Source organism: Triturus cristatus, chromosome 5_2, assembly GCF_964204655.1.
Source record: "Triturus cristatus chromosome 5_2, aTriCri1.1, whole genome shotgun sequence".
NCBI lineage: Eukaryota > Metazoa > Chordata > Amphibia > Caudata > Salamandridae > Triturus > Triturus cristatus.
The window spans coordinates 547,237,866-548,391,298 of NC_140588.1; the positions used below are offsets into that span (position 1 = coordinate 547,237,866).

General features: G+C 46.3%; 1 long non-coding RNA gene, 1 other non-coding gene and 1 pseudogene across 4 annotated transcripts; 1 reads left to right on the top strand and 2 right to left on the bottom strand.

Moving 5' to 3' along the window:
- Nucleotides 1–166,705: 166,705 nt before the first annotated feature.
- Nucleotides 166,706–593,155, bottom strand: LOC146823292 (uncharacterized). 2 transcript variants are annotated; one of them, XR_014962162.1, is made up of 4 exons: nucleotides 593,029–593,155; nucleotides 380,566–380,681; nucleotides 301,529–301,643; nucleotides 166,706–167,288 (listed from the first exon to the last, which is right to left on the bottom strand). It is a non-coding gene; the product is annotated as an uncharacterized LOC146823292 (long non-coding RNA). The 2 variants fall into 2 exon arrangements; XR_014962163.1 differs by lacking the exon at nucleotides 166,706–167,288 and adding an exon at nucleotides 301,108–301,211.
- Nucleotides 561,473–561,654, bottom strand: LOC146823293 (U2 spliceosomal RNA). Its single transcript, XR_014962311.1, has one exon. It is a non-coding gene; the product is annotated as a U2 spliceosomal RNA (small nuclear RNA).
- On the top strand, nucleotides 573,538–697,562 carry LOC146823294 (selenoprotein T2-like; annotated as a pseudogene). The gene is made up of 6 exons (XR_014962161.1): nucleotides 573,538–573,769; nucleotides 619,700–619,810; nucleotides 652,875–653,001; nucleotides 654,291–654,378; nucleotides 667,458–667,621; nucleotides 697,260–697,562. The product of XR_014962161.1 is annotated as a selenoprotein T2-like (transcript).
- Nucleotides 697,563–1,153,433: the final 455,871 nt, after the last annotated feature.

Sequence of the window (1,153,433 nt, forward strand, 5' to 3'; positions counted from 1 at the left end):
GAGAGCAGAGCTAAAGTTTGGACTGTACAAGAATTTGACCAATGTACCCTATTACATTGTGAGTAAGCTCAGTGGCAATTGAAACAAATATTCTAAATAGCATGTTTTCCTGGACATCCTTGTATGAAACAAAGAGTTGCACTTCTCCATTGTCTTGGTTGAGAACGTAAAACAGGATTTTGAGATGCATGTGTTCCGTCTTTAAAAGGAGAAATGAAATGCATTACATTAATTTGTTGCAAGATCTTTGGTTTACCAATTGTGTGAAGAGCTTTTTGCAGAAACAATGTAGTAATCAGAACTAAATAAGACATCCATTCTACTCCATGGTGAACCAGGAAATGAGGATCTCGCAATTTTGAAATGTATTGATTTTAGGAGGATTAATAGTAGCAAAATGTCAGGACAAGAGGGTGTCACAAGGCTCTGGGGTTATTCTTGCTCATGCCTATCAAGAGGTGTAATTATACCAGGGGTTAGTCACTACAACTGACACAGCAATACTCGCCTAAAGTACAGAAAGATTCTACAACCTACAGTTGCACAACCTGCCTGTCTGAAAATGTATACCACGCTCATGCAGCACCACAACCCAGGAAAACAAAGGGGGAAGATCTAGTGTTGTAAAGGAAGCTACAGGGTCCATCTGTTCATGTAGGTTACTTCTTTATTGGTAACTTGGTTCCAGCATAGGTGGTCAGGATAGTAGGATAAGGTAGATGGTACAAAGAAAGCCCCACCAGGAGCAAGCTCCTTACAGCTCAGCCTGAGTAGACCAACTGACAATCTCACCCAGAGAGGCACTCAGGCATTCTATGATGTCACGCAACATTCTAACATAGCAGTACAGTGGAGAATAGCTGACAAGTAATTTACTACACATCCTCTTTCCTTAGGGAACAACAGAAGTAAAAGTAAAGACAAATAAGATACCCCAATAAATCTTTAACAAGAAGGTGCAACACTGAGGTGCACATATCCACAGGTGTATAGCATGAGGTATCATGAATTCCACTGGCATGAACAGAAATGTGTTAAGATGTTAAAACATTAAAATCGCAAACAACATTACTACACGCCCCATCCCCCTCCCTTAGGAAAAACACAGCAGCTTAGATAAAAAACACTGCAACAAAGAAGGGCGGTCACCCACACAACCTCCCCATACTTGGGTACACCACAGGGTAGACACCCTGTTAAACAAAAGTGGGTGTAAAACACAGACCCTTGGGAGAAAACAACATCCCCAACAAAGAGAAACAATAGTGGCTAAATAAACTCTAGATAACAAGAAAAGTGCCACCACAACAACAAATATACTCCAGAGAGAAAACCCTCTGTAAAGAAACACGAGGTCCCTTGGTAGAAGGCATGCTGACACTTAAATAGGTCTAAACACTAACGAAAAAAAACTTCCCACTCAAAGTTGTACAAGCGTGAAACCCTTGGTCACGAATTCCACGCAGGTAGACTTCGACCGGAGCATGGTGTCCACATGAAAGGAAGACCCAAGATGACATTAGGAACCACCCAAAAACTTCACCAAAGAACATGACAGGGTACTAACCCATGAAAATAAAACAACCTCCCCTAGATAGGGTACAGCATAGGGTACACGCACCCAAGAAAAGCTGAAAACTAAAATAGAGGCATTGCCTACCCCCACAACCTCCCCAAAGAAATGGGTACACTCTATGTACAGAGACTACGAAATTAAAGGCATTGACTACCCCTACAACCTCCCCAAAGAAATGGATACACTCTATGTACAAAGACTACGAAATTAAAGGCATTGACTACCCCCACAACCTCCCCAAAGAAATGGGTACACTCTATGTATGAAGACAATAAATTAAAGGCATTGACTACCCCCACAACCTCCCCAAAGAAATGGGTACTCTCTATGTATGAAGACTAAAAAACTAAAGGCATTGACTACACCCACAACCTCCCCAACTAAATGGGTACACTCTATGTACCGAAACTACGAAATTAAGGGCATTGACTACCCCCATAACCTCCCCTAAGAGATGGTACACCACAAGTTACATAGAATAAGGGGAAAACCGCCAAGGGAAGAACACACCACCCCATGGCAGGGTACACCATAAGGTATACAACAACCTAAAAACACTTAAAAACCTCCCCTAATAAGGGTAGACCGCAAGAAAAACCAAAAACTAAAATAAAATGCCCTGGAAAGACTGCACAACCTCCCCAAAGTGGTACACTCAAGATAAACAAGGCACAAATGTTATACACTGACCCCTCCCCCACACAAGCATAGACCTAACAAGAGCATGCATAATGAGTACAGACGATATAATCACTAAGCACTAGTTAAAATGCCGGTGAGCGGTCTCTCACCCGAAGTCGTCCCCAAGGAGAAGCTCGTTCCTTGCTCGTTTCATGCAGCTCCATGTAGCTCCAGAAGAGTTGTCCCCTGCCAGAATGGATAAGTCATCGCAGACAAGAGCAATGTGACCTGCAGTAGGCAAGGGCAGCCTAGCATTGAAAGTAACTCTAAAACTGTCATTATGTTTGTGATGCCGACCTAGTAATGCCTCTGCTAGTGTCACCTCGTGAAACCTGAGTAAAGTCGTCGCGTGTGGAAGGATCGTACAAACTCAACACATCAAAACTCAATGTCAAGAGGAAACTCGAAATTACCCTTCCAAGGCGATATGCTGGAGCAAAGCTCGAAATAGCAGTGCGCAGAAACGTCGCTGAATGTCACGAGAAAACGCGGTTGGCAAACGGGAGCTCCAAATAAAAATTCCAAGTCAATGTGCTGTAGCCAAGCACAAGATGGTGGCACGTTACTAAGCGCTGCGCCGTATGGCTCACGGCACGCCGTTGCACGCAGGCGTCACTGGTCAGCTATGGAGAACCAGAGAAGACGTCACAGAGGATTCACCCAGCCTCCACACAGAACGAAGATAACGGTGAGGTGCGCGTGGAGGAATTTTAAATAAACACAATGCGCTACAGTTTGAAGTAGAGAGTCCATTAGGGAGCAAAAGCGGCGAATCAAAACGTGCACATACACCAAAACACGCAGTCTCTGCCCCCGCAAATATGTTCAAGTGCCCACGAATGAAGCCGTTCCTCAAATCACCAATCTCTCGGCAGTTCCTCACCAAAGGTGCCGTTCCTCAAATCACCAATCTCTAGTCAGAAAAACTCCCAAGACGATTCTGTGTAGTCGCTGTCTTCGCAAAAACACCAAGAGCACAACACGCCCCCAAAGCGAGCGGAGTGTGTCGTCTGCATATATAGCATGCAAATGAGTACACTGCCAGCAAAACCGTTTAAATGTGCAATCACCAGTCTTTGAAGAGTACGCTGTTTGAACACACAGCGAGGCCCTGTTGGAAGCCAATTGTAGCTCTGGATAAATCGGTGGTTCAGTGCTGTGCCTGTTGTGCTGAAGTCTTTCAGAAGACAGCAGGGTCTTTAGTAACTAACTCCCAGGCTGCAGGCTGTCCAGGTGGTACAGGACACTGGTGGGGCTGGCCAGGGCGCAACATCTGAATTTCAATTGACGTCTTGAAAATTATTAAAGTCTTTAGTTCCTCTTGCTTTAGTTCCTTGGTTCCTCAGTGGTCTTAACTCCTTGATGCACACGTGAGTTCTTCAGATCGTCGCCAAAATTGTTGTAAAGGAAGCTACAGGGTCCATCTGTTCATGTAGGTTACTTCTTTATTGGTAACTTGGTTCCAGCATAGGTGGTCAGGATAGTAGGATAAGGTAGATGGTACAAAGATAGCCCCACCAGGAGCAAGCTCCTTACAGCTCAGCCTGAGTAGACCAACTGACAATCTCACCCAGAGAGGCTCTCAGGCATTCTATGATGTCACGCAACATTCTAACATAGCAGTACAGTAGAGAATAGCTGACAAGTAATTTACTACATCTAGCAGTGCCTGCAGGATCTCTAGCAAGACATCAAAAGGTTCAATCCCATCTCTCTCCTCTTTGTTTGAGATTTGAGAGGTATAATGGCCATCTTGAGTGCATTCAGAGTTTAAAAACCCCACCAATGTCTGAATCACCACTCTCCAGTCTAGTGGTGAACTAAAGAGGTTACATATTTGGCTTCTCCCCATCACCTAGGCGACCCAGCAGATTTAGCATTCCATTGCATGTCCATGGGTCCTCCAATTATGCATGGCTGCAAGTGCTAGTATTGGTAAGCAGTGAACCTGCACAGAGACATACATTGGCAGCCCACATCACAACACAGACCAACAGGTCTGTGCTCTCAGAGATATCAACACTAGCTGCAACACAGAGCTTAGACGACAACTGCAGCAGAGGCACTGCAGCTACTCCTTCCAGTACACAGGATTGAGGCAACTAATGTGATGAGTGATACAGAGAGACTTCATATACCAACAAGGTGTAAAACAATGAATAGCTTGAGCATGCAGCAGCATTTAAAAGCTCCAAGCTCCAGGCTATTAAACCCGTAGGAAATTGTAGTTGGGAAGTGGGTGATTACTAATTACTAAAATGTCCAGAATTTGCATGCAAGTGTTAGTGGGAGTACCATCTGGGACTCTGACCCTGACAGCATAAGAGGTTTAGAAATAAAAATGACGTTGTTGATGATGCAGGACAAAATGAGTAAAAGTACCCGTTGCAAAGGCACCAAGAGCCCATTAGCCAGCATTTACACCATAGATATAACTGCTCTTGAACAATTTTGATGAAGAAAAGTTGACAACTGGACTTTTAGCGGAAGACTGGTCCACAGGCACTTTTGCTCCTCATGAGAGCTCCCAAGTCTCAGTAGAGGTTGGTGAAAAAAGCAGCAGACAGAGCCCTACCAGCAGAAAACCCTGTCTTTGTGGGGCACTATTAAAAATAGGATTTCTGGTTGGCTAGAGCAGCGCCTAAGTCAGGCAGAAACCACCACTCTAGTCACACTGAACATAACCCCTGCTCAGCCCTGATGGAGCAGGGTTTCAAGAAAATAAAACTTGCTCGAATTGGATCCTCAGTAACGTTCATTAACAGTATGCTTTGAAAAATATTATTAAAAAATGCTAAAACAAGGGTAAATGCTTGTGTGCATGCGTGTACTAATGCATGAAAACTAGGCCGCAAGAGCTTTGATACAAAGACTAATGCTGCTTTTGTGCATGTTAATAATAATTGCTAGAGGAATAACATGGGTAATGCATGGGTTAGTGCAATGCTGGGATGGTGTGCAATGAAATTACATTTCATGAAAATAATAAATGTTTGAGTTTGTTTTCTGTAGAAAAAGCAAGCATGGGCCTACACTTCTGCATGCTAGTCTGGGGTTAATATTTGCTAGAAAAATTTAATGAATAAAAGTGGACTTTGAATGAGGAGAGAGAACGCAAAGGCATGAAAAAATAAACTTCATGGTGTGCTGACTGACTGCCAAGCTTCGGAAAAGAAATCTCAATATCAGTGGAAGCGCACAACTTCCTTCACGAAATGGCAGAAGCAAACAATGGAAGCACAGATATTTGAAACATGTAGAGAACTGCAGGAAACATTTACTATGAATGTGTTCAAAGTTGTTTCCCAGGAAGAATCTGTTGTAATGTTGAAAGTTTAAGACAAAGGGACATTGAATGAACTGGTCATGATGAGAGTGGTGTTACAGAACACCACCATGCTTAGCCAATGGGAGACGGAGTTTGTTCTCATATCGAAACATATGTGGGTTGTGCATTTAGGGGCTCATTTATGAGCCCCTGCGTCACTTTTGCGCCACCGGTGCGTCACTTTTTGTGACGCACCAGTGACGTAAAACATGCGCCATGTTGCGCCATATTTACGAAGTGACGCATCTAGGTAGATGCGTCACTTCATAAACTCCTGCGCTACATTATACCTGCGCCAGGTATAATGTATGCAGGGTGGGCGTACCCCCGCAAGAAAGGGTCGTAGGAGTGGCGCAAAGAAATCTATGAGATTTCGTTGCGCCAATTCTAGGACGCCAATGCGTCAAAACTTTACGCCTGCCTCATGGCAGGCGTAAGGGTGACGCAGCCCCTTTCACATGGGGATTGCCCCATGTGAAAGGAACATTGCTGGAGTTGCGTCGGGCTTCCGACACAACTCCAGCAATGCGCCACTTTTTGCGCCGACAGATACGTCAGTTATACTGACGTATCTGTCCTTCCTTGCGACATGATGCGTCATATTATAAATATGACGCATCATTGGTGTTGCAAGGAGGGCGCACTGAGAAGTGACGAATCGCTGCTTTCACGCAGCGATGCGTCACTTCTCATAAATGAGGCCCTTAGTTTTTAGGGTAGAAATGAAAGTCCCCGGGGGATGTGGTCAGAGTGATTGGCTAGTGTTTAGGTAGCGGGAGACTGTCGCTGTCGGCGGTTTGCTGTTTCCTGATAGAGGCCTACAAACCTGTTTTCTGATTTCTGAATTAATCTTTGCCATTCGACTCTTCTTGAGTGGCCTTGCTGCCCTTTTTGGCCAGGGGGTAGAGTTCCCTGATTCTTACTTGGTTTAGTATAAATGATAACTCTGAATTTGCATATTTATTTGCAAATGTATTTTGTCTCTGAAACGTTTCTCTCTTCACCTATCCATTCTTTCAATGCACTGTTTAGTTGACATGAGTTTGATGTAATTCATTGCTAATATTTTTCTCTCCATGATAATTTGTGTCTTTGCATTGTGTGACTGTAATTAATGAGCATTCCTTTCACATTATTTACGATAAACATTATACATTATACACACTGAGGTGCCGATTCCGATCCGTGAAAACCCGGGTACGAACCGTCGGACGGAGCGTTTTCTCCGTCCGACTCGTACCCGGGAAAAATACCTTACAAACATGCAAGTACGATTCGTACGCAAACACCATTTGCGTACAAATCGTAAAAACCACCGACCGACCAAAAAATACCCACAATTCTGATCCAGGACACCGCGGACGTGACGTCCGGACGGCGTCTCACGAACCAGCAAGTACGATTCGTGTCCACGTCACTCCGCACGGACAATATTTTACGGCAGCCAAAAACTGCCGGGAAATCAGGACGACGCGCAGAAGGAGCACCTGTACGCGACGGACAGCCATGGACCCCAACCTACGTGTCATCCCTGCCCTCATAGCAGTCCACCTGGTGTACAGGAACCAACGCAGATGCCGCAGAAGGTCAGAACAAAACCCAGGGGAAAAGGGGGGGGGCAGGGGCAGGCAACATAACCCCCACCCAAGTCCAAAATCACACATGCCCTGTACATACCTGACCCCCAGGGCCGGGTCACTTCGGGGGTGAGGGCGTCTCCACCAAGGCCTGCGTCCGCCACAACGGAAGTCAACATGGACGCGAACCGGCATCACAACAATTGTGGTACGCATCGTACCCACGCCTTAAGAGCGTGGGTACGGGTCGTACCACGCCCACCTCTACGTCACCCCAACAATGGCAGTACGGCCCGTACCCACGTCCCAAAGGCATGGGTACGGGCCGTACCGCCATTGTTGGGGTGACGTAGGGGTGGGCGTAGCACGACCCGTACCCACGCTCTTAAGGCGTGGGTACGGGCCGTACCGCCATTGTTGGGGTGACGTAGGGGTGGGCATGGTACGACCCGTACCCACGCTCCTAAGGTGTGGGTACAGGCCGTACCCCTACGGCACCCCAACAATGGCGGTACGGCCCGTACCCACGTCCCAAAGGCATGGGTACGGGCCGTACCGCCATTGTTGGGGTGACGTAAGGGTACGAACCGTACCCACGCCTGAAGAGCGTGGGTACAGCCCGTACCACGCGTACCCCTACCACACCGCCACAATGGTGGCACGGCCCGTACCCAGGCCCCCAGAGCGTGGGTATGGCCCGTACCACCATTGCAGTGGTGATGTAGGGGTACGCGTGGTACGGGCCGTACCCACGTCCTAAAGGCATGGGTACGGTACGTACCCCACTATGATTGTGTTGCCGTAGGCGTACGCCATAGGGATACGGTCCGTACACGCGTGTGTAGGGGCCGTATCACTATGGTTGTGTCGCCGTACGCGTACGCCATAGTGATACGGCCCCTACACACGCGTGTACGGACCGTATCCCTATGGCTTACGCCTACTGCGACACAATCATAGTGGTACTGACCCTACAGACGCCTGTACGGACGTATCCCTAGGGCGTACGCGTACGGCTGCACTACCATAGGCATACGGACCCTACACACGCGTGTACGGACCGTATCCCTATGGCGTACGCCTAGGGCGACACAACCATAGTGGTACGGACCCTACAGATGCCTGTACGGACCGTATCCCTAGGGTGTGCGCGTACGGCTGCACTACCATAGGGATACGGACCCTACACACGCGTGTACGGACCGTATCCCTATGGCGTACGCCTACGGCGACACAACCATAGTGGTACGGATCCTGCAGACGCCTGTACGGACCGTATCCCTATGGCGTACGCCTACGGCAACACAACCATAGTGATAAGGACCCTACAGACGCCCTCAGAGCGTGTGTACAGTGAGTTTCACACCTTACACTGGTGACAGGCGGCACACAGAAAGGAATTGAGCTGTCATACTTGGCCGAGGCTGGACATCAAGTCATTGTCAGTGCAGTCCTACATGTCTCGGGCCTAGGTGTGTCAGGCTGTGATGTGGCACAAATCTCCTCATGTTTGAACCCAATAGATGTGTGATGAGCTGTGTACACATGTCATGTGTCAAGGTGCACTATGTGCCACTCATCCCCTTCACACCTTTGACATGTGTGCATGTAGTACAGACTTGTTGAGCACTGCGTCACTGGCATGGCACAGTCGCCAACACCCGCAACTGTCCCCTGATGCCGGATAATGACACCTGACATGTGACTACCGGCGTTGCACGATGTGAGTATGTCATGTGTGTGTCATGTGTTCCCATAAGCTTGCTGTTGGTGTTCCGTCAAATGCATCTGCAGTTGCTGCATCCAACATGTGCATGTGTGTGGATGGGTATGGCACACTATTATGCACATCAGGACACATGTGAAATCAGACGTAACGTGTGTATGTATGCATCGAACATGGACTTGCGAGACAAGGACATATCTGCGTAGTATCAATGTATGTGTGATCAGTTTTGACATGTACCCCTTCATGGCAAGGTGTGTGGTCTGTCCTATTTTCAGGGACATGTGACCTGTGCCTCTAGTGTTCCGCAACCTGTCTGTATGATAAACATCCTTCTTCTGCACACATGTGGATGTCTGTCACTCCTGTAATGCGTCTGCGTGTTCACTTACACTGGCCCACAGCTAGTTTCATGCCATGTCATGTTGAGCTTGTGAATCCACGTTTGTAGCTGGCTCTTGGTAGGAGTGTCACCTGCCTGGCATACGTGTCCAGGATATATTGCACAGACCTGACTCTGCATGTAGCATATGTGTATTGGCTGTTCAACATGTGCTCAGTACATTGACAGTGTTGTTGTACTGTACTCACTCTTCGTTGTCCCTTCCAAACTACTGCAGGGCTCCGCCTCTCACCCAACGGTTGATTCTGAACTTGACAGCAAGGCTGGCACCACACCTCCAACCGCTACACAGGTATCCTACTGCACTGACACCTAAGATGAAGGTGATGGCAGCCCTACATTTCTTTGCCACGGGTACGTTTCAAGAGACCATATCTCATGTTGGTGGCATGTCCCAGACCATGTTCAGCCGTGTCCTGCATGATTTTTTAGAGGCCATGCTGGTTCACCTGGATGAGTTCATTCATTTCCCAACTCCTGAGCAGTTGACAGGTGTCAAGGGTGACTTCTATGCCCTGGGAGGGATGCCCCATGTCATTGGGTCTATTGATGGGACACATGTGGCTTTGGTACCACCACAGGCACAGGAGGTAGCCTATAGAAACAGGAAACATTACCACTCCATTAATGCCCTTGTGGTGTGTCTTGCTAACATGGTGATTTCCCATGTCTGTGCTCGTTTTCCAGGATCAGCACACGATGCCTACATCATGAGGCGTAGCAGGGTGCCTGAAATGATGCTGCAGCAGCGCAACGAACGAGCATGTCTTGTTGGTGGGTATACACTGTTATTCCTGTATTTAGCGTCATCTTTCTGTCTTACTGCTTCTCCTGACCCACTTCTGTCCATGATGTTTCCATGTAGGTGACTCTGGCTATCCCAACATGCCATGGCTGATCACGCCTCTCCGCAACCCCACAATGGCTGCCGATCACCGGTACAACAACGCCCATGGGCAGACCAGGTGAGTGATAGAGAGGACCTTTGGCCTCCTGAAGAGCCGATTCTGGTGCCTCCACAAGACCGGCGGCGCACTCCCATATGCACCGGTGAAGGTCTGCAAAATCTTCATCGTGTGCTGCATGCTGCACAACATGGCAGTGGAGAAAGCTGTGCCTCTCATCCTGGATCCGGATGAGCAGGAACATCCACCGTGGAGGAGGAGGGGCTTGGTGACGGGGCAAGTGATGTTGAGGAGGAGGAGGAAGAGGACATCCGGAGTCGGCTCATACGCAACTTCTTTGCTTAGTGGTGAGTTGCAGTGTCTGAGTGTGCACGCATTGAGCCTTGTGTGGCATGTGTTGCAATTTGTGGGTCCATCTGCATGTATGGCAAGTGTGTCAGAGGTGTGTTTGGATGTGTCACTCGAGTGATGGTGTAATAACAGTATGTCTTACCTGAGACACTATTTTCACCTAGCATGTTGACAACCTTATACGTGTCGAGTACATGCCCATGCATGCTGATGTGCTTCTTTTGGCTCACTTCTTGTGTGTCTCTCATCCCCAGGTATTTGCGCATGCTGTCTGCTGGTGGCATTGTTGTGCTCCTGCTATTCCTCATGAATACAGCAACGTGTGCTGAATCAGTGTAACATGCACGGACATGTCGAAAAATCACCTTAGGGTAAGGGATGCACCACGGCTTTTTGGGTGTGCTATTTGTTTGGAATGTGTGTGCACTGCTCCTGTTCATGTTTGGTTACTTAGCATACATGTAGAATCACCATGGGTCACATGACATGGAGCTGGATTCACCTGAATTGATAGTCACACTTGGTGACAGTCATCTGTAATGTGATTGTGGATTGTGATGAAGGCATCAATGTGTGTAACACTGCCCTTGGAAACATACGGGATGCACCGGGTTGACATAGTGTGGGACATCCCCATTAGTGGATCAATGGTGAATTGCAGCCTCTCCGTGAGCAGCAGGGGGTGTTTGCCTCAAACCCGTCACTTGTGTGCCAGTTCCATGGGTTTCCTGCATCTGTGGTGCAAAGGGGGGTGCCAGTGTAGGTTCCACATGTTAATCCACATGACCTGTGCATCTGTTAATATAGATGCATTTGCCTTCCGGCAAACATGACTAATAAAGGTGTCCCTCAGCCTCCAAGGTGCCTCATCTCTGTCAATGCAGGTCTCTTGCCACTGTGCATGCGGCATGTCTGGCATAGTTGTCACCGATTGTGCATATGAGTCTATGTGTAGAGTAGCAAGATGCAAGCTGTTTGTCAGGAATTATGATATGTATTGTGCATGATGTACATGGCTGTGTAGGTATTTTGGCATCTCAGTCCCCACAACGGCCACTTTGCTGCATGTGCATCCATTGTCTGTGTGTGTGTCATGGTGAACCAGACACTCCTCCCTTCTCATACACCTTTTGCAGTAGTCCTTTTTGACATGCTTGTGTTATTGTGCAACTTGTGGCATGGTTTTTAGGACATGGCGCCTGCTGCTGTAGGCCCTGCAGCAAGGGCACACTGAGTTTCTATATTTGCCCTCACACACACACCTCTAAGACGCACCCCCTTCCTCCCTCCACCCATTCATTTTGGTGTAATCTGCTTGTGTGTGACACAGTTGCGGTGGGAAAGGCTGGACTGTCTGCACATGCTACGTGCACATTGCACGTGCCTCATGTCCTTGCATGTGCCACTTCGCGCTACACCATGATGTTGAGGCCACCCACCAAGCAATGTCCATCCAATACATCTGTTGCATGCACTCAGGCATGCACTCATCGCCCACACAACACCTTTGCATAATGAGTGTGCAACTCCAACTGCCTACACAGCGCTGGCACGCCTTCCAGGCCCTGTCACACCAACCAGGTCATGTCCCTCCTACTCCCCACCGGCTCTGTACCCCAACATGGCCATGTGAGTGGTACTCCAGGCCTCTGCATGTAGTATGGTGTCGTTGTGGGACACATGGCACAGGTATCATGTCTTAGTGTGTCAGTCTACAATGTGTCCAGGATCCCCCTCTACACCATGACATGCGCACTGCATCTCATCATCATCTGGTGTCCCATTGACAGGCAGGTGCTCCTCACCCTCCCCAAAGACACAGTCCTTGCCAGTTCTCATATTGAATAATGCATGGTATCCATTGGCAGATGGCTGTACGTTGGCCACCTGATGCTGGACTTGTACACAACTGAGGTGTTCATCTGCGGATTGACCCTTTACAGCTGGGTCAACTGCTTGTGTCCCACCCGCAAGGGCCCTGCACAGGCACACAGTGTCCACGCACACGAGCTGGTGTGCATCATGGATTGCTTGCTCACATATGCTATGCTGATCACCAGCATCTGTACCTCAGGCTTCAGCACACTCTGCATTATGCACAAGATCCACAGTTCGATCCACCTCAAGGCAAGACAGACCATCCCCCAAGTCAACTTCAACATCCGTGTCTAATCCTACCCTGCACTCTAGGGAGAAGTACGTTACAACTCCCATGAGACTTGTCCACATCCAGGGTGCATCTGCACAGCTGTGCTTCAACATCCGGCGACCCAGCCTCATCACCGTCCAACAGAGATAGCTGCAATGGATCACTGACAGCTGCAGGATGACCTTCACAATCCACGCCCACACTCAGGATGCAGCCCACGACCACGCCCCCAACACAACCTTGTGGCACTGTCATCCAAGATCCCATTGTGCCATCTCCATGCATCCAACCTTGGCCTGGCCACCATTCTCCACATCCACCTGACTCCTGCTTGCAGGACATAGTTCTCCCACCTGGCTACACATACCTGGGACTCCCACCCCAGGACACTCCACATGATCCCTGACCTCTGCGCATGACTGTTGCTCTTCGAAATAGGTCTGTCCGCACAGTTGTGCAGGCACCCCCTCAGCTGGTTGGGCCCATCAAGGGTGAGTATGGTGCTCCATGTCTGTATTGGATGATACATTGTGACCCATGTGTGTCCTGTGCAGACTCAGACCCCAGGGTATGCATGGTTGGAGTTACTTCAAAACTCAGGCATGGTTTGACTTTCCAACACACACATGTAATGGAATAATGCTAAATGACGGCATCATCTCGTGATTTCTAAGATTTTTATTAGTGGTGGGGTACGTGTTTGGGGGGATGTAAAGTGGTGCTCGCCGGGTGTCTGTAATCCAAAGTTCACAGGGGGAGTTGGGATCCTTGCCATTGGAAGTCATCAGAGTCCATGCCACAGTCTCTGTCAACATTGGTCAGACAGTGACCAGCAAGTCCATGTGGCAGAGAATGTCATTGGATGAGGTGCTGCTGTTGCGCCAGAGGTCCAGGTGCCAGGCCAGGTGACCTGGGAGTTGGTGATGGTCCGCTGACTCTCACGGTCTTTTGCGTGGACGACCCACCTTCCTCCGGGGACCCTCAGAAGCAGGCCGTGACGATGTCTGGGATGCTCCGTCGGACGAATCCTCCTCCTCCTGATCCCTCCCTGTGGCTGGTGGTGATCTACGCCTGGTGGCACAGGGAGGGTTGCCCATGTTTTTGGCAATCCGACGGAGTACATGGGTCATGTCCGTTTGCACCGCCACAAGCTCAGCCAATCTTGCCTCCATCCGTCCTTGGTGTTGCTGTTGACTGGCATATTGCTCGGCCTGCAGGTTCTTAATCTGATTGAGGGCCTCCACGGCCTGGCTGATGCCCCTGGTGTCACGCCGGTGTGTGTCCAGCATGTTGCGGATGTGTGTCATAACCGGTTCCTCAGCTGTCTGGTCAGGTTCGCGCCTCCACCGTCCTCCACTCCCACCACCCCTGCCCACTTGAGCCTGGCCTGCCGTTGTGGGCACATCGGGTCTCCGGGAACCCTGAGGAATGGCATTTGCGGGGTCGCCTGCCTCCTCCTGGGTGCCCGGGGTACCTTGTCCCTCCTGGTCAGACTGGCTGCGTTGTATGCGAGCAGGGCTCCTGTGTGTATCTTGGGATGTGGCAGGAATGGGGGTGGTGGTTGGCACAGTTGTACCTGACGCAGGTGCTGCAGGTGCTTGGGCACCAGAGGGGCCAGGTTGGTCGGGGTCATCCACGGTGTGGTGAGAGTCGTCGCTGCCAGTGGGATCATCCTCACTCCGAGCCTGGTCCTGTGATTCTTCCCCCCCAGTGTTGGGGGGAGATCGACGACGTTGCCCTGTGTGTGAGGGAGAGACAACGTTAATGGTGTTTCATGCGTCATCCATGTTTCATACATATTCAAGTTGGCACAGTTCCTCTGGGTAGTTGGATATGTCTAGCATTCCTCTCACAGTGCACTTGTGGATGGGTATGTTGCGGGGGACAGATTGATATGTACTCCTGGGTATTTGGCCTGTCTAATGAGTGTTGGGATGCTTATTTGGCTATGGATTGGTCTTGTTGTGTCACATATCCATTGTGGGAGTGCCAATTTGCGTTGGCTGCCCCGGGGGTGTGTGCTTGTGTAAGGGGTGTGTGTGTGTGATCGGGCATGCTGTTGGGTGTGGTGTGATTTGTCATTGGGTCTACCAGGTGATGTGTCTATCCCCTCATGGTGCCTGCTGGCATGACAGTGAATGTGAGTTCCTGTGGTAGGTAGGTGGCATGTGGAGTTGGTGTTTGAGTGTACAGTGGTCACAGGTTTGCCTTGTGCTGTCTACAGCAGGGCCAAGTGTCATCTACCTTGTCTGTACTTGGAAAGTCCCTGTGCATTGTGCATGGTGCATGGGTATGTTCCTTGGCCACAGCTGTCAACACTTTTCCTATGTGTGACACACTCTTTGTTGTTGCATCAGTTTTGAACGCAGTGAGCAGTGTAGCGAGCTTGCGTAGCGAGCGCTGCAGAACCGACTTACGTGTTGCACTGTACGTGGCCAAATGGTGCTTTGTCATGTCTATTGGAGAATGCAGGTAGGTAACTTATGCATTTGTGACTGGGTTCTAACAAACACAGTGAGTGGGTATACTGGGTGTGAGGTTAGGTTTGTGCCTGCAGCAAGGATCGACTCGTGCACAGTTTGACACATGGCCTAGTGCTTTCCAAATGAATGAGGGGTGTTTCACGCACTGCCAGACCTTGTCAACATGCACACAGTCCACCTGCTGATGAGCGGACATGCCCACACCACCTAAGGGTGATTTTGTCTCCCTCTGTCTCCCTCTCTCCCTCCCTTTGTCACCCTCCTCCCTCTGTCTGTCTCCCTCTGTCGCCCTCTCTCTCCCTCCCTCTCTCTCCCTCTCCCTCCCTCTGTCTGTCTCCCTCTGTCGCCCTCTGTCTCCCTCCCTCTCTCTCCCTCTCCCTCCCTCTGTCTGTCTCCCTCTGTCGCCCTCTGTCGCCCTCTGTCTCCCTCCCTCTCTCTCCCTCTCCCTCCGTCAGTCTGTCTCCCTCTGTCGCTGTCTGTCGCCCTCTGTCTCCCTCCCTCTCTCTCCCTCTGTCTGTCTGTCTCCCTCTGTCGCCCTCTGTCTCCCTCCCTCTCTCTCCCTCTCCCTCCCTCTGTCTGTCTCCCTCTGTCGCCCTCTGTCTCCCTCCCTCTCTCTCCCTCTCCCTCCATCTGTCTGTCTCCCTCTGTCGCCCTCTGTCGCCCTCTGTCTCCCTCCCTCTCTCTCCCTCTCCCTCCGTCTGCCTGTCTCCCTCTGTCGCCCTCTGTTTCCCTCCCTCTCTCTCCCTCTCCCTCCCTCTGTCTGTCTCCCTCTGTCGCCCTCTGTCTCCCTCCCACTCTCTCCCTCTCCCTCCCTCTGTCTGTCTCCCTCTCTCTCCCTCTCCCTCCCTCTGTCTGTCTCCCTCTGTCGCCCTCTGTCTCCCTCCCTCTCTCTCTCCCTCTCCCTCCCTCTGTCTGTCTCCCTCTGTCGCCCTCTGTCTCCTTCCCTCTCTCTCCCTCTCCCTCCCTCTGTCTGTCTCCCTCTGTCGCCCTCTGTCTCCCTCCCTCTCTCTCTCTCCCTCTCCCTCCATCTGTCTATCTCCCTCTGTCGCCCTCTGTCGCCCTCTGTCTCCCTCCCTCTCTCTCCCTCTCCCTCCCTCTGTCTGTCTTCCTCTGTCACCCTCTGTCTCCCTCCCTCTCTCTCCCTCTCCCTCCCTCTGTCTGTCTCCCTCTGTCGCCCTCTGTCTCCCTCCCTCTCTCTACCTCTCCCTCCATCTGTCTGTCTCCCTCTGTCGCCCTCTGTCTCCCTCCCTCTCTCTCCCTCTCCCTCCGTCTGTCTGTCTCCCTCTGTCGCCCTCTGTTGCCCTCTGTCTCCCTCCCTCTCTCTATCTCTCCCTCCCTCTGCCTGTCTCCCTCTGTCGCCCTCTGTCTCCCTCCCTCTCTCTCCCTCTCCCTCCCTCTGTCTGTCTCCCTCTGTCGCCCTCTGTCTCCCTCCCTCTCTCTCCCTCTCCCTCCGTCTGTCTGTCTCCCTCTGTCGCCCTCTGTCACCCTCTGTCTCCCTCCCTCTCTCTCCCTCTCCCTCTGTCTGTCTGTCACCCTCTGTCACCTCAGCCCAGCTTCCTGGGCACACACACTTTGCAGGTCTTTCAATGGCCATTGGCTTGTTCATGTGGCTTTGTTTAGAATCTCCCGGACCCCATTGGGCAGAGTGTCTCTGAGTCTGCGCTGCAGCGGTGGTGTGTGCTGACACTCTTTCACAGTGATGCCTCTTCATTAGCTGCTGTTATGTGCAAATTGGGCCCTCATACCCATGTCATCCTGCGACGCGGCCGCCATTTGCAGGTGACACAGTACAGTGTCAGGACAAACTGTTTGTATAGCTGTGCCCTAGGCCATATGGGCTGAGGGCATTGGTGTCTGCTTCTGAGTTGCACAATGTGATTTTGGAGCCCCCCCCCCCCTCCCGGCATCACGGACATCCTGTCTTGTGTTGGTGTTTTGTGTGGCCTGTGACTTGGCATGGCCTTGCTTGGTGCATGGGGCATGGAGCCGCTAGTGACATGTGCGTGTTTTTGGAGTGTGGTTGTGTCCGGTGATGGCTTTGGGGTAGTTGCGTGCATTATTGTGAGTTGGGTTGTTGATGCGGTTCCCCCCATGTGGGGTGAGTTGTTTGTGTACTCACCAGGCTCGGCGACTCCTCCTACTCCGTGTACTCCCACCAGCGGCAGCGTGCGCATCACCTTCTCCTCCCAGGGATGGTAGTGTACCGGTCTGCGGGGCGGGCCACCTCCAGTGATGTCCCCCTGGTTGTATTCCTCTGTCATTTTGCGGCGGACCGTCCTCCACAGATCGTACCACCTGGCTTGGCATTCATGCCTTTGCCCTTCTGATGGGCGCAACAGCATTCACCCTCTCGATGATCCTCTGCCACATGGCTGATTTAGCTGCTCCGCTGGTCTGTCTGACCAATGTTCCAAAGAGCTGTGGCTCGACTCTGATGATTTCGTTGACAAGGATCTCCAGCTCCGCTGTTGTGAACTTTGGATTCCTGTCTGTGGGCATGGTGTGGGGTGTGGGTGTGGATGGTTGTGGGTGTGTGTGGTTGTGAAGGTGTGTGTGTGAATGTGATGAGGGGTTGTTTTCGAAGGTGGTTGTGTGAAGGTGTGCAAGTGTAAGGTGTAGTAAAGTTGGAAGTATGGTGCTATGGGTTGTCTGTGGGGTCTGGCAGCAGTGGGTCTGTTGCAAAGGCTCATGGTTTGTGTGTGTGGGCCCTTTTTATTGGTCCATTTGTGGGTGTGGCTGTGTTTGATCTTTGGGTGGGTGTGTTACAAGGAGTGGTTGTGTTTTGGGCCTCTGTTTACCTGTTTGGCTGTTGCAGGTCAGTGTATTGGATGTATTCGGGCTTGTTGGACGTGTTTTGGGGTGTTGTGTGATTCGAATTGACTCTCCTTGTGGTGTTTTGCAGTGTCCTGGTTCAGTACGTGTGTTTTTCGCGTCTGTGAGGTGCGTACATCGGCCATGTTGTTGTACAGTGCTCACATTTGCTATGGCTTTGTACGACTCGTACATGCGCAAGGCTGGGTGAGGCTGCTGGTGTAGGGGCCTCGGGTAGGGTGCGTACAGGCACGGGCAGGGTGTAGGGGCCTGGGGGTACATGCTGTACATACGTGAACCAAGGATACGGCGCGTACATGGGGGGGACTGGGGGTACAGCGCGTACATACGGGGTGCTGGGGGTATGGTGTGTGCCCCCACCCCTGTATGGACGGTGCATACCCCCAGCCCCCGTATGTAAGCACCGTCCCCCAGCACATCCCCCCATCCCCCCGTATGTACGCGCAGTACCCCCAGGCCCCGAATGTACGCGCCGTACCCCAGCACCCCCCCATGTCCGCGCCGTACCCCCACCCCACCCCACCCCGTAGATACAGAGCGTACCCCCACCCCCCCCTAGGTACGGAGCGTACCACCACCCCCGTAGGTACGGAGCGTACCCCCACCATTGTAGGTACGGAGCGTACCCCCACCCTGTAGGTACGGGGTATATCACCACCCCCGTAGGTACGGAGCGTACCCCCACCCCGTAGGTACGGAGCGTACCCCCACCCCGTAGGTACGGAGCGTACCACCACCCCCGTAGGTACGGAGCGTAACCCCACCCCGTAGGTACGGAGCCTACCCCCCTAGGTACGGAGCGTACCACCACCCCCGTAGGTACGCTGTGGACCCCCGCACCGTACATATGGGGGGGTGGGGGTACGCTCGTACCTTTGGGGTGGGGGCACGCTCCGTACCTACGGGGGTGGTGGTACGCTCCGTACCTAGGGGAGGTGGGGGTACGCTCCGTACCTACGGGGTGGGGTGGGGGTACTACGCGGACATGGGGCAGGGCTGGGGTACGGCGCGTACGTTGGGGGGTGTGCTGGGGGGGTGTTCGGCATGTATGCGGGCAACTATTTGGCCGTCTCCAGAGTTGCTATGGGAGTTCGCACCATACGGTGTTTTTTCCATACGGTTGTGCATTCGGACGGACGGGACGGATCGTACTTGCGCGCTCGGACTTCAGTTTCCCGAATTGTAGGTAGAACTGTCCGGGGACGTGTCGGACACTTTTTCCGACCCGAGGACGTGTCGGGGAATTTTCCCAATGCGATTCGTATGGATTTTTTCACATACGAATCGTACTTGCCAGTTTGTACGGGACATGTACGATTCGTACGGAAAAAAATACCGGAAACGATTCGTACGGGGAATATTTTTAACGGATCGGAATCGGCACCTGAGTCTGTTATTATTTAGTAGTATAGAATGAGTACATCATTATTACCATCAACTTTTCAACTATAGGTCTGTTGCCACAATTATATAAAGAGAAAATGCAGTTTCAATAGTGTTCTACAGTTAGTGAGGTATAAACTTGCATCACACTGAACCTCAGCATGAAGGGATTAGTTGGCTAGTGTAAATGGGCCTATGTTTATGAAAAATTATCAATCCCTGATAACTGGATCACCCACTTGGTAGCTTGGCAGAGCAGTCAGGCTTATCCTAGAGGCAATGTGTAAAGTGTTTGAGCAACACACACACAGCAGCGGCACACTAGGCACACCACAAAAGAAAATCCTCACAAGGTTATTTAAAAAATAGCCTTTGTATTACTCATAAAACACATTAGAATGCAATCACATATATATACTGTGCCACCTGGCACTAGTCATTTATTTACAGGGATTATATACACCTACCCGGCCAATTGGGCCCCTGTCATAGCTCTCACAGTTCGCAGTTAGCAAAGGCAACCAGTAACTACTAGAGAGGTACACTTAGCATAAACCTATTAGGCCAAAGTATTAGCAACAGTGCACCACAGTATTAGGCATAACTCACACCCACTGTGCCCTATCATGGACACATATAGGGGGCACACATTAGGCAAGAACAGTATGGCATACACACCAACAGTGCACGTAGCAAACATAATTAGTGGGCATATATTGTAATTACTAGTAGTGTGCACACTTTAATAAAATCACTATCATGGTACATAGTGTGCAAACGTGGACCATGTAATCCCCTTATATGAAAACTGCACAACGGATCACAATATCTCTGGGTGCCCACTGGCCCCCAATCAGCAGTCCTAGCGCCTTTGCACTCACCACTTGGCCTGCATGGTAGGTTTGTGAAGATCCTTCCTCCACGAAGGCTATGGGGACTCTGTTGAGGTTTACCCCGAGCTACCAAGACCTACGATAAGGCCCAGGCCCTAAAATGCACCTTCCAGCAAGATGCCTCCAAGCTGGCCCCCTTGCTGTTGATGCAGCTAAAACAAAAATCACCCCTGGCAGTCAGCAGTGGAGTAGCTGCCTGTGTCCATGTGGTGCAGCTGCCTGGTGTCAGAAAGTGCAGGGATAATGTCAGTGCTACCTCAGCACCGAAGGGAAGGGAGAGCGACCACTGGCCACTGGGGCCAGAAAAGGACAGTGTGGCCCGGGACAAGGACACCCTGTCCCACAAGGCACTCACCTGGTCTCCAGGGGCGTTTTCATGGGCCCATGAGGTTCATGTGGAGGCACCATGCCTCCAATGATGATTCTTAGTCCGCCGCTGCCCGTTAACTCGCTCAACCTCAGCCTTTTCAGCCCGGGGACACACAAAGTTGACGACACAGAGCAAAGTCTCCGCTCTGGTCTGTGGACCTCCGCAGCTGATGGTAGGCCACAAGGCTCTGTCGTCTCCTGTTTGCCTCCTCGCATTTGTGGGCCACGCCCACAACCAGGCTCGACATCTGCCTGGCGTCCAGTTTCCTGCTGGTGACCTGCCTACAACCAGGCAATCTTCGTCTGTCTTCCTGTTTTCGTTGCTGCGGTTTACAGCGCGGCTGCCTACCACAACCAGGACCTGCAGGCAGGGTAGGGCTGCACTCACGGTCACACCCCAGTGCACTCCGGGGCATCAGAGGTTGAGCGCTCACCATGCGCTCTTATGGCAAAGTTAAAAGCCTACTTCAAGGCAGTCAGGCGCACAAGGCCCTTGGCCTGTACCCCACATCAGAGGTAGAGCACTCACCACGAGCTCTTGTGGTAAAATAAAGCATGCTTCCTGGCAGTCAGGCACTTCTTCAGAGGACCAGGCAACAGGGCACAGGTAGCCGAGCACGCAGGGCCTCCCACGGCGGTTCCTCCTGGCAGAGTGTCCTTCTGCACCAAGTAAGCACAAAGTCCCACAAGCACACACATGGGGTCACAGCCCCAGTATTTATACCACTTTTAGTTTTTGTTCTGCCCTGGCCCAGGGCACTGGACCTAGTCCAAAACAGTTCTGGGGGGCACTTCACAAGTGCACAACCGTCCAAATTGTTAGTGTAGGCTCTGGACCCAGACACACCACAGGGGGGGCGGAGCCAGCATTGTGCAAGGCAGGCCCAGTCCTCTTAGGTCCAGGTGCAACTCCTCCCACTGCTCCAAATGCAGATTGGCCTATTCAGCCTATCGCTGAATCCCCCAGCCTCTCCAGAGCCACTGCACCTCCCGAACCCCTGTCATCCAGAGCCAGACATGCAATACACAACAGGCAGATACAAAGACACATAGCACACAGAAATGCCCACTTCTAAAAGTGGCATTTCTACAAAAGTCATAATAAATCTGTGAACACCATTACGCAGCATTTATTACCACTATTACAAACATAGCAAACTTGACCACGCTACTCCTCTAATGACAGGAATTACCACTGAAACACATATCAGGGAATCCCCAATGCATTCCTATGAGAGGGCAGCCTTACAGTAGTGAGAAACCAAAATGGCTGTTTGTCACTACCAGGACACGCCACACAGTAAAGGCACATGTCCTACCTTTTACCTACAGCGCACCATGCCCATAGGGCTAGTTAGGGCCTACCTTATGGGTGACTGATATGTAGTAAAAGGTGAGTCACAGACGTGGCGACCATTTTATGTGCCACATCACAGTGGCAGTAAACTGTGTGCGCAGGCCCTTCAATGGCAGAGGCCTGAGATAGGTTTGAAAGGCTACTTTGGTGGGTGGCGCAAGCAGCGCTGCAAGCCCACCAGCAGCATTTAATTTACTCACCCTAGGTATATGAAATACCACTTTACAAGGGACTTATAGGTAAATTAAAAACGCCAAACAGGTGTAGACCAATCTTACCACGTTTACCATAGAGAGCACATGCACTTCAGAATCCTAAAACTACCAACACCAGGTCAGAAAAAATACGAGGAGGGAGGCAAAACATTCAGGAGTGACCCTGCAAAAAAGGCCAAGTCCAACAGGCACTGTAAGGGAAGGTTCAGAGCATGTTCTGAAACGTAGGGGTCTATGGCTGGGCGGTGCTGGGACCGGCTGCCAGTGGTGCAGCGGCCCCGCACCGGCAATTAGGATGCCACCGCCACGGTGGCGGTAGCATGCCCCATCCACAACACTGTGGCAAGCTGTGCTGTGAGCCATGGATGCACCTTGTGCATGCAAATGCAGGAGGGGTACCATAGTTACCCCCATGTGCACCCCCACTCCCCAACACCCTGGGGGCCCGCAACAGGCCCCCACAGCCATGCACTGCATGCCTTTCCATGGCGGCAACGCCGCCATGGAAAGGCACTAATCCGCCTGTATGCTGATATGGATGGCGGTGTCTTCCAGACACCGCCACCATATCCAGCCCCTTTTCCACCCGGTCGACTGGTCGGCCGGCGGAAAATCGGCGGACGGTCTTTCCGTCCACCGGGGTCCCCCCGCCATAGTAATATGGTGGGGGAAATGGGTGGCGGGCAGTGTATAATACCAGGCGGATCGCGACCGCCATATGGGCGGTGGCGATCTGCCCGACGTTATAATAGACCCCTAAGTATTCAGCTGAAAATAGACAATGTTAGAATGTGCCTCAGATCCTCCTGAGAGCACAGCCTTTCCATCTAAGAGGTGTGCTGAACTGCTTTTCATGGTATGAAATGTGTTTTTTACAAAGGTTCCTTAAAGCTGAGTCAGCAGATGAAGATGAGGCCTGTAGTGGTCATATTATCAAACATACAGAATCCAGACATCTGTCTGAGGTCGACCGGTTTTCATGGGATGAATCTGACTCAGGCGATGGGATCAGACCAGTGCGGGGGCATGACAAAAAGCGCCATCCTACACTAGGCTCTCTGTTACTTGAGGCGGGGCTCTGAATTTGTGCGAGTCTGGTGCATAAAGAGAGGAATTTGAACCCACATCGTGGGACGCGATCACAACAGTGCAGAGGCAGGGCCACAAGCCCCATCCTGTACTAGCCTCTCTGTCACTGGAGGCAGGGCCCTGATTTTTATGGCAGGTCCAGAGGCTTCGGATTAAGCTTCTATTTTCTTTACTGCAAAAATGCAGCAGCCAGTGAAAAACATTTCCACATTTCAGTAATTATTAAACAAACTACATATCCCACAAACAGTGCATGACATCACTCCCTTCCTCCAATGATGTCCCACTGCAGCCCATAAAACCTGCTGTCACCATTTTCCTTCCTCTTTCTTTGTTGCTTTGCATACTAGAGATAAATGCATTTTGTTTTACTCATATTACTGATATTGTATTGGTTTATTGATACATGCACCTCCTTCGTGCTTCAATCGCGCTCGTTACCGTCTCATTTTCAAGCTCTTTCTTGCTTTCCGATCTGGTACGAGTGTGAGGTTTGCACCCCCTTTGCCTGTTTTGTGGTTTTACTGGTTAACCAATTCTTGGGAGTGTTGTGTACCGCGTTAGTGCATACTAGTTTTATTTGGCATTGTCCTATATGAGGGTTTTGGGGCCTGGCCTTGTTTGCAGCCATCAGGAGGGAGCGTTACGTGAGGACACGCACTAGTCATCTGATCGAGCCAGCGAAGGTGAAGAGAACACACTTGACTGTGAGCACCCTCAATTTTCCCTCTATGCTCTGTGGGGGAGGTTACATTGAATACAAGCTCTGCTCGAGGGGTCAGGCTCCTCCCTCCAGTTTCTTCTAGTTTTCTCTTAGTAACTGAACATACTTTTGGGGACCAATATTTTGTGAAGGTTTGTGAGTCAAGCTCCCTTCCACGTGCCTGCTTGAGGACACCCCCCTTTCACTTCCTTTACCTCCAAAACTGGCATAGTGTAAAACAACTTATATACCTGTAACAACAGTACAGAAACTGCAGTTTATTCACAATATGATGAATCCGAGGGCTAATATGAGTATGAGGATCCAAGTGAATATCATTTGGTAGAGGCCATTGATATTCCATCCAGGATTCGGTCAACAGGGACTTGGCAGTTGCACTGTGACCTTTTTGATTCCCATTAAAACATTATGCTCTCAGAGAAATGGGGCTAGGAGCTCAAGGTATGGCGCCAAATCCTCACATTACAGAGCCTCCTTTTGTGAACCAGGCTTGGCCACACACCTTGACCCTTAAAGAGATTACAAAAGATGCCTTGGTTGACCAGGATTTGGGGGTTCAGGTATCCCCAAGTCCTTCTACTACTGCCCCTCATCTAAATAGGCACAAGATGACATGGCATAACTAGCTAGGTGATTCAGCTAGGGAAGATTACCCCCCACCACCAGTGAAATGACCTTGCAAAACACATTCCGTGGATCCTCAATTACAGCCAGAATGTATCTTGATTTTTGCCCCTGACACCATCATTCATCCAAGATTGGTGCAGTGGTGACCATTGACAGAGGTATCAAAATACGTTCAGTCGCACCTTCGCAAAAGCTTCGAGAACGAAGTTAGCGTGAAAATCTGAAATGAATGTCCTCGCCCCTCCCTCCTAGGAAAAGTGTCTGACACCCCAGAGATCAAAAAAGTATGGTGGTGTTCATGCACAAGTATGCTTAAGACCCTAAGAAGGGCATTGACTGGGCATGGCGAGGGTGTCAGGACAAGGTTCTGGATTTATCTGTTCCCTTAACTAAAATTCTTGACATGATGACCTATGCCAAAGAGTTACAAACTCCTGTGGATCCAGATGTTTTACGGGGTTGGGCCCAACAGGTCAACTCTTTGTTAGCAAATGCAAATTGCGCCCTCTCTTCGGAGTGGCGCATTCTATTCTCATGCGAATAGTCCCCAAAATCGCAGTGCTGGTGACAACTGAAACTGATCCTTTGGCCACTGTTAAGTTGTCCAGCAACCATTTCACCACAGACTTGGGCAAATATGTGCCTACCTTCTCCAAACTGGATAAAGCCCAATTCTCCTTAAAGAAAGTCTTTAATGGCTCCCTTTTTGGCAGGGTGCTATGGGGGCCAAGCGCAAGGTCACATATACCATCAGGCTACAACAACTCCCCTAATCAATGGCCCTTCTATCTCACCAGGAATTGACAACATAGAGTAGGTTACTGAAGGTCATTCCAAGTGTCGGAGTTTTTTGAGTTCAGAGTAGACTAAGTTCAAGTGAAGCTATGCTTTACCTCTCAGAATGATGTTTGATCAAGGAGGAGTTGAGCTGAGCTCTGTTGACTTCAACGATATCTATGAGGTCTCTTGCCTGTCTGGTGGGGCTCTTAGCTTCCTCCATTTAGGCCATCTTCCTTGATCCTCTGCATTTTTGGACGCTGCAGTGTCTTAAGATTCTACATCTCCTGAAAGAGTTGTCCTATGCACATCAGGTCGGTTTGTCCCCAGAAGCCAGATCTCTTGGTGGCTGGATCACATGGAGACCAGGAATGGCACAGCCATTTTTGGCAGCATCCCGGATGCAGTGATAGAGTTGGATGCCAGCTGCTGTGGCTGGGGAGCGAGATGTGGTCAGACTTCTACTGGGGGCTTTTGGTTGCCAGCAGCACTCCAGCTATTATTATTATTATTATTATTATTTCTGAGTTTGTAGAGCGCCTGGTTACACTTAGCAGTGTGTCCCCGCGCTATCAAGGATTGTAGCAGCACCTACTCAACAAAACAAAGAGAGCAGATGATTAGTCTTTGGGGAAGAGAAACGTCTTCAGCTCTTTCCGAAAAGTCAGTTCTGATGTTTCTGTCCGTAGTCGGGGGGGAAGGGTGTTCCATCTGCGGGCAGCTAAGGAGCGGAACGATCTCCCACCCATCCTGGCTCTCTTGATTCTAGGAATCGATAGGAATCCACTTCCAAGGGAGCGCAGCTGGCGAGCAGGAATATAGGGAAGGAGCAGGCTGCGCAGGAAGCCCGGGCATTTCCCCTGAATTATTTTGTGGGCAACGCATAGGGCCTTGAAATCAACACGTTCCTTAATAGGAAGCCAGTGTAGTTTCTCCAGGGATTTTTTCGAGGAGGCTCTTCTAGGTAGCCGAAGTACCAAGCGAGCGGCGGCATTTTGGATAGTCTGGAGTCTGCGATGACAGCTTGCATTAGCTCCCAAATAGAGAACACTCCCGTAGTCCAACCTAGAGGTGACTAGGGCATGTACCAATGTTTTCCTAGCAGATTCCGGGAGCAGGTCAAGCGTCTTTCTCAGTTTGCGAAGGATAGCAAAGCAGATGCCAGAGACACACCGGGATTGGTAGTCAAAAGTCAGGTTTGAATCAATCCAAAAGCCTAAATTTTTCACCTGATCCCTAGGAATCGGCAGAGGTCCCAAGGCCTGCGGCCACCAGGCCGAGGTCCAAACTGAGGGAGATCTGCCGACGATAAGTACCTCTGTCTTGTCACCGTTCAGGCGGAGGCAATTACTGGCCATCCAGGCTGAAAGGTCTTGGAGACAGGATGTGAAGTTACTAGCAGCCTGCTCAGCTGGCTGGGTCAGGCCAACAACCAGCTGAGTATCATCGGCATATGTTACTACCTCAACCCCATACTGCTCAGCAATAAGCGCCACAGGTGTAACGTATAAATTGAATAGGGTGGGGCTGAGGCTAGAACCTTGAGGGACTCCCTGCCTAAGATCAAAAACATCTGATCTGTTGCCCCCTTGCTCCACATAGAAGCTGCGGTCAGTCAAAAATGATTCTAGCCATAGCCATGCTTTTCCCGTCACTCCCCCTCTCTTCAGACACTGTAGCAAGGTGTGGTGTGCTACAGTGTCGAAGGCAGCACTGAGATCGAGAAGTATCAGTGCTGCTACTTGCCCTTCGTCTACATGCTTCCTCAGCGCCTCTGTAGAGAAGAGTAGGGCTGACTCCGTGGAGTGGTGAGCGCGAAAGCCAGACTGGCAAGTGTGGAAAAGGCTGTTCGCCTCTATGTGTGCTGTGAGTTGTTGGTTGGCCAATTTCTCGGCAAGTTTGGAAAAGAAGGGTAAGAGGGAAATAGGGCGTAGGTTGTTAAGCTGAGTGGCACTAACTTGAGGTTTTTTTTTTAGGGGTAACACGACTGCTTGTTTCCATCCAGGCGGAACCTTGCCTGAGTCGAAGGATAGAGAAAGTATATGTCTGACGTAAGGGGCTAAGAAGTTCATAGAACTAGCTAATATTCTGGCCGGTGCGGGATCCCTCGGGGAGCCTGATTTAATTCCCCTCGCTACTGTTGTCAGAAGTTCCTCCTCTGGAACAAGGAACTGGCTGATGCAGCCTTCTTTCTCATCCCCCCATCTGGGTTCCTCGTGGGGGGGGAGCCTATTGGAGCCAGTTCTGGCATCGCAAGGAAAAGTGGAATAGATGTCCAACACCTTTTTTTGGAAGAACTCAGCGATTTTGTTGCAGGTTTGCGCAGAGGCGCCCGCCAATTCATCTGAGGAGGCTGCTGTAGAGATCTCTCTATAGATCATAAATAGCTCCTTAGTGGAGCAGTTAGCCCTGTTGATACAGTCAGTGTAGAACGTTGCCTTGGTTTTCCTAATCAAGGCATGATAGTTCTTAAGGCAGACTTTATACCGCGTTCCTGCTTCTACAAGATAGGCCTTTCTCCAGGCTCGTTATGCCCGTTTGCAGGCAGCCTTAGCTTCTTTTAATTCCGCATTAAACCAAGGTGCTGATTTAGTTGATCGCACCGGGCCCTTGTTAGACCAAGGAGCTGCTAAATTCAGAGCCAATGTAATATGTGCATCTAAGTTTTCGCAAGCCTCATTGAGGGTAGTGCCCAGCTCAGTGGGGGGGCCTTCCTGGATAAAGCTGTCCCTGAACATATTATGAGAGAATTTAGCCCATTTTCTTTGTCCTCTCTTGATGCAAGTGGTTTGGCTCCGATTATTATAATCCTTCAGGTGGAAGGAGAAAGGGACAAGATAGTGATCTGTCCATATCAGAGGTATGGGGGGTTCCTGCTTAATGTTATCCCAATTGCAGAAAATGGGATCCAACTGATGCCCTAAACGATGTGTGGGAAGGGTGGAGCATAGTTGTAACTGCATAGTATGTAACTCTTGTCGCATTTCCTGTGCTGCTGTATTGTTAACGTCTTCCAAATGAAGATTGAAGTCACCTAGCAGGAGATATTTATTAAAGCGCATGGCTGAGGAGATGGTGTTATGTATCAAACTATCAGTGAAGGCCTTGCTGGCACCCGGAGGTCTATACACTAATAGGCCTTTAATAACCGTGTTAGTGTCAATCGAAATGGAGAAAGCTCCAGTTTCACTGTCTGCAACATTGGCGGACTCTAGGGTGCATATAACACTCTCCCTATAAATTATTGCAATACCCCCGCCTCTCCCGCTAAGTCTGTCTTGCCTACAGATTTTATACCCGTGGGGAAGAGCCTCCCTTAATTCAGGGTCCGAATCCGCATTAAGCCAGGTCTCTGTTAAAAACAGCATATCCCATTTGTTATCAGTCAGGAGATCATGAATCTCTAGCCTATGTTTATTTAGGGACCTGCAGTTGAGCAGGGCGCAGCTAATCTTCCTGCTGTTACCCTGTGCATTGTAAGTGTCAGAAAGTCTCCCTGTGGAGTGTGCACTCAGAATATATCCACAATGCCTACATGGCAGTTCATGGTCATTCTTGCCAATATCAATATTATGCTCACACTCCTTAGTGATCTTCGTGCGGAGATTGGTGAGCTCCTCCTTTGTGTAAGGGCGAGGTGGCAGGAAACAACCAGGGGGTATGGCCCCGTGCCCCGGTCGGCCGCGGACGGGCGCAGACGGGCTTGCCTTCGGCGCGCATCCGGCGCGCCCGCTGCGCTCGTCCGCTGCGCGTATGACACATACGGGTTAAGTACCTTCCCTTCCGGCGGACGACTAGACCGCGTCCTGCCGGAAGTGAGTTCTGGGTCAGAGAGGTGTTTTCTCCCGCCGCTCAAACGGCAATGCAGCCGCGGCGGATCGGGCAGGGACACCAAAGAAAAGACCAGAGCCCCGGAATGAGGTGAGTAAAAGCGTCACAATTTTAAAATATATACACTTTTTAAAAATAAGCAATGTTACTGCCAGAAATAGGACAATAATCACCCAGGCGCTAGGTAATGAGGAGTGGCGCCGACAATCCGCTGTTCCCCACCAGAGGACAACTTAAATACCTTCCCTTCCGGCGGACGACTAGACCGCGTCCTGCCGGAAGTGAGTTCTGGGTCAGAGAGGTGTTTTCTCCCGCCGCTCAAACGGCAATGCAGCCGCGGCGGATCGGGCAGGAACACCAAAGAAAAGACCAGAGCCCCGGAATGAGGTGAGTAAAAGCGTCACAATTTTAAAATATATACACTTTTTAAAAATAAGCAATGTTACTGCCAGAAATAGGACAATAATCACCCAGGCGCTAGGTAATGAGGAGTGGCGCTGACAAACCCCTACAGCTACATATAAATTGTCCTTAACTGCTGGTGGGTTCTTTTGCGATCCAGACTGTGTCACTTCACAAAACCAGTCTTGTATCCTCTTGCGGATGGACAATATTTCCATGGTGAGGTACATCAGCAAATTGGGGGGCACTAGGTCACGTCCCCTGGCGGAGATGGCCAAGGACGTTTGGCACTACTACCTCCAGAACAAGATTTTGTTGACTGTAGAGTACACCCCAGGCAGAATGAATGTGATTGCAGACTGGAATTCACAGTTTTTGAAAGTCTCCAGCAACTGGAGACTCCACCCTGCAGTGTTTGGTCAGGTCAATGCTTTTGGTGGTCCTTTTGCGACAGTTCTGTTTGCATCTCACCTGAAAGCTCAGCTACCTGTGTTCTTCAGCTGGAGACCAGATCTCCTGGCGGCAAATTCAGATGCTTTCCTGCAGAATTGGCATTGGAATCTCCATTATGCCTTTCCCCCCTTTCTCATGATTCCGTTAGTTAGTGTGCAGATGCGGTGCCAGATAGCAGAGTTGGTCATAGTGACTCCGTTGGAAGGCTCAATCTTGGTTCCATTCGTTACTGGAGATGACTTGTCAGAGTCCAATTTGGACTCAATCTTCCGAGGCCTTCCTGCAGATCCCTTAGGCAGGCAATCAGCAGCACCCTCTGATTTTGTTAGGGCAACTTGTTCTGATGACCTGAAGGGTTTCGGGACACATTGACAAATGCCAGGTCTTTCAGAGCATTCTTCCTTTTACATCAAACTGTCTTGGGCTCCTGGCACACACAAGCAGTATGCCTCAGCATGGCGGGGAGGGGTTTGTTGGTGCAACGAGAGAGGTGTGGATCCCATGGTCACGGGGCTACCTCTCATAGTTAATTTCCTGCCTTTTGTTGGTGGACCAGGGTTTGGTGTACATGTCTATTAATAATTTCAGACTTGCTATTTTCAGTGGGCCATCATCCTTTATATGGGAAACCAGCGAGTAAACATCATTTGGTCTGTAAGTTGTTGAGAGGCATCCTATTGGATCAACCTACAAAGCCAAAGTATTCCGAGCTACGGGATGTTGATTTGGTACTTTGTTTCCTTCTTTCATGGCCAGGTAATGGCGATCTCATGCGGAATCAATTTTCCACAAAACTTACTGTGCTTCTATGTCTCATTTCCTGTAGGTGTGTTTCTGACATACCTGCGTTAGACTTAACAGGTTTAGTATTTTCTCCTATGGGAGTGTTATTTTGTCTTTCTAACAGGAATGAAACTCATTCCCACAATGTCACTTACCCTGATTTTCCTGACAATCACATACTTTGTGTGATAAAGTGTTTGGATGCATCTGAGGATTGAACTAGGGAATTTTGACAAACTCTGGGGGGGGGGGCAATTGTTGATTTCCTTACAGAGTCACCTCAACCACTTTAGCCAGGTGGGTTATATGGTTGTCCAAAGCTGACAGTGACACTTCATGTTTTGGTGCTCATTCTTTGTAAGGGCCTATGACCTCTAATTCCTTGCATTAGGCTCCAATTTGGAGGACATCATGGCAGCCGCTGATTGTCCTCTGATTCTACTATTAGGATGTTTTATCATAAACCCATTGTGGATGTGGGGTCTGTGAATGTGGAACAACTATGAACAAGCACAATCAGAAGCCTCCTTTCCTGCTATCGAATAAACAATTACATAGAAGAAAAAAAAAGTCCAGCTATCACAACAAAGAATTCTCAATTCTATTAGGGACACAGAAGCCATGATTATCCCACCCAGCTGTATATTAATGTCATTGTGATTTTGTGCATTACATATGTTTCATGTTTTACATGGCATGGTTTTTTGATGAAAGGTTTCAGAGTATCACCCCTCATCAGACAGGCTAGCTTAAATACAGTGGCAAGGTGAACACGGGACCCACACCTGGGCCTACCCATCCCACTAAGGGTGTGTTAGACTTGGGGGTCTCTAGTTGGCGCAGGTATGCACTTGTGACAAATAGGGACCCTCTCCTCGAGTCAGGGAAAGGGGGTACACTCCCAAAATAACCCCTGCTCACCCCCTTGGTAGCTTGGCACGAGCAGACAGGCTTATCTCAGGGGCAGTGTGTAAAGCATTTGTGAACACATGCAGTAATCAAGTGACAACACTACAGATGGACACCACACAGGTTTTATATCAAAAATAAGTATTCTTTATATAGATTTACCACAATGCGACACTTTAAGTCAATGTACCTTTTAGATGAGACATGCAGGGCAACGAAAGTGTTGCAACAATGTTGATGCGTTGAAGATTTTGGTGCAAAGAAAAAAAGACGTGACGATCTTCCAGATGCGGCATGCTTCTCCGATGTGGCGAGAAGACTCGACTCAATGCGTTGGCTACAGCGGCGACATCCCTTTAAGCGATGCGATGACAGCGGCCTTGGCAGACACTCTTCTCCGACGTTGCGAGACGCTTCCGCTTGATGTGATGCTGCAGCAGTGACACCCCTTTACGCGATGCGATGACAACAGCTCCGACGGCGGCACGCTTCTCCGTGGAAGCGAGGCGCTTTTCTTGATGCAGTGCAATGCGACAACTACGATGGCTGCGATGTCGACACGCTTCTTCCTCGATGCAAGACTCTTCTCTTGATGCGGTGCAATGCGTCAGCTACGATGGCTGCAATGGCGACACTCTTCTTCGGCGTTGCGAGACACTTCCTGGATGATGCGAGATGCTTCCACTCGATGCGACAGCTACAGTGGCGACACACTTTACGCGATGCGACGACAATAGCTCTGACGGCGGCACGCTTCTCCTTCTTGAGTCGAGATTTCAGCTCCTTGTGACACGCAGTTTCTCAGAAGGCCCACCACAGCAGCAGGCACTTCCAAAGAACTCTGGGGGGTGAAGTCTGTTGTTCCTGAAACTTCAGCAGGAGACAAGCTCTTTTCGAAGCCCTTGGAGATCCTTTACAAGTTGAGCAAAAGTACACACAAAGTTCCTTTCTCCTCTCTTTGGCAGTAGGCAACCCCTGCAGGCCAATCCCCCAGTTTCAGGGATAATCACTCCTCAGTTTCTTCGTGGTTCCTCTCCTCAGCAGAGTTTCTTCTTGTTTCCCAAAGTGATCTAAATTCTTGGGATCAGGGTCCCAATACTTATACCCCAAAATCCTTTGTCCTCTGAGGCAGAGGGGCCTTTGCCTTGTTCAAACCGGTTCTGGTCAGTCCTGGAGCCCTTTGTTTACCTGACTGCTTCTTTCCTTTCAGAGTAGAGGGCAGAGACATCAGAAGCACCACAGGAGGTGGAGCCAGCATTGTGGAGGGAAGGCACAGCCCTATTCAGGTCCCAGGTGCAACTCCTCCCACCCATCTAGATGCAGATCTCTCTATTCACCACTGGGATATCTCACCCTGTCTCCTGGAATTCCCCAGCCCTGTCACTCAAAACTCCAGACAGGGAATACACAGCCTAGCAGAGGCAGGTTTGAATGGTTAGACAAGAAAATGTCTACTTTCTAAAAGTGGCATTTTCAAACACAGAATGTTAAAACCAACTTCACTAAAAGATGTATTTTATCATTCTGAGTTCAGGCATACTAAATTTGAATTTCCACCATGTTCCCTGAGTCCGTTAGGATTATAAAATGTAATAACCAAACTGCCCATTCTGGCCTCTGGAGAACAGGTAGCCTTGCAATAGTGAAAAACGAAAATGGCGGTAATTCACTATTAGAACATGCCACACACACCAGGGCATGTCCTACCTTATCCTTACAATGCACCCTGCCCTTGGGCCTACCATAGGGGTGTCTGATATGAAGAAAAGGGAAGGTTTAGGGACTGGCAAGTGGGTGCACTTGCCCAGTCAGCATGACAGTACCAGACTGCACGCAGGCTCTGCAATGGCAGACCTTAGACACATTTTCAGAGGCTGCTTCTGTGGGTGGCACAACCAGTGCTGCAAGCCCATCAGCAGCATTTGGATTTACAAGCCCTGGGCACTCCTGGTGCACTGTACTAGGGTCTGACAGGTAAACCAAATCAACCAATCATGGAATCACAAATCATACATTAATTTACAATAGGGAGCACTTGCACTGTGGTACTGGACAACAGTGGCACAGTGCACTGAGCAACTAACACCAGCAAAATCATATGAGGCAACAGCGAAAAATGGAAGGGAGACCCACGCCAAGGTGCCAGGTCTAACAGGGTGACAAAAGCAAACAGAATAAGTAATGGTTGGAATCCTGAACAATGCAAACATTGGAAACACTCACCCTCAGTTACAAAGATCTGGGTTTAATCCATTGTTTTTTTGCTCACCACGCCACCCAAGCTTGGACCCAGGCATTTTCAGTCTTTACAGCCCACTCTTTCCAAGATATTAGAGATGCATGTTAACACCCAACTTCCCTCTTTCAAGGAAGTGCAGAAGGCCCTACATCCCTCCCAGTTGGGATTCAGAGCCGGGCATAGTCCCAAATCTGCTCTATTAGGTGTTACAGAACATCTCAGACGGCTTCTGGACAGTGGTGGCATGGCCGCACTGATCCTCCTGGGTCTCTTCGAGGCTTTTGACATCAAGTCACATGACATCCTTGTCAAAAGGTTGACACTTATGGGTCTGCAGGGCACTGCACTGGCCTGGCTTTCCTCCTTCCTGTTGGATCACGCATTTCAGGTCTTCTCATCAAATGTCTCTTCTTACATGCATCCGCTAACTTCTGGAGTAAGGCAGGGATCCACCCTCAGCCGCTTGCTCTTCAATATCTATATCTGCCCTTATGCATTATTAGTGGAAAGTTGTGGCCTTACTCTATTTGCATACGTGGACAACACCCAACTCATTTTCGCCCTGTCGTCTGAGTGAGACTCCACAATGGAAGATCTTAACTCCTGCTTCAGCCTTGTCTCCAATTTGATGAATTCCAACTCTCTAAAATTGAATGGTGACAAGACCGTGATGGTCTTGGTCAGGAACCCTCAGGTCTGGCGACCCCAGCACTGGTCCACCTCACTGGGGTCTCTTCCCTACCCTGCCAATAAGGTAAATAACTTTGGCTTTTGGCTAGACTCCACCATGTCCATGAAGGCTCAGACAGCCAAGGTTGCCTCCTCGTCCTCTGCTACCATGAAGTGGCTTACAAAGACCCTGTGGACACTGCCTTTCACTGCTCAAAGAACTGTCATCCAAGTCTTGATTCTCTATTAGTTACATTATAGGAACATCTTATTCTTAGGAGCTGACAAGTCAGTTGGCCCGGAACCCTGCAACTGGGCTCCTGTTCCAACTCCCTAAATATTCTTTGGCATCCGGCCTTCTTCATGATCTCCACTGGCTTACTGTGGAGAAGCGTATGACTTTCAAGGTACTCTGCTCTATGCACAAAATGTACTCCCACTCTGGACCTCTGTACTTGAAAAATCTTGCCTCTCTCTACTACACCCTGTACTCTTCGCTCTAGCAATCAATGACTCTATAGAGTTCCTAGGGTAGGCGTGCCCGGGTGGTCGGACACCGCTTCACTATCCTGGGACCTATGCGCTGGAACATGCTTCTGGAATCTCTGCAGTGCTGCTCCTTGTTGATCGATTTCCATAGGAATTAAAAAACCTGGTTATTCTGAGCTCTCTCCCTCAGCTGTCTGCTCTGCGCCCAGCGCTGGAAACCCCCTGGGGTAGCTATGCGCTTTCTAAAAATGAATGATAATAATAATAATAGTTGCAAAATTCAACAACCTTGAGCAGAGTATACGGCAGCTCAACGGCATAGGCACAAGGAGATCCAAAATGAATCCTGGATGAAGTTGGTTTTGGTTTTTTGAGCAATGGTTAATAATATCAAATCTAAGGGGTGGCAAAAATAACTCTGATTTAACCTCCATCAGCCCGGAGGATTGGGTCAACCACTTTAAAGTATTATATGGTCCTGGCACCCACACCCAGTCAAGTGAGGAGCAGGTGGTTTTCCCCTTAGGTTTCGAATTAAGGGGCAGATTTATCACCATTGCAGTTTACGAGCCCTAAATAGCAAATTTTATCGATTCACTATTAAGGACTCGCAAAATGCAATGTATGTAGGTTTCGCAATATTAATTGCTATTCCTGCATATTCCTTAATTGAGAATCGCAAATTGTGATTCGCAATTAAGGAATACCTTCCCATTCATTCCTATGGGCCTAGAGGCCCATAGGAATGAATGGGTAGACATTCGCAATTTGCGAGTCTCCAAAAGGTACTCACAAATTGCGAATGCAATTTGAAGGGTGCAAGGGTGCCAAAAGGATACCCTGTTGCACCCCTGAAATATGCATGTGTGCATATGTGGTGCACATACATGCCCTAAGGGCATGTATGTGCACCACATGGCACTTCGAAAAATGCAAAAAAGTAAATTTTTCTAGGAAATCGCAAATTACCACCAATTTGAAATTTGTGGTTTGGCGATTTCTTAAGGCCAAATCGAAAATTGTGTCTGCTTCCAGAATTGCATTTAAGGAATCGCAATTTGCGATTCCTTAAATGCATCCGCAAAATAGGGAATCGCAAATTTTGCGATTCCTTCTTTTGCAAAGGCCTTTTGGGATGATACATCCCAAAAGGTTTTTTCCCGTTTGCAAACGTGCCGATTCTGCGAATCGCCCCGTTTGCGAACAGGAAAACCATTGATACATCTGGCCCTTATTCTTGAAAAAATCCAGAAGGCTTTTATTAAGTCTCAGAGAATAAGGCCTCAGGGCCAGACAGGGTCTCTATAGATCTGTATAAATCTTTACCGGAGCTTTGGTCTTCCTTCCTGCTCAATTTTGTATTGCCCCCATTAAAACGGGTCTCCCAGAATCTTGGCAAAGTGCCATTATAGCACCCATTTTAAAAAAGGGCAACCCCAGATTACCAGGTTGTTACCGGCTGATATCGCTGCTGGATTTGTCTGTGAAGCTCAAAGAAGAGTCATTCTTGAGAATCTCTTAACATGGGTTAGGGAGTCAAACACTGTCAGAGTTGCAGTATGGTTTCTCTGAGGGGCTAGGCACGGTGGAGGAATGTCTGAATCAGCATTTGCTGATCAGCAAATATTTCATAGCTAAGCATGGCTCTATCTGCCAGGCCTTTATGGACCTGACCTGCCCCTTCAGCAGTGTGATAAGATCCAAACTGTGGAGGATACTAACCAACTTGTAGGTGGATGGTGGCCTAGTGGAATTTCTGAGGGCTCTACATTATGGTGTATCAGCCTCTGTTAGGTTTGGCCTATAGGGTGAGCATACCAACAGTTTTTAAGTTGGGGAGGGGTGTGCCAGGGCTGTGTCTTGGCTTCAATTTTATTTCTTCTGTGCATCAATGAATTAGGTGCAGCACTCTCAAATAAAATCTCAGACGCCCCTTCAATTGGCAAAGAAAAGGTCCCAGTATTACTGTATGGTAATGACACCATACTAATCGCTAGAACTTTTAATGGGCTAAAAACTTTGTTTCAGGCGCTTGCAATCTTTATGGGGTCTTATGCCCTTGCTTCGAACTGGTCCAAAACATCCATTATGGTCTGCAGATCCATGCTTCATAAGATGTGCAATGTATTTTTGCAAGGTCATCCTGTTGTTTCCACAGAGGATTTCTCATATTTGGGTGTTGATGCCAGGGAAAACTCTGGGCCCAGTATAACCAAAGTGGGCCATAGATTTGTGAATGGGGCTGGGAACATCTATAATCTGACCTCCCGTATTGGTAACAAACCATTGACTCCCTCTGAAGTTTATAGGAGTAAATGCCTTCCCATTCTTACCTATGGGATGGGCATTTGGGGTTGCGTCAACATTAACTCGTTCACGGTGAACAGATTGAGTGCTCAGTTGGTTCCGCGTTTTGTTTTTTTATCGTGCTATTATCAAGCTAGTGCTAACAGGCGACAGCTTTCCGGCAATAGCAGCCGGATTTTTTATCGCCTTGCATGCCAACGATATTTATCGCTAATGACATGCAAAGTAGGCGTTCCTTACCAAAAGTTCACGAAAAAAGTCGCTAACACCAGTTCGATCTATTACCAATGATGACTCGGACCCGCGAAGCGATAAAAAAAGTCGCGTTAAGCCCCGTTAGCCGCAGGAATTTAACACCACAAAAAACATGACTTAAACATTGGGATATGACTTGGGCCACCCTCAATGCATGTTTTTGGTGCTGGAAAATGCTGCAAGCAATGTAGCAGTACTGCCCTGCACCTAAAATACGATACCAAAGAGGATGATGGACGGAGCGTTTGAGCAAATCAAACACTCACCCCCAGTCAACTGATCTGGGTTTAATCCATCATCATTCTTTAGCTCACTCCACCACCCCAGTTCAGACATGGCCATATGCAAATCAGTCTGACCCTGTGCCTCATGGGAACAGTCCAGCCCGAACTGCCAAGCCATGTCATCCCTGGACCGGAAACAAGCATCCTGGGACTGGTTTCGGGTTCATAACCCTCATCAGCCAGGCTACCTTGAATCCAGTGGCAAAGTGAGCAAGGGACCCACGTCTGGGCATACCCTGCCAACTTAGGGCGAACAAAGCGATACCAAAGGGGATGATGGATGGAGCGTTTGAGCAAATCAAACACTCACCCCCAGTCAACTGATCTGGGTTTAATCCATCATCATTCTTTAGCTCACTCTACCACCCCAGTTCAGACATGGCCATATGCAAATCAGTCTGACCCTGTGCCTCATGGGAACAGTCCAGCCCGAATTGCCAAGCCATGTCTTCCCTGGACCGGAAACAAGCATCCTGGGACCGGTTTCAGGTTCATAACCCTCATCAGTCAGGCTATCTTGAATCCAGTGGCAAAGTGAGCGAGGGACCCACTTCTGGGCATATCCTGCCAACTTAGGGCGAACAAAGCGATACCAAAGGGGATGATGGATGGAGTGTTTCAGCAAATCAAACACTCACCCCCAGTCAACTGATCTGGGTTTAATCCATCATCATCCTTTAGCTCACTCCACCACCCCAGTTCAGACATGGCCATATGCAAATCAGTCTGACCCTGTGCTTCATGGGAACAGTCCAGCCCGAACTGCCAAGCCATGTCTTCCCTGGACCGGTTTTGGGTTCTTAACCCTCATCAGCCAGGCTATCTTGAATTCAGTGACAAAGTGAGCAAGGGACCCAAGGGACCCACGTCTGGGCATACCCTCCCAACTTAGGGTGAAACCCCGAAACCGGTCCTAGGATGCTTGTTTCCAGTCCAGGGAGGACATGGCCTGGCAGTTCGGGCTGGACTGTTCCCATGGGGCATAGGGTCAAGACTGATTTGCATATGGCTGAGTCCAAACTGGAATGGCATGGGGAGCAAAAAAAGATGCATTTAGGCCCAGATCTCTGTACTGGGGTGAATGTATGACATTGTCCTGCATTCTGTCCATCAACAGTTCTTTTTGCATCTGCACCTAAAATACAGCGCAGGAATGAGCAACATCAATATGATAGTGCGCATTCCTGTGCCAACGTCATGAAAAGTGTTTCTGCGCTGCGACAAGACAGCGTTGCAACACTTCTCATGACGCACTCCCCGCAACAGCATGGATGCGCTGTACTCACTGGACAGTGCTCCATGACGCAAGTAGTGACAGATACATCAGGATTCCTGATATATCTGTCTGCGCTAACATCATGCATTGCTGCAGTTGTGTCACAACCATGACGCAACTCCAGCAGTTCATGGGGCCAGCCTATCCCTATGGCACTGCCTCACCCTCACGCCTGCTATCAGGCAGGCGGAAAGTACTGACGCAGTGCCGTACATGAGGGGTGCCCAAATGTCGGCGATGTTGAAAATCCATAGGTGGTGTTTGCGTGCTGCAGTGTCAGTGTTTGGAAACATTGGTGGAGTGTTGGTGCGGAGGGAGTTGACAAGACGTTCTGCGGTGGCATTGATCAAGCTACAAGGGGGTGATATGATGGCGCAGGCATTCAGTGGGCAAGGTGAAGACGTGAGTCACCCAATGATGATAGTGCCAGGCGAGTCCGGTGTTGTGGCTGTAGTTGAAGTACCCTCTGGCGGAGGTGACGTGCTCGACCGTGTGTCCAGCTAAGTGGCCTGTTGAGGTGACTTGCTGCTTGCGTCTGATGTCGGTGACCTTCCTGAGGAGGGGGTGATGCTCTGGTCACTGGGGTTTCCCAGGTGGAACTTGAGTTAACCGAGTTGGATGTCGTCAGTGGATGGGAGACCCTGGGGTTCAATGGGGTCTACAATGGGATTGGAGAATGGGGGTCCATGGCCCGGGGGGCCTGCACATGAGTGTGCTCCAGAGGATGTTCTGGGGCTTGGACCAGATTTGGGAGTTGACGTGGTCCATGGTCATCCTTGGCACATTAGAGTGCGGGATCAGTCGGAGTGTGCATCAGTAGGTGACGGCAATGCCTCCTCCTCAACGTTCGAGGTGCTCCTTGTGGCTGATACTGCAGTCTTCAGTGATGGCGAAGGCGATGTCCGGTACAGAGCAGAGGTCTGTCCTGGAAGGTGATGTGGCATCCAGGGTTGATGTCGAGGAGGGTGCTGGGGTCGTAGCAGTGGAGTGTCCAAGAGGAATGCTCCTTGGTGCTGAGCGGGGTCCAGGGACAGATGGGCGCAAACAGCGTAGTCTATGGAATGCCTTTTGCACAGGAGACGACCATTACAACGCAGGCAGTACTTCTTTAACAATGCAACTACGACAATGCGGGTGCCTTACCTTCGCATGTCATTGCAATGCATTGTGAAGTCAGTTATGGGGTCATTTGAACTATTTCAGATGTGTATGGGGTGTGGATGTAAAAAATGAAAATGTGGGTTTCTATTTTGTGTGAAAATATGAAAAATGGGGTGTTTTTTGGGGTAAAATTTGAAACATGGGGTGTTTTTGGGTGTCTTTTGGGGGTTCAAAATGGAATTCCAGGGTTCACGTTTGGAGTTGTTGTGCAAAGGATAGTTTTGGGTTGCACTCACTGAACTGGGAATAGTGATCTTCATGTCTCCGCTACGCAACACCTACTCTACTGTTGCAATGTGCCTAGTATTGGTATGCATTGGAATGTAATGCGATGTTATGGCATGCGTCGCAACTGTTTGTGTGCCCTTGGCACATGAGTGGTACGCCCGATGTGCATGGGCGCACAACGGCCACCAATGAGGAATGTGGGTCGTTCTGGACAGCTGTGAGGTGTTAAACGCTGTAAAGAACACTGGATGGTGCATGTATGCAGGGATGTGTGTGTGAGCAGGTTTTTTTTTAAATTCATTGAGGGAAGTCTTACCTCTAAGCTGGGTCCCGTGTCTTCGTAGCTCCTGCACTCCTGCATCTGCTCCCATGAAAAGGAAGTAGGCAGCCAGGCTCCCTCCCCTGAGTCAATCACAATGCTGCGATGCAGCGGTGGGATTGGTAATTGGCAACGGGACAAGTCATGCAGCCTGGGGCAGGAGGGGTGGCCATGTTCTCCATGCAGGCTGTAATGCAGCCTGCATTGTGAACAGAGAAGTGCGCATGACTGCATTGGGTGGCCTGAGTGGGCCGAACAAACAGTCATTGCGCACTTGAGTGTGCATGCCACTCCGCACATGCCCTGCTCCATGTTTGGAGCAGTCCTACCCAGCCTCCCACCCCCTGAGGATACATAGCATGATTACATCAGTTAATTATCCCTTGATTTTTGCCTTTTATTAACAGTTTTTTTGCTTCTGTGAGCCCGCACTTCCCGCTTCCCACCGCAGCTGCCCCTATGGCCCCGCACCCCTGTCCTCGCCCATTCCTGCCTCCCAGCTGATCGTAGCTCCACCCACCCCTACTTAATGGTGTACGCTGCGCGAAGACAAGCACGTGTGCGGCAGTCTGCGACTTAACCGGGACCAGCGCCAGGAAGCATGGATCAGGGGCCACCCACTGCTACCGCATCGCCACAATCATCTTCCATGTACCCAAATGAGACATCCAATCTTCCAACCTTGCACTGTCTGAAACCCCACGCATCCACAGAGCCAGGGCAGGCGGATGTTCCTTCTCCCACATTGCATCCAAGACCTGGAACGATCTACCCGCAGACATCAGAGGTGCACCCTCCCTGAACACCTACTGGAAGACTCTCAAGACCTAGCTCTTCGGCTAACAGATTTGTGGCTCACCCCACCCCCCCCCTCCCCCCCCAGTGCACTGAGGACCTCACGGGTGGATAGTGCGCTTACAATTCCCCTGAGAGATTGATTCATTGAGTTGTCATGATGTGATGATTGTCAGTCTTCTGCACTGCTTGAGGTGGTGGTGGTGTGTCATCTCTGTGTGATAGGCATAAGCAACTCACCCCCCGGCCATCCTGCGCTACATATCCCACCTTCTCCTTACCTGGACATTGAGCCCCGTGGTGCAATCACTTCAATTTTCTCCAAATCTGTGACACAGCCAGCAGGAGCCTGAGCCAGGTGTGATTTCAGTGGGCTGGGTACAGCAGACACCGCGTAGTCTGCTGGTGGACATCCTGATGCAGTTGATGCAGCAGGGCTCCCTTAGGCATGTAGTTGCAGCGCTCAGACCACACATGTTCAGCATGGCACAGGGGCCTCACCCTCCACAGCGTCCGGCCAGCCCAACATCATACATCCTGTGATGCAGGAAGACGGCACCTACAGTTGGTAATCCCCTCCGTGCACCCCAGTGTAGTGGTGGATTGTAGTATGCGATGCGGACCTCACTACGTTGGTGCGCAGGAGCACCTCTACCATTGACTGCTCCAAGCGGCACAAGGCGGACTTCTCACACAGGTCAGCAACATGTCTCCATGCAACCTGCCAGACTTCACCACCAGGTACGGACGATCCTCGCACATCAATGTCTCCCGTCATGGCTCATCGACTTCACAGCTACTCCAGATCCCACTCCAGGCACCAGATGCAGGTCCAGAAGTCATCCAGGCGCCAGACACAGGTCCAGAGAGGGATCCAAGCACCAGACGCAGGTCCGGCGAGGGATCCAGGCACCAGACGCAGGTCCAGCAGACATCCGGGGGCCAGACGCAGGTCCAGCGAGGAATCCAGGTGCCAAACGCAGGTCCTGCAGACATCCAGGCGCCAGACACAGGTCCAGCAAGGGATCCAGGGACCAGACGCAGGTCCAGCAGACATCCAGGCACCAGACGCAGGTCCAGCAGGGCCTCCAGGCTCCCATCCTGGTCATCCTGGATGTTGGGTGGCTTGAGGAGGCTGTTGATGTGTGATGCAATTGGCCCAGGGCGCTCAAATCTGCATTTAAGTTTTTTTGTACATCTTTTCAATGGGAGGCGGACTTATTTTTGCAAAGTCCACACTTGCGGGTTAGCGTGCGTTTTCTTATCGCTAAAAGCTTATCGCTGGATTCCGCCCGCTATCGTCATTTTTCACATCGCCATCGCGCAGGAATTAGAGGTAGTTTTCACTGCAGCTATCGCCTGTTAGCGCCGTGTTGATAATACAGCGATAACAGGGCGGAAGAAACAGATAGACGCCGATAGAAAAATAGCACTAACCTGGGTTAGCGTTAGTTATCGCCAGTCCATGATAATATGCCCCTGAGAGCTTTTGGGTGAATATGTGCTGCAAAGTATGGGCAAACCTGCATGCCCCAATTAAACAGGGAGGCCACACTAGATTGCCTCTCAATTAATAGAGGGCTGAAAATCCCGTGGTTAAAATACATTATGTTGGAATTAATGAACCTAAGTATGTCGGGCCATTTTTCTAGCCCTGCTGCCATGACCAGCTCTGATTTGTTTTGCGTCAAAACTTTCAAAGCACTGAAGTATTGCTAAAAGGAGGAATCCAAAGTCTCGAAAATTACAATTAAGGAGTGCATGAAGCTCCAAAGAACATCTTCCCTGGAGTCGTATATTGAGTGGGTCGATAGTACCTGGGACAGATTGCTTTATCTAGATGTAGGCTCGGCCTTATGGGATGACACCTCAATTTGCCCCTTGGTCAATTTGATTCCACTAAAATGCCCCGGCGTTGAATCTTCTCCCCGGAGTTTGCTCCATTTTATTTTTTTCTGTCAGTTTTTTTACGTTCAAAAAGATTTTTATTGAAATAGATTAAGGTGTCTGAGATTAACATACAATCTTGACATGCGGATTAATACAAATGAATACAATCAAGGCTTTTACACTTAAAGTACAGACATTAGATTTTTAACAGCAAAATTAAGAATATGTGAGCATAAATACCACTGGGAGATAAGAAGAAATTAATGGAACCATTAAGGGAATGAGGGTGGTTTAAGAACTTCCTGCTGAGAGGGTTTTAACATGGAATAACTGTTGGCACAAACATCAATATATGTTGTAACAGGTGACCATAAATCCAAAGGTTTCATAGACAGAATAATAGGATAAACAAATGCAGTATCTAGTCTATGAATATATGACAAACAGTGTTCCACCAGGCTTTATAAGACATTTTTGTGGAATCCTTCCAATTGATCGTTATCTGCTGAAAATCAACTGCTAATAATAAGTCAAGAATTTTAATCTTGAGCTGGGCATTATCCCAAATAGGTGAGAGACTGCCTAGAAAAATGTGAGTAAAGGAAAGAGGAAAGTTCGTATTGAAAATGAAGTTGATTTGAGCCCATATTTGCTTCCAAAAATTATGTACACGTGTGCAAGAAAAAAGCATATGGAATAAGTCAACCTTGGGCGATGAACACGTCCAGCACGAGTCTAATGTTGTGGGGAATCTTTTATTCAAGGTAACCGGTGTGATAAGGAGTTTGTTTTAGATAAAAAATAAGGTTTGTGTGGTATTTGCAGCCCTAGAAGATTTACGGATCTTAGTCCACATGCCCCTCCAGAGTGATAACGGCCAACAGGTATCAAAGTCATGTTCCCATGTTTCTTCTATTATAGACTTTTGCCTAACTTGGACAGTGTTCTGTAAATAATTATAAATAGTAGAAGCTTTGGGTGTAGTCCGTAATAGTGTGTGGAGGTTTGGAGAGGGTTGTGTGATGATGAAGGTGTCGCGTGATTGTCGGAGTTGATCATATGTATCCAACACAGCTTTTTTTCACAAGGTATATTTATGCTTAACGGAGATTGGTAAGTTAAATGTTTGGCTAGGAGTTTCAAAAGATAGGAAGCTTAAGTCAAAAAATAATTGATGGATCCATACTAAACCTTTGTCTCTCCAAGATTTCCAATAAAAGGGTTTATTTCAGATCATCAAGTTTTTCTTGTGGCAGATTGTTAAGTGCAGGAAAGAATCTGCGGTGACGTAGGTGCGAGTTGGAGACAAATCAAGAATTTTGGAAGTTTGCTTTATTATTGGAGTAGAAACGGATTGCGGCTTACGTGAAAAAGAAAGGTATTCTTGGAATGAGAAAGGAGATAAAAAACGACCTTCTAATGTGGTCCACATTAGATAAAAGATACTTGGCGTAAAAGGAAAGCTTTCTGATAAGTTTGGAAATCCGGAAAATTTCCACCCCCTTCTGTTTTAGGTCTCGTTAATTTTAATGTGGACATTCGAGGTTTCTTTTTGTTCCATAAAAAGGAAGATAGGATAGAATTAATGTTCTTAAATAATTTGGCTACAATTGAAACTGGTATGTTAGTAATAGAATATAAAACTATGGGTGTCAATATCATTTTTATGGTATCTAAGCGGCCCCACCAGGATAGATATAGGGGATGCCAATTAGAGGTGAGTTCTGAGAGTTTTTGGATACATTTATTCATGCACAAAAGTACTGTGTTGGAAATTAAGGATGTAAAATATAAACCTAAATACTTAATATGATTTGGATTCCAAGAGAATTTAGAGGCAATGAAATCAGCAGAGAAAGTGTACTTTGTCAGGGGTAAAATTTCACATTTGTCGTTATTTAACTTGCATCCAGAAATCCGGAAGGTGTGTCTCTTGCAAGAAGGCTATGTCTGTATCTAACTTTGCCAAGTGAGTCAAAACCCTTTGTCTCTTTATAGGAGAATTTAATCCCCTAACGTTCCATGAGATTAATTTCAATGGCATAAGAATTGAAGGAAAAGCATGAATAGTAAAATATATTGACCGTCCAATATAATGTAGCATAATAAAAAAGGATTGTTAGAAACAAGAAGAAAAAGCTATTCATACAGAATAATGCAGAGCCAGAAGGAAGAAAAACTAATGTTAGGTTGGTTACAGAAAAGGAGCTCTGGTAGAACAAAGCCTTGAGGGAAAAGCATGAAGTCTATATAGCGAAAGAAATACAAAAAAGAAATATTTGAGCAAGAAGGAAGACATTTTGAAGAGGAAAAGAGAGATATAATTGTTAAAGACACCATGAGAAGAAAAGATACGAAAATGTAAAATCGAAGACAAAACAAAAGACAATACACAAAACATACCTACAAGAACAGAACAGGAAAGCGGGGGTAGGTGGAACCTCATGGAGTAGACGGACCATCCAGGGAAAAAGAACTGGAAAAGGCAAAAAAACAATGTATTTATAAAATGTCTAAGAAGTAGTTAATAAGTAAGTACACTAAGAAAACAGAGGTAGAACAATATAAATGACATCGAACTAATAGAACAATATGGGTGAGGAATTATAAATAATCCAAGGTAACGGAGGATATCAAGAAGCAAGGAAGAGGACACAAAACGTAATACTTAATAAGAGAATAGGGGACATAAAAAATTAGCGAGCAGAACGAATCTACAGACAACAAAAATGTAAGTTAAAAGTGAAACAATGAACGAAGTTCAGTCAAATTGGATAAGGATTCTTATGAATAGGAAATCTGCAAAAATACAGAGGAGAAACAAAATAAAAAAATATAAACTCTATAAAACTTGTGAATAATATATAAACAACCAGTCTTAAATAAGTAAAGGGTTGAAAAGGCTGCTTAAGAACCCATCTATGAAGAGATATGTACTATGTGATAAACATTGTGATCATAGAATCAGGTATTGCTCGAAGCAGTAGATTGCAGAACATCCATTGCATTAGGGTTACAAGAATTAATGAAACTTTGTAACCAAACTGGATCATCATACGTTGTTGTCCTATTGTTGTATGTAACCTTGAATAGACATGGATGAAAAAGACCATAGCGAGCACCCATTGATCGAAGCGCTGGTCTCAAATTGAGGAAAGCTTTACATCTGTTGGCCGTGGCTTTACCATAGTCTTGCGCGAAGAATAGAGTTGAACCAGACCAAGTAATCCGCTGAGAAGATCTGACCGCAGATAACACCAATAACAAATCTGTGTATTCCAGAAAGTAAATGATGACTCCTCTTGGCCTTTGTGATGGCGAAGCGGTAGAAGATGGACGACCTAATCTGTGTGCTCTTTGAATGTTGAGTACATGGCCTTCTGCTAAATGTAGGACTTTGGGAAGAAAAGATTTAAAGAAAGTAAGAGGGTCCGACACTTCAAGTCCTTCCGCCAAACCGTAAATTCAGAGGTTATTTCTTCTGTTGCGATTTTCAAGGTCCTCAATCTGTCTTTGGAGCGTCGACATTTGAGATTGAAGCTGAGATACGTTTGCATTGGTATCCTTAAATGAAGACATACTTTGTTCAACTGCGGTGACTCTTGTGTCAAGTTGGGACCAATTGTCTGTTATAGTTTGTAGTTTAGAATTAGTTTCCTCCATAAATGGCCTAAGGGCCCATTATTTCATCCAACAACATCTCCATGGATACTGGTGGGACTGATTTTGGAGGAGAAGGAGAGTTTTGCTTCAGGCGCTTAGTGACAGATTTCCCAGAGGGCGCCAATGAGGGATCCATATCTGCCACCGAAGAATGTGGTGTAGCCAATAAAGAGTCCTCCAATTTAGAGTAGGTGGAGAAAAGTTTTGAATTTTTGACAAAAATATTTTTTGTTGCGGCTTTGAAGATAGAGCTCCTTTCGTTCTGCCCATAGAGCCAACAACACACCAATCCGAAAGAAAAAGGCAACAAATTTCTGACTTGTAAGCAATACGCAATCAGAAGGAAAGAGCCATGTGGGGTTTATACAGTTTAGGCAGGATTGACGTTATTTGAGCCTTATGCCAGGTAGATGCTGTCATAACTGTGGCTATATTTGGTGTAAATCGAGAAAGAATGAGTCACTTTTTGTTAGTGCCATGTTATTTAGGCTGGAAGAAGAACACAAGAGTCAGAAAAAATAGAAAAAAAAAGAAAAACACCAACATTCCAGGTATGGGAGAAAAAAGTAAGCATCTTGAAGCAGGGGGAGTGTGCGCGAAATGGCCGCCAAGATTCTCCTTTAGTCAGAAAGAATAAAGTGCCAAAACATTTAATACTCCTGAGGTTCCGTGAATTCTGAATCTGCGTTATAAATATCATGGTTCCGTTACGACTTTGGTAACAGCGAACCGTAACTAGTGAGTTCGGCTAGTACGCGTGTTTTCGTCACATTACACCAATGGATTCACTGCGTATTTAGGGTTTTCGTTCCGAACCCTGGGTTCCATTTTGCGCATGGTAGCCATTTTGTGGTTGCCCTCACATAGGCCGATGACTGTGGTAAAACGAGTCTTTTTGGACAGGCGCACCTTAGCTCGAGTTTGTGCTGACTCCTACATGACTTGAGTGAACTGACCTCGTTGCCTGAGGCCGACCTTGCCAAACCAGTTCCTGCCCGCTAGCTGATCTTGATTAAAGGGTCAGAGCGCGGGACCTCGTAAAGTTTTATTGCACACAAACATGCCTCATCCTACTTCTATCTGTTTTCTGTTTCTTCTTTTATGGTCCGTTTACGATATGGGTTGTGGTCTCTTTATTATGGGTTTGTCCGGCTTGTCTGAAGAAGAATGCTGTGATTGTTCAATGATTGATCATTGGCCAGACAACTGAGAAGAGAGTTTTACCGTCATGCGATACCTTTGATATGGTTACATGTGATTGGACAAATTGTAAAAGAATGGGTGTTTGTCTGAAATGTGATGTGTTTGGTATAAAAAGGGATGACTTGCTTTGTAAATTTGAGCAGTCTCCTGAGAACTCATACCGTGATGACTTCTACGACTTCTGTTACTGGCTGCAGCCAATAAATTCGATCTCTGACGCCACCAAGAAGTATCCTGTGTCTCTGTATTCTAAGACAGGTGAACCCGAAGACTTTGGGCGTGCCCCTGGCGCCGCTGGGTTCTAAAAACCCGGTTCTTCAGTTGGCGCCCAACGTAGGGCGACATCAAGCGGTACCGGTCCCAGCTCGAGGATCGTGAGGAACTTCGTGAGGAAACTCTGGAGGAGGGCCCCCACTTCAGCGACCCCTGCATGTCAAAAATGTGGACCGAAGGTCTTTTCCACGAGGTTTCCCCCTTCTGACGGCTACGTAAGGACCGCTGCCCTGACTGTCGCCCTGTCTTGGACCACCCCCTTTTTGTGAAACTTTGTAAGGCGAGACGATCGACGGATCTTCTGGGTGGCGTAGCAGACAACTTGGTTAAGTATAAGTGGGTCGCTCCCACTAATTTGTTTGGTTCTTAGTTTTACTTGGTCCTTAGTTTGATCGGTTCTTGGTTTTGCTTGGTTCTTAGTTTGGTTCTTAGTTTGTTTGGTCCTTAGTTTTGATTTGAAAATTGCAATTTCCGAAGCCGAGGGTCACGTATATTTACGAGTGTATCGGTAGAGATAGCCCCTTGAAGTTTGAAGCTCGATTAGTGAGCGAAGATGCCTAATCGTAGCAAATTTGGTACTTGGTTTTGTTGTGGTTATAACAGGAAGTTCAGATTGGAGGACTCGTGTCCGAAACCTCCAGTTGGAACTCCGACTTATGAGCTCTATTCTAAACACGGCATGGGCCCCATTACGTTCAATGAAGTATGGGTCCGCTACACTAGGAAAGATGGTGTCTTACGATGGGCCCAACATGGTAGTTTTGGTACAGAGATTTTAGATAATTTGGAAGCGAAATTATTTAGGAAGAAAGCCCGGCCGGCAATGTTCGACTCCTTCCGCCTTTGGCGCAAAGAAGCCAGACAACGAGAAATAAAACAAGCTAAATGAGATAAGAGAGAAAAGGGTGTATCGATAATGCAAGCTGCTAGGCAGTTTAAAGAAGATGAAGAAGATAAAGCGATTGAGGTGTCAAATAGGCAACATCATATGGCTATTGATAAATGTTATCCAGTTTTGTCACCCCCTCCTGTGAATCCTGTTAAGGATCCCGAAAAGGATCCATTAATGTCTTATTTGTTAAAGTCACCTCCCCCTTACGTGCAAGGTGCTACTGCACCGATGTTAGCCCTTGTTGTACAACAGGTTGCTGGTCAGCCTTTAGTTCCTCCGCAACCCCCTGTGCCTGTTCCACAGTTGGTTCAAGTTCCTCCGGCACCCCCTCTTCCTGGGTTGCCTACTTTACCTTTGCCTGCCTTGACTCAGACTGCTTTGCCCCTCGCTCCTGTCCCTTCGACTTCTTCCACTTCTGCTTCTTTTTCTTTGCCATCACAAGGTACCTTTTCCCCTGTTCTTATGACTGCTTTCCCTTCTGTTCGTCGGCGAGTAGCTGACACTGTTGCTAATTTCTTAACTCCTCTATTTGGGTCGCTAGTCACGACCCCCGTTTCTGATGATAGACAGAGACGTAGTCAGCTCCCTGGTTCTGTGGAGCGTGGAGTGTTGGATTTGTTGGCTCGTAGGTGGGTTACGAACGTTTCTAGGTATGATCCGGGAGTGGTTTTGAATACGTTCCTACAGTGGAAAGAGCCGACGCAGCGGTATGTTTTTGATATGATGTGTACTTTGCTTCGGGAACAATGGGAAGATGGTGAATTGGAGTTGGCTCCTGTTGGATTACTTGATATTCAAAGTGAGTTCGCTAAAGGGACGATAGTGGGAGCTGGTGTCAAAGATGCGGAAGTGACACTTCTTACATATAGGTCTGCACTTCCTCCCCAGCCATTGTTTGAGCCTGATCCCTCAGTTAGGAAGAAGGTACGACAATATCCAATGAGAGAGGTTCCTCCAGTTTGGAGAGAGGGAGACGCAAACGCTAATCCACCTATTTTGGCTCATTTCCAACGAGTTTGGATACATGTCCCTTGGAAGAGAACTGAGGTTTTGGCTCTTAAACAAACCTTACCCGACCCCCGTAAGAATCCCGCGGGGTATTATAAGGAGTTGTCCCAGACAGTCGACGCATGCATTATGAATCTAGCTGATGTGGATATGTTATTGGGTAATGTAGTTCCTCAACCGTTGTGGGCGAAGATTCGCCATGAGGTTCATACGGTAGAATTAGGTGACACATGGGTGAATATTGCGGCTGCAGATGCTAGACAGGTAGGGGGAGCTAAACCTGAGCCTCTAATTGCGGATTTACCCGGTAGAATTATTAATATGATGAAAACGATGATGCCAGCGTTACGAGTGAATTGGGACAAGTTGACAGCATGTAAGCAGAAGAAGGACGAAAGTGTGTCTGATTTCTTCACTAGGTTTGAAGAGACTTTTATAGATCATAGCGGTCAAGATATGAGTACGGAAGGTGGCCAGAGACTGTTTGTAGATAAGTTTGTCTTTAATTTATTTCCCGAACTGTGTAATAAGTTGAAAGATTCCGAGAGTTCTTGGGCTGTCTCTTCGTTGGCCCAGATATTGTCGACTGCACAGTACTAAGAGAATAGGGATAAGGATGAGAAGGATAGATTGGAGAAAAAGACAAAAGACTTAAAAACGAAGGTTCTTCTGCAGCAGGCGTATCCGCCTCGCTCGAATCAGCAAGAATCACAGCAACGTCTACAGTTTCAGCAACCTCCATTGTTTCAGAGACCGTCACAGAAACCTGAGTATTTTCTTCCAAGACTGCCTTTGGGTCTGAATCAGTACGCGTATTGTAGCGAGGAAGGTCATTATAAGAATGAGTGCCCTGTTTTACGACAACGTGCGAGCGGTATGTTGGCTCCAAGAGGTCATGGTAGTTTCCAGCAGGTGTCTAGGGGTATAGGACGTGGCGCGTTTCCTCAGAACGAACGTTCTTTTCCCCCATAGACGTCTATGAATTATTTTGATCAGCAGAACGTACAGACTGGCAGATCTCCGCAATATTATGTTGAGGATTACTATGTTGAGAGTGAGAGTACTGGCTATAATGATTGCTAGGACAGCCAAGGACAAAGAGAGGGAGTAGTGTCAGTTCCAGTAGACCAGGATGGACCTTATGTTGCAGTGGTTACATCGGGTGTGGTAGAGCCTTTTCTTTTGGATACTGGTGCAGCGAAGTGTTCTATCATGCACTCTAAACTCCCTGGCGCACCTTTGTCTGGCTTAACGAATGTTTCAGTGGGATTTTCTGGTGCCCCAGTTCGTAATCCAGTTTCTAGTCCATTGTCTCTTTCTATTGGGCCTTGTGAATTGGAAGCACCCATTATTTTAACGACAGGTTGTGGTGAGAATTTGTTGGGTCTGGATTTGTTAAAGAGACTGCATGCAACATTGTATTGTTCTCCTTCGGGAGTACACCTTACATTGGGTAAGAGGGTGATCTCTCCGATGTATCTGTCTAAAGATCAGCTTCCACTGGAATTGCGTTGTCTCCCTTATACTCTTTGGGCTACTGGTCCTAATGATGTGGGTCTTTTGGGGATTCCACCATATGTTGTGACGCTCAAATCGAATGTTAGATTGCCACGTATTCCCCAATATCGGATTTCGAGTGATGGTGAAAGAGCGCTCTTAGCGATTATCTATGATTTAATTGAGAAAGGTGTGATCGAAGAGACGAGAGGTAACGTGTGTAACAGTCCTGTTCTGCCTGTCTGGAAGCGTCCTGATTCTTCGCAGCAGCCTGAGTATCGGTTTGTGATTGACCGAGAGGTTAATAAGATTGTTGTGCCCCAGTTTCCTGTTCTTCCGGACATTACTGCTTTGTTGACTTTGATTCCTGCTTCAGCTGCCTGGTTCTCCATCATAGACTTGAAGAACGCTTTCTTTAGCATTCCAATAGCTGAAGAAAGTAGAGATATTTTTGGCTTCTCTTTAGGAGGACGAAGCTTCCGGTTTAAGTGCGCTCCTCAAGGCTATTGCGAAAGTCCGTCCATCTATAGTCAGGCTTTGAAAACTCGGCTTGATACTTTTGTGTTGCCTGCGGGTGCTGCTCTTATTCAGTATGTTGACGATCTGTTAGTGGCTGCTGATGATAAGGAAACTTGTAAAGAAACTACTCTTTCGTTGTTGCAACATTTGTCTGATTTGCATCATAAAGTGTCACCTTCAAAGTTACAGTACTGTCGCCAAGAAGTGACCTCCTTAGGTCATCTCTTGTCGAAGGAGGGAAGAAAGTTGACCCCAGAACGAATCCGAGCGATTGCTCAAATGACTGTGCCTAGTACACAGAGAGAGGTACGCGCTTTCTTGGGTATCACGTCGTACTGTAGACAGTGGATCTGGAATTTTTCCTTGTTGGCAAAACCTTTGTTGGCTTTGACTTGTAAGGGTACACCGAATCCTCTTCCCTGGTCTGACGATTGTCATAAAAGTTTTTCTGAATTGCGTGACGCGTTGTGTTCTGCTCCGGTGTTGGGTACTCCTGACTACAGAAAGCCTTTTACACTCTACGTTCATGAGAGAGAGGGTTGTGCATTGTCAGTTTTGACGCAACAGTTTGGTGAGAAGCAGCGTCCATGTGCGTATTTCTCGTCGACTTTGGATCCGGTAGCTAGAGCGTTGCCGAGTTGCTTGAGAGCTACAGCAGCAACGGCTGTTTCCATCCAACAGTCTGCTGGGTTGGTGATGGATAATACGTTGGTTGTGATGGTTCCACATGCAGTGGATACTTTATTGAACAGAACAAAGACTCAGCATCTTACTAGTGCAAGGTTGTCGGGTTATGAGTTGACGCTTTTGGCCAGTCACGTGCACATTAAACGGTGTAACGTATTAAATCCAGCGACATTGTTGCCGATGTCTGTGGATACGGATGGTCAAGAACAGCATGATTGCTTTCTTAGGACAGAAGAGGAAACAAAGGGTAGAGTTGATCTAAAAGATACTCCTCTTTCAAATCCAGATGGTATGCTATGGGTTGATGGGTCATGCTACAAGCTCCCGAATGGTGATACGACTGCGGCATATGCCGTGACGACATTGTATACGATTGTTGAAACTGCACGAGTGAGCTATAATTCGGCACAAGCAGCGGAATTGATCGCATTAACGAGAGCGTGTGTTTTGTCTGAAGGAAAGAGAGTGAATGTATATACCGATAGTCAGTATGCGTTTGGTGTGGCACACAGTTTTGGACGCTTGTGGAAAGAGAGAGGATTTCTTACGTCACATGGGACTAAAATCCAACATGGACAGTTGGTGAATGAGCTTCTTGAGTCACTTACTTTACCGAAACAAGTTGCGATCGTGAAGTGTAGTGCTCACCGGAAGGTTACGGATGATGTTGGTCGTGGTAACGCGTTTGCGGACGAAGTTGCGAAAGAAACAGTGAAAAATGTGATGGGTCGAATGTATGTTGCAGGCCCTGCGAGATGGATTGGTACGATTGAGAGTGTGAAATCGATTCAGGCCGAAGCTACGGAGAGTGAAAAAAGCGTGTGGAGAGAAACTACGGGTAGATTGGATTCGACTGGTTGTTGGGTTGAGTTGTCGGAATACCAAAGATGGATGTTACCCGATGCGTATGTGCTTACGGTGGTTACGATGGCACATGGAATGTCTCACATCAGTGCGAAGGGGATTTGTAAGCTGTTGGCTCCAGTGTGGGAGAATGGAGGAATTCCCAAGTGTGCGGAGAATGTGGTCAAGAATTGTATGGTGTGTCTGATGTATAATCCTGGTAAGGGAACTCCAACTCCAGCTGGTCACTTCGCGCCTCCGACGTATCTGTTCGAGGTTTTGCAATTGGATTTTATCCACATGGAAAGATGCAACAATTTGAAATACGTCCTTGTAGTTGTTTGTGCCTTTTCTAGATGGGTAGAGGCATACCCCCTAAAAGATAATACTGCCTTGTCCACAGCTAAAGTCTTGCTCAAACAATATTTCCCTAGGTTCGGGTTGCCAAGGATGGTGTGGAGTGATAACGGAAGTGAGTTTGTGGGCAGGATCATGAAGAGAGTGTGTGAGGGTTTGGGCATAAAGCAGAAATTCCACGCTGCGAATCATCCCCAATCAGCTGGTTTAGTAGAATTCTATAATGGCACTCTGAAGCTGAAGTTAGACAAGATTCAGGCGAGTTCTGGTCTCCAATGGCCCGATGCCTTGCCATTGGCACTTTTGTCAACTAGAACTACAGTGCATTCCCGAATTGGACTTAGTCCGTATGAAATTGTTTTCGGTCGACCGGCAAATGTGTGGGGAGTGCCGAGACCAACGAAATTTAGTGACATCGATTATCCTGTGTTGGTGGACTATTTGTATGACCTGACGGCTAAATTGCGTGTCTTGCATCAACATGTTCATGATAGCTTGCCACCAGCATCTGTGGACCCAGGTCATACTATCAATCCTGGTGATTGGATCCTGGTGAAGAATTTCCAGAGGACTAAGAACGATCAGCCCCGTTGGACGGGCCCTCACCAGGTGTTGTTGTCTACAAGGACATCTGTAAAAGTCTTCGGAAAAAGAAATTGGATCCACGGCGTACACTGTAAGAGGGTACCTTTACCTCTGCCGTACGACCAGTGGATCCGCGGAGGCATCGCAGACACCGAGATTGAGAGATTGCCGAAATTCACACCGTTTAGCGACGCTGAGTTGGTATGGTCAAGGTCTGAGAAAGGAGATGACGATGTCTTGCAAGCAGCTGTGCCTTCACCTTTAAGATTGGACACCACTGAACCTGAACTGTTGTTTCGAAGTCAGACAGAGCCCGGTAAAAGTCGTTATAACCTGCGGTCTAGAGACAATGGACTAATAAAGAACAAATAATTCATTTCGTTTTGAGAACAGCACTCTCTCAGCCAAGAAACTGTTTTGATCTATTTTTTCTTTTCCTTTTTCGAACCACCATCCGGGTTCAGCTGTAAGGTCGCGGTGTAAAGACTTGGGATTGCAGCCGTGCAGACACAAGGTCGATGGTTCTGGTTGGTCCTAGGGCGTTCCCTGGACTGACAGACGCACTCCTTAGCAGAAGAAAACCAACCGCCGCGAACAGCACGGTGAGAGGATGGAGTTTTTTTAGATCAAGAGAGCTGTTGAGAAAACGAACTTTAAGATGAAACTATGCAGGATAATGCATCTCAAATGTTTTCCGATTACATGTATTCTGATGTTTCTTAGCATGACGTTAGCTTTGGTGGGTTGGATTGTTTTTTCTACCCAATTGACTTCTGCACCCACTTCCCAACCTACGTCTTTTACTATTACTACTTCTTTGCATTCTTTTCATATCTTACCCGAACACGAGCAGATTAGAAGGTCAGAATTTATAAATAACTCATTTGTACAGCTTCTGCATCAACATCAGTTGGTGGTGAACATCACTAATTGTTGGGTGTGTGGTCTTATGCCACATACTACAGATAGAGGTATTCCCTATCTGGTTCTGCCGTTTAGTCAGACTGGGTCTCTATGGGCTTTCCAGACAATGTTCATTTATGCTATCGAAGTCTATCCCCTGCGTTCCATAAGAGATAACTCGAGTAATAAAGCCTTGGTGAAGGGAATTGCGAATATGAGTAGGGATATCAATACGTATAGGACTATTCCCAAGGACGAGTTACTAGCTTATGTTGGCTGGAACGCGACTGGATACAGTGTTAGCCTGAGTGAAAAGCAGAGACGAAAGAGGGCACCTCCGATTTGGATCGTACCCCACCGAGGTCATTTTTGTCTGCAAGGTATTGGCAGGAATCCGAAAGCTCAGTTAGGGAAGAGTGTTTGTACTCAGACGTATGTTTTTACGTCTCAGTCTTCCCCGCCGTTTTTGGCAGCCAAGGGTACGTATTTTGTTTGTTACAACAGAGCATATACATGGTTGGCCCCTGAATTTTCGGGAACGTGTTATGTTGGATATTTGTTGCCTCCTACGTATACTGCTGCCGCAGATTACCACAAGACGAGAGTTGTTAGGGGTGTCTTCGATCAGGAAGATACCGCTGGACAAGAAGTAGGAGACTTCTTTAAGGGTTTCCTACCGTTTTGGGGACCTATGGCTAACAGTAGGATCTTGCGGCAATTGACAAGAGTGGTTGAATCCACCATAAACGAAACTGCCGGTGCCATTAGTAATTTGACAGCTGAGCTTCAAGCGGATCGCCTTATGACGTTGCAGAATTGTATGGTTTTAGATGTCATACTTGCAGATCGAGGTGGAGTATGTAAAGTGATCCAATCGAGTTGCTGCGTTTTCATTCCAGATAATGCTCCAACAGTATACGAGGCCATCTCCAGGCTACATAAGATCTCCGAGTCAATACATACGGACGGAGGAGATTGGTCGTTAACTGGATGGTTTTGGGGACTGTTATCCGCTTGGGGATGGAAGATTCTGACGATCATTGGGGTGGCTTTAGCGATTCTTTTCTTGTGTTGTCTCTGTGTACAGTGTGGCCTGCCATATGTGGCCTTTGTGCTACTACATGTGTTAGGAGACCGCCTGTCTTGAGAAAGGTACAGAGAGATAAGATGATGCTTCAACAGCACCTTGATGATTTGATGAATATCGACATCGATTCAGATGCAGACTGAGATTGCCTATGTAAGGGCAAAAGGAGGGTCTGAGGTTCCGTGAATTCTGAATCTGCGTTATAAATATCATGGTTCCGTTACGACTTTGGTAACAGCGAACCGTAACTAGTGAGTTCGGCTAGTACGCGTGTTTTCGTCACATTACACCAATGGATTCACTGCATATTTAGGGTTTTCGTTCCGAACCCCGGGTTCCATTTTGCGCATGGTAGCCATTTTGTGGTTGCCCTCACATAGGCCGATGACTGTGGTCAAACGAGTCTTTTTGGACAGGCGCACCTTAGCTCGAGTTTGTGCTGACTCCTACATGACTTGAGTGAACTGACCTCGTTGCCTGAGGCCGACCCTGCCAAACCAGTTCCTGCCCGCTAGCTGATCTTGAATAAAGGGTCAGAGCACGGGACCTCGTAAAGTTTTATTGCACACAAACATGCCTCATCCTACTTCTATCTGTTTTCTGTTTCTTCTTTTATGGTCCGTTTACGATATGGGTTGTGGTCTCTTTATTATGGGTTTGTCCGGCTTGTCTAAAGAAGAATGCTGTGATTGTTCAATGATTGATCATTGGCCGGACAACTGAGAAGAGGGTTTTACCGTCATGCGATACCTTTGATATGGTTACATGTGATTGGACAAATTGTAAAAGAATGGGTGTTTGTCTGAAATGTGATGTGTTTGGTACAAAAAGGGATGACTTGCTTTGTAAATTTGAGCAGTCTCCTGAGAACTCATACCGTGATGACTTCTAGGACTTCTGTTACTGGCTGCAGCCAATAAATTCGATCTCTGACGCCACCAAGAAGTATCCTGTGTCTCTGTATTCTAAGACAGGTGAACCCGAAGACTTTGGGCGTGCCCCTGGCGCCGCTGGGTTCTAAAAACCCAGTTCTTCACTCCTCTGCCTTCATAAAATATCAGTAAAGTCCTGTAAATGCATAATAAAACGCATATCGGCAAGCAGGTGATGAAACAGCAATCAAAAATACATCAGGGACTCCCAGGTCAGCACCTCCATGTTCCTGACGGGTGCCGCCTTTGATGTAAGCCCTGAAATGGCGGCTGCGATATCACGCTGCCGCCGAAAAAACTCACTTGTTGAAGAGCGACGTCAATTTCCTGTTTTAAGAGGCACGGAAGGTGACAAAGTAATTAGGGCATCTTCCGACTTCTTTCCCGCGTTTCGGTTTCGCGGTTAGTTGTGTTGAAGCGCGGCAGCTCCCCGTCCCGTCGGAGCACTTCACCAGGATGCCGCCATTCCCCGCGGGCACCAAGCTACGCCCCCTTTTATGTTCGTTTTATTCTGTCTACACGAAAGTGGTGGTGCTGCCCTGGTTCATCTGCAACAGTTACATTGCCCTTCCTTACTGCAAATATCTGTTCCTTTTTAAAGTGTGCTATTGCTAAAAGGATATCTATATTAATTTAGTACTCAACGCTGCTGCATTCGGGAGGGACCTCATAGTTTACTTTTTTAAAACACATGTGCCCTGTGATTTTTGCGATTTTTAAACATTTTTGTTTAAGGATTGCAGGGCATATCAGCAAGCGGCAGCGATAATTAACGCTGGCCGCGTTTAGCATGCATAATCCTAACGCTGTATTCTATTGCCCACTCAGCGCAATATTTACAATGTGCATCGCCTCGGCGATAGAAATGCCGGCAATAGCGGCAATAAGCGGCAATATCGCAGGATTACCTGCGATAAAAAACAGCGTTAGAAAAAACATTGCTGATAGGGAGATGTGGATTTAGCATAACAATCCACCTCCCATGATAAACATAGCTAAGTTGGAAAAGTAGCAGGCGTAAGAAACCGGCGATATAGCCGGTTAGCGCTAGATTTAATGTCGCTAAGCCGGTTAGCGATTCCCTTGATGATAGGGTGAACCTTTGTTAGCGATTATTTTCCCTGTATTTCACACGGGAATGCCTATCTCGCATCTCATTAGCGATGCGAGGCGATAAGATAAGATAATGGGCGCTAAGGCATGGATTCACGCGTTAGCGTATCCATGCTGATAGGGTGTTAAAATTATCGCCGCTTTCCGCCCGAAAACGTATGCAAAAGCGGCGATAATTTTAACGGCGGCCCTTGATCATATGCCCCTTATTTCGTAATATGGCACGGTTTCAAAATGTGCTGTTGCCGAAAGACTATATTATCTTGCTGGACTCATGAAGTTTTTCTTAATTTACCTCCTGAAAGTGTTTTTTTCCCCTGCTGTATTTTTGCTGTTTTTTAATACTTCTGTTTTCATGCTGTATTTTGTATAATAGAATGATTTGAGAATATTTTTTTATTGTGATGTACTTTTATGGTTGCTTCTGTAACAGGAATAACGTTTTTTGATTGATTGATTGATTGAATGACTTAGGAAAGCCGAAGATGAGCACTTTTTCGTCAGGCAAAGGATTAATCCTAAAACCAGTCTCCATTGCAACAGCTATTTCTCTCACTGGTGGAGTCTCGCACAGGGAATTTGAGAGCATTAAAATCGCATTAATCAATTCGCATTTGAGCATTTTAAATGCTGCTCCAATTCGTGATTAGGGGCCTTATGTAGGTGGGCTGGCATTTACCACTTCATAAATACCGAATCATACCGATTCGGTATTTATGAAGTGGTAAATGCTATGTAGGTAATTGGTCGGTAAATATTACCGATTCGGAAAAATTCTGTAATTACCGAATCGGTATTTACCGATTCGGTAATGAGGCATACCTTCCCATTGATGGGAAGGTAGGCCTCATTACCGAATCGGTAAATACCGATTCGGTAATGGGGGAGCACATGCAAGGGTGGCAGGGTGTCACATTGACACCCTGTTGCACCCCTGATTCGGCCATGTGTGCACATGTGGCACACATACATGCCCTGAGGGCATGTGTGTCTGCCACATTGCACACATCTACAGGCAAAATATTGTATTTACACACATATTCGTCATTTACCACCAACTATTAGTTGGTGGTTAATAACGAATCCCCACACACACCACACAGTCCCCCTACATCTCATTTCTGTATTCGGAATTTACCGAATCGGTAAAATTACCGAATCGGTAATTTTACCGAATCAGTAATTTTACCGATTCGGTAAATTCCGAATACAGAAATTCTCCCCCTACATCTCAAAAGCCAAAATACCGGTCGGTAACGGTATAATTACCGAAAATCGGCCGTTACCGACCGGTATTTGGCTACCTACATGAGGCCCTAAGAGTTTTAAGATGCATTTGCTTCCAGTGGAAGCCTACTTTCGCCATCATTCTACACTAAGAACCAGTCAGCTAGTGTCTGAGTAACACACAATGAAACGCTGGACCGCATGGGGAACAGGGGTAGACGAATGGTCATTATCTGGAGACGTGTTCTAAGAATCCCTAAAAGCTCTCTGCTGAGCTCAGCGAGTGAAGCAGACTCGCTCCTGATTACTATTATGGACACTGACATGACCAGACATTGGTGAAAACCCCTGCTGTACATGACCGCCATGGGTAAACGGGCCCGGCATTTCAACTAATGATCTAATAATAGTTTGGGATTTTAAAAAGTGGTTCAATATCCCAGGATCGTGCGTTCCACAGTTCTCCTACAAACTGTTATTAATCCAGCAAGGTCACTGTTTCGCGACATCATAATTTATAATATAAGCACATGCCCAGTGCCTAGTTCGACCATTTCATTAGAAATTGCAACACTGTGGTCACTGGCATGTCCTAATACAAATAATCAAAGCCTGACAGGACGTCATCACTCCCTGTCTAAACTCAGGATTCCTGATCGGGGGAATAGCAAATGAAATTCTCTGTAATGATTCACCAGGGAACATCATTGGCCTTTTCCACAACACAGTAATGAAGGTGATGCATCCAAGAGCCCCAACGAACCTGAAAGCAGCTTGGACTAACTCCTCTCCATGGTTCTGTCAATCCCTCGGTGATGGGGAAACTCACTGCGGTAGACTTCAGAGTAATGAAGGTAGTGCATCTAAAAGCCCTAACGAACCTAAACACGCATTGGCATAGCCAATAGGTCTCGCTTTTGGGACCTTATAAGTATTTAGTTATGCAACTGCTGCATGGCTAAACACTTATAAGGTCCCAAAAGCGAGACCTATTGGCTATGCCAATGCCTGTTTCTGTTTCCTGTGAACACTAAAAACCTTTTTCTGTCGAAGTTTCTGAAATGCTTAACTCTTCTTCTATTTCCTGAGACCATAATAACAAGTGACAATACCAAAAGGCGTGGAAAGTGAGCTGAACGCTCATGTCTTTGGAGTAAATTGGAGAATATTAAAAAACTTTCTTGGGACATAGTGGTGAGGACTGGAGTCCCTGCTTATTTGCAGGACATGGGACTTCACTGCCCAGCAGACTGAGGCAGCAAGTAGTGCGCTGCTAAATCATCACAACGCGTTGGACCTTAAAGGAGTCTGCCCTGCGCTTGCTTAGACTTGTCCTGCTGCAGAGGGCCTGGGAGCACAGGACTCTGCACCGCAAGGAACATTTTCAACAGGTACCAATGTGCAAACAAGAAGGCCCGAAAAACATACTCTGAACCTGAAATTAGTGCCTTAGCTCAAAACTGAAAAATAGCTCTGGGCATTACTATCTTGGCTCGGGTAGCTAAAGTTGAAACCAAATTTCGGTCCTTGGTGATAGGAGAGTTTAGGGAACCCATGATATATGTGATGCCAATAACGGTAGAAGCGGAGAGAACAGAGGCAATGGAAGGGAACACAGCAGTTGTAAAGTACCCAGAAAGAGAACATACAGATGAAAATTCAGATGAGAGTGATGAGTGAGCATTTGGGACATTACTGAAAATCAGAGAAACAAATGAAGAAAGAAGAATGATCTACATCTTAAGACAGACAATCCAAGTAAGAGCGACAATATGGACCTAAAGAATTCAGAAAAAGGGGGCATGATCTTGGGTTGAGAATATAGATAATATGGGGAAGCAATCTACAGCTCATGAACATATTGTTTAATGTCACAAGGTAGTCTTGGGAGGAACACCTTCCAGACCCCAGTGGAGCCCAAAAGACTAATGGGACTGATGCTGTCTAAGCTTGAAGGCAGTGGACCAACAGAGGAGAAAAGCTAAATACCTTGAAGACAACAATAATGTTAATTTACGGCATGACAGTACATAGCTAAAATGTGAGATCCCCAACATTCAGTCAATGAGATGTCAGGATAATACATTTCAGAGTCTTAAAAGACACCAAAAACTAGACAATCATGGTAACGCACAAGCCAGATAAAGATGCATGATCGAATATTCGGATGGTAATCCCATAAAAATATGACATTATCAGAGTAGATCTTGCCAAGGGTAGCAGAGTGGAATAGCAGTGATCTATAGGTCTAAGCTCAAATTGCACAGGCAATTACAAAAGGAAACTGTGACAGCAAACTACAAGTGAAAGCTTCAAAGTAGCGTAAAAGTTGAAAGTGAAAGTGATCGCCATAGCAATCAAAATGCTACCATGGCCAGCCTACGGCTTGCGTGCATGTGCGCGGAGCTTAATGAGTATGACGAGGAAAGCCATATGGCGCCTCTGCTTGTAAGCGCGCGCCCGCGCCCACGCACTCAAGCTCTAGGCCGGCCATGGCAGCATTTTTTTAAACCCCTTACAAAAAGTCTCGCCAGACCAGCGTATGCGCTGGGTCAGGCGAGACCTAAAAAACAGCTAGGACTAACGCCTCTCCATGGTTCTGTCAATCCCCTCGGTGATAAAGAAACTCACTGCCGTAGACTTCAGATTATCGTGAGAAAAAACTAACAGAGCAATTTGAATTATCCAACTTTGCAGTCACCGTGCTTTTCCACAAAATTATGGATTCACTGCATATGCAACGTAATTCATCTGCTGGCTAACTTGAATATTTCAACAAAAAAATGTTGTTTCTAGCGCAAATGGATCAAAAGCTATTAAAAATAGAACCATGTGTGGTGAGTCACTGGGCACATAACAAAGGGCACATAACAAAGAAAAATCTGAGGGGTCATCAGGCCTCCTTTTGTTGGAGTCTCCTGGCTGAGAGTTGTCAGGAACCTCACACCTAGATGCAAATTCAGCAGAGGGGAACAAAGGCTCACACCTTGTTAGCACTTCACATATACTTAAGAGAAGCAGCTTTTCACTATGTCCAGGCTCCGTTTAGGAGATTTGAATGCACTGTGAGAATGTCAGATGTGTTGGTCTTTCCCAGTATTAACACAAAATAAATAGCATTTATATAGTGCTCACTACCCCTGAAGAGGCGCTGTAATAATTTAAATATCGCAATTTTTTCTTGCAAAGCACAATGGGTAGAGGAAGTTTACACTGACAAAAGGCAACATTGATTTATGTGTAGCTTACAAAAGTGTGAATCTTCTGCCTAATTCAGGAGGGTTTCCCTATATACTCGAAATGTGTTCCAATGTACTCATGATAGACATGTTAAACATATATGTGAGGGCTTAAGATCTGATGTCCCTTCTTATGATGCCACTTCCTGTGATGTCACGCGACGTGATGTCACACGCGTGGTGTCACTTGCACACTGATTAACTAGGTTAGTCCCTCCACTTCTGTTTTTTTAGGACTTGTGCCCTGTTGGTGACGCATAGTGGCAGATGCTTTGCAAAATGTACCTGGCCACCTTTCAGTTACTCATTGCTGCATTCAGGTATTGAACTAATAATAATAAGGTGAAATATTTTGCAGATAGTGTTAATGTGGTAAAAATGGCAAACTAGGGAAAGAATACCGGCACAAAATGGGATTTAACATATTGTGCAATCTGCTTTGTCTTTCTGCATAATTTAGTCAGTCCTGCGGCAAATTTAGGCCACAATTGCTGTATAATTCCAATGGTCCCGATCATAATACAGACAGAGCAGTATTCCATGATAAAATAATATCGGAGCCTCAGCGCGGCGCCCAGACACTGTTTGTATCTTTTCTTAGCTTCAGAAAATCCGAACTGCACTTGGTTCCTCCCAGGGCTCAGACACACACGTGTCTCCAAAGCAAGGAGCCTGGATGTTGTTTGGATTATTTCTTAGCCTAAAAAAAAACATGGTACACCTGGCTCCTTGCTGGAATGAAGACAGAAACACACAAGTCTGTGCCACAGTGACAAGCCAGAGCAGTGCGATCCCTAGCGAGGGGACCAGACCACGTCCTACTCCTTGTTGGGCAATAGAAACACACATATGGGCCTGGGGGCCTGGGGTCATATATATCTAGGGGACCTACAGACATTTCTGATCATTACACACCAATGGAGTCTACCATTATGGGGTTGTTGTAAAATCACCCGTCTCTTGTCTGTGTTCTGTACTTGTGGCTGGTTGATTGCATGATGCTGTGCTTCAGATTTTTCTACATGTTACCTTCTGGGATATTTTGTGTGTACCCCTTGTTTAATGCTGCGCTACATCCATGCATATTATTATAATCTTCCTGGATTCCTTGTTGTATTACACTCATTTCTATTATCCATGTAGGTATCATCCTGCACCCATGGTGTCTCACTTTTCTGGTAATAGGTACTGGGCATGTGTCTCTCGCAATTGCTTTTTTCTTCTCATATGCTCTGAGCTGCAGGTATCCCGGCCTAATTGTCGGTAGTGTTTAGCTCACAAATTGGCTCCATGGAATGTTGTCATTTAGACCCTCTGTATGCGTTTTGAGTTTGAAAACCCACCATTGTTCTTTTTCAAACAGTCATGATTCGAAATTGCCTGTCCCTTCTATGGATTCCAGGATGACCCAGTAGAAGTAATTTATCGTATGTTTCTTTTCTATGTAGTGTGCTGACATTTTTGTTGTTACACGTGCACATCTTAGGTTACTGCGGTGCTGGCAGACCCTGGCTTTTATCTTCCTTGTCGTTATCCCTATTTAATGGAGACCGCAGGGGTATATGATCATATACACTACTCTATGAGTGTTGCAGTTCATGAACTTTCTTAGCTGCCATAAATGTGGTTGTTGAAGGACAATGTTTTAGTTGATTTTGTCAAATGGCAAATTCTACAGTTACCAGATGGATAGTGGCCCATAATAGGTGCCAAAGTTCCTTGGGTGCTCAATCGAGTGTCCAGGTTTGTGAGGGGGCATGTATGGACTTGCATATCTTTGAGACTCTTGCCTCTCTTATGTGAAAACATCAGACTTGGTACCTACTAGCCAGGTACTTTTAAAAAAGACTTCAATCCCCCCCCACTCCTCCTTCCTCGATCATCTCTTTTGTCATTTGCATAGTAATTAAAAGTGCTCCTGCGTAACTCGTAGGTCACAGCATGCCCCATTCCACAGCGGAACAGGATGGAACCAATGATGAAGCATGCCACCAAGGGGTAACCCTTGTGAGTGAGGGTTTTAAAAATACTTCGGGTTTTCCCCCAGGCATGGGTTATTCTCTTTAGAATGGCTAGGTTCTTATGGGTGCCAGACGACCAAGAGCACAAATACTACAGTCATTCCCATTGGTGTCCTCCAATCAAAAGCATTCTCTGGTCTATAGAATGTGGATCCCAGCTTAAACTCCTGAAAAACCTACCTATGTCTGATAACACAATACTCAGAAGGCCTAGAGAAATACAGATTTGGGTCAAGCCTTGAATGGGTATGATCAGGGTTGGACTGGCCGTCGCAGGCATCAGGCGTTTTCCCTGTGGGCTGGAAGGGTGGGGGTGGGGTTTCAGTTATGAAGCAGTGGAGGCTGTTTTTGTTACTGGGGGTGGTTTTGCAGCAATGCTGCAATAACAGCCCCCTGCAACAAAAGAAGCAGCAGTGCTTCACACTAGCACCCCATTCCCCTCTCTGGGGCTGGTCCAACTGAATTGCCAGGGCTGGTTTGTGTTCCCAGTCCAGCCCCAGGTATGATCATATGTGACGGATACTCAAAGAAACTAACTACCATGTTTGGGGTACAAATGTTGAAAATCTGACAAATGTCTAGTTCATATGATTTCCAGCCAGTCAGGGCAGATAATGAAAATAGATTGTCAGACTTTGATTCCATAGATTCCAGTGCTAATACCTGAGACCACAAAGCAGGTATCCGAAACCAACATTTCACTTGCAACTTTTGCCAAACTTTACTGCACCAAATTTCTCCCCTTGTGGACACCTTGAACCTACAGAAAACACATGCATGTCTTATAACCTCACACTCAGTAGAACCAAAGGAATAGAATTAGGGGTCAAGTTTTGTCAGGGATATGATCCTGAGTTACAGAGAATAGATCAAATCTACAGCTTTTGACAACAAATGCTAAAAATACGACAAATGCCATGTTCATTGAGGTTTCCCACCTAGCCAATCACTTTGGGAGAGGCCTAGAACCCAGCAATAGAACCTTTAGAATGTGTAGATGTTAAAAACATATACAGTTGTGATATCTTTCCATTCAGTCCAGGACCGATATCTGTGAACGAAGGACACGTACCCTAGACTGGGATTTTGCTTGTTGCTTCTTTTCAAATGTCATAAATACACTGCAGCCTGTTTATTACCTGTTGTCAGGGTCAGGTTGACCTGTAGGAAAATTTGGCAGTGCCAGAAAGGCTGTTCTGACAGGTCAGTATGTGGCAGATTGCAATGGCTGTTTTATGGCCTAGAGGGCCAATTTTTGTTGTTGGATTCTCTTATATTACCACAAATATTTTGAGCAGCAAGCACAAATAAGGCTCCTCCCCTATCAGCAAGGATGACGTCTAAAACCATCCGGTTTTCAAGAGCAACAAGCCCGGTAGCCTGAAGCTCGGTTGTAAGATTTGTTAGTATACCTGCAGTAGTAATAATGACTCCCTCAACTACTCTGGAGAGGCGACAAATATTACGGCTGTTAAACATGGGACGCCAGAATGGCAAAATGCCCTTCATTATGTCAGTAAATTGCTGTAGGGAAGTATCTGTTTGATCTATATCGTTTGGATTGTGGTACTGTAAATTTCGGAACCATGTTGGTAGCATGGACCTACCCTGCCGATTTTGGTATCAGCGAACCGCAAATGACTAATGCGGTATGTATGAGCGTTTTCGTCATGTTTCACCGATGAATTCACCGCGTACACGATGCTACACGTCGGACCCTTGGGTTCCATTTTAAAAGGGTAACCATTTTGTGGTTGCCCTCACATAGGCTGCGCATTGAGGCCATGCCTAGGCCTAAAGGACACGCAATCTTTCCTTGACTTCTGTGTGACCTATGCAAACTGACTCCGCTGCCCGGGGTCAGACCTGCCCGGCCGGTTCCCTTTATTGCGGCCTTATGTGATTAGCATCAGGGCCCAGCACATCATAAAGTCGTGTATCCCACGCGACTCCTGACAAATCCCTTTCACACCTGACTCTGTTTCCTACTTTATGGCTTGTTTTACGAGTGGGAGGTGTCCGTTTTATTGGGGTCTGCTGATATCTGATGAGGGTTCTGAGCCTCGCTGGGTAAATAATTATGTGCCGACCGAGCTGAAATGTGGGATTATCATCATGACTGTGCTCTTTCTTTGAAGCGAAAATATGTGAACGACCACTTTTAAAATAGGGGCGGTGTTGCCCAGAGCATATTATTCTGTATATAAGAAAAGACTGTTTTTTGATTAGAGGCAGTCTCCTGAGAACATACATCGTGTTGTACTTCTCGGATACCTGTGATTGGTCTACAGCCAATAAATACGATCTTTGACTTCACCTAGAAGACTCTGTGTTTCTGTGGGCCGAAACAGGAAGAACTCGAAGTCTTCGGGTGTGTCCCCTGGCACCGCTGGGTTGGTTCTGAAAAACCCAGTACTTCAGTTGGCGCCCAACTCGGGGCGATTTCAGCGGTATCGGTCCAAGCCAGAGGTTTGTGAGGAGCTTCGTGTGAAAATTCTGGAGGAAGGCCGCCACCTCATCGACCCCTGCATGTCGACGTGGTCCGAAAGCCTTTACTGCGAGGATCTCCGCGTCCCGACGGCTACAAAGGACTGCTGCCCTGACTATCGCCCTGTTTTGGACCCTTGATGATTTGGTAGAGCGAAACGAATTAACGAGTCTTCTGGTGACGTCATTGATACCTCAGTTAAGTATAAGTGGAGCGTCTCCCAGTCCTTGGTTTGGTTTGGTATCCCTTCGGGATCGCTTTGATTTGGAACTTGCAAGTGCCAAAGCCGAAGGACTCGTGTATTCACGAGACTATCGTATTCGATAATCCTTTGAAGTTTGAAACTAGACTAGTGAGTGAAGATGCCTGGTTCTAGTATATTTGGAAATTTGTTTTGTTTGGGTTGTAATAGTGACTCCCGATTAGAGGATTCGTGTCCGGTTCCTCCAATTGGAACTCCAACGTATGAGCTTTATGTGAAACATGGGGTGGGCCCCATTGTGTATAATGAAGTATGGATCCGATACACCAGGAAGGAGGGTGTTTTAAAATGGCCCCAAAATGGTAGTTTCGACACAGAAATCCTGGATAACCTAGAAGTTAAATTATTTAAAAAGAAAGGCCGGCCGGCGATGTTTGATTCTTTCCGCCTATGGCGAAAGGAAGCCAAACAGAAAGAAATTAAACTAGCGAAGAAAAATAAAAGAGAGAAAGGTATGTCGATAATGCAAGCAGCCTTACAGTTTAAAGATAATGAAGAAGAACAAATGAATGAGCAGCTGCACAGGCAACGTAAACTAGTGATTGATAAATGCTACCCAGCTTTGCCGCCCCTTCAGCAAGGTGTGTCAAAAGAAAAGGAGAAAGATCCCCTAATGTCACATTTGCTGAGCTCGCCACCCCTGTATGCGCAGAGTGCTACAGCACCTCCGCAACTCTTAAATGTAAGCCTCTAGTTAATTTGCCGCAAGCCTTCCCGCAGCCGCCAGCTCCTCCTCAGCCGGCTCCTATCCCTACGGCGCAGCCCTCTCAAGGGTCGCCGATTTCGCTACCTATCTCTTCTGCGCTCCCTGCGACTTTACCTAGTACATCAGCTGCCTCCCTCGGCGCTCTTCCCGATACGACCCCTGTACCTGTATCTGCACCCGTTTTTCTTCCCTCTGTCTTTCCCCCTGTTCTTGCCTCAACTTCTCCTTCTACATGACAACGAATAGCTAGTGCGGTCACTAGTGTTATGTCACCTCTCTTCGGGTCATCTAGTACGACCCCTGGTTCACAACGTACACAGTTGCGTAGTCAGCTGCCAGGTTCTGAAGAGAAAGAAGTATTAGACCGCATGGCACATAGATGGGTTGTTTTTCCTTCAAGATATGATGTGGAATCTGTTGCAAATGTTTTTCATCAGTGGGAAGCACCAAAACAGAGATATGTTTTCGAGAAAATGTGTGAATTCCTCTGTGAGGCATTGGAAGATCATGGTCTAGATTCAAGCCCGCAGGAGTTGTGTCATGTACGGTTCGATTTTGAGAAAGGCACGATTGTGGGACGCGATGTTGATAGAGCAGTTGCAACATTGTTGTCCTTCAGGAATGGGGATTGTCATCCGTCGTTGTTCGAACAGGAGTTCCCTGTAGGGAAAAAGGTAAAAGCGCGCCAATAGCCGATGCGTGAGGTTCCTCCAGTTTGGAGACCTGGTGATGCAAATGCTAATCCACCTGTTCTGCCACATTTTCAGCGTGTTTGGGTACACGTGCCAATGGAACGAGGTGAAGTGATAGCGCTTAAGCAGACATTGCCTGACCCCCGTAAAAACCCTGCAGGATATTATAAGGAGTTATCACAAACCGCAGAATCGTGTGTCATGAATTTAGCTGGCATCGATATGTTGTTCGGGAATGTTGTTCCGCAGCCTTTGTGGGGATTGATTCGTAATACAGATCATGCTGCAGAACTAGGGGGCACATGGGCTAATATCATTGCTACAGACACTAGACAAGTTGGTGGTGCGAAAACTGAGCCCTTAATAGCAGAGCTCCCTGGTAGAATTATTACCTACATGAAGACTTTAATGCCGGCGATGCGTGTGAATTGGGATAAATTATCCGCATGCAAACAAAAGAAAGACGAAACAGTGTCTGATTTCTTTACCAGGTTTGAAGAAACATTTATCGACCACAGTGGAGTACGGAAGGTGGTCAACGGTTATTTGTTGATAAATTTGTGCATAATTTGCTCTCCGAGTTGTGTAAGAAATTAAAAGATTCAGAGAGTTCTTGGGCTATTTCTTCATCAGCGCAAATACTGGCTACTGCACAGTATTACAAAAATAGGGATAAAGATGAGAAGGATAGAGCAGACAAGAAAACAAAAGAATTAAAGACGAAGGTTCTTTTACAGCAGGCTTATCCGCCACGTGGAGATCAGAATAACTATAAGCAAAATCAGAGTAACTATCAACAACCCCAACAGTTTCAGAGTAACATGCAAAGGTTCGGGTATTCCCAACCGCGTGTTCCTGTGGGCCCCAATCAGTGTTCGTATTGCAAACAAGAAGGTCATTTTAAGTATAGTTGTCCTATATTGTTGCAGCGCACGAATAATGCTTATGGCGCGAGAGGTAGAGGTGGTCAGCAAGCTCCTAGGGGTAGAGGGCGTGGGAATGTTCCCTAGAACGCGCGTCCTCTTCCGCCTCAAAATACGATGAACAGTTTTGATCAGCAGGCCAATGTAACTGGTGGGACAGCTCAGTACTATAATAACGACTATTATGCAGAAGATGGAAATGCGGAAGGTAATGATTACTAGGACAGCCGTAGACAAAGAGAGGGAGTTGTTTCAGTGCCAGTGGATCAGAGTGGACCGTATGTTAAGGTGACTACAGCGGGTGTGTCAGAGCCTTTTCTGTTGGATACTGGTGCTGCAAAGAGTTCAATTATGCACTCAAAACTCCCTGGCGCGCCTTTGTCTGGCGAAATGAATGTTTCAGTAGGTTTTTCTGGCGCCCCGGTTAGGAACCCGATCTCTAGTCCTATGCCCCTTTCTGTTGGGCCTTGTGAGCTGAAAGCACCCCTTATCCTAACGACAGGATGTGGCGAAAATCTGTTGGGATTGGATTTGTTAAAGGGATTACATGCGACATTATATTGTTCCCCCTCGGGAGTACAACTTACACTGGGTAGGGAAGTGACTTCTCCAATGTATTTGTCAAAGAATAAACTGCCAGCTGAATTGTCGTCTCTTCCGGATGTCCTTTGGGCTACTGGTCCTAACGATGTGGGTCTCTTGGAAATACCACCATATGTGGTCACTCTGAAAGCCAATGTTAAATTGCCACGCATTCCCCAGTACAAGATCTCTAATGAAGGTGAGAAAGCGTTGTTAGCGATCATCTATGACTTGATTGAAAAGGATGTAATCGAAGAGACAAGAGGCAACGTTTGCAATAGTCCGGTTCTGCCTGTTTTAAAACGTACTGACCCTTCTCAGCCACCTGTTTACAGATTTGTGATCGATCTTAGAGAGGTCAATAAGATAGTTGTGCCACAGTTTCCAGTTGTCTCTGATATAACTGCCTTGTTAACTATGATCCCAGCTTCCGCTGCCTGGTTCTCAATGATTGATTTAAAGAATGCTTTCTTTAGCATTCCGATTGCAGAGGAAAGCAGGGATATTTTTGGTTTTAGTTTAGGAGGTCACAGCTTCCGCTTTAAACGCGCTCCGCAGGGCTACTGTGAAAGTCCATCAATATACAGTCAGGCTTTAAAGGCGCAGCTTGATACAATTGTCTTACCTAGTGGTGCTCCCCTTATTCAGTATGTGGACGATTTACTAATCGCCGCGGATACTGAGGACATTTGTAAAGAAGCTACATTGTCATTGTTGCGTCATTTGTTTGCCTGTCATCACAAAGTGTCTCTCTCAAAACTTCAATATTGTCGACAAGAAGTAACCTACTTAGGTCATCTCTTGTCGAAAGAGGGAAGGAAACTGACCCCAGAAAGAATTCAGGCCATTGCACAATTGAGCGTGCCAAGAACACAGAGGGAAGTGCGTGCTTTCTTGGGTATTACTTCCTACTGTAGGCAGTGGATCCCGAGTTTTTCTTTGCTGGCAAAACCTTTGATAGCATTAACATGCAAAGATACACCGAATCCCGTCCCATGGTCTGAAGAGTGCCAGGAAAGTTTTTCAGAATTGCGTAATGCATTATGTTCAGCTCCTGTGTTGGGTACCCCCGACTACAGTAAACCTTTTACATTGTATGTTCACAAGAAAGAAGGTTGTGCGTTGTCGGTACTGACACAGTCTTTTGGAGACAAACAGCGTCCATGCGCGTATTTTTCGTCGATTTTGGATCCGGTAGCTAAGGCATTGCCAAGTTGCTTGAGAGCCACAGCGGCAGCAGCTGTGTCTATTCGACAGTCTGCTGGGTTAGTAATGAACAACACGTTGATTGTGATGGTTCCACACACAGTGGACACGTTATTCAACAGGACCAAGACACAGCACTTAACTAGTGCTCGATTGTCAGGTTATGAATTAACACTGTTAGCGAGTCATGTGCACATAAAGAGGTGCAACACGTTCAATCCAGCTACATTATTACCGATTTCAGCAGACACAGATGAGATTGAACAGCATGATTGTCTGTTCAGAACAGAAGAAGAAACAAAAGGGAGAGTGGATCTTAAAGATACCCCCCTGGTTGAGTGCAATGGTACTTTATGGGTGGATGGTTCGTGCTTCAAGCTTCCGAATGGTGATACGACTGCTGCATATGCTGTCACGACTTTGCACACGATTGTTGAAACTGCACGTATACCACATAATTCGGCTCAAGCAGCAGAATTAATTGCACTTACAAGAGCATGCGTGTTGTCGAAAGGAATGAAAGTGAACATATATACTGACAGTCAGTACGCCTTTGGCGTGGTCCATAGTTTTGGGCGCTTGTGGAAAGAACGTGGGTTCCTGACTTCACATGGAACTAAGATTCAGAATGGTCAGTTGGTGAATGATCTCCTTGAATCACTGACCTTACCGTTACAAGTTGCGATTGTGAAATGCAGTGTACACAAGAAGATTGTTGATGATATTGGTCGTGGTAATGCGTTTGCTGACGAAATCGCAAAAGAAACAGCAAAAGATGTGACGAATCGAATGTATGTTACAGGCCATGCAAGATGGGTTGGTGATGTTGGAATGTGTGAAGACACGATAGAGAGCGTGAAGTCCCTTCAAGCTGAAGCCACAGAGAAAGAATTGAGCATGTGGAGAGAAAGTAAGGGAAAATTGGATGAAAATGGTTGTTGGATTGATTTGTCAGAGCACCGGCGATGGTTGTTACCTGATGCATATATGCTTCCAGTGGTCACGATGGCACATGGAATGGCGCATATCAGTGTGAAAGGGATTTGTAAGTTGTTGGCTCCAGTATGGCAGAATGCTGGAATTCCCAAGTGTGCAGAGAATGTGGTCAAAAATTGCATGATATGTTTGAAATACAATCCTGGTAGGGGAACCCCAACTCCAGCTGGTCATTTTGCACCGCCAACGTATCCTTTTGAGGTTTTGCAGCTAGATTTCATCCACATGGAAAGGTGCAATAATTTGAAATATGTACTTGTTGTCTGCGCTTTTTCAAGATGGATAGAAGCATATCCCCTAAAAGACAATACTGCCTTATCGACAGCTAAAGCCCTTGTCAAGGAATTTTTCCCTACGTTTGGAATGCCAAGAATGGTATGGAGTGATAATGGGAGTGAATTTGTGGGACGAGTGATGAAGAATGTATGTGAGGGACTAGGTATAAGGCAGAAATTCCACGGTGCAAATCACCCCCAATCAGCTGGACTAGTAGAATGCTATAATGGCACATTGAAGCTCAAATTAGCCAAGATCCAAGCGAGTTCTGGTCTTAAATGGCCTGACGCTCTGCCCTTAGCGCTCCTATCAACAAGAATGACTGTGCATTCACGAGTGGGACTTAGCCCCTACGAAATCGTGTTTGGCCGCCCGGCCAATATATGGGGAGGGCCAAGGCCGACAAAATTCAGTGAGATCGAACATCCAGTACTGCTTGATTATTTGTATGAATTGACGGCTAAATTGCGTGTTTTACACCAACAGGTGCATGATACCCTGCCTCAGGTCTCTGAAGCTCCGGGACACCCCAACAATCCTGGATCATGGGTGCTGGTAAAAATATTTCACCGGACCGCTGGACCGGCCCCCATCTCGTCCTTCTCTCGACGAGATCAGCTGTTCGAGTGAAGGGGAAAAAGAACTGGATACACGGCATCCACTGCAAGAGGGTCCCTTTGCCTTTGCCTTACGACCAGTGGGTCCAGGAAGGGATCGCTGACTCAGAGACTGAGAATGTGCCCCGTTTTCTGCCGTTTAGTGATGCACGAGTAAAAGGAACGCTTTCTGAGCAGGAAAGCGATGACATCCTGCAAGAAACTGTGCCACCGTCAATTCAATTGGACACTACAGAGCCTGAACTCTTGTTTCAAGACCAAACAGTACCTACAAGAAGTCGGTACAATTTGAGGCTGAGAACTATGGACAAATAAAAATTCTTTTTCGTTGATATTTTTGAGTAGTGCAACTCTCTCTTCTATCTGAGAAACTTTCTTATTTTTGCTTTTTCGAACCGCCATCCGGGTTCAGCTGTAGGGTCGCGGTGCCAAGACTTTGGAGTACAAGCCAGAGACGTTAGGTCAACGGTCTGGTTGGTTTAGGGCGTTCCCTGGACTGACAGGTGTACTCCTTAGCAGAAGACACTCATCCGCCGCGGACAGCACGATAAGAGGATGGAGTTTTTCCAGATGAATAGACCCGCTGATGAAATAAATTTTAAGAACAGAATATGTAAAGTAATGAATAGCAAACGTTTTGTAATATTATGTCTGTTTGTCCTATTTAGCATGATGACGTTTTCTGTAGGTTATGTATTATTGTCTTTTCAAGTACCGTTTACACCCACTACACAGCCCATACCTCCTCCTTCTGTTTCCTCACACTCTTTCCACCCTCTGCCTGAACACGAACAAGCCAGACGTGCTGAGTTTGTAAACAATTCGTTTATTCAACTTCTGCACCAGCACCAACTAGTTATGAATACGACAAATTGCTGGGTGTGTGGTTTGATGCCGCATACCATTAATAAGGGTATCCCATATCTAGTGCTGCCGTTTAGCTATAATGGGTCATCATGGGCATTCCAGACTATGTTCCTTTTTGCGCTTGAAACCTACTTCCCGCGACCACCACGTTCCACTAGGCCTAGCACGAACAATAAGGCCTTGATGAAAGGAGTTGCTGATATGAGCAGAGATATCGATGCATATTCATCTATTCCCAAGGATGAGTTGCGAGCTTATGTGGGTTGGAACGAGACGGGGTATAGCATTAGTCTGGGCGAGAAACAGCGTAAAAGTTCATCCCCGATTTGGGTCGTACCCCACATAGGTCGGTTCTGTTTACAAGGTAATGGTCAGAATCCAAGAGCTCAATTAGGGAAGAGTGACTGTGCTGAAACGTACACTTTCCCAGCACAGTTTTCCCCTGCGTTTTTGGCTGCCAAGGGTACATACTTTGTTTGTAATGATCGAGCATATACATGGTTGCCCCCTGATTTCTCGGGCACGTGTTATGTTGCAAATTTGCTACCGCCGACATTTACTGCCGCCTCTGATTATCACAAGACCAGAGTTGTGAGAGGCGTTGTTAGTAAGGAGGATACTGCCGGTCAGGAAGCGGGAGACTTTTTCCTGGGTTTCCTGCCGTTTTGGGGACCAATGGTCAATAGTAGGAACCTGAGACAACTGACTCCTGTAGTTGAAACCACTGTCAATGTAACGGCTGGTGCCCTTGGTAACTTGACAGCTGAGCTCCAAGCGGATCGCCTCATGACGTTGCAGAACCGTATGGTTCTAGATGTCATACTTGCAGACCGTGGTGGGGTATGCAAGGTTATCCAATCAAGCTGTTGTATTTTCATACCAGATAGCACGCCGACAGTCTATCAAGCCATCTCCAAACTACATAAGATTTCCGAATCCATTCATGTGGATAAAGGAGACTGGTCGATGACGGGGTGGTTCTGGGGACTGATATCAGCTTGGGGATGGAAGATTCTAATAGTCACTTGGACGATCTTAGCCATTCTTTTCCTGTTCTGTGTAGGTATACAGTGTGCTCCTGTAATATGTAGCCTCTGTGTTACATCATGTGTAAGGAAACCTGTATCAAGGGACGAACTAAGCAATAGGATGATGCTACAGCAGCATCTGCATGACTTTATGAATATAGACCTGGACTCAGATTAGTATGAGTATAGTCATTGCCTATGTAAGGGCAAAAGGAGGGTCTGTGGTACTGTACATTTCTGAACCATGTCGGTAGCATGGACCTACCCTGCCGATTTTGGTATCAGCGAACCGCAAATGACTAATGCGGTATGTATGAGTGTTTTCGTCATGTTTCACCGATGAATTCACCGCGTACACGATGCTACACGTCGGACCCTCGGGTTCCATTTTAAAAGGGTAACCATTTTGTGGTTGCCCTCACATAGGCTGCGCATTGAGGCCATGCCTAGGCCTAAAGGACACGCAATCTTTCCTTGACTTCTGTGTGACCTATGCAAACTGACTCCGCTGCCCGGGGTCAGTCCTGCCCGGTCGGTTCCCTTTATTGCGGCCTTATGGGATTAGCATCAGGGCCCAGCACATCATAAAGTCGTGTATCCCACGCGACTCCTGACAAATCCCTTTCACACCTGACTCTGTTTCCTACTTTATGGCTTGTTTTACGAGTGGGAGGTGTCCGTTTTATTGGGGTCTGCTGATATCTGATGAGGGTTCTGAGCCTCGCTGGGTAAATAATTATGTGCCGACCGAGCTGAAATGTGGGATTATCATCATGACTGTGCTCTTTCTTTGAAGCGAAAATATGTGAACGACCACTTGTAAAATAGGGGCGGTGGTGCCCAGAGCATAATATTCTGTATATAAGAAAAGACTGGTTTTTGATTAGAGGCAGTCTCCTGAGAACATACATCGTGTTGTACTTCTCGGATACCTGTGATTGGTCTGCAGCAAATAAATACGATCTTTGACTTCACCTAGAAGACTCTGTGTTTCTGTGGTCCGAAACAGGAAGAACTCGAAGTCTTCGGGTGTGTCCCCTGGCACCGCTGGGTTGGTTCTGAAAAACCCAGTACTTCAGGATCAACAACTCTTTTAACCCTATGAAAGTGCAGATCCCTGCGCTGTAGCCTATGATCTTTGTGGTAATTAGACGCTGCAATATATACAGGGGGCAGCAGAAAAGAGACATAACACACACCAGACCAGCCTCTTGGGAGCCACACGTATGCTTGGGACCCACAGACGAAATATAAATTAGGGGGCAGGAGTAGAGGAGGACTACTGGTGGTGTTCAATCGGTATGTGTAGTTGCAATTGCTTTTTCCCACTAGTACCTTTCCAAAACCTTGGACACAGAAACTAGCTGTAACATTTACTACTGGTACTGGCATTGCTCTGTGTCGGGTAATATTACGTGCATGGATAGACCTAAAATACTCAGTAACATTGAATCCCTGAAAATCCGACATCTCATTTTGGAGCCATGTGGCATTCTTTTTACGTTCATAAACATTCGTGCAAGCTTCAGGATGCAATGTATCTGGTTCCCCTCCTTCTCCCTTTGTAAATCCTTGGTGTTCTACTATATATTCAATCACTGTCTCACAACTACCTAAGTATGACATGGGTAAGGACACCAATAGTTCATTTTTATGCATGACAGAGGGCAGTAACCCACACACCCAACAATCAGTAGCATTGGACTTCTGATGTGCCTGATGCAGCATCTGCAAGAACGCGTTTTCAACATATGTCTGTCGGTGTCTCTCCTTATGAGGGGCCAAAGTTACAAAGATATGCTCAGTAGGAACAGGTGTTGGTCCAAGAAGGGTATGCACAGGATGTTTCTCTTCCAAGTACCACACTACTCCAAACACTGTTATGAATATTACGAAAATGAATACTGTAACTACTATCCTACTCTTAGTTGACAAACTAGACCAGCCAGGATTGCTCGGCACTACCAGAGGGGCTGCCAATGGCTGTTCTTCTTCAATAATGGGACAACCAAAGGGATACATTGCCAATAGTCCACAAATGCCAGAGGTGATCCGTATAATGGAGCCAAGAATAATGTGAGCAGAAAAATACAAATCACCCAGGGTCCGTCAGAGCCTCGCTGGCAGGCTCCTATTGTTCATCTCTGATGTACTTCAGTCGGTGGAGCTGCGCTATCGCAGCCCTTGTTGAAAAATGTGCCAGCTTTTTTCAGGATAGGGCACCCGCCCTCCAGGGAGAACACCCTCAACTAATCCTGCCCAGTGTCTAGGGCAGTGCACTGCTCTTCTTCTAGACTCCTTGCTGTCACTGATACCTTAGACAGGGTCCCTGTACCCTATTCTTCATCCATGAAGTCCATCCCTATTCTCCTAACTATTCCTTCAGTTCACCGGCCTTTCTGTCAAGGACGCAAGGTGTAACAAACTACTCCAGGTACAGTATCATCACGGAAAAGAAGCTGACACTCAGGGGCAGAATGGGACTGAGACTCAATTACTGGAGTACTGAGCGAAGGCTGCTCTTGGACAGCTCTGATCTCAGGAGGTGCAGCCTTCTGCAAAGCAGTGTTGCTCTCTTCTTCCGTCTGAGCCCCACTCACTCGAGCATCAGAGAAGGGGATGAAATGTGGCACACACTCTGTTTTGTGGTCCGCTATGCCCTCTCTCATCCAACGGTCAATGGGAAGCGGAAGAGGAACCATGCGAGTGTGGTAGGCATGTATCCAGTGTTTTCTTCCGTCTCGTTTCACTGCCGTGCGGGTGGCAAGTAGGACCAGATGAGGTCCTTTCCAGCGAGGCTCCTGGCGGCTCTCCCTCTGGAAATTCTTAATCATTCCATAGTGAATGCCCGGGCCCCTCTGATACTGGCTGTAGCGCCTCCTGGACCTGTTGATGAAGAGAACGCAGATCTTTAGTCAACTTGTAAAGGCAGTCTACAGGCAAGGGGTACTCTATCTCTGAGAAGAGTCTGGGGCGTGGCACACCCCACATATTGGCAGGGCGGCCAAACACCACCCCATATGGGAACAACCCTGTCCTTAAATGCGCTGTTGCCCTTATAGATAACAAAGCTTGGGGTAGAGCATCTGGCCACTGCAATCCTGTGTTTTCCTTTATCTTAGCTATCCTTAGTTTGAGTGTGCTGTTGTATCTCTCAATTAAACCTGCTGATTGGGGGTGATTTGGTGCATGGAACTTCTGTCTAATGTGCAGGCCATCACACACCAGTTTTATACTCCTTGCATTGAAGTGACTTCGTTGTCACTCCAAATCAAATGAAGCAAACCGAACCGCTGGAATAACTCCTTCAGGAGTGCCTTCGCCATTGCCAGTGCTGTATTTTCTTTGGTGGGGTAGGCTTCAACCCATTTACTGAACGCACAAACCACCACCAATACATACTTCAGATTGTTCACTTGTTCCATTTTGATAAAATCCTTTTGGAGGACCTCGAAAGGGAAGGAAGGCAGTGCAAAATTGCCAGAGGGTGTAGTGGTGTACTTCCCAGGATTGTGCATCATACAGATCATACAATGCTTCACTAGATGAGCAGCTACTGTGGGGATATTGCCATTCTGCCATACAGGGTCTAACACCTTACATATTCCCTTTGCAGTAATCTGGAATGGGCCATGGGCCATGGTGACAACAGGTAGCACATAGTCTTTGGGGATCATCCATCATCTTTTCCCTGAGAGTTCTGTCCAGCACCCATCCTCATCTAGATGCCCTGTTTTCTCCTGTCATATTGCCATCTCATCCATGGTCGCCTCACTCTGTATGTCTCTAACAGTGTTGAGTGTGCCCCCAATATTTGATTGTCTGGCACCCATCTAGCCGGACCTGCTGCGAACATCTTTTTCATTTTCGATCTAGCTGTTTCTTTTGCTGTCTGATCTGCAAACACATTTCCTCTCCCTACTTCATCAGTAATTGCTTTATGTGCACTACACTTAACTATTGCTACTTTTTGTGGAAGTGTCAAAGCGGACAAAAGTCTGTCTATCAAGGGGCCATTCTGGATCCGCAAGCCATGTGATGTCGAGAACCCTCTCTCCGCCCAGAGGCGCCCAAAGTTATGAGCAACCCCAAAGGCGTACTGACTGTCAGTATAAATATTGACAATCAATCCTTCACTTAACTCACAAGCCCAAAGGAGAGCAATGAGCTCTGCAGCCTGGGCCGACTGATACAGGACAGGTGATGTTTCAACAACTGTGTGTAATGTTGTTATCGCATACGCTACACTAGTGGTGCCATCCGGTAGCTTAAAACAAGAGCCATCGACATATAGTTCCCCTTGTGGGTCAGATAGAGAAACATCAGTCAAGTCTACCCATCCCTTCGTCTCCTCCTCCGTCCAATACACACAATTGTGTACGTCTGCATCTCCGTCCACCGAAGGGAGGGGTAGTAACGTGGCTGGATTCAGGGTGGCACATCGTTTGATAGTGATATGTGGTGCAAATAGGGTGAGCTCACAGTTAAACGTGCACTAGTAAGATGTTGAGTTTTAGTTCTATTCAGGAGCGTATCCACAGCACGGGGTACCATAATTGTGAGATCAGTATTAAGAACGAGCACCTCCGATTGTCTAATAGAGACCGCTGCAGCCGCAGCAGCTCTCAGACAGCTCCGGAGGGCTCTGGCGACATTATCTAGGATAGCAGAAAAGTAAGCGCAAGGCCTTTCCTTACCTCGAAAGGTCTGTGTTAAGACAGAGATTCACGCAGCCAACCGCCTCATGCACATAGAGCACAAATGGCTTTTGAAAGTCAGGCGTACCAAGCACAGGAGCAAAGCATAGCGCAACCTTTAGTTGTTCAAAAGCTTGCTGACATGCAGGTGTCCAGGGTAAGGGTTCATGCACATCTTTCAAGGTTAGCTGGAGTAAGAGTTTTATTAGTAGGGAGTAGTTAGGGATCCAGTGACGGCAGTACAAAGTAATACCAATAAACGCACGCACATCACGCTGGGTTTTAGAAACAGGCATATTAGTTATAGCAGCAATGCGCTCAGGCATTAGTCTACGACCCTCCGTTGACAGTAGGTGACCAAGGTAGGTGACCTACTGTCGACAATACTGGAATTTGGAAAGGGACACTTTATGCCCATGCTGTGCCAAATGTATCAATATTTTGGCAGTTGCATCTTTGCAGCCGTCCTCAGTGTCAGAAGCCACTAAGAGGTCGTCGGCGTACTACAATGAGACATTACCAAAGGGAAGCGTTAAAGAGACCAATTGCCCCTTCAAAGCCTGACTATAAATACTAGGGCTCTCCGTATAACCCTGAGGAAGCCGACAGAATTGGAAGCTCCTGCCAGCTAGGGAAAATTCAAACAAATATCTACTATCTGGATGGATTGGAATGCTAAAAAAAGCATTTTTTAAATCAATTACGGTGAAACATTTTGCTGTGGTAGGAATCATCGTTAGCAATGTAGTGATGTCAGGAACCACAGGGTATTGAGGGATCACAATCTTATTTATTTCCCCTAAATCTATTACAAAACGGTAAACATCAGGGTGATCACCAGGGGCATCAGAGGGGGCCTTATTAAGGATAGAAAGGATAGGGATTTTGCAAACATTTGCCACAGTCTCCTCAACCACCCCTGTCCTTATCAGATCCCGAATTATAGGCAGAAGAGCTTTTTCCCCTGCCTTTGGCATCTTATACTGAGGAACACGTGATAGTACAGCTTTATCCTTGATCTTGATAGAGACATGTGGTATTCGCAACAACCCCACATCTATATCCCCTGGAGCCCATAAAGTATGCGGCACATCCTTAAACTCAGCAGGGAGGGGGGTAACCTTAGTAAAGCATTGTTTTGTACTAACCACCTCCAGGCCAATTGTCAGATAAACACCGTCCGGTGAACAGTATATTTTTGCATGTAGTTTCTTCAATAAATCTAATCCCAGCACGCTTTCACCGCAATTCTTTGTCAGGAGAAATAGGGAGTCAACCGTAAAAGGGCCAATAGGCAAGGCAAGGGGTTTGGAAATTGAGCTCACAACCAGCACACCAGAAAAACCTACTGAAACATTATGTTGGCCAGACAGAGCTGCCCCTGGGACCAACGAACGAGAAGCAGAGCTATTCATAGCACCCGTATCAATTAAAAATTTATTTTTGTACCATGTATGTCCACGCTGACAAAAGATCCATGCTGATCTACACGCACTAAAACTGGTCCCTCACCCGGTCCCTGGCAACCATAGCTGTAGGACAGTCTTGTCGCCTCATCCATAGCATAACCATCATGGTAATATTGCCCTCCTCGAGCGTCATCAAAATAATTCTTATTCTGATGACCCACCAACGCATCTGGTCCTCTGCAAGTCATTGCGGCTTCCTCCCCCAAATCCACGTCCACGTCCTCCATAACCCCGCCCTCGCTGGGTAGCAGTCTTATTCAACAATTCCAGACACTCATTCCTCCAATGCCCCTCCTTTTTGCAATATGCACATTGATTCAGTCCAACAGGTGCACCCACAGTACTATTCCTACTCGCCCGAGGCACGTGCTGGACCGACCCCAAACCACCTCTTCCCCTGCCGATGCCCCTCATCGCTTGCTGCATTAACACTTTCGTCGTCAGGTCCTTAGACTTTTTCTTCGCCTTCTCCTCATTCTCTCTGTGCCCATAATACTGTGCCATACTCAATATTACAGATGGAGAGGAAGTAGTCCATGTACTCTCAGAAGACTTCAGCCAAGCCGCAATCTCGGGAAGCTGGTTCGAAACAAATCTATAAACAAACAATCGGATACCACCCTCCACCGACAACTCTTGGCCATTGGGTCGAGTTTAGTATGTGCGGACTCGTGAGAATAAATGCTGCGCAATGGTGTGCACAGATTTATGGTTACTGGTTATGGTTACTGGTGGAGAAGTGCCACTTTCTGTGTGCTATGTGTCTGCCTGCCTGATGTGGAGTGCATGTCTGGCTTGTGATTGACAGGAGCTGAGAGGGCTGGGGAATTCCAGGAGCCAGGGTGAGTCTGCTCAGTGGTGAATAGAGAGATCTGCATGCAGATGGGAGGGAGGAGTTGCACCTGGGACCTGAATAGGCTGTGCCTTCCCTCCACAATGCTGGCTCCGCCCCCTGTGGTGCGTCAGAGCACCTAGCCCCCACCTGACAAAGGAGAGAGGAGCTGAGCAAAACAAAGTGCTCCAAAGCTCCCCTAAACCAGTTCTGACTGGTATCCCAAGCCCTGTGCTGTGTCACAAAGGAAAAGGGCATATAAATATAGGGGTTGTGACCCCATGAAATTGTTCAGTGGTTCACTTGACTGGAAGGGGGGGGAGCTTGCTGCTGCTGGGGCCCAGGAGGGACCGCCATGGGGGCTGCCTCCCTGCTGGAGGGCCCTGTGTGCTGGCCCCTGGGCCCAGCTCTGCCCCTGAACCCCTTCCTGGGACTTTGCCTGCTTCCTTGTTGTCCTCCACGATCTTCCAGACGTAATTCAGCCTTTCTGTGCACTGGGCATGCTTTTGATTTGCTTTCCCACAGGAGAGGGAGAGCCTGGGGACTGTGCAGTGCTGAGCTGCAGCCCCCCTTTGGGAGGGAACCCCCGCCTTGGGGATTCCCCTGTGATGCCTGCAGTGGCGGGTGCCCACCCGCATTTATCGTGGTTTCGCGGGTGCCCAACCCGCTTTTGTAATGCTGATGCTTTTACTGTGATGCGGGTGCCTACCCCGCGTCTTCGCTTTAACCTTAATTAATGCGCAGTTGCCCACCCGCGTCTTTGCTTTTATTGATAGAGCGCCCACCCCACTTTATATTCCTAATGAAGAGAGAGCCTACATTTCATTGCGCCCGGAGAACTGCGATCACCGCTGCGGCCCGAGTCGCAGCAAAAGCAGAAGTCTGGCAACATGGTGCCTGGCGGCGGGCGGGACTTCCGGTTTTGCGGAGGAAGTCCGGCGCACACCTTCACAGCCTGAGGAGACATCTGGAGCTCCGCAGGCTCCAGGCTGAAGTCCCGGTCCCAGGAGAGGGACTGGGCGAAGGGCAAAGAGCAAAGAGCGGAGACCAGAGCAGAAAGGAGCAGAGAGGTCCTGCCCTGAGAGCCGGTGAGTAATGGCTCTTTGGTGTTAGTGCCGGTTCGAGGCACAGTGCCCAGGCCGATTTCCTGAGCGACCCCCGCCTGATAGGGGATCGCTCCAATGAAAGGGGGCACATTGTTGTTTAAGGGCCCCAGTCGGGGTCCTGAAGGCCAGAGGGGCCCGTTCTGTTCACCAGGGCAGCGGCTGAGTATACTGAGCAGCCCCACCTGCCAGAGGGCCGCTCCAACGTGGGCATGATTGTTCTAGAGCCCCGAGTGGCTCCAACATTGGGGACAAGTTTGATTTAAAACCCCCTTGGCAGATTTGGTGATAAAGGGCCCGGGGGGCTTTCCCCCCATGTGGCCATTGGTCTACAGCTGCCCCGTTTTGCTAGAGGGCAGGTACAACGTCTGTAGGGCATGTTGGTCCCCGGATCAGAGCACATTGTCGGTGCTCGTGTTCCTGCCAGTTTGGGCATATTTGTTTTGCAGGGCACAGTCAGTGCCAGTGCACCTCATTTTAATATTCCCAGCTGCCCAGCAAGTAGTGGGCAGCTGCACCGTTTAGGTTATTATTTCTTCAGGGGCATGTTGAGATAGGAGTGAGATGCACTCCTTTGCCCCTGACATTCACAGCTGCGCAGCAAGTAGTGGACAGCTGCAACGTTTAGGTCTGCGCAGATTGCGCACCCGTGACTTTCGCTGCTTTGGCAGCGCTCCCTGACTTTTGGGACATAGGGCACTTGAGCCCCTTTTGAGATGGCCAGTTGGCCAAGGTGACTGGGAGTGATAGGGAGCTAGGCCCTAATATGATTATGAGGTTGTTTTGCATATCATGGTTTATGCTAGTGAGATTATGTTCCACTGTGTGATTTATGCCCCTAATGTGAGTTATACTTAGGATGTTAGGGTCTAATGTGTTTAGACTTATGAGAGGATTGCATAATGTGTTTATGCTGGTGAGATTGGTGCAGAATGTAATTCGCACCTGATGTGATACTGTGCATAATGTAGTTTATGTTACAGGCTGATGCTAAGTACAGTGATTACCAGTGGTTACTGGTTGTACGTTTATGATCTGTTTTACTTCTACTAAGTTTGCTTTGAGGTGGTTCTGACAGTGGTCCAGTGGGCCCTGTCAGGTGTAAATAATCCCCTGTAGATATGACCCAGTGCCAGGTGGCACCATGTATATTATGTGTTTACTATTCTAATGTATTGTGAGAATAAAAAGGCTATTTTTGATATAATCTTGTGTTGAGTTCCTTTTGTAGTGTGCCTGGGATGTTGTTGCTGTGCGCTTGCGCAAATCCTTTACACATGGCCTGACTGCTCGTGCCAAGCTACCAAGGGGGTGAGCAGGGGTTATCTTTGGCATGTAACTCCCTTGCCCTGACTAGAGTGGTGGTCTCTGCCTAGCTTTGGCGCAAGCCTTAGCCAACCACAGATCCCATTTCTAACAGTTGCCAACATATATTTAAGGGCATGCTGCTGTACAAACGGCTCATAATCTTTTATTACACTCCATACATCCTCCACACTGTAAATCGGGTTTCGGGCCCACTGCCAGCCTGGTCAGCCACCATTCTTTTCTCCTCTCTGCCAACATCCAATCTCACCAATGCTCTCCCTATCTGTTCACGCGCTGCTTCCCAATTTCTCTCAACCTCTCCACGTGTAAGCGTCTCAACACTCAGCAACACCGGAGTCGGTACACTTGAAGGAGGCAGAACAGATGAAGAGGCAGGTAGCAGTGTTAACAACGAAAGAGAAGGAGAAACAAGTTATAGGTGCGTTAGACAGGACAGGAGAGCCAGCAGCCCCGCCCCGGCAGCTGATGCAGACTAGGCCTGGGCGGTGAACTTCGCTCCGTTTGCGGATTTTGTGGAGTTTTCTACACTCTGCAGAGCTTGCGGAGTGCAGAAAACTCTGCTTCGCAATGTGCAGCGTAGTTTTTTCCCCGCTCGCGATCGCGGACTGTAAGTTCGCAATCACGAACAGTAAGTTTATGTAAGCGAACAGTAAGTTCACGAGCGTGAGCTGCTGCTCGGGTAGAATTTCTACCCGAGCAGCAGGAATACCAGCACAAACTGCAGTTTGCACTGCACTCCGCCACTCGCGTAACTTCGCAGAGTTTTTTGTAACTTTGCTGCGTTCCGCGTAGCAAAACTCCTGACGCAGACACGGAGGAAGCAGGCAGGGCCGAAGCCACAGCCGCAGTCCCAGAGGTGGGAAGACCAGCGGCAGTGAGTGCAGGGTTTGGGGGTTGGGGTGTTGGGACAGCAGGGTACAACCTCTCCGGGGCATAAGTAGATGGGGGTCGGGTATCTAATAGTTCTTCCACAAAGGCATCACCTTCATCACGGGCTACATAACATTTTTCATTCTGCAAGTGAAACTTCCTATCGGCACATTCTGTACCCTTCTCTACTTTCTCTCCATCATAAGCCATGGCTTTCTGTGTCACCGTCTGCATCTTGCCCCTTCGCTTCGCTTCTTTCTGCCACACCTGAAGATTGTCAAATATCGACTGTCTACTTCTTTTAGCAAATATTTTGTCCTGAAGGTACCTGTAAGTGGCCACTGCATGTCGGCATTGTCCCTCGTATATTTATGCCACAGCATTCTAAACATAATAGGTGTCGTACTTTGGTATTCGGAACCGCGTAGGAGACAGGACCCTACCCCTGTCTATTTTGGTATTAGCGAACCGCAAATGGTAAATGCGGCACGTACGAGTGCTTTATGTGCCGTTCTAGCTACGAATGCACTGTGTACACGTATTCTGCTCAACTACGCGGGTTCCATTTTGGAAGCAGTGGCCATCTTGTCATTGCCCTCACATAGGCTATGATGGAGTTAATACGGGCCTCACAGTACACGGGCTTTCCCTCTGACTTCTCTGTGACCTGGGCAGCTGGCTCTGCTGCCCCGGGTCAAACCGGTCTCACGAGCTCCCCTTCCTCCTTCCACCTGTGATTCGTATCAGGGCTTGACCCGTCATAAAACCCTTTCATTCTACACAATCCCCCGGCTAATCTCTTCCACACCTGCTTGTTCTTGCTTTATGACTTGTTTCCCAAAACAGGAGATGCTCATATTTATTGGGGGGTCTATTTACTTCAAACATGGGATCTGAACCTTCCTGTGTAAATCATTGTGGGCTGGCCGAACTGGAATGTGGGATGGTCATCATGACTCTGCCTTTTCTTTGTAATGTACACTTATATATTGCCGTATCATAAAACCTAGGAATGTATGCTTGAGGCCAGAAAAAGGGTATTTAAGATGAAGTCCGTTTCTATGATTTTCAGCAGTCTCCTGAGAACATACACGCTGTTGTACTTCTAGGATACCTGTCATTGGTCTGCAGCCAATAAACGATTCTTTGACTTCACCCAGAAGACTCTGTGTTTCTGTAGGTCCGGAACAGGGTGAAACCCCGAAGTCATAGGGTGTGTGCCCCTGCACCGCTGGGACTAAAATACCCAGTACTTCAGTTTGGCGCCCAACTCGGGCCGATTTCAGCGGTACCAGTCCAAGCCAGAGGTTCGTGAGGAGCTTCGTGTGGAAATTCCGGAGGAAGGCCGCCACTTCATCGACCCCTGCATGTCGACGTGGTCCGAAAGTCTTTTCTGCGAGGTTCTCCGCGTCCCGACGGCTACGAAGGACTGCTGCCCTGATTAATCGACCTGTTTTGGACCCTTGACGAGTTTGAGAGAGCGAAACAATCGAGAGAGTCTTCTGGTGACGTCATCGATCAGCAATATTCAGTTAAGTATAAGTGGAGCGTCTCCCATTTGTTTTGGTATCCCTCGGGATCGTTTGATTTGATTTGGTAATTGGTGATTTGGTGTTTGCAAACCCCAAAGCCAGAGGACTCGTGTATTCACGAGAATATCATAATCGATAATCCTTTGACGTTTGGATCTAGACTAGTGAGCGAAGATGCCTGGTTCTGGACTATTTGGTAGATTATTCTGTTTGGGTTGTGGAAAAGATTTCCAGCTGGAAGAATCATGTCCGGTTCCTCCGGTTGGAACTCCAACTTATGAGCTCTATGTGAAACATGGCGTAGGCCCCATTGCATATAACGAAGTGTGGATCCACTACACCAGGAAAGACGGTGTTTTAAAATGGCCCCAAAATGGTAGTTTTGATACCGATATTTTAGATAATCTGGAAATTAAATTGTTTAAGAAGAAAGCCCGGCCGGCGATGTTTGACTCTTTCCGCTTATGGCGAAAGGAAGCCAAACAGAAGGAAATTAAGCTAGCGAAAAAGAATAAGAGAGAGAGAGGTATGTCAGTAATGCAAGCAGCTGTACAATTTAAAGATAATGAAGAGGAGCAAATGAATGAGCAATTGCACAGGCAGCGTAAGTTAGGGATTGACAAATGTTACCCAGCTTTGCCACATTCTAAGCAGGATGAGTCAGAAGAAAAGGAGAAAGATCCCTTAATGTCGCATTTGTTGAGTTCGCCACCCCCGTATGCTCAAACTGCCACGGCGCCTCCCCAGCTTGTAAATATGCCACCTCCAGTGCATATACTGCAAGCCTGGCCGCAACCGCCAGTTGCTTTGCAACCAGTTCCTATTCCTGTAGCGCAGTCTTCTCAAGCGCCTCCGGTAGTGCTTCCAACTACCCCCGCACTTCCTGCGACTTTGCCTAATCCAGTAACTGCCTCCCCTAACGCTCTTCCTTCTACCACTCCAGTACCTGTCTCTACATCCTCTTTTCTTCCCTCTGTTTTTCCCCCTGTTCTCGCCTCAGCTTCTCCTTCAGCGCGACAGCGTTTAGCCAATGTGGTTACTACATTAATGTCGCCTCTCTTTGGGTCATCTGGTGCAACTCCTGGTGTACAGCGTAAGCAGTTGCGCAGCCAATTGCCTAACCCCGATGAGAAAAAGGTAATAGATCACATGGCGCGTAGATGGATCGTTTTTCCTTCACTGTATGATGTGGAATCGGTTGTTAACACTTTCCATCAATGGGATGCCCCGAAACAGAGATATGTATTTGAGAAAATGTGCGAAATTCTCTGTGAAGAATTGGAGGATAGTGGTAGAAATTCGAACCCGCAGGAATTGTGTAGAGTGAGGTTCGATTTTGGAACTGGTATAATTGTGGACCGCGAAGTAGATAAAGCAGTTGCGGTTGTATTGTCCTTAAGGAATGACGATTGCCAACAGTCATTGTTTGAACAAGAGGTCCTTGTGGGGAAAAAGGCAAAAGCGCGACAATACCCTATGAGAGAAGTTCCCCCGGTATGGAAGGAAGCAGTTGCAGCTGTCGGCAATAACCCCGCTGTGCCAGCGCATTTCCAACGTGTTTGGGTGCATGTTCCATGGAAGCGCTCTGAGGTGTTGGCACTTAAGCAGACATTGCCTGATCCCCGTAAAAACCCAGCAGGTTATTATAAAGAATTGTCACAGACGGCAGGGTCATGCATTATGAATTTGGCCGACATAGACATGTTGTTTGGTAATGTTGTTCCACAGCCTCTATGGGGATCAATTCGTAATGTAGATCACAATGCAGAACTAGGGGATACCTGGGCTAACATTGTTGCTGCTGATGCTAGACAAACTGGTGGCGCGAAACCAGAACCTTTAGTAGCTGAATTGCCTGGTAGAATCATCACGTATATGAAGACAATAATGCCTGCGATGCGCGTAAATTGGGACAAGTTATCTGCATGTAAGCAAAAGAAAGATGAGACAGTGTCAGACTTCTTTACTAGGTTTGAGGAAACGTTCATTGACCACAGTGGGCAAGATATGAGTACTGAGGGTGGCCAACGGTTGTTTGTGGATAAGTTTGTGCAGAATTTACTCCCTGACCTGTGTAAAAAGTTGAAAGATTCAGAGAGTTCTTGGGCTGTTTCTTCTTCAGCGCAAATACTGGCTACTGCACAGTATTATGAGAACAGAGATAAAGACGAGAAAGATAGAACGGAGAAGAAAACGAAGGAACTAAAGACAAAGGTCCTTTTACAGCAGGCCTATCCACCACGTGGCGGCGGTAATAATTATAGACAACCCCAAGGTGTCTATCACCAACCCCAACAATTTCAGACTAATCAGCAAATGAATGGGTATTATCACCCACGTGTCCCTGTAGGTCCCAACCAATGTTCATACTGCAAAGAGGAAGGTCATTTTAAATATAGTTGCCCTAAATTAATGCAACGGAACGGTAATATGTATGGCGCAAGAGGTAGAGGTGGTCAGCAAGCTCCTAGAGGCAGAGGGCGTGGAAGTGTTCCCCAAAACGCGCGTCCTCTTCCGCCCCAAAACGCCATTAATAGTTTTGATCAGCAAGCTAATGCGACTAGTAATACGGCTCAGTATTACAATAATGATTATTATGCAGAAGATGGTGATGCAGAGAATAATGATTACTAGGACAGCCATAGACAGAGAGAGGGAGTTGTTTCAGTGCCAGTGGATCAGAGCGGACCATATGTTGAGGTGACTACAGCAAATGTAACGGAGCCTTTTCTGCTAGACACTGGTGCTGCAAAGAGTTCAATCATGCATTCCAAACTCCCTGGCGCACCTTTGTCTGGCGATATAAATGTTTCAGTAGGTTTTTCTGGCGCCCCGGTTAGGAACCCGATTTCCAGTCCCATGTCACTTTCCGTTGGACCTTGCGAGCTGAAAGCGCCCCTGATCCTGACAACAGGTTGTGGTGAGAATTTACTGGGATTAGATTTGTTGAAAAGATTGCACGCTACACTGTATTGTTCTCCTTCAGGAGTACAACTTACATTAGGCAAGCAAGTGGTTTCTCCAATGTATTTGTCTAAAAACACGATGCCACCTGAATTGTCATCCCTTCCGGATGCCCTTTGGGCTACTGGTCCCAATGATGTGGGCCTCTTGGAAATACCACCATATGTGGTGACTTTAAAGGCTAATGTCAGACTGCCACGTATTCCCCAGTACAAGATCTCTAATGAAGGCCAGAAAGCATTGTTAGACATTGTCAGCGACTTGATTAATAAGGGTGTGATTGAAGAGACAAGAGGCAACGTTTGCAATAGTCCGATTTTACCTGTCTTAAAACGAACGGAACCTTCACAGCCACCTGTTTACAGATTTGTGATTGATCTTAGAGAGGTTAATAAGATTGTTGTGCCTCAGTTTCCGGTTGTCCCCGATATAACTGCCTTGTTAACGATGATTCCAGCCTCTGCTGCATGGTTTTCAGTGATCGATTTAAAGAATGCTTTCTTTAGTATCCCAATTGCAGAAGAGAGCAGAGACATTTTTGGTTTTAGTCTGGGAGGCCGAAGCTTCCGCTTCAAACGCGCTCCCCAAGGCTACTGCGAGAGTCCATCCATATACAGTCAAGCTTTGAAAGCGCAGCTTGATGCACTTGTTTTACCTAGTGGCGCTATCCTGATCCAGTACGTGGACGATTTACTGATCGCTGCGGATACTGAGACGATCTGTAAAGGAGCCACATTGTCACTGTTGCGCCATTTATCCGCTTACCATCACAAAGTGTCTCTCTCTAAGCTGCAATATTGTCGACAAGAAGTGACCTATTTAGGTCATCTCTTATCGAAGGAGGGAAGGAGATTGACCCCAGAAAGAATTCAAGCCATTGCACAGTTGAGTGTGCCAAAGACACAGAGAGAAGTGCGTGCTTTCTTGGGCATCACCTCATACTGTAGGCATTGGATCCCTAGTTTTTCTTTGTTGGCAAAACCTTTATTAGCATTAACATGCAAAGACACACCGAATCCTATCCCATGGTCTGAAGAGTGTCAGAAAAGTTTTGTGGAATTACGCAATGCATTATGTTCAGCTCCTGTGTTGGGCACTCCTGACTATAGCAAGCCTTTTACATTGTATGTTCACGAGAAAGATGGATGTGCGTTGTCAGTGTTAACACAGCCTTTTGGCGACAGACCACGCCCATGCGCGTATTTTTCATCCACCTTGGACCCTGTAGCGAGGGCATTGCCAAGCTGTCTGAGAGCGACAGCTGCTGCAGCGATGTCTATCCGACAATCTGCTGGTCTGGTAATGGACAACACATTGATTGTCATGGTTCCACACGCTGTAGACACATTATTAAATAGAACCAAGACACAACACTTGACTAGTGCGCGATTATCAGGGTATGAACTCACACTGTTAGCGAATCACATACACATAAAAAGATGCAATACGCTGAATCCAGCCACATTATTGCCGATTCCAGCAGACTCAGATGAGATTGAGCAACATGACTGTCTGTTCAGGACAGAAGAAGAGACGAAAGGGAGAGTAGATCTCAAAGATACTCCCCTGATTGAGTGTGATGGCACTTTATGGGTAGATGGGTCATGTTTCAAACTCCCTAATGGTGACACGACTGCTGCATATGCTATCACGACTTTACATACGGTCGTGGAAACTGCACGAGTGCCACATAATTCGGCCCAAGCAGCAGAATTAATCGCCCTCACGAGAGCATGTGTGTTGTCTGAAGGAATGAGAGTGAACATATACACAGATAGCCAGTACGCCTTTGGCGTGGCTCATAATTTTGGGCGTTTGTGGAAAGAGCGTGGGTTCCTGACGTCGCATGGAGCTAAAATTCAGAATGGCAAGTTGGTGAATGATCTCCTTGAGTCACTGACCCTACCTTTGCAAGTTGCGATCATGAAATGCAGTGCGCATAGGAAAGTTACAGATGATGTTGGACGTGGGAATGCGTTTGCTGATGAGACCGCGAGAGAGACAGCACAGAATGTGAAGACTAGAATGTATGTTGCAGGCCCCGCAAGATGGGTTAATGATGTGGGAATGTGTGAGAACACAATAGAGAGTGTGAAGTCGCTTCAGGCTGAAGCTACAGAAGAAGAGTTAAGCAAGTGGAGAGAGAGTGTGGGTAAGTTGGATGAGAATGGTTGTTGGATTGACCTGACAGAACATAGACGATGGTTGTTGCCTGATGCATATGTGCTTCCAGTGGTTACTATGGCACATGGAATGGCGCATATCAGTACGAAAGGTATCTGTAAGTTGTTGGCTCCAGTATGGCAGAATGTTGGGATTCCCAAGTGTGCAGAGAATGTGGTCAAGAATTGCATAGTATGCTTGAAGTACAATCCTGGTAGGGGAACCCCAACTCCGGCCGGTCATTTTGCACCCCCATCATGTCCATTCGAAGTTTTGCAGCTGGACTTTATTCACATGGAAAGATGCAACAACCTGAAATATGTATTGGTGGTTGTTTGTGCTTTCTCCAAATGGATTGAGGCTTATCCTCTGAAAGATAACACTGCCCTATCCACAGCCAAAGCCCTTGTGAAGGAGTTTTTCCCCAGGTTTGGGATGCCGAGAATGGTATGGTGTGATAATGGTAGTGAGTTCGTGGGTAAAGTGATGAAGAATGTATGTGAAGGTTTAGGGATAAAGCAGAAGTTCCACGCTGCAAATCACCCCCAATCAGCTGGACTAGTTGAACGCTACAATGGAGCCTTAAAGCTCAAGCTGGCCAAAATCCAGGCGAGCACTGGTCTTAAATGGCCTGACGCTCTGCCTCTAGCACTCTTGTCCACCAGAATGACGATACACTCACGAGTGGGCCTTAGTCCCTATGAAGTAGTCTTTGGCCGCCCGGCCAACGTATGGGGTGTGCCAAGGCCTACGAAGTTCAGTGAGATTGAGCATCCAGTACTGCTCGATTACCTGTATGATTTGACTGTTAAACTGCGTGTTTTGCACCAACAGGTACATGATACTCTTCCCCAAGCCTCTGAACCTCCTGGACACCCTATCAACCCTGGCTCGTGGGTCCTGGTCCGGAATTTCCAGCGTAAGGGCAACGACGAACCTCGCTGGATTGGCCCCCATCTTGTTCTTCTTTCGACAAGATCAGCAGTGCGAGTGAAGGGGAAGAAGCACTGGATTCATGGTACTCACTGCAAGGTAGTTCCCTTGCCTCTGCCATATGACCAGTGGGTCAACGAGGGTATCGCCGACTCAGAGACAGACATTGTACCTCGCTTTGTACCATTCAGTGACGCACGCCTAAAAGACACAGCTTCAGTCCAAGAGAGTGACAATATTCTGCAGGAAGCTGTGCCGCCATCAAATCGACTGGACACTACTGAGCCTGAACTTTTGTTTCAAGACCAAACAGCACCTGGCCATCTCCGCTATAACTTGAGACCTAGGCCCATGGACAAATAAAGATTTCCTCATTATTTCCCTTTTGACATTTTTTCGCTCTCCCATCTGAAGGACTTTCTTGATTTTTGTTTTTCGAACCACCATCCGGGTTCTGCCGCAGGGTCGCGGTGCCAAGACTTTGGGGTACAGGCCGAAGACGCTAGGTCAACGGTTCTGGTTGGTCTAGGGCGTTTCCCTGGACTGACAGGCGTACTCCTTAGCAGAAGAAACTCATCCACCGCGAGCGGCCCGAGTAGAGGATGGAGTTTTGTAGGATGGAGAGACCGATTGAGGAAATGAACTCTCAAACAAGGATGTGTAGAATTGTGAAAAGTAAATGTTTTGTCTTTTTGTGCTTTGTTACACTGTGTAGTATCATGATGTTTATTGTAGGATGTGTGTTTTTCTCTGCTCCAAAACCCATTGCACCCACTCAACAGCCTATATCTCTTTCTACTGCCTCCTCTCACTCTTTTCACCCTTTGCCTGAGCACGAACAGACCCGACGATCAGAGTTCGTAAATAACTCGTTTATCCAACTCTTGCACCAGCACCAACTGGTAATGAATACGACCAATTGCTGGGTCTGTGGGTTAATGCCCCATACCACTAACAAGGGTATTCCCTACCTGGTGCTACCGTACAGTTACAATGGATCGTCATGGGCATTCCAAACCATGTTTCTCTACGCCCTAGATACATACTCCCCTCGCCCACCGCGTTCCATCAGACCCATCACCAATAATAAGGCTTTGATGAAAGGAGTTGCCGATATGAGTAGGGATATTAATGCATACTCGTCCATTCCCAAAGAAGAGCTGAGACCTTATGTAGGATGGAACGCGACGGGGTATAGTATTAGTCTGGGTGAAAGACAGCGAAAAATCTCATCTCCAATCTGGGTCGTACCCCACCTGGGTCGGTTCTGCTTACAGGGTAATGGTCAGAATCCTAGGGCTCAACTGGGAAGAAGTGACTGTACTGAAACGTACACTTTCCCGTCACAGTTTTCCCCTGCGTTTTTGGCTGCTAAGGGCACATATTTCATCTGTCATGACCGAGCATATACATGGTTGCCCCCTGATTTCTCGGGCACATGTTATATTGCGAACTTGCTACCGCCGACATTTACTGCCGCCTCCGACTATCACAAGACCAGAGTTGTGAGAGGCGTGATTAGTAAGGAGGACACTGCCGGTCAGGAAGCAGGAGACTTTTTCCTGGGTTTCCTGCCGTTTTGGGGACCTATGGTCAATAGTAGGAACCTGAGACAGCTGACTCGTGTGGTTGAATCCACCGTCAATGTAACGGCTGGTGCCCTTAGTAATTTGACAGCTGAGCTCCAAGCGGATCGCCTTATGACTTTGCAGAACCGCATGGTTCTAGACGTTATTCTTGCAGACCGCGGTGGGGTATGCAAGGTCATCCAATCCAGTTGCTGCATTTTCATACCAGATAATGCTCCAACAGTGTATCAAGCCATCTCCAAACTCCATAAAATATCTGAAGCCATACACGTGGATAAGGGAGATTGGTCACTGATGGGATGGTTCTGGGAATTGATATCTGCCTAGGGTTGGAAAGTTCTGATGGTCATTGGAATGATCTTAGCCATTCTTTTCCTGTTCTGTCTGTGTATACAGTGTGCTCCCGCGATATGTGGCCTCTGTGCTACTTTACGTGTAAGGAAACCTGTATCGAGGGACGAGCTAAGTAATAGGATGATGCTACAGCAACATCTCCATGACTTCGTGAACATTGACCTAGACTCGGATTAAGATGAGTATAGTGATTGCCTATGTAAGGGCAAAAGGAGGGTCTGTCGTACTTTGGTATTCGGAACCGCGTAGGAGACAGGACCCTACCCCTGTCTATTTTGGTATTAGCGAACCGCAAATGGTAAATGCGGCACGTACGAGTGCTTTATGTGCCGTTCTAGCTACGAATGCACTGTGTACACGTATTCTGCTCAACTACGCGGGTTCCATTTTGGAAGCAGTGGCCATCTTGTCATTGCCCTCACATAGGCTATGATGGAGTTAATACGGGCCTCACAGTACACGGGCTTTCCCTCTGACTTCTCTGTGACCTGGGCAGCTGGCTCTGCTGCCCCGGGTCAAACCGGTCTCACGAGCTCCCCTTCCTCCTTCCACCTGTGATTCGTATCAGGGCTTGACCCGTCATAAAACCCTTTCATTCTACACAATCCCCCGGCTAATCTCTTCCACACCTGCTTGTTCTTGCTTTATGACTTGTTTCCCAAAACAGGAGATGCTCATATTTATTGGGGGGTCTATTTACTTCAAACATGGGATCTGAACCTTCCTGTGTAAATCATTGTGGGCTGGCCGAACTGGAATGTGGGATGGTCATCATGACTCTGCCTTTTCTTTGTAATGTACACTTATATATTGCCGTATCATAAAACCTAGGAATGTATGCTTGAGGCCAGAAAAAGGGTATTTAAGATGAAGTCCGTTTCTATGATTTTCAGCAGTCTCCTGAGAACATACACGCTGTTGTACTTCTAGGATACCTGTCATTGGTCTGCAGCCAATAAACGATTCTTTGACTTCACCCAGAAGACTCTGTATTTCTGTAGGTCCGGAACAGGGTGAAACCCCGAAGTCATAGGGTGTGTGCCCCTGCACCGCTGGGACTAAAATACCCAGTACTTCATAGGGCCAATACCAAACTTGATGTAGACATCGGAATTTGGGGTACCTTCTGGAGGCGCAGGCTGCCTCTCCTCTAACCGGGCATTTGTGAAACAACACCGACACGGAAAACACCCCAATTTACTCAAACAAGGCATCTTAATATAAGACACGACGGTCCTAGAACCATACCAGGCAGCTCGCAGACTGCACCAAGACAAAACAGTCCAAAGACTGCACCAAGACAAGATAGTCCAAAGACTGCACCAAGACAAGACAGTCCAAAAACTGCACCAAGACAAGGAGACAGGCTTTTCAAGAGTAAGCCAAATTTTCAGGTGGCCTGGCAGAACGATCGCAAACACTCTGTATCTCGAGGGGCCACAGAACCACCAAGGTAACCAAGACAGCGCTGCCCTTACCAAGAATTCAAGATAGAACTCACCTGGTGCACACAGGTCAGACAAGAGTATTCTCCACTGTCGACTATTCAGACCAAATGGTCATATCCAAGGCTTTTGCTTTCTCAGGACCCCGGCCCGGGTATCCGCTATACGAGGAGCCGCCTGATCGGGCAGGCGGGCAGGTTCAAGTGCAAATCGCTATCATGTAGGGTACCCTAATCTGCCCATCCGACCGGACACAACCCCGTCTTCCTTACACCCGATTACGGGTGAGAATGGGACACCCGATGGAGGGGCCCCACATTGGGCACCAATTGAACAAAATGACCCGTTAAGGGCCACCTGGGTCACTTTACGACCACCTATTAGCCTTCAAACAAGTGAAGAGTCGATTAGACAGTAGAGAATATGAACAATAGTTTATTAGTAACTTACACTGCAGTGGAGCCCAGTCAGATCAGCACCCATAGATGTCTGTCGAGGGGACTGGTTCCCTGATCCTTGGTAACGCATATTCATTCTTCTGACAACCCCCTACCACGCCCCCAATGGAAAGTTACTGGCCTAAGCTGTACGTGAACAAAGAAGGCACAGAAGAATGGGCTGCCACCTGCAGGATGGGTACACGTTATCACTATCTCAAGGTTGCCTTGCGGAGCCTGGCTCATTCTAACGTGGGAGCAGGGCTACAAGGGAGGATTGGTATGCAGAGACAGAACAGTATTTCATGAGAACAGCGAAACTCAACCTTGGAGAGATAAAACTTCAAAGCAGCTTTCTGCTGAGGCAGACAGAATAGTCAGACATTTAGTTTTGATCATGATACAAAATGGCAGCTAAATATAAAATGGCCACGCAAATGTTAACCGAAGCTTATACTGTAACTTTAACGTATGAGTGCACACTTCGAGCCTAGTGGTTTCTGCTAATCATAGCTTTCTGAATGCTAACATATCATAACGTGAAACGAGACCACGAGTACATCATTTGCCAAAATCTAACATAACTTAGAGGCGATGTCCAAAGTATTCATGCAACACTTTCAACTGTAATGAAGTGAACACAACACCAATAAAAGCCCACACCAATTTAGAAAAAAAGAGCAAAATGTAATAAATACAACAGGACCAAAGCGGCAAATATCCAGTCATTAGAACCGGAGTTGTACATTTCTAAAGATTTCAGGGTAAATTAGTGCCAAAAAGCACAAAATGCCAACAGCAGCTATCTGGTCTTTTGAGACCGTGAAAAAGTCAAAAGTTCAGGACGACCACAATGGAGCACAGGTCGGATACAGGGGCCAGGTTAGTCCAGCTGAAAAGTTACTTTTTCAGTCCAGTACAAAGGTATGCTTGATTGAGAGACCACCCGAATGGGCAGGCATACTTTTGACAGAACAGTCTCAAATCCTGACTGAGGAGTCTGTCTTAAGCACATGTAAAACTTTTGCCCTATGAAAGAGATCAAACAAGACGAGAGAACAATTATTAGGGCATCTCCTGCCTGGGCACTGAGGGACCTTGCTCTGTTTCACTAGACACCCGTCTCCTGGTGAATGTTTGGGTCCAGGGCCTGCTTTAAATTGGATTTTGTTGTTAGATGTGGGAGGACAATCTTGATTTCCCTCTGACACTCTCACACATACACCCAGCCCTAAAAGCCCAAGTTTAGTGTGGCTGAAGTCTTTCACCATCTTGAAAATGCCCTAGTACAGTGGCAGTTTGGGCCTGTTAACAGTAATGCAAAGAGGGACTACTTAAAAAATGGGCCGGGATGTCAATGGGAATTTATATCTCGCTGGCTAGGAACTGCCCAGGAGTCATACCCATCAACAAGCTGGTGCCAATCAAAACTGAGGCACCCTCCTCAGAACAATTTCTGGACCTGAGGAAGAATATAAGAGGACTAAACCTGCTGTTTGTCACCAGAGAGGAGCCATGAAGAATTATACCTGCTCCCTCTTGTACCCAGGACATACAAGTAGACACCAAGGGTCAGTGGGCTGACCTCCTGTCTGACTGCAGGGACACAACAAGCCGCAAGAGGCATTTTCTATGAAATGCCCAACTGATCAGTGGCAACTGAACCTAGACTGGACTTTGCTGCTGGCCTCTGTCTGACACCCTGAGAGTATCTAGGTGGTTTCCATTGGGAATTGGGGTGGGGGGCTTAGAAGTGTACTCCTGTAGTGGTTTTGGGATTTAGAAGAAATGTCAATGTTTTTCCTCAAGAAGTTTACACAGTCTGTTTCTGTAACTCTTTGACTTCCTGACTTTCCCGGTGACCAATCTACTTGGTGTATCCAATCCCAGCTCTATTGCGTCAGCCTGAAATTGCACCTTGGTCCCAGTCTACTGCTTCCATAGACTATGATTGGCATTTACTGCTTTTTGGAGCTACTCCTATTTAAAACTTAAAACAAAATCCTATCTATGGTTTCTCTTATTGGATTTTATTCAATCAATGTGGGATTCTTATTGCTTGGTGTATTGACTTTATTCCTGTTTTGGTATGGCCTAAATACTACACACATTGCCCTAAGTGAAGCCTGTGAGAAAGTCATCCATTTTTGCCCTGTCACCCCCATTTCTTTGCTTGATACTGGTGGTAATGGACTCTGACTGCTCCCTGGGCTCTGCTTATCAGTACCAGGACCAGTGCTCTGATTATAAGAATATGCAAATTAGGTGCAATTATAATTAGTACTGACAGCCTAGCTGTAAGTCACTGGTATATAATAGAGCATGTGGGTTAAGAAGTCCAGCAAACTTAATGCACTTAAGCGTGCACTACTGTGCTGCCTGCTGTAATTTTAAAGGCAGCACTGCCTTTCAGGCTGCCTTTGAATTAAATTCATATGTAAATTCAACGTTTGATTTAAAGGGACTTCCAAAGTCTCAAACTATCTTATTTGTATGTATCAGTCACCCCTAACGTCTCCCCTAGGTGCCCTAGGTGTAGGGTGCCTCGTAACTATAAGCAAGGGCATTATAAAAGATGTTCTATAAGCTCTGGTGAGGGAAAAACTATAAATTACATTTTTCCCCATTGTAGCGAATGGCTCCATAGGCTAACATTGAGATGTTTTATTTAGGTATAAATATTGACAGGATCCACCTAAAAATATACTTCAAGATATCTAATGAATAGTTAAGATAAATCCACCAACTTCTCTCTGTTATATTTGCAATAACTATTACAGAAAATAAGTTATTTATTTTCTGTGAGCCAAAGTCCAGCTTTCCAGCTGCGCTCTACTGATTTGCCAGCCTTTCCCAGGCTGAGCCAGAGTTGCTTGATGAAGTGTGGAGGGTCCTGTCATAGTAGACAATGTATTTCCTTAGGGTGGAGATCTTTAGCTGTAGAACCCATAAGGCAGGAAGGGGATGGGGGAGTTAAAATGCTCTTCAAAGGGAGAATGACAATTTGGGACCAGCACAGGCAGGATGGCCCCCACATCCTGCATCCCCAGCCACACAGGGGCCTCAGTAATTAGATTAGTCAGGGTTTGGAAGGGGTGTGTAAGTTGAAAGTAGCCACACCAGTGGGTTGGCTTAGTCCAGTGGTTCCCAAACTTTTTGACCCATGGCTCCCTTGACCCACCTGGCAGTTGGCCGTGGCTCCCCACCATTTTTTTAGCGGCGCACCGGGGTGCCGCGGCGCACAGTTTGGGAACCACTGGTCTACAGAGGATTCAGAGAGTAGCCATCACCATCATAAAACTTTATTTGAAATCACAAAGGTCCTATAAAGTACATCTCAATTGCTAGAGAAAGGCTCAAGGAGCTCTGTGGCGTTACAAGAAGTTTACATGGGGTGGGCTCTGATGAACCCAAGATGGCTCACCAGATCCCCTCTACCCAGTGTTTTAAGTGTGCTGGGTCCTGCTGGTGCAGTTCTAAAAGGCAGGTGTCAGGACAATAGGTAAGTTTTACAGACACATCAGAGGAGGTCGCGCAGTAGTATATAAGTAAGCCCAGCCATATCCAAACATATTCAACCATTTGCAAACCTATCCATCATGTATCCTTCCATCTATAATTTCACTTATCCATCCCTTCATCCATCCTTTCACTCATCCATCCATTATCCATCCATCCACCCTTTCACCCTATCCATCTGTACACGCATCCATCCACTCTTCTACCCATCCATCCATTCACTCATCCATCCAGCCATTTACCCTTTCACCCATCCAGCCATCCTTTCACTTACTCATCCATCCACCCAGTCACTCCTCCTTCCACCCATCCACCCTTTCAGTCATCCATCCATCCTCCCTTTCTCTCTCCATCGACCCTTTCACTTAGCCATCCTTCCATCCATCCATCCACCCACCCACCCATCTACTCATCCACTAATTAATCCATCGATTGACCCGATCACTCATCCATCCTTTCTCTCATCCATTTATCCTTTCACTCCTTCACTCATCTATTCATCCTTTTGTCCGCCTACCCTCCCTTTCACTCACCCATCCATCCATCCTTACATCCACCCTTTCGCTCATCCATCCATCCATTCACCCTTGCACTTATCAATTCATCAATCCATCCATAATTTCACACCTCCATCCTCCCACTTACTCACTCATCATCCACCTTTTCACACATCCATCCTTTCACTCATCCATCCACCCTTTTACCCATCCAGCAACCCTTTGACCCATACATCCAGCTATTTACCTTTTCTCTCATCCATACTTCCACTCACTCATCAATCCATCCATCCATCCTCTCTCATTCTCCATCTATTCAATCTTTCATTCATCCATTCACCCTTTCACTAATTCATCCAGCCATCCACCCATCCCTTCACTTACTCACTTGCTCACCTTTTCATATTAATTTTGAGCTGAGCCTTTTTGAGAAGAGGTCCATCAAGAACTTCACCCTCGCTGCAGGAGCCATTCCAGGACTGGGACAGAAACCACCCAGGGCGGAGACAGGATCCACCATAGGGGGGGGGGGACAGGAGCCATCACAGGTTTTGGGGGGGGGGCAGGAGCCACCACATGGGGGGACAGGAGCCATCACGGGGGGGGCAGGAGCCATCACATGAGGGGGAACAGGATCCACCAGGGTGGGCACAGGGGTGGGCATGCAGTATTCTAGTATCATCTTTGTCTCTTCCAGGGTGGGGTAGGGCTCCTCACCCCCTCCTGGACAAGACAACGAGACGACAGGGTCTGTCAAAAATGTTAGTTTTGCCATCCCCCACTGTGATGTACAGTACTTAAAGGAGATACTCCAAGAGAACTGATTTAACGGATTGTCCTCCATACTGTTAATCAGTGTGGGTGCGATTGTGCCATGTCTTTATTTTATTACATTTTAGACTGATGTTTGAAGAACCGAGGTTTTCTTACAATTTAGTAACATGAATTAACCTCTGTGGAGAGAACCATGTACTGCCTCGGTGTAATCAAGGCCTGTTCTACGATTTTTATGGCCCTGGGCAGGAAGGGAATGTGTGAGGCCCCTCTAAATTACAGAGACATGACAGACGCATTCAGGGTTGTTTGCATCTGAAAAGATGCCCCTGCGACCGAAGCTGCAGCCCCTCCCTCTCAGTCACCTTCAAACACGACTTAACAGCTCATGACGGGGCTGAAGGTGTAAGTGTTGCATCCCGCTGGGCCTCTCCAATGCTGCTGGGGATCTGAGCTTTGGTGCTGCATCGGAGTCTTTTACAACGAGTGTTGCGCTGCGGCTGCAATCTCCCACATCCTGCGCGGCGGCGCGGCGCCCCTGGCTTCTAATCGCGGTGCACCGGGGTGCCGCGGCGCACACTTTGGGAACCACTGATCTAGGAGAATCCAGACCCTTAGATTTATGTTTTGAACACTTAGAACACTCAGGGGGAACTTCAGGAAGATGTTTCAGACATTTGAGCAACTTTTGGAAAAATCTCCATATGCTTCAAGCGTGACCCTGGTTGGATTTCAGGTTTGTCCCTCTGAAAGCTCCAGAGCTCCAGACTTCCAGGATTTGGCTGAGGCCTCAGAGAGAAGCAATCTGATGATGTTACATCGAAAACGGCCTGCTGGAGTAGACCGGTCGATGTCGAGAGAAAAATCTTCCAGAAAAGTTTTCACGTCCACAAGTAAAATTTTGACAGAGGCCTCCCACTTACTGTATCAAACCAGGGCTCCATCGCGGTCTGCCTCAAATTTGACTTTAACCCGGTCAAGTGCAACCAGATGCCCCAATGTGGCAGTATATGTTTTTAAGCACTAGAAAGTGTTTATTCTTTAGAAATTCATATCTCCGGTTCCCTACATTGGATGTTTGCTGTTTTGGTGTTTATTTGTTCATAAAAATATAATTTATTTTTTTTAAATTGGAGTTTGATTTTTATTGTGTGTTGTGTCTTACTTCTTTAATGTATTGGTGTTTTAAATGCTTTACACAGCTGACTCCTAAGTTACGCCTGCTTGCCCGTTGCAACCTACCAAGGTTTGAGCAAGGAAATAGTTTATTGAGACCTTGAATGACCCTTTTATTGTGTGTGTGGTCTTATTACTAGTGGTAAGTCACTACTTATCACTACTAATAATCAACTTTCCAACAAGGCCTTCCGCTCTGTCCCAAAACTACCAGTGGTTGAGCTCAGGTTAATTTAGTGCCTTTAAGGGTTCATCCTGACTAGGGGTGGGTGGTAAACTCCACTTAGCCAGCGGAGTTTTGCCACTGCACAGTTTGGCAAAACTTTGCTAACCACCCTGTGGTGGAGTTTTCCACCCACCCAAATGAGAGGTTTTGCAGAGTTCTCTTGTGGAGTCCTTCTAGTTCTAATTGCAGGTTTCCATTGGCCACACCCACTCTAGCTGCTCTCCTCTCTTTGCTGTGAGGCGAGTGCAACACTCTATCCTCTGCTCTGTCTCCACGGCGATGGCCCCTTCCCATCATGCTGTGGTTGTAACAGAAACGGCAGATAAAGATATAAGAGACAAGGGGCTGAAGGACGTCAACAACCTAGAGCAGAACAGAAGTCCTGGGCCTGCCCTCATGGGCAACCACCTGCAGATCATCCTGGGTACCGTAAGTTGCAGTCCACTTATACTAACGTAATGCTTGCTAAAACAGCTGCTGTGGCATAGTGCCTTTAGTTGTTTATGTGGCATACCTACAGCTCTGACATAGGGACGGGACTGATCACAGTCCAACCTGATTACTAAGCACCCACTCACTAGGTGGTGTTACTACTAGTCCATTCATCCCTTGGTACCCCTCCATCCTCAGTTCTGCACTGCGCTCCTTCCCATCGGATCTACTGCCAAACCGCGTCCCCGCAAGAATGGAATGAATGCAGAAGAAGACCGCATTTTACAGCTTCCCACCATCTCCCATCCTTTTAATGGCCCCTCTTCGGGTCACAGTTACAGCGGCAGCTATATTTCAAATCTTCCTATCAATTATTAATGATAACAAATAGGAGACAATTCAGTGTGCTCTGGTTGCAGTGTCAGCATCTATATCCCACTCTGTACAAGCTGTGTCTGGCCAGGAGAGTAACGTGGCTAAACCTTTTTTGTTTCACTGCTGGAGAAATTGAAATGGGAGCTTTGTTCACATTGGAAAGGGTTGGCAGGCTCCTCATTATTAATAAACTCTGACTGCAAGCGATAGGTCACCCAGGTATTCCTAAGAGGGGATTACTGCAGCCTGACAGGGCCCCTTCAGACTCATTAAAGTAGAAGCTTGTATTGTCTTGTTACAAATGCCATGTAAAGCTGGTAACTAGCTGGGTATATGTCTAGGATTGTTAGCTGTACAAGCAGCTTCACCCTCCCAAGACGTGCCCTTCAGATGAGCTTTCTCCAATTAAATAAAACTAGTTCATGGTCTATAAAAACATTGCACCTCCCGAAAAACACATGAACTTTCACACCATAAGGCAGGTTGTCCATGACAACTTGTTGAGAGAAATATTGACTCTTTGAATAAGTAAAATTTCATATTATTACCTTTTAAATGCATATTATGAGACAATCTTAAACTCAGGCTCGAGCACACATCCCCTTCTGCTCTGATGGACATTAGCGGTCTTCTGGGTCTTTCTTCCATGTCAGGTCCTCTGAGCAAATGAACATATCAGTCACAGTAGGGTCTATTCCATGGACATCATTTGAGGATAGTTAGGTATATAGTAGATGCGACCTCTAACCTGCACCCTCCTACTCCTGGCACCTCCTTTGTGACCCCATGCCTCAGAGGGGGCAAAACATTTGCTTCCTCTGAGACCAGGAATCACAAAGGAAGTGCCAGGAGTAGGAGGGTGCAAGTTAGAGGCCGCAGCTATGACCCCTAACTAGCCTCAAAATACGTCCATGTCCCATTTACTGGGGATGGGCTCACACCTCCGGGAGACTCTTGCAAAATGGTGGATACTCAGGGAGACAAAGGGCTCCTCATAATCTGCTCATTGGGCCACATTGGGATCACAGGCGACCAGTCCTGATCCGGAACCAATTAAAGTCCCACCAGGTTTAATAAAGAAATTTTTTGACAATGGTAATCTGCCCAGACCTCTTGCGGGGCCATTTTATTACAACACTGCTCCCCTTAATATTTTAATTGTTGTTGTTTGCTATTTTCTACATGGAAACAGGACCGTGGCACGAAATCTTCCGAGCATCGAAAATTGTGTAAGTCAGGGTAATAGCTTAGTGGTAGGGATATATCACTGCAGCACACTCGCCTCTTGTCAGTTTGTGTAAACAAACCCCGTAGGTTTTTGAAAGTGAGCCCTTCGTTTGGGGAGATGTTATCTGAGGTGATTATACAGATTCCACCCTGCTGCCCTCTGCTTGGAAAACACGTAGCTGCTGCCTGAGTTGTAAAATTATTATTGTGCTACTACTGATATGTGGCAACCAATACAGGAACTTCGTAAGGTGGACAGAACTGTGCAGAATTTCACTGGGTTTTTATGCAACTCCGTGGAATTCTGAGGAATAAAACTCCATGGGGCATATTCTCAAGAACGTGTGATAACCATCGCAAATTGAGCTTAACGCATCTTTGCATATCACAGTGCATCGCGAGAAAATAACACCGTCTTAATGTCCAATTCCCATCTTGGCGGCACCATGCGATAGCAGCAGGATAACACGCCAAATGACCGCGTAAAAACCAGCACGATAAACAAAAAATGCAAAACACAAACGCCCAAAAAGTTGCGAGGCCTGCAATTCCCATGCGTCATGCGGGGAAATGCACTATAAAAGCAAAACAAACAAAAAATAAAACCTATTCAAACTGCGTAGCACCATGGATGCACCCGGACCGAGTACAGAGGACAAGCCAAACTCCACAAGTCCCATGGAGGACCAGCCAGGAACCCCGTGTTCAGGGAAGGGCAAGGAGAAGAGAAAGAGGAAGACGGGGTTCAGTGCTCAGGAAGACGGGATCATCGTCACTGAGGTGATAGAACACCATCAACAACTGTCCATCAACTCCACTGCGGCACTGGCAACCCATACGGACATATGGTAGTCCATTGTCACCAAAGTCAATGCAGTCGGAGTGTCGAGTAGGTCAATGGAGGAGGTCAAGAGGTGCTGGCATGAAGTGCGCAGCCAAACCAAGGAGAAGATCGCCACCAAAAGGAAGGCAGCAAGGTCGACTGGAGGTGGGCCTCCTGCGCCACAGGAGGAGTTGGATGAGCTGGAGCAAATGGTGGCCACAGTCATCAGTGTGGAGATGGTGGCAGGAGTTGCGGGCCTGGACACATCTCGAAATGACCTGACCCAACAGCAACAGGGTGAGTAACCAACAGGGACTGGGGGACGGGGGGAGATGGGCACAATGGCACACATGCACAATTATGTGTAGCACACTGCACACCCACAATGATTGTGGAACATGTCTCTGACACCCTTGGCACACTGCAGCATACATAGGAACACCAAGTAGGCCCCGTCCACTATGTGCACACATGGGCCCCCTCCAAATCACCAACGACACAACCGAGCCATGCACATGTGATGAATACAGAAAAGCAGTGGCTGTGTGAGCCACACTGACTATGCAAGTGACACTGCATGACCGATAGCATGGCATCCCTCTACGCGGGAGCCCCGACCAAGCTCATCAAACGACTGCAAAGAATTCAAAATGCCTCTGCACGCATGATCCTCGACGTTCCATGCCACAGCCACATCACCCCCCACCTGAGAAACCTGCACTGGCTCCCCTTCGACAGGAGAATCTCCTTCAAACTCCTCATCCACGCACACAAGGCACTCCACAAGACCGGCCCAGCCTACCTCAACAGACGACTCTCCTTCTACGCTCCCAACCGCCAGCTCCGCTCTGCCGACCTCTCCCTGGCCACCGTCCCGCGCATCTGAAGAACTACCACCAGCGGCAGATCCTTCTCCCACCTCGCCGCCAAAACCTGGAACACCCTTCAACTCAGCCTACGACAGACCCAAGACCTGCTGACCTTCAATTGGCTTCTCAAGACCTGGCTGTTCGACCAGTAGCGGCACCCCCCCTTCCTCTTCCCCAGCACCTTGAGAACCTCGCGGGTAAGTAGTGCGCTTTACAAATTCTGTGATTGATTGATTGATTGATTGCTTGATTGATCAGCCAAAATACATGACATGGTGCACGAATCGACATGGAGGTGGCCCAGTGCGGATCATATCCGTAAAGGAGCAGGTCACACTCTGAAATATCCACGTGCACCCACAACCTATGCCGTCCAATACACGCAGCAGGCGAACAATGCATAAGACCACAAAATCTGTCCAAGAGCACAAATGACCCAAGCCGCAAACATTTCAGCCCCCGAAAAGCACACAATTCAAAGGCACACCCCTCAAACGGATAAGGGTACACGAAATCAGAGCTGCAGGGGCAATTCCCCCACAATGCAGCACACACACATAGCAATCACAGAACATCAGCAATGACGGCAATGTGGTTTAAAGTACAACACCTACACCACAGGACAGAGGACACAACAGGTTCTGCTTGTGCAAAGTAACTGGCCACTCACATCTGGCATTGACTGACACTGCGTGATGATAATGTACAGGTACTACCACACATCCGTCATGTAGTAGAAAATCCTGCTGTCTGCCATCAAATAGGCAGCTCCACCAAAACAGTCACAATGTGCATTGTCATGCAGTCTGTATGTAAACATCTGCAAAGCATCAACATACAGGGGAAACTCTGTTGACCTGCATCTCCCCTTAACATTGCAGAGGGACAATCAACACTTACTGCAGAACAGACCACAAATCCCATCAGTGATGATGAAGAGGACAACCTGCACATATGTCAAGACACCCTCCAATGGATAATGGAGAGCCTCCGCACCCCACCCCCAGGAGCAGGGCAGGCCAGCTGCCTCGAGGTGACCCCACCACCTGCAAAGACCACACAGCAGGTAACACACACAACCACGGCTGCCTCCCAGGACCCCCACAAACAATACATAGAATTTCAAAGCTGTGTGTTGGGTTGCCAGGTGGAGTTGGCGGATCAGCTGCGGGTGGGTTTCGAGCCAAAGTCGAGGCCATACATGGGTGTCTGAGTCCCATCAGAGACCACGTATAGTCCCTTACGGACAGCCCCTGTCTCGCATCATGCTCACTGACAATCCTTGGCTGACCTCCGGGACCATTACTCGGATACAGGAACTGTCCAGTCAGACAAGCACCAGCGATGACAGCACAGAGTTGGCACAGATGCGGAGGATAATGGAGACCATGGAGCAGATGCAGGCTGGAAGTATGGCTGCCACGGCTGAACTCCAGCGAGATGTAGCTGGGATCTTCCATGCCCTGCAGTTCATCATCTTGCCATTGCTGCCACTGAGCCAGTCCCAGATAACTGCAGCGGGAATTTTGACACACACATCTCAGACCCCTGATGTGTCAGTGGCACACAGTGATACAGCCCCATCACTTTCGCACCCTTATGTGTCAGTGGCACACAGTGATGCAGCCATTACACCGCCACACACACCGGACACACCAGACACAGAAGAAGTATCAGAGGAGTAAGATGTGGATGGTAATTACTGTGTGAGGAAGGAGGTAGTAGCATCCATCACCGCCAGATGCCCTGTTCCTGCCTGGTTCAGCCCTATGCATCATTCCCTGGGACAACACCTCCCACTGTCCCCCGGAATACTCTCCGATATCCAACCGGACCCCGACATAGACTGCCACACCTTTACTGCTTGACAATTACACAGCAATCCTGCTGCGGACTGCACTCTCCCTCTTCCCAATCACTTTTCAATCCCCAAAGGACTCTGGTTGGCCCACCACAGGGCTTCCATGTTATGTGGGCTTGGATGACCATGTACAGCTCCTGCTCCGTCATTCACCAGAATGTGAATAAAACATTTGAAATTACACAGATGTGTCATGAATATGTTCACTCATGTATGAAATTATGGCTGGATGTAGAGAAAATGATTTCACAAGAAGGTACACCCTGGTGAATGACATCAATGCACATGTTTATCCCTGAGACACATGGCCCATTGGATGACTGTTAAGGTGAGTACTAGCTGCGTCCCCATAGCACATTAACAGCAATCTCACAACCCCCCAACGTAGGCACACGTCCATGTATTGAATAGGGCTGTGTGTAGGAATGATCAAATCGGTAGCAGGCCAGGAGTGGTGTCCTACATCACATGTGACAACGGAACTTCACGTCGCATACCTACTCACACACATCTGTGTGGACAGATTCTGTTCTGATTTATGACATTGCTCCACATGGTCAGAGGTTGGACACCATACTCACACTGCTGAAGACATGTAAGTGCACTGGTCTGCCAGCAACTATCCCAAAACAATGTCTGGCTCACAGGGGTGGAGCTGTCAAAAGGGACCCACCCCCATTGTACATGCATCAGTCAGACCCTCTCTGCATAGGGACGATGCTTATTGTTGTACACAAGTGGTCAATCTAATCAACACTCATCACAGTTAGACACCAGTGAAGTTTCGTGGACTTTATTGGCATGTGCGTGTCAGCACGGACAAGGAGAGGGCCACACTAGGCAGGGACATGCTTAAGACACTTGCACGCAGCATGGGAACCTTTTGAGGTGCAGGAAATGGGAAGGCAGAGCTGAACACCAATTATTACGGATGACAACAGTCTCAGCCCACCTTGCCTTGCTGGACGAGTTATGTGTTGTTTTGCGTCTGCCCATTGCACGACTTACAGCCCATGGGGTCTGCATAGTGCTCTGCCACCAGAGTGCGCTGACTGTCTAATCTGCTGACAGTGATCAGGTGAAAGGGTCTGACAAGGTCACATGTCCTGCTACATTGCCATGTGTGCTCTCCCCCCAGCAGTGTATCCGAATTGGTAACGTTGCCAAACGACACTGTGCTGCTCTGACCATGGAACAGCATCACCTTGCACAGGTGTGTGTACACATGCGTATTTCCACGCACATGCATTCAGAGTCCAGACCAAGGCAGACATGTCCTCTGTTGTGGTAGGATATGTGAGCATTCCCCACGATGCAAAAAGTTGTTGGGACATGTGCTCTGAGTGACAATCCGATGTGGCTGCAGGAACCTGGTTACTAGTCCATGAATGCCAGCGCAGCCTCATGTGCAATGTGTTCCAATAGTACGTCGTTGTTGGGTTCAAGGAACACCAGGGTGAGTCAATCCATTAACTTGTCCGGGCAGATGTGCTCAGTCCACACCGTTTCCCCAATCCACAACACTGCCGAATAGGGGAGCACCTCGATGTGGTCACCGCACATGAGGAGTTGCGCAATCTCCCATACGCAACTGCCAGCACATACGCCAAAGATCAGTGCATCCCATGCATGGCTATCCCGGTGACACTCCTGTTCATGGGCCAACAGCGGGCTCACTGTCAGGTCATAATCCAATTCAGCTACCGTTGCATTGGATAGGCAGACCTCCATGGGCCACTCGAATGTGCATGATCGACAGTGGAACCAGGGCTGGACGCAGGCGACGTAGGCAAGACAGAAACTCAGACGGTAACTGATTCGCAACACTGCCATTGGCAGGGATCCCAACAGATGCAGCATTCGTGCAGGGTACAGTTCCACGTGACAGGGGTTGTGCATGTGCCCGGGAATGCCTGCCATTGCATTAGTTGGGCTCATGGCACCGGCACTCCTCAGACAGGCGGAAGTTCGGTGGACGATGTGCCACAGCTCTGGGAAATAAGTTGTATGTGTGTGTGACGTTTGGACGTATGGGTAGTTTTTAACTTATGTGTCAAGGGCATCCCTTGCAGGTGTAGGACGTGCAGGGACAAGTGTGTGTGGGGTGTGGGCACGTTGGTGTTTCATTAGCGAAGTTCGTGGTGTGGGAGTCATTGGAGGCTGGTATGATATCTCACGCAGGGTGTGCCAGCCGCATTCAGGACCAAGGTTGGGGGTTCGGTTTGCCTTCATCCTTGTTTGTTGAGACAAAGGGGCTTTCATTCCTGATATCAGTCTGACTATTGCTTGCATTTCTTAAATGGGATGTGGATTTCGGGCTGACTTGGATGCCAGGCCTGTGATTTGGGGTGCACAGATTTCGAGACACACGCAGTTGTTGGCATGTTTGCATGAGCCAAGTGCCCGATTGGCCTTGCGCTCCTTGTTCAGTCTCTCTCTTTCTCGCTCTTTCATTCTCTCTCTCTCTCTTTCTCTTGCTCCTGTCCTTTGATGAGTGCCTGACACACCTTCTTATCTTGGATATTGTCTTGCAGGCTGTGAGTCACAGATACTCCAGGGATGCCCCGCCATGACTCCTCAGAATAGTTGTTTGGTGACAAATTAGGAATTGACATTTTGTTTGGTCTTTCAATGGTGAATGTATGAATCAGGATTTCAGTGCTCACATGTATGTTGATTGTTGCAATTGTGCGACATCAGGTGGGTGCTTTTGTTCATGTTTTCGTGCCGTTGATGTGCAGTGTCTTGGTCCGGGGGAGGTGGGGGTGCCCGGGGTGGGGCCTGGGGGGGGTGGGGTGTGGTCCTGGAGATGGTGGCGGTGGGTGTTGTGGCTCTCTTGGGTGTCCAGTATACATGTTCAGTGCCTCCATGGCATCTGTTTTTCTTCAGGTGTGGCTCTGGGCTGGGCTCCCTTTTGTGGTGCAGGTTGTAGTCCGACTTGGCACCATGACAAATCAGGTGTTAGTTTCCTGGTGCTAACGTGCCTTATCGCATGTTTTGTGATCTTATCGCCGATGTGGCTGGTCATTGAGAATGTTGAGGTGTGGTGTTGTCGCAGCTTTTTGCTCGGGAACGCCCACTCTGCATCTCATTAGCGATAGTTGCCGGGGTCATCTGTGGCGATGTTTTTTGTGGATGTCTTCACAGGAAAACTGGTGGTATCGGCTGTTAACACCAGCTTGTGAATGGGGAGATACATTTATCACAACTTTGGCTACGATAAAGGCCGCTAACTCGGCGATAGCTCCTTGAGAAAATGACCCCATGAGTTCCACCCACCCCTAATCTTGACAAGAAGTGTCATTATTCCTTGTGGTGGACAGTCCTCCACCCAAAATAATAATCCAATTTCTTACAATAGTCTACAGCATCACCCCAAACATGTCCAGACAAGACTCAGAAGGTGCATGTGACGTCATTTCTGCCTCTGATTTTGATTATGTGCTGTACCTTGGATTTCCTGATGAGAACTTGAGAGGAACAGAAGCCTAACAAGTTGTGTATTCTATTTCACTTTCCGGGCTTAAACTCAGTGTTTGCTAGCATCATCACAGCAATGCTGTACCTTCACCGTCTACTAATTTTCAGACACTATATGTTACCATGTGAAGTCTTCATCCTTGAAAGTTGCCTGGATTTATATTTTTGGGGCAGAGATGGTTCTGAGTGCTGTTGGGCTTAACTGGTATTAGTACATATCCCTCTGGTTCACCACTAACAGAGAATCACTCCATCACAGTGACTCTTCAAAGTAGAGTAGGCACTACTGTGATTAGTAGCTAAATGGGTGTCGCACCCTCCTGCTACAAGTAGTCATTTGTTTCCACACAGCTAATGTGATTAAAAAATAATCACAATGATTGTCCATGGCACTATAGTATGCGTCCACTGTACAACTTTTGCCTTTTATTACTAGTCTATGTGGTTTCATTTGTAGCTCAGAAATCTTCAACAATTCTTGTAGTGAGCAGTTTCACACTAGGGGGCATATTTACAAGGAAACTGTTGAAGAGCAGTGTTCAGCCAAAGCTGCTAACGCCGCACTCCCACAGTTTCAAAATACAGGGATGCACATTTACCATAGTGCAAGGATGCCTGCGTTGTAGAGAAAGATTGTTCATGTGCAGGAAGGTTTCCCGTCCTGCACATAAACAATCAATTATGGTGATTTGTTACTTTTATGTTTGCTGCAGAATGCAGCACATATAGAAGTTGCAAAACATAATTTTTTAAAGATTGTTTATGTGCAGGAAGGGACACCATCCTGCACATGAACACTCACTAATGGCGATGTTCTGTTTCAAACAGTAAAAACTAGGAAAAATTATTCATTTCTCCTTGTTGCATCGGTTTAAGACCAGCTTTTCCCTGGTCTTATTTTTGGGGCTGCCTCCTATTTACGCCACCCTTGTAAATAGGGGGCTGCGTAAAAAAACTATGGGTGTTGCCGTGTAACGCCCACAGCAACACCCATTGCCCGCCCCTTTGCCGCAGTGGATTCCTGCGGTAAGGGGCATATTTACAAGGTGGCGTTAAGACAAGTTAAGTGGCTTATTGCCACCTTGTAAATATGGAGCAAGGCATTGCCCACAGGAACGTCATTAAAAGTGACATTCCTGTGGCTCAATGCACTTGTAAATATGCCTCCCGATCTCTTTACATAGTTCTATAGGTTGAGTACTTTATTAATAAACTTCGGTGTAATATCGAAGTTTGTTTCCCACACACACCTTTCCCCCTTGCTGATTGAGGCTCCTCAAGGTAGTCAAACAATCTGATGCTTCGCAAAGGACGAGCCTTTTTCCCAAAGAAGATAAGTTCAGAACATCCTTTACTAGGAGCACAAAGAAGTCACAAGAGTTAAAGATGAGCATGCATTATGTAGCTGCACGTGGTTCTTTTCCTGTTGGGAAAAGTAGAATTCAATTTAGTTCTGCTTTACATTTGGAATCACAAATATAGAAATTCGGCATATTTATGGATTCTCCCTCTCCCGTTCTCTTTATGCAGTGGGTCAGGGTTCATTCTTCAAGCCTCTTATGGTGCAGGACAAGCTTGCTTTCCTTATGCATTGACTTTACATGGGTCCATATTTTGGCCCAGCTGCTGTATTTTAGTTTGCCTGCAATCTCGTGGTGAACCATCTTGGGACATTTTACAAGTTACAATGTTGAAAAGAAAGCATGAATGATAGTGCTTCGGAATCTCCTCAGCGCTTTTTCTGCTTGCAGAGGCTGACAGATTGTCTTCATGGAGCGTCTCAATTGTCTTGCATGCTCTACTTTCAGTGTTCCTCCGCTACGGAACCAATGGTTCTCTCCAGGCAGACGTCCCGGCTGGTCTATATTAATCATCAAAAAGACTCTTACTTCTTGTGTCCGGTGGACTTGACACAGCATCGTCGGTTATGTGTGGATTTTCAACTTTTGTCCGTAAGGCCCTTTTGGGTAAAGCATACGCACGGTTCTTGACAGTGAGAACCGTACTACAGTTGATCGATCTAGCTTTCTCTCTGTTCGGTCTTGTGCATGTGTGGCAGTGATAGCCTCTGGCAATTGTTTGGTTAAAGTCTCCTATTACTCTTTGGTACACACTCAAGGACTAAGGACTGGGTTGAGGATGAAAAATGTCATAATGTTATTTGCCTTAGAGTAATCTTCATTATACCAAGTGACAGGGACGGCTCCTCCATGTGGGCGATGGAGCGTTGCCCCACTGCTTTTTCGCAGTGCGAGAAGCAGAAACATAAAATGGTATTATAAATACCATTTTATGTTTCTGCTTCTCACACTGCGAGAAAGCAGAAGAAGGGTTTGGTTGGGGGTGGGCGGTCCTGCTCAAGGACAGGGGAGGAGTGGCTAGTCGAATGTTGCAGGCGCTGACTGTTTGTTTGGCCCACTGGGGCCAACCAGGGCCGGACTGGCGTAGCGGGTGCTGCAGATCGAAGCATATAAATTCTCCCTACTTCCACGGACAGAATAATTCCACAGTCATACGCACATACACTCTTCATACGCTAGGGCCCATCACACTAACATTCATAACTATTACTCTATCTACACTGAATATATGAGAGAAATCCTAAACCAATCTGCATCTAAAGTGAGGTCAATGCGACCTTAAAGATATGCCTTGAGTCATGATTTTAAACACAGGAAAAACATTCGGAACTCAATAAATGACAAAGAAATAACCACCCGACACTGTAATTCAAACAAAGGTTATCTTTTATCTAAATTAGTTCAAAGAAAGTCAATCATTAGCAAAATCATTATTCTCTTAATTCTCATAGTTGCCTATTCTAGCTAAATGGGTCAGGACAGGTCTCTCAGTAAAAGTCTCCCGAGTCGCCGTCCTCTCAATCAGCGTCGATCCTCTCGAGCATAGGTTCAGGAAGAAGTGGCCTTAGACCCTCTCTAGTCTAACAATATTTATAGGGAAACTAACAAATTAAAGTAACAAACAAACTCTAAACGTCCGTTGAGCCATCGAGCAGAGCTAGCAGGAAAGGATGTTGATTCGCAATATTTAGAAAACCTCCGCTCTCGAAAATCTCAAAAATAAAAATACGGAAGAAGGAAGCTCAAACTAAACAAGCATTTACAATGCAATAGGTCTCGCATTTGCGAGAGTTGGAGCTCTTTGCATTGTAAATGGCAATGCCTTTTATTCATTTGTTTCGAAAACCTGCAAGCGGTGCATAAACACACACTTTGTACTTATGATGGTTACGAGAAGCAACGCTGACAGTAAGCAAGCACTATAAGTACAAAGTGCTTGTTTATGCACAGCTTGCAGGTTTTCAAACGCATAAATAAAAGGCATTGTCATTTACAATGCCAATAGCTCAAACTCTCGCAAATGCGAGACCTATTGCATTGCAAATGCTTGTTCTCGCCACTTAAAGCACTGACTCAAGGGATCACCTAGCAGTAGACACAAGCATGACTGCACTTAACCCCTGCTGACCCAAACTCGATATACTTGGTCTTACATGGGAAGCTGACTATATTTGCACAGTGTCTCGCACAGTAGAAGTTCAGCGGTGGGTGGGACCTGATCTCTTTTGTGTATTCCATATCGCAGTAAGATAGGAAAAAAATAACACCATATAAGGAGTGACCTTCTGTTGCTTTGTGGATTGCAGGTTTCCTTGCTGCATTTTCTGGATGAAGATATCTGGGCTAAAGGTTTGTGGAATGTCTCCATACAGTGGAACTAAGAATTAAGACGAGTGTAGGACAATATGACTTCATGGGTCTTATGCCGTCCTTTGTGCAGGGAAACAACAGACGTTCACGCGCATAGTTCACATGCTCACCTGTTCGCCCCCGCTTTTGGCTCACCCATAACTAAACATTCTGTTCTGCCACCATTTTGTTATCGTAGCTTTGTTATCTTGTCCCACTGTGGTACTTGTGTGTGCTTCTTTACGTGAGTTGGCCCTGGTGTGTGCTTTATCTTTGCGGAACATCATATGTGGGTCCACTTGAGCGTATTTTCTTGTATGGCTTGCTCCACTTGTACGTTGGCTTTTTATGTGATTTTGCTTTTTGTGTGTGTATTTTGTGTTATGCTTGCTTGAGCTTTTTTTTTTTTAACTCGTGCTCCCTTCATGTGTAAGTTGTGTTACTGATATGTCCATATGCTTTTTAAGAATGCTTGTTCTTTATGTGTGCACATTTCTTATGCTCACGAATCCCTTGTACAGCCTGCCATTGGTATCACATTGCATTACATGTAATTGCACATCAGAACTTCCGTCTCCTCCCCAAACACGTATGATATTGTCACAAAATCCAACACCGACGCCTCATCACAGCCCAACCACTCCTTTCTAAATCCTTCCTGGCCCTGTGTTCGTTAACTGCAGCCAATTAATCTACACGAAAAAATATTTCAGATCTGGTGTCAGCGCAGTGCTCTGCACTGATAAAGGGCAACAGCTTGAAGAATGTCTCCCACCCACACATACAAAATAAGATAAGAACAAAAAGCAAAGACCTGTTTACAGAAAGGGAACACTCCTGGGAGAATACAAGAACCATGGGAGGAACAAAGTCATGCTGAAAACTCCATATATTATTTTTTTTAAAGCCAGCAAATAGATAGCAAGAAAATGTGTTCCAAACCACAAAGCCAATGGTAAACAACTGACTATTTCCGGGGAAGCTTTTATAATATCCCCAAGATATCTTTGCAAGCCAGGCTGCTGTGCTGTCTTTGGGGTTCAAACAAAAAACACAAAACATACGTCGGGGCGAGCTGGTACCATTTGTGAAGCGCACTCGACTGATTTTGCATATTTATATAGCGCGAACTCGACCCGAAGGTATTGGAGCGCTTTACATAGAACCGTATTTACATTACAGATTCAGGCACGGGGAGATGAAGTGTTTTTGCCCAGAATCACAGGATGTGGAAGCGACCTCGAGGCTTGAACCCTGGTTTCCTGCACCAGAGGCGACAGTGCAGCCGACGGACCACCCCCCTAAGAAACTAGATTCAGAAGACAACAGTATCGCTTAGGTTAAAACGTGAAAAAAAGAAAACTGCAGTGAGAGAGAATCGAGATATCACCTTTCATTTCCGGTGCTGGGTGTTGTAAAGGCATTGACAGATGGCATGAACGCGTGAAGATAGCAGCCTGAACAAGTGTGTGCATGGTGTGCACACTACAGAACGAGTCAACTGTTCCTAAAGGTGTCATGCGTGTTTATGTCGGGAGGGGGGGTACACTTGCTTTTATTAAAAGTTTGTGTTTTTTTCCGTGGTAAACGGAACAAAGCATTATGAGAACGCCGCCCTCGTTGCCCACATACTGACGCAATTCCACGCATCTCTTAAAGCGGCTTTGTGAAATAGCCCATCAGTGGGGCCCCCCAGCACTGCGCCCAACACTGACAGCAGAAACATGCGATTGAGGACAAATACCTGTTTCTGATTATCCAGACGCGCTCCTGCGATCCTACGTGTTTATGTCGGGAGGGGGGAGGGGGGCAGACTTGCTTACATTACGGTTTGATAGTAATGGGGCGGAAAACATCAGAGAGCTAAAAATATGTGAAAACCTCACGAGTTGAGAAGGACCGGATGCGGGCATGTTGGTTTGCGGATACCAAGGCGCGGGACCGCGGCACTGCCCTCATGCGAGTTGAATGCCCAACTTGTGTTTCCTGTATGGAAGTGCGCAGAGAATTGTAGAAAGTGATCGTTATGAAATGTATTAAAACAAGTGCGTCCTGGTCCTGTCTGGGCGTGAGAGGAGGCACCAGGCAACAACAAAGTAGTCCCTACAATTGAAAGATACTGCCTTGCAGTGTCAGGGCACTGTAGTTGGTCGATGCTGCTTCCTTCGAAAACGGAAGAAAACGGAAGTGACGCACCGGCCCACCATCCAATAATGAGACAGGTTAAAACAGCAATGCCACATTTAAACCAATGGCAGGGGACAAAACAAAAAAAAAGCAATGGGTGGAGTCTCACCCTTAATACTAATTACTTAATGCCTCGTAGAGGCAGCGCATGCGCTGCCCTATGCGAGACCTAAAAATGATACATCCATGAATGCTCTTCCTCGGAATCATAGTGAAGCCACCACAAGTTTATCAGAGTTCATTGTGGCTTTATTCTTCTCCAAGGGCAATTGGCAGCAAGCCTGGAGCTGCTGTCCTCACGGAAACTTTTAATTCTGTCAGAGGCCGTGGTCAGGTGGTTTTCAACCATATTCAGCGAGGCCTCCCGTCACATTTCAATCACTCGAATGCAGGCTGTAAATATCGGCCATCTTGGATTAGGCCAAAACGGACCATCTTAATTAAAAGAAACACAAAACAACGTTACCACATCGTAATGATTATACAGTGTTAATTCCCACTAATACCCTTATGTGTATGTAATTACCTAGCCATCTGCGACACAAAGAAGCATTAAAGCACGTTATTTTAAAGCGCAAACACAAAACAAATTGCACTTTAGCCACACACATTTAATTAATTTGCACACCAACTTAGTTCACGTATTAATTAAGCAACATAAATGCATTCCCGCGTGTAATTCTCTCATTAGTAATGTTGATTAATCAGGAACTTTAACAAAATTAGTAATTAATAATTAATTATCAGTAATTTTAATTATGACATATAAACAAAAACTGGAGTTTATATCTCAATAAATTTTCAATAGAAAACTCTGCTCCAGCAATGGCACCGGGCAATCCCCCGTGCGCCGCACGGGTGGGGGCCGGTTTTGGGCCCCTGGGGGCCATTTTTGTTACATGGCTGTTTTTGCAGCATAGCTGTAAAATCGGCCCTGTAACAAAATCGGCCGAAAACCGGCCGTGGCAAAGAGCTTGCGGCACCCCCAAGCCCCGGGGGGTGTGGGCTGGCCGAGCACTTTGCCAGGGCCGGTTTTGGTTCCCAGTCCGGCCCTGGGGCCAACCAAACCAGTCATGACACTCTCCATTTTCTCCATGTAGGCTGCCTACATGGAGAAAATGGCCTCCCCATAAACGCCTGTGCGGTCAGCGTCCCAGCCAATCACAATGCTGCCATTGCAGCGTTGTGATTGGCTTAAGGGAAGGGAGGGCGGCTACCTGATTCCTGTTCCTGTAGGAGGTAGGAAAGCAGGAGCCGGAACCTTGAAAACGCGGGACCCGGGAAAGGTACGTTTTTTATTAGTATTTAACCCCCCACCCATGAGCCATGCCGACCGCGACTGGAGTGTAACGTTCGCAAATTCTTATCCTCACCCCCACCTCCCAGAACATTTATCGGATTTTGACGTTGAGGAGACGTTACAGGGAATTCTGGGAGCGATGTAGTCCTAGGTGTACCCTCCCCTGTGCAGAAACACTGAGCTAAATTTGAGGTTGCAAACAACGTAAATTGACTACCCGTGGCTTGGGTCACCTTTATGGCTTAAGTACTGGGAGGACTACGTTTAATGAAGATTGCCTTTAAGTAATTGGGTCATTCATTTCCCCTCTCACTTCTTCGAGATCATTAGACTCCTAATGAAACTTGCAATTCGCCAGCTCTCTCTATACCAACTGATTCAGCTGCAGGCATACTCTGGCATCTTATCTCCAGGTTAAAGAGAACCTTCCTTAATACATGGTAGATTTGCTCATCCCCCCCCATACCTGTGCAAATTTATTTTGTATTTTAAATTGGAAGAGGTGCGGTTGAGTGACGAAATATTTAGATTAGACTTTGAAATGTTTTTATGGTTTCCGTGTGACTGCATTTTCGATCTAGGGCATATTTCTTTATTCTTCTTCTTATAGCTGTCAAAGTTAGAAAGCTTGAAAAGTTTTCAAATCCCTTTTCCAGGTGTTGTCTAGAAATCACTCTGATTAAGACAGCCAGACACACCAACATGGCAATTTTTACCAAGTAGGCGCTTCCCTGTAACTGTGGATTGTACCTATTCAAACTTGTCTTCTGTTTTCTGAGCTGCTTTACAATCTAAAGTGTTGGTAATACGTGTAATTTCGATGTAATGAGACACTTAAAATAAGGAGGGTCGTGGGCGAAGGAGGAACTGCAGAAAGAGTAAATACAAGGGTGGGGGGATGAAGGTAGGCGGCATTCAAATGGTATTGTAAACATGGAAATAATATGAAACGATTCTCTCAACAGAGCACTGCGCGCTTGACAATGAATGTGAGAATTACACATTTCTGTCGCTGTGGAAACCATCTTCCAAAGATAAATTAAATGGTAAAGGCTGCAAGGTTACAGCGCATTTTCTGCATTCATGCTGTTGTTTCAATTCCCACATGGATACACTCATTGCAGGATCTCTCTGTTGTTGAATCTGAATCCCAGCAAACTAGAATCTTCGAACTCTGCCCATCAACTCTTTTGTCATCGCTCTCTGACGCTCTCTCTCTCTCTCTCTCTCTATATATATATATATCTATATATATATATATCTCTATATATATATCTCTCTCTATATATATATATATATATATATATATATATATATATATATATATATTCACTGAAAAAACCATAGGTTTCACACATGTTATAGTTAGCTGGACATTTTACTGATAAAAAACCAATGAAATTCCCCCGTTATAGTTACTGTAGGCAACTATAACTCACGCGACCGCAATCCTCTGCTGATGCTAATACTGTATTTAGACACTTATTTGCCCATGTCTTCTTCCATTAAATTTTAGCTATACATATATTACAAATATTTTTTTTTCATAAAGACACATATGTCATCAGCAGAGGATTACGGTCGCGTGAGTTATAGTTGCCTACAGTAACTATAACGGGGGAATTTCATTGGTTTTTTATCAGTAAAATGTCCAGCTAACTATAACATGTGTGAAACCTATGGTTTTTTCAGTGAATTTGTACGGTTTTTTAAATGCTAAGTTACTTTACGCCATTTGTGGCGTGCGCGCCCACTTAACGCATTTCGTTCCATGCGCGCACGGTGCGCTTCGCGCACCGTGCGCGCACAGTGAGCACGCGGTGCGCTTCGCGCACCGCGTGCCCACATTACGCTAGATGGGCCATGAACGCACGATGCGCTTCGCGCATCGTGCGCACATGGAGGACATATGAAGAGCAAACTCTTAAATCTGCTTTTCATTTTTTTTTTTTTATTTTTTTTACCGTACGCTTACCGTAAGCTTACGGTACGCGTACCCCGTGATTTTTTTTAAAATCAATAAATGTTTTTTTTGTACTTTTCTGTCCTTCTTTGACCCCCTTACAAATGTTAGGGGGTCTGTAACTCTCCTCATTGCCCCCTTTCCTTGTTTTCTCTGTTTTTTTTCTGAGTGAAACACACAAAATGGCGGCCGCCGCTTCCTGGTTTCGGCCGATTCGAATGTTTACTAAGATCTATGGGCCAATCAGAATCTCCTTCGCGCACGCCATGTTTCTTCCGTACGCTTACCGTAAGCTTACCGTACGCGTACCCCGTGATTTTTTTTAAAAATCAATAAATGTTTGTTTTGTACTTTACAGTCCTTCTTTGACCCCCTCACAAATGTAAGGGGGTCTGTAACTCTCCTCATTGCCCCCTTTTCTTGTTTTCACTCTTTTTTTTTCAGAGTGAAACACAGAAAATGGCGGCCGCCGCTTCCTGGTTTCGGCCGATTCGAATGTTTACTAAGATCTAAGAGCCAATCAGAATCGCGCTCGCGCACGCCACCGTACGCTTACCGTAAGCGTACGGTAAGCGTACCGTAAGCGGGCTCAGATATATATATTGATTTAAAGGCTATTTTCTCAGAATCTACTGAACAGATTTACACCAAACCTACAAAAGGCACTTCCTTGACCTAGGGACTACCTCTCTGCCAAATTTTGAGTAATTCTGTTCAGCCGTTCGGGCTGTAGCTCGTTCTAAAGGTCCTATGGAAAAATGCATGGGAAAAACGCGTTTTGGGACCCCCTTTTATCTCAGCCCCCGCTTGACGGATCCCCCCGAGACTTTCAGGGTAGGAGCGGAGCGTAGCGCCCCACCTATTTTGAGAAATTCGCGAGGATTCGTCGACCGGCGCCAAAGTTATTCAAAATAGAATGTTGAGGTTTTCCTATGGAAACGTGGTCCTAACTATAACTACCTACTGGCGACCGCCAGTAGGTAATATATATATATATATATATATATATATATATATATATATATATAGTTAGCAGAGTTAACTCCATCTTGTGCCCCCACCATACACTGCTTATGACCCCACACAATAGATAACTCATGTTCTATGACATTATTTATGACATCAATAAAAAGATCTCAAATTAGATCATTGATGACATCACTGATGACATCATTGATGACATCACCCAAAAAGTGTTTTTGTTTGTTTGTTTTAAAGTTTACACAGTGACAGGTATGTACCATATTACTTCTTTACCTAATTTTATACAGCCTGTGTCCAGCTAATAGGTGCAAGTGTTTACAAAAAACATGTGCTCCAAATGTATTTTAGGTGTGTAAAGGTTTTGAACACATAATACATGTTTGTATTCAGTAGTAACTCTGTTTACAGGTGACAGTGACAATCTAGTATGTTCAACACAAGTTTTTGGGTTCTGCAGAAGTTTCCAACAGGGCAAAGAATCTACGTATTGGATACTAAGGGCCTCATGTAGGTAGCCAAATACCGGTCGGTAACGGCCGATTTTCGGTAAATATGCCGTTACCGACCGGTATTCAGACAAGTGAGATGTAGGAGTCCAAAAACCACTTTTCGGTAAATATGAGGCGGTAAATACCGATTCATATTTACCGAATTCCAAAATACCGAATCAGAGTTACCGAATACATAATTAACGAATCGGTAAATATGAAGTGGTAAATATGAAGTGGTAAAAATGAAAATGACATGTAGGAGCACTCGGTAATTAAGAAATCCAAGAAAATCGGTAAATAAGAGTCGGTAATTAACACGGATTGAAAGCAGGTGGTAACCATCAACAGTGCAGATAAGCAATCCCAAAATGCAACAGCGTGGACAACATGCCCGCTATGTACGTCATTGCAAGGCGCCTACATCTACAGGCAGCAGGACTGAGGGTTTGGCGACGGGAGGAACGCATCTACAGACAGCGCATCACACTATTCCAGCTGACTGATGCAGAGATACATGAGAGGTACAGGCTACACCCCGAAACCATCATGGCCTTCATTAGGGACCTGCACCCACTCCTGGACCAGCCAATAAGAAGGGCGCACGCCATACCCCCACATGTGCAGGTGCTCTGCAGCCCACATCTGTTGGCATCCGGCAGTTATCAGGTGGTGACAGCTGCGGTGGGTGGTGTATCCCAGAGTTGCCTGTCCCGTTCCTTCAGGAATTTCCTGGATGCCATGATGCAGAGAATGCACCACTACATCAGCTTCCACAACACACAGGCTGCACTGCAGTAAACAAAAACAGACATTTCTCACATGGCACAGTTCCCCCATTCCATTGGCTGCATTGATGGTACACACATCCCAATCTGTCCACCAGCTGACACAGAGCACATCTACAGGATCAGGAAGTCCACCCACTCCATCAATGTGCATACCGAATTGAATGATTTTGTGAATGGTCCTGTGGGTGGCACAACCAAAAGGTGGGCGTATGCTATTTACAACGAAGTCTGCAAGTTGTCGCACAGTGAGGCGGCTTCCAGATTGAGAGCTATTGACCAAGCAAACATGGAGAAGGCTTTAGCCGTTATAGATAATAGCTTTAGCACTCTCTCTTCTAGGATTCATACATGAGACAATAGGCACATGCAAGTACACGGCGCATGCAATGTACAAGCCCCGAATTTGGCGTGCGTCCTACGAGGTATCCCAGTGCCTGTGATTACACCTCCTTTCACTCTGCTTGCAAACGGTATTTATATAATGTTGAATAATGAAGCTTGCTGCGGGATGTGAGTGGGAATCCCGTACATAACTGTCTCGCATAAAGTTGTCTGCTGCAATACTGTTCTTCTTCCACCCCCGCATGTGCGGCTGGATGTTTCCATCTGGCCTTCGATTCCAACCTTGAAAGCAGAGTTCAACAAGTTGAGCAGAATAGAGCGCTATTGTCCCACAAAGAGGTGCCTTTGACTTCCTCTCGTGAAACATTTGTCCTTCACGTTGCTAATACGCGCACTGAGGTACAGGCGCCTCTGAATACTGACCTCCCCCTGCATTTCGGCTCTTTGATCCAAACTATTTTCAATGCCTCGTCCACGACCGGCCTGGCTCATTTTTTTACACATGTGGGCTCGGGTCTCGTGACCTCTTTCCAACCTATTTTTGGTGTAATTCCTGCATTTGTTCATTCACTGTTCTCGAGCATCTTTGGAGGTGTCCCGCTGCTCCTGGCGCTAGTGGCAGGTGTGCTGCTTTTCCTTTTCATACTCCGGAATGGCTGCTCCTTCTGTGCCACACGAGCACCTGTCCCGTCTGCATCTTCTTCGTGATCGGATGCTTGACTTTTATGGTACTCTGCCATTGGCGACTTTGAGCCTGGCTTATGGATTATCCTTCAGGTATTCCTACTTCACCTGCGTACAACCTGTATTACACTGCCTGGATTGTCCCTTTGAATGGCCTCTGGATTTGTGCTTGACCAACATGGTGTCTCCGGTGCCGGATTTCGATCGACTGATGAGGCCCTTAGTGTCTCACGAGTTGTCCTGTTCTGGTGTCCGGATCATGGCGTGTGGTGCGGCGCATGGTATCCTGGGTAATTGGGACATCTCAGCGGCAGCCTACGACTTCTTGTCCATGAGCTATTTGGAGGAACATTCCGGGTGCCCTCTGATTGTGCTAGAGGCTCCGTTGGTTGGAGAACACGTATGTTCCTTTTCTTTACTTAATTGGATGGCTGAGACTTTTAGTGGCCCTGCAAACGATTTTTTGTTGGAAGCCGTGGCCACATATGCTGCCTATACATTCATGGATTAACTGGATTGTCGTCCATTGCGCCTGTGCTACTGGACAGCACCCTGGCGCAACATTTATTTCTTTTATTTCTCTTTTTTCTCTTCCTGATGGTCGGCTTGAGTTTTTTACTATACTTGCATTGTGTTTTTTGGAATTTTATGCTGCAATTAATTGGACTTTAGGACTTTGGCGCTGCATTGGTTACGCCTTGTTCTGCTCTGACGAAACTGAACTCTGCGTTCTCTCTTTTCTTGCCTATTAAATATTGCTTCGCTCAAGGGGGCGTGTAGTGAGTTCTCCCTGAATACGTACATACATTGTTCAGTTCGCATAACCACGTTGAATGTTATGTAGCCATCTTTTTGTCTTTGCACACGACACTGCGTTTACATGTTCTTTCTTGAATAAACTGCTGACTCGAGACTTCCTTCAGACGAGTGCATTCTGTTGTTCCCATCCCAAGCTCTGCGCAGCGACCTTGGTCTGTACATGCTGTGACACACAGTCTGGAATTTTACACAATGCATGTTTTCCACTCTAGGTTGTTCGACCCACTATTTAGCCATGACACACGCGCAGCTGCAAATACCTGACAGTTGGTGCTTTTCATATCACAGACATCATGTTTATTATTCAGACCGAAGACGAGCCTTCCTGCGAGACGGCTCCTGATGCTCCTGTGATGTGATTTCACTGAGCTGATTTTTGAGGTATGGGGTCCCCTATTCAAGCCTAAGAGACCTTCTATTGTAACATAATTATGATATTAGCTACTTAGTTAAGGGACGGTGGTAGTATCCTCGGTATTTTCCGAATCGCTAAATACCACCTCGGTATTTTCCGATTCGGTAAATACCACCTCGGTATTTACCGATTCGGTGAATTCCGATTCGTGATTACCGAATGTTACCGAATCGGTACCTGTTACATATAACTTAACGATTCTAATTTAACGATTCGGTACGGCTCGGTATTTAAGCAACGGTAACATTTATTTACCTACATGAGGCCCTAAGTATTGTATGTAGCCTTGAGTATTTTGACAGAATCGTCTCAACAGGACAACTGCTTCTCAAATAAAAGACTGTGTAGACCAGGTACTAACCTATGTGCATGTACTTCATTAGCTTCAGAAGATGGGCTATCTGTAAAGTTTAAACCCCAGTATGGAGGCTGCAGATAGTATGGCCTTTAGAACTTGGGTATTTTAAGTGAATAGTCCCTCTTTGGACACGTTTTGAATACAGTGAGCACTGTTCTTAGTAGATAATTTTTAATACTCTGTGGTGTATTTCTCATGAGAATTTCATTGTCTGCAAACAGTATGGTATACGAGTGCACTCTCTCCAGAGAGTAAACACTGTCTGCAGTACCCACTTTTTTTACTCATATCCACTTCATTTCTCACTGTAGGTTCAGTTACTGTGAAGGGTTTGATACAGATATTCAGCTAACTATAACATCACTTTAACCTTTCTATTTTCCAGTGAATTTCTGGATTTTTATTAAGCAAAAGCAGATCTTTTTATTACACCTAACTATAATGTTGTAAGAAACTGAATTGTTGTTGCAGTTGTCCTCCCACATTTGTCCCCATTTTTAGCTGCTCGTTTTAAATTGTGACAGTGCACTGAGGCCTGCTAACCAGACCTCAGTGCCAGTGCTCTTTCTTTAAAACAAGGTGATATCTAACTGTACACAATTGGCAAAGGACTTTAGTACCCCTGTAAGTCCCTAGTAAATGGTACTCCTGGTACCAAGGGCATGAGCACTAAGGAGAGTCCCTAGGAACTGAAGCATATTTTATGACACCCTAAGAGACCCCCACACAAATTCCACACAGACTGCCACTGCAGGCTGCGTGACATGGTGCAAATCATGTTTGAAAACATGAAATTGCACAATGCTGTGTGCCATGCTAAAGACCCTGCACAGACTATGTGTAAGTTACCCCTACAGCAGCACATTTGAGGACATATCTGCATTGAGTGATATGCCCTGGTAATGTCTAGTTTCATTGCTAGATATTACAAGTGAGGAGTGGAGCCACCTTAAGGTATGTACTGGTAACTAGTCAAAACGAATTTCCCAGTTACATGATGGCTTCACTGAAACCTATAGTGATTGATATCAAACACCTCATATTAATAAACCCACACTGATTCCAGTGATGGATTTATTATTACATGCACCCAGATGGTACCTTAGAGGTACCCCCTGAACCCTATTAGGCCTCTAAGTGCTGGCTGACAGGTCCAGTCCATCCTGCAACCATAAATTAGTTTTTACCCCCAAGGAGGTGACCGCCACACTCTCAAAGGTCAGAAACCATTCCTGCTCTGGTGGGAAGTGTTTACACATCCTCCTCCAGGGAAGCTAGTAAATCTGCACATCAAGGAAAGAAGCTTCAAATTCCTCTGCCACCTTTGATATTTGACCCAAGGCTTCTTCAGACAGGGGAAATGCCATCCCCTGCCCTGGGCCCATCTGGCACCAGGAAAAGAGGGGAAATTAGCTAGTCAGGAGGTGTGTTCACCCTCAGTCTAGTACCACCTTTAAGGTGGGCAAACTGAGGTTCACACAACTAGGAAAATTCCACCACCTTGATTTGTGATGGAATTAGGTCCTGTGGGTCAGAGGTATGCCCACTTCCTACAGGAAGTGGTCATATAGATGGTTTACTCACCCTAAAGGTAGGTAACCCATTGGCTACTACCTGACACCGATAAACTTAATATCCAAACAAGGAAGATCTTGCTGGATCCAGAGGTTTGAGAGGGCCCTTCGTGAATAAAGGGGGTACAGAGTGATATGTCCTCCCAAATAAATCAGCTTAACCAACAAGTATCCCAGCAAGGGTCACGGGGGTATTCCTTTCCAATTCAGAGGTGCATGAGATAAAGGGGTGGATCACCCCAAGTGGGTACTCTAGCTCCGCGTGACTAGTGCGAGGAAGAAACAAAATCATTTTTTATATTTAACCCTCACACACTCTAGTAGTGTCATGCTTCACCATTAGGTTCACCCTAACGCCTAAAGGTCAGGGTGGACTCAACCATATTTCAGGGAGCACTTATTAGAAGGGTGACCAGGGGGCTTAACTAGAGATTAAAAAACCCACACCTACTGTTAGATATCCCTTTATTAGTGGAGATGGTGGGGAAAGTTAAAAAAATATCTTACGGGTAATGTGGACTATTATTGCCCTATGACAAACCAACATGTTTCAGCCCTACGCTAAGCCCCAAAAAGGTCCTGGGATTTCATCAGGGTAACAGACTGGTACCTCCCTGGATTATAGGTCAAATAGACAGATGGTTTAATAGCGCCAAACAAGTATACAGGGGCAGTGATAATACTTGCCCGTCTGTAGTCTTTGTGAAGAATCACCCACTACTGCTGGGTGTCAAGTACCTCGGGAGCAGGAGTGGGGCACCCTGTAGTCACACTTTCCTCAAGGTTCGTGCCCCATCTATTCACCTACTTGCTCTCTGTGTATTGCGGTTTTCAGGACTGCTGACCAGAGAGCAGAGGAGCAACGACTGACCTGGCACCAACCCTGCTAGCCTGCCTGCTGCACCACCTGCCACTGTACAGACTCCAAGAAACCCGGAGGGCTGCCAGTGCTTTGCAAATTACCAGGGAACTCCCTTGGAGTAGAGGAGCTACTCCCCTGCAGCTGTAGACACCAAAGAAGCCGACCCTGACACCGCCGACCACAACCTCAGACAATTGATCGACGACTGCTCCAACACCCTCGCCCCGATCAAAAGACCCTCCAACAGCCTCACCTTCGGGCCTCCAAGCAAACCTGCCAAAAGCTAGAGAAGAAATGGCACTGAGAACGAACAATGGACAGCTATGCAGTCCACAAGAACGCCGCCTGCAAACACCATCACCTCATCATATCCGCCAAAAGGGCCTCCTTCAAAGACCACCTAGACAACAAAGCACACAACAGCAAAGAACTCTTCAACATCGTGAAGGAACTCTCCAACCCCAGCTCCAACACCAACGACATCCCACCTTCGCAAGACCTGTGCGACTCCCTTGCCACCTTCTTCCATCGCAAGATCACAGACATCCACGACAGCTTCAACGCCCCAACAACCACTGAGACCTCTGCCCCCACGACAACCATCAGCACCAACCGCCTGCTCTCCTGGACCAAAATAAACGACGACGACACCATCAAAATCATGAACACCATCCACACCGGATCTCCGTCAGACCCATGCCCACACCACATCTTCAACAAAGCCAGCACCACCATCGCACCCCATCTCCGGAAAGCCATCAACATCTCCTTTGAGACAGCAACATTCCCGGAGAGCTGGAAGCACGCCAAGATCAAAGCCTTACTCAAGAAACCCAAGGCGGACCCCAAGGACCGCAAGAATTTTCGGCCCATCTCCCTGCTCCCGTTCCCAGCAAAGGTCGTCAAGAAGACCATCAACAAACAACTGACCTGCTACCTCGAGGAGAACAGCATCCTGGACCCGTCCCAGTCCCGGTTCCGCAGCAACCACAGCACCGAAACTACCCTCATCGCCGCCACCGATGACATCAGGGGCCTGCTCGACAAGAGAGAGACCGCGGCCCTCATCCTCCTGGACCTGTCAGCCGCCTTCGACACGGTCTGCCACCACACACAAGGCACATGCCTCCACGATGCCGGGATCCAAAAGAAGGCCCTGGACTGGACCACCTCCTTCCTCTCCGGCAGAACACAGAGCGTCCGCCACCCCCCTTTCCACTACGAAGCCACCCAGATCATCTGCAGCGTACCCCAAAGCTCATCCCTCAGCCCAATGCTGTTTAACATCTACATGGCACCGCTTGCCCACGTCGTCCGACTGCACAACCTCAACATCATCTCCTACGCTGATGACACCCAGCTGATCCTCTCCCTCACCAAGGACCCCCACACTGCCAAAACCAACCTCCACCGAGGAATGAAATAAAAGCTGTCGCCAAGTGGATGAAGAACAGCCGACTGAAGCTAAACTCGGACAAGCAGGAAGTCCTCATCCTCGGCTCCACCCCCTCGGCCTGGGATGACTCCTGATGGCCAACTGCACTGGGAAAAGCTCCAACACCCACCGACCACGCCCGCAACCTAGGGTTCATCCTCGACTCTACTCTCACCATGACAAAGCAGGTCAACGCCATCTCGTCCTCCTGCTTCAACACCCTCCGCATGCTCCACAAGATCTACAAGTGGATCCCCACCGAAACGAGAAGAACGCTCACCCAGGCCCTTGTCAGCAGCAGGTTGGACTACGGAAATGCCCTCTACACAGGAGCCTCGGCCAAACTCCTGAAACGACTTCAACACATTCAGAACGCCTCTGCACGCCTGATCCTTGACATCCCTCGGCACAGCCACATCACACCCCACCTGAGAGACCTGCACTGGCTCCCCGTCAACAAGAGGATAAACTTCAAGCTCCTCACCCATGCACACAAGGCACTCCATAACACCGGACCAGTGTACCTCAACAGACGACTCAGCTTCGACACCCCCACCCACCAGCTTCGCTCTGCCGACCTCACCCTTGCCACCGTCTCCCGCATCCAAAGAGCGACCTCCGGCGGCAGATCATTCTCCCACCTCGCCGCCAAGATCTGGATCACCCTCCCCACCCACCTACGGCAGACCCAAGACCTGCTGAACTTCAAAAGACTCCTCAAGACCTGGCTCTTCGAGCAGTAGCGGCTTTCCCCCCCCCCCCCCCCAGTGCATTGAGACCCTCACGGGTAAGCAGTGTGCTTTACAAATGTTCTGATTGATTGATTGAAAGAAGCAAGGTCTGTGTAGGAAGGTAGGATCCTTCTGTATGTATATCCCCACTTTTTGCCTGGTGCAATGCTGTTTATAACTAGTCTGACTGGGATCCTGCTAATCAGGACCCCAGTCTCTCTGCTTTCTCCCCTAAATTGTTAGGGTAAGTCTTTAGGTACATCCAAGATTGGATGCTGGGGTCCCTCATAAGTCCCTAGTCTATGGTACTTAGGTACTCCGGCCATAGGTACCCTAGGGTTCCCCCTTAGATTGAAGCTAGTAATATGCCACCCATGGGAGACAAGTCAAACTGTACCTACAGGCCTGCCTTGGCAGCCTGCTTAAGCTGGTGCTTACACCACTTACGAAAGATATAGCACAACATGGCTGCTGCCGACAAGAGACACTATTCGTCCCTCCTGCTGCTGAGTCAAGCTTGAGCAGGGAAAGCAGAACAATAGGTATCCTGTCACAGGGAGGTGTAACCACCTCCCAGACAGGGTTTAGTGTATTGGGGCCAGGTGGGAGTGCTTGCCAGCGCCACATTTGGTGCCTTCCTTGAATAGTCCAGTTCAAACCGGTTCAGGGAGTCGTTGGCTCCTGCTCTGGTGTGAAACAAGACAAAGGACATGGGAGTATCCTCCCCACTGTCCAACCCCTGTCCTGGGAGGGAACCGTGAATCATCCCAACCCTTTCCTTTGGGTACTTAAGCGCTTACCTGAGGGTCGATCCCTAGATTCGTCGTGGGGCATGATTACTTTCAGACACCACTTCAACTTCGACCGTCTGGGCACTGTAGACTTTGCTCTGGGCATCAAGGCTTCAACTGGGAAGACTCCTACTGGTCCTGATTTCTTTCACCTGCTTGTCTGCTGCAACGTCTGTGCCTGTGCTCCATACAGAAAACCTTCTTAGGTCTGTGGGCATCCAAGACAACTGAAGGAATATCTCTTGAAGTGAAGGAGTCCCTTCCCTGCATCTGCAGGCACCGCTACTAAGCTGACTGGTCAGCTGATCCTGGGCTCCCACGGACTACAAAAGGCTCAGCAACACAGGTGGTGGTTCTTCACATCCCTTGAGGCCTGCCCTAGCCTCTCACCAAGTTTGAGGCCAGTATCCCTCATCGGAGGAACCAAACCCCTGTGCACCGCATTGACTTGCCGTTGCAAAGGCTTGTTGGCTTTCTTCCATCAAGATCTTCGGGATTCAAGTAGCACCCACCTCAAGCATCATCAGAAACCAAGATGTTCATCCTCACTGCATCACTCGCTCCATGGGCCTGCTTCTTTTGTGAGCTGCTCAAGGTCCTCTTGCTACTCCATTGCCTCCGGCTTCTGGGTCCTGTTGAATGTCATCTTTAAAATTTTTGGGCTTCCTTGATTGCTCAGGGCCTGCCCTGACTCCCCTGCTTGTGGTGACTCACCTGGACCTTGCTCGTCCCGACACTGCACCTTCATCCGTTTCCATGTTGTTTGCAGTTGCCAAGGCTTGTTGGTGCTCCCAACAGACACAGACTCCTTAGCTCTCGAAATTTGACATGGGACAGCCTGTGAATGGCTCCTGGTTTCCACAGCATCAGCAGGTCCTCATTGCTGTGGCTCCAAGGTCATCGTTATCTTTCCTGCAACACCCGACATCGGTGGGCACTTGTCTTCTATGCCCCCTGGTCACTCCTAGGTGCTCTAGACTCTGTCCCCTCTGATTGCAGGTACTCTTCACCTTGACTCCACCTTTAGGTTACACCAGACATTTTCACCTTCTCCAGCAACTGCATATTCCTGAAGTCTCCCACTGAGTTCGACAACGGTTTCTGACGCCACTTCACACCTGTGCACACGGCTTCCCTGTTGCAGGTAACCTGGTTCCAAGTGTATCCACATGTGGGGTGGCTCTCCAACCTCTTGTCTTTCACAGGGTTTATGTAGGGTCTACTGGGAAGGGTCCTTCTAAAATTGCAATCACGACTTACACGTTGATTTGTAGGGAGAACGCAGTCGTGTTCCCATACTCCACACGACCTCCGTGTAGTTCCAAGATATTCACCTTGGGTGGTTCTTTGGGTCCCCAACCCTTCTACGTCCTCTGGGTATAGTCTTGACTCGAGTCATGGTTCGCATACCACTATTTTAGTATATGGTTTGGTCTTCACCTGAGGACCACTGTGTATTCTGTGCTACTCGCAAGTGAAGCAAATTATCCCTCGGGAAAGAATTTACAATACCACCTCAACAGAGAATAGGTTAGAATTAATCTATTTCCTAACAGCACCCACACTATTGTTGCTAACAATGCACAGCACAAATATAAAATCACTTACTAAAACATTCAATTAAAAATAAATTTTTGCAAAACATGTTTTATTAAAATATTATCATCAAAAATCATTCAACAGTTAAAAGAAATTTTTCCTACACCTATATTTCATACATAACAAGTTTTTCAAGATTTCAAGATCTTTATTTTGGGTGATCGGTCTTTTTAAAAACAAAAACCATTACTCCAAATGACATTTTTAAATAATACTAAATCATTAGTAGAATTTTACACAGTTAATCTATAAGGTACTTTTGTGCAACAGATATTTAAAATGTAATTTAAGACGAAGGTTTAGGAAGATCATGTCTTTCTAACATCCTTAATATTAAACGGCATTTAACTCTTTGAAATATTTCTGGTTGCCCAATAGTCATTAAAAATCTATTTTCTCTCCACAGAGTTTCAACCGATTTCCTTTAAATACACTTAAAAGTTTCACCCCCCTGCATACTAGGGGGATTGAGGTCCCACAGAGCCAGGTGATTACAGCTTCGCTACATGATCATATATTCAAACTATTCAGTAGTGTTCTTAATAGTGACTTCCGTTCTTTTAATAACTTTGGGCATACACAAAAAAATTGTTGTATAGATTCATCTTTGTATCCGCATAGTCTGCAGTCTCGATTTTCCCTTTTATCCTTCCATGCTGGGATTAAGTCTTTTGTTTCCCACATGCCAAGACGCAACCTCATTAATTGATGTTTTAGGGTAAGTGAGAAATAGGCCGATAAATGTTCCTGAGGCATCCTTTTCCCATATGAGCTGATAACCGTCCAGGCATGCTGTCTTTGCAGGAAGGTGTTCTCATCTGTTGAATGAGACAAACATTTTATTGTAGTGTTGATTAGTTTATTAAACGCCTTTTTCCCTATACTGAGATACCAAATATCTTGGGCAGAGAGGTCCTCTATCACCTGGTTTAAATAACTACCCCAGGATTCTTGCATTTTCTTTTCTTTTTGTCTGTCAATTTCTTTCCAGCATGGGTGGTCTATAGTCCCGCTTTCAGAAGCACGCAACCTCCATCATAATTTCATGAAGGCGCCTTTGCTGCGAAATTCCTGATTTAGTAAGCCAAACTCTAGCCGCACTTGGGCAGGCGATGCACTTTGTTGGATGTGGAATACTTTTTTATAGACTTTTGTTTGTATTTTATTCAAGACAGGGATGTCACATCCTTTCATTATTTCAGTGCCATAGGTTACTGTTGGCATTAACTGTGCCTGCATGACTGTTAATAAATTGCCGTATGATGGACAGCTTAGTTTATTTTTTAAAACGTTAAAACCGTATATCAGATTTTGAGATTTTGACATCATTGAGATGAGCTGTGAGTTGTAGCTCAATTTTCATTCTACCAAGAATCCAAGATATTTGTAGGAGGCGACTGCTTCGACTTTTTTCCCCTCTATATGCCATATGTATTTCTTGTTTTTATTTTTGGCATCCACAAGCCGTATGACCTTTGTTTTGAATAAATTCAATTCTAGCCCTTGTGCTGTCAGATATTTGTCTAAGGCACACATTCCACTTAGGAGTACTAGATCATTGGCGTACTGAAGGCACCTAATTTCCACATTAAGTATCGATGGAGGATGACTAATGATTTCCACGAGCGCATCTTCAAGATCAGATATATGCAGATTAAAAAGAGTTGGAGCTAACACGCACCCCTGTTTCAGACCATTTTGGGTGTATATCTTCTTTGTTATCCACCGGCCATTTCCTAACTTTACCCAGCTCCATGTGCAAGTATATAATTCTCCGATGGCCTTTAACAATTTAATGGGGATGTCCCAATTGGCCATTTTTTCCCATAGATGATCACGGGGCACGCTGTCGAAAGCTTGCTTATGGTTCACATAACAGGCCTGTGTTCCTAAATTTAGCTTTTTCAGCTAACAGTGTTAATGCCATTAAGTTAAAGTGCCTGCTCCAGCCCGAAACCCTGTTTGCGATCTTGGGATGCAATTGTGATCATCTGACCATCTTTTCAATTGAGTTAGCGAGCAGCTTGCTTATAACTTTGCTTCTACATCAGTTAGAGCGATTAATCTGTAGTTTATCGGCTTTGTAGAGTTACCCCCTTTAAAAAATGGCTGGATAATACTTCCCCGCCAGGATTCTGGAATTCTATTTGTCTTTAACTGCTCATTGAAGAGTGGGGTAAAGTAAAGGGCCCAATATGACGCTTCTCCCCTGAAAAGGGCATTGGGGATTCCATTGGGACCTGGTGCACCCTCTGAATTTAGTTTCTTTATGATTTTTATGAATTGACTTACTTCCGTTAATTTGTCGGAGTTTTTACATTTCGGAGCGATGGGTTTAATATTTACATTGATGACCCCAGGGAGAATCTGCATTTTTTGATCCACACGCCTCCTGCTGTCCTTTTTTACTAATTGACTAACTGGAGTTGAATTGAGCTTTGGTTCTTTATACATACTCATTATGTGAGCTACCCATGCATCCTCATTTATCCCTGTGTTTTGATGTCTATTTTTTCCAAGTGTTAGTGAATTTATCTGATACCAGAAGTGTTTTCCGTTCCGTTGTTTACTAGCCAGAAGGAGTTTATTCCATATTGCAGCTCCATATCTGGTTTTCGCTGCTCAACAGTTTTTCTTCTATTGCTTTCTTAATTTTTTAAGCTCGCTTTTGTCAGGTTTTTCCCCCATTTTTAACTGGTTTGAGACTGCTCTTATTTTGTGGGCTTTTTTGCTTACGTAGTTCATGATTGAACCAGGGATGGTGACTGCTTGTCCGAGTGGGTTTCCTGTGCTGCTTAGCGGAATATTGACTCTTGTTGTCCGCAAAGCTTTCCATTAAGGCTCCCGTTAAATTTTGCCAGGCTCTTAATCTCTCTACCTCCCCAGCTTGCGGTGGCTCTGAACCTGTGGATTCCTCTGAACTTCCTTTGCTTGCGCCTGCTTGGCAGTATACTTCTGCCATTACCTTCTCAATCCCTATTCCACGCCATTTCAGTCTTTTTAAGTTGTGGGCACGTGGCGTGGAGAGTAGATTTTTTAATGCTGTCAGCCTGGCTGTAAATTGCTCCATTTGCAATGATTGTGGCATATGATCGCTCTCTATGCGTGGCACAATTTGGAATTGTTGTGTTTGTCGTGCTACAGATTCACTCACTAAATTATGATTGATGGTTGAACTTTTAGACCCGCTTAAAAAGGTCACTGCCGCTGGTGAATCCTCTTTTGTATTTCCATTAAGATGGATCAGTCCTAATGCTTCAAGTTGTCGTCTAAAGTTGTTTCCGTTTTTATTCAGATTCCCTGGGGTAATGCATAAATTGATATTACAGTCACTGGAGACGATGAACTGTGCCTGACAATACACCCTTTGTAGTGATTTTATTATTCCGAACAACATGTTCATGTGCTCGTCTTTAATGACAGAGTGTATTGTCTAAAGCTTTTTCTCTTTTCTTTATGCCAGTTCGTATTGTGATTTGTGTCCTGTATATTATTGGGAATTCTTTATCAATTGTGTTGATGATATGTATGAAATATAGGTGTAGAAAAAATTTCTGTTAACTGTTGAATGATTTTTGATGATAATATTTTAATAAAACATGTTTTGCAAAAATTATATTTTTAATTGAATGTTTTAGTAAGTGATTTTATATGTGTGCTGTGCGTTGTTAGCAACAATAGTGTGGGTGCTCTTAGGAAATAGATAAATTCTAAACTATTATCTGTTGAGGTGGTATTGTAAAGTCTTTCCTGAGGGATATTTTGCTTCACTTGCGAAGAGTACCCTATTCCCTTGGTCAGAACAAGGGGTCTCTCTCTGCTTGCTTTACATATTCTGTGCTACTTATCGGTTTCTATTGAAAAGTATTGTATGCATTGTGTATATCTCTGGCTAGGAGATATCTGTATGTGTTAGTGAGTGTCTTAGAATAAATACATATTTTTATAAATACACTGTGTGATTCTTTTTCTCTTAGTCTATACCAATAGGATTATGTTCTGGTAAAACAAGCTGTTTTACACTCCTTCTGGAGTAAGCCTGTAGGCTGCTCTCCACAGCTCTCCACAGCTACCACTTTCTAAGTTTGGCTAAGACCACTAAAATCACCATAAGGGTTGTCTGGATGGGTGCAGGGTGCCCACTTACCATCGCCGCCTGCAGCCTCTTTCTGCCGGCCCCCTCCAATCGGGATTGACTCCGCACACGACCCTACGCCAAAAGACACCATTGCATTTGAGCCCCACAGCCAGAGGAGAAATGGACTTATGATGTCCCTATGTGCCCAAGCATCTCAAGGTCCAAGCCCCTCTGAGGGTTCTACCGAACTGGCTCCCCAGTCCCTGATTGCAGCTTCTTTTTAACAGAATTGATTTCCATTGAAGTGAATGGGGCACCCAACATTGTTTTTTTTTTATTAATATATTTTTATTAGCATTTTTATATAACAGCACTTCAATTAGATAATCTTTTTACAAATATTTTACACATGAGGGATATTAAAAAACAACCGACCTAGGTCAGAGAATTTTAGCAAAGCATTTGAGCTATATACATGGATGATATTAAAGAACATAAAAATAAATTTTCAGGTTAAACCAACTAAATTATAAAAAAATTTAACATTTCCATCTTACACAGAGCAAGCGTGAATATAAATTAATCAATATAGGAATCAGAACCGGTCAGCCCAGCCAGGGCGAAGATTACACCACAGAATTGGTAATTCCTGGACAGCCAGTTGCCTGAGCCTCCTTCCATCTTATAATAGGAGCCCATATACGCCTACCAGCTAATCTCTGCTTTTTGACCCCCCTCTCATAAATGCCCCTTTCTAATTTGAACATGGCCAACAGTCTAGAGAGCCATTGCTGAAATGCTGGGGCTACAGGGTTCAGCCAGGACGAAGCTATACATATCCGGACCACCGCCACAGCCAAAAATAAAAATTGATAATCCGTGTCTCGCTCTCCATCATTACCAACCCCTAAAAGTATTACCGCCGGAGTTAATATAGCTTTTACTTCTAAGGTTTGATTCAGGAATTTCCCAATAGGATTTAATAAGCTCTCTAGGTGTGGACTGGATGCAAATGTATGGGCTAAGTCAGTCTCAATTGAGTCAAACCGGGGACATCTAACTTCCACCTGTCCCCCCCATTGGGCTATCTTTGCTGGGTATAGTAGAGTGAAAATAATGTCTTATAATGCTGAGCATGCAGCCCTGCTGAACATACCACTGTCTGTCCCAATTCCAATGAGACGATGAATCTCTCCGGTTCTATACCTAACCGCTCAACCCATTTCTGCGCATGCTTTTCCCTATTATCCTGTTTATATACTACCAATTCAGCATACAATCTCTTTATAGTACATTCCTTCTCTTTTCTGATAGTGTCTATAATTTGCACCTTACTAAAACCATTAGTCCTGCCCACCTTCCCACAGATATAACTTTGCACCTGCAAATATTTAAAGAAATGTGCCCTCTCAATTCCAAACTCAGCCTGGATATCACTAAACTGACGCATTCCATCCTGCCGGATTAAGTCACCTACTGTCTGAACACCCTGCCTCATCCATTCTGCCATACTTGTGCCTGAGAAAATTCCAGGATGCGCAGGGTTTTTATATAACTGGGTGTAGCTATGTAATCTCCCTACGCCTATTTTTTTTCTATAGCGCCGTCCAGATTTTATAGGCTGCCATGAGTGTCTTGAATCTGGTTTTCTTATGATAACTAGGCTCATTCATTTTCATGAAACAGTTGGCCGCGTCATCGCCTAATAATAGCTTATACACATCTGGTAGCCCAGCATCATCCCGGGAATCCGCTATACACCTGCCCATTAGATTGCTCATATATTGAAGGGCCGCAGCCCAATAATAATCTTTAAAATCAGGAATAACAAAGTCTCCTCTATCCCTGGGCAATGTCATAAACCTGAACACCCTCCTAGTATTGCAATGCGCCCAGAAAAACCTGTTGACTATGCCCTTGAGTGCCACAAACCAATGTTTTTCTCATACTAAGGGTATTGCCCGGAACATGTAAAGTATTTTGGGCAAAAACATCATTTTTACCACATTACACCGCCCCACCAGAGACATATGTAAATTATTAAATCTATCAAAGACTGATATGGTCTTCCTAATGACCGGCTCGATATTCATTGCCACTATCTTTCCCAGCTCAGATGTTATACTTATGCCCAGATAAACAGCTGTTTCTGTCACCCGGGCATCTTCTAAACAGTCCATTCTTCACAATCTGCGTCTTTTGTCTGTTTAGGGCATATCCGGATAGCTTCCCAAAGTCATGAGCTACCTTCTCTACAGCGGCTAGCGCAGTTGACGGACAAGAGGTAATAATGGCAACGTCATCCACATATGCCAGAATTTTTGTTTCCAACCCTTGACTGATCAAGGGCTCAATTCTATTGTTAACCTCAAGCAATCTCAGGAGAGGGTCAATGTATATAGCAAAAAGGAGGGGGGAGCAGGGACAACCCTGCCTTGTACCGCGTTTAATCATGAATGATGCCGTATATCCCCCGTTTATTCTTAGCCTAGCCATTGGAGCTCTATAAAGTGTCCAGATGGCTTTAATAAATCCCCTCCCTATGCCAAACCATCTGAGAGCTTCCCAGAGGTAGTCCCAGGAGACCCTATCGAATGCCTTCTCTGCATCCAAGAGCATCACCGCCGTAGGGTCCCCTGAGACCTCCGTTGCATCAAATAGGGTAATTACCCGCTGAATATGTTGTGTTGTTCCCCTCCCTGGGATAAACCCATGCTGACAGGGGTGAATTGTTTTCCCGATAATACAGTTTAATCGGGTCGCCATGGCTTTGGAGAAGATCTTTACATCGCTGTTCATCAATGTTATTGGCCTATAAGACCCAGGTTCCCTCTGTGCCTTTCCTTTAAAAAAAAACACTACTATATCCATCCCAGCCCACGATTCGGGTGCCCCCTCACCCTCCTGAGCCTGCCACATGACCCTCGTCAACTCACATCCAATCGTGTCCTAGAATATTTGATAAAATTCTAACAGAATCTGATCTGGTCCAGCAGCTTTCCCAGAGAGGAGGTTTCTCACTGCGTTATAAATCTCCTCCTGCGTCAAAACGGTCTCCAAGGATTCACTGTCTGCAGAATCCATGCCTTGTAGCAGGATTCTACTTGAGTATTCTCGGATTACTTTCTTCTCCCCCTTAGATTCATCGCTATATAGATGCTGATAAAATTGACAAAACACTTCCTGTATACAGGAGGGGTCAGCAGTTACCTTCCCACTATCATCTGCTATTTCTAAAATTTCCCCTGCCGTGCTCTTTTGTCTCAACCTGATGGCAAGAATTTGCCCCACCCTCTCACTAAATTCGTAGCACTGTGAATTTTTTGCCAGGAATCTTTCAGCCGCTTTGTCGGCTGCCTGCCCTCCTATTTCTGCTTTAACAAGAGCCAGCCGGGACAATATATCCTCAATTGAGTTACCCAGATGTATAGCAGTTGCCAGCTCCTCTTCAATCCTGATCAGGGTCCTGCATACTACCTCTGCTCGCTGCGCCTCCCTCTTTTGCCGGCGCAAACTATAGCTCAAAGTCTCACCTCGAACCCCACTTTGAATGCGTCCCAAACGACCCCAACATGTGCACTATCCCTATTGAACTCCCACAATTTCTTAATCCAGTCTTTCATATGAAATATATATTCTTGCTCTTGTAACAGCCCACTTTCGAACGTCCAAACCCGACTGGGGCCCGCCCCCCCAGTAAAGCCGACCTTGTAACGCACCTCTGCATCTGGTTGCCCAGTGCAGCCTGAAGTGATTTGTTGGTGCTTCCTTGGACCTTGCCCCATACTCATCCTAAGTCCAGGAGGACAGTCCCATAAGTTGCTGACAAGTGCCCAAATGCAGTACATGTTTTACCCCATAGGGTAACATTACCACTCAGGAATTTGCACTGTGCCAACTTTTGAAACCTGTTTAAATTCATGTCTCGAAAACTACTTACCTGATTCCGATGATCTTTACACCTAACTTCATATAAAAATAAGAGTAATTTTTATAAATTGGTGTCCGATTTCTTCATTGACTGTGTGTCTCACTTACTGCCTTTGTATGTGCAATAAGTGCTTAGCATATCCTCTGATATGCATAACTGCTTACCCTCACTACCACAAAAGAGAGTATTTGGGGTGCAATTTGTGCCTCTGTAAATCAGTTGGAGTTTGCCTGAACTCTTTACACATTGTACTTCGTTTTGGTCCACTATATATAGGGCCAGCTTCCTACATAAAGTGCATGTGCTTTCTCCTCTAAGAAAGGTAATATTGGCTCATACTCAATTAGTATATTTAATTTACTTATACGTCCCCAGTAAAGTGGAACTATAAGTGCCCAGGCCCTGTAAATTAAATGCTACGAGTGGTCCTGCAGCACTGATTGTGGCACCTACTTAAGTAGCCCTTTAAACATGTCTCAGGCCTACCATTGCAGAATCGATGTGTGTAGTTTAAACTGTCATTTCTACCTGGCAAACAAAACCTTTCACCAGGGCCAAACCTTCCTTTTTAATACGTATAAGTCACCACAAGAGTAGGCCGTGAACAGCCCAGAGGGCTGTAGCCTGTCTCTGGTCACATCACTGGGTGTAGTTGACTGTTGGGCATTAGGTATTCGTCCTAAACAGCAACACACCATGGGAGCTTAGGTGTGAATGAATGGGCCATCACTGGCAGGATGAGAGAGGATCCACTTACCCCTGAATAGGATGTGTCCTCTCTCCACACAAAAGGCTGCATACCCTCCATAGTTAGTCTGGAGCCAGAGCCAAGAAGACAGGTCATCTGTGCACTTCAAAGGCATGCCTCTAGAAGCTTCTCCTCATGTCAAAGGCGCAACTTTGTTTGAAAGAAGGAACTCTGACACCACCATTTCCGTGCACTTCTGGACTTGTGACTACTCTGCCAGAAAGAAGGACTCCTGTGCTGCTGTAGGACTGCCACACTGCTGAGCTGCTCACTGCTGGACTCCTGCTTTGCTCTGCTGACCCGCTGCCCTCTTGCCTGGGTGAGAAGGACTGGACCTGCATTTCTTGAGCCCAGAATCCAAAGTGATTCTAAAGCTTCCATCCACCTTGCACCTGCACCTTGACTCTGTCATCTGTGAATAAACCATGCCAAGTGGTGCCACCCGAATCCTAGACCCTTGTAAGAGAGCCTAAGGTGCTTGCTAGTGGAACCAACGCATCTTGACTGCTCAGGGGCGCATTCCAGAGCAGAACTGATGCATTTTCATGGCTGAGCAGCGCATCCTCGAGCAGAACCGAATGATCACCGCTGCTGTGTGGATTGGACCTGTTGCGAAGACCTGCATTGAACTCAATCAACCCCAATCCTTGGGACTGGCACTTCACCCTGACGATGTAGTGCATCCATAGCCCAGGTCCTCATATCTCTTGTCAACGAAGCCTCAACAACTACGCCAAACTCCAGATCTCAGCTTCACAGATCCTCAGAACCAACGCATTGCCAGCTGTGCAACGCATCCTCAATGCCAAACTTTGCATCGCAAGCCCCATCAACTGGAACCTCAACAATGATGCACCAGTACGTCGCACTGCAGCCTCAACTCAGAACTGACACATCCCTTCGGCTGAGCGATGCATTTTCAACGCAGATCCACACAAATCTCTGAAACCTGGATTTAACTCTGTTCAGTAGGCCTACCTGGGTCCCTATAGCCGTCCCGCCCTCCATTGTGATCGGCCTGAACTTGTGACTTTGCCCAGTCGGGCACAACCAGAACTGCCCAATAGCGCTCTGTGCATTTTGGCTCGATTTTCTCAAAAAACTCCAAATATCACTACCTCTGGTTTTACTTATTGGATTTTGGTAGTTTTGGTCCTGTTTACTTTATTAAAAAGGATTCTATTATTCTAAATCCATTGTGGGTTCCTTTGGTGATGTGTTTCCGCTGTTTTTCTATTTGAAGTATTGCACAAATACTTGACACATTGCCTCTAAGATAAGCCTGACTACTCTGTGCTAATTTACCCAGGAGATGAGCGCAGGTTAATTTGGGGTTGCTTATGCCTTACCTTGACAAGGACTGTGGTTGCTACTTACACCCCAGTCAAACAACAACCACATTTCTTACAACTTTTTCTTAATGAAACGTCTACCACTTCCTCCCTGCCCTCTATTAATAGGAAGTGTTAGCTTGAGCATGTTGCAGGTACATTTAGATTTCTCATGCAGAACTCCAACATCAATCGGTGCTGTAAAGTTCCTTACAATATTAATCTGTTCTTCATTATATATCTAAATCAATTGAGTCACTTATCATTTGATGCATGGCAATTTTTACTTCATGCGTAGCCATTATTGCACCATTTTCAACAATTGGTTTACCTAGGGGATCCTGTCTACCTGTTCCTTTACTTTGACTTTCTTCAGAACTCTGCTTGGCAATTTTAGCTGCAATTTTCTCACCTTGTTGAATTTCAGCATTGAACATGTTCAAAGATGTGGAAAGGACTAGATGCTGAATGTTGTCTGTCACTGCATCGAAAGCATTCGATAAGACTCACACTAACCTAAAAGTTAATCCTCATTATGCCAACATTTGAACAGTTGAAGAAGAGGCATATAGAACAACTTTTGTTTCTGGAGTCTGACATCATAGTTTACTATGGTTAATGAGACCTGGCTTTGCGTGTCTCACTAAACAAAAATTGAAGCCTGAAACTGAAAAGGACTTGCTTCTTGCTAGACCTGGCATCTTTAGGCATGTTTCCCCTATCTTTTTGCTTTCTGACCTCTTTTCAATGGTATGCTGGACTTCGTTTTTGCTGGTTTAGTGTCTCTGTGCACTTTCTCTTTGCTGTTCAGTGTAAAACTGCAAGTGATCCTACTTCAAATGGTGTTATGATTGGCCTTCCATGATTGAGATATTTCATGTACTAGTATTTCCCTAGTATAGTGCACTGTGAGTGCCCATGGACTGTAAATCAAATGCTACTAGTGGACTTGCAGCACTGGTTGTGCCAACCACACCAGCAGCACTTCAAAGGTGTTTCAGACCGACCACTGCAGTGCTGTGTGCAGTTTTTACTACCATGTCAACCTGGCAAGTGCACCCACTTGCCAGGCCCAAACCTTCCCTTTTCTTACATGTATTGCACCCTTCAGTTAGGCAAACAATAAGGAGCTACAGAGGGAAACAAACCCAAGTCGCCCTCCTCTCAATCAATAATCATATACAAAAGACTGGGTCTATGAAGGTGTAATCACCATGTGACACAATAAGCTGTGGTCCAAATCCCTATATCTTTCAGTATTTTGAACTCCCCTCTTTTCTTGGTTTGAAGTAGTCACCAACAGCCTTTCACCTTCAGTTTAAAAAAAAAAAAACGTACAGAAAGTTTTACTTATGGCAATCCCCACTAATAATCCTCTCAGTAAAAATACAAAAAGAGAATAGAAAAATGGGAGAAGACAAGATGACACCTCACGTGCGCAACACCAATTGAGCTTGCTGATTGGTACTCACCAGCTGTGCCCACTTTTATCATCATCGGTTGTCATCTTGCTCAAAAAGTATAAATAAAGTGTCCACAAAATTAAACCCAAATAGTGAAGGTAAGTAGTGAAACAATCACATACCAAGATGCGACTGAAATGTGAAAGTAAAAAATGAAAAAGATGCACTTTCTATAGAACCAATTTTATTCCTCCTTATATGTGCATCTAATTCAAAACTTTAAAAAGGTTGCTTAATATTCATACCATTGTACTATGCCAACATGTTTCATCGCCATAAAAATTTTTTGCGATTTCTTCAGGGCGAACACAGTCGCTTGGCACCAGTCGGGGACACATCTTAACCTTTCATTCGGGGACTGCCAAAAGTAAAAGACACAACACACATAATTCTCACTAGATAACCAGTTCTCCACAGATGGGCATTCTCTCTAAATCTCTCACTTAGATATATTCTTTACCATTATTGAGCCATAAGTCCTCGACTGTAATGCAAATCTGAAAATAATGAAGTATCTCATTACACCCTGTAGCCCTCTTCAATCTTCTATCTAGCGCTCACTGCACCGAGTACTAACTGAGCTAAATGAGGACTCGCCACTTCACCCTGATTATGTAGCGTAGTTCTAACAGTTGCTCTCTGCCATTTAATCGCATGTTTGTATATGTTCCCCTTCTTTTTTATTAGAACTTCCACCAGGCATTCCCAATGACCCGGTGTATTTTTTCTTTTAAAAGAACACATAGTTTTCCATGCGTCACTTAATATCCTAAAAATTAGATACTCGGGGCTAGAACCCACTTCTTTCCACTCATCACACTGCTATTTGTCAGGGTCATAATCGTCCGATATGTAAAAAATCACCCAAGGCGGTCTGTGCTCACATCATGACCCTCCTCAAAGCCGAGCTTTTGAGCAATTCTAACGATGTTCACATGCAACACCCTCCTTTACAGTCATTCCTCCTTACCACCCCAGGCCTCACGGAGCTCCTTGTCTCCACCGGTTAGACGTGTACAGCCTCCGCCTCTATTTTTAAGTTTTCGCAGGAAGACGGCAGCGTCACCACGTCAATACTGTGGGCGCCATCTTAGAATGGGATGCTAAACCAACTTGCTCTCAAACACTAATACTACAATGAACCCGTTCTAAAATGGACAGTGTTTTTCTCCTTTCGATCTACTTCATATTCCCAATGACATTTTCCAAATGTTACATTAATCTTAACTTCATTTAACTAGTAAGCGTTTATATTCACTTATTTTCAGATTTCAAGCACAGAACGCCTTGCTGTATCGCGGGGCTCTATTTAATTTTCTTTTTCAAAAGGGACCCTATATACTGGGAAGATGTTTTAATTCGACGTTAGTTTTCTACATTATGTAGTGGGCCTATCTCTACAACAACGATCCATTGTTGTTATGATAAACAGCCACCCTATTGATGTAGTTACTGCGCCCATATATCTATGCTGAATATTCTGCCACTGAAACAAAATACCCTATCTCTATCTCGTGTTTTATTTTGATTTTTGTTTTTTGTTTGTTTTTTGTTTCTATATTTTGTTTGGTGCTATATATTGATATCCAGCATTAACTTGATTAATGCCCTTGGGCCCCTAAGTAACAACCCGATGCTCTATAATGTAGTGCTAGTGTCGTCTTCCTTTTACAAAGCAAAAATGGCTTGTACTGTCTCTTGCGCACACCAGCAGCACCCTACCAGAGAAGGGATATCCACTTCAGCTCAATGTTTTGCCTTGTTCCATTCGATTTGGTCGTTTAGCCCAGTTTGGTCACACTTCTCCTGGAAAATCCATTGTGCTTCTTTTGAGGCAAGCAGGTCCTCAACATTTTGGGGGTTACCTATTATTCTCTCAAGTACCACCCACGTAAAAGTGTGTTTAGTTTCATGGCAATGTTACACCAGTTTGGTGGTTAACTTACCTGCTCTGATCGTACTCAGGTGTTCCTGCATTCTAATCTTCACCTTCCTCGTCGTAAGACCTATATATTGAAGGTCACATTGGCAAGTCAGTCTGTACACCACATTTGCGGTGTTACAATTACTGAAACGCCTCAAGTGCCAGGTCTTTCCTGAATTCAAAACAATACTCAATGTCTTCTTGGTAAGTCCACACACAGAGCATGATCCACACGGATAATGCCCTGAGGGGGTTGTTGACTCTGTCGGCTTCTGCAACCCTTCCACCCGTGTGTGCACAAGTTTATCCCTTAAATTGCTGGATCTTTTAAAGGCAAACCTAGGGGGAGGCATAATGAAATCTTTGGTTGACAGTAATGACCAGTGCTTACGTATAGACTGACGGATCCGTGTTGCTAAGGGATCGAACGTCATAACCACGGGCAAGCATTCGTCTTTTGTTCTTACATTTTTTTGGAGCAACACACTCGGTGGTGTGTTGATCGCTCTTTTTCTTGCTTGTCTGATAATTTTACGAGGATATTCCCTCATCTCGAGTTTCGCACATAATCCTTCTGATTGATCAAGGAATGCTGCGGTGGAGGAACAGTTCCTTCGATACCGAAGGAACTGCCCCACCGGCAGGTTATCTTTAAGGGCTCTAGGATGGTAAGAGTTGTAGGACAAAAGTGAATTTTTGTCAGTAGGTTTTTGGTGTACTCAGGAGCATAGTATATTCCCTTCTGTATGTATGTCTAAATCTAGATATACCGCCATCTGACTGCTGTAATTTCATGTGAACCTAAGACTGGCATCCTGATGGTTAAGCCAGTTAAGAAACTCCAGTAACACATCTTCTAGTCCCAACCAGATGCAGAACACGTAGTCTATATACCTCTTCCAGAGACGGATGTTACTCTGGAAGGGGTTAGACTGATGATATATGACGTGCTCTTCAAACTGGCCCACATAAATACAGGCCAGGCTGGGCGCCATCGTAGCGCCCATTGAAGTACCTGTTGTTTGTAAGTACATATTGTCTTTGTAGCTAAAATAATTCTGTGTAAGGGCAAGTTCTATGCACTGTAACACAAAAGATTGTGGAGCATCATAGAACCACTCTCCTCCATTAAGAGCATGCGCTGCTGCCACCAGCGCAGCATCCTGAGGTATACACGTATAGAGTGTCTCTATATCAATAGTGACCAACAACTCACAACCTGGGTCAAAATGAAAGTCCTCTAAGATGTTAAGAATCTCAGTTGTATCCTTTACAAAGGATTGTTGGTTGATGACAGACTCCCTTAGAAAAAAGTCGGCGAACTGTGAAAGGGGCTCCAACACCGATTGGATCCCCGACACAATCGGTTGACCCGGCGGGGGACGTTGTGGCTTGTGGATCTTAGGTAAAATATAGAAGACAGGTGTTCTTGGCTTTTCATTAACCAAGAACTCCGCCTCCTTAGTCGTGATCCATTTTCTTTCTTTTGCAAAACCTACCATCCTCTTGATGGTCTCTTGGAGTTCATTAAGGGGGTCCTGTTTCAGTGGGCGGTAGTTATTACGGACGCCCAACAGTCTCATCACTTCAGTGTCGTAATCGGTAGTGTTCATGACGACAACTGCTCCGCCCTTATCAGCATTTTTAGTAGTCAGCTGCGGATTATTCTGCAGGCTTCTTACCGCCTCCCAATCATCACGGCTCATGTTGTTATATTTAGGCACTGTGCCTTCTTGTTCAAACAACAAAATGTCTTGTAGTACCTTATTTTCAAATACCATAACTTCCGGACCAACCATCGTGTTAGGCGGACAAAAATGTGAAGGTTTTCTTAAAGTCGTGTTAAACGTAAGTACTGGGTCTTGTGGATTGTTAGCAAAGAATTTCTTCAATTTCACTCTTCGCATAGTTTCGTGAAACTCGACCCTACATTTAAAGGGGTCATGTGTGGGAGTGGGAACGAACCCTAACCCTTTATTTAAAACCCTTTCCTCATTCGTGGTGAGTACATGGTCTGATAAATTCACCACAATATTATTTTCCTTCATACCTGATTCCGTCCACGACTTCGTGTTATCCTCGGGGAGTGGGTTTGCCATTGTTGGCTTTGATTGCCCCTCCCGCGGCTTCTGCCACACAGACCTCCCCCTCTGTTGCCCCTGTGGTTCTGTCCTAAAAAAGAGCATAGGAGGGCGCCTAAATCTTCGTTACTCTTCTCCTGTTGGTTAAATCTCACTCTAGCAGGATTAGTCTGTGGGCCTAACTCTTCCTCTTCGCTGAAAGTGTTATCGAAGGTCCAGTAGTTAGGTGTACGCTTGTTTTGTTGTCTACCGCTTCTTCCTCTTCCCCCCTTAAATGGTTGCTCTAGAGCTGAATCGTAATGTTTGTCATCTACATAGGCGAACGCCCACTCATGGGAAAAACGATCAAGATTCTGTTTCAAACCTTTAATTTTTTGGTTGATTATATAGTTCTTATAATCACTCAGATCCTCTTGGATTCTTAAAAGCTGCTCCTTGGTGTCAACAAGAGTAGTATCTCGCCTAATGCTTTCTTCTAAATCCAAAATCTCTTTTAGTAATTCTTCACTTAATCGTTTAGCAGTATTAATTATAAGGATTAGCCAATCACGTGTACATTTGTTGGCTATATAGCTCCAATCCAATCTAAAAGTTTTGTCTTCTAGGAAGATCTTAGGTTCTATCCTCACCAGAAGGCTTGCCGGGGCTGCTCCTGCTTGCAAATATTCGGTCAATACCGCCCCATGGAGAGCTATCCTCGCTTGTTTCTTCTTAGTTATACTGAGTCTTTCCCACTCTTCCCTTGCTGATGTCACATTCAATAGAGGGGCGTTAGGGAACAGCGAAGGGCCTGACAAAATCGCTGCTATCTGCTCGTCTGAAAAGGCTAAACAGTTTCTATCCATTTGTCTATGGGCAAAGCTCTGATATAAATCCACACCCAACAGGTATCTAGAAAAAGAACTAAAGCACGTGTGTGTGTCTCAAAAACCAATGTGGTTACAATTGTTTTTTTTAAAAAGCTCTCACGGCTGGTCCGCCGTCCTAAATATGCAAACAATAAGGAGCTACAGAGGGAAACAAACCCAAGTCGCCCTCCTCTCAATCAATAATCATATACAAAAGACTGGGTCTATGAAGGTGTAATCACCATGTGACACAATATGCTGTGGTCCAAATCCCTATATCTTTCGGTATTTTGAACTCCCCTCTTTTCTTGGTTTGAGGTAGTCACCAACAGTCTTTCACCTTCAGTTTTTTTTAAAAATTACAGAAAATTCTACTTATGGCAATCCCCACTAATAATCCTCTCAGTAAAAATACAAAAAGAGAATATCAAGTCCCAAATCAATTACACCAGGTGTTCTTAGGTTCTTGAAATCAAATATATTTGAAAAAAAGCTTTGAAAAAATGTGAGAAGACAAGATGACACCTCACGTGCGCAACACCAATTGAGCTTGCTGATTGGTACTCACCAGCTGTGCCCACTTTTATCATCATCGGTTGTCATCTTGCTCAAAAAGTATAAATAAAGTGTCCACAAAATTAAACCCAAATAGTGAAGGTAAGTAGTGAAACAATCACATACCAAGATGCGACTGAAATGTGAAAGTAAAAAATGAAAAAGATGCACTTTCTATAGAACCAATTTTATTCCTCCTTATATGTGCATCTAATTCAAAACTTTAAAAAGGTTGCTTAATATGCATACCATTGTACTATGCCAACATGTTTCATCGCCATAAACATTTTTTGCGATTTCTTCAGGGCGAACACAGTCGCTTGGCACCAGTCGGGGACACCTCTTAACCTTTCATTCGGGGACTGCCAAAAGTAAAAGACACAACACACATAATTCTCACTAGATAACCAGTTCTACACAGATGGGCATTCTCTCTAAATCTCTCACTTAGATATATTCTTTACCCTTATTGAGCCATAAGTCCTCGTACCAGCTCGTTTCTACAGGTCACAACACGGGCTCCATATGTGAGTCCTCGCAATGGATTCGCATTCAGCTGTAATGCAAATCTGAAAATAATGAAGTATCTCATTAGACCCTGTAGCCCTTCTTCAATCTTCTATCTAGCGCTCACTGCACCGAGTACTAACTGAGCTAAATGGGGACTCGCCACTTCACCCTGATTATGTAGCATAGTTCTAACAGTTGCTCTCTGCCATTTAATCGCATGTTTGTATAAGTTCCCCTTCTTTTTTATTAGAACTTCTACCAGGCATTCCCAATGACCCGGTGTATTTTTTCTTTTAAAAGAACACATAGTTTTCTATGCGTCACTTAATATCCTAAAAATTAGATACTCGGGGCTAGAACCCACTTCTTTCCACTCATCACACTGCTATTTGTCAGGGTCATAATCGTCCGATACGTAAAAAATCGCCCAAGGCGGACTGTGCTCACATCATGACCCTCCTCAAAGCCGAGCTTTTGAGCAATTCTAACGATGTTCACACGCAACACCCTCCTTTACAGTCATTCCTCCTTACCACCCCAGGCCTCACGGAGCTCCTTGTCTCCACCGGTTAGACGTGTACAGCCTCCGCCTCTATTTTTAAGTTTTCGCGGGAAGACGGCAGCGTCACCACGTCAATACTGTGGGCGCCATCTTAGAATGCGATGCTAAACCAACTTACTCTCAAACACTAATACTACAATCAACCCGTTCTAAAATGGACAGTGTTTTTCTCCTTTCGATCTACTTCATATTCCCAATGACATTTTCCAAATTTTACATTAATCTTAACTTCATTTAACTAGTAAGCGTTTATATTCACTTATTTTCAGATTTCAAGCACAGAACGCCTTGCTGTATCGCGGGGCTCTATTTAATTTTCTTTTTCAAAAGGGACCCTATATACTGGAAAGACGATGGCACTTGAGGCGTTTCAGTAATTGTAACACCGCAAATGTGGTGTACAGACTGACTTGCCAATGTGACCTTCAATATATAGGTCTTACGACGAGGAAGGTGAAGATTAGAATACAGGAACACCTGAGTACGATCAGAGCAGGCAAGTTAACCACCAAACTGGTGCAACATTGCCATGAAACTAAACACACTTTTACGTGAGTGGTACTTGAGAGAATAATAGGTAACCCCCAAAATGTTGAGGACCTGCTTGCCTCAAAAGAAGCACGATGGATTTTCCAGGAGAAGTGTGACCAAACTGGGCTAAACGACCAAATCGAATGGAACAAGGCAAAACATTGAGCTGAAGTGGATCTCCCTTTTATGGTAGTGTGCTGCTGGTGTACGCAAGAGACAGTACAAGCCTTTTTTGCTTTGTAAAAGGAAGACAACACTAGCACTACATTATAGAGCATCGGGTTGTTACTTAGGGGCCCAAGGGCATTAATCAAGTTAATGCTGGATATCAATATATAGCGCCAAACAAAATATAGAAACAAAAAACAAACAAAAAACAAAATAAAACACGAGATAGGGTATTTTGTTTCAGTGGCAGAATATTCAGCATAGATATATGGGCGCACTAACTACATCAATAGGGTGGTTGTTTATCATAACAACAATGGATCGTTGTTGTAGAGATAGGCTCACTACATAATGTAGAAAACTAACGTCGAATTAAAACATCTTCCCAGTATATAGGGTCCCTTTTGAAAAAGAACATTAAATAGAGCCCCGCGATACAGCAAGGCGTTCTGTGCTTGAAATCTGAAAATAAGTGAATATAAACGCTTACCAGTTAAATGAAGTTAAGATTAATGTAAAATTTGGAAAATGTCATTGGGAATATGAAGTAGATCGAAAGGAGAAAAACACTGTCCATTTTAGAATGGCTTGATTGTAGTATTCGTGTTTGAGAGTAAGTTGGTTTAGCATCCCATTCTAAGATGGTGCCCACAGTATTGATGTAGTGATGCTGCCGTCTTCCCGCGAAAACTTAAAAACAGAGGCGGAGGCTGTACACGTCTAACCGGTGGAGACAAGGAGCTCCGTGAGGCCTGGGGTGGTAAGGAGGAATGACTGTAAAGGCGGGTGTTGCGTGTGAACATCGTTAGAATTGCTCAAAAGCTCGGCTTTGAGGAGGGTCATGATGTGAGCACAGTCCGCCTTGGGTGATTTTTTACGTATCGGACGATTATGACCCTGACAAATAGCAGTGTGATGAGTGGAAAGAAGTGGGTTCTAGCCCAGAGTATCTAATTTTTAGGATATTAAGTGACGCATGGAAAACTATGTGTTCTTTTAAAAGAAAAAATACACCGGGTCATTGGGAATGCCTGGTAGAAGTTCTAATAAAAAAGAAGGGGAACTTATACAAACATGCGATAAAATGGCAGAGAGCAACTGTTAGAACTACGCTACATAATCAGGGTGAAGTGGCGAGTCCCCATTTAGCTCAGTTAGTACTCGGTGCAGTGAGCGCTAAATAGAAGATTGAAGAGGGCTACAGGGTCTAATGAGATACTTCATTATTTTCAGATTTGCATTACAGCTGAATGCGAATCCATTGCGAGGACTCACATATGGAGCCCGTGTTGTGACCTGTAGAAACGAGCTGGTACGAGGACTTATGGCTCAATAAGGGTAAAGAATATATCTAAGTGAGAGATTTAGAGAGAATGCCCATCTGTGTAGAACAGGTTATCTAGTGAGAATTATGTGTGTTGTGTCTTTTACTTTTGGCAGTCCCCGAATGAAAGGTTAAGAGGTGTCCCCGACTGGTGCCAAGCGACTGTGTTCGCCCTGAAGAAATCGCAAAAAAAATGTATGGCGATGAAACATGTTGGCATAATACAATGGTATGCATATTAAGCAACCTTTTTAAAGTTTTGAATTAGATGCACATATAAGGAGGAATAAAATTGGTTCTATAGAAAGTGCATCTTTTTCATTTTTTACTTACACATTTCAGTCGCATCTTGGTATGTGATTGTTTCACTACTTACCTTCACTATTTGGGTTTAATTTCGTGGACACTTTATTTATACTTTTTGAGCAAGATGACAACCGATGATGATAAAAGTGGGCACAGTTGGTGAGTACCAATCAGCAAGCTCAATTGGTGTTGCGCACGTGAGGTGTCATCTTGTCTTCTCACATTTTTTCAAAGCTTTTTTTCAAATATATTTGATTTCAAGAACCTGATTTGGGACTTGATATTATCTTTTTGTATTTTTACTGAGAGGATTATTAGTGGGGATTGCCATAAGTAAAACTTTCTGTAAGTTTTTTTTAAAAAACTGAAGGTGAATGGCTGTTGGTGACTACCTCAAACCAAGAAAAGAGGGGAGTTCAAAATACCGAAAGATATAGGGATTTGGACAACAGCTTATTGTGTCACATGGTGATTACACCTTCATAGATCCAGTCTTTTGTATATGATTACCCTTCAGTTAGGCCCAAGGTACCCCTTTGGGCAGTTTGCATTGCATGTGAAAGGAAGGACATGTACTGGTGTGTTTTACATGTTCTGATAGTGAAAGACTGTGTATTTTGTTTTTCACTACTGAAAGGCTGTCTGCCCCATAGCTTAACATGGGAGCTGCCTTGTAACATCTTACAAGCGTAAGTTTCCATTGGGACCAGCTAGAGAAATGGAGTTTAGGATTCCTGAACTCAGAATTTAGAAATACAACTTTTAGTGAAGATAATTTTCATATTGTGTAGAAAGTGGCCATTTTCTTGCTTAACCATCCTGTGTACCTCTGCCATTAGTGTATTCGCCATCTGGTTTGAAGTGACAGGAGCTAGGGATGTGCATTCACACTAGACAGACACAAGGGGGGTTTGAAGTGTGTCTCGCCTTTCCTGGGTGACTCATAGCCAGGGTGAATAGACCTAGCTGTGTGGTAGTGGAAGGATGTATCACTTGCACCTGAATGGACTGTTGCTGCCTTTCACACAGCTATCTCCCCCTGCTGTAGTGAACCTGGCCTGTGCTAGGCAGAACCGGTTTATGTGTGCCAGCAGATCTTTGTACCAACTTCAAAGGAAAATGTGATATAAATATTGGGGTCCTGACCCAAGAAATTCAGAACTCTTTGGGATTAAGGGACCTTCCTTGAAGAAGAGCTGGAGAAGCTGTGAGGAGAGACTACCACTTTGCTGTGTGCTTTGCTATGTTGCCTACAGTGGCTGCTTCTGTCTTGGGCCGTGAAAGGACAGGATTGAATTTTCTACAACTTCTTTTTCTGAGTATAACCAATTGTTCAAGTAGAGCTTGCACCTTGTTCAAGAAGTTTCAGGAACAGCAAAGACTTTGCCTTCCTCTGGGTACCTGCATCTGGAACTGTGTGTTTCATCTGCCACAGAGGGAAAAAGCAACCCAACGCTGTCAACAATGCCTCAGCCAGTTCCGTGACCTGAAGACACCGCAGAGAGCCTCCTGCACTTCACACCGCAACCCTGATCTCACCGATGATGATGTCTGATGACACTACCAAGCCACTTTTTGCACCGCAACCAGTCGGCACTGCACACCCCCGCCCTGGTCTCAACAGTGACGACGCTGCCTGCACTGTGATTTGGGGGCAGTGCTCGTAAGTTACACAATGCACCACCCAGTCCCACACCACAGTTTTGACACACAGACACCAGCACCATCGACTTTAGATTGTCAACCGATGCCCCTGCTTGCACCGTGACCTGTGGGCCCCACACACTGCATTGCCCCTTCTCACACAGCAGCCTTTGGTCTACCGACAACAGCGCTTCAGCAGCAATGACGCCGATGCTTGCACCGTGACCTGCCAGCACCATGACATGCACCACCCAACTTCGCACTGCAGCCCTGATCTCACTGACGCCGCTGGACGACCATCACCGAGCTGCTGCCTTCACTGCGACCTGAGGGCACTGCACACCATACTGCTCCACTTCACACTGCAGCCTCAATGCCTGCCAATGCCGGCACTCCTAACTTGAACCTCACGGAGTTTGATCTGCAATGTGTGTGACTTCAAGGGCCCGACGACTCCTGCATTGACCTCCGGAACTGACACCTCCGTTGCAGGCTCTTTGCAGCTCACCGTGAGGTCCCCGACACCCTGAATTTCTAAAGGTACTGTTTTGCGGGTCTTCTTGACACTGTAGCTGGTCCACGATGCTGAGGCCGGCCTGAACCCTCGGATTTGGTTGTTCACGATGCCGCAATAGCCCCGAATGGAGCTATAGACTTCAAGGAACCGTATTTAAAGTACATTTTTGCATTATTCGTATCTTGATAATAGTATGTTGGATTGTTTTTGGTTTGGTTGTGTTTTACAAAGATAAATATTGGCTATTTTTCTAAAACTATTGTGGTGTCCTTTTGTAATGTATTTACTGTATTACTGTGTGTTATGTGCACATGCGTTACACATTGCTTCTGAGATAAGCTGACCGCTTGTGGCAAGTTACCAAGGGGGTGAGCAGGGGTTATTGTAGAAGTGCAACTCCCTTATCCTGACTAGGAAGAAGGGTTCCTACTTGGACAGTGTAACAACCTGCCAACTAGAGACCCCCATTTCTAACGCTTCAACATTTTCTTCAAGACTGTTTTTATAGGGGTAGCAATCATACTTAAATCCAACTCAGCGATAGATCTTATTAAGTCTCAAGTGGACGACCGAGGATGCTGGGCTATTGCTGAGATCAAGATTCAGGGCTGCAAATACACCTTAGTATCCTTTTATGGCCCCAATGAGGATGACATGGGGCCTCTAAATAATCTGTGCATTGCGCTGGCAGACTTTGAGTCCCCTCTGATAATGGGAGGAGATTTGAATGTACTGTTAGATAATAATTTAGATAGATCTTCCCCACGGGTACAGGTCTCTGCACCTCGTTTTAAAGCCCACCTTGTGTCTACTCTTAAGAATTTAAATCTGAGTGATGTCTGGCGGGAAATAAGGGGCCAGAATAGGGAATATTCTTTTTATAGTAAAAAAAACTCACATTATTCCAGGCTCGACTATATATTCCTGGATCATTCAGAAATCGATTAAGTTATCCTAATAGAATATCAGCCTATCCTTATTTCGGACCATGGAGCCGTAGCCCCTATTTTAGATCTCCCACAAGAATTCCCTTTGAGGAGGTGGACCCTAAATAGGAGATTTTTATTGCAGTCATCTACTCCAGGTTTTTTGAAGCTTGCAACAGCCTATTTTCTAAAAGATAATGTGGAGTTGACGTCTCTGAACAACGTTTGGGATACATTTAAGGCCTTGTTAAGGGGTACATTAAAGGGGGCAATATTGGGTTGGAGCAAGGCAGAGAGGAAAGATCTGTCGAATTTAGAAACTCAAATAAAAAAAGCTGAAGCTGACTTAAAGTTTAGGACCCCTCCTGGTAAAGTTTATGAAAATTTAGAGAAGAGACTGGAAGACCTGCAGCTACAATTTAGACTCAAGTCGGAGGAGATTCTGATCCAAAAATGGGAAGTTAGCAAGATGAGGGAATTTGAACAAGGGGAGAATTGTGGAAAAATATTAGCCATGAAGACTAGAATTGATAGGTCTCACAATTATATAAAAAAGATTAGAGTAAATGACTAAGTAATTGATGCCAAAGATAAAATAGAACAGGCTTTCACGCAGTTCTTCCAAGAGTTATATCAAGAGGAAGAAGCTGCCGCCGAATTAGACATTGATAAATGGCTTATAGCTAAACAACTGCCAAAACTCTGTGAGGAAAATCAAATGTTTTTAAAAGCAGTAATTACCAGGGAGTGAGATACTGACAGTACTGGAAAAAGCTAAGAATGGTAAAGCTCCTGGTCCAGACTCAATTCCGACGGAGGTTTACTCCCTGCTTAAGGAAGAGCTTGTCCCTGTATGGTTGGAGCTCTTCAATGAGATTTTGGCAGGTAGGTCTCCCATGCCAGCTTCTTGGAGCGGGGCTGTCATAACTCTGATATTAAAACCCGGGAAAGACCCAATGCAATGCCAATCCTACCAGCCAATCTCGTTATTAAACGCTGATTATAAGATCTTTGCAGGGGTACTGAACATTCGATTGTCCAAGATAGTAGGTACTATCATACACCAAGATCAGAAAGGTTTTCTCCTGGGTAGGCAAATGTCAGAACTAGTTTACACCTTAATTGGGGCAACAGACCTAGCAGTTTCACACGGCCAGCCACTTTCCATAATCACAGTTGATGCTGCCAAAGCCTTCGACCGTGTGAGCTGGGTCTTTCTAGATAGGGCCCTGAAGGTTTTTGGGTTTGATGCAGGGTTCAGAGTAGTCCTTAAAAATATATATAAGTCATCCACTGCTCAGATTTTGGTGAATGGCAGTTTATCTTCCACGGTCAGAATTGGTCGAGGAACTAGGCAGGGCTGCCCACTATCTCCTATTCTTTTCGACTTATATATTGAATTTTTTGCACAAAGCCTACGGCAGAATATAAAGATAGCCCCTTTTGTATCGAACGGGTTTGAAAGGAAGGTAGCTCTTTATGCAGACGACCTGGTCTTATTTTCTTCAAATGTTGAGGTCACTCTCTCAGAGCTTCTGGTTGAGGCCCAGCATTTTGGGAATCTCTCAGGATATGAGATTAATGCAGAAAAAAACGAGATTATGGCCTGGACTATCCCTGATTACAGGAACATCTCTGCAAAACAGCTCAGATATCTCGGAGTCATAATTACTCAAAATCCTGATAATATTCCAAAAGTGAACCTAGACAGGGTTTCTAAAGAGGTGGATGTCTTATTAAAGAGATGGCAGAGTATCCCACTCTCTCATTTTGGTAGAGTTAATCTTGTTAAAATGTGCATCCTCCATAAATATACCTACTTATTTAATAACATACCGCTGGAATTTGCAAGGGCAGACCTGCTCAAAATTCAGGGTGAGATCTCTTCCTTCATTTGGGAAAGTAAAGGAATTCGCCTCTCTTGGAAAAAACTTAGACGAAAACTTCAGAGTGGAGGTATGGGTTTGCCGGATTTACAATTATACTCATGGGCTTATCAACTAAAAAACTTTAGGATGCTTTTGCAAACGCCAGATGACACATTAACTGGGAGTATGTTTAAAGCTATGCTAGTAGGTATAGCGGAAACTGGGTTTATGTACAAATTTGGGTCCCTCAAAAACCTTTTAAGAAAGTATGTCTGAAGACTCTGCGTGCGGCGGACAAGCTCTGGTCGACTTGTCGAGGATGTTTCGGACTTTCTTACTATAGTGACTGGGCCCCAGTGTGGGATTCCCCTGGTACTCCAGTTTGTCTATTAGATGCTTTAGCTCATCCTTTGATTGACGCGGGAGTCACGCATTGGAAAGACATTATGCAGGCTGATGAATGTCACCGTTAGGAATACTGGAATGCCACCACCAGAGGTGCCCTTTCAAGGTTTAAATTTTATCAGATCTCCTCGTGGAGTAAGGCACAAAGCTGGCCCTCTCCGGTTGAACATTCAATAGAAAATGACTTACACATCCCCACACTGAGGAAAAAAGAAGTGGCTCTATGGTACAACTATTTCCTCTCTGCAGCAGATATTAAGATGAAGAAGCCAAATCAAGTCTGGGATAATTACTTGCCAAGCGAGGAGTTGGATGAGACATGGCAAGTATCTATAGACACTCTTTACCCATTAGTAAAATCTGCTGCACTCCGGAAGAACCACTTTTTTACAATCCACAGGTTATACTGGTCCCCTCTTAAGATCTCAAGAATAAAAGGAGGTGGAGAAGCAAGATGTCTTAGATGTGGCACTTTGAATGCGGATGATATCCACATATTTGCTTCCTGCCCCAGGCTCCATGAATTTTGGGGAAGAGTGGGTAAGACCATCACCAGGGTGCTGGGTCCTGCTGTGGCGGTAAGTCCAACTTTAATACTATTTGGGTAGCGCCCAAAGTTGAGGGTCTATATACCCTAAAGGGGGCACAACAGAAGTTATTATTTTACTTGATACTCTTAGCTAGGAGAGAGATATGTAAGTTGTGGCGCCAGGAGTCTCCTCCTTTATGGAATGCTTGGTGGAACTCTGTTAAATACTTTAGAGCTTTAGACCAGAGAGTAAATGTACACAGAGAAAGATCGGATATTGGGTTATTCTGGAATCTGCTAGATACCGTATTCTCTGCTTAGATAGGAGCTATTAAGGATCTGGTTTGATTTCAATGATTCCAATGATTAAAACCTCTGGGTCAGCTCAGGTTGAGTATTTCGGGTGATCCCCGAAAAAGAAAATACCGGCTGAGACTGTAATCCACCAAGCTATTAGTAACTGAGGCGGATCAGGTCGAGAGGTTGCTATTGCCATGGAGGTCATATGAGGAATAAAGACATTTTAAAAAAGACTGTTCTTATATGTGTGAAACTATACCGCTTCATACACACATATGTTCTCTAAATGTACAATTCCATTTTGATAATAAGTGTCTAGCGGGTTGATTTGGACTATCTGATTCCCCATGAGCAAGATACTGTATCTCTGCAGAGGACTTGAGGATTCTTTTTGACACTGATGATGAACATAAATTTAACCAAAAGATCTTCTTAGTCTTACTGTATGAACTAGATATCGCTAGATCTCCCATCTTCAAGCTAAAGGTGTACAATTTGTTAACTAAGGGTTTCTCTGCTGGGATCTCTTCCATGTTGCTTTCTATTCTGTCTTTTCAGTCATCATATATAGAAAGTTACTCAGTGTGCAACAGCAATAGGATTGTCTGTAATTAACTGAAGGGCCGTATTTGCATTACACATAGATAAAATGACAGGGATGTACTCATTAATAAGTTTGGAAACCTCAAATAGTTAGTTAGTTAGTTAGTTAGTTATGAGTTTATAGAGCGCCTGGTTACACCTACTGGTGTGTCCCCGCGCTATTTTTAGTTTTAACTGACAACTCCAGGAATCAGTGTTCTGCCTATCATAGCTAATTCCTGTCTATTGTGTGAAGAGCCATGTTTTTAGTTCTTGGCGGAAGCCATTCTCTGATGGCTCCTCCCTGAGGGACACGGGTAAAGCGTTCCAGCTTTTTGCTGCCAGGTAGCTGAAAGATCTCACTCCCATGCGTGCTTTTTTGATCCTTGGGACTTTGCCCAGATGTGTACCTGTGGATCTCTGATGGCGTTCAGTCTTATAAGGTGACAGTAGGTTCTGCAGGTTTGTGGGAACTTTACCCTGCAGGATACGGTGACCGAAACATAGTGCCTTAAACGTGATGCGTTTCTGAACGGACAATCAGTTCAATGTCTCCAGTGCGTTCTTGAAAGACGCCCGTCTCAGCAAGCTCAACGCCAATCGAGCTGCTGCATTCTGGATTGATTACAGCTTTTGCAGTCCCTTTTTGGATGCGCCCAGGACCATCACATTCCCGTAATCTAGTCTCGCTGTGACCAGATCATGGATCAGGGTTTTCCTAGAAGACATAGGTAGAATGTCCAGGGTTTTTCTGAGTATTTTTAGGGTTCCGAAACATCTTCCTGTCAGTCTCTTGATCTGGGTCTTGAAAGACAGTTTGGAGTCTATCCATACTCCTAGATTTTTTACCTCAGTCTTCGGGGTCGGAACTGGTCCTAGAATTGTTGGCCACCAGGCCGTAGACCAGATGGCTGGAGTGTTTCCTATTATTAATATTTCTATCTTATTGCCATTTAAACTCAGGCAATTGTCTGCCATCCACCCTGCCAGATCTTTCATGCAGTCTGCACAGCTGATGGCTGCTTGTGCCGAGTTTGGGGCCGGGGTGACCACTAGCTGTGTGTCATCTGCATATGACATAATTGTAACACCATGTGTTTCTACAACCCCAGCCAAGGGGGCGATGTATTGTATGTTTTTTGTGATTTACCAGTCACAGAATGTCTGACTGCGGACAGGAAACTCTTTACTTTAGATATTTAATCCAAGGCCTAGGAAACCAAAGCGTCATATGGCATAGTAGTTCCCTTTCGCTCTGTATCTACAACAATATTATTGTCCATGTTTGTGTTATTGAAATAACAATATTTGCTGTCCAAGAGTTTTTATTCTCAGACTCATTTCTAATCTCACAAGCATTGTTCAGCATTGTTCAATAAATATTAAAACAGTTTTGCCACAAGTTTTTCAATTATTGAATATGATTCAGGTTTTAAATGAAATGCTAAAGAACAGAATTATGTTATATTTACACGGATGATATATTATAACTTTATTAAAATATATGGTAATTATTGTTTGTTCCATATTCTATTAGGGGTCAGCCACTTTAAACATTATAGTCCTGAAGATGGTCTCATCAACGAAAGCCTAGAGACCGAAACGTCGACCTGTACACTTCTTTCTTAATATTCTTCGATTGTGATTTTGAAAAAGTGTAAATACAATTGCAACAGTGAAGGTTGAAATAATAGAATGTTTCCTTCTTGTTTCATTGTAATTGTTTCATATGAGTACCCTTCATGAAATGTGAAGATAAAATTCATTATTTTTATACATACCCGTTTTTTTTGCTGTTTCCTGCGTTGTGATATATACTCTCTTGAGATATATCTTTGTGATTAGCTCAAAAGTATAAAAACTGTGTCGTTAGAAAATAGATTGTTAAAAGAAATTAATCAGCAAGCAAATAACAAACCTTGCACTTAACTGTGATTGAGAATAGTATAACTGAGTACTTTAATAAACCCCTTGAAGGCACACTTACTTGAATGGGTGGCACAATCAGTTCTGCGGGCCCAATAGTAGCATTTAATTTACAGGCTCAGGGCACTTACTGTGCACTTTACTAGGGACTTATAAGTGAATTAAATATGCCAATTGTGGACAAACAAATGTTACCAAGCTTAGGGAGAAAGGACATGCACTTAGGCAATGGTTAGCAGTGGTAAAGTACCCAGAGTCCTAAGGCAAACAAAACAGATCAGCAACAATTAACCTCCTTCTCCTGTAGGAGACACTAGAAGAAAAAAAAAATTGTAAACTCTTTTCCCATACACTAATCAGCTCATCTTTTGACTGTTTCATTTGATACAATTCCAAAGCATCCTCCATGACATCTCTGGAGTTTAGTGGATGACTGCTGTAGTGTTCATAGTTGGATTTTGCTTAATCAGATTCTATCTTCTGAAATTTATCATTATCTTTTGACTTTGAAACTTGTGCACCAACTGAAGTCGCGTTCATCAATGGTGTTGTAATTTATTTATTTATTTATTTATTTATTGAATTTATATATGGCGCACAGCTACCCGGAGGTTTCCCGGCGCCTAGGACAAAGCAAAACAGGCAGGATCAAGAAGTCAACCTAGAAGAGTTACTGGTTAAAGAGCCATGTTTTAAGTTCCTTGCGAAATCTAATAAACACCTTTTCATGACGTAAGTAAGTAGGAAGAGAGTTCCAGAGGGAGGGAGCCAGGAAGGCAAAAGAACGTCCCCCCATTTTGGCACGTTTGATTCTGGGCACCTGGAATTTTTGTTGATTGGAGGATCGGAGAGATCGTGAGGGTTGATAGCGTTGGACCAAATTTCTAAGGTACTTGGGAGCTGAGCCCGTATTGATTCTATGCATATAGCATAGGGCTTTGAATTTGGAGCGGCTCTCAATTCTCAGCCAATGAAGTCCACGAAGAGCACCCGAGGTCGGGGCAGTTCTGGGGAGTTGGCAGAGAAGCCTGACCGCAGAATTCTGGACTACTTGAAGTTTGTGGAGCACTTCTTTATTTGCACCCAGATAGAGCACGTTTCCGTAGTCCAATCTGGAAATGACCAGCGCCTGTACAACAGTTCTTTGGGAGGCCGCTGGAAGCATCCGGAGAATTTTTCGGAGCCACTTCAGAATTAAAAAACAGATAGAGGCTACTCTGATCACCTGTTGTTTCATAGTCAGTTGGTCATCGATAATGATGCCCAGGTTCCGTGCTGAAAGAGATGGGATGGGGGGATCACCCATCTCAGAGGGCCAATGTTGGGGGCCCCAGAGTGGTTTATTATTTCCAAAAATGAGGAGTTCGGTCTTGCCACCATTTAACTTGAGTTTGTTTTTGTGCATCCAGTCTGCTATCTTAGATAGTCCTGCTTGCAGGGAGGGAGGGTTGGAGGTTTCTTTGTGGGAGAGTGAAAAAATAAGTTGAGTGTCATCCGCGTAGGAATAGATGGTCAGACCCGCTTGTTCTGCTATACTTGCCAACGGACTAACATATATATTAAAAAGTAGGGGACTGAGAATGGAGCCCTGAGGGACTCCATAAGGGGATGCATGAGTCAAGGAAAGAGCTGTGGGGGAAAAGACCTGGAACGTCCTATTAAATAAAAAGCTGGACAGCCACAGGAGGGCCTTGCCGCCGATGCCCTTAATGTTAAGAATTTTTAGGAGAAAAGAATGAGACACGGTATCAAAAGCTGCGCTTAAGTCCAAAAGGATAAGAGCTACCGTTTCTCCTTTGTCAACTTGTTGGCGGATATTTTCGGTCACACCCAGTAAGGTCGACTCAGTTGAAAAACCGGCACGAAAACCAGATTGAGAGGAGTGGAGGATGTTGCCGGTTTCCACAAACTGGGTCAGTTGAAGGTTAACATGTTTTTCCAAAATCTTGGAAAAAATGGGAAGGAGAGAGATTGGGCGGAAGTTAGAAAGAATTTCAGGATCGGAATTAGCTTTTTTCAATAAAGGAAGGACCATAGCGTGCTTCCACGCTGCAGGAACACAAGCTTCCGTGAGTGACATATTGAGAAGCTGCATGATGGGGAGAAGTATGTGGGGGTCAAGTTTTTGGAGTACAGTAGTGGGGATAAGATCTTGCGGGGAACCGGACTTAATGCTAGTAAGGATATTATGAAAAGAAGCGGTATCCATGGGAAGCCATTCATTAATTAGATTAGTGCTATTAGCTTGGGTCATTTCTTGAGTGGTAAGAGGAGGTATGGAATGGGTAGATTGTGGTTTAGTACTGGCGTTGGGATGATTAGAGTAGTTGTGGAATTCAGAATAGATTTTGTCTATCTTCTCCACAAAAAAAATGGCCAGATCGTTGCATTTTTTAGAGTTAAGGTCAGGGGGCTTGGGTAAGCAGGTGTCACCTGAGAGCTCCTTTACCACTTCAAACAGCACTTTAGGGCAGTTTTGAGACTGTAAAATAATCTGGGTGGCATATTTGGCTCGCGCGGTGTTACACAATCGGTGATAGTTAAGAAGGGCAAGTTTGTAAGTAGATTTCCTATCTGCCTCATAATACCTTGCTTTCAAGTACTGTAGGGATATTTTGTTTACCTTATCTAAGGTAACAATTTTTTGTATTCATTGTTGGTACACTGTTCAATAAAACAACTAGTGGGTCCTCAATTTGTTGGTCAACACCCAGATTTTCAATATTCTTCTTTAAGTCTGATAGAAGATAAAATACTTTTCCCTTCAGGACTTTTTATAATTCACTTGGTGGCAACTTAGCACTTTTTCGATGCAGGCGATCCAGCGGAGGCAATGCTGATTTTTGTTAATATCCAATATAACATAAATCATAAATGATTCATTATAACCAAGAATTTGGGACCATAGAATGTCTACAATAACTCATTATTTATGAGGTCCTTCAATAGATCTTTTTGAAGAGCTAATAGGGACTCAGATATTAGGAGACGGAAAGCATTTCCTTAATGAGGACCTGTAATAAAGAAATGCCTGTCTTACAACAATAGTAAAAACATATCATGTCAACATGTCGTCATATAAACAGAACAAAACTCTGTATATTTATCAAGTCACTTTTATCTACACTTCAAAATGAATGGTCAATGCACAAAAAACACATTAGAGTTATCAGTACTTTGTTATTTCATAATAATACAGGTAAAATCACAAATTTAAGTCACAGAACAAAGTAATAATACATCATATTTAATAACTGGTGTGAGGAGAGAGAGAGAGAGAGAAAAGATACACATTGCAATTTTCAATATGCAATTCAAGATTTTAATACGAAATTAGATTCAAGGAACTGAAGCACAGTATGCAATAGTCAGACATTAGCTAATCGTTCAGCTGTAAGGCGTTAGCATATGCAACTTCTCCAGCCGATGAAATGCAGAAGTTTTTCAGGAACATTTATGTTAAGGGAAAGTCAGAATTCAGACTAACAGCATGTCTCGCCAAAGAAAATTGCAAGGAAAATAGCCAGCATTCGTCCTTTTAAAACGTTTATAATTCCAGCCCCAAAATGTAGCCTTTTCACAGGGTCCATGGTGTGATTGTGGTATGTTCATTCTCCAATCCAATATCATCCAGACAACTTTTGTTCTTTGTCTATAATTTTCCCCAAGAATACACTATCTCGTTACCTTGGAAATAGGAAGTTATATTTGTAGCCCTTCATTTCCACACGCTCGCTTCCAAGTTAACTTGCAACAAATTTAACACAATATTTCAATGAAAGAAATACTCTAACCCTGGGAAGGAAAAAAAAAACAACCATAACTAAAGTAAATAGATCAGCATTTTAGAAATAACAAAGGTCAAAATACAATATTTTTGGCCTACAATAGGGAAATACACTAACAGGCTTTAGACCTACATGAAGAAACCAGAAAATCATAATTTTCTAAATAAAACTCACTATTATTTATTTTGTTCAAGGAAATATAAAGTACATAGACTATATAAGAGAGCATTATTCTCATTAGTTTTATAAGCTTAGTCTGATTATAAGGATTCATTTTATATACATTTTATGTTCATGGAAATACTATAAGCAAAAATCAAGTTACTTTAAGCAATTTTCATTATCACATTTCTATATTTACGATTTGCAATTTACTACTTTTTCACATCAATATTTTGAATGCATTTCTAAGTTTTTTTTTCTCCAGTACATATGTCTCTTATTTCACCAAATTGCAATCCTCCTGCATGCTTTTACGATGAAATTTTTAAACCTTTCACGTATCTTGTCACTCCTGCATGCTTTTACAATGCAGTCTTATGCTCTCATGTGTTTTCAAGAGATCCCTCTGGGGCATATTAACAAGGAACAGGGAAAATTAACGCTAAGGGCACTCAGCGTTAATGCTTTTAACGCCTGCTATCGCTGGATAATATCGCCTGGTTATCGCGTTATTAACAACGCTAACCGCCTAGGCATTAAAAAATCCAGCGACAGCGGCATTTTGGGAGGTTATCGCTGGTAATGCAGCGATAAAACTACAAGGATAGGGATATCCTTGTTGATAGCCCATGGTGGACTTAGCCATGTAATCCACCTCCCATTGGAATACATGGCTAAGTCTGAAAATTAGCAGACGTAAAAAAGCAGCATTAACCGTGGTTTGCGCTGCTTTTTTTGTCTCTAACAGGGTTAGCGTGAAGCTTGATAATAGGAGAAATGTCGCTTAGCGACATTTCTCCTATTATTTTGCTCTGGAACGCCCACTTTGCATGTCATTAGAGATGCAAAGGGAAGCGTAGTGAGAAAGGGTGCTAACATGCGATTTTGCATGTTAGCACCCTGTTGTTGATAGGGCGCTATTTTTATCTCCGCTTCTTGGGCTTTTAAAGTCAAAATGCTGAGATAAAGTCCTTGTAAATATGCCCCTTCGATAGTCGTGTTTATTAGACATATATTAGCTTCACACTTGATGAGCAGAATTGATCAAGCAGAAACATTTTAATATAGTCATGCTTCATCACAGGCAAACTATAGCTTGAAAAAAATGTACGGCTTTTATGGTAACACATTCATAAACATTCAACTGCAGTAGATCGTCAGAAATTATAGCAATCTCTAAATTATTATGAATGCCTTATCATAAAATTTACAAAAGCAGCAAATTTGTTTCACATAAATCAAAATTATCTCTGGCAATTAAATAAAGAGGAAGATAATAAGGCTGTGATTAATCTCTGTTTACAATATTGTGACTGATAGCTACATCTGCGCCTTGTAGTTTGTTTGGCAGCAATAAATGCATACATTATTTTGAATTTCAGTAGAGGTGGCTGTAAATTCAGTAATTATATGTTATTTGTCTGTTATTGTATATTTTTGAAAAACTTATATATCAAATACAGATTATTTACTCAAACATTATTGATTTTAAACTTCAAATTCGATTCAATGACGTTTTATGGTACTGAGGTACTACACGTCTATGAAGGGAAAACCATACCTTGCCACGATTTTTCTTCAAATCTCATTTACAGAATCTGAAGCTAGTACCATGCTTCTCAGTAACTTAAAATAAAAATATTATAACAACCCATCAAATGATGTATTACTAACATTCAATGAGTTCCTAGACTTTTGCTTTCAGGGTTTTTTGTTTATGATTGCACTTTTAGGAGAATCCACTCTCCCAATAGAAACCGTTTTATTACTCAATACACACTGTCACTACAGCACTATTAAACACAACATGTTTCCACTTTTTGCATCATCTAAGGATAGCAGTAGCGGCTTCACCACATACTACTGTCCTGCAGCTCACAGACAAAGGGCCTGGTTATGACTTTGGTGTTGTGGGAGCGGTCTGCCACACCAGCGCCCCACTCCCACACCGCTTACCTTGTCTGCACACCACCCACCAGATTATGAGTTAATTTGTGGTCTGGTGGGGGGTGCTTTGGCGGTCCCAAGCGGTGAGCCTTAGAAAGGTACCGCAGTGGGAATGCTAAAGCATGTTTTTGCATGGCATGGACTGTGCAGTTCATTCCGTGCAGGAACAGTAGGTGCACACCATGTGACCTCCTGCATGTGCCCCCATGCCCTGAGGTAACTGAGGTCCCTGTAGGGTCCCTTTCGTTTCCTCATGCCACACTTTTCATGGTGGTGAAACTGTAGCAGTGAGGAAATTCGTAATATGCTTGACAGTTCCGCAGCTGCCCCGCTAGCAGATTGCAGGCCTCAGACCGCAGCGCCACCGCCTAAGGATCACGGATCTGAGGCTGTCCAATGGTGGACCATTGGTTGCTGCACCTCCACCGTGGATTTCGCGGACCGCCAAATTCATAATCAGGCCCATAGTTATGGCTGTAAAGTGTCTCAGTCAGCTGTACAGGAGTGCTTTTGGGTTGACTTTGGAGTGTTTTCATGTATTTTGCCATGTTTCTAGTCAATTGAGGCCTTTTTTTTGCTCTTTGAAGTATCCTTGTTCTGGGTTGAAAATGGAGTGACATTGCACCAGTTCCCCGTGAACTTGGTGTTGATCTTAGTGCTACACATTTCAAACATATACCCATGAGCTAAGTTTTGGAATTGTTGCACAGAAAGAAGCTGCAAAAGTGCTAAAAGCAAACTGTGATTTTAAGTATCTTTTGGGTCTACTTTGAAGGGTTTAGCAGCAGTATTTTCCACATAGTTGTGCATAGGTCAAACTCCTATTTCTAGTTGCTGAGATGTGGAGATTATGTGCAGATGTCACTTGCAGTGGACAATAAAAGAAAACGTGTGTCTTGGGTCAAATTTCGACAGGTGACTTTCACCCTGTTGAAAGATCTAGCTACAGCTTCCTACTCAATCAATATGTAAAGGGATGTTTCATTGGGTTGCATGTGGGCTGAGTCCCATTTCACTTTTACAGAAAATTTGAGAGGAAAGTGAACATGCCTTCAGATTTTGGCTTGCCTCGCAGCCAACGCCGAAACAGAGAGGCTAATTTACAAGTCCCTAGAGACGCTGGTGCGTCACTTTTTCCCGGGGCAAGGGGCTTGTAAATAAGCACCAAAGAGTCTTTTTAGAAAGAGCTATTTTGCACCTAAAGCCCTTTATTAGTGTACGCAGTTCGGTTATGCCTTTTGAGATGAATGTCTTTGGAATTAGAGCAGGGTTATTTGAGTTTGGCTTCAAATGTATTTCTGTCTTACTCAAGTACTTAGGAATAATTCAGCAAGTTAACCTTGATGACAGCCTTTTAGTTTAACCACTACCTCTTTTCAGTAAATCATTTGGTCTCTATGTAAGGCATTTCTTGATTGATAAATTTTTAAGAGAGTCAAATGTCTCCAAAGGCACTCTTCTATTGTAAACAGAGGTGCTATTCAAATCAACACATTTCCACATTTTTCACATATTTAAGGATAGCATGAAATACTACTACCTTCACCATACATTACTCTGTTGTAGCTATTGATGGTATATAAGCTTTGGGTTGAAATTGGAGCGACTTTGCACAGGTTCCCCATGGATTTAGGATTTGATCTTAGTAGTACATTTATGAATCATGCCCCCTTGAGTGACGTTTTGTGATTGTTGCACAGCAAGGAGTTTCAAAAGTTTGAAGTGCAAACTATGATTTTCAGCATTTTTCAGGCCTAGATTATGGCTTCAAATCACCTGCTTTTAGGAGTCAGTAGCAGAATGTTACTGGGTTTAATCCGTTTGAGTTATTGTTTGACCGAAGACCCTGCACCCTCCTGGACATGACAGCCGAACAGTGGACGGAAGAAGAGGATGAAGGAAAACCGTTACTGGGTTACTCAACCACCTTAAAAACAACCCTAGCCACTCTGTGGAAAGAAGTACACTAAAACTTAGAGAAGGCGCAACAAAAGCAAAAGATCTATTACGACCGTGGTACACATTTAAGGGAACTCACAGCAGGAGATAAGGTACTTATCCTCCTACCGTCCTCTGACAAGAATTTCCTAGCAACCTGGCAGGGCCCCTACTCCGTCCTAGAGAAGGTATCCCCTGCCACTTACAGAAGTACCATGAACAAGACCCCTGGGACAAGTATATCACATAAACCTGGTAAAAAAAATGGGAGGACCCTGCTCCCTCAAACGACAACACAGCGGTTCCAGTCAATCACTTTATCCTCACTAATCGTATGGACATACCCCTCCAGCCCTCATGTGAGGTGTCCCTAGAACGACCCAATACACGGGAAAAACTCACCCCTGTGCAAAGACATCAAGTAAATATGACTTGTTAGACCACTTCCTGGAGCTAAGCCATAGCCACCCAGGGCGTACCTCCCTAGTGAGACATGACATCGAAACAGAAGAAGGTAAGGTAGTAAAACAACAACCCTATAGAATACCCACTGCAAGACATCAGGCAGTAGAACGTTAAGTCGAGGCAATGTAACAGGCCAATATAATTGAACCTTCCCACAGCAACTGGTGTTCACAGGTGGTCCTAGTTCTTAAACCAGATGGCATCCTTAGATTCTGCATCGATTTTCACAAATTGAATGCCCACTCCAAGTTTGACAGCCATCCTATGCCCCCAGTAGATGAGCTCATAGAAAGGCTAGGAGGGGCAAGAATAATGTGTACCATAGACCTAACAAAAGGGTTCTGGCAGATACCCTTGAACCAAGACGCCAAGGAGAAAATGGCCTTTTCTACCCCCTCAGGACTTTACTACTTTAATGTCATGCCTTTTGGGCTTCATTGGGGCCCTTGCTACTCTCCAAAGGCTAATGGATGTCTTATTATGAGACCATCAACAGTATGCAATGGCCTACCTTGAAGATATAGTGGTATACAGTCCTAAGTAGGTAACACACCTGCACCACCTACAGCGCATCTTCACCTCACTTTCCCAAGCAGGACTAACACTAAACAACAAAAAGACTACTCTGGGTACAGAACGCATAGAGTACCTAGGCTACTCTATACAGGCCGGAACCCTACGACCCCAGCATAACAAACTAGAGGCCATACAGAAGATACCAAGGTCAACCACAAAAAAAGATGTTCAGGCGTTCCTTGCTTTGGTGGGATACAACAGGCGGTTTTTCCCTCAATTCTCTACCATAGCTTGTCCCCTCACGGACTTACTGTCACTGCGGCATCCATATAACAAAATAGGGTGGACTGTCAACCAAGAGAACAGCTTCCAGACACTGAAGTCTCTCCTATGTCAGGCTCCCCCATTGAAGTGTCCTGACTTTGATGTTTGTACTGCAAACAAATGCTTCAGACTGGGGTCTAAGGGCTCTGTTATCCTAACCCGACTTACAAGGAGACCTTTGACCTGTCCTTTATTTGAGTCGAAAACGGTTTCACTGAGAGACACACTATGCGACCATGGAAACGTAGTGTTTGGCAAGTAAGTGGGCTATGGAGGCACTTCAATATTATCTTTTGGGCCAGACTTTCTTTTTGGTACCTGATCATGCCCCCCTTACCTGGCTTGCTGCTCACAAAGACACCAACCCTAAAGTACTCCGCTGGTTTTTGTCTTTACAGCCTTTTTCTTTCCAGGCACTCCGTGTGCCAGGCTGAACCCAAGGAAATGTGGACTTACTGTCCAGGTATCCGACTTCTGTATGGCCCGAACGTCCATACTTAGGGAGAAGGCAGTGTAATCCCGCATCTCTCCCGAGCGGGATTTTAAAGATGGCGCCCGCGACCGGCCACCTGGAAAAGGAGGTCGGCGCTCTAGTCGATGAGGCCCTAGCACATCCAAAAGATGGAAGTGGGAGCATCCCGGTCGTCGAGGGAGGAAAGGAGATCAGTAAACACACGCAGCAAAAGCGAAGTAGAATCCCTGGAGCAGGAGAGGAGACACCAGAGCCATTGCAGGCAGGACGACCAAGCCTGGAGGAAGAAGATGGTACAGGAGAGGAAACACTGATATTGCTGCCTAGAGGCACTGTGTGTAGGTCTGACCGACCCAGGAAGGAGGATGGTGGTGAGGCCCCTACTGCCAAGACCAAGGAGGGTCGTGGCCTGAGGCAAGTACCCTCCATTCACTATCTCTCGACTGGGTGGTGGAGGTCGGGGCACTAAGTGCCTGCATCTGCATGTCTTTGTAGAGAGTCACTTAGTCCTTTTCGCCTTATCACTTACTGGCTCACATAACACATGTCCCGGGTGAAGGTGACGGTATAGCACTAAGAGTGGTTTAGGACATCAATACTGATTATTGTTTATTTTTATTTCGAGGGCCACATATAGACTTCTCCTCTGACCTGGCGGGACGAAAAAAAAGTGGAAAAACAAACCCAGACACCACTTCAAGCCTAAAGAGAGGACATTACGCATACGGACATTGGCTACCCTGTAAAGAAAGGACATTACTTTATACTTTGGAGTATTAAGCCTGTCACCTTTCCCAGAAATCCCTGTACTCCTTAGGTGAAACATTAAAAACCCTGAGATACACTACTTCTGACTAGGTGTCTCATATAGCTAGGTGACCACAAGCCCCTTACACATTATGAGACCCTCCATGTGCCAGACAACTCCCACAATATACTTATTGCTCAGCCATGAAATTGACTGTCATGTGACCCCCGAAGTATTGAAATTGGGAAGTAATACAGGGGCATATTATCAAGACAGTCGATAAAATTATCGCCGCTTTAGCGCCAGAAAACTGCCGCTAAAACGGCGATAATGGGCTTGATAATATGCTCTATGGAATTCCAATTGAAGCTCAGGTTAGATGTCCTTCACATCTAATATGGAAGGGGCAGGGGGCTGTAGCATTCAGGGGTAGGCAGAAAGGGGGCTGATACAGCCAATTGGAGGTTGTGTGCCTGGTGTTTCATCATTGCTATGGTTAAGGGTCTCTGAGTTGGTTGTTGTTTTATGCCTCTTCTGCCCCTCTGGAGTAGTATATTTCTCAATGCCTGATGATGCAGGACCTAAAAGCAGTTACAAAGAAAATCTTAGACAATGCAAAGAGGAAACAGAAGTGAGATCAGCGGCCTCCATAGCCAGTGGCGCAGTGAGCACGGAACCCACGTCAGGCATACCCTTCCCACTTGGAGTGACAAAAGCGAAGAGAACAAATGATGGACCGAATGCTGAACACTGCAAACATTCACCACCAGTCACAAAGATCTGAGTTAAGTACATCGTTCTTTTGCTCAGCATGTCACTACAGTTTAGACCCAGCCCTATACAAATCAGCCTTGACCCTGCTCTTCATGGGAACAGTCCAGCCCGTTGAAGTAATCTAATAGTAATCCCAAGGGCCACACTTACCAGTGGCCCGCAATATCGAATCAATAATAAGCAGTTGGCAACGAAGAAGGTTCAAGCGTTTATTGGCCACAACAGAACTCTACATAGAGGAGCCCCATCGAACCTCACCCAGAAGGTGTGCCGACGAAGACTGCTGGCTCCTTGACAGAACAACACTTATATACATTACAGATTCAGCATACAAAGCATTGCAAGTGGAAAAGTACCAGTTAGTCCTAGAGCTCCTAAATGAGCTCATACCATCTGCCCGTATAAGGTTACTATCTTGTTCATAGGAGGTCGGCCGGGTGACTCCCTTTCGTCTCGGGCACAGAGGAATTTAGCTTAGTACTCCCTTCCGCAGATGTGACCTTGAGCCTCGGCCATAAATACAATTCACCCTGTCTCTTAGGCTGGTACAAGCTAAATCATACAGATAGTGTTAACAGAGAGTCACGTGACCTAGGCCTAGTCAGTCGCGATCCAATATGGCTGAACTATGGCTTTTCGGCCCTTTCTATCATGCCGGGTACTATAAAGAATAAGCCATCTTAGGAAGTGGTTCTATGGACATAGGGGGGACACAACCCTAGATACGTTATGCTAACTCCATATACTGGCCTGAATCCCACAGAACGGCCCTTTTTAGCATAATATAGCTATTCATGGAGCTATTCTTCGAAAATTCCCTCGTCTATTTGCATAATGTCTTGTATCTCCTTCTGGACTAGTTGAGCATTCATCTTACTAGGATTTGCTTTAGGAGCAGGTAAGGCAAGGCAGACTTGGGTGGCACAATAGGAGCAACAAGCGGGCCCACATTGGATGCAAATACAACAAGTGAAAAGAAAACCTCCTATTCCTAAAAGGCACATGAAGATCTTCCAACCCCAAGTGGTAAGGAGACCCCAAAACCAGCCTGGAATAGACCAGGTTCCGGTCTCCGTGTGAATCTCGGATGCCAACCGATGTAACTTCTGTATGGCCAGATGGACTCAGGGGGCGGAGTCAGGTATATATACACAGCAGGAGCTGCCAATCACTCTACATGCTCCCCCACGGTCGGCTAGAATGACATCTAAAACAAGGCGGTTCTGAAGCGTCACAAGTCGGGTCAGTATACCAGCAGTGGTATTTATTACTCCTTCTACCACTCGGGACAGTCTCCTAATTTCTTTACTGGTCACAATGGGTCCCCATATGGGCAGAACTCCCTTTATTATATCGACAAAATGTTGGGCAGGGGTATCAGTCTGGTGAGTGGCATCTCCGTCAGTTTTTACTGAGTTTAAGCTTCGCCGATTCAGTGAATGAGACCGGTGATAATCAGAAGGTGCTATATAAACAGGATATAGGAAAGACAAATAGCATTTACCTGACCATCCTCTTGGAAGCCAAGTGTAAGCATTTTCTCCACATACAAAATATACGTTCGGGGGGGTGAGTATAGGCGGGCTGCTAAATGTGTGTAGGCTATAGCTATAGTTACATCTACTGTAACCAACAACTAAATGGCCAGTACCATGTATACAAAAGGAGGACGTGCTGTTCAGCACAGGGACTGGGATGACTTTGTCATTTGACACATTTCGCTCCTGGAAATATCTAAAATATTCGGTAAAGTTGAAGGACACAAAATCCGATACCTCATCCCTTAACCAGGTGTCATTCTCATGTTCCATATATACATTCATGCAAGCGGTAGGGTCCAGAGTACCGTCCGTACCTTCAGCGTTTGGGGTGAATCCCTGATGTCTTTCTATATAGGCCAGAATCAAATCATAGTCTTTCTCTGAAAATCGGTGACTATCAACAGCATAATGTTCATACATCATTGACAATAATCTGAACCTTGCTTCACAACTGCCTAAATATGACAATGGCATTGAAATGAACAGATCATGCTTGTGCATCACTGAAGGGAGGAGCCCACATACCCAGCAGTTTGTGGTATTCGTTGAACTGTGGGTTTGGTGCAACATTTCAATGAAGGCATTGTTGACATAGGTCTGGCGGTGCCTTTCTTTATGCGGGGCAAAAGTCTGAAAATGGTGCTCCTCGGGGACGGGAGTGGTAGCTATCAGGGTATGTACAGGATAAAGGAATTCTAAATAAATGAACATCCCTAAACATAGTATTAATGAAACAATTATTATGACAATAAAAACAATCTTAGCACGCAAGCTCCAAGTAGAAAACATTGGCAAATGTGGATGCAAAGGGCGGTGTACTATGGGACGCTCCTCTTCAGGGACAAAACGGCCAAAAGGGTACATTCTCACTAAAAGTCCAGTTATAAGCTCGGGAAAACAGAAAATCTATAAGCAGTCCAACCTGCCGGAGGGTGCTTCTTTCCTGTGTCCGTTATAGAGCCTCACAGGCAGACTCCTATTGTTCCAGGTAATTTCAAAGAAAGGAAAACTCCACCTGGGCCACACCACTCTACCAATGTCTCTCTCTTCTTTCTGAACAGAGCAATATCAAAAAGTTCCAAGCTCTCAACGGGTTCAGTCCAGTGTTTTTACTTATTCCCAGAGGCTACCCAGATCTCTCGCTCTTATTCTCTAGCCTGAGCCTGGGATCTTTGCTTTTGGTCGGGGCCGCAGGTTATAGCGAACATGACCCGGTGTTTCAGGATTAATGAAAAGAACAGGCACAGTGGGGTCAGGTAAAGGATTGGGTGCGTGACTTCTCTTGTCACCCGGTGTGGCCCCAGATGCCTGATTACCTTTTACTGATGTCGCCGAACTTACGACACCCTCCTCTCGCCCATCCGTTTCTCCTCGGGCATCCGGGGAAGGTGACTCTCCGGCTGACTTGCCACTTTCGGGTCTCAACACCTCACTTTGGTCTCACTGGTCATCCGGCAAGGGAAGAGGAACCTTTTTGAGGTGGGACACATGAATCCAATGCCGCTTCCCTTCGACCTTCACAGCCGTCCTTGTGGCCAGAAGCACCTGGAAAGGCTTGGTCCAGCGTGGGTCTAGACTCGATTTCCGTTGGTAGTTCCGAACCAGAACCCACTGTCCAGGCTCCACACCGTGTCCGGGACCCTCCGGCAGAGGCTGCAGCGCTGCTGTTATCTGTTGATGAATGGAACGAAGATCTTTAGTTAGTGCATAAAGGTAGTCTGCCAACATAGGGTACTCGATGTCTCTAAGGGATTTTGGTCGAGACACGCCCCATACATTGGCGGGCCTACCAAATATCACCTCATATGGCGATATTCCACTACGGGAGTGAGGAGTGGTCCTTACAGATAGTAAAGCTAGAGGTAAGAGATTGGGCCACTTTAGACCTGTGGTGTCCTGCAACTTGGCCAGCTTTAATTTAAGGATTCCATTATATTTTTCCACCAATCCTGCTGATTGGGGATGGCGAGCCGCATGGAACTTCTGCTGTATCGCCAGGCTCTTGCAAACATGTTTAACCAAATCGGCATTGAAATGTGTCCCATTGTCACTCCAAATCACCCGGGGTACCCCATAGTGGCTAAGGCAGTATTCTCCTTGGTAGGATACGCCTCCAACCACTTGCTAAATGTACAGACCACCACCAAAACATACTTAAGATTATTAACCCGTTCAAACTGAATGAAGTCCATCTGTAGTACCTCAAAAGGCAAGGTGGGTGGCGCGAAACTACCAGTCAAAACAGGAATGCTACCCACAACTACGCTGCGCACACAGCCAGGACGCACGCTAGGGCGGACAGGGCGGGCCGCCTCCTGGCCTGGCTCATACGGCAGGAGGACCGACGTACCCCTATAGGAACGATCCGCAGCGAGGATGGCACGCTAGTCCACACACAGCGTGAAATACACCGGGCCTTTGCTGACCACTATAGGCACCTGTACAAAGCGAGGGGCACTGGCCCCCCGCAGCTTCTTGGGGACTTTCTGGCCTCTGTCCAGCTCCCCGAGGTCACGGCGGCGCACAATGGGGAACTTGCCAGGCCTCTCTCTTTGGAGGAAATAGGGGAGGCAATTCAATCAATGGCATCTGGGAAGACGCCGGATGGCCTGCCCGCGGAATATTACAAAGCATACCGCGAGTCCCTGGCGCCGCTGCTGAGAGAGCTCTACAATAAAGCACTTGAGGTGGGGTCGCTCCCCCCTTCTATGCGGGAGGCGTTCCTGGTCTCCCTGCCTAAGCCTGACAGAGACCACACAGAGTTGGGCTCCTACATACACTTGATGGTATCTTTACATCCTGCCAAAAATTAACAAAGGTAGAAGTCCACCCGATCGCATGGACAGATCATAAATTAGTATCCTTCCAGCTAGAGACTATAGAGGACCTGGGAAAACCAACTGAAATTCCCAAGAGAGTCACTTATCCTGATTGGTCAAAAGTAGACCCTCAAATATTAGTAGAGGTAATGAACTCCTCATTTCCTACGCTAGAAAGTGACAGCAATATAGCCTGCACGCAATTCAACGATTGGTTAAAAACAGCCACTCAGAGTTCCGTACCACAGAAAAGAGCGACCTTCAAAAGGAAGTCACCTTCACAACCCTGGTACTCGGAAGCTTTAAAAACACAAAAACAGACCTGCAGAAGAGCAGAGAAAAAGTGGAGATCGCAATATGACCCCAAATTAAAGGTAGACTATAAAAATGAACTGGCCACCTATAAAAATATGATAATCGCAGAAAAAAGCAAATTCTTTGTACACAAAATAAATGAATCCAAGAACTCGAGTAAAGATCTGTTCGCAGTAGTCAAAAAACTTGCCAAAATCGAAAATAATAATCCAGAGGATATATCATCTGACTTCTGCAATACTTTAGGCCACTTCTTCGTAAATAAAGTGTCTTCAGTATATGAACTATTTAAAAACAATCAGATAGACCATATAACTCAAAACCCCACAAATAACACAAAACTAGACAACCAACCCAGCGGCACCCCATCCTTTCACTGGGCCTTACCTACAGTGGAACAAATTATTAAGGAAATAACGACAACCAACTCAGGCAGTCCCTTAGACCCATGTCCACCGAAGATATTGCAAATATGTTCAGAACAAATAGGACCAGCACTTCAAAAATTGTTTGAAGTAACTCTGAACACCAGCATATTTCCAAATGACTGGAAAACCATTTCAATCAGGCCACTACTGAAAAAACCTCATCTGGACAGTGAAGTCCCCAGCAATTACAGACCCATAGCTAGGATTCCTTTCGCCGCAAAAGTGCTGGAGAAACTGCTGAACAAACAGTTCTCAAGGTACCTACTGGACAACAATTGGCTTGACCACTCTCAATTCGGATTCCGGGAAGGGCACGGAACAGAAACAGCCCTCCTCACAGCCACCGAGGAACTTAGAAGTATACTAGACAAGGGGGAAAAGGCCGCCTTGGTGCTATTGGATCTCTCGGCGGCCTTCGACACGGTCAGCCACGAGATACTAATAAAACGCATTAGGGAAGCCGGAGCTAGCGACCACGCGTGCAATCTCATCGTATCCTACCTCAAGGACAGAAAATTCACAGTTGAATTAGGAGAAGCAAAGTCAGACTCCTTTAAAGTACCATGCGGTGTCCCACAGGGCTCTTCATTAAGCCCAACACTTTTTAATTTATATGTGGCCCCCCTTGCTGAAGTAATAAGAGAAAATGGCTTTACACCAATATCCTACGCCGACGATACACAAATTGTCATTTCCATAGGCAAAGACAATAAAGTAACAGCCAAGAAATTCCAACTATGCATGCTAAAAGTTAGTCAATGGATGCAACAAAATTGCCTCAAACTCAATGGAGAAAAGAGTGAGGTAATGATTCTGGGAGGTAATGCTGATATCTGGTCCCCAGAGTGGTGGTCTCCTGAACTGGGAACAAGACCAGAACCCTCAGAGAAGGCTAAAAACTTGGGATTCATGATAGACACCAAATTAACATACGAAGCCCAAGTAAACAAACTAGCCTCGTCTTTCTGGCTGATACTAAAAATGATAAGAAAAATACTCCCATATCTGCCTCAAGACACACGCAGAACGGTAGTGACAGCCCTTGCACTGTCTCGATTGGACTACGGTAACGCATTATATGCGGGAGCCGGAGTAAAAATTATGGAAAAAATGCAGCGACTCCAGAATGCAGCGGCACGACTGATACTGGAAATTCCAAAGTTTCAGCCTATTAGTCATAAACTAGAGACACTCCATTGGCTACCTGTGGCCAAAAGAGTCAAGTTCAAATCACTGTGCTTAACCTACAAGGCACTGCAGGGCAAAGGCCCTCACTTCCTGAAAACACACCTGAAACATTACGAACCTTCAAGGCTTCTCAGATCTGGTAAAAAAAAAATGATAGCGATACCCAAGTTTAAACGATCAAACTGGGGAGGAAGAAGTTTCCTCATTCACGCAGCACGGACATGGAACTTACTACCACTTGATGTAAAAAACAGCCCAACTCTGGAGATATTTAGAAAGAAAATCAAGACTTGGCTTTTCACCGCATAAACTACACTAACTCCAGACCTGCACCGGAAACTGGACAAGTCATAGCGCCAAGACACCTCCGGGCATTCGTGCGCTTTAGAAATGGACAAATCAAATCAATCAAATCAAATCAAATCTACCGTCCCTTAGCGATGCTGAATGTGGATTACAAAATCCTCGCCAAAGTGCTGGCGGAGCGGCTGGCGCCGGTGGTCCCCCATCTGGTGCACACCGACCAGAATGGCTTTGTCCCGGCACGGTCAACGTCCCTGAACATTCGGCGATACTTCAGGGTAGCAACTGAGGCAGTGCACAGGTGGCCCAGGGCAGGGTGTCTCATCCTGGACTTAGAGAAGGCATTTGATAGTCTGGAGTGGGGTTACTTAGCCGAGGTGCTGCTGCGATATGGGTTGGACCGGGAATTCCTGAAGATGGTCGACCTGTTATACAGGCGACCCACGGTCCGTGTCCGTCTGGGCCCTCACGTCTCGGAGGCGATACCGGTGGGCCGAGGCACCCGCCAGGGGTGCCCGCTCTCCCCGCTCCTGTTCCCCTTGGCAATTGAGCCTCTGGCTGTGGCTGTGCGGGCGACCCTGGGAGATGGTATACAGCTGGGGGACGCTGTCCACCACGTGTCGCTCTACGCTGATGACCTGCTGGTCTATGTGCAGGATGTGGGGCGTGTGCCGGAAGAGCTACCGCGGCTGCTGAGGACGTTTGCCGCCATCTCGGGGCTGCGTGTGAACGCAGCCAAATCATGCCTGTATGCCTTTAACGCCGGTATCGACGATCCGAGATACTGCCTGGATGGCACGCTGGTCCAATGGAAGGAAGACTCCTTCCGCTACCTGGGGATCCAAATTTACCGCTGCCCGGCCGACCTCTTCGATGGGAACCTGGGGAGGGCGGTCACGGCGCTCAGGTCGCAGGTACGCTTCTGGAGCGCACTCCCACTGACGATCACGGGCAGGGTGGCGCTGGCCACAATGGTCATGCTCCCCCGCCTCCTGTACTACTTTGCCAACCTTCCGATGTATATTTCCCCCGCATTTTTTGGTAAGCTTAATCAGCTGCTGCGGGACTTTGTCTGGGGCAATGCCAGACACAGGCTGGCGCTCGCGAAGTTGTATCTACCGACAGATAGAGGTGGTCTAGCCGCCCCTTGCTTCGAGCACTACTACCTGGCCGCTCAATTACAATGGGTGGCCCGCTGGCTAGCTGATAGGGGCAGGGATGACACGGCCTCGGGGTTGGCGCCTTACTCCCTGGAGCGAATAATCAGGTCCTTTCATCCTCTTCACAGGATCGCGCGCCCGCTGCCACTCCTTCTGGACGTGGCGCACAGGTGTTTCCGGAGGGCCTTGTTCCTCACGCGTACTATTGTCCCGTATGCGCCGGCAATACCGCTGGAGGGCTCACCTGGTGGAGGAGGGGTGCTCACGGCCCCCATGCTGGCGGATTGGTGGGGAGCTGATGTGCGCACGCTGGGAGATTTGTACCGGGAGGGCGAGCTCATACCATACGAGACCCTGGTATCGGAGGACGGGCTCCCGCCCGGGGGGTTCCTGACGCACCGCTCGCTGATAGCGAGCATGGCCGCCCAGTGGGGAGATATGGCCTCGGAACCCACCCTGCACCTGACCATGCAATACCTGCATGTCATGGGGAGGGGAGGACACCTGATCCGCTGGTTTGCAGCTTCACTGAGGGAGCTGTCGTCCATCAGTCTGGACCGCCTCCGTGCTAAGTGGGATCTGGACCTGGGAAGGCCGCTAACGGACAGGGAGTGGGAAAGGATACTCAAGGGCCCGGTGCGTATACCCCGAAACTTGCGGTTCCGCCAAATCCAGTTATTTATTGTGCACAGAGCTTACCTCACGCCGGAGTTAATCAATAGGTATTTTCACCGTACTGACGCAGTGTGCCCTAGATGTAGTGAGCCGGGGGCGGGTTTCCTACATATGCTGTGGAGCTGTTCGCGGCTGGGTCCCTACTGGAGATCGGTCAGTGGGTTACTGCTAGAGAGTGTGGGCCGCAGCATCCCATTCGACTGGCCCGAACACATATTGCATCACTTTAAGCGATCGCGTAAGGATAAGGTGACGTCTCGATTCATAGACCTGGGGCTGGTGGTAGCGGCACGCCTCATTACGGTGGAAAGCGCATGACCCGCCGCGCGTGCAGGCTTGGAGTGCCTCATTTCAGGCATGGTCCGGGGCTGAGGGGACCGCCATTCAGAGGGAGGAAACGCTGGGCCTGCGGAGGGAACCAATGGCAGACCGCTGGAAGCAGCTGCTGGGGAAGCTCAGATGCCTAGGCGCGGAGGGTTGCGTGGAGTTGCAGGAGGCGGCCGACGGAGCTGACGTGGGTGGGGGTGGATCGGGGGATGCCCCCCTGTCGAGATGATACGCCCCTGACTGCTTCCTCCCCTGGGCGCCACGACACCCACACTTGCAAGGCGTTGTTCACAGCCGAGGCACACACACATGGGGGATCCTCGGGGGGGTGCGGAGGGGTGGGGGTTTACTGACAGCTGGGGGGGTACTGAGCCTGTATGTACAGTTTATGCTGCCATTGTTACGGTTTTGTTATGTATAATCTTTGGACCTTGAGGGTATTTTGCCTGTTCTTCATTACCTGAATGGGGCGGGAAGCACTCGCGCACAGGCACGGAGCCTGGCTGAGGTATGGTTAACACTGTCACTCTCGATGAGACTGCACTGGAACTGTCAAAGAGACTGTAGATGACTCCGCTGGGGACAGTGTTCACAAATAAGCCTGATTGCATGCCATAAAGTAGTAGTTATTGACCCTGATGCGGGGCGATCCCCCACCTATGTTTTCAACTCTCTGCTTACCGATTGTGTCATATGCCAAGGTATGGAAACCTTGCTTAATGATACCCTCCCTACGTTATCTCCGGACCCCAATAACGCCACGTCCCAATTTTACAACTGGGTGAGCTCAGCAGCAAAAGATCTGGTCCCACTTAAACAACGGTCACGCAATAGATCTACCCCCTCGGCCCCGTGGTACTCAGAGGAACTGCGTACCCAAAAACAAAAGTGCCGAAATAGAGAGAGACACTGGCGGAAGGACTACACACCCGAAGCCAAACTCTTATATAAAGAGTCGGTAGCAAAATACAAACATCTTATCTTGGACGCAAAAAATGAGTATTATTGCAATAAAATTGAAACAGCACAAAACTCCAATAAATGTCTATATGAGACCACCAAACAATTGGCGGGTTTCTCTGTGGATCTCACACCTCCCCCGTCCCAAACGCTTTGCGACGCTTTATCTAAGTTCTTCTTCAGCAAAGTTGATGACATTTACAGGGTTTTCGCCAATAACGTCACTCTCTTCCACAGCCCATCAATTCAACCTGAAGGACCCATTCTCTCGCAGTTCAGCGAGGTCACGTGTCCGCAGGTGCTAAAAACGATACCCACCATCAAATCGGGATCGGCCCTCGACCCTTGTTCCTTGAAGGTCCTGAGACTTATCATGGATGCAGTCTTACCCTCTATAACCAATATCTGCAACTCCATGTTTAGCACCGGCATCTATCCCGAGACACTAAAGAAAACCCTAATAAAACCGTTGCTCAAAAAACCTACCCTTAATAAAGAAGAACCCAAAAGCTACCGCCCCATTGCCAGTCTCCCACTATTAGCAAAAATTGTGGAAAAAATTATGAATGCCCAACTCTCCTCCTTCATCGAGGATAACAAATGCCTAGATGAATCACAGTTTGGCTTCGGTCGCTTCCACGGAACCGAGACGGCCTTGGTCAAAGCGGCGGACGACATCAGATCTATCCGGGATGCGGGAGGTACCGCCGTCCTGATATTACTAGACCTGTCGGCGGCCTTTGACACGGTCGACCATACCACCTTGGTCGACCGTGTCGAGAGCATAGGCATCCAAGGTAACGCCAAAAATCTTCTTGCCTCCTTCCTGGCCAACAGGACCCAGGTCGTCACAGTGGGACCTTTTGAATCCTCCCCCCTGTCACTACCGTGTGGAGTTCCCCAAGGCTCATCCCTTAGTCCGACACTATTTAACATTTATGTGTCGGACCTTGCCAATGTCATCAGGGCACACGGGATGAGCCTCACTTCATACGCTGATGACACTCAACTGGTCCTAGCCGTCAAAAACGACGGCCTTCAGAAAGCCAACATGTTCAACCAGGGCATGTCGGCTATCGGGAACTGGATGTCACACAATTGTCTGAAGCTAAACTCCGATAAATCGGAGGTTGTAATCTTCGGCAATCTCTCTCCGGAGTGGTCCCCCCGTTGGTGGCCGTCATCCATGGGCCAGCCCCCAGTCCCGGTTGATAAAGTGAGGAACCTGGGAGTCATGTTTGACAACCGTCTGAACTTCCTACCACACGCCAATCAGATATCCTCTTCAGCCTTTCATAAACTTAGGCTCATCAAAAAAATTCTGCCCTTTTTACCTGAAAACATGGCGAAAACGCTGGTAAGCTCCCTGGTGCTCTCCACCCTAGACTATTGTAACGCTTTGTTTCTAGGGGCCCAGGAGAGAGTGTTAACAAAAATGCAGTCCATACAGAACGCGGCCGCCAGGCTCCTAGGGCGAATCCCCAAATTCCATCCGGTTTTACCCACCATGAAACAACTTCATTGGCTTCCGGTGAGGAAGAGGATTATGTTCAAAACCTTGTGCCTGGTATACAAGGCTTTACACAACGCTGTCCCAGCGTTCTTCACTCAGAACCTTACCCCCTACTGTCCATCCAGAGCACTGCGCTCTTCCAGCTCCCTGGACCTGGTGATCCCCCGAACTAAATCTGTCAACTGGGGTGACAGAAGATTTCTTGTGGCTGCTCCAAAATTATGGAAAACAATGCCTCATCCCATCAAGACCAGCACGTCCCTCTGGTCTTTCCGAAAAAAACTCAAAACCTGGCTTTTTAATCATTGATCTCCCAGTCCCCTTGTTGGCTAAACATTGCAGATACTTAGCGCCGAGATGCCCACAGGCCTTCGTTTCGCGCTTTACAAATGTCAAAATAAATAAATAAATAAAATGTTCTTGTTTAAAACAATAAAAACAGATTTTCAAAAAAAAAAAAAAACAGGAATGCTACCCCCCGGATTATGCTGTAGACAAATCATGCAATTCTGAACTAGATGCTTCGCAGCCCTGTGAATGTTGGTATTATACCACACAGGATCCAGGATGGCGCAAATGCCTTGAATTCCCACATGTGCCGGACCGTGTGCCATGGACACAACTGCAGTCACAAAGGCGTTCGGTAGCAGCCACCTACATCTTTCAGACAGATCAACCCAACATCCATTGTCATCCAGCTTCCCTATCTGCTCCTGCCAGTATTGTAGTTCTTCAGGGGTCGCTTCTGATTGCAAGCCTTTTATGCTGTCTATAGTGTTACTGAATGCCTCCGCTTCTATCATCCCAGTATGAGAACTTGCTACAAATATGGAGGTGGTATTAGATTGGGCAGTCTCCTTAGCGATTCTGTCTGCAAAGGAATTACCCTTACTCACATCATCAACTATAGCTTTGTGCGCACTGCACTTAACAACTGCTATGGCTTGGGGCAGGGTCAGGGCGGCTAACAATCTCAACACCAATTGACCATTCTGTATCTTTTGTCCATGGGATGTAAGGAAACCTCTCTCCGCCCATAATCTTCCAAAGCTATGTGCTACACCGAAGGCGTACTGGCTATCGGTGTAGACATTTATCCTCAACCCTTCACCCAATTCACAAGCCCTTAGTAGTGCGACTAACTCGGCAGCCTGGGCCGATCGATAAGGTACCTTAGCCATCTCAACTACTGTTTGCAACGTGGTTATTGCATAAGCGGCAGTCGTAGTGCCATTGGGTAGCCGAAAACATGAGCCATCAACATACAATTCCCCTTGAGGGTCAGATAAAGGAATGTCTGTCAAATCTATCCACCCCTTCGTTTCCTCTTCTGTCCGAAATATACAATCATGTATATCTTGACTATGATCCTCCGGGGGAAGGGGTAGTAGTGTGGCAGGGTTCAAGGTGACGCAACGTTTTATAGTAATGTGTGGTGCAAACAGGGTCAATTCGTACCCCGTAAGACGCGCACTAGTTAAGTGCTAGGTCTGTGTCCTGTTCAATAATACGTCCACAGCGTGGGGCACCATCACTGTCAGGTCCGTATTCAGGACGAGCCCTTCCGATTGTCGGATCGCCACAGCAACCGCAGCCGTGGCTCTCAGACAACTAGGAAGTGCCCTGGCGACTTTATCCAATACCGCCGAAAAGTATGCACAAGGTCTTTGCTTACCACCAAAATCTTGTGTTAACACTGAAAGCGAGCAACCATCCACCTCATGCACATAGAGTACAAAAGGCTTCCGGTAATCAGGGGTGCCAAGCACAGGAGCAGAGCAGAGAGCAGATTTCAGCGCAACAAAAGCATTCTGACATTCAGCTGTCCAAGGTAAAGGTTCATGCACGTCTTTAGTCGTTAAATGCAAGAAAGGTTTAGTCAATAGGGAATAGTTAGGAATCCATTGACGATAGTAAGAAGTTATACCAAGCAAAGCGCGGACATCACGTTGCGTGCAAGGAACAGGCATGTTAGATATGGTTAGAATACGATCAGGGGTTAGCCGTCGTCCCTCCTTCGACAGGAGATGATCAAGATAGGTCACCTCCGGACGACAATATTGAAATTTAGACAACGACACTTTGTTACCATGGTCTGCCAGGTGCTGTAGCAAAGCAGACGTCACCAGTCGGCAACCCTGCTCAGTATCAGACGCCACGAGAAGATCATCCACATACTGCACCAAAACATTACCGGGGGGCAATGTCAATGCGTCCAACAAGGTTTTAAGCGCTTGGCTATAGATACTAGGACTCTCTGTATAGCCCTGTGGGGCGCGACAAAATCTGAAGCTGCGACCCCCTAAGGAGAATCTTGATGTATAGGAATACTGAAAAAAGCGTTTTTCAAATCTATAACAAAGAAAAATGTAGTCGTCGGGGGTATCATAGTCAGGATAGTAGTGATGTCAGGCACTACAGGATATTGGGGCACAACAATCTTGTTGATTTCTCGCAGGTCGATCACAAAACAATAAGTATCAGCATAATCAGGACTTTGATCTATAAGGGCCCGTTTAAGAATGGGAAGAATAGGGCCGTTGCACGTGTTAGAAGCCGTTTCTTCCACCACCCCCTTGCGGATCAAATCGTGAACAATGGACAGTAATGCCCGCTCCCCTGCGGGGGCAATCTTATACTGCGGAACTCTGGGTAATCGGGCATTTTGTTTCAGAGTGATCGAAATGGGTGGTATATTCAACAACCCTACATCAGTATCTCCAGTAGCCCAGAGACTCTGTGTAATCTTGGCAAGCTCGGGGGGCAAAGGGTCCGTTTTAGAGAAACATTGTGCAGAGGGAGGTAAGGGTTTTTTAATTGTTAAGTAAACACCATCAGGAGAGCAATAAATGCGGGCATACAGCCTCTTCAGTATGTCCATACCCAAAAGATTCTCCCCACATGGCGAGGTCAGAAGGAACGGTGAGTCAATTGAAATCGGCCCCAAGTTAAGAGAAAGAGGTTGGGAGACGGGGCTTACCACTGGAGTTCCGGTGAAACCGACAGACACATTATTCTGGCCAGACAGAGTAGCCCCAGGGACGAGGGCGTGTGAAACAGAACTATTCATAGCCCCTGTGTCAACTAGAAACTTACCCGATGCATCCATTAGACGAGCATGTACATAAGGTCCGTTTTGATCGATCGGAATTGACACACGTCCCTCACTCTGTCCTCGGCTTCCCTATGCCTCACCGTAACCTGCCGAGTCATTACTTACGCATCCTTCATTATAGTACTGTTTTCCTTGACCATGATCAAAACAATTCTGGCTAGCCTCACCTTGCTCAACTTCGTCTTGTCTCGTATATCCACCCCGGCGACCACCTCCTCGGCCTCTTCCTTGACCTCTCGAAACCCCGTTCTGCACCTGTAGCAGCGGACACTGTGCTCGCCAGTTCCCTTCCTGCTTACAGAAGGCACACTGGTTTATTCCTAAATCAGTTCGTCCCCCTCCCTGTCCGGGCCCCGTCCCTCGCGGGGTGAAATTCTGTGTTCCCCTACCCCTACCGCGTCCCCTCTCAACTTGCTGTAACAAAACCCTGGTTTTCAAGTCCTTTGACCTCTTTTCTGTCTTCTCCTTACTCTCATTCTCCCGGTGCTCATAGTATTGGGCCATGCTCAGAATGGTCGAGGGGGTCGACGTAGTCAAGGTACTCTCCGCAGCCTGAAGTCGGGCCGATATCTCAGGCAACAGATTAGTTACAAATCTGTTGACAAACAAACGTATGCCACCCTCCTTGGACAGGTCTTGCCCACTAAAATCAATAAAAACTCCCTCGAACCTCGTGAAGAAGTCGGACACCTTCTCGTCTTTCTTCTGCTTACACGTGGTCAATTTGTCCCAATCCACCTTCCTGGGGGGAATTAGGGAATGCATATAGGGTATTATTTTATCCGGTAAAGCCAATATCTCACTTCTAGGCTTATCTCCGGGCTTACGATCTCTATCCCAGTCTCTCGAATTGTTCCCATGTTCCTCCGAACTCCGCCACATGATCCTGGTCATGTACCTGCCGCCATATATCCACTGGTACCAACAGAGCAAAGAATAGCTCAATGTCAGCCAGTGTCATTACCGCCGAGGAGGCGGCTTCTTTCAGTTCCTTATAATATGCGGTAGGGTTCTTCCTGGGGTCGGGCAACTGAGTTTTCAAAGAAAGTACCTCACTCCGTTTCCAGGGGGTATATACCCATTGTTCCTGGAAACGGGCGGCCACCCTTGGGCGGGTGACCGCTCCTTGTGCGTCTATTATCTCGGTTACTTCGGGGTGATAGATAGGGTGCACCTCACGCATCGGGAATTGCTGTACCCCTACAGAGCTAGCTGCGGGCAGGCGCATTCTGTAATTGACTAAAGTGTTCACGTTCCCATACACCGCTTCTGGACTCAGTTGAGACCTATGCGCCTGGGTGCAAATGTCATATAGGATGGCCGGGGCTCTATCCCCTCTATAGGCTTGTTCCCATAATGAGATAAGGCGTTGGGCCATATGGGCCAGCGCGTGTTGCTGCATTACTGGTTCATAATCTCGCATGGTATTCCATATGTCGGTCAGGGTATAGATGGGTTGCCGCATCCACTGGGATGCCTGGACTGCAATGGCCTCCTTCTCCTCGGTTCCTAAGGCTGATCGAGTGAACAACTTCCTACCATCTAATGAACCGGTCGGATGTACTGGAGTTGAAACAGCTGCAAAAGGAGTTGCACTCGCGGAGGAAGAGGGCAGGGCGGAAGGGGAATACATGGCCCCTGGTGACAGCTGTGTTGCTTCAGCTGTCGAGTCCCACAGCAAATTGGGCCATAGGGCCATACTGTCCGAGACGGAAGAGGACAGCCGGGAATGATCAAGGACAGGCGCAAGGGAGGGGGGCTGAGGTGCTGACGCGACTGAAGTTGCTAGGGAAGCAACTGGCGCCGGCGCCGGGTCAACAACCTGTGCCCCGGCCGATACGACAGCAGCTGTCACCTCCGGATACAACCGTTGCGAGACATACGGGGGTGGCGATCGCATGTCCAGCAGGTCTTCTATCTCATCTTCTGCATTGGGTCAGGCCACATAACTTTTGTCAACTTTTAGCCTAAATTCCCGATTCATACAATCGATTTCTTTCTCTACCCTTGCTCTGTCGTAGGCTACAGCCTTCTGAGTTACGGTCTGCCCTGCCTTGGCTCTAGCCAACTTCTCTCCCCTCATTCGTCTTTGCTTGGCCTCTTTCTGCCAGGCGTTTAAGGCATCAAACATAGATTGTCTGCTGCGCCTGGAGAATAGTTGCTCCTGTAAGAAGGCCACTTTCTTTTCGTCAAAGGAACCAGTCTTCGGCCACTGCAACTCTTCATTACCTTTGGTATACTTGTGCCACAGGGTGTTGAACAATATGGGGGCAATTCCGTGCTTCACATACATAAAATGACTAGGACTGCCCTCCGGAGGGGCAGGCTGACTCTCGGCCAACCGAGAGTCGCTGGTCCGACAACAACAACCAAAAGAATTCAATTTGCTGAAACATGACATGTTGGTTAGTTAGACAAACACAAATACCACATAACAAACTTTACACCACAAATAACATGTATGTCGACATTACTTTCTGCAGTTCACCCTACCAACATTTGATGCATCCAAACAAACGAACGGAGCCCGTCGACTCCCGCTCGTGGAGAATTATTAAAAAAGGATCAACAAGATTACGACAAGCCGTACTGGCAGAATACGGTCAGACAGGGGTGACCACGGACTGGACTACGGACCATCCCATGACCTTCCTGGTTCACCACTGAGGCTATTCTGATGTAGACCAAGCCGTACTTCAGATGTGTCTCATGGCTACTCAGTTAGGGCCACAGGCGTTTCCGAGTGCAATCCGGCCGCGTATTACTCACAGGTAACAACTAGGCATCTGATCAGTATCTCGAAATATCACAACAGATCCGCGGAGTCTCTACAGTCAGTCCCTACCGGACCACCCTGCAAGACCTCCGTAATTCTCCTGGGGTACTCACGACCCCTCAAATCCAATACAGTTAACTGCTCCAAGTGCACCGCCCAACAGCGCGTGCTTCAAACCAATGCACCGCTCCAGCGCATGTTTCAAACAAATAAACTACTCACCGGGTGCACCCAGGTACGAATGTTCGTTCTTCACTGCCAACTCCTTACCATCAATACGGTCCAGCCCGTAGGACCCCGGTGAAGGGTCACTAGCAGCAGAGGGTGCCCCGAGCGGGAGCGCGGAGCGGACGTAGACTCCCCTCTGCCCACCCGGCCAAGACGCCCCCGATCCTCTCACCCGTTTACGGGGAGGGAGAAGACCCTGTCACGGGGTCCGTTCGTGGCCGCCAACTGAAGTAATCTAATAGTAATCCCAAGGGCCACACTTACCAGTGGCCCGCAATATCGAATCAATAATAAGCAGTTGGCAACGAAGAACGGTTCAAGCGTTTATTGGCCACAACAGAACTCTACATAGAGGAGCCCCATCGAACCTCACCCAGAAGGTGTGCCGACGAAGACTGCTGGCTCCTTAACAGAACAACACTTATATACATTACAGATTCGGCATACAAAGCATTGCAAGTGGAAAAGTACCAGTTAGTCCTAGAGCTCCTAAATGAGCTCATACCATCTGCCCATATAAGGTTACTATCTTGTTCAAAGGAGGTCGGCCGGGTGACTCCCTTTCATCTCGGGCACAGAGGAATTTAGCTTAGTACTCCCTTCCGCAGATGTGACCTTGAGCCTCGGCCGTAAATACAATTCACCCTGTCTCTTAGGCTGCTAAAAGCTAAATCATACAGATAGTGTTAACAGAGAGTCACGTGACCTAGGCCTAGTCAGTCGCGATCCAATATGGCTGAACTATGGCTTTTCGGCCCTTTCTATCATGCCGGGTACTATAAAGAATAAGCCATCTTAGAAAGCGGTTCTATGGACATAGGGGGGACACAACCCTAGATACGTTATGCTAACTCCATATACTGGCCTGAATCCCACACCGTACTGCAAAGCCAGGTCCTTCCTGGACCAGAAACAAGCACCCTGGGACCAGTTTTGAGGTATCACCCCTCATCAGGTAGTCTAGTTTGAATCCAGTGGCACAGTCAGCCCTGGACCCACGTCTGGGCATACCCGGCACACTGAGGGCAAGAAAGCAAAAGACATACAAATGATGGACGGAATGCGGAACACATCAAACATTCCCTACAGTCAAGAGATTTGGGTTGAATCCATTGTTCTCTTGCTCTCCATGCTACCCCTATATACAACAATGGTTCTGTCGGGTATAGCTATATCTTTTTAAATTAGAAAAAATCATGCAAACAGTAAATCAAAGGGATGGCGCTAGAACACAGACTGAAGTTGCAAACTGATTTATGGAAATCGAACAATGATTAACTTAAAAGTGGAACTTCAAAATCAAGAGTTTTATTATAAAAAATCTTTATATAAGAACAGGCTGTCTAATCATTCATTTAAGGAAACGGCGCAAGTGATTAATATTTACAGTGACAAGGTGTATAAAGTGCGTATGTGACAAGAAAAGTGTGTATGACCTATAAGAGACTGCAAAAACACCTAGTTTCCTAAATAGTCCCCTTTTTTTCTCTTTATAAAATGTAGATAGCCACACTGAGGGTCAGATACTAGCTATCCCAATGTCTAAAATGAATATTCTTTTTAATGTTTTCTTATGATTGTTGTTGGTTCATTGGATTCACAAATCCCCAATGTATGTGTTAAGACCTCATGTGTGATCTGTAAACGCTACTATAATTATGAGAATTTTTTTTAATGATATGTCCTTAATTACAGCATTCAATGTACTTTGTTGTAACAGACGTGCTTTGCTGTAATGCGATGTTTAGGACTGTGATGCTTGTTAATTGAATGTGATACTTGCTTTTTGGTTATCCGGATGTACTCATAATTTTTGTTTTGCCAAACTACATTTTGTCTGTTATTACTATCAGAACTGATGTTAATTTCAGAACTGTGATACTTGTTAATTGAATGTGGCACTTGCCTCGCGGTTGCCCAAATGTATTCCCAACTATTCAATATTTTGCCATGATTCACTTTGAGGCATATTCTCAAGGAGCTATCGCCGAGTTATCAGCACTTTATCGCAGCCAAATTGACAATAAATGTATCGCCCCATTCACAAGCTGGTGCAAACAGCAGATATCACTAGTTTTCCGGTGATAGAATCCTCAAAAAACATCGCCACAGATGACCCCGGCAACTATCGCTAATGAGATGCAGAGTATGCGTTCCAGAGGAAAAATCAGCAACAACACCACTCCACAACATTCTCAACGACCAGCCAGATCAGCGATAAGATCACAAAACAGGCGATAAGGCGCGTTAGCACAAGGAAACTAACACATGCTCTGACCTGCTGTAAAGTCGGACGACAACCGGCAGCAGCCAAGGGAGCACAGCCCATAGCCATACATGAAGAACAACAGATGCCCCCGAGCAACTGAACAGGCAGCCCAGAGCCCCAGTAGAGCAACAACACCCACCACCACCACCCCCAGGAGCCCACCACCCGCCCCCCTCCCTTTGGACAAAGAGAATGCACATCAATACCACAAAACCATGAACCAAACAAATCGCCTGAAATCGCACAATCACAACACCAAACATACAGGTGCGGCCAGAAAAATGGAAATCATACATTCAAATCATATAATCCAAATAAAAAATGTATTACAGATTAAACAAAAAACAACAATCTTGAAGAGTTACGGCAGGTCTTCTCTGGGCATTCTGTAAGTCACGGCCTGCAAGACAGAAATACAGATAAGAAGGTGTGTCATGCGCCCATCAAAGTACAGAGAGAGCGAAAGAGAGAGAGAGGGGGAGAGAGAAAGAGAGGGAGAGAGTAAGAGAGCGAAATACAGAGAAAGAGAGGGAGAGAGAAAGAGAGGAGAGAAAAAGAGGGAGAGATAAAGAGAGGGTGAGAAAGAGAGAGAGAGAGAGAAAGAGAGGGAGAGAGAGAGAAAGAGAAAGAGAGGGAGAGAAAGAGAGGGAGAGAGAAAGAGAGGGAGAGAGAAATAGAGGAAGAGAGAGAAAGAGAGGAAGAGAGAGAAAGAGAGGGAGAGAGAAAGAGAGGGAGAGAGAGTTCTGACACTGCAGACCCAGGCCTCACTGCTCACCTGCAGCCACTGATGTGTCTCCAACCATGTGCTGGTACACACTGCAGTTCCCCAGGTCCCTCATCTGAAACAGTTGCCAGAGACATGAATGGGAGAGTCCATACAGTAGCACACGCCATCCGAGCTTGCCCGCCCCTGTGCACACAGGCTGCTGCACCCCAGCCCCTCCCGCCTCCCAGCGGTGATTGCCCGCCCCTGCGCAACCAGGCCTCCCTGCTCACCTTCCACCACCAGCGTGTCTCCAAGAGGGCCCACCACGTGCTGCTGGGTGCCCCAAGCCCAGGGCCCGTGACCATGGCACCCTCCACATCATGCAGCCCTGCACCGCGGACCACCAGGTCACACACTTGATTCTGGGTCTTGATTTTGCTATGGCAGAGAACACATCAGTGCACCTGGCCTCATCGCAGGCTGCACACCTGCTCAGCACTAGAGGTGGCACTAACTCTGTGAACTGCGAAACTATGCCACTTGGCGGTAGGCCTGCACTGCCCACTGGCTCAGGCCTACACTGTGGTCCAGCAGGGCTCACACTAATGCCACCATTCCGGACCACCTGGATGGCGCATCATCACAGGCTGCACACCCGCTCAGCACTTTAGGTGCCCCTACCTCAGTGCACCGAAAGACACCGTCCTGTGGCGGTGTGCCTGTGCCTGCCGCAGTGTATCCGGTGCCACCAAGTCTGTGCACCGCAAGCCATCGACCCTTTATGATTGAGTCTCGTGGTGCAGACGCCATCATGTCACCCCCAGAACCAGGCAATGTGCTGTGCCCGGGCCTTAGGCCCTCAGGCAAAAATGATACCCACACGGATAAACCCAGTTACAGAGTGGAAATGGCATCAGCACATGCGCCAGGCCCTTTTTATTGGCAGGTTCATATGTCCTGTGACGCCAGTGCTGAATGGGTGTGGTGTGGGTGCGAACCAGCCAAGAGGAATTGGCTATGGCATGCTGACAGCTAGACCTGTGAGCGGCAGATCCCTACAGGGAAGAACTGGGACATGTAGCATTGCCCCCCCCCCCGTGAGCGTAAGCGGAGTGGGCTGACCTGGCGTATGCCAGTCCAGCGTAAGGGTGTGAACAATGACCCCTGGGCGTGCTTCCATTCTGGGCTGAACAGGGAAGTGACTAACGCATGTGTCTCCGTTCTAGTGTCGGCGCCACCCGGAACGCAATCGGCAATGTGTCACCCTGTGACCTAAGTCCCACAACATGGGCAACATGGATGTAAGGGGGAATCATTGACCCTACACTCATCCATACCTCTACACTTGCAAGATCCTTGACATGACACATCGGTGTGACAATGAATGTTTAATGCACATTCAATGGAGTGTCGTAGCTGGAGCAGTACAGGGCCATGCAAAACCCACATTACATTGACAGCCCGTGGAGGGTCAACCAGAGTCCTTCAGGGAATGATAAGTACATCAAAAGAGGAGGAGTTCAGTCTGCAGTCTGATAGCTGTGTCATTGGTGACCAAACAGAATATGGTAGTCCATGTCGCGGTCCAAGGTGAGTGTCGCAGAGTGCATCGGGGGACAGTGGAAGGTGATGATGCAGAGGGCAGAACCAAGCAGAAACAGGCCATATGGTGGAGATGAATGCTACCGCTTCCTTCTGACCATGAGTGCAGATTTATCCACATCTTTGTCCTCTGCTGTTTCAGGTGCCTCACATGTGGGTGGTGGTGTTCTGTCTGGAGGCAGAACACCACTGTGTGGCACTGACACATCAGGGGCCAGGGATGTGGATGCAGTGGTAACAGCAGCATGCATCAACGCCAGGCCTTGTGGCAGCAATGCCATGAGGAGGGTCTTTATGGCATTTGGCATTGAGGGACCCAGCTACCTCTCACTCGTGTGCAGCCACGGCAGCCGATCTTTCCGCCCGCGTCCGCTCCATGTTCTCCATGAGCCTCCGCATGAGTCCCAAATCCCGGGCGAGCTCGCTGGAGCCATTCTGACTAGACAGTCGTTCTTGTCGAGTCAGGACTCTGGTGATGTCAGCCATCGTTCATTGGAAGGCATGGAGGAGACTGTCGGTGTCCGTTAGGGACTGTGAGTGGTCCCTGATGGGGCTTAGACACCCATGTATGGCGTCTAGTTTGTCTGCCATGCGGGCGAACCCCACCTTCACCTGTTCAGCCAGCTTCTCCTGGCACCCTAACACACGGCGTTGGAAGGCCATGTGTTCGTCTTGGGAGTCCTGGGAGGCAGCCATTGAGGTGGGTGCTGCCTGCTGTGTGTTCTGTGCAGGGGGTGGGTTCTCCTCATAGCAGCTGGGCTGCCCTGTTCCTGGAAGTGGGCAGTGGAGGCTGTCCACGAGCTGTTGAAGGGCGTCGGAGTCAAAGGTGTTGTGGTCCTCTTCGTCATCAGAGAAGAGAGGTTAGGACTGCTCTGCAGGTGGTGTTGAATTTCTCTCTGTAATGTGAAGGGAAGATGCGGTTTAACATTGTGTTCCCATGTATGTTGTCGCATTGTACATGTTTACATTCAGACTGCATGACCGTGTACATTGTGACTGTTTGTGGGGAGCTGCCTATATGATGCAGGACAGTGGACATTCCAACAACATCACGGATGTGTGTTTGTACTTGTACATTGTCAACTCACATTTCCCTGCTATGCCACATGTGATTGGCTGGTTTCTGCACACAAGCGGCACCAGTTGTGTCACCTCTTTTGTGGTGGACGTGTTGCGGATTGTGCCACATCGTTGTCAATGTTGATGTGCTCTGCAATTGATGTTTGTGTGCCGCATTTTGGGGGAGTCGCCCCTGCAGCTCTGATTTAGCTGCCCCTTCCCCCTTACATGCAGTGTGCCTCTGACTTCTGTGCTTATACAGTCCTGAGATGTTGCATACTTGGATGCATTGGTCTCTTGGTGGGAGTTTGGGGTCTGGGGCATGGTTTGTCCGCAGACGTGCTATGCTTAATTGTGCATGTGTGCCATTGTGCCCATCTCCCTCCGTCCCCCCAGTCCCTGGTTGTTACTCACCCTGTTGCTGTTGTGTCCGGTCATGTTGAGCAGTGTCCGGTCCCCCAACTCCTGCCACTGTCTCCCCACTGATGACTGTTGACACCATTTCCTCCATCTCGTCCAGCTCCTACTGTGGCACGGGGCTCCCACCTCCAGTCTGCATTGCTGCCTTCTGGTTGTTTGCGAGTTTCTACTTGGTTTTGAGCTTGACATCATTCCAGCGCCTCTTGACCTCTTTCATTGCCCTCGTCAGCACACCTAATGCATTCACCTTGTCCACGATGGTCTGCCATGTTCCATATTTAGTTGCCAGTGACACAGTGGAGGTGACGAGCAGTAGTTGATGGTGTTCTATCACCTCCGTTATCAGGATCCTGTTTTCCTGCGGACTGAACCTTTTCTTCCTACTCTTCTTGTCCTTGCCCTTGCCCTTCCCTGACCCGAGGTCCCAGGCTGGTCCTCCGGGGGGCTTGTGGTGTTCTGGCTGTCCTCTGCACTTGCTCCGGCTGCATCCATTGTGCTTCGCTGTTGTTTGGCTTTTGAATGTGTTATTTTTTCCAACTTTTGTAGTGCATTTTCCCGCATGTCGCGTGGGGATTGCTGGCCTGTGGCTGGTGTTCGTTGATTTCTGTATTGCGATTTGTGTCATTCCTGCTTTTTTCGCATTGGGGTTTCGCATTTTTGAGGCATCGGGTTGATTTTAACACGTTCATTTGCTGCGTAGTGGTGGGTCTATTGCATGGTGCCGCCGTGTTGAGAATACCACGTTGTTATTTTCCCCGCTATAGATTACGATGTGAAGAGTTGTGTTACGCTACTTTTGCGGTAGTTATCACACGTTCTTTGAGAATATCCCCCTGTATGTCTTTGCCATCCTCTTGATGGCATCTGATAGGTTGTTTATATGCATCTGCTTTTACTCGCACTCTGGCCATAACATCGCTTTATTTTATTTTATTTTATGTTAAAATACAGGCTTGGACTAAAATGGCAATTTTTTACATTTCTGGTCATCATGTTCCACACGACTCCCAAGTTGTACATTAGGGCACCGAGATTTTGACTTTATGGAGTCTTTTCTTCAGTTTTTTACAAGACCGGCCACGGTCTAATCGAGCTGCTGCATTGGCCGTGCACGTTCCTTACGGGCAAATCTTACGCACCGGGGCTGTGTAAATGGGCACATTCCAGGCTGCGCATATCGAGAACGGATCTCGGCCGGCATTCTGCCACGGATGAGGTATTTACATTTAGGGACTCGCAGCGTTATTCAACTCAACCTCTGCTTCTCAAAGACATTGAGGATTCCTTTTCCTTTTCTTTAAGTTAACGTCAGAATAGTCACGATTAAATTGTGACTTTGCATTGGGCTCATCAAATAAGAAGCACCAAAGACTTTGTTTCAAGAGCATGACTAAACTTTTCATGCATGCAGTGTAAGGTATGTTTCAGCTTTTTGGCCCCGAAATCATTTAATTTGCATTTTAGGAACGCTTCCTTTTCCGATAGTTATAGTTTGACCTGACATGAGTTAATTTTAACTCCGCATGTTGCCAATTAAATAAAGAGGCACAAGCGATCGGGTTCCCTTTCACTTCCCATAGTTACAGTTTTAATTATCATGAGTTATTTGTGACTCTGCATGCTGCTGTTAAATAAGAGGCACAAGCGAGCCTATTTTTAAAGGATGCATATGTTCACATACAACCAAGTGTAATGCATGTGCCACTGAGATTTTTAACTTAATTTCACAGACTGAGGTTTCCTTATTTTTCCTGCCGCCAATTTTCAATCCCTGCGTGATCAAACATAGAGTTACCTTCGACCCACTGAGCAAAGAGAATATTCTGAGAACTCAATTTAAGGTATGTTCCGCTTAGGCGGCACTGACAATTTAACCGTGTATTTGAATATACCTCGTAGTGATTTCACATTATCCTCTTCCGCAGTATTTTCTGCATAAATTGGGGGAATGTCTGACTAAAGAAGGCTCTTGTCTAGTACTGTGTTTTAGAAGAAGTAGAGAACTCTATCACATAACTCCACAATTCCCCATCACCACTGCGTGATTCATCCAGTTCAGGTATGGACCTTTGTTCATTTGTTTCACTTTTCTCTACTCTGACTGTTGTAAAATCGGCATATTCATTAGGCCTTTTTTCCTTCCCTGCTCATACCAACAAATGATCCAATCACATTTAATCTTCCACAATTCATTTTTTGACATCGTTCCAACTCCTGGAATCGGTGAGTTGCCTTTGAGCACTTTTAGCCTAGGTACGTTTCTTGATGAGCACTTCATACACAGCCTTTCCCTGATTTATTTCTCCTTTCATAGGCTGTCTTATATCCCTCTTGTCCTGAAGAAGACCTGCATTGACAAAACCACATTATTGCTATTGTCAGGGTCGAAACGTCGACGGTTTTAATTGTCCATTCCTCAACCGGTCTCATTGCTTCTAAATTAATGTGGTTTAGTTCTTAGGCTTGAGACACTTGTATTGTATTCTAAAATTGGACTTGTTTTAAAAAAATCTTCACTTGTAAATATTTGGTAATTGTTTTTTGCTGTCACTTATTATAGGACATACACACTGTTCTTGTCACATATGCACTTTATTCACCTTGTCACTGTAAATATTAATCACTTGCGCCGTTTCATTAAAACGATGATTAGATAGCCTGTTCTTATATAAAGATGTTTTCATTGAATAAAACTCTTGATTTTGAAGTTCCGCTTTTAAGTTAATCATTGTTCGATTACCATAAATCAATTTGCAACTTCTGTCTATGTTTTAATGCCATCCCTTTGATTTACTGTTTCCATGATTTTTTCTAATTTGCAAAGAAATAGCTATACCCGACAGAACCATTGTTGTTTATAGTATATAGGCCCAAGTTCTGAGGGATACTGGGTTACCCCTTTTTGCTTTGCAGATCACCATGCCACCCCAGGTTAGGCACAGCCATATGCAAATCAGTCCTGTCCCTGCTCGTCATGGGAACAGCCAGACCCGAAATGAGCATCCTGGGACTGGTTTGGGGGTATCACCCCTCAACAGCCAGACTAGCTTGAATCAAGTTGTGCATTGAGCATGGGACCCACGTTTGGGCATACCATTCCCACTTAGGGCGACAAAAGCAAAAAGAACAAATGATGGACGGAATGCTGAACAATGCAAACATTCACCCCGAGTCACACAGATCTGAGTTTTATCAGATTATTTGCAGACAGCTTTTCTGCGAGCTCACTGGTCACAGCTAATAGTTCTGCCTAAGGACTTGGGCTGAGGGGGCTGCGACTGGAAGGGCAAAGCAGATTTTGTGTTGAGTAGTAATAATTTATTTTCCACTGTGTATAATGTCTGGACAGCTATCTACAGATCTAATAGTCCAAACCCCACATTCATCATGTTTGTGAAAGTGGTGGAGTGGCATTGAGTGAACAGGACATCTAAGGGGGAATTCTTAGTTCTGTAGCTTAAATATATACACACCTGCATATGGGTCCTCACCCTCAGGGCCAACCATGATTCTTCAGGTGATGATGGATGCTGGGGTCGTGCAAAAAAAGTTTAATGTTTGGTTCTTCTAAGGGTGCATTGTGAGGTGAGATGTGTGTATCCTTAGATGCAATCTCAGCATGACATATTAATTCTGATACAGTTAGCTCCTGGGCCGGTATCTTTAGAGAAATGTCAGGGTAAAGGATTAAAGACTGTTAGAAATGGGGGTCTCTAGTTGGCAGCGGTTTGTACCTTTGTCCAAATAGGGACCCTTCTCTCTAGTCAGGATAAGGGGAATAAACTACTGAAATAACCCCTGCTCACCCCCTTGGTAGCTTGGCATAAGCAGTCAGGCTTATCTCGGAGGCAGTGTGTAAAGCATCTGCACATAACCAACAATAATACAGTGAAAACACTACAAAAGGACACCACATCAGTTTTAGAAAAAAACAATATTTATCTGTTCAAACACGACCAAAATGATAAAAGACCAGTAATCACAAATAGGCACTTTGCAGAAATAACTTTAAAATGCAGTTTCCTGAAGCGGGTAACTCAGTCTGGAGCTATCGCGGTGCTGAAAACTACAAAATCCAACAGTTCCGGATGCGGCTTCAGTGTCAGCAGACTCGTAAACAGTACCTTTGGTTCTGGTCAACCGCATCGGTGCGGGCTGGTAGTGGCAACAGTCGTGGTTGCAATGTGAAGCATAGTGGTGCAGCCTGGGGTGCCCTGAAGTCACGGTGCAGGCAGTGGCTCATTGATGGTCATCCAGCGGCTTCAGTGACACCAGGGCTGTGGTGCAGAGTGAGGCGGTGATTTTTGCGGTGCTGACAGATGACAGTGCAAGCGAAAATGCCTTTTGATGGGAGCTGGCACCGGTCAGCACAGACTGCGGTGTGGGATGGAGAGGTGCGTTGTGCAACTTACGAGTGGTGCCCCAAAACCACAGTGTGGTCACAGGTGTCATGGTCCGCGGGCAGCTACGTCCTTGTGAGACCAGGGCGGCAGAGTGAAGCGAGGAAATGTGGAGTGCCGTGTCCACAGGTCGCAGTGCAAGCTATGACTCAGTGGTTGCGGCGGTCGTTGATGAGACCAGGATTGTGGTGCAAAGTGCAGCCGTGCCCTCTGCAGTACCTTCAGGACATGGAGCCCACAACAATGTTGGTGATGGTGCCCACAGTTCCAGAGGCGGTACCCAGAGGTAAGTGAAGTCTTTGCTGTCCCTGAGACTTCGTGAACAGTTGACAAGCTCTAGTTCAAGCCCTTGGAGACACTCATCAACAAGTAGAGAAAGTTCAGTCCAGTTCTTTCACTGCCCAAGGCATAAGCAGGAACTGCAGGCCAACCCAGCAAAGCAACAACACAGCAAAGGGGCCGTACTCCTCCTGGCAGTTCTTCTAGCTCTTCTTCTTGCAAGGTTCCTTGATCCAAGAGAGTTCTAAAATTATGGGGTCTGCGCCCCGATATTTATACTGCATTTCTCTTTGTTCTCTAGGGCAGAGAGTGTCTGTGCTTAGTCCGAACCAGTTTGGTCATCTCTGGCCCAGCTTCCCGGCAGGAGGTAGAGACAGCATTGTCCAAAGCAGACCAGGCCCATTCAGGTACGAGGAAATCTCCTTCAACTACTCTAAATGCAGCCAAGATCTATTCAGCCCTGTCCTGATTCATCCAGGAAAGGCAGGACACACCTCGACCCCCCTAGTGGCTGTCTGAAGAGGATGCACATCACCCGCCCCTATCACTGCAAAGCCAGTAAATTCACAACCCAGCAGAGGAAAACAGGATGGCTGAGCAAGACAATACCTACTTTCTAAAAGTGGTATTTTCATATACAGAAAACAAAAATCACCTTTACTAAAAGATGCATCTCTACATTCTGAGTTCAGGCATACTAAACTCCATACCTCTATCTTGTCCCAATGGGAAGATATACTTGTGAAATGTTACAGAGTATTCCCTATGCTTCCCTGTGGGACAGATAGTCTTTCAACAGTGAAAAACAAATTAAACTGTACTTCACTATCAGGACATGTCACACACACACACCAAATGTCCTACCTTTCACATACACTGCACCCTGCCCATAGGGGTGCTACCAAGAATACAGACCAAATGAATGAAGAGAGGGATCATAGGATTCTTTCAGTGAGTGACTAGCTGAATGTAGACTGAAGCTATTGTTATGTTTTATTGATGACATGATGTACACGTTTATTTCGTATGGTATTACTTTGAATGCTTACAAAATCTTTGCATTTTAACACAATGTTCCCACGTTGCACAAGTCCCTTATGGGATTTGTAATATTATGTTATGCAATTCGACATTGAATGACGAGAAAATCAACGCCTTTGCAGAACAAACTAAAAATTATATAGAATTCAAATGCTATTCAAAGCCCAGCACAATGAACAAGCTCTACCTGGAATGGTGCCTTTGTGAAACACAGTATGATGCAGTATGACATGGAAAAGAAAATTACCTTCAGATAAGAAAGAAATCTTTTTTTTTCTCAAGATGCAGGCTAAAGAGGCTTACCTCCTCTTCATACCTCATTATATGATAAATGAATCAGATGTAAAAACAAGAGATTTTCTTTTATATGTGATACATAGAAACTTTCAGAGGTGTTTTGTGTTCATTTAATTGAACCCATGGAAACTAACTACAGAAGAATGGGATTGAGTGGGAGAGATAAAAAAAGAATGAAGTCTGAGCAGGAGAAATGGGTTGAGACAATGCAGAGTTGGGGGACCCAATTTCAGAAAAGCAAATTACCTCAGGCAGGAAAGAGTGAGAGACCTTGATTCTTAACAGACGGTGTTCAGCAAGCTGCAGCCCCAAAACCCTTAAAAGGGTTACTTTGCAATACATGCATTGATCAGTACATGCTTAAGGTTGCATTGATTGTTTCAGGAAGGATCACAGTGTAGGTGGTGACTGATGCGAGCTCCATGAATCAAGCAGGAACTGGGCTAACAAATAATAGGGGGATGAGTGAAATTGAAAGGGGAGTGTGGCTGAGAAAGGCCAATGCCATTCCTTGAAGGTGGGAAATAAGCAAACAAGGGAAAGAACATGTGACTGCATTAGCTAGTGAGTGGGCGCATAGGAGAGCAGAAAGAGCACCAATTCCAACAAAGGCTTTTGGATTGTTGTACACTTAGCGAGACAGGCACGAACAGAGTATTAAAAACCAAACATCTGCAAAGACGTGTATAGTGAAAACTGTAATAATAGTGACAGATTAACTCACTGCTCTAATGCACAAAAAATCTTTATGTAGCTTAAAGGAAAATGCAGGCAAGGTGGACCCATAGTGTGAAATGTTAAACGTTGTGCACCATCATCAGTGCTACACCAAACTTTTGAAATTAATGACCAAGAAATGGCCTTATACACCAAATTCAGTTGAGGAAATGGGCTCGAAAGAGCCATCTAATTATCAATATAAGATACTTGGGACCAACCTATTGGCCACATGGATTATGTTTCATCTGCCTGTCAGTCAGAGGACAACCAGAGGCATTAATTAACTCCCAGTGGGTGAGATCCACGTTCTGCCCCACCAGTGGGGACTACCTGCTCCAGTGTTCCCCAGGGCAGAGGAGGAGCCCTACATTCATCGTCACCTGTTCTGGCCGCAAAGTGCTTAAAAGCGTACTGTGAATCCCATTGTGAGGGGGTGAGAGCCGCTATCTGATGCACCAGTGGGGACTACCTGCCCTGGCATTCCTCAGGGCATAGGAGGAGCCCTACATCAAGCACCACCTGTATACACCACAAAGAGCTTAGAAGCACACTGTGAGTCCCGCAGCTCAGATGAGAGATCAGGGATCTGCCACACCAGTGGGGACTACCTGCCTCAAGATTCCTCTGGACAGAGGAGGAGCCCTGCAACAAGTCCCACCTGTTGTGGCCAAAAAGCTCTTAAAAGCCTGCTGTGATTCCTACAGCGTGGGGTTGAGAACCGCGTTCTGCCACACCAGTGGGGACTACCTGCCTCAGCATTTCTCCACGTGGAAAAGAGCCCTGCAATGATCATCACCTGTTCTGAACGCAAAGCGCTTAAATGCGCACTGAGTCCCACAGCACAGGGATGAGAGCTGCATTCTGTCGCACCAGTGAGGACTCCGTGCCCCATCATTCCTCAGGGTGGAGGAGGAGCCCTGCAATGAGCACCACCTTTTCTGGCTGCAAAGCTCTTAAAAGTGCACTGTGAGTCCTGCGGTGCGGGACACGCCTGGGTAAAGCCCAGGCCAAGGGCTGGCCAATCCACACTTGTCAGCGACAGGAAGAGGCAGGGCAGGCTCACCCCCATGGTCCTGTTTTTGGTCATCCTCAGTATGGTAAGCCTTTACTTTCATGGCCTTGATCAACACACTGCTTTTGTTCTCCACACCACCTGCCTGTTTGATCACTTGCTCGCCGACTGTGGTTTGTTCATGCTAGTGTTTATTACTCAAACCTCTTTCTTAATGACATGGTCAAATGAGAAGTGCTTGAAAATTCATTGCGGACTGGGAAGAAGCCCAAATCTGCAAGGCGTCATGGAGCTGAGGTCTGCACCCTTCAAGTAATTGATGAACCAATTGTGGAAGTTGAGGACATGATTAGTGGCGATAGAACTGTTCCCGTTATGTCTACCCCCATGAAAGCGAAAGATCAGCCAGTTCAACAAAGGGAAATATATTGTTTAAACCAACTGTCCCAGTGACAAAGTCCTTGTTGATTTTGAGTCTAACTTGGTGTTAGAGTTAGGTTTGACAAATGGTGCTATGGCCTTCCTCCTTCTCTGTCTACCACTGCCCTTGGTCCCCTGCCCACGGAGGCATAATCCACTCATGATCTCTGGTGGAGCCATTATCCTTACCATCCCTTGCTTCCATTCCCAGTGGTCCAATTAGTACAACTATTACTGTAAGACAGCAGGATGTAGGGTTAGACCCTGCCATTGATGACCATGTTTGCCCAGAGAGTTTTAAGAGCCTGGTTGCAATACTTAAATCTGCTGTTGTTTCCTTGAGTTGTGTGACCTAATTAGCATTAATAATGGTTTAGGAGAAAAATTTAGGGATAGGGATCCCTGTATAGACCACATCTGAGTAAATATATCTCTCCATCATATAATGCCCCCTCTTGGTACAAGTGTGGTTACGATGGGAACCTCTGTAAATGGGGACTGCTCACCTCCCCTCATTCCCTGTATTTCTGCAGTTTCTATAGACACCATGAGTCCTGCTTCCGCCCAACCTCAGTAAGACAAGGGGCTCCCCAAATGATCATAAACCCCAGTCCTGATAATCTTCTTGTAGGTATTCCCACTGATTCAAGTGCTCCTCAATCAGATTCCTCATGACATGGTACCAATAGGGACACTTACCTAGGAACTTAATCTGAGGTTCCTTCTGCCCTCACAATGGATGATGGCCCTGGGGTTCCCCTCAGTAGGGGTGTTTTTTTTTTAAATCTCCCATATGATTGTACTCCTTAAGTAGAAGTTCTAGTGGATGTGCCTCCAATTAGTCCTAATACTCAGGAGGGGTTTTTTTCAACTCAAAAACAAGGTATCCACTGGTTGTCCATAAAGGTGGGGCGGACTATGGTTTTCACACCCAGATAAACATAGTCAGTAGAGTAGGGTGGGTTGGATGCGGCCACAATTTGATTAGAGGAGATAGCATGGTGTTGAATTTCAACAATAAATGAGCTACTGCCAGAATTCCGGCTTCCTCCCAGTGATTAGCGGGCTCGGGTATTAAGGTGCATCCACTGGGATTCTTTTACAAACCAGGGCAGGGCTCTGTAAAAGGTTGCCCCCACTATGCCTGGATACCCCATACCTTCTGAGCCATGTTCATTAGTCCACATGGGAGCAATAGGCTCAACCTGCTTTTACTGCTTCAGGGGCAAATAGCTACTAACATCCTAAGGCCCCTCTTGGCCCCCTTCCATTTCACGGTGGGAATTCAGGGGAGATTCTTCCTCACTTCCACACCTCTAAGAAATGTATTACTCTGGGCACCCTGGACTGGGTAGATTGACTACCTAGTATTGCAAGTGGTGTTGAGAAGAAATCGAAGGAAACACAGGAGGGAGATGGCCTATCAGATCCTCATATCAGTGACAATGTGGTATTCCTATCATGGAACACAGCAGAGTAAGATTCCAAAAATATCCACCCATATTGGCTACACTTCACTAAAACCTACCAAGTCTTAGCTTTTCAAGAAACATGGTCCCTTAATACCACTCCTTTTTTTGATAAATTTGTTCATTTCTTCTGGCCAGCGATACCTTCTTCCTCTGGACGAGCCAAGGCGGGTTTGTGCATTTTAATCTCTCTAGCATTAACCTGTGAGGCAACCATGGTGGGGACAGACTGCCCTTAACCCCTTCGGTGCTGAGGATGGCTGGGAGCCGTCATGGCACACGGTGGGCGTTGGCTCATGACGGCTCCCAGACGTCATGACACCCACCCACGGGTGGAGTGCTGGCGCTCTCCCCGTGGGACAGCGATCTTCTTTCCGGCACTGGGGAAGGCAGGGGAAGGGCTTCCCCTGCCTCCCCCCGCCCCCCCCCCCCCTCCACGTCATGCGCGCTGACGTCATTGGAGGCTTCCCTTAGTTTCCCAACGCGCTGGAAGCCATTTGTTTCCAGCGCGTTGGGAAAGTAAGAGGTAAGTTTTGCCTCGTGGAGGGTTTTCCTTTCCTCCAATGTCTTTTGAAAAATGCATTCCTGCTGCTCGATCGCGCCTGGGGCGCGATCGTGCAGCAGGAATGCATTTTTTGTGTGTTTGTGGGGTTCGGGCTGGTGTTCTAGGCTCAGGGCCCGATTCAGGTTCGTGCATAATGGTGTTGGGAAGGTTTTAGGGTGGTTTGGCAAAATTCCATCCAGATTTGGCTGAGTTTGGGGTGTTTTTGTGGGTTTGCGGGGGGCGCGTGTTTGAGTGAAAAGTCGTACCCCTTCCACTGGATGGATTTGTGTAATTCTTGCTGAGATTCTTGGGAATCGCTGGAACTACTGTCCCAGTGAGTATGAAGATGATCGTAGCAGTGGAAGTGCCAAAAAGAGCATTTTTTGTAAAGGCCCGGATTGCAATGTTATCCAATGGGCGGTGTTAGGGTGGTGGAGAAGTGGTTTTTAGGGGGTTCCAGTAGATCGACAGGAACGGGGCTGCTGTGAGTGGTAGGGAGGGGGAATTCATGGGTGTGCAGGAAGTTTGGGAGGAATCGATCAATGGGAAGGGTGTTTTTTGTGTGTTTGGGGTGCCATTTGTCTCGGGGAGCGGCCCCTTGGGTTTGGGTCGCTCCCCTTTTGGGGGTAACATTTTAAGTTGGATCTTCCCCCCTTGGAGGGGGGCAGATCCGTTTAGAAAAAGGCCTGAAAAATATTTTTTTAAAAAGTTGTGTGTGGCCCAACCGGGCCAGAAAAATATATTTTTTAAAATTGTGTGTGGCCCAACCGGGCCTTTTCGGCAATTTGTTTTGGGGAGCGGCCCCTTGGGCAAGGGTCGCTCCCCTGTGGGGGTAAAATTTTAAGTTGGATCTGCCCCCCTTGGAGGGGAGCAGATCCGTTTGAATTAATGAAAAAAAAAGGTGTGTGGCCCAACTGTGCCTTTTAAAAAAGGTTTCACCATTTATGGCCAATCTGTTTTGGGGAGCGGCTCCATGCCCTAGCTGTTTTAGGGAGTGGCCCCTTGGGCAAGGGTTGCTCTCCTTGGGGGAGCAAAATGTTTTTGGGGAGTGGCCCCTTCGGCAAGGGTCGCTCCATTCTGGGGAGCATTTTTCTTGGCCGTTTCTGACCCCTTGAAGGGCAGATTCAACAATTAATTTTATTGTATGCCCACTAGGCCACCATGGATTGTTTTTTTGTTGTTGGGAGCAGCCCCTTGCGCAAGGGTCGCTCCCCTTTATGGTTAGTTTGTGGACTAGTGCATTATTTGTATATGTGATTGTAATGTTTTATTTCTCCTTTTTATTCTAGTGTAAAGCTTTTGATTCCTGTTTGCGGATTCGGCAGGGGTTGTTTTGCAGTTTTACATAGTTGACTTGTTTTGGTAAGAAAAACCTTTTGTTGTATTTACTCCAAATCAGTGTTATTGTCATGCATGAATGAATTTTTTTGTAAGTGGTTTCGTAATTGCAGCATATTTTGTTAGTGTTTTGAGCATGTGTTTTGTAATGTATTATGTGTAATTTTCTTTTTTAGTGGGATATTGTTGATCCTTACTGTGTCTGTGCAGAGTAGGTGGTGGTGAGTCTAGCTGCTTCTGGCACGTGAGTGGTATCGTTTTGGAGTATTTAGGTCTTTGTGATGAAGAGGCATTTTGTTTATAACTTATTTTTCAAAGTGTTTGTTGTTGACTGGTTTGACAAGTTTCCTTTATTAGTAAGGATTATGGCAAGCCGTAGAATGACTGCTCAGCAGGTTGTTGTTATGCTGCTTGAATCTTCCTCTGAGCAGGATTATGAGACTGACAGTGCGTCTGAGGGAGAGGAGGGAGGGGAAGATTCAGACAGGGAGTTTTCTCTCCACATGGAATCATCGGATGATGAAGATACTCTCAGTGCAGATGAAGGTACTCTTGGTGTGGATGAAGCAACTCTCAGTGCGGATGAAGTGCCTGTTTTAGAGGAGGATACTGCTGTGCCGATGGTGCAAGAGGCTTCTGGATTGCAGCCTGAGGTTGGTAGGCTTCCTACTGGAAGTGCTGGACTGTGAGTTGATCCAAACATGGTGCAGCCGGTGTTGCCTGCCTTTAGTGGTGATGCAGGGTGTAAGGTGGTTTGTGAAAATATTTTGCCTATACAGTTCTTTCAGTTGTTAATGGATGATGTATTTTTGGCTGAGATTGTTGAGCAGACTAATTTGTATGCTGAACAGTTTTTGAGGAACCACAGTGCCACACTTAAGCACCACTCTAGAGCTACCCGGTGGACTCCCACAAATCTGGATGAGATGAAGAAGTTTTTGGGTTTGACTTTTTTGATGGGCTTGATAAGGAAACCGTCCATGGCTTCATATTGGTCTATGAGTCCCTTGATGGCAACAGCCATATTTCCTGCAATTATGTCCCATGATCGGTATTTACTTTTGCTTTGGATGCTGCATTTTGTTGATAATACTTTGGCATTGCCACGAGATCACCCTGACTGCGACCGTCTTTTTAAGATTCGGCATGTACTTGATCATTTTGTAGATCTATTTTCAGAGATCTATACTCCTGGGAAAGAAATATCTATTGATGAGTCTTTGGTCCTGTTCAAGGGCCGTTTGGTTTTTAGGCAGTACATCCCTAGCAAGAGGGCACGGTATGGAATTAAGTTGTATATGTTGTCTGAGAGTAGGACAGGATATGTTTTTAATTTCCGTGTGTACACTGGGAGGGATTCCACTATTGACCCCCCTGGTTGTCCGTCTACTTTTGGAGTTTCAGAGAAAATTGTGTGGGATCTTGCTAGAAGACTGTTTAACAGAGGCCACCATTTGTACCTTGATAACTTCTACACTGCTGTGCAATTGTTTAAGGAATTGTTCAAAGTTGACACTTTTGCTTGTGGCATGATCCGCTCTAACCGTAAAGGTTATCCAAAAGAGCTTGTTTCCAAAAAACTTCAAAGGGGGCAGAGCAGTTTCTTGCGTAGTGATGAACTGCTTGCTGTGAAATTTGCGGACAGGAGGGATGTGTACATGCTGACTACCATCCATGATGAGAGTACTTCACCTGAGGCTGTTTGGGGTCAGTTTGCTGAACTACGCAAATCGGTGTGCATTGTAGACTACAATAAGCACATGGGTGGTGTTGATAGAGTAGATCAGAGGTTGGAACCTTACACTGCTATTCATAAGGCGTACATTTGGTACAAATAGTTGGCCATCCATCTCTTCAATTTAGCAACTTTCAATGCTTTTGTTGTGTACAAGGAGTGTTCACCTGAGTCAAAGTTGACTTTTGTACGGTTTCAGGAGTCTGTGATAGGCAGCCTTGTTGTTGTGGAACAGGCAAGTGTTCCTAGAGTTGGAGTGGTGGAGGATGTGGCCAGATTGAAAGATCGCCATTTTCCTGATTTAATTCCTCCCACGCCCCAAAAAAAAATCCCTGTAAGAGATGTAGAGTCTACTTGCGAAGCGGTGTGCGGAAGGAGACTCATATGCAATGTGCCGATTGTCCTTCTAATCCTGGGCTGTGTGTGCCCTCATGTTTCAGATTGTATCACACTAAAAAGAGTTTTTGGGAGTAACCGTGAGTCTAATAGTGTACTGCCTTGTCTGTATGGTTTGATATAGTTGTTCAGTTTCACATTTGGCAATAGAATGATTTCTTTTGTTTCTGCTGTTGTTTTTGTAGTTATAGTTTCGTATCTAGTTCCAATTGGTTTGTGTTTTCTTTCTTGTTTAAAAAAAAATTTATGACGGTGTGCGTGGACTGGTGTTTTGCTGGCGGTGAGTGGGCTGGCGCTTGGATGGCGGTGTATAAGTAGTGACTAGCTGCTGGTCTCTATACACACTGCTAGCCAAACGCCACTCCACGCAATCCGTGTGCTGGTGTGGTTGGTGTATCAGGAATGTGAGCGTGTGAAAGTGATGGGCCCTTGAATGGCGCTGTCTGCTGGTGTGAGTATTGTAATGTGCTGGGCCCGCGGCTGGCGGTGTGAATGGTTTTGGATGTGTCACACGTATGAAAGGTGTATGAATGGCCTGTAAAGAGGTTGGTGCCTTGTCGTGGCTTTACAGCTCACAAGCTGTGAGTCAATGGTTCAGTTTCTCGTACTTTCAATTATCAACAGTGCATTTCTTTTTTGTGAAATCTCTGGTTAATACAAGTATATATACTGAACCATCGCTCACCCTCGTGCCAAATCCAACCAGTATGTATGTGTGCTTCAGGAATAGGTGGTTGTGTAGATAAAAATTTCTATTCTATTTTCGTCAAGCAGGGTGTACCTTGTCCCTTTTTGTGAATGTTGTAATGTGTTGGTTTTGTGCCTGGTGGTGTGAACGTTCTTGTGTGTCTCATGTATTAAAGGTGTGTGAATGGCCTGTAAAGTGGTTGGTGCCTTGACGTGGCTTTACAGCTCACGAGCTGCGAGTCATTGGTTCAGTTTTTTGACCTTTCAATTATTGACAGTGCATTTCATTTTTGTGAAATCTCGTTAATAACATTTTATATACTGAACCATCACTCGCCCTCGTGCCAAATCCAACCAGTATATGTGTGTGCTTGAGGAATAGATGGCTGTGCAGTAATCTTTGTCTGTTTTGTCTCTCTGCCAAGCTGTACATTTCATTTAAGAATACCCTAACAACTGTAGTTTTTGTCGTAAACTAAACACCCATGGGTGTGCATGGTGAGGTATCTCTTGTGGATCCCAACAAGTTATCTTACCCACAATGTCCTGCAAACCTCAAAATGTGACTGGGACATTTTCCTTGCATTATTTTGCCTAAATATTCACGCGGCGTAAAGTAACAACAAATTTCCAACCCCCCTGCATTTCTCCAAGTATCCCAATAGAAATGGTACCTCACTTTTATGGGTGGCGCAAGTACCCGCGGCAGGGAAGGGCCCAAAACCTATTGATGTGATATCAAAATTACCTATCACAAACCAACCTGGTTTTGCCAGGGGGGGTCCCATGTGCTTTTGGTCATGGGCTCAGCGGCCATCTAGGGAAACCAACAAAACCCACACATTACTGAAAACTAGACACCCGGCGGCTTCCATGGAGGTATGGCTTGCGTGGATCCCCCAACGTTTCCTTACCCAGAATCCCCTGCAAACCTCAATTTTTGCTGCAAAAATCACTTTTCACACATTTCTGTGTGGGAAAGTTTTGGCATCACCAGGCTCACTCATATTTACCACCACCCAGCGTTCCCCCAGGTCTCCCGGTAAAAATGGTGCCTCACTTGTGTGGGAGGCCCAAGTACCCGCGGCAGGCAAGGGCCCAAAACGTAGTGAGGCGACATCAAAATGGCCTATCGCAAAACCACCTGGTTTTGCAAGGGGGGTCACTTGGGATTTTGGCCCGGTGCTCGGCGGCCATCTAGGGAAACCTACCAAACCCATACATTTCTGAAAACTAGACACCCGGCGGCTTCCAGGGAGGTATGGATTGTGTGGATCCCCCAATGTTTCCTTACCCAGAATCGCCTGCAAACCTCAATTTTAGCTGAAAAAATCACTTTTTTTTACACATTTTGGTGTGGGAAAGTTGTGCCATCACCGGGCTCACACAAATTTCCCACCACCCAGCGTTCCCCCAGGTCTCCCGATAAAAATGGTGCCTCACTTGTGTGGGAGGCCCAAGTACCCGCGGCAGGCAAGGGCCCAAAACGTAGTGAGGCGACATCAAAATGGCCTATCGCAAAACCACCTGGTTTTGCAAGGGGGGTCACTTGGGTTTTTGGCCCGGTGCTCGGCAGCCATCTAGGGAAACCTACCAAATCCATACATTTCTGAAAACTAGACACCCGGCGGCTTCCAGGGAGGTATGGCTTGCGTGGATCCCCCAACGTTTCCTTACCCAGAATTCCCTGCAAACCTCAATTGTAGCTGAAAAAATCAGTTTTTTCACACATTTTGGTGTGGGAAAGTTGTGCCAACACCGGGCTCACACAAATTTCCCACCACCTAGCGGTCCCCCAGGTCTCCCGGTAAAAATGGTGCCTCACTTGTGTGGGAGGCCCAAGTACCCGCGGCAGGCAAGGGCCCAAAACATTTTGATGTTGCCTCACTATGTTTTGGGCCCTTGCCTGTCGCGGGTATTTGGGCCTCCCACACAAGTGAGGCACCATTTTTATCGGGAGACCTAGGGGAATGCTGGGTGGTGGGAAATTTGTGTGAGCCCGGTGATGGCACAACTTTCCCACACCAAAATGTGTGAAAAAAGTGATTTGCAGGGGATTCTGGGTAAGGAAACGTTTGGGGATCCACGCAAGCCATACCTCCCTGGAAGCCGCCGGGTGTCTAGTTTTCAGAAATTTATGGGTTTGGTAGGTTTCCCTAGATGGCTGCCGAGCACCGGGCCAAAAACCCAAGGGACCCCCGTGGCAAAACCAGGTGGTTTTGCGATAGGCCATTTTGATGGGATGTATGATGTTACAACGCGAGTGTTTACAACGCGTGCCGTTACATCGCATTCGTTACAACGTATCCTGTTTGCAAATGCTGTTTGCGTGCTCGGGGGAAATATCTCACGAACATGCATTTTGAAAGTGCGAACATGCAAAAAATTCCGCAAAGCCGTGGATCGTGGAATTTTTGGGAATTCCGTTTTCACCGCGGAACATGAAATTACCCAAATTCCGCAAGCTGAACGGATTTTACCGCCCAGGCCTACTTTCTATGCAGACGTATAAAATTGTCAAAGTAGACTATCTATGGGTTATCCAGCATTTTTTATCTTGGCTTTCTGTCTTTGGGATGGATCAGGAATTGTTTAGCCAGCTATTTGAGCTTACTGTTTGATTAAATCTGTGTACCTCGTAGAACCAAACCTGGCGTGGGTAAATAATGTTTACTATTGCTATCTTGTATTAAGGTTCATGCTGAACTCTTTCCTCCCATTGGGAAGTTTTCCCAAAGGCTGGGCCACTGAAGGCTCTTTAGGTCCTTGTGAGTGTGACACAGTTTCAGTCTAGTTAATGATACATTATGTAAAGTTCTGCAGCTTATGCACTCTTCCAAGGAAATAGTTCCTGCTTCCCATTTACAGAGAGGACCAGTTTTCACAAATTAGGCAAGCAATGGTGTTCCTCTCCATGCCGGGGGAGATGCACACAGTATAGGTCGTTTTCTGAGTGGCACTGTCAAGGCCCGTGGGACCTGGCCTTAGTCTGTTTACACTAATTGAGCATATTTCATTTTTGCTGATATATGGAGTAACTGTGTCAGTTCTTTCTTTTGATTATTATTTACAATGTGTGTATTATGTATTTTCTCTGCTATTATAGATGTGTATGTTTTATGTGGTTTTATCTGTTTTATATCCTGTATGGTTATTTATGTCAATGAATACAGAAATTGTACTACTACTACTCGCAGATATGGAGCAATGACATTTTTTTATCAATGGATGGTATATTCTATAGATAGATTTTGGAGAATTTGTTGAGGGGGATGAGAACCCACCTCAAAATACATCCACAATTCTTATCAGGTTAAATCACAACAGTCACTAAATAAACCTGTGCCAAACCCACTGGAAGCTCTGGTGCCGAACAGTTAGGCTTAGCATACAGTCAATGTGTAAAGTATTTATGCAGTACTCAAAGGGTAATAACGTGACAACACAACCCAAGAAACATTTCAAACCAATTTTTAATAAAAGATAATATTTCAATAAATGAAATGACACCAAATTGAATGAAAACATACAATTAGTAGAATTTGAGTTAGGAATTTCTAAAGTTTTCATTTAAAAATAGCCTACAAAAGCACTGACTGCCAATCACCAGGACAAGTGTAAGATTTAGGGCAGACTGCGATGGAGCATGGGTCAGATACAAGGACTCAGAATATTCTGGTTACAAAGTTTCACTTTGAAACTTTTATGATGGCAGAAAATCTTCATCTGGGCCAGGTAGCTAACTGGATCTGAAGTGAGGCTCTATGATAAAGGGAAGCCACTACATTAGGTCTCAGAGTTGATAGAGGACTGATCAGCTTTAGGCCCATTGAAACCAGTGAGGAAGGTTGTCATAATTGCTCGGATGCTGCTCGGCATCGAATCTGGTAAAGCCGTTGATCAGGTGCTTTTTGGTGTCGAATCTAGTGAAGTCATCGGCAAAAGTTGTTTGTGTCAATGCTTGGAACACCATCCTGGGTCAGACCACTCCATTGCTGATATTCTGTCCAGGTTCTTCCACCCTAGTGATGAGAAATCCCAGGAGGTTGGGTAGTTCTCCCCGCTTTGAGATGGGGGGCATGTGTAGGACCTGTCAGCCTTAGGGTGATCTTATAAAAATATTTTGCCTTCACCCTCCTATTTTTCGGAATTCATTTAGTTGACCGTAGGGAAAATTGGCTTACACCTGATTGGCATTTTTAATTTATTTATAAGTCCATAGTAAATTGGCATACCATATACCCAGAACCTGTAAATTAAATGTTACTAGTGGGCCTGACGCACCTATTGTGCCACCCACTTTAATCAATCAATCAGGAGTTTGTATAGTACAACTACTCACCCATGAGGGTCTGAAGGCGCTGGGGGGGCTGCTGATCCATCTGGGTGTGGAGGTTTAGTCAAAGAGCGAGGTCTTGAGATCCTTCCTAAATTGGGTCAGCGACAGGGATTGCCTGAGGTGGAGGGGCTCAGTGTTCCAGGTCTTGGCTGCGCATTAGGAGAAGGATCTTCCTCCTGTTCCAGTCTTGTGAATCTGTGGGATGGTGGCCAGGGCAAGTTTGGCAGAGCGAAGTTGTCTGGTGGGTACGTGGAATGCAAGTCGGTGGTTCAGATATCCTGGTCCTGCATCTTGGAGAGCTTTGTAGGCATGTGTGAGGAGCTTGAAGGCGATTCTCTTGTTGATAGGGAGCCAGTGGATATATCTGAGGTGTTGTGTTATGTTCCTGCGGTGGGGGATGTCGAGGACCAGTCTGGCTGTGGCGTTTTGGACATTCAGAAGTTTTCCTGAGCTGTTTCTGGGTGTCGCCGGCGTAGAGTGCATTGCCGTTGTCAAGTCTGCTAGTGAAGAGTGCGTGGGTGACTGTCTTTCTGAATTCTGTGGGGACCCCCTTAAGTAGCCCTTTAAAGTATTTCTCAGGCCTTGCATTGCATTGTGTCAGCAGTTAAAACCATGCAAAAACTTGAGTCGAGTCAGGTCAGGTTCCCCAACCCAGGATGCACAGCAAGCATATCAATCATTCAATTAAATTCCAACACAGGTTTCCATTTTTCTTAGAATTTTATTCCACAAGTAATCTGTATGTAATCAAAAGTTTTTATTTTCATCTGTACAAGTTCAACGAGTGCCTCCTGGCTTCACTCAAGGACACATAAAAGTGCAAATAAATCACCAGAATTCAAAAGTGAAGCTGATGTTCCCATGCCCAATGCATTTCGGGCCAAGAATTGCCCTGCCTCAGGGGAAGCTATAAAAATGAGAACCGCATTTTAACAGCCATAACTAAAATAATTGTTCGAAACACGAGTGCTCCATGCAATGTATTGTGACTGAAATTTAACGAGTGTAAGAAATTAAAATAAAAAGGGTGGTACTCTCTAAGTTTACTAAAAAGAGTATTCTGACTAAAGAATGCAGATTACCCAAATCTTGAATGCTTTTGATCGCTACCGTGCATCCCTGAGTTTTCTCTGCAACACATCCTTTAAGATAAACATGTGACACACCCAGTGAGTCCCAACTTTGTCAACATCACAATCCGACATTTGAACAATACCAAAACTAAATAATCATCATACCTTCACCAATGTGATCCCTTACGTGATCCGGATCTGGCATCCATGCTCAGGGTGCAGGGCCGGCTTTAGCACTGGTGGCACCCTGTGCGAAAATGTTTTTTTTTTTGCGCCCCCCCCATGACCACCTGCACAACGAATTCCCGCACTACCACTACCCCTTATGTCACCATAACCACTCTCACTCAGCTGCATTTAATTCGTTTTATAGTGTCACTCATAACAGTGAAGGGTGTCAGAGCACTTTACATTGAACACACATTACTCAATCATATGTGTGTAAATCAATGTATAGGAAACGTTACATAAAAGACAGAGTGGTAGAATTTATATGTTGTGAGAAGTTGGCCTGGCATATGCTGTTCCTAGTTATAGGGACACCTTGCACCAGTCCAATTCGACTCTTATTGATGATAGGTTTAAGACAACCTTTAAAGAAAGCTATCCTAGTGGTAGCTGTGGAGAGCAGCCTTCAGGCTAAGTCTTGAAGGAGTGTTAAGCTTATTGTTTTACCATAATAACCTCTTGAATAACCAACTGAAAGAGTAGCCCACACAGGTATATATATAAAATATATGTATTTATTCTAGACAGAATCCCACAGTCACTTTATGTGGCTAGTGGCAAAGTTACACTTCAAACAAGCATTTATAAACACAATAAATAGCACAGAAATTAATGGGCCCCAGGGGGGGACCAAACCATATACTAAAATAGTGGTATAAGAACCACGACAATTCTACAGACAATGCCTAGGGCATTCAGGATCGCTTGCCCCTTCAGAATCCACCCACTGTTAAGAGGAAGGGGACCCACGGGAGACGTGTGCAGCACAAGAAGTTGCTATCGGGATCGCAATGTTAGTCTATGGAGAATGTCGCGGTTGAATATTTAAAGATTAAAGACACTTCTAGCAGGAGTACAAAGTTAAGGCTTGAGACTTAAGGCTGTGGAGAGCCCACTACCACGGGAGTACCAAGGTACCACTGTTACCTGCCCCAGGGAAGCCGGGTGCATAGGTCGATTCTGGTGTCGGGTCGCGGGCTGATTTTCAATGGAAAAGTAGTCCAAACTGCTGCTAGCCAAAAGCGTTGATGATGTTGTGAAGATCTAAGATGTAGAAAATGTAGAGAAGAACCTGAAAGCAGAGGGGACAGAGTCTGGGTCACGGCACAGTGACCAGGGAGCTCACAGGAAGGAGCTCGTGGATGTCGGGTGCTTCAGGTAGAGATGGGTGCAGCTCGGCTCTGCAGTCACGGACTCCGGGAGGCTTCAAGAAAAGCCAGCTTCTGGAGGGCGACTGTCTCACGTTGGATGAGGGTCGCTGCGGTGTTAGTGTCCCGATTGGATCCACTAAGCCTTGGCAACCGCAACCCACGCAAGATGAACAAAGCAGCTGCTGGTGCAGACCCACGAGGTCTGAGGGTGCTCTCCTTTGGAGAGCGCTACAACAAACTGGGGGAGAATGTCTGCATTGTCAGCATTCCGTACATCATTTGTTTGTTGTAACGCTTTTCGCCCCAAGTGGGATGGGTATTCCCAGACGTGGGACCCGTGCTCACTACGCCACTGGAGTCAAGCTATCCTGGCTGATGACGGCTGATAGCCAGAAACCGGTCCTAGGATGCTTGATTCCGGTCCAGGGAAGACATGGCTTGGCAGTTCGGGCTGGACTGTTCCCATGAGGCACAGGGTCAAGACTGATTTGCATATGGCCATGTCTAAACTGGGATGGCGTAGTGGGCAAAAGAACGATGGATTTAACCCAGATCTCTTGACTGGGGGAGAATGTCTGCATTGTCAGCATTCCGTCCATCATTTGTTTGTTGTAACGCTTTTCGCCCTAAGTGGGATGGGTATTCCCAGACGTGGGACCCGTGCTCACTACGCCACTGGAGTCAAGCTATCCTGGCTGATGACGGCTGATAGCCAGAAACCGGTCCTAGGATGCTTGATTCCGGTCCAGGGAAGACATGGCTTGGCAGTTCGGGCTGGACTGTTCCCATGAGGCACAGGGTCAAGACTGATTTGCATATGGCCATGTCTAAACTGGGATGGCGTAGTGGGCAAAAGAACGATGGATTTAACCCAGATCTCTTGACTGGGGGAGAATGTCTGCATTGTCAGCATTCCGTCCATCATTTGTTTGTTGTAACGCTTTTCGCCCTAAGTGGGATGGGTATTCCCAGACGTGGGACCCGTGCTCACTACGCCACTGGAGTCAAGCTATCCTGGCTGATGACGGCTGATAGCCAGAAACCGGTCCTAGGATGCTTGATTCCGGTCCAGGGAAGACATGGCTTGGCAGTTCGGGCTGGACTGTTCCCATGAGGCACAGGGTCAAGACTGATTTGCATATGGCCATGTCTAAACTGGGATGGCGTAGTGGGCAAAAGAACGATGGATTTAACCCAGATCTCTTGACTGGGGGAGAATGTCTGCATTGTCAGCATTCCGTCCATCATTTGTTTGTTGTAACGCTCCTTTGGAGAGAGCGTAGAGCAGGCCTGGAGCAACTAGGGGAACTCTTGTGTTTAAAGATAGACCTCCGCTAGGGCCCACAAGTTGAGAGACAAGGGACCGTGGGAGGCGGCAATTTGGAGTGCGTAAAAGGGCACCCACGGGCCACCGGAGGGGGCTAGGGTGCTGGTCTTTGGCACAATTGCTGCAAAGTGGTTGGCTCAAAAACGGGCAAAAGCACAATTTCCCCACTGGTCAGGGTCGTGTGCTATGCAAGTAGAGGCCGGGGTCTCGGGGTATTGGGGATCTCGGCACCCACGCGGTCCACGGTGCCCAAACTCGTTGAGTACACTCACTGGCCTCTGGGATGCGCTGGAAACCCACTTCAAGGGTTCTGGAAGACGTCGAAGTTCGTGAGAGCAGCGAAGTTCCAACCGGGTCACTTGCAGTGTTTCAGGTGCCTGCCCAGCAGGGGGATAACTCCTTTATCCCAAGGGAGATTTCTTCAGTCAGATGGGCAGCAGCTCGTCGAAGGTCGGTTCTGTAAAGTTCCAAAGTAATCTGAGGCTCTGGGGACACGTTATTCACCTTTATCCCCAAGATTAGGGGAGTGTCCAGAGTAGTGTCCACCAATGGCTGGTGAGGCGGTAAAGGGTGGCTACACCCTCTCCCCTTTGTGTGTTTCCCGCCTGGGCGAGGGGAAGGATGCCCCTGAACCGGTTCCAAGCGGTGTATGCAGAATTAGGTCTCTGCAGCTGCCTACGTGCAACTCTGAAAGGACATTTGGTGCACCCGCCCTGTTCCAATCCACATTATCCTGTCTGGGGGGATGCTAGCAAATCCCTGCCACAGGAGCCCTATTGTCCAGCTGGCGAGGCTGGGATTTTCCCCAGCAACAGCCAGCCAGGGTCGTGTAGGTGGCGGGCAGTAGCCATTTTGTGTAACTTGTGCACTTTTAAATTGGTGTCTAAATTCTACCGCTTTTCCCATATCGCTCTTCTAGCAAGGGGGAATCGTACCCTCATGCCCATGGCTGGACTGGGGGTAAGATTCCTACATGTTTAACACCAAACACGATATGGTTCTGTGTAGCCATTCTCAAGTTATCGCGATGAATGAATTTACTTATAATGCGGTTAAGAGTATATGGTATGGCTACACTACAAACAACCCAGTAACGATTTTACGAAGGTTGCAGAGAGGCCCTACTCACGTAGGGGTCCCCCCTCACACATACCTCAGCACCCTGCCCTGTAGGATTACCAGGGCCTGCTATAGGGGTGACCTATGAGAGTATATGTGTTGTAATGGTGTGGGATATAGGGTACCTACATCCCTGAAAGGGGTGCTAGCACCACCTTACCTAGACTACAGTAGTGGTCTGGTGGTGTCAGTTGGTGTGGCTGTCCCAGGGTGGCACAATAAGTGCTGCAGCCCTGGTAGGCCTACTGGGGGACCCATGCCCTGGGTACCTAGGGTACCATCTACAAGGGACTGGTAGGGCATGCCCAGCATCCAATTAGGTTTGTACCTAGAGTACTCACATCAGTTTTAGGGAGAAAGCAGATAGGCTGGGGTCCTAGATAGCAGGATCCCAGCCAGACTAGTCAAAAACCACTCAAATACCAGGCAAAAAGTTGGGGGCAACCATTAGTCAGATTCCACTCTCCTACATATGTCATCCATGCTGGTAGGCAGTAAGGTTTAGGGGGGGCTTGGACTGGAGAAGCACAAACTCCGAATTTAAAACGTAGGACCATGGTTAAGGATTAGCTTTAATAATTGGAATTGTTTTCTACCCAAATCATCACTTTGTAGAACATTAGAATATTGAAAGTCTGGGGAAAAATCCATACGCTCTAATCTGTACTTGAAGTATGCATTTCAGTTCTTTGATGACAGTTAGCTCACTGTTTTTTATTAGTATTTTAACTTATAAACTACAAGTAACAAAACGAAGTCTCTGACAAAAGCAGTATCCCACTGACCTATTTACATTATGTTCACTCCGTGATTTGCATGATACACATTCTTTGCAGCAGGCACATTAACGCTCTGCACTACGTTATGATGAATCAAAACATCCCCCGGTCAAAACTTCCACTAGACAAAACTTCCTTCTCTCTCCATGAAAAACATCAATCACGGGAGTAGACTTGACATTTTTATTGTTGGATGAAATGTGCTGGAGGTCAGGAAGGTTGCAGTGGGTGCTTTTAAACACAACTTAAACTAGAAAACAGGCGCCCCCATGCAAAGTCAGCACCCAGTGCGGTGGCACCGGTCGCACCACCCTAGAGCCGGCCCTGTCAGGGTGACACGCTTAACTTTGCCTTCAGCTTTCTTAAATAGGACACTACATTTCGCGTGCATTCTACCTATCTTGTGATGAAAGCAGTTATTATCTGCCACATTGACTTGGCAAAATAACCACTTTGGCAAGCCTGAAACTCCCATTTAATCCTTATAAGTAACTTTTAAAGTGGGCCTGAAATAGCCCGTCGTTGTAATTAAAAAGTTGGACATGTATTTTTAAGTTTTACATGCCCTGGTATTAAAAAAACGCATACATTTGTTTTTCACTACTGTGAGGCCTTCCTCTCCCATTTGATAACATTTGGTTACCTTACTACATTCATTAGGTGCATACTTATGACTGGGAGCAGGTAGGTAGTTTGGTGTCTGAGGAACGGAAGTTTAAAATTCTCCTGAATGGTAAAGTCAGATTTTAGGTCACAATTCAAAAAATCGCACTTTTAGGAAATTGGCATTTTTATGCCCTAACTTTTTAGTGCCTGCTGCTTGTTCTTGGGTCACATTACTAGCTGTAGTTGGAAGTTGGCCTTTGTGTATTCCTCTCCAATATCATCACAATAGCGGGTCTAAGAGTTGATAAGATAGGCCATCGCTGACTTGATATAGGGGTGAAGTTGTCACTTGCCACACTTGCACTTCAAAAGCACTGGTTCAGCCCACACGCAAAGGACTTCACACTAGCCTACTGTACCTCCAGACAGACTCCGACTAGAGTAGGGAAGCAGACAATTTCAGACACCTCAGTAGGAAGAAACTCCAGAAGCCTTTCCCATTTCAAATTTGGCACTAGCTATAAATATTGGAGAGTTAGACTCACTCTTCAGGTCACCTCTGAACCTGTGGAAGACTCAGAAGGACTGCTCTGCTGCTCTGCTGCCCTGCTGCTCTGCTGACCTGCTGCCTGAGTAAGAATTGCTCAACCTGCTCCTTGAATTAGGACCACCAGAGCGACTCTAAGAGCTAGTTAGCTGTCCTCATGATCAGAGCATCAGGAACAGAAAAGGCTCCAACCATCTTGAACCCTGCACCTGGACTCTGCCTGCTGTGAGTCCTAACTCCCCTGTGTCCTTGGAAGCGAAGATAAAGGCACTCTTCTTGTCCAGCTGTGGTCCCTATCTGAACCGACGCAGCATGACGCAACCTGGCGCAGCCCTCACTGCTCCTCATCGAACAGATGCAGTGCAACACACTTCCATGGCAGCCCATGCAGCTCCTCATCGAACCAATGCAGTGCGATGCAGGTCGATGCCGACCTCGCATCACCACCTTTGTAGCTTTTCATCGGCACCAACGCAGCATGACGCAACTCAACTGAGGCCCCCGCTTTGCTCCTCAGATCCACCACTGCACGGCACAATACTTCGAAACAAAGACATCAGGTACAATTCTCAGCAGGCTTAACCTAGTCCCTGTATCCGCCCTGTGCTCCATCACATTTGGAATTTGCGCAGTACAGTGTGACCAGGTAAACATAGGTGGTGCATTGTGCTTTCAAATACCATTTTATTCTAAATCTTTAAAATTGCATATCTCTGGTTCTATTCATTAGATTTTTGAAATGTTATTCTATTTTTCTCAACTGGGGTGTGATCTCTCTTGTGTTGCATTTTCACTTTATTACTGTTTGTGTGCTGCATAAATACTTTATACCTTACCTCTAAGTTAATCCCGACTGCTTTTTGTGCCAAACTCCCCAGGGTCAAATACAGGTTTATTTAGTACTGTTTGTGGTTCACCTTGCAAGCGAATGTGGCTGCTGCTTAATCAAGGCTCCCACCACAGTCATTTAACAACCCAATTTGCCACATTGATGTTCAGCGGTGTTGATCAGGGGTTGTGTTTGTGCAGTATCATACAGTGGTTTGTGTAACACAAAAATTCGGGATCAATAATTTGACATCAGAGTGACCCCTTTATTAAAATTCTTCCTAGGTGTCCCATTGGCTATTTTCTCTCTTTTCTAAATTTAAGTGCCCTTACTTCCTTTTTGCACCATGGAAAGGGAGCTGTGCAAATTTGACACCCTCAGAGGAGCTGCTGAAACTCTGCAAGCTGAGGGGGTTGAACGCAGACAATAGGGCTACCAAACTGGACCGCAAGGTAACTCTAAGTGCCTTTGAGGAGGTGCAGAGGTGGCAGGTCGCCTCAGGAGAAGATGATGGGGATGGCAATGATGCCTTCTGGCAGCTCAGTCTTGCACAGATCCGCTCCTGGTGCCAATCGCCGGAACCGCTGCCACTGCGAAAGAGACAAAGCATCCGCAATGTCATTATTCGCTCCAGGGACATGCTTAGCTCAAAAGACCACATTCAATTGTAAACATCTCAACATGAAACTCCTCAGCAAGCGCAGCACTCTCAGGTACCTTGTCCTCTGTCAGTTGACCAACTCGACCACAGTCATGTTGTCCACATGGAACAACACCGATCTGTTCTGAAATTCATGCCCCCACACTTCCAGAGCCACCAACAAGGGAAAGAAATCTCAAAACGCAATGCTCCTCCCTTGTTTCACCCAGTGAGCCGGCCAGTCCTCAGCGCACCACCTGCCATCCCAGAAAATCCCAAAGCCAACTGCCCCGGCTGCATCAGAGTAAATTTGCACTTGCCAAACCATCCTGTCGTCCACAAAGTCTAGGGACACCCCATTGAAATCAGTCAGGAAAGTCAGCCACGTCCTCAAATCAGCCCATATCCCCATGGAGATCCGGACCCTGTGGTGTGGGAGAACTACCCCCGACATGGCCATGCCGAGCCGCTGACAGAATGTCCGTCCCGCCCTGACCACCGTGGCAAAAGAACGATGGATTTAACCCAGATCTCTTGACTGGGGGAGAATGTCTGCATTGTCAGCAGTCCGTCCATCATTTGTTTGTTGTAACGCTTTTCGCCCTAAGTGGGATGGGTATTCCCAGACGTGGGACCCGTGCTCACTACGCCACTGGAGTCAAGCTATCCTGGCTGATGACGGCTGATAGCCAGAAACCGGTCCTAGGATGCTTGATTCCGGTCCAGGGAAGACATGGCTTGGCAGTTCGGGCTGGACTGTTCCCATGAGGCACAGGGTCAAGACTGATTTGCATATGGCCATGTCTAAACTGGGATGGCGTAGTGGGCAAAAGAACGATGGATTTAACCCAGATCTCTTGACTGGGGGAGAATGTCTGCATTGTCAGCATTCCGTCCATCATTTGTTTGTTGTAACGCTTTTCGCCCTAAGTGGGATGGGTATTCCCAGACGTGGGACCCGTGCTCACTACGCCACTGGAGTCAAGCTATCCTGGCTGATGACGGCTGATAGCCAGAAACCGGTCCTAGGATGCTTGATTCCGGTCCAGGGAAGACATGGCTTGGCAGTTCGGGCTGGACTGTTCCCATGAGGCACAGGGTCAAGACTAATTTGCATATGGCCATGTCTAAACTGGGATGGCGTATTGGGCAAAAGAACGATGGATTTAACCCAGATCTCTTGACTGGGGGAGAATGTCTGCATTGTCAGCATTCCGTCCATCATTTGTTTGTTGTAACGCTTTTCGCCCTAAGTGGGATGGGTATTCCCAGACGTGGGACCCGTGCTCACTACGCCACTGGAGTCAAGCTATCCTGGCTGATGACGGCTGATAGCCAGAAACTGGTCCTAGGATGCTTGATTCCGGTCCAGGGAAGACATGGCTTGGCAGTTCGGGCTGGACTGTTCCCATGAGGCACAGGGTCAAGACTGATTTGCATATGGCCATGTCTAAACTGGGATGGCGTAGTGGGCAAAAGAACGATGGATTTAACCCAGATCTCTTGACTGGGGGAGAATGTCTGCATTGTCAGCATTCCGTCCATCATTTGTTTGTTGTAACGCTCATTTGGAGAGAGCGTAGAGCAGGCCTGGAGCAACTAGGGGAACTCTTGTGTTTAAAGATAGACCTCCGCTAGGGCCCACAAGTTGAGAGACAAGGGACCGTGGGAGGCGGCAATTTGGAGTGCGTAAAAGGGCACCCACGGGCCACCGGAGGGGGCTAGGGTGCTGGTCTTTGGCACAATTGCTGCAAAGTGGTTGGCTCAAAAACGGGCAAAAGCACAATTTCCCCACTGGTCAGGGTCGTGTGCTATGCAAGTAGAGGCCGGGGTCTCGGGGTATTGGGGATCTCGGCACCCACGCGGTCCACGGTGCCCAAACTCGTTGAGTACACTCACTGGCCTCTGGGATGCGCTGGAAACCCACTTCAAGGGTTCTGGAAGACGTCGAAGTTTGTGAGAGCAGCGAAGTTCCAACCGGGTCACTTGCAGTGTTTCAGGTGCCTTCCAAGCAGGGGGATAACTCCTTTATCCCAAGGGAGATTTCTTCAGTCAGATGGGCAGCAGCTCGTCGAAGGTCGGTTCTGTAAAGTTCCAAAGTAATCTGAGGCTCTGGGGACACGTTATTCACCTTTATCCCCAAGATTAGGGGAGTGTCCAGAGTAGTGTCCACCAATGGCTGGTGAGGCGGTAAAGGGTGGCTACACCCTCTCCCCTTTGTGTGTTTCCCGCCTGGGCGAGGGGAAGGATGCCCCTGAACCGGTTCCAAGCGGTGTATGCAGAATTAGGTCTCTGCAGCTGCCTACGTGCAACTCTGAAAGGACATTTGGTGCACCCGCCCTGTTCCAATCCACATTATCCTGTCTGGGGAGATGCTAGCACCTCCCTGCCACAGGAGCCCTATTGTCCAGCTGGCGAGGCTGGGATTTTCCCCAGCAACAGCCAGCCAGGGTCGTGTAGGTGGCGGGCAGTAGCCATTTTGTGTAACTTGTGCACTTTTAAATTGGTGTCTAAATTCTACCGCTTTTCCCATATCGCTCTTCTAGCAAGGGGGAATCGTACCCTCATGCCCATGGCTGGACTGGGGGTAAGATTCCTACATGTTTAACACCAAACACGATATGGTTCTGTGTAGCCATTCTCAAGTTATCGCGATGAATGAATTTACTTATAATGCGGTTAAGAGTATATGGTATGGCTACACTACAAACAACCCAGTAACGATTTTACGAAGGTTGCAGAGAGGCCCTACTCACGTAGGGGTCCCCCCTCACACATACCTCAGCACCCTGCCCTGTAGGATTACCAGGGCCTGCTATAGGGGTGACCTATGAGAGTATATGTGTTGTAATGGTGTGGGATATAGGGTACCTACATCCTTGTAAGGGGTGCTAGCACCACCTTACCTAGACTACAGTAGTGGTCTGGTGGTGTCAGTTGGTGTGGCTGTCCCAGGGTGGCACAATAAGTGCTGCAGCCCTGGTAGGCCTACTGGGGGACCAATGCCCTGGGTACCTAGGGTACCATCTACAAGGGACTGGTAGGGCATGCCCAGCATCCAATTAGGTTTGTACCTAGAGTACTCACATCAGTTTTAGGGAGAAAGCAGATAGGCTGGGGTCCTAGATAGCAGGATCCCAGCCAGACTAGTCAAAAACCACTCAAATACCAGGCAAAAAGTTGGGGGCAACCATTAGTCAGATTCCACTCTCCTACATATGTCATCCATGCTGGTAGGCAGTAAGGTTTAGGGGGGGCTTGGACTGGAGAAGCACAAACTCCGAATTTAAAACGTAGGACCATGGTTAAGGATTAGCTTTAATAATTGGAATTGTTTTCTACCCAAATCATCACTTTGTAGAACATTAGAATATTGAAAGTCTGGGGGAAAATCCATACGCTCTAATCTGTACTTGAAGTATGCATTTCAGTTCTTTGATGACAGTTAGCTCACTGTTTTTTATTAGTATTTTAACTTATAAACTACAAGTAACAAAACGAAGTCTCTGACAAAAGCAGTATCCCACTGACCTATTTACATTATGTTCACTCCGTGATTTGCATGATACACATTCTTTGCAGCAGGCACATTAACGCTCTGCACTACGTTATGATGAATCAAAACATCCCCCGGTCAAAACTTCCACTAGACAAAACTTCCTTCTCTCTCCATGAAAAACATCAATCACGGGAGTAGGCTTGACATTTTTATTGTTGGATGAAATGTGCTGGAGGTCAGGAAGGTTGCAGTGGGTGCTTTTAAACACAACTTAAACTAGAAAACAGGCGCCCCCATGCAAAGTCAGCACCCGGTGCGGTGGCACCGGTCGCACCACCCTAGAGCCGGCCCTGTCAGGGTGACACGCTTAACTTTGCCTTCAGCTTTCTTAAATAGGACACTACATTTCGCGTGCATTCTACCTATCTTGTGATGAAAGCAGTTATTATCTGCCACATTGACTTGGCAAAATAACCACTTTGGCAAGCCTGAAACTCCCATTTAATCCTTATAAGTAACTTTTAAAGTGGGCCTGAAATAGCCCGTCGTTGTAATTAAAAAGTTGGACATGTATTTTTAAGTTTTACATGCCCTGGTATTAAAAAAACGCATACATTTGTTTTTCACTACTGTGAGGCCTTCCTCTCCCATTTGATAACATTTGGTTACCTTACTACATTCATTAGGTGCATACTTATGACTGGGAGCAGGTAGGTAGTTTGGTGTCTGAGGAACGGAAGTTTAAAATTCTCCTGAATGGTAAAGTCAGATTTTAGGTCACAATTCAAAAAATCGCACTTTTAGGAAATTGGCATTTTTATGCCCTAACTTTTTAGTGCCTGCTGCTTGTTCTTGGGTCACATTACTAGCTGTAGTTGGAAGTTGGCCTTTGTGTATTCCTCTCCAATATCATCACAATAGCGGGTCTAAGAGTTGATAAGATAGGCCATCGCTGACTTGATATAGGGGTGAAGTTGTCACTTGCCACACTTGCACTTCAAAAGCACTGGTTCAGCCCACACGCAAAGGACTTCACACTAGCCTACTGTACCTCCAGACAGACTCAGACTAGAGTAGGGAAGCAGACAATTTCAGACACCTCAGTAGGAAGAAACTCCAGAAGCCTTTCCCATTTCAAATTTGGCACTCGCTATAAATATTGGAGAGTTAGACTCACTCTTCAGGTCACCTCTGAACCTGTGGAAGACTCAGAAGGACTGCTCTGCTGCTCTGCTGCCCTGCTGCTCTGCTGACCTGCTGCCTGAGTAAGAATTACTCAACCTGCTCCTTGAATTAGGACCACCAGAGCGACTCTAAGAGCTAGTTAGCTGTCCTCATGATCAGAGCATCAGGAACAGAAAAGGCTCCAACCATCTTGAACCCTGCACCTGGACTCTGCCTGCTGTGAGTCCTAACTCCCCTGTGTCCTTGGAAGCGAAGATAAAGGCACTCTTCTTGTCCAGCTGTGGTCCCTATCTGAACCGACGCAGCATGACGCAACCTGGCGCAGCCCTCACTGCTCCTCATCGAACAGATGCAGTGCAACACACTTCCATGGCAGCCCATGCAGCTCCTCATCGAACCAATGCAGTGCGATGCAGGTCGATGCCGACCTCGCATCACCACCTTTGTAGCTTTTCATCGGCACCAACGCAGCATGACGCAACTCAACTGAGGCCCCCGCTTTGCTCCTCAGATCCACCACTGCACGGCACAATACTTCGAAACAAAGACATCAGGTACAATTCTCAGCAGGCTTAACCTAGTCCCTGTATCCGCCCTGTGCTCCATCACATTTGGAATTTGCGCAGTACAGTGTGACCAGGTAAACATAGTTGGTGCATTGTGCTTTCAAATACCATTTTATTCTAAATCTTTAAAATTGCATATCTCTGGTTCTATTCATTAGATTTTTGAAATGTTATTCTATTTTTCTCAACTGGGGTGTGATCTCTCTTGTGTTGCATTTTCACTTTATTACTGTTTGTGTGCTGCATAAATACTTTATACCTTACCTCTAAGTTAATCCCGACTGCTTTTTGTGCCAAACTCCCCAGGGTCAAATACAGGTTTATTTAGTACTGTTTGTGGTTCACCTTGCAAGCGAATGTGGCTGCTGCTTAATCAAGGCTCCCACCACAGTCATTTAACAACCAACCCAATTTGCCACATTGATGTTCAGCGGTGTTGATCAGGGGTTGTGTTTGTGCAGTATCATACAGTGGTTTGTGTAACACAAAAATTCGGGATCAATAATTTGACATCAGAGTGACCCCTTTATTAAAATTCTTCCTAGGTGTCCCATTGGCTATTTTCTCTCTTTTCTAAATTTAAGTGCCCTTACTTCCTTTTTGCACCATGGAAAGGGAGCTGTGCAAATTTGACACCCTCAGAGGAGCTGCTGAAACTCTGCAAGCTGAGGGGGTTGAACGCAGACAATAGGGCTGCCAAACTGGACCGCAAGGTAACTCTAAGTGCCTTTGAGGAGGTGCAGAGGTGGCAGGTCGCCTCAGGAGAAGATGATGGGGATGGCAATGATGCCTTCTGGCAGCTCAGTCTTGCACAGATCCGCTCCTGGTGCCAATCGCCGGAACCGCTGCCACTGCGAAAGAGACAAAGCATCCGCAATGTCATTATTCGCTCCAGGGACATGCTTAGCTCAAAAGACCACATTCAATCGTAAACATCTCAACATGAAACTCCTCAGCAAGCGCAGCACTCTCAGGTACCTTGTCCTCTGTCAGTTGACCAACTCGACCACAGTCATGTTGTCCACATGGAACAACACCGATCTGTTCTGAAATTCAGGCCCCCACACTTCCAGAGCCACCAACAAGGGAAAGAAATCTCAAAACGCAATGCTCCTCCCTTGTTTCACCCAGTGAGCCGGCCAGTCCTCAGCGCACCACCTGCCATCCCAGAAAATCCCAAAGCCAACTGCCCCGGCTGCATCAGAGTAAATTTGCACTTGCCAAACCATCCTGTCGTCCACAAAGTCTAGGGACACCCCATTGAAATCAGTCAGGAAAGTCAGCCACGTCCTCAAATCAGCCCATATCCCCATGGAGATCCGGACCCTGTGGTGTGGGAGAACTATCCCCGACATGGCCATGCCGAGCCGCTGACAGAATGTCCGTCCCGCCCTGACCACCCTGCACGCGAAATTCAAGAAACCCAGCAGTTGTTGCACCGCCCTCAAAGCAATCCTCTTCTCCCCGATCACCCACAAAAGGCATGCCTGTATCTCCGTCACTTTCGCGTCAGGGAGCCGAGCCGTCCACTGAATGGAATCCAGCTTAATGCCCAAGAATGTCAAACTACAGCATGGCCCGCTTGTCTTTTCAGGTGCCAAGGGTACTCCAAATTGTCCTGACATCTCTTGGAAGCGTGACAGGGCCCTGCCACAGTCCCCAGAGTGTGCCCTCCCCAGAAAAAGGAAGCCATCCAGATAGTGCGTGACGTCCCGGTGACCACTAAGCTGTACAAAGACCCACTGCAAGAAGGTGCTAAACAACTCAAACAGAGCACAGGAAATCGCACATCCCATGGGCAACACTTTGTCCACGTAAATGGCCCCTCCGAACTGCATCCCTAGTAGAGAGAAATCCGCGGGGTGTATAGGCAGGAGGCGGAAGGCCGACTTCACATCGCACTTCGCCAATTCCGCCCCCGGCCCACACACCTGCACCAGGTGGATCGCATCATCCACCAACGTGTAAAGCACCCTTGAATCCGATTCCGCAATGAAATCGTTCACAGACTGTCCCTCAGGCCAACAGAGGTGATGTATCATGCGAAACTCACCCTTCTCCTTCTTTGGCACCACCCCTAGGGGGGAGATGATCAAATCATCCATTGGCCAGTCGTGAAATGGGCCCACAATCCTCCCTTCGTCCACCTCCTTCTGCAGCTTGGCCGCCACCACTTCCGGTAATTCCTTGGCCGATTTCAGATTATCTGTCCACCTCCTTACCCTAGGACCTTGATACCCTACCCGGAATCCTTCCGTGAAACCCCATTGAATCTTCAAAGCTGTCTCCCATTCCGGGTAACAGGTGAGCCACGGGGCCATAGCCTCCACCTTAACCGGTGTAGGCGCCCTTCTGTCCTGTCTGACACCTCCCTTTTGTGTTCCTCCACTGCTCCGAGGGGGTGACCAGGGTAAGGCATTGTGTAAGGGCGTGCTTCCTCCCACACTTGGAGCATTGGTGCTTGAACTTGCACGGATACCGAGAACAGTAGCCCCTGTTATTGCTTCAACAGGCCCCTGTATTGTAACTGTCTGGCTTGGTGGCCTGATCTGTGCTACCTTCACTTGCTGTATTCCCCCTGCCCCGCTTTGGTCAGGACGTGGCTGAAAAGACCGATACGTGACCGGCAAACCGCTTGCCGTGTGAGTAGACGCAGAAGAGTGCGTTGACGCCATCCACTGCATCCACAGCTCCTGATCCACCTCCCCAATGCTTATCCGCATTTGCACTAACCCTCTCCCGAAACTCCTCATCGTAACTGAGCCAAGCAAACCCCCCAAACTGCATTTGAGCCTTCCTGATAATGTCCATTTATTTCAGCAGAGCAATGGCCCTATCCAGATATTTCTCACAGTATATGATAGCATAAATAAGAAACGCCGAAGTCCAGTTCTCCATGTTCACCGGGACCCTGGGCCGCCTAGTCAACTCCCATTCCTCCTCCTTGGAGCCCTCCTTCGCCTGCACCTCCTTATGTAGCAACTTAAACAAGTCTACATATTCGCGTTTCCAGATTCAACTCTTAATCTTATCCGACAGGTGCGATCCCAGAGGCATGGCCAAGCCCATATAAGGCAGCTTCTTCTGGTGTTTGTCCTCTGACTTGTCCCCTTTGTCCTCCTTACCGTCCAGTTTGTCCATCTGCACCCCCACTGTAACCACAGATTTACCTCCTACCTGCTTGTCTACCGGCGCGGGTTTGCCCTTCGGCACCCCCCGACCTCCCTCACAGATCCTTCCCCAACCCGTATCAACCTACACACCTTCTTCCTACCCCCTTTTGGTCCCCATCTCAAGCTGGCCACCAAGGCCCCTCACCTGCAAGCTATGGGAGCAGCTCTCTGGGCCGTCCTCTGGATGTAGAAGCCTTGGGTGTCTCTGCCTTCTCCTTCCCTGCTTGTTGCCGCAAGACCTGCAAAACACCAAGGCCGCTGTTGCTCTTTCCCTGTCCCAGTCCGTCATCGTCATCCCTCACCTCCCCGTCCTCAAGCTCCTCACTCTCCTCATCATAGTCCAACTCAACTTCAGGCTCCACCTCCACAGGCGCCCACAACACCTCTCTCAACGCTCTCTTCACACCTTTACCTCTCGCCACACTCGACCCCTGCCCTCCAGGCACACACAACGCCGTTGCCCGCTCCCGCGCTGGAGGGATGGCCGCCACGGACCACCCTGCTGCTTCTTGCCGGCAACATGGGGCCGTCTTGCGCCCCGCTGGGCCCCCCCGCAATCTGCCAACCTCCGCCGGCTTAGTTTCCCCCACCCCCAGGTCGCTCCAACCTGGGTGGGCCCCGGCACCATCAGGCCTCAATGCCGTCCTGGCTGTCCCTACCTGCAACCTCGGCTCCTTGGGGCTCCCCTCTCTCACCTTTTTTCCCCTTGGCAACCCTGTCTAGCTCTTCCTGCTCTGCCCTTCTCTCCTCCTCCGAAGTGGTAGTAGGTGGCCCCTCAAATTCATCCTCCCAGATCGCACCCCCCCGAGACGCACCCAGATCCGCCTGCCTCACCTCATTTAGCTGCCCCAGAATACGCTGTTCCCTGACTCTATCCTCCCATGCCAGCGGCGCACAACTCGGGAGGGGATGGGAGGGGGGGTAGCCCTGCAACCTTCAATCAAGCCGCAAAGTCTCAGGCCGCGTGGCCATATCCAGGCCAAGATCCCCACTGTTCACTCCCCCCAGCGCTGCAACCCCAGGTGCCCCCTTCGCACAAAACTGGGGTAGCCACTTTTGAAGCCCTAGAAAGATCATTAGGGGCGTCCTCATAATTTCCTGTGTGCACCACTGCCTCCCCTGTGCCCCCAACACTCGCAATTGTGCCCAGATAGGTTCTCCCATACCCCCCCTCCTCCCCAGCAGCGTACAAAATCTCTACCCCCCTTTCAGGCTCCCTGTCAGGCCCAACCGTCCCCTTTCACCCTCCCTCCCCTACACGCGAGCAGTCACCGGGCTGAATCAGCAGCTCCCCGGTGGGCACCTGCGCAGACGTGTGCCCCCCTGCGCAACAAAATCCAATGCGGGAAAATGGACACACAGAGGCAGGCTCTTCCGCCGGCCTCCGCGAGCCTGCTCTCTCTTGCTCGCACCCCGCCCCCTCCCATGCACGGTCGGCCCAGACGGCTGCGGCTCCTCTTGGCAAGCTAATACCGCCACCGCCACCACCACTGATGCTGCCCGCGGAGCCCTAGAGAAACCCACCCACGCCTCCCCCAGCACCCCGGGCCAGAGGAAATCCTCCTGGCCCACGCGCCCAAGCACCAGCCAGGCCCTCCTCACCTCATGGGGCGAAACTCCCGACATTCCGACTCAGCTCCTGCACACGATCACAGACACCACCGACCAGTGGCTCCGCTCGCTGCGACCGTACCGCTCCGGCACCCGCGACGATCCCGGCCACACAGTCCTCCTCACAAGGCCCTTCCTACCCTACACTCCCTTTTAACTAAAACCTCCCAATGGTGACGAGCGCAGGAAGAGGAAGTCGCCTTCCTCCCCTGCGCTCTTATACCCACCCCCTAACTCCACCCTCATGACCCTACCTGGTCCTCCCCTGTGCGAAAGACCCTGGGGGAAGACTAGTCTGTGACTTTGCTTCCCCCGGGGCCCAGCAAAGTCCCTCAACAAATCACACATTTTCCACACAATACAACGATCACAAAGTTTGTGCAAAGAAAAACAATATTCAGATAACTTGTGATTTAATTCATAAAACTATAATATACACAGCCTTGTCGGTTTTCCCGTATACATTTTTAAACATGACACGACATAATTGAAAAAATGCAAAAACGAATGTATTTTTTATTCTACATTATTTTATGGCTCAAAACCGCCAATTAATAACAAGTGTTTGATTTCAAATCTTGGCACGCGACAGCCAAGGACTGCCAGGAATGGCCCTTGGCCTCTGATGCAGAGAAGATGGTGTAAGACTGCACTCAGGGTGAGATGGGCACCCTTTTGGGCCTATGCCGCAAATGGGAGACATGAGCAGGATCTGGAGGTGAGAATAGGCTTGGTTCATGCGTAATTTTTATTAGAGAGTGAAATATGCAGAGAAACGTAAAGCAGTAAATTGCATTTGTGGCACTGTTTTAAGGCAGCGGGAATGTGGGATAACCGAGCCTGGCAATGGCTGAGTCACTTTCCGCTTGGGACCGCGGTCGCTCTGCAGTCTGCTATATTTCATCTGTGTTACTCTCAATAGCGCTCTTCATCTCTGCATTTGATTATGCCCATTTAAAATGCTGTATCTTTAGTACTGCTACCTAGGTAACCCAGCTGAATTAGCGCACTGCCACAGATTTCGAAGCCCTGAGCCCTTAATATTTTTACATCACACTGCAGATTCCCAAAGCTGTTCATCAAGGAAGGTCAGACAAAACATTCTAATTTGTTAAACGTACATTTGCCATCCAGGAGGTTCCACCATCAACTTGTTATCGAACGCAGCATTATGTATCATGAAACAACTTTTAAGTGAATTAGACAAAGGCACCGACTTCCCATCAGCCAAATTTATCACTGCAAAACAAGTTTCTTATCCATTGGTCTCCCAAGAGATGCTAGGAACAGGTCTTTGTGGCAAAGTCGCATGGAGCAGCCTGAGTTTAGAAACACTCAGCTACTGCAAATATTGTTTCCCAGTCAGTAATTGCAACCCTAATTTTCTCTCAGGGGTGGTAATTTGAGAGCACTGCGCCACGCACGATAACTGTTCAGGCTCTCTTCTGTCTCTCAGCTCTCCCCAGAGCCCACCCTCCTCCCCACAATCGTACACTCCTCACACATAAGCTATCTTACCTCATGACTCACAGTCAAACTCTCAGTGATTCTTGCTCCTGGATTCTGCCTCCCACTCATGCGTGCCAGACTAAACAAGTGGAAGCTGTCATGAACGATCACTTTTGCTTTTCCTGGCCTGGAACGTGATCTATTGCTTTATCAGATGCCAGGATAGGGCTGTAGGCGAGCCCTCCTTCTCTACCCTACCATTTGATAGTATATTGGGATGAAGAGTGACAAGCCCCACCGAAACCTCATTAGCTTACATGCTGCACTGCCCGATGCAAGTACTTCATGTCTGCTATCGGCTGTGAATGTGCAAGGTGGGCTGAAGAAGCCTCCGCCTGACACATGCACAGTTTAGAATGGACAGTGGAGCCCCCTTTGTTGCCGGCATGATGTTGCACTTCCTTGTGAAAACCGACAATCGTTTTCCTGCAAACTGTAACATTATGACAACAAGTAATTGGAAATGAGGCAGGCCTGGGCCCTTGTTACCCCCTGCATCCCCTATGGATGAACAGCCATTGGGTGTGGCTCAGTGAGCTGAAATCAAGCTTTTGGGCCAGTTCGCACTGATACCTTGCTGCTCGCACCATGATTCAGTGCAAAGCTCCATCAGCCTGACTCTTCAAGCTCCAGCATCGACTGCTAGCAGAGACCCCCAACACAGAGCTCCAGCAATACTCATCTGAGACACTGACCGGCTCTTTGCGCTACACTGACAACCTCCCGCGGAGCTCTTCCTGCTCCTCTCCGCCCTCGTCAATGTGAACAGAACTCTTGGCATGGACTTGAGAAGGTAAACTTCAGCGGGCCTGTCCTGGTGAATGTACCCGACCTGTGCTCCATCATGGTAGGCCTGAAAGTGTGACTTTGACATGGTCCAGCACGACTAGATATGCTGAATCGGAGCTTTGTGCTTTTTGGCTCTATTGTTACTTAAATCTTTACAAATTCATACCTCAGGTTCTACTGATTGGATTTGTTTTTGTTTCGGTCTTATTTTATTTATTACATTTTACTCTGTTCTTCCTACTGTTCTGTGCCAAGCTACCAGGGGGTTGAGCATAGGTTAATTTGGGGTTTGCTTGTGTCTCACCCTGACAAGGATTGAGGTTGCTGCTTGATCAGTGCTCCCACCTCAGTCAACCAATTCCCTAATTTCTCACAGAAGCCTTTGCTGTGGTCAGGACACTGAAGTAGCTGAGATCATAATTGTTTGATAATCACTTCTGGGTTCAGACAGGCCAAAGGCCCTTCAGGTGGTTCTGCAAATGAGGGGTTGAATCCAAAATTGTTGAGGTGGTCCTTCTCCCTACAGGGAACGGACTTTATAGGGGAACACCAACCTGGGTCAGACCCCTCCAATGCTGTTAGTCTATGCAGGTTATTTGCCCTGGTGATGAGAACTCCAGGAGGTTGGGTATTTCTCCCCACTTTCAGCTGGGGGGGACACACACATTACACCTGTCAGCCCTAGGTTGGTCTGCCCCCAAACAATTTGCCTACTTACCTCCAATTTTTGCTGAAATTCCTTTTTGTTGGCCTCACAACTGTGCACTTTACCACTGCTAATCTGTGCTAAAATGCTTGTGCTCACTCCCCTAAACATGGTTTGATTAACATATACCTAATTGGCATATTTAATTTATCTATAAGTCCCTTGTAGAGTGGTACATCATATACCCATTTGTTCTTTCATCATCATCTGAATTTATGTTTTCCTCCATCACTTATTGTTGCTTCAAGCGCCAATGAGGCACAAAGAAGCACTTTTGTTATTATATGGCACTTAAAATGTGTCACAATCCGTTGAGGAGCCTTGGGCAAGCAGAGACTTTTTGGCCTCAGTTGTAGGGGATGGAGATGTTTGTTTCTGATGTCGTGGGTTCATACTACTTTGGCTGTGCAAAGTGGGCCAAGTGCAATCCTTTCAACAGTGTACTTTCAGTGGTAGTACATTAGTGTTTGAGTTACTTTGCCTTGTTTTTTTGCCACCCTGTCCCTTTAACTCCTTTCCCAGGTATCACTCCTCTTGCGAGTCCCAATATGATCCCCTGGGGCTTAGCCCACCTATAAGCATGTATCAAGAGTCAGGTGGAGATCACCTCTGTTCGGTATGTAAATGTTCAACAAATCTCTCTGATCCAGTCCCATCACAGCTCAGGTCTCAGTGTTCTTTTTCAACAGCCAAAGGAGACCAGCTGCATGTTTCTCATCTGTCTTCTGCTTCTGGGAGGAGATGCATCGGCTGTAAGCTTGGCCCATGATCTGGATAGTCCACAGTAGCATACATCAGAGGGGACCATCAATCAAAGTCCTTGCAGATGGGCGCAGATACTGGACATCTGGGGAGGCACATAGCAGGAGTCAGACCTAGTTCTTGGTCTTGTGGTGAGATGCAGTAGATGGGCCAGAAGGAGGACCGGGATTACAGTGGCATAAGGGCAGCCACAGGTGCACTGTTCTAATGTGGCAGCAACACCAACTGGGAGCACAGTTCTTTGTTACGATGACACAGTCCACCTCAACACAACTCTGGTCCTAGCACCAATATGTGCTTTACCAGAGCTCGGGTCACAGCAGTGTTTTCCACTCAGGTGCACTTCTTCGTAACAGCAGCAATGGCTTCTTTCTGTGATTCCTCTCAGAACCACAATCTAAGAGAGAGACCGAGTCCCACTTTCCTGGGACTTGCACATCACTATAGACAGTATTTTCTTGTCATGGCAAACCTTCACACGACTGAGGTCAAGCTGTGTCTGGCACTCCCTGAACAGTCGCACATCCTGAGAGGTTGCCAGGCTCCTTACATCGCTCAGAAGTCAGGCTATTTTCTAGGTGTTTAGATCAGAAAAACAGCATCTTCCACAAGGCAAAACTTGAGGTGTTGTTCCCTAACCTCTGGGAATTTTGCTGTCAGCAGGTACAAATTCTGGTAGCATAGCAGCCCACAAAATCTGAGTGCTCTGTGGGGCACCCCCTTCCTTGGTCAAAGATGACTTGGAACTGGACCAATTAGTGGATCAGTGGCTCCCACTTTTATCTAGCCATCGTAGACAAGAGTTTTGGAATCCCAGTCTGCACTTTAAGAAGCAGTTTGCAGTGGATCTTTTTTCAAGTTTACTTTCCCAGCCACTCTCCAGACACAACCTTTGTGTAGAGTCATTCTCCTCTCAGCAGGGTAGCCTCCACTGTGCAGCACTGACAACAGAGGCAGAAAGAGGTTCAAGCTTTCTGCACCGGGCTATCAAGAGCCACACCAAACAGTGATATAGGAAGAGACAAAATGCTGGCCTCTTCTAAAGGGGCCCCTTTCATCTTGAACAGAGACTGCAGTCCTACACTTTAGCCCTACCATCTACCTATTGGCAGTGCTACAGCAAGATTCATCAGCAACTTCTCTAATTAAAAGGATTAGTTGAATATCTAAAGGAACATACTGGCACATGCATCAAGCAAAAATCAACTTGCAAAAATACCGAATCGCTAAAATCACCCGTTAGCGAGTGGCAAACAACGAATCCAAATGCATCAACACCAATAGCGAAAAAATAAAGAATCGCAAAATAAATCCCCGTTAAAATAAACAATCGCAAAAAACCTCCCCGTTAAAATAAAGAATCGCAAAATAAAGATTCGGAAATACCGAAATCACTAATAGCGTCTGGCATTAGCTAATCGCAAATAAAGAATCGCTAATGAATGCATCAAAAGTCGCAAATACCGAAAATCCCAAAAATCACTATTTTGCATGAGCAGATTAAGGGGAATCAGAACCAGTAGGTAAAGTTGCAGAAAAAATCAAATAAACCTGAAAAGCTCCCAAGTGTTCCACAGATGCAATCAATCAGAAAGCCATACAAATTGGGCCTGGAGACCCTGTTTCCTTTCACAAAATGGCAGCCCTCTACGTGCTTGCAAGGAGGATGAGAATAAATGCAGCAGCACAGCGCAGGAGAAGGATCCAGGAGAGAGTATTCAGAGTGCGCATCACATTGCTTGGCCAAAATGAGGATGAGGTATACAACAAGTACCGTCTCAATACTGCAATGATAATGCGCCTAATTGCTGACCTGGAACCACTACTGCAGCACTAGACACGTCGGACCAATGCCATTCCTGCGCACGTCCAGGTCCTATGCAGCCTGCACCTACTGGTGTCTGGAAGTTTCCAGGGGGTCATAGCGGTAGCGGGAGGCGTATCACAAAGCGCACTATCACGCTTCTTCCGTAAATTCATTGATGCCATGCTGACAATGATACATACCCACATCAGCTTCCCCACAACCCCCCAGCAGATGGACCACACCAAACAGGAATTCTACCAGGTGGCCCAATTCCCCCATGTCATAGGATGCATTGACTGCACGCATGTCCCCATCTGTCCACCCTCAGCCAATGAGTACATCCTCCGTAACAGGAAGTCCTATCACTCCATCAACGTGCAGGTCGTGTGCGATGCCAAGCACATCATCAAGGACATAGTGGCACAATTTCCAGGGAGCACACACGACTCCTATATATTCAGACACAGTGGCATCCACAGACGTCTGCTCAATGGAGAATTCGGAGAGGGACTCCTGCTTGGTACGTACACATACCTATTCATAACATCAGCATCACACATGTATCATCATGACTGACGCTAAGCCTTTGCTTCCATCCTGTAGGTGACAGTGCATACGCCGTGCGGGAATATATCCTCACCCCCTACATCAACCCAGCAACACCACAGGAGCAACGCTACAACGCAGCCCACATAAGAACCAGAAATGTGATTGAAAGGACATTCGGGATCCTGAAGAGTCGCTTCCGGATCTTACATAAGACTGGTGGTGCCTTGCAATATAAACCAGACACCTGCTGCAGGATTGTAGCAGTATGTGCCATGCTGCACAACATTGCAACCAGAAGGTGGATACCCATAGAGGTGGACAGGAATGACAACTACCGGAATGACCAACCACCCGCACAACACCGACAGGCACACGTTCCAAACACAGCTGAAGGTCAAAGGAGGCAGACATACATCACACAACATCATTTCTGAGCCAGGTAAGAATGAGCCATGACGATATTATTAGTAGTGCTACTGTTTAATTCACAGGAGCACTGATGTATGTAATGTTACACAGAAATGCAAATTAGAGTTCCCCCACACATTGTGGGCAAAAACATGACCGTTGGATTCACGGGAGTGCAAAAGCAAAATTAAAGTGGGCCATGGTTACCCCACCATGGTCAGGATGGCAGGACAGAATGTCTAGTGGCGCTTCCCACGAACGCCCAGCCTCCTATCGCGTGTCTCCTCCATCTCACCACGCTGTGTCTCTGTGGATGTGGAGCAGCGCGAACTGCGCCTCCTGGTGCAGGTCTCCATCACCGAGACGCTGCTTACACTGGATGCAGCCTCACTGCCATCCTCCCCTCCCAAGTTGCTGCCACTGAATGTCCCTGACTGCAAGTGTTCCACTGCAGTGGTCACCTGGCCTAAGGCCTTCGCCACATCACCACAGTAATGTCTGAGGTCCACCTGCAGTGACACGGAGCGGCGGGACAACACAGCAGTGCTGTTGCAGAGCTTTGTGATGGCCCTGGTCGATGCTGTGGAACGGAGCAAGTTCTGCCTATGCCTCCGGCGCTCGCTGTGTTGTCCTGCTTGGATGGCACGGGTGAGCTCCTGGAGGTTTTCACTAATGTCCTTATTGCCCTCTGCCACAACTGTGGTCATGTGCCGCACTGTGTCAGTTAGAGTGCACATGTGTTTTGCGAGACGTGAAATGTTGAAGTTCATTGTCCCCATGTGTCTCCCATGCAGGCGCTGAACACGCAGCATCTGAGCCTCAACTCCACCATAAATGTTCCTTGCCTGGTCGGCTCCCTCGGCAGTACTGCGCATGGACCTGCACCGCTGCGTGACTCTGCCACGTGCTGGTGGTGGTGCTGGCGGTGTGACACCTGTAGGACTTGGCCCAGTTGTGGGTGCAGGACTCGGGCATGCATCCATCACCTGCAGGGAGGGGACTTGTGCCCTGCGTCTTGGTGGTTTTGTCGCAGGTGTTGGTGGTGGTGGTATTGTTGCTGGTGGAGGTGGGGATTGACCCTCCTGCGCAGTGTCGCCATTGGAATCAGCCAGTGTTTCGGAGATGATGAGGCGCTCACTATCATCCGAATCCCCAGGAGATGCATCTGTGTATAAAACAGTGCATGGTTAGGTATTTTTGTGACTACATCTGTTTGTCATTCTGCATTTATGTCCTACAAAGAATTACATTATTTGACTCTATGTTGGGCCTGTACTGCTGATCTGATTTTTTTTGCATTTGTGACTATACATGCACACTTTGCTGACATGACTACGACTCCCATGATGCAATACTGATGTGAGGGCATTTGTGTTATGCACTTCTGCCTGCACACTGTGATTGAGCTGGGGGGATGGGGATGGGTATACGATACGCAGAGTATGGGCGCAGGCATGCATCTTACCTTGTTCAGTGGTGGCTGCGCTGGAAGTGTCCATCTGCGTAACTCCGACAACCGCCTCTGGCTCAATGGTCCCCTCGACGAGCTCCTCCAGGGCAGTGTTTGCAGGTACTGTGGATGGCCCCCCTCCTGTGCCAGCTGCCTCCTTGACCCTTTCTGCAATTCTTTCCTTGGCCCTCTTCCTGAGGTCATACCACCTCATCTTGAGGTCGTCGATGCTGCGGTGCGTCACTCCCACAGCATTCACCCTCTCCCTGATGCGAAGCCAAATTTTCCTCTTCTCAGCTTCGGGCACCTTGAATGACAGCTTGCCAAACAGCTTGTCATGCTTGCTGCTCACCCCCTCAATCAAGTGCTCCAGTTCCCTGTCAGAGAACTTTCTCTTCCTCTTCCTGGGCGTGTCTGCAGTGCCTGGTGCATCCTTGTCCATCCTGGATGGCGGTAGGGTGGATGGTTTCAGAGAGAGGATTCTCTAGCCTCAGCCTGTGTGCTCTGCCTCCTCCTGTGAGCTCCTCAGGCCAGTGAATGAGGGTGGGGCAGCTTGACTTCCAGGTTGTGATGTCATCAGCCCGCTCCAGGTGCGACCCGTTTTTTGCGAATTCGCTAATACCGAACTCGCTAACACCGATTTCGGTAATAACGAACTCGCTAATTGCTAATCGGTATTTTCTGTACTCGCTATTGTGTAATCGGTAATTATTAGCGATTTTTAAGGAATCGCTTAAAATTACCGAATCTGTTCATGCATTCCGAAAAGCGATTCCTTATTACCGATTCTTTATTTCTCGCTAATAAGGATTCATTTTTCGGGATGTTGATGCATGTGCACCATAGTCTCCTTTGTCCTCACTTCATTGTCAAGACCTTCTCCCGCTACCTTCTGAAATATCACCACAATTGTGTGTACAGGAACAGGAGTGGGGCTTCCAAAATGGAACCAACAAGCCTCATCTACTCTGGCTTAATTATAGACAATATGCATGTACCCCACAGGCCACATACACAAACATGCACAACATACAGTTGTGATGTCCACACTAGGATCTATATTAGTGAATAGAAGTGGAATTTTACATGAGTGGTCTGTAGAGCTGCACTCTAGTGACACAGATAAAAAGATCTACATTGTGAATCAGGCCATATGTATCTCTAAACGTTGGCAATAAAATACATTTTTGATTTGATTATGCACATTGGTTTTGGTGAAATTCAGTAGATACACTATGGGGCTTATTTACAAGCCCCTTGCGCCGTCAGTGCGTCACTTTTAAAATGGGAAAGTGAGGCACAGGCGGTGCAAGGAGCTTGTAAATAAGCCCCTAGAGTTTTTTTATTTCAATTCCCTCGTTATTTGCTCAAAGACGGATTTTGGAAGACATTACAAATTAATGATGTTATGGTCGTCCAAGAGATAAATGCACCGTTCAAACCCTATGACCTCTGTAAAAGCATTGCTGGTCTGTTTTTTACCCTTAATCACAGAGAGAAAAAGAGAAAGCTTTAGTTCTAGAAGTCATTTGTCTGAGTTAGACATTTATTGACTTGAAATTAGTTACATTTGCCTACAAGCTCCAAATAAAGTAGAACTGTGTTCGAAGAGATTGTTCTCTTCGGCAGGGACAATGTTTCTTGATTAAATTATGAATATGGGAAATCCATTTATCCGAAGCCAGGCCATGACTCTTACATTGCGTCTGATGGCATAAATTAAGTTACCCAACAACCAGCACAAGTGCAGTTGTAATAAACCAGTTCATCACAAAGGCACGGCAGGTGCACAATAGAATTGCCGAAATTAATGGATCGAAACAGTTTCACATACATGGGGAGGCAGAATTTAGCAAATTCCATTAGGTTAGTATAATACTTCGATGGAGTTATGTCCGAGCAGAGTCCTTTGATTGTCGACCTTTGCTACTATTGGGGTAAGTTGTATTGTTGAAGCCCTTGTTGCTTAAAGTGTGCTGTACACACAAACTCATGTTTTGTTATTTTGTGACTCACGTGCACTTCAGTATGTCAGCAGATGTGTCATAACCCCTTCTGCAATCCTGGCTGTACCCAATTGCACCAACATACTCATCAGAAGACTTTTCTTAATTTGTTTGTGGCAAGTCCATATGCAAGTGAGGGGGTGGGGCACGGCCAATCATGCATATTATTTACAGAGCGTAAACCATTGACAACACTCCTCTCTTAGTTGCCCCATATGTGATTTCATTAGATGCTGACATTCGGCACTATCATCGACTTTTGCAGGCCTAGGCCTCCATACATAATTGTATGGCACTATACAAGATACGTTATTCTACCGCCTAAAATTATTATTTTATCCTTGAGATTTTTCATTCACCAATCATAGGGCCAGATGTACTAAGCACTAGATGTAAAATACTGGTTGCAATTTGTGACCAGCATTTTTGCTGCCAGTGTAGTATTTTGCGAACAAATCTGCTCAATTTAGGTCAGTTAATAAAATACCAAATCGTAGTGGGTCTCAATTCGAATTACCACATGAATATTAATGACCTTGCACGATTTGCTGCCATCACAGGGATGTGGGCTGCTGGGGTCAGCAGATCACCATGTTTGTGATTGCTTTAAAAGCAATTTTTTTAATGCAGTCCGTTTTCCTTAAAGGAAAATAGTATGCATTCAAAAAAATTGCAAAGTTTTACAAATATTTTTTATTTCTAGGCAGTGGGTCCTGGGACCACTACCTTCTCTTAAAAACATTTTTTTGTCAACATTTCCAAAGGGCAATGAACCCCTTCCTATTTGTGAATGAATTACCACTATTCTTGTGCAGTTGGTTAAATAATAATGTTTTACAACCGGATTTCGGTTGCAATACATTAATACATTCCTTTCTGAAGGAACATCCTAAACATGCACCTTCCAAATATCGAATCGATATGTCATGACAAACCCGAATTGTGATTTAGTGACATGTTACTGAATTGTAATTTCTGTTTGGTACATACCAAATGGCCCTTTTGAGGTCAAAAACGATTTTATTTTGCAAATCAGACCCCCTACAATGGCCAAAATACTTAGGGGCATATTTGCAAGAAATGACACATCTCTGCACCAAGGCAGCGATGCGCCAACTTTTCTTACACCTGTGTGAAAAAGCCTTACAACACCATGGATGCACCGTATTTACAATATGGGCTCCCTGGCGCAATGTCCCAAGGATGTGTCTTAAACTCTGTTGTACCTGTGGGAAGCATGCTGCAAGGCATGAGGCCCAAAAGTGACGTATTGCTGTAGTTGGTCCTAAAGTGGACAAAACTACAGCAGTGCATCAAAAAACAGAGGCGAAGTGTCAGTTTTGACTGATGAGAGTAGCCTACTGTATGGGGACCAGTGTAAGGGAGTGTCAAATGGTGAAAAACCCAGCCTTACACTCTATTACTTTGGTCCTGGATATTACACATACAAGTGTACTTATTTTACGACTATATCTACGTACGTGGAAGATAAGTCATTGATGGTGTGTAATGTGTGATTTAATGTGTTACCTACCTTATGTGTGCACTTACCTGTGGAAGGGATGTGACCTGATTGCAGATTATAATGTTTCAAGTCACTTCGGTTGGAAACAGGCAATATGTCATTCCTACTGTCATTTAGTTCCTATAAATCTATGTAGGATCTGTGCGTTTAGACAACAAACTGTGGGATTGGTGTCCAGCCTGATTCCAGACAACCCCACCGGGTATGTTTGCCTGTTATACCTAGATAACTCACCGTGCCACTAGAAACATCTCTTACCAAGGTGAGAATAGTTCCTGGCAACTATCGAACATGACAACCCTGTCCCATCAGGGATCGTGGAAACAGTACAGTACTTTTTGCTCAGTCACTCGTGCTCACTTTGTCTAAGAGAAATGCACAGAATAAATGGTAGGGATGTTTTCAATAAGCATTTACTGAACCAGTGTCATTCTGGTGTGAAATAGGTGTGCTGAAACAACCATGAGACAGAAACAGATATGAATGATTCTAAGCACCAACAGAGTACATGGATGGCAGATTTCTACTATAGTGCTAAAAAAATTAATATAGGTAGGAATAAAAATACATGACAATAATAATGCGCACTCCTACGATGCAACCCTAACTAGGTGTACCTAAGTGTACCTATCATGTATGAAGGTGTAGCGCATGAGAATGAAGGACCTCGTCTTGGTCTCGGGATGGATACCCCGCAAGGGATGTCTGACCACTGCGTGTTGGAGTGTCTGCATGCAGGAACCTCAGCATCTCGCGTCAGTGTGTCAGCATGGAACTCTTTCTCCTCTGCCTGCCCCAGCAAATATATGGTGTATATATACCCAAAAGGTACCCTCAGGGGTTCTACCTTGCTGTGTCATGTCGGCTGAGGATGACAGAAGGGATGACCCTTATACATAGTTATTATGCAGAAGATGGTAATCCTGCTGTGATTCTGAGAATCCTCAAGCATAATAAATGAGGCTAGTTTTCTGGGAATACCACACATTTATGCAGCACCTAATTAAGTAAAAGGTCAATACCAAAAACTGTTATGTAGTACAATGGCAGGGAAATGTAGGTGAAAGGTTAGGTGACTACCCAGACCTTTATTGGTGTATATTACAAAACATAACACCCACTCCTCATCTGACTGGACGATATACTGACAGCGAATTATTCGTACAACTTTGAAAAAATATTCAGAATAAAAATGTTTAAAAAGTCTTTATAAAAGTGCCTAAATCTCTACACAGCCATTGTATATGTTAAAAGTCCTTTAAAATATGTTCATATATATGGTTGGAGCAACTTACAGCGTCTCAAAGCCATGGTACTCACTAATCGCATAGAAGGAAAAAAAAATGTTTTGTTTAAAATTCCAATTTTGGTTGTTTTGGAAAAAGGCTGAATTCTTTCCAGCACACGGAGAACCATATGCGTATGTGTCCTGTGTGGGAGACGCAACATCACTGCTGCTTGCCTTCGCAGACAAAGGTCCCTATAACACCTCACAGATCAGGTCAATCAAGCAAAGATGATCTTCAGTTCCCACAGCCGATGCTGAGGAGGTGTTTGAAACTTTCAAAGCCTGTGTGCCTGTAGTAGAGCCGGTATCCAATCCAACTGGAGTTGAAGCATCCTGTGGTGGTTCTAAGAATGCCAAAATCAACATGGAAATATGCTGGGGACACTGCAGTACGTGGGCCATTAACGGGTCCAGTAATTCATCTACGTCCGGTGGCGCAGCCGATGGAAGTGTTAGACAGAGGTCCAACATGCATTCAAGTCTGCAGAACAAGCAGTGGAGGACAGGCAAAACAGTCAATCCAGACTGGCCAGGATGATAGGAACCAAGACTTGTCTAGCTCCCAAAGTCGAGGTGTGCCCAGATGGAGTATTATGCGTTTTTTCCATCTCCATGGTGACTGGGACATCCATTGTATAGCAGACAAATTTAAATCGGGATTCCCACTACCAGTAACAGGATTAGCGGAAGCCCTTGCAACCTGCTCCCCTGAGTAGGCCCACTCTGACTTACTGGCAAGTCCCTTTGTGCAGTATGTTTTCAAGTGGCCCCCCACCCCAAAACTCAAGAGGTGAACCTTGAAAGTCAACTTTATTATATTTTATATGCATTTTTGTCTTTTCCCCTATTGCCTTCAATGGTCGTAATTGCACTCAAAAGTGATTGATTTTGCGAATTATGAAAATTCATAACTTGAAAAGTACTTACAGTAGAACAAAGTTTTTGGTCTGAAAAATTATATAAAAATCAATATTATTTTTGCTAATTGGTCTTGCTTTTAATCTTGAGTGTGTGTCTCATTTATTGCTTCTGTGAGTACAACAAATGCTTAGCACTGCCCTCTGATATGCCTAACTACTCGCCCACACAACCACTAATGAAGCGTTAGCGTTATCTACTTTTGCCTCTGTATAAAAATCTGGGTCTCACTGGACTCTCTATACAGTGTACTTCATTATAGTGCACTTTTAGAGAGCCAGTGTCCTACAGTGAATTTCTAAGGTTTTTTAAATTCTATTTCCTAACTATAACGTCACTGTAACCTTTGATTTTGTTCAGTGAATTTCTAAGGTTTTTTAATTGTATTTCCTAACTGTAGTCTCTAACCTTTGAAAATGAGTGTGTGAGTGAGTGCAAGAGTATCTCAATGGCTGTGTGACTGTTCAAGTGTCTCACTGTGTATGTGAGTGAGTGCATGAGTGCCTCACTGGGTCTGTGAGTGGCTGTGTCAGTGTCTGAGTGAGTGCATGAGTGAGGGAATGTCTGAGTGAGTCTGTGAGTGGCTGTGTTAGTCTCTGAGTGGGTCAGTTAGTAAGTGCATGTGTTAAGCATAGGCACGTTTGTCAGCAGACAAATGGGTGAGTTTATGACATGACTCATCTTCAAAGTGAAACATCCTACATCATATGGAAGACAAAATGATCCATTTGATTGTAACCTCAAGGGTTACATTATTGCCCACGTCAAAGCGCATCATTGCTTCATTGTACAATTTGAGTGGTAGCACATGTAGCCTAAATAAAACTGTTTGGGAATTAGTATTTAATGGAGGTCATTATGCTCCTTTTTAGTGTTCAATAATAGCACAATCACTAGTTAAATCTATTGGTCTGTCTCCAAAGAGAGACCCAGATGTATTTGGCAAACCAAGATGTAGTGAGGGAGCCAGCAGAAAGAATGGCAAATATAGCATAGCTTCTCATACCCATGACAGGAAAACTTTAAGGAAATGAACCACACAAGTGGCCAATGCCCTTATCATCCCATTTGCACTGCCCTGTTGTAAAAGAGTTCACCTGTGCTCATAGGATTTGTACGTGAAGGTATTCAAGTGCAACCTCCCCCTAAATGGCACATACATACTCTCTGTTTTAAAGCAGATAGGAGAAACCATTGCATATGTGCATCACAATAAGTATAAGTGATGTACATCAAATTCAACATTGCATTGCACTCGAACAATGAACTAAAATTAAAACAAATATACAATGAAAACAAAAACTAAAATAGAGGGCCCTTGCTCCATGCTATTAGTATGATCCTGGAAGTAACACAAGCACCGAGCCCAAAAGGTTGGTGCTTTAATTTTAATAATCTCAAACTTCACCACAAATGCCAGTACTGACACACTTTCGTACATCAGCTTGAATTCCTGATCAAACACCTTAACTATTGTGATCACGTTTATTTAATCAATTTTGAAAAGATTTTGTGAATAATCTGTTTGACCAAATTCCAAGCAATTTTAATGCTTTTATATATACAGAACAAACAATCAAAAAACATAAAGAACAGTTTTTGGATGTGCATAATCAATACAATACAATGCATGTACAACAAAACAATTGGACACTACAACCCAAAAACATATTTCACCTATCAAGCTCAATTTCAGACTTTTAGATGCCCTTAAGGAGCTCACAATATTTTCTTAAATTTCTAGCTCCTAACTGAGTGGGCCATGACCAAACAGTGCGTCTACGGAACTCAGAGAGAATTTATTTCTCCTATACAAATGAAAAATTCTAGTGACACTAATCTACAGTAGTACTTTGAAATGCACCTGTTTGGTGAAACAACTGTTGATGCGTTTCGAACCCTTTCCTTTTTTTGAGGGTTCTTCTCAGGACTCAGAACTATTGAGCACTGTAAAATAATAAATAAATACACTTTTATTAACTTTCTCTGCATATATCATCATGCGATACAACACACTCTATGCATCCAATAGCACATCATATTACCTGTTATGATTATCCTAATTCAAATGTCTCCCCCCACTCGATCTCTCACATGGCTTATTACTGTTTGCCCCCAAAGCTTTTTCATTTAGCATCTGATTTAACACAACCACAGTTGCTGGATGTCCGTTCCATGCATTCCCCTATTGCTAATCCTTCCCCTCTTCTGATTATTCTGTGGTCCCTTGCTCCCATGAGCATCTCATTGGACTATACTCCGTAGCCCATCCGTAACATTACTTCTCTGTCACGTTGTTCTTTGTATGGCTGTTGCCTCGCCCACTGAATAACTCCATTTTAGTGTTCCGTTTCCTGTGCTTCCTGTGTTTCTATGCTGATCCTCGTTCCCCTGTGGGCTGCCGGAGAGGCTATGAGACTGCGCAAAGATGACTACCAATACTAACTCATGTTAACTGAAACTTGGGTTTACCGTATCTGGCCCTGGAGCGCACATGCAGTCTGCTGTACTGTGGAATGCTTGCACAAGAGTCCCCCTCCCTCATACACAATTATTTCTCTGGCTGCTAGAGACCTTCCTCCTTTAACAATGTTGCATTTGCAGTCCTCCGGGTTCTGCAGTGTCTTGTCAATGTTATCTAGGACAGCCAACTACAAGCTGTAGTGGTAACCTGCTTCCCATACCGATATGCAGTGAAGCTGTGCCTGCTTGGTCTGGACAAGCACTACTCAGGATTCAAACGTAGTAACTTGTTGAGGGGGTTCTCTTTATCATAAGATCTGATTTCTCCCCTGATTAACCCTGTATGCCACCTTCGGGTAACGCAGGACTGGGGGAATCGTATGCTCTAATGGCTCCCGTTCTTTCTTAACAGTCTTGCTATAACTGCCCGACGCACCCATATCTATTTGCCATGGTAGTGGCTCCTGTAACACCCATGTGATTTGCCCTGCAACTAAGTCTTTGGTGCTGGCGTATTAACCTTTTGCGCTGTTCCCTTAACCTTCAAACCCCTTACCAGGCAAACATCATGTCTTTTCTCATGGCATGACAATACTCACCAACGCTATCTCGATGTTTTATTACTCTCTTAACTTGTGACATCCGCGAGTGTAGTGACCATTGGAGGGTCCGCCCCGTACAGAGTTCTATCAAAGCACGGCAAGAATCTACTAAGATTGCAGCATTCCCTCGTGAGACCTGCATTCCTCACCTGGGCCCAGGCTAATTAACTTTCAACTCTTTGTCAATGGAGAAATCCCGGGCCCCAACTGGTGGAAAGCTAGCTGACGTACTTATCTTTCTGCTGGGATTCTGACCTGCTGAATCCTCTGTCTTATTGACCTCCATCACTGTGTGACCATCCCCCAGCGTATGGCACTCTGGAAGATGCCATTAAGTTTTTAAAATCTGGCCACTCATTTCTGTATGTGTCTCAGTGTGCCAAATCATGCCTTTCTGACGCCAGACTCCCCTGCTTGTGGGTTGGTGTTAGGGGCTCCCTATTGCCATCTAGGCTAAACATCTGGTGCATCTTATGCCTGCCCTACCGCTTGTTGATAGCTCCAGGCGGCTTAGCGTAGTCTGGCTTGTCACAACTATAGGAATGAGATGGGTAGTAGTTGTGTTGATACTGTCCTTTGCGCCGCTGTCAGGGGCGATGGGTGGCATAAGGCTCAGGTCCCTCCTGACAAGAACCCTGGCACTTATTACAAATTAAGCCTTGGATGCATGAGGCTGGTCACATTTGTCCATGAGTGGAGACATGGTTTATTTGCCAGCCTCTCCCTGTCTGCTTATTTTTATTATTATTAAATATTAATTTACTGATATGGAGCTGACTGTCATTAATCGGGTTCCCTCCCTCATCTCGTATTTTCCCTCATATATTTTGAGACTGGTGTAAGCGTATCCACCTATCAAATCCCTTCCTATTCTGTCAGCGCTCTTTCCTGGCTCCTAGCCTACTGCGCTATAGTGAGCTGTAACTTATGAACTGCAAGTAACAAAAGAATACAAGGATTGCAACAAGCTATCTATGTAATGATAATTCACAATAACAATAGTGATGATGCCAACAAGGGAAGACAGATAACCGGATTACTCCTGAGGGGGCAAAATAATTAAATTAGTTACAATTATCGGGGAGAGGCACACACCAGAGAAACTGCCCGACCTGAGCCCCTGCTTTATAGTAGCTGCGCCGTTACAGACTAGGTCTAAAGAAACGTTCACAAATGGGCACAACACTGCGCACATGCCCAAATAAGGAAAGTTATACGAGTAGGGGCACACAAGGTTAACGTACAACTAACTCCTCAGACTCGAATTACTTAATAGCGTATCTTCCCTGTTATCTGGGCTGATTTTAGACTAAATTAAAGCCCGATGATAAATACTCCTTTAGACATATTTCTGCGTCATCCATCGAAAGAGCAAGCTGGTGCAAAAGTGAGAATTTGTCCTGCTGGTTGTGTAAGAAAAATTGTGATATTCATGTGCAATACAAAGCGGCGCTACCTATTGCAAAAGCCCAAATGGATGCATCAAAATTCAGTTTTTGTGTGATAGCCTTAAAAAAGGCGTGCAAGCATAATACCAACTGACCCTACTTTCCTGTGAAATTCTCTTCGCAAAATGAAGGCAAGCGCCACCGCTGCGCAAAGGAACTCACAAGATTTTCCCCAACCGCCCAGTGCATAAATCCTGATGGTTGGATTGTTTATTTCCACTAGAATGGCCATATGGAAACAGGCGAAGGCAGCGAAGCGAAATGAGTGCGCAGCTGGTTTATACTTGGGACCATTGCCCAGTAACTAACAAGCATTGGCATAGCTAATAGGTCTAGCTTTTGGGACCTTATAAGTAGTTATGCAGCACAATATCCTTGGTGCAACAAAATCAACCGTTGCATGGCTAAACACTTATAAGGTCCCAAAGGCGAGACCAATTGGCTATGCCAATGCTTGTTTTCAAGGTGAAGACGTTACTGGGCCAGGCCTGTTTTTTGTCTGTCCCTGATTGCTGCTTCAGGAAGGTCTTTCTCTTGATCGTGCCCTGTTGTGGGTGCGCCGATGCCTCCAGCTGTGAGAAACATCACTGTACACAAAGGCTGTGTCTGTAGGTCAGCCTGAGAGGCACTTTAAAGAGAACCAAGTCCTCCTAGTGTGTGCTTAACAAAAATAACATCAATGTAATCTCACAGAAAAGTGAAAAGAATAAGTTTTATTTTGGTTATTACGCTACGGGTTCCGCCTACAACCATGTAATTTAATAATAACAATAATCTAAGTGGTTCAAGGCACTGTGAATAAAGGAAATACTATTGGTTTGCACAGAAAACAACCAATCTAAACTCCACCTGTCTCAGTAGCCAGTCCAGTATTTTGACTGAATACAGACCACAGATGCCCCTCCACCCCCCGAATTTCCAGCACTGACAATGTACACGGCACCGCCGGCGCGTGTTTACAAGGTCTCTTTGCCACAGGCCACTATGATTTAGGCAAAGCGCCTTGAGGTGTCTGAAACGTAGGATGTCAGCGCTATGCAAAACACACTGCTTACATAAGACCATTAAAGTGTCTATCAGCACATGGAGGCAGCCAGCATAATGGAAGTAACAAGGACTGAACGGAAAGTAAATATAATAAAACAAGGGCGAACATGTGCCTCGAGCAAAGTATTAACTGTAAACAGTTCATAACACTGTGTGCAGCTGCGCAGAAACGCAAAGCATAAAAGGCTGAAAAGTGAAATTATATGCAAAGTTAAGATAAAATAAAAATGTGTTGTTGTGCTAGAGCCATAAAGTACACCCTTTATATGCATTCAGTGCTGCGGGGGTCGAGAGAAGCAGAAAGAACATTGGACACAGAGCTTGTGGAATAAATATTTGATAACTGTAGCAAAAAAAGTGATGATTACAGAATATATCGGTGGGCACAGGCAGGGTTAAAACACAAGTTATTAGGGTAATAAAAACATGCCAATGTGCCCAAAGAAAGACAAGAACACAACGCGCGAGTAAGAATGTAAAACGTGCGATATTGCAGTAGAAGCAAAAAGGAAAACTGAAGACCAGATTAAAAAAACAAGTGGGAGGGGTGAGGGGAGTGCGGCCGAGAGCAGGGACGCGCAGTGTTTACCTTGTGGGAGCGAGCGCGATAATTGCTAACAGATGGCGCCGCTCGCTCCCGCAAGGGAATCGCCAAATGTGCACGTGTTGCCAATGAAAGCAATGCAAAGCATGCACGTTTTTGGGCAAAAAAGCAGATCGATTTCAAGAGGTCCCCTCCTCTGCAGCGCATGCGCGCTGCGTAGGCGAGACCTAAAAAGGGTACGGCGGAGGCCAGTGCCTGCAAAACAATGAGCGGCTGATTCCGCCTACAATTCAAACCCCGTTTAGGCACACTAACCGCGCCCCAGCCATCGCACTCTCCCAAACCATCTTGCCAGGATAACTGAATGGAATGATAATCCCACTGCGTGTGTGATTCATACACCTGGGTTTAATAAAGCTACCATACGATTTACGTTTGACCTCATCAGGGAAAGAAACAATTAATTTTTGTTTGTTGTACAGGCCCAGGGGTGATAAAAGTGGAATGTGAAACGTGAATTTAGGGAGGATCCGTTCCTAAGCTGACACGGAAGAGCCCGCAAGCTGCATGTTTGGATAGTGACTGTCGGGAAATCACGCATTCCACTTTTGCTGTGCATTCGCCGAGGTCATGAAAACCCGTACTTGAACCATCAAATTCGCTGGGCCCAGACTGACCTATGAGCTGCATGGCAGCCCTGTGCACACTGTTTTGTGCTTCCCCAGTGTAGAAAGCCATCCGGGCTCCCCACTACATTGTTGCTGTCTGTACGCACTCCTCGGGGCGGGCTCGACCCGAGGAGTTAAATAAACGGCGCAAGACCGCTCGGGGTCTTCCCGCCAGCCATCAGCTTAATGTGCATTTAATTATAGCGCTGCACCGGCTGCCGTGTCCAGCCCTCGCAATGCCACATTGGCGACAAGGGCTGTCTGACCCCACACCGAGCCAAAAGAACACAGTGGTATGCGCGGTGCCCACCTGTGACACTCCACCACTCCAGGAGCGGTGACTCACCCGCTCACGAGCCTACTGCCGGCGGCCAGGACAGTACTTCCGGTGCCCCACGCTGCCGCTCCGGTGTGCTCCTCACCCTGCCTCGGGCACGTCTGAGGACTGCCTGCCACTGCCACATACCAAGAAGGTCGCGCGGTGTCTCAGGCCTGCAGTGACTCAATGCCTGTGAGGGTGACGGTGCTTCCAGCGCGTCCCGAGCCCACCGGCATGCTTACCACTGCCAAAAGGGAGAGTGCTCAAGACGGCAGTGAGCGCCTGCATGGGAGTCCTCAGCTGACTTTTGGTGAGTCCACAAACCCAAGGGTGAAGATAAAAGCACATGCACAGGCCCGGCAGGTTACAGCACAAGAAGGACACCTGGCACGTGGTTAACACCAGTGCTCCACAACACGGCAGGACCACACAGCCTGCCCCAATGCACAGCCACCTCGCCCAGGGAATGAAAGCCCAGCATGTCGTGCAGACCCAGGCCCCACCAGAAAAGTGGCCAAACGCTGGCCCACGCCCGATATCCAGGGCCCCGTAACGAAGACACTGCGCCACAGCAACCGCATCCAAGCGCGCCAACACCATGAGCACGCCGCCTATAGCAGGCACAGCTGGCCAACAGCCCCAAGCAGACAATCCACACAGAGGTGCCAATGTCCCACCCCCAGGGCACAGTCACATGGTCGTCTCCCCACTGCCGCCCTTCATCAAAATTGCTGACCCTGCCACGGCAGCCCCATATTGGAAAGCATGGATCGGACGCTTAAACCACTACTTCAATGGTACCAGATAGACAGATGGCACCGTGAAAAGGTCACTGCTCATATACTACGGCGGCGCTGAGATCTACAATCTTTTCGAGACAGTGCCCAACACAGGGAATGATGATGACTATCAGGCTGCAGTGGCTGCGCTTAACAGGCACTTGGACCCCTAACTGAACACTGACTTCGAGTTCAGACAGGTGTCACATTCAGACACGGAGTCCCTGGACATGTTCTATGAGTGGCTGCGCAGGCTAGCCAGCACGTGCGCCTTTGTGGATCAGAGGGAGGAAATACGTGGCCAAGTCATCCAGGGGTGCCGCTCTGCGCTGCTACGGAAGCTGATCCTTCAACAACCGGGGATCTCTCTGGATGAAATCCTCATCCTAGCCAGGTCTCATGAACTCTCAGATGCCTGAGCGGGTGAAATGGAGGCCGCTTTGCACAGGACCGTCGTGGCACCACATGCAGCACAATATGCACCCATCAAAGAAGAAAGGGTCGAAGGCACCCAAGCACAGCACACCCGGCTCCGAGGTCGGCAATGAGTGAAGCGTGTGACAACGGTGGCGAGGATCATCCGACAACGGCAGTGTGTGAGGCGGGGAGGACGACGAGCTCCAGCTGTGGGAAGATAAACCATTTTGCCAAGGTGTGACCAAGCAGCCGTTCCTGACAGCCCCCTCCAAGGCCACGAGGAATATCACAACGCCTGCGCCAGGTGTCGCTCGATGACCCCCAGTCGCAAGATGATGACCCGCCACATGGGCGCTGCCTCGCCCTCGAAGACGATGATGACGATGTGTTTGTTTTATCCTTTGTCAGCAGGTCGGACAAACACCGAAGACCGGTGTGTTCTGACCTAGTGGAGGGGTCTGCTGTCCAGGCGCTCATCGACATGGGCGCATCCGTCAATGTCATGGATTCGGAGCAGTATGACCGTCTGTCGCCATGGCCCCCACTTGCACCCACCAAAGCCTGAATCTATACCTATGGTGGCACAGACCCACATCCCCTCAGAGGAGTCATAGAGGTGGAAGTCACCAGCGGAAAACATGTCACTAAGGCCACACGGCAGAAGACCTAGGCCTGGTCTTCTTTGCTCACCAGATCTATGAGTCACGTGCCGAAAATATCTTACGAGAGTTCCCTGCACTATTCACAGGACTGGGCAAGTTAAAAGGAAAACAGTTCAAGCTCCACATAGATGCCACTGTATGGCCTACCACCCTGACGCACAGGAGAGTGCCGTTCAACCTCTGCCCGCAGGTGGAGGAGGAGTTGAAGAAACTTGAAGACCTTGATGTCATCGAGGAGGTGTCAGGCCCAACTCCGTGGGTGTATCCGCTGGTCGTGGCCTCGAAGCCGAAATATCCCTGTGCCATTCGGCTCTGCGTGGACGTGAGGCTTCCAAACCTAGCTTTCAAGAGGGAACGTCATCTTATACCCACCATGGATGACATTGTGGCGGACCTGAACGGATCCAAATGGTTTTCCAAGTTGGACTTGAACACTGGGTACCACCAGCTGGAGCTCGAGCCTGAGAGCAGGTACAGCACCATGTTCTTAACCCACGTAGGACTCAGGAGGTACAAGAGGCTAAGCTTCGGAGTGTCTTCGGCAGCCGAAGTCTTCCAGAACGCCATCAGGGAAGCACTGTCTGGTCTGCAGGGTGTCATCAATTTAAGCGACGACATCATGGTGTTCTCGAACACCCTGGAAGAACACCACACCCACCTTCAGGCCACCCTCCAGCAACTTGAAGACTGTGGACTGACACTTCACAAGGCAAAGTGTTCGTTCTACCAGGAGTCTGTTGACTTCTTCAGGTAAATCTTTACCAGAGAAGGATTACAGGTAGATCCCAAGAAGGCCATGGCCATACGAGCAGCAAGCACTCCGAAGACTCCTACAGAGGTTGGCAGTTTTCTCGGCATGGCCATCTACTGTGGCAGGTTCATACCGAACCTGGCCTCCCTGTCAGAACAACTCCGCACCATTACCCGCAGTGATCACAAGTGGTAATGGGCCGTGGAGAGCGTTCGATGCCATGAAGATAGTGCTCATGGACAAGACGGTGATGGCCTACTTTCACCCGGGATGGCGCACCGAGTTGGTCGTAGATGCCAACCCAGTAGGCCTGGGCACAGTCCTCCTTCAGGAGCATGACCAGGAGACCTGGAGGCCGGTTGCATACGCCAGCAGGGTGCTGTCGGACACTGAGACAAGGTGTGCCCAAATCTAGCGGGAAGCTCTGGTGATAAAATGGACCTGCCAGCATTTCCACCTCTAACTGTATGGACAGGAGTTCCAAGTGATGACCGACCACAAGCCGCTGCTCCCACTCTTCGCAGGGTCGTCGAGACTGGCGCCCCCCATTAATCAAAAGATGGGCCGTACAGCTGCAGGCATATAATTTCAAGGTTGCATTACGTCCTGATGTACACAACACGGCGGACTACCTCTCGAGACACCCCGAGTCTCTGGTCACTCGAAGTCCACCTCTGGGTGTAGCCTACTCGGAAGCGTTTGTGAAGATGGTCTCATACGAGGTATGCCCCAAAGCCATGACATTAAGGGAGATAGGCCAAGCAACAGGCCACCAACGAGACACTGACCAGAGTGAAAAACACCCTGCGGAACAACAGATGGGCACATTTCCTGGACAGGGCCCAGTCGCTCCAAGCAGAAGACAGTCACTCTCAGCGACAGATCTGGCAGGTCCGCCACAAACTAAGTGAAGGAGAGCAGAGACTCATTTTGAAAGGGCATGTCATCGTAATTTTGATGGCACTGCAGCACCGGATCATCCATCTGGCGCATGTAGGGCATCCAGGGATGGCGAAGACCAAAGCCTGACTACAGAACAAGGTCTGGTTCCCAGCCACGGATGCCATGGTGGAAGACATGGTGAGGCAATGCCACGCATGCACCATCGCTGGCGGAGACCCGGCACATGCCCCAGTCATCACTGAAGAGCCAAGCGAGCTCCTGTGGTCCAAAGTTAGCATCGACTTCGGAAGCTTCCCTGATGGTCGCACCATGCTGGTGCTCGTCGAATCCTTCTCGAAGTTTCCAGTCGTGAAGGTGGTGGCATCAACAGTGTTCATGCACGTCTGGAAAGTCCTTGACAAGACCTTTGCCCTCATGGGCCTGCCGGGTGAGATTCGTTCAGATAACGGACCTCCGTTCCAAGGCCATGAATTCCAAGGGTACCTGGAGGGAAGAGCGATTCATCAAAGGAAGATCACCCCTCAGGGGCCTCAAGCCAATGGGTAGGTGGAACGCTTCATGCAGACCCTCAACCGGGTCCTGCGTATTGCTGTGGATCAAGGGGAAGATGCGGAGTCGGCACTCCACCAGTTTCTGGATGCCTACAGACAGACGTCCCACAGTACCAACAGATGTGCTCCATCTCATCTACTCTTCAAGAGAGCCCCGCGGGACAGCATTCCTACAGATCCTGCATGGAGACCCCCAGAGAGAGACAGGGCAGCCATCCAGGCTAGAAGGACAACGACCAACCTGAAAGCAAGTGCAGCCAGAAGGGCAAAAGAACCACAGCTGAAAGTGGGGGTCCGCCTAGTGGATAAGGACAGACACCCCGGTTGGAAGTTTAGGACACCTTACGAACCTGAAGAGTGGACCATCGTCATGGTACAAGGAACCATGGTCACTGCCCAACGAGGACAGCAAGTCGTCACTAGGAATGTGTCAAGCTTCAAGAAGACATTTGAGTCAAGCATGAACCATGAAGAGTCGGAAGGACTGGATAATACCCCAAGCCTCACTCCCCTCGGCTCACTGAGGCCACAGGCCTCCCCACCAAGGCACTCGCAAGCAAAGACCGGAGAGACTGCACCTGAGGCTGGTAGGCTCAGCCAAGATGTTGTGACTGTTTCACCCCTAAACACCCAGGCGGATGCAGTGGCCAGTTCCAACTCTCGGAGCCAGAAGTATGATCTCCGCCCGAACCCTGCACCCAGCCAGAAGCAGAGAGACTTTGTGTGTACATTCCCGTAAGCCTAGAAAACATGATGGTTTGTTGCTAAAGAAAAGGAGGGATGTAGAGAGTCATCCGGGCTCTCCACTACATTGTTGCTGTCTGCAGGCACTCCTCAGAGAGGGCTCGACCCGAGGAGTTAAATAAATGGCGTGAGACCACTCAGGGTCTTCCCGGCAGCCATCAGCATACTGTGTGGGTGTGCATTTAATTATAGCGCTGCACTGGCTGCCGTGTCCAGGCCTCGCAGCACCACACCCAGGTGTACTCTACGCACAATGGAAATAGAGAACAGGTGTGCAATGACGTGCCTGAATGAGACTCTAATAAGGCCTCTGCAAGCAACGCGTGCGCATAGTCAACACGTATCATTTGAAAGAGGCCAGAGATGTTGTTTGTCAATATGCAAACTTGTTATACTACGCTCTTTTTATTTAGTCAGACAGTGGGTTTTTCCCTCACACCCCTAGCTGTTTGCCGCCTCGCCCCCTGATTTGGGGACCGTCGGCTACCTTGCGGCGACCAATCCTGGTCGCCCCTTCTTTCGCGGGCTTCCGTGATGAGGGGAAGAGAGGGCTTCCCGCCTCCAGGCGGCATTTGCCCCGGGCCCCCATCAGGTCCGGCTGCACCTGCCCCGGCCCAGGTTTCATTTCGTTACAGATGTATAAACGCACCGTAGTACAGTAGTATTTGTTATGTATTGTTGAAAAACCGGAAGAACAATTATATCAAGGTCCGTAACTTCTTTTAAATTCATTCCCCACCAGAAGAGTTGGTTGCGGTGTCACCGTTCCACACAGCTGTCCTCCTTGCTGCTCAAAGGTTTTAGACTGTCACCAAATAATATGGTAAAATCCTATTGGTCCATTAACAGGGAAAGGATGTGTGGCCTTTTTTATCCGAAAAACGAACTTATGAGTGCAACAATCATCCTTACATGTTGCACAATCAATAAAAGGTTAATGACATGACACAAGCACCAAAGTCTAATTGTTATTATGTACTTTTTTATGTAAAATGTGCACTACCTTGTGGTCCACATGTGATGTTACTCATGCATGGCATTCTGGGATTTGTAGTTTGTATGGAAAGACTTTACCATGTTATGATTTATAAAGAAAGAACGGTACTATTTCAATTTCCATATATGATGGTGCTCGAACATTTTGGGATTTGTAGTGTATATATGAAGAAATGCATAAAAAAACAAGGCCTGTACAGTGTGTTAATTTGATTGGTCCCTATTTCTGGTGATTGTTGAACTAGTCGCATATATAGATATAGATAAAGCTGGGATCAAGCGTGGTGTCTAATATTATGAATTTTGAAGCTCAGTCATTTCATTTAGGCCATCTATTGCTGTAATAAATGTAACAATTAGATGGGCTTCTCTCTGAACCAATTGTCATTCAAGATCTCCACCACGAGGATCTGGACAGATTTCTGACAACACAGTCCAACATAAATCATCACAATAATGTTAGGGTTCCATCAGAAATTAAACCAACCATGAATTTCCAATCAAGTTCAAAGGATATTTTATAGATTCGAGCTCCAAGGAACAGTATACCGCATATAGTTCTCCACAGTTCAATTCTTCACTTTAGTTATATTAACACCACTAATCCCTCCACCTCCTAACGTTTCATTTGGTCAAAGGCAAGACAGTCTCTGTATTAGAGAATGCCCCATGGTCCGCGCATATACAGAACCCCTACAGGCTTTACTAATATGAAGGTAAAAAAAACCTCCACCTTTCTCACAATATACATGTCACCAAAGTGGTGAGCACACAGCATTCACAATCTTGCATTACCAAGGGGTGCCCTGGATTGGGACCAGAGCACCCACACTACAGGCCGGTGTCCCCAGGGCCTAAATCGGCCCGGGAAGGGGGCCACCCCCCAGAGCCGGCTCCAGCAATGTCCTGGGGTGCCCACCCCTGACACATTGTAGTTTGCTCTGGCTAGGCAGGAGCACTGCTCCCGCCAAGCCACAGCAAACAAGTGCTCTGCTTTCAGCAAGTGAGAGCACAAAATGCTCTTGCAGGGTTGAAATCAGCCTTGGAGGGGGGGGGCTTATGGCCCCCTCCCAGGTTTAAAAAAAGAAAAGAACAAATCCCGCAATTCGAGAGGGGCCCGCCCCCTTTCTCCACCACTCTGAAAATGCACGTTCTGGTGTGCTGCTGATTGGGGGATTAAATCCCCTTCGCTGCTGAGGGTCATTAGGGGCCAACAGGTCCTCCTGTTACCTCCAGTAAGCCCCAAACATAGGGTTTGCTGAAAGGTGGTAGGAGGCAATGCCCCCTTTCTCCACCACTCTGCAAGCATGCCTCTCAGTGCACTTCTGGTAGGGGGATGAGGTCCACTTGCCTCCTGAGGGCCTCAGGATTAAAGTGGACTTCTTACCCCAACCAGGAGTGCACCAGGAGGCACGTCCAGTCAATGTGCCTAGGTTATTGCAAGCACAGTGCACAATCATGAGATCTGGATGTTGGCCATCCATATTGCTCTCAACCAATGGAAGCAACTGATAGCACTTTAACCCTCTCTGGCCAACCCTAGAAAATATCCGCATTAGGCAACCCCAGGTCCTTGTCAGTGCCACTCTTTCTAACACATTCTCTAGCTAAAAACACATAGCTATGACCCACAATCCACACACAACCATTTTGAAGGCAAGGAGTAGCACACAGGAGAAGGCTGTCCTGGATGTATGATGTATTCACACATTCTTTTACAAGGCATGCCTTTATAATGTGGGCAATACAGCGAATGCGTCATTACCACGCATTCCATTAAAAAATAGCTTGTTACAAGGACTTGCCTTAGGGAAGCGCTGGACTTTGGAATAGTATATTTTACTATTCCAACTCCAGTCTGTGCAATAGTAGGGAAGGTGTTGGTTTTAAAATCCAACAATGTGTTCCCTAAAGTAAGTTGTTGTAATGAATTGCGCTGTAATAGAACGTGTTGTACCAACGCATTTGTAGTAGTGCCTGTGTTGTAATGGCACTGTGTAGTTCTGTCTGCATTGTAAACGCAGTTTCCCGGCTTTCAATGAATGAGGAAGTTTTCAAAATGAAGGCAGTGAAAAAATACGCTAGCAAGGAAAATTTAAAAGATCAGATTGAACTGAATTGTATAAATACGGTAGTGATTAAAACTAGGTGTGATATTAAGTTAACGTATGTACACGTGTGAGTGGCTGTGCAGATATTATAAAGAACTAATGATGTTTGTGCTATGTTTCTAATGGCATACAGTCAACCACACCATCTGTATTTGGTTTAGGAGTTAACAAGCTACTCTAGAAACTATTGTGAACTTGTGACCTACTGCTATCAGAGAATGTTCCAATATTGGTCACCATGGTAACAGAGGTAGCAGAACATGGGAAGGGAAGAAAAAAGCCTGGAATTTAAATGTGAAGAGAGGGTGTTATTAGACGTATTGGTGAATATGGAGTGTTAACTCCAAATTTAGGCATTAATACCAAGTGGTGTGTAAGTGATGGTGTTTAGGAACAGTTTAATAACATATTGGTTTGCCACATGGATTCACTGCGCGGTTACATGGGGTGGGCTGCGCTGAGCACCGTGTTGGATGCGCACACCTACCCAAAACACCCACCAAATTGGGCTTTCTTTAGAGGAGTGTAACAAAGGGATAACACATCGGTCCATTCAGAAGAGTTGTATTATTAGTAAAATATAAAAGAAGTGTTTCTGTTTGTTAACAGCCTCTGCAAGCTTGAAAGAAAACTTGAAAAGGTTGCCATTAATGGTTTCCTTGTACTAGAGTGGTATACTATTCTTGTACTTGGTTTTGTGTACCTCCTGAAAGAAGCTATTCAAACTGATACTGAGAAACATAAATCCAGACTTACAATCATATTTAACAGGTATGTGAAATAAGCTGTAGCATGAGAAAACATTTGATTGAGAAGGAATGACTGCATATAAGGTGGATACATGTAAGTAGGATGTTTAGAAAAAGTAAAAGGGAATATAAAAAGAGAGTTTATTAATAAAATAAGGAAACGTACAGTGATCAACAAAGTAGAATACAAATTTGTTAAGAGGAACAGAACGCAGGTATACACCAATGTAGCTGGTGATACAAGCAGTGATATTCTAAACGACTGTTAGTATTGGTGTCATGGAGAACTCAAATGTATGTTAAAAAACCTAGGCGCACCTACTTAGTTTCTAAAATTCAGTTGTGTTGAGTATACGTGGGATGATATGCTTAAGTTTTTGAGAGAAGCAAAGGACATCACTTTGAAGACAGTAGGAGAACCTTACTCCTTGGATCCTGCTAATGTTTGTAGATATTTTAACCACAGGTTTCAAGCTAGGCTGTCTTTAATCTGCAACAAAATAAATCCTCCTCTTGGTAGAGTAACTGATTTATTTTGGCAAAAAGAGTACAGAAATTTGGAAAAGACAGTGATGGGTCTGTCTTGTCTTTCACAGAACAGCATGTGACATGCACCATCTCATAAGACAGTGGTGAAAAGGGCTTGAGACAACAATTTCTATGCTTTGGAAGTACTGTCACTGAAAATACAGATGCAAAGGAAAAGGAAAATGTTATCAAGCTTTTGATTTGGATTACCACGACTTGTCATATTTCAAGGAAGAGTGAACAGCTTCTTGTCTGCAGTCAGACATACACTGACACGGAAATCACCAAAAAAACACATACAGCCTGAGAATAACAGAGGATACCAAGCATGCTAAAGACTACAAACCTGTGCTTCTAAAGATGTGGAATGCAAATATCGATCTACAGTTTGTTGCAGGCAACTCCATCGCTGTTGCTTGGTACTTTACTTCATATATTACAAAATCAGAGAAGACAGAGATGAAGGAGATGTGGGAGAAGATTTCTGCAGCAAATACTCTATCTAACCAAGAATTTGTACACCTTCAGATTGAAAATGCTTTCCCATGGGAAGATGGGTTCCTATGAGTGCTGTGACCGGTTGAGTTGGCCAGTTTGTTCTTGAAGTCAAGGGGAATTGTTTGGGTAAGTTTAGGCCTTGCAAGCACAAGAAAGAGAGTCTCAAAGTCTGTCCGGGAAATTCAGTACCTATCAGAGTTTGCCCTGCAAAGTACAGACATTGTGAAATCAAATATGTTGGATACATACTTTCCAACAAGGAGCCCACATCTGGAAAACACATGACTATATGTAGTATTTCAACACTACAGATACAAAAGAAATGTAACAGAAAACATAGCACTTCTTAAAATTCTTCTAGACTTGGCTTGCTGAATCAGAACTACTTGAAGACCTTGACTGCTACAAACATTCATTCAAAGCTATAAAAGACAGCGTTCAGTGCTCAGCCTCCCCAAACTACTTGAAAATTTTGAAAGATGAGATTCAACAGGAAGAAACCATTGCTGCTGAGATATCTAAGGAGAGTTTACAAAGCACACACAGTTCTGGACCACTGAATCAAGATCCCCATGGACAACCAGTTATTCAAAATGAAGCAGCCATAGCTATGAATGAGGGGGAGTCTGCAATGCAACAAACAGAAAGAAATTTATATTGAAATCAAAGATAAAATAAAGCATAGATTTTGGTGCGACAAGAAAGAATGTGAATGCCTTTCATTTAAGCCAATACTACTATACATCAGTGGTCAAGCTGGTACAGAGAAAATAATTGTAATTAAAGTTCTTACTGCTTACCTACAGAGGACAACAGAACCACATTTATTTTGTGCAATAACAGCACCAACTGGATAGCTGCACAAACTATTAAGGGAATTGCTCTACAATGACCAGTAATACTACCCGTTGAACATGATAATAACTGGCATACCAGAAATTATCTGGTAAAGCTTGAGGTGTCTAGAGTATTAAAGATACTAAAGTTTGTAATCATCGATGAGGTAGGCATGGTCTCAAACCTAATGCTTGCCTATGTTCACTTGAGAATGCAGTACTTTTTAAGAACAGAGTATGATGTGCTGTTTGGAGGAAAGTACTGAATTGCCTTTTGTGACCTACTGCAACTAGCCCACATGAAAAGACAACCTGCTTTCAAGACACTTCTGCATGATAAAACTTTAGGGAGTATTAAAAATTTAAACATTTGGCTAAACTTCCAATACAAGAAACAACTAAAGAATTTGCATGAAGCATCTGACATGAAATACGGAAATATTCTGACGAACATTAGAGTAGGAGTTCTGACAAAGCAGGAGAACATACCTTAGAAATTCGACTTATCAACAACCTTTTCTCCTCTAAGAACACAGCAGCACAGCAAATGTTAAATTTAATTGAAGAAGGTAAATTTATAGTGTGTTTAATGCATACCTTTCAAGAATGTTTAAATGTTAATGAACAATTACTAAAACTGGAGAAAGAAGAAATTATGGAACTCACAGCTATTCATAAAATGGAACACCATGGGGTAAAAATACTACCAAAAGAAAACCTTCAAGCTAAATTGATTCTTTGGAGAAGTCTGTATCAAGGACCGCAGGACTAGAAAAGTGTTAACACATGTCCCTAAACTGTCGATTAATTTTACGGCAACATTTAAATGTTGAGGAAGGATTAGTAAATGGTGTGATGGGTAAACTGATTGATTTCCTTAATTTTCCAAATATGGATGATGTTGAATACTTAGCCATAAATGTTATCAATTGATGGCATGAAACAGATTGGCTGAGGTTGTGTACGTTTTTTTCTTGCTAAAGACTTATATGTCCAGAGACAGCAGTTCCCACTTTCTCTAACGTATGCTGTAACTATCCATAAAGGTTTAACTGTAGAGGCAGCTTGTATTAATATTGGAAGTACTGTATTCAAAGATGGTATGTCATGTAGCATTGCCCCTAGTTAGAACATTGTCCAGTTTATTTTTGGTTTATTTTGATGAAAGAAAGTTATTGCCAATGCAATTTGTGTCAGAGAGTACACTCAGTTAAGAAATCTATATGCTCCTCACTTAGGATAGTATCCTATTTATGAGAAACAGATAATCTGTCCTAAGTGGAAGCTTACAAAATAATCAATGGATATTCCTCAAAAGAAGCAAAAGAAAGTCAAGGAAGAAGGATTTAACAAGAGAAAAACTGGAAAATGAGGGAGATATTGTAAGTTTCCAGTTGGAAAATAGTAAAGGTATCAACCGCTATGCTAATGTTGTTCTCAGTGTACTCTTCCAATTGCTACATCTTATAAATGTAATTGAACATAAAGCAGATAACAGATACAGTTGTCAACAGTGTCATTTGCTAGAACATTTATGTAGTGATAGGAGTGCAGTACCTTCTGCTTCAAGCATTCGAGATCTAGTAGACATATATAGTGAATCTATAGTATTTACTGTAAACACTCAACAAGATGCACTGGAATTTATAATGGTCATCCTGAAGTTTTGGAACAAGAAGAAGTCAATATTGATGACCTATTTGGACTGAGACACACTTGCATGTGTACCACTCAAAACAATTCTGAACGATTTCTCTACTTAACTTCACTGCATTCCAAAACTGGGCCTTTTGACAGACTAATAAAAAGGCTAGACAAAATATGACCTGCCCAAATTGTAGATCAGATGTCAGTTACAAAGAAGTGGGAAATACATAATAATAATGCTACAACGATGCAGAGCAGATGGACCTAAAAATGGAAACTGAAATTACAAACTTCAAAGCAGAACAAATTTCAATTTTTTGAGCAACGTACACTACATTGACTATCATCTTTCATGAACAATGTCGTATAACTACACGATACTACACTGTGTGCTTAAGAAATGAGGATGGACAGAATGCAATGACAGCATGTTTACATTGAAACAAAAACTGCCTTTCAAACTTCCACATTCATTACTCTTTTTTCTTCAACCAAAGTTCTAAGGAGCATTATTGTTTAAAAAGTTGATACAGAGTATTTCCTTGCTGGATCATCAGTGATTGAGGCATCATTCGGTCTACCAGGGATAATGTCTTCAAATGGACTCCAAAATTCCAATGTTCTTTACATCTATTTCGAGTAATGTAGTACTTATAATGTGATAACAGTTTTTCTTCTGATATGTTTCTTTAAATTTGTTTAGTAGCAATAGCTAAAATATTATTTTAAATATTTGTAGTGAGTGCAATTTACATTGTCAGTAATTTAAAGTGCCATACTGTGAAGTTCTGTTTTTTTATACAAACTACATGATTTTTTTTTCCTCTCTGTTTAAGGATGAAAATTTACACAGTACATTGTTTGTGGTGTACAATATGAAAGCTGAGAAAAGAAAGAGTGAAAATAAAATATTTAAATTAAATGTATAAGTTGTTTACAGTGTTACAGCTGTGTAATGCGTTATTAATAACATAAACATTTGAATTGCAGAAAGTTCAACTTTACTGTGCAAGTAATATGGAGCAGTAACTTATAATTTTGTTTTCTCTCTTTTTAGAGAGATCAATGGAACCCTGCTTTACATTTATGTAGTTGGCAAATTACGTCTTTAAGCTATATAATACAGCCAATAAGATGTATTGGCAGACACTGCTGGATACAATGCAAAACTAAAGCACAGAGTTATACAGATAATAATATAGCCAGACACACACTGATGCATACAGTGAGACACCCACAAACACACTTATGCATACTTTGACATACCCAGTTACACACTGATTCTTTCACCGAAACAGCCATGCACACATCTATCCACCCAGGACATACTCATATATACACTAACACACCGAAGCACACACTGATGCATTCACTGACTCAGACACACTCATCCATATACTGGCACAGCATAGAAATGCACTGATGCGTTCACTGACTCACTCAGACACTCACTCATACATGTGCTCAGACACCCTGGGACACACTGATGCATACATTGATACACCAAACCATACAATGATGCATTCATGGACACTCTCACTCATACATACACGAAAAACACCCCAGGATACACCCAAACATATACTGACACAGTCAAGCAAATACACTGATGCAGTAACTGACACACTCAGGCACTCACTCGTCCATGCACTCAGACACATTGTGACATATTCACGCATATACTTACACACCCAAGCACACAGTGATGCATTCACTGAAACAATCAGACACTCATTCATACATACTCTGAGACACCCCGGGACACACTGATATATACACTGACACACTTAAACTCACACTGAAGCATTCACTGACTTGCTCAGACTCTCACGCATGCATACACTGAGACACTCCAGGACCCACTCATACATGTACTGACTCAGCAAGCAAATACACTAATGCATTCACTGACTCACTCAAACACTCAGTCATACATACACTCATACACACCAAAGCACACACTGATTCATTCACTGTCAAACTCAGACATTCAGTCATACATGCACTCATTCATCGCAGGACTCACTTTTACATGCACTGGTACACCCACACACTGATATATTTACTGAGTCACTGACACTCCCACTCATATAACCACTCAGATACCAAAGGACTCAAGACCGAAAGTCTTAAAGGTAGGATTTTTCTCAGTTTAGGAGTAGTAAAGTTAAGACTCCTAACTTTACTACTCCTGAACTGAGAAAAATCCTAACTTTAAGACTTTCGGTATTCACAGAAGGCATTTAGTAGTCCTAAAGTTAGGAGTCCTAATTTTACTACTCCTAAACTGAGAAAAATCCTAACTTTAAGACTTTCGGTATTCACAGAAGGCATTTAGGAGTCCTAAAGTTAGGAGTCCTAACTTTACTACTCCTAAACTGAGAAGAATCCTAACTTTAGGACTTTCGGTATTCACAGAAGGCATTAAGGAGTCCTAAAGTTAGGAGTCCTAACTTTACTACTCCTAAACTTAGAAAAATCCTAACTTTAAGACTTTTGGTATTCACAGAAGGCATTTAGGAGTCCTAAAGTTAGGACTCCTACCTTCTGTGAATACTGAAATGAGTAAGTGCCTTCTGTGAATACCAAAATGAGTAAGTGCCTTCTGTGAATACCAAAATGGTAGTAAGTTTAGCATTTTGTCTGAAGTTAGTTCCGTGAATCGGGCCCACAGCCACTCACAGCCACTGACAGACCCGTATAGCTACTCACACACACTGATATACCCACATAAGCACTCAGACACCCACTCAGAAACCCTTACAGTCACTCACACAGCAAGTCAGGGACATATACAGACACTAGCATGCCCACTCTCAAATCTTACAGGTTACAGTCAGTTTAAAAAATAAAAAACCTCTGAAATTCACTAAAAAATGTAAATGTTACAGGTATGTTACAGTTAGGAAATAGAAGTAAAAAAAACCTTAGAAGTTCACTGAAAAAATATGTTCAGTTAGGCTCAGAATTCACTTGTAAAAAACTACTGATATTCAGCATTTATAGTTACCTGAGCTAACTATAACTTACTCCCCAAAATGCGCTACTTATGAACTTCCATATTACATCACTCCTGACATGGTCAGTGACATCAATAATGAAATCTCAAATGACATTAATGATGACATCACTGATGACATCATCCACAGCACTACTCACACACCCTCACACATCAACCTCTCATACGTCAACTCACACATTCACACAACCACTCACATACCCATTCACAAACTCATTCAATGACTCACACACACCCACTCACTCACCCATACAGCCACTCACACACCCACTCACTTACCATACAGACAATCACACTAGCATTTACTCACCCATAGAGCCACTCCCAGAGTCACTCACTCACTAATACAGCCACTTACTCCCTCACTCACCCACAGAGCCACTCACACTAGCACTCACTCGCCCATTCAGCTACTCACACATCCATTCACTAATCCATTTAACCACTTACATACCCATTCACACATCCATACAAGCAGTCAGACACCCACTGACCCACCTATACAGCCACTCACACAGACACTCGGGCTTCATTTACAATAGTTTAATGCATGGCAGTGCAGCAAACCCTTCTGCTGCACTGCCGTGCATCAAAATAAAAGGGCAGGAATGCACCATATCTATAAGATTTGGCACATTCCTGTCTTTCTCCCCTGCGCTGATGCACAAACAGCAGCCGTGTGCAGGCACAGACACCCTATTGTAATTTTGCAAGGGTGCCTGCATTGAGGGGATGATAGTGTTTTTTGCAGAAAGGGACACCTTCCTGCATAAAAGCAATCATTAAAGGCATTTTCCTCTTTCTGTGTGTGCTGCAGAATGCAGCACACATAGAAAAAGGAAAAACAAGGATAAATAAAGTTATTTCTCCTTGTTCCACCTCCTTAAACCTCTCCTGGGGAGGTGTAGGATTCTGGCGCTTTCCCAGGTTTGGAAAATGTTGTAATCTAGGAATGCATCAAATTCCATGGATGGTGCATGGGAACACCAACAGCAACACCCATAGCATGCCCCTTTCATGCAGAGTTAAGCATGAAAGTGAGACATATTTAAAAGGTCATGAAAAGTAATAAGGATTGCCACATTAACCACACCCGTTCCTCTCTTTCAACCTAACTAAAGCCTTCTACATGATTAACCACCAAACCATGTGGGACACCCTGACAGTCAAAATGAGCATGGAGGCATAGTCCTAAAATGGTTTGAGTGGTACGTGAAAAACAAATCCCAGATGTCCCAGTTATGTTTCTCCATGTTCTATTCCATCCCTGTATCGTGCCATCCCCTCCAGCCTCACCACAGATTTCTTCAATGTGTTAATGAACAACTATGACTCCAACTGGTCACAAACACAGCAGCATCCATCAGTTCACCATCACATATGACCACATCACCCAGCAGATGAATTGCCTCACTGCCATCCATGTCCGAATGTTGAGGTCTTGTTTCAATTCGAACCTGACCAAGACAGAATTTGTTCCATTTGCAAATGCAGCAAAGCAACACCAGATCAGGGTATGACCTAATGAGATGAACTTGGATAAGTTCACATTACATCTTATCAACAGCACCAAGTGTTTAGGCTTAGCATCAATATCAAATGTAGAAGCACATCTCAAACACAAATGAAGAATGCATGGAATCAACTAGTTCCTGCTATGCAGAGTGAATCCATTCCTTTTAGTTAATGAGTGCAGACAGCCTTACAGCAATGTTTTTGCCTTGCCTCACGTCAAAGGAGAAAATCATTGAAATCACCTTTAGAGTATTTTTCATGTTGTTGATTGTCTCATCTAAGGTCGTTAATATTTCAGTAGGATGCTGCCATTCCTCTGGCTCACCCTAACTGCTCATATCACCTTCTAAGCCTTCTGCACTATCTATAAATCCCACACAAATTGCAGTACACCATAGTTGCCATCCAAAGCTAAGACATTCAAAGGGCTAACGGAGGAAGGAATAAACCAGATGTTGTTCTTTCTCCTGTTATGCACTAATCGTATTTAATGAAAATGAGAACCAGTTGACTGTAAGCACAATCCCTCATCCTCTTCAGAAAGGAACTCAACACCCTGTTTACTGTGTAGCCTAGTTGCTGTGTGACCTCCCAATTACTTGTCTACCCACTAAATCCCCTTCACCCCCTGGCTCCCTACAATTCAATACCATTATTACTCCCCCCACTGACAATTTGTCATTCTATCTGCCATTCATAAAGGATCTTATTCACCACAGCTACACCACTCTTGTGAGATTTTCTACTTCCTCACTATCACTTCGAGCAGCCACCCACCTTGCAGATATGATACCCATTTATAGGTCCTATTACATTATGCAGTATTCTCTTCACCTTCCTCCTTCGTGCTTGTTTTGCTGAAATGCATTTTGACTTACAGTGCCCATTCTCCTCAGCCCTAAGATCTATGTCACATCCCTGCCACCAGGCCATTCATCATAGCCACCTTGCAGTAGCTACTTGTTTTCCTTTTCCAACTTTTTACCCCTCACACATACATCTATTCCTTCACTTATTATTCCCCCATGGTTCATGTCCCTCTCCTGCACTGTCCCCCCTATTATTTGTAGCACTCTATTGCTTTTCAGTTATGTTTGGGCTAGTCAAATCCACACACATACATATATTCCTATTGTAGTAAATTGGGTAATTAGTTATGTGGCCTGCATAAGTAATAGGTTCACTATTCTCATTACTGGAAACCATGCACCCGATTGGAGTGCTTGACTCTCTCAGGGTAGTGAAGCAGAGTAGTACTCAAGAGAGGTGGTGTGGGATAGAAATCCTCACTCACTGGCACGCAATAATAACACTCAGTAAATGATTGTCCAGTCAGTGCTTTTTCTTTGAAAAAGGAAAACTACATTTATTACACACACAAGCACTACTAAATACTAGGCAGTAATTTACAAATATGTACATTGGTAGACATATGCAACTATATATGGTTAATCTACTGGGTTGGCCAAAGGTTCATGAGCAGCAAACAATATGTAAAGACATCATTGTGTACTTACATGCAATCATCAATCAATAATAATCATGGGTAAATGCACCTAATAAAGTTAATGAAGCATGTGAACTGTGTTCAATAACATTGTCATCATTATTATGTCAATAAAACATTTTAAAATGACCAAAACATGCATCTGTACCCCGCAGACCGAGGGTTGGTACCTTTATAAAAAATTCCTTAGTGGTGCCCTCTGCCCATTTTGGAGGCCACCACAAGGGGAGAAACACAAGTAAACTGAAGAGCCACTCAGGGCATTATGGAGCACAATAGATATTTTAGTAGCAGCTCTCCTTTGCATTTGTTGGGGGCAAGTTTAGGGATCCCATCCCTCATTGCCCTGCAGGCTCCCACATGGCCCGCACATCTGTGTGTGGCTGTAGGGTGTGGAAGTGTTCCTCTCTCTGCCTGCGGGAAGGGTGCAGTCTTCTGCTGTGGCCACCATGCACCCCCCAGACATGGGCAAGGGGTATTGGTGCGAGGCCACCACCATTGGGGGGGCACGCCAGGGTTCCCCCATCCTCCTTTTGTTTTTGGGGGGGGGGATGGGGTTCCAGCCACCCTTTTTGCATAAACAGTCTGTGGTAGGGTGTCCCCGGGCCAGTAGAGAGGGTGGAGAGCAGGCCCAAAGCACTCCCCCTCCCTGTGGAAAAGTAATAAAATAAATCTTGCACCAACCCCTGGGCGCTGCCCCACTCCAGGAGTAATTCACGGAATGGCAGCACAGGCCCACATGCTTTGAAGCAAAGAAAATGTCAAAGGTCACCATTCTTCAAAATGCCACATCACCTTCAAAGTGGTGTAATATCCAGGGACCTGCTTCTACTGGCTCCCAGAGTCAGTCTTCCTTCCTTGCAGAATGCAGCACGCACAGACAGAGTAAAAAATTAGGAGAAATATTAGTATTTCTCCTATTGCACTACTCCTACAGCATAGGATTCTGACCCATTCCAAGCTTTGCAAAATGTTGTAAATCTGGGAATGTGTCAGATTGCATGGATGTTGCGAGGGAACACCCACAGCAACAACCATGGAGCTCCCCTTTCACACAGACTAATGCGTGAAAGGGGCCCATATTTACAAGGCCATGAAAAGTTACGCATGGTGACTTTACATGGCCTTGTGAATATGGGCAATCTCATTTTGCCACCGGTGCGTGTTAAAAGTGATGCACCAGTGGTGCAATGGGCTTGCAAATGAGGCCCTTTATCCTTTGTGGGCATCAAGGTGCTCTTCCTTCCAGTTCTTGATGGCAGACCTAGGGTCCAGCAGCAAAGCGCAGTGAAATTGCCAGTCATGAGAAAGTCCCCCTCTTGTGTAAAAGTTCTTTAAAGAAGAGAGGAAGGTAAGAAGCCAGGCATGGCTGGCGGAACCTAGGGTGCCACGTCACCTATCCACCGTGTCCTAAAACTCTTGCACAGCATGCTTGAACAATTCAAAATGGAGTCATCCACGAGTCACTGGTCACATCTCCTGTGGGGGCCTCAGCTCCTATCCTCACTGACATAATTGTCAGGGCCTTCCTCACTAGAGTTTTAAAGGGGAACCACCTCCTGTGTTAGCTTCAGATGTCTTGGCTTCCTAATTTCTTCTGTGGGCTTGGGTGGGCCCATCCCTGGAATGATCCTGCCTCCAACCCCTTTCCTCCTCAGGTGAAACACTGTTAATTTTTCTGTATGTGTGGGGAGCCCTTTGTTCCTGCTGCTGGAGACAAATTTAATTAACCTGACACAGCAGGGTGACAAAAGGTCTCTGGTCTGATCCTGAGCCAAAGAAATATAACAATTTTCTGAATGACCCATAATTTATACAGATATCCTTTTGGAACTTCCAAAATTGATTTTTCCCCAAAGGTTTAATATGTCACTGGTCTCTGTAGGCCAACGAAGCTGCACTCTAAGGCAGAACTCTCCCTTTATGTATAATAAAGTGTCACTACAGACAAACCAGTAAATCACACTGACTTTCCCTTTGAGTGCAAACTAAGATTATAAGGCCTATCACAGGTTAATATCTAATCCTGCAAAGTCCCCCCTGAGCTAGGCTACCTGTGTGCAGTTACTGGACTGCAGACAGTAATTTCCCTCACACAGCCCGCACACATGCCTGTGCACATTTCTTCGTGTGCAGCCTGCTAAGTGCCCCTTATCCTTTCTGTGTCACAGCGGGCTTCTCTTTCAAAGGCAGATACTGGCAGTAAACACATGCAGTCCATTTGTGTGATTACTGTGGGCGAGACACATGTAGAGAGACTTACACCCAGTAAAGCGTCCAAAATCGGGCAATCCCAAAAGCAAAGTAATCTGGGCATCTTAATGAGCAGAACCCAATTGCATCACTTATCCAATAAAGTAAGTGAGGAAATGGGCACCAGACGATTCAATCCGAGAACACATTAGGAGCAACAAGCAGAAATAGCTCTTCAAGGGGGAGTCATGGAATGACCCCCCACCCGTAGGACATGTGTAGCTACTTGCGAAAGTCCCAGTCAGACCCCATTCTGAGAGCCACAGGTCAAGCAGGGGTTATTAGGCCACAGCCGGACATTGGAGCTGCTTGCCTATATTGTCCTGGGTCTGGCCTACTGTTGCTCAACAAACTGGGCCAAGTACAAACTTTTCAGCACTCTCAATGGTATTGACGGCGAGCAGTCACAGGCTTCTCAGGTCAGTGATGGGATAAAGTAGCTCAGCAGTGAGCACCACATCCAGCAGCTCAATAATTTTGTTGTCCAGCACAGTTCTTCTCTTTTGCGAAAGACAAGCTCTTTATTTTACATAAAGACATATTACCACACACTACAGCAATGCGTTGAATACCTGACTCTCTGGAGTGAGTCCCATGTGCTTCAAGGTGGGGCACCTGTTAGCTGCTCTACCCTTCTTTCTACCTCCATTTTGTGGGACTGGAGTTCCGGAAGTGTACTCTCTAGATCAGGTGCACAGCTTCCTCCCACTCACCTAGCACACTGTTACTTTGTGGACCTAGATATCGTGAGTAGTTTCTCGTCTGTTGCTCTTCTGACAGCTTAGAGCCACAGTGGTCTTTCTGTGGGCAGATGGGCTCAGCAATAGCGCGCAAGTTCAAGTGCATGGCAGTGCTGCTCAGGTGCGGTGGCTGCAGGCTACAAAGTGAGTCTTTGAATGGCATCGGAAGGATGTCAGAACCCAAAAAGGTACGTCTGATCAAGAGCACTAACCTGTAGAATCTAGCCCAGCAGGAGCGATGCACGATGAGTATCCTACCATGTCCCTGAAGTTCAAAGAAGTGCTCATGTCCAAGAAATATGGATGGGAATGGAGCAAAGGACAAAATAAGAAAACTGGTCAAGCGCTGACCACGTGTTGTCACACCTGTACTCTCTTGGATTCTTAGGGGTTTATTTATAAGCCCTTGCGTCACTTTTGCTCCGCTGGTTCGCCACTTTTTGTGACTCACCAGTGGCGTAAAAACTTAGCCTTGTTGCACCATATTTACAAAGTAACGCATCTACCTAGATGCATCACTTCGTAAACCCCCGCGACACATTATACCTGTGCCAGGTATAATGTATGCAGGGGGGGGCGTTCCGACGCAAGAAAGGGTCGTAGAAGTGATGCAGTGAAATCTATGAGATTTGACTGCGCCGCTTCTAGGATGCAAATGCGTCAATATCTTACGCCTGCCTCACAGCAGGTGTTAGACTGACGCAGGCACATTTCACATAGGACCTGCCCATGTGTAATGACCCATTGCTGGAGTTGCGTCACTTTTGTGACACACTCCAGCAATGCTTTCAAAAGTGAAGCAGAAATTCTTTCCCGTAACCTAAGGGAAAGACAATACCCAATGAAGAGTATTACTCAGTCCAAAGAACGGGCCTGGAATAATAACAGAGAAGCCCTTTTGGAACCCAGAGAAGACACGACAACTATCCCTAACATCCTTACCTGTGTCACGACTTTTTCACCCAACACGAATCAAGTGACCAAGGTTTTAAAGAAACATTGGAACATCCTTAACACAGGGACAATGAACCTTGAACCACCCCGGTTTGCATACAAACGCTCCAAAAACATTAAGGATCTGGTTATACAAACCAGACCCAGACCCAAAACCAAACCTACACAGAGCACACTATGGCAACTACCTGCAGTCAAAGGACACTACCCGTGTGGTACGTGCACAGCCTGCACGTTTACATCCATACATAAAACAGTTACCCTTAACACTACTTTCTTCTGGGAATTGAGGTCACACACGAACTGCAATACCAGTAATTGCATATACCTAATAACATGCCCCTGCAACTTATACTACATAGGGATGACGACCAGACCGATAAAATTGCGAATCTCAGAACATCGCAGCAATTTTCGGTGCCACAAGCAGAACACCAAGATCAGTGCCCACTTTCTAGAGAAGCGACACTCACCAGATTCTGTTAAGTGGCTTATTCTAGAAGCCAACCCTCATTTATCGCAACACAATCTTTTAAAAAAAGAACAGAGATGGATACACCGTCTGTCTTCTAACGTCATTGGGCTCAATAACGATATTCCATGGGGGTCACTTAAACTCTAAAATTTCAAGGCACCGTGGTACCTACCCTCTCCCTGGCCACCTCCTATCAAGGTTTCTATTACATCTTCTCTTTTAAACCCATGCCACCTTTGAGAGTCACATTTTAACTCTACACTTACATACTTCGTCTCCCAATCCAAGATGGCCGCCACAGTTTTTTCAGTCCTTTGTTACCACAGTGTAAGAAACTTATTATTATTATTTCTTGATATCCTGAGAGCGGCTCATTTAACATTGCAGTTTTCACACTCAACTTACAGATATTTTCTGTTTGCACACGGATAATCCAATTCATGCCCGTGGGTTAGTTACGATCACGTGATATGTTCACGTGACCGGACCGGATGTTTATAATCCCTGTGTAATATCCTGGACGCTACCTCCCAGACTCGGTGGCTCGGGTAGGTCTATTAACGCAGCGTGAGCGGGGCAGACGTGAGTACAATAACCCTTTTCTTTCTTTTTCTAACACCTCCACACGTACTCGTGGCACGACGTCATGGTTGAGCCCGACCACCGCTAACGCTATTCAGTGACTGTTGCTGCATTCAAATGCCATGTTCTCCACTACGGGTTAACTATCGGAGGTCTGGTTAGACTTTTTAAACATTTTAATTTCTAATCCTGACCTTCTATTCTCTATCCACTTTTGTTACCCAGAAAGGAACAACACGATTGAGGCAAGCACGTGAGATAGCGCTGATACACATTAGACCTCAGCCACCTACAATAGATCCTAATAGAGACTCCTTTAGCCACTCTGGATGACAGCTTTGTCAAAGTGTCTTCACCCCGTTATCCACTAGACACTCTTTTGATCATAGTCTGGTGACGTGGTGATTCTTTCTGCATGATTTTTGATCCATGTGTTTTTAAGTCTATTCATTTGGTGGGGACTCGTGACTTCCCCTCCACTGCTTAACATCATTAAGCCTCCACATTATTGTTGCTCCACGTGCTCTCATGTCTTTCCAAATGTTGTGTTTTGTGACTCTCCTTCCCCTGCTTTACACCATTAAGTCTACTACCTTTTTGGTTTAGACTTACTTTTAGAGGTGCTTCGGTTCATGCAGAGCCCACCAAGTACTGTTGTGGTCCGCAGTCCTACTGAATAGGGTGAGTCCTATGACTTTTGCTGCCGCTGTTTATATTTTACTTGTTCCACATAGGTGATTAGTCACTTTAGTTCACTTTGTTGGGACACCACTTAAATTGAGCGTTTTTTGACGCTCATGCATCAGTAGTCACCACTGATCCTTTTTAAAAATGATGGAGATGAATCACCTTGACAGCTTTTTTGTTTGTTTTTCATTTATCAATTACCTGTGGTCAAATTTGATTTTACTATGATCTGTTTAACCTACCGTCCTCCCTTTTTTACAGGTAGCACCAGACCATGACAGGTATTTTAGCTAAATGATTCCTTCACACTATCTGTTGTGATTAGGAGACTAATATTCTGTATAGTCCCCCCCCTTTGTTTTTTGTAGATAGTTTTATAGGTCCTGAAGAATCGCGAGCGCACGAGCTCTTGGCGAAAAACATGTTGACCACCAATTTTAAGCACTCCAATTAGAAACATTAAATTCTACCGAGTGCCCATACACTTTTTTAATCAGGGAAGGAGACCTTTAGAATAAAATTGAATTCCTATACTGGTACTCTCTACCCTGTTTTAAATCACTTGTCCATATCTACAATCATTAGGCCCCCATACCCGCACTTCACCAAACTGCTGTTGGATTAAAAGAACTCCGATAAAGTGCCCCTTTTAGGGAGCCCGTTAGGCATTGCACCGCCGGCCCGACGAGGAGCAGCCCATATGATGAAGCATGACACCTGAAAGGGTGTGTGAGGGCATTAATATCCAACAAAAGGATTACCCACTTTGCACATAGCACTCAAGTAGTCCACTCTAGCTCTCTTGTTGATTCACTTCCAGCCTTCTCCTTTCATTGAGGATCAACAGGTAACACTCTTGTTGGTAGTCACACTCCAGCAATGCGTCATTTTTGCGCCTACAGATACGTCAGAAATAATGACGTATCTGTAACTCCTTGCGACATGCTGCGTCATACTGTAAATATGACACATCATTGGTGTCGCAAGGAGGGCACAATGGAAAGTGACGCATTGCTGTTTTCTCGCAGCGATGCGTCACTTTGCATAAATGAGGCCCTTACTGTTTGCTCTGAGGAGAGTTCAATTTCGTGTTCCACATTTTTGCATAAGTAAAGACCCACATTAATTTTCATCTACATATTACACAAACTTTTTCCCTTGTACATATACATTGATACACAAAAACATGCCCTCCTCCCTTAGATGCTCAATCATACCTGGTTAACTTCTTCAGGGTTCAAGTTTAAGTTGGTTGGTGCAAGTTACCAATACCGATCTGAGTATTAGTAATGTTCTAAATTGAGCCACATTTAGCACAATAAACAGCCTCTGGTAATGTTCAAAATTGAGCTGGTATCCTGTAGCATAATGAACAGTCTTAAACCCAAAATCAGTTTGTGCTTTCTGGCTGGGAATTGGAAAGTCTCTAGTCTCTGGCAGAAATCTATGTAGAGTAGTTTCTAGGTGCAGGTTAGTTGGTTAGTGGCATTTGTGGCATGCGTTTGAAGGGTGAGAATTAACTTAAATTATTTTGTTTCTTTTAGGAGAAGATGCCAGCGAAATCTATGTGATGTTGCTGGAGCAGGCGATGTTGCTGCAGTGAGACCAGGTGAGCGAGCTTCGGATTCCACTGCAGGTAAGGGCTTCTCTGGAGCCGGGTTCCTCGAGATGCACAGATTGCCTAGCAAAGGGCGTGGTGCCATGGTGTGCTCTATATACCTTCTCTCAAGATGGTTGCTGAGATTTTAAATTATTTTGTGACCATCGTGGAAGATCCCAGATCTTTCCAGGGTTTGCACTCTATGGGGCAGATTTACAAGCTCCTTGCGCCACTTTTGCGTCACTTTTCCCATGTTAAAAGTGACGTAAAAGTGGCGCAAGGGGCTTGTAAATCTGCCTCTATGTGTTACTACTGCGTTTACGGTGCTATCATGCTACAGTTGAGATTTGTTCATTAATTACCACCAAAATATACTATTCAGTCAATGATATACAAAATCCTGATATCATGTCAATGTGATCGCAAAAACCCTGATAATATGCGTAGTTAGTAATGTACCAATGGCACTCAGCCTAACTTTACTACACTTTGGATATAGGTAACCATGCATTAAGTCGCCATGAATGCATTCTCAGCATTCACCTTTCTCCTTTTGTGGAGAGTGATTTGCCTCCTGGTGATATTCGGGAGTGCAAGGGAATGGGTAAACTCATAACCTGGGTGCATTTGACACCGGAGCAGCACCTTTTGATGGTTGCCCGCTTCCGGGCTCTAGTGTGCTCTAAGCACAGATAGACCTCCCAGGCTCCACAAATTCAACTACTCCGGTAAGTAGGTTGTCAATCAAGCTTGGGCCTCCCTGGTTGGAGGTGGGACAGTTGTCTCTTCTGAACACCCGGGCCTCTGGTAATGGTTGTGTACTTCTGGCACTGTTTGGGGCAATGGCAGCAGTCCAGCGCTCTAGGTGAGCTAGTGATTTCTGGTGCTCAGCACCGGCCCTTAATCATCAACACTGATGCTTTTCATGAGCACCTCTAGTTTGATCTAAGCACAGATAGACATTGCAGGCTCAACAAATCCAACTACTCTATTAAGTATGCTGTCAGTCATGCTTGTGCCTCCCTGATTGGAGGTGGGTCAGTAGTCCTTTTTTTACACACCCGGGGCTTCAGTGATGACTGGGTACTTCTAGCACTGTTTGAGGCACATTTGAAACAGTGGTTTCTGGTGTTTAGCACCAGCACTTAATCATCAACATCGGCGCTTTTCATGAGCACCTGTTGAGGACACATTCATTTAACACATTCATTTATGGGGAGATTAAGTTATTTGCCTAGAATCACTGGATGTTGAATGAACACGGAGACTCGAACCAGGTTCACCAGCTCTGAAGTCTGCAGCTCTGGCCATTACACCACATCCACTCCCCATTTTCATGGTTAGCAGTTGTTTCTGTTCTAGGTGGCGCTAACAGGCAAAATGGGCTAGTGCAAGCTGCCTCCTGATGAGAGCCCCGGAAGAAAAACCTCTGACCTCTGGTCAGGGACCTGTCCTCTCCTTCAGCAGCTCTGCTGTTGTGCCGCTGCCGCTGACAGAGGCCTGGTAGGTGTTCGAGCCTGCCTTTGCCGCTTCCTCTGTTGCCTGCCTGCCTTGTGTTGTCCGTTTTGCCTTTGTTGTCTTCTTTCGATCTTCAGTGTATTTATTGTACTGTGACTGTATTCTTTGTCAATTTCTGTGCCTTTATTCACTCTTAATTTCTGGGCCAGTATTTACTTTAATTTCTGTGCCTGTCTCCGTGCCCGTTTACTCACAACCCTTTTTTCCAGCCGCTGCTCCCCCATGGCCCCTCCCCCTGCCATTTCCACTCCTGCCTACCAGCTGAGCTTCTGAAGTGACCACAGCCACAGACAATTAGTGGTTGAAGACGTATTTATTCCTGCTCATCTCAACAACAGCTTCCAGGGAAATGAGTCTATGCTTCAAGCACAAACAATACATCACCATGGAGTTTATAGAACATTCATAGTGCCATGACAACACCTCTAAAGCTATTACAATATCTCCCTTCTTTGCATAAATAATAACAAGCAAACAATAAAGCGAAAATAGCAACACAAAATGAATACATTTAAATAAAAATAAATAACAAATAAATTCACCCCAGATAAATACATTTCAAATAAAGGAAAAATGAAAAACAAATTAATTCACCAATATCACAGAACAAACTTAAAACCATCTACATATACCCTAACACATTACAAATCCATACGTTTGGGAACAAATCTTTTGCGTGTGCTCCTCCTGATTGAGATAGAGGATCCCTCTGGAGATATACCTTGTGATGAACCATCGCAAGACCGACTCTCCCCATTCAGTCCAAACTTCCCACCCTCACGGAAAGAATTACCAATACCTGGTACAGAATTTAACTTCAAACCCATTCGTACCGCAACCTTATCAGGGATCCTATAAACCCTAGACACATTCCACCAATTTTTCCCTTTGACCCTCACAGCATGCCGCGAGACTAAATCTACACAAACAGGTTGACTGAACTTAGAAAAACCTTTGGGTACATTGTGTGGAATCTTTATCTTAATCCAATCCCCTTCTTTTATATTGTGAGACCACCCCTCTTTAGAAGAAATCTCTTCATATGGACAAGAAGTATCTTCTTCAACACAAGCTTTATGACCCACCTGTGAGGGTGACAAACCTGAACTAGACAAAGATCCCCACTGTCTCATCCAGGCTGGACACATGTTAAACGTGGCAATTCTCCCTCTCAGTAATTCAAATGGACTTTTCCCAAACTCCAAACCCGGTGTAGTCCGATGTGCCCACAACATGCTCTGCACAGCTCCCCCGATATCCATATTACCAGAGACAGCCCATTGCACACATTCAACTAACATACGATTCATGCGCTCAATGAAACCATTACCCTGTGGGTGATAGAGAGCTACACGCTTGTGGAGAATACCAGATTGACTCAAAAAGCAAGACATTTCCTTGGAGACAAATTGCACTCCATTGTCTGATACCAGTTCTTTGGGAAATCCTTCCCTCGCAAACAGACTTTCCAAAAACTTGATAACCCTGGTCGTATTAGGCTCAGTCATAAAACACACTTCCCACCATTTACTGTAATAATCCGCTACCACTAAAGCGAATCTGTAGTTGCTAGATAAAGCATTAAATGGACCAATGAAATCTACAGCCAACTTCATCCAAGGCCCAGAAGGTAACTCAACTCTTACTTTGGGAGGAATAACCGTCTTTATTACTTTGTCACTGGAACAACAGGTGTAACAATTTTCCACCATACTCTCTATTTGCCGGTCCATTGAGGGCCACCAATATATGGAACGAACTCTGCGTTTAGTACACGTCTGCCCCAAATGACCTTCGTGCCCAGCCTTAATTATCCGATCTCTCAAACTCGCTGGAGGTACAAACTTGTCACCACGCAAAATCATTCCACCTTCCTCTAAGGTTAGTTCATCACCCACTTTAGCAAAAGGTTGTAATTCAGAGTCTAAATGTTTCTCCTTTGGCCACCCCTGAATGATGCCTCTTTTAACTTCCTTAAGAATAGAATCTGCTTCCACTGCATCAAACCATTCACCCTCCTTGAAACACCCCTCTTTGCAAACATCAATGCTTGCAATCAAACATTCCTCATCTTCTTCTGCATCACATACTTCTTGTGTCTCTGGCAACGGTAATCTAGAAAGAAAATCTGGTCTAATATTCTTTCCTCCAGGAATGTGTTCAACAATAAAATTATATTGAAGAAGCTTGGAGCTCAACCTAGCAATCCTGGGCGTATGATCTTTTACCAACACACCATTAAGAATCGGAACAAGAGGTTTATGATCAGTCATAAGCTTAAAAGATCTACCCCAGAGAAAACCTTTGAATCTCTCAACTGCCCAGCAACAAGCAAGAAGCTCCCTCTCGATCATAGAATAGTTTTTCTCACTGGGATGCAATGATCTGGAAATAAAACCAACCGTGTGTTCTGACCCACCTTTCATTTGAGTCAACATGCCACCTAGACCATCCAGACTAGCATCCACAGACACAATAGACTCTAAAGCAGAATCGTATGGAGTTAGAATATTGCAATGATTCAATTCGTTTTTAATTTTCTCAAAATCATCTTGACATTCCTGATCCCAAAGAAACACAGTTCCCCTCTTCAAAAGCTCTCGAAAATGGGCAGTCTTAGTTGAAAAATTTGAATAAATTTGGCATAACATTCACACATGCCAAGAAAAGATGACACCTGTTCCTTGGATCTAGGGGAAGGAACTTTAACAATAGCTTCAAATAAACCAGCTCTAGGAAGAATGCCTTCGCCTGAAATGCAATGCCCTAGATACTCTATGGCCTGGACCCCAAAAACACATTTACTTAAGTTCCCTACAATGCCCTTATCTTGCAATCTGTTCAACACTTCGGTTAAACTCTAATCATGTGAAAACTTGCAAATACCAGCTACCAGAATGTCATCCTGGAAAACCACCGTATTCTGCACACCCATCAGAACCTTTTCCATGACGCGCTGGAAAACAGAAGCAGCGGAAGCTAGCCCGAAAGGCATGCGTTTGAACTGAAAAGTTCCAGACGGGGAAACAAAAGCAGTCAAATGTTTAGATGATGCATCTAACTCCACCTGATGGTATGCTGAAGACAAATCTATCTTAGAAAACCATTTGAAACCTTGAAACTTTAACACTATGTCATCAATACGGGGTAGCGGGTGTGAATCCACCCAGATGTTTTTATTGAGACTGCGTAAGTCAATGCAGACTCTAAGGTTGCCATTTTTTTTTCGTGCAACAACTAACGGACTTAACCAAAGAGACGACTCAACTGGTTCAATCACCCCTGTTTCACACATCTTTTCCAACTCTTTAGCCAAATCATCTCTAACACTCAAGGGTACATTGCGCAGTTTGTGTTTGGATGGAATGGCTCCATCTTTTACCTTGATGAAGTGTTTAAAACATTTGATCAAACCTAGAGATTCAGAAAAAAACTTGGGAAAACTGCTCCCCCAGCTAGTATATTCTTTATCACTTATTAACTCATTCACAATTGAAACTGGTTCCTTGGTACCCGGCCTAAGGGTCATTTTAAACAAAGCTTGGTGATACCACCCCAAGATATCTAGTCCTTTGATGGCTACATACATTTTTCCTGTGATAATTTTTCCCTTGAACATTAAAGTGCTTTCAAAGAAGCCTTTAAGTTGAATCTTTCTTCCTTCGTAGGACACGGGACTTCTATCAGGAGGTTCTAAATGTCTGTCACCCCATACAGATTCAAACAACTCTTCCGTAATCATAGTCATCCGTGCTCCCGAATCAACAAGCAATTTTAAGACTTTGCCATCCACCACTATATCGGCTATAGGGTCTGCACAATCCTCACAATCATCCTTTACTACCAACATGAGATCACTCATGGAACTAACGACTTCTGTGTTGTTTTCTAGATTGTCGCACTCTTCCCACACCACACTGACATTCCTTCTAGAGTTGCATACTTTGGCAAAGTGACCTTGTTTACCGCAATTCCTACACAAAGCATTCCGAGCAGGGCAGACTGGTGAATTAGGAAAGTGGGTAGCATAACCACACTTTGAACACATATTCTTCTTTTGGGAATAGAACTGTTTCCTATCTTGTTTTGCAACCTGTGACTTCCCTTTAACCTCAATGTCATTTCTTTCACTGGTGTTCTTATCAGATACACTGTTCTTATCTGCACTATTTTTGCTTACATTTACAACACCAACGGTTGCTTTATCTGATCTCAGCTCATTTGACGATGTTTGCGATAATTCTATGCTTTTGACAATGGAAATTGTTTCTTCAAGGGATGGATTTTTCAAGGTTAGTAACTTTTGTTGAACCTTTTTGTCTCTGCACCGTACCACAATTTGATCTCTTATGAGTTGAGATGTGAAAGCTTCAAATTCACAGTCAGATGGCAAAATGCGTAAAGAAGCAACATACGATACAATGCTTTCCGACGTTTATTGTTCTCTTGTGAAGAACTTATGTCTAGCTACAACTAAACTTTTTTCCACATCGAATTGTTTTTCAAGCATTTGAATTGCCTGGTCAAAATAATTGAGTGGTTCAGCCCCTTCTGCTACTTCTGGCAAAGGTAAATGCTCAAGTACGGCCTGGCCCTCAAAACCCAAATTATGCTCAAGCATAAATCTTTTACGTTCTGCACTAAATCTGAGACCCCCGATGGCCCCTAAATACTTTGTGAAAGCTCTGTACCATACCTTCCACTCTACTGGCGGGTCCCCTGGAAGCTGTAAAAATGGAGAGGGTGCCTGTACATTTTGCATGATGTAAATGTGGATGAAATAACTGAAAGACTAATACACAACTCAAATCACACAACTTACACCAGCAATGTACGTTTTCCCTTTTTCCTATGCTACTAGAATAACATTTAAATCCTGTTGTAAAATATTGTATGACTTTAAATCTTTAGTATGTGCCGATTTTCCCCTTAATAAATAAAACTCGAAAAGAAAAAAACTTTGTATTTGACCAACTGTACTATAGGAAGTAAAATGCTGAAGCTAAAATAGATGTCCACTAGATGGCGCTACGATATTGGTTTAAAGACAATAATTAAACCCAACACGAAAGAAAAGGAAAATGTGTCTTCTGGTTGTGCTTACAATTTGCACATAATAAACGAAAAGTACCTAAAGCACAACTGTCAAGTGCTGGTGACTGTGCTTGACTGTTTTAATCCAAAAACTTCCGTGACATTCTTTAAATCCGACGAACGAAGCCTCTAGGTGTGTGGTAACAATGACGTCTTTAAGTTCAACAAACGAAGCCTCTGGGTGCGTGGTAACGATGACGTCAGTGCGCACAGGGACGTAAGCCGTGTGGTTCAAGGCATGCTCCTGCTGCACTGCGATGAAGGACAGGGACAGAAGAAACAATGGAATCCTGGCGATGACAGCGCGCGTGACTTCAATAACGGCAGTGAGTACGCGAGCGGCTTACAAAAGAAAATAGATGTAACTGTCAATGTCTAGGACTTGATTAAAAGTTTGTTTAGTTGATCACAAGTCCTCCACTCACTGTTGGGCTCACTCAGAGCTGCTCCCATGAAGACCACAACATCGGTGTATGCACCACGTCCGTGCATGAGCTTTACAAATACACTTGAAGAAATAAACGCCTTCCCAAACACCTCAGATGGATAGAGTAGGCAGATGCTCCTGTACACGCTCAGGGCATAGAAATCCAACGACGATCCAGTCAGCGTTTCCACACGTTGTTGGCAGCGACAAGGTTCAGCTGTCCAGCCAAAATGAACCAGACCTCAAATGGGCTCAAAAACCGAGACGGAACGTCCCATCGGTTGAATGAACCCCTTAGGCACAAAATAAAGGTTTTGAATCAGGATTTGCAACGGTTTCTTAAGAATAAAGTCCACAGGTCCAAAAAAAAATAGAAAATAACACAACTCCACAGATACACGTGGGTGCGAACTGAGAATGAGCAGTATATCCCAAAAAACGTCGCCAATTGAAGTGACCACAGCCACAGACAATTAGTGGTTGAAGACGTATTTATTCCTGCTCATCTCAACAACAGCTTCCAGGGAAATTAGTCTATGCTTCAAGCACAAACAATACATCACCATGGAGTTTATAGAACATTCATAGTGCCATGACAACACCTCTAAAGCTATTACAGCTTCCCTCCCCCTTTTTAATGGCAGCTGCTGCAGGGGTGAGCAAGCAAGACCTCTGACCTCTGGTCAGAGACCTTCCCTCTCCCCCAGCAGCTCCGCTGTTGTGCCGCTGCAGCTGACAGAGATCTGGTAGGTGATCGAACCTGCCTTTGCCGCTTCCTCTGTTGCCAGCCTGCCTGTTAGAAATGGGGGTCTCCGGTTGGCAGTGGATGGCCACTGTCCAAGCAGGGACGCTTCTTTCTAAGTCAGAGTGAAGGGCTGCACCCCTTTGACAACCCCTGCTCCATCCTGTGGTAACGTAGCACGAGCAGTTAGGCTAATATCAGAGGCAGTGTGTTAAGCATCTATGACCATACACAGTAATACAGTGAGGAACACTACAAAGGGACACAACACAGGTAGTTATCAAAAATAGTTATCTTTATATATAGGCTTATCACAAGACCAAATAACGAGGAAGCCACAATACTGTACAAAAATATTACTCTCTTGGTGCTGCAAAAATAGTTCAAATGGGGAATGCAAAGTTCAGTTCAGGCCAGTGGTCTCTGCGACACTTTTACTCACAGTTCCTGGATGTTGGTGTCAATAATCCACAAAAATGCAGCTACGGCATGATAGCGTTGTTTTTCCTCACGCTCTTGGTCGCGGCGGCTCGCAAACGGACCTTAGCGATGGTTTCGAGGCCCGCAAACGTGCGGGGCGATGATTTGATCAGCTAGCCCTCAGCGGCAGCCGTGCGACGGATTTCTTAACGCTCCTCGGCGGCTCACTAACAGGCTTTAGCAATGATTTCGGGGCCCGCAAACGTGCGGGGTGATAATTTGATCAGCAAGCGCTCAGCGGCAGCCGTGCGATGGATTTCTTAACGCTCCTCGGCGGCTCGCTAACAGGCTTTAGCAATGATTTCGGGGCCCGCAAACGTGTGGGGTGATAATTTGATCAGCAAGCGCTCAGCGGCAGCCGTGCGACTGATTTCTTGACGCTCCTCGGCTGCAGCGGCTCGCTAACAGGCTTTAGCGACGAAATGAAGTCTACTGGGCCTGAGACTTCAGTCAGGATGCTAGTTCTCTCTCTAGCCCTTGGGTGATTGCAGGTTCAAGATTAAAAAGATCTCTTGCAGCTCCTTCTATTTGCATCAACCATCTGAGGGGCCTGTGGTCTGTCTGAACCCGGAAGTGAGTCCCAAACAGGTATGGTCTCAGCTTCTTCAGCGCCCAGACCACAGCAAATGCTTCCCGCTCAATTGCATTCCACCTCTGTTCCCGTGGCAGTAACCTCCTACTGATGAAGGCTACAGGTTGGTCTAGTCCCTCCTCATTGATCTGTGACAGAACAGCCCCCACCCCATGCTCTGAAGCGTCTGTCTGGACAATAAATTAGTTAGCAAAGTTGGGTGCCTGGAGTACGGGCGCTGTACACATGGCAGTCTTGAGGGCATCAAAAGCTTTTTGACAGATGTCAGTCCAGGTCACAATCTTTGGCTGCTTCTTGGAAGTCAGCTCAGTCAAGGGTGCAACAATGTTGCCATAACCCTTGACAAACCTCCTGTAGTACCCCGTGAGTCCTAAGAAGGCCCTCACCTGCGTCTGGGTCCTTGGGGGCTCCCAAGCCAGGATGGTCTCAATCTTGGGCTGCAGGGGTGCCACCTGGCCACTCCCCACTTGGTGTCCTAGGTACACCACACAACCCTGCTCAATCTGGTACTTACTGGCCTTGATTGTGAGGCCTGCTCTGCGCAGCGCCATCAAGGTGGCGCAAGTGATCCTCCCAGGAGGAACTGAACACTGCAATGTCGTCCAGGTAGGCGGCACTGAAATCCTCCAGCCCAGCCAACACCTGGTTGACCAACCTCTGAAAGGTGGCAGGGCCATTCTTCATCCCAAAGGGCATCACGCGGAACTGGTAGTGCCCATCTGGTGTGGAGAATGCTGACCTCTCCTTTGCTCCATCAGTCAAGGCGATCTGCCAGTACCCAGACGTCAGATCAAACGTGTTGAGGTACCGAGCAGCCCCTAGCCGATCAATGAGCTCATCTGCTCTGGGGATGGGGTGCGCGTCCGTCCTTGTGACCGAATTGAGACCTCAGTAGTCTACACAGAACCTTAATTCAGGGACCTCACCAGGCGCGGCAGCTTTTGGTACCAAGACCACTGGGCTGGACCAAGGGCTGCTAGAGGACTCAATCACCCGTAGGGCAAACATTTTGGAGACTCCTCCCTAATGTAGTCCCTGACCCTGTCAGACACCCGGCAAGCCTTATGCTTGACAGGAAGGCTGTCCCCTGTGTCTACCTCATGGAGGCACCAGTCAGTGACACCAGGCACTAGGCAATACAAATCTGAGAATTGTCCCAACAGCTGGTGACAATCTCCCTGCCGCTCAGGGGTCAGTGTGGTGGAGAGGACTACACACTCAACTGACCCATCCTTCTCTTCTGTGCACAGGAGGTCAGGAAGAGGCTCACTCTCCACCTCCATTCCAGCATCTGAGGCAAGCAACATGCCCAATTCAGACCTCGCAAAGTGGGGCTTCAGGCGGTTCACATGCAGGACCCGCAGGGGGTTCCTGGGCGACTGAAAATCCACCAAGTAGGTAACTTGACTTTTGCGCTCCACCACCTCAAATGGACTGGTCCACTTATCTTGGAGCGCGCAGGGCTCGACTGGGGCCAGTACAAAAACCTTCTGACCAGGTTGAAACTCGACGAGAGTGGCATTCTGGTCATGCCACCGTTTCATCTCCTCATGGCTGGCTTCCAGATTTGCCTCAGCAATCTTTCTGAAACGCCGAGTCTGGTTCCTGAAGGCCAAGATGTAGCTAAATACGTTTTGGGGAGATTTCCTGGAAGATTGCTCCCAGCCTTCCCTGACCAGACTCAGAGGCCCTCTGACCGGGTGACCATAGAGTAGTTCAAAGGGGCTGAACCCGAAGGACTTCTGGGGCACCTCACGGTAGGCGAACAACAGGCATGGCAAGAGGACGTCCCACTTACACCTCAGGGGCTCCTCTAGGCCCATAATCATACATTTCAAGGTCCGGTTGAACCTTTCAACCATGCCATTTCCTTGGGGGTGGTAAGGAGTGGTGAACTTATAAGTTACCCCACACTCCTCCCACAGAGACTTCATGTACTGGGAGATGAAGTTGGTTCCCCAGAGAGGTGGTGTCAAGACACCACCTCTCTGGGGAACCCCACACGGGAGAAGATCCCCATCAGTGCATGTCCCACCACAGGGCCGTCACTGTCCTGAGCGGGGTGGCTTCAGGGTACCGGGTGGCATGGTCCACCAAGACCAGGATGTACCTGTTACCCATGGCTGTCTTGGGGTCCAGAGGCCCCACAATGTCAATTCCCACTCGCTCGAATGGGGTACTCACAAGTGGAGAGGGCTGGAGTGGGGCCCTGATCTTCCCCCCACTCTTCCCACTTGCCTGGCAAGTCTCACAGGTCCTGCAATAAGTATCTGTACTTTTGCGCATCTGGGGCCAATAAAAGTGGGTGACCAGCCTCTCAAAGGTCTTGGTCTGCCCCAGATGTCCTGCCAACGGAATGTCATGAGCCAACCCCAGTAGGAAGGCTCTGAAGCGCTCGGGTACCACCAGCTCACGGCCGACCCCGGCTCAGCAGCCTTAGGCTCACTATACAGGAGACTGTTCTCCCAATAGATCAGATGCAAACCTGACATATCACCTGCTGCCTGGGCTGCAGCCTGACGCTGCATACCCTCAAGAGAAGGGGAGATTTTCTGCTGCTCACAAAAATTCTCCCTGGTGGGCCCCCCTCCTGCTGCCAATGGGTCAGCTCAGGCAGGTCTCCCAGGTTGGTGCTTGGCTCACCGATAGGCTCCAGGGCATCCCCCTTAAGGTCTGCCCCTTCCCGGGCCGTGGGAACTAAGGGGGCTGGTTTCCTGCGCCCCCGCTCCTTCTCTCTAAGGCAAGGATTTGGGCCATACTTTCAGGCTCCAGACTTTTCTCAACACCCTTTTTGGCTGTCTTGGACCGAGTGGTGGCACACGCCCATTCAGGCAGACCCAGCATTTCCAAGTGAGAACTTCTCTCCACCGTAGCCCACGGGGAGTTCTCCAAATCGTTGCCCAACAGACAGTCTACAGGCATGGTGGACCTCACAGCTACCTGAAGAGTTCCTGAGACCCCCCCCCCCCACACTGGAAGGGAACCTGAGCCACCTCAAATTGGCTCTCTGAGATGTCGGCTGACACTACTGGGCAGAATGCATGGGGAATAATCTGCTCTTGGGACACCAACCGGGAGCTGACAGCAGTTATACTGGCTACTGTGTCCCTGAGAGCCTCCACTTTATGGCCATTGATGGTCACCCACTGCCTGTATTTCTTAGTGTTGTCAGGCAGAGCAGTTTTAGAGACCATCTTGCAGTCTCCTAGGGAGACAAGGGTTAACTGTACAGGGTCAACAAATGGAAACCAGGGTCGAAATTTGGGAGCCAATACTTTCTATATAAGCATCTTCAAAGTCAGGAAAAAAGCACAACAGTGAACAGTATCATTTATATTGAATCCCATCAGCCACTAGAAGTAGCGTACATCATCATTTAGGATTCAACCATACACTCGACTCCAGTTCAGGAGAACCATGTATGTATGAACAGAGAGGAAGAAATGAAAATCACAACTCCAGATCTACTATGATGTCGCTAAGATGCAATTAGATGTGGTTGATGGTGTTGATGGAGTGCAGAAAAACAAAATCAGTGAGTGCAGCTCTACACAGCCGGAGGTACCGACGGATAGAGCGGGGCCTCATTCATCTGAGCGGATGCCAGGTGGGGTGAGGAGAGACCCCCTACGTTGAGGGGATTTGAGTATTACTCCACGAATACTCGGGAGGGTTTCAGAACCTGCATTCAAGTAGGTTTTGTATTTTCATTTCTTTTTTGGATAACACACCATATAGCAGTAGCATGTTGATTCCGGTCCTGATGAAAGCCTGATTGACACCCAATCGATAGGCTGAAACATGTAGACCAACTTTAGGACACTAGCAGTTATTCTTTCAAACTGCTTTTGCACTGTTTTTAGTTTCATCACTTGGCCAGTTATTAATAAAATGGTTGTACTGACCCAGTAGATGTTTTTAACATTTGCACTCACTGATTTTGTTTTTCTGCACTGCTTCAACACCATCAACCACATCTAATTGCATCTTAGCGACATCATAGTAGATCTGGAGTTGTGATTTTCATTTCTTCCTCTCTGTTCATACACCACATGGTTCTCCTGAACTGGAGTCGAGTGTATGGTTGAATCCTAAATAATGATGTACGCTACTTCTAGTGGCTGATGGGATTCAATATCAATGATACTGTTCACTGTTGTGCTTTTTTCCTGACTTTGAAGATGCTTATATAGAAAGTATTGGCTCCCAAATTTCGACCCTGGTTTCCGTTTGTTGATATTGCATTAAGGTAAAGGGATTGGTAACCATAGGGTCGTTAAATATTTTTCCCTCTGACCCCCCTACTCAAAATTTATTATTGATATAACGGTATAGGGTCCCACCCCTCTTGGGCATCCATCTCTTCTGCTTCCAAGGCTACACTAGCCATCTGGCGGGGTGGCGCACGGGGTGGGGTGCGGCAGTAGCCCTCTCAGGACACTGGGGCCCTCGGTGGAACTCCCTTGGTTGACCCCTATCCCCCCCACTTCTCTGCTGGGGACCCTGTCTACCTCTGGCGACGTCTCCCATTGGACCCTGGCGATCCCTAGTGCTGACCCAGTGGTCCGCCTCCTCAGCAAGCTTTCTAGGGTTAATCAGCCTGCAATCAATGAGGTGCTGGCGTAGCTCAGGAAAACAGTTATCAGATAGATGCTCCCATGCAATTAAATCATACAGTTGCTCAAAAGTTATTACTTTGCTACCCTTTACCCAGCGATCCATTGCTCTGCAAAAAAAAGACTCATAGTCCACCCATGTGATACCTTTATCTGTACATCTCAGGGGTCAACCCATAGTGGGTCATCAGCGCTTCTTTCATGTGTTCATAAACCATTCTGCTTTCTGGGGGCAGATCCAACAAGGTGTCTCTCCCCTCACTCACAAACCATCCCCACAACCCCGCTCCCCAATCCTTTTCAGGGACCTGGTGGGACACCATGGCTATTTCATAAGCGGCAAACCATTGCCCAATATCCTCACTCTTGTGGAAATCTTTAATAACTTCTTTAGGAATGTATACTCTGCTTTCCGTCTGTACTACTGGTATGCTGCCACCAGAGGGACTGGGGGCCTTTCCACTCTTTGCCTTAATCTCCAGCTCCCTCAATGCTCTCTTATGCTCAAGCTTCATTTTCATCATTTCAAACTCTAGCTTCTTGTTCTCAAGGTCTCGCTCCCTCTGATCTTCTAGTTTCATTTTAGCCATCTCCATATTATGGCGTTTCTCTCTTTCCCTGTCCTCCATCTCCTCTGGGGACAGACCCCTCGCCGACACACTCGTGCCCGGGCTGGAAAGCACTTTACCACCTACTACATCAATCACTTCATCCACATTTTCTCGCCTCCACCACAGGCTCTCCCATATCCCTAGGGGCATCCCTGGCTGCTAGCCAGAACTTCAGTACCTTGCAAAACTCTTATTTCCTGGTGAAACCTGTGGTAGGGACTGTAAATCGGGTGGGTTTTGTCGCTAAAGCCAGTTAGCGAGCCGCCACAGCCGAGGAGCGTCAAGAAATCCATCGCACGGCTGCCGCTGAGCGCTCGCTGATCAAATCATCACCCCGCACATTTGCGGGCCCCGAAATCATCGCTAAAGACTGTTAGCGAGCCGCCGAGGAGCGTTGAGAAATCCGTCGCACAGCTGCCGCTGAGCGCTCTCTGATCAAGTCATTGCCCCGCACGTTTGCGGGCCCCAAAATCATCGCTAAGGCCTGTTAGCGAGCCGCCGCAGCCGAGGAGCGTCAAGAAATCCGTTGCACGGCTGCCGCTGAGGCCTCGCTGATCAAATCATCGCCCCACACGTTTGCGGGCCTCGAATCCATCGCTAAGGTCTGTTTGCGAGCCGCCGCGACCAAGAGCGTGAGGAAAAACATCGCTATCACACCGTAGCGGCATTTTTGTGGATTATTGACACCAACATCCAGGAACTGTGAGTAAAAGTGTCGCAGAGACCACTGCCCTGAACTGAACTTTGCATTCCCCATTTGAACTATTTTTGCAGCACCAAGAGAGTAATATTTTTGTACAGTATTGTGGCTTCCTCGTTATTTGGTCTTGTGATAAGCCTATATATAAAGATAACTATTTTTGATAACTACCTGTGTTGTGTCCCTTTGTAGTGTTCCTCACTGTATTACTGTGTATGGTCATAGATGCTTAACACACTGCCTCTGAGATTAGCCTAACTGCTCGTGCTACGTTACCACAGGGTGGAGCAGGGTGGAGCAGGGGAGCAGGGGTTGTCAAAGGGGTGCAGCCCTTCACTCTGACTTAGAAAGAAGGGTCCCTGCTTCGACAGTGGCCATCCACTGCCAACCAGAGACCCCCATTTCTAACATTGGTGGTCAGCGGTGGGGATCTGGACTTGCGTTTGTGACCGCATACAGTAATTATAATGTAGAGTACTAGTGAGTGCAGAGCATAACGTACCACATACATATTTGAGGATTTTTTTTTTTTAGTCTATTTTTGATTAAGAGTGCCAGTTATTGATATAATGGCCAGGCCCAGAGTCGTTGACCCAGAAGAGTTCTCCTGGGAAGAGGAGAAGTTAGATACCTACACTTCCAAGGAGCTCACATTTGTTTGCGAGAAATTTACAGTCCCTACCACAGGTTTCACCAGGAAATAAGAGCTTTGCATCCTCGACTCCTTCCTCTCCATGTCCAAACAGATCAATGCCGTCTCCTCCTCCTGTTTCAACACCCTCCGCACGCTTCACAGGATCTACAAGTGGATCCCGACCGAAACAAGAAGAACGGTGACACAGGCCCTGGTCAGCAGCAGGCTGGACTATGGCAACGCACTCTATGCCGGAATCCCAGCCAAACACCTACGACGACTACAGCGCATCCAAAATGCCTCCGCCCGACTGATCGTCAACGTCCCCCGCCGCAGCCACATCACCCCCCACCTGACAAACCTACACTGGCTCCCAGTCGACAAGAGGATCACCTTCAAACTCCTCACCCACGCACACAAAGCACTCCACAACACCGGACCCGCCTACCTGAACAGCAGACTCAGCTTCCACACCCCCACCCGCCAGCTCCGCTCTGCCAGCCTCGCACTTGCCGCTGTCCCCCGCATCCAACGAACATCCTCCGGCGGCAGATCCTTCTCCTACCTCGCCGCCAATACCTGGAACACCCTACCTACCCAGCTACGGCAGACCGAAGACTTACTCGCCTTCAGAAGACTGGTCAGGACCTGGCTCTTCGAGAAGTAGCGCATCCACCCCCTCTCAGCGCCTTGAGACCCTCACGGGTAAGTAGCGCGCTCTACAAATATCTTGATTGATTGATTGATTGATTGGACCACGGTCACCACCGAAGATACCACCACAACCATAAAGAGCACCCACTCAGGAGCCCCCACTACGATGCACCATCATCGCCACCTTTGAATCCGGCCCCTTCCCCGACGACTGGAAACAGGCAGAAGTCGAGCCTCTACTCAAGAAACCCTCTGCAGACCTGACCGGCCTGAAGAACTACAGGCCCATCTCTCTCCTTGTCTTCACAGCCAAAGTCACCGAGAAGATTTTCAATGCCCAGCTGACCAACTTTATCGAAGAAAACTCCATCCTCGCCCCCTCCCAATCTGGATTCTGCAGCAACCATATCACCGAGACCACCCTCCTCACTGCCACAGATGACATCTGCACGCTCCTCGACCAAGGCCACACCACAGCCCTCATCCTACTCTACCTCTCCGCAGCCTTCGACACCATCTCCAACCGCACCCTCGCAGCCAGACTCCACAGGTCCAGAATACAGGGAACCGCCCATAACTGGCTCCGCTCCTTCCTCCCCGGCAGAACTCAAAGGATCAGACTCCCACTGTTCCTCTCCGAGCCCACAGAGATCAACTGCGTAATACCACAAGGATCTTCACTCAATCTCATGCTATTAAACATCTACATGGCCCCCCTCGCCGCCATCATCCGAAAGCATGGACTCAGCATTGTATCTTACTCCGACAACACCCAGCTCATCCTCTCCCTCATGAAGGACCCCGAAACCACCAGACTCAGCTTCCACGAAGGAATGAAAGACTTTGCATCCTGGATGAGCAGCAGCTGTCTGAAACTGAAACTCAACTCGGAGAAGACAGAAGTCCTAGTCCGCGGACACTTCCCCTTTGTGTGGGACAACTCCTGGTGGCGCTCCGCCCTCGCCACCCCCTCCCCCCACAGACCACGCCCAAAACCTCGGCATCATACTAGACCCCTCCCTCACCATGACCCAACAGATCAATGCCTTGACCTCCACCTGTTTCAACACCCTCCGCATCCTCCGCAAGACCATCAAATGGATCTACCCAAAGCCAGAAAGACCGTCACCCATGCACTCATAACTACCAGATTGGACTACGGCAACACCCTCTATGCTGGAATCAACAAATCTCTGCTACGCAAACTCCAGGCCATCCAGAACACCGCGGCCAGACTCGTCCTCAACATCCCACGGCATGAGCACATCCCCCACCACCTGCGAGACCTCCACTGGCTCTCATTCGAAAAGAGAGTAACCTTCAAACTACTCACCCACACCCACAAATACCTCAACAACATCGGACCCAAATACCTCAACGAAAGAGTCTCCTTCCACGTACCCAAAAGGAACCTCAGCTCCGCTGACCTCGCCCTGGCAGAAACCCTGCTTATCCACAGAACCAGAACAGGAGGAAGATCCTTCTCCTACATCACGGCCAAAGCCTAGATCGAGCTCCCAGTCAGCATCAGAAACTCTCCTACTCTGCACACCTTCAGGAAGAGCCTCAAGACCTGGCTCTTTGGCTGATCCAAAGCTGCACCCTCCCAGCGCCTTGAGACCCTCACAGGTGAGTAGCACGCTTTAAACCCCCTCATTGATTAATTGATTGAATGAGCCCTTATTTGTTTACAAATTAATCACTGTAGCAGTCCAATCAGAAGCTGGGGTCTTCACACCTTGGTTGCCAGGATCTAATTTGGTACTTGGTTCCATGAGGCTTAGGCCTCATTCTTTGGAGCAGTGTAGTCCACTTAGCTCTCTTGGGAGGTCAATGCCAGACTAGTCAGTCACTGGGTAGGTTTCCTGTGGGAGGCACCGCAAGTGCACCATCTTCATTTTTGGGGCAGCCGAAACTGCATGATCGTGCTGTATGGGGCTACAGCCTTGTAGCGGGTGCCACAAGGCAACTGACGATCTTGATTTCATATTCAAAGGTGGTTCTGTCGGGTTTCAAAATAATTCAAATTGCGCATTAACATGTCACAAGAGTATCTCAGAATGCCTAGATAAAGATAATAACTTTTCAAAACAATAAGGCACAAGACTCAAATTGCTATATGATGCGTACATTTATCCAAATATTAGCATTCACATTCTTTACACATACATTGAAGGCTGTCAATAAAATAAACAATTAAATAGGTGGTAGTGACATTAGTGCTCGGTGTACAGTGATGTGCAATATTACGCTATACCCAGGTTCTGAGTGACACAGGGTCGCCCCGTTTTTTGTATAATTGATCTTGATTTCAGTCAGGCCAAGCAGTCGGGGACACTTCCACAAGTCCCATTCCAGCTGTAGTGTTCTCCTCAGCCTGGGTGCATGTAAATGATCATGCCACACAAGTAGCTCATATACTGTGTCTTTATTCTTTCGAGCGTAACCGTTATGTGTGCCTACTACAGCATAAATTTTCTTAACCACATTCAACCACTTGCATCACCATTCTATGGATTCCATCAGGGGCAACACACACAACACTACAGCAGCAACAATGAAGATGACACAGGAGGCCACTCAGGCACGCTCTGGAAGTGTGGCCATTACTCTAAGTAACTCTGGGTATGGTCTAAAACTTTGATCATGCTAGTAACACAGTCTGATTGTTTCAGTTAGACCCCCTGATCCAGGAACAACTGCTTCTAGACCTTCCAAATGTCAGCTCGTCTTGCAGGTTTGTCTTGCTCCATACCGCTCACTCAGGCAGGGCCCCTTGGATTTGCAAGACAAGTTAGTCAGTTCTTAATTCAAAGCAGACTCCAAGTGATGCTCCCTTATTGCTTGGAAGCTGGCTGTCATTTAGACACCAACCTTGTTTGCACAGAAGTTCCATGAGTACTGTGTGGAACACCCTCCTTCTTGGTCAAAGAGAACTTGGAATGAGAACAGTAAGTGGGTCAGCAGCTCTCACTTTTATACAGAATTGACAGATAGGTGATGTGGATTCTCTGTGTTTGCAGTACCAGTTTGGGTAACTTCCCACTTCATGTATACTTCTCAGTCTGTCCTGTGGGCTCAGACTTTCTTTTGAGTAACACTCTTCACAGCAGGGTTGTCTCCACGTTAGAGCACCCACAAAAGATGTACAAAGAGATGTGAACAGTCTGAATCTGACTATTAACAGCTACACTTGATAATGATCAGGAAAAGAGGCAAAATATTTTTTTCCTTTCTAAAGTACCCTTCACACTGTGATAATAGAAACTGCAGTCTCAGTCCGCACCCCTACAATCTACAAAATAGCTGTCTCAGAAAGTTTAATCAGCAGCCATAGGTATCAGAAAAAAACTATTCGAATTTCTAATGAGAAGCTTTTCTCCTCTTTCCATAACTTAGTTTCTGGGTTTTCTCCCTCCAGTCTAATGAATGTCAGCAATACACTTGTACTGTCTGGGAAAGCAACCTCATCTCCAGCCTGTGTCCATAAATAAGCTAGCAGATCTCAAAATGGAACTCACAGGTCTGTGTCACTCTTGTTCACTCAGGTGATCATGCAGATTTCATTAGCATACATGCAAACATACAGCGATGAACACCAATGAAAATGAGCGTACAATTAATTGATTTATATAGCTTAATTCAAAGCAAATAGGACACAAAAACAAATAGCATCCAATGAGATTCCTAGGAAATCTTGCACCTAAGTTTTAAATTGGCTATATTGAAGCTTTTTACAATTGCACATGAGCCCAGCCAACGCATTTCATCCATGCAGACTTCATCAGGGCTGTAGAATTAAAAACACAAATCAGCAATTGTATCTCATATATACACACACAACAATTTTCACAATAGACCGAATAAACAATACATGAAAATACTTATTAATAAAAAAACTCAAGAAATACTCCCTACCTATGTACATTTTAGTTCTAAAAAGAAACCGCTAGTTTATATACATTTTCTGGTATATTCATATATTGACCATACAATTATATTTATTAACTTCAAATGACAGGTTTCCTATTGTTTGTCCAAACTCTCAATTGACCAGTGTTGTCACAGGCCAATTTTGCTAAAATATTATGGATTAAAAACACTCACTTGGGTTATTCTTCAGATAATAATGTCTCACAGTGTGGGAGAAAATAAGATAGCAGAAGTCCATCCAAGGTTCCAGTTCCAATATGCATAGTGGTGTTGTACCCACTTGTTTAATCTACAGTAGGAAACAATCAATATCACTGATGTGAAAATATCAGGTATATTCCACGTGTGGAATGTAAGATGCAAAAGTGTGTTCTTAAAAACGCCCAACCCATGCCACTGGATATCCTCACAATCTTAAAATGTTATACAAAGACAAATATGTTCACCAATCTCTACTGACTCCTCAAACAATTAATATAATATTTTCAATTATTTCTTCAATATATAACCCAAATAAAACAATGATCAATTTATTCTACTTAAGTCCCTGACCCACACAAATTTGCCAAAGCCAGAACCATTATAGATTATTTGTCCAGTAATTAAGGGTGTGTTTCATCCACAATCCAACCAAGAAAAAATATATGTTTTTACCCTATTTTCAATTGTTTCTTCAATTAAAAAATCCCAAAATGTAAACATTATTACATTATATAATATTGTTTTCTCTTTACTATGGCCCACCACCATACACATGTAATCAAGTTACAATTTAATTCAAGCTCATTATTAATTATTCATGAAATGACAAGAGCTCTGCCTTACACTCACCTCACTAGTCCGTGTCTTTATTGCAAATCACGGGCAAACGGTATGTATCATTTGCCCTTTGTAGTTCTTAAAATGTATACCATTACTCCACCGACAAACCGATTGTGAATGTCTCCTTCCAGCTAGCTCATCTACCTATGCTATTCCGCGTACCAAATCAAAGGCCATATAGTGTCCTGACATGCAAATTCCGGAAGAGAATCTCTCTTCGGTTCGTTTCATAATCTGACCAATCAAACCACTTCAAGTACCACGTCACCCGTGGCAGTATCATATACAGCAAACTTCTATTTCCTGTCGTACCAGGTTCTTCTAATTCTTACAATTAGTAATGCCAACCATGCCTAGGGTGACAAGATCTTGAGAACCAAAAACCGGAATATTTTGCAAAAATAGAAGGAGGACTACCATTTTACATCAACGGAGTGGTGCAAAATTACAGCTGTTATCAACATAGAAACTTATAAGAGGCACCAAGAAAATAAATAAAATGGGATTTCTACAACCAGTATCCTACCTGTTAATTAAATTGCTTACTTATAACAGCTGCTTAATAGCACTGCTTTAGAACACTCAAAAAGTGCATCTCACTGGTTTGAGTCGATCCTGTCTAAAAACCGAGACATGAGCCAAAATTGCCGAAATGGTGGAAAACCGGGACTATCCCGGGAAATCCAGGACGCTTGGTCACCCTAACCATGCCTAGTGTGTCACGAAGATTCCTCAAATACCTGGCCAGCTATTATAACCCATCAATATTCAGGTTTTGCATTTTTCGAAAGTTAGGAAAGCATTATTTGTAAGATGATCATAAGTAGTTCGGGGCATATCAACAACAACCGGCGATAATTATCGCTGAGCGCACTTAGCGCTCGGATAATTATCGCCGGCTAGCGCCGATTTTTATCGCTGAGATAGCGTGCTATTAGCAACGCTTATCTCATCGGCGATAAAAATCCTAGCGCTAACTGGCTAACGTGAGATTATCGCTGGAAACCCAGCGATAATCTCACGTTAGCTAGTTGATAAGGACTCACAAATTTAGCCATGATATCCACCTTCCATAGGATATCATGGCTAAGTCAGTTCTGAAGCAGGTGTTAGGAAAGTAGAGATAACAGGTGTTATTGCTACTTTTCCTGACGCTATGCTTCATAGCGTGGGGCTTGATGATAGGAGAAATGTCACTTAGCGACATTACTCCTATCATGTGAGGTCAGGAACGCCCACTTTGCATCTCATTAGAGATGCAAAGCTGGGCGTTAGAAATCCCCACGCTAAAGCAAGGTTTCACGCGTTAGCGTGACCTTGCTAATATAGCGATAAAAGTATCGCCGCTTTTCGGCCGAAAACGGCTACTAAAGCGGCGATAATTTTTTATCGCCTCGTTGTAAATATACCCCTATTTCTGTAATCAAACGTAAACCTCATGCAAACACACAGTAATAGTTTCTCTACGCACAAAATGAAGATCACAGAATCAGGAAACAGATTTAATACACTTTTATTTTGTTGTATTCGTTTATTTTGTATAACAACCGCTGTTCCTATAGCAGGCTAAATAATTGTTCACTCGTCTTTTGGCTTCCCTCTCAGGGGTCGATTGAAAGATATTAAATACGTTCCATCTATACATTCTCAAGAGTGAAAAATTGTAATTCATGTTGACTTCGTGTGGCGCTCGGCAATTGCCTCTTTATCCGCTAGATGGCAGTGTCGGAACATAGACGACATTCCCATCCGTTATATAACAAGACTTGCTGATTATTTAAAGCATTACTTTGCTTCCATTGAAAAAGTAGCATTTAAAAATAATAATAATAATTTATTTCTAATAAACCTTACAAGCAAGCAGGGATTTTAATGATGTTTCAAATGCATAGTACAAAAACAGTAATTAATAATTTCCAGCTGAACAATGTTAGATTAGAAACTCTGAACTGAATTTAAGGGAGTCTGATTACATGCTTACAAGTTATGCCACAAAATCTTGAGCTGTGTTGAAATTAGAAAGGTTGTGTTCTATCTATCGGTGCACACCTATCCCACTGAGATATAATTAATACCTGCCAGCCGAAGAGTGGATGACATCGCAAGCTAAATATTTGAAATGCTGTTTGTCCATTTGACCAAATAATACACAAAAGGGTTTGGGTTGAAAGATTTTTAAAGCTAACTTGTTTAGCAAGTTTTAAGCCACTGGCAACTGGAACTGTGACGCGAACCGCACCGAAGCAAAACTAGCTCTCGACTCCTCTCCAGAAAAGGCACGCAGGCGAGGGATGGAAAAAGTTTGATTTGGAAATAGAGTTCACCAGTGAACACCTTTGGGAGCCTTTAGAAGGCGACCAGGTAATGCACATACTAAGAAACACCGACAGATAGGGGCTGATTACGATAGCGGTCAGGCGGCTGGGCAGTCCCGACCTCCGAATAGTAAGACCGCTGTGTAGGCGGCTGGAAACATGCCTTTTTGCATCGAGGCTTGGGCTTTGGCCCCGAAAAGAGCCGCAGCACAAGCCTCAATGCAAAAAGGCATGTTTAGAAACATACCTGCACCAGGCACCATGTGGGGCCAGGCACAGGGTAGGTGCATGGATGTTTTGGGGGGCACCACTGGTGCCCCCTGGTCCCCATATAGGAAGCCCAAGGAGGGACAACGGCCCTCCTAGCTGCCCCCAAACTCGCTTTCCGTCTACCTTTTGGTTGGAACCGCCGTGAAAAGGCAGAGGGAAAGGGATATCGTAATCCCAACAGCGGTGCCTGCATAGGCACCGCCATTGCTCAGAGATTACCTGATTGTCCTGTGGAGGAGGCAGTCTTTCCCCCTGCCCACAGCGCTCCAACTGCCGGCATTGTAATGCGGTGGTCGGACCGCAGTCCTGGATGTCATGCGGACCGCCACCGGTAGCCTGTCGGTGGCAGTTTGTACAACATCACAATCGGGCCCTTATTAACTAATCCTAAATCTAATTAATTGCTCTTTGCAGCAGTATGAACTACCCAGGAGAAGAAGAAGCACAGTTAAAGGCACGCAGCATTGTAACGTGCAATCAAGGGAACTCTGACGGATTCCTTCTTTTGGAGGTAGCTAACCATTCAGAACACTCTGTTTGCGGGCCGGGAATGGGAGAATTCTGTGGCTGCCAGGAAGTGATGCAATTGGAAGAAAAATTACACCGGCCCAATTTCAGCATATTTCAATGAAACCAGAATAGATTCCGAATTATACTCAACAATACTTGCCAGATCTGGAATCCGCCTGGATCCCCCTCATTTCCTGCACTCCTGCCAAATTCCTGCTTCTTAGGCAGACCTTGAACCGGGTAGTCGTACCCCATCTGCAAACAGGGCCGGATTGGGAATCAAAAGCAGCACTGGCAAATGTCGTCAGTCCAGACCCCATACTGTACATAGTGAACAGAGCAAGCAAGCCTGAGACCTGCAAGAGAGGTTTAGGAGGGTCTCCCTCCCCCTCCCCCAAGACATTTTCAGAAAAAACTGCAAGGATGTGTGTTTTACGCCACATTTTTCATTACAGAACCTTTTCATAAACACTGATTTTACAGGACCTTTTAAAAAAAACACAGAATGGATGGATGAAGATTGGAGATAGGGCTACCTGGCTCAATGGACAAATAGTTGGATGGTGAAGAGTGAGTAATTTATGGATGGATGACTATGAATAAGGACTTTTAGCTACATGGAGCAAATGGTGTCAATACACTGACCAAGGATGGGTGCTCTTGTTTTCATTTTAATGTTTGCATTAAAACATCACACTCCCAAGACACTACTACCACTAATCCTTATGAAACATGCACAGCCTAGATATAATTACCATTGTACACTGATTTACCATCTCAAACAATAAAATATAAAACATCAAGCCCTGCTATAAAATAGGGGAGAGAAAGAGAAAAACTTGTATTGGCCGAATTGCACATAAACCTGCATCAATCCTGGCCCCCATCCAAACAGAATGACTGACCCTAGGCAATTAGCCATTTCACAGGGCCATATTATCAAGAATGGCGATAACATTATCGCCGCTTTAGCGGCAGGAAACTGCTGCTAAAGCGGCGATAAGCGGCTTGATAATATGCCCTTGTGAATTCCAATAGAAGCCCAGGTTCTGGTGTGAAGGACATCAAACCTGGGCTTCTATTGGAATTCAAATGGGCCTATTATCAAGCCCCTTATCGCTGCTTTAGCGGTAGCTACCTGTAATTTCCTTGTAAACAGCCCTAAATTTGGTATTTAGGGGGCATCCCCAGACCCTGAACTTAGATTCCACGGACACAAGAAGAAGATGAACGAAGAAACGCTGTTGGACCAAGAACTGCATACTTTGGGCAAAACCTCCTGCCTGCTGTCATAGAACTCAACAATCGCCATCTTCTAGCTTGTCTCAACACTGTGTGGCCTCCAAAATCGCCAGAGGGTCACTACCACTTCACAAATTGCAGCAGAACTTCCTCGATATAGAGGTACTATCTCCCAGCAGCCACAAGTCTCCAAAACATCAAAGTCCAGTCCAGCGTCATCCAGCTCCCCAGCCTGATTGATGTCTCTGGGTGTCATCCAAAGGGACACTTGCTCTGGAGGGTCAGCTTGGCCTCTGCACCAAGTCTTGAGGCCCCAGGACCCACCAGAGTTCCAAGGCACCAACACCAGGGATACCGGACCCCTTACTGCAAAACTGACAAAGCTTAGTCCAGGCAGCCTCCAACTTTACAGCCAGCACCCGATGAGGAACTTCAGGACTCTGGTGATCCACCTAGCAGTGGCCCAGCAGCTCCAGAATCATCACTCCAGTGTGAAAGCTCCTGAGCGAGGTGCTTCTTTGCACACCGTTGCACCCACACCTCCTCTGCACCCAGCCTGCCTGGCCGGGGCATCTTCAATTCAGCTGTGCTCCCATGACCCCAGAGCCCTTGTGAGCCCTACTCTCACTTGAGAGCTTTTGCACTTGCCTGCAAGTCCCCCCTTTGTTTTGCTCTTGCAGGTGGCCTCTTGTCTTCGTAGCGTACCAGATACGGACACCCTTTTGCCTTCTTTCCTGAGCAATCCGGGATGGTGCCGAGAACGTGGCATGGTGCTTTGGACCTTGGCCCTGAACCATCCAATTTCTAAAAGGGTAACCACAATAGCAACTGTATTGCATTGCTTTCCCATTTGCTGTCTTCCTTCCATAGGAAACATATGGTGTGTAATTGCTCACAACTGTGATTATTGCGTTTTCTTGTAATTTATCATCTTGTGAAAAGAATTACCTCATGCAGAAGTTCTGGGTCTAACTATTTATTGAAAAAAGAATCACCATTTTTTTTATTTGGTCTCAACTTCATTCCTTGAGTGTGTGTAGTCATGTATTGCCTTGGTGTGTACAACAAATGCTTAGTACTACCCTCTGATAAGCCTAACTGCTCACCCACACTACCACAAATTAGAGCGTTAGTATCATCTACTTTTTCCTTTGTAAACCAGTAAGGGTCTCTTCAACTTCTCTGCACAGTGTACCCCATTGTGTTGCACTATATAGAGAGGTGGATTTCCCACATTAGCCTTATTGCCCACACCTTCAGGGCAATAACAGATTTAATTACCCTCCCCTTCATTAAGGTAACTTGCCCATAATTGTAAGTGATGAAAATTAAGAACCATTATTGCCCACCGGTTCCAATCTTGCCACTTTATTTCTTAGCAGGAACAGCAAAGATACAGAAAATTTGATTTCCCATAAACTGTGACATTTCTGGGCAGAAAAAAACATAATTTGAGTCCATCTCTAAAACATAAGAGAAGTTCCTTCCTCTTTACCAGCTTCTTTTCTTGATACGTTCACAACCATTGATATGAATTTTGTGTTTAAAATATTATGTTGCTCCCATCCATCCTTGCACATTTAAGAATGGCACACATTGTGAGTATTCTCCCTGCCCCTTGATGGCTTTTCCTTTGGATGTATGACATTACAACGCGTGTCATTACAACGCGTGCAGTTACATCGCATGCGTTACAACGCATGCGATGTTACAACGCTATGCCATTACAACGCAAGTCTTTACATCGACTTGCAATAGATGGCGTGCTAACATTAGAAAAGTGTAATTTACTATTCCAACTCCAGTCCACGTAACAGTAGGGAAGGTGTTGGGATAGTAAACTAAACTTTCTGTAATGTTAGCACGCCATCTAGCGCAAGTCGATGTAAAGACTTGCGTTGTATTGGTATTGCGTTGTAACATCGCATGCGTTGTAACGCATGCGATGTAAAAGCTGTGCGTGGTAAAAACCGAGTTGTAATGGCTGTTCCCCATTTTCCTTTATGTGTGTCTTTTGTTTGTATGGTGTTCGATTGGTGCTTTCCCCACTGGCACTGATTATCGCCGAGGCTTTTTCGAGATGAGGGCTTAGCTCTCACCAACTGCTTATTGGCAGTGGTCTACAAAGTAGCCCCATTTGATGTTTTCTTCTGAGCACCAGGCATAATGCATGTAGTCTCTATTTCTCCCTTTCTTAATTTGTTTGTATTGCTTTAGTCTTTTTGGTATCCTATCCAGGTGCTTGGCTCAGATACACAAACAGAAGGCTCAGGTGGTCCCAATTGCTTTTTTGAGTAGAGCTCAGCCATTTTTCCCCTGTTCAGAAATTACCATATTTTGTGAACTTCACTCATGCTAACCAGTGGTAAAGTGCCTGTGCTCCCCTTTTCAAAATGATGAAATTAGCAAATTCCTGTATGGCATATTTAATTTACCTAAATGTCCTTACAATATGGTATGGAAGTGCACCCAGTGCCTATAAGATAAAAGTCACAAGTAGGTGGCAGAACCCATTGAGCACTCCTATACATTTATAGTGGAAATGTGATTGAATGCCTACCCTCTATAGCCTGACTGTGCAGTTTTATACTGCAGATTTGACCTGGCAAAATAATTGTGTTTGACATGCCTAAACCCTACTCTTAAATATTAGTAAGTCTCCCTTATGTAGACCATACTGTCATTGAGGCATGGAGCATGGTATGTTTAGGCAGGGCATGTACAATTTTAATGTTATACATGTCCTCACAATAAAAAAGCCCAAAAGTTAATTTCACTGTAGCAGGGTTGGCTGCACCATAGGAAAGCATTGGGATGTAATATTGCATTTAATAATGTTGCCTCTGGCTAGGAAACACCTACAAATAATTATTGGAATTTTTGAATTCTGTATTTTAAACCTAATTTACTGGTGAAGTGGATGGCCATTTGCAGGAGGCCAACTGTCAGTGGCAGCTGAAAAGGTTCCTAGATGAGGTGGGAACTTGTCCCAGAGCTGATACAAAGGCCTTAGGAATGGGGAGGTGTTCTATTCCTGTATCGAAATGGCCAGGCACAGGCAATATTAGCTGACAGCTAGAAAGAGTCCTCTTTTGTCCTCTCAGTCAGGCAGGCACCAATACCACTGGGAGAGGAGCTGCCCTCTAGTGTGTAAGTAAGTACTCCTGTAGTACTACTTTCTGTACTTACAAATGCTATTGTGAATTGGCCTCTCATAGTGTGTGCCCTAACCAGAAGGATAAGTATGTTGATAAAAACAAAAAATATGCTCATGGTAAAAACATTAATGTACAGCACAATAGAATAAAAACAAATATTATGTCTGCTTTTTAGAACCATACAATCCTGGAGTAGGGTTGAGGGCATTAGGCATTGCATTCTGAGAGCCAAAGAGTCACAAAGAATGTTGTTTGTGCTTCAAACAGTAGAACTAGTATTACTCTTACATCATTTTTGCATATAGGAATTAGGAGCATAAAGAGAGGGCCTAGCAAAAAGGTATATGCTGTTTTGTTAAGAAAGCATCCAAATAATTCACAAAGTCAGAACATGCCGTAAAAAGTGGCAATCTGCCCTTTTACTCAATGGAATCCCTGTTTATGGTTTTTCTAAATAAAAGACACATGAATTAATCTCTGTGGTAATGACAAAATCAAGTTTTAAATGATTTTAATTTGTGATGCTAAAAATATCAGGTGCCTACTCTTTTGGCGTTTTGAAAGACATCTGACCAAGCTGCCTTCTACTCCTGAGTCAGAGGGATGGTGCATGATTTTCTTCACACAGAAGCAAATAGACAGACCTGAAGATGGCGCTTCAGCCAATGGATAGCCTGATCTGTTCACTAAACTATTAAATATATTAAAATACTCCAGAGCTGCATTTGTATTATCAAAAAGTGTCTAGATACTCGACTAACATTAATATCTTTGATATTCACATAAGTAATTCACGCTACATGAACAAATTACAGGAAATTAGAAAATAGTTCAAACTGTCCACGAAAGAGTAACTGAAAAGATCCCTATAGTTCCAATTTTCAATAGAAAGAAATATCCATACTCTATGTTGAAAAGTAAAAGTAACACATATTTAGTAATGTTTTATGGATTAATTTTAAACACATTTTGGCAAATTAGCTTGCAAAACACTTAACCTTTTAACAACCGCCCACAGGCCTCAGATCTGCCAACCAATGAGTATTTCGGATTTACCCTACAGACTCAAAAGATGCAATGGCATTCCTTCCGCACCCTGTGTTCCTCCTTATGAAACTCCCTACTCACCCATTTGACACTTGAAAGTGACTGCCTAAAATTCAAGAGATCATTAAAGACCTATCTTTTCACTCAGGCATTCAGATACTTACTAGATCTCTCTCTTCTGCCTTATTTTTGGCATTCTTCGTCACACTTAGTCAGATGCCTAAGACTATTCCACCTCTCCCATCACTTTTAGACTCTCTCTTCAAGGATTTATCATCATTTGGGGCCAATCTAACAAAGACTCTCTCAACATTACTGTCTGTACCTGATTGCCTGGCTTTAGATTGCAATACTCGTACTGTCTAGCCCTTTCACTTGCTCCCAGATAATCGCTTAGCCACCATTTGGTGGTTTATAATTCGTCACAAAAACTTCAAATACATTCTATAAATAATATAAAATAAATAACATAGACACATGTAAATTCCCAAAATATGTACGCCACCCATAAATCCCAGATCCTGATTTACAAATTGGGAAAATATAGAAGTTATGATGAGAGTAAACCTTTCAGGTTGGAGGAATTCACCACTGTCATTGGTGTGGGATAAGGGTGGGAACCAGGATGTTCAGGTAGTTAGGGCAGCCATTCCCAACCTGTGGTCCTGGGACCCCTGAAGTTCCGCAAAGCCTCCTTAGGGGGTCCAGGTTTACTCAGAAAACTAAACATATTAGCAGATTAATAAAGTGTATATAAATAAAGAAGATAAATGTACTATTTCAAAGATTAAAATGTTCTGTGAATGTGAAGAAATGTGAAATAGAAGGCTAAAAACGGAAGGGGCATATTTACAAGCTCTGTGCGCGGTTGGAACGTCACTTTGTGTGACGTTTAGGTGTGCACAGGACTTAGCCATATCTACAAGGCCACGTAAAGCCATGCTGCGTGGCTTTTCATGGCCTTGTAGGTATGGAGAAAGGCAAAGCAGCTGCTTTGCCTTACTCTGCGGCAAAGATGTGTTCCATGGGTGTTGCTGTGTGTGTTCCCAGACAACACCTATGGACTTTGGCGCTGCCCCAGATTTACAATATCTCGTTAACCTGGGCAGCGCCAAAACTTTGCGCCTCCCCAGAGCAAGCATAAAGAGGAGAAATGTTTACATTTCTACTTGTTTTTTCCTTTTTCCCCATGTGATGCATTCTGCAGCACACACATAAAGAGTAAAATGCCTCTCTTGATTGTTTTTGTGCAGGAAAGTGTCTCTTTCTGCCCATAAACAATCAAGCCAACAACGCAGACACCCATATATCATGGTACACAGGTACCTGCATTGATGCACGACTGCTAATTGTGCACCAGCTGAAAAGACAGGAATGCACCGTATCTTGTAAATATGGTGCATTTCTGGCCTTTCAAATTGGCGTAGGGCAGTGCAGCACAATGACATGCTGTGCTGACCTACGCCCATTCTTTGTAAATATGCCCCGGAGTTAGTATCCTCATACTGATTTGTGATAGCAGTGCAAGTGCATAATACTGAATAGAGTATGGATGATGAGTGGCCTCAATTCAATTTAGAAACACACCAATTTTTATTTTTATTATATTTGATTGTGAATTTAATAAAATGTTTAATCATTTGTATATTTGTTTGATGAATGCATGTTTCTGTATTGTTTCTGTATCGTTTAGAGGTTCAAATAATTGAAAATGCTTAGGCCAGCACTTCAGCACTGGTTGGCAGTGGTAAAGTGCACAGAGTCCTAAAGCCAGCAAAAACGTGATCTGAAAAGTGGATAAGGTAGGCAAAAGGTTGAAGAGAAGACCACCCGAAGGCTGTCAGGTCTAACATGTGTCCCCTCAGCTTAAAGCAACTCCTTGGGAGGTATCTTCACTAAGGCGGAAGAACCTGGAGAGACAATCAGCACTGGTCTGACCATGGATGGTGTTCCACCATAAAGTCCATTCCCTTTAGGGTGATGGGCCACCTCAGCATTTTGGGATTCTCACCCCTCATCTGTACGAGCCATCTGAGAGGTCTGTGGTCAGACTGAACCAAGAAGTGAGTTTCAAAAAGGTATGGTCTCAACTTCTTCAGTGCCCAGACCACAGCAAAAGCTTCTCTCTCAGTCAGACTTCACCTCTGCTCATGTGGACGTAACCTCCTGCTAAAGAAGACAACTGGTTGGTCTAGGCTCTGTGTGAGAAGTTGGCCTGGTATATGCTGTCCACTAATTAAAGTGGGCATCTTGCAGCAGTCCAAACAACCCTTATGATGTATGAGGTCAAAGATAACCTTTAGAAAGCTATCCTAGTGGTAGCTGTGGAGAGCAGCCTTCAGGCTTAATCTTGAAGGTATGTAAAGCAGCTTGTTTTGCCAGAATATCACCTCCTATATTGACTAAATGGAAGGAGAGCCACACAGTAGTTATATAAAAATATGTATTTATTAATATAAAACTCTCCAGTATCCTCTACACGAGGATAGAACACAAAGCACACAATATGAGATAAATAGAACAGTTGTAAGTAGCACAATACACAGTGGACTCCAGGGGGAGACCAAACCATATACTAAAATAGTGGTATAACAATCACGACATGAGTCAAGACAAGGTCTAGAGCATGTAGAATTGTAGGACCCCAAGGAACCACCCAATGTGATTAGATAGGGACCCCACCGAGGGTGGATGCAGTGTGATAACACGACTGCGGGCCCCGTACAATTCTATGGGGAAGTCGTGGTTGCAATTTTTAAATTTAAGGACCCTTCTAGGATGACTTCAAGCAAACCCTTAAGAACGTAAGAGGCTGGTGAGCCACCCCACCCATGGATACCATAGTACCTGAGTTACCTATCCCAGAGGAGCCGAGAGCATAGGTCTGGAGTGGTGTCGGAAGCCTCTGTGGTTCTCAATGGAGGGCTGCGAAGAAGTACTGTTGCTGTGAAGGTGAAGGGGGTCTGTTGGAGTCCAAGCCTGGATTCTGAAGGGAAGGAACCTGAAATCAGAGGGGACAGAGTCTGGGTCACTTCAGGGTGACCAGGGGCTCGGTAGACGAATGCCCACCGATTTCAGGTGTGAAAAAGGGATGCCTGACTCTGCAGCCATGAGGACCAGGAGACATTGAGGACAACCAGGAGCCAGAGGTGAGCTGTCCCACAAAGGATGTTGAGTGCTGAGGGGTCGGTGTCCAGCTGGAGCACCAAAAAGCCTTGGCAAAAGCAACACACACAGGAAGGTCAAGCAGGTTACGGTGTGGACCAGCGAGGTCCAGTGGACTCACCAAGCAATGGGAAGTCGGGGCACGTCTGGCGCAACCTGGAAAGCCCAACAGAAATCAAGATGACCCTCAGGAGGACCCACAGGCCGAATGACCTGGAGTCACGAGGGGACCTTGAGCAAGATTGCCAAGTACCAGCCTACGGAGCACTCAGTGCAAGGAGGCTGGAGTTCTTAGGTGCAAATACTTCTCAGGGTCAGGACTATAAGGAGTCCAATGCACAAGCTCGAGAATTGCCAACAAGCAAATGCAACTGCAAATGGACGCAGCGCACAGGGGTTCGGGTTATGCAGTCCCCACAAGGGATACTGGCCTTAAACTTGCTGAAAGGGCAGATCAGCCTCAGGGACCTTTGAAAACCCACCTCCTGTTTTGCTGAAATTTTGGGAGTCCGCAGGAGCTCAGGAACATCAGACCGGTCAGTTGCGTTGAGGTGCCTGCAAATGCAGGGGAGTGACTCCTTCACTCCAATGGAGATTCTTCAGTTGTCCTTAGTGCACCATAGGTCCTGCATGGAGCAAGGGCACAGACAAAGCTTTGGACGGAGAGGGCGATGACATCGGGACCAGTCGAGGTACAGAGGGTCCAGATGGTCGAAGGTCAGTGGTTTCTTCTTGTAGAATATTGTCCATGTAAATTTGTACAGTTTTGCGCCAGAGCAGGCGCCAAGGGCTCCCAGAATTGGTTTGAGCTGGACTATGCACAGGGGCACCAAATGTGACTTTCAGGCACTCACCGAGTGCACCCACCCAGCCCCAATACACCAAATCCTGTCTGGGAGGTGGTCACACCTCCCTGTGACAGGCTGCCTATTGTGCTGCCTTCCTCTGCTCGAGCTTGGCTCAGCAGCAGGAGGGCAGAAATGGGTCTCTGGTCGGCAGCATCCATTTTGTGCTGTCCGGGTCGAGAAGGCTGGCACCAGATAGACCAGTGACCCCATGAAGCTCGCTTCTGAAGAGTGGAATCATACGATTCCAAGGTGTTTGATACCATACACAATATGTTTCTATGCAGCCGTTTTCGAGATAGCATTTACCGCTAGGATATAATGCACCTCTACCTATATGTCCGGCGGAGTCACAGACAACTCGGGAGAATGGTCTTGAAGGCAGCACAGGGCCTCTGCTCTTGCAGGGGCACCCTCTCACACAAAACTCAGCACCCTGTCTTCAGGATTGATAAGGCCTGCTATAGGGGTGACTTATAAGTTTTAAGTGTAGTGACCAATAGATATAGTAAACCTTTATCTAAGTAAGTGGTGCAAGCACCAGCTTACACAGGTTGCTGTAGAAGACCTGCAGTTTCATTTTGTATGGCCTCTCATGGGTGGCATAATACATGCTTCAGCCCATGGAAGGCCTCTGGGGTACCTGTGCCCTGGGTACATGGGTACCATATACTAGGGACTTATAAGGGTACCCCAGTATCCAATCTGGAGTGTACCAAAGTACATGTATGTCAATTTAAAGCAGATAGACTGGGGTCCTGTTTATCAGGGTCCCAGTCAGACAAGTCAAAACAGTGCAACATCAAGCAAACATTGGGGGTAACCATAAGAAGCATATCCTACTTTCCTACTCTCTCCTTGTTCTGCTGTGCTAAGATTGACCCTATGCCATGCTCTGAAGCGTCCATCTGCACAATTAATTGCTTGGAGGAATCAAAGGCCTTCTGATGAGCCTGGAAGTCAGCTCAGTTAAGAGGGCAGCAATGGTGCCTTAACCCTTAACAAATCTTTGGTAGTAGTCTGTGAGGCCTAGGAAGGCTGTTGCTTCTTTCTGAGTTTCAGGTGGTCTCCAGGCCATGATGGTTTCAATCTTTACCTGGAGGACCTGCACCTTGCCCCCACCTACCAGGTGATCTAGGTACACCACAGAACCCTTCGTCATCAGGCACTTTCTAGCCTTGATTATCATGCCTTCCTGTTAAAGAGACCGAACCATCTCGTGGAGGTGATGCAGGTGTTCCTCTCAGACAACAATGTAATCTAAGTAAACAGCAGAAAAAAGGCCTCTTTACCAGCAAGCACCCTTAAACCAAACTCTAGAAGGTGGCAGGGGCATTTTGCAAGCCAAAGGGTATTACCTGGTATTGAAAGTGCCCATTGGGGTTCAAAACGCTGCTAACTCTTAGGCACCCTCAGTCAGAGTGGTCTGCCAATACCCTTATGTCAAACTTAAGGAACTGAGAAATTGCCAGTGCCCAGCCTGTCAATGAGCTTATCAGCTCAGGGTGTGGGGTGTGTGTCAGTCCTGGCGAGGGAATTGAGTTCTCGGTAGTCCACGCAGAATCGGAGTCCTGGTGTGGAACCCGATGGGGCAGCCTGTGATACCAACACCATAGGGCTGCACCAGGGACTATTAGAGGACTCAATCACCCCTAATGCCAGCATCTTGGAGACTTCCTCCTTGATGCTGGCCTTCACCCTGCCTGACAACCTATAATTGATGTTCTTCACAGGTATGCTGTCTCCAGTATCAATATCTTGGAGAAACAGATGTGTGAGACCCGGGTGGAGTGAGAACAGCAAGGAAAACTGTCCAAGCAACTTGTAACAGTCACTCTGCTGTTCTGAGGTCAGGGTGGAAGAGAGGTTATACCCTTCACTGAGCCATCATGTTCCTGTGCAGAGAGGAGATAAGGGAGGGATTCACTCTCCTCTTCTACCCTCTCCTCTGTCATAAGGAGCATGCTCACTTCAGACCTCAGTCACATGGAGCACCCCTAGGGGTTTGTAGATCCACCACGTGGGTGGACTCACCCTTTTGCTCCGTGAATTCATATTGACGGTCCAGCTGTCCTGGAGAACTCTGGGCCCTACTGGCTCCATGACCCATACTTTCTGGCCAGGCTGAAAACTCCACCAGAGTGGCCTTCTGGTTGTATCAAAGCATCATTACTTTTTGACTGGCCTCCAAATAACTTTTTGCCTTTTTCCAGATGTGATGCAACTGGATGTGGAGAGCCAGCATGTAACTGACTACATCCTGGGAGGCTGGTTTGTGAGAGCTTGTCCCCACCCCTACCTGAAAAGGCTTGGCTGCCCCCTAACATGATGGCCATAGAGGAGTTCAGAGGGGCTTAACTCTACTGTGGCATCACCCTGTAGGCAAAGTGAAGGCATGGCACGAAGACATCCCACTTACGGCTCATGGCCCATAATCACAACCTTTAAGATCTTGTTAAATCTCTTCACAAGACCATTGGAATGGGGTGATAGGGTGTAGTGAACGTGTAAGTTACACCACATTCATTCCACATGGACTTCATGTACGCATAAATGAAAATAGTTCCTCTGTCAGACATTACCTCTTTAGAGAGCCCAACACGGTTAAAGATCCCCATCACAGCTCAAGTCACCACAGGTGCAGTCACTGATCTTAGGAGGATGGCCTCTCGGTAGCGGGCAGCATTGTCTATCAAGACCAGGACAAATCTGTTGCCTAAGGCTGTCTTGGCGTTCTAGGGTCCAATAATGTCAACGCCCACCCTTTCAAAGGGGGTTCCAACGACCGGTAATGGGATCAGGAAAACTTTGTGCCTTTTCCCTGATTTCCCACTGGCCTGGCAGGTGAGAAGGACCTGCAGAATGCATCTGAGGTTGTGGGAGACAAGCCTGGTGAAGGTCTTGTCTTTCCTTAAATGGCAGTTGTATAGACCATTTTTCCAGGTTCCAGACACCCTTGACTCCCTTCTCGAGCAGTCATTGACCGTGTGGTCATACAGACCCAATTAGGCAATGTCATCATCTGCATGTGAGACCTCAGCTCCACCTCCCTATAGGTACTGTGCTCCAGGTCATTGCCCAACAAACAATCAACAGGTATAGTAGGGCTCACAGCCACTTTCAGAGAACCTGAGACCTCCCCACACTCAAAGGGAAGCAGAGCCACAAGAAGATGGCTCTCTCGATAGTCGATGTCTATGACTTGGTGGAATGTGTTCGGAAGGACCTGCTCTGCAGACAACAGCTGAATCCTGATAGTAGTCATGCTGGCTCGTTTGTCTCGCAGAGCCTCCACCCGTTGCCCATTGATGGTGACCCACTGCTTTTACTTTGAAGTACTAGCAGGCATATGGGCGTTAGGCAGCATCTTTTTATCTCCAAGGGAAACTAGGGTTACCTCTGTATGTTCCCTCAAGCTAACTGGGGCTATTTCTTCCCCGAGCGCTACACTCACCAACCCAGGTGTCTACCCACTGGTGGGGGGCTGTGCCCTCTTGGGACATGAGAAGTCACCCTTGGTGTCCCCATACTTGCAGCCCTCTGTACATTGGGGTGCAAACCTCCCTGTCTTGTGATCAAAGAACCCTTTCCTCTTAGGACCAGACTGGAACTGGTTACCTCTAAACTCTTGAGAATTATTCTGGGGGCCTTTTCAGAACTCCTTATTTTTAAGTTTTTCTCCCCTCTCTATCTTCTGTTTGGAACCCTGTCCTCCTTTGTGGGACTCCCCTCAGATACCTTCTTATACACTCTGTTGCTAGGCCAGAGGTCTGCCTTCCAAGCATGCTGCCTGGGTTCAGTCAGCTTACTGTCAGCTAAGTGCTGGCACAAATTACAAAACAGATACTGAGCATGTGCTCTCTCGTGATTAAATGGTACAACCAATTAAAATCAAATCACAAACCTTGCTGTCCCACACCCAACCAATCAGTGCCTTTTTGAAGTAATCAACAAAATCTACCCAGCATTGGTTAGAGAGCTTCTGGCTGTCCCTGAATCTTTAATTACAAAAGAGTCACCCTTTTGAGCCAAAAGTGACAGGAGAGGTGAACCCTGTCCTTAGACACTGGAGAACGGTGATTTAGTCACCTAGTTTATCCTGAATCGCTAATGACCAGGGAGCTTATAACCACTGTGAAAACAAGATCCATGAGGCAGATTAGTTCATTCTGAAGACCCCTTATTACTGTGTATAAAGGGAGTCACATTGGAGTAGATAGAAAGGTATGGTGTAGCAGTAAACGTAACATTATCAAGCAAAGGGTTAGTGACCACAATCAAGACACAGTTGAATATTGAGACTGGGGAGGAGGTGGGGGGTGAAATTCACACCATTCTATGGCTCTCATGAAATACAGATATAGTCAAGTTTTAATTGCTACATTGTATGGTGTTTGCATACATATGAATTTGTCCTGATGAAGGCGGGTGATTGATCCCAAATACCGCGGAAACTCCGCAACTACAGAATTTGTAAGAAAAAGGGCTTGTAATGAATTGTTTTTAATTGCAAACTGTTTTAAGTAGCTTGTGTGTTTATATGTTGGATTTATAAATTGTGATTATAAGCAACGGAGGATTTGTCTATGAAATTCTGCAAATTTGGTACAGTGTTTAGACGATCTATTTAGTATATCAAGAGTCTAGGTATATTTCTCTTGAATCTTTACATTTTTGTGTATTTATTGATTTATATAGTGTAATAACGTTTTGAACTATTCATATAAATAAATCATTTTTAACAATAAAAGGAGACAATTGTTTATTGGCAATACAGATTATTAAGTCAAATATTGTAAGCTATTCCATGCAGTCTCATTGGACTACTAGTGGATACATAGAGATTGGAGCACAAAAGGGAAATTGTTTGTTGATTGGTGTCCCTGAATCTTTGGCAATACTTCTCAGGGGTCAGCCCAAAATGGCCTTCATAGTGGTATACTTGGTTTGGTCCCCAACCTATAGTGTAAAAAGTGTGCACATTCCCAAAGTAGACATATATTTCCACTCACCGCCCCCACTGATCTTCAGGAACCCTGTGTTCACAGTGTAACTTGATAAGTAGAACATTATTTGTCAATGTCATTTCCCACCACATAATTGGGCATCAAATCCTTAGGTATGTGAACCCTTTTCTCTCCTTCAGGTATTGTGGGTATGCTGTCACCATCACTACTGGACCCCCCTGCTTTGCCTTGTCATTCAGCTCTTTTAGGCTCCTCTCATTAGCCAACAAAAATGCATCCTTTTCCAGGGACCTTTCAGCCTTTCCTCTTCTCAATGGGCAGTTTCCTTTCCTCCATTTTTAGGTCTCGCCTGACCCAGCGCATGCGCTGGTCTGGCGAGACTTTTAGTAAGGGCTTAAAAAATGCTTCCATGGCCGCCCTACAGCTTGCATGCATGTGCGCGGGCGCCCGCTTACGAGCAGAAGCGCCATATGGCTTAACTCGTCATGCTCATTAAGCGCATCGCTCGCCGCGCTTGATCGCAATCGCGATCACTTTCACTTTCGCGGCCGCTTTGATGTTCTACAATGCAAACTTTTCAGAATGTGTTGTAGTTTATCCTGTTTCCATACACTGTTACACTTCTAAGAATACAGCCGTTATTAGAACAGTTTTCCCTGAATCTGAAGCAAAGATAACATCTCGTAAGATGCCTGCAGAAAACATCTATTCAAGAAATATTCCATTGTGCCCTTTAAAACTATGAGAGTTCCATTCAGTCCAGTCTATTTTTGCACATGCTAAGGCCTGGTTTACCCATGCAAATCTTGTGTTAGTCAAAGTATCGCTTAAACATTGACGTGAAAAGAGAAGCATTTTCTGGCAGTTAATTTCCCTTAACCCACCAGTCCATTTGCATGCATGAGAGGAAAGACAAACAATGCGCTTGTGCGGATTGCGCGTGCACTTGTGTTTTTTAAGCTCGTGCACTTGTGTTTTTTAAGATCGTGCACTTGTGTTTTTAAACTCGCGCATGCTCTGGCCCTCTGCCTAAGCCTATGCAAGCAATAGAGGAGAACTTAGCGCACCGGCCCGTTAATGTTTGGGCACTACCCTTGTTTACCAACCGGAGAGTCGAAATATTGTGCCAGAGAGGAAAGATCTGGCTTTTTGGAAATCTCCATCTTTTCACACAAAATATGCACAACTCCCAAATCGTTAACATTGTAAAAAACCCTGAACCATAAACAGTGAATTGCAAAGATTACAAACTATTTTTCGCGAACATTGCCATAAATAACCCTGATCAGTATTAAGCCTAGCTCACTATCGCATACATTAATACCAAGCCCATTCAATGCTTGTGCAAACATTGCAACTACTTACACTCGATGGAAATGAGCAGCTATGAACAAATAGCTCAAACTAAGGGAAATAAAGTGCTGTCATAGTCTTCTAGTGGATATGCATATATAACTTACGTACCAATACACCAGTGTCCGTTTTACAAGATTAAATCCTATGCTGGACAATAAACTGTATAGTTACCTTTTTACGAGGACAGGAACGCTATATAAAAAACAAAATAACAAGCAAAAGGTGGTTCTTGCACCAGTCCATGGGACAAATATTTGATTTAACCAAGGCAACCGATGTTTTCAATAGACGTTATTAAAAAATAATAGCATCTCATCAACTGCTGCCTTGGTTCTTTGTTCTTTTTTTATTATTTTTTGCAGAAATAAAGCTTTGACTATTGTTCAATTTCTAGCCTCTTTTTGTTTTTCAAACATTGCCTAGTAGATGACAGTTTTGACGGACACGGTTTCCGGCAGATTCTTCATCTTATAAATATTCACAAAGCCTCAAACTGATGTGGAAAAGGTATCCCCAGCATTAATACTCCAGGGCCATCAGGTCGACCCATGCGGCTCTTGGCATGACCCCACCCGCTGAAAATCACGTCACCGGCATATTATAACTAGCAACGAGTGTGCTGGCATGAGCTCATGTTTTTCCTGAGCTCTCTATGTATGCATCATAGCTCCTACCGTATCTTGGTCAAATGCCTCCTCTGAAGGTTTCAAGGTTCAAACCTTACTGTAAGTGCCAAAAATGGTTGCCTTTGTCAGTTCCTCATGACATCTGCAAGTGGTGTCTTGGCTCTGACTATAACACTGAAGCTTGCTACATTTGTTCCCGAAGGCCATCCCTCAGCAGCCCGCTCAGATGGTCACTCTCATCCTGCTAGAGTTTAGAGAACCACTTATAGCTTTTCTGGCCTCTATCTCTGTTTTATTTGTCATTGCTTCTTGTAGTTTCACTTATATAATAATACGCACTCACCTGGGCTACAATAGGTGTCCTGGGGAAAAAGTTAAAGCAGCAGGGACCCCAAATGCATAACGAACAGCAGATGCACTAGCCAATGCTCCCATTACAACTATGCTTGAGTAAAATTTACTTTGCACAGACGTAATCTCACTTAATTTGAAGTTACGCTTGAAATGCGTAGTTCCTGTAATGATGCTAATATGCTATTACACCATGTTGTATAATTATACACAGTTTGTGTGGTAAATATAAGTTAAACAAACATTTTTTTTAAATGTTGTGATATGAAAGATTTTTATTGTGGCCAGAACCAATTCATCACAACCCACAAAGAGAACATACAATTGCTGTAACATTTCTGACAATATGACATGGTTTATCAGGCAAGAGAAGGGTAGAACTGAGGTGCAGATGTTTGCATTATGTTGACACTGCTCTGAAAACAAATGCAGGTGTTAAATACACCTTTATCGTCCAGAGCAATGAGAACCTACTTGAGGTTTGGTTCATTGGACACAGCACCACATGCATAGTCCCTCCCTTATGGCAATAAAATGTGTTAAAGCAGGGCCAGGATACCTGAAGAGATGGAAAACAAGCATTGGCATAGACAATAGGTCTCACCTTTAGGACCTTATAAGTGTTTAGCTATCCAGCACAATATCCTTGGTGCAACAACATCAAGTGTTGCATGGCTAAACATTTATAAGGTCCCAAAGGCGAGACCTATTGGCTATGCCAATGCTTGTTAGCTTGGCCATCTACATATTGAATTCTCTCTCCTCCATCCTCTCTTGCAGTTCCTCTGAGGATAGGCTTGGAAAAAGACAACTCTTAAATTGAGGGTTTTCACACTCAGACACTGCAGATGGTTCCTCAGAATCAATCATTCTCAGCTGTGTGGTCTTCTTCGGAGTGTACGTATGCCCTGGCCCTCACCACCTTCTTGGAGGCACTCTTGGCAGTATGCCCAATCTCATTTACAAAAGTTTCTGAGCTGGGCCACTGTATAGGTTTCCAGGTTAGCCAGCTCAAATGCCATGCTTCCAGTTATAGAACCAGCAGCCTGAGACATGATTTTTGATCACCGATTTTAGAAATTGAGTTGATGGTTGACTGTGGTATAAATCTTTGCCAAGCAACAAACCCAATCCTAGTCAGGGTAAGTGTTGGGTAATCCTAAATTAATCTTTGTTCACTCTCTTGTAGCTTGGCACAGAGCAATCAGGCTTAGCTTATAGGCAGTGTGTAAAGTATTTGTGCAACTCTTCAAACAGCAAAACAGTGAAAACACCACACAAAAAGACACAATACCAAGTTAGAAAAAGAGTAGTGATTTTAATAAATAAAACACAACCAAAATCCAATCAGTAGAATTTATGACATTGAAACTTTAAAGGATTTAAGTAAAAATAGTGTTAAGAAGCGTAAAGTGCTAAAGTGAGATATCGCATCGTGCCGGACTGAGACAAAGTCAAAAGTTCAGGCCGACCATGATTGAGCGTTGGGCTGGATACGTGGACCCAGTTGGGCCTTGTTAGAAATGGGGATCTCTGGTTGGCTAAGGCTTGCACCAAAGCCAGGCAGAGACCACCACTCTAGTCAGGGAAAGGGAGTTACTCGCCAAAGATAACCTCTGCTCACCCCCTTGGCAGCTTGGCACAAGCAGTCAGGCTTATCCCGGTGGCGATGGGTAAAGCATTTGCACAACACACACAGCAACAACATATTTACAGGGGATTATTTACACGTGACAGGGCCACATGGGCCACTGTCAGAATTATCACTTGGTAAAAATAGTAAAAGTAAGTACATATCATAAATGTAGACCACAACCAGTAATCACTGGCAGATACTATACTCAGCATCATCCTGTAACATAAATCACATTACGCACAGTATCACATCAGGCGAGAAATCTATTCTGCGCCAACCTCATAAGCCTAAACATAGTAGACCATAAACTCCTACACATCACTCGCATTAGGAAATAAACTTACTAACATAAACCGCAGTAGGGAATAAATCAAACCTAAACCACAGTAGAAGATAAAAATAAAACATAACACAGTGGGTAAAACCTCATAATCATAAAATCAAATCAAGAGGCATAAATCAGGGTGCATAAAACATAGGGCCATATGTAGGTAAAACGTGTTTTGCTATTCTCTAATTGAAATTTTTAGGGAATCGCAATTAGAGAATTGCAAAACGGAATGTAGGTAGGATTAGCAAAATATTTTGCGATTCCCACCTATTCCTTATTTGCGAATCCCAAATTGAGATTCGCAAATAAGGAATACCTTGCCATTCATTCCTATGGGCTAGAAGGCCCATAGGAATGAATAGGAAGACATTCTCAATTTCCGATTCTCAATTAGAGAATCGCAAATTCAGAATGCAATTTCAAGGTTGCAAGGGTGTCAATAGGACACCCTTTTGAACCCCTGAAATAAACATGTGTGCACATGTGGCGCACATACATGCGCTAAGGGCATGTATGTGTGCCACATGACACTTTGAAAAATGCAAAAAAGTGAATTTTTCAAGGAAATCGCAAATTACCACCAACCTGAGGTTGGTGGTAATATGCGATTCCTTAAGCCAAAATTGCACAACTTGGGTGCTTCCTACATTGCATTTAAGGAATCGCAATTTGGGATTCCTTAAATGCATTAGCAAAATAAGGAATCGCAAATTTTGCGATTCCTTATTTTGCGTGTGGGTTTTTGTGTGCTACATAGCACACTGCCCAAATTGCGATCGCAAACGCCGAAATTCGGCGAATTTCAGCATTTGCGATCGCAATTTGCCTTCCTACATATGGCCCATACTATATAAATTACATTTCCTAGCACCTATATAAATCACACTAGGGCCTGGTGCCCTTCAAACCTACTAGTCCCCCTGGCCAACTGGCCATCTCTAAGGGGCTCAAATGCTCTCTGTCCAAAAGTCAGGACGCGCTGCCTATGCAGCGAAAGTCAAGGGTGCGCACTTTGTGCAGGCCTAAACATTGCAGCTGGCACTAAGTGCTGCGCAGCTGGGAATAGATGGGGGCGAAGGAGTGCGTCTCACTCCTGACTTAAACATGTCCCCTAAAGAAAGAAAAACCTAAACGGTGCAACTGCCCACTACTTGCTGGGCAGCTGGAACTATAAAAATGAGGCATGGGCTCTCAATGGCTTCGTTGGAGCCACATGGGGCTCTGAAACAAATACAAAGCGTTGGAGCCTCACGGGGCTCTGTAAACAACTATGTCCTCTTTGTTGGAGCCATCTGGCTCTGAGATACTGAGGGCACCCTCAGTTTAAAAATAAAAGTCAATAAGGCGCAATGAGGGGTAGGCTCCCTCCGATTTAGAATATAAAGCAGGGTGGGCTCCTGCTATTTGAAATATAAAAATAGTGGCCATGTGGGGTGGGCACCCACGAAGAAATTAGCGAAAGCGGGGGAGTCCCTATGTCGGGATTCCCTCAGGACACGCTGCAGCTCAGCGCTGCAAGGGCAGTATACAGAGGGTCCTTCCTCAAAATAAAGGGGCTCCAGAAATAGCAAATAAAGCGCTCTTCATCAGCTGGCATTTTCAAAGTAAAGTAAAGCGCTCCCATGCTGCAAGGGTCCTGGAAGCTGGGAAGAAACGCAAAAGGGTTCCAGGGCATAGCTGGGCCCAGGGAGGCAGCCCTCTTGGCAAGTCCTCCTGGGCCCCAGCAGCAGCACACCCCGCAGGAATCAGGATCCAAAGCAGAACTGAACATTTACATGGGGTCACAGCCCCTATGGTACACATGCATCAAGCAAAGAAATAGCGAGTCGGTATTTGTGAAAAATAAGGAATCGCAAATAAAGACTCGCTATTCCCTATGCATGATGCAGATAGCGGAAAATCACTGATTCGGTAAATATCGCTAACCGCGTTAGCGAAAAAAAAGCACCCAAAACTCGCTATTAGCTGAAAACACTCAAATAGCGAAAAACCTAAACGGTGCAACTGCCCACTACTTGCTGGGCAGCTGGAACTATAAAAATGAGGCATGGGCTCTCAATGGCTTCGTTGGAGCCACATGGGGCTCTGAATCAAATACAAAGCGTTGGAGCCTCACGGGGCTCTGTAAACAACTATGTCCTCTTTGTTGGAGCCATCTGGCTCTGAGATACTGAGGGCAATCGTTGGAGCCACATAGTCTCTGAATGTAAAACATGCCCCTGTTCAAGCAACCACGGGCTCCTCTGGCCCTTGAAACAAATTATGCCCCACGTGGCAGCTGCCCTCTAGCCATCGGGGCAGCTGGAAACAAAGAATACGGGCACGGCACCACGGTGCCCTCTGGCCCCTACGGGGCTTGGAAATAACTTGCCCCAAGTTGGAGCGGCCCTCTGGCAGGCGGGGCTGCTCAAGACAGGTCTGACACTGTGCTTCGATAAGGCACTACCAATTATTCACACGGAGCCCCCCTCAGCCACTTCCACTCACCGGGCTGCTCTCTTCTGGCGGGGGCTCCTCCTCGTGGCGGCAGCAGCACTTCTCTCGCGGGGCTTCCCTGGACTCCTGGGAGCCCTGCGCTGCTGTGGGCGGCCTCGGCTGCCCGCACTCTTCACCCGGGCCCCCTCCTTGGACCCGGGGCTTTTCTCCACTCTGGCCGCCACCGCAGGGCTCTCCCTCCAGCATGGGAGCGCCGCGTCAGCACCTCACCCCGGCTTCTCTTCCTGCCGGATCGCAGTCCCCGCCCATGTCCTGGGCAAGGGCGCCTGACTTCCGGTTTTGTGGCACGGGCTGCGGCGGTGATTTCTCCGGTAGTAGAATGCGGGGTGGGCACCCGCAGTTAAAAATAAAAGTCAATAAGGCGCAATGAGGGGTAGGCTCCCTCCGATTTAGAATATAAAGCAGGGTGGGCTCCTGCTATTTGAAATATAAAAATAGTGGCCATGTGGGGTGGGCACCCACAAAGAAATTAGCGAAAGCGGGGGAGTCCCTATGTCGGGATTCCCTCAGGACACGCTGCAGCTCAGCGCTGCAAGGGCAGTATACAGAGGGTCCTTCCTCAAAATAAAGGGGCTCCAGAAATAGCAAATAAAGCGCTCTTCATCAGCTGGCATTTTCAAAGTAAAGTAAAGCGCTCCCATGCTGCAAGGGTCCTGGAAGCTGGGAAGAAACGCAAAAGGGTTCCAGGGCATAGCTGGGCCCAGGGAGGCAGCCCTCTTGGCAAGTCCTCCTGGGCCCCAGCAGCAGCACACCCCGCAGGAATCAGGATCCAAAGCAGAACTGAACATTTACATGGGGTCACAGCCCCTATGGTACACATGCATCAAGCAAAGAAATAGCGAGTCGGTATTTGTGAAAAATAAGGAATCGCAAATAAAGACTCGCTATTCCCTATGCATGATGCAGATAGCGGAAAATCACTGATTCGGTAAATATCGCTAACCGCGTTAGCGAAAAAAAAGCACCCAAAACTCGCTATTAGCTGAAAACACTCAAATAGCGAAAAACCTAAACGGTGCAACTGCCCACTACTTGCTGGGCAGCTGGAACTATAAAAATGAGGCATGGGCTCTCAATGGCTTCGTTGGAGCCACATGGGGCTCTGAAACAAATACAAAGCGTTGGAGCCTCACGGGGCTCTGTAAACAACTATGTCCTCTTTGTTGGAGCCATCTGGCTCTGAGATACTGAGGGCAATCGTTGGAGCCACATAGTCTCTGAATGTAAAACATGCCCCTGTTGAAGCAACCACGGGCTCCTCTGGCCCTTGAAACAAATTATGCCCCACGTGGCAGCTGCCCTCTAGCCATCGGGGCAGCTGGAAACAAAGAATACGGGCACGGCACCACGGTGCCCTCTGGCCCCTACGGGGCTTGGAAATAACTTGCCCCAAGTTGGAGCGGCCCTCTGGCAGGCGGGGCTGCTCAAGACAGGTCCGACACTGTGCTTCGATCAGGCACTACCAATTATTCACACGGAGCCCCCCTCAGCCACTTCCACTCACCGGGCTGCTCTCTTCTGGCGGGGGCTCCTCCTCGTGGCGGCAGCAGCACTTCTCTCGCGGGGCTTCCCTGGACTCCTGGGAGCCCTGCGCTGCTGTGGGCGGCCTCGGCTGCCCGCACTCTTCACCCGGGCCCCCTCCTTGGACCCGGGGCTTTTCTCCACTCTGGCCGCCACCGCAGGGCTCTCCCTCCAGCATGGGAGCGCTGCGTCAGCACCTCACCCCGGCTTCTCTTCCTGCCGGATCGCAGTCCCCGCCCATGTCCTGGGCAAGGGCGCCTGACTTCCGGTTTTGTGGCACGGGCTGCGGCGGTGATTTCTCCGGTAGTAGAATGCGGGGTGGGCACCCGCAGTTAAAAATAAAAGTCAATAAGGCGCAATGAGGGGTAGGCTCCCTCCGATTTAGAATATAAAGCAGGGTGGGCTCCTGCTATTTGAAATATAAAAATAGTGGCCATGTGGGGTGGGCACCCACGAAGAAATTAGCGAAAGCGGGGGAGTCCCTATGTCGGGATTTCCTCAGGACACGCTGCAGCTCAGCGCTGCAAGGGCAGTATACAGAGGGTCCTTCCTCAAAATAAAGGGGCTCCAGAAATAGCAAATAAAGCGCTCTTCATCAGCTGGCATTTTCAAAGTAAAGTAAAGCGCTCCCATGCTGCAAGGGTCCTGGAAGCTGGGAAGAAACGCAAAAGGGTTCCAGGGCATAGCTGGGCCCAGGGAGGCAGCCCTCTTGGCAAGTCCTCCTGGGCCCCAGCAGCAGCACACCCCGCAGGAATCAGGATCCAAAGCAGAACTGAACATTTACATGGGGTCACAGCCCCTATGGTACACATGCATCAAGCAAAGAAATAGCGAGTCGGTATTTGTGAAAAATAAGGAATCGCAAATAAAGACTCGCTATTCCCTATGCATGATGCAGATAGCGGAAAATCACTGATTCGGTAAATATCGCTAACTGCGTTAGCGAAAAAAAAGCACCCAAAACTCGCTATTAGCTGAAAACACTCAAATAGCGATCTCGCTAATAGCGAGATCGCTATTTGCGAGATCGCTATTAGCGAGATCGATAATTGCGAGATCGCAAATTGCGAGAGTCGCATTGGGAATAGCCTGATGACATCAGAACCAGGAAGTAACTCTTCCCATGGTGCATTCTGTGTCCAGAGGAAGCCAGAGCAGGAAGCTGAGTGCCTGTAAAGAGCTGTGATGAGGACTATTGAGCATCCAGACCACTGCAAACCAGGGAAATGGCAAATACAGCAGCTGAGGAGGGTGCAGGTGCCAGAAAACGAAAACTGAAGTTCAGTGAGAGGGAACTTGAGTACCTTATTGAGGATGTGGTGAAGAGCCATGACAAGCTCTTCGGGAAGCTCTCCCTTAAAGTCCCAGAGGCAGAGAAAAGATGCCTCTGGAACAAGATAAAGTCAAGGGTCAATGCTGTGGGAGTGACACACTGCAGTATAGACGATTTAAAGAAACGCTGGTACGATTTGCGCAGCTGTGCCAAGGAGCGAATTGCCCAGAGGCTGAGGGAGGCTAGGAGCACCGGAGGAGGTCCATCGACAGTCCCTGACAACACAGCCCTGGAGGACCTGGTGGAGGGCACAATCCTACCGGAAGCTGCTGTGGGGGTCACACAGATGGATACATCCGGCGCAGCCTGCAGTACTGAAGGTTAGAGGCACTATGATATGCCCATCAATGTACATTATAATAGAGCCCATACAGTAATAATAAGGCAGGAAACTGTAACCAACCCCAGTGCACAGTCCATATACAGTTACTGATGCATCCTGGGAGTTGTAGTCCCATGAACCAATTAGTGATTCACATATCAGTTAGTGTGACCATTGTGCCCAATATGCATTACAGACAGGGAATACAGAGAGTGAGAACGTAAGACCAGACATAAGCACCATGTAGATAAACATTATCGAATGAAATGTTAATCCTGCACTGTTTCACACCACAGGTGCAGAGGAAGGAGACAGTGAAGGGAGCGAATGCAGGGAGAGCGCCCAGTCCACCGCAGAGCCTGCCGTAGCAAGACCAGTCACACCTCCCAGCACATCCCATGCACCCACACGATGCAGGGCTACAGCCCCTCCCATGCAGCCAATGGAGAGCACACCTGAACCTGAAAGGGCAACTGCAGAAGGGCCGCCTCGAGTGAGTTCCACCACCACCACCCTGCAGACACCCATCCCGACGATGAAAAGACGCAGGGCAAGGGGCCACACAACTGCGCAGGAGCCATCCACTCCAAATGTCTGGGGACCCGTGGAGCTGCAGATGACAAGGGTGCAGTGCCTGCAGGCACGCCGCATGGGATCCATCAGTATGCAAATGGGCAAATTGAACAAGAACCTTGCAACCATGGCAGAGCGCATGAGTGACCTCACTCAAGCAGTTGTGGAGGGCAACAGGGAAACCAATGCCACATTGCTCGAGCTCGTGCGTGTGATGCAGGAGGGGCAGAATACCGACCGGAGGAGGCATCGCCAATTCATGGGGCACCTGGCTGGATTGACACGCTCCAACCGAAAGCTGAGCAACGCCACTGCACTGCTGTCACGTCGGTCGGTGGCAATGCAGATCGACATGGGGCATTGTTGTGGGGACGTGGCCAGGGCCCTTGGCCAAGTCACAACTGCTGTAGAGCAGATCCAGGCTGGTGTAGGTGGGCTCAGCAATGCCACTGGAGAAGAGGGGAGTGAGGGGGCATCCAGCGTGAGCAGCATGTCTGCGCCAGTCAGCACCGGCAGAAGGTGTAGTGCACGCCGTTCAACACCTCCGATTCCACCAATGGGTGAGGATGGCGCTGCAGGAGATAGGTGCCTCGGTGTGCGTGGGAGGAAGCACTGAGCAGTCACATCCCTCCGGACAATTGCCCATGGTGGTGTAACCATGGTCAGGACATACAGAGGGACTGCCAATGGAGTACAATAACTCAATCTGCATAGTGCCCCGGTACATGACGTGAATGTATCCTTCGGGTAAATGTATGTTTAGACTCACAAGAGTCCATGTGCAAGTGTCAATAAAACTTGCCATGTGATTGATGATCGTTTCTGTCTCATGATTACGTACATTTGAGGATATGTTGGGTGATGTGGGCATGTATCAACTGCCCCTCCGCATAGCTTGCAGGATGCAGGTGTGGTGGGTGTACAGGGGGCTGATTGTCCGCAGTGCCGTGGTCATCTATGGGTATGCGTATCCTGGGAGCTACGATGGGCTACAGTGCACATGCTGCCACTATCCGACAGCAGGTCACCGGCTGGTCCAGCATCGCATCACCAGGTTTGTGCAGGATGTGGAGCCTACTCTTGACCTATCCAAATGTCCTTTCAATCACATTACCTGTCCTGGTGGGTGGTGCGTTGTACCGCAGCTACAGTTGGGCGCCTGGGTTCAACAATGGAGTCATGAAATAGTACCTCACCGCGCATGCACTGTCACCTACAGGGTAGTGTGGAATGTGTATGTGTCAGGTTAGCATTGCCTTTACAGTATGCTTTAGTGTGCATGAGTATATTGTCTGACCTAGCAGGTGTCCCTCGCCATGTCCCCCCCTGAGCAGGCATGTGTGAATGCCAATGTATTGGAAGATGTGTGGATCATTGATGCTCCAAGGAGATTGCGCTGCGATGTCCGACAAGATGTCATCCACATTGCACATTGGTTGGACGTTGATGGAGTGATAACAAGTCCGGTTACGGAAGCTCTCCTCATTGCCTGATGGTGGACATATGGGTCGTGTGTGCTATCCAGCCATTCATATCGCAATAGGGAACTGTGCAATCGTATATGAATGGAGTCTGGGTGGATTCCAATCCATTTGGGTTTTGGGGAGGCTGCTGTGGTTGTGGGTCTGAGTCATCATGGCAGCCAAGGAGGTCATCTGAACACGTGAGTGGGAGCCTAGTTATACCCCTCCCACTACCCCCTGGATACCTTTGGCTGCAAGTAGGTGCAAGCAACATTACACCTGGACACGGGGACGGTGTTCATGGGTCCTCTGTGTTTGGCGCAGCATTGTTGTTTCCAATTAGGCTATGTGGTTGAGTTGTATCGCAGCGTTGCTCAAATACTACTCATATATGTCCTCTTGGGTGTGTCACATCTGACTGATGTGCAGGCAGAAGGCCATCTCCTGGACTCTCCTCCTGCCCTGGCCTGCTGCATGGGTCCTCATCCTCCTATCACACGAGTCTTCGGATTCTTTTGAAGCCCTGTATTTCTCGATCTCTGGTTCCCCGTCACTATCTTTCACAGGCATCCTCATTTATAGACCTCCGGGACCCAGATCCAATTTTAGTGGGGAATTGTTCAGAATACTGGAACCATATTTTGGTAGGCCTTCCTTCACTATACTCGGGGACCTAAATTTCCACCTAGAAGATATGGGGTCTAAGGATACTAATGTCCTGTTGGACTCGCTTAACGCATGCGGCTTCACTCAATTGGTCAGTACTTCTACTCATCAAGCTGGCCATATCTTAGATGGGGTATTTTCCAGTGATCTGAGACTGTCAGTTGGTCCTCCTATCCGTCTATCCTGGTCTGACCATTTGGCAGTACCCCTGGAACTAACATCTTCCTTAGCTTGTACGCCCAGAAGGAATCCCTGCAATAAACAACTTAAAAGGAATTTCAGGAATATTACCAATGATTCCCTTTCTCCTTTTATAGGGGATGGGTCGTCTTTCTCTCTCGGGGAAGTGGAGGAAGCGGCACAAGAACTTGCTAATTCTATCACTAGAGCGGTTGATACATTAGCTCCCGCTTCTCTCCGATACTCAGCAAGGCGCAACCCCTCTGCCCTTTGGTTCTCTGAGACACTAAGACTTATGAGGCAGAACTGTAGGAGACAGGAGAGAAGTTGGAGAAAATCATGGGATCCTACTGAAGGCAAGGCACATAAGTGCCTGCTGCGAGAATATAAGGCTATACTAACAAAGGAAAAGCAGGAGTTTTTCACTAATCTCACTGCCTCCCTCACTTCACCCAGGGAGCTATTTAAAATTGTGGAGTCCCTTTGCTCTCTTCAAATGCCCGACCCAGTGGTGGGGTCTCAAGTGCTCTGTAATAAAATCTCAGAGGAGTGCCTTGGACCCCCAACTACCCCTGGCTTCGGTAAATCTGGAAGTTCGGACCTTGGATCCCCCTAAGACTCTCTCCTACTTCCCGCTGTTATCTTCTGAGGCGATGGATCTTCTCCTGAATAGAATAAAATCGGCCTCCCCTCTCGATCCTTGTCCTCTGACAGTGCTGAAAGCATGCAGGGATACCTTATTACCCCCCTTGATGGAGGTGATGAATGGCGCTTTAACACAGGGGGTCTTTCCGACAATATGGAAAAAGGCAATTGTGAAGCCCTTGCTTAAGAAGCCTACTCTTGATCCTGAAATACTTAAAAACTTCCGTCCCATTTCCTTGCTCCCTGCACCTGCGAAAATGCTGGAGCTCCACCTCAATCATCATTTGTCGGCCTTCTTAGATGCTTCTGGATATCTAGATGATTCCCAGCATGGCTTTAGGAGGTGCCATAGCACCGAATCGGCGCTTACTATGGTGACAAATAATATCCGAATGAAGGTGGATCAGGGTCAGACCACTGTCTTGGTCCTTTTAGATCTCACGGCGGCATTCGACACCCTCTCTCCCTCGACTTTAACATCACGTCTGAGGGAGCTGGGGGTAGTGGGCACTGCCTTGAGTCTTCTGTCCTCCTTTTTAGTTCAAAGGGAGCAGAGGGTCAAGCTTGGTGACTTTCTTTCCCCTGCTAAAGTCTTGCGATGTGGGGTCCCACAGGGGTCGGCTCTGAGCCCGACCCTGTTTAATATTTATGTGGCCCCTCTGGCAAGACTAGTGAAATCGCAGGGGATGGAAGTTGTGTCATACGCCGATGACACCCAAATTATGGTGTCCCTGGCCCATTCGAAGGATTTATCGGCGTTCAACTTTAGGAACTGCATGCAAGCAGTCTCCGAATGGATGATTCAAAATTCCTTGAAGTTGAACGGTGATAAGACCGAAGTCCTGATTTTTGGGAGGGATCAGGATTGTTGGTCTAATGAGTGGTGGCCCCCCTCTTTGGGTACCTGCCCTATTCCATCCCACTCGGCCAGGAACTTGGGTGTCATATTTGACACCTCACTGTCTATGACTCTCCAGGTGAATAGAACAGTCGCCACCTGCTGGGGGGTCATCAAGATTCTTAGGAGAATCGTATATTATCTTTCCCCTCAGTCACGTATGCAGATCGTGGTGGCGCTGGTCGGATCTAGATTAGACTATTGTAACACTCTTTATGCGGAAATCAACAAGGGCCTTATTCAGCGCCTCCAGGTGGTGCAAAATGCTGCTGCCAGATTTGTCTAAGCGGCACCTATTGACTCATCGGCCACCTTAGCAAGGAAAAGCTTACACTGGCTCCCTATCCAGTATAGGATCTCCTTCAAACTGCTAATTTTGGTGTTTGGAGCTTTAAGGGCTACTCCCTCTAATGTTTTGGGTTCTCTCTTAACTCGGTATCTACCCAGCAGATCTCTTCGTTCTGCAGAGATGAACCTACTGGTGGTCCCCCGCTTTAAGAAAGTCAGATGGGGAAGCAGGGCTTTCTCCAACGTGGCTCCTCGGTTGTGGAACGCCCTTCCATTAGAGATTAAAGCCCTTCCTTCCATGATTCTTTTTAAGAAAGCACTCAAAACATGGTATTTTGCTAAAGCCTATCAATAAGCAACTGTCACTTTTTTTGCTGACTTTATCTCGGTTAGGCGCCTTGACGCCCATTGGGCTAAGTTGCGCGGTATAAGTCTGATTTCATTTCATTTCATTTCATAGAGTGACGCCTTTGTGAGCGTCCTCTATGGACTAATTGGTTAGTTGCAAAGACCCTCACCAGCTCCATGTATTGTATTCCAGTTATTTTTAGAAAAAATTATTTACCACCTGCTTATGTTTCTCCTTATTATGCTCTTGCTAAATAGCGATTTTTGAGAAAACCGCTATTAGCGATTTTTGATGCATCCATTTGCGGGTAGATTCTGCGATTCCTTATTTGCTCCCGCTAATCTGGGTGCCGCTGATTCCGAATCGCTATATCTGGGATCCCGGTATTTGCGAGTCGCTAATTTTGCGATTTTCTTTTTTTTTGTTGATGAATGGGGATTCGCTTGCATGCACTCGCAAATAGCTATTCGCTATTTTTGTGAGCTGCTTTTGGCTTGATGCATGTGCCAGTATATTTATACAACATTTTCCCTTTGTGCATAGGTGCAGGGTTTGGGGGAACCAGATACAACTGGTTCAGGAGCACTTTGTGTACATGACTCCTTCCGTCTTTTCACAGGACAGGCCAGGGACATCAGACGCACCACAGGAGGTGGAGCCAGCATTGTGGAGGGAAGGCACAGCCCTATTCAGGTCGCAGGTGCAACTCCTCCCTCCCATCTGCATGCAGATCTCTCTATTCACCACTGGGCTGACTCACCCTGGCTCCTGGAATTCCCCTGCCCTCTCAGCTCCTGTCAATCACAAGCCAGACATGCAATTCACATCATGTAGGCAGACACACAGCACACAGGAATGCCAACTTCTAAAATTGGCATTTCTAAAATAACCACAATAAATCTGTGCACACTATTGCGCAGCATTTATTTGCACGTGTTCGCACATACTAAGCTCGACCCTGCACTCCTCTCATACCAGAAATTACCATGGACACACATATCCCCCATGCATTCCTATGGGAGTGCAGGCCAATCTCACCACACGCACTCAGAGAGCGCACACACTTTACACTGGGCCACAGTGCTCAAGTACGCAGAGGCCTAAAATCACTACCACCATGTCAGAGCTTAAGGCAAAAAGTTCAGGGGTGAACCTGCCAAAAAGGGCCAAGTCCAACAGGCCTGCTGAACAAAAATACCGTAATCCGAGGTAGCAGACCTATGCATGGGATTAGGTCAAAGATGTGTCGTGCAGCGGAGGCGATATGCCGGTTCTGAGATTCGGCGAGGCTGCAGTGCAGAATCCTGATGTGTAAACATCGAGGATCCTGTCGACGGGGCTTGTGATGTGAAGACCGGTGTTGAGGATGCATTGCACAGTCGAGGCAATGTGTTGGCTCAGATGAACAGAGAAACTGAGGTGCAGAGTTTCGGCATCACCAGCAAGGCTGCCATCAACAAGGATGTGAGGACTTTGCACTGGGAAGAGCATTGCATAGTGGAGGTTCCGAAGGTGAGGCATGAAGTCCGATCCACACAGCAGCGGCGATGTACCAGTACTGATCCACACAGCAGTAGTGATGCATCGGTTTGGCAGGGGATGTGTTGGTTCCACTGAGGAAAACACCATAGGCCCACTTCCAAGAGTCTAGGACTGCAGTGGTACCACTTGGCAGGGTGACTCACAGATGGCAAGTGTAAAGACAGGGTGGTTGGAAGTCTTTTGTGTTCCCTAAACTTCAGATCAGGAGGCCAGCCAGCTGGGCCTTGTTGTCACTCTGGGTACAAGTGATGCATGTCCACTCCTTCTCACCCAGGCAGGGGAACAGCAGGCAGCGGGGAAGCACAGCATGGCAGGAGTCCAGGAAAGCAACAGTCCAGCAAAGTGGCACTTTTTCATCAGAACAGCAGTCCTTCTTCCTGGCAAAGTAGTCACAGGTAAAGAAGTGTACTGGGGTGACGGTGTCAGAGGTTAGATACTTATGCCCAATTGTGCCTTTGAAGTGGGGTAGGCTTCAAAGATATGCCCTTGAAGTGCACAGAGGTCCTCTTTTCCTGCCCTGGTTCCAGTCTCACTACAGGAGGTATGCAGCCCTTTGTGTGTACCCAGGACAAAGCCTATTCAGCTGTAAGTGAGGTTCGGCCAAGGTCCTCCCTCCCATCCTCCCAGGATCCTCCCATCAACTCACATCTAATCTCCCATTGTGTGTGGCTGTCTAGAGGGAATACATAAAGCCCAGCTGTCACCCACCCAAGAAAAGTGATCAGAGACAGGTAGCAGGCACCAAATGGCTAAAGAAAGAAAATGCTAACTTTCAAAAGTGTATCTCTTCCAGATTGTGAAGTACTCTTCGAAGATGTATTAAGGTAATCCCAATGTTATCCTATGGGGGAGATATGCCTTGCAGTAGTGAAAAACAATGTTTGGGGTTTTTCACTATCAGGAAATTTAAAAGTATATGTCCTGCCTTTTTAAATACATTGCACCCTCTTCACCTGGGTTGTCCAGAGCCTACCTTAGGGGCAACGACGTATGTGTATAAAATGGGATGGTATGGACCTGACAAAAGGTTTATCTTGCCAGGTTGACATGACAGTCTAAAATTGCACACACAGGCTCTGCAATGGCAGGCCTGAGACATGGTTAGAAGGCTACTTAAGTGTGTGCCACAATCAGTGCTGCAGGCCCACTAGTAGCATTTAATTTACAGTCTCTCTGCACATACAGTAACATTATTTTTTATTACAAATGCACTACTAACTACTATGCTTCAAATTCAAATATGTACTAATGGTATATGAAAATACCTTTATGGACACCCTCATATCACATTAGACCCCCAGTAGATCCTAAACCTCAATACCCCCACCTTTTTTAGATGCAAAACTACAACTTAAGGGGTTTTCTTATCAAAAAGGCAGCCAAATTTCATAATTCAACATCCCAAAATCATTAAAATCAATGTGAACATTACCAATAATCAAAAGGATTCATTATAATGAAGAACATTGAATTGTCAAATTCAACATTTCTAATGAAACATTAAAATTCACAACATATGTCGGAGTCAATCATTTACTTTTATCAGACAGCAACTGCAGCCATAAGACCCTCTACAAGGGGTCACCACACTCCAGAGCCCAAGAGCAATATGCTATCTTCAGGAGTGCTTGAAATAAAGGCCAACCTCTCCAAAGGTGAGGGATTCTATGCCCTTGAAGAGGGAGGGACAGTATTTAAAAACACTTGGGGCAGCTGTATTCCTTACAGCTACATATATTCAATAAAGAACATTGGTGGTGCCCCAGCACTTCTTGGGACACTACAAAGCACAAAATGTAAAGTTAAGTCCTTTCCCTGAGGGCTTTTAGGGTACTGCTTCTTCAGAGTGATGAATATTTTATTAGTGACTTTCTTGCTGCAGGCTCTTTTAACCTGTGGCGTGGTGCTGGGTACCCATGCACAATCAGGGGACTGAACTTTTCAAAGGTGGTATCTCAGGCATCATAGAGCTAATTTTATAGAATTTGGGCTAGGTCTGCTCATGGTGGCCAGCCCTATACAAAAGGAGACTTTATCCAGGCCTCCTGGCATCTAAAAGATGCTATTGGTTCCTCAATCCTAGGATGCTACATCATCAACTTATCCCTATCCCAACCCTTTTACACAGCACTCTGGGAGAACTTCTGGGTACCCTTACTTAATCAAGTGCCCAGATGGTGAGGATAGTAAGGGGCTGCTTAGGAAGCAACAAGCTCCCGCAGCCCCTTCACGCTCCTCAACATGTTTACACCTCCACTTCTGTACAAAGGAACTTGCTCATCTGTTATTCTGCTGCTGCTTGGTGGAGGATGTTTCTCTTGTGCTCCCACCCCTGGACAGGAGTGGTGCAGTACCCATGCCAGTGTGGAGTATGGGAACAGAGCCAAGAGGGCGGCACACCACACTCCCAGACATAGGCATAAGTGGTGGTAAACATGACTGGCTTTGGGGTCCTCTTCTGTCCCAAAGGACAGGGTCCCATGATCAAATGTTAGCTCGGGGATGAGGCCCCATGAATTCCTCTTCCCCTGAAAATGAATAAATCACTGTTGCACTGTCCCCCGGGGGCTTGACCCTCCCTGGGGGAATTTTCCAAAAGTAGCTATAAATGCCAAGCAATTTGCAGGCCCTATTAGACTAATTTGATTGAATATGGGCTTTTGTGCTATTGCTGGGCAGCCATAGCCACTAGGAGCCTTTTATTGAGGCATCCTGGCTTCCAAACGGCGCGTTTGGTCGGGAGTAGTATTCCTACTACTCCTACTGATTGGTCATCTGCCTGGGCTCCTTGTGCCCTCTCCTTTTGGGGGGGCATTTTCCAGAGCCCCTAATAGCTAGCCAGCAGAACACCCTTTCTATATCATTCCCCAGGCCCCAGAGCCTCGTGATTTCTTGAAGAACACCTGTGTGCTGGCAGAGTGAAGGGCTAGTCCACACAATTCACATAGAAACCCATCAGGGTCCCCCAGCAGGTCCATTTCCCCAATTGTTCTTCAATCCTATGACGATATGTCATCACTTCATCCCTATCCCAAACCTTCGGCACATCATTCTGGGACAACCAAATATGGCGACTTCAAGCTGTGTGTGGACAGAGCTCCCCTGAGAGCTCCAGGTGCGGAATGCAGTGTTGGCATTGCGGGCGTTGCGGGGGAGCCTGGGAAGTGCAGTCCCTGGCTCCAACACTGGTGATTGGTGCAAGTAATAGAGTGTCCCGCGCAGCAGGAGCTCTCTGCCAAATGTACGTGCCTCCATGCGTGGAATGCAGTTTCGGCATTGCGGGGGAGGCTGAGAAATGCAGTCCCTGGTGCTGGCTCCAACCCCGATAATCGGTGCAAGTAATACAGCGCTCCACGCAGTGGGGGCTCTCTGCCAACTTTATGCGCCTCCAGGCATGGAATGCAGTGTTGGTGTTGCGGGGAAGCCTTGGAAGTGTAGTCCCTGGCGCTGGCTCCAACCACGGTGATCGGTGCAAAATCTGCCAATATTTTTCAGAACAATATTTCTTACCTTCAAATCGATATTCTTGACGACAATATTCTTGCTGTCGATATTTCTCACAGATGATATTTAGGAGTCGATATTTCCGTAGTTCGAAATGTCCAACTCAATTTTTTGTCTGCACACCTTACACTTATTTTTAATAGGATTAGGTAGCTGAATGCGTTATTGGTGTTACTTGTTTTTCGTAGCCCTGATGAAGTCGGTGGGACATTATTCACGAGACGAAACACGTATTGGCTGCATTCTGTTAAGACTGGCTGTAATGTTGTTGACCTTGGAACTCTAACATTGGAATAAAGCAAAGAAGTTACTACAACTAAGAATTGGTGGACTTACTTGAAAGTGGACATTTGCTCAGGAAAAAACCTTGCTTAAATTGATATTTAGAGATGTTATCTCCAAACTTTGAGATGCTTGGTGGCTGTTTCCTTTTATCCTTGGAGCAATCTTGGGATTTTGGTGCACAGCATTTTGTAACGACTCAGCACAGATCTTTTGCCCTGACACCTTTCATATTGCTATTTTTTTATCTTAAAAGGGTGACACTGGTGCTTAGAAATCTAAGTCCAATTATCGAGAATTTACTGTGTGTGAGACTCAGATGTTAGACTTGCTCACAGTAAAAGTCCAAAAACCGGGTAGTCAAATGTGAAACATCCAGGGGTATTAAATTGCTGGAACTAGTTTGCTACAGTCACAATTTAATGAATGAAGCACTCTTAGGAGTGACCTGACGTGTGTTTAAAAGGATGGTTTCATCGTGGCAGAGTGTTTTCCCTTGTCATATGTCACTGCAGTGGTTTTAACATTCACCAACCAGAACACTGAACACAGTGGTGCACTAGAGCCAAAAACGTTAGCCTTATATGTTGCTTATATATCAACTAATCACAGTGCACTTCACTGGGACTGGTTCAGGTTTCATATATGGTTTTGAAATGTTTTCGATTTGAAGAAACATGAATACAAACATAAATGCCCTCTGCCAAGATCCCAGGCAACAATTCTGGTTTGATGATGGATGTGGATTTCACTGTGTTGTAACTTGTATGAAATGTATTAAATGCTGGTACATTGTAGTTTGCACGAGGTGAGCCTATATAACAAAACTTTTTTTGATGAAGCATTATGTACTGATGTCCTTGTATGGAGAAAAATAACATTTCACTTATAGACAAAAAATGAATATGCACACCATTTTTCGCTTTTAGTATTTTAGTATTTTGTTTTTTGGGTTAAAATTAGTATGAGTAAATAGATTGCATTCTTACATATATGTTGTTTTTACTTTTTTATTGTCTTTAGTGAGGACACTTCTCCCCTGCATGTTTTATCGTTTAAGTGGCAGAATTAGGTATTTCAGATACGGAGCACCTTTGTCCTTATAATCGGCATGTTGAACTGTTAGACCTGGCATCTTTGGCCTGTTTTTCACATCTTTGTGCTTCAGACCTCCTGTTTTTGACGGTGAGCTGCATTTCATTTTTGGTGGTTTTAGAACACTGGGCACTTTACCACTGCTGATCACTGCTAAAGTGCAAGCGCTCCCTGTGTAAATTGTGATTGTGATTGGTTATGCATGATTGGCATATTTGATTTACTGGTACCTGTAAATCAAATGCAACTAGTGGTACTGCTGCACTGATTGTGCCACCCACATGAGTTGCTCTGCAAACATCTCATACCTGCCACTGCAGTGTCAGTGTAGGCAGTTTTAAACTGCCATGTCAATCTGGCAAGTGCAACCACTTGCCAGGCCCAAACCTTCTCTTTTACTACATGTAAGGCACCATTAGGCCCAAGGTAGCCCCATGGGCTGGGTGCAGTGTATGTGAAAGGTAGGACATGTACTGGTGTGTTTTACATGTCCTGCTAGTCAACTACATCTAATTTCATTTTTCACTATTGCAAGGATTCCAATAGGTTAACATTGGAGCTGCCTTGTAACATCTTACAAGTGTAATTCCCAATTGGGAAGAGATAGAGATTTGGAGTTTCGAGTCCCTGAACTCACAATTTAAAAATACATCTGTAAGTGAAGTTGTTTTTTAAATTGCATGTTTGATAATGCCACTTTTAGAAAGTAGGTATTTTCTTGCTTAACTATTCTGTGCTTCTGCCTGTCTGTAGAATCCACGTCTGGGTTAAGATCAGTTGGGCTCTTGTGTATTCACTCTAGACAGTCACACAAAGGAAGCTGAGGTGTGCCTTGAATATCCTGATGGGCCATCACCAGGCTGATGGGCCTTCTTGAGCTAGAGAGGTGTTGATACTGACACCTGAATAGGGCTGTGCCTGTCCTCACACAAAGCTGTATCCACCTCCCTTTAGTGTGCCTGACGTCAGGTCAGGGAATGGCAAGGTCGTGTGCACTACAAAGACTTTCCTTTGAAGTTTGCCTACTTCAATGGCAGAAAGGGTATGAGTATTTGACCTCTGACACTCTCAAATCAGAGCACTTCTGGACTAAGAGGAGATTCGGCCAAGAAGAAGAGCTGGAGAAGCTGTAAAAGGGGAACTTCCACTCTGCTTCTTGCCGTGTTGTGCTGGCCTACTGCTTGCAGCTTCTGTCTTGGACAGTGAAAGGACTAGACTTTGCTTTCTGTATTCTGCTTGCCAAGGTGGTTCTCTAAGGGCTTGTGTGTGCTTCAGAAGTCTCAGGGCCATCAAAGACTTAACATGCAGCCCCTTAACTCCTCTGCTGTGCATTTTGACCTGTCAAATGGTGACAATTCCAGCTCTGGGCCCTTGAAGGTGGCTTTGCTGCAAAGAATTGAAGATAATCCACACATCATAATGGTGCATCCAAAGAATCAATGCAGCACCTGTCGTGCGGCTAAAAGATAGCCGCAGCCTGATTTCCAAGCACTGTCTCACCGATGTCCATAGCACCCGCTTCAACTTCTGTAGTATGGGTGGTGGGTTCATTGTCAACACTGTTAAGTTAGCTGCCATGAGGCTGATTTTGGGCATGACACTACATGTGTTTATTTTGCAAGACTTTATTTGTGCCCTTTTCACATGAGAACTGTCTGCTGTTCGCGTTGTCTGCTATGCTCTGAGGTTTAGTCTGCACACGATAAACAATGCCCCTTGTTTTTCTGTTCTGGTCATTCCCTTACATCTAGTCATAACATGACACACAGCTGCAATACTGAAAGTCGTATGCTTTAACATTGCTAGCGAAGAGAGACCTTTCCAGAGAGAAGAGCTGTGCTTGTACTGAGATGTAAACCTTTCATCTAGGCTTTGAGGTATGGGGTCTGCTGACAAAGCCCAGAGGTCTTCTTTTTTATAATATACTATATCTTATAACGGGGAGGGTGGTTAGGCACTGTAGCCCTTTTCCACTGTCTTTATAAAATGATATCCCCGTTTGTATTCTATGGAATTGTGACAATGCTGACGATATTGTGTTTATGCATTTTGCTGCTAGTAAGGCACGTGTACTGTACCATAGAGCACGTTAGTTAAAATAAACATTTTAAACTATACCGTAAATCTGAATACTCTTATTGTGGACAACTATGAGTGGTGAGCGAAAGAGTTGTTTTGCTCCCGCGATTCCTGAGAGAGTCAGGAGTGTTGTGTTCTGGGTTGTCTAATCATTGGTAGCTTCACTATTGGTCGGAGAATGAATGAGACACTATTGCTAGTCGGTTCTTGGCTTTTTGGGCGCTAAGGGGATAGGTTGGTACGCCACTATCCACCGAGGTCCTGGTTTCCTGCGCATAGTTCTGTATATGTGCAGAATCCCGGCAACACTTCGACTCAGGTCCTGCTGTGCGGCTGAAAAGAAATTGACGCATCAACTGCTCGCAGCTGGAAAATTGACACAGTGCCTGTTCCGCCACCTCATCGAACCAGAGAGTCCGAATTTTCGACGCATCACACCTGTTCGGCAAGTTCTTCATTTACATTGCCCAGCAGTAAGGAACAGAGGCCGCATGTCCAGAAGCTGACACATTGTCTTCCCTCACAGTAAAGAACCGATGCATCACCTCCCCTGACTGTAAGGAACTGATGCATCACCTCCCCTGCATTGCAGTAAGGAACCAATGCATCACCTTCCCTGGCAGTAAAGAACTGACGCAGCACCTCACCTGGAGTAAGGAACTGATGCATCGCTTTGTTTTTCTGGCACCTCACCTCCCTTGCGCCTGTTTTCGTTTTTGATTTTGACTCATCCCAGGTACTTTGTGATAAAAGTGATGCATCAATAGTTTTCTATGAACTGAACTATTTTGAACCTTTTAAAAGTGATATCTCGACGTGTGCATGTTGGCATTTTTATCGTTTTGGTCTTGCTTTATTCAGATAAATATTGGTTGTTTTTCTATACTGGTGAGGTGCCCTTTTGTAGTGCTCTCACTATGTTACTGTGGGTGTATGTACAAATGCTTTACACATTGCCTCTGATGTGCCTAGCTACTAAAGGGGATAGCAGGGGTTATCCTGGGTGTTTAATTCCCTTACACTGTCAATGTCAAGGGTCCCTACTTGGACAGGGTGCAAGCCAATGCCAACTAAAGACCCCCATTTCTAACATGATCTTTGTGCACAACATTCAGTGACAGATGCATTGACCCAAGACACATGTACTCTTAGTGAATAAGTGTGTGTGTGTGGGTAAATGTCTAACACATAGAGAGAGAGAGAGAGAGAGAGAGAGAGAGAGAGAGAGAGAGAGAGAGGTGAGTGCTCATGTGGATGTTATCTTGTTGTAGTTCTCTATTAATATGGTTGACCCAATGCACCCAGATGTCCCTTATTCCTTTCCAGTTAGCAAATATTTGTCCAGGTAAGGACAGGATGTGTATATGTGGACTGTCCATTGTGCCTCATAATGAATGATGTTAGGACAACTTTCTTCTTCCACTAAGTATCCAAATTCCCTGAACCTCATACAGAAATACCTTTGATTGGTCCCTTACTGGCTTGTGAGACGCATCTTTTTTGGGGGAATCGCTTTAAGTATGTCAGATTCTTAGAAGACATGGGATCGAGACATGTGGTTGGGAAGTCATCCTACTGATTGTTCATGACGATATCACCTACAGCCCAGGAGCTAATCAGTGAATTTGAATATGCCCTGAATTAAAATCTTAATGAGGCATCAAAAATACCCTGTTTTCATTTTTGAAAAAACTAATATTCATGGCTTTGGAATCAAAACAAACACCCACAAATACCCAAAGCCTTAAAAAAAAGGTCCTGGTCCAAAAGTGTTTGTCATTTGGAATGATACTTGTGCCTTCTTTCATGAGGTCGTTTCAGGGCAGCTGTAAAACCCCTTTTTGCAGTCAAATAAACCTATAAACACTCTTCAACTTTTTACTCATTAGATATGTCTTAATTAAAATACTGAACTTTTTGGCAGCTAAATATTCCTTTTGCTCCTCGGGCAGTCTTTTGTGTACTGGCTGATTAAGTTTGCTGCAGTAGAAAACGTGGCCTTCATCAATTAGCTGGGATCAGTGCAAAGGAGGTTGAGTCCCTGCTATGGAATAAAGGACATAACATTTGACAAGAGAATAGCAAGTATGGAAGATACAGAAGGGATCATCTAAGATACAGCAGACGACCTGCAAGCCCATCAGGCCAGCAAAGGCCAGGGCCTCAGTTACTTAGCAGAGTACCAGATATCCTGTTCAGTGTACAGGGAATTTTCTTCCTGCATGTCAAGGTGATTATTTGCTTCCGCTTTTGATAGGGCCATGCCTCACATGGCAGAGCCAGGCAGGAAATATCTGTGACAGTCCCCCTTTTTGAAATATGTTGGGGAGACTGCTTCTGTGTCCCAATACTCCACTAATGGTCTGACCACCAGGGCAAGAGTTTTTAATGACAAAGCTAGCTAAAGCTCTACTGCTGGAAACATAGCATTATCCCCCAAGTCTAAATGAGGTAGGAGATTGGCACAGAAGGGTTCTCTCATCTAGTCATTTTGTAAATGAGGGACAAATTCACCAAAACTCTTTGAGCCACCAGCTTTACCCATAGATAAGACCAACATTTTTCACTATAGAAAAAACCACGGAGAACCATAGCTATACTGAATACTCTCTAATATAGAGGAGATATCCACGTTCTCACACAGGGACGTCAGGAAAATAGAAAGAGCGGTGCCTGGCAGTCAAATTTGTATTATTTTCGCCTCTATCTGGCCACACTTAGGGGCTCATTAGGAAGGCGGACGGACTATAGTCCGTCACCCATCCTGGTGTAAACCGGGACCGTCTGCCATGCATGCGGCGGTCCCGCGCATCGGATCAGGATTCGACCGCCATCGTGGTGGTCGGATCCTGCATCTCAACCTTGCGGAGGTTGCTGCTGACATTACGTGGCAGGCACAACTATATGCCTTCCATCGTAGTGCTATGAAATGTAGGGGGTACCATGGGTACCCCTCCAAGTACACCTTCGCCTCCCCCAACACAAGGGGGGCCAGCAGCGGGTCCCCAAATACAATCCCCGCCAGCCATTCCATGGCGGTTCCACCGCCATGGAAAGACTGTCTATAGTCATCATCGGTATTTGGCGGACGGTGCCTGCTAAGCACCGCCACCATTTTACCGGTGAAGACCCCTCTCCCAGGCAATCCTAATGATTGCATGTGGCAGGTCCATGGCAGAAGGTCTTTGCGACCACCACAGTCGCGGGGAGATTCCCCCTGCCATCCTAATTTGGCAGGGGGAAACTCACGGTCGGCGTGCGGAAGGACTGCCACCGCATGGCTGGGGGTGGCGGTCCTTCCGCCATTGTAATCGACCCCTTAGTGTGGTTCATTTTGTGGAGTCCTAGTATTGCGTTCCTAGACTTGAGAGCAGAGTTAATCACATAGGGAGATCACAGTATAAAAACACCATCTGTGTCTTTATTTAAGAGTTTTATATAACACTGGCCAGACTCGAAAATATAAGAGCACTTTACAGCATTAGTATCGAGGAAATCCCACATTATAACAGTGGTATACACAATGATTCATGACGCATCACATAATATCACCGTAATGAACACATAGCCTCATGGCTAATAGAGGAGGGAGTTGGGAGGAGGGTGAGGTTGAAGTCTTAAACTCAGCATGTCGGTGAGCTGCTGTGGGCGAGCTTCTGCGGTTGGGCGGTAGCTATCCATTTGGGGGAGGTCGGTCGAGGAAGAGGTCTTTGAGCTGCCTTTTGAATTTTAAAAAGGAGGGGATAGTCCTGATGTGTACTTGGATGGAGTTCCAGATTTTGGGCGCGTTTCTTGAGACGGATCGAGATGAAGTTTTTTGTTTGCAAGTTTTCTGAGGGATGAGGATAAGAGTGTTGGTACTCCTGAGGCTCCTTGTCTGGCCGGCCTTCTTGAGTTTGCAGGCCAGGTAGGTGGGTTTTCCTGTGTGCAGAGCTTTGTGAGTGAGGCAGGCAGTTCTGAAGTTGGCACGCGTTTCGATTGGGGCCATTTTAGCTCTTTGAGTGCAGGCGAGATGTGTCCATATTTCTTTACTCCGGTGACCATTCTAGCTGCTGTGTTCAGAGTTGATCTGAGGGGAGCTAAGTGAGATTTTGCAGATCCTGTGAGGATTGTATTCCAGTAGTCCGACAACACCAGGATTGAGTGGCTTGTTTGAGGTTGTTAGGAGGAATGAAGGGTTTTATTTTGTTGAGTAGTTTAAGGTTGAGGAAGGCGATCTTTGCGGTGTTCTTGATGTATTTGACCATGTCTAATTTTGGGCCCAGAGCGATTCCCAGTGATTTCACGGAATCGACCATGGTGAGATTGCAGTTGAGAGCATCGATAGCTTTTAGCCATTCTGTGATTTGTGGGTTACCCACCTTGTTGGAAATGGGGAGGATTTCCATCTTGTCCTCGTTAAGTTTCAGGTGGTTGAGTGATAGCCAGTGTTGGACTTCTCTTAGAGTGTCGTTCAGTCTCTAGATGTCATCAACGGAGGAGGTTTCGAGATAGATCTGGGTATCATCCGCATAGAGGTGGAAAGGAATGTTGGATTTTTTGAGTATGGTGGTAAGGGGTTCCATATAGATGTTGAAAAGTTGCAGGGAGATATTGATACTTGAGGGACACCCCTGTTAACAGGGAGTAGGTCAGATGAGAAGTTTTTGATTTTTATTCTTTGGGTGCAGTTCTGTAGAAAAGAGGTGAGCCATTGTAAGACCACTTCTTCCGCTCCTACCTTTCTTGAAGTACCTTAATGAGTAGTTTGTGGTCAACCGTGTCGGAGGCTGCCGATAGGTCCAGGAGTATGAGTAGGCAGCATTGGTCCGTATCGAGTGACTTGTGTATATCATCTATGACATTTAGGATCGCTGTCTCTGTGCTGCAGCCTTTTCTGAAACCCGATTAGTGAGGGTCTGGAAGGTTGGTGATGTCCATGTGTTGAGTAAGTTGAAGGAGAACACATCTTTCCAGGATTTTAGCTAGGAGAGGTAGGTTGGAGACGGGTCTGAAGTTATTCAGATCATTTGTGTCAGAGTCCGTTTTTTTTTGGTAAAGGCATGACTTGGCTGAATTTGAGACAATCAGGCATGACTCCAGTTCTCAAGGAGCTCTTTCTAATCTTTGTCCAGAGCGGGGCAAGGGTGAGTTTGAGCTTTATGGCCAGTTGGGTAGGTATGGGATCCAAGACGTGTGATGAGGATTTGGAGCTGGAAATCATTTTGATGACCTCTGCTTCGGAGATGGGGTTGAAAGATTTCCAGTAGTTTGGGGGTGCTTGGGTGCAAAATCTTCTGTCCTTGCGGGCGCGTTACTGTAGGGGGGACTGCGGTGATCGTCCAGGAGAGTTCGATCTTGTTGATTTTTCGTTAAAGAAATTGGCAAAGTTATCACACAGTTCTTTGGAGACCTTTACTGATAACTATGGGGGCTTCGAAGTTTGATGCCTAATGAGATTGAAGAGTTCTTTGAACCTGTTTTTTGCATTGTCTAGAGCATTTAAAAAGAAGGAAGTTTATTCATTTTTGATGTGTTTATTATACTTCATACGTACTGATTTGAGTCGATCAAGGAGGATTGTGGATGGGTTGTTCCACCAGAGTCTTTCTGAAGCTCTTAGTTGTCTTCTTTTGAGTTTATGTCTGTGTTGAACCACGATCTAGCTGGAATGTTCCTGGCTCTTTTTTGTTTCAAGGGGGTTATTTGGTCCAGAGTGGAAGTGATAGTAGTATTGTAGTGGGAGGTGAGTTCTGTTGTGGAGAGGTCGCCTGTGGATATGTGGAGGAGAGAGCTGACCCTTTCCTCCAGGACAGCGAAGGGAATCTGACTTAGATTTCTCGCCCAATGGGGGGTCCTGCATGCTGGGCAGGTATTGGATCATTTGGTTGATGTGGAATAGAATGATATGGTGGTCAGACCAGTCAACAGGCAGGGTGTGGTCAATCGAGACTATGTCTGCTTGAGCAATAAAGGCATCCAGGATTGAGCCTCTGCTGTGGGTTTCCTCTGTGCAGTGTTGGGTAAGGTTGTTATTGCGTAGAAGTTCGCTCAAGGTTTAGATCAGAAAGTTGTTTTCCTTATTCCAATGTAGGTTGAGGTCACCTAGGATTATGTTGTTGGAGTCCCGGAGTGAGCAGTGCATTTTCTGGTCGGAAATGTGTTCTCCGAATGTGTAGGTGTTGCCTGGCTGATGGTAGAGGAGATGGCAGAATAGGGTTTTGTTGTCACTTGTCTTAATGGTGGCAGTTAGACATTCAAATGTGTTGTATTTGAAGGAATCCATTTCCATCACAGAGATGTTGTTCTTATGTATGATTGCTATAACCCCTCCTCGCTGTTTTTTTCTGTCTTTATTGATGATTGCGAAGCCCGGGGGCACAAGCATGCCAATATTTGGGGAAGAGAACTAGTTTAGCCATGTATCAGTGATGACCGTGATGTCTATGTCGTGGTTAAGGATGGTTTCTGCCAGTTCTGTTGTATGTTTGGCGGCCGATCTGCAGTTAATGAGCATGCAATTGGTGGTGGTCCCCTCATTTTTTAGTTTCTTCTTTAGGGTGGCCCTGGGAATATTTGTGAGGAAGGCTGGGGGTCTTGAAGATCTGGGTGGGGAGCGGTCTCTTCCAAATCCTGTGATAACCTGGATTTTGGAGCCAGGGGTGACAGTGCAGGATGTGTCATACGAGGTGGCAAGATCCCTCACTTCACTCGTGGACATTGCGGTTCTTGTTCTTTTGGGTCTCTGTGTCTTGTTCAAGAGAAGGGTTGATATTCAGCTGAGCCATTGAGTCTTGGGAGGCCTTGAGTGTTTAGTGTTGGTAAATGTGGGTGTCCGGCATGGGTGTTGGCTGGGCTCTCGGGGTGTGGTGAGGTTCAGTAGGATTTCGTTGAGGCCCAGTATTACAGTTTCTAGCTGGCTTTCCAGCAGATCAAGTCACTGAGTTGTCTCCAAGGAGGAGGGGATGGGGGCGTCCCGGGAGGGAAATGGCTTGCCGTTGAGAGATTGGCTTTTGGTGTTGGTGTTGCCAATGTTCTCCCTATGGGTAGCCCTGGATGTGGGGTGTGGAAATTCACAATGTGATTCCAGCGGCCGCCTCTTGTGTGTCGGTTGCGGGAGAGATTTAGGAGTCATTGATTGAGGATTTGGTTCGCTATTTGTCTGTTGGGAGTGGTCATTAGAGGATGGAGGAGGTAGGTGTCGGTTGGCAGGGGGTTGGAGAGCCTCATCTGAGATGGATCTCCGACTCATTTTGGAAGGGAGGTAAGTATTATGCACGATCGGGGAGGGGAAGATGGAGGAGAGGTTGGTGTCCGGGGGGGAGGAGTTGGCATTATTATCAAAGGTCTTGCCATTGCCTTGTGAGATCTCCTGGAGGGACAATCTATTAGGGGATAGGGAGTTGGTCAGGCGGGTGTGGCGTGAATGCTTGGGGTCATTACGAAGTGAGGGGAAGAGGAAATCAAATTCATCTAGGTTGTCATTGTTGGCTTGGATCATGACTGTGCCGTTGGTGTAGATGGTCGCAGAGGTGTTGTCACTACACATAGGAAAGCTTGGGAGTGAGATCGTTAGTTTACAGCTGTAGGGAGTGGTACTTGTTTTGGATATGGGAAGCTGTGTTCTGAGAATGGTGTTCTAGTTTGCAGGTCTTTCAGTATGGAAAATGAGATCCACTTTCAACTGGCCTTTGGACGAGCAGTGATATATGTCCGTGAACAGTGTTTCTGGGTGTTGTCTAATCGGTCTAAGTTTGAAGTTTCTTTTTGCTTTTGGTTAGTGGTTGGGGGAAAATGATGGAGAAGGAGTTCGGGCCATGTGGTTTCAGGCAATTAGGTGTAGAAGGGCGGAGGGAGGTTGAGGTGGTGGGTGACATTTTGTCTTAGTTGGGAAGGTGGATAGTTACCCAGAACTGTGTTCAGTCTATTGGTCTGACAAGGGTAAGACTGGGCGGACATAAGAGTTAGTATCCCTCTCCGTGGCTTGGTGACATTTAGAGATGGGTTTATTACTCTTTCTGACAGTATGTGCTCAGCAATTGAGCCCTCAGTGTGAGTAACTGGGATTGGTGGTGGGGGAACTACCTCTCCGACCCCCAGGCGAGGTCAGGTAGGTGGGAGTGTTGCCCCTCAGTTAGGTCGGAGTATTAGCCCTCAGAGATCTCCCCAGACTGTAGATATTAGAGGAGTAGAGGTGGTTAAGAAGGGGTGTCAGGGCTTGTTCTTATTCTTGGATGCTGAGGTACTGATTGTAAGTGAGCCTCTATAAGGTCTCCACAGACTGTGGGTGTTTAGGGACTAGGAGAGGGTAAGTAGGGGTGTCGTGGATTGTTTCCCCTCGTTGGTGGCTTCGGTACGGTTGGATATGATACTGACTCTCTGGGCTGGTTGTTATTTACGACCGGAGGCTGCCATCTTAGGGACAGGCAATGCGTTTTCATGAACTTCGCCTCCGCTTCACCTGAGGCCAGCTTGACTGAAGTGGTTGCTTTAGTGTTATGGAGAGTGGCTGTCATAGGTGGATTAGGAACCGTTGTTTATGATACTGACTTTCAAGGCAGGATGTTCTTTACAGCCGTAAGCCACCATCTTGGGGCCAGGCACTGCGTTGCCAAGATCTGTGCCTCCACCTCCCTTGAGGCCAGCGCGACTGAGGTGGTTGATTTGAGATTGATTTGTCCGATATAAAGATGATTATGGGCAAACAGCCACCATCTTGGGGATCCGAGGGATATTGTTTGGATTGGTTTAACCCCTTCTGTGCCCCGCCCTTTCCACGCCCTGTGCCGGGCGTTTCATTAGCGGGCGGGGTTCATGACGAGATAGTCTCGTCATGGGCACAGCGCAACCGCGCTCCATGATGAGACTATCTCGTCATGGGCACTGAAGGGGTTAATGCGGTACGGTATAGAAGAATCCGGTGCGATGTTCGGTATATAAATGTTATGGGCGGACAGCCTCCATCTTGGGTACAGGCATCCAATTACAGTGGTGTGAAGAAGTGTGCTGCGCCTCCGGTTTCTGAGGCCAGCGCGTCTGAGTAGATTGTTATAAGGTGCGGAGGAGCAGATGTGCACATTAGAGGGTCCGGTGAGTTGGCTGGTAAATAAATGTTATGGGCGGGCAGCCCCCATCTTAGGGACAGGCATCAAGGACCGTGGTGTGATGAAGTGTACAGCCCCTCCCATTTCTGAGGCCAGCGCATCTGAGTTGGGTTGTTATAAGGTTCGGAGGAGAAGATGAATCGAGTAGAAGAAGTGAATGGAGTCAAGCGAGTTATCCTGTAGATAAAAGTTAATTAGGGGTTGGAAGCCGCCCTCTTAGGGTCAGGCATGAGGTAGCATGACCCGCGACTCCTGTTATTGGGTCGTCGTGTTTGTCGAGATTCTTCACAAATTCCCGGGTTCAAGAGAGTAGACCCTTTCTCAATCGTTTCTTGGGTACTCACCAGAGCAGATGTCTGGGTCTCGATGGGGGTGGGAGGAAGCCTCCTTTGACGCGGGGGCCCTTCTTTCCGATGAGTTTCTCTCAGTGTCTACCCCTTTCAGATTAACTTTGCTTCCGTTGACTGATAGGCGTCCAGCATTTCTGGCGGCATTTGGGACACTTGCGGGTCCAAGCATTGCTGCCTGGACCTTCTGTTGTGGAGTCCACTGGTTGATCAATCCCTCCGAAGCGGAGGCAGCAAGGCGTGTATCTACAATCTCGGCAGAGGATGCACAACACGGTTCCGGGCCGCCCACTTGGGGATTATGCTCCGGTGAGTCGCATTAGTAATAGGGGTAGCAGGGGGGTTAGCAGGGATTTGCATATTTTAGTGATCCTGTTCCCCAGGAGCTCGATCACAGACCTCTGCCCCTGCGGCCATTTTGGAAGCACTGACTTGAACAATATTGAATTTGGTTCTCTTCCAGGCAACACTGAGCATACATTATGGAGGTGCCTATTCCTTGAGGGGGCATTAGGAAGAGTGGGACCATCTTGCCTTGTCACAGTGATAAACTAGTTGCTTGTGGAACTGATCATAGAAATAAGAGGACCAAGTAGGTATCTAGTTATGCTGGAGGCATGATGACTCATTTTGTCACTTTGCCTTTTGGACTTTTTATATATTATATTTCATATATCCTCTCTGATGACCTGTAGAGACATGGTATTCCTTACCATAATAATGTTTATTGAGTCAGATAGAACATCCAACACTTGATCATCCTAGTGTCTTATGGAACCTGACCCACAAAATTAATCTACCCACTAAGATTTAAATCTCATTCCAAGACGAGCAAATAGTTATGGTCAACGACTCCTTTTGGAGCCAACATAGGAAAACTGTAACAGCCCCTGCATCAGTGATAACTCCAAAGACCTTCAGTGATCCCAGGGCTTGATTATAAGTGGGTAGGTAATCCCAATTCCGTTGATAACAAGAGTTACTGACAGAAACAGGAATACTATTTCAGAGATTTAAATCAAGATGGCCACCGGAAGGTCGAGCCTCTAAGTGGTTACCGGGCTTGGAATCACTTTTCAGTTTAAAGTTCTGCAGAAACCAGCTGTCAAGGTTAGGTCAGGATCTCACCTGTGTTTCTGCAGAAGCACCCTGGAACTGACGACAAGGTCCGCTACTTCCCCAACCACCTATTGAGCTTATCAGACTCTAAGCCACAACGGTATTATGGGGAAGAAGGGAAACAAAAAAAGGAAAGTAAAGGGGAAGAATCTCTCAGCTTACGGCACTAACCAGGAGTCCTTCGTATAAGTAGAACTAAAAGGGAAGGAGTGGATTAAAGAGACAATAAGTACATATGTCTACAGTGTTTAGTAACTGACTAATAAATCCTTATATCTCTCTAGTAGTACCTTAATCTTCCCTTCTCCCAACTATGGCAGGAATCAATAAACCAATCCAGAACACTGGGCTAAAATAAAAGAAATGAAAAGTTAAGTACAATCATACACTAACTTTTTTAGGTACTAGTAAAGTTTCCTGCAGTTACTCCTGCTCACCAGGCAGGTCAGGTACTGCTTGTCCATAAACTGACACCTCTTTACATTCGTAGATAAATAATAGCTGGATATTGGCTATTCTTCACATTGAGAAAGAAATCCTATTGTCATGAAAGAAGCCAAATAGCACAAAGGAAAACGTGAGTAAATAATAACGAAATGAGGCAGCGACTAAGCGCTGTTACCGTATCCCCTTTTGTATTGGGAAGGTCCAAGGCTTCTTTGCACCTCCTTTCGATGCTGACACGCTGAAGGGATGAGAGCATTCAGGGAGTTGAGGGAAATGTCCTCCAAACACGGTAAAGAGGCAGGCAATTAGCGTTTCTATTCCACCACCTCCGAGATCTGTTTGTTTCAGAGTAAGCGGGAATGATAACTAAGCAGAATTACAGAACAGGAGCAGTCCGGCAAACCGGGAGAGCGACACCACGTAGCCCGGCCGGCCGACGGAACAACAAAGTCCGGTCGACGGGCGGGACCCGCAATCCTCGCTACACCCGCCCACGGAACCCACCCTGTCTGAGATCCGGCTTTAGGAAAATATACGGGCACCGTATATATGAGCTAAGACGAGGGGCAGAAGGTAGTAACGAAGTCCTCAGATGTCTCGATCGATACTCTTCCACACCTAATCGCGAGGCAGTCCAAAGGGAATCCGGGTTACTCGGGGTGCAAGGTAGGAGAATAAACACAGGACACAGGATTCACGACAGGAAACTAAAGTTCAGGAACGCTTATACGCAAAGCGCGGTGTCCGGTGGAAGTCAGGCTTTTATGCCTGCCTGACATCCTCGCGCATGCGTGATAAGGCGCCGCCATCTTTGATCAGTGATAACGGCAGCCGTGACACCAGCCTCTTATGCCTGATAGCAGCACTGACTTGTCCACTTATCTCTCTACAATCTCCTGAGTAACATGGGGGCAGAGCAGGGCCGCTCTTCCTCGCTTCCTCGCTGATCGCCTTCATGACATCCTTCCTGACTATGATTCAAGCTGTGCTTGAGGTGAGAGTCATAGGAGGATCACAATAGCGGCAGGCAGGTCTCACCCGCTTATGCTGTTTCTGCGCCTGACAACCCAGAGAGTTGGCTGCATGTTTGCTGGTCCTTCTTGCACCCCCTGCTTGAGCGAGTTTGATTGAATGGGGCTGATAGATTCTGAAGAAGGAGCCCACCATCTTTGAAGAAGTGGGTGAGAGAGTCTGACCATCTCTCACCCAAAATCGGGTCATGCCCTTCACCCTCACGTGTTCTGGCTCCATCTCAATCACTGCAAAATCCCTGCAGTTCCTCTGCCACATTTCAAGAAGTATCACTGTTGCTGCATTCACTCTGCCCCCATGATGACCAAGTTCTGGCTAGAGCACTCCACTTTGGGAAACGCCATCCATCCACTGAGCCCGCAGCATTTCTGAGTTCCTTCCAGGGTCAGAAACACTTTAGGTAGTGTAGACCGTCCGCCAACAACCACTGAACCTGCAGCGTTGCTGATCTCCTCCCATGGTCAGAAACACTCAGATCTTATGCAAGCTTAATTACTTGCAACTCTAAACAGTTTGCAAAACTGATCTTCATCAAAACCATCTTGGCTGCTACCACTCTCTTTCTGCCCCTATGATTGCAAGAGTTCTGAGCCAACCAGCTTTTCTGGAAGTGCTAACTATCCACTGATTGCCGCTGAGCCCGCATCATCGCCGGTCTCCTTCCAGGGTTGGTAATACTCAGATTTTCCACTCGCTTAAGTTACTTGCTTACTCTAATCTTTTTGCTAAATTGATCTCCAACAAAACCACCTTGACAGCTGCCATCCTCATTCTGCCCCCATGATCATCTGAATCCTGGGCCAACCGGCGTTAGGAGCCCTCCATTTTGTGGAACTTTCGACAGTCTGACGACTATCGCTGAGCCCTCAGCTCCCCCATCACCTTCCATGATCATAACACTCAGTTTCTCCGCATGCTTTAGTTACCTACAACTCTAAATATGTTGAAAACTGACTGATCTGCTTCTGATTTTTAGTAATGCTTCCCGCCCATGCCACCTGCAAAATTCATACTTTCAAAACTAATTTTTACATGCTCAATGCAGTCTAAAAACCTATTTCCCTTCAGCCAGCATAACTGCACTGTGTAATCAACCAACTAGGTCAACATCTTGTGCTGATTGGCCTGAGCTCATATGGGAAATTATCTGCACATGTCTCTAAAATGAGGCGCCACTGTAGTTAATTACCATACTGTTCTGAGACCCCTACTATTGATTCTGTTGTCAAACTGCGCTCGTTTTGCATCACAGTCTTCTTGATTGCATAGTTATTGAACTTATGTGCATCCTTTATCTTCCATACATATTAACCAGTCATAAATAGGTTGTGTTACTAGATAAGGAAAACAGATTCTCTCAGCCTGTCATTACAGTAGCGTTTCACTCTTGTTATAGTGGCGTTCCACTCCCAAAAGGGCATACATCTTGAAAAGGCCTCATCTACTCTCCTCAGTTCTCTCCTGCTTACATCTCTCAGCATGGATCCTTCCCATGACAGCATCTTACTATCACCTGCAGGTAGGGACTCTTACTTACTAAACTACCCTTCTAACCTAACTAAAAATGCCATGAGAAAATTCAAACATAATATTCTTAACCTTAATAAAGAAACAATTTTTACTGACCCCTACTTCTGCTTAAACAGGGGTATTTTACTGAATGACCTCATCTTCTGTACCAACAGTTGTACTCAAAGGATGAAGTCCTATCTTCCTCACTCAACACTACCATCACCAAGAAAATTCCATATGGCTATAAACTTACTATAGTGCCCTCCACGTTGTACAATGCAGCTGCCGCCATCTCCATCTATAACAACAGCACCGTGCTCATTCAATCTTCTGATTGCAATCTGGAACTCTCCATCGATCTTTTCTCCTACCCCAAGAACAAATTAGACAAGACCACCCCCCCCGCCAGCCACCTCTCAACTCACCCCTGTTTACTCACCTTCGGACAACCCTATCTCTCCGACCCCCCTTCCTCTCTCTCCACCTCTCGCCCCTGGTGGACACCCACCTATCAACAGGCACCACTGCAATCCAACACTCCCCCGCCTCCGGCGACATTGTTGGCACTCCCCCATGACTTCAACAATCCGACATCTGTTCTTCCCATCCTACTACAGACCTCTAAAACCACACCCCCATAAATAGGATCAGTACTGCCACTGCCCCCTCTCAAACTTCGACCAAAGCTCCGATTGCGAACCCCTATGATGCTGGCTCCCCAAACTGCCCTGACTCTGCCAGCTCTCCACATTACAGTGCCTCCCCTAACCATGAGTCACCTAGGAGTCACTACTCTTACTCCCTGCTTGAAACTATAAAATCGGAGCTACAGCTGATACAGGCTGACATCCTTAAACTAGTTCACATCACCTCTAACCTTGATCTCGCATATGACTCCTCTCCAGACTAACAACCCTCTATCATCCAAATGCCATCCCACTTATATCATTTATACTCCTCCATACACACCCTAACTGGAGCTCTACACCCAATCACACGCACTTCTCTCACCCCAACAGGCCAGTCAGACAGCTATCAATCACAATATACTCTCCCTCCTTGATACTTATACCCATGCTGCGGCTGACAACTCCATACCTACCACAAAAATCATGACTATTATCACTCACTCTCTCAGGACATCCCACTCCACCACCTTGAATATAAATAAAGCAAATCTCAAACAAATTCCCATCTCACAGATGTCTACGATCACCTCCAAATATCCCTTAAATTCCTGTTACTCAACTCTAGAAACACGCTGCGTACATGCCCGATCGTATACTTAACCTTGGCATCCTTATACTCACTGAAACTTGTCTAAACAAATCCTCATCCCTAGTTCATTACATACTATTCCCCCCTCAGTCATCATGACATCATCAGACTTGACCACTCAGGCCTCTCAGGGGGGTGGACTAGTCTGCCTATACAGGTCCACACTATCTTTGAAACAATCAAGCGCTCTATTGATGCCTTTCTACGAATACCTTAAGATCAACATCTCCACCAATGACAACTCAACATACTCTCTCCACACTTTTTACCACCCTTCCAGAGATAACCACATGTTTATCGAACATATCATTGAGAGTATCTCCTCTAACAATGAAGAACATAACAACCAGATTTTTCTTGGAGATTTTAAAATTCATTGGAACAATTCCATCGACCTTCTCTTGAACTGCTTTAAATCTTTACTCCAGGACCACAACCATAACCAAGCCTCCAACAGCCCACCCCATAACAAAGGGGCCACTTTGGACTTAATCATCGCAAGAGAGAACACCATACAAATTGACTCTATCCTACAATGAGACCCGACTGGCCATCATTGCAACATCTTCCTCATCTCAGAAAGGTCAAATATAACCAAAGGCCAACCAGTGAAAGCCAAACACAGAGACCGATATGCTTACATTAACCCACTCACACTATTGGCTTTTAGAAACGACATACTACTGCCACCCTCCTCATGCATGGTACCCATGACCTCACTGAACACTACATCAATTCCATGTAAAAAAAAAACTGAGCACCCTTGCCCACAAACAACTAAAGAGAATCCCATCTAAAAGCCCCAACCCCTGGTTCAATAGCAACGTTAATGAGGAATGCCAACAACTCAGACTTGCAGAAAAAGCATAGAGACCCCCCCCTTTTTTCCAACCTTAAACATCTATGACAAAGACGGAGCTTCTACAATAGACACAACAGGAATTCCAAGGCAGCATTCATCCAAAATCCACTGAACACAGCAATAAATCGACTTAAAAAACTTTTCAAAATTGTTAAAACCCAGATGAATTGCAAAATCGATCCCTCATCCTTAGATAACAGAACATTAGCTAACTGCAAAACCTTTGCCTCCTTCTTAGCTGAGAAAACTATTCTTATCACCATTGAGATCCAGAATGCTTTTGAGACTCCTTCCTTTCAAACCCCCCCCACACCTCACCTCACTCGATCAGGAAGAGTACCCAAAAAAACCTCCCCTCACACCTAAAAACAAAGCCACCTGGTCTAATTTTAAAACCCTCAATGAAAATGACATCTTAAAACTATTGACCGCTTTGAAATACTCCAACCACTTCAACAATCCCCTTACATCCAAACTCCTCAATGAGGCCATTCACCTCCTACCCCCATCATGGACTATGCTAATCAACGCCTCACTCATCCAAGGTTCCATTCCCAACTGCATAAAAAGTGTCCAGGGTACTCCTATCCTAAAAAAAATACAACTCAGACTGTCCAACCCAAACAACTACAGCCCTATCTCCAACATCCCAACTTCAGCCAAACTGTTTACAAATTGTGTGCACTCACATCTTTGCAACCACTCAAGCAATTCTAACTCCTTAACCAATGTCCATTTGGCTTCCGACTGGGTCATAGTGCTGGAGCAGAGTTTTCTGTTGAAAATGTATTGTGGTTTAAGCTCCAGTTTCGTTTATATGGTTTAACTAAAATTATTAATTTTAAAATCACTAATTCATAGTTTGTTTTGTTGAAGTCGGACTTACCAACACTACTAATGAGAGAAAACTACACGTGGGAATGCATATATGTTGCTTAATAATAATGTGCAGTTTTAATTAAATGAATGTCGCAAAGTGCTATTTGTTTAGAGCACGAAACGCTTTTGAAATAACGTGTATTAATGCTTTATTGTGTTGCAAGAGGCTAGATAATTACATACACATAAGGGTATTAGTGGGAATTAACACTGTTCTATCATTATGCTGTGGTAACGTTGTTTTGTGTTTCTTTTAATTAAGATGGTCCGTTTTGGCCTAAGACAAGATGGCTGCCTTTTACAGCCTGCGCTCGAGTGAGTGAGTTTTGATGGGAGGCCTTGCTGAATATGGTCGAGAGTCACCTGACCGCAGCTTTTGCCTGGTTAGAAAATCTTCCGTGAGGATGGCAGCTCCGGGCGTGATTCCAGCTGGCCTTGGACAAGGATAAAAGTACAATGAACATTGTCCGGATTGCGGTGACTCTGCTAAGTTATCAAGGAAGAACATTTACGAAAGTAACATTTGCAAACTCGAGTTTCCTTCTTCCGTCTTTTTATTTTTGTGATTTTTCCTGAGCGGAGGTTTTCTAAATGTAACCGAGAGACTTCCTTTCCTGTTCGCTCTGCTCAGCGGCTCAACGGATATCTAATTTTTGTTTGTTACTTTTGTTTGCAACATAACCTATAAAAATGTTAGACTAGAGAGGGTTCGTTTGTTCGTCCATTCATTCTTTCCTGGTGGTCATCGCGTTTGGTCGTTATCCATGCTGAGGACGGCAGCTCGAGAGACTTTACTGAGAGACCTGTCCTGACCCATTTAGCTAGAATAGGTAACTATGAGAATGATAGTTTTGCTAATGATTGACTTTCATTTAAATCAATTTAGATAAATGAGTATTGTTTGAATATCAGTGTCGGGTGTTTATTCCTTGTCATTTATTGAGTTCCAAATGTATTTCCTATGTTTAAAATCATGACTCGAGGCAATATCATTCAGGTCGCATTGACCTCATTGTAGATGCAGATTGGTTCTCCTATATTCAGTGTGGATAGAGTAATAGTGTGAATTTAGTGTGATGGGCCCTAGCGTATGATGTATGTATGTGTGCGTGACTGTAGGTTTACTCTGTCCGTGGAAGCAGGGAGATTTTATATGCGCCGATCTGCAGCAGTTTCCTGGTAGCAGAGGATGGTTTGATTATTGTCTTGATCAGATTAGATTGCTTGTACATTGGTTTTTTGATTTATTGATTATTGATTGATGATGGTATATGTACTAATACTATATGTTGAAGTCGTCGTATTGAGTTTTATGTAGTGCTTCTGGAACTTGGGAGCTGGTAACAGTTCCGTAGTAGGGCAGAGGGAAGTGTGTGCTGCTCTCGGGAAAAACGGGATTTTTGGAATTACCTGTACGTATGCAGGAAAGCCGTGTGACAATTGAAGTTGCGCGTCACATTGTCTGGGTTCGGAATCAGTGACATTGTTGTGTGTTACTATTAGATATATTTTCGGTATAAAAGGAGTGAGTATGGTAGCGAAGGTTATCTGTGAAACTCTGGTCTTAAGTCCCAGGGAATCCGCAAGGTTTGCCGTTAAAGCTTATTGCGGGAGGAGTAATAGGTATTCTCTGAGCTTGTCTGAAGGACTGGGCAGAGGTAAGCGCTGCTTGGTTAACGTGTGTTATAATTCTGTAGTGGGACAGACTGTTCGCTGTTCTCGGGAAAGGCAGGATTCTGTGTGGCTGTGCTACATTTCCTGGGGTGAAAGTGCGTGAATGAATGAGCATTTAGTTGATTGTAAGACTCTTTGGAGCAGTCCTAAGAGGAAACAGTTAATGGATGCATGTTAGAAGGGCAGAGTAGAGGGATGTGCTACTGTGTCAACGAGAGTAATTATTCCGTAGTGGAGCAGAAGTAAGCGCTGTTCTAGAGAGAAGCTGGATTCTTGTGTGAATTTTCTTTACTATTCTGTGGTTAGCGAAACAGACAATGGAGATGTTTATATGTTGTAACTAATAGATTTTGTAGAATCTGAAATGAAGTCTACTGAGAAGGCTTTGTAAAGGAGGGGTAGACGAGTGACAGGAGACAAGAGCAGAAGCGACTGCAGCGACTGCTGACGTCTGATTGGGTAGTGAATTAAAACAGTGCTCGCGCTAGGATTGGTGCGTTGGTGTGAGCCGCGCAGGGATTGGAAGGAGTTACCCTGTGACGTAGACGCTCCAGGATTGGTGCGTTGGTGTGAGTCGCGCTGTTATTGGACGAAAGATCATACCGTACAGTTGCGTTACGGAAGAGACTAGAGAATATTGGTAAACGTTAAAATGTATTACCAACCGGAGGAAAAGAAGAAAAAATCCTTGTTCGGTAAAATAAAAAGGTGGTTCGACAAGGATAAGAATGTAATAACAAGAGAGGGTGGATTGCTACCTCCGACGAAAACTCCTGCATCCTTCATGGTTGCGAAATATGGATATCATACCTGTATATGGTTGGAGAACTGGGCTAGGTATACTAAGGAAGATGGTGTCTTAGCATTCCCGGAACATGGTTCATTTAATCTGGCCGTGTTGAGAAACTTACGGGAGAAAATGATGCGTCTAGAGCCTAGACCAAGGCCGACACAGTTCGAGGCATTGGTGGAATGGGAAGATGAGGTGCATGAGCGAGAAAAGCAGAGGAGTGGAAGTAATTATAGATACTTTTTTGGGAGAAAATATGATCGTGAAACTCATCATGATCGAATGAGGAGATGGCGAGATGCTAGTATGTCAGAGGGATTATATCCTATGAGGACAGTTGAAGAAGCGGAAGGAAGGAAAGGTGCAGAAAAAGTGCCTGATGCAGAAGTGAGAAGGTATGGAGCTAATGATTACGAGGATGAGGTCTTGGATGACATGATTTACAAGAGACCACCTCCGTATAGACCAGAACCAGAAGAGAGTATGTCAGCTGCTACTCCTGTAAGAGATACTTTGCGGATTATTAAAACTGAGGTTGTGACACCACCTGATTTGAAAAGTGGTAGCTCTTTCGCGGAAAGGGAAAGAGAGAGAGAGCGAGAGAGAGAACATCGAGTCAGTGACGAGAAAACAAGAGAATTAGCCAGAACCACAACTGAGCTGACTGAGAAAATTAGGGAGCTAACGAAAAATCTTGAAGCAGTTACAGTGCCTGTAACTATAGGTCCGGTTGTGCCTATTTTTGATAAACAAAGAATGGGTGAAAATGGTTTGACAGTTCCCTATGTTGGAAATGGTTTGGTGGGTACGTGTTCTTTGGAGGAATCAGGAATGAGAACGGGAGGAAATAATTTGAGTCAATTGAGACATGACACCTATAGTGGAGGATTAGACGTACAGCCTAATTCAGGACGGAATACTGGTTGTTTGGGAGGAACAATTCTGGAACCACAGAGGGTGACAGAACAAGTGGGTGCAGTGAAAAGGTCTACTGAAATAACAGCTGAGGATTTGAATGATTGGTTGAAGGTTCTTCAAAAGAAGGATAAAGATTCACAAGCAATTGATGTGGCCAGGTTGCGCATGGAGTTAGAGGAGCTTTTTGCAGGGACAATTCCTACAGATATACTCAAAAATCATCATGATGGGGAGTTGTTATTTATGTGTAAAAACATCACCTGGAGGGCTAAAAGTACACATGACAGGTTAAGAGTAATAGCGAATGAACAAGGAGTTGATATGGATAAAGTGAAGGTGTTACAGAGGTCCTACAGGATGGATTTTACAGACAAAGATATTGAAAATCTAAATGGTGCTGGTAGAACAGGGCAGATTAAGGAAATGATTGCCTTATTGCGAAAATGCGGTGATGTAGAAAAGTGGAAGGATAGGTGGTACAAGAAATGGGAAGATTCAGTGGACAGGACTTATTCAGCTTTTCCTGTGAGAGAAAAAGAGAAAACAGTGGATGCTTATCCTATGAGAGAGATTCCTGGAGGTGGATATGTACATGTCCCATGGACTAGACAGGATATTTTATCATTCACGAATGATTTCCCTCGACTGAGAGAAAAGCCCGTCGAGTGGTATAGGCAGGTAGACAGGTTTGTGAAATTGTCAAAAGTGCTGTGGATTGACCTGAATAGTTTGTTTGATATAATTGTTCCGGCAGACTTGTGGGCTGAGTGTAAGATAGTTGTAGATTGGCCTGCTAAGGAGTATCCCAGAGATCAGAAAACAGGAGCACCAGATCCAGAGGTTATGAGAAAGTATGATCAGGTTATTGTGTTCCTGAAAAATAAAGTACCCCCAAAAGAGACAGACTGGGTTAAGCTGATTCCTAGGTACGGGTTCCCAGTGAAAATTGAGTCTGATAGAGGTGGACACTTCTATAATGAACTCATGGGTTTGATTTGTGAAGCATTAAGCATACAGCAGAAGCTACATTGTGCATACAGACCAGAGGCTTCTGGTGTCGTTGAGCAGATGAACGGCACAATAAAAAACCGAATTGGTAAGATGTGTTTAGCCACTGGAATGAAATGGCCTGATGTCTTGCCTCTAGTGCTGATGACCATTAGGTCTACTCCAGATAGAACCACAGGTTTGAGTCCGCACGAAATCTTAATGGGACGTGCGATGAGACATGCATTCGTGCCTGTCAACAAGTTGATGACAATAACTGATGACATGATTTTGGATTACTGTAAAGGCCTGGCTGACGCAGTTCATTCTGTGTTTCACCAGGTTGGAGGAGACGCTACCAAACTTGAGAAGAAGCAAGCCCATGATCTGATTCCAGGGGACTGGGTGAGGATTAAGGTGCACAGAAGAAGAAATTGCTTGGTTCCAAGGTGGGGAAGGCCAAGACAAGTCATTTTGACTACGACAACTGCAGTAAAGTGTGCTGGTGTGAAAAACTGGGTGCATGCAAGTCATACTCTAAGAGTTCCAAATCCAAAAGAAGGAACTGGTAAGGGGTATTTTGAAGAGTCAGATTCGAGTGATGATGAAGAAACTGAGCCTGTGAGAAGAAGGAAGAATCCTGAAAGAGCTGAAGGAGAAAGAGAGTCAGGTGATTCTTTCTTTCCAGGAGAGGCTTCAGGAGAAACATTGAAAGTTTCAAGGGAAAGATCGGATTCTGTAAGAGTGCCTGAAGTTCTAACAAGCAGTGGAGAAAACAGAAGAGAAAAGAGCAATTCCACAGAGACGACTCCTGAATCAGATGAGGAGGTTGAAATTCCACTTGAGATTATACCTGAAGATACAGGGTCAGAAGAAGATAGAGAGGGACAGATTGCGGAAGACCCCCGAGGAGGTGTAGGGAACATTCCTGTTGAGCTAGGTGAAGGGACAAGTAGACAGCAAGAAGATTGCGTGTCGGAGACCCGAGGAGGGACAGAAATAGGGAAATCTCAATCAGTGGTGGAAAAGACTGTGGAGCGAAAAAAAATTGTTGAAGAACAAGAGGCAAATGAGACAGAATCAGATGAGAGTGAAAGTGAGAAATCAGAGGGTCGAGTTCTGAGAAAGAGAACTTGGATTGGAGAAAGGAATAATAAAGAAGTGAGACCGAAGAGAGTTGTAAGAGGAGATCTTTGGCCTAACAACAGGATAAAGAGGCTGAGATATAGACTGACACGAGTAAATCCATCAAAAGCTGAACAAGTGAACGAAGTGTCGAGTCAGAATCAAGCAAAAGGTGAAAAACAGAAGGTCACAAAAGAACCAGAGGAAATCAAGAGAATCAGAAAACCTAACCAGAAGTATAGGTTACCGGAATGGACGTACGTGGCACTGTCTGAAGGTGAAGAGGCAGAAAGTCAAGGAAATCCAGAGGGGACCATACGTAAAGTGGTTGAGGAGAAAACTGTTGGAATCCTGAAAGTAATCTTGACTGACATTGGAGAAGAGTCGGATGCACAGGATGTTGTTGATGATCTGATACAATTTGATGTTGCTGAAGAAGAAGTGAAAAGTGATGAGAATCCAAACTGAGTGAACTAAAGGAGTTACTTGGAGAAGTGAAAATAGAAAATCTGAAATTAGCTGTTTGAAATAATCTAGTATTTTAAATCCCAGTAGTGGAATAGAAGAGGCTAAGTCAAAAGACACTGCCAAAGTAGTAAAATGGCTAACACAGAGAATAATCAAAGTAGATGTGCCTTTTTGAAAAGATGGTGTAGAATGTGCTGCTGCTGTACTGGATTGTTAATGCTATTATGGGGTGTATTAGCTCTATTAGTTACTTTTAGAGTTACAATAGGTACATTTGGAATACATATTGAGAATGTGACTAATGTAGAGAAAAGTTCGCAAAAAGTAGTTCCAACTAGAATTAGTAACATTTACATACATAAAGATAGGTCAATTAATGATTTTTCTAGCAATGTTTTTTCAAAGTTGTTATACGAATACGTAAAGACAATGGAAGTTAGGGATTGCTACGTCTGCATGCAATTACCTGCATCCGTTTCAGAGGGAGTTACTTATCACCATTTACCAGCTACATATGGAATTTCATGTAGTGTGTTGAGTAGTATTTTTTATTTGTTAGGGAAAATAGATTATGAGATGTCTAACAAAGATAGTATTTTTGGGCAATTGCCTATGAACAAAAAGTTGAATCCAGCTAAGGAAGCTAACATTTTTGGTGAGATTTTTATTGAGAAAGAAGAATTAACATTAGATTACATTTTTAAGAACAATTTAACTTGCAGTTTGAAAGAAAAGGAGAAGGCTTTCCTAAATATGGTAGAGGAAAGGAGAATGAGCATGCATGAGAAGGCAGGGAAATACAAAGTGAGTGAGACAATTTGGGATATTGAAATGGGAAAGGAGTTGAAGAATGGAGCTAGTCCAACTTTAGCTTTAGATGCACCACAGAAGGGTAAATTATGCATTACCAGAAAGAGGTCTCAATATGATACATATTTTGTTGGGACTAGTGAGTGTCATGATACGTACTTCATTGCAACAGGATGGGGTTTTAAAGGTGGAGAAGATCCAGTTTTCCCAGGAGTGTATTTTGTTTGTGGGAACAAGGCTTATTACAATTTGCCTGACCATTGGTATGGCACGTGTTATGTGGGCCTGGTTTTTCCAAAGATTTTTCATATAGATAGGATAGAAGATGTAGAACACATTAATCTACTAACACGTTTTAAGAGAGAAACTTGGTCAGAAATAGTTGGTGATATATTTGGAGCTTTAATTCCAGCAGTGGGAATTTCTTTAAATGCATATGGGATTCGAAAACTGTCAACAGTGGTGGATCGTTTATCGACAAGTACCGCTGGAGGGTTTCTTTTGGTGAATACGGAGATGATTGCCGTACGTGCCATGTCTATGCAAAATCGACTTGCCCTTGATATTTTATTGGCCAAGGAGGGTGGAGTCTGTGGAATGCTGAAAGTTCAACATTGTTGCACTTACATTCCTGACGAAAGCAAAGACCTAAAGGTCTATATCAAAAATATTACTGATTTGCATGAAGAATTAGTACCACTGGAAGCTGAAAGTGTTTGGACTAAAATAGCTAATAAGATAGTTGCTGTTAAGAGTTTTATTGCTAAGATAGGTAGTACCTTTATTGGTAAAATATTGTTTCCTTTGACATGGGTAATTGTTGCTTTATTGTTGCTAAGATTGGGGTGTTTGTGTTGTAAAAACAGGGGAGGGAAAAAGAGATTAATTAGGGAAAAGGCAGAAAAGAAACAAAAGAGATCAAGGAGAGATCTACAGGAAATAGAATTAGAAGAATTGAGGGAGAGTGTTTACTTGGAGACAAAGAGGGATGATGTGAGGGAGTCTGGTGTTTAATGTTGTGTTGGAAAAGACATTTTCGATTTCTCCTAAAATTGGGACTTAAATTTGTTTTTTGGGTTGGTTTTTTGGTTTTTTGTGGTGATAAGATATCACCAAAGAGGGGATTGCTGGAGCAGAGTTTTCTGTTGAAAATGTATTGTGTTTTAAGCTCCAGTTTCGTTTATATGGTTTAACTAAAATTATTAATTTTAAAATCACTAATTCATAGTTTGTTTTGTTGAAGTCGGACTTACCAACACTACTAATGAGAGAAAACTACACGTGGGAATGCATATATGTTGCTTAATAATAATGTGCAGTTTTAATTAAATGAATGTCGCAAAGTGCTATTTGTTTAGAGCACGAAACGCTTTTGAAATAACGTGTATTAATGCTTTATTGTGTTGCAAGAGGCTAGATAATTACATACACATAAGGGTATTAGTGGGAATTAACACTGTTCTATCATTATGCTGTGGTAACGTTGTTTTGTGTTTCTTTTAATTAAGATGGTCCGTTTTGGCCTAAGACAAGATGGCTGCCTTTTACAGCCTGCGCTCGAGTGAGTGAGTTTTGATGGGAGGCCTTGCTGAATATGGTCGAGAGTCACCTGACCGCAGCTTTGGCCTGGTTAGAAAATCTTCCGTGAGGATGGCAGCTCCGGGCGTGATTCCAGCTGGCCTTGGACAAGGATAAAAGTACAATGAACATTGTCCGGATTGCGGTGACTCTGCTAAGTTATCAAGGAAGAACATTTACGAAAGTAACATTTGCAAACTCGAGTTTCCTTCTTTTTATTTTTGTGATATTTCCTGAGCGGAGGTTTTCTAAATGTAACCGAGAGACTTCCTTTCCTGTTCGCTCTGCTCAGCGGCTCAACGGATATCTAATTTTTGTTTGTTACTTTTGTTTGCAACATAACCTATAAAAATGTTAGACTAGAGAGGGTTCGTTCGTTCGTCCATTCATTCTTTCCTGGTGGTCATCGCGTTTGGTCGTTATCCATGCTGAGGACGGCAGCTCGAGAGACTTTACTGAGAGACCTGTCCTGACCCATTTAGCTAGAATAGGTAACTATGAGAATGATAATTTTGCTAATGATTGACTTTTCATTTAAATCAATTTAGATAAATGAGTATTGTTTGAATATCAGTGTCGGGTGTTTATTCCTTGTCATTTATTGAGTTCCAAATGTATTTCCTATGTTTAAAATCATGACTCGAGGCAATATCATTCAGGTCGCATTGACCTCATTGTAGATGCAGATTGGTTCTCCTATATTCAGTGTGGATAGAGTAATAGTGTGAATTTAGTGTGATGGGCCCTAGCGTATGATGTATGTATGTGCGCGTGACTGTAGGTTTACTCTGTCCGTGGAAGCAGGGAGATTTTATATGCGCCGATCTGCAGCAATAGCACCAAAACTGACCTGGTCCGCATTGCTGATGATGCCCTTCACTCTCTCAATCATAATGAATCTTGCCTATTAATCCTACTTGACTTGTCATCGGCGTTTGAAACAGTCAATCCTGATACCCTTTTAAACCTACTAAAATAAAGGATGGGTCTCTCCAGCACAGTGCTATAATGGTTCTCCTCTTTCTTTCAAAATACACCTCAGTGCATCCTAATCAACCACATCATCTCTGATCAGTCACCAGTGTTGCTTGGTGTTCCCCAAGGTTCAACTTTCTCTCTGGCATTGCTTAACCTATATATGGAGTCCTTAAACAAATTCCTTAAACTCACTCTCATCTCCTACCATATGTACGTGGATGACACTCAACTTTACATAAAAATCGTATCGCCCGATGACATGAATATCCTCTGAAATACAGCGTTGGCTGACTCGTAACCACCTCAAACTCCATGCCCTTAAAACAGAATTCTTATTGATCTCACCACCCACAATCGCCCCTAGTATCAAATACTGGCTCCCACATATTATTGCCTTGAAGTTTACCCCACAGATCATTGATTCTGCAAAATTCCTAGGTATTATCTTGGACAATGCCCACCCCATGTACCAGCACATCTGTGCCGCCAGCAGAGGAACCAACCTTCAATTGTATGCACTAAGAAAACTGAAACCATCTCTTGCCCTGGCAGACCTCAAAACAGCGGTTCAAGCTCTTGTACTATAGCAATTAGACTATGGTAGCGCTATCCAATTGGGCCTCACAAAAATCACACTTGCACCTCTGAAAGCAGCAGCTAGGCTCATCACCGGATTAAAAAAAGTGATCATATCACCCCTGACCTCCAAGCTCTGAAATGGCTACCCTATGAGGCTAGGATCCAACTTAAAATTGTATTTATGGCCCATAAAGCGCAGTACCACAATACTCCCTCTTACCTGACGCACAATCTCACTACTACTTAGACCACAAAAATTCAACAAAAAGAAGACCTACAACAAATACTTCTCAGGAATTGCCCCCATAATCTGGAACTCTATCCCTCCCAAGATCAGAAGCAACCCATCCACATCCTTTTTTCAGGAAAGAAGAAATAATTCTTCTATCCGAAAAGTCCTCTTACAGTGAGAACATACCTCCATCTCCTCAGGAGCGTATCCTTCTCGCCAGCTTATCGCTGCTTCCTGTTCTCTCCTTCACCCATATCCACAATGTCTTTTCCTGCATTGCCCAGCCATTTCACACCACTGTGACACACATCTGACCTTGCCTATACCAGTACCTAAGATTGACTATGTGGTCGTATCTCCCTCTTACCATTGGCTCTTTTCAGTGCTGGCCTTATGACTTACGTCATGTTTTTTGTATAATGTTCTGTATCATATCTTCACATCGTTTGCCATCGGACTTGAATGCTGCTCATGCCATTACTGTTGATTTACTATATGTTCGTCTCTCTTTTGCTCTTGTGTATACTCCCCGCATGACTTATACGAGGTTTTGTACATTGCCTACCATTTCTTGACTCTACCCTCCTTGTTATTCTTGTAAAGGGCTCTGTCACCCGAGAGGGTCTTGTTTGGGCAACTTAAAACTTTAAAAATAAAATAGATAAAATAAAACTCCAACTGAAAACCAATCAAAACTGTTAAATTATTCTAAGATTATGACAATACCAATTACTGTAGCAGTTTCTCATTTCTCACAGGACAATCAGATTGCTGCATAGCATTGATAATTAATTCTGCGGATGCCAAACGTAACTATTTCCAATGAGCACCATCTCTCACTGTACCAAGCTCTGTGCAAATTGTGCCTGTTAAGGACTTTCTATACCTGCTGTTTAAAAGAACCTACTGTACAGCAGTCTAGCCAGAATGCCCAAATGGATGGGTAGAACTCTTTCTATGCTTAAGTCACTTTCTTTTTTGTTCTGATTTTTCGACTTACACTATTTAATAGATTTATATTATTACTGTAATTTGGTTTGATTGAACATCAAGCTACTTATCGCTTGATTGTTTTGCACTGTGATTATTTGCTGTAGCCCCATTACATCAAGACCCAAACATTAAGTAATAGGGGCAGCTTACAAAGATATTGTTGCACATATATAAATAAATAGCCTGGCTTTTGGGAATGCTTAGGTCTAGCTCCTTAAACAGTCAATACCTCTTCCACCTATGGAAGCCCAGATTCTTCCTGACACTGGAGAAGTGGAGAAATCATATAGAAGGTGAGTCAGCATTCACTTGTGCTGACCATGGTTGTAGCCCTGAATGTTCAACCAAAGCAATATCTGACCGACGTTTCCACTGTTAAGTCAGAAATTCAGCATCAGTGTCCTTACGATTGAGGTCTGTTGAGACCAAGAGGAACGCAGTTGCCTTCTCTTGTTTGTGTAATCTATCCTTGCAATGACTTCCATGACTATGAGGTGAGGGTTGTGGTGAAGAGTTGAGGCTCAAGGTATAGCCCAAAGACTATAAACCAGAAGAACCTCCAACCTTTAAGAAATTCCAGGAATAGACAAACTTTGGATAGCTTTTAGCTGTTGCGAAGCACTCATTTGTGAGACACAAAGATAGAGTCCATGCCTTTCATATTCTCCGACATTCCATGTTTCAGCAGAGCAGGGTTCTGAACCATAGCGGGATAGATAGGCCCTTGCTTCAGCTTCTTGTGAAAAACTACAGTTGGAGGCAGCCCTACATAAGACTGAAAATGGATACAGGAATGGGGTAAAATTCTGGAATACACTTGCAAATAGGCAGAGATGCATTCACAGTCACCTGAGATGCAAGTAATTGGAATGCTTCAGCAAACATTCCAAGATTTTTCCTCAACAGTTATTTGTTTTATACCAGCCTTTGGTGTGCACTGCTACATGAACTACTTGGAGCATGGAATAGTGCAGGATTAGAATTTCATATTGGTCATGCGACATAGTCAATCTATACATATCCACTCAAGGCCATAGAGATTTTACAGCAGCAAAACCATACCTCCAAACATGTTCAGACAGTGCCACAATATAATGTCAAACCAAAATTCATCCACAGGAACAGTGTCTTTAAGTTAAATGATTCAAATTACTTACAAAAACTAGGCGGGCCTTAAAGTTAGGCCAGCTTCAGTTTATGCAGGGCCACTGGAATTATGCTACAGGGGAGGACCAACTTATGTGTCAGAGTTGACTAAACTATGTGGCAGAAAAGGGCAAATTATGCGGTGTAATGTGGTGCATTTTGTAATAGCGTTACTCTAATATTTTGTCACTTTCACACTAACACTATTTGGGCAAATGTCTCATCTCATTAGTACCAGTTTAAGTCTCACAAAACAGCAATAAGCAATAGAAATGTGACCAAAAGGGCCATTTACAGCATAACAACTCGTGTTGCCACGTTTAAAGTTACTTTTGATCCTTTTGAGCTTTTTGTTTGTAATATGCCGATCATGCAGTAGATTATATTTTATGTGACAAATGTAGCAATCAATACTTGTTCAGAAAAGGCCGCAGTCACTGAAATGCACAAATCCAGCGGCTCCGATCTTTTGCACTCTTGTGTATCTATTGATGGGAGAGGACATAGGCTGACACACAAGGCACGTACTTTTTTAAAGATTTTACATATTTTAATGGTTTGTAATAGTTGGAAATGTATACCTCATACCTTAACTCAAGAAAATATATTGATCTAACTTGGACACAAAACCAACAATTCATTCTTGAATATAAATTAAATGGGGAGAACAACTTCAGTCAAAATTGTGTTGGAAACGGTCAGCCTTTCAGTGCTCCGTGCGGCCAATCTTCTCCCCAAATTATAAATACATAATATACCTTTCGACTCATTTTTAGAAGCAAAAAGAAATTGAGTAAGCCTTCATATTTTGATTCCCAAATCAAAGACGTCACTAGAAGGTTACGGAAAAGATGTTAAAATAGCAACGTACTGACCAACACTTTGAAGATATGGGACTCTATTGAAAGAAATACATTATTGTATTGCAGCCACAGGAAAAAGGGTCCAAACTTAACAGCGCCAAGAATCTTGCGCAGAGTACAACAGATTCAAACTGCATTACAGTTTAGGAAATCTAAGCCTCAGAAACATACTTCAATAGAACACGGAAAACTGTGATACAGACTAACAATCCCATCACAAGAGAAGAGGGCGAAAATGGCATTTCCGTTGCCTACACAAGAGCAACAAAAAAACACCGAAGCGGCTCACTGCTAGGATCACAGTCTGCTTTACTTGAAACATTGGAGTGAATATAAATACAATATTTGAATGTCAAAATGAACCAACCGTAAACAATCAAGACAATAATGGTCAGCTAGTCTCCCTGGGCAGTGTCCTTTTCTTTGTGTTACAATAGTTGGTCTGAGTGCCAACTGGGCCCTTCTCAATGGCTGAGGAAGTTCACACACGTGTTGGACCTATCATGAGTGGTGTGTATACTGAGTTAGGATCTCGCGCATGTGACGTTTCCCCAGACCTTGCAGGCGAACAGGCACCCTAAAACTATCGAATCTGTGTACCTACCTTGGAGCTAGAACATGTTTACAAGGAATGAGGAAAAATGATTCTAAACAAAGAAGGACAAAGCTGCATCAGTGCATTTGTTTTAGCAAAATAAAGGACGAGAGATTGCAGGAGGAAATGCGGAAAGATTTAAAAATCTCTCAAATTGCTCGGGGTCGCTGTGTCGCCTGCAGAACGCTCTCTTTGTTTGCACAGAATAATAACAACACAGCAGCCCGTCTCCCGAGTGCGTGGAGAGGATTACTCTTCTGTGGCGCACTCGTTTGCAGTTCACATTACAATGTTTACACAACAGATTTTATGGGGAAGACAATGGATAGGACACGCGCCGCATTCGGTATCAGGCACCCTTTGCCAGAAGGACAATCTGTTAAACAATTGCTTGTTTTCTGCACCATTACTCTCCGTTCTACCATGTAATTTAAGGCTAATTACATAGCATTATACTAATCTACCTCTGCTCTTAATTATTATCTGCTGCACTTCTAATGCATTCGGCCTCCTGGCACAGAAAGCCTCCTTGGGAGGAGGGTGGCCTCGTTCAACTTTATTACAGACAGTTTTCATGTTTACAGCTATTTTACCCTAAATTCAGGAGCGTAGCTATCACTGGTGCAGCAGGTGAAGTGGCACCGGGGCCCAGGGGTCTGATGAGCCCACTGCACGCCAATCTTCTCTGTTTTAAGCACCATGTGTTTCTGTACATCTGCCTCGGGCCACACCTAAAGCATTATGCTTGATTTCGTTCACAGATTACAACACAGTAAACCCGTGCCAGGCTTGTAACTGTAGAAGTGCAAGTACAACAATGCTGTTCAAATGAGGGGTTTAGCGTGACTTTGTACTTTTTAACGGGCACAATTTCAAGGGTAAAACTAGGAGGGACAAAAAAAAATGTTAAGGACATATTTTCAAGGGTAAATCTTGAGGTGGGAACGCAACAATGTGTATGGATAATGGAGCCTCAGCTGAGCCAGGGATCCGGTTTGTCCTTAAAATCCAAAAGCCAAGCCATATAAAGAATTATCATGTAAATCATGTAACAAAAGGCAGGAAAAAAATAATAAAACAGGTGATTTAAAAAAAACAACATTTGTCTTAATTTTAGTACCAGAAGATATTTTAATGCACTGAGTAACACCTATTAAATTATTAACATTTAAACAGAATAACTCCTACACAGAACGCCCACACGCCACTTGCATGAAATCGCCTATAGAAAATTCAGTGTGTGATGTGCACAGTATGAATAGCAAATAGTGTCATTATATATGAAGCAGAATTATAATGTTGCAAACCACATATTACTATTCGCATTTGAACTTTATCACTTCTAGGTTGCTTCAAATTTTGCAATCAGGGAATAAGAGGCAGGGAAATGATTGGCTTGCGATCACTCACAAGAGTTGAAGCCTAGCTTTGAGACAGCTTTAGCCACTCGAAATTATTTTATCTTATATCCAAGCAATACCAAAGAAAACTGTTTTCTTCAGAGTTATCTTTCAATGAATACATTAGCACAATGCGTTCAGTATTGATGACCTGTGAAGTGCCCAAGTCAGATAATAAATCAATCTGGCCGCTTCAAAAGATTTTTTGCTCAGACCTAGTTAGGCAAATAGAACGTGATTCAATATCAAAATGAGTCAGATTACAAAAGAAAATAATTATATTTTGAACATGAGTGTTAGGACAACTAGCAAAGTCCATAAAATAAAAATCCATCTATGCAGTTCTTTCATAGAACTAAGTTAAGTGTTTAAGGACATTGCAGGTTATTTATGAGTAAATGTGGGTGGCCGCCCCTAATTTAACAAACACAGCTATTTCAGTTGAAGCCCGGCACGAGAAAGAAGGCGATAAAATAGATAGGCCACAAAAGCGATCACAAGGTTCAAGACAGTTTATTCCCGGGTTATAGAATTTGTATGAACTGCTCCAATGTGGATAAACGTTCACGTATTTGTGCTGCATTTAAGATGTACTTTCAGTGGATGGAATACATTTCGGAATCACTTATGCACATGTACAGTACAATTGCAAGTTGTCTTTAACTGGACCCAGCATATTGTTATCAGTATTGTGTTAATGAGGGAGTCGAGCCCAGGATGTCAGGCTTAGATGGACATTCCCTTAAGACCAAGGGCCAAGACATAATCAATCCTTAAACTTGAGCTGTGCCCAAGCCTACATTTATTTATTTGCAGTTTTATATAGCATGAACCAGAGGTAAGGTATCAAAAGTAGCAGAGCACTTGCATTACTTCATTAACAGTCAGCATAAAACATTGGTCTGGAAGGTGCAAATGTCCTTACAGCGATAACAACAAATAGGGGTAGACATTCCACTAAGGTATGGACACTTTAGAAGCGTGATGTAGGGCTGGACTGGAGAAACATAGAATGAGAGCATAGTAGAAGCAAACAGTGTCCTATCCTCAAAAAGTAACTTTTCATTGTAATCTTTTCTCTGCTTTGTGGACAACCGCCAAGAGGCAAGAGGATAAGTGTTGAACGTACCTCTTTTTTTTTTTTGTTTAAGACTTTTATTGAGTTTTCAAGTGGAACAAAAAAAAAAGCATTCACAAAATAAAAAACATATTACAAATTATAAATAACCAATTAATATAGAAATACAATGTATGAAAAAACAGTAGAGGGAAAAAGAAAAGAAAAAGATGAAGGAAAGGGAAAGAAGAATAAAGGAGGTAAGAAAAAATAAAACAATATAGAGAATGTTCTAAAACCATATATGGTAATAAGAAGAAAAGAAATGTAGGGCATAGGAGCATGTGTAGAAAGATAAGATGTAAAAGGTAACCAGAGGAGATCAGATTTAATTTTTTGAGAAAGAATAGAAGAAGAGACATTGGCAATCCTATGTTCATCGCAAATAAAATTCCACCACGTCAATGAAGATATTTTAGAATTATTTTTCCAAGATGATAAAATAACTTTGAATGCTAATGCAATAAAAAGGTCGAACAATAAATAAATAGAAGTGGAGTCATCAACATCAGGTGAGGAGGAACCTAGAAAAACATTATGTAATGATAATGTAAGATTACAATAAAAAATGTTCATGCAAGTAGACCAAACAGATTTCCAAAAAGTCAAGACATTGGAACAATCATAAATTTGATGTCTCAAAGTGCCGGTATATTTAGAACAAGACCAGCATAGTGGAGAGGAGGAAGGGGAAAACTTGGAAATACAAACAGGGGTAATAACAGCTCTATTGTAAATAAAATACAAAGATTGGGTTATACGAGCAGCAGCAGAAATTTTAAATAACTTAGACCATAATTTGTCCCAAACAGAGATAGAGAATGAAAGGGACAAGTCTGTTTCCCACGCAATTTCAATAGGGGATTTAGGTCTTTCAGTTACATGCAACGACAATAGTTTATAGACAAGAGCAGCTTTAGGTCTGTGCACTTGAAATAAACTGTATAATGGCGTTGGTGGAGTGAGAGATGGTGTGGTATCAGGAAGGTCAAAAGAAGCTAACTGTGATTGTAAAGCAGCTGAAATTAAGAGGTATTCATTAAGAGATGTGTCAGGTAAATGAAAACATGTTTGTAATTCAAGGAAGGGAGTAACAGAGTTTTGGTAAATTAATTGATGCACAAAAATAATTCCCTTATCCTTCCAGTGTTTGTGATAGAATGATTTACCCTTATATTTGAGAAATTTATTATACCAGATAGTAGAGGATAAAAAGCATTGAAATGGAGTTAGACCATTGGTGAATGTATTATACAATACATTTTGGGAATATTTTAAAATAGGGCTATTAGAAATGAAAGCACAATTGGACATATAAATTACATTCTGAAAAGAAAAATCCTTTAATGAGGAGCGTTCAAAAACAATCCATCTGGGTATAGGGATATCAGCAAAGTCATAAGATAAAGCAAAGGATTGTTTAATCAAAAAGGCTGAGTGATAGGCTTTAAAATCGGGAAAACATACTCCACCCTCATATTTAGGGCGTTTAAGTTTTGTAAGGGCAATATGTGGGTGTTTCTTATTCCATAAAACATTTGTACAGATGGAATTAACTTGTGAAAAATATGAAATGGTAATTTGAATAGGCAACATAGATAGTGTATAGAGTACATGGTGTACAATCATCATTTTGATAGTATCTAACCTACCCCACCAGGAGAGATAAAGGGGGGTCCAAGTAAGAAGGAGTGATTGAATTTTAGTGTTTAATGAATTAAATGTATATCTAATTGTGGTAGATAGAGAAGCAGAGAACCAAATACCAAGGTATTTAATTTTTGTGGGGCACCATGCAAAATTAGTGTCATTAAACATATATTGATAGCATAAGGAGTTCAGAGGTAAAACTTCTGTTTTAGAGAGGTTTAACTTATATCTAAGCCCAGGCGTAGTGCTCTGCTCCGCCCACGGAGTGTACGTAGCGCTTCCTGCTTTGCGGTTTGCGAAGTAGGCGTAGCAGGCAGCGCTACGCACACGCCATGGTGAAGAAGAGCTGCCCACCCTAATTTTAAAATAATTTAAAGAATTTAAAAGTAAGAGAAAATGCCTTACCTGCGGTGTGGCGTCCCAGGGCTCCCTCTTCCTGGTTGACGGCAACTTCTTCTCACAAATGCGCATGCGCGGACGCCCGCGCATGCGCATTTCTCCCGAGATATGCGCATGTGCGGGCATCCGTGCATGCTCATTTGTGAGAAGAAGTTGCCGTCAACCAGGAAGAGGGAGCCCCAGGACGCCGCACCGCAGGTAAGGCATTTTACTTACTTTTAAAATACTTTAACTTATTTTAAAATGAGGGCGGGTGGCGCGTAGTGGGGCTACACGGAGCACGCGAGTGTGTGTAGATTTGGCCACACTACGCGATGCTCCACGTAGCCCCACTACGCCCACTACGCCCAGGGTTACTTATATCCAGAAATACTGGAGTATAACCAAACCTCATCCAAAAATGGAGGAAGGGAAGTAAGAGGATTAGACATATATATTAATATATCATTAGCATATGCTGATATTTTGGTTTCTAAAGAATTAAGTGTGAAGTTAGAAATATGAGCATTAACACGGATGCGTTCAAGGAAGGGTTCAAGGCAAAGAACAAATAACAGAGGGGAAAGAGGGCAACCCTGACGTGTACCTCTAGATAAAGAAAAAAATCTGGAAAAGTGATTATTTACAAAAATACTGGCCCGTGGACAGGAATATAATAATTTAATATAGGAAAAGAAAGTAGGACCAAAACCAAACCATTGGAGAGTTCTAAACATAAATTGCCAATTGATACGGTCAAAAGCCTTTTCGGCATCTAGAGACAACGCTGCAAGAGGAGATTTGAATTTTTTCCCCTGAGAGATAATATTTGCAAACATTCGAGCATTATCTGCAGCTAACCTACCCTTAACAAATCCAACTTGATCAGTCTTAACCAATAATGGAATAAGACTTTCAAGACGAGAAGCAAGAATTTTAGCAAATATTTTACAATCATAGTTGATTAATGATATAGGGCGGTAATTTTTACAAAGGGAATGATCTTTGTCAGGTTTAGGATTGAGAATTATTAAGACATCCATAAAAGATCCGGAGGCCTTAGCATCATCAACAAAAGAATTGAAAGGGTCAAAAGTTTGGGAACAAAAATGGATGCAAAAGTAGAATAGAATTCAACCGAGAGGCCATCCGGCCCTGGTACTTTTGATCTTTGTAAAGATTCAATGGCATTAGTTATCTCTTGGGCAGTAACCACACCCTCTAATGAGTTAAATTAATCGGGCAGGGATGGAGGGGAGGGAAGGCCCGTAAAAAAAGTATCTAAATTTTTATTAGAAGGATTCGTGTCATCAGAATATAGTGATTCATAATATTCATGAAAAATATTAGCAATATCTTCATCTGAGGACGCTAAGCGTTTCGTGGATTCATTTAAGATAGGTTCAATATTTTTACGTTCAGATTTGATTTTCAAGTAGTTGGCTAACATCTTACCAGCTTTATTTTGGCCACCATGATATTTAGATTTAATTTTAAGGAGGATATAGCAAGCTTCTACTGTCGCAAGTTTGTTAAGTTCAGATTTGGCCTTAATCAACTCATGAAGTACCGAAGATGATTTGGAAGTGAAATAATTATGTTCCAATAATTTAAGCTGTTGTAGTAGAGCTGCATATTTATTTCAAGCAATTTTCTTTTTTTTGTAACATATGAAATAGTAAAGGCCCGGAAAGAGGCCTTATAGGCATCCCAATTATTGGAAATAGAGGTGTCCATGGGATTGTTAAACATGAAAAACTCATTAATTAAAGCCGTGGCTTCTGTAATGAAAATAGTATTCGATAATAAAATGTCATTAAGCTTCTAGCGGCTGAATTTTGGGGAGCTTAAGGAAAGATCCAAAACAGTAAGGGCTGGTGCATGATCGGATATGAAAATAGACCCAATCTCCGATGATTGATTAGATGGAAGCAGGGGTTTACTAACTAAAATATAATCAATCCTGGACCGTGTTTGATGAACATTGGAAAAAAAAGTAAATTCGAGAGAGTCAGGGTTACAAGTCTTCCAAACATCATACATCGGCAATGGCCGATTGGAAAGCTTTGTGGGATTTATCTGGATGAAACTTGCACTTAGATTGTCTGTCAGAAAAGGGGTCAATCCATTGGTTAAAATCACCGGCAATAATAATATTAGGACATTCAATCGAGGAAAGTAAAATCTTAATGTTATGCCAAAATGTAGGATCTGGTCTAACCGGACCATAAATATTCAATAAGACCATATCCCTGCCTTGTACAACAACCTTGGCCATTACCCATCGTCCATCAACATCACTTTGCGTAGATAAAATTTGTACAGATAATGACTTATGAAACAATATAGCAACACCCCCTTTTTTACTAGAAGCAGGAGAGTGAAAAACTTGACCCACCCACTGTCTTTTTAACTTAAGCGATTCTGCTTCAGTACAATGTGTTTCTTGAATTAAAGATACCTGAGAGTTTAGTTTGGATAAATGAGAGAGTACCTTCTGTCTTTTGACGGGGTTTCCAAGACCACGAACATTCCACGTGACAAAATTATACATGATGGAGGGACGGGGGGGCAATACATGTAGAGAGATGATACACTTCAGGGATACAGCTAAAAAGAAAAAAACACCACATATGAGATGAGTAGAAAAAATATGCTATACAACAACAAACAGTACTAATGGACATATGCAACGAGTAGAACATTATCGAGTAGAAGAAACATATAAAAAGAAAGAACGAAAAAGAGAAAAAAAAAGGGGAATAGAAATAGAAGAAAGAGAAGATAGATCAAGGAAAGATATCCAGATCTAAGAAAAAGCAACAATAACGGATGCATGGAGCATAACAGCACAGACGAGAGATGAAACGACAGAGAGAAAGATAAAAAATAGTAGAATTATGAACAGCCATAGTAAATAAGGTAAATAAGGACGGTAGGAAGAACCAGTTGCAGAAGTCGTAGAAAGGTTCTGGAGAAAAGACCTCAGTTTAAGAGGGTCATCAAAAGAACGTGTGGAGCCTTCGTGAGTAATTTTACAGAGACAAGGATGGAGGATACCATAACAAATATTCAATTGTCTCATTTGTCAAATTCCTTTCTTCTTGCATTAGTAGCATTAGACAAATCTTGAATATGAAGATGTTATGACCCGACCATTTAAGGTGACGTTTTGCTTTGGCTGCAGAAAGGACTCGCATTAAATCAGTAAATCAGTAAGTTCCAAAAATAACATGATGATTCCTCTAGGTTTAGAAGCATGAGGTTGAATACGAGCAAGTCTATGAGCTCGTTGAATCTTTAATGAAGGTTCTGGTGAAAGGTCTAAAAGTTCTGACAAAAATTTCTTTAGAAAGAGAAGCATATCTGGACCTTCAAGATTTTCTGGCAGACCATAAAGACGTAGGTTGTTGCATCTATTACGATTTTCAAGGTCCTCAGTGTGAAGCTTGAGACGTTGAATTTCCTGTTCCAAAATCGGGATTTTAGTAGCTACATCTTGTATATCACTGATGCGTTGCTCCATATCTAACACCTTAGCTTCCATATTAATCCATCTATCCTCTATTTGTTGAAGCTTCTCGTTAGTCGTGGTCATAAAAGACTTAAGACCCCTCACCTCATCCAAAATAGTGTCAAGAACAGGGTTTTGAGAGGATAATATGGGTGACGGAGGGTCATTTTTGGCTCTCTTGGGTTTGGTACCTGAAGACGAGGCTCTGACCGAAATTGGAGCTTCATTAGCCATCTTGAAATGATGTGGAAGTCGAGAAGTGATTTTTAATAAAGGTTTCAGTCTGCCCATATGCCTAATGAAAACACACCACTAATCAACGAGGCTCCAGAGAAAAAGATACCAAAAAAGAAAACATGTTCAGTAGAAAAAAAATAAGAAGTGCGTCACCCTCCGTCAGCACTCTAATATTAGTTGACAGGCATCCAAGAGAAAACGACATGTCATTTATTAAGTCAAATACCAAGTTATCAAGAAGCTAGGAGGTGTGACAGGAATGTAAAATGCAGATATCAGCACCTTTAAAGAATATCCATGTTTAGATAAAGAGTAAGGTGTACATGTTGAAACTTGAGGTGAAGAGAAATAAAGCATATGATCACCAGCGGTTGCAGGGCATATTATAGTCAGCATTTACAATGCAAGTAGAGATTTGGGAGTCTTCTGCCATTCTTCATGTAGATAGAGATAAAAAAAACACAAAAAAAACGTTGCCGCTCGTTTATTATATAAAGCGCCGGATTACCTTACAGCTGGCTGAGAGGAATGCGAGCGGCCGGTACAAAATGGCGGCCGCCGCTCGCATCACGATGAGAGGAAATCACCGCCGCTGCCGCTGGCTCAGACAATGTAGAGAGAGTAGTTGGAGCGGCCTCAATCGTCGCTCCGACGCATCATGAACCAAATTCCTGCATCGGTAGACCTACGTAGGCAGAAAGCAGGCTGCGATCCTGAGGAAAGCTCCGCGTTCGAGCGGAGCTTAATGACAAGCCGCCATCTTCATGTGGCGCGAGACCACACCCCCCCTTTGAACATACCTCTAAGTAACAATGGAAGACAACGTTTTTAAGTTCTTTGTTGAAGATGGAGGGGGGTGGATAGTTCTAACAAATGGCAGAACAGAGATCCAGAAGGATTGTTTGCGAGTACAGGATTTTTTTAAAGAGAGGGGTATCAATTTAAAGACAGTATGATCTACTGAATTCACAGGCTCCTCCTAAATTGATAAGTTTGAGGGCCAAGTAGGTTGAAGACCTTCTGTGTAGAGCCCTGTGGATGATACATGCTAGTTTAATTTGTTCTGGCTGCTTTAGGGAGACAATCGAGTTTTATACTTTAACCACGCGGGCTGCAGAAATCTGAGTGCTGGACTTAGTGGTGAAAGGTATACTCTGAGTATGCCAGTTAGAAGAATGTTACCATAGACAAGTTTTGTGAGAACTAGAAATTGGGAAATAGCCTGGGGACCTTTTCCTGGAAAAGAGGCTTGATTATCTGGAGGAATATGATTCGGTGTTGCACACGTCCTTGAACTGATGTGTGCATGAAGGTTTAGGTTCTAGTGCAGGTGAAGCCCATGCCCAGGGTTTTGCTGTTTTAAAAAGGGCTGGTTTATATTCTACAGATTTAGTACATCTATCCATAATTGTTTAGGAGTGTAACTATGTTGAGGAGACTTCATAAGAAATTACATCATCTGTGGGTTTAGTTTAAGGTGATGTAATGTCACTAGGATTATAGATCCTTTGTTATTTTTCCAAGGTAAGTCATATCACCAGGAGAGGAAACCTTTAGGTGCAATTGCATGTTGCCAGCATATAAGTGGGATGAAATGTTTGACTTACAGAGGAGAGTGGCTATGGCTTCCAGGTATAAGTTGAAAAGAGTGGTAGCAAGTGGCGTGGTCTAGTCACGAGCAGGAATGGCCACTTGACTTTTGAGCTCCGCTGTGAGACGAGCCCCGGGCGGTGACAGCAGCAACTGAGGCATGGCGGGGGTTTGCTAAACTGTCCCCCCACCTTGCCCACAACTTCTGGGCAGCTGATGCCGCCACCAGCCCACCCTGATCCTGCCGCTTCACGCGGGCTGCTGGACCTGGAGGCAGGAGTGAAGCCTCGGCCCCCAGCACTGGAGCCTCGTCCCTTCTGCCGGAGCGGTTCATGACTGCTGGCGGCCCTTCCCTACCTGAGGCCCTGACCCATGTCAGAGGTGACCTGTTGGGCCTGGAGCTGCCCAGACCTCCACGGTCAGCGGTGACGATGGTGACCCTCTTTGTTTTTTCGGTGGCTCTGGGGTGTGCAAGTAGAGGTCCATCGGGGCCTAAACTGACGGCATCGCCACTGATTGGTGGCCAAAGCCTCCCGGACCTGCATTGCCGTGGTTGGTGCAGTGCAGTGTAGAAAGGCAGGGGCCTAACAACCAGCCCCCGCCTCACTTACCCACTTACCCACTACCAGAACCTGCTGTCATAACCTAGGCTGGGGGCCCATTATGTTTTGACATTGCTGCCGAAAGACCTTAGGGCTGAAGAGGAGCCTGGGCTCACAACCTTCCGGCCCCTGTGGCAGTGGTGACGTTTGCGTTAAAGCGGGGGCCCAGCAATCACTTAACCCATCACCCTTCTCACTATAATCTATGCTGGGCTCAACCTATGAGGCACTGATAACCCTAAGGGCTGAAGAGGAGCGCGGGCCCGATCTGCGGCCCCTCTGATGCGAGTTGACCTTGCCACACCAGTTGCCACTGGAGCCTGCTCGAACCCCTGTGCCTGCTGGCCACACCATCCACCTTTAGGGGCCTGTCGGCCTTCAGGCGACCACGTGTTAAAATAGAATTGTTTCTGCTTGAGCATTATCCTATGTAAGTTAGCATTCGCAGAACCATTTTCTGTTAAGAGGCCATTTTAAATCATGATCAAAACGAATCCTTTGCTATTTGTGAGAAAAGACTTCTGCTAGGTTTAATTTCTCCAAGGTTGGGTTTTGCTTCACTAATGAATAGACCGTTCTTATTAGTGCATACCTTTCTCACTAGATACAGGCCTTTTCCCACTTGTCTGGTGACGGTCCCATCTGGAGTAACCTTGGACTTTGTAACTTTGTAAGATATCAGTACTGAGATTGTTTTTCTCTTGTATTTCATAGCTTTGCAGCACCTGCCTGGAAAGTTCCGTTATGGGCGTGTCCTAGCCCAGTTACGAAATGTACATAATGCATCTTTATGCTTGTCGATTTCAGTTCCTCTGCAGCACTCCTAGAGACGGGGCAGACTGGGCTCCACTTTGAGTTTACCTGAATAAACAGATATTGGTTTGTATTCTCTACTGTCTGCCCGACTCTTCATTTGGTATGGAAGGCTGAGAGGTGGTTATTAGTGACCCGGGTGACCCAAATTGGGCCACTTTCTTCACACGCAGCCCAGGACTGCAGGGCTGAGGCAACCCCGCCCTGTTCTGCCTGTGCAGGGCACCTTTGTTAAATCATCACCCAGAGGCTAGTGTGGTCCTTACAACCCTGCATGATGTGAGCGCACTCCTGGCATTCTTTTCCTGACCCCTGCTGCTCCTCGGACTTTCCGCTACTCCCCCTCATGGCCTGCTTGCAAGGAGGGCAGTAAAACAGGCCTGGGGGCTTTTGGGACAATTGAACCCCCCACATTTCTATTCAGCTCGCTTCCCTGCCGGAAAAGCTTGTGCAAGTACATCGGCCTCCGGGACTCCGGCAACAGACGATTGACGGCGACCATACCCATCGTTGGCCTGGCGCGCAGTGATGGAAACACTGTAGAATCATGTGCTGTCGACACGGATCCTGCCCACAATCTCCGAAGCCCTGGCATTGCCTCTAGCCTTCACTACTCAAGCTGTACTACCTGCGTGCACTGGTGGGCGATGACCTGGCTCCTCTTGGTTGCTACTGGGTTTACTGCATCACGGCGGGACCTGAGCAATTCACCTTGGCCTTGTCTGGCCTGGGGCGGGGCCCGTCAATTGTACTCCATCAGACCACACCGTCTCCTCTGGAGCCACAGCACCCTCTCTGAAATCCCCCTGGGGTAGTCACGACTTCCTAGGAGCCTGTGACCTTCACATACCTGACCCACCTTAGTCAGCGGGTCACCCTTCAGCACCCTCCCTTCCTCCCACATGCATGACTGCCACTGGTGGGCCAACAAATACCTCCGGCCTGCCGCTCAGAGACAGGCGACGCAGAACAGCAGCCACCACTCCGACTCTTGATCCCCAGTCTCGGCTAGACTTGAAATACAGGAGTACCGGATGATCCGAAGCAGCTGTGAACGAATGTCTCCTGGCAAGACCATGGGTAAACCTGCATGGCAGCTCCTCTTAAATAAAGCTGACAAGGGTAGAGTACTCTTAGCGGGGTAAATCAGTAAAGAAAAGATAGCGCTTGCCATCCCCAAACTGCCCTATCATAAAACCCGGTTGAGGACAGCTTCCCCACGGAATTCGACCGATGGTCAGGAGAGGAGGTGGTTGACACCCTACACACCATCTTTTGGGAGGCAGAGCAGACAGCTTCCATGGGATCCCTCTTCAACAAGGCGGTGATCGCGGTTTTACCTAAACCTGGGAGAGACCCTCTATTGTGTGGCAGTTACAGGCCCATCTCTTTGCTAAACTGCAACATCAAAATCCTGCCCAGTGTTTTAGCAACACGCCTGGGTGAGGTCATCCCTCCGAAAAGGTATTCAACTGCATTGAATGAGACTTCCTCTTTGCCACTATGTATGTTTTGGTCTGGGAGACCAATTTATTGCTAAGGCGCGGGGGATTCCTCTTTGACTCTTTTCCGATCTGGAGGAGCACCTGCCAGGGATGTCCTCTCTCTCTCCCCTCTTGTTTCTCCTGGCCATGGAACGCCTGGCATCTACCATTCATTATTCACCCAGCATAATGGCGTCCCACTCATTTCCAGCTGCTCCAAAATCTATCTATATGCGGATGATGTCCAGCTTACGCTGACGGACCTCAACTGCTCCCTCCCGGCCCTGTTGGACATCATTGCTGACTTCGCGGCCCTATCTGGCTATAAGGTGAACTGGGTCAAGAGCGAGGCCCTCCCACTCTCTGCCAATACCACATTGGTGGCCATCCATGGGTACCCTTTTCACTGGCAGCCCTCATGTCTAAAATACCTAGGGATCCTGGTTAATAGGAGCTGAGAGAAAATTGTCTCAAGCAACCTGGACCCATTACTGGCCCAGATGAAACTGGACTTCAAGAAGTGGTCCCATCTAGGGTTCTCCATGTGGGGTAGGGTGCAAGCAGTAATGATGGTCATGCTGCAGAGCTTTACATACATGCTCGGGATGCTCCCCAGACAGGTACCTTTGTCCACACTGTGCGTCATTGACTCCCAGATCCAGTCCTTTGTGTTGGGGTCCACGAGACTTGACTGGCTGCGTCCAAACTCATGGCACGCCGTTCCTACAGAGGATGGGTTTCCCTTCTTTGGAGCACTATGCCCTGACCCTCCAGCTCTCTCAATTGGCATACCTGCTCCCTGGTATCCCAGACCCACTTCAATGAGTTCATATTGAACAAATGCTACTCCCTGGAGGCAAGGGACTTGCCCTTCTTTATGGGTACTGTGCCCTCCAGTTGCGCCTCTCCCACACTGTGCTACATGCTAAGTACAAGGCCTGGATGGGCACCACTACCAACTGGAGGTAGACCCACGACCACATGACTAGGCACCTCTGAAGGGCAATGATGGTGTATGCATTGACGGTCGAACCCTATGCTGGATCCAATGTATAGAAAACGGGCATACACACCTTGGACCAAATCTTGCTTATTGGTGACCTAAAACCATTTGCCCAGCTGAGAGAGGAATTTGGCCTCCACACGCAGCAAACCTGGCGCTCCATGCAACTTCTGTACTGCCTGAGGCACTGCTTGGGTCCTCGCCCCTGGTCCTTACAGCCCTCAATCCTGGTGACCTATCTGAACATATGGGGTCGCTATAAAGGAGTGATGTCGGGACTGGCAGCCCCTTCTCAAGACACCTTTTCTCACAACCTCTTTCATGTACTCTTTGTGCCAAATGGCAAACCCGCTTACAGGACTCATATGAGGACGAAGACTGGGCAGACATCCTGGAAGCCCTGGATAAGTGCACAAGAGAGGCACGCCTAAAGTTCTGCCTTTTCAAAACACTCCACGTTTGGCACTGGTCACTGACAAAACTGAACAGAGCAGGTCTCCTTCCCCACACAAACTTCTGGTGGTGTGCAAACACACATAGCACACATGATCTGTGAGTGCCCTTCGCTTCAACCCTTCTGGTCACATATTGGAATGGTCCTGGATGCATCCATGCTGCTACGCCTCCCTCTAACCCCCTCAATCATTCTCCTCCACAATGTGGGGGACTCTCAAGATCTCTCCCACCCACAGCGCCGCCTCCTTCACAAGGCCCTGGCTACTGCCAAGACATGTTTTTTTCGCCTGTGGAGGTTGCCTGTGTGCCCATCCCACGAAGATTGGTTAGTGGCAATAATCTAAACTGCCTCACACAAATATGTAATTTACAACTTACAGGACCAGACTGAGCTATTTCTGCAGATGTGTGTGCCTTTCCTCCGTCACAAGGCCACCGACAGATAGCCCGCCCTAGGCCCTCCATCCCCTTGAATAGCACAACAACCCTCACTGCATTTCCAGATGGCCGCTGCCTCTCTCCCTCCTTTCACCACCCTCCTGTGCCACTGTCCTGTTATACCTCGCTTTTCCTCCCTCCTTCAGTCCCAGCCCCCCTGCCCCCTCTACCTTTCCCTTCCCCCTGCATTCCTTTAATCTCCATCCCTAGCCTCTAGCGCATCCTTTCCTTCCACTTCCTGTCCACCTACCCCTTCTTTACTCTCTTCTTCCAAACCTCCCTCACCCACTCCTTTGCCTCCCTCCCTCCGGACACACAGGCCCACAGGGCAGCAAGACACCCTCCCTCTTCAATAGTAACCGACATTGCCCCCGTTCCATCTGTTCCAACTTTCACAAGAACCCACCCATCCCCCTAGCAATGGAAGTGGGAACCACTCGAACCGACAGTGGAGGGCTTTCCTCCCCCTCGCCATGATCCCTGCTTTCCTCCAGACCTGCTGTCTGCAACACTCAGCCTCTGGAGACGCAATACTCTGTTGCCACTCCTTTTCTCAGGGACTGCCCTCAAGTACCCCTCCTCTCGCATTCTCCCATGCGAGGGCCCCTGGCCCACTGGCTCCTCACCACAAATGCCTCCTGAAGGACAGGCCAGCAGTGGGGAGGTGGGTCATTTCCAGGTTATTCCTGGATTTCAGCTTCCCTTTAATCTTGACTATCTCCAAATCTCCATACCCTTTTCCCTCCCCTTCCTCCGTAAACTGTACTGCATTGCACTGTCTAACATGGTTCAGTACTTTTAGCCTTAGATAGCATAAGGTGTTCATGTTGTATACTTTTACATTACTCAATAAAAAATTGCAAAAGAAAAGAGTGGTAGCCACTCTGGAGCCCTATGGAACTCCTTCCAGGAAAATAGGGTTGAGATGTCATATGCCCGTTTTATTTGTTGTGAATGATTGGAATGGTATGAGTCAAACCAACCTAGAAATGACCCCTCTAGGCACATCCACTCTTTCAAGATTTTTTAACAAAGAGGCAGGTTGACTGTGTCAACGCTTGCTGAAAGATCGAGGAAAAATAGGGGGCAGGATTCTCCTTTATTTAAAATGGTGTGTGCATCATCAATTACGTGAAGCATAGCTGAATCTGTGCTATACCCATCTCCACATTGGTGGGGATAAAGCTGGTTATTTTCTTTTCTGAAGGCTTTCAGCTGTTTCTCCACCTAATGTTCCAGGACTTTTGTCATGACACGGAAGAGTGGATACTGGTCAGAAGTTGCTCAGGACCTCATAGCCATCTTATGGTTTTTTTTTAACAGCAGGACAATCTCTTCTACTTTGAGATTGTCAGGGACAATTCCTTATGATAGGTAGTAACTAAACAGCTTAGTTATGAGGAGAAAAAAAGGTAGTGATGCTAGAGGAATTGGATTGTTGGTTGTCTGGGATGTTAGCCTTGGTCAAGCAACAGCCACACTTCCTAGCGGGTTGATATACAAAAGGTCACTAACCTGTGCTTAACCCTGGGTAGCTTGGCACAAAAAGCAGTCAGGCTCAAGTTAGAGGTGTATTAATGCACCACACAGACAGTAATAAGGTGAAACCACAACAAAAGAAGAATCACACACCAATTTGGAAAAATAGAGTACATTTTATTAAATTATTTCTCACCAAAATTATAAAAATCCAATCAGTCAAATGGGAATTACGAATTTGTGAAGTTTTTAGTACAAACTAGCACCTAAAAGATCAAGATGCCAACCGTGGACACCTAGTCTTGTGAGACCAAGTAAAAGTCGAAAAATAAGGCTGACTGCAATGGAGAATGGGTCAGATACAAAAAGTGACTTTGGCCTGGTCAGTGCTTGCCTTCAGACTTAGAAGAATTTTCAAGACAAAAGTTCTGAAAAGGTATCAGAGGGAGGACCGTCATCTTCGGGAAGCCGATTGACTAGTCGTGATGAAGATTTAAACATTTGGAATTAGTCACTTTTATGGAAGTTGAAAATCTCCAGCTGGGCAAGGCAGGAGGCTTTAGCCCACAAGAGTTTCAGGAGACCGGATAACCCTTTGGTTAACCCTTTGGTTAAGGACCGCTGAAAAGGATTTGCTGCTGCAAAGAAGGATGCAGCGGGAGATACCGAAAAGGCAGACAAAACAATGATGCCCCTGGGGTGGATCAAAGAGCAGGTTGGTTTCGGTCTTACCTCAGTTCTCACAACAATTTTTAGCCAACAATTTGTTGTGTCCCAAGTTTAGGCATTTGGCTATCTGGGCATGTTTAGCACCATCACCAAGAGTCCATAACTAGAGGGTCATCACTTGGGCAGTTAGGACTCACTCAGGATGTATCCAGGTGCAGGATCAAGATCATTGGAACATTTTATGTCCCTGAGACTCTGATCATGTGGGCAAAAAACTAGCCCTTGGAGTAACTCTCTTAGTCCTGGGTTCAAGTGATGAATCAGTCTTCAAGCAGCAGGACAGGCCTCTAAGGGTTCTAGGCAGGCTTCAAGCAGCAAAGCAGTCCTTCAGGTGCAGCAAAGCAGTCTTGTTGAGTACACAGCAGGCCACATCAGCAGTCAGTCCTCTGACAGTCCTTCTGCAGGTCCATAAAGTGTACCGAAGAGTGGGTCTGATGGCCCTATTTTATATTTGGTGCCTTATTTGAAGTTGGGGACATTTCTAGAGGTTTCTCTTTAAAGTGCTTGGAATTTCCTTGCTCCCCAGCCCTGAGACTGTGATCATGTGGCCAGAAACTTAGCCCTTGGAGTCACTTTCTTAGCCATGGGTTCAAGTGATGAAGCAGTCTTCAAGCAGCAGGGCAGCCCTCTGGGGGTTCTAGGCAGACTTCAGGCAGCAAAGCAGTCCTTCCAGGTGCAGCAAAGCAGTCTTGTGGAGTACATAGCAGGCCACAACAGCAGTCAGTCCTCCGAGAGTCCTTATGCAGGGCCAGAAAGTAAACTGAAGAGTGGGTCTGATGGCCCTATTTTATACTTGGAGCCTTCTTTGAAGACGGAGACATTTCTAGAGGTTTCTCTTTAAAGACTAAACAATACCTCTATGGGGTTTCCTGATTAGGTGATAGAATATGGACAATTGTCCTTTACTGCAGAGGCACTTGGCAGTTCTACGCCCTTCTGATTTAAGTTGGATCCCACTGTCCAAACTCTACTGAGCCATTGGACTGATCCATGGGCAACCCTTCCATCCACCTATGGACCCATCTGTGAAGTACCTAACCTTGATTTGCTCACAGATGCATCCCGGCAGGCAGACAGTGCCACTGTAGCCAACAAAGTGATGTGACCCATTTCACCCCTTGGATCCGACCTCTGCCCCCAACCCAAGAAAAACTCTGTCTATGAGGACAGCAAGCAACAGAGGCCACACACAGCTGTCACTATCAAGAGCCAGGCCTCAGCCACCCAGGAACCTCTGTGGTTTCTCAGAGTGGGTTGCAACAGCCCCAGATGTTAGATACCTTTCTTCTACTGTCCTTCCTACCAGTCCAGTGGTGATAGCCTGATATTGGTCACTGAGTCCAAGATCTGTAACCTGAGGCTGATCAGGGGTCAGGGATGAATCCTTCCTTCCCCTCACCCTCCATCTGGGCCTGTGTACCCTCCATTTGGGAGGGGCACCCCCAGAATTATGAGATTTCAGGGCACTCTGAGTGGCTGCCCTTCCCAGCTCCCCAGACACCGGGCATCCGTGGACTAACTATGACCATTCTCTGGGTCACTTCCCCACCCCACTCCAGGGATACTAGGGCCATGAGGTGGATAAACATCTGCCCCTGGGCTTGAGGTCCCCTACAAACCTGACCATTATACTGCTTTTGGGAAACCAGCCCTTCCACTACCATGGTTTGGCTTGCCTTAGTGACCCTCAGAGCAGTAACAAGGTCCTCCTTCACCTTGACCTGGTAGAAGAGATGACTCCCACCCTCAGTTATCAGGGTTATCATGCTCTCTGAGTCTGCCTCCCATCTAGGAGAGGCAAGGGCATGTTTTACAAACCTGCCCCTGGGAAATACTTCCCCCGGAGGCCACAAGGGCCACTCCTGTAGAGTTCCCACCAGTGGGTGGTTTCTTGTTACTGACCAGATCCCCTTGCTTGTGCCCTAACTGAGAGCAATCCATTCACCAACCTTAGAAAGGGGGGAGCCCTGGGCCCCCACCCACAAGAACCCCTCCTCCTATTCTTGTAAGAGGTTTGGGGTAAGCCCAAATTGAGCAGCAAGTATGGCTTTCATGGGGGGATAGTTTGTCTAGTCACCCACCTCAAGTGTGAGAAGTATGTCCCTCCTTACTGTAAGCATTTGCTATCATACACTACCCACATTACACCTCTGAAACCTTGTGCACCCTCAGAGTGCCCTCAAAAGCAGGAACACTTTTACCTATGTCATCTCCTACTATGTAATTGGGCACCAGAACCTGGTGAACCCTCAGTTCTCTAATGCACAATGGGGTAATACAGCCACCAATTCTGGGGGACTCTGGAGATTGTTTTAGCTTTAGGTCCAGCTCCTGCAGGCTCAGTTTATGAGCCCCCAGCAGTTTCTCTTCCTCCAGAGCAAGATGTTTCTCCTGCAGGGCTAGGGCTCTCTCCACTTCTGCCCTTGCTGCTTGTGCAGCCAGTTCAAGCTGGGCCTGCTACAGCTGGCACTCCCCTTTAGCTCTTCTGTCCCCAGGTCCTAAGGGGTAAGGAAATTGAAATACCCACTGTTCCCTGTGCTGGGCCCAGTAGTAGACCTCATTCCTGTGGGTCTCTCACTCTCCTCTGGTGGATCTCCCACTCTCCTCTGGCTCTGAGCCCAGGGGAAAAATAAGCTCCTCTCTCCGGGTCTGGAGTTGTTGCAAAGTTATCCTCCCCAGCCTCTCTTTTCTCCTACTCCTCATCCAGTACATCCTCTACATCATCATCCTCCCTTCATACAGCTTGCATTCTGCGGACATCCTCCCAGGGTCTAAGGATGATCTGAGATGCAAACTTAGGAGTGACATTAGGTGGTCTCAATTTCCTCTCCCTGCACACTTTCATCAACCCAGAAATGCTTTAGCTTTCAATGGCATTGGTATCCAACTTTATCTTGGCAGGCAAGAATCACAGGCACACAACATGTGAGGCAGAAATCAAAATTTGGAAAAAGGAAAAAAATATGTCCACTCAAGGAGAATTGGGGGAAAAAAAGTTAAATCTGGTATCAAATTACTTATATGAGATTTTTGCGTAACACAAATCACTGTGTGGTACTGCGCAAACACATGCCCTGGTCAACACAACTGAATGCTACTTGGCACGAAAAGCAGTCAGACTTAACTTAGAGGCAATGTGTAAAGTATTTATGCAGCACAGAAATAGTAATAAGGTGAAAATAAAACACAACAAAAATCCCACACCAATTTAGAAAAATAGACTACATTTTATTAAGTTATTTAAGACCAAAAAACCAAAAATACAATCAGTAGAACCAAAGTTATGAAATTTCGACAATTTAGAGTAAAAACAAGCGCCTAAAAGATCAAAGCACCAACCGTGGACATCTAGTCATGTGAGACTCTAGTCACGCGAGACTGGGTCCAAGTCGCAAAACGTGACCAACTGTGATGGAGCACGGGTCAGATACAAGAAGTGGATTGGACTTGTTTGGTGACTACTTTCGGACTTATAAGAATTTTCAAGAAAAATGTTCTGAGAAGGTAAAGTTCAGAGGCACAAGGCTACAGGTGGTGTCCGAAGAAGGAACATCATCATCAGGGAGCCATTGGATGAAGTCGCACTGTAGATTTCCATGATTGGACGTAGTCACTATATTGGAAGGCAAAAATCTCCAGCAGAATGAGGCAGGAGGATGTAGCAGACTATAGTTCCAGGAGGCCGATACTCCTGTAGCAAAGGGCGCTGAACAAGATTAGCTGCAGCGGAGAAGACCATAGCAGGAGCTACCGCGAAGTCAGGCCAACCAGCAATGCACCTTGAGTGGATCGACAAGCATATTTCTCTGGGTCTTCATTCAGTTCTCAGAGCAGTTATTATCAACAAAGTCCCAAGTTTGGAGTTTTGACTGTCTGGACACCCTAAGCACCACTACCAAGGGTCCTGCACTGAAGGGGCACTAATTGGGGGGTTAGGAGTCAGTCATGATTTGTCCAGGTGCAGGTTTGAGATGGTGGAAGCATTTTATGTCCTCAAAGCCATGATCAGAAAGACAGCAAACTTGCCCTTGGAGTGACTTTTTAAATTTTGATTATATGTAGATATAGGTTTCAGACTGATGTTGCATCAGTTGTTGTATCTTTGTCGACAGCTGACAGCTGCTTCATTGAACTGTTCTTATTTTTTGGATCTCTCCACGACTCAGTGTCTTACTTGTAGTTTTTAGTAGCAATATTCATTCTTTTTTTTACATTAATAATTGTTTTTAATGATATTCTGCTGCTATCTGGTTTTAAAACGCATAGTCTTATTACATTTTGGTCATTTTAATCTCTCAGTTTTGCATATGTATGGTATGTATGTCTTGCTTTTATGATTATCCTTAATCAAATAAAGTATCAATGTATCTTTGTCCTCATCTGAATCACCTGATACTTTCACAGTTTTTAGAAACATACAATAAAATGACATCTCTGTCACATGGCAGACATGTCAATCATTCTGCATTAATTGACAAAGATGGCACCTAACATCCATAAATATGGTGACCTACACTCTCTAAAATGCCGATCTCCATTCTCTAAAATGGTGACCTCCATTTTCAAAAATGGTGACCTCCATTGTCTAAAGATTGCTACCTCCATTGACAAAATCTTGTGACTGGTCCCATTTAAAATGGAGTCAGACAAGTTAGACCTAAGGAGCTTAACATCAGGTGTGGGTTCACGTTGGTATGGGCCTTTTATGTCCCGAAGGCGTTGATCAAGAGGCCAGCAAACTAGCCCTTGCAATCATCCTGCAGTCCTTTGTTCAAGTTATAAATTAGGGCTCAAGAAGCAGACCAGGCCTCAGAGGGTTCAAGGAAGGCTCCAGGCAGCAAAGCAGTCCTTCCAGGTGCAGCAAAGCAAGCTTGTGGTGTACACCACATGCCACAGCAGCAGACAGTCCTCAAAGTTCTTCTGCAGGTTCAGAAATGAATTGAAGAGTGGGCCTGGGGCCCTAATTTTGTACCTGGGGTCTTCTTTGAAGTAGGAAAATTATCTAGAGGTTTCTCTTTGAAGTGCTTAGAATTTCCTGACTCCCCTGCCCTGGCTCCAGCCTGGCTGCAAAGTGGTGACAAGTCCTTTATGTGAAGACAGAGCTCAGCCTATTATGTTACAGCTCCACATTAACATCCTACCACCAGATGGCCCATTGAAGCAACCCTAATCCCTCCTTTGTGTGACTGTCTGGGAAGAATTCACAAAGACAAACTACCAACTACACCTAGTCATGTGAACTAGAAGAGGCTGTGGGCATCAAATGGGAAGAAAAGGACAACTTTCTAAAAGTTGCATTTACAAAATTGTGATTACAAATTTGACATTACTATTGCAGAGGATTTGTAATTCCAATTTCATATCCACAAAACATGAAATCCTATCTGTTCCCAATCAAAAATTAGTACTTATTTCATGTAATAAGGCAACCCCATGTTATCCTATGGGACAGGTAGGCTTCACTTGTAGAGAAAAACGAGTTTTTCACTACCAGGACATAAAAAACTTAAAAGTAAATGTCCAACCTTTTAATTACTATGTACCCTTCCCTATGGGCTACCTAGGTCCTACCTTAGGGGTGACATATGCAATCACAGGGGAGTTTAAGGCTTGTAAGGGGGATACATTACCAACTCAAATTGGCAGTTTAAAGCTGCATTCAGGCTGCAATGGCAGACCTGGGACATGTTTTATGGGGCTACTTAAGTGGGTGCCACAATAAGTGCTGTAAGCCCACAAGAAGCATTTAATTTAACATCCCTGGATAAATGGTATACCATTCTACAAGGGACTTATACGTAAATTAAATAGGCCGAACAGGTGTACGCCAATCTTACCATGTTTAAAGAAGAGAGCAGAACAAATTAGAATTCAGTAACAAATGGAGGGAAAAAAGCAAAAGGTTTGGGGTGACCCATCAGAGAGGACCAGGTACAACATGATGTATTTGAGTATTTTGGCTAGGAAGGGGTTCATAATGTGTTTGGACAGTTTAAGGTAATCAATTGTAGATCTGAGTCTGGTATTGCCTTGAAGGATGCCTATCTTTTTGGTGGTTTGCAGGTTAGTTGTTTACTTAATTGTCATTGTATTCGTTATTGAATCAAGAGAGAGGTCCGTCATCTTTATTTGGTTGTCAAAAGCCAATGTTTTGCAGGTGTTAGACCTGGCATCTTTTGGCTTGCCCTGCCTTTTTGCTTTCTGACCTCCCATTTGATGGTATGCTGAACTTCGTTTTTGCTGGTTTAGTGTGTCTGTGCACTTGTTCTTTCTTTCTGTAATCTTTGACCCTGTTGGGTACTTGTTATTAGATTGTGTGTTGAGGAAACCTTTCTCCGTAGGCATTACATTTGTCTCATTACATTTGTCTGAGGGATTTCTGTCTTGAAAGTGTTCTTTTGAGAACCAAAGCATGGCTTTACTTATCCTTGACTTTGTAATTTCAAGGGTTGTAGGGACATTTTGTTTGCCACTTCTAGCACAGCTGCTTTCAGAGGGGGCATGGCATAGTTAGGGTTGGGCTCATCTGGATCAATTTCAAGGAGATGTTGGGGCATATTATCAAGGACGGCGTTAAAATTATCGCCGCTTTAGCGGCAGGAAACTGCCGCTAAAGTGGCGATAATGGGCTTGATAATATGCCGCAGAGAATTCCACTAGAAGCCCATGTTCACACCAGCATATTATCAAGCCCATTATTGCCGCAATTAGCGGCAGTTTCCTGCCGCTAAAGCGACGATAATTTTAACGCCGTCCTTGATATGCCCCATTGTTCTCTAAGATATACAAGTTAACATAATTAAAGTTTCTGATCCAGACCATACAATGTTAAATTGGCCCCTTGATGTAGTAGCATGGAACTGTGATGGGTATTAGGAGTAATCTGACCAGTCAATGAGGGTGGGAGAGTTGTTTAATCTAGTATGTTGTCTTTTGTATGGATAAGACCTAGATGTGATTTTCTAAAGTCATTATCAATTATGTGAAGCATAACGGAGCAAATCTTTTCTATTATGAATTCTAGCATTTGTACCACAGAGTATTGTCCCCGGGGGAATAGTAGATGCTGTGCAGTGCTGTGCATTTTGGTTCAGATGTTTTTACTCTCACTGAGAAGCTTTGAAGGCATGAAAGTTAGATTATTTTCAGTGAATCATGATTTTGTGAATAATTGCTGCTCCACCCCATGGTTTTCCTTCCAAATCTTTGCAAGCAATGTCATAACTAATGGTATAAGGCAGTCTAGATCAGGTGGTCATCCAGGTTTCAGTTAGTAACAGTATGTCCAGTTTAAGTGTTTCAATCACATCAGCAATTTTGAGGTTGTGTTTTGCCTCTGATCTGTTTTTGTGAAGTAAGCACATGAGACAGGAAGTCGTGAAGACAGTAGACGTTTGAATCAAGACTGAAATTAGATTTTAGATTTGCAGTGCTTTTGTTGGTTATGGGGATATGGTGTCTGTTCCTTGAGAGAATGGAAATCTTGTCATGAGTTCAATGGGTTGTACACCAGAGTTGTAGGAGAGTAGCAGTTCTTTGTGGAAGTTGATGGTGAGAGCATTGGTGCTCTCAAGGGTTGTGGGTCCCTAATATTGCAGGGAATATAGTCAACATTAAGAGGAATAAAGCTTGGGTGGTGGCCTTGGGTGGGAGTGAATGATTTTGTTTGAGGTTGTGACATGTTTCTGAGGTGGAAGGTAGGGAAATTGTTGACTAAAATGAGAGTATCTGAAAGGGATTATACTTCAGACTGGGGTAGGTCAAGAGTTTATTTTATACAACAAGTGTTCATAATGGATGATGTGCAAGGAAGGTTAGTTTGTGGACTTCGGTCAGCAGAGTAATCACTGGGTGTATGCCATGGAAGTTTAGAGGAGATAGGGATGTGAAGATTATCAAACATTTCTTCATAGTGTGGTGTTTCCGTTTCACTTGGTGAAAGGGTGGTGTAAATTGTTTCCAGTGTCAGATTCTGGGATGTGAGAATTTTTATGCGTGACTTAAGAGAAGAGTGGTTTGGTTTGTCTTGGAAGAGGATTGGAGGCATTGTTGATGGTGTGTGAGGGAGGAGTGGACTGCAGAGGGATAAAATATAGTTGTGGTTAGTATCAAAACTGACTCTAGGTGTGGTGACGTGTTTTGATCAATTGTGATCCATGACTTCCGTGTGAAGGAAGTTGGGTTCTAATGGACTTTGTATGTTGGCTGGACTAGGGGAGGAAAATATGGAATGATGAATTTTATTTTTATGTTTGAATGGACATAAGGGATTTGAGTGGGGGTAGTGTGTCATGGTCAAAGTCATTTTCTGTGATTTTAGGAGGGCCTTACAACAGAGGTTAAACTGGGTCATAGTAGTCTCTGAGCACTACATTACTATATTGTTGCTATTACATATGGTCACAGTTCTGGGAAGACTAGCTGAGAGATTTATGGTTAGATTTCTGACAAGTGGCATTTCTCTTAAATCTGAGATCAATAGTTCCTTTTTGGAAATTTACAGCCAGGGCTTTGTATTGTTGGTGAAGATGGAATTCGCTGTAAGGGGCAGAGACGAGGAGCAGAGCCGAGGTGAGCATACCGAGCTCGTTGAGCATTCCTGCTATGCCAAGCCGAGCTGGGAACTAGGCAGCCAGGGAGCCAGATGGGTCGAACTGACCAAAGCATCATTGTTATTACACCGTTGGTACTTGTCACTACTGCTGCCACCCATTGCTTCCATGCACTGCCTCCGAAAGCTTGCGGCTGAAGCTGCTTAAACTTGAGTTCGGTAGAGGCCAGAGGCGGACAGTGAGATCCTAAGGATGCTGAGGAGTGAGGACCCAAGTGCTTAAGTGTGTGGTGACCGAGAGTGGGGGGCAGACACTCCCAGTGGTAGACTGGGACCAGGGTTGAGTATTAAGTCAGGATGCAGAAGCGGTTGGTTTAGCAGCCTGTGCGGCTGGTGACTGCCTCACTCCATCTTGCCCCTCTCTCCCATCCCCCTCTCCTGTTCCTGTCCTGATATCTGCAACCTTTTTTATCAGGGCTAATAGCCTTTTGGTGCTCCATCTGAAGGTTCATTGCCGGTGAGGATTATTGAGGACACTTTGGTTGCCTTGCATAAATAAGGGCAGCAAGGGCAAGTTGTCAACCAACTAACAGAAAGGCACATAATTGCAATGGTACTTTAATTTTCCTAAAGTTTTAATCCCTTGAATAAGGGCACTCTTTCTCGCTTTAACCACCCTTGTAGCTGTCCTGAAGCCAACATATACAGAAAAAGTGCACCACTATCAGCATTGCTTATGGTCTCTGAGTGGTCCGAGTGGTTTGTGACAAGAGCAGGTATGTGCCTACTACCACTTCCAATGAAGGTGACGCCAGTCTTTAGCTTTCTTACTTGTCTGTGGTTGGGTCCTGTCACCACTGTCTCAACCATGCTCCGGACTTACTGGAGGCAATGATGACCACTCGCCAAAGGACAAGAAAGCTTCTGCAGTCACAACTATTTCCTTGCTCTCATGCTGATTGTGGTCAAATGGCAGTCACCAGTCAGGGGCTAGTCTGTACAAGTAATGCAATAAGCCCACGGGACATAAAACTCCATCAACATAATGCACGTAAACTTGACCTAACAACCGAGACAGATAGCCATAGCAAAGGGGACCTCATCTTAAAGTCATTGGCTCATGAGACTCAAAGTAGGTTGTGCGCTCAAAAAAAGGAGCTCACCCATCATGGTCACAGTCTGCCCCATCCCCTATTATTTCTAAAGTGCTCCTAAACGTATAGTCATACCCAATTCAGCTTAATTCAACCACCACCATTTCAACCTTTGCCGCAGTGCCAAGCAATTCTCCACTTCCATCCATAGACGAAGACTACAGTCTCCATTGCAGATCAAAATCAGCTTTCCATGCACTTTCTCACAGTAAGATCATGGATTTCTATTCTGTCAAAAATGAGGTAAGAACTCCCCCATTCCTCGACCTCACAAAATGCATACTTCAATAGTAACATCTCTTCTGTTAAAGGGAATACATGGCCCTGTTGAATTAACCCAGATGGATTAATTATGATTCCTGGTGCAGCACTGGCAAAGGGAGTGCTTCAAACAGGTGTCCAATAGGAGATTAAGGGGGATTTTCTATAGGACGTGTGATAACCATTGCAAAATTAGTTTAACCCCTTGTGTGCCACGCCCTTTCCCCGCCCTGTGCCGGCCGTTGCATTAGCGGGCGGGGTTCATGACGAGCTGGACTCGTCATGGGCACAGCGCAACCGCGGCCCATGACGAGTCCAGCTCGTCATGGGCACACAAGGGGTTAACGCAACTCTTCACATGCAGTCTATCGCGGGAAAATAACTCTGTGTTAACATGGTATTCTCGAGCCGGCGGCACCATGCTATAGTCCCACGATAACGCGTCAAATGACTGCACTAAAATTAACGCGACTCCGCAAAAATGAGAAACATCAACACAAAAAAAGTTGCGATGCCCCAAATCGCGATACAAAAATCAGCGACAACCAGCAACAGGCCTGCAATTCTCACAGGCCATGCGCGAAAATTCACTATAAAAGCAACAAAAAAAAACACACCAAAACCAAATCAAACTGGGTAGCACCATGGATGCAGGCGGACCGAGTGCAGAGTACAACCCGAACCCCACAAGCCCCATGGAAGACCAGCCAGGAACCCCGTGTTCGGGGAAGGTCAACGAGAAGAGGAAGAGGAAGATGGGGTTCAGTCCGCAGGAAGACCGGATCATCGTCACGGAGGTGATAGAACACTACCAACAACTGTTTGTCACCTCCACTGGGTCATTGGCAACACAAACGAAAAAATGTCAGTACATTGTCACCAACGTGAATGCAGTAGGAGTATCGAGGAGGTCAATGGAGGAGGTCAAGAGGTGCTGGCATGAAGTGCACAGCCAAACCTAGGAGAAACTCGCTGCCAACAGGAAGGCAGCAAAGGCGACTGGAGGTGAGAGTCCTGTGCCACAGGAGGAGCTGGATGAGCTGGAGGAAATGGTGGCCACAGTCATCAGTGTGGAGACTGTGCAAGGAGTTGGGGGTCTGGACACAGCTCGATGTGACCTGACCCAACAGCAACAGGTTGAGTAACGACCAGGGACTAGGGGGACTGAGGGAGATGGGCAAAATGGCACACATGCACAATCATGTGTAGCACACTGCACACCCACAATGAGTGTGGAACATGTCCCTGATACCCTTGGCTCACTGCAGCACACATAGAAACACCAAGTAGGCCCCCATCCACAATGTGCACAAATGGGCCCCCCTCCATATCACCAATGCCACAACCTACCCATGCACATGGGCTGAATGCAGAAAAGCAGCGGCTCTGTGAGCCACACGGACAATGCAAGTGACACTGCATGACAGATAGCATGGCTGCAATCACAATACATGACATGGTGCACGAGACGACTTTGAGGTGGCTGAGTGTGGACCACATCCGTAAAGGAGCACGTCACACTCTGACACATCCATGTGCACCTACAACCCATGACGTCAAAAACACATCTGCAGACAAACAATGCACAAGAGTACAAAATATGTCCAAGATCACAAATGACCCAAGTCGCAAACATCCCAGCACCTGAAAAGCACACAAGTCAAAGGCACACAAGTCAAAGGGATAAGGGGCCGCCAAATCAGAGCTGCAGGGGAAACTTGCCAACAATGCAGCACACACACATAGGAATCAAAGTACATCAACATTGACGACACTGTCGTACAAAGTGCAACCCTTATACCAAAGGACAGAGGACACAACTGGTGCCGCTCGTGCGTAGAAACTGGCATTGCATGACACTGTGAGATGATAATGTACAAGTACAACCTCACATCCGTCTTGTAGTCGAAATGTCCACTGTCTCCCATCAAATAGCCAGCTTCACCAAAACAGCCAAAATGTACATCGTCATGCAGTCTGAATGTAAACATCTCCAATGCGTGAATATACATGGAAAACACTGTTAACCTTCATCTTCCCGTTACATTGTAGAGGGACGATCAACACCTCCTGCAGAGCAGACCACACATCTCTACAGTGATGATGAAGAGGACACCCTGCACATTTGACCAGACACCCTCCAACGGCTCGTGGACAGCCTCCGCACCCCACCCCCAGGAGCAGGGCAGCCCAGTTGCATTGCGGTGACCCCACACCCTGCACAGACCACTCAGCAAGAAGAACACACCACCACGGCTGGCTCACAGGACCCCTACAACCAACACCAGGAATTCCAATGCCGTCTGTTAGGGTGCCAGGAGAAGATGGCTGATCAGCTGCGGGTGGAGTTTGACCTCATGGCAGCCAAACTCGATGCCATACGTGGGTGTCTGAGTCCCATCAGGGACCACTTACAGTCCCTAACGGACACCCACTGTCCGCACCATGCTCACCAACTATCCTTGGCTGACCTTGCTGGGGCCATTACTCGGATACAAGAACTGTGTAGTCAGACAGGCTCCAACGATGACAGCACAGAGTTGGCACAGATGCGGAGGACAATGGAGACCATGGAGCCGAAGCTGGCTGGATGTAGGGCTTCCACGGCTGAACAACAGCGAGATGTAGCTGGGATCTTCCATGCCTTGCAGATCCTCATCTTGCCATTGCTGCCACTGAGCCTGTCACAGATAACTGCTGCAGGAACCTTGACACACACATCTCCGCCCCCTGACGTGTCATTGGCACACAGTGATGCAGCCCTATCACCTTCGCACCCTGATGTGTCAGTGGCCCACAGTGATGCAGCCATAACACAACCACACAACTGACACACTGGACACAGAAGACATCTCAGAGGAGTAAGATGTGGAGGCTAATGACTGTGTGAGGAAGGAGGTAGTAGCATCTGTACCCGCCACATGGCCTGTCACTGCCTGGTTCAGCCCTATGCATCATGCCCTGGAACAACACCTCCCACTGTCCCCCATAACACTCTGCGGCATTCACCTGGACCCTGACATGGCCTGCCATAACTGCTCTGGTACCAATGACACAGCAATCCGGCTGCAGACTTAACTCTTCCTCTTCAGATTAACTTTGCATTCCCCAAGGACTCTGGTTGGCCCACCACTCGGCAACCACGTTATGTGGGCTTGAGCTGGCCATGTACCGCTCCAGCTCCGACACTCCACAGAATGTGAATAAAACATTCCAAATCACACAGATGTGTCATGTCTATGTTCACTCACGTATACAAGTATGGATGAATGTAGGGACATTGATTGCACAAAAAGGTACACCCTGGTAAATGTCATCAATGCGCATGTTTGACCCTGAACCACATGGCCAATTAGATGACTATGAAGGTGTGAACTAGCTGTGGCCTCATTGCACATGAAGAACATTCTCGCAACCCCCCCCCAACGTAGCCCCACGTCCATGTATCATATAGGGCTGTGTGTAGAAATGTCAAAATCGGTAGCACGCCTGAAGTAGTGTCCCCATCACATGTGGCTACAGAACATCTCTTCGCATGACCTACTCACACACATCAGTGTGGACACAGCCGGTTTTAATGGATCACATTGATCCACATGGCAAGAAGTTGGACACCATACTCACATTGTTGAAGACACATAAGAGCGCAGGTCTACCAAGGTACATGCGACTGTCTGTCTCTCCCTGTGTACGGGCAATGCTCATTGAGGCACACGATTTGTCATGCTAATCAACACTGATCACAGTTGTACACTGGTGAAGTTGGGTAGACTTTATTAGCATGTGCGTGTCAGTACGGGCAAGGAATGGGCCACAACAGGCAGACAAATGCTTAAGACTTTTACTGGAAGAATGGGAACATGTTGAGGTGCAAGAAATGGGGAGGCAAAAATGAACACATATATTTATGGATGGCAACGGTCTCGGCCCACCTCCCTTGCTGGTCAAGTCATGTGATATTTGGCATCTGCTCATTGCCCCGTGTCAGGGGACACGACTCACAGCCCATGGGATCTGCATGGAGCTGTGTCACCGGACTGCGCCGACTGTGTGCTATGCTGACAGTGAGCAGGTGAAAGGGACCAACAAGGTAACATGTCGTGCTACATTGCCAAGTGTAGTCTCCCTCCAGCAGATTTAGGAATGTTGCCAAATGATGCTGTGCAGCTCCGCCCATGGGGTTCCATCACCTTGAACAGATGTATAACAACACGCGTAGATGCACACACATGCATCCTGAGTCCGGGTGAATGCAGACATGTCCACTGTCGTTCTGGGATATGTGACCATTCCTCCACGATGCAAGACGGTGTTGGGATCTGTGCTCTGGGTGTCAATCAGTTGAAGCTGCAGGAAGGTATTTAGTCGTCCATGAATGCGAGTGCAGCTTCATAGGCAATCAGTTCTAGAAGTACGTTGTTCTCGAGTCCAAGGAACACGTGGTAGAGCCAATCCATTAACTGGTCCGGACAGATGTGCTCCATCAATGCAGTTTCACCAATCTGCGACACAGCCCAATAGGGGAGCACCTTGATGTGTTCACTGCACACGATGACTTGTGCACTCTCCCATCCACTACTGCCAGCACATACACCACAGATCTGAGCATCCCTTGCACGGGTATCCTGGTTGCACTCCTGTTCTTGGGCCAACATGGGGCGCATACACAAGTCATAATCTAGTTGCGCTATCGTTGTGTTGGATAGGCAGACATCCATGGGCCACTCGAATGTGCATGATCGACAGTGGAACCAGGGCTGGACGCATGTGACGTACACAAGCCGGAAACTCCGACGGTAACTGATTCGCAAAACTGCCATTGGCAGAGCTCCCAACAGACGCAGCATTCGTGCACGGTACAGTTCCAAGTGACAGGGGTTGTGCATGTGCCTGGGATTACCTGCCATTGCGTTTGTTGGCATCGTACCACCGGCACTCCTCAGACCGGCAGCAGTTCTTTGGACAATATGCCACAGCTCGGAGCAATGAGTTGTATGTGTGTTCAACGTTTGGATGTATGGGTTGTTTTTTACCAATGTGTCAGGGGCCTCCTATGCAGGTGTAGCTCAAGCAGGGACAAGTGTGTGTGGGGTGTGGACTCGTTGGTCTTTCATTAGCGTAGTTTGTGGTGTGGGAGTCAACAGAGTCTGGTATGGTATCTCACTCAGGGGGTGGCGGGCGCATTGAAGACCAAGGTCGTTAGTTCGGATGTCCTTCCGCCTTGTTTATTGAGACAAAGGAGCTTTCATGCCTAATTTTAGTCTGACTACTGCTTGCATTTCTGAAGTGTGTTGTGGCCTTCGCGCTGAAATTGATGCCAGGCCTTAGATTTAGGGTGCACCAGTTACGAAACACACGCAACAATTGGCATGTATGAGCCAAGGGCCCGATTGTCCTTTTGCTCCTTGTTCAGTCTCTCTCTCGCTCTCTTTCTCTCTCTCTCTGTCCTTTGATGAGTGCCTGACACACCTTCTTATCTTGGGTATTGGTTTACAGGCTGTCACTTAAAAATTGCCCAGGGATGACCCGCCATGACTCTTCCAAATAGTTGTTTGGAGACAAATTTGATTGTGATATTTTGTTTGGACTTTCAATGGTGAATGATTGATTCTGCTTTTTCTGTACTCACATCTGCAGCATCAGGCGAATGATTTTGTTCATGATTTTGTGATGTTGATGAGCAATCTCTTGGTCCGGGGGATGTGGGGGGTGCTCGGGGCAGGGCCCCGGGGTGGGTTGGGGGGTGGTCCGGCAGTGGGTGTTGTGGCCCTCTTGGGGGTCCGAGCTGCATGAGCCATGGAGATGGAGATACCATGGAGCTCATTGGCTCCATGGCATCTGTTGTTCTTCAGGTGTGTCTCTGGTTGGGCTCCCTTTTCTGGTGCAGGTTGTAGTCCGACTTTGCACCAGGTCAGAGCAGGTATTAGTTTCCTGCTGCTAACGTGCCTTATCGCAGATCTGGCTGGTCCTTGAGAATGTTGTGACGTGGCGTTGTTGTGGCTTTTTGCTCGGGAACGCCTACTCTGCATCTCATGAGTGATAGTTGCCAGGGTCATCCGTGGCGATGTTTTTTGCAGGTAAACTGGTGGTATCCGCTGTTAGCACCAGCTTGTGAATGGGGCGATTAATTTATCGTGACTTTGGCTGAGATAAAGTGCCGATAACTCGGTGATAGATCCTTGAGAATATGCACCTAAGTGTGGCAACTGCTGCACTAAATTCTCACAAGAAAGACAATGCCAGTGTCACTCAAGTGTTCCTGTGTATTTACAACCTGGTAAAACCGTGAAAAATATACACCAGTTTGGTTCCTGTCATATTACTACCACTGCATTTATTCATAATGACATGAAACCCCAGGGTCAGCAGGCACCATGCTGGCAGACTATCCCTGCTGACAAATGTCGAAGGAGGCTCTCTAACTGAGATAATATGATAATATGCCCCGTCGCCTCAGCCGTAAAATCCACCTGCCATGATAAGTATGGCTAAGTCAGTTTCAAAGCAGGAGTTGCAAACCCGCGATAAACGCGGTTAGCGCGGTTTATTTTATCGCTTCGCAGGTTTGCTCGAGGATTGCTAATATTGCGCTGCCGTGTCAGCGTGGATTTCCACGGAGAGATGTAAGGGAACTCTTACTTTGCATGTCATTAGCGATATTCATCGCTGACATGCAAAGCGGCAAAAAAACGGGCCCTATTGCCAGTAAACTGTCGCTAACAGCTGTTAGCGACAGTTTGCCAATAGGGCGATAAAAATATCGGCGCTTTAGCGGCAAAAAGTGCCGCTAAAGCGGCGATATTGCCCTTGATAATATGCCCCTAGGTTTTATAATGCGCCAGCTATTTCAAACATCTCCCACATTTTTCTTCTCTCAGACTTGACAAGGATTTCAGGGATCAGAGGGGTCTTTGTTGATCTTACACCTCCTGCTTTGACTTACTGGTCTGCCGGGCTCGAGGAGAGAGAAATGCATGATTCAGATTCACTGAGGGAGCCTTTTTTACTGATCCTCTAAGCATGTGTGGTAAGCAGGGCCCTTGGAATTATGAGATTCTGCTGTTGCAGAGTTTTTCACTTAATTATTGATTTGCTGCATTTGCCACATAATCTATCATCGTGTTTAATTAACAAGGGAACCCAATTGTATAGGTACTAGTACATTACAATTACAAAATAGTCCCTGACAGGGGAGATTCACACAGAAAACAATGAATATAGGTCTAAAATCAGTGCTATATTAAAGCTGTCCAGCCAAACAGAAAAGAATAAAGTGGGACACAATCCTGCGTCCAACGCAACATATATAACAAAGACACAAATGAACAGATATTCACAAACTCAGGCAGGACAGAAAATGCTTGTAACTTGTAGAAAGAAATGCAACAAGCAAACAATATGTAGAGACACCGTTACACATCAGTAATTAATTCAATTGCGTTTACGGTGCATATAAGGTCGTCGACGTTTCGATCCCGTAGAAACAATATTGTGATCATCATCAGGACGTAAAAATTACATGGCTGAGGAAATTTTAGCCATAGCAAAGGAGGTAGGGTGGGATTGGGGCAATTCACTCAGTAAAAATAGCTTTTGGGGCCTTGTCACTGTAGGGACACAGTAACATTAAATGTGTACATGCCCCTCTTTCAAATACCGCACACCCTACCTTGTTGACTTCTTAGGCCTACATAATTAAAAGGGAGGCAGGTTTTCTGAGTCAAAATGGTTATTTTTATTAACTGCAGGCTTAAACTGCAAAAACAACAGTTGATGGACAGAATTCAGTTTCACCCTCTTCAGCCAGGAAGGCTGGATTCCAGTGGCATGGAGAGCACGGGACTCACGTCTGAGCATACCCGTCCCACTCAGGGTGACAAATGCAAAATCAACCATTGATGGACAGAATGCAGAACAATGTCATACATTCACCCCAGTACAGAGATCTGGGACTAAATCCATAGTTTTTTTGCTCACCATGCCATTCCAGTTTGAATCCAGCCAGATGCAAATCAGTCTTGACCCTGTGTCTCATGGGAACAGTCCAGCCGGAACTGCCAAGCCAGGTCCTCCCTGGACTGGAACCAAGCATCCTAGGACCGGTTTCGGGGTTTCACCCCTCTTCAGCCAGGATAGCTTGATTCCAGTGGCATGGAGAGCACGGGACTCACGTCTGAACATACCTGTCCCACTCAGGGTGCATAAACAACAGTTGATGGACAGAATGCAGAACAATGTCATATATTCACCCCAGTACAGAGATCTGGGCCTAAATCCATCGTTTTTTGCTCACCTTGCCATTCCAATTTGAACCAGGCCATATGCAAATCAGTCTTGACCCTGTGCCTCATGGGAACAGTCCAGCCCGAACTGCCAAGCCAGGTCCTCCCTGGACTGGAACCAAGCATCCTAGGACTGGTTTCGGGGTTTCACCCCTCTTCAGCCAGGATAGCTTGATTCCAGTGGCATGGACTGGCAGTGGCTTAAACTGCAGCATCAGAGGCCTGAATCCATGCATTCCCTGTCCCACTAGTGGTCACAATAAGTGCTGTAGTCCACAGATGACATTTAAGTTTCTATACCATCTGTGTAATTTCTACACCATATACAATGGCCTTATATGAGAGTTAGATATGCTAATCAGGGATTATCCAATGTTTGCATATTTTCGAGGTCAGAGCACATACACTGGCCAATGGACAGCAGTGCCCAAGTGTGCAGAATGTAAACACCAGCAAAAAAATCAGCAAAAAGGTGGTGGTTACAATACAAAAAGAGACATTTTCTCACAAAAATCTACCAAAGCAAAAATATAGGAAAGGCATATATATCATTAGTTGAAGTAAATGTTACAAATACATCAATTACAAAATTATAATGCAAAAGAAGTATGCAAAGTTCTTAGTCTGCATTCAAAGTTGCCATTCCTTGCCAGCTGTTCATTACATCTTTCCCATATTATATAGACAATGGTATAATTGATTTTCAGAGGTTATTTTATGCTTATTTAGAATTTTGTAAATGTACAAATTCTCCATATATTTACAGCACTGGAATCATTTGGCTTATTTGTCAAATATGTGCCAGGATCATATACCCAAATAAAGAATTTGTTTCCATATTTTGTTACAAGACTTTTTGGCAGACCAAATTACGAAAGGCCCGACATACCAAATACTGTTCTATATGAATCAGTATAGCCTTACTTTCCATTCGTGTTTTTCCTGTGGCAAATGAAAAGGGAAACTATGAGCCCATTAGATTATCCAGTGAAAAGCCCCAGACAGACATGCTCAGGAATGCATATTGAAAATGTTTAACCACAAAAGATTTTGTATCTTTACCCTCAGCATCCTCCTGTATTCCCAAGATCCAATGGTTATTCCAGCATGGGCATTATTTTCCATATTGTCTATTGAATGTCACTATTTTCTGATTCCTAGAGAGCCATGTCTTTTTTTCATCTGTGCAGCATTCTCCTCAAAAGAGATCCAGTAGTCAATATGTTTTGCAAGTGTTGAAACCGTGGCTTCTTTTTTGCATTTAGCTGACATAGACAACATGATATTTTTAAGTTTTTTGCCGCTGTACAACTGCTAAAATATATTTAGCAGACAGTGTGGGTTGGACGGTCCATTACACTCATTTGGGTTGTCTACTTTGTCTACTACTACCAATTCTCATGAATACCGTCATTCACTAGGTGCTGTGCACTTGGGGTGAGATTTGGAGCTGAATGATCACAGAGAAGCATGCATTTCTTCCTCCTCAGGTATAACACTGTTTCTTCTGACCTTTTTTTATAATTTCCCCCTTATAATATGGCCCTTATCTGTACCCTAGGATGGACATCATTTTGATTAGAGCTTTTAGAGGAGTCTGAAAACTCATCTGAACAAATATGCAGTTTTTGATCTAAGTCCTTTACTGAGCCCGTGCCAGTCAAAGAAAAAATGTATCTGGATTTTCCTCCCATTGATCTGAGTTCTGCTTATTCCAAATTTATTTAGATCATTTATGTGGAGGTTCTGGAGGTAATCCCCATTTTTCTAGAGATTTGCGGGTTGAGCAGGATTGGTAGGTTGCTAATACATTGGTTTTGTATGGCAATTGTTACAGTTGAGCAGGATCTATTGACTAAAAGGTTTTTTGGTCAGGCCCTCAATGCCTCCTCTCAAGCTGTTTAAATGCTTAAAGAATGGGTCAGCCCCAGAATCTGATATATAACTGTACACTGTGCAAGATAATTAGATTGTTTATTTTGTGGAATATAATGTGTTACAGTGCAAGACAGTCTAGCCTTTCCCAACGTGCAGCAAATTTCACTTTCAGTGCTGTAGCTTTTGAAAGAATTACATGACACAGACTTTGGTGACTTGAGTGATTTAATAAAGTTCCTGCTTCTTCGGTTTGGTAAATGTTATCAGTCTTTCCTACTAGTGTATCTTCTGTAATGTTACTTGAAGGAACTGAGGTATTTAGGGTGACAGAAACTTGATTTTATGATCATTAAGAGGCTGGTCCGCGTCAGAAATTGTCAAAGTAGTAAAAACATTTTGGACACCATCAGGGGGCCTCAGCAGAGAAATCTTTTTTTTTTATTGTTTGAAAGTGTTTCTAAGGGAAAACTCACTTCGTGAATGGGTCACCAAGGGTAACACCAGTGGTTGCCTCAATTTCATGAGCAAACATCTTGATCTGCAATGATTTGTGTCTCATTCCTATGAGTCATTGGACTATGATTGCCAGTTTTGCTGTGTTTCTTCCTGTGGTGTATGGATCACTGCTCCACTCTGAGGCCACCATCCTCCTTCAAACAACCACATGGGGGGAAGCCTCAGCCAGACATCACTGCAAGCTAATCAGATGCTTCAAAAAGCAGGCCAGTTGGTCAACATGGAGAAGATCTAAATTCCGGTAAAGCACAGAATCTAAAGTTTTGAAGCCCATTCTACCACAGTAGCCAGATATGTCAGTCTGGATTAACCACCTAAACAACACTTTCATAGATAAACTGCTCCTAATCAGGCAACTATCTAATCTGGCAAAGCTGACAGCAGAAGTATACTCTTAGTACTCTTTTCACTTCCTTCACTTCTTGAGCCATCAATTTGTCTCTAGGAGAATGTGGACAGTCCATATATGGCTGCCATCAGAGGCGCAACGTTTGTCTGTACTATATTTGTCTTACAAGCTATCTTTTTGTCCCTCTTCCAATATATCACGTTGACTAGTCTGCTTGAGTGTAGGTGCGTATTTACTCCCTATTACGTATTCACAGTGTCCGTGCGCCATCACTTTATTGTCTTGTCCTTCCTTGTTCTTCTTTACCTGGACACTCTTTACTCCTGCCTTTTCATTGTTTCTTATTCAGAGGACGCTTCACTTGGTCGTGTATTACCCTGCCTGCACCTTGTCCAGTGTAGCAATGTATGTGCACCCACCATGATGGTTACGGGGCTTGGACACACGTGTTCTATCTCCTTTTAATCACGTCAACATCCAACAGGCTCCCTTGCAGGGGGGGCGCATTTTATCTAGTTTTCCATGACGCTAAAATGGATTTGTGCCACATGCTATTACCAGTATTATTTTGGGCCATGGCCAGGCCACTGGGTACTCACAAATTTTCTCTCAGGGGCCAAATTTACAGTGTGGTTTGTGGCCGAGGGCTGCACCTGTGGGGGCAGGTCAGTGGGGGGGCTACAGTAAAAAAAAAAAAACAAGCATTGGCATAGCCAATAGGTCTCGCCTTTGGGACCTTATCAGTATTTAGTTATGCAGCACAATATCCTTACTGCAACAACATTAACTGTTGCATGGCTAAACACTTATAAGGTCCCAAAGGCGAGACCTATTGGTTATGCCAATGCTTGTTATTAAATGATCACTGATTAAACATTGCATACCATTTTCGACTATTTTGGAATTATGAGATTCTGCTGTTGCAGAGTTTTTCACTTAATTATTGATTTGCTGCATTTGCCACATAATCTATCATCGTGTTTAATTAACAAGGGAACCCTATTGTATAGGTAGTAGTACATTACAATTACAAAATAGTCCCTGACAGGGGAGATTCACACAGAAAACAATGAATATAGGTCTGAAATCAGTGCTATTTTAAAGCTGTCCAGCCAAACCGAAAAGATTAAAGTGGGACACAATCCTGCGTCCAACGCAACATATATAACAAAGACACAAATGAACAGAAATTCACAAACTCAGGCAGGACAAAAAATGCTTGTAACTTGTAGAAAGAAATGCAACAAGCAAACAATATGTAGAGACACCGTTACACATCAGTAATTAATTCAATTGCGTTTACGGTGCATATAAGGTCGACGACGTTTCGATCCCGTAGAAACAATATTGGGATCATCATCAGGACGTAAAATAGACATGGCTGAGGAAATTGTAGCCATAGCAAAGGAGGTAGGGTGGGATTGGGGCAAATCCCTCAGTAAAAATAGCTTTTGGGGCCTTGTCACTGTAGGGACACAGTAACATTAAATGTGTACATGCCCCTCTTTCAAATACCGCACACCCTACCTTGTTGACTTCTTAGGCCTACATAATTAAAAGGGAGGGTTTTCCGAGTCAAAATGGTTATTTTGATGAACTGCAGGCTTAAACTGCAAAAACAACAGTTGATGGACAGAATTCAGTTTCACCCTCTTCATCCAGGATAGCTTGATTCCTGTGGCATGTAGAGCAAGGGACTCACGTCTGAGCATACCCGTCCCACTCAGGGTGACAAATGCAAAATCAACCGTTGATGGACAGAATGCAGAACAATGTCATACATTCACCCCAGTACAGAGATCTGGGACTAAATCCATAGTTTTTTTGCTCACCATGTCATTCCAGTTTGAATCCAGCCAGATGCAAATCAGTCTTGACCCTGTGTCTCATGGGAACAGTCCAGCCGGAACTGCCAAGCCAGGTCCTCCCTGGACTGGAACCAAGCATCCTAGGACCGGTTTCGGGGTTTCACCCCTCTTCAGCCAGGATAGCTTGATTCCAGTGGCATGGAGATCACGGGACTCACGTCTGAGCATACCCGTCCCACTCAGGGTGACAAATGCAAAAACAACAGTTGATGGACAGAATGCAGAACAATGTCATACATTCACCCCAGTACAGAGATCTGGGCCTAAATCCATCGTTTTTTTGCTCACCATGCCATTCCAGTTTGAACTCAGCCATATGCAAATCAGTCTTGACCCTGTGCCTCATGGGAACAATCCAGCCCGAACTGCCAAGCCAGGTCCTCCCTGGACTGGAACCAAGCATCCTAGGACTGGTTTCGGGGTTTCACCCCTCTTCAGCCAGGATAGCTTGATTCCAGTGGCATGGACTGGCAGTGGCTTAAACTGCAGCACCAGAGGCCTGAATCCATGCATTCCCTGTCCCACTAGTGGTCACAATAAGTGCTGTAGTCCACAGATGACATTTAAGTTTCTATACCATCTGTGTAATTTCTACACCATATACAATGGCCTTATATGAGAGTTAGATATGCTAATCAGGGATCATCCAATGTTTGCATATTTTCGAGGTCAGAGCATATACACTGGCCAATGGACAGCAGTGCCCAAATGTGCAGAATGTAAACACCAGCAAAAAAATCAGCAAAAAGGTAGTGGTTACAATACAAAAAGAGACATTTTCTCACAAAAATCTACCAAAGAAAAAATATAGGAAAGGCATATATATCATTAGTTGAAGTAAATGTTACAAATACATCAATTACAAAATTATAATGCAAAAGAAGTATGCAAAGTTCTTAGTCTGCATTCAAAGTTGCCATTCCTTGCCAGCTGTTCATTACATCTTTCCCATATTATATAGACAATGGTATAATTGATTTTCAGAGGTTATTTTATGCTTATTTAGAATTTTGTAAATGTACAAATTCTCCATATATTTACAGCACTGGAATCATTTGGCTTATTTGTCAAATATGTGCCAGGATCATATACCCAAATAAAGAATTTGTTTCCATATTTTGTTACAAGACTTTTTGGCAGACCAAATTACGAAAGGCCCGACATACCAAATACTGTTCTATATGAATCAGTATAGCCTTACTTTCCATTTGTGTTTTTCCTGTGGCAAATGAAAAGGGAAACTATGAGCCCATTAGATTATCCAGTGAAAAGCCCCAGACAGACATGCTCAGGAATGCATATTGAAAATGTTTAACCACAAAAGATTTTGTATCTTTACCCTCAGCATCCTCCTGTATTCCCAAGATCCAATGGTTATTCCAGCATGGGCATTATTTTCCATATTGTCTATTGAATGTCACTATTTTCTGATTCCTAGAGAGCCATGTCTTTTTTTCATCTGTGCAGCATTCTCCTCAAAAGAGATCCAGTAGTCAATATGTTTTGCAAGTGTTGAAACCGTGGCTTCTTTTTTGCATTTAGCTGACATAGACAACATGATATTTTTAAGTTTTTTGCCGCTGTACAACTGCTAAAATATATTTAGCAGACAGTGTGGGTTGGACGGTCCATTACACTCATTTGGGTTGTCTACTTTGTCTACTACTACCAATTCTCATGAATACCGTCATTCACTAGGTGCTGTGCACTTGGGGTGAGATTTGGAGCTGAATGATCACAGAGAAGCATGCATTTCTTCCTCCTCAGGTACAACACTGTTTCTTCTGACCTTTTTTTATAATTTCCCCCTTATAATATGGCCCTTATCTGTACCCTAGGATGGACATCATTTTGATTAGAGCTTTTAGAGGAGTCTGAAAACTCATCTGAACAAATATGCAGTTTTTGATCTGAGTCCTTTACTGAGCCCGTGCCAGTCAAAGAAAAAATGTATCTGGATTTTCCTCCCATTGATCTGAGTTCTGCTTATTCCAAATTTATTTAGATCATTTATGTGGAGGTTCTGGAGGTAATCCCCATTTTTCTAGAGATTTGCGGGTTGAGCAGGATTGGTAGGTTGCTAATACATTGGTTTTGTATGGCAATTGTTACAGTTGAGCAGGATCTATTGACTAAAAGGTTTTTTGGTCAGGCCCTCAATGCCTCCTCTCAAGCTGTTTAAATGCTTAAAGAATGGGTCAGCCCCAGAATCTGATATATAACTGTACACTGTGCAAGATAATTAGATTGTTTATTTTGTGGAATATAATGTGTTACAGTGCAAGACAGTCTAGCCTTTCCCAACGTGCAGCAAATTTCACTTTCAGTGCTGTAGCTTTTGAAAGAATTACATGACACAGACTTTGGTGACTTGAGTGATTTAATAAAGTTCCTGCTTCTTCGGTTTGGTAAATGTTATCAGTCTTTCCTACTAGTGTATCTTCTGTAATGTTACTTGAAGGAACTGAGGTATTTAGGGTGACAGAAACTTGATTTTATGATCATTAAGAGGCTGGTCCGCGTCAGAAATTGTCAAAGTAGTAAAAACATTTTGGACACCATCAGGGGGCCTCAGCAGAGAAATCTTTTTTTTTTATTGTTTGAAAGTGTTTCTAAGGGAAAACTCACTTCGTGAATGGGTCACCAAGGTTAACACCAGTGGTTGCCTCAATTTCATGAGCAAACATCTTGATCTGCAATGATTTGTGTCTCATTCCTATGAGTCATTGGACTATGATTGCCAGTTTTGCTGTATTTCTTCCTGTGGTGTATGGATCACTGCTCCACTCTGAGGCCACCATCCTCCTTCAAACAACCACATGGGGGGAAGCCTCAGCCAGACATCACTGCAAGCTAATCAGATGCTTCAAAAAGCAGGCCAGTTGGTCAACATGGAGAAGATCTAAATTCCGGTAAAGCACAGAATCTAAAGTTTTGAAGCCCATTCTACCACAGTAGCCAGATATGTCAGTCTGGATTAACCACCTAAACAACACTTTCATAGATAAACTGCTCCTAATCAGGCAACTATCTAATCTGGCAAAGCTGACAGCAGAAGTATACTCTTAGTACTCTTTTCACTTCCTTCACTTCTTGAGCCATTAATTTGTCTCTAGGAGAATGTGGACAGTCCATATATGGCTGCCATCAGAGGCGCAACGTTTGTCTGTACTATATTTGTCTTACAAGCTATCTTTTTGTCCCTCTTCCAATATATCACGTTGACTAGTCTGCTTGAGTGTAGGTGCGTATTTACTCCCTATTACGTATTCACTGTGTCCGTGCGCCATCACTTTATTGTCTTGTCCTTCCTTGTTCTTCTTTACCTGGACACTCTTTACTCCTGCCTTTTCATTGTTTCTTATTCAGAGGACGCTTCACTTGGTCGTGTATTACCCTGCCTGCACCTTGTCCAGTGTAGCAATGTATGTGCACCCACCATGATGGTTACGGGGCTTGGACACACGTGTTCTATCTCCTTTTAATCACGTCAACATCCAACAGGCTCCCTTGCAGGGGGGGCGCATTTTATCTAGTTTTCCATGACGCTAAAATGGATTTGTGCCACATGCTATTACCAGTATTATTTTGGGCCATGGCCAGGCCACTGGGTACTCACAAATTTTCTCTCAGGGGCCAAATTTACAGTGTGGTTTGTGGCCGAGGGCTGCACCTGTGGGGGCAGGTCAGTGGGGGGGCTACAGTAAAAAAAAAAAAACAAGCATTGGCATAGCCAATAGGTCTCGCCTTTGGGACCTTATCAGTATTTAGTTATGCAGCACAATATCCTTACTGCAACAACATTAACTGTTGCATGGCTAAACACTTATAAGGTCCCAAAGGCGAGACCTATTGGTTATGCCAATGCTTGTTATTAAATGATCACTGATTAAACATTGCATACCATTTTCGACTATTTTGGAATTATGAGATTCTGCTGTTGCAGAGTTTTTCACTTAATTATTGATTTGCTGCATTTGCCACATAATCTATCATCGTGTTTAATTAACAAGGGAACCCTATTGTATAGGTAGTAGTACATTACAATTACAAAATAGTCCCTGACAGGGGAGATTCACACAGAAAACAATGAATATAGGTCTGAAATCAGTGCTATATTAAAGCTGTCCAGCCAAACAGAAAAGATTAAAGTGGGACACAATCCTGCGTCCAACGCAACATATATAACAAAGACACAAATGAACAGAAATTCACAAACTCAGGCAGGACAAAAAATGCTTGTAACTTGTAGAAAGAAATGCAACAAGCAAACAATATGTAGAGACACCGTTACACATCAGTAATTAATTCAATTGCGTTTACGGTGCATATAAGGTCGACGACGTTTCGATCCCGTAGAAACAATATTGGGATCATCATCAGGACGTAAAATAGACATGGCTGAGGAAATTGTAGCCATAGCAAAGGAGGTAGGGTGGGATTGGGGCAAATCCCTCAGTAAAAATAGCTTTTGGGGCCTTGTCACTGTAGGGACACAGTAACATTAAATGTGTAAATGCCCCTCTTTCAAATACCGCACACCCTACCTTGTTGACTTCTTAGGCCTACATAATTAAAAGGGAGGGTTTTCCGAGTCAAAATGGTTATTTTGATGAACTGCAGGCTTAAACTGCAAAAACAACAGTTGATGGACAGAATTCAGTTTCACCCTCTTCATCCAGGATAGCTTGATTCCTGTGGCATGTAGAGCAACGGACTCACGTCTGAGCATACCCGTCCCACTCAGGGTGACAAATGCAAAATCAACCGTTGATGGACAGAATGCAGAACAATGTCATACATTCACCCCAGTACAGAGATCTGGGACTAAATCCATAGTTTTTTTGCTCACCATGTCATTCCAGTTTGAATCCAGCCAGATGCAAATCAGTCTTGACCCTGTGTCTCATGGGAACAGTCCAGCCGGAACTGCCAAGCCAGGTCCTCCCTGGACTGGAACCAAGCATCCTAGGACCGGTTTCGGGGTTTCACCCCTCTTCAGCCAGGATAGCTTGATTCCAGTGGCATGGAGATCACGGGACTCACGTCTGAGCATACCCGTCCCACTCAGGGTGACAAATGCAAAAACAACAGTTGATGGACAGAATGCAGAACAATGTCATACATTCACCCCAGTACAGAGATCTGGGCCTAAATCCATCGTTTTTTTGCTCACCATGCCATTCCAGTTTGAACTCAGCCATATGCAAATCAGTCTTGACCCTGTGCCTCATGGGAACAGTCCAGCCCGAACTGCCAAGCCAGGTCCTCCCTGGACTGGAACCAAGCATCCTAGGACTGGTTTCGGGGTTTCACCCCTCTTCAGCCAGGATAGCTTGATTCCAGTGGCATGGACTGGCAGTGGCTTAAACTGCAGCATCAGAGGCCTGAATCCATGCATTCTGTGTCCCACTAGTGGTCACAATAAGTGCTGTAGTCCACAGATGACATTTAAGTTTCTATACCATCTGTGTAATTTCTACACCATATACAATGGCCTTATATGAGAGTTAGATATGCTAATCAGGGATTATCCAATGTTTGCATATTTTCGAGGTCAGAGCACATACACTGGCCAATGGACAGCAGTGCCCAAGTGTGAAGAATGTAAACACCAGCAAAAAAATCTGCAAAAAGGTGGTGGTTACAATACAAAAAGAGACATTTTCTCACAAAAATCTACCAAAGAAAAAATATAGGAAAGGCATATATATCATTAGTTGAAGTAAATGTTACAAATACATCAATTACAAAATTACAATGCAAAAGAAGTATGCAAAGTTCTTAGTCTGCATTCAAAGTTGCCATTCCTTGCCAGCTGTTCATTACATCTTTCCCATATTATATAGACAATGGTATAATTGATTTTCAGAGGTTATTTTATGCTTATTTAGAATTTTGTAAATGTACAAATTCTCCATATATTTACAGCACTGGAATCATTTGGCTTATTTGTCAAATATGTGCCAGGATCATATACCCAAATAAAGAATTTGTTTCCATATTTTGTTACAAGACTTTTTGGCAGACCAAATTACGAAAGGCCCGACATACCAAATATTGTTCTATATGAATCAGTATAGCCTTACTTTCCATTCGTGTTTTTCCTGTGGCAAATGAAAAGGGAAACTATGAGCCCATTAGATTAACCAGTGAAAAGCCCCAGACAGACATACTCAGGAATGCATTTTGAAAATGTTTAACCACAAAAGATTTTGTATCTTTACCCTCAGCATTCTCCTGTATTCCCAAGATCCAATGGTTATTCCAGCATGGGCATTATTTTCCATATTGTCTATAGAATATCACTATTTTCTAATTCCTAGAGAGCCATGTCTTTTTTTCATCTGTGCAGCATTCTCCTCAAAAGAGATCCAGTAGTCAATATGTTTTGCAAATGTTGAAACCGTGGCTTCTTTTTTGCATTTAGCTGACATAGACAACATGATATTTTTACTTTTTTTGCCGCTGTACAACTGCTAAAATATATTTAGCAGACAGTGTGGGTTGGACGGTCCATTACACTCATTTGGGTTGTCTACTTTGTCTACTACTACCAATTCTCATGAATACCGTCATTCTCTAGGTGCTGTGCACTTGGGGTGAGATTTGGAGCTGAATGATCACAGAGAAGCATGCATTTCTTCCTCCTCAGGTACAACACTGTTTCTTCTGACCTTTTTTTATAATTTCCCCCTTATAATATGGCCCTTATCTGTACCCTAGGATGGACATCATTTTGATTAGAGCTTTTAGAGGAGTCTGAAAACTCATCTGAACAAATATGCAGTTTTTGGTCTGAGTCCTTTACTGAGCCCGTGCCAGTCAAAGAAAAAATGTATCTGGATTTTCCTCCCATTGATCTGAGTTCTGCTTATCCCAAATTTATTTAGATAATTTATGTGGAGGTTCTGGAGGTAATCCCCATTTTTCTAGAGATTTGCGGGTTGAGCAGGATTGGTAGGTTGCTAATACATTGGTTTTGTATGGCAATTGTTACAGTTGAGCAGGATCTATTGACTAAAAGGTTTTTTGGTCAGGCCCTCAATGCCTCCTCTCAAGCTGTTTAAATGCTTAAAGAATGGGTCAGCCCCAGAATCTGATTTATAACTGTACACTGTGCAAGATAATTAGATTGTTTATTTTGTGGAATATAATGTGTTACAGTGCAAGACAGTCTAGCCTCTCCCAACGTGCAGCAAATTTGACTTCCAGTGCTGTAGCTTTTGAAAGTATTACATGACACAGACTTTGGTGACTTGAGTGATTTAATAAAGTTCCTGCTTCTTCGGTTTGGTAAATGTTATCAGTCTTTCCTACTAGTGTATCTTCTGCAATGTTACTTGAAGGAACTGAGGTATTCAGGGTGACAGAAACTTGATTTTATGATCATTAAGAGGCTGGTCCGCGTCAGAGATTGTCAAAGTACTAAAAACATTTTGGACACCATCAGGGGGCTTCAGCAGAGAAATCTTTTTTTTTATTGTTTGAAAGTGTTTTTAAGGGAAAACTCACTTCGTGAATGGGTCACCAAGGGTAACACCAGTGGTTGCCTCAATTTCATGAGCAAACATCCTGATCTGCAATGATTTGTGTCTCATTCCTATGAGTCATTGGAATATGATTGCCAGTTTTGCTGGGTTAGGAAAAGCCGGGATAGTTCCGGTCTCAGGGAGCCGAGTAGACGAGTGAAGCGATATTGAATCATTGTATATCAACATTCCTCAGACTGACGGACTCAAAGTAATGGAAGATCTACTGAACACACGACCGAGGCCCACACGCATTCCAACTGACTTTATAATTCAACTCCTAGACATAGCCTTGACCAATAATTACTTTTTGTACAAAGACACTTACTATCTCCAGATTAAAGGAGTCTGCATGGGTGCCTGTTTCGCCCCAAATTTTGCTGTTCTTTATGTCTACCATCTGGAAAAGACACTCATCTTGTCGATCCAAAACCCTTTCATTAATAACATCACTCTATGGCACAGGTACATAGACGACATCCTCCTACTATGGCAAGGTACCCAAGATGTCTTACTCTCCTTTGTTACTTGGCTTAACAATGCTCAACCTCATCTGACCTTCACTTCTGCTATTTGTAACAACGATCTCCCATTTTTGGACCTCACTCTACACGTAAAGGAAGGCACTATTGGCACTACCCTATACCGCAACCCAAAGAACGGAATATGCTCCTTTTGTACTCTAGCCATCATCTACGCGGCCTACGTGATGGACTACCGTATGGACAATTCCTCCGGATCCGTCGTAACTGCAAATGGCGCAAGGATTATTTCCGGGCGGCTGCTATCCTTTCCGAAAAATTGACCAACAGAGGGTACCCCAAACATTTGGTTAAAAGAGCTCTCAAACGTGCGTGGTACAGTCACAGGGGTTATCCTGGCACCGTCCATCAGACGCAATAACACACACATACCTTTTGTCTCAACCTATAGTCCGTCTAGCAACAAGGTTGGGAAGATAATCAAAAGAAACTGGACATTGCTCCGTACCTTCCCACACTTCTCAGATCCCCCCTACTATCATACAAAAGGGGTGACAACCTTTCGGATAAATTGGTTCACGCCATCACATGGCCCTCTAAGGAAAGACATGACCAATCAGTAACAACCCTGTTGGGCCTTCCACCTGTAATAGGCCATTTTAAATGTCAAAACTGCAATGTCTGTGACCTCTCAAGTAACACCAAAGTCTTTGTCACCACAGATCGCACATACCCACTCAAACAATTTTCCAAATGTTGTACCAACAACGTTATTTATGCTATCCGCTGCCCTTGTAATTTACTCTACATAGGTCAGAATACACAAATGATCAAGCAGCGTATCTCACAACACAAGAGCCGCATCAGATGTAATGTCACTACCGCACCACTGGTAGCACACTATGAAGAACGCAATCACTCTGAGAATGACATGACATGGCAGGTCATAGACCGCCCATTACTACCCTTCAACTTCTACTCAACAAATGTAAATGTAGATGGATTACTCGTTGTAATTCTGTGTCACAGGGTCTGAATTCTCTTGATGAGTGGAACACAGTTATTACCAACTCATAGAAGCTGCCTTCTCTTTTCAACTGGCTCGTTATCACACCTTTCAATACATGATCACCTTCCCTCCGCATACTGATCTCCTCCCAGCTTCCTTTCTTCCCCTCTTCAGCAACCGCTTTACACTACTGGTACATTGCTACCCTTGTTTTGTCCAATATCAATTACTATTTTCCCAACTAATGTGACCTCGTATTGCAATTTGTTGTCCTTTCTGTCTCCAAGTAATGTATATAATTGCAGTTTTTTCCTTGTAAATGCGGTTTTGTACATTTTCTTATTGTAATGTTCAATTCAATTCAATTCCTTATTTGTCTTATGATCTCTTCTGTAATTGTATAACTTACAGCTTTATTGACAAGAAATCGAGTAATTGAAATGCCTTTTCTCTACCTTTCTACTTATTATGGTATCTATCGTCGGCCATCTTTCTATGGCCGTTCGCATCTTCATCTACCTACCCTGCCATTACACTCTCTAGTCGTGTCTGTGTATTCGGAATTGACCCGCCCATTCCTCACGTGACACTGCCTGCCCCTAGTATAGCCGACTTCTCCACACGCCAGAGACGCTTCACTCATCTCCTCGGCTCCCTGAGACCGGACCAATCCGGGCTTTTCCTAACCCGAAAATTATTCACCGGACGCGAAACTTCATACCATGGACAAACGCCTCCGGTAAGCCAATATCTGCTCCTGGACCCATCTTGCAGCGGTAACTCCAACCGCCCGACGACTGGCATTTACCCTCTCCCGCCTCCTTCCCGACACTCCACCCAGGTAACCAACGGAGTCCGCCTTTGTCGTTTCAGAGCGCCGCCAACTTCGTCCCACGCTCTTGCTCCTCACAAGTGCCCATTAACCCTCCTTTATTGATAAGCACTTAACGCCGCTCCTCGAGTGTTTTTTGGTCCCCTTGGTTCGGGTTTATGGATAACTTTTGCCTTCCTCCTTTAAACACATTCCACAGTAATTCTACTACTGTCGCTCCGACGCCTCTGCTCCCTATTGATTGAGTCAACTTGGATTTTTTCTACCCTTCTCCACGCCAGCAGGTAACCCCTCTCCCACGATCTTGTATATAGCAATTGACTCCTCTGGGTCCAACTACCATTTACTTTCCCTCCTTTCCTCCAACTTCTAAAGAAGTACCTATTGATTCATGTGTAACCTTAGTCCTGATGATGACCTCAAGCTAAAGAGGTCGAAACGCTGTCGACTCTATAACGCCAATTGCGGCATTGGAAAGGGTCATTCTCTAATAATGAAATGATGTTTGTAATTGTTAACATTTTGTAAATACCTTGTTTGATCCTCATTGTTCATTTACCCTGCGCCGCCCCACGTTGCTCTCTCACACTTGTGTCACTGCGCCGTTTCACTCACCACTACACCCCCAGTGCTAACATGGTTGTTATGGTTACTGTAATTTAGTTGCATTATGTGCTTCTATCTACAAATAACAACCTTTTACCCTCTCCTTGGTCTTCTTTGTCCTTTTGCTGATCGATATGATTAATTCCAATACCTAATGGTCCCTTTACATGATTGACCAGTTGAGACATTGTCTTTTTGCTAATATACTTGCCCGGTCTCAACTGGGATAATGGGTTCACTCCTGTTTTTATTTACTTATAGAAAGCAGGCATTTTCATACCTTAGCCATTTGGTGCCCGCTGTCTGTCAGTGTTCAGAGTGGGTTGGGTGACAGCTGGGCTTTGTGTATTCCCTCTAGACAGCCACATACGAAGGGAGCTTAGGTGTGACTTGATTGACCATCCTGGGAGATGGGAGGGAGAAGCTGAGCACAGCTTCACAATTACACATGAATAGGCTCTGTCCTGTCCACACAAAAAGAGCTGCATACCCCCTGTTGTGAATCTGGAGCCAGGGAAGGAAGGAAGGACCTCTGTGCGCTACAAAGCCTTTTTTGAAGCCTCCCCCCACTTCAAAGGCCCAACTGGGTATAAGTACTGAACCTCTGACACCATGACTTTAGTACACTTCTGGACCTCTAGATTCTCTGGCAAGAAGAAGGACTGCTGTGCTGGTGAAGGACTGTTACTCTGCTGGACTGCTGCTCTGGAAGAACTGCTGCCTTGCTGTGCTGACATGCTGCCTGCTGCCTTCTTGCCCGGAAAGGAAGAACTGGACCTGGAACCCTTCTTGAACCCGGGTCCCGAGTGATTCAAGGGGCTAGTCTGTTGGCCTCCTGATCTGAGCCTCAGGGACATAACAGGTTCCCCACAGCTCCTGGAGACATTTTCAATGAGCTCCTGACCCCCAAGAGGCGACATACAGGTCCTGGGCCCTTGGAAGTAGTCTTTTTGCTCTTTAATTCATGCTTTTGGGATCTTTGTGAACGCTAATGGGCCTGTTCGTTCCCACACCTTTTTGCTCACGCAAAGATCCAGTGCAAGCGGCTGCATGTCAGTCTATTTGCAGAGCAAGTATTGCTACTTGCAACCACTAGGCTTTCACCTGTCTGTCTGGGATACCCATTGGCTCTTCGCGCACCGTGCACCACCGCCAGATACACTCTTCTTGCTCCCGGCGAACTTCTTTCCCACAAACCAGACTCTTAGCACAATTCGTGAAAAGGTTAAACTTAAGCAGCTCTTACCTAGAACTGTATCTGACCTGCGTTCCATCGCCGTCAGCTTGAACTTTTGAATGAGTCCCGGTCCAACATGGCCAGACACCCCGAATAGACACTAACTGCTTCTAAACGCTGTTTTACAGTTTATTCTTTAAAAATGCATATCTCAACTTAATTTTGGCCTTCTTTTATTTATAAAATTAAGCTCTATTTTCTAAACTGGTGCAGAGTCTCTATGTGGTGTTTTCACGGTGTTATTGTTACACAAATACTTTACTCATTGCCTCTTACGTTAAGCCTGAATGCTCTGTGCCTATCTACTAAAGGGTGAGCACTATTTAATATAGGGTGTGTTGTGACTTGTCCTGACTAGAATTGTGGTTCCTGCCTGGACAGGGTGCATACCTCTGCCAACCAGAAACCCAATTTTCTAACATTGGTGATCAGCGGTGAGGATAGGACCTGTGTTTGTACAGTGCCATACAGTGACATGGTGTACATTACCCATCCATATCCAAGACCAATTCAAATGTTAAATTCTCCCGGATTGTCATTTTTTTATTTTTCTTCAAAATCATGTCTCTGGCTGCTAGTCTAGAACTAGAACCCTAGAGTGTGAGCTGGCAAACTTGGAATCTACAAAGTGGATCAACTTGAAGACTTTTGCAAGGAGATGGGGCTTTATTCCACTAGTGTGATCAAGAAGGTGGAATTCCAAAAGGCACTGAGGGCCAGGGCAGAGGCCCACTGCAAGAAGAATGATGGATTGCAGGAGCCTGAGAATGACTCTTCTGAGGAACCACCTGCAGTGGCTGAGTGTCAAATCTCTAAACTTGAGCTCCCTGTCAGAGCAGGGAGCAGTGTCTCTTCCCGTGGCCTATCCCCAGATAAACTAAGGGAGGGGGGAGGACGAGAGAGACTGGAAGCTGCAGATGGCCAAAGTTAAATAACATAAAATAACATAATGTGTATTTGTAAAGCGCATGTTCACCCATAGGCATCTTGGCACTGAATAACTGAGGTTTTTTGTTACCTAACTCAATGGTACTCATTTTATCAACCCCAGATGGATGCAAATCTGAGTGGACCCACCAGAATATCAACTTGTGACCATGAGGTCGAACATAAGCCCCTTCAAAAATGGAGGCGGAAGAGAAAATGCTGAAAGGGAGGCCAAAAAGGCTGATATATCTGGATATCAAGGCCAGGCAGGCAACATCCAGCAGTGATGGTGGCAGCTAAGGGTAGGTGGCAGACTCCGCTCCACAGGCAGAGTTTGCAGAGTTTTGCAGACTCTGCACTCCACCTGGAGCACGGAGTTATGAAAAACTCCTGCGCACCTCCACATGGCAGAGATATCCTCTCATGTGGTTTCCCACCGTTAAGCTTCGAACGAGAAAAATTGAGCACTAGGCTGAATTCTAGTCTAGTCGAGAGCGTCTAGAGCGCGTTTCGCAATTTGCTGTTTGCCATCCCGCTTACTACTGGGTTTTTAAAAGTATCCCGTTTTGCATTTTGGTTAAATTTGGCTTTGTATTATCCCCTGATTTTAATCCTTAGCCCTCTTACCGGCCCTCTTACCTGCACGATAAAACCTTGAATTCCACCGCTGTTGGGCGGGCCCCTTTCCCGGAGAAGCTGGAATCTTGGCGGTCATATTAGGTGCACATTGGGACGCCTGGCGGCGCCATCTTGGAGCTTGGACGTTCTAGTCGTCACAAGGACGCTAGACGTACACTTAAGGGGGTCATGCTGACGCGCAGCAGATTCGCGCAGCGGGGTCGCCGGATTTCCGCCGGAGTTAAGCCTGAGTTCAGCCCGTCTGCGCCCGTCCGCGCTGAGGACGCGCTGCGGGACGGGGCGGGGCACAGAGGACTTGTATTCGTTGCCTCAGGTAATATGCTCGTACTCCTTTCAGGAGATGATCGCTTTAAAGCCTTCTTTTCTAGCCTGTCATCACAGGTATTCGCCTGAGGGCTTCTTACGTTCCACTGTATGCCATACCTGTAATGGTACTCTACTGCCCTCGTGTTCTAAGAACGGGGCTATACATACGTCTATCATTCCATCGAATGATACCCAATTTAGAAAGGGTTTCCTAGTTAATGCTAGGTCACTTATTAAAAATAATGTCGCTTTTCATGAGTTTGTGACTGCGAGGAAACCCTCTTGGGTGTTTGTGACAGAAACCTGGGCTTCGGACTCTTCTGGTCACGATTTATTGATGGCTATCCCTGAAGGCTATGCAATGCATAGACTTGATAGAACTAGATGTAGGGGAGGTGGGCTGGCAATTCTTTATAAAACTTCTTTTGTCTGTAGAATCCAAGCCCTGTCCGAGTCCTCTGACTCCTTTGAGGCCATGTACTTCTGTATCTCCTGTTCCCCTTCTGTATCTTTTACAGGCATCCTTATTTATAGACCTCCTGGACCCAGATCCAACTTTATCTGTGAGCTCTTTAGAATTTTGGAACCCTATTTTGGTAAGCCCCATCTGACCATTCTTGGAGACCTAAATTTTCATTTGGATGACTTGGGGTCTAATGATACGCTTTCCTTGGTTGACTCGCTGGACGCGTGTGGCTTCATCCGACTGGTAAACAGTCCAACCCATCGAGCCGGCCATATTCTAGACGGGGGGTTTTCCAACGACCCGAGATTGTCGGTTGGTCCCCCCCTGCGTCTGGTCTGGTCTGACCATTTGGCAGTGCCTTTAGAATTAGCATCTTCCCCTGTAGGGGCGCCTAAGCTGAGTTCCACCAACAGAGAACCTAAAAGGAGCTATAGGAACATTACCAACGAAGCCCTTGCTCCATTTATAGGGGCTATCTCGTATTCTTCCACCAGGGAAGCTGGTGAGGCGGCACAAGAGCTCGTTAATTCTATCACTAGAGCGGTTGATGTGCTAGCCCCCGCTTCCCTTCGGTACTCAGCAAGGCGTAAACCCTCAGCTCCCTGGTTCTCCGAGCCGCTAAGGCTCTTGAGGCAGAGCTGTAGGAGACAGGAGAGAAGATGGCGAAAATTCTGGGACCCCACTAAAGGAGAGGCACACAAACGTCTGCTGCAAGAATACAAGGTTAGGGTGATAAAGGAAAAGCAGGAGTTTTTCTCTAACCTTACCACATCCCTTACGTCATCTAAGGAACTTTTTAAGATCGTGGACTCCCATTGTTCCCTTCAAGTGCCTGATCCAGTTGTAGGGTCGCAGGAGCTGTGTAATAAAATCTCAGAGTTTTTCCACAATAAAATCGAGGACATCTATCTTGCTCTGGAAACACAGAGGAGTACCTTGGGGACTCACTCCCCCATGGCCCTGGGAAAACTGGAGTCTTGGACTAGAGATCCCTCTAAGACCCTCACCCTTTTCCTTCCGCTTTCCCTTGAGGAGCTTGATCTTCTGCTGAACAGGACAAAGTCAGCCTCTCCTTTGGACCCTTGTCCCCTGAAAGTGTTGAAAGCATGTCGGGACACCCTATTACCTCCTTTGATGGAGGTGATGAATGGCGCCATGGCACAGGGTATTTTTCCGGTAGCCTGGAAAAAGGCGATAGTGAGGCCCTTGCTTAAAAAGCCTACCTTGGACCCAGAAATGCTTAAAAACTTCCGTCCTATATCTTTGCTGCGTGCTCCAGCCAAAATGCTCGAATCCCACCTGAATTTTCATCTGTCGGCCTTCCTGGATTCCTCTGGGTACTTGGACAACTCCCAGCATGGATTCAGGAAATTCCATAGTACGGAATCGGCACTCACTATGGTGGTGAACAATATTCGAATGAAGGTGGACCAAGGTCAGACCACTCTTTTGGTCCTACTTGATCTAACGGCAGCATTTGATACCCTGTCTCCCTCGACTTTAACATCACGTCTGAGGGAGTTAGGAGTAGCGGGCCCGGCCTTGAGCCTTCTGTCCTCTTTCTTAGATCTAAGAGAGCAGAGGCTCAAGCTTGGAGAGTTCCTCTCCCCTGCCAAATCCTTGCAATGTGGGGTTCCACAGGGGTCGGCCTTGAGTCCGACCCTGTTTAACATCTACGTGGCCCCTCTTGCTAGGCTTGTGAAATCGCAGGGGATGGAGGTTGTGTCATACGCCGATGACACCCAAATTATGGTGTCCCTGGCTCACTCGGCTGGTACTTCCACGTTCAACTTTAGGAACTGCATGCAAGCAGTCTCCGAATGGATGATTCAAAACTCCCTAAAGTTGAACGGCGATAAAACCGAGGTTTTGATCTTCGGTAACAATCAGGATATCTGGTCCAGCGAGTGGTGGCCCCCATCTTTGGGAACCTGCCCTATTCCATCCCACTCTGCCAGGAACCTTGGCGTTATATTTGACACCTCGTTGACCATGACTCTCCAGGTAAATAGAACGGTGGCCACTTGTTGGGGGGTTATTAAGATCCTTAGGAGAATCGTTCATTATCTCTCCCCCCAGGCCCGTAAGCAGACGGTAGCTGCACTAGTGGGTTCAAGATTGGACTACTGCAATGCATTGTATGTAGATATCAACAAGGGTCTCATTCATCGCCTCCAGGTTGTACAGAATGCTGCAGCAAGATTTGTTCTAGCTGCACCTAATGCTTCCTCGTCTACTTTAGCCAGGAAAAGTCTGCACTGGCTGCCAATCCAGTAAAGGATCTCATTTAAACTTCTGAGTTTGGTGTTTGGAGCCCAACTGTCTGGATCCTCTAATGCCTTAGGCTCTCTGCTAACCTGCTATACCCCTAGCAGGGGCCTTCGCTCCTCTGAGATGAATCTTCTTGTAGTTCCCCGTGTTAAGAAAGTCAGATGGGGCAGCAGGGCCTTTTCCAGTGTGGCCCCCCGATTATGGAATGCCCTCCCCTCAGAGATTAAGGCCCAACCTTCACTAGCCCTTTTTAAAAAAGCGCTCAAAACATGGTGTTTTATTAAGGCCTACCAGTAAGCAAGTTTATTTGATTTAACTAGCATTTTTTGGTTAGGCGCCTTGACGCCCATGGGGCTTAGTAGCGCTCTATAAATTTGATTTCATTCATTCATTCATTTCATCCTGGTACTATTTTTCAACATGTGTGGTCACAGCAGGTCATTCGCATTGAGACTGCTGCCGCTCGAGTAGAAAATCTACTCAAGTGGCAGAAAGAAACAGCACCCTCTGGCACGGCGTGTAGTGTTGTTCATGCCGATTTTACAGCTCAGAAAAGCTGCCAGCTTTAAAAATCAACACGAGCAGCGTGACATGCCGAAATTCCGCTGCTTGAGTAACTCTGCTGAATTTTGTGGAGTTTTTATGAAACTCCGTGGAATTCCGGGGTGGTCTGTGGAAACACATGCTAAAACTTGGGAGGGCCACACTCCTGACATTAGAGGTTGGGGACCAAACAAAGTATACCCCTATGAACCATTTTATTTGCCAAATTTGGGCTGACTCTCGGAAAGTATTGCCAAAGTTTCAGGGACAGCCAGAAGCTCCCCAAACAATCTTTGGGAGATTTTGTAGATTACTCCAGTAAGGCACTGAATGACTGCGTGAGGGGCAGCAAGGTTGATGATTTTAATGGATTGTACCATTTAATCATAAGCAAGCACATGCTCACTATCTGTTTGCCTGAGTTGTGCCAGCACCTAGTTGACAGTAAACTGACTGATCCTAGGAAGCTTGCTGAGGAGGCATACCTTTGGGCTAGTACGAGATTGTCCAAAAAGGTATCTGGGGAGGACTCCCACAAAGGTGGTCAGGGTTTCAAGCAGAAGAAAGGGGGTGGAGGACAACGTAAATACAAGGAGTTCTCAAAAGGCCCTCAAAATAGCTCCCAAGGGAGTAATGGTAACCAATCCTAGTCTGATCCTAAAAAGAAGGGGTTCTTTGGTCACAAGACAGGGAGGTTTGTACCCCAATGTACAGAGTGCTACAAATATAGGCGACTCCAAATGTCCCAAGAGGGCACAGCCCCCCACCCATGGTCAGACACCAGGGTTGGTGAGTGTAGCTCTCGGTGAGGAGGCACTCACAGTTAGTTTTGGGGGACAGATATAGGTGACCCTAGTTTCCCTGGGAGATAAAGAAATAGTGCTTAAAGCCCACATGCCTTCACATACTTCAAAATATAGGGGTCACCATCAATGGACAACAGATGGAGGCTTTGCAAGACACAGGAGCCAGCATGACTACTGTCAAGGGTCAGCTGGTGTCTGCAGTCAGGTCCTACCGCACGCATTCTAACCAAGTTGTAGTCTCCGACATTTAAGACAGCCATCTACCAGAGCTTCTGGTTCCCTTTGAGTGGGGGGGCCCAGATTCCCTAAAAGTTGCCGTGAGCCCCACCATGCATGTTGATTATTTTTGAGGCAATGAACTGGAGCATGTTACCTGGAGGAAGGTACAGCTCAGGTCTCACTTCGAGGTTATGGGATTGCCTCAGTGGGCCTGTATGACCACATGGTCCATGGCTGCCCAAAAAGGGGAGTCAAGGGCATCTGGAGCCTGGAACAATGGCCCACACAGCTGCCAAGGGAAAAGGGCAAGGGGCATGGAAACCCAGGCCCTAAAGTTCCCATGGTGGAGGTTGAAGGTGTCCCTGAGGAAGAAGCCCCTGAGCCAACCGAGGAGGACATTGCCACCCTAGGTGCCCTTTTTGAGTTTGCCAACAGGCAGGTTAAGGGTGGGCCAACAAGGGAGGAATTTTGCCAAGTGCAGAGGGAGTGTCCCATTCTTGAGGGCTTGAGGCACCAGGCCTTACTCAATGCAGCAGCTAAAGCCTCTGGGGATCACCTAATATCCTCATCTACTGGGAGAACAATCTCCTTATAGTGAGCCTAAGGCTCCTGTTGTTGGGGTGGCCCAGGTGCTGGTGGTCCCCCGGTGTTCGAGTATCCTTCTACTGGGTTTGGCTCAGGATATACCACTGGCAGGACATTTACGGCAAGACAAGCCCTTCACCAGGTTTGTCTCCCACTTCTATTAGCCCAGAATGAAGACAGCCTCAGATGCATTCTGCAGGTCCTGTCCCACCTCCCAGGCTAGTGGGAAATCATGGAAAAAGCACAAAGATCCTGATCCCATTATGCATCACTGGCACCCCCTTTGAAAGATGGGCATCAATGTCATTGGCTCTTTGAACTCCAAAACAGCCTTAGGCAACAGGTTTGTCCTGGTCTTCATGGACCATGCCACTTGCTACCCAGAGGCCATCTCTCTGAGGTCAGTGACTACACCCCTGGTGGCTAGAGCTCTGAGGGGATCTTTGCCCGTTTTGGGTTTCCCTACTTTTTTTGTATGTACCCTCTGAGAAAATAAAACAATTCTTTTTTTAAAAAAACAGAGGCACTAACTTCATATCTGCGTACATGAAGTCCATGAGGAATGAGTGTCATGTAACTTACAAGTTCACCACACCCTATCACGTCCAAGCCAATGGTCTTGTGGAGAGATTCAACAAGAACTTGAAAGGCATGATTATGGGCCTGCCTGAGTCATGAGATTTAAGTGGGAAGTCCTCTTTCCATGTCTTCTCTTTACTTGCAGGGAGGTGCCACAGAAAGGAGTAGGGCTCAGCCTCTTTGAACATCTTTATGGCCACCCTGTTAGGGGACTTCTGAGCCTTGTCAAGAAGGGGTAGGAGCAAGCTCCCAGAAAACCCCCAGGATGTGGTCAGCTGCATGCTGGCCCTCCACAACAAGATGTATTGTTTCTGGAAAAAAGTGAAAACCAACCTAGAGGCCAGCCAAGAAGTCATTACAACTCAGGTATAGCCAAAAGGACCACTCTGTTGGAGTTTCAGCTGGCCCTCAAGTGTGGGTCATGGAGCCGGTAGAGCCCATGGCTCTCCATGACCGTTAGAATGACCCATAAGAAACAAAGGAGCAGGGTGGAACTCCAGACCTCTAGGAACCCTCTGATGGTGCTCAGTGCAAACAAACTTAAGCTTCTCTTTGAGAGGTCCGATGTGAGCATACTCCTCGTGAAAGATGAGAGAATGGAAAAGGAGAGTGAACCTCTCCTACCTGACCTCCTTTCTGCAAGGAACACAATGGGTCAGAGGAGGGTGTCAACCTCTCTTACACCCAGTGCTTAATTTGTAAAAAAATTAAGTGCCGGGGCTCCTCCCGAAAGGCTACAGCAGCCAGCACCACCCATTGCCCCAGCCAGCTTAGCCAATGACAGTAACAACATAACACCTAACCATCGCACTCCTACAAGTGTGACATTTCAGGCTATTTCAGGCCACACAAAGCTATAATAATGGCGTGAGATGCTGAATTAATTTTCAATGCCATTTGACTTAATAAAAACTGTTGTTGTGCCCATCTCAGACAGCTCTACCATGTGGTAGACTGTCACTAGAGTCGGATATGATGCTGACAAGTAAGTGGTGGAGCCAGCACCGTAAACCAACAGCTCAGATTAAGCACTGATTAAAAGTATGTAACACGTATCAGTGCAGACCTCAAATACTTCATCGTATTGTCATACAACTCAATGGTACTGATTTTATCGAGTTTGAAAGGATGAGAAGCCGAGCTGGCTGTCTTCGAATTAGACCCTGGCAGACACGCATAGTTCTCTGTTTCAGACGCTGTTAACCTCTGAGCTATCAGCCTCTAATTACATATATGCTTATATCGGAAGTGCCTGTGGAAGGAAAATTATAGGTATAGTACCTGAAGCAAACTGGACCGCCTGGGTTAGGATGTGAGAGATGTGCCTCTGTTGGATGCATTAATGTATGCAATATTTATTTTTGACTGTCTCTATAAAGGCGTTTCATACTTTGAACACGTGTGTATATGTGCTGCCACTGCTATGTTTGTGTATGTAAGCGTGCACGTGAGATATACTTGGGTGTGTGTACGTGGCATACATAGCAGTGTGTGTGTTCACTTTTGCTGCGTGTATCTATTGCTAAGCGAAAGTGCGCGAGTGTGCAAACTATGCTGAAAAATGTGCGCATGCATGGGTTGAAGTATTTACAATGTTGGTGTAGCTATGTGTCTGAGGCACTCCCAGGTGCCTCTGTTTGTGAGCGTGTGCACGCTTGTGTTAACGATGTTGAAATAATGGTCATGTCTGTGTGTGATCTACGTGTGTTTGTGTGAGTGTGCGTGCGTTTGTGTACGTATGAATTTGTCTGGGGGATTATGTATGTGTGTGCAGGGGTTTGTGCACATGTGTGTTTGTGTCTTTTCAAGATCATATTTGTGTGTGAGAGATGCGTGTGTCCTTGATTGTGGGGAGTGAATTCTCACAGCACTGCACTGTGCTGTTAATAGAAAAACAGCATATTTGTAAGAATCAACGATGGGGGTTAAGTTAAAGGCCCTGCCCTATCAGCCTCCTCCTGGCCCGGGGCATTGTACTTGCACACGGTGCCCGGCGCTGGAGGCCCTGATTGCTCAGGGCAGGCCTCCGACTTGGTTAACTTCACATACCAAGTAAGTCTGTTTACTAGCAAGCAGCGTTGGTTGGGCTACTTACGGTTACTGGTGGGCGGTACTGTCTTCATTAATACCTGCTGCTACCTGTCCTCTATGTTGAGCTGAACAGCTGGTGACTCGTCGGGTGCGTGTGTGCCAGGGCGTGCCAAATTGAAAAAATCTATGCATGCTGCTGCCCAGTCCCTACCTACAGAAGAACCAAACCCAGCCCAATCAGTGTCCCGGCAACACTGAATTAAGGACTAAGCCGGCAAATTTGCATCATGGATATGGTTAAAGTTTTTCTATTTTTGGCTCTCACAGCCACAACACTCTTCACCGGGGGACTCGGGAGAGGAACAACACTGTCTGTGGTGAGTCAGTGAGGTAATAATATTTACTTTGCACGTCATATGGCATTGTGGCAAACGTGTAGTGTAGACCCGGCCCTGATGAATAAGTGCCGGTGCTAAGCACCGGCACAAATTAAGCACTGCTTACACCTTGAACCCAAAACAGTAGGTGACTGTTACAAGTTGCTGGGACAGTTTGCCTCACTGTTCTCACTCACCCCACAACTCACACCCGTGCGTTCATGATGTTGACACTGGAAACAGTCCACCTGTAAAGAAAAAACATTTACAGGGTGTCATACAGGATGAGAGCCAGAATCAAGGAGGAAGTCTGAAAGATATTGGCAGAAGGGGTGATTAAGCCTTCTAATAATCTCTGGTCCAGCCCTGTGGTGTTGGTACCTAAGGCTGCCCCACCTGGCGCCATACCAGTAGTCCAGTTCTGCGTGGATTATTGAGGACTCAATTCCATCACCAGGACTAATGCACACCCCATCTCCAGAGCTGATGAGCTCATTAACAGGCTTTTCAATGCCAAATTCCTCAGTACCTCTAATTTGACATCAGGGAACTGGCAGATCGCACTGACTGAGAGAGCCAAAGAGAGGTCAGCATTTTCAACCCCAGAGGCCCACTACCAATTTTGGATGATGGCCTTTGGCTGGAAAAATGCCCCTGCTACCTTCCAATGGTTGGTTAACAGGGTCCTGTCTAGAAAGAAGGCTTTTTGTTCCCCCTACTTAGAAGACATTGATGTCTACAGTTTCAGCTGGGAGGAACACCTGTATCACCGCCACAAGATGCTTCAGGCTCTGCAACCGGCAGGCCTGGCTATCAAGGCCAGTAAATGCCAGTTTGGGCAGAGTTCCGGGATGCACCTGGGACACATGGTAGATGGAGGCAAGGTGAAGCCCCTCAAGGCCAAGACTAAAACGATCATGGCCTGGCAAGCACCTAAAACCCAAACAGAGGTGAGAGTCTTCCTAGGCCTGACAGACTGCTGCAGAAGATTTGTTGAGGGCTATGGCACCATTGTTGCCCCCTTAGCTGAGCTGACTTCTAAGAAGCAGCCCAGATTGGTGATCAGGACAGTGGGTTGTCAGAAAGTCCTTGATTCCATCAAGGAAGCCATGTGTACAGCACCTGCACTGAGGGCCCCCGATGTCTCCAAGCAATTCATCATGCAAATGGGCGCTTCAGAGCATAGCATAGTGGCAGTCTTAGCACAGATGAATGAGGAGGAACTAGACAAACCCATAGCCTTCGTTAGTAAGAAGTTACTGCCACAGGAACAGAGGTGGAGTTCCATTGAAAGAGAAACTTTTGCTTTGGTCTGGGCACTGAAGAAATGGAGACCATACCTGTTTGAGACTCACTTCTTGGTTAAAACAGAACATAGACCCCTCAGATGGCTCATTCAGATGAGGGGGAAAAATCCCAAATTGTTGAGGTGGCCATCTCAATACAGGGAATGAACTTTATGGTGGAGCAACGACCTTGGGACAGAACACACCAATGCTGATGGTCTCTCCAGGCTCTTCGACCTTAGTGAAGAGAACTCCCAAGGGGTTCGGTAGCTCTCCCCCCTTTCAGTTGGGGGACACATATGTTAGACCTGACAGCCCTAGGGTGGTCTTCCGCCAACATTTTGCCTACCTCCCGCACTTTTCTGACCTTGTTTTTGTTGGCTTAAGGAATCTGTGCACTTTGCCACTGCTAACAAGTGGTAAAGTGCTTGTGCTCTCTCCCCTAGACATGGTAATATTGGTTCATTGCCAATTGGCATATTTAATTTACTTTATCCCTAGTAATGTGGTACCCCTTGTACCCAGGGCCTGAATATTAAATGCTACTAGTGGGCCTTCAAAAGATATACAAATAATGGACAGAATGTGGAACAAATCAAGCATTCAACCCAAGTCAACTGGGTTAAATCCACAGTTCTTTTGTTCACCATGCCACCCAAGGTTTGAAACATCCATATGCAAATCAGTCTTGACCCTGCTCCTCATGGGAACAGTTCAGCCTAAACTGCCAAGCCAGGGCCTCTCTGGACCAGAAATAAGCATCCTGGAATTGGATTTGTGGTATCATCCCTCATCAACCAGGCTAGCTTGAATCCAGTGGCATAGTGAGCCAGGTACCCTTGTACGGGCATACGTGTCGCAATTAGTTCAAAAAAGCAAAAGACACACAAATGATGGACAGAATGAGGAACAGATCAAACATTCACCCCAGTCAAGAGGTCTGGGTCAAATCCATCTTTCTTTTGCTCACCATGCCCCCTCAGTTTAGCCCCAGCCATATGCAAATCAGTCATGACCCTGCTCCTCATGGGAACAGTCCAGCCCGAACTGCCAAGCCAGGTCCTCCCTGGACCAGAAACAAACATCCTGGGACCGGTTTCACAGTATCACCCCTCATCAGCTAGGCTAGCTTGAAAGCAGTGGCACATTGAGTCCAGGACCCATATCTGGGCAAACTATGTGCATTTATGATGAGAAAGCAAAAGACACACAAATGATGAACAGAATGCAAAACTGATTGTGCCACCCGCTTAAATAGCTTCTTTAACAAGGTCTCAGGCCTGCCACTGCAGAGCCTGTATGTGCAGTTTACACTGCCATGTTGATCTAGCAAAAAACGCCTTTTACAGGACCAAACCTTTTCGTTTTCTACATATACGTCAACCCTAAAGAAGGCCCTGTAAAATCCACAGAGCAGGCTGCAATGTATTCAAACGGCAGGACATGTACTTTAGTGTTTGACATGTCTTGGTAGTGAAAAACTCTCAAAGTCATTTCTCATTATTGCAAGGAGTATCTCTCCCATAGGATAACATTGGGATTTCCTTATTACCTTTTTTATGTGTAATTTCCAATTGGGGAGAGCTAAGACCCCCAAGTCTGGGGTCTCTGGAACCACAATGTAAAATCACAACTTATGGTGGAATCATATTTTAAGTAGAAATTCTGAAAATGCCACTTTTAGAAAGATGGCATTGTCTTACTTTAGCCATTTGGTGCCTGCTGCATGTCTCTGTTCAATCCGAGTTGGGTGACAGGTGGGCTTTGTGTATTCCCTCTAGACACCCACACATGAATGGAGCTGAGTCGTGTCTTGATGGGTCATCCTGGGAAATGGGAGGGAGGAGCTGGGCACAGCCTCACACTTTCATATGACTAAGCTGTGTCCTGTCCACACAGAAAGAGCTGCATACCCCCTGTTTTGAGTCTGGAGCCAGGGCAGGAAGGAATGACAGTTGTGCACTACAAAGCCTTCTTTGAAGTCTCCCTACTTCAAAGGCCCCACTAGGTAAGTACTGAACGTCTGACACCATGACTTCAGTACACTATGGATACTCTGCCAAGAAGAAGACTGCTGTGTTGCTGAAGGACTGCCACTCTGCTGGACCGCTGCTCTGGAAGAACTGCTGCTTTGCTGTGTTGACCTACTTCCTTCTTGCTGGGAGAGGAAAAACTGGTCCTGCACCCCACCTTAAACCCAGGACCCTAGAGTGACACAAAGGGCTAGTTAGTTGGCCTCCTGATCTGAGCCTCAGGGACATAACAAGCTTCCCACAGCTCCTGGACCTATCTTCAATGAACCCCTGATCCACAAGAGGCCCCTCTCAGGTCCTGGGCCCTTGGAAGTGGGCTTTCTGTTCTCTAAATCAAGATTTTGGGTTGTTTGTGAATGGGCCTGTTTGCTACGGAACCTCATCGCTTGCACAAAGATCCAGCCCAAGTGGCCACAAGTTAGTGCCTTCACATAGCAAGTATAATTGTTTGCAACTGCGAGGCTCCAGTTTGACGATTTGCTACGCCTAGTGGCACTTTGCGCCCTGTGAACCACCCCCAACAACTTTATCCTTGCTCCCAGAAAACTTCTTTCCGACAAACAGGACTCATAGTACAGTTCTTGAGAAGTTAAACTACAACAGGACTTACCTGGAACTGTATCCGACCTGTGCTCAATTGCAGTCAGCTTGAGCTTTTGGATTTGTTCTGGTCCAGCAAGACCAGATATCCCAAATAGGCACTTACTGCTTTTAAGAGCTATTTTACAGATATTCTTAAAAAATTCATATCTCTACTTTTACTTTTTAGATTTTTGTTGTTTTAGCCTTGTTTTATTTATAAAACAAAGCTCTATTTTTGTAACCTGGTTTTGAGTCTTTTTGCTGTGTTTTCACTGTGTTACTGTTTGAAGTGTTGCACGAATGCATAACACATTGCCTCTTAAGTTAAGCCTGACTGCTCTGTGCCAAGCTACCAGGGGGTGAGCACAGGTTAATTTAGGGTGTGTTGTGTCTTACCCTGACTAGGATTGGGATCCCTGCTTTGACAGGGTGCATACAGCTGACAACTAGAAACCCAACTTCTAACAGCAATGAAATAATAAAAAATAATTTTAACAGTTTACAAAATGGGTGACACCACCAGAGTGAACCTATATCAATTCTAAAATATACAACAGCTGTTTCAATACAGTCAGACACCAGGGTTGGTGAGTGTAGCTCTCGGGGACGAGGCACTCCCAGTTAGTTTTGGGGGACAGATATAGGTGACCCTAGTTTCCCTGGGAGATAAAGAAATAGTGCTTAAAGCACACATGCCTTCACATACTTCAAAATATAGGGGTCACCATCAATGGACAACAGATGGAGGCTTTGCAAGACACAGGAGCCAGCATGACTACTGTCAAGGGTCAGCTGGTGTCTGCAGTCAGGTCCTACCGCACGCATTCTAACCAAGTTGAGGTCTCCGACATTTAAGACAGCCATCTACCAGAGCTTCTGGTTCCCTTTGAGTGGGGGGGCCCAGATTCCCTAAAAGTTGCTGTGAGCCCCACCATGCATGTTGATTGTTTTTGAGGCAATGAACTGGAGCATGTTACCTGGAGGAAGGTACAGCTCAGGTCTCACTTCAAGATTATGGGATTGCCTCAGTGGGCCTGTATGACCACATGGTCCATGGCTGCCCAAAAAGGGGAGTCAAGGGCATCTGGAGCCTGGAACAATGGCCCACACAGCTGCCAAGGGAAAAGGGCAAGGGGCATGGAAACCCAGGCCCTAAAGTTCCCATGGTGGAGGTTGAAGGTGTCCCTGAGGAAGAAGCCCCTGAGCCAACCGAGGAGGACATTGCCACCCTAGGTGCCCTTTTTGAGTTTGCCAACAGGCAGGTTAAGGGTGGGCCAACAAGGGAGGAATTTTGCCAAGTGCAGAGGGAGTGTCCCATTCTTGAGGGCTTGAGGCACCAGGCCTTACTCAATGCAGCAGCTAAAGCCTCTGGGGATCACCTATAATCCTCATCTACTGGGAGAACAATCTCCTTACAGTGAGCCTAAGGCTCCTGTTGTTGGGGTGGCCCATGTGCTGGTGGTCCCCCGGTGTTACAGTATCCTTCTACTGGGTTTGGCTCAGGATATACCACTGGCAGGACATTTACGGCAAGACAAGCCCTTCACCAGGTTTGTCTCCCACTTCTATTAGCCCAGAATGAAGACAGCCTCAGATGCATTCTGCAGGTCCTGTCCCACCTGCCAGGCTAGTGGGAAATCATGGAAAAAGCACAAAGATCCTGATCCCATTATGCATCACTGGCACCCCCTTTGAAAGATGGGCATCAATGTCATTGGCTCTTTGAACTCCAAAACAGCCTTAGGCAACAGGTTTGTCCTGGTCTTCATGGACCATGCCACTTGCTACCCAGAGGCCATCTCTCTGAGGTCAGTGACTACACCCCTGGTGGCTAGAGCTCTGAGGGGATCTTTGCCCGTTTTGGGTTTCCCTACTTTTTTTGTATGTACCCTCTGAGAAAATAAAACAATTCTTTTTTAAAAAAAACAGAGGCACTAACTTCATATCTGCATACATGAAGTCCATGAGGAATGAGTGTCATGCAACTTACAAGTTCACCACACCCTATCACGTCCAAGCCAATGGTCTTGTGGAGAGATTCAACCAGAACTTGAAAGGCATGATTATGGGCCTGCCTGAGTCATGAGATTTAAGTGGGAAGTCCTCTTTCCATGTCTTCTCTTTACTTGCAGGGAGGTGCCACAGAAAGGAGTAGGGCTCAGCCCCTTTGAACATCTTTATGGCCACCCTGTTAGGGGACCTCTGAGCCTTGTCAAGAAGGGGTAGGAGCAAGCTCCCAGAAAACCCCCAGGATGTGGTCAGCTGCATGCTGGCCCTCCGCAACAAGATGTATTGTTTCTGGAAAAAAGTGAAAACCAACCTAGAGGCCAGCCAAGAAGTCATTACAACTCAGGTATAGCCAAAAGGACCACTCTGTTGGAGTTTCAGCTGGCCATCAAGTGTGGGTCATGGAGCCAGGCTCTCCATGACCGTTGGAATGACCCATAAGAAAAAAAGGAGCAGGGTGGAACTCCAGACCTCTAGGAACCCTCTAATGGTGCTCAGTGCAAACAAACTTAAGCTTCTCTTTGAGAGGTCCAATGTGAGCATACTCCTCGTGAACGATGAGAGAATGGAAAAGGAGAGTGAACCTCTCCTACCTGACCTCCTTTCTGCACAGGAACACAATAGGTCAGAGGAGGGTGTCAACCTCTCTTACACCTAGTGCTTAATTTGTAAAAAAATTGAGTGCCGGGGCTCCTCTCGAAAGGCTACAGCAGCCAGCACCACCCATTGCCCCTGCCAGCTTAGCCAATGACAGTAACAACATAACACCTAACCATCGCACTCCTACAAGTGTGACATTTCAGGCTATTTCAGGCCACACAAAGCTATAATAATGGCGTGAGATGCTGAATTAATTTTCAATGCCATTTGACTTAATAAAAACTGTTGTTGTGCGCATCTCAGACAGCTCTACCATGTGGTAGACTGTCACTAGAGTCGGATATGATGCTGACAAGTAAGTGGTGGAGCCAGCACCGTAAACCAACAGCTCAGATTAAGCACTGATTAAAAGTATGTAACACGTATCAGTGCACACCTCAAATACTTCATCGTATTGTCATACAACTCAATGGTACTGATTTTATCGAGTTTGAAAGGATGAGAAGCCGAGCTGGCTGTCTTCGAATTAGACCCTGGCAGACACGCATAGTTCTCTGTTTCAGACGCTGTTAACCTCTGAGCTATCAGCCTCTAATTACATATATGCTTATATCGGAAGTGCCTGTGGAAGGAAAATTATAGGTATAGTACCTGAAGCAAACTGGACCGCCTGGGTTAGGATGTGAGAGATGTGCCTCTGTTGGATGCATTAATGTATGCAATATTTATTTTTGACTGTCTCTATAAAGGCGTTTAATACTTTGAACACGTGTGTATATGTGCTGCCACTGCTATGTTTGTGTATGTAAGCGTGCACGTGAGATATACTTGGGTGTGTGTACGTGGCATACATAGCAGTGTGTGTGTTCACCTTTGCTGCGTGTATCTATTGCTAAGCGAAAGTGCGCGAGTGAGCAAACTATGCTGAAAAATGTGCGCATGCATGGGTTGAAGTATTTACAATGTTGGTGTAGCTATGTGTCTGAGGCACTCCCAGGTGCCTCTGTTTGCGAGCGTGTGCACACTTGTGTTAACGATGTTGAAATAATGGTCATGTCTGTGTGTGATCTACGTGTGTTTGTGTGAGTGTGCATGCGTTTGTGTACGTATGAATTTGTCTGGGGGATTATGTATGTGTGTGCAGGGGTTTGTGCACATGTGTGTTTGTGTCTTTTCAAGATCATATTTGTGTGTGAGAGATGCATGTGTCCTTGATTGTGGGGAGTGAATTCTCACAGCACTGCACTGTGCTGTTAATAGAAAAACAGCATATTTGTAAGAATCAACGATAGGGGTTAAGTTAAAGGCCCTGCCCTATCAGCCTCCTCCTGGCCCGGGGCATTGTACTTGCACACGGTGCCCGGCGCTGGAAGCCCTGATTGCTCAGGGCAGGCCTCCAACTTGGTTAACTTCACATACCAAGTAAGTCTGTTTACTAGCAAGCAGCGTTGGTTGGGCTACTTACGGTTACTGGTGGGCGGTACTGTCTTCATTAATACCTGCTGCTACCTGTCTTCTATGTTGAGCTGAACAGCTGGTGACTCGTCGGGTGCGTGTGTGCCAGGGCGTGCCAATTTGAAAAAATCTATGCATGCTGCTGCCCAGTCCCTACCTACGGAAGAACCAAACCCAGCCCAATCAGTGTCCCGGCAACACTGAATTAAGGACTAAGCCGGCAAATTTGCATCATGGATATGGTTAAAGTTTTTCTATTTTTGGCTCTCACAGCCACAACACTCTTCACCGGGGGACTCGGGAGAGGAACAACACTGTCTGTGGTGAGTCAGTGAGGTAATAATATTTACTTTGCACGTCATATGGCATTGTGGCAAACGTGTAGTGTAGACCCGGCCCTGATGAATAAGTGCCGGTGCTAAGCACCGGCACAAATTAAGCACTGCTTACACCTTGAACCCAAAACAGCAAGGTGACTGTTACAAGTTGCTGGGACAGTTTGCCTCACTGTTCTCACTCACCCCACAACTCACACCCGTGCGTTCATGATGTTGACACTGGAAACAGTCCACCTGTAAAGAAAAAACATTTACAGGGTGTCATACAGGATGAGAGCCAGAATCAAGGAGGAAGTCTGAAAGATATTGGCAGAAGGGGTGATTAAGCCTTCTAATAATCTCTGGTCCAGCCCTGTGGTGTTGGTACCTAAGGCTGCCCCACCTGGCGCCATACCAGTAGTCCAGTTCTGCGTGGATTATTGAGGACTCAATTCCATCACCAGGACTAATGCACACCCCATCTCCAGAGCTGATGAGCTCATTCACAGGCTTTTCAATGCCAAATTCCTCAGTACCTCTAATTTGACATCAGGGAACTGGCAGATCGCACTGACTGAGAGAGCCAAAGAGAGGTCAGCATTTTCAACCCCAGAGGCCCACTACCAATTTTGGATGATGGCCTTTGGCTGGAAAAATGCCCCTGCTACCTTCCAATGGTTGGTTAACAGGGTCCTGTCTAGAAAGAAGGCTTTTTGTTCCCCCTACTTAGAAGACATTGATGTCTACAGTTTCAGCTGGGAGGAACACCTGTATCACCGCCACAAGATGCTTCAGGCTCTGCAACCGGCAGGCCTGGCTATCAAGGCCGGTAAATTTCCGGGATGCACCTGGGACACATGGTAGATGGAGGCAAGGTGAAGCCCCTCAAGGCCAAGACTAAAACGATCATGGCCTGGCAAGCACCTAAAACCCAAACAGAGGTGAGAGTCTTCCTAGGCCTGACAGACTGCTGCAGAAGATTTGTTGAGGGCTATGGCACCATTGTTGCCCCCTTAGCTGAGCTGACTTCTAAGAAGCAGCCCAGATTGGTGATCAGGACAGTGGGTTGTCAGAAAGTCCTTGATTCCATCAAGGAAGCCATGTGTACAGCACCTGCACTGAGGGCCCCCGATGTCTCCAAGCAATTCATCATGCAAATGGGCGCTTCAGAGCATAGCATAGTGGCAGTCTTAGCACAGATGAATGAGGAGGAACTAGACAAACCCATAGCCTTCGTTAGTAAGAAGTTACTGCCACAGGAACAGAGGTGGAGTTCCATTGAAAGAGAAACTTTTGCTTTGGTCTGGACACTGAAGAAATGGAGACCATACCTGTTTGAGACTCACTTCTTGGTTAAAACAGAACATAGACCCCTCAGATGGCTCATTCAGATGAGGGGGAAAAATCCCAAATTGTTGAGGTGGCCATCTCAATACAGGGAATGGACTTTATGGTGGAGCAACGACCTTGGGACAGAACACACCAATGCTGATGGTCTCTCCAGGGTCTTCGACCTTAGTGAAGAGAACTCCCAAGGGGTTCGGTAGCTCTCCCCCCTTTCAGTTGGGGGACACATATGTTAGACCTGACAGCCCTAGGGTGGTCTTCCGCCAACATTTTGCCTACCTCCCGCACTTTTCTGACCTTGTTTTTGTTGGCTTAAGGAATCTGTGCACTTTGCCACTGCTAACAAGTGGTAAAGTGCTTGTGCTCTCTCCCCTAGACATGGTAATATTGGTTCATTGCCAATTGGCATATTTAATTTACTTTATCCCTAGTAATGTGGTACCCCTTGTACCCAGGGCCTGAATATTAAATGCTACTAGTGGGCCTTCAAAAGATATACAAATAATGAACAGAATGTGGAACAAATCAAGCATTCAACCCAAGTCAACTGGGTTAAATCCACAGTTCTTTTGTTCACCATGCCACCCAAGGTTTGAAACATCCATATGCAAATCAGTCTTGACCGTGCTCCTCATGGGAACAGTTCAGCCTAAACTGCCAAGCCAGGGCCTCTCTGGACCAGAAATAAGCATCCTGGAATTGGATTTGTGGTATCATCCCTCATCAACCAGGCTAGCTTGAATCCAGTGGCATAGTGAGCCAGGTACCCTTGTACGGGCATACGTGTTGCACTTAGTTCAAAAAAGCAAAAGACACACAAATGATGGACAGAATGAGGAACAGATCAAACATTCACCCCAGTCAAGAGGTCTGGGTCAAATCCATCTTTCTTTTGCTCACCATGCCCCCTCAGTTTAGCCCCAGCCATATGCAAATCAGTCTTGACCCTGCTCCTCATGGGAACAGTCCAGCCCGAACTGCCAAGCCAGGTCCTCCCTGGACCAGAAACAAACATCCTGGGACCGGTTTCAGAGTATCACCCCTCATCAGCTAGGCTAGCTTGAATGCAGTGGCACATTGAGTCCAGGACCCATATCTGGGCAAACTATGTGCATTTATGATGAGAAAGCAAAAGACACACAAATGATGAACAGAATGCGAAACTGATTGTGCCACCCGCTTAAATAGCTTCTTTAACAAGGTCTCAGGCCTGCCACTGCAGAGCCTGTATGTGCAGTTTACACTGCCATGTTGATCTAGCAAAAAACGCCTTTTACAGGACCAAACCTTTTCGTTTTCTACATATACGTCAACCCTAAAGAAGGCCCTGTAAAATCCACAGAGCAGGCTGCAATGTATTCAAACGGCAGGACATGTACTTTTAAGTTTGACATGTCTTGGTAGTGAAAAACTCTCAAAGTCATTTCTCATTATTGCAAGGAGTATCTCTCCCATAGGATAACATTGGGATTTCCTTATTACCTTTTTTATGTGTAATTTCCAATTGGGGAGAGCTAAGACCCCCAAGTCTGGGGTCTCTGGAATCACAATTTAAAATCACAACTTATGGTGGAATCATATTTTAAGTTGAAATTCTGAAAATGCCACTTTTAGAAAGATGGCATTGTCTTACTTTAGCCATTTGGTGCCTGCTGCATGTCTCTGTTCAATCCGAGTTGGGTGACAGGTGGGCTTTGTGTATTCCCTCTAGACACCCACACATGAATGGAGCTGAGTCGTGTCTTAATGGGTCATCCTGGGAAATGGGAGGGAGGAGCTGGGCACAGCCTCACACTTTCATATGACTAAGCTGTGTCCTGTCCACACAGAAAGAGCTGCATACCCCCCCTGTTTTGAGTCTGGAGCCAGGGCAGGAAGGAATGACAGTTGTGCACTACAAAGCCTTCTTTGAAGTCTCCCTACTTCAAAGGCCCCACTAGGTAAGTACTGAACGTCTGACACCATGACTTCAGTACACTATGGATACTCTGCCAAGAAGAGGACTGCTGTGTTGCTGAAGGACTGCCACTCTGCTGGACCGCTGCTCTGGAAGAACTGCTGCTTTGCTGTGTTGACCTGCTTCCTTCTTGCCGGGAGAGGAAAAACTGGTCCTGCACCCCACCTTAAACCCAGGACCCTAGAGTGACACAAAGGGCTAGTTAGTTGGCCTCCTGATCTGAGCCTCAGGGACATAACAAGCTTCCCACAGCTCCTGGACCTATCTTCAATGAACCCCTGATCCACAAGAGGCCCCTCTCAGGTCCTGGGCCCTTGGAAGTGGGCTTTCTGTTCTCTAAATCAAGATTTTGGGTTGTTTGTGAATGGGCCTGTTGGCTACGGAACCTCATCGCTTGCACAAAGATCCAGCCCAAGTGGCCACAAGTTAGTGCCTTCACATAGCAAGTATAATTGTTTGCAACTGCGAGGCTCCAGTTTGTCGATTCGCTACGCCTAGTGGCTCTTTGCGCCCTGTGAACCACCCCCAACAACTTTATCCTTGCTCCCAGAAAACTTCTTTCCGACAAACAGGACTCTTAGTACAGTTCTTGAGAAGTTAAACTACAACAGGACTTACCTGGAACTGTATCCGACCTGTGCTCAATTGCAGTCAGCTTGAACTTTTGGATTTGTTCTGGTCCAGCAAGACCAGATATCCCAAATAGGCACTTACTGCTTCTAAGAGCTATTTTACAGATATTCTTAAAAAATTCATATCTCTACTTTTACTTTTTAGATTTTTGTTGTTTTAGTCTTGTTTTATTTATAAAACAAAGCTCTATTTTTGTAACCTGGTTTTGAGTCTTTTTGCTGTGTTTTCACTGTGTTACTGTTTGAAGTGTTGCACGAATGCATAACACATTGCCTCTTAAGTTAAGCCTGACTGCTCTGTGCCAAGCTACCAGGGGGTGAGCACAGGTTAATTTAGGGTGTGTTGTGTCTTACCCTGACTAGGATTGGGATCCCTGCTTTGACAGGGTGCATACAGCTGACAACTAGAAACCCAACTTCTAACAGCAATGAAATAATAAAAAATAATTTTAACAGTTTACAAAATGGGTGACACCACCAGAGTGAACCTATATCAATTCTAAAATATACAACAGCTGTTTCAATACATTCTCTCTTGGAAGCTGTATTCTGAGAAACTGCAGAAGAAGGCACAGGAAATGCAGTGAATGGCTGCAGACAAGAGACAGCACCTCTTAAGCCTTTGGGAATTAAGCAATTATAGTGTAGGTTCAGGTTTAGTCAGCAAGAAATAAAAAAGAAATATGAGCTCTTTTAAAATACAGAGTAAACACCATAAAACAACGTTCAGTGACAACGCAGTGTGAAGAAACATGGAAAGAAAATCAAAGGAGGCACAGTTATAATTTAGAGGTGCGTTCAAATCTTCACATCTGCGAGGCATGATCGTCCACGTAGTGTGATAACAAATTGTGAAGCAACATGAAAAATACGGAGACTGGTTTCTAGCAAGGAATAAAGAACCTGTTTGGTGTCAAAGAACTGCAATAAAGGAACTCTTAAGGTTATTTCGAAGGCAAACACATTGCCGAAAAATCAAAAAGTACCCATCATCAGTCAAAATGTTGTCACTCACACTACCGGATACACGAAACTCCGAATGACTGCCCAGGAGGCCGCATCAAAGTGTCATTGCCAATGAAGCTACAAGTGAAGCGTGCTGATTCCCTCCCACATTCTGTGCATTTCAACAGTGGGCTGATCCAAAGTGTGAATGACACTTCCACAAAGCAATGTCTCTAGAAGGCTGATCCAAAGCCCCTTTCTATATATAATAATACCACCAAAGCATCAACAGCAACAATAATAATAATAATAATAATTTATATGATTATTATTTGGCTAACGCGGTCTTTTATGCCAGAGCTAATAAACATATTCTCGCAATCTGGAAGCATGTATCACTTAAGATGGAGACTGAAAACTCACTGAAGGCTCTCAGGATGCCTATTCACAGAAGATATGGGGGTTCATATGTTTTCCAGACTTCTTGTTGTGGCTGTTACTTTCTATTTATCACCAACTCTGCTTTTGCTGTAATACTTCAACCATTCTTCTTTGATGGATGTACATGTAAAGTGTTCCCAGAGGTTCTGTGCCACATACTGAGAGCGGTTTGCTGAAACTTGACAGCTGACCTTTAGATTCATGTAGTATCCAGCTCTACCCCTACTCTTCTACCACGATTCCCCATTGCCAGGGCCTTGTATTCTAAAGATCTGCAGGAGACTCCAAAGCCTCACTATGGGCCACATATATCAACCAATTGTGCATTCGCAAATGGCCCGATTCGGCTTATTTTTAGGGCGTCCCTTTCAAATACAGAATCGTAACGGTATGTATGAATGTTTTGTGACCGTGATTGCGTTCGCAAAACATTCTAAAATAAAGAAGAGCCTTCACAGGTTTCTTGAAGTTTGGTGGTAGTTTATTCATCAAACAGCATCCCAGCAGAGAGTAGCTTCTTCACTTCAATCTCTCTCTTCTAACTGTTTATCCTGGAACATATCATCACTTCCATTCTATTTGTATCTAAGTAACAGGCCTAAGACATAAGCAGTAGATATCTCTACATATTCGCATTGTACCACTAAATTCAAGTTGGCGGTAACCCATTTGCAAATGGAAAGGGGTTCCCCAGGGACCCCTTCCCCTTTGGGAATGGTGGCAAAAATATTTTTTGAGAGCAGGCGTGGTCCCACACTCATACATCACCTCAGGCATAACACATTATACATCCTCTTAGGGTCTTGCGCCCTTCCAATACCACAAAAATTACCCCCAGGCCAACTGTACCCAATGCCCTCTATCCAAAAGTCAGGGCGCTAAATCATAGGGCCTTCCAACTGGCCATTTGGCTGCCTTGGCAGAGAAGAAAATGTGCATCAGAGGGGTGTGCATCTCACCCCTTCCTCGTTATCCAAATAAACATGCCCCTGTCATTGCAGCTGCCCGTGTTCTCGCGGTGCAGCTGAGAAAATCAGCCCTGGCACCACTGTGCCTCAGAAGCCCCACTCCGGGACTAAGCAAAATCAAAGTGCCCCCTTGTTGAAGCTACCAGCGCTCTTGCGTGCAGCTGTGAAGACAAACAAGCACTGGCACTAACAGTGCCTAGGGAGCCCCGTTTACTGGCAACACAGGCCCAATGTGAGCCCCACTCACCGGGGCTCTTCGTGGACTCCTCAGGTCTCTTCCTCAGGCCGAGGTCAGGCACCACGATGTACCTGGCAGGCTCCGTCCATGGAACCTCTTCTAGGCAAGGGGCGTCCGGCTCTTGAAAAGACGCGAGGTTGTCAAAGGGGTGCTCTGGAGGCTCTGGTCCTCTTCTTGGCTGTGGGCTGTGTAGGAAGGTGGAATCTGACTACATGGTTGCCCCCACTTTTTTCCTGGTGTTTTGATGGTTTTTGACTTAGTTTGGCTGGGAACCTGCTAATCAGGTCCCCAGCCTATCTGCTTTCTCTTACAAATAGATTCCTAGTACCTTAGGTACACAACAGATTGGATTCTGGGGTGCCCTTATAAGTCCCTAGTATATGGTATTCTATGTACCCAGGGCATAGGTACCCCAGAGGCCTACCAGGGGCTGACGCATGTATTATGCCACCCCTGGAAAGCCCTCCAAAATGATACCACAGGTCTGCTACTGCAGCCTGGGTAAGGTGGTGCATGCACCCCTTAAAGAGATATAGGTTCACAATATCTCACCTATCACTGCACATAGAAACCTATCAGTCACCCCTATCTCAGGCCTTATGAAGCCTGAAGGCAGGGTGCTTGGTTATATGTGAGGGGGTGCCCAGGCATGAGCTGTGCCCCTCTGCAGCCTTCGGAATCTATCCACCGGGGTTATCAGTAGTGGAACCTGACCATATACTCTTAAGTGCATTATAACTAAATGGTTAATGCTAACTTTGGACATGTCGTGTTTGGTGTCAAACACCTTGGAATCATACCCGCAAACCAGCAACTGGTATGGGAGTATGATCCCACCATTCTAGAGGGAGAGACATGACAGCACCAGTATACCCGGTACCAGTTTAAAAGAGCCCTGGCATCACAAAATGGATGCTGCAACCACAGACACGAGTCTGGCCTCCTGCTGCTGACTGACACTCCGGCAGGGGAGGCCTGGACAATAGGTTTCCTGTCACATGGAGGTGTCACAGGGAGGTGTATTGGGGCTGGGTGGGAGCACTCCAAGAGTGCTTTGAAGTCCTGCACTGGGGGCACATATGGTGTCCCTGTGCATAGTCCAGCTCAAACCGGTTCAGGGGTTACCAGCCCCGGCCCTGGCGCCAAACTGGACAAAGGAAATGGGTGTAGCCACCCCTCTTTCCAAACCCTCCCATAGGTGGGTCCCCAGAGTTAGTCCAACCCTTTCCTTGGGTATAAAGAAGGAACCCCTGACTACAGGACATTAGATATCCCTGAATGAAACTCTGCAACTGAATCTTGGAACTTTGACGCTCTGCTCAAGATTAGATGACTGAACAAATCTCCCTTGGGGTCAAGGAGTGACTCCCTGCCTGGCAGGCACCAACAAAGCAATTGCTGGTCTGCATCTCCGAAGCTCCCGATGGACTCCGAAGTATCTGCAGCCCAGGAAGAGGATTTCCAGACTTCTCAGAGGCCGAGCCGAGTCCCCAGCAAAGCTGAGACCACCAGCCCTTGTGAGTGATGTGGAACCAGAACCCCTGGACACCGTGCACATTTGCAAGTGCATCAGCTTCTTGACGTCTCCTGAGGCTGTGCATTGAGTTACTTGTAGCCCACAACTCGCGCAGAGAATCCACTAAAGATTGTTGGCCTAGTCACCCCGAGTGACCGTTGGGCCGCCATTTTGTGATTCCGCTCGAGGTTCCTTCGCGATCCCTGGTCCGTCAACTGATGGGTCCCTGTAAAGGCAACTCTGATTTTCCTTGGGCTTCCCTGGTTGCTCAAGATGTGCCCTGACTCCCCACCAAGTGGTGAGTCCCTCAGACCTTGCTGGTCTGCACCGAAGCATCTTTCTCCTTTCTGCGTGGGTTGCTGTTGCCAAGGCTTGTTGTGTCCAATCCGGGCACCGACACTGCAGCACTCAACATCCTTCATGGGACAGCTCGTATCCAGCTCCTGATTGTCCTCGACGTCTCCTGGTCCTCGTGGCTGAAGAGTCAAGCTTCACCTCCCTCACCTGAAACACCTGACATCGGTGGGCATTCGTCTATCGTGCCCCTAGTCACTGCATTCAGGTTCTTCATATCTTCGATCCAGGCTTGTATCTCTTCGGACACTTTGCATCTTCCCAGCAGCAGCACTTCTTTGCCAGCGGCCATTGAAAACGACGATGGTACCTGACACCATTTGACACCTATGCACCCGGCTTCCCTGGGTGAGGTAACTCGAGTACTCCGGTGCTCCCATGGGTGTTGACTCTAGACTTCCTAAAGGGTTTGGTCCTAGTTCATTTCTAAGTGTCCTTAATCTTAAAAAATCTAATCTCGACTTTCCCCATAGAAGCTAACGAGAGCTTGCGGCTGTGTTATTACACTGCACACGGACCCCGTGGGTCCCCTGTGTCACTACCTTGGGTGATTTCTTGGGGTACCAGCGTGGTTCTTATACCACTATTTTAGTATATGGTTTGGCTCGCCCCCTAGGGCCTAACGTGTATTTGTGCTATTTTACTGTAATATTTGAAGTGTAACTTATGTGTTTTGACCTCTAGTCTCATAAAGAGATAGTAGGGTGTGTTTAGAAATAAATACATATATTTTATATATATACCTTTCATTTAGCCATTCAAGAAATTATAAGACTGGTAAAACAAGCTGCTTTACATTTCTTCAAGACTTAGCCTGAAGGCTGCTCTCCATAGCTACCACTAGGATAGCTTTCAATAAAGGTTGTCTTTAACCTATCATTAATAAGAGGTTGTTTGGGCTCGTGCAAGGTGCCCACTATAACTCGTGGACAGCATATACCAGGCCAACTTCTCGCAGGCTGCCACCGAGGCTCCGTCTCTTTCAGGACTCCAGCCTCGCTCTCCGGTGGCAGCACACAAGGCTTCCTACCCTGATCAGGCCTTCCACTGCCTGTCTTTCGGCCGGCAACTCCCTCTTCCTGGCCCCACCTACAACCAGGCAGCTTGCCTGACATCCGTGTCGCCGCTTGTGGTGCGGCGGCCTCTTGGCATACAAAAATGCGCGGTGGGCTCCCGCTCCCTTTCTGGGAGCATAAAAATGCGGGGTAGGCTTCCGCTTCCCTCCGATGCAGTGCGGGGAATCCCCATGCCGGGATTCCCTCGGGACAATGTGCAGCTCAGCACTGTAGGGTACAAATGCTCCTCTTGTCCTTGAAAATAAATGAAGGGCAAACCCAATATACCCTTGAGGGCTTGGGCAGATAAATTGTACAGGTAAAAGTGCCCACAAGGGATTTTGTTTGAAACAAACTACTTGGTTATATATTTCAAAAGATTTGATTGGTAGGTGTATTTAGATGGATTAGCACCAGAAGGAAGTCAATCAACTGAACTAATCATCGAATATAGAAAAACACACACGGGGATTCTTATTTGTGAATTAAACACAAGTCTTTTTATATGTCAATCGAAAATAAAAAGGAGTACAGGTGAACCATTGATTTGAGCAATACTTCATGAAAAAGGGGTAAATCAGATCCACAATTCATCAAAACGACATCTATTCCATTATGGTTTGAACAGAGACCAATCTCATTGTTGAGAAAATAATCAACTGTGCATAACAAATAATCTGAAAACAGATGATATAGTCGACGTTTCGGTCTTGGGTGATGTCAATCCGTCAGACCATCTTCAGGACAATTATTGCATAACAAAGACTCTTTCTAAATTTTAGAAATTTCACGAAACTTGTTTAAAATCGTGGTCTAGACGTTTCTAGTTGATGCGGGTAGTCTTCGAGATTTCTGACAGCAAAATAGTCTAAGCGCGAGGGAGTCCTTCCTCGTATGATTTCACAAATGTCTTCTGCAAAAGTCAGAACACGCGGGGGTCCATCCATTGGACGGACCCCCGCGTGTTCTGACTTTTGCAGAAGACATTTGTGAAATCATACGAGGAAGGACTCCCTCGCGCTTAGACTATTTTGCTGTCAGAAATCTCGAAGACTACCCGCATCAACTAGAAACGTCTAGACCACGATTTTAAAAAAGTTTCGTGAAATTTCTAAAATTTAGAAAGAGCCTTTGTTATGCAATAATTGTCCTGAATATGGTCTGACGGATTGACATCCCCCAAGACCGAAACGTCGACTATATCATCTGTTTTCAGATTATTTGTTATGCACAGTTGATTATTTTCTCAACAATGAGATTGGTCTCTGTTCAAACCATAATGGAATAGATGTCGTTTTGATGAATTGTGGATCTGATTTACCCCTTTTTCATGAAGTATTGCTCAAATCAATGGTTCACCTGTACTCCTTTTTATTTTCGATTGACATATAAAAAGACTTGTGTTTAATTCACAAATAAGAATCCCCGTGTGTGTTTTTCTATATTCGATGATTAGTTCAGTTGATTGACTTCCTTCTGGTGTTAATCCATCTAAATACACCTACCAATCAAATCTTTTGAAATATATAACCAAGTACTTTGTTTCAAACAAAACCTCTTGTCCTTGAGCAGCAGGAAAAAGATGCAGCACTCACGAGGTGCTTGATTCCCAGAGTTTAGAGGGGCACAGGTGGGCCCAGGTGGGCCAGCTCACAAGGCCCTCCATCAGAGGGGCAGTCCCTCGTGGTGGTTCCTCATGGGGCCCAGCAGGTACAGCAAGCCCCCAAAGCAGCACACTAACATGGGGTCACAGCCCCAATATTTATACACCCTTTTCTCTTTGTTCTGCCCTTGCACAGGGCTTGGAGAACCAGTCCCAACTGGTTCTGTGGGGTACTGAAGCACTTTATTTACAGTGCTTCTACTCTCCTTTGTCAGGTAGGGGCTCGGTCCTCAGACACACCACATGGGGGGCAGGGCCAGCATTCAACCAGGCAGGCACAGACCTATTCAGGGTCAGGGACTACTACTGCCACTACTCCAAATGCAGATCTGCCCATTCAGCCTAGCGCTGACTCACCCTGCCCCTCTGGAGCCACATACCTCACCAGCCCCTGTCACTCCAGAGCCAGACATGAAATACACATCAGGCAGGCGGAGACACATAGCACACAGAAATGCAAACTTCTAAAAGTGGCATTTCTAAAATAGTGATCCTAAATCTGCGCATACCATTACGCAGAATTTATTATCACTATTCCAAACATACCAAACTTGACCACGCTGCTCTTCTCATATCAGGAATTACCACTGAAACACTTATCATGGAATCCTCAATGCATTACAATGAGAGGGCAGCCTCACAGCAGTGAGAAACCAAAATGGCTGTTTGTCACTACCAGGACATGTCACTTAAGGTACATGTCTTACCTTTTACCTACAATGCACCCTGCCCATAGGGCTAGCTAGGGCCTACCTTAGGGGTGACTGACATGCAGTAAAACGGTGGGGTCACAGACGTGGCACACACTTTAGGTGTCACGTCACAGCGCAGTAAACTGAGCGCACAGGTCCTGCAATGGCAGAGGCCTGAGACAGGTTTGAAAGGCTACTTTGGTGGGTGGTGCAATCAGCGCTGCAAGCCCACCAGTAGCATTTAATTTACTGGCCCTGAGTACCTGAGATACCACTTTACAAGGGACTGACAAGTAAATTAAATATGCCAAACAGGTGTAGACCAATCTTACCATGTTTACCACAGAGAGCACACGCACTTTACACTGGACAGCAGTGCTAAAGTGCCCAGAGTCCTAAAACCACCAACACCATGTCAGAAAAAAGGCTAGGAGGAAGGCAAAAAGTTCAGGGATGACCCTGCAAAAAGGGTCAAGTCCAACTCCCCCCAACGTTTTGCTGCTAGATGCTGTGGTAAATGATCTGCAAGTGTGCTGGGTCTGGCTAACTAGTGCTCTTTCCCTTAAACTGTAAATATGAATTGGTACACCTAATTGGCAAGTACTTTTACATCCCTGTAAGACCCTAGTATATGGTACCAGTGGAACCCAGGGAAGGGATGTAAAAGGGACTCAAGGGCTGCAGCACTTATTATGCCATCCTTAGTCATCCAAGTGACACCAAACGCTGCAGGTCTGCCATATCAGCCCTTCACGAGCAGCTTGCCTGCTCGAGTGCGACCCTGCACACACCTTGGGTGGCAGGGCCACTACACTGCATTTAATATATTTCAGTCACCCCTAAGGTAGGCCTCCCGTAGCCCAGGAGGCAGTGTGCATTATATGTGTGGAAATATATGTGCTAGCATATATTGCCCTGTGGCAGCATTCTAAACGTAATTTTACCACAAGTGAACGATCCTTCGTAGGATAACATTGGCTAGACACTGAATAGCCCCAGATGGAATGGTCGATTTTCTTCATATTTGGTATCAAACACCTGACACAATGGTGGTGTTGAGATTTAACCAGAATGTACCTAGGTGGCGCATTACACAGTGCCCACAAAGTGAACCCAGTGTTCTTGTACCTTGGTGGGCTTTTCCAAGGGTTTGCTGCCAAGACAGAAGTCTGACCTCATGCTGGGAAGTGTGTGCCGCTCCCAGAGGCCAGAGATAAGGACATCTGTGTGCAGGAGGTGAAATCTCCACCCACATAGGATGGCTGGTGAATGGACCATCACAACTGTGAGCCTCAAAGGCTTCACCGGCTCTGTTTGAAAAATGAACTTTTCTCCCATGCAAGGACAAAGCCTCCCCCAGCCCCAGTTACTGTATTTGGGGGCAGGTGAGAAAATTAGCTGTGCAGGAGAGTTTACATCCACAAGGCTGACCACACCTTTAGGGTGTTGCCACTGAAGTGTACGTCAAGAAAGGTATTGGGCATCTTGAATGTAGCCTAAAAAGAAGGTTCCTGACTAATTTTAATGACATACCCCCACCAGATATAGTCACTACTAGGGCAGAGGAGCTGCATGACTAGGTGCCCATTGGCTACTAGTTCTCACACCACCTGACACACCCTAGTTCCAGGATTTAGGGGGCACCCCAGACACCAGACACCAGAACCTTAAATGGAATCCCAGCCACTGCCCTGCAAGATACCTGCACATGTCACACCATGGTGCATGAAAGGTTAGCATCCTCATATCAGTATATCCAAGGAGAAACTAAAAGAGTAAGGGCTGTCCCAGGAGTGATCACCGTAAGGCCCATGGCCTTAGTCCTCCTGGAGATTGAGGGTTCCCTTATGTGGCAAAAGGTGGTTGTCAGTCCAGACCTTCCCCTTGACTGCCTCTAGGGCAATGACCTCCCAGAGGTTGGTTTAAGTCCTAAGGAAGCAGTTGCACCGTACAATACTACACTCCCAGTCCCTAGAGATGCTGAACATACCAGGACTAACAGTAGGTCCAAACATAAAGGCAAGAAAAAGTGGGACACCTTTAACTAAAGTTCCAGTAGGCCAAGGTAATTCTGATCCTGTAGGACATACCCCAAAGCTGGCACTGGTGAGTCCCCACCTGTCACCCCAGAAGTCCTGTTTAGTCAGGCGGCTGTGAAAAAGGAGGTGGTGACACCTCAACTGAAGAGAAAGCAGAAAGAGGGTGGCAGCAGAAGAGGCTCCAAGAACCCACAGCTGCCCATAAAGCAGCTCATCCACCTTTCAGCCAAGAGATTAGGATGTTGTTTTGGAAAGTGACAGCTGTCAGCAGCCTCTGCTGGGTGCTGGCCTTCACTGTGCTTGGCATGGGAGGCAGGCCCCATTGCCAAAAGCAAGTCAGGCCCGCAGACCCTATTGATCATGATGGGGTTGCTCAAGTGTTGGGTAACCTCTTTGGGTAAGCTAGGCGTTCCCTAGCAAAGGTAGGTGTAGAAGAGGAGGGCACCTCATGAGCCAAGGGTGAGGAACAAAAATAACACTGCTGTAGTAATTTTCAAATTTAAAATGGGTCCTATCACTGTTGAAAAGGGTCAGCTTCCCAGAAGGAATGACCTGGACAGGAGGATGTGAGGCAGAGTAGGCCCTGCATTAATACAGCCAGTTTCCTTACTCTCTCTTGCGCCAGGAATCCTCTCCCAGGGGTAGGCTGAGTCTCCTTGGAGTGTTGGCTGGGGGTGGGTAGTAGTGAACTGGACTTTTTGCAGATCCTCCCTCCCCCACCTTTTTTGCTGCTAGATGCTGTGGCAATTGAACTAAAAGTGTACTGGATCCTGCTAACCAAGCTCCAGCATCTGTGCCCTTTCCCTCAAACTGTAAATGTGAATTGGTACACCCAATTGGCAAGTACATTTACACCACTGTAAGGCCCTAGTATATGGGATCAGTGGTACCCAGAACAGGGATGTAAAAGGGGCATCAAGGCTGCAGCAATTATTGTGCCACCTTGAGTGACCCAAGTGAAACCAATGGCTGCAGGTCTGCCATGACAGTGCTGAATGAGCACTTTGCCTGCTCGAGCGCGACCCTGCACTCACCATCAGGGACAGGTCACCTCACTGCATTTAATATATCACTCACCCCTAAGGTCGGTCTCCTATACCCCAAGAGGCAGGGCACATTATATTATATGTGTGGAAATATATGTGCAAGAATATACTGCCCTGTGGTAGCATTCTAAATGTTTATTCTAATGTAAGTGACAGACTCATCCACCCACACAGGATGGCTACTGATTGCACCATCACAGCAGTGAACCTCAAAGGCTTCACTGGTGCTGTTGGACAAAGCATCTTGTACCGAGGTATTGTTTTTCGTGGGCTTGTGGGAAAATTAGCTATAAAGGGGGTGTACACCTCCACAAGCCTGACCACACCTCTAGGGTGTTGCAGCTGAGGTGTACGACCAGTAATAAGCCTAAAAAGGAGGTTCTGACTCACCAGACACCAGAACCTTAGATTTGACGTGATACCAATAAGAGACATGTTTCCACTACAAGGCAGGACTCCATGAAGAGAGGCAATAAGCTCTGCACATGTTGCAGTCACACTGCACCCAATGCATTTCTACGCAGCCATGGCAAGAGGCTGGTTCCAAGAGGAAGGTGTACCCCTCTGCAAACTCCAGACTTCACAAGAATTCCCTTGGGAGAGAGAAACTAGTCTCTTGCAGTCGACAGGCACAAATCGCTAAATCCACAACCCTGAAGTACTGTCGGCAGAACTGTCCGGCATGGCCACTGTTGAACTTGGCCCTTTTTGCAGGGTCATCCCTAAACTTTTTGCCTTTCTCCTGCATTTTTTCTGACCTGTTGTTGGCTGTTCTATGACTCTGGGCACTTTACCACTCCTATTCAGTGCTAAAGTGCATATGCTCTCCCCATTGTAAAATGTATATGTTGGTTGGATTCCATGATTGGCTTATTTTGGTTTACTATCAGACCCCAGTAAAGTGCACCCGGAGTGCCAGGGCGTGTAAATACAAATGCCGCTGGTGGGCTTGCAGCACTGGTTGTGCCACCCACAGAAGCAGCCTGGTAAAATGTGTCTAGCTCTGCCATTGCAGAACCTGCGTGCAGTCTGGTACTGACATGCTGACTGGCAAGTGCACCCACTTGCCAGTCCCTAAACCTTCCCTTAACTTCATGTTAGTCACCCCTATGGTAGGCCCAAGGGCAGGGTGCATTGTAGCATACGGTAGGACAAGCCCTGATGTGTGTGGCATGTCCTAATAGTGAATTACAGCCATTTTCGTTTTTCACTATTGTAAGGCTACCCTGTTCTCATAGGCCAGAATGGGCTGTTAAGATTGTTACATCCTATGATCCTAACAGACCCAGGGAACATGGTAGAAAATCGAGTTTAGTATGCCTGAACTCAGAATAATAAGGTACATCTTTTAGTAAGGTTTATTTTAATATTCTGCGTTTGCAAATGCCACTTTTAGAAAGTTGGCCTTTGCTTGCCTAACCATTTCAGCCCGCCTATGCGTGATGTGTATCTGCTGTCTGGCTTGTGTGAGTGACAGGGCTGGGGAAACCCAGATGGGCAGGGCTAGGTAGCCTGGTGGTGAATAGAAAGATTGACCTGTAGATGGGTGGGAGGAGTACACCTGGACTCTGAATAGGGTTGTGCTCTGCCACCACAATGCTGGCTCCACCCCCTGTGGAGCGTCTGATGGCTCTGCCCTGCACCCTGAAAGAAGAATCCTGCATCGCATCAACAAAGTGCTCCAGAACTGGACTGAACTAGGCAAGGGCCCTCTGGCCTGACAGATCAAAGGATTTGTGGTATAAATGTAGGAGCCCTGCTCCTAAGAAACTAGATTCTGTCCTGCCAAGAAGAAATCTCTGTCCGACCTGAAGGAACTGGAAAAGCTGCATGGAGGAGAACTGTCCCTGACCTGCGGGATTGGCCTGCAGTGGTTGCCTTGCTGCTGAAGAAGAGGAAGAAAAGACTCAAGAAACTTTTATTTGACTTGTGCTGAAGATCTCCAAGGGCTTGTAAGTGAGCTTGCCCCCTGAACGAAGTCCCAGGACCAGTGGACTTCACCACCGTGAGATCGCCTTGGAAAACGGACCGTTTTCCCTGCATCTTCGACTCGAACTGCTGCGTCCGTCTCGCTGATCGCAGCGTACCCCCTGAAAGCTGGTATCCCGCTGTCTGGCCCGAACAATGTGACTAAGGCCCCTCTACGAGCCGTAGCTCGCACCGCAAAGGAAGGTATCGTCCGGCCTGAGCAACGCGACTAAAGTAAAGGTACTGTGCCTGTTCGCACCGTAGGGTGTACGCTTCATCCCGAAGCACCTACAGTGCGTGTGAGACCCGTTTCCAAGCAGTTTTTACCGCGTACGAAGCGTACGACAGCAACGAAGCGCACAGAACTTTAAAAATACGCTAAAACCAAGAACTCTTTGTTTAATAAGTATTGTGGACCGTTTAAACGTTATCTGGTCTTGTGCTAAGCCTAAACTACTTATATAAAGTATTATTTTTCTATATCCCAGTGTGGACTCCATTTGTGGGGTTGTCACTGAGTTACTGTGTGTGTGTTCACAAATGCTTAACCTAAACGCTCTGAGATAGGCCTTGTCTGCTCGCGCCAAGCTACCTAGAGGGTGAGCAAGGGGTATTTTTGGAGTATACCCCCTTACCCTGACTAGAGGAAAGGTACCTACCTGTGCCAACCAGAGAACCCCGATTCTAACATTGGTGGTCAGCGGTGAGGATTACGAATTTGCATTTGTGATACATACACAGTGATTGGTGAACGCCACATAGTGAAGACAGACCAATAGCACAACCACTTACTTTTAATTCGCATTTTTTGGGAAATCGCCAGTTGTTAAAGGAATCATGCCTGGTTCAAGTGTGGTGGAAAGGGCAGCATCCCTCATCTCTGAAACTGAAGACGTGGAATGGGAAGAAGAGAGATTAGAGAGCTACACCCAGGCCCAGCTGAAGGGCTTCTGCAGAAAATTCAAAGTCCCCACTGTTGGATGTAAGCTCAAAGTAGATCTTTGCAAGGCGCTGAGGGCCTGGATGGAGTCAAGAAAAGACTCTGATGAGGTGGAGGAAATTGAGCAGGCAGAGAGCATCGCTAGCTTGGGCAGAGGCCTGTCGCCAGAGGAGTTGGCCGACAGGAAGGAAACCAGAGCTCAGCTCATGAGATAGAGATGGCGAAACTAAATGGACAACTGGAGCTGGAAAGCAAAAAGCTGGCTCTGGAAGAAAAGAAAATGCAAATGGAGCATGACTTGATAATGAGGAAGCTTAACTTAGAGATCGAGATGCTTGAGACCATGAGTGTCTCAGTCCACCAACAAGAAATGTGTGTAGCTCAGAGATTGAGCTTTGCTGAGTGGGAGGAGGAATCCAGCTCAGATGGTGGCAGCAATATTGAATGGTCTAGTGCCGAGAGAGTAGTACACACACCCAGAGACATAGCACCTGACTTGAAGGAGGGGGTTAACATACACGAGGAGGTTCAAGGACATGAGGTAGCTCCAGTAGTGCGCAGTGTCCCTGAGAGGAATAGGGTAACTGGCGCAGGGGTTCATGGTCCTAGTGGTGGGAGGGACACTCTACTGACTCTAGATGAGAGGTGCAGGGAGGGGTGTTCCCCCAAAATTGAAGTGCTGGTATGTGAGTGTGAAGACCGCCCAGAAGAGTATGGGTTGTGTGACAGAGACAGTCAGATACTGTCTTGCCAGTCTCAGGAAAGTGGTGTGGAGTACATGTGTGAGGCACTGGATGGTGAGGTGAAGGATAGTTTGGTTAACCCTGCTAGGGGGCTGTGTGATCCAATTGTGGGAGAGCATATTGTAAGTCCCTGTTTTCCAGAGCTATGCCAACACCTGTGGGAGAGTGAGTTCTCTGACCGCAGGGAGCTCACATTGGAGGCAGACCTTTTGGTGGAGTCCAGAGGGTCTGGAAAGGCATTGGGTAGTGATCCCAAGAGGAGTGGTTCAGGTATCTTCAAACCCAGTGTGGTGGAAGTGGCTCAAAGTAGCCCAACTAGGTCCTGTAGTAGTCAGAGGGGTGTAGGGCCTCACGTCCTGTCTTTAAGGGGAAGGAGTGAGAACGGGTTATGTCTCGGTAGTGCCCAACCTCAGTCTCAGAGCTTGGATGGTTCTTTAAGGGAACACCAGGTGGGGAGCCTAGTCTGTCCTGAGGGGCTGCCCGTTGTGCAGGATCCCCTAGTGTCTGGTGAACGGGAGTGTCTGTAAGCAGGCCTCCCTCAGTTCTGGTGTCTGGCAGTACCGCTCCAGTTGGGAGGGTACAGAAGTCCAGATTGAGGGGTGAGAGGGGGAAAGAGGCCCCAGTGGAAGAACCAGTGGGCAGGGGCCAGCCAGAAGGGCTGCTTCACCAGTGAATGACCATGGTGACACCACTTCTGTCCTGGGGGATCTTCGTGCACTGTCAGATGGACAGGGGTCGGGAGATCTGCGCCAGGCAGACTGTCACACGACACATGAGTTATGTGTCACCCTCAGGGGGGGCATGCGTGCTCCCCGGGAAGTCCTGGTGCGCCAGGCGAGCGTTCAACCACATGGGTTGGTCCCAGGGTTGGGAAGCCAGGTTCAGGTGTTGTCTGACCTGGAGGGTGGGACAACAGTAATAAGTGTCCTGACCCATGTTGCTTCCAGGGGTACCACTCCAGTTGGGAGTGTGCAGTACTCTGGAAGGGGATGCAGAGGGAGGGAGTCCTCGCCTCTGACCCCGGCCCAACTGAAGGGTTTAGACCCTAGGTTGGAGGGCCAGGTTCAGGGTGTCCCCCCTGACCTGGACGCCCAGTTGCAGGATAGAACCCCTGACCTGGTGGGCGAATTGAGCAGGACACCTGCCACAGGTGACCTGGCAATTCTGGCAGGGGGTACCACTCCCAGTGGGGAGGGTACAGAGCCCCAAGGAGGAGGACCGGGTGTGGAAGAGGCCACCCCAGTCTTTGGTCCAGCTGCCGGATACAGGCCTGGGGCCGGTGGGTCAGGGCGCGGATGTCATACCTGACCTGACTGGAGGGAGAATGGACAAAGGGTGCCAAGCACCTGGGGCTACCGCCCCCCGCTCCCTGGCGCCACAGAGGTGTGAGATCCCTGAGAGGCATACGGCCTGGGTCTCATCCCTGACTACTGTCAGTGGCCAGTGTAGCATTTTGCTGTCTGTCTGGTGGGACACACCTGTGAGCCAGTTAAGGTTAGGTGCTGCACAGGTGGTATCCACAGGTGAGGAGAAGGGGTCCCCATGGATTGGCTTGGTGGGCCCTGAGAGTATGGACAGAGGGATTCCAATAGGTTCAGATTGGCGTAGAACTGGAGGCTGCCCCTGCAGTTGCGGGCCAGGTCCTTGTTCTATCGCCCCAAGCAGGGAAGACCATCACGGTGGTGATTGGTCTGCCCTGCATTTTGGCTGTTCTATGACTCTGGGCACTTTACCACTGCTGTTCAGTGCTAAAGTGCATATGCTCTCCCCATTGTAAAATGTATATGGTGGTTGGATTCCATGATTGGCTTATTTTGGTTTACTATCAGACCCCAGTAAAGTGCACCCGGAGTGCCAGGGCGTGTAAATACAAATGCCGCTGGTGGGCTTGCAGCACTGGTTGTGCCACCCACAGAAGCGGCCTGGTAAAATGTGTCTAGGTCTGCCATTGCAGAACCTGCGTGCAGTCTGGTACTGATATGCTGACTGGCAAGTGCACCCACTTGCCAGTCCCTAAACCTTCCCTTAACTTCATGTTAGTCACCCCTATGGTAGGCCCAAGGGCAGGGTGCACTGTAGCATAAGGTAAGACTAACCCTGATGTGTGTGGAATGTCCTAATAATAGCCGTAGCTCGCACCACAAAGGAAGGTATCGTCCGGCCTGAGCAACGCGACTAACAGGCCCCTACGAGCCGTAGCTCGCTCCGTAACGGAAGGACTGCGAACCGTACTTGCTACCATCCCCTACGAACCGTACTGCCGGCGTACGCTCTTTTCCCCTGCTGTGGAAAGGCTGAGGCGCGTACGGTAGTGCGTACGTCTCCCCTGTGTGGAGCGTACTGTTCACTTGTATCCAGCGCTTCGAGTCAAGATTGTTGATCGCATGGTACGGCACGGACGCCGCGACGAACTTTTAACGCACCGTACCTACGCACCGTCCCCTGAAGCCCTGCACGCCCAAGGTCTAACATAACGTAGTACGCATCACACCAGGAGGACAACGCACCGTACATCGCGCTTGATGTCAGCGCAGCATCTGTGACAAACTCCCAAGTAAAGGTACTGTGCCTGTTCGCACCGTAGGGTGTACGCTTCATTCCGAAGCACCTACAGTGCATGTGAGACCCGTTCCCAAGCAGTTTTTACCACGTACGAAGAGTACGGACAGGAACGAAGCGCACAGAACTTTAAAACTATGCTAAAACCAAGAACTCTTTGTTACTGTGTGTGTGTTCACAAATGCTTAACATAAACGCTCTGAGATAGGCCTTGTCTGCTCGCGCCAAGCGACCTAGAGGGTGAGAAGGGGTTATTGTTGGAGTGTACCCCCTTACCCTGACTAGAGGAAAGGTTCCCTGCTTGACACAAGTACCTACCTGTGCCAACCAGAGAACCCGGATTCTAACAGCCACCCAAAGTCACTGGGCAGGTGGCTTCTGTGAACTATAGACCCGACCCTTAGAGAGGCTCAGATTTCTACACTGTTCTCCTGGTCCTCTTTAAGAAGATTTTCTCAACTGCAGTGATTGCAGGTACCAAGGCTTGTTTGTGGTCAGCCTGACTCCTACCTGCTTTATTCGATGCTCCAAGAGGAGAGAACTCTCTGTACCAATGACCAACCACCCCAGTGGCTCCATCCTAAAGATCCTGCATATGTTTTTTTGTCAAAAATATATTTATTAACATTTTATCATGCATTACAAGCAAACTGGCATACTGTAAATCTGTATAAACGTAGAAGACTTGTCAATTTAAGAAGACCAAAAGGCGATCTACATCACTAAGTGCGTACCCCCCGCCGTATCCCAGACAACCAAAAGGAGTAGGCACAGTTTCTCCAAAAGCAAGAGCGGGGAGTAGGTCTACATTGTGATAAACATACCAATCGTACCGTCTTCTTTTGTAATAGTGTTAACTCACACCCTCCAACAGGGAAGGTGCCCTTCATAGGGAGCAAGTCCAGACAAATGACTCCCAGGAACTAATAAGAACAAAGAACCCCCACTCCCCAACACAGTACTGATGATGGCTACCCGAGCGCAGCTAAGTTTCAAGTCATGGTAATTTCGAACAGGTTAAAGTTGAAAAGATGCATATCTCTGATTGATGCTGGACAAACGGCTGATGGCAATCCCTTTGTAAGGAAGGCCACCAATGGCCCCCATCTATATTCAAAGCTCTTATAATCGTCCCTGAATATGTCGGCCATCCTTTCAAGGCACAGAAGTTTCCAGAGCGTGGAATGCCATAGTGAGATAGCGGGAGCCTCTTTCTTCTTCCAAGCGCCCACTATCGCCACCTTCGCAGCCCCAATGCAGGTCCACATAATGGCCTTGTCCGCTTTAGTTTGATGTTTGAGGGAGGAGTCGCAAAGGCCGAGGAGGATGCCTACCATGGAGGTCGGAATAGGGTACCCCAGCATGTCTTTAATTAGTGCGAGGATTTCCTCCCAGAAGGGTCGCAGCACCAGACAATCCCACCAAATATGTTGGAAATCGCCCAGTAGTCCACAGCCCCTCCAGCACATAGCAGACAAATCGGGAAATATCTTTTTGAGCTTGGTAGGGTAGAGATACCAGTCCATCATCGTTTTTAGGTGAGCCTCCCTTAGTTCTATGGAATGGTTGAATTTCATAACATCAGACCAGAGTCCTGCCCACTCTCTATCTGGAATGTCACGTTGTAAGTAAGCCTGGGCGAAGCACTACGCTACGCTCGCGTAGTTTGCGAAGTTCGCGCTACTTCGCACTACGTGAACTGCACGTAGCACAGTGCGAACACGCGTAGCGTAGTGTTGCGTAGTGCTGCGGTCATTTTTTGCTTGCTCGCGGTCCTCAACGTCAAGTTGGCGACCGCGAGCAAGCAAAATGACATCTCGGCGAGACTTTTTCCTTGTTCGCGATCAGCAATATCAAGTTGGCGATCGCGAGCATGGAAAATAAACCTACCGGCGAGATTCCCAATGCGAGGAGGTCAGGTTTCTCATTGCGAGGAGTCGCGTATGCTCGCGACCGCTCGCGATGAGAAACTACCAGTTCGCGTTGAGAAAGCTGCCGCTCGAGTAAAAATCTACTCGAGCAGCAGATAACTACAGCTCGCACTGTGCAAGATGCCATTTTCAATGATTGCACAGTGCCGGTTGCTTGTCCGCACTGTGCAATCATTGAAAACAACATCTTGCACAGTGCGAACATGTTACTACGCAGTTCGCGAAGTGCTACGCGTAGCTCGCGTAGTGCGAACTTCACTTTGCGTAGCTTCGCGAAGTGCTACTTCGCGAACTACGCCCACCCTTAGTTGTAAGATACCCTCCCACATGTGCATGTAGCGAGGCCTCAAGGAATGTATAGTGGTGAGAAGATAGTTATATAGATAAGAAATCACACCTTTCATAGAGTCCACAGTTTGCATGTATTTTTCAAATTTCGTGAGCGGGCGATTGGCCGCTTCGTGAATATGAGGTGTGAGCGCCCAATGTTTCAGTTGAAGATAGTAATCATATTCAGCAGGCCCCAACCCATAGTCTCTCTTACAGCTGTCAAAAGTAAGGATGTCATAGTAATGGAATAGGTGTGTCAGCGCTCTGCAGCCACCCTCCCTCCATTAGTCAAAGGGTCCTTCCTGTAATGCCAGGGGGAAGGCCAGATTAAAGTGGATTGGTGTGTAAGGTGTCAGGAATGTGGTCCACTGTGCGTTATGTGATATAGAGTCCCATACTTTTAGGGTAGTTCGAGTAGGTGTGCTAATGTAGACATTCTCCGGTCTGTCCCTCCTGGGTCTCCATATGAGGTCCTAAATCGACCTCCCCGCCACTGCCCTATCCATATGAAGCCAGTGCTTCTCTGACTCCCATTTGGCCCATTCAGTAACCACTCACAGCTGCGGCGCCTTGTAATAAAGGTCAAAGTCTGGGAGGCCCGCCCCTCCCTCCCCGTGATCTCCTCAAGATGGAGAAGGAGAACCGTGCTCGTCCTCCCTGCCAAACGAACCGCAGAACCATAGATTTTAATTTAGGGAGAAAATCCAAGCTCCACGGGAAGAGACAGGAAACGGTACAGGAGTTTGGTAAGTATTGTCATTTTAACTGCGTGAGAGCCACGAGATGAAGAGCGGCTTCCATCATGTAAGATCCGCCTAAAGTTTCAAGAGAGAAGGGGAGAAGTTAGCTCTGTAGAGCTCTTCTACCCGGGATGTCAATTGGACCCCCAGATATTGGAGAGGCCGGGAAGCCCAGTGTAGTTGTGTACACATCCGGAGCCCCTCGACTTCGGCTGCAGGGATTGTAAGGCTAAGAATGTAGGATTTGTCTATATTCACCTTGAAGCCCGCCACCGCTTCAAAGCATGTGAGTTTCATTTGGAGCGCATTGAGAGAGGTGGCTGGCTCCGTAAGTGACAAGAGCACATCTTCCACAAATAATGATATCTTATGTGTTTCCCCACTAAAAGGGATGCCCCGTATCTCCAGTGCGGCCCGAATGGCCATGGCTAGTGGCTCTATGCTGAGGGCGACCAGGAGGGGCAACAAAGGACACCCCTGGTGCGTATCCCTAGTCAGGGGAAAGGGAGCTGACAAAATCCCATTTACCTGGACTCTCGAGTGGGGTTGGACATAATTGGCCCGTATCATATTAATAAATTTGTCTGCAAACCCAAAGGATGTGATTGTAGTAAAAAGAAAAGCCCAATCCACCCTATCGAATGCCTTTTCGGCATTTAACCCCACCAGTACTGCCGGGATCTGTTTCTTATTAGCTTTTTCGATTAGGTGGACAATGCGTCTGGTGTTATCATGAGTCTGCCAACCTTTAATGAATCCAGACTGGTCTGGGTGGATGAGAATTGGCATGAGGTCGTTCAGTCGGGCCGCGAGGATAGAGGAATCCAATTTCGCATCTAAATTAAGAAGGGTGATAGGGCGATACGAAGTGCACATCTGTGGATTCTTCCCTGGTTTCGGAAGAACTGTGATCACAGCTTCCACCATCGAGGGTGTAACTGTGCCTGCCTCTGCCATGGCATTTAAAAGGTGGGTAAGATGGGGTAGGAGGTCAGGGGCGAAAGTTTTGTAAAATTGGGCCATGTACCCGTCGGGACCTGGGGCTTTCTGCGGTTTGAGGGATTTGATAGCTAGAGCCACATCCCCAGTCGATATAGGGGCCATAAGTCTGTCATTCCAATCTGGGGATACCTGAGGGAGTTGCAGTGTCTGCAGATAGTTACGTTGTGCATCTATGTCCGGCGGTTCCTCCGTATACAGATGGTCATAAAAGGCGCGAAAAGCATCAGCCTTCTCTGTGTCTTTATGAGTTATCTCCCCCTGCCCATCCCGTATACCGCCTATATATTCCCGCTCTCACTTTTCTTTCAACTGCCGAGCTAAGTGTCTACCTATCTTGTTTCCTTGGGAGTAGGAAAGTTGACGGAGTTTCAGGATAGTATACTCCGACCGATTGTTATATATAGCCCTAAGTTTCACCCCCATGCAGTGAGCGTGCGAAGAGACTCTCTAGTAGGTTTGGTTTATGGGCCGTTTCTGCTAAGGACAGTTCGGCTTCTAAATCTACTCTCTCTTTGGTCCGACGTTTATTCAACTCAGAGTTAAGAGCAATACAGTGGCCCCTAAAAACCGCGTAGAAGGCGTTCCAATTATTGAACATGGAGGTGGCTTCGGGCACATTCCTGGTGAAAAAATCTGTGATCGTATCTCCTAATTCTGAACAGAGTACCCTGTCCCTCGTGAGGTAGGCTTGAAAAGTACCATTCGGGAGATGCGGATGCTAAGTTGCCCCATGACAAACAGATCGAAATGAGACAGTGGATGGACACGGAGAGTGGAAAAATCTTGGCCTCCCGGAGGGCTCCCATTAGGTTTTGGCTAATGAATATATAGTCGAGCCTGGAGTATGTAGGGTGCACAGGAGAATAGAAGGTGTAGTCCCGTGTCTGGGGATAGAGGGTCCGCCAGGCATCCGGAAGGCCCATGTCATGTATCTGTTGTTTAGCCTCTGTGGAGAAGACGCTAGACTCCTGGCGATGAGTATGTGTGCTATCGAGGGCCGCCTGCCATGTGAGGTTAAAGTCCCCTAGTAAAAGTGTTGGTCCCTCCGCAAAATCCTGAATCCTCCCCAAGAGCATTTAAAGGAAAACTGCCTGACCTGAGTTGGGTGCATACGCCGAAATGAATGTGCAGAGCCTACCCTTCAGAACACCTTTGAACATTACCCAACGTCCCTCCTTGTCTGATTTGGTATTGGTGGGTTGAAACTTCATAAACGTGTGAAAAAGAATCACAGTCCCCCGGTGTTTAGTGAGTGCAGATGCCCTATTAAGGGGTAACTTCTGTGACAAAAACGGGACTCTTAACGGGGCAGATGAGTCTCCTGCAGAGCTATTATGTCTAGGTGGTGATCAGAGATATATTTCCAGACCTTTTGCCTTTTTTGGGGCGAGTTGAGGCCTTTTACATTCCAGGAGCCTACTGTGATTACCATTGGATCCGTGTCGGCCCTCCCCACCATCTCAAGAACCCCAGTGTCAGCCTCCCGATCCCCAGGGCACAATTCCCCTCTGAAGGCAAACAAGAGTATACCTGTGGAGCACCCCTCGACTCAATAAAAGTGCATCTACATGAAGAATCATTAAAAAGCCGCCACCAGTCTTTCTCCCCCCAACAAAACCAAAATCCCAAACCCCCAAACATAACAGAATTAACTCCTCAAGCGTCGGATCGGTGGTAAGTCTCTGACCGTGGGTGAAAGAACCCACATGCGTGGGCAGGGGACGATAGGACCAAGGTCCCGACTCGCTCCTCCTCCGGACATGCTAAGGAATTTTGGCCACCCCACAAGCTCAGTCCAGCGGAGTCACCTGGGCCAAGTGTTCAAAACTTCCCAACAGGCATGAGGAGAGTATCATGTGTGCGCCTCAATGTACCAACCCGTGTGGCACGGTGTAGCGGCGGCCACGTCATCCCACAGCTTTGGGCCCTAATGAGCCCCACTCTTGGTCATGTGTCTATTGGCTGTCAGCATGTGGTAGCGTTGAAATCGCAAAGAGCCAAATTGCAGTTGTAGGGTCCCCAAGGGGAGCGCAGAGCAAACAGATGCGTCATGAATTCAAAGTTCAAGGCCTCCCCTCATTGGAAGGATCTCTGTGACCGAGCAAAGTCCTTCTCCCAGAAGCACCTCCTGGGTAGTGAATGCGGCCGAGGCATTGGGGAAGTCCAAGTTATTTGTGGTTTCCTCGAAAGCTTGTGGACCACAGCAAGTTGGGGGAGCTAGTATTCCGTGTGTCTCGCGGATTGCCCTGTGAGCGTTCAGGAACGTCAACTGGGAGACCCAATAGGTCCAACCCTTCCTTCAGATCAACCATATGTCTCTGTTTATTATGGTATTCAAGCTTAAGCCGAAGAGATAAGTCCATTGATATCTGACCTTGTCTTTGCGTAACTTGGAGGTGATTGGCCGAAATTGTTGCCGTCTAGCCAATGTTGCAGGGGTCAAATCCTGGTAGATGGTGCAAGAGTGGCCCTGGAAGGATACCGTGCCTTTCTTTCGGGCCGCCAGGAGTACTGCTTCCTTCACTTTGTAGGAGTGGAACTTCGCAAGAACATCCCTCGGCCTTTGTCGTCCCCCCGTCGCTAGGTTTCCGACCCTTTGTACCCTCGCAAGCTTGATCTTGAGTGTCTGTGGGCTGAGGATCTCTGCAAAAAGCCCCTCCAGGAACGCCTCCAGGTCTGGCCCTCCTGCCCCCTCCTTGAGGTCTCGGATCCTTATGTTATCCCGTTGAGTCCTGTTTTCCAAGTCTTCCACTTTTAACTGGGTTTGGCGGAGTTGGTCCTGGAGGGTAAGTACCGTGTCATGTAGCTCAGAAGCTCTCTTGTCCGTTTCCTGGGTGCACGTTTTGAGGTCCATCACTGTAGTGCCCACTGAGTCCATATCGCGTTGGAGGTCAGCCATCCGCGTGGTGAGGTTGGACTTCAGCTGATCAATGGAGGTTTGAATGTCTTGACTCAGCTCTCTTCGCAATTCTGCTTTAAAGTCTCGCAATGAGGACATCAAATCTTCCTTGGTGAGGGCCGTATTGGACGTTTTCCCATCGCGATCTGAAGCCCGTTGTTTGTCTGCTGGCGGAAAAAAGCTCGAGACCTTAGTCGATGTTCTAGCTATCGTCTTCTTCGGCGGCATTGGGGCTGCCCCCGCTCGTTCTCCTCTGCCCTGGTGTGGAAGGGTGGGCACAGCAGACCACAGTGGCACGGTGGCCTGGGGGAGCTCGGCAGTTGCCGGTGACCAGGCTCCGTGTCTCTGTGTCCACCCTAGGGTGGCTATCTGAAGGGAAACCAAAAAGGGGCAGATATTGATTCATGGGTGGTAAAGCCCCATCCCTGGGGTGAGGTGTTCCCTGGTATGAATGAGCAGCCCAGGTATTTTCCAGGTGAGACCAGGAGAAGCTCCACTAAATGTGCGTGAAGGCCAAACAGACGGCAGGAGCAGGCCGCAGAGAGGGGCAGGCAACAGGCAGGCCAGAAATCAAACTTGCAGTGCTCACTTTGGCTGATCGATTGTTACCCGGCCTCCAGCCGTCCCCTCTGCGAGCAGCGGCGGCGTCCAGGATGTCAGCTTCTGGGGCCGAGGAGTAGAGGCTCTGGTACACCCCAAGGTTGGTCCTGTCAACTCGTAGTAGGCGCCAGAGGGTAAATGGTGCCTATTCTGACTTAGGCCGCCATCTTAGGGTCAGTCGTGGTGCGAGATAGCATCGGGAAAGGCAGGGAGCCGCATTTCCCCCTTCATACGGAGCGCCCCCACAGGCCACCACTTCAGGTCAGGAGTTCACCTCCCCGGGGGTCCTCCGATCGTCCGTATTGCCCAGCTCCTACAGCCCCTCGAGAAACAGGAGTCCGCTGCAGCATCCTTCTGCCCGCCAGGCCCCAAGGCAGAGCGCTCACCTCCGCGTTTAGAGCACTGCAGCAGGAGTCCAATCGTGCCCGCGGGCAGCGATGTTGGGTCTCAGGAAGCACGCGTCATGGCTCTATGTCGCGGGAGGTGATATTGGGTCTCAGGGAGTCCCATTCAGGGCCCTGTGTCCTACGTGACCGGGAAGCCGGCGGCCGCCATATTGGTCTGCTTCATAGGCTCCCCGGCGGGGACTCCTCAAGGCTCTCAGTCACGATCTGGACAAACGATCACCGGCTCTTCCTCCACTCCAGGCCGTGGGACATCAGGGGATCATTTTCTGGGCAGGTAGGGTGGGGATTTGTAGCTGTTTCATGTCCGGATCACTAGTGGAGCTCGGGAGTCGAAACGGATTATGTCCATTCAGCCATCTTGCCCAGCCACTGCATATGTTTTTTACCCTCTCTTGGCACGCCTGCAAGTACCAGTGGCCTTGGATACATTCAGCACCACGGATAGCCATGAGAACCTCTGCATCCAAGTCCCCTGAGCCAGGTAGAGTCAATCTGCCTGGAGACTCCTGGTCCAGGGCCAGCTTCATTAATTTCCAAAGGTTTTAGCTCATTCTACCCGCAAGTACTTTTTTGCTAAGGTAGCGATTTACAAACCGCAAGCCTGATTGACAGTTCCGTTTGAGAGCTGAAATGCTCTTCTGCACCCCACTCCTCCGAGCCTGGTAAACTTGTCCTACCTGTTGGGAACTGGTCTAGGGAGTCACAAGACCTTAATCCAGAGTGGTTTCAGTTATACTCACTCTCTAAGTAACTGATTGTATATGTGTTTTTCCCATTGACCACAACATTAATGCTTTTCACTGTTAAGTGTTGATATTGAAAGTATAATGGTTGGAAATTGATAGCTCCGGTTATCCTGTTCCTATCTGTTTCTTTTTGGTGCCTAAAAATATAAAAAATCAGAGCTGTTGTTATAAATTTGGGCCAGATTTATCTCGAGTCGTATCAATTACTTATCGTCCATGTTGGTGATGTGAAATGCTTAACACATGTTCCTCTAAGAAGCCTGTCAGCTCCATGCCACTCTACTAGGACTAAGAGAAGATGTACAAGAAAGTACTCGGGGTTCATCTTTGTGTATTGTGCTAGTATTACATAATTTGTCACCCTGGCCATTCCACATAATACTTTCAACAACCACATTAGTAAAAGCAAACATGTCATAAAATAAACAATGAAATACCAATAAAAATTACTAAGTATGATAACAACTTACAGCTATACTGACACACTATCATGTATGAAATAACAGTGCCTCATTCATGGTTGGGGAAATAAAAGATTTCAGAACTCAACAGACAAACAACTGTCGATGTTAAAACAAGTAAACCCGCAGAAATATGTAAGTTAATAACATGCATAAACACAAACAGCTGCAACAATTCTTATGAAGTAAAATATACTATTATACAGAAGGATAAAAATATTCAAACACTGCAGTGCTTTTAATGTTGCAGCACAGCGAAAATTGTGATAATGTAGGTGCAAGAATAGTTTATGTACAAAGAACAGGTAAACCCTTAAGTAACAACAAACGGCTGCATTTAGTCATATGATATATAGTTGCTTTATTTGACCCATTCAGTGTTTCCCATTTTATACAATGTTACAAATGGTACAGTCCTTATTGCAAAGGGGGATTGTTGACATTTTGCCCCTAAAGGTCTGTTTAAGCAGAGCCATCATCCAGACATTTGAAAAATAGGGGCTCAAAAGAAAAGCAACCTAAACAAAATTGTTCTGAGACCAGAGGCAAGACAAATGTGGAATGCTGGGCCAGGAAAATCTGCATCAACAAGTCAGAATCCAATATAAAGGGTCGAAGGCATGCAGCTCAAGTGGAGACCTGGTCAGTGTTAATAATAAGATAGTGCAGGTCAAGGCATTCCAGAGACATACAATTAAATAAGGAAGGTCGCCAAGATTGCAGCAACTGGAACCAGGGCCGTCTTAACAGCATTATAGGCCCCCAGGCAAAGCAGTGCACTGGGCCCAGCCTACACAACCACTCACAGGAATCAAAATGTTTAATGGAAAATTAGTGTTAAATCCTGGTTTGCATGGGGCCCCTACTGCCCAGCATGCCCATGCATTAAGAAGGAACAAACTGGAATTATGAACTGGCCAACAACATTAACATGGTGGCAGTTTGCTTAACTATAAACTCACAGCAAAAGCCGCCAAGAGGAGGAAAATAAAAAGGGTGGTAATGGAAAGTATTGCGGCAAGAATGTGTAGAATCAGGGTAACAAAGAATAATGGCAATGAGGTGTCCAATCCACATTCAAAACAATTTTATTGTATTACAGCATAAAAATAAAAAAACTTCTTCATAGAAGTGGGTACCCCAAGCGTGGTAAACATCAACAGCTATTGGGGAGAACTCACAAGCAAAAACAAAGAGTGACCTAAAATGTGTCCAGAATCATGGTCACTTATTAGCACAACACAGCACTTCTGCACCCATAAATTAATTATACATGATCAGGCCGGTCAGAGTGACTGGGGTGTCCACGTTTTGATCCACTCAAATGATGGGATCATCAACAGGACAACACATTGTTTGCCAGTGAAAATAAATCAATTGCAAGAAACAATTAATCAAATAATTGAAGAAAGGATGAAAAATAAACACCTGCAAAGACAAATAAAAATTAGGAAAAAAAGAGAAATTAATTTTAAAAAGTCTTCATGCTCGTAAGAGTTATCGAAAGATGTGAAATATCAATGAATAGTGAAGGCCCATGCAGAAACACATGTGTAGGTATTCCACGAGGTGCATATAGGTTGCCACTACATGGGTCTCCTAGTGCGGTGTCTATAGGTGTGAGGCAAGGACGTACATTCTGTCTTCAACCATATACATCTGCTGGTGTGACCACATGCACAAGCTATATTCGTAGAATATGGTGACGTTCAACTACCAGACGCCTGCTGTTTGTGAGACTCATATAGTATTTCCTAGAATAGGTGAGACAGTAACCCCGAATAAGCTCCCTTTCAGTAATGGTAGATATAACCTGCAGACTAGGCAATGCTGGAAAGATGTGAAAAATAGAGTTAGTGGCCCATGAAAACCAAAACACTAATAATAAGTCCAAAAGGCGTCGGTCTTCATACCAAAGCAAAATGAAGGATGGATAGGATACAGCCCAGGGCTCAGATCCCAGCACTGACAGGTCGAGGATTGTAAACCTTAGTGGGAATTGAGAGGGTTGGGGTCTATGAGGCTCAATTGTTAGCATCCAACTATGAACCCACAGCCAATCCCTCATTAGCCTCCTCCAGATACTCTGATTGGCTAAACAACGCCTTAAAAATACTGGTACCCCTCAAAAATCTCTCTAAAAACAGAACCTCCCCTTCGGCACCTTGGTTCTCCGAAACCCTTAGATTAGAAAGACAATGCTGTAGGAACCTCGAGAGACACTGGCGCAGAGATTATAACTCCTCCGATAAAACACGCTATAAAGAGGCAATTCACCAATATAAACAGCTCCTAATCGCCGAGAAAAGTAAATACTACACCAATCAAATAGAAGCAGCCCAAGACTCCACCAAAAGCCTCTTTCAGGTAGTCCTCAAACTATCAGGATCCACAGCAAACCCCCCACCTGCCCCCACCCAGGACCTATGCAACGCCTTGGCCAACACCTTTCAAGACAAAGTCAACAACATTTATGACATCTTCGCCACGCAAACAAAAACCGATCATCAAACCCCTCCCGAAAATAATGATAACTCTCCATCATTATCGCATTTCCATCAAGTCTCACCCGAACAAATAAAAGACTACATCTTAACTATAAAATCAGGCTCTCCAACTGACCCCTGTCCACCCACGGTACTAAAACTCATTCCCGACCTACTAGCCCCTAACCTTACAGACATCTGCAATGCCATGTTTGACACAGGCATCTACCCCACTGCCTGGAAAAGGGCAACCATCAAACCCCTGCTAAAGAAACAGCACCTGGACCCGCTAGATACCAAAAACTATCGACCTATCACTAACCTTCCTTTCCCAGCAAAAAATTTTGAAAAAAGTATGAACACACAACTTACTAATTACATTGAAGAAAACAGTCTTTTGGATGATACACAATTTGGCTTTAGAAAGGGCCATGGGACAGAAACCGCCCTCATCAAAGCCGCTGATGAAATTAGAGCTACCCGAGACCTAGGCGGATCAGCTGTCTTGATACTGCTAGATCTGTCAGCGGCCTTTGACACGGTCGACCATACCACTCTGATCGACCGTGTCTCAAGCATAGGCGTCAAATTTAAAGCAAAGGATCTACTGGCCTCCTTTTTATCCAACCGTACTCAGCTGGTGAGTCTCGGCGAATTCAACTCCCCCCCATTTACCCTCCCTTGTGGAGTGCCACAAGGGTCATCCTTGAGTCCGACACTTTTTAATATCTATGTGTCGGACCTGGCCAAGGTAATTAAAGCTCACGGGATGAGGTTGACATCCTACGCCGACGACACACAGCTCGTACTTACAATTAACAACGACGGAGAAGCAATTGTAGCCAACTTTCAGACAGGCATACTTGCCATCAGCTCCTGGATGGCTAACAATTGTTTAAAGTTAAACTCCGACAAAACGGAGGTCGTGATCTTCGGCAACCTACATCCAACTTGGTCCCCCACTTGGTGGCCGACCACCTTGGGACCTCCACCCCTCCCTGTATCCAAAGCTAGAAACCTGGGGGTCATATTTGATGACAAACTAACCTTCTCAGCCCACACAAACGCCATCGTCTCATCATCATTCTACACTCTCAAAATGATCAAAAAACTTTTACCGTTCCTCCCCCCCCAATGCAGGAAAAACTCTGGTCAGCACGCTTGTGATGTCGAAAATTGACTACTGTAACGGGCTGCTCATCAATGCCCAACAAAGGATTACCAACAAATTAAGGATGGTGCAAAACGCCGCTGCCAGATTAATAACAGGCACCCCCAAACGCAACTCAATTTCCCCAGTGGTCCGGAGTCTGCACTGGCTACCAATAACAAGCCGCATCAAGTTTAAAGCCCTCTGCATTGCCTTTAAGGCAATCCACAACACGGGACCAGACTTTCTAAAAAAGGCCTTCTGTACCCATGTGCCTAATCGAACCCTACGCTCCTCCACCGCCAACATGCTGAGGGTTCCCCGCACCTACAAGGCATCCTGGGGTGACAAAATATTCACCATTGCCACTTCCAAACTATGGAATTCCCTTCCCCTTTGCATTAAAACTTGTCCAACGCTACCTGCCTTCAGGAAACTGATAAAAACCTGGCTTTTTAACCAATGAGCTCCACACTAAACCTCTACTATCTGCAGTCCGTAGCGCCGAGACACCCTCGGGTATTTGCGCGCTCTATAAATCGCTCAGATAAATGAGGGAGAAAATGTGCCAAGTTAAGTATTATGGAGATAGGGGGCTCAGTGAGTGAAACCTGTGTCCAGACCTACGTATCAATCACCAGCCTATGGGAATTCGAGTAAGCAGGGAATCTTGAAGGTAGCCAAGGGAGTTGGGGCATAATTAAGGTTTCCATATTTTATTTTTACAGATAAATACAGACAGAAAACAAAGTGTTTCCTGTCTCTATGTATATTTAAATGTAGATAAATACAGAAATTGTGCTTCTTGTGGGTGACTCTCTATGCTGTCCTTCATGAATTCCAGGCCAATAGATGAGCATAGAGACAGCATGGGGAGGTACAAAATGGGATGAGATATCCTTAAATACAAGCATTGCTTCGCATATATTTGTATATAATGCTAATGTTTACCTGTGGGTGTAGTGTTTTGTTATTTTTGGCTTTCTAACTTGCTAAAAAGTGACAGGCACCGAAGTATGAGTGCAAGTTAATCAGGTAAATAAATGTGGAAATATACCATTTTACAATTCCATTTACGCTCAAAACACAAAATAAATTCGCATACATAAATACCAATAACATGGGTAAAAAATAAATATGGATAAATACAGACAGAAATGTAAAAAAAATAAATACCATAAAACCGGAAGCCCGAGGCATAATGCAAGGGTGCATGCCAGGCGATGCCAGCCGAATCTAGGAGGGAAGCTGCCAAAGGGTAGGAGATCTACATGAATCTACATCAAAGTGCGAAAGAGACAGGGGAGTTGTGCACTAACCGCTATGACAGTGGATAAATTGCCGGAGGGGAGGCTTCGTCTGCACAGCATTGGTTCAAATTATGCACGTGCTGTGACCAAGGGGTAATTTATTTCCCATCTGCTCCATCCCTCTATTGACTCAGAGGACATAAGCGGATCAATTTGTATGTCCCTGGATAGGTGAACCACACCGTCCAATCCAGGACAAGGTCAGAGAGCTCCAGCACCCCAGACAGCAGTCCAGTCTTATGTAGGGTCCTGCAAAATCTATCTTCTCCCCATTTTTCTCCTCTGCAGAGATTTTTAAGTGGAGGGTGGAAAGTTCCAGAAGGTAGGCACCCCTGTCGAATCTCAGGATGACACATCATCATTTCACCTCTTTCCCAACCCTACCACACAGCATTTTGGGACATTTCAAAATGGTGACTTGAAGTGGTCTGTGAAAAATCTTCTCTCGGCGACTGAGCCCTGTCACTTCCACAGCAGTCTTGTCCTTTTCCTCTAAAACTTCAGTGACGTTCCTCCTGTTATTGACTCTAAAAGTATTGTCTTTCCCATTTGTATTCCTTCCTTGAGATGAGCTTTCCCAGGCCTGGAGAAGTGTGAAAACTTTTTTTAATAAGAAGTGTTAAGATGCTTATCTAGACAAAATGGATGAGCCTCCATCATGCTGATTTTATAAGGTGTACTCGAGTGCAGCACATTTGAAGTAGTCTGTCGAGGTAATTGCCAGGAAACACGAACGAGGACTTGTGATCTACAGAAAAGATGTTTTTACAATTTATAGCCAATGAATCCACACTCTTGCATTATTCAGCCAGTTCAGGTAAACAATTTGCAGCAGCTCGGTCCCTCTCCCACGTGCTCCTGTTCGCTCAACCTCAATGGATATTTTATTGCACTAGTTGTTATATTTTTACTGTTCCGCGGAGAGATGCGTTGTCAGTTGTTGGGTTCCAGCAAAATAAAAAACAAATAAAACCTCTCAAAGTGTTGAGCTCTTCTTAAGTAGCTCTGAAGGTGATTGTCTAATGTCTGCTTTGACAGGTGTATCCGCACCATGTGTTATCTAAATGGTCCAATTCTATTGCTGGGCCTTATCTCGTGCCGTCGTCCTATAATTACAGGTACACAGCCTCACTTATTTATTACCGACTCTTAAAGCGTTTACCATGTCAGTCCAGTGTTGGCAATTGGAACGAGTGCTTCGATGCTGTGCACGTTTTAGCGGTTGCCATCTCTTTTCATCAGCATTTTATTGTGAATACAACAATAGGCTGAGAAGCGCCCTAATGGGTCTAACAGCGCCTCCAAAGAAGACCGATTGAAAATAAATCTTCTTGTAATGCTCGTCCCACAGCGAGGTCAGACATAACGTCACCTCTCCCCTTTCCTTTTCATACCTTTATTGCATTACGTGAAAAGAGCTGAGATGTTGAAAGTTCGTCTGTTCTGTTGGGCGCCTGCGTTGCTCAATTACAGAACTCTGGGGTCGAGCAGTCATTCACCTCCGGGTCACGTCCTATTCATCTTTCATGGCATCATCTGGAAACCATTGTAAATGGCCCGTGCACTGGATGATTCGTGGGGAGCGACACATTGACGTCCAGCCAGGCATGAAAACGAAGCAGCAGCACAGAACAGAAGAGAAAAGGGGGGGCCAATCGGCCCCCACGCAGGCATGGCGGGGCCCGGCCCCTCCCATATCCCGTCCCCTTCGTGGTGGCTGTTCCCGCCCCCCCCTTGCCCCGGAAGTAGTTGTGTGCTTCCGGGCCGGGGGGGGCGGGGCCGCGATCACGAAGGGGTTAAGAGCCTGGGGGGCGCGGGAGGCGGCCTCTTTGTGCCCGCGCTCCCCAGGCTCGCTCCTCGCCCCACCGTGGGGCTCTTTATTTTCTCCTTTTGTTGTTGCAGGTGTGTACCCGGATCCGACGTGTGGCTGAAGGGGATCGGGGGACTTTCGTGGTCAAGCGGGCATACACCAGCTGCGGAGGACTGCGGTGATCTCGTAGACCTCGAGTGCAGGAAGTTTCCCGGGCTCGTCTGGAGGCCGCTTGCGCACTGCGGGGACGTCCGCGTTGTTTCCATCAGGACACGAGGTATTTTGTGGGGCGGGCGGGGGGGGGGGGGGGGCTGCAGAGCGCCTCAGCGAACGTACAGGAAAAGCCGGGCGGCAAAGGTGAACGGTTTCCTTCGTTTCTTTTACGAGCGTGGTTGTGTGTAAAACGAAGTTAAGCAGGGACAGCTAGGGCAGGGGGCGGATGGGTGACCAAGCAGGTTTTTCATGAAGGAACGTTTGTTTTTGACTTAACAAAGGGCTAGGGTGGTTACACGTTACTCCTGGTACAATCTAGCAGGTATATTGTCCGACGTGTGTATTGTTTAACAGGTGAATGATCTTCTTGTTAGACGACTGGTGCTAGATAAGGGGCTCTGTTACAATTTTGAGCACTTATTTACAATAACTTGCAGAGGTACATGATCTGAGGTGTGCGCATAGCACAGCAGTTTAGTGTCGTTTTTTGCCTTTTTGTTTCCATAAGGAAGTGACCCAATTACAATTCAATTGGGTATATGATCGGATGGTGTGTCTTACAGGGGTGGTTGGTCTGGCCTCAAGGCACACGTGAAATTGTTTAATTTTGTTTTACGGGGGGTAGTGCTCAACTTACTTCAGGCTGCAACAGTGTGAAATTTAACGCATTTTCTGTTACAGGTCAACAGGACTAGGAGCTAGGTCTGTATTCCAGAGTGGGCGCCTGTTCAATTGGGTCAGGTACGGAGCACGGTGTGCTCATAAGTATGTCTGCAAGAAGGGGGCACGCAAATGCTAGCGTGGGTTGGATGTTTCAGAAAATGATGCGCAGAATGTCGGCAATGGAGAAACGCCTGGGGAAAGTTGACAAACTGGGTAGGACGGTAGCGGAATTGGGAGAGAAGGTAGGAGCGCAGGCCGGCCCATCGGGAAGACCTAAGCGAGCTATAGTGCCGCCCAAACCAAGGGGCGAATTTGCGACACCGCCCAAGCGGGCGAGATCTAAGAAGGTGGGGGGTCGTCCACAGGGTCCAACTCCCATGGTACCGCCGGCGGCACCTGTCCCTCCACCTCAGGCACCTGTCCCGCCACCTCAGGCACCCATGGGCATCCCGGCACCGGTGCCTCAGCTACCAGTGGCTGTGCCAGTAGCGCCGGCCATCCCGATGGCAGCACCTTTAGCACCATTGGCGCCACCGCCCACCCCGGTTCCCGTGGGGGGCTCGGTACCGAGTGGGGTCCCTCCCCTCCTGCCCGCATCTGGTCCAATGCCAGCAGATTTAGCAGCCCAGGTAGCAGTCGTTCTCCCCTGGTTAGGTAGGGGCGCGTTGCCGGACATCACGAACCTCACGGCAGAACAACGAACATTAGTTGCGCAGATATTGTTGGCTAGTGGTCAGGGCAGCCCGCCACTCGCACCGGTTTCTCCCCAAACAGGTCCAGCGAACACCGGGGGCCCAGCCAAGACCGTGGAGGTGGCGTCATCCAACGACAATGGTAAGGAGGTTGCCCTGCCACTGTTGGGCGAGGGCGCGATGCCCTCCAGAGGGGAGTGCCTGGCGCAACATGTGTCACAAAGTGTGAAAGAGTTGATTTGGGCGGATAAATACGTTAATATCTTTTCATTGTTGATAGACAGCAGGGAATGGGAATATGCGAAATCACAGAAAGATATGATGTTGCCTAGTGAATGGAGATCAAAATTGTACAAATTTAGGGTTGAAGAAACCATCCTCAATTGGGTGAGGGCCTTTGCTGTGTACAGTGCAGTAATTGGGGAACGTTTTCCAGGAATGCAATCAGTCATGAGCTGCTATCAGAGTAGGATCACAATGTACCATGATAATCATGCGGGGGATGTCTGGAAAGAGTACGATATAGCCTTCAGAAAAGCTAGGGAGTTCAACAAGTCTTTGGCATGGGACAAGGTAGATTCTATTTCTTGGCATTCTCAATTTGAGAAGGGGCAGGGGGCGGGCACTAGCTCTGCCTGGAACAAAAGTTATTCTCCCAGGCCACAACAGCCATTTCAGCAGCCCTTTCGGCCAGCGCAGGGCGGGGAGACAAACCAAAAGGCTAGAAGCGGTGGAAGTGCAAAAGGGGTGTGTTGGGACTTCAACAAACAGACATGCAACAGGGCACCGGGCACTTGTAAGTTCAGGCACGCGTGCAACATATGCGGCCATCCTTCCCACCCAGAAGCGACATGCAGGAACAAGGGCAGTGGGCCTGGGAATAGGGGAAGGAAGAAACCAGAGTAACAAGATCCATCCCATTATAGCACATTCGCCCATTCTTTTGTCGGCTATGATCCCTTGGCTTAACAGGTACCCCAACCACACGTCTGCGAGATTATTGCAAGAGGGGTTCACTCATGGTTTCCGAATTCCAGCTGGGGGTTATGTCGGGACACCGCAGTGCAGGAACCAGCTGTCAGTGCTCTCCAATCCCACGCTGGTGGCTAGCAAAATAGAAAAGGAGTTGCGCTTGGGTAGGGTAGCGGGTCCTTTTCATGTCATTCCTACTAAGAATTTTGTATGCTCCCCGTTGGGCATAGTTCCAAAAAAGGAGAAGGGCGAGTATAGGCTTATCCACAACTTATCTGCACCTAGGGGCCTATCCTTGAATGATGCTATTGATGAATCAATCTGCAGCGTTAAATATGCATCTTTTGATCAGGCGGCGGACATGCTGAGGGACTTAGGCGCGGGTGCACTGATGGCCAAATCAGATATTGAGTCAGCCTTTAGACTACTACCTGTTCACCCGGAGGATCAGCGCCTCTTAGGTTTCTCCTTTGAAGGGAAGTACTACATGGATAAGTGTATGCCCATGGGCTGTTCCATTTCATGTGCATATTTCGAACAGTTCAGCTCTTTCTTGGAATGGGCCCTGAGGCAATCTACAGGGCACCAGTATGTCATGCATTATCTGGATGACTTTCTTTTCCTGGGTCCGGCGGGGTCACGGGAGTGTGCGTCAGCATTGCAGGAATTTTGCGCGCTCATGCGCTCTTTCGGGGTACCCCTGGCGCAGGGAAAGACGGTCGGGCCAGTGGCATGCTTGGAATTCTTAGGAATTGAACTGGATTCAGTGGAGGGTTGCTTTAGATTACCAATGGAGAAGATACAAAGATTCAAGAATACCCTAGGATCATGCATACAGGCTAAGAAGGTTACTCTACAAATGTTACAGCAGACAGTGGGTCAGTTAAACTTTGCATTGAGAGTAATACCCATGGCGCGCCCTTTTTCACGCTCGATTGCACAGGCCATGAAGGGTCTTCGGGAGAAGCATCACCGGACACGGCTATCTGCAGAGGTTCGCCAGGATATGCGGATATGGATTGCATTCCTGGAGGATTTCAATGGCAGAGTGCTGTGGGGTGCACCCACGTTGTCCTCGGAGGACTTGGGTTTATGGACTGATGCTGCAGGAAGTGCAGGTTTTGGGGCAATCCTTGGTAAGATATGGGTGGCACAGAAGTGGCCCGCCTGGTGGGAAGAGAGCGGGCTGACGATGAACATTGGTTTCCTCGAGCTCTTCCCAATCTGGGTGGCACTGAAAGTGTGGCCTCAGGATCTGGCCAACCGATCAGTAATCTTCTGGTCAGACAATATGTCAGTGGTGGAATGTATCAACCAACAAGCTGCAAGGTGTGCATTCATATTGCGCCTGATGAAGGAGATTGTGCTGTGTTGCATGACATTAAACATACTTTTCAGGGCAAAACATGTCCCAGGGGTGTTGAACAATGCAGCTGATGCTCTTTCTCGCTTTAAGATGCAGGTGTTCAGGGATCACCTGCCGGACGCAGAGACCACCCCGGCCCCTTTCCCGTCGACTCTCTGGCAGATTGGTGCCCCCAACTACATGACCTCGTGGCAGCCAGCATAGCACCCAAGACAAGAAAAGCTTATGAAGGGGCGTTCAGGTCTTACTGTCACTTTCTGGGCCAGGGCTGGGAGAGCGAGTGGTTTGTGGAGGCTAGCTTTAATAACTACATGAGCGCGTTACACAAGGAAGGGCGCACAGCAGCAACAGCCGGCAGGCACAAGGCTGCAATCTCCTTTTTTGCACGTGCTAAAGGGGTGAGGGATCCCACGAACAGTTTCTTAGCGCAGAGGGCATTGAAGGGATGGCGGCGCATGCAGGCACCGGCCACAGATACTAGGAAGCCGATAGGTTTTGAGCGCTTGTCGGCAGTGCTCCTCGCACTGCCGGATACATGTAGCTCCGCGGCCGAGGTATGTCTGTTTAAAGCGGCATTTTCATTAGCCTTTTATGGGGCATTCAGGGTAAGCGAACTGGTGGCGGCCAACAAATGTGATAGGGTAGGCGGCCTTCAGCTACATGATGTCAGCATGAGGGGTGACACAATGTGGATTACCATCAGGAAATCAAAGACTGATCAAGAAGCCAGGGGCCAAACCTTGGCGTTACACCGGGCACGGAGCAATGTCTGCTGCCCGGTGGCACTAGTGGAGGAGCTCTTGAGACAGCGGGCGCAGGAATGTAGGGGGCCACTGCTGCTGCATGGGGACGGAACACCTTTGACTACGTTTCAGTTCCAGAGGGTGCTGGCCATGAGTATGGCCAGGGCTGGTTTTAACCACAAAGAGTTTGGGACGCACTCCTTTCGGATAGGGGCGGCCACAGAAGCAACTGCCAGGGGGTTGAACTCAACCAGTGTGCAAAGGATTGGGAGATGGTCCTCTAATAAGTACAAAGGTTACGTGCGGTTGCACATGTTGTGAGAACAGTTGCCATTTTGAGTCTTGACACTTGTCCTTTTTGTCTGGTTATTTACAGTTTCACGGGCCTGCGACGCAGGACGGAAACTTCCTATGGATCATCTCATCAACTCAGCAACATCAAGGAATTGCCCAGAGGACAAGAAGAAGACAAGGGTAGTTTGGGTAGTAGGACATTCATTTGTGAAGCGCGCTAACACAATTTTTCTTGCAGGTTTGGGTAGACGGAGGGCGGAGAGTGGGGGGTGCACGGTCTCCTTCCACGGCAGGGGGGGGCTTCGCCTTAGTCAGTTCAGGGATTATATGTCGGATTTACTAAGACGACATACTGCACCTCCCTCGGCGGTGATCCTTCATCTAGGGGGGAATGATCTGGCAGGCCTGGGTAGGAGGGTCCTCCTGGAAGAGATTATAGCAGCAGCAGGGTGGGTGGCAAAGCGGTTACCGGGGTCTGTGATTGTATGGTCACAATTGATACCAAGAATGCAATGGAGGGGCGGGGACTCTGTTAGCGCCCTGAATCACTCAGTAAAGAGGATTAACAACAAGCTGGACAGGTTATTTAGAACCCCGGTCTTACAGACCATACCTCATGGGTGCATCTGGGGGGAGCACTTTTACCTGCGGGACGGGGTCCATTTAACTGAGGCAGGGAATGCTCTTTTTATAAGGAATATCCTGGCGTGGGTTGAGGACTTTGGAGGTAGGTTATGACCTTTCTATAGGTAGGTGTGCTGGGGGGGGGCCAGATAGTCGGTCAACTATGCTGGCCTGTGGCGGTAAGGTCATAATCGGTGAGCAGCATTTTAAGGTCCTTAGGGGGGGGGCGGGCCCATTCACGAAAGGGGCCGCCCATCGGGAGGGGCCATTGGTCTCTCCCAGAACTTCAGGGGCAGGATATGATATCCATTACTTAGAAGGGTGCGGGGGAGGGAGTCCACGCTTTCCTCAGGCTGGTAGCCACCCCTCACAGACACTATGACGTCATCAAGGTGCGCAAGTGTGGGCCCTCCTGTTATGGTTTAATGGAGTTCAGAGCGCACGGGGTGAAACGTGCCCTGGGTTGCGCATGCGCATCTCGAACGTGAGAGCGTAGCTGTAAGGGATCTGACACCGGTTAGCGACCTTGCCGTCCGACTTAATTATTAGAGTGCTTAATTTTCAGGATGTTTAGATTCGGTTAGGAAACACGCTGTACTAGATATTTGTTAAGGTTAGCCCATCTTACAATGTCAAAAATGGATGTAATCTAATGTTCTGAAATGTGCATTCTAAAATTGTCAAAATGTTTATTTTAAAAAATTTTCATTTTATTTTCATATTTTAATAAATACGGCCAGGGGTCCCTTGACCCCTGCCTTCCAAAGACCCATGTGTTGACCTGCTGAATTAAGTAATGCAATTTGTGTAGTAAGGAGGGGGGTGGCCGGTAGTCCCAGACCATGAGAAAAGGGGGGGCCAATCGGCCCCCACGCAGGCATGGCGGGGCCCGGCCCCTCCCATATCCCGTCCCCTTCGTGGTGGCTGTTCCCGCCCCCCCCTTGCCCCGGAAGTAGTTGTGTGCTTCCGGGCCGGGGGGGGCGGGGCCGCGATCACGAAGGGGTTAAGAGCCTGGGGGGCGCGGGAGGCGGCCTCTTTGTGCCCGCGCTCCCCAGGCTCGCTCCTCGCCCCACCGTGGGGCTCTTTATTTTCCCCACCCTCCATCCCCTTGGTTAGCGAATTGGGTGATGACAATGGTAGGTATACTGTTTAATGTTGTCGTTTGATCATAAGAATGGCACGATTGCTGCCTCGGGCTTTCCCCCGCTCACAGGTGGGTTAGGCAGGTATATATGCTTGGTGCTTCGCTGGGTGTTAACTTATTCTCTCCTTAGGCCTGGTTTCCCGTCTACAGGAGAATGTGCAGATGTAAATGTGGTGTGCTTTGCTGTGGTTTTTTAACTAATTCTCTCCTTAGGCCTTTTTTCCCGTTTTACAGGAAATGTACAAATGTAGATGTTTTCGTGTGTTGCTGTGGTTTTAAGTAACTTTTTCCTTAGTCCCCTTTTTCCCTTTTAGAATAGCAATGTCGTATTTATTATGTGGGTCTGGCGGTAAGGTCATAATCGGTGAGCAGCATTTTAAGGTCCTTAGGGGGGGGCGGGCCCATTCACGAAAGGGGCCGCCCATCGGGAGGGGCCATTGGTCTCTCCCAGAACTTCAGGGGCAGGATATGATATCCATTACTTAGAAGGGTGCGGGGGAGGGAGTCCACGCTTTCCTCAGGCTGGTAGCCACCCCTCACAGACACTATGACGTCATCAAGGTGCGCAAGTGTGGGCCCTCCTGTTATGGTTTAATGGAGTTCAGAGCGCACGGGGTGAAACGTGCCCTGGGTTGCGCATGCGCATCTCGAACGTGAGAGCGTAGCTGTAAGGGATCTGACACCGGTTAGCGACCTTGCCGTCCGACTTAATTATTAGAGTGCTTAATTTTCAGGATGTTTAGATTCGGTTAGGAAACACGCTGTACTAGATATTTGTTAAGGTTAGCCCATCTTACAATGTCAAAAATGGATGTAATCTAATGTTCTGAAATGTGCATTCTAAAATTGTCAAAATGTTTATTTTAAAAAATTTTCATTTTATTTTCATATTTTAATAAATACGGCCAGGGGTCCCTTGACCCCTGCCTTCCAAAGACCCATGTGTTGACCTGCTGAATTAAGTAATGCAATTTGTGTAGTAAGGAGGGGGGTGGCCGGTAGTCCCAGACCATGGGACTTCACCTCTCCTGAACTCCTGCTACTGTCCCTCGTCCCTTTCCTGTTGCTTTCCAGCCCGATATCTGTCTCCACTTTTGTTTATTCCCTTGTTTGCTGTCGGTCATGCCTCGACATGTGACATTGCTTTTAAACCTCAGTATTTGGAAGACTGACATGCTATCAAAGCTGAAATTAAGGTTAGACAATCAAGCGCTCTTCTCAGTCTGTAGACACGCTGCTAGTTAAACTAGAAGGCATGCTGCTAGTATAAGGCCCGACTGCTTGTTTTTCTGTGTTAAAGAATTAGGTGGCATTGTTTTTTATAACTCACACGCTCCAATCACTTAGTTCTCTGGGATGTCCAACTCAAAACATTTCACTCAACCCAACATGTAAAACCCTTGTATGCACAGCCCCAAAACTACCATGGTCACCCCATCCCGCCTTCCAATCCGCAACTCCCACCCTCCTTTTCCCACACGTAAACTTTATACATCAATGAAAGGTGCATTTGGATTTTTGAAAACTCATGAACATGTCCATAGTCTGTTGCTTGTCTGGTGCCAAAAAAGCAATATTTTTATCTTGGTGGACAGAAAGGCCAGACTGATTATAATTTTGTGATGATTATGGAATGCCATGATTACTTAACGGTAATCCCCATCACTCTTAGTCCTACTCGTCCTCGGCCCAGTCATCACTAATAAGGTATTCCACTTGACAGGAAACAAAACAGGAAACGCTTTTAGGCTTCACCCACCCTCCTGCCAGGGGCTATACGTACATAGCCAACAGAAAGCACATCCTGACATACCAAGCAACAAAGGCCTGAACAGGGAGGGTGGGTGGGAAGTATGAGTGGGTCGAGGATGAGTAGGACTAAGAGTAATGGGGATTACCGGTAAGTAATCATAGCATTACCTCTACGTCCCTCGTCCTCGACCCAGTCATCACTAATGAGGCATACCAAAGCAAACCCACAAGCAGGCCTTTGGCAAACCACACAGAGAACATAGACTGAACACAAAAGTGGAGTGCAGCAAGTGAAAAAACTTTATTAAACACACAGAATCAGGGGGGGGGAACAACCCCCACAGCACGCAACACACCACAACCAAAATTGGTCCGGTCAGACAGAGCACAATTCAGACGATAGTGCCTAACAAAACTAGAATCAGAAGCCCAAGTCCCAGCCCGACAGATCTCATCAAGGAAAACCCTATGAAAAACAGCCCAGGAGGCAGAAACACCCCTAGTGGAATGGGCCTGAACCCCAGAAGGGCAAGGCAAACCAGAGCCCTGATATGCCAGAGAAATAACAGCCTTGATCCAGCGACCCAGAGTAAGACGGGCGGCAGCCTTACCTTGACCAGCCAAACCAAAGGTCACAAAGAGAGAGTCGGAAGAACGAAACTCCGCAGAGCGGGAAACATAAATAGACAAAGCACGCTTCACATCCAGAAAGTGAAGCAACAACTCAGCAGGCAAGGAAGGAGAAGGACAGAAAGAAGGAAGAATCAACTCCTGAGAGCAATGGAAATGAGAAAGAATCTTTGGAACAAACCCAGGATCCAAAGAAAGGACCACCGCGTCATCCAAGAAACGTAAAAAGGGAGGAGAACAACGCAAGGCAGTGAGCTCACCCAACCGCCGAGCAGAAGTAACAGCAACCATAAAAGCCACTTTAAAAGAGAGGAACTTGAGGTCAACAGACTCCAAGGGCTCAAAAGGAGAGGACTGCTGAGCACCCAGGACTAAAGAAAGATCCCAAGGAGGAACCGGAGAACGAGCAGGTGGAGAGGACAGAGAGAAACTCCAGAACAACCGGGAAACCAACAACCAGGAGGTGAAGATGGGCCACCAAGGGAGCCACCACCTTGGTGAACACGCGGGGAGCGGATCGGAGACCAAACGGAAGGACACAGAACTGCCAATGACGACCCTCCAGGCAGAAGCGCAGGGACATCTGATCCTCTGGAGCCACAGGAACATGAAGATAAGCGTCCTGGAGATCCAGTGTAGCAAACACCCAGCCGGCCTGAATCAAAGGTACCCATTGCAAAGTCTACATCTTGAATGGGATCTTCCGGACAAACAAGTTCAGACTCCAGAGATTGATGACAATCCGAAAATCTCCTGTGACCTTCGAAACAAGAAAGACAATCGAATAGGTCCACAGACCCCACTTCAACCGGGGAATGAGCACAATCGCCTTCTTCAAGAGCAAAGCGCGAACACCGTCCACCAAAGACTGATGCCGAGACTGGTTCAAGGGCATCGGGGTCCGCACCACGCCCGAGGGAGGAGGAAGGGACAGAAACTCGATCCGATACCCCCGGACCAGGACATCCAGCACCCACTGATCGGAGGTCGTCAGACATTAAGCAGGAAGGAACAACCGCAACCTCCCACCAACCTCGGGTGCAACACCAGCGTGACCAACCTCCGGGGCGGCATAGTCAGGTCGCTGCGGCCCCTGTCCAGCATCATGGGGGGGCTTCTTCTGGAACTTCCGGGGGAAACCCCTACCAGCACCTCTCGGGCCCTTAAAGGAGGACTGCTGAAACCTGGAAGGCTGACGAAAGGTCTTGGCATTGGAGAAAGAAAAATCCTTACGAGAAGGCTGTCGACGGAAGGAAAAGGAATGCTTCTGCTCCTTGAACACCTTGTGAAGCTTATCCTCAAGAGCATCCCCAAAAAGACGAGGGCCAGTAAAGGGCAAGCGCAAAGCCATGGATTTCTGCGCCGCGTCCGTATTCCAACCCTTCAGCAACAAGTTGCGACCAGCAGCAATAGAGGAACCACAGGACAAGGCAGAAGCGCGCACAGATTTAAAGGCAATGTCCGAGAGGAATTCAGCCTGACGTTCCATGGACTCCAGCAAGTCCGGACAACCGCCCCCCTCCTGCATGGTGGAAAACAAGGACTTAAAGTCTGTCAACAGCGATTGAGCGACATAAGCCCCATAGACACCAGAACGGATAGCAATGTGAGAGCCAGCATAAGATTTCCTCAACGCAGAGTCAATTTCCTTATCCACACCATCACGCAGAATATTATCATCCGCCATAGAGGGATGACTCACCAAACTGGCGACAATGGAATCAACATGCACCGACTCAGGGAACGACTCCTCCATGTCCTGCAAAGGATACAGTTTAGACATAAAGCGTGGCAACATGATGTGATCCGGATCTTTCCATTCTTTCAAGAGGACATCCATCACAAAGGGATGGATAGGAAGAGAAGTAGTAACAGGCTTCCGAAACTGCGGCAGAACAGCATCCGTGGAAGTACTAGCCACAGCATCATCAGCAAACCCCATGTTCTCACGTACATGAGAAAGCAGGTCAGGCAACAACTCCTTGGAAACATATTTGCCTTTTAGTTCCACCGCCCCCACGGAAGAGGCATCTGAAGAATCCAAGGAAGAAATGTCCGAATAGAGACCAACACCTCCAGCAGAACGACCCCCAACATATTTCTTGGAGGATTTCAGATCAGACAAAGTCTCCAAAATCAGGCGCTTTAATCTGCCGTCATCCAACCTGGCCTGCTTCACCGCAGGGTCAGAATCCCCACTGTCAGCAGGGGAAGAGGACGAGGAAACAGGAGACATATGCTTTCGCTTCTTTTGATGTTTTACCATCATGAACACCAAAGACAGGACCCAGCGCACACAACCAACATAGGCAGGGACAGACCAGAAAGCGACCCCCTCCTCTACTTTTAAATAAAAACAAGCCGGAAACCGCCCTCAATCAACCGGCATGGGAAAACAGCTTAGCATAAACCAAGAGCGAGGCGGGAGGGGGTGTGGCCAATCCCAAAACTACAAAACACCACCCATCACGTCCGCCGAAGGCCGAAAACTCGTCAAGACTTCAGCGCAAAGACCACGAAGCGCCACGGAGCACCACGGAGCAGTAGAGCACCCGGAGCCCACCCGTACGCACCACATCAGCAGCGGCACATAGGGAAGCAGAATGGAGCACCCGGAACCCAACCCGAGTGCTCCCAAAGACCCGCTGCACACGGAGCACCCAGACCCCACCTCGGGCGCTCCACAAAGGCTGCGCCTGAGTGGCCCGAAAAGCAGCACATCAGAGCACTCGGAGCCCAACCCGAGTGCACCGAAAAAACTATTGCCGCACACGGAGCTCCTGGACCCCACTGTGGGTGCTCCGCAAAGTCCGCGTCTGAGCGGCACAACAAAGAAGCAGACCGGAGCACTCAGAGCACAATCTGAGTGCCCCGAAAAGATGCACTGCACAGGGAGCGTCCGGATCCCAAACCGGACGCTCCACAGAAAACACCAAACACAAGACTCCTCTGGCAGCCCAAAGCAGGTAGAAAAGAGGACTCAAAGCCCCAAACCAGCTGCAGAGGTCGACAGGCGGGACCACAGCGCAAGGGAGGCACAGCAGGGAAGGACTCACCCGACAACAGGACCCCATGAAACCAGCGCAGCCCAGCAGAACCGGTAAGCAGGAACCCGAAGGAGTCCAGGAAGCCAAGCAGCCCGACTCAAGTAGCTCCCACGAAGGTCCATGAGCACCCCCAGAGCACAGCAGAGGAGGAAACTACAGGACAACATGAAGCAGGTAACTGCCCAGCACCTTCCCAAGCGTCCCCGTCAGGTCCACTGACAGGAAACAAAACAGGATGTGCTTTCTGTTGGCTATGTACTTATAGCCCCTGGCAGGAGGGTGGGTGGAGCCTAAAAGCGTTTCCTGTTTTGTTTTCTGTCAAGTAGAATACCTCATTAGTGATGACTGGGTCGAGGACGAGGGACATAGAGGTAATGGTGTTCTTACAGTCCAACATGTAATTCTACAATGGTTGCACAAAGAGCATATTGCTCCGGTGAACTAATAAAACAAGACGCCCAAAAGAGAGGTGACAATAAAGTCCAACAGACTGAAGGTCTCAATTCGCTCTCACCTGCAATAGATGCCTCCAGAGAACTAAAGAGCCGGGTGTAAATCATACAGGGCAATTCAGTGAACGAACGGAGTCAATGCACTACTATCAGATAATAATCTGATGGGCAGGGGTGTTAATGGACCCTCGCTGAGTGCTATCATGCTGCTTTGCATGCGGTGTACAGAATTATACTGAACAAGTGAGTTCGCGGTAGCAAAAACATTGAAATGAAGATTTTAAAAAAGTTAATTAGCTTTTTCTCTGATTCATTATGCTGGACGTTTTTGCTGGTTCTCAGTTTTATTTTTCTTTAGTTTTCAAGATAAAACATGCAATCCACGGGACACTGTGGTTACTTTTTTTTATTTTTTAATAAAAGCTAATTTGCCTGAAAAGTTCTTGGGACATCATAATATAGCAGAGGGCAGAGACGAGGCAGACTGTAAGTATAGGCGGCTGTGCAAAAGGCTAAACGTGCCTGCCGCTCACTTGTTCACCATCTCCATCGAACTAACCCCCAGTTGCATAAAATTGGTGTAAGAGTTTTGCCTTGGGCCGTACCCTTGCTTCACGCTGAGTCGACACTTTTCATGACCTAAATGGAAGTGCATTTCACTAATTTAAGCATCTTGGAGGGTCTCCACAGGCTAAATGAGCTAAGCGGTACAGTTAAATTCTAGTTAGTCTCTCAACCTGTGCACTACACTCTACAGACGAAAATGTGCCTGTACAGCATCCATAAAAGAAAATCGCACGTAATAAGTGCTGCACCAAAAATACTTTTGGTATCTTTTTGCATACGAAAAACTCCCTGGGATAGGGTGACCAACTGGCATGGTTGCACATTCTGGATGGTGGGTGTAAAAACTCAGGACAAAGGGTCAAAATTCAGGACAGAGGTTCAAAATTCAAGAGGACAAAACTTCGGGATAAAAAGGTAATTTTTACAGACACATCAGTGCCATTGTGAGATGTAAAGCGGCACACATAGGATGTAGCTAATTGGGACCTGCAGTGCTGGACTAGAGTGTAATCCTCCGAGTGGCCAGCTTTATCTGTCAGATAGCTTCAGGTATTCCATGTCTGGTCAGCTAGTGTTGACTGGTTTAGGAGCTGGTACAGTACTGAGTAATGGATAAGACCCATAGCGGACAATGAAGTCAATCCACTCAGGGGCCCCCACGGCCCCCACGGACCCCTGCCCCCACCACATCTTCAACAGAGCCGCCAACACTATCGCACCCATGCTCCGCCACACCATCAACCGCTCCCTGGCGACCGCCTCCTTACCCGATGACTGGAAACACATTAAGGTCAACCCCCTCCTAAAGAAACCCCCAGCGGACCCCACCAACCTCAAAAACTACAGACCCATCTCCCTGCTCCCGTCCCCAATGAATGTCGAGAAAGCCATCAACAGCCAACTCGCCACATTCATTGAAGAACACAACATCCTCGACTCCTCCCAATCCGGCTTCAGAAAAAAAAAACCAGTACGGAAACTGCCCTCCTCACCGCAACAGACGACATCCGCACCCTACTGAACAAAGGAGAAACAGTAGCCCTCATCGTCCTCGACCTCTCAGGGGCGTTCAACACAGTCTCTCACCGCACCCTAATACGCAGACTCTACGACGCAGGAATCCAGGACAAGGCCCTCGACTGGATCCACTCCTTCCTCTCCAGCAGAACGCAGCGGGTCAGACTCCCCCCTTTCCTCTCGGACCCTACACCTACCACCTGCGGAGTCCCCCAGGGCTCCTCCCTCAGCCCAACACTCTTCAATGTCTACATGGCTCCACTCGTCCCAATCATCAGAACCTACAGACTCAACATTGTATCATACGCAGACAACACCCAACTCATCCTCTCCCTATACAACAAACCCAACACCGCCAGACACAACTTTCGAGAAGGCAAGGAAGTTGTCGCCAAATGGATGAAAAACAGCTGCCTACAACTAAACACCAACAAAACAGAAGTACTCATCATGGTCCCAAACCCTGATGCCTGGAGTGACGCCAGGTGGCTCCCCGCCGTAGGAAACCTGCCAACCCCCACGGACCACGCACGCAACCTAGGAATCATCCTGGACTCCGAGCTCAAAATAGATCTCCAGATCAACTTCGTCTCGTCTTCCTGCTTCCACACCCTCTGCCTCCTTCGTAAGACCTTCAAATGACTCCCCCTCGAACACAGAAAGACCGCCACTCACGCCCTGGTCACCAGCAGACTCGACTACGGCAATGCACTCTATGCCGGAATAAACTAAAACCTCACCTGTAAGCTACAGAACATCCAGAACGCCGCCGCAAGACTGGTGCCCAACCTGCCAAAACACTGCCACATCTCCCAGCACCTTCGCACACTCTACTGTCTCCCCGTCGAGGCGAAAATCACCTTCAAGATACTCACCCACGCACACAAGGCCCTCCACGGCACCAGACCAGCATACCTGAACAGCCGACTCAAATTCTGCGCACCCCAAAGGACCCTACAATCAGCCCAGCTCTCCTACGCCGTGGTCCCCCGCAACAGAAATACCAGTTTGGGAGGCCGCTCCTTCTCCTTCCTCGTGGCCAAAGCATGGAACGCCCTTCCGCTCCACGTCAGACAGACAACATCGCTCCCCATCTTCGCAAGAAACCTCAAAACCTGGCTCTTCGACAGACCCCCTCCTTGATGGAATGGAACCTGCACCCCCCCACCCCTAGCGCTTTGAGACCCTTACGCGTGAGTAGTCGCACTTTAACAAACCCCTGATTGATTGATTGATTGACAGGTCTTGTGTGAGGGTAAGAACATGCAGGTAAGGGGAGTTATTAACCAGCCTGCATGAGCTATAATTGGCTGCACACTGCTGAGCGTTATGGTATTATTGTGGGTCAGAGTGTTTAGGTACGAGTTGACATTACTATATAATGACCTCGCTAGTGGCTAGCCATATATCAGCCCTCCTTATTTTACCTGTATATTGGAAACAGTATACTGCTTGGGCGGATTTATTTCTGTGAGCTGTAAACTGCAGATTCTTGTTGATGCACAGAAGTGTGCTACAGACTAGAAACCGTATACACTGTTATGGCATAATTGTAGGGCAGAAGGAGGTACTGTCTTTTACATACAGAATATTTTCTAATAAATTGATGCAAAATGACAACATGCAGTTTTACTGCTAAAACTATATAGCGCACAAATACTAATGTGTGGAAATGTGGTTTTGGCACAGAGATATCACCTATTAAAGTGTCTTGATTGTTTAGATCCTATTAAAGCTCTGTTTCCAGTACACTTCGGAATTACAAACAAGTGGTCTATTTGTGGTTTCCTAACTGTTATGTTTTGAAACATTTGCACAGTTCATTTGCAGATGTTTAAAGTTGTATGTTACAAACAAATTCACAGCTTCCAGCCTTTGCTGGGGAAACATGGTGCATTCTACAACACATTTGTCATTATATATTACTACCCAAACAAACCTTTTTTCGCAACATCAGGATAATGAAAAACTGGGAAGAAAACATAACTTTGTAACCTGTACCATGCATCTTGGATGCAGCTTTTTGATGGCAGTTCATATGTCAGTGTGCTAGATTACGTATGTAATGTATGAACTGCACAGTAACAAAATAATCTCAGTGACAAATGCATTAACCACTGAACTCTGCACATAATATACTGTATTTTGATATGCATGGTACACATTCTTTCTAACAGGCATATTAATCCTCTGTGCTACCTTAGATGATTCAAAACTGCCACTAAACAGAACTCCCTTCTCTCTATAGCAGGTACATTAGTCACCAGAGTTATAGTTAAACTTTTATTGTTGCCTCAAAACTGCTGGATATACAAGGAACTTTGCAGTGCCAGCCCCCAGTAACAAAACTGCCCCACCCTTCCAGCCTCCCAGGGAAACGCCTCATACAGGTACGGCCAGTCCGGCCTTGCTACCACCCTCCAATGGTGCCCCGCATCTTCACGTAGACCCTCTCTCATGTCTATTTAATTTCTTTTATAGTGCTACTCATCCAAAGTATGTACAACAGGGTGTCGGAGTGTGTTACATCACACACAATATATAGAGACAATGACTCATACATTTGTGAAAGTCAATGTATAGGAAATGTTCCTTAGGACATTGAATGCTACAAGTTGTCAGATGTCATCCATACTGGTAGGCAGTGGCGTAGCGTGAGCAGGGCGACAGGGGTGGTTCCCCCGGTTGCAATATTCTTAGGGGTGCAAAAGTTTAAAAGAAAAACAATTGTGGTGGAAGGTATTTATTTATTTATTTATTTACGCAACTTTTATAGCGCGACAAATACCCGAAGGTGTCTCGGCGCTGTGGAGCAACTAAAGTTCATCATCCTACCGTCTTCTCACTGGTTAAACAACCATGTTTTCAAAAGCCTACGGAAACTAATCAGATTCGGAGCGGCTTTAATGGCAATTGGCAAGAGGTTCCAAAGTTTTGGAGTGGCCACGAGAAAGCGCCTGTCGCCCCAGGAGACTGATCTTGTACGTGGCACCGGCAAAAGGCTGGTATTGGCCGATCTTAATTGCCTTCTGGGGGTATAGAACTGAAAAGCTTCGATCAGGAATCTGGGTCCAGTGCCATGTATGGCCTTATAAGCAATACAGAGGGCCTTGAATTTAACGCGGCTCTCAACTCTCAGCCAATGAAGCTGACGAATACCAAGGGTGGTAGATTTGCGGCGAGGGATGTTGAGGAGAATCCTAGCAGCCGCGTTCTGAATAGATTGCAGCTTCGTTATGACACGCTTCTGAGTATGGAGGAAGAGAGCGTTCCCATAATCTATTTTTGAGAAGACTAAGGTAGAGACCAGAGTCTTCCCAGTTGACGGAGGGAGATATGGTAGCAGCTTCTTAATCTTTTTCAAGATGTAAAATGAAGATGACACAACCTTATTGATATGGAGGTCAAAGACCAGCTTGTTGTCAAAAATCACTCCCAGATTTCTGGCTTTTTCCACTGGGACAGGTGGATGGCCGAGCTTTTCTGGCCACCAACCGAGGGACCATTCAGGGGAAAGTTTTCCAAAGGTCATGATCTCGGTCTTGTCCGAGTTAAGCCTGAGGCAATTCAAGGCCATCCAAGTACTGACCTCGAGCATAGCTTTCTGGAAGTTGGCTGCTACAGTAAGGCCATCCTTATGGATACCCAGCACCAGCTGGGTATCGTCTGCGTACGATGTTAACTGTATCCCATAGGCCTTTATTATCCTCGCTAAGTCCGCTACATAGATGTTGAAAAGCATAGGACTTAGCGAGGAGCCTTGTGGGACTCCACAAGGGAGTGCAGAGATGGGAGAATAAAAGTCTCCGAGCCTTACTGTCTGGGTACGGTTTGCCAGGAAGGATGAAATAAGATCCTTGGCCCGACCATTTATCCCCAGAGCTGTGACACGGTCGACAAGAGTGACATGGTCGACCGTGTCAAAGGCTGCTGACAGATCCAAAAGGATAAGAACAGCCGCCCCTCCCTGATCCATGATCGTCCTGATCTCATCAGAGGCCTTTATCAAGGCAGTCTCTGTTCCATGCCCTTTCCTGAACCCAAACTGCGTTTCGTCGAGAAGTTGGTGGGTCTCGACGAACTCTGAGAGCTGCTGATTCATCAGATATTCGCATACTTTGGCAGGAAAGGGCAGGCACGCAATTGGTCTGTAACTTGCGACAGCAGTAGGATCTAAGGAAGGTTTTTTTAAGAGGGGTTTAATAACAGCCTTCTTCCATATACTAGGAAATTGGCCTGTTAGGAATATATTATTGCAGATTTCCATCAAAGGGAGGGAGATCACTTCTGTGAGTTTCTGCATCACGGACGGAGGACAGGGGTCCAAGGGGGAGCCTGATTTAATAGTGGAGATGATTTTAATCACGTCCTGATGTGAAACAGGTGAGAAACAAGGGAAGGAGTCAGGATTAGGGTGCGACAGTACTTCTTTCCTGCTGTCACCTCTATGTTCAGTTCTGATGTCATTTTCGAATGAAGCGTAAATATCTGCAACCTTAGTGGTAAAAAAGATGGCCAATTCATTGCAGAAAGTCTGTGAGGGCTCCACTCCAGGCCCAATGGAGGGGGTGGACAAGGTGGTGACGACGGAGAAAAGTTCTCTGGCAGAGTTGGCAGCAGTCTCGATTTGTGCTGAGTAAAAAACTGTTTTTCGGGCCAAGATCGCCTTTTTATAAATCATAAGAGCGTCTTTATAAGTTTGTCTAGCTGTGGGACAGTAAGCTTTCCTCCAGCGCCTTTCTAAATTCCTACAATGTTGGCGATGTAGACGGAGATCTTCATTATACCAGGGGGCCGAAGGAGATACTCTATTGGGTTGCGTGAATTTCTCTGGGGCCATTAGATCAGCGGCACTTCGGATCCAGTCCTGAAACTCTGAAGCTGACGGTGACAAGCTATTTCCTCCCTGAGGACAGGAGGAGGCCAAGGAATGCAACATCTGAGGGAGATCTGCAGTTTTCCAGGCCCGGGTACCTATCTTAGTGCGAGGTCTGGGGTGCGGCAAGGCAGAAAATCGTGTATCTAGTTGAAAAATAATAGCCCTATGATCTGACCATGTAATTGGAATAATGTCTGATACAGTAATGTCAGGATCATTAGTAAATAGCCCGTCAAGGGAGTGTCCAGCTTGGTGTGTGATGCCCTTGACTAATTGGTGCAATCCAAAATTGGAAAAATCAGTCGTGAGTTGGGCGGTGTCTGGGTTGTCCTGATCTTCCAAAAAGAAGTTGAAGTCTCCCAATATAGTAAATTTATCTGAACAGATGACATTGTCACTCAGGTCAGAGAGGGTAGAGAGAAAAGAGTTACGGGGGCCAGGGGGTCGATAGAGTATTATACCCTTTAGTGCCCGCTTGGGATTAATACTGATAGCAAAAACCGCTGATTCACAGTTAACCGAGTTTATAGGATCGAGTGTGGTGCGATATTTATCCTTGTAAATAATTGCAAGGCCCCCACCTCGTCCTATAGGCCTGTCATGTCTGGCGACACTATATCCAGCCGGGGTAGCGTTGCAGAAATCCGGGCCTGACCCGGCATCTGCCCAGGTCTCAGTGACAAATAATAAATCCACGTCATGGGTGACAATAAACTCACTAATGTAAAAACTGTGACATGGGAGCGAGCGCGCATTGATAAGCGCAGCTCGACAACCATGTGGAGTTGTATTCTCTCTGACATATGGTATGCCATGGTTTGGATCCGAGTAGGCTGGTAGACAAGTTAGGGAAAATTGATAGCTACAGCCTGGGCACATAAAAGGGCGAGTGGGTATCGCAGCGGTCAGGACGGCACTCGTACAGGCCTGACATGGCTTACCGGGATTTAGCTCTAGTAGATGCCGGGGAGTGTACAGCAGTCGGGAACCAGGGGTGGTGGCCCTGGGCCGGGTCCGGCCGCGGACGGACGCAGACGGGCTTGGCTTTGGCGCGGCTTCGGCACGCGCCCGCTGCGCCAGCCCGCTGCGCCGTCTGGCCATGGTTCCAATATATGGGGCGTGAGGAGGGTGGGAGGCCGGCGCGACTGGAGCGCAGCCCCAGCCCACACCCAAGATGGCGCCCGCCGCCGCCTTTCACGCAAACAAGCGGCTAGGCGAGGCAGAAAGAAAGTAGGTCAAGCGTGAAAGGTGTCAGTGTGCCTAACCTCAATTCCCGCTACAGAACAATCTAATTAGAAGCCCCCAAGGATATTTCACAGCATAAAAATTCACACATTTAAAATCGATATTTCAATTTCTAAAAACAAGCAGAAATGATGGCTGAACACAGTTTGCTCGCAGCCCTAGTACTCCCGACTAGGGAGAGCTCTAAAGTTACTCGAGTTACGTCGGTGCTGTCGTCTGCAAGTGCAGGTTATGTTGCCTTGCCCACCTTTCCCCACAGAAGGACTGCACAGAGCCGTGCCCTCATGCCTCTCTCATGGCCTCGGGGCAGGTGGAGGGCTGCTTGCGCTGTTTCCTGGTGGCATGGGAGCAGTGCCGCCCAGCGGCACAACAGCAGAGTGTCGATTGTGATACCACGGCACCGTACAAGGAATTAGTTTCTGCTTTTTGGCAGGCAGAAGGAGCATTTCAAGCCCGAGTTCTGCGATTGCTGCCTGACGTCATGTGTCAGTTTGGGATGATGGGTTGAGTCACCTGGGTGTGTGGCATCCATTCTTTCTTTCATCCATCATTCAATCTTTAACTATTCATTCTGTCCTCCCATCTATGTGTCCATCCACATCCAAGCCTATTCAACCATTTCAAACCTATCCATCAGCTATCCTTCCATCGATCAATTCACTCATCCATCCCTCCATCCACCGATTCACTCATTCATCATCCATCCATCCACCATTTCACCTCATCCATCATTTCACTAAACCATCCACACTTCCACCCATCCACTCATCCATACAACCATTTACCCTTTCACCCATCCAGTCATCCTTTCACTTACTCATCCATCCATCCATTCACCCAGTCACTCATCCGTCCATCTATTCACCATTTAACTCATCCATCCTTCCTTTCTTCCAGCTCTTCACCCTCCCTTTCACTCATGTATGCATTCTTTCACTCATCCATCCTTACATCCTTCTTTTTACTCATCCATACACCCATTTGCCCATCCAACCTGTCAATCAACCATCCATACTTTCACTCATCCATCCACCCATTCACTCGCCCATTCCACCCTTTCACTCATCTATGCATCCTTTCACTTATCCATCCACCCTTTTACCTATCCATCCACCCTTTTACCCATCCATCCACACTTTTACCCATACATCCACCCTTTTACCCATACATCCACCATTCCACCCTAACACCCACCATTCCACCCATACATCTATTTATTTACCCTTTCTCTCATCCATCCTTCCACTCAATCCTCCATCCATCCTTTCTCTCATTATCTATCCATTCACCCTTTCACTCATATGTTTATCCTTTCACTAATTCATCCAGCCATTCACCCATTCCTAAACTTACTTACTCACCCACATGTTCACATTAACTATGAGCTGAGCCTTTGTCTGCAGAGTTGCAGACAGAAGAGGCCCATCAAGAACTTCACCCCTGCTGTAGTTCCCATAGCAATGGATGGGGCGAGAAGGGTTCCCGATATCCCTGCACATAGGCAATCTGAAAACTTGGAAGTCATGAATCATGCATGATGCACAGAGCCAGGACGTGAGGTGACTGTGACATGGTGTTGTTTCCAGGGCTTTAAGTGGGTTGAAAAAACTTGGCGGTCTCTCCAAAGGGTGTGTCCGATGTAATTAAGGGTGTGGCTTAAAACACGGTCGCTAAAAATCTGTGCTTGCATAGTGTGCTGCCCGACTGGTATTTTGCTACTTCTGTTATTGCATCCAGATATATAATACATTGCACCTACAACAAGCCAGGACTATTGGCTTTGTCAATAGCTGTTAGTCACATTAAAAATAAAAAAGCAGCAACTATGGATTTGTTGTATATAATATCGAAAATACTTCCGTTCTTAAATGATGAGACTGTGAAAGAACTACAACCCCTTCTTTTTGACTTCTTTGGATGGCTTCTTTTCATGAACTGGATTCTGTACACTTCTTCCATCTCATGTAGTGCAACATTTTTCTTTATGTATTGTTAAAACAGAATGACCTGCCCGAGACCGAGGCACTAGGAGGCCCATCACATGCTGTAAGAGCCCAGACTGGCCCATTGTCATTCTGTATGTGACAATCAGCAGGCAGACAGAATGACAAGGGGCGGGGTGCGGCTGCTCTTGCGCTCAGAGGAGGAGTACGAGGCGGCCCCATCAGGGACTGAGGCTTCTCGCAGAGGAACAGTGCTGCTGTCCAATGCCTGAAATTACAGACAAAAGGCGTCCATAAAAGGGATCATCACGGACAAGGGACGTGAGGTCCAAATCAGGGACGGTCCGTGAAATTTACAGACGGTTGTTCACCTGATTTTGATCTCATGTTTTTCAAAAGACATAAGTCATCTGGCAATCCTAGTTTCTGTAATACTTCTCCATAGATTCAAATGATCTGAGCACATGGAGGGTTCATTTAGAGATAGAAGGTAACAGGATCGTTCCTGAATTTCTGGAGAAAGTGTTAAGTCAGAGTGTGAATTCACCAGTAGAATGTCCTCCACAGAGTGCTTAATTTTAAAAAGAATGAATTGCAGCAGTGACATCTTAAGGCATTTGGGGGCCCTGGGCCGAACGTACACTGGGGGCCCCTGTTCGGAGCAGCTTTGACTTTATGATCCAATTTCAGCTCTTTCATGCCCTCTTTGGCCAGGTCACTAACAGTGCACATGCACCCTCGTCCAAGTTCTAAAGGTCTTTACATCTAATATTCAGAAATAGTGACCTGTGTTTTCAACATTGTAACTCAGCAGCAGCTCAATAATGTTACCGAAAATAGCCTCTGTGACCCCCTCACATTTCTCATATGTCAGGTTCTGTTTTGATCTGAATTAAACATTTTGTGCATGTTGCATGAAACATAGACCCAAAATTTCTCTGGAAAATGCCTACAATGGACTATCACACATCACCCACATTAAACATAGATTAAAGGAAAAACCGTATTTGTAACAACCTGTTTAAGAATTATTCAAGGTAATCAGGGCAAGACTCTACAGAACAAACCTGACTGTATTCAGGCCCCCCACCTGAGTGGCTGGGGCCTTGGACCAGAGCCCACTTTGCCCGTGCCTTAAAACGTCTCAGTATTGCAGGTGGCGTAGGGAACGGCTGGTTACGGTCTAGTGATTCTACAATTATTTCTTTCCACCAGCCACTCCTTGAGGGCTGGCTTCCATATTAACCCCACACTCATCCATCACTAGTGTCACTGGTCCGGTGACGCTGCCAATAAAAAGGGCTGGGTTCATGTGCAATGGGCCAGTTCAAGACAGGAACACTATGTGTCTGTGTCATTATTAGCGCTGCATGAGGGCCTAGGGCCAGGGCTGAACTGGTAACCCAAAGCAGCCGTGGCAGTTTTGTAGGACAAGCCACCCACCCCCCTACCTGGGGGTTGATGGGGGTGGCGGGGGTGCAAGTGTGAAGCACTGCTGCTTTTGTTACTGGGGCCTGATATTGCAGCACCACTGCAAAACTGCCCCCTAGTAACAAAAAACGGGCCCACTGCTGCAAATCGGGCACCCACCCTTCCAGCCCAATGACCACTGCGGTCAGTCCGGCCCTGCTTAGGGCCCTATCTATTACAATGGCGACAAGCAGGTCTGGCCCATGTGTAGGCAGGCTGCTCTCTGAAGTTCTGCATGGTGGGGGGGAGAAGCCTGAGCAATAGGCATACCTGCCAGCATGCTGTCACCTGATAAGTGAGGACGATGGTATCCGCAAGTTTATGCCCTGCAGCCAAAGTACTAATCGGCCTTGCAGCGTCAGAGCAGTAAAAGAGAGTGGGTCATCACAGCCACCACCGCACTCAAGGCGCTTCCACGCTGCCGATCACTACTGAGAGATCCATGGAGATTGCACCCAAGCGCCCACAGTCAGCAGAAAGGTGTAAACAGCGCTACAGCCTGCCCCCCTAGGTGAGAGAGCACCACCAATAAAGTAGCAGCATGAGAATACAGCACGCCATCCACACATGAGGTGCTTGGAAATTGACAGTCCGCAGAGGAGCACATTAACCTTGCTGTGCACACCTGATATCACCCTAAACACTGGCGAGAAGGCATGATGTGACCAGGTTGGGGTGGAGGGGCAGAGCAGCGCTGTCAGCTTGAGAAGCCTGAATATGTCTTTCCCCCCATCAACATTCCCCTGTTTGCTGCAAGCCACATGGTACCGGAGGCAAGATGGCGGCCTGGTGATTGGTGATCCACCATCTGGGCTGATGACTGTTGATGCGACACTCCACCAGCAGTGGGACTGGGCCTCCGTCGTCCTTGGGTGTCCCGTGGTCGCACTTGCACAGCGCACCCTTCTGTACGATGCCGGAGAGAGCTGCAGGGCATCAGGCATCAGGAAAGCTGCCGTGGCCCGGCCCCAGACAAGATGGCCGACGGGTAATAGGAGCTCCCACCGGGAGCTCCCAGCCACGGATCTCCATTCGGTGTAAACCGCTGGAGTAACCCTGCCCCCAGGCGCGCAACACCCATTGAGCTCAAAGGGCTTCAGCCCCCCCGTCGTGTGTGGCAGCCCGGGATGAGACAGCCTCGCGGCACACACACAGTCGCACCCGAGCACTTCACAGGTCTTTAAAAGACCATTTGCATGTTCATAAGGCCTTGCTGTTGTTTCACCCCTTCTAAGAGCCCCTGCAGCTCCACTCTGCCTAGATTCAGCCCCCCCACCCCCGAAATCAGCGCCACTCTGCCTACTGTTTAAAGATTCAGCCACCCCCCGAAATTTTTGCTTAGCCCCCCCCCCCGAAATTTGGCTCTAGTTGCGCCTCTGCCTGCCCCCATCAAGCCTTTGCCTCCCTGGAACGGAAGGCAGCAATATTTTAATCCTTCTCAACTGAAAGCAGCTGTGGCAGAGCCCAGAACTGGGTCCAGGGCAACACAGCAACTTGGCGAGTATCGGAGTCAAGACTGAGCTGTGGTGAAAATGTCCGGGACATATCGCTGCTGGGTGCCTACGGACAGCCGCCCTTCTGTCCTGTTGCAACCCATTCTCTCTCGGATGAACGGTAACCCGAGCCTGAACCCTTGACCAACAGCAGGGGTTCCCTGACGCTGCATTAGTTGCCCCCCTGCCCCCCTATGATTTGCCGGAGTGGGTGATGAAGTGAATGAGGCAGCCATGATGTTCCCACCCCTGCACTTCCCAGCCTCCCGCGGCTCTGAGCTGGCCCCGGCACCGTAAACCGTTCTCAAGGTCCTAGGAGCATTGAAGCAACCAGGACAACAAGGGTGGGGGACATCTGACCCCATTTAGACAGCCTGGATGAGCAAGGTGGAGAGTAAGTGGAAAAGCGAGAGGGGTAGAGGATCAAGAGATGAACCTGACGCTAGAAGCAAAGAGGTATAAATATGCCACCTGCATGGGAACTTGCCTACAATGCCCTTGTGGATGGGCCTGAACAGTTAACAGCATTGACGGCATCTGGGCAAGTGCAGCAGCATCACGGTAGGTTCAATGAGTGCGACACGCTGCGGGCCATGGGACTAGCCTCGCTTCTGTAGTGAATGTTTTTGGACTTAACAACCCGCAAGTTCGAAGCCCCCGGCAAAGTTGTTGCATTGACTTCTCTGAAATAGCCTACAGTGCCACCTAGTGATTGTGGGTGGTACTGCATTTTTAAAAAAAGAGCACAATCAGACAATAAGCGTCCCTCAAAGGAACACTTGTGCCATGTACAAGCGTCCCTAACTGATGCAGGACCAAATCAGTGGCCATCAGCGTGACAAGGTGAGGCAAGCCCCCAGTGAAGTATTCACATGCGGACCATTGTTTGAGGGGCGAATGTTAAAAGACAAAGATAAAGGTTAAATTGTAATCACACTCCCTGCACCATGTGAAGTGGCTGCAGTGCCGCTGGGCAGCCACTTGCACTCTACAATCCTACAAAAGGCCAGTCCTGGGGAAAAGTGTACAGGGCATCAGAGCCTCTGTTTGAACTGCCATGCTCCAAGGCAGTGGGAAGAAAAATAAATAAAAGCTAATTGAGAGAACCTTGAGGAGAAAAGCTGCTGGGGCCTATGAAGAGGTCTGCAGGGACACCTAGTGGCCATGGGTGGTACTGCAGCAGTCAAGTACACCTTTGACAGAGGAAAGAAAGGCTTACAGCGCTAAGATGGCTGCCTGGCATGTAGTTGAAGTGGTGGCAGCACCCCGGGCATGAACTGATGGGAAATGAGACTGTGTAACGTAGCAAGAGAATGCTAAGAGTGCACTGCACACCCCTGTGGGCTGGTTGCCCTTTGATGGGGAGAAACAGTGAAACCCCCAGTAGAGAGTGAAGCCTAAAGAAGCCCCAGCCAAGACAGATGCCAATACAACAGTGAAAACAAACTGAGTGAAACCAATGGCAGCGCTTAAGAGGAAGTTTCTGAAGAGAAAGGACTGGGCACGCAAGGCATGAGCAGAGTGCACTCACAGAGAAAGATTGAGAGCACATGGGCAGAGGTGTGCAGATGGCCAAACTGGGAAATCTGACAACAGGGCAGGAGTCATGGAGAGAGAGAGCCCTCTAAGAGTAAGAAGCAGAGGCCTCACCGGTCGGCCACCCCAGCACAGAATGGCCACCATTGGCCCACTGAACGAGTCACACAGAGTGACCAACTTTGACAAGCATGCCTGCGCCTGGGCAGGGCCAAGTGCCACTACGACATAGCCATGAGGCGCAAACAGTGCGTCTTCAAGTGCAGATGATGCAAAGGAAGAAGGGTGACCCTCCAGCCAGGGAGTGGAGCACCAAAAGGATCCCTCAGGGAAGGTACAGGACTTGTATAAGGTCAATAAGGAGAAAGACGGCCTGTGAGTGGTGCACTAGGAAAAGATTCAGGTCCTACAGAGAGGGCAGGATAGTATCAGTGAGATCCCTTTGAAAAGAAGATCACAGCATGAGGCCCGGTCAGGAGACAGAGGAGAAGAGAGTCAGATCTAGGGAGGTCCTTCTGAAGTGAACATCACATGGAGAGGCCTGGTCAAAAGGAAGAAAAGTGTGACAAGATAGAACAAGGCGACATCTTGAAGAGGAAGAGAAAAGAGGAGTAGAAGAGTGTGGCATGATGCCACGTCGTGGAAGAATCAATGTGAAAAGCTTGGCAAGATGTTACATTGCCACGTTGGGAAGAAGATGAAAAGGAGAAGAAGTGAGTGGCACAAGGCCACTGCATCACAAAGATCAACATGAAAGAAGAGGAGAGAAGTGTAACAGACTCGTCTCAAGGAAGATCACTGACAATCATCAGCAATTGTCATCCTTATAAGGGGCATCACATACGTCCCTTAAAAAGCATCACACCGTCAGAGTGGAATCGTTTTCCTGCCCAACAACCAGATGTTAACCAGATGTCCCTGAAGTCTTGGGAGGCTGGCTACCCAAAAACCTGCTGTTAAACTCAGTGAACCTCAAGCCTGCTGAAGAGAGCATACTTGGGCGTATGTCCCATCCACCTTTGGGGTTGCACAAGAGACTTGGTCGTGGTCCTGTTCGGACTTCCTCAGAGACCTCGGTCGTGGGGCCAATAAGAGGCTAAAAACAATCCACACAAGCCAGTGGCAATTCAGGGCCAAAGACCTTGGGGGATTGCAGTGAGATGGGAACCATGACATGAGAGAAGCACCTGCAGAAGCTCCACGATAGGCACCAGGAAGCACTGAGGTCATATTTGGAGACTGTTCACCAGAAGACTATGTGATGAAAGGACATGCACCGAAGGTCTGATGGCCAGTACACACAGAGACTGAGATCACTGCCGTTTGTGGCTGCATTAGCGATCTAGATGTGGTTTTGTTGGCAGTTCCTAAGCGATACCTTTGCGCAGCATATTAGGGGCCCTGCACAGTCCACACAATCCTGTGGTAGCCCGGCAGAAAGGGCCTCAAGGAAAGTCCGCTGAGAGAGGAGTCCAGGTACAAGAGGGAAGTTTGAAACTCATCCACCATTGGGTACAGGGAAGCACCATGGGCCATCGAGAAAGAAATTCAACCACTGCAGTGTCGCACTCCGTTTTTGTAGGTTCGTCATCCCTGGAGACAGTGCGTCTTCAAAGATAACTTTGCAGCAGACTCCTCCACTGCTCTAGATGCACCATTACAGTGAACTTTGTAAATAGGCTCCAACACCATGAGGCCAGGCGGGAAAGAGCAACAGTGTCAATTTGGACAGTAACCCCATGGACTTTATCAACACTGCATTTCATGCCCAGAGTCCCATGGTTAAACTACTGATGCGTGCCTTGAAGTCCAGGGCTCACAGCTGCGCCTATCTGCCCATCCTGTTCTACAGACCACCTGAATAGACTCAGTGGTGTTTTTGTTTTGTGATTTTGTTCTCTCCCAAAGGATGCACTTGTTGTTTGTTTTCAATAAAGGTTGGGAGGTATATAGTGACGGGCTGGCATGGTCTAGTGTTTCTACAATAATACGTTTCCATCAGCTACTCCTTGAGGGCTGGCTTCCACACTCACCCAACACAAATCCATCACAGATGTCACTGGTCAGGTGACCCTGCTAATAATAGGGGGCTAGGCGCACGTGCCCTTGGCCAGTTCCAGACAGTAACGCTATGTGTCTGTGTGATTATTAGCTCTGCATGAGGGCCTAGGGCCCTAACTATATCAGGTGGTGCCCACATATCTGGTCAATAGCACGCCAAATATCAAGGCTGTGTAGTCTTAGTCCACTATCAGACATTTTCTGGTCTTTTAGTTTCCTCTTGCAGGTACCTGCTTTCTCTTCCTCTGTCTTTCAGTTTTGTGTGTTTTTCCGTCTTAGCCCTGAGACAGTACTCAACCGCAAGACACCACTGAACATTTTTTCCATCAGTTGTTCTGGAGAAATTCTTACTGGCCTTCACCATGTTAGCCAGACTAATCTGTGTCACCTTACCCTATCGTGGATGGCCTTTTTATTTTATTTATACAAATGTGTTACGTTATACGTTTGTTGTACACGGTTCATATGGTTTCTATCCAGGTCAAGAGCAGCCAAGGTTTACTTCTTAAAATATATTGTTGTAACTCTTCTGTACATATGAATAATCTACACACATTTTGTTCGGCCTGGGATTTTCTGCTCCAAATCTCTCCAAGATAACTTCAGTGGAGTTAAAGGAGAACCAGCCCAGCAGCAATGAGAGACATTGTAAATGTGCGGGCGAAAATGAATTCCCTGACACAATATCATGTGAGTAAGACTCTTCAAGCTGTCGTGAATGAAATGGCTGCTTACCACCCTGTCCTTAGTGTACATCCATCATTACCAGATTCGAAGTGGGCGGAATCGGAGGGGAATGGTGTGATCATAATTCTTTGATTTATGGAAAAACTTTCCCCTACTTTTTGTAAAAAGGCAACCGTCCTGAGACAGATAATTCTGATAGAGTAAATGCTTCCACCGAAGTGTCATTCAGTGAGTCTCCTGTGCTGTGAAACCAAAGCCGAGCAGACAGCTAAACAAGCCTTCCTGCCAGGGTGCTTGCTTGCCTGAAAGAAATGCAAATGTGCGCAATGAGTTAATTCTGCAAATGTAAAGGGTAATATTCCAACGTAAAGGGTGCTTGAGACAATACTGGCTTTAATTGATAAAATCACTCAAAGCTTTGTGATGACAAAGATTTGTTCTTTGAGTGGTCATGTAAAGGGTTAATAACTGAGCTGTGAAGTGTGTGTTTTTAATTGTAATAGTATTTATATAGCTCTTACCACCCCTGACTAGGTGTTGAAAGGACAGTTATGTAAAAAAATTACATTATATACAGTCTGGGTTTCACTAAAATGTATATTTTGGACGCACCATATATTCTTAAACCTTTTTGCACATTTTGTAGCAGTCTATCTTATACTGTGGCTAATGCAAGTTTAAAATAATGACTTACACATTCACAGTACTTTCTGTCACAGGCTGTGACCTTGTAGCACTGAAAATATGCAAGTCATTATTCTCCACTGCACCAACCAACATTTAATTTTGTGGCTGTCTGGTTACACACAGACCTCTGCAGCGCATTAGCTCATAGAGGTTTCATAATGTACTACAGAGCATTTCCCACTAAGTAACATCTTTTTAAATTTATTTTTCATTTAAGTTGTGCATTATTTTATATGTAGCTTACTAAGGGTGAAAGATCACAAAAAGTACAGACTATTTAGGATTTTTAGCCACACCTTAGACCCCGTCCCCACGTTCACTGACTCCGCCCGCATTGCGTTGCATGCAGCATCACAGGTCCCAAACTCTTTTAATGCACTTCGACCGCTGATCATTACCGAGTCAGCATGCAAATGAGTAGATGGGGGAATATAATATGGAAAGAAAAACTATTTTGCATCTTTCCATAGACAGCTGTCTATGAATGCATTTAATTTCCATTTTTTACAGTGATTTGGTAAATGAAATCCCTTTGCAGAAATGGAATAAACATTTTACGTTTTCCATTTTCGATGAGACGTTCCTCAACGTACAATGTAGTATGTTGCATTAGCAAGCATTTTCTCATTTTTGGGAAACCATCTTCGAAAAAAACAAAGATAACACTACACATGAAGTTGTGAGACAACTTTGAACAATGTTTGAGAAATTTCATCTCTCTGAAAGTCAAACCTTCAAACTCTACTATACCAGAGAAGTGGACAGTTGTTTGGATTTCATGTGTTCTTTACCATGAGTAAAACAATATATTTTACATAATCTACCACACGCATTCCTAGATTATTTCATAGGGGCTCATCTACAGAAAATCACAGACGTTGACAATGTGTTGTTTATTCAAAAATTCTTGAAGAAACTACGATTTTACTTGAAGTTGGTTGGATAAAGTGCAATCTTTAAATGTAATCTTGTATACAATCACGTTGAACTGCATTTGTCTGCTTAAACAGTCACTAGTCATGTCACACAGCCTATCTGGACTTCTTGCGTGATGAACTAACAGGAATTAGATTGAGAAAAATAATCTCTGGCTATCAAACGGCCATTAAACTCTCTGTCTTAGCAATGTTCGTTGCCAAATTAATTCCATGTCTAAAAAAATCAATGGAAGGCATTATAGCTCAATTGATTAACACTTAAATTGAATAAAGATTCCAACAATGTCTTAGTGTGTGTGATAAGAATATCTATTTTCTTCTTGCCCATGCCTGACTTTTTTCATGTGTGTATGCTAAAGGTGTTAAATAAACCAAAAACTCTACAAAAAGCCAAGCAATTTCCGTTATGATCTGACTATAGACACCTTTAGCTGTATGCCAGCCAGTTATCACAAAGACAGTATTAACAAGTACTAGTAAAGCCAATTGGTCTCGCCTATGTGAGAGCTACTGTCTTTGCCAATGTCTTTTAGCCATATTATAGAGCAGCATGGCTGCTGTGCAGTATGGTTAAAATTTATTTGAATAAAAAGTGCCTTTATGCGTCCTATGCTGGCTGCGTCATAGCGCTTTTTAGGTCTCAACTGAGCCAGCACCTGCGCTGCCCTGCGAGACATTTAGTATTGTGGTTTTCAAAGTGCTGCCAGACCTCGCTGGCCTCAAGCTTGCGTTCACGTGCACGCGCGCAGCCGCCATCTGGCTCTCTTCCAGCGCGATCACTAATGCACACGCACCACTCTCGTGCTTTTTAAAAAAAATTCCTTTTACTGCTTAGCGCGCGTGCGCTGGCAGCAGCACGCGATCACTTTCGCGCGCACCACTTGCACACAACTCCAAGGCTTGTTTTTAAAAGCGTTGATGGGTTCCACCTGTGAACGTCCTGCTGGTCGTTATATGAAGGGACTAGGAAGACATCGCCCCCCCTTTACCTGTTTGGCATGGGATGTGTAACCCAGCAGGGGCTATCTGAAGAGCAGGTTTGTTCTTTTACATATGTCTGGTTTTGGGATAATTCAGTATAAGAGCTGCGGCTTTCTTTCTTTGACTGACATGCATGGTCCTGTTCCTGCATGATAAGGGAGTGTCCATTGTCTCACTGAATTTAAGGCCTGTTTGACCGGCGCCCCCAGGTCCTCGTAGACTCTCCCCCCCCCCAATTTAAAATTGAAACGAAGTGTTCGCCGGAATGTAATTAGTTCTAAACTGCATTATTACGTGTGGGTAACGCGGTTAGCTTTTCTCCACACGAGTTCCTGCTTTGGGCTCGGAAAGTAAACCCTTAGTTGGAGAGACTTGGATACCCCTTTCTTTGCGGAAAAAATGAATTACCGAGGTGTTAAAGTCTTTCTTTTCGGCCTGTCCTCTATCCATCTTGCTGCTCTCGCATCCCCTCCCTCGGTGCAGCAGACTAGGGTCAGGCCGGGGCTTTTGGGGCAAAAAAAGTATGCACTACTAGAATCGTGGTTAGCCAGGGCTTTAAGTGGGCCGGGTCCTGCTGGTGCTGATGCACTGGCAGTTCAAAAATGCCGAGACGGGTCCCTATCGTGCTCTCAATGTTTGCCTTAATCCTCAGGGAGGATTTTATTTCTATAACTCTGCAGTATTACTAACTTTAACTGCCTTTCATGCAAGGTCAAAGAGACTCGTTATTGTTCTTTTATTGTCTCATAATTGCACCACTGAAGCATTTTCAATATAATATACAAGGAAGCCATAGTTGTTGCTTATTTAGCATATGCAACTAACAACGATTGACAAAGTCAATAGTCCTGGTTTATTGTAGGTGTAATGTTACTTGTATTATATATGTGGGTGCTCTAATAGAAGCAGCAAAACACCAGTAGGGCTGCACACTATGCTAAGCACAGATTTTTAGCTTGTGTTTTTAAGCCACGCCTTTAATTACATCGGCCACGCCCCTTGGAGACCCCTCAGTTTTTTCATCCCACTTAAAGTACTGTGGTTAGCCTCTCTTAGGAGTAACAGTATCTTGATTTGTCATCTCACTGTGTTTTGTACGACTTCAGCGCCACATCCTGTGATTCTGGCCAAAACACTTAATAGCCCTGCCTAAAAAAACTGATAAAAACCTGACTTATCTTGCGTAATGTAACTGGTGCTCATGTAAAGTGCTCATAGTCCTAGCTTTATAAAACTGCAAAAAATGCATTATTGCTACAAGTCGATGAAAGCGGTAGGCTTTATTTATTATGAAAAGTTACACTAAAGCATGTGAAAAGCATGTTAGTTGCGAGGCATTTGAGTGGATTGTTACTACTCTGATTTAAAGCCAACATATGTTTTGTTACATGGAATCTTACAGATTACCTTAGTAGGCACGGGTTTTGGTGTTTTACCCTTTCTAACAAACTGTGGTTAGAGAACATTTGCACCAAGAATCCCTGTTAAGTTCTGTTAGGAGAGATAGTGTTTTACTTTCGCCCACTGTAATTTGGGATACATTTGCAATTTTAGGATTTAGTCTGATGGTTTCCTTGTGGGAAAGGTTATGCTCAGTACAGTAGGTCTGATCTGCTTATGGTGACAAGCCAGCGACAACAGCTATGCTTTCGGTTGGTGTGTATGGCATATCTTTGCCAAATGCCATAAGTCTGGACTGTTTATTATGAAAGGTTATTACAAAGGCAGTGAAACTGGCTTATTTATTGTGAAAAGCATGCGATAACAGTAGCTCTCATATCGTTACAGTCCGAAGAAAGGTATTTGGTTACATGTAGCCAACAGATTACTACAGCAGAGAAGGGTTTTGATGTTGGTCACCCACTCTGACAAACCCTGCAAGTAAAATTTCACTGTGCTGATTCCGGTTAGGCCCTATTGAGAGGGGTTGTGTTTTGCCAACTGTAAGTTCATAACTATTTGTAATTTTATAAATGTATGACTGATAGTTGCCAGTTTATGCCCACTTCAGTAGGCCTCCATTGTCAGGGCTGGACTGGCCTTTGTGGGCACTGGGTGTTTTCCTGGTGGGCCAGAAGGATGGGGGCCGGTGTTCGAGTGATAGGGGCCAGTTTTGTTAATGGGAGCCAGTTTTGCAGCAGTGCTGCAATATCGGGCCCCTGTAACAAAAGCAGCAGCAGTACTAAAGCAGCAGCGCAGCTTCGTGCTAGCACATTCCCCTCTCCACACCTCTGGGCTGAGAGAGCTGAATTTCCAGGGCTGGTTGTGTTCCCAGTTCGGCCCAGTCTATTGTGTAGTGTCAAGCCATTAGTAAAGGCTAGATTCCTCATCTGTTCACTGGGATAAGTTATGTTAGATCCTTAGGTGTGATACTTATATTATTAAAATACAAAGTAAGCAGGTCTTATTGTTAAAATCATATGTTAAAAACAATAGACTTCAAAGGGTGGATTATTATACTGTGCTAAAATCTGTAGGCAGGTGTTTTGTTATATCAAAGAATACCACAGTGGCCAATATTTCTGGTGTTGGTGACCTACCAGAACAAACCATGGGGATAAACAATTTGCACTGTAGTAATTCTTACAGGGCTCTAGTAGTAGGGGGATTATATTGTTTTTACAACTGCATTTTGTACATATTTGTAATTTTATTATGGTATACCGATGGTTGCCTTGTTGGCTGTCTGTATAGTACATATGATGACTTATTCAGTGCCTAAACCCACCAATGACCAAACAAGCATTGGCATAGCCAATAGGTCTCGCCTTTGGGACCTTATAAGTGTTTAGCCATACAACAGTTGGTGTTGTTGCAAAAAGGATATTGTGCTGGATAACTAAACGCTTATAAGGTCCCAAAGGCGAGACTTATTGGCTATGCCAATGCTTGTTTCCTATGGTGGGTGGGTAACACAGACAAATGGAGGGAGGGCAGGAGAGAACAAGCACCACAGCCAACTGGAGGGATGATGGTAGGGAATAGGAAGCTCAAAAAGAGCACATTGACGCTGCTACACTTTGCTCGTGCTGCCATTCCAGAAAAGGTGACAGTTCATCACAGCGTTTCTGGACCTCACCATTGGTTTTAAAACAATATATACACTCTAAGTACAGCACAGTACCTTTTAAAGAATGAATGGACCTGAGCTGCTTATGTCAGACAAGGTAGGGAACAAGTAAAACAGATTTACATTTCCACAGACACAATGATGACTGAGTCAAAGAGAAATTCGTGTATTAAGACATCTTAAATAAAGACTGGTGGAGACAAGTTATAATTGCGTTGAATTGATATGTGAAAGTAGGCATGGAGTCAGGACTAATTGTCAGACTTGAGTAATGTGAAAGCTTCTGTAGAGGTTTTATCTGGCTGGTCAAATGTGAACCTTTATCTGTATTAGTGATTTAGGGCCAGATGTTCAAAGCGTTTTTTGGGCCACAAACTAATCAAGTTGTGTGCAACTGGAATAATGTTTTTTCAAAGGGACAAAAAGCAAAATGCGATTTGGTAACTTGTTACTCAATGACATTTTGCATTTTCGATTCAGTATTTGGAAGGGGGGTGTTTAGGGAATCCCTTCTAAATACCGAATTAGTATAGTATGTATTACTGTTTTGTGACTTTCCAGTCAGAAAACAGTAATACTTCACAACCATTTAAAAGTTAGTGGTAACCCATTCGTAAAGGGGAAGGACCGCTTACTCTTTGAGAATGTAAATAATAATATTTGTTTAAGAGCAGGTACTGTATCCACGGACCACTGCCTACTCTTAAACAATGAAACTTCAAGGTTTCATTTTTTCTTTTTAAATGCATCCCTTTTTCCTTTTTTTAAAAAAATGGGCTGCATTTAAAACATGCATTTGCAATGCAGTAGTTCTCGCATTTGTGAGAGTTAGAGCTATTGGCGTTGTAAATGACAATGGACCCGATTTGCAAAAGGCAATCTAAGACAAAAGTCTAACTTTACGAGTCGCATCTTTATGTCTGCAATCAGCCCGGAATCTCTGGCATTGACCGTACTCTCCACACCCGGGCCATACACTCCGGCTCTGGTCGTAATTTCTGGCTTGGGTCAGATGAAGTGTTATCAATGGGCCAGAATGCAATCTTTAGAGAAAGGAACATCAGGAACGTGTGATAAATGGTAGAGGAGGTAATGAAAATCAGTTTGGGCCGGGAAAAGGGTGTGGCCGGACACTATATCATATTCTAGAAACGTTTGCTCCTTTGCATCATGGTACATGCAGTCCACAATATTTGCTCCCCTCAGTGTCAACTAAGGAGTGAAGAAACCACTTTCATAGCTCTCGAATGTTCAGAAGTATATGATAAGCTGTGAATATGTAGTAACCATGAGGAGTTTTCTAGAGTAACAGGAGTGCCAGGTTTCATGGATTTGGGGAAACTTTGGATCGGATAATGTTAAATGACAAGATCTGTCACAGGTTAGAGTGTACAGTGCTGGGGTGAAGTGGCAGTCAGGTATATCATGGGAGCAGGGAGTCCTGTGGAAGAGCAAACTATACTTAGAGGAGGCACATGAAACAGAATTGGAAATGAATTTGAGAGAAGGAGAATGGAATATCCACGATGAATCGGGCATGTGAGAAGTCAATGAATAGATCAAACACAAAGGGATTAGAGAACGGGCAACAAAATATAAAGGAAGTCGTACTTACAAGAAGACAAACAGGTGGAGGACCTCAGATTTGATGGTGATTGATCGTGAGGGCCACAGACAGGGGTGATGGTCGGAGGGGGAGGGTATTCCTTCCCACTAACACTTGGACCCTGGACCCAAAGAGTAATTATAGCTAAGAAATGGTAGAACAAGGAGTCTGAGGGAATCTGGCAGGGGTGAGGTTCAATACCAGTGAAGTAGAAAACTACGTAGTGCCCGAGGGGTGCATGACGTTCCAGAGGAGTAACATTTGTTATTACATCCAGTGGTGTACACCTTGTGGAGCTTACATACTATATAGGAGTCATTATTGCTTTCTGCTGCATTTTTTTTTAAACCTCAACGTTTCTGCAGCTACCTGCTGTTGCAGTGTCAGTGTATAATTTTCCATGAGACTCACTCAGGGGCACATGCATCATTGTGTGCAATTGCAATTCCATAATTGCGATTATTAAGGAATCGCAAATATGAAATTGCAATTGCCAATGCATGTAGGTTTCGCTAAATTTTTTGCGATTCCTACATATTCCTTAATTGCAAATTGCAAATTTCGATTCACAATTAAGGAATAGCTTCCCATTCATTCCTATGGGTCTAGAGGCACATTGGAACGAATGGGACTTGCATGCGCAATTTGCGCGTACCAAATAGTTACTCTCAAATTGTGCATGTAATTTCAAGGGTGCAAGGGTGCCTGAAATAAGCAAGTGACCACATTTTGCGCACACACATGCCCCAAGGGCATGTGAGTGTGCAACATGGAACTTTTGAAAAATGCACTTTTGTGCATTTTTCAAAGTTTTCGGAAATTACCATCAACTTTGAATTGATGGCAATTTGCGATTCCTATTTGCGAAATCGCATTTTTTTCATAATACATTGCATTTAGGGAATCGCAATTTGCGATTCCCTAAATGCATTCGCAATTTAAGTAATCGCAAATTTTGAGATTACTTTAATTGTAATTTTGCATTTGGGTTGATGCATTCCAAATGCAAAAATACCAGCCGCAAAGGGGCAGATTCTGCAAATCTGCCCCTTTGCAACAGGTATTTAGAATGATGCATGTGCCCCACAGTTCTCAGGTGATGCAACTTTACAGTCTATGGATGTAATTTATTATTTTAGTAAAATCTGATAATTTTTATTTTTTGAAAATGTAAGCATGGTCAGTAACGACAAATGAATGCGTTTGCATTATTCAAAGTATTTAAAAGTAATGCTGTCTTTGATTAAAGCTTGGGTTAAGAGAGTGGGGACCACTTGGTAATTGTACTCTGAGTTGGTGCAGCATCAGCACGACTGTACAAATATTAGGGGGATAACAGCAGAGAAACCCTTAACGCTGCACATGTTTTACTAAAGAGACCGAAACAAATGAGCTATCCTACATGTATTTTGACCTGGCACCATTTCTCTTTAACTTATACATAAATGATCTGGAAGGTGCATTACTTGAGCAAAAGGTGGATTTCCCTAAAATTAATGGCCGCCCTATCCCTGCCCTTTTATACGCCGATGACGCGGTTTTAATGTCTAGAACCCAAGTCGGTTTACAGAGAGTTTTGAACAGTTTTAACGATTTTATGCAGGACTTAGGTCTAACCGTGAACACATCTAAGACCTACGTTATGAGCTGTGGGGTGGGGAGGAAAAAATGTCGGGAAGTGTTTATTGCGGATCAAAAGATTGACATAACAAAAACTTTTTCATATCTGGGTGTTATGTTCCACCAAGAGGACATGTGGAAACAGGCAATAAGATGTAAAACACTTAGTTTTATTAATACTATATCCGCACTCACCCAGTTTTCGAAAAGATTAGGGTTACGACCACCGCAACTTATGGGTCCGGAATCTGGGGTATTACAAATACTAACTCCCTACAAGTAGTGGAAAATACATTTTTAAGATATTTATTGTCTGTACCAAGAACAACACCTGCCTACATCTGTCATGCAGAATTGGGATTAACATATCTGACTGACACAATTAAACTTGAGACAGTGTTATTGTGGCACCGTGTATGGACTAAAGAAGTATCCACATTAAATAGGGATGTTTTAAAGGATATTTTAAAATTGGAAAACGTTTTAAGGATTCCTTGGATTTATTATGTTTCTAATTTTATGCATAATCTGGGCCATCCTGAATATTTTACTGACCCTGAATCCTTGCACTCAGTAAGAGGGAAGGAATTAAAAAAAGAAGGCATTGCATTGCTGGAAATGACAAGGCTTACGATGGAAATTTCGAAACCCTCGGTATTAGATAATCAAATGATTTTAAGTGTTTTTAAAATACAGCCTTACTTAGCCATAGTTCCAGCAGGGTTTGATAGGTTTTTATTAACAAGATTCCTAATATGAACAATTGGAGTCACACTTTGATAGTCTGTCCTTGTGATGATAGTTTATGTCAATCCACCATCCATGTTATCTTTTTTTGTGGTTTTTACTCTGAAATTAGGAAAGTGTGGATTCGACCAATGTTAAAAATGATGGGATTTAGGACTTGTCGACCTGCGTATATTGCATTGCAAACCCTAGACAATGCTGATATGATATGGAAAGTTGCGATGTTTATGAAAACGACGGTCGCCTACTGGAAGAGCGTAGTGTTTTAATTAACTGTGGATATCAATTTTGTATTCCCGATTATATCTATGTCTTTTTAACTTTTATATATGGTTGATACTTATGGAGCTATACTATTTTATATTATCACTCTGATTATAACGATTTATGTACTGCTTTTATGATTGCACAATCTTACAATCGAATAAAGCTTCTTTTGATTTGATTTGATTTGACCTCAGTCTTAAAGGTTCTTACCCAGATAATGCCTAGATGTGGACACTATTAAAGTTTCCAATATTTAACATACAACTGCCTCTGCTAGGCTAGTGGGTTAGGATGGTGTCACTCCAAAAACAAACCTTGTTTGTCTGTCTGCCACAAGCGCCCAACTGATCAATTTGCAACCCTGCGTGCAATGCAGTCGGAGGATGGCTGCTCATCACGGATTGGGCGGGGAACATGAAAATCTGAAGGGGAATTCTGTTATGATTATGCAGCAGCTGTTCAGCTGTTGCAGTATTTTCTGTTTTATTTAACTTTTTCTGACATATTTGAACCCTGCGTTTGGGAACGGCAATTTAGTGTGGCAGTGTTTAGTTTAAAAAGGAATATTGCGTCTCGATAATATGGCTTGTACTAAAAATGTAATGTATTTAAAAATATGTTTCATTATTACAAAATATTTCCCTCGCTGTTGGTTACATAGCTGGTGTTCAACAGTGTAGGAAAGTAGGATCTTTTATGGTTACCCCCACTTTATGCCTGGTGCTATGCTGTTTCTGACTAGTCTGACTGAGATCCTGCTAATCAGGACCTCAGTCTCTCTGCTTTCTCTGCTACATTGTTATGGTAAGTACTTAGGTACATCCTAGATTGAATAGTGGGGCACCCTTAGAAGTCCCTAGTATATGGTACTAAGGCACCCAGGGCATAGGCATGTATAATGCCACCCATGGGAGACCATTCAAACTGTCACTACAGGCCTGCCATTGCAGCCTTTGTAAACTGGTGCTAACACCACTTATGAAAGTCGCACCACTTAAAAGCTATAAGTCACCCCTACAGCAGGCCTTTTCAATCCTGAATGCAGGGTGCTCGGTTCTAAGTGTGCGAGTGCCCCTGCATGAGCAGGACACCCCTATAGCCTTCGGAGTCCATTCTCCCCGGTTGTAAGTTAGACAGCCATATAACACATAGAGGGGCACTGCGTCATTATGCAATGACCATTTCGAAACTGGCTGCAATGAACTCTGTAATATTTGGTATCAAACATGTTGAAATCATACCCCCACACTGTAAATGGTGTGGGAGGTGTGATTCTAAGCACTAAGAAGGACCTCCGTTAGGCCCTCAGTGCTCCTGGTACCAGTCTTCTTGACCCAGACAGCACAACATGGCTGCTGCCGACCAGAGACACAATTTTTCCCTCCTGCTGCTAAGCCAAGCTAGAGCAGGGGATGGTAGAACAATAGGTATCCTGTCACAGGGAGGTGTGGCCACATCCCAGACAGGGTTTAGTGTATTGGAGCCGTGTGGGAATTGCTTGCCAGCGCCACTCAGTCTGCTGAAAGGGCACATTTGGTGCCCTCCTTGTATAGTCCAGTTCAAACAAGCTCAGACAGCCCCGGGCTCCCGCTCTGGAGCAAAACTGGACAAAGGACATAGGAGTATCGTCCCCACTGTCCAACCCCTCCCCTGGGAGGGAACCCTGAATCGTCCAGAGCCTTTCTTTAGGGTACTTAAGGGAATACGTGAGGGTGGGTCCCTAGATTCGTTGTGGGACATGATTCATTTCAAACACCACTTCAACTTCGACCATCTGAGCACTCTGGACTTCGCTGGACTTCGCTCTGGTATCAAGGCTGCAACTGAGAAAACTCCTGCTGCCCTGATCTCTTCGTCCTGTTCGTCTGCTGCAACGTCCGTGCCTGTGCTCCATAGAGGAAACGTTCCAAGGCCTGTGGGCATCCAAGACACCTAAAGAATCTCCCTTGAAGTGAAGGAGTCACTTTCCTGTATCTGCATGCACCGCAGCTAAGCTGACTGGTCTGCTGATCCTGGGCTCCCACAGACTCCGAAAGGCTCAGCAACACAGGTGGTGATTCTTCACATCCCCTGAGGCCTGCCCTGACTTCTCACCAAGTTTGAGGCCAATATCCCTCATCGGAGCCACAGGAACTGAACCCCTGTGCACCACGTCGACTTAGTGTTGAAAAGGCTTGTTGGCTTCCTTTCATCAAGATTTTCGGGCTCCAAGTAGCCCCCACCTCAAGCATCTCCAGTGACTAAGATCTTTGCCCCCACCACATCACTTGCACCGTGGACCCGCTTCTTTGGTGAGCTGCTCGAGGTCTGTGGGTCTTGTTGAGGGTCACCTTTGAATTCTTGGGGGTTCCCTGATTGATTGGGGCCTGCCCTGACTCCCCTGCTTGTTGAGAGTCACCTGAACCTTGCTGGTCTCCGAAGTTGAGCCATGGTCGAGCATGGTCAGGTTTTACAGGGAGGGAGTAGGCTTGATGGAGGTTTGACTACAGGCGTCCCTCCACATACTCACCGATGGACTCATGGGGTCCAATGATGGTCGCACCATAAGTATTTTTGATATTTAACACAGGCCAATTAGGTGCTGTATATTTATTTTGACTTTTTCTTCCTAATTATTGTGTTAAGTGTGACACTTGGAGTGGGAACATAATTTTTCCTTCTAGGACCTGACGAAATGCCTTGGGGAAAGGCATGAAACTAGTTGGCCATAAAGGAAAATGATAGGTACTGACGCCTAATGTTTTCCAACATGTCCCCAGATTTTGACATACCTTCTTTGGGGTAGGGAATACATTTGTTTTTTAACCCACCTAATTTGGTATTTTTAAACTTTTTTCATTTCTGCAAAACAAACACTCCCTTTAAATGTATCCTATGTGGTTAGGTGTATAGGGACCTCCCTATATTTAACAATTCAGTGCTCCTGCGTAATCTTTGGTAGTAGCACCCCCCTGTCCATAGAGGACAGGGATGGACCCAATGATGAAGCATGCCACCAAGGGGCAACCCAGGTGGGTGAGGGTTTTATGAAAAGAAAAAACCTTTTCGTTTCTTTGTGTATCTCCTGCAAGGTATTGTAAAGAATCCCCTTTTTTTCCCCTTTAGAGGGTACCTCTCAGTTCTCCGGTTTAACCCAACCGAATCTGGGCAAAGTTGCTGTCAAGAGACACCTAATTCCTATAGAAAAGCACACAGCTTCTCCCTAGAGACTATATCAACAGTCGTCTGCAAGTCGATAAACGCAACTTATAAGCTGCCTCCACCAGTATCAACTGTCTTCTACTTCAACAGGGGGAAATGGAAGACCTGGTAGATGGTAATTTTTTTATTTTTATTTTACAGAGTTTTACATAGCGCAAACTTGACCCCAATCGGGTATCAAAGCGCTTTACATAGCACCAGTTGCATTACATGAGGACAAATTCACTTTTTTTTGTTTGGCACTGGGAGATTAAGTGATTTGCCCAGAATCACAGGATGTTCAGCGTCATTGCCGAGAATCAAACCCAGTTCCCCAGATTTGAGGTTGACCGCCCTAGCCGTTAGGCCAACTCCTATCCCAATCTAAACCTGGCCTGGAAATGGCTCAGTAAGTAAGTACTTTTTATTTTTGAATTTCAAAGGGAAGTAAAATGTTCACTTAAATGCTTCTTTACGCATAATGCTTTCCTATGGGAGGAAAAGACATGTACGGTATGCAGGTACTTGCAATAGGTTTCCGGGGATCCCCTTCAGGACCTAAGGTGTTAGGGGAGTAAGATCCAAAGTACTAGCAGTAGTTAGGATTTATCTGCCCTGGGCCGTCCGGGTGCAAATATGCTGGTTGGGTAGGTGGTCTTACTCACTACACCAAAGGAGAGAGGGGGTCCATCTTAAAACAGGCTGCAGAGGGGGACTTAGGGACAAGCCTGGAAGCTCCCTACGGGGGTCAGAGTTCACAAAGGTCCTAGGGATATGGCAGCACAGTTGGTTCTCATTAACCAAGGCCCAGGCGCTCGGGTGCAGAGGGGTTAGGTTGGTGTGTCGTAGGACTTTGTGGTTGTCGGTCTCGCCGGTTGAGGGTGAACAAATCAGGACAGCTGTGCCATTCTGGAAGTGGGTCTCTGCAGTGCCAATGTCTGTCAACGGCTGCTCAGTTTCAGTGTTATTGGAGTCCTGATTGGACTCGAACAGGCTTTGGTTGCTGCAAGGGGTCCGGTGCCCCGGGTATTAGTGTTGTCAGCTCCATTTGATCCTGGCACCTTCTCACTTGGTGGGGAGAAGGATCTGACCTACTGGACCACGGTTACCTCTTCCTGGGTGGCTAATGAGCCGATATGACTGGGGAGCAGCAGCACTGTAAACTGGACTCTGCTGTTTTGGTGCCTGTGGACTGCAGGGGACTAGCTCCTCCACTCAACGGGAGACTAATGGAAATTTGCAAAGGGCTGGCAGTCTACCGGGGTTCTTGGTAGAGGCTCAGATGCAGGACAAGTCGGTTTCTTCATGATTGTCGAGACTGGTGGAGGCAGGCAGGGTTTGGCACCAAAAAGTTCACAGCAAGTCTTCAGTTCTCATTTTTGTGGCTCTTCTTTGTCCTCTTCTTCTGGGTCAGTCAAATTTGAGTTTCCTGGCATCAGGGATGCCACCTAAATATGAGTTCTCCAGTTCATGTAACTGGAGAACTCGTAACACCAGTGCCCAGTACACATACCCAAGATGGTTTTGATGTTCACTGGCAATGTCCAAGAATCGACTTGGACATCACAGGGTCATATCTGCTCATGCAGATATGTCCTCACATGTAATATAATGCCCCCTGCTTTAAGGCTGTAACATCTGCTATAGGGGTGACTTACATGTATTCCATGCAGTGTCTGCAGGCATGGTACAAGGAGGTGGGCCAAGTTGTGTCTTCACTTTTGTGTGCACCATGTCACACAGCCTGCAAGGGCAGTTGGCATGAGTGGGGTGAGGGGTCCTTTAGGGTGGCACAATACCTGCTGCAGCCCTTAGGAACTCTCCTTGGCATCCATACCCTAGGTGCCAGCGGTACCATTTACTAAGGACTCACTGGGGTGCCAAAAGTATTGGCAATTAGGGAATACATTTACAGTTTAGGGAAAGAGATCTGACACTGAGGACCTGAATAGAAGGAACCCAGCGCACTTCAGTTAAAATTGCATCATTTACCAGGCAAAAAGGGGCACTTTCTTACACCACCACAGACCATTCAGTCTTTGAGGGCGGGGAGAAGGATTGTATTTATGACACCAATAACACAGTGTGACACAAACCTATTAGAAGATGTAATTTTCCCCCCATGGTTTGATGAAACTGCAGAGAATAAAAAGGCAGAAAATTAAGAAAGATAAAAAATAAAATGTGTTTAAATGCAAAAATTGTACTAGGCAATCATATTTATTTGTACTAGAATGCTTAAGTTGTATAAAATGTTAATTTCCTGACCTTCCCATGGACATGTTTTTCAAAATTAAAAATAGTTGTATACATATTTTCATCTAATTCTGCAAGCGTTTCTACGTACACCGTGTTTTCTGCTAATAAATGAATAAGTCTGTTATTTAGAAAGGGAAATATGAAAATCACCTCATATTAAAGTAGTTTAGTAATAAAGGAGGGTAGTAGTGTTCCCAAATGGGAAAAGACCTGCACATCAAAACAAACACTAGTACATAGGTGAAAGTTGAATGGCGTGAAACAATGCAAATGTACAGTCGTGATAAACTAGGGTGCTAATTTAGCTACAGGCACCCACTACCCAGGGGTACCTATCAGGCAGATGTAAGAATCTGGCCATATAACTTACAGAGTAGAGCTAATACGTCTGCGTTATCAAGTGCGCAGAATTTCGAGGACGCCTTTTTGTTGTCGAGTGATGGCACCGCACTATTTGGGCATCATATATAGACCGACTACCAAATAGACCTACTACTACATAGACTTAGTCTCTGTTACACCTATATAGGCTTAGCACTGAAGCCTCGTTCTTTGTGCTACATACTTACTTATATACTGGATCTCCTCGCCCTTTCTTACATATTTAGCCTTGAGAAAGTCTCTAGTACCAAAAAGTACTGACGAAACACGTGTTGGCTGTGTTCGCTGTGGACTTTGATTCAGCTATCAAATAAAGGAATACTCTACATCCAAATCACGTGGACCTTTCATCTCTTTAGTTTGAACTGTGGATTTTCGCAGATGATCTTTGGATATATATATATGTCTATTCTACGCTGAATAACGCAGTTTTTTGTTTTTACAAGTGGTTATTCAGTTGGACCTTCTTTGTACTTTCCATGGTTGTGCTGTATTAGCTCTACTCTGTAAGTTAAAGTAGTTTAGAGCAAGAAATTGAATCACAAGTAGACCAGATGAAACCACTAGATAATAAGAAATAGTTGTGACATTGAAAACTGCTATATAGAGTTATTGTGTCCCTGTGAGAAGGCGAGGAGTGATCCTGTTCCCATGAGAGCATCGAAAGATTATTGGCTGGCTGAAGAAAGAAGAAACTACAAACTGTAACTTTGATTAAATGTGTTGTCTATAATAGTGTATGTTCCTACAGTGGTCTCTGAGATTTTCCCCCTCATTTCACATCCACCCATTCCACATTGCTTGAGACTCTACTGAGTTTCTTGAACCTCTCTTTATGAGAAGTTTTTCTTTGATTGATTATTTGTTTATTTATCTGACTTGCAATGTTATAGCTTTATATTTGTACTCTCTCTCTCGAACTGGAACTCTTTATAGGTTCTAACTGGCACCTTTTCACCCCATTCCTAGACTAGGGATTCTTTCCTTTATTAAAAGGGCTTGATTCATTTCAAATGAATATTTGATTGATTAATATTGATTATCGATTTCTGTTTATATTTGATGATTGAGATTAAAACAAATTAACTTGTGACTTTGAATAGAGATGATTTAGTAAATATTTTAATAATAAAACCCTTTAACTCATAGCAAACACATTATTGACTGAAATAGTTAGAACTGTAATAATTTACAGCTCATGATCTTCTCTAAAACAATGGCAAATATCCATGAGCCAATGACAAGCAGGGATTGGCCCTGGTGATCATAAAGCAAGATTTTAAATTGAAACGAATTCACGCTCCAGCAGTCTTCCTGCAGCATATGAATCCTTTCTATCTGAGCATGGCATCTTATATGTAGCATTTGTGCCCAACAAACTTCAAAATGGATCTTCAAGAAAGTGACTGGTGGCAGGAACAATAGCATGACAATTTGTGTTGTTGCACAGATTTTGTTAATTTTTATCCAAACTAGAACTAGAGTAGATGGCAAGTCTCATCTCCAAATGGACCGACTACAACTTGTGAACCACAATCAAAAAAGCTGCCTGGTGCCTTGTGAACCCAAGATCTCATGGAAGTCTACCGTAACTTCATTGCCTAGCAGGACCAGTGAGATTGAAAGACAAATGTGGGCTGGTGGGCACACTGCCACAATCTTGGTGGCCTTGGTGGATGCAGCATTTACCACTGTATGTTTGAGGTGCATGGGAGACAGAGGGATCCAGCGGGCATATTAGTTAAGAACACAACAAGCAATGGAGCCCCAGGAAGCCTGAATTACAAGGGACACAGGATTTGTGGGAAGACTGAGGACATGGACAGTAGGGACTGAGACAATACTACTGCCAAGCAAGGTGCAGTAGGCCAATCTTTAGGATTGAGGGTCGGCAAAACCCATTTAAGTTTCTGAGTGCTTAAATAAAAACCTATTTTATGTATAAGAGATAAGAGGTCATCCACAAGCACTTTAAGAGCTTGAGGTATAATCTAGAGACATTATCATTTTGGATAAGGCATTGGCCTCGTTATCTGGAAGAGAATAGATGCAACTGTTTACCTGTCTAGCACTCTAGTGCGTTTTAGAATCTCCTTTCTTCTGAATATGATGTCTTGTGTTGCAGAGGGAATGTATTAGAACTGAAAATTAATCCCACCAATGTCTTGCAGGAGTAAGACCTAGAGAAAAAAAGTTCAGTTTCTGTCATCATGTATAATTCACATGTGCATCCTGAGAGTAGGAAGACCAACATTGACAACATTTACACAGATTATAGGTACTAATATTAAAAGACTGATGCCCTGGGTCAGGAGTTTTTGCAAATGACTCTGGGGGTATAGATAAGAACAAGAGGGTGAGTTCATTTTCTGTTTAGGCGACAGCACTAAGCTTTTGTAGCATGAGAGCATTTAAACCTGCCATTCACAACTAGCATGGTCATTCCAGTAAAGGTACGATTTCTCTTCCATTCCAATGTAGGAAGAGTGAATAGTTCCTTTAAGGAGCTAGTGGGGCCTGCATATCTTTAAGATTAACTGCTGAGGGATTAGACATGCAAGATCAATGTATCAGAATCCTTAATTTACTATGATTCAATCTCCAACTTTGAAGACTGAAATGGTAGCATCCCTGTACTTGTGGCCACTGTCTACAAAGAACTCAATAATCCGTGGTTGATATATTGCTTCATGGTTAGCCACCAGACTTGAGGGAAAATGCTTCAGGATCATGCAAATAAAATAAGTATTTTAATCATTTCCATGATCAATGCCAAAATAGACAAGCATTTCTTAGAATTCCATAGTATGTTACGTTATGTTATGTTAGGTTAATTTTATAGAGCGCACAGCTATCCAACAAGGGTTTCCCAGCGCTAAACCTGGCAAGGGACCAAAAGCAGTAAGATAAAATCAGAAATTTAAAATTATTGATTAAATAGCCATGTTTTTAAAAGTTTACGAAAAATCGTAAATGAGGTTTCATTGCGAATTGCAATGGGGAGGAAGTTCCCGAGCAGTGGACCAAGATAGGCAAATGACCGACCACCCATTCTTTTAAGTTTAACACTAGGCACCACAAATTACCCTGGGTGGCCGAGCGAAGCACACGAGAGGGCAGGTAGGGGTGAATCAAAGTTTGTAAATATTTCAGAGAGGAAACTATTTTAATTTTGTACATATAACTCATGGCCTTAAACTTCACACGGTTTTCAACCTTAAGCCAATGAAGTTTACGCAGAGCACTGGAAGTTGAAGAGTTTTTAGGAAGCCGGAATAACAGCCTGGCAGCAGAATGTTGGACCACTTGTAGTTTCCATGTAACATCCTTATTTGATCCCAGATAAAGGATGTTTCCATAGTCCATTCTTGAGGTCACAAGCGCCTGGACTACGCTTTTCTGGGTGGAAACCGGAAGCATCCAAATGATTTTTTTCAACCATTTTAAGATGGTAAAGCAAGTGGCAGCCACCTTTACAGCCTGCTGCTTCATAGATATATTATCATCAATCAAGACTCCCAAATTGCGGACATAGGGCGAGGGCTGAGGGAGATCACCCATTTCACATGGCCAATGCTGAGGGCCCCAGAGATTTTTATTTTTCCCCAAAATGAGAACCTCGGTCTTTTCGCCGATAAGTTTGAGAAGATTACCTTGCATCCACGATGCAATATTTCTTAAACCAGTCTGAAGCACTGAAGGTCCACACATCTTTCCCGTAGAAAAGGAAAAGATGATCTGGGTGTCGTCAGCATAAGAGAACAGGCACAACCCTGCTTCCTCTGCTATCGTTGCCAAGGGTTTAATGTACAGATTAAATAAAAGAGAACTCAAAATAGAGCCCTGGGGTACCCCATAGGAAGAGGGGTAGATTTTAGAAGTGGCTCTGGATGAAACTTGAAATGTCCTCTTGGCAAGAAAAGACGAGAGCCAACCAAGTGCTGTGCCAATAATGCAAAAGGATTGCAAAGATTTTAATAACACGGTGTGGGACACCGTATCAAATGCAGTGCTCAAATCGAGCAATATAAGAGCTACGGTGTCCCCAGCATTCAGTCGCTATTGTAGCACCTCTGATACTCCAAGCAGAGTTGTCTCAGTAGAATAACCTGCCCTGAAACCGGACTGAGAGGAATGTAGAAGGCTAGTTGATTCCACAAAACGAGTAAGTTGCTGATTAATGTGTTTTTCCAAAATTTTGGATTAGGTGGGAAGCAAAGAAATAGGCCTAAATTAGACAACTGGGAAGGATCCGCATTGGCCGTTTTCAAGAGAGGAAGAACCATCGCATGCTTCCAGTCTGAGGGAACAACGGGCTTCTCGGATAGAGGCAGAGGATTGTTGACAAACTGTCAGTATTCCCACTACATTAAATTAAAAAGTTCACATGGACCGCTGGATTGTTGATTGTAGTGCTAGCCATAGTGATTAGAAAAGTGCCTGTTCTGAAAGTTATCAAAATGAAGATGAGGGTAGCCTCTTTCAAACGATGCATATGTGTCAAGACAATCTTATAGCTACTTCAGCACAATGATGTCAAATAGGCTGGCAAATGTACTTGTCACCATGATATCATCCAAGAAAATAAATAGAAAGCGGAGGATCTGTACCCTTTCAAATAACTTTATAATGTGGTAATTAGCATTATTTCACAGCCTCCCACAAACGTTTTGACACAATTCCTCTGTGGCCAGCAAACACTGCACAAAGTCGAAGATTGTGTACAGAGGGGATGGGCCACTCATGTAGGTTATGGTGCAGGGCTTGGGCATTGATCGACACTGCACAAAGCCTTTAGTCCTGCACAGCAGGGGTTATTCACATATCCTGGCCTATGGCCAGGCCCTGTCCCCAACCCTTTGAGGAGAACCACACACTACTGCTTATGTATTCAGCTCTGCACAGTAGGGGGATGGATGCAAAACCTGGTCCTGCGTCCATACTTTCACAATCAACTCCAGTTTCATATTGCCATAGGCCCCTTTTCTACATTTTTTTAAGATGCAGAATCATATTAGAGCAGCACTATTATAGGTCGTGTTATCAATGATGTCATGTCATTATGAGTATGGGTGTGGGAAATTTGCATAATTTGCTTTTGAGTATTTAGGCAAAGTTGCATGAAATGCCAATACATAATTTTCTGCTATGAGTGGAGCTCTGAAGGTCTGAACCTGCTTCAGAGGACAACGAAGTGGACTTCAGGACCAGTAGGCTGACCTTCTGTGTGGCTACAGGGCTACACAAACTGATAGAGGCCTTTTCTTAAAGTTCCCAGCTGACCAGTAGCAACTGGAACTTACCTTGACCCTTCTGGTGGACTCTCCTGGAGTGAGCCCTGGCTGTAATTTACTGTTCCTGAGGTCCTGGGATAGTTGGTGTGCCAACCAAGACACACCCTCACTGGGCTAAGAAATCAGGTTCCTCGCTGTGGCAGCAAATCATGTTTGGTTGACACTCCATGAGAAGGTATCTGGCTTTGTAGAACTCAGCATCAGATCCAGCCAAAGCCTTTTCCCAATGAAGGATTCTGAGCTCCAAAAAAGAAAATAAGGCCCTGATTATCAGTGAGTAGGACTTACAAGTTGGGTGTTATTTAATGTACTCAGTAATCATTGGGTTAATTAAATATCTCTCTATTGGGATGGAAAAGTCCTCTTCATGGTAATGGACGTCCACCCTTGCCCTGAGTGCCCAACTGTACTGACGTCTAGATCCCTAAAGTGGATTTCTGTTGTCAAAGGCAAACACGGATCATGCATAAGCCCCATGACATAGGCCTGTCTCATGGATTACGTTTTTGTTGGACCGAGAGTTGCGCCCAAAGCTCTACTCTCATAGTGGTGGAAGGCTACTGACTTCACCAGGAGTTCTGTGTGAATTGGGGGGTTTGGCCCTTACCTACAACCACCTTGGGCCTTACACAATTGTATACACAAAACAACATCAGGTGGTTGTGAGCTTTAAACACATCTTAACTTATGCATGAGGTACATTTTACTCAACAATCATGACCTCAAATTTGTTTTAGTAATGATTGAACACAAACGTTTTTTAAACTTTCACATTTGGTGCGATAAAAGACAGGACAAATCACATTCAACTCGATGGATATGCAGTGAAAAATATTTGGAAAACATGTGAAATATGGAAAGATAAATTAAATAAACATTGTGATGACGCAAAATTTATACATGAACTAGGCTAAAATTGCATCTTCACCAATCCAAGATTTTACAAGACCAGAGCATTACATTCAGAGAAAGTTCTCTTAGTACTGGAACGTATAAAAGGTCCAAAGGTATCCAATATGGGCTTCCAATAGTTTCTTTAGACAAATTAATGTATACGTCCATATTGATACTGGTTGAACTAGGATCCCCCATTGATCACCATCTACGTGTTTCAAATCCACACTTTCTTCGGGGGTTCTCTTCAGGACAAGGGTTTGGTGAATTCTGCAAGGGTGAAGGAAACATACTTTTGAGTTGGGTGACCAGCAAACCCCAATATACTTTCACATGGCGGAATGGTTATTAATTTATCTTAGGGGGAATAACAAAAGGTTTTGATTCTGACTTATCAGTTCTTGAGGTTATTAGGGATTTGAACTCGTGCACCAAATCAAAGGAGCAGGCCCGGCTTTTCTGGATTGCTCATGTTGCTCTGAAAGGAAGGAATGAACATAAATAAATAAGGTCTTTTAAAATTGGCAGTGAAGCGCCGAGTTCCTGGTAATTTACAAAGCTAATATTACCTGTGAGTCTCTGTAATTTTTATTTGTTTAGAAGTGTATTCTGGAGCACAGTGTGATTCCTTTCTGTAAAAAACGAAACTGACCTGTTTCAGTCTTTGCTTTTGCCTGTGCGCTTCAAAAACACAATAAACACTCAACAAGCATTGTTGAAAATGCTTGCAATTGGGACTAGCTGTTCGGGCTTTTTTTTTTAAACTTGAGAAGCATCTTGCTGCCAAACCATTCTTGATGCATTATAGCAATGCCACTCTTGCTGCTATTGTAATTAAGTTGCATTTGCCTTCCCCGTGTGAATAAACTGTTTTATCAGAGTGCATATTCACAGAAAACAAGCGTACAAGACCAAGTCTTACGGTATTTAAAGTAACCCCTGGTGCCACATGGTCCTCTGAACGGGGTTGTCACACTCACCCTTTGTTACATTCTGACAAGTCAAACCTGCTGAAATTTAACAGGGACATAGTATGCAATGTGGATTTTGTTGCAGTAAACATCAAAATCTGCATGCTATTTCCCAAAAACAGGTGATGGCTGTTACTTATCACATATAATAAATAAGGAACCCTATGGTATCATTATTTATGAGGTGCGATAAATAGTACCTTGACTAAAATGAACTATGGAAATAGGGCCTATGCCCGAAGGTAAAAATCTTGACCAGACGAAGGCACGAAAAGTATCAGGCTGGTGAGAGGACTTCCCTGTGTGTGAAATGTAAAATTTTCCTGCATGGAGGTTTTCCGACCAAAGCCAACATCCAATGCCTATCAGACTTCATGAAGACTTGCTCCAACAGAGCCTGTTTCCTTACCCCACTGATTAATTTTGACTTCCAGAAAAAAGTCTATGGGCCAGAAGTATGAACATCTCATTTTGCGAGTCTCTATTTGCGATTTTTTGCGACTCACAATTAGAGACTCGCAAAATAAATTGCACTAATATGTCTCAGACACATTAGCGATTCACAAATGGGTTGCAAGGGAACTGCCTCATCAATATTCATGAGGCAGGTTGCAATTTGCGACCCACTGGTAATGGGCAGTAACACAGGCCAAGGCTTTTCTTTGCATGAAGACCAAAATTATTTCAAGGGAAAAAGTGGATCATCAATGGAATGAAATAACGTTTTGAATAATGGAAAAGAAGAATATGAGACGAAAAATACATTGCAAATGCAGTTTTGGCTGCGCCAATGGTTAGGGGCATAAAGTTGTCCCAAAGATGTTACTGCATAAATGTTTAACACATTTCAGTAAGTTAAACCTGCCACAGCTACCTGGGCTCAGGCAAATTTAGTGACTCTGAGGGTTCTCCCTGGCAAGACTGGTGATCATTCCTTGAGGTGGGCTGTCGCCGACCCCAAATAATAATCTGATTTCCTACAATGTGGTGTACATGTTAAGTGACTGTAATTTTCCAGTTGCTGGAAACATATACTTCTTGCTGGCTTAAGGAGTTTGGACTTCACAATTGATGTTGAGGTGCTCTGAAATGAAATAGCAACAGTGCCAACTGTAAAGGGGTATGCTGTAGGTTGCATACTTCTTATAATATGTAGTTGTACACAACGTAGGCTTAGAAAATCTGAAAATTGACTTTTAGAACTGGGGGTCTCTAGTTGGCAGAGGTAGGTACCTTTGACCAAATAGGGACCCTTGCTTCTAAATCAGGGAAAGGGGATTACACTACTGGATAACCCCTGCTCGCTCACCGCCTTGGTAGCTTGGCACGAGCAGACAGGCTTATCTCAGAGGCAGTGTGTTAAGCATTTGTGAACACATAGAGTTATATAGTGAAAACACTACAGATGGACACCACACAGGTTTTATAAAAATAAGTATTCTTTGTATAGACCTAACACAAGACCACAAACGACAAAAATCCACAATACTGTACTCAAAATAGACTTAAAGATGGTAGAAGTCACTTAGTTCAAGTTGATGATAAATGCGACACAGTTCTCACAAAAGTACCTGGATGCGTAACTCAAAACCACCAAAAGGTTTGCAGGGATGGAGATGCGTCGGTTTCTTGCTTCGGGGGAGACGATGCGTCGCGCCTCAGTGCTTGCGCACCGTTGGGGATGCGTCTTTGTCCTTACCGGAGAGGAGGTGATGCATTGATTCTCGTACTGCGTTCCGGTTACGATGCGACAAGATGGCGCCTCGATGTGATGCGACAATCCAATGCAATAAGATGGCGCCCTTGATGCGACGACGTGAAGACGATGCGTGCAAGCCCGGCGGCCGTGCAGTGAACTGTGTAACTTTGGAGCTGCAGCAGGCCCTGCGACACGGTTTTCTGGTGGTGTGACGGTGACCACTGCGGCGACTAAACGCTTCTCTGGTGATGCGTCGAGTAACAGCTTTGACAAAGGCACGCTTCTCTGGTGAAGCGGCGGCGACCTCTGGGGCAGCGACACGCTTCTCCAGCGATGCGACGGCAACAGCTGCGACATGCTTCTTCTCGTTGAGTTGCGCTTCCAGCTCCCAGCGACACTCAGGCTTCTGCAGACAGAATTCCCAGCAAAGAAATTCAGAGGGGAGCTGGTGGTGAAGTATTTTGTCCCTGAGACTTCAGCAGGAGGCAAGCACAAGTTCAAGCCCTTGGAGTAATATTCTGCAAGATGATGAAAGTTCTTTGAAAGTTCCTTTTCCTCTGCTTGGAACTGAAGACACCACTGTATGCCAACCCAGCAACACAGCACACTGGCATGGGGGCAGTCCAACTCCTACAGCTTCCTTGGTTCTTCTCCTTGGCAGAGGTTTGTCTTGTTGTTCCAGAAGTGATCTAAAGTCTTGGGGTCTGGGTCCCCATATTTATACTACTGAATCCTTTGTCCTCTGAAGGCAGAGGGACCTGTACCTAGTCCAAACCAGTTCTGGGTGCATTCTGCCAGTGTACACCTTCTTTCTTTGTCAGTGTGGGCCAGGGTCCTCAGACACACCACAGGGGGCGGAGCCAGCATTGTGAAAGGCAGGCACAGCCCTATTCAGACCCAGGTGCTACTCCTCCCACCACTCTACATGCAGATAGATCTATTCAGCTCTGTGCTGACTCACCCTGTCTCCTGGAATCCCCCAGCCCCTGTCACTCACAAAAACCATACACACAATACACAAGCTAGCAGAGGTAGGCTGGATGGTTAGGTAAGAAAATACTTACTTTCTAAAACTGGTATTTTCAAACTCAAGAATGTTAAAACCAACTTTACTAAAAGATGTATTTTATCATTCTGAGTTCAGGCATACTAAACTCGAATTTCTACCATGTTCCCTGGGTCCGTTAGGATTATAAGATGTTATAATCAAACTGCCCAATCAGGCCTATGGGGACTGGTAGCCTTGCAACAGTGAAAAACGAAAATGGCTGCAATTCACTATTAGGACATGCCACACACACACCAGGGCATGTCCTACCTTATTCTTACAATGCACCCTGCACTTGGGCCTACCTTAGGGGTGTCTGATATGAAGAAAAGGGAAGGTTTAGGGACTGGCAAGTGGGTGCACTTACCAAGTCGACATGGCATTACTAGACTGCACACAGGCTCTGCAATGGCAGGCCTGAGACACACTTTACAGGCTGCTTCTGTGGGTGGCACAACCAGTGCTGCAAGTCCACCAGCAGCATTTGATTTACAGGCCCCGGGCACACATGGTGCACTATACTAAGGTCTGACAAGTAAATCAAATGAGCCAATCATAGAGTCACTAATCAATACATCAATGTATCATAGGGAGCACTGAATAGCAGTAGCACAATGCCCTAAGCATCTAAACCAGCAAAACATATCCAAAAACAGAAGAGGCAATCAGTAAACAAGCATTTGCAATGCAATTGGTCTCGCCTTTGGGACCGTATATGTATTTAGCTATGCAGCACATTAGCCTGGGTGCTGAAACAGTTATTTTCTGTGCGATTGTGTCCTTGCCAGTTGGTATAGCCTTTCAATGTCTCTGCATCAATCACCACACCTTAATTGTCCCGTTAAACTTTAAGCTTAGAACCCTCTCTGATCAGAGGCTGGGTATTTAATCATTGAAACACAACCTAAATCATTTAATTTCATTTGAAAACTTTGTTTCGGTCAAAGACCAGAAAAGTATCAGAAAATATAAAAATACTTCACATCACTCATAAACCAATTCACAGTAGGAATTCGAATTACATGATTTACAAAGTTCAATAATCTGATCTCAAAACACTGATATCTCCCACAAACCACTACTAAATCACTATGTGAGATTAGCTGCAACCCCTGCATTGCATTTCAGTTCCAGGTGCCTAGCACATACATACACACACAACTGCACATTGATTGTTTTTGCTCTCCGCTCCTAAACCTGGTATCACACCCACTAGTAAAGGGGAGATAGACAGAACCATTGCGCAAGCAGTGCGCGTCTTCACCAAAGCATGCAATAGTAATGCATGCGTTTCCCTGTTTGGAAGAATTGTGAAAGAGAATACAAGCATTGTTCGGAAATAGTCAATGGTACCTATGTGTCAGAACTGTGTTGACAGTACAATCAGAATGTTTATTTTGCCTGTTTTATTAAACATAACTCTACCAGGAAGGTGTCAGCGCACTGTACAGAGAACCACTCAGGAGATGCTTGCAGAGTAACAATGGCAACAGAGATGCAGTCGCTCCCTTGCAATGATGTGCAGTGGAAGCGATCTGGCACCTCGACTGGCTGCTCAATCATAACCATTGCAGGGCGAAGCACCTTACCCCATGGAGTGTGAGTGCAAAAAAAATCGCAATTATGATTGCCATAATCGTTATCTTTGTCACTATTGTTACCATTGTTGTTCCTATTATCATTTTTTTTAAATTATTGTGCCGGATTTTGTGGAGGGCACTCAGGACAGCACGCTCAGGTATGCATGTTCGTACTGCTTCTATAACAAAGCACCGACCCAGCAGCGCTATACAAGGAAGGGGGCATTCATCATCTTGCAGACTGTGGAACGGGCGGGGGATGAATGGTGGGTCCCAGCAGCCAATCAGCTCACTTATGTCGCATGCCCTTTAATTCAAAGTGCTGTGAGAAACTGCATGAAGTGGGCTGTCCGTTCATAAAAACACTGCTTAATTTGTGCCGGTGGTTAGGTGCAATCACTGACGTTTGGTGACCTGCACTTATTTTTAACCCTCAGATTTTGACCCAGAACAAGAATGAGAAAGGAAGCAAAGGGGGAAAGAAGGAGGAAGAGAAATATTGGAGAAAGGGAGAAAGCAGGGATGAAAAAGAACCAGCAGTGAGTTAGATAGAGAGACAGGAAGGACAGGTGGAAGAAAGAGCCCCGAGATGGGATTAAGACGAGGCTGTCTCGGTGTAAGTGAATGCAAACATTTTGCAGAACCAGCACCAGGCTCCTGAGAACGACTCCGGGCCCCTGCGTTTATAGTTTTAACAGATTACACTTTGCATTAAATGCGGAGCAGCACCTGAGGGGGCAAGGAGCCACCGTCCTCCCTCCCTTGTCTCTAAGGCCACAGCCTGGCTGCAACTGCTCGGGTGCAAGGGGGGGTTTACACGCTGCTCCCAAATGAAGAGATGCCCCAGGCCCTTTAAAATCCTCCGGTCCCTTTAAACACAGACTTCCCCTGGGAGCGGGTTTGGTTCATGGCCTGGGCAGCATAGAAATGATGTAGGTCCAAGCGAGCAACAACCCCATTCAAAGATGGCAGAGGATGATGTGTGCGCATTGACAGTGGCCATCGGTGAATGGGTATGTTCAGATATTACAAATGCATTTCTTGGTGCCAGCAGTCTTCCTGCAGCATATGAATCCTTTCTATCTGAGCATGGCATCTTATATGTAGCATTTGTGCCCAACAAACTTCAAAATGGATCTTCAAGAAAGTGACTGGTGGCAGGAACAATAGCATGACAATTTGTGTTGTTGCACAGATTTTGTTAATTTTTATCCAAACTAGAACTAGAGTAGATGGCAAGTCTCATCTCCAAATGGACCGACTACAACTTGTGAACCACAATCAAAAAAGCTGCCTGGTGCCTTGTGAACCCAAGATCTCATGGAAGTCTACCGTAACTTCATTGCCTAGCAGGACCAGTGAGATTGAAAGACAAATGTGGGCTGGTGGGCACACTGCCACAATCTTGGTGGCCTTGGTGGATGCAGCATTTACCACTGTATGTTTGAGGTGCATGGGAGACAGAGGGATCCAGCGGGCATATTAGTTAAGAACACAACAAGCAATGGAGCCCCAGGAAGCCTGAATTACAAGGGACACAGGATTTGTGGGAAGACTGAGGACATGGACAGTAGGGACTGAGACAATACTACTGCCAAGCAAGGTGCAGTAGGCCAATCTTTAGGATTGAGGGTCGGCAAAACCCATTTAAGTTTCTGAGTGCTTAAATAAAAACCTATTTTATGTATAAGAGATAAGAGGTCATCCACAAGCACTTTAAGAGCTTGAGGTATAATCTAGAGACATTATCATTTTGGATAAGGCATTGGCCTCGTTATCTGGAAGAGAATAGATGCAACTGTTTACCTGTCTAGCACTCTAGTGCGTTTTAGAATCTCCTTTCTTCTGAATATGATGTCTTGTGTTGCAGAGGGAATGTATTAGAACTGAAAATTAATCCCACCAATGTCTTGCAGGAGTAAGACCTAGAGAAAAAAAGTTCAGTTTCTGTCATCATGTATAATTCACATGTGCATCCTGAGAGTAGGAAGACCAACATTGACAACATTTACACAGATTATAGGTACTAATATTAAAAGACTGATGCCCTGGGTCAGGAGTTTTTGCAAATGACTCTGGGGGTATAGATAAGAACAAGAGGGTGAGTTCATTTTCTGTTTAGGCGACAGCACTAAGCTTTTGTAGCATGAGAGCATTTAAACCTGCCATTCACAACTAGCATGGTCATTCCAGTAAAGGTACGATTTCTCTTCCATTCCAATGTAGGAAGAGTGAATAGTTCCTTTAAGGAGCTAGTGGGGCCTGCATATCTTTAAGATTAACTGCTGAGGGATTAGACATGCAAGATCAATGTATCAGAATCCTTAATTTACTATGATTCAATCTCCAACTTTGAAGACTGAAATGGTAGCATCCCTGTACTTGTGGCCACTGTCTACAAAGAACTCAATAATCCGTGGTTGATATATTGCTTCATGGTTAGCCACCAGACTTGAGGGAAAATGCTTCAGGATCATGCAAATAAAATAAGTATTTTAATCATTTCCATGATCAATGCCAAAATAGACAAGCATTTCTTAGAATTCCATAGTATGTTACGTTATGTTATGTTAGGTTAATTTTATAGAGCGCACAGCTATCCAACAAGGGTTTCCCAGCGCTAAACCTGGCAAGGGACCAAAAGCAGTAAGATAAAATCAGAAATTTAAAATTATTGATTAAATAGCCATGTTTTTAAAAGTTTACGAAAAATCGTAAATGAGGTTTCATTGCGAATTGCAATGGGGAGGAAGTTCCCGAGCAGTGGACCAAGATAGGCAAATGACCGACCACCCATTCTTTTAAGTTTAACACTAGGCACCACAAATTACCCTGGGTGGCCGAGCGAAGCACACGAGAGGGCAGGTAGGGGTGAATCAAAGTTTGTAAATATTTCAGAGAGGAAACTATTTTAATTTTGTACATATAACTCATGGCCTTAAACTTCACACGGTTTTCAACCTTAAGCCAATGAAGTTTACGCAGAGCACTGGAAGTTGAAGAGTTTTTAGGAAGCCGGAATAACAGCCTGGCAGCAGAATGTTGGACCACTTGTAGTTTCCATGTAACATCCTTATTTGATCCCAGATAAAGGATGTTTCCATAGTCCATTCTTGAGGTCACAAGCGCCTGGACTACGCTTTTCTGGGTGGAAACCGGAAGCATCCAAATGATTTTTTTCAACCATTTTAAGATGGTAAAGCAAGTGGCAGCCACCTTTACAGCCTGCTGCTTCATAGATATATTATCATCAATCAAGACTCCCAAATTGCGGACATAGGGCGAGGGCTGAGGGAGATCACCCATTTCACATGGCCAATGCTGAGGGCCCCAGAGATTTTTATTTTTCCCCAAAATGAGAACCTCGGTCTTTTCGCCGATAAGTTTGAGAAGATTACCTTGCATCCACGATGCAATATTTCTTAAACCAGTCTGAAGCACTGAAGGTCCACACATCTTTCCCGTAGAAAAGGAAAAGATGATCTGGGTGTCGTCAGCATAAGAGAACAGGCACAACCCTGCTTCCTCTGCTATCGTTGCCAAGGGTTTAATGTACAGATTAAATAAAAGAGAACTCAAAATAGAGCCCTGGGGTACCCCATAGGAAGAGGGGTAGATTTTAGAAGTGGCTCTGGATGAAACTTGAAATGTCCTCTTGGCAAGAAAAGACGAGAGCCAACCAAGTGCTGTGCCAATAATGCAAAAGGATTGCAAAGATTTTAATAACACGGTGTGGGACACCGTATCAAATGCAGTGCTCAAATCGAGCAATATAAGAGCTACGGTGTCCCCAGCATTCAGTCGCTATTGTAGCACCTCTGATACTCCAAGCAGAGTTGTCTCAGTAGAATAACCTGCCCTGAAACCGGACTGAGAGGAATGTAGAAGGCTAGTTGATTCCACAAAACGAGTAAGTTGCTGATTAATGTGTTTTTCCAAAATTTTGGATTAGGTGGGAAGCAAAGAAATAGGCCTAAATTAGACAACTGGGAAGGATCCGCATTGGCCGTTTTCAAGAGAGGAAGAACCATCGCATGCTTCCAGTCTGAGGGAACAACGGGCTTCTCGGATAGAGGCAGAGGATTGTTGACAAACTGTCAGTATTCCCACTACATTAAATTAAAAAGTTCACATGGACCGCTGGATTGTTGATTGTAGTGCTAGCCATAGTGATTAGAAAAGTGCCTGTTCTGAAAGTTATCAAAATGAAGATGAGGGTAGCCTCTTTCAAACGATGCATATGTGTCAAGACAATCTTATAGCTACTTCAGCACAATGATGTCAAATAGGCTGGCAAATGTACTTGTCACCATGATATCATCCAAGAAAATAAATAGAAAGCGGAGGATCTGTACCCTTTCAAATAACTTTATAATGTGGTAATTAGCATTATTTCACAGCCTCCCACAAACGTTTTGACACAATTCCTCTGTGGCCAGCAAACACTGCACAAAGTCGAAGATTGTGTACAGAGGGGATGGGCCACTCATGTAGGTTATGGTGCAGGGCTTGGGCATTGATCGACACTGCACAAAGCCTTTAGTCCTGCACAGCAGGGGTTATTCACATATCCTGGCCTATGGCCAGGCCCTGTCCCCAACCCTTTGAGGAGAACCACACACTACTGCTTATGTATTCAGCTCTGCACAGTAGGGGGATGGATGCAAAACCTGGTCCTGCGTCCATACTTTCACAATCAACTCCAGTTTCATATTGCCATAGGCCCCTTTTCTACATTTTTTTAAGATGCAGAATCATATTAGAGCAGCACTATTATAGGTCGTGTTATCAATGATGTCATGTCATTATGAGTATGGGTGTGGGAAATTTGCATAATTTGCTTTTGAGTATTTAGGCAAAGTTGCATGAAATGCCAATACATAATTTTCTGCTATGAGTGGAGCTCTGAAGGTCTGAACCTGCTTCAGAGGACAACGAAGTGGACTTCAGGACCAGTAGGCTGACCTTCTGTGTGGCTACAGGGCTACACAAACTGATAGAGGCCTTTTCTTAAAGTTCCCAGCTGACCAGTAGCAACTGGAACTTACCTTGACCCTTCTGGTGGACTCTCCTGGAGTGAGCCCTGGCTGTAATTTACTGTTCCTGAGGTCCTGGGATAGTTGGTGTGCCAACCAAGACACACCCTCACTGGGCTAAGAAATCAGGTTCCTCGCTGTGGCAGCAAATCATGTTTGGTTGACACTCCATGAGAAGGTATCTGGCTTTGTAGAACTCAGCATCAGATCCAGCCAAAGCCTTTTCCCAATGAAGGATTCTGAGCTCCAAAAAAGAAAATAAGGCCCTGATTATCAGTGAGTAGGACTTACAAGTTGGGTGTTATTTAATGTACTCAGTAATCATTGGGTTAATTAAATATCTCTCTATTGGGATGGAAAAGTCCTCTTCATGGTAATGGACGTCCACCCTTGCCCTGAGTGCCCAACTGTACTGACGTCTAGATCCCTAAAGTGGATTTCTGTTGTCAAAGGCAAACACGGATCATGCATAAGCCCCATGACATAGGCCTGTCTCATGGATTACGTTTTTGTTGGACCGAGAGTTGCGCCCAAAGCTCTACTCTCATAGTGGTGGAAGGCTACTGACTTCACCAGGAGTTCTGTGTGAATTGGGGGGTTTGGCCCTTACCTACAACCACCTTGGGCCTTACACAATTGTATACACAAAACAACATCAGGTGGTTGTGAGCTTTAAACACATCTTAACTTATGCATGAGGTACATTTTACTCAACAATCATGACCTCAAATTTGTTTTAGTAATGATTGAACACAAACGTTTTTTAAACTTTCACATTTGGTGCGATAAAAGACAGGACAAATCACATTCAACTCGATGGATATGCAGTGAAAAATATTTGGAAAACATGTGAAATATGGAAAGATAAATTAAATAAACATTGTGATGACGCAAAATTTATACATGAACTAGGCTAAAATTGCATCTTCACCAATCCAAGATTTTACAAGACCAGAGCATTACATTCAGAGAAAGTTCTCTTAGTACTGGAACGTATAAAAGGTCCAAAGGTATCCAATATGGGCTTCCAATAGTTTCTTTAGACAAATTAATGTATACGTCCATATTGATACTGGTTGAACTAGGATCCCCCATTGATCACCATCTACGTGTTTCAAATCCACACTTTCTTCGGGGGTTCTCTTCAGGACAAGGGTTTGGTGAATTCTGCAAGGGTGAAGGAAACATACTTTTGAGTTGGGTGACCAGCAAACCCCAATATACTTTCACATGGCGGAATGGTTATTAATTTATCTTAGGGGGAATAACAAAAGGTTTTGATTCTGACTTATCAGTTCTTGAGGTTATTAGGGATTTGAACTCGTGCACCAAATCAAAGGAGCAGGCCCGGCTTTTCTGGATTGCTCATGTTGCTCTGAAAGGAAGGAATGAACATAAATAAATAAGGTCTTTTAAAATTGGCAGTGAAGCGCCGAGTTCCTGGTAATTTACAAAGCTAATATTACCTGTGAGTCTCTGTAATTTTTATTTGTTTAGAAGTGTATTCTGGAGCACAGTGTGATTCCTTTCTGTAAAAAACGAAACTGACCTGTTTCAGTCTTTGCTTTTGCCTGTGCGCTTCAAAAACACAATAAACACTCAACAAGCATTGTTGAAAATGCTTGCAATTGGGACTAGCTGTTCGGGCTTTTTTTTTTAAACTTGAGAAGCATCTTGCTGCCAAACCATTCTTGATGCATTATAGCAATGCCACTCTTGCTGCTATTGTAATTAAGTTGCATTTGCCTTCCCCGTGTGAATAAACTGTTTTATCAGAGTGCATATTCACAGAAAACAAGCGTACAAGACCAAGTCTTACGGTATTTAAAGTAACCCCTGGTGCCACATGGTCCTCTGAACGGGGTTGTCACACTCACCCTTTGTTACATTCTGACAAGTCAAACCTGCTGAAATTTAACAGGGACATAGTATGCAATGTGGATTTTGTTGCAGTAAACATCAAAATCTGCATGCTATTTCCCAAAAACAGGTGATGGCTGTTACTTATCACATATAATAAATAAGGAACCCTATGGTATCATTATTTATGAGGTGCGATAAATAGTACCTTGACTAAAATGAACTATGGAAATAGGGCCTATGCCCGAAGGTAAAAATCTTGACCAGACGAAGGCACGAAAAGTATCAGGCTGGTGAGAGGACTTCCCTGTGTGTGAAATGTAAAATTTTCCTGCATGGAGGTTTTCCGACCAAAGCCAACATCCAATGCCTATCAGACTTCATGAAGACTTGCTCCAACAGAGCCTGTTTCCTTACCCCACTGATTAATTTTGACTTCCAGAAAAAAGTCTATGGGCCAGAAGTATGAACATCTCATTTTGCGAGTCTCTATTTGCGATTTTTTGCGACTCACAATTAGAGACTCGCAAAATAAATTGCACTAATATGTCTCAGACACATTAGCGATTCACAAATGGGTTGCAAGGGAACTGCCTCATCAATATTCATGAGGCAGGTTGCAATTTGCGACCCACTGGTAATGGGCAGTAACACAGGCCAAGGCTTTTCTTTGCATGAAGACCAAAATTATTTCAAGGGAAAAAGTGGATCATCAATGGAATGAAATAACGTTTTGAATAATGGAAAAGAAGAATATGAGACGAAAAATACATTGCAAATGCAGTTTTGGCTGCGCCAATGGTTAGGGGCATAAAGTTGTCCCAAAGATGTTACTGCATAAATGTTTAACACATTTCAGTAAGTTAAACCTGCCACAGCTACCTGGGCTCAGGCAAATTTAGTGACTCTGAGGGTTCTCCCTGGCAAGACTGGTGATCATTCCTTGAGGTGGGCTGTCGCCGACCCCAAATAATAATCTGATTTCCTACAATGTGGTGTACATGTTAAGTGACTGTAATTTTCCAGTTGCTGGAAACATATACTTCTTGCTGGCTTAAGGAGTTTGGACTTCACAATTGATGTTGAGGTGCTCTGAAATGAAATAGCAACAGTGCCAACTGTAAAGGGGTATGCTGTAGGTTGCATACTTCTTATAATATGTAGTTGTACACAACGTAGGCTTAGAAAATCTGAAAATTGACTTTTAGAACTGGGGGTCTCTAGTTGGCAGAGGTAGGTACCTTTGACCAAATAGGGACCCTTGCTTCTAAATCAGGGAAAGGGGATTACACTACTGGATAACCCCTGCTCGCTCACCGCCTTGGTAGCTTGGCACGAGCAGACAGGCTTATCTCAGAGGCAGTGTGTTAAGCATTTGTGAACACATAGAGTTATATAGTGAAAACACTACAGATGGACACCACACAGGTTTTATAAAAATAAGTATTCTTTGTATAGACCTAACACAAGACCACAAACGACAAAAATCCACAATACTGTACTCAAAATAGACTTAAAGATGGTAGAAGTCACTTAGTTCAAGTTGATGATAAATGCGACACAGTTCTCACAAAAGTACCTGGATGCGTAACTCAAAACCACCAAAAGGTTTGCAGGGATGGAGATGCGTCGGTTTCTTGCTTCGGGGGAGACGATGCGTCGCGCCTCAGTGCTTGCGCACCGTTGGGGATGCGTCTTTGTCCTTACCGGAGAGGAGGTGATGCATTGATTCTCGTACTGCGTTCCGGTTACGATGCGACAAGATGGCGCCTCGATGTGATGCGACAATCCAATGCAATAAGATGGCGCCCTTGATGCGACGACGTGAAGACGATGCGTGCAAGCCCGGCGGCCGTGCAGTGAACTGTGTAACTTTGGAGCTGCAGCAGGCCCTGCGACACGGTTTTCTGGTGGTGTGACGGTGACCACTGCGGCGACTAAACGCTTCTCTGGTGATGCGTCGAGTAACAGCTTTGACAAAGGCACGCTTCTCTGGTGAAGCGGCGGCGACCTCTGGGGCAGCGACACGCTTCTCCAGCGATGCGACGGCAACAGCTGCGACATGCTTCTTCTCGTTGAGTTGCGCTTCCAGCTCCCAGCGACACTCAGGCTTCTGCAGACAGAATTCCCAGCAAAGAAATTCAGAGGGGAGCTGGTGGTGAAGTATTTTGTCCCTGAGACTTCAGCAGGAGGCAAGCACAAGTTCAAGCCCTTGGAGTAATATTCTGCAAGATGATGAAAGTTCTTTGAAAGTTCCTTTTCCTCTGCTTGGAACTGAAGACACCACTGTATGCCAACCCAGCAACACAGCACACTGGCATGGGGGCAGTCCAACTCCTACAGCTTCCTTGGTTCTTCTCCTTGGCAGAGGTTTGTCTTGTTGTTCCAGAAGTGATCTAAAGTCTTGGGGTCTGGGTCCCCATATTTATACTACTGAATCCTTTGTCCTCTGAAGGCAGAGGGACCTGTACCTAGTCCAAACCAGTTCTGGGTGCATTCTGCCAGTGTACACCTTCTTTCTTTGTCAGTGTGGGCCAGGGTCCTCAGACACACCACAGGGGGCGGAGCCAGCATTGTGAAAGGCAGGCACAGCCCTATTCAGACCCAGGTGCTACTCCTCCCACCACTCTACATGCAGATAGATCTATTCAGCTCTGTGCTGACTCACCCTGTCTCCTGGAATCCCCCAGCCCCTGTCACTCACAAAAACCATACACACAATACACAAGCTAGCAGAGGTAGGCTGGATGGTTAGGTAAGAAAATACTTACTTTCTAAAACTGGTATTTTCAAACTCAAGAATGTTAAAACCAACTTTACTAAAAGATGTATTTTATCATTCTGAGTTCAGGCATACTAAACTCGAATTTCTACCATGTTCCCTGGGTCCGTTAGGATTATAAGATGTTATAATCAAACTGCCCAATCAGGCCTATGGGGACTGGTAGCCTTGCAACAGTGAAAAACGAAAATGGCTGCAATTCACTATTAGGACATGCCACACACACACCAGGGCATGTCCTACCTTATTCTTACAATGCACCCTGCACTTGGGCCTACCTTAGGGGTGTCTGATATGAAGAAAAGGGAAGGTTTAGGGACTGGCAAGTGGGTGCACTTACCAAGTCGACATGGCATTACTAGACTGCACACAGGCTCTGCAATGGCAGGCCTGAGACACACTTTACAGGCTGCTTCTGTGGGTGGCACAACCAGTGCTGCAAGTCCACCAGCAGCATTTGATTTACAGGCCCCGGGCACACATGGTGCACTATACTAAGGTCTGACAAGTAAATCAAATGAGCCAATCATAGAGTCACTAATCAATACATCAATGTATCATAGGGAGCACTGAATAGCAGTAGCACAATGCCCTAAGCATCTAAACCAGCAAAACATATCCAAAAACAGAAGAGGCAATCAGTAAACAAGCATTTGCAATGCAATTGGTCTCGCCTTTGGGACCGTATATGTATTTAGCTATGCAGCACATTAGCCTGGGTGCTGAAACAGTTATTTTCTGTGCGATTGTGTCCTTGCCAGTTGGTATAGCCTTTCAATGTCTCTGCATCAATCACCACACCTTAATTGTCCCGTTAAACTTTAAGCTTAGAACCCTCTCTGATCAGAGGCTGGGTATTTAATCATTGAAACACAACCTAAATCATTTAATTTCATTTGAAAACTTTGTTTCGGTCAAAGACCAGAAAAGTATCAGAAAATATAAAAATACTTCACATCACTCATAAACCAATTCACAGTAGGAATTCGAATTACATGATTTACAAAGTTCAATAATCTGATCTCAAAACACTGATATCTCCCACAAACCACTACTAAATCACTATGTGAGATTAGCTGCAACCCCTGCATTGCATTTCAGTTCCAGGTGCCTAGCACATACATACACACACAACTGCACATTGATTGTTTTTGCTCTCCGCTCCTAAACCTGGTATCACACCCACTAGTAAAGGGGAGATAGACAGAACCATTGCGCAAGCAGTGCGCGTCTTCACCAAAGCATGCAATAGTAATGCATGCGTTTCCCTGTTTGGAAGAATTGTGAAAGAGAATACAAGCATTGTTCGGAAATAGTCAATGGTACCTATGTGTCAGAACTGTGTTGACAGTACAATCAGAATGTTTATTTTGCCTGTTTTATTAAACATAACTCTACCAGGAAGGTGTCAGCGCACTGTACAGAGAACCACTCAGGAGATGCTTGCAGAGTAACAATGGCAACAGAGATGCAGTCGCTCCCTTGCAATGATGTGCAGTGGAAGCGATCTGGCACCTCGACTGGCTGCTCAATCATAACCATTGCAGGGCGAAGCACCTTACCCCATGGAGTGTGAGTGCAAAAAAAATCGCAATTATGATTGCCATAATCGTTATCTTTGTCACTATTGTTACCATTGTTGTTCCTATTATCATTTTTTTTAAATTATTGTGCCGGATTTTGTGGAGGGCACTCAGGACAGCACGCTCAGGTATGCATGTTCGTACTGCTTCTATAACAAAGCACCGACCCAGCAGCGCTATACAAGGAAGGGGGCATTCATCATCTTGCAGACTGTGGAACGGGCGGGGGATGAATGGTGGGTCCCAGCAGCCAATCAGCTCACTTATGTCGCATGCCCTTTAATTCAAAGTGCTGTGAGAAACTGCATGAAGTGGGCTGTCCGTTCATAAAAACACTGCTTAATTTGTGCCGGTGGTTAGGTGCAATCACTGACGTTTGGTGACCTGCACTTATTTTTAACCCTCAGATTTTGACCCAGAACAAGAATGAGAAAGGAAGCAAAGGGGGAAAGAAGGAGGAAGAGAAATATTGGAGAAAGGGAGAAAGCAGGGATGAAAAAGAACCAGCAGTGAGTTAGATAGAGAGACAGGAAGGACAGGTGGAAGAAAGAGCCCCGAGATGGGATTAAGACGAGGCTGTCTCGGTGTAAGTGAATGCAAACATTTTGCAGAACCAGCACCAGGCTCCTGAGAACGACTCCGGGCCCCTGCGTTTATAGTTTTAACAGATTACACTTTGCATTAAATGCGGAGCAGCACCTGAGGGGGCAAGGAGCCACCGTCCTCCCTCCCTTGTCTCTAAGGCCACAGCCTGGCTGCAACTGCTCGGGTGCAAGGGGGGGTTTACACGCTGCTCCCAAATGAAGAGATGCCCCAGGCCCTTTAAAATCCTCCGGTCCCTTTAAACACAGACTTCCCCTGGGAGCGGGTTTGGTTCATGGCCTGGGCAGCATAGAAATGATGTAGGTCCAAGCGAGCAACAACCCCATTCAAAGATGGCAGAGGATGATGTGTGCGCATTGACAGTGGCCATCGGTGAATGGGTATGTTCAGATATTACAAATGCATTTCTTGGTGCCAGTTGCGTATTCACAGGCAGCCAATTTTAAATGGGTAAATCCATTTTAAGATGGATGTCTGACTGTAGTACACCAGGCAAAAACATGAAAACAGTTGTAGAGGGTCATGGGAGCAAGAAGGGATGGGTGGGGTAGCAAAAGCAACACAAGAACTAGGACAGGGAATTGCGTTATGGGAGTTAAGCAAAGGGGGGCCGCAAAATGCAGAGTGAACAAGAAAACACAAGCACTGCCTTGAACTGTTAAATTAAATTAAAAACATATATTTTTCGCTGAATGCAAGCAATGTAAGTAATACAGGACACAAGTGAACCAATCATAGCATGGAGACCAAAATGCTTTTAAGTATTACAATAGGGGAAGTAAGTAATCAAATCAAAAGAAGACAACTGAATTTAAACAAAGCACCCAAGAGAAAGGTGGCTGAGTGATGTCTTTTCAAAAAGGATGCCCATCAATAGTAAAAGTGTGCAGGCAATGAAGTGATTTCAAATCCTACCGGTATTTCAGTGGAGATTAAGGAAGTGGCTAGACATCGTACCAAGATGAAGAGAGGCGGCGCAGGTGAGCTCTGTATGTGCTCTGCCTGGGGAATGGCCCCATGAGAAACGGAGACTCGCCGACAGTGTAGACAAACACATGGGGAGGCGACTGCTTTCCGGCAAAAGTGAACGTGAGACGCGGCACTTTAAATCTCCTCCGCACAGTCAAAAGTACTTTTTCAAGACTGTTCAGTGTAGTCTCTTTAGTACGTGACTCTCTATCCTCCGCCAACACCTTTCAGCACAGCCCCTCAGCAAACTGCACTGCTGACTCGAGAGATCCCACTCAGTAGGAGAGATGCAGGGATGGTACACTACGAGATAAGGCAGAGAGATGGGACTTGAAATCTTGTTGTTACTGCTGAGCTCCCGCCCCTTCCCACCTTAGGCAAATGAATTAAAAGATCTAACAATGGAGGAAGGCAAGAGATGTCTGGAAATCATTGAGATGCCGATCCTTAAACAGACAGTGAAGCAGAGGTTCAATTTGACACACGTTGTGCATTGAAAGAGTCAAGTGTACCTCCCCTCCAAGGACTTCAGACTCTGCTCTAAATTAAATACCTCAGGGCTAAAAATCACACCATATTTATCAGACCTTTTTAATGTAAATTACTTGCCCCTGCTCTCAGAGATTCATACTGACCACAAGAGATTGTTTTCAATGGTTACTTCTTGGATAGGTATAATAGAGTTTGTAAAATTGTTAAAATTAATATACCTCTGGGTTTTCTACATCTCTTTCAGGCCTACATGATTAAAACGGAGCCCGGTTTCTTTGACATGCTATACAATTATGTGTATTGTTCTATATGGCAATATATGCACCCCAGCGAGCCGCTTTACCTACTGCAATTCAACAAGTCATGTGTAAGTTTAGCTTTACCACACTTTGATCTGTATTATTAGGGAGTCCGAAGGTGGTAACTGAGTGGTCTAAAACCAAAAGAAACAAATATAGCCTAATATGGAGAAAGCAGTTCTTGATACACCTCTATACGATGTTATTTGGTTGAGAAAAGGCCCATGACCACCTAATGCCAGAGTACCCCTGTGTGTACTGCTCTGTCTAGTCTGGGACAAAATAACAGTGAAACAAAGCTCAAGTACTTTTCTGTGTGTGTATATCTATATATCTATCTATATATATATATATTACCTACTGGCGGTCGCCAGTAGGTAGTTATAGTTAGGACCCTGTTTCCATAGGAAAACCGCAACATTCTATTTTGAATAACTTTGGCGCCGGTCGACGAATCCTCGCGAAATTTTCAAAACTAATGGGGCGCTACGCTCCGCTCCTACCCTGAAAGTCTCGGGGGGATTCGTCAAGCGGGGGCTGAGATAAAAGGGGGGTCCCAAAACGCGTTTTTCCCATGCATTTTTCCATAGGACCTTTAGACACAGCTACAGCCCGAACGGCTGAACAGAGTTCCATGAAATTTGGCAGAGAGGTAGTCTACAGGTCAAGGAAGTGCCTTTTGTAGGTTTGGTGTAAATCTGTTCAGTAGACTCTGAGAAAATAGCCTTTAAATCAATATATATATCTGAGCCAGCTTACGGTGCGCTTACCGTGCGCTTACCGTACGCGTACGGTGACGTGCGCGAGCGCGATTCTGATTGGCTGTTAGATATTAGTAAACATTCGAATCGGTCGAAACCAGGAAGCGGTGTCCGCCATTTTCTATCTCGCACTCTGAGGGGGTGGAAGAAAAACAAAGACAATAAACATATAAAGGGGATGTTGAGACTGCTCCCAACCACCTAGCCTTGATGAAGGTGTTCTCAAAGAACCCCCAAGGCCAAAAATTCAATTTTAATTTTTTTCGAAAAATTGCCGAATACGCTCACTGTATGCGTACGGTAAAAAAATGTAAAAAAAAAAAAAGTATCCACATTCTCCACACCCCGTGTGCAAAAGGTAGGCGAAGGGCACCATTTGTGCATGGCATATGTTTCCGTCCTGCACTTCCAAAAATCAAACATTACCTTTCACAACGAAGCGCATAATATGTCCTCCATGTGCGCACGGTGCGCGAAGCGCATCGTGCGTACATGGCCCATCCAGAGTAACGTGGGCACGCGGTGCGCTACGCGCACCGCGTGCCCACCCTGCGTGCACGGCACTAACTGCGTAAAGTGGGCACGCGGTGCGCGGACCGCACCGCGTGCTCACTGTGCGCGCACGGTGCACGAAGCGCACCGTGCGCGCACGGAACGAACTGCGTTAAGTGGGCGCGCACGCCACGAATGGCGTAAAGTAACTTAGCATTTAAAAAACCGTACAAATTCACTGAAAAAAACATAGGTTTCACACACGTTATAGTTAGGAATTAGCATTTAAAAAACCTTGCAAATTCACTGAAAAAACCATAGGTTTCACACATGTTATAGTTAGCTGGACATTTTACTGATAAAAAACCAATGAAATTCCCCCGTTATAGTTAGTGCAGGCAACTATAACTCACGTGACCGCAATCCTCTGCTGATGCTAATACTGTATTTAGACACTTATTTGCCCATGTCTTCTTCCATTAAAATTTAGCTATACATATATTACAAATATTTTTTTTTCATAAAGACACATATGTCATCAGCAGAGGATTGCGGTCACGTGAGTTATAGTTGCCTGCACTAACTATAACGGGGGAATTTCATTGGTTTTTTATCAGTAAAATGTCCAGCTAACTATAACATGTGTGAAACCTATGGTTTTTTCAGTGAATATATATATATATATATATATATATATATATATATATATATATATATATATATATATATATATATATATATCACTAAACCAATCCAGCACCGCCTGACTGGCAGCCAACAGGCGGGAAGAACGCTGGCTGGGACCTCTACGATGTGCTCACGTTTGTTAAACAAAGGCCGGAATCCAGAATCGGTGCAAGACTTCATTTATTCAAGCAAAGGCAAGTGTGAGTCCTTTACAATCATCGGACATAATGTCCACCATGACGCGTTTCGCTCGCATCCGCGAGCTTGATCACATGACGCGCTCGGGAACAATCGTGCATAAATTGACACACAAGCACAAATTCCTGTAAAAATAAACCTTAGTGTGCATAAAAATAAACAACAGACTCCTGATACAAATGATTACAAGCTTTGAAACTACCGACAGTCCTAAGACACCGTATTGGTAGTTAGTAGCAACTAACTAAAATCCAATATTATGAAGCTGCTAAATTGATACAGATGATAATGGCAAATATTATTTACAAACATGATAGATAGCATTTTAAAAAATACCATTTAAAACTCATAGGCAAGTTTCATCAAAAATGTAGTCAAATCAGCAAAGTTACTGTTTTGAGTGCAAAAGATGCAAGTGCAATGAATCAAAAAATATTGTGCAAATATCGCTGAATCCTTGACCAGTGCCAAAAGTCAGAATAAATGTGCAAATACCGCTAAGTCAAAGGCAAGTGCCTAGTGCCAAAGGGACATAAATATGAACACGATGAACAGTAACAATTGACATATAGCAATAAACTTAACAATAATGATTCTAAAACACAGTGCAAATGAGCAGAATGTTAAAAAGATGACCGATAAAAATTCATATAACATGAGAGAATATCATGATGGTATACCTATGAACATATCATATATAGTACTAAAGATAAATATTGCCAATCTGAATCTAATGTACAAAGATAGATATAGAAGCAGCAATACAGAGAAATAATTCTCACAAAAGAAACTGTCAGGTCTATCAAACTGGCAAAAAAAGGCCATCAAGGAGTCAACAAAAGTGCAATGTGCAACATATAAAAAGCTAATAGCTACTGTAATTAGAAAGAGGCAATAAGCAAAATTTGTTCAGGCCTGAACAAATATACGGAGGTAGATATTAAGAACCTAACACACAGTACAAAGGCACAATTCTCAGTAAGATACAAAGGGTAGATATAAATGAATAAGATGAATGACACAATTAGCACGAGTGAGCTATTGTACCTAGTTTAAAATAACTACAGCATGATTACAGCAGGACAGGGCAGGAGTCCAGATAGGGTAGACTGAGGTGAGGCATATTAAAGAAAATTGTGTAAGTCCTCACTATTATTAAGGCCATAAGGCATCTTAATGTCGAGGGACATAATAAAGTGGGTCACTAATTGGCGGAGTGTTTTCTCACGGTTGCCTCCTCTCACCGAATTTGGCACAGCCCCTAACACAGTGTATTCTAGATCCTTAAGTTTGTTGTCGTGGACCAATTTAAAATGTCTCGCCACAGGATAGTTTGGGTCTGAGTTGACAATAGCCCTGACATGCTGTAGAATCCGTTTGTGTACAGGGAGCTTCGTGCTTCCAATGTACTCAAGGCCACAAGTACAACGTAGTTTGTAAATCGCAAACTCTGTACGACATGTAAGATAGTCGCGAATTGGTACTTTCTTGTTGTCGAATGCAGTAGTATATTCAATGCTGTTAGTGGCAAATGTGCATGCACGACAGGAGTTGCATTTATAAAAACCTTTTTTGGTCAACCAAGTTTTTTTGAGGGAGACTTCAGGGCTGGATTTGACAAGGGCATCCCTCATAGAAGGGGCCCGTCTAAAAGTGATCGCAGGCAACTCTGGCAAAATAGGTTTAAGTGTCATGTCAGTGAGCACGATAGGCCACTGTGTGTAAATCATTTTGCGAATTTGTTTGTCTTGCTGACTATAGGTGGTAACAAATCTGATATTGGTTAAATCAGCCTCACTGTTAGATTGTGAAGAAGGTGTCACTTGTGCTTTTTTAACAGTAAGGAGATCTACCCTAGGTAAGAGATTAGACTTAGTGAGTGCAGAATCCAAAATTGTTTTGGAATAACCACGAGTGAGGAAACGAGCATAGGCTTCTGATTGGCAAGTTTGGCATTCTGATTCCTCACTACAGATTCTGCGAATCCTGAGGAATTCGCTATAGGGAATACTACGAATAGTGTGGTGGGGATGAGCACTATCCGCATGAAGAATGGAATTCCCTGCGGTGGTTTTCCGATGCAGTTTAGTATGAAGTTGGCCATTACTAACGTAAAGAATCATATCCAAAAATTCTACTTTAACATTGTCAATGGTAGCAGTGAATTTAAGATTTAGGTTATTGACATTGATGGAATCAACAAATTTCAGTGCACTAGTTCTGTCACCCTTCCAAATCATACAAATATCATCTATGTAACGCCAGAAGTACATCACATTGGCAGACCATGTGGCTTGAATGTGCAATCTGAGGACGTGCTCCTCCCACCAGCCCACATGTAAACATGAGTAGCTGGGGGAGAAGCAAGCCCCCATAGCCACACCTCGCAGCTGCTGGTACACCTCAGTACCAAACAAAAAGAAATTATTACAGAGGCATAGTTCGATCATCTTTAGCAACATTTTGTTGTGGTCACACATAATAATGTCCCTTTGCGCAAGAAAATACTGCACTGCTGCTAAACCATCTGCGTGGTTGATACTAGTATATAAGGATTCAATATCCATCACAACTAGCAAGTAATCTGGCTCCCATGCAATATTCTTGATTTTGTTAAGAAAGTCAGGAGTGTCTTTGATAAAAGAAGGAAGGGCAAAAACAAAGGGCTGAAGTAAATAATCCACATACTTGGACATCTTTTCAAGTAGACTTTTCTGCGCTGATATTATAGGTCTCCCGGGCACAGGATCAATGTTTTTGTGGACTTTAGGCAGAAAATATAAGACAGGAATCACTGGGAAGTCTACTTTTAAATAAATAAATTCATCCTTGGTTAATAAACCTTGTCTTTTCCATTGTGATAAATGTTTGGTGATAGTTTCTTGAACAAGTCGCAACTCTTGGCGTGAAGATTTGCGATAGCAGGTAATATCACTTAAATGACGCATTGCTTCTGCACAGTATTGATCTTTATGCCAGAGGACAACATTGCCACCTTTATCTGCTTTGTTGATTATAATATCACATTTTTGCTTCAATTTGTTGATCAAAGTAAAATATTGAACACTCTTGAAATTATGACTTCTAGTTCTAGAATTAATACCTCTATTTAGTTGTTTTAGCTCTTCGATAACTTTCTCACTAAAAATGTCAATTGCATCTTTTGGCATAAGAGGTAAAAAAGTGGACGGTGGGCGAAAAGGACTCGGGGCAGGTTGGTTACTGATGATGCCCATGTTATGCAGTTGATCTTGAGTCGCCATAGCTTCATCATTTGTAGAGTCAGAATCAGAGAGGTGAAAGATTGTTTGAAGCAATGGAACATCATTGACCTGTAGAGGCTCGCCAGCTATCATATTCACAGGAGTGATTTTGGGTCCAGGGACTTTTTTATTCAATTGAAAGAATTTTCTGAGTTTGATTTTTCTAACAAACTTGTAGAGATCAATTCTGGTATGATTATAAGAGAAGTTGTTAGTAGGACAGTAAGAGAGTCCTAAACTAAGAATTTGGATTTCAGCATTGGTAAGTTTTTCTTGAGTCAAATTAATTACTGTTTGGTTTGGAATGATTGCTGATTTCTCCATTTCTTTCCCCTATACCCTCTGTTGAAACCTCTTGCGGTATTTATTCCGCCTCTCCCTCCTACTCCGATTGCGGCGTGTTCTGATTGCCCTTGCTTCATAGGAGGCTGTCTCGGTCGCAAGGTTTGTCTCCGATCCTCTCTGATAAAATTCAGTTCCTCCGCTGGTGTTATTGGATTGATAGATGTAGCCAAACATATATATATATATACACACACACACACACACACAGACACACATACTGATTCACTGTAACCCTGACTATACCACACCTATACCACATATTTCAATATGTACTGTTTGACCCATGGCGATAATATGGGGGCAGTGTGATTTTTTATACGTCCAGAAATGGCACTGACAAGTATTTTTGTCTCTGCAAGATGGATTTAAAGACTAGCCAAATCTGAACATCTCCATTATGTCTAACTTCGGAATTGGAAGATGCATCTGACAATAAGTGAGTCAGCCATTAGAGAGAGGACACTTTTTGAGAGAACACTGTTTTCCACCACGCCTAAAAGATGGATAACCTCCAAACTGCATGCATACCATGAAGTCCATAGCTCCTGCCAGACGGCTCCGTATGACGAAACGGGAGTCAACTTTGTCGCGAGGGATTACATCTAAAAAAAAAATTGGGAGACACTATGGCTTGATACGCAAAAGAGCTCTTTTGTGTAAAGAATGAAGAGGTTCATTATAAGATACTCTGTGACTGGTATTACACCATGGCTATGTTACATTATATCATTACAAGTTCTATCACCCACCCACTTCCCCCCTGCCCACAATTGCAGGAGAGAATGTAATCAGATAGTGATATATTGTAGGTATAGTGAAGGTTGTCTCATACTCTGCACATTCTGGAGGAAAGCTTTATGGGCAACTAGGCAGATGGCCAAAGATCAATGAGTGGTGCTTCTGGGATTGCAACCACTGGCCTGAAACAGGTGGACAGGGCAATAATCTGGCGATCCCTGAGTGTGCGAAACGGACTACTATTGCTCAGTGTAAGAAAAGAGACACGTTCTCTCGCTTACTGGCATATCGGATTGTGACATATATTGCCCATGGAAAACCTGACAGTAAATATTTAGGAAGTACATTAGAAATCCGACACAACCTGGCACACCTTGTTGGAATATTTGGCAATTTGCACAGGCACCCAGTGTGAACCCTGGGCCTGCTTTGCACTATGCCCATTATTTGAACGATACTTTAGGGGAAAGGATCCACATCATTTTAACAGGGGACTAATTGTTGGATTCTTAACTTAGAAGCTGTAGTATGGTGGTGGATTGGATGGTATATTGTGGTATAGAATTACAGGGGGGGTTCTATAGGAGGGAAGGGCGTGATATTGTTGTTTAACAAGGGTAAGTCTCAGTGTGGCACTATAAAATTCATATTGAGTGTCAGGAGAAAGGCAAACACTGCTTGCATGTGTAGGTCTTGAAAGTAAAATTATCTAACAATGCTATGGTTTAACTACAGATAAGATGACTCGCAGGACTAGAAAGCAGAAGTGCCAACAGGACTAATAATTTACAAACCCCTTGTCTGGTTAACTCGTACAAGAAACTGCAACTGCAAAGATACGAGTCTGCTTACATAAACTCGGATCTCAGAAGTCTCTGGTAGTTCATGCTGCTACAAGCGTTGGACTGAAAATTCAATATAAATCAAAGTAAGTGTAAATCATAATATGATTTGCTGAATGTGAGGCGAATCCTGTGAGATTCTTACTCATAACTTACTCACGTTGTGAGTAATACTTGCAAATAGAAGGTCTGAATAATTGAGAAGGCTTTTAATGTCATGCTTGGTGGGACAGGACAAACATTGTGTGGCTAAAGGTTGTAAAACTTATGCAGGTCACACACAAAAACGCAATTAGTACAGGAAATGTATTTAGGTGCAAATACCTCTGGGGGATAACACGGGTTTTCCGTATTTAGGCTTAAGTGTTAATTGATTTAAAGAAAAGCATTATATAGAGGAATTAAAATGGCATGAAGCTGCGATAAACAATTTTTCTTGCAGGTTTATATAGCGTGAACTTGACCGTAAGTGCTTTACATGAGGACCGGTTACGTTACACATGAACATTCATTTTTTTAATTTCTTTTTGTTAGGCACGGGGAGATTAAGTGATTTGCCCAAAATCACAGGATGGGGACGAGGCTCAAACCTTGGATTCCAGCACCAAAGTCGGCTGCTCTAGTCGTGTGACCACATCCTCGCCTTTCTATATTTAGAACAAGTGAAGTGAGTAGTGTTAAATGTATAACTTACTTAAAACGGTCCATAGATGAAGAGCCACACAAATTAAGGGGAAAGAGATCACTAATGACTTTAAAAACAGTTGAAGAAGTCGTTTACGGGGACACTAGAGAAACGAGGGTCGGCAGCTCGTTAATGCAGGACTGGCACAGGTCTCCACCTCCGAGCCATAATGAGGGTTAAGACGACGGGTGTAGTGTAGCATGGTGGATGGCACAGCCCGGCTGGGTAAGGACACAGGTGAGATAGAAAGATGTAGTAAGAGGGAGGCAGAACTTGAGAATATTGAGATGATACTCACAAACTAGTAATCCGATTGAGACACCACACCAGAACACCGTGACTCTTAACGAGATGCATATTGAGAGTCGACGGGTTAGAGAATACTTTCCCGCAACCCTGTACGGTGCAGAGGATGTTACTTTGCCCCTCCTGTGTCAATTTGGTAATGGACGGCTACACAATCTCCCAATGTTCGCAGGAGAAATCTGACGAACCCGCGTGCTTCCACTCTTAGATGTCTTTTTGGCAGTAGAGACTTAGGCAGCTGCAATGTTCAAATCGGCCCGAACCAGCGTGCTTCCACTCTTAGATGTCCTTTTGGCAGTAGAGACTTAGGCAGCTGCAATGTTGCCGCACGACGGACCAGCAGCCCCAAAACACTAAGCAACAACACCGCTGTCATTTCCAGGGTGGAGCTAGCAGCAAGTTAACGATAGAAGCCCAACTATCAGAAGAAAAAGGATGAAACGGGACAAGCCCACAAAATGAGCACTCACAGCAATAACAAGCACAGCATACAGACATCAAAACAAAAATGTCTGTATTGCGTGTGTGCGTGTGTTGTGCACATTGCCATGCTTTGGTCAGGCAAAATTTCCGTGACACCAAAAAAAAGGGCGATCACCCAGCCAATCCCACAACAAACAAGAATTTCTTAATGCAATGGGACTCGTACTTACGCGAGACCTATTGCATAGGAAATGGGAGGGTGGGGGTCCAGGCCTGCACGAACGGGAGTGGGTAGGTGGGGGGGCCCGAAATGTCACGGACTGCAGAGGGGGCGGGGAGGGGGACACAGGGCCAAAAGTAGTTTTTGAGTAAAGGGGCCAATAGCCAGGGAAGGATATAAATGAGAACATGCCAGTGAGGAGGAGGGACTAACAAGCCAAAAACGAATCAAAATGCAGCATTTATTATTGAAGCCAATCAAAAATATGGCCGGAAAGTGGGCGGAGCTTTCCCCCACTATAGTGTATACAGCATGCTTTGCAAAGCGAGTAGCGCATGCGCTGCAACGCTAGTCGAGACCTAAAAATGGAAGGGAGACTCACGCCAATGGTACCAGGTCTAACATTGACCCATGTAAATGTCTTGCAAATAACAATGGGGAGTGAGGATGCTGGCAAGTTCTAACGTTGTACACATTGAAATAGAAAGACACATTGCAATTGTTTCTAACACATTGCAATTCATTACTAAAGAAATAAAAAGAAGCAATTTGACATCCAATCCTCGGTAAACTAATACAGTACATCAGGGTATTAAATCAAAGAGATTTTTATAGATCTCATAGAATAGTGCCACAATAGTGAGTACAACCTATGACACAAAACGTTTACAGAACCTTAGCACATACATCAACTAGGTTTTGGAAAACAAAACTATGATCAGAAAAAGAAAAAGGATACTAAACTATTGAAAAGCAATCAAAGAATCAAATAGACATGTTTTAACCAGGCATTGCTACAACATTTCTAAATCTGGAATAAAACCCATGATACACCATACTGTAGTCAATGTGTCCATATCAATTGCCATAAAGCTATATATTTCTGGGGCTGCTCAGACATTGAGTAAATGCACAGGCCTCATTTCTTGTTGCTGACACCAGTGCTTTTGCTTTATCAGAGCTTTCCTCTTTCCCTTTCCTCTTTTCCATTTAAGGAAATATATATACCTGTTATGCCAGTGGAAGGGTAAATGTTATCATGCACTGTATAAGCAAATTTGGTTTGTATTGAACATCTTATTGATATGTTTCAATGATTTTAGTATTAGTGATTTGAACATAATAGATTTTTGGATCAGTTTAAATCTTTAAACATTACCGTAAATCAAATAACTTTTCTCTGATTATCACTTTTTGAACGATATAAGGGATAAAGTACCCCCTGCTGTACAATTTAAGAATATTGCAAGTCCCCATGGAGTTCCATAACCATGTAGAGGAATGAGGCCGATGGCCGAGTTCCTTTATAATGTTACGGAATTCCAAGATGAGTTGCAATATGCTTATCATGTACACTAGGGGGCACTTTATCCCATATAATACATGGTCACATCATCATCTTTCCCACAAACTACTTAAAACCTTGGTGTGTAGCTCTTTCATATGAAAAAGCAAGCTTGTTAGCAAACATGATGAATATAAATAAAACCTCTATTGCAAAATTAAACACATCAAAAATCTGCTCGATATTTTTGCAAACAGTTCAGTACAAGTCAGTTTAAAAAATAAACTGCAGTAGCTCAGGATGTGTAGAAACATGCAGAGATATTCTAGCTTTTCTTTATCTAAGGTGTGCAAAACATAAGCATATTCATTTTACTTATCATTTGAATCTATTAAAATAGAGCAGAAGAAAGAAAGCAACATTCCGTTAAACAGCTGCTCCATGACCTGATCTACCTTTCACCTCAGCTGCTGGCTCTAGCAGCAGGAATTGTGACATTGAAACTCAACTGTAATGTATAATAATCGGTGACTGAGTGCGTTACTACTCCCTGTCTTACTCCTTCTCACTTGCTGAAAACTATGACTTCAAGTAACGGCTCTCACTCTCTCGTTCCTCTACTTTCCTTCATTCGTTCCCCTGCAAAATGGATCCAAAAAAGAAACACGTTTGCTGGAAATTCTGTCTTTTTCTGACATTTTTCTCTTTCAAAGTGCAGCCTCAAAACTGAAAGAAGAAAAAAAGGTTCAAAGTATGAATAATAAAATAATAATTAAATAAAGCAAGACAGAGTGGTCGCGAAGTGGCCAGATTGGTTTTATTCACACCCAAACACATTAGCGCCACTTTACGGAGTTTTTCAGCGAAACGATACTTCCATTTTCACGTCTTTCTTTGAACAGAATCCCTAGGTGGAGAAGTGAACCATTCCTGGAGGTACTGCAATACCAGATTGATGCATGGAGTGGGCATAGCAAGCTCCTATTTCCTCTCCCTGTTCCAAAAATCAATGTAATATGTGGTGCCCAGATAGGGGACGTATCAGATACTAAACTGATTAGAACAGATCTTTTTTCTTCTTTTGTCAGGAATTTGTGTCTGGTTCAGATTCATGCAATCGTTACCTTCCACAAAGATCTATTTGTTCGTAAGTTGTAGGTAACAAACTTAACAAGTGCACAAGCTATCCGTTTGGCCTTTTACCTTGCTTGAAATTGATTACATAATCATCCAGCCCTGTGTGGTGCAAACTGAGTCACCACAACCTCCTCTCCCTCTGTAACTGGGGACAGGGCCCTGCAACACTGATGGTGACGTCAATCTTAAGTAAGCATGTGATAACGTTTACCTATGATGGCCCTGCAGTGATTTATCATCTCAACTAGTGATGCTAACTGCATGTCCCCAACTGAGTTCAAAACAAATGTCACAAAGGTCACATCAAGATGCATAGGTGGTCTCGCCTTTGACCTCTTCTGCTCTTCTGCTCTTTATTTTTGGGCTTACCCAGACTGACGACATCACCAGGAAAAGAAGAAGAGGACTTTAGTGTGGAATTCCTGGATGACCCTGCCCTTCTACTCTCCACCCTGCTAGAACTGGAAAATAGGAGATAAAAAGGCAGCAGTAGAAGATGCCCTCCATTGGTCTCTGTACACAGTACTCTGTCTCTGCATCCAGTGCCGAACCAGCCCCACCAGCTTCTCCTGGAAAAAGCTATTCGTGCCTGTTCAAAGGTCCCCAGCCCCTCATTTACAACTCTGCTCTTTTCTGAACACTGGGGCCTGCAACAGCAGCCTGGACTGCCAGGAGCTGAACTCTCCGCTCTATAAAAACAACCATCAAGTAAGTCGGGAAACACAAGAAACCTGAGCGCTTTTTTTTCCAATAACTTTGAAAACATTTAATGTGATCCTTATCAGCGGTTTCCTTAATTTATAAAATGTGTGCTGCAGCTCTGTGTTCTGGGATGTGGTCTTTTTAAACCATACTGCTTACGTTTTGTAAGGATATAAGCAATGGACATTGAAAGGGTCCTTTCCCTTTAGTCATGTCCTTAACTTTTCAGGCAAACACACTCATTGATTTCTGAATAATTCTGTGATTGGAAACGTATTCCACTTTGTGCACTCGCGAGGTAGCCGAGACGACATGGTTAGTGCCTCCTCCCCCATCCCCCCTCCCCTCCTCATCACGATGTCCTGCACTGACACGCTCTAGGGGCTCGGTGCGGAAGGACACGCACGCGAGCAAGACTCAACGAGGACGAATGCTTCCTCTTCCCTCTACATGGTGCCCAGTACCAGCAATCAAGAAGGGCCCATTGTGGAAGGAGGAGCCTGTGAGCTCCCTTTCTAACTACTGCCATTAGTTCTCTTGAGAAAGCCTTTGACACTGTTAATCGTAAATAGACCCACCATTTTTACTTGGCATCACCTAGGGAAGTAGCAAATTCACAGAATATGGCGCCCACCACTGCATGAAACAAAAATAGGACCACAACACCCCTCAATATGAAAACCCTGCAAAACTGGCGGCCATCTTTAAATGCCCATTAGACATTGGTACATCCTATTTCATAAACCTCTACGATTGATCTAGGCACCTTTGGAATAAGTTCCTGAACAAAAAGAATACTCTAGTCTCCTCAATCCAACTTTACTACTAACAAAGGCTCAACACAAATAATCTGGCCTCTACAAATTTCTTCACTACCTTACAATCCTGGTGGCAGGGTATGCCCAGATGTGGGTCCCTTGCTCACTTTGCCACTGGATTCAAGCTAGCCTAATATCCCACCTTGATGCTGCAGTAAATGTTTGGTTGGACCAGAGACTTTTGCCCTGCTAACCTGTACGCCTCTTGACCTCATATTAATCGGATAATTTCATTCGAATACAGGAATATGTGCCCTCTTCTTCTTATACTTCTTTTCGCTGTCACCACCCTAGTGGCACCTTCCTCTTCCCCTCATCACCCTCCTCCTCCTCATTTTCCAAACATTGCCACCATTCGAGTTAAGTCTGGATTTAACTGCTTCAAAATCATTTATCCCCCTAATCTGTCTAAAGCTTCAGCAAAACGGTTCAAGCAAAACACCATTGAACAATTTCCTGATTCCCTCTTTGTTGACCAATTCCATAATGGTCGTTATAGGAGGCTCAAAAATGACTTCATTTTTTTCACTCACGACATCCCTTCCTGGTCCACCAGCTTCTATAACTCCTTCAACGTCACCTCCTCCTCATCTATCCAACATGGGCAGCAGCTAAAAATGTCCCCCTCTACTTGTTTTAATGGCTCTCTCCCTATTTCACTATATAACAATAGTACTCTCTTGGTTCAAGCTAAAGACACTTGTCTCTTTGACCACCTCTTCCCTTCCCTTCTCCCCACCCCTACAACTGTGATCTCCCTTGATTCTTCATCTAGCTCCACCCGTTACTCCCTATCTCTTCCCTGACCCCCCTTTACTCCAATAGGCCGCTCTCCCGGGGGGCACAGCCCAACCCTCTGACCCCCTTCCCCTGCTCCTTCCTCTCACATTCTTCCCCCCTCCCAATAAGGACTTCCTCTCAACACGTCAGCCATACCTCTGGCTAACACTCTCCTTTTCCACTCTGCACCTTCCTGGTATTCCAATGATACCTCTTCCCCCCTAACCCTGCCCACCACCCCCTTATTTAATCCACCTTTTCTACAAGCTGATCTCCCGGTTAACTTTCCATACTTTCCCCCTTTTTCCCCTTCTCTTCTTCCCTTCCCGCTCTCCCCCTCTCCTTGTACACTGAATTCTTCACAAACCCCTTTCATCTGTCTTCATCCTCCCACTCTCCAGTAATGCTGCACAAGCATTTATCCCCGCTCGATAATCCCTTCCTTTTCCATCCCTCGGACCTAGCAGAACCATATTCTTTCTTCAACTAGCCTCTAGCCTAATCCCCCCACTCTGCCTCTCCCCTTACATTCACCTCTCCTAGCTTATGGGACTTTTCCAGCCTCTTCTCCTCTCTTCTCCCCAAACCGCCTGCCATTCTATGACTCCCCTCTTTCCCCTCCCCGCATTCCACCCTCCCTTCTCGTTCCTCCCCTGTCTCAATATGATCTCAATTCTTCCCCTCTGTTCAACATCAGCAAAGATAACTCTCTTTCCACCCCAGTTGCACCAGCATCCTCTCTCAACCACCATCTATCTCCACCTTCTACTCTTGCACCCCAATACCCCCCAAACCCCCACCTCTTCCTGCCCTTCCTCGCCAATTGCACTTCCTCCTGTATCCATCGAGCCACCTAACATTCCCTGTTCCGCCCTACTCTCTCTGGAAAATAAATTAGGATTTCTCATCTCTTCTATTTCCCAGCTTGAAGCTACCATCTCACTCTTAAGCACTAAGATAACCTCCTTTCCAGAACAACCCAATTCCCTTGGCAAATACTCACTCCCCCAAACACCAGAGGAGTACCTTACTCACGTGCCCCAAAAAAGCCAATCACAAACTGTCTTCTGCAGACATCGCTAACTTACTGACTAGTTACAAGACTTCTAACGCCACCCCCCTTCCACTTTCCTCTCCAAGTAAGTCTACTCTGTACACTATTCCGACCATCTCTTCTGTCAGAACTAATCATCAGCCTTGTTCTACCCTGGCACCCTCTTATAAGAACATTATCCCTATCACCCCCAAAAGCCCAAATGCCCCCGTCACCAAAACAGTCTCGTCAGAGTTGCGCAGTTGCCTCACAACTGCAGATCTGCAAATAAACACAAACTGGAAATTTCTGACACCATCATTCTCCACAATCATGACATTCTCTTCCTCATTGAGACCTGGTTCAATGACACCTCTCACACTATGTTTGATCTTCTGTTATGCACCTACCATTCTATCTTTAGAAATGACAGAATAGACAAAGTTGGGGGAGGTGTTGCAATCATCTTCAGAATCTCCCTTCAACTTAAGGCTTTTCCTAACAGCTCCTTCCGTACATTCGAATGCCTGTCTTTGGAGCTTCAAGTGCAACACTGCTCACCCTTCAGATTTCATGCCATTTATCACCCGCCTGGTGACTGCTCTTCCTTTTTGGAGGAACTCACCGACTTCATCAGCGAGCAATACTCTCAAAGTGACAGACAGATCTTCCTGGGAGACTTCAATCTTCACTGGGGATCTTTGGAAGACTCTGTTGCCAATAGGCTTGCCACTTTTCTCTCAGCAAACGATCTTATCCAACACTGCACTGAAACAACACACTCTAAGGAGTCAATTCTGGACCTTGTTATATCTAAAGCAGACATGCTTACTATTGCTATCCCTATTCATGAAGACTGGTCTGACCACTTCCTCATCCCCTTCTCTCTTCACCTATCACACTCTATAACTCTTGGCCAACCCAAAAGGACTACTACCTGGTTCCGTAACACTAAAAACATTGACCTTGACACTCTTTGTGATTCTGCTATGCTTTCACTTCCAAGGCTAGACCCTAACTTGGATGTCAACGATCTTACTTCCCAATGCCTCTCAGTCCTTGCAGTTGAAATTGATAATGTCGCTCCACTTCAAAGCAAAAGGAAAAGGCCTATTCCTTCTGCACCATGGTTCAATAAATCCCTTTATGAAGAAAGGAAGAACCTGAGAATCCTGGAGGAACAATGGAGACAATCTCCATCCACCACTAATCTTTCTATTCTACATTCAGCAAGATCAAAATACCACAAACACATCTTCCATGAAAAAGCATCACACTTCAGAACCCTCCTCGACTCAGCCAAAAACATACCCAAAAAACTATTTGACCTCATCAAAAATCCAAACTGCTCTCCCCCAACCATCAAGCCTGACAATTCTCCAAAGAAAGCAGCAGAATTAGCTATATTCTTTTATGAAAACGTGAAATCACTGATGGAGCAGGTCATTCATCCTACCCCCCTAGAGAGCACAAATCCTTAGTCATTTGGCCGAACTCTGACATCATCCTTGAAGATGCCCTCCTCAAATGCATCCTCGAAACAAAACCATGTAACCATTCTTTTGACCCCATCCCTGGTGACATTTCCATTGATTTCTACACCCAAACTCTTTCCTACTGGACCTGTCTGGTTAACCTCTTCCTCAGCCAAGGATGTGTAGCGAAACAACTTTCCCTACATATCAAGGATAACAATCTTCTTGACAATTTCCAGTCTGGTTTTATTCAAAACTGCAGCACTGAAACATTCCTGCTGCAAGTGATCGACGATGCGCTGCGTATACTCGATTCAGGGTAGTTTTGTCTTCTGATTCTTCTAGACCTCTCTGCAGCCTTTGACACTGTTAATCACAACACTCTCCTTAACACTCTTCAACAGAGAATAGGTTTTGAAGGCACAGTGCTTAAATGGTTTGCCTCTTTCCTCTCGGACAGATCCCAAATGATCAAAATTGCGAACAGTCTTTCACCTTCTTTGGCGGTAGGTCAAGGCGTCCCTCAAGGTTCTATCCTTGCACACACTTTGTTCAATCTCTATTTGGAACCATTGGGAAATCTCCTAAGTAAATCTGGGATCCTTTACCATCTCTATGCGGATGACACTCAAATCTACCTTAAGGTGTCTTCCGTACACGATATCTCAATCCTCAACTCTACTCTCAACTCCATTCAAAACTGGATGATAGCTCATCAACTCATTATGAATCCTTCAGAAATTGAATTCCTCCTCCTCTCTACCTCACTCTCTCCTCCTCCTGTTCAATCTTGGATGGATCAGCTGAATTTACTCAACAATAAACCTATTGTTGTCAACAGCGCAAAATCCCTTGGTGTCAGACTTGACAAAAGGCTCAATAGCCTCTCCCACATCAATTCCATTGCAAAGAATGCATGATACCAACTGCCCCTACTCTGGGGGATTCAACGTTTCTTTCCGGAGCAAGACCTAAAAACCTTGGTCCAATCTCTGGTTCTCTCTAGACTGGACTATTGCCATTCTCTTCTTGCTGGCCTCCCCAAATCCCACCTTTCCCCTCTTAAATCCGTTTTCCATTCAGCAGCTCAAAACAAGTGACCACATCACACCCATTTTGTCTTCTCTTCGATGGCTTCCAATCGAGGCAAGATCAATCTACAAGACTGCCTGTATCACCCCCAAAGCCTTGCACACTTCCTCCCCTCGATACCTGGCAAATAAACTGAACATTTCTGGAGGCTTTAGACCGCCTCGTAATGCGGAAAATGTACTGCTTGAGACCCCCACCTTCAAAAGGGAACGATCGATGGCTCAATCCTTCTCAGGCAATGCGGTGAGAATCTGGAACTCGCTTCCTCCACTACTCCGTACAACCACCTCTACCAGGACGTTCAAAACCGACCTCAAATCTCTTCTCTTCCAAAGACATTTCCAGAACTAATACACCCCTTAAAAGTCCCTCAAGGAAGTTCTTTCTTTATTGTAAATTTGTAAACTATACCTGTACAATCTTCATCCTATTGTGTTTTTGGGTGACTGCCATCTATTGTCGTATTTTACCTTTTCTTGTTTGTTTCTGTAACATGTAAATATGTAATATTCTCCTCATGTAATGTACTTGGTTCTATTGTGAAGCGCTATGACACCTTTGGGTAAAGTCTGCGCTATATAAAAATTCATTAAATACATAAAATTAAATAAATACATGTATTTTGAAATGAATAACTCATATTAAACTTTAAATAAACATATGTATCCATGGTTGAATTTAATTACGTAATAAGCTGTAACTGGTCAGTTAAATACCATACAAATGCTAACAAGCATTTGCAATGCAATAGGTCTCGCATTTGCGAGAGTTTGAGCTATTAGCATTGCAAATGACAGTGCCTTTTATTTATGTTTTTAAAAAACCAAACTTAAATAAAAAGCATTGTTATTTACAATGCCAATAGCTCAAATTCGTATAAATGCGAGACCTATTGCATTGCAAATGCTTGTTTATTGTGTGGAGCACCAGAGAGTTTCCCGATTAGCTCCGAGCAGTGCGCATCAGTGCTTTTAAAAAAGTTTTCACAACAATAAAAAAAAACACAGAAAAACAAGGGAGGAATGTTGGGTAGTAAAGCAGGATAGAGGGTAGGCTGGGGTGGCAGGCAGTGGGAAAGCAAGCAGAAACAGCTGGGAGGAGGCACAGGGGGGGCAAAGAGAACCAACACAAGACACGGAGCTTGGTTGCTGATAAAGTAAAACAAAGGGTCTGGAATAGGGTGACCCATGTCAGAAATCCAACTAGGTTAACCAAGGGCGGCAGTGACTGGAAAGGCCATAAATTTCATTAGCAGATAACAATCAAAAGTGAAGCGAAAGCACATGACCAACGAGAAATGCAGCTATTAAGCCCCTGTATGGAGAGAGTGGCACACTGCACAAATGCCCTATAGCATACCATATATATTAGCTGCAGTTTTTTATGTTTTAATATGTTTTGTTCATTAGCATACCGGGAAACACCAGGTGAAATTCAGCACCTGTATGGAGAGAGCGGCGCACCGCACAACTGCTCTATAGCATCCTGATATTTTAAATGTACTGTAATGCATAATGTATACCACAGATGAGTGGAAAGGAGCAAAATTGTATGCAATGTAACTGTTGTGATATTCGTCCATGTTAAATTACTAATGAGGTAGGATAACTGCCACAATAATTGGTGTGCCATGTTTACAGACATGTTAACATATGATGGGGCATTATTTCCTCCACAGACACTTTCTGAAGCAGCTGATGGCATGCACAATAACTGATGGGGCACGATTACTGGCACACTAGCTCACAGCGCATGATGGCATGCACAATAACTGATGGGGCACGATTACTGGCACACTAGCTCACAGCGCATGATGGCATGCACAATAACTGATGGGGCACGATTACTGGCACACTAGCTCACAGCGCATGATGGCATGCACAATAACTGATGGGGCACGATTACTGGCACACTAGCTCACAGCGCATGATGGCATGCACAATAACTGATGGGGCACGATGACTGGCACACTAGCTCACAGCGCATGATTGCTGGCACAATAACTGATGGGGCACGATTACTGGCACACTAGCTCACAGCGCATGATGGCATGCACAATAACTGATGGGGCACGATTACTGGCACACTAGCTCACAGCGCATGATGGCATGCACAATAACTGATGGGGCACGATGACTGGCACACTAGCTCACAGCGCATGATTGCTGGCACAATAACTGATGGGGCACGATGACTGGCACACTAGATCACAGCGCATGATGGCATGCACAATAACTGATGGGGCACGATTACTGGCACACTAGCTCACAGCGCATGATGGCATGCACAATAACTGATGGGGCACGATGACTGGCACACTAGATCACAGCACATGATGGCATGCACAATAACTGATGGGGCACGATGACTGGCACACTAGCTCACAGCGCATGATGGCATGCACAATAACTGATGGGGCACGATGACTGGCACACTAGCTCACAGCGCATGATGGCATGCACAATAACTGATGGGGCACGATGACTGGCACACTAGCTCACAGCGCATGATGGCATGCACAATAACTGATGGGGCACGATGACTGGCACACTAGCTCACAGCGCATGATGGCATGCACAATAACTGATGGGGCACGATGACTGGCACACTAGCTCACAGCGCGTGATGGCATGCACAATAACTGATGGGGCACGATGACTGGCACACTAGCTCACAGCGCGTGATGGCACGCACAATAACTGATGGGGCACGATGACTGGCACACTAGCTCACAGCGCATGATGGCATGCACAATAACTGATGGGGCACGATGACTGGCACACTAGCTCACAGCGCATGATGGCATGCACAATAACTGATGGGGCACGATGACTGGCACACTAGCTCACAGCGCATGATGGCATGCACAATAACTGATGGGGCACGATGACTGGCACACTAGCTCACAGCGCATGATGGCATGCACAATAACTGATGGGGCACGACGACTGGCACACTAGCTCACAGGGCATGATGGCATGCACAATAACTGATGGGGCACGATGACTGGCACACTAGCTCACAGCGCATGATGGCATGCACAATAACTGATGGGGCACGATGACTGGCACACTAGCTCACAGCGCATGATGGCATGCACAATAACTGATGGGGCACGATGACTGGCACACTAGCTCACAGCGCATGATGGCATGCACAATAACTGATGGGGCACGATGACTGGCACACTAGCTCACAGCGCATGATGGCATGCACAATAACTGATGGGGCACGACGACTGGCACACTAGCTCACAGGGCATGATGGCATGCACAATAACTGATGGGGCACGACGACTGGCACACTAGCTCACAGCGCATGATGGCATGCACAATAACTGATGGGGCACGACGACTGGCACACTAGCTCACAGTGCATGATGGCATGCACAATAACTGATGGGGCACGACGACTGGCACACTAGCTCACAGGGCATGATGGCATGCACAATAACTGATGGGGCACGATGACTGGCACACTAGCTCACAGCGCATGATGGCATGCACAATAACTGATGGGGCACGATGACTGGCACACTAGCTCACAGGGCATGACTGCTGTCACAATAACAGTTGATCGTTGTGCTCAGGACAACATTTTCATTACTGCTGTTGTAAAAAGTAGCACACGGCTCTGCTATGTATTATTATTTAATAAACGTGAACAAAAACAGTGACGAAAAAGGTCCTTTGGGGACTGCTTTCAATTACAAAAAGTTGAGAAACCAAAAGCAAAGCGAAAGCATGTGACCAAGGAGGAATGCAGCTATTAGGCCCCTGTATGGAGAGAGTGGCGCGCTGCATAAATGCCCAATAGCAGATTATACATTTTAACCGTATTTTTGTATATTTTAATATGTTTTGGTCATGAGCGTACCGGCAAACACCAGGTGAAATTAAGCCCCTGAATGAAGAGAGTGGCGCACTGCACAACTGCCCTATAGCATACCGTGAGCACCTTCTGTTGAAACATCTTTGAGAGGGAAGTTTGAGGCATTCTTCAAGTTCTTTTTTTGTGCTCAAGACAACATTTTCATTACTACTGTTGTAAAATGTGGCACACGGCTCTACTGTGTATTAATATTTAATAAACTTGGACAAAAACAGTGACAAACAAGTCTAAGCGGATATAGGCGAGCAGGTCCTTGTATGCAGCGGACTGAGGAAAAAGGAGTCAGTGGCGTAAGGAAACTTGAGAGGGCCCCCTGCAAGGTATGTGGAGGGCTCCCCTCGGGGCTCATTCAGTAGCTCCCGGGCCAGAGAATTGTGCTGAGGGGGCCCCCTGGAGCTTGCCCCCCCCGCACCGCGGGGGATGCAGGGGCCTGTGTTACGCCCCTGGGAGGAGTCGATCTCTAATTCTGTAATTAGGAAATAAAACGATGTGCTCCTCAACCTCTCCATGCTAACTGGATTCCTGCTTACACTTCCGGTGTGAGGGCACGATCAGATTGCATTAAGCGGAATTCTCAGCTCACCAGACCCATGAAGTGTGACCTTCGGCACAAGCAACACATCTCACCGGGACATCTCCTAAATACAGTGAAGTTGGGGCCCAACGGAGGTCGCGACTCTGTACTTGCCAGACGTTATACAAAAGTTGTAATTGATAGATTGCCATTGATGTTGTCTGTTGTATTTTTAATCTGCTTTCCAGCCCTGGCTGGGAAGAGAGAATGCGCGAGAGCTAGAAGGGCGTGCTTTCTTTCTCGATAACTAAAGAAAAGAAGATACGAGGCCAGTGTAAAATGTGAATAATCAATTGAAGCTTTTTGTGTGTGAATATTAAAAAAAATCTGATTCAAAGTAAGGTGGAGAGTTTGGATTGAAGGACGAGTGTAATGTGTACTTTGAAATTTAATATATATTTTATGTGCGCGTCTGGTACGTCGTTAAACTGTCCCCTTTGGATTTCAAAAGTGCTGTCCCTGTGTCTATCAAGAGCCATAGCAGTGTGTTATACTTATGTTCATTTGTTTCAGTGTTTGAATACAGGTGGTCTAATGGCATTAATATGATGTACATCCCTCTGATTGTTTATAGAGGATAGAGCCTGCTTATCTATACTCAAGCTGTGTACATGTCAATAATAACATCTGTAAGCGCGCACTGAGGCTGACAAGGAGGGAGTGGGAGGGGGGAGTGGGGGCGGGCACAATAACAAGCAGGAAGGGGGTGGCAAATGGTGTGCACTTTGATGTCCTCAGTGGCCGCGCGGCTCACTGAGGACATCAAAGCAAGTGATCAGGCAGTGCTTTTCAGGCTGCCAAATGGTGCGCGCGCCCGGCGCACATGCACTGTATTTGGAGGCCTGAAAAGCCACTGTTTGCACTTCCAAAACTCGCTTACTATAAGTCTCGCCAGAGCAGCGCTAAAGCGCTGTCTCAGACGAGACCTAAAAAGTGGGATATTTTGCTCTTTCTGGCCACACCTGTGACTCCGCTCATTCACCCAACCCTCGGTTTATTAATTCCCTTTCCCATCCTTTGATTCTCCAACAGTTAGTTCCCCTTCTTCCACTGCTGTCTCTTCTAATAGATTTGAAGTTCACAAAAGCGGGCTCAAACGCAAAATATTTTTCTACGTCTATTTATTTTCCTTTTATTCTTTTTATTTTACGTTGTGTACGTAAACTTTTCTGCTTGCCCAGCAACTGCCTAACCGTAACTTATTTATGAATCAATGCTAACAAGAAAAAGACGAAAGCATAGCTAATCCGAGGAAATTCGATAATAAATTTCAAAGCATTCAGCGAATTTCAAAAGGGGATGGAATTATTTTCCCTCTGAAGCAACTCCTGGTGTGAGTGGGAGGCGTGCCTTTCGACAGCTCAGGCATGTCCAAAACAGTAAGAGGAAAATCTCACCGGCTATACCTTTAAGGCAGTTATCCTTTCACAGTTCCCCAGGGGTACTGAACGGATTTTACTAAAGTGTTTTGTACTGTCAGAGCGGAGGTGACGTTTACGTGTCAGATGATGCCGGTGGCCAGGCAGTATGGCTGAGTTTGGTCACTCAGGGCTGGTTGCTGCGCTGCTTCTGTTCAGCGCTCTGACCCTACGCGACATGTATATGGGCAAAGAAGATGTGATCACACCAGAGAGGGAGGAAGCGCGCGAGCTACGGAGGCAGCCTGTCGTGCCGCTCTACACCGGTCCCGTGCTGCGCTTTAAATACTGGTGAGATCTGATGGCAGGGCCGGCTTAAGGGTGGTGCGACCGGTGCCACCGCACCGGCTGCTGGCTTCCGGGGGCGCCGTGTTTGAGAGTTTATTATGGTTTTGAAGTACCTGCTGCAGCGTTTCTTTCCCCCAGCAATTACCAGGCCTCACATAAATGTCAAGATAACTCGTGTGATTAATTATCTTCCTGGAGAGAAATCAGCATTTTGTATAGTTGAGGTTTTGACTTCGGTGAAGTTAGTGCAGAGTGTTAATATGCCTGCTGCAAAGCACGTGTACCAAGTAGATTACAGAGTTCGTATGATATAAACAGATCAGCAGGTTAGTGCTTTCAAAAGAGACATCTTTTTTGTTACTTGCAATTTATAACTTAAAGTCCTAATATAGAATAGTGAGTTATTACCTTTCATCCTGGAACTGCATACACACTGCAAAGTATACATTATTAGAACATTGATTAATGTTGCAAAAAGGGTCAATTTGGATAGAAATAGATTCTTATTATTAAAGAAAAATCCCAACTATGCTGTTTCTTTTTCGACTCCGAGTTTGTGCTTCTCCACACCAGGCACTCTTAACCCCTTCGCTGCGGCGCGAATTCCGCCGAAGCGCCGGGGGGGTTTGGGGGCTTGACGGCGCCGCTGTGCTCATGACGGAACCACGCTGCCATGAGTCACGGGTGAGCTGTGCTCATGACGGCGTGGTTCCGTCATGACTCCACCCACTGCGCTAATCGCCCGCACAGGCAGGGAATTAGCGCCGCGTGAGAGGAGCGGCCGCCAACGGCCGCAGCATGACTGAACCACTCCGTCATGAGCACACGGCGCCCGTGGCTCATGACGGAGTGGTTCCGTCATGAGCGGGGAACGGGTTAAACTATACTGCCTACCAGTATGGATGACATGTGACTCCCACACTTTTAGTCCTTTGGCTAATGTAACATTTCCTATACACTGATTTGCACACGTATGATTGATTGTCTCTGTGTAATGTGTGTGTGATGCAAAGTGCTCGGACACCCTAGACTGGTATGAGTGGCGCTATATAACTAATTCAATGCATCTGAGAGTGTGTGGTTATGGAGACTTGGTCACTATTAAAGGGTGCTAGTGAGAGAATCAATGGCACAGGGCTCCTCCAGCACTAAAGCCGACCCTGGCTGATGGCGGCTGGGTATGGGTGGGTAGCCGATAAGAATGCATGCTTGCAGGCTGCCATCATTTAAAACTGTCCATGCTACATGAAATCAGAAAGTGGAGACAGACTGTTCACGATATTCAGCACCTGTCACACACAGTCCTCATTTAAGACGGTCTATGCTACGCGAAACTAGACTATATTCAGCATCTGTCACCCACAGTCCACATTGCCGTTTTTTGCAGGCACTAGTTCGCACATGCTAGCTACTGCTCCCTATTTTAGAGGAAGTGAAGACTCCATACCTTGTCTTGGCTGGTTGTCGTTTTAATTTTTTAAAATAGTTTTAAGCATATAATTACAGTGCTCCAGCTGAAAAGGGCAAATTTACATATCCTCACTACGTCACAGACCCGTCATCGCACTAACTCATTCATACACGTATTCATTGGTGGGGCCCATAACACCAACACTCACACGTCTCACTTCGAATCCGCGCACATGAGGAAAGGAGCGCTGGACATGCGGGGGTACCATATTACCTATAGGAGGAAAGTTCTTTACATTATATACACTATATACATTAGTACCCATAGAATCCTAACTTTAACATCAAGGCACTCCACCACTTGGTCGATGGACCAATTAGTTGGGACTGGTTGATGGTGATTTAGAACCAGCTAAAACACATTTAAAGCTTCGGAACGTTGGATTAATCAATACCTTATTAAAAGAATCACAAACTCATTTTTTGTTCATCAATGTTTTAGTTTATCTAATTAATTCACTTTTGTTGGCATAGTCAGCATTTAATCAAATCAGAATATTTGGCACAAATTTGCATAACAATTATATTTACCAAAATTTTGATACCGGTGACCGTTTCCTGAAACCTGTCAGCCCTGCATAAATCAAATCTCTTCTGGTGAAATCGTCTAATCAAATTCAGGCTAAACCCCAAATAAGTCCGGGAAAAGTTATTTCGCTTGGCACAACACAGTCCTAAAGATATCCAAAGGACCAGGCAATCGTGCTAGCAAAACGACCCTCCTCACCAGCAGTCACCAATGGAAATTCAGAACGCACTTCTGGAATGCACTACTACCCACTCTCTTCTAAAGATCCCCTTTTATAGTAAATTCTAGGATAATATGCAACATTTTCTAGGAGTAAGAAAGTCCTGATTTCTAAGCCCCTAAATTTGAAATACAGAACTCTGTTCCCAGGTTCGAAGGAACCCACATGTAGGTTTTCTACCATCAGTGTTTGCCATTTCGGAAATGATCAGTGTCTTTTCACTTAGCCTCTTTTATTCACAACTAACTTTTGTCTAAACCCAAGGCTCTAAGCGCCTACTTGGTTCTTTCTGTTATATGTCTTATCTGGTATTTCAGTCTCTTCCTCTTGTCACATCAGTGAGCAAGTAAAACCCCGAAGACTGCACTACTGAATCTATTTTGTGAGCTAAAGCATTGACCTGTGTGAAACACAACATGAGGCTGAATATGCGTGTGTCATCAGCATATGTATAGAGCAGAGGGTTTCAAACGTTTTTCCTGCGAAACAAATATAGTGCTGAAGTTAAATCTTTTGCGCTCTGACTGACCTTTTGTTTTTTTTCTTTTCAGTAACCTTCGTATTTTCTTTTTTTTCGCGCTCAGCATTCCTTATTTGAAGTTCGTCTCGCCAATATTCTTTTCGGTTAATAACTTGTTGCTTGTTTCCTCTTTTTTCAATAGATGTGAATTTTGCGCTGCCACTTAATTTTTCTCCCTGGGTTCTTGTGTTGGTGCTCGTCGCCAAAAATTGTTGGGAATAAAAGCCGGAACCATGTAGAAGTGAAGATCTTCTTTATTGAATTAACACCAACACATGCTCCGCATTGGCGTGTAGCTAAAGCGATAGTCGCTCCGCAGGTCACCAGCTGCCAACTGTCAGAATTCCAGAACTGACAGCTGGTGACAGGGAGCAAGATACAGTCCAGTGTCCGAGTACGGACATAAGTAAACAGATCACAACACTTCTTCCTCCGTGAGGAGATGAGGGAAAAGAAGGAGATGGAGAGAGAGAGAGATGGATACCAGAAAGAAATGACACTAGCAAAAGTATTGAACAGTAATAATATGCAAGTGTACTATTCACAGACCTAATCTGAGAGTTTCAATGGAGATATTAACCTTCTACCAACTCTACTCGTGTTTATGGAAACATGGGTATCTTGCATGGGTATGGAGCTTGATATTGAAGATGAAGCGAATACTTCATTATCAGTGGGGTAAGACTCGTAGTCCGCTTCTCCATCATTCAAACCACTACGTGCACCTCCCATGGTGGGGGTGCGCGAATCGGTGTCGACTTGATTATCCTGTGTGAGACTGTCAGGAATTGAGCTGGCAATATCCACGGGGGTTTGTTTGTACAGGGATAGTGCTGAGAAATGCCACACCTTACCGTCACTAAAGTTGCAAAACACCTTGCATAGAGATAAGGGCTGTGAGAATTTGTTCATCCCCTTGCTATTCTGCCCACTCCTCTTAAATCTGACCATGTCCCCAATGTTTAGCTTAACTGGTTTGCACCCATGTTTCTTGTCATACTGGTCCTTGCAAACAGACTGAGCATGCTCCAACTTACTTCTGACTTGGTCAGCCGACCAATTTACTCTTTTTGCTGCCATCAACCAACCTACAATGTCCTTCGACAAGGGAGTTCTACCTCTCATGAGGTCAAAGGGGCTGTGGCCAGTACTGTTGCAAGGTGTGATACGCTAGGCCCAGGGAGTTTTAAGGATTTCCTTTCTCCACACCAGCTTGCTGTTGGCCGCTGGATAATACCCTTGATGACCCTGTTGAAGCGCTCAACAGCGCCGTTACCAGCAGGATGGTAGAATCAGGTGGTTTTATGAATTATTTTGTTTCTGTTAAGGTAGCTTTTGAACACATCAGATGTGAATTGGGGGCCATTATCGCTAATTATGAGCTTGGGTAAACCTTTGCGGGTGAATACATCATCAAGGAAACTGCCAACTGAGGGTGTCTGGCTTGTTGACAAACTTTATCTCTGGCCACTTAGTGAAATGGTCAATGAGGACTATAGTGTACATTTGCTCACCTTGTTCAAGAATGTTTCCCATATTGTCCACTCCAATTTTCTCCCAAGGCATAGTGGGGCAAGATATGAGATGTAGTGGGGGCCTGAAAGTGACTTGGCTTTTGTCTGAATTGAGGCATAAGGTGCAGTCCCTGACCGCTCTGTCCAACCGCTATGCTAATCCCGGGCCATCAGTACCAGTTTTTCATGGCAAATCTCGAGTATCTTCTTTTTAGGATTGCAGGGAGGGACAACTCTGCCACCTCTCAACAACAATCCATTCTCATGTGACAATTCATGTTTGACTTCCCAAAAAGGGCGTAAAGCATTTTACTTTTACTGGTCCAACCATTGGACAGCATATTTATCACCTCGCATGCAATGGAGTCTTTGGCTTGTTCTAAAAGCCATTCATCCAACGAAATCCCATGTAACTCTTCATGTATATTTGCAATGCATAACTCTTCTACATCATCACGGTCTTCATAGTCTGAAACACACACAGAGGCATTCGGTTCAGGGAGCCTGCCACTACATTTGTTACGCCGGGTACATACTGCACTACGTAATTGAAATCGAATAGGCGTACAGATAGCCGTACCAACCTAGGGGAAGCTACATACAGGTCTGTAGTAGTGAACACCTTTGTAAGTGGTTTGTGGTCACTGCGTAGTGGGACTTTGTTCCCCTAGACAAAGTGTCGGAAATTTTCAAGGCCCCAAACGCAGGCTAGTGCCTCCCACTCTATGACCGAGTATTTTTCTTCCGTCGGAGTGAAGGAGCGGGAAGCAATGGTACATTCTGTCCCTTTAGCGTCCCTTTGGGTAAGAATGGCACCCAGGCCCTTGCAACTAGCATCAGTCATGATAATGTTTTCTAGAAGTGGGTCGAAACCTTGCAATGGTAAGGCAGAACACATTTCTTTTTTCAGGGTACTGAATGAGTCTTGACCAATATCATTCCACACAAACTTGTTTTTTAGCTTGAGTAATTGTCTTTTTTTAAAATTATTATTTTTTTTTTCCTTTTTTTTTTTTTTTTTGTGTTCTCATTTTGCCCTTGGAAGGTCACGTAGGAGCACTAGGAGAGAAAAATGAACTACACTGTCGCAGATAAACTGGTAGTGCCATCACCGACTGGAATGGCACTCAGTATTATTCAAACTCTCCAAAGAATGCACCACGAGATATTTAGCCATGTTGCTGCTATTAAATACCCATTGCAAATCGGGGAAGCCATGATTTTGGGTATATATAGAAAGGAGAGCAGACCAAGCAGCGTTAATCATAGGACAGTGAGAAAAGAGAAAAAAAAAACACACCTAGGACCAGTTCAGAAGGTGCCAGAAATCCAGTTTTTCGGGGTTACCAGATCTTGCTAGGTCGATTTTAGACGTTCGCAGTACTGATGTACGTCAATCTAACAAGGTGGGAGGCAGTGGTTCTTTCCATTTCCTGCAAATCTCTCTTCTTGCTAGTAGGATACAATAAAACAAGAGTTTTTTAACAGGACCTTGGACTTCCAGTGATGTTCCAAAAATTACGAGCAATGCGTTGATTGAGATTTGATACCCCACAGATATTGTCAACAAAGTACTGATAGCGTCCCAAAAAGGTAACAAGAACATATGTGGGTCCGAGGCTGCTAGCAACCCGCACTTAGGGCATGCCACAGTGGATTCAGTGGAAAATTTCGATAACCGCTGTGGGGAATAGTAAGCCCTATGTAGCGTAAAGAAATGGTTCCTACGCAACCACGCCGGCTTCACTGTATCGCACAAGATCTTAAAGGAGGAGTACCAGATATTCTCAAGATCTTTTCCAGAAAAAGAGGAGCTCCACAATGTCTCGGGTAAGACAAACTCCCCGTCTACCTCTTCTAGTAACAACTTATACCAGAACGAAATCTGCTTAGGTACAGGAGGTTTGTCCATCATCGGGGTCAATATACTGCTATCGCCACCGATTTGGAATCTGCCCCTAACAGAGCTCTGAGTGTGGGCCCAACTTGCCATCTGTAGGTATTTGAATCTAGAGAGACCCAACCCCACTCTAGCTAATATGTGGTCCCAAGGTAGCAAGAAACCATCTAAAAAGAGATCTCCCCAAACCTCCAGGCCAGCCTCTCTCACGCCGGGCAACCCGGAGAGTCCCACAGTGGCGACCTACTTGCAAAATAACCCACCTTTATTGCACCTCTTAGTTTGACCCATGTTTTTGTGAAACCCAACAAAATCTTCAACTTAACCTTTTTAAAAAACTTAGGATCCCCAAATTTAAGCAAAAAACCCTGCTGGCCTACTCCCCCTCCTCTCAATAATGCCGCAAACATGCTACCTATTCCCACATTTGTCGGCATCTTAAGCAGCATCCTGGCATGGGAAAGTTGAAAAGCCCAAGCGTATAGTTGTAAATCAGGTGCTGCTAGACCCCCCTTTTCTCTACGGCGCCTGATCTTTTTCCATGCTATCTGAGGTATGTGATCGTTCCAAATAAAAGAACTAATGTGGCCTTGCAACTTTGTTAAAATAGAGGGTTCGAAATACAACGGAATAGTGTTAAACAAAAAAGAGATTTTGGGTAAAATGAACATTTTAACCAAATTAGCTCTACCCAAAATGGAAAGAGAGAGCGAAGACCAAGACCTCATAAGCTTTCTGCAGTCTCTCGTCACAATGTCTAGGTTCAGCGGTACGATTTTATCTATGTCCCTAACGATGGTGAGTCCGAGATAATGCATAGAACGACTTGGCCGGGCCCCTGCCACTGGCTCAGCCTCATTCCACTGCATCATCTCTGTTTTGGATGCATTCATCTGGTATCCAGACATCTCACCATAGTCATGGGCCTGTGCGATAACCGTGGGTAGTGCTGTACTCAGATCTGAAGAGAAAATGAGAATGTCATCCGCGTACAGGGCTACCTTCCTCTCCCATCCCCCATAAATAAAAGGCTTGATGTTAACATCGTCCCTCAGCCGTTGGGCAAAGGGCTCAATGTATAAGTCAAATAGGAGAGGGGAGAGTGGGCAGCCCTGCCTGGTGCCCCGAGTGATATTAAAAGGGTCTGACAATTCACCATTGACCAACAGGGAAGCTGTGGGATTCCGATACAGCAAACTAACCGCTCCACGGAAACCCTCACCAATGTTGAACTTCCCCAAGACCCCCGACAGGAATGTCCAATTCACCCTGTCGAAGGCCTTGGTGGCATCCAACGTGATAACAGCTAAGGGCAAGGAATCCGCAGTCGCCATGTCGATGGCACCCATCAGATCATAAGTCAGCTCAAAGAGCTGGCGTCCCTTCACAAAGCCTCGTTGGTCCTGATGTAAAATACAGGGTGCCACCTCCCCCAATCTTCTAGCTAGGACAGATGTAAAAAGCTTGTAATCCGAATTTAAAATGGAAATCGGTCTGTATGACCCACAGCTATCAGCTGGTTTACCAGGCTTCAATATCAAGGTAATGGAAGCATCGTTCCAAGAGTCAGGAGGATACACCCCCTCCAAGAAAATCTGATTGAACAACTGGGTTAAGGAGGGGACTATTGTTGGTAATAGGGCCAGATTACCTCTTCTTTTGTAATAGGTCTATCTAAGGTAGCTTTCTGGTCCGGCGAAAGAGAGGGGAGGGATACTCCATTCAGCCAATCGTCAACTTGTCCCGCATCAATGCTCTTATCCTCATGATTTATGTTTTTAAAGAAGTCGCGAAAGGCACTTCTAATATCCCTATCTGCCGATTGGACCGCTCCTTCAACCAGAATTTTATCTATGTTACTTCTAACACAATCCGTTTTTGCTTTCCAAGCCAAAAGCTTTCCTGCACTTTCTCCATATTCAAAATGGGCCATCTTACTGGCCTCCCATCTCTGGAGAACTCGTAAGTTCAAGATAGAACCCAGTTCCCCCTTTAATATGAATCTGCGAGTTTATCAACTAGCCTTGCTTTTAGTGATTTTTTGAAAATAATCACAACCCCTCTGGTATTGGAATTTTGTGTGGTAGATAGGCAAAAATCGACCCATCTATTTTTTTTAACTAGAGAAAGAATCTCTTTTTCTGTAAGATGGGTCTCTTGTAATATGAGTACCTGAGCGTCAAAATCGCGAAGGTACTGCATAATCTTCCACTTTCTTGGACTAGAACGCAGGCCGTTGATGTTCCATGAAAGAACTTTTAACTTATCCATAGAGGCAGTTTCCACTCCCCATCCAAGTATTCACCCCATAGCCAAAAAAAAACCCTACTGGCAATACCAGCCTTTACCTGCGGACCTATGATTTTAAATACCCGAGAAAAATAACAACGACCAAAAAATAAGGACTTTTTAAAATTTTTAACTTGCACCCCCCCCCCCCCCCTCGTGCCCCCCACAAACCTCCCCCCCACCCCATGGGAAACCCTAGCTCTATCTATCTGGATAGTACCAGTAGATAGCACTCTTGCTGAGCTCCTGTCCTAGCCATTACCTTTTACACATGCATAAGTGAGAGAGAGAGAGAAGAAGAAAAAGAGAGGAAATGGGGCAGGGCATTGGTGTTATAGATTTTACAGTGTTTCTACAGTATTTCTAGATGGTATTTTTTTTTTTTACAACTTTCCTGTAACAATAAGTAAACCCTTCAGATTACTCTACTAATTACTCTATTCTGAAAACGGCATCCCTTTCCCTTCCCCCATTCCTTTGACTATACTCGTGGCATTATCTAAACCCTTTTTTTTTTTTTTTCTTTTTCCTTCTCTCCCTTCCCCTCCTTCCCTTTCTTCCTCCTCTCCTCCCTTCCCCCCCCCCTTTTTTTTTTTTTTTTTTTTCCCTTTCTCTCCTTCTTTTCTTGACAAAAACAATACTCTACTCTTTAACTTAAAGCCCCCTTGTCTTTATTATTATCTCTGCTCTTCCCCAAAGAGATTAGAAGTTCATCCGCTGCCTGCACTGATCGAATGTTGTGCATTGTATTATTGTGCATGACCTTCAAAGCGGCTGGGAATACTAACTGGGCCACCGCCCCTAAACTCCTAAATGCCTCTAATCTCCTCCCAAATTCCCACTGTTTATCCAGCGTGGCCCTTGAGAGGTCTGATCTAATCTGGAAATTGAAACCCTTCCCACTCAATGACTTCTGCTTTAGGGCCAAACTCAGGATGGAGTCTTTCAGAGTGTAGGTGTGGAAGTTCACTAGTATTTTCCTCGGTTTTGCTCTTTGGGGATTCCTCCTGAAGGGGTCTCTATGGATACGTTGGATGTCCAGAGACAGATCCTCAACCGACTGATCCAATCTCAGGGATTCTTTTAACAATTGGGTGATATATTGCTTAATATCCGACCCCTCGCTACCTTCCGGGATATTGAGAATACGGAGGTTACTGCGACGCACATTATTCTCCAAGGACTCCATCCTCTCAGCCAGCATCAGATCCTCTTTTTTAAGCTTAACAATATCCATTTTAGCGTCGTCCAAATGCAAAGACATAACTGTCACTTTATCCTCCAATTTTTCCGTTCTTGTGGCGAGGCTGTCTACTTTGCTATCTAAGGACTCACAGAAATTCCGAATGCCGGATTGGATAATTGTAGAGGCCTCAAAGCCTTTTTTGATGTCTGCTGATAAAGATGAAAACATCGACTGGAGATATGAGGCTAGAAGTGGATCAACCCCGCTACCCGAGTATGTATCGGAGGCCGTGGCCCCCGTCTGTCCTCCTGTAGTAAATCAATACTATGTGATAACCCTGATAACTGTGACCCAGGATTAGGCAATGACTCTGTAGCCAGGTGCGTTGAGGGCGACGAGAGTTAATGGCTCCGTGGAATACGGAAGATCTGTTTGGTTTTGTAAAAGGGTAGCCGGCGGGATAACAATCGGTGGTTCCATAGAGTGTAACACATCACTTGTGTTTTGCATCGAGGTGTTGGACGAGAGGGCAATCTGTGGTCCCCGAGGACTAGGACTCTGGGCGGGAGGGACTGGAGGGCTACCCATATTAACCTCAGTCTCAGCCTCATCTTCACCCCCGGCCCTTAATCCGCGATGGACCACCTTTGTCTCACAAAACTCATTTGTGGCATCAAACATGCCCCCCTCTATATTTATATCCGCCCCTTCAACCAGGATCTGCAAGGTGTTTGTTGTAGCAGGAACAGGCCCTGGAAGAGGAGTGATCAGGTCTATGCCTGTGGCTAGAACGGAAGACTCATGGTAATCCTGTGATGCCATCATAGAAGAAGTACCTTCAAGTAGTTGCTGGTCAGAAAGGCGCAGGATTTGCGGAACAGCCTTAAAATAGGACCGCAAAGACGGAGTTATCCTAGCCCTGTGTTCTTAGCTGTGTTCTTAGCATCCTTGGTGTTTTTGGCGGTCTTAGGACCCTTTGCTGTTTTACAAGTAAAAGCACGTTTCGCCTTAACCTCACCCGATAGATATGAGGAGACTTTTTTCTTTAAGGAGGTCCCCTGTGATATCTGACTTAAATTCAATGACCACTCTGGGCTCAGTTGTGCCTCAGACCCCTCAGCCCCCTCAGCCAGATCGATGGTCCCTCCAGCAGTTTTGGCCTTTCTGCTTAGAGCACTTTTCCCCCTTCCTCTGACACCATGCTTCAAGTTTACAGTAGGGATATTCACTTTAGCGATGCCTTGTAGAGGAAGCGGCAGACCGGGGACAGGGCTAATGTCAGGGGCCTCCCGTCTCGCGGGCGCGGATTCCACAGATACTGTGCTTTGCACCTCCGGACCCCCCAACCCGCTACAAGCCCCCTGCGATGTTTCTACTGCCTCCATGGTAATCTCTGCACCAGACCTTACACACCCCTGAGGCTCACGTGTGACCTTCACCTTCTCCTCCTCCGCACCCCCCACACCTCCTACCAGATACCAAGGAGATGTCGCTGCGGAATCCTTCCAAGCTTCGTCGAGGACCCAGGAGAAGGCTACGGATCTTCCTTCCGCGACGGAGCTCCAGCGCAGCCAGACTCCAAAGCTGCAAGCCGGGAACGGCCTGCCACGGAGCTCGGTAATTAAACAGCAGACCTGGCCGCCTCCCCGCTATGGTCGGCTTGAGATCGGAGGGAGGAGTAAGCACAGCGGCAGAAACTCCGATGAAATCAGTACACGGGCTGACAACTCTGGTGATGGCTCCCGGGCCATAAAGGCACTCCTCGTCTCCACACATCAGACGCCGAGGTGCTATCAAACAGGTTTAGTTCCACAAACCCGCAGAACGCACACTCTCCCACTAGCCTCACTGTGAGCCAACGCTCACATGCACAGACAGGAACTCAGACCAGAGCGCCGCTACAGCTCACCTAGCTGCCGCCATGTTTCCCCCCTTTCAGGAGAGATCTTGATTATCCTTTATGGTAAGACAAAGGGAAAAAGCCCTTGAGTAATTGTCTTAGCTCATAAGTTTTACATGGGAAATTCTTAATAAATTTCGCATAAAATCCGACCAAACCAAGAAATGAACGTAGTTCATCCTTGATGGTCGGCACAGGTGAATCTAGAATGGCATTGTTGGAAATGGGATTTTTGGTCGGCTGGGGTTTATGCCAAAGTCGGGCAGAAACCTCCACTCTAGTCAGGATAAGGGAGTTACACTCCTAAAATAACCCCTGCTCACCCTCTTGGCAGCTTGGCACGAGCAGTCAGGCTTATCTTAGAGGCAGTGTGTAAAGCATTTGCACATAACCAACAGTAATACAGTGTAAACACTACAAAAGGACACCACACCGGCTTAGTTTTTATATACTTAAGACAAGACCGAATACGATCAAAATTCACAATACAATACTTAATCTTCGTTTATCAAAATATGCTTGAAAAAAATAGTTCCTTGATGTCTCTAGCTCCGTCCGGGGCTATCACGGAATCATGAGCAAACATTTCCAAACAGTTCTGGCTGACTGCGGTGTCGCGGGCCAGCTACGGTGTCGTTAACACCAGCAAACAGTACCTTTTAGAAATGCAGGGCGTCGGCAACCTCTCATTGAGCTTCTGAAAGCACGGCATCCGCAGGCGTTGGTGCCGGAGTCGTCGTGGCCCTCGAAGTCGCACGCTTTGCAGATCGATCTCCTCTCTGTTGGAGTCAGGAGCGCTGGCGTCGGGTGCTGCGGTGCGGTGCCCTCAGGTCGCGGTGCGAGCAGTGGCTCGGTGGCAGCGTCAGATGGCGTAGTCGGTGAGACCAGGGTCGCGGTACGAAGTGAATGCGGTGCTCGTGGAGGTGCTAGCAGGTCACGGTGCAAGCAGCGTCGTCGTCGTTGCCGAATCGCTGTCTTCAGCTGATGAACTGGAGTCGATGGCGCCAGCGTCGGTAGGCCAAGGCTGTAGTGCGGAATGAGGGCGGCGCATCGTGTAACTTTATGAGCGGTCCCCCTGCACCACGGTGCAAGCAGCGGCGTAGATTTCGACGTGGAGCGTCGTCGTCGGGGATACCAAGGCGTGGTGAAGCGAGGCGGTGCAGAGTGTAGTGCCCACAGGTCGTGGTCCGAGCAGCGGCTCGGTGGCGACGTCACCAGGTGTCATCGGTGAGACCAGGGTCGCGTTGTGGCGGTGCCCTCTGCGGTGCCTTCAGGACACAGTCTGCAGCGGCGTCGTAGACGTCATCAGGTTGCTTTTCTTCTGTTGCAGCATAAAACACAGTCCCCAGTGCTGAGGGCAGAAGAGCTTGAAGTCTTTGCTGTTCCTGAGACTTCTTGAACAGGGGGCAAGCTCTACCTTAAGCCTTTTGGAGAAACTCACAAAGTAGATTGCAGAAAGTTCAGTCCAGTCCTTTCACTGCCCATGACAGAAGCAGCCACTGCAGGCCAACACAGCAAAGCACACAGCAATGTGGTAGTCCCTCATCACAGCTTCTCCAGCTCTTCTTCTTGGCAGTCTTCTTGGTCCAAAAGAGTTCTAAAGTTCAGAGGTCTGGGCCCCAATATTTATATCCCAAAATCCTTTGATCTCTTAGGCAGAGTGTGTCTGTGCTCAGCCAGAACCAGTTCTGCCTGCTCTGGTGTGACTTCCTGACAGGAGGTGGAGACGCATGGTCAGAGGCCCTTTGAGGTGCAAGGAAATCTCTTTTCCCCCTTCCTCCATTGCAGCCCAGGTCTAGTCAGCCCTTTCCTGACCCACCTAGACTATCTGGAGCCACTCCTGCTCCCCAGCCTTCTGTCATCCAAAACCCAGACAGGCAATCCACATTCCATCAGAGGCACACAGGATGCCTGAGCAAGAAAATACGTTCTTTCTGAAAGTGGTATTTTAAAACACAGAATGTAAAAATCACCTTCACTAAAAGATGCACCTTTAGATTCTGAGTTCAGGCATACTAAAATGTATTTTCCTACCTAATTCCCCGGGCCAGTTATGTTTATAAGATGTTATAAACACACTCCCCATTCTGTCCTATGGGCAACAGGTAGCCTTGCAATAGCGAAAACCAAAATTGGCCGTAATTCACTATCTGGATATGCCACACACACCAGGGCATGTCCTACCTTTCACATACACTGCACCCTGCCCACAGGGGTACCTTGGGCCTACATTAGGGGTGGCTGACATGTAAGGGAAGGTGAGGGACTGGCAAGTGTGTGAACTGGCCAAGTCGACATGGCAGTTACAAACTGCGCTCAGACTCAGCAATACGTGGGTGGCACAATCAATGCTGCACGCCCACTAGTAGCATTTGATTTACAGGCCCCACCAACTCATTGCACTTTAAATGGGACTAACAAGTTAATCAAATATCCAATCATGGAAACACCAATGCATAACGCAATCTACCACAGGAGCACTTGCACTTTGCCACTGATCACCAGTGAGAAAGTGCGCAGAGACACTACGCCAGCAAAAACAGAGTCAAAACCGGGAGGTCAGAAAGCAAGAACTCAGGGGAAAAACGCCAAGTCTAACAGGCAGCTAACAGTTCTTTCTTTGGACTGATTCCATCTCCTGTAATCTCATGTCCAAGGTAGTTCACTTTACTGCAAGCAAATTTGCATTTGTTGTGCTCAGCCGTCAAACCTTTGGCATCAAGGATCCCCAGAACCTGGTTGACTTTCATGTCATGCTCCTCCCTTTTTCCTTCCATAACGAGGATGTCATCCTGGAACATTAAAATGTCAGTGACTCCTATGAATATGTGGTGCATCAATCTCTGAAACATCGCGGCTGCAGATGCCAACCCACATGGTACTCTGGTGAACTGATATCACCCAAAAGGGGTTTTGAATGCGGTTAGCTTCTTGCTATCGTGAAGAACCTGGTGGTAAGCGGATTTCAGGTCTAAGGTAGAAAACCATTTTACTCCTTTTGTGCTTGCCAAAAGCTCGTTAATTTTAGGGAGGGGTAATTGCTCAATTACAATGTTGTCATTAAGGTCGCGCAAGTCTACGCAAAGTCTCAGGATTCCATTGGGTCGTTTGGCAACAACCAACGGGGCCACCCACTCTGAGGCTTCAACATGCTCAATGATACCATCTTGAAGAAGTTTATCCAGTTGGGTCTTCACCTCTTCTTTTATTGCAAATGGTAAATTCCTTACTTTATGCACAACTGGGATGGAATTGAACTTAACCCGTATTCTGGGCACCGATCCCACCACTGAAACTCTGGGGAACTTTTTTAATAGGGTTTTGCTGTATTTCTCCTAGTTTTGGATGAGCAAGACTGGGTCGGACTTACTGGGATCAAGTATAATTCCCAGGCTGCCTTGATCCACCCATCCTAAAACTGAGGGACCCACAGAGGATACGTATAGTTTACCTGAGGACTCTCTCCCCTTGAAGGCAAAAATAAGTTTTCAAAAACCGCACACCTTTATGGGATCCCCAGTGAATGTTTTGATGGTGATGTCAGCTCTTTCCAACTCTTTCCCTAGCTGTGGTACACATTTTTCCTCCCAGACTTTGCTGTTGACAATGGTGTAGGGGGAACCGGAGTCTGCTACTATGCTTATTTCAACCCCCCCAATGGTTATGTCGCATACTGGCTTCTTGGTGGTGTGGGCATCCTTGACTTATAAAACACACTTGTCTTCTATGTTGAGCACAAACATGTTAACCTCATCATCGTCGGACGTGTTGAGGTTGGTATCCTCGTCTCCTTCGACCAGTTTATCTGAGCCTGCTGAGTTTCTATGGCATACTTTTTGAAAATGCCCATTGATGCCACAATAGGAGCATTTAACAGCTCGAGCAGGACACTTCTTGGTGTCAGCCATATGAGATGAGCTACCACACCTGTAGCAACGTCTCTTGTTGCTGCTTTGTGTTCTGATGGCGGCAGGTTTGTAACGTATGTTGTACCTGCTCTGTTTTGACGTGGATGTGGAATCCACCACCCTACTCACTGTAAGTTTTTTTTTTTTTTTTTTTTTTTTTTTTTTTTTTTCCCCCCCAAAACCTTTATTGTTCCATCGAAGAGTACACTGCTATTCAGCCAACAACCCGGAGGCAGGCAGCTAGTTTGCGAGGCGGAACTCCGCCCAAGCATTTGAGGTCGTACATTCGAACAGCAATACAACATTTTGCAATGGACCAAACAAAACAAAACAAAACTAACAGAGAGCCCGAGTCGAAAGGAAGCAAACAATGAATAATCGAAATGTCATAATCACCTTCACGCTGCGCCCACAGCCCACCCAGACAACGCAATCGACTGACAACCCCCCACAGAAAGCGAGCCCCAAACCCCAGATCACTTATGTCAGGCGGATCACCACGTACAGCGCACCACAGTCAAACTCCAACCTCGCCACGTCACCAAAGCCACAATCAGACCGCCTAGTCATCTTCCAACGCTGTCGTTCTAGCCAACTAATCCACCAGTGGCTGCCATATATCTACAGGCCGCGAGCGCTGTGGCAGCTGGTCCCAGTATGAGGTCAGCTGCTCCCTACAGTACACCGCCGATCTTATCCAGGCCGCCACTTACGGCGGCATCGCCTTCTTCCAGTGTAGCACTACTTGGCGCTTAGCAAGTAATAGTAAAAGGGCCACAAGCCTACGTGAGGCCTTAGGCACATTTCTAACGAATCCCAAGAGGGCCACAAGTGGGTCCGGCTCCAGTTCCACCCCCACAATCTGCCCCACGGTATTGAAGACTGCAATCCAGAAGTCGCGTATGGGACCACACACCCATACAAGGTGATAGAACGCGGCCTCCTTCTCACCGCATCTCCAACAGTTCGCATCAGACCACAGTCCCATCCTACACAGTTGCATGGGCGTACGGTCAGTCCGGTGCAGATAGTTGAAGTGTACCAACCGCAGCCTATAATTAGGGGATAGGTTTTCAAGTTGGGAGCAACAGTACTCCCACTGTTTCTCGGTAATAGATATACCCGCTTCATGTTCCCACGAGGATCTAGAGTCAGTGTGCACAACCGGAGCTGTGTTTTGAGTAGCTCTATAAATACGTGTGATCAGTTTGCGCGCGGAGGAATTCGAGAGTACGTCCTCCAGGGCCGCAAGCGTCGGCGGAGCATCTGGAAACATAGGGTACCTGCCCTTGCATGCAGACCGCAGTTGATAGTAGAGAAGAAGCTCCGAGGCCGTCGGTTCCGGCGCTGCCGCCATATCCCGCAATGCAAGGAAGGTATCGTCCGGGTACAAGTCTCCCGCCACCTTCAGGCCGCAGGCCTGCGCCCGCCGCACCACCGCCGCGTCCGTCAATGGCCCCAATAGTGGATTATCCGCAAGGGGCATGCTCGGCGCATATAAATCATCAACGCCCGCACGTTTGGCAATGCTTGACCAGGCCCAGCGGACCATTTCAACAGTATCAATGTCATCCCGGGAGCATCTGTATCTCTGATACACCGCTGCACGAAGGGGGCAGGGGGCCGCTATGTCCATCTCGATAGCCACGTGCGGCTGGTAAGGGATCGGGTGCTGCCAGAAGTGCAGGTATTGGGCCTGAGCACTGTACGCATATAGCTCCATGTCCGGGGCCGCGAGGCCTCCCTGACGGAAGGGAAGTGTGAGGAGGTTCCAGGCCACTCTGGGCTGCTTACCCGCCCAGACCAGTTCAAGCAAGGCGGAGCGAAGCCGACGGAAGAACGACTTAGTGAGTGGCAGGGGGATGTTAACGAATAAGTAAAGAAACTTAGGAACGACCACCAGGCCACGCGATGTGAAGCCGATACTGCGATGAGTGTGATGTTGGCGCAAACGAGCCGCAAGCGGCTCCGTCGCAATGGCGAACAGCAAGGGCGACAAGGGGCAGCCCTGCCGAGTCCCTCTGGTTATGGGGATCGGGGCAGACGTCTGACCATTAACCCGCACCCTAGCCGTCGGGTGATTATAGAGTATTCCAATACGCCTGGCAAAGGAGGGGCTGAAACCCATGCGAGTGAATAACGCCCGTAGGAATTTCCACTCTAATGAGTCGAACGCCTTAGTGGCGTCAAGCAATGCGGCCGCGGCTTGTACCTTGGGATCCAAATAATGCAGGAGCCCAAACAGCACTCTTAGATTGTGGGAAGTGGACCTCCCCATTACAAAGCCCGACTGATCGGACAACGCTATCTGTGGCAGCATAAATTTCAGACGGTCAGCGAGTAATTTCGCGTAAATTTTGGCGTCAAGATTAATTAGCGAGAGTGGGCGATATGCGTCCGGGGTAACAGGATTTTTGCCAGGTTTAAGCAGCGTAAGAAGGGCCTCTCGCATCGAGGTAGGGAGGATGCCCAACTCCATCACTTCCTCAAAAACACTGTGCAATCGCGGGACCAGTAGGTCTGCATATTCCTTGTAGAAGGCCGCCGTCAGCCCGTCGGGGCCTGGTGCCTTGCTGAGTGGCATAGCGGCTATCACCGCTCTAATGTCCTCCTGCGTGAAGGGTAGGTCCATATATTGTCGGGCATTATTACTGAACCACGCAAGTGCTATCGTGTCCAGGTAGTCACTAATAATAGTGTCATCAGGTGTCACCTTAGAGGTATACAAGACCTTATAGTAATCTGTCATCACTGTCAGTATAGCCGGAGGATCTCGAATCACTTCACCCCCTGACCCTTGTAGCTCAAGAATATGCTCCGACCCACGTGGCGGGCGCAGCATGTTTGCTAGTGTTCGTCCAGCTCGATCACCCTCTCCGTAACGTCTGGCCTGAGAATCTTTGGACAAGAACTACTCACTGTAAGTTCAGCTCTCCTGGCAATGTCTATAATGGTCTGTAGTGGGAATTCACCCTTGACCTACAGACTGCCTTGGATGTTAGTGTTAGACCCTTGCATGACAATCTGGTCCCTGATTAATTTGTCGTGTAAATCCCCAAAACGACAATTAAGGGCTACATTTTTCAATGCTCATACATAATAATCTATAGATTCCTCCTTGCCTTGCTTTCTGTGGAAAAACTTGTATCTGTCCACACCAACGCAGACAGTAGGCTTATAGTAAGCATTCAGGTCATCAATGGCATTTTCAAATATATCTGCAGCCCCCTCCCCTCTAAATTTCTTATGTATGCTCTAATAAACTTTTATACCTCCAGCACCCAAATAATGCAACAACATTTTGTATTTCTTTTCTGCTGTAAAGTCTTCATTGTCATCAAACGTGGATATATAGTTCTTGAAATACTCCCTCAAAGCCTCCCATTTGAGTACAGGCTCACCTCCAGCAGGTAGGAATGTCTGGGAAGGAGGAAGGCTCCACAAGTACCCAGACGCCATTTCAGATGTAGAGGAGGACAACCCAAACACATGGAAGGACTGTGCAGTAATGGGTTAATGTGGGCAGGGGGTAGAGTGAAATTGACAAGGTGCCTTGCTCAAAAAGCCACTATTCAAACGGAAAGATAATCAAACACTGTGCCGGGAGAAATGTTGATAGCAGAGGAACTGCTTATCGTACCACTTATGCTGTGCCCATCGGCATGGAGGAGCACACAAAAATTAACAATGTGAAACTGTTAGTTGTAACAAGTCTGTACTTAAGATATAGATGACAACAAAGTCTAACAACACGCGAGGCAGAATTGGGGGTGTATGAAGCAGGACAGTTGTGCACATAAAAGCATGCGAGCACTGGTATAAGTACCTCTTTCCGTTTATTCTTGAATTCCCCTTTATGCATGTATTTCCGATATGGATTATCGTGCCGTCTGAAGAGAATCGCTTAGAATGTACTCTGTGAAAAATATGGCGTCAACCAAACCGCATAACGCGTCGCAAAGAAGAAATGAAACGCCGACTTGTAGAAACGTAAGATGGCGGCCTCTGACAGAATTGTGCGTGCCTCGTTACCCAGCAGTGAGGAAAATGCTTCAGCTGGCTGGTGACGTGTGCGCATGAGCGAGCAGTTGGGCGAAGACGTTACTTGGCATTTAAACTGTCAGCAGCAAGTTGCAACAGTGAAACTGCACCGAATCAAACCATCGGTGGAAAAATCACTTCAGGAAGTGTGAAGGTTTTAGAAATGCAGGAGACACACAAAGACATTTACACGTTACACTACGTGAAAAGCGGTGGTCAGTTCCCTGGGTGTCGAGTGTTGCCTCACAGGTTCAAATTTACATCGTAGGTGCACAATCGCTGTGCACTTTGAGCAAGTCTCTTTTGTGCCACTATGAAGAAAGGAGTGGCTGTCATAAATGATTGCAGAGTACTCCAGCATTTACCTGTGAAACGAATATAGTGCTGAAGTTAAATCTGTTGTGCGCTGACTGACCTTGTTTTTTTCTTTTCAGTAACCTTAGTATTTTTTTTTTTCGCGCTCAGCATTCCTTATTTGAAGTTCGTCTCGCCAATATTCTTTTCTGTTAATAACTTGTTGCTTGTTTCCTCTTTTTTCAATAGATGTGAATTTTGCGCTGCCACTTAATTTTTCTCCCTGGGTTCCTGAGTTGGTGCTCGTCGCCAAAAATTGTTGGGAATAAAAGCCAGAACCATGTAGATGTTAAAATCTTCTTTATTTAATTAACACCAACACAGGCTCCGCATTGGCGCGGAGCTAAAGCGATACAGCTGCTCCGCAGGTCACCAACTGTCAACATTCCAGAACTGACAGCTGGTGACAGGGAGCAGGATACAGTACAGTGTCAGAGTACGGACATAAGTGAACAGATCACAACAACCCCTCACCCAAACCTTTACGCTAAGGTTAGGGGAGCAGGAGAGGCAAGGCTGAGCGCAAGGGGTGGGCTTAAAAATCATTTTCTTAGTACTTTTTCTATAGCTCATAATCCACCCTAATTGTGAGACTTCTAAAAGAGAAACTTTATCAAATAAAAACCAATATTGTCCCAAAAAACGTTTTCCCATTATTGGAGTGTTGAAAGCCCAATAGACTCCTGGGTCCCAATGCAACAGCACCTGCTGCGTTAATTATAGCTGTTATGTGTTGCCTCCTCTTTGCAGCAAGGTGCTCTAACACTAGCAAAGAATATGAAGGATTTCTTTGATACCTTCATAAGTTGGGCCTGAGTGTACTAACGCGTCTCTCAGCCTTCCTAATGGGAAGCGTGACTGATCGATGTAGTTGTACTGACTGATATCACCCAAGAGGCAGGAGCAGAGAGACTGCTGTGCAGCCTGGCCTATTGACCGGAGTAAAGGATCCATTCTGACTCTGCCATGGGTGACACTAAAGCAACTGTAAACTCCTAGATGCCACAAGAAGAGAGCAAGACTATTTGCCACCAGTAGGAGCTCGAGGGAACTTGCCAGTAATCTCCAGACTGGCCAGTCTACAACTCTGTGCCTGAGCAGACTTGTTGCGTCTGCCAATTGCATCTCTGATAGTGCAACCTGCCTTAGTAGCACAAATTAACGCTAAAACGCTGTACAAACAACCCAGGCTGCTGAACATTGGGAGGAGAAGAGTGCTACCAGATAGGAGTCACAGCAAGCCTTAGTGGCGGGGATGTTAAAGACTAACCTATGAGTCATTAAGATCATGGAAGCAGCTCATGCGCAAAATGGTGAGGGCGAACCCCAGATTACCTGATGCGGCGTAAGCATGGTAACCATTTTATTTGTTCACTTACTCGCATACTGGGCCTTTCCGATTTAGATGTATTTAATCAATTCCATTACCACAGAGGCAATGATCCTCTGATTATTCTTTCTCTGCTGATAGGAGGGGTGGAAATTAGGGTGACCAAACTTCACGTTAGAATGAGGACCATTAATTGATAGACAACTCACAAATTTGAGATCAGATTTATGTACACCACTCTTAAGACCAGAAATAAAGAATAGCAACCGGAAGACCCAACCTTCTAAAGAAGTTTAATGTGAATAAGGATTATGCAAACCAGTTGCTTTGCGATTACTACAAAAAACAGGAGAAGTAACACCTGATGTTCTGACAGAGCTCTCTGATTCTCCCTACAACGCATTTAAATCATTAGTCATAGTCAAATTGCAAGAACAAAAAAAGACTCCATAATAGACTCGGACCGATATTAAATTTGGTTATTGTATTGAAGATTGGAAATACATAACCACAAGCAATTTCTTAAGGTTCAGTCAAAAATATATCCACTTTCATAACTATGCCAATCATTTAAGCAGGCATTCAAATCAGTAACAGCCACAGAATGACAGTCCTTTCACCATTTAGGCAGAAGTATTGTTCCATTGTCTATCAGCTAAGATCCTAAAAAGATGGGGACAGGTTCAGTCTGGAGTCCATTAAGGGCGAGTCTATTAGCATAAACCAGAAATGGGGAAAATGGAAATTGGTTCAGCAAAGAAGGCTTAGTCCATCGGCCACTGACTGTAGCGTAGACCAGCCAGTCCAAAGTTAGAGAAAGTGAAAAAAACTTGATCAGCATAGCATCCAGGTCTCGCATGTGAAAAGAAAGTATGGCGGGCCCCTTCCTTGGGGTTTCTTCTTTTACAAGATTTTAAAAGTTCATCTAACTGAGGTGGCATCACACCACCATCGAAGCATTGTCCTATGTCCCAATGACCAGCGCCAACTACATCAAGGACATTTTCAACACCTACCGACTTCCTTGACCGATACACCACCACAGTAACTGACACAAACGACACACTGACCAACTGGAACATCTTCTCCACCCAGAACACCAACTACACTATGAAATCCATCCACTCGGTAGCTCTCACGCACCACATTGTTAACCTTTAGAAACCAAAGGATCGTCTAGGAATTCACCACCCTACTCACTACTCAACACCTCTTTCACCACCGCAACATTTCCCGATGCCTGAAAACGTGCTAAAGTCAGACCACTACTCTAAAAAACCTCCGCCGACCACAGCAATCTCAAAAACAACTTGCCAATCTCCCTGCTCCCATTCGCAGTGAAGGTACTGGCAAAAGTAAATCCGAAATCAACGCATGATATACCTCGAGCAGCACCAGCTACTTAGCTCCTCCCAATTCAGCTTTCGCAGCAATCACAGCACCGAAACTGCCCTGATTGCAGCCACCGACAACATCCGAACCCTCCTCGACCGAGGAGAAACAGCAACTTTGATCCTCCTCCACCTCTCGGCAGCCTTCGACACCGTATCCAACCACACTCTGATCGAAAGATTCCACATCCAAGGGGACGTGTTCAGATGGCTCACCTCCTTCCTCACCGGAAGAACCCAGAGGATCCACTTCTGAACCCAAGGAAACACCTGAGGTGTCCCCCAGGGCTCATCCCTGAGCCCCACTCTCTTCAACGCATATATGACCTAGCTGGCCAACATCATCAGATCTCATGGTATCAACATAATTTCCTATACAGGCGACACCCATGTCATCCTCTCACTCGCCCACGACCCCCACCAGAACCAGCTTCCACAGATGCTTCACAAATGTCGCAGACTGGATTAAGAATAACTGCCTACAGCTGAACACAGACCAGAGGGAAGTACTGATCTTTGGCAACATCAGCAACACATGGAATGACTCCTTGTGGCCATCAAACCTAGTACCTGCACCCACTTCCTCCAACCATGGCAGAAACCTCAGAATCATTGAAAACCAGCTCATCATGAAATCGCAGATCAACGCCATCTCTTCTGTCTGCATCCTTACTCTGTGCTTGCTACGCAGGATCTTTAAGTGGCTACCTCTACATATGCGATGCACTATGACAATACTATCTGCATTGTAATCACTGCACACCTTCTACAGAGACTTACAACCATATAGAATGCCATACCCAGACTCCTCCTCAGCCTTCTCCGTTGAAACCACATCACACCCCACCTCAGAAAATTCCACGGGCTCCCCTTAAGAAGAGATGCCAGTTCAAGCTGCTGACCCACGCACACAAGGCTCTACACCACCAAAGACCCGCCTACATTAATCACTGCCTGAACTTCCAACCATCGAGAAGACTACACTCTGCCTCCCTTTCACTTGCCCATACTCCTGCATCTACCTATGCAGAAGTGGAGGACGCTGATTCTCTCACATCTCTGCAGAGGCAGCCTCTCCACGCACCTCCGTACCATCACCTCACTTCCAGAATTCTGAATGGCCTTCAAGACCTGATTTTTTTCGAAAAGCCTCACGGGCCTGCAAGCGCCGTGATACCCTATTGGGTGTTTTGCCTCACATTAAAAATCAAGATTGATTTATTGTCATATAGTGCCACCTAAGACACTCGAAACATCGAGACCGTTTCACTTGCTAGTCATGAGAAACAAAATGAGAGTCCTGATGAGCCTAATACCAAATAAAAATATACTAAGTAGTCTGTTGAATGCTATAGCTGAAATTCTATTCCCACAGGAACATTTCATGGTGCATATTGAAGAAACATTCAGGCATGTCAGGGTGTAATGTACACAGGACAAATATGCAACATTTCTCTTGCAGTAAAACAACCCATTGTATTAAATCGGGGGAAAGGACATCAATAGAGAAAAAGCATTTAGAAACTGGCCTTTCAGGCAGTATCGCGTTTTTAAATGAAATGAGCTTTGACTTTTCTTCAATATAATGAAATTGAATCAATTCAAATAAAGAATGTATGAACTTTCACAAATTATTTTTAAACGTACAAGGCTAACGTTAGAAATACCCAACTACCACACATTTTCACGTTATTCATATAAATGCAAATTTTTTAAATTTCATTCTACCACTCATAAACTATAATGTCTCTAATATCGTATTGTTAAATATCAAGCTTGTACTTCGTTGCTTACACATTTTTGCACTGAGTTTTCTAACTGGTGCACATTGACAATGAGCATCAGAAACACTAGGCCACTTCACTAAACATCAAAGCTTCATCAATATACGTTAATAAGCAATACATGCATAAGAAAATCATTAGTGCAACTTTGTTTATATTTATTAATATCATTTTGTGTGTGTTTTAAAGCACGCTTTTACGGTGCATCTACTCCACTTGTCTCTGTTTCATGTGTCACAGTGTCGAACGTGTAAAAAGCGTAGTTTTAATATTTTGTGTCTTATGTGTATAAACGTCTCGTGTATTATAATTTCGAAAATCGTACTGCATCAGGCCCCCTTCTGATGGCGAATCAAGCCATCCCCTTATCTACCACATCAGATTTTCAGCACAGGCTATGGGTGTGTTAACTTTAACCACTTTCTTCTGCTCTCTTCTAAGGCTTTGATCTCCTCATAAAATTTACATTCTACATCCTCCATTTCAAGACCAGCTCTTGTTTTTTTCTCTACATGATTTTTACTTTCTTGGTATCTCTAAAATGTATTTGATAATATCCGCAGCATTATGCAGAAAGTGAACACCACTACAGGTCTCAAGATGGAAATCACTAATCCATTTCCTAAGTTTCCCAACCAGCTGGTAGCACTTGATGATCCCTTACGAATTGTTTCCCAGACACCATCTGCTTTAAAGTCCTTCAAGTCCTTGTTTAAATCAGTAATGTTTCTAATGTATCCCTGTAAGCCTTTACTCCTGTCCGGTATGTAGGTGCAAAAAGTTTGAATTGTCAATAATAGTCATACTCCGCCCTCCTTTCTAAGAGTATATCCAGGGCAAGTCAATATTGAATTGCCTTTGATCTTATAGACATCATCTCTAAATTCACAACAGAAAAGCCCCCAGCTGTACTGGTGGTAGTTTGTCAACACTAGTAGACAGATTTCTAATTTTCAGAGAATTTAATGTTACTCCTATGGAAGGTATCAGGACTCCAAATATATCTTCCTCTATTTCAGTTGCACTTCTCTTCATTCTCTCATTTGTTTCCATTAATTGTTCATTAAGGCTTTTGACATGATACATTTTTGGAAAAGCTATTTCCATATTACACCTTCCATACCATCTTTTTGGTAACTTATAGTATGCACTCATTCTTCCAATATAGGACACTCCAATAAAAATGTGATCTAACCCTTCCAGATATCTTGCCCAGTTTTCGTACAATTCAAACGTTTGCTCACATTCACTGAATCCTAAAAACACAGTGTTAGTGTTTGATTTATTTCTATATACACATAGTTTACCTTTATGTTGCCAATGAAACAAATCTTTTTTAATTTTGTTTTCTTCTTGTGGTAAACTCCAAGGAAGCAAGTTGGGTAGTACACTGATCGTTTATTTCGTGATTTTATCTATTCTACCAAATCTATACGATTCTTTTCAGTTCTCACCAATTTACATGTTCTATTATTTCTAAGTGCAAAAGACATGTCAAAATATTGTGTTGATATGATTATGTAACCCATTGTCTTTTGTTGAAACCTCAGGATGCAGATTTAAATGTCTAAGCACAGACACTTCAGAAAAGATCCAATCTTGATTTGAGTAATATTAGAACAATTGATCAGTACCCTAGAATAAACTACATAGCACACTGCAAGAAATTCCATATGTCAGCGGTAAACTATGGTAGGTTACACCCTCAGCAACTGATGAAGGTATTTGCATGCAAACTTAGCAATCGCCAGCATCCATAGTATTGGTGTACTCATTAAGCAAAATAGCCTAGACATTTGAGCTGAAATCTATTTTCAAAGTACCATTGTGTAAAGAGTTGTCAATCATGTTGATTGAATTAAAAACATGTTTTTTTGTGGCTCCAAAAGAAATAGATTTGAGATTTTCACATAAACAAAATGTGGCAGATTTAGGAAAATGAGCATTTCAATTAATATCAAAATAGTGCTTGAAAGAATAACAGTAGATACACATTTGCATTTGGAAGAGATTCCAGAGTCGGACTGCATGGCGACTCAAGATTCAGGCTGTTTAACTAAAGAAAAATCAAAAGTAGCAGCGGTGGTTAGTGCAAATTCAGCAAGGCTTTGGCACAGGAAAATTCATGGTAAAGCTTTGTTGATTAATAAATTCAGGAAAAACTGTGTTAATCCATTTATTGGTACATCCAGATTAAGATTAAAATTCAAATCTATAACGGTTTGCTTCAGGGAGGTTCAGGTGGACACATATTGTTAGCACAAAAGTCATTGAACTGCCATTCCCACTCACTCGCAGCCAAGTAAGTCCATTCAAGAGACCCTTGACTTGGTACTTTTGCTGTTTTGGATCTCATCACAGCAGCTTGCTCATTATATGTGTCACTTTGATCTGAGGGCTCAGCCCTTTCAAGAATAGTTGGTGGTACTCGTATGCTTTTCAGAATGTCACCTCTTTTGGTGCAACGGCATCCGGGTACAACTGGCTTTCTCTCTGCACTATGCACTTTGTTGGGGTCTGTACCTCTCATAGTTCACTCTCTTGTTTGCAACACTTTAGTACCTACAGTTGACACTCGCGAACCCCCCTCAGGCCAAAACGAGTGCTGTCCCAGTAGTTTGCTGGTCCCTTACAGCTTGGCTGACCGGATGCTTGTCTCACTGTTTACACCGGCACATCGGGAATAGGCACTGTTGTATCACTTAAGGGACTTGGGACTCTGCAGGTGTGCGCTGCGTGCACCTAGGTTGGGAGACCCCACCACTTAACTACTGTGTTGCTGAATAAGATCACTTGGAATGACCCCTTCCAGTGATATTCCTGGCAAAGTTCTCTTCACCTTTACCCAGTTCTCCCGACTGAGGTCATGGCACTGCTCCTGTTGGACAGAAAGGGCAGCTTCTCAAACCTGGTGAGATACAGGCCATACCACGGCAGCGAGGCCCTTGCAGTATCAATCAATCAGGATTTATAAAGCGTGAGTAATCACTTGATAGGGTATCCAAGCTTTTGCAGGCCCCCAGAGGCTTATTTCAACAGCCACGTCTTGAGGGCCTTTGGAAATTCTTGAAGTGAGGTGATGGTCCGAAGGTGTGTGGGGAAGCTGTCCCAGGTCTTTGCTGCGATATGGGAGAGGAGAGTCCTCCACTCCTGCTTCGGTAGATGCAAGGAGTATGGGCAAGTGAGAGGGAGGCGGAGCATAGTCTTCTCAATGGTTGGTGGAAGTTCAGACGGTGTTGAATGTAGCCTTTGTGTGTGTGGGTCAGCAGCTTGAATTGGCATCTCTTCTGTACCGAGAGCCAGTGGAGTTTCCTGAGGTGCAGTGTGATGTGGGTTTCTTCGGGGAAGGCCGTCGAAGAGTATGGCTATGACCTTCTGTATGGTCTGAAGTCTCTGTAGACGGAATGCGGCGATTCCTATGTAGAGGGCATTGCCATAGTCCATTGGACTGGTGAGGAGGACTCGTCACGGTGCGTCTCTTGTGTAGGGGTAGCCATTTGAAAGTCTTATGTATCATGCACAGAGTGAGGAAGCAGGCGTTGATCTGTGATTTCATGGTGAGCTTGTTGTCAATGATGATTCCGCAGTTTCTGGCATGGTTGGATTGAGTGGTTGTGGGTCCTAGGACTGATGGCCACCAGGAGTCGTTCCATTTGTTGCCTCTCTTGCCAAAGATCAATACTTCCGTCTTGACTGTGTTCAGCTGCAGGCAGTTGTTCTTCTTCCAGTCTGTGACGTTTGCCATGCATCTGTGGGAGTTGGTGTTTGTGATGGTGGGGGTCATTGGTGAGTGAGAGGATGAGTTGGGTGTCGTCTGCATAGGAAATTATGTTGAGACCTTTAGATCTGACGATGTTGGCCAGCGGGGTCAAATATGCATTGATGAGTGTGGGGCTGAGGGATAGGCCCCAGGTATTGAGGTGGGAGCTGGATTCTCTGGGGTCTTCCGGTGAGGAAGGAGGTGATTCATCTGAGCGCTTCCCCTTGGATGCTGATGTGGCGGAGTCTTTCGATCAGTGTGTGGTGGGATACGGTGTCGAAGGCTGCCGAGAGATTGAGCGACTCAAAGCTGCTGTTTCTCCTATGTTGAGGAGGGTTTGGATGTAGTCCGTGGCTGCGATGAGGGAGGTTTCGGTGCTGTGATTGCTTTGGGAGCCAGATTGGGAGGCGTTGAGCAAATGGTTCTGCTCCAGGTGTGTCCCGAGTTGATTGATGATCTTTTGCAGTAGTCCAGAATAAGATCTGTAATTTTAACTAATGTATTAGCAGGAACAGCTGGCAGCCTTATCGCAAGTCCTATGATCACGTTTGTGAGGCGACCATCCAGTCTTCCTATCTGGAGTACTTCCCAAACTCATGAACACAATAGTCAATGCGTCTGTCACTTCAAAGATGTAGAATCACATAGTTTTGCCAGTCTGAATTTCAATGTGCCGTTAACTTGTTCAACCCGGAAGCCTCCGGTCGGTAACTGCAGTGGAGCTTCTGCACATACAACTTTGGGACCTCATTGTTAAAATGAGTTCCTGGGTCCGACTCCAGAGAATTCGGATATCCAAAAGGCGGAATCAATTTCCGTAATAACAACTTGGCCCAGTCAAGCTATTGTTTCTATGAGTAGGATAAGCTTCAACCCATTTTGAGACAATGCCCACAATGACCAAAATATATCTCAAACCATTGCAAAGGGACATCTCTCTGAAGTCAGTTTGCATTCGTCTGAAAGAACCTGCAGATTTACCAATGTGACTCATGGCAGCCTTGGTTCTTCTTTCTGTTTTTTTTTTTTTGCTGACATATATTGCAACAGTGACGTAGCTTGCACCACACCTGTTGGTAGAGGCTCATCATTGCATCCCTCCCAACGATTGCAGGACAGTTGTTGTGCTTTGCTGTGGGTGACAATAAGCTGTCAGGCTATACCGGTCTGCCATAAATGTAAATCCACACATTTTCCCTTTTAGTACAGCCTGCTCACAACCTTCTCTGTTGTTCAGCTTCTGTCACCTCTTCGTGCAGCTTCCAAACTTCCTCTTGTGTCTAAAGCTGACATCCAAGTACAATCTGTGACTTCGGATGTGTTTTTCAAGATCTGCATTAAATGTGTGTGCATTCCGTGCGCTATACCTTGCCATCCCATCTGCGTACCAGTTACCAACTGTAACATAGTCAGTATCTTGTTGGTGAGGAACACAACAGCAATTTAAGCAGGAAATTGTAGGGACTGCAAAAGGTTCCTCACGCACTCCCCATTTCTAAGGGATGGACCAGAAGATGTCATGAACCCAAGGTGTGACCATATACAACTCCAAAGCCATAATGACTATCCGTATAAATTGCAACTCAAAGCTGTTCTGAAATGGTGCACCCTCATCATGTCAGAGCTATGCACTCTGCAACTTGTGCAGAAAACAGTTCTTGCAATCATGAAGCTTCCACAACACCACCTACTGTACTTACAGTATACGTAGCTTTCCGTCAGTCATGATCTTTATTCGATTTTAGAAATAAAATCATAAAAGACAAATCGGTTAAAAAGAGAAAAATTGGGGGGCGTGGCCAAGTAAGATGGCTGACTGGTAGTGCACCGAGTCTGCTCCGGCCCCACGGACTCCTGTGAGCGGTTAAACGGGGGCTCTAGACTGGCGCTCTTCGGGGAAAACACTCGCGGGACACCTGTGGAGGCGAATGGACCGGCGGCGAGGATGAGGCGGCTCCGGTGCGGCTAGGAAGCGAGCACTGACTCGGGAGCGATGACCAAGCAAAATGGCGGCGGAGGGCCACGATCGCGGCGGTTCCCCGGACTCAGGAGAGTGACCGGAGGCTGGTCGCGGTGACCGCGCAACGGGAGGGACAGCCGCGGCTGGAGAGGGGCTGCACCGGATTCTGCCGGCGCCGGTGAGCGGGACAACACAAGGGGTCACCTCACCGTGGGACGTGCATGAGGAGGCGGAGATTGCGGCCATCACGGAGCTCATGAGGAAGGGCGGAGGGCCAACAGGAGATAAGTGATCCGCCCTGACGGAGACCGACCCAGGCTGGAGGGAGCAGGGGCGCAGGGGGCAATCACCGCGCGCCCGGGCGAGAGACGATGCCTGACTCCAAGATGGCGGCCAGGAAAGACACCTGCCGGCGCCGGGACCGGGGGAGCCTCCGCAGCACTGGTTCTCTGGCACGCTGGATGGGAAGGATGCTGTGACATATAGGTGCGGGTTGGCGCTGGTGAGGACTCTCTGAGGCACAACACGTGGGCCTGGCTGAGTGCCTGAGGCGGCGAGCGGAGCCGAATCGGCCCCTGCTCTGATTTCCGGGGTCCCAGTGGCTGAGCGGTGGTGGTCGGACGCGACAAGACCATAGAACCGGTGGAGGCGACGTCGTGTGGCACGGAGGGGACGGTCTGACGGGGAGGTCGTCCCGTGCGCCCCCGACAAAAAAGGCGCCGAAGCCTCAGGAAAACCGCGTGGCGAAGTACTTCCAGGCGCTCTCCAGCACTGCGGACGAGGGAGGTCCTGGCGGAGGGGAAAGCATGGCCTTGATGAAGGATGACCTGGTGGCTACGCTCCGGGACTTCAAGAGGGATTTATGTGGTGAACTTAAAAGGGACCTCCACGCCAGCCTGGACCAATTGCGTGGGGACCTGACGGAGAAGCTTGGTGATCTGCGCAGTGATGTGGACGCCGTGGGGTCGCGAATCCTGGAGGTGGAGGAGAAGGTGCAATCCCTGGAGAGTACAGCTCAGGCTTCCCGGTCGGAGTGCGCGGAGCTTCGCGCTCAGCTGGCGCAATCTGCTCTGAAGCTGGAGGACTTGGAGGATCGTTCCCGGAGGGAGAATATACGGGTGAGAGACTTGGAAGAAGGCGCAGAGGGTCTGGACCTGGAGGCGTTTATTATAGGCCTCTTTGGAGAGGTGGTGAACAAGCCAGACCTAAAAATAAAAGTGGATCGGGTGCACAGGGTCGGACCACCGGTTCACGGCGAACGCCGGAGACCTAGGGATGTCCTAGCAAAGCTGCACGCCTTCCCAGTCAAGGAGGCCATCCTGGAAGCGGCCAGGAAGAAGGACGTCTCGTTCCAGGGCCACAGTTGCTCTCTTTACCAGGACTTGTCGCAGGCCACCCTTGTTCGGAGGCAGCAGCTCCGCCCAGTGACCAGCAAACTCAGAGAGGACAATGTGCGCTACCGTTGGACCTATCCCTTTGGGCTCAGCTTCGAATGGCAAAATAAACGACACCACATCACAGACTTGGGAGATGGGCTGCGTATCCTGGGCCTCCCGACGAAACCGGAGGAAGGAGGCGGCCCGGGGCCATCCGGAACAGTGGCAGTCGGCTCTCAGGGGGAGCAGTGGCGCAGGGCGCAACGCCAGCGAGGAGGGCCTCACCGTGAGTAGTGGTCGCGAGCTGGAAGAACGGGATTCTCCGGGATGCAGTTCAAGAACGACCGCGGGGGGTCCTCCGGCCGGGAGGGACCCGGGAGCCCGAGCGGCGAAGCCAGGTGGCTGGCGACGAGTCTGTGAAGGCCCAGCGGAGAGATGCGGCAGTCTCCACTGAGACACTGAGGTTACATGGACACTGAGGTTTTTGTTTTTTCTCTATGAGCCCTTTGTCTGGCACACATGTTGTTGATGCTCTGCCGGTTGCGGAGCAAGTTGATGAGGTTAGGAGTTCGATGGGGCGGGGTCTTGGTTACTTTCCCTGGAATTACCCCAGGCATGAGGGGTTCCATGGCTGGGTGCTTGTGGTGGGGGGGTGCGGGGGGGGGATGTGGGGGGGTCTGGGCGGGGGGGGGAGGGTGACAGGGGTAGGCTGCAACAAAGACGTGGAGAGGGACCGGGGAGGGACAGCGAGATATTAGAAGGGGGACCCGGGAGGGGGAGGAGGACAGGCGCTGAGGTCTGGTATCGGCGGATTCCACAACACGGGGTGGAGAGGGGGGTCTACACTCACTTAAGATGGTGACGTGGGCTACATGGAACGTGAAGGGCCTGAACTCGCCCCAGAAGAGACAGCAGGTCCTGAAGTACATTGTGGATCGGCAGGTCAAGGTAGTTGCTCTGCAGGAAACGCACCTTACCAGGGAGGATGTGGGTAGGCTCAAGCATAGGGCATTCCCGCAGATTTTTCACTCAGCGGCCACCACCAAACATAATGGAGTGGCGATATTGTTCCACAGCTCGATGCCCTTCCAAGTAGTGGATTCACAGAGAGATAAGGAGGGGAGGTGGCTCATGCTCAAGGGGCGGCTTCAGGGCCAACTATGCACCATTGCGGTCGTGTATGTTCCGAACACGGGCCAGGCGGTGTTCACAGCCCGCATGTTGGGGTCCCTGGGCGGATTCGCGGAGGGCCCCATCATTCTGCTGGGGGACTTTAACTGCCTGTGGGATGGTGTCCTGGACGGCTCTCACGTTGCGGGGGCCAGATCATCAGTGTTTTCCAAGCGAGTCAAGGACCGCTTCGATTCCCTTGGTCTGCGGGATGGGTGGCGGGCTCTCCACGAGACGGCAAAAGACTACACTTTCTATTCCCATGTTCACCGGACTTACACTCGAATAGATTACATCTTCATTAGTCAGGCATTAGTGGGGAAGGCGACAGGGGCGCAGATTCTCCCCATTTCGGTCTCAGACCACGGGATGGTCCTATTGGAGCTTCAGTGGGGGGCGCGGGGTCGTGGCAGATGGTACTTTCCGGGGGCCCTCCTGCGAGACCAAGTGCGGAGGGTGGAGCTGACCGAGGCCATAGGGGAGTACTTCCAAGACAACCCGCCTGAAGACACCTCACATCAGAATACGTGGGACGCCTTCAAGGCGGTGATGAGGGGCAAATGCATCCAACTACAGGCGTCGCTGCGGCGACAACAAGCATTGGAACGGGAGGCACTGGAGGAGGAACTTAGGGGGTTGGAGGGCAGACATAAAGATAAACCCACTCGCGACCTGCACCGACAACTCACGGCGGTGAGGGGTAAATTGCGGGCGATTTACAGCGCCAGGGCGGAATATACCTTGCTGAGGCTGCGCCGCGCGGGGTATGAACAGGGGGACAAGGTGGGTTCTCAGTTGGCTCGAAAGCTTCGCATTCAGCGGGCAAAATCCTATGTGGAAGGCATTCGGGTAGGGCCAGACCGAGTCACACACGAGGAGGCAGCGAAGACCAGAGCCTTTAGGGATTTCTATGGCGAGCTGTATGGGGGGAGCACGCTGGCGCACGACGCTCAAACGGCATATCTCGATGGGGTGGAGTGCCCCCAGCTATCAACGCTGGACCGGGAACGGCTGGGCGAACCTATTTCCGTAGAGGAAGTGCGGAATGCCATAAAGCGTCTCAAGCTCCACAAGGCACCTGGGCCCGACGGCTATACCGCCCACTTTTATAAACACTTTGTAGACGAGCTCGCCCCGCATCTGACGGCTCTGTTTCGGGCGGTGGCGAAGGAGGCGAGAGTGTCCAAGTCAATGGCAGAGGCGGTGATTACGGTCCTGCCTAAACCGGGCAAGGACCCGCTGGTGTGTGCATCATACCGCCCCATAGCACTTCTGAACCTAGATGCCAAGCTCTACTCCATGATCCTAGCTAGCCGCCTGGATGACCTGCTGCCTCGATTGATCCACCCGGACCAATCGGGCTTCATTAAAGGGCGCCAGACGCACGATAATATACGGCGTACCATTCACCTTATCGAGAAATCATCCAGATTTAAGATTCCAGCGGTGCTAGTAGGATTGGACGCTGAAAAAGCGTTCGACCGCGTGGATTGGCCCTTCCTCTTCTTGACCTTGCAAAAATTTGGGTTCGGGGACGCTTTCATGGAGATGGTGCGAGCTAACTACAGCCATCCCTCCGCGAGAGTGGTGGTCAACGGGACACCTTCCGAGCCCTTCCAGCTGACTAGAGGTACTAGACAGGGGTGCCCGCTGTCCCCTCTGCTTTTTGCCCTCAGCATTGAGCCACTAGCCATTCGGGTGAGGGAGAATGCTTCCATTAAAGGGATCCGATTTGGAGGGGAAGACCACAAAATCTCCCTCTTCGCGGATGATATTCTGCTGACTCTGGGGGAGCCACATGTCTCTCTGCCCGCGGTGCAGGGGGAATTGAGGGACTTTGAGAGAGTGGCAGGGTTCAAGGTCAACATGACCAAATCCTACATACTCAATCTCACACTCTCGAGAGCGGAGGTGGCCTTGCTCAAATCCCAGACGACGCTCTCATGGGCCCAACACTCGCTACAATATCTAGGGGTGCAGCTGACACCGACGGTTTCGGGACTGTATGGGGCCAACTACACCACAGTTTTGCCACACTTGCGGCAGGAGTTGCGGCAGTGGACGCCCTTGTACATATCTTGGTTGGGGCGAATCAATGCGGTGAAGATGATGGTGCTGCCCCGGGTCCTTTACTTGTTTCAGGCCTTGCCGATCCCACTGGAGAAGGCATTTCTTCCGCAGCTGAAGACGTTGATCACTCAGTTTGTATGGCAAGGAGGGAGGGCCCGGCTCCCTTTCACGGTGCTTCGGAAACACAGGGCGGATGGAGGGGTGGGGCTGCCGGACTTTGAGCTTTACTATCAAGCGGCCCAATTGCGGGTCGTGTTGGAATGGACGGTACGGGAATCAGAGAAGCATTGGCTTCATATGGACCGCGCGATAGCCGGCAGATCCATCTGGGATCTGCTGTGGAAACCGAGGAGAGATAGACCGCCGAATGCATATCTTAGCACGCCAACGCGCACTACATTGGAGGTTTGGGATAGGGTCACGCGGAGGGAGGGGTGGACGACATTCCCTTCACCATACACCCCGATACACTTTAATCCGGCCTTCGCCCCAGCCAGAGAGGAGGGTCCCTTTGATGGGTGGCGAGAGGGAGGGTGTCTAAAGCTGGCGGACCTATTCGACAAGGGGGCGTTTCGCTCGTTTCAGAACTGTAAGAGTGAATTTGGGGTCCCCAACAGTGAGCAGTTCCATTATTTGCAGCTCAAACACTGGGCCACGGCGCCACCGTTCAGGGAGGCGGGCTGCCGGAGCCTTACGGATATGGAGAAACTGGTTTTGTCGCGGGCGGGCTCGATGAAGGGGGCAATCTCGTCTCTCTATGGGATGCTGCTGACTACACTACACACACCCAGGGCCAGACATATGGAATTCTGGGAGCAACTCCTGGGGAGAGAGATAACTGAAGCTGAGTGGAGGGGCTTGTGGCGGGACATTCCCAGGCATAACTTGTCGGTAGGCTTACGGGAGGCTCACTACAAGACCATCTTTGATTGGTACCTATACCCCACAAAATTGGCTAGGATCTTCCCGGGGACTTCTGCACTCTGCTGGCGGGGATGTGGTCTCCTCGGGGATTTCAAACATATCTGGTGGGACTGCCCTAGTATTCAACCTTTCTGGGCAGAAATTTTAGCGCAGATTAAAGAGATTTTGGGCTTTGAACCCCCCGGGGACCTTGCTCATGTCATCCTGGGTCTTCGGGGAGAGGACTGGGAGGGGGTGTCCAGAGGAGATAAAGCTATATGGTGGCTCTGCGTGGGGGCAGCTAAGCTCACGGTGGCAGCGGCATGGAAGAAACAGGCTGCTCCCGCTATGTCACTGTGGCATGCCCGCCTGTGGCGCCTGCTCTCGATGGAGCGCTTGGCGATGTGCTTTAGGGATGATCCCACAGCCTTTGAGGAGTCTTGGGGCTCGTTGCTGACCTACTTATCTAGGGGCCTCCCGGCAGCCGTCTTCCCGCCAGCGTGGAGGACGATGCGTATCTTCCGGACCTGGCACTCCACAGACTGAAACTGTTTTCCCTTTTTTTTTTTTTTTTTTTCGGACGCTTTGCAGCAGCCTCTGGGGGGGGGGGTGGCGGGAGGGGGGTAGTGGGGGGTGGGGGTGGGGGGTGGGACGGGGTACCAGAGGAGTCTGAGGAGGGGTTCCCCTGGGCCGCACATGGAGCATCTGAACCACCTATGGGGCATTCTGTAGATACCTATGGCCGGGGGACACCCGGCAGTTACTTGTTATTGTATGACTACACATGCGCAATGATACTGTTGTTCTGAAAATCAATAAAAATGATTGCTATAAAAAAAAAAAGAGAAAAATTGGCATCCACATATTCACACTTGCTTTAAAACCCCTGAAAGATAACATACAAGAAAGAAACCATCTGTAGGTGAATTTAAAAACTGTAAATACACTAAAGCCGGCCTAACTTGAGTAAAATTAATCGATTTTGTAAAATTAATTGATTTTAAAATTGGTTGCAAAATGGATATTATGTTTTGGGCAAATCATAACAATATGTGATGTGTCATTGACCAAGATGTTGTCACAGTCACATAGGGGCAATTCCTAATCCTTTAAACAGCCTTGATTTAAAAAAAATAATTGCGGATATAAATTCAACCTAAAATAATTCAGTAAGCTTTGTTGATGTGTCATATTTCAAGACAAATAGGGTTCTAAATTACTAACGGTTTTCACTAAGATCTAATGTCGGAAATAGAGTTTCAATATTGCTAAGCCCTCCCGGTCCGTTGCCGTCTTACTCATAAATGCCGCTGCAACCCGTTTGTGATCAGAGTGAACTATGCAGCTGGGATTAGCATATAAAGCGTGCCTCCCTTATAACATCATATTATGGGAGATATAAGCCAGCCACGGGATCAGAAAGGGTTTATCCAATTTTAAACAATCCTGCATCATAAATCATTAAAAACAAGTTCCTCATTTGTCCATATTGTTAGCCAAAGTCGGAGCTGGTCAAAATGTAACCTAATCCCAGTTCTTCACGGACAACTTCATAGAGTACACTTTGTGGGACTCCCAGGAGGCCCCTTAAAAATGTATTTTCTGCTACTTGAATTAGGGCAACCGGACCATAACCTCATATTCCACTGCCATAACTCGCTAGTGGGACGCACTTAGCCCTGAAGATTTTCAAGACAGATTTAATGTGGGTGCGCCCAAGCCGGCGTGAGAAATCGCCAATGCTAAACATGGCTCTATTGAGACATCACATTCTGAGTTATAAGTGGGTGACAGTTTAGACCAGAGTCCAGCTGGACTTCTAAATATTTGAACTCATCTACCTGACTGACTGTCTGTCGACTGCACGTTTGATAGCTTTTGAATTTCCTTCATTGTTTCTCAAATATGAACCTTTGACAAACAAAACCTGATCGGATTCAGGCAGTGGCTCATCAGATATATCAGAATGCACTTTCGTGCACAACTCAGTCACATTCAAGGAATCGTGCTTAGCTTCGTCCACTACACACACATTTTCAGGCAATGGCATCAAGGTAGCTGGGTGCAGTACTGTACATCTCTTCAGAGTCACATTCTCTGCACCCAACAAGACTTGATCATACTTCATCAAGTGGCAGTTGGTCAAATACTATGTGTGTGTGTATAAGTCAACAGTATCTCCACTGAATGGGGCACAAATACTGTCAGTGGGTGACCCATCACAAAACGTTCACACTGCTCAAGACACCAACGTAGACGCAACCGCTTTCAGACATCCAGGCAAAGTAGCTGCAACAGGAGCAAGGGTTGCTGAGAAATAGGCGATAGGTCTGCGATTGCTTCCATGCATTTGTGTCAACACGCAGAGAGTGCAGCACTCCTTCTCACTACAAAATAACACAAATTATTTATTTTAATCGGGCATTTCCAAACCTGGTGCCCTGCAAAGGCATTCTTGTAGTTCTGTGAAGACATTTATGCAATTTCTATCCCAAGATACCGTATCGAACACGTCTTTGTGTGCCAGTGTCTGAAGGGGTTTTGCTGTCAAGGAAAAACTTGGACTCGACTGTCTGCAATAGCCCACTATTCCTCAGAACATGCAGGCTTCCTTTTGGGTAGTTGGTATATTCATGTTCAGAATTGCTGCGATTCTTTCCTGCGACATTTTTCTCTCTCCTTTCTCAATGTGATTCTCGAAGTACAGGTCTTCATCATTCATATGCAACTCAATTCCTCTAGGTGTGCAATAAATTGAGCAGTTCAGTTTGCAGAGTAAGTCACATCCAAGCAAGTTCACTGGACTTGTAGCACAACACAAACCGATGATGGTCCTCAAAGAATCCAATTTTAACTGTCACTAGCTCTGAGATGGGGTGGACAATTTTCTGTTAGTAACTCTTGTACCTAAGATACTTTCTCTCGAGAGGGGTAAGTTTGGAACCTCTGCTGCTTACAGTAGAAGGTAGCACCAGTGTTGGAAAGGAATGAGATAGGATCCACTTCTCCGCCCACATAGGGACCGCTTTGTTCTACCACTAGGTCTGAGCCAAGCACACAGTTGTCCTTTACCCCCCACCCACCATTTCCCCTCAGACACAGTCATGCAAACAGATCTTGATCACTGTAATTCAATTCAATTAAATATTGCTGAGCTACATTATGATTTTTGTCAGAATTTTGATAAGCTTTGTACCCGAACATCCTGCTGTGGCATAGGGGCCCGTCGCATTTGCTGTATTATGTTAGAATTCTGCACTCTTTGTCCCTGCATCTGCTGAGTCTGTCCCATGTTATTCTCTTGATCCTGTACGTAATCCACATTCTGCATCTGATTCCCCATGTTATTCAAAACAGACCTATACTTGTGCCTTCAATGTCCAAGCTTGCAGCATGCAAGATATGGATTTGTCTTTTTCAAAAGCGACCCCTCAATATCTGTTTTAGGATCCCTGGGACCACAACTACCTCTACATTGTGACAGGAAGGTCTGTTGTTGAAAACCATTGACACCCACATCATTGTAACCTGATTATAACCTCTCTGTACTTTTCCGGTGTTTTAAAAACCTTAAGAATCTGATTCTGTCCTTTCTGCATCACTTTAATTTGTGTAATTATTAATTCCTCCTTAAGTTTCTTGTGTCTCAGGTCCATATCATCTGCACATTATTTAGCAAAACGCAAAATTGCTTCTACTGATTTACTTCGACAACAAAGTATCTGCTGTCAACATTTTTCAAAAATCTCAGGTCAAAAATCCATGACAAACTTATAAGCCTATTTCCCACATCACCACAATAGTGTCAAATCTGCTGTACTGCTTGAAAGTCTGTACTAACCTCTCATAAAAAGCATGTACTGAATCTTTCAGCTCTTGGGTCATCCTGTCAATCTGCAACCAATCCATTTCTTTAGGGGAAATTTTAGTCTTCAGGCGAGTTATCACCTGATATTTCCTCATTACCTCTGGAGACTGTGCACCTCTTCTAGTATCCCTTGGTGGTTCCCTTTCTGGCCAATCCACAGCAATTTTACGTTTGGCCCGCAAATCGTCTGGAACTACAATCTCAAACATAATGTTCAAATCAATCCATAAAACCTTTGAGGTTTTCACAAATTGTTCAACTTGCCTGTACCATTTTACTGGTTTTTCTCTTCATGTAGGGAAATTGTTCGTATAATTGCAAAATATCTTGTCTATTCCACGGTACATCAACATGCCTTCCTCCAGGTACTTCTCTCATAGGGAGTAATTGTGTATCCCCTATTCTACCACAACAAAGATCATGTGGTGACTGCACTCAAACTCGCTTCGCTTGCTTCTTTTTCGACCATCTGCCTTCCCTCTCTTCTCTGTCCTCCCATTTTCTAATTAGCGTCATAAGTTCTCTTTATCTTTTTCTTTCCTGGTACACGTTTTCAATGTCCTTGTCAGAAATATACATCCTTTAAGATTTCTTTAAAATATTTGAATCTCTAATTTCTACACCATATTTCTGAGCCAATTCAAACATTCTCTCATAAGCGATATTTGCTATGTGTGTGACATTTTTACAGAGCAACAATAGTTTTTTTTGATAAGTTTCTAATCTTGAAGGAATAAGTGACCCATGAATCATTTGTTCTAATTCAACTTTTAATCGGCCCACACCCACAAGCGGTTTAATTGTCTGAATTGAATTTTGAGCTGAATTTCAACCTGCAACTATGTCTGAGATCTAGACATGACTTTAGACCAAAGGTTGAGATGGAACTGTATTTATTAGTAAAGCTGGAATTGAAACTGGAACAATAGATGAATTCAGATTTTTCGGGGTACTATATCCATTAAGCCAGTGATCAAATTCTTGGCGAGTGAACCCTCATTGCTCTCCTGCATAATTTAAATTTTGGCTTCCATTTGTAAAATTTGCACTTGTTCCAGTTTGTTCATTTAGTACGGAATTATCTTGAACTGAAATGCCCATTGGCATAGTCATATCGGAAGCGTAAAAAATTCACTTGAGGAATTCCACTTGGGACAGTAAAAAGATGGAAACCTCTGCACCGTTCCTTGCGTCATATCTGCTTGTCTGTTTAGGGACAACATTTGCAGCGAAAGCATTATTAGTCAGATTATGGACTATGGGCGTGTGAATTGTTGATTTTACTGTCAAATCTGAAGAGCGTCCACATATTGTATTTAATCCAATAGGTGCAGTCAAATTGTGAATTGCATTTACTTGGAACCCAGACTTGTAAAGGAATACAATAGGTGGAATAGTAACAGGAACAGTCAAAGCATCTAGAGTATTTAAATCAGTCAGATTTATAGGAGCGGACACTTCTAATCTCCCACTCACAGGAGAAATGTGCATCAGTTGCTTTGGTACCTTGGGCATCAAGGGAGCATTTGGTCCCCTAGGTATATTGATTTGCATCCGGTCTTTATTCAGATTTGGTAATAAATCATTCAAAAGTGTATCATCTATGTCTATCTCTCCTCCCTCTTTCCCTGTTTCATTTTTGTCTGTCTCTAAATGCTTCTTTTTCTCCCTTCTCCTGCCCCTGCTTTCTCCTTCAACCTCTAATACCAGATACATTTGTTTTCTGTGTATATCTGCTCGTCATATTTTCTACTGTGCATCTCATCATGGTTTTGCATAACGATCCATTGTTCTCCTATACCTTCCTTGATATTTTTCTCCGACTTTCTGTTTTGCAATGTCTTCCTAGGTATTTAAAGCCTCCCAAACAGTGGGTCTGACAGTCTCTTTCATTTTGTATATTCTTTTCTTACATTTTCTAAAATCCTCAGATTATATGTCCCTGGACAACGGAACTGTAATTCCTCATCCTTCTCACTAAGTATATGCCAAAACTCGAGTCGCAGACATGAATGTAATCTTTTGTCTGTCATGACTATGTTTCCTGGCGTATCATAGGGTTGTACCTCTGCCTTTGTTTTGGCAAATACAGCCTCAGTTTTTTTCACTAATTTTCTTAATGACTGGAAAAATATCATTTTAATAAACGTTTGTATTCACAAACTATTTTTGTAAATTCACGGACTGCGATTATCCCACAATTCTCCTGTTCGGCAACCTCAACTAATGACTGCAACTCTTATGACCTAGTCAGCCAATCCCAGCATGGCTTTACACCAACTGACAAATCACAGCGCGGCACACTGTGACTTCAAACTCAAACCTGGCAGCAGCTCACTCTCCTTAACAATTTCTCCTGCGCGTTTTCTCTAAGCCAAAAATATGACAACATAATGCCAGCAACAAATAAATTGTCTGCTCCACTAAAGGATATCCATACTCCCAAGTTAACTAAACCTTCTATACTCATTCACCTCAAATAAAACCTCGACCAGCGGGATCTCGCCCTTAATTGACTAGAGATCAACCATACCTGTTGTTTGTCACTATCACACAGAAAGAACTCTTACCAAGGTGTTGTTAGCTATGTCTTACGATTAACACCACAAACCAGTAGACCACTTACTCCGTGTCTTCTACACTGAGACGAACCGTAGTTAAAAATCTCCAGATCTTAAGTCACGACGGACCCTTGCACAACAGGTCTACATTCTTACATGGACTTTAAGCATTTTACTCCACTCAATAACACAGCCATTTAAAAAATCTTAAGCAAAGCAAATAGCAATGCGCATCCCTATTGATACTCGCGCTATCAGATTTGATGCAGCGTAAGCGTTGTAACAAATTGTTTATTTGCTTACTCGCATTTACTCTAACCATACAGGGTCCTTTACAATTAGATCAATTTATTCAATGTCATTACCACAGAGGCATTGATCCTCTGGTGAATCTTTCTCCATTAATAGGAGGGGTTCGAAATTAGGGTGCTCAAACTTCATGTGAGTTGTCCAATGAGAACCATTACTTCACGGCGAACGCACAAATTTGAGATCAGATTTAGGTACACCACTCTTAAGATCATACATACTGTAGGAATAAAGATTAGCAACAGATAACCTAACCTCCTAAAGAAGTTAAGTTAACAAAGTAAGGATAATACAAACCTAAAGCTCTGCCATTGCTACACAAAACAGGACAAGTAACACCAGATGTTCTGCTAGAGCTCGTTGATTCTCCCTACAATGCATTTAAGTTATTAGTCCTAGTCTAATTGGAAGAACCAACAGGACTTAATAATAGACTCAGACAGAAATAAAATTTGGTAATTTTATTGAAGATGGGAAGTTTATAACCACAAGTAATTTCTTAAGCAGTCCAGTCAAAAATAGAACAACTTTCACAAAGTTGCCAAGCATTTAAACGGGCATTCAAATCATTAACAGCCACAGAATTACAGAGTCCTACCACCATTAAGACAGAATGAAAGTTTGTTGTCTGTATAACATCTTAGATCCTAAGAAGATAGGGAAAGGTTTAGTTTAAAGTCCATTAAAACCAAGTCCTTTAGGACCAAGTCCATTAGGACCAAGTCCATTAGTATAAGCAAGAAATAGAGAAAATGGAAATTGGTTTGGCAAAGAAGGCTCAGTCAATCTGCTACAGATTGTAGCATAGACCAGGCAGTCAGGAGTTAAAGAGAGAAATTAATCTCCTACCCCCCCCCCCCCCCCCCTCAGCGCCTTGAAACCCTCACGGGTATGTAGTGCGCTTTACAAATGATTTGATTGATTGATCAGCATAGCATCCAGGTCTTGTATGGGAAAAGAAAAAGTATGACATTGCCCTTCCCTTGGGGTTTCTTTTTTTAAATAATATTTTAAAAGTTCATCCCACAAAGGTGGCATCACACCACCATTGAAAGATCATCTTCAGCTAGACATGGGAAACGAAACTTTGAGAGTCCTCATAAGCCTAATATCAAATAAAGATACAAAGTAGTCTGTTGAATGCAATAGCTGAGTTTCTATTCCCACAGGAGCATTTCAAGGTGCATATTAAAGAAACATTAAGGAATGTCAGGATGTAACTTGTACGGGGAAAATATGCAACATTTCCCTTACAGTAAAACAACCCATTGTATTAAATCCGGTGAAACGTCCTCACTAGAGAACTTTTTTGAAAAAGGTCCTTAAGTTAGCATCGCACGTTTACATGAAATGAGCTCTGAATTTACTTCAATATAATGAAATTCGATCAAATCGAATAAAGAATGTATAAAGTTCTACAGATTGATATTACACCGAGATGGCTAGCCTACTACAGCAAATTATCACGTTTTCATATAAATGCACATTTTTAAAATTTCATACTACAAAATTTGTTTTTACAATTTCATAAACAAAGTCTCTAATATAATTTTGTAATAGTATCAAAGCTTGTATTTCATTACTTACACATTTTTGCACCAACTTTTCTAACTGATGTACATTGACAAAGGCCATCAGGACCACTAGGCCACTTCACTTAACATTAAAACTACGTCAATATATGTTAAAAAGCAACATATGCGTAAGAAAATTATTAGTGCAACTTTACTTATATGTATTAAAATTACTTTATTTGTGTATTTTCTTCTCCCGTTTTAAAGCATGCTTTTACGGTGCATCTACTAAACTTGTCTCTGTTTCATGTGTCAGTTTCTAACATGTGGAAGATGTACTCTTAATATTTTGTGTCTTCTGTGTATAAATGTCTCATGGATTTTTATTATTTTTAAAATCGTGCTGCATCAACCCTAATTTAGAACTCTGTGCTTGTGGCCTCTTATTGTGTGTACTATTGAGTATTGATGTACAATAAAGTACTTCTCTTTTATGAGAAAAAAAAACAACCTCTGCACTGGACACCCCACACCACCTCCCAGAGACCTCTTGGTCTTCTCTACTGTGCTTTCCTGTGAGTCAAGTGCGTTGAGGGTGCGGTTGTTGGAGTTTGAAATTTCAACAGTAGGTCTGTCCCCAGGATGGCAATGGTAAAAGGCACCAACTCTACCGTTGTGGGCTAGTATCTCCTGTCTGCCCCAGGACCACTGGAACGTTTCTAACAGAAGCTCCCTCTGATTTGAAGAATATCTAGTGATCTGCGTTTGACAACTACTCTTTAAACCAGAATATTTTATAGGTTATTTTGATATTCTGAAAGGCACAAGGGGGATAGAAAGCATATTTTCTTCCAGAAGGGTATACTTTAATCTAGTAGCAATACCGGAAAATGCTTGCTTTGGATGTTACGCCTATTGTGGCACTTGTGTCTAAAGTATGAGTCTTTATTTTCTTCTTGTTTTATATGGATCCTAATTTGACAGTCCATTTTGACATGAGGGTTTGCACCCCTAAATAGTTAATTAGTCTTACTTGTAATACAGATATCCTTGAAGGCTGTCCTTCTCCATGCAGATACAATTGCTTTCTGATTAGGATTGAAGCTTTGCACAAAAAATTCTTTGCTCCCTCAACCAGCTTAGCCGCTGTATATTAAACTCCTTTAAGCAGGGCAAACATTTCACTGGTTAAGCCTTTTAGAATTGTATTACATTCGCCGAGATGCAATAAGGCTAAAATTGTATCAAATGATGAACGTTTTCTTGAAGAAGAACTAGTTAATCTTTTTCTATAGACAAAGCTAGCTTAGAACGTGTTTAGTAATTTCTGCTGTTGATTTGTGATTTAGGCTGCTGTCAATGAAAGAGCCAGATAAGTTGCTGCAGATCCTAGCTTGGTGAAGATGCTGTGTTTCTTACAGCCAATGGTGAATGTAAATTGTGTCTCTGTCTCTTGTAAAAGAAATGTAGTCTTCTGAATTTAACTTGAGTTGGAATGCATTAATCCATATTTCCCTGATTGCGTAGGACATCACAAAGTGTTTTAATGTCAGTTTCGGGAGACTCTTTAAAGAAAAGCAATGTGTCATTGGCATACTGATAGATGTTCGTTTTAGTGTCTCTAGATAGACGACCAAATGACCCCGTATAAACATTAAAAACTGGAGATAATGGTTGTCATCTTATGAAACACCAGTTTTCCAGGAGAGGTGTTGTGATTTGGCTGCTTTAGCCTATAGGGATTGAAATTCGCTTTTTTAATGGATAAAGACCTCCCATCTAGACGGTTGTGAGTTGACTGCATATGCATGAATGTGTCATGATATACAATAGCAAACACCTGTTGGTAGATCAAGCAGGAATGGAAGGGACACATCTCCTCATCTAAAACAAGTAGCACATCATGGTTTACCTGGAGAGTGACTGTTTTAGTATTGCATCTTCAACAAAAGTCCGATTGATTTTGGAAGTCTTCCATGCAGGCATCCTAATCCGAAGACCAGGGGGCATATTCTGATTGTGTAACCCTGGGCCAAACCGATCTTGCCAGAGGAATTTAGGCATTTGTGAAATTTTCATAAAATAATTTATATCTCCTTTTTATAGTATTTCCTGAGGCTACAGGAGGGTGTTCGAGGAGTATGCGCAGGCCATCAGGCAGCTGTACCCGGACATCCATATTGAAGGAGACAACTACCCCCCTAAACCTATTTTAAGGTGAGCAACATGCTGTGGTTAAAGTGGATGATGATGCACATGCTTTTGGTGAACAGCTGCTAAGTTCAGTTAAAGTGAATCACAAATCAGATGAGGCACCTTCCTATCATTAATTGGTTAAATATTTTCAAAACTCCCAAATGTGTTCCCTATAACAGAACACAATTGACTTACTAACATGATAATAAAACCTTCTTAGTTTGGCAGTGACACAGATTCTACCTTCGCCGTGCCAATATCATGTATTGTACCATCCTAGCATGTCCATTTTAATTAATGTAATAAATATTTGTATGTGTAAACAGAACCTACATTGGGTCAAAACTTTCCTTGCACTAAACTGAAGTCCATGACCGTTTTATAGCTATACAAAAATATTTCATTGGTTCTCCTTTATTTACATTGTGCATTCTTTCCCTTAATGCATATTTGATGTAATTTGTTTCATAAGACTTTTTCCCAAATGGTATGTGGAGTGAAGCGTAAGACTGCTGCAAATTACCTTCAGTGGCGTCTAACCAACTGTCTATCCAGATCCAAATTTGGCTCAAATCTTTCATGAGTGGAGGCTAATTTCTACAAAGGGTATTTCTTACAGTTGTGCGCTGCTCCATGGCAAACAGCTGCCAGGGAATCTGTCAGATTAAGAACCACTCTTTAATCAAGTATGTGGTGTTCTTTTTTTAAGTTCTCCTCTACGATGGAACCAGTTGTCCCATTGCTGCAAATTTATAGAATGAAATGCCTACCTGTTTTGACTTTCGGTGCAGCCATTTGGGGGAACTGTAATTGTCTGAGTGTACAGCGGGAGGAGAACCATTTTTGCAGGAGACTGCTTGAGGTGGGCCCTGGTAGTTCTAGCCTTGCTTTGTTTGGAGAGCTTAATTTGGTAGATGTGGGAGATTTTTTTTTAAAAACGTGCTCCATTGCTATTGTGGATTACTGTTTTGGGCGGGGAATACACTGCTTTTACGGGGTAATGATCCAGGACTGCTTGGATTGTGACTTTTGAATCAAAATGCCATGGTTGGATTATGTAAAAATATTGCAGTGCCCCTGGGCTGCCCAGAGTTGTATTAAGCCCCCCATATGATTGTTATAGATGACAGGCTTAAGATAAAAGAACTGTATTTGTCGTGCTACGGAAGCCAGAGAGAATGCTGCCCTGGACAAGCCGTCTTTGAGAGCTTACTTGGCTCTACGACCTAATGTCAACCCTGAGCCCTATCTCTCCTTATTGAGAAATCCTTGGCAGAGATCTTTGCTCACAAAGTTTCGTTTGGATGCAATTTGCTCTATACTTTTGATTTCCCCCTGGTCAATATGATTCCAGCTCAATATTGAGTTGTCCCTGTGATGATAGTTCACTACAAACCCTAGAACACCTAATTTAATTATTTTTTTTGTAGCTATGTGTTGCCTACTTTTAAGTCTAGGGTTTTTTGTCACGATGGACCAGCCTTTTATTATCTCCAGTTGCTGTCTGAGCCTACTGTTTCATTTGCAGTGGGGTCTTAGTTAAAAAGAAATACCACCTTGAATTCTTAAAGATGCCATGAACAGGTAATATGATTGGCCGAGCTGTATAACTGTGATGAATTTGTTGATTTTGATGTATCCCTTTTTTACATTTGCTACTTTTATGAACTTTTTTAATTATATTATCCTTTTTTAATCTCCATCTGTGTTTTTAATTATGCTGTTTTTAAGATGTAATCTGTTCTTTAATGATTATTATATAGTAATGGAATAAAGATATTCATTCAAGAACCACTCTATCTTTGGTGACTCAGATAATGTGTCTTGGTCCTGGCTTATGACCGGCCAGAACACCGGATGGAGTGAGGGAGTCCGTGGCTGCACAGCAATGTATATCGCCAATTTAGTGTGTGCATGTTTTAGTCCTTGGCTAAAGTCTGTTTGCTCCTCTCATGCTTTAGTCCTTGGCTAAAGTCTGTTTGCTCCTCTCATATTGACTGTTGTAATTGTGAACTGTTTTGGTGGGTTGTATGACTTTACAACGCATTCCGTTGCAATGCATGCCTTTACCACGCATGCATTACAACGCGAATGCCATCACCACGCATATCTTATCACGAAAATGCCTTTAACACGCTAATTTTTACAACGTTTTTCGTTGTTAAACTATGCATGTTAATGGCATTTTCATGTTAAAGGATATCTTCGATCCCTACAAATTAACCCTAAAAATGTACCCTTAAAATTTTCCCCTGTGTGACACCACCCCCTCATTCCCCCTTACCTCTCCACTCCAAGCACTTCTGATTTGCGTTTTACGTCGTTAAGCGGAAGTGTCTTTCTGTTTCTTTTTTTTCTTTTTGAGGGGGGGGGGGGGGAGAGAGACACTCCCCATGCCCCCACCAGCCCCATTTGTAATTTTTTTTACCTTTTTCACACATGCCTTTACAACGTATCTCGTAGTAAAGGTATGCGTGGTAAAGGCTATTCGTGGTAACAACGCATGCGTTGTAATGCATGCATGGTTATTGTCATGCGTAGAAACGGCCGCGTCGTAGTGGCCATTTACCGTTTTGGTCGAGAGTAGAAGACAAGCGCCTTTACAATGGGTTCTGTAGGAATGGTTGAATGGAAAGATCAGGGCTAGAGCACAACTAGAGAAAATGTGAGATTACAGCACTGCAACAGACTCCTGTGAATACGTCTACAACCTCCGGGATTCATAAATAGGAAGAACTCGAATATGTATAACCCACTTTATTTACCAAAGCTCTGTTGTACATACCATACAATAAGGGAAAATTGGATAGTCTATTACATAGGCAGGGTTGCTAGAAAGTCCCACTGGTTACCTGTAAAAAAATGCTTGTAGCCTGCTTCTACTTTAACTAATCCTCTTCCGCCAACCTCCATGGCCTGTTCAAATAGACAGCGGTCAGTCATGCTAAAAGGAATATCACTTTGGTGAACCTCTATCACTGGAAACATCCTGGCATTGATTGGTGAATAACAGACAAAATTATGCAGAGCCATTGCAGAGAGACTGATTACATAAGCCTGCTGTTCAAAAATACTTTGTCAAGAAAATGTTGAGCATTCATAGTACAAAAGGGATCTTCATCCCTATTGCCTGACTTCTCCAATTGAGACTTGCAATGCAAATCTCTTTGTCATCTGATGGAATTATCTGTTTGGCCACCTATTTAGAAGTGGAACAACTTGGATACCCTTCATTCTCAAAGTTTTGACAATGCTTTGTGCTTTCTAAAAAGGACCTCTGTTGTGTCTAGGTCCATGGCACCTCGCAGTCCTACAGTATGTTTGTACTTTGGCCTCCTGATGTTACTTCTTCCCTCCACCTACCTTGTTTCCAAAGTTGAACTCCGAGATCTACCTGATCTTCCACCTGCTTCCCTTGACCACTATCTTCACCCAGTGCAGCGCTTGCCAAGCACTCGGGTGGGTTGGGTACGTCTTTCCACCTAGTGCTGAAGACCTGTATATTTTATACGTAGGTGAGATTTCAATCCACCAGCCCATTGAGGGCAATTCACCCACATCTAAAAGGTGACAAAGCTGTCTTCAGTTCAAACAGCAGAACTGTTAAAGTGCCATCAGGTTCAGTTGGCTGCTTTTGCTTGGTACCAGGAGTAAGCATCGTCTTCTGGTAGCATTGGTCAGATCGAAGGTCCTCAAACTTTGCACTACCTTTTTTTCACCAGGCGTTTTGGGTGGGCATCCGTTTTCGTGATCACTTTAAGACTTCATATTCTGTACAACATCTCAGGGTTGAGATGCCTTACTGAACCACCAGCACAACTTCTCTTGCCCATGAACTTCATAACCTTTTAATGACATTGGTATCCAGCATTTTGACCACCTCTGGCTTGAAGATGCTCTGGTCATTATGAGACATCCTGTAGGTGTGACTATTGATCTAGTCTGTTCTGCTTGCACACCAGCTTGAGACATGTGTTGTTGAGAACAGTGCTGACAATTGTCTCTGCATAGCCCAGGAACTCTTGGGCTCTGTGGGTGTCCGATATGGAGAGAAACTAACTTCCTGCACTGAGCCATCCTTTAAATTGCCATGTAGTAAGTCAGAGAAGGTTTACTTATAATCCCTCTCTTTTCCATCAGTTACTAGACATGCGGTCATGTCCTTGTGATGACGGTATGTCTCAAGCTTTTTCACATAATACACTGTAGGGCTTAAGACTGCACCCATGTGATCTAAAATATTGACTTCTCTAATTCTCTTCAGAACTGTAAACTGTTCAGCCACATTGTCCTCTAGATCCTATGTACATACTGACTGCTCTTCATTTTTGCTGGTGTTTGCTGCTGCTAAGCACCACAAGAGATGTTATGCTGGTGGGGCAGCATTTTCTTTTTTTTACCATGCCCTCTCCATGGCAGCAGTGCAACAAATTCTGTTCCAGCATTTCCCAAATAAACCAAATACACTTGCTTTCCATTTCCAAGCAGTTACAATTTGGACTAACTCAAACCTAGAGTATTCCCAACTTAATCTAAAAAAAGCACGGTGCTCCAAGGGAAAAAGAGGCCAACAACACTCAGGGGTGTGGAATTTAATAAAATATCTACTTGTCCATGGGGCATGTTGCTTAATAAATCTATTTGTCCTGTAACAAAATCCACTTGTCCCTTTGGTGGCATGTAGTGCGGTGACAAATTATGGCAGCAATCTCATTATATAAGAGCTCTGATATAGCCTATCTGATTATGCTAGGGTTCATACAATAGTAGTGTTTGAATACTTGCAATCTCCTTATGTTGCCATGTTTCCGCAGATCTACATACTGGGGCTGAATGTAGTTGTAAGCAATAGTTCCAGGGTTAGAATGCCCTTATGAGTCTGTGCAAACCTACTAACTTGCATTTCTTAAGGGTTTTCACAACTTCTCTAATCTTTTCGCATACTGAGAAATGTTGGAGATTTACTCCCAGCAATGGCAGACTTAAACCTTATTCCAGAGTTGGGAAAAAAGTGGTTGGAGGGAAAGTGAACTTGCAAACACTCAGAATTTCGCATGAGCAAATCTACACATGCACATTTGCTCATGCTAAAATGCAGTAAACAAATATTTTCTAGGAGTACTATTTCTTGTCCTACTTCTGTAAATTCTTGAGAATTCATGAAGCCGTATACTTCACTTAATGCTAGGACATATACCATGGGTGCACTTTTGAGACATTCTTTAATAATTGGGACCCTAATTTGGTCTGGCGTTGAGCATGACCTTTTGCATTTATTAAAATGCAGTCTCTCTCTCTGTATCAGCTGGCTTCGCTGTGAGGGACATCCCTCTTTCAGAAGGATCATAGCCGCATACAAAGTAGTTTTGTTCAGTGCCAGTAACTACTGTGGCAGTGTGTGCTTTTTAAGCCCAAAAGCAATGTTTGCGTTTGCCAATGTTTCTTACAATAGTGAGGGCCCCGAAGCGCTCACACCAATAAGGTTTTACAAAAACCATGCCAAAACAAGTCACACATTGACAAAACTAAAAAGCTGACCACCCATTTCAGAACTACTGGCTTTGCCAATGCTTGTTTTATTTGTGTTTCCCATAATCTTATTGAAACTGGTTACACTAATTTTCCGTTGTGAATATTTTGGGAAAATACTAGCATGCATCAACGCATGTTAGTAAATGATGCTACAAAGAAATGGTACCTGAAATTTTACAGTAGTTTCTCCTGCAAGGTTTTTTTAATGACCATTTTGCGCTCACACCAATAATAAAGGCTTTCAATTAATGAACCATAAAGACAAGTTTTTTTCTTTTTTAAAAGTATTAACCAGATCCCCAGGGAGGTGGCGGTCCCCTGTGCTGCAGGGGGTACCGCATGCCCCCGCATACAATTAAACCGTGCCCAGGGGAGGTGGCGGTTCCCGGGGCAGTGTGGGGGAGTTGGGACACCCACTCATTCACTATAAAAGAAGCCCTTGGGAGGTGGCGGTCCCCGGGGCTGCGGGCTCCCGCTATATATTTGTGGCATTGCCCCCGGGATCTAGCCCACCTGGGGGCTCATTTAAATGAAGCTTGGGAGCCCGCGCTTCATTTCATTTTTTTTCTTTTTTTTCTGCAGGATTCGCGCACCCAGCGCGAATTCTGCCTTTTTTTTTATTATTTTTTTTTAATGCTTTTTTTGGCCCTGAGCAGGCCTAGGGCGTCCCGGGTGTTTTTACCCTGACCCCTTTTCTTCTTTTTAACCTTTTGTTTCTGTTTTCCTGTGAATCGGTTACCGAGTCACAAGATGGCTGCCAACACATTCTAGTTTAGAGTGTTGGCAGCCAATCGGAGTGAAGCTCATGCCCGGGAGGGTTTGCGAACCCTCCTCGGTGCTCCAGATATCGATATTTTTTTTAAAAAAAATTCTGAAGAAGTACTGAACGGATTAACACCATTTAATAAAAAAAGGTCTCTTTCTGAACCAACGGCTACCTTTTTGCCAAATGTGGTGTAATTCCATTCAGCAGTTCGGGCTGTAACGTGTTTGATAATTCCAATGGAAATGAACATGGGTGTAAAGCGTTTTGGGACCCCCCCCCCCCTCTTTTCTCTGGCCCCGTTTCACAAATCACCCCGAAACTTTGAAGACAGGAGCTGACCGGAGCGCCCCATTCGTTTTGAAAATTTCGCGAAGATTCGTCAGAAGACGCCAAAGATATTGGTAAAAGAAAAAACTCTTTTGAATAGAGACGAGGTCCTAACTATAACTACCGACGGGGGGGGGGGGGGGCGGGCGGGGTGATATATATATATATATATATATATATATGTACAGATATTTATATAGCGCAAATCACCAACCGGTCTCTAAGCGCTTGCTTAGGGAACCCGTCCTGGTATTCCCCTGTGAGATAACCCAGCAGGGCAACCAGAAGGTGAAAGCCAGGCATCCCGCCGCGAGGGGCCATTGTGGAGATTAAGCAAGCTATTGCCCAGAGTCGCAGAGTGTGAACCCATGAATCAAGTATGCACTGGAGCGAGAATTATCGAGTCCATGGACAATTTATGGACTCAAGACCCAGCCGAGCCGGGAATTGAACCCTGGTCCCGGGCTTACCTCTGCTTCCAGGTCTGCCTACTCTAACCAGTGAGCCACACTTCTCCATCTCCATCAGGTAGATGTAGTTAGGACCTATTTTCCATAGGAAATCCGCAACATTCTATTTGGAATAACATTGGCGCCGATTGACGAATCTTCGTGAAATTTTCCAAACTTTTGGCCAGCTCCGGTCCGCTCCTATCTTGAAAATTTCACGGTGATTCGTCAAGCGGGGGCCGAGAAAAAAGGGGTGTCCCAAAACGTGTTTTCCCCATGCATTTTCCTATAGGACCTTTAGCCGCAGCTACAGCCCGAACTGCTGAAAGGAATTAAAAAAATATATATATATATATATATATATATATATATATATTCACTGAAAAAACCATAGGTTTCACACATGTTATAGTTAGCGGAAATTTTACTGATAAAAAACCAATGAAATTCCCCCGTTATAGTTAGTGCAGGCAACTATAACTCACGCGACCGCAATCCTCTGCTGATGCTAATACTGTATTTAGACACTTATTTGCCCATGTCTTCTTCCATACATTTTTAGCTATACATATATTACAAATATTTTTTTTTTCATAAAGACACATATGTCATCAGCAGAAGATTGCGGTCGCGTGAGTTATAGTTGCCTGCACTAACTATAACGGGGGAATTTCATTGGTTTTTTATCAGTAAAATTTCCGCTAACTATAACATGTGTGAAACCTATGGTTTTTTCAGTGAATTTGTACGGTTTTTTAAATGCTAAGTTACTTTACGCCATTCGTGGCGTGCGCGCCCACTTAACGCAGTTCGTTCCGTGCGCGCACGGTGCGCTTCGCGCACCGTGCGCGCACAGTAAGCACGCGGTGCGCTTCGCGCACCGCGCGCCCACTTTACGCAGTTAGTGCCGCGCCCACTTTACGCAGTTAGCGCACCGCGTGCCCACGTTACGCTAGATGGGCCATGTACGCACGATGCGCTTCGCGCACCGTGCGCACATGGAGGACATATGATGCACTTCGTTTTGAATGGTAATATTTTAATTTTTCGTAATTTTTATAAGCAATGCACAAATGGTGCCCTTCGGGCACCATTTGCACACGGGGTGGAGAGAGTGTGGATAATTTTTTTTTTTATTATTTTTTATTTAAATATTATAGTTTATCTCAGCAGTAATAAGCCATGCACAATTGGTGGCCTTCGGGCACCAATTGTACACGGGGTGGGGAGAGTGTGGATAATTTTTTTTTTTTTATAATTTTTTACCGTACGCGTACGGTAAGCGTAATCGGCGAAATTAGCGAAAAAATAAAAATTCCGTTTTTGGCCTTGGGGGTTCTTTGGGGACTCCCTCAACATGGCTATGTGTGTGGGAGCTGTCTAAACAGCCCCTTTACATGTTTTTGTGCTTTATATTTTAAACATCTCTCTCAGTGCGAGAGAGAAAATGGCGGCCGCCGCTTCCTGGTTTCGGCCGATTCGAATGTTTACTAAGATCTAAGAGCCAATCAGAATCGCGCACGCCACCGTACGCGTACGGTAAGCGTACCGTAAGCGCACCGTAAGCTGGCTCAGATATATATATTGATTTAAAGGCTATTTTCTCAGAATCTACTGAACAGATTTACACCAAACCTACAAAAGGCACTTCCTTGACCTGAGGACTACCTCTCTGCCAAATTTCTAGTAATTCTGTTCAGCCGTTCGGGCTGTAGCCCTGTCTAAAGGTCCTATGGAAAAATGCATGGGAAAAACGCGTTTTGGGACCCCCCTTTTATCTCAGCCCCCGCTTGACGAATCCCCCCGAGACTTTCAGGGTAGGAGCGGAGCGTAGCGCCCCACCTATTTTGAAAAATTTGCGAGGATTCGTCGACCGGCGCCAAAGTTACTCAAAATAGAATGTTGCGGATTTCCTATGGAAACGTGGTCCTAACTATAACTACCTACTGGCGACCGCCAGTAGGTAATATATATATATATATATATTCCATCATAAAAGTTTCCCACTTATGAAGAACCTCACACAGGTAGGTGAATTTTCTCGTTTATTTCAGGAAGCTGCAGAAAGTTGGAAGAGATTCTTTCACCAAAGTAAGCTGCCTGACGCGTTTCATGCGCAACCGCATTTCTTCAGAGGCAGACGATGAATACACTGCGTGTAGCCGAGGCATCCCAATTATTACAACCACCTGCCTCAGTGGGCGTTGGCTCTCGCTGAGCCTCCTGGTCTAGGTAGTGCCATTGATTAAACTCGAGTGAGTGGCTTTGCACGCAGTGAAAGTGTCAAATTAAAACAACCCCAGTGGGTCTGGAAAGAGTCTCGAAACAGCAGTCTGCACTGTAATCATTCCAAAACGACCTTCCTGTCCAAAATGTGCTGCTGGCGTTTGCTGCTGCACTGGTCCATTTCTCTCGTGGCAGGGTTCCTCAAACGACCGGGACCAGCCGTCTATATTCCATCATAAAAGTTTCCCACTTATGAAGAACCTCACACAGGTAGGTGAATTTTCTCGTTTATTTCAGGAAGCTGCAGAAAGTTGGAAGAGATTCTTTCACCAAAGTAAGCTGCCTGACGCGTTTCATGCGCAACCGCATTTCTTCAGAGGCAGACGATGAATACACTGCGTGTAGCCGAGGCATCCCAATTATTACAACCACCTGCCTCAGTGGGCGTTGGCTCTCGCTGAGCCTCCTGGTCTAGGTAGTGCCATTGATTAAACTCGAGTGAGTGGCTTTGCACGCAGTGAAAGTGTCAAATTAAAACAACCCCAGTGGGTCTGGAAAGAGTCTCGAAACAGCAGTCTGCACTGTAATCATTCCAAAACGACCTTCCTGTCCAAAATGTGCTGCTGGCGTTTGCTGCTGCACTGGTCCATTTCTCTCGTGGCAGGGTTCCTCAAACGACCGGGACCAGCCGTCTATATTCCATCATAAAAGTTTCCCACTTATGAAGAACCTCACACAGGTAGGTGAATTTTCTCGTTTATTTCAGGAAGCTGCAGAAAGTTGGAAGAGATTCTTTCACCAAAGTAAGCTGCCTGACGCGTTTCATGCGCAACCGCGTTTCCTCCAACTTTCTGCAGCTTCCTGAAATAAACGAGAAAATTCACCTACCTGTGTGAGGTTCTTCATAAGTGGGAAACTTTTATGATGGAATATAGACGGCTGGTTCCGGTCGTTTGAGGAACCCTGCCACGAGAGAAATGGACCAGTGCAGCAGCAAACGCCAGCAGCACAATTTGGACAGGAAGGTCGTTTTGGAAGGATTACAGTGCAGATTGCTGTTTTGAGACTCTTTCCAGACCCACTGTGGTTGTTTTAAATTTGACATTTTCACTGCGTGTAAAGCCACTCACTCGAGTTTAATTAATGGCACTACCTAGACCAGGAGGCTCAGCGAGAGCCAACGCCCACTGAGGCAGGTGGTTGTAATAATTGGGATGCCTCGGCTACACGCAGTGTATTCATCGTCTGCCTCTGAAGAAATGCGGTTGCGCATGAAACGCGTCAGGCAGCTTACTTTGGTGAAAGAATCTCCTCCAACTTTCTGCAGCTTCCTGAAATAAACGAGAAAATTCACCTACCTGTGTGAGGTTCTTCATAAGTGGGAAACTTTTATGATGGAATATAGACGGCTGGTCCCGGTCGTTTGAGGAACCCTGCCACGAGAGAAATGGACCAGTGCAGCAGCAAACGCCAGCAGCACAATTTGGACAGGAAGGTCGTTTTGGAAGGATTACAGTGCAGATTGCTGTTTTGAGACTCTTTCCAGACCCACTGTGGTTGTTTTAAATTTGACATTTTCACTGCGTGTAAAGCCACTCACTCGAGTTTAATTAATGCCACTACCTAGACCAGGAGGCTCAGCGAGAGCCAACGCCCACTGAGGCAGGTGGTTGTAATAATTGGGATGCCTCGGCTACACGCAGTGTATTCATCGTCTGCCTCTGAAGAAATGCGGTTGCGCATGAAACGCGTCAGGCAGCTTACTTTGGTGAAAGAATCTCCTCCAACTTTCTGCAGCTTCCTGAAATAAACGAGAAAATTCACCTACCTGTGTGAGGTTCTTCATAAGTGGGAAACTTTTATGATGGAATATAGACGGCTGGTCCCGGTCGTTTGAGGAACCCTGCCACGAGAGAAATGGACCAGTGCAGCAGCAAACGCCAGCAGCACAATTTGGACAGGAAGGTCGTTTTGGAAGGATTACAGTGCAGATTGCTGTTTTGAGACTCTTTCCAGACCCACTGTGGTTGTTTTAAATTTGACATTTTCACTGCGTGTAAAGCCACTCACTCGAGTTTAATTAATGGCACTACCTAGACCAGGAGGCTCAGCGAGAGCCAACGCCCACTGAGGCAGGTGGTTGTAATAATTGGGATGCCTCGGCTACACGCAGTGTATTCATCGTCTGCCTCTGAAGAAATGCGGTTGCGCATGAAACGCGTCAGGCAGCTTACTTTGGTGAAAGAATCTCCTCCAACTTTCTGCAGCTTCCTGAAATAAACGAGAAAATTCACCTACCTGTGTGAGGTTCTTCATAAGTGGGAAACTTTTATGATGGAATATAGACGGCTGGTCCCGGTCGTTTGAGGAACCCTGCCACGAGAGAAATGGACCAGTGCAGCAGCAAACGCCAGCAGCACAATTTGGACAGGAAGGTCGTTTTGGAAGGATTACAGTGCAGATTGCTGTTTTGAGACTCTTTCCAGACCCACTGTGGTTGTTTTAAATTTGACATTTTCACTGCTTGTAAAGCCACTCACTCGAGTTTAATTAATGGCACTACCTAGACCAGGAGGCTCACCGAGAGCCAACGCCCACTGAGGCAGGTGGTTGTAATAATTGGGATGCCTCGGCTACACGCAGTGTATTCATCGTCTGCCTCTGAAGAAATGCGGTTGCGCATGAAACGCGTCAGGCAGCTTACTTTGGTGAAAGAATCTCCTCCAACTTTCTGCAGCTTCCTGAAATAAACGAGAAAATTCACCTACCTGTGTGAGGTTCTTCATAAGTGGGAAACTTTTATGATATATATATATATATATATATATATATATATATATATATATATATATATATATATATATATATATATATTCACTTAAAACATAGGTTTCACACATGTTATAGTTAGCTGGACATTTCACTCGTGAAAAACCATTGAAATTCCCCCGTTATAGTTAGTGCAGGCAACTATAACTCACGCGACCGCAATCCTCTGCTGATGACGTCAGATATTACATCACTGTATTTAGACACTTATTTACCCATGTCTTCTTCCATTAATTTTTAGCTATACATATATTACAAATATTTTTTTTCCAGAAAGACACATATGTCATCAGTGATGTAATATCTGAGGTCATCAGCAGAGGATTGCGGTCGCGTGAGTTATAGTTGCCTGCACTAACTATAACGGGGGAATTTCAATGGTTTTTCACAAGTGAAATGTGCAGCTAACTATAACGTGTGAAACCTATGGTTTTTTTAAGTGAATTTGCAAGGTTTTTTAAATGCTAATTCCTAACTATAACGTGTGTGAAACCTATGGTTTTTTCAGTGAATTTGTACGGTTTTTTAAATGCTAAGTTATGTATTTTTTTATTTTATTTTTTTAAGGTTTTTCACCGTGCGCGTACCGTACGCGCTCGACCACGTTATGCAGTTCGCGGAATTTTTCCGTTTCTACCATACGCGCACACTACGCGTACTCCGCGATTTTTCGCAAAAAAAATTAAAGGAAATTTTGGCCCTGACAAAGGCTAGGGGGTCAGGAACTGTCCTCCCTGCCCCCTTTTCACCTTCTCCACCTTTGTTTTTCACCCCCACAGACTGCGAGAGACAAAATGGCGGCCGACACTTCCTGGTTTCGACCGATTTGAATGTTTACTAAGATCTAACAACCAATCAGAATCGCGCTCGCGCACGGCAGCGTGCGCGTACGGTAAGTTTTACCGTACGCGCACGGTGCACGCTTATAGATTTTTATATATATATATATATATATATATATATATATATATATATATATATATATATATATATATATATATATATATATATATATATATATATATATATATATATATATATGCTTTTAAATGCTATTTTCTCAGGAAATACTGAACAGATTTACACCAGACCTGCAAAAGGCACATCCCTGACCTGAGGACTACCTCTCTGCCAAATTTCAAGTAATTCTGTTCAGCCGTTCGGGCTGTAGCTTGGACTAAAGGTCCTATGGAAAAATGCATGGGGAAAATGTGTTTTGGGACCCCCCCTTTTTCTCAGCCCCCGCTTGACGAATCCCCCCGAGTCTTTCAGGGAAGGAGCGGAGCGCCCCACCTATTTTGAAAATTTCACGAGGATTCGTCAATCGGCGCCAAAGTTATTCCAAATAGAATGTTGCGGATTTCCTATGGAAACACGATCCTAACTATAACTATCTACTGGCGACCGCCAGTAGATAATATATATATATATATATATATATCGCCAACACAAGTCCACCAGCCGTTGCACCTCAGCGTCACGGGTGCTGCTCAGCGCTTGGAGGACGCGCAAATCAATTCCAAAACCCAGGTTTCTCACTTCCTAGAAACCTTTTACAATAGAGCGCACTCAAAGCCATCAGCGTTAAGTAAGCAATTTTCCATTTATTTTCGTCTCCACTGCTTACAAGGACAAACGCGTTTCAGCGTAACCGCCTTCGTCAGTGTCTATTCAATAGTTACATAATGAGTTTTTTTTAAATAAAGTTTTCATGCAATTCATGGAAATGGAAAATAACGTTTTATATATATATATACTGATCCTCCTTCAGCAAGAATTCACGGCACCACAACAGAGGTAAGTTGTCAGAAATTATGTATTCGCACACCCAAGTGCAGAACAGGTTTAAAAGGACGGCCTACGCCTTTCGGCTTCACAGCCTCCTTTTACTGGACCATAGAGTCCCACCGTCTAGAGCGTCTCAAAGTGCACAACTGCTGGATCCCTATTTACTTTCTACTGCTCTCAAGCAGCTAGACTGTGCATCCCCATATACAAATGGTGGCAATATATGTCACCATTTTGCAACTAATTTGTTAAACAGTACAGAAATATACATCGTGCATTTCCATGTTCACAATTTTTACAATAGTTTTACAATTTTGTTGATTTCATAACATTTCTTAAATGTACTGTCTCTCATCACATTGGATATTCCATTAAATCACCTCAACGACATAAAGTGCAGTTGCAAGTACAACATGTTGCAATTCAATTTCATGCCAAATTTGCATGTTCAGTAAAAGGAGAGTAGGGTCAATAAGAGTGTCCCAAAATTAATACAATCGCATCGACAACAAGGAATAAAATGTTGCTGATTCACAATGTATTAGAAATGTAAAGTGTATAAAGAGGTAATGTTAAAGTGACTGGTGCAAAAATGTATAATGGGTTAAAGAATCAACTCAAGGTAAAGTACACAAACAATTTAAGCTTATTATATGTTTGTCATCCTGTCCAGATGTCTGAGGACAGAAAGGGCAAAGATCATACAAAAGCTGGTGCACCTATTCATCTAGTTATGGATGAATTTACCATTCTGTCTAGAATTCTCGGGGAGCCGTAACTTGGGAAATACAGCTAACTAATGCTAAACAATGAGATCCTGAAAGTGAGATAAGGTGCCAGTGCATAAAGGAGTATGTTGGACTTGGCCCTTTTGGCAGGTTCACCCCGAAACGTTTTGCATTCTCCTAGCCTTTTTCTGTAACTTGGTGTTGGTGATTTTAGGCCTCTGAGCACTTTAGCACTGTGGTCCAGTGTAAACTGTGTGCGCTCTCTGTGTGCGTGTGGTGAGATTGGCCTGCCCTCCCATAGGAATGCATTGGGGATAAGTATGTCCGTGGTAATTCCTGGTATGAGAGGAGCGGTAGGGGCGAGTTTAGTATGTATGAGCTTGTGAGAATAAATGCTGCGCAATGTTGTGCGCGGATTTATAGTGACTGGTGGAGAAATGCCACTTTTTGAAGTTGACATTTCTGTGTGCCATGTGCCTGCCTGCCTGATGTGAATTGAATGTCTGGCTTGTGAGTGACAAGGGCTGAGGTGTGGGTGGCTCCAGGAGGGGCAGGGTGAGTCAGTGCTAGGCTGAATGGGACACCTGGGCTAAGAGTAGTGGGAGGGGTAATCCCCTGACTCTGAATAGAATGGTGTCTTCTCTAGTGAATGCTGGCTCCGCCCCCCTGTGGTGTCTGATGACGAGCCCCCATCTGACAAAGAGGAAGAGGAGCTTGCAAAACAAAGTGCTCCAAATCCCCCCTGAACCAGTTGCATCTGGTTCCCCCATGCCGTGCACTTGAGAAAGGGTGTATAAAAGTAGGGGGTTCAGTTCTGGTGCGTTCCTGGACTTGTGTGGGGCCTGCTGCTGCTGGGGCCCAGGAGGAGCCACCATGGGGGCTTGCCTCCCTGCTGGAGGGCCCTGTGTGCTGGCCTCCCTGGGCCCAGCTGTGCCACTCGACCTGGAGGAACGCTTTTTCCTTTGATGCCGAGAGGGGTGCTATGTTTGTATTCCCCCAGGAGAAGGAGCGTGGACTGTGGAGCGCTGCAGCCTTCTGAGAGGGAATCACCCTGTGGTGCCAAGGGGAGCGGGTGCCCACCCCGTGTTTCGCTGAGCTGAGCGGGTGCCCACCCCGCATTTCTGCTTGTTTTTGCAGTGGAAGCCCAGCCCACTGCTTTATGCCTTTTTGTGGGTGCCCACCCCGCGTGTTTGTGCCTCTTGGTGGTGTGGCGGTAACTGGTGTGCGTGCCCACCCCGCTATTCGTGTGTGCGTAGGGGTGCCCACCCCGCATTGCACCACCAGGAGATTGCCAAAACGGGCTGCCGTGCTGCGCACGGCGACCCGGAAGTCAGGCAAGAGCTGCCTGGCCGGGGTGGAGCTCTGTGGGGGAAGCTGCAGTACGGTACCGGCGGAGCTCCCATGCCCGAGGGAGAGCCCGGCGGCATCAGGCCATCAGTGGAAGTGAGGAGTCAAGCTGCAGGCAGGCGGGAGCACACAACGCCTGCTTGGAGGCCGCCGGAGTGGAGGCGGGGCTCTCATGCAAAGAGAGCCCCGCGTGTTGCTGCCCGCCATCGGCTACTGTGAGGGGAGTCCCGGGACCGGGTGAAGAGAAGCCCAGGAGCAGGAAGCTGACGCCCGGAGAAGGCATAGAGCAGCGCTAGAGCCCCGGTGAGTGAGGGCTTTCCTGCACAATGAAGTGCACCGTGGTGACAGTGTTCTAAGAGCGGAGCCCCGGGAAGGAGGGGGGCTTCCCAGTGACTACTAGGTGCCAGCTCTTCTCCCCGCTGTCCGTGGGCGGCACAGTGGAGTGCCGTAGGGGCAAAGTTGCCATTTCGAAGTCCCACAGGGGGACTTGGGGCCACCTGGATATTGGTAGTCCCAGAGAGGGCCCAGTGAAGGCCCATGCCTCAGTGATGGTCAGAGCTGCCCAGCAATTACCGGGCTGCTGCAACGTGTAGGCCAAACCTTCCTGGGGGGGGGCATCAGTCTAGGAGGCCCAGTAGTGCCAGTGGCCAGTTAGGCAACAGCTGCCCCGCTGGACAGTGGGCAGCTGCAACGGTGGGCGTGTTTGGTTTAGGAGAGAGTCCCAGTGGAGGACTCTGGGTATAGGACTGCCCATGCCTACAGTTTTCCACAGCTGCCCAGCAATAAGTGGGCAGCTGCAACGTTTAGGCCAGTGCCTGTGCGCACTTTTCTCTGCTGCATTGGCAGCTGGCCCTGACATTGAAACATAGGGCATTCAAGTCCTTTGAGAAGGCCAGTTGGCCTAGGGGCAGTTTGGTGACAAAGGTAGAGCGCCAGGCTCTACCAAATTGCGTAATGTGTCTATTACTAGGATTGTTGCCAAAAGAATGATTTAGGCCCATTGTATCTACACTAATGTGTTTATGCTGGCGAGACCCAATGCATACTGTGTTTATGCTAATGAGGTTCGGGCCTAATGTGTTAATGCCTAAATGTCAGGTTGCGATGTTTTGAGATAGTACCTATTTGCGTTTTGTGTTTATGCTTCTGGGGTTAGTGCATAATGTGTTTATGCTGGTGAGGTTTGGGCCTAGTGTGGGTTTTTGTCTAATGTGATATAATGCTTAGGTCATCATGATACCAGTAGTTACTGGTTGTGTTTTATATGTGCATTTACCTACCGGTTCTGATGGTTCTGACCATGGCCCGATTGGCCTGGTCATGTATATAATTCCTCTGTGAATATTGCCCGTGCCAGTTGGCACAGTGTAAATGTGTGATTATGTCTAATGTGTTTATGTCAATATAAAGACTATTTTTTATATAACCTTGTGTGGAGTTCCTTTTGTGGTGTGCCTAGTGTGTTGCTGCTGTGTGTGTGTGTGTGTGTGTGTGTGTGTGTGTGTGTGTGTGTGTGTGTTGCGCAAACGCTTTACACATTGCCTCCGGGATAAGCCTGCCTGCTCGTGCCAAGCTACCAAGGGGGTGAGCAGGGGTTATCTTCGGGGTGTAACTCCCTTGCCCTGACTGGAGTGGTGGTTTCTGCCTGGCTTTGGCGCAAGCCTTAGTCAACCAGAAATCCCATTTCTAACCGAGTAGTTACTGTGAAGTACTGAAATAACCTATTGTAAAAGCCATCAAGACTAAATGAGCCATTCAGTTATTCCCTGTAACTATATACCTCTGAATGAGCTGTGCATTCAATTACAAAAACGTCGATACCGACTAATCTTTCCATAACATGCAAATGGGTTGCAAACCCTGACATATTTATAATCTTGCTACAAGTTAATTCGAGAATATAAACGTGAAAGAAAATGTGTGAAAAAATCTATACATATATGTGCAGACCAATCATAAAGTTCATACTGAAAAATGCCAAAGGAACATATCTCCTGATCTGGAAATCTAAAATTGGGGATATCTGGAGCAGAATTGCCAGGAAGGGTGGTGAGCCCATAGCTTGTAATAGTACAGACTGATGGTTCATTTCCGATTACTGTAGATGTATATGTAATTCTGCATCCAGATTATGTCCTCATGGACTCTCAGTACCTATAGCTAGAATAAGTTGTGATTCTGGTTTTCTTAAATTCAGTGTCCTATCTCCGCCACGTTCTTTTGGCTTGATGATTTTAATGCCAAATATTTCAGTTGTTGGCTGTCATTGGAATGGAAGTCATAGAAATGTTTGCCCATAGGATAAGTGAAGTCCATATTTTTAATGGCTCGCAGATGTTGCACAGTACTCAATTTCAATTTTGTTTATTGTGCTTCCAACGTATAACTTTTGGCAAGGACATTGTAGTACGTAAACCACAAACTTAGACTCACAGGTGATGTGATCCGTGATCTGCTCAATTTTGCTATTTAGAGGTTGAAATGTTTTGGTATTTTGACCATTGGCGCACACGCTTTACACTTTTGGCATCTCCAGAAGCCAGGAGTATTTGCTAAGTGGAGACGGTAGAATGTTTTATCATCAAATGACTGTGTCAAAATATCACCAAGAGATGGATGTTTTTCTGTATGTGAGTGATACTGGGGTGCAGGAAAAGAGTTGTTTCAAAGGTTTAATCCAGCAAGAGTATTTTACAATTCCTTTGTATAATTTCTCTTTGATCTTTATGTTGGATGTTAAAATCAATGATCATTCGAGTTATGGTGGCCTTGTTGTGCAATGCTCCTGGAATATCCTGGTGTTTGGTCAGAAGGTCTTTTCGCATTCTTGATTCCACTTTAGTTTTGGCGGTCTCAATGACTTTCAGGTGGTATCCCTTTTCCACGAAACAAACACTCATTTCATCTAATTGGGCTTCCATGTCGGTGGTTTTCGAGCAGTTCCTCTTGACCCTTAGCATCTCTGTGGGTATACTCCATTTTTGATTTTGTGGGTGTCCGCTGTTCGCATGAAGAATGCAGTTGCAAGCAGTTGGTTTAGGTGCATTTGGGTACATATCCTCCCAGATCACAAAGAGATCATCTATGAATCTGCTCCAAATTTTGATGTTGCGACTTACTGGTGTTTTCAATATTTCAGTCTCCCAAACTGCCGTCACGAGATTTGCAGAAGTGGGCGCAAAAGATATCCCCATTGCTGTTCCCCCTGCTTTTGATGAAAAAAATCACCTCTGAAGAGAAATACATTGTGACTAAGGCAGTAGATTAACATGTCCACCAGCATCTCTGAATGCTCAAAGTAGCTCACCGATCTCGTGCTTGAGAAATATTTGACAGCAGCAATACCAACAGAATGGACGATAGAAGTATACAGAGAAGTAACGTCAATTGTTGCCATGATGAAGCACTCTTTCCATTCAATTTCCTGAATCTTGTTTAAAAAATCCATAGTATCTCTTAGATAAGAGGGCAACATAGGTCATTAAAAAGATGTCAATGAAACGTGAGTTGTTTTCGAGGAGCGAACCCTTGGAACTCACCAGTAATTGGTCTTCCTGGTGGATTTTGGATGGATTGATGAATTTTCAGTAGAAAGTAAAACGTAGGAACAATGGGGAATTCAATTTTGAGGTATGTATATTCTTCATAATCTATTAGGCCCTGATCTTTCCAGCCCGTAAACATGAGATGATATTCCTTGGTATAGGTTTCCATGGGATTAGCTTTTAGCTTCTCATAATGCGCCTCATTCCCCAACTGCCTGCTGGCTTCATTGATTTATTGATCAAGATTTTGTACCACTATATTTCCACCTTTGTCGGAGGCTTTGATTATGATCTGTGGGTCGTCTCGTATTTCTTTTAACGCTAGTTGTTCAACAAGAGTTAGATTCCAACGTTTCTTCCTGTTTCGTTTAATGGTGGAGTTGTTAAAAAGCATACGATTCACATCCTCCACCATGATTTCGTGGAAGAGGTCAATTTTGTTGCCAGATGAAAGTTGTGAGCAAAAGGTAGATTGTGCTTTTAGTCCTCTGTTCCCTCCTTTCCAGGTGGCAATCCCCAGTTGAGTGTGAAGTTGTTTATCCGATTCCTGAGGTTGGTGCAATGGAACCCCTCCAGAGTCATGACCTGTCTCCAATTCCATTAAATTTTAATGTTGGTAATTCCTTAGAACATAACAGCGATGTTTCAATCGTGGTCACCATGGATGATATTTGGGTTGGAGGTTTGTTGTCCAAGTGTTTTCTTAATTTAAGCTTGCAAAAAAACGTGTAGAAGTCGATACAGAAATTAGAAATATCAATATTGTGGTTCCGGCAAAAAGTGAAACCTTTATTCAGCAGTGTAGTCTGATCCGGACTTAAAATCTTGTCTGAAATGTTGATGATTAAGTCCTTTTTAGTCGAGGTCTTCTTTAGTTTTGCTTGTTCTTTCCTCTTCCGGATTTGACTACATTTTCTGCTTCTTCTGATTGTGATTGGATTTGTCTGCTCTCGTATTGATGCTTTTCCTCTTCGCCACGTTATCCTTTGGACCAGTCTCATCTCCCCACAAAAATCCAAATTGGAAGTACTTGGTTCAAAATCCGTCGGGCTGATGTCGGAGCTATCCACAGTGCCTGTGGTCTCGTATCCAGCGCATTTATCCATTAATGCTTTGTTCGATATAGGTCATACTTTCGAGCAAAAGTATATATCCGCCCGTTGGCATAGTCCAATCGGTCTCTGTGGAATTTGCTACCCTTTCTTTTATCCACATCCGTTTCATGTTTGGCAATTTTCTTCTCCATTGATGCAATTCAAATCTTTCTTCTAATCATTAGAGGGATATTCATCCAGTTCGTCCTCTAATTCTTTAATTTTTGCTGTTATCTCTAGTTTCCTTTTTGCATGGATTAATAATGTACTCATTAATTTGAGAGAACAATAGTTGGTATCAGATTGCCATTGTTTGATTAAGTCAGTATCCATGTCATTTAGAGTAGGCATTATTAGGACTCTCAATCCTCTGGGTACCCTTCTTATACTCAATGTATTTCTCTGAGGTGGCTTTCTTCCACTATTTGTTGACTTCAAAGATTCAATTTTGATGTACTTCTTTGATCACTACTGTGATTGTTCTCTTGGTTCCGTTTCCATGATTTGTAAAGTCTTTTGTGCTCACTGATGGTGCTGCATCATCATTTAATAGCTCACTAACCCACAATGTTCTGTTCCTGCTTCTCTCTGCCATATTGAGGGAGGAAGAGTGAGGATGTGAATAACAGATTCCCAGTTAATGCAACTGTGGTGTGCTTTATTCAATTAGTGCAACCAGTGAAAATACACCTTTCTCCGTAGTTCTCGAAACACTATTGGTAGTGTCAGAAAATCGAAGAAATGCTTGTGGGCACTGTTTGTGACATTTTCCAGATGTTTGTTTGGTAATCTCCGAAGGGAATATGATTGCACAGGCGGTTTTAAATACTTCCGCTCGTGATTTTCCCTATTCGGGTACGAAGTCAATGTTCACAGAACTCACAGTGAAGTGGACAAATGTCTCTGCTTACCGCAAGGGAGGATGAAATCCAGACAGATTCTCGTTGATTTCGGAAACGTTCCCTCTCGTTTCAATCAAGGTGGCTTTCATATCCACGTAGGTCAGCCGCATGCTGCCACCCTGCCACTGTCCTGCAGCGATCGGGTTGCCGCTCACAGACCCCCTCTTCCCCGCCTTCGTACCCACCGCCAAGACATTCACCAGCCGCCGTGCACTAATTCCAGCTTCAGCAAACGCACGGTCAGTTTGTCGAAACAAGCAGAGGCGTCTGCAGGTTTACGTCTCCAATGCTTCAATGGCTGCTAATTCCCAGCCACTTCGCCTCCCTCCTCGAGTGCTCGTGGTGAGCAGCACAGCCACTGCATCCATATACCAAAGACTAACTCTACGCTGATCCTCCTCCTCCAGCGAGTATTCACGCCACCACAACGGAGGTATGTTGTCCGAAAATTATTTATTCTCACACCCAAGTGCAGAACAGGTTTAAAAGGACGGTCTATGTGTTTTGGCTGTCAGCCTTCTACTGGACCATAGAGTCCCACCGTCTAGAGAGTATCTTTAAGTGCACAAGTGCTAGATCCCTTTTTACTGCTCTCAAGTAGCCAGACTCTGCATCCCCATATACAAATGGTGGCAATCTGTCACCATTTTGCAACAAATTTTTGGAACAGTACAGAAATATACATTATGTGCATTTATATGTTCACAATTTTTCCAATAGTTTTTACATTTTTTTTGATTTATAAGATTTTTTAAATGTACTGTCTCATCGCTGTAAAGCACATTGGATATTTCATTAAATAACATCAAAGGACATAAAGTGCAGGTGCAAGTACTACATGTTAGCAATACCATTTCATAGCCAAAATTGCATGTTCAGTCAAAGGAGAGGAAGATCAATAAGAGTCCCAAAATTAATACAATTGGATCGACAACAAGGAATAAAAAGTCGCTGTTTCACAATGTATTAGAGAATGTAAAGTGCGTAAAGAAGTAATGTTAAAGTGACTGGTTCAAAAATGTATAATGGGTTGAAGAATCAACTCAAGGTGAAGTACACAAACAATTTAAGCCCATTATTTGTTTGTCATCCAGTCCCGAATCTCTGAGGACAGAAAGGGCAAAGATCATATGAAAGCTGGTGCACTTATTCATCTAGTTATAGATGAATTTACCATTCTGTCTAGAGTTCTCAGGGAGCCCAAACTTGGGAAATACAGCTAACTAATACTAGACAATGAGATCCTGAAAGTGCCTATAAGTGAAATAAGGTGCCAGTGCATAATGGAGTAGTTACAGTGAAGTACTGAAATAATAATAACAACAACATATTGCAAAATATACAGTGAAGTACTGAAATAACAACAACATATTGCTATATATATATATATATATATATATATATATAATATAATATACCATAGGTGAGAATTTGACGTGCTTTTACACTATGTATTAGGACACCTTTGAAGTGATTTCTTGATACGGATTGATTTATATATTTTTTTAATAAACAGATCCACTGAAGAACTTGAGCTTGATCATTTATACACAACGATACGGTACTAGATTATGATCAAATGAGAACAGGTGAGCAGGTTTGATGACTTCCTAGCACTAGGACTGATCTATGGGGTGATAAGGTAGCACTAAGGTGAAACAATAAAATAGAGTATGCCTACTTCGTTATAATATATTAACTTGTATTGCGCTTGTTCGCAAGCGATTCCAACACACTAATCACAGTTGCAGTGTGGACCATCACTGAGTGTGTTTTGGGACCGAATCATATAATCATGTTTTGCTTACTTTTTGGAGAACATGGGTCCTGATAGAGATATGGGCAAATTATCTAACTAACAAAAATATACTAGCGGTCTTGTTTGCAAACGAGTCCCACAATATTCAATGTGGTATGGACACAGGGAACATTATAACGAGCACTCTGGTTCTATAGGTGTTGGGGTCACGGCTCCATGTATATAATGATGAGCTGATTGTTTATATTTATCTTGTGTCCCTGATGAAGTCAAAGGTTTATGTACCTAATGACGAAACAATTGTTGGCTACTGAAGTTACCAGAGTGACTACGAAGTGTATTAAGAACATCATTTGTACTCGTATATTCCAGTTTTGCAGCGTGAATCTTTCTGGATTCACTATGCTGTGCATTATTCCGCGATCTTGTGGTTGGGTCCGGATTCGTAGTCTTTTCTTTGTGGTTTTCTTTTTTTTTTTTCGTAGCCCAGGTGGGCGTCGACGTACACCATTTGGTGCACCTCCCGTGATGTCGTCGTGCTTCCTGCGGAAGTCCCACCTTTGGGGCGCCATCTTCAGATTCTTTTTTCCGCCGTTGGGTCTGGATCGTCATCGGGAAGCTCCAGAATTACACTCTAAGGAAGAAGGAAGAAAAGCGAGTTTCATCGATAGAAACACTAGAAGATATCAGGAAAGGAAAAGATTTCATCAGGAGCGCGAAGAAAGGAGGACCAGCGCCCTTTTCTTCGACGGCCTTGGAGAATGCACGCTCAGAGACCCTGAGCGCAATGGACAAGACGCCATTCAAGTTCTGCCCAAACTGCCACCACAAGTTCGCGCAGAGAGACCAGCATCCGGTCTGCAACCTCTGCCTACCGGTCGATCACCAGAGTATCGACTGCAACGCCTGCTCAGCCTTCGCGCCGAAGACACTCAGGGTGAGAGAGCGGCAGAGAAGGGCCAACGCCAGCATGGATGGCAAGGGGAAGCCCCCGACGCTCTACGCTCTGGGCCTCTCCTCGGACGACGAGGACAACGTCGCCGAGACAGCCGAAAACTTCACGGTCGTAGAGACCGACAAGAAAAAAGAAGACGAGGTAAGAGAATCGTCGAGCGCAAAACAGAAAGTACCTCGACAACACGAGGGTGACTCGAGAAAATCTGAGTCAAAGTCCACGAAGGGAGCCCCGGCGCAGAAAACTTCGACGTCCAAAGGGGGAACCACGGACAAGAGGCCGAGCGGATCCTTAGATAAGGACTCCCTGGTGCCGAAAGACGCCGAAAGGCAAGGGTCGTCGAAAGCATCCCATGAAACGGGCCGATCGACGCAGAAAGAACGTTCGACGTCGACGCAAGTTTCATCGAAAAGACCCGCGGTCGACGCCGAAAGCATCTCCGAGATGGAAAAAAAGAAGAGGCGGCTCGAGGCCGAAATGGAGAACATCCTTCAAAGAAAGAAGGAGTTCGACGCCAGAATGAAGGAATTCAAGATTCCAACGGTTCCATCAGCGGACGTCGAGGAGGTCGAAGACGAGTTCGACGCCGAAGGGCTGACAAGGGAACTCGAAGAGGAAGAAGAGCCCTATTATGAGGGAGAAGCCGAGGAAGAAGACCAACGGTCGTTCTACGAATCGGCGGCATCTACCAGCAACGACGTCGAATGGCACGATCTCGACACCGAAAACCCGGAGGAGCCCGTGGACACGTACCCTTCGAGGCCTTCGCCACCCGACGACATCGGGGTCTACAATATGGTGGTCAGGAGCGCAGCAATGGCCTTCGGCGTCAAACTCGACGAGGAGAAACCGAAAGCCGATTTTCTCGTCGAGACACTGCTCCCCATCCAGACAAGGAGCCAGTTCCTCCCCATGCTACAAAGCGTGATGAATCAGGGGAGAGAAGCCTTCAAGGAACCTGCGACCTGCCGGTCGATCACGCCCAGGACAGAGAAGAAATATAAGCACTCCTCCCTGGACCCCCCTTACATCAAGGGTAGTGTGACCGCGGACTCCATCATAGCCTCCACGGCCAGGAGAAGGGCCAACGTACCAGCAACTTCGGGCCCACCCCCGGATAAGGAGAGCAGGAGGATTGACCTCACAGGAAGAAAGGTCGAGAGGAACGCCGCAATGCACTGGCGCATGGCGAATTCAAATGCACTCCTCAATAGACACCAATACCAGCACTGGGATGAGATGGGGGAGTTAGTAAAGCACCTCCCCGAAGAATACCGGCAGAGAGCGAATCACCTGATAGATGAAGGCAAAAACATCGCCAACTCCTGTATAAAGACGGCGTTGGATGGGGCAGAAACTTCAGCAAGACTCATGGCCATAGGGGTCACAGAGAGGAGGCATGCATGGCTAAGAATCTCGGGATTCAAACCGGAAGTGCAGAACAACATCCTTGGCACCCCCTTCAATGGAGAGACACTGTTCGGAGCAACAGTGGACGACAAGCTCACCCAGCTGAAAAAAGAAAACGAGACGGCGAGGTCCATGGGGGCCCTGCAGCTGAGGGGAATGAGGCGAGGAAATCCCTCGAAGACCCTACGGTAGGGGAGGAAGCCAGCAGGGGACGTCGCACCAGGCGTTCCAACAAGGTCAGCAGGGTGAAGGTCACGGACCAGGTCAGCAGAAGCAAAACTGGCAATATCAACCTCGGGGCCAGTCCTTTCGCGGGAGAGGGAATGGCACGCAAGAGGACGCCTACCCTCGCCAGGACCCCAAGGGTGAGGCGCAAAAAAGTGTCATCAGGGGGAAGAGAAAATTCAAGAGCCTACGAGCATACGACACCAGTAGGCGGAAGACTGAGGTTCTACCTTCAGGAGTGGCGGCGTATAACCACAGACAAGTGGATACGGAACGTTGTGCAGTACGGGTACTGCGTAGATTTGGAGAAAAGACCTCCAAACAGGAAACCAAGGGGAAGACTGAGATCGGCCCAAGAACTGGCAATACTCAGAGAAGAAACGCGGAAACTCCTGCAAAAGGGAGCCATAGAGACAGTGCCGTTCAGAGAACGCAACAAAGGGGTCTACTCAAACTACTTCGTGGTTCCGAAGGTAGACGGAGACCTCAGACCCATACTAGACCTCCGTTACCTAAACAAGTTCATCAGAACGCAAAGGTTCAAAATGACTTCACTGCAGGAGGTTCTGCCACAGATAAGAGAAGGGGACTTCATGGTCACCGTGGACCTCAAGGATGCCTATCTTCACATCCCAATAAACAGAAGGCACAAGGGCCTTCTAAGATTCAACATCGAACAAGAACACTACCAGTTCACGACCCTGGCCTTCGGATTAAAATCAGCACCAAGGGTCTTTACAAAATGCCTGTCGGCGGTAGCGGCGCACCTACGAAGGCAGGGAATACATGTCTACCCCTACTTGGACGACTGGCTGGTCAAGGCAAACTCACGCGGAAAGTGCGAGAGGCACGCAAAAGGCGTAACAGACACCCTCACAAATCTGGGATTCTCGATCCACTGGGGAAAATCATCGATGGAACCGGAGCAGGTGAAGATTTTCCTGGGGGCAAAGATCAACTCCCGCAACAGTACAGTAGTGCCCAGCGAGAGGAGGACAGAGGCTCTACTGAAGGAGGCGAAGCTCTACCAGAAGGGGCGAGCTCTGACAGTGAGGGCTGTGAGCAAGATGATGGGGATGATGGCGTCCTGTATCCAGCTGGTGCCGAATGTACGCCTGCACATGAGACCATTCCAGGAATGGCTACAACAACAATGGTCACAAGCAAAAGGAAGCTGGGAGGATCTAGTGGTTGTTACGCACGCAGTGCAGGAGGAGATAACTTGGTGGAACAGAGACAACATAACAGCAGGGAGAAGCCTGACACCACCAATCCCAACAGTGACCATTACCACGGACGCATCGCAGAAGGGATGGGGAGCGCACATGGACAACCTCAGAGTGAGGGGTCTATGGGCCCCAGCAGATGCGGTCCGCCATATCAACTACCTCGAGTTGAAAACAATCCTGCTAGCCCTGAAGGCATTCCAGAGGCACCTGTTCAACAAGAGGGTGTTGGTCCAAACAGACAACACCACGGCGATGTTCTACATCAACAAACAAGGGGGGACACAGTCGTTCCCGCTCTCATCCCTAGCTCAGAAGATTTGGAGATGGGCCATACCTCTCAGGATAGATCTACTGGCAATTCACCTACCGGGGAAGGACAATGTGGAGGCAGACTGGCTAAGCAGGCAGACCTCAGCATCACACGAGTGGGAGCTCAATGGCCAGGAGACGGAGAAAATCTTCCGGAGATGGGGGACTCCCACAATAGACCTTTTTGCAACACGCCACAATGCAAAATGCCAAAGCTTTGCGTCCAGGCAACCAGATCAGCTATCCAAGGGAAATGCCCTATGGATAAGCTGGTCGAGGACATTTGCCTACGCCTTTCCACCGATACCCCTGTTGCACAGAGTGCTCGACAAGTGCAGAACCAGCAACATGACCCTGATCCTGGTGGCTCCGCAGTGGGCGAGGCAGACATGGTTCTCACAAATTCAAGAAATGGCACAAGGCGACCCATACAGGTTCGCGAGGAGGAAGGACCTGCTCTCAATGCAAAACGGAGAGGTCCTGCACCCAGAGCCAGAGACCCTCAACCTGGCGGCATGGCTCCTGAAGACCTAGAGTTCGCACACCTAAGATTGCCGCCGAGCACGATGCGAGTGCTACGGGAGGCGAGGAAACCAACTACACGAAAATGCTACAGCGCAAAATGGAAGAGGTTCACTGTGTGGTGCCGGAAAAAGGGCCTGCAAAACAGAATGACAAGAGACTCAACAGTACTGAGGTACCTCACACACCTTCTAAAGAGTAACCTCTGCTCGAGCTCACTAAGGGTACACCTAGCGGCCATCGTGGCCTACACCAGAGGTGAAAAAGGTGGAAGTTTCTTCAGCTCGCAGGTGGTGAGGAGATTCATGGAGGGAGCCAAAAGGATGGCCCCCCCGAAAAGGTTGCCGCCGCCGGCATGGAATCTGAATGTGGTCCTGACGGAGCTCATGAAGGCACCGTTTGAACCCATTCACAAGGCTAAACTGCAGATGTTGACTATGAAAACAGCCTTTCTGGTGGCCATAACCTCACTACGCAGGGTGAGCGAGCTTCAAGCACTAACGCTGCAGGAACCCTACATTCAGATTCACAAAGATAGAATAGTCCTGAGAACTGACCCACACTTCATGCCCAAGGTAGTGTCGGCGTTCCACATAAATCAGGCTATCCAGATACCAAGTTTCTTCCAAAACCCGACTACAAACGCAGAAAAGGCACTGCACACCCTCGATGCCAGAAGAGCGGTGATGCACTACATTGAGAGAACCAAGGAACTCAGGAAGTCGAAACAGCTGTTTGTGTCCTTTGCTACTAGCTTCTTGGGTAGACCAGTGACTAAGGGCACCATCGCAAGGTGGATTGCCCTCACTATTCAATTCTGCCACAAACAGGCTGGACAGGAGCTAGCGGAGGGGCCGCAGGCTCACTCCACAAGGAAGAAAGGGGCCACCGTGGCCTTCCTGGCGAACACGCCCATCCAGGACATATGCCTCGCGGCAACTTGGGCATCTGTGCACACGTTCACGAAACAATACTGCGTGGACATTCAGATGAACAAGGAAGCACAGGTTGGACAGAAGGTGCTTCAGCACATTTTCAACGACCAACGCTCATCTACCACCCAGCCGCCACAGAACTAGGAAAACCGCTACAAAATCGATGCACAGCATAGTGAATCCAGAAAGATTCACGCTGCAAAACGAATAGTTTCTTACCTGTCGGTGTAGTTTTGCAGCTTGAAGATCTTTCTGGATTCACTAGCGAACCCACCCACCTCCGCCAGGAAGATGAGGCTGGAGGAAGAGGGGGTAAAATGGAAAAGATCAAACAAATACAAACATACAGATAAAGGGACAAGAAGGATTAATCAATCGCCTAGGGTTAAAAAAAAAAAAAAAAAAAAAAGAGGAAAGGAAAAAAGAACCCGAAGATGGCGCCCCAAAGGTGGGACTTCCGCAGGAAGCACGACGACGTCACGGGAGGTGCACCAAATGGTGTACGTCGACGCCCACCTGGGCTACGAAAAAAAAAAAAAAAACAAAGAAAAGACTACGAATCCGGACCCAACCACAAGATCGCGGAATAATGCACAGCATAGTGAATCCAGAAAGATCTTCAAGCTGCAAAACTACACCGACAGGTAAGAAACTATTCGTTTTGAACATTTCGCTGCTCAGGGGTTACCTTAATCAAAAACATGTTTAATGCTTTATCATAATATAGTCTGTCATCTCCCATGTCATTACATTAATCATTTTGTTCCTCTTATTGTTTCACACATTGAGCTGTTTTCATCTTTAGATATTTAAAAGTAATTTTACCAGACATGGGCATGGGAATAGCAATAAAGATTGGCATATCACTTATTGTCTGGAGAATGGCAAGCAGCCGGCTCTGGGCTTTCATTTGAAAAATCAGTGTTCAAGCACTTAGTTTGAAATAAATTGTTTAATAGTTTATCCTAAAATAGTCTTATCTCCCAAGTCATTACATTAATTATTTTGTTCCTCTTATTGGGGTAGATTTTGTAGTAGGTTTTATTTCTAAACCTCGAGAGAAATCCCCCGGTCCTAGGTTAATAGCACCAATGTCACCAACTTCCTTCTGTGAAAAGGAAAAATAGAATTTGAGCTCCTAATTAGGTTTACATGTATGGCCTTATTCCTGAAGGGTTTAGATTTGGTCTATTTATAGGCATGTCGAGGTTTGGCGTACCTGAGCGAAGTTACAGAGCTGTCATGTTACTTTTCTAAATCCCTCAGAATCGAGAGTAATTGATGCACAGTATCAGAGTGAGACATGGGTGAAGAAAGTGGTAGAACTTAGAGGGTGTCTCTGCAAGCCTTACAGCCCTCCACAACTCTCCTAAATGGATTCTTCGTAGAGACTACAGTGAAGGTGGGCTCCTCAGGATTCCCCTGCGTATACAAGCTGCACCGGCCGCCTCTGCTTACTGTAGAGTAGTGGCTTCTCGCATAGTGCGTGCTGGGGGAGGGGCAGGGTGGGGAGGTAGTAAACTCTTACATATGACGCAACGGAGGAGTTACTTTCCTCCGTTTGGTGGTATGTCCGAGTTTCCTACCCCTCCACCCTGCCCCTACCCCGCCCCGCCTCCCCGCCCAACAGCATGCCCTATGCGAGACGCCACTGCTGCAGAGGCCCTGGTGCCTAATGCACTTACCACTCAGCGGAGAGCATGTGCCCAAGTGTCTGCATAAAGTAGAGCTCACAATCAAAATAACAAGCAGCACCGAATTACCTGGAACTGGGCGAATTCAAATGGTCCCAAGATAGACAAATGGGAGTCCTGTGATACTGGAACTGCTCAGTATAATGAATAGAAGATGAAAATCAACAACAGGTTTAATAAAAACAGGCGATTAAACAATATATTACAAATAATAGCAAGGTTTTTTTTGGTGTTCATTAAATCAAAGCACTGAACGATAACACCTCATAGCTAAACCCTCTTAGCACTAAAGTGCCCATATGTTACTTAGTTGTCCTCTTGCGTGCAAACGTCTGCCGGATTACAAAGTTGTTTTCAATAATTTACTGTGTTTTGGAAAGGTCACAGTTTGTCTTGGTACAGTTTTCTACAAGCTGAGAAAAGCACAGATTGAGACTGACTCTGAGATCCCGTGTTCTCATGCTAAGATGTTTGCAGTACACTGCTTTCACAAAGCTCTGAGGGAAAGCTGAAGATGTCTTTCGTTCCATGGTTTAGAATTCGTTTGCAGTCAAATTAATTACTATCTTGCTTACACCAGAGGAATGTTGTTTTTATTGGCAGAATTCTGGGTATTGCAATATATCAGTCACTGTTGGCATATCCATATCATTTTAGTAATTATTTGGTATGTTATGACCACGTTGAGAAAAACTGCAGTTTTATAAGTAAGTCTATGCTTTTATTCACAATTTTCTCTTATTTTGCAAAAATGTGTATTAAAACTTGCATCAGGAATAAAATATATTTTTCCTATTTCCATTCCATGCAAGGGCGGATAGGTAAGCTAGGCGACAATCTGTAAGAGCTGGTCTTTGTTTTAGGCACTTGATATTGCTTAGCTCTGAGACAAATGGAAAACTTTGAGACTGATTACTAGTGGGTTGGTTCATTCTGACTCTGCGCACCCGGTGTAAATGCACAGCTCGAAATAACGAGTTTGGCTGTATTGGCCCCTCCGATGATTATCGGATGTTCACTACCTCAACTGTTGTTAAATTTCGGCAGGTCAAACCTGATGAAATTTTACGTGGGAAAGTCGTACCTATTTACCGTTCCATGCAGATTTTGGTGCGTTAAACACCAAAATGCCCATGTTAATCCCCTCAAACTAGTAATAGGTGTTATTTTTCTCACCCGATTAAATAACATACCCCCTGGTATCGTTATTTCTCAGGTGTCATAAATAACACTTAAACTCATATTCATGCAATGTATATATACTGAATGTACAGGTCTTTTGTTATCCCTGGCCGTAGTTCGCGTACTCTCGCTACGCATAGCTACGCGAAGTGCACTTTGCGCTACGTGCGCTACGTGTAGCTACGCAGTGCGGTAGAGAAATGCTGTTAGCAATGATTGCACAGTGCCGGATGCTTGTCCGCACTGTGCAATCATTGTGAACAGCATCATGCACAGTGCAAGCGGTCGTTTTCTGCCGCTCGAGTAGATTTGTACTCGAGCGGCAGCTTTCTCAACGCGGACTGGTAGTTTTCATCGCGAGCGGTAGCGAGCATACACGACCACTTGCAATGAGAAACCTGACCTCCCCGCGTTGAGAATCTCACCGGGAGATTTATTTTCCACGCTCGCAGTTGCCAACTTGACGTTGAGGACCGTGAGCGAACAAAAAGTGTCCGCTACGCATTTTTGCACTGTACTACGTGCGATTTGCGTAGCGGGTAGTTGCGCAACCTACGCACACTCCGCAAGCGTAGCATAGTTTTCCGCCCAGGCCTATCTTTTATGTAAAAACAACTTGCATTTTATTGATACGGGGTAAAATCAAACTTCCCAGAAGTGTCATTGCAATGCTTGGCTCTTCTTTTCACTGCAGAACTGCAAGAACTCTGGTTTTATCAGCCATTCCTCTGTTTTATTTCGTTCCTAGTCTGATTGATGTAATGAAATTGCAGGTGGTTACATTCTCCGCAATATCAATATTTTAGTTCAGTTTCGGTAGTTAGTTGATTTCATAAGAATAATTCCACAGTAGCACTGTGGTACTTTTGGATGTTCGTCACAAAGGTTCCTTTATCGATAAAGGGTTTACTTTTTTTGTTTTTAAACATATGCAGTTTACTTTGTTAAACAATACTACTGTTTAAGTAGTAAGTGAAAGCGTCTCGAAAGGATCAAAAAATGAGAACTTGACCACAGGTGCAAAAACATTACTATAATGAAGCTTCTAAAATACTGTTTTTTGTTAAACACTGCTTGTATGCATTTATGGAGTCTAATCACATACTAATTTACACAATCTTTTTAACTGCATTTTTTAACTCGTTTGTCACACTAGCTATTCTTACTAACCGGGCAAAAGCAAACCAAAACTCCTTGATGTGTGTACATCTAGCATCTTGGATAAGAGAAGTGGTTCAAACACCACAGAAATGTTAACTCAAGTTACAGAAAAAAGTGCTGTAGTAGCAGTTTTCTTCAACTATTAACAGGTATGGGTTTTTTTCTTGGTAGGCACATAGCTACATTTCTATCCTGCCTCAAGTTTGTAGCACTTGCACTGATAATAACGGGACAAAACCCATTTCCCCTTTTTGGAGTGGATCCCCCGAGAATCTGGACTTGGAGCCAAGAAAATAAGGTAAGCGCAGCAGACAACCCTTGTTTGGTAGTGGGTGCACATACAGAAGTATATTGCTTGACATTTTTTCATTTAACACTTATACCCACGTGCTTATAGAATCCCAGCTGCCATGAAGTTGATGTCTTCAGACTTTCTTATTTCTCAAAAGTACGTAAATGACTACTATGAACCCATTTTCTGGGTCTTATCTCAGGTTAGACGTAGAATACAGACAGTCCTGCAGGATGGCAAATTGTAACAATTGGAAGTGGGACAGAGGTGGGAAAGGAATTTCTAATGGGCATTAATGCGGTAGCTCTGCAGCATGTGACACCTAAATATGTGCGAGTTTATGGCTATTTACTCATATTTCGCAGTTTCCCATCCTGAAATTGCAAAAAATATGGATTAATTGCCTTTACAGGGGGAGACAGGAAAGGGTACACATGCATATTAGATGAGGGAACACACTAAGGGGGTACCCGATGGATATTTATGACATTTTAAATACTGCTCATTCCGTGGCATGTAGTCCCTGCAGAGCAATTTGTTGTGGATATTTCAAAAGGGCTCCAGGGCTGAAGAAAAATATCTTTGCAAACTATCCTTCTGTCAGCGTTGGCAGGGGTATCATCCCTTAGATACATCTGTTCATTAGGCAAGTGCTGCGATTGTTTTTCCTGATACAGCACAAGTGCCTTAGTGGTACTCGCAAGACTGAGATTCATAGATTTATGCATTTTTAGTAAACCTGGCCATTCAGTAGGAAGGACTACCTACGATTGAAGGACCCACGATTGAAGGACACACTCAATATGCTTTTTATCCATCATATGGTACAAAGATCCTCTCTTATTTGCCGGATCTCTGAGTACTTAACAGTCGAGGGAAATTCTAAACCTTGAATAAATTGTCCTAGCTGACTTCAATATCTTTAATATAATTTTAAAGTCTTTACAGTACGGGTTCCTTAATTTTCCGAAGCTCTATTTAAAAAGAAAAAGAAAAATATGGAGTAAAAAGGCAGCTGACCCAAGAATAAGCGACATCAAATACCACTTTATTTTATAGGTTTGGACAACTAGAGAGTGTGCTTAGTTGTTACCAAGTTATATACATCAGCACATCACTTATAAAGCCTATGGTCCCATTTCTATTCAGTTATTTTACTTTATTGGCGTGTACAAGCACTGCTCACTTTTGTTGTAGCAAAAATTCAGCCGTGCCTTTACACCTCTAACCCCCCATTTAAAACGTTATTAGGCTATTTATGACTGTTATTGAATACTCTCCTGATTTGTTTTCAGATCTTTTCATGCCTGATGACTTTCTTCTTGAGTAACATGCTAGAAAGCCAGTGCCTATCCACAGGGGCTTTTGAAATAACATTAAATGGTAAGTTGCTTTTCCTTGTCAAAATCATTATTTTTATGTTCATAGCCAATGTATCACCTGAAAATGGCAGCACTTTAGCGGGAATTCTAAAATGTTAATTGTTGGTGTCAATATGTAGTACTTGATCCTAGTTGCATGGCCGTGATGCCATAATGGATGATCTTGCTATGTGTGGTGTTTTAGAGTGTATCCTTATAGCATGACGTCTGTAGAAAGTATCTGGATTTGTATGCAAGGGCCAGAGGGATGCATTAATTGTGTTGCAGTGTCTTTGTTGCCGCACTTAGGTGTGCAAGTTACACAGAAGATTGTAAACTAAAAAGAGATGTGCATGCTGTTTCCTGCCGACCTCCATTGTTGGTGCTTTCATTGTCAACTTACAGGACCAGCCTATCTTGTGGGGTAATCTTGGTGGGAGGCAGGTGCTGAGGAACAAAGTGGTGTTTATAATACAAGATGTGTAAACATACTTTCTCACACCTGAATGCAGCAACCCAACTCGCCAAATTCTTCCTTATCAATGTAGAAGCTTACATTATAAAAGCTACATACTTTACCTATGTCCTCGCCAACATTTTATAAACCACTATATAAACTTATTCGGTTCCCTTTGGCGAGTTTTACTTGCAGGTTTGTTTCATGGTCAAACATGCACAAAGTGTGTTTAGATCAGATGTTTTTAGTTCATCTTAGATAAAAAAACAAATAATAATAATCCTAACCTAACCCTAGAAGGCACAAGAGTGCATAGCATGTGAGTCTACAACACTAAATGCAACCTGAGTGTTTCTGGTATGTTACATTTTCCTTCTTGGCTCTGAGGCCAAAGTCCTAAACACTTACGTAGCCTGCTACAGATAGCCTTTTATTGATGACACATTGTTTTTTGATACATAAGTATCGAAAGGCAGATGCAATAGATATGGTGTTCAATATATTTACAGTTTTCTGTAAGAACACTTTGTTGGTCTGGTCTGCTTAAGCCTTGAGTAGGTCTTGACTACAGATCTCCCCATATGTGCTCAGTCAAGACCTTCGGAAAAAGCAAGTCCTGGCACAGTGTCTATTTTAGGTCTAGGAGCTAGAGATATGGGCTGTAGTGTTTCTGTTCAGGAACCAAAATGGATAATTATAGTCTTGCTATTTTGACACAGAGCACAGAATCTAACGTCCTCAATGACTTCCATATTCTTAATGTCCACATTCTCATCCATGTTTAAGAGTAGTAAAGAACTAGCGCTGGCTGCCAAACAGTAGATGATTGAGGCTGACAAATGGCTCAGGGATCCATCTGGCTAACAGAAGTCCAGCAAAATAATTCTTTCCGTACGCTTAGCTTTTGCCCCCCACTCCCTTTTTCTCTTTGGTCACTTGAAGTAGATGGTCCACTGAGCCCTTTTAGAACTAGTTTGAGTTTCTGATGACCGGAGACGCATTTTAGCTTGGAGAGACCCATCATAGTCTTTAACATGTTATGCCTTGGACGGATGCCGAAACCAGAAATATTTTGGAGGAAATCATCCATTACAAGAGACTTCCCCATAGCGGTTTCTCTATTTTTTTATTATGCTGGATGTAGCTCTTAACATTGCGGACAGCCCACGGAGTCGGAGTCCCGGCTGGGACGCCCGTAATTTTTGCATTAACATACAGGACCTGGCTATCCCTTTTTGAACACTACAGCGGGTCCATTACTATTGGAACTTTAGATGCCTCTAGGATAAATCACCTAGATGCACTTGATTTTGGAACGTTTGAAAAAGTGGCATAGGGAAGTTCCCTCCAGCAGAGCCAGCTTCAAACTCTTATCTAGAAAACCTTTTGAAAACGTGTATTGATACAGAGCCCCCTGCACTACATATCCTGTGACAGTGCATGTTACACAGATAGCCTTCTGCCACTGAACTACTTGTTTTCTCAGCGCCCTGATGAAGGAATTTCCTGTGTATATTCCACTTCCGAAACGCACGTCGGCACTTTCTCTTATTGTTGAAATCTGTATTTAACTTATTGAGCAAACATTGTATTTCAATTTGGTGTGTGTGTGTGTATGTATTTGTTTGCTATTGTTTTTGTTTATTGTCCATTTGTTTTGACAAATTTGTTCCGTTTCTTGTTATGTTTTACTAATTGATTTATATATTACGTCATTTGGTGTTCATCGTGTTAGTGGGGCTCCTCAACAATTGATGTGCTAAATATTGATTTCTTAAAGTATGTTGGTAAATAACATTTTTTTTGATGTATGTTTGATACCAAAAAACTAATTTATAAACATCATTTATACATTTGATGATGACATTTGAAAACCATTGCTCTGTGGGACAATTGTATTTTATCTTGGATATATTACCTTACATTAAATTACTGATTGGGAAGAAGTGTTTGTTGTATACCTTGATTTCAGATCTCCCCATATATGCTCAGTCTAGACCTTCAGAAAAAGCAAGTCCTGACACAGTGTCTACTTTAGGTCTATCAGGTAGAGATATGGGCTGTAGTGTTTCTGTTCAGGGACTGAAATGGACCATTATAGTCTTGCTATTTTGACACAGAGCACAGATCTAACGTCCTCAATAACTACCATATTCTTAATGTCCACATGCTCATCCATTTTTAGGTCTCGCCTGATCCAGCGCATGCGCTGGTCTGGCTGAGACATTTAGTGTACGGGTTTTGAAAGTGCTGCCACACGGCCTAGCGCTTGCGTTCACGCGAGCGCGTGCAGCTGGCAGCTTTTAGCGCCCGAGTTGCCATCTGGAGCTTTGACTTTTTCCACCCGTGTCGCGCGGCCAATGCTTGTTTTCCAAGCTTTGGCCGTGCGCACACACAACTCCTGCTTCTTCCCCACCACATATGGCGTCTCGCGCGCGCGGCCAATGCTTGTTAATTTTTAAGGCAGGGAGATGAAGTGATTTGCCCAGAGTGACAGGATGCTGTGGTGATGCCAAGACTCAAACCTGGTTCGTCAGTTCTGAAGTCTGCATCCAGTCTGCCTACACTGCCCACAGCGCCACATCCTTCTTATTGGCGACAGTGCTTACTATTCGAAAGGGGTTTGGGGTGGTGCACTACCAAAAAAGTTTGTAAGTATATTACACCAAGTGGTCCGTAGTTGGTATACAAAAAAGTCTTTATTTTAGTTCAGTTGTTGAAACAAAGCCTCAGCCAACGCGTTTCGTTCAGAATGAACTTCGTCAGGGCATAAGCGGGAATGCGAGTGCAGTCCAATAAAAACCGGGGTTCATGTAGACCAGAAGCCGTCTCTCGATAGGTTACGAAACCGTTGTAATTTGTGTTGAGTAAACAATCCTGTTCAATCATCTAGTACCACCTTGATAAGGGCACTGTACACGTATCTGCTAACAACTAAACATCATCCTCCCTCAATCGAAAAACGGTGCTTACTATCCAAAGTCTGGGGCCAGATGTAGACCTTTGAGGAACACCTTTTTCACTGACTTCTTTTATGTGATCCAGTTCTGATTATGGAGCAATGTCCGCCTTTCACGTGATTTTGTGTGGAACACATGCCTTTGTTTACGTGTATTCACTATACTTTAATGAAGATCTTCTAAGGGAGCAGGGGAGGGAATAGGGGATCTGCTTCAGTTATGGATCTCATCATATCCGATCCTACATTTGCCATGGCTGTGTGCGCATCCCCAACATGTCTTTATTAACCGTCGCCTTTTTCGGGCCGCATTTCAACATATCTGTGAAAAAGCTTGCAGCCACCGTTTTCCAGACCGCAACCCCCAGAACCTCGATCCTTTGTCTGGTTTAATACTCTGCTTTGTCTTTTTCTGCCTGTACTTTTATTACACCGACACCTCACGACCCCAAGTTACTGTACAGACCCTCCATCCCCCCCCCACACCACCATATGCAAAAACTACACCACATAGCCATGGTCTATACAATCTTTGTTTCAAACCTATTTCAATAGATCACTTCATGATGTTGAAGAAACAGCTCAGTGGGTTGAGTGCTCGCTGCTTGTCAGCCGTTAATCGTTCAGCAGTATAAATAAAACAAGCACCAGTACTCTGTAATAACACTGCCTGCTATTAAATGCAAAGAGGTGACCTATTTTTTGCTGTGCACTACTTAAATGCCTATCATTGCATTATTTACATTTAATTGTAGTCAGTTTTACTGACCTTTTCCTGGTATTCTCACTCTGTTAAGATCATAATCCGTGGTCTCTGCATTTACAGGCACTTGTGCTCTCTTTAGAAAACCACCTGCTGCGGATACCCTTTGCGCATTTTACTGCTGCGTAATTTTTTGGGCATGGTCAGATTTATTTACAGTCTTTCAGTTTGCTACCAATAGTGCAGTTACACAGTTTTATTATCTAACAGCAGTGCTGGAACAGATTTCAAATAAACTGCCTATGGCTGGTTCTGATGTGCCCCGGCACCAGTTATATACATCTGTTCATCTGCGTCCGACTTAGACCATCTTTACTAGTAGCGTTAGTCAGATTATTCACATGACCCCTGTTGCTTCCCGATCTCCCGTAGAATGGTTGCACTGGTACCCATCTCTTTACCAAATGCCTTTCTCGCCACTGTAAAATCTTGCATGCAAATTGATTCACTCGTACTGAAGCGTCCTACTTACATGGATGGTCTTTGGGCATCGGAGGAAATGGTGGAGCCCACATCCTGAGCACATTCACCTGCTTCTGGCGATGGTCTCGGTCAGTCTTGGGTAGCTCACCCACTGTCCACGGATTCTGAGATTCTCATGCTCAAATTACTGTGATAGCCCCCCCCACACATTTCTAACTCGCTGTCTAACTCTAATTTCAGTCACTGTCAACCCTTAAACTGCATTTCCGCACCAGCCTCGGCGCTTAGCATTTTCTACTGAATACTGCCCTTCAGTTGTGTAGAAGTCACTTTATAAGCCCGCAACTCAGGATACAAGACATCTAAATATCTGTCCATTTCAAGTTTCTTCCAACCACAGCGTCTGAACATTTATATAAACAGATCACGGGCAGGGTGGGGGAGCTAAGATTAAAGAAAGATACTTTCAAACTTTGCCAAACCTTTTTTATCCAGAAAAAGACAAACATAACTATCTTCTACATATGCCTATTCTGATTTTTCATTTATGAGCCCTGTCCAACAAATGCTAAAGAGCACCCAATGGTGATGTGCATCTCAAAGAACTCCGCAAAGATAGACCAGAATGTATTGGCAAAGGCTGTTGATTGTATTTCAGGAATCCAATTCCTTAGCTATTGCCGCTGTGGAATATCTTCCTTCCTAAAAAAAAAAAAGCGAGGTTAGCCAAGGTAGCTCAGTGCATCCATACTTCCTCTATAGCAGGAAATTCTTATGGATGAGCTTGACTTACCACAGTTACGTCTGACTACGTAAAGTTTTATTTTCTTCCTATAGCGCTGGTTTACTAAAAGTGGCTTTTAGGTTGCGGAGCTACCTGTAATGGTTTGCCATGGAGATTGTGAAGTTGAAGCAACAAAACCGTTTTGAGCTGCTTTTTGAATAACTAGGAGGTCCTTGAGACTCACAGTGCTTTAGGCAAAAAAATGTGTAGTGTGTGGAGGAAGGCACAAAGAAGACGCTTGCTTCTGCCATGATAATTCTAAATCTCTGACTGACAAGTCTTGGTGTTTAAGGGCTGTAGATGTCGGGGAAGCGAGGATATATTAAACTCAGAAATGAGTAATGGAGAAGCAGTGTGAGATGCATCTGCAATACACAAATCGCAAGAGTAGTCTCTCTTCAGGTCTCGCCTGCCTGAGCATGCACTAGCACATGCGCTGTCGCTTGCAAGACTTTTGTGTTGAATATGGGCTTGGAGCCCGCCAATTTCTTCCCATTCCTTGGCATCTTTGTCACTTTTCTTTGCTGCCTTCTAATTGGGCTGCGCTTGCCAGGCATTGCTTCCTTTTCGTAGTCGTACATAGACCAAGCACAAATTGAATAATATTAGTGTCCGTGCACTACTCGTGCTGTGATTCAGATACTATTCTTGTAGCAGTGCTGCTCCACGAGCGCCAACAGTGGACGGAAGGTTGAATTTTTCTTTCCAGGAATCAGACTCGCACCTGCCTGAAACTGTGCATTTCAGTGATGGTGAATAGCTCATTGACACACCCTGCTGTGTGTGGTAATTAGCTCACTAAGCCATCCTGATGCATGCAAGAAGACATGTCAGCGATGCAGGCAGTGGTGGGACCACTTGTACTCTATTCCTTCAGTCCTTTCATTCATTATTAAGGTAACCGTACAATGCATGAACATTTTTTATGTTCAGTAAGCGAGATGTATGTGCAAGGCCTACAGTTGGCCAGCAGCTCCAAAACAATTCCTGCCCACTGTCCTGGCTGAAGTAGAGCAGGCTGATTTCTTCAAGTTCTGCTAGATGAGTGGCTCGCTGCTGCACAAAAAATAGTGAATAGAGGCAGTCTCGTGCACACTGTCACAGACCTATAGTACATTTGTCTTCACCTGCTGGATACCGATCCCTGATGCCACGTTGGCTTCTTGACTTTCCTCCTGAGTGGGATTTTTGGTGCCGATCTTGGTGCCAGTAGCAGTGGAATATCAGCTGTATGCAATACGACAGTGGTGGCATCTGGCCACTTTTGTGAAACGCTCGAAGCACATGTAACAGAGGATGTCGCTGTATCTACTCTTCCCATCCACTGCCGTGCTTTACCAGTTTCTACTAATCCCTCCTGGTTTCATCTAACCTCAGCCGCCCCATCAGTTTCTTCTCCCACACACCCACCCCATAAGTTTCTTCTCCCCTCTACAAACAGACAAAAAGGAAAAAAAGCGCTACGATGCAGCCATCACTGGCTGCTTCATGGCATTTCTTTTACCGTTCTGAGCTACACCCATTCCATTCACTATCCCAAAAGACTTCCTATATACGACCTCCACTGCTGCACTGCCAATAGCTCACCCATAGGCCTATTGGCTTTGCCAATGCTCGTTTTTAAATCCGTCTGAACAGGCAAGCACTTCAGTCGCCAGAGGGGACATTGGCGGGACAATCTATAAGATTGCATCCCAACCTGATCTAATCCGGCTTTGCTAAATATAGTACAGTTAATGAGAAACAATAGAATCCAAGTACATTTCAAAACAAGACGAGTATTTCAAAACCCCTCTGGGTTGAGTAAGAAGCTTTCTTTCCACAACTTCTTGACAACACTCAGTCGTACATTCCCCAAAATAACCCTCACGTGTGGAGAACATGTAAACCATTTGTCAGCATTATTATATGTATACAAAAGAGAAAATTAACAAAGAATTCTGAAGCTACACTAGTCAACACGACCTACTCTTTATGCGGACCATTCCTAGGCGGACAGCGCACTCTACTCTGCTGAATCATCAGAATACCACCTAATATGCATGCCCTAAAGGAATAATTATTTTCGAAACACCAACATTTTCCATTCCTAGGTGATGACAATCAACTTTTGTCGGAATGCTGTATGGATTTCAATAAATACCCCCTTTGTACTGCACTGGATATCTATTTGCTTTAAGCACACGTGACAAGACTACTGATCTATCGGGACATGGATGCTGTGCATCTGTTACTGGTAGTGCAATAAAAAGTATGCTAAGGCATTTCTAAAAATTGTTGGCATATTTGCCATGTCTTGCGGCTTCTAAAATAGCATGGATTTTAAAATACAAGCCATGTAGGAAAGAGATCCTACCACTCGTCGTTCTGTCAGAAAAAGCCGTTGTTTGTAGATGTGCAAACAATCGTGCATCAAGAGTGTTCCTAGTTTCTTGCTAACAACAAGCATTGGCATAGCCAATAGGTCTCACCTTTGGGACCTTATAAGTGTTTAGCCATGCAACAGTTGATGTTGTTGCACCAAGGATATTGTGCTGCATAACTAAGTACTTCTAAGGTCCCGAAGCGAGACCTATTGGCTATGTCAATGCTTGTTAAGAGTAGTAATGAACTAGTGCTGGCTGCCGAACAGTAGATGATTGAGGCTGACGAATGGCTCAGGGATCCACCAGGCTAACAGAAGAATTCCAGTAGAAAAAGGGGGGGAGACTGAGGTTTTACTCAATTCTTAACGTAGGCTTAGCTTTTGCCCCCCCCCCCCCACTCCCCTTTTCTCTTTGGTCAGTTGAAGTAGATGGTCCACTGAGCCATTTTAGAACTAGTTTGAGTTTCTGATGACAGGAGACACATTTTAGCTTGGAGAGACCCATCATAGTCTTTAACATGTTATGCCTCTATAGGGTTTGCAAAATGGCTTTCAAATGTGAAGAAAAGACTTGATGTGGAAAAATAAACATTTCACAGAGAAAATAGTAAAGAAAAATTAAGCTCCTCTGTGTTCTAGGTCTCTGCTCTAATCGGGAAAAGCTAGACTGATGCAGATCATCATGGGTACTGGAGGGCAGGGTGATCATGGTCGGTCACAAATCTTGCTTTGCTTGTTCCCAGCAATACAATCACTCCCCGCCACTCTCACAGCCACATCTTTCCACTTCCTGCTCACCTACAGGTACCCCATTGACGGTCTCCCACTTAGGATGCGTCATTTGCTTCTGGTTCACTGACACCTATCGAAGACTTCCACCACCTGCAGGCACGTCCTACTGCCTTCATGTGTTTAGAAGGATACACAGTCTATTGTGGATGACGCTTTAATTCACATTGGTCCAAACTCTAACTCAAAACGTTGAAGGCAATTTTGAAAACTTGCCTAAAATGAGAGCCGAGCCTGCCCCTCTAATCTTTCAATCATTGCTCCAGAACTTGCATACGTTTCCTGTCTCAGTGGCAAAAGCAGTAGCTGCCAGATTTTCAGTTTATCACAAACACCAGTTAAAAAACATGACAAGGGGATAATGGGAAAAGTCAGGATCAATCAATCAGGGGTTGAGCAGCTCCGTGGTCATTCGAAGAGCCAGTTCTTGAGATACTTTCTGAATGGGTGCAGTGTTGGCCTTCATCTGATGCGGAGGGGGAGTTTGTTCCTGGTCTTGGCCGCGATGTAGGAGAAGGTTCTGCCACCCGCTCTGGCCCTGGGGATGGGGAAACCGTGGCCAGGGCAAGTCGGCAGAGTGGGCTTTGTAGGCATGTGTCAGCAGTTTGCAGGTTATTCTTTTCGACGTGGAGGTCGCAGAGGTGTTGAGTGATGTGGTCATGTTGTGGGATGTCAAGGATGAGTCTGGCTGCAGCGTTCTGGACAGTCTGGAGTTTGCGGAGGAGTGTTTTGTTGGTTCCGGCGTAGAGCGCGTTTCTGTAGTTCAGTCTGCTGGTGATTCATGGTGAGGGAAGAGAAGAGTATGATGCCGAAGTTGCGAGCGTGGTCCGTAGGGGTTGGTTGGTGGGTTTACGAGGGCGGGGGGGCCTCCAGGTGTTGTCCCATGCGGAGGGGGTGGATCCGAGGATAAGGACTTCTGTTTTCTCCGAGTTGAGCTTCAGGCAGCTGCTGCTCATCCAGGATGCGATGCCCTTCATCCCTTCTTGGAAACTGTGCCTTGTGATGTCTGGTTCCTTGGTGAGGGAGAGGATGAGCTGGGTGTTGTCGGTGAATGAGACTATGTCGAGTTCATGTTTTATGACGATGGTTGCGAGGGGGGCCGTGTAGACATTGAAGAGCGTGGGGCTGATTGAGGATCCTTGGGGAACTCCGCATCTGATCTCTGTAGGATCGAAGAGGAAGGGCGGGAGTCTAATTCTTTGTGTTGTGCCTAAGAGGAAAGATCTAATCCAGTCTAAGGCAGTTCCCTGGCCGTTGAGTCTGGCGGATAGTTTGCAGTGGGAGACGGTGTCGAAGGCTGCTGAGAGGTCTAGGAGGATGAGGGCTGCAGCGTGGTCTTGGTCAAGGTGAGTGTGGATGTCATCAGTGCCGGCTATGACGGCATTCTCGGTGCTGTGGTTGCTGCAGAATCCAGATTGAGAGGAGACCAGGATGGTGTTGGTTTCTATGAAGTGCGCTAGCTGGATGTTGACGACTTTCTAGATGACTTTGAAGGCGAAGGGGAGAAGAGAGATGGGCTTTATGTTCTTCAGGTCTGTTGGGTCTGCGGAGGGCTTCTTGTGGAGGGGTTTGACTAAGGCAGGTTTCCAGTCATCGGGGAATGTGGCTGTCTCAAGGGAGCAGTTGGTTGATTGTTGTAGTTCGGGTGCGATGGTGACCTTGCGAAAAATGTGTGGGGTGGAAGGGGTTAGTGGGTGCTCCGGCGTAAATGCTTTGCAGAGTTTTTGCGGTGTCTTCTGTACTGAGAGAGGTCCAGGTGTGGAGGGTCAGCTGGATGGTGTAGCTGGTGGTGAGTGTTGAGTCGGTGCTGTGGTCTTGGGTCGGTGCTGTGGTCTTGGGTCGGTGCTGTGGTCTTGGGTCGGTGCTGTGGTCTTGGGTCGGTGCTGTGGTCTTGGGTCGGTGCTGTGGTCTTGGGTCGGTGCTGTGGTCTTGGGTCGGTGCTGTGGTCTTGGGTCGGTGCTGTGGTCTTGGGTCGGTGCTGTGGTCTTGGGTCGGTGCTGTGGTCTTGGGTCGGTGCTGTGGTCTTGGGTCGGTGCTGTGGTCTTGGGTCGGTGCTGTGGTCTTGGGTCGGTGCTGTGGTCTTGGGTCGGTGCTGTGGTCTTGGGTCGGTGCTGTGGTCTTGGGTCGGTGCTGTGGTCTTGGGTCGGTGCTGTGGTCTTGGGTCGGTGCTGTGGTCTTGGGTCGGTGCTGTGGTCTTGGGTCGGTGCTGTGGTCTTGGGTCGGTGCTGTGGTCTTGGGTCGGTGCTGTGGTCTTGGGTCGGTGCTGTGGTCTTGGGTCGGTGCTGTGGTCTTGGGTCGGTGCTGTGGTCTTGGGTCGGTGCTGTGGTCTTGGGTCGGTGCTGTGGTCTTGGGTCGGTGCTGTGGTCTTGGGTCGGTGCTGTGGTCTTGGGTCGGTGCTGTGGTCTTGGGTCGGTGCTGTGGTCTTGGGTCGGTGCTGTGGTCTTGGGTCGGTGCTGTGGTCTTGGGTCGGTGCTGTGGTCTTGGGTCGGTGCTGTGGTCTTGGGTCGGTGCTGTGGTCTTGGGTCGGTGCTGTGGTCTTGGGTCGGTGCTGTGGTCTTGGGTCGGTGCTGTGGTCTTGGGTCGGTGCTGTGGTCTTGGGTCGGTGCTGTGGTCTTGGGTCGGTGCTGTGGTCTTGGGTCGGTGCTGTGGTCTTGGGTCGGTGCTGTGGTCTTGGGTCGGTGCTGTGGTCTTGGGTCGGTGCTGTGGTCTTGGGTCGGTGCTGTGGTCTTGGGTCGGTGCTGTGGTCTTGGGTCGGTGCTGTGGTCTTGGGTCGGTGCTGTGGTCTTGGGTCGGTGCTGTGGTCTTGGGTCGGTGCTGTGGTCTTGGGTCGGTGCTGTGGTCTTGGGTCGGTGCTGTGGTCTTGGGTCGGTGCTGTGGTCTTGGGTCGGTGCTGTGGTCTTGGGTCGGTGCTGTGGTCTTGGGTCGGTGCTGTGGTCTTGGGTCGGTGCTGTGGTCTTGGGTCGGTGCTGTGGTCTTGGGTCGGTGCTGTGGTCTTGGGTCCGTGCTGTGGTCTTGGGTCCGTGCTGTGGTCTTGGGTCCGTGCTGTGGTTTTGGGTCCGTGCTGTGGTCTTGGTCGTCGAAGTTGTCATAGAGCATTTTGATCTTGTGGTGGAAGAAGGAGCTGAGTTTGTTGCAGAGGTCTTGGGAGAGAGTGACGTCAGTAGTTTCGCTGTTGGGTCTGGTGAATTCTTGTATTATGGCGAATATTTCTTTGGCGTTGTGGGCGTTGGAGAGGACTCGGTCTTGGATGAAGTTTCTCTTAGTTGATTTGATGAGTTGGTGATGTGCCGTGGTTGCGGCCTTGTAGGCAGAGCGTGCTTCCGGGGTTTTGCTGTTTCTCCCATGTTTTCTCCAGTCGGCTGCAAGAGCGCTTGGATTCTCGGAGCTCCATGGTGAACCAGGTGGCTTTCGTGTTGTTGCCTGGCAGAGTTCTGGAGGGTGGCAAGAGTGTTAATTATAAAGACTTTGGCACCAATACAATGTAGGATATTGGCGTGTATTGATATCAATTTTAAGACTTTAGGAATGGGTGCCAATCAGTTGCCATGCCATCACATTTTCACCTGATACAAATAAAGGGTACTTCAACATCAAGACTTTTGGACATCAATTCCTTGGGACATAATTTTTTTTTAAATGTTGTCTTTTTACAAGTGAGCTAGGATAAGCTCCTCCAGCTTAAAGTAGTAAGCATTTAGGAACTGAGGGCCATTGAAGTGGATTTTTTTCTGTAATGACCACACAGACTGATCATACCATAGCCAGCACGGATGCCCTACTGAGCAATATTGTGTAAAGATAATCTCTCTGCTGGATGTCCTGTCTTGGCTCAAGGTTGTCAGTCAGGTCAGGAGAGCCCCTTTTGCAAATGTGAGGCTTTCCCCTTTCCATTGTTGTCTCTTGTCAATGGATTTTTGCTTGGCATCGCAGTGGGGCACAAACCACCCCTACCCTTACCTTTTGTGTACGAAAAAAGGTTCGAAAGCTAAAATGTGAACTGTCCTGTAGGTCAAAAAATGTGATTGGCATTCTATAGGGAAAAGGCCGAGTGGTAATAAGATGCAAAGTATTAGTGTGAACGCTGCTTTCTTACAATATTAGGTCTGATGGCGGTTCTTTGTGAAAGGAAATGACTGAAATTCCCCAAGTGTGTATTTCTTTAGTTTACAATAGGTTTTCACTAGAACCGAACTAAGTGAACAGCGTCTTTCAACTACATGTGAATTTCAATATAAGCAAATGCAAGAGAGGCTTTTGAATTTTGACTAAATAAATTCTGTTCACCATCCTTTACTTAAAGATTTACTTACTTGTGTATAAGTGGTTTATCCTATTATGAAATCAAATCTGTCAAATAATGAGTTTGCTAAGCATTTCTGAAATGTGTTGTCAATATCTGTAATTCCGTTATTTATTTTAGGACATACTGAAGATGGTAATCATGACTGCTTCACAGATGTAGTGTGTAGTTCTCAATAATGATGTGGAAATGGCTGAATACGGTTAATTCAAACTATCAATTTTAATCCTGAATTTTTGTTTTCTTATTTTGTTTAATTAGATGTCCCAATCTGGTCAAAGTTGGAAGTTGGTTTTGTTCCTAATCTTCAGGAGCTTTTCCAAATTCTAGAGAATCAAATGAAGATGAATTCGATGGAGACACCTACCTTCCGAACTCCATAGCATCTTGCGTAGAATAACCAACAAAGGACCCATTAAAAGCATGTAAGGAAGATAATGTTACTGTGCCAAAGGAACATGTTTCCTCTTAGTGATTGATGTCTTTTACTGCTGTTTGATGTTGTACAGTGAACATTTGTTTTTGAGGCATAGAACTGCATGCTTCTTTTTAATAAGTTTCACTTGCGGTACTGCGTTTTTTCAGAAATAGTATGATGCATATTTAGTGCATAATTGGCTTGCGGCCAAAAGAGATCAATCATTGGTATGCAGTTGGGTTAGTACCTACCTTCAACCTCCAACTTTATAGCATCTTTCTTCTTTCTTAAATCCTTCTGTATAAACAAGTGTAGCAAATCGGCATATTCAGCAATGTGAAAACAAACATACCACCTTTTGCTGGACCCTATCTTTGCTCCTATTAGGGCTCTGTACCCTCTGACACTAATAATCTGTGCCACAGTGAGTGTACTCTGGTCCTAAAATGGTAGTGGTAAAATTTGGTTTCAGCCAATTGTTCTTTTTACTTGTCTAGTAAGACTATTGTAGACAATGCTGAAAATGTACCTCAGAGTTAGAACGTAAATGTGATGTGTTGGCTCTAGTGTGAATTGGCATCACCCACACATCTAACAATAATATGTCTACCAGGAACACCAAAGTGCTGTGGCTGAATGCAGTTTAAATCAAATGACCGGGAACAGTATGCCCTCAGGACAGGATACTAATCTATGAGAATATGACACTACATATTGAGGTTAATATGTTCTCACAGTTAAATATACCCAAAACGTTTCCCTGAACAGGCTAAGATAGGATTAAAAGGTTTATTTCTTATATCCACTTGAGGAAATACTAGAAAAGTGTTTTGAAGTTAATCCCTACTTTATGTTCGAAATCTGATTTAATGGTGAAATCAGATTTTGATATATATATATATAATTTTCTTTTCTAGTGGCACTTGCCACTAGGTAGTTATAGTTATGTCTGCTTTGCTATAAACGAGTGTTTTTTGCCGCTTCCTCCCCATGGCCAATTTCTGCCCCAAGGGCTGCCACCTCACCGTGACAGGCCGATTGTTAATTTTACTGGATGGGACCGCGCGTTATCCCTCCTGAGGCTCTAAAGAGCCCCGTGGACCACTACCACCCTGAGGCTTTATTAAAGAATTGGGGGGGGGGCAGCGTGGACCCCCTTCCCCTCCATTGTGCCTAAGAGCCCCGGGTGCCACCACCTCCCTGGGTCCGAATGAAATTTAAAGGGCGTGGCGGGATGCGCTCCCCTTCCTTGGCCACTTTCTCAGGGCTGGCTCTAAATAAACCAAGGACGAGGGCTGCGCCCCACCTCCCGCCTTCCTGGAGCCATTAATGGCACTGGGGACCGCCAGCCCCCACAGCTGGCTCCCTATGTCCCCGGGTGGTAGGTATCCAGGCCAAACGTTCACCCTTTTTGCCTACATCATGAGCAATCTAAAGATACACAGTGCTTGTGAATTCTACTAGAGAGAACTGAGAAAATAGGCAAAATTTAGAAACCTCTTGTTTTTGGTTGGAAAATTGGAAACTGCTTTACAAGAAATATTGTTTTTCCCCCTTGAAAATTGCTAAGCTCACCATCTTCCAGTGTTACAGAAAGGAAAGTTGTAAAAGAAAACCTTTTTACCACATTTTCTTTTACATTTTTCTAACTGGTAATATTTTTATCCCATTTTTTTTTTTTTTTTGTTTGCACCCTACTTGCAGTTTGTGGAGGATCCCGTTTCTGAAAACTGTACAAAATTCTGAATTCACCAAGAGGTCATTTATGTAGATTGCTCATAAAAATTCAAATGAAAATATTGCTGAAATAAAAAATGACAGTAAGTAGGGAAATAGCAATTTGTGAAAATGGTTTCATATGTAATTTTTTTGCCACTGATGGGTAATTTATAAAAGTAAGTTTAATCTGTCAGTCCATTCTGTTCGGAGGGAGATTCAGTGTTTGTTGCTTATCCAAAAATAAGGGATACTCTGAGCTAACCACTCAGCTGCAGCTTGTAACGGTTTTTCACAAATCAAACCAGGGCGCCAATATGAGTCCGTGCATTGTCCTGGTTTCACCGGTTCCTGTCGCGGGCAAAAGGCAGCTCCACACAATTGGTGTATTGTCTTATCAATAGAAGTATGGCAACCATGGGTGGTAGGAATTTTGTGGACATCTGCAGATTCTGAACATTTCGGTTGCTGAAATTTGAGTAAAATGTGTGATTCGAGCAAAGTTTGAAGCTACATGGCATTTAGGGGAAGATAACATCATGGGGTCCACATAGGGCACACCACCCTGGACTCTTCTGGGTGGTAAGGTTTAAAAAATGTCAGGGGTTGTTTTAATTCCCATGTAGATGACTGACACAGTCAAAACACCATAGCCCATTCTGAGGGCAATTTGTTTCAGAATTGTGTAGGAATTATTGGAGATGCAAACATTCTACTACCCTATAGTCATCCCCAGTTGACCTGTTTAGTTTACCTGCTGCACAGTGTTCGTCGGTGAGACTGGTTTCAGTATGGTATTTATTTACATACACAGCTAATATACACTCACATTTCAAGACAAATGGGGTGTCACCCCCCCCCCCCCCTTTTTTTTTTAAAGCTGTTCCAAGGAAGACCACTGTTTGATGCATTACCAACACATTCATTGGTGGGACAAAATATCAACGGAACTCTCATATATGCCTGTATCTAAAAAGATCTTGTTGGGACAACCCATTTCATGGAAATTAAAATGAACTCATCCCAACTGTAGTGACTTCTATTTAACTCTGATTTTGATAAGGTTGTTCTATTAAATCATTAATGATTTATCATTTATGCCTTCATTTTGACCATGTTTTACACACTGGTTTTTGACTGCACGAGCACTTTTACACTAATCACTGAGCACCCTTTTTCTGAAATTATTGTAATATAGTATTAATAGTATTCTTTGATAAATTGTAATTTATGACTCCTGTTTCTCGTGTGTATACTAAATTTGCATCCATCTTTATGTATATTACGTGAACCCAACAGAGCCATTGATTTTGACTAAAGTCATGTAAAGGTACCGACCACTTCACGGTCCATTCACTCACCTTTAATGCATGCCATACAAAAGCCATTCACATCACCAGCTATGGGCCCTACACAACACTTTAGTCAACAAACCTCTTCCATTCAAAGGCCCATCACATTGATGCACCTTAAGAACTTAAAAACCAATCACACTGTAACTCTCCCAGTCATCAGACAATTTGCATACACACACCCCTTAAGCCAGCAGCCACACATGCCTCCGGCCAACAGCCATACATACCATCAGCCAACAGTCTCACATACTGTCACTCCACACATACTGTCAGCCTGTTATAGCACTGGTTGATGCTGCCATCTGTGTGTTACTCCTACATTGACCATCTGCCTCCTACCTACACACGATCCCTATGAAAATAATCCTAGGCTAAGCTTTGACTACCTCTTAATGGGTTTGTCTCACTCAGAGTCCTGAATAGTACCATATGTGTGCCAGATGATCCTTCCAGAAAGTCCAAGTGCTTTAGGATTTGGTGGACAGCGTACAAGGTCAAAACATGACAAATGTCTTGTCCATCCTTATGTGCGGTGCATTGACTTTATTTTACTTGTAGTACGGCGGAGCGCTCATCTGCCACTTTTCAACAGAGAATGAAGTTGTCGAGCAGCCAAAAGCAATACCAATGTCTTCCTGCTTAATGGAGTCAGTAAAGAGACACTGGATCAAATCTAATTTAGGCGGAAAAAGTCTTGGATTCCAAATTGGATGGAAGAACTTAAAAAGATACACTGCTACTCAAGTAAATGGGTCATGGAAGGTATGTACCCATGAGCAGCCATTTGAGACTTGTATGAATTCTTAATCTGTGTACCCAACTTCAGTCCATTTTCCATAACTTCACTTTTGTGTGGTACAAAGGGAAGCAAGCTGGAAAACAGACCAGGCTGAGATGAGCACTGAGACAGTAATATCCGCTCTCCTGTCTCTCACCTTGCTGAGCACAAACTGTGCAGCAGCCATATCAGTGGCTTTCTTGCTCTGCTACTGGAATGTGGTCGGCAAATTGCTGATCCTGAAGCCTTGCAGCGTCCTAGACAGCAGATGAAGTAAAGGCTATTGCTTCCTCAGTAATAAGGCTTTGAGCCAACTGAAAGTTGAGTAAGGGCCTCTGTCTTCCTTTAGTGGTCTGCCGATAGACTGCATACACATTGCATGTTGGCAACTAAATCTGGTGGTTATCCATGTGCATGTTTTATGACTCATATAATTAGGTTGAATAACCTGGTCATATTTATCCTCTCAATCCATTTAGTTGATGTATACAAGTGAGCTCATGGACTAATACCAAACCATGACTGGATCGGCGAAGTGTTCTTCACGTGAAGTGTAGTGTAGTGAGCCTATCTGGAAAACTTGAAACCGAGCAGCTTGTTGCAGCGCAACACACAGCTCTGTCCTTTTTAGAGATTCTTACAAACAAACTACTGAGGGAGTCCTTTGTGGTGTTTTCAAATTGTTGGATCTGTCTCAGTATCAGATCCTACCCTCACAGCTCTCGGCCATTATTAGAGTTGGGCCCTGGAAATCAATCAGTCAACAACAAGTCCCCTTTATTTTCTAGCTAAAACTTGCTGACCTAGGTAGAATGCAGGGATATTTGTAAAAAAAAGAATGCTGAATAAATGTGTGGGTCCTATGAACTGTTATGAACTGAAAGCATGGAAAGCAGTGGTATGAGAGTGTAGTAAAGTGTGATAACTTCAATCATCTCAAAACGGAAAAAGCATTTGTTTCACTCCACGCTGCAATAGAAAGACCTTCTCCAAAGCAGTTAAAACAGACAACAAATGAAAAAAAAAATGACTTTTAAGGCACAGCACACCCAATAAGATAAATGCACTTTTTGCAATAGTTGTCCAGCATGCCAGGAAACACGTCTATATGAAAAAACATGCTACTTGCGAAACTAGAAAGTCTGTGACTTACAATGAAGTTATCAATGTGCACAATATGCCCCTTCTTTCACCCACTTCAGCCACTGCTAAGTTATTGTGCTATTCACATTTTATTTTTGACACTGATCAGTTATTCAGCCATTTACATTTTGCTTCCATGCACCACAGCATGGAGAAAGGTGTCCTCCTACTTCGCCCGCAGTTAGGCGATTATGCCATTCAAATTACTACAAATGGGGGTGCGCCAGGTAATGAAGTCCAGTAGACTGTAAGTAGTGTAAAAAAATCCTTTATTTCAAATTCCGGAGACTTTGGACGCAAACGGACTAACGTCTTGACGGTCTGCAGCAAACAGGCCATACTATGCCTGCGACAACTTGAAGGGTTTCCGGCACAATAAACTGGAGAGAAATCTTAAATTTCCTGAATTATCACTACGGAGTATTGACAAGGGAACAGATCACCTTGGGATATAACGTGACCAGTCTACGAGCCCTGATGAAGTTCCCTTTGAGGGAATGAAACGCGTTTGCTGAGTGTTGTTTTTTTCATATGAAAAGAAAAAAACGGAATTTGAAATAAAGGATTTTTTGACACTACTTTCAGTCTACTGGACATCATTACCTGGCGCACCCCCATTTGTAGTAATTTGTCTGGATCTGGATCACAGAGATGTCATGCAACGGCTGGCGTTGGGGAGTATTGTGCAGGACAGAGATTTGGTGGAACTAGCGTGAGGTGCAGAGCTAAGAGTCCGTCGTTCTATCTGTGGATATATTGATTATGCTATTCACCCTGCTACCCAGGTGTCCCAGAAAGAACTCCTGGCAGAAAAGTGGCATATTTTCTCTTTCGGAGTCCGAGTGGCGTTTGCACCCCATCAGAAGCCCGATCATCCCCAGGGAAGGAAAAGTAATTCATTTACAGTTGGCCACCGAAGGAGGTTGACCCATGCCTGGCTGGTCATCTCTCATTCCCCTCACCCCCCCCCCCCCCCCCCCCAAGAAAAAATCCCCGTTGTCTAGTGGTATCTCTGCCTCTTAGTTACAGTGCACCTGTGATCCATAAGCAAGGATTTGTTTGAAAGAGTGATAGCGGAAAGGAGAGCGACCTTTTTCCAGCCACGCTTCACTCAAATGAAGTGCTGCCTGGGGGGGTGCCACAAAGCCCCTTGGCAGCGGGAATTACAAAAAAGATCTGCCAATTTTCTCTTCCCTGGGGGAGCCGATCACACCACCACCCCTTCTCAACAAGGAGATGGGATATCTCCAGTTGTAATTTAGTTCCCGGGGGGTGGGGTGTAAGGGTTGGAGTGGGGGGTTGTCAGAAGACCAACCAATTCCACAGGAGTCGACTATGGTTCCAACGCCCCACCACTAGTACTCCCACAAGTAAGACTTCTCCTGGTAAGCGCAACTGCATGGGGGGGAAAGGGGAAGTAGATAAAGAGAAACTGCCTTGGAAAGTTTCTTCACTGGAAACATTCTTCGTCTCAGCTACTCTGTGTGGGACTGGGTATGCTGCATCAGGAGAAACACAATCATGCAACAACATTCAACCACATTAACCTTAAAACATAGCTTTCCCTCACACCTTCATACCCCACGGTCCAAGGCCTTTGCTTCTCTCTAACTGAAGATAATTCCTTCGTATTAGTTCTTTGAATCTTTTCTTACTAAGCCTTGCCCAGTTAATGTGGAAGACGCAGCCACTTTGTATACGAACTGGCTAGAAACTGCTTGCTTCAACCTAGCCCCCCCCCAAAAACATATCATTCCACACGCTCTAGCCCCTCCGCTCCCTGGTTCTCAGAACAAATCAGGGACCATAAAGTGCTCTGCAAAAAGCTGGAAAGACTCTGGCGAAAAAACTACAAAGAGGAGGACAGAAAACGTCTCAACGCAGAGTTGAAAAGGTATAAACTCGCGATTCAAGAGGCCAAACAGGAGCATTATACGCAACGCATCAAGGATGCCAGTAATTCCTCCAAGGAATTATTTCGCACAGTATCATCCCTGGCTGCCCCTAAACCTGCAGAGATACCACCAAGTCGCAAACTATGCGAAGATCTGGCGAAATTCTTCCAGGAAAAGGTAGAAAACATCTTTCTTGCACTTGACCCCCAAGTCAAGGCTGCCGCTCCTGAATCTAATCTCGAGGCAGACAGGAACCTTGCGAAGCTACTTAATTTCCCTCCCATTAGAGAGGAGGAGGTCAAGATCAGATTATGACGGATAAAATCAGGCTCCCCTAATGACCCTTGTCCGGCTAGCGTAGCCAAACTAGCCGCACCGGCCATGGCCGCAGGACTCACCCCGCTGTTCAACGCCATGCTGGACTGCGGAGAATTTCCTCTGCGCTGGAAACAAACCTCCATTCTACCACTATTGAAGAAACCAAATTTAGATGTAACGGACCTGTGCAATTTTCGGCCAATCGCCAGGCTACCCCTGCCGTCAAAGGTTTTCGAAGGCATCCTGAACACACAGCTGAGTGTCTTCTTGGGCGCAGGCCATAGCCTGGACACATCTCAACATGGATTCAGAGCAGGGCACAGCACGGAATCGGCTTTGATTAGATCAACAGAAGATGTAAGAACTGTGATGGATACAGGGGGCAGAGCCGCCTTGATCCTGCTGGATTTGTCTGCGGCCTTTGATACGGTCCACCACAAGATACTTGTGGACCGGCTAAGGGCCTGTGGGATTCAAGGAAAGGCGCTTAAAATCCTTCACGCCTTCCTTTCCGGCAGGACGCAGAAGGTGGCACTAGGTGATTTTGAATCAGACCCATTCGTGTTCCCCTGTGGAGTTCCTCAGGGGTCTTCCCTGAGCCCTACTCTTTTTAACGTATATGTCTCTACCCTGGCACCTATCATTAGATCCTTTGGCTTCAACTTAACATCGTACGCAGATGACACTCAGATAGTGGTATCACTGATGCCGGGGGAAACAGACAGCACGGCAGAAAGGTTCAGAGGCTGCATGCGGGAAGTCAGTAACTGGATGGCGGAAAACTGTCTTAAATTAAATACAGCTAAAACAGAGGTGTTACTCTTTGGATCCAGAGACAACTTCTGGTCTCCACGCTGGTGGCCGGAGGAAATGGGCTCCCCCTCAATTCCGGTCTCAAAGGTTAGAAACCTGGGCGTACTAATGGACGATTCACTGTCCTTTAGGCCTCATGTCAATGCTCTCACCTCAGCTACCCATTTCGTCCTAAAAACCATCCGGAAAGTGCTGCCGTTTCTGGCCAACGAGTACAAGAAGACAGTGGTGACAGGACTAGTGATGCCCCGTCTGGACTATTGCAACAGCCTTCTGCTGAATGCCCAAAAGGGGCTCCTCAACAGGCTCCAAATTCTGCAAAATGCAGCAGCTCGTCTGATTAGACACACCCAAATTTGCCTCGGTATCGCGAGATTTGGCGAAGCTGCACTGGCTACCTGTTCGCAAAAGAATCACTTTTAAATCGTTATGCGTAACATTTAAAGCTTTGCATGGCTTAGGGCCCCGTTGCATGACCCAACTTTTCCAATGGCATAGACCGACTAGATTGCTGAGGTCTGCTGAACAGAGCCTGGTAGTTGTCCCCAGAGTTAGGAAGGCTCGGTGGGGAGGTAGGAGTTTCTCTCTGGGCGCAGCAAAGGCATGGAACGCACTGCCACTCAACATCGGACAACTCCCCGACCTCCTGTCTTTCAGGAGAGCACTCAAGACGTGGCTCTTCACACAGTAATCTTTCTGCCCTCACACCTTGGCAATCAGCGCCAGGACACCTCAGGGTAACCGTGCGCTCTATAAATGTGAAAAATAAATAAATAAATAAACTAAGAATTTTGTCGAATAACCTCCATAGTCTATTCTCAATCTTGGTGTGCCAAAATCTTTTTTTCAAGAAAAAAGAATGTCACTTCAGCAAATTCTTAGACAAATTCAAAAAGCAATGATACCTTGTCTTCCTGCTGGTCAATCCTCTAGATGATGGCTTACCAATCCGATCTTTTTTCTCATAGAATGGTGACCTTTCTTGTGTAGAACCTTAGCACAAGGAAATGAATTACTCCAAAAGAATAGCCTAAACGGAACTTCAAAGAAAATACTGCACGCAAAAGAAAATGATTCTAAAGCCTTTTTTATGTGTGTTTTCACTAAGAAGACTGGAAGCCTCTTCCTGGTTTGAGAAAGTCTTACGTTGCGCATGCGATAATATTTCCGCTACTCTAGACCCGTGGAATACAGTGACACTACTCAGGCGATTTAAAATTGAGACGAGACGCTTTTCCCCAAACACCTCACGGAATTCTCCTCAGACGACACTCAAAATTGAGACTCTACGCACCTCGTGTCACAGTTGAAGTGCGCTGTTCCTTACCGGAACAACGCATTTATCTGCAGGCTCTCGCATGCGTGGGACACACTAAAGCGCTGACCCAGAACTGAAGTCTCTAGTCTTTTGGCTCCTCCATTTGCCATTTGTAAATTTTTTAAGCAGCTGATTAAAAAAATCTTTTATCAGATGCATGTTGATGTTTCCAATGCGGTTTATTTGATTGACGCCTGCAAACGCTTGCTTGCCTTTCTGTTAATTGAACACATGCAGACACTCGCCACCATGGTCCTCCTGACAGTACCTCCCTCCAAAAGGGGGCCCTCAATTATTGGTTTCTTTGGATTCTCACAATTAAATTTCTTAACTAATCTTGGGGCATGAATGTGAGAGGAAGGTTCCCAGGATCTCTCCTCAGTCCCATATCCCTTCCACTCAATCAAATAGTACAATTTGCCTCTGGTTACTTTTGAATCTAAAATTGTACTAATTCTTCTTGTGACTCTACTCTCACTGTTGAAGGATTTCTTTTCAGTCTGACATTTGGAGGACTTTTCTTCAGAAGGAAGATATGGAAAACTGGGTGGATTTTAATCTGATTTGGAAGTTGTAACTTTACCACAACTGGGCTAATGACCTTCCTGATTTTAAAAGGGCCTATAAAGCGTGGTTGGAATTTACGATTCCCTTTCAGTCTAAGGTGACGGGTGGACAACCAGACTTGATCTCCTTCTACATACTCTGGTGCCTGTCTTCTCCTTTTATCTGCGTGTTTTTATATGACTTCTTTGCTTTTGACAGATTTTCTTGAGCCTTTTTATATTCTTTTACTGCTGGAACTGATCCGTTGTTTTTTCCTGTCATAATACATGGATGCCTCCCTGAGTTCACATAGAAGGGGGTATAACCAGTAGAGTCATGTACTGCGTTAATTTATGCAATCTCTGCAGTCCAGAGCAACTCGGACCAGTTTCCTTCCTGTTCTAATAAATACAATCTTAAGTACTGCTCCAGCTCTTGATTTACCCGCTCATTTTGACCATCTGTTTCCGGATGGTAACTGGTAGAGTATAGTGTGTCAGCTCCCAAATTGTGCATAAAATTCTTCCAGAATCTTGAGACAAATTGGGAACCTCTGTCTGAAATGACAGTTTATGGCACCCCATGAACTCTTACAATATGATGGTTAAAGACCTGGTCTGAGTGGCTGTGGGAACACCTTTGAGTGGCACAAAGTGGCTCATCTTGGAAAAGGAATCCAACAGTACTAGGGTGGTGTTAAAACCTTGACTATTCGGAAGGTCAACTATTAAATCCAAAGACTCGGTATGCCATGGATGGGGAGCATTAGGCAAGGGTTGTAATAATCCCTGTGGGGCCTGTCCACTAGGTTTCCCTTTAATGCACAATTCACAAGTCGTCACGTACTGTCTCACCTGAGCGGCCATGTCAGGCCACCAAAAATATCTTCCTAACAAATTCAAGGTCTTTTTTAACGCCCTTATGACCCGCCAACCTATCATCATGACAATTTGTTAAGGCCTTTTCCTGTAAGTTCTGAGTTGGTAAATACAAAGCATTATCATGATAGGGAATGCCTTCTTTGATTTCTCTTTTTGGGTCTGCCTTCACCCAATCCTCTAATTCTTGTGGTGAACAGGATTCTTGTATTTGACTAAAGAATTCTTCCAAATGAGTCACCCCTACGATTTTACTGGGAGGTATGATTGGTTCCACTTGCGACACTCTTAACTCGTCTGGCACATCCATTCTGGATAAGGCATCTGCCTTCCCATTCTGAACTCCCGGCTTGTAGGTGATCACAAAGTTGAATTCAGAGAAATACAGTCACCACCTCAACTGTCGTGGAGTGAGAGTTTTTGCTGACTTCAGAAACTGGAGGTTACGATGATCTGTAAACACGGTCACACAATGCTTGGCTCCCAACAGATAGTGTCTCAAATCCTGAAAGGCTTCTTTTACAGCTAGCAATTCTTTATCAGCAATTGAATAATTCATCTCCGGATCAGATAACTTCCTGGATCTGTAGGCTACCGGATGCAACTGTCCAGTTTGCTTATTTCTCTGCGAAAGAATGCCACCTGTTGCAAAATCAGATGCATCTGTTTCTACATAAAAGGACTGGTCGGGATGCATCAAAATAGGAGCAGAAATAAATGCCTTTTTCAAAGACTGGAAGACTGACTCTGCTTCCTCAGACCACAGAAATGTTCTTCCTTTCTTCAACAATTGAGTGATGGGACTCACTTTGGCAGAGAAGTTGGCAATAAACCGCCTATAAAAATGTGTGAATCCAAGAAAACTCTAGAGTGAACCAATTTTTAATGATCTCCACCTTCCCTGGATCCATTGCGGCGACTCCTTCTGATAGAACAAATCCCAAGAACTCCACTTGCTTGGCATGGAAAGAACATTTCTCCAATTTTACAAAAAGGTGGTTGTCCAAAGGTTTCTGCAATATAGCTCTGACATGTTGCACATGATCTTCCAAATTTTCAGAATAAATTAGGATGTCATCAATGTACACTACCGCCACTCTGTCCAAAAATTCACGTAGCACGTCATTAACCAGATGTTGAAAGGCGGCCGGAGCATTGCTTAAACCATACGGCATGACCTGGTATTCAAAAAGGTGGTTTTCCGTTCATCACCTTCGGCAACTCTTACCAAATGATAAGCGCCTCTGAAGTCCAGTTATGTATAAACTTTGGCACCCTTGACCTGATCCAACAATTGCGAGATCAACTGCAAAGGATACCGATTCTAAACCGTGACTTGGTTTAGGGCGCGATAATCTATACAAGTTTGAAGACTTCCATCCTTTTTAGGAATGAAAAACAAAGGCGAAGAAGCAGGAGATTGGGAGGAGCGGATTAACCCATTCTTTAGATAATCATCCAGATAAGTTTTGAGGTATTGATTTTCCGCCTCCGTGAGTGCGTATATCCGGCTACATGGAAGAATTGCACCTGGTTCCAGTTCGATTTTACAATCGTATTCACGATGAGGTGACAATGTTTCCGCATTTTTCTTGTCAAACACTTGCCAGATCCTGGTACTCTTCCGGTATCTCAGTCAAATTCATAACACAAATCTGATTTGATATTTGGGCTAATTCCGCTGCCAGGGATTTTTCAAGTGAGGTTTTTAGGTCGAGGCTAGCGTAAGACTGCGTACATAAGCAGTCTAGCTGGCGAGATATGATTTAGGGTAGCTTTTACTAGCAGGGTTTAAGCCCCGCCCCTCTTTTACATTGGCTGGCATCACCGTTTATGCTAAACGGTGGCCAATCATTGGAAAAGAGCTTGCAGTGACATACACTTTTCTCTTTTAGAGCCATCCCACTTGGACTGGCTCGTCCGACTTCCTTCCGTCGCAAAAGGTTTCTTATCTTTATGGGGCCATGTGTTTCAAACATATGGCCCCATAAAGACAAGCTCCGGTGTGATCCTCTTTAGTTTCTTTCGAATACCTTCTGCCAGTTTCACCGTTGCGGCCTGGGGGCCGTGAATGCTTTGTGCCAGTTTCACTGCTGTGACCCTGGAGCCGTGAATACTTGCTGCCAGTTACACCACTGCGGCCCAGGAGCCGTCAATACTGCTTGCGGACTTCACCGCTGCGGCCCGGGTGTCTGCACGATCCCTTTTGCCAAAAAAAAACCAGTCCTCTCCACCGCAATCACTGCTGCGGCCCGGAGTCCGCCGACGTTTCCGCAGGACCGCGCAGGGATTGGCACAAGTGCTGAAGTGTCCCCCGGCAATGAGGTCCAGGAGGAGCTGCGCTGGGATTGGCCCCAGCGCCGACACATTACTCAGCCACTGAGGGATTCCAGGAAGATCAAGGCATCCCCAGCAACCCGACGAGCAGCTGTCGCCTACCAGGAGAGATGCGAGAGACCGCCTTGCTCCAGGTACGCTCACTCTGAATCCCCACGTGTGAGTGTTGGTTCAGAAATGACCACAGCGAAAATGCATTTTATTAAGTGTAAATATACTGAACTAGGCAGAGAAGGGGTAGCTAGCTACTGTATTTTTTGTTTTGATGTGCAATTGTGTATTGTACCAACTAGTGAAAACCATCTCTCTCTTTGGCTCAACACCCCGCCCTTTGTTGGCGGAGGAGGGGTGGGATGCATAGGAGCTGGTGTGGGGGCGGCAATGAGGGAGGTGCAAGCAGGGCACTCATTTGAGTCTACATTTCATGCTAACAGATTCTTTTATAGTGCCGCTTTGCAATCAATAATGCATCTCACCCAAACTTTTGTTAAAGGAAGGGTGTCCAACTTGTGCCAAGGAGGGCCTGATTCTTGCTACTGTTTCAGGATAACCACTAGCTCCATAAATGAGTTCTGTTTAGAGTAACTGTATGTGCACATATTCTGTGGAATCCTGAAAATCTGGCATGGGCCCAGTTCCCTCTGGCAGACCTGTGATAGACCTACCTGAAGAGAGTGGGGTAATACCTGTACATCACTTGGCCGTGTAACCCTGGGTAACATGGTGCAGTAACAACAATACATGGGTGAAGACATTCTACAAATGACATCAACCCATAATCAGTGGCCGTCTACTTATTTATTTATGTTCGAGGCATATGAGCTGCAGATTGTATACTGTGCATAGATCGCCATCTGGTGTCGGGCCCGGATGTTTGCAGTTTGTTTTTCCTCTTGGAAAGTCTTTGGAAGTCACGAGTTTGGTGATTCCTCCTTTGGTTCGTATTGCGCATGGGCTTTGGCTCCATCCTCAGATAGTTTTTTTCCGCCATCGGGCTCGGATTTAATACTTCGCGCTCCGGTTCCGAACTTTTCCAGTTCAACGATCGACGCAAAAATCCTCGCTCATCGAGATCCTTCAGATAATAAATCATCTTAATCACCTTCTCTTCGGTCGTCGACGGCGGCCTTCGGGCCTATTCCGGCCTATTCCGGCTCCGGTCTCTGCTGATGGAAAGAACTCCCTTCAAGAAGTGCCCTCGATGTGGGTCCAAGTTTCCCCACACCGATCTTCGGCACAGACCAAAAAATCGGAGGTCCCAAAGAAGCACGGCTTAGACAAGCCTAAAAAGCCATCGGCCCCGAAAACTTTGGCGCCGACAAACAACCAGTGTCACAAGAACTTTTCACACCGGATCCTCTCCAAAAGACACTCACCAAGGATCCAAAAACTGGACATTTGACATTGTCTTCAAGAAAGAGACACTTGGACAAACCAGCTCCACCTCCACCTCCAAAGAGGAAAGACACTGCTACCTCCCCTTTCTGAGTGCCTTCCCCACCTCCTCCACCTCCTCCACCTCCTCCACCCTCCCCACCTCCACCCTCTCCACCCCTGCCTCATCACTCCCCAACCTTGTCTCCTGTCCCAGACGATTTAGGAGACCCTTATTATGATCCAGCAGATGTGCCGCAAGACCCCACCCCTACTGGATCTCCAGACCCATGGGACGACTATAACAATCCGGACATCCCAGATGTCCCACAGGATGACCTTTACCCATCTAGGCCATCCCCACCTGAAGATTCCTTGGGTTTTTACCACCTATTACAAAGGGCGGCACACTACCACGGGGTGGAGTTACATACTGACCCAGTGGAGGAGGATTTTCTCCTAGACACCTTTGACAATACACATAGGTCTACTGCCATTCTACCTATGTTAAAGGGAGTAATTAAACATGCACTGGAGGTTTTTAAAGACCCAGTCAGGGCCAGGGTCCTAAACCCCCGTATAGAGAAAAAATACAAAGCCGCCCCCACAGACCCTTCATACATTAAAGGACCTGCACCATTGGATTCCCTAGTGGTATCTACAGCTAGGAAGCGCTCAAATTCTCAGGCGTCAGGCGAAGCACCACCACCTGACAAAGAGTCCAAGCTCTTAGACGCGTCAGGGAAGCGCAGTGCGTCACAAGCCGCCAACATATGGCGTATCGCCAACACGCAAGCGCTATTGGCCAGATACGACAGGGCGCATTATGATGAGTTAGAGGCCATCATGCACCATCTCCCTGAAAAATACAAGAACAGGGCTAATGAATTGATCCAAGAGGGAAAAATAATAACTAATACCTCCATACGCTGTGCCCTAGATGCAGCAGATACAGCCTCCAGGGCCATAAACACCAGTGTCCTTCTCCGTCGCCATGCCTGGCTCAGAGTTTCAGGTTTTAAACCTGAGGTACAAGCCTCTGTATTGAACCACCCATTCGACCAAGATCATCTATTTGGCCCAAAAGTTGATGAAGCCCTCAAAGATGAAAAAAGATACTGACACGGCGAAATCCATGGGAGCCCTACAGTCGCACACTCCTAGGCGCTCTTTTCGCCGCTCTTCCTTTCGGGGCACGGGCAGAGGCTACTCCTCGGATACTGCATCCACGTCCTACAAATCCCCTCCTCAATCTACCTTCACAAAGGGTTATCAAAGAGGCGGATACAGAGGCAATAATAATAAGGGCAGAGGCAAGACAAATACCGCCCGTTCTGCCACACCTCCTGCCCAATGACTTTCCCCCGCTCCCTCCAGACCATTCCACTCCGGTCGGGGGCAGAAAACAACATTTCCTTCACGTCTGGGAGACAATCACCTCAGACAGATGGGTGACCCAAATTATTCGTTCAGGGTATTGCCTAGAATTAACATCTACCTCCCCAAACATTCCACCCAGGCAACGCCCTATGTCTTAAGAACATGCTACGTTACTAAAACAGGAGGAAATCTCCCTCCTGCAAAAAGAAGCCATAGAGCAGGTCCCCATAAATCAACAAGATTTAGGGGTCTACTCCCTGTACTTTCTGATTCCAAAGAGAGACGGGACTCTGCGACCTATCCTAGATCTCAGACCTCTAAATACTTACATACATTCAGACCATTTTCACATGGTAACCCTTCAACAGGTTCTTCCACTCCTCTCCCAGAACGATTTTCTCACCACTCTGGACTTGAAAGACGCATACTTTCACATCCCAGTACACCAGTCTCACAGAAAGTACCTCAGATTTGTGGTGGACGGGCAACACTACCAGTTCAAGGTGCTCCCGTTCGGGGTAACAGCACCAAGGGTATTGACCAAGTGCCTAGCAGTAGTGGCTGCACACCTCAGAAGACAGCACATTCACGTCTTCCCGTATCTGGACGACTGGCTAATAAAAGCCACGTCCTACAAACAATGTGTGCAACATACCGCTGCTACAATCCAACTATTTCACCAGTTAGGTTTCACGGTGAACCACCAAAAATCCCACCTGGTACCATCACACACAAAACAATACCTCGGTGCCACCATAGACACCTCAAAAGCCATAGCCTATCCCAATCCTGCCAGGATTGCAAATATACAGGCTCTGCGTCAGAAATTCATATGTCAACACTCTCTCCCAGCAAGAGTGTTTATGCGACTGATAGGGATGATGGCCTCTTGCATCTTCATAGTGCCCCATGCAAGACTCCAGATGCGTCCACTCCAAGAGTGTTTAGCGCGCCAGTGGAACCAGGCCCAGGGGCAACTGACAGATCTGGTGTTGGTAGACGGTCGCACCAATCGCTCTCTGCAGTGGTGGAACACCACAAACCTTTCCAGAGGTCAACCGTTCCTGGACACGGTCCCACAAATAATCCTAACAGACGCATCGCTCTCCAGCTGGGGAGCTCATCTGTTACATCTCACAGTACAGGGCACATGGACGCCGCAACAGAAGTTACTCCACATCAACCATCTGGAGTTACTGGCAATCTTCCTCGCCCTAAAATCCTTCCAGACGCAGATTTCAGGCAAGGCAGTCCTTATTCGCACAGACAACATGACTGCCATGTACTACATTCAAAAACAGGGGGGCATACACTCTCCACAGCTCTCTCAATTAGCACAGAGCATATGGAGATGGGCAATTCCACAAAAAATCTTTCTCCTGGCCCACACGTCTCAGGAGTCCAAAACACCGTGGCAGATCTGCTCAGCAGACAAATGCAGCAGATCCACGAGTGGGAACTTCACCCACAGGTTCTTCACCTGTTCTTTCAGAAGTGGGGGCATCCACACATAGACCTATTCGCCACCCACGAAAACAAAAAATGCCCAAGCTTCGCCGCCAGATATCCACACCCATTGTCCAATCGCAATGCGATATGGATGAACTGGTCAAACAAATTTGCATACGCTTTTCCACCTCTCCCACTAATTCCATTAGTGGTGCGAAAGCTACAACAGCATTCCCTAACACTGATCCTAGTAGCTCCAACATGGGCCAGACAACCGTGGTACACAACACTGCTGGAACTCTCAGTAGTACCACACCAAAAGCTACACCTCTCACCATGCCTCCTAACCCAGAACCATGGAGAGATCAGGCACCCGGACCCAGCTCAGCTCAACCTTGCGATCTGGCTCCTGAGGTCCTAGAATTCGGATACCTTAACCTTCCCTTGAATATTATCAGGGAAGCTAGACGCCCTACTACTAGGGCATGCTATGCTGCAAAGTGGAAAAGATTTGCTGTTTACTGCCACAACAACACAATCAATCCTTTAAATGTGTCCATACAGCACATCATATGTTACTTACTCCATCTACAAAGGTGTAACCTAGCATATACTTGCATTCGGTTACACCTCGCTGCAATTGCTGCTTATTTATAGAACCAGCAGCACCTATCACTTTTCAGAGTGCCTGCCATCAAGGCCTTTATGGATGGCCTCAAAAGAGTAATTCCACCCAGAGTACCACCCTCACCTGTCTGGAACTTAAATATAGTTCTCACAAGGTTAATGGGACCCCCTTTCGAACCATTTCATAAATGTGAGCTCCAATTTCTCACATGGAAAACAGCTTTTCTAGTGGCCATCACTTCCCTCAGAAGGGTTAGTGAAATACAAGCACTCACTATATAGGAACCTTTTCTCCAGATGCATCAGAACAAGGTTGTACTCCGCACCAACCCAAAATTTCTACCCAAAGTCATTTCTCCATTCTATCTAAACCAGTCGGTAGAATTACCAGTCTTTTTCTCACAACCTCAAACCGTTGCGGAAAGGGCTTTACACACACTGGATGTTAAAAGGGCTTTACTTTACTACATCCAAAGGACACAACCTTTCAGGAAAACCAAACAGCTATTTGTCTCCTTCTCTCCACCACATAAAGGCAACCCTATTTCTAAATCAGGGATAGCTAGGTGGATTGTAAAATGCATACAGATTTGCTACCACAAAGCAAAACGAACGCTATCTATTCCCCCTAAAGCCCACTCTACAAGGAAGATAGGGGCTTCTATGGCTTTTCTAGGAAACATACCACTAGATGACATCCGCAAAGTAGCGACATGGTCAACACCGCACACTTTCACAAAACATTACTGTGTAGATGTGAAAACCAAGCAACAAGCTAGTGTGGGCCAGGCTGTACTAAAAACACTGTTCCAAACAACTGCAACGGATGCCGGTGGTCGCCGCTAGGGTTGGGTACTGCTATATAATCTATGCACAGTGTATAATCTGCAGCTCATATGCCTCGAACGGAATATGCTACTTACCAGTATGCATCTGTTCTTGGCATGTAGAGCTGCAGATCTATACACGCCCACCCGCCTCTGTTCCAGTTTATCTTATTTAGATACAACACACATGGGTTTCTTTACTGTTACTACTACGCTCCATCTTTCCCTGCTGGCGAAAAACAATCTGAGGATGGAGCCGAAGCCCATGCGCAATACGAACCAAAGGAGGAGTCACCGAACTCGTGACTTCCAAAGACTTTCCAAGAGGAAAAACAAACTGCAAACATCTGGGCCCAACACCAGATGGCGATCTATGCACAGTGTATAGATCTGCAGCTCTACTTGCCAAGAACCGATGCATACTGGTAAGTAGCATATTCCTTATTGGATATATAAGGCGTGACAGCTACCCAAAAAGGGTTTCCCGGCGCCTGCACAGTACTGGATGAAAACAGAAAAACAGAAAGAATTATTGATTAAATAACCAAGTTTTTAATGAACAACGGAACTGGGTGTACATAGTTTCCTTGCGTATAGCAAGAGGAATGGAATTCCAAAGAGTGGGACCTAGAACCGAAAAAGATCTGCAACCCATTCTGGCAAGTTTGAACCTCGGCACTGAAAATTTTTCAAGCGAGGCAGAGCGGAGATGACTAGTAGGAACGTAGGGGCAGACGAGGGTGTGCAAATAGTTGGGTGCTAAACCCTACTTGATTTTGAACATATAACTCGGTGCTTTAAATTCGATGCGCTTTTCAATTCTGAACCTATGTAGATCTCGGAGGTGGCCTGAGATGGGAGAGAACCTGGGGATCCTACAAAGGAGTCTTGCAGCAGAATTTTGCACCAGTTTCAATCTACGGGTCACAGCCTTGTTAGCACCCAGAAAAAGAAAATTTCCGTAGTCCAGCCGTGATGTGATGAGGCCAACACACACACAACACACAGATTACGTTACCTTTTCTGGCACTTTATCTTTTCTGGCACTTGTCAGAATATCGCATGTCAAATATTTGCTAATAGGATGCTGTATCAGCAGTACAATGCACAGACACAGTCCATGTGCGCCACGTCCATCCTAATACAACTGTGTGCAGTAACAAGTTTTACGAACGTCGACTCGTATTGAATGCTATTTAAAAGACTGTGCAAACACCAGTCCAATGTAGGGGACTGCACGTGTTTCCCTGGTTTATTTTGTATCAATGCGTTCTAATAACAGCACACTTCATGCTATGGGCACATTATGCACATTACTCCATTGTGTAGTTAAACTAGTATAATGCACAGGAGTGAATTTACACAGAGGCTGGACAGGACGATACAGCAATTGACTCTAAGGCAACACTGACACCACCCCCTCGCTCACCTTCTCTGGATTACAGATCTACTGGAACACAAAGAGCTGGCTGAGGAGCGGATGAGCTATCGGGCCTAAGTATCCGAGCAGCCATCCTGCCTCACTTACTTGTGTCAAGCCCCGGAACTCTGTGTACCAGAACACACAGGAAGAATTGAGAAGGGGATGAGCTCACTCCTCCCCTGCTTGAAATCTGTTGATATCTGTGGTCCTTGTATCCCAGAACACACGGTTTCACCAAGTAAAGTCAATCTACATAATGCAGCCTCCTAGCGCCTGTTGTTTCAGCACTGTAGTGGGCAGCAAGTCGACAAACAGAGCGAGCAGAACGGGACAAGCAGCCGCTATGTTTGTCAGGTTATTTATATGATGTGTGAATGTGTATCTCTCTTGGTTTCTTTCTTTGTCCACATGTATCGTATGTGCTTGAATTATGTGCATGCGTTGGTTTGCATATGCCTGTGAGTGTCTATGTCTTGTTGCCAGTAACTGGATGTGTGTTTGTGATTGTGTCTGTGTCCATATGTATCCACATGCATTCATGTGTATGCCCATTTCCTGGTCTGTTTGCGTATTCATTTATGTGTTGGAGTGTATGGGTCTTTGGATGGATAAGTCTGTGGGTGGGACTGATTTGTGAGTCTGTAGTAGTCTGTATGTGCTTAAGATTATTGTTGCATTTGCGTACCGGTTTCCTCTTTGTCAACCCGACTGCGACAGTGTGCGTGGATATGATTTATTCCGGTAAGTTTATGCATCTGTATGTCTGTGTCTGACTATAGGTGAGTTTCTCTAAGATGTTTATCTGTGTTACTTGTCCGAGAGCCAAGAAACAGCTGACAAACAAACCCTGGAAATAAAGGCTGGTCAGTCAGTAAAAGCAGCTTGTCTCGAGGTGTGTGTGGGCCTTAACCCAAATGTATATATCGAACTGGACATTGTGATTGGTTTGTGTCTTATCCTTGGATGCAATCATGCTCATTGCCCTATTAACATTCTGCAATGATCAGGCTTTGTACAAAAGACCGTGGTAGATCTCTAGTGATAGGCACAGAGAAGAAATAAACAAGCATTGGCATAGCTAACAGGTCTCGCCTTTGGGACCTTATAAGTGTTTAGCCATGCAATAGTTGATGTTGCACCAAGGATATTGTGCTGCATAACTAAACACTTATAAGGTCCCGAAGGCGAGACCTATTGGCTATTCCAATGCTTGTTCTTTTATGGAAGCAATTTCTTGAACAATATTCTGATGTCATCTCCACGGTACGTGTCTCCCAATTAATCTTAGGGTTGTGTTCCGTTAACCAGGGCATTCCCAAAATAAACTGGAATTGAGGAGCATCAATTAAGTTGTCCATCAAAAATTCACGATGGCCCTGTAAACCGATTAATTCTATGGTTTGTTTCTTCAGTGATTGGACCGGATGTGAGATTTGACCCATCGACTGCCCGGACAATTTCTAAATGCTTCTTTTTGAAGGCCTGGTTTCCAATTTCTTTTGCATACCTCAGATCACAGAAATTGCCCGTTGCTCCAGAATCGATCGTGACTGAGACTCTCTGAATTTATGTGGAACCAAAGTTGGCTGAAAGAGACACTGTGAGATGCGGCGCAGCAGACTGTAACGTGTTTACAACTAATTGAGTTTCTGGAGTTGACTCCTTTTCTGATCCCACCAGGCCAACCCCTTCTACTTGTGGGATTTGTCTTTTAACTCTGAGTTCGACTTTGATTTTTTGGGACAATCTTTTAAGAAATGTCTGGAAGCACCACAGTACAAGCATACATTCTTTGCTCTTCTTTTTTCACGTTCCTCCTTAGTCAACTGGCCTCTTATGGATCCAATTTGCATTGGTTCTTCTCTGGATGCTGATTCAGTCTTACTGACCTCTGACTTGGCTCTATCATATTGTGGCACAAACGAACGAAACTCCTTTTTTCTTTCTGACTTCCTCTCGAATAAACAATGGTCAATTTGTAACACGAAGTCAATAAGCTCGGAAACATCTTGCGGTCTATTTGGAATTTGTGCCAAGGCATCCTTTAGCTCGTCTTTCAGACCACGGTAGAAAATGGCTGACCTCTTACACTCTGGCCATTCAGTTTCCACAATTAACTTATTGAATTGAGCTATATATGCTACTCGGTCTCGGTTCCCTTGTTTTAAATCTAAATTCATTATTGATCGCTTGATTGGCAGCTCTCCTATCAAAAATTATTTTTTGAATAGTTCAAAATCGCACAAAACCGGGTCATTTCGCGATATTAAGGGCATAGACCAGGCGGCTGCATCACCGCTCAAATAAGACCGCACGAAAGCGACTTTGGTCTGATCTTCGGCAAATATCACGGACCTACACAAAAAGTGCAAGGAACACTGCGTGAGGAATACTTGCGCCTTATGAGGGTCCCCTGTATATCTTTCTGGATTGGCCAATGGAACAATAGGGGAGACTGAGTGAATAACCTGAGTGGCTACTTCTGAAGCTGCTCTTTTGTTCGCCTCCTGACCTGGAAGTGGGGAGGAACCTGCCACTAATTGGTCCATTCTTTGTCTAATCATATGTGTTTCTTGTTGGGACCTTTTTATCACTTCCTTTAGACTCTTATTCTCCTCAACAGTATGAGTTAGCTGGATCTGCAAACTTTCTAATATACCAGCCAACGCCTTAATGTCTAACCCCTCCGCCATCCTCGACTCTGATGGAAGGCACTTGGCACTTCAATCTGTCAGAAGACCAACCAATTCCACAGGAGTCGACTATGGTCCCAACGCCCCACCACTAGTACTCCTACCAGTAAGACTTCTCCTGGTGAGAGCAACAGCATGGGGGAAAGGGGAAGTGGATAAAGAGAGATTGCCTTGGAATGTTTCTTCACGGAAAGCTTCTTCGTCTCAGCTACTCTGCGTGGGACTGGGTATGCTGCATCTGCATGGGGAGAAACACTATCATGCAACAACATTCAACCACATTAACCTTAAAACATTATATATTTCCCTCACACCTTCATACCCCACGGTCCAAGGCCTTTGCTTCTCTCTAACTGAAGATAATTCCTTCGTATTAGTTAGTTCTTGGAATCTTTTCTTAGTAAGAATTTTGTCGAATAACCTCAATAGTCTATTCTCAATCCTATTGTGCCAAAATCTTTTCTTCAAGAAAAAAGATTGTCACTTCAGCAAAATGTTAGACAAATTCAAAAAGCAATGGTACCTTGTCTTCCTGCTGGTCAATCCTCTAGATGCAGGCTTAACAATCCGATCTTTTTTCTCATAGAATGGTGACTTTTCTTGTGTAGAACCTTAGCACAAGAAAATGAATTACTCCAAAAGAATAGCCTAAACGGAACTTCAAAGAAGATACTGCGCGCAAAAGAAAATGAGTCTAAAGCCTTTTTTATGCGCGTTTTCACTAAGAAGACTGGAAGCCTCTTCCTGGTTTGAGAAAGTCTTACGTTGCGCATGCGATAATATTGCCGCTACTCTAGACTCGTGGAATACAGTGACACTACTCAGCCAATTTAAAATTGAGACGAGACGCTTTTCCCAAAAATGCGTCAGGGAATTCTCCTCCTCCGACAATCTCAAAATCGAGACGCTACGCGCCTCGCGTCACAGTTGAAGAGCTCTGTTCCTTACCGGAACAGCGCATTTGTCTGCAGGCTCTCACGCGCGTGGGAAACACTAGAGCGCTGACCCAGAACTGAGGTCTCCAGTCTTTTGGCTCCACCATTTTCCATTTGTAAATTTTGTAAGCAGCTGATTAAAAATCTTTTAGCCGATGCATGTTGACATTTCCAATGCAGATTTTTGATTGCCGCCTGCAAACGCTTGCTTGCCTTTCTGTTAATTGCACTCATGCAGGCACTAGCCACCATGGGGACAGGGGTTTATTGACTCATATCTGAAGAGCTGATCCCAACAAAAACATGAGATTGCTGGGGTTTAGTGAGATCCCTGTTTGTGGATCGCAGTGCACCCGCGATCCATAAGCAGGGATAGGGATCTGTTTAAGAGAGGCCTCTCTGGGAAGGGCAGACTCTCCGTTTTGCAGCAATGCATCCCTCAAAATTAGGTGACTGCTGGGGGAGGAATCCCACCAGACGCTCATTGAATCTACCAATACTGCACCTTGTTGCACCGTCCACTTGGATCTGAGACCTATGCATGCCATATGTTGTGCTGAAATCACTAATGGGCAGGGGAAGGGTGGGGCTGACGCGGAAGCGATTATGCATCAGTCTCCCACAGATACCTAGGTGTGGCGAAGACTCCCATTAGCATCTGAGGGAAATGAAACCTATTGAAAGACTTACAGACCTGGGTAACAAAACACAATCAGAAAATGAAAAATAACGGAAAATGTAATTAGGATCAAAGATAGTCATCCGATGAACTCCATAGTATTTAAAAGGCACCAGCAACAATAGGAGCTTTACATACTGCAAACTCGCACAGTGGAATCCCTTGAATCGTGGTGAGTTACAATTATGTTCAACTTACTCAGTATAATAAGGTTTACTGATTTATTATTTTGTAGACACTTAGAATATAACTTCCAATACTTTGGTTGTTTCTAGATAAATCTGCTTATTTTACCTACGCTACAAAGGAATCGTACTTTACATATCGCTATATCCAGCGTTTTACCGCTCTGGGTGTGTATTATACACTTGGGTCTACTGTTGCACCCGATACTTGTGCTCAAAAGTACTTTACTTATCAATCAATACTACGGATTTCAATTTGCCACGTATTATTTCCCCAGATGTAGTGAGGGCTATTGCCACTCTAAGGAACTGGGTTTAATTGGAGTATCTATGATATGGACATACATATCACTCTACTTTATGGCACTTCACCTGCATGCGGCTTCTAGTTAACATAGTATATGCGCCCTGATCTTGTGACAGTCACATTTAATTAATGACCACATTAGGATTATTTTGCTTCTATTTTACGTTTGGATTCACTCTGGAAGATGGTCGGATGACTTTCTTTAATCCTTATGACATTTTCCATTTTCTCATTGTTCCGTTATCGTAGGTCAGTATGTCTTTCAATGTTTCATTACCGTAGGTATGGTAAAGGGACCTGTCCTCACATAATTCACCGTGTGCGCTTTCCTAGAAAGGTCATACGCTAAAGTCACTGGCGGTGGTTATCCTTGCCTTTTATATAAAAAAATCATGATTGAGATCAGACAATGCTTTAATGTTATCCATTTTAACATTTGTAGCCTTGATGAAGTCATGATTACTAGGAAACACATGTTGACTGCTGCTACTGTGAAGGCTATTTTGAAGATTACAATAAACAACTTGTTAAGATCAAGATTGAAGAAACTAATTGAAGCCTACATTATTGCTATAAAATTGTGATAAAAAATGTCCTTGTGTGTTCCAGATGACTACATATATATGTACATAGAACCTCAGATTGGGTCTCTAATCTATGAATGTCGGGTGACTATTCATCCATCGTATGCACCGTACCCACTTAATTGCAACAACACTAAATAGTAACTCCCAATTGAGCGCTCTAGAACCCTTCTTTCTTTGCACTCTGCAAATGTAGCCTGGGTGGCGTTATTGATACAATATGGAAAGAGATTATTTGCATAACTAAGTCTATTCATGTATTCAATTATTAAACCTTATATAAATGCAGCCGTGCCAGTACGATGGCTCACTTCCAATCTGGTCTAGAACCTATACCCTTAAAAGGTTTACCATCTTCATATTCTTATCTTGTTGGGTAGGGATTAACACTTACAATCGCTTGGGCAGCATTCTAAACATCTTTAAAACAACGGGCTGAAATGTTACCTGAGCGATTGCCAGTGGTTAGATTTATAGCAAGCATCCCTCCCAACATCTTTTGTGTGTTTGCTGTACCACCCTAAGTGGCAAGGGTATGTCTAAATGTTGGTCCTGTGCTCAATGTGCCACTTGAACCAAGCTCCCCTCAATTGACAAGCCCCAATTTGGTTAATGATGGTCTTTGGTTGCTTGTCTCAGTTCAGAAAGAGCCTGATAGTTCAGGCTGAACTGTTCTATTATTGCAGGGTCAAGACTGATTTCTATATGTCTGGGTCCAAACTGAGGTGGCATGGTGGGTAGAAGAAGCAATGGGTTAGAATACTACCCTGAGCAATTGCCAGTGGTTAGAGCTATTTCTAGTATTCCTCCTATCATCTGTGTGTGCATGGACAGAAAAGCAAACTGCCTCGTTATTCCAAGAGGTCCCACTGACCTCAGAGGACTGTTCCCTGCAGGAGATCTGCATGCTGGGTAGAGACCTGGTGCCTAGAAGACTGTCCTGAGAAGCTAGGAGTTGCATCGCTAACGAAAAGAAACTTTTCCAGCCCTTGAAAAAAGTTGGGATTTAGTCCTTTTTCCACCTCAAGTTACTGGGACACTAGAACAGAGACTTGCACAGACAGGTCACGCTTAAGCCAAGCAAAATAAATTAGGTTTATCCAGCTATAAACTTTTGCTGCACTGAAACTGATTCAGCAGGACCCCGCAGCGACTATATCAAACCTCTTGGGACCCTGCCCAGCTACGGCTTCCAGCCTTGCCCCTCTGGAGGATGTTGACTACTGAAACAGTGACTTAGTTCTAATGTAAAACCTTGGATTAGGCCAGTTGTCAAATTTATTTACGCTGTGTAGATACCTGGGTGGCTACGAAATGCCGATGTGTCCCACATTGAGATTTTTGGCACCAAAACCAACAGCATCTGCGGGAGCTCGATGACTGTGAAACAGACTTTTGAGGGAGCTTTGTTGGCCACAACTTTGGATCTTGCCTGCTGGAAGATTTTGACTTTGATATCTAGGCCTAAGTCCATAGGTAAAAAAATTGGAGTGAAACAACCCCCTTGGAGTAACATACACTCCATTACAGCAGACCTGAATTCATGCCCAGGTCACGGTCAAACGCAAACAGTGGGGTTTTTTTGGGTTGGGGGGAGGGGTAGGTGGGGTGGTTGGCGATTTTACTTTTTCTTGTTGTTTTTGCCCTCAACCCTTCAAAATTAAGATCTCAGGTTAATGATCTTGGTGTGTTTTTGCTGATTATTTATGGAAATGTTCTTGTGTTATTACTTTGGAATTGTTGGTACTGCTTGCACATAGCACATACTTGTCTAAGGACTGCCTGCTGCTTGTACCATAGCTCCTAGAATTTGAGCAGTGGTTCTCTAAGAACAGTAGTTTGACCTAACCAGAGTGAGTTTCTTAAGTGTATCAGTCTACCACACTCCCAAAATAATAATTCCCTCTCACCTTGGATCTTATTATTTCGGAAGGCGATTTGCTTACTATGAAAAACCCAGTACCTATATTGGCCTGATTATGTTCTGATTGTGGTCTCTCTGGCCAAAGGTTTTATTGTGTGATGATCAATCTAAAAAGGAGTTAATCTGCTTTCAAGACACCAAAATTTGTGACCGTAATAACTTTATTGCAGTGGCTCTCCGCAAACTCTCTTCAGAAAGTCACTGTGATGTCAATGCCTCCTACCCTACCTCTAGATTTAATGTGAGTATGTCTGAATTTATAGACAACTTAGCTCCTCCAAAGAGGAGAACAAATGTTCTGCTTTTTGGTTCTCTAAAGGTCTGACTGAGGAAATAATGTTTGAATTCCTGTGAAAAAGCAATTAAAATTGCCACCCCATCCCAATCTGGACCTTCTTGAAACTGCCAGAAGATTATCCTGAAGAATATTTTCCATTGCTTAATCCACCCTCAATAAATCTCTACTCAACACAGTGAATAGCTTCCTGAATCAACGGTCTGCTGTAGGTAGAGTGACACTTAAACCCCCATTGTCCTACTTTATTGGATTAAAGACCTTTTTTCCAAATTGGAGTCTTTGCTAAGTTCTTGACCGATTAATCCCTTTCCTCCCATACTGCTAGATAAACCTGGTATGGCTCCACTTTGTCTTGGAAGAATCCTCACTAAAATTAAACCTCCCAAGCACTTCATGGATTCTGTTCCTGGGAATGTTGGCAAAACGTCATACCAGATTCTACCTCATTGAACCATTCTTGTTAATCTTTTTCTCTGAGAAAAAGTGAACTGTATTGCAACACAACTGTATCAACATGTTTGAGAATGTCTCTGAGTTCCAATCAAGGTTCATGTAAGTGTGCAGCGGGTAGTACTTTACGTTCTGGCCCTCCGGTATCTCCGCTGCAAAGTCCAGCTAACTCATAGTGAGTCCCTTAGTCATACTTAAGAACTCTGAGATCTTAGGTCATCAGTATTCAGATGATACGGTGGTCTTTGTTAAGATTGATTCTCCCAGCCATGTCTTGCATTTTGCCCAATGTTTAAAATATGTTCCCAACTTGATATTCACCTACCATCTAAACCTAATTTTTAGAAAACCAAATTTCTTCTCCTTTCAATCATCTTAGTCCCCTCTACCAGTTCAATCCTGGATTCACTTGATGTCCTTGACTGCAAAACAGCCATCATTGACTGCAATAAATCCTTGGGTGCCATTCATTATAAAAGACTACCTTCAGACACAGATTAACCCAAAGGCCATGAGTGGGTATTTTCAACTGTGAGTGTTGGGGCGATTTGACAGTGTTTTTTCCAGACCAAGACTTCAATTTCTTGTTCAGTCTCAGACTCCACAAAGCGTACATAGCCCCACTAAAAGCAGTACTACAGTCTGCAGCATGCGTTTTCTGAGGAACCTGAGGATGTGACTACATTTCCCCGGTGCTGTTTAGTCACTAATGGCTTTCCTTTGAGGACCGGCAGCTTGCAGTCTTCATAAGGATCTAACCAACTATTCCCCTCTATGCTTGGCATTGAAGTTGAAAGTATCTGGATGGCACATAGTTGCAAAGTGCCGATTCACTGCTTCTAGAATCAGCATTCATAAAGCAGTACACATTGGCCCATGCCTTTTCAGGCAGTGCAACTAGAATTTGGATCTCTTTTCTTACTGGTTTTCTCTCACTTATTATCGAGCTGATTGTTCTCCTGCCTTCTTCCAGAGTACTCCCTACCCAACCCTTTCTTGACTGCACTACTTTGCTGCTGAAAGACATACACAACTATCGTGTTTCCATCATCTATTTTTCTCCTGACATGGGTCCACCAGTTGGTTTATTTTATGATATGCTGTTTTGTTGCAAAGGAGTATTATTTGGTTTATCTTCTACTTTATCTCCTCCATGTTATTCAACTCACTACTATTATGTGAGGATCATATTAATATCGCTGTGGTTGTCTCATTTTCTCTTATAACTTATTTTTGTTTTAAAACGCTATAGCACCGTTGGGCAACATATCAACAAATCATCCGAACATAAATAGGTTAATAATGTATCACATCCATATGGTTACAGTAGTCTTAGGCTCCCATTAATGAAACCTTAGTTCCAGGTATAACAAAGTATGCATATGTATAATATTTTCTTTTGTTTCTTTCTAGGTAGCATAGTGCAGATTTCCTTTAATGAGCAAGTTTGTGTAGTGGATTTAATGAAGGCGTGTATTGAAAACAGTACTAACTGTAAGTGCAGGCTGGAAAGACTAGCCGCTTCATGGACTGCAATATACAGAGGATTTCTCCAAATTGCTACAATGGTGGCAATGTGTCAAAGAAAATATCATCAACTGTGATTAAATTGAGGTTATCGGATGAGCAAAGGACAGTAATAAAATTGCTATGAGTGAATTGAATTTGCCTGATTATTGTATTTCGAAATTAATTAAAATAATGAATATTTATAAATGTTGTTGGTCTAGCAATATCATTTATTTATACGTTTTCTAGTTGGCTGTTGTGCCAATGCTGCCTAATTGTGTGGTATCGCTACAGTTGGCTTCAGCAGACTGTCTCGGGTAGCATTGCATGCCATACTGTAGAGTGGGCAATGGATCACCCCCTCGCTCGTGATTGAGTGGTTTTCTTTTCTATGCCTGTTGCCTGTTCTTTATTGGGATGTTTGTCCCTCTCTTGGGACATTTGTTATTTACCCTCACGTTTTATTATCTGAGGTGTATCTTTTTTCTGCTGATTCCATGCTACTATTTTACTTTCTTTTTCATTTTTAATTTCTTATTTAGCACTGCATGTGATCACATGTTTATCTCCTTCCTCTGTTCAATGTGTACTTACTTGCAAGCTTTCCCTCGCTCTCTGATGCTATCTTAAAAAACCCCACACTGAATCCCGCTGAACTGGACAGTTTCAGACCAATATCCAATATTCCTCTACTAGCAATAGTACTTGAATAGTACTTGAAAAATGTGTGCAACAGCTGAGCCAACACATTGCCAAATTCAACCGGCTAGACTAATGCCAATCTGGTTTCAGGCCAGATCACAGCACTGAAACTACTATTCTCCATATTGTAGATGACTCCCTTCAAAGGCTCTAGACCAAGGCAAAAGGTGTCTCTTAATTCTGTTGAACCGATCTGCGTTCAACACCGTTAACCCCGAGAAGCTACTAGAACAGCTTGAAAATAGGATGGTTGTAGGGGGAACCGTTCATGAATGGTTTAGGTCCTTCCTACGGAACTGCTCCCATAGATTCTTAGTCAATCAAAATCTATCCTCTTCTTCTCCGATAACGATTGGAGTCCCGCAAGGTTCAACTCTCCCCAACTCTTTTTAACCTCTACCGGGAACTGTTAGCTGAAATACTGCGTATGGCCAACATCTCTTTCCGTGTGTATGCTGATGACGCACAGATATACATCAAAATCTCATCCCTACAGGAGATCAAATCAATGAATGAGGCTCTAAAGCTGACTGTACAACGGCTCGCCAGCAACCAGTTCAAACTAAATGCACAATAAACAGTTCTGAGTTCCCCTCCTAAAAGTACCACCAACATACTGGAATGGACCAAGTCGATCACTGTGCTGATCTGCACCCCAACCGCAGTGGACTCGGCCAAATCATTTGGAATCACACTGGACACCAACCTGAACATGTGAGCCCACATTAACTCACTGGCCAAAAATACCAGGTTTCACCTGAGCTGCCTGAAAAACTAAAACGATTCCTAGATACATCGGTCCTAAAAATGGCAGTATAGGCATTAGTTGTCTCTAGGATCGAATACAGATGCTCAACCCTCTCTGGCCTACCCACGATCTCAACGGCCCCCTTAAACACTTTTCTCAATGCAGCCGCTAGAGTCTTATCAGGCTAAAAACAATTCGACCACATCTCACCGCACCTGAAGGCGCAGAACTGGCTTCCATATGAAGCCAGAATCCAACTCAAATTGGCCTGTATGACACACAAAGCGATACATTCGAATTCTCCTGCATATCATGCTCAGAAAATCGTGGTATTTGGAGAAAGCAGGAACTCCCAGTCTGCCAGAGACTTTGTGTTGAAACCACCCCTCTTCCGAAAGAAGAAAAGATACAGCAGAGCTTTCGCTAGGGCTGCTCCTAGGATATGGAACTCGTTGCCGCCTAACATCCGAATAATACCCTCTTTGTCAAGATTCAAAAAGGTAGCTAAGATTTTCCTAATGGGCAAATTCCTCCCATAAAGACTCAGTGCAAACACCGCTCAGCAGCCTAGCGATATGCTTTTGATCCTTACTTGAACTTCACCTGTGTAAGCCGGTCTTGATATTTTTGCAGCAACCTGGCGTTCTTGTATCATGGTATTTCGCTCATCATTCATATTTCAATGTCACTTGCCCTGTCTTCCTCTAGGCTACCCTTGATCGCCTATTCCTACTCTTTGTAAATAGCTTATCTCTGCAGTGTTCTCATGATTGCCTGTTCCGAATATTGTAAATAACCTGTTATTCACCCAACTGTATGCATGATCGCCTAGCCCTACTTTTGCAATCATTTGTTATATTGCCTATTCTGATCTTTGTAAACAACTTGTTATACCTGTAAAGTGCTCTGATACCCTAACGGGTCACGTTTGCGCTCTATAAAACACAAAATATACCAGCAGAAGCTGTGACAGATGCTCATCAGGATTGCCTGTGTTTCCTGGGGTCTAGTCAAGGCACGAAGGCCTGCAGAGACTGCACATCGATGAACTCTAAGGCCATACACCACCTCGAGGTAAAAGTCTACATTGCCAAACACTGCATGACTTGTCAGCCGGTCCAAGTCCGATGGTCTATATCTACCCGGTTCCCACTCTACAAACCGCTGTAGCCTCTCCCGAGGTTGATCATCGTTTTGGTTAAAGAACTCAACCTCCGGCTCTACGCCAGTTCCTGGAGCGTTGATGCCAACTCCATTGTCGCCGGAGGGTAAGGTGACCATTGTGCTCTTCAAGTCCTGAGTCATCGCTGCTACAACCTCAACTGAGGCCATACTGGACTTCTCTTGATTTCCAACCAGCACTGCTAGACACTCCACCACCACAAGGAAGATCACATATCTTACATTCCTTGTTTGATACCCATTCCAACGATGATTTTAATGCAGGTGATGAAACTGGCCAACCCTGCCTTGAGGAGAATTTGTATGATGGCCTCCAAGACGCCTCCCCCCCCCCCCCCCCCTAAATCAAATTCAGAGGCAGTACTGACATGTCTCAGTCACCCCACATCTTTGTCTCTGCATCTATCACCAGAAGGTTTGGTGGTGCAGGAATCCACCAAGCCCCAACACTTACTCAACTACTTACCCCAATAGGGAATCACAAAAGCAGGGACCTTTGAGAACAGTATATTGTCTTCCACCAATTCAGGTACTTTAATGCCAGTTGCTTACAGGATGGTTGTGACACAACCAAGTTACAGTTTGTTGTGGCTTGGACACCAATCATTCCATCAGGAGAGCCATTGGAACCAGTGTCGCTATTTGTCACCATGCTTGGCTATGAGCGATGGGGTTTTCCGATGATGTTCAGCCGTCCCTTATCGACATACCTTCTGACAGAACTCACCTCTGTAGGGAGAAGAAAGCTTTCGCTCTGGAACGGTTCAAAGGGAGCAGGGCAAAAGCACTCTTTGGGCTGATCTGTCTCTCCAGCCGTTAGCTGCTCAATTCATTTTGCTGTTTCGGCTGAGGTATCCTATACTGCCAGTCGCTTCAGCCTCAGCAAGGTATCTAGCCATTTTGTAAGCATGGTACCCATCAACCCTATTGTGAGTGAGATCTTGCCGGCTGTCATAGAAGACATCCAAACCTCACTAGCGCTAATGTTAATTAAGTGCTAGACAGCGTGAAGTATGTAGTATTCAAGCCAGGATCCAGGATGTAGTTTCATGTAGATTTATTGAGGTTGATTACAAGATGTAGATCAGATGTAAATAAGCCAGTATAGAGCAGGTATTCAACAGGTAATTAGCCCCACCAGGAGCAGCCTTCCAGGTGCTCAGCCCTTCTCCAACTGTCCATTCCCACTCCCAACATTCCATCCAGCATCACACTGTCAGCATTCCACTGGCACATCTTAACCATACCAGACCAGGATACTACATATCCTCCTTCCACTGGCACATCTTAACCATACCATACCAGGATACTACATATCCTCCTTTGTTCCAACAAAAACAAAAAGGAACGCCAAAATCTAGAATGACGAGAGAAAGAGAACAGAAGCTAGACACAGAAACGAGAAGACCGGAAAGCACGAGAAATTAGAGGAAGAATATACTGAAAGCAAGTAAGAGAGAATAACACAAACCAAACCCATCTTCCCTTCCAAGGATAGCAACCTAACCAAAAACACCAAAGAGAGATAGGGATAAGATATAATGAAAGGACATGAAAAGGAAAACGTAAAACACCCATCTTTCCTTCGAAAGAATCAAAGAAGAAAACATCCATTCATGACTGTCCTCTGCATAACCACTGGCCAGGTAGAAATACAAGAAAACAGCTCACAACAGGAGAAAAGAAGACGACAGAGAAAAAGCGGAAACAAAATGCTCACTCTTCCCTGACGACAGCAAGAAAAAGAAATTACAATAAATAGAATACAACTGGGCTACAGCGTGAAAACTAAACTAAGACAATTGAAACGCCCAGAGTAACATGACCCATGCTCTGTGGTGACTTACACCACACACCCACCAAGGGTAACAACATTAGCTTCTGCATGGGCAACCTCGAGTGGAGGTAAATGTGCACTGTTGTAAACAAAACAATTGCCAACACTAAACACCTTGAGAAAGGTAACACGTGCACTACAATGAAGGCAGTAAACAATGATGTGATGTCCACCTGCGGACGCACCTCGACTAGAGGTAAAAAAACATTATGCACCAGATAATGGGGAAAAACCCCAAAACACACCTCCGGAGAGATCAAAAATTTGTGCATTAAGACACGGGACACAAGTGCATTAGGACACAGGTCACATGTCCGTGCGACACACCTCAATTGGAGGTCAACTTGTATGCACATGAACTAGGGACATAACCCTAAACACACCTCGCAGAGAGGTCCTTAGATTAGCATGTGCGAGTGGGACAAGAATCCACACCTAACATTGTATACATTAGACATTGTACACACTGACGCTAGTGAAAACAACACGAGGAACAGACCTCGTATGGGGAAAACAACATTGTGCACTAGTGAAGATAAAACAAATTGTGCACTATACAAACTTAAAAATAATGTGCACCGTACAAAAGGGACGACGCCCATAGAACACACCCAGTGTGGAGGTCGGAACGTTGTGCACTGATAAAAAACAAAGGTAACTTGCAGACCTATATAATTGCTCTACCCCTGAAAAACGTGGTTAAAACAAAACTTAAACATAATGCAGTCTTCACAATACTATAGGGCAACAAATCGTATGCACAGTCAGCGACGTCCTGTAGTTGAAATGAAAAGTCTAGAAAACTATGTTCGAGGCATATGAGCTGCAGATTGTACACTTAGCATAGATCGCCATCTGGTGTTGGGCCCGGATGTTTGCAGTTTGTTTTTGTTCTTTGGACAGTCTTTGGAAGTCACGAGTTCGGTGACTCCTCCTTCGGTCCGTACTGCGCATGGGCTTCGGTGATACTTCGTGCTCCGGCTTCGAACTTCTACGGTTCCAGCCTCGACGGAAAATCCTCGTTTCTTCGAGTTTCTTCATCTTCATCCCTCGAAGCGGCACTTTTCTCCATCCCGTACATCGGCACCGGCCTTCGGGCCCTCCTCGACTCCGGTCCCAGCCGATGGAAAGGACTCCGTTCAAAAAGTGCCCAAAATGTGGGTCTAAATTTCCCCACACCGACCTCCATCAGGTGTGTAACCTTTGCCTCTCTCCAGAACACGAGGCTAGAGACTGCCCCGCCTGTAAGTCTTTTCGATCAAAAAAGACCATCCGGGATCGAAGAGCTCGACGCACCATGGCGCACTCATCGTCCGCAGCTCCACCGGACATCTTCGGAGACGACGCCGAAGCTTCGGGGCAACTACACACCGAGCAGGAGGACGACGTCGTCAGCGCTTCCGAGGCCGACGACTCCGACGTGGAGGACATCACACCGGCGCAGCGGGTCGTGAGTACTGTACCCCCTCCCACCCCGCGCCCAAAACCAAAGAGACTCCGGTTACACCCTCGCCTGCAGGCCTGGGCAAAACCAAGCACACAGCTTCTATCACCCTACCTTCGGGCCCGGTGTCGCAGCCTCAAAAGTCTCACGGCAGCTCGGGCTCGAGCCAGCCGACGCCTGGTGCCGAAAAACACCATCCGGCACCGAAGAAAGTGATACCCAGCTCGACTCCGAAGCCACCGGTGCCGAAGCCTGGACTCTTGGTGCCGACCAAACACAAACACAAATCTGTTGGCACCGACGCTCCGGCGCCGAAAACTCCTTCGACGCCGAAAAAAACGGAGGCTCCCAAAAAGCATGGCGCACAGAAACCATCGAAGCCCTCGGCTCTGAAACCATCGGCGCCAGCGGATGATTCGGCGCCACTGGACCTCTTTACACCAGACCCTTTGCAAAAGACTATCTAAAGATCCAAAGACTGGGCTACTGACTTTAATTGTCAAAAAAAGACGTCTTGACACACCGGCTCCTCCTCCACCACCCAAGCGGAAGGACTCTGCTACTTCTCCTCTCAGAGTACCCTCCCCATTACCTCCTCCTCCGCCTCCTCCACCTCCTCCACCCCCTCCCCCTCCCAGGTCTCCGCCACCCTTACCTTATCATTCCCCGACCCCGTCCCCAGATCCGGATTTCGGGGATCCACATTATGACCCAGCGGACGCCCCAATGGACCCCACTCCACCGGGGACCCCAGACCCATGGGAAGACTACCATAACCCTGACATACCTGATATGCCTCAGGACGACCTATACCCATCCAGGCCGTCTCCTCCAGAGGACTCCTTAGGTTTTCACCACTTACTGCAGAGAGCAGCACACTACCATGGGGTGCAAATGCATAGTGAACCAGTGGAAGACGACTTCCTACTGGACACATTTGACATTCAGGACAAGTCCACGTCTATCTTGCCCATGCTTAAAGGTGTCACCAAGCATGCTGCAGAGGTGTTCAAAGACCCTGTCAGGGCCAGGGTATTGAACCCTAGAATAGAAAAAAAGTACAAGGCGGCACCCACAGACCCTGCATACATCAAGGGCCCTGCTCCCTTAGATTCCCTAGTTGTGTCCACAGCTAGAAAGCGGGCTAACTCCCAGTCCTCAGGAGAAGCCCCACCGCCAGATAAAGAGTCCAAACTTCTAGTGAAGTACTGGGTATTTTAAGCCCAGCGGTGCAGGGGCACACACCCTATGACTTCTGGGTTCTCCCTGTTCCAGACCTACAGAAACACAGAGTCTTCTGGGTGAAGTCAAAGATTCATTTATTGGCTGCAGACCAATTACAGGTATCCTAGAAGTACAACAGCGTGTATGTTCTCAGGAGACTGCTGAAAATCATAGAAACTGACTTCTTCTTAAATACACTTTTTCCTGCTTCAGGCATACATTCCTAGGTTTATGATACAGCAATATACAAGTGTACATTTCAAACGAAAGAGCAGAGTCATGATGACCATCCCACATTCCAGTTAAGCCAGCCCACAATTATTTACACAGCAAGGTTCAGATCCCACATCAGATATCGATAGGCCCCAATAAAACACGGGCAGCTCCTGTTGATAGAAACAAGTCATAAAGCAGGAACAGTCAGGTGTGAAAGAGATTAGCCGGAGGCTTGTGTGGGATGAAAGGACTTTATGGCGTGTCAAGCCCTGATGCTAATCACAGGTGGCCGGAGGAAGGGGAGCTCGTGAGACCAGTTTGACCTGGGGCAGCAGAGCCAACCTGCCCAGGTCACGGAAGAGTCATGGAGAGGCTAATGTGCTGTGAGGCCCGTATTTGCTTCATTATAGCCTATGTGAGGGCAATCACAAGATGGCCACCGCTTCCAAAGCAGAATAACGTGTACGCAGTGCATTCATAGCTAGAACGTTATACAAAACACTTGTACATACCGCATTAACCATTTGCGGTTCGCTAATACCAGGATAGACAGGGGTGGGGCCCTGTCCCCTACGCGGTCACAGAGATTAAAGTACGACAGACCCTCCTTTTGCCCTTACATAGGCAATCACTATACTCATCTTAATCCGAGTCTAGGTCAATGTTCACAAAGTCATGGAGATGTTGCTGTAGCATCATCCTATTACTTAGCTCGTCCCTCGATACAGGTTTCCTTACACATAATGTAGCACAGAGGCCACATATCGCAGGAGCACACTGTATGCACAGACAGAACAGGAAAAGAATCGCTAAGATCATTCCAATGACCATCAGAACTTTCCAACCCCAGGCAGATATCAGTTCCCAGAACCACCCCACCAGTGACCAATCTCCTTTATCCACGTGTATGGATTCAGATATTTTATGGAGTCTGGAGATGGCTTGATAGACTGTTGGAGCGTTATCTGGTATAAAAATGCAACAACTGGATTGGATAACCTTACATACCCCACCGCGGTCTGCAAGAATAACGTCTAGAACCATGCGGTTCTGCAAAGTCATAAGGCGATCCGCTTGGAGCTCAGCTGTCAAATTACCAAGGGCACCAGCCGTAACATTAACAGTGGATTCAACCACACGAGTCAGTTGTCTCAGGTTCCTACTATTTACCATAGGTCCCCAAAACGGCAGGAAACCCAAGAAGAAGTCTCCCGCTTCCTGACCGGCAGTATCCTCTTTACTAATCACGCCTCTCACAACTCTGGCCTTGTGATAGTTAGAGGCAGCAGTAAATGTCGGCGGTAGCAAGTTCACAATATAACATGTGCCCGAGAAATCAGGGGGCAACCATGTATATGCTCGATCTTTGCAGATGAAATATGTGCCCTTGGCAGCCAAAAACGCAGGAGAAAACTGTGATGGGAAAGTGTACGTTTCAGTACAGCCCTTTCCCCCAGTTGAGCTCTAGGATTCTGACCATTACCTTGTAAGCAGAACCGACCTATGTGGGGTACGACCCAGATTGGGGATGAGATTTTTCGCTGTCTTTCACCCAGACTAATACTATACCCCGTTGCGTTCCATCCTACATAAGGTCTTAATTCTTCCTTGGGTATGGATGAGTATGCATCGATATCTCTGCTCATATCGGCAACTCCTTTCATCAAGGCCCTATTATTGGTGATAGGTCTGATGGAACGCGGCTGTCCAGGGGAGTACGTATCTAGAGCATAGAGAAACATGGTCTGGAATGCCCATGATGATCCATTGTAACTATACGGCAACACTAGATAGGGAATACCCTTATTGATGGTATGTGGCATTAACCCACACACCCAGCAATTGGTTGTATTCATTACTAGTTGGTGCTGGTGCAAGAACTGAATAAACGAGTTATTTACAAATTCTGATCGTCTGGTTTGTTCGTGCTCAGGCAGAGGGTGAAAAGAGTGTGAGGAGGCAGTAGGAAGAGGTATAGGCTGTACAGTGGGTGCAATGGGCTTTTGAGAGGAGAAAAATACAAATCCAACGATGAACATTATTATACTACATAGTATAAATAGGCACAAAAATACAAAACATTTACTCTTTATAATTTTACACATCCTTGCTTTAAAGTTCATTTCCTCAACGGGTCTCTCCATCTTAAAAAACTCCATCCTCTAATCGGGCCGCTCGCGGCGGATGAGTTTCTTCTGCTAAGGAGTACGCCTGTCAGTCCAGGGAAACGCCCTAGACCAACCAGAACCGTTGACCTAACGTCTTCGGCCTGTACCCCAAAGTCTTGGCACCGCGACCCTGCGGCTGAACCCGGATGGTGGTTCGAAAAACAAAAATCAAGAAAGTCCTTCAGATGGGAGAGCTTATAATGTCAAAAAGAAAAAATAGTAAGGAAATCTTTATTTGTCCATAGGCCTTGGTCTCAAATTATAGCGGAGACGGCCAGGTGCTGTTTGATCCTGGAACAAAAGTTCAGGCTCTGTGGTGTCCAATCGATTTGACGATGGCACAGCTTCTTGCAAAATATCGTTACTCTCTTGGTCTGAAGCTGTGCCTTTTATGCGTGCATCACTGAATGGTACAAAACGAGGTACAGTGTCTGTTTCAGAGTCGGCGATACCCTCCTGGACCCACTGGTCATATGGCAGGGGCAAGGGGACTACCTTGCAGTGGGTGCCATGGACCCAATTCTTTCTCCCTTTCACCCGAACCGCTGATCTCGTTGACAGAAGTACAAGGTGGGGGCCGATCCAACGAGGCTCGTCGTTGCTCTTGCGCTGGAAATTTCTAATCAGCACCCATGTGCCAGGGTCGATAGGGTGTCCAGGAGTTTCAGAAGTTTGGGGAAGAGTATCATGCACCTGTTGATGTAAAACACGTAGTTTAACAGTCAAATCATACAAGTAATCGAGTAGTACTGGGTGCTCGATCTCACTAAATTTCGTAGGCCTTGGTACACCCCATACGTTGGCCGGGCGGCCAAAAACCACTTCGTAAGGACTAAGTCCCACTCGTGAGTGTACGGTCATTCTGGTGGACAGGAGTGCTAAAGGCAGAGCATCAGGCCATTTAAGACCGGTGCTCGCCTGGATTTTGGCCAGTTTAAGTTTTAGAGCGCCGTTGTAGCGCTCTACTAATCCAGCTGATTGGGGGTGATTTGCAGCGTGGAACTTCTGCTTAATACCTAGCCCCTCACACACATTCTTCATCACTTTACCCACAAACTCACTTCCATTATCACACCACACCATTCTTGGCATTCCAAACCTAGGGAAGAATTCTTTCACAAGGGCTTTGGCTGTGGATAGGGCAGTGTTATCCTTTAGAGGATAGGCCTCTACCCATTTTGAAAAAGCGCAGACAACCACCAATACATATTTCAGGTTGTTGCACCTTTCCATGTGGATAAAGTCCAGCTGCAAAACTTCAAATGGGTATGATGGGGGTGCAAAATGACCAGCTGGAGTTGGGGTTCCCCTACCAGGGTTGTACTTCAAGCATACCATACAATTCTTGACCACATTCTCTGCACACTTAGGAATTCCAGCATTCTGCCATACTGGAGCCAACAACTTACAGATTCCTTTCCTACTGATGTGTGCCATTCCATGTGCCATAGTAACCACTGGAAGCACATATGCATCAGGTAACAACCATCGCCTATGTTCTGTCAGATCAATCCAACAACCATTCTCATCCAACTTACCCACACTTTCTCTCCACTTGCTTAATTCTTTCTCTGTAGCTTCAGCTTGAAGCGACTTCACAATCTCTATCGTGTTTTCACACATTCCAACATCATCAACCCATCTTGCGGGGCCTGCAACATAAATTCTAGTCTTTACATTCTGTGCTGTTTCTTTCGCGATCTCATCAGCAAACGCATTCCCACGTACAATATCATCGGTGACTTTCCTGTGCGCACTGCATTTCATGATCGCAACTTGCAACGGTAGGGTCAGTGACTCAAGGAGATCATTCACCAACTTGCCATTCTGAATTTTAGCTCCATGCGACGTCAGGAACCCACGTTCTTTCCACAATCGCCCAAAACTATGAGCCACGCCAAAGGCGTACTGGCTATCGGTGTATATATTCACTCTCATTCCTTCAGACAACACGCATGCTCTTGTGAGGGCGATTAATTCTGCTGCTTGGGCCGAATTATGTGGCACTCGTGCAGTTTCCACAACCGTGTGTAAAGTCGTGATAGCATATGCAGCAGTCGTGTCACCATTAGGGAGCTTGAAACACGAACCATCCACCCATAAAGTACCATCACACTCAGTCAGGGGAGTATCTTTTAGATCTACTCTCCCTTTCGTCTCTTCCTCTGTTCTGAACAGACAGTCATGTTGCTCAATCTCATCTAGGTCTGCTGGATTTGGCAATAACGTAGCTGGATTCAGCGTGTTGCATCTCTTTATGTGTGTGATTTGCTAACAGTGTGAGCTCATAGCCTGATAATCGCGCACTAGTCAAGTGTTGTGTCTTGGTCCTGTTTAATAATGTGTCTACAGCATGTGGAACCATAACGATCAATGTGTTGTCCATTACCAGACCAGCAGATTGTCGGATAGACATAGCTGCAGCAGCTGTCGCTCTCAGACAGCTTGGCAATGCCCTCGCTACAGGGTCCAAGGTTGATGAAAAATATGCGCATGGGCGCGGTCTGTCGCCAAAAGGCTGTGTTAACACTGATAACGCACAACCATCTTTCTCGTGAACATACAATGTAAAAGGCTTGCTGTAGTCAGGGGTACCCAACACAGGAGCTGAACATAATGCATTGCGCAATTCCACAAAACTTTTCTGGCACTCTTCAGACCATGGGATAGGACTCGGTGTGTCTTTGCATGTTAATGCTAACAAAGGTTTTGCCAACAGGGAAAAATTTGGGATCCAGTGCCTACAGTATGAGGTAATGCCCAAGAAAGCACGTACTTCTCTCTGTGTTCTTGGCACACTCAACTGTGCAATGGCTTGAATTCTTTCTGGGGTCAGCTTCCTTCCCTCCTTCGATAAGAGATGACCTAAGTAGGTCACTTCTTGTCGACAATATTGCAGCTTTGAGAGAGACACTTTGTGATGGAAAGCAGATAAATGACGCAACAATGATAATGTGGCTTCTTTGCAGATCTTCTCAGTATCCGCGGCAATTAGTAAATCGTCAACGTACTGAATCAGGATAGCGCCACTAGGTAAAACAAGTGCATCAAGCTGCGCTTTTAAAGCTTGGCTGTATATTGATGGACTTTCACAGTAGCCCTGGGGAGCGCGTTTGAAGCGAAAGCTTCGGCCTCCCAGACTGAAGCCAAAAATGTCTCTGCTCTCCTCTGCAATTGGGATGCTAAAGAAAGCATTCTTTAAATCGATCACTGAAAACCATGCAGCAGAGGCTGGAATCATCGTTAACAAGGCAGTTATATCAGGGACAACTGGAAACTGTGGCACAACAATCTTATTAACCTCTCTAAGATCAATCACAAATCTGTAAACAGGTGGCTGTGAAGGGTCCGTTCGTTTTAAGACAGGTAAAATCGGACTATTGCAAACGTTGCCTCTTGTCTCTTCAATTACATCCTTATTAATCAAGTCGCTGACAATGTCTAACAATGCTTTCTGGCCTTCATAAGAGATCTTGTACTGGGGAATACGTGGCAATCTGACATTGGCTTTTAAAGTGACCACATATGGTGGTATTTCCAAGAGACCCACATCATTGGGACCAGTAGCCCAAAGGACATCCGGAAGGGATGACAATTCAGGCGGCATTGTATTTTTAGACAGGTACATCGGGGAAATCACTTTCCTGCCTAATGTAAGTTGTACTCCTGAAGGAGAACAATACAGTGTAGCATGCAATCTTTTTAACAAATCTAACCCTAGCAAATTTTCACCACAACCTGTTAGAATCAGGGGTGCTTTTAACTCACAAGGTCCAATAGAAAGTGACATGGGACTAGAAATCGGGTTTCTAACTGGGGCGCCAGAAAAACCTACTGAAACATTTATGTCGCCAGACAAAGGTGCGCCAGGGAGTTTTGAATGCATAATTGAACTCTTTGCAGCACCAGTGTCTAGCAGAAAGGGCTCCGTTACATTTGCTGTAGTCACCTCAACATACGGTCCGCTCTGATCCACTGGCACTGAAACAACTCCCTCTCTCTTGTCGACGGTTGTCCTAGTAATCATTATTTTCTGCATCGCCGTCCTCTGCATAATAATCATTATTGTAGTACTGAGCTGTATTACTAGTCGCGTTGGCTTGCTGATCAAAGCTATTGATGGTATTTTGAGGCGGAAGAGGACGCGCGTTCTGGGGAACATTTCCACGCCCTCTGCCTCTAGGAGCTTGCTGACCACCCCTCACTCTTGCGCCATACATATTGCCGTTACGCTGCATCAATTTAGGGCAACTATATTTAAAATGACCTTCCTCTTTGCAGTATGAACATTGGTTGGGACCTACAGGGACACGTGGTTGATAATACGCATTCATTTGCTGATTGTTCTGAAATTGTTGGGGTTGGTGATCGACACCTTGGGGTTGCCTATAATTATTCTGACCTCCACGTGGCGGATAGGCCTGCTGTAAAAGGACCTTTGTTTTTAGTTCTTTCGTTTTCTTTTCTGTTCTATCTTTCTCGTCTTTATCTCTGTTTTCATAATACTGTGCAGTAGCCAGTATTTGCGCTGAAGAGGAAACAGCCCAAGAACTTTCTGAATCTTTTATCTTTTTACACAGGTCAGGAAGTAAATTCTGCACAAATTTATCCACAAATAACCGTTGGCCACCCTCAGTACTCATATCTTGCCCACTGTGGTCAATAAACGTTTCTTCAAACCTGGTAAAGAAGTCTGACACTGTCTCATCTTTCTTCTGCTTGCATGCAGATAGCTTATCCCAATTTACGCGCATCGCGGGCATTATTGTCTTCATATACGTGATGATTCTACCAGGGAGTTCTGCTATTAAAGGCTCTGGTTTCGCGCCACCAATCTGTCTAGCGTCAGCAGCGATGATGTTATCCCATGTGTCTCCTAGTTCTGCAGCATGATCCGTATTACGAATGGATCCCCACAAAGGCTGTGGAACCACATTCCCAAACAGCATATCTATGTCAGCCAGATTCATTACACAGGATTCTGCAGTTTGTGACAACTCCTTATAATAACCGGTAGGGTTTTTACGGGGATCAGGCAATGTCTGCTTAAGTGCTAACACCTCAGATCTTTTCCATGGAACATGTACCCAAATACGCTGAAAATGTGCTAAGACAGGTGGGTTAGCATTTGGTTCAGCAGGTCTCCAAACTGGGGGAACCTCACGCATCGGATATTGGCGTGCTTTTACCCTTTTTCCCACAGGGACATCCGGTTCAAACAATGACTGTTGACAATCATCATTCCTGAAGGATAATACAACCGCAACTGCTTTATCTACATCGCGATCCACAATGGTACCAGTTCCAAAATCAAATCTCACTCGACACAACTCCTGCGGGCTTGGGTCTTTACCACTATCATCCAATTCCTCACAGAGAATTTCGCACATTTTCTCAAAGACATACCTCTGTTTTGGGGCATCCCATTGGTGAAAAACGTTGACAACTGATTCCACATCATATAGTGAAGGGAAAACAATCCATCTACGCGCCATGCGATCTATTACCTTTTTCTCATCGGGGTTAGGCAATTGACTGCGCAATTGCTTATGCTGTAAGCCAGGAGTCGCACCGGATGACTCAAAGAGAGGCAACATTAACGTAGTAACCACATTAGCTAAACGCTGTCGCGCTGAAGGAGAAGTTGAGGCGAAAACAGGAGGATAAACAGAGGGGAGAAAAGAGGATGCAGAAACAGGTACTGGAGTGGTGCAAGGAAGAGTGTCAGGGGAGGCAGCTGCTGAATTAGACAAAGTCGCAGGAAGCGCGGGGGCAGTTGGAAACACAACTGGCGGCCCTTGAGAGGGCTGCGCTATAGGGATAGGAGCCGGCTGCGGAGCAGCTGGCGGTAGCGGCAAGGCTTGCAGTATATTAACTGGAGGTGGCATATTCACAAGCTGGGTAGGCGCCGTGGCATTTTGAGCATACGGGGGTGGCGAACTCAACAAATGTGACATCAGGGGATCTTTCTCCTTTTCTTCGGACTCATTCTGCTTAGAATGCGGTAAAGCTGGGTAACATTTGTCGATCCCTAACTTACGCTGTCTGTGCAATTGCTCATTCATCTGTTCCTCCTCATTGTCCTTGAATTGTACAGCTGCTTGCATTACTGTCATACCTTTCTCTCTCTTATTCTTTTTCGCTAGCTTAATTTCCTTCTGTTTGGCTTCCTTCCGCCATAAGCGGAAAGAATCAAACATCGCCGGCCGGGCTTTCTTTTTAAACAATTTAATTTCCAAATTATCTAAAATATCTGTATCGAAACTACCATTTTGGGGCCATTTTAAAACACCATCTTTTCTGGTATAGTGGATCCATACTTCGTTATATGCAATGGGGCCTACGCCATGTTTTACATAGAGCTCATAAGTTGGAGTTCCAACCGGAGGAACCGGACATGATTCCTCCAGCTGGAAATTTCTTCCGCAACCCAAATATATTCTAGAACCAGGCATCTTCGCTCACTAGTCTAGATCCAAACGTCAAAGGATTATCGATTACGATAGTCTCGTGAATACACGAGTCTTCTGGCTTTGGCGTTTGCAAACTCCAAATTTCCAAATCAAAACGATCCCGAGGGATACCAAACAAATGGGAGACGCTCCACTTATACTTAACTGAATATTGATGATCGATGGCGTCACCAGAAGACTCTCTCGATTGTTTCGCTCTATCAAAACTCGTCAAGGGTCCAAAACAGGTCGATTAATCAGGGCAGCAGTCCTTCGTAGCCGTCGGGATGCGGAGAACCTCGCAGAAAAGACTTTCGGACCACGTCGACATGCAGGGGTCGATGAAGTGGCGGCCTTCCTCCGGAATTTCCACACGAAGCTCCTCACGAACCTCTGGCTTGGACTGGTACCGCTGAAATCGCCCCACGTTGGGCGCCAAACTGAAGTACTGGGTATTTTAAGCCCAGCGGTGCAGGTGCACACACCCTATGACTTCTGGGTTCTCCCTGTTCCAGACCTACAGAAACAGAGTCTTCTGGGTGAAGTCAAAGATTCATTTATTGGCTGCAGACCAATTACAGGTATCCTAGAAGTACAACAGCGTGTATGTTCTCAGGAGACTGCTGAAAATCATAGAAACTGACTTCTTCTTAAATACACTTTTTCCTGCTTCAGGCATACATTCCTAGGTTTATGATACAGCAATATACAAGTGTACATTTCAAACGAAAGAGCAGAGTCATGATGACCATCCCACATTCCAGTTAAGCCAGCCCACAATTATTTACACAGCAAGGTTCAGATCCCACATCAGATATCGATAGGCCCCAATAAAACACGGGCAGCTCCTGTTGATAGAAACAAGTCATAAAGCAGGAACAGTCAGGTGTGAAAGAGATTAGCCGGAGGCTTGTGTGGGATGAAAGGACTTTATGGCGTGTCAAGCCCTGATGCTAATCACAGGTGGCCGGAGGAAGGGGAGCTCGTGAGACCAGTTTGACCTGGGGCAGCAGAGCAAAGCTGCCCAGGTCACGGAAGAGTCATGGAAAGGCTAATGTGCTGTGAGGCCCGTATTTGCTTCATTATAGCCTATGTGAGGGCAATCACAAGATGGCAACCTCTTCCAAAATGGAACCCGCGCAGTGATGCAGAATAACGTGTACGCAGTGCAGTCATAGCTAGAACGTTATACAAAACACTTGTACATACCGCATTAACCATTTGCGGTTCGCTAATACCAGGATAGACAGGGGTGGGGCCCTGTCCCCTACGCGGTCACAGAGATTAAAGTACGACACTAGACGCCTCTGGCAAACGCACCGCCTCCCAAGCTGCAAACATGTGGCGCATTGCAAATGCACAAGCGCTACTTGCGCGCTATGACAGAGCACACTACGACGAGCTTGAGGCTCTTATGCAGCACCTCCCCGAAAAACGCAAGGCTCATGACCTAATACAGGAGGGTAAACTAATTACTAACACCTCTATTAAGTGTGCCCTCGATGCAGCTGACACTGCTTCTAGAGCCATAAACACTAGTGTCCTGCTTCGTCGTCATGCCTGGCTCAGGATCTCAGGGTTCAAGCCTGAAGTCCAGGCGTCCATACTAAATCACCCCTTTGACCAACAAACTCTCTTTGGGCCAAAGGTGGACGAAGCATTAAAAAAGATGAAAAAGGACACAGACACAGCAAAGTCTATGGGGGCACTACAATCACAAGCCCCCAAGCGTTCCTTTCGACGCTCATCCTTTCGTAGCACAGGCAGAGGCTACTCCACCGATAGCGCCTCTACCTCCTACAAGTCCCCTCCTCAAAATACCTTTTCAAAGGGCAACCAAAGGGGTGGTTACAGAGGCAACAACAATAAGGGCAGGGGCAAAACTAACACCACCCGTTCTGCCACCCCGCCCGCACAATGACTTCCCTTCGCTCCCCCCAGACCATTCCACTCCAGTCGGGGTCAGACTACAAAACTTTATACACGCATGGGAGTCCATAACATCGGACAAATGGGTGACCCAAATTATTCGGTCAGGGTACTGTCTCGAGCTAACATCTACCCCACCCAATATCCCACCAAGACACCGTCCAATGTCTCAGGAACATTCCACACTACTCAAACAGGAGGTGCTCTCCCTCCTCCAAAAACACGCTATAGAGCAGGTCCCCGTCAATCAGCAAGATCTAGGGGTCTACTCTCTGTATTTCCTAATACCGAAGAAAGACGGGACCCTGAGGCCCATTCTGGACCTCCGGCCTCTCAATGCATACATACATTCAGACCATTTCCACATGGTCACCCTACAACAAGTCCTCCCGCTCCTCTGTCAGGGAGACTTTCTCACTACCTTGGATCTGAAAGACGCATACTTTCACATTCCAATACACCCTTCTCACAGGAAGTACCTCAGGTTCGTAGTGGACGGTCAGCATTACCAATTCACGGTTGTCCCCTTTGGGGTCACCACCGCACCACGGGTGTTTACCAAATGCCTAGCGGTAGTAGCAGCACACCTCAGACGTCAACAGATTCACGTCTTCCCCTACTTAGACGACTGGCTCATAAAAGCCGCGTCCTACCACCAATGTGTGCAACATACAAACAGCACCATCCAACTGCTCCACCAGCTAGGCTTCACGGTGAACTACCAAAAGTCCCACCTCATACCATCTCACACAAAGCAATATCTCGGGGCCACTATAGACACCTCCAAAGGTATTGCCTATCCAAACTCAGCCAGAATCGCAAGCATACAAGCCTTGCGCAAAACATTCCTTCCTCAACACTCTCTTCCAGCAAGAGTGTTTATGAAGCTCATAGGAATGATGGCGTCTTGCATTTTCATAGTGCCCCATGCAAGACTTCACATGCGTCCACTTCAAGAGTGCCTAGCACAACAGTGGAACCAGGCCCAGGGTCAGCTGACGGATCTGGTGTTGGTGGACGGCCGCACCCATCACTCTCTGCAGTGGTGGAACACCACAAACCTTTCCAAAGGGCGGCCGTTCCTGGACCCGGTTCCTCAGGTGATTCTAACAGCGGACGCATCGCTCTCCGGCTGGGGAGCGCACCTTACACCTCACCATGCAAGGTCTATGGACGCCACAGCAAAAATCGCTCCACATCAACCATCTGGAGCTCTTGGCGATCTTTCTAGCCCTAAAATCTTTTCAAAAACAAATTTCGGGCAAAGCAGTCCTCATTCGCACAGACAACATGACTGCAATGTATTATATCCAAAAACAGGGGGGGACACACTCTCCCCAGCTCTCCCGCTTAGCCCAGAGCATATGGAGATGGGCAATTCCCCCAAACATCTTTCTCCTGGCACAGCACGTTCCAGGCGTACAAAACACCATGGCAGATCTGCTCAGCAGACAAACGCAACAACTACACGAATGGGAACTGCATCCACAAGTTCTTCACCCATTCTTCCAACAGTGGGGGCATCCTCAGATAGACCTCTTCGCCACCCACGAAAACAAAAAATGCCCAAGCTTCGCCGCCAGATACCCACACCCATTGTCCAAAGGCAATGCGATATGGTTGAACTGGTCAGGCAAATTTGCATATGCCTTTCCACCTCTCCCACTAATTCCGTTAGTGGTAAGGAAGCTACAACAGCACTCCCTCACACCCATTCTGGTAGCCCCAACATGGGCCAGGCAGCCGTGGTACACCACACTACTACAGCTATCGGTGGTGCCACATCAAAAACTGCACCTGTCCCCATGCCTCCTAACCCAGAACCATGGAGAAATCAGGCACCCGGACCCAGCTCAGCTCAACCTGGCGATCTGGCTCCTGAAATCTTAGAATTTGGATACCTTAACCTTCCCCCTGATTGCATGAACATCATCATGGAAGCCAGACGGCCTACCACTAGAGCATGCTATGCCGCAAAGTGGAAAAGATTTGTAATTTACTGCCGTAACAATACAATCAACCCTTTAGATGCATCCATACAGCACATCATATGCTCTCTGCTCCATCTTCACAGGTGTAACCTAGCATTTTCATCCATACGTCTACACCTAGCAGCGATTGCTGCTTATCTACAAAACAGACAGCATTTATCACTGTTCAGAGTACCTGCTATTAAAGCCTTTATGAAAGGCCTTAAACGAGTAATTCCTCCCAGGGCACCACCTTCCCCTGTGTGGAATCTAAATGTAGTTCTTACACAGCTAATGGGTCCACCCTTCGAACCAATGAATAAATGTGAGCTACAGTTCCTCACCTGGAAAACAGCTTTCCTCGTAGCTATCACTTCCCTTAGAAGGGTTGGTGAAATACAAGCGTTCACTATACAGGAACCCTTCCTACAAATACATCACAGCAAGGTCATACTTCGTACAAATCCGAAGTTTCTGCCCAAGGTCATTTCCCCCTTCCATCTCAATCAATCGGTGGAATTACCTGTCTTTTTCTCGCAACCTCAATCGGTTGCAGAAAGGGCCTTACACACACTTGATGTTAAAAGGGCTTTGCTGTACTACATACAAAGAACGCAACCTTTCAGAAAGACTAAACAATTGTTCGTCTCCTTCTCTCCACCACATAAAGGCAACCCCATCTCTAAATCAGGGATAGCTAGGTGGATTGTAAAGTGCATACAAATTTGCTATCAAAAGGCAAAAAGAACATTATCTGTTCCACCTAAAGCCCACTCTACTAGAAAGTTAGGGGCTTCTATGGCTTTTCTAGGGAACATACCCTTAGATGACATCTGCAAGGCAGCCACATGGTCAACACCGCACACCTTCACAAAACATTACTGTGTAGATGTGCATTCCAAGCAGCAAGCTAGTGTGGGCCAGGCTGTACTAAAGACACTTTTTCAAACCACTGCAACGGATACCGGTGGTCGCCGCTAAGGTTGGGTACTGCTATATAATCTATGCTAAGTGTACAATCTGCAGCTCATATGCCTCGAACGGAATATGCTACTTACCAGTATGCATCTGTTCTTGGCATGTAGAGCTGCAGAGTTGTACACGCCTCCCCGGCTACCTGTATCCGTTCCAGTCCATCTTATTTAGATACAACACACATGGGTTTTTCTCACTGTTATTACTACGCTCCATCATTTCCCTGTTGGCGAAAAACAATCTGAGGATGGAGCCGAAGCCCATGCGCAGTACGGACCGAAGGAGGAGTCACCGAACTTGTGACTTCCAAAGACTGTCCAAAGAACAAAAACAAACTGCAAACATCCGGGCCCAACACCAGATGGCGATCTATGCTAAGTGTACAACTCTGCAGCTCTACATGCCAAGAACAGATGCATACTGGTAAGTAGCATATTCCTTCCCCACCAGATGGCAGCGTAAAATATTTCCCCACCAGATGGCAGCGTAACTCTGGCATAGAACACAGAAGCATAAGTATTACACAAAACAAAATCTCACCCCACCATTTAACATCCACGTTGCACTAGAACCCATGTTCATGTCTAAACATCACTGTTGCACTAGAGCCACTGTTCATATCTAAATATCGCTGTCGCTCTTCCACGTCGGTTCAACTCTTTAAAAAACGTTATTGCTCTAATGTGAAAAAAAAAAAATTGAACAGGACAGCTCGTGGTTGGCCAGTGCGATCGGGAATAAAGTCTCTTGGGTCAATATGAACTGCCTGGGATGCACGGAGCTTCAAGTTCCAGCCACAAGATGGCGGCACGTTTTTTCACGCAGTACCGGGTGACTCCCGGCACGCTGAGGCAGCTGCACATCAAAGAGCAAGAGCGGAGACGACTTCACTGAGGAGAGAGATGTCACAAACGGAGCAATGAAGAAATCGAAGACGCGCTGAATGCAGGTAAGGATGCACGCGCTGCGCATGTATTTTAAAAACAAACAGTAGCGGTTCTACTGTTGCAGTAACGATCACCAAAATGTCAAAGCCGAAAATTTTAAATGAAATCCAAACTCAGTCACGGCCCAAAAAATAAAAAAAACTATGAGGTTGCATGCGCTCTGTGAAGGGAAGAACACTCGCCATAAACAAGAGATGTTTGATCCACATGAATGCGCATGAGTAAGTCAACGCGCTGTGTGCTGCACTCTTGAATTGTAGACCATGCAGATAAACTGGCGCTAGTTCAAAAGAGGTTAAGACACCTTTTTCTCATTGTAGTTTGTTTGGAATGCTAGGGTAATAACTCAAAAAAACATGCCTCACCAAAATGAAACGCCGCAAAGCTTCACACAGATGCAATTGAAAAACAAGTGGATAGTTGAAAATCCCCATGGCACATGTGACTGTTGAAACGCTTGCATGTCAATATGCTAGAGCTGCATCTGATGAATACTTGTAAATCCTTGTTCTTTGCATGTGAGACGCTGAAGAATAACAGGCTTACCCTCACCACCTTGAAGGCACAGCACATGATACTGACAGCACACGATGCAGGAGTTGACAGTCAGAGACTTTGGCAGGCTTGAAGAGCGCCAGGCTTACCCTGTCTTGAGAGTGCGGGCAGAACAAAACGTAGTAAAGTGCTAAGCTTACAAAGGCGTCGGGCTTACTCTCTCTTGAGAGCACAGCAAAACAAAGGCTTGCCAAAGGGAACTGGCACAGAAGCGTGGAGGGCGACCGTTGAAGGGGTCACTGGTGGGGCAGTGGTGTGCCAGTTAGTTGAATATTAGCAGCAGTAGTTACTTGAGTTTGTTTAGCTTGAGAGAAGATACTGCAGACTTGAAAAAGACTTGAAGTGAAGGTTACAGAGGTAGCAGACGCAGGTTCTTTAGTTCAAATCGTCGCCATAAAATTGTAGTAATCAAGCCAGGATCCAGGATGTAGTTTCATGTAGATTTATTGAGGTTGATTACAAGATGTAGATCAGATGTAAATAAGCCAGTATAGAGCAGGTATTCAACAGGTAATTAGCCCCACCAGGAGCAGCCTTCCAGGTGCTCAGCCCTTCTCCAACTGTCCATTCCCACTCCCAACATTCCATCCAGCATCACACTGTCCGCATTCCACTGGCACATCTTAACCATACCAGACCAGGATACTACAAAGTAGGTTTTGCATGTTGGCTTGGGCAACAGTGTGTTGCCAGAACTATTGACACCATTATAGTGCTTCAAAGGCATGCGCAGATGTGATAGACTTTTTTGTGGATCTTCAATCATCTCTTAGATACCTGCCCTTTGACTCTAAATTGTCTTGAAGGAAGGCTTATTTGCTGTACTAACAATTTAAGAACAGTCAAGCCATAGCACGTTCTTTGGGACTCTTGTCTCCAGCCAAGAAGTTCCACCAACATTACAGGAAGTTTATGGGTTATTTAGGGGGTTAGCCTACAGACAATTCCAGCTTTCCCAACCTGTGCTGCAGAAGCAGGCCCGTTCTTTCGTGGCTGTGGCTGCAGCTGAGGCCGATCATACCAGCAGGAAAAGCTCTCTTATACTTTCTTCTCTGCTGCAGTGGCTGTCAAGCAGATTTATCGTGCCCTCAGTGCCCATACCCCCTCCACCCCCCCCCCCACCCTCCCCCCGAAAGGGGGCTGGGTCTGACCTTTCTTCTCCAATTGGAGATTCATAACATTGGACAGATGAGTTTTGCAAATTATTTAAAGAGGCTATGCCTTTCTTTCAATTCCTCCCCAGTCTTTCTGCCAAACAAAAGCGACTGCCAGCGTACTATTCTACCATCTTGTTTCAAGAAGTCCGCATTCTGGCCATGGGTGTTCTCAAGCAGGTGTCTGCTTCTTATGTCTAGATTGGGGTACTATTTGCACTGATTCCTTTTACCAAAGAAGGAAGGAGACCACAGGCTTGTACTGGACCTTGGCCCACCTAATGCCTTTCTGCGGAAAGAGAAATTCTAAATGTTCACCAGGTCTTAAATTCGGTCTGCCCTGGGCCCAGGAAAACTAGATTATGTCCCTTGACCTGCAGGGCAAACATTTTTATACATGCATCGTGCAATCACACAGGTGTTATCTTTAGTTCACTGAGGGGGTCAAAAGGCTTCAAATTTTCCTTGCTCCCCTTAGGCCTCACTTCAGACTCTCAGGTGTTCGTATACATAATGGTGGTTGTTGCCCACATTCAGAGTTCAGGTATACACGTTTCCATACCTAGCAGACTGGATACTCAAAGCCGTCTGGTAGACCAGCACCGGACAACAGGTGCACATCATTAAGGGTTGCCATCAATCAGATGAAGTTCCATCTGGTCCACACAGGGAATTCCCTTCATTGCGTCATTCCTACAGTAAGACTGTGACATTCAGGATATGGTCCTGATGCTTCAGTCTCAATCTTGCTTCTCGGTGTCGATTGCTCTGAACCTACTTGGGCTCCTGGTCTTGTGTATCGTTTTAATTATGGACAATTATGAACACCAGATATGGCATATATCAGCAGTGCTTCTCTGGCTCCATCCATATGTCAGAGGTGATGTCTCAGGATGTGACTTGACCTTCTGCTGGCCACTCTTCCTTCCCCAGCCAGAATTTATGCTTGTGATTCTTCACTACAGGATTAGGGGGCACACCTGAGGGAGGTGGACGACAGGGGCTTTTGGTCTACGGCAGAGAAACCAGCTCCACATCAGCCTTTTCGATCTTTGGGCAACCATCCATCAAGGGGGTTTTGGGGCAGACCCTCCGGGACAGCCCATCTGTCATATGGCAATACAACCAGCAGGACAGGGCAGAGTGGACTGAGATGAACACCATGTGCTGGACCGTGGGCGTGTCCTAATTATAGAGATGAAGTATGGTAAAAGCAAGATCCCTAAGGCATTTAAAAATTAAGAGACCAGGAGGCCTGAGGAACCCACTCCTGGTGCTAAAAGCTGCCACCGGAAGCAAAATGACACCAAAACCCTGATAACTGGCCCAATGGGATCCAAAGTAAACGGAGAAATCCGTGTGGTCCACCAGGGGATTGAGTTCATTGGAGGATGAGTAGTGTTAACCTCTCGATGACTGAAAGCCTATCAGGGGAGTGCCATGGCTCCTGGAAGAGAAGAAATTGCTGTTAGGAGAGGGTTGCAAAGGCCTTCCCTTGTGTGTGATAATGTCTCCAGGGGTCCCTAGAGACTGCGGCTAGCCAAGAAAAAACGAGCAATCCGATGTGCCACCTGTTTCCTGTCCCTGAGGTTCCCCAGTTTCTAGGGACAGGAGATGGTGTTGGGTGTGGGCCCTGTCTCAATACCTTTTGGGATACAGGCTCACCCAACCCTCTCCACAAGGCATAGAGTACCTTTTTTCTTTTCCGGCCTACACTGGTTGTCAGTGGGAGGGTGAGCAAGTGAAGAAATTGTCTCCTGTTCTGCCCCCAGGAACACACTGGGAACAAGCATAAGCTGCAGGGGCCTCTCGTAGCTCACATGACCAGAAGCTGAAAACATGACTTTTTACCCAAGCTTACAGTTAGATACAGACTTCTACAAATGGTGACCTCTTAACCCAGCGCCAAGAGACCGCATGGTGTACTTGTGCTTTGGAAGTTTTCTAGAACATAACAGAAGTTTGTACCCAATCGCAGTTAGGTAGTTGCTTTGATGAAGGATTGTTGCAGCATAAGGCCACAAATTAAGAAAAGTGGATAGCCTCAGGGCTTGGTGATCGTAACATAAGCCTCTGTGCCTCCAAATCAGCTGGGGTTAGGAGTGCCACAGAGGCCATGAGTGTGCCTGAAAAATTTGCATATTTCTTCTGATGTTGCATCATTGATGGCAAGGCACCATCAACCCAAGTAAACACTTTAGGGAGGCTGCAAACAGTGCGGCAGCACCCATTAGAGAACCAATTCTGATTGTTAGTGGTTGCCCTATGTATATCAAGGTGTCCAGTTAGAGACACTGGAAGAAATGTGGCCAACAAGCAGTCCTCGATGCTCTGGAGTGTGGGTACCCCAATTTGGCTGGGACTAAGGTTGCATTTCGGCATGTATGAAAGTAGAAGAAAGTCTCCTCCACACAGATCATTGAACATTGAAATGCTTCACTGACCATGACAAAATTAACTCTGCATCATTAAATGTCTTATTAAAAATCATACAAATGCTTAACTGAAAGTGTCAAAGTTAGCAATGAATCATGATGTGTTAACAAAGGTCATTGTATTGATTTATTGACTATAACAAAGTTAACAGTGAGGCGTTACAGGCCCCAAAGAATGTCATTGTAAGACGGTACCATTCTCAGAGATTTTAATGTTGTTGCATTGGTTTATTTTGATATATTTATGTCATAATAGACCAATGTGGTGACATCCTGACAAAGTCAATAGGCCTGCCTTTAAAAAGCTTTAACCCATTGTATTGTGTCCAGTATGCCGGAGATTGTGTTCATAGGATTAGGGGCTAGCTATGGGTGTGAACTGTTAAGTGGGAGTCCCCACAGACATTTTTACCAGCCATCATATATTTGTAAATTAAATCGTAGTATTGAGTAGTAGTGTTTGGTAATACCATATGTTTTCCTTCTATAAGAGAAGGCACTGACTGGACAAAAATGTTTTGGGTTTAGTGTGCTGTGTACCTGTGGACTGGGGTACTAGCCCACACCACCTCCCTTGAATAAGCCTTACACTGCTCTCCTTCGCTACCCTGTATGAGTCAAGTGCTACAATGGGCTACTTGATTGCCAGTAGATGGATGATTTCAGGCTTATGACTTGAATTACTCACAACCTTTGCAACGTATGACCACTTTGTTTCAAAAGTTGATACTTTTTTGTTTCTAATTCTTGCCTTGTGCAGGCGCTCCCTATGAGATATTTTGGATTTGCAATTGTCTAGATCCTGTAGTCATGCCAGGGATGGTTTTGGTTTTCTATGTTTGAGGCTCACAACCATCTTGCCGTCTACATTTATTTGTTTTCTTCAATGGGGATGCTGTTGGATTTTCTATCTCAGTTTACTTGTGTTGACAACCCTCCCCTTGACTATGTGACTCAACTTGGTTGTTGGTTTTCTTTGTATCAGATTTTGTAATTTAGGGACTGTTCTCCATATTCAGCTTTTCAATTCAGCGATTTAATATTTGCTGCTTGCGTTACCATGCTGTTTATGGCCTTCTAGCTCTCTCTGGTTTTCAGCCTAGCGTTTCGGCATTCTTCCCCTACTTTAGTGAGTTCTTCTCTCTTTTGCTATGGCGAAGAGTGTGAAGGGGCTTTGATGTATTTCTCTTGTTCTGGCATGCCTGAGGTCACTAGGTTAGGCTGCCTCAGTTTCCGGTCCTTCAGGTGCTGCTTGTTGCCTTTGGTTGGATGACTGTCTTCTGTCTTGTTCTGTTATTGTTTTGGTCTTTTTATGCAAGTGTTTTCATCTTTGCTAATTTCCTGTGGTCTTACTCTTCTTGGAGACTGACTTATGGGGCTGCTGTTCAACTTTCACTTGGTTAACTTGTTCGCTTGGCTGCCTTGAGCTGCTCCCTGTGCCTTTGGCTTCTTGTAATGCTCGCCCCTACACCATGTGTGCTTGCAGTAGTTTTCTCACATCTTTGCCTGCTGCTAACAGTTTTATGGCTTGCCTCCACAAAGGTATGCTTGTAACTAATATAGTTTCTCCTTTTGGTGTATGCTTCCCCAGTGTTTTGTGACACAGGTCTGTTCCTTCGTTCCTGTCACCTGTATTGTATTTTTCTGGTCCCCTGCAGTCCCTTGGGGCATGCTTTAGTTTCCAGTGTCAATTCCAGTTCTACCATCACTGGTTCTTTCCATGGAGGGTTTCTTCTGCTATTGGTGTGTTTCGGTCTGTGACTTGCTTCCTTGACTTGATTCCTGTGGCTGAGCCAGCTGCACCTATTGTAGCTTGGTGCTTTCTTGAAACTGTCTCCATAGGTTTCTTTGTTGAGCTTCTGTTTTCAGCAAGGAAGACTCTGTGTCTGTCTCTTAGCTTCCTAGTGGGCTCCCCAATCTTTTTCTGTTGGGGCAATGCTGCTCCATTTCACTCTTGTGATTTTCCTTCTGGTCATACTTAGAATGTTGGGATTCTACTGTTTTTGTGGAATAACTGCTTGCCTTGCTTTTCTTATGCCTCCACTTGGCCAGTTCAGGTCTTTTCGCAATGGCCATTCAGTATCTGTTTGTGTTGAGGGTTTCTTATGGGTTCTTTGTAGTCTGTGTGGTTGCATGACATTGTAGTGTGACTTCCTTGACATTAGTGCTCCTCTTATTTGCATTGGCATCTGCTGGTCTTTTCTGTTCCGTCTAGGGCATTCATTCTTGTTCCAATTCCATTTCTAGTTTTGGGGATAAGTTAGAGGGCGATGGGATTGTTATATCCTTATTAAGGACTGGGATGAGGAAAATGGATGATGAAGTAATAACTGGTTACTTACAGGTAATCTTTTTTAAAAAAAAAATGTTTTTATACAAATTATGTGGCTAGTTTGTCCCATTCATTCTTATCTCCTGCCCATGCCGTGGGTACGTTCCTTCTTTGTCTTATCTGGCTTGTTCTTTTACATTATATGCAGGGAGCATACTATCTTTAGCTAACAATTGTGCGACGAGCCCCAAATTTGTTTCTGAGATAGCAAAATAGTTGTCTCACTTTACAGAGAAGCTCGTCCTCAAAAAGAATAGGTACTTGGATGAGGAAGACCTAGACTTGGAGTAATGAAGATTACTTCTAAGTAATCTGGCAATGTTTCCCTCTTAGGTAATTTTATCAATGTATATTATGCCCCTGTATGCATACTGCATAGTTTGTTATATACTAGTAACGAAGTTAACAATCGTCCATAGTGCACTCAGGTGGCACTAAACCTGTTGGGAAGCCTAAAGTCCAACTTAATTTTAATGCAAAATTGCAAGCAGCACAGCAAGAGTCGATGACCATTGCAATTTCAACTGATCAGTGCTCTCACTAGAAAAGATCAGTTGGACCATAAAAGCTAAAAATGCATAGATTTTTAGACAAGTTTATGAATGCTTTTTCTCAACACCACAATGGAGCTTAATCATTTAACAAACATGTTACTTTCAGCAAATTCCAAAGTCCATCAATCAAATTCCGCAATCGTGAGACATGGAGAGAGTTGGCAATTGCCCAAAGCCAACATTTCCAAGGGGCCTGGTCCTTGCCCACCCTCAATAACCACCACCAGTGGACAATTGCATCAGCAGAGTTTGCAAGGGTGGGTGCTGCTTGTTCAGCCACTTGACAGTTCCTCTTCTGGCCTCTTTGCTGAGACTACGCTTAAGGTACTTAATACTTACTTTCTGATACTCATGGAGGGCCCTGTTTGTCTGATTTTAGGAAATGTCCCACCTACTTCTTCTCTTCCTTATTTGTTCAGTTCTTATCAACAGCCTTTTGCATCAGTGGATCTCCTATCTATCTCAACTTCATCCCGCTCTTTTATTTTCTTTGCCTGGTGGTCCAGGATTCCTGATCTGAAATAAACGTAGTGATGCACCCACTAATACAAAGTTGTGGCTACTTCACATCCTGACTTGAAGTGTGAAACTGTCGCCCACACCATCTGCTCTGCCTTGCTTCTACGCATGCAATTATCTAACAAACAGTCTAGTCTCATAGGCTGTTATGATACATCTTTCTCTTTCCTATGATTTCCAAGAGCCCCTCATGAATGTATTCTCAACACTGCATTGGCTAGGCAAGTGGCACACGCTATTAAACCCGTATACAAAAACAAAACTCGGTTCAAGGTCTACAGAAAATCCAAATAGTTTTTTTATTGATTTAGACCTCATCAGTGTTCAACAATATAAAACATTTTAAAACCTTCATAATTACTGCAAAATATTTAAACATAACTAACACAATATCCCTTCTACTAATACAAAGATTAAAACGCTTCATAAAATGTGTACAGCTTATTACACACAAATTCATCAGGAGTTGACCTTACTAAGGCAATCAAATCGTTAATTTGGGATGTATTATATTCGAAACACACAGGTTTTATAAAGCTATTCCTAGCTTCTAACTAACCCTGGGTGGAGCAGGCGGAGTGCCTCTAGGCGAAGTTCCACGGATTTGGAAAGCAACTTCGTGGAAATTCGCTCCACGCTCTCCCCCCTCCCAAAATGATCAAAATTAATTAAAAGGCACTTACCTGCCCAGTGGCTGCCTCTTCCTTGACATCGGCGCTCTCCTGCCGCCTCTTCGCTGCCCTGCTGCACTGATGACCCCTACGTTGTACGTTTTTGCTTTTCAAATGAGCTCTTCTGGCACATGCATCAGATTATACGACCATCTAATTATATGGTTATAAAGAAGGGTATACCCAAAATCACTGGGACCTGGGTGTAGAACAGTATAGAACGTTAGGGTCCCAGTACTATCACATCAAAACAGTATAAAATTGTATGGAGGAAAATGATTCATACAAAAAAGTTGAATGATGTTGCAGTGTTATTTAAACACACTAAGCACCTGATGCAAATTTTTAAAAAAAACAATTTTATTAAACAACATTCAAATATATCGTTTGAGTGCCCAACTGAGTGGAAAGGTAGGAAGGAAGAAAGTGTCTTGATTGAGGTAGTGGGGTAAGTGATAAACAATTTTCAAGGGTATCACAATCAAATTGTTGGGCATGCTATTCAGTGCCACATATACATAGTATAGTCCATATCAAATAGGTTACAATCATTTATATAGCCATGTACAATAGTAAGTCACAGTGCGACATGCACTGTTGATGATACTGGCATCAATGATGTGTCGACATTTCGACCCCTGAAACCATGTAGGTTGGTTCAAATCCTTACTGACTGGGTCTTCCTCAGGACAAAAGTAAAGGTGAGGGAAGAGGGGCACCTAAGGATAAAAGGGCTTTGTCAGGTCTGATATTTCAATTAAAGAAGTGACCTAAAGCAAGTGTATATCGCTATATGTACCGTATCTGTTAAAGGAAGAGGCCTAGTAGGCACAGCGTTTCGTCCGGGACGGTGGGGCTTCAAAGGCTCTGAAAAGTATGGGTGAGAGTGATTAACACCTGTATAGATAGGGTGCCTGTCAGAAGTGGCCCTAAATAAATTAAGGGTTACTGCGTTAACGAGTCCGTAATAACATCAGGGCCTACTTACTCCGAGAGAAAGGCTAAAATCCATATTATTCATTCATAGCTGTGTAAATGCCGCTAGACAAGCCGTGGCAAAACCATCGGTCAGAAGGTGAAAGTAATCACGAGTAACTTGCAAAAAAGGATTCAGTAAATCTAGAAAAAAAGGGGGGAGGGGGAACAATCAGTGCTTGGACCCAGGTTGAATATCTGAAATTATTAATGTAGTACAAAGCATGGAAAAACTGACAAATTACACGATAACAAAACCCAATTCAAACCGACTTGTTCTAAGAAGAAAATCCGTTAGCATATCCAAAGTATTAAGAAATGGGGGGAGCGCATTGAGCGGAGTCCTTGCTTCGAAAGAAAAACATACGGTATGACTGAGTACGTGTAAGTTAAAGGGAGAACAAAGCACAGTGTTGTTTGTGCGAGGGATAAGATAACAAGGTGAATCGAGACGTGCTCGCTCTGGGCGTTACAGAATGACTGGGCCAGCGGTTGAAACTCATGAATAGCTAAAATGAGTTCAGTGTGACTTAAAACAGCTAAACGGTGATGCAGCGTACATACAGGGAAAGACGGTAACGCGATTGGCTAAAATTAATACAGTGTGACTAACAGCTGAATCGTGATGTAGCGTAAAACCTGCCAAGAGTGAAAATGGCTACAAAGTGAATGTTTGTGCCAACCGTGGACAACCCAGGATACGTCTCGCATTGGACCCAGAGTCAGAGATAAAAGTCCTAAACAGAACCGTGGAATAAACAGCACTCACCGATCGAACGCACCTCATGGAAAGACAAGAGGGCGAGCCGCTTGTGTATGCGCTATTTATGTTTAGCAGGAGACGCTGGCAGCTGCATGACGTCCCGTGTTTGGCAGCCGCTAGATGTCGGTTGGTGTGCGAGTCTGACCTCGCAATAGGAGAAGAAAGACTCCGTTCCCCTAATGTTGAAAACGTGTGTTTGGACATCGGAAGTATGAAATAAAAGGTTGATTCTCACTGTAAATCCTTTCAACACTATTACATTGCGGCACATAATAAAACTTTTGGCATTAAAAATACTTTCGACAGAATCAAAATTGCACCTATGTGGGCCATTACATAGATATAGAGCGGACACATTTCTCCATGTATATGAGCAATTATTCACGGAGCTTGGTACATACAATGCTGGTGTGGGCATATAATATTTGACCAAAGCAATCTTATAAACATGAAAGCCCATGGATTACATATCATTAGTGAGAGAAATATCATACAGCAATTCAAATATAACGAAACGATCAGTATTGCAGAGTTGGTTATCCATGAAACAGTTTTAAAAATTTTTAGAAGCAATGGCAAGGATGCGTTGAACTTGTGTGAAATCTACAACCAGTGGTTCAGTGTTACAGAAAAAATGTATCTAGTTCAGCACTCATAAATTGATATAGTTCAAGGAAAGGCATTCTCTGAAAAGAAAATACATCCTAACCAACAGTGATAAAGTTAGAAATATTCAGAGTAGTTTCGTCATGGATATAAAGGGCCTAATTACGTATTGAGACATGCCAGTTGGGCAGTACTGGGGTCCAATTCGTTCAAGCCATTGGCAATGGTGTCCAAATGTATGATCCATTTTGATTCTCTGATAGTTAGGATTGAGGCAATGTTGCCCCCTCTGGGTCCCAATTCAGCTTTTGTCCCATCTGTGTGAAGTGTTCAACTAGTGGCGCCCCTACGACGGAACACCGGATCCTACTTTGATGTTGCAGTATTCTGGCCTTGATCTTCTGTTGTGTCTGACCCACATAGAGAGACCCGCATGGGCAGATTATCCCATAGATCACATTTGTGGAATTGCAATTGGTGAAGGAGTGCAGCGTGATTGTGTGTTGCTTGTGGGTGAATGTCTTGGTTGGTATTGTGGTAAGGCACACTTTACAATGCCTGCATTTGTAGTGTCCTTTTACAGGTGGTAAATTCCAGAGTGATTGGATCGTGGGTTCTATCGGGTTCTCCAAAAAAGAATGTGATCTTTGACACTCATTTCTTTTTTGAAAGAGTGCATGGGTAGATTGGTTTGATCAATATCAGCTGATTCTAGATTCCAATGTTTGTTTATCTTTTTTACAGCATTGCTTCTGGTGGAAAAAGTTGTGACGCAAATTATTCTCTGTGACAGTGTGTCATTCTTATCCTCTGGGAGCAGCATTTGCCCCTGACCTAGCCATCAATTACATGGACAACTTTGAGAGATTGTATGTATTCAATAACGACCCCTTTTACCACCGGGTGGATCTATGGAAACGATGTATTGACGACATATTGATTGTCTGGAATGGTGATATAATTGAACTGGGTAACTTCCACCAATGGCTGAATCAATGTGACCAAGATATGAAATTCACCATACAATCAGATGCCAATGAAATAGCCTTCCTAGACATCAAAATTTGCTGCAAAGACAACAAACTTTTCACCACATTATACCGGAAACCGGCTGAACGCAACTCCCTCCTTAGATACAATAGCCACTACCCACACGGCCTGAGGGATGATCTTCCGGTGGGATAATTTCTACGAATTCGTAGGAATTGCACAAAGAGGGCAGACTACATGGCTGAATCTGAGGATCTGAGTATCCGCCTGACAACTAGAGGATACCTGAAAAGACTGGTGAAGAGAGCTCAGAAGAGGGCCTGGTTCAATCCACGAGAAACTTTATTGACCCCCAAGGATAAGAATGACACACTGTCACAGAGAGTAATTTGCGTCACAACTTTTTCCACCAGAACAATGCTGTAAAAAAGATAATAAACCAACATTGGAATCTAGTATCAGCTGATATTGATCAGCCCAGTCTACCCATGCACTCTTTCAAAAAAGCAATGAGTGTCAAAGATCATGTGGTACATTCTTTTTTGGAGAGCCCGATAGAACCCACGGTCCAATCACTCTGGAACTTACCACCTGTAAAAGGACACTACAAATGCGGACATTGTAAAGCATGTTTTACCACAATACCAACCAAGACATTCACCCACAAGCAACACACAATCACGCTGCACTCCTTCACCAATTGTAATTCCACAAATGTGATCTATGGGATAATCTGCCCATGCGGGTCTCTCTATGTGGGTCAGATACAACAGAAGATCAAGGCCAGGATACTGCAACATCAAAGTAGGATCCGGTGTTCCGTCGTAGGGGCGCCACTAGTTGAACACTTCACACAGATGGGACACAATCCGGACCAATTGCAATGGCTGGTGATTGAGAAAGCTGAACTGGGACCCAGAGGGGGCAACATTGCCTCAATCCTAACTATCAGAGAATCAAAATGGATGGTACATTTGGACACCATTGCCAATGGCTTGAACGAATTGGACCCCAGTACTGCCCAACTGGCATGTCTCAATACGTAATTAGGCCCTTTATATCCATGACAAAACTACTCTGAATATTTCTAACTTTATCACTGTTGGTTAGGATGTATTTTCTTTTCAGAGAATGCCTTTTCATGAACTATGTCAATTTATGAGTGCTGAATTGGATACATTTTTTCTGTAACACTGAACCACTGGTTGTAGATTTCATACAAGTTCAACGCATCCTTGCCATTGCTTCTACCATTTTATAAAACTGTTTCATGGATACCCAACTGCAATACTGATCGTTTCGTTATATTTGAATTGCTGTATGATATTTATCTCACTAATGATATGTAAACCATGGGCTTTCATGTTTATAAGATTGATCCGGTCAAATATGATATGCCTACACCAGCATTGTATGTACCAAGCTCTGTGAATAATTGCTCATATACATGAAGAAATGTGTCCACTCTATAGCTATGTAATGGCCCACATAGGTGCAATTTTGATTCTGCTGAAAGTATTTCTAATGCCAACAGTTTTATTATGTGCTGCGATGTAATAATGTTTAAAGGATTTACAGTGAGAATCAACCTTTTATTTCATACTTCCGATGTCCAAACACATGTTTTCAACATTAGGGGAACTGAGTCTTTCTTCTCCTATTGCGAGGTCAGACTCGCATACCAACCGACATCTAGCGGCTGCCAAACACGGGACGTCATGCGGCTGCCGGCGTCTCCCGCTAAACCTAATAGCGCATACACAAGCGGCGCGCCCTCTTGTCATTCCATGAGGGGTGTTCGGTCGGTGAGTGCTGTTTATTCCACGGTTCTGTTTAGGATTTTTATCTCTGACTCTGGGTCTAATGCGAGACGTTTCCTGGGTAGTCCACGGCTGGCACAAACATTCACTTTGTAGCCATTTTCACTCTTGGCAGGTTTTACGCTTCATCACGATTCAGCTGTTGTTAGTCACACTGTATTACTTTTAGCCAATCGCGTTTCCGTCTTTCCCTGTATGTACGCTGCATCATCGTTTAGCTGTTTTAAGTCACACTGAACTCATTTTAGCTATTCGTGAGTTTCAACCGCAGGCCCATTAATTCTGTAACGCCCAGAACGAGCCCGTCTCGATTCACCTTCGCCTTGTTGTCTTATCCCTCGCACAAACAACACTGCGCTTTGTTCTCCCTTTAACTTACACATAGTCAGTCATACCATATGATTTTCTTTTGAAGCAAGGACTCCGCTCGATGCGCTCCCCCCATTTCTTAGTACTTTGGATATGCTAACGGATTTTCTTCCTAGAACAAGTCGATTTGAATTGGGTTTTGTTACCGTGTAATTTGTCAGTTTTTCCATGCTTTGTACTACATTAATAATTTCAGATGATCAACCTGGGTTCAAGCACTGATTGTTTCCCGCCCCCCTTCCCTTTTTTCTAGATTTACTGAATCCTTTTTTGCAAGTTACTCGTGATTACTTTCACCTTCTGACCGATGGTTTTGCCACGGCTTGTCTAGCGGCATTTACACTGCTATGAAGGAATAATATGGATTTTATCCTTTCTCTCTGAGTAAGTAGACCCTGATGTTATTACGGACTCGTTAACGCAGTAACCCTTAATTTATTTAGGGCCACTTCTGACAGGCACTTTATCTCTACAGGTGTTCATCACTCTCTCCCATACTTTTCGGAGCCTTTGAAGCCCCACCGTCCCTGAGGAAACGCTGTGCCTACTAGGCCTCTTCCTTTAACAGATACGGTAAATATATCGATATACACTTTCTTTCGGTCACTTCTTTAATTGAAATATCAGGCCTGACCACGCCCTTTTATCCTTGGGTGCCCCTCTGCCCTCACCTTCACTTTTGTCCTGAGGAAGACCCCGTCAATAAGGATTTGATCCAACCTACATGGTTTCAGGGGTCGAAACGTCGACGCATCATTGATGCCAGTATCATCAACAGTGCATGTCGCACTGTGACTTACTATTGTACATGGCTATGTAAATGATTGTAACCTATCTGATATGGACTATACTATGAATACTGCACTGACTAGCATGCCCAACATCTTGATTGTGATACCCTTGAAAACTGTTTATCACTTACCCCAAGTCAACTTCCTCCCTACCTTTCCACTCAGTTGGGCACTCTAACGATATATTTGAATGTTGTTTTATAAAATTGTTTTGTTTTTTAATTTGCATAAGGTGCTTAGTGTGATTAAATAACACTGCAACACCATTCAACTTTTTTGTATGAATCATTTTCCTTGATACAATTTTACACTGTTTTGATGTGATAGTACTGGGACCATTACGTTCTATACTCATCTAATTATATGTGCCAGAGATCTAGAAAAGACGATCGATATCATGAGCTCTCGGAGAAGTGCTTGTACCGGTGTAGCTTGGTTCAAAGTGGTGATGCTGCGGAGGAGCTTCCCTTCACATGAATTTAACATTGACCACTTATTTACGGGAATATACTTAAGTGCATAAGAGAGAATGGGGGGTATATTTACTCGATAGATGTCAAGGAGGGATTGGAAGTGTCTTCTTCCCGAGGAGGAGTAAAATCTTTTTATGGCACTTATTTGAGCTGTAGCCTAAAGCCCGATATGCAAAAGGTGTGAGATACTGACTAATGTTTGTGAAAAAACGCTTTCCAAATAAGTGTATGTCCTTGATACTTCAACAGATATTCTGCCCAATTTCCAATCAAAATAGCTGTGGTGTTTCCTCCTAAATGGTACCACTTTTGTTTTAGTGATGTTTACTTTTTTTAAATTCTCTTCGGTGTACATAACAAGTACATCCATATTGCGCTGTAGACCAATAAGTGTGAGGTCAATAAATGACCACATCAAACAAGTACATTAAAGCATACAGATTGTATGATGCGATTTTTGGAGGAAAATTATTTACTTTCGAGATACAGTCTGGCAAGTCACTGAGGAATAAGGAGAAGAAAAGAGGAGCTAAGAGACATCCCTGCTTCAAACCATTTAAGGTAGGTATCTTTTGGGTCAGTCCCTTATCCCCCATTAGAAATCTGCACCAGGTGGATGACTAAAGAGCAACTATTCGTCTTAGAGTACAGGGAATCCTTATTTTCTTTAATTTTCTCCAAAAGGTAGGTCTATCGACCCTGTCAAAGGCTGTTAAAGTCAACAAATACACTGTACACCACTTGCGATTTGACCATCACATACTTATCAATTGTCTGCAATACAGTGATATTATCGATCACTGAGTGCTTGTGCCAGAACCCTGCTTGACCCACGGGAAACACACCCCTAGAAAAAGTCCTGTCTTTGAGGGGATTTAAAACACTTGCGGCAAAGATCTTCCTTGATGCATTCAGGAGTGCGCTTTCATGATAATTGGAGGGGGAGAGGCAGGCACCCTTCTTGAGGTGGGGAACCACAATCCTACCAGTCCATGAGCCAGGGATTTGCCCGGTCTCATAACAATAAGTAATGAGAGGTGCAAAGAGCTTACTCCAGCCTTCATAGTTACTTTGAAGTACTTTCACTGGGATCTTATCAGGACCAATCGCTGCCAAAGCTCTTGCTTTTCTTATATATAACTCAATTTCCTTCTCAGTTGGAGCTGTTATTTGTAGATCTAATTCCGATGACAGCCAGGGCTCGGAAGTCTACCTGCTATTAGGATAAAGAAGATTGATCTCATAAAGTTCAGAACTGTACTTCACCCACTCCCTCAGTGAGCTGGGTATTGCATTTGGTGATTTCCTGTTGTCGATAAGTTTGGCAAATAGCTGCCAGAAAGCTTTGCTATTTTTTTTTAAGAGGACAGCTTCTTGCAGGTCCACCCCATTCCTGTCCATAATAGTTCTACTGCTTAAATTATGCATTCTCTTCTGTTTTTCTTCCGTTTTTTTTTTACGAAGCGCTAAAATTTCTTTCCCCCTTAAGATTGAAAACCTGATAAAATGTTTAATTTGATCAGATTAAGAGGAAGGTCAGCTACCAGAGTTTTCTTTTTCCTTGGTGCAGTGTAATTGTGGAGGACTGCCCTCCTCTGACAAGTGTGAACTACTGTAGTAAGTGTTTCTGCAAAGATTACGATTGGATTTCTTCCTTTGTGTGCTTGATGGAATTTTTTTAAGATGATTGCGGTGTTCGTTTTACTTATGTTAGTAAAATTCCATATGATTTGACTCTGATTTCGAACTATTAGTGCACCTCCCCCTACCATCTGTTAAAAACCACGACGATGTAGCCTGAAGATATAATTCAATGTCTGAAAGGAGTACTGCGTGGTCACTACCGTGAATAAATTTAGATTTTAAGATCTGAAATGAATCTTGGCTGCTAATAACATACTCCTTTATTGAAGAACTAGTGAATCCCTTTCTTGTAAAGGCTGTCCAAACATCTCCTTATATTCTTCCATTGAGGATCACTCTATTAATGCATTTAAGTGACTCTAATAACATCCTTCCACGTTAGTCTGCCTTTATGGTATCAGGCAAGACATGAATAGGTATAGACTAGATTTCTTCAAGATCTTTATTCCTGTATGTTTTCATGAAGGCATTCGAGATTTTTCTATTAAAGTCTCCCCTTAATAGCATATGCATGTTTACACCTGTCTCTGGGGTGGATTCTATCAGATCAAACATTTCTGCCACTAATGTGTTGAATTCATCGCCCGGTGGACCATAAATGTTGAATAGAAAAAGAAACTCTACAGAGAGGACACTGTCTTTCAGGAGATTTATCTTAATGCATTGTAAATTATTGCATGGGTGGTGGATCATTTCAAAATCCCACTGTATCTCTTTTAAAAGTAAGATAGAAAGACCACCCTTAGCGTGAGCTTTGCCTAACCCTCGTAGCAGGGATATTGAAGACAAAATAATTGTTCCAGTCAAATTTGGTTGTGGACCAGGACTCTTGAAGACAGATTATTACGGGGAAATTTCTCAATAAACAAGACCACTTAGATGTATCCAATCAAGTGATGTTCCAAGAAATAATTGAGACGTTATTGCTAAAAGGGGAGTTTGGATCCTCTTCATTGTCTGTTTTCGTTTAGGCTCCTAGGAAACCAGGACCAAGGTCATTAATTATTGTTTTGGGTAAACTTTGATTCCATATCTGCCGACCCCCTTCAATGAGAATTGTTAATGTGTCAACAGGACCATTTTTGAACTTGTCATCGTTTCTGCTAAACGAAGGAAGCAGATGCTTCACCCAGCTGTTGTTCCTATTTAGTAGGAAGGAGCTTCTGGAGATTTATTGTGAACACCTACTACATCAAAACCATTTTTGTGGTTTTATTTTGCTTTCCTGGAGCACAATCGATGGAATCACACTACACCAAAATTCCACTTGTACTGTATTTACATCTAGCATATTTGGAAATGATACCGAGTTTATTTCGGAGGAAGTGAGAGATTGAAGTGGCAGAATATTCTGCAAAAGCCTTAAGATCCTTTGACGATTTTAGGGATCATTACCAGTTCCAGAAAGGTCTGATATCTCGAAAGCAGGGCGAATGTTGTATTAGATTTACCATTGAAGACCCTTAGATGGAGTAGGTTACCAATGCTAATTGTGCGAAAGGACAAAGGCCCTGCAATGGCTTTAAACTTTTAAAGTTGGAAGCTTGAGGATTTAATTGCATAGGTGCTTCCTTTCAGAATGATTGTGGGATTATACCTGAAGCTTGGTAACCTCTGATATTGCAGTATTTTTAGCTTCAGACCCACTTACTCCTTTTTACTGCATCATTTGGAAAGGCATCAGTCTGTGGACATTTTAATGTGCGATGTTTCTGCTTTTTCATTCTGCGGTTGATTCTACTCTTTTTCCTCGCAGGCATCTTTGTTTTCTCCTTATTACTGTTAGATGACGTTATTTCCATTTCTTGTGGTGCCAAGGGAGATAACTCGAGTTGTTTTAAGAGTTTAGGAACATATGTGCGATTGGATATTCAATCACAAAGAAGAACCTTGGTTTCTGCATTTGTCTCAGTCACGTAAAAGTTCTGATGAAGCGAATACGCTGTGCCATCTTTATCCTTTTTCTCTTTATTCCCTTTCTCTGGTCTTCTACTCGTTTGAGTGGCCTTTGATTTTGTATGAATTTTTCAAGTGGGTTGTGTTTTTATTCCATCTGTAACCTCACTCATTTGTTCTCCCCTTCTGAGTTTAACCGTTGCAGCCGTGGGTGAGTTGTTTTGATTCACTAAATGCTTTAATGCCATGGTTTGAATTTCCAATGAATCGGAATTGATAGTAGTTTTTTCTATCAGTGCGAGTATTGATTGTAGGACCCTATGCAAAGAGCGTGATGATTCGGAAATAATTACTTGCTCATAAGCTGGACAGAAAGAGGAGAGTAAAGGGAAATCCGGAGATTGAGATACATTTACTTTGAGACCAGATACATTGCTCGGGTACTATCACATAGTTTGAGGGTCTCTTTCAAAGGCTTAGTAGTCTCAACTGCGTGGAGGCGCGGACTCAAATTAATGTCAGGTAGTGTGTAATCCATACTTGGAGTGTGAACCATGTCAACATAGGTAAATGACGGCTGTTTGTGAAAGAGGTACCTGTCCTCTTATTTTCTTTTGAAGTTACACTATTTTACTGCGGTAGATAGTTTACGTAAGTGAGTTGATTATAGGCTGTATCCGGGGACAAAAATTTCCAGGTTACCTCTGGAATTAAATTAGAGATAGCAAGCAAAGTACTCAAGGTGCACTTTTTGATTTTAATTTCAGAGTGCACGGAGCGGGATGCGATGTGTGCCTTACTCTGGTGCGAGGAGGGAGAGGGCAGAGTGAGTGCTTGAGAGATGCACAAGCAGCATATTTTAAGTCTATCATTGAGTACCCATGAGATTTTCTCATAATCATGTATGTGCTCCTTTCCTATCCCTCATTTTTTTTTTTTTCTAGGTTTGACATCCAGTGAAGGGTGAAATGACAGATGTTTTTGTTCAACTCATCTTTACTACCATAGTGTAAAAAAGTCACTTTAATATTTCTCAAGTTGTTCACAAAGTTTTCTGTTACTTCCTCTCTAAGAAAGATTGGGTAGATTCGGGTCAGGGTTATGCACTTTTCACTGTACTCAAGGGCATCAATGTATAACTGAACAAGGTAATAATGTGCAATCTGACTGTAACCTACCTAGAGGCAATCGCATACAAAGCACATTTACAGAATAGTGTAACTTAAAAAATAGTAAATAACTGTACTGATTGAGTAGTGAGGTATGCATTCTTCTCTGGTGATTTTATAAAATTGACTTTTTCGACTTTTTGTCCTGTACTTTTGTCCCATTGTCCAGTCTAGAATTTGCCTCAATGCCAGGTGGCCAGCCTAACCGGCATGGGTAAATGACCAGTAACCCTGAATTGTTCACACATCCTTTATTTATCCCCATAAGCTGAGACTGACCCTCGGGTGTCCTAAGACTTAGAGTCCTGGTGGCTCACTACATCTGGCAAAGTTTATTGGGGTGAACCAACCCAACAACATTTGAAGGAAAATGTCAAAAGGTTGAAATAAAGCTCAAAGAGAGAAAATGGTGACCGAGTCTGAGGTCACAAAAACACTGTGGGAAGAAGATATGTGGGGTTCAAAATGTAATCAAAGAGCTCATCAGTGAGCAATGGAACTATTCAATTGTTATACTGCATTAAACTAGCTGTGTCACCCACACTCAATTTAAAATAGTTGTAGTTATTCTACTGAAAACAGATGTGTGTCAATCCACCCTGGACAGTCGGAAATTCTGCCAACTCAAGAAAAGCAAATCTGTAAAGTTGTGGTAGAAAACAACCCGTGGCACAGCAATGGGTAGTGGTCCAACCATCTCTCCGAAGAGCTGCATTTGTAAGAGTAAAAGTTGCACTCTGGCCTAATTTACAACTCACACACATTTAGAGGCAATTTATACTAGGAAGGATGCCATTCTGACTGCTCAATGTGTCTACCCTCCATTTTCAAAAGAGGATAAGCAGTCTGTTGGGTTCACATATCTTTCCACTTCTGTTTACAGAGATTGTGGGGGACTGCCTACAATTTATATGTAACATGTGGTCTTCCAATTAGATGTAGCTCTTGACCAATTCTTATTTAGTCAGTTGCCTTCATAATATGAACCTGAAATTTTGTGTTTTGAGAGGTATTAGTGAATTGTTGTGGTGTGGGCCTAAGGTTGGGAATCGCTTGCAGGGTTTCAGTGCTGCATGGTGGTAGTGCTGTGCTAGAGGGTGGTAGTGCAGTAGTTATTTGCAGTTGCAGTGGTTTCTGATAACTGATGTGGGTGGTAGTGTTGTGGTTGGAATGGGTGTGCAGTGATGAAGGCTGACCGCGAATTTATTCAAAATAATAGTCACCACTGTAAAATGGTAGGCTGATGGTTGGGCAATATTATAGTTTAGTGACCTTTTGGAGGTAAGTTTACAGTGCAGTGATGGAGCTGTAGTATAGATAGACTCGAGAGGCGATAGGAACTATCGAGTGATGATTGGCTTGTTATGTGAAATACTGACTAAAGGGTTTTTTCACAAGATAACAGGACGTCGATTGGATTTAAGGTCCACAGTGGTGTGGAATTCATACCTATACAAGGGTTTTTTTCCTTTTTTGTTTCGAATATCTAATGTAACACGCCCCATCTATGTGTTTTTCCGTGAAAATAAATAAATACTTTACTGTAATGGAAGCGAACGTATGAACTTGTAGAAAACTTTGGAAATGTTTCAGTTTCTTCTGTAACTAGGTTATTTAACAGTAATATCAGAATATTTGTGTTTTTCGAGAATGTTATATTGTAGTGAAATATACGAAATATGTATCTTTTGCGTTTTTTTCTTAATCACATATCTGATGTATTTGTCATTTATACCTGAACTGTTTATTTAATAAAAACGAAAAATAGCCTGGTGTTGTGGACTGGTTGTGCAGTCTTGGTGCTAGGTATAGAACTTTTGGTGGTGGTAGTACAGAGCTACGGATGAGAGCTGTCCTGATGAGATAGTTTGCAAGTGCTGAGAACAGTAATGCACTGCTGCAAGAGGTTGTGTACTGCTGTGGGGAGCAGTTCAGGGCTGTTGGTGGTGATATGCTCTTACAGATAATCGTGAATTGCTGAAATCGTCAGTAGGGTATTTGGGAACAAGTGTGCTACAATGACACGACAAGTCAAGTCGGGCTCTCCTTGTGATCCTGCTCCTCCAGAAGTCCTGATGCAGGCAAGCAAAGCCACCCTGCCTGTAATCCTGGAACTTCTAAACACGTCCATATCCGCATGCTCTGTCCCCACAGCCTGGAAGCAAGCCATGGTGCGGGCGCTGTTGAAGAAACCCAGCCTAGACCCAGATGACCACTCCAGCTACCGCCCCATCTCACTTCTCCCTTGGGCTAGCAAGGTGTTAGAGAAGTATATAAACGCGCAGCTGGTCCAGTTCCTAGAGGACCACTCTCTATTACACACATCCCAGACAGGCTTCAGACCGAAGCATGGCACGGAAACCGCCTTATTAGCGGTCACCGAAGAAACTCGAAGGGTACTGGACCAGGGAGGATCAGTGGCAGTGATCCTCCTTGATCTAAGTGCCGCCTTCGATACGGTCAGCTATACCACCTTGCTGGACCGTCTCTATGACATCGGAGTTTCAGGTGATGCATTAAGGTGGTTTGACTCCTTTCTGTCTGAGAGATCTTTTCAGATCTTCGACGGAGAGACAGTGTCCTCTAGCAAACCTCTGAGCTGCGGAGTACCGCAGGGCTCCTCCCTGAGCCCTGTATTGTTCAACGTGTACATGAGGCCGCTGGCGGGTGTTGTCGAACCGTACGGCATTAAAATCGTGTCGTACGCCGACGACACCCAGCTTGTGGTCTCGCTGGCCACTGAGAACAACAGGCAATCCCCGGCAGATCTGCTAAAATGCTTAGAGGACGTCATGGGATGGATGACCAACTCCTCCCTAAAGCTAAACGGAGAAAAGACGGAGCTCATGCTCCTAGGCCCAGCCTCTCCTGTGCCTTTCACCTCCTTGTGGCCCTGTGCACTGGGCCCTCCCCCCACCCCTAAGGAGAGTGTTAAGAGCCTGGGAGTGTGGCTGGACAACAAACTCTCCTTCTCCACCCAGGCCACTAAACTGTCCGCCACATGCTTTGGCCTACTCAGAATCCTGAGGAAGGTCCTCCCGCTACTTCCTCTAGAGGCCAAAAAGGTGGCGGTACAAGGTCTCATCCAGTCTCGCCTGGACTCGAACAATGCCCTATACGTGGGGGCACCTGAGATGACCCTCCGGAAACTGCAGGTTGTACAAAACTGTGCAGCACGTACCCTGTTACAGATCCCGCGCTCCCAGTCAGCCAGACCTGCTCTAAAAAGTCTCCACTGGTTACCAGTGAGGCAGAGAGTGGCTTTCAAGGCGCTGTGCTTGGCGCACCGCGCCTTCTGGAAAACGGGCCCAGCCATTAACAACGACCTTGTCATCCCCTACCACCCTAACAGGAACCTTCGGTCGACGGAGGCTTTCCTTGCTGTTGTTCCCAGAGTGAAGCGAGCCAGGTCTGGGGGTAGGCTGTTCTCTTTGAATACCGCCAGGCTCTGGAATGCTCTCCCCCTCTCACTCCGGTCCAACCCAAACCTGCTCTCATTCCGGAAAAGCTTAAAGACACTACTGTTTGCCAAATCCTATGTTCCCTAACTCCTCTTCCCGTCACCTCTCTGCTTCAACTCAGCGCTTGGACGCCTACGGGCAGCAACCGCGCTCAACAAATATTTTTACAATTACAATTACAATTACAATTACAATGGGGGAGTTTTTTCCGGAAAGGACAGAGGTCTTCCTGGATGTGGGAGGGGCTGTGTTCTCGAGCCTGCAGTGCAGTATGGTAGTGAATAGATCCAAGTGTAATGCAGTTGTTATGAGTTACCGTGCTATGGTTGATTGACAGTTTGGGCTGGCTTTGAAATGCTAGAGCTGAATGTGTTGTGATGATGATTGGTTGCGTGGTTCTGGGGAACACTAGGGTAGTGTTTGATGTGGTGGTGTGGTTTGGGTGATGCCACTGAAGGCAGTGCTTTGTTGGGTGTTGGAAATGTGATGCAAGAAATTGCTTTGTAGTGGGGTGGTGTTGTAGAGCTTATAGTGGTAGTGTATTGCTGGGGTGAGGACAGTGAACTGCTGGCTCGTTTTAGTCTGATACTGATTGGTGGTAATGGTATTTTGGGGCACTCATATTGTATTGTATTTATATTGTGCGTACCACCCTTGACGAGGCGTCAAAGCGCTTTTTCTGCGACTAGCACGCTACTCCGGAACCCATGAAGTATTAGTGTTGAATTAGTATAGTGAAATATGAAAGTAATTTGAGTGGTGTTTAGGTTAGTCAGTCATTTGGATTCAGAAGGATAGCGGAGGAATAGCGGAGGGAGAGAGGTTTGTATGTATATAGCATTTGTTACCCCTGATGGGGTGTTGAAGCCCTTTCTTGGCGGGTGGCACGCTACTCCGGAACCCATAAAGGATTAGTGGTGAATTAGTACAGTGAAATATGAAAGTAATTTAGGTGGTCGATATTAATCAGTTATTTGGATTGAGCAGGATAGCGGAGGGATAAGAGAGGGAAAAAGGTTTGCATTTAAATAGAGCTTGTTACCCCCGATGTTGAAGCGCTTTTTTGGCAAGTAGCACGCTACTCTGGAAACCATTAAAGTATTAGTGTACACAGCCAGATGCCACCTAGTAGCAAAGCAGAGTTTTCCCAGTCTTCGGGAGCAAAGATTCAGCTGTCCGAATAAAACTATGTTTTTAGTTGATGATGTTTTCGAACCAGATGTTTTGGAAATTATAAAGCTCCAAGCAGAGGCGCAAAGTAGCACTCTATGCTGATGGGTATGAGATAGTGGTGAGTATGTTTTTTAGTCTGGGGCTGGGTCTCTTCTGCCTGAGGCCAGAGTGGGCACCAAAGGCCACTGATTAAGACTCTGAATCCCAGCTTATGTTCATGACTATATGAAGTGATCTTGGGCAAGCCATGATATATTTACTTTTGCAACCAGTTTGAAAGCCAGTTTTGCTTAGAGTAGAAAAGTCTAAGCCCCTTTGTTACATTTAGAATCTCTGCTGTAAGCCTACATCTCAATTTCACCTAGACATTTGTTTTCAGTTCAGGGCAAACATCGACATTTAATTAAAGGAAAAAGAGAACTACAAGCCAAAAAATATATGAATTATTAAATGAACGTCCAGGCCCAGAAACTGTGTTGGCAAATTATAGTAATACAGTCGGAAAGCATTGTGTGTGTTGGTAGTGCGTGGTTCGGATCGAAAAGCGTGGTCCTGATTGGTAGACCTGTGTTACTGTGTGATAGTAGTTCTCTGCTAAAGAGATAGCAGTGTGATGTTTGTAACTTGCTAGTGTAGTGATCTGAAATAGTTGTGGAGTTAAATGTGTTTTGCAATGGTATGGTGGTGTATTGCTGAGATTGGTAATGTAATCAATCAACCAAGCATTTGTTCAGCGCGACTACTCACCCGTAAGGGTCTCAAGGCACTGGTAGTGGGGGGGGGTGCAGGTTCCAGTCCATCAAGGATGGGGTCTGTCGAAGAGCCAGGTTTTGAGGTTTCTAGCGAAGATGGGAAGCAATGTTATCTGTCTGAGGTGGAGCGGAAGGGCGTTCCAGGCTTTGTCCGCGAGGAAGGAGAAGGAGCGGCCTCCTGATCTGGTTTTTCTGGTGCGGGGGACCACGGCGTAGGAGAGCTGGGCTGATCGTAGGGTCCTTTGGGGTGTGTGGAATTGGAGTCGACTGTTTAGGAATGCTGGTCCGGTGTCGTGGAGGGCCTTGTGTGCGTGGGTGAGCATCTAGAAGGTGACTCTAGCCTCGATGGGGAGCCAGTGGAGTGTACACATGTACTGGGGGTTGTGGCAGTGTCTTGGCAGGTTGATAACCAATCTTGCAGCGACATTCTGGATGTTCTGTAGCTTGCGGGTGAGGTTTTTGTTTATTCCAGCATAGAGTGCGTTGCCGTAGTCGAGTCTGTCTGGTGACCAGGGCTTGAGTGACAGTATTTCTGTGTTCGAGGGGGATCTATTTGAAGGTCTTACATAGGAAGCGGAGGGTGTGGAAGCAGGAGGACGAGACGGAGTTGATCTGGCGGTCCATTTTGAGCTCGTAGTCCAGGATGATTCCCAGGTTGTGTGCGTGGTCCGTGGGGGTGTCATTCCAGGCGTCTGGGTTTGGGATCATGATGAGTACTTCTGTTTTATTGGTGTTTAGTTGTAGGCGGCTGTTTTTCATCCATTTGGCGACTGCTTCCTTGCCCTCTCGATAGTTGTGTCTGGCGGTGTTTGGTTCATTGGATAGGGAGAGGATGAGTTGGGTGTCGTCTGCGTATTACACAATGTTGAGTCCGTAGGTTCTGACGATGGGGATGAGCGGAGCCATGTAGACGTTGAAAAGCATGGGGCTGAAGGAGGACCCCTGGGGGACTCTGCAGGTGGTTGGTGTAGGGTTTGAGAGGAAAGGGGAGTCTGACCCGCTGCGTTCTGCTGGAGAGGAAGGAGCGGATCCAGTTGAGGGCCTTGTCCTAGATCCCTGCATCGTGGAGTCTGCGTATTAGGGTGTGGTGAGAGACTGTCGAACGCCGCAGAGAGGTTGAGAAGGATGAGGGCTACTGTTTCTCCTTTGTCCAGTAGGGTGAGGATGTTGTCTGTTGTGGCGAGGAGTGCGGTTTCCGTACAGTTTTTTTTTCTGAAGCTGGATTGGGAGGAGTCGAGGATGTTGTGCTCTTCGATGAATGTGGCAAGTTGGCTTTTGATGGCTTTCTTGATGACTTTCGCTGGGAATGGGAGCAGGGAGATGGGTCTGTAGATTTTGAGGTCGGTGGGGTCTGCCGAGGGTTTCTTCAGGAGGGGGTTGACCTCTGCGTGTTTCCAGTCGTCGGGGAACAAGGCAGTCGCCAGGGAGTGGGTGATGCTGTGGCAGAGCATGGGTGCGATGGTGTCGGCGGCTCTGTTGAAGATGTGGTGGGGGCAGGGGTCCGTGGGGGCCCCAGAGTGGATTGACTTTCTAGTCTTCAGTGTGTCTTCGGTGGTGAGAGCTGTCCAGTTGTCAATCGCTGGCTTCAGGGTGTCGGGACGGTTAGTGGGGGTTCAGTGTGTTGGTTGTCTTTGTCAAAGTTGTTGTAGATGCTCTTGATTTTGTGGGGAAAGAAGGTGCTGAATTTGTTAAAGAGGTATTGTGAGGGAGGGATGTCAGTCAACTCGCTGGTGGGTTGGGTGAACTCCTTGATGATGTTGAAGAGTTCTTTACTGTTGTGTGTGTGTGCGTGTGTGTGCGTGCGTGTGTGTGTGTGTGTGTGTGTGTGTGTGTGTGTGTGTGTGTAGATTCTGTCTTCAATCGCTTTTTCTTCGTTTTTCTGATGAGTTGGTGGTGGGCGTTGATCGTGGCTCTGAAGTTGTGTGCTTCTGTGGATTTGGTGTTCCTCCAGGCCTTTTCGAGGTGGCGGCAAGTGCGTCTGGACTCTCGAATTTCGGTGGTACACCATCTGGCTTTCTTGGCGTGCGTGTTGTTGTTTTTCTTGTTGGGGGCTATGGTGTTGGCACTGTCGGAGATCCATCTGTGCAGGGTTCGGGCCGCGGTGTTGGGGTTGTCATTTTCCACGATGGTTGGGATGGAGTTGCTGAGTGAGGAGGTGAGCTGGTCGTCGGGGATTCTAGTCCAGTTTCTTCGTGGGAGCAGGTGCTGGTGTCTGTGGATGGTGGGTGTTCTGAAGGTGAAGTCGACGCATCGGTGGTCAGTCCAGGGGAGTTCAGTGGTATGGCTGAAGGTGATGGAGTTTCCTGTTGTGAAGAGTTGGACAAGGGTGTGTCCTGCTGTGTGCATGGATTTGGTCACGATTTGGCAAAGTCCAATGTTGTGGAGGTTATCCAGGAGAGATGTGGTGTTGGGGTCCAGTTGGTTGTCGAAGTGGAAGTTGAGGTCTCCCAGCAGGGTGTTGTTGGTGGATGCGATGGCATGTGGGGAGATGATGTCTGTGATGAAGTTGACGAACGGTCCGCGGGGTCCAGGGGGTCGTAGATGAGGGTTCCTCGGAGGGTGGTGGTAGGGCTGGTCAGTATCTTGAAGTGTAGGTGTTCCATCATGTCTGAGGGCTCGTCTGGGAGTGTGCTCAAGCAGAGGGTGGGTTTGTGGACAATGGCAATTCCTCCTCCCGTGCGGGTGTGGTGTTCCTTCCTGGAGATTTTGTATCCTTGGGGAATGGTGATCGCAGGTCCTGAGGTGGTGTTGGTCCATGTTTCGGTGAAGAACGCTACATCTGGGGTGGTGCTGTCGAGGAGGTCCCAGATTTCTGTTGCGTGTTTGTGGAGGGATCGGACATTGAGGAGGATGCATTGCAGGGTCTTCGGTTCCGGTGAGTTCTTGCGGTCAGGTTGTGCTGGGTCTGTGTTCCTGGCGGTGCTGTAGGTTTGTCGCAGCGGTGACAGCTGATGGGTCCGTGGGTGCCGGCTGGTGATGCTAGCGTGCAGTTGTTGTTGTGGCCTGGGTTGAGTGCGTGGAGTGCTGCTGGGTCATAGCATTGGCGGGGCGGAGGTCCAGGATTCCTGGAGCTGGTCGCAGTTGGGTCACGGACTGGTGCAGACAGGCAAGCCTTTGGCACGCCAGCGGTACGCCGCGGCCGCACAGATGCCACCATTAAGTAGGGGTGGGGGAGGGCTGGACAGCTGGGAGGCAGGAGAGGGGAGGGGAGCTGGATTGAGCCGGTCACGCTGGTCGTGCCGGGGGGAGGGGCTGCAGGGGCAGCAGCGGTGAGGAAAACTGGTGGGAAAAGGAGGAATAAAGAGGAAAAAGAGGACTAAAAGTGAAATAGGGGAGAAAAGCAGAAAAGTGCACAAAAGAGATTGAGCTGAGGGTAAAAAATGAGTGAAAGAGAGAGGGAAAGTGGAGCAAGAGAACGGAGACAGAGGTCCACTGTACCACCAGGGAGATAGAGCAGAGCAGAAAAGCACAGAAAAGAGATTGAGCTAAGGGGAAAAAACAAGTGAAACGGAGAGGGAAAGCAGAGCAAGAGAAAGGAGACAGAGGTCCACTGGACCACCAGGGAGGGATGAGGCGCAGGTAAACCTGCGGGTGGAGAAGGGCCTCGAACACCAGCACTCGAGAGTGCAGGGGCTCGGGGGAGGCCTCACTTAATGGTGGAGCTGCGAGGGAGGGAGGGCAATTTCACTGACAGTGAGATAATGGTGTGTTCGGTGTGGTGCTTTGAGGTGTGCTACATTGGTGTGATGTGAATGATGGGTTGGAGCAGTGATACTTAAGTACTGGATGGTAGAAGTGCAATGGTCTGAATTGTTAGTGCAGCATTGCAGAACTGGACTAGAGAAAGTGGTTGTGCGGTGCTGGAGGGGATATCCCATTGGTATTGCGGTCATGAAAAATGGTAGGACAGTGCATTGAGTGGTAATGGAGAGCTGGGTAAAGCCAGTGAGATGCTAGGTTTGGAGTTATGCTGTGTGTTTGGTATAGTAATGTATAAGTTGGAAGTAGTAACGTAGAGCTAGGGAGTAGAATTGTGGTGCTGGCTGGCTGGTGGTATTGAAGTGATCTGCAGGGGTTGGATGGTTGGTCATTTAGGGCCATATGTAGGTAGGGACCCATTTACCACTTCATAAATACCGAATTTTACTGATTCGGTATTTATGAAGTGGTAAATGATATGTAGGTAATGTGTCGGTAATATTGACCGATTCGGTAAAAGTCGGTAATTACCGAATCGGTATTTACCGATTCGGTAATGAGGCATACCTTCCCATTGATGGGAAGGTATGCCTCATTACCGAATCGGTAAATACCGATTCGGTAATTAGGGGAACACATGCAAGGGTGGCAGGGTGTCACATTGACACCCTGTTGCACCCCTGATTCGGCCACGTGTGCACATGTGGCACACATACATGCCCTAAGGGCATGTATGTCTGCCACATTACGCATTTTGAAGCGCTTAGAAGTGTGCAAACACATCCATTAATTATTTACCACCAACTATTAGTTGGTGGTAAATACCGACTCCTAAAAACACCCACACACTCCCCCTACATCTCATTTTTGTATTCGGAATTTACCGAATCGGTAAAATTACCGATTCGGTAATTTTACCGATTCGGTAAATTACCGAATACAAAAATGAGCCCCCTACATACCAAAAGCCAAAATACCGGTCGGTAACGGTATAATTACCGAAAATCGCCCGTTACCGACCGGTATTTGGCTACCTACATGAGGCCCTTAGTGCTGAGTTATGGTCTGGTGAGGTGGGTTGGAAGTGCGTGTTTTGCTGTTTTAATGCACTGCCAGGGTAATAAATGAACCAAAAGTCTAGAATAAGACCTGCTAATTTAAGGACGTTTGCGGGACCATGCCCACCAAGGAAAGAAAAGCTGGAAAAAAAGTAAATGAAAAACAGACCCAAGAACATATTGAATAATTCTAACAATTTCCTTAATTTTCTTGCTATATGGAGTTTGCAGAATAAGAAGAACTTTTCAGAAGTTCAGACACCAGAGATTCTTCAGACAGAATATGCTAGGTCATCAAAGGCCACATCCTCTGCAGCTTCTTGGCAATCTTGGGGAGGTTTAATTTTCACATTTTCATTTCAATACATTTCATTTCTATAGAAGAAGCTGGAATTTATGAATGGGGGATGGTGCTGATAAACTTATTAGATTGTGAAATAGCACTGCCGTTGTCTGCATTTGCAAGCCAATTGAAGGTAAATATGCACTTAATGTACCACTACCTTGGGAGACCATTGAAGTTTGTTTAGACACTAGATTCTGGTAGGCTTTAAAAAGTAATAGAGCAGTGGGATTTTGAGAATTCCATAAAAGAGAATTATGTGGCTTAGGCCTGTTCATAAAAGCTGCACCAACATTCCAATGTTTATCTTTCTGTGTCCCCCTTTTTAATTTAGAAGATTATAGCCCATCTGCTCCAGTCTATAGCAGTTATTAAAGACCTTCTCCCTTGTTATATGCCCTCGCCTGTATCCTGGGCCTGTAAACTCTGGTTCAAGCCTTTTAACAACTGGTATAGCCCTCAGCAGGAGGTTTCAAACCTCAGTTGAGAAAGCCACAGGGCAAGCAGGAATTATTGACCCCAACTGATGTGTTTGAGGCCTTTTACTCCTGATGTCGTGAAGCCCAACCTACTATGTGCCCTGAGAAACTGTGCCAAGTACCTGTTAACCACCTGACTTTCAGTGGTAGCACAGGTTGAGCAGTCCTAGGCTTCTCAGGGAGAAGGTAGATGTAAGGTGTGCACAAACACTCAACTCAAATTACATCAAGCAACCTCAATAAATGATTGTCCAGTCAAATATTTGTTTCATGCTACAAAAAAGCAGTTATTTACTAACGCAAAGTGCAATACCACACACTACAAACAATATACATAGGCTTTGTGAAAAAGCCCACTAGCGTTACCTTGGTGAGTTTTCCAGTCCCACTTTAACGGCTGATTGTTATTCCCCGTTCATGAGCGGCAGCATCCAAGCTAGGCCCCACTAATTTGTTTGAGTCTCAAAACTTTTATGAGGCTCTTTATCAAGAGCCCAGAGTCCGCTTGCTGGTGCATGCTAATCCAGAGCAAGTTCCCAGAGGACTTGGTGGCCCACTTAGCAGTCTTACCCACTCTTGTAGAGTGACAGTTCAGAGTTCCCGGTGCCCTCAGCCATCCTATGGTGTGCAGACAGCAGGAACCTGTGGTCATTGTAGCCTCTTCCTTGATGCTCTTCTGATGCAGAAAGTCTCTCCTGGGGCAGATTTCATCAGTTAACAGATGGGGTGTTGAATTTGTTGCTCTCACTTTCCACAGGTCACAGCTGTTGGTGTCTTTTTTTTTTTTGCATGTCGGGACAGACCCTCCTCGTGACACTCAGGTAGGGTCACTTTGACTTACGACTCATGTTCGACAATGGCCTTCCGTCGCTCACAGCACAAACAGCACCAAGGATGGTACAGCAACAACCCAATTGGTTTTAACAAACCAGAATCTCACACTCCACTCCCTGGATCCCCACATCAGGATCCCCACTGGACCTCACTCCCTTCAAGCGATAGACTTCACTTCACAGGTCCCACTTTTCTTAAATGAGGCCATAACTGTTGCTACAGACTCCAGGCCAGTGTTCCTGGTCCTCCTGGGTGATGTCTTGCCATCCAGTATGGGAGAAGCAGACTTGTAGCCCCTCGGCACAGTCAGGCTGAGCTTATGCTGAGCTTTTCCACACTGATTAACAACTTCACTTTGATGACTGGGGAGTCTCAAGCTTCCCTTTTTATAATCTATTTCCAGACACTCTTTTGATTTAGAGTCCCTGCATTTGAAGTTTGTGTTCTGGAGTTTGCTCACTTTGAAGTGCCCACTCCTTTGTTTTGCTCCCTCCAGAGGGAGGCCACAGGCCAGAGGTTCACACCTGGATGTCAACCTCCGTGATATGTGCTTCGAAAGGTTACCAAAGGGCCCAATACCTAGTCTTTACGATTCTCTTATCAGACTCGTCTCCTTTTTCAGATGTGCCTTGGATCCCTTGACTAGTCAACTGCTTTCAGATCAAAGAGCTCCCATTGATCGTCACAGAAGAGCCTCCCTCCCATGTGTGTCCCACCCACCTCTAAGAAAAGAAGCAATCCACATTCCTGTCTGGGGAGAACCTCCACCTCTCCCTGCTTCCTCAGCAAGGCCTGGGTCTCACTAAATGGAAAGGAGTGTCTTACGTTTTCGTGCCTTGCCCTAGCACAGATATACTCCTGTGCGCACATGCGTAGTCTCCAACGTACTGCACCTATTCCCTGGCACCCATGCATCCTAGCACACTCATGCAACATTACGGGTAATCCTGTGTTATAAATGTTCCCTGTACATTATTTTCCTCTGTCTGTTGCAGTCAAGGGTGTCTATTCTGCAGCAAAGGCTACGTGCACCAAACACGTGCAATAAATAATCAGACATGGGCACGTTCTACCAAAATCCATTAATTAACTACTCCAAAGGTTTGTTTGAAACTGAAAAACAAAAATTTGCATGTACACATAATTAGCTCAATTTGAGGCAATGTTGTCACCAAGAGGCTTCAAATTATTCCGTCCATTAAAACCATATACTCCCTCCCAAACAGCCTTTAGATTTTCCTTCCCCGTCCCTTTTAGCCATAGGCACCTCCACGCTCGCATTAAACTTTCACAAACTGTTTTATTTAATGAGGGAACTTTTTTTGTAAACTTAAAGATTAGGAAGACATTCCCAATATATCCCACCGATTTCAAACACTGTTTCCACCAGATTAATTGGAACTGGCTCCTACAAATAAACATGGCATGCACATAACAACATGTTAAAAATAAAGAATGCAACCTCTGACAGCAGCACCAGCGACTGGCTAAAAACATTTAATATGATGTTCACGTTTTCAAACTCACCCTCGTCCATTGTTTGCATATTTTTCTTGCATCATAATTTAAAAATAAATATGTCCACTGTTCATCAGAACAAGTACATTCAGTGTCTCATGGGTATGTCCGAGTGCTCGAAATGACACTGGAGCATTTGTGAACTGGAAAAATATAATGTCCTCAAGAATGTATGTTTTTCCAGAAGTATTGACTATAAGAGAAGATAATGCGTGCGTTTCCAAGCTTAAGGCTTCACGTGAACCCAGAAACGTTTCTAATAAACTTACCTTCAACGTTTTATGCTTTCTGAACCCCCATATCACCCACCTTATTAGACAAACCCCAATAGAGGGAGACACTAAGTGAACTGCCATGGAGTTAGGACCGCCAGGATTGAAAGGGCATCCCCCCACCCCCATGTCCATTCCATGCACAGAGGCACACACACTATGTTAGCCCTGGCAGATTGCACTTCTAAAAAAAAAAAAAAATCCTTTTCCAGTGTTCAGCCCATGTCACAGACTACATTTTCTACTTACATTATGCACGTTAGCAAGTGAAAGTCCTGCCAGAGCGTAAAATGTATCAAATTTCTTTTGCATCTCTAGATGGGCACTGAGTCGCATCGAGGTGCGCAGATGTTCTTGACCAAGGGAAATGAGGCACAAGTCTGGATTCAGTTCGCCTCTCGTGCTACACAAGGACATTCATACACTTTGCTCTGTCAGGACTTACACTTGTCAACAAAGACATATAATTAAAGTTTACATTTGTTTTAAACCGTGAGAGCCAAGCTGACTAAGAGCACATGGCATGCCAGTAAATGACAGGTAGTGAGCCAGGATTGTGGACGAGGCTGCCTAGAAGCACACATGCGCAACTGGCACTGAGTAAGCCAGGGTTGTAGAGGAAGCTGCCCAGGTTCACATAGTGCGCCAGTGGCACAGGGCTAACACGTTATTTATCAACAATCTCATTTTCAGGAGGGGAAGCGACGTCACTGGTTTCTAAACTTGTTAATTTATTTTTATTATTGAAATCAAGCATGGTTGTTTCCGCAAATCCCATCAAGGTTGAGTTTTCTGAATAGTTCCTCGCACAAATATAAACAAATACTGAACTATTTTAAGGTTTAATTATTGCAATGGGAATACAAGTTTTTAGGTCGAGCCTAGTGTCAGCGCACATGCGCTGCTCACTCTGCGAGACTGCTGTAGTAGAGTATGGAAGAGAAGCCGCACCCACTCTCCTCCCATAATTTTCATTGGCTCGTGTCAATATCTTTCGTAAATGCTGCCTTCAGATTCGTTAATAGGCTTGTTAGTCCCTCCTTAGTACGACCTTGTCTTCATTTGTACCCTCCCATGCCGGCTGGCCCTTTTACTTCGGATGTTACACAGAACTTGTTATTTAGTCTTTAAGCACTATTTACCTTATTGAGTTTCTCTTACTGTAGGCCAGACGTGCTGCTTCAGCTGAAACCGCTTGTATTTTTTTAAGCTTCTTCAGCTGAAACCGCTTGTGTGTTTTTAAGCAGCACAGCCGCCCTCGTCACATGGGTGCCTGCTTTTAATCACTTTAACCCGGCATTATCTCATGTATGTTTCAACCCCCCAAGTAAAATGGATTTAGAAATGATTAGCGAAAGTCATGTGGATTCCATATAGCACAGAATCCTGTGCTAATGGGCTGAAACTGACAACAGCATATCTGTGTTACGTGTCATCTGTATGAAAGCCACCCGACCGGTTGTTTTCAAAAGCCTGTTTTATAAACCACACCACCACCAATACCGCCACCTCCACCAATACCACCGCCAATGCCGCCACCACCATCAACACTACCACCACCACCACCAATACCACCATCAATACCAACACCACCAATATCAATACCACCACCACCAATTCCTCCACCAATACCAACACTACCAATACCACCACCATCCTCAACACCACTAATACCACTACCACCACCATCAATATCATCACCACCACCAATACCTCCACCACCACTAATACCAATACCACCAATACCACCGGCAATACCACCACCATCAATACCACCACAACCACAAATACCACCACCAATAGCACCAATACCCCCACCACCAATACCCCCACCACCAATACCCCCACCACCAATACCCCCACCACCAATACCCCCACCACCAATACCACCACCACCAATACCACCACCACCAATACCACCACCACCAATACCACTGCCAATACCACTGCCAATACCACCACCAATACCACCACCAATACCAATACCATCACCACCGATGCCAATACCACCACTACCAATACCACCACCCCCACCACCACCCCCCACCATCATCAATACCATCACCACCAATACCAGCACCTCAGCACCTGTCGCTCAATAGTAATAGCAAGGGCACTGTACAAGGCCGGAGCTGCAGCCAAGACCATACCTCCCTCACTCCATGTCTGCCATAAAGCACATCCCGTCCTGCACCAGGAAGTGAACCCAGGGCCCTACTACAGCTGGAGTGGTTCTTATTAGGCCAAAGATAGCAATGTTATTACGCAATGCCACACTGCACACTAAAATCAAGAAGAGGACAAGAACTAGCCGCCCCTCCCTCTCTTACTGCTGAGCCGTTACAGATTAATCACAGAGCGAAAGGTGTTGGAGCGCTTTTTTAGTGTTTATAGCTCGGATCATATGTTACTTTCACTTCACAGTTTGTGTCTGTGTAATTTACAACACATACACATCTTCTTCACTGCACTATTTATCACTACTTTGAAAACATCGCAGGTCAGTCTCTTCCTCTGATATTTACAATCTAACAAGCGGTAGAGAAGGTCATTTATTGCAATGCAATAATTCTCACGTTTGCGAGAGTTTAAGCTATTAGTATTGTAAATGACAATGCCTTTTATTTATATTTTTAAAACCCAAAACATAAATAAAAGGCATTGTCATTTACAATGCCAATAGCTCAAACTCGTGTGAATGCGAGACCTATTGCATTGCAAATGCTTGATTCAGGTTGCCTTTCTGTGAAAACAGTCATGATGTGCAGCACCCGTTACTTGTTTAATTCACGCCGGGCAATTGGGAATGCGTTACATTACAGGACTGCTGGCAAAGCAACTATTAAATTCCTGTGCAATTGAGCTATATTTGTCAGAGTAGAGATCACTAGGATCCTGGGGAGATCTTGCCACGGCCAGACTGCAAACTCGAGAATAATACCATTCCTCGTCACCCCTCCCAGGCAGCCAAGGTCTACACCACAGGCCCTAATAGTTGTTGTCACCCACGGACCAAGATAATGCCTCCTTCCCTCCGTGCTAACAGATTCCCCATGAGTCTTGCATACTTCCAGAGAGGCATGCTCCGAACCCTTTGAGCACCTACGTTCCTCACAGGGCCTTTGAAGAGGGGCATGTAGCTTTTGCTGTTTATAGTTGTATTTCTGGCCTTCTTAAGCACCACTGTTGCTCCCTGCACACTGCCACCAAAAGAAAGGATTTTCACATCACTCTCTTTTGGAAAAGAGCATGTGAGCTATTCTACCCTCACAGAACATTCAGAATGCCTACGCTAAACTCATCCTCATCATCCACTGCCGCAGCCACATCACCAGCCCCCTGAGAGACCACAACTGGTGCCTAGTCAACAAACGAATCACCTTCAAGCTCCTCACAAATGCCTACAAAGCATTACAAGGCATGGGACTTGTGTACCTAAAACACTGCCTCGCATTCCACGCACTCACCAGAGAACTCCGCTCTGCCCAACTGGCCCTGGCTACCGCCCCACGTATCCGCAAGACCACAACCAGAGGAAGATCCTTATCCAATCTTGCAGCAAGGACCTGGAAGACCCTGCCTCTCCACCTTAGGCAATCACTGGCACTGCCTCACTGGCACTGCCTCACTGGCACTGCCTCAATTCAGCAAGGACCTCAAGACCTGGCTCTTCGACTGAACCACAGCGCCTTCGATGGACCACCTGCTCCTCACCCCACCCCCCAGTGCCTTGAGACCCTTACGGGTGCGTAGTCTCACATTACAAGTCACCTGATTGAATGACTCTTGTTGATGTGGGCGCTAACTGGAAAACTCTGGGTACTAAGTGAGGGTGCGGTGTGGACTACAGGGAACAAGGCTTATGATGTACCTTTCCACATGCACATCCTAGCAAGTACACTCAATAGCTCATACCATTTCTCCTTTACTGTCCCATCCCTTAGGCACACCATACTTCCTTACTCGTACAATCGCTTGTGCTATTTCTCCCACACTGTACCATCTCTCAAGCACACATGCTTCCATGTGCTGCATGCAATCTAATACTGGCCAAGTGTTGACTTAAGTACACAACAAAGGAAATGTACCGTACCGTAGCGTAACAGGCAGCACCACTCTTATGACACAGCCGCAGGGACATGTTCACTCTATTGATTACTAAAAACATGGCATGCTACCACCACTGCACTTGAGCTGCATAACTCCAGGTGAACGTGATATAGATCTAATAACTACTGATATAGATCGACCTGTGGGAGTCAATCCTTCCCTTTAACCGACATAGCTATTTTTGGTATACCTGTGATTGACTTGACAAACAGTTTAAATTTTTACTCACGCTACAATGTATATTGGCTATGAAGAAGCGGTATCCAGAATTTTCCCTGTTAAGCAAGGCATTGCTGCCAGGTGTCCGTTTTAGTTGAGCTGAGCAGGGGAAACTTTCTACCAGGGAAAAGAGAAATCATTGCAGCTCTATCAACTCATGCCATTCTGTGGTAAAGCTGTGTTTAGATGCTTCTATATTATTAAACCAACAAGCTTGCTTTCAAGTCTATAAATGAATTTCTGCAGCAGATGGGAAAGCTGAAAACATTTACACAAATTTTTATCACATAACAATATAGAAAATATTAAACCTAAAAATGGATAATGAGCTAAACTTTAGGGAAATGTGTTGTGGTGTTAGTGTAGGGTAGTGTTTTAGGGTAGTGTCGGCGGGTCGTGCAGGGTAGTGTTTAAGTGTAGGGACTGGACTGGGGGTAGGGGCAGGGTCAGCTGGGGGTAGTGTTTTAGGGTTTAGGGTAGTGTTGTGGTGTTAGTGTAGGGTAGTGTTTTAGGGTTTAGGGTAGTGTTGATGGGTCGTGCAGGGTAGTGTTTCAGTGTAGGGAACAAACTGGGGGTAGGGGCAGGGTCATGCTGGTGGTAGTGTTTTAGGGTTTAGGGTAGTGTTGTGGTGTTTGTGTAATGTAGGGTAGTGTTTTAGGGTCGTGTCGGGGGGTCGTGTAGGGTAGTGTTTCAGTGTAGGGACCGGACTGGGGGTAGGGGCAGGGTCGTGCTGGGGGTAGTGTTTTACGGTTGTGGTGTTTGTGTAGTCTGGGGTAGTGTTTTAGGGTTTAGGGTAGTGTGGATGGGTAGTGTTTGAAGGTTTGGGTAGTGTTGTGAAGTTTGTGACGTGTAGGGTAGCGTATTTGTATTTAGCGTAGTGTTGGGGGGTTTTAAAATTCAAACAGGAGTTGAAAAAGTATGCAGGGTAAATGTCTCTTTAAATGCTTTTGATTACACTTGCAATATAAATGTATGCGAACTTAAAACTTGCGTAGTAACGGTACTTGCGAACTAAAAACAATGTTGTAAAAGAATGCGTTGTTTTGGTTAGCGAAGTAACGACATATATTCATGTGAAAATGGTGTTCATTTTCTGTGGAAAGCTTCCATTCCTTTTGTTCTCCACTTGCTAGACCATACTATTAATTTATCCTGCTCTGTATCTTTAAGAAAATAAATGCATTCAATAAAATAGTGATTTAACGTTAAAACCAAACTCTAGGGCTGGACCTTTTGTGAAATGTGTTGTGTCCTGGAAACATGTATTCTTTCCGTCCTCACACCATATGACTTCAATGTACTTAGATAGTTTTCTTTGCCACATATAAATAATGAACAAGTGTATTAAAGAAAAGAAAATGCTTTCTGTAGCTTACATTTCGTAATCTATCCTGGAAATACCAGAATTTGAATGTTTTGTTTCGTAGCTCAGCTCATTGTTGTACAGTGAGAAATCAGACAGCTAACCGAGTAGGCTTGCAAAAGGTTCTCATGAGAACCTTCGTAGGTGTAACTTTTTGTAATACGTTGTAGCCATTTTTAACTGACTTCATGTTGGCCTGGACGTTTACTGTGGGAATTGAGGGCGAAGACTATGGACCATCAGAAGACTTTTGGCCAATGACATTCACCTGTTTTTGCAACATGTTTAGCGACTTTCTATATAGTTTGTGCTCCTAGCTAGAGAGCTCAGTACTCTTTTCATGAATCCCCACTCTGCCGTGCCCCTTGGCACTTTGCTGTCCTAGCACGGTTTTCCATAAGCTATTGCTTACGTGATTTCTTTGTTAACATGCGTCTTGTGAGGATATTTTCTCATTTGTGCTGATCATAGCTCCTACTGTGATTCCTTCCTTCACTCACCTTTTTGACAGTTGATAGTGCAATTTTCCGAAGAGCTCGGCTGAGTCGCCAGAACTACCAATTATGTGAAGTTACTCTCTCTCTTAGTTATCTGAATTTGCTCTGAAATCTATTTTCTCTTTTCCAGAAACATATCTTTATTGATTCTTCTTAGGATAGTATAGGTCCTTTAGAATAGGGACTATATTCTGAATGGAACATGCCATTTGTATTTCTCTATGCTCATTCTAACCAATGTATCTTATTATTTCTAAAATCAATTTGCCACTAATTTGAATAAAAGAACAAAATACCGACTAATCTACTAAATGAGAGAATAAACTTTGAAAACGTCATCACGTTTCTCTTTATTGACTAAACATCAATTGAATTTATTGATGTCTTTTGATTGTCTAATTGAGGAAATTCGATTTTCGATCACGATCGCATTGAGCCGCCATTTTGTGCTCTGCCACCGTTTTGTGTTGCCCTCACTCAGGCAGCACGACGAACGAAGTCTTTTCTGCTTTTCCTGCAATATTGTGTCAAAATAGCCTTGTGCCTCTGTTTACGAAGCTGGTGTTAGAGACTGGCCGAGTACACTAATCCCTGTCTGGTTTTCCTAATACCTGTCTTAACTATCTGTTGGTTCACACTATTCTCTCCTGACTTTATCTTATCTTCTGGCCTTCGCTGTCCTCCGCTCGTATTCTCTTGTTTCACAACTGTCCTCCAAAACACACGAACGTATCTCGCCACCTGCAAGTCAGTTACAGACATGTTAATACCTTAACCTGTGGGAGGGATAGCAAACACCGTTGGAGGAGAGGCTTATTCGAGTAACTAGATATCTTTGTTTTTCAACCTTTTCTATTGGACATGTTACGTCTTTAACCCTACCTTATTGGTCCTCTATGTATGTTTTAGGTGTGTTCTTTGTTAATGTATATGTTACCTATGTACTATATTAGATTATGCACCACGGAGTGAAGTGGCAGTCTCCTGAGAACATACCGTGTGTACTACTAGGACAACTGTACTAGCTGCAAATAATAAAATCTGATCTTTTATGCCGACAGAGTGTCCCTGTGTCTCTGTTAGCTGAAGCAGGAGAACCCAGGAGATTAAGGCGTACCCTGCGCCGCCAGGTCCAAAAGGTTCTGGTTCTTCAACTGGTGCCAAATGTGGGGCGACTTCAGAGGTAGTGGTTCTGAGGTCGTGAGGAACCCTGCAAGAAAATTCTGGAGGAATCGCGAGCCACGTCAAGCGACCCCTGTATGTCGAAAGTGGTCCGAAGATCTTTTGCAGCGCGGTTACTCAATCCTGACGGCTACTGACGACTGCTGCCCTGACTGCCGCCCTGCCTTGGCCCTCTTTCGATGATGTATGGTAAGGCGAGACGATAGACGGGTCCTCTGTTGGTGTAAGAAGACATCTTAGTTAAGTATTGGTGGGTCGCTCCCACATTTGGTTCTTTGGTTCTTTGGTCCTTAGGTTCTTTGGTTCTTTGGTTCTTTGGTTCTTTGGTTCTGTGGTTCTTTGGTTCTGTGGTTCTTTGGTTCTTAGGTTCTTAGGTTCTTTGATTTGGGTATTGCAATAACCGAAGCCGAGGGGTAAGTACATTTTTGAGGTGTTAAGTATTTAACCCCCTTGATGTTTGTGAACAGTCAAGTGAAATCATGAGATGCCTGGTCTGACTAAGTTTGAGAAACTTTGTTGTCTTGGTTGTAATAGGGATTCCCGGCTGGAGGACTCTTGTCCGATTCCTTCGGTTAGAACTCCCACTTATGAGCTCTATTCTAAACATGGTGTTGGCCCCATTGCCTTTAACGAGGCATGGATCCGATACACGAAGAATGATGGTGTTTTAAAATGGCCAGAAAATGGTAGCTTTGAGCCTGACATACTAGATAATTTGGAAACTATTTTATTTAAAAGAAAAGCCCGGCCGGCAATGTTTGACTCTTTCCGCCTTTGGCGTAAGGAAGCCAAACAGAGAAAAATTAAGCAGCAATTCAAAGATGATGAAGTTGATAATACGAAGGATATTTCAGAGAGACAACATCGTATGGCGATAGATTAATGCTATCCGATGTTGCCAGCTTCCCCCTCTGATAAAAGAAAGGATTTAGAGGAGGATTCCTTGATGTCTCACCTATTGAGATTGCCTCCACCCTATGTACAAGGTGCTAATGCACCCCCGTTGTTACAGCCTGTTCAGCCGCCAGTTGCACCTCCGCCTGCTCTGGCTCTTCCACATTTGCCCCCTGAAGTATTGCCGCCTTTGTCAGCTTTGCCTTCGACTCCTTTACCTTCATCTTCTTCGCCTTCTGCTCCTCCGGTAATTACTGATTTCTCTTCAGTTAGTTCGCCTAATTCCTTGTCCCCTATTCTTATGTCCAATTCTCCGTCTATGCGTAAATGACTCACAGAAACGGTCTCTGGTCTTTTATCACCTTTCTTTGAGGCATTAAATGTGTCTCCGGCTTTTTCTCGAAGACAGTCTCGTAGTCAGTTCCCAGCTTCCGAAGAACGAGAAAAGTTGGACTCTCTCGCCCGTAAATGGATTGAGAAGGGTCCTCGGTATAGTGTACCCGACATTTTGCCTACCTTCTTAAAGTGGAATGCGCCTACACAGAGATATGTTTTCAATGCTATGTGGGATACTCTTATTAAAGGATGGGAGGATATGGACTTAGGTTCGGTTCCTCAGGGTCTGTTAAATATTCAGGCTTATTTTGATAAGGGACTCATTGTGTGTTCTAAGGTTGAGGATGCTGTAAAGACACTTGTTTCCTTTAGAACCTTATTTACCTCACAGACCTTTTTAGATTCCGATCCCTCAGTTAGGTTAACACTGAAAAATTATCCAATGAGAGCGGTTCCTCCAGTATGGAGAGAAGAGGTTGCAGCAGTAGGTGCTAATCCAGCTATTCCTGCTCACTTCCAACGAATATGGGTACATGTCCCCTGGAAAAGGTCTGAAGTTTTGGCCCTTAAACAGTCTCTACCGCATCCTCGTAAAAACCCTGCAGGTTATTATAAAGAATTGTCACAAACTTTTGAAGCCTGCATCATGAATTTAGCAGATATCGATATGTTGATGGGGAATGTAGTTCCACAAGCATTATGGGCTAGGATTCGTAAAGAGAATCATGCCCAAGAATTAGGTGGAAACTGGGATGCTATAATTGCCGCAGATAGAGACCAAGTGGGTGGTGCGAAGCCTGAGGCTTTGATTTCAGAACTCCCTGGCAGGATTATTACATTAATGAAAACGATGATGCCTGCCTTGAGAGTTAACTGGGATAAACTAGCCGCGTGTAAGCAGAAGAAAGGTGAGAGGGTCTCCGATTTCTTCACTCGTTTTGAGGAGACATTCATTGATCACAGTGGTCAGGACATGACTACGGAGGGTGGACAGCGGTTATTTGTAGATAAGTTCGTATTTAATTTGCTTCCCGAGCTATCGCAAAAGTTGAAAGACTCCGAAAGTTCATGGGCTGTTTCTTCTTCAGCTCAGATATTGGCTACTGCTCAATATTATGAAAATAGAGATAAAGAAGAAAAAGATAAGCAAGAGAAAAAGACTAAAGAATTGAAAACTAAGGTTCTCTTGCAACAGGCTTATCCACCTCGTTATGCTCAGCCCCAGTTTCAACAGCCTCCGCAGTTTCAGAGGGTGTATCAAAAGCCTGAGCCATATATTCCGCGACCTTTGCTAGGTCCTAATCAATGTGCCTATTGTAGAGAAGAAGGTCATTTTAAGAATAGTTGTCCGGTTTTATTGCAGCGAAATGGGACACTATCTGCTCCACGAGGTCGTGCTGGCCTCCAGTCAGCAAACAGAGGTAGAGGTCGAGGTATATTGACCCAAGAACAGCGTTCCCTTCCTCCCTCTAGTTCTGTGAACTACTTTGATCAGCAAAACGCTCGGTCTACACAGTATTACAATGAGGATTGTTATGTTGAAGACGGGAATGAAAGTCTTCATGCTAACTAGGACAGCCATGGACAAAGTAAGGGAGTTGTGTCGATTCCAGTAGATCAAAATGGACCTTATGTTAATGTCACTACAATGGGTGTTTCAGAGCCAATTCTTTTAGATACTGGTGCGATGAGAAGTTCCATCATTCATTCAAAACTCCCTGGGGCACCTTTGTCTGGCTTAACAAATGTATTTGTAGGTTTTTCTGGCGCCCCAGTTCGCAATCCAGTTTCTTGCCCTTTGCCTATTTCAATTGGCCCTTATGATTTAGAAGTTCCGCTTCTCTTAACGAATGGTTGCGGCGAGAATCTATTGGGGTTGGATCTATTGAAAAGATTGCATGCGACGATATATTGTTCTCCTTCTGGTGTATATCTCACTTTAGGACAGAAACTGACTTCTCCAATGTATTTGTCTAAAGATCAATTTCCTCCTGAATTGCTCTCTCTTCCTACAACGCTTTGGGCTACGGGTCCAAACGATGTTGGTTGTCTTGAAATTCCACCATATGTTGTTACTCTCAAGCCCAATGCTGAATTGCCACGTGTTCCTCAGTATAGAATTTCCTCTGAAGGTGAAAAAGCGCTTTTGGAAATCATTCATGACTTGATTCAGAAAGATGTAGTTGAGGAAATGAGAGGTAACATATGCAATAGCCCTATTCTTCCTGTTCTTAAACGCACTGATCCTTCTCAGCCTCCTGTTTATTGTTTTGTAATTGATCTTCGGGAGGTAAACAAAATTGTTGTACCACAGTTTCCCGTTGTCCCAGATATCACTGCCCTGTTGACGATGATACCTTGTACAGCGGTTTGGTTTTCTGTTATCGATCTGAAAAATGCTTTCTTTAGTATTCCTATTGCCGAAGAAAGTAGGGATATTTTTGGCTTCTCTCTTGGAGGCCGAAGCTTCCGGTTTAAGCGCGCACCTCAAGACTATTGTGAAAGTCCCTCTATTTACAGTCACGCTTTGAAATGTCGTCTCGATGCTTTCTCTTTGCCGTCTGGTGCTGCTCTCATTCAGTACATGGACGATTTGCTAATCGCTGCTGATTCAGAGGATCTATGCAATAATGTGACGATTGCATTGTTGTGACACTTATCCGATCTTAATCATAAGGTTTCACCTTCTAAGCTACAATATGTTCGCCAAGAGGTTACCTACTTGGGTCATCTCTTATCAAAGGAGGGAAGACTATTAACCCCAGAACGTATCCAAGCTATTGCGCAAATGTCTGTGCCATCCACACAAAGAGAGGTACGTGCCTTCCTGGGCATTACTTCCTATTGTAGGCAGTGGATCCCTAACTTCTCCCTGTTGTCCAAGCCTTTGTTGGCACTCACTTTGAAAGATACGCCTCAGCCCCTTCCATGGACTGACGAATGTTAGAGGAGTTTTACTGATTTACGTGCTGCTTTGTGTTCTGCTCCTGTACTAGGTACTCCTGATTACAGTAAGCCTTTTACGCTCTACGTTCGTGAAAAAGAAGGTTGTGCGTTGTCAGTCTTAATGCAGCGATTTGGAGATAAACAGCGGCCATGTGCCTATTTTTCGGCTACGTTAGATCCAGTAGCTAAAGCATTGCCTAGTTGTCTTAAAGCGACAGCAGCAGCAGCAATTTCTATTCGACAGTCTGCTGGAGTGGTGCTAGATAATACTCTCATTGTTATGGTGCCACATGCATTGGATACTTTGCTAAACAGAACAAAAACACAGCATCTTACGAGTGCTCGTTTGACTGGATACGAGCTGACGCTTTTGGCTAGTCACGTGCACATCAAACGATGTAATACTTTAAATCCAGCTACTCTGTTGCCTCTTCCAGAAGAGAAAGGTGTTCAGGAGCAACATGATTGTTTCTTTCGTACTGAGGAAGAGACAAAAGGTAGAATTGACTTAACAGATACGCCAGTAGTGAATCCGGATGGAACGCTATGGGTAGATAGTTCTAGTTTTAAGCTTCCTAATGGAGAAGTAACTTCAGCCTATGCTGTTACTACCTTGCAAACCCAGATCTGTTGACTGGGTGTGAGTGTTTGATTGGTTCTGATGCTCTGTCCATCACCACCCCCTTTTGTACTGCTTTGTTCGCCATAAGTCGGCAGGGTATGCTCAGACGTGAGTCCCTTGCTCATTTTGCCACTGGATTCAAGCAAGCCTGGCTGAAGACGGCTGAAATGCCAGAAACCGGTCCTAGGAAGCTTGTTTCCGTACCAGGGAAGACATGGCTTGGCAGTTCGGGCTGGACTGCTCCCATGAGGCACAGGGTCCGACTGATTTGCATATGGCCATGTCTGAACTGGGGTGGCAGAGTGGGCTAAAGAACGGTGATGGATCAAACCCAGATCTGTTGACTGGGTGTGAGTGTTTGATTGGTTCTGATGCTCCGTCCATCACCACCCCCTTTTTGTACCGTTACTACCTTGCATACAGTCGTGGAAACAGCACGCATCAGACATAACTCAGCTCAGGCAGCTGAACTGATAGCCTTAACCAGAGTGTGTGTGTTATCCGAAGGAAAATGAGTGAACGTGTACACCGACAGTCAATATGCTTTTGGTGTAGCGTTCAATTTTGGACGTTTGTGGAAAGAAAGGGGATTCCTTACTTCCCACGGCACTAAGATACAACATGGTCAGTTGGTGACTGATCTTCTTGAGTCACTTGCTTTGCCTACCCAAATAGCAATTGTGAAGTGTAGTGCACACAGGAATATTACTGACGATATTGGTCGCGGGAATGCATTTGCAGATGAGGTAGCGAAAAAAACAGCTAAAGATGCTACAAGTCGCATGTATGTTGCAGGCCCTGCAAATTGGGTCAGAGAAAGAGGAATGTATGAGGATACAGTAGAAAGTGTGAAATCAATTCAAGAAGAGGCTACAGAGAAATAATTGAGTAGGTGGAAAGAAAGTACAGGAATGTTAGATGAGATGGGGTGTTGGGTGGAATTATCCGAGCATCAACGTTGGCTGTTACCAGACACTTATGTACTACCTGTAGTTACTATGGCGCATGGTCCAGCCCACCTAAGTGCGAAAGGAATATGCAAGCTTCTGGCTCCAGTATGGCAAAATGAGGGAATACCGAAGTGTGCAGACAATGTAGTGAAACATTGCATTGTTTGCTTAATGTACAATCCGGGAAAGGGAACTCCAACTCCAGCAGGTCACTTTGCTCCTCCGACGTATCCATTTGAGGTGTTGCAAATCGATTACATTCACATGGAACGATGCAACAATCTCAAATATGTTCTAATGGTGGTATGTGCCTTTTCCCAATGGATAGAGGCATACCCCCTGAAAGACAATACTGCTTTATCTACAGCCAAAGTACTTCTAAAAGAGTTTTTCCCTAGATTTGGTTTGCCACGCATTGTCTGGAGTGACAATGGGAGCGAATTTGTGGGCCAAGTCATGCAAAAGGTTTGTGCAGGTCTTGGTATAAAACAGAAGTTCCATGCGGAAAACCATCCACAATCAGCGGGTCTAGTGGAGTGCTATAATGGCACCCTCAAACTCAAGCTTGCTAAATTACAGGCCTTAGTAGGCCCGATGCACTACCTTTGGCTCTTTTATCTACCAGAACAGCTGTGCATTCTCGTTTGGGACTTAGCCCTTATGAGGTAGTTTTTGGACGCCTAGCCAATATATGGGGAGTCCCTCGCCCTAAAAAGTATTCAGACTTTCCATACCCAATGTTGATTGATTACTTGCATGACCTCACAACTAAATTGCGTGTTCTTCATCAACAGGTTCAGAGCGCTCTGCCAGAGGCCTCCACAGACTCAGGCCATTCCATCCGACCAGGTGACTGTGTTTATGTGAAGAATTTTCAAAGAACGAAGAATTTGGAGCCTCGCTGGAGGGAGCCCCGTCGGGTCCTCCTAACAACCCGTACAGCAGTAAAGGTTGAAGGAAAGAAGAACTGGATTCACGGTGTACACTGCAAGAAGGTTCCTTTGCCTTCGCCCTTTGATCAGTGGGTCCGTAAGGGTATAAGTGACTCTGAAAGCGAGAAGGTTCCCCGATTTGTACCCTTTAGTGATGCATGTTTGACTGTAACATTGTCGGAAAAAGAAAGCGACGACATTCTCCAAGAAGCTGTACCATCACATTTTCGTCTGAACACCACAAACACTTTTTCAGGATCAGACTGTACCTGATAAGACCCATTACGATTTGAGACCCAGACTGAAGAAGAAAATTTGAGAATCTCTCTTCTATGTAGTTTCTATCCCAGTTGCAGGGTCACAGTAGGAGTCTTGGTTGTGACCTGAGTAGTGGCAATAGGCCTGCAGGACTTGCAGTGTCATAGGATGGCAGACAATCGTGATCAAGTGATTAAGGAAGATTGCCGTGAGCATCCATTTAGAAGATGGAAACTACATTAGGCGAAAGAGAGAGAAAGAACAAAATGAAGAACAAACATTGTAAAATAGTATACAGTCGTTGTAGTATAACTTTGTGTGTTTTCATATTATTGTGTATTCTATTGGCGTGTATAGGTTGGATTATTTATGCTATGCAGCAAAAAGTTTTCCCTTCTTCTATTTATGTGCCTTCTTATTCCACTATCTCTCCGCATCTCTTTCATACACTTCCTCAACATGAACTCGTAAGAAGAATCGAAAACTACAACAATTTGTTTATTCAATTATTACACCAACACCAATTAGTAATTAATACAACCGATTGTTGGGTGTGTGGACTAATGCCTCATACCACAGAAAAAGGGATGCCATATTTAGTCCTTCCATTCTCTTATGGAGGTTTCGCTTGGGCTTATTTTGTAATTTTCTCTAACGGCTATCAAAGCCGATTTAAACGACCTGTCGGTTCTTATATTGATGGACCAGATTTCAGTCATAGTTCATTGATAAAGGGAATGGTAGCTATGGCTAAAATCATAGAAAATAGCAAAATTGCTATCGATGAGAGAAAAGCATATACAAATTGGAATGTCACTCATTACATCACAAGTCTTAGTGATAAGGTTAAACAAGGAAAATCTCCACCGATTTGGACTGTACCTCATCAAGGCAATTTCTGTTTGCAAATCAATGGCCAAACTACTAACCCCGAACAGAGAAAAAGCTTTTGTTCTCATACTTACATCCACTCCTCTCAGAATTCGCCGCCGTTGGTGCCATCTCAGGGCACATATTTCATCTGTCATGATAGAGCCTATACATGGTTGCCGACTGGTTTTTCTGGTACTTGCTATATAGCTTTTCTTCTTCCCCCTACATACACTGCTTCTTCAGATTTTCATAAAAACAGATATGGCAGAGGAATTATTGATTCCAAAGACACAGCAGGTCAAGAGGGAGGAGACTTCCTAAAGGGATTTCTTCCTTTTTGGGGTCCTATGGCAAATAGCAGGAATATGAGGCAACTAGTTCATGTCGTAGAGCCTACCATAGACATCATTGTAGGAGCTTTAAGTAATATTACAGCGGAACTACAGACGGATCGTCTTATGACTTTACAGAACCGAGTTGCCCTAGATGTTATTCTTGAAGATCGTGGTGGAGTCTGCAAATTGATCAAATCGAGTTGCTGTATTTATATACCTGATGATGCTCCGACAGTATACCAGGCCATCTCTAAATTACATATAATCTCTGAGTTTATTCATCAGGACGAAGGAGATTGGTCGTTATTGGGATAGTTTTGGGGACTACTGTCCAAATGGGGTTGGAAAGTGCTAACATTCCTTGGTATGGTTTTAGCCATCGTATTCTCTTGTTGTCTTTGTATGCACTGTGGTACCGCCATTTGCGACCTTTGTGCTACTATGTGCATCCTAAAACCCAAGGCACAAAGAACAGAGAATATTAGAATGATGTTACAGCAACAGCTTGATGACCTTATGGCCATGGACATCGACTCAGATTGACGTGAGTCTATGTATCTTGCCTGAGTTCTGGCAAAAGGAGAGTCTAAGGAAATTTGATTTTCGATCACGAACGCATTGAGCCGCCATTTTGTGCTCTGCCGCCGTTTTGTGTTGCCCTCACTCAGGCAGCACGACGAACGAAGTCTTTTCTGCTTTTCCTGCAATATTGTGTCAAAATAGCCTTGTGCCTCTGTTTACGAAGCTGGTGTTAGATACTGGCCGAGTACACTAATCCCTGTCTGGTTTTCCTAATCCCCGTTTTAACTATCTGTTGGTTCACACTATTCTCTCCTGACTTTATCTTATCTTCTGGCCTTCGCTGTCCTCCGCTCGTATGCTCTTGTTTCACAACTGTCCTCCAAAACACACGAACATATCTCGCCACCTGCAAGTCAGTTACAGACATGTTAATACCTTAACTTGTGGGAGGGATAGCAAACACCGTTGGAGGAGAGGCTTCTTCGAGTTACTCTATCTTTGTTTTTCAACCTTTTCTATTGGACATGTTCCGTCTTTAACCCTACCTTATTGGTCCTCTATGTATGTTTTAGGTGTGTTCTTTGTTAATGCATATGTTACCTATGTACTATATAAGATTATGCGCCACAGAGTGAAGTGGCAGTTTCCTGAGAACATACCGTGTGTACTTGTAGGACAACTGTACTAGCTGCAGCTAATAAAATCCGATCTTTTACGCCGACAGAGTGTCCCCGTGTCTCTGTTAGCTGAAGCAGGAGAACCCAGGAGATTAAGGCGTACCCTGAGCCGCCAGGTCCAAAAGGTTCTGTTTCTTCATAATGCTCCACTTGAAAACGGTGGCAAAGAACCATTGGCCGATAAAGGTGCTGATCTTCCATGTTCTCTAAGTAAGGAGTAAGGTGTCATCATTTGTGAAAATGTTTGTAAGATTTTGCGCTAGCACCTTCAAGGTCTCAATGCCCTTCTAAAACTCCTACTTGAGCATTAGAAATAAACTGGAAAAATGCAAGGGAGATAGAAGAGAGTGCTGTTCATTAAATATATGCAGAGAGCAAGCAAGCATAGCTTGATAAATCCAGTGCAAAATATCGAAATAAGTGTTGTTAGGGTGAGAACAATTTTACTAATGATGCAGGCAGGCTCACTTGAGGAGGACACAGTATGTCACTGTAGACCCAGGATGACCTAGTTCCAATGCTCTTAGTCTTTCTCCAGATGTAACTCCACTGCCAGGTACATGTTTACGTCCTGGTCATCAGGGTTGGTGCCTACATTTAATGAAGGGTCGGGCATAGCAAGCAGGCGCTCAGCACGCCCTGGTGTTTCAGCTCTCAGAAGGGCCTGGTGAAGGATCCAGAGTAGCCTGTTATGCCCCATGTGTCCATAGCACACGACTGACTTCTACTTCTGAGATGGCAAATGAACCTACAAAATAGTACCAGCATTGAGCTAGAGTGTGTAAGTGAGGAGTTGCCAGATAAAAAAAGCCTATCCAAATTGGTTCCTCACTGTTTCCTAAAATCTGCCAGTGCCATTAAGTGATGTGCCGATGCTCCTCTCTCCAATTAGCAAGCACATATGAAATAATTGATCAGGTACTTAGGTAGTGGACTGTGTTGCCTATCCATAAGACAGCCTTGTACTGAAGTCAGTTAGCAAGGTCAACCGAACCTTCTGAAATCTTTTGGAATGTCAACTGATATGAATTGTAATATTATGAGCATTAATGAGATGTATAGAAGCTGTCTGCTTTATTTTCAGTAATGCAAAACCAATGGGGATGATGGCCGGAGTGTTGAACATTGCAAGCACTCACCCCCAGTCAACTGATCTGGGTTTAATCCATCATTTTTTAGCTCACTCCGCCACCCCAGTTCAGACATGGCCATATGCAAATCAGTCTGATCCTGTAACTCATGGGAACAGTCCAGCCCGAACTGCCAAGCCATGTCTTCCCTGGACCGGAAACAAGCATTCTGTTTTTGCATTTGTCACCCCGAGTGGGACGGGTATGCCCAGACCGGGGTCCCGTGCTCTCCATGCCACTGGAATCAAGCTATCCTGGCTGAAGAGGGGTGAAACCCCAAAACCGGTCCTAGGATGCTTGCTTCCAGTCCAGGGAGTACCTGGCTTGGCAGTTCGGGCTGGACTGTTCCCATGAGGCACAGGGTCAAGACTGATTTGCATATGGCTGGGTTCAAACTGGAATGGCATGGTGAGCAAAAAAACGATGGATTTAGGCCCAGATCTCTGTACTGGGGTGAATGTATGAGATTGTTCTGCATTCTGTCCATCAACTGTTGTTTTTGCATTTGTCACCCCGAGTGGGACGGGTATGCCCAGAGGTGCTCTCCATGCCACTGGAATCAAGCTATCCTGGCTGAAGAAGGGTGAAACCCCAAAACCAGTCCTAGGATGCTTGTTTCCAGTCCAGGGAGGACCTGGCTTGGCAGTTCGGGCTGGACTGTTCCCATGAGGCACAGGGTCAAGACTGATTTGCATATGGCTGGGTTCCAACTGGAATGGCACGGTGAGCAAAAAAACAATGGATTTAGGCCCAGTTCTCTGTACTGGAGTGAATGTATGAGATTGTTCTGCATTCTGTCCATCAACTGTTGTTTTTGCATTATTTTCAATAACGACTTGACTTGCACGGATTTTGTCACCGCTCATATCAATCTGAACAGCATTTGCTGTACAGTAGACGTGCATGCATTCCTAGTTGGGACAAAATAGTAAATGAGTCAATCTTTACAAAAGTGCTGCACAGATAATGCTTTTTAAAGCCAGTCAGTTGAAAATGCTACGACAAATGGGTGTCTCTGCAGGTAATACCTTCTATTGCTTACAACCATTGCGTTCCGACTCACAATACACCACTATGTGTCATTCACTAAAGGTAGAGCTTCTCTTAGCAGCAGTTTCCTAATCGACATTTTGTCACCTAGTCAAAGGGAAGAAATATAATTTGACATATCAAAGCTTCATAGTTAATGGAATACTTTATGGTACATTGTTTTTCTTGCTTTCTTCTATTATGGGTATGACTAATTCACTCGAATTCATTATGCAGTTTAATTTGACTTTTGAAATACGAATTTGAGTTTTTGTATGACTAATGAAAAAGCGAACCCTTGAATTTAATTATTCATTTTTTTAACCATGCTCGAGAGCCCGTGAACCTAAATTAAAGTTACCTCTTCTTGGTAAATGAAATTTTAGGTCACATCATGCGTCAGCGGTATCACTCGGATAGACTGCTTAAATTATTGCCTACCTGAGACTTTTGTGCTCTCTGCACACCTCACGTCTATTTTGTTCTCATAGCAGCAAACCTTTTAATTATTTTGGGATCTAGGAAGGTTCTGCTACCTCTGCCCCTTTGCAGAATCAGCGATCTGCTGAGGAGATGCGGTGTCCAGATTTCCCATTGTGTATTCCAGACAGTCAGGCAGTCATAAATAGTAAAGAGAGCCTCCAATTTCGTTCCCAGGCAATGTTTTGAAACAGAAGAGTTGAATTCAGGAAGAGAGACTCTCCTCACAGCCTGTCACATAGTAATTGATGTGTGACCGATTTCAAGTTCTATCTCTCATGTGCTGTGTGCTTGAATGATACTATTCTGACACATCACAATGATTGAGTTCTGTCACCAGGAGTCGCGTTTTTTCATGATGTTCTCTCTAAATTATCAATGCTTCCTCCTTTAAAGCACCCTACAAGGTTAAGTTTCAATCAATATTCCTTACAGATATATGGTTTCTTAATGTCTTTCTCCTTCAAAATGTGAAGGTAACAATGTTGTTAAAAGAGCAGTTTACTCATGTAACAAAGATGCATAACTCTCTGGAGCACTATCCTAGGAATTAGAAATGTTTTCTTCATACGGTCTTGTTCCTTCATTTAAATTGTCATTACAACACCAAAAGCAAAGGCATTAATATGTCATCAAAACATTGCCCCTTAAGCAGATGTGGAAGGGATGGCAGTCCCAGAACCCTAAAACTCCTTACTACTCCTAAGCACAACCCATCCCTGAACCCTAAAAACTGCTTTCCACTCCAAAACAATAACCAACACTGAAACCATGTTACTGTCCCTAAACACTACCTTGAACTCTGGAATCTTATTACTAAGGGGCTTAATACACGTTGGTGGCCTGACTGCCCGAGAACCGTGTATTCGTTGTCTATGTCATAGCTGCACTGGCAAACTACTACCTGGCATATTTCGAGTGAGGCTGTCTGACAAGCTGACCATGGACACAGTGGGGTACCCGGTGGGACTGCAGCGGTCTGCAATGTTGGCAGTGCATCCTCTAACGCCGCCAGGTCTGTGGTACAAACTCCAAGCATATTACAACTACACAATCATACTAGCGGTCTCACAGTGGTGCAAACAGCAGTTACCCAATGGTTGTTCACCCCCCAAAAAACCAACACAACAGTGACCATTGGATGGATTTAAATACTACACACCTGATGTGCTTTGGCAAGTGGACACACCTGCAAATCGTATAAAACACACCCCATCCCTGACCAGCATCCTTTACAAGCACCACCATTTACTGCATTTTTTACATAAGGCACCCCTTATTTCATTTTCCAATTCTACACCACCTACAATTTTGTTGTTCCATATTTCTCCCTCTATCACTTGTTTGTGTTTCATTCATATACTCACTCACATTTAATTTTTTCAACATACCTGGTAAAAAAAAGAAAAGTCCACTAAGCAAGAGTTGACCGTCATGGTGGAGGAAATTATTAGAGTAGAGCGACACATTTTTGGAGCCCAAGTCCAGCAGACTCTTCTCAGTAGAAAAATAGAAATGTGGAACAGGATAGTCAACAGAGTGAATGCTGTTGGTACCACCCTGTGCTCACAGGGCAACATTAGGACGATGAGGAAGACCCCAGGCTGAGTGTATATAACATGTACAGCAGCCACCACCTGGAGGTTCAGAGGACTGATGGTGGCCCACAAGCACACCATTGCAACTCTTACCCTGGGAGGAGAAGGTCTTGGCCATCCTCCATAATGAGGGCTAGACAGGAATAGAGGGGAGAGAGGACTCTGATAAGTTACACTGCAATAACTGCCACAATATCACAATGTCTTGTTTGCTCTCGACTCTGGTTTTGCTATTGTGTTCTCTATCTACTTCCCTAACATGTAATACTCAAAGTGTCTGAGATGTTATTTTGTCTGTGGCAATGTGTATTGCTGCATATAAGAGCATACATATCCTACTCCAAGACATGCCACATGTTGCAATGCTGTCTGTAAGTGCATTACCATCATAATGTCACTCCAGGACCCATGATATGTGTCAAAATGTGAATGCCTGGTTCATCCCAAATGCATGTTGCCAACAGCTAAGGTACCCTAACAGGTTGTTGCATTGCTAAAGTGACATTGAAGGGACTAGAACTGCCATGAGGCCTTGTGACTGCAACTGTAAACAAGATGCTAGACTCCTTTTGCCCCTTCTGACTTGTCCTTCATGTTACAACTGATCTACACTAATCAGGCAGCTTACTATTTGTCAAATGTTGGTAAGTAGAGATAGAAAAGCTACCACTATTACCCAGAGGCCTTGTGACTGCAACTGTAACCAAGATGCTGCACTCCTTCTGCCCCTTCTTACTTGTCTCCCATGTCACTGCTGAGCTTCACTTATAATGCAGGTTATCATTTGTCAAGTGATGCTTTCATTATCTTCAAGTGTTTTACACATGCTGGCATTGCACTAAGACTCCCCCAGATTCTGCACTTTGACTGCGTCACACGTGGCATGCATGAGCAGTTTGCTGGACCATGGCAAACTCTCTGGAAGAGCGATCTCAGTGTACAGGCTTCGTATCCCCTATCTCGTCACCAGTTACAGCATCCTGCCAGCCCAGGTACTCGGCAATTACCATGCCACTCACACAGAGTAGTTTTATACACCTTTTTTCTGCTGTTTGTAAGTCAGAACTCAACATTCTAAGCCTGCCTTCACCTCATCTCTACAATGCTTACATCCCAGGCCTACAGTGTACAGAGGAAACCAAAAGAGTTCCTGCATTCTTTTACATACGAGACACTAGAAGAAGCAGGGGTTTTGTTTCTTGGCAAAATTGATCCAAAATTCCCAATCAAGACAGAAATGTGGAAATATGTGCTTAAAGTGTACTCATTTGTGGAATACCAGAAAAATGCCCCAAAACATTAAATGCTGTGATGATTATGCATGCCTTGAATATAGTGCACATACTTGCTGCTTACCAAGGTGTCTTTTTACTCGAATTATTAGTGCAAACATTCTGGAATGATTTATCCCCACTCTGGACATGTTTAAATTTTAAAGACCATCACATATTGTAACATGCTTTATGTTCGTGGTTGCATTATTCGGGGGATCTGGCTCTGTCATATGCCATTAAAATGCGTCTTATCATCATGGTCTTAACATTAATGCCAAAGTCACAAATTGATTTCCGAACATTGAATTTTAAAAACGTTAAGGTACTGCAAGTCAGTGATTGAGCTCTTCTTTTATTTCACATTTTTTACTTAATCTTGAACTCCAGAAGGGAATTAGCTATTTTCATCATGCTGTATTTCTGTGCATTTTTTTGTGCATCTTCTTAGTCTTTTATAGTGCATAATTTGAGCTGCGCAAGGCTTTTTATGAGGGGCCATGATTGAGAGCTCTGGCACTGAAGCTGAAGGCAGTATTATCTTCTCACGGTGCCTGTCAGTTGTCAGTAAGATGGCTTTTCTGCAGAGCACACAAATCAATGGTCATGTATTCCAGTTGCAATTGAAATTATGTTTAAATGAGTGTGAAGGGGTTGCACAGTTGTCAAAATATTTCCACGGCAAAAAGTAAGAGAATAAAGTTCTTACATTTGAGTGAGTGCAGTTTATGTATGGTGGCGGTGAAATGAGGGGGTGTGAGGGAATGCATTTGGGGAGAGTGAAAAGGGGTCACTGAAGAGGAAAGAGGTGTGGTTGAAGATGTGCAGATGGACAAGATATAGAGCTAAACAGGGCTTACACGTCTAACACAAAGTGCACATAGCTAAAGACGAATATTCCTTCCACAGGCCTTAATAATATTTAATTCACATTCTAACTTTTTCAGTGTTAATTATTTATGACAAATCATTGTTGTTACTCATTTATCTTAAACAACTAACAACCATTGACAAAATCAATGGTCCTGGCAGGTTTTAGGTGTGTCAGTTGTGTTATATATCTGGATGCCGTAACAGTTCTGAGAGAATCCAAAATACTGTGTGGGTGTCACATTATGTGAATCACAGAAATGTATGTTGCCTTTTAGAGAGCCCCCACTTTTTCCATTCCACTTAAAGAACTGTCTGCAAAACATTTTTATATGACCGATTGCAATCTGCAGCTGTGGGTGCTTCTTGAAGCATGGTTAGAGCTTTTTCTGTCAAAGGCGATTCGCAGTGCAAGACACTGGGCCAGCACACACTTTAAATGGGCAGAAGTTGTCGCGCTGTACAATTTGCACACAACAGTCACTGTTGAAAACATTAATGTAGTAATATATGGGGCAGTTTTTAACGTATTTAATTATTTCAAGACTACATGTTTCAACTGCTTTACAAACATTCTCTCTTTCTCAATAAATTCTTTATTACAATCTGCTTCCAAATGCTCAATTTGCCCCCCACGAATTCCACATTTGTCCATTGAGCACACTCTCTTCGCTCACTACCTAAGTCATACCCAACTTTTATGCCCTTTCACTTTCAAATATCACCAGCCGTCACTGTAAATTAGACAAGCAATATGACAATCAGCATTGGTAGAATGAAGAAACAAGGGTGTTCATTTCCATCTATTTTATTTTATTGTACATAGCAGAACATTTACTGCTGCACCCATCGATTCAGACACTAGTCTTTCATAATAATGGTTCAGTCAAAATGCTACCTACCACTCAATATGGACCAACAGGAAGGACATCAGGAAAGATTTTGCAGTAGTTTTCAGCCACGTCATATTTCAATAAATTCACTAAACATTACAGAGGCAACAAATGAGTTTAGGTCATTACAGTGGTCATTACCTTCAATAAGAAAATGGTGGGACCCAAAGGTGCTACTCGCCATAAATTCAGAGCTGGAATACTACTGCTGCAGCAATCCTCCCTTACACGAGCTGAAAATGGAAGGACTTCCTTCCTGCTTGTGGAATGGATCTCAAACCCCTCCTGGAGCTGCTTTCATGCTGTGAAGGAACAGGTAAGAGGTGCCTTCAAGGGATTTATTAAAATACTTAGTTATGTAGTTCTAAATCTCAGTTATATGTAAGGTTTTGTAATTTGCTTACAGACTAAATTCTTTTTGACAATTTATACTGTAAACAATGCAATTCTGTCTGATTATGAGTCAATCATATGAAAATACATCTCAAATGAGTATATATCCATCAAGAAATTAAAACAAATTAATCCAAAGCAACAAAGAAAAAAGAGAGAAAACACAGGTGTATATAAAACTAGTAAAGTTTATCATCAAGCTTCAAAAAGGGTATTTGAAATAGGAACAATTACAGTTATACTGGAAGGGAACATTCAATTATTCATGCCTTCACTGTAATGATTTTTATACACTTTGTCACAATTACAGTTCATTATTTTACAAGAAAACAGTGTACGAGTCGACGTTTCGGTCTTTAGACTTTTGTTGGTAAGACTATCTTCAGGACTAGTGTATTAAAAGGTTGACCCCTGAATATTTTTCTTTAACTATTTCCAAACAAATTTGAAGACAACTGCCGACTTTATTTTAGCGTTTGAATCTAAAATCTTAAGTAGTCGATCTAGACTTTCAAGCAAATTGGCAAATAGGAACTTATTTAATAAACTCCATTTAGTTACAGGAGTCCAAGCAGTTTGGCGTCTTAGTTTGATGCTAGTATGCTGATGAATGCGACCATACATTATTGAAAGAGACCAAAAGTGACTGCAGATTGAGAAGTGAACGTCCACACGTTTTCCTGGCTTTAAACTAAGACGCCAAACTGCTTGGACTCTCTCTGTAACTAAACGGAGTTTAATAAATAAGCCCCGCCCCCACACTTGCACTGTAGACAGCGCAAGTCGGTGCAGTAGCAAATAAATAAAATGGCATTGAAATGCCATTTTATTGATTTGTGTTTGCCTGCTGTGCTCTCAGCAGGTGGAGTGATGCTCCTCCACTCCTGAGAAGTAGCCGTCCCTGGTAATTAGTTTAGGGCAGGTTCTTACATCTTTTTGAGACTACTTATACTAAACTATTTAATTTAGGAGCAGACATGAAAATTGCTGAGAAAGGTACCATTTTTCTGATTTAGAGGATAAATCCAAACAATGTACTGATCCTTTCACAATTTGTGTTTTGTTTCCATCACTTCCAGTGGACATCCCACGTTAACTCATAAAACGTAATGAAACTATTTTATATGAGGCTATAGCAGGGTTAGATGTAATGATAGATCGATTTTGAGTACTTATTAGAGCCACATTGAAATTATTCAATGTCCAACAGAGGTCCATGTGGACCTTAAATAATATGCATTTCTTACAGAAATATAGATCTATATATATGTATATATATATATATATATATATATATTTTACCTACTGGCAGTTGCCAGTAGGTAGTTATAGTTAGGACCAAGTTTCCATAGGAACAGCATTTTTGGTTTTGCTTTTAACTTTGGCGTTGTTTGATGAATCTTCATGAACGTTTCCAAACCAATTCTTTGTTCATATCAGCTCCTATGTTGAAAGTTTGGGAGTGATTCGTCAAGGGGGGGCCCGAGAAAAAAGGGGCGTCCCAAAATGTGTTTCCTCCATGCAGTTTCCATAGGAAACTTTAGACAAGGCTACAGGTCGAACAGGTGAACGGATTTACCCCAAATTTGGCAGGGAGAAGGGTCTTGGTCTAGAAAGCATGCTTTTGTTTATTTGGTGTAAATCCGTTCAGTAGTTTTGGAGAAATATCGAAATGTACAGATATCGATATTTGGGAATTCTGCCATCTGACTGGCTGAGGCGTTACGAGCACGAGCTTGCTAGTTATTGGCTGCGAATGGATGCAACTAGGAAGCGTTGGCAGCCATTTGTGATTCCGTTGAAGTGAGTAAGGGGAAAAAAGGGCAAAAAAAGTAGGAAAAAGGAGGGTAGGAGCACTGTGAGCTCTGTGGGGTGGTTAGGGTGTGCTATACAGGGAGTGTGAAGCGAAGTATTCACTCCTACCGGTGTGAAAGTGTTGTTTTGCCCAGAGTGAGATGGTGCTGAGGTGAGGTGCTGGAACACTCTGGGATGAAACCGTGCGTCTAAAACAATGGGCTGATTGCTGTAAACTGATGTGCTTTGGGCGCTGTAGCATACTGGCTGCTGTAGCAGAGCTGTGCAAGTGGTGTTAGTATGCGTTTAGACTATAGCGGGAGTGGGAAGCAAACTACTCACTCCTACCGGTCGGAAGACTCGGGGATCAAACCGTGAGCCTAAGCCGTGAGCTGATTGCCGTAAAGTGATGTGGGCGCTGTAGGATACTGGCCACTGTAGCATACCTGTGTAAGTAGTGTTAGTATGCGTTTATACTATACAGGGAGTAGGAAGGGAACTACTCTCCCCTACCGTTCTGAAGGCTCGACTGTAGTGTTTTAGCAAGCAGGAATAAAGAAATAATCGTGAAGAATATAATGCAGAATGTTGCAATGCCACAGAAGACAAATGGTGAAATGAGGTGTGTCTAAGAAAGTGGCTGTGTGTAATAAAGAGATGGAGTCTGAAAGTTATATAAAAAGTGTCTTTATTTAAGTGCCATAAATGGACCCACTTGTGGAAGAGCTAAGGCATCCAGCTGAGGCAAACTCCAACCGCTTCTGCTGTATTCAAACCTAAGCTCCTGCATCAGTAAATTCCACATTACATGTTACAGTTCCATATGACATAAACAATACCTATTAGATAAGAATGACTCTAAATTCTATAATGAAAATAAAGGTAGGATAAGATTACCACATGTATCCTTTAAGAAAACAAAACAAAAACAAAAAAAATTTCAAAATGTAGTCATCAAACTTTTTAGGTACCCTGGTACTCCTTTTTTGTAACACAAAATAATTAACAGCAGAACAGTCAGCAATCTCTTCTACAGTAGATTCAATCTGGTGCGTTTAAGAATTGGTAATAGTTTTACTCACATTGGAACTTTGAGGAGGAACACAAACATTGCGCTTCTCAGAAGCATATTCGGTACCCTTCACGTCAAACCATACATTATTGTCACCAGCCCTTTCAAAAAAACATTCTTGTGCAAGAGCTAAGGCATCAAGCAGAGGCAAACTCCTACCGCTTCTGCTGTATTCAAACCTAAGATTCTGCATCAGTGAATTGCACATTACATGTTACAGTTCCATGTGACATAAACAATAGCTATTAGACATGAATGAGTAAATTCTATAATGAAAATAAAGGTAGGATACAATTACCAGACTGTGCCAACCGGTTCCTAAACAATGTCGTGTTTTTTTATCTTGATCGCCAGCTTGTGAGCAGAGACTGAGGATGAGCTAATTTGTGTGAAAGGGCTTCGTGGATAACAGGCAGGCAGAGAGACATGTGCACAAAGAATAGACATGGTTTCAAAAAGGATGTCTGGTTTAGGCTAATTTAGCAAGTAAATAGCGTATTTGCATAGGCTATACATCACCCATCCCTGGTTAGGCTGGAGACTTTAGGGGCAATAATGAAAACAGAGTTCAAATGCCTGAGCATACTTAGAAAGTTGTTATATGAAAATAGTTCAATTGAAGTGTATTAAAAAAATGTATAGGAAAAAGTCAAAAAAGTTGGAAAAAATCAATCCAAGGATAACGTGAATTTCTTACAAGTCTTGGAGATTGCAGTCCGGAAGTTCTTCAGTGGCTTGAGATGTGTAATGTTCCAAGAAGCGATTATTGACATTGTGTGAGAAAAGCTAAGCGATCCAATTGGCAGGCAATCTGCGATGTTGTCAAAGGTCGCACACTGCAGGAGATCTTTGGCAGCTGCACAGAAATCCCATTCCACCAGGATACCTTTTTGCGTTGCATCCGCCATTGCTCCACTGCCCGAACAATCAAGTTCATGGTTTTCAAGATACTCCATTACCTGCTGAATATCGGGAGCGATTGTTGGGTTGTTGGCAAGGCATAGATCCATTCGCCAGTCGAATGGGCAAGTTTTGCAATAAAAAGATGGTTGCATGCAGTTTGAATATGTGTAGATAAATGTAATGTTGTAGCTGGCTCCGATAATACATAGAGGCAGGCAGACGAAAAGTTCAATTTTTTCATGGTATTGATGTAGCTTCACGTAGAGGCGTATTCTGACGGGCATGATTGTTACCACAGGGAGCGCAGCCATTTCTTACAAGCAAAAATAGTAGTAGGATGGTGCAAACAGAGCGAAAAATTATGGGCACTGTTCCTGTTATTCCAGAGATGATCAAATGACTGAAGTCTGGTATTGTACCAAAATCGGTTTGAAAGCCTGTGACAAGGCCGTAGGAGACAGTGTTAAAAAAATGTGCCAGTCCTTGAGTGTCAGATGTGTTGAAAATTGTGTAACAGTTCACAAAGTGTAATGGGAGGTTCGTATTTAAAAGGGACTGTATTTTACTTGAAGTTCGTGCTATCTGCAGTCGATACATTTCTTTTGCAGAAGTGAGGGACACTTCTGTTTGAAACAAAAGCACTTGCAGTTTACTCAGTTTAATGAAATTCGTTTTCAAAGTAGGTATTGAAGGCCAAGTTGAAGTGTGGGAGTTACTTTGTGTGGGTGGGAATAGACATTGCCACAGGAAGTTACTCGGTTTGAAACAGTAAGGACATACGTTATGCCAGCTCACATTCCGTAGCAGTCCATGTTATCAAGAACCAGATAACTGCCGTTAGAAAGCTGTGTGAATGTTGGTCTGATTGTGGGAGTTGGCATGCTTTTAAGAAAGCACGCAAGATTGGGAGCTGTAAGCTTAGATGCGTTGTGCAGTTGTACATTCTTGCATAGTAATGAATGACTGCCATTGTGGTCGCACTTTTCACCTGTGAGAAAAGCTTCTGTTTCCTCTTTAAGACAGCGATATGTAAATGGGAGAAACCACTGCTCGTGAATAAACGCGCTACCTTATATAATCCCATACAACATGCCAAACAACATGTACACCTAGTAGACACTACGTACTGTGGGAACCGTGGCTAGCTATGTACACAAACCAAACATGGCATGGCACCTCTGCCACACAATGCAGAATGCGCGGAGAAATGAGAGCAAAGTATGTACGAAGGTGGCAAGTGATTCTCGATTACAAAAGTATACAATGCAAAGTGTTGAGGGGATGTGCTGGAGAGACTGGAGTATGCAGAGGACAGACATGTACATGTCAACATACGCTGATGGTCTATCGAGTGAAGTGGACAGTGGACGCAACCATGATAGTAGGGAAGATTACGAAAACATAGCGCGTACCTGCCCCCTCCTCCCCCACAATCTTTAACGTAGTGGGCTGGCACGGCGTACACAAGGCTAGCGCAGGGGTATGAATAAAAGGCACGTTTCTCTGGGTGTGGTTCTCTTCCGGAATGGCAAACGTGTCTGGCAGGTCTGCGCAGCTTACACCGCCACAAGGCTGACGCCGTGAGCGAAGGTGGGTGCGTGAAGGTTGCTTTCAGCTTGCTGGTTCCCAGAAACCGGCATGGCCGCTGCGACGCACATATGCCCCGGAGTTCACCTTTCGACACCGCCGTATGTGAAAGAGGGCCCACCACATGCCGGCGGAAGCTCCTGGGCTAAGGTATGCGATCTGGGAAGGCTCCTGAGATCAACGCTGGCTACTGCGACACAGGTACACAGCGCCCAGCCTGAGGCCCAGCAACGTGGAGTGCTCTGTATACTACTAACACAGTAGTCCAACAGGTACCAACTGTGGAACGGTGTCTTGATCCCACAATGGACGATGTTAGAACTGCATCTGAGAGTGGAGATGAAGGTACTCCCTTCAATCAGGTGCAACCAACTCTAGGTCCCAACAGTGCAACGGTGTCTTGATCCCACAATGGACGATGTTAGAACTGCATCTGAGAGTGGAGAGGAAGGTACTCCCTTCAACCAGGTGCAACGAACTCTAGGTCTCAACAGTGGAACGGTGTCTTTATCCCACAATGGACGATGTCCGTTATTACCTGCTGCTTGGTTTTCACAGAACTCCCTCCGTGGAGGTGCATCACACTCTGTGCTTCTGTAGCTAACTACTGCACATCGATATTGGACTTGGCTGACTGAAGTCGCTGGAGTACACTGTGGTACAGCAGGTCCGAACAGTGAAACAGGGTCTTGACTCTATGATTGAGGATGTCAGAAGTTAAAGTCTGTGATGATTTCTGTGTACCCCCTGCGATCAGGTGCAACCAACTCCGTGCTTCCGAATCCAACGGCACGTGGCTTTGAGGCGTTAATGACCACGGCCTCTGGCCTACACTGCGGTCAGCAGGGCTCACAATTCAGATCAAGTCGTGATTGTTTAATTACAGAATCCAGTAGGCAACTAACTACAATGTGTATTGAAATATACACAATATCCTTTTAGTATACTTGCTTGAAGAACTTTTTGTAGATGAGTTATAGGTTTAGTAAAATGACCAAATTCTTCTTGGTAGTGGAAAAGAACACTGAATAACAGTCTACACTGTGGACAGCAGAGATTGCAATTCAAATTGTTTTGATTTATTTATTGCAGAGTTTTTTGTAAGTTATATTGTTGTATTTTGTGAAGAGGAAGTCACAAAAAGTATGCATGGATGTCTGTGCTCACTACTGCCTTCAATTTACACTGCAGACAGCAGTGTTCACAATTCAGATTGAGTCACTATTGTAGATGACGCAGTCCTGTAGGCAAAAGACATTGCTCCAGTGCGCTCTGTCCGCACTACGCATACGCATCATTGCAGGCTCCGCACACGCTTTTTGTTGCTTCGTGTATTACAAACTGGGTAGCTCAAGTCAACGCCACGTGGCTGTGGGCCCTTACTAACCGCTCTCTATGGCTTACACTGTAGACAGCAGTGTTCACAATTCAGATTGAGTCTCTATTGCAGATGATGCAGTCCTGTAGGCAACAGACATTGCTCCTGGTATGGCCCGCCGCAGAACGCATCATCGCTGGCTGTGCACATGCTGAATGCTTTTGATGTGGCTATCTGAGTGCACTAGAACTGATGGGCCCTTTATGATCCAATCTTTTTGTGTATTATTTCAGATCTACTGCCTGTATCTCAGTATACCACAAGTTGTAGTTCTTTTACGATAGAATCTTTTGTGGTGTATTATTTCACATCTACTGTTCCTACCTTACTGCAGCACAAACTATTGACCCTTTTATTATTGAATCTGTGTGTGTGATGAAATGAAATGAAATGAAAGCGGTATTTATAAAGTGCATGGCTACCCGGGAGTGTCCCAGCGCTAAGGAACCAGACAGAGACAGAGGCCGGACTATGGAAACAGCAAGGTCTTAAGTTGTTTTCTAAAGGACAAGTGATTGGGAATCAGGCGTAGCTGAAGCGGCAGGGAGTTCCAGAGTTTGGAGACATTGAAAGAGAAAAGTCGTCCGCCACTTCTGGCTCATTTTATTCTCGGCACCTCGGCCAGACGCAGGTCATCTGATCAAAGTTTTCTCTTGGCTTTGTAGGGAAGAATCAGGGCTGAGTTGATTGCTGGGCCTGTACCTGACAGTGTTTTATGGGCAATACACAGTGACTTAAATTTAATGCGTTCCAGCACGGGAAGCCAGTGGAGAGAGTGAATGGCAGGTTTGGCTGATTGTCTGTTTGAGGTGCCCGTCAGAATTCTGTCTGCGCTGTTTTGAACCAACTGGAGTTTGGCAATTACTGAGGAGGGTGCGCCTAGGTATAAGGCATTCCCATAGTCCAGCCTGGAGAGTATAAGGGATTGTATCAGTATCTTTTTCGCTGGAGTGGGGAGCAGAGGAAGGACTTTCCGGGCCATCCTGAGCATACCAAAACAGGTGGCTGTTGTCTTCCTGGCCTGTGTTCTAAAGGTCAGGTCTTGGTCCAGCCAGATGCCCAGACTTTTGATTTTGGACTTATGGGTGGGGGGAGGTCCCATGCTTAGAGGCCACATTGAGTTAGGGTGATAGCTGCTGTGGTTACCTAACACCATAATCTCGGTCTTTCCACCGTTGAGCTTGAGTTGGGAGTGATCCATCCATTCTGAGGTGTCTTTTAGACAGGAATGGAGGCTGTTGGTGTTGTTTACTGCCTGATTATGTGCCACCACCAGTTGCGTGTCGTCCGCGTAGGTCACTATGCGGATACCATGGGCGCAACTATGGCTGCTAAGGGGGACATGTAAACATTAAAAAGAGTCGGGCTAAGAGAGGAGCCCTGTGGGACCCCACTCGTTAAATTGGCTGGTTCAGAAATTACTTTCTCCTCGAAGACGTGAAAGGTTCTTCCTTCTAGGAAGGACCGCATCCATTGAAGCACAGTGCCTGTGACTCCTATATGCCTCAAACGTTTGATGAGGGTCTCATGGTTCACTGTGTCGAATCCCACGCTTAGGTCTAGTAGGATAATAGCCGTGGAGCCTCCTGAATCGAGGATTTTTCTGCTTTCCTCAACTATTGCTAGCAGGGCTGTCTCCGTGCTCTGACGAGGTCGGAATCCTGTCTGGGAAGAGTGAAGCAGGTTGTGAGTTTCTAGGAAGCCTGAAAGAGTCTGATTGACAAATTTTTCAGTATTTTTGCTTATTCCTGGTAAAAGAGAAATTGGGCGGTAATTTCCCATTTCAGTGGGGTCTAAGTTAGGTCTCTTGAGTAGAGCCTTAACCATCGCCTGTTTCCAGCTGGCAGGGACTGATCCTGTGTTGAGTGAAGCGTTAATAAGGTTCAGTATGTTGGGGGCTAAGGTGGTTATTGCTTTCTTCAGAATGTATAGTGGAGCTGGATCTTTTGGTGATCCGCTTTTTATGGTGGAAAGCAGGGTGAGAAGGGTTTCCTGGTTCATAGGGGGAAAGGTCTTCAGAATGGGTTTGTTTGAATGAGGGTCTGGGTAGAGTCATGTTTCCAGAGCTTCATTCCTCTGAGGGAGGGATTCGAGGATGGTTTGTACTTTATGGTTGAAGAAGCTAGCTAATTTGTTGCAATGCTGGCCTGACGGGTCGGGAGCAGTGCGGGGGGCGGGTGTTTTTAAGTACTTTTTTAATAATGGTTAATGTTTCTCTGGGCGAGTTCTGGGCTGAGACAATCTTTTCTTCATAGTAGGAAGATTGGGCCTTTTTTATTTGAGATTTATACGTTTGGATGGCCGCTCTGTATTCTAATTTTTTGGAAGGGAGGTATTCTTTTCTCCATTGCCTTTCCTTGATTTTGCATTCCTGTTTAAATGCTCTTAACTCGGGGGTAAACCAAGGGGCATTGTGGGGCCTTTCAGACTTTTTTATTCTAACTTTGGGGAGGACGAAGTCCAGTGATTGATTTATTCAGTCTGAGAAATTTTTGTTGGCAATTGTTGGGCAGGGGTTAGATTCGGGTTGGGTTCTTTCAAGGGTTTGGATCCATTTCTCCAGAGGAGAAATGGATAAGTCCAGGAGGTTTGGAGGGGAGGATTTATGTGTGGGAGGCTCCAGGAGAGGTTTATCAAAAAATGATCAGTCCATGGGAGAGGAATAGGGTCAACTCCTTTAAGGTCTACTAGATTTGAGAAAACTTGATCTAATAGCTGGCCTTTAGTATGGGTGGCTTGTAGAATTTTTTCCATCATGTGTAGTGCAGAGAGGTCCCTAGTCAGCTCCTTAGCGTTGCCAGCCGAAATATCATCAAAGTGGAGGTTGTAGTCTCCCAGGAGAGTGAAATTGGGTGCTAAACTTGCTAGGTTAGATGTGGTCTCGAGCAGCGAATGGTGGAAGGAGCCTAGGGCTCCAGGCGGACGATAAATAAGAATACCCGAGAATGATAGGCTCGGTGAGATTTCTATGTTAAAATGGGTGCTTTCGCAGTCGGTTATTGGACTCCCGAACAGACGACAGATTAATTGGTATTTAGGAATAATCGCTATCCCGCCCCCCGCCTATTGCGCGGTCGACCCTCTGCATCACAAAGCCTTGAGGGAGGGCTTGAATGATGTCGGGTTCTGCGCATGAGGTGAACCATGTTTCCGTCAGAAATAGCACGTCTGGGTCTAGATCTTTGAGGAGTCCAGATTTCTGTAGTATGTTTAGAGAGGGATCTACAGTTTAGTAGTAATATTTTGAGAACTGCAGAAAGGGAGGAGGGCTCTAGGTTAAGAGGGGTAAATTTGTGCAGACAGTGAGGGCAATATTCAGGGATTTTATCCGGCGGAATGGAATGTGTGCAAGCGTTACTTACAGGTCTATTAAGCTGTTTGAGCTGAGTGAGCGAGTATTGCTGTTGAAGGGGGGACCCAGATGCAGCGTTTGTGGTCCCTGGGCCCGGACTGGCACGGACAGCGCAGACGGGCTTGCCTTTGGCGCGCCTTCGGCCAACGATTAGCAGCAACCATTCCCTGAGGGCTGGCTTACACTCACCCCACATGCATCCAGCACAGACATCACTGAATATGTGACCCTGATAATAAAAAGGAGTTGAGCGCACATGCCCGTACCCACTTCCACTATCTATCTGTGTCCGTGTGCTCATTATCTATGCATGATGCTGCCCCTGGGCCATACCACATTACATTGTGTTGAGGACAGCGTATGCAACCATGTTACATCTGGCAGTGGGGAAAACTTTGGTTATGTAACGTTTAGGTGCATGGCTATCACAGGTGGAAGGCTACTTTACAGACCATGAATATTGATGGTTGCATGTTGTGTGTAGTGTAAGATATGTGTGCATAGCAAAAGGTTTTCAAAAAAGCTCTCTAAGCAGAAGTGTGTCTCATCAAATGCTGTAGAGAGAATGACTAAAATGGGTGGCGTTCTCCAACTGCTACAATGGGAAATGTTATGAACTAATCAAATGCTTTATTCTAAGGTCACATGGCAATCGCGCACCCAGCGTGCAAGGAATCCGCACCCGACGCGATTTTGAGAAAATATATTTACCATAATATAAGTTTATTACAGTTAGAAATATATAAATGTTTAAAATATTTTAGATTATCGCTTGCTCTCATATACACCTTAAATTTATTTAGATATAGTTTTAAGAGATAAAGAAACTAGCACACTGTCAGCGTTTAGGACGTATTTCTTAAAAGAAAGGCAAAACTGATTTCAACTGCATTAGAAGCGTGTTTACAGCAATCAATAAATGGTTGACTGGCCGTGTTTAAGAGTGTGTCGTACTGCGCCATGAAGCCCCGCTGGGTGGAGTCGATGCTACATAAGATATTACATAAATAAATATAAGGGGGCTGTTAACTTTGTTATTCTGATCAGAGGTGGTGGTATGTCCTTTAACTGAAGACCCAATAAGAGATGGCAGCTAACACTTGTTTGAAGAGGCGACCCCTTTCACTGGACCTATTTACCTCTCTTATCACAAGAGCGGGCCCCACTGTCCCCAAACTCACCCCTCCAGCCACCTTTTCAGATCTCTTATCCGTCACCAGAGGCCTCCGCCCATGCGCGAGGCATTAAACCTCTGTTTGCACAGTCGGGCCGAGTGTCTGGTGTCAAAGGATGTCTGGTTATATAGGGGCTCGTTTACAGGGCCTTGGCACTCGCTTTGAAGAGAAGTGAGGCAAACACGCCTGCATCCTGAAGCTAGCCAGCCGAGCGTGGTTCGAGTCATTGCGTGCCGTGCCGGAGGCAGCCGCTGCACTACAGAGTAACACTTTTGGCAAGCATGCGCATGATGTAAAGCATTGCGAGGGTCTGGACAGGTCAGGCAAAAGAAAGTGCAAATGCAGGCAGCCAATCATATTAAAAAAAGCATTTACAAATGCAATAGGACTTGTATTTACGCGAGTCCTATTGTATTGTAAACAAAATACAGAACCCCCAGGGCCCAAAAAAGCATTTTTAAAAACTTTTTGGGGCAATATGTGCTGGGGTTGCGAATTCCGACGAAATTGTTTAAAATAATAGAGGGGGCCCACTGGGGCCCCCGCAGCCCCGGGGACCACCACCTCCCCGGGGCTTCATTTATGTTGGAAGGGGCGGTGCGCGTCCCTCCTCCTGGAGCCCGTGATGGCCCGGGGACCGCCACCCCCCAGGGCCGGCTCATGCAGTGTCCTGGGGTGTCCACCCCATGGACACTGCGGTTTACTATGACAGGGCGGGAGCATCCCCCCCCCACCCCCCACAAATAAATGTGACAGCAACCTTAGGAGATCTGGAACGTAACAAATTGGTTGATGTTGCAGAATTATAATAAAGAAGATGCTTGTGAGGTTGGACAAATAAGAATCTCAGTCATCTATGGATTTACATATAAAACAATTTATTTAAACAAAAAAACAAAATTAAAGTAGGTACAGGCATGACGTGTCATCCCTCGACAATTTGTGAATCACAGCCTGCAAGACGAAAAGAAAGATAAGATTGTGTGCCATGCGTCCATTAAAGGAGAGAGAGAAAAAGAGTGAAAGAGTGACAGAGAGGAAGAGAGAGAGAGAAGGAAAGAAAGAGCGAGAGAGAGGAAGGAAGAGATAGAGAGAGAGAGAGAGAGAGAGAGAGAGAGAGAGAGAGAGAGAGAGAGAGAGAGAGAGAGAATGAGTGATCGAAACAGTGATTGAAACAGTGTATGATAGAGGAAGAGAAAGGGTGTGAGGGAGAGAAAGGAAGAGATGGAGAGGGACAGTGAGTGCCCACACTGTGGACAAAACCCTCACAGCTCACCTTTCTGCCACCGGTGTGTCTCCAACCATGTGCCGGGACATAGTGGAGCCCTCAAGCTCACTCATCTGAAACATGGTACAGAATCAGTAATGGCAGAGTGCATACGACTGCACACGCCTAGATCACTGTCCTGCCTTTGTGCATCCAGGCTGCTGCACCCCATCCACTCCCACTGCCCGGAGGTGACTGCCCGCTGCTGCGCACCCAGGCTGCTGCACCACATCCACTTCCCAGAGGTAACTGCCCGCCACTGCGCAAACAAGACTCTCTGCTCACCTTTTGCAACCTGCGTGTAGAAAAAAGGGGCCCGTGGACAGGACACCCTGCATATCATGCAGCCCCACTCCGCAGGCCACCAGGTCTCACATTTGGTGCTGCATCTTGATTTCGCCATGGCAGAGGACATACCAGTGTACCCAGCTTTTCATCGCACGCTGCACACCTGCTCAGCCCTTGTGGTGCCACTAACTCTGTGACCAGCGAGGCGACGCCACGTGGCGGTAGGCCTGCGCTGTCTGATGGCTCAGGCCTAAACTGCGGTCCAGCAGGGCACACAAAGCCTGAGCTGTCCAGACCGCTGGGACGGGCCATTACCGCAGCCTGCACACCACGCAGCAGTTACGGTACCCGTACCTCAGTGGACCGAAAGTCACCGTCCTGTGCCAGTGTGCCTGTGCCAGGCGCAGTGCATCCGTTGTGAGCAACTCTGAAATGGCATAGAGCACATGCGCCTGGTCTTTATTATTGGCAGGGTCACTTGTCCTGTGACGCCTGTGCTGGATAGGCGTGGTGTATACCAGCCATGAGGGAGAGGCTGTGGCGTACTGACAACTAGGTTTTGACCAGCAGATCACTGAAATGAAAATCTGGGCCATGTAGCGTTGTTGTTCTTCCCTGTAAGCATAAGTGGAGTGGACTGGCCTGGTGTATGCCAGTCCTGCATGAGGCTGTGAACAATGACAATGGGCTGTATGAGGAATCAACTGATGTGGGTGTCCCTGTTGTAGTGCTGACGTCACCCAGGTCGCAAGCGCCAATGTGTCATTTGGTGAGCCAAGTCCCACAACAATGGCCAACATGGCAGGTACGGGGAATCACTGACCCTACATTCATCCATAGTTCCACACATGAAAGATGGTGGACATGACACATCTGTGTGGATATGAATGTTTATTGCACACTCAGTGGAGGGTTGCAGAAGTAGCAATACAGGGCCATGCAAAGTTGAAGTTTCAGTTTTTGACACATGGAGGTCAGCCAATTAGAGCCAAGCTTCTGTTCGGGGTTAGGCTGCGCCAACAAATGTACTTATACAATCACTCCGCCAATTCCCAATCACTTATAAATTCAGTATACACTCTCCTTGCAGTACTCTAAAGATCAAGTCTCTACCTACGTACTTATACAATGACCGAGACAAAGTTAAATAACCAAAGTTTTCCGTACTGCCATAGGTAACATGGTTGCATACGCTGTCCACAGCACAATGTAATGTGGTAGGGTCCAGGGGCAGCATCATGCATACATAATGAACACACGGACACAGTTAGATAGATAGTGGAACTGGGTACGGGAACGTATGGGCACGTGCGCTCGGCCCCTTTTTATTACCAGGATCACATGTCCAGCGACATCTGTGCTGGGTGCGTTTGGGGTGAGTGTAAGCCAGCCCTCAGGGAATGGTTAGTGCAGTAATCATCGGATCACACACAGAGATTCAATCATAAATTGTCAATGATTTGTGCTGCACTAAGATAGGGGCACCAGATGTGAAATAATACACAAAAGATTCTATCGTAAAGGATTCATGACTTGGGGTACACTGAGGTAGGGGCAGCAGATCTGAAATTATACACAAAAGATTTATTATAAAGGGTCCATGAGTTGTGGTACACTGAGATAGGGGCATCAGAAGCATTCAGCGTATGCACAGACAGTGATGATGCGTGGTCCGGGAGGACTGCACTGGTAGCAATGTCTGTTGCCTACTGGACTGTGTCATCTGCAACCAGGACTCCATCTGAATTTTAAACCCTGCTGTCCGCAGTGTAGATCGAAGGCAGTAGTCAGCAGAGACATTGAGGAATGCATTTTGACTTCCTCTCGAATTCTGCCTTAATAAGGGTATGTGGCGATGACTTATGGTGCAGTAAGTTAGTGGTACCTCTGGTGCTCAGCGTGTACGCAGCCTGCGGATGTTTTCACCAGGTTGAGAATGGAATGATAATGAAAAAACTATAGTTTTAATGAACATTATAATTAGAAAATAGCATTTAAAAAACCTTTGAAATTCACTGAAAAAACCATAGGTTTCAGGGACGTTATAGTTAGTTGGCCATTTCACTCGTACAAAACCAGAGAAATTCAAACGTTATAGTTAGTAGATCTAACTATAACTCGCGCCCCCGCAATGCACTGCTGATGACTTCACATATTACATCACTCATGACATGGTCAGTGACATCACTGATGACATCTCAAATGACGTCACTGATGACATCACTGATGACATTATCCACGTGATAATATGATGCACCTCCTCACACCCTAATATAACCTTTGATACACCCATTCTAAAATACAGACTACCATTTTCGAAACCATAGACAAATCAATAGCAGTTACTATATACCCACTGACTAATTCCTAGCTATACACACACATTCATTCATTCACCCATACAGTTACTCATACATGCAGTCACTCATCAATACAGCACTATTATATGTACTCATACACCTATACAAACACTCATACACCGTCACTCATCCATTGAGTTATTGACACACTTAGCTAGTCCTGTAAAGAATCAATAACACTGCTATTTACTCACCTATACAGTTATACATTCACTATCTAACCTATTCATACAGATACTAACATATACTAACTCTCACATACAATCACTGACACAAGCACACACTCATTTATACAGCCACTCTCACAATTACTTGCTCTCACATATACTCATTTATATACTCCAACACTCACATATACTGCCTTTCACATATGTAATTACTCACATATTTACCAGTGAGACATACATTCACTCACCAACACACTGATACACACACTCACTCACCTATACAGCTATTTCCACATGAACTATTGAACCCATACACCCAGTAAATTGTCCACTCACACATGTAGGCAGAAAGTCACACACCGCCCACCCACCCACCCACACAAACACTGAGGCACCCATACAGATACTCATGCAACCAATAAGTAACCCATATAGACAGTCATGTACCTAATCATCATCCCATGCAGCAGCTTACACAACAACCAAGAGACTGATACAGACATTCACACAGTTTAGTCACTAACCCATGCATTCAGTAAGACACATTTAATCACTAACTTATACAGTCAGTCACACACCTATTAAATCCTCCACCTACACACTTGTACACCAACTCATTCTTCAATACACCTTGGCATTAACATATATAAAATATATTTAAACTGTACAGAAACACACATTCATTTGATGATGTCATCAGTGATGTCATTTGAGATGTCATCAGTGATGTCACTGACCATGTCATGAGTGATGTAATATGTGACGTCATCAGCAGGGCATTGTGGGGGCACGAGTTATAGTTAGCTCAACTAACTATAATGTTTGAATTTCTCTGGTTTTGTACAAGTGAAATGTCCATCTAACTATAATGTCCTTGAAACATATGTTTTTTTCAGTGAATGTGTATATATATATATATATATATTGAAACCAATTTGCCCTGAAGCATTTGGGAAGTCACTCGACAGCGCTCCACCTTACGGCTTTCTGATGCAGCCGGCCTTTCCGCTCCACTTATTATTTCCTTAGCAACGCGTTTCAAGGTTTATAACCTCTTCTTCTTGGGCAGCCACACATACAACATTTGAGCCTCGCATTAATGTTGGATTCCAGCTTTATTTATTCACAATTCCGCCCCCCAGTGGGCGTTAGCTCAGTCCAAGTCTCTTAATGCATGATGGAACAGCGAGTTCCTTAATGCGAGCAAATCATTACTTTTGGTAAGTTCAAATGTTTGTTAGCGTAATTTTGGCAATATTACATCCTATCGTAGGTTTATAGAACATCAGGCAGACTTGGTTAGCATTTGGAGCGCTGTGCTTTAACCGTCTTGAAAGTTCAAAACTGTAGCCTCACCCAGCTGGTGTCCGTGATTCTCTTCCAGCCGGCGATGGTGCACATCCCCACGGCCAGGCTGCCGTGTCAAAATTTTGAAACCAATTTACCCTGAAGCATTTGGGAAGTCACTCGACAGCGCTCCACCTTACGGCTTAAATATATATATGTACAACTACGTGAAATCACAAGTCATGCTCACTCAGGATGATGAGTAAGAAAAGTTTTAATAAAGGTGACCCAGCCCCTGTAATGCGTTTCAACCAACATCCTTGATAAATCATGGATGTTTGAGTGATACTGACCAATTGCAATTTGGTTACTTACAGACAGTAAAGGTTTTTGTCACCTTGGAGTGCATAAGTAGTCAAATAAAATAAATAAAACAATGTCAATATGTGCTTTAGCGTAGAGTACAGCCACTATCATCATGAAATGCCATGAGTTATTCATAGTGTGTCATAGACCGCGTTTAGAGGCAAAGATGCGTACATTGGTCTGAATGGAAATCATATTGCACAGAATCCAGCTCCCTGTGATTCATCTGTTGAAACTCTTATATGGGTCTGTGAAAAGGAAGAATCATTGCATAGGTGTACTCACTTTAAAGGGTTACAATATGAAATGATACAGCACATTACAATTCTCAAAGAATTGTAGCAGCAATATGCAGTTTCAAAAATCTAAATCAAATATCATACCAGAAAAAAAGCACTCAAATTTTAACACCGCAAAGCTGTATGGCATCCATCATCTCAAAATAACGGCATCTCAACAATTCCAAATGATGTGCCGAAAAAATATACACTCTTGGTGGCATCCCTGATATGTGTTGCCCTACTGTTGTGACACAGAGCAATTTGCATGTGCCGATGTCAGCAATGTCACACACGTTGAGACAAAAGATGGTAGTATGACACCACCTAGAACAGACAAGAGGCACCTTGTGTATCTGAGTTTTAGGAGAAAGTGCATATTAATTGTGAGAGGTAACCACTCATGAAGCCCATGTGGCATATTATGTAGTTGGAAAGGGTAGCTGTCATACAATATTGGCCTGCGGCACCAGTGGGTTAAGTCAAGGCTGTGATATTTGAGGACTATGAGCATCCATCTGATGAGTGCGAGGTACCTAGAGATGAACCCAAAGTGGGGCCGTGGGTCTGAATGTAGACTTATATGTGACTGAAAATGCATTGTTGCATGTCACTCAAAGTCTGTATTTTGCCTTGGTGGATTAAGAAAGAGCAGTCACACTGGCCACAATTTTCAGAGTACCTGTATACGCCACACAAACACTGGCTAATGAAGTATCGCCAAAGTGGGAAAAAAGCTAGCTGCACCAGCATGAAATGTGTGTTTAATTGCCAAGATCTATTTCACAGCCAGAAAGCAATCTCTGTGCAGTCCTGCCAGTAAAACCGTAATAATTGAAACTTGAAAAATAAAAAAGGAAACCAGTCCATAGTGTCCTGTAAGAGTTGTGTAGGGTGCCCCATCCGGAGCTTCCTCTTGGCCAGGTGAAATGAAATGAAAATGTATACCGTGCATTACTACCCGAAGGTGTCTAAGCGCCTTAAAAAACTGGACTAAGAAGGAGACACAGTAACTGAATTTAGTTGATAAACAGCCATGTTTCAAAAATGATAAAAGGTCAGTTTTGGTTTTAAGAGAAATGGGAAGAGTATTTCCGATCCTGGCAGTACCCACTATAAAACTTTTTCCACCCCCAACTGGCCCTTTTAGATTTTGGATTACAAGATTAAGGGCCAAAGAAGATCTAAGTTGCTGAGAAGGGGCATACCTATGACATTTTTTCTTGAAAAAGTCAGGGCCCTGGCCTTGTGAGCTTTAAAAGGTGAGAGCCCCTTCCTCTCCTCCTGCAAATAAAACACAAAAAGTTATCACAAATTGCAGAATACTGCTAGGTAAAATGCATAAACATCAAGAACACAAGTAAAAACAGATATACATTGTTCAAGGTGAACATACAGCTCCTCATCAGAGTTAAGACCATAAGGGGCTTTGGTATTAAGCTCAACGATCAGCTTGGATTCTTTTTCCTCAATGTTGCTATCCTAACTCCACCTCTGGGATCAAATCAGACTTGTTCTATGCCAAGAAATCTTAACTGTTTTCTGTCACTGTAGTGTTGTGTTTCAAAGTGACGTGTCACTGGACAGTGTTTGTCGTGGTTTGTAATATCTCTAGTGCCCGCTAGGATCCTCTTGCGCACAGGATGTAATGTGCTGCCCACATACCAGAGATTGCAGGGACATTGCAATACAGACACAACATAGGTCGTACTGCAGGTGATAAATGGTGTGATGTGTTTTAGTTTAGCAGTGTCAGGGATAACAAAGTCTTTGTAATTGGTGGAGTGTTAACAAGCTTTGTATTTGTCACAGGTGTAAATCCAGTGGCTTATATCTAGACCTGCTGTGCGTTCCTCCAGGAGCTTGTAAGTCTGTCTTGACCAGCATGTCTCTCATACATCTATTTCTATGTTATGTGATGCTGGGTGTGGCGCTCATAGACACCCTTGTAACAGGGTCACATTTAAGGAGATCCCAGTTCTTGGCTATAATTCCACATATTGCCCCAGACTTATTGTTGAATGTGGTAATCAATCTGGTGGGTCTATCCATGCTATCATCATTGATCTTGTTGCTACGTCCAAACAAGATTTAATTCCTAGCACATGTGCTAACCCTCTGGGGGGCTCTGTCTAAGAGCCACTTTGGATAACTCCTTAGGGCAAAGCGTTGTAGTATGATATTTTGCTCAGCCAAAATTGAGGCATCATTGCTACAGGTTCTTTTGGAACACACTAGTTCCCATTATAGGATGCTCCAATTTAACTGACCAGGGTGACTGCTAAGTGCATGTAGCAAACTGTTCCCTGTTGTGGGTTTTCTGTGTAGTGTGGTGGTGACCGTGTTCTGTAGTATGTCGACCTCAACGTCCAGGAATGCAATGTGATGTGATCTAAGCTTATGTTAGACGAGAACTCGAGGTTCAAAGAGTTGTCATTGCGACGATTCACATACCTAAACTGCGCTTACTATTAACACACATGACTTAACCACGCATACTGTAACAACGCATACACTCGAGCACAGGGAAAATGTAGTCCTTTTCACTTAAATGTATGTTTTTTAATTTTGCTTTAAAACATTTTTTAAATAACACGCAGCTCATTTACTTTTTCAAAACCATTAAACAATATAAAGAAAAAATCGTGGGCAAATACACATTACAATACAGAAACGTGTTTCAAGATATACTGTTTCCATAGTAATTCTTCCTTTATTTTCACCAAACATTAGATGTTCTCCCTCCATAAAATAGCTGGCATTCTATGCCTAGAACATGAATAAACAAAAAAAAATTGAAGTTGAAAATAAATACATGTTCTGTCACAAACAAACACTTCTTAAAAAATGAATTCCAAAACATGTTTCTGTTTAATTTATGTAACACCACACAAAAGATATAGAACTTGCCATCCACCAATTTGTAGTCAGTGGTACACTGACTTCCTTCGTGGCCACACTCTCCGTTACAAGCTGAGAACTGTGAGCCACAGCCTGTGGAAAGTACTGCCATCTAGCTACACAAGTAGGTAGATCAATAATTAAATATATCTGGTCAAAATCAAAATTCGATTATTGCCAAAACATCTATTTAGATAGTATTTTTACAATATCTAACAGACTTTGGAAAAACGACAGAAGACGAGAATAACAATTCTAAGGTAAAGTAAGTTAAATTTATTACAGTGCTACTGAATTTTATGTTTGTTTTGGGGTTTTTTTAGACAAAAAGTGCTACCGCAAATTTTTTATCTCCCGAGAATAGTTGCAGGACATATTTTAATACAGTAAACTGTCAATTAGAAGGCACCCTTGAGAATACCTCAGGGCAAACACTGCCTGGAATTAAACAAAATAAAAAAAAACTGTTTAAGGGAGATTACCTAGGGTAGCTTCTGGCCAGTGACTGTTGGGAAAAAAATACTATTCTTATGATGCCGGGTACTTATCTCAGGGCAGGTGCTGGACAGTGACTGGGGGGCAAAAACTACTCTTACGGCTACTAACCTCAGAGCAGGAGCTGGGCAATGACGGGGGAAACATTACTATTCGTACTCTGCTGAATACTTACCTCAGGACAGATGCTGGACAGTGACTGGGGGCAAAATTTCTATCCATACTCGGTTGGGTTCTTATCTCACGGCAGGTGCTGGAAAGTGACTGTGGTTAAAATTGCTATTCTTACCCTGCCAGGTACATACTTCATGACAGGTGCTGGACAGTGACTGGCGGGGCAAAAAAACTATTCTTACTCCCCCAGCTACTTACCTCAGAGCAGGGGCTGGACATTGACTGGGGGCAAAATATTATTCTTACTCTGCTGAGTACTTACATCAGGACAGGTGCAGAACAGTGACTGGGGCAAAATTGCTATTCATACTCCGTTGGGTTCTTACCTTAAGGCAGGTGCTGGACAGTGACTGTGGGCCAAAATTACTATTCTTACTCTGCCAGGTACATACCTCATGACAGGTGCTGGACAGTAACAAGGGGGAAAAATGACTATTCTTACTCCACCGGGTACTTTCCTCAGGACAGGTGCTGCACAGTGACTGGAGGACAAAATTTCTCCACCAGGTACTTACCTCAGGGCAGGGGCTGGACAGTGACTGGGGGGCAAAATACTATTCTTACTCTGCTGGGTAATTACCTCAGGGCAGGAGCTGGGCAGAGACTGGGAACAAAATTACTATTCTTACTCTACCAGGCACTTTCCTCAGGACAGGTGCTGGACAGTGACTGGGGGCTAAATTACTATTCTAACTCCGTCGAGTACTTACATCAGGGCAGGTGCTGGACAGTCACTGGGGGTCAAAATTAATTTTCTTACTCCCCCGGGTACATACCTCAAGAAAGGTGTTGGACAGTGACTGGAGTGATCATTTTTTTAAAAATAAATCACTATTAATTCTTTTATTTTTTCTTTCACCCTACAGACTTTACCATAGGAATTGCTTCCAAGGGCCATTTAAAATTCACAGCTACTTTTCAAAATTCAAAGTAGTGCAGATACAAAGCAATGTGATTGAAAACAAAACCAACTTCCCATGCATTTTCATAAAATAAAATTGTTTTTCTCTCTTTTTCCACAGAAGTATTGGAAATTCAAAAGTGCCAGTTTCTTCCTTATCACAGCAAATAACTCAAACAACAATCCAACTCTGCAATAATACAACAAGCCAAAATCTACATCATCCTTGGGTAATTTAAAGCTCTATAAAAATTCAATAACATATGCCATAAAGTTAGCCAACCACCAAAGTAGTCAAGATAGGTTAGTATTATTATGTCCCACAGGCTGTTTAACAGTTCTCTTTCTCCACAGGCTACAACAAATAACAAATTTATCTTTTTCTCTTTCCATGCAAAACAGCACAAATTAGCTATATAAAAAAAAATGTATATACTTATACTCTTTCTCCCTTATTCAACAGATTTTCCAGAAATGACTTCAACACGTCAAGTAAATTCACGAACAAGAAACAAGCTTTTAAATTATGGTGGCTATTTCTACTGTAAGAGGATATTGACTGCGCCCAGGAGTCATTGGAGGTGTATGCAATAACTCTCTTCTCATTGCACAGGCAGAGCTGTTACTCTGGGAGATACCATTGTTAGGACACCAGAGCATAACCACTCTGCCTCTGTAACGGAAATTGAAGTACGTGAAGATGTACAACAAATAAATCTACTAGCACGCACCTCAAATGAGCCCTGTGATTAATATTGAGGTAGTTAGCGCAAAACATTCCCACACATGTTGCTAGCAGCATGCCCATCATACCCAACATTAAGAGAATGGTCCAGGGCAAAAACTGGCAAGTAATCCCCACTGTCTACCTTTTCACAAAACCTATGGAGATATTAAAAGCCCCCTCAACTAACTGACTTTCTCCAAATTACCTTTCCACCTGCATGGTAATGATAACCCTCAAAAAAGAATCTGAGGACCTAATTACGGTGGTCCGATGATCCGCCATAGACATGGTGGTGGCTCAGGCACTGCCACACCAGCGATCCGACCGCCTTATTACAAGTTGGGCAGCTGGACCGCCATTGGACCCCAGCAACCGCCTGGGATCTGAGATCCCTAGTGGTGTTGCGGCAGTCTTGAGGCTGCTACAGCACCACCAAGCATATTTTGAGTTTCCTCTCCACCACGGTTTTCATGGCAGTGAGCCTGCCATGAAAACTGTGGCAAAGAGGAAACAAAGGGGGCCTGTTGACTCAGGACCTTGGGGTGCATGCTGGGTGGCACATGTTGTCTCCACCTGTGTGCATGCATCTCAGTTCCTGCATGGCATGGACTGCAGAGTCCATGCTGTGCAGGAACTGCTTTTGACACTTCCATAGTGGTGTCCATTTTCAGAGGCACCTCTATGGGACCACCAAAGAAATGCCTGCCAGGCATGAAATAAGTCATAATCTGGCGGGTGGTGTGGGAGCGAGGCAGTGGCGGTCCCGCTCACACACTGCCAAAGTCGTAATTGGGTCCCTAATTTTTGGCACATCCCATAACCAAATTACCCTGGAGAATAGTCCAATTTTGATGATGGGTGGGACATTTAAGTCAACACCCCATCCATTCACCCAAATTTATACTGTTCATGCCAACAAAAATAATACAACTGACCCATTATTGTATGCCTCACTCCCTACAAACAATGTTCAACTTACACTGAGTTTTTAACAGTGGTCAAAACCAAAACTATCAATAAAAGTCACAGAAAATTGATAACAGATTTTGAATTGACATTGATTAATACAGTCACAAAATCATGGATGTTTTTTTCACTTTTCTCAGACATATTGGTGAAAATTTTAAAAAACACCCTCAGTAGCAGATACTTGGCAAGCAGTAAACTACAATATGAGTTAAGGAAATTAACTGCGTTATGCTTTGTACCACCTGAAGGTGTAGGTGAGTTCTACACTTCAATTACCAAATCAGAACTTTTACACAAAATAAAGTCAAGTTGGCACCATTACTAAATTAATTTGAAGATACGTGGATTGGCTGTCTAAGCAGGTCGGTGTGCAGCAGGAAGCCAATGTTTTCCATTGAATGGTGTAACTGCTACACGACCTGTTAGAGGGTGGTGCAAATACTAACAATGCCATACTTGAATGGCACAAAGAAATCAGTTAGCAACATCACCCGAACCTCTATAATGTTTTGGAAATTTTGAAGAAGGAACAATGTTTCCAAGAAATTAGGCTTGCCCAATCACTGTCAGGTAGCCTGACCCCACGAATGTCCAAACAAGTAAAGAAATGTCCGAAAATCTATTGATAAAAACTCAACAATTTTCGATGATGATGGCTTCAGACTACCTTGACAGTCTTGCATACATATTACATTTCTAACACGTACTAACCACTACCTAATCACTTGCCAGTTTTAAAACCACAATACAATTCATTTGATATTTTTCCAAATTTTGTTTTACTAAATTTAAGGAATTTTGGGCTTCCTAGCTGCAGTTGTCTTCTTGATTTCAAATCTTAGTGGCGCTTTTAAATCGAAATGTCACCAAGAATCTCCATCTGTCCAAAATCCCATTCAAGTAAATGAATTCCACATTCCCCCTAAAAAAGAGTTCAGAAATATGGATTCTTCCCTGCATTCAACTATGTTAAAACAGCATCTCCCAAAATGCATGTATGCATGTACCTTAAAAAAGCAAGAGCCAGTGACACCAGTCGCCATGTGAAACATACCAAACCTACAAATTTGTAAAGAATTCTTCTGTTCCAGTCTTCTTCTTTCCAGCTAAGATCTGCTTCTCCATCCATTAAAAAGTGTAATCCTCCTTGCAAAAATGGCACACCATTCCCAAAAACTAAAAACATTACAGGCTTCTAAAACATTGTTCTCCTTTATATTGTCCATTTTAAAACGGCAAATTCTTTTGCTTTACACACAATTAACCACGTGGTATTCTTCTTCTTTTTTTAAAAAAACAATGTAATTCCCTAAAAACGCGACACAATAGAGTATCAAAATGTTAATTTTATTTGAAATAGGTTTAAAATAGTGACACTATTTTAAACCTATATTTGAAAAAAACAACCATCCCGATGTGGGCATGCAAACACAACCTGTATGGGAATGAACATGTGGTTAAACAACATTAAACATTTGATTGTTACCAACAATAATCTAATTACATCCCCCTCTATCTTTATATTAGACATAGATACCTATATACTTAAAATTATTAGAGTGGAAAAGGGCTGCAGCACAAACCGCAGTAGAAAAACGTACTTTGTGCACATCCATGCACAATGTGCCAGGCACCATATGGTGTCTGACAGACTGCATGGATGTGTGGGTGAGCACTACATGCTACCCCTAAGCCTGGGGCTGCCCAAATTCCCTTGCCGTCTGCCTTTTCGTGGCAGTCAGACCTCCATGAAAAGGCAGTCGGAAAAGGAGATCCTAATACCTACGGCAATGCCTTTGCAGGCACCGCCTCCATTATAGGGATGGGATTCCAACCGCCGCCCTGATGGCCTCCTTGATACTGTCGGAGGCAGCGTTTTTTTCCCATGACCACTGTGGTCTGACGGTCAGCATTTTAATGCAGCAGTCGGACTGATGGCCTGGATGCCGGTGGGACAGCCACCTATGATCTGTCGTAGGCTGTCCCACCAACATCATAATGAGGTCCCTATTCTAAAATAAGCTGTCTTTTTATGAAATTATTTTCTTAAGTATAAATTGTTTTTTTAAATAATGTAAAAGGTGTTTTTAAAAATATTTTCCCTTTAGTTGTGCTTATAATATTATGTTGTAAAACCTAATTAATCTGAGTATTAATACACTTCCCCACCCATTACCCATGTATCCCTTGCATCCCGTCCCAAAAGGAGCGTGTTGCAGTATATTAAAAAAATTATGTAAGTTTAATTGTAAAATTACATTTAAATACATTATGACCTCTATAAATTAATGTTCATGTACTAAAATTAATGACTGAGTATTAAAACACTTCCACACCCATTACCCCTATATGCCTTGCATCTTGTTCCTAAAGGAGAGTGATTCAGTATTTTGACAAAATGATTTGTTTAATTGTAAAATTAAATCGAAATACATTATGACCTTCATATCCCTTCCACCATAGCCCTAAAAAAGAGTGTAGCATTTAAAAAAAAGCTTAGTTAATTTAAATGCATAATGACCACTATAAATCAATTATTAATCAGATATTAAAATAGCTTAAAAAAGTATTTAGAAATACTAATTGAATCATAACTTAATAAATCAATACATTATTTTTAAAATAATCCTATTACATTAAAAACCTATATACCTTTAAAAAAATAACATCTTAACCTTTAAAATGAAAACAGCAACATATACTTACCATAATGCGTGGTTCAGACATTCATGATTAAGGTAATTGTGTTGTAAAGGCATGCGTGGGTAAGGCACACGTTGTTCGGACTTACCCGTGGTCAGACTTTGTGGTTAAGGCACTGCATGGTCAGGACTTTGTAATTTAGGCCGTTTTGCATATCGGGCCGAACCATTGAACAAATTCCAGACATCAGAAACCACTTTGATTTGATGTATGCGTTGGATGACAACTGAATGACGGACATAGAAATCTTGAAAGTATTGGCAATAGATACTAATACAAAAACCAAAGGAAATGATGGACGGAGTGTTGAACATTGCAAGCACTCACCCCCAGTCAACTGATCTGGGTTTAATCCATCACCGTTCTTTAGCCCACTCTGCCACCCCAGTTCAGACATGGCCATATGCAAATCAGTCTGACCCTGTGCCTCATGGGAACAGTCCAGCCCAAACTGCCAAGCCATGTCTTCCCTGGACCGGAAACAAGCTTCCTAGGACCGGTTTCTGGCATTTCAGCCGTCGTCAGCCAGGCTTGCTTGAATCCAGTGGCAAAGTGAGCAAGGGACTCGCGTCTGAGCATACCCTGCCAATTTATGGCGAACAAGGCAAAAACCAAAGGAAATGATGGACGGAGTGTTGAACATTGCAAGCACTCACCCCCAGTCAACTGATCTGGGTTTAATTCATCACCGTTCTTTAGCCCACTCTGCCACTCCAGTTCAGACATGGCCATATGCAAATCAGTCTGACCCTGTGCCTCATGGGAACAGTCCAGACCAACTGCCAAACCATGTCTTCCTTGGACCGGAAACAAGCTTCCTAGGACCGGTTTCTGGCATTTCAGCCATCTTCAGCCAGGCTTGCTTGAATCCAGTGGCAAAGTGAGCAAGGGACTCACGTCTGAGCATACCCTGCCAACTTATGGCGAACAAATCAAAAACCAAAGGAAATGATGGACGGAGTGTTGAACATTGCAAGCACTCACCCCCAGTCAACTGATCTGGGTTTAATCCATCACCGTTCTTTAGCCCACTCTGCCACTCCAGTTCAGACATGGCCATATGCAAATCAGTCTGACCCTGTGCCTCATGGGAACAGTCCAGCCCAAACTGCCAAGCCATGTCTTCCCTGGACCGGAAACAAGCTTCCTAGGACCGGTTTCTGGCATTTCAGCCGTCTTCAGCCAGGCTTGCTTGAATCCAGTGGCAAAGTGAGCAAGGGACTCACGTCTGAGCATACCCTGCCAACTTATGGCGAACAAATCAAAAACCAAATTGAATAGATACTAATAGCCATAAATACAGAAACTTAAAGCAAAGTCAAAATACTGTCCGTCATTATCACCAGGTAACAAGTTCGATATTTTTTCAGAAGCAGTTGTTTCTGATCTTTAAGTTAAAAAACACTAAGAGCCTTATTATGAGTTTGGCAGTCTGACCGCCGTAGAACTGCGTCCACCCTCGCTAACAGTCCACAATTCTGGCAGTCCAAAGACCCCCATATTAAGAGTTGTCCACAGTGCCGGCGGTGTGGAGGCGGGGATCTTACGGCAGTGGTGTGTACTTTTTCCAAATATATCGATGCCTGTGTGTGCATTTCAACTGCATATGTGCAGGATGCACACATATACATAACATATGCTTAAGAATACCATATACCATATACCCATTACTGGAGATCAGCCCATATGTGGGCAGTCCAGCCAATGGGTATATATTAAGAAAATGGCTCACCTGTATATCACCGCATAGAGGGTCGTAATCCTTTGGTTGAAGATCCTGCTCTGAAGGGGGGACCTGAAAACAGGGATCTACGTCCGACACTGCCTGGAAGAAGAAGAAAGGTGTGAGTATGCAACCCAAATCCTATCTCACCGGCAACTTGAAGCAGGAGGTCAGACCGCCCTGGTCTCTTGTGGATCAGGCAACTCATAATACACACAGCAGTGCAGCTCCCCCCCGTACTGCCTTATGGCAACTGCCTTTCCCCAGCTGTGAACCTGGTGGTTTGATGCCGGTCTGCTGCCAGTCTCAACGGTCCAGCGGTAGTCTTCCTAAGCCAATCCACCCAACTCGTAATATGCTCAGACTGCTCTATATGCTCAGACCGTCACCATCGATATGGCGTTCCATGGGACTGCTAAACTCACAATAAGGCCGTAAGGGCCTTATTACTAATTTGGCAGTTTTTGGCTGGGACTGCCACTGCTGCAGTCCCAGGAAGACCGTTAACGCCATGGTGTGCCCACCTGCCGGATTACAACTTTAATCCAGGGTGGCTGGGTGGTGATGCGGCAGTCTCACTTCAGTGGTATGCTAGGCTCATAGGAGAGCCTAACAGGCATACTGCTGCCGTACGAGAGCTTTCAGTATGTTCCTGCATGCACCATATTTTGCATGCCACACTATGCAGGAACAAGGGTGCAATTCCAGGGAGGCAAAACATGTGCCCCCCGCACGCACCCTAGGCTCAGATTTCACCAGGGGCCCTGTTGCCTAGACACACGGGGTGTGGAGGTTTGGGGAGACACCACAGGTGCCCCCACAGGACACATAGCGGAGGCTGAGGGGGGATGGTAGCTCTGTTTTGGCCCCCAAAGTCCGTTTCCGACAGCCTGTCCACAGCGGTCAGACTGCCATGGAAAGGCTGTCGGAAAGGGCCATCGTAATACCTTTGGTGGTACCTGAGCAGCCACTGTCCCTATTGTAGGGAATACGATCCAACCAAAGAGCTTGTTGGAAGCGTTGGTTGGTCCCTCTGCTGGATGTTGGTTGGACCTCCACCGATGGCCTGTCGGTGGCAGTCCAACCGACATCCTAATGAGGCCCTGAGTTCATACATTAGAGATACAAGTGATTCCTTGAATATACTGGTAGACATTAGTTGGAACAAATATTTGGACTAGTAACTATCAATTTGGTGTCACTGTACATGTCTATTAGACATGAGGTGGGATTGAAACCATGTGAATACTTTTTGAAACAACATAATGTTGAAGAATTGCAGCATATGAAATGTAACTTACCATGATCAAAATGTGCTTGACCAGCAATGCTTTTTTGTTCAGTCATGAAGTATACCAACAGTGCAGAACTGCAATTGGAATTTCCATTTATCCAAACTATGCTAACCTAACAATGGGGGTGTGTGGCTTAGCTGGCTGCAAGATGGCCGCACTTTGAGTGGGCTCTGCCGGCCAAGCCGTTTATCTGCCATGATCCTGCAGATAACGACGGAGCTTCCATCTCGCTCCACGCAATCCTCTCTCTACTCACCTTGGGGAGTCGATCGATCCCTTCCTGGGCCTTTGAATCCGCCGCTGCACCGTCCTTTCATCGCTGGTAGCTGAGCTCGACTGTTGGGCCTAGCTGCAGGCATGCGGCGGGAGCCCGCGTTGCGCTGCCGTACAGTTGCTGCCTCTGCTCCTCAACTTTGCCGTCCTGCTGGGACTTGAACGCCCCGCTGGGGTCTGCCTGCTTCCTGGCCCCTGCTGTCTCTGGTGAGTGGTGCTACTGTGGGGGCGTCCGCGGCGGGGTTGGGTGCCCGGGCGCCGCAGGGCCTGGACCTTCTTCTCCCATAGCTGGTGCCAACCACCTCCAGCCTTTCCTATGTTGGCCCCACGACATGGGCTTCGCACCCCCCACGTCTCCCCGCTGCCTCTGTCCCCGCGACTGTGCCATCCTCTGCTGTGCTTGCTGCGGGGGCCGGTGTCTGCGCGGCTGCCCATTGCCTGTCTACCGCTGGTCCAGCTGGTTCTCCAAACCGCCGATCTCCCTCCTCACCGGGGGCCTGTGAACCTGTTCGGTGCTCCTCATCGTTTGCCGTTCCTGGGCCTCTGCACCCCCCGCTGCACCGTCCTATCCTCACTGGTGGATGCACTCGCCTGCTGGGCACAACTGCGGGAGCGCTGCCGTAGAGCCGCTGCTTCTGTTCTTCTACTTCGCCGTCCGGCTGAGACCTAAATGCCCCATTGGTGCCTGCTTGCCACACGGCCCCTGCCGATTCCGGCGGGTGGTGCTTCTGCAGGGGCATCCGTGGCTGGGTTGGGTGCACACTCGCTGCACCGCACCGTGGGGCCTGGGCCTACCTCTCCCATAGCTGGTCCTGCCACCTCCAGCCTTTCCCAGCTAGCCCTGCGTCATGGGCGGAGCGCCCTCGCGTCTCCCCACTGCCTCTGTCTCTGCAACTTTGCCATCCTCTGCTGCACTCGCCGTGGGGGCCGGTGCCTGCGTGGCTGCCTTCCGCCGACCCAGCTGGTTCTCCACATCACTGCCCCCCCTCCTCACCGGGGGCCTGCGGAACTGTTGGGTGCCCCTCTTCACTAGCCATTATGAGAGGCGGCATCAGTTTCTGTTCCTCTGCTATCTTCCTTAGGCCGGTTCACTGTTGGCCTTGCGGGTGCTCCGACCCCCGCGACTGGACTCTGTCTGCTTGATTCCCTTGATACCACTGCAGTGCGCATCCCACCTTTCATGGCTTTGCGAGCCGGGCACGGCCTTCGTTGATTGCTGAGACTCCCTGGTTTATGTGCTTCTCCAAGCAGCCGCCACACACGCCCTAGCCAACCCTCCTGGGCTTTCTTCTCACCGGGCGCCTGTTCTCACTGCACCTCTCCTATGTGAGCCCTGAATCCACAGCCCTGCACCATTGGCTCCACCCTTTTCAGCTTTCCTCCCGGGGTCCGGCCTTTGCCGCTTCGCTGCAGCCATCGTACGACCCTTTTCTCCACTGTCCACCCGGCCCTGCGCTGCAGCCTCCCTCCTATCTTTGGCGGCCTTCCTCATGAGACTGTGCCTAATCATGGGGAGGACTGACCCCAAACAACCCAAGATCACCTTTGACCAGTGCCAGCAGACCCGCCAGGACAGTACGGTCACTGATATGGGCGAATCGGCCGCTCAAACTGATGTGGCCCCGAAAAGGGAAGATGATCTGAAGGCCATCATGTTGGAAGTAAAATCCACAGTCACTGGCACAGCGGCTCAACTTGACCAACTGGACAATGTTAAAGCCCGAGTTGAGTCGCATGACACACGCAGCAAGTTGAGGTGAGGGTCTCTGATGCCGAGGACACCGCAACTCAAGACCATCGCATGCTTCTCCAAATGGACAAGGTTCTTGAGTTGATCAAGAACAAGAATGAGGATTTGGAGGCTTGTTCCCGCAGGAGCAACCTCTGCATCAATGGCGTGCCTGAATCCTCCAACATCTCTAAAATGGAAGACTTTGTGGAGCAGCTCATTCGCGACCTATTTGGTGATGTCCTCTCCCCTGTTTTTATTGTCGAGCGAGCCCACCGCTCCCTCACCCGGCTCCTGGCTTGCTGGCCCATCCCATTATTGCCAAACTCTTGAATTTCAGGGACCGTGACGTCATCATAAAAGCCGCCAGGGAGAAAGGGGAAATTTGTCATCAGGGTAACTCTGACATTTTACCCCGTCTACATCGTGGCTGTGCAGGCTGCCTGCCGCGAATTCCTCCCGGCTAAGCAGGTTCTTCAAAAGCACGATGTCTCCTATTCCTTGGTGTACCCTGCCAGGCTGCGAGTCAGGTAGGGTTCTAAGGTGCATGTCTTTCTGGAACCAACAGCTGCTTTGGCCTACGTGAAGAACCTAGAACAGGCGCACCGCTCTTCTCCTGCTGGCTCCCAGGCCATGGCCGACGGCAACTTAAGTGTCAATGACTGAACCCTGTTGGTATTATGATGCTGTTATAATTCGTGTTCTTGGTGTATAGTCGCCTGTTATGGTTATCTCCCACTTTGCACCCTTTGCTATACATGGTTCTCTATTCCATGTCTGTGCTCTGGCTCGCTGTCCCTTGATCTCTGGGACTTGTTGTGGCCTCGAGGCCTCTCGCCCCTCCTACATGACAGGCTCTCGCTTCCCCTCCTGCTCCCTACGGCCCCTGGTCATTATCTCGTCAGACACCTCAGCCCCTCAGACGCCCCAGTCCCTCTTTTAATTCACTTTGTTGTCTCCATTAACCTGTAGCTTGGCGACCCTGTATCTTTGGCAGGGGAGTATGCAGGGCGACACCATGCCTCCACGGGATAATTCCTTCCCTGGACATTGAACTTTTCCTTCCCAGTTGTGGGTTCCCGGGGTGGGTAGGTATGGAATCCCTTTTATTTCCATGTTGTGGGTTCCCTGGGTGGGTGGGGATGACTTCCCAACCTGATTGGGGGGGTTGGAGTGGGTGGTGGGGTGGGACTCCCGGGGTTTGTTACCTCGTCTTCGAGGCCTGTTGTTGGTTTTGTTCTATGACTTAATATGTGCTGTCTCCTTGGCTACACTGCTCTTTGAATTGCACACCCTTTCTTCTGCACATCCGCAACCTGCTCCGCATCTGTTCTGCTCTTACTGCTATCCCCCGAGCGAGGCATCATGACACTCTGTGGGCTTAGAACATCCGTGGTCTCAATGACCATCAGAAGGCTGGCCTTGTACATGCACACCTCATCCGCCATAAGGTTGACATCGGCATCCTTCAAGAAACTCACTTGCTGCCTGCCACTGCCTCTCGGCTACACTCCAGACATTGGGGAGAGATTCACTCCTCCTTCTACTCCTGTTATTCCCTTGGGGTGTCTATTCTCATATGCCGAGGGCTCCCCTGGCATACTACCAAGGTCATTGCGGATCCTCAGGGGCGCTATGTCATCTTTCTCGGGTCGCTCTCGGCTCAACCCCTGATCCTTACTATGATTTATGGCCCTAACACTGACGATCCTGACTTCTCTGCACTGGTTTGGCAGCAGATTTCCTCCCTGGGTCCTGCTGCCCTGCTGTGGGGGGGCGACTATAATATCACGCCCTCAGCTACCCTTGACCGCTCGGGACCCCGCGCTTTACACCCACGATCCACATCCCTCTTGCTTTCCCTATTAGCTGAAAACTCCCTGCTAGACGCTTGGCGACACACCCACCCAGAAGGGCGGGAGGGCACATGCGTTACAGGAACCAAGGGCTGTTGGTCCCGTTTGAATCTCTGGATTACCATTCAGGACGCCTTCACATGGGTATCTTCTGTTGAACACATGGCGCATACGCTCTCCGATCATGCCCCAGTCCGCCTCAGCCTGCTCCCCCCACACACCCCGAAACGCATGTTTGACTGGCGGCTGCCTCCCAATGCACTCCGCGACTCGGTGTTTCGTGACGAGATCCAAACTGCAATAGAGAACTATTTTGAGTTCAGTACCGGCTCTGTAGACTCACCCTCAACACTCTGGGAAGGTTTTAAGGTGGTGATCCGGGGTGAATGTATTTCTAAGCAATCCGGTGTATCATGCTCCATTCATGGTGTCCTCGAGCACCTAGAGAGGGAAATCAAGGCCCTCAACTCCTCACACTCTCTCTGTCCCAATACCGACACCCTCGCACAGCTCCAGGGTAAGCTTTCCGAGTTTGAACAGGAGGCCGACAGAGAACTCTCCTTCTTGGGTAGAGAGACGAGGGCCCGCCGCTATGGCGAGGGCGATCGCCCGGGTAAGACTTTAGCTAATCTTCTGCGACAGCCTTATGCCGCCTCCTACATCACAGCACTTGAGGACGGGGGCCCGGCACGCACCACCTTGCCTTCTGAGGTGGTGTCTAGGGTCACCACCTTCTACACCCACCTCTACACTGCAGAGATCGCTCCTTTGCGCGATACTTTGACACCCTGGAGCTCCTCTGACTAGGTAATGGTCATCGCGAGTATCTTGACGAGCTCTTTTCTAGGGAGGAGATTTTGGCAGCCATCAACAGCTTGCCTTGGAAAAAGGTGCCGGGCTCAGATGGCCTGCCAGTGTCCTTTTATAAGGCCTTCATGCCACTAATCATCGCACACCTTGCAGCTATGTATAATGACTCTAGCCACTTTTCCCCGTCTCTTCGTGAGGCTCTGCTTACACTACTTCTAAAACCGGACAAATCCCCTGAGCTCCTTGACTCTTACTGTCCTCTATCCCTCATAAATACTGATAATAACATTTTTGCAAAGCTCTTGGCTTCCCGCCTCCTGCCCCTCATGCCAATGATTGCTAGTCCGGACCAATCCAGTTTTATTCCCAGACGTGCGACGTTGCATAACCTCCAAACTATATTTGCCGAACTTCACCAGATCAACCCCACTCTCCCGGCCGTGGCTGCCCTTTTGAACGCTACCAAGGCCTTTGATACCCTTGAGTGGCCTTTCCTCTTTTACCTTCTCCCCCGTTTTGGCTTTAGCCTGGTTCTTCTGCACAAGGTCCACCTCCTCTACTCTCTCCCCACTGCTCGCTTTTGAATCAGTGGTCATATCTCCGTTTCTCGTGGCACAAGGCACGGCTGTCCGCTTTCGCCCATGCTTTTCACTGTGGCTATGGAACCCCTCGCCGCCAGACTCCGTTAACATCACACACAGAGGGGTCTTGGCTTTGCTGCTCAAGCCCTGGTTGTCTCCATGTATGTGGACGTTGTCACCCTCTATGTCCACCATCCCCAAGAGAACCTTGGTCCCATGGTCCGTGAGGTGGTGCGCTTTGGGGGTCTATCAGGCATTCAGGTCAATTGGAGCAAATCTATCCTCTTCCCTCTGACGGATGCCACTGTCCTTTTCACTCCGATTACCCGTTCCTGTGGGCTTCTGGGATGACCAGGTATCTAGGTGTCTGGCTCAGACGGGATGTAGATGAACTCTGGAGGGCAAACTTCGGTTGTGCGGTTGACTGGTTGGAGACTAAGATCCCAATCTGGCACCCTCTTCCAGTATACTTGGCGGGGCACATTGACATCGCCAAGTTGATTGTGCTCCCGGAGTTTTTATACTTGTTCCTCAATGTTCCCATTCCTCTCACAGCTAATTTTTTCCGCACACTCTGCTCCCTCATCATCTTTCTTGTATGGGCTGGACGGCAACCTAGAATTGTATATGATATCCTCACGCTCCCTCTCACGTGCGGCAGAATGGGCGCCCCAGATTTCAAATTATACGCCCTCAGTGCCCAGGTTAGTTTCCTTCATTTCTGGCTGCACCCTACGCCCTTTCAGCCTCATGTGGCGATGGAGGCCGATCTCTCGGCCCCCTTGCCCCTCCAGACTGCCATTCTTGTCCCCGCTAAGCAACCAGGTGGGGAGGTTGACACTGTTGAGACCCTGCGCTCGGCTTGGGGGGCCTCCGGAGGTATTCTGGTTCCAGCTTGCTCTTCGCCAATGCCATGCCCATTGCATACAACCCAGTCTTTCCCTCACTGCACACAGCTGGGATGGTTAAACCGCAGCGGGTCTGGGGTTGGTTGTGTTGTCAGATCTCTACCTTGATGGCAACTTTTTCTCCCTTCCAGCGGAATCCGGCCCAATGGACACACTGCTCTATTATCAACTTAAAGCGTCTTGCCGGAAGCTGCATTCCACTTTCCCCTGGCCCCCTCCCTCGATGGCTTCTCTTGCCCTGGTTTATACTTCCGCCTCCCCCCCCAAAACTGGTCTCCAGACTTTATGCAACCACGTTGGTGGAGCCCCCCATATTGGCTGATTGTGCCTGCATTGCCAGGAATGAGGATCTGGGTACTGATCTTACCCCGGTGGACTGGCTGTACTGTTGTAGGCAGACCATACGTTTGTCGCCTAACTATCGCCTGTGCCTCATCCATTTTAAATATTTCCATAGATTATATTGTTCTCCTGTTCAGCTTTATAGAATGGGCTTCGCTCACAGTGATAGATGTCTCCGCTGATCGGCTCCCGCGGCGGACTTTTCTCACCTGCCTGGTTGTGACCGAAAATAGCTGCGTACTGGCAAGAGGTGTGTACCACCATTACCAAGATTACCTCCTCATCTGTATCCCCTGACCCGTTGGTCTACCTCTTGGACTTTGTGAAACACTGCCCAGACGCCTCTCGCCACCTTACCGCTATGCTACTTGTACTTGCGCGTTGCATAGTCGCCATGCATTGGGGTAGTAGGCCAGCACCCAAGGTCAGTGCTTGGCTTGAAGACGCCGCATGTTGTCAGATGCTTTTGTCTGAATTCTGGGAATTGACACCGGCAGCTGGCTGACCTTGTGATATCTGGGGCGCCCTTGTTTCATACCTCCTCCGCCGGAGCGCATCCCCCTCTGCAGCCTCTCCTGCGCTCCCTGTCGACACATCGCCTGCGGCGGCCGCTGGTGCTGGTCCGTAGAAATGTGCTGACCCTCTGCTGTGCGCTGTTGATTCTTCACTGCCCCCTCCTCGACGGTATCCTGTCTGCTCATGCGCCCCTCCATGCCATCCTTACTTCAGTTCCTATCTCCCCCTCCCTGATTCAACTGTATGCTATTCATGTACGAGTGCCTTTACGATGTATGTAACAGATGTGATCTTTCTTTCCCTCATTGTACTTTGTCGCATTTCTGTCCCTTTATTATGTAACCTGATGTGCAACTTTCAATAAAGGTCTTTAAACTAAAAAATAAAAAATAAAAAAAATAACAATGGGGAGGTTGGAAAAGGTGTATGCCTGGGGACAAAATTATCAAGAAGACTTGGAGAAAGTAATTCTAGGGTGAGATATATATTGACAACTTATTCTTGATTTGGAATGGTGCCACTGAAGAATTCATGCAAATATTTGATGGTCTAAACAGGAATGATTTGGGTCTATATTTTTCATGCTCTACTGTTAAAATCAATGTAAACTTTCTGGATGTATTGGTGTATGTACAAGATGAGCAAATACAAACCATGTTGTAGAGAAAAGATACAGCTTTGAACAGCATCCAACCTGGGACTAGTTTTCACCCGAAACCACTTATTAAGAGTATACCTTTTGGAGGGTAAGGAGAAACTGCTCAAATGATGATGATGATGTACAAGTCAAATATAATGAAACAATAACAAGACACAAAGAAAGGGGATACAAACAGAGAGATCTACAAAAGAGCGTGGAGAAAGTAAAGTTGAAATCATGGGTGAATACTTTGATTACTACGGAATAAAATATGATTACAAATACTGATCGAACATTCCTGAGACTCATCTTGACCCACAGTAAAGAAAGAACATGAATTTTGAATATATTTTGCAAACATTGGCATTTAATCTCCAACGACCCCGATATAGGCACTAGATTGGGAAATAGACTACAAGTGTCTTATAGCAAAGCACACTCCCTAAAAGATAAACTAGTAAGAAGTCACTTTCAAGACCAACATGACTAGATCCTGGTTGGATGAATTGCATAATGGCTTCATTAAATGCAACAGTTACAAGGCATGCAAGATTCTACTTCATATCAAAAGTGTCTTGAATAGACACCAACAACAAATCTAAATCAAACAGAGGACCACGTGCTGCTCTCAGTTAGTGGTCTATGCTATTGAATGTGTCTGTGGTCTAAAATGCATAGGAAGCAAAACATGTATTTTGAAGAAAAGAATACTGGAAAACACATGTGTAGTGAAACATCAAGATATGACATATGTGTAATTGCAAAGCACTTGGTTCAATGCCAGGGTTTTGTCTGGAGGACACTGCGAGCCTGATTACGAGTGTGGTGGTCTTGCAGCGTAGTCAGATCGCCCACCGGATTATGAGTTATATAAACACAGTTGTGCCCTAGAAATGCACTGCCGTAAGACCGCCGCAGCCCGTTCCTGCAGAACAGGGGGTGCAAAAATGCAGGGGGGCCTAACATGTGCCCCCCTGCAGGCACCCCCATGCACAGAGGTGACAGGACCCCCTCCCCAAGCTTTAATAGTTCCCAGTGACCCCATCACCTAGGGCCAAATACATTTAAAAAATGGGTGGGGGCCACTTGGCCACCACTCTCTAAGCCTTATTAGGTCGAGGGCCCCTCTCCTTTTGCTGTTCTTTTTTTTTTTTTTAAAGGGGAGGGGGGGCATGTAACCCTCCACCTGGAGCCTTCCCAGGCCCTGGGACCCCATTCACTGGGTCATCTGTTTTTTAAATAGGGGAAGGTGGTCATGCGGCCCCCTCCAGAGCCTTATTCGGTCACGGAGATCCCATCACCTGGGGCCATATTACATTATAAGGGGAAAGAGGCCACATGGCACCCCTCCACAACCCCTATTAGCCCCCAGGGACCCCATCCACAGAGTCAAGTAATAAAGGGAGGAGGCACGTGGCCTCCTTCCCTGAGCCTAATTTGGCCCTCAGGCCCTCATACCATGGGGCCAAATTTCAAATTAAAGGGAAGGCTGTGTGGCCTCCCTGCCCAAGCTTCATTAGACCCATAGGACCCCATCCCCCAGGGCTGTACATATTTTAAAGGGGAGAGGTGCACTGCACTGGCCTCTCCCTGAACCTCTTTAGACTCTGAGGAGCCGATCCCCAGGGCCATTTTTAGGTCTCGCCTGACCCAGCGCATGCGCTGGTCTGGCAAGACTTATTGAGAGAGCTCCAAAAAGTGCTACCAGGCCAGCCTAGAGCTGCAGTGCATGTGCGCAGGCGCGCGCGCCGTGCTTTACCGCGATTACTTTCACTTTTGCGGCCGCACGGCCGCTTTGATGTTTGATCGCGATCACTTTCGCGGCCGCATGGCCGCTTGGCATAGCCAATAGGTCTTGCTTTTGGGACCTTATAAGTATTTATTTATGCAACTGTTGCATGGCTAAACACTTATAAGGTCCCAAAGGTGAGACCTATTGGCTATGCCAATGCTTGTTATTTTGTGCCCCCCTTCAGGAGCTTCATTAGTCCCTGGAGACCCTATCCAACAGGGCTATATGTATTTTAAAGGGGAGAAGGGCCACTTGGCTCCCCCTCCCAAGCCTATTTAGGCCCTGGGGACCCCATCCCCCAAGGCAGTTTTTATTGTAAGAGGGAGGGGTTTGCATAGCCCCGTTTTCCTGAGCCTCATTAGGCCCTCATGATCCCATCCCGAATTCCTTTTTGATTTACAAGTAAGGGAGCCCCCCTTCCTCAGCCTATTATTGCCCCAGTGACCTCATTCTAAAGTGGTTGGGTGCCCCGGTGCTCACCCAGGGCACCCACAAACAACATCTTGGGTGTTTGGGGGCGCCCCAGGACCCTCACGGTTCCAGCTCGATCCCCGCATGCAACAGGAGCCAGCATTGCTCCCACGCAGCTATTTATGCTGCTCCCTCCAGGTGCGAGTAGTATGTTGATCTGTTTCCGTGTCTGCATTAGTGCGGGCAGGGAAATAGATCTCAAGTCTGCTACCAGCCGGCAGGAGCAATTTTAAAGCTCCTGGTAGGAGACTTTGTGATTGCTGTCGTTTTGCGTGAGTTTTAAAAATGTCCTCGTCAGCTGGTAGCAAACATGCTCCCCTGCCTGCTCCAGGTGCAGGCCTGGAAACTACTGTGTCTTGGGGGTGGCATCCCCAGGACACAGTATGTGAGCTGGCCCAGGGGGGTGGGATGGGGGTGTGTGTAATTTCAAAGTAGCGACCCGGTACCATTAAAAAAAGGGTTAGGGCTTTGTGGTGCTGCAAAACTATGGAGGTTGGCTAACAATGGGGTGTTGGCAGCCCATGGGAAGTTGGATGCAGAAATGTGATTGTTTATTTAGTTTAAAGTGTTACATTTTGTTAGAAATGGGGTTTCTGATTGGCTATGGTATGCACCTAAGTCGGGCAGAACCCACAACTCTAGTCAGGGCAAGTAAGCTACACACCATATATAACCTTTTCTCACCCTCTGGTAGTTTATCACAGAGCAGGCAGGCTTATCATCAGAGGCAATGTGTAAAGCGTTTGCGCAACAGACTTAGACAGAAACCCAACAAATACACCACAAAAGAGTCTCCACTATAAAAATATAGTACATATTGTATATAAATCATTGACCAAAATGACATGAATCATAAATACTGTGCATATTATCCAATCCTGTGATAGTACTCATTATCCTGACAGTGCAAGAATTAAAATGACATACAATGCATGTAATGCCAGTTTAGGTTTCAGGAAAAACACATAAACCACCATATATCACTACTAACAATAATCCCACATAGGCCCAGGAATACCTGCACCCCTATTAGCAGGGTTACGGTAAACTTTAGAAGCCTGGTTGAAGCAAGCACATTAGGGACTAGTTTAGAGCCTAGCAATGCCTGTGCATCTACTACATGTAATATGGCAATTCATAGTACTCAATTTGCAACAAATTCCTGATCAGGGGCCGCGTTGAGGGCTCACCCTTTTAAAGAGCAGGTTCCCCCCAATTACTGTGTACTTCACCATCAAGATCCAGTACCCCAAAACAACAAGATCTAGTGCTCCTCAAGGTATGTCAATGGGGTGGGGTGTCCGCACCATGAGGATTCCAGAAGGGAGACCATATGTGCTTCTCTGCATGCAGGTAGGTGCCAGTGAGCGTGTGGTGCAGCTGCTGAGACCACCAACGATTTTTTCTTAAAGAACAGTGCCACCCACGAAGAAATCACAGGACAGCTGCCAAACTCACACCGGGGCCCGACTTACTCTCTAGTGCCCCCATCAAATAGTGCGCCATCTAGCTTCCTCTAATCAGCAGGCGACTGATGGGGTTGGATGATTTTGTTGGCAGGGCAACGTGTATGTCCCAGAGATAAAGGCGCTATTCAGTTCGCACCTACCCTGCTGATGCGGTGAGAGTTGTAAACAGGACACGCTGGCACTGGGCACTCCACCCCCCAGGTGTGTTAGCAGCAAAGGCTGTTCACACGCAGAGACAAGGCTGAGAGTGACCACAGTGCCCCTCTTACTCTCAGACGCTGCTTCTTGGGCACTCATCAAGCACTGAACATGCTCTGACTTCTTCAAGGAGTGAAAAATGAAGCACTCACCACGCACTAATTTTAGCAAACAGAGAGCAGATAAGCACAGCTCCTCACATAGCCCACTGTTGCCTGACTCCCAAGGGGGGGTATAGTCCCATGGCAGAGGGCCTTGGAGGTAAGCCAGCCAGTCCCTGGAGTGCACTGGGGGCACAACGCACAGGCAGGCAGTAGGGCAGCACACAAAGTTACTTGAAGCAGAGTGGCAGTCCCTCTAGCAGCTCATTAGGCAGCAGGTCAACACAACATAGCAACAAAGTGCCATTGATGGTTTCTCCTGGAAGTATACTGTCCTCTGACAATGAGCAGCATGTAGAGCCAGCATTGTCTGCTTACAAGTCCACACAGTGTCTAAAATCATGGGGTCAGAGGCCCGGTACATATACTCCAAAATATCTTTGTTCAAGACGTGACTTCAAAAGAGACCTTATAGGTGCACAAGACTCCATTTCAACCCAGCCCCAGACATCAGTGGGGGGAAATCAGCCCTTTGTGTGAGGGCAGGACACAGCCTATACAATTGTAACGTGTGAACGTTATCTCCCTCTCCCAGTCCAGTAAGACCCTCCGTATGCAGATGAATGCAAATGTAACCCTGTCACACCCAACCCTTGCTGTGTGATGACTGTCTGGAAAGTATACACAAAGTGTAGCTGCCACCTAGTCCCAGATGTGGATTCGAGTCAGGCTGCAAAGCACAAAGGGCCTTATTTACATGGAAATGGCCACTTTCTGAAAGTGGCATTTCTAAAATAGTCATATAAAAATCCAACTGCACCATTTTATGTTTCTGCTTCTCGCACTGCGAGAAAGCAGTGAGGCGACACTCCTCCGCCCTAGTAGAGGACCTGCCAATGGTGGCAGGTCACTTTGTTCCATTGAGATCAATTATTTCAAAGTGAGAGTTGCCACTTAGTAGCTCTCACAATAGATGAGGTGTGTTGGAAAGGCGTTAGTCGGAGGGGGGTTCGATGCACGTCTTGCCCACCCCTTTGACCCACCTCTCCCAAGTAGGCCGAACCAGGCGCGCACACCCTGAGCTTACACTACGAACAGAGTGACACCACACGTATTCTTTGTAGGACGATAGGTTCTTTTATCGAAGGTTTCAAGGGATCTTTATGATCCAAAGCGTAAGGAGTACATCAGCGGCACAAGAGTCTACAAATCGGTGGTAGGGGAATGGGGGTAGCGGGACAGTCTTTGGTGGTAGTGTCTCTGCGAAGTACCCTGCGGATAGCTCACAATCCTCGAGCTGGAGGGTGTTGTTTCTCTGGGCGATCTCTTGCCAATTTGTCCTCGAGGGGAGAGCCGCGAGTCACTCAGCAGGCACAGGTAGTCGGAGTTCGGGAGCCGCGATCTTATCAGCAGGGCTCAGATGGTTCAATGGCTGGGGGCCGCGAGTCACTCAGCAGGCCCAGGTGGTTCAGAGTTCGGGAGCCGCGACCTCGTCAGCAGGGCTCAGATGGTTCAATGGCTGGGGGCCGCGAGTCACTCAGCAGGCCCAGGTGGTTCGGTGTTCGGGAGCCGCGACAGCGTCAGCAGGCTTCGATGGTTCCAGGTCTTCTCTGCCATTCATTCCTCCGGCACCCCTTATTATACTCCCCCTGCCCTTTGAAGTCCGGAGTCCTCGCAGAGAGGGGCCTTGGGAGACTGCGGGGGTTCGGCGGGATTTCCTGCCGCTCGTTTCTTTGGTCTTTTCAGGTGGGTCTGGGAGGGACCCCAGACGCTCGGCAGGCGAGGCGCCTGCTCCCCAGGGGCCTGGTGGCCGATCGAGTCCTCCCGGGGGAAGGCGACCCGAGGTGTGACTGGGCTGGTGCCTCTGGGTCTGGCTCGGGGGTTCCCACTCCCTCGGTCGGACATGCGTGATAGGGTGTCGAGTCTGTCGAGGGCTCTGGCCGGCCCTTGGGTCTGTGTGGCTGGGGCGGCCGGAGTCGGAGATGCCGTGTCTTGGGGGTGGTTGCAGGTTGGCTGAATGATCGGGAGGGCATACGCCGTGAGGCCGGTCTCACACGCGTCCCCCCCAGCTGAAAGGCGTGGAGAACTACCCATCCACTGGGGGGTTCTCCTCGGCGAAGCGGAAGAACCGGGACAGGCCGTCGGCGTTGGCATGATCCGTTCCGGGGCGATGCTCGACAGTAAAGTCCATCCCTTGGAGGGAGATGGACCATCGTAATAGATTGGGGTTCTCTCCCCGCATCTGCATCAGCCACCGCAAGGGCCGGTGGTCCGTCTGCACTCGGAAGTGGGTTCCGAACAAGTAGGGCCGTAGTTTCTTGAGGGCCCAGACTACGGCGAAGGTCTCTCGTTCTATGGTACTCCAACGCTGTTCGCGAGGCAGCAGCCTTCGGCTGATGAAGGCTATGGGCTGATCTATGCCTTTGTCGTTGAACTGCGAGAGGACGGCTCCGATGCCGTGTTCGGATGCGTCGGTCTGGACCACAAACTCTTGGGAGTAGTCGGGGGCCTTGAGTACTGGTGCGGTGCACATGGTGGTTTTCAAGGCGTCGAACGCCTGTTGGCACGGGGGGGTCCACTGCACCTTCTTCGGGAGTTTTTTGGAGGTCAACTCCGTGAGAGGCCCTGCGAGGCTACCATAGTTTTTAATGAACCTCCGGTAGTATCCTGTGAGGCCCAGGAAGGACCGGACTTCCGTCTGAGTGGTGGGGGGCTCCCAGGACTTGATGGCGTCGATCTTTGGTTGGAGGGGGGCGACCTGCCCGCTGCCCACCTGATGCCCCAGGTAGACCATGGAGCCTTGCCCGAACTGGCATTTGCTGGTCTTCACTGTTAGGCCGGCTTGGCGCAGGGCCAGCAGTACTTGCCGGAGGTGCTGGAGATGCTCGTGCCATTGAGAGCTGAATACGGCTATGTCGTCAAGGTACGCTGCGCTGAACTCCTCGAGTCCGGCCAGGACCTTGTTTACCAACCGCTGGAAAGTGGCCGGGCATTTTTCATCCCGAACGGCATGACCCTGAAGCGGTAGTGTCCATCGGGTGTGGAGAAGGCGGAGCGTTCTTTTGCTCCCTCCGTGAGCGCAATCTGCCAGTAACCGCAGGTCAGGTCGAAGGTGCTGAGGAAACGAGCGGCCCCAAGGCGGTCGATGAGCTCGTCGGCGCGGGGGATCGGATGAGCGTCCGCTCGGGTGACCGCATTGAGCCCCCGGTAGTCCACACAGAATCTTAGTTCGGGGGCGACCCCAGGGGCGGCCGCTTTTGGGACCAGGACTACCGGGCTGGCCCAGGGGCTATCGGAGGGTTCGATCACTCCAAGGGTTAACATCTTCTGTACTTCGGTCTTGATGCAGGTGCGGACCCGGTAGGCTCGGTGTCTCACAGGTGGGCTGTCGCCGGTGTCCACGTCGTGGACACACCAGTCGGTGACTCTTGGGATGAGGGAGAAGAGGTCTGCGAATTGTCTGAGCAGCTGGCGACAGTCGTCGGACTGTTGGGGAGTGAGGGTGGTCGACAGTTTCACTCCCTCCATGGAACCATCCAGTTCTTTAGCGCACAGGGGGTCGGGCAGGGGTTCCGTGTCTTCTTCCGCCCCATCATCGGTGGCCAGTAGCAAACTCAACTCCGTTCTCACAAAGTGGGGCTTGAGACGGTTCAAGTGGAGAACCCGGAGGGGGTTCCGTGGGGACTGTACATCGATCAGGTACGTGACCTGACTCTTTCGCTCGATCACCTTGAAGGGGCCAGTCCATTTGTCCTGTAGGGCGCAGGGTTTCACCGGGGCCATGACCCAAACCTGCTGGCCCGGCTGGAACTCGACCAGAGTTGCGTTCTGGTCATACCAGCGCTTCATTCCTTCTTGGCTGGCCTCGAGGTTAGCCTCTGCCAGTTCTCGGAACTTCCGGGTCTGGTTGCGGAGCGCCAGGATGTAGCGGAACACATCAGGAGGGGTCCCCCGGGGGCTTGTCTCCCAGCCCTCCTTGACCAGGCTCAGGGGCCCCCGGACGGGTTGTCCGTATAGAAGTTCGAATGGGCTGAACCCCAGGGACTTTTGGGGAACTTCCCGGTACGCGAACAGGAGGCAAGGGAGGAGGACGTTCCATCTTCGGCGTAGGGGCTCCTCGAGGCCCAGGATCATCCCCTTCAGGGTTCGGTTGAAGCGTTCCACCAGGCCGTTGCCCTGGGGGTGGTAGGGGGTCGTGAACTTATATGTTACTCTGCACTGCTGCCACAGGGACTTCATATAGCGGGATATGAAGTTAGTGCCGCGATCACTCACAACCTCGCGAGGGAATCCGACACGGGAGAAGATCCCCATGAGAGCCCGGCCCACCACGGGAGCCGTCACGGTGCGGAGGGGAATGGCCTCAGGGTAGCGGGTGGCATGGTCCACCAGGACGAGGATGAATCTGTGGCCCTGGGCGGTCTTCGGATCCAGGGGTCCCACGATGTCGATGCCGACCCGCTCAAACGGGGTACTCACAACGGGAAAGGGTTGTAATGGAGCCTTGCACTTTCCGCCACTTTTCCCACTGCCCTGGCACGTGAGGCAGGATTTACAGTGGACTTCTACATTTGCTCGCATCTTGGGCCAATAGAAGTGGGTAACTAATCGCTGATATGTCTTGTCTTGTCTTGGCCTAAGTGTCCTGCCAAGGGTACATCGTGGGCCAGGCCCAGGAGGAGACTTCGGAAGCGCAGGGGTACTACCAGTACTCGGGCTGCGCCTAGCTCGGCTGACTTTTGTTCACTGTATAGGAGGCCATCGTCCCAATAGACCCAGTGGGTTCCGGTCCGGTCACCGGCGGTCTGTGCTTCTGCTTGTTGTCGGAGTCCCACGAGGGAAGGGCAGGTGGCCTGTTCCTGGCAGAACTCTTCACGGGAGGGACCTCCCTCACAGCGCCACTGGGCCATCTCGGGCAGTTCTCCGAGCTCCGTCAGCGCCTCAGGGGCGGAAGGTTCCGGCCCTTCTCCCGGGTTAGTGTCTTCTTCTCCTTCCGAAGGAGGGTTGTCCGTTTCTGGCAGGGTGCCCCGGTTCTCGGGGTCAGTGTTCGGTGGGAGGGCCTCACCGCCCTCGGAGAGGGGCAATCGCGCGGTCATGGAGCGCTTGGTGGCGCAGACCCATTCGGGTAGGCCCATCATCTCGAGATGGGCTCTTCGTTCCACTTGCCCCCACGGGGAACTCTCAAGGTCGTTGCCCAGGAGGCAGTCTACGGGCTGTGACGTTCGGACGGCTACCTTCAATACTCCGGAGACTCCTCCCCACTCGAAGGGCACCAGAGCCATCTGGCAGAGGCTCTCGGAATTGTCGGAGGATATGACCGGACAGAGGGCATCGGGTAGGATTTGGTCTTCCGAGATTAGGTTGCGGTGGACCGCGGTGACACTTGCCCCGGTATCGCGGAGGCCCTCAACTCGGTGGCCGTTGATGGTCACCTGCTGTCGGTACTTCTTCGTGTTGGCGGGCAAGGGTGTCCCGGGGACCATCTCTCGATCACCAAGGGAGACCAGGGCCATGGCAGCTGGTTCCCACTCTTCGGAGTCCTCGATCTCTTCCCCTAGGGCCACGGAGGCCATCTGCCGGGCCGGGGGGTTGGTCGTTGCGGTTCGATGATACTGGGGACACTGGGGGTCATTGGCGTAGTGTCCGGGCCGTTGGCAGCGGAAGCAGGTGATCCTGGTTCGTGGCCCTAGCCGCCCCTGGGCTCCGGTGCTGGCTGGGGGCAGAGCTGGACCTGCCGCTGGTGGGCTGCTGGGAGGGCTGTGCGGGGCCCCCCCTGGGAAGTCTCTCGGTCGGCCGTGGTTTCCTCCGCCCCTCTGGCGGGGGGGTCCTTGACTGTGGCGACCGTAGTCTCTCACGGGGCCTCGGGTGGCCCGGGTGTTCACCCAACGGTCAGCCTCGGCGGCCAGCTTCCGAGGGTCGGTGAGTTTACTGTCCAGGAGATGTTGGCGCAGTTCTACAAAGCAATTGGCCGCTAAATGTTCCCAGGCGATCAGATCAAACAGCTCTTCGAAGGTGGAAACCTTGCTGCCCTTGATCCACCCGTCTAAGGCCCGGCTGTAAAAGTTCACGTATTCTACCCATGTGGTGCCCGGTATCTTTTTGCAATCTCGGAACCGTTGCCGGTACATCTCGGGAGTGAGTCCATACCGGCCCACGAGGGCTTCTTTCATGTGGCTGTAGGAGTTCATGACCGTGGAGGGCAGATCCAGCAGGGTATCTCTTCCTGCGCTTAAGAACCGGCCCCATAGCCCAGCCCCCCAATCCTTCTGCGGGACTCGGTGAGAGGTCATGGCGAGTTCGTAGGCCTTAAACCACTGCTGGATATCGTCGTTTTTGTAATACTCCTTTACTACATCCTTGGGGATGTGGACTTTGGCTTCCACGGTGGAAGCGGATGGTAGATTCCCGGAAGGTCGTGACTCTTTGCTTTTAGCCCTCAACTCGATCTCTTTCAGGCTGCGTTCATGTTCCAGCTGGAGTTTCTTTTCGTCGTGCTCTCTTTGGCATCTCTTTTCCTCGAGTTCCCCTTGTAGCCGTAACTGCTCGACGGCTAGCTTTTTCTCGGCCAGTTTTAGTTCCCCCTCGATTTTCAGCTTGGCCAGTTCAAGTTCGTGGTTGCGGCCTCTCTCTCGGTCTGCTAGTTCCTCGGGGGACAGGTTCCCCTCTGGCCCGCTGTTTCTCACCGGGATGCTTTGTGGTTCATGGGCGGAGTCTCCTTCCGTTTGGGCCGGGGGCGCCCCCGTCTCGACCCAGGTCTTCAATACTTTTTGGAAGTCTTCCTTTGTGCTTAATCCGGTGGTAGCGATTCCAAGGTCTTTGCAAAATTGTTTTAATTCTCTATGCGTATAATAGTCCAATTGATCCTTTCAGAACGTCGAGCTCATTTCGGTACCTGCGGCACCCAGGGAGGTTTCTCCTTCCATCTCTGTTTGGTAGTGCGTCAGTCGTTCACTGCACGCTCTCTTCTGGTGTCGGCTCAGGTCCCGTCGTCTGCCACCAAATGTTGGAAAGGCGTTCACCGAAGGGGGGTTCGATGCACGTCTTGCCCACCCCTTTGACCCACCTCTCCCAAGTAGGCCGAACCAGGCGCGCACACCCTGAGCTTACACTACGAACAGAGTGACACCACACGTATTCTTTGTAGGACGATAGGTTCTTTTATCGAAGGTTTCAAGGGATCTTTATGATCCAAAGTGTAAGGAGTACATCAGCGGCACAAGAGTCTACAAATCGGTGGTAGGGGAATGGGGGTAGCGGGACAGTCTTTGGTGGTAGTGTCTCTGCGAAGTACCCTGCGGATAGCTCACAATCCTCGAGCTGGAGGGTGTTGTTTCTCTGGGCGATCTCTTGCCAATTTGTCCTCGAGGGGAGAGCCGCGAGTCACTCAGCAGGCACAGGTAGTCGGAGTTCGGGAGCCGCGATCTTATCAGCAGGGCTCAGATGGTTCAATGGCTGGGGGGCGCGAGTCACTCAGCAGGCCCAGGTGGTTCAGAGTTCGGGAGCCGCGACCTCGTCAGCAGGGCTCAGATGGTTCAATGGCTGGGGGCCGCGAGTCACTCAGCAGGCCCAGGTGGTTCGGTGTTCGGGAGCCGCGACAGCGTCAGCAGGCTTCGATGGTTCCAGGTCTTCTCTGCCATTCATTCCTCCGGCACCCCTTATTATACTCCCCCTGCCCTTTGAAGTCCGGAGTCCTCGCAGAGAGGGGCCTTGGGAGACTGCGGGGGTTCGGCGGGATTTCCTGCCGCTCGTTTCTTTGGTCTTTTCAGGTGGGTCTGGGAGGGACCCCAGACGCTCGGCAGGCGAGGCGCCTGCTCCCCAGGGGCCTGGTGGCCGATCGAGTCCTCCCGGGGGAAGGCGACCCGAGGTGTGACTGGGCTGGCGCCTCTGGGTCTGGCTCGGGGGTTCCCGCTCCCTCGGTCGGACATGCGTGATAGGGTGTCGAGTCTGTCGGGGGCTCTGGCCGGCCCTTGTGTCTGTGTGGCTGGGGCGGACGGAGTCGGAGATGCCGTGTTTTGGGGGTGGTTGCAGGTTGGCTGAATGATCGGGAGGGCATACGCCGTGAGGCCGGTCTCACAAGGTGCATGGAGCAGTACAACTGCTTTACACTTGGGATGCTGTCAGGAATCAGCGTGGACCAGGAGGTGCAGGCTGTGTTATAGCCCCTCTCGTTATCACACTGGAGAAAAGAATGTTCCATCCACTCACCAGCTAGGTGACACCTAGAAATCTAGCACTGGAGCCCTGGATACTGGAATTACTTTGCAGAGTTTGTAGACTGCAGAATGGGCTCTTTCACATGCCCAGCTTCGCTCTCTTGGGAAGCACAACAGGTTGAGGACGGCCCAAGAGGATTCCCATGCTAGCGCAGCCCCTGTACCCACGCAATGTCAGTAGTGGTGTCTGAATGACCCGCCATGCACAGGAAGTCACTCCTCAATTGTCTGCTTCCCAGCCAGGAACAGTGAAGTGACTGAGCCTTGTTAAGCTTCTCTGTCTCTCTCACTCTCTCTCTGCTCCCACTCTTTCTTCCACCCCCTAGCTTTATTTTATTATCTTCGAAGGCCAGGTAAATGAACAGGGACGATAAGCAGGCACATGACAGAAAAAGAAGCCAGTCAACACAATGCAGGCCCCGCCCTACCATTTCCCTATTCCCTGATGTATTGCCATTTTTATCAACACATATGCACCAGCTTCTCGCACTCCAGCTGATGACGTACAGGTAACACATCTTCAATTTCCATATAGGTATATGCCCTGATGTGTGTGAATGCTACACGTGAGATAAGTGTTGTAACATTGCCCATCAAGAACCACTTTGATGCTCTCGTTGGTCTGGGACAAGCTAAACGAATGTGCTGGAGACTATTGAAAATTGCAGCTGGCATACAGAAACTTGTTTGAGTGAGTTTGTATTACCTTAGAAGACAACTTGTTTATAATGCTGTGTTGACTATATTACCATATGACCAAAGATTAGTACATTATGTATAGGTGCATCAGTTTTTTTTAGATTAGTGAAGCTGACCATACACATGCATTTTTCGGAAATGGTTTTAAAGTACATTGGTCGCTCAGCAACAGTGCCGTATTTTGAGTTTTTTTTTTGCAGGTGTACATTCTGCTATTTCATACAAAACAAGCCATTACTTTGTATGCATCCTACCAGAATAAACACTATCAAAAATTACATTAGTCATCTTTTTTTTTAAGACTAAAATGTAGTTTATTGTCAGATAAGGATAAAAAAAAAGCAGCATTTTCATAAACATTCAATTCTTTCTTAGGCAGATAAGTTGTTCTTTGTTAGGAGAATTATGTTTGAGGAGTTGCAACCCTATCCGTCTGGTGTTGACAAATACTTTCATTTTTATCTATGTTTACCTCACAAAACACACAAACACACTTGCCATCCAGAGCAGGGCACAGAGGCACCACTTGTTATTTGATAAGAGGAATAAAGGGAAAGATAACATGACCTGAAGGTGAATGGTTTTTCAGTCGGCTCCAAGTGGATTGAGTAATTCAATCGATTAAACAAACACACGGGCTTTGAAAATAATAGATAATTTTAGGAATGTAGTACAACACTGCAAGGGAAGGGGAAAGTAGATGGTTGTTCTCTGATATTTTTTCAGCATGATTAACGGGGCAATCGAAAGATAAGAAAACGCCGTGTGCTCTATTTAGAGCATTCTCTCTCCTGCTTACACTTCACAGCGAGCTCTCCTTTGAGCTTAAACTCCTCTTCACTGCACAGTAGTTACCCGGAAAGTATTAATATATTAAACACGAAGTTTTTATTATTCTTTTATTTTTATTTTTTATTTTACTTAATGTCTTTTCTTTTAAAACATGTTTTAAAAAAATATAGTGTAATTAAATATGAAAAATGTATTGATATTGGTTTTAATAGTCTTAAAATGTTAAAGAAGGAGACCAGGGTTTCACTGATAGTTCCCTATGGCAATTTTTCGGGGGTCGGGTAGATAGGTAGTGATATTCAATATTGTGGTAAAGATTTAATATATATATATATTTTTTTAATTAGTTAATTGTTGTCTTCAATACTTACTTCCGATTTCCTTACATGTGTAATGTTTCATGTAATTTATGGATTGTAACATGTATTGTTCTTTTATGGCTGTACAGCCGAAATAAAGTATTTTGACTGACTGACTGATTAAATAAGTTCTATCTTAATACAGGGGGTTGAAAGTATGCGATACCCCCCAGCTCCCAATTATTCACTGTAACATCCATAATGCACATACATATCTACACCTCAGCGGCCATTCTTGATATGAAGCCAGGTCACATTTGCTCTCTTCATGTGGATATGTGTGGGCATTTGGGATAATGCCCAGGGGTGCCATGCTATAATATGGAATTCCAAGATGAAAGGCAGCTGTCTCTCGGGTACTGTGACAGTGTGGCCTGTTCAAAGGCGAGGAGTGGACAGAATTGCTCTTAGGGGGTGGTGTGTGCACTTGTATTATTGGAGAACAATGTAAGTACTTTTTTTCAGAGTGCCATATTTTACACAGCTGTGAAGGATATTATATAAGTGCACATTTAGCTTGCAGTATTTCCACACAACTTGTCCTCCGGCCCAGAAGATCAAGCAGTGTTTACATCATCGCTTTCCCATATCGTTATTTCAGTGTTTGCTCTTTGCAAATGCATAATAAAAAATAATAATAATAGTAATAAAAAAGCTTTTACCTTCCTAAAATAAAACGATCTGCCAGTAGAATCATGCTTTGAACTTTAACTCACCTATCCTTTTAGCAGTGTTTGGTGTTATCGGTCCCTGCGCACACAACCAGTTATTGATCTGGAAGCACACAACAGGATGATGCCAAAACATGATCATATCAGTCGATGCTAAGTGGTATCGGGGACATGTGTCTATCACGGGCGGATAAATAAAGTACAGAGGTCGGGGGTTAAATGTGTCCTGTTCAAAATATGGAATCGAATAGCTTCTCCTTATAGTAATTCATGGGAAAAATTCATTTAATTGCCCATATGTTTCAAGGCACGCCATTCTCCCTAGCACACCTCGAGTACCATGCTAGGGTCAGAGAGAACTGTAGCATAGTTCTCACCTTTGTTGAAAAAGGTTAAACTGAGGGGGGAGCCAAGCTTTAGCCTGAGAGGGTTCTTGCCCTGTGGATGGGGAGGGGTCTGCTTCCACATAATAGCAGGAAGAACCCCTATAGCCAAACGTAGTTGGAACAAACAGGATAATGGGTATGGAATTTTTTTAAAACTGTTTATATTTATTCTTCGAAGAATCAGCCAAAACATCAGCAGGTGTATCTCATATGTTTCAAAATTAGGATTATCATCAGTAACCATTCTTTGTAGAAAAGACCAAATCATAAAATCTTTTCTTTTGACATTTGCCCCCCCCCCACAGTTCTATCCTCCACAATAGACATGTTCGATTTACTGTGCCCCCTTGGTGAAGCAAGAGTGTGTTACCCCACTTGTTTAAACCCCTGTGTACTAAAGTGCATCTCAGTCGGGTCCTGGTCCATCAACTCTAAGCCATAATAATTCAGCCACGGCTGCCATATCTTCCTAACCTTCCTGGGCAGGCCCTTGCTGTGTATACTGTTTTTTCCGCTCCCATATGTAGATCCGTGTTTGCCCGCCATTCAGACACGATGGGTAAGACTGCACTGCCCCAGTATTTGGCAATATCTCTCTTAGCAACTATGAGGCCTAGGTCACTCAGTAGTAGTTTGTGTCTGGGAAGATCAACATCTGTGTGTATCCCTAGAAGGATGTATTTGGGATCCATTGGGATCTGTGTTTCAATTACATTGTTAAGCTCTTTCACTATCCAAATCCAATACCTGTGGATTAATTGGCACTCCCACAGAGTGTGGATAAAGGAACCCGTGACCATACTACAACGTAGACACGCTGGGGTCTCTGCTCTGCCCATGGCATGAAGTCTCGCTCTGTCGTAATATATCCTGTGTAGAATGGGTATGGTATTCGATCTTGGCATGCCCTCACAAATGATAATTTCCGGTTGACAGGACATGTGCCACCTGGGTGCAGTAGATGCAGACTGACAGTAGCCAAAGACAGGAGGGCCCATTGATATAAAGTTTGGAGTGGCCAAGCCGCCAGAGGAAAGGTGGTGATATTAGTTTTGAATGCCAAGCTCAAAGAATTCCCTGGTGTGGAAGTTCTCAGGGGTGGGCTAGCTTGGCAGACCTTCAGTGTATCCTTCTCCATTGAAGATGAAAGGTCTCGGAAGTGCCCCATTCTGTGTACTGAAGTCAGCTAAAAGAGCTGGTCAAGGAACATCCTCTAAGATGGAATTGGGGGACACAGAGGTGCTCCATACAGTTAAAAAAAGTTTGTTATAATTATTCAAATCCACTGTAGATTGCCTTCAAATGTTGTATGATCCTACTCGTGAATCTCCCATGTCATCAGGTCTAGTCCCCCATAAATTACAATCCACTATATGCGAACTAAGCAATTGCCCTTGGGCATATCATTTGCAGTTACATCTGGGCAAATGTATTCAATGAAACTGAGGTTTTCACGTGTTTGGGCAGTAATGGAGGAGACCATCAATTGTTTTGGTGAAAAGGTCAGCATCATAATTGAGCTTCTAATGATTAGATGTTAATCCTGGCTTTCACTGAGAGCTAGGGGCAGTATAAACAAGTATTGGCATAGCCAATAGGTCTCGCATTTGGGACCTTATAAGTGTTTAGTCATGCAACAGTTGCATAACTAAATACTTATAAGGTCCCAAAAGCGAGACCTATTGGCTATGCAAAGCGGCCGTGCGGCCGCGAAAGTTAAAGTGATCGCAATCACGATCAAACATCAAAGCGGCCCTGCGGCCGGCCGCGAAAGTGAAAGTAATCGCGGTAAAGCGCGGCGCACGCGCCCGCGCATATCCACTGTAGCTCCAGGCTGGCCTCGTAGGACTTTTTGGAGCCCTCTCAATAAGTCTCGCCAGACCAGCGCATGCGCTGGGTCAGGCGAGACCTAAAAAGTATTGTAGATCCAGCTAACATGCATGGTGTAGGTCTTCAACAAGGATAAGGATACATCTGAGGTATTGCTGAATTATGCAGTGAGCATAAGAACAATGCTGTGAATCTTTTTCCTCAAACTGCCAAATGATTTTAACAACATTCTTTGCTAGTGAGGTTCTTAATTTAGTGATGCAGCATAAATAGTTGTCTGTTGTGCATTTGAGGCCTCTAGAAAATTCACTTATAGGATTTGATGCTGTGGAGAAATATTGTTCTTGAAAACTGAGCCAGACCCTAGAGTACTGAAATACTTTCTTGAGCTTACCATCATAACTGTTTATAAGCTAGAGCTTATAGCTGCAAAATATTTTGAAAATTGTTTTGGAAAATTCACCCTCCAAACCTATTGTTTTAAAAAATGTCCTCACAAAGATCATATAATCTCCCTAAGTTAAGTCAGGTGCTCAGACTTGATTCAACATGGGTCTGCCATGTGTGCCCTACACAGTTTAAGTTTTGGTACACCTCTAGTAAAGGGGTAAGCAACAGTGTGGATTCTCTTGAATTTAGCAAGGCTATCAGAGAAGATATGATGTTCTTCTCTTCTGAACTTAAAAGAGGGAGAAATGGCAATAGTCCATAAACTCATATGTAGCACACATTCTTGTGTCAACTCTTCATTCTAATTTATATATATGACTGACTGTGTTAGTGAGAAGCTTATCTAAAAGACACCGGGCCCGATTCACAGAACTAACTTAAGACAAAATCCTAAACTTACTACCATTTTGGTATTCACAGAAGGCACTTACTCATTTTGGTATTCACAGAAGTTAGGAGTCCTGTGAATACCGAAAGTCTTAAAATTAGGATTTTTCTCAGTTTAGTAGTAGTATAGTTAGGACTCCTAACTTTAGGACTCATAAATGCATTCTGTGAATACCGAAAGTCTTAAAATTAGGATTTTTCTCCATTTAGTAGTAGTAAAGTTAGGACTCCTAACTTTAGGACTCCTAAATGCCTTCTGTGACTACCGAAAGCCTTAAAATTAGGATTTTTCTCAATTTAGTAGTAGTAAACTTAGGACTCCTAACTTTAGCACTCCTAAATGCCTTCTGGGAATACCGAAAGCCTTAATATTAGGATTTTTCTCAATTTAGTAGTAGTAAACTTAGGACTCCTAACTTTAGGACTCCTAAATGCCTTCTGGGAATACCGAAAGCCTTAATATTAGGATTTTTCTCAGTTTAGTAGTAGTAAAGTTAGGAGTCCTAACTTTAGGACTCCTAAACTGAGAAAAATCCTAATTTTAACACTTTCGGTATTCACAGAAGGCATTTAGGAGTCCTAAAGTTAGGACTCCTAACTTCTTTGAATACCGAAGTGAGTAAGTGTCTTCTGTGAATACCAAAATGAGTAAGTGCCTTCTGTGAATACGAAAATGGTAGTAAGTTTAGGATTTTGTCTTAAGTTAGTTCTGTGAATCGGGCCCACCCTGTCTGCAATTGTGTCCATAAAATTGATACATTTTTTTGAATTACTATCGTCACTTTATAAAATATAATGCAGTGACAGTTGGTTACACGTGGCAAAATCTGCAAACTTTGCGATATCCAGAAAAAAATATTTGTGATGGAACAGAAAAAGACCAAACTGATAACGTTCATCATCAACTTCCAGAATGGCCAAGAGACAGGAAAATGGCTTTGCAAGTAGAACATCTACAGTAGAGAACTATTAAGACAAATGGACCTTCGTAAGCATGGGGGATCTTCCAGAAACTGCTTGCCTGCCGCTTGCCGCTGTTGCTGCTGCCCTGCTGCCCTGGAGGGAACTGGCCACGCTACCGCCACCGACACGCTAGCGCTGCTGGCGCCACTGTTCGTCCCCCACGCTGCCACCGACATCTCACGGCAGAGAGCGGGGACTACAGCCCCCAAGCACCCCTGCGGCCGCTGACGCTGCAAACGCACCCGGAGGCGCTTTAAAATCTCGCGCCTTTCACGGAGGAGCGGGGGATCTTCCAGAAACTGCTTGCCTGCCGCTTGCCGCTGTTGCTGCTGCCCTGCTGCCCTGGAGGGAACTGGCCACGCTACCGCCACCGACACGCTAGCGCTGCTGGCGCCACTGTTCGTCCCCCACGCTGCCACCGACATCTCACGGCAGAGAGCGGGGACTACAGCCCCCAAGCACCCCTGCGGCCGCTGACGCTGCAAACGCGCCCGGAGGCGCTTTAAAATCTCGCGCCTTTCTCCGCGTCGCGGGACGCGCGCGGGCGGCGCCGGGCTGAGCCCGGGCAGAGGGCGGGCCGTCTGTGGCCGTCAGAGGCAGGAGGTGACAGGGCAGGGCCACGGAACTCTGACCGTCGCTTAACCAGTAAGTGATCAATCCTATATACATATCCATTCTGAAGGTTATCGCACATGTCTATGCCTTCGCAGATGTCGAAGTCCAAGTCTACTAATCAACCCGGTGCAGGGGATAAGAGGACTATGGACAATTACTTGGTAAAAGTTGTGAACAAAATTAATAAAGACCGGAGACTTTCTCTGGGCAGATCGAACTCTGAAGCCTCCTTAGTGGACACATCACTCTCTAATACCGAAACCCTTGCTGAAAGTTGTAAGGATAATATTGGCAATGCTGTTGGGATTGTTGATGTTGATGTACCCCCTGATATGGTTATTATTGGAAGTATTGATGAACCCTCTTCCCCATTGAATTCATCTATCCTCTCTACTAGAGCCTGCCCTAAAACTATCCCCTCTCCCTCCCCGATGCAGAGGAAAATGCGGGCATGCAGGAAAGTGCAAGTAAAGAGAGTGGGGACTTATAAGCCAAAAAAGCAGGGTTCTTCTCAATCAGGCAGGGGGGCCTCATTAGATTCGCCTAAAGATATATCGGGGACTAATGACAAGGCGGAGGGGGTCTTTTTGCATGCTGACTCAATAGGACAATTGGCGTCAATTTTTGAGACCAAATTAGAGTCTATCATTAGTCCCCTGTTGGCGAAACTAAGGGTAATTTCAGATGAGGTAGATACATTAAAGGGCATTTTGGCTTCCTATGAAAAACGATCTCTCCCTATGTTACCCCCTACTGTTCATAAACCCATAGATGGTGCCACGGAATCTATTTTGCAGCCGTCTGACACTCACAGTATGGGTGTCCCTTCGGTCTCGGGGGACAGTTGTCAGCCAAGTCGGCCGATGGTCGCGCCCTCCATTGGGACATCAGTTGTTGCACCTTCTATTGTAGTAAATTCATCAGGGAAAGTAATTTCTACACATACATGTCCAACTAATAACCAGAAGTCTGTAGCCAAGGGAAATGATGGACATATTAATCATAAGAGAATCGTTAACCTCCCACCACAGTGTGCCCCCTACACAGTGGTATTGATTAATGTTCCGGAGGTCGACTCTAGTATGCTTAACTCTAGCCAGGAATCTCACGATTCCTTAAAAAACAAATCACTTGCCTGGCTCAATAAAAATTGCGGGTTTCCACTGGCTCTGGCCAAAGATATTTTATCCACCCGCAGAGCCAGTTGGATAGGAGAAGGAAGGAAAACCACCTCAGGGGACTGTATAATAGTGAACTTTAGATACCCACAACATGTGGCAACCGTCCTCCTAAGAGCTGCCTCCCTACCCAACCAAGTTAATATGGTCTCTGCTAGGCCTTTAGGTTATTTTTATAGCTACCTAGATGGCTTACAATTGCCAAGGCCCCAACAGATCGAGCCGTTTGAACTTGGTTTAACCAGGGGTGGGGGTAGTTATCCCTCCTTTTTCCCACTAAAAGCCCCCCAGTACTTTAACAGAAGGAACATGCAGCTTAATGAGGAATTAAGTTGGCAAAGGGATTACACCATCCCCCTTTTTAATCATTACTCTGCCCTGTCCTCTTTGGAGGAAAACGATTGACTGCCCGTTAATACTAGGAATACGAATGAGATAGTAGCGAGGGGTGACCTTACTGATAATGTAGTAACTGTTCCCTTATCACCTCCACCCGAATCTGTTATGGTGGATGTTGTTATGGAGAACATAGGAATTAGAAAAAATAATCAGAATTGCTGTACTATCGCAGACCCCCCTTTTAACCTAGATTTCTCCCCGGTAGACCCTGTAAATGTCCTCACAGCGGGCAAGTGTGATCCTGATACAGCCTATCGCGTTGTTACGTGGAATATCGCTGGGTTGAAAAAGAAGTTAGATTCCCCTCTGTGGAAGGACTTTATTAACAAGGGGTATGACATAATATGTCTTCAAGAAACGTGGTGTGAGGAACCTATCTTTATCGAGGGATACCTAGCACACAGCCTGAATGCAGTGAGCTCAAATGTTGGAAGAGCTAAAGGTGGTCTCTTGCTTTTAATATCAACCAAACTTAGATTTTGTAAGGTTAAAAGCTGTGTTTCAGTGGATGTCTATTCCCAGATTTTATGCTTAGAGTTTGAAAAAGGGAAAGATTTGTTGCTGATAAATTTTTATAATAATGTATTCACTGCCGACAGAGGTAAAATTCTGATCCAGCTTGAAAATGAGATTGAGAGGACAATGGCAGCTATAGGTCACCAATTTATAATCCTCTGGTTGGGTGATTTTAACATAAGTCCTTGCCCTCATGCCTCGAGTAATTCATGTGGCCTAACAAGGGAAAGTGGTATCTCGGAGGGATATGATTGTTCACACTTCCCACACTGTAAGTATGGCACTAATCTTAATATGATGCTAGCAAAGTTTGATTTGGATATGCTAAATTGCACAAAGAATAGCTCCAACGTTAACTGTCCAACATTTATTGGAAGAGGAGCTAATTCATATATTGACCACATTTTATTGTCTAATGATTGTGCATACACCAACTTGAGTGTTAATGAACAGATCTTAAGTGATCATAATAGTATTTCTTTATCATTGCACTGTTGGGGATCTAAAAATATGGATGCTAGCAATAGTATTAATTTTATTGAAGCCATACGACCTAATGGGTTCAGGATCAAATGGACCAAGGTTGTCCCACATGAATTGTTGGCGGAGGTTTTAAGTAAATGTACTATGGAGATAAACTATTGTCTTAGTGATGAGGTACACCCGCAAGTTGTATTAAACCACCTATGTACTATTAATGAAGCAATCGACAACTTACTTACCAGACCATGTAAGGGGAAAAGAGAAATTAATACCGGCTGGTTTGATAAAAATTGCACACAGGCTCTTCAAGCCCTAAAACATGCTATGAGCACCAAACCACGTGATTGTATTACAATTAAAACTTGTCGTCTTGCTTATAAAACATCACTTAAGACAAGGAAAAAAGTTCTCCAAGAAGAGGCCTGGGACAACCTTAGCTGCGCGGCCGAAACAAACAATAGTAAGTTATATTGGCAAACTATAAATAGTCCTTTCCTGAAAAATGATTCAATGCCAGAAATAACCTCTCATGTCGACTGTCAATCATGGATGCTTCATTTTTCAAATATTTTTAATCCGGATAGGTTGATTTTAAATTCCCATATGGACAATGTGTATACCTGGCCTAGATTGCCTCTAGATATCGGCCTTGATGAGGTGTACGAAGGCATACGTAATAGTAAGGGCGGAAAGGCGCCTGGCCCGGATGGAGTCCCGCTGGACTTGTACAAATCCGAGTTAGATATGTGGGCCCCCATCCTGACCAGGTTTTTTAATGCAACAGTGGTGGGTCAAATGCCAATTTCCTGGGGCCAGTCTATAATTATTCCCCTGTTTAAGAAGGGTTCCAGATCTGAGGCAAGTAATTACCGTCCCATTTCTCTTTTAGATGCATCAATAAAAATATTGAGTAGAATAATCTTAAATAGGTTGGAGACTTGGGCTGAGGACAATATGATAATCTCAAAGGCACAGTATGGATTCAGGAAAGGTCTGGGGACGTTGGAACAGTGCGTTACTTTAGACCTCCTCATACATAAATACACCGTTGCTAAGGAGGGGAATCTTTTCCTTTGTTTCGCAGACCTCAGCAGTGCCTTCGATCTTGTAGACCATAACATCCTTTGGGACACCCTGTTAAATCTCGGTGCTCCCAAAGAGTGTGTTTTCTTTCTGGCCCGGTTATATTCTGGCCTATCATGTAAAGTACGCTATGGTCCTATGGGAGAATGTACACCTTTTTTTAAAGTTGCACGAGGGATTCGTCAGGGGTGCGTTTTGGCCCCGTTTTTATTCTCACTATTTATAAATGAAATTGATATGATTTTAAGCAAATTATCCTCAGACGCCCCATCGATAGACGGCAGCGCCACCCCTATTTTATTATACGCAGATGACGCAGTCCTTTTATCACGAACACAGAATGGTTTGCAACGCCTTATAGACAGATTTGTGTTGTTTACCAAAGAGAGGAAACTGATTATTAATAAAAGTAAGACTTTTGTTATGACCTGTGGAAAGAGGGTGAAATCCAACTCCTCCTTCTTCATTGATAAAGTGAAAATACAATCGGTCAGCAGTTTCTGCTATTTGGGGATAACATTTTCAGGCGATGGGAAATGGTCTAAAGAGGACGATACTGTGAGGTTAAAATTGAACAGAAACACCAGTAGTATTTTTAGATTTGCGGCTAAGTTAGGGCAAAGGAGAGTGAAGGACATGCTGGCTATCTACAAAGCTAGGTGTATTTCATCTGCCTTGTACGGGGCAGGAGTTTGGGGCCATCATTCTGTTGAGGGTTTACAGAGTGACGAAAATAAATTCTTAAAGAAACTGCTATGCGCCCCATCCTCGGTCCCCAATGTTTTAACCCACTTGGAAGCCGGTATTGACTTTATTGCGGACTTAGCCGCATTACGCCCATTGCTGCTTTGGCGATCTATCTGGTCTAAAGCAGAGACAGTATTTACACAATCAATAATCAAAGACTGTCTGAAACTTGATAATTTATCTCGTATGCCTTGGCTTAGTTATATCTACTACTGGTTCAATCTTCTGTTTGAATGTAATATTCGTCTGAACCCCGAAGCAGCAGCACTGATACCAAAGAAAGACATAAAATCGAAGTTCCTAGCATTTAAGAATGCGGCTAGAGAAAATCAGTCCAAAAAACTAAAAACAGTTGCTTCTTACTTAGACCTGAACTTAAGGAGAGGTTCTCAGACATATTTAGAGATCGTGACTTACAACCAACATAGATTTGTCCTAACCCGATTAAGGCTCGGGATTGTGCATCACTTAGTCTCATTCCCGGATATAAAGATCAAATCCAATATGCTGTGTCCTTGTGATAACATTTCAAAACAAAGCTGTTGTCACTTTTTATTGTTTTGCAAGTTTTATTGTCATTTTAGGAAATTTTATCTAAAACCTATTCTTTTAAAAAACAAGATACGCACTATTGAATCAGCAATGAAGTTCCTTACAACTCTAGAAAGCCCGGATACCTGTTTTTTTGTGGCATCCTATGTGCTCAAATGTATGAGTATAAGGAAATCATTAATCTGCATCGATTAGTTTCTTTTGTTATATACCCTGTACTTATAGGTACCCCACAGATTATGATATGTACCTTGTAGCACAAGTAAACCTCAGATGAATTCTGTATTTATAGGATTGTACTATACTTATTATTCTTGCTTATTTGTACATATTAGACAACTCACCTGGAATTTGCACCTTGTTATAAATACAATGTGGATACTCGTTGGAAATTAAGTTTAATACTGGACTATTTAATGAAGCATTATGCAATTTAACTATGTGTTAGATATTGTTTCTTTTTTGTAATGTCCTGTGTACATGACATTCTAGTCTGATATGTATTTTAATTGTTTGTTCTGCTTTTATGGTTGTATTTTACATACCGAATAAAGATTTTGAACTTGAACTTGAACTTGACCTTCGTAAGCATGGCAGTAGACACAGCAACTTTCACTTTATTTGCCAATGAAAAAATAAACATAATTGGTATTATGAGCAAATCCATTTTTTTCTATATCGTCAGTCCATTCATTTTACTCTAGGCATCTGGTATTTTTAATCTCTGGAGAAGCTCTGGTCTGCTGATCAGGTCTGTTATATCTTGTCTGCTTCATAAGATTTCCTTTATCAGTTGCCTTGCTGAATGCATTGGAAAATCAAATATATGTGACCAAAGGCCTTTATAGTTTTATACATGGTAAAGATGGGTTTCATAATGAAGGAAAATCTTTTCCCACTGGCGCCTAAAATGTAACATACTTTTAGAAGAGCACAATTTCTGCAGCAATGCCACAGAACCTGTTCCCAATGTAAAACATCCATTAAAACAATTTTCTGTAACATTTAATATTAAACTTTTATTAAAACCAGACCAAATTTGTAACATAGACAACCAAGTCTGAAAGTTCATTAGGATAACCAGATGAAATATTAATTATGATCTGCCTCAGCTCAGTGACAGTTTATTTGAAGAGGCCCTCGACATTGCCGGCAGACCTCCTCGAGTGGAGAGAGCCAACAGTTGCAACATCAACTGACACTTTCTTACAGTCTGCGCGCAAATACAGACAAGTTAGATTTTCTGTGGCTCTTAAGCAACAGCAGGTTTGAATCAATTTACCAGCTTGAGCAGGAAAGCATAATTGGCTATGACCCATAGATCTCCCACAATTTACCTACTCATTGGATAACAATCAGTCCCTGAGAGACTGCAAGACTGCAATTATTTAAAATGCATTACTGGAATACTTTTCTCCAAAAGTTGAAGGCACACAAAACCACACACTGTAATTTGAAAGCCTTTATTGATCATTTAAGGTCCTATTCTAGGGCAGAGTATATGAATAAATGTAGTGGCAGATATGAAAACTATGGTGAATAAAAACAAAAATGAACTACAATTAAAAGCAAATAAAGCTTGCCTTGGAGTTGACCTGCCAAACACATACCTGCTCCTAATTCAGTGTTCTTTCAGTCTGCAGCCTATTTAGGAAGCAAGGTCACTCTTCATTATATTGTGTCGCTGTAGGCAACTGGTTTTCTATAAGGTACACCAAAAAGAGGTATACCATGCAAAGAGTCCAAGGATTCCCTCACTAGTGGACATGGGCATACTCTTGCAATCTCAAGGTGCTCTTCTAGAGGGTAGGGGTTCTGAGCAGTCTTCGGCTTATCAGAGAGGAGTGTTAGACATCTGCACATACACACAATAATCACTAAATGATGCACATGACTCCATAAGGAGATCCACACCAATTTATAAAAAGAACACATTTTCATTTACTGCACTAAGATCATCAAAATCAGGTAAGTACTTTTTAATTTACAGGTTTGAAGTAAACAGGTATTGATACTTTTAAATTGTTGTTGAAGTGTATAATGGCAATGTTAACTTAGAAAGAAAACATATGCTACATACAGTCACTTTTCAATGAGTTGCGGGACCTTTCCCCAGGTCTTCGAGTGAGTATGGGGCAAGGCCCAAGTTAACACCAACAGGTCCCCTCGGGAGGGCCTTGAGCGTCTGGGTGCAGAGGTGTGTTTTTCAGCAGCGGGTGATTTTGATACTTTAAATACAAATTGAAGTACTTTGGTGTAATGATAACTTCTGGAAGAAAAAAATGTATTGCATTCGGGCACTCAACAGCCACTTACGAGGCCAATCTTCTGGACTTAGAGTGAGTATGGGGCAAGGTCCAAGGCAACTTCAACAGTTCACTTCATGCAGCACTTGGCGGCCGGGTGCAGAGGTGCCTTACAGCATCAGGTTCCCCGTTCAAGTCTTATAGAGATCGTTCTGTCAGAAAAGAGGCTCAAGGCTTGGACTGTGGAACCAGTCAGGCTGAACCCACAGGGGAGCTCAACTCTTGCGAGGCATGGGGTAGCCTTTAATCCTCTTCTCTATGAGACCAGGGCAATGGGTGCAAAGGTGTCTTTTAGGCATCGAAATTTCATCGCTGGGGGCAATCGAGGTAGAGAGGATCTGGAAACTGAGGCTGCAGGTGGTGTTGGGAAGTCCACAGTGGGCAAGTCCTAGGTGCGATTTGTCTCTTGAGGACTGGGGGACCACACTGGCACTGTTGGCTCACTTCAGCTGGTGCTCAGAAGCATGGTGCAGTAGTGTTTTGTGGTGGTTTAGTTTTTGCATTCCAGAGCAATCACAGTCTTTTTTGGGGTGCCTGCCGGATGCAGGGAAGCAGCTCTGCTGCTCCACAGGAGTGCTTGAGTCTTTATTGAAGGCAGGAAGTCCTCCCGGGCTTTAGAGGCACAACAGCTGCAGGACGAGATGTCTTTGGGCAGTTTCTATGGGAAACAGCAGACAGGGCAGCAAGGCTGGTGCCAAGTCAGTTGCTCTTCCTCAGTCTTCTGCTTTTGCAGCTCTTCAGTGTCCTCCTCCTTTGTAGGTCATCAGGATCTCAGGACCACGTTGGTAATGTTGGCCCACTTCAGCTCAGACTAGGTGGCTCTGGTGCAGTAGTGCTTTCAGGTGTCGGGTTTTCGAGGTCTTTGAGCCTCACAGCTTAGTCTTTGGTAACTGCAAGATGCAGCGGAACAAGCCTACAGTTTCATGGGAGTTACTGAGTCTTTGGAGAAGTATTGGCAGTCCTCCCAGGCTTTGGAGGATCAGCAGTTTGCAGGGCAAGATGACTTTGGTGCAACTTCTTGAGAATATGCAAACAGGCCGACAGGGCTGCTGCCAAGTCTGTTGCTTCTGTTGTAGTTCTGGCTTTTGCGGCTCTTCTTCTTCTTTTGATCTGCAGGATTTGATTTTTTGGTGCCAGGTCCCCCCTAAATACTAACAGTAGGGAAGTATAAGGTAGTAGCCAATGTGCTACTTACCCCTGGGGTCACTATGCTCCCTATATGACCACTTCCTGGGGGAAGTAGGTATAACCCTGCCCCTGAGATCCTAAATTTGCCATCACCAGATGGTCACTATTGAAAAGTAGCAGCCACTTCAGGGGTGGTGCTCGCCTTAGGGTGGGCACGCTATCTTGCCTAGCCAATTTTCCCACCTGCCCATGTGCTAAGGGCTCTCCTGTGAGAGAAACCAGATCCACATTCCAAAAGCAGTGGGCCTATTTAAAGCTCCCGTGCCTTGGAATGCTAATCCGCTGGCCATTCTGTGAGCGGGGGTGCAAGGCACACCCTACTCAAGCAGGCTTGATTTGTGGCTCCCTGAGAATGAAGGCCCTCACCCTTTGGGGTCAGAAACGTGTCTTTGGTGGCAGGCTGCTTGAAACCAGTCAGTTAGAGCACCAGTGGCTCTAAGATGCCTTCTGTGTGCCTGTATTACTCAATCCTAAACTGGCATCAGCGTGTGTTTAATAATACGAGATGTTTGATACCAAATATCCCGTTTTCAGTGAAGCCGTCATATAGCTGGGAAACTCCTTTATGCCAGTGTCCAGCACATACTTGTAAAATGGCTACCCAGTTCATCTGTACTGACAGCAATGGAATGGATCAGCACAAGTGCATACCCGCTCATGTGGTGATGACCTCACATGTAATGTATTGCACCTTGCCGTGGCGTTGTAAAGCATGCTGTAGGGGTGACTTACAAGCAGTGTCGGTATGCATGGCACACAGCGTTTTTACTTTCGTCTGCACAAGACACAGAGCCTGCAGTGGCACTTTGCATGAGCTTTGTGCAAGGGCCCATATGGTGCCACAATTCGTGCTGCCGCTCTTAGGGATCCTCTTTAGTAACCCAGAGTACAATTTACTAGGGCCTTTCAGAGGGTACTAAAGGTACTGCCAATTTATGGAAACAATTGTATGGTTTTGGGAAAGAGATCTGGCACTGGGGGCCTGCTTAGCAGGAACCTGGTGCACTTCCAGTCAAAATTCACATCAAATACCATGCAAAAAGTGGGGGTGACCATGTTGAAAAGGACACTTTCCTACAGTTGCTGTCTTTTGAGAAGCAGTGCCAGTGTGTGACCTCAGCACAGACTGTTTGTGAATTCAGTTCAGTGTTTAACTTTCAGAAAAATGAAGTTTCACTCTTGCTAAGAAGCTTTAGCTTATATCCTAGATAGTATTTCTCAACATTATTATGAGTAAAATGAACCTTGCGAATTGTAGTTGAAGACATGAAAAGAATCATGTCAGTAAGATTTCAGATTCAGCATCGAAGTGAAAGCTGATGGTACAGCAATCACAAAGTTACCCACAAGTGGAGAGAAATTTGATTCAGTATGGCAAAAGTGGTAGCCCCAAATTTGTTGTTTGTGCCACATGTGATAGCTCTAATGGTGACTCAAATGAAGCAGCTTTGAGGCTAGCTAACTGCATAGCATTTTAATACGATTGATGTAGTCACTCTATGCGATCTACAGAGAACATACCTTGTTGCCCAAGGGACATTCAAGATAACAGTGTGATAGCAATTCAAGCACTTGAAGGAAGAGGTCTAACATAAAGTTGGTGAAGCTTGTGGAAGAGCAGAGTGCAATGTTCACTCAGACTGGAGAGCAAGTTTGCACCCAAATAAAAAGCCAAAGCTAAGTCATAGAGCTGTTCAGTTGAATATGGCATGTTGGTGTTCATGTTTATTGCTTTAGAAGGATGATGGTTACAATGACAACAACAATGAAGAGAACTATTGAAATTCTAAGAAGCAAGTGTGAAAATTGTGAGAACAAAAATACAGGTACTGTTAAAAAAAATAGTTTTCAATCCAGTCAGCAGGCAATTGCTTTAAAAACATTTGAAACATCAGTTCCATTGGAAGCATGAATCACAGTCTCAAGCGGATCAGCAAAGTGATATGGGAACTGAATGTGCAAAAGCTGCTGTATTTCCAAAGTAAAGCATACTGTTTGAATGCCAGTAGTTTCTAAATGAGAATTGCAACAAGCATGTTCAATCTATCAAAGCGCGTTTGTTAAATTGACGTTCAGCCACATAGCATTATCAGACACTTTTCTTGAAGGAGGATGGAATGTGACCTCACAACATTTTAATCTTCTCTGTAAAACTTATGAGATACACATGTCCTTAGGTGAGACTACAGCATGAAATATTTATTCGTATACCATAGCTATCTTTGTTTAGAAGAATATTGTACAAAAACAAATAAAAAAGAATGAAAGATACAGATGTAGCAAATAACTTGCAATTAAGCCTGGGCTCGGACGGATTGCAAGACCCATAAATACTAATCTCATAACAAAGAAGTGAGGGTCCCAAAAAATCAGTGAGTGGAAAGTGTGCTAATGAGTCAAGGATTTCCATTGTTGAGGCAATGGAATTTGAAAGGAAAATAGCAAGAGTTTTGAAGAAATATTTAATGTATGCGTTCATATCAACCTAAAGATTGTATGGCTACAGCCGTAGAAATGGAATGAAGTGATAAAACTAATGCAAAAACCACATTAAATGTGGATCCTCTATGGGAGAAAAGGGTGCATAGTCCATTTATTTTGATCAAGAGAAGACTGTAGGATGCTTGTTTTTTAGAGATCGTTTGCTGTCATCCAGTGAGCTTGCTAAGCAGGAAAAGAGAAGTCTCATTAATCAAAGACAATGCCACTCATCAATGTACTTGTTTTAGAGCATGCCTTTGAATGTAAGTCTTCTTTAAGAATGTTTACAGCAAAATAAGTAAAAGAAGAGTTAGTATAGATATGTTTGACATCGCCTGATAACCATTATCCATAACTTTGAATGTATTCTGCATGATTTCTCCACCGGCCTACCTCATATAACCAACAGCTTCACTTGCTGAATCAGCTCTGTCTGCTTGCATGGCTGAATAGATCAATCGAGTGCTACATATTTTTTTTTTCTCTTGAAGGGTTTTGATTTTGACCGCAATAAAAATTCCTCAAATCCATGACATCACTTATCTTGAACATGTTCTTTTTCTAAGAACTGACACTATGGGACCGATTCCAATCCTGGAAAAAGGCCGTACGAATCGTCGTACGGAGCGTTATCTCCGTACGACTCGTACCCAGTAAACTGTCCCTACAACCTAGGAAGCACGTTTCGTACAGAAAGCCTATTTCCGTACGAATCGTACAAAAGACCTACGATTCTGATCTGGAACAGCCTGTACACGACGTACGGACATATTCAGGCAGCGGTTTCCGGCCCAGCAAGTACGATTCGTCCCTACGTCACTCCGTACGGCTCTTTTTTTAACGGGAGTCAAACACAGCCGGAAAAGCAGAGTCCGACGCGAACCGCTATGCAACGTAGCCCCGGTACGTGACGTCCATGCCATGAACCCCGTCGTACGTGTCATCCCGGTCCTCTTGGCCTACGACCTGGTGCACCGCACCTGACGCATATGCCACAGAAGGTGAGAACAACACCCAGCGGCCAGGGTGGGGGTGAGGGGCAGGAAACAAACCCCATACTCAAAGCCAAACCTATAATATGGAGGCCATACATTACCACCAGGGTCTGGTCACTTGGGGGGGCGTGGCCAGCAACCCCTGCGTACTGCAACAACGGAAGTGGACGTGTACGGTGCATTGCACACATACCCCTACTGAACCAGTAGAACAGTGATATGGACCATACACACGCAATGAATGCGTGGGTACGGTGCGTACCACACGTACCCCTACGGCACAGTAGAACAGTGATACGGACCGTACACACGCAATGAATGCGTGGGTACGGTGCGTACCACACGTACCCCTACGGCACAGTAGAACTGTGATACGGACCGTACACACGCAATGAATGCGTGGGTACGGTGCATACCACACATACCCCTACGGCACAGTGGAACAGTGAGAAGGACCGTACACACGCAATGAATGCGTGGGTACGGTGCGTACCACACGTACCCCTACGGCACAGTAGAACAGTGATACGGACCGTACATACGCAATGAATGCGTGAGTACGGTGCGTAACACACGTACCCCTACGGCACAGTAGAACAGTGATACGGACCGTACACACGCAATGAATGTGTGGGTACAGTGCGTGTCACACGTACCCCGTTACGGCACCTTTACATTTGGGATACGAGGCGTACACACGCCTGGAATGTGGGCTTAGAGGACTGGCCCAGCATGTTACCTTCATATTGGTGTGTGTGTAGGTCCAGGCCAGCAGTGTACTGCTCCAAGGTGGTGCGTGGGTGGGTGCAGAGGACTCCCAGCAGTGTCCAGCCATATGAGGGGTGGGTGCAGAGGACTCCCAGCAGTGTCCAGGCATATGAGGGGTGGGTGCAGAGGACTCCCAGCAGTGGCCTGCAATATGAGGGGTGTGTGCATATGACTCCCAGCAGTGTCCAGACATATGAGGGGTGGGTGCAGAGGACTCCCAGCATTGTCCAGACATATGAGGGGAGGGTGTATATGACTCCCAGCAGTGGCCTGCAATATGAGGGGTGGGTGCAGAGGACTTCCAGCAGTGTCCAGACATATGAGGGGTGGGTGCATATGACTACCAGCAGTGGGCAGAGATATGGGGGTGGGTGCATATGACTACCAGCAGTGGCCTGCAATATGAGGGGTGGGTGCAGATGACTCCCAGCAGTGTCCAGACATATGAGGGGTGGGTGCAGAGGACTCCCAGCAGTGGCCTGCAATATGAGGGGTGGGTGCATATGACTCCCAGGAGTGTCCAGACATATGAGGGGTGGGTGCATATGACTCCCAGCAGTGGCCTGCAATATGAGTTGTGGGTGCAGAGGACTCCCAGCAGTGTCCAGACATATGAAGGGTAGGTGCACAGGACTCCCAGCAGTGGCCTGCAATATGAGGGGTGGGTGCAGATGACTCCCAGCAGTGTCCAGACATATGAGGGGTGGGTGCATATGACTCCCAGCAGTGGCCTGCAATATGAGGGGTGGGTGCAAATGACTCCCAGCAGTGTCCAGACATATGAGGGGTGGCTGCATATGACTACCAGCAGTGGCCTGCAATATGAGGGGTGGGTGCATATGACTCCCAGCAGTGGCCTGCAATATGAGGGGTGGGTGCAGAGGACTCCCAGCAGTGTCCAGACATACGAGGGGTGTGTGCATATGACTCCCAGCAGTGTCCAGACATACGAGGGGTGGGTGCATATGACTCCCAGCAGTGGACATAGATATGGGAGGTGTACATCATTATCAGATGACCACACCTACATGGTGGTATGGATGCATCCCTAACTTTGGACTATGATTTTAGTGCTATTACAACACATCACTGACAGCAGTGTCCCACTCCCAGGAGGATGGATGTCTTTCACACACTGCATGACACACCACATGTGGGTGTGAGGACATATAACACATGCATACCCACCCATGACAGATGCAGCACAATACACACCCTGATTTCATGCCAACAGACTGTATAGTCATGTAACTGTATACAAAAATAAGATAGCCAAAGGGAACACACACTGTCACGCACATCCCAGGAGTGATAGGAATGTTCAGGTGCTGGTCCAGCCACCGAGATGTTGTCTCTCATGGAAGCAATAGGGTTCTATTCCACTAGATACAATGCCCACAATTGTGAGTCAGGTGTCCAAATACCCTGCATAACAAGTACCATTTGTGTGGTAGGCCGTGATTACACACTTGCATAGTGCTGAAAAGGGCCAATTTCTCCTTGAAGGCATTCCTACATACCCAAAACACAAGTACAGTGACTAGCAAGGATGGCACAGACGTTTCAGCAGGAGACATCGGTGAGCAGGCATGGCCATTGTTGAAGGTATCCCTCACCAACAAAGGAAATGTTGACGCAGGTCAGCACAACAATTGAGCAACTGTTTGCAGGGAAGATGTCAGGTGCCACAGAGGAAGGAACACCTCTTGGGACAATGTGTCCAAACAAAAAGAACACACACTACTAATGATTCTTTGCAGAGACATTGTGATGGCACACAGATACCATGGTCCACCTCATGACCATCATACAAAAACATTTCTCAGAACCCTAACACATTACCATAACACCAACTCCAGGCGCCCCATCACCAACGTCAAATACCTGAAATGCAAAAGTGTTAAAAGTAAAAGAAAAGGCTTTATTTAGCACCAAAAAACAATTAATTAAAAAGAGACTATGTACAAAGGCCAACGGCCAGTCCATTTCTGAAGTCCAAGGGTGGACGTAGGGGACCGCGTCCACCCCTACCTTGCCTGCACTAAGGAACCTCAAGGTTTGTCGACCGGGGGGGCATCATCAGTGGCAGTACCAGGCACCGCAGGGACAGGAGGGGGAAGGGTAGGTGTTGCGGGTGCAGGGGGGATGTCTCCACCACAGGGGGTGGGGCAGCACCGAAGGGGGATGCGAGCTCGGCGCTGCATACCGCTGCCAGTGCCTCTATCCGAACCCCTGCACCTGAGGATTCCCCAGGGTCAACAGAGGGTGTGGTGGGTGAGGGATGGGGTGCAACGCTCTTGGGGGAGGGGGTGGACATGGTGGGGGACTCAACTCCCATGCCCGGGGACTTCCTCACCCGCTTGTGGGGTGGTGGCTAAGTGGGGGCGTGGTCCAGCTCACCCATATAGATCACCTTGGGTGAGAGTTTGGCAGGGGAGCTAAGGGGAGTGGTCTTGGAGGAACAGGGTTGTGAGGACTGCGGACTGCGACTGTGGCTGCGTGTATGTCGTCTGCCCCCAGACCCTGTGGGTGTGCCTACATACCCCTGAGTGTGCGTGCCAGGAGGTGTACGCTGTGCCTTACTTGGGGGTGTGCTGGATGTGTCTGGTGGGTTGCGTGCCCGTGACTGTCTGGGTGTGTGTAGGGCAGGCATGGGAGAGGGCAATGTGGATGGGTCCGGGGTAGAGGGGGGGACAGAGTGCTGCAGGAGAGAAACTGCTGCCATCAGGGAAGAGTCCATGGACCGCAGAAACCTGCATTGGTCAGACATTGTTGCTGACATGCCCTCCATGAACGACACTATCTGTGTGAGCAGTTGAGTGTGTCCATGGAGGACATTCAGCATGATGCCTGCCCAACCTGCAACTGCCGCAGTATGTCCACAGACTCTTCACTGAGGGCAGCAGGGGTGACAGGGGCATGGGGTGCGGTGCCTGGGCCGAAGGAGACATGGTGGGCCTCTGCACGGACAGAAGGGATGGGAGCAACTGGGAAGGCGGAGATGGCAATGGAGGAGGCGGGGACAGATGTGGGGATGCTGCCAGTTGGTGTTGCAGCCTTCGCCTCCTCAAGGATGTCAGCCTCGGACCCGTCGGTGTCGTAGCTGCTCTCGCCTCCAGACAGGTCCTCCGACTGACTCCCCTCGCCCTCCGTGCCACTGGGTCCTTCTGAATCCACAGCACTGGTGGCAATGTCACTGGGTCCCTCCTCCAGGTCCATGCAGGTGTCTCCCTCGGTTGCGGGTGATGATGCTGTGGGCAAGGAGAAGAAACCGAAATGCATCAGTAACCTGTATACATCTGACACATGAGCACAAGAACAATTGGTCACAGTGCATATCAAGCAATGCATCATGAGTAACAGCTAGATAACTCCGCACATATGTAAGCCCTGTACTGCCCACTTGGTAGACCCACTATGCCACTTGGACACCAGGAAAAAAAGAACACAAAAGGCCACAACTTGAATGAGAAATACACTGAGAAGCTAGTGTCTGTGAACCGGTAAGCACAGCAATACAATGAAGTCATGCCACCTCTTGTTTACCCTGAAAGAAACAGTAGTGGTGCACCCAATGTAAACTGACACACCTCAATACTCAAGGTGTCACCACACTCAGAGACCTGTAAGTACTTTGGAACACAAAACGAAAAAATGTTGCTACCTCGGGACTCACAATACTTTACACAATCTACATGTTTTGAATGTGCCAATTCGCCACTTCGTGAAAAGAACACTCATGTGCCTGCATGAAATATGTCGCACAAGGCAGTGCACACAAAAGTACATTTACACTGTCATTGAAGAAGCTGGCACCTTTTCAAAGAAAGCGGTACAAAAGGGGGTGGTGATGGATGGAGCATCAGAACCAATCAAACACTCACACCCAGTCAACAGATCTGGGTTTGATCCATCACCGTTCTTTAGCCCACTCTGCCACCCCAGTTCAGACATGGCCATATGCAAATCAGTCTGGCCCTGTGCCTCATGGGAACAGTCCAGCCCGAACTGCCAAGCCATGCCTTCCCTGGACCGGAAACAAGCTTCGTAGGACCGGTTTCTGGCATTTCAGCCGTCTTCAGCCAGGCTTGCTTGAATCCAGTAGCAAAGTGAGCAAGGGACTCACGTCTGAGCATACCCTGCCAACTTATGGCGAACAAAGCGGTACAAAAGGGGGTGGTGATGGATGGAGCATCAGAACCAATCAAACACTCACACCCAGTCAACAGATCTGGGTTTGATCCATCACCGTTCTTTAGCCCACTCTGCTACCCCAGTTCAGACATGGCCATATGCAAATCAGTCTGACCCTGTGCCTCATGGGAACAGTCCAGCCCAAACTGCCAAGCCATGCCTTCCCTGGACCGGAAACAAGCTTCCTAGGACCGGTTTCTGGCATTTCAGCCATCTTCAGCCAGGCTTGCTTGAATTCAGTGCCAAAGTGAGCAAGGGACTCACGTCTGAGCATACCCTGCCAACTTATGGTGAACAAAGCGGTAGAAAATGGGGTGGTGATGGACGGAGCATCAGAACCAATCAAACACTCACACCCAGTCAACAGATCTGGGTTTGATCCATCACCGTTCTTTAGCCCACTCTGCCACCCCAGTTCAGACATGGCCATATGCAAATCAGTCTGACCCTGTGCCTCATGGGAACAGTCCAGCCCGAACTGCCAAGCCATGCCTTCCCTGGACCGGAAACAATTTTCCTAGGACCGGCTTCTGGCATTTCAGCCGTCTTCAGCCAGGCTTCCCAGATCTGTTGACTGGGTGTGAGTTTTTGATTGGTTCTGATGCTCCGTCCATCACCACCCCCTTTTGTACCGCTTTGACTGGGGGTGAGTGCTTGCAATGTTCAACACTCCGTCCATCATTTCCTTTGGTTTTTACCTTTTCTAAGAAGACACTGTTAGAAATAAATGGTGTTGCAGAAAGTACATATACATGGGCCCACGGAGGTCTTGATGTCTTGAGACTTGTCAGTTTGTATCACCAACAACAAAGGAGTCTCACAAAATCAAGAGCACTGTGGGAACATGTATATGGAGAATCTAACAGTGGCTTCTTAGAAATTGTGCCAGTGTGTTCCATGAAAGTGGAAATGTCGTTTGGTGTGCACTTCCTTGGGAGACTTTTTTCATGCAGGCACATCAGTGTTCTTAACACAAATCATCAAATTTCCACATTTAAAACATGCCAAGGTACAATATTTTTTTACTAACAACTTGAATTATGTCAGTTGTCACATGGCTATCCATCACCTGATTACCCAGTTGGATACACATATGACCTACTGCCTGTCATCTTGAGTGGCACACATGTCCACACCCAGGACAATGCATAAGCTAATGGGCCTGCAATTGGGTTGAAAAAAGCCTAGCTGTGTGATGGCCTATAAGCCAGAGGCCTCGTGGCTAGCGCGCTGCAACGCGCAGTAACTCACTCGGACACACGATATGGTTTCCAGCGTGGTCCCGACTGCCGTTTGCGGGCCACGCCCCTTTATTTATACTCAGCGCCTGACGTCATGCGTCAGCGCTCGCACCTCACCTCCGACGCGGGTAGACTATACCGCTACCCCACGTCGGAGGACACTACATTCCTTCTAACCTTTATCAAAACAAACAATAAACATTTTGACCCAGTAGGTCTGTTACCAGTCACTGGAATTCCAGTCCCAGGTCCGTCACACCAGGAAGTCAGCCAGCTGGGAGGACGGCGCCGGATTTCTTCTCAGGCTGTATCCGGACTGCTGTCCCCGCACTGATGGTGTTGTCGGGACCACTCCTTGCGAGGCTGCGCCCCCTGGGGACCTCTCCTGAGGGCTGGGCGACCTCCCGCCTGGTGTTCCTGGCGGCGACGTCGCACTCGGGTCTGGTTGATCCTTGTGATCGGTGGGGGTGGACCCCTGACTCCCTTCTGGACCTCCATCCGCTGGCGGCTGACTCGGCCAGTCGCCCTGGCGTTCCGACGGACGCTGGTCTGAGGTCCCGGGGTGCACTCTTTTGAAGAACGATATGTTCCTGGTGACCTCCTCGGTCCCTCTCCTCGCGGTGACCAGAGTTCCAGTTCGGCGAACTACTGTCCAAGGTTTGTGTTCAAAGGGGAGCCGGAATTTGCTCCCAGGATACCTGTCCTTGAGATAGACTCTGTCTCTCACTTGAATGGTTGACATCCGGGCTCCCCGGTCGGCACTGGCCTGTTCATTGGCGTGGGTCCTATTGGCTAGGACCTTCCCCACGTCGATCTGAGGCGGAATCCAGCTTGGGTGATGCGGGATGGTGTCTCGCACAATTCTGCCCATGCTCGCCGGTCCAGGGGCTGTCTCTGTCGTGAGATGAGGCGTCAGCCGATATTCTCTCAGGAAGCTGTAGATGGCCCTCTCGAGCGGCGACCCTTCGGCGTGCGCAATGCGTACCACTTTGTTGAGGGTCCGCATGAACCTCTCCGCTTCCCCATTGGCTTGGGGCCAGCGCGGGGTCACCTTCCGGTGGTGGATTCCCCACTCCTTTAGATAGTCCGCAAATTCTTGCCCTTGGAAGGGTGGGCCGTTGTCCGTCTTGACCACTTCAAATATTCCGTGCATGGCGATAGTCTTCTCTAACTTTGTGATGACCTCCACGGCGGTCTGGCTTCCCACCACCTCGACCTCCGGGTACTTTGTGTAGTCGTCGATGATCACCAGGGCATAGCGTCCATCTGGGAGGTGCCCAAAATCTGCGCTCACCTTCTCCCATGTTCGTTGCGGGTTTTCCTCGGTGATGACGGGGTGGGGATGATCCGGCTGACCTGACGCCTGGCACCAGGAGCATGTTCGGACCGTTCGCTCCACCATAGGGTCCATCCCCGGGAACCATACCTTGGCTCTCAGCCGACTTTGTTTTCACCATGCCTTGATGGCCCTGGTGTGCCAGGTCCACTGCTTGCTGGGTCAGACTGGATGGGATCACCAGTCGCGGGCCCCGAAGAAGACACCCGCTGGTGTCAACTGAGAGTTCATCCTTGACCCGCATGAGCGACTCCAGGATGGCCTTGGCTTGCAGCGTTCGTCTGGCCATGGAGGACTGGATGGGGCGCCAGTCATGTGATTGGACGGCCGTCAGGACCAGTTGCAGACATTCGTCCTCCTGGGTGGCTGCTACGATCGTGTCGAGGCTCATGTGCAATGGCCGGGACCTCTCTGATACCATCCGGACATATTCTTTTGTGTCTTCAGCATCCTCTTCTTCCACTTTAGTGGCTACTCTGGGATGTCTTGAGAGATAGTCCGCGGGATTCGAGGAGCCTGGCTTGTACTCTACTGTGTAGTCGTACTCCTGTAGCTGAAGGATCCACTTTTCGATCCGCGGCGGGGGTTTTGATGCCGATCCCTGAAACAGGGGGATGAGGGGTTTGTGGTCCGTGGACACGGTGAATGGATTGCCGTACACGTAGACGTGAAAATGTCGGCAGGCCCAATGGATGGCAATCGCTTCTCGCTCGATCTGCGAGTACCTCTGTTCTGTGTCCGTCAAAGAGCGGCTCGCATAGGCTATCGGGGCCCACTCACCATTCTCCTGCAGCTGCGCGAGCACTGCCCCTAGCCCATACGGGCTGGCGTCCACTGCCACATTGGTGGACCGTGCCGGATTAAAGTATGATAGGGTGGTATCAGCCGACAACGCTGCCTTGGTGTCCTTAAAGGCTTGCTCCTGTTCTGGTCCCCATTGCCACAGGGTGGTGGACTTTGTCAGTTCCCTGAGGGGCTTCGTGAGGTTTGACAAGTCCAGGACAAACCGGCCGCAGAAGTTCACCATCCCCAGGAAACTCCTTATTTCCGAGATGTTGGAAGGTGCTGGAGCGTCCTGCACATCTTTGACCTTGTCCGGGTCCGGGGCGACTCCTTGGTCGGAGAATGTGTACCCAAAGAAACTGATCTTCTTCTTTAGGAATTGGCACTTCTCCCTATGTAGGGTCAGTCCGGATTCTTTGATCCTCTGGAGGACCCCTCGCAGCCTCCGGTGGTGGTCTTCTATCGACGAGGCGTACACCAGGAGATCATCGCTTACGTTCAGGACCCCTGGCAGCCCGCTGAGGACTTCTCGGATAGCGTTTTGGAACACCTCCGCGGCGCTTGAGATTCCAAAGTTGAGGCGTCGGTACCGCCTGAGGCCGACGTGTGTCGAGAAGGTAGTGACGTAGTGAGAGTCTGGGTGCAGCGGCAGTTGGTGGTATCCGGACCTAAGGTCCATCTTTGAAAACCATCTGGCACCGTTCAGTTCTCCCAGGATGTCGTCAATGGTGGGAGTTAGGTGACGCTCCCTCTTCACCGCGGTGTTGGGGAGGCGCATGTCCACGCAGATGCGGACCTGCCCCGGCTGCTTCGGTTTTCTCGCCACTACGATCGGGGACACCCACGGGGTGGGTCCGCTGACCTTCTCAATAATCCCCTGTCTCTCCAGTGCCTCTAGCTCGTCCTCCACCTTCTTGCGCAAATGGAATGCAATGCGCCTGTGCCTCAGCGCCACCGGTTGGACCGACTGGTCGATGTGGAGGGATACTTCTTTACCTTTGAGGCATCCGATGCCCTTGAAGACGTCTTCGAATTCCTCCAGGATGGCCTCTAACTCTTCCTCCTGCACCGCCAGGGCGAACGATATCAGCCTCAGCTCTTCCGCTGACTGCCCACTGATCAGCATTCCATTTCCTTCAGGGGTCACGTATACTGTGGTGGGTATCTTGATGTCGTTGTGGCATATCTCCGTCTTGAAACACCCCAAGAGCGGGATTGGTGTCTTCTGCCCATACGCAAACACTCTGATTCTTGCTTTGCTCAGTGGGGGGCTGGGATTCAGTTGTTCATACACATTGGCCGCCATGAGCTCGATCGACGCCCCCGTGTCTATGGTGGCTCTCACGTCCTGGTTGTGGATCTTGACTTTGCACCTTGGGAGTCGTCGTCTCTTCCGTCGTGGCTGGTCTACCGCGAACACGTAGTGGACCGGGTAGTCCCCTGCGTCGTCATCCATGTCCTCTCCGTCTTGCTCTTCCGCCACCGTCTGGGCTGCCTCCTTCCGTGACTTCGTGGACCGGCAGACTGCCGCAAAATGGTTCATCCACCTGCATGCACTGCATCTTTTCCCTCTTTCCGGGCAGTCCTGCAGGCGATGGGGCGCGCCTCCCCAGTACCCGCATCCCTTTTTCCTGTCTTGCGGCTTTCTCCCTGCGTTTTGGCGCGACTTGGGCCTTACCACGTTGGTCGTGTCCACCGCGTTGACCTGCTCCGTCTTGACAGGGCGGTGGAGCGCCGCCTCCATGTGCGACGCCCTGGCTTGCGACAATTCTTTCGACCGGCCCAGAGTGAGGATGTCCGCCAGGGGCTTGCCGTCCTCCTGAAGAATGTTGACTCTGAGTTTGGACGAGTAGCATCCTTGAATAATCTGACCTCGGATCTCCTCCTGTTCGTCGCGAAAACCACACGTGCTGGCCAGTTCCTTCAGGCGCCCATGGAATGCGTCCAGCGATTCTTCTGCTTCCTGCTTGGCCTGGCGAAATATGAACCGTTCGTAGTCCCTGTTCGCCATCGGCTCGAAGTGCGCATTCAGGGCATTGAGAAGCGTGTGGTAGGTCTTAGGTGTTGCCTCCACCAATGTCTTGTAAATGCGATGGATGTCCTTGCCTCCCAGGTGGAGAAGTAGGGCCCTGCGCCGCTCCCGGGCTATGCCCGACCCCTTTGAAGTAGATCTGGAGACGATCGGTCCAGTCTCTCCATCGTGGGGCAAGAGAGGAGGAAGTTCCGTCGACCACAAACGGCTCTATGGCGGGAATCGACGCCATCTTGGTGCAGTCGCAGAGACACTCCGCAGCACGTGCGCTGCCTACCTTCCTGGGACAGTGACAGCCGCTTGGCAGAGGTCAGGATGGACACCCTTAGGGCCTCTTCAGTGTCCTGGCCGTGTCAGGCCTCGCTGCGGGGTCCGCCGCTCACCAGGGTGCCGGGCGCGTATCTCCGTAGGCTCCGCCGGCCACGTGCGATGCACACACCCATCAGCAGGCACACCCTCGAGGAGATGGGCCGAGCGTGGGGTCTCCCAACCTGCCTAGGGCAAATCGCAGGCGAGCTGCACCCAGGCGAGACAGCAAGGGGCCAGGGTCGAGGGCACAGCAGTGGTGCACGAGGAGATGGCTGTCAGCACCATAGCATGGGGTCGTTTCTGCCCCTCGTCGCCAGTGTGATGGCCTATAAGCCAGAGGCCTCGTGGCTAGCGCGCTGCAACGCGCAGTAACTCACTCGGACACACGATATGGTTTCCAGCGTGGTCCCGACTGCCGTTTGCGGGCCACGCCCCTTTATTTATACTCAGTGCCTGATGTCATGCGTCAGCGCTCGCACCTCACCTCCGACGCGGGTAGACTATACCGCTACCCCACGTCGGAGGACACTACAAGCTGTAGTGTGGGGACACCCTCATGGCAAGCCAGAATGTACACACAGATGTCAGCACACATAGTCCAAACTGCGTTGCATCTGAACCACACACAGGTGCAAAAAATGTATGAGCAGGAATCATGTTTTAAAAAAATCTGACACATGCTGCAAAGCATGAACATTAAGCACTGGCCACCATCACAGGGGCACTGCACGGTGATTCTTTGTACAGCCAAGTCTCACACACAAGTCAGACCTGGCAATGAAAAATCAGGGTTGCACATGTATGCCTCTCCCGCACACCCCACCCCATACCTGAGTCAATGTGATTGATACAGATCAAGAAGTGACACCTCTTATTCAGGGTTACAATAACTGTCCTGGAAAAATAGCTTCATTTATACAACTCCACCTCGTGGGGCTGGCAACACATATTTGTGACAAACAACCATCAACAGATTGTTGTGAATAGCCACACAGGCACTGCCCAGTGTGAGTATGCACAAGCAAAATGGTGTATCCCTGTCTAGTGGACACATGTAGCACACATTTGCAAAATACTAACTATGCCAGGGAACAATGCCACAGAGGCAGACCTATGCTGAACCCACTGAGAATGTGCACAGTGTTGGATGATACACATGATTAGGAGGCCAGGGTGTCTCAGGGGACTGTAGTGGGCACACTGCTCCGTGGTCCTGGAATGAGCTGACTGTACCATGTTCAACCGACATGGCAATATGCATATCTCCCACTCATGCACATCATGTCTGAGGCCACAACATTGGTCATGCATGCTGCAAGGGTGTTCAGTTGAAAGCTCACACTCCTATGTTGAGAATCATCATCAGTGACAACAAATATGGACCCCCAACATAGTGAACAGGTCATGGCACAGGCAAGGTACCAACACAAGTCACAGACCACCCTCCCACATGATACAGAAAGCAATGTGCACTTAGATTTACTGGCACCCTAGATGACCATGTGCAAATGTTATTACACACAGACCAGGGGACACATGTCAAGGAGGGGAAGGGATGAAAAAGAGTACCAGATGACATTGGGGAACCGAAAATGCACTGCACATATAAACTCTGGGAGTGTATCCAGGCTACAGAGCACTTCCAAAAGCTGGCGACGCATAACATGACAATCAGCCATGTACCTACCCCCTCCTTGCTGCAGTCTCTCCTGTAACTGCCTATCGAGCTCAGGGAATACCACCGCCAGGACACGTTTCATGTGGGGGGTCAGGCGTCGGCGGCGGCTGTGGGGGAGAGGACTGTCGAGCCCCAGCTGGACCTGGGCGATCCGCTGGGTCCAGCACCAGATGTCCTGCCACCTCTTGCGGACCTTTGGCAGCTGCCGACTATGCTCCCCCTTAGATCTCACGGCCCTGATGATGTTTTTCCACCCCTTCTCGTAGGCAGTTACCTGTCAGGATGACAAAGTGACACAACATCAATTCACCTGCTCCATGTCCCAGAGACACACATTTGAACATCATTGAAATGTTGAACAGGGCATAGGATGCAGACAGGAATTACATCATACACAATAAGAAATGGGCCTGTGTGTAAGCCCCAATGCACTACATGGCATTGAAAGTCAACAGGTTGGCATGAGGGGTGCGAAACACTCACTAATCATGCCACACACTGTGCAGCACATGCAAACAGCAGGCTGAAGGGCAGTACGTGCCAAGCAGTCACATGTCCCACTCCACTGACGCACCATCAGCATACTAGACAGACACACCCAAGCACAGATCACTCGCCTGTCATTGACAACAGCGGATACTACCCTCCCTCTGCACATGTGCCACTTGCCAGTGGGGTGTCACAGGTGTCATGCTAGCTCTGCAAGTCAGACACACAGCACGGCTTACTTGTCACATCAGATGGGTTGATCTGTTGCCTCCTCCATGCAGCTGTGGTGCAACACTTCACATAGACACTCACCCACATGACAAGGAACATTCACACACATCAATGTCCATGAGGCCGTACACATCATTTGGACACTCACCACAGGTCCACTCAACTCATACACATCTGTGGGTACAGTCACCTGTCACACCGGGAGGACCACTGAATCACCTCAGGACAATAGGAAAACAAGCCACCAAGGATTTGCCAGGCTGAAAGTGTCATGAACTATGCAGTGAAAGTCACAGTGAGCACAATGCAAGTGAGCAGTGCACGCAGGAACTACATCATGCTCTGCATGAGAGACATCAGCATGTCCCCCCCTGGGACCCACTCTAAACAACATTGCATGTCTGTCCCACCTGGACACAATATTGACAATCACACAACAGGTGCATAGGCAAAGGTAGTGGACTCAGCACTCACCTGCTCCCCTGGTCTCCCATACAGCTTGGTGTACTGTGGGAGGAGGCAGTCCAGCAAGGCCTCATTCTCCTCCTGGGTGAATGGCCGGGCCCTCTCCACAGTACGTGACATGGTCCAGAGGAAGCAGAGACAGCAGCAGTGTGGTCGACTGGAAAGTTGTGCAGGCAAGTGCCCTCTCATGGGTTCTGGCTGCCTTATATCTGTCTTGTTGAGGGGCATTCATTTAGAGGAGTACATAGTGATTGGTCAGACTCATTCGCATCCTACGTTTACTCCAATCCCTTTAAACATACAGCAATGACTTTAAATATACACCAATGACAGCATTCGCATCGTTCAAATTTTGAGCATCATGTCAAGTCAACAACCACTTTGCAACATTGTATTTTGTGGCCAACTGACTGTTCCAGGACACATGATCAACACTTTTCAACTGAAAACTCTGTCTCCATGACAACCAGCATGCATTTAGGGTCTAATACTTGTCCCTTATGTGTCCCCTATGTAATTTTTAAATCCACACACAGGAACGGTGCATTTCACACGTACCCCTATGGCACAAGTACAATGGTGAAACGAAGTGTACACACGTGATGATAGCAGGTGTTCGGTGCATTTCACACATACCCCTACGGCACAAGTACAATGGTGAAACGAAGCGTACACACGCGATGATAGCGGGTGTACGGTGCGTTTCACACGTACCCCTACGGCACAAGTACAATGGTGAAACGAAGCGTACACACGCGATGATAGCGGGTGTACGGTGCGTTTCGCACGTACCCCTATGGCACAAGTACAACGGTGAAACGAAGCATACACATGCGATGATAGTGGGTGTACGGTGCGTTTCACACGTACCCCTACAGCACAAGTATAATGGTGAAACGAAGCGTACACACGCGATGATAGCGGGTGTACAGTGCGTTTCACACGTACCCCTACGGCACAAGTATAATGGTGAAACGAAGCGTACACACGCGATGATAGCGGGTGTACGGTGCGTTTCACACGTACGGGTACGCACTAGTAGTAAAGTGCGTTTGACATGTACGGGTACGCACTAGTACACACTAGTAGTAAAGTGCGTTTGACACGTACGGGTATGCGCTAGTTCACACGTACGGGTACGCACTAGTAGTAAAGTGCGTTTGACATGTACGGGTACGCACTAGTTCACACGTATGGGTATGCACTAGTAGTAAAGTGCGTTTGACACGTACGGGTACGCACTAGTTCACACGTACGGGTACACACTAGTAGAACAGTGCGTCTGACACGTATGGTTATGCACTAGTTCACACGTATGGGTATGCATTTCACACGCTTACAATGGTAATACAGGCACACACATGCCAGGAATGGAGGGCTACGAGTCGCACAAGGATGTCCATCAAGTGATATTGCACAGGTCATCTCAACTAGTTGCACAATTGATGTGTGATGACCTGTGGACACATGTCATGTGTGATGGGGCACTATGTGGCACACATCACCTTGCCACTTGCCACATGTGTGTCTGTAGTCCAACTGTGTCATGCGCAGCAGCAGTGGGATGGCACAGTCATCAACACCTGCACCTGTCTCCTGATGCCAGGGACAGGGACACTCTATCAACTGACATGTCACAATCAGCGTGCCCCTTTGTGACTATGTCAGGTGTGTGTCATGTGTTCCCATGAGCTGGATGTCAGTGTTCCATCAACTGCATCTGCTGTTGGTGCATCCATCATGGGTCCGTGTGGATATGGGCATGGAACACATCTACGGACACCATGCCACATGTGGATTCCCACCGCTGTAGGGTCTGTGTTCATTGGACATCATATTTTCCCAGTCATACATGTCTGCGTTGTCTCAATGGCTGTGTATTTCTCTTGTCACGTGTACCCCTTCATCGCAATGTGTTTGATATGTACATTTGACATTCCATGTGACCTGTGCGTGTGCCTTGCAGTCAGCTGTGTGGATGAGATGACATCCTTCCAATGCAGCTATGTGGTTGTGTGTCACTCCGGTGATATCTGTGGCTCTTCACTCAGACTGGCCACCAACTTATTTCAGGGCATGTCATCTGGTGTATCTGGCTTTTTGTAGGAGTGCCAGCAAGCTGGCATATGTGTCCTGTATGTATTGCACACACCCGACTCCATAGTAACCTGATGTGTATTAGCAGTGTAGCATGTGCTATGTTCATTGACATTGATATTGGCAGACTCTCAATCTTCATTCTTACACACAATGTCTTGCAGGGCACAGCCTGTCCCAAGAACAATGCCAGACTTGGGTGCCATGAGGGAACGTGCCTGTATCCGACGTTACAGATTCACTCAACAGTTAATTAAGGACTTGACCGACAGGCTGGCACCACACCTCCAACCGCGACACAGGTATCCTACTGCACTGACCCCAAAGATGAAGGTGATGGCAGCCCTACATTTTTTTGCCACAGGTACGTTTCAATTCACCATAGCTGATGTTGGTGGCATGTCACAGACAATGTTCAGCCGTGTCCTGCGTGATGTTTTAGCAGCCATGTTGGAGCACCTTGATGAGTTCATCACACTTTCTACTCCTGAGGAGTTGACAGATGTCAAGGGTGATTTCTATGCCCTGGGAGGGATGCCCCATGTAATTGGGTCCATTGATGGTGCACAAGTGGCTTTGGTACCACCACAGGCACAGGAGCAAGCCTATCGCAATAGAAAACCTTACCACTCTTTTAAAAAAAAAAACATTTTTAATACTTTATTGCGTGATTAAAAAAACCCATTGCAAGTACAAAATTAAAATATCAAAAATTCATTTAAAATAGAACTAATTTAGTCCAGAACAAGTAGGGATGTCAGGTGGAGCCTGCCAAAGCGTGATGCCGACAGAGGGTCCCTCGCAGAGTTTTTTTTCTGCGTAAGCCATGAACCTTACTAGAGCACAGTTTAATTTAGTGTTCTTAGGATCAAAGCAGGCCAAGACTGCTGCTCTACAAGTTCTAATCTTTTTTGTGGTCCAGTGGTGCTTAAGGAGGGCCCGTCTTTTAGTCAGTAATTTTGGGCATAGACATATGATGTGCATAATGTCTTCTTTTTGATCCCCACAAAGTCGGCAGAGATCTCGTCCATGCTCTCTTTTCCATTTTGGCAAATGAACCAACAAGTTAATGACACCCAGTCTCAATTTTAAGAAACTTAGTTTTGTTCGTGCCGTAAAGGGTACAGTTAGGTACTGTTGTGGGATCAGCGCGGCGTAGGATTGCAGCTTCAGCCACCCGTGACTACTTTTGGCTAGGCGAGCCTTGTCGTCCACTATTGAAAGTTGTTTTGTGCTTGTTTTCGCTAGCCGTTTGAATTCCTTCTGGCTTATGTGCATGCTCCAGAGGTCGTTTAGGCCTAAAGTTGTTAAGCCTTTTACCAAATAGTTGTGACCTGCTCGCCATGTGTTTGTGTCGAGACTGGCCCACAGGTGGTTGCCTAGACTTCCCTCCTTAGATGACCTTAATTTGTGGCAGCACACGAGAAAAGTCATAGCTCTGGCAAGTGGTTGCTGACAAATTCCAAGTTCCAACCTGATTGGTGTCGGTGATGTTTGGGTTGGTAACTTGAACACTGATCTGTAGATCTTTGAAATTATTTTGTCCAGTTGGCAGCTGTCTAGTCCTTTGAGGACTTCGCTGCAATAAGTTAGGGTAGGGATGATTTTCGCCTGCGCGACCTGTAATATAGGTGCGAGAGTTGCACCTTGTAGTTTCTTTTGGATTAAGCCAATTGCAAAAGCAAGTGCAGCACTCTTCCTTTTTTGTTCTTCTAAGTGGGATTTATATTTGTTATTATTGTTGTATGTGACTCCAAGGTACTTGTGGCAGTTGGATTTGACGATGCTTTCCTTATTCAGGGTCCAGGACAATGTCTTGGCTTTCCCTGGACGAACTGCCAGGATTTTGGTCTTCTTGTTGTTGATCACAAGCTCGTTCTTGTTTGAATTTTCAAGAGTGGCGTCCAGGAGCCTTTGCATTCCGATCTTTGTTTTGCTCAGAAGGACCACGTCGTCGGCGTATAGAAGGTTTGACAACAACAGGCCGGTTACTTTGGGAGCATGAGAATTGACCTTATTTAGAGCTTCTGGAAGGTCGGCTAGAAATAAGTTAAAGAGTGTCGGGGCCAGGACACAGCCCTGTTTTAGTCCTTTTCCCGTTGGAATTGGGCGGGATAATTTTGAGCCGTCCCCGACCTTGATCCTGACCCATGTGTCCTGATGTAAAAGTTGTACAGCTCTTAGGAGGTCGGCTGGAATGTTGAGGCTGGACAGCTTCTGCCAGAGCTTTGATCTGTTCACGTTATTAAAGGCCGCTTGGAAGTCGATAAATCCCATATAGAGTGGGCAGGAGCTGAACTTAGCTTGGTCAATCAGACAAGAGAGGGTCATGAGATTGACAGATGTACCTGTATTGCTTGTAAACCCAGTCTGATTCGGGGGAATAACAGAGTTGTCATCCGCCCATGCCCTGAGTGAGTTGAGCAAAACTCCCGCAAAGTACTTAGCTTCGTTGTCGATGAGGGCAATGAGGCGGTAATTCCTCGGGGATTGTTTTTCCCCACCTTTGAAGATTGGTACGAGAATAGATCCCCGCCAAGAGGGCGGTATGATGTTATTCTGCCAAATTGAATTGAATAAGGTGCTTAGCTTCCCAGCCCAGAAAGATGCATGTTCCTTGAACAAGGCTTGAGGGATTCCTCCTGGACCTGGGGCCCCGTCCTTCCGTCCCTTTTTAATCAGTTTTTCAATATCTGCCTTCTGGATTGTTGTAGTTTCAGTACTACTTTGAGGCAGAGGGCTCTCTTTTGTTATTTTCATTTTTGGTTCATCGTTCCGGCATACTTTCATTGGCGGATTTGTAATGTTCGGAACAAGTGCCCAGTCGGCTGCTTTATGTGCCGATGTGTCTTCGACTTGGAGCTTCTGATTTTGAATATTTGCATCCCGATCGTTGAAGTGGAGATGGAGGAACACCGCCCATTCTGACTCCAATATGCTTGATGAAGCGACTTTCGATGCGCGCCCAGATGCACAGTTGATCGTCCTCCAAAACCTTGCGGAGTTGTTCGTTTTAATGTCATGCTGTAGTTTCGCCCAGAACGAGTTCCATTGATTACTGCGTAGCTCTCTTTTGACTTTCTTAAGATGGCTGCGGGCCACTCTCAATTTTGTTATTTTTGTAGGGTCCGTTGGATCACTTTTTAGCGCCCACCAAGTCCGGTTCATGGATCTTGTTGCAGCTTGTATCTCAAGATTCAAGCTGGGCGTCTGCTTCAGCCCAGTCTGGATCGCGTGCTTTACTGGTTGCGCGTATTTGTCGGAGAGATCAGTTGCAAATATTGACCAGTTGGAGATTGTGTCATCCGGGCATCTACTGTGGCGCTCGATAAATCCTTTGGCCTCTATTGCTACTTGTTGGAGGTTATTAAAGGAGCATTTAATTCGTTTTAGATTGATTGTGAAGCTCTCGGATGGCAGTGCCCTTCCTTCATCGAGTTCCATGACACTGGTCCTAAACGATGTTTCTTGGGGACAATGGTCACTTTCAGTTCTACTCCCTACCACTCGATGAATGCCCTTGTGGTGTGTCTTGCTAACATGCTGATTTGCCATGTCTGTGCACGTTTTCCAGGATCAGCACACGATGCCTACATCATGAGGCATAGCAGGGTGCCACAAATGATGCTGCGGCTGCACAATGAACGAGCATGTCTTGTTGGTGGTTATACTCTGTTTGTCCTGTGTGTTGCGGTATCTTTGGCTCTTACGGCATCTCCTGACCCACTTTTTTACATGATGTTTCCATGTAGGGGACTCTGGCTATCCCAACATGCCATGGCTGCTGACACCTCTCCGCAACCCAAGAACAGCTGCAGATCACCGGTACAACAATGCACACGGGCAGACCAGGCGAGTGATTGAGAGGACGTTTGGACTCCTGAAGAGCCGATTCCGGTGCCTGGACAAGACAGGCGGGTCCCTCCCTTATGCCCCGGAGAAGGTCTGCCGAATCTTCCTCGTGTGCTGCATGCTGCACAACATGGCAGTTGAGAAGGCAGTGCCACTCATCCTGAAATGTCAGTTTGGGTAAGGATTGCAGCAAGGCTTTTTGGTGGTGGTACGGGTTCAGAATGTGTGGGCCTGCTTCTGTGCATGTTGTGGTACCATGCATACATGTCTTCTCACCATGGAGCATATAACATGTTGGACAGGCCACACGAAGGGCTCGCTCCCTCCCCGCACGACAGGGCCCAAGCCCCGGCCCGCCAGGCGTGACCCACAAGAATCACCCTCACCCCGTCCCCCGACGAAACTCCTGCCCCCGGACTTCCATGTGTCACGGGACCGAGCCACCACCGGCTCCCCCGGCCGGATCAAGCCGCCATCTTGGGCCCTGCACCACGAAGCCGCGTGGCCTCCACCCGACCCTAGCCCTGGGCCTGGCCGGCCCCGACATCCCGGCACCACCATCCACCCAGGAGGTGAGCGGACCACTTGGCAGGTCAATGGGAGAACGAAGCGTCAAGGGCTCTCCCCCGCCAGGTGCCGATCGCCTCCAGCTCCCCCAGGCACTGGCTCCACCCCCTGCTGGGTGTCTGGACACTTTCATCCCGGGCCCTCCGACCTCCAAGTGCGAGGGTCCGGACATCAAAGGGCGCTAGACCTATAACTAGGGCAGCTCCGGAGCAGGACGACAGTTGTATCCTGGAGTCGAGAGACACCGAGAGAACTCAGCCTTGACGGACTACTGGCGCTGCCGTAGCCCTACCTTGGGAACTATCGTCCTGCCTGCTGGCGCTGCCGCGGCCTTCTGCAACATCCATCCTCGTCGGGACCTGCTGGCGCTGCCGCGGCCCGTTGTAACGACCATCTTCACCGGGACCTGCTGGCGCTGCCACGGACCGTGTAACGACCATCTTCACCGGGACCTGCTGGCGCTGCCGCGGACCGTGTATCGACCATCTTCACCGGGACCTGCTGGCGCTGCCGCGGCCCGTCCCAGCTAGAACACCGAGCTCGAGGATTGTGAGCTATCCACCATACCATCTCAACTACCAGACTGGTAACCAGACTGTCCCGCTACCCCCTTTCCCCACCTTGAGAGACTTGAATCGAGGGGACCCCTGAGTCCAGACCTCCTTGTACCATTTCATCGTACCGTAAGAAATTGCCTATAAAGAACGCTGAATCTTCTCCTTGTGTGGTGCCTGTCTGTGGGGGGGAAGTTATTTATCTGTACGACCGCTGGAGACGGCTCTCCCCGGAGACCTCTCCCATTGTCCTCGGCCGACCCTCCCGGTCCGTCTAACATTGGTGGCCAGCGGCGCGATCCGAATCAACGCGTAATCGTACAGAGAGTAGCTCACCCCACGACAAAACCACGATGTCAGCCAAAGATAGCGGTTCCACTGAAAAGTTCCAAATGGATAAGTTGGAAGAATATAGCCACCGCGAACTTAAACAATTCTGCATGGAACTAGGCATTGCCACCACCGGCCTGAGTACCAAAGACGATTTGAAGCGCGCCCTTGAGTCGTGGGCAGAAACTGGGGTCGCCGGATCACCCGACCAAAACAGTGTCGCACCAGAGGGGAACGCCACGGCTCCCGAGGAGCGGGGAACGGGCCTCTCGCAGGAGGAGATCCAAGAAAGAGAAAGAACCAGATTACATGAGTTGGAAATGGCACGACTCAAGATGGACGGTGAACTAAAGTTAGCCGAGCAGAAACTAAATCTAGAACATCTGCGACTCCGAGAAGAACGAGAAGAAAAACAGAGACAGAGAGAGCTCGAGGAAAAAAGAATAACACTCGAACACGAGCGCAAACTGGCGGAAATAGAACTTCGGAAACAGAATAAAGAACCGGGGGTGCCTGAGCAACCGCACCCCCCGGGAGCAACCGAGAAAAAAGTCCACATCCCCAAGGATGTTGTCCGAGAATATGTCCGAGAGGACGACATACAACAGTGGTTCAAAGCCTACGAGATCGCCATGACCTCCCACCGGATCGACCGGAGTGATTGGGGAGCCGGACTATGGGGGAGATTCGTCAACGAAGGCCGCGATGCCCTATTGCAGCTCCCAGATCACCAAATGTCGTCCTACGACCACATGAAGGCTGCCCTCCTCACCCGCTACGGCCTCACGCCCGAGATGTACCGCCAGAGGTTCCGAGACTGCACCCGGATCCCGGGTACAACTTGGGTGGAGTACGTCAACTATTTCAGCCGAGCCTTCGAGGGTTGGATCAAGGGGAGCCATGTAACGACCTACGAGCAACTCTTTAACCTTATGGTATGGGAGCACCTGTCGAACAACTGTTTCGTCGAGCTCAGGCAGCACCTCCTCGACAGTAAATTGACTCACCCCCGGCAACTCGCCGCCGAAGCTGACCGATGGGAAAGCACCCGAGTGGGCCGGAGAGGACCACACGAGCAAAACCGAAACAACCAAGGCCAGCACCGTCCCCGGGGAGGAGGAGGAGGCCAGGGGCGAGGGAGAGACACCATCCCGGCAACACCCGTGGCCAGCACCACGCCCCCGGCCGGCCGGGGCAACCCCCCGATGCGCCCGGGGTTCCGAGCCAACGTCACGTGCCACCGATGCCAGCGAGTCGGCCACTACGCCAATGACCCGAGCTGCCCGCAGAACCAAACACCAAAGCCCCGCCAGGTAGCTGCCGCCGCCCTGGGGGGAGAACGACTATCAGAGGAACAGGAAGAATATGAGCCGGCCCAGCAGGAGTGGGAACCGGCCGCCATGGTTCTAGCGTGCCTAGGGGGAAAAGACATGGTCCCGCGGGCTCCCCTACCCGCCAACACCCGGAAATATGGCCAGTGGGTGACCATTAATGGACGTCGGGCCGAGGCCTTACGTGACACAGGCGCCAGTGTGACGGCCGTCCGCTGTCACCTGGTGAAGCCCGAGCAGATCATTCCGAACATTCTCTGCCCCGTCCGCTCAGCCGACAATTCCGAAAGTCTGTGTCAAATGGCCTGCGTCCCCTTCGAATGGGGAGGGGTCTCCGGCCTGTTGAAGGTGACGGTCCGGGATGATGCCCCCGTGGACTGCCTCCTGGGGAATGACCTTGAGAGTTCCCCGTGGGCCACCGTCGAAAGAAGAGAGCACCTGGGGATGCTGGGCCTCCCGGACTGGGCCTGCGTAACCACCCGGTCCATGGCCGCCCGTGCCGTCCCCCGATCAGAAGACCCAGAATGGCCAGCACCTCCGCCCCCGGTCGCCCCAGTAGAGGACAACGACGAGGCCAACCCCCCAGAACCAATGGCCGAAGGGGTCGCGCAACCCCCGGACCTTCCCGGCCTGGCTCAGTGGCGTCAAGAAGGGGGGCCCACCCAAGAACAGTTCCGCCAGGAGCAAAAGACCTGCCCCTCCCTCGAGGGACTCCGCCGGCAAGCCAGCGCCCAGAGCGCAGGGGACTCCACCGGAACTCATTGGGTCTATTGGGATAACGACCTGCTATACAGCGAACAAAGAATCGCAGAGCTAGGGGCCAGTCGAGTGCTGGTGGTACCTCTCCGCTTCAGAGACTTCCTACTAACTCTGGCCCACGATGTCCCCCTGGCTGGACACCTGGGCCAGGACAAAACCTACAGTCGCCTAGTGACTCACTTTTTCTGGCCGAAGATGCGGAACGACGTCCTTAACCACTGCCGGTCCTGCCCCACGTGCCAGGCCAGTGGGAAGAGCGGCCGTAAGCTGAAAGCCCCTCTGCAACCCTTCCCAGTGGTCACCACCCCGTTCGAGAGGGTAGGAATAGACATTGTGGGGCCCCTGGACCCCCGCACGGCACAAGGACATAGGTTCATCCTGGTACTGGTGGACCACGCCACCCGCTACCCCGAGGCGGTGCCCCTACGAACTGTAACAGCTCCGGTGGTTGGCCGGGCCCTAATGGGGATCTTCTCCCGGGTGGGCTTCCCCCGAGAAGTCGTCAGCGACCGAGGCACGAACTTTATCTCAAAATATATGAAGTCCCTCTGGCAACAGTGCGGGGTCACCTACCGATTCACGACCCCCTATCACCCCCAAGGGAACGGACTAGTGGAGCGATTCAACCGCACCCTCAAGGGGATGATTGGGGGATTGGAAGAGCCCCTCCGTCGCCAGTGGGATGTACTACTCCCGTGCCTCCTCTTCGCCTATCGAGAAGTTCCCCAGAAGTCCCTCGGCTTCAGCCCTTTCGAACTCCTGTACGGGCACCCTGTGCGAGGGCCCCTCAGCCTGGTCAAGGAAGGTTGGGAGATGGCCCCCCTAAAGACCCCTCCAGACGTCTTCAAGTACCTCCTGGCCCTACGCAATCAGACCCGGCGCTTCAGGGAGATGGCCAAGGCGAACCTCGAGGCCAGTCAGGAGGACATGAAAAAATGGTACGATCACAATGCCTCCTCCGTCGAGTTCGAACCTGGTCAACAAGTGTGGGTGATGTCCCCCACCGAACCATGTGCCTTACAAGATAAGTGGACGGGGCCCTTCAAAGTGGTCGAGCGCAAAAGCCCCGTCACTTACCTCATCGACATGGGGACCCCCCGGAACCCCCTCCGGGTCCTCCACACCAACAGACTCAAACCACACTTTGTGCGCTCAGAACTCAGCCTCCTGATGGCTACGGACAGTGGGGCGGAAGAAGACTCCGAACCCCTCCCGGATCTCCTGAAGACTCAGGAGAACGACGGTTCCGTGGACGGGGTCCGGCTCTCCGATGCCCTCACCCCAGAGCAACGCCAGGGCTGCCGGGACCTCCTGCTGCGGTTCGCTACACTGTTCTCCCTCACCCCCGGGATCACCCCTTGGTGCTTGCACGACGTGGACACCGGGGACAATCCCCCTATCCGACACCGGGCCTACCGCGTGCCAGATCGGGTACGGGCCTGCATCCAAGAGGAAGTGGCCAAAATGCTCACGATCGGGGTCATCGAGCCCTCGGACAGCCCCTGGGCCAGCCCGGTTGTACTGGTCCCCAAAGCCGCTGCCCCCGGCACCACACCTGAACTGAGATTCTGCGTCGACTACCGGGGCTTGAACGCTGTCACCCGGACCGACGCTCATCCAATCCCCCGAGCGGATGAGTTGATCGACCGGCTGGGGGCCGCCCGCTACCTCAGCATCTTCGACCTAACAGCGGGCTACTGGCAGATTGGTCTCACACCCCGGGCTCAGGAACGGTCCGCCTTCTCTACCCCCGATGGCCACTACCACTTCAAGGTCATGCCCTTCGGCATGAAGAATGCCCCCGCTACTTTTCAGCGTCTAGTGAACCAGGTCTTGGCGGGGCTCGAAGAGTTCAGCGCCGCCTACCTGGACGATATCGCTGTGTACAGCCGCCACTGGTCCGACCACCTCCTCCACCTCCAAGAGGTCCTGCAGGCCCTCCAGCGGGCCGGCCTCACGATTAAGGCCGGCAAATGCCAAATTGGTCAAGGGTCCGTGACCTACCTCGGGCACCAGGTGGGAAGCGGGCTGGTGGCCCCGCTGCAACTTAAAATTGCTGCCATCCAGTCCTGGCAGCCCCCCGTCACCCAGACCGAGGTCCGAGCCTTCTTGGGGCTCACCGGCTACTACCGGCGGTTCGTGAGGGACTACGGCAGCATTGTGGGGCCCCTCACGGGTCTCACGTCCAAAAACCAGCCGAAGCGGATTAACTGGACCCCCGACTGTCAAGCGGCCTTCGAAGAGCTGAAGGCCGCCCTGTGCACCGCCCCTGTGCTCCAGGCCCCCGATTACAGTCGGGAATTCATTGTACAGACAGACGCCTCCGACCACGGCATCGGAGCGGTTCTTTCCCAACTAAACCCCGAGGGTCATGACCAGCCGGTGGCCTTCATCAGCAGACGTCTCCTGGCCCGAGAACAGCGCTGGAGCACAATCGAGAGGGAGGCCTTCGCAGTGGTGTGGGCCCTCAAAAAGCTCCGGCCCTATCTCTTCGGTACCCACTTCCGGGTACAAACCGACCACCGACCCCTGCAGTGGCTGATGCAGATGCGGGGGGAGAACCCAAAACTATTGCGCTGGTCCATCTCCCTGCAGGGAATGGACTTCACCGTGGAACATCGACCGGGCCAAGACCACGCCAACGCAGATGGCCTGTCACGCTTTTTCCGCCTCGACGAGGAGAGTCCCCAGGAAGATGGGTGACTCTCCCCGCCTTCAGCTGGGGGGGACGCATGTTGGACAGGCCACACGAAGGGCTCGCTCCCTCCCCGCACGACAGGGCCCAAGCCCCGGCCCGCCAGGCGTGACCCACAAGAATCACCCTCACCCCGTCCCCCGACGGAACTCCTGCCCCCGGACTTCCATGTGTCACGGGACCGAGCCACCACCGGCTCCCCCGGCCGGATCAAGCCGCCATCTTAGGCCCTGCACCACGAGGCCGCGTGGCCTCCACCCGACCCTAGCCCTGGGCCTGGCCGGCCCCGACATCCCGGCACCACCATCCACCCAGGAGGTGAGCGGACCACTTGGCAGGTCAATGGGAGAACGAAGCGTCAAGGGCTCTCCCCCGCCAGGTGCCGATCGCCTCCAGCTCCCCCAGGCACTGGCTCCACCCCCTGCTGGGTGTCTGGACACTTTCATCCCGGGCCCTCCGACCTCCAAGTGCGAGGGTCCGGACATCAAAGGGCGCTAGACCTATAACTAGGGCAGCTCCGGAGCAGGACGACAGTTGTATCCTGGAGTCGAGAGACACCGAGAGAACTCAGCCTTGACGGACTACTGGCGCTGCCGTAGCCCTACCTTGGGAACTATCGTCCTGCCTGCTGGCGCTGCCGCGGCCTTCTGCAACATCCATCCTCGTCGGGACCTGCTGGCGCTGCCGCGGCCCGTTGTAACGACCATCTTCACCGGGACCTGCTGGCACTGCCGCGGACCGTGTAACGACCATCTTCACCGGGACCTGCTGGCGCTGCCGCGGACCGTGTATCGACCATCTTCACCGGGACCTGCTGGCGCTGCCGCGGCCCGTCCCAGCTAGAACACCGAGCTCGAGGATTGTGAGCTATCCACCATACCATCTCAACTACCAGACTGGTAACCAGACTGTCCCGCTACCCCCTTTCCCCACCTTGAGAGACTTGAATCGAGGGGACCCCTGAGTCCAGACCTCCTTGTACCATTTCATCGTACCGTAAGAAATTGCCTATAAAGAACGCTGAATCTTCTCCTTGTGTGGTGCCTGTCTGTGGGGGGGAAGTTATTTATCTGTACGACCGCTGGAGACGGCTCTCCCCGGAGACCTCTCCCATTGTCCTCGGCCGACCCTCCCGGTCCGTCTAACATAACATGTAGCATCACTCCCATGACATGATAGTCACCCTTCTTGACTGTCATCTGTAGTGGAGTGTGACGTCTGATGAAGGCATCAATGTGTGTTAACCTTGCCTCTGAAACATTGCGGATGCTACGGGTGGACATAGTGTGGGACATCACAACAACAGGCTCTATGGGGAATTGCAGCCTCTCCGTGTGCAGCAGGATGTGTTTGGCTCATCCCCTTGACTTGTGTGCCAGTTCATTGGGATTGACATCATCCGTGTCATGAAGCGGGGGGGTCCAGCGTATGTTCCACATGTTCTGTCAACTGACCTGTGAGTCTGTTCACATGGATGCATTTCCCTTTGTGTGTGTATGTGGAATAAAGGTGTTCAGCACAATCCAAAGTGTCTCATCTCTGTCACTGCAGCTCTCTTGCCAGTTTGCATGCATCATCTATGGCATACTTGTCAAATATTGAGCATACGTGTATGTGTGCTTCGGCAACATGCATGCAGTTCTTCATGGCTAATAATATCTATTGTGCTTGAAGTCCCTGGTTGTGTATGTATTTGTGCAGGTTGCTCCCCACAACGGGACGTGAACACATGCTGATGGTGTGTCTCCTGTGCGCAGCTCCGCATTTTGTTGCCTGACCCTGTGACCGTCATTTTTGGTGATTGGTCATACATTTACTCATAGTGACCCATGAGTTACCTGACACTCCTTCCTTTACATACACCTGGCACTGTGCCTTTCTGACCTCCTTGTCTTTGTGTGCTACTTTTTGGCTAGGTACTCACCCCTTCCGCCTGCTGCTGAGTCACCTGCGGCACCGCCCCGCCGAGTACCCTGATTCTGCAACCCACACGCCTCCAAAATGCTCCTCCCTTCCCCCCTCCACCCATTCTTAATGCAGCCAGCAGCTTGTCTGTGCCACTGTTGCGCCAACACCGTGCCAAATGCAGGACCGTCTGCGCCTGCAACGTGCACAAGCCTCTGGTCTTTGCATGACCCATGTCACACAACAGGCTCATACTGCAGCCAACCTCCAAGCAATGTCCTCCAGACAATCATCCGCCTGTTATCAGGCAACCCCTAAGCGCACACACGACACCTTCGAATGCTGAGTGTGCAACTCCAACTGCCTACACAGCGCTGCCCAGCCTACCAGACCCTGTCAGAATAACCAGGTCATGTGCCCCCTACTCCACACCCGCTCCGTCCACCAGCACGCCATTGGACTCTGTTACCTCCTCAACATAACAGCCCCACACATCACCTTCATGACAGTAACCTGGACATAAGCATCCTCAGCACACGACTTCTTCATTGCCATCTCAGACGGATACAAGATCACCCGCAGGGACGGCACCAACAATTCCGGAGGATGAATTGCAATTTATTCACAAGTACACCCGCTGGGCCCGATTCACAGAACAAACTTAAGACTAAATCCTAAACTTAGTACCATTCTGGTATTCACAGAATGCACCTAGTACTTCAGGTATTCACAGAATGAACTTACTACTTTTGCTATTCACAGAATGAACTTAGTACTTTTGCTATTCACAGAATGGATTTACGACTCCTAAACTTACGTCCGCACTCGGGCCGGAAATTCCGGGCCGGAGGCGGAGCTTCCGGGCCAGAGGCGGGGCTTCCGGGCCGGAGGCGGAGCTTCCGGGCCGGAGGCGGAGCTTCCGGCCCGGAGGTGGAGATTTTGGCCATAGCTAAATCGGCCGAAATCCCCACCTCCGGGCCGGAAGCTCCGCCTCCGGCCCGGAAGCTCCGCCTCCGGGCCGGAATTTCCGGCCCGAGTGCGGACGTAAGTTTAGTAGTCGTAAATCCATTCTGTGAATAGCAAAAGTACTAAGTTCATTCTGTGAATAGCAAAAGTAGTAAGTTCATTCTGTGAATACCAGAAGTACTAGGTGCATTCTGTGAATACCAGAATGGTACTAAGTTTAGGATTTAGTCTTAAGTTTGTTCTGTGAATCGGGCCCTCAGAGTCACAAATCCAGGTTTGCAGCAACTCCCTGGCAACCCTCAGAGTAACACTCATCTACAGATATCCAGGCCTACATCCACAATTGCGCTAAGCCATCAACACGTACATCTGCACGCACGCCCTCACCTCCACAGGCTACATGTGGCTGGGGGCCAGTAACTTCTGGCTGGAGGAGAACCACACCACCATCCATCATTGGTTCATCAACATTTTAATCGCCGTCTCCGACAAGCAACACACTGCCTCACACCCTGATAACGAACCCCCAAAGATGCTTGTTGTAAGTCACCACAGACAAGCTGTGTGGGACACTCAAAACAACACCAATGCAACACCCTGAAACCTCATGCACTGGATCAGCAACTGATCCAACAATCTTGCCACATTAACAGACTTTCCTGTGAAGCACAACAACAGTTAAGGCACCTAGGACAAGGCAGACCTACTGGACTCCTACAGACCTAGCCGGACTCTTGTGCACACCTTGCAACACAAAGAGCCATAATTTACCTTACAGGCCTGGAAAAGACCACACACAGACATCACCATATCATCAGCAAGGACAAGTGGAGATCCTTCAGATAGTGCTGAGACACCAAAACACACACCATCAAGGAGCTCATCAGCATTGTGAGTGAACTGACAGCAAATCTCTATCCAAGACACCCCACCCTTGCAAGGCAGATCACATCCCTTGCAACTTTGTACCACTGCTAGCTCATGGCCATACACAACAGCCTTGGCACACAGAGGCAGACAGCACTATTGTCCGCAGGACAAACCCCCCTCAGGTTCTGGACTCCCGTCAGCAGCAAGTACACCACCTGGCTCATGTGCACCATCCACTCTGGCTCTCCACCAGGCCCCTTCCCACACAGCATCGCAACCACATCATTCCCCATCCTTGAAGCCCACGTCCAGCGCGTCCTGAATGACTCCTTTGAGTTAGCCAAATTCCATGGGTGCTGGAGGCATGCAGAGACCCAGGCCCTTCTTAAACAATGGACGGCAGTACTGCAGAATCTCCTGGTACATCACCCTGCTTCCCTACCCAGCAAATGTCATCCGGAAGACACTCAACAAGCAACTGACAAATTTCCTCCACGCAACCAGCTCCAGGCAACCGACACCAGACCATATTCCTCAGTAATCTCACCACTGCAACCGTCATCATTGCCACCACCAACGACAACTTTGCCCTGCTCAACAATGGTGAGCCCACCCCCCTTGACCTCTCAACTGCATTGTACACCATGTGCTACCACACTGTCAGCTCACACATCTCCAACACTGGTATCCAGAGGAGGGCCCAGGATTAAATCAGAAAGTAGCTCACCAGCAAGGCCCAGGGAGTCGGCCTCCACCCTGCAGCATGTAGTATACTGGGGTAATGTGGCACATGCCACAGGGCTCTGACTCTCAGCGTGACGATCTTCAATGTCTCCATGACCCCCCTCTCCACCATCACATGCGCACACAACCTCATCATCATCTCGTATGCCATTGACACCCAGCTGCTCCTCAAACTCACCAAAGAGCCAGCCATTGCCAGATCCAACCTTCAAGAAGGCATGAGATCCGTTGACGAATGGCTGAACATCAGCCACCTGAGACTGGACTTGGACAGGACTGAAGTCATCATCTGAGGATTGTCCCCTTACGGCTGGGTCAACTCCTTGTGTCCCACTGGTCTGAGCACCGCACCAGCACCCAGTGGCCATGCACGCAAGCTGGTGTTCATCATGGACCCATCGCTCACAATTACCATGCAACTCACCGCCATCTGTACCTCATGCTGCAACACCCTCTGCATGCTGCAAATGATCCACAGATAGATCCACTACAAGGCAAGACAGACCGTCCCCCAGGTCCACGACACCAGCTGGCTCCACTACAGCACCGGCCTCTACGTAGAACAACAGCAAAACTGCAGGAGAACTTGTCCACATCCAGGGTGCATCCGCACACCTCATCTTCAACATCCCCAGCCCCAGCCATATCACCGTTCACCTGAGATAGCTAGAATGGCTCACTGTCTGCTGCAGGATCACCTTCAGACTCCTCAACCACACTCAGGAGGCAGTCCACAACCCCAGACCCAAAACAAACCTTGGAAGTCTGTCATCCAACACCCCGTTGGCCCAACTCCATGCAGCCCACCTTGCCCTGGCCACCATTCATCACATCCACATAAAAACTGCATGCAGGAGATAGTTCTCCCACCTCACCAAACAGACCTGGTACTCCCTCCCCGGGCACATCAACATGACCCATGACCTCTACACCTTCATGATACTCTTCCAAATTGGTCTGTCTGAGCAGTATTGCAAGCCCCCCCTCAGCAGCTTGAGGCCATCACGGGTGAGTATTGGGCTCCATGTCTGTATTTGGTGATACATTGAGACACATGTGTCCTCGACCGGACTCAGATCCAAGTGTACGGATGGCTGAAGTTAGTTCCACACTCAGGCATACTTTGACATATCCCCACACGTATGTTGTGGACTCATGCTAAATGACTGCAACATACAATTTCACGTATTAATTATTTAATTATAGCTCTGTGGCGTGATTTGTGCACTGAAAAAGAAGCAATGCAGGGACCATAGAATCCAAAATTCACAGGGGGAGATGGGATCCTTTCCATTTGAAGTCTTCAGAGTCCAGACCACAGTCAGACTGTGACCAGCAGGTCCATGTGGCAGATGATCTCATTCAATGAGGTGATGCTGTCGCACATGAAGGCCAGGTGCCAGGCCAGGTGACCTGGGAGATGTGGATGTGCCGCTGCCTCTCACGGTCTTTTCCGTGGATGACCCACCTTCCTCGGGGGACCCTCAGATGCAGGCCTTGACGATGCTTGGGACGCTCCATCGGATGAATCCTCCTCCTCCCTCCCTGTGGCTGATGGTGGTCTTCACCTGGTGGCACAGGGAGGGTTGCCCATGTTGTCGGCGATCCGACGGAGTGTATGGCTTATTTCCCTTTGCACCGCCAGGAGCTCAGCCAGTCTTGCCTCCATTTGTCCTAGGTGTTCTTGTTGACTGGCGTGTTGCTCGGCCTTCTGGTTCTTGATCTCTGTGAGGGTCACCACTACCTGGCTGAACTCCCTGGTGTCACGCTGGTATGCCTCCATGATGTTGTGTATGTGTGACATACCGGTCCCTTCAGCTGGCTGGTCAGGTTCTCGCCTCCGCCTGCCTCCACTCCCACCATCCCTGCCCACACGAGCCTGGCCTGCCGTTGTGGGCACATCAGGTCTACGGGACCCAATTAGGGATGGTAGTGGCAGTGTTGTCTGCCTCCTCCTGGGTGCCAGGCGCTCCTTGTCCCTCCTGGTCAGACTGGCTCAGTTGTTCACTGCGGGCAGGGCTCCTCGGTGTCTCCTGGGATGTGGCAGGAATGGGGGTGGTGGTTGGCACAGATGGTCCTGAACCAGGTTCTGCAGGGGCTTGGACACCAGAGGGTCCAAGTCGGTCGGGGTCATCCGTGGAATGTTGAGAGACGTCGCTGCCGGTGTGATCAGGTTCCTCCCGGGCCAGGGACTGTGAATCTTCACCCCCATTGTTGGGGGTAGATTCATCACGTTGTCCTGTGTGTGAGAGACAGACAATGTTAATGCTGTTTCATGCAACATGCATGTATCATACACATTCAAGTTGGCACTGTTCCTCCAGGTACTTGTATGTGCCTAGCATTCTCCTCAATGTTCAATTGTGGATGGGTATGTTGCGGGGGACAGATTGATATGTTCTCCTGAGTCTTTGACATGTAGATTTTTGGCTTGGATGCTTCTTTGCCTATGTATTGATGTTGTTGTGTTACATGTCCATTGTGACAGTGGGTAAATCCATTGCCTGTCCCGGGGGTGTCTGCTTGTGTAAGGGGTGTGTGTGACAGGGCCTGCTGGTGGGTGTAGTGTGATTTGGCAGTGGGGCTCCCAGGTGATGTAGCTGTCCCCCCCATGGAGCATGCTGCCATGACAGTGAGTGTCAGTTCCTGTCCTAGATATCTGACCTTGTTGTCTTGGTGTTTGTGTTTGCACTGGTCACAGGAGGGCCTTGTGCTGCCTACACCCGGGCCGAGTGTGAGCTATCTTGTCAGTACTTTCCCAATCCCTGTGCATTGCGCATGGTGCATGGGTATGTACCTGGGCCATATGGGATGAGGGCAATTGTGTCTGATTTGGAGTTCATCAATGTGTTTTGTGCCACCCACCCTCCCAGCATACCAGACATCCATTCTTGGGTTGCTGCTTCATGTAGCATGGGACATAGCATGGCCTTGCTTTCTCAATGGAGCATACACATGTTAGTGGCATTAGCATTATTTTTGACGGTGGTTCTGGCCGGTGAGGGCTTGGGGCTAGTTACGTGCATTTGGTGTAGTTGGGGTGTACTCACCGGGCTCTGGAACTCCTTGCAGTCCATGTACTCCCACCGGCAGAAGCAGGGCCATCACCTTCTCCTAGGGATGGAAATGTACTGGTCTGCGGGGCGCACCACCTCCAGTGATGTTGCTCTGGGCATAGTCATCATTCATTTTGCGCTTGACCGCCCTCCGCAGATCGTACCACCTGGCTTGGCATTCATCCCTGGTCCTTCTGATGGGTGCAACAGCATTTACCCTATCGACGATCCTCTGCCACAGGTGTGATTTTTCAGGTATGCTGGTCTGTCTGACCAATGTTCCAAACAGCTGTGGCTCGACTCATTTGAAGGATCTCCAGCTCCTCCCTTGTGAACTTTGGAATCTTGTCTGTGGGCATGGTGTGGGGTGAGGGTGTGGATAGTTGTGGGTGTGTGGGTCTGAATGTGATGGTGTGGGTGTGAATGTGAAGAGGGGGTATGTGTGAAGGAGGTTGTGTGAAGGTGTATATGTTAAGGTGGATGGGTGCAGTTGGTGTGTGCTCTCTAGCTGCAGTGAGTCTGTTGAAAAGGCTCATGGTTTGTGTGTGTGGGCCCTTTTTATTGGTCCATTTGTGGGTGGGCCTCAGTTGGAATATTTGGTGGGTGTGTTATAAGGGGTGGTTGTGAGTTTGCCCCTCTGTTTGCCTGATTGGACGTGTCCAGGTCAGTCATTTCCATTTTTAGTGCACTGTAGACGTGTTTTGTGGTGTTGTGCAAGTCAAATAGACCCTCCTTGTGCTGTTTTACAGTGTCCGTGGTTCAGTACGGTACAGGGGTACGAGTCGTACAGGCACACACCCCCATGCGTTGTGTATGTACGGTGCGTACACGGACATTGCTATGTACGGTGCGTACACCGCCATTGCTATGTACGGTGCGTACACCGCATTGTGTATGTACGGTGCGTACACCGCCATTGCATATGTACGGTGCGTACACCGCCATTGCTATGTAAGGTGCGTACACCGCCATTGCTATGTACGGTGCGTACACAGCCATTGCGTATGTAGGGTGCGTACACCGCCATTGCTATGTACGGTGCGTACACCGCCATTGCTATGTACGGTGCGTACACCACCATTGCGTATGTACGGTGCATACACCGACATTGCTATGTACGGTGCGTACTACAACATTGGTGCGTACAACAATATTGCGTATGTACCAGTGCTTAATTTGTGCCGGTGCTTTCCGGTGCTTAGCACCGGCACGTATTTCTTAGGGCCGGGTCTACAAACAATATTAACTCACTAAGTTCCCTCTGTTCCCTCAGGGGAAGAGCTGATGTAGTGCGGTAAATCCATGCCTGCCTGGGTTAATTGCCTGCTGACATTGTCCGTAAAATATTTAAATTTGGATGTCCGGGCCTCCTGACCTATCATGAGGCACACGCACACACGTACACGCATAAGGGAACCACTTTGACCTTGATGCGGAAGTGGTGCGCTCAGGACGGTAGACGCTATTCATCATTCAGTGGTATAACTACAAACACAAAGCTGTAGCTTTGTTTTTTTCTTCACCAGCGCTCCGAGCACCCGGTGCTGTTCAGTGGGAGAAGTGTCCTTTTTTTCAGGGGGAGAGCATTAGAGTGTGAGTAGCATTAAATGTGCACTGCATGCTGTTTTTAAAAGAGTTAGTAATCCAATCCCTTGTATATGTTGTTTTATAGTTACGTGAATCAGACTATTTGTAGCACCTTCGCTTTTGCTTCTTGTATGTTATTTAGTAGTTTGTAACGTTTCTTGAAAACTAGCTGTCAGGTCGCTTTTACTGAAAATGTCGCAAAAAAATGTCTAAGAGGTTTGTGCAGCCTGCGTGCGTGATTCTGAAAGGGGCGACATAGGGGTTCTAAGAGGTAGTTCATTTGTGTTGGGGGTGGAGCAAAATGCATTGAACTCTTGGAAAGGCAGGCTGGTGCCATATGCACTTAACGGAAATAAAGTATTTCTTGTTGACACGAATCTCTGCAGAGCAAAAATGTGATATGCGTGCTGTTTTTCTTTGAGTCTGAAAACCAAACTTCTTCACATTGACATTATTTTATAGTCACATAGTATAGGGAGTTTTATGACATAAAATTATAACAAACCAGTTAGTTTAAAATGTAATTGTTCAAGAAGGCATTTACTGACTACTACATTGTTCACGCTGATCTTCAAAAGATTCTTTTGCCAGTGAAGAGTAAGATTAAAAAGGTTTATTTTACATATAAATGCGTGCTCCACCAGACATATCAGGAAGATGTAATAAAACTTGTTCGCCCATGATCTAGCACAGTTGATTGCAGTGGCATGAGTTGGGTCAATGGAATTATAAAACACTGGAGCCCCAAATTATGGGGCAGAGCTGGCAGTAATAAAGAGCAAATAACAAGGCACATTCTGTAGTCCAATTACTTTGCTATTTTCACAGTTTAGCAAATAAATATTATCTCGGGAAAGGATTCACGTCTTTAGTACCAGTTTAATACTGGAATAACAGTTGTCAACTATAGGGCTGACCAGTTCACATTTGTAAATGGTTTGAGGGTCTGCAACCATATGGCTTCATGTGTGATGTTTTTTTTAAGTAACACTTGAGTTGTCAAAGTTAGAAACACATTTTTGTTGATAGGTAGATGATGTAGTAGATAGTGGATCATCTGACCAACGCAGTAATGCCATAATAATGTGGAAACCACTACAGCTGCAGAAACACAGAATTCTAGTGGCCCCACTTACACTGCATGCCACATACGATAAGGGCCACTGACCCATCTCAGTGTTTATGTGCTCCATCTGTGAGCGTGCAAAATGCAAATGCTCAGCAAACTGAATAGTCTCCTGTGAAATGGTAGCCAGGATGAAATGTGTAAGTCAGGGATGCCACCAAAGAACAAGTTTGCTTGAATTGAAAAAAAAAAAACTTTAGCAATTCTATCTTCCCTCCTTTATGTACAAAACGTTGGGCGTTATTTAAAGTTTTGATGTCCTATTCACTAAACTCCCGCTTTGCCTCCTCTATTTAGAGCCTGAAGGAGCACCATGTTTCTAATGGAAGAGCCTATGCTCGCTCCGATGTAAGAACTCTTTTGATAGTTAGCTCATCTCCTATTAGTCCATCACTCAATCTACGTCAAACTGTCCATCCTATTTAGGACAAAAGTCCTTCTGTAGATTTTTCCTGTTCTAGACAACCAGGACAGGCCTGTTTGTTCCGAACGGGAAGCCAAAGAAATTACCCTCTTGCACTGGTAGAAAACTCCCTGCATGCCAAGGCCATTTTTTCAGTAACTAACTTGAGCTTTGCAGTTTGTTTTTGATAAACAAGACTTTGAGCTGGTGCATTCAGCATGGGGCCTGCTGAGTAAAGCGCTAGAGTTTTCTGCGCAGTCACCACAATGGTAGCTTCACAGTGATCCCTTACTGCCTGTCAGAGAAATCTATAAATATGGTGGGTGGACATCCTCCAGTGAAGCGAAGGACCTGCCTCTGTAGACCAGGCGACCCTTCGACAAGCTGGGAAGAAGTTAAACCACGTTTCTCTTGAAATCAAATGATGTAAATGTAAGTGAGAATGTAAATTGCTGTAAACAGAGAGTTAATGGATATGTAGTGGACATTTTAATACAATTCCTGAATTGTGAAATATTACTGATAACAGGCCCTTGATGGCCTTGTTTCAGTTTAAAGAAATGTATTTTGGAAACACCAGGGGCCATTGAGTTAAACCAATCAATTGCTTGCAATTGTCTCAACTAAGGTCACTGTCATACCTTTACCTGTTGCAACTGTGAGAGGTATAATGCTCATGCAACATTTTTAAACTTGTTAGTTTTAAGAGTAAACACAAATGACACTGAATGAAATGGAAGCGAATGAGATCGGAGCTCCAATGGTTTGCAGTCTCCCATTGTGTAATTTAGCCAATCTGAACCAATTGCTCAAGTGTGCCAACTTACAGTTGGGAAGAAAGCGGCTAAGGTACCTGTACTAAAAGAAACCCAATCAGAAAGAGTAAAATTTTCATTATGGGTACAGAATTAAATGAACTGGAAGTCATGTGACTTGTCCCCGATTCTCTCGCATTCTACACTTTGCTTGTATGTTGATCAGAAGAAGTTGTAGAGAAGTGGTTCTTAACCCTTTGACTTCTGTGGACTCCCACTTAATCAGAGTCTAGAGACTGCCAATGAATCATGATTGGAATTGGGCACCCCGTTGTAAGTAATTTCGACGATGTACCGCAAAACAATACACAAAACAGACAAAAGCATTAATTGAACAAGTACACATGATTAAATATTTTGTTTAATTCACAAACAAATATATAAATACAATTTTAATGGGAATTTTTGAACGTAATAAATTCAACTGAAGCCACACTTCTGCCATATTATATGCTGTTTGATGTACTTGTACAGACTGTTCCCATGAATAAATATTAGAATACCAATTTATATTTTACCCTCCAATTTTAAATTTCTACACATTTACAGAACATTTAAAAAAAAAAATGTTTACATCTTTATTTATTTATTTCTCTTTACTGATCTGTAAATATTTATAATTTTTATAAGCAGTCGTGGACCCCTAAAATTTGCTTTCTGGACCGGCAGTGGGCCCTGGATTACAGGTTAAGAACTAATGGATTAGAGGATTTCTCAGCATTGTGTTCAATAAACCTAGTAATAGATGGCTATGTTCCATGTCACTACTAACAAGATGTAGTTGAAGGATACTTACTGTTCTATTGCTCCATTAAGGGACTGCATTGGGAGCAAGGATATCTGGTGTATGCACAAAAGTACATACTTACATATCTCAGTGCTGTTACCTGTTGTATCCTATCCTGATCTGACCTTTCTGTCTTGCTTTCTATTTCTTCACTTCGTCCCTGAGGTGTTTATGTGGAGAGCCAGGTCTTCAGCTTCTTGTGGAACTCAAGAAGTGAGGTGGTGGGTCAGATGTGTTAGACTTGTGGATGTGGGTGGAGCCAATAAAGGAAGTGGGTGAAGCCAATAAATGAAGTGGGCGGAGCCAGGGAAGTGGGTGTTGCCTCCCCCCAAAAATTTGAGCACCTGCACTTCATTTTTTACAAATTAAGCACTGGTATGTACGGTGCGTACACCGCCATTGCGTATGTACGGTGCGTAATACAACATTGGTGCGTACAACAACATTGCATATGTACAAGTCATTCCCCATGTACGGGACGTTTTCCGTACGATTCGTAAATCGGAAAGCCGGTCCGGATCGTACTTGTACGCTCGGACTGTATTTTTACGATTCGTACGGAAAAGTTTCCGGGTCCTTCTCGTACAACTTTTCCCGCTACGATTTGTACGGATCGGGCCGATCCGTATGTTCTTTTTTCTCGTACGAATCGTACTTCACGGGTCGGACGTGACTTGTACGATTCGTATGGAAAAAAATATGGATACGAGTCATACGGGAAAAAAAAATACAGGATCGGAATAGACCCCTATATGTTGTCAGTGCAACAAGAGAATAAGAAGACTACCTAGGACTGTATTTCTAGACAAGAAACTTTGAATGCATACATTATCATCTAACTGCTATAGTGGTGTTCTATTTGAGTCATACAATTTCATGTTAAAAGTACCATTTTAAATTAGTTCATTCACATCATCATCAAATATATTACTTTTCAATTCACAATCTAAACAAAGTGTACAATTTACTAAAGGAATAGGAAGTATCTTTAAATCTGTACATGATGCGAAACCCTCAACATATTTTACTGAACAGTTTAATTTAAAAATATGAAGTCTCTAGGATATAAACATGCAAGAAACAGGGCATCAGATAATTTGATTTATCATAATTCCTTGCCCTAAATGTTCTTCTCTTGAATATTGGCTTGGCAATATGTACAACACTGTTCAAAAAATGATTCAAGGAATTGTAGAGAATACATGCCTTTGTGCTTAGTGATTCAAACATTTTTGAATCACTGTGGATCCTTTAAGGATTAGGTCTATTTTTAATATTGAAATAAATCTCTCATGAAATGCAACAGAGCTGACAATTGATTCGACATGACAGTGATCCCACAATGTAAAATTAAATATTTAACAGTGACCAGTTGATGTATGAATAGAATGTTCCTCGCCGAGGGCGTAGACTCCACCACGAGTGCAGAGACTTTGCACTCTTAGTTTACCACACTTAAGTCTCTTACTAGATCGGTCTCTTTGCTACTAGACTGCTTTTTTGCTTTGATGCTGTTGCACATATTTCTTAAGCATTTCTCTGAGCAAAGTCTTTTTTCCCTGAGTTAATTTATCGTACGTTTACCAGTGATTTCCTACAGAAATAAAGTATTACTTTTCCTTGTCCGATTGTTTGACCTTCTGGCAGCGTCATTGCAGCTCCCATCAAGACTTTTTTCATCCGTTTCCATAGCTTGACAAGATGATTCCCTCAATTTACATTGCCTAAAATATAATAAATTAAAAAGAGTGAGATGCTTTTAGTTTGATGAAGACATACAAAGTATTGCCTAATACTTAAGTATATAGGGCCATATGTAGATAATTTTTATTTACCGATTTATAAATACTGAATTTTACCGATTCGGTATTTATGAATCGGTAAATAGAATGTAGGTAAACATTCGGTAATTATTACCGAATCGGTAATATTCGGTATTTATGAATCGGTAATTACAGATTCGGTAATAATGCATCCCTTCCCATTCATTCCTATGGGCCTGGAGGCCCATAGGAATGAATGGGAAGCCATTCACTATTACCGATTCGGTAAATACCGAATTGGTAATAGGGGGATCATATTCATGGGTGGCAGGGTGTCACATTGACACCCTGTTGCACCCCTGAATCGTGCATGTGTGCACATGTGGCGCACATACATGCCCTAAGGGCATGTATGTCTGCCACATGGCACTTTCCAAAAAGCACAAAATTGCTTTTTCAAAGGTATTCGTCATTTACCATCAACTTGTAGTTGGTGGTAAATAACGAATCCAGAAACAAAAAATGCACTCACTTGAGTGCCCCCTACATAGGATTTCAGGATTCGGTAATTTTCCAAATCGGTATTGTACCGATTTCTTAAAATTCCGATTCGGTAAATCACCGAATCCTGAAATCCTGCCACCTACATCTCAATTGCCTAAATACCGGTCGGTAACGGGATATTTACCGATTTTCGGCCGTTACCGACCGGTATTTAGGTACCTACATATGGCCCTTAATATGTTAGTGAAAAACACTTGCCGTTGGTGACATGAATGCACACCTGTCTCCATCAATTAGTAAAATGGGACTCTCCCAGACGTATACCACCTCTTCCTTCAGATGTACTTCACCCCACTCTGATAACAACGGCTTCATGAAGTTCCCCACCAGTCAGCATCTGCCTCCGAACTGGGTTATTCTCCAAGACAACTTTGCAAACTTTACCCAATGATTAAATGCAAGGCATATTTTTAGAAATTACTTCAGTTTGTAAACGGTTTGTCCCTTCTTCCACTGGCATAATTTCTTCTTTCCATAAACCACACAATGGAATGCAATTTCAAGAAGGAAATGAAGCTAAATGTTAGCAAGACTCATGAAATCTAGAAAGACATGGCTGCATATAAATATATACATCAACACCGAAATCCTTGAATTAGATGGGAGATTTTCGTGAATCGTGTCCTTTTCTTTGTAGTCCAAGATTTGACAGTTATGGTACAGAGAAGGTGACAAACTTGCAGAAAAAATGTATTTAGCTCGCTGAAACTGAACATTAGTGATTTGCCCTGGTGTGTCTGCTAGTAACATCAATAGTATATAGTATTATTTCAAAGGTATTGCTGAAAAATTGAATAAACATTGTTAGACTTGGCATCTGTTAACGTGTTTCCCCAGTTTTTTTGCCTTTTGACTGTTTTTGCTGGTTTAGTGTCTCTGCGCACTTTCTCACTGCTGTTCAGTGTTAAAGTGCAAGTGATGAGTCAAGGCCGGGCTGAATAGACCTGAGGTGCATTAAGAGTAGGGGGAGGAGATTTCCTTGCACCTGAATGGGCCTGATCTGCCTAGAACAATGCTGTCTCCACCTCCTGCTGGGAAGCTGGGTCAGAAAGGACAGAACTGGTTTGGACTAAGCACAGACACTCTCTGCCTGAGAGAACAAAGGGATTTTGAGTATAAATGTTGAGTCCCAGACCCCAGAACTTTAGAACTTGCTGGAATCAAGACACCTGCCAAGAAGAAGCGCTGGAAGAGCTGCCAGGAGAAGTACTGCCCCTTGAACTTTCTTTACTTCTGCTGAGTACCTCCAAGGGCTTGAAGTTGAGCTTGCCTCCTGTTGTAAAAGTCTCAGGGACCGCAAAGACTTCACCAACCTCTGGGTACTGCTTCTCGAACCACTGTTTCAGTGAAGGGAAATGCAACTGACTTCGTCGCCGGCTGTTTCCTGATGGCACCGCAGAAGGCACTGTTCACATGTCGCACCACAGCCCTGGTCTCACCGACGACAACCACCACCGCCGATGCTGCCGCCGCCACCGAGCCGCTGCTTGCACCATGACCTATGGGCACCGCATTCTGCACCGCCACGCTTCACTGCACCATCCTGGTCTCACCGATGCTGTCACTGCTGCTGTCTTCGACACCTGTGGCCACATTGTGGCTGGGGGCACCGCCCGTAAGTTTCATGATGTACAGCCTCGTCACACACAGCAGTCTGGGCCGACCGATGCCAGCTTCCGCTTACTGGCTCTGTCGCTCGCCCTGCAACCTGCCAGCACGGCATTGAGCACCGCCTCACCCTGCACCGTAAGCCTTTGGTCTCCCCAACGCTGTCTGGAAAATCACCACAGAGCCGCTGCCTGCACTGCATCAAGAGGGCACCACACCCTGAACAGCTTCCATTTTGCAACGCAACTGCAATGGTTGCCACAACCAGCTCACACCAACCTGCCAGCTGCAGTGAGAAAGTTACTGTTACTGAGTCTGTCCACATATTCCCTGGTCCGTACCAATGCAGTCGGCTGGAACTGCTAGATTCTGTTGTTTTCAGCATCGTGGTAGCCCCGAATGGAGTTATTGACTCAAACGAACTGTGTTATTGAGGTATTTCTGCAATTTTAAGGATATCTTGCAATGTATATATTTTTTAAGTACTGTATGTTGGATTTTTATCGTTTTGGTCTTGTTTTGGATACATAAGAATATTGGATATTTTTCTAAACTGGTGTGGTGTCTATTTGTAGTGCTTTCACTGTATTACTGTTGGTTATGTGCAAGTGCTTCACACACTGCTTTTGAGATAAGCCTGACTGCTCATGCCATGCTACCAAGGGGGAGAGCAGGGGTTATTTTAGGAGTGTAACTCCCTTACCCTGACTAGGAAGAAGGGTCCCTACTTGGACAAAGGTGCAAACCCTTGCCAACTAGAGACACCCATTTCTAGCAAACATCAATTGGGCACTGCAGTGGGCAACCAGTAGTAATTTGAAAATGATGGCTGTCCAATTATTGTGTGGTGAATGGAGCCTTACCACTTTTGACTGAAGCTGCTGTGAAGTATTTAAGCTGAAAGTCTGAAGTTATTAGCTTACTTGTTTCCTCTTATAAGTACACTGCACCTGTGACTGTGGAGCACATAACAGTGCAATAATCAGTGGCATACACAGGGTGCATTTAGGTGCGTAAAGGTGTTGGGGAAAGATATGGACAGAGTTTTTCCCAATATTGAAGGTGCAGAATGGAATAGTCTTGGGTGCCTTATATGCACTCCTTAGGTCCCTAACTAAGCCCTCAGTGGTTGAAGTTGACGAGCAGTCGTTCAGTCTTAGTCAATGGAGAAGGCAATGACCTGAATGTGTGAAACAAATGTCTATGAGTGCTCTCTGCTCAGATATTCTGTTTCAACCCCTGCCTCTCTGTGCTTTCCTCATATCCTGGACCCACATGGCCCACTGCTTTAGGAGAGCAGTATCCTGTAACTAATTTTTCCATGAGCACAGATATGTATCATGGCTGTATGGCACCGTACTTTGTGGCCCACTACTTCCCTGCCTACTCTGCAGCAGTGCCCAACACAGATTAACAAGGCTTAAAGACAAGTAGCGAGAGGTTTGTGGATACAACGTTAAGGGTTTTGTGTTGGGTGAGAAGAAGTGGCTGTGGAAGGGTTTTTACGTTTCTATACGTGTAGGGTGGGTTGCATGAGGATGTGTTTTTGTCATTAATGTGCACCATATGAGTACTGAAATCCGTGGAGCACTTATATATGTGTGAGAATGAGGGGCACTTGTATGTGCTGGAATATTGGGGAGACTGACTGCGTCATGGTATTGTTTGGCATATGAATGTAACTGGAAAATCATAATATTATTTGGCATAGTATGAAAGAGTGAATGAAATTATACTGGCTGGCAAATAGAGAAATAAGCTCATCATGATATTGTCTGTCAATCCTTATTATGAAAAATGGGTATATCTTTGCAATGAATGGCAAATATAGGGACAATTTGGGCACATCCAAACATTGACTGACATGAAGGAACCCTATCTTGCACTACGTTAGCTGGAATAAGTAGGGGCACATAAAGTTATTAGTTGTCTAGTAGGCGATTGGGCAAAACAGAGATATTGAGTATCATGTCAGGGTAACAAAAACACTTTATGGCATTCTGGTGCATTTGGAGGATATAGGCTGTATTTGAATTAAGTGGCTTTTTTGGTTATCTGGGTATATAAAGAAATTGATATGCCTATCAGGAATATCTGAGGGACAGTCTGGACATTGACTGACACATGGAGGATCACTACAGCAGATCATGGTATTAACAGGCATACGTGGGATATATGAAGCACATGATGTCAAGGATCACAATATAATATAGTACTTGAGCACAAGTTACCCATAACTGACATTTGATGGAATGCCTGACTGATATTTAGGGGATAATAGTTGTCAGACCTGGCATCTTTTGGTGTGGTTCCCCTGTCTTTTTGCTTCTGACCTCCTGGTTTTGGTGGTACTCTGAATATTGTTTTTGTTGGTTTGGTGTTTCTGCACACTTTAATACTGCTGATCAGCACTAAAGTGCAAGTGCTCTAATTGTAAATTATGTTGATGGATTGGCGTTTCCATGATTTGGATATTTGATTTACTTGTAAGTCCCTGGTACAGTGCACTGTGCGTATCAAGGACCTGTAAATCAAATGCTACTAGTGGGCTTGCAGCACTGGTTGTGCCACCCACACAAGAAGCCTTTCACATGTTTCTCAGACCTGCCACTTAGGTGTCTGCATGCAATTTTCACTGCCATATCGACCTGGCAGGTGCACCTACTTCCCAGGCCCAAACCTACCCTTTTCTTACATGTAATGCACCCCTCAGGTAGGCCCAAGGTCCCCCCTGAGCAGGATGCCGTGTATGTGAAAGGTAGGGCATGCACTGGTGTGTGTGACATGTTCTGATAGTGAAATACTGACAATTTCATTTTCACTGTTGAAAGATCTGTCTAATAGGCTAACATAGGAGTTGCTTTGTAACATCTTCCAAGCATTATTTTCCATTGGGGCAAGATAGAGAAGTGGAGTTTAGGCTTCCTATACTCAGACTTTAAAAATACATACTTTAGTAAAGAATATTTTTATGTTGTGTGTTTGAAAATGCCACTTTTAGAAAGGGGGCATCTTTTTAGCTTGACCATTCTGTGTGCCTCGGCTATTTTTGTATTCACCGTCTGGGTTCAGAGTGACAGGAGCAGGGATGTGCATTCACACTAGACAGACACAAATGGGGTTGAGGTGTGCCATGCCTTTCCTGGGTGACTCTTAGACCTGGCTGCATTTAGAGTAGTGGGAGGGTTTGTCACTTGCACCTGAATGGACTGTGGCTGCCTTCCACAAAGCTGTCTACCTCTTCTGGAGTTAACCTGGCCTCAGCCAGGCAGAACTGGTTTATGTCAGTGGAATTTTGTGCGAACCTCACGGAGAAATGTGATATAAATATTAGGGCCCTGACCCAAGGACTTTAGAATTCTTTTGGATCAAGTAACCTGCTAAGAAGAAGAGCTGGAGAAGCTGTAAGGAGAGACTACCACTTTGCTTTGTGGTTTGCTGTGTTGGCCTGCAGTAGCTGCTTCTGTCTTGGGCAGAGAAAGAACTGGACAGAACTTTCTGCAACTTCTTTCTGAGTGTCTCCAAGGGCTTGAAATAGAGCTTTACCCCTGTCTTGAAGTCTCAGGAACAACAAAGACTTCAGGATCCTCTGGGTACCAGCTTCTGGAACTGGTGGTTTCAGATGCCACAGAGAACAAATCACCACAACGCCGTCCCCAATGCTGCTGCCAGCTCCATGAAGGTACCGCAAACGGCACCGCAACACTACGCACCGCAACCCTGTTCTCACTGACGATGCCGATTAATGCCGCCACCGAGCTGATGCTTGCATCGTGACCTGTGGGCATTAATAATTAGAAAGTCCACGTTGATGCTTGTATTCTTATGGTGTCTTTATTCTTGAAGTGCTCAAAGTTCAATAACGCCTTGATGTGCTTAGAGTTCGATACAGCCAACACGTTTCGCCCAAGCATGGGCTTCTTCAGAGCAAGGTAAGATAGCCAATGAAGAGCCTATGGGCAGGCTAGGTGTAGTCGTAGAATCTCGAGTAGTCGAAGAAAATGAAATCTCACAGTGTGTTCACTGAGATAATCCTGGGAAAATTAGGAGACTGTGGGACGCCTCCTATTGGCTAATCCTTAGTAAGGAAATTCAGATAAAGTGGTAAGGTCCTTCTGTAGGGAGCCTTCAGTGCTGGTACGTCCGTTGAAGTAGGTCAGTCACCTACCTACTTCGACGGACGTACCGGCACTGAAGGCTCCCTACAGAAGGACCTTACCATTTTATCTGAATTGCCTTACTAAGGATTAGCCAATAGGAGGCGTTCCACAGTCTCTTCATTTTCCCAGGATTATCTCAGTGAACCTAGCCTGCCCATAGGCGCTTTATTGTCTATCTTACCCTACCCTGAAGAAGCCCATGCTTGGGCGAAACGCGTTGGCTGTATCGAACTCTAAGCACATCAAGGCTGTATTGAACTTTGAGCACTTCAAGAATAAAGACAACATAAGAATACAAGCAGCAACGTGGACTTTCTAATTATTCGTACCTTGTGTATATACTGCAAAAATCCTACAACGTATTGCCTCTCATACCCCTGTGAATGTTATTATAATCTACAGTCATTTGGCAGCTGGCCATCTGAGGTGGGCAATACTTCTACTACCATTCAGTGACATGTCTAGACAGTGCAGTCATCTATAACCCAGCTGCTCTTTTTCTTGTCTTAATCTTAACCTGTGAGCACTCTACTCTGCACCTCCTCACTTCACACGGCTGCCCTGGTACCCCTGACGATGACGCAACACCGATACCGCTGCCTGCACCGTGACCTGTGGACACAGCACGTGGAGAACACAGAGCATCATCCTGCTTTGCACTGCAGCCCTGGTCTCACTGACAATGACGCTCCAAGCTGACCACAACACCGCTGCTTGCACCGGGGTTTGGAGGCAGCACTCGTAAGTTACATGATTCACTGCCCCATCCCACACCACAGCCTTGGCCCACTGAAGCCAGCTCCGTCCACGCCAGTTCATCAGCCGACGACAGTGTTTCAGCGATGACAAAGCCACTGTCTGCACCGTGACCTGCTAGCACTGCAGCATGCATGTCCCACTTCGCACCGCAACGCTGGTCTCACCGATGCCGCCGTCACCAAGCTGCCACCAGCACCGTGACCTGAGGACACCGCACGCTGCATTGTTGCATTGCTGCACTTCACACAGCATCCCCGACGCCCATTGGTGCCAGCACTCCAGCCTTCACTTGCACAAAGTTCACTCTGCAACGTGTGTGACTTCATGAGCCCGACTCCTGCACTGATCTCCAGAACTGACACCTGCTGACGCCGGTTCTTCAGAGGTCACTGTGAGGTCCCTGACCCCCTACATTCATAAAGTTACTGCTTGTGGGTCTTCCCAACACCATAGCTGGCCCGCGACGCCACAGTCAGGCAGAACTGTGGGATTGGTTTGTTCATGACACCATGACGGAGCAATCTACTTTGAAGAACTGTTTTAAGAGCCTATTTTTGCTTCAGGAGTATTTTGGATAACTGTATGTTTGATTCTTATCGGGTTGGTTTTGTTTTACACAGATAAATATTGGCTGTTTTCCTGAAACTAATGTGGTGTGCTTTTGTAGTGTTTTCACTGCATTGCTGTCTGATATGTGCAAATGCTTCACACTGCCTCTGAGATAAGCCTGAAAACTGGAGCCAAGCTACCAGGGTGGTGAGCAGGGGTTATTTCAGGAATGTAACTCTTTTACCCTGACTAGGAAGAAGGGTCCCTGCTTGGACAGGGTAACAGCCTGTCAACTAGAGACTCCCATTTCTAACAATAGTATAGTTTCAGAAATTTAACAATGATATAAAATTGTAGATGGTATTTAGCGCAAACATATTGATTTTTAGGGAAATTGCAATGTTTGGGGACACAATTCTATTTTTTTAAACTAAGAATTAAAAATGGCATGTGGGGTAAATGTGCGTACATTCAAAAGATCAAAGATTTCAGTAAGAATAGGAGTTTACAAATAAGTCACACTGATAGTTCAGTGGTAAATCATATTGCTATGCGGATGATTATTGTTTATGCTCTTGTATTGTTCATCTCTTCACCAGAGGCCATATTATTGCTGATTCTGTTATGATGTAATGGCCCATAATAAGGCATTTTCCTGTTCTTTACTGATAGGTTCTTGATCTATTTATCACTACTTACAATCTCTGTCTGATGTCTGAGCATGTACAGTTAGTATAAAATACATTTGTTGTATGGGCCTTTAAAATATCTCCAACTTCAAAGATGATGTTGAACGCCTTAGAATGCGAGCACGGTGCTATCTTTCATTTTCCAATACATGTAGCCTTTTCTGCCACCCTGGGGTCGTATCATGAAGTGAGCACTGAGAGTTGCAAGACACAGTCTCTGTCACAGTTTTGGACTGGTTGCTATCTTAAGACATTGAAGTGCAGGAGCAGCGATTTACCACCTAAACAGTGGTAAATGGTTGCTTGTTGGAGAAAATGGAAGGAATGTGCTGATTTTGACTGGAAACGTAGCAGCATTTGTTGACATATGTTAAGTAAACAACAGCATGCAGTAGAATAACATACAAAAGTAAGATAATATCACAATTAAAACATAACATAACAACAAAACAGAATGCTCTCACAACTGCCGTACAACATAACAAAATCACATTGCAACAATGCAGCATAAACAGAACCACACTGGTGCAAAAAGCAACAGAACGAGTCACCATCAAAACAAATTGGCACACAACACATGTACCCAAACAATCTTGTCACGCATTACCACCTCAACGGGCCTGATCACGTTTGTTGGTGTATTCAGGACCCAGTTAGTAGATGTTTAATACATTTAATATGAATCGGATGCCTTAAATACCTCAACCTTTATTAAATATCAGCAGGTCAAACCTGCCAAAATTAACAGGTAAAAAACATACAGTACTTACCATATTATTTGGATTTTTGTGTGTTAAACACCAAAATCTGCATTTTATTCCCCACTTACTAGTAATAGGTGCTAATTTTCGCACCCAATAAACAACATACCCCAGGTTATCATTATTTATAACATAAGATAAATAACAACTAAACTCTTAATCAATTCCAATGAAATCTATTTTCATATCCCAGTGTCTTAAATTACCTCCAATGACATGAAAAACCAGCAGTCAAAAATGTTGTATGTCCACAGACGTTCGTTTAGATGCTTGGGCAAAATTTAGACTCAATTCCTATGCTGCGCAGTTACAGAGTGCTACATTTGACCTCCCAAGTTTTTTAGCCCAATTTCAAATTGTGCAGTACAAGGTAGGAAAATAATTTTTGTGCCCGTTCTGCACATACCATTGCTGTATTTTTAAAATGTTTCACTGGCTGTTATCGCCCGTAAAGAGCTAGTGGTACTAGCCAGCACTAAATGCTAGTGGTTTTTAGTTGCACTCTGTTCTAATTATGGGCTCAAACCATTACCCCCTAAGCATCATGGATTTAAAGAGGGCCGTACATCCCATCTTGAGGCGCACCCTGCTGAGTTCCCTAGGCATCAAGCTTTGTTTGAAAGAGGGCTGTAGTATCTCATCTTGTGGTGCACCCTGCTGAGTTTTCTAGGCATCATGGTTAGGTTGAGCTAGACAGCGCAGCTGTCTCTTCGAGACCTGCTGTACTCAGTCTGTGTGCATCAAGTCCATCCCCTTTTTGGCCATTGCTTTTCATTTGTCTATGTCAGTGTCCTTTAAAAATCCTTACTTGCTAGTGGTCAGTCCAACCACTTTGCCCCTCCTGTCTCTCTTCTGCTCCTCCCAGAGAGCAGGGGCTAAGTACTGTCTCATTCTGCTACGGTTCTTTATCTGTTCTCTGGGGAACTCTTTTTTTCTTGGTTTTCTACTCTTTTACTATTTGTCTATGCTCAGCTTTAGCACACTAGCTGCTTACATTTAAATATAGCATGCTTCCTCCCACCCCTCTTAACACCCCAATTGTGTTACAGCTGCCTCCCCTGCCCTGCCTCCCACTGGGTTGCTTGTTAATATTTGTGAACATTATCTATCAGCGCTGCTACCATTTCACAAGCGCTGCGCTGGTTTCATTTTTATTGGGTATTTCCTGGATCCTCGGTCCACATTCTCTGCTATCTCTCCCCCTCTCAATCAGTCAGCATGCTACAGCCTGCCTCACAGCAGAGCCAGGTGGACAGAGAGGGAGGTTTGTGCCGCAGCCTGCCTCAGATCAGAGGGCAGTGCTGTCTGAGCCTGCCCTGCTCCTCGTAGCTGCCCCGGCCGTGGATTGACTCTTGTTTTTGTTTGTTGCAGTTCACATGCAAAGTGACACTCTAAAACAAGATGCGAAAACCAGAACTGGGGGCAGCTGTGTAGATAAGCTGTAGCCGATAAGCTATCTCTGCTCCAGGATTGGCTTGTTTTATTGTATTTGCAGCATGCTATGCGCGCTTTCACTTTCACATTGGAGCCACACCCAGCACTTGCGGGACAGGCCGCCTAGCTTGCCCAATAGTTTTTTTTTCACATTAAATCATGGCAGCCGTACGTCATGTGGTGCACAGCTCGCCCAACATTAACTTTTTTTACATTAAATTATGGTGGCCATGCGTCTTATTGTGCGCAGCTCACCTAACTTGTTATCTTTAAATATGGCAGCCCATGCCGTGCCTGCCACCACCTCAAGCGGCACGCCTCTCTTTGTTTAGCTATAGCGGCCCGCAGGGTGCCATCCTCTACCACCCCATGCATGTTGTGAGATTAATTTTTAAAAAAGCTCCTTTGGAAGATGGCCGCCTTGTTGCTGGTAGATGCGCTGCATTATTCCCACTTTTCTTTCCAATTTTAGTTTTGGAACCAGTGCCTTTCCCTCTCTGTGTCATGGCTGCAGTTCACTCTCAAGAAATGCACATCTTGAGCTCAGTCTGCTGAATGCCAGAGGTTGAAATCAATCCGGAGGGCACCTTCAAGTATATACTGGTACAAGTGCAGGTGCATGGATGGGAGGAACACCGGGACATCGTGCAGTAAACTTTGCAATTTTGTTTAATGTTGATGAAGCTTGCCCATTCCCCAGAGAACTTGTATCTGTTTATCTTGCATAGAGCATTTCCCTAGCTTTTCACTCTTGGCGCTTGTTTAAGAGCTAGGGGAGGGGAGTCCTACATGTGTTTCTGATTATGGCTGCACTATTCTATTACTGTATGGTTTACATTCTGTTTTACTGTCCATAGTCTTGTGTACTTGCACATTCTTATGTATCCCTGTACCACATGCTTTTGTTACCGAATACATGCTTCTCATTTACCACAGAGTGTTGTTCTGCACACACCCTTATGTTTGCTTAAACGCACACAGACTCCCTCGGGTGGTAGAGGGCATGTTTGTTTTTATATACCATTATTTCCCCACACACTTGTACTAGAGTGCTTACACTAATGTGCACAGATGTGCCATTGATTCTGTTGACAGATTTCGACACCTGTACACAAGCACACCATTGTCACATTTATCATTTTAGACATGGCACTACGTAGAAACCTATTTATTTATACTCAAACTTAAGCACACACACTGTTCCCTGCCACCGCCAGTGTTTCTGCTGTCTAGTGCACTTTATTCTTGTTCAGTAACCATGCTCGGGTTGTTGTGTACACAAATGTTTCGGGCCGTTTTTTGGTTGTTTGTCGGCTTGTTTTACGGCTTGCCTGGGGCCAGTTTTTTCTGTTGATTTCCCCGATAGTAATACAAACGGTGTCTGCAGCAAGCACAAATCCATGCTTCTTCCATACATTGCAAAACACTTGGACAGAGTTTCTATGTAAGTTCAACACTGCCCCAATTTAAAAACATGGGCCATTTTGTTAGGTATTTAATTCACTTATGGGTTCCATCCTTATTTTGGTGCGTGAGCATACTATTCTTAGTCCCAGTCCGACCCTTGTGCACACACTTGTGTTTCTCCATACATAGTAGTCTTTCTGTAAGCATGTGTATTGGAACATTCACTTTGCATTTGTTCGTTTTTTTTGCGTACACAATCACATATTTTATACTGAACATTTTATTCCTAAGCATACATTAGTGCCTGCCATTGGATATTTGCCAATGTATACATCAGTGAGTGTACAATGATGTGATTGGTCTATTGTGCATCCTGTCATGATTGACGCTAATTTCAACGCAGTGTTAGGGAAATTTGAAAATTGACAGTCTAAAGACACATTTTACAGTTGAAATATAAACACTTTGGGGCTGATTCCGATTCAGGCCGCAAAAAGCACTGTCCGACACAGACCGGGAACGGAGACCGACCGACACGGACCGGCGCCGTACGACCCGTGCAGTACGATGCAACGCGTGTGAATTACAACCGACACGTATGGAATACAATCCGTACGACCGAGCTGTAGGGAAACCAGTGATTCGCACCGACCGACGCGCACCAGGAATGAACCCGACCGACACATCCCCACGATGTCCGATCCGCGCAGTACGATGCATTGCGCGTAAAACCAGACTGACTCGCACGGAGCCCAAGCCGCATGACCGACACACACAGAAAACAGGGACCTGAAGCAATAGAGATCTCCGCGACCGACGCGTATGAAACACAGAAGAAAGTCAGCGTGAAAGACCCGGAGAAGCCCGCACGAGCCAACATCAGCGTCCGTTTCAGTCAGAAGAACGTCTCCTTCATGCCTAGAAAACCCAAAGGTAAAAATACAAAAAAAGGACCAAACAAGCAATGACAAAGTCAATAAATAAAAATAAAAAACTTGGAACAAAGACACACCCACAACTCCACCTATATAAAGGACACCAATCATTACCATGATCCTTTGCAAATTCAAGAGAACAGCCAGCAGAGAACACCATCAGACAGCAACCACAGACACACTCACAACTCACCCATCACACAACTTTCACACCATTAGCACCTCACCAAAACACTCACACATACACCTAGAAAAACTGACACTCACCCACCCTCACTTGCACCCTCACACACATATCACACACCCCCACCACCCATCACCATGCCCCTAAAGAAGAATCCAAAGTTCATAGGTAGTGAGTTAGAAGTGCTGGTAGATGAGATCATCAGAGTAGAGCCACATTTGTTTGGTACATTGGTCCAAAGGACCCCCATGTCACAGAAAACAAAGATCTGGGCGAGGATTGTGGACAAGGTGAACGCATAAGCACCAATTTTGCGCACAAAGGATGATATCCAGAACAGGTGGTATGACGTGCGCAGGAGGGTCAAGAAACTCATAGAGAAGGATCATGCCTTGAGTCAGTGCACTGGTGGTGGCCCTCCTGCCAAACTAGTATACATCAGGTCCTGGGAGGAGAAGTTGCGGGACATCCTACCACCAGAGAGCATCCATGGTCTATCAGACATACCCGAGCCTGGTGAGTACACAACCAATATTCTCAATATTGTGTGGCAAGGGGACAGTGAAACCATGCACCGTTAGCAAAGCCACAGTAACCAATAGATGATTATCCCAAGATGTGTATGCTAGTCAGACAAACACAATACCTGCCATCTCATAGTGACTTGTAACTGTGTCATGACATGTACAAACCTACCAACAAATAGAGCAAGACAGTGACACAAAGCTAAATAAACACTGTCAGACAGTTTGCCACCACAAACACACTACCTCACAGTGCAGCTGACTGACAGGAAGGAATAGTGGGTATGCAGGTGAATTGAGTGTATCCAAAAGCATGATTGGGTTTGTAGTCACAGATAATGCTCCCCCTCCCAATTGGCCCATCAAGACCGCTCTGAACCATGCCCTCATCACAGGGAGTGGAAAATGACTGACAAGATGGCTGACACTGGGTCCTGTTGTGGGGAGCACAAGGCCCTGGTAGGGGTTGTGCCCAAATAAGAATCAGGACACCACTGCCTGACATCCTGAAAGCCAACTTGCACGCCCTCCAATGGAAGCACATTACATGGTGGGATGTCTTGCCGGGTGGGAAGGAGGACTGACAGCTTTGACCATACTTACCAGCATGAGTCGACACACAGACCCCTCAACACAAACTCCACACAACTCGCCAGGTATAATGCATTGACTCACACTGTAGTGAAATATCATCCAAAGATACACCGCACTGGGTTCTGCTGTGTGACGCACAGGGGCTCTCTTTGGACTTGTAGCCAAACAAACACCAGGACTTCACAGTCAGACATCTAGCCATTGCTGTCACACTCCCTCACAGGGAAGCAGAGTCATAAGGAAGGAAGTATGGGCATGCTAGGAAGGGGGTGTAGCCAAAAGCATGATGGGAGTTGTAGTCACAGACAATCCCCACCCACCCACATGGCCCAGTAAGCTCACACTGATCCATGCTCACCTCACAGGGAGTAGAAATGGACTGACAGGATGCCTGACACTGGGTTCTGTTGTGGGGAGCACAAGGCCCTGCTGGGAACTGGGAACCAACAAACACCAGGACTGCACAGTCAGCCATCTTGCCATTGCTGTCACACTCCCTCACAGGGAAGCAGAGTCAAAAGGAAGGAAGTATGGGCATGCTGGAAAGGGGGGTGTAGCCAAAAGCATGATGGGAGTTGCAGTCACAGACAATCCCCACTCACCCACATGGCCCAGCAAGCTCACACTGAACCATGCTCACCTCACAGGGATTGGAAATGGACTGACAAGATGTCTGACACTGGGCTCTGTTGTGGGGAGCACAAGGCCCTGCTGAGAACTGGGCACCAACAAACACCAGGACTGCACAGTCAGCCATCTTGCCATTGCTGTCACACTCCCTTATAGGGAAGCAGAGTCAAAAGGAAGGAAGTATGGGCTTGCTGGGAAGGAGGGTGTAGCCAAAAGCATGAAAGGAGTTGCAGTCACAGACAATCACCACCCATCCACATGGCCCAGCAAGCTCACACTGAACCATGCTCACCTCACAGGGATTAGAAATGGACTGACACGATGTCTGACACTGGGCTCTGTTGTGGGGATCACAAAGCCCTGCTGGGAACTGGGCACCAACAAACACCAGGACTGCACTAACTGACATCCTGAAAGTTAACCTGCACCCACTGCAATGGTGGCACGTTTCATGATGGGATAACTGGCCTGGGGGAGAAGGATGACCTGATTTGAAAACAAATAACACCGATGCTGACCATACACACACCTTCTATGCTAAAACACATTGCACACGTGGTACCAGTCACTCACAAAGATAATGCCCGGGCAAGATGTCTGACACATGGGCCTGATAAATTATGTGGCTGAAAATCACACATATGCACTGGCCAACCCAAACACGTTCGCACACACAGCCATTGCAACCATATGTTCAAACTCACTGTCTGGGAATGCAGTGTCCAGGGGTGCCCCCTGGCCTGGCTGTGGAGGTGTGTCTTGCAGATGACAAGTGTGGAGATCCATATATAGTACATTTCACAAAACACACAGGAACTCGCATATACATCATTCACAGGGGACATTTGACAGTGAATGGAATGGACACACCAATATAGCCGACACCATAGCATGGTCTCATTCACACTCAATGCTATTGTGAGCTGCATTCCACTCCTACATCGTGCTGCAACATATGCATCCTTCACACAACACAGCACTCACTGACATAGACACTGTGGACACAAGGTCTAACCTCGACTGCATTGGAGGAGACATGCTACTCACAGCAGCCAAACTGCAACACACACACCACCGGCTCTCACTGTCATGAGCATTCAAAAGCCAGAGTGCTTCCTTGCCCAATCCATGTCACCATGGAGAACATTGACAAGTTAAATCACATATGCACATACAAAACTCAGCACCAGACTCATTAACAATGGTGACATTGTGAGAAGTTGGCCTGGTATATGCTTGCACAACAAAATGGGTGGTAGAGGCACTCCGTGAGATATAGTTCGTATTAGAAACAATATTTTACTCGTTTAACTGTCCTTTTGAATAGCGTGCTGTGGAGTAGATTCCAACAGTCATGGAACCCAAACAATTCAAACCTCCAATACTAAGGCCAGTGGGGCCCTGATCTCCACGCACAGTTGCGTTCAGGTGAATACCTTGAAACAATTCTCAAAACTGTATTATACTTATGCAGACTCGATCCAAAATTGTGGTGAATGAAAAAATGTGTCGAATCAATATATCAATGATTGTAGCAATTTATTCATTGCGAAAATATTAGTTAATTGGATCTTCATTCATTTCTTCATACAAATCCAAATTCCAATCTTTCAAAAAAATTCACTTTTTTAAATGCCCAATGCATTTCGAGCCAACCGGCTCTTCGTCGGGGGCTAAGTATCTAAAAAATAAATCAACATTACATATTTTCAGAATGAACGTCACAATGATGATTAAACGTCAGTTTGCAAATACATGATCAAATTCCAGATTTAATAAACAACACTCCATGCTTAAACACGACTGGGTTACTAAGTTCTGTGACCAGATAATGACCCGAAATGACCGTCACCATGAAATGTGTGAATAAAGTTGTGTGAAAAGTGAAGGAAACTGAAAGAGATGAAGGGCTCAATGAAACTGTTACCTTGTTACTCAACGGAAAAGAAACGCTCTTCAAGACGAAGAGTTCAATCTGAAAACAGAACACAATAAAATATCGTCTCTAAACATAATAAAAGAAAAAGACTGACGAGAACGATCAAGTAACAAATCAAGTGAAAAATCTTACCAACAAAGTACAACGTCGTTGAACAAATGTAGAGGAAACCTATCCAACTGCTGGTTCAAAAACCTACAGGTGAGACTAATAGCGGCATGGTGGGAGCATGCGCTTATATCAAAGCATGTTGGACATAGATGAGGTGACTAAAAAACGTTAACCCACATCCAAATGGGTGAAACTCTCGCGAGAGTGAATACTATACTAAAAATAAACAAGGTGACTAGAAAAAGCGCAGGCTCTAATCAAGAAGGATGCTCACTCGTATATCAGACATAAACGAGGTGACTGTACGCATGAAACCGAATCAAGATGAGAAAAATACTCGCGTGTAACTAAAAACAAGGTGGAAGATGCCGCCATCTTGAAAGAGAGCAAAATATACCCGGAGAGGGAAATTACTGTGAAAATAGTTGAAGGATAGTGCAAAATGCAATATATACCTGGGAAAATCAAGACATACATTGGTGAGGTCACTGGTCAGGGTAATTAAACCCAAAAAGAATGGTTAATCACATTGATATGTATGTGAATATGCAGTACTATCCTGATACAAAAAACTATAACAAGAATACATCATAAATAACAAGCATAGTCTATTTTGTCATTGATGCCTTTCTCCATTAAGGTATCCAAACGCTTAATCCAATAGGTCTCCCTCTGTAGGAGACTTCTGGTAAGGTCTGTATCTTGACGTTGCTCAACTCTTTCTAGCACAGAGAATTTGAGTTGGGCAATACTGTGCTTTTCTTCATTCCAGTGCATGGCCAGACTGCTGTGTTTGTTTGATGTTCTGATTGTACTTTTGTGCTCAGATATCCGCACTTTAATTTTTCTTTCGGTTTTGCCCACATACAACTTGCCACATGGACATTTGATATAATAAATGAGTTGGTTTGAATTGCAATCTGAAGTGTGGCGAAGTTGAATGGTTTCTCCAGTGGATGGATGATTTAATGTGTTACCAATGATAACATCATTACAATGGATGCAGTTGTGACATTTACTCATTCCTTTGTAAGCGATGTTTCCTTGCTTAATCGGAGTATTGATGATTTCTTTGATGTTTTTTGCACGTTTGTATGCAAACATAGGAAGATCTTTAAAGATGTTGTGAAAATCAGGCTCGTTTTGTAACAATTCCCATCTCTTGGTGATGATGTTTTTCACTTTACCAGATACTGTAGAGTATTTAGATACAAACACTTGTCTAGTTGTCTGTTTGCGTGGTCGACTTAGTAAAAGACTGTCTCTATTGAATTTAGATGCGCGTTGTTTGGCTGATTCAATCACTTCTGCAGGGTATCCCCTGGCAAGATACATCTGCTGTTGGAGTAATAAATTCCTCTCAGTGTCTTCTGTGGTAGAACAGATCCTTTTAATCCGCAGGAATTGAGACAGTGGCAAGTTTTGTTTGAGGCTGTTAGGATGAAAACTTTGAAAATGAATACTGAACAAATGTTCACTTGACTTAATTCTACTGTTAGTAGAAGAACTATCTAAAGTCATCAATTAACTTGCTAAAGAAATTTCAGAAATTAAACACAACTTATCAACGAGAATGAAAGACGAAGAACTTAAAAATGCTTTAGATGACATCAACATGAGATTGGATAAATACACGAAAGAAATACAGGAAGGAAAATTACGAAAATATAAACGTGATACGTTGGATTATAAACTCAACGAAGTTTATACATGGGCAGAGGTCTATGCTCAAAGAAGACCACAGACTAGAAAACCAACCACGAACACTTCTTCGGAAGAAAGTATAGCCACAGATACCGACACCACAACTACTAGACCAACAGCGAAAAGTCAACTACCGAGTTTAGATTCAACCAAAGATATCACCAAAGACACTATTGAAGAATCAGGAGCATCTGGATCTACACATTTTTTATCCAGGGACCAGGATACAAGTCAACCACCGGGATTATTGAAAAGCGCAAAACCAGGAGAAGCCACCACAAAACAAGGACGCACAAGGAGCCAGAAGTAAATCTAGTAGTTAACATTTCTTCCAAGGAAATCACCACCTCACAAATTCAAACATTGAGCAAAGGCCTTGGATATGTTCCAACCTACGACACCAATTTACTGGAATGTGAACTAGCTCTATACAGATTTACTAGAATACTACGACTACGACATTTTTTTACAAATATAGTACCAGCTAAAGAAGATACACAAACTAAAGAGTTTCTTGAATTCAAACCCAAATCCACATATCAGGCACCAGTTTCGCACAAAATCATAGATTCATTTGACAACCTAGTGAGGAAAGACTTACAAAGACTGCAATTCAGGAAAACGAAGAAATCGAATTTGACTCAACAAGAAAAAAACACATTAAAATCCATTCAGATGAACACAGAAATACAGATTCAAAAAGCGGATAAAGGAGGCGCCATTGTTCTTATGGATCGCTCCTTTTATACCAACGCAGTACAAGAACATGTATCAGACACTCAAACTTACCTTAAACTGGATCAAGATCCTGTAATAGAGCTCAAGGAAACGCTTGGAAGCATTTTAGATCATGCTTTGGAAATGGGATGGATAAGTGAAACCACCAAAAAATTCTTGACAGTGGATTATCCTAGGAAACCCACCTTGTATATGCTGCCAAAGATTCATAAGAATTTGTTCAATCCACCAATGCGACCTATAGTAACGGGTTGTGGAACCATCTTTGAGCCCTTGGGGCATTATATTGATTACTTCTTACAACCGTTGGTTCAGGAATGGCACTCGTATGTGAAAGATACGACAGATTTCTTACTAAAATTGCAGAAGATAAAGTTCATGGAAGACATCATCTTTTGCACTATAGATGTCAAGTCTTTATATACTTCGATCCCTCACTCAGCTGGCATGGAGGCGGTAGAATGGGCTCTACTGCGCCAATCTTCACTCAGAGCAGACAAAGTATTCATTCTGGAACTTTTACATTTTTGTTTACATCACAGTTATTTTTACTGGAACAATGATTTTTATTTGCAGCAACAAGGCACATCTATGGGCTTTGCCGGGGCACCAGCATATGCCAACACTTTCATGGCTAAATATGAATCAGACCATATCTACAAAGACATCGGATGGACTGGAAATTTACTGCTATATTGCAGATTCATTGATGATATATTCATTGATGATATATTTATTCTTTGGATTAACACTCAGGAAATGTTAGAAAGCAAAATTGAACAACTTAATCAAATTGATGAACATATTCAGTTTACCCATGTAATTGATCTGAGAAAAATATCTTTTCTTGATGTTACTCTTACCAAAGAAGCGGGTCACATAAAAACGGAGGTTTTCAAAAAGCAAACAGATGTGAACAGTGCGCTTCATTTTCAAAGTTTTCATCCTAACAGCCTCAAACAAAACTTGCCACTGTCTCAATTCCTGCGGATTAAAAGGATCTGTTCTACCACAGAAGACACTGAGAGGAATTTATTACTCCAACAGCAGATGTATCTTGCCAGGGGATACCCTGCAGAAGTGATTGAATCAGCCAAACAACGCGCATCTAAATTCAATAGAGACAGTCTTTTACTAAGTCGACCACGCAAACAGACAACTAGACAAGTGTTTGTATCTAAATACTCTACAGTATCTGGTAAAGTGAAAAACATCATCACCAAGAGATGGGAATTGTTACAAAACGAGCCTGATTTTCACAACATCTTTAAAGATCCTCCTATGTTTGCATACAAACGTGCAAAAAACATCAAAGAAATCATCAATACTCCGATTAAGCAAGGAAACATCGCTTACAAAGGAATGAGTAAATGTCACAACTGCATCCATTGTAATAATGTTATCATTGGTAACACATTAAATCATCCATCCACTGGAGAAACCATTCAACTTCGCCACACTTCAGATTGCAATTCAAACCAACTCATTTATTATATCAAATGTCCATGTGGCAAGTTGTATGTGGGCAAAACCGAAAGAAAAATTAAAGTGCGGATATCTGAGCACAAAAGTACAATCAGAACATCAAACAAACACAGCAGTCTGGCCATGCACTGGAATGAAGAAAAGCACAGTATTGCCAACTCAAATTCTCTGTGCTAGAAAGAGTTGAGCAACGTCAAGATACAGACCTTACCAGAAGTCTCCTACAGAGGGAGACCTAATGGATTAAGCGTTTGGATACCTTAATGGAGAAAGGCATCAATGACAAAATAGATATGCTTGTTATTTATGATGTATTCTTGTTATAGTTTTTTGTATCAGGATAGTACTGCATATTCACATACATATCAGTGTGATTAACCATTCTTTTTGGGTTTAATTACCCTGACCAGTGACCTCACCAATGTATGTCTTGATTTTCCCAGGTATATATTGCATTTTGCACTATCCTTCAACTATTTTCACAGTAATTTCCCTCTCCGGGTATATTTTGCTCTCTTTCAAGATGGCGGCATCTTCCACCTTGTTTTTAGTTACACGCGAGTATTTTTCTCATCTTGATTCGGTTTCATGCGTACAGTCACCTCGTTTATGTCTGATATACGAGTGAGCATCCTTCTTGATTAGAGCCTGCGCTTTTTCTAGTCACCTTGTTTATTTTTAGTATAGTATTCACTCTCGCGAGAGTTTCACCCATTTGGATGTGGGTTAACGTTTTTTAGTCACCTCATCTATGTCCAACATGCTTTGATATAAGCGCATGCTCCCACCATGCCGCTATTAGTCTCACCTGTAGGTTTTTGAACCAGCAGTTGGATAGGTTTCCTCTACATTTGTTCAACGACGTTGTACTTTGTTGGTAAGATTTTTCACTTGATTTGTTACTTGATCGTTCTCGTCAGTCTTTTTCTTTTATTATGTTTAGAGACGATATTTTATTGTGTTCTGTTTTCAGATTGAACTCTTCGTCTTGAAGAGCGTTTCTTTTCCGTTGAGTAACAAGGTAACAGTTTCATTGAGCCCTTCATCTCTTTCAGTTTCCTTCACTTTTCACACAACTTTATTCATACATTTCATGGTGACGGTCATTTCGGGTCATTATCTGGTCACAGAACTTACTAACCCAGTCGTGTTTAAGCATGGAGTGTTGTTTATTAAATCTAGAATTTGATCATGTATTTGCAAACTGACGTTTAATCATCATTGTGACGTTCATTCTGAAAATATGTAATGTTGATTTATTTTTTAGATACTTAGCCCCCGACGAAGAGCCGGTTGGCTCGAAATGCATTGGGCATTTAAAAAAGTGAATTTTTTTGAAAGATTGGAATTTGGATTTGTATGAAGAAATGAATGAAGATCCAATTAACTAATATTTTCGCAATGAATAAATTGCTACAATCATTGATATATTGATTCGACACATTTTTTCATTCACCACAATTTTGGATCGAGTCTGCATAAGTATAATACAGTTTTGAGAATTGTTTCAAGGTATTCACCTGAACGCAACTGTGCGTGGAGATCAGGGCCCCACTGGCCTTAGTATTGGAGGCTGGTATATGCTTGCACCAGTACAATTCGACTCTTATGGTAGATAGGTTTAAGACAACCTTTTAAAGAAAGCTATCCTAGTAGTAGCTGTTGAAAGGAAACCACACAGGTATATATATAAAATATATATCTATTTATTACTAACAACTCTCTGCTAATCTCTTTATGAGATTAGAAGTCAGGAACATATGCACAAATCAACATTTCACAACAAGTTAAGCACAAATATGGCTGGGACCCTAGGGGCATACCAGACCATATACTAAAAAAGAGACTTAAATATAATGACTTGAGAAGGGACAAGGCCTAGGGCCTTCAGAAGTGCTGGGGCCTCACTAATCCACCCAAGGCAGGTAAGTAAAGGACCCACGGGAGACGCATGCAGTGTGAGAACACAGCCGCGGATCCCAACTGACTTCAATGGAGCAAGTCGCGATTGGAAATTTAGAGTTTTAGGATACTTCGGGAGAGTCTACAAGCAAGTCACCTACAGGGTAAGTAGTTCTAGAGCCAACACCCACAGGAGCACCGTAGTGCTGAAGTTACCTCACCCAGGGAAGCCGGGTGCATAGGTGTCTTTTGGTGTCGGGTCGCGGCATCGTTTTCAATGGGAGCCAAAGAAGACTTGCTGCTTGTGAAGACAGGAGAAGTGTCCGGTGGAATCCAAGGCTGGATTCAGAAGAAGGAAGTCCTGAAAGCAGAGGGGACAGTGTTCAAAGTCACTTGGCAGTGACCTGGGGCAAGGAAGATGGATGCCCACAGTCGTTGGGTGATTTCAGGTGATCCACAGATGTCTTGACTCTTCAGCCACGAGGTCCATGAGGCGTCAACGACAACCAGGAGCTGGATTCAGCGTGTTCCACAAAGTCTGCAGCTTACTGCAGTGTTGGCGACCAGATTGGAGCCAACAAGCCTTGGCAACAGCAAGTCTTGTGGAAAGTGTAAAAAGTCAGCGGTGCAGACCAGCAAGGTTTGAGGGACTCACCCAGTGAGGGTAAGTCAGGGCAGGTCTAGAGTAACCATGGTAGCCCCTTGGAACTGTAGAAAAGTCTTCTGGGGACCCACAAGCCAACCGGCAAGGGATTGCAAAGGTGCCTTGGGAGGATTCACTCAACAGCGGCCCACGGTCACTCGGGACGAGGTAGGGCTCTGATTTTCAGTGGAAATCCTGCTGGAGGCTTGGACCACACGTGGTCCAATGCACAATTTCATAGAATGTCATGAAGGGGTTGCACTTGAAAATAGTGCACAGTACCGAGGTATTGCAGTTCCTCATCACTCGTGGGGTCCACTTGCCTCAGCGTTGCTGGGGACTCACGATGGTCTTGGAGAAGTCAGAAAATCCACTTCCAGGGCTGCAGGGACTTTGGGCTCCAGCGGGAGCGGGAAAGTTTGTGGCCATTGATTGCAAGATTGGGTGCCTGCCAAGCAGGGGAGTCACTCCTTGACTCCAAGGGAGATTCTTCCGTCTTCCAGAGGTAGTGGAACATCGAAGGTCCAGGATTCTTCTTCAGAGCGTCGTCCAGGGATATCTAGTTTGCAATGGCAAGGGTTCCCTAACTTATACTGAAAGGAAGGGGGGGACTAGCTCTATGACCCCACCTATGGGAGGGTCAGGGGAGTGGGTGGCTACACCCACTTCCCTTTGTCCAGTTTCGCACCAGAGCAGGGGCAGGTAGCCCCTGAACTGGTTTGAGCTGGCATATGCACAGAGGAGCCTACTGCTCCCCCAGTGCAGGACTTCAAAGCACTCTAGGAGTGCACCCACCCAGCCCCAATACACTAAACCCTGTCTGGGAGGTGACCACACCTCCCTGTGACAGGATGCCTATTGTTGGGCCTCCTCCACTGCCAGTTTCGGTCATCAGCAGGAGGGCAGCCAAGTATCTGTGACTGGTGGCATCCATTTTGTGATGCCAGGGCTCTTCAGGATTCTACTGTGTTTCCACAGTAGGTACATGTCTATCCCTCTAGAAGGGTGGGATCATACTCCCACACCAGTTACTGGTGTGGGGGTATGATTCCAAAGCGTTTGACACCAAACACAACATGTTTTAATGCAGCCATCCCAGAGTTAGCATTTATCGCGAGGTTATAATGCACTTGAGAGTATATGGTTTGACCGCATTCACAAACAGCCCCAGAGAATAGACTCTGAGAGCTGCATAGGGGCCCTGCTCAGGCAGAGGCACCCCCTCACATGGAAACCAAGCACCCTGCCCTCAGGATTGATAGGGCCTGCCTTAGGGGTGACTGATAGGTTTAAATGTGTGTGCACGTGAGATATAGTGAACCCATTTCTCAGTGAGGAGTGCTAACACTACCTCACCCAGGCTGCAGTAGCAGGCCTGTGGTGTCAGATTTAGTCTGCTTCCCAGGGGTGGCATAATACATGCTTCAGCCCCTGGTAGGCCTGTGAAGTACCTATGCCCTTGGTACCTAAGGTACCATATACTAGGGGCTCATAAGGTACCACAGAATCCAATCACTAGTGCATCTAATATGCACTCTAAGTTGTTTAGAGATATCAGAGAGGCTGGGGCCCTGATTAGCAGGGTCCCAGCCAGACTATAGCCAGAAACCAGTGTAAACATAAGCAAAAAAGTGGGGGCCACAAGGTGTAGATCCTACTCTCCTACAGACATCATCACTTGTATGAAATGAGATAGGAACTAGGAACACTGTAAAAAAAACTTTCTCCCAAGAGATCACAGACTGTAACCATGTCGTACCAATACACCAATGTGACACACAAAGACTAGCAAAATCTGCTACCACACATGCCCCAATCTTACAACATATCCTCAGTGGAATTGCATGTATGTCCTTGTTAAAGGTCAAATGTGTACAGGGATGACACACCTGTGTCAGCAACGTGATGGCCCTTGAGTAGTAATGGCCATGTACAGCCAAATCTATACATGAGCTGGTCATGCACACACTTCGACATGCACATTGAAATTCTTCATGTTGGCTGGGCAATGTGCCACAGCAATATCAATCTCTGTCTGTGACAACTTTGGACAAAGCAGTGTACAGGCACGCATCCTGACGTACAGTAGCAAATGTCATGTATGTGAACCATTGACACCTATAGAAACATAACTTACATTGTGTGTCTCTTCCAAACACAGGTGGTGCTGAGGACACAGCAGCAAATGAAGAGGAGTCCCTGTCCCAGACTCCGGTGGACCCTCAGCTCTCTGGTGTGGATCAGTCTCTGTCCTCTTCGGATGACGAAGAACAACCTGGCACCTCCGGTGTGAGTCATCATGCAGCACCAGCACCACAAACATCTGCACCCCCTGTACCCACTCCTCCAGCATCTGGCTACAGACAGGGCACCCCCGCCAACACGGACAGACCAAGGACACAGAATACCGACAGCACAGGGACACAGGACCCCCAGGAAGCTACGGACAACACCACCAGTAAGAACACCCAAGGAGGCCCAGTGTCACCTGTGCGTGCCGCCGCAGGTCCTGCCCTTGTGGCTAGGGGTGGTGGGAGGGGTGGTAGGCAGAGGTTGCGGCTTGCAGAGGGGTCTGGACTGCATGACGACCCCCAACTGGCACCCATCATAGATGGTACCAGGATAGCACCCGAGGATTCTGCCAGGTAGTGGGGATCCTGAAGGACATTCAACAGGAGCAGGCTGCCCATCATGCTTGCATGGAGGCAAAGTGGGATGCACTTACTGCGGTGCATAGGGACATACTCACATGCCTCCGCCAGATAAGCACCAACATGTCCACACCTCCCTGTGTGGCCACAACATCTGTTGCTGCAAGATCTGCCAGTGCCACAGGGAGGATGACACTGGCGGAGAGTCCTCTGCACCGCAGATGCCTGCACCTGAGGATCCCCCCCGAAGAAGAAGAGGAGTCATCTGAAGAAGGGCAAGTGAGACGCAGATAGCCATGCACATCCCGCAGGGCCTCAAAACCTGTTCTGGAAACTGTTCTTTGTGCGCAAACCGTTCACCTTGTCGTATCTAACACAACTCGCCTACATGACATGGGGGGTTCATCTTGGTCCAATGTAGCAGATGACTGTTGACTTTACTCTGGACATTTCAGCTACCAACACTTCCAACTCTACTGTGAACTTTGGATTCTGTTGTGATTCCAAGTTGTTATGTGTCATGAAGATGTTGATCTGCTAAAGAACACAGTGCATGCCAAATACTACAGCAATGTGATCACCGTTATGTGAGTCATGGTGATGTGACACATGTGAGGGAGACACACCACTATGTCACCACAACACATACTCTCCATGACCATGTAACTCTTCCCATACAATGATGTTGAAATGAAATACAGTAGAATCCACCGATCCAGCAGATCCAGCTTACAAGGGGAAGAGGAAGTCCCCACACACAGAGGGGAGTGCCCCTCACACCCGGACACCCTCCCCCAGGCGCAGTCAGACTGAGGCCCCCACCCGCAAGTCCCCCTGGAGCCAGAAGAGCAAGACCCCACACCCGCCCGCAGCTCCACGGCACAGTCTCCGTCCTCTATCCCCCAGGCCACCACTCCAGAGGTTACCCTGCCACACTCTGCCCCAGGTTCCCCCACCCACAGATACACCGTCCCCAAAATGCTCTGGCCCTCCTCCCTACCACTTGCTCTTCCACCCCCACACCCCCTGTCAGACTGTTTGTGCCACTGGTGTGGGGACCGTGCCCCCCCTCTGTCCTGCCGACCTCACCTGAACCCTGTTTCACTCCCATGGAGTTGGGCACTGCAGTGGAGGCCACGACCACCCCGTCTGACTTGGGCACTGCAGTGGGGACCCAGTCCACTCCATCTGACCTGCTCACTGCAGTTGTACCAACACCCACCCCATCTGACTTGTGCCCCACAGTTGTGACTGCACCCACTATGTCAGACACCACCACTGCAGTTGCCAGTGACTCTCCTGCATCCACCACCCCTTCACTGCCTCCGTCTCTTGAGCCCTGATCCTATCCCTGCGGTGTCTGGCCTGCCCCCATGTATGCCCCTCCGAGTGGATGTCCCCTGTCCTTACCAGTGGAGGCAAGCAACGTGTGACAGTTGTCACTCAAATCACATTGTTGACATTTGGATATGGACTGGCCATTGGCCTTTGTTTTGAAAGGAATTTGCATTTGCATTTCAATTTTGCTGAATAAAGCATTTGTATTTATCCTTATGAATTTGATTTAGCTGTACATTATTTTGATGATGTTTACCCTGACCTTGCAGTTATAATGGTGGATTTCCAATGTTGAATACTGAGGTGTTGATGTGATGTACTCCATGTGGTCCATGAGATATGTATCCTATTCTGGTCGGTATCCATGTCATCCTTTGCAGCTAACTGGGTGTGTCATGATTAACAATTTGTGAACATCTCTGTAAACATTTCATTTGCATGGTCACATCTGTGGCTTGCACATATGCACATATGATGTGCTTCCCATTGTCCAATTTGTCTATTTCCCAAACTGTAGGCACATCTCCACTGGACCTGCAGGTGTGGGCATCATTGGTGTAGGAGCAACTGGGTCCTCTGTGCAACTTGCTGGACACATGTTTTGAGTATGTGCAGATGACTTAAGGGACACTCCCGTACCCAGGCTGTTGTGACCAGAGCCTTCATTGGGTGGTAACTGATGGCTGACTGACCAAGTGTTCTGCTGACATGACTGAGACCTGCTGGGACTATGTTTGCCACAGCTGCGCTTCCACAGGTGTTGAGTCCCCTCAAGTAGTGATCCCTTGATATGTTCCTGTTGTTGATGCTTTCTGAGTTGTACTGTGTTCATTCCACATCTTTGTCCTTTGCTACCAGATGTGTGGGTGCATGACACACTACTGTTAATTGGTGTTTCATCATTGGGATTTGTCAGTTCGGAGTGGTGAAGATACGGTCAGACGCAGATGGGAGTCAGGGGTCCCCATGGCACTTGTTTGTTCGCAATATCATGTAGTTGTTCCTAGGTGTTACCTTTTGGTGATTGAGACATGTGCATGTGTGTGTGACTGCTCCCACTCGTCAGGTTCAGGGCTGCAATGTTGGTAGGTGTCAGCATGTGTGCCTTGTGGTTCTCCTTGGCTTCTGCATTGTCCTGGGACTGTGGCAGGGATTCGAAGGTTACGAGAGCTTTGACGTCATGGCCATGTACCGCATACTGTGCAGTATGTCTGTCATTCACCAGGGTTGTAGACTGTCCTTGTGTGATGAGTCTGTGCACCTATTTTCCTCCCAACATTACTGTGTTTGTCATGGGTGCATGTGCAATGTCACCTGTCCATGTGGGCTTCACAGATGCACATTGGTGCAGTTCAGGGTGTGTGGTGTTGAGGGTGGACAGATGTGAATGTTTGCATGGATCGGCCCCTACCTCCCGTTTGTCCATGGATGACAGGCCATGCTGAGTGATTTGTGTTTGTGTAGGTGTGATGTACGTTTGTAGCACAGGACACATGTCTGGGTTTCACAGTTTGTACGACATCTACCTTTGTCATCACAGTGGATGTATCATGCGTGCTTGTGTCACCCCAATGTATGGTCCCTGGGGGTAGTGCTGTTGTGTGTCAGTCACTTGCTGTTTTAGTTGCTGTTCATTCCAGCTTGTGTCACATGTGTATGTTTTGCTCCCTCTCATCTCACAATGCCTGATTGCCCACTCAGGGGGGCCCAATGATGGGTTACTTTTTTATGGCACTGTGTCCACATCTGTGTCACTGTGGTTCAGCCCCCCTCATGTGTTGTGTAGTTGCCTGTGGATACTGAGACACACACGCACATGTTGTGTCAGATGTGCAGTGTGAGGTTGCCTGTTTGTACATCTGCACCAGTGCATTGGTATTGCTGTTGGGGGCCATTGTCTGGATGTTATTTTTGTGATTTTCCCTGCTGTCCCTGTGAGTCATATCACATCATTCTGCACATTCATTCTGGTTGTTAGGTCCCATTGCTGCCATGGAAGGGGAGTTTGTGACCTGACACCTACAGTCTACACAGGATGTTTTGATTTGTGTGTCTATTTTCGAGACGTGTGTATGCTTTATAATGGTCACTTCTGCTTTTGTGTCATTGTACACTGTATGCAATGTCAGCCCCCAAGGGTGGTGATTGACTGCACATGGCCAATAGTATGTTAGATTGTCACAGCACTGTTAGCCTCACCACATCTCTGTGGGTATGGGACACAACCACTACTTTGCCACAAAAGTATTTCATGTGTTGGGACCAGGAATCATACATGCTGTTTGACATTTGCAGCTTTGACCATGATGACACTTACCTTTTGGTCACTGTGATGAGGGGGGTTTTAGACCCCATCACCACAATGCTCAACATTTGCTGCAGTTTGGAACCCCACACTTAACTTTTGTTCTACACCGTGAGGGGGTGTTAGTGCACATTGACACAGTGCTATTGTGATGCTTGCCTTGTGTAGGCCACACTTAGTTTTTGGTCACACATGTGATGGTAGTTACATTGTATGTTCGAAGTCATATTCACTGTTGTGGGCATTTGTCACGGACTACACACTGTTGTCATGATGTTGGGGGGATGTATTTTGCTGGCTAACCTAATGTTGGTGTATGATGGATGTGTGGCGCATCACCCATCCTATGAGTGGGGGTGGCAGTAGTGATGGGCAACATAACCCCTATGAGTGGGGGTGGCAGGAGTGATGGGAAACATAGTCCCTATAGGTGGGGGTGGCAGGAGTGATGGGCAACAGGTCCCCTATGACTGGGGGTGGCAGGAGTAATGGGCAACATAACCCCTATGTGTGGGGGTGGCAGGAGTGATGGGTAATTTAGTCCCTATGGGTGGGGGTGGCAGGAGTGATGAGCAACAGGTCCCCTATGAGTGGAGGTGGCAGTAGTGATGGGCAACATAACCCCTATGTGTGGGGGGCAGTAGTGATGGGCAACAGGTCCCCTATGAGTGGAGGTGGCAGTAGTGATGGGCAACATAACCCCTATGTGTGGGGGTGCAGGAGTGATGGGCAACATAATCCCTATGGGTGGGGGTGGCAGGAGTGATGGACAACAGGTCCCCTATGAGTGGAGGTGGCAGGAGTGATGGGCAACATAACCCCTTGTGTGGGGGTGGCAGGAGTGATGGGTAACATAGTCCCTATGGGTGGGGGTGGCAGGAGAGATGGGCAACAGGTCCCTTATGAGTGGAGGTGGCAGGAGTGATGGGCAACATAGTCCTTATGGGTGGTGGTCGCAGGAGTGATGTGCAACAGGTCCCCTATGAGTGCGGGTGGCAGGAGTGATGGGCAACATAACACCTATGAGTGGGGGTGGCAGTAGTGATGGGTAACAGGTCCCCTATGAGTTGGGCAGGTAGTGGTGATTGCCATGCAACCTCTATGGTTGCCTGTTACTAGTGGACCCCTATGAGTGGGGGTGGCAGGAGTGATGGGCAACATAACCCCTATGAGTGGGGGTGGCAGGAGTGATGGGCAACATAACCCCTATGTGTGGGAGTGGCAGGAGTGATGGGCAACATAACTCCTATGAGTGGGGGTGGCAGGAGTGATGGGCAACATAGTCCTTATGGGTGGTGGTCGCAAGAGTGATGTGCAACAGGTCCCCTATGAGTGCGGGTGGCAGGAGTGATGGGCAACATAACGCCTATGAGTGGGGGTGGCAGTAGTGATGGGTAACAGGTCCCCTATGAGTTGGGCAGGTAGTGGTGATGGCCATGCAACACCTATGGTGGCCTGTTGCTAGTGGACAGGATATGGATCCTCTGAGTGTGTGTGACATTTGGCGGGTACGTGTCGTTTGATTGTGTAGTGGGTGTCTGACTTACCGTCTGCGCCGTCCGCGTCTGTTCCTGATCCGGTCATAGATGTACAGTACTGGTATGACCTGCGCGATGGGATTCATGATGTGTTTGTCTCATACACGCTGCTTGTCGCTCCGTCTCGTACCCATTGCTAGCTGGTCCGTCTCATAGCCCTGGATTGTGTTCTGGCGCGAATCGTACCTGACATGCTGCTTTCCCGGATGCTGTGACGTGCTGTACGTGGCAACCCGTCCAGCGCGTATGATTTGCGCATCGTACTTTTCCAGCCGGAAACTACTGTGGGTAATGCTTCCGGGCGACTCTGTTCGGTGATCGGAGGTACGGCTCGTACGGAAAATGAAGCTTGAATCGCAGCCTACGTGTCGGTCGGATTTGTGTCAGTCATGTGCATCGTACTTCATTGCCCGGATGCACCGGCTCCCGGAACGTGTCGGTCGCAAGGTAAGGCTACGAACTGCTCTCGGAGAGCGGTCCGACCCGGATCGGAATCGACCCATTCATTTCTTCCTAGTTAGACAATTTGCTTTACAATGGGGAATTTCTCAAACTAAGTGGTGCGTGGGCTCTTTTAGGTAATAAAATCGGAGGTACTCTTAAATATATTCTTATATTTATTTATAAGGACCCCAGAGGTTTATTGGTGAATTATTTTCAGAACCTTGCGTGTTCAGAGAAGGGCATGTCACTGTGCAAGTGTGTCAGCAAATCACATCTGGGGCTTACCTCAGGCGTAAAGTAACTCTCTCTGATGTCCATAACTAGTGGCCTTTTAGCTTACTTTCAGCTGACAAGAAATGGCTGTAAATGTGAAACTAAAACTAAACTACAAATACATTATGAGTCATACAAGTGGTGAGGCGTAACGCAAGGCGTGGAGCAGATGGTGCACCGCACACAGAACTCCTACCAACCTGACACAGAAACCTTTTCAAAGAAGGTAGAAAAAAAAGTTTTTGAGTTTTTGATCTACTACTGGCTGCACGTTGATAAGTCAATAGGCAGTCCTAAGAAGTCAAGCCAGCAGGGAATCTCCTTTTCTGGTACATCAGGCCATCTCAGTACCTGGATACCATTCACTGCACTCTGCGCGACTACACCACTACATTTTGTGCCACAGTACTCTGTGCTGATGCATTCTGTGCCACTGCAGTCAGCTCTAGGACTACTCTGCATCACTCCACTCTACGCCACTCAAATTTATTCTGCATCACTACACCACCCCACTGCATTCTACACCTCTGTACTCTGCCCTTCACTACTCCTCTCCACCTTGCACACCTCCTCTCAGTCCTGCACCACTCTACAACACCTTTCCACATAATTCAGTCCATAACACACAACCTCACTCTACATATTTTCATGACAGTTAATGCCATTTAATTACTATTCACATTATTCCACATCACACCATGCCACATATTTCCACTACACATCTCCACACCACACAATTCCTGAAGAATTAGAAAATATTCAATTTCTACCTAGCACTTCCAACTACCCTGTCATCTATCCAACACACACTGTCCCTCTCATCTCTCCCTCACACTACCCTCTTTTATCTTGCAATTCCACTGCGACTTTCTCATCCCTCCCCTCACACTTCTGTCTCCTCTCTATAAAGGCTTCTCACCCATACTACCTTCCTATGCTTCCTCATGCTGTACAGTGGTCCACCTCTCACCTCCACCCCCCAGGGTTCCCCTCCCACTCATCCCTCTCTCTTTCTCTCTCTCTCACACCTCTCTCATGCTCACTTCCCACCTCTCTCATATGGTTCACTTCAGGAATTCAAGCACAGTTTTTTTTCCTTTTCAAGATTTACATACTGCAAATCCACGCTCTGATCCTCTTCTTAAAGTGGCTTCTGCCAACAGAGAAGCTCCCTCTTTATGTGTCTATAGGTTGCTCTCCCCTTCTTTCTTTCTTTCTCACATAGTCTTTCTGCTCCTCAATCTGGAGTTTATTCATACAAACTTCCTACCTTCTCTATCTTCATTTCTATATATTCTGTGTAGCTCTCATCCCTATCTATTCACCATGCCACATAATTCCACTGCACAAATATGTCCTACAATTCCAAACCACATAATTCGACAATTAACAATTCCAATTCAACCCAGATAGTTCCACTCCACCCCACATAACATCCACTCCACTCCACACAAAAATACATACATAAAATAAATTGGGGCTGATTCCCAGAACTAATCTGAGACAAAATCCTAAATGTACTACTTTTGGTATTCACAGAGGGCATTTAGTAGTAGTAAAGTTAGGATTGAAGACAGACTTAGGACAGACTTAAGACAAACCTAGGACAGATTTAAGACAGATTTAAGACAGACTTAAGACAAAATCCTAACTTTACTACTACTAAATGCCTTCTGTGAATACCAAAGTAGTAAATTTAGGATTTTGTCTCAGATTACTTCTGTGAATCGGGCCCATTGTCACTTACAAAGTCAGTAGCTCTAACCAGCAAATGCAGACCTATTGCAGAGCAAATGCTTGTTTTAAAGTGGGCCCTATTATCCCATCTGGTGACGCACCCTGCTGAGTTTACTTGATATCATGCTTTTAAAGAGGGCCGTATTATCCCATCTTGTGGCGCACCCTGCTCAGTTTCTTAGGCATCATGGTGTTAAAGAATGTCGTAATATCCCATCTTGTGGTGGCGCACCCTGCTGAGTTTCCTTGGTATCATGGTTTCAAAGAGGGCCGTAATAACCCATCTTGTGGCGCACCCTGCTGAGTTTCCTTGGTATCATGGTTTTAAAGAGGGCCGTAAAATCCCATCTTGTGGCGCACCCTGCTGAGTTTCTTAGGCATCATGGTGTTAAAGAAGGCCGTAATATACCATCTTGTGGTGGCGCACCCTGCTGAGTTAGCTTGGTATCATGGTTTTAAAGAGGGCCGTAATACCCCATCTTGTGGCGCACCCTGCTGAGTTTCCTTGGTATCATGGTCTTAAAGAGGGCCGTAATATCCCATCTTATGGCGCACCATGCTGAGTTCTGTTAATACACGGTTAAAAAAAAACGTTCAGCAACAAGTTTCTAGTTTACTGCTTATGTATACTGTGTTAAGATATGCAACCGAACTCGTAACTTTCTCTTTCCCTCTAGCACGTCTGTATTTTACATAAATTACAGTTTCTGACTGGGGAACTTGACTCATGTGAATATGGAAAGCGGTTTACGGCGTCACCGCCGTGGGGTGATTTTTGTTTCATAAAGGATGGAAAAAGAGTCACCCTTGGAAGGCGCCGTTCTTGAATATCTTAACATTTCACCGAGCATCTCTTCACCACTTTTAATTAACAAGAACTGTACGTAGCAGCGGGATTAATGCAGCCACACAGTCCCTGAGACAGCAGGATCCCAAGACACTTCTTGCTCGAGGAACAAATCACCAGAGGATGCGCAGTGAAATCTGAGGAGAGCTGGCAGATACCCAGCAGCTCTGAAGTTCTGTGAGATGCCCTGTGGCAATGAACATACGATTTCCACGCTGTATTAATAACTGAATGGATTATCCCTGCTCCAGTATTCTATGTAAAACCTTGTTTATCAACTGTCTCAACGTGCCATTGGCCAGCAGCAAAGAAATGGATGTGTTAAACACTACAATAAGTATGCATACATAATCTAGCATCTATGCTTTAGAGCAATCTAGAATGCAAAATGTATACATGCATGTAGTATCCGGCTGGATGCAGTCTAGTGTTTCTGATGCTGGTAAACCCACACTAAACACCCACCCACCACAGACGTCACCAGTCAGGTGACCCTGATAATAAAAGGGGCCGAGCGCACGTGCTTGTGGCCAGTTATCTACCCTCAATCTGGTGTCTGTGTTGTCCTTCATAAAGTATGTGGGCCTAACGCCCCCACCACTTTACAATGGCGACGAGTGGGTCTTGTCCCACGTGTGCAGAGGCTTCGCTTCCCCGGGTCCTGGTGGGGGAAGTGTGAGCCGATGAAGACGGGGACCGGGAGCCCACCCCGCACCGCCGCAAAGACCTGCGGGCATGCAACGTGCCCCAGGGTGAAGGCGAGGAAGTTGGGTGCCCACCCCAACCCCATCGAGCCTGCCGCTCTGAGTCCCCCTGTGGGGAAGTGCCCCGGAGAAGTGCGAGCCGAACGGAACCCACCCGCATCGGCCGCGACGGAGTGACCCCAAGCTGAGTGAAGGCCAGCGGGAGCCCACCCCGCTCCTTAAGTGCGCCTGACGAAGCGCGGTATGGCCGACAACCTGGGGGCGTGTGGAGAGCCCAGAGAGGTGGAAGTGTCGAGCGGGAGCCCACCCCGTGCCTGAACAAACGTGAAAGCCCGCGGGGCATAAGGTGAGCCCGCACGGGTGTGAATGGTGCAAGTCTCCGGAGGATCACCAGCCGTGACTCCAGCCCCAGGGCGCACCTTCGAAAAGCACACGGAGACTCCTTCCCAAGCCCCCGCCCCCCCGTTCAGCGTGTGAGATGAGTGAGGCTGCGGGGGCAGGGTGGAGGACAAAGAGAGAGAGCCGGGTCAGCCGGCAGAAATGGAGCCCCGCCTGAGGAGAGATTGAGCAGGCCGGCTGGCAGGCGCGGGGGAGCGAGGCCTGCAGCGTGTGCTGAGCTGCCGAGGCCTGGCGGACCGACACTGAGGGAAGGTCGGCCCTGGTGGCCCTCGCAAACAGGGGCTGGCGACATAAGTACACAAAGCGGAGTCCACCCGCAGCGTCAGTAAACAGTGCCCCGCAGTTAATACACACACAATCCCTGGCGGCAGCTCCTGCCCCTTCCCGCACAGCATATAAGCGGTGTAGGGGGCAAACCGAGGTGAAGCGGGAGAAGCACGAAGGTCGGGAGAGGGCCCATGCGGCCGCAAACAAGGTACAGCGCTGCAAGGCCTGTGAACGGTAGCAGCAGAGAAGTGCCCCAGTCACTTGCGCGCAGACAATTGGCCAAAGACAACCACTGAAAAGAAAGAAGTAAGGCACCTACCGTGCAACGTGTGGGGGAAGTGTCTAGGAGCGGCTGGGATTCTGGAACCAGAGTCCCTGTGGAGCAAGTTAAGGCAGCGCCATTCCCCTACACGGGACCACGCAGCAACACAGATCGGCAGAGAAGAGAAAATGCAAATGCAGCAGCACTGCCATCTAGTGGCTGAGGAGCAGTACTGCACCAGCTGCAGGAAAAAGGAATAGTAACATGTGCCTAGAACACAGTGAAGGCTCCATAGGCATAAAATGATATAAATGGATGGTGCCCAGCAAGACAACTTACACACTGCTACAGTTCGGAGGCCAAGTGAAAGGCACATAAAAGTGCAGCAGACCAGGAACAGAGTGGCAGAAGAGCACTGGTGCATACAGCAAAATACCCATGTGCCAGGAGAGAGGGATGCAGGCAGTGGCCAAGGGGAGCTTGCCAAAGGCACGAGGTGAAGACAGCGCAAAAGATGTCGAAGGACAGGTAGCCCCACAACGTGACTGGGCTATTGCAAGAGTTGCAGCAAGCAAGTACCCCGCAGTTAACGGGATACAGCGACAGGAACCCGAAGAAGAGAAGAAGAGCGAACACACGAGCCCGCAAAAGGGAGTAACCAGGAGCAGGTCGACGGAGCGGTGGTGCAGATCACCAGAAGCACTGAACTGAGCTGAGGCCGAGAGAGAGTGCAGCATTACCTGGTGGCCACAGGCTGTTGCTGCAGCAGTAAGGAAGAGACAGGAGCACCACCACATGAACGAATGGTGGCTCAGGAACTCAGCACCAGGCAAGTGCGAAGAAGCGCAGAACAGTGAACACTGCTTCAGGAAAGAAAGGAACGCGTAGCGAGTGCACCCAGTGAGGTAACGGAAGAGCGCCATCAGAAGCGCGCTACAGCAAAGGGATTGTGGAGAAGAAGAGGTGGTTGCGCGAAGCACCAGAAGCACGAATACCCGTGAAAGGGAGAAGAAGCCGACCAGCCAGATGGTCGCCAGTGAAGAGAAGAAGCTGACCAGCCAGATGGTTGCCAGTGAAGAGAAGATGCCGACCAGCCAGATGGTCGCCAAGGAAGAGAAGAAGCCGACCAGCCTGATGGTCGCCAGTGAAGAGAAGAAGCCGACCAGCCAGATGGTCGCCAGTGAAGAGAAGAAGCCGATCAGCCAGATGGTCTCCAAGGAAGAGAAGAAGCCGACCGGCCAGATGGTCGCCAGTGAATAGAAGAAGCTGACCAGCCAGATGGTCGCCAAGGAAGAGAAGAAGCCGACCAGCCAGGTGGTTGCCAGAGAAGAGAAGAAGCCGACCAGCCAGATGGTCGCCAGAGAGAGGAGAGACCTGACAAGAGGTCTGATCAAGAAGAATGGAGAAGTCAGTGAAGTGAAGAATGGAGAAGATGTCCGCGAAGAGGAAGAGAAAGGGACGGACGAGAAGTTCAACATGAGTAACTAGAATTTGGAAGGAATCAAAGGAAGAAGGTCGCGACGACCGGTCCAGTCACAGAGTGAAAAGAAGACAGTGTCCTATTGCTCGGACAAGACCAGAGAGAAACGTGTAGAGTGCACGCTACACGGAGAAGCCTGGTTAGGATGAGAAAGAATGCGAAAGGACCAGACCGCGTCGCAAGGGAGGGAAAGAAGGAGAGTGAGTGGCAAGACGCCATGAAGAAAGAAGAGGATGACAGGATGTCAGCCTACAAAGGAGGAATGTACAGTGGCACCATGGCATGGGGCAGACAACCAGCACAGGCGTGCAAGGGTCAATGAGGCGAAGTGACCGGGCAGAGTACTCGCATCATCACAGAAGAGAACACCCAAAGACATTGGACCGCCGCCTGCTGCCCCATCAAAGAATAATGGTGAAGTCATCAACACCACCAAGGATCAGCACAACACCTAAGGGAATCCACACACTTCAGGCAACCGGAGTCCAAGAAGGCAGGCTGCCCAGAAACCGTCTTTGCACCCCTGTCAGCCTGCAGCATACGGAAGTAGAGCACAACTGGACATTAGAAGATCCACCCCTTGGAATAAAACAAGACTAGGCCGTGGCCCTGTTGGGAATTCTGAAGCGACCCCTATGCGCAGCCGACACGAAGGCCCGCACAGCCCATGCGGTCAAGTGGAAATCCAGGGGCAAGGGGCCTCGGCGGAATTCAAGTGAAATTGGAGTCCGAATGGGAGAGATGTTCGGGAGCAGCTCCTCGACATGCGCAGGATGCACGGAGGCCACAGCCGGAGACTGGTTGCCCTGCAACCCTGAGAGGAAGACGCAGAATCGGATTCCTGACAGCGAAGACACCGAGATGGAAACATCACCCTTGGCGGACACAGAGCGACTAGGCTGTGAGTCCCGTTGGCAGTTTGGAAGCGACGCCTTAGCGCGGCCCACGCGGAGCCCGCACGGTTCATACGGTCCCATGACCGCCCAGCAGGAAAGCCCACTCGGAGGCGCCGGTGAGAGAGGTGCCCAATTAAGAGAGGCAAGTCGGAAGCATCTTGGCCGTCAAGATACTGGAACAGCTAGCAAGTCACCTCCAGGCAGTAACCTCATGACAAGAAACATCACAGAGTGGATCTCATCACAGCTCCCAGTATCCTGATGAAGGACTTGTGTACATAGACATTGTTACTGATAGACCATGTCGGTCTCAGGTAGTTTGCCAAGATGAACCCGAACGTCACGAACAATGGTGGTCCAGGAAATCCAACACCGCCGGACTGCGGCCTGAAGATAAGGCTACTTGTGATTTATTTTGGGGTGTCTGTTTTCTTTACAGGTTGGACTTCGTATATTTCCTTTTATCCAAAGTCGGGAGGGATGTAGTATCCGGCTGGATACAGTCTAGTGTTTCTGATGCTGTTAAACCCACACTAAACACCCACCCACCACAGGCGTCACCAGTCAGGTGACCCTGATAATAAAAGGGGCCGAGCGCACGTGCTCATGGCCAGTCATCTACCCTCAATCTGGTGTCTGTGTAGTCCTTCATAAAGTATGTGGGCCTAGCACCCCCACCACTTTACAATGCACACCTAAGCATATATGCTCTAGAACAATCGAGAACAGGTTCATCCTGACTAAATCGCTTTTTGCAGAGTTCGCAAGAGAAACTCTTTTTTTACTGGAGATTGTGCTGTTTACTTAAATGTCGCGTACTTCCATTTGATGATTTTATTTATTTTTTCTTGTATTTAGCAAGGGTGTCAAGGGCGGTAATGCAAGCATTTATCACGCAGTGGTGTTGCAAGGGGGACTGACCCGCCCTTATTTGCGGCCCTCGCGGGGCGGCGAATAGAAGAATCTCCCCCCTTACATGCTGTAGATGCAGTCATGGGCGGCAAAAGGTTAGCTAAGCCACTGTTATCACAGGCCGCCATTCCCTGGCTTGGTAGTAGAGACAGCTACAGTAGGTTGCAGTGAGCACAGACCTCTCGGCCTCGGTCCTCTGCACCTGCTGCACTACTGATGGCTACTACCTCGTTTCACTGATACAAAACATTGTCCTCTTACTATTTCTCTTACTATATGGATAGATAGAAACAACAAATTGAGGGAGTTTGCTTCATCTGCGAGTGGTATTTTGTGGGCAATGATGATATTGACATTTTTAATGTATATGGGATCAAGTACCCCCTGCTGTAAAGTAGGAGGATATTGAAAGTCACTGTAGAGTTCCTAGAGGAAAGAGGCTGAAGCCGGAGTTCCTTCACAAGTTCATGGAAGGTGTGGCTTGTTCAATCTTTTTAAGGTATTGCAGAGGGTATTGTATTCCCTATAATACATCGCCACTCTATCACTGTTCCTCAAACCTCTTAAATCCTTGTTTTCTTCTTCGTTAATACAAAACAGAAACTGTGACTGCAGATACAAAGAATAAAAGGGGGAAACAGTAGTGCAAATGTAAATACACCAACAGGGAATTCGGAATTTGAGGCAAAAACATTATGAAATCACATTTCTTTAATCAGATTTAAAAAAAAGGTTTAGTTCACATTGAATAAGTAACATGCAGAGAGACTCTTTTCTGTGGAAACAAATAAACACATTGGCATGAGTCTTTCCCTTTTGGTGATCACTGCTCATTATATTATATCAGATGATAAGAATGAAAAAATTGTTTTAATTTTCTTTGTTCAAGCTTCAGCTGGTATAATGCTCTGTGAATTGCCTATCACCTGCTCTGGCTGAAGGCATTATAATATCACAAGTGAACTATAATACATTATTGCAGTTTAGCACTGTAAGAAAGTGGAATATCAATTGGGATGGATGGAAGGCCACCACAAGTAATAAAGTCACTAACCTGTCATTCCCAGGTAAAGGTTTCAATAGTTTAAACCTGATCTTAACCCCTGAGACTTAGCTTAGAGCAAATGTGTAAATCATTCAGAATTACCCAAACAGTTAAAAAGTCAAAAACGCAACACAATAAAGATCCCACTCAAATTTACACAAAATAGAGCAAAAATTGAATAAACAAAAGGACACTAAAACAACAAACATCCAACATGGTGAACTAAAGATATGAATTTAAGAGAAAAAGTGCCAAGAAAGAGTAAAGCGCCAATAGAAGGTGCTGTTGGCATGTTACCGGGACCTATGTACAGTTACAAGCTGAGTACAATAGATACACAAAACAGGTTTGTCCCGCTCAAAGATTTTACCTTGTAACTTAGGACCATCATTATTTAGGGGTTGTGTCACATTTGCACCACACAACGTGGTGAAAAAAGTGACATAACCCCTAAGATGCAATTTATCAAGCTAAGCAAGGCCACCTTGCATGGCTTTGAGTGGCTTTTTAAATCCAGAGTTTATTCTGCAGCACACATAGAAAGAGCAAAGTGTCTTAGGGGATTGTTTTTCTGCAGGAAGGTGCACCTTTCTATGCCAAAACAATCCTGCTTATAACGCAGGCACCCTTGCACCATGGTGCAAGGTCGACTGAGTTGGTGCTAGTCAGCACATTGTCTTCCCGGTACTGGGGAAAGGCAGGAATATTACATATTGTGTAACATATGGTGCATTCCTGCCCTTGCTCTGTAACACATTGCAGAAAGGTGACTTGCTACACTGTGCAGTTTGATAAACATGGACTTTAGTCTCTGAAATAGAAGTAAAAATTCTCCAGCAGTGCAAGAATGCAGGCTCTATCTGAGGGAATCCTCATGAAGCTGGATAGCCTTTGGATGAGGTCCCACTGAAGCCATTGGTTTTGGCAGGAAATGCTCTGAGAAGAAAAAAGATCAAATTTCATGCTCAGAGAAATCCTCTTATTAGCTGGCTACTTTTATCACCTTTGCTCAGGCAAGATTTCTAACCTTCCAACTTTTTTGGAGCTTGGATTACACCAGCCGGGCAAGGCAGCAGGTTGAATCTGGATAGGCTTATCATGAGGGTCAGCTGAACTGGATTTTCAGGAGACAAACAGCTCTGACCAGCCTGATTTTCTTGTCCTGTGCCATGGGCAAATTAACTTGGGTGGTTGGTTCTGGTCCTCCGGAGGTCTGGAGGACAAAACATGTTGTACATCCACATTTTTCAGAGAAGTCCTTCTGGAAACCTCTAAGGCTTCCAGGACATCAGGGACAACACTTAGGGGTCAGGCCTTACTCTAGCAGAGGCCACCAGCAACCTCCTCTTCCAGTTGCAATAGGTCAGTGGTCTTGCCATGAAAATGCCTCTATAGCCATACAGGAGAACAGACAACTGACCATTGAAGTTCACTTGTTTGTCCTGGGTACAAGTGGGAGCTGCTCTAGACCTTCAGGTCTCATCACAGATCTCAAACAGTCAAACCTGAAAGGAACCCTTCTTCTGTTCTTCCACAGGTTCAGTAAGTGTGTAAGGAGCTGATGTTAAGGTCCATTTTTGCACATTTCAGTAGTCAATGAGTGGGGATGACTCATAAACACTCCCTAATCAAGGGGAAAAAAATTCCTTTGGGCAACCCCAACCACTTTTGCAGCACATCCTATTTTGTTTTAATGCAGACTGATCTAGAATAAACTTGTCTAGGGGGAGTCCATGATGGCACAGGAATCTGCCCCTGGAGGTAGCTTGTGTGCTAGTCAGGAGCATTTTTAGGTTAATGAGCAGTCCCATGCTAGTAAGCTGCCCCAAAGTCGTACTGGGACTGTCTTCCTCTCCCACTGGGTTGGAGCTCAGTTGGCTAGCAAGAGTCTAAAGAACATCATCTTCCTCTTTTTTAGATTCCCCCCTTATAATACACTATGAATGTGCAGCATTTACCTCTACTCCGTTCAAGGTAATGAAGCTCCTGGACTCTCCCAGCTATCTTTCTAAGCTGATAGTGATTGAACACCCCACACCCAGCGCATTCTTTCTTCAGCTCAAATATATTGTCTCTGCTCTGAACCTGTTTCCACTACTCATTGAGGTCAAGCACTGGTAGGTAGATGCAATCAGGCTAATGCAAATTAGCCTTCAGGAGCTTCAGTCCAGGAAAAGGAAACTTTCTAAAGGGTACCTTTTCTAAATATTAAATATAAATCTAACTTCACCATTCATTTTGATTTTTTATAACTTTTAAAAATAGTACTTGAATGGAGCCCACACTAGCACTAAGTCCTCCAATCGCTCCCGTTTGCCCCGGTGTTCTACGGCCCACGATTCTCACGTGATCCTCCTGAACTCCGGCTTGCACCCTGCACCCAGGCGGAAAAGGCTCCCGGCGGCAATTAAGGACCTCTGCGGCAAACTGATTTGCATATGGCCATGTCTGAATTGGGGTGACGGAGTGAGCTAAAGAATGATGATGGATAAAACCCATATCAGTTGACTGGGGGTGAGTGCTTGCAATGTTCAACACTCCGTCCATCATCCCCTTTGGTTTTGCTTTGTTCGCCCTAAGTTGACAGGGTATGCCCAGACGTGGGTCCCTTGATCACTTTGCCACTGGATTCAAGCTAGCCTGGCTGATGACGGCTGATTAGCCAGAAACCGGTCCCAGGATGCTTGCTTCCGGTCCAGGGAAGATATGGCTTGGCAGTTCGGGCTGGACTGTTCCCATGAGGCACAGGGTCAGACTGATTTGCATATGGCCATGTCTGAACTGGGGTGGCAGAGTGAGCTAAAGAATGATGATGGATTAAACCCAGATCAGTTGACTGGGGGTGAGTGCTTGCAATGTTCAACACTCCGTCCATCATCCGCTTTGGTTTTGCTTTGTTCACCCTAAGTTGGCAGGGTATGCCCAGACGTGGGTCCCTTGCTCACTGTGCCACTGGATTCTAGCTAGCCCGGCTGATGACAGCTAATTAGCCAGAAACCGGACCCAGGATACTTGTTTCCGGTCCAGAGAAGACATGGCTTGGCAGTTCGGACTGGACTGTTCCCATGAGGCACAGGGTCAGACTGATTTGCACATGGCCATGTCTGAACTGGGGTGGCGGAGTGAGCTAGAGAATGATGATGGATCAAACCCAGATCAGTTGCCTGGGGGTGAGTGCTTGCAATGTTCAACACTCCGTCCATCATCCCCTTTGGTTTTGCTTTGTTCACCCTAAGTTGGCAGGATATGCCCAGACGTGGGTCCCTTGCTCACTTTGCCACTTTATTCAAGCTAGCCTGGCTGACGACGGCTGATTGGCCAGAAACCAGTCCCTGGATGCTTGTTTCTGGTCCAGGGAAGACATGGCTTGGCAGTTCGGGCTGGACTGTTCCCATGCGGCACATGGTCTGACTGATTTGCATATGGCCATGTCTGAACTGGGGTGCTGGAGTGAGCTAAAGAATGATGATGGATTAAACCCAGATCAGTTGACTGGGGGTGAGTGCTTGCAATGTTCAACACTCCGTCCATCATCCCCACTGGTTTGCTTTGTTCACCCTTTAGCCTGCGGCCGCAGTGAGAGCATCCCTCGGTGGTCTTGCGGAGGCAGTCTGATTGGATAAGGTGTGGGTTGCGATTCCGCCCTGAACACCCAGCTTGCCTCACTACCGCATTGCCACTAGCTATCTATTGACCGGAGCAGTCTACCACTGCAGAGCAGCGGAATTGATTCTGCCATCGCCCCAGCCATGCCAACGCAGAAGTTCTAGCAGATCCAGCGGGGAGCTGGGGGCCGGACCCAAGGAGCCGGATTCAAGCTGTCTCCCCGGCTTCCCCAGCCTGCGCGGACTTAAACCAGAACACCCAGGTGAGCAGTCAAGGGTGTCTAGGGGGAGGAAGGTTCTGAGGGGGGGGGTTTCGGAGGTTCTGTACCCCCCTTCCAGCCTCGCCTGTCCCGCCACATCCAGTCATATCCTCCTGCCATACTCTTCCACCTAAGAGCCTTGGACCCGCGGCTATTTCTCCAGTTTCCTTTGGCTCCTACCACCAATAGGTACACTTTTGCCGAGTCAGACCATTTTCAGGCCAGCTTCCAGATTTCATCGGTCCCCTCAACTATTCAAAATTAAAAGTAGTGTGTGCAGTTTTTGCTTTCTATAGCTTGAAGTACACATTTACAGAAAGACCCCCTACATAGCAGATGTGCCCTAGAAGGAGATCTGGTAGAGTTAGGAAAGCTCTAACAAAGCCCTTCAAAAAAAGTCTAAAGACAAAGGCCGTCCAGGTTCCTGCGGATGCAGCAGCAATGGCCCTACCACTCTTAGCAACACCAGCTAAATTACAACCTGGCCCAGACTCTGAACATGAGCCTCATCCTTGGCACTTTCGATCTATGCCTAGCCTCCCCAAGATTCCCTCTTGCATCACACCATACAGGGAGCTGCTACGGCCCAGGAAAACTTGATCCAAGCAGATCCAACATCGGGCCCTCCAGCACCTGTAACTCCAATGCTCAAAAATACATCACTTCGGGACTATTTCAGGACCTCAGTAGCAGTAACTGCCCCAAAACCTAGACTCTGTAGTTCCAATACACTTCCCACCCCTCCTCTAACCCTTCCAGTCTCAGCCTTTGCAGCCCCCCATCAATTATTAGTGCAGCCAATGATCCATGCTGTCGCCGGTGCGTCCGAAAGCTCGTTGCCATGAAGCCCTCCTGTAACAGCAGTTTCTATTGCTAAAGAAGCCCCCGACACCTGTCGCACATCTCAGGCCTCTGACCAGCAACTTTTCAACGCACAAGTCGTCCAATCTTTCACTGTACTGGCTTCCTCTCAAATCATCTAGTCAAAAGAGGCCACTCCGTCAGTTCCTCAGTCAATTCAGAACCCAAGTCAGTTCTCCCCAATAGCATTTAAGTCCCCAATTTCAATCCCAATGGATCATCCTACAGGGAGTACCAAAGTTTTGACACCGCAAGTAATGACTCAGACAAGGTCCCATCCAAGTAAGCCTAAGTTGTCGCCCTCTGCATACCTAGTAAATACAGCTGACCAATGCCATCAAAAGGTTAACTCAGCCAGGACCCATGTCAGTAAAAATGACCTTTCTTTAGATATGTCTTTTTTCATCAATGAACCTAAAAGGTCCCCTGTTCAGGAAAAACTTGTATTCTCCAATTCAAATGACTTTTGGTCCCAACTACTGCAAACCTTTCAAACTACGGCAGCAGCTCTGACTTATCATTCGGACAAAATGGATCTGCAGGTGGACCTTTTATACACTCTTGGGGTGTACACCGCCGGGATCAACCAAAAATTGGTGGCACTTAATGTATTGATAACCAAAGCCCAATCTCAAGTTCAACTAGTCTAATCAGTATTCTGCTGTTCCCCCATCAGTGATTCACTATCTTCACTACCTCAATTCCTTTCTTCAGTACTATCAGAAATTAAGAAGTTACCACCATCAGGCCCATCTGACCTCCAGTTTCAGGTATTGCATCCGGACGAGGCTGATGGGCCACCCACTGCGAAAGTGCAAACCCGACCTTCATCTTAGCAAATCAAGGCACCAGCAGACCTTAACGCATCCCCAGATGCACCACCACATCATCACAACAAAACAGGAAAAAACAGACAGCGGAAAAGTCGGAACAAGCTCACAGCAGAAACCAAAAATACTATCACTAGTTGTTTTCCAAGGAACGTCCCAGTGACATCACATGGCCTGCCCTCAACGCTTGGAGTCAATACTATCTGGGTATGAGCAGTGCAATAACGCCTCTTAAGCATCTCTAAAACAGAACAGTTCACCAACTGCAGACCCGCCTCAAGCCTCAAAGTCCCTTCCACAGTCTCAAAAATTGTTTTTAAACTCGAACAGCTCTCCAAGAGCAGAGCTTCCTCAAGTTTCAAAGCTTTCCTTGCAATCATTATCCCAAGTCTCACCTGGTCCTAAACAACCTCAACATATTGAGGAGCGAGTAACGGACAGAGTGTCAGCCAGGCCCGTAAAATTTCAAAAGTCACCTTTTGATACCAACCCCTCCCTGCAACTCCAAGCAGGGGCCAATAGTTTAGGCATGCAATCTGCAGTCAAAGAGTCAGAAGGAAAGTATCTTACAATTTTAGTTAGTCATCAATCCGCGGCTGCTTCCCATAAAGCACCTTCCTCCATCTTCTTGCTAAGCAACTCCCCCCGAGAATGGATCCTCTCCCCGCCTGCCGCACGTATTACCAAGGCGGCCCCAGAGGTAACTCCAAAGCCAACTATGTCTTTAACAGCCGAGGAAGAGCACCATCTAGTAACCAACAGCGCCGAGACCAAATTGCTGTTAATTAAGAATATGTTTCCAGAGGCCCGCACAGCATCTTAAATCACGGGAACATTTTTAGACTCTTTAAATCAACCCCAGACCTAAGCAACCTGGAATCAAAAGATATAATTCCTATTGAATTTATACCTAGTAAAGGTACTCAAGTAGGAGAGTCAATTCAAATCACATTAGTGTCCCCTGTCGTTCAGGACCTGGTTCAGTCAAAAGCCAACCAATTAAAAAAATGGGGTATAACAATAACTACGCCCAGTGTCCCCTGTTACCCATTTATAGTCGAAAATACACAGGCTTATGCTTTCAGCGCAAGTCTGGCTCCCTTTTCAGTTCTATAGTGAGCCAGAAGACGCTCGCCAGTTGCCACCTCAGAGCAAACGACTAACCGGCAAGTCATCCAAAGAGCCGATGGGTCATGGCTACCAGGAGCTTTATCTAGGATCGGAAAGATTGAAATACTATCAACCACGGTCTAACAATATGCTCCTGGAACATTAATGGCTTTGTGACCAAATCTCAATCCTTAGACACCCTGGGCTTCATAAAATAATATGACATAATACTTCTACAGGAAACTTGGGCAGAATCCAGCATCCCCATCGAAGGCTATTTGGAATTCATGACTCCAGCCTCAAGACAAAGCAATCCTGGCAGGCTGTGTGGCAGGCTGTCAATCCACGTCTCCACTAAACTGTCTAAATCTATCAAACAGCTAAAATTTGAAGTAGACTGGGTCACTGGCACCGTGGTGGGAAGACCAACCTCTGATAGCCAGCTGCTCCTGCTTAATGTTTATATCTCTCCACGTACAATCGAGAAAAAATCCAAATTGGACCAAGTGACTGACATCATTTGCAACCGAGTGATCACGGCAGTATACCTAGTATCATCTCCGGAGACTTCAATACAAACCTTTATTGTAATTCTCCAGAGGCCCTGGGGATTGGTTTTGCAATTTTCTCTTTGCACCTCACCACGCAATCAATTCCGGTAGGACATAAGTCTTCCAAACTGGGCGAGTATGCGGTCCTTCAACTTAGCAGAGCGGGGTTTACCGTATTGAACGGGCGTTTCCAACTGACCCCCTCCCACGTGGACAAGAACCGACGGTCAATCCCATTCATTTTTGGACTTTACCTAAGGTAGCACTGAATCACTCCCCCTGATCGAGTCCTATTACATCGCACCGCAAGGGGAGAGTGACCATCGGCCACAAATAAAAACACTATCGTCTAGCACCCCACGCCTCATGGAAATTGCGCAAACAGTTTTAGGCTGCCATACAGAGGGCCCGATTCACAGAACTAACTTAAGACAAAATCCTAAACTTACTACCATTTTGGTATTCACAGAAGGCACTTACTCATTTTGGTATTCACAGAAGGCACTTACTCATTTCGGTATTCACAGAAGTTAGGAGTCCTAACTTTAGGACTCCTAAATGCCTTCTGTGAATACCAAAAGTTAGGACTCCTAACTTTAGGACTCCTAAATGCCTTCTGTGAATACCGAAAGTCTTAAAATTAGGATTTTTCTCAGTTTAGGAGTCCTAAAGTTAGGACTCCTAACTTTACTACTACTAAACTGAGAAAAATCCTAATTATAAGGCTTTCGGTATTCACAGAAGGCATTTAGGAGTCCTAAAGTTAGGAGTCCTAACTTTACTGCTACTAAATTGAGAAAAATCCTAATTTGAAGACTTTCAGTATTCACAGAAGGCATTTAGGAGTCCTAAAGTTAGGAGTCCTAACTATACTACTACTAAACTGAGAAAAATCCTAATTTTAAGGCTGTCGGTATTCACAGAAGGCATTTAGGAGTCCTAAAGTTAGGACTCCTAACTTCTGTGAATACCGAAATGAGTAAGTGCCTTCTGTGAATACCAAAATGAGTAAGTGCCTTCTGTGAATACCAAAATGGTAGTACGTTTAGGATTTTGTCTTAAGTTAGTTCTGTGAATCGGGCCCAGAGAATTTACAGAGATTGAAATGGTCATCTATCACGGTTCTCCCCACTATGGAAAAATGTAGAGCTCTCCTACGCTCATCATCAGATGAAGACCTTCCTGCCATTTGCGATTGGGCAGCCCTCATAAACCACCTATTAAATGAATTTCCATCCAAGGGGAGCACCCGACAACAAGTTACGCAATTGAGTATTTCATCAGCGTCAGAAACACTAAATGCCCAAAGAAACCTTGCCCTTTGTTTGTTCAGGAAAAGCCCAGGAAAGCACATTTTATTCAATAACTATAAAGAAGCACAATAAGCCTTCAAGTCATCTATACATAGACTGAGTCTGGCCAGTTCTGGCTGAAATTAGTCCATGCAACCAACACTTCCAACGCCAAGCAATTTTGGTCTCTTGTAAACAGGGGGTGACATGGAGGAAGTGGTCCCTGCAGCACGAATATCAGTGCAGGTGAATGGAGCCAGTTTTTATCACCACACTTTAGCGACCACACGATCAGGGAAGATCATTCCATCTCTTTCCCATTAGCCAATCCCCAGACACCATCCTCTAAAGCAAAGAGTCCAGGTCCACCCGGCCTCAGTATTCCAGTCAACTATGTAAAGGCGGAAACAACAAAAGATGGACAGGAGAAGAGCGATGATTTAAAACCAGAGATCTCAGTCACGCTTGAAATGCAAAAAAGCAACATTGCTCGCTCAATTAGGAAAGCCATGGCCGAAGTAGCACCAGGGCCCAATTGTCTTCTTCCAGCCCTGTTCAAATCAGACGTCGATTTGTGGTCAGAATACATGGCCCCACTGTTTCTGCACTGCAGGCTAAATAACACCATCCCGGAGTCCTGGAAAGGCGCTATCATTCATCCAATCTACAAAAGTGGGAAGAGAAACGATCCCAGTAACTATAGAATGATAGCTCTCCTTGACGTTGAGTCCAAACACTGTGCCAGCATTTTAATAGAAGAGCTGCTGGCTTGGGCAGACTCTACAAAGCGCCTCCCTTTCAATCAGACCAGCTTCGTTGCTAACTCTGAAACCACAAGCAATTTACTCACTTTAACCATCTTGACGGAGAAAGCGGCAGTCCAACGCAGTCAACTTCACTGCTGCTTCGTCGATTTTAAAGCGGCCTTTGATCGGGTGCCCCGGGATCGTTTATGGCAAAAGCTAAAGCGCTGGGGTATACCTCGAGCCCTTCTAAACACCTTGATCCAACTCCATTCGGAAACCTGGATCAGAATTAAGTTGGGGGACAACTTGCATGTCTCCAAGAAGATCGAGACCAAAAGTGGTGTTAAACAAGGATGCATCCTGGCTCCACTTCTTTTTAACTTGTTTATTTCGGACCTATCTCCTAATCTTGATAGCGTCAACAGTCATTGCCCCAACTAGACGGAACCTGCATTATTAATTTGTTGCACGCTGACGACTTAGTATTATTAAGTCATACAAAGGTCGGTCTACAGAAGCTACTTGCTGAGTTGCTCCCATACACCATGAAAAATTTCCTTGAGCTGAACTTTTCAAAAACGAAAACAATTTCCTTTGGGAAGCAAAAGCGGCAGAGTGGAGGGTGGTTCTTTGACAACAAAAAAAAAATCGAATCAGTAACCCATTACAAATATCTAGGAATTTTCCTTGACACCAGAGGTTTGTTTGCAAAGCAGAAAGAAGCACTAAGGGCCAAAGCCCTGTCACTTGAGGTTGCTTCTGCGAAACTGTCGAAACAACTACTAGGCCCGAGTCTTACCCCAATGTTGAAGGTGATGAAGGCAAAGATAACCAACTCTCTGCTATACAGACATGAGATCATGAAGGGTGCAATAAGCACTTTATTAAATCAACTGACCATCAAAAATTTTAAACGCGCCTTTCGTCTACCAAGATCTGCATCACCATCTCAAGTTAGGCTCGAACTAGGCCTTTTAGACCATCACGGCGTTGAGGCAAGTGTGTTTATAAAGCTTTGTAACAGACTGCGAAACACCCAGGAGGGCAGCCTGGAGGCCAGACTTTGGAACAAAATACTGAATTGCCACTCCAGCCACAAACCCCGGCATCACCTCGACCATTGTTTGCAACTACTTGTAGTCAAGGAATATTGGGGAACAAACCCCTCCCAGCCGGTGCTGAAAGCAGTCATCAAGAGAAGCATCCGGCTGTGGTCTTTCCACTCTGATAGGGCATCCTTGTCAAAAAGAAAACATGCATGGGCAGTAATTTCTGATTTTAAACCAGGGGTGGAATCATCCTACTTATCGAGCACGTTTGCACTTTTTTGGAAACTAAAGTTCATGGCCCTGAGCATGGGAGAATGGCCTTTTTTAAAGAACTTGCTTGAATGGCGTCGCACCAGCACTAGTATCAAATGCAGGAAGTGAGGCTACTACTATGAAGCAATGGAACATATAGTTTACGCACGTCCCACCATGCTTACTGACAGATGGTCCTTATTGCGGGATGAATGGAACAACCTCAGAGTACGTACATGTCGGCAAGCCATAATCGCAGCCTTGAACTCTGACAACACGAAGCTGATCATTCGGTTTACTAAATTTGTTAACAGAGCAGCAAAATCGCTGGCAGCCAATAAAGCTGCAAAACTCTCCCAACCCGGCTGCATAGGAATGCTGCTTTGGGCTTACCTGGTGAACTCCTGATTACTGATAACTGTTTACAGGTTTTTAGATGGCTTTTTGTCGATTTCGCTGCAAAGGTCCTAGGCAATCAAATAACGTTGGAACTTTTTAACTACACCCTCCTATTTTTCAGATCGTCCTTGTATTAATTTGAGTGCTTTTAATGTTGTGTCTTTTGTACATAAAAAATGTTGAACCTTCCTTTTTATAATCTTAAACAGCAACATTGTGAAGGTTTTAAGTAACGACACAATAAAGTATTTCATTCATTCAGTATTTGAACTATTTCTCCACCTTGTCCAAAACCAAAGATATCATAACTAATTATTTAATCTGGGCTCTAATTTCCCTCATTGAACTTCCAGAACCTCACGCAGTGTGAATATCTGTGGGGCCAAGTTAATATTACTTTTCTATATGCCCCACTTTTAAATACCACGCAACCTCAAGTTAATATTACTTTTCTATATGCCCCACTTTTAAATACCACGCAACCTATCTTGTGTGCTTCATGGGATAAATAGGGGTTGGTAGACTTGTCAGCCTTAGGGTGGTCCTCCCCCAAGCTTTTTGCCTTCACCCCTCCTATTTTTGCTGATTTAATTTTTGCTGGCCTTAGGGCTTTGCTCACTTTACCACTACTAACCTGTGCTAACATGGATATGTTCACTCTTAAAAACATAGTAACATTGGTATTAGAAATGGGATCTCTATTTGCCAAACGTTTGCACACTGTCCAAGATCACCACCCCAGTCAGGGTAAGTCAGATACACACCCTAAATTTACCGGTGCTCACCCTCTGGTAGCTTGGCATAGAGCAGTCAGGCTTAACTTTAGAGGCAATGGGTGAAGTATTTGTGTAACACTTAAATTACAGTAAAACACAAAATAAAGACTTCCCACAGGTTTAGAAGAATAGAGAAAATGTATCTGAGTAAAAGAAGACCAAAACGACAAACATCCAATAAGTAGAAGTTTAGATAGGAATTTTTAAAGAATAAACCCAAAATAGTACTTAGAAGTCACTGGTGGACAACAGGTTACATGAGGTCACAAGGGACTGGTGCAAAGCCAAAGTTCGGGCCTACCATGATGAAGGGCAACCGGCCTCAGGACCCAGACAGGTCCCGCTGAATAAATAACTTGGTTGGAGCTTCTGTCGATGTCGAGAGTCTACTAAGGGGTCGATTCCGATCCTGGATAAACCGGGTACGAACCGTCGGGCGGAGCGTTTTCTCCGTCCGATTCGTACCCGGTCGAAATACCTTACAAACATGCAAGTACGATTCGTACGCAAACACCATTTGCGTACGAATCGTAAAAAACACCGACCGAACAAAAAATACCCACAATTCTGATCCGCGACACCGCGGACGTGACGTCCGGACGGAGTCAGGCAGCGTTTCACGAACCAGCAAGTACGATTCGTACCGACGTCACTCCGCACGGACAATATTTTACGGGAGCCAAAAACTGCCGGGAAATCAGGACGACGCGCACAAGGAGCACCTGTACGCGACGGACAGCCATGGACCCCAACCGACGTGCCATCCCGGCCCTCATTGCAGTCCACCTTGTGTACAGGAACCCACGCAGACACCGCAGAAGGTCAGAACAACACCCAGGGTCAAAGGGGGGGGCAGGGGCAGGAAACATAACCCCTACCCAAGTCCAAAATCAAACATGTCCCGTACATACCTGACCCCCAGGGCCTGGTCACTTCGGGGGTGGGGGCGTCTCCACCAAGGCCTGCGTCCGCCACAACGGAAGTCAACATGGACGCGAACCGGCAACACAACAATTGTGGGACGCACCGTACCCACGCCTTAAGAGCGTGGGTACGGGTCGTACCACGCCCACCCCTACGTCACCCCAACAATGGCGGTACGGCCTGTACCCACATCCCAAGAGCGTGGGTACGGCCCGTATCACGCGTACCCCTACATCACCACTGCAATGGTGGTACGGGCCGTACCCACGTCCCACAGGGATGGGTACGGCCCGTACCACCATTGCAGTGGTGATGTAGGGGTACGCCTGGTACGAGCCGTACCCATGTCCCAAAGGCATGGGTACGGTGCGTACCCCTACGGCACGCCAACAATGGTGGCACGGCCCATACCCACACCCCCAGAGCGTGGGTACAGCATGTACCAAGCGTACCCCTACATCACCACTGCAATGGTGGTACGGCCCGTACCCACGCCCCCAGAGCGTGAGTACGGGCCGTACCACGCGCACCCCTACGTCACCCCAACAATGGGGGTATGACCCGTACCCATGCCTGTGGGACGTGGGTACGGGTCCTACCACGCCAGTGTACAGACACAGAGGGGTGTGTGGGCATCAGCCCCAGCAGTGCCCAGACACAGGAGGGGTGGGTGCAGAGTCCCCCCAGCAGTGCCCAGACATAGGAGGGTTGGGTGCCTATCACTCCCAGAAGTGCCCAGAGATAGGAGGGGTGGGTGCAGAGTCCCCCCAGCAGTGCCCAGAGAGAGGAGGGGTGGGTGCCTATCACTCCCAGCAGTGCCCAGACATAGGAGGGATGGGTGCCTATCCCTCCCAGCAGTGCCCAGACATAGGAGGGGTGGGTGCCTATCACTCTCAGCAGTGCCCAGACATAGGAGGGGTGGGTGCAGAGTCCCCCCAGCAGTGCCCAGACATAGGAGGGGTGGGTGCCTATCACTCCCAGAAGTGCCCAGAGATAGGAGGGGTGGGTGCAGAGTCCTCCCAGCAGTGCCCAGACATAGGAGGGGTGGGTGCCTATCCCTCCCAGCAGTGCCCAGAGATAGGAGGTGTGGGTGCAGAGTCCCCCCAGCAGTGCCCAGACATAGGAGGGGTGGGTGCAGAGTCCCCCTGTTAGACCTGGCCCTCGTAACATAGCCAGACCTGACCCCTGCACCTCACACCAGCCCCGAGCCCCCGGCCTAGCCGATCCTTCCCACCAGAACACACACACCCGACCCGGACTTCCCCGTCCGTGGCCTTCCTCATTTCGGCCACACCGGGCCCGCGTGCCCACCTCATGCACCAAGATGGCCGCTCGGCCCCAGCGCGACCCTGGCCTAGAGGCGCCACTCCGGCTGGAGGACATCGCGCTCCCCTTGGGAGGAGAAAGGGAGGAGCAGTTTCCATCACACCTCTGCGCTTCCCTGGGAAGGTGGGTTTTGATCGACCCGCCGGCCTCCCCGAGGGCTGGCTCCACGCCTGCTGGGTGTCTGGGACTCCTCCCGACCCGGCCCTGAAAGGATCAAAGGACAATGGCAGGAAACCCCCAACAAGCGACCCCTGCCTGCACAGACTCCGGACATCAAAGAGGAGTCGCCCTATAACAAGGGGTGCTCTGGGACTGTCCGGCAGACTCGCCTTGGAAACACCCGAGCCCTGCTGAGTGACTCGCGGCTCCCTGAAGATCGTAAGACCTCCGAACTTATGCTTGAGCCCTGCTGAGTGACTCGCGGCTCCCTGAAGATTGTATGACCTCCGAACTTATGCTTGAGCCCTGCTGAGTGACTCGCGGCCCCCTGAAGATCGTAAGACCTCCGAACTTGTGCTTGAGCCCTGCTGAGTGACTCGTGGCTCCCTGAAGATCGTAAGACCTCCGAACTTGTACCTGAGCCCTGCTGAGTGACTCGCGGCTCCCACAGACTCTCTTGGTCGCGCCGGGTACGCTCCTGCATCTGATCCATCTCTCCAAAGACTGTCCCGCTACCTCCTAACCCCCTCCAAGACTTTGGGAGCCCGCGCTCTGCTAGTACATATTTGCCTTGCCGATCATAAAGATCCTACAACTCCGATCTGATAAAAGCTTTATTCCTAAGAACTCTCGGTGTGTTGTCTCTTTGTCGTGTGGTGCCGAGTGTACGATCCTAGATACGAGATTTCTCCCCTGAGGAGTCTCCCGCCAGTGCCCGGCTACGATACCTCGAGGGTGGGTCTCAGGACAGATAGGGCCCCCTCCGGGCCCCTCTGAGGTCGCCTTCTAACACCCCCCAGCAGTGCCCAGATGTTGGAAAGGCGTTCGCCGGAGGGGGGTTCGATGCACGTCTTGCCCACCCCTTTGACCCACCTCTCCCAAGTAGGCCGAACCAGGCGCGCACACCCTGAGCTTACACTACGAACAGAGTGACACCACACGTATTCTTTGTAGGACAATAGGTTCTTTTATCAAAGGTTTCAAGGGATCTTTATGATCCAAAGCGTAAGGAGTACATCAGCGGCACAAGAGTCTACACATCGGTGGTAGGGGAATGGGGGTAGCGGGACAGTCTTTGGTGATAGTGTCTCTGCGAAGTACCCTGCGGATAGCTCACAATCCTCGAGCTGGAGGGTGTTGTTTCTCTGGGCGATCTCTTGCCAATTTGTCCTCGAGGGGAGAGCCGCGAGTCACTCAGCAGGCACAGGTAGTCGGAGTTCGGGAGCCGCGATCTTATCAGCAGGGCTCAGATGGTTCAATGGCTGGGGGCCGCGAGTCACTCAGCAGGCCCAGGTGGTTCGGAGTTCGGGAGCCGCGACCTCGTCAGCAGGGCTCAGATGGTTCAATGGCTGGGGGCCGCGAGTCACTCAGCAGGCCCAGGTGGTTCGGTGTTCGGGAGCCGCGACAGCGTCAGCAGGCTTCGATGGTTCCAGGTCTTCTCTGCCATTCATTCCTCCGGCACCCCTTATTATACTCCCCCTGCCCTTTGAAGTCCGGAGTCCTCGCAGAGAGGGGCCTTGGGAGACTGCGGGGGTTCGGCGGGATTTCCTGCCGCTCGTTTCTTTGGTCTTTTCAGGTGGGTCTGGGAGGGACCCCAGACGCTCGGCAGGCGAGGCGCCTGCTCCCCAGGGGCCTGGTGGCCGATCGAGTCCTCCCGGGGGAAGGCGACCCGAGGTGTGACTGGGCTGGCGCCTCTGGGTCTGGCTCGGGGGTTCCCGCTCCCTCGGTCGGACATGCGCGATAGGGTGTCGAGTCTGTCGGGGGCTCTGGCCGGCCCTTGGGTCTGTGTGGCTGGGGCGGCCGGAGTCGGAGATGCCGTGTCTTGGGGGTGGTTGCAGGTTGGCTGAATGATCGGGAGGGCATACGCCGTGAGGCCGGTCTCACACGCGTCCCCCCCAGCTGAAAGGCATGGAGAACTACCCATCCACTGGGGGGTTCTCCTCGCCGAAGCGGAAGAACCGGGACAGGCCGTCGGCGTTGGCATGATCCGTTCCGGGGCGATGCTCGACAGTGAAGTCCATCCCTTGGAGGGAGATGGACCATCGTAATAGCTTGGGGTTCTCTCCCCGCATCTGCATCAGCCACCGCAAGGGCCGGTGGTCCGTCTGCACTCGGAAGTGGGTTCCGAACAAGTAGGGCCATAGTTTCTTGAGGGCCCAGACTACGGCGAAGGTCTCTCGTTCTATGGTACTCCAACGCTGTTCGCGAGGCAGCAGCCTTCGGCTGATGAAGGTTATGGGCTGATCTATGCCTTTGTCGTTGTACTGCGAGAGGACGGCTCCGACGCCGTGTTCGGATGCGTCGGTCTGGACCACAAACTCTTGGGAGTAGTCGGGGGCCTTGAGTACTGGTGCGGTGCACATGGCGGTTTTCAAGGCGTCGAACGCCTGTTGGCACGGGGGGGTCCACTGCACCTTCTTCGGGAGTTTTTTGGAGGTCAACTCCGTGAGAGGCCCTGCGAGGCTACCATAGTTTTTAATGAACCTCCGGTAGTATCCTGTGAGGCCCAGGAAGGCCCGGACTTCCGTCTGAGTGGTGGGGGGCTCCCAGGACTTGATGGCGTCGATCTTTGGTTGGAGGGGGGCGACCTGCCCGCTGTTCACCTGATGCCCCAGGTAGACCACGGAGCCTTGCCCGAGGTGGCATTTGCTGGCCTTCACTGTTAGGCCGGCTTGGCGCAGGGCCAGCAGTACTTGCCGGAGGTGCTGGAGATGCTCGTGCCATTGAGAGCTGAATACGGCTATGTCGTCAAGTTACGCTGCGCTGAACTCCTCGAGTCCGGCCAGGACCTTGTTTACCAACCGCTGGAAAGTGGCTGGGGCATTTTTCATCCCGAACGGCATGACCCTGAAGCGGTAGTGTCCATCGGGTGTGGAGAAGGCGGAGCGTTCTTTTGCTCCCTCCGTGAGCGCAATCTGCCAGTAACCGCAGGTCAGGTCGAAGGTGCTGAGAAAACGAGCGGCCCCAAGGCGGTCGATGAGCTCGTCGGCGCGGGGGATAGGATGAGCGTCCGCTCGGGTGACCGCATTGAGTCCCCGGTAGTCCACACAGAATCTTAGTTCGGGGGCGACCCCAGGGGCGGCCGCTTTCGCGACCAGGACTACCGGGCTGGCCCAGGGGCTATCGGAGGGTTTATCACTCCAAGGGTTAACATCTTCTGTACTTCGGTCTTGATGCAGCTGCGGACCCGGTCAGGCACCCGGTAGGCTCGGTGTCTCACAGGTGGGCTGTCGCCGGTGTCCACGTCGTGGACACACCCGTCGGTGACTCTTGGGATGAGGGAGAAGAGGTCTGCGAATTGTCTGAGCAGCTGGCGACAGTCGTCGGACTGTTGGGGAGTGAGGGTGGTCGACAGTTTCACTCCCTCCACGGAACCATCCAGTTCTTTCGCGCACAGGGGGTCGGGCAGGGGTTCCGTGTCTTCTTCCGCCCCATCATCGGTGGCCAGTAGCAAACTCAACTCCGTTCTCACAAAGTGGGGCTTGAGACGGTTCACGTGGAGAACCCGGAGGGGGTTCCGTGGGGACTGTACATCGATCAGGTATGTGACCTGACTCTTTCGCTCGATCACCTTGAAGGGGCCAGTCCATTTGTCCTGTAGGGCGCAGGGTTTCACCGGGGCCATGACCCAAACCTGCTGGCCCGGATGGAACTCGACCAGAGTTGCGTTCTGGTCATACCAGCGCTTCATTTCTTCTTGGCTGGCCTCGAGGTTAGCCTCTGCCAGTTCTCGGAACTTCCGGGTCTGGTTGCGGAGCGCCAGGATGTAGCGGAACACATCAGGAGGGGTCCCCCGGGGGCTTGTCTCCCAGCCCTCCTTGACTAGGCTCAGGGGCCCCCGGACGGGGTGTCCGTATAGTAGTTCGAATGGGCTGAACCCCAGGGACTTTTGGGGAACTTCCCGGTACGCGAACAGGAGGCAAGGGAGGAGGACGTCCCATCTTCGGCGTAGGGGCTCCTCGAGGCCCAGGATCATCCCCTTCAGGGTTCGGTTGAAGTGTTCCACCAGGCCGTTGCCCTGGGGGTGGAAGGGGGTCGTGAACTTATATGTGACTCCGCACTGCTGCCACAGGGACTTCATGTAGCGGGATATGAAGTTAGTGCCGCGATCACTCACAACCTCGCGAGGGAATCCGACACGGGAGAAGATCCCCATGAGAGCCCGGCCCACCACGGGAACCGTCACGGTGCGGAGGGGAATGGCCTCGGGGTAGCGGGTGGCATGGTCCACCAGGACGAGGATGAATCTGTGGCCCTGGGCGGTCTTCGGATCCAGGGGTCCCACGATGTCGATGCCGACCCGCTCAAACGGGGTACTCAACACTGGAAAGGGTTGTAATGGAGCCTTGCGCTTTCCGCCACTTTTCCCACTGCCCTGGCACGTGAGGCAGGATTTACAGTGGACTTCTACATTTGCTCGCATCTTGGGCCAATAGAAGTGGGTAACTAATCGCTGATATGTCTTGTCTTGGCCTAAGTGTCCTGCCAAGGGTACATCGTGGGCCAGGCCCAGGAGGAGGCTTCGGAATCGCAGGGGTACTACCAGTACTCGGGCTGCGCCTAGCTCGGCTGACTTTTGTTCACTGTATAGGAGGCCATTGTCCCAATAGACCCAGTGGGTTCCGGTCCGGTCACCGGCGGTCTGTGCTTCTGCTTGTTGTCGGAGTCCCACGAGGGAAGGGCAGGTGGCCTGTTCCTGGCAGAACTCTTCACGGGAGGGACCTCCCTCACAGCGCCACTGGGCCATCTTGGGCAGTTCTCCGAGCTCCTTCAGCGCCTCAGGGGCGGAAGGTTCCGGCCCTTCTCCCGGGTTAGTGTCTTCTTCTCCTTCCGAAGGAGGGTTGTCCGTTTCTGGCAGGGTGCCCCGGTTCTCAGGGTCAGTGTTCGGTGGGAGGGCCTCACCGCCCTCGGAGAGGGGCAATCGCGCGGTCATGGAGCGCGTGGTGGCGCAGACCCATTCGGGTAGGCCCAGCATCTCGAGATGGGCTCTTCGTTCCACTTGCCCCCACGGGGAACTCTCAAGGTCGTTGCCCAGGAGGCAGTCTACGGGCTGTGACGTTCGGACGGCTACCTTCAATACTCCGGAGACTCCTCCCCACTCGAAGGGCACCAGAGCCATCTGGCAGAGGCTCTCGGAATTGTCGGAGGATATGACCGGACAGAGGGCATCGGGTAGGATTTGGTCTTCCGAGATTAGGTTGCGGTGGACCGCGGTGACACTTGCCCCGATATCACGGAGGCCCTCGACTCGGTGGCCGTTGATGGTCACCTGCTGTCGGTACTTCTTTGTGTTGGCGGGCAAGGGTGTCCCGGGGACCATCTCTCGATCACCAAGGGAGACCAAGGCCATGGCAGCTGGTTCCCACTCTTCGGAGTCCTCGATCTCTTCCCCTAGGGCCACGGAGGCCATCTGCCGGGCCGGGGGGTTGGCCGTTGCGGTTCGTTGATACTGGGGACACTGGGGGTCATTGGCGTAGTGTCCGGGCTGTTGGCAGCGGAAGCAGGTGATCCTGGTTCGTGGCCCTAGCCGCCCCTGGGCTCCGGTGCTGGCTGGGGGCGGAGCTGGACCTGCCGCTGGTGGGCTGCTGGGAGGGCTGTGCGGGGGCCCCCCTGGGAAGTCTCTCGGTCGGCCGTGGTTTCCTCCGCCCCTCTGGCGGGGGGGTCCTTGACTGTGGCGACCGTAGTCTCCCACGGGGCCTCGGGTGGCCCGGGTGTTCACCCAACGGTCAGCCTCGGCGGCCAGCTTCCGAGGGTCGGTGAGTTTACTGTCCAGGAGATGTTGGCGCAGTTCTACAAAGCAATTGGCCGCTAAATGTTCCCAGGCGATCAGATCGAACAGTTCTTCGAAGGTGGAGACCTTGCTGCCCTTGATCCACCCGTCCAAGGCCCGGTTGTAAAAGTTCACGTATTCTACCCATGTGGTGCCCGGTATCTTTTTGCAATCTCGGAACCGTTGCCGGTACATCTCGGGAGTGAGTCCATACTGGCCCACGAGGGCTTCCTTCATGTGGCTGTAGGAGTTCATGACCGTGGAGGGCAGATCCAGCAGGGTATCTCTTCCTTCGCTTAAGAACCGGCCCCATAGCCCAGCCCCCCAATCCTTCTGCGGGACTCGGTGAGAGGTCATGGCGACTTCGTAGGCCTTAAACCACTGCTGGATATCGTCGTTTTTGTAATACTCCTTTACTACATCCTTGGGGATGTGGACTTTGGCTTCCACGGTGGAAGCGGATGGTAGATTCCCGGAAGTTCGTGACTCTTCGCTTTTAGCCCTCAACTCGATCTCTTTCAGGCTGCGTTCATGTTCCAGCTGGAGTTTCTTTTCGTCGTGCTCTCTTTGGCGTCTCTTTTCCTCGAGTTCCCCTTGTAGCCGTAACTGCTCGACGGCTAGCTTTTTCTCGGCCAGTTTTAGTTCCCCCTCGATTTTCAGCTTGGCCAGTTCAAGTTCGTGGTTGCGGCCTCTCTCTCGGTCTGCTAGTTCCTCGGGGGACAGGTTCCCCTCTGGCCCGCTGTTTCTCACCGGGATGCTTTGTGGTTCATGAGCGGAGTCTCCTTCCGTTTGGGCCGGGGGCGCCCCCGTCTCGACCCAGGTCTTCAATACTTTTTGGAAGTCTTCCTTTGTGCTTAATCCGGTGGTAGCAATTCCAAGGTCTTTGCAAAATTGTTTTAATTCTCTATGCGTATAATAGTCCAATTGATCCTTTCGGAACGTCGAGCTCATTTCGGTACCTGCGGCACCCAGGGAGGTTTCTCCTTCCATCTCTGCTTGGTAGTGCGTCAGTCGTTCACTGCACGCTCTCTTCTGGTGTCGGCTCGGATCCCGTCGTCTGCCACCAAATGTTGGAAAGGCGTTCGCCGGAGGGGGGTTCGATGCCCGTCTTGCCCACCCCTTTGACCCACCTCTCCTAAGTAGGCCGAACCAGGCGCGCACACCCTGAGCTTACACTACGAACAGAGTGACACCACACGTATTCTGTGTAGGACGATAGGTTCTTTTATCGAAGGTTTCAAGGGATCTTTATGATCCAAAGCGTAAGGAGTACATCAGCGGCACAAGAGTCTACACATCGGTGGTAGGGGAATGGGGGTAGCGGGACAGTCTTTGTTGATAGTGTCTCTGCGAAGTACCCTGCGGATAGCTCACAATCCTCGAGCTGGAGGGTGTTGTTTCTCTGGGCGATCTCTTGCCAATTTGTCCTCGAGGGGAGAGCCGCGAGTCACTCAGCAGGCACAGGTAGTCGGAGTTCGGGAGCCGCGATCTTATCAGCAGGGCTCAGATGGTTCAATGGCTGGGGGCCGCGAGTCACTCAGCAGGCCCAGGTGGTTCGGAGTTCGGGAGCCGCGACCTCGTCAGCAGGGCTCAGATGGTTCAATGGCTGGGGGCCGCGAGTCACTCAGCAGGCCCAGGTGGTTCGGTGTTCGGGAGCCGCGACAGCGTCAGCAGGCTTCGATGGTTCCAGGTCTTCTCTGCCATTCATTCCTCCGGCACCCCTTATTATACTCCCCCTGCCCTTTGAAGTCCGGAGTCCTCGCAGAGAGGGGCCTTGGGAGACTGCGGGGGTTCGGCGGGATTTCCTGCCGCTCGTTTCTTTAGTCTTTTCAGGTGGGTCTGGGAGGGACCCCAGACGCACGGCAGGCGAGGCGCCTGCTCCCCAGGGGCCTGGTGGCCAATCGAGTCCTCCCGGGAGAAGGCGACCCGAGGTGTGACTGGGCTGGCGCCTCTGGGTCTAGCTCGGGGGTTCCCGCTCCCTCGGTCGGACATGCGCGATAGGGTGTCGAGTCTGTCGGGGGCTCTGGCCGGCCCTTGGGTCTTTCTGGCTGGGGCGGCCGGAGTCGGACATGCCGTGTCTTGGGGGTGGTTGCAGGTTGGCTGAATGATCGGGAGGGCATACGCCGTGAGGCCGGTCTCACACCAGACATAGGAGGGGTGGGTGCCTATCACTCCCAGCAGTGCCCAGAGATAGGAGGGGTGGGTGCAGAGTCCCCCCAGCAGTGCCCAGACATAGGAGGGGTGGGTGCAGAGTCCCCCCAGCAGTGCCTAGAGATAGGAGGGGTGGGTGCCTATCACTCCCAGCAGTGCCCAGAGATAGGAGGGGTGGGTGCAGAGTCCCCCCAGCAGTGCCCAGACATAGGAGGGGTGGGTGCAGAGTCCCCCCAGCAGTGCCCAGACATAGGAGGGGTGGGTGCAGAGTCCCCCCAGCAGTGCCCAGAGATAGGAGGGGTGGGTGCAGAGTCCCCCCAGCAGTGCCCAGACATATGACACATGCATACCCACCCCTGGTGCTGGCAGCACAATACACACAATGAGAGCATGCAACTAGACTGTATACTCATGTGCCACCCTACTAAACTAAGAGACCCAAAGGGAACACACACTGTCACCCACATTCCAGGACTGATAGGAATGTACAGGTGCTGGGGCAGCCAAGAAGTTGGTGCCTCCCATGGAAGGAAAAGGGTGGAGTACCCACAGATACAATGCCCACAATTGTCAGTCAGGTGCCCAAATACCCTGCAGAACAAGTAACACATGTGTGCTAGGCTGGGAGTACACACATGCATAGTGCGGAAAAGGGACCATGTCCACATTAAGCCATGGCAACATACTCCATACACAAGTACAGTGACTACCAAGGATGGCACAGACGATGCAGGCGGAGACATTGCTGAGCAGGCAAGTGCAAAGTTGAATGGATCCCTCACACATCAAGAACTGTAGACACAGGTCAGCACAACAATTGGGAAACACCCTGCCGGGAAGAAGTCAGGTGCCACAGAGGAAGGAACACTCCTTGGAACAATGTCACCATACAGTAAGAGCACACATGACCAAAGATTATTTGCAGAGCCCTTGTGATGGCACACAGATACCAGGGTCTACCCCATGAGCAGCACACTACAACTTTCCCCAGACACCTAACACATTATCACCAACAGCAAGTCCAGGAAAGCATTAGTGTGCAAAAGAAAAAAAACTGCTTTATTCAGCATTCAAAATAAAAAAAATTAAATGTCCACTATTTACAAGGCCCATGGGCCAGGCCAACAGCAAAGTCCTGGGGGGGTACACATCGTGACGTGTGTCCCCTAGCTTGCCTGCACCGTTCACATGTCCATTTCATCCACAGAAGGGGGGGCATCATGTGGGGGGGAAGGACCAGGCACCGCAGGGACAGGAGGGGCAAGGGTAGGTGTTGTGGGTGCAGGGACGGACGACTCCACCACAGGGGGTGGGGCAGCACCAAAGGTGGATTCCAGCACGGCGCTACACACTTCTGCCAGGTCGCCCAGCGTCTCCCCTGAACCCGAATGAACCACAGGCCCCAAGTAGGGGGGGGGGGGGCGGAGGGTTGGGTTACAGCGCTCCCGGGGGAGGGTGTGGACAGGGGGGTGGACTCCACTCCCGTGGCCGGACACTGCCTCCACCGCTTGCGGGGTGGTGCCACACTGGGGCTGTGGGACACACTGGGCACCAAGAACTCATTTGGTGACAGTTGGCCAGGAGAGGTAAGGGGAGTGGTTTTGGAGGAAGTGGGTCTTGAGGAATGTGGACTCCCACTCTGGCTGCGTGGCTGCCGTTTGCCCCCAGACCCAGTGGGTGTGCCTGCTTCCCCCTGTGTGTGCATGACTGGAGGAGTGCGCTTTGCCTTCCCTGGTGGTGTGCTGCCTGTGTCTGGTGGGGTGCGTGCATGGTGACGTCTGGGTGTGCGTGGGACAGGCATGGGAGTAGGAAGTGTGGATGGTGCAGGGGTGGGGGGGACGGAGCGCTGCTGGAAATCCACTGATGCAGTCAGTGTGGAGTCTATGGACTTCAGCAACATCCGTTGATCAGACATCGCTGCTGACATAGCCTCCATGTATGACTGCATCTGTGTTAGCAGTGTGGTGTGGCCATGGAGGACAGTAAGCATCGATGCCTGACCAACCTGCAACTGCCGCAGAATGTCCACAGACTTGGCATTGACGGCAGCAGGGGAGACAGGGGCAGGGGGTGCGGTGCCTGGCACGAAGGAGACCTGTTGGCGCCTAGCACGGTGGGAAGGGACCCGAGCAGGTGGGAGGCGGGTGATGGGAATTGAGGGGGCGGCGACAGATGGAGTGCTGCTCTCAGCTCTGGTAGCAGCGTCTGCCCTCTCAGGGAGCTCAGCCTCGGACCCGTCAGCGTCATAGTCGGTGGTGGGACTGGACAGGTCCTCCGCCGTACTCCCCTCCGCCTCCGTGCCACTCACTGAGCCAGACACGCCAGCACTGGTGGCACAGCTGCTGGATAACTCCTCAATTTCCGTGCCAGTGTCTCCCTCAGTTTCCCCCGACGATGCTGTGGGCAAGGTGAAGAGACAGGAAACAATCAGACACCTGTATACATATGACACATGATTCAAAACTACATAGGTCACAGTGCATAGCATGAAAAGCAACATGAGTAACATCTACAATACTACGCACATATGTAGGCCCTGCACCACACAGTTGGTTGACCCACCATGCCACTGAGAAACAATGGAGAGCATGACACAACAGCAAAGAACTCTAAATCAAATTAGACTGAGGAGCCAGACTCTGGGGACAGTCGAGTACAGCATCTGGACCACTGTTAGACCCGGCCTTGTGGCATGGCCATCCCTGACCCCTAGCCACATCCCCTGACCCATACACCTCATTCAGTCCCTCAGTACCCGGCCTAGCCGGTCCTGCCCGCCAGGACCCACACAAACCCGACCCGGACTTCCCTGTCCGTGCCCTCCATCTTCCCAGCACCACAGGGCCCGCGTGCCCACTTCATGCACCTACGATGGCCGCCCGGCCCCAGCACAACCCAGGCCTAGAGGCGCCGCCCCGGCTGGGGAACATCGCGCTCCCATGGAGTGAGAGAGGGAGGAGCAGTTTCCATCGCACCTCTGACCTCCCCTCGGGAGATGGGTTTCGATCAGCCCTCCGGCCACCCTGAGGGCTGGCTCCATGCCTGCTGGGTGTCTGGGACTCCTCCCGACCCGGCCCTAAAAGGATCAAAGGACAACGGCAGGAAACTCCAACGAGCGGCCCCCAGGCGCTAAGACCCCTGCCTACACGGACCCCGGACATCAAAGAGGGGTGGACCTATAACAAGGGGTGCTCTGGGACTATCAGGCAGATTCGACTCTGGAACGATGAGAGCCCTGCTGACGTGGTCGCGGCTCCCTTGCAACCTTGGAACCTCTGAGCCCTGCTGAGTGACTCGCGGCTCCCCTGAAGATCGTAAGACCTCCGAACTGGTGCTTGAGCCCTGCTGAGTGACTCGCGGCTCCCCTGAAGATCGTAAGACCTCCGAACTTGTGCTTGAGCCCTGCTGAGTGACTCGCGGCTCCCCTGAAGATCGTAAGACCTCCGAACTTGTGCTTGAGCCCTGCTGAGTGACTTGCGGCTCCCCTGAAGATCGTAAGACCTCCGAACTTGTGCTTGAGCCCTGCTGAGTGACTCGCGGCTCCCCTGAAGATCGTAAGACCTCCGAACTTGTGCTTAAGCCCTGCCGAGTGACTCGCGGCTCCCCTGAAGATCGTAAGACCTCTGAACTTGTGCTTGAGCCCTGCTGAGTGACTCGCGGCTCCTAACGACTCCATCGGTCCGGCTGGACCGCAGCAAATCCCCCAGCTTGAGGATTGTGAGCTGTGCGTTGGGTACGCCCCTGCATTGATCCGGATCCCCAAAGACTGTCCCGCTACCCCCTTTCCCTACCGAGACTCTCTGAGCCCGTGCTCTATTTGTACATACCCCCCTTGGTGATCATAAAGATCCGACGAAGTTGAATAGATAAAAGATCTGTTCCTAAGAACCTACCGTATGGTGTCTCTTTGTCGTGTGGTGCCGTGTGTGCGATCCTAGAAACGAGACTCTTCCCCTGAGGAGTCTCCCGCCAGTGCCCGGCTACGTTACCCCGAGGGTGGGTCTCAGGGTGTTCAGGTAACCTCCCTGTCTCCCCTGGGGTCGCCTTCTAACATTAGTGGCAGCGGTGGGATTCGGGCCCATCATCTAGAGATTGTACCGTATGCGGCTGACGCACTACCGGCAAAGACGGCAGAACAAAACGCCATGAGTCTCACAGAAACCAACGCAAGTGCCGTGTTCCAGGCGGAACAACTGGAAGAGTACACGCACAAAGAACTGAAGCAATTCTGCAAAGAACTAAAAATCGCTACCACTGGTCTCAACACCAAGGAAGATATGCAGAAGGCACTGAAAGCTTGGGTGGAATCCGGAGCCCCCCGCCCAGAAGGAGTGGTGGAGCTCCACGACGAAGCTGGACTCTCCCCAAGAGAAAGCAGCAGCAACCAGGTACGAAGCTTCGTACCAGACGGGGGTCTATCCCCGGAAGAACTCGCAGACAGAGAGAGAAGTCGTAATCATGAACTCGAACTGGCCAAACTGAAAATTGAGGGCGAGTTGAAATTAGCTGAGAAGAAGCTAGCAGTGGAACAGATGCGAGTACAAGGCGAACTGGAAGAGAAGAAACTCCAACGAGAGCACGAAGGACGAAGACTTCAACTGGAGCACGAACGCAGCTTGAAAGAAATCGAGCTCTAGGCAAGGAGCGAAGAAGCTAAACCCCCGGAGAACCGGGGGGCGCCACCACCGGCGGAACAGAAGGTCCACATCCCCAAAGATGTGGTCAAGGAATATTACAAAAACGATGACATCCAACAATGGTTCAAGGCCTACGAGGTCGCCATGACCTCCCACCGAGTCCTGCAAAAAGATTGGGGGGCCGGGTTGTGGGGCCGATTTTTGAGCGAGGGGACCATCCTCCATGCAGACCTCCTACAGCCACATTAAGGAGGCCCTCCTCATAAGGTACGGCCTCACCCCAGAGATGTACCGCCAGCGGTTCCGGGACAGCAAGAAGATCCCCGGCACCACGTGGGTGGAGTATGTGAACTTTTTCAGCCGTGCATTCGACGGGTGGATTAAGGGCAGCAAAGTAACCACCCTGGACGAACTAACCGACCTTATGTTATGGGAACACCTGGCGGCGAACTGCTTTGTGGAGCTACGCCAGCATCTGCTCGACAGCAAGCACACGGATCCGAGGAAGCTGGCTGTCGAGGCGGATCGCTGGACCAACACCTGGGTCTCCCGGGGCCCTGTAGGAGAATACCCCCGAGCCAGTCAGGGACCACCCTGCCAGAGAGGGGGGGGAACCAGGGAGGGCAGAGGGAATCCCAGTCCAGTCCTCCGAAAAGCCAACCTCATCACTTGTTTCCGTTGCCAGAAGCCCGGGCATTACGCCAATGACCCCGAATGCCCCATGGCCCTGCGCATCCCCACTACAGCCCCTCCAGCCAGACAGATAGCCAATGTAGCCCTAGGGAAGGAGATTGAGGAGACCGTAGAATGGGAACCCGCCGCCATGGCCTTGGTATCATTAGGAGACAGAGAAATGGTCCCTGGGAGCCTCCTGCCCTCCAACACGAAGAAATACGGGCAGCTAGTGACGATCAATGGCCAACAGGTAGAGGCCCTTCGTGACACCGGGGCGAGCATCACCGGTGTCCTCAGCCACTTAGTCCACGAAGACCAGATCCTCCCCAATATATTTTTCCCTGTAATTGCAGCTGACAACACTGAGAGTCTATGTAAGGTAGCCCTGGTGCCTTTTGAATGGGGCGGAGTGGGCGGTAAATTGAAAGTAGCAGTAAGAACCTCTCAGCCGGTCGACTGTCTCCTGGGGAACGACCTGGAAAGTTCCCCCTGGCAGCCAGTCGAGCGCAAGGCCCACCTAGGGATGATGGGTCTCCCCGAGTGGGTGTGCGCCACCACCCGATCTATGGCGGCCCGACTGCCCCCCCTTGGGGAAGTCGAGGACGCACCTGCCAACGAGGACAGGATTGTCCCAGCCGAGGTCCCCCACATCTCCCCACGTGGAGAATCTGTCGCCAACGACGAACCCCTACCATCCGACCCCGCACAGATCGCAGAGTTAGGCGTTCTGCCCGATGTTGGCCCAGTGGCGCCACGAGGGGGGCCCCTCCCGAGAGGAGTTCTGCCAGGAGCAAGCTACCTGTCCCTCCCTGGTCGGACCCCGGCAGCAAGCAGAGGCCCAAGCCGCGGGCGACCAATCTGGAACACACCGGCTATATTGGGAAAATGACCTTTTGTACAGCGAGCAGAAGTCGGTGGAGCTAGGATCAGCCCGGGTGCTGGTGGTACCCCTACGCTTCCGAGACTTCCTCCTGGGCTTGGCCCACGATGTCCCCCTCGCAGGCCACTTGGGCCAAGACAAAACCTACAGTTGCCTAGTGACTCACTTTTACTGGCCGAAAATGAAAACAGATGTAGAAACCCACTGCAAGTCCTGTCCCACGTGCCAGGCTAGTGGGAAAAGTGGAGGAAAGCGCAAGGCTCCCCTCCAACCCTTCCCTGTCGTCAATACCCCATTCGCACGGGTCGGGATCGACATCGTGGGGCCCCTGGACCCCCCAACCTCACAAGGTCACCGCTTCATCCTCGTCCTAGTGGACCATGCCACCCGATACCCGGAGGCCATTCCCCTACGCACCATCACCGCCCCCGTGGTGGGCCGGGCGTTGATGGGGATCTTTTCCCGTGTGTGTTTTCCCCGCGAGGTCGTAAGCGACTGCGGGACGAAGTTTATCTCTAAATACATGACGTCCCTGTGGCAACAATGTGGAGTGTCCTATAAGTTCACCACACCGTACCACCCCCAAGGAAATAGCCTAGTAGAGCGGTTTAACTGGACTCTGAAGGGGATGATCGCGGGCCTGGAAGAGCCCCTCCGGCGCAAGTGGGACGTCCTGCCCCCCTGCCTTTTGTTCGCCTACCAGGAAGTTTCCCAGAAATCCCTGGGGTTCAGCCCCTTTGAGTTACTCTATGGGCACTGTTAGAAGGCGACCTCAGAGGGGCCCGGAGGGGGCCCTGACTACCCTGAGACCCACCCTCGAGGTATCGTAGCCGGGCACTGGCGGGAGACTCCTCAGGGGAGGAACCTCGTATCTAGGATCGCACACTCGGCACCACACGACAGAGAGACACCACACGAGGAGTTCTTAAGAGCAAATCTTTATCAGATCGGAGTGGTAGGATCTTTACGATCAGCAAGGCAAAATATATACAAGTAGAGCGCGGGCTCACCAAGTCTTGGAGGGGGGATAGGAGGTAGCGGGACAGTCTTTGGGGATATGGATCAAATGCAGGAGCGTACCCGGCGCACAGCTCACAATCCTCAAGCTGGGGGATACGCTTGTCGTCGTGGGGTCCGGCGGGACCAAGAGAGTCTGTGGGAGCCGCGAGTTACTCAGCTGGGCTCGAGCACAAGTTCGGAGGTCTTACGATCTTCAGGGAGCCGCGAGTCACTCAGCAGGGCTCAAGCACGAGTTCGGAGGCATTACGATCTTCAGGGAGCCGCGAGTCACTCAGCAGGGCTCAAGCACAAGTTCGGAGGTCTTACGATCTTCAGGGAGCAGCGAGTCACTCAGCAGGGCTCAAGCACAAGTTCGGGGGTCTTACGATCTTCAGGGAGCTGCGAGTCACTCAGCAGGGCTCAGGCACAAGTTCGGAGGTCTGACGATCTTCAGGGAGCCGCGAGTCACTCAGCAGGGCTCAGGTGTTTCCAAGGCGAATCTGCCGGACAGTCCCAGAGCACCCCTTGTTATAGGGCGACTCCTCTTTGATGTCCGGAGTCTGTGCAGGCAGGGTTCTTGACACCTGGGGGTCGCTTGTTGGGGGTTTCCTGCCATTGTCCTTTGATCCTTTCAGGGCCGGGTCGGGAGGAGCCCCAGACACCCAGCAGGCGTGGAGCCAGCCCTCGGGGAGGCCGGCGGGTCGATCGAAACCCACCTTCCCAGGGAAGCGCAGAGATGTGATGGAAACTGCTCCTCCCTTTCTCATCCCAAGGGGAGCGCGATGTCCTCCAGCCGGAGTGGCGTCTATAGGCTAGGGTCGCACTGGGGCCGGGCGGCCATCTTGGTGCATGAAGTGGGCACGCGGGCCCGGGGTGGCCGAAGGAGGAAGGCCACGGACGGGGGAAGTCCGGGTCGGGTGTGTGTGTTCTGGTGGGAAGGATCGGCTAGGACGTGGGCTCGGGGCTGGTGTGAGGTGCAGGGGTCAGGTCTGACTATGTTACGAGGGCCGGGTCTAACACGCGTCCCCCCCAGCTGAAAGCCAGAGAGAACTACCCATCTTCTTGGGGGTTCTCTTCGCTGAGGCGGAAGAATCGGGAGAGGCCATCGGCGTTGGCGTGGTCCGTACCAGGGCGATGTTCCACGGTGAAATCCATCCCCTGGAGGGAGATTGACCACCGCAGAAGCTTAGGGTTTTCTCCTCGCATCTGCATGAGCCATCGCAAGGGGCGATGGTCGGTTTGGACCCTGAAATGGGCGCCGAACAGGTAAGGGCGTAGTTTCTTGAGGGCCCAGACTACGGCGAACGCCTCGCGCTCGATGGTACTCCATCTCTGTTCCCGGGGCAACAGCCTTCGGCTAAGGAAGGCCACGGGCTGGTCTAGACCCTGGTCATTTACCTGGGAGAGGACTGCCCCGATGCCATGCTCGGAGGCATCAGTTTGTACCACAACTCTTTGGAGTAGTCGGGGGCCTGGAGGACGGGGGCCGTTCACATGGCCGTTTTCAGGGCATTGAACGCCTCTTGGCAGGCAGGGGACCACTGCACCTTCCTGGGCTGCTTCTTGGACGTGAGTCCCGTGAGGGGACCGACCAGGCTGCCGTAATTCCGGATAAATCTCCGGTAGTAGCCCGTGAGGCCCAGAAAGGCTCGGACCTCTGTTTGGGTAGTGGGGGGTTCCCAGGCTAGGATGGCGTCGATTTTGGGCTGTAGAGGGGCGACCTGCCCGCTCCCGACCTGGTGCCCCAGGTAGGTTACCGAACCTTGCCCAATCTGGCATTTGCTGGCTTTCACGGTGAGGCCCGCCTGGCGTAGGGCGGTTAGCACCCTCCGGAGGTGCTGGAGGTGCTCACTCCATTCGGAACTAAAAACTGCAATACCGTCGAGATATGCAGCGCTGAATTTTTCCAGGACTCTATTTACCAGTCGTTAGAAGGTGGCCGGGGCATTTTTCATCCCGAAGGGCATCACGCGAAAGCGATAGTGCCCATCCGGGGTGGAGAAGGCGGACCGCTCCTTGGCTCCCTCTGTGAGCGCAATTTGCCAGTAGCCGCAGGTGAGATCGAAGGTGCTGAGGAACCGAGCAGCCCCGAGCCGGTCAATGATCTCGTCGGCTCGGGGAATGGGGTGGGCATCGGCTCGGGTGACTTCATTGAGTCCCCGGTAGTCCACGCAGAAGCGGAGTTCCAGGGCGACCCCGGGGCAGCTGCTTTTGGGACCAGGACCACGGGGCTGGCCCAGGGGCTGTCTGAGGGTTCGATCACGCCTAGGGACAACATTTTCGAGACTTCGGCTTGGATACAGGACCGGACCCGATCAGGGACTCGGTAGGCTCAGTGTCTCACTGGTGGGCTGTCCCCGGTATCCACATCATGGACACACCAGTCGGTGACCTTGGGGACCAGGGAGAAAAGGTCCGGAAACTGCCCTAGGAGCTGGCGGCAATCCTCACGTTGCTGGGGAGTGAGAGACGGAGAGAGGTTCACTCCCTCTACGGAGCCGTCCTTCTCCTTGGTGCACAGAAGATCAGGGAGAGGATCTGACTCTTCTTCGGACCCGTCATCAGTGGCCAGTAGGAGGCTCAGCTCCGTCCGCACAAAGTGGGGCTTGAGGCTGTTCACGTGGAGGACCCGGAGGGGGTCCCGGGGTGACTGGACGTCTACCAAGTACGTGACCGGGCTCTTCCGCTCAACTACTTTGAAGGGCCCGGTCCATTTATCCTGGAGAGCGCAGGGTTTCACAGGGGCCATGACCCACACCAGCTGGCCCGGCTGAAACTCGACCAGCGCGGCGTTCTGGTCGTACCAGCGCTTCATCTCCTCCTGACTCGCTTCCAGGTTGGCCTCTGCCATCTCCCGGAATCTCCTAGTCTGATTTCGGAGGGTCAGGACGTAACGGAACACATCTCGGGGGGGGCCTCGGGGCGCCGCCTCCCACTCTTCCTTGACCAGGCTGAGGGGCCCCCTGACGGGGTGCCCGTAGAGTAACTCAAAGGGGCTGAAACCCAAGGATTTCTGGGGAACTTCTCGGTATGCGAATAGGAGGCCGGGGAGCAGGATGTCCCACTTACGCCGGAGGGGCTCTTCTAGACCCGCGATTATCCCCTTCAGAGTCCGGTTAAACCGCTCTACCAGGTCGTTTCCTTGGGGGTGGTACGGGGTGGTGAACTTATAGGACACCCCGCACTGTTGCCGTAAGGACCTCATGTATCGGGAGATAAAGTTGGTACCGCGATCGCTCACGACCTCGCGGGGAAAACCCATGCGGGAGAAGATCCCCATCAACGCCCGGCCCACCACTGGGGCCGTGACGGTGCGCAGGGGGATGGCCTCAGGGTAACGGGTGGCATGGTCCACCAGGACGAGGATGAACCGGTGCCCCTGGGAAGTTGGGGGGTCCAGAGGTCCAACAATGTCGATCCCGACCCGCTCAAAAGGGGTACTGACGACAGGGAAGGGTTGGAGGGGAGCCTTGCGCTTCCCTCCACTCTTCCCACTGGCCTGGCACGTGGGACAGGACTTGCAGTGGGCTTCCACATCCACTTTCATTCTGGGCCAGTAGAAGTGAGTCACGAGGCGACTGTATGTTTTGTCCTGACCCAAGTGGCCTGCGAGGGGAACGTCGTGGGCCAAGCCCAGGAGGAGGTTTCGGAAGCGTAGGGGTACCACCAGCACCCGGCCGGACCCTAGCTCCACCGACTTCTGTTCACTGTACAAAAGGTCATTCTCCCAATACACCCGGTGCGTCCCCGTCTGGTCGCCTGCGGCCTGGGCCTCTGCCTGTTGCCGGGGCCCGACCAGGGAGGGACAGGTAGCCTGCTCTCGGCAGAACTCCTCTTGGGAGGGGCCCCCCTCGTGGCGCCACTGGGCTAATTCGGGCAGATCGCCTAACTCAGTGACTGGGGTGGAGTCGGAAGGCGGGGGTTCGTCACTGGCGATCGACTCTTCTGGTGGGGGGATGGGGGGACCCTCGTCCGGGACCATCCTATCTTCAGGGGTCGGGGCATCGTCGACTTCCCTCAGGGGGGTCAGTCGAGCCGCCATGGATCGAGTGGTAATTTCAAACAAACAGTGGTCCTCAAAATGGTTTAAGGAATAAAGGGAATAAATATAGTACAGAATCGAAACTATATTAAGAATGTCCAGCCGGACATCCAGTTTAATTCTTCAATGAAAAAGCAACCAATAATCAACAGCAAAACATATGTGGGACACAGTCCTGTATCCGTTGGGAGAAAAGGACATATACAAAACAAACAGACATTACAGGCAAGGCAAAAGGAGCATAATTTACAAAATCCAGTGTTTAAGCTTTTTCCATACAAACAATGTACTTTTTTACGTAATAGATTAATGTGCACGCTGTATAGATTAGGGTCGACGACGTTTCGATCCTATTACAGAGATACAAGGATCATCATCAGGACGAAAGAATGTACATGCCTGGTATTGAAAGAAATTGCCTGTGGGAAAATGAGAGTGTAAGGAGGGGGAGAAAAAGAGAAATTAGAACTAGGATAAGGCAGCGCGGAATTTCAACCGTGATTGTGCTCAGTGCACATGCCACTTGTGACAACATGCATTGGATCGAGTGGTGGCGCACACCCACTCAGGGAGGCCCATCATCCCTAGGTGGGTCTTGCGCTCAACTTGTCCCCAGGGGGAACTTTCCAGGTCGTTCCCCAGGAGACAGTCGACGGGCTGGGAGGTTCTCACTGCGACCTTCAGTTTACCGACCACCCCTCCCCACTCAAAGGGCACCAGGGCTACCTTACATAGGCTTTCTGTGTTGTCGGCTGAAATGACAGGGCAAAATACGTTGGGGAGGACCTGGTCTTCGTGTACTAAATGGCTGAGGACACCTGTGATGCTGGCCCCGGTGTCACGGAGGGCTTCTACTTGGTGGCCATTGATCGTTACGAGCTGCCCATATTTCTTTGTGTTAGAGGGCAGGAGGCTCCCAGGGACCATCTCTCTATCTCCTAAGGATACTAGGGCCATAGCGGCGGGTTCCCACTCCTCGGCCTCCTCAACCTCCTCCCCCAGGGCTACATTGGCTATCTGTCTAGCAGGGGGTGCTGCCTGGGTGGTGCGTGGGGCCATGGGGCATTCAGGGTCGTTGGCGTAATGCCCGGGCTTCTGGCAACGGAAACAAGTGATGGTTACCCGGTGCCCCCGTCTAAGGGGGGGGCCGGATACAGCTGGTGGGGGTGCCGGGAAAGGTGGAGGTTGGGACTTCGGGGGACTAGCCTGGGACTCTCTCTGCCCTCCCTGGTTTCCCCCCCTCTCTGGCGGGGTGGTCCCTGACTGGCTCGGGGGTACTCTCCTACCGGGCCCCGGGAGACTCGGGTGTTGGTCCAGCGTTCCGCCTCGACAGCCAGCTTTCTTGGGTCCGTGAGCTTGCTGTCGAGCAGATGCTGGCGTAGTTCCACAAAGCAGTTGGCAGCCAGGTGTTCCCACAACATAAGGTCGGTTAGTTCTTCCAGGGTGGTTACCTTGCTGCCCTTGATCCACCCATCGAAGGCGCGGCTGAAGAAATTCACATATTCCACCCAGGTGGTACCCGGTATCTTCCTGCAGTCCCGGAACCGCTGGCGGTACATCTCCGGGGTGAGGCCGTACCTTGTGAGGAGGGCCGCTTTCATGTGTTCATAGGAGGTCTGCATGGAGGTGGGTAGGTCGAGCAGGGTGTCTCTCCCTTCGCTCAGGAATCGTCCCCATAACCCAGCCCCCCAATCCTTCTGCGGGACCCGATTGGAGGTCATGGCGACCTCGTAGGCCCGGAACCACTGCTGAATGTCATCATTTTTGTAATATTCTTTGACCACATCCTTGGGGATGTGGACCTTCTGCTCCGTCGGGGCGGCCGCCTCCCGGTTCCCCGGGGGCCGCGCTTCTTCGCTTCTGGCTTTCAGTTCTATTTCCTTCAGGCTGCGTTCATGTTCCAGTTGAAGTCTCCTTCCCTCGTGTTCTCGTTGGAGTTTCTTCTCTTCTAGTTCTCCTTGTACTCGCAACTGTTCTACTGCTAGCTTTTTCTCGGCTAATTTCAACTCGCCCTCAATTTTGAGTTTGGCTAATTCGAGCTCGTGATGGCGACTTTTTTCTCTGTCTGCGAGTTCCTCCGGGGATAAGCCCCCGTCTGGTACGAAGCCTCGCACCTGGTTGCTGCTGCGTTCTCCTTGGGAGGGTCCAGCTTGTTCGTGGTGCTCCCCCGCTCCTTCTGGGCGGGAGGCTCCAGAATCCACCCAAGCTTTCAGTGCCTTTTGCATATCTTCTTTGGTGTTGAGACCAGTGGTAGCGATTCTGAGTTCCTTACAGAATTGCTTTACTTCTTTGTGAGTGTACTCTTCCAGCTGTTCCACCTGGAACACGGTCCTGGCGTCGTTTTCTATGAGAACCACGGCGTTTACTTCTGCCATCTTTGTCGGTAGTGCGTCAGCCGTTCACGGTACGATCTCTAGATTATGGGCCCGAATCCCGTCGCTTGCCACCAATGTTAGAAGGCGACCTCAGAGGGGCCCGGAGGGGGCCCTGACTACCCTGAGACCCACCCTCGAGGTATCGTAGCCGGGCACTGGCGGGAGACTCCTCAGGGGAGGAACCTCGTATCTAGGATCGCACACTCAGCACCACACGACAGAGAGACACCACACGAGGAGTTCTTAAGAGCAAATCTTTATCAGATCGGAGTGGTAGGATCTTTATGATCAGCAAGGCAAAATATATACAAGTAGAGCGCGGGCTCACCAAGTCTTGGAGGGGGGATAGGAGGTAGCGGGACAGTCTTTGGGGATATGGATCAAATGCAGGAGCGTACCCGGCGCACAGCTCACAATCCTCGAGCTGGGGGATACGCTTGTCGTCGTGGGGTCCGGCGGGACCAAGAGAGTCTGTGGGAGCCGCGAGTTACTCAGCAGGGCTCGAGCACAAGTTCGGAGGTCTTACGATCTTCAGGGAGTCGCGAGTCACTCAGCAGGGCTCAAGCACGAGTTCGGAGGCCTTACGATCTTCAGGGAGCCGCAAGTCACTCAGCAGGGCTCAAGCACAAGTTCGGAGGTCTTACGATCTTCAGGGAGCCGCGAGTCACTCAGCAGGGCTCAAGCACAAGTTCGGGGGTCTTACGATCTTCAGGGAGCCGCGAGTCACTCAGCAGGGCTCAGGCACAAGTTCGGAGGTCTGACGATCTTCAGGGAGCCGCGAGTCACTCAGCAGGGCTCAGGTGTTTCCAAGGCGAATCTGCCGGACAGTCCCAAAGCACCCCTTGTTATAGGACGACTCCTCTTTGATGTCCGGAGTCTGTGCAGGCAGGGTTCTTAACACCTGGGGGTCGCTTGTTGGGGGTTTCCTGCCATTGTCCTTTGATCCTTTCAGGGCCGGGTCGGGAGGAGCCCCAGACACCCAGCAGGCATGGAGCCAGCCCTCGGGGAGGCCGGCGGGTTGATCGAAACCCACCTTCCCAGGGAAGCGCAGAGGTGTGATGGAAACTGCTCCTCCCTTTCTCATCCCAAGGGGAGCGCGATGTCCTCCAGCCGGAGTGGCGCCTATAGGCTAGGGTCGCGCTGGGGCCGGGCGGCCATCTTGGTGCATGAAGTGGGCACGCGGGCCCGGGGTGGCCGAAGGAGGAAGGCCACGGACGGGGGAATTCCGGGTCGGGTGTGTGTGTTCTGGTGGGAAGGATCGGCTAGGCCGTGGGCTCGGGGCTGGTGTGAGGTGCAGGGGTCAGGTCTGACTATGTTACGAGGGCCGGGTCTAACACGCGTCCCCCCCAGCTGAAAGCCGGAGAGAACTACCCATCTTCTTGGGGGTTCTCTTCGCTGAGGTGGAAGAATCGGGAGAGGCCATCGGCGTTGGGGTGGTCCGTACCAGGGCGATGTTCCACGGTGAAATCCATCCCCTGGAGGGAGATTGACCACCGCAGAAGCTTGGGGTTTTCTCCTCGCATCTGCATGAGCCATCGCAAGGGGCGATGGTTGGTTTGGACCCTGAAATGGGCGCCGAACAGGTAAGGGCGTAGTTTCTTGAGGGCCCAGACTACGGCGAACGCCTCGCGCTCGATGGTACTCCATCTCTGTTCCCGGGGCAACAGCCTTCGGCTAAGGAAGGCCACGGGCTGGTCTAGACCCTGGTCATTTACCTGGGAGAGGACTGCCCCGATGCCATGCTCGGAGGCATCAGTTTGTACCACAACTCTTTGGAGTAGTCGGGGGCCTGGAGGACGGGGGCCGTTCACATGGCCGTTTTCAGGGCATTGAACGCCTCTTGGCAGGCAGGGGACCACTGCACCTTCCTGGGCTGCTTCTTGGACGTGAGTCCCGTGAGGGGACCGACCAGGGTGCCGTAATTCCGGATGAATCTCCGGTAGTAGCCCGTGAGGCCCAGAAAGGCTCGGACCTCTATTTGGGTAGTGGGGGGTTCCCAGGCTAGGATGGCGTCGATTTTGGGCTGTAGAGGGGCGCCCTGCCCGCTCCCGACCTGGTGCCCCAGGTAGGTTACCGAACCTTGCCCAATCTGGCATTTGCTGGCTTTCACGGTGAGGCCCGCCTGGCGTAGGGCGGTTAGCACCCTCCGGAGGTGCTGGAGGTGCTCACTCCATTCGGAACTAAAAACTGCAATACAGTCGAGATATGCAGCGCTGAATTTTTCCAGCCCGGCCAGGACTCTATTTACCAGTCGCTGGAAGGTGGCCGGGGCATTTTTCATCCCGAAGGGCATCACGCGAAAGCGATAGTGCCCATCCGGGGTGGAGAAGGCGGACCGCTCCTTGGCTCCCTCTGTGAGCGCAATTTGCCAGTAGCCGCAGGTGAGATCGAAGGTGCTGAGGAACCGAGCAGCCCCGAGCCGGTCAATGAGCTCGTCGGCTCGGGGAATGGGGTGGGCATCGGCTCGGGTGACTTCATTGAGTCCCCGGTAGTCCACGCAGAAGCGGAGTTCCGGGGCGACCCCGGGGGCAGCTGCTTTTGGGACCAGGACCACGGGGCTGGCCCAGGGGCTGTCTGAGGGTTCGATCACGCCTAGGGACAACATTTTCGAGACTTCGGCTTGGATACAGGACCGGACCCGATCAGGGACTCGGTAGGCTCGGTGTCTCACTGGTGGGCTGTCCCCGGTATCCACATCATGGACACACCAGTCGGTGACCTTGGGGACCAGGGAGAAAAGGTCCGGAAACTGCCCTAGGAGCTGGCGGCAATCCTCACGTTGCTGGGGAGTGAGAGACGGAGAGAGGTTCACTCCCTCTACGGAGCCGTCCTTCTCCTTGGTGCACAGAAGATCAGGGAGAGGATCTGACTCTTCTTCGGACCCGTCATCAGTGGCCAGTAGGAGGCTCAGCTCCGTCCGCACAAAGTGGGGCTTGAGGCTGTTCACGTGGAGGACCCGGAGGGGGTCCCGGGGTGACTGGACGTCTACCAAGTACGTGACCGGGCTCTTCCGCTCAACTACTTTGAAGGGCCCGGTCCATTTATCCTGGAGAGCGCAGGGTTTCACAGGGGCCATGACCCACACCAGCTGGCCCGGCTGAAACTCAACCAGCGCGGCTTTCTGGTCGTACCAGCGCTTCATCTCCTCCTGACTCGCTTCCAGGTTGGCCTCTGCCATCTCCCGGAATCTCCTAGTCTGATTTCGGAGGGTCAGGACGTAACGGAACACATCTCGGGGGGGCCTCGGGGCGCCGCCTCCCACTCTTCCTTGACCAGGCTGAGGGGCCCCCTGACGGGGTGCCCGTAGAGTAACTCAAAGGGGCTGAAACCCAAGGATTTCTGGGGAACTTCTCGGTATGCGAATAGGAGGCAGGGGAGCAGGATGTCCCACTTACGCCGGAGGGGCTCTTCTAGGCCCGCGATCATCCCCTTCAGAGTCCGGTTAAACTGCTCTACCAGGCCGTTTCCTTGGGGGTGGTACGGGGTGGTGAACTTATAGGACACCCCGCACTGTTGCCATAAGGACCTCATGTATCGGGAGATAAAGTTGGTACCACGATCGCTCACGACCTCGCGGGGAAAACCCATGCGGGAGAAGATCCCCATCAACGCCCGGCCCACCACTGGGGCCGTGACGGTGCGCAGGGGGATGGCCTCAGGGTAACGGGTGGCATGGTCCACCAGGACGAGGATGAACCGGTGCCCCTGGGAAGTTGGGGGGTCCAGAGGTCCTACAATGTCGATCCCGACCCGCTCAAAAGGGGTACTGATGACAGGGAAGGGTTGGAGGGGAGCCTTGCGCTTCCCTCCACTCTTCCCACTGGCCTGGCACGTGGGACAGGACTTGCAGTGGGCTTCCACATCCACTTTCATTATGGGCCAGTAGAAGTGAGTCACGAGGTGACTGTATGTTTTGTCCTGACCCAAGTGGCCTGCGAGGGGAACGTCGTGGGCCAAGCCCAGGAGGAGGTTTCGGAAGCGTAGGGGTACCACCAGCACCCGGCCGGACCCTAGCTCCACAGACTTCTGTTCGCTGTACAAAAGGTCATTCTCCCAATACACCCGGTGTGTCCCCGTCTGGTCGCCTGCGGCCTGGGCCTCTGCCTGTTGCCGGGGCCCGACCAGGGAGGGACAGGTAGCCTGCTCTCGGCAGAACTCCTCTCGGGAGGGGCCCCCCTTGTGGCGCCACTGGGCTAATTCGGGCAGATCGCCTAACTCGGTGACTGGGGTGGAGTCGGAAGGCGGGGGTTCTTCACTGGCGATCGACTCTTCTGGTGGGGGGATGGGGGGACCCTCGTCCGGGACCATCCTATCTTCAGGGGTCGGGGCGTCGTCGACTTCCCTCAGGGGGGTCAGTCGAGCCGCCATGGATCGAGTGGTGGCGCACACCCACTCAGGGAGGCCCATCATCCCTAGGTGGGTCTTGCGCTCAACTTGTCCCCAGGGGGAACTTTCCAGGTCGTTCCCCAGGAGACAGTCGACGGGCTGGGAGGTTCTCACTGCGACCTTCAGTTTACCGACCACCCCTCCCCACTCAAAGGGCACCAGGGCTACCTTACATAGGCTTTCTGTGTTGTCGGCTGAAATGACAGGGCAAAATACGTTGGGGAGGACCTGGTCTTCGTGTACTAAATGGCTGAGGACACCGGTGATGCTGGCCCCGGTGTCACGGAGGGCTTCTACTTGGTGGCCATTGATCGTTACGAGCTGCCCATATTTCTTTGTGTTAGAGGGCAGGAGGCTCCCAGGGACCATCTCTCTATCTCCTAAGGATACTAGGGCCATAGCGGCGGGTTCCCACTCCTCGGCCTCCTCAACCTCCTCCCCCAGGGCTACATTGGCTATCTGTCTAGCAGGGGGTGCTGCCTGGGTGGTGCGTGGGGCCATGGGGCATTCAGGGTCGTTGGCGTAATGCCCGGGCTTCTGGCAACGGAAACAAGTGATGGTTACCCGGTGCCCCCGTCTAAGGGGGGGGCCTGATACAGCTGGTGGGGGTGCCGGGAAAGGTGGAGGTTGGGACTTCGGTGGACTAGCCTGGGACTCTCTCTGCCCTCCCTGGTTTCCCCCCTCTCTGGTGGGATGGTCCCTGACTGGCTCGGGGGTACTCTCCTACCGGGCCCCGGGAGACTCGGGTGTTGGTCCAGCGATCCGCCTCGACAGCCAGCTTTCTTGGGTCCGTGAGCTTGCTGTCGAGCAGATGCTGGCGTAGTTCCACAAAGCAGTTGGCAGCCAGGTGTTCCCACAACATAAGGTCGGTTAGTTCTTCCAGGGTGGTTACCTTGCTGCCCTTGATCCACCCATCGAAGGCGCGGCTGAAGAAATTCACATATTCCACCCAGGTGGTACCCGGGATCTTCCTGCAGTCCTGGAACCGCTGGCGGTACATCTCCGGGGTGAGGCCGTACCTTGTGAGGAGGGCCGCTTTCATGTGTTCATAGGAGGTCTGCATGGAGGTGGGTAGGTCGAGCAGGGTGTCTCTCCCTTCGCTCAGGAATCGTCCCCATAACCCAGCCCCCCAATCCTTCTGCGGGACCCGATGGGAGGTCATGGCGACCTCGTAGGCCCGGAACCACTGCTGAATGTCATCATTTTTGTAATATTCTTTGACCACATCCTTGGGGATGTGGACCTTCTGCTCCATCGGGGCGGCCGCCTCCCGGTTCCCCGGGGGCCGCGCTTCTTCGCTTTTGGCTTTCAGTTCTGTTTCCTTCAGGCTGCGTTCATGTTCCAGTTGAAGTCTCCTTCCCTCGTGTTCTCGTTGGAGTTTCTTCTCTTCTAGTTCTCCTTGTACTCGCAACTGTTCTACTGCTAGCTTTTTCTCGGCTAATTTCAACTCGCCCTCAATTTTGAGTTTGGCTAATTCGAGCTCGTGATGGCGACTTTTTTCTCTGTCTGCGAGTTCCTCCGGGGATAAGCCCCCGTCTGGTACGAAGCCTCGCACCTGGTTGCTGCTGCGTTCTCCTTGGGAGGGTCCAGCTTCGTCGTGGGGCTCCCCCGCTCCTTCTGGGCGGGAGGCTCCAGAATCCACCCAAGCTTTCAGTGCCTTTTGCATATCTTCTTTGGTGTTGAGACCAGTGGTAGCGATTCTGAGTTCCTTACAGAATTGCTTTACTTCTTTGTGAGTGTACTCTTCCAGCTGTTCCACCTGGAACACGGTCCTGGCGTCGTTTTCTATGAGAACCACGGCGTTTCCTTCTGCCATCTTTGTCGGTAGTGCGTCAGCCGTTCACGGTACGATCTCTAGATTATGGGCCCGAATCGCGTCGCTTGCCACCAATGTTAGAAGGCGACCTCAGAGGGGCCCGGAGGGGGCCCTGACTACCCTGAGACCCACCCTCGAGGTATCGTAGCCGGGCACTGGCGGGAGACTCCTCAGGGGAGGAACCTCGTATCTAGGATCGCACACTCGGCACCACACGACAGAGAGACACCACACGAGGAGTTCTTAAGAGCAAATCTTTATCAGATCGGAGTGGTAGGATCTTTATGATCAGCAAGGCAAAATATATACAAGTAGAGCGCGGGCTCACCAAGTCTTGGAGGGGGGATAGGAGGTAGCGGGACAGTCTTTGGGGATATGGATCAAATGCAGGAGCGTACCCGGCGCACAGCTCACAATCCTCGAGCTGGGGGATACGCTTGTCGTCGTGGGGTCCGGCGGGACCAAGAGAGTCTGTGGGAGCCGCGAGTTACTCAGCAGGGCTCGAGCACAAGTTCGGAGGTCTTACGATCTTCAGGGAGCCGCGAGTCACTCAGCAGGGCTCAAGCACGAGTTCGGAGGCCTTACGATCTTCAGGGAGCCGCGAGTCACTCAGCAGGGCTCAAGCACAAGTTCGGAGGTCTTACGATCTTCAGGGAGCCGCGAGTCACTCAGCAGGGCTCAAGCACAAGTTCGGGGGTCTTACGATCTTCAGGGAGCCGCGAGTCACTCAGCAGGGCTCAGGCACATGTTCGGAGGTCTGACGATCTTCAGGGAGCCGCGAGTCACTCAGCAGGGCTCAGGTGTTTCCAAGGCGAATCTGCCGGACAGTCCTAGAGCACCCCTTGTTATAGGGCGACTCCTCTTTGATGTCCGGAGTCTGTGCAGGCAGGGTTCTTGACACCTGGGGGTCGCTTGTTGGGGGTTTCCTGCCATTGTCCTTTGATCCTTTCAGGGCCGGGTCGGGAGGAGCCCCAGACACCCAGCAGGCGTGGAGCCAGCCCTCGGGGAGGCCGGCGGGTCGATCGAAACCCACCTTCCCAGGGAAGCGCAGAGGTGTGATGGAAACTGCTCCTCCCTTTCTCATCCCAAGGGGAGCGCGATGTCCTCCAGCGCCTATAGGCTAGGGTCGCGCTGGGGCCGGGCGGCCATCTTGGTGCATGAAGTGGGCACGCGGGCCCGGGGTGGCCGAAGGAGAAAGGCCACGGACGGGGGAAGTCCGGGTCGGGTGTGTGTGTTCTGGTGGGAAGGATCGGCTAGGCCGTGGGCTCGGGGCTAGTGTGAGGTGCAGGGGTCAGGTCTGACTATGTTACGAGGGCCGGGTCTAACAGGCACCCCGCCCGGGGGCCCCTCAGCTTGGTCAAGGAAGGGTGGGAGGCGGCGCCCCGAGCCCCCCCCCCGTGATGTGTTCCAATACGTTCTGACCCTCCGAAACCAGACTAGGAAGTTTCGAGAAATGGCCGAGGCCAACCTGGAGGCGAGCCAGGAAGAAATGAAGTCCTGGTACGACCAGAATGCCACTCTGGTCGAGTTCCAGCCGGGCCAGCAGGTATGGGTCATGGCCCCCGTGAAACCTTGCACCCTCCAGGATAAATGGACCGGGCCCTTCAAAGTCGTTGAGCGGAAGAGCCAGGTCACGTACTTGGTGGACGTCCAGTCACCTCGGGACCCCCTTCGGGTCCTTCACTTGAACCGCCTCAAGCCCCACTTCGTGCAGACGGAGCTGAGTCTGCTGCTGGCCGCCGATGACGGGGCCGAGGAGGAATCAGATCCCCTCCCTGACCTCCTGTGTACCAAGGAGAAAGATGGCTCCGTGGAAGGAGTGAACCTCTCTCCATCCCTCACTTCCCAGCAACGCGAAGACTGCCGTCAGATCTTAGGGCAGTTCCCCGACTTATTCTCTCTCGTCCCCAAAGTCACCGACTGGTGTGTCCATGACGTGGACACCCGAGACAGCCCGCCGGTGAAGCAACGAGCCTACCGAGTCCCTGATCGAGTCCGGTCATGCATCCAGGCCGAGGTCTCGAAGATGTTGACCTTGGGGGTGATCGAACCCTCAGACAGCCCCTGGGCCAGCCCCGTGGTACTGGTCCCGAAAGCAGCGGCCCCCGGTGTCGCCCCAGAACTCCGATTCTGTGTGGACTACCGGGGACTCAATGAAGTCACCCGAGCCGACGCTCACCCCATTCCCCGAGCAGACGAGCTCATTGACCGTCTCGGGTCAGCTCATTTCCTCAGCACATTCGATCTAACCTGCGGGTACTGGCAAATTGCGCTCACAGAAGGAGCCAAGGAGCGGTCCGCCTTCTCCACCCCGGATGGGCACTATCACTTTTGCGTGATGCCCTTCGGGATGAAAAATGCACCGGCCACCTTCCAGCGACTGGTAAATAGAGTCCTGGCCGGGCTAGAAAAGTTCAGCGCCGCAAATCTAGACGATATTGCGGTTTTCAGTTCCGAATGGAGTGAGCACCTCCAGCACCTCCGGAGGGTGCTAACGGCCCTGCGCCAGGCAGGCCTCACAGTAAAACCCAGCAAGTGTCAGATTGGGCAAGGTTTGGTGGTCTACCTAGGGCACCGAGTCGGAAGCGGGCAGGTCGCCCCTCTGCAGCCTAAGATCGACGCCATCCTAGCCTGGGAACCACCCACTACCCAAACGGAGGTCCGAGCCTTTCTGGGCCTCACCGGCTACTACCGGAGATTCATCTGGGGGTACGGCAGCCTTGTCGGTCTCCTCACGGAACTCACGTCCAAGAAACAGCCCAAGAAAGTGCAGTGGACCTCTACCTGCCAGGAGACGTTCGATGCCCTGAAAGCGGCCATGTGTACTGCCCCCGTGCTCCAGGCCCCCGACTACTCCAAGGAGTTTGTGGTACAAACTGATGCCTCCGAGCATGGCATTGGGGCAGTCCTGTCACAGGTGAATGACCAAGGCCTAGACCAGCCCGTAGCCTTCCTCAGTCGAAGGCTGTTACCCAGAGAACAGAAATGGAGCACCATTGAGCGCGAGGCGTTCGCCGTAGTCTGGGCCCTCAAGAAATTACGACCCTATCTGTTCGGCACCCATTTCAAAGTCCAAACCGACCATCACCCCCTGTGATGGCTCATGCAGATGCGAGGGGAAAACCCCAAACTATTGCGGTGGTCAATCTCCCTCCAGGGGATGGATTTCACCATAGAGCACCGCCCTGGTACTGACTACGCCAACGCTGACGGCCTCTCCCGGTTCTTCCGCATCAGCGAAGAGAACCCCCAAGGACCCACACACACCCGACCCGGACTTCCCTGTCCGTGCCCTCCATCTTCCCAGCACCACAGGGCCCGCGTGCCCACTTCATGCACCTACGATGGCCGCCCGGCCCAAGCACAACCCAGGCCTAGAGGCGCCGCCCCGGCTGGGGAACATCGCGCTCCCATGGAGTGAGAGAGGGTGGAGCAGTTTCCATCGCACCTCTGACCTCCCCTCGGGAGATGGGTTTCGATCGGCCCTCCGGCCTCCCTGAGGGCTGGCTCCATGCCTGCTGGGTGTCTGGGACTCCTCCCGACCCGGCCCTAAAAGGATCAAAGGACAACGGCAGGAAACTCCAACGAGCGGCCCCCAGGCGCTAAGACCCCTGCCTACACGGACCCCGGACATCAAAGAGGGGTGGACCTATAACAAGGGGTGCTCTGGGACTATCAAGCAGATTCGACTCTGGAACGACGAGAGCCCTGCTGACGTGGTCGCGGCTCCCTTGCAACCTTGGAACCTCTGAGCCCTGCTGAGTGACTCGCGGCTCCCCTGAAGATCGTAAGACCTCCGAACTGGTGCTTGAGCCCTGCTGAGTGACTCGCAGCTCCCCTGAAGATCGTAAGACCTCCAAACTTGTGCTTGAGCCCTGCTGAGTGACTCGCGGCTCCCCTGAAGATCGTAAGACCTCCAAACTTGTGCTTGAGCCCTGCTGAGTGACTCGTGGCTCCCCTGAAGATCGTAAGACCTCCAAACTTGTGCTTGAGCCCTGCCGAGTGACTCGCGGCTCCCCTGAAGATCGTAGGACCTCCGAACTTGTGCTTGAGCCCTGCCGAGTGACTCGCGGCTCCCCTGAAGATCGTAAGACCTCCGAACTTGTGCTTGAGCCCTGCTGAGTGACTCGCGGCTCCTAACGACCACCTCGGTCCGGCTGGACCACAGCGTATCCCCCAGCTCGAGGATTGTGAGCTGTGCGTTGGTTACGCCCCTGCATTGATCCGGATCCCCAAAGACTGTCCCGCTACCCCCTTTCCCTACCGAGACTCTCTGAGCCCATGCTCTATTTGTACATACCCCCTTGGTGATCATAAAGATCCGACGAAGTTGAATAGATAAAAGATATGTTCCCAAGAACCTACCGTGTGGTGTTTCTTTGTCGTGTGGTGCCGTGTGTGCGATCCTAGATACAAGACTCTTCCCCTGAGGAGTCTCCCGCCAGTGCCCGGCTACATTACCCCGAGGGTGGGTCTCAAGGTGTTCAGGTAACCTCCCTGTCTCCCCTGGGGTCGCCTTCTAACAACCACACACCGTAGCCAAAAAAGGGATGAGCAGGAACCATGTCTTGTAACTTTTGGCACATGCTGCTTAGCAAATACATTTAAACATGACTGGGTCACTGTATGTTGAGTGTATGTTCAGACAATCATCACACACAGGCCAGACCTGGCAAGGACACATACGTTTTGGACATGTAGGCCTTTCCCGCACAAACCCCGCCTACCTGAGACAATGTGAGTGACACAGAGGAAGTACTTACACCTCTTACTCAGGGATTACTAAAATGCTCTTCAATAAATCCTGAATGTACACGAACTAACCCTTGTGCGCCTGTCCACACATAAAATTGACAAACAACCATCATCAGATAGTTGTCCCAAAACACACTGGCACCGGCCACTGTGAGTATGCACAAGCCAAATTGGCTCACCCTGTACAGTGGACACATGTAGCATACTTTACGTATATACAGATTAGGCCAGGGTACAATGCCACAGAGCCCAACCTATGCTGAAGACACAGTGAATATCCACATTGTTGGATGACACACATGATACCTAGGAAAAGGTGCCCCAGGGGACTGTAGTGGCCACACCCCTCCATGGTCCGGGATGGATATGACTGCAACAGAAGCAAACGTCCCTGCACTATGCATATCTCCCACTCATGCACATCATGTCTGAGGCAACAACATTGGTCATGCATGCTGTAAGGCAGTACACTTTTCAGACACACTCCTATGTCGGGACTCAGCATCAGTGCCAACTAACATGGACCCCACATTGACTGTACTGGCCATGACACAGGCAAGGTCCCAACACATGTTATACACCACCCTCACACATGATGCTGCAAGCATTGGGCACTTGGATTAACTGGCAGCCCAGATGACCTTGTGCAAGAGTGACTACACACAGACCAGGGAACACGTGTCAAGGAGGGGAAGGTAGGAAGAACAGCACCGGTTTACTATGGGGAACAGGATATGTACTGCACATATGGACCCTGGCAGTGTATCCATGCAACTGCGCACCTCCAAAAGCTGGTGACACACAACAAACACACATGTACCTACCCCTTTCCTGCTGCTGCTTCTCCGCTAGGCGCCTATCCAAATCAGGGAAGACCACCACCAGCACACGCTTCATCTGCTGGGTCAGGCGCCGGCGCCTACGGTTCTTGTGGCTCTCAGGTGAGTCCCCTAGCAGGACCCGGGCAATCCTCCTGGTCCAGCACCGGATATCCTGCCAGCGTTTCCTCACCTGGGGCAGGCGCCGCCTCCGACCCTCCACCGACCTCACGGCACTGACGGCTTCCCTCCAGATCTCCCCCTTGGCATGGATGCCTACCTGTGAGGATGACAAAGTGAGACAACATCAATACACCTGCTACATGTCACAGAGACACACATTAGAACAATTTGGCTGGTTTGAACAGGGCATAGTATGCAGCAAAATCATTGCACCTTCATCCTAGGGACATTATCCCCTGGGGAAGGCCAAAGTCACGACGTGGCATTGAAAGTACACAGGTGGAATGAGGGGTGCAACACAATCACTGATCCCGGCACACACTGTGCATCACAAGCTACACCACGATTATGTACAGCACCTCAAAGCAGTCACATGCCCCTGGCCACTGGCGCAACCTCAGCAGGGTACACAGACACACACAGGCACAGGACAATCACCTGCCATTGGCAACTGCGGGTACAAACATCACTCTGCACATGTGGCACTAGAACGGGGGGTGTCACAGGTGTGGGGCAGGCTCAGCACGTCAGACACACAGCACTGCTCCCTGCTCACATCAGATGGGTAGGGTATATGCATCCCTCATGCATCTGGGGTGCAACACTCCACATAGACACTCACCCACATGACAGGGGACTTACACACACCAATGTCCAGGGGACGAACACATCATTTGGACACTGTCACCACAGGTACACTCAACTCACACACATCTGTGGGTACAGTCACCTGTCACACTGGGGGGACCACAGGATCACATCAGGACTGTAGAAACCACATTCCCAAGAGGATTAGCCAGGCTGAATGTGGCATGCACCATGCAGTGAGTGTCACAGTAAGCACCATGCAAGTGAGGAGTGCAGACATGCACTACAGCATGCTCTGCATGGGAGACATGAGGCATTCCCCCCCTGGGACCCACTCTGAAGAACATTGCATGTCTGTCACACCTGGACACAGTGCCAGAAGTGACAGTCACAAAAAAGGGGCACAGTCTAAGCTAATGGAGTCTGCACTCACCTGCTCCCCTGGTCTCCCATACAGGCTGGGGTACTGTGGGAGGATCACGTCCAGCAGGGCCTGGTTCTCCTCCTGGGTGAATGGCTGGGCCCTCTCCACAGACCTGGACATGGTGCCAGAGGAATCACGAGCAGCAGCAGTGGTGTGGAATGAAAGGTTGTGCAGGCAAGTGCTCTTTAATGGGGCCTGGCTGCCTTATATTTGCCTTGCTGGCCTGTTTCATTTACAGGAGTACAGAGTGATTGGTCAATCTCATTTGCATCCTACGTTTCTTCCAATCCCTTTAAACCTACCCCAGTGGGTGCCTTTTGAATGTTATAAAAAATGAGCATGATGTCAAGTCAACAACCACTTTGCAACTTTATATATTGTCTCCAACCGACTTCTGCTGGCCACCTGATGGAAAAATTTGGAATTGAAACGGGGTCTCCATGACAACCAGCATGCATTTAGGCCCTTATAATTGTCCCTCATGTGTCCCCTATGTAATTTCACTATACACACACAGGTACGGGGCGTTCCACGCCCCTAGGGCACCACTACTCCAGTGATACGGTCTGTACACGCGTGTGTAGCGTCCGTACCACTATGGTAGTGCAGCCGTAGGCGTACGCCATGGTGATACGGTCCGTACACGCATGTGTAGGGTCCATACCACTATGGTTGTGTTGCCGTAGGCGTACGCCATAGGGATACGGTCCGTACACACGTGTGTAGGGTCCGTACCACTATGGTAGTGCAGCCGTAGGCGTACGCCATGGTGATACGGTCTGTACACGCATGTGTAGGGTCCGTACCACTATGGTAGTGCAGCCGTAGGCGTACGCCATAGGGATACGGTCCGTACACGTGTGTGTAGGGTCCGTACCACTATGGTAGTGCAGCCGTAGGCGTACGCCATGGTGGTACGGACCCTACACACGCCGGAATTGAAACGGGGTCTCCATGACAACCAGCATGCATTTAGGCCCTTATAATTGTCCCTCATGTGTCCCCTATGTAATTTCACTATACACACACAGGTACGGGGCGTTCCACGCCCCTAGGGCACCACTACTCCAGTGATACGGTCCGTACACGCGTGTGTAGGGTCCGTACCACTATGGTAGTGCAGCCGTAGGCGTACGCCATGGTGATACGGTCCGTACACGCATGTGTAGGGTCCATACCACTATGGTAGTGCAGCCGTAGGCGTACGCCATGGTGATACGGTCCGTACACGCATGTGTAGGGTCCGTACCACTATGGTAGTGCAGCCGTAGGCATACGCCATGGTGGTACGGACCCTACACACGCGTGTACGGACCGTATCACCATGGCGTACGCCTACGGCGACACAACCATAGTGGTACGGACCCTACACACGCGTGTATGGACCTCATCACCATGGCGTATGCCTACGGCTGCACTACCATAGTGGTACGGACCCTACACACGCGTGTACGGACCGTGTCACCATGGCGTATGCCTACGGCTGCACTACCATAGTGGTACGGACCCTACACACACGTGTACGGACCGTATCCCTATGGTGTACACCTACGGCGACACAACCACAGTGTTACGGACCCTACACACGCGTGTACGGACCGTATCACCATGGCGTATGCCTACGGCGACACAACCATAGTGGTACGGACCCTACACGCGCGTGTACGGACCATATCCCTATGGCGTACGCCTACGGCTGCACTACCATAGTGGTACGGACCCTACACACGCGTGTACGGACCGTATCACCATGGCGTACGCCTACGGCGACACAACCATAGTGGTACGGACCCTATACACGCGTGTACGGACCGTATCACCATGGCGTACGCCTACAGCGACAGAACCATAGTGGTACGGACCCTACACACGCGTGTACGGACCGTATCACCATGGCGTACGCCTACGGCTGCACTACCATAGTGGTACGGACCCTACACACGCTCTCAGAGCGTGTGTACGGTGCGTTTCACACCTTACACTGGTGACAGGCGGCACACAGAAAAGGAATTGAGCTGTCATACTTGGCCGAGGCTGGACATCAAGGGCCCGATTCACAGAACTAACTTAAGACAAAATACTAAACTTACTACCATTTTCGTATTCACAGAAGGCACTTACTCATTTTGGTATTCACAGAAGACACTTACTCACTTCGGTATTCACAGAAGTTAAGAGTCCTAACTTTAGGACTCCTAAATGCCTTCTGTGAATACCGAAAGTTTTAAAATTCCTAATGTCCCCTGATGCTAGGTACACGGATAATGACACCTGACATGTGACTACCGGCTTTGCACGATGTGAGTATGTCATGTGTGTGTCATGTGTTCCCATAAGCTTGCTGTTGGTGTTCCGTCAAATGCATCTGCAGTTGCTGCATCCAACATGTGCATGTGTGTGGATGGGCATGGCACACTATTATGCACACCAGGACACATGTGGAATCAGACGTAACATGTGTATGTATGCATCGAACCTGGACTTGCGAGACAAGGACATATCTGCGTAGTATCAATGTATGTGTGATCAGTTCTGATATGTACCCCTTCATGGCAAGGTGTGTGGTCTGTCCTTATTTCAGGGACATGTGACCTGTGCCTCTAGTGTTCCGCAACCTGTCTGTATGATAAACATCCTTCTTCTGTACACATATAATTGTCTGTCACTCCTGTAATGCGTCTGCCTGTTCACTTACACTGGCCCACAGCTAGTCTCATGCCATGTCATGTTGAGCTTGTGAATCCACGTTTGTAGATGGCTCTTGGTAGGAGTGTCACCTGCCTGGCATACGTGTCCGGGATATATTGCACAGATCTGACTCTGCATGTAGTATATGTGTATTGGCTGTTCAACATGTGCTCAGTACATTGACAGTGTTGTTGTACTGTACTCACTCTTCGTTGTCCCTTCCTAATTACTGCAGGGCTCCGCCTCTCCCCCGACCAATCCCAGCCTTGTCTGCCCTGAGGGAACGTGACTGTATACGCCGCTACCGCTTCACCCAACGGTTGATTCTGAACTTGACAGCAAGGCTGGCACCACACCTCCAACCGCTACACAGGTATGCTACTGCACTGACACCAAAGATGAAGGTGATGGCAGCCCTACATTTCTTTGCCACGGGTACGTTCCAACATACCATTGCTCATTTTGGTGGCATGTCCCAAACCATGATCAGCCATGTCCTGCATGATTATTTAGAGGCCATGTTGGTTCACCTGGATGAGTTTATAAATTTCCCAACTCCTGAGCAGTTGACAGGTGTCAAGGGTGACTTCTATGCCCTGGGAGGGATGCCCCATGTCATTGGGTCTATTGATGGGACACATGTGGCTTTGGTACCACCACAGGCACAGGAGGTAGCCTATAGGAACAGGAAACATTACCACTCCATTAATGCCCTTGTGGTGTGTCTTGCTAACATGGGGGCACATGCATCAACAATGCCATTTGCGATTCCTTATTAGCGAAAAATAAGGAATCGCTAATAAGGAATAGCAAAAGGCTATGCATGTAGGAATCGCTATTCAAATAGCGATTCCTTAACTTTCCTTAATTGCGACTAGCAAATTGCGAGTAGCAATTAAGGAATGCCGTCCCAATCATTCCTATGGGCCTCCAGGCCCATAGGAATGAATTGGAGATTGCATGAGCAAATTGCGAGTACCAGTAGGTTCTCGCAAATTGCTCATGCAATTTCAAGGGTGCAAGGGTGTTAAAATGACACCCTATTGCACCCCTGAAATTGATATGTGCACATATGTTGCACACACACATGCTCTAAGGGCATGTGTGTGCGCAACATGAAACTTTGAAAAATGCACAAAAGTGCATTTTTCAAACTTTTAGCAAATTACCATGCAGTTCATCTTCATGGTAATTTGCTCCCCTTATTAGCGAAATCGCTAATTTTTTTAACTTTCATGCATTGCATTTAAGGAATCTCAATTTGGGATTCCTTAAATGCAATCGCAATTTAAGGAATCGCTATTTAAGGATTCCTTAAATAGCGATTTTTGTATTTGGGTTGATGCATTGGGATTAGGTTTTATTTACTCGCTAACGGGTGTTATTAGCGATTCGGTATTTTACCGACTGGATTTTGGCTTGATGCATGAGGCTGTTGGTTATTTCCCATGTCTGTGCTCGTTTTCCAGGATCATCACACGATGCCTACATCATGAGGCGTAGCAGGGTGCCTGAAATGATGCTGCAGCTGCGCAACGAACGGGCATGTCTTGTTGGTGGGTATACTCTGTTACTCCTGTATTTAGCGTCATCTTTCTGTCTTACTGCTTCTCCTGACCCACTTCTGTCCATGATGTTTCCATGTAGGGGACTCTGGCTATCCCAACATGCCATGGCTGATCACACCTCTCCGCAACCCCAGAACGGCTGCCGATCACCGGTACAACAACGCCCATGGGCAGACCAGGCGAGTGATAGAGAGGACCTTTGGCCTCCTGAAGAGCCGATTCCAGTGCCTCGACAAGACCGGCGGCGCACTCCCATATGCACCGGTGAAGGTCTGCAAAATCTTCCTCGTGTGCTGCATGCTGCACAACATGGCAGTGAAGAAAGCTGTGCCACTCATCCTGGATCCGGATGATCAGGAACATCCACCCGTGGAGGATGAGGGGCTTGGTGACGAGGCAAGTGATGTTGAGGAGGAGGAGGAAGAGGACATCCGGAGTCGGCTCATACGCAACTTCTTTGCTTAGTGGTAAGTTGCAGTGTCTGAGTGTACACGCATTGAGCCTTGTGTGGCATGTGTTGCAATGTGTGGGTCCATCTGCATGTATGGCAAGTGAGTCAGAAGTGTGTTTGGATGTGTCACTGGAGTGATGGTGTAATGACTGTATGTCTTACCTGAGATACTATTTTCACCTAGCATGTTGACAACCTTATACGTGTCGAGTACATGCCCATGCATGCGGATGTGCTTCTTTTGGCTCACTTCTTGTCTGTCTCTCATCCCCAGGTATTTGCGCATGCTGTCTGCTGGTGGCATTGTTGTGCTCCTGCTATTCCTCATGAATACAGCAACGTGTGCTGAATCAGCGTAACATGCACGGACATGTCGAAAAATCACCTTAGGGTAAGGGATGCACCACGGCTTTTTGGGTGTGCTATGTGTTTGTTATGTGTGTGCACTACTCCTGTTCATGTTTGGTTACTTAGCATACATGTAGAATCACCATGGGTCACATGCCATGGAGCTGGATTCACCTGAATTGATAGTCACACTTGGTGACAGTCATCTGTAATGTGATTGTGGAATTTGATGAAGACATCAATGTGTGTAACACTGCCCTCGGACTAATACGGGATGCTCCGGCTTGACATAGTGTGGGACATCCCCATTAGTGGTTCAATGGTGAATTGCAGCCTCTCCGTGAGCAGCACGGGGTGTTTGCCTCACACCTGTCACTTGTGTGCCGGTTCTATGGGTTTCCTGCATCTGTGGTGCAGAGGGGGGTGCCAGTGTAGGTTCCACAGGTTCATCTACATGACCTGTGCATTTGTTAATATAGATGCATTTGCCTTCCGGCAAACATGACTAATAAAGGTGTCCCTCAGCCTCCAAGGTGCCTCATCTCTGTCAATGCAGGTCTCTTGCCACTGTGCATGCGGCATGTCTGGCATAGTTGTCACAGATTGTGCATATGAGTCTATGTGTAGAGTAGCAAGATGCAAGCTGTTTGTCAGGGATTATGATATGTATTGTGCATGATGTACATGGCTGTGTAGGTATTTTGCCATCTCAGTCCCCACAACGGCCACTTTGCTGCATGTCCATCCATTGTCTGTGTGTGTGCCATGTTGAACCAGACACTCCTCCCTTCTCATACTCCTTTTTCAGTGGTCCTTTCTGACATGCTTGTGTTAGTGTGCAACTTGTGGCATGGTTTCCAGGACATGGCGCCTGCTGCTGCAGGCCCTGCAGCAAGGGCACACAGAGTTTATAGATTTGCCCTCACACACACGCCTCTAAGACGCAACCCCCTTCCTCCCTCCACCCATTCATTTTGGTTGAATCTGCTTGTGTGTGACACAGTTGCGGTGGCAAAGGATGGACCGTCTGCACATGCCACGTGCACATTGCACATGCCTCATGTCCTTGCATGTGCCACATCACGCTACACCATGATGTTGAGGCCTTCCACCAAGCAATGTCCATCCAATACATCTGTTGCATGCACTCAGGCATGCACTCATCGCCCACACAACACCTTTGCATAATGAGTGTACAACTCCAACTGCCTACACAGCGCTGGCACACCTTCCAGGTCCTGTCACACCAACCAGGTCATGTCCCTCCTACTCCCCACCGGCTCTGTACCCCAACAAGGCCATGGGAGTGGTACTCCAGGCCTCTGCATGTAGTATGGTGTCGTTGTGGGACACATGGCACAGGTATCATGTCTCAGCGTGTCAGTCTACAATGTTTCCAGGATACCCCTCTACACCATGACATGCGCACTGCATCTCATCATCATCTGGTGTCCCATTGCCAGCCAGGTGCTCCTCACCCTCCCCAAAGACACAGTCCTTGCCAGTTCCCATATTGAATAATGCATGGTATCCATTGGCAGATGGCTGCACGTTGGCCACCTGATGCTGGACTTGTACACGACTGAGGTGTTCATCTGCGGATTGTCCCCTTACAGCTGGGTCAACTGCTTGTGTCCCACCCGCAAGGGCCCTGCACAGGCACACAGTGTCCACGCACACGAGCTGGTGTGCATCATGGAAAGCTTGCCCACATGTGCTATGCTGATCACCAGCATCTGTACCTCAGGCCTCAGCACACTCTGCATTATGCACAAGGTCCACTGTTCGACCCACCTCAAGGCAAGACAGACCATCCCCCAGGTCAACTTCGACATCTATGTCCAATCCTACCCTGCACTCTAGGGAGAAGTACCTTACAACTCCCATGACACTTGTCCACATCCAGGGTGCATCTGCACAGCTCTGCTTCAACATCCGGCAACCCAGCCACATCACCGTCCAACAGGGATGGCGGCAATGGATCACTGTCATCTGCAGGATGACCTTCACAATCCACGTCCACACTCAGGATGCAGCCCACGACCACGCCCCCAACACAACCATGTGGCACTGTCATCCAAGACCCCATTGTGCCATCTCCATGCATCCAACCTTGGCCTGGCCACCATTCTCCACATCCACCTGACTCCTGATTGCAGGACATAGTTCTCCCACCTGGCTACACATACCTGGGACTCCCACCCCAGGACACTCCACATGATCCCTGACCTCTGCGCATGACTGTTGCTCTTTGAAAGAGGTCTGTCCGCACAGTTGTGCAGGCACCCCCTCAGCTGGTTGGGCCCATCACGGGTGAGTATGGTGCTCCATGTCTGTATTGGATGATACATTGTGACCCATGTGTGTCCTGTGCCTGACTCAGACCCCAGGGTATGCATGGTTGGAGTTACTTCAAAACTCAGGCATGGTTTGACTTGCCAACACACACATGTAGTGGAATAATGCTAAATGACGGCATCATCTCGTGATTTGTAATGTTTTTATTGGTGGTGGGGTACGTGTTGGGGGGGATGAAATTAGGTGCTGTACCGGGGGTATCGAATCCAAAGTTCACAGGGGGAGATGGTACCCTTGCCATTGGAAGTCATCAGAGTCCATGCCACAGTCTTTGTCAACATTGCTCAGACAGTGACCAGCAAGTCCATGTGGCAGAGAATGTCATAGGATGAGGTGCTGCTGTTGCGCCAGGGGGCCAGGTGCCAGGCCAGGTGACCTGGGAGATGGTGATGGTCCGCTGACTCTCACGGTCTTTTGCGTGGACGACCCACCTTCCTGCGGGGACCCTCAGATGCAGGCCTTGACGATGCTGGGGACGCTCCGTCAGATGAATCCTCCTCCTCCTCCCTCCCTGTGTCTGGTGGTGGTCTACGCCTGGTGGCACAGGGAGGGTTTGCCAGGCTTTGGGCGATCTGACGGAGTGATTGGCTCACGTCCCAGTGCACCGCCAGGAGCTCAGCCAGTCTTGCTTCCATCCGTCCTTGGTGTTGTTGATGACTGGCATGTTGCTCGACCTGCAGGTTCTTAACCTCATCGAGGGTCCCATGCATCTCGGAGAGTGTTGACACGACCTGGTCGATGCCTCTGGAGTCACGCCGGTATGTGTCCAGGATGTTGCGGACGTGTGACATAACCGGGTCCTCAGCTGCCTGGTCAGGCTCGCGCCTCCGCCGCCCTCCACTCTCACCACCCCTGCCCACTTGAGCCTGGCCTGCCCTTGTGGACACGTCGGATCTCCGGGACCCCTGAGGGATGGCATTTGCGGGGTTGCCTGCCTCCTCCTGGGTGCCCGGGAGCCCTCGTCCCTCCTGGTCAGACTGGCTGCGTTGTGTGCGAGCAGGGCTCCTGTGTGTATCCTGGGATATGGCAGGAATGGGGGTGGTGGTTGGCACAGTTGTACCTGACTCAGGTGCTGCAGGTGCTTGGGCACCAGAGAGGCCAGGTTGGTCGGGGTCATCCACGGTGTGGTGAGAGTCGTCGCTGCCGGTGGGATCATCGTCACGCCGAGCCGGGTCCTGTGTGTCTTCCCCCCCAGTGTTGGGGGGAGATCGACGACGTTGCCCTGTGTGTGAGAGAGAGACAATGTTAATGGTGTTACATGCGTCATCCATGTTTCATACATATTCAAGTTGGCACAGTTGCTCTTGGTAGTTGATATGTCTAGCCTTCCTCTTACAGTGCACTTGTGGATGGGTATGTTGCGGGGGTCAGATTGATATGTACTCCTGGTTATTTGGCCTGTCTGATGAGTGTTGGGATACTTAGTTGGCTATGGATTGGTCTTGTTGTGTCACATATCCATTGTGGGAGTGCTAATTTGCGTTGTGTGGGACCGGCCTCGTGGCGTGGACCCCCCCTGACCATTAGTCCCTCCAACCCGAATCATGCCACCCCCCCCGATCCCTGGTTATAGACCCCCGGCCACCATGTCCCGATGTTCCGATGGCCGACCCAGGGCCCCAGCGGAACCTAGACCTTAGACGCGCCATGCCCGGCCAAGGGAGAGGGAACCCCCCCAAGCAGGACAGGGAGGAGTAGTCTCTGTCGCACCTCTGACCTCCTCTCAATGGGGGGTTTCGATCGCCCTTCGGGCCCCCAGGGAGCTGGCTCCCCGCATGCTGGGTGTCTGGAGTCCCTCCCGGCCCTACTTCAAAGGATCAAAGAGCCGAGCGACAGGAAATCCCAATACACCGCCCCCCCAACGCCAAGACCCCTCTCTGTGAGGACGCAGGACTTCAAAGGGAAGAAGGCGTATAACAGAGGGTGCTGAGGGGACTGGGGGAGAGAAGACCTGGAACTACGAGAGCCCTGAGGACCTGGTCGCGGCTCGAGAGCACAGTGGTCCGGCTGGACCCGAGACTGCATCGTGTCCCCCGGCTCGAGGATTGAGAGCTGTGCGAAGGATACTCGGCAGTGACTCTGAACCAAGAACTGTCCCACTACCCCAACCACCCTGTGCAAGAATTACCAAGCTTATTGTACCGACCAAAGACTACCTTGCGGATCATAAAGGTCCAACGAATCTTAGATAAAGGTCTACTGAAACCTACTGTGTGGTGTCTCTTTGTCATGTAGTGCAAGCTCAGCACGTGCGAGGCCAAGTACGAGACTGCCCTTCCTGAAGGGGCCTCACCGCCGGTGCTCGGTCTGGTTCTGGGAGAGGCGGGTCACAGGGTGGTCAGGAACGTGTTCTGTAACCCCCCTGGGATCGCCCTTCCAACACGTTGGCTGCCCCGGGGGTGTGTGCTTGTGTAAGGGGGGGGGGTGTGTGACTGGGCATGCTGTTGGGTGTGGTGTGATTTGTCATTGGGTCTACCAGGTGATGTGTCTATCCCCTCATGGTGCCTGCTGGCATGACAGTGACCCTCCTCCCTCCCTCTGTCTGTCACCCTCTGTCACCCTCTGTCTCCCTCCCTCTCCCTCTCCCTCCGTCTGTCTGTCACCCTCTGTCGCCATCTGACGCCCTCTGTCTCCCTCTGTCTCCCTCCCTCTCCCACTCCCTCCGTCTGTCTGTCACCCTCTGTCGCCCTCTGTCGCCCTCTGTCTCCCTCCCTCTCCCTCTCCCTCCGTCTGTCTGTCACCCTCTGTCTCCATCTGTCACCCTCCCTCTCCCTCCCTCTCCCTCGGTTTGTCTGTCACCCTCTGTCGCCCTCTGTCGCCCTCTGTCTCCCTCCCTCTCCCTCTCCCTCTGTCTGTGTGTCACCCTCTGTCGCCCTCCCTCTCCCACCCTCTCCCTCTCCCTCCATCTGTCTGTCACCCTCTGTCACCCTCTGTCGCCCTCCCTCTCCCTCTCCCTCCGTCTGTCTGTCACCCTCTGTCGCCCTCTGTCTCCCTCCCTCTCCCCCTCCCTCCGTCTGTCTGTCACCCTCTGTTGCCCTCTGTCGCCCTCTGTCTCCCTCTGTCTCCCTCCCTCTCCCTCTCCCTCCGTCTGTCTGTAACCCTCTGTCACCCTCTGTCGCCCTCCCTCTCCCTCTCCCTCCGTCTGTCTGTCACCCTCTGTCGCCCTCTGTCGCCCTCTCCCTCCGTCTGTCTGTCACCCTCTGTCACCTCAGCCCAGCTTCCTGGGCACACACAATTTGCAGGTATTTCAAAGGCCATTGGCTTGTTCATGTGGCTTTGTATGGAATCTCCCGCACCCCATTGGGCAGAGTGTCTCTGAGTCTGCGCTGCAGCGGCGGTGTGTGCTGACACTCTTTCACAGTGTTGCCTCTTCATTGGCTGCTGTTATGTGCGAATTGGGCCTTCATACCCATGTCATCCTGCGACGCGGCCGCCATTTGCAGGTGACACAGTACAGTGTCGGGACACACTGTTTGTATAGCTCTGCCCTAGGCCATATGGGCTGAGGGCATTGGTGTCTGCTTCTGAGTTGCACAATGTGACTTTGGAGGCCCCCCTCCCGGCATCACAGACATCCTGTCTTGTGTTGGTGTTTTGTGTGGCCTGTGATTTGGCATGGCCTTGCTTGGTGCATGGGGCATGGAGCCGATAGTGGCTGTGCGTGTTGTTGGAATGTGGTTGCGTCCGGTGATGGCTTTGGGGTAGTTGCGTGCATTATCGGGAGTTGGGTTGTGGATGCGGTTCCCCCCATGTGGGGTGATTTGTTTGTGTACTCACCAGGCTCGGCGGGTCCTTCTAGTCCGTGTACTCCCACCGGCGGCAGCGTGCGCATCACCTTCTCCTCCCAGGGATGGTAGTGTACCGGTCTGCGGGGCGGCCCACCTCCAGTGATGTTGGCCTGGTTCTGTTCGGCAGTCATTTTGCGGCGGACCATCCTCCGCAGATCGTACCACCTGGCTTGGCATTCATGCCTGGTCCTTCGGATGGGCGCAACAGCATTCACCCTCTCGATGATCCTCTGCCACATGGCTGATTTTTTTGATACGCTGGTCTGTCTGACCAATGTTCCGAAGAGTTGTGGCTCGACTCTGATGATTTCATTGACAAGGATCTCCAGCTCCGCTGTTGTGAACTTTGGATTCCTGTCTGTGGGCATGGTGTGGGGTGTGGGTGTGGATGGTTGTGGGTGTGTGTGTGTGGTTGTGAAGGTGTGTGTGTGAATGTGATGAGGGGGTGTTTGTGAAGGTGGTTGTGTGAAGGTGTGCAAGTGTAAGGTGTAGTAAAGGTTGAGGTCTGGTGCTGTGGGTTGTCTGTGGGGTCTGGCAGCAGTGGGTCTGTTGCAAAGGCTCATGGTTTGTGTGTGTGGGCCCTTTTTATTGGTCCATTTGTGGGTGTGGCTGTGTTTGAACTTTGGGTGGGTGTGTTATAAGAGGTGGTTGTGTTTTGGGCCTCTGTTTACCTGTGTGGCTGTTGCAGGTCAGTGTATTGGGTGTCTTTGGGCTTGTTGGACGTGTTTTGTGGTGTTGTGAGATTCGAATTGACTCTCCTTGTGGTGTTTTGCAGTGTCCTGGTTCAGTACGTGTGTTTTTCGCGTCTGTGCGGTGCGTACATCGGCTATGTTGTTGTACAGTGCTCACATTTGCTATGGCTTGGTACGACTCGTACATGTGCAGGGCTGGGTGAGGGTGCTGGTGTCGGGGCCTCGGGTAGGGTGCGTACAGGCACGGGCAGGGTGTGGGGGCCTGGGGGTACATGCCGTACATACGTGAACCCAGAGTACGACGTTTACATGGGGGGGTCTGGGGGTACGGCGCGTACATACCGGGTGCTGGGGGTACGGTGTGTGCCCCCACCCTCGTATGGATGGTGCGTACTCCCACCTCTGTGTGGACGGTGCGTACCCCCAGCCCACGTATGTATGCACCGTCCCCCAGCACATACCTGCAGCACCCATATGTACGCGCCGTACACTCTGCCCCCCCTATGTACGCGCCGTACCCCCAGCCCCTCCCTATGGACGGTGCATACCCCCACCCTCCCCCGTAGGTACAGAGCGTACCACCACCCCCGTCGGTATGCTGTGGACCCCCAGCGCTATGCGCTGGGGGTCCGCACCGTACATAGGGGGGGTACGCTCCGTACCTACGGGGGGTGGGGTTCGCTCCGTACCTACGAGGTGGGGTGGGGTACGCTCTGTACCTACGGGGTGGGGTGGGGGTACGGCGGGAACATGGGGGGTACTGGGGTACGGCACGTACGTGGGGGGTGCTGGGGGGGTGTTTGGCGCGTATGCGGGCACATATTTGGACGTCTCCATAGTTGCTATGGGAGTTTGCACCGTACGGTGTTTTTTCCATACGGTTGTGCATTCGGACGGACGGGACGGATCGTACTTGCGCGCTCGGACTTCAGTTTCCCGATTCGTAGGTAAAACTGTCCGGGGACGTGTCGGACACTATTTCTGACCCGAGGACGTGTGGGGGAATTTTCCCAATGCGATCCGTATGGATTTTTTAACATACGAATCGTACTTACCAGTTTGTACGGGACTTGTACGATTCGTACAGTAAAAAAATCCGGATACGATTCGTACGGGGGAAATTTTTAACGGATCGGAATCGGCCCCTAAGTTGTTTTCGAGCCACGCAGAGATGGTCCCACGTCTTCATCGAGCTCCATTGAAGTGAATGCAAAGCTCTGTCATTGACCCACCTCTGCTTCATTTTTTAGTTCCACAGACAGAGGTTTCTTCATCGTCTAACAGCCTCTGTGTCGGCTTCGAATGTGCACTGCATTGGAAATTCTCACGCAGTTGAGTCAATGCGTTGGTTTTTGCAGCATTCAACTGCAGAACATACTTTTGTGGCCCAGGACAGGAGGGGGCCCCTTACGCTAGGTTAGTACTCACGGATGGCAGAGTCCAGCAGCACCAGCAGGGTTACAGGAAGTTGTTTGTATCCCTGGGATTTCAGAAAACAGGGGGAAAGCCATCAAGGCCTTTGGAGTCCCTCTGGGTTCAAGTGAGATAGGCCCAGTCCTTGTCCTCAGCAGGTAGCAAGGCAGCAAAGCAGAGAAGCAGTTCATCAGAACAATCAATCACAGCAAATTGTCAATCCTTTCAGCACAGCAGTCTTTACTCCAGCAGAGTTCTTCCAAGGTCCAGAAGAGTGCTGTTTTGGTAGGGCGAGACCCTAGTACTTATACCCAAAAGCGCCTTTGACATAGGGGTGACTTCAAAGGAACACTCTGAAGAGCACAAGGATCCCTTTCAGCCCATCCCTGACTCCAGACTATCAGTAGGGGGGAAATCATCCTTTTGTGTGGGGGCAGGACACAGCCTAATCAGACCTATCTGTGAGCCAACTCTCCCCCTTTCTGCCCAGGAAGAGCAATCAGAATGCAGATTAATACTCTGTCACACCCACCACTCTAGTGTTGGTGGCTGTCTAGCGGAAATGCACAAAGTGTAGATGTCACCCAGCCCAGACGTGTATTGGAGACTGTCTGTGAGGCACAATGCCTTATAAGCAGAGAGAAATGTTCACTTTCTAAAAGTGGCATTTCTAAAATAGTAATGTGAAATCTAACTTCACCAGCAAGGAGGATTTATTATTAGTGGTTCACTGACAGAATATCGATGGAAAAATATAGAAGTAAAAAATATCGATAAATAAATATAGAATTCAAAAATATCGACTCCCTATACTTAAACAGATAAGTACAAAAATAGTAAAAAATATAGTTGTACAAAATATTGATTTTTATATATTTAGAACATAAAATAATACATATTAAATGTATTAAATAATAAAATGAATAAAATTAAAATACATATAACAAATAAACTTAATTCAAAAAGCTATACACACATACATAATAATTAATATATATACACTTTAAAACAATTATTAAATTATTTATTTTAAATTATCTTATAATTTTAAAATAATATAAACATTGGCAAATATATATCTATACATATATGTACCAATAACATAAAATCTAATAAAAAAATATTATATTATAAATTAAAATATTAAACTATTCAAAAATCTTCAAACTTAAAATTCCCACTCCAGTCAGAGCCACGGTAGGGAAAGTGTTGGATAGCGTAGGGGTAACAATAACCATTCCCACTCCAGTGAGTGCAGTAGTAGCGAAAGTGTTGGATAGTGGAGGGGTAAAAATCACTATTCCCACTACAGTGAGTGTAACAGTAGGGAAAGTGTTGGATAGCGGAGGGGTAAAAATCCCTATTCCCACTACAGTGAGTGTAACAGTGGGGAAAGTGTTGGATAGTGGAGGGGTAAAAATCACTATTCCCACTACAGTGAGTGTAACAGTAGGGAAAGTGTTGGATAGCGGAGGGGTAAAAATTACTATTCCTACTCCACTCCAGTGAGTGCAACAGTAGGGAGAGTGTTGGATAGCAGAGGGGTAGAAATTACTATTCCCACTCCACTGAGTGCTACAGTAGGGAAAGTGTTGGAATGCCGAGGAGTACGATTATTATTCTCACTTCAGTCAGTTCAAAATTAAAAATCAACAAAATATTAACAACAAAAATATTTAAAAAACAAAATAAACGAAAAAATATATAACTATGTTCAAAATTAAAATACGCATATATTTAATATTTTTTTAAAAAATCATATATGTTAAATACATATGACAAATACCTTCAAATATTATATTAAATATAATAATTTCCAAACAAATCAATATTTTTAATTATAAATTATTTAGAAACGGGGCGTGGCTTCGGAGCCAGGGGAAATGGCCGCTCTAGTGCGGAGCTCCGAAATCACGTGAGGAGCCGAGTCTCCTCCAGGCGTCTGTTCTGCATCGCCGGACCTGGCAGACGCTGCCAGGACGATATGAAGCCCAGCGCTACGAAATGAGCCCCATTTCACCGTTCAGGGTGAGCGCTTTCATCATTTTTGCTGCATTTTGGTTCGTGCTCGCATTTATGCGGCCGCCATTTTGTCTCTCACTGAGGAGCTGCCAGAAACATTCTCCTCACACTTTTTAATTCCTGAATATAACCCTCATGTTCCCTGCATTATTTCTGATGCCTTTATGTACTTTTTCAAATCTGCTCATGTCATTTGGGAAACACTTTTAAAAATGATTTTTAATAAAGTCATTCTTCTCATCACTACTTTAATATACATTTTTGACAAAATTAAGGGCAATATTATTTTTTCTTCACGCAACTGCGCTAATCCTATGGACAGTAAGTCAGTGGCTGATTACAACCCCTTGAGCGTTTTACAAGAAAACATGGATGATATCGAACTTGGTCAGCATCACGCAGGTAATGCGACACCTACCATATCTCGTAACAATTCCAAACAACCATCTAAAATCCTTCTACTTCAAATGCTGTTACATCCAAGCATATCAAAAAAGACCCACCATCACCAACTAACTATACGGCATCACTGTCAATGGAATTACTTCTTCAAAAAATTGTGCTCTAAAACCCCACATGGAGGAAACAAATAACCGTCTCCAAAACCTTGAAGACAAATGGTCCCAAATGGAACAACAAACTTTACATCTGGCACAACGTGTTGACACGGTCCAAGCTGTTACCAACCAGATTCCACCTCTGCAATTGGAGATTTCACATTTAAAACAACAAGCTGAAAATTTGGAAAGTCGCAATAGGCGTAATAACTTACACATTTATGGACTTGTGAAGGGAATTGAAGGTTCAGATCCTCTCTCCTTTTTTCAACCGTTTCTCCCAAGTCTTTTGGATCTTCCTGATTCTCCAAAATTAAACATCCAAAGAGCTCATCGTTTGGGTCAAATTCCAAAATCGGCATCTTCCAGCACCAAACCAAGAGTTGTTATTCTATATTTTTTAGAATATACAGACTTATTTAAAGTCCTTCATGCAACCAAAAATAAAGGGAAAATATCATGGCAAGGAGCCAATCTCTTTTTTGCTCAGGACTATGCAAAAGCGACTGCTGACCGACGGAAGACGTTTTTGGACATGAGGCTAGCTCTCCGTAACCTGAATGCTCGATATGGCTTGTTTCATCCTTGTCTTATGAAGGTGAATTTTAATAATAAATCCACTACATACAAGGATCCGGCTCATCTGCGACATTTTTTGCACACTTGCAAAGAAGAAAACTTGGAAGTTCCTCGCACATCGATGTTTTGAGGATTTTTTGTCGTTTTGTTGTATTGTTATGAATATGTAGTTTATGTCTCTTGATGTGCATTTCCTGTAATCATTTCTTCTTTTCTCTTATTAGGTGCAGTTTAATGTGGTCCTTGATTATGTGGTCCCATCTCTTTCGCCTGGACGATGTCTCCCTTTTCCATTTCGTCTTGAAGTTTTCCCGTTTGGGCGTACTGTTTTCCTTATGTGGTTCCACCATCCCCATGTTTCCGTGTTATTTTTGTGGTATGTTCTTTTATTATTTTCTCATTTCTTTTTCTTCTGTATTTTTCTTATTCAAATTCCCTATATTTCCTTGTCTACTTGTTTCATCTTCTCCTTTCTCTCCATTTCCCGTCTTATCTCAATCACTGGTCTTTTTACTATTTCTTTAATTTATTACATCTTATTTCTCATTTTCACTCCTTTTCCTACTTCATATTTTTCTTTTTCTATATTTATCTTTTCGTTATGACATTTCTTCCAGTTAATAATTTGACATGTGATGTAATATTATAGCTACATATTTATGAATGTTCATATCAAAGTTTAGGATTTAATATATATATTTAGATGTCGTTAAAAATCATATCTTGGAATGTTAAAGGTTTGGGTTCTCCCATTAAACGTCAGCGAGTTTTAGCATATATTGCAGGTTTAAAAGAGGATGTTGCTTTTTTGCAAGAAATTCATACAACAGAAATTGAGATAACCAAATTACGACGCCACTGGGTAGGCCTTGTCTTTGCATCACCAGGTTCAGGGAAACGTAATGGTGTTGCTATTCTCTGCCATAAACGTTTGGATGTCCAAATCCTACGTCAAGATAATGATTCTGAAGGTAGATGGGTCTCAGTGTCTTTATTGATTAACAAGATTCCTTTAACCATATTTAATGTACACGCTCCCACTTATCAAGATAAACTGTTCTGGCCCAAAATCCTTTCCTCTTTGATGCAATATACTGATGAATATTTAATCTTTGGTGGTGATTGTAAGATGATTATGGATCCTTTTATAGATAGACGGTCTAACTCTAGATTCTAAACTTTTTTCATGCATACTCAATTTACATCTACTACATCTCAAAGGTCTCTTGTAGATTCTTGGAGATTATGCCATCCTACTTTGAAAGAATACACTTATTACTCATCAGTACATTACTCTCAATCCCGGATAGATTATTTTTTTTATTTCCAAAGCCCTAACACAACACATTTCCCAATCTGACATAGGCTCTATTTTAATCTCTGATCACGCTCCAGTTTCTTTGAGTTTGGATTTGCTCCCTCCCATCAAGGGTACTAAGTGATGGAGATTCAATCATTCTCTCCTGTTCATAGCCCAAAAACGATGTGCATCCTCTCAATCAATACAGTTACTTGATACACAAATAAAAAAATTGGAACATTCTTATTACTTAACAAAAAACCAATCTGATTTGAATGAACTTATTAAAACTAAACTCTCTTTTAATAAACTTTCTACCGAATCTGCAAATCTATACTTACTTAAATCTAGTACCAAGTATTACAGCGCACAAAATAAGTCTGGCAATCTTCTTGCCAATTATCTCAAGATTAAAAAGGAACGCACTAAAATTTAATCTATCGTAACTTCATTTAATACTACAGTTCATAAAAATGAAAATATTCTATTGGAATTCACTAACTTCTATCAAAAACTTTATACCCCTGAATCCCCCCTCAACCGACTGATATTTCCCAATATTTATCTTCCATTCCTTCACCCTCCTCTCCAGATGTAGATTTTTCCTCTTTCGAAGCTGATATACAAACTAAAGACACTCAGGTGCCGATTACGATCCGGTAAAAAAATTCCCCGTACGACTCGTATCCGGTCTTTTTACCGTACGAATCGTACAAGTGCCGTACAAACTGCCAATCACGATTCGCATGGTAAAAAGTCCATACGAACCGCATTGGGAATTATTCCCCACACGTCCTCGGATCGGAAAATGTGTCCGACATGTCCTCGTACGATTTACCGTACAAATGTGAAAAGTGAAGTCCGACCGAGGAATCACGATCCATCCCGTGCGTCCGATGTTACAACCGTATGGAAAAAACACCGTCCGCACCGAACTCCTATAGCAACCATGGAGACATGTGCCCGCATACTCGCCCAACACTCCCCCAGCCCCCTAACGTCCGAGACGTACCCCCCGTGTATGTACACCCCCACCCGTGTATGTACACCCGTGTACGTGTCGTACCCCCATGTATGTACACCCGTGTACGTGTCGTACCCCCGTGTATGTACACCCCTGTACGTGTCGTACCCCCGTGTATGTACACCCCTGTACGTGTCGTACCCCCCGTGTATGTACACCCGTGTACGTGTCCTACCCCCGTGTATGTACACCCGTGTACGTGTCGTACCCCCGTGTATGTACACCCCTGTACGTGTCCTACCCCCCGTGTATGTACACTCGTGTACGTGTCCTACCCCCGTGTATGTACACCCCTGTACGTGTCGTACCCCCCGTGTATGTACACCTGTGTACGTGTCCTACCCCCCGTGTATGTACACCCGTGTACGTGTCCTACCCCCCAGTATGTACACCCCTGTACGTGTCGTACCCCCCGTGTATGTACACCCGTGTACGTGTCCTACCCCCGTGTATGTACACCCGTGTACGTGTCCTACCCCCGTGTATGTACACCCGTGTACGTGTCGTACCCCCCGTGTATGTACACCCCTGCACGTGTCGTACCCCCGTGTATGTACACCCCTGTACGTGTCGTACCCCCGTGTATGTACACCCCTATACGTGTCCTACCCCCCGTGTATGTACACCCCTGTACGTGTCGTACCCCCGTGTATGTACACCCATGTACGTGTCGTACCCCCGTGTATGTACACCCCTGTACGTGTCGTAGCCCCCGTGTATGTACACCCGTGTACGTGTCCTACCCCCGTGTATGTACACCCGTGTACGTGTCCTACCCCCTGTGTATGTACACCCGTGTACGAGTCCTACCCCCGTGTATGAACACCCCTGTACGAGTCCTACCCCCCGTGTATGAACACCCCTGTACGTGTCGTACCCCCGTGTATGTACACCCGTGTACGTGTCCTACCCCCGTGTATGTACACCCGTGTACGTGTCCTACCCCCGTGTATGTACACCCGTGTACGTGTCGTACCCCCCGTGTATGTACACCCCTGTACGTGTTGTACCCCCGTGTATGTACACCCCTGTACGTGTCGTACCCCCCCTGTGTATGTACACCCCTGTACCTGTCATACCCCCCCGTGTATGTACACCCGTGTACGTGTCGTACCCCCGTGTATGTACACCCCTGTACATGTCGTACCCCCGTGTATGTACACCCCTGTACGTGTCGTACCCACCGTGTATGTACACCCCTGTACGTGTCGTACCCCCGTGTATGTACACCCCTGTACGTGTCGTACCCCCCGTGTATGTACACCCCTGTACGTGTCGTACCCCCGTGTATGTACACCCGTGTACGTGTCCTACCCCCGTGTATGTACACCCCTGTACGTGTCCTACCCCCGTGTATGTACACCCCTGTACGTGTCGTACGCCCCGTGTATGTACACCCCTGTACGTGTCGTACCCCCACCCGTGTATGTGCACCCGTGTACGTCAGAGTCGCACCCCCACCACAACCTCCTAAGTACAGAGCGCACCCCAGGCCCCAACATCACAACCGCATGTACGAGTCGTACCAAGCCAGACACAAGGACAGCAGTGTACAACCAAATGGCCCATGTACACACCGTACCGACGCTAAAAACGCACATACACAACCAGGACAAAACAAAACAACACAAGAATACACCATTCGAAGGGCACAAAGCCACTAAACATGTCCAACAACCACGAAAACAACACATTCACTGACCTGCAACTGCCAAAAACAAACAGAGGCCCAAAACACCACCACTCCTTATAACACACCCACCCAAACTTCAAACACAGCCACACCCACCAATGGACCAATAAAAAGGGCCCACACACACACAAACCATGAGCCTTTGCACCAGACTCACTGCTGCCAGACCCCACAGACAACCTACAGCACCATACTACAAGCTTCACCACACCTTACACTTGCACACCTTCACACAACCACCTTCACAAACACCCCCTCATCACATTCACACACACACACCTGCACAACCACACCCACACACCCACAACCATCCACACCCCCCCATCCACCCCCACACCCCTCACCATGCCCACTAACAAGAATCCAAAGTTCAGTAACCGAGAGTTGGAGGTCCTTGTCGATGAAATCCTCAGAGTCGAGCCACACCTCTTTGGAACATTGGTCAGACAGACCAGCATGTCAGAAAAAACAGCCATGTGGCAGACCATCGTCGATGCTGTGAATGCTGTTGCGGACACCAGAAGTAACAAGCAGGAATGCCAAGCCAGGTGGTACGATCTGCGGAGGAGGGTCCGAGCCAAGATGACGGACGAACACAACCAGGCCACCGTCACTGGAGGAGGGCCGTCCCGCAGACCCGTACACTACCATCCCTGGGAGGAGAGAGTGATGGCCATACTGCCGGTGGAGGCAGTCAAAGGATTAGGAGGACTCCGAGACCCGGGTGAGTACACAAACAACGCACCTCACATGGGGGGAACGTCATCCACAACCAAACCCACAAACAGGCTCGCAACCTCCCCAAGCTATCGCATGACTCAACCACACTCCATGAACACACACATGCCACTGGCGCCACCATGCCCCATGCACCCAGCTGGACAATGTCAAGTCACAGGCCACAGAAGACACAACACATGACACGATAAGCCAGATGGCGGGAGGGTGGGCCCCAAAAATCACATAGTGCAACTCAGAAGCAGACAACAATGCCCTCTGCCCATATGGCCTAGGTCACAGCCAGACTAACACTGTGTCCCCACACAGGAAAGACTCGCCAGCAAATGGCGGCCGCCTTGCATTAACACATGGGGGTGAAGGCACGTTTTTGCACATGACAGCAGCTAATGAACAGCCAACACTGTGAAAGAGTGGCAGCACACACCACCACAGCAGCAGCGCAGACACACGCACTACACCCAATGGGTGCCTGGAGATCAGAAACAAACTCACAGCAACAAGCCAAGGGCCATTCAAAGATCTGCTAACAGTGTGAGCCCAGGAAGCTGGGCTTAGGTGACAGAGGGTGACACACAGAGGGAGGGAGAGGGGGACAGAGAGGGAGGGAGACACAGGAAGACGGACAGAGGGAGGAGGCTGACACACAGAGGGAGGGACAGGGGGACACAGAGGGAGGGAGAGGGGGACAGAGAGGGAGGGAGACACGGGAAGACGGACAGAGGGAGGAGGCTGACACACAGAGGGAGGGACAGGGGGACACAGAGGGAGGGAGACGGGGACAGAGAGGGAGGGAGACACAGGGAGACGGACAGAGGGAGGAGGCTGACACACAGAGGGAGGGACAGGGGGACACAGAGGGAGGGAGAGGGGGACAGAGAGGGAGGGAGACACAGGGAGACGGACAGAGGGAGGAGGCTGACACACAGAGGGAGGGAAAGGGGGACACAGAGGGAGGGAGAGGGGGACAGAGAGGGAGGGAGACACAGGGAGACAGACAGAGGGAGGAGGCTGACACACAGAGGGAGGGACAGGGGGACACAGAGGGAGGGAGACACAGGGAGACGGACAGAGGGAGGAGGCTGACACACAGAGGGAGGGACAGGGGGACACAGAGGGAGGGAGAGGGGGACAGAGAGGGAGGGAGACACAGGGAGACAGACAGAGGGAGGAGGCTGACACACAGAGGGAGGGACAGGGGGACACAGATGGAGGGAGACACAGGGAGACGGACAGAGGGAGGAGGCTGACACACAGAGGGAGGGACAGGGGGACACAGAGGGAGGGAGACAAAGGGAGACGGACAGAGGGAGGAGGCTGACACACAGAGGGAGGGAAAGGGGGACAGAGAGGGAGGGAGAGGGGGACAGAGAGGGAGGGAGACACAGGGAGAGCACATCAGCCTTGTGGTGTGTGGGAATGTCTGCTCGTCAGCAGGTGGACTGTGTGCATGTAGACAAGGGTGGCCAGTGCCAGAACCCCCCCTCTTCTCCATGGCAAAACAAAGGGCCATGTCACAACCTGTGCACGAGCACAACGACAGCTACCTGCATTATATAAGTGTGTGGATCCACTCCATGTGCACATGTACAGTGCTACACAGAAGGCGCCAATGCATGGCTCGCCACACCTGCCCACTCCACTGCTGACTGCAGTCACACTTGACGCAGCAAGTAAGACTGTGCCACACATAGTTAAATGCGCCAAAGTGGTGCCCAAGGGACACACCCATGCACAAGTGCACTGTGAGTGGAATGCAAGACAGATCCTAATTCCAAGAGGAAATGTGCCAACTTTGAAACTGATGAAACATGGATGTTGCATGGGCCAAAATTAACATTGTCTCTCTCACACACAGGTCAACCTCGTGGTTCACCCCCCAACACTGGGGGGAAGACTCACAGGACCCGGCTCTGCGGGAGGCCGATCCCACCGGCAGCGACGACTCTCACCACTCTGTGGACGACCCCGACCAACCTGGCCCCTCTGGTGTCCAACGACCTGCAGCACCTGCGTCAGGTACAACGGGGCCAACCACCACCCCCACTCCTGCCACATCCCAGGAGACACCCAGGATCCCTGCCCCACCACCACAAAGCAGCCAGGCTGGCCAGGAGGGACCCGGTGTCCCGGGCACCCAGGAGGAGGCAGGCGACAACGCCAATGCCACCCCTCAGGGGTCCCGGAGACCCGATGTGCCCACAAGGGCAGGCCAGGTGCAAGTGGGCAGGGGTGGTGGGAGTGGAGGACGGCAGAGGCGCCAGCCTGACCAGTTGGCTGGGGAACCGGTATATTCCCATGTCCGTAACATCCTGGACACATACCGGCAGGACACCACGGGCATGGCCCAGGTTGTGTCCACCCTCAATGAGATGAAGGGGACCCTCGATGAGATCAAGACCCAGCAGGCCCAGCAACATGCCTGTCTACTGCAACACCAACGGAGGATGGAGGACAGACAGGCTGAGCTTGTGACGGTGTTCCAGGGGATTCACAATACACTCCGTCGGATGGCCGACAACATGGGCAACCCTCCCTGTGCCAGAAGGCGTAGAACATCACCACCCACAGGGAGGGATCAGGAGGAGGAGGAAACATCCGATGGAGCATCCCAAGCATCGTCACGGCCTGCTTCTGAGGGTGCCCGCAGGAGGCCGGGTCGTCCACGGAAAGTACCGTGAGGGTCGGCGCTACATCACCATCTCCCAGGACACCTGGCCTGGCACCTGGCCCACTGGAGCAACAGCATCACAGCATCAAGAGACATTCTCTGCCACATGGCCTTGCTGGTCACTGTCTGACCAATGTTGACAAAGACTGTGGCATGGACTCTGAGGATTTCCAATGGCAAGGACACCAACTCCCCTACTGAACTTTGGATTCCAAACTCCCGGAAAGCCCCTCACGTCATACCCCCCCCACCCCCCCACAAAAATAAGAATTCACACCATGAAGAGAAGATGCCTGCTGGTTGCATTATTACCTTACATGTGTCTTGTAAAGTCTAAACATGCCTGAGTTCTCTTTTGACTTCAACCATCCACACCCTGGGGCCTGAATCTGGCACAGGACACACGGGTCACAGTGTATTAGGCAAGACAGACATGGAGCACCATACACACCCGTGATGGGCCCAACCAGCTGAGGGGGTAGCCGCACAACCGTGCTGACAGACACATTGAGTACAGCAACAGTCATGCGCAGAGGTCAGGGATCCTGTCCAGTGTCCTGGGGGGCACCCAGGTATGTGTAGACAGGTGGCAGAACCATGTCCTGCAAGCTTGAGTCCGGTGGATGCAGAGAATGGGGGCCTGGCCAACGTTGGATGTATGGGGATGGCACATGTCACAATACCCACACAGTCATGGACATCATGCACAATACACAGTCTCATCCCACACACACAGCTTGCATCTTGCTACTCGACACATAGACATATAGCCACTATCAGGGAAAACCATGCCAGACATGATGGATGCACCGTGGCAACACACCAGCATTGACTGAGAAGAGGCACCTTGGAGGCATAGGGACACCTTTATTAGTCATGTTTTCTGGATTGCAGAGGCAACTTGAAGTACACATGAACACTTCATGTGGAGTAACATGTGGGTCCAACACTGGCACCCCCCTTCTGCAGCACAAATGCGTGATTGCCATGGAACTGGCACACAATTGTCGGCTAACAGCTAAACACCCACAGCTGCTCACGGAGAGACTGCCATACACCATTGATCCGCTGATGTAGAAGTCCCACACCATGTCAAGCCAATGCAAACCGTATGTGTCCGAGGGCAGTGTTACACACATTGATGCCATCATCACAATCCACTATCCCATCACTGATGACTGTCAACAAGTCAGACCATCTATTCAGGTGTACACAGCTGCATGTCATGTGTACCATGGTGATGCAACATGGCTGCAGAGGAACCAAACATCGACAGGGGCAGTGTGCATACATCGTGAACAACTGCCACACCCAATACACCCCTGATGCATCCCTTACCCCAAGGTGACTTCCAAACGTGTCCGTGCCTGTAACGCTGAGTCAGCACACGATGACGTGTCCATGAGGAATAGCAGTGCCACAACAATGCAAGCAGCAGACGGCATGCGCAAGTACCTGGGGAAGAGAGACACACAAGAAGTCAGCCACAAAAAGCACAGCCACTTGCATGTGCATGTACTCGACACATGTATGGATGACAACATGCTAGATCACAATAATGACTGGGGAAATACAACCATCACTGCCACCATCACTCCAGTGACACACCCACACACACCTCTGACTCACGTGCCATACATGCAGGTGGAGACACACATCACAACACATGCCACACGGGGAGCAATGTGTGCACACTCAGACACTGGTACTCACCACTAAGCAAAGAAGTTGCGTATGAGCCGAGTCCGGATGTCCTCTTGCGGCTCCACATCCTCCACATCACTAGCCCCATTGCCAAGCCCTTCGTCCTCCACGGGTGGATGGTCCTCGTCATCTTGATCCAGGATGAGTGGCACAGCTTTCTCAACTGCCATGTTGTGCAGCATGCAGCAGACCATGAAGATTTTGCAGACCTTCGCAGGGGCATATGGGAGCGCGCCGCCGGTCTTCTGTAGGCACCTGAATCGGCTCTTCAGCAGGCCAAACGTCCTCTCTATCACTCGCCTTGTCCGGCCATGGGCGGTGTTGTAGCGGAGCTGGGCCGGCGTGATGGGGTTGCGGAGAGGTGTGATCAGCCATGGCATGTTGGGATAGCCAGCGTCCCCTACATGGGAAGCACATGGACATCGTTAGAACTGGAGAAGCGGTCGTGCCGGTAGTCTACGCAAAATACAGGACAGACAGACTGTACCCACCAACAACACATGCTCGTTCGTTGCGCAGCTGCGTCATCATTTCAGGCACCCTGCTACGCCTCATGATGTAGGCATCGTGTGCTGATCCTGGAAAACGAGCACAGGCATGTGAAATCACCATGTTGGACAGACACACCACAAGGGCATTGATGGAGTGGTAGTGCTTGCGATTCCGGTACGCTACCTCATGTGCCTGTGGTGGTACCAAAGCAACATGTGTCCCATCTATGGACCCAATGACATGGGGCATCCCTCCCAGGGCATAGAATCCACGCTTGACCCCAGTCAACATTTCAGGGGTAGGAAAATGTATGAAGTCATCCAGGTGAATCAACATGGCCTCTAAGAAATCATGCAACACACGACAGAACATGCTCTGGGACATGCCACCAACATGAGCCATGGTATTTTGAAAGGTACCCGTGGCTAGAAAATGTAGGGCTGCCATTACCTTCAGCTTGGGTGTCAGTGCCGTAGTATACCTGTGCAGCGGTTGCAGGTGTGGTGCCAGTCTCGCCGTCAACTCCAGAATCAAACGTTGGGGGAAGCGGTAGCACCGGATACGATCATTCTCCCGCATGGCAGCCAAGTCCGAATTGCTCGGGGAAGAGGCGGCGTTCTGCAGTAGTTTGGAAGTGACAAGGAAGAGTGAGTGCACCACAACAACAAATAATTTGTACTGAGCACATGTTAATCTGTCTATACACATATGCTACATACGGAGTCAGATATGTGCCACATGCCCTGGACACGTATGGCTGCCAGGTGACACTCCTACCAAGAGCCAGCTACACATGGAGATTGAGAACCTCCACATGCCATGCCATGGGATTAGCTGTGTCCCAGTGCAAGTGAACAGCCAGACGCAAGACAGGAGTGACATACACCCACACATCAGCAGAAGTAGGATGCCGATTGCAGAGACTGGTAGCAGAACACTAGAGCCACAGGTCACATGACATTACACTAGGACAGCCCACACACCTTGCCATGAAGGTGCACATGTCATGACTCACCACACATTCATTGAGAGGATGCAGACATGTCCTTGTTACGCTACTCCGTGTCACATGCATACATACGCACCTCACATCCGATACCACATGTGGCATGGTGTGCGGAACAGTGTGCAATGTCAATCTACACACAGACACATGTTGGTTGCTGCAACAGCTGCAGCTTTTGAGGGTGCTCCAACATCAACCTAATGGGAAACCCCCACACATACATGACATAGTCACATCGTGCACCGTGGGTAGTGACAAGTCAGGTGTGGTAACCCCTGTACCGGGCATCAGGGGACACTTCCGTGTGTTGGTGTCCGTGCCATGCCAGTGTCGGTCATCCCAAGTGTGCAGTACGACATGCACACATGTCCAAGGAGTCAAGGGCATGCCTGGCACACATTGCACCGTCACACATTACATCTGTACACATCTCATCATACATCTGGTGCCTTCTCGACTCAGGAGTAATGTGCCACATCACAGCCTGTCACACATGTGCCCCACACATGTAGTACTGCACAGACAATGCCTTGATGTCCATCCATGGACAAGTATGTCTGCCCTATTCCTTCCTGTGTGCTGCCTGTCACCACTGTGATGTGTGAAAACCGCCGTACTGCTGCTAAGATGGCCTGTGTACGTTCCCATATCACTATGGGAGTGCTGCCGTATGTGTACCCATAGTGATGGTGAGCGTACAGGCATGTGTACGGTCAGTAAGTACGCATACGCGAGAACACCCATAGTGGTACAGCCCGTACACACGCCTGTACGTTCACTATCACTATGGGTGTCCTCGCGTATGCGTACTCGTACTGGTACGGCCCTACACACGCCTGTACGTTCACTATCACTATGGGTGTCCTCGCGTATGCGTACTCTTAGTGATAGTGAGTGTACAGGCGTGTGTACGGGCCGTACCACTATGGGTGTCCTCGCGTATGCGTACTCGTACTGGTACGGCCCGTACACACGCCTGTACGTTCACTATCACTATGGGTGTCCTCGCGTATGCGTACTCGTACTGGTACGGCCCTACAAACGCCTGTACGTTCACTATCACTATGGGTGTCCTCACGTATGCGTACTCGTAGTGATAGTGAGCGTACAGGCGTGTGTACGGGCCGTACCACTATGGGTGTCCTCGCGTATGCGTACTCGTACTGGTACGGCCCGTACACACGCCTGTACGTTCACTATCACTATGGGTGTCCTCGCGTATGCGTACTCGTAGTGATAGTGAGCGTACAGGCGAAGTGTACGGGCCGTACCAGTACGAGTATGCATATGCGAGGACACCCATAGTGATAGTGAACGTACAGGCGTGTGTACGGGCCGTACCAGTACGAGTACGCATACGCGAGGAAACCCATAGTGATAGTGAACGTACGCATGCGTGTACGGGCCGTTGCTATGCATTTGGGGTGCCCTAGGGGCCCGGAACGCACCGTACCTGTGGGTGAAGCTCAATTTTACATAGGGGACACATGAGGGACAAGTATTAAGGCCTACATGCATGCTGGTTGTCATGGAGACCAAGTTTCAAGTTTGATTTTGTTCTGGAAGGTGCACAGCAGAAGTCAGTTGGAATGAATCTACTTTGTTGCAATGTGTTTGTGGGGTTGACATCATGCTGAAGAAAAAAACACAATGAGAACCCACTGACTGTGCTAGGTTTGAAGGGATTGGAGGAAACATAGGATGCAAATGTGAGTGACCAATCACTCTGTACTCCTGTGCATGAAACAGGCCAGCAAGGCAGATATAAGGCAGCCAGGTCCCATGAGGGAGCACTTGCCTGCACATATTTCCTATCTAACACACTGCTGCTGCTCGTGATTCCCTGGAACCATGTCAAGGTCTGTGGAGAGGTCACAGCCATTCAACCTGGAGGAGAACCTGGCATTGCTGGATGTGATCCTCCCACAGTACCCCCTGCTGTATGGGTGACCAGGGTATCAGGTGAGTGCAGAGCTACTAGCACAGACTGTGTCCCTTCTTTTGTGACAGTGACTTCTGCCATTGTGTCCAGGTGTGACACACATGCTATGTACTGTAGTGGGGTCCCAGGGGGGGGGAAATGCCTGTTGTCTCCCAGCAGTGCCCAGAGACAGGAGGGGTGGGTGCCTATCACTCCCAGCAGTGCCCAGAGACAGGAGGGGTGGGTGCAGAGTCCTCCCAGCAGTGCCCAGAGACAGGAGGGGTGGGTGCCTATCACTCCCAGCAGTGCCCAGAGTCAGGAGGGGTGGGTGCAGAGTCCTCCCAGCAGTGCCCAGAGACAGGAGGGGTGTGTGCAGAGTCCTCCCAGCAGTGCCCAGAGACAGGAGGGGTGGGTGCAGAGTCCCCCCAGCAGTGCCCAGACACAGGAGGGGTGTGTGCCTATCACCCCCAGCAGTGCCCAGAGTCAGGAGGGGTGGGTGCAGAGTCCTCCCAGCAGTGCCCAGAGACAGGAGGGGTGTGTGCAGAGTCCTCCCAGCAGTGCCCAGAGTCAGGAGGGGTGGGTGCAGAGTCCTCCCAGCAGTGCCCAGAGACAGGAGGGATAGTGCCTATCACTCCCAGCAGTGTCCAGAGTCAGGAGGGGTGTGTGCAGAGTCCTCCCAGCAGTGCCCAGAGACAGGAGGGGTGGGTGCCTATCACTCCCAGCAGTGCCCAGAGACAGGAGGGGTGTGTGCAGAGTCCTCCCAGCACTGCCCAGAGTCAGGAGGGGTGGGTGCAGAGTCCTCCCAGCAGTGCCCAGAGTCAGGAGGGGTAGGTGCAGAGTCCTCCCAGCAGTGCCCAGAGACAGGAGGGGTGTGTGCCTATCACCCCCAGCAGTGCCCAGAGACAGGAGGGGTGGGTGCCTATCACTCCCAGCAGTGCCCAGAGACAGGAGGGGTGTGTGCAGAGTCCTCCCAGCAGTGCCCAGAGTCAGGAGGGGTGGGTGCAGAGTCCTCCCAGCAGTGCCCAGAGACAGGAGGGGTGTGTGCCTATCACCCCCAACAGTGCCCAGAGACAGGAGGGGTGGGTGCCTATCACTCCCAGCAGTGCCCAGAGACAGGAGGGGTGGGTGCAGAGTCATCCCAGCAGTGCCCAGAGACAGGAGGGGTGGGTGCCTATCACCCCCAGCAGTGCCCAGAGTCAGGCGGGGTGGGTGCAGAGTCCTCCCAGCAGTGCCCAGAGACAGGAGGGGTGGGTGCCTAATACTCCCAGCAGTGCCCAGACACAGGAGGGGTGTGTGCAGAGTCCTCCCAGCAGTGCCCAGAGTCAGGAGGGGTGGGTGCAGAGTCCTCTCAGCAGTGCCCAGACACAGGAGGGGTGTGTGCCTATCACCCCCAGCAGTGCCCAGAGTCAGGAGGGGTGGGTGCAGAGTCCTCCCAGCAGTGCCCAGAGACAGGAGGGGTGTGTGCAGAGTCCTCCCAGCAGTGCCCAGAGACAGGAGGGGTGGGTGCAGAGTCCTCCCAGCAGTGCCCAGAAACAGGAGGGGTGGGTGTGATGCACAGTGTGAGCCTTGATAATTGATTGTGTATTTGCCCTCATTCCACCTGTGTACTTTCACTGGCACGTACTGCTTTTGCCCTTCCCCAAAGGAGTATGTCCCTATGGCAAAGGTGCAATGCGTTGGCTGCATGACATGCCTTGTTGTAACCAGCTAATTTGTTCCCATATGTGTCTCTGTGACATGTTGCAGGTGTATTGATGTAGTGTCACTTGTTCATCCTCACAGGTAGGCGCCTCTGCCAAGGAGCAGATCTGGCTGACCGCCGTCAGTGCCGTGAGGGGTGCGGATGGTCGGAGGCGGAGCCTGTCCCGGGTGAGGAAACGCTGGCAGGATATCCGGTGCTGGCATCGGAGGATCGCACGGGTCCTGCTGGGGGACTCACCTGAGAGCCATAAGAACCGCGGGCGCCGCCGTCTCTCCCACATCCACAAGCGTGTGGTGGCGGTGGTATTTCCAGACTTGGACAGGCGCTTACAGGAGATGCAGCAGCAGGAAGGGGGTAGGTACATGTGTGTTTGTTGTGTTTCACCAGCATTTGTAAGTGCACTGTTCCATGGATGCACTGCCAGGGTTTAATGGTGCTGTGCAGATCCTGTTACCCACAGTATTGCAGTGCTCTCCTGCCTCCCTTCCCCTCCTTGCAATGTGTTCCCTGGTCTGTGTGACGTCACTCCGTCACAAGGTTATGTAGCCTGGCACCTTCTCCGCGTGTACAATGCCTGCAGCATCATGTGTGGGGGTGGTGTGTAACAGGTTTTGGGACCTTGCCTGTGCCCTGTCCAGTTCTGGTCTTGTGGGTTCCATGTCAGTTGGCACTAATGCTGAGTCCAGACATGGGAGTTAGTCTCTCAAGTGTGAGGCCTTACAGCACGCATGTCCTATGTGGTGGCCTGTGACATGATGTGCATAAATGTGCGGTACGCATAGTGCGGGGATGGTAGCGTGTGTTGCAGTCATTCCCATTCAGGAGCATGGAGTTGTGTGGCCACCACTGTCCCCAGGGGCATATTTTCCTAGGTATCATGTGTGTAATCCGAATATGTCGACAATCTCTGTGTCTACAGCATAGGTTGTGCTCTGTGCCATTGTCCCCTGGCCAAATGTATATTGACGTGAAATGTAGTACAAGTGTCCACTGTACAGACTGACCTGATTTTCCTTGTTCATACTCACGGTGGACATTGCCTGTGTGTCTTGTTACAATCATCTGATGATGCCCATTTGTACATGATTATTTGGACAGGCGCACCTTGGGTATTTTGTGTGCAACCTTGATTTGTTGCATCCCATGTGTATTTCACCCAGACTAAGGGATGTAAGTGCTTCCTGTGTCTCCAAATAATAGTCTCATGTAGGGGGTGGGTGGTGCGGGCATGGCATTCATGTCACAACCTGATATCTCCTTGCTAGGACTGGCCAGTGTGTGATGTTGGTCTGGACATGCACTCAAGGTGCAGTGGGCCAGTCATGGTGGGCATGTTTTCAGTTTAACCTATGCTGCATGTGCCTCTTGTTCCTGGATATGGTCCCTGCTCATCCCTATTTCCTGCCACGCTGTGTGGTGCAGATGCAGTGCTGGATTGTCCCCAGGGCCGTGCTCCTCAGTCAAAATTCCATTCCATCTCATTTGCTATTGTGTCATGCTCTCCATAGTTTTTAGGTGGCATGGTGGGTCAAAAAACTGTGTCTTGCATGCCCTACATATGTACCTTGTTTTGTAGATGTAACTCTTCTTTTGTTTCAGGCTATGCACTGTGACCTATGTAGATTGGACTCATGTGACATATGTATACAGGTGTATGATTAATTTCTGTCTCTTCGCCCTGCCCACAGCATCGTCGGGGGACACGGAGGGAGACATGGGCACAGACGGAGCAGAGGGACCGAGCACCAGTGCCAGCGGTGACATCGGGGCTGGCACATCAAGTGGGACAGAGGCGGAGGAGAGTGAACCCGGGGACCTGTCGACTGGCACAACAGAGTATGAAGCTGACGGGTCCGAGGATGATCTCTCCGAGTGGGCGGCGGCTGCACCAGCAGCTGACAGCGGCACTACATCTCACCCCGCCCCCTCCATTGCCATCAGCCGCCTCCCACTTGCTCGTGTCCCTTCCCAGCGTGCCCGGTCACCACATGTCTCCTTCCTGCCAGGCACCGCACCCCCTGCCCCTGTCTCCACTGCTGCCGCCAATGCCGAGTCTGTGGACATCCAGCGGCAGTTGCAGGTTGGTCAGGCTGCGATCCTTAATGTCCTCCATGGCCACAACCAAGTGCTGCACAACATGGAGGCATACTTGGAGGGCATTCATTCATCGCAGGCTGACCAACGCAGCTTGCTGAGGTCGATAGACTCGACACTGACTGCAGCTGTGGGTCTCCTGCAGCGCTACGTCCCACCCCCTACCCCTGCCCCATCCACACTTCCCACTCCCATGCCTGTCCCACGTACACCCAAACGTCAGCATGCACCCACCACAACACACACAGGCACCACACCAGCAGGGAAGGTCCACCACACACCTCCTGACACGCACACACAGGGTGAAGTAGGCACACCCACTGGGTCGGGGGGCAAACGTGTGGCACGCAGCCAGAGTGGGAGTCCGCATTCCACCCAATCCACTCCCTCCAAATCCCCTCCCCTCAGCTCTCCTGGCCACATCTCCCCCAAAGACTCCTTCATGGCCGCTCTGTCCCTGAGCCCCACAGTGACACCACCACGCAAGCGGTCAAGGAAGTCCTCGGTCAGGGTGGTTGATTCCCCCCTCCTGTCTACACCCTCCCCCAGTGGCGCTGCGACCCATCCCTCTGACCCCCCCCCCCTCCTTGGGGCTTGTGGTTCCTTCGGGTGCAGGGGATTCCCTGGAGGACCTTGCTAAGGTGTGCAGCGAGATCCTGGCCTCCGCCTTTGGCCCTGCCCCACCCCCTGTGGTGGAGTCCTCCATCCCTGCACCCACGACGCCTACGCTTCACCCTCCTGTCCCTGCGGTGCCTGTTTCTTCCCCCCCACATGATGCCCTCACCCCTGTGGAAGACGACGGAATGTAACTGTGCAGGCAAGCTAGGGGACACGCATCCCACTGTGTCCCCCGTTCCAGCTGTGACTTCTGGACTGCCCAATGGGCTTTGTAAATATTGAACTTTCTACGAACATACAATTTTTGATCATGCTGATTAAAGCCATTTTTGTTTCCTTTGAACACTACTGCTTTTCTGATATTGCTGTTGGTGGGGCTGCTACATGATTTTGGGTGGTGATCATGTGTTGGTTGTGTGGGAAATGTAGTAGTGTGCTGGTCATAGGGGGGACCCTGGGATCTGTGTGCCATCACACGGTGTTAGCTAGGTTTCTCTGTTCATGTAAGCAGTTGCTGCATGGTGAAATTGTCCAAAGGTGTATTCCTTCCTCTGTGTACCATGACATCTTCCCTGCAGGGTGTTCCCAATATTTAGCGCTGAGCTGTGTGTACATTAACTGGGTGTGTGACGGACTCCTTCTACTTTGCACATGCATGCTGAGCGATGTCTCCACCTGCATCATTCGTGGCATTCTTGGTAGTCATTGTACTTGTCTATGTGGACTATTGACATGACTTCATGTGTACATGTTTTCTTTTCTGCGCTATGCATGCGTATACTCCCAGCCTCGCACACATGTGGTACATGTACTGCAGGGTCTTTGTGCACCTGACTGAAATTTGTGGGCATGGTATCTGTGGCTACTCCACCCTTTGCGTTCCATGGGCACTGCTGTGAGTGTTAGGCACCCACCCCTCTTGTGACTGGGCACTGCTGGGAGGACTCTGCACACACCCCTCCTGTGTCTGGGCACTGCTGGGAGTGATAGGCACCCACCCCTCCTGTCTCTGGGCACTGCTGGGAGGACTCTTCACCCACCCCTCCTGTCTCTGGGCACTGCTGGGAGGACTCTGCACACACCCCTCTTGTCTCTGGGCACTGCTGGGAGGACTCTACACCCACCCCTCCTGACTCTGGTCACTGCTGGGAGTGATAGGCACCCACCCCTCCTGTCTCTGGGCATTGCTGGGAGTGATAGGCACCCACCCCTCCTGTCTCTGGGCACTGCTGGGAGGACTCTGCACCCACCCCTCCTGTCTCTGGGCACTGCTGGGAGTGATAGGCACCCACCCCTCCTGTCTCTGGGCACTGCTGGGAGGACTCTGCACACACCCCTCCTGTCTCTGGGCACTGCTGGGAGGACTCTGCACACACCCCTCCTGTGTCTGGGCACTGCTGGGAGGACTCTGCACCCACCCCTCCTGTGTCTGGGCACTGCTGGGAGGACTCTGCACACACCCCTCCTGTGTCTGGGCACTGCTGGGTGTGATAGGCACCCACCCCTCCTGTCTCTGGGCACTGCTGGGAGTGATAGGCACCCACCCCTCCTGTCTCTGGGCACTGCTGGGAGGACTCTGCACACACCCCTCCTGTCTCTGGGCACTGCTGGGAGGACTCTGCACCCACCCCTCCTGACTCTGGGCACTGCTGGGAGTGATAGGCACCCACCTCTCCTGTCTCTGGGCACTGCTGGGAGGACTCTGCACCCACCCCTCCTGTCTCTGGGCACTGCTGGGAGTGATAGGCACCCACCCCTCCTGTCTCTGGGCACTGCTGGGAGGACTCTGCACCCACCCCTCCTGTCTCTGGGCACTGCTGGGAGGACTCTGCACCCACCCCTCCTGTCTCTGGGCACTGCTGGGAGGACTCTGCACCCACCCCTCCTGTCTCTGGGCACTGCTGGGAGTGATAGGCACCCACCCCTCCTGTCTCTGGGCACTGCTGGGAGGACTCTGCACACACCCCTCCTGTCTCTGGGCACTGCTGGGAGGACTCTACACCCACCCCTCCTGACTCTGGGCACTGCTGGGAGTGATAGGCACCCACCCCTCTTGTCTCTGGGCACTGCTGGGAGTGATAGGCACCCACCCCTCCTGTCTCTGGGCACTGCTGGGAGTGATAGGCACCCACCCCTCCTGTCTCTGGGCACTGCTGGGAGGACTCTGCACCCACCCCTCCTGACTCTGGGCACTGCTGGGGGTGATAGGCACACACCCCTCCTGTGTCTGGGCACTGCTGGGAGGACTCTGCACCCACCCTTCCTGACTCTGGGCACTGCTGGGAGTGATTGGCACACACCCCTCCTATTTAACAATATGTACGCTTTGTCCATACACGTGTGTGGGTTTGCTCCATGGGGGTACGGGTCGTACTTACACTGTTGGGGTGAGGGTACGCTCCACACGTACGCGGGTGAGGGTACGGGTCGTACTTACACTGTTGGGGTGGGGGTATGCTCAATGCATACGCGGGTGGGGGGACGTGTCGTACTTACACTGTTGGGGTGGGGGGTACGCTCCATGCATACGCGTGTGAGGGTACGGGTCGTACATACACGGTTGGGGTGGGGGGTACGCTCCTTGCATACGCGGGTGGGGGTACGTGTCGTACTTACACTGTTGGCATGGGGGGTACGCTCCTTGCATACGCGGGTGGGGGTACGTGTCGTACTTACACTGTTGGCATGGGGGGTACGCTCCTTGCATACGCGGGTGGGGGTACGTGTCGTACTTACACTGTTGGCATGGGGGGTACGCTCCTTGCATACGCGGGTGGGGGTACGTGTCGTACTTACACTGTTGGCATGGGGGGTACGCTCCTTGCATACGCGGGTGGGGGTACGTGTCGTACTTACACTGTTGGCATGGGGGGTACGCTCCTTGCATACGCGGGTGGGGGTACGTGTTGTACTTACACTGTTGGCATGGGGGGTACGCTCCTTGCATACGCGGGTGGGGGTACGTGTCGTACTTACACTGTTGGCATGGGGGGTACGCTCCTTGCATACACGGGTGGGGGTACGTGTCGTACTTACACTGTTGGCATGGGGGGTACGCTCCTTGCATACGCGGGTGGGGGTACGTGTCGTACCTACACTGTTGGCATAGGGGGTACGCTCCATGCATACGAGGTGGGGGTACGTGTCGTACATACACGGTTGGGGTGGGGGTACGCTCCATGCATCCCCGGGTGAGGGTACTCGTCGTACTTACACGGTTGGGGTGGGGGTACGCTCCATATGTACGCGGGTGAGGGTACGGGTCGTACTTACACTGTTGGGGTGGGGGCTACCCTCCATGCATACGCGGGTGGGGGTACGTGTCGTACTTACACTGTTGGGGTGGGGGGTACGCTCCATGCATACGCGGGTGGGGGGACGTGTCGTACGTACAATGTTGGCATGGGGGTACGCTCCTTGCATACGCGGGGGGGTACGTGTCGTACTTACACTGTTGGGGTGGGGGGTACGCTCCTTGCATACGCGGGTGGGGGTACGTGTCGTACTTACACTGTTGGCATGGGGGTGCGCTCCTTGCATATGCGGGTGGGGGTACGTGTCGTACTTACACTGTTGGCATGGGGGGTACGCTCCTTGCATATGCGGGTGGGGGTACATGTCGTACTTACACTGTTGGGGTTGGGGGTACGCTCCATGCATACGGGGTGGGGGTACGGTCCGTACATATCCGTCCCCATGCTATGTGATGCTTGTGCGGCCCGTACCCAGGCCTTTGCCACGTGGGTACGAGCCGTCCCGCCATTGTTGGGGTGACGTAGGTGTGGGCGTGGTACGACTCGTACCCACGCTCTTAAGGCGTGGGTACGGGACGTACCTGTCTGGTTGTGTTGCCGGTTCGCGTCGTCAAGAACTTCCGTTGTGGCGGTCACTGACTTAGCTGGACACGCCCCCACCCCCTCGTAGTGACCAGGGCCTGAGGGTCAGGTATGTCCAGGGCATGTGTGCTGTGTGACTATGGTGGGGGTTTTGTGGCCTGCCCTGGACCTGCCACCCCCCCCTTTCCCCCCTCCCTTTGTTGTTCTGCCCTTCTGCGGCGTCTGCGTCGTAACCTGTAGAGGAGGTCGACTGCTATGAGGGCCGGGATGACACGTAGGTTCGGGTCCATGTCTGTCCGTCACGTACGGGTACTCCTTGTTCGCGTCGTCCTGTCTGTCCGTCGCGTACTGGTACTCCTTGTTCGCGTCGTCCTGATTTCCCGGCAGTTTTTGGCAGCCGGAAAATATTCACCGTGCGGGATGACGTCGGTGCGAATCGTAATTCCTGGTTCGTGAATGGCAGGTTGCGTGCGTCCCGACGTCAGGTCTGCGCTTTCCCGGATCGCATTTGTATGTTTATTTTCGTCGGTTGGGGTTTTGTACGATTCGTACGGAAATGGTGTTTCCGTGCGAATCGTAATTCCACGTTGGTATATTTTGACGAACGGGTACGCGTCGGACGGAGAATATGCTCCGTACCCGGTTTTTACAGGATCGTGATTGGCACCTCAATCTTTTAAAAATGGGAAAGGTCCTGGGCCTGATGGCTTTACAATAGACATTTACACACATTTTTCTAGGTTTCTCATTCCCAAATTATATCAGTTATTTTTATTCTTTATAACATTCCAGAAATCTGAGGGTTCTTTTCAAGAAGCTTTATTCTGTCTTCTCCCTAAGGAAACCAAAGATCATACATTGTTTAAGAACTATAGACCCATTTCTTTAATTAATTTAGATTGTAAGATATTTGCGAAAATTCTTGCCCTCCGTTTAGATAAAATGTTACCAAAATTAATTGGAAAAGAACAATGCGGTTTTATTAAAGGCTGTCACCTATCTGATAATACTTGACTCTTTTTTAATGTCCTTAGCAAATCTCAATCTCATGCACAGTCACTAGCGGCTGTTGCGCTAGATGCTGAAAAAGCATTCGACAGAGTTATTGGCAGTTTATTTTTTGGTTTTGTTTTGGCCCCAAATTTCTTGCTTATGTTTCATTACTCTATTCTTTTCCTAGGTCCTTTATCCTAGCTAATGGCCTTGTATCTTCCTCTTCACAGAGGATTCCGACAAGGTTGTCCGCTGTCTCCACTTTTATTTATTCTGGCGTTGGAACCCTTTTTAACAAAAATTTGCTTGAATAATGCTATTACAGGTTTTCCATATGGTGATAAACATCTAAAACTCTCTGCATACGCTGATGACATTCTCTTATTTATTTCCAATCCTCAAACCTCCATACCAACTTTTTTATCAGAAGTCTCTGATTTTGCTTTAGTCTCAGGATACAAACTCAATGTTGATAAATGTGAAATCCTCCCTTTAAACAAACATTGTTTTCATGCTGATTTCTTGACTTCCTCTTTTCACTAGAGCCCAACTAAGATCAAATACTTAGGCTTATGGTTCACATCTTCAATTAAAGATACCGTAATGTTAAATTTAAAAAACTTGCAATTGCCTTTAACTAATTCCACAACACGCTCACACCCCTTATTTTTATCTTGGTGGGGTAGATTAGACTCTTTAAAAATTATGCTAGTCCCAATAATTTTATTTTTCTTATATAATCTTCCAATCAATATCCCCAAAGCTTGTTATATAAATATCTATAGTATTCTCTCAAAATTTTTATGGCAAACCAAAACAGTTAGGATGTCTTTTTCCAAACTTAATCAACCTAAACATATGGGTGGAGTTAACATTCATGATTTCTCTTCGTATCATACCTCATTCTTTCTTAAACATTCTTCTATTCTACTCTCTGAGAATATGATTGACTCTAACTCCCAACCTTTGGGGGGGTGGGGGTAGAAATTGAAAACTCCTTCTTTCACCCCTTTACTTTTGAAGAATTTGTTTCTATATCTCATACTCCAGCAAAATTGTCTCTCCCCATTCTTAAAAATGCTTGTAAAATATTTCATCCACTTAAATTGGATGGCCTAGATGAACGTTCCCAATTTGGTAAAATAAACATATTAAAATTAAAAATAGGACTCTTTTTTGGAAAGATTGGTTAGATTTTGGACTTAGATGGACTCATCAACTTTTTCATGATGGTACCTGTATTCCCTTTTCCGTAATTCAATCCCACTTTTCTCTACCTCTCTCTTATTATTCCAAATATAAGTAACTGATCACAGCCGCTCAAGCTTCCTATGATGCTTTTACAACCTCCTCTACACCTACCACTTCTTTCCCTATTACACTCTCATTTTTGCACACCTCCTCTTCTGCATCTCAAATTTATAAGAAGTTAAGAGATACCTCTACTACTTGTGATAAATCTAAAGTAGAATGTAACTGGGAATCTAACCTAGGTGAATCTTTTCCTATTTTAACATGGAACAAAATTTGGGCTAAATTAAGGAAGTCTTCTAGAGCAGCGAACACTACTCAAACTTTTATCTTCATATATAATAGACTTCTGATCACACCAGCTAAACTACATCCTATAGATCCCACTATTCCCTCTACCTGTCGGTCTTGCCCGGCCCCTGTAGCAGATCTTAAACATATGTTATTTACATGTCCATCTATTCATAATTTCTGGAACAGAGTGTGGCAACAAATTAACAACATGTTCCATACCCATATTCCTTTCTCCTTTTCACACATATTCCTAGGTAGCATCTCAGACGTATGGTCCTCCTCCAATACTAGCATCTCCATTGTTGATTTACTCATAGCTGTAGCAATTCAGCAAATTACTAAGTCGTGGAAAAATGCTTCAAATGTTTCATTTCAAGCCTGGTGGTATGGAATTTGTTACAACCATAGATTAGATAGGGTTTCCGTTCACCCAATTACACTTGCTATTAAACGCGACTTATTGTGGTTGCCTATTACTAATTTCCTGAATGCATCTGCTCAATCCTTACCTTTACATAATCCTTGCAATGAAGAAGTATCCAAAACGCCCTTGAATTTAATGGTTATTATCTTTGTTTAATTTAGTTACAGATTAAGTTAATCATATAGGAATTATTGTAATTCAATTGTTGTATTTTGATCCTACAGCCAGTTATGCCATTTGATATCCCCTCCTCCCTCCCTTTCTCCCCCTCTCCCCTTCTCCTGTTCTTTCCCCAATATGAGGTATTTGTATTATATTATTTTTATATACTGTATTTTTATTGTTGCTCTATCTTTATCTTTATATCAAATAAACTTTCTTTTAAAACGTAAGAAATTATTTAGAAACAAAAAGATTAATTATTACATAAATTCACTTTTTTATTTCCTACCCTATAACACCACACAATTCACAACTCACATCTAAATTAAAAACAAAATGTACCTCCATAAATAACATAATTAATTACCAATTAAAGAAATAGTATTAGTTTAAAACCAAATTAAAACTCATACAAATTATTTAACCTCACAATTTACCCCTAATATCCCCGCAACCCACTGCTAAAATTAAACTGTTAAAAAATTAATTACACAATTAAAACTTATTTTCAATTTAAAAAAGAATAGTATCTAACAACTAATTATAAAGTAAGTACAATTAAATTACTCCCTACACTATATCCCTATAACAGTAAAACCCACACACAAAAAAATAAACAAATGCTCTAACTTAATATCAATTAAATATTTAATATTAATGATCAACTAATTATTAATCAGTTAAACATAAATTACTTCCCACCTTTACCCCTATAAACCTCACCACCCACACCTAAAATTAATTACATTTGCTATATTTATTTTTCAATCAATTAATTAATGTAAATTAACAACTAATTATTAATTAAGCAAAACATACTTCCCACCACTTACCTCTATAAACCCCACATCCAACACCTAAAACAAATTACACAGTTACCATAATTAATTACCAATTAATTAATTCATTTTAGTTAACAACCAATTTATAATTATTTACAAATAAATTACTTCACACAATTAACACTATGAAATCTCAAATACATAAATATTATTAAATAAAAAATAATCATTAATGTAATATAATTAAATTACTTCCCACCCTTTTCCTCTATAAACCCACAACCCGCTCCGGAACTAAAAAATGCAAAATGTACTTAAAATAAAATTGATAACTACTAAAAATGTAACACATATATTAAAAAACATAAACAATACTTATACAAAAAACACATCACATACATTTAAAATATAAACTAAAATACATAACACTAATTAAAAAATCAATATTTTAAACAACTATATTTTTGCAAACGATATTAATGACTTCTACATTTTTTTAAACGATATTCCTTGCCTTAAATTTGATATTCTTGACCACGATATTCTTGCTGTCGATATTTCTGTGTCACTATATTTCCAACTCGATATTTGTGTAAGTCGACATTTCCAACTCTAAATTCTGTCTGAATACCATCATTACCATTCTAAACATACCAAACATGACAAAGCAACTCCTTTCTGATGAAGAATTACAACTTAAAATAATATAAGGGGATTCACAATGCTAACCTATGAGAGGAATAAGCCTCACTGTAGCGAAAAATGAAATAGGCTTTTTGTCCCTACCAGGACATGAAAATCATAAAAGTACGTGTCCTAGCTTTTACTTACACAGCACCCTGCACATAGGGCTACCTAGGGCTTAACTTAAGGGTTACTTATATGTAATAAAAGTCTAGTTTAAGGCTTGGCAAGTAGTTTTAAATGTCAAGTTGAAGTGACAGTAAATTGCACACACATGCCCTGCAGTGGCAGGCTTGAGACATGGTTAAGGGGCTACTTATGTGGGCTGCACAATCAGTGCTGCAGCCCACTAGTAGCTTTTAATTTACAGGCTCTGGGCACATGTATTGCACTTTATTAGGCGCTTGTAAGTAAATTAAATATGCCAATTGGGTATAAGCCAGTGTCACAATGTTTTAGGGAGACAGCACATGCACTTTAGCACTGGTTAGCAGTGGTAAATTGCCCAGAGTCCTAAAGCCAACAAAAACTAGGTCAGACAAATAGGAGGAAGGCAAAATGTTTGGGGTACCTTGCAAAAAGGGTCATTTCCAGCAATTGGATTATCCCTAATTGGCATATTTAATTTACTTGTAAATCCCTGACAAAGTGGTACTACAGGTGCGCAGGGCTTGTATTTTCAATGCTACTAGTGGGCCTGCAGCACTGATTGTGCCATCCACTTAAGTAGCCCTCTAACAATGTCTGAGGTCTGCCATTGCAGCCTGTGTGTGCAGTTTAAAATTGTCATTCTGACCAGGCATAATAGACCTTTTGCAGGGCCTAAACCTTCCTTTTTAATACATGTAAGTCGCCCCTAGGGAAGGCCCGGGACAGCCCGGACGGCAGGTTACAGTGTGTTTAACAAATTGGACAATGTAAGCGTTAGTTTTCCATCTCCTAGTAGAAGAAAACACTTACTTTTGTTTTTCACTACTGCAAGTACTAACTCTCCCATAGGATAACATTGGAGTTACCTGATTACATTTAATATCCTCTTACTTCCAAATGGGAACAGGTGACCAGTTCGTGTTTGGTGTCTTTGGAACTGTAATGAGAAATCCTCTTTTGTGATGAAGTTGGATTTTAAATTGCAATTTTGGAAATGCCACTTTTAGAATGTTGGCATTTTCATGTATTATCTGTTAAGTGCCTGCAGCCTGTCTCTGGCTCATCTTACTGGGTGTAGCTGACATTTAGGCTTTGTGTATTCCTCCTAGACAGCCACGCCCAATAGTGAGCTCAGGTGTGCCTGGATGGGCCATTACTGGCAGGATGAGAGGGCAGAGGTAGGCCCAGCCCTACTACACTTGAATGGGCTGAATCCTGCCTCTACACAAAAGGCTGCATACCCCCTGCAGTTCATCTGGAGTCAGTGCAGGGAAGGCAGGAAGCCAGTGGACTTCAAAGGGGAACATCTAGAAGCTTTACCCCCTTCAAAGGATTGCCCAGGTATAAATACTGGACATCAGACACCAACTCTTCAGTACACTTCTGGACCTGTAGATACTCTGCCAGGAAGAAGGACTTATGTGCTGCTATAAGGACTGCCACTCTGCTGGACTGCTGATGCTGTAGTTCGCATCGCAAGATCCTCGACGATGAAGAAGGCCCTCTCATAGCAGCTTCACAGCTCCTCTGAACTGATGTATTGCCTCAGCTGTGCGACACATAGTCAACCCGGACCTCACAAGTTAAGCCTGACGGCTGTGTGCTAATCTAACAGGGGGTTGAGCATAGATTAATTTAGAGTTTGCTTCTAACATAACCCTGACAAGGATTGTGGTTTCTGCTGGAGGAGGGCTTTACCCCGCTTCCTCAGCAATCCAATTCCTTACACTGGTGATCAGCAGTGAGGATTTAGACTTGTGTTTGTGCAGTGCCATACAGTCATTGTGTGCTACACTACTATCCCAAATAAATAATTTGAGACAAATGTGAACCCTTTTAAATTCTCCCTAGTCTTCTGATTGGCTGTTTTTCCTTTTTTTCTACATTTTAGTCCTCTACCTCTTTGTCTTATACCATGGAAGTCGAGAGGGTCTATGTGGATAACCTCAGTAGGGCTGAGCTGCAGAAACCTTGTAAGGAGAAGGGGCTACATGAAAGAAGGCCTCAAAGCTGGACCTTCAAACTGCCCTGCACACCAATGAGACAGTCACCAGGATGCAATTCCAGCCTGAGGACTCTGAAGATGAGAAAACGAATGTGTTGATCCTGATGAGGGGGGAATCTGATTTAGGAATGAAGGATGACCTGACTGTGTGCCCTGAACAAGAGCTTCCAGAGGATCGAGAACCTCTATCCATTTAGAGAGAGCCCACTGTGTGTGCAAGAAGTAATGTGTCTTGACAAGGCCTTTCCTCAGAAGAGCTGGAGCACAGCAAGTCAGAAAGGGAGCTCAGGTTTCAGTTGGCCAAAATAAGTCTAGAGGCAGAGGAGAAGAAGGCTGAGGGAGCCTTCGCAGAAAAGAGAATATTGCTGAAGGATGAGAGGAGCCTGAACAAACTGTAGATTAAGGCAAGACAAAGCTCAGAATCTAGCAGGAATAGAGCCCTTTTACCTGAAGTTTCTGAATGTGGCAAGAAGGTTCACATGCCCAAAGAACTGGTGCCCAACTATGTGGTGGGGAATGACATTTACAAGTGTCTTGTTGCATATGAGGTAATCCTGAGGGTGAACAAGATCCATCCTAGAGCAGCACAGGGGTGTTGGCTTGTGGAAGCATATGCCTATAATGGGGAGGGATATGCTACTCACACTAGCGGTAGATGACCAGACCAGACATCCTAACCAGCCATAGGTAGACTTCTTAGATTACTCTAGTAAGCGCCTGAGTAGTTGGGTGTGGGGCAGCAAAGTTAATGATTATGATGGACTGTACAACCTAATTCTGAGCGAGCACATGCTCAATATTTGTTTTATAGAGCTGTGCCAGCACCAGTGGATAGCTAGCTGACTGATCCCATTTAGCTTGCTGAGAAGACAGACATCTGGGTCGGCAGCAGGATGTCCAAGAAGGCATGTGGGGGGACTCACAAAAGGGTGGCCAGTGTTCCTATCAGAAGAACGATGGGGAGATAAAAATAAAAAGGAGTTCTCGCAAGGTTCCCAAAATAGTTCACTGGGGAAAGGGTTCCAATTCTAATCTGACCACCAAAAGAAAGTTTTAGTGTGCAAAATTACAGCGAAGTTCAACCCCAAGTGCTATCAGTGCTACGAGTATTGGCACATCAAGGAAGATGCTAAGTTCTCCAAGAGGGCAAAGCACCCCAGTGGTGGGCAGTCCTAAGGGTTTGACCAAAGAAGCACTTGGGGAGTAGATGGTCCCAGTCTGTTTGGGGAGGGCAGAAGAGGTTACCTGAGTATCTCTAGGTAATGGAGAGATGATACCTAAAGCCCATATGTGTGTCAATAATTCCAAGTATAGGCAGCTGATCACCATCAATGGGCAGAGGGTGGAGGGTGGAGGCTTTCAGAGACAAAGGAGCCAGTATGACCTTCCTTCCAAGGTGACATGCCTCATCACGCTGGGTGGCAAGTTGATGGCGGGCACCACGGAGGAGTTCTGCAAGGTGCAGAGACAGTACCCAACTCTGAAGGGGCAAAGGTGGCTGGCCGAGGCCCAGGCAGCTGGTGTCATCTCTGGAGATCACCTGATCTGCTGGGAGAACAACCTCCTTTACAGAGAACCTAAGGTGCCTGTGCATACAGAAGCACATGTGCTGATGGTCCCCCAATGTTATAGGTCCTTCCTACTGGGTCTGACAGACTTGTAACCAAAGTTTGTTAGCCGCAGATGAGGAGAGTATCAGATGCTTCCTGTAGGACTTGTCTCACTGCCAAGCTGGTGGGAAGACAGGGAAGACTCTCAATGCTCCCCAGACTTCCATGCCTGTCATTGGCACCCCCTTTGAGATGGTGGGCATCAACATTGTTGTGCCCTTGGACCCAAGACTGCCTCGAGCAACAATTGCATCCTGGTTTTGGTGGACCATGCCTTGATGAGGATTTCCCCCAAATGGTGCCACCCAAGCAAGACAAGGGCACCAACTTCATGTCTGTGTAAATGTAGGCCATGTGGAAGGAATGTGGGGTAACCTACAAGTTCTCCAAATATGGGCCTACCAGAGCCCATGAGGCAGAAGTGGGACATCCTCTTGCCCTATCTACTCTTTGACTACAGGAAGGTACCTCAGAAAGAAGTAGGTTTCAGCCCTTTTGAACTTCTCTATGGTCACCCTGTAAGGGACCACTCAGTTAGGTGAAGGATGTTTGGGAGCAAGCTCCCAAGAAACCACCTTAGGATGTGGTTAGCTACATACTAGCCCTCCGCAAACAGATGCAGAAGTTCTGGAAGAAGGCTTCCAAGAATGTCGGCGCTAGCCAGGAGGTGATGTAGCAATGGCACAGCCAGAAGGCCACTCTGGTTGAGTTTCAGCCTTTCCACTCCACCAAACTCATAATTTTCCATCTCTAAAGAGATTCGGGGAAATCGCTTGTTTACACCAGCTGGCAACTTATGATATCAAAGCTGGTCCACTATAAGGCTGTCAGGCCAAAGTGGCAGTTACCTCGCCCTGGTTATGGTGGTGTGACCATTACACAATCCCCTCCCGCAAACCCCCATGTGAGTCATAGTCGTCCAAGTTAAAGAAACGTACAGTAGCTGACATGACAGGAGAAAGCTCTCAGTGCGTCAGGACTCAAGACCATATTTACAAACTCGCAATTGGGGAGCTTGTTACTTGAAAACAAAAAACCTTTTCTGAGCGGGTGCATCAAGTCTTCTGTTAATAACAATTATGCTCGCTGTGGTGTACGAGCACTATATAAAAAAGTTAAATAAATAGCCATTCATGCATTATTGTAAAGGTAACGTACACTATAGTGCATCTTGTACAGTTCTATGCTACTTCATGCAAAACAATAATGTACTAAGCTTCTTTACCTTTGTTTAAATAGAGAATCCCTTAGCACACAATAGCCCTCTCAGTAGTAAGTGAAGCCCAACAGTTAACTCACTCTTTACACAAACATGGGCCTAAATGTTACATACTCTATACACCATGCTGAGAACATTTAGCCCAATTAATAGAAGGTGCTTATTATTATCAGAATGTATGCATCACTTTATACATGTATCTAAGGTATGCGCCACCCCCATCCTGATGATCATGAAACCTAGTATCCATGTTGGCATTGCATTGATCTTAAAGTTGGTGGGATTACCTCCCAGTTATACTCATCAAGCCTCAAAGGACAGGGATCCCCTGAAACTAGCTAAGAGAGTGCATGCTGTGTAAGAGCATTACTGCAACCAATTTTTTACTTTCACTAACAACTGGTGAGGAAGTACTCGCTCAGATTGCAGACAACATAGGAAGTAATCTGTAGTGATGTGATGCATTCTGTATTCCAGGTTGCCCAACCTTGGAATGTGGAATGCAGAGGGATGAAGCCTGTAACGTTCTCTTGGTGGCAGTTGCTACTGGGAAGCTGAAGATGGTTAGCAATAAAACAATCTTCTAACTACCACCGGACCTGACTACTTGTATTTTCTTCACCACCTAATCACATTATGAATGGTGTAATTTGGCAATATGATCCACTCAGAGGGCTGGTACTTGTTCTTGAGGACACTGGGAGCATTTTGATCTCGGAGCACTGTGTGCCTTTACAATGCGACCCATCAGCCCAGCTATATTTGTGGATTTCGAATAATTCCTTCCTTTTTTGTCTAAGCCTGACCGCATTGGCTCATCAGCCTACTCTCTCTCATTCCCCTGCCTTCTTCCTGAATTTATGAGTGATAAGATTAGGCTTGCTTAGTTGCATGTCTGTAGTCATCACTAAAGGACCTTCCATCCGGTCTCCCCAGCGAGTGTCATTACAGATTCAGGTGCACCATTCCTCTGACTTAGCCAAGAGAGACCGCATGCTCTAATGCTCTAAAAGAATACACCAGCAACTGCTTTGTGAGTTTCTCAAACAACTGGTGTGCGGATACTAACAGATGATCTCAGGCGGTCTGATTTCTGAATAGATACAAACTTTTTGTTGCATTTTGAATGGTTTAATTTGTGTAACTGGCCTGGGCAGAAGGCAAATAATTCTACTTGAGCGCACTGTTTGTAGTGGTGATTAAAAGCAGATATCCGGTATGGGTGTAAAAAAAAAAAAAATCAAACAAACAAGGAAAAAATTGATTAGGGGAGCATTGTCTACTGTTGTACCCTGTGGTTGTTGCGATGCATCCTCTCCTTAGTTCCTGTTTCCCTGCTGCTCAGCCAATGTGAGTGTGCTGTAATGGATTGTTGATAAATGCCTGGTTGGTATGAATGCCAGTTGGAGTGAGTGGGCTGAGCAGCAAGGATACTACTCCTGGTGGGGCATTTATTATCTTACTTATAACCTAAGACATAACTTCAACAATAAATCCACATCTTTTAATCTGCGCGCTGGTTACCTGACATCTTACTTAGAAGAAGGTATTCTCGTTTACAACATATGTCTTTAATAACAATTCCCTTCTATAAATAAAGGACAGTTCGTGGAATATCATTAGTAGGGACAACAAAACTTTAGAACCATTTACCAACCAAGTTACAAATATTGAAGAGCATCTGAAGTTCAAAAAGGAAATAACCAACTGTTTTATACCGAGTAAAGGGGGCAAAACCAAACTGGTGCCTTGACACCATAATACAAACAACTTACGGGGTCAAACCAGAGCACAGTGCTCAAGAGCTTCCAAGACATGCACAAGATCGAGGTCAGTTCCAGAAAAAGTCACAGTAACTACTATAGCAGTGTGATTTTTTTTTTGCAATTCGGGTAGTGACGCCCTCTACATAAGCTCCACTTACAATATACGAGTTCAGGGTCATTATTGTAGACACACGGGGCACATTTACAAGTCCCCTGTGCTGCCGGATTGTCACTTTTTGTGACACTCGGGGGGCACAGATCACAAATTCCTATCTATGAGGCCACACAAAGCCACTATGCATGGCTGTGGATGGCCTAATAGATATGGAGTAAGGCAAGGCAGTGCAAATTTCTACTTTGCCTTACTCTGTGATTGGGATGTATTATATGGGCGTTGTGGTGGGTTTTCTGATGTAATGCCCATGGATTTTGACGCTGCCCCAGATTTACAAAAGCATGTAAACCTGGTGAATAGCAAAATACTTATGCTTGCGAGGTGAGTCATAACGAGGAGGTTTCTTTATTTCCACAGCACACATAGAAAGAGGACAACGCCTCTTAGGATTGTTTATTTACAGGAAGGTGCTCTATACTGCACAAAATCAATCCTGCCAACAACACAGGAACCATTGCACCATGTGCAAGGGTGCCTGCTGAAAAGGTACCAGTTCAGGGATATAGGACAGGAATGCACCATATTGCACAAATACAGTGCATTTCTACCCTTTCACTTTGGACTAGGACATCACAGGAAGATGACTTGCGGCTCTGCCCTATGCCATATCCCTGTATATGAGGACCAGGGAGAATAAGTGGTTTATCCAAAATTGCAGGAAGGTGAGCGGATTCTGGGATTCAACCCTGGTTGCCCAGTTCCAAAGTCAGCAACACTGACTGTAACGCCACAGCCTCTCCCTGGCTAACTGGAAAAAAGGCAGGCCATAGGATAGACTTATATGCTTCTTGGTTGTAACAACAAAAAATCTGCCCCATCAACCTGTAACCAGTTTTCTTGGTTCTACAGGATAGAGCTTAAAAGTCATATCATGGCAAAATGTCAATCTTCAATCACAAAAGTCATATGATACCTATATATTGATGCATCCAATTTAACCCTACTAAATCAACGCCACTCATTATTGGGAGGACAGGCAATAAATGTACGGAGAGATCTGCTGTCAGTCTCTACAACTGGACACTGTAAAGCATTATGAAGTATTGCTAGACAATATCGATTTGTTTCTTGGATGGGTCTAATATGGTCCATCCCTGCAGGCTTGGCTCCTATTCACAACTGAACATTTTCAAGAATTACAAACCAATGTGTCAAAATATGTGCATGCCTGATGGAAGATTATATGCAGGCCATCCCTTTGGATCTCGGCCCTTGTCCTCAACACTTTGTTCATGTTTATACACAGCTTCTGCCTTCACTCCTGCATCCAGACAGGATGGAGGTTGATGTTTCAGCAGTAGCCTAGAACTTCCATAAGGAACCAGAAGAGTAGCCCACAGTAACAGATTAATAAAAAATGCAAGCCCTCTACATCTCATTTGATTTCCAACCACTACATAAATAAGCGCTGAGACCACAGACAAGACTGCAGCATTTCAGTGGCTTTTCAAGTCCAACACCAAAACGTTTCCCACATAGAACTGACTGCAAATACAACATCCTTCCAATTGAGCACTCCATCCCTGTGTAGCATGCTACACATCTGATAATGCACTTTGACCCCGAGTAAGGGGAATAGATATCTAACAATTACAATTATCCACCCTGAACTACTCAAGTACCAGGGCCTTGTCTGCAGATTGAAAATACCATTGCTGAGTTTCACCATCACATTTTTCCCAAATTTTGGTGTAGCATACAGAACAGTAGAGCTTGTTTGCTAAACATCTCAGTTTTATCGTCTGTTGTTAGATATATTAAGGATAATAATTTATTTGACAAATAATTATATTCTTTAATTTAATTTAACAAAATTCGCATATTTTTTTCTACAACGTCATACGTGGTGCATTTTCCAACATCCAAGATTGTTTTCAGCATGTATAACTCTGTTCCTCACCACCTAGTCATGATCATTAGTTCAAATATGATACCTATTGTAAGAAGTTGGCCTGGTATATGCTGTCCACTAATTACAGTTGGCACCTTGCACCAGTCCAAACAATCCTAATGGGGATTTAAGAGGTCAAAGATAACCTTAGAAAGCTATCCAAGTGGTAGCTGTGGAGAGCAGCCTTCAGGCTTAGTCTTGAAAGAATGTTAAGCAGCTTGTTTTACCAGAATGCAACCTTATAGTTTTGGTTAAATGAAAGGATAATCTTACAGTAGTTATAAAAATATGTATTTATTAATATAACACTATCTAGTATTACTCTATCTAGTCATGGAGATAATCACAAAGCACACAATACTTAAGCACAGAAATGACAGTAAATAGCACTAATACACAGTGGGCCCCAGGGGGGAACCAAACCATATACTAAATAAGTGGTATAAGAACCACGACTCGAGTCAAGACAGCGTCGAGAGGACTTAGAATTGCTGGGACCCCTAGGAACCACCCAAGGTGAGTAGAGAGTGACCCCACAGAGGACGGGTGCAGTGTGGGAACACCACAGCGTTCTCTGTACAAGTCTATGGGAAAGTCGCGATTGACATTGGAATCCAAAGGTGGATTCTTGTCGAAGAGTACCTGAAAGCAGAGGGGACAGAGTCTGGGTCTCTTAGGAGTGACCAGGGGCTCGGTAGACAAATGCCCACCGATGTTGGGTGCTTAAGGTGCGTTGATGGAGTACTTGACTCTGCAGCTACGGGGACCAGGAGATGGCAAGGATGATCAGGAGCTGCATACGAGCTGTCAAACAAAAGATGTCAAGTACTGAGGGGTCGGTGTCTGGTGGGAGCACCAACAAGCCTTGGCAACGGCAACCCACGCAGAAGGTCAAAGATGAGTACGGTTCGGACCAGCAAGGTCCAGGGGACTCACCAAACACAGGGGATTCAGGAAAAACCTGGAGCAACCAGGGTAGCCCAAGAAAAGCAAAGTTGAACCTCAAGTGGTCTCACAGGCTGGAGGCACAGGAATCATAAGAGGTTCAAGAGCTATTTCACCAAACGACAGCCCACGTAGCACTCAGTTTGAGGAGGTTGAATTTCTTTGTAGGAAATAGTGTGAGAGGTTGAGGCTACTGGAAGCCCAATGCACTTGTTCGGAAAATTCCAACAAGCATCTGCACTTGCAAGTGTACGCGGTGCACAGGAGTTTGGGTATTGCAGCCCCCAAGAGAGATTCTGACCTCAAACCTGGTGAGAGGACGTCTCGGACATCGACGGACATAGAAACCCACCACCTGTGTTGCTGAAGCCTTTGGAGTCCTTAAGAGCTCAGGATCAGCAGACAAGACAGCAGTGTTGAGGTGCCTGTGGATGCAGGGGAGTGAATCCTTCACTCCAAGGGAGATATCTTCAATTGTCCTTGATGCTCCACAGGTCGTGCATGGATCCTGTATGGTGCATGTACACAGACAATGCAGCAGACTGAGTGGGAAATGAAGTTGGGCCCAAATGAAGTCCAGCGAAGGCCTGAGAGTCCAGACGGTCAAAGCTAAGTGGTTTCTGGTTCAGAATGTTGTCCACATTGCATCTAAGGTCCTACAGCCAGGTAAGCCCTTACGTACCCATGGAAGAGGGTTGGCAAGATTCAGGGGACCCTCCTAGGGGAGGGTCTGGAAGCGGGGAGGTTACTCCCATGTCTTTTGTCCAGTTTCCCACCAGAGTGGGAGCCAACGGCTCCCTGGACTGGTTTGAACTGGACTATGCATAGGGACACCAAATGTGCCCCTCATGCAGACTTTCAGTCACTGGCAGGCGCACCTACCCAGCCCTAATACATTAAATCCAGTCTGGGAGGTGGTCACACCTCCCGGTGACAGGGTGCCTTTTGTTCCGCCTTTCCCTGCTCGAGCTTGGCTCAGCAGCAGAAGGGCAGAAATGTGTCTCTGGTCTGCAGCAACCATTTTGTGCTGTCCGGGACTAGAAGGCTGGTACCGGGAACACCAGGGACCCCACAAAGCTCACTTCTGAGGGGTGGAATCATACCTTCCACACCGGTTAGTAGTGTGGGGGTATGATCCCAACATGCTTGACACCAAACACGATAGGGTTAGTTTCAACCGTTTTAGAGTTGATCATCACACGGTCAAGGAATGCCCCTCTATATGTTCTATATGGGTGCTTCACTGACAACCTGGGAGAATGGACTCCGTAGGCTGCAGGGGTGTTCTGATTATACAGTGCCACCCTCTTACTTAGAACCAGGTACCCTGCCCTCAGGATTGTAAAGGCCTGCTAGAGGGGTGAATTATAGATTTTAAGTGCAGTGGCCCTCAGATATAGTAAACCTACATCTTAAGTAAGTGATGCATGCACCAACTTACTCAGGCTGCAATGGCAGGCCTGTAGGTTCCATTTTGCATGGCCTCTCATGGGTGGCATAAGACATGCTTGAGCCCAAGGGAGGCCTCTGGGGTACCTATACCCTGGGTACATACAATAGGGACTGACAAGGGTACCACAGTATTCAATCTGGAGTGTACCTAAGTACATGACATAACGGTTTAGGGAGAAAGCAGATAGACTGGGGTCCTGATTAGCAGGATCCCAGTCAGACTAGCAGGCCTTGACAATCCTAAAGGCAGGGTGCTGGGTTTCACGTGAGAGGGTGCCCCTGCATGAGCAGAGCACCCCTGCAGCCTTCGGAGACTATTCTCCCGGGCTGTCAGTGATGCAGCCAGACATATGCACCCAGCTTCTCTGGAATAGGTAACTCTGGCACTTCGGTATCCATGGGTGGGGTGGCTCTCCAGCCTTCTATGTTCTAAAGGGTTTCTTCATAATCCACTGGGAAGGGTCCCTAAACTGTAAAACTGCACCTAACACTCTCCCATTGAATTGTACACAGCATGCCGTCGTGTTCTCACACTGCACCCGGCCTGCGTGCGGTCCCTACCTACTCACCTTGGGTGGTTCCTTGGGGTCCCAGAGATTCTGCATCCTCTAGAAACTGTCTTGACACAAGTTGTAGTTCTTATACCACTATTTTAGTATATGGTTTGGTCTCACCCTGGAGCCCACTGTGTATATTAGTGCAACTTATGCTTGTTTCTGTGCTACAGTATTGTGTGCTTTGTGTTTATCTGCGTGTAGCAGGTACTGTGAGGTATTTATGGTGTGTTATAATAATAAATAAATATTTTTATAACTACTGTGTGCTTGTCCTTTCATTTTTGTTGTTTGGACTGGTGCAAGGTGCTCCCTTTAATTAGTGGACATCATATACCAGGCCAACTTCTCACAGCGGGTCAAACCCTACTCAAGCAGCAACCACAATATTGTTCAGGGTAAAGTCACAAGCAAACCCCAAATGAACCTGTGCTCAACCCTCTGGTAGCTTGGCACAGAGCAGTAAGGTTTAATTTACAGGCAATGTGTAAAGTATTTGTGCAACATTTAAAACAACAATATCGTGAAAATACAGCACAAAAAGAGCCCCACACCAGATAAGAAAAATAGAGTAGGCTTTAATAAATAAAACAAGTCCAAAATACAAAATATCAAATCAGTAGAACCGGAGATATGCAAATTGTCATGATTTCAGTGAAAATAGTGCCAAAAAAGCACAAAGCACCAACTTAGGATGTCCGGTCAAGATGGACAGAATAAAAGTCACAACTTCAGGCCAACTGAGATGGACTGTGGGCCAGCTACATGGAGCCACCTATGCCCGCTGAACAAGAGTGCCTTAAATCCTGGTTGCGAAGTGTTGTGATGTTTCACATTGAGGATGCTTCAAGCAATGGAGGCGATGCAAGGTTTGGGTCGGGTCGGTGATGTGACTCACATCATCGGTTCCGGGGGGCTGTAAGGCTACGATGCCTGGTCCTACGTCATCGTTAAGGAGGCTTTCAATGAGGACGTGTTTGCAATGAGAAGTCCTGCATCAAGGATGTGTTGCATACCAGCTGGTTCCAAAGAAGCTACGGAGCTTCTCGTCGGCGAGGCGTCTGTTGACAAGGGCTTGTGATGAGTCTACGATATGCAATGTTAAGTCCTGGCACAGGGAAAGTCCAGGTAGCAGAGGCGGTGTGTCGTTATGCTGTGGGTTATGCCGCGCAGCAGAAGAGATTATTCAGTTCTGCTGGCTCCATAGATGGGGTGGCAGAGCAGGGTCCAGGAATGGGATGGCATCAGTTGGAAGAGTAGGACTCACAATTTTAGACTCCAGATGCTCGGTTACAAGAGACTAGCCATTGGAGTCACTCTGGTAGTCCAGGGTACAGGTTGCAGGTCCAGTACTTCTCACCCAGGCAAGAGGTAGCAGTCTAGCAGATTGGCAGTCCTTTCAACAGCACAGCAATCCTTCTTCCTGGTAAAGACTTCCACAGGTCCAGAAGTATACTCAAGAGTTGGTGTCTAAGGTCCAGTATTTATACCAGGTGCCTTCTTTAAAGTGGGAGAAACTTCTAGAGGATTTCCTTTGAAGTACTTAGGTCTCCTGCCTCCCATGCCCTGGCTCCAGATTAACTACAGGGGTATACAACCCTTTTTGCGAAGGCAGAACACAGCCTTTTCAGGTGTAACCAAGTTTTTATTTATTTATTTATTGATTTATTTTACAGAGTTTTATAAAGCGCGACCTAGACCCGAATCAGGTATCAGAGCACTTTACATAGCACCAGTTGTGTTACATGAGGACACATTAATTTTGTTATGCAGGTATGGGGTTAATCAGGGTTGGGCCCATCTCTGCTGTACTGCCGGTGATGGTCCATCCAGGCACACCTAAGGTCTACATTTTGTGTGGCTATCTAGGGAGAATACAAAAACTCCAACTGCAAAGTACACCCAGTCATGTGACCCAGAAACAGGCCACAGTTGCTAAATGGCTAAAGCAGGAAAATGCCAAATTTCTAAAAGTAAAAAGAACAATTGATTTATAGAATGCTGATCAATGTCAAACACTCATCCCCAGCCAGAGATCTGGGTCTAAATCCATGGGGTATTTTTGTTCACCATGCCATTCCACTTTGGACCCAGACATATGCAAATCAGTCTTGACCCTGTGCCCCATGGGAACATTGAAGTCCAAACTGCCAGGACAGTTCCTCCCTAGACTCTAAACAAACATCCTAGGACCGGTTTCAGGGTATTACCCCTCATTAGCCGGGCAGCTTGAATTCAGTGGAATGTCGAGCACGGGACCCACGTTGTGGCTTACCCGTTGACAAATGCAAAAAGAACAATTGATGTACAGAATGCTGAACAATTTCAAACACTCACCTCTAGTCAGAGATGTAGGTCTAAATTAATCATTTTTTCGCTTACCACGCTATTCCTGTTTGGACCCAGCCATATGCAAACCAGTCTTGACCCTGTTCCCCATGGGTACAGTACAGACTGAACTGCCAGGCCAGGTCCTTCCCGTACCAGAAACAAGCATCCTAAAACTGGTATCACCCTATATCAGCGATGGAGATAAAATAAAATGATTTTTTTTTTATTGTTTAGATAATTAAAACCAAAACAATATTCCAAAACAGCATATACATTGTACTGTTAAAAGCATGCGGACATATAGACATGTTAAAACTTATAATTACATCCGTCTCTATAGACATTTGATTTGGAAGTATGAAATTGGTATGAATGGGTGATACACCACCTTTTTTATACAATTCATTAAAATCAATTGATATTTCTTTTACAGTACAATTGATATTAAAAAGACAGACAGACAATGACCACTATGCAACTCTGTGACCAATTTCATTGTTTTATGACCTTCTTATAACTTATTAAAAATGTTGTTAAGTGGCAAATAAGTTGTGGGTCATTGGAGTCAAGGCATTTTAATATGGCAGTTCTGCAGGAGCGGATGCCCCTTTCGTTGAACTGGCGCTTCAACAGTTGACGGCGTTGCGGACCTAAGGCTGGGCAAATGCATATTAGATGTATGAAATCCCGTTTGGGTGACCCGCAAACAGTGCATGCTTTTGAGCCCCGGTACTTCCAGGGGGGCTGGTCTGCTTTGGAGGGCAACTTCCCCACACGTAACTGTAAAAACTTGTTTTTTAAGTAGGGGGAAAAGAGAAGACCCAGGTATGCATCTGCCTCTGATTTTGTGTAACAATGGAATACCATCCATGCGTGGGCTCACCGACTGAAAGTTGCTTCATCTTCTACTAGCGAGTGCTACCACCTTCTTTGTGATAAGCTGAAACGAGGCCAGAGGTAATTTCCACTGCCAGAGGTCAGCCATCCTGGTGATTTGTAGCAAAGCCTGTAAATACTTTGCATAGGCAGACAGAGCACCTTGTAGGGCATCCCAAAGCGCGTTGTTGATCTCAAGCCCACGATTAAGCCAGATATAATACCAAGTTTTAATCGCCTCGTACCTTCTGTATAATTGTTGTTGTTACAGCCCAAACTCAAATCGAACCTGGGACGGTGAAGAGTCACGGGGCAAGGAAAATACCCTTTTGTACACTCGTGTCTGAAGGCTGTCTAGAAGCGCAGCATAATTTCCATGCTAAACAACACTTCCATATGCAATAGTTGGTAGAAGTTTGGCTTTGATGACTGCTAGTAATGGAGTGAACAGGGGGGCTTTTAGGGTTTTTGATAAACTACAGAACGCAAATATTAGGGTGTTTCGCTTTTTTTGTATGGCCTCGTTCTGCTTTAGAAAGGAGAGCCTTTGATCCAAATATATCCCAAGATATTTCCAACTGCTCACCACTTCCAACCTCACGCTATTGATAGTGAACATTGTTTATGGAGACAGTGAGTTATGATCATGACTTTTGTTTTTGTAGTATTTATTTTCATTAAATTTGTTTTGGCAAAGTTACCTAGCTCATTAATTGCTCTTTGCAAGCCGATTCTTGTGTAGCTTAGGAGCATGATTTCATACGCATAGGACAGATGTGTTAATGGCAGTGTACCCAGACGCAGAGGATGCGAGTTAACCTCACCTAGCCTTGGTGTCAGGTCGGCCATAAGTAGGTTGAAGAAGTATGGGGCCAAGACACAGCCTTGCTTTAGTCCCTCACTTGTATAGATGTTCCAAGTGAGCTTCTTGCTGTCGGCGATTTTTACCTGCATCCAGGTGTCGGTGTATAGATCTATTATTGGTTTCAGTATTGATTCGGATAGACCCTATTGCTTCAGTTTACCCCACAAAATGCGTCTACTAACTTGGTCAAAAGCCGCCTCAAAATCCACAAAGCATAGATGTAGTATTCTGTCGCTGCTGCAGGCTTTTATCTGCAATTAGCCCTAACGCTAGAGCATTTGTTGTTGTACCTGTGCCCCTGTGGAAGCCTGACTGGTTGATGGGGATTATTTTATTTGCGTCAGACCAGCTTATCAAGGAGGCATAATATTTAGCCTCAGCATCTATTAACGCAATCAGACGACAATTGGCTGTGTGCTCTCCTCCTTTAAATACAGGATTAATTATTGAGCCTCTCCAGCTTTCTGGAGGCAGCTAGTTGTGCCTACCAGACGAAACAGACAGTAAATCTTTGTTGCCCACAAATTGGGATCATGCTTGTAAATTGCTTAAGGTACTCCATCCGGGCCCGAGGCCCCATGGGGCCTACTTTTTGCTATAACCTTGGAGATTACGTCTTCGGAATAGGGTAGGTATGGCTGTTGTGTTACCCCATCACATTTTGTGCTCTTTCCTGTTGTTTTGATGGTTTGGGAGAACATTTCCACCCTGTTACTGTGTTTATTCAGGATCACCAAAGCTGTTTGAGCTACATTTGAAATGTTTTGGTGCAAAATCATATTTTGATCCTCCACTACCGAGGGGGAAGAGAGTTCAAGGGGGTTTTTCCAGCCCTCGTCTAATACTGAGAACGTGGTGATTAGGTGTTGTACCCAAGCAGACTCCATGACATAAGTCACATTTATGACTTTCAACGTTCTGGACAGAGAATTCACTTGGTCCCAGAAAGCGCCCGCGTTCGATTGCTTTGGGTTGTAAAGTAGTTTTGTCTAAAATTTATTGTGTTGTGTTCTTTTGTCCACCCAAATTTGTTTTTTGTATTTCTTCTTTAATTGATGTACTTTCTCCCATGTGATAGTGAATGCACTTTGTTGCTGTGTCGACCTAATAGCTGTTCTTAATTGCTTCCGTAGGGTTCGGGCAATTTGATTAAGGTGTCTGCTATGATTCATCCTCTTTCTACTTTGCAAATTTGTCGAAGCCCCTGACTGTGAAAGGCTTGCTAGGAAGGTGGTCCATGTAGCAATCATCAAGCTTTTTTGTGACTCAAGGGTCACCATCAATTCTTTTGTCCTCGAGGCTATGTGCGGTAGTGTGCTATTTGTCCATCCCTTCAGATTTATTGTTGATGTGGACACCTCCACAATCTGGACCTCTGTGTGTCTTAGGAATGTTGTCGTTAATTCAAAATGCTGACACGAGTAGTCAATCTCGGTGGTGTATATGATCAGAAACCTTTCTGTTTATGCTATTAGCAGAAGAGTTACTATTGTTTAATCTAAGACTGAGCTCGAATGAGGGCCATGGTATGTACAGGTTGGGGGTCTGTCCTGTATCATTCTGCCATTTAGTACATCCATCCCTAGAAGTTCGAGATCTATTACCAGTTGTTGTCCTACATTGTCAGCTCGTTTTGGAATGGACAAGGATTGCGATTGTACTGCCCAGATGGCGTTTGCTGCAGCGATGTTATCGTCTTCTTCTGGTGTGTATAGTAGATTTGAGTTGAAGTCTCCAGTTAGGCTTATTTCCCAGGTTGGTTGTTCAAACCGGAATTCTGCAATGGTGGCAAGACATTTTTTAAATAGTTCTCTTTTTATCTTTTGTTTCGGGTGTGCATAGATATTAATAAAAATGACGGTGCTTACCACTAACATTTTTATTATTTGCATGTCTGATGTGGTTGTTTACAATTGGACTGAAGATATGTTAAGTGCTGTGGAAATGTAAACGGCAAGACCGCCTTTAGGTCTACTGAACTGCTGGGTTTGTATGGTACTCATATGGTGGAGGATCCGCCCTGGAACTTCCACTGGAGCAGTTTAGCCAGGTTTCTTGGAGGGCAACGATTTCATAGGTATACCAGCACTGGGGAGATCCATTGTCCTGCAGGCATCTGTTTCCTTCTGCTATGTTCCAGGACAAGATTTTGAATGGGGGGGGGAGGGGGGACTTTGGTGTACATTGCGTGGTTGTGTGTCATTCTTCTTGTAGGTCTTGTCTTTGGGGACCTTGGTATGTTGTTTTTTGTAACTTTTGTTGTTGTGAATTTTTACCATCCGTACCTATTGCACCTCATAAAACTGAGAAAACTGGGTTTGGACTAAGATTGTTGTTTGTGGGTTTATTTGATGATAGGAGAGGTGACAGATAACATTGTTTCAAAGGAATAGAAAGGGATACACTCCACTCTTTGAAGTTTGAGACCTCTTTTAAAATGACTGAGATAATTTCTTCCATCTTCCAAGTTGCTAGGCGATAGATTTAGGCCCAGATATCTGACTGTGTGTGAGTGATTGACATTGTTCAGCATCCTGTCAATCAATTGCTCTTTTTGCACTTTCTAGAAGTGGCATTTTTTTAAATTGTAGTGTAAAATCCGAATTTACCACAAAATAGATTTTTCATTAGAATTCCAAAGACACCAAACATGGCCTGCTTACTTATTCCCATTTGTAAGATATCCTTATTAAATGTAATAAGGGAACTCCTGTATTATCCCATAGGAAGGCAGCCCTTGCAATAGTGAAAAACAAATGTAAGAGATTTTCACTATCAGGACATGTTAAACTTAAAAGTACATGTCCCAATTAATAAATACATTGCACCCTGCATTGCGGGCTGTTTAGGGCCTACTCTAGGGGTGGCTTATGTGTAATAAAAAGAAAGGTTTAGGCAATGCAAAAGAAGTGTATGTTGCCAGGTCAAAATGGTAGTTTAAATACTGCATACAGAGGCTGTACTACAACGTTACTAGGGACTTTTAAGTATATTAAATATTCCAATGGGGATAAGCCAATGTTAATTAGAAGAAACCTGTGCACTCATAAATGTACCCCAATTTATAAATGGATAATGACAATTTCACTAATTAGTGTGCTCGTGGGTATCACCTTCTGCTTATGGGTGATACAAAGTCAAACACCACATACACATATTGAAAACTACACTCGTCCTCTTAAGCACTACTTCAGATACTGCGAGGAGTCTCCATTCTTAATCAATATTATCGTAGTTTCATTCTATCCGTCTTAATAACCAAAAAGTTCCAGTTTTCATGAATCATTCATTCTATTAGTGTTTCGTTTACACAGTGAGACAACTTGAAGGTGTATAACCACTTAATTCCTTCATTTCCATCATTAACAGATGGCTTTACAAACCTGTGCTTCTCCGATCCCAAATGTATTTCAGGCCCGGAAGACCTGAAATGCATTGGGAGGCCTATTGTGAAAACAATAACACAATTTAATATCTTGCATGTAGTACTTTTCAGCAATAATTTTCAACTGTAAGTTTAGTTTAACACCTAACAATTTAAACTTGAACTGAATTAAGTGTTAATATAAAATTACAAGTGGAAATTATTGCGGAAATATACCACATACAAGATATTTAATTGTTTTATTGTTTTCTTCTGATTTTAGTGCACCTTCCCCGACCAAAGGCAATCCAGGCCTGAAATGCATTGGGCACTGGGGAGCACAGGATTGTAAAACCATCTGTTTATGATGGAAATTTAGAAATTAAGTAGTTACACATCTGGCGCTTGGTCACACTTTGGAAATAAAACACTAATAAAATAAATGATTCATGAAAACTGGAACTTTTTGTCAGTCAGTCAAGTAATCTTTAATATTGTTTAGAGGCATGTCTATAAAACAATATATATATATACACATATACAATGTTAAAATGAAACCCATACCCCACCCTCCCTTAATACTATATACATTTTTTAAGGCATCTTACCCACAACTCCATGTTAACACACTAATTAAACATGATGAAGTCTGTCACTTCTGATTCTCCTCCCAGAAGGTCCAAAAAGGCGGCAACGTACATTGTCCAATATCTAAGCTCTTAATGTTTCTAACCCAAACTTGTTTTTAACATTTTTGCTAAGGTACAAGCAACATCTAATAACTCAATTTTCAGGAGTAGTGTAAGGGCCTCATTATGATGATAGATAGTATAATTTTTTTAAGTGTTTTTAAAATCTGACACTGAGTTCTGTAAATGTGAAAACGATTTAATAAACGATGAACATTCAAATGTATGGACAGCAATCCAGAGTTACAATTATTATCTAAATCATACAATGCATTACATTTCTCATACTTTAAAAATCGGAAGTTAGAGTTAAAGCAACACAAAATTTTAAAAACAACATCCGTAGCTAGGTATGAATGCCGATATGTACCGGTACATCATTGGTTTATCCTAGGATTCCAACATATAACTATCTGAAGGTTTCCGTGATTCATAACATAAATCTGTTACTTTAAATTCTCTCCTACAGGCCACTTTCTACTCCCCCTTCAAAAAGTGGGAGGCCACCATGACTTTAAAATTCCCAACCTTCAGAGTTGCCGTGTGTTGCAAAGTACTCCTGTGCCCTGGGCACCCCCCAACTTTTTGCTAACTGATACTGGTGGTAACTGACTCTGACCGACCTTGGGCTCTGCCTAACCAGGTCCAGGGCCAGTACTATGTTGAAAGGGACACATTAGAATACAGTTAAAACAGCTACATACACTAGGGTACACAACGGTATGGTGGAGTACCCCTGTGATTGGCATGACCTACCCTATAAGCCCCTAGTATATAATAGGGCAGGGGGATTGAAACTACCTAGAAGTACCTAGTACCCTAGGGCATGGCAGTTTAGAGGCCATCAGCTCTTTTTGCACTTGCATGTGTGCACTGCTGAATCCCGAGGTAAGTTTAAAAGCAGCCCTGGGTGCCAGGACTGCTTTTATAAAGTAAATTGTGCCCAAACTCGACTTTGGTGTTTGGGGCACTTAAAAATGGATAACCTACAATGTTTTTTCATATTAGTGACCACCGGGGTCCCCCCTAGGTATCCCAGGGGTGGGGGGGTCAGGTATTTATAAGGTACACCCTTATAAAATGAGTTTTTAGATGCCTGGGTAAAGTGAAATTTCACATTTCACTCCCCACATTGTGGTAAAGTGCTGCTCAAATTCGACTTTATTGCTAGGAGCACTGTGGAGGGAGGATCTGCAATATTTCTACATATTCAGAATCCCTAAAGTCTCCCCTACTTGCACATGGGGTGGGGCTCCTGTAGATATAAGACAAATACTTATAAAATATGTTTTTGTAAGGCCTGGTGCTGGAAAAATGGCCCAAGTCATTTTTCCCATTGCAAATCCCCTGTTACATAGGTTAACATATTAGGAGGTTATTGAATAATAACTCTTGATAGGAGAGGGCTAGAAATGCCATTCAAAGACTTCCCAGAATGGGGTTAATAAATCCAACAATATCATATTGTTGAATTTCCCCTAAAGTGTATATTCAAGAAGTTATAAGACTTTCTTGTTTGTAAGTCCAAATTCAGCCTTCTAGTGGTCTTCCCTGATTAGTCAGAGTTAAGTGGATGAGCCAGGCTGCCTTGAAGAGGTGAAAAAGAGCCCCTGGGGTCAACCAGCTCTACTGGCAGGGCAGTGTACTGTTCCATAAGAATGCCAGGCCAGGGAGAGGAGTCGTAAACTATGTTCTTCAAAGAGGAGAGAAGAGACCAGTGTCATTTGCAATTCTGAACTTCCCACCTTAGGCAGATGGTAGGATTAAGGAAGGTAGGAGCAGATGCAGGGGGGAGAGTCTAAGTAAATTAGCCATCCAAGGGGTGTGTTTAGCCAGCTCTTACCTCCTTCCTGGAAAATCAGCCATTATGGATTTGGAAGATTTGATGCACTCTGGGACAGAATAATGCAACACTCTACAGGATGTGGTCATATCTTGGAGGCGTTACCCTGCTCCCATTGTTCAGAAGTGACCTCCTGCCTGACCCAGAGAACTTGGAATAAGTATCTGAGAGAGGCAGGGCCCTCCAGATCTGCTGCTTGAAACTTACTGAAGCAAGAAGTGCCCTGTTGAGAGGTTTTGCTGTGCAAAGATTTCTAATGCCTGACCTGCACCATCTGAAAACTACAGCCCTGTGGATTATTTTGCTGAAAAAGAGTGGACTCCCTGAAAGCTACAGGTTAAAAGAGCTCATCTGGAACATCACCAACTAAATCTACATTTTGTAGAACCATCAGTGGATTTGTAAGGGTTTTGTACCAGTGGATTGTGGGAACTGAAGTCCTCAACTTTCAAGTACCATCTTGGAGCTTCCAGTCCCTTTGAGTAGGTTTGAGACACTTTGGGACCACTTGAGGAGCTTCAGGAAGAAGCTCAAGAAGTTTGGGGAACTTTGGAGTAACTTTGGACAAAAGCTCCATAGAGGGACCGACTCAACCTGGTCAGCCAGGCTGCCTGCCTTCAACCGCGAGCAGGCCAAGCCATCCAGATTCGTCCCGCTAAAAGAATCATGGGTCCAACTTCCAGAGTTTGACCGGGACTAGAAGAAAACTGAAGCCGGCAAACCCTCACCGGATCCAGCTACATTAGGGGCATCCAGAGACCCCGCGAGAAAAAGCTCCAGAAAAGTTTGTAAGTGCGCTTGTAGAAAAGGTGACCGGGAGCAACCACGAGAGCCAAGCCGCCTGCCTTCCATCGCGTGTCGGCCTGGATTCCTGGATTGCCCTGCTGAAGCGTTAAAGGAAAATTTTCTAAATCCGCTTTAGGGAAGTTGACCAAGACCTCGTCACAAGTCAATCCGGCGAACCCTCACCGAATCTGGACTGGCTGGGAGCTTCGAGGTGCCTCGAGGAGAAAAGCTCCAGAAAAGTTTCTAAGTGTGAAGGTAGAAACTGAGACCGGGACCTGCCGCAAGCTGTAGCCGCCCAGGGCTCCATCGCGGTCGGCCTGAAACTTTGACTTTGCCCCGGTCTATCGCGAGCAGGTATCATAATATGGTGTTATAAACTTCTAAGTGCTATATTTTATATAATCCTTGAAAATTCATATCTCCGGTTTCCTACATTGGATTCTTTTCGTTTTGATGTCATTTTAAATATAAAAATGTTTGCTATTTTTATAAATTGGTGTTGGATTTTTATTATGTGTTATGTCTCAATTAATTACTGAAATGGTGTTTTTAAATGCTTTACATACCTCTCTTTGAAGTTAAGCCTGTCTGCACGCAGCCACGTTACCAAGGGTTGAGCATAGGAATCATTTTCTAAGACCTATGCTGAGACCTATCATGTGTTACTGGCCTTATTGCCAGTGGCAGACCTAATAACCCACTTTCCAACACAGTGGCTTTCACTAATCTATTCCTGACCTGTGCTGACCATTTTAGTTCACTCCTTTTTATTTCACTGGCAGAGAGGGCTGAAACCTTTTGCTCCTCCGATGATCAAAGTTTATCTCAAAAGCTCATGGTAGCGTTATAGGCTAGGAAATTCCAAGCCTGCAGTTCCCCTTCAAATCTTATTTCAGGGCACATTTTGCTTTTAGGTAACCCAACAAATTTTTCTGGCATTTACCCTCACACTTATCCCAGATTGCCTCTTTGTTTAGGGTCAGCAGTTCAACCCCATATAAGCATTGTGTGTGCATTAGCAATACAAGCAGATAATACTGTAGTCAAAGATGGTCCTCCAAAGGTGTTTTTGAATTTTACTGATCCTCATATAGTGAATAATGCCTGAACCTCCACGGTTTATTTATGTAAGGCTCAATTTAGTTTCTTAGTAAACATGATTCCTATGTATTTATATGAGGTTGCCACTTTCATTATCCTGTTGCCCAATAACCACTGGGATCAAGCATTCTGCCTCTGCGATAGTCTCCGGATACCAATCCATTGCATTAATACCCAGCTCCCCACCAAGCAATAGGATTTTGGTTACTTGATAATGCATTAAGAACAAGATGTCTTTATAATTTATGTTGGTGGTCAAACGTTTAGGGAAGGACACTTCTCTTGGAATCACCATATCCCTATTTCATGGCTCAGAGAAAAGAGATATTTTTAAGCCCCAGTGATCGCTGCCCATGATTCTTAAAACCTCAAAGCCTTTGCATGCCTCAAAATACCATGCCTGTGTATAAATGTAATCAATTGGGCAGCTTAGACAACCATGCACAAATGTTTGGGCTGCCAGAGTACCCTACATAAAACGCCCATTTAGGCACAGAAATGTGGGAAGGGGTAAGCCGTGATTTATCCAGGATTTCTCGATTCACTTTGCACAAATCCATCATTAAATGGATATAGATTAATCTTTACTTATGTTAAGGCTTTGTTTTTACCTCTTTTTCAGCAGTTTTATACAGTGCAAACTTATAGTGCTTGACATGTGCACAAGTTACATTCATTGTTTATATGCACGGAAAGATCAAGTGACTTGCCAGAATTACAGGATGTTGATGTGATGCTCCCAGTTCCAAAGTCAGCAATCCTGAGAGGTTTTTTCCTCTTTAAATGTGTTTTATACAATGCAGCACATATTGAAAGAAGAACAAATGAGGAGAAATAAAGATATTTCTCCTCGTAGTGACTCTCCTGGGAAGGAGATTCATTTTTTGTTCATTCCCAGGCTTACCTGTTCTAGTAAATTTGGGGATGCATAAAAATGCAATAATGTTGAATAAGAACATCCACGCAACATCCATGGAAACTCCTCCATGAAACAAAGTACTGCAACACAGGTATTTGCACTGCATTACAGTACTCCAGCTTTATGGAGCTTCGCAGGCAGTGTTAAATTTGTATCGGTGGTTTCCTGTGCTTAGCACCAGCACTTATTTAATAGGGCCAGGGCTATTGAATTTTTCTCCCGTGTGATGGTCCCACTACTTGATAAAAATAAATGTGCCTACCTGTCCTGTGTCTTCTCTCTTCTGTTTGGATGCATGTCTGCCTGGTATGTCTTCAGAGGATGGCCCAACGAGATCCAGGCATAGTGACTTAATCCCGTTAGTGATATTACTAGTGCATGCCTGCTTTTCAAGAAGCACGTCATTTGCATTGGTAATATGGTTGATAGCGGGCTGATGGGTGAGGTGAGTGTGAGGCAGGCTGGGTCTTGGAAAGTTCAGGGCTCGACAACAAACAATGCGCTGTTAGAGTAATTAAAAAGTGCACTGCTGCTTACTGTTAACAGCTCACAGCCTCACATCTACTTAACTGAAAATCCAGCAGAACAAGAAGCAGGCCATAAATGATTGGTTTTGACTTGTCGTTTGCATACTGATGCTCGTGGCCTGGGCTGGCGGCCCACCACACAGTGCAGTCCCTGTCAGACACGCCTCAGTCACGGTGTGCACAGCACTGTATAAAAACTGCCAGCATGCACCCGTCACACTGGCACCAAAAGCTACAGGTCACAAGTGAGAGAGTGGTAGATTGTACTCTAGTCACCATTGAGTAATCTAGAACAGTTAAGATTTACTGTCATGTGTCCTCCTTGCCAATTTCTTTGCAGCAAATAAATGTATACGTTGACTGTCGACTCTGCTTTTCAAGCTCAGACCCTTGTGACTCCACTGCCCCGTTTTCTCTGCCACACCTTGACCCACTCAATTTAGGGGGTCCCGCAGTAAATTGCCAGTGCTGTTTTGCAGATGCAAAATTGCACGTTTTTCTTGCTGCAGTATCTGCAATGAAAAAGGCCAGGTTACGGCACTGAAAGGTGAGACCTATTGGTATAGCCAACACTTGTCTGCAGCTGGAGTACAAGTAGTTTTAGGCAGGAACCAGCGACACACACTCACACTTATATGAGCAGAAGTGTTTCTAGCACAAATTGGTCCACTGTAGGAACCCTAGCTGTAGCATCTCTGTTCTTGTTGTAACCTTAGATGTAAATCATACAGCTAAATCAGACAGGCTTTGTGCATGAATATTCACAGATATTTCAAATTCATCCATTAATTTCAATGGCCCGGACTATGTCAGGTTTCACTGTCAGTTTCCATCTGCACTGCTTCCACGCCAAAATAAATATTCCGACATTCTTCATGCAAGCTGCTTCGGGAACCTTCAGGCTCCAGGGCTCGTGGCGACTGATGGAGTTAAAACGAGAATGACTTTCCAAAACAAGGGGTAGTTTCATTTGCTAGCATTCGCGCCAAGAATTTTCAATTCTATTAAGGACACGGAGGCGAAGATTATTGCTTCTCTTTCTTTACTACAAAACTCACAGCAGCCAATGAAAACACTTTAACATTGTAAACAAACTACATTTCCCATGATGCTTCACAACCAATCATATCCCAGCAGACCCTATAAGGACCACCATCTCCTTTCCAAGAGCCTCTTTCTTTGCTCGATAGTCTTCAATCCAAAGTGCGTAACATAATAATCAAACAAGACCACTTTTGTCGATCATCAAACATGAGATCAACCTGTCAACCAGGAACTGGAAACAATGGTAAAATATTTCTGATCAGAAGAAGACAGAATATTTCCCCTTTCTTTTCTGAACCTAGAATAAATCAAAAGGAAAACCCGTATTATCTGCAAACAGCTGCATAATCAATACAGGTGGGTTATCATTACTACAATTACAACCACAATTGCATTACAGTCGGGTGGGATAATCCTCACCTCGGTGTCCATAATAGAATTGAAAATTCTTGGCACAAATGCTAGCAATCTTTGTATTCTATTACAGGACAGAAGGCTCTGATTATTGCTTGTTTAACACTTATCAAATAACACAGTAGTTATATCACTCACTGGTTTATAATAAAATTGTTTAAATGTAGATTCGGATGAACAATCAGCAGATTTCATAATGTCCTGAATGATTGAACCTAACATAAAAGACTTGAATGCCACAGCTTCACGTACAGAATGAGCACCAAAAACATAGGTATCAATACCCACTTCTTTCATGACTGATTTTAACCATCTGGCTATTGTAGCCGCAGATACCGGTTTAAACGGGTTTTGCAATGCAATTCACAATTGTGTTGAACCCTACGGTCGTAAGATTTGTGTACATTCCTCGTAAGCTTTAAGGCATTGAACTACACGCAACTTAGCATTGTTGGGAAAAGCATTATACTCTATGTTACGTGAAAAAGTTTTGTCCTGCCAGTAATGGTAAAAGAAACTCCTTCTGAAGTGAACACTCTACCTGTTACATCCAGAACCCTTACATCCGAAGATTGTCTGCAGGCAGATAGACACAAAAGCATTGCTAGCTTAACTGACAGCTGTTTTCTGGATAACTGAGTATTATCCGGCCATCTGTCAAAGAGAGCTAGCACCAAAGAGACATTTCATAAATATGAATACTTCAGTTTAGGAGGCTTAGCCACTCTGATGCCTTTAATCAACTTGCACACCACTGGATGCATACCTACCGGTTTCCCATCCACTTGACTATGACCTGATGATATTGCCCATCGGAAATTATTTACTGATCGATAACACAAACAACCAGCAGTTTTGTCTGGCAGAAAATTTACAACATGGGATAATTCTGCTCCCACGGGATCCATGTGCCCGTTCCATGCACCAACGTACCCAGCATCGCCAAGCTGGCGAGTATCTCTTTCTCGTGGAAGGGGCCCAGGCTTGTTGAATTAATTTGGTAGCCTTGTCCGAAATGCCTGGCATTTGCCATTGTTGCCGGAAAGCCTCCATGCCATCAAGGACAACTGCTCCGACATTATCAGTGGATGCAGTTTTCAGTGAGGGCCCTGGAGCATAGTCTGAGACCAAGGAAGCATCCTGGGATAATCGCAGGTCATTTCCAACAGAATTGGGAACCAAAGTTGCAATTTTCACAGAGGCACCACCAAAATCCCCTCTGCCTGTTGTCGGGCTATCTGGGTTGCCACTCTGGGAATTAGAATGAATGGGGTAAAGGCATAGTTCAGAGCCATTGACCAGTTTTAGTAGAAAGCGTCCGTCGCTCTCGCTAGCAGGTCGGGCCTCCAACTGAAGATCGACTGTAACTTTAGGGAGGCGAAATGGTCTATTTTGCAAGGACCCCACACTGCCTGTATCCATTGGAACAGGCAAGGGTGGAGGTGCCAGCTGCTGTAATCCGTCAGGTATCTGGTATTCCAATCCGTGACTGTATTGGGATTGGCCCGGGATGTATTCCGCTATTACCTATATCTGATGATTCAGGCAAAAGTGCCAAAAGTCTTTGGCTATCTTCTCCAAAAGGGAAACCTTGTGCCTCCCAACTTGATGATATATCTCACCGCTGAGATATTGTCCAACCTAAGGAGGATGCAACAAGAGACTTGTTTGGGGGAAAGTGTCTGTATTGCAAACAACCCTGCTAACAACTCCAGACAGTTAATGTGTAGAGATAGTTCTTGGAGTGACCACCTGCCTCCGGTGGAGATATCTCCGCAGCTCACTCCTCAGCCCCATCGGCTGGCGTCTGACTCTATTATCACCTCTGGTTGGGAACCAAAGATAGCTCTGCTGTTCCACGCTTCTACGTGACCCAACCACCATTGAATATCCTCCCTCACTTCCTGTGTCATAGGGACCAGATCTGTGTATGACATTCCTTTCTGGAGGTGTTGGATTTTTATTCTCTGAAGAGCCCGATTGTGAAGTGGGCTGGAAAGATAGCTTGTATTGAAGAAGCCAGTAATCCCACTATTCTGGCAATTGTCCTCAGAAAGACCATCTGTTTGGACAACACCAATGTCCGTTTTTTTTTTGAGATCTCATCATTTTGATCTGGGAAGTCTTAGTTAAGCTATCTGGGAATCTATGACAAACCCGAGAAAGTCTATCATCTGAGATGGGTAGAGGACTGACTTGGATTCATTGATGACAAATCCCAAGCTCTGCAAGAGTGATGCTGTCATTTGTAAGTGTAGATTGGCTAAAGTTTGTGTTTGAGCCATGATAAGTATATCATCTAGGCATACTATCATACGAATTCCCTATTCTCTCAGGTGGGCTGCACCAGCTTCATCACTTTGATGAAACACCATTTAGCTGAGGAAAGCCCGAAAGGAAGGGCCAAACATTCCAACCACCAGTTCCTCCACCGGAATTGCAGGAAACGCTGATGAGGAGGAAAGATGGGGAGTGTCAGGTAGGGATCTTTGAGGTCCAAATGGACCATCCAATCTCCTTTCTTCAATAGATCTGCTAAAAGATGGATACCCTCCATCTTGAAATATTTGTATAGTATGAAGTGATTGAAGTCCCTTAGATTTGAAACCAATCTGTGACCACCACCCTTCTTTTGAAACAAAAAGACGTTGCTGCAAAATACGCGAGCCTCGTTGTCGCAATAGGCTACCGCACGTTTCTGCAGCAATTCTTCAATTTCTGAATCTATAAAAACACATTCTTGATGGGAAAAATTGAGTTGTCGGGGGTTAGAGTCTTGGTGAGGAGTTTGATAAAACACCATGGGAAACCCTTGGATCTTCTGTAATATCCATGCATCTTGTGACAGAACCCCCTAATTGTGAAGGAAGAACTGAGTACGACCCCCCAAGGGTAACTCTGATGTATCGATAATTCTTACCTGTGTCATTCTGGGATTGGAATCCCGCCCTATGTCCACCTCTGTTGAAATGGCGTTTTTTAAATCTTTGTTGGGTGGGATAGAAGGTACCACCTCTGGTAGAGTCCCAATCACCTTCACCCCGTCCGTAATCTCCTCTAGGGGACCTTGATAATAGGGGCGGCCTGGTGAGCGTCCCATGCCTCGCCCGGACCTATTAAAAAGGCCCGCTTGAAAAACCCTCTTGATGTAGTTTGTTTACAATTTAAAACGTTTGAATTGGCTGCTGTGAGTGTTACAGTAAAGAAAGAGAAGCAATCATCGGAGCTTCCGTTCGTGTGATAGAATTAACATTGTTTCTGTTTGAAGTAATTTGTAGCTGTTTCACTTAGGAATTTCTCAGGAGGCTGGAAGGGAGGGGGTTGGTTTCCTGTTTCTCCCTTTGCCTTGAACCTCCAGCACCACTATTTCTCACAGTTCCCCTGATTTGAAGCTTGGGTTGTTTAGAGGAGACTGGAATGTTTCGTTTATGTCCATACAGAGTAATACTAAAAAGAATAGGACAGTCCATGGTGATGAACAACTTAGAGGACCTTATTAAGTAGGAACATAAATATGAGCAGCGAATAGAGCTCAACTGCAACTTTCGTGTATGCTTGCCTAAAAATCATGGATTGTATAAGTATTATATGTAATATCACAAACAATCACTGCTTTTTTTCTGCGGTGGGATCAGGTGGATGTGGGTGGAGCTAATAGAAGAAGTGGGTGGAGCCAGTGGAGGGAGTGGGTGAAGCCGGCAGACGTGGGTGTGGCCTCCTAAAACAATTTGAGCGCCTGCACTTAATATTTTGAAAATTAAGAACTGCTTGCAGTGAAGAAGTAGTGGCTTATCAGCAATATGGAGGTTTGAGGCAAATGAAAGCACGGTTGCATCGTAGCAAAGTGCCTGCTTTCCAGTGCATAATTTTAGCCAGTGCTTTCTGGTGCTCTGCACCGGCACTTCGTTCACGATTCGCTACGATTTCTGACCCTGCAGGTGGTGGTTTCAATATTCATTGTCCAACTTCAAAATAAAAAAAACAACATACTTGCATGGTGACAGGCTGATATGTTTTCATAGGCAGGCGTACATCTGTCCAGGCAGGCATGGTTGTGTATTACCACGTTAGTGATGATGTCATCACACCTGTCACGGATCCAAGAAGTCATCATTAAAGAATAGCTTGAATTCTATTCCCCGAGTCTGCTGCACCATGCCACTGCCTGAGCCTAAGCCTTCCATTGGATAATTGTAGTGGGGGCTGGCTTATGACTGAGTTAAGGCAAGAAAGCTGCGAGAGCGCAGTTCGAACTTGGGAGTGAGGGCTCATGAGGAAGAATAAACGAAAGTAAGTGTGGACTTTCCACTTGCTGAGTAGTATAGTCTGCAGCCCTGCATTGCAACTATCCTCAACGTGCTCAGTGCGGCTGTGGCCCACTGCAACTTTTGTGAGTTTTGGTGCACTGTCTCCCAGCATACTAATTGCTGAGTGTGCGTGAGCCCAGGAAGCGGGCGCAACAGCCATACTCACGTCTCACAGGCATTGGCAGCAATATAGCTGGGGACAGTGCTTATGCTGTAGCAGGCAGGGTGACAGAAAGTTGAGCATGGATGCCAATGCCGTCGTCATAACTGGACCAAACTAATTACAGGCAGCACTAGCAGTGACATTACCGGCTGTGCTCGAGCAGCCGCCTGATCCACAACAAACCCAGGAAGACCGCGCAGCGGCCAGGGCGACTGACTCCGGAATCCGGGGATCAAGGTTTGATCCTCGGCGCCGGCGGCAGATTAGCCTAGCACTATGTGACTCTGGGCAATAGCTTGCTTAATCTTCCCGACGGCCCCCAGCGCCTAGAGACCCTTACGGGTGATTGTTCGCGCTTTACAAATGTGGATTATTATTACCGCACTGATTACTATGTTCAAAAAAAGCATTTGCATTTAGTGTACAATTAGTTTTTGCACTCATCTGTCAGTGTAGGGAAAGAAGAAAAACGCATAACTTAGGGAACAGACAGCAGAGCATTGTTACAGGATAGAGACTGAGGCAGTGCAGGTGTTGAAAGTTGGGCACACCGGAGGTAGTAGTGGGCTGTGGCCTCCTTGGCAACATTTTCGGCACCGGCGCTTCTTTTTTTTTTACAAATTAAGAACTGCTGCTTTCCTTTGAGCTTATGAGAAGTAAACGCAGCAAACAAAAAGCACAAAAAACTAGATTCAGCACACAATAACGGGAAGTCACTTTGCCCACAGAAATGTCACGTAAAACAGAGAGCAGTGTGTAATACAGTACGAGAATAGTTGAGCATCAAAATGACATCAGATAGGCACATACAAAATAAACCTATTTGGCAGGTAGGGCAAAAACTGTCCAACTTGACCCGCGGATGAATTTTCATGAAGAAGCGCAGAAACATGGACTTATCAGTTAAGAGCTGGACGCCGAGCCTGACAAGTCAATGATGGAATACGGAATAAAGACTTTGAGATAACCAAACTCTACCACTAGAGGGGAGCAAAGACACAGTTTGAACCTGCGCTGTCTTTTCTTCCAACGCTGCTGTTGCTCATGTGTTTTGTTTACCGCAAAAACCCACGAAGTTCAATTCATTTTCATGGAAATCAGTGGGCTGAATCTGTACGATGTGGATAGATAAAGAAACCGATAGATCCATTCAGGATTTTCCTATAAAAGACATCTTCAACCTATTTTCTCCTGGGGCGCCGCCTTTTCTTGGCTGGTAGGTTCAAACGGCACTGTGGCACCTTGACAATATCCCCTGTCTTTTGTGACAGTAATTGTCAGTTCCTGGCTCCTAATTGCCCTGGATCTGTTCCTGCACTGTTCGCCCTGCTGTACACTTCACTCTATTCTTCTGCTTAATTGGAGTCCCCCGTTGACTCCTCCTGCCTCTGCAAAGCAAACAAACGGAAGCCCAGGTGAAAAGTGATGCGTTTTCACAGTTGCTATTTACAAATTAGGAGTCGTTTATTCTTTTGCATATGCGCCCACAGATAACTCACTGAGAGTTCGACTTTCTTGCTCACCCTTAAAATCGCGAGACCATACTTGAAGTGATTTACTAAGGCTTTGAGGGCGCTCACGTGACGATGACGGCTGCAAAGCATTGCATTGGTTTACTTACCCATTTGGTAAAAGAATAAAATACAGCCAAGAGCTTGAATTTTAAGGTGTCAGTCAGTCAGATACTGTATACGGTTACAATAACCAGTAAAGTGCACAAGACAATACAAATGCAAAGAGAAAAATACAATAGAATGAGATAGACAATAGGAATAGTAGTTCAATATTCAGAGATTCTTAAACTTCCGCATCAAAGTTTAGCAGAATATATCAAGTCATTCATAGAAGACACACATTCTGAGATATGTATATACAATTAGCAGAATAATGAATATGAAAAAATACACAAACATTGTTCAGCGAATAAAATGCATGGGGAGCTAAGACATTGAGGGAGCAGTTTACAGCCATAGCAGCAATAAAAAATGCTTGCAGAATTAATTAGATGATAGGCCGATATTACATTTTGTGTGGCTTCTCTACATCTGCATATAAAACTGTAGCAGCATTGGCAACATTCAAAGGCAATGATCAGTCCATTAAAATACAAAGCAATCATATACATTGTTAGGAATGGGGCTCTCTAGTTGGTAGAGGTATGCACCTTGTCAGAGTAAGGGGAATGCACGTTTAACATAACCCCTGCTCACACTCTTGGTAGCTTGGCACGAGCAGCCAGGCTTATCTCAGAGGCAATGTGTAAAGCATTTCCGCATAACACACAGTAATACAGTGGAAACCCGACAAAAGGACACCACACCAGTTTTAGAAAAGTAGCCAATATTTATCTGTGTAAAACAACACCAAAGCAATAAAAATCCAACACACAGTAATAAAGGTATGAATTTTGCAAGAATACATTTAAAATAAATTCCCTTGAAGTTGATAGCTCTGTCTGGGGCTATCACGGCGTCGTGAACAAACAAATTCAACAGTTCAGGTTGACTGTGGCGTTGCGGTCCAGCTACGGTGTTGGGAAGACCCACAACCAGTACCTTGGAAATACAGGGCTTCAGGGACCTTGCAATGAGCTCCGAAGAGGCAGCGTCAGCAGGCGTCAGTCCCGGAGGTCAAGGCAGGTGATGTCAAGCCCCTGAAGTCACACACGTTGTAAATCGAACTCCGTGACTTTGAAGTCAGGAGCGCCAGCATTAGCTTGGCAGTCCTTTTACTTCCCAAGGCAGAAGCAGCCTCTGCAGGCCAACACAGCAAAGCACAAAGCAAAGTGGTAGTTCCTCCTGACAGCTTCTCTGGCTCTTCTTCTTGGCAGGTTCCTTAGTCCAAAAGAGTTCTTAAGTGCTGGGATCAGGGCCAAAATATTTATACTACTTTTACCTCTTCCTTAATAGAGACCAGATCTGTTCTCTCTAGTCCAGCTTCACTACAGGAGATGGAGATAACATTGTGCAGAGCAGACACAGCCATATCAGGTGCTTGTGAAAACTCCTCCTACCACTCTAAATGCAGAAAGGTCTATTCAGCCTGGCTATGAGTGACCCAGAAAAGGCAGGACACACCTCAACCCCCCTTGAGACTGTCTAGAGTGAATGCACATCTCCAGCTCCCGCCACTCCAAAACCAGAAGGTGAATAGACAAACAGGCAAAGGCACACAGGATGGTTAATCAAGAAAATTCTCACTTTCAAAAAAGTGACAGTTTCAAACATACAATTTAAAAACCACCTTTACTAAAAGATGTGTTATTACATTCTGAGCTCAGGTAGCCTAAACTCCATGCCACTGTCTTTTCCCAATTGAAATTTACACTTGTAAGATGTTGGAAGGCTGCGCCAATGAACACCTATGGGAAGGACAGCCTTTCAATAGTGAAAAATAAAATGCGCAGTATTTTACAATCTGGACATGTAACACACCCTACTACATGTCCTACCTTTCACATACACTGCACCTTGTCCATGGAGCTACCATGGGCCTACCTTAGGGGTAACCCACATGTAGGGCAAGGGGAGATTAGGGCCTGGCAAGTCTTGCCAGGTCCACATGACAGTAAAACTGCATGCAGATACTGCAGTGGCAGGTCCAAGACACCTTTGAAAGGCTACTTTTGTGGGTGGAACAACCAGTGCTGCACACCCACTAGTGGCATTTGATTTACAGGCCCTGAGCACACACAGTGCATGGTACTAGGGACTTACTAGTCAATATAATATACTAATTATTGAAAACCATTTATAACACAATTTACAGTAGGAGCACTTGCACTTTAGCACTGAATTGCAGTGAAAACTGTCCAGAGGCACTAATTAAGCAGAAACAAAGTCCAGCATATCATCAAAACGAGGAGGTCAGAAAGCAAAAAAGACAGGAGAAACCCGCCAAAAGATGGCAGGTCTAACACACATTAAAAACAAGCAGACACCAAGCAACTAGAGCCACACTAACTTAATATAAGGAATATGAGAACATTTGATACTGGGGATTTCTCACACAATAACATGGATAACAATTTTGGGCCATTAAAATAAAGAAGTGAGGACTGACAAAACACTACCAATTTAAGAGGTGTCTTGTCCTCAGTTTGCTACCTGACTGCCACAAAGGCAGAGAAGGAAAGGGGGGCACCCTATCAAAATTAAAGTTACCTCAGTGCTTTGGCTCTAACACTGGATGTTAAAAATTGGGTCTCTAGTTGGCAGAGGTATGCACCCTGTCCAAGAGACCACAATCCTAGTCAGGGTAAGTGAGAACACAACCTAAATTATCCTGTGCTCACCCTCATGTAGCTTGGCACAGTGCAGGCAGGATTAACTTAAAAAGGCAATGTAAAGTATTTGTGCAATAACGCTTACAGTAACACAGTGAAAACACCTTAAAAATACTCCACAACAGTTTAGAAATATAAGGGATGATATAACAAATAAAATAAGACCAAAATGACAAAAATCCAATGTGTAGAAGTTGAGAAATTACATTTTGAAGAAATAAATGAAGTAAAGTGCTTGGAACAAAGTAGCGCTTAAAATGTTACTTTAGGTTGCACTGGTTCAGGGCAAGGTCACAGTTTGGGCCGACCGTGGTGGAGAGCCTGCCAACTATAGGACCCACGCAGGTCCCGGTAAACAAAGTATCTTTCCTGGTCACAACAAGCAGTGAGATGCGTCAATCTTCTCACAGTGAAGGCGATGCATCAATACCGAAGATGGGTGCTGGAGTCGAGAGGCATTGAGTAATGCACCGGTTTCTGCCATGCAGTCGAGGAGATGCATCGATCTCAATAAGCTGCAGCAGCTGCGATACACTGTTTGATCAGTCGATCTCTGGAGGAAACGTGCTGGTTCTGAAGTGATAAGACGATTTTACTTCCCCAACTGGGTCAATGTGCCTGTTATGCATTGTACGCATCTGGGCCACTTCCAGTGAGCCAGGCACAGGAGCGGGTGTAGAGACCTTGATATCCCTGAGCCTCAAGCACCAGGAGGCAAGCTAACAAGCCCTTGGAGATCACTTGGAAGAAGGCAGAGTCCAGCTCTCCTTCAGCAGGTGTCTGAGAGCAGCAGGAAGCAGGGCAACAAACAGAAAAGCAGGCCTTCAAAATCAGCAGTCCAGTTGAGTCCTTTGAGTAGCACAGCAGTTCTTCTGACAGAGCTTCATATATAGGTCCAGAAGGGCCTGATTTGCTGGGGTAAGAACCCCAGTACCTATACTCAAATAGGCCTTTGAGGTGGTGGAGACTTGAAAGAATGGTTTTGAAGTGTACTAGTATCCCTTTCAACCCAGTCCTGTCTGCCAGGCTATTTGTGGGGGCAATCAGTCATTTGTGTGGGGTCAGACCCCTACTCCTTGAAGTGTAAGTGTGAGCCCCTTTCTCCCTTCCTACCCAAGAAGGGTCATCGGAATGCAGATGTATGTAGATGGGTACTCAGCCACACCTAGCCTTCCTGTGTATGTGGCTGTCTTGAGGGAATGCAAAAGTGTAACTGTCACCCAGTCCAGAAGTATATTGGAGACAGGCTGCAAGGCACACAGAGCACAAAGAGCAGAGAAATGCCCACTTTCTTAATGTCAAGTTGCTGTGCGTTCGGTTATCGGTGAGAATAAAGAATTGCCGTTTTTTTTGTAAAGAGTGCGGAAGAGTTTTCACCCGACCGCAGGATATCACTACCCAAACTTATATTATTGCCTTGCGATTAAAGGACGACAGCTGCTTTACTAATCCTTCTTCTTATAAAAAAAAAATCTGGTTAAAAAACTTGCTGATAATTGGCAATTTCACTACTGCTGTACAACTCAGTTACACAGTTTTCCTTCTGTGTGTAGTCAGGAGCTTATATATTAGGCCCTTTCCCTGGTACCTGATTGATCTCAGTGAATATGATCCAAGGGTCGCTTTTAATATTTGATTGTTTGTCCTGAAGATGGTCTGACAGACGATATCGCCATAAACAGACCGAAACGTCGACTATTGCATCTATTTCCCCAGCAAATTTGGCTACTGAGGACTTGTTTTCTATTTTGTTAGATTAATTTCCTTATTGTATGTTGTATGGAATAGATGATCACATCATGGATTTGTAGGCTCTTTTATGTATCCTCTATCATGATGCTTTATTGCTTTTGATTGTACCCTTTATATTTTTGTTTGTCTGAAGAATTTTCATACATTAATCATTGTGACGTATGTGGAGATTGGCTCATGGTTTAGCCACCATTTGGGGCTTAACACAAATAATCAATCTATATAACTTTCATCTGTGATTAATAAATGAAAACCCTTGTAGGCATCATTACCTATCAATATTTTATCTGCCCAAGCCTCCAAGGGTATTCTGGGTTTCCCACTGTTGTGTTACTACATTTTCTTAATGTGGCACTTTTAAAATAGTAATGTTAAATCCAATTTTACAAATAATGAGGATATATTATTACCATGCCAAAAATATGAACAAAATAGCTATTCCTAAAACATTTCTAATGAATTCCCAATGCTGACTGACTGTGAGTAAATGCTTCTCTGCTTTGCTGAGCTGCCCTTCTCCCTGCTGATCTCTGCCTTGATGACAACAAGGGCTGGGCCCATTTCACTTGAAAACAGAGTGACTCCAATTGCTTGAAGGCTTGCCTCCTGTTTTCCAAAGCCTTAGGGACACAAAAGACTTCCTACAATCCTGCCAGTGCTTTATTTATCACCAGCCCTCGATCATCAGAAAAGGCTGCAAAACAATCCACCAACATCTGGAGGCTAACCAGGGTTTTGGACACGAACAATGTGTTATTTGCAAACAAAAGCAAATGGATCTTTTGGCCTGAAATATTTAGTGCTTATGTCTTACAATCCTCAAGTTGGGATGCCACACCAGACGGTAGCTTTTCAGGTGTATTATTTGATCAGTAAACTAGCTTGGAAGTCTTCAAATGCAGGGATCCCATTCATTCTGTCATCACTAGGGGAGTTAGGTTTTATTTGTGACACAAGAAGTTATACCGCACTGTAACAAGGATGAAACTGCATCTGTTCCCTACTGAGGTACATGCAGGGTTCATGGGCTGTGGTGCAAATATGGCCCCCATAGCCTCCTTGACTTTGTAATAGTGAGGTTCATCTTCCACAGTCTAGCTCAAATGCTGCAGAAAGGCAGTGGTGTTAATGGTGTACAGTACAGCTTTTAAAAAACGTATTAACCACTAGGGTTCTTTTGTCATGACAACCACATCAAGGGAGCTGTTTGGTAGACGCTGGCAACATGGAAATTACGTCAAAGCACCTAGGACATGGAATTCATCTGGTGGTGACAGCTGAGGCATTCTCTTTTTCCATTTCAGGTTGGGTTGCTGGGGAATAACTTCCCTAGTAGCCTGAGTTAGTTTTTTTCCAATGATGATCAGCATGCTTGAGGTACTGATGCCATTATCTTAAAAGAGAAAGTTAAATGAGCTAGCCAGCTCATTTTACTGTCATTTGCATCCATGCTCAGGACAGATCTCAGTCCTGAGCACCAATTTCAATGTCAGAGGTGTAAGAAATTGTGTTGCTGGTTGACTGGGGTGTAAGCAGCCATAATCCCTTACAGGGTGAACCACAAAAAGTCACTAAATGAAACTCTGCTTAATCCTGGGTAGCTTGGCACAAAAAGCAGTCAGGCATAACTTGGAGGCAATGTGTAATGTATTTATGCAGCACACAAACAGTAATGAAGTGAAAACACAACACAAGAAAAATGCCTAACTAATTGGCAAAATTAAAGTACATTTTAATAAATTATTTGACAGCAAAACAACAAAAATCCAATCTGTAGAACTGGAGGTATGAATTTTCAAAGATGTCTGTGAAAACTAGTGCTTAAAAGTACAAAGCGCCAACCGTGGACATCTAGTCGTGTGAGACTTGGTCAAAGTTTAAAATGTGGCCGACAGTGATGGTGTGTGGTTTGGATACACAAAGTGGATCGGACCTAGTCAGGGCTTACCTTCAGAATCCTGAGAAAAAGTGCCTGAGAAATTAAAAGTTCAGCGGGACAAGGCTGCAGAAGGTGTCCAAGGATGGAGCATCGTTATCTTATTGCCTTGGGTCAAAGCTGCAGTGATGATTTCTACATTCAGACTTGGTCGCTGAAATGGAAGTTGAAAATTTCTAGCAGTTCCATGAGGTCGGATACCCTTTTGGTGAAGAACCGCTGAAAAGGATTTGTGGCTGCAGAGAAGAACATAGTGGGAAAAAGCAGCAAAGTCAATCCAACCGGCTATGCACCTCAGGCAGATAGGGGAACAGGTTGGCCATGGTCTCCTACTGGTACTCTGAGTAGTTTATGGCCAAAGGTGTTCTAAGTCCTCAGTTTTGGGAATTGGCTATCTAGGCTCATTTAGCACCACAACTAATTGTCCAGGACTAGAGGGACACCTCTTAGGGGTTCAGGACTCAGGCAGGTTAAAAATGGTTGGAGTCTTTTATTTTTCTGTGATTCTAAACAGGAGGCCAATAAACTTGCTCTTGGAGTGATTTCTGGTAGTCCTGGGTGCAAATGAACATGTGGGGTTCAACAGCAGGACCGGCCTCTGAGGTTTTAAGACAGTCTCCAGGCATCAAAGCAGTCCTCCCAGGTACAGCAGCAGTCTGGAAGAGTGCACAGTAGGTCACTGTGGCAGGCAGTCCCCTGAGAATCCTTCCACAGGTCCAGTAGTGATCTGAAGAGTAGGTCTGAAGGCCCTGTTTTCATACCCTGCTGCCTTTCTTCTAGAAGGTGGGAGAAGCTTCTGGAAAGATTCTTTGAAGTGCATGGAGTTCCTGACTCCCCTGCCCTGGCTCCAAGCTGTCTGCAGTAACAACAAAGGGTTGTTAGGCCCTTTGCGTGAAGGCAGAGCACTGGCTATTCAGGTGCAATTCAACTGTGCTCAACTCTGCCTCCCATCATGCCAGCAGATGGCCAATTGAGGCACACCTAATCCCTCTATTGTGTGACTGCCTGGTAGGAGTCCACTAAGTCTAACTGTCATGTTCACCCAGTCAGGAGCCCAAGATAGGCTGCAAGTACAAAACGGCTAAGGGCTTAAAAATGGCAACTTTCTTAAAGTGGCATTTTCAAAATCGTAGTGAAAAATCTAACTTTATCATTAAAGAGGTTTTATTGTTACAATTTCACTGATAGCAAACATGACATACCTGCCAGCCCCAATTAGAAATACCGGCTTATTAAATGTAATAAGGAATTGCCAATATTATCCTATGAGAGAGGTTGGCCTTACAGTAGTGAAAAATGGATTTAGGACTACCGTGACATGTAAAACTTAAAAGTACATGTCCAACCTAGGGGGGCTTTAGAGTGCCCATGGCAAGTGGGCTGCACTTTAGTGCAGCTCTGCTGGCTGGAATTGGCAATCCATCAGGAATCTGCGGCATGGGTACTAATCAGCGATTTTAGTTCACGGTACCTAGTAGTGCGGCGGAGAAGAAGAAAGGCAATCCAAAATTTGGTGCAGTGTCACAAGGTAGGAGGAGTGCAGCATTGATGTTGAGTGCACAAATGCTTCTGGTAGAAGCTGCTCCTGGCATAGGGCCTGAATCAGATGGGTGACCATAGAGATTGGGGTGACTGTGCAGCCGCCTCCCAGATTGCAGTGCCTGCCTGGGATGCGGTGATGCGATGAGGAGAGGCAGCGTAGCAGGTGTTGCTGTCTCCCCATAAGTCCAGCAGAAGACCTCTGTCCTGAAGAGCTACCCCCTAAAGGAGCTATAGGGGTGATTAGATTCTGCGCTGTGTCCTTGGTTGAAGCTGCGGCGGCTTGAAGTCTCACTCTGGGCGGCAGCGTGCTGCTCTCTGAGTGGCACCTGTATTAGCTGCTGTGAACCGCGGGCCTTCTGGGTGTCCCAAGGTGAGACAACATGAAGGGAGCCCTATATTAGTTACTCTATGGTGGAAGGCGGTGCTGGGGCAGGAACCTTGTGGATACGCGAGTCCTAGGCCTTATGGCAGCATTTCCCCCCATCACCCAGATCAGGTGTAAGCGGGCAGCGTTCAGTGAACCTAGTGAAGAGTGGAACAGCGGGGCTGCCAATACGAACTCGGTTCAAAATGGGCCTGGGAACCCTGAATATTTCCTCGGTGACGTAGTGGGTTGAGAGGCCTGCTGAGAGTCGCGAGTGAAGGGCAGACCTCACCGGATTGCATGATCATAGGTGTCGAACATCAAGGCATTATGTCATGGCTGTGGTTAAACGGAACCCACCCTCCCATCCTGCAACTAGAACTGTGTGAACTGCAAACATGGGCAAGACTGATAAGCAACAGTCAAGATTAACATTTGAGTCTCGCCAGGCAGCACGGTCCTCAACAGGGCATTCAGACACAGAGATGAAGGCTGGGTAGGCAAGCATGCCCCTTTTAGAGTCCACATTGCTAGCAATGCAGTGGAGTCTACAGGCCATAGACGGCAAGATGGACACCCCAACTATGCGGATAGATAATATGGCTGCCAAATTGGATAAACAGGCGGCCTGTCATACCACAGCAGAGCAGAAAATTTCCTCTGAGGAGGATGAGTCTCATGAGACAGCGGGCAGATGCAGAGACATGGAAAAGCTCCTGGAAGTTATTAAAGCCAAAATCAAAGATTTGGAAGCATGCTCCAGACGCAACAATCACTGAATCATGGGGGTCCCTGAAAGCACCAAAACGGGCCACCTGGAGGACTATATTGAATCAATGCTAAAAGAAATCTTTGGCTCAGAGCATCTCTCCCAGGTCTTGATCATTGATGGAATGCACAGGTCACTTGCCTCCAGACTCCCTCCGGAGGCCCCCTGAGGCCTATCGTAGCCAGGCTTTAAAATTACTGTGATAGCAACACTGTTTTGAGCCTGGCAAGGGAAAAAGAGAATACTAGCTATCAGGGGAACAAGATAGCTTTTTACCTGGATTTCAACGTTGTGGTCCAGGCGGCACGCAACAGTGAAGAAGAAACTCAGCTCTGTGATGTATCCTGTTCAGCTTTGGATCACACATGAGGGCAAAACAAAGTTCACATCTCCGCCAGAAGCCGCTACAAAATTGCTGAATCATGTGCAGCGAAACCTGACAAACCCACTACGGTCATCCTCTCCCACGCAGTTGGAATAACTGTTACATTGGGAAGTTAACAAAACAGGAACAGGACTAGTAACTTGCAATGATTGTTCATATCTGATGGCATTGGCCCCAGTTCGGGTAGCCAACGCCCTGTCCTATCAGGTGAAACTGGCCATTTAATTGCATTACCCCTTGGCTGTATTTGTCTGGAGCTGCAGTAATGGGTGAACTCCAAAATGTGCGCTATGCCAATGGTGAATCAATTAAAGTGGCAGTGTTGAACAGCAAGGTATCGCTTGCAAGACTAGCAGCTGTCAGGTATGTGGGATATTCAGGGGGTATTGTTGGGAGGTGATGAATGGACTCATAGTCGTAAGTTTGTGTTTTTTGTGAATTTTGGAGTTCCTCAAGCGGGGGTATCTATATAAGGTGCGGGCCAGACCAATAAATACGCTTCCGTGCACAGCTCACGCTATACACCGTGTTGATATGTACCCACTATAATTACTACCAGCCACATTGTGGGATGGGGGGGCTGTTTTAGAAATGGCGGTTCTCCCAAGATTTCTTTATTTATTCACTAAAGTCCCCCTCAGCCTAACGCAAGCATTTTTTGCAATTTTGCGCTCTGCTCTAATTAGATTGGTATGGGCCAGGAAACAACCTCGGTGTAACTGGCAGATACTTACCAGGCCATATGCACAGGGGGGGTTCAGGGCACCTAACTTATACATGTACTATCTACGTGCACAAGCGCACTTTGCATACTATTGGTATTTCACCCCACCTTTCCTCCCCCATAAAGCAGTGGAAGCAGACGGAGCACATTCGGCACCACTAGCTGCTCTGTTACCACAGACTCAATCATTATGTCCCAGGTGGGAAATGAGCTTGATTGTTAAGGCTTGGCAGACGCTAGCAGCTCGGACAGGGAAATTACCAATGTCTGCTCCTGCACTACCATTGGCACACCACCCTGACATCTCTGTTGCACAAGTACCTAAAGCGCTTTCTATCTTAGCAGATATAGGATTGGTCCCAATGGGGGACGCATACCCAGAATGTAAATTTATCACCTTGGAGGCTATACAGGCGCAGACAACCAGTACCTCTCTGGTGGTATTCACATATCAAAGATTGAAGGAGGACTTCAAAACCTTAAATGCAGTACACCCAGCTGCGCCGCTGACGGTAAAACCGCTACAGGCCATGCTAGACAGCTCCACCCGCACAAAACTGGTCACTAGATTATAATCGGCGATGCAGGCAGACACTACCCCTCAACATTGCAGAGGTATGGAGGGGTGGAATGCGGTACTGAATGTTCCAATCACAGGGCAGGAGTGGGAATTTTACTGCGCTTCAACATGATCCCCAACAGCAAACTGTATTTGCACATCATTCATTTGAAATATATACAACAGCTGTACTATTCGCTGAACACACAAGATGATGGATGGAATGTTGCACATTGGCAAACTATTCACCCCCAGTCACAGATCTGGGTTTAATCCATCGTTATTTTGCTCACTACGCCACCCCAGTTCAGACATGGCCATATGCAAATGAGTCTTGACCCTGTGCCTCATGGGAACAGTCCAGCCTGAACTGCCAAGCCATGTCTTCCCCGGACCGGAATCAAGCATCCTAGGACCGGTTTCAGGGTTTCACCCCTCTTCAGCCAGGATAGCTTGACTCCAGTGGCGTAGTGAGCACAGGACCCACGTCTGGGCATACCCTTCCCACATAGGGCGAACAGCAAAACACGCAAGATGATGGACGGAATGTTGCACATTGGCAAAACATTCACCCCCAGTCACAGATCTGGGTTTAATCCATCGTTAATTTGCTCACCACGCCACCCCAGTTCAGACATGTCCATATGCAAATCAATCTTGACCCTGTGCCTCATGGGAACAGTCCTGCCCGATCTGCCAAGCCATGTCTTCCCTGGACCGGAATCAAGCATCCTAGGACCGGTTTCGGGGTTTCACCACTCTTCAGCCAGGATAGCTTGACTCCAGTGGCATAGTGAGCACGGGACCCACGTCTGGGCATACCCTTCCAACATAGGGCGAACAGCAAAACACACAAGATGATGGATGGAATGTTGCACATTGGCAAAACATTCACCCCCAGCCACAGATCTGGGTTTAATCCAGCGTTATTTTGCTCACCACGCCACCCCAGTTCAGACATGGCCATATGCAAATCAGTCTTGACCCTGTGCCTCATGGGAACAGTCCAGCCTGAACTGCCAAGCCATATCTTCCCTGGACCGGAATCAAGCATACTAGGACCGGTTTCGGGGTTTCACCCCTCTCCAACCAGGATAGCTTGACTCCAGTGGCTTAGTGAGCACGGGACCCACATCTGGGCATACCCTTCCCACATAGGGGGAACAGCAAAGCACACAAGGTGATGGACGGAATGTTGCACATTCACAAAACATTCACCCCCAGTAACAGATCTGGATTTAATCCATCGTTATTTTGCTCACCACGCCACCCCAGTTCAGACATGGCCATATGCAAATCAGTCTTGATCCTGTGCCCCATGGGAACAGTCCAGCCCGAACTGCCAAGCCATTTCTTCCCTGGACCAGAATCAAGAATCCTAGGACTGGTTTAGGGGTTTCACACCTCGTCAGCCAGGATAGCTTGACTCCAGTGGCGTAGTGAGCACGGGACCCATGTCTGGGTATACCCTTCCCACATAGGGCAAACAGCAAAACACACAAGATGATGGCCGGAATGTTGCACATTGGCAAAACATTCACCCCCAGTCACAGATCTTGGTTTAATCCATCGTTATTTTGCTCACCACACCACCCCAGTTCAGACATGGCCAAATGCAAATCAGTCTTGACCCGGTGCCTCATGGGAACAGTCCAGCCCGAACTACCAAGCCATGTCTTCCCAGGACCGGAATCAAGCCTCCTAGGACCAGTTTCGGGGTTTCACCCCTCTTCAGCCAGGATAGCTTGACTCCAGTGGCGTAGTGAGCACGGGACACACGTCTGGGCATACCCTTCCCACATAGGGCAAACAGCAAAACACACAAGATGATGGACGGAATGCTGCACATTCACAAAACATTCACCCCCAGTCACACATCTGGGTTTAATCCATCGTTATTTTGCTCACCACGCCACCCCAGTTCAGACAGGGCCATATGCAAATCAGTCTTGACCCTGTGCCTCATGGGAACAGTCCAGCCCGAACTGCCAAGCCATGTCTTCCCTAGACCGGAAACAAGCATCCTAGTACTGGTTTCGGGGTTTCACCCCTCTTCAGCCAGGATAGCTTGACTCATGTGGCGTAGTGAGCAAGGGACCCACGTCTGGGTATACCTTTCCCACATAGGGCGAAAAGCAAAACACACAAGATGATGGCCGGAATGCTGCACATTGGCAAAACATTCCCCCCCAGTCACAGATCTGGGATTAATCCATCGTTATTTTGCTCACCACACCACCCCAGTTCAGACATGGCCATATGCAAATCAGTCTTGACCCTGTGACTCATAGGAACTGTCCAGCCCGTACTATTCGCTGAAGCAGTTGCATAGATACGGTGTGAGAGATTCCGCAAACTGTATGCCAGATGCAGACTTTATACATCTGACATGGCACTGTGCCAGAGTGCAAGCATTTTGGGTACAGGTCACCCAAGCTATAGCTAATATGGTGCTGGAAATGGTGGGTTGCTCTCCACGAGTGTGTCTGTTGGGAATTATTGGACAACTAAAACCACAGAACTGGAGACTAGTTGTTGCACTTCTGTTAACAAAAAGGAAAGTGGTTCAAAATTGGAATGGTAGAAGTGTCCCAAAACTGCCACAATGGCTAGTGGATATTACATATTGTAGAGTTTACCCACTATGCGGAGGAACTTCCAGGACCATCAAGACCTAAAGACATTTGGGCTCCCTTCACTGCAGACTTGCTGGCAAACCATTGTGAAAACCCGCCTGCTGACCTTTCGGATGGTTCACTTCTTTCGGCTCTTCCCTATTCACCGATATGAACATGTTATTCTATATACCAAATGTGGTGATGTGTAAAGGCCTTGAGTACAGTAAGAGCAATGTGATTGTACTTTTGCTTGTGTTTATGTAGTTAAGACTGAATACAAAACCTAATAAAAAAAAACAAGTACATGTCCAATCTTTTACTTACACATATTGACCTGTGGTCTACCTAGGGCCTACTCAAGGGGCAACTTATAAGTACAAGTAGGAGTGGTTAAGGCATGGCAAGGGGTTTTAAAAGCCAAGTCGGATAAAACTGCATTCAGGCTGCAATTGCAGGCCAGGGACAGGTTTTAAAGTGCAACTTAAGTGGGTGGCACAACAGGTGCTGCAGGCCCACTGATAGCATTTAAGTTACAGCCCCTGGGCATATGTCATACCACTCTGCAAGGAACGTCTAAGTAAATAAATCTGCCAATTTGGTGTATGCTGATTAAACCATATTTAGAGGAGAGGCCACTAACACTTTAGCACTGATTTGTTAGTTAGAGTCCTAATGTTATAAAAAACGAATTTCAGCAAACATTAGAGGTAAGCAGTAAAAATGTTTGGGGGAAGATCATCCTATGACTGCCAGGTCTAACAAGAGGTGTCTTTGTAAAGAGGAAAACCTACTTGGGGAGTGCCACAACAGGGGGCGGTCCTCAAACAGGGATCCACTAACTAGACCCCAGGGATTTCTTTTGAGGAGGGAAGTCTTGCAAAGGGCTAGTGCTCCCCCCTCCCCAGCACGGCAGTCTTTCCACCCCTCCAGAGGGCATTTAAGGGGTCTTTATCTCCAGGCAGCTCCCCCAGGTGGTAGTAAGTCTATTAGGCACAATGAAAATATTTATACACCGTAACAGAAAGAAGTGGGGGCAACTTGCACAGACATCAGGCCGAGCCCGTCACCCCAAAATGTGCCTTTCAGTCTTTCTGCCATGCCTTGGGGGGTTGGGTGGGGGTTACCTCAATCTATCACTCAGAGGAGGGACAGAAAGCCCACTAGGTACCAGGGTATTTTTTTGGGGGGAGTGCTCCCCCCACCCCTGGACATAACAGTATTCTACCCCTTCACGGGGAGAATGTTTTATTTTAGCCTCAATCTGTCTGGCTGAAAGCCCACTACACACAAAGGAAAGCATATATGAATTAAAGGCCCCCTCAGGCATCAGGCCAAGCTCTCACACCAAAATGGCCTACAGAATCTCCATATACTGGGGATGGACTGGTGTGTTTTTTCCCCAACATGCCCCTCCAGAAGGGGTCAGAAAGCCCACTAGACATTATGTAAAACATATATGAATTAAGAAAATGCTTGGAGCAGCCCACCCAGTCATTGGGCCAAGCAACCAGATTAGAGTGGGCTATAGAGTCTTTCTGCATGGCCTCAGAGTAGGGTTGGGGTATGTCCCCAAATCTGCTCCATGAGGAGCAAAACACCCACTGGGCACCAACATTTTTCTTTTTTTTGGGGGGAGGCCCCTCTGAGGATCAGTGTGCACTACAGCCTGGACACAACCGTCTTTCTGTCATCAGTGAGACAGATGAGGGGTGTACCCCTTCCTTCTTCCCCTTCAGGGGGCACAAAACCCACTATATTCTGAGGAAAAAATAGGTACAAAAGGAGGTGGGGAGATTCTTCTAGGTATTGGGTCATGTTCCACCCTAGAACGGGTGCAAGAGAGTGTCTGCCCCGGGGGCAGACTACCACAAGACACCAGGGATTTCAACATACCCATAAAGCTAAAGCTTTGAACAATTGTGATGTGTATCACCACACTAAAAGTTGTTCAAAAACAGTGAGTGCCCCACCCCCTGTGTTAACCCTTCCAAAACCCTAAAGACATATCATATAGAGATGAGAAAGGCACTCCAAAGAATATAATCAATTTAACTACACATAGTAAAAGTATGTGTTCACTAATGTCCAGTAATTAGAGCAAAAAATACAAAGATACAGAGAACCATATATGATTGAAAATTATTCTTTATTTCACTTTATAATGAGATGATAAGTACAGTCAACACATTTTGCCTCAATAAACAATGGGACTTTGCTAGTGCTGAATTAACTACCTCAAACTTTGTTATTGTCCATCATTTCAAACTTGTGGCATGACCTCAGCAGTCCCCTGTATACATTTTAAGTTTAAGGCTTTTTGACATGTCATGATGATGCATCTGATACAGGGACTCGCCATTTGATACAGGAACCTACAGAGGCGAGAGGATTGCATTATGATGCCTCCACTTTAGGTTCTGAGGGAGCAATGGTTTATGCAGCTTATAATTGGAGGCATCAACATTTCCTGACAAAATACCTAACCTGCTTTGACTACCGGGGTAGCTGTGGCACTTGGGCCTGGACCAGAGTTTAATTTGGGGACTGGAACTTACTTTTGCTCAAAAGATTGTCATCAAGAGCAAGAGATAAAAAGCAAATAGGGGCATTGTGTGTGTGTGTTTGTGTGTGTGTATGTGTGGAATGTATTATGATAATCTTAGTATAATCCTAGAATATTTCTAGGTGGACCTATTGACCTTATTTTACCAGTTGGTTTGTGGGAACGTGTCCCCAGGTATATTCCAAAGTATTAACTTCCTGGCTGGTTTAAGAAACTGTATCTTTCTGAGATTCATAAAGGCAACTGGATATTTATGGAAAGTGGTGTCTACACATATATGGTGTTTTTTAGAGTCTCTACCTTCCAGTGTTTTGCTCTTTTGCAGATTCCAGGTGGACTCCATACATAATCTTTACATTATCTGTTGTGTTTTTTGGGGGTTGCTGGATGTTCCAATGGGTTGTGCAGTTGCTGCTTTTAAATGGGCATCATAGACATCATATTTTCAAGGGGATTAGATGAAGCTGTATCTTCCAGTAAGTTTAATATTTGCTGGTTCTAGGTGAACTCTATTGCTTGTATTGTAAGCTGCATCTTACAGTTACTGCCTCCTTTTCCACTCCTAATTGGACCCGCCCTGCTCTTGAGTAATGTGGTGGTTCTGGGATGCAGTATACATATAAAGGTGCATTGTACCTTTGCCACTTCTAGAAGGACTTCATAGATCCCTAAGTTACCTGGTGGGTTTTTGATCTCCATCTTTCAGTGTACTGTGTCTTCCACACTTTTAGGTCGACCTTATCTTTTAAGTTACCTGTTGACCACTCCCAATTCCACTGTAGGTGGACAAAATAATGCCAATTTAGAGTTGACTCAGGCAAAACTTTGTACCTCTTAGGTTTGTGCCTCACCACTTGCAAGTGGACAGTACTGATTCTACATTACTCAATGGTATCTGGGGTTCTGGTTGAAGGATGGTCCATCATTCTTAATAACCAGCTGACTTGCTTGGTACCTTTTTAAGTTACCAGTGGTTGAGGAAAACTGCTTCTTCTTTTGAGTTGCATCTGCAATGCTTGTAGATAGACCCCATGTCTTCTTAAGTGACTAGTGTTATTTTGGGAAGCTGCATTTCTAGAGGGTTGCAACTAAACCAATCCTAGGTAGAAATCAGAATCAAACAAGACCCAGACACTAACCTCTTTACCAAGATCCTTGCAAAGGTACCGCATGTACCTCCTCTCCCCTCAAGGTAATGACAGCTTACCACTTAGAAGCTACATTGCTTAGTAAAAGGAGATTTTACATTGTTTAGTGGAAGGGCCCAGGAAACAATGATTTAGGGAATGAAAGTCCAGCATCCTGTCTCCTGCTGTAAGAATGTCTTCTTGCTGGGTATTATAATGATAGACTTCCTGTGTAAATAAACACAGAAGACATTAATAGACATCAATCATATCTGAAGTGATATTCAAAAGTAACTTGAAATCAGGATTTACAATGATACATAGGCTGTGCCTGGTAATTTAGTACTTTTCTCAAGATTTATAGAAGTGTTGTGTTGCTAAATGGTTTCTACTATGCTTCCTGAAAAATAAGGATGGCTTCAAACTTTTCATGCAATGCAGTGCAGTATGTCACCTTGCTGTACTGCTATGCATGACAGCAAGGAATGCATAGCAGTACAGCAGGAATGCACTGTATTTAAGTCAATATGGTGCATTCATTCTTTCCACTGCACTGGCACCCTTTTGGCAGCCTAGCGCAAAAGCAGGCACCCTTGCAAGGGTGCCTGCAAGGGTGCCTCCATTGCATGCAGGATTGTTTTTGTTCAAGAAGGGGCACCTTTCTGCTCAAAAACAATCCTGACAGGCATATTCCTCTTTCTATGTGTGCTGCAGAATGCAGCAGCACACATAAAAAGAGGAATTAAGACAGAGAAATAAAGACATTTCTCTCTATTTACACCTCCCCTGAGAAGGTGTATCTTTTGGGAGAATTCATTAGTTTACCAGTTTCGGTAAATCTGTGAATGCATCAAAAAACATGGAAGTTGCATGGTAACACCCACACAACACCCATGGAATGCCTTCCCAGGGCAGAGTAAGGAAGCACAGAAATTTGCACTAGATTGCTTTACTCCAGATTTATGGAGCCACTCATGCCCATGACATGGGACATTGCGTGGCTTCATGAATCTCATTTAGGACATGTGTCACTCTTGCACCACCTTGTGTGGTGCAAGAGCGAAGCAACTGTGCTCGCAATTAAACCCTTAAATGCTTAAAACCTAACTTGTAACTATACCCAAACACTGAAACTCATGTACTATGGTTTCACTGCATAGGCAAGTATTATGTTCCGTTTTTATTCCAGCTTTATTATTTCGGAATAGAACAAATTGGTTCAAACATGCATTTAAGTTTAAACTCACTATTCATTCAAGAAATGCAAATTAAATGCATTTTCTATCGTGTCCATTTTTATCCCCTTACACGGCTATTTTGAAGACTTGCATCAAGGTACTGAATTATTACAAGCAATAATTTGTTTAGATTGCATGTGGGATAGTTCATTATTTTTCTGATGAAAAAGTACCCCATGTTTGGCTGTATTGTGCTTATGTACATTACGCTGACTGGGATTTACACCACATTAGCCATACACATTGTAACCTCTGTTGCTTCTTTTCTTGTAAGGCAGATGCAGTTTGCATGAGCCCAAGGACTCACCAAGATGGTTCAATCTTTCCATATACACCTACTTACAAATCTCGCCATGAAGAATCCTTGCGGCTCTGGAGAGGTCAATGGAACTTTTCCAACGTAGGCGAATTAGAGCTTCTTCAAATTTAATTAAAACATCATGGACATTCAGATTTGGCAATTAGTCAATGATGAGAGGTTGGTGAAAGTTTCCAAAATCTTTATTTTTATTAAGGTTAAAATCTCTTAATATCTTTATTTCGTTTAGTATGTTTACAAAAGTATAAAAAGATAGATTGGTTAGAATTCAGAATTAGAAACTACTTAGTGTTCCATAAAGAAACCCAGTAAAATAGTTAAAGGACCTAATCGAAACAGAACCCATAAATAGTCCTTTTGGAAAACAGCATATAAAAGATGAACTTCTCATAAAGAGTAGTTGGGGAACTCAGAAGAGTGCCCTACAGCTGCAATACCAACTGTAAATAAAAGTTCAATTCTTGCAGTAGCATTGACCACAAACAATCAAACTAAATCAAAAATAAACAGAATCAGTCACCTCAAGGTATAGCTGATGAAGTTACCTCCCCATAAAGAAGAGTCTTAAGGCTGATAAGAAATCCAGCAGCAGGACCACTGGAAAGCTAAGGTAATAAAGAGAGGAGTTCCTTAAACTAGATAGGAACACTCATCAATAGAGTTTCTTGCTATGGTTATAATTTTGAAGGTGGATTTGCTCGTTGTCCACTGAGAATAGTTCCCATGGTGGTGTCATCGGCCATGCAATATCTTCTCTTCTGATTCCTATGGTCTGCACTCCAGTCATCACGTTCAATACAATTGCTACAGTACTTGTTACATGAGGGAAAGTTCTCATGAAAACTCTCTTACCTTAAACAAAAAGATGCACTAGGAGCTCGATTTGTAGACAATAGCTAGTCAGAAATGTGAAGCAACTAACTATCAATGATATTCAGATGCAGTATTCATAACATTTCTAAGTCATCACTTAATGTAAGTGGTTTTAATAAGCTCATTGTATTCTTAATAAAATAGTCTAACATTGGGTGAGGAGCTGGATGAACACAATGTTATTGTGGGCACATTTCTAAAAGATGTTACTACTGCTAGGCAGTTGCACAACATGTCTTACTCATGTAACTGTGAGCAAGAGTCAGGTGAAAATACTTTTGGGCCTCATTAAATATATTAGGAAATTGTTGCCTGGTGCAAAACTTTAGAAAAACATGCATTTATTTGGGAAGTATTCTAAAACTTTCCAATCCTACATGTGAATAACTGATATATTTTTACAGTTTGTTTAATAGAATTCTAAACATTTATGCACTTACACTTTCCCCTATAAGTCATTTTCCTAACGTCCATATTTCTGCATCATTTAAGGCATTCTAAAGTGTGATTCTAACACAGTAAATAGGTAAATTTGTGGTAATTTCTCCCAAATTCCCTACCTTTTGATGATGTAAATCTTCATTATAAAATGGTTTAACTTTCAAATCTGAAGCTAAAAGGCAGTTTCATCCTCAAGTGTATCCGATCTCTTTCTTTTTATTCCCCTTGAGTGTTTCAATGTTTTCATGTAATTGTCATTCATTATCCCCACTAAGCCCTTGTCCTTTTTGACACATTTGTGTTGATGAGCATCCTATCTTTTGCACAATAAATATTTACAGCTGAGAAATAGGACATATAGGAATATTAAACACAATCCTATTATTATCCCTTTTCCAGCTGTCAAGAACCAGTTGCCAATTGTATTTAATACCTTCCCAAAATTGTCATACAGACTTGGTGTTTCCAAGTCCTGTAGCTCAGGTCTCAGATTTGGAAAATCTTCAATCTTCCTGCTCTTGTCAGGTATGTACAAACAGCAGTGAGTTAGCTTCAGCATGTGGCAGACTTCCCCTTTCTCGGCCAGAAGGAGGTCTACAGCAAGATGAACTTGTAAAACCATAGACCATGTAGCAATCCATTCTGTGTTAATCAGGAGTGAAGCTCCAGATGTGCTGGTTGCCATTTTGTCCACTGACGTGGTTAACGTTCTGATCTTTTCATCATTTAGTATTATCCTAACTGGTGGTATTACTACTCCAAATTTATCTCCCACGAAAGAAGCTCCGTTTATTGCATTGCATTTATGTCTGCTTGGTGGTTCTAGGAATAAAACGTTTATGCTAGTAACATGATACAATTTTGGAATTGGAGGGCCCGATTCACAGAACTAACTTAAGACAAAATCCTAAACTTACTATCATTTCGATATTCACAGAAGGCACTTACTCATTTTGGTATTCACAGAAGGCACTTACTCATTTCGGTATTCACAGAAGTTAGGAGTCCTAAAGTTAGGACTCCTAAATGCCTTCTGTGAATACCGAAAGTCTTAAAATTAGGATTTTTCTCAGTTTAGGAGTCCTAAAGTTAGGAGTCCTAACTTTACTTCTCATAAACTGAGAAAATCCTAATTTTAAGACTTTCGGAATTCACAGAAGGGATTTAGGAGTCCTAAAGTTAGGAGTCCTAACTTTACTACTCCTAAATTGAGAAAAATCCTAATTTTAAGACTTTAGGTATTCACAGAAGGCATTTAGGAGTCTTCAAGTTAGGACTCCTAACTTCTGTGAATATCAAAATGAGTAAGGGCCTTCTGTGAATACCAAAATGAGTAAGTGCCTTCTGTGAATACCAAAATGGTAGTAAGTTTAGGATTTTATCTTGAGTTAGTTCTGTGAATCTGGCCCAATATGCCTAAATAGCATGTTCCCTCCCAGTCAGCAGGTAGTAAAAAGCAAGCATTTTGTCCACATATGTAATATACCACAACAATCACATTTTAGACTCCCTGTAAGATTATCCAAGTTCCCTCTAACATATCAAAAGTATATTCACAACTACTAATCCCTACGTAACTTGTTAGTATTTGTGTTTTTTATCTTTTATAAAAGCAAACTTTCCCCATGAGTTGGCTAACGAGTCTAAGTTTTGGATATATAATTTTCGTCCTGACTTCCTTCTCCTCTTTCATCCATAATTTTTTTAGCACATCTCCATTTTGATCAGCAGTCTTTGTCATGTTCATGTACCTTTCCTCTAGGGTCATAATGAAAACTTTTTCTTTTGGATGCTATAGGCATGTCAAACTATTTTTGTAGGTTTCTACAGTATTTACAGGTAAAATGGGGAAGAAATAATACCAAGCAGTGTCCATTGATTTTCTTTGCACGTGTACATTGATGCTTTCCCTTAGAGGGACAGCATGTAACAGCACAAAATCATTATTAGAATAAAACTATTCAAAAAGGTTTCACCTATACACTAGTGGAATCAAAATGTTACAAGAGATTACATAAGTCATAGGAAGGTTATAGTAGGTGACTTCTTCTGAAACTGAAGCTGGCAAATGTGCGCAAACATAGCAATCTTTAACATTTAAAGCATATGTGCATTCTTGCACTAATCTAGAGTAAATACCAGTAGAATTTTCCACTCAGTTTGTTGTTCTAGAACTTGTTCCCTCAATAGGATTTTATTCTTCTTGCCGTTCAGTTTTTTAGTCTCTCTTTCTTCACCACTGTAAACTTCGATCCCACTTTGCTTTATATTAGGCACATGCCCTTGTCTTTTGTCTTCACCCTTTGCTTCTCCTTGTACTTCTGTTTGTACTTCTGCAGGTGCTACAGGTCGGATCAGTGTCTCCACTGTTGATGCAACCACGAGTGCTCTTCTTTCAGGATCATAGACCAGCAACGTTTTCCCTGGATCGCTCTCTCTTCTGGTATGTGTGGCATGAATCCAATCTGGAACTCCAGCACATTTGACAGATGTTTTACACATAAGCGGAATTTGGAAGGGGACTTTCCATCTGGGCTCAGACAAGTCTTCCAAACAAGCTTCTTCACAACAGCCCAATCTCCGGAATTGAGGTTGTAGCTCTGTTCTTGATGGGGATGTGGTATGGCAGCTGACACCTGATGAGAGACAGAATGAACCACGTCAACACAGGCTTTGCAGTAGTCCTTAATCATATCATCAGTGTTATTCACTAAGGTGTTGGTTAGAACAGCAGGTAACCTCATGGACCGTCCCATGAGTTTTTCATATGGGGACAGTCCTGTCTTCCTATCAGGACTGAATCGAACACTCATCAATACCAGTGGTAATGCATCTGGCTTTTAATGATGTTGCAGCACATACTTTTGCCAATCTGGACTTTATTGTTCCGTTCATATGTTCAACTATGCCTAACTATTCTGGTCTGTAACTGCAGTGTACCTTTTGTTCAATCTGTAATGCAGCACATAGCATGTTCATCATTTCGTTATTGAAGTGTGTCCCTCTATCTGATTCAAGAAGGACCGTCATTCCGAATCTCGGTATGACTTCTCATGATAACAGTTTTGATACAGTTAGACTGTCATTTCTTCTTGTTGGATAGGTGTCCACCCATCAGGAGAATACACAGATAATCACAAGGATATATCTGAACAGAATTTGAGCAGGCATCTTGATAAAATCCATCTGTACCTTTTATATTCCTTATAAGTACCCCAATATAGGCTCAGGTAACGTCCTAAACTTTCACCGATATTCTCCTCTACATTACATACATAACAGTTCTTGGGGACTGACCTTTTGCCTAGATGCAACACTGCACACAGAACGCTGTATTTTCCCTAGTAAAAGCCTCATACATTATGCATGAGGATTCTTGGAATCTCAGCAGGACTACCATCTCCTGCATAATAACTATGTATACAGTTTATTCCTGATGTCATTCTAAGTCCAACAATGGCACTGTAAGGTAGAACCCCTGGGGAAACCTTTGGGTATATAAACTCCACATCTTGCTGAGATAGTGAGAGAAGAACAAGGACTTCCATTCCGACACACTGAGGCGAGACACTGAGGCGCCTGCATGCAGATACTTCAGCTCGCAGTGGTCTGACATCCCTTGCGGGGTGTGCAACTCGAGACCAAGACAGGGTCCCATAGTCTCTCACTTCAGGTAATGGGGTTGACTTTATCCTAGAGGGATTCTTGGTTTAACACCTACACACATGCTAGTTACAATTAGGTACATCTAGATAGGATTGCATCGTAGGAGTACGCATTTTTACTGTCATATATTTTATAATACCGGCCTGTATTCATGGTTTTAGCACAGTGGTAGAAATCTACCATCCTTTTACTTTCCTAGTGCTTCTAATCATTTATAGCTGTTTCTGTCTAGTGGTTGTTTCAGCACTAGAATGACAACACTAGAATGATGACTGTTCAAGAAATGCTTATTGAGAAACATCCACACCGTTTATTCTGTGTATCTCTCTGAGACGAACTAAGCACAAGTGACTGAGCAAAAAGTGCTGCACTGTTTCCACGGTCCTGAGCGATCAGGGTTGTCATGTTCAATAGTTGCCAAGAACTATTCTCTCCTTGGTAAGAGGGGTTTCTAGTGGCACTGTGAGCTAGCTGGTATACAGGCTAACATACTCGGTACGGGTGTTTAGAATCCATCTGGCACCAAACCTTCAGTGTATGTTGTCTAAATGCGCAGATCCTATATAGGTTTTATAAGAACCACACAAAATAGCCTGTTGAAAGAACCACCTGATCTTCCTAGGTGTGTGCTTCTGACTAGTGTATTTTCCCTACATTCAGTGGTTGACATGTGACACATCTCCTACAGTTTTCATCTGCAATCACTCTAAATTTTGGATTAGACCAGCTGTGTCTGAAAAGCCTCACATCACATCTCTCCCTAAATGTGTGTATCTATAGTAATGCCTAACCCTTGGAAATAACAAGCTGTCGGGCAACACTGGTCTCCCATCTTTTGACAACCAAATGTAATTTGCATTTTTTGTACAGCCCGCTCTGGTTCATCCACTTTGTTCAGCTTCTGTCACAGTTTCCTTTACTCTCTTTAATTCTTCCAAAGTATCATTTATTTCCATCATCATTGTGAAAGTACTTTTTTCATCAGGTTTGCAACTGAAACTATCATTCACTTTGATTCCTCTATTAATTGTGCATGCTAAAAAGGAACAGGACCTTGCTACAGAGTCAGCATATCTGTTGCCTGTGACAAAGTATCCGCTGCCTGTTTGATTCCTTGGGCACTATACCGCAGCAATTTCTTTGGGCAACTTCAATGCTTCAAGCAAATCCTTCACATTTTGCCCATTGCGTATAGTTGATCCGGTGGAAGTCAACACTATACCGCAGCAATTTCTTTGGGCAACTGCAATGCTTCAAGCAACTCCTTCACACTTTGCCCATTGCGTATAGTTGATCCTGTGGAAGTCAAAACCCTCCCTGCATCCATAATTGCCCAAAATCATGAACTACACTGAAACCATGTTGGCTGTCTGTAAAGATGATGGCTCCCAATTGAGCAACTGCAAGCTCGGGTAAGGGCAATTAATTCATCAACTTGAGCGAGGAAAACAGATTGAAGGTAGGAAGCTTCAGTCACAAAGGGGCCGATTTACAAGCCCCTTGCGCCACTGGTGCATCATGTTGTGTGACGCACCAGTGGCACAGCCTGCTAAGTGATATTTACAAGAACAGGTAAAGTCACCCTGCATGACTTGACCTGTGCTTGTAAATATAGCCCCTGTTTACGCAACACTTTGCGTGTTAGGGGCGTAACATGTGTGTTGCTGTGGGTGTTCCCACGCAACACCCAGGTTCACTAATGCATTTCCAGATTGGCGAGAAATCGTAAATCTGGAAATGCGTCAAAATGCTGCGGCGAGGTGCACCGAGGAGAAATGTTTTAATTTCTCCTTGTTTTTCTCCTCTTTCAATGCATGTTGCATTCTACAGCACACATTGAAAGAGGAAATCACCTCAATTGATTGTTTTTGTGCAGGAAGGTGCCCCTTCCTGCACAAAAACAATGTCCACACGACTCAGGCATCCTTTATTTATTTATTTGAAAAGTTTTATATAGCGCTGGCAAGACCCAGAGGTATCAATCAATCAGTGGCATTTGTATAGCGTGCTACTCACCCGGAGGGTCTCAAGGCGCTGGGGGGGGGTGGATGTCACTGCTCGAACAGCCAGGTCTTGAGTTGCTTCCTGAATGCGAGATGGTCCTGGGTTGTCCGGAGGTGAATGGGGAGGGAGTTCCAAGTCTTGGCTGCCAGGTAGGAGAAGGATCTTCCTCCGGCGGTGGCTCTTCGGATGCGAGGTACGGCGGCGAGGGCGAGGCTGGCGGAGCGGAGCTGGCGGGTGGGTTTGTGGAAGGTCAGGCGGTTGTTGAGGAGCTTGGGGCCCAGGTCGTGGAGGGCTTTGTGTGCGTGGGTGAGGAGTCTGAACGTGATCCTCTTGTTGACGGGGAGCCAGTGCAGGTTTCTCAGGTGTCCGGTGATGTGGCTGTGTCGGGGGATGTCCATGACGAGTCGTGCTGAGGCATTCTGGATTTGTTGGAGTTTCATCTGGAGTTTGGCGGTGGTGCCGGCGTAGAGGGCATTCCCGTAGTCCAGCCGGCTGGTGACGAAGGCCTGGGTGACCGTCTTCCTGGTCTCGGTGGGGATCCACCGGAAGATCTTTCGAAGCATGCGCAGGGTGTTGAAACATGAAGACGCGACAGCGTTGACTTGTCTGGTCATCGAGAGGGAGGAGTCTAGGATGAAGCTCAGGTTGCGTGCGTGTTCTGTTGGTTTGGGGGTGGCGCCCAGGGCAGGGGGCCACCAGGAGTCGTCCCAGGTGGAGGGTGATGATCCCAGGATGAGGACCTCCGTCTTGTCTGAGTTCAGTTTCAGGCGGCTGTTCTTCATCCATTCGGCGACGTCTTTCATCCCTTCGTGTAGGCTGGCTCTGGCGGTGTCTGGGTCGTTGGTGAGGGAGAGGATCAGCTGGGTGTCGTCGGCGTAGGTGATGATCTTGAGGTTGTGTTGGCGTGCGATGGCTGCGAGGGGGCTCATGTAGACGTTGAAGAGGGTGGGGCTGAGTGATGACCCCTGAGGTACACCGCAGATGACTTCGGTGGACGCTGACCAGAACGGGGGGAGGCGGACTCTCAGGGTTCTTCCGGCGAGGAACGAGATGATCCACTCCAGGGCCTTCTTCTGGATTCCGGTGTTGTTCAGGCGTTGTACCAGGGTGCGGTGGCAGACGGTGTCAAACGCCGCGGAGAGGTCCAGGAGGATGAGGGCCGCTGTTTCTCCGTTGTCCAGTAGGGATCTGATGTCATCTGTGGCTGCGATGAGGGCGGTCTCTGTGCAGTGGTTGGCTCGGAAGCCGGACTGCGAGTGGTCGAGGGATCCGTTCGTCTCGAGGAAGGCGGCAAGCTGTCTGTTGACTGTCTTCTCGATGACTTTGGCAGGAAACGGGAGGAGCGAGATGGGGCGGAAGTTCTTGAGGTCGGTGGGGTCTGCTGATGGTTTCTTCAGTAGGGCGGTGATCTCGGCGTGTTTCCAGCATTCTGGGAAGGTGGCGGTGTTGAAGGAGGCGTTGATGATGTCGTGGAGGTGAGGTGCGATGATGCGGTCGGCCTTGTTGTAGATGTGGTGTGGACAGGGGTCCGTGGGGGATCCGGAGTGGATAGTGTTCATCGTGCGGGTGGTGTCTTCGATGTTGACCGGGGTCCAGGTGCGGAGGGTGGCGGTGGAGGGCATCGGTGCGGTGGTGGGGTTCGTGGTTGGTGGGCCGAAGCTGCTGTGTATGTTGGCGATCTTGTCGTGGAAGAAGGCGGCGAGTGAGTCGCAGAGGTCTTGCGAGGGGGTGATGTCATTGTTTCCGGCGTCGGGGTTGGAGAGCTCTGTGACGATGTTGAAGAGTTCCTTGCTGTTGTGGGTGTTGTTGTCCAAGCGTTCCTTGAAAGCTGTCTTCTTCGTGGCGCGGATCAGTTGGTGGTGTTTGCGGGTGGCGTGTTTGAGGGCCGACAAGTTGTCTGTGGTCTGGTTGGAGCGCCAGGTGTTCTCCAGGGAGCGGCAGTTTTTCTTGGAGGTGTTGAGTTCGTCGGTGAACCAGGAGGCTTTCTTGCTGCCTTGTCTGCTGGGGGGGTTCTTGAGTGGTGCGAGGACGTCTGCGCAGTGTGTGATCCATTGTGTGAGGTTATTGGCGGCTTCGTTGGGGTCCGTTGAGCTGGTGGGGGGTTCTGGTTGAGGGCGGCGGTGAGCTGGTCGTCGGTGATTTTGTTCCAGCTCCTGCGAGGGGCCTGTTGTGGGTGGTGGCGGGTCGTCGTCTTTCTGAAGCTGAAGTGGACGCAGCTGTGGTCAGTCCATTGGAGTTTGGTGGAGTGGCTGAAGGTGACGTACTTGCTAGAAGAGAATACTGGGTCAAGCGTGTGGCCGGCGTAGTGGGTGGGGGTGGTTACCAGTTGCTTGAGTCCGAGTTTGGCAAGGTTGTCCAGCATTGCGGTGGTGTTGCGATCTTTGTTGTTCTCCAGGTGGAAGTTGAGGTCTCCCAGGAGGATGTAGTCGGTGGAGTTGATGGCGTGCGGGCTGACGAGGTCAGTGATGTCTTCGCTGAATTGTGTGCGAGGTCCCGGTGGTCTGTAGACGAGGGTGCCTTTGAGCGTGGTCTTGGGGTCGATGTGTACCTGGAAGTGGAGGTGATCGGCGGAGGTGAAGGTGTCATCGGAGTTGGTCGTGATGCGGATGGCGTTCTTGTGGACGATGGCGATGCCTCCTCCCGTCTGGTTGGCACGGTCCCTCCTGGTGATCTTGTAGCCATCCGGGATGGCGATGGCTACGTCGGGCGTTGAGGAGGCGTTCATCCAGGTTTCCGTCAGGAAGGCGATATCTGGTGAAGTCGAGTCGAGGAGGTTCCAGAGTTCGATGGCATGTCTGTGGATGGAGCGGGTGTTGAGCAGGATGCACATCAGATGGTTGTTGCTGGGGCTCGGTTTGGCTGGTGCGATGCTTGTACGGAGGCCGGTGAAGCAGCAGGCTAGGCAGGTGAAGGGTCCGTGAGTGCGTCGCGGGGTGGCTCGGTAGCAGGTGGTGTTTTGTTCGGCGTTGAGTGCGAGGAGGGTTGGGGCGTCGTAAGTGTAGCGGGTGTGCTGGTGACGGTGTGGACCAGGGGGCCTGGCACTGGGCGCAGATGGGCTTACCTTCGGCGCACATAAGGCGAGCCCGCTGCGCGCGTCCGCTGCGCGGTCGCTCTGAGGGCATCATAAGTAAGGAGCCGGGAGGGAGGAGCAGCTGGGTGGCGGGAGCGGGGCGGCCAATGGGTTGGAGGGGGCGGGGCCGCAGGGAGGCAGCGGCGGGAAAAGACTCTGGCAATGCAGCGAGGGCGGCGGAAAAGGCGGGAAGGCTGTGGCAGGGAGCGGCAACTGGAGCGGCAACTGGACGGCACGTAGGAGTGGTGGCAGGAAGGAAGTGAGGCGACCTAGCCTGTGGAAGGCTGAACGGTCACACTGTGCAGTCCCCTATGATCCCCTTAAGTAAGGAGCCGGAGGGAGGAGCAGCTGGGTGGCGGGAGCGGGGCGGCCAATGGGTTGGAGGGGGGCGGGGCCGCAGGGAGGCAGCGGCGGGAAAAGACTCTGGAAGGCTGAACGGTCAGAATGAGGGTATCAGAGTGCTTTACATGAGCATTAATCAATCCAGTCAGTTACAGTTGATTCAATTGGGCAAGATACACAGACAGGGCAGATTAAAAGCAATTCTTAAGTAAGAAAATAGACTAAAATTTGTTGCCATGAGGAGAAAATTGTCAGGACAAACAGTTAACATGAAAAACAGTAATACATTGCCAAAGGAACAAAAAGAAGGGTAATTTACATGGGACAGTATACACTTTTATACATTGACAGAGACACAAAGTTCGGCTCCTTTTTAGAAGCGGGGAGAGGAAGAATTTGGGGCTGTTAAGTGGGGAAGAGATAAGAGAGTGATGTAGGATGGGAGAGGGCAAAATTGAGGGGAAGGCAAGTAACGAATCAGAGGGAGATTAAGGAGGAGCTAGGGGTATGGGTCGGGACTAGGGGGGGTTGGTTAGAGTGGAGAGTAAATCAAGGAGAGAGATGGAGGGGAGGAAAGAAGAGTCGAGCAGAAAGGAAGTAGAAGAGGTGTCAGGGGGATTGGATAAAGGGTCAGCGGTGAGGTTAAGGGCCCCAGTTTTTGGTGAGAAGGTGGGATTTATTGTCTTTTTTAAATCTGAGGTAAGAGGGGTTGCAGCGTAGGTCTCTGGAGAGGGCATTCCAGATGATCGGGTATTTCCCGGAGAAGGAACAAGATTGTGTGGTGTTCCTTTTTGACAGGGGGGGGATGAGGAGAAGAGCATTTGAGCTTCTCATCTGACGGGAGCAGCCTGCTTTTTCGAGTTTGTTGGAGAGATATAACGGGGTTTGTTGGTGAAGGGCTTTGTGTGTTATGCGGATCTTCCCTCAACCAATAACCAATTTAGGGCCTTGAGTGCTGGGGAGATATGGTCAAAACGTTTGCAGTCGTTGATTAGCCTGGCGGCTGAGTTGAGCACAGATCTGAGGGGGGCAAGGTGTGTTTTGCGAGTTCTGGTGAGGATACCATAGTCGATTTTCAAGAGGACTAAGGATTGGACGACCCATTTCAAGTCGTCGGAAGGAATGAAGGGTTTGAGGTTTTTGAGATGGCGGAGAGTGCGGAGAGCTCCTTTTGCCGAGTTTTTGATGTGGTTATTAGGAGTGAGTTTGTTGTCGATTTTGAAGCCATGTGATTTTGCTGAGTTAGATAAAGGAGAGCGAGCAGTTAAGGGCATTGAGGTCAGAGAGCTAGCCTTGGATGGGGAGCTTGTTGTTTTTGGGCGAGAAGAGAACGATTTAAGTTTTATTAGGGTTAAGTTTGAGGTGGTTGGAGAAGAACCAGTATTGGATCTTACTCAGTGTGTTGTTTAGGTGAATAATATCGGCATGGGATTTGATCTTGTAGTACAGTTGGGTGTCATCCACGTAGAGATGGTAGTTAATTCCTGATTGTTTCAGAATGAGGGTAAGGGGTTCCATAAAGAGGTTGAAGAGGGAGGGAGAGAGAATGGAGCCCAGTGGGACGCCTAGGGAGACTGGAGTGGGGTTGGAGAGCCAGTCCTTGATTTCGATTTGTTGGGTTCTGTGTTGGAGATAGGAGGAGAACCATTCAAGGACAAGACCGTTGATGTCAAAGTGTGCTTGGAGTGGGTTAAGTAGGCCGAAGTGCTTAACTGTATCGAAGGTAGCAGAGAGGTTGAGTAGAATGAGTAGGCAGGACTCACCATTGTCAAGGAGCCGGTGGAGGTCATCAACAATATTTAGCATGGCAGTTTCTGTGCTGCATCCTTTTCTGAAACCGGATTGTAACAAGTCAAGTAGGTTAAAATTGTAGATGTGGTTGTCAATTTGTCATAGGGCACATTTTTCTAGGACTTTAGATAGAAGTGGGAGGTTCGATATGGGGCGAAAGTTGTTAGGGTCGTTAGGGTCAGCAGATGGGTTTTTGAGGATGGGCGTGATTTGACTGAGCTGGAGAGAGTTGGGAACACACCCCGTAGCGAAGGAGGAGTTAATTATAGAGGTCCAGTAAGGGGCAATGATGTGTTTGAGATCTTAGACAAGGCTGGAACGGAGAGGTTCGTTGCAGTGCGAAGTCGGCTTAAGCTTGGAGATGATGTTGAGGACTTCGTGTTCCATTACAGGATGAAAGTTTTGCCAGGAGGCATTATTTTTCAAAGGAATGTTGGAGGGGTTGGATTCAGGAGAGATTGAAACGGGATAGTGAGTTTGGGGGGTTGGGGTGAGAGGGAGGGGTCAGCAAGGGTGAGGGGTCTAAGAAGACATAAGCAGCAGGTTGATGGGAGGGCGAGTCAAGGGTTGGAATAAGGATTGCTCGCTTTTGGTGATTTTATCCCAGAGGAGAGTTAGCAATTTCTTCACATCTCTCTGTTGAGGCAATCAGTTCAGGGGGAGAGGATGATGTTTGTTTTCTTACAATATTTAACAGTTCTCTGGGCCTATTTTTGGCACAATCAAGTTGTGATGAAAAGAAGATGGCCTTTTCCTGGAAAATGTGTTTCTTGTATTTCGATCTAGCGAATCTGAGGAGGGCTAGATGGGAGGGAGAGGGGTGTTGTCTCCATGTTCTTTTAGTTAGTCTAAGAGACCATCTTTCATTGTTTAGGTCGGTGTTAAACAAAGATTTGGAAGGGATGTTTCTTTGTTTTTTTAGTTTAGAAGGGGCTAATTGGTCCAACACATCCTTGACAGTCTTGTTGAAATGTTCAGTGAGCTCGTTGGCATTGTGGTAGAGAGGGGTGAGAAGGAGTTGGGTTTGGAGTTTAGATTTAAGTACATTGGTGGGGATTTGACTAAGATTTCTGGTCCATTGTGAGGGTTTGGTGCTTTTTAAATGGGGGAGAGGGGGATTTGTTACAATCTTAAAAAGAATGAGGTGCTGGTCAGAGCAGTTGGTGGGGGTTATTATGGAATGGGAGGTAAGGGCGTTGTTAGAAATGATGGCATCTAGAGTGGCTCCTGTGATGTGGGTTGGATGTTGACATAGTTGTTTGAGGTCATTAACCTCTAGGAGGTTGGTAAGATGCAAGACTGTGGGATTCTCAACATTATTCCAATGAATGTTAAAATCTCCTAGGAAGATATTTTTTCAGTCAGAAAGAGAGGATTGTGTAATGAAGTTGGATAGTTCTTTGGCAAAGAGAAGAGGTTCACCCGGGGGGTGGTAGATGTTATGTAGTTGGATGGGGGCGAGCCCTGTGTCGTGAGTTCGGCGCCAAGATATTCAAAGGTTAGGTGGTCAGAGTCATTTAAAAAGGAGAGAAGGAGATAATTTTTTTAGATTGTAGCGAGACCGCCACCTTGTATTTTAGACCTGGTTTTTCTAAGGATAGAGAAGCCGGGTGGGATGAGTAGGTCCAGAAAAGCCATCGAGTGGTCGTTGAGCCAGGTTTTTGTCAGGCAGGCAATGTCAATATCTTCACTGAGGATGGTTTCTGCTAATTCAGTTGCATGTCGGACCGCCGAGCGGCAGTTCACAAGCATGCACGAGAGGGGATTAGGGTTGTCTAGTGTAGGATTACATCGGTGGATGGTGGTGAGTTGAGCTGGGGGTCTAGGAGAGATGTGTGCGGGGGGATTCTGTTAACACCCACAATCACTGGGATATTGGTATGTGGGAGGGGAAGGTCAGAAACCGACGGATTAGGAAGGTAGGAATTACAGAGGTCCCTGAGGCCTGAAGAGGATAAGTCGCTCACAGTGCGGAGAGGCCTAAGAGATCGGTTGCAGAGGGTTGTAGATCTCCGCATGTTGTGTCTGGAAATGTTTCGGGCGTAGGCACAGGGGTGGTCATGGTGCTTAGGGAGGACTTGGGATTTGAGGGCGTTGTAGTCCTCTCTAAGTCGTGAGAGTTTGGAGGACACGGTTGAGAGATTTCGCTCAATGTTAGTAAGAGTCTGTTAGAAGAATAAGGTGGGGTTCAGTTGTAAAGGTGTGGGGGGATTCAGTGGGTTTTGTTTTGGTTTGGGGAGGACATCTGGAGTGTGGAGGGGTGCAGATCAGCAGAGGCAGCCGGAAAGACATTACATCATGGTGCAAGGGTGCCTGCACCAGCGCAGGGCAGCAGTTTGTGCGCCAGTGCAGGGGGAAGCACAGAGATACGACATATTGTTGTAAATATGTTGCATCCCTGTGCTTCAAAACTAATGCAGCACGGTGCAGCAAAATGACTTGCGGCACCGCGCTGCGTTAGTTTCTTGTAGATCTGCCCCATAATTTATGGTGCAAACGGCAAATGCTGCTCTCAATTTGCCATCATTACTTCACAGCGTTACAACAAACAAATGATGGACGGAATGCTGACAATGCATACATTCTCCCCCAGTCAAGAGATCTGGGTTAAATCCATCGTTCTTTTGCCCACTACACCACCCCAGTTTAGACATGGCCATATGCAAATCAGTCTTGACCCTGTGCCTCATGAGAACAGTCCAGCCCGAACTGCCAAGCCATGTCTTCACTGGACCGGAATCAAGCATCCTAGGACCGGTTTCTGGCTATCAGCCGTCATCAGCCAGGATAGCTTGACTCCAGCATCATTACTTCACAGGCATTAACCATCAACAAATATGACATGATCAGACTCAATTGTAGGTTCATCTATAGTATCTGGATGTGGTTTGATGCATAGTTTGCTGACACTTAGGCAATCCTGATTAAAATCGTCATTTTTGTCTTCTGGTTCAGTCACAGGCAGTAGGTTCGAAACATTTGCCACATTACAATGTGTGATTGTGAAATTATCTAGTGCAAGCAGGCTATGTTCGTAAATGCTGAGTCTCTTTTGTGTCCGATATTGTGTTTCTGGTAAGCAGCAAAGTGGGAACCATCCCTACAAAAGGATGTTCCATTACTATATTTTTACTCTTTTCCAGACTAGCATTTACTGCAGCCAATGCCTTCAAGGATTCCTGATGCTACAGGGTCAAGGGTAGTAGAGAAATAAGCCACAGGTCTTTGGGCTTCTTAATGTATCTGTGTTATCACTCAGAGTGTTCACCCATCATTTTCACTGCAAAATAAAGTACTTTCTGTTGTATAATTTGGAATTCCTAGAGTTGAGGCATAACACAATTTATCTTTCAGCTCTAGAAAGTCTTTGGTGCATTCATTGTTTCAAGGGATTTAATCAGCCACACCCCAGTGTGTCAGCCTCAGTAGGGGCTTTGCTGTTAAAGAAACATTTGATATCCATTGTTGACAATAGCCAACCATTCCCTAAAACATTCTGACTTCTGTCTTCATTCGTGTTGGATTCATTTGTAAAATGGCTTCCACTCTTTCTGGAGACACCTTCCTGACTTCTTTCATGATAATGTATCCCAGATAATGAACTTCTTTTTGACAGTACTGCAGTTTACCTGGAGATATCTTGTGTCCATTTTCTGCCAGGTGATTCAATAATGCAATGGTATCATTTTTTCAAGCTTCTTGTGTATCCCAAGCTACCAGCACATCATCAATTTACTGGATTGAAGCTGAGTCATGTGGCATTTGCAGGGACTCAGGATTTTTCTTTAGAATGTGATTAAAAATAAAAGGACTCTCTGTATACCCTTGAGGGATACCACACCACGTAATTGTTCTCTGTTGAAACACAAATGGAAATAGGAGCTGGCTATTTCAAGCAGGGGCACTAAGAAGGAAGCCTGACACAAATCAATGATGTAAACCATTCTGCAGTACAAGGAATTGGGAAAAGCACAGTAGCAGGATTTGGCACAATAGTACAACAAGGCACCACAATTTAGGTAATCTTTCTCAAATCCTGCACTATTCTGTTTCATTATTCTTTTGGATACCCATTATAGGCCAATTACATGGACTGCCAATTAATTCTCCCAAAATGCCTTTCTGGAGCATGACTTCAATTATAGGTTGTATTCCATCAATTTTCTCAGCAGAAAATGAGTAAGGTGACTTTGTAGGAACAAATGTGTTTGGCTTTAATTGGACAAGTACTGGATCTGCACCTGTTATAAGTCCAATATCTTTTCTTGTAAAATCCCAGACTCCAGCATTTAAAATAGCTCTGAGATCTTCAGTCAATTCAGCAACAGTTAGCAAGGTAAACATTTCTGTTTTAACATTTTGTTTAATCAATTTAAAATCAACATCCTCGTCATGAGCCTGAAATCCAAAGTACAGTAGAATGTGCAATTTAGCTTCCATAGCAAGTCTCTTCCCAACAGATTCACTGGGTTTTAATCACAAACCAAAAATGTTTGTTTTTCTTCAAATGTCCCTATTCTAGCTGGAACTTCTTCTGAGATCGGATTTGACATCTCTTTAATTGTGACTCCAACTACTTGGGTTGGTCTTCCCTAGAGAGGTAAATCTGGAACTTACAGTGTTCTAACGGTGGATCGGTTAGCCCCTGTATCAATCAGAAATGGCGTATCATGACCATAGACATTAGCATCTACACATGGGTCACTTTGGTTTACCTCTAGGGCTGCGCCAAGTACACAATCCTCTTCCTCTCTCAGGCACCGACATTGTGAATTGTCAGAACTGAACTCATCCAATTCATACAAAATAAATTGTCCTAACACATCCTAATTCAAATTTTGAATTTGTGACATTGCATTTTGATTTGGATTCAGGTTTGACGTTAGTAATTTCTTTATATTCATTCTGGAATTCCCTATTTGACCTAGTGTAATTGGTATCATTTGGTTTTGACTCTGCAGTGCATTTTGCATTTGTTGTATCTGCATTCTCCGACCTATCATTCCCTGTGAATTTTGAGTTTGTTCTGCAATATTTTCAGGATTAAACCAACATTCTCATTTCCAATGCCCCACCCTATTGCGAATGTGGCAGGATGTGACTTTCTTCAAAGCAGAAACATTTGATCCAGATTCCACACCTGCGGAAACATCTTTACCTCTTTCACAGGAGATTTGCATTGTATTTGGATTCGCTGCAAACCCAGCTTGTAGAGCAACAACTCCCTGCATCATATCCTGACCTCCAGCCAACAACAGACGTTGAAACCCTTTCTGAGATAATTTTGTCTGACCCAACATAAGTTCTCCTTTATTCCTCTGCTTCATGTCCAATTCGTCACTGCAATATTTTGCATAACGCAGGATCTCATCAACTAATTTTGTGTGCCTGCCGATTACATTTTGCGTAATGTGCGAACTAATATCAGGCTTCACCCCAAAACGAATTGTGACACAAAAAACCCTATATCCTTCACTTCAGGAAATATACTTCCACTGTGCTGTTTGAAAACCTTCAAAAACCTTTCATAATACTCATAAACCGTTTCTTTCGGCTCCTGGGTCGTTCTTCTAATTTTTAACCAATAAATACCTTTTGGAGGAATTTTCCCATTCAGAAAATGTATCACAGCTTCATATTTTTCCATTACCATAGGTGACAGAGCACCCTTTCTTTTTTTCTCTGGGGCTCAGCCTTCCGCCACTGTACATATATCTTACACTCTGACCACAAATCTGCTTGAAACACACTGTCAAAGAATGTATCCAGTTCTTTCCACAACACTTTCGAAATCTTGATAAACCTTTCCACCTGATCATACCACTGTACTGGCTTGCCTCTCAGCTTTGGAAAATTGTTTGTAAATGCAGTCAAATCACCTCTATTCCATGGAGCATAAACATAAGCACCTCCAACTACTATCCTTAATGGATATTCTGTCACTTCTCTCACTTCATCCTGCTTTCCCACGGTTTCCTTCATTTTCTTTTCATTTTTTCAGGCCCTTCTAAGTTCTAGTTTTTCAACATTCTTCCATCTGCGACTGCACTTAATCAATTCCATAATATATACTTGAATACCTGCAACCCTCAAATTTTCAATTGTTTGGTCATCTAATTCAACCCTGTAATTTCAATGTGAACTCCCATTATTTGTAAGATCCACATCATATTTCCTTGCCACTCTTGCCAAGTAATTGTGTTTTGTGGCTTCTCTTTGAGTAATCTTTTTACATAAATAGGTAAGTACAGGTATCTCATATTGATCCAAATGATCAAAATCCATGCATCTTCCAATTAATTCCTCAAGATCAACTTTTAATTTTGAAATGTTTAGAGGTTTGTCCTTTTTGATTTCTATATCCTTCGAAGGTTCTGTAAACTCTGCCCTTCTTTCCCTAGTCAGTTCTTCAATCCAAGCTAGTAAACCTCTGTCTCCAATTAATTGGCTTGAAAATTCTGTTGAGGTCTCCACTACACTAACAGAATTCTGGATTGCCGGCACCTCAACAACTGAAGTTGTCGTTGCCTCTGGGCTTTTCTCAATTTTGGGTGGTACAATAGGCACAAGAGGTGACACAACTAACTCAGTGTCAATTGGGACCATAGCATTGGTCGCCTCAATACTGCTAGAGCAATTCCTGTAAAAGTCGTTCAATAGATTAAGTAAGTACTGGAGCAGTATCCACAGCCTGACTGGTACTAATACTTATCTCTCCTGGATTGTATAGGTTACAGGAGGTGGTCGGTATGACAGAATTCCCTCTAATATCGCATCTCCCAAATCAGTGTCTGAATCCTCCCCTTCACACTCAGCTGCAATCTTCTCCTTACTTCCTTATGTAATAACTGGATACAATCTGGTTCCCTCAATAGTTCCTTCCCTCCACCTACACAGTTCTTCATCCCATAGACCATTAGCATACTTTTCATTGCTCTACTTGTTCTCCTCTGGTATTTTTCCTTTTCCTTCAATCTTGCAACCTTTTCCCAGATCTGTAAAGCTTCACATTGCATAGGTCGAGGTGGTGGCTTCATTCCCGATAATTTTCCCCTCAAATGATTCTGAATCCTGGTGTGAACGGTCCCATATCTAGGAAACATAATTCACCCTCATCCTCTGTGATTCTCATCCATGGTTTTGACCATAAACATGAATTTAATCCATGCTCGATAGTCATTATGTAAAGTGGAGTTACCCCCAGGAGGTGATTCCTCATCTTTCTGAACAGGAATAGTAACATCTACCCTCACAATTTTCTTAAAATCCTTAACTGCTTGATGGCCCGCGTGCAACCAATTTCAGATAAAAATGTTTTAATGGTTCAAAAGTTTATCGTGTGCTCCTGGGGTGGCGTGTTCTGTTCAAGAACGCCAATGTAATGAATACCTTGTTGCGCTTCCAAATTCAATTGGTTGAGTCCCCCTGGGCACTACTTATATCCTAGGAGAGGATTTGTTAGTTTGCGTTGTTTCGCTTCACAAATGAGTGCTGACTCATGTCGTAATTCTTAACTTTATTTATTTTCCTTTTGATGTTTTTAAGTTAGACATTATCTTCATGTCATCATTTGTTGCTGGGACCTCCTAGGTGGAAAGGCCAGCGGTTGATCCTCTGCTAAATTTTGATGAGGCTCCCGCTACCCGGCAGTACTTAAGGAGCAGAGTCTACCTCTTTGTAGTACTTTGTGACCTCTCGAGAAATACTTGAAGGTTTCTGCACAAACCGTGGGTTATGGTACACAACAAACGCCACAGGTTAGGATAAGCCTTAGCGTGCTTATACCGCCGTGGTGTTTTTCTTTAGGTCCTGACAAAAGCTTCGCCAAAAAACAAATATTAGAAGCTGAAACATGTTGACCACATGCCCTTTGTTTGGATGTAACTGGTCAAATTAATTCCAGTTAGGGACATCCATTTTCACCTGTTTTTAAATAGGAGCCTTTAATTTCGCAAATTAAAATTATTGAGTGGATAAAGGCCCCCTCCCTTTTAAATTTCACCACATTTTTCACTTGACACATTGGATTCACAATACGCTCCGCTATAATTAAAGCGTTGTAGCACACCAGAGATACATTTAGTATCTCTGGTGGGGACCCTATGATGAAGCATGTCACCGACTAGGTCGGTGAGTGAGGGTTCTTTTACTATTCTGTAGTGACTCCTTTTTCTGACATCTTTCCTCTTTGTTTAGGACACACTCTTTTTTTGTTTTGTTTATATTTGACCCAAGGGGAATAAGAGTGGTTCCTTAATTCCTTACCCTTTCTCTCTTGCTGTTTTGTAATAATCATTTGTTAAACATCATTTCTCTACACACCTTCTTTTGGCTCCAATGTATTTCGGGCTACCCGCCCTTCTTCAGGGAGCATTACTGAAAAATGATCATAGCACACATACTAATCAGAGGATTAACTCTACCATCAAGGTTGAACATTATCCCCAGTTTTATCGTTTCTTGGTGATTGACTATGTCTACTAAATAATGTGTGTGGTGCTTGAGGTTTTAAAACATTCAAAATTGTGGTTATTAGGCGTTTTTGTAACACGTGTGGTATTATTTTTGTCAAGTGTATTTCTAACATGAGTCGGTGTTGCGTGTTGATTTTTATCAGCGCGTGCTCGTGTCACAAGATTATTATTAAAACTGTGCCGATCAAACCCGTTGTAAACTCATGATTACTCACGGTATTTCTGTGTTGGTTCCTCTAATGCCTTTAATTTAGGAAAAGAGAATGGCGTTTGAGTAAGCATTTTAGCACAGCAGGACTTAGCGCTGATTACAGCTTACTTACAGTGAATGTGAAAATGCTGAGCCATTTAGTGTCCTATTCTCAATGTATGTTTCTCGGTGTCGGCGTCTCTATTTTCGAAACAACGAGTCGTGTGGTTGATAAAAGATGTAGGACTACGTAACTTAGATGCTGGTAGTTGCATCACGTGTAATCAACATAAAAATAGGACTAGCCGGTCAATCTGTTAAGTGGTTGCCATATTGAAAGGTTGAAGTATCTATCGCCTCTGTGTGATGAAAATTCCCATCCCTCTTCAGAATTTGAATATGTTTATGTACCAACGAGCTTTATGGTGTAAATACAATTATTACAGCCATTGTAATTCATGTACCAACGAACAGATAAAAATGAACAGATCAAGAAAAAGTAATCAAAGTCAAATCATAAGTAACAAGCATATTCCATGCATTCATTCATTCCATGCGGCTTCAAGGATTCGAGTTTCATGATCCAAAAGTTCTCTTGTTGTAGTAAATTTGTTCCAGAAAATGTGTTGTTACTGTGGATTTCATGTTGTTGGTCCGAATATTTAATTTTGTTTTTACCTTACGTTCTGTTTTGCCCACATATACTTTTCCACATGGGCACTTTAGCATATATATGATGTTTGATGTGTCACATGCAGCTGTGACGCGTAGTTTAATGTTATAACCTTTTCTCGGATGTGATGTGTTGGTTCCTTGTATCACGTTATTGCAATTCAAACATCGTTGTGTTCCATTTGGTATCGGGGTATCACTATGTTGATGCTTCAAGATTTCTCCCAGATTTTTGCTTCTGGTGTGTATAAATAATGGTGGTTGTGAAAACACTGTATTGAAGTCTGGTTCTATTGTCAACATTGGCCAATGTCGTTTGATTATTCTTTTGTATGTGTTACTCAACGTTGAGAATCTGGACACTACCACCATACGGGTATTTTCAGGTTTAACGGTGTTCTTTAGCAGGTCTGACCGGGAGGTTGTGTGGCTACGTTGTTTTGCTAACTCCAATGTCGATAGTAGAAATCCTCTCTCGGTGAACCTTTGTGACATTTCTTCTATGCGTTCAATGGTTTTCTCAGGGTTGGATGTGATTCTTTTTACCTTCAGCATTTGAGATACCGGTAGATTTTGTTTTAGTGATGACTGATGAAAACTGCTGTAATGTAAGTTGTTGTTGCGGTCAGTCTTTTTGCGAAATATATCAACAAAATGGAAGAATGAGATAATAACAAATATTTACTACAACGAGAGAACTTTTGGATCATGAAACTCGAATCCTTGTAGCCGCATGGAATGAATGAGCGCATGGAACATGCTTGTTACTTGTGATTTGACTTTGATGACTTTTTCTTGATCTGTTTGTTTTTATCTGTTCGTTGGTACATGAATTACAATGGCTGTAATAATTGTATTTACATTGTAAAGCTCGTTGGTACATAAACATATTCAAATTGTGAAGAGGGTTGGGAATTTTCATCACACAGAGGCGATAGATACTTCAACCTTTCAATATGGCCACCACTTAACAGATTGACCGACTAGTCCTATGTTTATGTTGAGTACTCGTGAGGCAACTACCAGCATCTAAGGTACATAGACCTACATCTTAACCAACCACACGACTCGTCGTTTCGAAAATAGAGACGCCAACACCGAGAAACATACATTGAGAATAGGACACTAAACAGCTCAGCATCTTCACATTCACTGTAAGTAAGCTGTAAGTAAGCTGTAATCAGCGCCGTTACTTGTATAAATCCTGCTGTGCTAAAACGCTTACTTAAACGCCATTCTCTTTTCCTAAATTAAAGGCATTAGAGGAACCGACACAGAAATACCATGAGTAACCATGAGTTTACAACGGGTTTGATCGGCACAGTTTTAATAATAATCTTGTGACACACGCACGCGCTGATAAAAATCATCGCGCAACACTGACTCTCTTTAGAAATATGCTTGACAAAAATAATACCACACGCGTTACAAAAACGCCTAATGTTAATGTTAATTTTAATGTTAATGTTAGTGGTATTTGTAGAGCGCAACTGCTACCCGAAGGTGTCCTGGCGCTATGTGAAGGCCTGCTGTGAGCTAAAGAAGAGTGAGAGTATTAGAAAAGCCAAGTTTTTAATGCTTTCCTGAAGGCCATAAGATTGGACATTTTTCTCATGGATAATGGGAGAGAATTCCAGGATTAAGCCGCATTAACAACAAAGCTTCTGCCGCCTAAGTAAGCTTTTTTTACCCTGGGTACCCTCACTAGTTTTGCATCCGAAGATCACAGTGCTCTGTTTGCTGTGTACCAGCAGAGACGTTGTTTTAGGAATTCAGGTCTGGTCCCATGTAGGGCCTTGAAAACCAGAAAGAGAGACTTAAATAGAGTCTGTTTCCTGACTGGCAACCAGTGGAACTTTTTAATTTTAGCTGAGATAGACTCGTATTTTGGTGTATCAGTAATCAGCCTGGCCGCTGCGTTCTACAAAATCTGTAGTTTGTTCACTGATCTCTTGTGGATCGTGAAATAAAGGCTGTTGCAATAGTCCAATCTGGACATTATAAGTGCAGTGACCACTGTTTGTTGAGCCTCTTTTGGAAGAAGTGGCATAATTTTTTTGCACGATTTCAGAATATAGGATGTGGATGATATGACTGTGTTGACCTGGTCCCTGAAACTTAATTTGTCATCTATCCAGACTCTAATATTTTTTGCCTTCCTAATGGGAGTCGGTAGGGAACCATATCTTCAGGCCAGCATTTAAGAGTCCAGAAGGTAGGGTCGTTGCCAAACAACGCTACCTCTGTTTTCCCAGAGTTAAGTTTCAGGCAGTTTTCGGTCCATCCAACTCCCTACGGCTTGCATGCAGTCTGGCAACCTTGACGTTGTTTCCTGGATAACGCATGGTAGTAAGGTCACCACAAGTTGGGTATCATCTGCGTAGGAAGTTAGGGTGAACCTGAAGGACTCAATTAGGGGTGCAAATGAAGATATGTAAAGATTAAAAAGTGTTGGGCTCAAAGATGAACCTTGCGGCACCCCACAGGGCAAGGAGAAGGAGTCGTCTTCAAATTCACCGAAAGCCACTGTTTGCATTCTATCAGCTAGAAACGATTTAATGAGCTTCCAGGCTTTACCCCTGACACCTAGCTCATCCAATCGGTCCATCAGCAAGATATGATGGACCGTGTCAAATGCTGCGGACAGGTCAAACATGATTAATATGGCCTTCCCCCCCTTGGTCCAGAATGGTCCTGATCTCTTCTGTGGATTTCAAGAGCGCCGTTTCTGTACTGTGGTCCACTCTAAACCCGTACTGAGTTGGGTCAAGGGCCTGGAAATCCTCCAGAAATGTATTGAGTTGGGCATTCATATTTTTTTCAATTATTATTATTATTATATTAACCACAATTTTGCATGTTTTATAACCTCGAGCACCACACACATTAGTTAGTAGACATCGTCAATCACCAAGAAACATTAACACTGGGGGTAATGTTGAACCTTGTTAGTAGAGTTAATCCACTGATTAGTATGTGTGCTATGATCATTTTTCAATAATGCTCCCTGAAGAAGGGCGGGTAGCCCAAAATGCATTGGAGCCAAAAGAAGGCTTGTAGAGAAATGATGTTTAGCAAATGATGACACGAAGATAATGTCTAACTTAAAAACATCAAAAGGAAAATAAATGAAGTTAAGAATTACGACAAGAGTCAGCACTCATTTGTGAAGCGAAACAATGCAAACTAACAAATCCTCTCCTAGGATATAAGTAGTGCCCAGGGGGATGCAACCAATTGAATTTGGAAGCGCAACAAGGTATTCTTAAAATCTTTAAAACATATCATTTTTAGTAAGCCAATTTATTGAATCGTTTTGTGAAACAAAATGTTTTGATTTTGTTCTGTATACATCAGAATGTCAATTGCCAATCAAATTACAGCTTTAATTTTTCAGTGACTCCTTCCCCAATTCATTGACAGAGCTCAGATTGACAATATGCAATGTGCAGTGTGGCACAGAACACCAACCAACTAATGACAGCACGAAACATATCAACCAGCCAATCCCAGCACAAAACATTTTGATGTCAGCTTCTCACTCCTTGTAGCATTCACCCTCCTTTACAATTTTCTTCGGTATTCTAAGTCACTTTTCTGACTAATCTTGTTTGCTTAACTCTTCTTATTTCTAATGGACATTTTTTTCATAACTACATTCACTCAAGAAGATTCCACAATCGCAAGTGACTTCTCGACCGTCGAAATTTCACACTAATTAATGTAGCTTTATGCTAGTGTGCAATAAGGTTCCACCAACATTACCAAAGTTAATTAATCACCAATGTTTGTACCTATAGTTACAGATGGAAGTGATGATACCTCATACTCCACATCTACTGATATCTTGCAAACCAAGATAAATATCCTGGGAACTTTCGAATTCTTGGAGCCTTAAATCAACTTCTTCACTCCAAAAATTTCTTAATTCTATTCTCGTAATATTTGATTAATCTACAAAGAAAGCACACTCACTCTGCTCTCACAACCACAACATTATTCTCCCTATTGATATTCACAACTCCAAACCACAACCGCCAAGACCACAGCAGCTCATCACTCCATCGGGATTCAGGTACTGGAAACTGGAATCAGAAATTATTTAAACATTTTCTGGGTATTAATGTTTTTTAAGCGCCATTCTGGGTGTATTCCCATCAATTTGCTACCAGAAACCGCAGGATCCCAAGGACTCACCAAGATTGTTCAATCTTTCTATATACACCCACTAACAAATCTCACTATTGAGAAAATACTTGCTGATCCAGAGAGGTCGGAGGTCCTTTTAAATCGTATGCAAATAAGTGCTTATTCAAATATAATTAAACTATTATAGACATTCAGATTTGGTGACTAGTCAATGATGAGAGTTAGGAAAATGTTTCAAAAACCTTTACATTTATTAAAGTTAGACTCTCTTATTATCTTTAGTTTAGTATGTTTACAGGAATATAAAAAGATAGATTGATTGGAATTCAGCATTAGAAAATAATCAGTGTTCCATAAAGAAATCCGGTGAACTAACTAAAGGGGCTAATCTAAACAGAACCCATAAAGAGTTATTTTAGTATAGAGCATATAAGAGATAAACTTCATTTAAAGATTTGTTCAGGAAACTCAGCCAAGTTTCCTACAGCTGCAATACCAACTATAAATAAAAGTGCAACCCTTGCAGTAGCATTGCTCACAAATAATCCAAACAAATCAGAAATAAACAGAATCAGTCACCACAAGGTACAGCTAATAAAGTTAATTCTCCATTAAAGAAGTGTCTTAAGGAAGGAAAAAAATCCAGCAGCAGTACCACCGGAAAGCCAAGGGACTAAAGAGAGGAGTTTCTGAAACTAGCCGGGTACACTCATTGATATAGTTTTTTGCTGTGGTAAGAATTTTGAAGGTGTCTTCGCTTGTTGTCCAATGGGAATAGTTCAAATCGTGGTGTCGTCGGTCATGCGATGGCTTCTCTTCCGATTCCCACAGTCTGCACTCAAGTGATCATGTTCGATATAATTGCTACAATACTTGTTACATGAGGGAAAGTTCTCATGAGAACTCTCTTACCTTAGTCTAAAATAAGCACTATGAGCTCCATGTGTAGACAAAATCTTGTCTGAAATATGAAGCAACTATCACTGTTATTCGGATACAGCTTTCATAAAATCTCTACGTCATCATTTAATGTAAGCAGCTTTATTTAGCTCATTATATTCTTAATAAAATGATCAAAAATGGGGTGAGTAGCTGGATGAACTCTATGTTATAGTCAGTACATTTCTAAAAAAAAAGTCACTAATGCTAGGCAGTTGCACAAAATGTCTCACTCATGTAACTGTGAGCAAGAATCGGGTGAAAAGACTTTTGGGCCTCATTAAATATATTAAGAAATGTTCGCCTGATCCAAGAACTTTAGAAAAATATACAATTATTTAAGAAGTATTCTAAAATATTCAAAATATAATGTGACAGTTTGTTTACTAGAATTCTAAACATCTATGCATTTACACTTTCCACTGAGTCATTTTCCTAACAAAAATATTTCTGCCGCATTTAAAGCATTCTAAAGTGCGATCCACACACAGTGCGTAGGTTGTTTCTATATTTATGCTCATTTCTCCCACAAGGCTATTTTGAAGACTTGCATGAAGTAATGAATTATTACAACCAATAATTTGCTCAGAAAGCATGTGGGATAGTTCATTGTTTAGTTGAAGAGAAATGACAGCATGTTTTGCTGTCCTTTGCTTCTGAAGAGAAAAGCCAAGTGTTCTGCCCAAACGGTACATTATGCTGACTGGGATTCAACCACATTTGCCATACACATTGTAATCTCTGTAAATGCAGAATAACTCCTTGTTAGATCTGACATTATCTTCAGGGCCACCTCCAAGGATTTTGCCATTTTCCCTCCACTTTTTTCTGCATTCATTTTTGGTGGCTTTAGGACAATGTGTATGTTACCACTGCTAGCCAGTGCTCGTGCTCACTCCCCTAAAACATGGATAAATTGGTTTATACCCAATTGGCATATTTAATTTACTTGTAAGTCTCTTATAGAGGGATATACCATATACCCAGGGCCTGTAAATGAAATGCTACCCGTGGCTCTGCAGCAATTATTGTGCCACTCACTTAAGTAGCACCTTAAACTTAAAACAGGGCCCAGGCCTGCGACTGCAGCCTAAATGCAGTTTTAAACCACCACATCAACTTTCCAATAAAATACCCTGCCAACCTGTAAACTCCCCCTTTATTATATATAAGTCACCCCTAAGGTAGACCCTAGAAAGCCCAGAGGGCAGGATGCCTAGTAATTGAAGGGTTGGACATGTACTTTTAAGTTTTCGCATGTCCTGGTAGTAAAAAACTTAAAAATTCATTTATCACTCCTGTGAGGCCTACTCCTCCAGTAGGATAACATTGGAGTTTCCTTATTACATCCAATAAGTCGTAATTTCCAAATTTGTAGCAGGTGGTTACATCATGTTTGGTGTCTTTGGAACTGTAATGAAAAGCCCTATTTAATGGTACAATCGGGTTTTTTATTACAATTTTGAAAATGCCACTTCTAGAAAGTTGGCATGTTTCTGCCTTAGCCCGTTTGTGCCTACAGCCTGTATTGAGTCGCATAACTGTGTGTAACTGACAGTTAGACTGCAAATTCCTCCCAGACACAATAAAGACAATGGTTGTGTCTGAATAAGACATCTGCTGGCAGGATGGTGGGGGCAGAGCTGAGCACAACCTCACTTGCAACTGAATAGGGAGTGATCTGCCTCCATACAAGGACATAGAACCTCCACATTATCAATGCAGCCAGCTTGGATGCAGGGGAGTCAGACATCCCATGCACTTTAAAGCCACTGTTTAGAAGCGTCTCTCACTTTCCCAAAATAGGGGATAAGGGTATAGAAATAGGACCTCAGACACCATCTCTTCAGTACACTTCTGGACCTGTGAAAACTCTACCAAGAAGAAGGACTGCTGTGACACTGAAAGTACTTCCCCTCTGCTGGACTGCTGACATGCTGTTGTCTTGCTGAAATGCTGCTTTTCGGTCCTGCTGCCATCTCGCCTGGGGAAGAAGGAGTGGACTTGCAACTTGAGACAAGGACCACTTGACTATGAAGGGCTAGTTTGCTGACTTCCTCATCTGAGCATCAGGGACACAAAAGGCTCCATTCACCTTGGACCCATACCTTAGCTCAGACTGAGTAAGTCCTGACCCTTCAAGTGGTTCCCTGCCAATCCTGGACCTTTGTAAGTGGTGCTGAGGGTGACCGAATAGCCAAAATCCAAAAGTGGGAAAATTTCTCTAAGAACCAGGAGGAGACCATCCCGCTCAGCTATTAGAGGTGCACCATTCATCGGATTGACTTTGCAACTTCTCCAGCTATGTTCTTCTGTTGTCTATGATCCTGCTCAGCATTCCTTTGTCAAAGAGGTATCTGGCATTGTGGAATTGTCTTCGCCTACAGCCCAAGTCCTGCTAGAGATTTTCAACTTCCATTTCAGAGACTAAGGGCCATATGTAGGTAAATTACATTTACCGATTCTTAAATACCGAATTTTACCGATTCGGTATTTATGAATCGGTAAATGTAATGTAGGTAAATTATTACCGATTCGGTAAATATCGGTATTTAAGAATCGGTATTTACCGAATCGGTAATGGCAACTGGCTTCCCATTCATTCCTATGGGCCTGGAGGCCCATAGGAATGAATGGGAAGCCAGTTGCCATTACCGATTCGGTAAATACCGAATCGGTAATAGGGGAGGCATTATCATGGGTGGCAGGGTGTCACATTGACACCCTGTTGCACCCCTGATTCATGCATGTGTGCACATGTGGCACACATACATGCCCTAAGGGCATGTATGTCTGCCACATTGCACATTTCAAATAGCACAATAATGCTTTATTACAGGTATTCGTCATTTACCATCAACTTTTAGTTGGTGGTAAATAACAAATCCACACACCGACGAGACACTCCCCCTACATATCATTTCAGGATTCGGTATTTACCGAATCAGTAATTTTACCGATTCGATAATTTTACCGATTCGGTAAATTACCGAATCCTGAAATATGCCCCCTACATAGCAAAAGCCTAAATACTGGTCAGTAACGGGATATTTACCGAAAATCGGCCGTTACCGACTGGTATTTGGCTTCCTACATATGGCCCCAAGTCCTAACATAGACATCTTCACTAAGGCGTTGACCCAAGGCTATCTGAGGATGGTGTTCCCTCCTCAGTCACCTCCTGCAGTCTTGCCTCGCTTAATTTTAGCTTCTATAAACACTTTTCTCAACATTTTATCTAAGTCCGCAGATAACCACAAACCAGGGCCAATACACTTCAGATGTTGCTCCATCATGGTCAGCCTTATTTTCAACTTTGACTCGGTCTTGCACAACTTCATGTCGCTGGTTCTACTGATTGGGTCATTGTTGCTTTGGTGTCAAATAATTTAATAAAATGTACTCTATTTTCCTAAATTAGCATAGTATTTGTTTTGTGTTGTGTTTTTCTCTTTATTAATGTTTGTGTGCCACATAAATACTTTACACATTGCCTCTAAGTTAAGCCTGACTGTTTTTGTTAAGCACAAGTTAATTGAGTCACTTTTTATGGTTCACTGTACAAGGGATTGTGGCTGCTCTTTCACCAGGGCTCACATCCCAGTCAACCAGCAACCACATTTCTCACATTCCTGTATAAAGATCACTGCTGGGTGATGGTTGAAATAGGAAATGGGGAATTGGGGCGGGCAAGAGAGAGATAGAGAGACTAGGATTCCTCTCTCAAGGTGCGCTCAAAGGCATGCATCAGTTTCAGGAAAGAGTACATACTGAGCCATGGACTAGAAGGTCTATGTTTTTGTGGGAGGCGCAATAATTTGAAACTTTTGTGCTGGCTCTGTCAGATGCAATGAAGAAGGGCAGATTTTGCCACAGTGCATAATGGGTATGTTGTACAGGTATGTGCCTCCCACTGCCCAAGAGCAAATATAGTCTGGCTTGGTAAGTGCCAAAAAGCTCATTGGTGCCTCGGGACTCAGGATTCTTGAGGTGAGAGAATGGATGGGGTATTGCTGCAAGGTCACAGAGATTGAAAATGGAATTTTGGTGGTGACTAGGACCTTGCCCCCTCACCTTTAGCCCTCTTCTCCTACTGTCCTTCCCTCCGCCCCGTGTCCTTCCTAATCTTACTGTTTCCATTGTCACACCACTTCTTTTATAGCCCTGATATTTGTCTTTCCCTAATCCTACCATCCATCCTCTTCTAATTGCTGCTCTTCTCATTCCTACTGTCTCTCCTACATTCTGCTCACTCTCTTCACCCTACTTTCAACTGATGATGGTTATTTTTGCACATTGAACTTATTTGGGGCATTACAGACCTCATCAGTTCCTCACGTTCCACCTCAGTAATGCAACCCCACTATTCCTAACCCACTCTAACCAACAAGGCAGCTACCTGCCAGACCATCCTCTCTTGCCGCCATGGGCAGCTTATTCTTTACACTTTTCCATATACTACAAGACACTAGTCCTCCTCTTTGAGCCGATTGCATCTCTACCACAACTTCTATTTATCTCCGGATTGAGAATTCTCACTTAAAACTATCTCAAAAGACTGGAGGAGAGCTAGCTATCAGGTTTAAGTGCAATCTAAAGACTACATGCAATATATCAATCAATCAATCAATCAATCAATTAATCAATCAATCAATCAGTCATAGGTTTGTTAAGTGCAGCTACTCACTCAAGTGGGTCTCAAAGCACTGGGGGGGGGAGCGCAGGTCCAGGATGTTCAAGGAGGTCCGTTGAAGAGCCAGGTCTTGACGTCCTTTGTGTCCTTGGAGAGTGTTGGCGTGCATCAGAGGTGGAGCGGGTGCTGTTCCAGATCTTGGCCGCGAGGAAGGAAAAGACGCGTCCTCCTGTTCTGGTCTTCTTGATGCGAGGCACCGTAGCAAGGGAGAGCTGGGCTGAGGGGAAGGATTTTTGGGGTCCCTGGAATGTGAGGCAGTAGTTTAAGTATGCAGGTCCTGTGTTGTAGAGGGCTTTGTGGGGGTGACTGAGAAGCTTGAAGGTGATTCTCTTCTCGATGGGGAGCCAATGTAGTGTACGCAGGTGTTGGGTGATATGACAGTGAGGCAGTAGGTTGAGTACTAGTCGTTCTGAACATTCTGGAGTTTACGGGTGAGATTCTTGTTGATTCCGGCGTAGAGGACGTTGCCGTAATCAACTCTGCTGCTGCTGCTGAGGGCATGGATGGTGGTCTTTCTTTGTTCGAGGGGGATCCATTTGATGGTCTTTTGTAGGAGTCGGAAGGTGTGGAAACAGGAGGATGAGGCAGCATTGATTTGGCGGTCCATATTAAGATCGGAGTCCAGGATGATTCTGAGTTTGCGTGCGTGGTCCATTGAGGTGGGTGGGTTCCCAAGGGTAGGGCGCCACCAGGTGTCATTTCAGGTGGCGGGATGTGGGCCCATTAAGCGTACTTTGGTTTTGTCCGTATTGAGTTGTAAGCAGCTGCTTGAAAGTTATGTTTGACTACGTTGGGTTCGTTGGGTAGTGAGAAGATGAGTTAAGTGTCATCTGCGTAGGATACAATGTTGAGTCCATGGGATCTGACGATGGGGGCTAGCAGGGCCATGTAGAAGTTGAACAGGGTGGGGCTGATGGAGGATCCTTGGAAACTCCACAGGTGATCGGTGTGGGATCAGGGAGGAAGGGTGGGAGTCTGACCTGCTGCGTTCTGCCAGAGAGGAATGGGTGGTTCCAGTTAAGGGCCTTGACCCGGATCCATGCATTATGGAGTCTCCTTGCAAGTGTGCGGTGAGAGACCGTGTCAAAGGCTGCGAGAGGTCTAGATGGATGAGGGTCACGGTCTACCATCTGTCAAGGAGGAAGCGGATGCCGTCTGTTGTAGCGAGGAGGGCGGTTGTGGTGCTGTGGTTTTTCCTGAAGCCAGATTGGGAGGTGTTGAAGATGTTGTTTTCTTCAATGAAAGAGGCGAGCTGGCTGTTGATGGATTTTTCGATGACTTTTGTCGGAAACAGAAGTAGAGAGATGGGTCGGAAGTTTTTGAGATAGGTGAGATCCACCAAGGCTTTCAAGAGTTCCCCATTGTTGAGTCTGACTCACTTCTCTTCCACTGCTCACCCTCCTGCCATTATAGAGTCTCTTTATATAAATAACTGTGCAAAGCATGTTAGAAGTTGGTGGCAATTGCAGACATAATCACCAACAAGTTAGCATTTGCAGACCTCATTAACAATCTCTGAATTGTGGGTGACCAGCACATGTGCTTTGAACAACTGAATCTATCTTAACCAACACCTCTTCTGATGAATTTAGAGGCCTTCATATTCTGCTGACTTGTTACAGGGGAACACATGTAGATGCACTTAAATGCACATTTGAGGGGCATGATTTTCTCTCCACCCAGACTCATCCCAGTAACATAAAATCCCATATAATATATTATATTACTTTAGACCAACTCATCCCCTTTGTTTTAAACCTGTCCAAGTGACCAATTGCTCGAAAAGCATTGCACAGACAAGAATACATGTACATACTTGAACAAGTTCAATCTCATCACGTTTGACTATGGCTTCAAAGGCAGCTCACCACCCAATTACAAAACTGGAGGGAAGAAAGTCTCTAACTGGCTTTCCTAAAGTTTTGATAGACTAATACCATTCAAGTTTGAAATGTGCCCTAATTATTGAATGAAGACTCACTGGCTAAATGACGAATCAAAGAAGATGAAGACAGAAATCAGTGTGGTACAAAGTCAACAGAAGAAATAACAAAGCCAAAATTCCAAGTACACTTATAACTCTTTGGGCCTCATTTACAAGAAAATGCCACAGAGCTGCACCACAAGCCCTTTGGCTGGCCCACCCTGCGGCACTTTCAAAGCAAAGGGATGCCTCATATCTACAAGGATATGACGGATCTCTTTGCTCTCCCCTGCGCTGGCGCACAATTTGCTGCCATGCACCTATGCAGGCACACTTGCACCATGGTACAAGGATGCCTGTGTCACAGGGTTGATTGTTTATGTGCAGGAAAGTCTCCCTTCCTGCACATAAACAATCTGAAATGGCATTTTTCAAATTCTATGTGTGCTGCATTAGCACATATAGAACTTGCAAATGTCCATTTTTTTAATGATTGTTTATGTGTAGGAAGGGACGCCTTCCTGCACATAAACAATCACATGAGGTGATTTCCTTGTTCTACACATAAAAAGAGGAAAAACAAACGAGTAGAAATGAATACATTTCTCCTTGTTGTGCCTACCTATGCCTCCCATGGGGAGCCGTAGCACTCAGACGCATTTCCAGTTTACGATTTCTCGTACATCTGGAAATGTGTCAGGATACATTGGTGTTGTGTGGGAACACCCATGGAATGCCCCTTTCACATAAAGTGCATTGTGTAAAGGCGCTGTATCTACAAGGACAGAAAAAACCACAGAGGGTGGCTTTGCCTGTCCTTGTAAATATGTGGCAGCAAAATGCGCGGCTGGTGCGTCACAAAAAGTGACGCACCAGAGGCGCAAGGACTTGTAAACAGAAGGGAATATGATAAGGGGCTATGATGTTAACAGAAGGGGATGATCAATAAAGTTGGTCAAAAAAATTCCTGTTGTCTACGGATATCTAAAGCCAAATGGCCACCGAAACTTGCTGTATATATTGCTCTAAAGTGCTGAGTTTCAGAACTAGCCAGGCTATTAAATGAGAACCAAATGGTTTTCTCTGGTTTTGTCTTGGCATATTCCTAACAAAGTAATATGGCATCTCGTGTGTGGCTTCTCACGTCTAAAGACTGCCAACTTTGCTGCCATCACGTGCTTTTAGTTTTGATGGGTCAATTTTTAGTCAATTTCACAGGGTAAAGCATGTATAAGAAGTGACAAATTGTGTCACCTCTTAAACATGCTTGTATTATCCTTGTTTTGCTGACAAGGATTATTCAAGGATATTACTCAACACCCTTGGTGACCAAAATAACTTGCTTTTAGTGAAGGTTGATAGTCGGGTCGCTTAGTAGTGGAATAAGGCCTTTCACTGCCTGGAGATATTTTTAAAAAGGAACAATGGCTATTCTAGAAAATAAATAAATGTTGAATGGAATTTATGTTTGCTGAGAGAAGATATCATCAAGGCCATGCCTTTGAGTTTTTACAAAAATCTTCCTTTAACTTCTTTCATGGTTAAGCACCTTTCCCTCAGCGCAATGGTCTGGATTATGAAAATAGCATGTGGTTGGTGGGAAGTGCAGAGGAGGGTCAACCCACAAAGATAGGATTTCATTTCCAAGTACTTGCAAGGAAATCTGTTGATGACACAAGCACGGGAAAGCGTGTTTTTTAAAGGTATATTTTGCTCTACTGCGAACACTGTCTCATGAAACATTGATTTTACGATTATTGTCTGTCTAGCCCCTGAAGATAGTGAAGGCCTTGATACGAAGTATAACATGTTTTTTACATTGTCCTAATCTTGTTTTCTCTTATTCATCGCTCTATATATTCTTTCTTCCTTTGTTGGGAGAGTTTGCTATAAAATGAAGTCTACACTACTACTCCAGGTTGGCATAGCAACGGAATGGTTAAACACTTGTTTTGGCTCTTCAAATGGGGGAGTAAACAAAACTTTGAGTCAATATATTCCGTTTCTCAAAACATGAGGCAATGGCAGAGGCACATTTTTAGAGTGTCCATCATGATCAGTTTAACCTAAGCCTGTGCAAACTTTATGTCATTTCATGTGCGGAAATTACAAAAAATTCCCAAAAAGTTCACAGAATTGTGTGTTGTTATGCAAAATGTTGGTTTGGCATTTTACACTCTAAGCACGACTTGCATCCCCATGCCCATTTTGTATGCAAGGATACATTTTGTGGTAAAACAAAGAGCACAACATTGCATGTGATGCAAACAACAGCCACTCACATTCAATCAATCCAACTTTATTATAAAATGTATAATCATACCAATATGTCAATAAAACAATAAAAATAATATTAAGAACGAAATGACAAATCATTACATGGGTAAGTTAAACATGCATCATAAGGTGGCAGCTCACAGTGCATTTCAGAAAAGACCCGAAAATGAGAGAGAGGAACCTCATCAGAGCACAGTAGCTGTAAAAAATGTAAGGTGGGGACACATCTTGTAAAATACTTTGTTTTAAAAGGGGAAATGAAAATCTTCTGCTATAATATTCATAAACTTTGCAAAAACACAAAAAATGCAACAGTGTATGCTTAGAGGAATCATCACAAGGACAATAGCCAATGCTGGAACTACTGTACTTGCTGCAAGGAAGGCACAACAATTACCGGATAGTGCCCCACCTACACTACATCTAAATAATAAACAAACATTTCCTATAGAATTAAGCATTACTAATGACAGACCTGCCTTGGGGTTCTGAAAAACTGCATAGAAAAAGTGGCACACAGACTTTTGGTGCTTCTAAATGAAAACATGATGCTTTCATATTAACAGGCTGTACTCAGATGCATTCTACCTAATACATCATGTAAAAACTTGCACAATTAATTCATAGGTTGATTTAATCTGCCTAGTTTAGATTTTGTACTATGCAATTTAATTTGCTAAAATGTTAAATGTGTGCAGTAGTATAATATAATTGTATTGAATTAACACGATAGAAACACAGAAACAGCTCCTGATTTATCATTTTTAGAACTTCAGTTTGACCTTCAGATAACAGAAGAATTTTTCTTCGTGTGTGAAAGAACACCCTGCATAATTTACAGAATTTGACTTCTCTTATCTATTTAGTTGCTGCAAATGTTTGACAAAGCCTCAGTTAATTCTTTGCTTTAGAGAGAATAGAAAACACATGTACTTCAAAAATGCATTGCCATGCTGTGCTCTAATGATTCTTCTTTAAATAACATAGTTCTTTTGCAGCTAATGTTATTTGTTTAGTTAAAATTAAAGGTATCTTTGAAGGAAGGCTAGGTGATGAAGTTATATTAAATAAGATGCAGACTGTGTCGTGGAAAGGACTTCCACCTATCTGACGGATGACATATGCAGACTGAAGAGAGGTGGAGATGAGAATGCTGGATTCCAATTGGATGCAGAACGAAGATCATGCCACATGCTTTGCAACATTTTCCTGACTTATACATGCTTTTCTAGTTGAGGAGATTCAGGTCTTTGCCTCAGACCTTTGCCTCAGGCCTTTGCTGAGAGACAGATTTAGAAACAATGATCTTCAGAGAGTTTCAGAATTTGATGCAGAACTGAAGGGAGCAGAGCAGATGTGATTTGCAGATGCAGGGAAGGAGAGGGTAGTCTTTGATGAAGAGCAGAACAGATGCAGATGAATCCAGACTAAATGCAGGCTTTGATCCATTGTATCTTTAATTCAAATCCCATAGCTTTATGCTTTGACTAACTGTCTTTGCCAACGCTTATTTGTTCCATGCTTTATTTCTCTTAATGGGAGATTCTGCAGTAATTAATTATTGAATTAGCTTCATGGTAATCTAACTTTTGCTTTATTTTTTAACTCTTCATGAGTTCTGACTGACATCATTTGTGCCTAATTTTCTTAGAAAAGGGATTCTTTCCATAATGGAACATGCTATATGGAAATTATAATATGCTCTGTACTCATTTTATTTTTCTATTATCAATTCTGTAACCTTATTGATACTTGACTAATGAATAAAGAGTCAGACAATCTCAAACTTTAATTAAAAAATAAATCCCTTTAAAACTACTCACAACTCTAATTATTGACTAAAATATTTATTTGCATTTGATTCCTTGCCTGTGTTAATGAACGAGTTCTTTAGGACAAAATATGGTAGCAAAGATTCATCACATTTAGAATAGATAATGGCGAGGAAAAAAGAGTATTGGTAATTAACTAAATTTATCAAAGAGAGATCACTGTGAGAGTTCCTCGCTATCAGCTTGGTAGGAGAGGATGGTTATACACCTTGACCAAAAGGAGCAGAGTTTAGGTTAACGCCCTGAATGGAGCTACAAAATAATTGCCCAACTTAGAATAAATGCCCAAGTTCCCAAACAGTCCTGATTTCTGATTCCAGTGCCCAGAACTTGAAGACTGGCAAAGCGATATTAGAAGGCAATATAAAAAGGCGGTTGCTGAAGAAGGTGTGAGTATCAATAGGGAGCAATGTGTTGCATGAATTTTTGATAGTGGTAATTGCGTTGAATTAGATTGTGGTATGCAATAATAGCATTTGCGGTAATTTTGTTGGATTAGATCGTGGTAAGCAGTTATTTAGTTTGAGGTTATTGCATTTGTGGTGATTGCATGGAGTGTGCTAGATTGCGGGAATGATTTGATTTTGGAATATCTTGCGGAGTTAGCATGAGAGTCGAGTGAATGTGTTACAGGTCCCGAAGTGGCCTAAGAACCCTTGATATTTAGGGGTGTAGAAGACACCAAGATTGTGATTGTCTGTCTGGCAAATGGAGGAGTTGTTGTGAAACATTGTCAAAAGCTCCACCTAAGACACAGAACTTTGTGTGAATGGGACGAATGTGAATTGTGTAAAAGACCTAGAGCGCAAAGGGTAAACTATATTGATTCAGGTGATTCCGCATTGGTCATGGTTTCACAGCGAATGTGTATTCTTGAGTGATTTAATTCTATCGAACTTTTAGACAGGCAGACAATTACAGATATAAGATAATTGTGTGAGTGAATGCGTATGGAGAAATTGTGAAGGATGGTGAGCTGCTATGAGGAGTGAGAGCGATATCAGAGTGCGCTGCGCTCTGATAGGTACATTGTGTGATTACCGTATTGAGATTGGTTGAATGTCTTCAAGAATTTAAACTGTAACAGGATTGGAGGAAATACATTTCACACTTGTGGAATTGAATCATAACATTGCATTGACTTATGCAAAAAGGAAATGGGTTAAAGGCTTTAAGAATTTTTTGGGGGGTAATGTGACAAATTCGACTTAGGTCGGTGATGAGGCACCACCTGAGGGAATGCCTGTACATTTTATGTTAACAAATTTGGGACTAGTTTGTGGATTCGCCAATAGTGCAAGGCTACTGAGAAAGAGGGTCCTTTGAGTTTCCCAAAATATGGTACTTTTGAACTGCAAATTATTGACAGATTAAGAGAAATGTTATTTGAAATAAAGTCACCATCTAGAGCCACACAATCTGAAGCCTTAAGCATATGGGATATGACAGCAAGAGACAAGGAAAGAGAGGATGAAAGGTTAAAGGGTCAGATGCAGGAGAAGGAAATTAAGGAAGACAAAAAGCCTCAAAGTGTCCACCAACTTATGTGGTCCCCACTACAAATACTGATCATAGTGTATCAGCAGGTACTACAGTGGCTACTGCTTCTGTGAACCAAGAGAAATACAGATTGAAAGAACTTTACAGACATTTTAGATTGCCCCACCACCTTTTGACTCAATACCAACAGTAATACCTCCAGGTGTTACTGCTCCAATTGTGACTGATTCTGTACAAATACTACAAACTGTTGCTGCACAAACAGTGCCTAGACAAATTGTGACTGTCCTAATTAATATAGTCCCAACTCAAGAGTCTCAAAGAACTGTAGATCAGGGTTTACCTCCACATCTCAGAATTGGATCACCAAAGGTGCAGACAAGCTTGCCCCCCTCTGCAACTCCGACAGAGAGCGCCCCATGAAGGCCACTTGTTTCACCACTGACCTCCAAGAATCCAGACGCACCTGCAGACATCTTGAGAAGCTACGGAGAAACTGAAAAACCAAGGAAGATCGAACCACCTACACAAATGCCATGACAGAATACCACCAAATCATCAGATCCACTAAAAGGACCTTCATCCAGAACAAAATTCTCGCTAAGTCCAGCAACCCAAAGGAACTTTTCTGCATCATTCAGGAATTCACCAATCCCCCCAGAGAAGCCACAGACATCACACCCTCGCAGGACCTCTGCAACACACTGGGTTCCTATTTCCATCTGAAAGTCAAGACCCTCTACGACAACTTCAATGAACAGACCCCAGACACCAAATCTACTCCTTTGCTTAGCCATGACAGCCAACTTACTGTTTCCGCCTGGTCCCCGGTCACCTCTGAAGACACCGCTACGACCATGAGAAGCGTTCACTCAGGAGCCCCCAGGGACCCCTGTCCTTGGCACATCTTCCACAAAGCCACCACTGCCATAGCATCCGAGCTACAACGCACCATCAATGCCACCTTCGAACCTTCCCGACGACTGGAAATGGGCAGAAGTCAAGACCCTCCTCAAGAAGCCTCTGCAGACCTAACGGACCTCAAAAACTACTGACCCATCTCTCTCCTCCCTTTTGCGGCAAAGTCACAGATAAGATGGTCAATGTCCAGCTAACGAACTTCATCGAGAGAACTCTATCCTCGACCCTTTTCCAATCCGGATTCTGCAGCAACAACAGCACCGAGACCGCCTTCCTCTGCTGCCACAGATGACATCCGCACTCTCCTCAACCAAGGCCACACCACGGCCCTCAACCTACTGGATCTCTTTGCAGCCTTCGACACCATCTCCCACCGCCAGACTCCATGACGCCGGCATACAGGGCATACAGGGAACTGCCCTCAACTGGCTTCACTCCTTCCTCACTGGCAGAACCTAAAGAATCAGACTCCCATCCTTCCTCTCCAAAACAATGCAAATCAACTGTGGAGTACTCAAAGATTATCACCCAGCACACGCTCTTCAACATCTACATGGCCCCCCTCGCATCATCATCAGACAGCATGGACTCAGCATAGTATCCTATGCCGATGACACCCAGCTCATCCTCTCCCTCACTAAGGACCCCCACACCACCAAACTCAGCTTCCAGGAAGGAATAAAAAATGTCACATTCTGGATGAGCAGCAGCTGCCTGAGGCTTAACTCAGAGAAGACAGAAGTCAGTTTCTTAGTCTAGGATTGAGGCAAATTGTCACTAGGCATACACATACGGGTAAACATACCTTGGATGGTATTTTTACCAATCATCCACAGACGAAATTTATTAAAACATTACCCCTGCCTCGGACTGACCATAGTGCTGTCTTTTTTGAAGTTCACACCAACTGATTCCTAAATAGAACCCTTGGTACAAACAGAACAGGGGTATCATGCCCTTGGAAACAAATATGCAGTTCTGATCTTGAAGCTGCACTGCAATCACAGAGCCCTTTTATGGACACTGATCCTGATCAAGTAGCGGTACATTTTAACCGCTGGATTGAACAGGCAGTCTCAAGACTAGCCTCTGAAACTAGTACACAAACAAACAATAGATTGTCCTCAGGCACATGGTATAACTCTAAGTTAAAAAACTTAAAGAAAATCTGCAGAGCTAAAGAAAGACTCTGGAGGAAGGAATACTCAGAGACCCGAAAAAAACACTACAGAGAGGCGTTAGCAATATATAAAGAAACCATAAATGAGGCAAAATCTATGTATTTCACGGAGAAAATCATGGCCAGCAAAACTACTTCCCAAGAATTATTTAAGACAGTCACTAAATTTTCCACCTTCGGTAATACTAAACCGTTTAACACAACAAAACAGTTTTGTGACAAACTTGCTAAATTTTTCCATGACAAGGTGGTCAAAGTATACGATGAATTCTCTACTTCCACAAATGGAACTAGACAAGACGTATTTGAGTTGGCCAAACCTAATACACAAGTTTTCTTACAAGAGTTCTGTCCCCTTACCCAGGATAGAGTTGAAGAAACTATTGTGGCGATTAAATCAGACTCACCTTTGGATCCCTGTCCAGCTATGGTGCTTCATATGGTCCCTAATACCATCGGCAATAATTTGACACCTCTTCTGAATAACATTCTTAACCTAGGACAGTTTCCGGTTGACTGGACAAATTCTCTGATAAAACCTATTCTAAAATACCGACTCTTGATCCCACGGAAGTCGCTAACTACCGTCCTATTACTTGTTTAAAATTTCCATCTAAAGTTCTTGAAAAAGTACTAAATGAGGAACTGCAGTCTTTTATAGAATCCAACGACAAACTGGATGCAGCTCAGCATGGCTTTAGGCCACGGCACAGCACCGAATCTGCATTGATTGCAGCTACTGAAAGTCTACATGCACAACTAGATCAGGGTGGAAAGGCCATATTAGTAATGCTTGATTTATCTGCTGCGTTTGATACGGTGGACCACCGCATACCTCATCAGCGGTTGGCGGAAATAGGGATTATTGATAAGGCTGCAGACACTCTTCGTTCATACTAGACTAATAGACAACAAGCTGTGATGCTAGATGAGCACAAATTTCCCCTTTTTGTCATGCCATGTGGGGTACCTCAGGGATCAGAACTTTCACCTACCCTGTTTAACATATATGTTACCCCACTGGCTAAACTCATTTGTTCTTTTGGTTTTAAGGCCATTTGTTATGCTGACGACACGCAATTGTTGTCTCACTAGCCGCCAAGCCAGAGATTGTGGCAGAACGTTTCAATCTCTGCATGAACCAAATTATTAGCTGGATGCAGAATAACTGTTTAAAATTGAACACCGGGAAGACGGAAGTGGTCATGTTTGGTAGGGATATTTCACTTTAGAACTCCAACTGGTGGCCCGCGACAGCAGTGCCGTGCCCCCAGCCCGTAAAGAAGGTAAATATTCTTGGAGTTCTGATCGATGATCATCTTTCTTTATCAGACCAGGTAAATAGCGTTACCTCATCCTGTTTTTATACATTGAAAATTCTTAGGAAAATTCTCTCTTTCATCCCTATGCCCCTTAGGAAAATGGTTGTTACGGCTCTGATCTTGTCAAAAATTGACTATTGTAACTCACTCTACCTTGGAGCCAAAAAAAGTGTGATACATAAACTTCAGACTTTGCAAAATGCGGCTGCACGGCTACTATTAAAATTACCCACATTTAGCCCCATTAGTCTAATTACTCGAGAACAACTACACTGGTTGCCCATTTCAGCCAGGATCGAGTTTAAATCTATGTGTATTTTACACAAGATTCTGCATGGGATGGGACCCGTGCAGATTAGTCAATATATTAAGCGCTATACTCCAAAGAGATGCCTCCGCTCAGCATCGGCGTCTCTGCTTGTGGTCCCAAGGGTAAAAACGCTGAAATGGGGTGGTAGAAGTTTCCGATATTTAGCCCCAAGGCTATGGAATTCTATACCTCTGCACCTTAGAATTCGAAGCAACCTATTACAGTTCAGGAAGGAACTTAAAACTTGGTTATTTGCATACACCCAATTGGGGGTTTGATTTTTCTGTTACACTCTATGGCAGCAAGCACTTAGAGGCCACGGCAAACATGCGCTCTATAAAAACCCACTTTTTATTTCATTTCATTTCATCATCCTCAGACCTTCCTACTGAGCATGGGACAAAACCTGGTGGCCCACCGCCCTTGCCAACCCCCCCATTCCACAGACAATGCCCAAAACCTTGGCATCATACTCAACTCCTCCCTCCCCATGACCCAACAGATCAATGCTGTTGCCTCCACCTGCTTCAACACCCTCCGCATCCCTTGCAAGACCTTCAAATGGATCATCCCCGAATCCAGAAAGACTGTCTCACACGCACTCATAACAAGCAGACTGGACTACGGAAATGCCCTGCTCTGCAAGCTCCAGACCATACAGACCAGAACAGCCAGACTCATCCTCGGCATTCCATGACATGAACATATCACCCAACACCTGCAAGATCTCCACTGGCTCCCAGTCGAGCAGAGAGTAACCATCAAACTACTCACCCATACCTACAAATCCCTCCATAACACTGGATCCCAATACCTCAACAAAAGAGTCTCCTTCCGTCTACCCAAGAGAAACCTCTGATCCACCAACCTCGGCCTTGCCAAAACCCCATGCATCTGCAGAGCCAGAGCGGGTTGAAGCGCTTTCTCCCACATCGCAACAAAGACCTGGAACAAGCTCCCAACCAACATCAGATGCTCCCCCTCTCTTAGGAAGAGCCTAAAGACCTGTCTGTTTGGCTGACTCAGAACTGCACCCCCCTCCCCAGCGCCTTTAGACCCTCATGGGTAAGTGCTGTGCTTCATAATTCCCTGATTGATTGATTGATAATTTACAAGTTATAGAACAGAAAACTGCCCAAGACAGTTCAAGCATTGAAAGACGGGAGAAGGATTGTCTTTACAACACTAATAGCCAAGGGAAAACAAATTTATTTGAAGAGGGGATTTTTCGACCATGGTTTGAGGAAGCAGCAGGGGTTATAAAGGTAGAACAAATTGACCCAAAACTTGAAAAAGAGAGACCACTTAATGTTTCAAATTTTAAAATTGAATTTGAAGAAATTATCAGGAAATGTTAAGATCTTGAGAATTTGAACCAATATCAGGAAAAATACTCAATTTACCAGAGTAAGGAAATTACAAACTGTGCAGTATCTACACATGATAGACTGACTGATTTGGCACGAAAATATGAAATTGATTTTTCAGGAAGTTTTTCTATTTCAGAAAAGTTTCAGAGTACAGATAGATAATAAAGGATTTTAGACAACGCATTCTTCAGGAGTGCGATTACACATTACAGAATTGGTGAAATAAATTTGTAAATGGAAGTGTTTTCAATAATTAGGAATCAAGTAGGCAAGGAAATATGAGAAGAAAAAGAAACCACCAAACATAGTTGAGGAAAATAATAAACAGGATGAGGGAGAACCTTAAGCATATCCATTGAAAGCAATAGTAGGAGAAGTGCATGTTCATATATCATGGAACAAAGGTGAACTTGCAACATTTATGAACAAATTTCCAAAATTAAAAGACAAGCCTGTATTGGGGTACCCACAAGTTGATGTGTTTGTTAAAATTTCAAAGGTGGATTATTTTCAAACTGTTTTTGACATTGCAATGCCAAATGAGTTGTGGTCTGAATGTAAAGTTGTTGTGAAGTGGCCAAGTGAGGAGACAGAGAGATTCTTGCACTTATACACCATCTCCTTTAGTTGTTGAGAAAAATGAAGCAGTGATTACTTTTCTGAAGGGCAGAGTGCCACCAAAAGATCTTGATTGGGTAAAGATCAAATCAATCTCACAAGAACTAAAAGAATTGGTTAAAGAAGTTTGTGAAAGAGTATTTTAGGAGTTTTAACAACACAGCGGGAGAGTACTGATGCAAGTGACATGAGATTCTTTGTGTCTTAGTTTGTTATTGGGTTAATGATCTCTGATGAGATCATTATGTGCATACAGCAAAGTGTGGTTGGTTGGCAGAGAAAGTTGATAGATGGAAATGCGAAGGATGAAGGGTACTGTAGTGATGGACAAGAAATTAAATTGAAAGAGTTTATGGAGAAACCTATCATGATTTAGAGGAAGGTTGTTCATATGGGATTTCAGAATAGGTCGTTTGCATGGAATGAAGGTGAGATACAAGGTGTGGTTCTACAAGCAGGAGTACAAGTCCTCAAGGAGGATGTGGTGTTTCACAGGACAGAGGTAGAGGAGTTTTGGTTGGTCCGAATTCTGTAACGGATGTCGCATTGCTGAAGAACATGACCTTTTGCCACTTTGTAACAGATTTGAGCATTGGAAGAGGAAGTGTAGACTTAAACCTGATGCAGTAAATGGAAATGTGCAAAAACAGGGAGACACTAAGATACAAATTGTGCCAGTTCAGTAAATATAAAATCCGAAACAGGTCCCAATGATATAAGTTCTCCAAGCCCAAATGGTCCTGCCAAATATGTGAAACCATAAATCTAATTTAAATCTGTCGTCGCAAGCAAATTTGAATTATTTTGAGAACCAAAATCAGAACCTGTAACATAATAAGATAGGTAGTGGTGTTCCCTCAAAGGGAAATGTCCGCACCTACACTAGACAAACAGTTGTCTCCTAATAATTCAGCGTGAAATTTATAAATGTCTTCCTAAATGTATATAAAAGGGTGGTAGGTTCGCCCCAAACACTTACTACCCAAAGGTGTTATCGGCACAACTAAATGTGCAACCAAATTGAATACAAAAAACGAAGGCATATACAGCACACCACTTATCATTATTTTAGTCCTTTTCTAGTTTATCACAGCGGGAGAGTACTGATGCAAGTGACATGAGATTCTTTGTGTCTTAGTTTGTTATTGGGTTAATGATCTCTGATGAGATCATTATGTGCATACAGCAAAGTGTGGTTGGTTGGCAGAGAAAGTTGATAGATGGAAATGCGAAGGATGAAGGGTACTGTAGTGATGGACAAGAAATTAAATTGAAAGAGTTTATGGAGAAACCTATCATGATTTAGAGGAAGGTTGTTCATATGGGATTTCAGAATAGGTCGTTTGCATGGAATGAAGGTGAGATACAAGGTGTGGTTCTACAAGCAGGAGTACAAGTCCTCAAGGAGGATGTGGTGTTTCACAGGACAGAGGTAGAGGAGTTTTGGTTGGTCCGAATTCTGTAACGGATGTCGCATTGCTGAAGAACATGACCTTTTGCCACTTTGTAACAGATTTGAGCATTGGAAGAGGAAGTGTAGACTTAAACCTGATGCAGTAAATGGAAATGTGCAAAAACAGGGAGACACTAAGATACAAATTGTGCCAGTTCAGTAAATATAAAATCCGAAACAGGTCCCAATGATATAAGTTCTCCAAGCCCAAATGGTCCTGCCAAATATGTGAAACCATAAATCTAATTTAAATCTGTCGTCACAAGCAAATTTGAATTATTTTGAGAACCAAAATCAGAACCTGTAACATAATAAGATAGGTAGTGGTGTTCCCTCAAAGGGAAATGTCCGCACCTACACTAGACAAACAGTTGTCTCCTAATAATTCAGCGTGAAATTTATAAATGTCTTCCTAAATGTATATAAAAGGGTGGTAGGTTCGCCCCAAACACTTACTACCCAAAGGTGTTATCGGCACAACTAAATGTGCAACCAAATTGAATACAAAAAACTAAGGCATATACAGCACACCACTTATCATTATTTTAGTCCTTTTCTAGTTTACCACATCTCTGGGTATATATAACCCTCTACCATAGACAGAAACAATTCAACAATATTATTCAAAACAGAAATCCAGAGAGATTATTCTTCTTGCTCTTCAGCAGTCTTTATTCATATTACAAAAGTATAAAAACTCCCAGCACACGATTTACCTGCCGACACGTGTTTCGTCTTTTCCTAAGACTTTTTCAAGGCATGAATATTGAAATGAGCGCAGGATTATAAATGGGCCACAATAGGTTCTGCGACATGACTTAAATGTTGGAATCAACAGTCTGTCTATAAACGCACTCATGAATCAATTCACTTGATTAATAAATCTCCTCTGTTGGATGGTATAAATATAGTTTGGTCATATACCAAGCGTTGATTGTTCATGGAAAAAAACGAACACTTTTTAGTATCCCTGCTCCAAAAAGAGTTGTGACCTTGCAATTTGCCAGACTGTTCTTTTATATTGTTATGTGGAGATTTATAATGTCATCAACTATCCACCGCTTAAAGGGATACTCTATTTTGAGTCCCTAAACACACATCTCCAGTTTCCACCTAGTATGGTCCAACCATAATACGTTGAGACCTTGCAATAGCGTAGTTCCAGCCGATCTGCTCGTCCCTACAATCCTACTGAGAAATCAGAACCTGTTTCAACAGTCTGTTGTATTTGAAAGTGACAGGTTTAACCCCTACCTTTCTGATGTTACCAGAAGCACTGTAGGCCTGCTACGAAAACATTTGTGGTGTAAGTTAAACTGCACAGTTTACTGTACACCGGATGATGTTGAATATCAGACTCCTGATGAGGATGTACAGTTTAAAATGGCCCAACTAGAGACAGCTGTACGATTGGTTTCAGAAATGACAGTTGAAAAATCACCCTCTGAAAGAAACAATGAACCCAGCAGTATCGGAGTTCACAGCGAAAGATGTCAGATTAATAAAAAGTGCAAAACCAGTCTTAGCCAAATTATAACCAGATGTCATGTATTCAGCAATACCATCACACAATTTGACACAAGAGACATTTTCAGGAATTTCACCTGTAATTGAAGATAAACTGAGTGAGGGACTTTTGGAGGAATTGATTGAAAGTTCACGTCACTCTCTGATCACAGGTTTACAGAAACACAATGAGAAGTGCAGAATGGTGCAGGAGATTAGAAGCATAATTGTTCTATGTTGTCCTATGGTACCAAATCCAGCCAAAATACCTTTTCAAATTCTGTGTACTGAAAAATGACTTACTTTTCAGGTTCATATCAAAGTGCTGTTATATGAGGATAGTTAAGAGAACTGTCAAAAAGAAGATCAATATCTGGGACACAGAATTGAAAAAGAAGCTAGAAAGGTGTCACCAGAGAGAGTGAAAGTAATTCACCAGATTGATCCACCTCGAACTCAGAGACAAGTCAGCATGCTTTTGGTAACGGTTGGCTACTGTAGTCAGTCGACACCAAACCTTTCTCTAGTGGCTAAACCTTTACTGAGGCTGATACACAAGGATGAGTCTGATCTGCTTCCATGGGACAACAATTGCACAAAAGCATTCCTAGAGTCGTAAGAGAAAGTGTACCATGCCCCGGCACTAGGGATGCAAGTTTTTTTTAAAGAATATACACTAATTTGCAGTGAGAAGGAGGGCTGCGCTCTCTCAGTGCCTGTTCAAAAACATGAAGATGTTCAAAGGACAGTGGCATATTTCCCAACAACCCTTGACCCTATCGTCACAGAAATGCCCAGCTGCCTTAAATTAGTTGCTGCGGTTGTTGTCAGTCACAAAAAGAGTGAGAATATAATGATGGAATATCCAGAAACTGAAATGGTCACTTACTTTTTGCAGGTGCTATTGAAAAATCTTGTGATCAACACATGTCTAAATGCAAGTTTATTGAGTCTACTGCCAGTAAAGGAGAATATTTGTGAGGAAGCTGAACCTGAATATCTAGGTATCATGGATCTATGCATGAAGCCAAGGTTAGACACTAATGATGAACCCCTGATTGAGCCTGAGCATGTCCATTTTGTAAATCGCAAATGTTTGAGAGGTAACCATGGCATATTAGGAGCAGCATATGCCATGTGCACCATGAATTATGTTGCCGAAGCTTCATGGCTTCAAGAAGTTACCTCAGCACAAAATACAACATTGATTGCCCTTACCATAGCATACAGTTTAATTTCTCAAATGTTATTCACTATTGTCATGGGAAAGAGAGATGCTAATTTATTTGCACAATATTGTGTGCTGCTAGCCTAAACATTTAAGTTGAATTTCACATGTGAATCTGAAAAGGACACTGTCTATTCAATGTTGATGTCAATAGCTTACACTTGGGAAGAGTTAAAAGGGATACAAGAAAATGTCTCAGAGGCAGAACAAAAAGGGTTAATCAGAACAGATTTTGAGAAAAATGCAAATGACATCCAAATGTCAGCTAATGGGAGACCAGTGTTGCCAGACTGTTAGTCATTTCCAAGACATGATACATGTGTGGACACACGCACATAGAGAAGGATTGAATGAAACATCTCTTTACCACCAAAAGTTTAGGAAGCTTGCAGAAGAAGGGTGTCATTGAGATGTGGCATTTTAACAAATGAATGCAGGAAAAAGAACACATGGTCCATTGAGTCACATAGGGAGATCAGAATATCACTTCAATAGAGTCCAAAAGAACATAATTGAAGTGCCTGATTCCTATACAACCAGAAGAAATGACAACCACCTGGTAGGAAATGTGTTATTGCAAAAATCGATCTCCAGGCATAAATTGCCAGTTTCTCTGAAATCAGATCAAAAGACCCACTGTATCAATGAGGTACCAAAAATGGTATCTGCAGAACTACAGACTGAACATGGATTGCACTGTAGTTATCGACCTGAAGTTTCAAGTACAATCGAGCAAGACAAAGACACTATAGTGTTTTGCTTTGCAAAAGTCTGTGTCTCATCATCACTGAAGTGGCTTGATGCTGTACCTGTAAATGCACTTGTGAAAATCACAGATGAGAAAATAAGTCATTTCTGCAAAGGATTGGCGGATGTGATGCATACAGTTCCTCACCATGTTGCAGCTGCTACACGAGATCTGCACAGTGAATCGTGTGACAACCTCGATCTGAGAGATAGTGTTGTGATTGGGACCCTCATTCTGAAGACTTGGTTGAAACCAAGATGAAAAGGCCCGCTTCAAGTGATCCTGGTCACAACAACTGCTCTGAACTTTCATGACATTCTGAACTGGGTGCATGCCTTCCATGCGGGTAGGGTCCCACGTCCCCTTGATGAAACAGCTCCTCTTTCAGAAGAAACGCCAGCAGTGGACGAAAGGCCACAGGAGAGGGCCAGTCAAGCTGTATGGGAACACACTGAGTTTGAAGCAGCACTAGTTAAAACCAAGGTGGGATTAGAGAAGCAAGAAGTGGAAACTGGCTCGCACGAAACTGGTGTTGAAGTGGTGTATGAGCCAGATCCAGCCTCTAATGAAGGAACTATTGCTGTGGGCCCACAAGTCGAGGTGGAAGAAAGCTGTCTAAAGGGGTATCTGAAAAGTCTGCGGTTGTCCCCTGAAAAAGTATTTGCACTTATAGATGAAGCATTTGAATCAGTGAAGACGAAGGTGAAAGACTTGGATTGAGAAAGTCCAAAAGATCAATGGTGCTCTGTTGGAGGTATTCAGCACCTGAGTGGTCATATTGCATGGACAAGGCACTGAACGTCCCATTGGATGAACTGTGTGGTGCAAGATTTGAAGTGTATGAGACACCCTTATCTCAATCTTGAGACAAAAAGAACTGAGAAAAGCTGAAACAATGACTGAGAACTATCAAAATCTGAAAATTAAAAAGTTAGAAAAAAACTATCCTGTAAAAACGTTATCATTTTAGTTGCTTATTTTCCAGAAGACTAACCTAGGTCTGAGAAAAAGCTTCAAGAAGAGTTAGGGATAACATTTCTAGAAGAAAGATTGTCTATTTAGACATTTGAACTGAGAAAAACTGTTCCTAGAAGCTACTTACAGAACTCTGCACTGAACTTTTGATCTTGACAATATATCATCTGATTGCAGACAAAACTTGTTTTGCCTTAGAAATAGATGAAATACTTCATGTGCTCAATTTTTGTAATAACACTGATACCGATCATACTAGTTTGGTAGGGTTCTTTTACATACCCTATAGAAATTAGGTCTGCTAACGAAATTACTACATCTACACACACCACAGATGAGTAGCAATATTTTAAACAGCGGAAAATATATATTGATTCAACTCATGCAAAATGAAGTTGGTGTGATGCTTTACAAATCATAAGAGGTGTGATGATTTAAAAATCATCAGAGGGAGGACTGAAAGAGCGGGGAAACAGCCATCACATTGCATGCGTTACAACACATGCAATTACAACGCGGTCGTTACAACGACCGTGTTGTTACATCGCAGTACCATCACAATGCAAGTTGTTACAACGACTTGCTCTAGGGGGCCCTCTAAACTAAGGAATAGTATAATTTGCTATTCCAACACCTTCCCTACTGTTGCACACACTGGAGTTGGAATCGTAAATTAGACTATTCCTAAGTCCAGCACGCCCACTAGAGCAAGTCGTTATAACGACTTGTGTTGTAATGGTTCTGCGATATAACAACGCAGTTGTTGCAACAGCCACATTGTAACCGCATGCGTTTACAATGCATGCAATGTAAAGGGCTATATTCGAAAGAGCGTAAACATTTCCTATAGAATTAAATATTACTAATGGCAAACCTGTCTTGGGCTTCAGACATAAAACTGCATTTAAAAAGTGACACTCAAACATTTGGTGCTGCAAAATGAAAACATCAGGCTTTGATATTCACAGGCTTTAGTCAACCAATTTCTACTTAATAAATCACATAAAATATTGCACAATTAATTCGTAGGTTGATTTAATGTGGCTATTTTATATTTTGTCCTATTTTATTTAATTTGCAAAAATGTTAAATGTGTGCAGTAGTAGAATACAGTTGTACCGAATTAACACAAAATTTTAAAGTATAGAAACACAGAAACAGGTCTTCATTTAGTGCTTTGAGAACTTCAGTTTGACCTCCAGATAACAGAAGAATTTTCCTTCTCCTGTTAAAGAAGAACGCCTTACATAATTTACAGCATGTGACCTGTCTTATCTATTTAGTTGTTGGAAATATTTAACAAAGTCCTCAGTTAATTCTTTGCTTTAGAGAGAATAGAAAACACATGTACTTCCAAAATGCATTACCATCTTATTCTTTGATGATTCTTGTTTAACTCCTTCCCTGCTCATGACGAGCTGGACTCGTCATGGCACACAGTAGACGTGTGCTCATGATGAGTCCAGCTCGTCATGGGACCCACCCACGGGGGAAGCGTTGGCGCTCCCCCCATAGGTTTCCAATTTCGTCCCCAAAAAGGGGGATGGCAGCGGAAGAGTTTCCGCTGCCACCCCCTACCCCCCAAGGGAAATCCCATGACGTCAGCGCGTCATCAGGAAGTCCCAGACGCTCGGGAAGCCATTTGTTTCCTGAGCGTCGGAGGAGCCAGATAGGTTTCATTGTTCCTGGTTTGTAAAATGCATCGAGGCATCGGGGAGAGTAAAGAAATTTTCCTCTCCCCTGATGTCTCTTTGCAGGGCATTTCTGCTTCACGATCGCGCATAGCGTCGTGATCGTGCAGCGGAAATGCCCCCACTAGCACCAGGGATTTTTTTTTAAGTAAGGGAAGCGACCCCTTGGGCAAGGGTCGCTTCCTTAAGGCCCCATATAATCCATTGTTTTTCTGCCCCGCCTGTGGGCAAATCGGCCTGTTTTTTCGGCCATTGTGCCCCCGGGGGGGGGGGGGGGTAGAAAATGCCACTAGGCACCAGGCACATCATTTAGTGGTATATTTTTTAAATGGAAGCGACCCCTTGGGCAAGGATCGCTTCCTAAAGGACCAATAATATCCATTGTTTTTCTGCCCCCCGGGGAAAAATCGGCCTGTTTTTTCGGCCGTTTTTCCCCCGGGGGGGGGGGGTAGGAAATGCCACTAGGCACTAGGCAATTGGTTTCCACACTGTTCCATATTTATCATTCCCGATTTGTAGTAGTTATTCCCCATTTCCGGCGTTTCTGCCGTGTTGTTGAGACTCCGACCTAACATGGCGTCACCTACCAGTCCACTTTCTCTTTTCATTAGTTCCCTGACCCTTCACTTCTCCCACTAGCATTACCGCTATCGTATTCCCGTTCTCGCATTACTTATTGGCGCGCTATCCGCACTTGAACATCCTGCCGTAGCAGCAGGACGCTTAGTGAGTTTCCGGTCTTCACTACGTTACCGGCATTCTAGAGTAAGTATCATGCCCCTTACAGTTGTAAATCTACATTTCTTTTCCTGCCCGTGATTGTAGTATGCCACGGATTTATGACACTCGTTTTTTCACCATTTTTACAGCGCTTGCCCCAGCACCAGCACTAGCATAACAGTTTCCGTGTAATCTATTGACGGTTGGGCTCGCAACACATCACCGTGTTCGCACTACGAGACACTTTCAAATATTCTGTATCTTTGGTACGCCATCTCCCTCCTTCTTTTTAAAGTGAGTATTGCGATCGTATGCAGGGCAATCTCTTACAGCGCTATTACGTACCTCACGGTTTTGACTTCGGATTATCTTTTAAAACGACGTTTCCTTGCATTTCTTTCAGCTCACTTTTCAGCAATTGTCAATATCACATAGTTGGTAAGTAGGGCTTAGTTCCTTTTAGATTCTTTATCAACATAGACACTTGGCCTTATGCATTCTTTCCTTTGTCTTTCAGTTCATCCATTCGCAGACTGCTGTTTACCAGCATCTTCACTCCTTTTTGTAAATCACAAAAACATAATACTTGAGGTGAGGCTTTTCCTGCCAACAACTTTTTCGATTCATTTTCTTGCACTATACAACATTCTTATCTGTCCTTTTCCTGATCCACCTGCATCATCTTGATGCAATCACGTTTTTGGGTGACTACATTTCTTTACCTTTTTTCTGTACTCTACATTACGTGTTTACAGCATGAATTGTAAGGTCTGTTCATCATTTTTTGGGTTAATGGCATTTTTATCTATCACATGATTTAAAATGTTTTCACCATGGACCCTTCTTGTATGTAAAACTCAGCATTCATTATTTGATTGTGAAACTCATGTATTTTTTCACAGATCGCCCCTGATGAAGGGACAGCTTAGTCCCGAAATGCATTGGGCTCACCAACACACCATCTTGTGACCACTTAAAAGTATTATGTAGCTTATTTTATTTTTGAATTGTTTTTGGTGGATGAACACCATTATGTATAAATTTTCATTCTCGTATGATGATGTAATGTGATATTGCCTTCACATATATGATGCAAATATATGTCTTTATGAATACAACATTTTTGCATTTGATGATTGTTTTGCCAACGTGACTAACCATCTGTAACTTAGTTACCCTTAGCACAGTGCGCAGCGTCAACCATCAGTTGGTCGTCCTTTCTCTTAGTTTTTTACATGCTTGATTGACAGCGAGCATTACGCTGTAGCACCTATATCATTCAGTATCTATTTATTGAACAGCTAGTCAATAGGAGTTCGCTGCCCCCCCTTTTCTGTACGTGCATTCTTCTGTCTCAGCAGCAGCACCCACTTGTGAATCATGTCATTTGACGCCATCACAAATATCACGGACAATAGAGCTAATACGAAAGCATATACCTCAGATGAGGCCTCCGAAATATATTCACTCATACAAGAAGTCAAAATCACCGACACCCATGGTGGATCTATCACCCAACAACTCCGCCAGCTCGAATTTATCACTAGGAGACAACTTAATCAGAGACTATATGCCTCCACCCTTGTCCAATATCATAAAGCAAAGAGAATTCCGCGTGGACTACGCCTGGCCATCAAACCAATGCTATTCCGCTTTCCCCTGAACACTGTTTTCATGGACAAATGGTACTCCATCCTTAATAAATGTTCATTAGATCTCATACTCCTAATTATTGAAGAATTGTCGAAAACCATTAAAGACTTAGAAGAAGAAATCTTCTCTCTAAAAAATGAGTTAGAACTACGTATGGAAGCAGATTCCTGGAAGTTACACTTGGAGATCCTTAATCAAAAACTGGATGGCTATGAGAGGGAGCTACAAGAAGGCAAGCTACGAAAGTACAGACGCGACACCATTGACTATAAACTGAATGAGGTTTATACGTGGGCCGAGATATACACTCGCAAAAGATTCAATAACAAGAAAACACCCACAACTTCCGATGAAAGTCTGGCGTCAGAAAGAGACACCACCACAAGCCGCACACCAGCCTCCGCAGTTAATTTTGTCCAACAATCTGGTTCTCCCTCAACAGGGGTTAGTGTACCAATCGATACAATGCCTACCTCCTCAACTGCATCTACGTCTTCTTTTTTATCACAGGCCACGGACCAGGGGCGGCCTCCTCCACAAAGAGAAACGTCCAAATCAACCACACACGAAAAACCAGGAGAGGGAAAGGAAGGCAGTGGAAAAGCCTTACGAAGCGGGAAAACGGTGAACTAGTGATCAACATATCATCCTACACTCTTAATGATCAAGAAAAATCTCTTTTGGGACGTGGACTATCGTTTGTACCCACTTCTCATTCCAACCATCTTCAAACCCAAGGAGAATTTTTCAGATTTATGCGTACCATTCGGTTAAAGCATTTCTTCAATGATTTTGCAACAAACACCGCACCAGAGAGTACATCCACTCAACACCAATTCAAACCTAAGAGTACCTTTATGCCGCCTTCATCCCACAAAACTTTGGACAGCTTTGAAACATTGGTCAACAAAGACTTGGAAAGGCTTAACTACAGACCTAAACACCACAGCAATATATCGAAATACGAACGCCAAGTTCTACAGAAATTGTCCAACAACCCTTTGATCATAATTCAACCGGCAGACAAAGGAGGCGCTATAGTGGTGATGGATTCAGAATATTACCACTCTAAGGTTCTGGCACATGTTTCCGACACCAACACCTATTTGCCACTACCATGTGATCCTACAGCACAACTTTCTGATCTGCTCAGTACAATTCTTAACGCGGCACTTGAACAAGAATAGATTGACAACAACACACGGCTTTTTCTATCATCATCCAATCCACAACGCCCTCACTTGTACATGATCCCTAAAATTCATAAGGACCCCCATGATCCTCCGTTTCGTCCAATTGTATCAGGTTGCAAATCCATCTTTGATCCCATTGGAAAATTCCTAGACCATTACCTCCAAAAGTTTGTACAAACTTGGAAAACTTATCTTAAAGACACCACTCACTTTCTTCAAGTTCTCCAACAGATCATCATCGATCCTCAAGATTCCATCTTTTTGTGTACTATTGATGTTACAGCTCTCTACACTTCGATCCCACACGCTGCAGGGCTTGAGGCGGTAGAATGGGCCTTACTTAAAATGGATGACATTGATATTGATAAGATCTTAATTCTGCAACTCTTGAAATTTTGCTTGCACAACAGCTACTTCCAGTACCAACAGCAATTTTATGCACAACTGAATGGGACTTCCATGGGCTTTTCGGGAGCACCTGCCTACGCCAACATCTACATGGCACAATATGAACAAGATAACATCATCTCAAATACTGAATGGTGGTCCAAAATATGTCTATATTACCGCTATATAGACGACATCTTTTTGATTTGGAATGACTCAGTCCAGTCATTCATCTCCATGGTTGAGACTCTCAACAGGACCCATACTCATATCCAACTGACATACACCATTCACAATGATTCCATTCATTATCTGGATGTACAAGTCACCAAAACATCTTTGAATCGATTCCACACTACAGTTTTCCATAAACCCACTGACCGTAATAGTCTTCTCACTTTCTCAAGTTTTCATCCACGCCATCTCATCATGAATCTGCCATTGTCTCAATTCACTCGAATACGCAGAATTTGTTCTGATCCTGATAACAGCGCATCTCAATTACAAATGACTTCTGAAAAATTTGCATCGAGAGGATACCCCCAGGAGGTGTTACACAATTGCCTAACAAGAGCTATGGCTACATCGCGAGCAGACCTATTGAAACAGAAATTGCGCACTCCCTCTAAAAGACTGGTATTTGTCAGTAGCTTTTCCACCTCCTCAACCAAAATTAAGAACATTATTCTCTCACGGTGGGAACTTCTTCAACAAGAACAAGATTTTCAAAACCTCTTCATGGAGAAACCCATGTTTGCGTACACCAGAGGTAAAAATCTACGGAACCTTTTAAAACCCATCAAGACCATTGAGAAACCCAACGTCTACCATGGAACTCGCAAATGTCATGCATGCATACACTGCAACAATGTAATAACAGGAAATACCTTAACTCATCCCACATCAGGTTCCAAAATCTCTTTGCAACACAATAGTGACTGCAACACCACACATGCCATTTACTGCATCAAATGCCCTTGTGGCAAGGCCTACGTAGGCAAAACCGAGCGGAAAATAAAAACTCGCATCACAGAACACAAATCCAGGATTCGGAACAAAAGTAGCACTTCAAGTCTCGCCATGCATTGGTCAGAAGCTAAACACACAATATCCCAACTTCGTTTTCAGATAATTGAAACCATTGATGTTAGACCAGGCGTAGACATCACCAATTTATTGCTATGTAGGGAGATCTTCTGGATTCAGAAATTGCAGACCTTAGCCCCCTGTGGGCTTAATGACCGATTAGATCTATCATGCTTCCTGTAAACACAAAAATTTTCTCTTGTTTGTACCTGTCTCCATTTCCCTTGAGATTCACTACTGTTCATTTTTCCATTACTTTCACAATATGGTCCTGCACCTTTTCACCTGCTGTCATTTAGCACATATTTCTTGACTATGCCGAGTCCTATTGGTTATCCTCGTTTACACAATCATTTTAACTATCTCTTATGATTTTAACATCTTAGATGTCATATCTTCCCCCGTTACTACATTAATTCCATACTAGCCATGTACACAGATACCCCCCTTTTCTCAATTCTTATTTTCACTTTACTTTGTTCTCTTTCCAGTACACATCTAGAACACACCTTTTCGTGTCAATTGGTTTCCACACTGTTCCATATTTATCATTCCCGATTTGTAGTAGTTATTCCCCATTTCCGGCGTTTCTGCCGTGTTGTTGAGACTCCGACCTAACATGGCGTCACCTACCAGTCCACTTTCTCTTTTCATTAGTTCCTTGACCATTCACTTCTCCCACTAGCATTACCGCTATCGTATTCCCGTTCTCGCATTACTTATTGGCGCGCTATCCGCACTTGAACATCCTGCCGTAGCAACAGGACGCTTAGTGAGTTTCCGGTCTTCACTACGTTACCGGCATTCTAGAGTAAGTATCATGCCCCTTACAGTTGAAAATCTACATTTCTTTTCCTGCCCGTGATTGTAGTATGCCACGGATTTATGACACTCGTTTTTTCACCATTTTTACAGCGCTTGCCCCAGCACCAGCACTAGCATAACAGTTTCCGTGTAATCTATTGACGGTTGGGCTCGCAACAGATCACCGTGTTCGCACTACGAGACACTTTCAAATATTCTGTATCTTTGGTACGCCATCTCCCTCCTTCTTTTTAAAGTGAGTATTGCGATCGTATGCAGGTCAATCTCTTACAGCGCTATTACGTACCTCACGGTTTTGACTTCGGATTATCTTTTAAAACGACGTTTCCTTGCATTTCTTTCAGCTCACTTTTCAGCAATTGTCAATATCACATAGTTGGTAAGTAGGGCTTAGTTCCTTTTAGATTCTTTATCAACATAGACACTTGGCCTTATGCATTCTTTCATTTGCCTTTCAGTTCATCCATTCGCAGACTGCTGTTTACCAGCATCTTCACTCCTTTTTGTAAATCACAAAAACATAATGCTTGAGGTGAGGCTTTTCCTGCCAACAACTTTTTCGATTCATTTTCTTGCACTATACAACATTCTTATCTGTCCTTTTCCTGATCCACCTGCATCATCTTGATGCAATCACGTTTTTGGGTGACTACATTTCTTTACCTTTTTTCTGTACTCTACATTACGTGTTTACAGCATGAATTGTAAGGTCTGTTCATCATTTTTTGGGTTAATGGCATTTTTATCTATCACATGATTTAAAATGTTTTCACCATGGACCCTTCTTGTATGTAAAACTCAGCATTCATTATTTGATTGTGATACTCATGTATTTTTTCACAGATCGCCCCTGATGAAGGGACAGCTTAGTCCCGAAATGCATTGGGCTCACCAACACACCATCTTGTGACCACTTAAAAGTATTATGTAGCGTATTTTATTTTTGAATTGTTTTTGGTGGATGAACACCATTATGTATACATTTTCATTCTCGTATGATGATGTAATGTGATATTGCCTTCACATATATGATGCAAATATATGTCTTTATGAATACAACATTTTTGCATTTGATGATTGTTTTGCCAACGTGACTAACCATCTGTAACTTAGTTACCCTTAGCACAGTGCGCAGCGTCAACCATCAGTTGGTCGTCCTTTCACTAGGCACCAGGGACATTATGTAGTGGCATATTTTTTTAAATGGAAGAGACCCCTTGGGCAAGGGTCGCTTCCTAAAGGCCCATTATAAATCCATTGTTTTTCTCCCCCCCCTGGGGGCAAATCGGCCTGTTTTTTCATCCGTTTTGCCCCGGGGGGGGGGGGGGGGGGTAGAAAATCCCACTAGGCACCAGGGACATCATTTAGTGGTATATTTTTTAAATGGAAGCTACCCCTTGGGCAAGGGTCGCTTCCAAGAGGGGAAAAATTATTGGAATGTTTTTCTGCCCCCTGGGGGCAAATTGGCCCGTTTTTTCAGCCAGTCGGGGGGGGGGGGGGGTTAGAAAATGCCACTAGGTACCACAGACTACTTTGGGGGCATATCTTTTTTTTGGAAGTGACCACTTGGGCAAAGGTTGCTTCCTAGAGGGGGCATTTTATTAGGAATAGTTTTCAGCCGCTAGCCACCAGGGTTTACATTTGAGGGCATTTAAATTTGGATGGAAGTGACCTTTTGACCAAGGGTCGCTTTCAAGGGGGTTAAAATATGTTTGTGTATTTTCTGCCCCCGACAGATCTGCCCCATTGTTTAGGTCTTTCTGCCCTAGGTGGGAGGGTAAGGCAGAAAATCCTACTAGGCACCAGGGGTCTTTTTTTTTCCAAGGGGCGACAAATATCTGTCTGTTTTCTGCCTCACCTGGGAGATAGAGTGGCTTGGTGGAAAACCTCACCTAATTCCCATTTTTCTCAGCCCTATTTGAAGGCCCATCTGGCCGAATGACCATTTGGGTAGCGACATTGCGTGTATAATTTTAATTGTCATATTGTTTGTGAAATGTGATAGTAATCTTTTTATTTCTCTATTTTGACCCTTTCGATGTTCATGATGGAATGGTTCCGTCATGAGCATCGGTGCCCCTGTGCTCATGACGGAACCATTCCGTCATGAGGCCAGGGGCACGAAATCCCTCTGCTGCAGACAGCAGAGGGATTTCTATTTCATGCCTTTGACCTTGGGAGCTGGGGAAGAGCTTCCCCAGCTCCCGAGGCCCCCTCCCTGGTTTCTGTGCAATGAAGATCAGCGCGCAGGTCGCGCTGTCTTCATTGCACAGAAAACAAAACTGAAATGAGCCTTTAGGCTCATTTCAGTTTCACTTTGTATGTGCTCAGGGGGCTATCTCAGCCCCCTGGGCACGTAGAAAGACGGGAGAGGTATCATTGGAAAGGGGAGAATCTCCCCAGTGGATCCCTGCTTGGGGATTGCCCCAGGAGGGCGATCCCCAAGCAGGGATCCACCCACTAGACACCAGGGAGGGGGGAGTGGCCCCTTAGGCAAGGGCTTTTGCTCCCCCCAAATATTTTTAGTGTCATTTAGTCTTTTTGCCCCCCCCGGGGGGCAGATGGGGGCAGTAGCCCCCAATCTTCCTCTCGGGGGGGCAAAAAGCCCACTAGACACCAGGGAAATTTACTTTGCGCACATCATTTTTTTAGGGTTGGGGCTGCCCATGAAGGGCATGTCCATGCCCCCACCCGCATAATGTACAGCCTTTCTGCCCCCCCTGGGGGGACAGTTGGGGGCAGTAGCCCCTAATCTGCCCCCCCCGGGGGGCAGACAGCCCACTATACGCCAGGGATTCATTTTTTCTTATAATTTGTGGTGGGGGCTGCCCAACATGGGCATGCACATGTCCCTACCTACCCTCTGCAAAAATGACAGCCTTTCTGCCCCCCACGGGGGCAGATGGGGGCATTAGCCCCAAATCTGCCCCCCCGGGGGGCAAAAAGCCCAGTAGACACCAGGGATTTTTTAGCCAAATTTTAATTAGGGTGGGGGCATTGGCATGCCCGTTTTGGGCAGCCCCCACCCTAATAAAAATTTGCCCAAAAAACTCCCTGGTGTCTTGTGGACTTTCTGCCCCCCCTGGCGGGCAGATGGGGGCATTAGCCCCCAATCTGCCCCACCGGGGGGCAAAAAACCCAATAGACGCCAGGGAGTTTTTTGGGGGCAAATTTGAATTAGGGTGGGGGCTCCCAAAACGGGCATGCCCATGCCCCCACCCCCCTCCCCTGCAAAAATAACAGCCTTCCTGCTCCCCTGTGGGGCAGATGGGGCAGTAGCCCCCAATCTGCCCCACCAGGGGGGCAAAAAGCCCACTAGACGCCAGGGATTTTTTAGGTAAATTTTAATTAGGGTGGGGACTTTGGCATGCCCGTTTTGGGCAGCCCCCAACCTAATAAAAATTTGCCCAAAAACCTCCCTGGCATCTAATGGACTTTCTGCTCCCCCTGGGGGCAGATGGGGGCTTTAGCCGCCAATCTGCCCCACCGGGGGGGCAAAAAGCCCACTAGATGCCAGGGATTTTTTGGGGGCAAATTTGTATTAGGGTGGGGGGTCCCAATAAGGGCATGTCCATGCCCCCACATAATAAAAGTTAGAGCCTTCCTGCCCCCCTGGGGGGTAGATGGGACAGTAGCCCCCAGTCTGCCACCCTGGGGGGCAAAATGCCCACTAGACGCCAGGGATTTTTTGGGGCAAATTTTAATTAGGGTGGGGGCATTGGCATACCCGTTTTGGGCAGCCCCCACCCTAATTAAAATTTGCCCCCAAAACTCCCTGCCGTCTAGTGGACTTTCTGCCTCCTCTGGGGGGCATATGGGGGCATCAGCCCCCAATCTGCCCTGTTGGAGGGGTAAAAAGCCCACTAGACGCCAGGGATTATTTTGGGGCAAATTTTAATTAGGTTGGGGATTGGCCAAAACTGACATGCCCATGCCCCCACCCCCTCCCTGCAAAAGTTACAGCCTTCCTGCCCCATGTGGGGGACAGATGGGGCATTAGCCCCCAATCTGCCCCCCCGGGGGGCAAAAAGCCTACTAGACGCCAGAGATTTTTCGGGGAAAATTTTAATTAGGGTGGGGGTTGCCCAAAACGGCCATGCCCATGCCCCCACCCCCTCCCCGCAAAAATTACAGCCTTCCTGCCTCCCCGGGGGACAGATGGGGCAGTAGTCCCCAATCTGCCCCTCCGGGGGGCAAAAAGCCCACTAGACGCCAGGGATTTTTTAAAGCAAATTTTAATTAGGGTGGGGGCATTTGCATACCCATTTTGGGCAGCCCCCACCCTAATTAAAATGTGCCCCAAAAACTCCCTGGTATCTAGTGGACTTTCTGCCTCCTCTGGGGGGCAGATGGGGGCATCAGCCCCCAATCCGCCCTGTTTGAGGGGTAAAAAGCCCACTAGACACCAGGGATTATTTTGGGGCAAATTTTAATTAGGGTGGGGGCATTGGCATGTCCGTTTTGAACAGCCCCCACCCTAATTAAAATTTGTCCAAAGAAATTCCTGGCATCTAGTGGACTTCTGCCCCCCCGGGGTGCAGATAGGGGCAGTAGCCCTCAATCTGCCCCCCTTGGGGGGCATAAAGCCCACTGGACGCCAACGATTACACTGGCTTTTTTTATGTGTGGGTGTGGGGGCTGCCCAGAATGGGCATACCAATGCCCCCACCCCCCAAAAATAGCCACAGTGTTTCTGCCCCCCTTGGGGGCATATCGGGGCATACCCCTCCCCCGATGCCCCCCCCGGGTGGCAGAAAGTCAACTAGGCACAGAGTTGTTTTTAGCAATATGCCTACCTGTGGATTTAGGGCCCTAGCACAGCCATCACATAGGGAAACCTACCACACCCACACATTTCTGAAAACTAGACACCCGGGGGCTTCAAGGGAGGTATGGCTTGGGTGGATCCCCAACGTTTCCTTACCCAGAATCCCCTGCAAACCTCAATTTTAGTTGAAATTTTTTTTTCACACGTTTTGTTGTGGGAAAGTTGTGGCATCACCGGGCTCACACAAACTTACCACCACCCAGCGTTCCCCCAGGTCTCCCGGTAAAAATTGTGCCTCACTTGTGTGGGAGGCCCAAGTACCCGCACCAGGCAAGGGCCCAAAACGTCGTGAGGCGACATCAAAATGGCCTATTGCAAAACCACCTGGTTTTGCAAGGGGGGTCACTTGGGTTTTTGGCCCGGTGCTCGGCGGCCATCTAGGGAAACCTACCAAACCCACGCATTTCTGAAAACTAGACACCTGGCGGCTTCCAGGGAGGTATGGCTTGCGTGGATCCCCCAACGTTTCCTTACCCAGAATCCCCTGCAAATCTCAATTTTAGCTGAAAAAATCAAATTTTTCACATTTGGTGTGGGAAAGTTGTGGCATCACCGGGCTCAGACAAATTTACCACCACCCAGCGTTCCCCCAGGTCTCCCGGTAAAAATGGTGCCTCACTTGTGTGGGAGGCCCAAGTACCCGCGACAGGCAAGGGCCCAAAACGTAGTGAGGCGACATCAAAATGGCCTATCGCAAAACCACCTGGTTTTGCAAGGGGGGTCACTTGGGTTTTGGCCCGGTGCTCGGCGGCCATCTAGGGAAACCTACCAAACCCACGCATTTCTGAAAACTAGACACCCGGCGGCTTCCAGGGAGGTATGGCTTGTGTGGATCCCCCAACGTTTCCTTACCCAGAATCCCCTGCAAACCTCCATTTTAGCTGGAAAAATCACTTTTTTCACACATTTTCACACAAGGGCCCAAACATTTTTTTGATAGGCAATGTGGATTTCGCCTCACAACGTTTTGGGCCCTTGCCTGCCGCGGGTACTTAGGCCTCCCACACAAGTGAGGCACCATTTTTACCGGGAGACCTGGGGGAACGCTGGGTGGTGGTAAATTTGTGTAAGCCCGGTGATGCCACAACTTTCCCACACCAAAATGTGTGAAAAAAGTGATTTTTTCAGCTAAAATTTAGGTTTGCAGGGGATTCTGGGTAAGGAAACGTTGGGGGATCCACTCAAGCCATACCTCCCTGGAAGCCGCCGGGTGTCTAGTTTTCAGAAATGCGTGGGTCCATCACCACCCCCTTTTGTACCGCTTTGTTCGCCACAAGTTGGCAGGGTATGCTCAGACGTGAGTCCCTTGCTCACTTTGCCACTGGATTCAAGCAAGCCTGGCTGAAGACGGCTGAAATGCCAGAAACCGGTCCTAGGAAGCTTGTTTCCGGTCCAGGGAAGGCATGGCTTGGCAGTTCGGGCTGGACTGTTCCCATGAGGCACAGGGTCAGACTGATTTGCATATGGCCATGTCTGAACTGGGGTGGCAGAGTGGGCTAAAGAACGGTGATGGATCAAGCCCAGATCTGTTGACTGAGTGTGGGTGTTTGATTGGTTCTGATGCTCCGTCCATCACCACCCCCTTTTGTCCCACACAAGTGAGGCACCATTTTTACCGGGAGAGCTGGGGGAACGCTGGGTGGTGGTAAATTTGTGTGAGCCCAGTGATGCCACAACTTTCCCACACCAAAATGTGTGAAAAAAGTGATTTTTTCAGCTAAAATTGAGGTTTGCAGGGGATTCTGGGTAAGGAAACGTTGGGGGATCCATACAAGCCATACCTCCCTGGAAGCCGCCGGGTGTCTAGTTTTCAGAAATGTGTGGGTTTGGTAGGTTTCCCTATGTGCCGGCAGGGCTAGGGTTAAAAAACTACAGCTAGTCACTTTGCCAAAAAAGGGTCATTTTTCACTGCAAAATTGAGGTGTGACCACGTTGCGTTTTGCGCCGTTTCCTGTCGCGGGCACTAGGCCGACCCGCACAAGTGAGGTACCATTTTTCTCGTAGGACTTTGGGGAATTTGGGGTGGGTTGAAATTTGTGGATCCATGCAGATTCCAGAACTTTCCATCACAGAAATGTAGGGAAAATGTGTTTTGTTTGTCAATTTTTTACGTTTGCAAGGGATTCTGGGTAACAGACCATGGTGGGAGGCACTCAAGTCACCCCATCCTGGATTCCCCTGGGTGTCTAGTTTTCAGAAATGTATAAGTTTGCCAGGTTTCCCTAGGTGCCAGCAGGGCTAGGGTTAAAAAACTACAGCTAGTCACTTTGCCAAAAAAGGGTCATTTTTCACTGCAAAATTGAGGTGTGACCACGTTGCTTTTTGCGCCGTTTCCTGTCGCGGGCACTAGGCCACCCCACACAAGTGAGGTACCATTTTTCTCGTAAGACTTTGGGGAACACGTGGTGGGTGGAAATTTGTGGATCCACGCAGATTCCAGAGCTTTCCACCACAGAAATGTGGGGAAAATGTGTTTTTTTTTTACAATTTGTTAGGTTTGCAAGGGATTCTGGGTAACAGAACCTGGTGGGAGGCACTCAAGTCACCCCATCCTGGATTCCCCTGGGTGTCTAGTTTTCAAAAATGTATAGGTTTGCTAGTTTTCCCTAGGTGCCGGCAGATCTAGTGTTCAAATACTACAGCTAGACACTTCGCAAAAAAAGGGTACATTTTCGTTGTGAAATTGTGGTGTGTTCACGTTGGGTTTTGAGCCATTTCCTGTTGTGGGCACTATCCCTACCCACACAAGTGAGGTACTATTTGTATCGGGAGACTTAGGGTAATTCAGATTTCTAAAGCAACTGTTATTACCTATTGATTTTTGATGCATTTCTGCCATCCAAATGAAAAACATTGTGTAAAAAAAAAAGTCACTTTGAAAAATGACCGATAATTCTCATGCTAGTATGAGTATTCCCAATTTTGAAAATGTGCAAATATGTACTGTTTCTAAACTCTATGATTTGTTCCCATCTCAGAAATACATAGGTGTCTTTCATGCCGATTTTTTTATGTATACATTCTCACACAATAATTGCTATATACCCGGAACATAATAAAAAACCATTGCAAATTGCTGCTCAGTTTTAGACCCTGGGTTCGTCGGGTTCTTGGTGAACCTACAAGTCCTATATATCCCCACAACCAGGAAGGTCCAGCGGATGTAACGGTATATTGCTTTCAAAAAGCTCTCATAATTAGAAGAAGTTACAGGTGAAAACGTTGACACAAAAGGCTGTTTTTTTCAACTAATTTTCAATTTTTCCTATATTTAACTTTTACTTTCTATAAAGAAACCTTGATGGATCTACACAAATTACCCCTTGCTGAATTCAGAATTTTGTCTACTTTTCTAAATTGTATAGCTTTCCAGGATCCATTATAGCTTTTACTCCCATTTCTACCATTAACTGGAAGGAGGTTGAAAGCACAAAAAATAGCAAAAATAGGCTATATCCCAGAAAAATGCCAAAACTGTGTAAAAAATGTTGGTTTTCTGACAAAAGGCTGTTATTCCCTAAAAGCTGGGAAAATGGTGATTTCAGCCCCACAAACACTTTTTTGATACCATTTGCAGAGAAAAACCCAGACACTTTCATTTGCAGATTGCAGATTTTGCTGTATTTTGGCTAATTTATGGGACCCCTCCAGGGTAATCCACAAACCCTGGATACCTTTAGAATCCCCATGATGTTGGAACAAAAGGAAGCAATTTTGGCAAGGATACCTTATGTGGTCAAAAGGTTACAGGGGCCTAAGCGCGCACTACCTCAAGTAGCCCAAAAAAGGCTTAGCACAGGGGGGGAAAAGGCCTAGCAGCAAAGGGTTTAAATCACATAGTTATTTTGCAGATAATGTTATGTGTTTAGTTAAAATAAAATTTTTCTCTAAAGGAATGTTAGTTGATTAAGTTATGTTAAATAAGATGTAGACTATGTTGTGGGAAGTAGTTTCGCCTGTCTCACAGATGACATATGCAGACTGCAGAGAGGTGGAGATGAGGATGCTGGATTTCAATTGGATGCTGAATTGGATGCAGTTCCTACCACATGCTTTGCAACATTTTCATGACTTACAAACGCTTATCAAGTTTAGGATTTTCAGACCTTTATCTCAGACCTTTGCCATAGACCTTTAAAGGAAAGGCAGACTCACACAGATATAGAAATCTGCATAGGAGTTTCAGACTTCGATGCAGAACTGAAGGGAGCAGAGGTGATGGGATTTGTAGATGCAGAGGAGGAGAGGGCAGACTTTGATGGAGAGCAGAGCAAATGCAGACGAAGGCAGACTAGATGCAGGTTTTGTTCCATTTTGACTTTTATTAAAATCCTAAAGCTTTATGCTTTAACTAACTGGCTTTGCCAAGAGTTATTTGTTCTATGCTTTTTTGCAATTATTAATTATTGATTTAGCTTCATGCTAATCTTACTCTGCTTTGTTTTTTATTTCTTCATGAGTTCTGACTAACATCATTTGTACCTCATTTTCTTAGAATAAAGATTCTTTCTATTATGGAACACGCTGTATGGAAATTATAATATGCTCTGTGTCAACTTTATTTTCTATTATCAATTCTGTAACCTTATTGATACTTGACTAATGAATGAAGAGTCGGAGAATCTTAAACTTTATTTAGAAAATAAAACTACTCACAACTCTCATAATTGACTAAAATATTTATGTGCATTTGATTACTTGCCTGAGTTAATGAAGGAGCTCTTTTGGTCAAAATGCGGTGGCAAAGATTCATCACTTTAGAATAGATAATGGAATGGAAAAAGGGTAATGGTAATTAACTACATTTTCCAAAGCGAGATAACCGCAAGATTTCCGTGCGATCAATAATGTCCGCTCCCAATGACTAATATTACAAGTCGGGTTCGATATAATAATAATAATCCACATTTGTAAAGCGGGAACAATCACCCGTAAGGGTCTCTAGGCGCTGGGGGCCGTTGGGAGGATTAAGCAAGCTATTGCCCAGAGTCACATGGTGCTGGGCTAATCTGCCACCGGCGATCGAACCATGATCCCCAGATTCCGGAGTCAGTTGCCCTGGCCGCTGCACCACACCTCTTCACTATATATACGCTGTGGTTTTTTACTTTACATACTATCATACATTTGGACTATGCAATTTTGTGTTTTCTCCAGGAGGACGTCTTAACTCGAAGAATGAGCTCTTTGCCCAGAGCTTGTCCTGCTTGCAAACAGAGATGGGATTACGAAACAGTTTCAGTCTCCCTAGGATTTCACTAGTCTGTTTGATATAAGACAACTACAGAATATCTATCCCTTTGTAACACTGCAAGCAGTCCATGATGACATCCGTGGTGCACCCCACTCTGTAAAATGAATGAGTCATAAGATTCAAAGTTGTGACCTAATCTAACCTCGGCAGAAAAGGTAAGGTACAAGACAGAGAAAAAATGATCCAGGTTAGTGTCCATTTCCATCCCTAGGAGCTACAGCCATGATTTAGATCTGTTGATCCTATCAAAGGCACTTGAAAGAGCCATAAAAGCAAGGTAAAATGGGCAGTGTTCTGCCCGGGTATATTTACTAATAACTAAGTGAAGATTTAAGTACTACTCCATGGTGCCGAGACCCTCCCTAAACCCATATTGACAGGTACTCAGGACCCAAGTCCCTTAGCCCATGACCTAATTCTATTGAAAGTGACTTTACCTAAACCTTAACAATGGTGTCAATTAGGGAGATAGGCTGATTATAATATGGGTCTGTGTGATTCCCCTTTTTGAAGATAGAAACAATGGTGAAATTAGACCAAGAACTAGGCAGATTGGTTTCACTGAAGTTGTTAAAACATTAGTGAGCAAAGAAGCTCATAGGCGGATGTGTTATTTAAATAAGTCTATAGACATGCCATTGCGCTCATGGGCCTTGCTAGAAGAACATTCATGCAATACTGCAGCTAGTTCTTGGAGATCCACTTCAAGTTTGAAATAGGAGTGTGATCCATCCAACTAAATGCTACCACGGTCACAGGTTGGTAAGGAATAGATGTTTGAAAACTGCAGAACCCACTCCTCTGCTGGTTTATGGGAGCTAGCTTGTGGAATGTGTCTATGGTCGATTTTAATCGAGTTAAGGGTATTCCAAAATATCTTTAAGATTTTAATTTAGCTGCTGTGATGAAAGCTTGGTAATTGGTATACTTACTCTCCGTACTCCTGTCCGTTAGGGCTAGGGCATACTTATATTCATTGAGACGGGTGGCTACTAAACTGAAGCCTCTTGGATTATCAGATAATGCACTTCTCAGTCACCTTTTCCTAGCTGAGCATGCTGTGTTAAACTATGTTAAAGTGGATGACTTTCTATATTTAATGGGTTCTTGTGAAAGACCTGTTTATAACACATAATTCATTAAAAGCAAACATGATACTACCACTCCCTATCGCTTCGGAAAGGCTAATAGTAAAAAGACAAAAATTGAATTTAATGATTGGACTTCAACAAAGGACCAGGATTCAGTAGGTTCCACACAAAGTGCAAAGATCATTGTGAGGTCTCAGATTAGATTGCACCTTGGAGATTCTACAAGTCAAATATGTGGGAGTTAACAGCACATTAGTGAATGGGTTTTGGTCTCCAATATTCATATGAAGAAAGTAAGGAACTCAAAATGCTACTAGATAAAAATATATAATCAATGGTGGACAAATACACTGCCGGAATAGGGATTCTTGTAACTCGATTGGCAATGAATAACTTTCGCCATTGTTCGTATGGACCTTTGTTATTCGATAAGGAGAGATGCAATAATTTACAGCAAACACCGTGAAGAGTGAAATCCAATTGGGGCTTCTCAATAATCTATAAAGAGATTTGGTGTGAGTTTAAAAGGTTCTAATAACATATTAATTATATCTTATGTATTAATTTAGTGAGTATTACAATTAGTCATCATTGTTACAGATTCAAATACTCCGTTAGTTGATATTTCAAAAGGTAAGATAAAAGATCACATTAGTAAGAATTACAAATAATATAGAGAAAATACAGCATGTGTGTTCCATAAAGGAAATCCTTAGCCTCAATTAATGGGATTGTTTGCATTAAAGGCAATTTTTCCACAAGGCAGGGTAAGGTCTCAGTTTCAGAAACCCAAATTAATGAATGATGAGATAATAAAACTGCATAGGCATGACGCCTTACCACTTAAGAAGTGGAAATTAGCAAAAGCTGTATGTATTCTCTGCTCAAAGTTATCAGGCATCCCTAAAGTCTACTTCTTAAGTTCTGCAGCAAGCTCTCCTTACCATGTCTTTGAGAAAACTAAAGCTCTCTGAATGAAGAAGGAAACCTCTCTAATCAATGACAAAACACACTAATATAATTCCACTAAAACATAATTAGCAACAAATCTTACATTTCCCATTCTTACCAACCAATCACTTTCCTGCAAATGCTGGGAACAGGTAAACTCCCTTTTATCTCACGTCTTCACAATGCACTGGGGAATATTGTCCTTGGTTCGTTACTTTTGATCAAATCTTGTGGTTCAGACAGTTCCTCTCATGATTCATGTTTCCTGGCACTCCACCCCTCCTGGTGAGAGCCTTATTATCAGTTGTCTAAAACAAAACAAATGTAAATTTTGAGGCCAGCCTGCAATGTTTCAGCTAACTATAATTAATGTGTAAACAGAAGGTGTAGATAGGGAAAGAATATGAGGACTTCCATACAAGTTAGAAAAAGTTGTGAAGGAATAAGAACAGGCACCAAAGAGAGTGGGTTGCCGTCTATTTAAGTCACCAAGACTCTGCAAGGAAAAAAGTAAAAAGGCAGTACAGGATTGCTACACTCGATAGGGGGGTACAAAATCAGAGATATGTTTAAAGCATTTATCAGTACCAAAACAGTTAAAAAGTAGAAACACATTGCATTAACAAATTCCACTGCAATTCATAAAAATTGAGCACATTTGTCTGAGTGGATAGATACCAAAACTACAAAAAATAACAGAAGTAGGTAACCAGAGATATGATTTCTCAAAGTTTTCGATGTTACTAGTGCCAAAAAGTACAAAGCACCAACCATCAACATCTGATCGCGCTAGACCAGGTCAAAATCAAAAGTGATCACCGATCGGAATGGAGTACCAGTCGGCTACAGGGACCAGGTTGTCCCGGAGGAAAGTTTTCCTTCTGCTTTAGTCTTTTTTTCTGAAAGAAAGTCCTTGTCAAAGAGGTTGTCGGTGAAATGGTGTGCCAGCTGGATCTGAAGAGGGGCTCATTGACGGTAGCAGGCTGAAGTGCAGGACCTCAGTTTGAGCCTCCTTTCCAGCGGGATGTTCAAGGCTCTTGATGTCGATTGCAGGAAATCTCTGAGCGGGTAACGGCTGGGACCAGGATGGTGTTGTTATCAGGTTGCTGCTCAGCATCGATTTTAATGTAATCCTTTATGTTCGACTTGGAAAATTTTCGGGAAGTCAGTATCTTTTGTGAAGGGCAAACCAGCAAGTTTAGTCCGACTTAGGCTGTTGTAGCTTGGTGGCAGTTCATTAGTAGTCTCTCGTTCTTTTTGCATAGTTCAGAAAAAGCTTCTAATTGTCTAATCTTGCACTTTTTAAGGGGGAAAGAGTACATGCTATCACCAGCTACTGGTCCAGGACCTTCTGGGCACCACTTGAGGGTTAGGACTTATTATCCCAGAAGCCACCAGCAGGATCCAGGGCAAATCCAGTAAGAACTAGTTAGCTGGGGATGATAGAAAGATAGATAGATAGATAGATAGATAGATAGATAGATAGATAGATAGATAGATAGATAGATAGATAGATAGATAGATAGATAGATAGATAGATAGATAGATAGATAGATAGATAGATAGATAGATAGATAGATAGATAGATAGATAGATAGATAGATAGATAGATAGATAGATAGATAGATAGATAGATAGATTAAGCACAATTGATACAAATCATTGCCATAATCAGAGTAAAACATCACCATAGTAAAAACATAAGTCTATGACAATAAGGAAACTCAACGCTATCAGTAAGGCACAGCAGCCACAAGAAACCCCAGGCAGCAGTTCAGAGAATCTAAGGATGGGCTTAAAGACTGCTTTCTTATGGAGTTCTGCCATTTAGTTTTCTAGATTAAAACATGTCCTATGGTGAAGGCGTAGTGGGCTGGTCAGAGTGAAACACTCACATTGAAGGGGAGAGGAATTCTGCAGCAGATAAAAGAAGGGTGGGCTGGCCTGGCTTCTGTCAGATACTGAGGTTCACAGACTGTGAAGCTTCTGGGGAAGGAATGTACACTGTCTTGTGTTAGAAAGTGGGCTTTATGGTAGGGATAAGTATCCCACCATACTACAAGGAATTAAACCTGACCACTGTGCACTGTAGCAATGTGCTAATGCTGGTCGTGAACAAGACAACATTATTAGAATATTTTACAAATATTACAGAAACTGCTACATTCAAATCACATAAACTTGAGCATAAACACGATTAATACAAAACACTGTCTATAAAATGCCTTATCCTTGACGACAATGGCACCTCCTTTGTCTGCTTTCTGAATGAAAATATCTGAGTTGTTGGTAAATGTCCTCATTGTGTTTCTTTCATGCATGTTTAAATTGCTTTTTTGATGACTCTTAAAATCCAATTTTTGTAGATCTTTCTTGACTAAATTTTCAAATAAATCTAAAACTTTGTGTGATACCGGAGATTGAAACTTGGATTTAGGTTTGAATTCGAGGAACTCCGCATCAGTAGTTTGTTATTTCAGATTCAGAATTTCTGACGGCACCATTTTACTAGCGGTAGTTCATCATTCGGATTTTTCAGGTTAGTCTGCAATGGGACTGTCGTTCGTTCACCATTTTTGTGAGATAGTTTTGGAGATGGTTTTTATTCACGCTTCACGTATCATTTTCAGGACTACGTGGCAGTGTTCTGGCAGTAAGTTTATAGGGTTTGTTTTTTGGGTGTTTGCATGCTTTTTCACATAAAAAGGAAACACACACAAAGTCACATGCTATTGTATAAAATGAGCATGAACTACATTTTCTTCACCATCCCACAATCTCCCCCTCTGTTTATTCTGTTCTTTTTTCAGTTTTTGTTTTACACCTTTGTGTTCATTTAAATTAGAACCCACAATCAAAACTAGTTACATAGAGATGTGGCACACACCGAAGAATGTTTTCCTGCGCTTTGTATATACATTTTTGATTGGAATTTGTATTTTTGTTATCTATAGATTGTACCCCCTGAAGAAGGGCCGGCAAGAAATGTTGAACTAGAACATCTTTGCATCGTCTGGATTTAATTAAAATTCTGTGTTTTCAACAGATAAATTGTACTCATTGGAATGATTTTATGTGTTTTGTATTAATCGTGTTTATGCTCAAGTTTATGTGATTTGAATGTAGCAGTTTATGTAGTATTTGTAAAAGATTCTAATAATTTTGTCGTGTTCATGACCAGCATTAGCACATTGCTACAGTGCACATTGGTCAGGTTTAATTACTTGTAGTATGGTGGTATTCATGACGCCATGCCAAGACAGCATGTCTACCACTGTAGCATGCAGTTTAGTAGGAATTAAAAAATCAGAAACTAAATAGAATAAATAAGGAGGGCTCCACTTTCTCCGTATAGGGATAAGTATGTGCCTACTACTACCAATAATGCCACTAACATTGTATAGGGTCCAATAAAGGTCTCCGTAAATTAGCCTCCTGCTCAACCCTTGGTAGCTGACAACGAGCAGTCAGGCCTAACTTAGGCAATAGGAGTATAAAGCAATAAAAAAACAATACATCAAATAAGTAAGACACAACACACAATAAAAATCCCACATCAATGCATAAAAATAGTAAATATTTCTACGAACAAATAGACACTAAAACAACAAAACTCCAATGTAGGGAACTGGAGATAGGAATTTTAAATGATTAACCACTTTATAGTGCTTCAAACATATAGCACCACACTAGGACATCGGGTCACGATTTACCACGACAAAGTCAAAGTTTGAGGCAGACCGGATAGAGCCCTGGATGGATACACTAAGGGGGAGAACCCGGTCAAAATTAACCTTCACACTTAAGCTTTTTCTTCCAACGTCGCTCGACCCACGACAGCAGGCTGGATTCGGTGAGGGTTTCCCTACCAGAGAGGGTTTCCCTACCAGACTTTCCTCAATGCCCCAGTGGAATCCTGGAAGTCTGGAGCTCTGGAGCTTTTACGGGGATGGACCTGAAATCCTGGCTGGGAAAGTAGCCAGCTTGAGTCTCGAGGTCCGGTCGGTCACCTCACGGATCTTTTTCACAAACGTTCTCTAAAGTTCTCCAAACTTCAAGAGGTGATTCCGGAAGGTCTCCTTATAGGTTCAAAGTGTCCAAATTACCAATCCAAAGGTCTGGAATCCCCTATATAGTTTCTGGGATGTCTGGACCACAATCCCCATATTGCATCTGGCCAATACCTTAAAATTCCACTGGACACACTCCATGATGGGGACTCTTGGTGGCGATGAAGCAGGTAGGGTCTGTTAACCTGTGACTTGCAGGCAGTTCACCCCTTAATCCTTCTTGAAACAAGGAACCGCCCCCAGAGCTGTAGTACCAGATTGAGCAGCAGGCGCATTCATTTAGAGTGCAGGCCTTGGGGTGCAAATCCGTATTCCAGCAGAGCAGCCCTTGTTTTCCTTGTAGTTTTATGGCAGCAGATCTGAGAGACTATGTAGTTCTCACATATTTATTCAGTGTTCTGTGGCGACAAGCAGGGTACGCCTCAATCCAATGAGATGCTGGGTACCAACCAAAAGCATGACAACTTCCTATTGCAAAAGCATACTGGCTAGCTGCACAAAATGCCAGTGACCACATGGTAAAACAGCAAACAAGGAGGAATGGCCACAACAAAGAACATATGCAGGCCTATGACAAAGGCACATTGGTTGGCTACACAAAATGGTCACCGACCACATGGTCAAACAGCAAGCAAGGAGGCATGGCCACAATGTAGAAAACATTTAGGCCTATGACAAAAGCACACTGGCTGGCTACACCACATGGCTGCCAGCCACATGGTCAAATAACAACAACAACAAGCAAGAAGGCATCGACACGAACAAATAACACACGCAGGCCAATGGTAAAAGTACACTGGCAGCCTTCACAAAATGCCAACCACATGGTCAAACAACAAAGAGGAAACACAGAAAACAAAGAACACGTGCAGGCCTATAGGCACTGACTATATAAAATGGCCCCTGGACACATGGCTTGGGGAACAAAGACAAATTGTGGCCTATAGCAAATCCACTCAAACACTGCCCAGACAAAGGATGCATGGAAACACAGGAGAAAACAGCATTAATTCAGCAATGTCAAAAACGAAAATTAAATGGGCATAATTGAGGTGTGGAGATACACCTGTAGGGGTGAGTCCTGTGCTCTATAAATCCTTCATTCATTTATTCATTCATAATTATTTTATAAAAACACATATCCTCCAAAGGCATCAAATATACTACCCCACCTGTACACTAAAGAAAAAAGACATGAAATCCCCCCAAAAAACACATTACATAAATTAATCCAATGCCATCCATGGCCTAAATTATGTTTCAAAACAACACAAAGATAGTTGTTTCATGCACCCATGACTAGTACTGGGCCTCCTGGCTGGAAGGGTCATTGGTAGAATAGACCACATAGTGAATTAAATGAATATTAAAAATGTATTAAAAAACGAAGGAGAAAATGTTCTGAACTGAGTAACATGTTTCCTTTATAAAAGAAGACAAATTGCGTGCCAAAAAAATAACTAGGCCCCAACTGAAACTGCTGGCCACCCACTGCAATAAATTAAAAAAATTGAATAAAAATACAATTAAATCTTGGTGCATGCCCTCTATCAAACAAACAATACCCTTGTAGAACAGTTTTTGAACTTACCTGTGATATGACAAAAACTAAGTCCTCAAATCCGAAATAATATATATGCAGCAAACACACAAAGGGATCCTTTCAGCTCCAAATCCAAATGAGAAGTGACCAGGAGTTGGACAAAGCACTTGGTAGAAACAGCTGGTCAGGAACAGGAAATTGCAGTCCCTGGGGCACTTCCTCCTTGTTGAAAAAAAGCTAAATTAAAAAAGCGCTCCTCAGACAAATAAAAATGTGATCAATCTATTTGTGAAGGCTTTTAACTCCAAAATATCTTTTTGAGGAGATTCATCTGCTTCTTGAGGAGAGAATCTTCCCCGGGTTGCAGTTGCGGCCGATCGCTCTCCTTCTTGCTCGCGTACCTCACAAAAGAAGTGCCGGAAGTCGCTGGCGCAGCCTAAAGCCACGCTAGTGCCAGCAAAATCTTGCTGGAGCTCACAGGCAGCTAGAAAAACTCATGGGTGCTCGCGAGCACCTGGCAGGCCTCTCATGGCACCCCCACGTGTGCAAAACTACATTTCAAGCATGCCAACGACAAAAAACTCTGCTTGTAGGGTGAAGAGTTTATAGGTAACTCAACTTTGTCTGCAGAATGCTAAGTTGCAGAGCGGAGGCACTATTAGGTCCTTGAACAAAAATGTAGTCCTTTCCTAGCAATAGTTATATCTACATAAAATATTGCAATGTTAGCCTATGGAGCTCGGTATCTACAATGGGTAAAAATCTAATGGGCAATATTTCCAAACTAGGCCATATAAAACATATTTTATAAGGTTCCTGCTTATATGGACCCCGTGCGTGGAACACCTAAGGGAGATCTGGGTGGTGCCTAATATGTACCAATAAGGTAGAGTATCTCTTTTTAAGTGCCCATACCACCAAACATGAGTTCGCACACAATTGACTTTTAAAGACAGTCTGCTAAGCCAGGCCGCCTTTTAAGGACAGCAGGCACTCAGTAGTGCACACATGCAAGTGTAGGAAATCTACTGGGCCTCTAAAACTCCATACCCTATTATATACTAGGAACTTATAAGTAGATTGCACCCCCTGGGCCTATTATCCACAAGGGACTTATTGGGTCTGTCATTGACAATTGTAAGTGTATCCTATTATATGTACCTTTTTACACATGGCACTGACCCTGGGCCTGGTTAACAGAGCCCACGGTACAGTCAGAGTCAGTCAACACGTGTATCATTCATCAACAAATGAGGGTGGATAGGGCAAAATTATGACTTTCTAACATGCTGTAAATGCTCAGGGCCCAGCACCTTGCAAGTTCCTCCTCTGCAGCAGTAAAGTGCTCTGGGCTCTGTAGTCTTATTCAACCCTAACAATTGTTATTTGGGAGTCCCTTGCTTCGGGAAGTAAAGCTGCACTATAACCACTCAATGCTCACCACCTTGTAAAAACTTCCTCTGCATAAGTAAAAGGTACTTGGTTCTCTATTTCTGCCTTGACAACAGTTCCTTAGGGGTTATGCGCTGCTGGAAGTCACGCCACATTATAAGGCCAACCACATTCCAAGCACCTCAGGAGCAGAAGTGAAAGATTGGGGGCTCCGTAGTCCTGCCTGATCCTGACAACAGTTCCTTAGGTGTACCTGCACTGCAGAAGGTCACACCACACTATAATCGCTCATGTCCGACCACCTTCTAAGCGCCTCCTCCGCAGCAGTTAAGGGTTTTGTGTTCCTTATTCCTGCCTCTTCCTCACAACACTTTGCGGCATCCTCATATTCTGTTTGTACCCATTGCTCCTGTGATATGATTTTAGCAAAACAGAATCTCAATTATTTGACGTGGCATGCTGGTGTAATATCTGAGGTTTCGGGTACCAAGTGTTCCATGAAATGCCAGAAATTGTACACAATTACACCCTGTTAATAGAATGTTGCTCTAACTTCGTACAAACCTTAATAGTAATGTGAAGTTTGTTGATGATTATCACTGTCCCACTTGAGAAAAATATTTTCTTGGGAAGGGTTGGGCAGTTACGAGGCCTAAAAACAGAGATTGGTGTGTGGAAAGAAAAAATACAATTGTTTTTGTTCCATCTTCCTGCATGTAATATTATTCTTACACAGCACTCGAAACAACCCAGTAATTAGAATGATCACCTAATGCAATTGAATTCTAGTTAATGCATTTTAGAATGTTTGGGTATGGGCACCAAGTGCTAGTCTACTCTATACCAAAGGTTTAAAAAAGAAATACATTTGGGAACAACAGAAGTGCAGATGCCAATGAAATATTTAGGCTAATGCAAATAGAAAGATTACCACCAAAAAAAAAAGATTAATCTTTGTCTTTGGAAGAGGATCAGTGGCTGGAGAAAGTGTGACAAGACATGTTTTTTTTCAATGTATTAATTGCCAACTTGGCCGAAGGGCATTCAAATGCATTACAAGAGCAGCAAATTACATTACACAGGATCAGAATTATCTTTTTAGTATTTTTGGTCACAGAGCAATTGTTTAACTTGCACAGAGTCACAGGATGGTGAGCCAACAAGGGGACTCAACCCTGATTATCCAGTTCAAAAGTCAGAAGACATAGCCATTAGGCCACATCTCCTCTCTTGCAACAATCTCTACTTCTGGACACTTCCTCTTTTAATGAAAAAAGAATGGCAGAGGTATGCACCCTGTCCAAGCAGGAACCATAATCCTAGACACCCTAAATTATCCGGTGCTCAGTCTCTGGTAGCTTGGCACCGAGGGGTCGGGCTTAACTTAAGAGGCAATATGTAAAGTATTTGTGAAACTCTTCAGTAACACAGTGAAAACACAACAAAAAATCTCCACACCTCGTTAGAAAAATAGATAATATTTTCATGAATGAACTAAGACCAAAACGGAAAAAAAATCTAATAAGTAGAACTGGAGTTATGAATTTTTAAAGTATAAAGTGAAATGTAGTGATTAAAAGAATAAAGAGCCAACCAGGGCTATCTGGTCCCACTAAACTGTGCCAAATCCATTCCTCGTTTACATCGACGAGGAGGGAGATGCGAGGAGCAGGGAGGCGATGCATCTTTGTCGATCCTAAGGATGGAGGGGATGTGTTGGCTCCGAGCAAAGTCAGAGATGTGTCAGAAATGAAGACCCAGGACCGGAATCGCTCCCCAAATCCGAAGTGCTCCATTGTCGCTTTAACCCCTTCTGTGCCACGCCCTTTCCCCCTCCTGTGCCGGGCGTTCCACACGCGGGTGGGGTTCATGACGAGATAGTCTCGTCATGGGCACAGCGCGACCGTGCTCCATGACGAGACTATCTCGTCATGGGCACAGAAGAGGTTAAGAAAAGGCCGGTGGACCCGGTCGAAAGCCTTCTCGGCATCCACTGAGAGTAACATACTGGAGCCCTGCCTACGGTGTGCCTTATCTATTATATATAGCAGTCCCTTAGTGTTGTCTGCACATAGTCTCTGCGGGATGAATCCTGCCTTATCAGGGCGGATAAGTCCCTGCATCAGGGGGTTTAGCAGTACTGCCAAAATGCAAGTAAAAAGTTTCGAGTCTGTATTGAGAAGAGATATAGGGCAGTAATTGGCGCAAGATTTGGGGTCTTTACCAGGCTTAGGGATGACTGCAATAGTGGCATCAAGCATGAAGGCCAGAAGGGAGCCTGAGTCTGTGATTGAGTGGAAGAGTCAGGTGAGGTCGGAGCCATCTTCGGGCAGAAAGCCTTGTAGAAACTGGTGGGGAAGCCATCCGGGCCCGGAGACCTCAGTAGTTTCTGTCTCAAAATGGCCGAGATGACCTCCTCTAGTTTGATGGGTTCGTCCAAGGAAGACGCTGAGGAATCTTCTGTCACCATATCCTGGGGGCCCCGGTACAGTTGTGTACAGTTGTGTATTCCCTCTAGCTCCCTGACCCTCTCTTGGAGCTCAGCTCATTTGAGTTTTCTCACCTTGTTTTTGGCCACTAACAGAGATATGAGCTAGCCCCTGACTACTACCTTCAGTGCATTGAAAACTATTGAGAGTGGTACCTCTGCAGCGTCATTGGTCTCTAGGTAAACGGTAATGACTTTCTTCATTTTTGCCTGGGCTTTCGGTTTCTGTAGTAAGGTCTCTCTTAATCGCCATTGTCTATGGGCCTGTTGTTGTAGGGGAGACTGAATCTCTAGGACTATGGCTGAGTGGTCAGATAGGGTTCTTGGTTCTATTTCAACTGAATGGAGGAGCTGGTGCAGTTCCTGGGAACCCAGGAAGAAATCTATTTGGGCAGAGGACTTATGAGCATGAGAGTAGAATGTAAAGTCCCTGGTGTTTGGATGGCTTGCCCTCTACAAATCAGAAAGGCCAGTCTCCTTCAGCCATGCAAAAGCCTTCTCCCGAAAGGGACCACCACTCCCCCTCTCTATGTGCGGAGTGGTCCATGTTTTTGTCCAAGACTACGTTGAAATCACCCCCCACCAGGACTAGATGGTCCTGGGATGTGAGCGCTTCTGCCATTGCCTCCCAAATGAAATGCTCCTGCCCCTCATTTGACACGTACAGGTGCCCAGCATTAATGTTTGCGAGCCCAGCTGTCTTTGGTGAACCAGAAGGCGGCCCTTAAGTTTCGCTAGTTTAAGACCAATAGTTCCCCTGAATGTGCGTGAGAATATGATGGCAACCCCTCCCATTTTGAGTCTTGTTGAGGAGAATAACTGCTGTGGGAAAGATCTGGACTTAAGTCGCTGGGTGTCTCCAGCAAGGACGTGAGTTTCCTGAAGAAGGCAGATATCTGCCCTGGTGTTCTCTAGATAGAAGATGATGGCTTTCCACTTGACTGGGTTGTTCAACTCCTTAACATTCAGTGAGATAGTATTTAAAGTGCCGCTTGTAGCCATAGTGTGTGTGTAAGGACTAGCTGTGCTAGAGCGACTGGTCCAACCGTCCCCCCTCCCATAGTGGCAAATTGAGTGGTACCCTGAGATCTTGAGAGTGTTATCGTAACTCCCGTGCCTGCTTCATGTATTGGTACTTAATAAGCAAACATTAAAAAAATCACCCGAAAACAAAACATATCAATAATTAGAACAATGTCTCTAAGGGGGAGAACCCCAAGATGAGTCCCCACCCGCTGCCGAGAACATTTCAAAAAGGAGTTCGTAGTGTCCAGAGATCATCATGGGGATCGCTCCTCTCTCAATCCTGGATAGTGTCCGCAGGTGTCTCCGAGGCTAAAAGGGCAAGCTGTGTAGATTCAGCCTGCCTCCCCTTGTGCTGTACCCCCGGTGAAGCTCTCAAGCACTGCCTGTCTCTCCTGCGCTATTGCCTCAGGACTTGGCTTCATAGGTTTTTTTCCCCTCTGCATCTGTCACTGTCTCTCCCACCGGCCTGATCTTGCCCCGCCTCATCTGTGTTGCCCACCTGGGTCTCTGGTTGCTCAATTCAGAGCAGGTAGCAGGCCGTGCTTAGAGAGCACACCTGGCGGGTCTTTCCCTCCCATTCAAAGATCAGGCAGAATGGGTGGCCCCAGGCATATGAGACTTTGTGGTCCCTGAGGAAAGAGCTCCCTGGATGAAACTCGCCTTTTCTGAAGTAATATTGCTGACAAATCTTGGAACAGTTACAGCGAGTGGCCCCTGAAGATCAAAGCGTCTGATCCTCGTACAGTTCAATGAATGCACTCCTTCAAGAGAAAGTTCTGAACACAAGCCAGTATGTCCAGGGTGGGCATGTTCGAGGCTTTTGGTGGCCCCACACGGTGGATCTGATCTAGGCAAAAATCCAATGCAGGTGTATCACCCAGGATCTGAGCAAAGAGAGCTTGGACAAATTCCTCCCCATTCCCTGCTTCTGCCAAGCCTTGTCTTCCCTGGACTGGAAACAAGCATCCTGATACTGGTTTCAGGGTAACACCCCTCTTCAGCCTGGCTAGCTTGAAACTAGTGGCAAAGTGAGCAAGAGGCCCACATCTGGGCATACCCTGCCAACTTAGGGCGAACAGCAAAACACACAAGATGATGGATGGAATGTTGCACATTCAGAAAACCTTCACCCCCAGTAACAGATCTGGGTTTAATCCATCGTTATTTTGCTCACCACGCCACCCCAGTTCAGACATGGCCATATGCAAATCAGTCTTGACCCTGTGCCTCATGGGAAAAGTCCAGCCCGAACTGCCAAGCCATGTCTTCCCTGGACCAGAATCAAGCATCCTAGGACCGGTTTCGGGGTTTCACCCCTCTTCAGCCAGGATAGCTTGAATCCAGTGGCGTAGTAAGCACGGGACCCACGTCTGGGCATACCCTTCCCACATAGGGTGAACAGCAAAACACACAAGATGATGGACGGAATGTTGCACATTGGAAAAACATTCACCCCCAGTCACAGGTCTGGGTTTAATCCATCATTATTTTGCTCACCACGCCACCCCAGTTCAGACATGGCCATATGCAAATCAGTCTTGACCCTGTGCCTCATGGGGACAGTCCAGCCCGAACTGCCAAGCCATGTCTTCCCTGGACCGGAATCAAGCATCCTAGGACCGGTTTCGGGGTTTCACCCCTCTTCAGCCAGGATAGCTTGACTCCAGTGGCGTAGTGAGCACGGGACCCACGTCTGGGCATACCATTCCCACATAGGGCGAACAGCAAAACACACAAGATGATGGACGGAATGTTGCACATTGGCAAAACGTTAACCCCCAGTCACAAATCTGGGTTTAATCCATCGTTAGTGTGCTCACCACGCCACCCCTGTTCAGACATGGCCATATGCAAATCAGTCTTGACCCTGTGCCTCATGGGAACAGTCCAGCCCGAACTGCCAAGCCATGTCTTCCCTGGACCGGAATGAAGCATCGTAGGACCGGTTTTGGGGTTTCACCACTCTTCAGCCTGGATAGCTTGACTCAAGTGGCGTAGTGAGCACGGAACACACGTCTGGGCATAGCCTTCCCGCATAGGGCGAACAGCAAAACACAGAAGAGTGCTCTCCATGCCGTGGAATCAAGCTATCCTGGCTGAAGAGGGGTGAAACCCCGAAACCAGTCCTAGGATGCTTGTTTCCAGTCCAGGGAGGACCTGGCCTGGCAGTTCGGGCTGTACTGTTCCCACTGGGCACAGGATCAATACTGATTTGCATATGGCTGGGTCCAAACTGGAATGGCATGGTGAGCAAAAAAACGATGGATTTAGGCCCAGATCTCTGTACTGGGGTGAATGTATGACATTGTTCTGCATTCTGTCCATCAATAGTTCTTTTTGTGTTTGTCTCCCCGAATGGGACAGGTATGCTCAGACGTGAGTCCCGCGCTCTCCATGCCGCTGTAATCAAGCTATCCTGGCTGAATAGGGGTGAAACCACAAAACTGGTCCTAGGATGCTTGTTTCCAGTCCAGTGAGGACCTGGCCTGGCAGTTCGGGCTGGACTGTTCCCATTGGGCACAGGGTCAAGACTGATTTCCATATGGCTGGGTCCAAACTAGAATGCCATGGTGAGCAAAAAAACGATGGATTTAGGCCCAGATCTCTGTACTTGGGTGAATGTATGACATTGTTCTGCATTCTGTCCATCAATAGTTCTTTTTGCGCTTGTCACCCCGTATGGGACAGGAATGCTCAGACGTGAGTCCCGTGCTCTCCATGCCGCTGGAATCAAGCTATCCTGGCTGAAGAGGGGTGAAACCCCGAAACCGGTCCTAGGATGCTTGTTTCCAGTCCAGGGAGGACCTGGCCTTGCAGTTCGGGCTGGACTGTTCCCATTGGGCACAGTGTCAAGACTGATTTGTATATGGCTGGGTCCAAACTGGAATGGCATGGTGAGCAAAAAAACGATGGATTTAGGCCAAGATCTCTGTACTGGGGTGAATGTATGACATTGTTCTGCATTCTGTCCATCAATAGTTCTTTTTGCGTTTGTCACCCCGAATGGGATGGGTATGCTCAGACGTGAGTCCCGTGCTCTCCATTCCGCTGGAATCAAGCTATCCTGGCTGAAGAGGGGTGAAACCCCGAAACCGGTCCTAGGATGCTTGTTTCCAGTCCAGGGAGGACCTGGCCTTGCAGTTCTGGCTGTACTGTTCCCGTTGGGCACAGGCTCAATACTGATTTGCATATGGCTGGGTCCAAACTGGAACGGCATGGTGAGCAAAAAAACGATGGATTTAGGCCCAGATCTCTGTACTGGGGTGAATTTATGACATTGTTCTGCATTCTGTCCATCAATAGTTCTTTTTGCATTTGTCACCCCGAATGGGACGGGTATGCTCAGACGTGAGTCCCGTGCTCTCCATGCCGCTGGAATCAAGCTATCCTGGCTGAAGAGGGGTGAAACCCCGAAACCGGTCCTAGAATGCTTGTTTCCAGTCCAGGGAGGACCTGGCCTGGCAGTTCGGGCTGTACTGTTCCCATGGGGCACAGGATCAATACTGATTTGCATATGGCTGGGTCCAAACTGGAACGTCATGGTGAGCAAAAAAACGATGGATTTAGGCCCAGATATCTGTACTGGGGTGAATGTATGACATTGTTCTGTATTCTGTCCATCAATAGTTATTTTTGTGTTTGTCTCCCCGAACTGGACAGGTATGCTCAGACGTGAGTCCCGTGCTCTCCATGCCGTGGAATCAAGCTATCCTGGCTGAAGAGGGGTGAAACCCCGAAACCAGTCCTAGGATGCTTGTTTCCAGTCCAGGGAGGACCTGGCCTGGCAGTTCGGGCTGTACTGTTCCCACTGGGCACAGGATCAATACTGATTTGCATATGGCTGGGTCCAAACTGGAATGGCATGGTGAGCAAAAAAACGATGGATTTAGGCCCAGATCTCTGTACTGGGGTGAATGTATGACATTGTTCTGCATTCTGTCCATCAATAGTTCTTTTTGTGTTTGTCACCCCGAATGGGATGGGTATACTCAGACGTGAGTCCCGTGCTCTCCATTCCGCTGGAATCCAGCTATCCTGGCTGAAGAGGGGTGAAACCCCGAAACCGGTCCTAGGATGCTTGTTTCCAGTCCAGGGAGGACCTGGCCTTGCAGTTCTGGCTGTACTGTTCCCGTTGGGCACAGGATCAATACTGATTTGCATATGGCTGGGTCCAAACTGGAACGGCATGGTGAGCAAAAAAACGATAGATTTAGGCCCAGATCTCTGTACTGGGGTGAATTTATGACATTGTTCTGCATTCTGTCCATCAATAGTTCTTTTTGCATTTGTCACCCCGAATGGGACGGGTATGCTCAGACGTGAGTCCCGTGCTCTCCATGCCGCTGGAATCAAGCTATCCTGGCTGAAGAGGGGTGAAACCCCGAAACCTGTCCTAGAATGCTTGTTTCCAGTCCAGGGAGGACCTGGCCTGGCAGTTCGGGCTGTACTGTTCCCATGGGGCACAGGATCAATACTGATTTGCATATGGCTGGGTCCAAACTGGAACGCCATGGTGAGCAAAAAAACGATGGATTTAGGCCCAGATATCTGTACTGGGGTGAATGTATGACATTGTTCTGTATTCTGTCCATCAATAGTTATTTTTGTGTTTGTCTCCCCGAACTGGACAGGTATGCTCAGACGTGAGTCCCGTGCTCTCCATGCCGTGGAATCAAGCTATCCTGGCTGAAGAGGGGTGAAACCCCGAAACCAGTCCTAGGATGCTTGTTTCCAGTCCAGGGAGGACCTGGCCTGGCAGTTGGGCTGTACTGTTCCCACTGGGCACAGGATCAATACTGATTTGCATATGGCTGGGTCCAAACTGGAATGGCATGGTGAGCAAAAAAACGATGGATTTAGGCCCAGATCTCTGTACTGGGGTGAATGTATGACATTGTTCTGCATTCTGTCCATCAATAGTTCTTTTTGTGTTTGTCTCCTCGAATGGGACAGGTATGCTCAGACGTGAGTCCCGCGCTCTCCATGCCGCTGGAATCAAGCTATCCTGGCTGAATAGGGGTGAAACCACAAAACTGGTCCTAGGATGCTTGTTTCCAGTCCAGGGAGGACCTGGCCTGGCAGTTCGGGCTGGACTGTTCCCATTGGGCACAGGGTCAAGACTGATTTGCATATGGCTGGGTCCAAACTGGAATGGCATGGTGAGCAAAAAAACTATGGATTTTGGCCCAGATCTCTGTACTGGGGTGAATGTATAAGATTGTTCTGCATTCGGTCCATCAATGGTTCTTTTTGCGTTTGTCACCCGGAATGGGACGGGTATGCTCAGACGTGAGTCCCATGCTCTCCATGCCGCTGGAATCAAGCTATCCTGGCTGAAGAGGGGTGAAACCCCGAAACGGGTCCTAGGATGCTTGTTTCCAGTCCAGGGAGGACCTGGCCTGGCAGTTCGGGCTGGACTGTTCCCATTGGGCACAGGGTCAAGACTGATTTCCATATGGCTGGGTCCAAACTAGAATGCCATGGTGAGCAAAAAAACGATGGATTTAGGCCCAGATCTCTGTACTTGGGTGAATGTATGACATTGTTCTGCATTCTGTCCATCAATAGTTCTTTTTGCGCTTGTCACCCCGTATGGGACGGGAATGCTCAGACGTGAGTCCCGTGCTCTCCATGCCGCTGGAATCAAGCTATCCTGGCTGAAGAGGGGTGAAACCCCGAAACCGGTCCTAGGATGCTTGTTTCCAGTCCAGGGAGGACCTGGCCTTGCAGTTCGGGCTGGACTGTTACCATTGGGCACAGTGTCAAGACTGATTTGTATATGGCTGGGTCCAAACTGGAATGGCATGGTGAGCAAAAAAACGATGGATTTAGGCCAAGATCTCTGTACTGGGGTGAATGTATGACATTGTTCTGCATTCTGTCCATCAATAGTTCTTTTTGCGTTTGTCACCCCGAATGGGACGGGTATGCTCAGACGTGAGTCCCGTGCTCTCCATTCCGCTGGAATCAAG